This window comes from Ursus arctos, unplaced genomic scaffold (assembly GCF_023065955.2).
Source record: "Ursus arctos isolate Adak ecotype North America unplaced genomic scaffold, UrsArc2.0 scaffold_3, whole genome shotgun sequence".
NCBI lineage: Eukaryota > Metazoa > Chordata > Mammalia > Carnivora > Ursidae > Ursus > Ursus arctos.
Genome location: NW_026622985.1, coordinates 64,951,638 through 66,023,876, shown reverse-complemented (window position 1 = coordinate 66,023,876; position 1,072,239 = coordinate 64,951,638). Strand labels below are relative to the sequence as shown.

The 1,072,239-nt window shown below is 37.4% G+C and overlaps 3 protein-coding genes and 1 pseudogene across 11 annotated transcripts; 1 reads left to right on the top strand and 3 right to left on the bottom strand.

Moving 5' to 3' along the window:
* Positions 1 to 112,098: 112,098 nt before the first annotated feature.
* Positions 112,099 to 933,321, top strand: IMMP2L (inner mitochondrial membrane peptidase subunit 2). Of its 9 annotated transcripts, none has more exons than XM_044387634.3 (8): positions 112,099 to 112,164; positions 112,690 to 112,762; positions 150,674 to 150,810; positions 179,203 to 179,306; positions 666,055 to 666,120; positions 727,757 to 727,859; positions 878,659 to 878,769; positions 932,773 to 933,321. In XM_044387634.3, exons 3-8 carry the CDS (start codon positions 150,676 to 150,678, stop codon positions 932,890 to 932,892), a joined length of 639 nt encoding a protein of 212 aa, XP_044243569.1. In that variant the 5' UTR covers positions 112,099 to 112,164; positions 112,690 to 112,762; positions 150,674 to 150,675; the 3' UTR covers positions 932,893 to 933,321. The 9 variants fall into 9 exon arrangements, with proteins under 9 accessions (XP_044243569.1, XP_044243578.1, XP_044243574.1 ...); XM_044387639.3 differs by having other exon boundaries at positions 112,120 to 112,164; positions 878,659 to 878,792; XM_044387636.3 differs by having other exon boundaries at positions 112,145 to 112,218.
* Positions 124,223 to 124,597, bottom strand: LOC113262952 (40S ribosomal protein S20-like). Its single transcript, XM_044387645.3, has one exon. The coding sequence runs from the start codon at positions 124,580 to 124,582 to the stop codon at positions 124,223 to 124,225; it is 360 nt and encodes a 119-aa protein (XP_044243580.1). The 5' UTR covers positions 124,583 to 124,597.
* On the bottom strand, positions 255,855 to 256,518 carry LOC113262905 (platelet-activating factor acetylhydrolase IB subunit alpha1-like; annotated as a pseudogene).
* LRRN3 (leucine rich repeat neuronal 3) lies at positions 491,722 to 532,785 on the bottom strand. The gene is made up of 2 exons (XM_026509480.3): positions 532,274 to 532,785; positions 491,722 to 499,489 (listed from the first exon to the last, which is right to left on the bottom strand). The coding sequence occupies exon 2, from the start codon at positions 499,128 to 499,130 to the stop codon at positions 497,004 to 497,006; it is 2,127 nt and encodes a 708-aa protein (XP_026365265.1). The 5' UTR covers positions 499,131 to 499,489; positions 532,274 to 532,785; the 3' UTR covers positions 491,722 to 497,003.
* Positions 933,322 to 1,072,239: the final 138,918 nt, after the last annotated feature.

Below are 1,072,239 nucleotides of genomic sequence, written 5' to 3'. Positions count from 1 at the left end.
GTTGCCACTAGTGAGAGTACCGCACCTCAACAGAGCTTTAGTCCTGTCTCAGGGAGGGAAGGGCAAGACCAGATTTTAGGGATATTTTGGAGTTTTGTTTAAGGTGGAACTTTCAATGAGCAGGCATTGTTTAAGACTGGGTAAACATCATACTTGTTTAGAATTGATGGAAATAGCAAGGCGAGAATTTAGGGTTAAGGGGTTCCAAAAGTCTTAGGGTATTAACTGTCAGTTGATGCTTTCTACTGATGATTTGATACGCTCTGTTGAGAAGTTCCTGTTATGAACAGTAAAGTTATTTGCCTCTCCAAGAGATTCCTCATAAACTTATGCTAATGAACATTGGACTATGGAGACAACAGTAGTATGGGGTAGTTTCAGTTCTCAGTGTGTATGTTTTATACAGTTGCAATCACGGTACACCTGGACAAGTTATCCTTATTTTGTCTTTATTTGTAGTATGTATTTGCACGTAACATATGTAGAGGCAGAGTATATATTCCATAATTCATTGAGCCATTCCCCTGATAAATGACATTATATTGTTTCCAAGTTCTTGCTCCTACAAATAACACCATTTTGACTCTTCTTATATACATCTTTTTCCACGTTTGGATTATTTCCTTACAACGTATTCCTACACTGAAATTGCAAAGGCAGAGAAATGATGATTTTTATCGTTCTTTTGCATATTGGCAAATTTATTCCCAAAAGTGTTGTACCAATTTTAATGCCACCAGCAATATCTTTCCAAGACTGGCTATTGATGCAGTATTTTGTGCTATGTGGGAAGAAAATATTGCTGCCTTACCCAAAATTTGAAAAAATGTTAATAAGTCTTTTACAGAATCTTGTGCTAAGGAAATTGATATCCTTACAAAGGAAATGAAAAAGAGAAGAGAAGACAGAAAAGTAACAAGCTAATGCTGATACTTAACACGGCACCTACTGAAAATACTTTATCCCAGAGAAGAGATTGCTAGGAAAATCCTCTGTATCGAATACTAGAAAATCCTTAGCATTCTGAACACAAGTACAACCTCACTTATCCAGTTTACCTCTGTCATTCGCAATCAGTGAAGGAATCAAAAACCTAGAAGTGAGAATAGTGACCTGAACGGCTGTAGTAAATGCCACAGTCCGCTGAGTGAACTGTCCCCAAGAAGATGAGGCTGATAAAAAGTCTGGAGTGTTTGAACTTACTGAAGAGTAAGTCCTTACTTTGTAAGAGTGTTGAGGGATGGAGGAGATGGCTTTCTGGAAAGCTGTGCAACTGGAAACAAAAAAGTGAAGTTAACTCCAGAGAACAAAAAGATTTTATGAAAGTGAATCTAATTATAGTATACCGTGTGCATCTGCTACATATAATATTCACATAGCCATGGAAAAGTACAACCGATGTGCTGATCTAATTCCAAATTATAATATAATTAGACTGGGGTTAGGGGAGGAAGAAATTTTCCTTAGTCCTAGTTTCTGTTCTTCTAGGCTAAGAATTAAGTCTGTGTGAGACATAAAAAAATCATTTTCTCTATGTTCCAAAAGGTTACTCCCAAAAATAGTGTAAGAGAGCAAAGCCCATCGTTGCACAGGTGGTAAGAATATATGGTCTCTCCAGGCTCCCACAAATGGGAGACACCTCCAGGCACAGCCCTGCCGATCTGTGACACCAGGCAGGCCCTGCTGGAATGGGACTTGCCAGCACCAACAAGAAACAAAGGCTGAGCTCACAAAGGTCTCCCACGGGCTGGCATCTCTTATAACAGATTCCCAAGAGTGGGCAGGGCTGGACAAAGACTGCTGCTTGTTACTACGTGGCTCAGATCCCTATTTCAGTTGACTGTGGCCACCCCGGTGCATCCTGGTAAGGGCACCCTCCCCGATGGTGAAGACCACAGGAAATATTCTCACTGGTCACAAAGTCAAGCTCTTTGACACAGAACAAGATGAAAGGGAAAACCTCATCTGATTTTTCTTATGTGCACATTAACAACTTTAGCTCAGCCTTGGGTCTCTCGGAGCCATGCTAATACCTAGGAGGGATGTGCCACAGGCTTAGAGATTGTGTGTTTTATAATGTATTTCATTGCACAGGACTTTTTTTGAGGTTTCCTGGTGACATGCTGTCAATCTAACCCATTCTGTGACCAACCTACCCTAACACGGGAGCCTTTGGGTGGTGTGATGAATGCTAATAGCTTTTAAATGCTCGATTCATGCCCACCAACTCTAGCTTTAGTTTCCAATGTGTCCCATAGCAATAGCCTTTACCTCATATGCTCATTAACCCACAACAAAGTTTGTCTAAATAGACACTGGTCTGATGAGAATCATTGAATTCACCTGTCTGTGAAGCCAGTCTGAACGGTCAGCTTATAGGGTCCATGCCTGCATTCTGCCCTATGGTGGCTTTTGTTTTTGTTTTAATGACGAATGGCATAAAAGATGGGCAAAGAAAAACAAAGACCATCTCTGGGAGGAAATGGATCAGTAACCCAAGAGTACTCAACCAAATTTTTAACAAGGGTCCTTAAGCCCAAGGAACTAGTTCTGGTACTTTAAGTCTAGAGAGAACAAAAACCTCACCCCTCCTACTCCATCTGACCCCACAGAGATTTCAGGAGGCTGACATAAGACGTCTTACCTTCTGCTTTTATGTCATAGGTCCCAAGATCACCAAGCCGCAGAATCTCAGAGCCAATGTCCAGTGGAAGTTTATCCTGCTGACTATGTCAGGTGAAGGGGAGGAAGAAATTTTCCTTGGTCCAGTTCTTCTAACTGGGCTACCAATTAAATTTACATGAGACAGATTAGCAGGAGAAAATAAACCAAAGTTTTATTACATGAACATGGATGTCCACAATTATGCAATTGAGACCTAAAGAATGACCAATGCAGGCAGCGTTTATACGTTTTAAACATAGAGACGATAAATCTGTGAGGAATTGACAGGACAAAGAAAACTTAACTTTGGGAGCTTCGGTTGGTAAAGAATTCTAAACGGAATTTGGACTGGGGTGGTAAATTAGTAAAAAGGAACTAGGGTTGTTTATATAGCCTTCTCGGCTCTAAATTCCCTATCTTTGGTGATAAGGATGTCTCTTTACCTCCTGGTACAGGAAGGGTACCTTTCACATGGGAGATTTATCTGTGGCTTTCAGGGGAACAGAGGAGGGTCTGAATGTCCTTCTTACACAGACTGTCTCTTTAATAAGTTTTATTTGAAGTAATCAATATGTCAAAGTAGCACATTTGGGGCAGCCTGCCCTTTAATAGAAGATGCTTAAAATTTAAAGACAGAAGACAGCATTTTAAGGTACTTTTTTATTTAGAGATGTCAGGACAAACATTAAGAAATAACTTTTTTTTTTAAAGATTCTATTTATTTATTTGAGAGAGAGAGAGAGAGAGAGATCACAGAGGCAGAGGGAGAGGGAGAGGGAGAAGCAGGCTTGACACCTAGCAGAGAGCCCGCTGCAGGACTCAATCCCAGGACCCTTGAGTTCATGACCTGACCCGAAGGCAGATGCTTAAACGACTGAGCCACCCAGGCGCCCCAAGAAATAACTTTTAAAATTTAAATAATTGTCTCTGGGGAGTGAAAATGGCTGGGAACGGAAATATTGTAGGGGAATCCTTTCTCCTTTGTAGAGACCATATGCATATATGATGGTGATACATTTTTAAGAGACTGAAAAAAACATTCTAAAATATTCAGATACCACCACACTGGTTTCATGTTGCCTGGCTGATTTTTCCCCTCCTTTCTATGACATTGCTGATTAGGATCTAGAACTCTTTGAGAAGCCCATATGGAGTTTGCAACCAGGTGTCCACTTAAAGGAAGGTGGCAGGTAGCAAAGGGGAGGAGTTTCTGGACCCATACGAAACTCGTCTTGGAGCAGAAGTGATTGGCAGGAACACAAACACATTTTGATCACGTTCCTTAAGTCATTTGCAATTGATTTAGAGCCAGGCTCCTCTCTGTTCCTTAGCGGCCGCGCTAAGCAGCCAGCAGCAACAATTTCACACAGGATTCTGAAAGGGCTCCACAAGTTTCACCAGTGTACAGGTTTCTATTGTGTCTGTTACATGGGTTTTCTCATTCTGATAAATGCACACATAGGTCTGGGTGTAACTTACTTGCAAATAACAATCAACAGTCCCAGATTATTTCAGTCCAAGAGGGGAAAAAACAGTAAATACACAGTGAGTGTTACGTGGGTTTCAGGTCTAGAGCGAAGATATTTGGTGGAGGTCTCCTGTTACACCCATGGTCTCTCCCCTCATGATAGTTCAAACTCTTGCCTGACCACCCACACGCATCCCGGATCCTTATTCCCAGCCCAGGGGAAGAGATGCTCTCCTCGTCAGGATCAAGCTCCCCACCAGAGCTGATACCATTACCTCCCTCCTCCAGACCCTTTCTTACCCATGAGGAAGCAAGAGGGAATCTAGCGGTGACCTTTGACCGCATATATCACAGTGGTCGGATCCCTGGGCCCCGAAACCAAGAAGAAATACAATTGAACATGAGCCCCAGGCAGCAGGAGAACTTTGCTTCTCTGTCTTTCTCACCTTTTTATTCCTTCTGTTAAGGCAACTTTCTAAGCCCAAGAATATACAAAAAGTTGGCCAACTTCACAGTATCAAATTTCATAACTTATATAAGTCAAAGAAAAATATAGCCAAGACAAAAGAACAAATTTGCTCTGACAATGTTAATATCTTTATAAAGAAGTCATACGTATTGATTTTTAAAAATCATAACGAAGACACTGTTAAGATGCACAAGTATCAGAAAGGAAGGGAGAAAATATGTTAACAGGCAAATAAATATAAAAGGTTAGTAAACAAATATGGGAAATTAACAAAACTACTAATTGAAAAATAAAACAAAGTAACGTTCGTTGCTTAGGGAATCAGCTACATGTATAAAATGATAGCACTCAATTCTGGGAAGAATATGGTAAAAGTTGTATCCATTGATAGATCCGGTGGCACTAAATTAGGATAACCTTTCCAAATACAATTTGTTAATGTGGATCAAGAGTCTAAAAAATGATCATGTCCTTTGAGCCATAACTTCATTACTGGAAATTTTTGCTGAAAAAGTATTTCGAAATGGGACATACATATATGGAGAAACAGCAGGCAAAAATACCAAGTCATAGAAATATTAGTATAGAGATAATTACATAAAATAGAACACATCCAATCAATGGAATGGTACACACTACTTTTTAAAAATATTTTTGAAAACTGATAACAAAGAGAAAACCCTAATAATGTATGAAATGAAAAAAGGTTTAAAATATATGCACACTACGATTATAGGAATTTATTTTTTAAACTGAAATATAGTTATTGATGAGGAAACAGAAGGCAAGCTGAGGACAAAGCAGAAACTGACACCCCGCAACCCCCCCTCCATGGGATGTACGTGACATTCCTCAGGCACTCCTGGCTGCCCTAAAGCAAAAAGAAATAGTTAACCCATAAAGACCACAATCCTGCAAGACTTGAGTCTCCCTCAGTTTACAAATGTCTTAGCAGTCTGCAAGAACAAAGCATTTCTATCAATAACCTAGCTTATGGAAGGAAATGTATACAATTAAATGTCCTTATAATCTGCAGCCTCCAGGAAGTTCCCAACTATCTTCATGTGAATGCCTTACTAGAGGGGAAAGCCACCTTAACCTGACAATGGCAAGGCCTCTGGTATCCTGTGAGTCTTCTTTAACATCTGAAAATCCTTTTGAAACCTCCCTTTTTCCTTACCTTCCCCCAACCCCGTAGTATATAATCAGCCACCCCTCACAACCCAGGGCAGCAGCTCTTTCTGCCCATGGGTCCCGTCCCCATGCTTTAATAAACCACCAATTTTGCACCAAAGACGTCTCAAGAATTCTTCTTGGTCGTTGGCTCCGGACTCCACCCCACCGAACCTCACCTATATTCTACAACCTCATCGGTTATAAATAAATTGAAATATAGTTGACAAAGTTACGTTAGTTTCAGGTGTATAACATGGTGATCCACTATCTCTGTGTGTTATGTTCACCAGAAGTATAGCTACCATCTGTTACCATACAGCCTATTACAATACTGTGGACTGTATTCCCTATGCTGTTCCTTTTATTCCCATAACTTATTCATTCCACAACCGGATGCCTGTATCTCTCTCCACTCCCTTTTGCCCATCCACCCCACGCCCCTCTCCTCTGGCCATCATCAGTTTGTTCTATGTATTTATGGGTCTGTTTCTTTTTTTGCTTTGTTTTCTGGATTCCACATATAAGTGAAATCAGATGGTATTTGTCTCTGACTTATTTCACTTAGCAATATACCCTCTGGGTCCATCCATATTGTCACAAATGTAAGAGCTCATTGTTCTTTAAGGCTGAGTAATACTATGTCGTGTACAGATGGCACATCTCCTTTAACCGTTCATCTTTGGATGGACACCTTGGTTACTTCCATATCTTGGCTATTATAAATAATGCTGCAGTGAACATAGGGGTGCATATATCTTTTCAAATTATTGTTTTTGTTTTCTTTGGGTAAATACCCAGTAGTGGAGTTACCAGATTGTACGGCATTCCTATTTTTAAGTTTTTTCAGGAACCTCCGTACTGTTTTCCACAGTGGCTGCACCAATTTACATCCCACCAACAGAACATTTTTTTTCAGGGCATACTTTTAAGCAATATACCAAACCGATAAAAGTTGTTTAAAACAGTGAAGTTATGGGGACAATTTGCCTTTATTTTTTATTTTTAGTTTTTAAAATAATTTACCAAAAAAAGAGAGAGAGAGAAGGCAGCCAAGGAACAGCCAACTCGGAGTATTTTCTAAAAGTGGGACAATCCTGGGCAAGAAGGCAGGAGCAGCCTCAGGCATGGATCTGGTCAACTTTGCTGGTCTTCTCAGAACTGAATGGGATGGACTGATCCTCCACCCCAAGGAGTAGAGGCTTCCTCCCCTTCCCAGCCCGGGTCCCTGGGAAGGCACTGTAATTAGACCCGGCGGCATGTAACATACTAGGGCGGGGAGAAGTAGAGCTAAGAGGTAAGAAAAAGGGGTTGGCTCACAACGGAATCACACCGCTGCATGGGGTCAAAGAGAAAGGATAGCAGGAGGAAGAATCCGAGAAAGAAAAGGATGAGTGTAAGCAGAGAAGGCCAAGTGCTTGGGGTGAGGAGCAGGAGACCCAGAACAACAGGCTAGAAAGAAAAAGGCTTCCAGGCCTGTGCTTGGGAAAGTGGAAAATGTGCAGGCATAGACTGAGGGGGTTTCCTGAATGCCAACGTTGCTCCGTTAGAAAGTTCTTTCACACATTTTTCATGAGAAGAGAAACAATAAGAGGATTTAGTTATCTATATTGGCTTAGATTTCCAGCTGTCCGAACTTGGGGAGAACTTTATTCTCTCTTCTTTGAGGGTGTCGCCATGTTCTGAATCTTTGTACAGTCAGTGATAGTGGATGCCAGAGTCATCCCAAATATCTTTTTTTTAAAATATTTATTTATTTATTAGAGAGAGAGAGCATGAGCGGGGAGAACGGCAAAGGGAGAAGCAGACTCCCCACTGAGCAGGGAGCCCGAGATCATGACCTGAGCCGAAGGCAGACGCTTAACCAACGAGCCACCTAGGCGCCCCCATCCCGAGTATCTTTACTTGCACAAGTAAAAGATAACAACCTTACAACTCTCTCCCACCCTCCCCTTCCCCCCACCCCCTTGTCCTGTTTCATGGAACCCCGAAGTCTGGGAAGCAGAGGAAAAGAAGTAGAGGCAGCAGCCCCACCCCTGGCTGGTGCACGGTGTGCGGGAGGGACTAGGGCCCAGGGCCATCCAGCTCTCCTGAGGAAATGGGATGGGACAATTACAGAAACTAGTTGGGATACTCTTCTAGGCAAGAGTCACACCATTTTACAGGAATGAGTGGAGCCGTCACCACCTTGGCCTCTGGTATTCAGTAGGATGCAGTTACTACGTAATCATTTTTGTAATTTAGTACATTTCAGCCTGTTTTACTCCTGCTTCTCTACCTCCACCATGCTTAGCTGTGATTTCACAAACTTTTTAGGCTAAAGGCCTGGGGTTCCCTTTGAACCTTGAGCCTTGAGTGTTTGATCGCTGTAGAATTCAAGTCGAAAGTACCGGAGCAAGCTGAGGAGTGGGTGAAGGGTGGGGGCTGGGTGGCAACAGCAAAAGTACATTTACGTGAGGCGCTAAAATGGTCTTTAGCATCCTACTTGACCGTTAGCAAAGCCCACCGGCTGCCTCAGCCAAGCCTCTCCACTGCCTGTCACCCGTGAGGGACAGGTGACATGGAGCAGAGACTGTCACCTTCAACTGTATCTAAGCAGTGTGGGGAAGTGGCTAATTCTCTTATCTGGCCCTTTATCAGGGGCTGATAACATTAGCAGAACAAGTCCCTGTCCCTCCCCCAGCAGTTTATCAAGACTAGATTTATTGGGAAAATCATTTATTTAGGGCCTACTTAGAACACAAATTTATAGGTAAAGAAATATAATTGTCCCTATGTTCCAGGAATTTGTTAATTGAGAATAATGAAGATATGTATATTAGCTGTGGAATAACATCACAAGAAATGCCATTATGGACATGAATAAGTGATTCATCACGAAGTTAGTGGCACAGCCCATAAATGCTGACTTCATACGCTGTATATCCCGTTCAACACATAGGTTCCAACACTGTGCTTGTCATGCTGTTAGGCTGGTTTTCTTGAAAACATTGGAACTCAAGTTTGCCTGGTTGATGATCCTCAAGCCCTGTTTTGGGTTTCCTTATTTTTGAAAAGGGCACTCAGCTAAATGGCATGAATCTATGACATGCTTGACTATGATATGAGGGGGTAATACTCCAAGTGTAGTCTGGGGACATAGAAACTAACAAGACAATGTTTCCAACTGGAAAGAGGTTCCAGACTAATGGGAAGGAAGAGAAATAGACAAGTATTTAAACGTGGTGATTCTGCTATTGGGCAAAGTACCTCTAAACACTCCTCTTGACCCAGAAATTGTACTTTTTTTTTTTTTAAAGATTTTATTTATTTATTTGACAGAGATAGAGACAGCCAGCGAGAGAGGGAACACAAGCAGGGGGAGTGGGAGAGGAAGAAGCAGACTTATAGCAGAGGAGCCTGATGTGGGGCTTGATCCCAGAACACCAGGATCACACCCTGAGCAGAAGGCAGACGCTTAACCGCTGTGCCACCCAGGCGCCCCCAGAAATTGTACTTCTAAAACCTTATTCCGGGGGAGGAGTTAAGATGGAGGAGGAGTAGGGGACCCCTTTTTCAGCCGGTCCCCTGAGTTAAGCTGGATAGGTATCAGACCAGCCTGAACATCCACGGAATCAGCCTGAGACGCAGGAAGATACACCTGGATCTCTACAAACGAACATCTCCAGCGCTGAGTATTGAGGTACAAAGCGGGGAGCCGTGAAACCGAGCACAGATATCGGAAGATAAATAAAAGGGGGAGGGAGCCGCCGCGCTCGGGCGCCGGGAAGTGGTAGCCACCTGCACGGGGGAGCGGGCGGACATGCAGACCAGCACCCGTGAGAGAGCAGACTGTGACCGTGAGCGGGGAGCGTGCGCCACCAGACTGAGGGCCGGAGCTTCGGAGCACGTGGGGGCGGCTGGCAGCTGGCGGTGTTAGAAACACAAAGGACAGAGACCCACCGGCCCTGGAACTGAGGGCTGGGACACTGGGTATGGGGCGCACATCCCGGGACTCTGCAGGGTTTAGCAGCACCACCAGTAACAGAGTTAAAGTGGCCAGAACATCAGTGGAGAACAGTCCCCAATCCCTCTGTTCTGAGACAGAGGCTGAGATTCGGCCGCTGCTGCTCTGACTCTCAGAAGAGGCACAGCAAACCGCCAGGGAAAGCCGCCAGAGAACAAAAGCCTGGAAACACCGGCTCACAGCGTGCCCATCCCCATCCCCCCTTGCAGGAGACACGGAGACTCTACCCAAACAGGGTTGCCTGAGTATCGGCCCAGCAGGCCCCTCCCCAGAACACAGAAGGCAGGCTGAAAAATCAAGAAGCCCACAACCCGGGGCACCTGGGTGGCACAGTCACTGAGCACCTGTCTTCGGCTTAGGGCGTGATCCCGGCGTTCCAGAAAGGAGTCCCTCATCGGGCACCTCCGCTGGGAGCCTGCTTCTTCCTCTCCCACTCCCCTGCTTCTGTTCCCTCTTTCGCTGGTTGGCTCTCTGCCACATAAATAAATAAAATCTTTAAAGAAGAAGCCCACATCCCTAAGATCCCTATAAAACAGGGGCGCACGGCCTGGGTCCCAGTCAGTAATTTGGGCTCTGGACAACCCCGCAACCTCTCCTCATCAGAATGATGGGAAGGAGAAGTTCCCCCCAGCAAAGAAAAGACAATGAGTCTGTGGCCTCTGCCACAAAACTAATGGATATGGATGTAACCAAAATATCAGAAATGGAATTCAGAGCAACAATGGTCAAGATGATGAGTAGACCTGAAAAAAGTATTAACGAAAATGTTACTGAGAATATAGAATCTCTAAGGGCGGAAATGAGAGTGAATCTGGCAGAAATTTAAAATTCTATGAGCCAAATGCAGGCAAAACTAGAGGCTCTGATGGCCAGGGTCATCAAGGCAGAGGAACATATTAGCGAATTGGAGGATGGGTTAGAAAAAAAACGAAAATAGAAGCTGGACTTAAAAAAATCCACACCCACGAATGTAGGTTACGGGAGATTACTGACTCAATGAAACGATCCAATGTCAGAATCATTGGCATCCCCGAGGGGGGTGGAGAAAAGCAGAGGTCTAGAAGAGATATTTGAACAAATTGTAGCTGAAAACGTCCCTAATCTAGCGAGGGAAACAAACATTCGTGTCCAAGAGGCAGAGAGGACCCCTCCCAAGCTCAACCACAACAAACCTACGCCACGTCACGTCATAGTGCAATTTGCAAATATTAGATCCAAGGATACAGTATTGAAAGCGGCCAAGGCAAAGAAATTTCTCACCTACCAAGGCAAAGGTATCAGAATTACGTCAGACCTGTCTACACAGACCTGGAATGAGAGAAAGGGTTGGGGGGGCATTTTTAAAACTCTTTCAGAGAAAAACATGCAGCCAAGGATCCTTTATCCAGCAAGGCTGTCATTCAGAATTGATGGAGAAATAAAGACATTCCAGAATCGGCAGTCATTGACCAATTTCGTAACCACGAAACCAGCCCTACAGGAGATATTAAGGGGGTTCTATAAAGGTAAAAAGGCCCCAAGAGTGATACAGAACAGAAAGTCACAACCGATACAAACAAAGACTTTACTGGCAACATGGCATCATTAAAATTCTCTCTCTCAGTATTCAGTCTCAATGTGAATGGCCTAAATGCTCCCATAAAACACCACAGGGTTGCAGATTGGATAAAAAGAAATGACCCATCCATTTGCTGTCTACAAGAGACTCATTTTGAACCCAAAGATACACTCAGAATGAAAGTAAAGGGATGGAGTACCATCTTTCATGCAAATGGACCTCAAAAGAAAGCTGGGGTAGCAATTCTCATATCAGATAGATTGGATTTTAAACTAAAGACTATAGAGACACAAAAGGGCACTATATTATTCTTAAAGGATGTATCCAACAAGAGGATATGACAATTATAAATATATATGCCCCCAAAAGGGGAGCAGCAAGATACACAAGCCAACTCTTAACCAGAATAAAGAGACATATAGATAAAAATACATTAATAGGAGGGGACCTCAACACCCCACTATCAGAAATAGACAGAACACCCTTGCAAAAACTAAGCAAAGAATCAAAGGCTTTGAATGCCATACTCGACAAGTTGGACCTCATAGATATATATAGAACACTACACCCCAGAACCAAAGAATACTCATTCTATTCTAATGCACATGGAACATTCTCAAGAATAGACCATGTTCTGGGACACAAAACAGGTCTCAACCGATACCAAAAGATTGAAATTATCCCCTGCATATTCTCAGACCACAACGCTCTGAAATTGGAACTCAACCACAAGGAAAAATTTGGAAGAAGCTCAAACACTTGGAGACTAAGAACCATCCTGCTCAGGAATGACTCGATAAACCAGGAAATCAAAAATCGATTTAAACAATTTGTGGAGACCAACGAGAATGAAAACACAACGGTCCAAAACCTATGGGATACTGCAAAGGCAGTCCTAAGGGGGAAATACATAGCCATCCAAGCCTCACACAAAAGAATAGAAAAATCTATAATGCAGTTTTTATATGCTCACCTCAAGAAGCTGGAACAGCAACAGAGGGACAGGCCTAATCCACTCACGAGGAAGCAGTTGACCAAGATTAGAGCAGAAATCAATGAATTAGAAACCAGAAGTACAGTAGAGCAGATCAACAGAACTAGAAGCTGGTTCTTTGAGAGAATCAATAAAATTGACAGACCACTGGCAAGACTTATCCAAAAGAATAGAGAAAGGACCCAAATTAATAAAATTATGAATGAAAAAGGAGAGGTCACGACCAACACCAATGAAATTGGAAGGATTATTAGAAACTTTAATCAACAGCTTTATGCCAATAAATTAAGCAATCTGGAAGAGATGGAGGCCTTCCTGGAAACCTATAAACTGCCAAGACTGAAACAGGAAGAAATTGATTTCTTAAACAGGCCAATTAATTATAAAGAGATTGAGTCAGTGATAAACAACCTTCCAAATAACAAAACTCCAGGCCTGGACGGTTTTCCTGGGGAATTCTACCAAACATTCAAAGAAGAAATAATACCTATTCTCCTAAAGCTATTTCAAAAAATAGAAACAGAAGGAAAGCTACCAAACTCATTCTATGAGGCCGATATTACCGTGATCCCCAAACCAGGCAAAGACCCCATCAAAAAGGAGAATTACAGACCGATTTCCGTAATGAATATGGACGCCAAAATCCTCAACAAGATCCTGGCTAATAGAATCCAACAGTACATTAAAAGGATTATCCATCATGACCAAGTGGGATTCATCCCTGGGATGCAAGCGTGGTTCAACATTCACAAATCGATCAGCGTGATACATCATATCAACAAGAAAAGACTCAGGAACCATATGATCCTCTCGATTGATGCCGAAAAAGCATTTGACAAAATACAGCATCCTTTCCTGATTAAAACCCTTCAGAGGGGCGCCTGGGTAGCACAGCGGTTAGGCGTCTGCCTTCGGCTCAGGGCGTGATCCCGGCATTGTGGGATTGAGCCCCACATCGGGCTCCTCTGCTGTGAGCCTGCTTCTTCCTCTCCCACTCCCCATGCTTGTGTTCATCTCTCGCTGGCTGTCTCTATCTCTGTCGAATAAATAAATAAAATCTTTTAAAAAAATAAAAATAAAAAAAATAAAACCCTTCAGAGTGTAGGAATAGAAGGTACATTTTTCAATCTCATAAAAGCCATCTGTGGAAAGCCTACAGCAAATATTATTCTCAATGGGGAAAAGCCGGAAGCCTTTCCCTTAAGATCAGGAACACGACAAGGATGCCCACTCTCGCCACTATTATTCAACATAGTACTAGAAGTCCTTGCAACAGCAATCAGACAACAAAAAGGGATAAAAGGTATCCAAATTGGCAAAGAAGAAGTCAAAATGACTCTCTTCGCAGATGACATGATACTCGATATGGAAAACCCAAAAGAATCCACTCCCAAACTATTAGAAGTTATAGAGCAATTCAGTAATGTGGTGGGATACAAAATCAATGCTCAGAAATCAGTTGCATTTCTATACACAAATAATGAGACTGAAGAAAGAGAAATTAGGGAATCCATCCCATTTACAATAGCACCAAAAACCATACGTTACCTTGGAATTAACTTAACCAGAGACGTAAAGGACCTATATTCTAGAAACTACAAATCACTCTTGAAAGACATTGAGGAAGACACAAAAAGATGGAAAAATATTCCATGCTCATGGATCGGAAGAATTAACATAGTTAAAATGTCCATGCTACCCAGAGCAATCTACACTTTCAATGCTATCCCGATCAAAATACCGAGGACATTTTTCAAAGAACTGGAACAAATAGTCCTTAAATTTGTATGGAACCAGAAAAGGCCCCGAATTTCCAAGGAACTGTTGAAAAGGAAAAACAAAGCTGGGGGCATCACAATGCCGGATTTCGAGCTGTACTACAAAGCTGTGATCACAAAGACAGCATGGTACTGGCACAAAAACAGACACATAGACCAATGGAACAGAATAGAGAACCCAGAAATGGACCCTCAGCTCTTTGGGCAACTAATCTTTGATAAAGCAGGAAAAAACATCTGGTGGAAAAAAGACAGTCTCTTCAATAAATGGTGCTGGGAAAATTGGACAGCTACAAGCAAAAGAATGAAACTTGACCACTCTCTCACACCATACACAAAAATAAACTCCAAATGGATGATAGACCTCGATGTGAGACAGGAATCCATCAAAATCCCAGAGGAGAACATAGGCAGCAACCTCTATGACATCGGCCACAGCAACCTTTTTCATGACACATCTCCAAAGGCAAGAGAAACAAAAGATAAAATGAACTTATGGGACTTCATCAAGATAAAAAGCTTCTGCACAGCCAAGGAAACAGTCAAAAAAACTAAGAGGCAGCCCATGGAATGGGAGAATATATTTGCAAATGATGCTACAGATAAAAGACTGGTATCCAAGATCTACAAAGAACTTCTCAAACTCAATACACGAGAAACAAATAAACAAATCATAAAATGGGCAGAAGAGATGAACAGACACTTTTCCAATGATGACATACAAATGGCTAACAGACACATGAAAAAATGTTCAAAATCATTAGCCATCAGGGAAATTCAAATCAAAACCACACTGAGATACCACCTTACGCCAGTTAGAATGGCAGAAATTGACAAGGCAAGAAACAACAATTGCTGGAGAGGATGTGGAGAAAGGGGATCCCTCCTACATTGTTGGTGGGAATGCAAGTTGGTACAGCCACTCTGGAAAACAGTGTGGAGGTCCCTTAAAAAGTTAAAAATAGAGCTACCCTATGACCCAGCCATTGCACTACTGGGTATTTACCCCAAAGATACAGACGTAGTGAAGAGAAGGGCCATATGCACCCCAATGTTCATAGCAGCATTGTCCACAATAGCTAAATGGTGGAAGGAGCCGAGATGCCCTTCAACAGATGACTGGATTAAGAAGTTGTGGTCCATATATACAATGGAATATTACTCAGCTATCAGAAAGCACGAGTTCTCAACATTTGCTGCAGCATGGACGGCACTGGAGGAGATAATGCTAAGTGAAATAAGTCAAGCAGAGAAAGACAATTATCATATGATTTCTCTCATCTATGGAACATAAGAACTAGGAAGATCGGTAGGGGAAGAAAGGGATAAAGAAAGGGGGTAATCAGAAGGGGGAATGAAGCATGAGAGACTATGGACTCTGAGAAACAAACTGAGGGCTTCAGAGGGGAGGGGTGTGGGGGAATGGGATAGGCTGGTGATGGGTGGTAAGGAGGGCACGTATTGCATGGTGTACTGGGTGTCATACGCAACTAATGAATCATCGAACTTTACATCAGAAACCAGGGATGTACTGTATGGTGACTAACATAATAAAAAAACATTTAAAAAAAATAAAGGTGGCCATTTGTCATTTTCTTGTACCTTTTTTCATGCTTTTCTTCATGCTTTAGCATTTTTTCATTGACTAGTCATCACTTCAAATAGGACCCCCCCAAAATTTTGGCATCCCATTAACAACGGCAATGAGAAAATGAAAATGTTTGTTGCCTCTCCCTAGTTTAAAAAATATAGTCCAGAGAAGCTTAGTTCCATGGCCTTGGGAACCCCGTCAAATGTAATGATCCAAGGAGCAGCTGGTGAACCAGACCCATGGATTAAAAGTCGGTTGTGGTGCTGGTCAGGCGTGAGAGTGAGTGGATCGTGAGTAGCAGCGGTGGTCACCAAAAGCCTGAAAGGTGGGAGTTTACATTAAGGCCTTTTCGTATTTTCTACCGTGAGCAGGGTCCGGATCATTTGTGTCACATTTGGAATTACTAGCATAAATGCCAAGATAACATTTTTTTTTCATGTAACCACTGGCTATAAATTGTAGTGTTAATTAGACAAGACAGCACTGGAAAGAATTAAAGACTCTTATTTTCCTTATCAATTACAACCAGGCCAAACTCCCTGAAGCTCTTCGGAAGACAGACGATGAAAAGAAAGCACACTTGTTATTCTGACCTATGGGCTTCCCTGGCCTCAGTCACTCATTATCCATTCATTCGACCATTATTATGCGCCTATTATATGTTCATAAATACCCTTTCAGAGGTTTTTTTGTTTTTTTGTTTTTTAAAGGAGAACTCACTAACCCTCAGGGCTTCCGTGGTATTGTGAAAAGGACAAATTCCAAACCCAAAGTAACTAGAACTGTTATCAAGTTACCAAAGGATTTATGGTTGAGATGTGACAGTTTTCTGGTAAGGAGACCAAGCAAGCGGGACTGGCATGGCGCTGGACCCCTACCAAGTCAGAGCTGCTACTGGGGTTGCTGGTCACCAGCGGGGGCTAACAGCTGAGCACAATCTGGACGAAGAACACCAGGCCCACATCTTCTAGGCATCACCAATCACGGCTTAGGCATGATGTATCGGTGCAGAATGTTCAGGGTGAGCAGAAAAGGGGTCATCACAGGAGGGCAAGGGAACACTAAGGGGCAACCAGAGGGCCAGGGAAGCTCAGAAGCCTAGCAGGCAGTTCTAATAGAGCAGGTAGGGGGAGAAGCGATCTGTATTAGAGAGCAATTCCGAAGCCCATAGCCATCCATGGGATACAACATCTCAGATGAGAGAGAAGCTGGCATATTGAGGACACAATACCAGAGCCCCAGAGTGCCACCCTCCCCCCAGACAAGGTCGGGTTAATTGGTAAAGGCTGATGTCAGGAGGGGACAGGTGGAGCAGTTTCTGCTTCCAATATTATTAACTGAGAAACTGAAGAGGACACAGTTTTACCAGAGATAGGAAGGGAGCGTGGGAAGTACATGTAGTGATGGTGGATTGATCAACATATAGGGGAAAAAGGCAAAAATGAGAAATGTAGGGTAAGGTGACTGAGGACAAGGGTTCAGCTGCCTGATGATACTAATAGAGACTCGGGCTTTTTCTATATTTCTATTACACCATCCTTAGAATTGGTTTCTTCTTCCTGAGTGTTGCCTCATGGGCACAAGATGACTGCTATAGCTTCAGACATCACATACACAGAGGGTAAAAAAGAAAAAAAAAAAAAAGGAAGAAAGGGGGCACTAACATTTCTTCCTCTTTTAATTATACAAGAAAAAGCTTTCCTGAAGTCCTACAGAGACACCAGTACATCTCACTGGCCAGAGCCCCACCGCATAGCTCTACCCAGGTGCGATGTAGGCGGAAAAGTAAACCTACTTACCTGGGGCTGAGCATATCACTGCCCTGAATAATACTGGATTTCTAACAGCAAGCAAAAAAGGGAGAGGGTTGGCCGAGAGGCCATTGAACACCTGCCAGAGAGACTAGAGAGTCCCCTCAACCGGCTGACAGAATGAGCATCTAGAAATACAGGAGGCTCAAAGCCCAGGAGCAGTAGGAGTAGACAAGAATTGCCTGTGGGGGGCAGGGTGGAGGGCGGGATCTAGGATAAATGTTTAGGGAAATTCTGAACATGAATGGTGTGGAAGGGCTTTGGAAGGAGGAAGCAGAATGAGCCAAAACAGGAAATAGCGGAAGTGTGGGGAACAGAAGAAAACTTGGGGGAGGAGTAAGGGATGATGTTGGAACATTACAGAAGATGAAGCCAATCAAGCTGGGCCATGGTTGCTCTTTGAAAAAAAAGTACAACCCATATTAGAACAATACAAACAATTTCAGGATATTTTCATTATTAAAAATATTAGCCAAAAGCAGTTCATTACCCTCGGCGGCTGCTAGAATGCAAACTAACGTAGGTGAGCACGTGCTGTCACACAGACACTTTCCATCCCTCTCATCTTTCTTTATGAGGAAGCAAAAGCACAGAAAAGTTAAGTCATTTACTCAAAGTCACAGAGCCGTCCACAGCAAGGCTTGAGTTACCAGCTCAGGTAATTCCCACACTCTTTCCTCCCATGTGCTGTGTAAAGGAATAGAGTCCTTGTTAAATAGGACACCCCTCTTCAAACTGAGAACGGAGGTAATCATGGAAAAACTGTTAGACTTTCGCACATTCGCTGTCCCCTGATTTGGTGGGCAGTGCTTCACGTCTAGTATTCATTATCTCCTTCCTTTAGTACTAGAATTCATTTATTTTAGCTGCACTCACAGAAAAGACATTCCTCAGCCTCCCTGGTAGCTAGGTGTGGCCATGTGACTAAAGTCAGGCCAATGGGATGGGATCCTAAGTGATGTATGCAAATTCTGGGGCAGCTCTACTATAAAGACAAGCTGCTTACCCTGGACTGTGGCCTTTTCCCCTTCACTGCCCGTTGGAAATGGGAAGCACCCTAGCAGTGGCCTCGGGTCTAAGAATGAAATCCACACTTTCCGAGCAAAGATTACTGGTCATGGATCCGAGCCATTGACCCATCATGGAACATGTGGATTATTATGTGGGGAGAAAAAGTAAAACTTCTCTCAAATGTCACCCATGGTACTTAAGCAACTTAAACTGTACCCCAACCAACACATGTGGAATTTAGAGATTGATGCAAGTAGAATTAAACCATGTTTGCCAGGGGCTTCCTGTTGGAGATCTGTACTGCAGTAAGCAGCCTAAGTGGAATGGGATAAATCAAAGCAGACACTTAGCATATTTTTACATATACAGGAAAGATTATTTTCAATGAGTCTTCTTTGTGTGTGTGTATGTGCATGTGTTGAGAATACTTTAACTCTAGGAATATATGATGCCTTAAAAATAGTTCTGAAGATTACACTTTCTAAAAAGAAGAAAAATCTAGGCTGATAGAATTCATACCTCAAACCATCTAGACCAAACATACAGTTAAAAGTGACAGCAAATCAGATATTTATATGTGAATTTGACTTGATATTGAATCTCTGTCACCTAGCCCAGAGGATTTTATCTAAAACATTCTTTTAAAGAAGACACAAAAATTTAACAAATAGTCTATATAGCAGACTTTTGTTTTTCGAGAGGAATAAAAACCCAGAAACTCATCCCCATTTCCAGTTAGGGGAAGCGTCCACGGTGGGTAGTACTGGTCGGAGGCAGTACTCAGTCTCCCACTGTAGAAACCACGAGCGCTAGCATCTTTCTCTGCTCCCTGGCAGCCAGAGGTTTCTCGCTGTATACATCACCTCGGGATTTTGAGTCTTATTCCAGTGGTGTGAAGACAAAGGATCAATCAGAATTCACTCCAAGATTCCCCCCGAAGTGGCCCACTATACCAATCACACACCGGCCTCCTAACCTTCCTGTGCCTTCTCGCACTTCCAAACACTGACCAGCAACTATCCTACGACGTTAACCCCTTTCCTGAACATCCCCGTGACTCCCTTGTCTTAAGTAAAATCTGACACCTCTGAAGACCCCTCCCCTACAAGTTGCTGCCCTCTCAACTAAAGGATGTTTTCTTTCTCATAAACCCCATGTGCCTCAGGACCAGGAGATGGTCTATGCGTTCTTCTTAGGCTCTCACAATTTTCTCCAGCAGCAGGAGCCCAACCCCAACGTTTTATAAACCTTCTTCCAAGGTCACAAATGACTTACTTGCTGCCAAGCCTGTGGGTGCTTCTCTGTCTTCACTTTACCCAATCTCTCCCAGCACTCAAAGCACAGTTCACCGTAACAGCAAAAGAACAAGCCACAAAACTAAAAGTAGGTAACATGGCCCTCACCAAAATAGAACACTTTTGTGCTTCCAAGGGCACAACTAAGAAAGTAGAAAGACAAGAATGAGAGAAAATATTTGCAAATCATCTGGTGAGAGATTTACAACCAGAACATATAAAGAACTCCTACAACTCAATAATAAAAGACAAATAACCCAGGTGAACTGGCAAAGGATTTCAACAGACAGTTCTCCAAATATAAAAATGGCCAATAAGCACAAGAAAAGATACCCAACATCATTAGTTTTCAGAGAAATGCAAATCAAACCACAACGGGATACCACTGGACACCAACTAGGATAACCATAATCAGAAAAGATGGATAATATCAAATGTTGGTGAAGTTGTGGGGAAAATGGAACCCACGCTCGTTGCTGCTAGTGGGAATGTAAAATAGTGAAGCCACCTTGAAAATAGTCTGATAGCTCCTCAAACACTTAAATACAGTTACATTATGACCCAGCAATTCTACTCCCAGGTATATACCCAAGAGAACTGAAAACATACATCCACACAGAAACTTATATACCAATGTTCATAGCAGCATTATTCATAATACCCAAAAAGCAAAGCAGCCCAAGTGTTCATCAACTGATGAAAAACAGAAAATGCGGCATATCTATGCAATAGAATATTATTTAGCAATAAACAGGAATAAAGTAATGATAATGCTACAACATGATGAATCTTTAAAAATGAAAGAAGCCAGTCACAAAGGACCACATATTATAGGATTTCATTTATATGAAATATCCAGAATACACAAATTCATAGAGATGAAATGAGATCAGTGCTTGTCAGAGGCTGGGAGAAGGAAAAATGAGGACTGAATGATAGTGGACATGCGGTTTCTACTTCGGGAAGATAAAAATATTCTGGAATGAGATAGTAGTAATGGATGCTCAAGTTTCTGAATTGTTTATTTTAAAAAGGCAAAGTTTATGATATGTGAATTATATCTCAAAAAAGCTAATATTTTTTTAAAAAGCCATAATTGAGCACTCTGTCCCACTCGATGCACTTCAGCACCCAGAATATAATACTCTCCTTGTTTGTTCTCTCGCTGGCCGCGCTTTCTCAGTCTCCTTTGCAGACCTTACATCCTCTGCCAGGCCTCTAGAATGAACGTCCAAGCTCATCCTAAGCCCTCCTCTCTCTTTCCACTCTCCCTAGATAACCTCACTCCATTCCCATGGTTTTATATAGGAGTTCTATGCTAACCCGCACATTTCTTCTGAGTTCAAGACTGCTCTATCATTTTTTTTTTTTTTCAAGAGAGGAAGAGCGAGAAAGCTTGAGCAGTGTTGGGGGGGCAAGAGGCAGAGGGAGAGGGAAAGAGAGAATCTTAAGCCAGCTCCATGCCCTGCGCAGAGCCTGACGCAGGGCTCAATCTCACAACTCTGAGATCATGACTTGAGCTGAAATCAAGAGTCAGACGCTTAACCAACAGAGCCACCCAGGCGCCCCAAGAGTGCTCTATCAAATAGACTGTTATCTCTGGTTGAGTATTTATTAAATATTTCAGGTTTAGCTTGTCCAAAACCAAACTCTTAAAGTCCACTATTTGTACAAACTATATGTATGTACACAAACTATATTAGGAGCAAAACTATAGCTTAGGGGAATTTCTAGGAGTTAGAGTAGGTGATCACAGGAGAGGGAAAACAGAGGGATAATTCCTAGGAATGGACAAGATGTGGACAGAAGGCATTCCAAGGTCAATTTGGGCTTATAAAATCATTGACTGAATGCATGAGTGTTTTAGTCGTATCTGATATGACCGGATGCATGCACTGAGAGAGTATAGGTGAATAACCCAGGTACGGCGTAGCCATCGGTATTCTGTCTTCCATAATAAAGTGCATGATAAAGCCACCATCTCTCTTACCCCTGGGGAAGACGCATAGAGATGTGAAGTTTTAAGGCAAAAATTCAGCCCGGACCAAGTCCAGTATTTGTCTGCAAGCAAGCTCTTGTGGCGTAACCGTGTGGTGTAGCTTTGGTGTCGGGAGCAGACGGTGGGAAGGAGACTTGGGTACAGGGCTTTTATCGGAGAGCACTTGTACCCCTGCCATTATTAGACCGTGTCACCATAGCTCCCTGTCCCCAGCCATCACAGCAAAGCCAGCCTTCAAGCCTGAGCACGCTTACCCGTGAAGCTATCTATAAACTGCACAAAAGGGAAAGGGGCCTAATTTACCCACTTTGGTTTGGAGCAAGAATAGAATTGTTTACGTCCTCACCAGCCCGCTTTGGAAAATTGTTTCCTGGTCATGAGGCTACAAATCGGTTGAGAGTCACTCAACCACTGGCATTACTGATGGCCTGACTGCACGTTCTGTGCAGGGCGGGCTGAGGGAGCCTGCACAAAACAGGGTGAATATTTCATACGCAATGAATGAAATGTGCTACCCAGGAAGAGAAATGACAGCAGATGGTGAGGTCAGCTTGTCAGTTCTATTTATCTAATTAAAGGCTTTACACATATTGTCAGGTAAAAATCAGCTGTCGAAAAGTCCACCTGGTCATAATTGATCATCATTAATAAGTCTGTTCTAGCCACTGCTGCCAAACTGTTCGTTAGGATCACATAATCTCAATTAATTAAGAAAACCACTCAAATAACTGAGTTTGGCATTACTTTCCCCCAGCTGGAAGAAAATGATGACTAGGGGCGCCTGGGTGGCACAGCGGTTAAGCGTCTGCCTTCGGCTCAGGGCATGATCCCGGCGTTCTGGGATCGAGCCCCACATCAGGCTCTTCCGCTATGAGCCTGCTTCTTCCTCTCCCACTCCCCCTGCTTGTGTTGCCTCTCTTGCTGGCTGTCTCTGTCTCTCTCGAATAAATAAATAAAATCTTTAAAAAAAAAAAAAAGAAAGAAAGAAAATTATGACTGACAGCAAGGAGGGAAACAGACCATGTTTGTCATATGAGTCTCTCTCGACTCTAGAGCTAGGGACCATTACAGATCAGGGAGCTGTTGTCAGGCTTCTCCGCTCGGACTGAACCCGAGTAGGACATGTGCTCCGTGGGGGCAGCAAAATATTGATAAAAACAAATGAGTCTGGAGCTCCTCTTTGCCCTTTGAAACCAAATTTAGTTTGGGGCATTCTCTTGACCTTTAGTGGAGACATCTTCATCTAAAATATCAATTTGCATATATCTCTTCAATGAAATTAGCCTTGACTTGACAAAGCCAGTTCTCTTTTTTTCTACTTCACAGAAGTAAAGAAGACTAATGATACATTTCCATTTGAAAAGACTTTCAAGAGCCAATGGGCTGTATTTCATTAATTTTTTAAAGTATCAAATAATTGGTGAGATTCCACCCTTTGCTATAGTCTCTCTAGTCGCTTAGCTCACCCGTACATACATGTCAAAGTGCTTTACTGATACAATAGGACCAAAACAGAACACATGTCTCTGCTCACCCTGCCCCTGCTGTGCACTATTTATTTTCTTCTATAGCACATCCTTTAGTGTTTTAAATACACACAAATATATTTTTTTAAATTATGTCTATGAAAAATGTGCCATTTCTCAGGAGTATGCCAACAGAACTTTTCTTAAATGCTACTTAGGCCATTGAGGCAAATGGGAGAGACATTAATGTGGACCAGCATGGGAGCAGCCCCCATCCATGACTATACAGTCCATCAAAATTTCCAGGCATCAAGGAACTAAAAAGAAGTCAAGAGAAAAGGGAGATCATATAAGGGTAATATGTCTAGAAACATGATCCAGTTTCTAAGGTAGGCAAAACTCCCTTTGAAGTCAGAAAGAGTTTTATGTATCTAAGAAGCAAAGGATTTAGTTCCCAAGGAATATTATATGAAATAATGTTAGCTTAAATTAGCTCTCAGTAAGAAGAGAGTGGATATGCCTATAATTGGCTTTGTCATATAAAATCGCACCAACTCAGAACTTACAGCTCCATAGATTATATTTTCTCATAAAGCAATTTTCTCAGTCTTTGAGCCTATTTTAACCCCGTTGGGATAGTTTTGATATTCCCAATGAAAGTTTCACTAGAAGTGATGGACGATTTTAAGTAAAATATCAAAGTTTACCTAATACTTTCCAAAAAGCACTTCAAAGATGTAACATATTCAACAATTCTTCCTGCTTTTAAATTATTTTGGTCATTATGTGGGAACAAATTTGAAATGTCCAAGTGGACTAGGTCTTATTTGACCACGATCACTATTATATCTTAGGAATTAAATGTTGAATTCTTGGCCTTTTTGTTTTTCTTTGCAATTTTTAGCAATGGGATATTTCAAAGAGACATATAATAATAAGAGATCTTGGACATTACTGAGTTTAGAAATCACTACCTTGGCTTATTAATAGTGATATTGGAGGTTTGTGATATTACGAATTGCAACTCTGTTGAGACACAAATTTGAATTCTGTGAGCCAATATATGAACCTATGATTCACTCCCATGCAAAATTCCTATCTCAGGTCGACTTTTCACTCTGTTTGTAGCTCAGCTAAATCTAATATTTATTTATCAATTCTTCTGTACCAAGTACTGCGATAAAACTTTCATCTCAACGTCATCTCAATAACGCCTTGAGGTAACTTGTGTCCATTGCCTGCTCCTTTTCTCTGAGATTTGCCTATGGAGACTAACCTCCATTTCTACCACCTGTCACCGACCAACAACCACCCAGAGCAGCCATGGAAACCTCATCCAAATCAGCTAATCAAGACCAAGACTGTGCCGGGCATTTGGAAAGGTCTCTAAGCCTGCAGGTAGACCTGTGAGACAGCTTTGCATGGGGAAAAGTTGAGAATGCTCGTCTCCAGAGAGGAGAATGAAGCTAACGGACTAAGAGCATAAAAAGTCTATGTGGCCAGGGAGCTCGAGAGAGACAAAGACACAGGGAGACACAGTGACTGCCTGATGGCTTTCCAATGATGAATTCCCGCACGCTAGACTATACTTCTTGCCCTTGGATGTTATGGACTAGCTCCGTTGAAACTTAAGATAAATTGCACATTTTTCTTATGCTGGTTTGAAGAGGATTTCTATGATTCACAGACACAAGAGCCTGGTTCTCCAAGCAGGAGGGGACATGGCCCCTGCCGCCGAGGCCAGAAAGCCAGAGCGTCAGGGCACCGTGTCAGTGCTCCCACAGAGGTCTCTGAAGAAGGTTTAAACATGTTTCCCAACTTCTGAGTTGCAGCTAATATTTATCACATGCAGAGAATGAGTAGAGGGAATCCTTGTTGAAACTTCAGTGCCTAACAGAATTATTTGTTAATTTAACTGATGAGTATTGTCATTGAGTCAATGAGTTTCAGAGCGGGAAGGGGCTTTCCTGTGCTTCCCCAAGCAGATGGCCGCCCAGCAGCTGCCTGACTTGCCTCACCCCGCAGGAGACACTTGCAGAGGAGCTCTGGGAACCCTTGGCAAAGCCAAACGCTTTCTTGCTCAACATTAGCCCTCTGAATCCTAACTCTTAGGAAAACAAGTCTCTCTGCTCAAGGACAAGGTTTCATGTGTTTGAATACAGCTTAATCTGTTCTGTACCGGACTACACATTCCTCCCAACCTTCTGTGAGCCATGCCTTCAGGATCCCTTAGTACCCCGAGGCTAGCCCTAGCATTCTCCTCTGCGGCGTGCTCAGAACCTGAGTGAGGTTCTAGCGTGCTCTGAGCAGGTCAGAGCTTCATCGACAATTGAGCACATTTTAAAGGAGATACTACTATTTAAAATAATCTCAATTCCAGACATATATGCAGCTTAGAGTGCCTTAACCATGCTTTTTTTTTTTAGGATTGATTTATCAACTAAAGAGAGCAAGCACAAATGCACAGGAGAGGGGCGGAGGGAGAGGGAGAGACCATCTTAAGCAGGACAATATATAAACCAAATATTGTACAGCACACCTGTAGAACTTTTAATCTTGTATAACTCCAACTCTATACCCATTGAACAGCAAATCCCCGTTTCTTCCTCCTCCTGGCCCCTTGCAACCACCATTCTACTTTCTGTTTCTCTGAGTTCGACAACTTTAGAAAACTCATGCAAGTGGAATCTTGTGGTATATACACACAATGGGATATTATTCAGCTATTCAGGAGCAGATTGTTTCACTGGTGAATTCTACCAAACATTTGTAGAAGAATTAACTCCGATACTTCTCAAGCTCTTTCCAAAAAATCAGGGCCTGCATTACCCTGATACCAAAGCCAGATAAGGACTCTACAAGAAGAAAATATTACAGATATATCATAATAAAAACTCTTAACAAATTGGGTATACAAGGAACAAACCTCAACATTATAAGGGATATATATGACCAGCCCACAGCTAGCATCATACTCAAGAGTAAAAGGTTAAAAACTTTCCCTCTAAGGTCAGAATAAGACAGAGGATGTTCACTCCTACCACTCCCATTCAACATAGTGGAAGCGAGGCCCTAGCTAGACCAATCAAGCAAGAAAAGAAAAAGGAAAGGCATCCAAATCAGAAAGGAAGAACTAAAATTGTCTGTATTTGCATTTGACATAATCTTATAAATAAAAATCCTAAAGACCACCAAAAAAACTGTTACAATAAACAAGTTTAATGGAGTTACATGATTCATGGAGCACCTGGCTGCCCAGTCAGTTAAAGCACCCAATTCTTGATTTTGGTTCAGGTTGTGATCTCAGGGGTGTGATATCAAGCCCCACTTCGCAGCATGGGTCTGCTTAAGATTCTCTATCTCCCTCTCCCTCTGCTCATGCTTATGCTTGCATGCACACGCTCTCTCTCACAATAAATATGGATAAAGAAGATGTGGCACATATACACAATGGAATATTATACAGCCGTCAAAGAATGAAATGTTGCCATTTGCAATGATGAAGATGGGAATAGAGGGGCATTATGCTAAGCAAATTAAGTCAGTCAGAGAAAAACAATTATCATATGATCTCACTGATATGCGGAATTTAAGAAACAAGGCAGAGGATCATAGGGGAAGAGAGGAAAAAATGAAACAAGACAAAAACAGAGAGGGAGACAAACCGTAAAAGACTCCTAATCATAGGAAACAGACTAAGGGTTGCTGGAGGGGAGGGGGAAGGAGGGATGAGGTAACTGGGTGATGGACATTCGGGAGGGTATGTGTTGTAATGAGCATTGGGTGTTATATAAGACTGATGAATCACAGACCTGTATCCCTGAAACAAATAACACATTATATGTTAATTGAATTTAAATAAAATAAATGAATGTTTTTAAAGTTACACGATACAAAAATCAACATACAATAATCAGTTGTTTTTATACATGAACAAATTAACACACAAAAAAAGAAAACCATCTCATTCATAATATCATCAAAAATAACAAAATACTTAGAATCTAAGTTTTTTAACCAATAAAGTAAAAGATCTGTGCACTGGAAACTAGAGGACATAGATGAAGGAAACTGAAGAAGACACAAATAAATGGTCAGTGTCCATGTTCACAGAATGGAAATCTATAGAACCTCATTTCTTGATTAGGAAAGTGCCAAATAGGGGCGCCTGGGTGGCACAGCGGTTAAGCGTCTGCCTTCGGCTCAGGGCGTGATCCCGGCGTTATGGGATCGAGCCCCACATCAGGCTCTTCCGCTATGAGCCTGCTTCTTCCTCTCCCACTCCCCCTGCTTGTGTTCCCTCTCTCTCTGGCTGTCTCTATCTCTGTCGGATAAATAAATAAAATCTTTAAAAAAAAAAAAGGGAAAGTGCCAAATAATTTATGGCTAAGTTTTAAAACTGCCACGATCAGTTCAATGGCCCCAAGTATTTACATTTCTCCCACACACAAAATATACTCACTTCGTTAAAAAAAAAAAAAAAAAAATCACAAAAGTCCCATTCTTCTACAATGTCAAGTTCAGGTTTGAGGACCAGGATCTTGTTAACCAAATCGGTCCCGATGTGGAGGAGACTCCTGGTGTACAGTTGCTCAGATACAGGATTTCAATGGTTGAAAGAGCAGAGAACTAAAGAGACAAGTAACCTACCCTTCTATATCAACAGGCATAGAATTCCAGCAATAGATACTCAAGATCAAAAAGAGGATAGGGAGCCTGGAGGGCTCAGCCAACTCTTGATTTCTGCTCGGGTCATGATCTCAGGGTCGTGAGATGAGCAGCCCTGTGCTCAACCTGGAGCCGGACTGTCCCTCTCCCTCCACCCTGCCCCTCCCCCTACTTGGGGAGCACACACATGCGCGCTCTCTAAAATACATAAATAAAATCTTTTAAAAAGGGGGTGGGCTAACCTGAAGGCACACAGCAGTTACCAGTCCTTAGGAATTCTGAAATGAGACAGCCCGATGTTGAGAGTTCCAGATTAGGGCCTTTCTAGAAATGTCTTACCATGACTCTGGACTCCACACTCTGGGTTCTTGGGTTTAACCCTATGTGTCCTCCTTCCTTTCCTAAAATAAATAACTCATTTCTGCATCTGATAAGTATTCTCAGTTTGCTTCTTGCCCATAGAAGTCCAGGGGTCCAAAGACCTCATTTCATTTTATACTATTTCTCTCCCTTTCGTTTGAAGCTAATACAATTTCTTTAAAAAGTATGTTTCTTGTTGATCCATTCATAATATATCTCATTAGACATACACAGAAATCTCTCCTGGGAAGCCTTTCTCAGGAGCCTCTTCTGAGGCCGCAAAGGAACTATGACCTTGAGATTCTTCGGTTTGTCTGTTACATCAAGTTATGTTCATCTGTCTCTCTCACAAAGTCCCCATTTAATGGGAGTGTCTGCCAGGCACACACTTGAGAACCCTAAAAGATTTTGTTTGTTTGAAAAGGGTCTGTGAGGCCTAAACACAAGTTTAAAAGTCATACCTCAAGCTTCATCTTTTCCCTGAGATCCCATTATCCTGACACCAACGAGCATTTGGTCCTTTCTCTGATATTTTTTTCTTAGTCTGAGAGCCCCTGACTAGCTGGGGAAACACATTTGTGCCTTTTTCACTTTTTCCAAACTCTTGAATGGGTTTCTCTTCTCTCACATTTCATTAAGGGCAGAAACAAAGCCAGGAGAGACCTTTGATATTCTGCACAGAAACCCCTTCAGCTAGATCACGGAGTTCATTAGGTGTTTTTCTATTTCCCCTGTTACCACAGGTGACAATGTTACCTAATTCCCCACTAACAAGGACCCTCTTTTCCTCCTACTTCCCCTAAAGCATCTCAATCTCCCCCGTATTTCACCTCATGTTCCTCAAGTCCATGAGGCTTCCATCCCACTCCCTGGTCCCCAAATGCCACGTTTGTGGGTTTATGATGATCACATCCCTTTTTCAGGTACCAAGTTATGCTTTGCTTACCTATTGCTGAATACTCCAAAACTTAGGGGTATAAAATAGCCAGTTTTATTGTGCTGATGGATTCTGTTAGTGAGGAAGTCAGACAGGGAGTGACTTCAGTCAGAGGAAGTCATGGGGAGGCCTCATGAGAAGGCTTGAATAGCTGGAGGTAACTTAAAGGACAGGGAGCCAGAATCATCTGGAGGCTTCTTTACTCAGGTCTGACACCTGTGTGAGGAGGGCAGCAAGGCTGGACTCAACCGGAGCTATGAGCTAGAAAACTTATGTGGGGTCTCTCCAGCATGGTGCCCTCCAGGGAGCTGAACTCCTTACATGTGGCTTAGGGCTCCCAGGTCAAGTTTTCCTGCAAACAAGCTTCATGGTGTTTTGTGTTCCAGCATCAAAGATCATTTTGTGTCACTTCCGCTGAGCTCTATTGTTTACAGCTTGAAAAACCTGCCCCAGTCTGATGGGAGGGGTACTGACCTCATTGCTGAATGAGTTAAAGAATGTGAGGCCATGTTTTCAAAACTTACAGAACTACAAGTTTTTGTTTTGTTATAATGCTATCAATTTTGCAAGTTCAGAAACGGAAGTCTTTTGATGTTTCTTTACATAACCAGCACATACTCCTATTTTGAACCATAATTTATTAAAAGCACATTGAACTATTTATGAGTAGAATAAGACATTGTGAATTGCAATTTCAAATGAACAATAAGTATCATCATGTAGCTGGCAGAAACAGTTCAAATAACTTTAAGAATTTGCTGTAATTAGATCTTGACTCAACATTAACCTCAATAAAAATGGTATATAACTTGGGGAACAATTGCATTTAACCTTATGAGGGAAGATCAATGCAATTAAAATGAATTTTCTCTTGAGGCCACCACAGGACTTGTGCTCTCATTTCATTTGCCTTTGCTTGGGGTACTTGAGAAAAGACAAAATTTTCAAAAGAAAATATGGTAATTTGGAATAGATAATTTCAGTTTTTAGAACTTTTTTTTTAAACCAAGAGTTAGCATGCAAATATTAAGCAGAGCATATTGTAATTTTGAATGACCACTGAAAATGAAATAGAAGTTCATCCTCTGAATTGTAAGAGCTTCGTGAGAAAGAAGTTACTGTGCTTCCCTTACTCTAGAAACACAAGAAGTTTAATTGTAACCTTATACATATGTTTTCACTTCCTTCCTGCCAGACACATTTTATACTTATATTAAAAAAAAATCATTTCAGGGCAAAGGATTGCATTTTCTTTTTATGAATATTAGAAAATATGACCTTCTCAGATATTGAAGTCTATCTGCAAACTGGTTTCTGGGGCCTATGTAAGTTTGAGAAGGAAGAAAAAGGATTATTTGGTGCTTTAAAAAACATTGGTAAATTTCTAAGATCACTTTTATTGATATCTAGACAACAAACTAAACAGTGAAATTCTTAAGACAAAGTTGTTTTTGAACCCTTAAGCTGATCTTCAAACTCCGAAAAACTTAATCTCTGCAACTGTAAACGGATTATGTGATTCATTTAACATCAGACTTGTTGAGATAGAGGCAAACAGTTTTGAATTTAAGAATAAGTATAAAAATTGGCAAAACCTTATTGTCTATTTTGTGATTTTTTTTTTTTTTAACAGATTACAAAATGTCATGGAGGCTCTAGTCCTAGTGGCTGTTTCTATGATGTAGCTGTATTGGTTTATCTGCCATCACCTTAGGTAGGTAGAGAAGATTGGGTTATCTAAAGAAGAGAAATAAAGTTTCCCCAGCACCTTCACAACTTTGGACTTAAACTTTAAAACTTGGGTCGCCAAAGAGGTAATATGAAACCCAATGCTGCTACGTTACGATACAAGGAAAAAATACAGAGCATGTAAATGCTCATTGGGAAATGAGGAGCACCCAAGGACCTTCAGAAAAAAATGACATCAAGCATGGCAAACTCATGGTACTCATCATGCCACTCCCTGCTCCAGAGCCCGTGGGAGACATTGCTAATTAAACATCCTTTCCTGCCAAGCCCTCAGTTTCCTATTGCAAAGCTTCCAGCAGCTTCTGCCTTGTGCTTGGCACTGACATTCAGATGAAGCCTACTTGCCGTCTCTGGGTGAAATGGTCATAGTGATTCCAAACTAAAAAGAAGTCATGGACATAGCTGATCTGATTTTATCCCTAGGAATATAACAATAGGAATCTCAAAGCTATGCTGCCATGATACTCAGCCATGATGTGACTGCTAAAAAAACCAAAAAACAAAAAACCCAAAAAACTCCAGCACATTCATAAAGACAGCACAGGGCAGGGGTGAACAAACAGGCCATTGAGATCTCTAGCTCTGTAACGTTCAGCAAAGTTTTCACGTCTGCAAAATAGAGATCATGATACCTATTTCTCAAGGTTGATATGAAGATTAATGGAGATGGGCCATATAAATTACCTTAAAATAGGCGCTTGCTAAATGTCAGTTCCAAGTTGTAGCTGCATTATTTTTAAAGGGACGTAAGGGAGGACCCTAGAGCAGCGTATCTGAAGTGGGTAACACAGTTGGAAAGTAAAATAGGGAAGATGTAATCAGAAGTGTTTAGGGCACATACGGGGGGGAAAAAAATCAATCAGGATGGGGCGCCTGGGTGGCACAGCGGTTAAGCGTCTGCCTTCGGCTCAGGGCATGATCCCGGCGTTATGGGATCGAGCCCCACATCAGGCTCCTCTGCTATGAGCCTGCTTCTTCCTCTCCCACTCCCCCTGCTTGTGTTCCCTCTCTCGCTGGCTGTCTCTATCTCTGTCGAATAAATAAATAAAATCTTAAAAAAAAAAAAAGAAATTATTAAAAAAAAAAATCAGTCAGGAATTACTTCTCAACACAGAAAGGATCAGGATAGTCACCAGCTTTTCATCTCTCAAGACTGGAAACTCGCAGTGTCACGGAAGTCCGGTAGCAGTACCGCGGTGGCGCACGCTGTTCCCCCACTGCAACTTACTTGCCACTTGGCTTTACATAGGCCCCGAGTGGTCATTTCAAATACAGCTTTTCAGCTCAGGCAACACCCATCATACAAAGCAGATAATCAAGGGGGAAGAACATGTTTAGCATCCAAGGGAAGGACCCTTTGAGTTCTTCTGCTCCTTCGGTGTGGACCTGATTTCCTGGCAGGCTAGAATTTTTTTTTTTTTTAAGTTTTTACTTATTAACTAATCTCTACACACAATGTGGGGCTCAGACTCACGACCCCAAGATCAAGAATCTCACACTCCTCCAACTCACCCAGCCAGGCTCCCCTAGAATTTCTTGTTATGTATTTTCAAGGTGATCTTTGGCTCATGATAAGTTATACTGGTCACTGGCTAAAGTAGTCATATCCACTTTGCTGTTAGTATCCATTAACAAAACATGAACCCCATAAAAATATTATGGGACACTGATGTGGCAGGAATTATATATAAAAAAAAAAAATCTTGTGTAGTAATGACTCAGAGTTGGAAAGAGTAAACTGAAGTATGAAAGAGAAAAGTAGTAAGGGCCAAGAATGCAGGGAGAGATCTGTTCATTTAGGTAGTACAAGGTTTCCTTCTCCAGGCTCTGCTTTTGACAGTGTAATGCTCACCCCTCTGCTCTCATTGGCAACTCAGACAAGAAAGAAACTAAGGATAACACTAAGGATTCAGCATGGTCATTTTAAAAAAATTACCAGATCATTTAATTCAATTGCTCTCTTTAATTAAGAAACAATTCATGCTTTGCAATTTAGTCCCTTTTGACATTTAATTAGGGCTTCCAATCTACAAGGTTGAGTGCTATCAATCAAATCAGAAGAGCAGTAATGCTTTTGCACATTAATGGCGCAGAGGTGGTTAGCATCACAGACGGTCCACTCTGAACCGATGAGCATTCACCAAACAAATTTTTTTCCAGCATTTAAGTAACTTCTCCCCAGGCACTGTGTAGCTCAGAGTCTAATAGGGTTTTACCTGTAGGTAAACAGACAGTTAGGATACAGTATGCCCAAACTAGCATGGCGGCTACACTGATAGAGGTCAACAAAATACCATGAGTTGTCGAGGGGGTTGAGAAAGGCTTCCACAGAGGAGAAAGCTCAGTTTCATCTTGAAGGATGAGTCGGGACTAGTTGGGAAGAGAAAGTGGTCAAGAACTTCTGTCCAGTTGGGGTGGTTTGTGCAAAGGCAGAGCAACCCAGGGAAGTGTGGTGCTAATGGCAAAATTCAAGTAGCTTGTGAGGCTGGAGTGCGAGATTTGTTTGAGTGTCAAGAGGGGAGGGAGTGTGGAGTTAGACCATGAAAGAGTCAGACCATGAAGGGCCTTCTGTGAGATGCTAATGAGTCTGGATTTGTGAAAGACAAAATGCATCAGACAATTAAGGAGATGATTTATTCAGGCTGTTGTGATAGGGAGAACATTCGTCAGTGAGGACAGTCTCAGAGAGGGAGGAAATTGGAGATTTTATAAAACAAGCAAGTCACTGAGAGAAGATATCAGTGGGTTTTATCTGGGAACATGCAAGGGCAGGCTGACCCTTCACATACATTTTCTCAGAACACAGAAGGACCACAAGGTGGGGGTTGGGAGTTGGTTTCACCACCACTGCTGCCTCCTATAGTATAAGACCCAGATGCAGTTCCAAGTTACCAGACTTTGTCCTGGCCGTCCCAAAGGGGATAGCCAAAGCGCTCAGGGTTCGGAAGCAGGAGTGAAACCTGATCGGATGAAGGCTCTAGAGCAACCACAAACCCACCCAGCAGCCACCACTTGCCCCTCCCCCACCTTGGAAGAACTTGCCTGCCAACCTCAAATTGGGGATCAGAGAATTGCAATTCAGGGTACAAGATTCGGTAGCAACCCAGATAGTGCCCCAGAGGGAGCAAGAAGGGAATGTTTGTATAGGTCATTTACAAAGAATTTTTTTACTGGTGTTGGCAGTAGGAAATCTAATCTAGACTGAATAGAATTGGTTGCTAAGGCTCTGTCTAGAAAAGTCTCTTACTGTATGCAGCAAGTTGTAGGTTTTTGGACCGAGTCCTTGGATTATTTGTGGTTTGGTACCGTTCATAATTTCATGGTTCTACCAGCAAGGATATGCATAAGGCCCATCTTCTCAATGGCCTCCCAGCTCCATTTTAAAACTCCTTGACGTAAGTAACCCCATTTCGTTTCCCCTTTCACCTGCCTCTGACCTGCCTCTCATATGCCCCTGTCCTGTTCCTTACTTTTGTCTTTGACACCAACCCCAGGTCACCGGATCTCAGTTCAAGCATCAGGTCTTAGTTTGATGACCAGGGGTCTCTTGTTCCTGCTTGCACATACCCAAGACCACAATTCCTCACAAGGCTTACACCACATTTTAATCCATCTTCCTAGAGAATATTCTCTTTCCTCCCCTCCAACTGACTCCTTTGATCACACTAGCCCACAGTTCCTCAACCATCCTGGGAATATCTTGGTTAAATAGGACTTCCTGGGTAGAGAAAATTATTGGCAAATCCTGCATTGCTGCACCAACCTAGCTATTCTCCCTACAGTCAGGCTGCTGTCCCACAACCTGGACAAGGGCTGGCCCTGGTGATTTAGACACCATAGCTTGGGGGTGTAGGCAGCTGCTGCTCTAGACCCCTGAGCAAGCTTAGTCCTGAGCTAGCTGCTGAACTCCCAGCCATTCAAGCCCTGAGCCATGTGGTAATTGGCTTTGCAAACCTGGGCTCCTAGGAATTAGCTAGAATAATGATTCTACTTAATCTGTTAGCCTGTAAGTAAGCATCATGGATAAGATTAACATTGTACGTTAAGATGGACTGGGGAAAAGGGCAGGGGAAGAACACTACAAGTCACATGGTTATAATGTTGTGTCATAAGTCCAGCTCCAATGTTCTGCTTCAGGACAAACAAAAAACGAAAACTAATAAAATGCAAGACCTTACCGATATTTACTCAAGTTTCACAAGATGTAATCCAACAAATATAATACACAGCTTCAACAGACATTGAAAGCTTTCTAGAGATGGAAAGACCTCTAAGTAAACCCAATTACCATCCTGGTGGCTGGAGTATGCTTTCTGGTTGAAGTTCACAGAAAATGAAGAATGCTCATGCACGAAGGCTTTTTTTTGCTGGTTTGTTTTTTTTTTTTTTGGAAGACAGCCTTCCAAAAACAGATTTTTATTTCTATAATAAATGGTTTTAACGTAAGTGGTTAAGTTTATACTGTTATGAATTTAAGCAAAATTAAATTGAGCCATGGAACTTAATACCTTTGATATATAGGTATATTGATAGAGCCATGGAACTTAATACCTTTGACATATAGATATATAGATCATATTAATTTTTTTGAAAGATTTTATTTGACAGAAAGAGAGCATGCACACAAGCAGGGGAAGCAAGAGAAGCAGGCTCCCCACTGGGCAGGGAGCCAGATGTAGGACTCGATCCCAGGACCGCGGGATCATGACCTGAGCCAAAGGCAGATGCTTAACCAAATGAGCCACCCAGGCGCCCCTGTAGATCACTAGTCTTAAGATAGCTCCCTTTATTCTTGTGTACTTATCAAGTCCATTTGCTTCTGTCTGATACGATTTTTAAATAAAGCATAGTTTACCAATTAAATCCTTTTCTCCTGTTAAATTCTACTAGCATTTCCCCTCACAGTCACCTTTTGCAATTGCATAGCAATTTCTATCTAAGGTCCTCCAAGTGTTTTACAAACATTAATTAAGCTTTGCGATACCCCAGCAAGCGAGAAGACCAGCATTCTACCCGGGAGTCCTCCTCGTGCTGAGACAGTGGTTGAAATGACATTTGTTCTGTCACTCACAATCAGCATATGGAGCTCTAACCTGTGGGAGGAGATGCGCTGATTCTGCCAGAATTAAAAGTGACACCATGACGCCCTGCTTGCTCTAACAAAGGAAGATGGGGTGACTTTTCCTATCAAGTAATTGTACTCATACAGTATCTGAAGATACTTATTTTTATCCATCCTTCTGAATAACTGATCCAATTTTTTAATATTTTGAAATCGGCTTAAAGTCAATGTTCTATTTACTAGCATAGCTTTACACTTAATATAGCTAACCATTGGAAAATGGGAAATGAGCATAGAGAACCTAGGTGGAGAAGTGTCCACTTCTAGACACACGTGGATCTCATCCCAGCTTCTACACGTGCATATGGAACCTTAGTTTTGCGACTGCCCTGAATGTTGTGGTGTAGACACTCTCTGCTGAGTATGATGCCTCCTTGGCTCTCAACTCTGACTGCACCACATCACCATGTGGGGAGTGGTTTAAAAATACGTCTGAAGCTACCTCACACCAACTAGAACAGTCTCTGGGGAAGAGGCGGGGTGTGGGCATTATCTAGGCCCCTGGGTTAATGCTACCAGCAGCCCTGGGGACTAGGTCTTGCAGAGCAGCCGCAGAGCTTTCGGGAGCCAGGTGAAGCACCCCAGCCTTTCTGCAGGCTGTGGCCTCCAATTCTAAGAAATGTCCTTTACAACAACCACCTACGTTTTTTTTGAACTTGTCACATGGCCTTTTAGGATTTCCAGTTTTCTCCTAAGTACCTGGTTGCTGGCTTGAAACATCGTCCAGCAATAGAGAGGGACTGCCTGTGCTGAATCTGTTCTCACCAGTGAGGGTGTGAAAATTAATAAAGGGAAACCTTTCTAATGTAGTCCAGTGGCCACAAGGGGAAGCTCTCATGCCCTAGCACTTTAGTCATTCGCAAAACCAACGGGAGGAATGGTACCTTGCAAATTGATACTATTTAACACCAACAGGAGGAAGAAAGGTCTTCTCCTTGCCTGGAAAAAGCCCAGCCAATGAGAGACCGTCACAATTCAGCCAATGAAAAACCACTATCCTTTGAACTCCCAGTTTATTCCAAAGGACTTTTTGTTTGTAAGAGCCCCTCCCAACTACCCTTCCCTGCCCTTTCCTCTGTGCGAGAGCATTCCTCCCCTTTGTTCTTTACAGTAGCCTATGGTTTTGCAATAGCTTGTGTGTACCAAATTGCAATTCTCTACTATTCCCAAATAAATCCATTTTTTTGCTGGTAAAATAACTGACAGTTTTAGGTTTAAGGTTAACAAGGTCAGTGGGTGTCTGCCGGGGTGTTATCCTTGGTATATTGCCTACTGCCCATCTCAGGCTTTACTGGCTACTCCCATGATGATAATTCTAGGCATGGGTGCCAAAGTATTTCAGAGGGGAACAGCTGTAAAGAACAAATGGCAAGTACTGTGGCGACATATAGGTCAGTGCTTCAAGGAGTGCACGCGAGATGGTTTGCAGAAGTACTGCAAAACAGATCAGCTGGGATGATACCAGAGATGTCACCTAGGTTAGCATTTAGTTAAGTCAGACGTTATCCTCTAGTTAAATCTGTCGTAAGACATATTTCTACATGGATCTTAATGGAGGAAGAGCTGCAATATTATTTGGGAAAGAGGGGGAAGTTGTATCCCAGACCAGTGTTTGCTACTCCTCCTGGCTTTAGATGGGGCCTCGGAAACTTCATTAGGCATGTATATGTTGAATCATAGTGACAAAATGTTTTTGTTCTATTCGAGGTTTAAGAAGGATTTAAAATTATTTTTAAATTCTACCTTCAGATTTTTTACCAAGGTAATCGTCTTAGTTTGGTGTTAATGAGTTTTTAACATCTTTCTGGTACTGGTATCTCTTTTTCCACAGAGTTTAGGGAAAAATGATAACCAGCTGGAATTTAAGAACAGTTTTCATTTGTATTTATGTGTTATCTTTTATTCATGACAAGCAATAATGTTTTCCAGTTTGGGATAGTGATTCAGAGCTTCTTTATAAATCACAGTTGAGGAAATGTGAGTTGATTTAAAGAGATAATAACCAGGTGGTGCATGTATAGGGCAAAAATGGTGAAGGGGATCTATTAGTTTACTTGAACATTATTCTACCACCACCTTTTTTTGGAGGTGAACATGTTTTTAAAACCAATCTCATTGCCAAATTGATTTTAAGGCAAAGCATCATGCTTCATTTTTTTAAATGAAGTAATGAACACTTTAAGCTTAAACACACCTCAGCTGGATCATGCACAACCATCCCTAACTTAGTTTTCAAGTGGAAGCCCTTAATAGGGCCTGTTTAAGCATTCGGGATATTATCTGTAATTTCAGCTTGTTTTTAGTACCCACACTGGAACTGCTTATGAAAGCCTCAAAATACGGTTTTCTAAAGGTGAACAGCTATTCAGTTCAACGATGAACACAGATGCAAAAATCCTCAACAGAATGTTGGCAAACCAAATTCAACAATACAGTAAAAGGTCCATACACCATGATCAAGAGGTATTTATTCCAGCGATGCAAGAATGATTCAACACCCACAAATAAATGAGATGTACCTCATTAACAAAATGAAGGATAAAAGTCTTTTGATCCTCTCAATAGATGCAGAAAACATTTGACAACATTCAACATCCATTCATGATCATAAAAACTCTCCACACATTGGGTATAGAGGGAAGGTACCACAACACAGTAAAGGCTCTATCGGACAAAGTCCCAGCCAACATACTCCACTGTGAAACACTGAGAGCTTTTCCTCTAAGATCAGTAACACGACAAGGGTGACCACTCTCACTACTTTCGTTCAACGTACTACGTACTGGACATCTTAGCCAGAGCAATTAGGCAAAGAAATAAAAAGTTACCCAAATCAGCAAGGAAGAAGTAAAGTTGTCTGTAAATGCAGAGGACATGATATTCAATATAGGAAACCCTGGAGACAATAGCAAAAAACTGCTAGAATTAATGAATTCAGTAAAGTTGCAGGCTACAAAATTAATGTGAAAAATCATTTTCATTTCTATATGCCAACAACTAACAGAAAGAGAAGTTAAGAAAATCATCCCATTTACAATAGCATCAAACACAAGAAAATACATAGGAATAAATTTAACCAATGAGGTGAAATATCTGTGCACTGAAAACAAATATTGATAAAAGAAATTGAAGACACAAATGAAGAGATATTCTGTGTTGATGGATTGGAAGAATATTGTTAAAATGCCCATACTACTCAAAGCCATCTATGGAGTCGATACAACCCTTCTCAAAACTCCAGTGGCATTTGTGACAGAAATAAAACCACCCTAAAATTTCTTTGGAACCACAAAAAAGCCCCAATAACCAAAGGAATCCTGAAAAAGAAAAACAAAGCTGAGGAATCACACATCCTGATTTCAGACTACATTACAAAGCTGTAGTAATCAAAACAGTATGGTACTGCCATAAAAACAGACACATAAACCCATGGAACAGAATAGAAAGCCCAGAAATAAACCCACACATGTATGGTCAATTAATTCACAACAAAGGAGGCAAGAATATACATATAATATACATGTAAATTGAGTTGGGGAAACTGGACAGCCACACGTGAAAGAAAATGGACAATACCAAAAAAGTCAACTCAAATGGATTAAAGACTTGAACATAAGGTTTGAAACCCTAAAACTCCTAGAAGAAAAAAAAACAAAAACAAAGACTAAACTCCTTGACATTGGCCTTAGCAATGATTTTTGGGGGGTTGACCTCAAAAGCAAAGGAAACAAAAGTAAAATAACCAAGTGGGATCACATCAAACTAAAAAGCTTCTGTACAGCAAAGGAAACCAACAAAATGAAAAGGCAACCAAGGAACGGGAGAAAATATTTGCAAACAGTGTATCTGATAAGGGATTAACATTCAAAATAAACAAAGAATTTATATAACTCAGTAGCAAAATCAAAACCAACTCAACTTTAAAATGGGCAGAGAATCTAAGCAGACATTTGCCCAAAAAAGATATACAAATGCCCAACAGGTGCAACATCACTCATCATCAGGAAAGTGCAGATTAAAACCGCAAGATATCACCTCACACTGTTAGGTTGTCAATTACCAAAATGACAAGCAGTAACAAGGCAAGGATGTGGAGACAAGGGAACCTGTTTGCTGTGGGTGGGAATGTAGACTGGTAGAGCCACTCTGGAAAGCAGTATGGAGTTTCCTTAAGAACTTATATATAGAACTACCGTATGATCCAGCAATTCCACTTCTGGTTATATATCCAAAGGAAATGAAATCATCATCTTAGAAAATCTATATGTACCCCTGTTCATAGCAGCATTATCATCCACTCTAGCCAAGGTAGGAAAACAACCTAAGTGTCCATCAACAAATGGTTAAAGAGAATGTGGCATATGTATTCTGTAATATATATGTCTTAATAGGTATATATTATTCGGCTGTAAAAAGAAGGAAATTCTGTCATTTACAGCAACATGTATGGGGGGTCTTCTCCACCCCCAACCAATTCCAACTCTCTGGACATCAGGTTGGTGTCCTACAATTCAATTCTGACACTAACTACCTCGGAGTTAGCACAGAACCCACAGGTTAAAGGCTCAGTTCCCCAAAACTGCCTCCCACTTCAGGTGTCAAAAGCAAGTAATCAGTCCCCAGATTGCCTATACGTCTGTCCAACTTGGCTACAAATTGGTGGTTCCCATGACCCCTTCCTCAGGTTCAATAATTTGCTATAATGACTCATGAAACTCCAGGAAACACATACATTTGCTGGTTTATTCCAAAAGATACAACAAAAGACACAGCTGAATAGCCAGAGGAAGAGGTACATAGAGTCAAACAAGGAAGGGTCTGGAGTTCAGAAGCTTCTGTGCCCAGGGTATTCTGTGCTACCTTCCCAGCTCGTGGATATGTTCAACAACCCAGAAATTCTCCTACTCCCAAGTTTATGGAGGCTTCGTAATGTAGTCCTGTTTATCATCTCAATTTCTGGCTCCCTCCTTTCCCCAGAGGATGGGGAGTGGGGTTGAAAGTTCCAAGCTTCAAATCATGGCTTGGCCTTTCTTTGGGCCAGGCCTCATCCAGGAACCTACCGGGAGTCATCTCATTAAAACAAAAGATGCTCCTATCACCCAGGATATGTCAAGGATTTAGGAGCTCTGTGCCAGGAAATAGGATGAAACACCAAATACTGGAACAAAGGATGCTCCTAGCACCTCTTTCACTTTACTGTCATCAGGAAATGACACGGGTTTTAGGAGATCTGGGTCAGGAACTGGGGACAGAGAGTGACACATTTTTTTTTCTTAGTTCACAAAATGAAACTAACATCTATAGTCAACAGTATGCCACCAATGTTAATCATATATAAGAAGTCATCACTGGGGAAAGGAGGTCCAAGATTCTACCATTTTTATAACTTCCTGTGAGTCTTCTGTGACTATTTCAAAATAAGTAGTTTTGTTTTGTTTTTTAAAGTACACTTGATCTTTCCAGAAATGCAATGATTATTTTTAAGACCAGAGACATGACATATGCGATTTCTACTCTACCTACTCGAACATGCAGAAGCACAAGCACATTTCTGCTATCTACCGAAAAGTGTGAGAATCATCAACAGGTGTGAACCTGTGTAAATAAACGTTCTCAGAGATGCTAACAAAATCCATTCTTTAGAGCTAGAACAGAAATATTTGCCATAAGCATTAGCTGGTCTCCAGTTTGCCTGCCACAGTTGCAAAAAGGATACTTATGGCCAAAACTTTGTGAAAGGATGAAGAGACGAAATAGCAACATAGCCTCGTTCGCGGAGAAAATCAGCAGTCGCTGATCGGTCTCCCTGCTCTGCTCCTCCTCAGGCTCCTCCCACCCGGTGAGCTGCTGGGGGCGCTACAGTGCTGGGGGTGGGGGGGAGAGAACATTTCCTCTCTCTTGGGAAACTCATCACAAATAAAAAATAAATAGGTGTCAATCGCGGTGAAACTCCAATCCCCATCCCGGTGCAGCTCATTTTCTTGTTGTCATTCCGTGGCCCCTGTCTAATCAGCCACTCTGCATGCGGGCGCTCGGCGAGACTGCGAGCAGGTACTCTCACGTAGTGACCTCCCTTAACTAACTCTAAAATCCTTTTCATCTAAAAATCCTGGGACTTCAAACTCAGAAATCATGTCTGAAGCAAAAATAACAAAGCAAACTTGGTATAAAGGGAGATTCTCAGGCTCCTTAGGTGGTGCCACTTACAAAACAGTGGAAGGATCTGGAAAATCTGCTTTGTTCTGCAGAGTCAATCAAGCGTTGAAGGTTCTGCAGTTGCCAAAGCAGCAGAATGTCTTCCTGTGGCTTTACCGCTCAGCACACTCGAGGGCCCGAGGGCTCCATTCACAGAGGAGAACTAAGGTGAATACCTGGACAGCTCAGGTCTTCCCTAAACCCCTCTCATCCTTGTTATTGTGACCCGTCGGGTACAGGTGGCTTGAGTTCACACAACTCTGTTTACGCCTCAGGTGAGGCTGCATAAAGCCATGAGAGTCACCTGGGGGTCGAGGAGCACGAGCGGCTTATTACTTCCCTCGTGAATACAAATCAGGAGCTTCACAAACATTTGTGCGTGCAACACAAGCAAGGGCTTCGGGCGGAAATGGTGGATGGTATACTGAAGGCCCTGGGGTGGACTTGGAGTTTTAAAGTTTTCATTCTTCCACGTACACATGGCCGAGAGCTAGACTACTAGCTCTAGGACCATTTTTCAAAGGCTACACTACCCTGTTTCACGACTATCCAAAACGACGCTTTTTCTAATGAGGCAGAGAGCTTTTAAAACAACAGGGGGAAGGGGCGCCTGTGTCGTTCACTCGGTTACGTGTCTGAGTCTTGATTTCGGTTCAAGTTATGATCTCAGAGGTGTGGAATCGAACCCCGTGCCTGCTTAAGATTCTCTCTCACCCTCACCCTCTGCCCCTTCCCCCCCTGCCCCTTCCCGCCTAAAAAAAATAAAACAACAGTGTGAAGCGCCAGCCTCAAGTAACGCTAGCATGCAACTGAATACGGCTTCGAGCCCAGAACTTCTCGAAGAGATGCCGAGCTTACAGATAGATGTTTACAGCCTTTGAACACATGATGCCAGTCATCAAACCTCCAAAAACACATATACTGAGTGGCACTCTTTCTATCCGGAACGAAAAAGATCATGGCCTTGTATTAGTTTTCTCTTTCTGATCTAACAAGCAACATCAGCCACTTAAAACCATCCCAACTTCTTCTCTTACTGTTCTGCAGGTCAGAAATCCGATGTGGTTACTGGGCTCGAGTCAAGGTGTTGGCAGGGCTGCATTTCTCTTTGGAGGCTCCAGGGGAGAATCCATTTCCTTACCTTTTCTGGCTCTGAGGTTGTTCACGTCCCGCAGCTCGTGGCCTCCTTCCTCCATCTTCAAAGCCAGCGAGAGGAAATCAGGTCCCTTTAAGGCCGCCATGTCTATGGTTTTCTGCAGCTGAGGATGTTTTTCTGCTTTTAAGCACTCCTGTGAATAGATTGGATTCACCTAGATAATCCAGACTAATCTCCCCATGTCAAGGTCCTTAACTTTAATCATATCTGCAAAGTCCCTATTGCCACGCAAGATACATTCACGAGTTCCGGGGTTGAATATGGGCATCCTTAGGGGGCTGTTATTTCGCCACCACAGGCCTCTATTCAGAAGTACCCCAGGTTCATGGTATACATTGTAAGTCTCAGTCAGTTTGGGCCGCTGGAACAAAGTACCAGAGACTGAGTGGCTTATAAATAGCAGAAATCGAGTTCTCACAGTTCTGGAAGCTGGAAGTCTAAGAGAATCTTGGCAGCCTGATCAGGTTCTAGTGAAGGCCCTCTTCCAAGTTGCAGACTGTCAATTTCTTTCTTTCTTTCTTTTTTGTTCAGACTGTCAATTTCTTACTGAATCCTCACATGATAACAGAATGAGAGGAAGCAAGTGTTCTCATGTTTTTTATAAGGGCACCTGACCCATTCCTGAAGCCCCCACCCTCATGACCTAATTACCTCCCAAAGGCCCACCTCTTAATATCATCACATTGGGGGATAGGATTTCAATGTATGAATTTTGGGGACCCAAACATCCAGTCCATGTCACCATAGTACCATCTCCTGGTGCTCCTGTTTTACCAAAACACAGATAACAGAGAACTGAGGAGGTTACTGAAGTCGACTCTCATCAGCTGTTAGCACTCAGAGATTTACATTTCAAATCATGCACAGCCCTGTTGTTTTGATGACAAGGCTGTGGCCCTTCTCTCATTACAACCTGGGAATTTTTAGATCATGTGATGGGAAGCTCATGACATACCATCTGAGGGGAACAAGAGTTCACATTAATGAAGTTTCTTCTCTTCAAGGAGACTCATGTTTATGAACTGTATTGCACAGGTGCCTTTGCCCTCTACCTAAGGTTGACTTTGGTCAATGGTCTCACTAGCAGATCAGAGAGGTATGATGAGAACTTGAGGAATTTGTTGTCAATCCTCATCCCTTTGGGCCCCTGTTTGGCAGTACCTGTTTCCTCTACCTGAGATTACAGCTTCTCTTGGCAATAACCTCTCCCTGGGCTACAGGTCTTTCTGGGTTTGAGAGCCCTCCTTCCCCTTGGTCCTGGAGGTCCAAAGGTTGTAATGGCCCCCACTGTAGCTAGCCCGTGTATGCTTCACCATTCCTTGCTGATCCTACTTATTCCTACCCACACCGTGACAAACATTTCCTTTAGTAAGTCTCCTCAATCATCCTGTTTATACGTGCCAAGCATCTCTTGCCGGTGCCCTGTCTGATACACCTGGATGTGTCAGCATCTTGTGATCTTGGCCAAGTTACTCAACCTTCTCTAACCTCAGTATTCTCATATGTAAGATGGAGATAAAAATAGCTGCCCTGTGACGGTGGCGACAACTACATTATTTAATTCAGGTACAGCTTAACACAGTGTTTGGCACACGGTGAACATTTAAGTGTATTTTTGTCAAAATAAAGGAAATGAATTCTCTGAGGAACTGAAAGCTCCATCTGGATCCAAATGTTCCACCACATCATTTCTTAAAATGTACTTTTGGCTCCAATAAAAAGCATTATTTTGAGTAACTATTAAACTAAGGTCTTTGGATTTACCAATAACTGACTATTAATGATGTTGCTCAAGGTACCACCCAAACCGTCCTCACGTACTGAGGGATACAAAAATTTGAGAATATTTACTTTATAATTTGATGTTTCTGGAACTTTCCAGAGACTGAGTCTCTGCTTTCTAGTTTTCTGGATATGGAACAATTTAAATAATGTAAGCAGAGAACTGTTATAGTAGAATAGATAATATTTAGGAAATAAAAGTCTGTCTATAAATCAGTTCAGACTCACTAACTGCTTCTTGGCTTACAAAAAGTTTACACCATGATCTACTTACAGCTATAAGAATATAAATATAAAATTTTTAAGAGGACATTCAACTTTTAAAAGGTGATGCTTATCATGGAATCAGGAAAAGGATGAAATTGCAAAAAACTACAAGAAGTCCTTCAGTATTTTGGTACATGCAGATCCAAGTTGAGAGGGACAGAGACAGAGAGAGATCTGGAATAAGAACTTCCCATGTCACCTTTCCAGATACGAATGAAACCTTCTAACAGTTGGCGTCAGACATTTTTTTTTTAAAGATTTTATTTATTTATTTGAGAGAAAGTGAGGGAAAGAGAGCACAAGAGGGAGGAGGGTCAGAGGGAGAAGCAGACTGCAGGATCATGACCTGAGCTGAAGGCAGATGCTTAACCAACTGAGCCACCCAGGTGCCCCTGGCATCAGACTCTTTAGGCAGTTTTGCTGTTGTTGGTTTCAGACTATCCTCTGAAAGATCACTTTCAGAGGGAAAATGAGGCCCTGAGGGTAGGATCTATATGAACTGCTCTGAGTAAAAAGTAACAGAAATTTGGTGTTGAGAGAAAGCAAGAGAATGGGAGGGACCAAAGATGTAGGTGGGAGATACAAGAGGAAAATCCACAATGGGTCACTAGAGCTATATAAAATTTAAATTGTTTGCCTTGCTGTGATTTAACTACTCTGTTTCCCAATATCTTTGGTAAAGCCTGCTACACACACAAATGCCTCATCTGTGTGTGATTTCCTCAAGAAGGAAATGGGGCTGGGTCCACATCCGGGTCAGTACAGGTCAGAGAAAATAGGAGTGGGGGTGGGGAGGTCAAACAAAGGACACTAAGAGGTCAGCAGAAGTAGGAACTCAGAGAAGATATATCTATAGAAACGTGGGCTCTAAGACCTTTGTGAAAATATCAGGGAGAGGGGCGCCTGGGTGGCACAGCGGTTAAGCGTCTGCCTTTGGCTTAGGGCGTGATCCCGGCATTATGGGATCGAGCCCCACATCAGTCTCCTCCGCTGTGAGCCTGCTTCTTCCTCTCCCACTCCCCCTGCGTGTGTTCTCTCTCTCGCTGGCTGTCTCTATCTCTGTCGAATAAATAAATAAAATCTTTAAAAAAAAAATATCAGGGAGAGCATTAGACTTAGCATAAGACAGAGAACAAAGAATTTAAACCAACTTTATTTAAATCTGAAAGGGCAGGATGACCTCAGCTGATACCTGAATTACAATTTGTCAGGGATCCAAGTAAAAAAAATAGAAATATGAAATTAGAGCTACTGGTGTCAATCTGTTAGGTTAGCTATATTTTTACTGCTAGTATTTTTTTGACCCCCATACTTCAATAGTTCTTGCTGAGTCTGTACAAAAAACAAAGTAAGGGGGCGCCTGCGTGGCTCAGTCGTTAAGCGAATGCCTTCGGCTCAGGGTGTGATCCCAGTGTTCTGGGATGAGCCCCACATCAGGCTGCTCCACTGGGAGCTGCTTCTCCCTCTCCCACTCCCCCTGCTTGTGTTCCCTCTCTCGCTGGCTGTCTCTATCTCTGTCGAATAAATAAATAAATAAACTTTAAAAAATAACCCAAGAAACAAAAATCAAAGAGCTTCAAGTCCATTGAAAAGTTAGTCAAAATTTTTTCCTTGATAAAAGACAGCCGTTGCTAAAACACTGTATCAACTGCTGGAGAAAATGTGGTTCATGGCCTTGGACTTAATCAAAGACTTTAAAATGTCTTATTTGGTTGCTTAGTCATTTATGGTCCAGCACTTATTGAGTTCCAAATCTAGGCTGGCGCGTTAAGTGACTACAAACCATGGCTTTACCCTGTGATATCTCACCATTTAGGGATTAACTACAAAATACTAGGTGATATCAATGCTCACTACTCAAGAGCACTGTTTTCAAAAAACCAGAAAGGCGTGTGCCTCTCGTACCCATGCACACACCCGCGCGCTCTTGTCTTGGGAGCCTACAGGTTCTACAGCGATCTCTAAACCCAGGTAGTTGGCACAGATTGCAACGGCTGCTAACCTTTCACAATTTGTAATGATCACAGCCTCTTTGAAGGTTCTTAGGGGGCTTAAGACTTTTGCCCAAGGCTTATGGCTTCACACGTTTCTCCAAGCCTAACATTGATATTCTAGGTCTTTGTCCATCAAAGAGCCCAGATTCTGTTGGGCCACCTCCAGTGGACGTGGTTGTTTGGAGGACTTTCCATACTTACCTCTTAGCTTGTGTAAAGGACATAAAAAACCTAATACGACCTTTTTTAGAAAAGTAACAGACTGAGCAATTTAACAGAACAGTCCTCCAACATAATGGAGACCTTTAAGGGTGAAAGTAAATTTTTGATTTTCATTCATTATGTTCCCTTGGCTTCATTATGAAAGTCACCTCATACTGATCAATCACATGGCACTGGGTGGCTCAGTCGGTTAAGCACCCGACTCCCTATCTCAGCTCAGGGCTTGCTCTCAGGGTTGTGAGCTCAGACCCCGCACTGGGCTCCACACTGGGCATGGAACCTACTTAAAAACAAACAAACAAACAAAAAACAACGCAACAACCAAAACAACAACAAAATATTTATCAATCACCTACTTTCCTGGAAACCAGTGTGCTCGGGGAGTTTATAGAGAAGCACAGAGACAAAGCAAACACATTCAAAAAATATGTATTTGGAATACCCTACGAGTGATGTCTAATTTTATGTGTCAGCTTTATTAGGTCACAGTGCCTACATTTTGGTTAAGCATTATTCCAGATGTTTCTGTGATGGTGTATTTTGGATGAGATTAACATTTAAACTGATAGACTTCGAGTAAAGCACGTTATTCTCCATTGTGGGGGAGAGCTCATGCAATCAGATGAAAATCTGAATAGAACAAAGCCTGACCTCTCACCTAGCAAGAAGGAATTCTGCCTTTGGACTCAGCTACAACTTTCCCCCGAGTCTTCAGCCTACCAACTTTACCCAGCAGATTTTGGTTTTAACAAGCCTTTACAATCACATGAGCCAATTCCTTAAAATAAATTATCTCTCTGTCTCTCTATCTCTGTCTCACCATTTTTATAATTTAGTAGAAGTAACATCCATAAGAAAAAGTTTTGGCCAAGTATTCACACTTGTAGGATTATTCTAGAGAAAAATGTGGATGTTGTAGATTGATTTTTAAAGTATTCCAAGTAATCCTAGGTTCAACTTAATCTCCTGAAGCAAAGGTTGCAGCTCTGAGCAATCGTACCAGGCAGTACTTATGCAACAAATATGGGGGGGGGGGTACCTATCTTATGCAAAACACTGTTCTAAGTGCTGAGGATAAAGCAGTGAATTAGGAGACAAAAATCCCTGTTTTCATGGAGTTTGTATCCTAGTGGATGGAGATAGACAACAAATAAATTTATATTAGTCAGACGATGATGAGTGCATAGAAACTGAAATAGTCACCCTGCTTTGGGGTGGAGAGTGATGAGATCATTGTGTCCGTGTAATTTCATATAGGGTGTTTGGAATAAGTGACATTTCAGCAAAGACCTAGGTGTAATGAAAGAGAGAGTCATGCAGATTTATGAGGAGGAAGGGTTCCAGGCACTGAGAACAGCAAGGGCAAAGGCTGTGGGGCAGAAATGAGTTCAGGGTACTAGAGAAACACAAGGAGGGCAGTATGTCAAGAGAGGAGTGAACAAACGAGAGTGTAGGAGATGAAGCCAGAGAAGTTTCCATGACTTGACTGTGTAGCCCCCAACAAAAATTGAAAAGAAGTCTGAGGACATAGTCTTGGGACACTCCAGTGATTAGAGGTCAGGAAAGGAGTTACATGTAGTCAAGGAGACTGAGAAGGAGGAGCCAGGAAGGTAGAAGAAAAACCCAGAGAAAGTGGGGTCTTGAAGGAAGTGTTTCAGATAAGGAGGAGTGGCCAAAACAGGTTGAGTAAAAGGAGGACTGGGCATTAATCATTGGCTCTACCCATGTGGAGGTTTATTATGATCTTGTTAATAGGAATTTGAGTACAACAGAGGAAACGGAAGCCTAATTAGAGTCTGTTCAAGAATTACTTAGAGGAGAGGAAGTGTAGAAAAAAATATTTTTTTTTTTTTAAAGATTTTATTTATTTATTTGACAGAGATAGAGACAGCCAGCGAGAGAGGGAACACAAGCAGGGGGAGTGGGAGAGGAAGAAGCAGGCTCATAGCAGAGGAGCCTGATGTGGGGCTCGATCCCACAACGCCGGGATCACGCCCTGAGCTGAAGGCAGACGCCTAACCGCTGTGCCACCCAGGCGCCCCGTGTAGAAAAAAATATTGGCAATGCTTTTCACAGTTTGAGGCAAAAGGGAACAAAGAATGAAGTTCTGGCAGTGTTAGCTAGAATGGGACATAGGGAGGGGCTGTAAAAATGTTTGGGGGGTTTTTAATTTGTATTAGATTAGAGATTTACTCACGTGCATATACCCTAATGGTAATGACCCAAGGAAGGGGAAGGAGAGGTGTCAACTGATAAGGCAGGGTGGGAGGGAACCGAATTAGTGCACAGAATTGGTTGCGATAGGAAAAAGGGCAAAGTTTGGGATATAGATGCAAATAGGTTTGCAGATTTAGTGTTGGGAATGTGGAGCACCTCTATTTTGACTGGCCAGTTTATTACAATGAAATACAAGCCACAGGTGAAGATAGGGGAAAAGATGTTAAATGCCAGAAACTTTCTTTCCTGACAGTGGTTCTCTATTTTCCTCAGTTTGAGTTTAAGGAATTGCCAGTGGGTGACTTTCTGTCTTATCCTCTGCAAGCAGAAGATATTTCCAACTGAGGACATCTTTGAGTTTTTGAAAGTGATTGACCAAGAACACCTGCCAGCTCTCTCATTGCTTAACCTGCCACTCCATTGCTCCGGGTACCGGGGCTGTTCAGCAACATTACTAATGGGAATACAACTTAATGACTGATCTTGACTCCTTCTATGTAGGCTTAGATAAGAACTTATAAATAAAACTGTGTTTAGGTGTTGCACTGGCTCTTATTACTCCTTACTTGTTCTCAGAGAAGGATCTAATCCCAAAGGAGTTAACACCTGCTTTAGAATTATTATTAAAAACTCATTCCTACACGAGAGACTATGGACTATGAGAAACAAACTGAGGACTTCAGAGGGGAGGGGGGTGGGGGAATGCGATAGACCGGTGATGGGTAGTAAGGAGGGCACGTATTGCATGGTGCACTGGGTGTTATACACAACTAATGAATCATCGAGCCTTACATCGGAAACCGGGGATGTACTGTATGGTGACTAACATAATATAATAAAAAATCATTTAAAAAAATAATAATAATAAAAAAAATAAAAACTCATTCCTGGGAATGAGGGTGGGGGAAATGAGGGAAGGGGATCAAGAGATACAAACTTCCAGTTATAAAATAAGTCGTGGGGACTGTAATGTACAGAAGGGGAAATGCAGTCAATCATATTGTATTAATTTTGTATTGTGGCAGATGATAACTGGACTTACTGGGGTGATCAGTTCACAATGGATACAAATGTTGAATCACTGTGTTGTACACATGAAAATAATAGAACATTGGTTATCAATTACACTTCAATAAAAATTTCATTCCTTCTGACAACTTACAAGGAAAATACAACAAGCATCTACTAAGAACCCACCATGTGCTTGGGACTAATGCTTTTTTTAAAAATTATAGTTGACATACAATGTTATAGCTACGATATAGTGATTCAGCTATTCTATACATCATGCAGTGTTCACCACAATGAGCGTAGCCGCCATCTGCCACCATACAATGTTATTACAGTATTATTGACTATATTCCCTATGTTGCACTTTTCATCTCTGTGACTTATTTATTTTATAACTGCAACTTTGTATATCTTAATCCCTTTCACCTAGTTTGTCCATCCCCCTCCCATTCCCTGCCCTCAGGCAACCACCAGTTTGTTCTTTGTATTTGAGTCTGCTTCTGTGTCTTTCTTTCTTCACTTGTTTTGTTTTTTAGATTCCACACATAAGTGAAATCATATGGTATTTGTCTTTCTCAGTCAGACTTATTTTGCTTGGCATAATACCTTCTAGGTCCATCCACGCTGTCGAAAATGGCAAGATCTCATTCTCTTTTATGATGGAGTAATATTCCGTTATGTATATATACCACATCTTTATCCACTCATCTCTGGATGGACACTTGGGTTGTTTTCCTATCTTGGCTAATATACATAATGCTGAGATAAACATGGGGTGCCTCAAATATCTTTTTGAATTAGTGTTTTTGTTTTCTCTGGATAAATTCCCAGTGGTGGAATTACTGGATCATGTGGTATTTCTATTTTTAATATTTTGAGGTATCTTCCATGCCATTTTCCAACTTACAGTGGTTGTGCCAATTTACATTCCCACTAACAGTACACGAGGGTTCAGTATGGGACTAATCTTTTCTAAGATTCATGAAGTAAAAGAAGCAGTAATTCTCTGACTCACACTGACCTTCAGCCAGTCAATTTCTTAAAATTTTTATAACCTTCCATTAGCTAATTAATTTTGAAACATCCTTGCAAAAATATTCCACTTGATGATTCAAATACTATTGAGGGATAATGTTTTGATCGGACAGAGGGGGCTTTAAGGTTCAATGCTAATATTTTTGTTTCTTGGAAGATTCCTTTGTCCTTTTGAATTTCTGTATCGAATTTAGGGCTTTTCCTTCCCAGGGCTAGCCCCACTACAACAAGAGTGAAAAAGAGAGAGGAAGAAGAAAACTAACATTTAGCAACCACTATCCGCCAGGTATTTTCCAGGGGTTATTTAAATTTTAAAAGAACATCACAAAACATATCTCTGAGTCTCCATTTTGCAAATTAGGAAATGGGTATAATAAAAGTAGCTCTAAACCACTTGGCATCGTAGAGAGTTGTTACTTAATTATAGTGCCTTAGAAAATTTTGGAAATACAGCACCGCTGAATTTTGCTGCAATATGCCATAAGCTCTCTTGCACAGAAAATCTGCCCACTGCGTCTTGGCCTGGCATCCTGGCTTTGAGATTGTCCCACTCTACCAGCCCGACTTAATCAAGGTCATTGAAAGCTGTTCCGGTCTTGCCAGTGTAAGAAGCTGCTCCGGATTGATGTGATCAGCAAATTTATTGAACTTACACTCACTTCCATCACCCTGTGGATAACTCTGGCCCACAACTAGCCCTTATGGATGGACACCACTTGACAAATGCCCTCAGGATGAGAGGAAGGCATTGAGAGCTACTCTTTGATTGTGACTCTTCAGCCACTTGACAGCACTGTGATCCAAGCTATGTATTACCAGCTCGTTGGGGAAAAAAAATGTCAAGTGAAATGGTATCAAAAGCCTGACCGAAGTCCGGATCTATATCATCTACCGCTTCTCCTTTGTCGGTGTGTCAAAGAAAGAAATTAAACTTACTTGCTGGGTTCTTCCCAAAGATACAGTTGGTGACTGACCGCTCTTATTTTGCAAATTTGCCAATCAACGGATTCTTTGTGTCTTGCCCAAGTTGAGGTTTTTGCATTTCAGTGAACAAGCATTCCTAACACCACTTTCTAAAAACCTTCAGGTATTTTTAGACTGTCTTTCCTTAGATTCTATTCTGACTCTTTAAGGCATAGGAATAAGCTTTTTAGGACCCAGGGAGTGGTGAAAATATTTCCTTTGTCCATTCACAAGCGCTCTGTTGAAGCTCACTTCAAACAAATAACCACTGGCCACTGGATAGTTGTCTTTATATTCCAGTTCTGACTGCAATAAACCCTGTGAGATGGGGAAGACGGGGGTGGGGTGCGGGGGTGCACGTGTATGTGTACGCATGTGAAGGATGCTGCAGAGGGAAGAAGCAGTTGGGCTCTTTCAAGAAAAGGTGAATTCTTTCCTACTACTCTGCCTTCTTTCCTTCCCTTAAATAAACTCATAGACAATTTTCCTCCAAATTTTCTACATTGCTAATGAGTGCAATTCAATCCCATAGAATAGAAAACTAAACTTAATGCACTTACATTTTGAATGATAGATTTGGTTTTACATGTTTCCTGTCATTCCTAGTGACAAGTCACCTCTTTTCCCTGACATCACTTCCCACATCCTTGCCACCAACTCTTTTGATATACTAATCAATGTCTTCCCATTCCTGGTGGAGATGATTAGGCTTTGGGCTTGCTGCTGAACCTATCCTTTCATAGCTCACATTTCTCATCATGCTGTTCTTACTTCTGGGAAGGGGATAGAGCATGGCTGATAAATATATGGCACTCCTCCTCCACGAATAGAGCAGACTTAAAAAAATAAATAAATCATGGCGTTCTTTCTTCCTGCGACTAACTCAGGAGTCTTCCCAACATAATACCCTAGACCAGAGATCCATAAACATTTCTGTAAAAGATCAGACAATAAACAGTTTAGGTTTTGTGGACCGTGCCGTCTTTGTTGCAACTACTCAACTCTGCTATCGTAGGGTGAAAGCCCCCACAGATAATCTGGAATTGAGAAAGGGACAGGTAGGGCTAGGTAGGGAGAGATAGATAGGGGGCTCTGTGATCAGGCTCACAGAAATCCCAAAAAATGTGGAGGTGTAAGGAAACTAGAGATACGGGAACACTCCAGACCACTGTGCCCTAAGTGTCTGAGGGGAGAGTTTTATTTATGACAGTCTCCTATGGTCAACAGAAAATAACCAGATCTTAAAAAGAAGTAAGCCATTAAAGATGTTACCACTGGGACGCCTGGGTGGCTCAGTTGTTAAGCGTCTGCCTTCAGCTCAGGGTGTGATCCCAGAGTCCTGGGATCGAGCCCCACATCGGGCTCCCTGCTCTGCTGGGAGCCTGCTTCTTCCTCTCCCTCTCCCTCTGCTTGTATTTCCTCTCTTGCTGGCTGTCTCTCTCTCTGTCAAATAAATAAAATCTTAAAAAAAAAAAAGATGTTATCACTAGTCCTTAATCAAGGGTGCTGCCAGTAGAAAAGTCAAAAAGACTTAAGTTAACTGGTTAGCTTTCTATAAAAAACCAACCCTAAAAGCCCTCAGTGGCAACCCTGTTGGGCCCCTTCTCACTCCCGAGAGCTTTTTCTTTATCCTTGCTTAATAAACTTCTATGGCTTTACTCACTCTCCTTTGTCTTCGAGATTCATTCTTCAACTCCGTGAGACAAGAAGCTAGCTCTCCCGCTTCAGAATGAATGAGCATGGCTGTGTTCCAACAAAATGTTATTTATCAAAAGAGGGGGCTGGCTGGTATTAGTCCATGGACTGTTGTCTACAGTGGGCCAGCTGTAGTTTGCGGGTCCTTGCTCTAAATATCTACCACCAACTGGAATTGCCATCTGAAGGTGAAACCTACCCAGTGTTCTTGGGCTGAAGTACAAGATGCTGCAAGGCTTCGGTGTTGACTCTATTAACCTGGTGACTTCCACCCGAGGAACTGATGTAACCAAGTTTTGGACCCTCTGTTCTGGGTGTCTTGAAGGGAAAAGTCACTTCGGGACCAAGGAAAGCAAGTTTCAAGCCCTACCCATTTTCATTTTCTTCGACTTTGTCAGTGGTGGGGCTAGCATGGGAATTCTATACATTCATTTTCCAAACATGCAAAAAAAAAAAAAAAAGAATTGACATGAAATACCTCTGTTATTGTCTTAGAATAGGTACTATTATGTATAGCACTTCGATCACCAAAAGTTCCCCCCATCAGATTAAAAAGAAGCAAAACAACAACCCAACAAATCTAAATGACATTTTAATGGGCTAGGATGAAATGGAATTCAACTGCAGCCTAGCAACCACCAATTGTATCTCAATTATTTATAAGATTTCAAATGTGCAGAAGTAGATTAAACTATCCTATTCCTGATTCTTGTGGGCTCTTTAGCCAAATGGACCACTGAAGCGTCTGCAGATAGATAGGGCTTTGAAAACCTAAAGGGGCATTTCAAGCAAAAAAATAAAATGTGGGTGTCTAGGCAGCTCAGTGGGTTAAGTATCTGTCTTCCACTCAGGTCATGATCCTGGGGCCCTGGGATGGAGTCCCGCTTTGGGCTCCCTGCTCAGCAGGGAGTCTGCTTCTCCCTCTTCCACTGCTACTCTTTCTCTGTCAAATAAATAAGATCTTAAAAAAAAAAGAAGATAAAAATAAAATAAAATGAGAGAGATTAATTTTTCTCAGAAGAGTATTGCTTGAATGAAATGTCTCTTATTGTCTTTTAACAAGGATAGTTAACAAACCTCTTAGACCTGTTCAATATTATTACATAATATACCTTTATATTTTAAAAAAGAAAACTTCTGTGATTTAAATGATAGGATGTTAACATGGGCTCTCTCTTAGGAAGTTGTTTAATGGAACTCATTCTCTTCTCTCAGGCTGGCACTTATCATCTACGTGCATTTTATCCTTCTCCTGCCATCGCTTCCAGCAGAGATCATAAATGTCCTCTTCTCAGATTATTATCCAGAAGAAAAAGCACAAAATACTTCATTTGATCCTTTCAAGCCCGACATTATGTGAAAAGACAAGAAATCTATTTTTATATCCACTCATTACCCTCAAACTCTCTTTAATGCAGCTTTATCAATTTGGACAATAAAATCTCATTAATTTGTACTCCATCACTTTGGAATTTGAGATAATTTGGGCAGGGCTAGCCTGAAGATGATCTGTTCAATATTTATGGGAAAATAAAATTATTCATGCTGATGATTAATGCAAATAACCTACCAAAGCAAGCTAAAAGTTCAACTGAGATTATTGAAGTCTATACTCGTCAGCAGGCTTTCAAGGCCCTCCCTGAGCTATCCAGAACATACTTCTCCAGCTTCATGCCCCAACTCCATGTAGCTACTGTCATAGCTGAAGCCGAAGATCACCCTGTGTTTTCCTTTTTTGCCCTACGTACACTGTCCTCTCTTGGGAATGCCCTTGTCTTCTTCCTCTTGTTCTAGCTCTCAAAATCTGATTCCTCCTTTAAAAGCCAAACTGAAACGTCACCAGCATTGGGAAGACTTCTCCAATACTGCAGCCAAGATGACGTCTCTTCCGGCATTCTGGGGCGTGACGGTATGTGGAATGTTGGTATGTTGGACTACATGCATGACTGAGTCACTGACAGTGATTTCATATATAGGTCCAAAAATCTGACTACTTCATTATGCTTTTATGTAATCATGTCTGAACAATTGCAAATTGGTATAGATATTTTCTCCTCAATTACTTTTCTTTTCTTTGTTCTTTATCTTACTATTGGGCCATTGTGTTAAAGTTTTAAAAATATGTATATATGTAGGTTAAATTATTCATGAATTTTCAGCATAGTCAGAGGATGTTACAAATTTTTTATGTAAAAAGAACGTGTTATATTTGATAGGGTTGAGAATATCTGAAAGAGATTATGGAAAAGATCTGTTCCTCTTTCATTAATTTCTATTTCAGAGAATGGTACTACCAAAGACCCATTTGCCCAAGCCAGAAATTTTAGCACCATCATAAATTCTTCCTTCCACCTCCTCCCCCTTCTAATTAATTACTGAGACTTGTTGGCTCTACCTACAAAGAGTCCTGTCATCTCCAGGCCTACAACTACGACTGCTAAGGCTCATCAGAGTCTTATAATCTGTGATTCAGATGATTTCAGCTCTTCCCAGTTTTCTGAGGATTTTTTTAAAACATGTAAATCTGATGTTATATTTGCATTCAAAATTGTTGTCTATTCCCTATTTTATACAGAATAAATAACCTCTTGACATGAATATAAGACCTTTTATGATCTAGCACCACCTCCTGTCTAGCCTAATGTCCTCTCACTTCTACGGTTCTCACCTTGCACTTTCCACTCCAGCAACATCCTACACTTTAATTTCCAACCCACCTTGCTCTTATAACCCTCAATGACTTTGCACCTGCTACTTTTTCTATTTTAGATGTCACTTGGAAAACTCTCCTCTGAAAACATCCCTGAGTTCTTAAGGAACACTCTTCTTCTTATCTTTGTTTTTTTGAATGCAGTAGACTTTTTTGTATCTGTACTTCCATAGACAGGAAGCTCATGAGGGCAGGAATATCTTTGCCGTCCATATGACCTCTACTTAGCACACTGCCTAACCATAAATGTTGATTAGACAAATGAACAAATGAATATATTTTTACTTTCACTGGAATATCTTATTATGTATGTTTGAAGTAATCACTGTTATCTGAACAATCTTTATTCTAGTAACCCTGCTACCCAGTTAGATCTTACTTTCTGGGTCTTTTCTAATCCTGCTTTTCTTACAATTTCACCATGTTTGTCCTGATTTCTTCCATTTTAACATCTTCCCATTTATGTTATTTTTCCTTTTGCAAATGTGGTCTTGTTAAGTCAACAAATGACTGGGTTTTATGTTTCAACAATTAAGTTTAATTCATATAAAACACTAACTACCTGCTTTTATATGAATGACACACTAAAAATCTTTCCTTTCATTTTAGCAGAAATAAGTTTAAAAGAGGGTCTCCTTTTAGAAAACATAGAAATCTCTACCTGGATAATTTTATTACCAGCACAGTAAGTTTGAAAAAGACAGCACAATCAATATGCAGTATTCACAGCAGTATTGTTTACCATAGTAAACAACTGCATAGGGAAGAAATGAATTAATTTAAAATATTTAATGATGTACTCTGCAGCCGCCTTAAAGAATGAGGTAGAGCTCTGTAGGCTCTATAGAGATGTTGGGTTACATTAAGTTAAAAAGATGAAGAACAGTAAACATGGTATAATTCCCTTCTGTGCATAATACAAACTATATGCATATACATGCTAACATTTTTCTGGGGAATAACGGGACACTTATTGTGGTTATTTAGGGGAGAGGGAGTTTGTGTGTGTGCATGTCTGTATGTGTGTATGTTGGTGATGAGGAGCATGGTGAGGGAGGTTTTACCTCTAACTTTCTGTTTTACTTGAGTACACATTTTTATTTTTATGACAAGAGTAGAATTATAGGCCATTTTACTTTCTTATACTTTATTAAAAATGTATATAAAGTTTATATTAAAAATGAATATTCACAAGTGATTCTCAAACTTTATTGTGTACCAGAATTACCTAAAGTACTTTTTAAAAAAGCAAATTCCAGATTCCCACCTCAAACCTCTGTATTAGAATCTCTATATTAGGGGCCTAAGAAGATGAATTTAACAAGGAACTCAGGTCATTCTGGCACAGGCGGTATGAGCAATATGCTTTGAGAAATACTGCAGAGCAACTAATTGATACTTCAAATTCATAGCTCTGTATGTTTAGGACACCTTCACCAGCAATAATACTAACAGTAAGTTGTTGTGAGGACCAAGTTAGGTAACCCATGCAGATCACTTAGCACAGGGCTTTGTGCTGAGCGAATACTAGTGGGGGAGTGGAGGCTGTCTGTCGTTTGGTTTAGTTTGGTGTTTTGTGGTTGTTGTTGGCCATTTCTATTTTTAGTTTAAAGGTTCCTGAAAGGAAACCAATTATTTAAACAAACTGAGACAAGAAATTGTACATTGAGAAAAATTGTTCTTTGAGAACGTTCGAAAAATGTTTAGTGTTCTTTCCTATTGTTCACTGAAAATAGGTACTTTTTCATTTGGAACAGCAGTTACATATAAGATCATATTTAACTATTTGATGCTATTATTTTATTTTAAAGTTCTATTTTGCCATTACATATATGGATTTTCAAGTTGCTGCAGAGTCAAGATTTATCTTGTGTGGAGGTATATATCTTAAAAAACAAAAAGTCAAAAAAGGTCAGTGGCAGAATATTATTTGATTTACAAGAGTGGGGTCTTCTTCAAACTTTTCAAGATGTATTAGTATTATAAGGTGAGACACACAAAAACATGGGGAGAACTGCAGTTGATTCTAGGCATTATGATTCATACTCTATTTGCCATTTCTCTGGTGAAGAGGTTCAGAATGAGCCTCCCCCAAATGTGCCACTATGGCATATGGATTATTTTGAGCTGAAGACAATCAAGCCCCAAAAGACTCAGGAAGAGCTTTTTATATCCTCCTTACCCAACTAAAAGAATTTAGATAGAAAGCTTGGTCTAGGGAGAGAGCTATCACCAGGGATACTATAAAGAGTATGGGCGGGGCGCCTGGGTGGCTCAGGTCATGATCCTGGGGTCCTGGGATGGAGCCCCGCATCGGACTTCCTGCTCTGCGGGGGCTCCTGCTTTTCCCTCTCCCTCTGCCTGCTGCTCTCCCTGCTTGTTCTCTCTCTCTCTCTCTCTCTCTCTCTGTCAAATAAATAAATAAAATCTTTAAAAGTATATATATATGGGCTAAGAGTGGTGGTGATGAGGGTAGGGTTTGGCTGGACAGGTTTGTTCAGATTCCTCTCAGTATCCAATTGTCTCTGCATGGCATGACAAACATCTAATTATCAAACATCTGCTCTTTTTATCATCTTGTGAATCTCCCTCCTCCCCCTTTGAAGTTTCAGGTCCCTAACCTATTCCTTAGCTCAGGATGGCATATAAGCCTCAACTGCCTGACTCATCCTTGGGTCTCATAATTTTTATGGGGCTCCTGAACATATGTAATTAAATTTGTTTTTCTCCTGTTAATCTATCTTAGGTCCATTTAGATAGTAGACCAGCCAAAAGAATCTAGAAAGGTAGAGGAAAAAATGTTTTCTCCTCTATACTGGCCTAGAGGGTATTTGTAAGTCCTGTGGTCAAAAGAAAGATATTAATATCCTGGCAAACATCGTAGTCAGCCTCTCATGCTACCTATTCACCAGAAAACTGACAGTGAAACACCGCCAAGAGCACAAAGAAGAGCCAGTGGATTTGTAGCCAGTTGCAAATCTCAATCAACCAGCTCCATTTACTCCATCTCTGATGACAGCTTTTGAAGTTCCAGGGACAAGCAGAGAAGTCTGTCACATATAACTCATTTAATCCTTCAACACATTGCACAAATGTTATTGCTGTAAAGCAAAATGGTATAGCCACGCCTTTTTCAGGGCTCCCCTTTTCAGGGGTCTTTCCATGGCCACCTGGGATCCCATTTAGTGGCAGTTTTCTCTAAAGCTGCCCTCAACAAGCAGCCCTACTTGGGACACATCTTGGCTTCCTCATCAAATGTTAACTGTACTAAGGATCTGAACCAATCTGATAAACTATATCTATAAACGTAGCAGTAGACAGAGTAACAGGATCCCTGTGCTTCCTAAATCCAAAGATTGAACTAATGTGGAAAATTGGGGCTCTAAAGTCAGTGAGTAGAGAAATGCTTTTCTTTTGTTTTATGGGGTGCTGGGACTCTGAAAAAACACATTTTAGGCTTAACATTATAATTTCATATTTAAAAAACAAAACACTCCATCATTTTTTAAAAAATGTAAACTATAGAAAATAAAGGATTCAAAGGAAAAACTTCATGTTCCTCATTTAAGAGATTCTTATTGAGGGAGGTGGCAGCTTCCCCTGATGACAAATTGTTTTCGTCAGGGTGGGTGGAAGTCTTTAATGATTTTCAAATAGCACACGAATTGAAGAGGTTAGCAACATTTCACTACTCTAACTAGTCTGTGTGTTGAGCTAGGTGGCTGGGCGGATCCACTGATATTTCTCTGTCTTCTCCTCTTCTAATTTCTGGCCCCTGGAAATATATAAAAGGGAGTTCTTCAACTGCCTCACCAAGCCCAGCCTGGTAGTGTAAATGTAACTATCTGCATGTCCTGGGTTTACCCATCACCCCAATCCCAATAACCTTAAAACTTTGGGATATTATATTTATATACTCTTTTACTAAGAATACTATCTGATAAAAACATTCTTTTGCTTTTAAAATGTTACTCAAAGGAACTTTTGCTGAGAAATTCTACTCTTACTAATAAGGTAATTTAAATTGTCCTGGGAAAAAATCATACCCTCTCAAAAGAGAGCAATCTACTGGCTTCTTACCAGCAAACTTGAGCTGAACTCAAATGTCTTTTGACTCTGACAACTCATAAGTGAGTGATTTCTTGATTGATTTTTAGACTTCTAACAATGCTCTTCAGAGTTTCCATTCACTCCCTGAAATGTCACTAACCTTGGTTCTGGGGTTCTGGGAAGTCTATTAGAAAAAATAATCTAGAAAATAAGATTCCTTTAGTCTGAAAGAGTTAATACAATACTACAGAGGAGAAGTGTAATTGCCTCTCATTTATAGGTGTCTTAAATTCTTTTTTTTTTTTAAAGATTTTATTTATTTATTCGACAGAGATAGAGACAGCCAGCGAGAGAGGGAACACAAGCAGGAGGAGTGGGAGAGGAAGAAGCAGGCTCCTAGCGGAGGAGCCTGATGTGGGGCTCCATCCCATAACTCCGGGATCACGCCCTGAGCCAAAGGCAGACGCTTAACCTCTGTGCCACCCAGGCGCCCCTTAAATTCTTAAACATTCTTCCAATTTTAGTAACCTGTCAATACATAAGACGAGGATAGCAGTGAACCAAAGAACCTGTGTAATGGAGATTTGTTACATTCTCAAGTAAGATTTATGTCTTAAGATATGTATTGTTAACTAAATATGAAAATGTTTAGGGAAATGTGAAAAATGGTAGGTAGACCTAAAAACACTGGCATTTTTTAGCTTAGTATATGTATTTTATATTAAACAACAAAATAAATGAATGGTCATTATTTGATCATTTAGAAACAAATGGAAAGAAACTGTACTCTTTCTTCTTGCACATTCTTGACAGAGTGTGAAACAGTATTGCAGAGAATAAATGATATTTTTCTAGCATTTCTAAAACGCATAGGTAAACGGAATTTTAAGTTGCTCTCTAATCACTAATACATTTCGAATGTGTTTTGAGCTGTGTTGTTTCCATTAAAATCTGAAGCTACACAGTTGGAATAATATGGAGGAGAACGTGCTTAAAAACATGAGCAGAAAGTTAACGGAAAGCACAGTTATGAGCCACCGATAGCAGATACGCACCTCTTTCTCCTAATCAAGCCCTTCGAAGTAATCATCCCTCTCTTGAAATCCTGCACACAAGAAGAGATCGTGCACTGCTGTGAGCACAAACATCTGGGCATTTTCTCCCTTGGCTGACATATTAAATAATAAGAAACCAACATGACGTTACAAATGAGAGCTTCTCTAACTGCTTCCAGGAGTCCAGGCCAACCAGCCCGCCTGAGAGTCCAGAATCATTGTGATCCAGTTTACAAACACTCCTTTCTGGGAGAAGGCGAGCTGGATGGGTGTTGAGCAGCCTCAGACAAAGGCAACAGGGCCTCACACCATCGTGTTCATCATGCCGTCGTCTGTTCCTTCCCATTCTTCCCTGGCATCGGAGCAAAAAGCTGGTGGGTGTGGTGGAAAAATACTGCAGATTTTAAATGCACCCGAAATACTCTCGAGAAGTCCACCACAGTGTTCCAAATTGAAGTCAAGCTCTTGTCCTTAGACGCACCTTCGCTCTGGATATTTTTCTCCAGGTAGCTCGTTATTTCTCATTGTTTCAAAGTCCTCACAAATCAGGGCAGATTTTCTAAGAAGTGAATCTAAGGACAGTATCAGAGCTCCATAAGGATAGAAAGTTTTCTCAAAAGAGTAAATTGGAAAAGTCTTTAGGGAGGAAGTTGAAATTTTTTGAAAAAGGCAATGGAAGAACATAGTAATAAGAAAATGGCTAAGACTCAGGTTCTTTTTTTTTTTTTTTAAGACTCAGGTTCTTAAACTATTTTTTGAGCCACTGGTCCAATACAGCTTTCTCCTCCATCTAAGTTTACAGAACTGCTCTCCCCAGGCTGAGGCTCCCCCCGTGAGAGACTGTCACTGGCTCTGGTTAGAAGGATGAAGTGGGCCAAACTTTTTCAGGGTACCTCTCTTTCTGCATGTACCTCCTTCTCTAATTGCCTCCCTGTCCCAGGTTCAAGTGCCCATGGAGCCCCCCGGTGTTGGTGTCCTGTCTCTGAGCAACACTCCATCCATCTTTAAACCTTTTCCTCTGTTCTCACCAACCCCACCCCACCGCCAATTCAATGTGCCCCCTCTCAGGTTTTATTCTCTTAGATGAGAAATTCCTAAGAGGCACCTGGGTGGCTCAGTGGGTTAAGATTCTGACTCCTGATTTCAGCTCAGATCATGATCTCAGGGTCATGGGATCGAGCCCTGCAATAAGCCCCATATCAGGCTCTATGCTCAGCAGGGAGTCTGCTTGAGATTCTCTCCCTCTGCCCCTCTCCCCACTTGCACTCTCACGTTCTCTCTCTCTCTCTCTCTCTCCCAAATAAATAAATAAATAAATACATATTTAAAAAAAGATTCTTAAAGGAGTGATTCATTTTCTTTCTTTCTTTCTTTTTTTTTTTTTTTTAAATAACAGCAAGGAAGGAAGATAGGACTGTTGGAGGGAGGGGTGACATTTCTTTTTTTTTTTTTTTTAAAGATTTTATTTATCTATTTGACAGAGAGAGAGACAGCCAGCGAGAGAGGGAACACAAGCAGGGGGAGTGGGAGAGGAAGAAGCAGGCTCATAGCGGAGGAGCCTGATGTGGGGCTCGATCCCAGAATGCCAGGATCACGCCCTGAGCCGAAGGCAGACGCTTAACTGCTGTGCCACCCAGGCGCCCCAGGAGTGATTCATTTTCTTGCAAAGCATATCAGATTGGGTGTCAGCAGGTTTTTTAATCATTTACCTCTCTCTCTCACACACACACATACACAAAGATACATCACTGTGGGAATGGTGGGGGAAAGGTATCCTTGGCTTCTGTTCCTGGTTCCCACTGAAAATTTGTAAGTGGAGTAATAGTTAAGAAAATCGTCATATGAGTGGGAATGGTGTGGAGGCAGAAACATAGCCTTGTGGCATTAACAAAGTAACTGGGGCTTGTTAATTAATCAATGAATTTATACTAAACTATGTCCAAAGTGAAATCCATTTTATTTAAAACAGTGTAACCCTTTAAAAATAAAACTGATTTCAACATTGAGCATTAGAATAGATTGGGCAGGGCAACATTCTGAGGCACCGTTTCTATTTCATAAGAGGCAAATGCCTCCTCCCTCACATAAACCCAGGTATGTGGAGTTAGCCATCACACAATGGGGTGAGGCTTCCCTAAAGACACCAAAACAAAACAAAACAAAACAAAACAAAACAAAACAAAACACCTGCCACAGCCCACACAATAAGCTCCAGATTATACGGCTGAGGCTTTCCCTTCTCAGAAGGGACTAGAAGTTGAATTTGGAGAATTCTAGCCAAATACATTGATATTTGCCTGTTTTAGATGGGATGGGACAATGAAGTGATGCAGTTTGATACTGATGTGTCTTTGCCCTACCCACCCACCCCCGCTTCCACTCTTCAAATCCTGAACAAGGATCATGGGTGCAAGATGAAACTAAAAAAGTAGACTGATTCTATTAAAATTTATATTATTTTTATAAAACATGATGGGAAGCTATTTGAAGGATTTTGAAGTAGGGAGATGATATCAAGTACAAATTTTAGAGAAAAATCACTTTAAAGTAAGATAGTTAACATTCCAGTACTAACTACCCAAGTTAAAATCCTGTTATAGTTGGGCACTGCTGATTAAAATCTTAAATTCTTATTCATTCTTATTGTTTCTCTATTTTGTTCTTGAATATTTATTTCATTTCTTATTTACACAAGTAGTTCCCAGTGATATGTTCTTTCTTACTTTTTGTCTACACAATTCAAGAACTTCACTGTGATTCCAAATGTTCAAAACATTCAGATGTCTTTATTTATATCTTAAATACAAATGTTATTCAGCAAACGCGCACTACTCACCGAGCAGTACAAACCAACAACCTGAGATGGCTTCGCCTCCAGTGAGCAGTGAATTCAAACTGGAGGAGATGGGGCTGGAGCTTCAGCCCTCTGTTTTGTTTTGCTTTGGTTAAATGCGGATGGGGGACAACTCAGGAATTCAGCGTCACCAGAGAAAAGCGGTGGGTCAGGGGTAAGGGTGGAAGAATTAGGCTAAGAGGAGCTGGGGAGGACAGGCACGCACTGATTTGTGTTACAGTTTTAAAAGAGAGGTTGCCTGGAGAGTAAGAAGAAATAAGGGATGTGAGCCAAATAGGAATTTTTCTCAGAGCTGACTAGAATTTGACTGGGATTTATGGACCTTGAGAGCTCTCTATGGCTGCTCCATGTTTTTTTTTCTTTTTGTGTATGTTTTCCCTCCCTTGAAGTATGTCAACTTTAGAGTTTCTTAAGGATTAAAATAAGCCTAATAAAAGTTCTTGGGGTAGAATTTTTGAAGAGTTTAAAGGACTGATGAGCATTTCATGTGACATTTACACTTCCCTACATGGAACACAGCCACAGGTCTGTTTTTATTATTGAACCAGGACGAACTCTTGCCTGAATATATGATGTCAGACCTTACACCACACTTGCTAACTTATAATTTTCAAAAATGTATAATTGTGACTCTTACACAAATATAAAATGAACACATGTCAAATATTTTTTAAATTCATTTATGAATAAGGGAACTGGTAAGATGTTAAAACTAGTTTTAAAAAAAAGTGGGGGTGTCTGGGTGGCACAGCGGTTAAGCGTCTGCCTTCGGCTCAGGGCGTGATCCCGGAGTCCTGGGATCGAGCCCCACAACAGGCTCCTCCGCTGGGAGCCTGCTTCTTCCTCTCCCACTCCCCCTGCTTGTGTTCCCTCTCTCGCGGGCTGTCTCTCTGTCACATAAATAAATAAAATCTTTAAAAAAAAATGTGAAGAAGAGACATCTATACAGGCTACCAGAAGGATTTAATGAACTTGTCAATAGATGCAGATTGGCTAATATTCTATAGAGCAGTAAAATGTAATATTGGGGGATCATCTTTTCTAAAAGGTAGAAATCAACTGTAACTCTGACAGACAAAATTTGTTTGGATTTGTATAAAAAAGAAACATTTGCATTATTATGGATAAGAAACATTTACATTGTTACTCATTTCCTACAACGTAACTGCTTTCTCTATAGGTTGTCAGATGGTCTAACCAATGAAGGACAAAAATACAATATTTTATATCAAAAGTTACTATTTCGCTCTGGCAGAATAAGTGTTCAAAGGTTGTGGCACACTTACTTTTCCATGTTATTTTTCCCAAATGACTTACTACCCCAAATTTCAAATAATCTATTGTCTTCTTTCCTCTCTGACAAATTCCAATTTCAATTTAAACCTTTCAGATCAAGTAGACTAACTCAAGATCTTTCTGTAATGTCCTCTCAAAACACCCCATACTTCTTATTCTTCTCAATTTCCATAATTTTGTTTCATTTGAAAAGCTACTTGTGTAGTATAGGTCTCCCCACCTGCCCCTAGGTTTCATGAGGGCAAAATACTCGTCTGTTTTATTTATAAGTGTATCCTTAATCCCCAGCAAAATGCCTAGTACGTAGTAAATGCTCAGTAAGAATCCAATGAGTGGGGGCGTCTGGGTGGCTCAGTCGTTATGCATCTGCCTTTGGTCAGGGCGTGATCCCAGGATCCTGGGATCGAGCCCCGCGTCAGGCTCCCTGCTCCTCTGGGAGGCTGCTTCTTCCTCTCCCACTCCCCCTGCTTGTGTTCCCGCTCTCACTGGCTGTCTCTCTCTGTATCAAATAAATAAATAAATAAATAAAATCTTTAAAAAAAAATCCAACGAGTGAATGTATGTATTCCCTCAGTGCATCTCCTCCCTCCATTGGCTTCCAAGTAGGAAAGTGACAGAGGTAGAGTAACATTGCTTTTTCAAGAGGATTTTAACATCAGGCTGTCTGGGCTAGAATTCTAACTCCACCATTTGTTAGCTACAGTAAGGAAAAATACAAATTAAAAATAAGAGGCTTAATTCTTCCAGTTAAAAATAAGAGTAGAGATTTGCCTCCTGTCCTTTTCCTTAAAGCCTTTACTTTAGAAAACTTTTAATCATAAGTACTTTCTCTTCTTTTTGAAATGCATATAAATCCTTTTGAAAACTAGATAAGAATTTTGTCAGCTTTACAACCCAAGGATGCCCTTCTGAAAGACCTGAGAGCCATCTCTTTGAAGTGCAAACACTAAGGGAGAGAGTGCCCCCGTCTCCCAGTTTCCAGGGAAGACTGGGAGCCTCACGTTAGGTGGGTACCTTGCTCCCAGTTGCAAAACTCTCTCCTCATAAATAAACGAGAAGTTTATGTTTCCTCTGAATAAAAATTAGCTAACACAGATGGCCACCCCAATTGCCAGGTAAAGTTAGGATGAATTCTGTATGATTAAAGGTGCTACCCAGGCCTTACTTAAGGACTAAGTTATCGTTTATGTAAAGAACATGTATGTAATGGGTTGCATCTGCTTGGCTACACAGAAAAGTGAGATTTCGTTTGTCTATGCAGTCTCTTAGTGGGTTGCCTATGATGCACATCACATTCTGGTTTGATGCTTATTCAATATTAAAACTGTTTAGTTTCTCTTCTAATCTTTGTGAAGAGTGTTTTCTGGGTTGGCAGGTTTTGTTTTTCATTATCTTTCCCCAACACTGCAACCTTATGCAAATTATTTTTAACTCTAAAACAGTGCCTCAGTTCCCTTGTCTATTAAATAAGAATCCTAAAGGTACTCTTTGTGCTGTTACTGTGGAGAGTCAGTGAATGAATACTGTTGGGGAGGAAAAATTTTCTCTACCCTTCAAGATCCTTCTAGCTGGCCTAAGAACCAAATTGACCTGAGACAGATTAATAGGAGAATATCAAATTTAATAGTGTAGGTTTGGGAAATCCACACAGACGTGGAAATTCCAAATAATGAGGCAACTTGATGTTTATATGAGCTAATAAGAGGAATGAGGGTCAAGGATACAAAGGAGAGAAAGACCATTAGCAGGAAGGTGAAAGGAGATGTTTGGAAAACAAAGATTGCCCTGTTATATAGATCCATTTCTTAGATAAAGAGGACTCTCTGTTGGGGCACCTGGGTGGCGCAGTCGTTAAGCGTCTGCTTTCGGCTCAGGGCCTGATCCCAGGGCCCTGGGATTGAGCTCCACATCGGGCTCCCTGCTCTGCTGGGAGCCTGCTTCTTTCTCTCCCACTTCCCCTGCTTGTGTCCCTCTCTTGCTGGTTGTCTCTCTCTGTGTCAAATGAATAAAATAAAATAAAAAAATCTTAAAAAAAAAAAAGAGGAATCTCTGTTAATACCTCTCTTCTTGGTAAAGTGGGCAGTTGAGAGGAAGATAAAGATCTTTCTTGAATTTGCTGGGTTTTGATTACTTTTAACTCCAAATAATGGTTGTGCCAAAGTGGCCCATCTTGTGGCAGCCTGCCCTTGGCTCCTACAATACTAAAAAGAACTTGAAACCAATCCTGCTGCCGAGTGCTCAGCCTGCCTTCTGCAGCAAGTCCCCTGCTTAGCCACAGGGATCTCCAGTTACAGGGCAGATCCTGGAGCAGCACCTTGGTGACAAAGGAGTGCAGCGTGGGGTCTCCCAAGGAAACTGGAGGCAAAGTGGAATCCTCCTGCTCATATCCATCATTTCCAACTAACATCCCAGGATGGGTCCTGGGAAAGGAAGCCAAACGGTGGCAAGGGATTGGCTCCAGGCATGGATGAAAGGAGGCCCAGGGGCCTATCATCCACCCCTGGACACAGATTCAGTCAGGGACAGTATACATTGAGTGCCTACTCTGTGCCAGCCACTGCTCAAAGAGAGTCCTTGCCTTAAAGAACCAAACAAAGCATGCAAGCAAGTAAGATAATTTGAGGTACTGGTAAGGGCTGCAAAGAAGACAAAAGAGTAATGTGGTAGAAGATGAGTGGCTGGGCCACTTTAGGTAGCTGAGGAGGGGACAATCCCTGAGCGGGGAGTACACTTGCAATGTGGCCATTCCGAAGTGAGATGAGATATGATACTCACATTGGATTTTGAAATGAAATGCACACACTGGATTTTGGAGATTTAGTATGGATAAAAAAAGAACTTAAAATATCTCAACAATGGGGGTGCCTGGGTGGCACAGCGGTTAAGCGTCTGCCTTCAGCTCAGGGCGTGATCCCGGCATTATGGGATCGAGCCCCACGTCAGGCTCCTCCGCTATGAGCCTGCTTCTTCCTCTCCCACTCCCCCTGCTTATGTTCCCTCTCTCGCTGGCTGTCTCTATCTCTGTCAAATAAATAAATAAAATCTTTAAAAAAAAAATCTCAACAATGTTTATATTAATTATATGCTAAACATAATATTTTGGACATACTTAGTTAAATAAAATGTTATTACAATTTCAAAACAAACAAACAATGCCCCCTTGAAGCACCTGCCTGGCTCAGTCAGTGGAACATGCGACTCTTGATCTCAGGGTTGTGAGTTCGAGCCCCACTTTGGGAGTAGAGATTATTTAAAAATAAAATCTTTAAAAAGAAAAAAAAAAAAACCCAATGCCTCCTCTAAATCAAGAAGTCAATAAACACTGGCTATTAATATACAAAATTGATCACCATAGCAGATTCTGGAGTTGATGCTCTGAGACATATCTGCATTTAAAAAAAGTATCCCAGAGGCCACTGTATTCTAGATGGAAGTACTGATGTAGGCTTTGACAGGTAGAAAGGAAAATGTTGCTGCTTGCCTAATGTCTGCACTTTGTTGCATGTTCGTTTCTCATCTGTCCAAGTCTTATGGGAAGTTCTGGACATACTTTTTCATGTATCCTATAACTTAAATTTGGTTATATTTTTTAAGGCAAGGACATAATTTTTATTCTTATTTGTCTTTTCAAACTCATCTGATCACTCAATATTATCCCAGGTTCCAAGTTACCCTCTTTGGTTACATACCGATTCTACCTTGAGCCATTTCTGTTTCAGCTGCGTTTTCAGTATTCCAGTCTTGTGTTTTTAGCAATCCCCATTTCATTGTGTTTCTATTTTAATTTCTTCTCAAACTGTTTTTTTTTTTTAAGTGCATTATTAAATAGGAGGCAAGGCAATTTGAAGGGAAGGCGAGCTATTTTGGTGGTAATACAATAATAATAATTTTGTAACAAATTGTCCCCGGAGGTTATATGATAAATTCTAAAGCTGTAAAGTATGTTAGCTGCAAACATTTGCAATAAAGCCAGTGCCAACTGCATGGAGGTCATTTCAGAAGTTGTAGGTCAGTGTTAGGGCTGAGTTCAGTTAACTAGAGGCAATTCTTTGACATTAACAGCTGAAATAGGGCCACATTAGAAGTGCTGTTGTGTGATCGCATTTTAGTGCCTATTATGTCTTGATTAAGACTCCCCTGGATATTCCTTTTTAATGGAATTTGAGGAATTAAAAATGGCTTCACAAATCACTTTTTAATCTGGTGAAGTAAGCAGGGAATGAAAAACACCACGCTGTCATCTTCAAGTGCAAGGAAAGTTGTAAATAAAGAAAACAAATTAGTGGCTGGTTCACACCTCATCAGCTACCTAACAATCTGTTACCACTTAATTACACTCCTTTAAAATGCATGTACAAGAGAAATTATTCAGAAATCAGTTTCTCTAAAGGGGAGGGTGGCAGACAAGTACCATATCAGAAGAGGCTCTATTTAACTATTTCGATAACCAAGCATAAAGGGGAGAAAGTTTTTTTTCTCAAGAATTATAGTCCTGAGGGGCGCCTGGGTAGCACAGTCGTTAAGCGTCTGCCTTCACTCAGGGCGTGATCCCAGTGTTCTGGGATCGAGCCCCACATCAGGCTCCTCTGCTGGGAGCCTGCTTCTTCTTCTCCCACTCCCCCTGCTTGTGTTCCCTCTCTTACTGGCTGTCTCTATGTCAAATAAATAAATAAAAAATCTTTAAAAAAAAAAAAAGAATTATAGTCCTGAAAGTGTCATCTCTTAGTAGTCTAGCCCCAGGGACCTCCACACCAATTATTCACTCTAGACTGATAAATATTTGTGGAGGACCTCCCGGGAAATACAGTCTCCAATATCGCTTTGTAGCTATTCTAATCTTCTCAGTCCATCAGCAGCCTCCACTTGTTGTTTACTATGTTCAGAGCCCAATCCTGAGCAATGCAAGAAGGATTAGACCACGGATGACCAAGCTAAACACCACTGCCAAGAAGTGTGAACACTCTTGCTGTGTGCTTCCCATTCCACAATATACACCTATTTCCTCTTGCTTTACTGTAGTTTGAATAGAGAGCAGTTGGAAACTACGTACACTGGACAACGAATGAATTTGGGATCGAAGCTGTCCAGGACTATTATGTTACCTTGCCTATACACACAGCCTTGTTGAGGGACTCGCATGTGCATGTGTGTGATTTATTTTTTCAAAATTATTTTCAGTAAGTGAAAGACCCCAAAATATGGCGTGGTAGATGCTAATAATATGATGAAGCTGTCCTCCAGGATTTTGGTCTGCATACTGGCTTTGATTCCTTGGCTTATCTGGAGTCAATCCTTTTCTTACTCTGTGCCCCAAGTTACCCCTGTTAAACCAGGATAATCATAACGTACCTCACTGGATTGCTTAGGGGTACAGCTGATGGAAATAATTGCAATGCACTAAGTGTGTGGTAAAGGTTAATTACTCTTATTTTCCACGCTATTTAGGGAGAGTGAACCATGAGATTGGTTTGGTTGCCTGATCAAATCTATTTCCTATAGCTTTTATTGTAACTTATGATCTAAATTTTTTAAATGGTAATATGCTATGCACCCACTAAAGGATCTCCTTCAAATTAGTCTATTTTGAAGTTGGAAGTATAAGCAGTTTGAAATCAGTTAACTCCACAAATTAATATACTTTGTTAATTCCATTTGAATTATTTTCATTCGTAAGTGATTATTTACATGATGTGTATCCAGATCATTTAACATTAATTCATCATCTAGCAACTTAATTCTTCAATGGGCACTAGAGTCAAAAGACATCTAGACATTTCCAATTAAAAAATATGTATGTGTATATATAAACTTATGTACACACACACACATATTCCATAGTCTGTAAGTTGTTCAAAATCATTTGGGTAAAATTCTCCTGGTTATTTGCCCAAAGCCACTTGTTAGTTGGTTAGATAGAGACTATGAGTGGTTTGAGCAGGATGCACGGATCTTTATTAAATCTCTGTCTAGATATTGAGCATATCCATAGAAAATCTTCTCAGAGAGTAATGAGCTCTCTCCACCCCATATAGGTCAAATCCAGAATGCTGTTCTATAACTCTCCCCAATCCATCACTGATAAGCTTCCATTGGTGCATTGAAAAAAATGAGTTAATTTGTATGATATGGTCCATCATGGAGTAGTGGAAAAGATACTGCATCAAGTTTTGATTCTTTTATAATTATATCTTCACTATATTATTTTTGCATGTTATAAAAGTAATGCAGACACATAAAACAAAAAAAATGTGTAGTGAAGGACTTTCATAGTTCCATCCCTCCAAGATAACCACTTTATGTATATGGCTTTTAAACAAAAAATGCTTTATTCTATATACTCGGTTCTGAAGCAACTCCTTATTGATGGGAATTTAGGTTGTTCCCAAGCTTTTCTATTATAACAATACTGAAAATAAACATCCTTGGACAAAAATCATCACTTAATTAAGCAAGCCTTTCACTGGTTAAATATCCAAAAGTAGAGTTGCTCGTTAAAGAGTACCCACATTTAAATCTTAGTAAATATTACTATCCTCAAGAGTTTATAACGTACACTCACTCATAAAGCAGGAGGGTGCCTACTCCTGCCTCTCGTTTGCTTATACTGGATAGTATCACTCTTTCATGTGTTTGCCACTCTCTTAGATAAGAAAAGATAGTTCTTGCTTTTTATTTGGGGTTTTAAGACCATTATGGGATTGGCCACTCATTCACAAGCTCTCCATCATGTTCATTTATTCTTACATTAATTATTGTCTACCCCTCAACTTCATCTCACCCTTATTTTCTGATTCTATCACTTTGGACAAGTCAGTATCTCTGAGGTTTTGTTCATTATCTATATATTGTCCAAATGAGATACATCCAGAACCATTGCCTTTTCCTTTGTCCCTTTCTCACCTACCTGATTTTCATTTCCATCTCATTTTGAAATGTCTTGTGGAAAGATAATTTTCAAAAAAAAAAAAAAAAAAAGGTAAAATCGGGGCTCTCATGCCAGTGTAAAAATGAACATGTTTTAAATATTGTACTTACTTATTTGACCAGAGAAGCAGGCAGATGTTATACCAGTTCAAAGAAAAAGTCAAAGGCATATATCTCTGTGGAGTAAAGCAGTGGAATTGCAAATGGAGGACATAGCGGTCTTTTCCTAAGGGAGGAAGGAAGTCAGTTGAAACTCTATCAGACAAAACAAAATGTGGCTGTCTATCAATTTTTAAAGAGTTGTAAAATAGTTCAAAGACTATGAAAAGCTAGAGTCTGATTACACAGAAGGATATGCTATATGTAGATACTGTATAGTTTTCCACTGAAACATAATTTTTTTTTCTACAGTCTCTCCCCTTTTGATCAAAAATAATCTCAAAAGATTATTCTTGATTACAAATTAAGATTGGTGGTACTGAGGGGCGCCTGGGTGGCACAGTCATTAAGCGTCTGCCTTCCGCTCAGGGCGTGATCCCGGCGTTATGGGATCGAGCCCCACATCAGGCTCCTCCGCTATGAGCCTGTTTCTTCCTCTCCCACTCCCCATGCTTGTGTTCCCTCTCTCGCTGACTGTCTCTATCTCTGTCAAATAAATAAATAAAATCTTTAAAAAAAAAAAAAAGATTGGTGGTAGTGAATTTGGCCTGGTTATTTAAATAGGTACAACAAAAACACTGCTTGGCCATAGAGGCAGTCTTAAATTTGCTCTGCTGGAAGTTTTTATGAAGAATCTCAGAATGGACTTTTAAAAGCCTCTTGTTATTTGTTATTCTGATGTTAGGAGATGGAGGAAAGAACTCACCACAAGATTTCACTTGCACTATCTACAAATCTGAGCAAGTGCTTCTCTTTTCCAGTTCCCCAAAATACCCTAATATTCCTGGAGCTACAAGGATGTGAACTTCTATACTCACTTGGAAGGCTGGGAACCCTGCAAGCCAGGAACCGGGACAGTTTATTCAACAGGGCTTTGTAAGCACTTGTTCATAAAATCTAAAATCCACCTTTGTTAAAAGTACATGGTAATGGGGCGCCTGGGTAGCTCAGTCTGTTAAGCAGTCAACTCTTGATTTCAGCTCAGGTCATGATCTCAGGGTCCTGGGATTGAGCCCTGGGTCAGGCTCCATGCTCAGCGAGGAGTCTGCCTCAGGATTTATTTTAAAAAATAAATATTTTTTTAAAAAGTACATGGTCCTATTTGATTAAATTAGCATCATTCTCACATATAATGACTGGATGTCCATATACAAAAGAATAAAGTTGGACACCCTTTCTCACATTATACATAAAATTAACTCCAAATAGATTATGGACCTAAATATAAGAGCTGAAACAATAAAACTCTTAGGAGGTAAATCCTTGTGAACTTGGATTAAGCAAAGCCATCTTAGGTATGACACTAAAAACACAAATGACAAAAGAAGAATTTGATTGGACTTTATCATAATTGTACTTCAAAGGGCATCATCAAGAAAATGAAATGACAACACACAGAGTGGGAGAAAATGTTTGCAAAGCATGTATCTTATGAAGGACTTGTAGCTAGAATATATAAAGAAGTCTTACAATTCAATAATAAAAATTAATAATGCAATTTAAAAATGGGCAAAAGATTTGAGTAAATATTTCTCCAAAAAAGACATACGAATAGCCAGTAAACCCATAAAAAGATGCTCAACATCATTACCTATCAGGGAAATGTCAATCAAAATCGTAAGGTGATACCACTTTACACCTTTTAGAATGGCAATAATCAAAAGACAGATAATAACAAGTGTTGACAAAGAGGTATGGAAATTGTAACCCTCATACACTGCTGGTGGGAATGTAAAATGGTGCAGCCATTTAGAAAACAGCTTGGCAGGGGTGCCTGGGTGGCACAGTCGTTAAGTGTCTGCCTTCGGCTCCGGGCGTGATCCTGGCGTTATGGGATCGAGTCCCACATCAGGCTCTTCCGCTATGAGCCTGCTTCTTCCTCTCCCACTCCCCCTGCTTGTGTTCCCTCTCTCACTGGCTGTCTCTGTCAAATAAATAAATAAAATCTTAAAAAAAAAAAAGAAAGAAAACAGCTTGGCAGTTATACACAGAGTAACCATAAAAACAGTTAACATAGAGTTACCACATGACCCAGTAAATCTACTTCTAGATACATACCAAACAGAAATGAAAATTTATGTCTACTCAAATAGTTGCACATGAGTGATTATAGCACATTTCAAAAAGTAGAAAACAACTCCAAGTCCCATCAACCGAGAAGTGGATAAATAAAATGTGTTATATTCATACAGAGGAATAATATTTGACGACAGCAAGAAATAAAGTACTAGTAATACTACAACATGGATGAATCTTCAAACATTACGCTAAGGGAAGGAAGACAATATCACACACACACACACACACACACACACACACATCACATATTGTATGATTCCATTTGTATGAAACTTCCCAAATAGGCAAATCCAAGTTGGTGAGTTTTTGGAACAATGGGGAGTGACTGCTGATGGGTACAGGATTTCTTTTGGAGGCGATTCAAATGCTCTAAAATGGATTGTGGTGATGGTTGCAGAATACACCAAGAATTATTGAATCGTACACTTTAAATGGTTGACCTTTATAGTACATTATATCTCAATGAAGCTATTATGTAAAAAATAATAATTGAAAGTATGACTAATAATATTACAGTGTTGTTGTCTGATATCAAGCAAAGCAGTTCCAGGACTGTGATAAATGGAAACACATTCTGGACGGTGAGGGCATTAACAAATCTCTAGGAACTTCACGTTCTGACTTCAATTTCTGAAATGTTTGTATTAACAAGATTTTACTCATGTAAGTTTCACCTGGGGTGGGCTAAGCATCTTCTGACTTGACAACTCTTCCTACACAACTGGGCAATAATAGCATATCAAAGAAACCTGCTTTTTTCTCTAGCATCTCCCTTTCTATGACATGAAAGAACAAATCTGTGATTTCAAAGGAGCTCTCTGAGAAATTTTGAAAATAGTTTGAGTTCTTTGGGGTCCTCAATTAGCTTTAAGAATACAAAGGAATTTGGAGACCACAGATAACCCACTGCTTTAGGACAAAACTACTCTTTTCCTTAAAAGAAACAGAAGTACATACAGAGCTTATTTCTCTAAAACTATGGCTCTTAAGTATGATCTAAACCACATTAATTCTAACTTCTAATAAAAGCAACAAACTTCTAATCCACAGAGAAAACTGGGGAGTGGGTAGTTGTCTGCCTGTCACACACCAGCATTTTGCAGCATGCTAGAAGATCTCATGAATACACATAACACAGCTCTCCACAGCCACTTGCCATCATTTATAGACATTTCTCAAAGTGGCAGAAATGAGCGTGCTCATTACAGACCCAAGAGATAGCCTCATAAAAATGAGAAGCAAATGGATATAAACTTAAAATTATGATTACTAATCAGTATTTCAGTATTCTATGATACTATCTTAAGATACTTGCTATCATACTAATTATCAAATGAATGTCCCTTAATTAACTCAAGTTAGTATTAGCCTAGGTTTTAAGTTAACTATAGATCTTATAAATTGTCTTCAAACTGACATACGACAAAATGTAATTACTGTTGAAATGCAGTTGATCAGAATAATGATTTAATTTGGGTAAACACGAATTTACATATTTCACATCTTAAACATTAAATAGAAGTAACATAATAAACTTCAATCAGTAAATCTGTTTAAGATTAGAAAGAATATATCAAAGTAAAATAAAAACCTACTCTTTTATATACATATGTATATGTACGTATATGTATATAGCACTAACGAAGCAGTGAAGACATAGCCATTTTCTAAAAGTAAAACCAGTAATATTAAATTTGTCTCATTTACTAAATTCTGTGAAAGTGAATTCTTAAAACATTTCTGGGCTGAATACTTTTAAAATCTAACACATTGAAAATATGAGGAATTCAATTTCCTTATTTTCTGAGAGTTTTGGGATTATTTTAATTATATGTGTTTATTTAACTTTGAAAGCCAATCAAAATAAAATTTCTTTAATTTCAAAGATTTTATAATGTAATTTATTAACACTATTGAAAGTAAGAAAATATTACATACTCACACAATGAGAGATAAAGGCTTTTCTGAATCATAGTCACATATATACACACATAGAGAGAGAGGGAAAAAGCTTATAATTTCCAATCTGAAATTTTAGCCATGGGTCAAGTGTAAACACAGAAATATAAAATGCATCAGTTTAGATATCACCTTCCCAGTGGACACAAAATTCTTAATTAATTTAATCTCAAAATAGACAAACGGAAAAGACTAACACACCAGGTTCTCTGCCATCTCTCTTCCAGTAGAGATCTCTATAAACTATTAATCCATTTACAGAGATCTTCAAATAATCAGGTCATAAAACTAAATTCCCATTAATTAATGGGAAATAACGTATTGGCCACTGTTAAATAACTAAAGTACAACCGAATGAATTTTAAAAATCTAATTGGCTTCATTAATCAATTCATGAATCAGGCAGTGTCCTGCATAGCAAGTATGGGAGCTCCGATGGGCTACAGGAAAGGTTTTTAAAGGTACAGAGAGTGTGGAAAAAAGGAAATTATTAGCAAAGGCAAGGTCACCTTACCACGGTGAACAGAAAGGGTTTATCAGTAAATTTCCTAGTGCTGATCAGGAAATAACCTGGTTAAACGTTACATTTCTGGGGGGTTGGAACTGCAGTCAAGTTAAGTATAAAGTTTAGGTTAACTGACTTGGGGTCTTAACCTAAGTGACAGCATTTTGGGCCTGTGGTTTTCTTTTTTACACCACGAACGATCCAAAACCCAAAGACAAAATATAAAATAGGCAGAGAGGAAACTTAAAATTAGAAAAGGAGTGAGCAAAATTCTGTTGCCATTTTGGATTCACTTTTGGGAACCAAGAAAAAAATCAGCTTGGGCATACACGGCCCACGGAGTGTGCTTCCCTGCTGATGAAGATTTCCTGGCTCTGGTAGGTAAATGCATTGGGCACCTCAGCGGAACCTCAAAAACTGTTAAAAGGTAATTTTCTGGCAAAGGTAAAATCATGACTCTCATATGGATATAAAAATGAGCATGTGTTAAAGATTTTATGTTACTCAGTCAATGAAGGAACCAGGTAGCTGTTATAATAGGCTTATAGGAGATGTCAAGGGCACACATTTCGATGGAGTAAAGAAATGGAATTGCCACCGGAAGCAAACTATTGTTTACACAGGAGGATGGGAAGTCACCGGGAGCTCTACCACAGCAGACAGAACGTGCATGCCTATCAACTTTTACAAAGAGTTGTAAAGTAGTTCAAAGATTTTGAAAGGCTAGACTCTAATAACCCAGAAGGATATATGCTATACGTAGATATCGCACGGTTTTCCGCTGAAACACAAATTTATTTTTTCTCCAGTCTGTTCTTCTGGACGTCTTTGTATAGCATCTGTTCATGTCTCCTGTAGACCCCATAAATGTTTAATTGCTCTTCAGAAAAAATCTGGCTCTCATGTAACCAGCAGTTGAAAAAAGATTTCTACTTATGTGGTAAATGCAAAGTGATTTTATTAATACTTTTCCCCTCTATGTGATATTGAGCTACCCGTTTAACTGATTTTTTTTTCCGTTTCTCGATTAGTTGTTTGGGCATCATTATAGATAATATGCAAAAGAAAATAAATTGCTTGTAGTTGGGAACAATTGAAGTAACAGGCTGAAGTGAAGGGGTCCAAAGACCATTTAATTAATGGATTGATTGATTCCATAATCACTCATGGATTGTTCTCAATGTGCTAGGCACCATGCTTAAAGAAAATGCAGTTTCAGCATTCAATAATTTTAAATTTATCTGGGGCAACAGATGAGGAAATAAGTATCTACAAAGAGTGGTGAGAATATTTATTATAATACCGGTATGCAAAGGATGTCTTAGGAGCACAGTCTGGGAGTCAAAGTCACCTTAGACACCTTAGCTCAATCCTCAAGGAGCTAGCAAGGTCAAGGCTGTTTATAGAAGAATGTTTCAGGGAGAGTAAGTAACAAGTCCATGGTTGGAAAGCAAGAGAGCAGATTTCATTCTGGAAATGACAAGTCCTCCTGTGTAGCTGGAGCAGGAAGAGGGATGTGAGAGGGAAGGAATGGCAACCAACCGATGAGGTAGGGGAGGAAAGCAGGGTCAACCGTGAAGGAGCCAAAGAACGAGGGCTGTCTCTGGCAGGTGAAGCATTTTAAGTTGGGGATTTCCACAATCAAATTTGCATTAAAAAAAAAAAACCACTCCCGCAGCAGGGTGGGAAATGGATTGCTAGCTCTAATGTTTCCCAGTGTATACTTCATTAATGATTTAGCACGGACTTTTAACTGATTCTCAGGTTGCCCCCTGCAATCTTTGTTTACAATGTTTGGCCCATAGCCACAGTTTTGCTGCATTTTGAGTGTAAGACTGTGACTTTGTGACAGAGGATGAATGAGAAGAGATGAAGGGGAAAATGATGAAATGGAGCAGGGGTCAGCAAACTACGGCTTGCAGGTCAAAGTCCACTTTGTTCTTATAAAGAATACTGGCACACAGCCACGCCCCTGTTTCAGCATTGTCTGTACCTGGTTTTGTGTCACACGGAAGACCTGAGTAGTTTTGAGAGGCTGTGCAGAACGCCAAGTTTGCCAACCCCTGATAGGAAGGGTTGAAATGTGTATGTTAACTTATTTCATTTATTTGATCATTTATTATTTATTCCCTGTATTCAAAAGGATTTATGCAAATGTTTGTGGCCAGCTAAGTGCAGATTTTCAAACCTTGAAAGCTGGGCTGGTCATAAAACTTCTCAAAATGACAATATTAATGCCATGTAGAAGATCATCTATAGGACATTAATTCTTTCAAAATCTTCTAAGAAGGAGCAGAAAGATCTGGTTTATACGCTACTGAGCTTGATTTATTTTCGTTCAAGGAGAGATACTTGATAACAGATACATTTTTAATATATTCCGCAAAACTTTTAGGACCTTGAATTTGACAATCTCAAAGACAGTAAGTACAAGTTTGGGCACTGAGTATTAATAGTTACGATTTTTCCTGAATTCCTGGTGTAATATCTCTGGGCTTAGCATCTAATACCCTATTCGTGGGAGACATACACAGAAGTGTTTTGTCATTGACTAATTTTTGCATCTTCTTCAAGTCCCTATTCAAAATAAGACTGCCTTGGATTGCATCAAATAGGCACCTTACAGGGGCTACGGGACTGGGGGAGGTCAGGCAGTTCACAGCGAGGTCCTGCAGCACCCTTCACCAAGCCCCACAAGCTGCCTGCTCAGCCATCCTTAGCTCGGACAGCCTGAATATCTGGAAATTTAAAGAAAAGGAGCAAAAACCTGTTATGGTTAAATCTTCTGTAATGTCCCCAGGAGACTGACTGTGACACATGCATGAGTAGCATTTACTTAATAAGAAACTCCTTTGAGTAGAGTTGAAGCCCAGAAAACAGTGATGTTTAAAAAAAAAAAAAAGAAGTATATTTCGGTCCTTGATTGAAATTATCCAACATTTTGGGAAAAGTCAATTTGCATAACAGTTGGTGTTTCACCTCCTGGTGTTAAACCCATCTTCCCTACGCTGTCTCTTTGGATCTGTTAATCAAGTTTTCTGCCTTCTCCAGACAGCAGTCTAATTGCTTATGTCCTGCAGAAACCCCTTACTGAGAAAGAGATTTAATTTGTACCTTAATCCCATATTTTAATGCAGTATGGTAAAACACTATTACTTGCTACAGTATTTTGTCAGCTTCATCATTAGTTCCTAATAGAATTCCTTCCTCTGATCTTAATCTGACTTTTGTTTTTCTGCCACCTCCGTCACGACTTCGGTTGTTTTTTTTTTTTTTTTGACCCGGCGTATCCTTTTCTGCTAGAGACAAATCATCATCATCATCACCACGAGAATTATTGATTGCTTACCCGCAGGGGGCACTTCATCGTACCCGGTACAGTGGGATTTTTACCAGGTTTCATTAGCTTTCTTCTGTGATGCAGCCGGGAAAAAAAAAAAACCACACAACCCAAAACAAAACAAACAAAAAAGCATAACAAAATCCAAAAAACAAACAAGCAAAATCCCACCAACCACCCACTTTGTGTCATTCCTTATATCTAAAGAATTTGAAAATACGGTATTCCAAAGCGTGAACCAGGCACTGATGTGGATCTCAAGAATAGGTGATTTAACGAGAAATGTAGTCAAGCCTCTAAGTACGTTAGCCCTGACCCTCCACCCACTTTGGGTCTTTGTTTCTTATAGGCACGACTTTCTCTTCCATCGACCCTTTTCCTTTGGCCTCCATCTGGCCTTCTGACAGCAGCGGAATGAGTGTTAGCTATGTACCATTATTCGACATCCTTCTTTTTATAAAATTGAATTTCTTTTGATAAATGTCAGAAGGGGACACACATTCTTCAGTAAAATGAGCTCAGCCTGGAACAGATTTGTCACTGCCACCTCTCCAGTCATCTCTTTTGCTTCTGACAAATACAGTATGTCCTGAGCTTGTCTGTCCTTGGTGACCTTAGAGAAATGGAAAAGTGATCCCATCCTTTCTGACTTCAGCACTGTGAATTGTCACAGATGGCAAGTGAGGAATGATTTAAATGTTTACATAGCCTTCCCTTGTTGCCGTCCTCTCTGAGCCCATGTATGTCTGGAAGGATGGCAGAAGAAAGCAATGTGAAAGGCTCTATGTTAAATAAGGCCCTTTTGTATTTTGGTTTGGAAACCAAAGATTCTCTTAGATTTTCATTTCCCAAGTCCTTTTAGTATCCTGATAGAGGGATCAATTTGAAAAACAGCTGATTTCTCAACATGGACGCTCTCTATATGGATCATATTAGAAAATGAAAAATTACATGAAATAAACTTCAACTTTAGTCCAGTGTAGGGAAGAAACCTATCTTTTCCTTCTACCTTTCTAAGTTCTCTGTTGGGAACCCTTTAACAAAAGACATACTAAGAAAAGAAAAGCATACACATTTATTTAATATAAGTTTTATGTGACAAGAATTCTTTACAAAAAAATGGAGACTCAAAGAAATGATTAAATCTGAGTGTTTTTATGCTATGTGATGAAGCGTGGGAAGTCACGGAAAGATAAAACAGGATAAAGAATATGAACTAAGTGTAGTACATTGAGGAAGATGGGGGTACCTAGTAAGGCCTATTCATTCAGATTTCTTTCTGTGTCCCTTCATCTTTGGAGATAAGGACGCTCCTTTCCTCCAGGTGTAGGTGAGATAAGGAAGCTGAAGGGACTCCATACAAATCTGCTTTTTGCTCCTTTTCCTGCTTCTATTCTTGCTGGGACCTGCACCCCCACCTTACACTTGTCTTATAATATATGTCCTCTTGTAAATGGCAAGGAGTTAATGATTTCTTGAGAGTCTTTCAGCACAATAGATAACATCTAAGGAGGGACCAGGCAAGAATGGCTGGATAAAGCTGTCCTGTGCATATTCCAGACCACTGATGCTAGACATCCTGGTACCAAGACTTAATGGCTCCAAGAAATAAGTGACTGAGGGAGGACACCTGGACCCTCATCCTAATCAATTTCTGGACACCCAAGAGGACACATACATCAGATCACAGTCCTCAGTAAAAACCTCAACCCTGAGCAAAGATGAGACTCTCTCTCCTTTCCTTTCTGAGTTTTCCAGACACTTGGTCTGTACCTGCACTGTCTCTATATCTTCAGTGAACTCTCCTCTGTCCACTGGCTCGTGTTTGATTCCTATTCTATGCATGGCCAAGGCCCCCCTTGGTTGGTCCTGCGGGACCCCTCTGGGTCCTCGACCCGGCCCACCTGCACAATGGGGAGGGCAACGTCTCACGGGAGGATTGTAGGCCTGCTCCAGGAGAGGTTTGGAAAGCCTCCCCCGTACATGCCTTTTCTCAAATTCCTTCAGCTCAAAATATTTAAGATGTCAAGTTGTCATATTTTAGGGTAACCTGTTCTGAACCCTGTCACCAGTGAGTAGATCAGTCTTTTTCTACATGCATGATAACATTGTTATGTTCTTCCGATGTCAAAGCTGCCCTGAAGAGCAGAAACGGGATAAAAATGGGTATGTTAATGTAGTGATACAAAGTATTATCTTATTTTCAGTTAGTTATGTAAGGGAACGAAGGTGAGTTTGCTCTTTGGTGGGTTACAGAGACCACACGAGGTGGAGTTGTCCACAAAGGAAACTTGATTTGCAGCAAAGAAGGAGATGGCCGGGGATAACTTCCAAAGCCTTGACTTCCCGAGCAGGGACGAGGGGGCTCCTTTTCTTCAGGGTTAGGATGAATATTCAGAAAGGGGAGCTTTGTCATCTCAAGTAAAGGTGGGCCAGAGGTTGGAAACCTGCCTAAGCGAGCATCCTATGTTATGTTAATGAACTTTACCCTCCTCCTACCGCGGAGACTTTGACATTATAATGAAGCAGAGGTAACTGTGGGGCGAGGGAAAGGGGCTTTGGATGTGCTCCGAGAGCCTGATAAACTGGATGTGGTCCTTGGCTCCCCAGCTCGGTAAGGAACGCGGCCTTGCTTACTTTTGAAACAGCGCTGGGAGTTTTCACCACTGCTTGATTGTGTCTGATGTGGTTAGGCTAGAGACTGTTCGTGTTTGCATTCCCTTTGTTCCCTTCAAATTCTTCACTACTGAAAGTTCTGCACTTGTGATTTCTTTGTGACTCTGATACCTCCTAGGAAGTTCTGTAAGAAGTGTGCAAGGACAGGTCAAGTCTGTAAGGCATGGATCACAAAAATAGCTGGGGGACTAAAATGACTTTTTGTTCTTTACCTGGGGACCCCTAACTCTTTCTGCTTAACCTAGAAATAGTCCTTCTTTCCCAGATCTGCCTGAAAGTCGATTATTATTACACCTTACCTCACTTTTGACTTTGAACTAGGAGTTTCAATGTTAACTATATGAGAAAGATTTCAATTAAGACTTTACAAATTATTCAATAATTATTCAATGGTCATTGAACGAAATGGATCATTCAACAATTTATTCCTTAGACAAACTGTTACTAATCTCTACTGGATGAAGATGAGGTGTTAAGCATAAAATGGGTGGAAAACTAAACCCACAGGGTTCTGGCCAGCAAGGGACTTGTTAGTAGACAAGTAAATTATCTATAGATTATGATACTGTCATGAAGGAAATAAACAGGAAGATGTAAAATAAAAGCACAAGGAAGGCCTGCTTTGGATTGCAGAACAGAATGTCAGAAGGCTTTATTCTGCTTAACAATTTGATAGCATATTGGTGCTTATTGATCATGTATTGAACACTTAGCTATATGCTCAGTACTAAGTGCTTTACATGTATTAATTTATTTGATCATCACAACAGTTTCATGAGGAGGGTCTTATTATTATTCCACATTATAATGAGGAAATTGAGGCACAGAGTGATTTTTTTTTTTAAGGAATTTGTTCAATGTCACAAAGCTAATATGCAATATAGCCAAGATTTATCCCAGATGTCCAGTTCCAGAGACTGTGCCATTAACTATAATTGTTATTACAATTTATCCAACAATTATTACATAAATTATTTAAAATGCTGAATATTGTGCTAGATAACTGAACTACAAACGCAAATAAAAATGGTGCATTGGGCGCCCCTTGGTGGCACAGTAGGTTAAGCATCCCACTCTTGCTTTCACTGGGGTCATGATCTCAGGGTCTTGAGATCGAGCCCAGTGGGGTGGTGGCTAGGGGGTGCCAGGAGCCACGCTGGGGCTCGGAGGTCAGTGAGGAGTCTGCTAAAGTTTCTCTCTCCCCCTCCCGCTGCCCCTCCCAATGCTTGAGCTCCCTCCCATTCTCTCTCTAAAATAAATTAATTAATTTTTAAAAAAATGGTACATTGCCCTCAAGAAAATCACCATATAGAGGGGGAGATGGAATGATAATTAAGATAATGTTATAAATGCAATATTAGAAATCTGAACAAGGGCATTAGGAGCACTGAGAATATAATTTATTTTTTTCTTATTAAAAAAATTAATAGAGTAATCCAGGTGAAGTTTAGAAAGTGCTGCTAAATGTGCCACTAAGGCAAACGGGAAATCAAAGTGCTGCTAAGGACTTTATCCAGACTTAGTTTGTGGAAATTCATTGGTCCTTGTAAACCAAATTCATTAACCCTCAATGATGCTAGCTTTCTCTTCTCCTCCCACACAGAGATAGAATTTGGAAATGGGCTGTAGGGAAACTATTGTGTTGAAGTGAGCACCACGATTATATTCTAAGTTATAAACTATTGTCCGACGATGTTTGCTTTTCTTTCCCCAACAGTCTCTTTATTCTTTAAGTCACTCTTTTTTTTTTTAAGATTTTATGTATTTATTCGTGAGAGACAGAGAGATAGAGAGGGAGAGGGAGAAGCAGGCTCCCCGCAGAGCAGGAAGGCTTCAGGACTCCATCCCAGGACCCTGCCTGAGATCATGACCTGAATGCAAGGCAGGCACTTAACCGACTAAGCCACCCAGGTGCTCTCTCTACCTCACTCTTTAAGCCTAAATCCATCAACCCATTCCTGCCTAACATCCCCATATGAGCCTTTCTCAGATGTCTCACGGTGAGCACGTTTAACCCGTGGCAATGGTACCTTCCCAAGCGCCTACGCGGCCTCCCCCAGTATATTAGTGTCCTAGGGCTGCTGGCGCAAATTGTGACAAACTGAGTGGCTTAGAACAGTGGAAATTAATTTTCTCACAGTTCAGAAGGCCAGAAATTTGAAATAAAACCATCTGCAGAGCAATGCTCCTCCCAAAATTTCTAGAGAAGGATCCTACCTTGCCTCTTCGGGCTTTTGATGGGTCCTGGTTCTCCTTGGGTTTTGGCAGCATGACTCCAACCTCTGCTTCTGTCTTCATGTGGCTGTTTCACTTTGCAGCTCTCTCTTATGACAAGGATTCTCTACTTGACCAAACTCTAGTCAGGTTCCTCTAAGCTCTCTTTTCTCCTAGGCCTCTAACGTGGTCTGTAAAAACTGCAGACTCAGCACAAATGATTTTATCCATCCTCCCCTCTTCCACAGCCCCTCCATAAACACATTAAAAGTTTTGAACAGGGGCACCTGTGTGGCTCAGCTAGTTACGCGTTGGCCTTCAGCTCAGGTCATGATCCTGGGGTAGAGCACCATGTGGGGTTCCCTGCTTGGCGGGGAGTCTGCTTCTACCTCTCCCTCTGCCACCCCCCCTGTGTGTGCTCTTTCTCTCTCTCACTCTCTGAAATAAATAAATAAAATCTTAATAAATAAAATAAAAGACTTGAACAAACACTAGTGTCATTTCTAATAGTTCAAGGCCAAATCGCTAGGATGATGAGGCTAGCCCTCTTAAATGTCTGGCAGGGTGAGCTCAAGGCAGCCAAAAGGATTTACTGTTTGCTCCAGCCAACATCTAAAGACGGGGGCACTTGTCTCCCAGTCTCTGTGTGAGAGTAGGAGCCTAACTGCAAGAAGTGCCAGTTTGCAAATCCAGATGGGTTCCACGTGGACCAAGCCTCCCTCCTCTTCTCACTGTTTGTAAATGGCCACTTCCCTGAGAGCTCAAACCACCACCTTTCCTCCTCCCTACTCTTCCGTTCTTCCTTTAAAATGACCAGTCACCCCTGCACACGTGGAGGGTGAAATCAGATCACGATGAATCCTCTTCCCTATTGTGATAGTTTATTGTTGATTAACACCTGTCTTTACCATTTTAACTAGTGTCTGGCTTGTCCTTGACACTTATAAGGACACTCTCGTTGGATGTAGGGCCCATCCTAATCTGGTGTGATTTCATCATGATCTTTACCTTATTTACGTCTGCAAAGATCTTATTTCTAGATGAAGTCTTATTTTGAGGTTCTTGGGGGACAGAAATTTTAGAGGGACACTATTCAACCCATTATATCCCATATATCCTATTAGTCACTGTGGCAAACTATTGTCCACCTAACATCCAACGCCTATTTATTCCATACTAATAATTTTTTTTTCAAAAAAGACAATGTGCTCAGCCCCTGGTTATGGACCATGGTCAATTTCAGGCAATCAAGACACTCCCGTTCCCCACTTTCCCAGCCTCTGCTGCAGCTGGAGGCTGCCATGTGATCCTGCTCTGGCTAATGACTCCTCAAGTAGGCTGTGAAGGAGAGGCTTGTTCAACAGCATGACGAGAAAACAACAGAACTGAGAAAGGTCCCTAATATTGTCGAACTTCTGCACCAACGCCAGCACCTGCCTACCTGCATCTACTTAAGTAAAGTGAGCCCCTGCATGTGAAGCCCCGTTCAGCAGAAATTCCGTATCTTGCATCCAAATGCATTTTTAATTTATTTACTCACCAAGTTCAGTTAATTTTCTTTATGAAATGTCTGTCCTATTTATTGCTTCTGATGGGGCTCAGAGGTGGCCACCCCAAGATATGCCAAAGTGACATATTGATTATTTTGAATTAAGATTACTTGAGAAACAGGTGGTGCAAAAAAGATGTTCTGACCTTCCTTTCTGTCAGCCTGAAAGCAAGAAATGAATTTCTCCTGGGTGCCAAGAGATAGAGAAACATCCTTACCAGGGAGATAGAAAAGTCAGAAAAGAGAGAGAGAGAAGACTATATAAACAAACTCTACTTAGCCTAAGTTTCTTTGTCTTGTTGCTTGTTCGCAAATTTATTGTTTTTGTTTTTTGTGGTTTATTTATTTATTTATCGCCTAAAAGGTATATAAGAAGCCTACTTTGGCTGCTTTTTAGGTCCTATATCTATGAAACCTCCATATATATGAAATTAATTTTTTTCTCTCCTGTTAATCTGTCTTATGTCAATTTAATTATTAGACCAGCCAGAAGGACTGAGAGGGGTAAGAGGAAAATTTTCCCTCCCTGACACTTCCTTTCCATTCAACCAAGTCTTCCTCATTTCTCACTAGACAAGTATAACATCCTAATTAGCCTCCTAGCCTCCCTGCCTCATTCCAGACTCATGCATTCCCTATGGGCCCAAGAGTAATTGCTCTGAAACACAGATTATGCCCTCTGCTCAAAAACTTTTCTCAGCCTCCAGTTACTAAGAGAATAACGTCTGAACTTGTTAGCACTAATGATCTGGCCTCAATCTATTGTTTTCTAGTCTTATTTATATCTACATCCTTCATGCCCTCTATAGTTTGCATACCAAATTACTTTCCTAGACACACTATGTATATTCATATCTCAGCCTCTCTCATCAGTTGGGAATAATTGTGGGAATCTTATTTATCCCTCAGAATCTAGCCAAATGTTTCCTCTTTCATGAAGGCCTCCATAGTCATCCAATGGAATTCATCCTTAAATTCACATAACATATTGTTTGTTCTTTTTGTTGGGGAGCAATAATTCCTGTCCCCTTCAAGGGTCCTTCCAGCGGGACTAAGAATCAAATTGACATGAGACAGTTAACAGGAGAAAATAAAATTTAATAGCATATGTATGGGGAATCCACACAGACATGGAAATTCCAAGACAGTCAGACATAATGAAGTATATGTGTCATCCTGAACTAAGGAGAAAGGGGTTGGGGTCCAGGGCTTCGGAGGAAAGGAATGCAATTTACAGGGCAATAGGAGTTAGAGCAGATGTTTGGTAATTAGATATTTGCTCTGTCATACAGGTGGGTCACTAAGAAAAAATTATCTCTGCTAATAACCCTTATTCTGGGAAAGACCCCCAACTTAGAGTCTTCTATGTAGTTAAGGGAGGGGAAAACATTTCTCTTGAGCCCCTACAGTCTTTTTTTGTTTTGTTTTTTGGGTTTTTTAAAAAAGATTTATCTGTTTAGTTTAGAGAGAGAGGGAGTGCTTGTGTGTGCACACACATGTGAGCTGGGGGAGGAGCAGAGGGAGAGAGAGAGAATCCCCAAGCAGACTCCCAACTGATTGTGGAGCTTGAGGGGACTCCAGGATCATGACCTGAACTGAAATCAAGAGTCAGTCACCCAACTGACTAAGCCACCCAGGCGCCCCCAGCCTGTACAGTCTCGATTGCCTTTAGCTCAGAATAATCTTCATGGTAAAGTGGCCCACCTTGGGGCAGCCTGCCTTTGGCCCGTACATTCTATTTCAGGTGGTTCTAGGCTTTAGAATGTTTGATTTTCAGATAACTTGCTCCTCAATCCAGTGCACACATCTACACATCTAACTCCTTGTTCCTATGCTGCATGTAGACTGTCATCCTTCACTGATGAACATTTCCCATTTTCACAAGGCGCTTCTGACTGCCAAATGTTTGATCTTGGCAACTTCATTATCTCCCTTTGTAATGCTTGTGCAATTATTTAATCATCCTAATGCATTTTACTCAATATTTTATAAACATGAAAGTGATAGTACTAATGAACATATAATTGAGGCCAATATTAAAATCATGAGTGGGCTCAAATGTGCTGTATCTTTAGATCTAATCAAATACTATGAAGTACAACTTAATTGTACTTAAATTGGTCCACCATGTTTAATTGTGAAGAAATGGTACAAAATTGAAGAATATGTAGAAAATACAGGTGTACATTGTTGAAGGTTGTGACTTGAAGTCCAGGTCTAGTAATGGGAGAAATGGAGACATATTTTAAATGGTGGAAAATACGTTGCAATTACTGCAATCAGCTGCAAAATAGACTGCAATTAGCCAAAGGCAGAGAGAAAATCACAGGTCCTGAAAGCTGTTGATTGGAATACAGCTTAGTAGGAATTCTTTTATCAAGAAGAAAATGAGGATTCATGTTCTATTTTTTTAATTAAAAATGTTTAGTCATTACATTCCACAAGTTTATCACTACAATTTTTTTGCAAATTCCTCATTAGTAAGTCCTTCACAAAATGGAAATAACTTTTTAAAAAAGAATATTAAATGCCATCTAAGAGAGATAGAGAACTGTACACTGGGGTAAGAAATTGCTTTCGAAAATTACTTTTATTGTCTTTATTTAACATTGGATCTACATTTTTAAGAAATTAAAAATGTTAAAAATAATCACATACATATTTTAGAACACGTTGGGGTAAGATAAACCACACATTCATACCGTAATTACAGATTGCATAGTACGTTTAGCTCTGGGTAAAGAGAATCCCCCACTTTTTTTTTTTAATGATTTTTTATTATATTATGTTAGTCACCATACAGTACATCCCCGGTTTCTGATGTAAGGCTCGATGATTCATTAGTTGTGTATAACACCCAGTGCACCATGCAATACGTGCCCTCCTTACTACCCATCACCAGTCTATCCCATTCCCCCACCCCCCTCCCCTCTGAGGCCCTCAGTTTGTTTCTCATAGTCCATAGTCTCTCATGCTTCATTCCCCCTTCTGATTACCCCCTTTCTTTATCCCTTTCTTCTCCTACCGATCATCCTAGTTCTTATGTTCCATAGATGAGAATCCCCCACTTTTGCAGTCGCAGGAAAAGGGGCAGGAGAATAAAGAATTCCTGATCCTATAAATTTAGGAATGCTGGTTCCTAAATCCTGTTTTGGAGATTCAACATATATATTAACATATTAAGAAAGTCCCACAGTTAAAAAAAATCCATTTAACTTCGTTTAATGATTTATTTGTAAAGAGGAAGAATTTTTTCCCTCATTGCACCTATTAACAACCCTTTCCCAGCAAAAGAAACAAAACCATATAAAAAGATAAGCAGCTTTCTCTTTTTCTCAGTTTGAGAAGAACTAAACTACGGATTTCAGGGAAAGAAACAAGTCTTATTTTGAATTTTCTTTTGTGCCTAGCACAGTATTTAGTATAAACTTATGCTTATTAATTAACTTCATTAGAGAAAAAAATGAAAGACATTTTGGAGTGTTTGGTGTTCTGAAAGAGTTTTGAAACCTACTTCACTTCCAAGTAATAATCTTTGTGTGTGTGGTAACTACACATAATATCAATTTTATCATGTTAACCTTTTTTTAGTGGCATTAAGAATATTCATTGCAGTGTAACCACCACCGCTATCTCTAGAACTTTTTTATCATTCCAAACAGAAGCTCTATACCTATTGTCGGGTAGGAAAAAAGTTTTCCTTGATTTTCTTAGGGTAACCAGCTGAGTCTGAAAATTAAAATGACAAAGACAAATTAACAACAAAGCATACAAGTTTATTTAATGTAAATTTTACATGACATGGGAACCTTCATAAGGAAATGAAGACACAAATGGTTAAACCTGAGTGGATTGTTTTTTTTTTTTAAGATGTTATTTATTTATTTGAGAGAGAGAGAGAGAGAGAGAGAGATTCAGAGACAGCACGAGCAGGGTGAGGAGCAGAGGGAGAAGCAGGCTCCCCGCTGAGCAGGGAACCTGACACAGGGCTCGATCCTGGGACTCCAGGATCATGACCTGAGCTGAAAGCAGACGCTTAACCGACTGAGCTACCCAGGTGCCCCAACCTGAGTGTTTTTATGCTAGGTTTGATGAAGAGTGGACAGTCATGGAAGGATGTGATAGGACAAAGATGACCTAAGTGCAGTAAACTGGGGAAACTAGCAAGGCTTGTTCATCAGGTTCTCCTTGGTGTTCCTCCTTCTGAGAGATAAGGATACTCCTTTTCTCCAGGTAGAGGGAAGGTGCTTCCACAGGAGGGTTTTATGACCTGCTTCAGGGGAAGGTCAGAAAGTCCTTCCTGCACCTGCCATTTCTCAAATGCCTTCAGTTTGAAACATTCAGTATGCCAAGCTGCCATGTTTTGGAGTAGTGTGTCCTGAACCCCATCACTATTAAACAATAACCCCATTCTCCACTCCTTCAGCCACTAAAAACCTCTATTCTTTCTGTCTCTATGCATTTGCCAATTCTAGATACCTCATACAGTATTTGCTCTATGTTCAATTTTGTTGCTATGAACATTGGTGTACAAATATCTGTTTGAGCTCCTGATTCCAATTCTTTTGGGCACATACTTAGAAGTAGAATGGTTAGATCATATGTTTAAGTTTATAAGGAATCACAGATCATACAACATTTGTACTCCTGTGTCTAACTTATTTCACTTAGCATGTTTTCAAAGTTCATCCATGTTGTAGTGTGTATCAGAATTTCATTCCTTTTAAAGGCTGAATAGTATTCTATTGTATCTGTATATTGAAGGGGTTCAGAACACGTCACCCCAAAATATGCCACTTTGTTATATTGATTATTCTGAGCTAAAGGCACTTGAGAAACAATAGATGCATAAAGGGGTCTCTGAACTTATTTCTACTTAAAAGCAGATCATAAAATTTCTCATGAGAGAGGTTCCCTCTCTGTAGCAGGAAGAGAAGAACATTCTTATCACTGGAGACTGGGAGCCTACACTGAAATGCATCTGTGCAAACAAACTTACTAAAGTAACCCTTTAAGTAATTTTAGTACAAACCTATTGAAACAAGCCTATTAAAATAACTACGATCAGTTTCCTCCATATATTTCCTAGTCACTATCTCACAATTTACTGCCCCTTATTTAAAGCCCTTTGACTTGTCACATCTCTGGATTTATCATTCTTTGTTTAAAAAGGTACTTGAGATTTTGGGCCGAAAAGTTTCTTTGGGTCTTCATTTTCTTTTTGAAGATTCCTGTGTACATAAAAAAATATTAAATAAATTTTTTCTCCTGTTGATCTGTCTTATGTTAATTTAATTCTTAGGCTGAGCCACAAAACCTAAGGAGGCAGAAGGAAGTTTTCTGTCCCCTGTAATACCACATTTTGTTTATCTCTTCATCTATTGATGGACACTTGGGTTGTTTCTACCTTATGGCTATTGTGAATAATGTTACTATGAACATTGGTGTACGAGTATCTATTTGAGTTCCTGATTCCAATTCTTTTGGGCACATACTTAGGAGTAGAATGGCTAGATCATATGTTTAACTTTATAAGGAATCACTATTCCATTTTCTACAGTGGTTTGCCATTCTTATCAGCAAAGCACAGGGGTCCAATTTCTCTAAATCCTCACCAACACTTGTTATTTTGGTTTTTGATAATAGCCATCCTCAGGGAAGTGAAATGGTACCTCATTATGGCTTTGAACTGCATTTCCCTAATAACTAGGCATATTGAACATTTTTTCATATGCTTCTTTTTAATATTTTCTTGGCCCATTTTTGAATTCCAACCAGTGATTTTTTTTAAATACAAGATCAGGAATATCTTCAGCTTGTCAGTGATCATCTGGACATAGAAAATGTCATAAATTATATAACACTACTTTTAAATATAATTTTTGGCAGATGAATGAAAAGAATTTATTAATTTTTCCCATCTTTCTCTTTTTTCTAGTTCCCATCTGATTTTGTGCATAGTGCGTAACCAGCTTACTTGAAGAATAAGGAAATAATTTCATGATTTTTCTGGATTAGTCCATTTCTTATAGATTCTCATAAAGTGTCTTTTAAAAAAATTATAAGATATTTCAAACGTCACAATTTCCATTTAACCAACAAGGCCGCCCCAGTTTTTCCCTTAGGTGTCCTGTCAGGAAAGTGCATTGGGAAGAATTGGGAAAGGTTTTGAAATGGGCACAATTACTAGGGTGTCCTTTCAGTGGAATGTCTGACATCCTCTGGCTTAATCTTTGTGTTATCTGATTCTCTTGGGGTTTGTTCTTTGAACTGTCCTTGACTGAGCTATTTTATAACTCAGGGAATTGTAGAAAACTGACTAATAGTAAAATGCAAATTATTCTTGTCCATAGACATGTAAATGAACTTCGTTGTAGAGATAACAGTTGATTTCCTCTCTATAGAAAAGATTCCAAACATTGTAATTAGTACAAACATTATAATTAGTGTTATAATTTGGTGCATATAGGATCTACTTTTTGCATTTATTAGCAAATTTATTTCAAGATTCCCGATTGCTTCACATATCTCTGTTCTGATTCTTTTTTTATTTTTTTATGTTATTTTTTTTAGTAATCTCTACACCCAATGTGGGCCTGAACTTACAACCCTGATATCCAGCTCTGCTGACTGAGCCAGCCAGGGCCCCTGTTGTGATTCTTTTTTGAAGAGGTTGTAATATTGTACTGGTTCCCTCATTAATGAATGAGCTAAATGAATTCTTTTACATATGTACATCTAATGATTGTATTTTACCATTTTGAAAATCATCTTTTAACAATCTTATTATCCTCAATAGTGATTATTTTTACTTAGTTCTTTTGTCCCTTTGATTGAATTTTCAGTATAAGCAACACTTTACCTTTGAACAAATTCAATTTTTTTTCCATTTATTTAAAAATATTTTTTTTTCTGTTTGGAAAGAAAGTCAACATTTACTAGGTTTTGCCTATTTACTTGTTAATAAAATACGTGCTTATTAATTTAAAAAAACATTAGTGTTCTCTCATCTGTCCCTACCTCCCCCCAGGTTCTAATTGTTGCTTACCAATCTAAGAGTCATTTCCTTTTTTGACAAGGAATCACGGCTTGTAGATTAAAGAAACGGTTTATCTGTATATCTGGATGTAAACATTGCATTTATCCTTCTCTGATAGTTTTCTGTATAAAATGGAGAAGTGCAGCTGGATGAGATGCAATTTGCGCAGGTCCTGGCTTACTGAAATCCTACCAGTGACTGTTATGCCCATTGTGGGGATGGACTTAGATAAATCTTTGTTGAACACATGCTGTTTTGGGGGCATTTTTATTATATCATCTCATTCATGAAATACTATATTTATTTTATGTGGGTTCCAGGGCCAAATTAAGATCAGTGACTGAAAGTTATAGGAAAAATAATTTCACTGAATATAAAAGAGCAACTTTTTGGTAGTTAGAGCTCTCTGAAAAGGGAACAGTATATTTTATGAGGCGGAATACAGCAGGATGGTTAAGAACATAAAGCTTGATGTCAGGCAGACCCGTGTTTATGTGTTCTAGGTCCATCATAAACTAACTTCATGACCTTAAGAAAGCTTCTTCTTAGCTTCCTAATCTATAAAATTACAATAATAATAGTACTTAATTCATGGTGTTTCTATGAGGAGTAAAGGAGATAATATTTTATGTTTTTAGTAAAGAGTCTGACACATAGTAAGCCTCCTACAAGTGGCAGCTTTCAAAAAATACTAGTAATATTATTATTATTTTTTTTTAGTTTGGGGTCCAAGGAGAATAAGAAACACATGGAACAGAATCAGCTCAGCTGAGCCCAGACTAGATCAGCCATAATCCACAGATATGAGCAAAAGTAAATGTTTGTTGTTTTAAGCCACTGAGTTTCGAGAGTTTTAAGCCACTGGTTTTAAGCCACTGGTTTGTTGTACAATAGCTGACTAATACGTCAAGATCCCTTTCAGTTCTAATATCCTATAATTCCATGGGAGTGTCTTGTACCTGTTTGCCTCTGTTATTTGGAAGCTGAATTACAGACACTTCCCAACCATGGAATGAAGAGCAAAATGCGTCTGTTCTCATCACTGACATTTAACCTAAGTTTCCATTTGCTATGGAATTGCTGTTTCAAGAATCCATACTTGATTACTAATCCTATTTCCCATTTCTTCTACAAGCTTCTCACAGCCTCTCAGAAGAATAGATATTGTCTGGCTTATTACCATAAAAAAGTCAAAGTTTGAATTGTAAATACACAATAACTTGTCAGTTAATACAAAAAGATCTTCTTGGTGTTTCAAAAAAAAATACCCTTAAGCATTTAAACATTAATTCCTTATGATCTGTTCCTGCCATAGCTAATGGAAGAGTAGGAGATAAATTTATGGACTTCTAACAGCCTCATTCATGTCTTCAGGAGTCTGGGACTCAGTTTATTTAAAACTCAAGTTAATTTTAGTTACTCAAGCTCAAGGGTAATCTCTGTGTATCTGATTGGATTTACTTTAAAAAAAATTAATCTAATCTTAGTTGTGTACAACAAATAGCAACTTTTATTTACTTGGGACTGATTATTCCAATTACTATTTCCCTTTCTTTTTTTATTTGCTTAATTTCAAAAATTATCTCCTCTAACGGAAATTAAACAGGTCAATGCAAGGAGATAAATTTAAATCACATAGTTTTATTTTATATTACATGGTGGAAAGTATTAAAATATTTTTAACAGAATTTTCAAGTAACTATGAATTTTATCAGTAATTCATTCCTCTGAGTCATGTTAGCACAACAGTATTTAGGATCTGTTTATAAAGTAAAGAGCAATGGTAAAGTTTAATTAAGTAACCAATTATTTTGAAAAAACTAAGTTGTCGAATTGAATTTAGACTTTTCTTCTTCTAAATTGTTTTCTAAATTTGGTGGAATAGCAAATTACTGATATTCTGAAATGCTTATGTTGGCTTTTCTATTCCTGACCTTATGTTTCCCCACTAATTACTAATTCACAAGTTAAATTCCAAAGGACAAAGAATAAACCCAATGTTGATTGCTAAGACATATAGATTCTTCTTGAAATCCTGATATTAATTTCCTCTATGGTCCGGTGTAACTCACTTGATATCTGCAAAAAGACACCAATTTTGGAGTGTTTGCCCATCCTCTTTCCCTTGGGAATTGCTCTTCCTGTTCACAGGGGTGGATCTCTGACAATCAGCTTTCCTCTATGAGAGCCTGACCAATTGTAATAGCTGATTGCAAGACAGGCAAGTTCTTAGTTGTAAATAACACAAAACGACTCTCTCATTTTTAGGAAGAGAAAATAATTATTGCAAAGATTTAGGAATGCTCATGGAATCCATGAGAAGACCTGAAGAACAGAAAACAAGGAGCAAAAACTGAGGGGGGCCATAACACAGGACAGCCAGAGTCATGCTGCAGAAAGAACCCAGCTAGGATGTGACGGCTGTCATTGCTGAGCAGTTAGTACTGCATCTCCAGAAACCAAAAGCTGCTATTGGCATTACTGCCCTGAGAATTAGATGCCAAGGCCATTGGTATCACAGCTATAGAAATATAAAACAAACAAACAAACAAATTGTTTGTATCACTTGGTCCAGATTCAACGTTCCAGGGAAGAGCATCGGATGGCTGAGCTTAAGTCATATGTCTTTGTTCTAGGAACCAAAGAGCTCGGAGCTGGAATTTTAGCCCACCTCACTTGAGGTTCTCTATAATTAGAAAGGGGTTTGGATGTTGGACAGATACCACTGATCAAGGATAAATCAGGTGAATCAGATTTTCTCCTTGGACATTGCTGAATGGAAACTGCTGATTTTAGCATACCACCCTTCCTCTGTTAAGTGAAGGAGATATAAACTTGGGAGCTTTTGACTGGCCACGATCTACCTGGTATATGAGAAAGCAGAGAAAGCTTATCTCCAGAGGGAGAAAAATAAAGGAAACATGCAGAAGAAGAAATGAGAGATGAAGAAAGACCTGGTAAATTTTCAACCCCTTCCTTAGGCTTGACTGCTCTTCTGTATTATCAAATTATTTTCCTGCTTAGGTAAGTGCAAGATAGTTCCTGTGACATATGGTTAGGGACAACAGAGACTTCTGCTTAATACAAAATTGGTACCAGGGGCAGAGTTTTGAAGAAGACATTCTTAATCAGAAAAAAATGGTGAAGTCAAGGCAGGGTATGAGGTAGGAGGAGCAGGGATGCAGGGAAGAGCCTCACCCACCCCCAGCCTTGGTATAGAAATTTATCAATGTTCTGCAGCATTGAAGTAACTAGTTAAATTTATTTATTGTGTCACAGAACTGAGACCATTGTCCACCAAACTATCAGGGACCTTAGTAGAAAACATACACGAATTTTTTAGCCGTCGGTAAAAGATGCAGCAGAGGAAAAAACAAGTTGAATTTGCATGACTGGAAGTATAAAGAGAAAATCTGAGCTTCCAAACAGATTGCTGAGGTTCAGATGAAGAAATAAATCAAGGAGGTGTGAATTGCAGTAATCAAGTCCTGATTTGACTCTCCTTTTTGTGGATAAGAAAAATGTCCTAACTGGGATTCTGGAAAGAAGAATGGGGACCTTCTGGAGGAATCAGAAAAGTCGGGGAACACTGATCTTATTCCTACCTCCTCACCCTTATCCTTCCAACATACCTCTCACTAGATAAAATAGAACAGGGACAATATACCATAGCTGATCTGAAAGAAGAAATTCCGGCACTCTGACTGCCATACCTCAGACCAGGCTCTAACTCACATCCTGGAGCGCAGTGTGGATGACAGAACCTTCAGAGTTGCTTCAAAAACAAACAAGCAAACAAAACATGAGAGGCCTGAGTGGAGTGGTCAAGTCCTGGTTATTCAATTCAGAAGGTGGAAAATTTTCAGTGCATAAACTAGCAAGACTTGCAATGTTGGATTTTAGCAAGCGGAGTCCAAAATGAATGTGAGAGCCAGCCAACAAAACTTCATAGGAGTTGCAGTGCCAGTAAAAAAAAACTAAATGTGGTAAAAGGGGTAAAAGATAAAAAAGAACCAGAGGAAAATGGAGACTCAACTCTCAGGAAATCTTCCAAGCCAATCCAAAGGATAGTAACGCCAACTGGAAGTTCACCATTGCATCACTAAGAAATTTGCCAGAGGATTTAAGTCAAAATTATGCCCTTGTAAGTCATTGGTTCCTTTGCTTTTCATAATGCCACTGGCTAGCAGAATAAATCACATGTTCCGAACCAGTAACCACTATGTGTTTTCTACTTCTCTACATGGGCATTTCCCTCCAGTATAATATATTAGCTGTGTTGGGGGTGGTTACATTTGTTATTCAATCCACTCATTGTAAGAAGATGAGAACGGAAATAAAACTGGTTTAGAGGAGTAAATGGACATCACATGGAAATCATGTAGAAGAAGAAAAATGGCCCTCAGACATCATTTTGGGGTGTAATGGATTATCTATTTGTTACTTTGAGTAGTCTTCTGCTGGGAAGCATATGTGAATTGTTGTGTGTGCTTGTACTTGAACATGGAGTCGTTGGACTTTAATATCAGGAATAGCTTTGTAATGTAGAGTTAGAAGTGTGTGCACTTCTTATACGTGTGCAAGGAGAGAGTGCTTACATCCTGATGCCTTCCCCATGCAATGACCTGAGGGTACTTATTGGGATATGTGCCTAGCCACCTTTTTCCAGGAATTGCCTGTCCTATCCATAACTGTGATCCACTGCCAGCTATGTGTTTTCCTTGAGTGACTGTGCTAGAGCTATAATTGATTGGACCTAGATGAATACCCGGTTCAGAGTGGGCCAATTGGTCTTCCTACTTCCAGAGGTAGGAATTGGCAATTGTGGGAAGGGTATTCTCTTTCCATCTCCATGCCTTAGTTCATCATATAAAATTCTCAATCTCTTGAAAATATCATGGAGAAAATTTCTTCCAGTCTTTCCATCTTTCTGTCTCTTATCCCTGTGGAAGTTGGTGGAGTGTTTCACTTAAATGGTGAGTTTGGGAAAAGGGTCACTGAGCGTGTTCCGACCAAGCTCTTTTCTTTTCCTGTACGTATGTAAGTGGAGTGTGCCCACTTCCTGCATGCCTTCCCCATGAGGTAAGCTCACCAGGTCAGGCTTGCTTCTGAGATGGAAGAAATGCAGTTGCTTGGTGATCCGCCCGTGACTGAGTGCACTCAATTCAGGGGAAAGTTGTAGAGAACTCCATTTCTGCCCCAAGTACAAGTCACATTCTCCAATCCAGTTTTACTGTGATTATATGTCAATTGGCTTAGGAATCAGAAGGGAGAATGATGTGATGAATTGGCACCAAAAAGTCCAAAATAATTGAGACAGCCAGTCATTCTGGGCTTGTTGCTTAAATAATAGAGATGTAAACTAGGGAGCTTGGAGTAAATATCTTCCACCTATCATGTGGGTGGGAAGCACAGAAAGTACATCTGTAGAGAAAGAGAACAGAGCAATTTATAGAAAGAAGCAGAGTCAAGACACAGAGTTCTGATGCCTTCTGTTCCGTTCTGGAGCCCCACTGCATTATACTGGCCTTAGGTTCTCTGAAATAGCACTCCATCTTATACTGTCTTTCATTTTTGCTTAGGCTAGCTCAAGTTGCTTTTATAATTTACCAAGAATCCTAACCAGTACACTCTCTGAATTTCATTATTCTTATCCATAAATGGCCATTTTAAAACTTGCCCTATGTATCTCACTATGAGAATAAAATGAGATAATAGAGACAGATAGAATCATCAACTCTTAAGAGGCCCTTTGATAATATCCCCAATAAGTGGTTGTCCAGCCTTTTTCCTTGACAGGAAATCACTATTTCTTGAGACAATCTGTTCTCTTTTCAGAATTCTCTAGTTGCTAGAAAATGGATATATATATGAAATAAAAATTTTCCTCCCATCTCATTTATCCTAATTCTATCCTCTTGGGTCACAGAGAATAAATGCAATCTCTCTTGTTCAGGACAGCCCTTGAAGTATATGAAGATAGCTATGAAATTCTCACCTAAGACTTTTCTGCTATTGGCTGAGTGTTTTTAGGTTGTTTAAGCATATATCATCATTTCCCTGCATCAGAGTACCTAGAATGACCAAGTAAGTTTGGACACATGAGTTGGAAAGAGAAAATATTTTGATTAAGGCTTTATCATTGAACAAGAAAAAAAAGACTTTGTTAATAAGGCAATCAGTCAAGAGCATTCACATTTTTATAGTGTTTCCAAATTCCTAATAGATACCTTAATGATTCAGAAAAAAAATAGGAATTCCGAGCAATTCTCAAATCATAAGTTATTATGTATTTTTATAGAACTTAAGTGTTTTTAATAATTATAGTTGAACATAATAATAAGCAATGTATCATTTTTCAATGGCAGGGTTGTACTAAAAGTTTTAGAGGTTTTCTGTAAAAATAAGTACAGAACAATAAATGCATGTTATAAGAGCATATATTTCAACAACATGTCAAAAATGATCTTTATCTGATAATAAAAAATTAAAAGAAAATCAACATTAAATAAATATCAAACAGAATTGATTAAAAATTGACAAAATATTGACAAAAAATATTTAAAAATAAAAAATATTTGGGGTGCTTGGGTGGCTCAGTTGGTTAGGTGTCTGACTCTTTTTTTTTTAATTAAATTTTTTATTATGTTATGTTAGTCACCATACAGTATATCATTAGTTTTTGATGTAGTGTTCCATGATTCATTGTTTGCGTATAACACCCAGTGCTCCATGCAATACGTGCCCTCCTTAATACCCATCACTGGCCTATCCCAGTCCCCCACCTCCTCCCCTCTGAAACCCTCAGGTTGTTTCCCAGAGTCCATAGTCTCTCGTGGTTCATTCCCCCTTCTGTTTACCCCCTCTCCTTCATTCTTGCCTTCCTTCTCCTCCTGATCTCCCTGCAATTTCTTATGTTCCACAAATGAGTGAAACCATATGATAATTGTCTTTCTCTGCTTGACTTATTTGACTCTTGATTCAGCTCAGGTCTTGGTCTCAGCATCATGAGTTTGAGCCCTGTGATGGGCTCCATGCTGGGCGTGGAGCCTACTTACAAAAAAAAGTAGTAAATATTTTAAAGTTACCATTTCTAAAATAAAAAGTTTAGCATAAATTGCCCTATCTGGTAATCTTGATCTCTGTTTTGTAACAAATGACCTATACATAGAAAATTTTCTTTCATTTTGTGTTAACATTTGTGGAATTGTTAAAAGTGGGTCCAGAAGCATCTTGAAGTTAGTATTACAGCACACATAACTTCATATAGGGTCATATATTTTGTCTGCTTGCTTTGATTTTGGAAACTGGTGTTGTTTTTGGTAATTTGGATTTTAGGTTAGTTTGATTTCATCTTGTAACAGTCTACAACAATTCATATCTTCTTTGCATTTCCTCTCTTAAAGTATATACAAAAGGACTTCTGGTTCTGGCCAAACTGAAGTATCCTTATTCCTTCTAGGTCCTATTTCTTACAACTAAAAACCCTAGGCATAGCTCAGCCAATAAGCATAAGAAGACTCTGTAGGTTCAAAAGGAAGTGGACTATTTGCACACCTTGGGACTTGAGGGTTGACATGGCCATAGATCTCCTGGGTTTCCTTGTTGCCTCCCACATGTCCTGGGCAGGGTCCCGCACGAACTTCTCGCCTGGAAGCACCAACAGACACATACAAAAAAAAGAGCCTCCAAGAAAAGCCTGTTTAGCCACAACTTTTGGTAATACCTGTCCTACTCCAGTCTAACACCAAAGGAAAAGCTGCATCCTTCCCTCTCTTGAGGTTTTATTAAGGCCAAGGAAGAAACTGGACTTTTCACCCCACTTACTGGAAGCAGGCAGCAATGCTCTGATTCTCACGCAGGATGGTGTTGATTGGTTGAATAGGAGCTGACCTCTAGCCCCTATCTGGCTGAAGCAGGTCTTCACCAATTCTCCACCAATATGGTATCAACAGGGCCCAGCACTGAGCTGAGCTTACATCTATACTTGGCAGCAGCCAGACTTAATGAGGTGAGGCAGCAGGATATAGGTTTGTCACAACCATGCCTTGGTTCCCCCCTCACCACCTACCCACCCCCAGGTCAGTGGGGCCTAGGAGGGAGCTAAGTCTCCATCCCCATGCAGCACCAACAAGACTGAACAGGTTGGTAGGAATCAAGTCTAGTCAATGCTCCATTTTCTACCTGAGCCCCCATCCCCACTGTTAAAGGGTCCAGTGGGTGGCTGAGCCTCTACTCCCAGAAGCAGGGCTCCTTGTAACTCTGCTTACTCCCCCTGCTGTCAATGAGACACCATCTCCTCTCAGAGGCATCTAGGCCATGTGAGTGAGTGTTTTGGGAAGGCACCCCACCTGCCAACATTGGGGCAGCGTGAGTGAGTGCTCACTTCTGCCTCGGTGGTATTGGTGGGACCCAGTGGGAGGCTGAACATAGAAAATCCCCTGGCCCTCCCGGTACACCTCAACAGGGCACTGCTTGTTTAAAAGAAACTAAATGAAATCCAGAGTCTTATTATAGCCACAATATCCAGGATATAATTGAACATTATCCATCACAAAAGAAGAAGGAACATCACAACTCGAATGAGAAAAGAAAATCAACAGATGCCCAAACCAAAATGAATGAGATGTTGGAATGAGCTGACATAGATTTTAAAGCAACCATCATAAAAATGGTTCAATCAACACTTGTGAATTCTCTTGATACAAATAAAAACAATAGAAAATCTCAGCAAAGAAATAAAAATTTCATGTATTAAAAAAGAGCCACACGGGAATTGCAGAACTAAAAAGTACAATAACAAAATAAAAACCTTGCTAGATGAGTTCAATTGTAGAGTGGAAATGAATTGGTGAACTCGAGGACAGATCAATAGAATTTACCCAACCTGAACAACAAAGAGAAAATAGACTAGAACAACAACAACAACAGAACAGAGTCTCAGGAACCTGTGGACAATAACAAAAGAGCAAACATTTGTATCCTTGAAGTGCCACAAGGAGAGGAGAAAGACTGTGAGATTTACAGTATTTGAAGAAACGATAGCTGATAACTTCCTAAACTTGGTGAAAGACATAACCCTGCAGATTTAAGAGGTTGAGCAAACCCTAAAATAGAAAAACAAAAACAAATACAACACCCCAAAACAAATAAACTAAACAAAGAAATCCATGGCAAGACATTTCAGTGCTTCTGCAAACTGAAGATAAAAAACCTCTTGAAAGCAGTCAGGGAGGAGTACTGCAGTGCTCACAGAGGTATAGCAATTTGAATGAGAGCAGGTTTCTCGTCCGGCAACAATGGAGGCCAGAAAGAAGTGGTCTTTTCCTTTCCAGCATTTTTCAAATGTCGAAAGACAAGGATTGGCAATTCTCCATCTGGTGAAAGTAGCCTTCAGGAATGAGGGAGATATAAAGACATCCACAGAGAAAAGAAAATAATTTGTTAATTATATACTTTATTCATGAGCAGTTTAAGCTGTTGATACATTATTTTATATTGATTATTTCTACTAAATCTACTAACAGTGTTTTCAGTTTTCAGAGTTATCAACAAGAATGAATCTTGGGTTGTTTTTTCACTTTAACAAATTTTTACTATGTGCAGTTTTCTTTTGAGTTGTTTCTCCCACAAGTAGTTATTATGGATTGCTGGTTTGTAATTATTATCTGGCTAATTCATGAGCGAATGTAGGCTATTCCTTTAGATATGTCAGGATTGTCAATCAAAAGCCAATGAAAAGAACTGCAAATGTTACCACTGTAGAGTGCCAGGAAACATGTGGACAAAATATGAGGCAGGTCAGGGTCCTCCCTGTCACTATTGCCTTCCTTTGTGGATCTAAGGATTTGGTTGACTGTTGGTACGATAGAATCATTTAGTAAGGCTTAGATGTTTCCATTCCAAAGACATAACTTACACAAGTCAGGACAAGGGAAAGGAACGAAAAAAGAATGAAAGGAATGAGCTATTCTTTAGCCTTTAAGTTTTATGGGGTTTATCCTGTTTGCTGCTTTGTTCGGTCTCTATAAGGGACTAGAAGAACCCTGCCTCTCAGTCTGCCAAATATAAATGGCCAAGTGTTAGCTGGATGGCATCATTATTAATTATCTTGTGTATGGAAAAGGGGGGTAGGTCATCTATCTGTGGAAGAGCAAGTAGGGCCTGTCCATGGAGCTTGATTTTTGATGCTTCTCTCTTGTTCTAGTGGTTAGCAGACCTTTAAAATCCAACAAGGATAATGTCAAACCATGAGCAGAAAATGTAGGGACCTTGTTGAAAAGGCTTCTGATCGATTTTTATGTTTCAGGAGATCTGAATCTTTACCTGACTTGTACAAATATCCCATTAATTAATTTGGAGGAAAGGCAAAGAGAAGGAAGTCTTCTTTGACCATGGATCAAAAATTATCCTACAACACTTAAGAGAAAAAAAGTACAGTTTCTGAAAATGTGAATCTAAGTCATTCATATGTTCTGATCAGTGTGTGGACTGGGTGCTGACCGTTGGCACTGCAGGCTGACCGAAGAGCAAACAGCAAAGAGTAAAGACTGTCTTTGGGGTTAAACAAAGTAAAACTTCTCTGCTTAAGATTTGGCAAGGCAAGGCAAGGCAGACAGATTCAGACAGTAGGAAGCAATAAACTATTTTTTAGATTCAAACAGGTTATGACTCACTTAGATAGCAAAAGCAAGTGTAGCCAAAGGTATCAGAAGCCCCCATGTCATTTACATGGGGTGACACTGAAGAAAGGGCCCAGATGAGTGTAACGTGGATGACTGGACACTCTCCACTTGAGAGCCAATGCCATGCTTCAGATAAGCAGCTTTATAGCCTGCAGCCCTGCTCTCAGAGCGTGAGGGAGAAAGCTTCATACCTCATCAGGGCCCTGGAGGCGAGGAGGAAGTGTCTCTCGTGACAGCTTTCCTGACAGATAGGGAGGCAAATGACAATGGCGCCTGGTGGCAGCTCCTTACAAGCCTCTCCAGACAGTTGTGTAAGGGGGGCGTGGATCAAAGGGTGTTCCACCAAGACTACTGCTCACCCGGTCTGTGTGGGGATATGTACGGTTTCCAGGGCACCATGGCGGAGCCATTCCTCTACATTTAGTTTCTGCAGCCATTTGTGTGATTGTGATTTTGTTAATCAAAAATAATGACTTTGGCCTGACTAAAATTTCTGATGTAGACAGAAGATCAAGCAGAGTGATTATTCCAGTAAAAGAAGTTACATTAATAGGCGAGTCTTCACTAAACCTGAAAGTCAGTGATTGGTTTAAATTCTAGATTGTTATAATAAATCAAGCTCAGTCACTTTATGAGACCCAGTTATTTGAGTCTCCCTTTCCACTCTCCTGCCCACCCCCCCCACCCCCCCAACCTTTTTCTCCACGTTTGCCCTGCTTTGTGGAGCAAACATGGATGCATGAGAGACAGAAGGCAGGAAGAATCCAGGAGAAAAAATTGCTTGTTTTTTCTCCTTCTGAAGGACGGTTTCTGTTACAGTGCCTGGTGGTTTCCTACAGTCTTCTTGAGATGTCCCTTGTGACCACACTGTCAACTGTACATAGTCAACTGCAACACGGGTTTGAACTTTGCAGGTCCACTTATAAGCGGATTTTTTTCAAGAAATACAGTACTGTAAATATATTTTCTCTTCCTTATGATTTTCTTAATAGCATTTTCTTTTCTCTAGCTTACCTTATTGTAAGAATACAGTATATAATACATATACAAAATTCATGTTAATCTGCTGTTTATTTTATTGGTAAGGTTTTTGGTCAACAATAGGCTATTAGTAGTTAAGTTTTCAGAGAGTCAAAAGTTAAACGTGGAGTTTTGACTGAGCGGGGGTTGGTGCCCCGAACCCCGTCATTGTCAACAGTCAACTGTACTGTGAAGCTATAACCAGCTTGTAATATACCACTTACGTTTTCCTTTTTCCTCTCCCTGCCTCGCTCACCCTATCCCCTCACTCTTGCTTTTCTAGGACTGGCCCCTCCATACTCAATAAAATTTTAGCATGTACACTTTCTCTCAGGCACTGTTTTCTAGGAAATCTGGGCTAACGCATTCACTTACATTTAGTTTTAAATTTGTACTATGAAAAATTTCAAACATATATGAAAGCTGAGGAAAAGTCCAATGAACTCCTATACATTCATCACCAGATTCCTTCCTTCCTTCCTTCCTTCCTTCCTTCCTTCCTTCCTTCCTTCCTTCCTTCCTTCCTTCTTCTTTACTTCCTCCCCTCCTTCTCATTTTCTCTTTTTCTCTTTTTCTCTCTTTCTTTCTTTCTTTCTTTCTTTCTTTCTTTCTTTCTTTCTTTCTTTCTTTCTTTCTTTCTTTCTAAAAGTATTTTAAAGCAAGTCCCAGAGAGTATGTCATTTCACTTCAACATACTTCAGAATGTCTCTGCAAAGATGATGGGCATTTTCTTACATAAACACAATGCCATTATTACACCTAATAAAATAACAGTGTTTCTTTGACATTGTCTAACAGCAGTCCATGGTCAAATGTCAATGATTGTCTTACAAGTTTTTTTTACTTCAGTGATGTTTGAATCAGGACCCAGACAAGGTTCATACTTCATATTTGATTGCTACCTATCTTTAATTCAGTGCTTCTCTTCATCCTTTCCCTCTCTTTGTCCTGTTACTGACTTGCTGTGAAGACAATGTCAGTTGTTTTACAGACTGTCTTACACTCTTGATTTATCTGTTACTTTCTTTGTGGTGTCATTTAACTTGTTCCTCCAACCCTCGTGTTTCCTGTAAGCCTGTGAGTAGGAAGTCAGTTTTAAGTCTTGCTTAGATTCCATTTTTTATTTTGTTTTGTTTGTGAGAACACTTCAAGGGGGTGCTGAATGCTTTAGATGGCGTCAGATCAGAAGGCACAGAGTGTCTGGAGTCTTATCCGTAGCACTACTTAGACTATCAGATGGTGGTAGTGACACCCTGATATCCATTGTAAAGTGTATCATTGACCTTTTCACATAACAGTTTCGTCCATTGACGATTGTTGCCTGAATCATTTACTTCGCAAAGGATTGCTAAATTGCAATTTTCCAATTCTCTTATTTCTTTCACATTTATTATAAGAAACACCTTCCCTTCAACAGCAATTTGATTTTCTGAACTACAGTTCAAACAGGAAAGGCAATATGTGTTCTAATTCTTTTCCTTTATTTTCTTTCCTATACAATATGGAGTTAGTGCCCTAGTTGTTTGCAAAAGTTTCCGATCAATTGTTTTTTTGTTTGTTTTTGGTTTTGGGTTCTCACCTTTGGAGTATCATTAAGGGCTCTTGGATTTCTATATATTCAATAAGTTTCAAACAATTGCATTCATTATTTTTGTTGGTGTTCAAATTGTCCCATCTTTGGCCAAAGGGATTCTGTAGTTTTGGTGTTTGTGAACTTTTGACACCCTTATTTGTTATAAATGAATTTCTTGGCTTTGTGGCACAAGATATTTCATACTTACCATCTGTATATCCTGCTCCAGACCTGGGAGGGTGGTTTATTTTTCTTCAGTTTCTTTTAGTTAGAAATTATATTTAAAAACCAAGAACAAGTGGCTTACATTATTTTATTTGTAGTAAAAATGAAAGCGTATATATCTAAAATTTTATTTCAAGGCAGTAACTTTAGAAACTAGTATTTATTTAGGTAGTAAATAAAACTATAATTGCTTGTTTTATATATATATATATTTTAGCTCAAATTATTTATATAAAAGGAAATGCACACACTTCATATAAGTATACGTAAAATTGGGTTAATAACTGCACAGCAATGTTTCATTTTTCCAGGTGGCACAATTTATATTCAGAATTTCCCAGAAAGTTTGAACTGAGGGATATAAATGAAATCTCAAATGTTTTCATATGTATTCAAATAAGAATATCAGTTTCATCAGAGTTGCTATAGTAAAAGCTTTGAAAAAATTTTTGGAAAGGTGATAGTTTGATAAGACCTGTCAAATTTGAGTTTTAGCTTGGAATAAGTGAAGGGCTATAATTTCAAGTGTTAGCCGACTTTGGTGTGGGAATGCATAATATTGAATTAAATGAATGCAAAATGCTATTTGGCAGCAATTCTCAAAGTAAGGTTGGAGGACCCTTAGGGTTACTGAGGCCCCTTTTAGGGGTTTTGCAAGCTCTTCCCTTTTTCAACTACTAATTTGACAAAGGGTTGCTTTTCTTCATAATATTCTAACTGTAACAACATATTGCAACAGATCGAATGCAGAAGAAGAACGTGGGAATTCACCTGTTTCTCTTAAGCCTGATAGTAAAGAGATTTGCAAAAAAATGTAGAAAAGTCCATTTTTTTCTCAATGAGTTTTTTAAAAAATGTAGTCCTTATTCAAAAAAGTTGATTATAGTAACATGTAATGGGTTTTTCATTTAAAAAAGTGAATTAAACATAAGCCTAAAATTCTTCTGTCTTAATTTTTAATACAGGAAATATAGACATATATAACCCACACAAACAAAAGCTCTTTAAAGTTCTCATTTTTAAGAACGTAAAGAGATCTTGAGACCAAAAAGTGTGAAAACCTCTATGCTATCTTGGACTATTTGCTTACTAATTTTAAGTATGTATGAATAGAAATAGATTTGAAATATAAATATATTCATAGAATTTGTAAATTTAATTTGAAATATAAATATATTCATAGAATTTGTAAATTTAATTATTTCAGATTAACCTTGCTTAAATATCTCCTTGAATATTAGACATGTCTAACCACACTTTAATTTTGTACCTCAGTGAGGAATACATATATGATTCATTTTCTCTCTGATGACATTAATGCCACATGGAGGGCTGTTCGAATATAAGAAGACAAATCATTGTATCTCAACTCCACACACAAAGCCAAATATTCAGTTTAGAATTTAATTGATGGATTGAAGAAAATGGGATGTTCTGAGGATTTACCCCAGCTTCATTTTTTTTAAATAGACTGTTTTTTAGAGGAGTTTTATAGAGAAATTGAGCAGAAAGTATAGACTTCCAATATATTCCCTGACCCCACATTTGCACAGCTTTCTCAACTATCAATATCCCAGAACCAAAGTAGTATATTTGTTACAATCGATGAACCTACGTTGACACATCATTGTTACTCAGAGTCTGTAGTGTATGGTTACTGTTCACTCTTGGTATTGTACATTCTATGGTCTGACAAATGTATAATGCTATATATCATCCTGACAGTGTCATGGAGAATATTTTCAGTGCCGTAAAAATCTGTGCTTCACCTATTCTTCCCTTCCCCTAGCCCTGCAACCCTGGGCAAGCACAGATCTTTTTACTGTCTCCATAGTTCTACCTTTTCCAGAATGGCACATAGTTGGCATCATACACTATACCCTATACTGTAGCCTTTCCAGGTGACGTCAGCTTCTCAAGCCCATTTGATGAATCTTAGTGACAAAGTTCAGTCAGATTTAGCAACACTTTTTGTATGTTAATTAACTTCCCTTATACTAAAAATCAGACATACCTGTCTTTGTTATTTATCCATGTATATTCCATTCCAAAGAGTCAGCTCCTAATGGCCAGGAATTCCATGTATTTAATTTGGGTTCATCTAAATTGATTATTAATGATTAGTACCGTTAACCCAAAAAATAAAACAGCCACTTACTTTATGAGCAAAATGTGTTTATTTAGTAATAGTAGAGAAGTGCGATTTGGGATATGCAAGCTATGGCAAAAACCACAGGCAAATGCAACAAACAAAGGAGAGGATTGTTATTTTATGGAGAAGAAGGAGGACGTCAGGAGGTGTTGTTTTCAACGTAAGCCCGCTGGCGAAAAGCAAGAGTGCAAAATGATGATGGTTTCTCATTGGCTGGGTTCCGCATTTCTTATAGGGGATGCAGTGTGCATCTTTCCCTGCTAAGGACTGGCATTGATGATTCTTTCCTGTTGAGGATTGCTCTCTTGGGGTCTATAATTAATGTGGAGTGGGTGGTACAGTTGTAGCCTCCCAACTCCACTTTAGTGAGGTTTCCCTTTATTAATTTTCACAATGCCAATAGAGTCCAGTCAAATTTACAGACAGGTCACTACTGCTATTTGATGATGGTGGTCCTCTCAGCTAAGTGCTCATGCAATTAAATCCTTAAGCCCTGGCAGGGTAGAACTTGCCCTACAGTAACTATTTCGGTAATGAATGAGAAAAACTACAAAACTGGCGACACCCTCTTTGCAGGAAAGCAATTTTATTCTCGGGAGATGCTAGGAGTTCTCGTTATCAGGTCGTTTGAGTCTCTGAGTAGGTTCGTAAACTTTTAGAATTAATTCTGAACCAAAGTACCAGAGCCCCCGGTACTAACATTTGTATTAAGTGATTTGAAAATGCACAGAAGAGTTTCTCACCATTAGTAAGATAAAGACAGAAATAATAAAAGATATAATTGGAGGAGGGATAAAAGAGAGGATAAATATTTTATGTCTGTTTGGTAGGTTTAGGTTCCACTTGGTTGGTTGGTTGCTTTAACAACCACCTGTAAGTCTGTACCACTTGAAGATAAAAGCTTAGGTATGAAATTCCAGCTTTTCCAAAGTAAATCCCCTCTTCTGGATTATTCCTTTTGGCTTGGCCTAGAGAGAGCAAAATTGAAATAGTTTTCCTGTGTACACTTTAGTAGAAAAAGCGCAATAACGGGGTCCAGAGGGGGAACACTGGAAAGGCTCTTTGCCACTATGTGCACTCCAAGCAACTGATGGGGTCTCCGTTTCCTGACCTCTGTAACAAGGGGGAGAGCTGAAGACACAGTTTCAGAGTTTCAGCTCTCTGTTGTCCTCTCTGTCATTGGTACGGTGCAGAATTTAGAGTAAGTGCTCGGTCATTGCTTGCTGAATGTTACTTTTGATCCCTTGAAATTCCACGACGGGTTTTGGGCCTAACCCAGGCGGGTCTGGGGCGGGGGGGTCGTGGGGGGAGGGGGCGGTGCCGGTTTTCCGCCGGGGGCGGAGCTTCGCGCGGCTCCCGCGCGCTGGGGAATGGAGGCGGAGCTTTGCGCTGGCGGAGGGCGGGGCTAGCGTGGGGACTTCCCCTGGGCTGAGCTGCGCAGCGGGTGCGGAGGGCGGGAGCTCGGCGGCGGTTCGGGGGTTCCGAGAGGCTGGAGGGGGTGGGTGGGCGCGCAGCCGCCGACACCTGGCGGCCCCCTGGACTTGGGACCCTTACGAGGGAGTCGGCTCCCGGCGGGGCGGGAATTGCTGGGAGGCTGAGGGCTGCTCGGCCGCGAGTCCTGCGGTGTCGCGAGCATGTGTGCTTGCGCGTGTTTATCTGAGGGCCCGCGCGGCGGCCGGCCCTGCCGCCGGCTCCTCAGGCTAACGAAGGTTGCAAACCGGCGCCTAACCGAGGCGACACCTAGTCGGGAGGCGGCTCGCTCTTCCCCGCCAAGTGGGCACCCCCGGATCGCGCCCTCTCCGCGTCCCCCTCTTAGGGGACAACTCCGGCTCCAAGCCTTGGCCGTGAGGGAGCGCTGTGGGGACGTGCTGTCCTCTGCCTTGAACTGTTGGGCATGTGGTGGGAGTTTCTGAGGCTTGAACATCAGGATTTTAAAGCACCTGTCTGTCTCTGTCATTTTTACTTTTAGGGTTTTGGCCAAATTGGGCGAGGGCACAAAATAACCACTTACCCCTTCTCACCGAGGAAGAACGGGAGAAAGGGTAAGTAAGGAACGATCAGGGGTGGAAGGAGCTAGGACTATAGTAAGAGAGGGAGAGAAAATTTAGATTCAGAACTGCCCCTGGGGGAGTTAGGGGCCTGATTCTACCATTTCATCAGGAACCGGAGGCCCACCTTCAAGGGTCACAGGCTCCAAACCCAAGAGCTTTTTCAGGCCTAGAGTCTGTAGAGCTGGCTGGAAGTTCGGCAGATTGGCGAAGATCCCTTTTCGCCACTTGACCTGACAGAAAACTGTCATTACCCTTCCCGTCTTTGGAACGTGGGTCTTGCAGTTGTCTGCCTCCAGTCATGTCTCTCTCTAAGCTAACTTTGATTAATCCCAGAGACTGTAGTATTGAAGACTCCTGGTCCTGCTTGAGTATTGACAGGAACCCCACCCACAGATCATTACATTTTAAGAAGAGACTCCTGTAAAAATTCTTTAGACCGCCAAAGGGTAAAGTTAATTAGCAATATGATAACTGTTGAAATTCTTTTGGGATCTTCTCATGAGCTCTTAGAGGAAGGTTTGTGGGGTGTTTTTTTGTTTTTTTTGGTGTGGGGGGTGACATTACCAGCCTGGGCCTTTTTCTCTTGACTTTCATTTTGATACCCCTCACAGATAATTCTGTTCACTTCTGAAAAGTAGCCAGACAGCACACTGAAGCCCTTGGGGGTTTGCTGTAATTTTCAGTGTGATCTCTTTCAATGGTTCTTTTGTGCAAATTTTCTGTCGCTTCTCCAGTATATGTCCTTCTACCTTCTTACTGGTGAAATGAAACTCAGCTCCTGTCAGAAGGTTTGGAATACCTTATGCATCCTATGTGTCTCACATAAACAAACGTTTTAAATTAGTTAAAATTCAGGTTAGTGGCAAGCAAGAATGTAGCAAACCATTCTTGGACACTTACACAGGAAAGCTAGAATTGCCCTCTGTGGCAACTTGACATTGGCTGCCTGTGTCTTGAACCTGTGTTCTTATTTGTGTGGACTCGAGTGCTAGATAACCATATAGTTAATGAAAAACCAGAAAATAGTTGTTTATTGATGATGGGTTCATTCGTTGATTCAGTAGATATTCATTATCTTTTCCCACAAAAGCGTGGAACACTGATACATAAGTAGGACGGTAAAAATGATGAGACTGGGTTTGGAGATGGCCATTTGGAGAAGGCCTTTCACCAGTTTTCTGTGGATTTTTGGAATACTTAAGTGTTAATGCACAAGACCTTCCCTATACTGTTGATCTTAGTCATGTGCAGGTCTGTACAGTGTTGTGGAAGGACAGTGCTGTTTTTCTGCCTTCTAGTACTTTCAGTGATAAACTTTCGAGAATTACCGACCATGGTGATTTGTGTCCCGTTTTAGAATATTGTTGTTACTGTACAGAGAATCAGTTCTGAACTCAGGTTTGGCTGCTGGCAGCTTGAAAATCAATACTTGAGAGACAGGTGAGAGTCAAGCAGGAAAGGAAAGATTGTTTTATTCAAGAAGCCAGCAACCTGGGAGGATGGTGGACTAATGTCCTAAAGACCCATCTTCTCAGTCCAGGTGAAACTGGAGAGTTTTAAAGGGGAAGGCGTGAAAAATGGGGCAGGGGGTGCTACATGAAGGAGAAGCTGGGGCCCAGGAGGTTATTGGTATGCCTACATGATCCTGAACAGACTTGCTGGCATCAGCAGCAGCTGTTTTCAAATGTGATTAGGCGTTATCTTCTGGGAAAGTTTGGTCCTTCACTCCTCAAGGCCAGTGGTTTGCAAATCTCAAGGAAAGTAGGTTAGCTTGGCTACAGACCAAGGAACGTAGGTCAGCAAGCAAGGAGTGCATAAGCTTGAGGCAAGTTAACCCTTAAGACCAGTTGGAGTGCCATTATAGTGGTATAGTCATTTTGCAACATAATAAATGTACCACTATAAAAATTTTAGATGAGGATAATATTTTGAATTGTTCCATAAAGATGACATAAGATGAGAAAACATGGAGTGTTAATTAAGGATGATGCACTTAAGAAAATAAATACTAGGCTGTTCACTTGTATGAGTTTCTGTACATTTAACTTCATTTTTTATTGAAGATGACTTTTTCTGGCTACAAAGGATATGTAGGGTTAAAAAAAGTTATTTAAAAATGAGTCTTGCAGGGATATAAAAGGTAGAAAGTGAGTCTCTTATGAACCGACTCTCAGATGAACCCTCTCAACTATTTGTTTCTTTCTTCAACTTTTTGTTTCATGATTATATGTTATTACTTGGCAAAACTGTAAATTTCTTCTTTTTACCTCCATATTCTTGGCTGTGTACCACCAGTCCTGTTCCACCCCCCAGTCTTAATGTAGAAGTGGCATGTCTTTCAGAGTCTTTTAGAAATGGTCTCAAGTCCTGGCTCTTACCTCATTAGCTCTGTGACTTTGTGAGCCAGTTAAAACTTTGCTCCCTAACTTTTCACCTGTCAAAACAGAACAATGAATATATTAAAAAATGTGCAAAAAACAACATCTGGCATATAGATACTAGCTGTTAATTTCCCTCCCTTTTTATCTGGTCACCTATCACATTCTTAATGATCTTTGCAATTGAAGCAAGGTATCTCATACTTACATTTACTTTACTTATTTACTTTACCATACTTTACTTACATTCCTGAAGGTGGGTGTTTGCATTTTCACAGTGATCTCCTGTTAAACCTGATCCTAGAATTTCTGGGACAAGGACTGACACCTGATGGGGTTTGAATCCCCTCCCCCCACCATGAAATCATTCTACAGCCATGTCTAAAGAGTGTCAGCTTGAAAAATGAAGGGAAAGGTTTCTATAAATGTGTTTAAAAGCTCTGACACTGTTCCTAACGTGGGAAAGACATAGTACCACATTTAGCTGAGTGCTTAAATTTAGGATTTCTATTTCAGAAATGTCTTTGGTTTATAAGAATTACAATAAAAATGCTGATGCTTCATGTCCAAACTGTCATGATTTTGCCAAGTTGTGGGTTTAATATACAGCTAAGCTGTGTATTTAGTGTATCTAATACAGCTCTGAAAGCCAAGAAAGACAAGTCCACAGACATCTGATTTTTACACCAGACATCTGGTTTCACTTTTCTAAGGAGTACATTTTGTCAGTAGATTATAGGCATATCAGCTGTACTGCTGTAGTTGGTGGCATTCTATCATAAGCTCTGGTCTGTAGGGTTTAGTGTGATGTTTTATTCAAATGACAGCACACTGTAAACGAGCACCTGGTCAGATAAGCACACTTCCCACAGGTGTCTTCTAGTGTCATTGTTCTTACAAGTTAACAAGGTAAAATAGTTTCTATCCTTGGTGATTTTTTTGTGGAAGAAAAATATTCTTAAAGAAAAGCCTCGCTAAAGAGCCCATGGTGTTCCAGAAATTCATTTTCAAGTCATTTTTTTGGTCATGTTGAACAGTGTACTTATAGGAATAAAATAACAAGTAGCATTTAGATTTCCAGATCAGGACCCCAAAGCTATTTTATTTTATTTTATTTTATTTTATTTTATTTTATTTTATTTATTTTATCTTATCTTATTTTTTATTATTTGTTTTTAAAAAAACTACCCTGAAATCAAGACCTGAGCTGAGATCAAGAGTTGAACGCTTAACCGACTGAGCCACCCAAGGTGCCCCACCAAAGCTTATTTTAACTCATTGTATGCCCACTACATATTAGTGGTATACTGTAGACTTTAGCCAACATTTATAATAGTGTTTTGGAGAGTGATATATTCTGAAGTCCAATTTAGAATAGCTAGACTACATCTCTTTTCATTTTGAGGCAGTCAAGAGTATAGACATACTCTAAAGGCTGTTATCTCTGGGTTTTCAGGCTCTCTGGGTTTTTTAGGTTCTCTGATTACTTAGCTGTGATCTTGGATACAAATTCTTCATCTATAAAATGGGTTAATAACTCATGATTACTCTGAGATTTAGTGAGTGTAAAGTAGCACAGTATCTAGTACAAAACTGGCCCTCAGTAAATAGTTTCATTTCTTTCCTTTAGTTCCTGGCCACAAGAACAAAGATTGCCAACCTAGCCCCTAGCTCCTGCCTTATATCTCAGACTAATCCACTAGTAGGACCTGTGGCTCCAGCAGAGGGAAATTACCCCTGGAATCTGGAATTTAGTAGTGGAGGCTCGAACAGGCTATGGAGAATAATGACAAAGGGGAGGAATGGTGCACTGACAGAGGAATGGGCCAATCTTTTGATCAGTCCATGGGCTTAGGCCGATGAATTAATTACTTGACTGTAGAAAGAACCACCTTTATCTCTGGCCTTTCTGTTGATCTTTTGTCAGCTGCTGATTCCTACCTCTTTATTGCCTGCTTAGTCTATTGATAAGTTCTTTTTTTTTTTTTTTTGTTACCTTGACAATACCTGAATAATCATTTATTTCAGTTTTTTTAGTAGGTGGGACTTAATAAAAGGTGTCCCTACTTCCTTAAGATCTGGACTTCTTCTATACTTGAAGTCCAGTTGATCTTCTTGTCCTTTCATTGGCCTACAGTTCATTAATTCCTTTTTTCTTTTAAACTATATGCTATGTGCATTGAACTTGTGCTGAGGATAAAAGGATGAAGTCACTGTCCTTGATCAAGGATCTTCTAGTCTAGTAGGACAATAGATAGACATCTTGACCAACAGTTCAAATATTATGTGCTATTTGCCCTAACAGAGATATAAGTACAAAGGAAGGCTAACAGGAGCTCCTGATCCCTGATGGAAATGCCAGGGGAGGATTTTAGCAGTGGTTGTGTTTGAGCTGAATCTTGAAAGCTGAGTAGAAGTGGGCAGGTTGACAAGCAGCAAAGGGCATTTCCACGCAGGGCTAATAGTGTGAGTAGTTGTATGGCATTATGAGGGCCTGGTGTGTTCAGGGAGCTGTATGTAGGTCAGTTATATTAGAGTGTGAAGGGCAAAGTCAGGAGTGAAAGGAGATGAAACCAGATAGCTAAGTCAGGGCACACTTCCTATGCCACATGCAGCATTGTGAGTGACATGAAAGGTCACCGTGAAAGCAGTGTGCTGGGTAGATTGGGGAGAGTGAGGTGCCAGGTGGGGAAGCAAGACTGGAGGCCCAAGCAGACAGTGTATTAGTATGGATAATGGGAACCTGAGAGCTGAGACAAGGCTGAAAGTAGTGGAGATAAATGAGAATGTTTAGGAAAAATATTTAGGAGTAGGGAAAATTGGCTGGTCTTTGCAACTGTTTGAATGTAACAGGAATGGAGGAGTGAGGGTGCTGCAATAGCTGCCAGGTTTTTGGGTATTGAGAGGGGAGAGCAAAGAGGAAGCAGGTTGGAGGGGCAGCTGATGAGTTCATGTTGGGACATGTGATTAAAATGCTTGCAGGCATATCCTTGGCGAGTTGGGGCTGTCTAGGAGGCAGTTGGATATGAGGTCTTGGAGCATCACAAGGGATGTGGAGGCTGGAGATGCAGATTTCGGAGCGCCTACTGTATGGAGAGTAGTTGAAGGTGTGGGTAAGGACAAAAGTGCTTAGAGGAACTGCATAGGAAGAGAAGAGAAAAGGGCTCAAAAGTAAGTCCTGGAGAATATTTGAAATTCTAAGGACAAACCAAGACAGAGACAGATATAAGGATGTTGAAGGGGAATGGCTGAGAGAGGCTGGGAGGAAAGACAAAGCAAAACTTTTCAGACTGACTTGCAGAGTTTCAAGAAGTAGAACTCAATTAAGAATGGAATGCTATGAATCATCGAGTTATTTCTACAAACTCGAAGATTGTAAAGTGCCTGTTAGATGTCAGTGGTTCCATTGTACTGGTGGAGGCAGAGATTACACTGCATGGGTAGAGGAGTGAGTAGGAGGGGAGGAAGTGAGGAGAGAGTAGGTGTGCTTGGGCCTCTCCTCAGAGATTCTGACTTCATTGATCTTCAGTCCAGAATTTTCAAAGCTTGCCAAGGGATTCTAATACATGTCTAAGGATGAGAACCACCATGGCAGACTTCTTTTTTTGAGGGGAGAGAGAGCATGTATGTATGCTGAGAGGAAGGAGTCCCATAGGGAGGCGTTGAAAAGGTGGTTACCTGTAATCACTGTTCTTTGTCATGTTTCTTGTGACTAAAAATTAGATTGTCACTGTCTTTGCCTAATCTTCCCTTTGAAACAAACAAAATGCATACCTGACCCCACTTTTCAATATCCTATGTACCCTTTTTTTTTCCTGGCCCAAAGTTCCACTGCTAACTTGCTCTCCCCAACATCTGGCCTTTTTGCATACATTATTCTCTGACCTAATCCACTTTTGGAGGGAAAAAAGTCCCCTTTTATTAAAAACTCAGAAATTTCAAAGGAGTGTGTACTAGGAGGCTAAGGGGAAATTAACCCTGCCGAACATAAAAATGATCTGATTTAGCCACACTTATTAATATGTGCTATCTTCAAGGCTATATAAGATGAAAAGATACATAAGATGGGAAGGATGAATGACACAGGGATCCTGCCCTTAAGGACTCCTCAGGTCAGTGAGAGAAATGGATGTGTAAGTAAATGACTTAAGCAATGCATGCTGTTACAGAGGTTCAAAGTAAGATGGTTGCAAAAAATGGCCTTTCTTCTTTGTGATCCTGAAGACTTCATGGAGGAGGCAACACGTGAGCTAGAACTTGCAGTGGAGTTAAGGCATGTGATGATGAGGTTCAAGGAGTGGGATTGAGGGAATAAAACACTCTTTGGTGGCCCCATGATAGTGTCAGAATGGGTTTGAGTTTTTCATCTCCTCTTCCTCCTTGTTCTGTGGTTTATTGCAAGTTATCTGTGTCTTTCAGGGAGCTTTGGGGGATAAAGTTGTTTCAGCTTACATAGAGAGATATCTGCAGTTTTTCCTTTTGTAGTCTAAGCTTTCTGTGAATTTACCACCGCCGGTGTATATATGCTAGATGGCTTAAACAGACCAGAGCAATTAAATCAATCTCTGGGTGTGATGTTCAGGTACTGATGTTTTTCAAAGTGCCCCCAGGTGTTCTAATGGCAGCCTCGGTAGAGAACCATGGGCTGAAATATGTGCAGAAGAAAATTCTGGGACTTGGAGCTAAAAAGTTATAGGCTGGGGTGGGTTTTTTTTTTTTTTTTAATAGGTTGGATTTTTGTGATTCTTTTTAATAGTACATGTCCTCAGTTAAGTTACTTAGACTTCTCTAAGCCCCATCATCCTTTGGAAAATGGGAATGATAGTAAACCTGTCCCACCTTGTAGGATTGTGTGGGTCAAAAGAGGTGGTTATGTGAAGGGACATTACTGCAGATGTGGTTGTGACAACAAAGTAATCTGTTGGATTTCTCCAGGAGTAGACAGGCTAAGAGCTGGCCACCTTGTCCTGTAAGGTAGTAACCATTTTATGGATTGAAATTGAAGATTTCACCATCATGAACATTTTGCTGCTCTGTTTTACTACATTTGTGTAATGCTAAAATGTTGAAGACCTAAAGCAAAAATGCAAATCCCTATACAATCAGCTACTGAGCATTTCTTGTCTGACGTGTTAAATCTGTTTAAAATTATACAGATGTTTATTGCGATTAAGATTGTACAGTATATAAATTATTTTCAGTGTCAGTAATGTGATTGTTGAGTATTAAATGCTCTAACTAGGTTTTTATTTTTACAGTCTGTACATTTAAAAAAAATTTTTCAGAAGACAGTAAAAACCCCCCAAAGTACCATGGAATACCATGAATTCAGTTACATTGCAGGTCTCATCGTGTCTGTCAAGTATATAGGGACATGTGCTGGTTTTTTTTTTTTTCTGTGAGATACCTGGTATATTAGTGCTGGTGGTATAATCACATAGAAATGATCATCCTTATGATATAACTTGCTTTATTTGAGAAGTAGTATTGTTTAATGGCAAGAAAACTGAACGTAAAGTCTAGAGATTGGATTCTAGACCTGGTTTCCGTGCTCACTCCTACATGGTAGGAGATAAGTTAGTTTCTCCGAGCCTCACATATGTTAGTTCTCTGTTGCTTTGTAACATAATCAAAAACTCAGTGGCTGAAAACAACAATAATCATTTAATATATCATGTTTGCGGTAGGTCAGTAGTTTGGGTGGTTCAGGCTCAGGATCTCATGTGGTTGCTGTCAGATGCCAGCAGGAGGTGCAATTATTGGAGGACATGCCTGGGGCTAAAATGTTCCCTTCCAAAGTGCCTTCTCACATGCCTGGCAAGTTGGTGTTGGCAATGTGGTTCCTCTCCATAAGGAGCTTTCCATGGGGCTGCCCTCATCATGGGAGCTGGCTTCCCCAGAGTGACATACAGGAGACCAAGGTGGAAACTGTAGTGTCTCTTATGACCTATCCTTGGAAGTCACACACCACCATGGGGCATGTATCAATTGGGGACCATCTTGGGAGGTTGGCTGCCTGACAGGATGACAACCTCTACCCGGCATAGCATAGCTTTGAGTTTCAGTGAAGAATTTATGGAAAATCATTTGTGAAACATTAAAGCAGCAGATAAAATTTTCAAGTTTTTCACATCTTCTAGTGTAGAAGTAGTACATCTACTGGGAGAAAATTATGAGCAAGAAGAGTAACCACAGCAAGACCCTGTTGGTCAACTGAGTAACCATAGGTTATTTCCAAGACAGTCTATTTCCTTGATGAACTCTCTTTCTTGACGTTTGCTCTACTTTGCCTGGATTATACTCATTTGTGGATGTATCTCACTATGTTAGACTGGAAACTTTTAAAGTAGGGGCTACATCTTATTCTTTATTGTCTTATGGCACCTTTAACTGAATGCTTGGTACTTCATCGGTGTAATTGCTATTAGCCGAACTGAATTGGATCACTAGCACAACTCCAGTCTTTTTGCCTCCCCTGAAATTTCAGATGCAGAGGGTCATTATTTGCTCAGGTGGTATTGATGGTGGTGGTGGCTCCTGCCAGAGCCATCTTTAAGCCTGTCCAATGGGTCTCTGATTTGCCACGATCACCTTTATCTTCTCCTAAATGACTCAGATGTTTGGATCTGCCAGGTGCTTAGCCTGTTCTTATTGATGACCAAAACATGCAAGCACACACACTCCACAGTCATTCCTGTATGACTGTTTCAGAATCTCATTGTACTCCTGGGACACCTGGGTGGCTTAGTTAGTTAAGCGTCTGCCTTTGGCTTAGGTCATGATCTCAGGGTCCTGGGATCGAATCCCGCATTGGGCTCCTTGCTCAACAGGGAGCCTGCTTCTCCCTCTGCCTGCCGCTCTCCCTGCTTGTGCTCTCTCTCTGACAAATACATAAATAAAACCTTTAAAATGGTTTAAAGGTTTAAAAAAAAAAGAGAGAAAAAAGAAAGGAATCTCATTGTACTCCTGCCCAGTTTGGTAACTCTTAGCAGGTTTTTGCCTTAGATTACGAATGCCCAGAAGATAAAACTGTACATGTTTCTTCCATGTAATAAATCATAAAAATTTAGTCTTTGCAGTTTTATCTAAAAGTGTATTTTGAGAGCTAGGTCTTTGTAATGGCACTTTGACACACATCCTTTTATATATCTTTCTTTTGAAAAATGTTTGAAGTATGTATGGTCAGCTTTTGAAAAATCATCTTGCTTGTAGCTAGAGGAAACATTGTAAACATATTATCAAGTTCTAGTGTTCTACTTTTAGAATTGTGCACAGCAAAGACTTTTTTTTTAAAAGAAGGGAAATGTTTGTAATATTATCTTTTACATTTTAGGATAATTTCATATGGTTTTTACATTATGTAGACCAATAAATTCAGAACATCTCAGGATTATTTTCTTCTTTCTGCTCTCTCATATGGATTTTCCTGCTGATTTCCCTTTTTAGGAATTTTTTACTTCCTTCTCCATTACCAGCCTTCTCTGTCGGTTGTCTGTACCAAATTTTCTCCCTGTCTTTGGACTTAGCCTACCAGTGTCATGTTTGAAGATGAGCCGGCTACAAGGGGCAGAGCAGGCATTTTGAGGAGCACTGAGTATATAAAAGAAGAGTTCAACTGAAGGTTAGGGTTGATGGTCAAAGGTGTTCTTTGCTAAATAGGCGATAGTGGACCTATAGAGCAACACGTGGTAGGAAAAGATTAGAGTTGCCACACATAAATTGTCGTGATTTTTTAAAATAGATTTAATTTTTTTAGCATAGTTTGAGGTTTACAGCAAAATTGAGTGTAAGGTACAGATATTTCCTATATACCCCCACCCCCACACGTGCATAGCTTCTCCCATTATCAACAGTACTTACCAGAATGATACATTTATTACAATTGATGAACCTACATTGACACAGCATAATCACCTGAAGTCCATAGTTTACATGAGGGTTCATTCTTTGTATTGTACATTCCATTGTACATTTGAACAAATGTGTAATAACATGTGTCCACCATTATAGTATCATACAGTAGTTTTGCTGCCCCAAAGTCCACTGTGTTTTGCCTATTTCTCTGTCTCTCTCGGCTAACCCTTAACAACCAAAGATCTTTTTACTGTCTCCATAGTTTTGCCTCTTCCAGAATATCTGGTAGTTGGAATCATACAGTATGTAGCCTTATTTCCTTAATTTTTGGTTTGCCTGGTGTAGCAGATTATTTACAAAGCATTTTGGTATTTTTCCAAGAGTTTATTTGTTTAATAAGAGTTTTATTAGTGTCAGATTCAAATACTAAGTAATTATTATTTAGTTTTGTTTAATAATTATTTAGTATCATTATATAAGGATAGTTTGAGGCACTTCATAAACTGATTAGCTTTTTCATGAATCTATTTCTCATGTGTAAGAGAAGTTCTGTAGAATTGAGCTATGACAGTAATAGTTTGAGATTAACAGTTTGAGACGTGTGGTGTAAATGACTGCATTATGTTAATATTCTAAACATTTCATTAAAACCTTTGTTTTAAAACTTAAAAAATATACATTAAATACAAATTTCTAGACTTTAAAGTGGTGATGTATGGTGAAGAGAACGTGGTTTTATTTAAGTGCTAGCTCTATCAGCAATGTGAATGTGAATTTTTTCTCTCTGAACTTCATTTTTTTTTCCAGATTTTATTTATTTATTTGACAGAGAGAAAGAGATGGAGCACAAGCAGGGGGAGCAGCAGAGGGAGAGGGAGAAGCAGACTCCCTGCTGTTCAGGGAGCCTGATGCCTGGCTCGATCCTAGGACTCTGGGATCATGACCTGAGCTGAAGGCCGATGCTTAATCAATGGAGCCATCCAGGCACCCCTGAACTTCATTTTTTTTTTTTTTTTTTGGAAAAGTGGAGATGACATGTACTTTATAGGTTATTTTTGAGCACTATGTGAGCCATTTGTTAAAATCCTATGTGAATTTTTTTTTTCTTTTTAGAGAGACTGAGAGAAAGAGAGAGAATGGGGGGAGGGGCAAAGGAAGAAGGGAAAAGAGAGAATCCTTTTTTTTTTTTAACAACTGGTAACTTATTAAAAAGGTTAATTTAAGCATCTGTAGTGGTGACATCAACCTGAACTTCTGGCTCAATACTGATGGAAGTAATCTGCTTAACAATCTCAGAAGGACTGTGCAAATCAGTGAGTCGCTTGTGGATCCTCATCTGAAAATGATCCCAAGTCTTAGAACTTTCACCACAAGGAGTTTTTCTTGTAGTGATTCCCAGAGTCTTGGTAGGCATCCGAACCAGTCCTTTCACTCTGAGATTCTTATCCGTTGTGCCTGTGATCAAGTCAGCACATACCTTTTCCCAAGATTTTATGTTGCAGCTGGCCAGAGTAATAGTAATTCGGTGAATCACCACCTCTGGTTCCATGGGTGCCTTCCCGGTGTCTTGAAAAGCCATGGCTGCGGCGTGGCTTCCTGACTGACTTGATCCTCGGTGACAGCGAACAGCGGTGAGTCAGGAGAAGGAGCGGGGTGTCCAAAGCTCTGCTGTAGCAGTGACTGCATCTTCCTCAAAGAGCGAGAGAAAAAGAATCTTAAACAGGCTCCATGTCTAGTGTGGAGCCTGACATGGGGTTCTATCTCACAACCCCGAGATCATGACTTGAGCTGAAATCAAGAGTCAGATGCTTAAACGATTGAGCCACCCAGGCAACCCAAAATCCTATGTAAATTTTACCTCATTAAACGGAAATGTGAGGAATTAATTGCTTAATGAGTTATACTTAGTTATTACATTATAATTCCTCCTTTTTTTTTTTTTTTTTTTTTTGGATTTTGCAGGCAAGTAATGGAAATAATGATTTGGGTTTAAGAAGGCAATACTGCTGAAAAGATGTTATTTGGGTGTGTCTGAGAAAAATGCATTTTTTTCCCCTCTGAATATGTCTTGTTTATTAAGCCTGTTTGTATCTTATTATGAAAGGTATATACTTTGGGATATTCAGCTTGTGTGCTTGGCTCTTAATCATATTTATTACCTAGTTGTTAGCTTGAGATGTTAGTTCTCCCTCCAAAAGCATGAATTATATTGCTCCCCTTCTCTGTAGAGCCAGAGACACAGTATTTGCTGTTTATGGTAAGGAAAGGGTAGATTCTAAATTTCTTGTGACCAATCTCTATGTGACTGAAGCCACTAGGGAAAGGCAGAGCTAGGTAGAAAGATTTTGGGGGAAGAGACTACAAATAGTCTTGTGACGTTGAAATCTTGAAGCAAGTGATATATTAAATACAATTCTAGTTTCAAAGTGTCCTTCTATTTTAAAATATTTAGAGGAATGGTCAGTGACATACTAATGCAGTATAGTTACAGAAAACTACACTTCTGAGTTTGAGAATGCTCAGTGTTGTTTAGTTCAAGATAAAACTCTAATAGTCATATCCTTTTTTCATTAATATCTTTATTATATAGCAATCTCATTTTTTGTATTTCTACTAATTTAAAGTTCTTTTTTTATCTTCAAAATATATTATATGGCCAAAGACATGACAAAGTGCTATTTCCACTACATCTGCAGCCAGAACACACACATTTATTAAGTTCACTGTCTTTTCTGGGCATGGTTTGTTGTGCTCCAAAACAATTGCAGTAGTAACATCAAGGATCACTGATCACAGATCACCATAACAAATATAATGATAATGAAAAAGTTTGAAATATTGTGAGAATTACCAAAATTTGACGCAGATATGTGAAGTGAGCATGTGCTGTTGAAAAAATGGCGCTAACACACTTGCCTGATGCAAGGTTGCTACAAACCTTCAATCTGTAAAAAAAAATGCAGTATCTGTGAAGCATGATAAAGAGTAGCACAGTAAAATGAGGCATGCCTGTATAGCTGAAAGTTATTGAGGCCGCTGTGCATTCTAGGTTGACTTTCCCTTGCTCTGATATCCCATAGCACAAAATTCATTTACTTGTATATAGTGTAGGAGATTTATACTAGATAGTTGTTGAATCAATGTGGTCTTTTGTGTTTGTGGGGAGAGCAGAGAGATCATCTGGGACTAGCCTTGAAGGAAGAAAGAACATTCAAAAGAACATATGGTTTGCACAAGACATAGAGGAAGTACCTTCTTCTTAAATTTAGAACCAATGAGAAACTATTTGACTACAGTAAAAGGCCCTGGGACATGTAGGTTGAGGTTGGATTGTGAATGACCCAAATATTAGACTTAGTAGTCTGTCAGATTGGCAAAGAAACAATTCTGCAAACAGAATGTGTTATTGAGGGTATAGAGAAATCATTGCTAATGGGAGTATGGATTTTTGCAGTCTTCATTGAGGCCAATTTGGAAATAGTTATCAAAACTTAAAATATACATATCATTTGATTTCTTATTAGAATTTATTCTACAAATCTTATACTTGGATGAGATAAAATATATTTAGGGATATTCTTTGCAGGAATTGAAAACAAATGCCCATTCTCAGAGGATTGGATAAATAAATTATGGGACATATAGTAGAATATGTAGTTGTTAAAAAGAATAAGACAGTTTATATATGTTGAAATGGAATAATTATTAAGTAAAAAGTAAGATGCAGAACAGTGGGTATTAGTAGCTTAATATTTTGGAGGAGACTAAGTTAAGATACGTATTTTCTTGTACATGCACAGAATATCTCTGAAGGGAATAATTAGAAAAAGAAAAATGCCTCTGAGGAGTGGCAGGAGAACAGGGATGGGAGGGTGTCTTATTTTCTATTGTATACCCCTTTTTGGATATTTTGAATTTTATATTATACCAAAAAAATTTTTAAAAGGAAGAAACACATTCAACTCAAAATGTATTTCTGTATTACATATAATCTGCTCTGGAAAATTAGGGAATAGAAAGGTGAGTTAAAAAAAAAACCAAAAACCTCAATGGTTCATATATTTGATAAGGGGTTAATATTCAGAGTATACAAAATCAACAATAACAAAATAACCCAATTAAAAAATGAGCAAAGGACTTAAGTAGACATTTCTCCAAAGAAGATGTATAAATGGTTGATAAGAACATGATAAAGGTGCTCAGTGTCACTAATCATTAGGAAAATGCAAATGAAAACCACACTGAGACACTATGAATTCACACTCATTAGGCTAACTACTATTAAAAAAATAGAAAGTAACAAGTATTGGTGAGCATGTGGGGAAATTGTAACCCTTGTGCACTCTTCATGAGAATGTAAAATGGTAGAGCCACTAAGGAAAACAGTATGGCAATTCCTCAAAAAATTGAAAATAGACTTCTCATATGGCCCAGCAGTTCCACTTTTGCAAATACATCCAAAAGGATTGAAAGCAGGGGTGCCTGCTGTTAGTTAAGCAACTGCCACTTGGTTTTGGCCCAGGTCATGATTTCGGGGTCCTGGGATCATGCCCCGGGTCGGGCTCCATGCTTAGCACAGAGTCTGCTTGAGATTCTCTCTCTCCCTCTCTGTCTCTCCTGCTTGTGCTCTCTCTCTTTCTCTCAAATAAATAAATAACTCTTTTTTTTTTTTAAAGATTTTATTTATTTATTTGACAGAGATAGAGACAGCCAGCGAGAGAGGGAACACAAGCAGGAGGGGTGGGAGAGGAAGAAGCAGGCTCATAGCGGAGGAGCCTGATGTGGGGCCCGATCCCATAACGCCGGGATCACGCCCTGAGCCGAAGGCAGACGCTTAACCGCTGTGCCACCCAGGCGCCCCACAAATAAATAAATAACTCTTAAAAAAAAAAGAATTGAAAGCATGTTCATAGTAGCCTTAATCACAATACCCAAAAGGTGGAAGCAATCCAAGTGTCCACAGATGGATGAATGGAAAAACAAAATGTGGTGCATACATATAGTGGAATATTATTCAGCTTTAAAAAGGAAGGAAATTCTGGCATGCTACAACATGGATGATCCTTGAGGACATTTGCTAAGTGAAATAAGCCAGTCACAAGAAAACAAATACTGTATGATTCCATTTATATGAGGTACATAGAGCAGTCAAATCTATAGAGAGAAAGTAGAATGATGGTTGCCACGAGTGGGGGCTAGGGAAGAACAAGGAGTTTAATGGGTACAGAGTTTCAGTTTTGTAAGATGAGAAGTTCTGGAGATTGGTTGCACAACAATGTGAATATACTTACCACTATTGAACCGTACACTTAATAATGGTTAATATGGTAAATTTTAGGTCATGTGTATTTTACCACAATTAAAAAAAGATAGCATATCTTCCCCCCCCCCCCCATAAGAACCCCTAGGTATAGTGGTGGGGAAGATGAATATGTAAATAAGTGACTGTGATTCAAAATATAATCTAAGTGTCCACAATGAGGTATAAACAAAGCTTTGGGGTACTATAGTGTAACTAAGAGATTGGAGATTACCTGTGACTTCACAAAATGGAATGAGATTTTGCTCTTGTATTAGGAGACTGGAGCATTAAGTGAGTGGAGAGGTCGAGAAGAAATTCTAGGCTGAAGGAGTAGCACAAGTAAAGGTATAGAGAGGGAAGGTGAAAGGTACCATAGAAGAGAACAAGATGGTGTTGGAAAAGAATCAGGTCAGATTCTCGTCTTTGAATGTTGATCCACATTTTTCCTACTTAAGTTTGTCTCACTTGTGTTTTGTTTGGGGTAGTATACCACTTTCAGGGGTCCTTTAATCCTTCTGCTCTTTTGTTTCTACCAAAGCTGATTCTGCCTATTTCCTTCGTAGGGTAGCCGTTTACGTTCCTTTCCCTGTAAAAAGCCATTATTTTTATGTATAGAAAATAAATAGAAAATTCCCCCTTTCCAACTCCTTTCCTTTCATCTTGTTCTGCTTCTCTGTTGTACTGAGTCCTGTTTGCCCTCTGCCACACAGGCCATCTTTTCTTAGATTTCTTCCAGCCAATGGAGCAGAATATGTTTAGTACACAAAAAGCTAAAGACATTGTATTTCAAGTTTTTCCCTAAATAAATCAGTGTACAATACAAATTCATTGGGCCTTATTGATTTTCTTTGTGACAGGTGAGGTATCTAATTTAGCTGCTTGGCTGATACGGTACTGTTGGTACTGTTTTGTCTCCGCATGCTATAACCTTTTCATTAAAGAACTGAATTCATAGAGTTGATAGAAACATACTCAATTTTAAAGATAGAATTTGTCCTTTAGCCAGGCATTAGATTGCTCTGTTTCCTTGATCTCTTTTTCTTCCTAATTTTCAGATGTTAAAGGCAATAAATGGGGATATATGGATTCTGACTTCATTTGTCTTGCTAATTTTTATCTCCTGCTAGTAGTGGTGCAGAAAAAAAAAAAAAAAACTGAGAAGAAGTGTTTTCTGATCAGCTTCTATTGAAACTACTTAATCAAAGTAGTCCAAGGGGAAAGATGCATTCTCAAGGATTGCTACTTGATTATGGAATTAAAATCGTGAGAGTGGTGATTTATCTCAAGTGTGATTCTCTCTTGGGGAAAGTTTGCCATCCCATTAGCATCTATTTGCATATCTTTTACTTTTAACAAATATGTGATTGGATCTGAAGATAGAAGACTACATTTGCTCTTATACAAAATTTAATTTTATGGTAATATTGACTACCTAGTTATTATCTTTACTTTCAGTATCTTTGACTGAAGAGTCTGGTTGGTTAGAAAACATTACGCTGAGATCAGTGCCTTGGAATTAATCAAGGTGATCCTGTTGGTTTACAGAGAGGGCTCATCTTGGCTTTTTGTCCAACATCTATTTTAGTTCTCAAGCAAACTGATATGGCTAAAATGGGGGAAAATCAGTCATACTGGTAGGCCTTACCAATTGCAGGAGGTGACTGACTGGGCTTGGGTGATGGTTACATCAGTTCTATATTTGAAAAGTGAAGCATACCAATATGGTTATGAATGTTTGATAATGTAACTACTGCAGAAAAAGTGGTGGTTTAAAATTAATTGTAGTTTTGGTTTAAAAAATGTGGTTGATTTTTAAGTACTTTGTTCTGTATTTGCTTTTATGTTTGCTGAAAATATTATGCATGAAGACTGTGCTTTAAACACTATAAAATGTTTTTCTACTATTAAGTAAATGATTGTGGAAAATGTTACACTTTAAAGGTCATGTTGATTTTGTGGCATTTCCAATTTTACATTTTATACATACAGTTGAATTGGTTTAGCTCCTAGTTGAGTGTTTAAAGATCTGGGTAATAAATGTAGAAGGGAAATCGCAAAAGGGCACAGTGTTTTGGAATGCACGTGTCTTCCAGCTTTCTTTTCTTTGAGCGGTGGAATTTCAGATTTTGAGAGCCAATTCAGAGGGCTGAAAGGATAGCAGGATAAGAGTTTTCAGTACTTGTTAAGTCCAAAAACAACTCCAGTGATTATTTTTCTATTAATTGATGTTGTATATATAGATTTGTACTTTTCTCCCTTTTGTAACCCTTTCCCATTTGAAAATTTTTTAGAAAATTAATGAGACTTGAGCACTTACCTTTTATATAGTGGATTGAACAAATTGTGTGTTCAGAACACTCTTTATTAGTTGCATCTGAGTGCCGTAGTAGCAGTTATGAAATCAATAACTCTTGTTGTGTTTATTGGGAGTGGTGGATATTTACTGGGAGTGGCAACCAAGTGGGAGGCAGGGAGCATAGTGCTTAAACGTATGGGCCGTGGGTGGGATAATCTGGATTTAGCTCTGCTATTTACGACCTGTGTGACTTTAGGAAGATTACTCAAATACTGTGACCATTAGTTTATATCTTTCAAAATGGAATAAAAATAAGTTAATGTAAGAGATTAATGGAGGTAACAAAATAAAATAACAAATTTTTTTTTATTATTACTATGGCGATACGGTATTTTAGACAACACAAGTGAATATTTTTTACTAGAATGAATTGGTTTCAAAGTCAAATTGTTTCATACAGTTTTTCTGTTTCCAATTAATGCTTCTTTCAGAGTACAGATCTGATAATACTTTGTGAAAGAGTATTTCTGATTTTCAGAGTGGCTGCCAGTCACTCCATCCTAATTAAAAATGAAACAAAACCTCACTGTACTGTTAGTCAAAAATTTTTATGTGACTGTTTAATGTTTGTACCGAGGTTAACACCCGAAGTATAGCAAAATGTTGGTATAATTTGGGCCAAGGAAAAATAGTATTTTAAATATTGCCTGGGGGATTCTGTTATGTCTATCTCACTTCTAAAACTGACCTTTCTTTCTTTTTTTTTTTTTTATAATGATTTTTTATTATATTATGTTAGTCACCATACAGTACATCCCCGGTTTCCGATGTAAGGCTCGATGATTCATTAGTTGTGTATAACACCCAGTGCACCATGCAATACGTGCCCTCCTTACTACCCATCACCAGCCTATCCCATTCCCCCACCCCCCTCCCCTCTGAGGCCCTCAGTTTGTTTCTCATAGTCCATAGTCTCTCATGTTTCATTCCCCCTTCTGATTACCCCCCCTTTCTTTATCCCTTTCTTCCCCTACTGATCATCCTAGTTCTTATGTTCCATAGATGAGAGAAATCATATGATAGTTTGTCTTTCTCTGCTTGACTTATTTCACTTAGAATTATCTCCTCCAGTGCCGTCCATGTTGTAGCAAATGTTGAGAACTCGTTCTTTCTGATAGCCGAGTAATATTCCATTGTATATATGGACCACAACTTCTTAATCCAGTCATCTGTAAAACTGACCTTTCATCTGTGATTTTATTATGGTTCTTTTGCTAGACACATCTGAAGAAGTGAAATTGCCACCTTTCTTTGTACTTAATTGGATAACAAATTACTTGGCTTGGGAAAGGGGAAGGTCTTTGGGTGATATGCTTAGTCTTTTTGCAGAACAAAAGTATGTTAGGTTCTGAAAAACTTCTTCATTTTTCAAAACTGATAGATACTAATTTAAATTGCTTTGAATTTCTATTTGGCTCATATATTTTTATCTAGCTCATACACTTCCTAAAATCTAAGAAAATCTTTACTAAATTTTCTTTCTGAGCCATTTACTGTAACAACCGTTGTGATGTTCCCTAACATCACTTGATGTTGATGAAACAATAAAAATAAATTTCTTACAGAATTGGGAAGCTCAGGGTATTATTCTCAGGGCCACTGAACTATTGATTAAGTTGACAACAGCCTATTTGGTGACCCATATGAAAATAATTTTATTTATTATTACTGGTGCTTATTTGCGAATGGGGTTATACTTATCTTTGCTGCTGAAAGCAGGAATGTATTAGAAGTTTCCCCAACTGTATGTTATCTCGTATTATCCAACCAGCCATGTGACATGTGTTTGTTAAATGAGAACGGGTATAAAGTAAAGATCAAGCAAGAAATTTAACCATGTCATCGTTAGAAGTGAACATGATTTCATGAGCAACGTTAACCTTGCAGCAGAAGTAAGAAATGGTCTTGGAGCAGGGTGTAATGATGATGATGATGATGGGGTGTATCATGGAAGACAGGTAATTTTAGTAGTGGGGAGAATGGGCCATTCCATAGATTTCTGTTATGGAGGATAAAGGCCTGAAGTTAGACTCAGAATCACAGATAGTTGAAGCAAAGAACCTTACAGGTAGTCTGCTCAAATGGATGAAATGAATTGCTGTGTCATTGGCATGGCTAGGACCTGAATCCAAATTTTCTGATTTCTAATTTGGTACTGAGCATGGGAAGAGCAGGAACGGTTTAGCCCTGGAGTAGAATGGGTGCTTGGTTCTTTGGGAGTAACACGTGCAAGGAGGTACTGTATCCGATGGATTGGGTGTTTCCCAAACAGCCTGCTCTGGCCACCCAGTTTCTCTCTTATGCTCCTGACTGGTATTTAAAGGAATGGGGTATCTGACACAATCATACCAAGTTGTCTCTCCATCAACATTATGAGTGGGTGGTAATATAAACCATATCTAAAATTAAACAGTCAAGGAAAATTTACTTAACACCTGCAAATGCTTAGAGAAATTCTAAGACCATTAGGATGTAGAGAGAGGAGTGAGACATGGTACTTACCCTTTAGGGGCTTACAGTGTGGTTGGGGAAAATGGACATAACTATAAAAAGATAATTAATAATACTGGGTGCCAAAAGAGGGTATGGCTAGCATATGCCAGAGGAATTTGGGGGTGGACAACAGTGCTGGGGTTTAGAGTACTCATGTCAGACTTCCCAGAAGAGATGAAAATTAGGTTGGTTGCTTCTCAGCTTAGTAGATCTTAGGCATAATTACATGTGTTCAGCTCTAAAGATATCAGATTCACCTCACGAAGTTACAGAGCTGGGAGTTTTCAGGTAACTTCAGGTATTGACTTGCAGTCAAATACCATTCCACAATTCCAAAGCTGTTGTGCAGAGGAAGGCTGAAGGTTTCTGTTTAGGGACTCGCATTTCTGCTTATCCCTCCCCGAGTGCCAGCAGATCAGATTCTCCCTCCTGGTGTTCTGAATGGTCTTCTGAATGTCGCAATATAGAGCAACCCCTGGTTTCCATTACCTTGCTCCCCCTTTTTTTTCTTGTTGGCAAAATAGTTAAAATTGCTACTTAAGTGTGAGTTTGGTGAGGTTTCCTATTTAAGGTGATCTTTTTACTAAGAAATTATTGAAATGGGGTGGGATATTCGTCTATCATACATAAAACATAGCTGCAGCTAGCATTTACGGAGGGCTTTTCTGTCGTTCATCATATTATTTTGGTATTCTGTGTTATGAATCATTAACTTGAAGATTGGTACATCAATAATGCCATTAAGCATTATAAGATAAATAATCTTATAGCTGTATCAGAGAATAAATAATTTACACTTCTCAAAACCCATGTTTTCACTCTACCTGGATATCTCTGCATTCAAATGATATTTCTCCTTTTAGCACAAATAAGGGCTTATAAACCTGACAGATGAATTTAAATACGAAATAGGAAAACATTAGGGCTTGAATTATGTAGTCTGAGCCTCAACCCACGTCTAATTCTTTAAGGTGCTGGTTTTTAACCTTTTTTTCTTCTTATTTTTTTATGTAGTGAGCCCTTCAAAGAAAATGTTTTTTGGAATTCTGTTATTAAAAAAACCAAAAGATAGAAGCGGGTGGCTTTGACTGAAGAAGGGAATCGGGGCTCAGAGTTTTGGTTACTTTGTACCTGCTCCCTTTGGCCCTTGTGCCTCTGGGGAATCCTTAGGGCCACCATGGAGTGTGGACTGAAAAACATTGCTTTTAAGGAAAAACAAGCTAAACGCTTTCTAGAGGTAAGCTTTCAATTGAAAAGAGAATTCTTGATGTCTTACAGTTGAATAGGTCTTGAAAAATTACTTGATCTTTGTTACCCATCTTTATTGCCTTTAGACATGAGTGCTGTGCTATGATTTATTGAAGAAAAATTAGCCTCTTGAAGTTCGGTATACATAATCATACACATACATAAATATACATAATTTAAAAAGAAACACTTTCTCAATAAATATCTTCAACTGCCAAGTAAACCTGTCAGATGAGAGATGGGGTAGTCAGACACATGAACACGCTCACCCATGTACACAGACAGCACACACACACACACAGTTTGTTGCATGGGGTTAGACAATGCCTTTCTCTCAATCTGTGCCTCCACCACATCCATCATATTCTGAATACAGTGCAGATAATCTACATCAACAGGAAAGTATGTTAAAAATTATTTTTAGTAATTATTGGAACTCATTTATTGACTTCTTCAATAAAACTGTATTGAACATCGGACACTTCATTGCAAGGTGCTGAGGTCTGGCAGTGAACAAGAGGCCATCACAGAACTCATAGCCGGTTGGAGGTAAGGATGAGAATATCAGGTGTGATAAATGCTGTGGTAGAGGATGCATGGGGTTTTATGGGAACACATAGGAAGGGCATCTCATTCAGACATGGAGAGTCAGGGTGGACTTCCTGATTGGTGACATCTAAGCAGACCTGAAGGGTGAATAAGAATTGGCCAAGACAGGGGTGTCTGGCTGGCTCAGTTGGTAGAGCCTGCAACTCTTGCTCTCAGGGTTATGAGTTTGAGCCCCCCCCCACATTGGGCATAGGACTTAGAAGAAGAAGAAGAAAAAAAAGAGTTGGCCAAGACAAAAGAAGGTGGGAAGAGTGATAAAGACAGAAGAGAACATATATAAGGGCCCAGAAACAAGTAAAAGCATGACATGACACACTGTAGGAATTGCATGTAGCTGGCTTTGGCTGGAGCATGATGTGCTAATGAAAGATAAGTGTATGCTGAATCTAAGGAGCTCGATAGTGTGTTATAGGGCATGGAGAGTTATTGGAGGATTTCAAGCAGGAGGAAGTTGTGATTTGTATTCTTTTAATAGAGGGCACTTTCACTAACTACCATGTTGACCTTGGGGCAGCCATTTGGACGATAGAGTCATTTTTCTGAGAGTAGAAGGACCAGAGATTGTAGAATACTGTGTAGTTTGTCTTTCCATAACATCCCCAATTGCCTATCTCTTTTATAAAACCTATCCTTCTTCATTTTAGTTTTATGGCCCTGGTAACCTTATCACAAGGCTAGATTAATTCAAAAGAACAATTTTTAATGTTCAGTATCTATATAGGTACACAGATATATCTTCATTCTTTCAGTATAGAAACTGGTATGATGCCCTGCATGTAGCAGGTACTCAAATGTTTATTGACGTAAAAGGAGTAAATACTGAAGGAAAAAGTGCCAACTTCATTCTCTTTCTCTCTCTTTGATGATCATTTCTTTGCTCTTCCCAACGCTCTGTAGGCTTAGATAGTTTCAACACCAGCTGTTCTTAACAAACCACAGGGGTCTGACCGTTGTATACTAGGAGTAATGATAATAAAATGTGCATTTAAAATAGTTCAAATTCACACCTTTGTATTTTACCACTGGATCTCAAAGTCACATAACAGCTGGACATGCCGATATAAAATCAAAGAAGAGTGGAACGTCTTGTTTACTCATCTCAACAATTATACTTTGAAAATTATATAGATGGATAATTTATGAATTGAAATTTTTTTTTGTACTTGCAAGGGAACTAACTTCATTTCTAAAATATATGCGAGGATCACAAAGGAAACTTATTTTAAAATAATGTTTGCATTTTATTAAACTTAGCAGTTTATAAAATACTTTCATGGTATTACTTATACTAAATTAAATTTGCATTACATAATTTACCTTTTGAGGCTGGATACCCAGTTCTGTAATACTACCAGTTTCTGAAAATAAGCAAATCCAAAGGTACTTTTTGATAGTTTATAATTATTACTGATGTTAGTTAGCGATCACATTTTCCCATGTTTAGTCAGAAGAAACACCTTCAAGCAGGCCCCTGTGTCCTGCTGCTCTTCCATCATTTTTCTGTCACCTTTTCACTTAGTGGTGTAGCAAAACGTTCCAGGTTCATCTTGTACCTTTCCAGGCCCAGCCCTGGAATCAACCCTTTTCTCTGAAGAGCTTGAGTTCCTTATAGTGAGGAATCGTGTTAGAGGCTAACATCCAGGTACTAGGAATACTTGTCTCTACTGCGGTGTCTTTTTGCTTTTAGGTCTCTAGAAGGGTTTTTTCTTGACTTCCCCTGTGTATTTGTGTCTCCCCTTTTCCACAGCACCATGGTTTCCAGCTAACTCCTTTATTCCTTTGGCCAATGCTACAATGTATCTAAAATAGTTTTAGAGCTACTTCCCTCATTGTTTGCATTTTTCCTTCCCTCACTCCCAACTGAGTGTATATAATTGAATACTGTATTCAGAAGTTAATGGGATTGAAAGAGGCTGAGAGAAAACTTTCGCAGGTGTCCCATATGTTTATGGAATATATTCACTGGTGTATACTTATCTCCAAACTTATCAAGCTGTATCCATTAAATACGTGCAGTTTTTGTATGTCACTTACACTGCAATAAAGTGGTTTTAAAAAAAGGAATGATGATGGGTGAACTGCCCTGATGGACAGTGCAGGGTCGGAATGAACTGCCTGCCTCTGGAATTCTTTTATATGAGAAAGAAATAAATCTCCCTCCTGTTTGTTCCACTGGAAAAAAAAAAGTTAATTGAATTGCTGCCTCTTCCATAGTTGATGCCTGTTTAATTCTCTGTCTTGTTTAGATTTTAAGTAGATAGTGGAGCAAAGACCATTTCTTTTTCTTTATATGTGTAACATGCAATAAAAATGTATGGTGTAAATCATGAATATTGAAATTGTTTTGCCCTGTGTTTCACATCTTTCATTAGAAACTATGGCTGAAGCAAAATAAAGTTTAAAGTTTCTTTTCCCTTTCTTTTTTCACTTATGGAATGTTTCTCTACCTCTTTACATTTTACTCAGAATAGCATAGGCATTTCTCTATTAATGCCACATTTGCATTCCTGAAAAATCTTTAATTCTGCAAAGTTGTGTGCTAGAAGTGCTAGGGCTTATAGAGAAAACAGGGTTAGGAACAGATGAGAACAGATGATTTGAGACCAGTGGAATTTGTAAACATAACTAATATACACAAAAAATGACAATTGTAATAAAAATGGCTAAATCTCAGCTGGCATTTACACCCAGCATCACAGTTAATCTTAGGCAGCCTTAAACCCTGGTTTTCCTCCTGATAGTTGTAAATCCTTAAAATCATCCACTTCTACCAGAGACTAATTTCATCAGAGTTAAGTCTGATCCAGGGTGTTGACTTACCAATTTTGTTTTATTCTAAAGATGGGGGAAATACTATGCATTTCTTCATCTGCACTCTCTCAGCTTCCTCAGATGGCTTAACATAGACAGTGGAGATCTTGAAACCACTAAATGGAACTTTCCCTTTAAGGGTGGGAAAACTTGCTCCTGATGCGCTGGGGAAAATTACGTATGAGCCAATGCAACTGACGTCATTTTCCTGCATATGAGCTAATTTACACTAAAATATCTATTGTAGCAGGAAAGACTAATGTTAATTTGCTTTAGTTTGTAAAGATAATATGTACCCATTATTGGAAATTTAAATAATATGGAAAAATACAAGAAAAGAAAGTGAAAATTCCTTGACTACCAGTAAACATTACTGTCATCATTTTGGCTCATACTCTCTATCACCTGACTTCTTTCCATGATTATGATGACGATGCTCTGGGTGTGTATAAAATTTCAAATAAACGAGTTCTTATTATACTTAAAGCTTTCTAACTTTTTTTCAAAAGTGAATGTCAAGCAATATAGGTATACGCTATCCTTTTTCATGATTACAAATGATTCTACTTCATGTCATAGTTTATGTGTTCGTGGGCACTTAGATTGTTTTCACGCTCACCGTTAGTAGTAATGGAGTACTGAAAATCCATGATCATATCTTTGGACCCTAGAAGTGGTGCCCTGCCCAGAGGGTATGTTCGTGGAGCAGGTTGGTGCACATCATCATGGTACATTCAAGAAATGTTTTACCCGTTTGCACTACCAGGAGAAATGAGAGGTTGTATTTTCGCACCCTGAGTGCTTTTAGTTCTCTACATCTTTGTCAGCTTGATAGGTTAAAAAGGTGATTTTTTTATTTGTATTTGTTTTATTATTAGTGTGGTTGAACATCTTTTTATATTTCTAGAAACTATCCATCTTTTGCTTTCAGTGAAATGCCTTTCATGTATTTTGCTCACTTTTCATTCAGAACGTGTCTTTTTTCTTACAATTTGTAAGAACTGTATAATTTTAGAAATGTTAAACTTTGAGGATTAATATATATTGCAGATTTTTATATCATGTTATCTTTTAACCTTATTTATGGTATGTTTTGATTTTTATGTAGTCAGACCCATCAGTATTTTCTTTTTATATTTTCTGGGTTTTGTAAAGTGTTCAGAAATGCCTCTTTCCACCCCTAAAATACTGTTTGCCTTTGTTTTCCTTTATTAGTTTTATGTTTATGTTTTTAATTTTTATATTAATCTTTATGTGGAATTATTTTTTTTCTATAATGAGTTAAATAAATATCCACCTTTGATTTTTGTGTCTTTGGGTCTATTTCCAGGTTTACTATTTTATTAGGTATGTCTGCAAAACAAGTTACTCCAAAACGCTGTTGGCTTAAAGCGTGTATCATCTCTCATCATTTCCACGGGTCTGTGATTTAGGAGCAGTTCAGCTCCACAGTTCTGATTCAGGATCTCTCTTACGGTTGAACTTAAGATTTCAACCCAAGCCACAGTCATGTGAAGGCCTAACTGAGGCAGGAGGATCAGGCTTGCAGTTGGCTCACTCACAGGGCTGGCCACGGTAGTGCTGGCTCCTGGGGAGAGGGAGGCCTCCATTCCTTCCAGCTGGGCCGCTCCCACGTCTGGCTGCTCTCTGGACATGGTGTTGGCTTGCTTAGAAGGAATGGTTAGGAGAGAGAGCTAGGAGGTAGCGTTCCTTTTTATGACTGGCCTCACAAATCACACAACATCATTTATGCCCCCTCTTTGCTAGAAGCCAGTCACTAAGTCCTGCCTACCCTTAAGAAGATGGGAATGAGGCTCATCATTTTGAAAGAGGCCTGTCAAGGAATTTGGAGAAATATTTTGAAGCCACCATGGCTCCTTTTTGTTCCATTCATATATGACTATCTCAGCACTAATATCATACCTTTGAGAGTCCTGTATCAAACTGATGGAATATCATGTAATGCTATGCTCTACTGTGTTTGACAGCCATTGGCTATTACTGGTCAAGTATCTAAAAATAGAAATACAAAATAATAGTAATAATACTCTGGTGACATTTTAAGTTGCCTTATCGCCCCAACTTCTCATGCTTCTTTAGAATTATGTAGTAGGGATCATTGTATTTCATTGAAGGTACCCTGCTTATAGCATTTTAAAAAATTTTGTTTTACATTATTTCATACTGTTGTGAGTAATTTTGAATGTTTTGATTGGCAGATACGTCCTAGTTTTAGAGCATTACATGCTGATGCAGTTTCACAGGTTATCTTAAACAGTAACTCATACTGGCAAGTAGGTAAAATCAAAATAAGGCATTTGTGTGTGAGGAGCAATCTAAGTAACATCTCAGCTCCATATGCTGTATACTCACCAGGGACTCATTATGGTCCCTGGACTTTCTGTGCAGCAGACACTTGAGTCCAGAAAGTGCTGTGCTCCATCTGCCTTAGTCTCCAGGCTGCACAGGATGAGCCTCTTGGTACTCTGACCTCTTGGTTGCTTTTTTTTTTTTTTTTTTTTTTAAACTTATGTTGCCAGCCTGGCTTTTGTTGCCATTTCAACAAGTGTGTGCACCCTGCCCCTGACGCTTGCGCTTGTAAATTTAAAGGACCATAGCTACTTCTTCCAAAGGCATCAGTTACTCTTGCTTTTACCTTAAATTGCATAAATCTTCTCATCTGGCTTGCATCTTCTCCCGCACTGAGCCTGCACCGCTTTTGTTTGAGCTCCCCGTGGGCATGCAGCTGCCATAGATGGGCTGTGGGCAACCTTCCAAAGCTTCCGACCATTTGGACAGGTTTTATTTTTGACAGACTAATCAGAGCTTTAATATGCTTCCCTACTGGGGGAGCCTGTGTTTCTAATTTTTATCTTTATCATTCTGTAAAGAGTAATAACAGTCCCTGGACTGGCCTTTAGTTTCCTGGTTACATTGCATTTTCCAGTCCCACTTTTTTTTTTTTTTTTTTTTGGTAAATGACCTTGCTTTCTCATCTTTGCACCTTTAGGGTCTGGTTGGCCTTGGTTATTTTGAAAAAACTTCCTACTTCCCATTCCCAATCAAAGGAAGAGCCCTGTTTTTCTTCTTATCTCGTAATGTGAATTTGAGCTGATGCTTTATATTCACTTACAGGCATTTGTAGAAAGCAGTTTATTTGAGGCATGAAGGGTAGAGGTCAGAATAGGATTTTCATAAGACCCTGAAATCATGCTCTTTTAAAAAATTGCTTATTGCACTTACTGTTGAACCCATTAGAGACCCTGTACCATTTAAAAATAGGGCAGAAATAGGGTTAGTGTGAATAGTAGCTAAGAGAAATGAATATGAAGCAGTTATTAGAGAGTGGGCCAGATTGAGATAGTGAGGTAGGTAAGGAACAGCAAAGCTGATACCTCAGGTAATTGTGCTCCGGGAACTGTGTGTCACCTGGTGTTTTCAAGGACATTTTCCCATTACTCATGTTATTGCCTGACGCTTACTTTCCAATATTCTTCTTATTTACTTTGTGCCCTTCTTTTTTTTTTTAGGTTCTCAATGTTATATTCTTCTCATTATTTCCCTTCACTCCTAGTTCTTAGTTTTGATTTTTGAAGGGTTTTGAGATTTTTTTTGAAAAGGATGCTTTTTCCTTTTATAGGCTATCTTAATTTCTTAAAAGCCAATTTCACACACAGTGAAATGCTAAATAATGTGGTTTTTTAAAAAAAGATAGTAAGTATTCTGATACTGGAAGTATGTTCTTTTGCTAATTCAAAATGTTATTGTTTCAGGAATCAATAGGTTTATGGTGAATAGTCCAAAATTCTCTAATTACTTTGTTTGGGTTGTAGCTGAGTACCTCTTCTGTTGCACTTACACATATATTTAAGTTGCCACATTGTTAGCTTAAAATCCACATTGCCTTTAGCTTCTACTTAATGACAGCAGTTATGCTTTTCTATTAAACTAAAAAAAAAATAGAGTGCAGTGTTGATATCCAAATTTTGTGATTATTAGAGTTAAAGCTTACTAAGCTTCTCCTTGCTAATGGCCATCATTTAGTAGAATTTTCCTCACTCTATAGAAAGCTATTCACTTGCCTGTTAATTTTTATGGTGAACTATTTTTGCAGAATTTATGGCATTCTAATAACTGAAATTTGAGATTGGGCCTTAGTTGTAAATGTGGTCAAATGGTGTCTATATGGAGTGAAAGGATAAAGATAATTTATAGGATTAGGGTGGACTGAGCCAGCTTTTAGAGAGGCTCATAATACCACAGTATTATGGATTTAGTTTTATGTGTTTTTCAAAAATATTGGAGTCGTGAGTGTTTCCATATTGCTAAGGGACAAAACATAGCAAAATAAAAAATAAGTATTAAATCCAGTCTTATTCCTCAATGCTCTTAACATATATCCTGTTTCTTGGTCTGGCCAGCATCTATCTCAGATAGGCCATAGATAAACCTTTACTTTCAGAATCATATTTTCCTCTTGTCTGAGAAATTTACCAAATATAATTTATTCTTCGTTTATTTCCAACCTTTTAATGGCAATTTTTAAACCTATAGAAAAGTTTTAAGAATTTTTTAGTGGACATTCTTAAACCCACCTTCTACATATAAAGTCATGTTTTTCTTTTCACTTTTTCTTGTGAATTTTTTTCTTGCAATTTCAGCATCTATCTTGCTTCTTTTTTTCAATGGCTGTTGTATAACTTATTTCTGTGGTCAAATTCTGGCATTAAGTCATATTTTTCCTTTATTTTGCTTTAAAAAAACCCTCAAATCGCTTAAGACAGTGCTGCAATGTTGGCACTCCATAATTCTTGTTAATTAGCCAATATCAGTAAATATGATGGTCCCTAACCAGTTAAATCCTAGAACAAGGTTAAGTTCAAAGCAGAACAAAAGTATCACTCTGTTTAATAGGTTTCCCATTACCTAGAAGATCGGCTTTACTGGTTTTATTGCATGTAACAGACATCCTTAAGTCTATTGTTCTTTTTGGATTTGTTATTGCTAGTCCCTTTCTTTAGACATGGGTAATGCTATTACCTGAAGAAACACCTTTTATTTTATGATCCAGCCATTGTTCTCTACTATACATATACTGTATTCAGATACTAGCTTTATGGGACTTTATTTTTTTTTCTTTCCATACAAATGCTTACTTAAACTATGTGTGAACACTTTATACCTCCAAAACACCCTGCGGGTTTTCTCGGATGAAAAAATTGTGGCTCAACCAGCCAACAATTTGTCCAAAGTCACATGATTGAATCATGATTTGAACTGAGGTCAGTTAGATTCAGAGGCCGCCAACTTTATACTGACTTTCCCTCTTTGCTGATGCTCTCTCCGCAGAGCACTGCTGGCCTCTCCTTGGACAGAGGGAGGACTCCTTTTCTGAGGCAGAGGGAAAACTGAGCATAAATGCTGTACATTTGCAAATTGGAGTCCTTACCAAAAACTCATGAAGTTGCATTTCCTAATTGTTTTCTGGTTGTGTTTTCTGTCAACACCAGTTATAGTGGAACATAACCCTGGAATTCATTTGTGTTTAGACATTCCTGACTTAAAATTAAATATGTCAATTTTAATTTCTATTCTCTTGGTATCCAGATGCTCATCAGTTTACCAATAGGGAATTATAATTATCTCTATCAAAGAGGCAGTTTTAGGTCAGAACAGAGGACCATTATTATCTTCGTTAGGCTACTGGTGTTGACTTTTATTGGGTATCTTTGCCAGAACATGGTTCGCTTTATGTCTAATTACATTACATTTATCCCCTTTATTATTTTTGGCTAGTTTTTCTTTATTCTTTGTTTTTTCTTACCGTTTTTTCCTTTCTGAGAATTTTTGAGTGAGAACTGCTAAGTCACATGAGTTAAAAGATAAAGGAATTGATGCTGGAGTTCACATTCTGAAGATTTACCAGTTGTCTATTTTATAAGGTATTGTTTATTTGTAAAGTGAAAGGAGCAAGGTGGCCCTGAATTTTTTTAAAATTGGTTTCCATAGATTACTTTTCCAGAATTGCTTCCAATAGAATCAAAATTGTTCTCGTTTATGGGTGCCTGGTTGGCTCAGTTGGTTAAGCATCTGCTTTCGGCTTAGGTCATGATCCCAGAGTCCTGCTCAGCCAGAGTCCTGCTCAGCCAGGAATCTGCTTCTCTCTTTCCCTCTGCCACGCCCCCCCCCCGCCCCGCCCCAAGCCCTGTTCCTGGGCTCTTTCTCTCCTCTTTCTCTCTGAAATAAAATCTTTGCGGAAGTTGTTCTAGGGGCACCTGGGTGGCTCAGATGGTTAAGCGTCTGCCTTCGGCTCGGGTCGTGATCCCAGGGTCCTGGGATTGAGTGCCGCAGGGGGCTCCCTGCTTGGTGGGGAGCCTGCTTCCCCCTCTCCTGCTGCTGCTCCCCCTGCTTGTGCTCTCGCGTTCTGTCAAATAGATGAATAAAATCTTAAAAAAAAAAGTTCTAATTCCTCCTGCTTTTGTACACGCTTAGGTTGTTTGCAGACTGAGGTTATTGGTAGCAGGAGCTCCTGGAGAGAACCATGGAGAAGGGTAGTCTGACCGTGCGTGGTCGTCTCCTAATTCCTTGTGATCTTGTAACAAGTCCCTCTTGGAAGGAACTTGATTTTGGTCTGTCTTTTGGTGTCTTAGCATAGTGTCTAGCAAAGTAGACAATGTAGCAAGAATGACAATGTAAGCTCTGTGAGGCCCAGGACCACAACTGCCTTGTTGTGCATTGTGTACTCATCCCTTACTTAGCCCAGTTCCCAGATACCTAGTAGGTGAGCAATAAACATATATTGAGTGAGCAGAGAATTGGGTGCCTGATTTGCTTGAATCCCTGCTCTTACATTCTCTGATGCTCATAGTTTGATACATAGTTTGAGTTCAGAAGTAAAAGCTTGATTTGGTTCTCCAAATGTGCGGGCTTGTTATTGTGATTGAAAGATTACATTTTATATAAGATACTGCCTTGTAATTTATTATTTTCCTCTTACCTTCAAACCTCCCACACAATTTTTAAATAGTGTTTGTAATTAGGATGACTTGAGGTGTATTTATCTACCTGGTTGCTATGGATGAGTGACTGGTGACTTTGTAGAGGCTAAAATACAAGCAAGTTTAAGAATCATTTTAGATGAATTCATGCATGATCAAGCCATTACAAGCCATGAGAAGGAAGAGGCATTTATGGTGTAGGTCGTTATGTGGTTGAGGTTAGCATCACCAAGAAACTTTCCCTTACAGGTGCTATATAGCAGGTGGCAAATATGATTTCAACTGAATCTGAAAGCTTATTGTAAAATAGTCTCAGTTCAGCAATGAACGAGGTGTGCCTAGTACTTAAGCATCAATTTTCTCAGGAGCAATGTTTTGAACCTAAATGACTTACATGGTTACTAGAAGAATGAGGTTACTGATAAAAGTTATTCCCTTTTTGCTGGGGATGGTTTTAGTAGCATATTTTGCTACTTTAGCATTGCTTAAAGGAAATTTTCTCAGAGGAAACAGATGCTAGGTGCTTATTAGTATGGAGGTTTTAAACACCGAGGGTGTGAACAAAATGGAAGTTTTAAACGTTGAGGGTGTGAACAAAAGACCAGATCATTCCAATGATTCTTTGGCAATTTCTATAGGAAAAAAGTACATAAACTTAAACAAAATGTGAATGCCATAGAACTTTAAACAGTTTATTTGTACAACTTCACATGGACATGTAATGCTTGTTTCATTTATGTATGGTTTATTTTAGTGACAGAAGGTTTTAAAAGTGTTTGACTTTTATGTGGTATAGGTGTCCTTTGCAATTTGGGTAGGATGGGACTATACTGAGGCTTTTCTTTTGAGCCTTTGAAAATAGTGACAACTTGTTTGCAAGGTAGCTTTATTTTTTCCCTTGGCTTAGGTAGAATCTGTGCACCTTCAGATTGGCACTCCTCCCACATGCTCTTTGAGAGTCTCTCAGTAGAAAAATACTTGGTCAGCAGTGGAGTTGTGAAGACAGGAAGTGAAAGAGCAGTGGCTTTCACTATAATTAAACGTTCTTTGACATGAATTGCACTTGTTCCAGCTCCTTCTCTGTTTCTTTTTTTTTTAACTAGCTGTTTAATAAAAGCAAAGACTTTTTTTTTTCTTTTTAATACTTAGAGTCTCAAACCTAAAAGGCAACTTCCTGTCTCAGTAATAATCTGAGTGACTTTTTAAAACTTCAGTATCTGCTGAGGTCTTGGAGAAACAATTGAAAAATTTATGGAAATAAGAATATGGGGCACAGAAAGGACCTTAGAAATTGAATCTAACCTCTTTCTTTTTATAGACAAGGAAACTGAAGCCTGAAAGTGAGTCGGTGAGACATGCAGCTAGTTATAGGCCACCTCAGGGCCCCGGACTCTCATTGCTATGATCCTTTCTGGGGGCCACAGTGACCAAATGGAGTAGCAGTATATAAGAGTGGATATTGGGAAAGAAGGGGAGGTTCAAAATTCTGGGACTCCAATTCTAATACAACTTATGTTCTCTTTTCCCCTTAATTTACATTGTAAGCGTGCATGTTACCCTGTAACTGGGATAGCTGCAGCATCATCATACTTGAAAGCTTTCCTAGTTTCTATTCTGCACATATCCCTACTCATTTAGTGAAGCTCCATGCATGCAGGACACAAGGAACAGCAAAGATAACACTTATATTCTCATTCTGTCATGTGTTTGCTTTTTTTTTTTTTTTAAAGATTTTATTTATTTATTTGACAGAGAGAGAGACAGCCAGTGAGAGAGGGAACATAAGCAGGGGGAGTGGGAGAGGAAGAAGCAGGCTCCCAGCGGAGGAGCCTGATGTGGGGCTCGATCCCAGAACGCCGGGATCACGCCCTGAGCCGAAGGCAGACGCTTAACAACTGAGCCACCCAGGCGCCCCATGTGTTTGCTTTTTTAATTCTAAGAGCTACAGATGTATAAGAGCATGTTTTCTATTTGCATTTGTCCTATCATTTTTTTTTAAAGTCTAAATTCTCTGGTTGTCTAAGCCTATTTGCCCTGATTACTAAAGTATATTTTTGCTTAATATTTAGGCAAGGATAGGTTTATGTGTTTCAAGCCAGTTTATTAATTACTTAAAATAGTCAAGTAGTCAGGTTGGTTGTAATATGGATTGTCAGCAAGTTTTTCCTTTTTGAACCCAAATACTACTATGGGTGAGTAGAAAGGTAAGACTTCCTAAGGCTTTTCAAACTCAAGAAGTTTTCCAAAGCACGTAGCCTGCTTTGGGTAATGAAAGAATTGCAGTCAGATATGTTGTTTGCTACATAAATAGGGAAGAATCTTACTCGGTGTTTTTTGTTCTCCATAGAACAGCATTGAGACTGGACTGAGAAAGGGTAGTTTATCATGATAGGAAATAAATCAGGACTGGTGTCATCCTGTAGTATCTATATACTAAAATGACTTCATAGCACCGTCTTTCTTTTTTAAACGTTAGACACCAATGGAAGTTCAAAGAAGAAAGTCGTCATCATCTACATTTCCAGCATCTAGGATGAACCACTCAGCATTCTTTTTTTTTTTTTCAAAGATTTTATTTATTTATTTATGTGACAGAGAGACAGCCAGCGAGAGAGGGAACACAGCAGGGGGAGTGGGAGAGGAAGAAGCAGGCTCCCAGCGGAGGAGCCCGATGTGGGACTCAATCCCGGAACGCCGGGATCACGCCCTGAGCCGAAGGCAGACGCTTTAACGACTGCGCTACCCAGGCGCCCCAACCACTCAGCATTCTGATAAGCCTGCTTTTTCTGTCTGTCTCTATACTTCACTGATTATACAGGTGACATTAGTGGTTAGTAAATAGTAAGCACAATAATACAAATATTCTATTTTAAATACTTTTATACGCTTATACAAATTTACATAGAAAATATTAAGTACTGTTTGTGGGAGTTTTTAAATGATACTGTATTGTACGCCCAGCCATCTTCATATTCTCTTCCCTTAGCATTGGTGTTTAGCAGTCAATAACTAAATGTTTACTAAAGTAAAAACTGATAATTAGCAAATAAACTGTATTTATACTTTATCCAAATTGAACTTCTTTTAGTTTCTTAAATAGCTACATTTTACTTTGCTCCTAGGCTTTCATATATGCTGCTCCTTGTGCCTGAAATGCTCAGGTCCCACTTCATTTGCTGTTTCCTTGGGAGACTTTTGCTGATCATTTTCTGATGGAGAGACTTCCTTGCTCCATAGTCCCATGCTCCAGGGCATGGCCCTTTTCAATACTCATTTCCATTTAAAATATTTGTTTAGGGGCATCTTTCCTGGTACAGTGTAACCCCTTGAGAGCAAGGGCCATATCTGCTTTTCCACTCCTATGTTCTTAGCACCTAACTTACGGCCTTGTGCTTAGTAGGACTGAATAAAGGTTTGAGAAATTGAATTATGAGCATGTTTTTACTACTTTGGAATGCAATTCAAGGGGATGACAAAATAACGGTCCTTTCATAGGTCACTACTGCCTCTCAACACTTCCTTCTCTTAGGTTCTGTCCCCTCCCCCGCCATTGCCCATCCACATCCAATCCTGTCATTTTAACCTCCAAAATATGTATCATAAGTCTGCTTATTATTATTATTTTTTTAAAGTAAGCTCTATGCCCAATAGGGCTGGAACTCACAACCCTGAGATCAGGAGTCGCCTGCTCCACTGACTGAGCCAGCCAGGTGCCCCAAGTCTGCTCATTTTATTCCATCTGTCACCACCACTGTGGTCCAGCCTACTGTCAACTTTTGCTCAGGACCAATAGAATAGTCTGGTCTCCCTACATTCATCTTGTTGCATCCGATGAAACAGAGCAGACTAAAATGATAGCCTATTATGTAATAAACATAAGTACTGTCTTGTGAAACTGTTTTCAGTTTTTATGTGCTGCATTGTGAGGGTACACGCGTTAAGTTGTGCATGTATATGAGTGAGTACTTGAGTACTTGGTTGCTCTATAGAATGTATTTCTTACATTACATGGTCAAAACAGTTTGAAAGCCATTATCCTATACTGATAACTCTGGAGAATTCTTTTGCTCTATCAGGATCAGAAGACTATGTATTCTTCATTATCATGTGACCCCCTTTTGTATGTGTCTTTAAAGGAAGAATTCCTTTAAAATAAAGTGAGTAGTGAAGTCTTGTGGATGAAGCTATTTGGAAGTGGTCCCACCTTTTCTTTATATGTTCCTCTGTCTCTCATTTCAAGTTTAAGTTATATAGGTCAGTGGGTAAAACCTTCAGATATGAGTACTTGGACTGAATTTAACTGTAATTTTTTTGCTTTTTTTTTATATTCACTTATGCAAGTAAGTAGATAACTACTTATTTCTGTATTTGTATTTACTTACTTTCTCCCTCCTTCTCCCTATATTGTTCATGAATATATTTCTTACTCTTTTTCTTTTCCTTCTTATATTCTTATCTATTTTTGGCTACTTTTCATGTCTATAACATTAATATTATCATAACACTGCTCTCATTGGAAGTATGACTTTTGGGAACTTAAAAATGAAAAGTATAAACACTTTCCCAGTGTATGCCTTTCTGGTATGTGCTTGGTGTGAATTACATTTCTGGGCCCTTTAGAACCTGCTCTCCAAAGGACAAGAAATCTTAGATCATCCCTTGGAAGCAAACTGACCTGTAGGTTTAGGGCTAAACAAGCCCTGTGGCTGTGTTAAGGAACTTTTGAGTTGCTCTGATCTAGTCTCACACTGCAAAGAAGGAGAAGTTAAGAGACCTCCAACCTCACCACCCTTCACCTCCTCCTTCAATCCTGGGTAGCACATGGAGCTTGTCTAAGTAAGACTGTGAACAAAATGGTCATTTATCTTTCCCAACCATGAGACTTCTTCATCTCTTGGACTGTGTTCGGCTCTATTTGGACTGGTAGGGTAGCATATCTTGATCTCTCACTATTTTGTTTTTTATTGCATGAGACAATTAAGGGATTGCTTATTCCTAGAAAATCTGAAAATTAGTCAAGTGGTTACAGGGTAAGTGAGTGTTGGTAATTCTCTGTATTGAATCCACATGCAGTGTTGTTGTTTTTTCTTGATCATAGATTTCATTGTTGTATTAGTTAGGATCAGTAACTGCTGTAACACAGATCATATAGCAGTGGTTTAAACATGATGGAAGGTGGTAGATCTCTCATTTAATAGTTCAAGGGTAAGCAGTGCAGCACAGTTACAGTGCCTCTATGATTTTGGGGACCCAGGACCCTTCTATTTTGTTGCTTTGCTGTCTTTAACTTGAGATGGCTACTCCTGCTCCTACTACCACCTTGTTATCATGGTATCATAAAAAGGGAAACACGAAGGGGAGGGCATTTTCCTTTTCAGGGCACAGTATGGAAGTTTATCATTTTCACTCATATGCCATTCATCAGAACTAGTCACATGGTCACACTTAGCTGCAAGGGAGGCCAGGCAGCCATGTGTCCCACTTAAACTTCTGTGACTGTGGAAAAGAACAGATGTCAGGAGAGGCAGAAGCATCTCCACCGGAATAGTCAACAGTCTGAAAGGATTTACTTTTGGAATACCGATTTGTTTTCTAGCTTACTGCTTTGTGAAGAGAAAGTTTCCACTGAGGTTATCAAGTGGACCTCAGTTACTGAAAAGAGTTAACTTGAGTTAGTGTATTTGCCTTTGGGATTTAAGTCAAATTTATTCCACTGCTTATAGGGATGAGTGTGAAATATATTAAGAGATGAGGTTGTTTTTCCTTAACTCTTACTTTTCCTGTGCTGGTTGTGTTTTTTCTTTTTTACCTTTCTTGAGGCTACCTTTGTACTTGTTTTCTTTGTGTTTGCAGGTATGGCACAGTCACAAGGCTGGGTGAGAAGATATGCCAAGGCCTTCTGTAAAGGCTTTTTTGTGGCGGTGCCCGTGGCAGTGACTTTCCTGGACCGGGTGGCCTGTGTGGCAAGAGTGGAGGGAGCATCAATGCAGGTAAAAACGAATGTGGCTTTGTTCTTTATAGCACACGCTTCATGGTTTCTCATGTACTAGCAGTGGGATTTCTGTATATTATTTCTATGCTGGGGCCTGAAAAGTTTTAAAAAGGCTTTGGCCTGAAATTTAACTTTACTAAATTTTTTTAAAATGTCGTTTAATGCAGTCATACAATAAATAGGGTAGAGGTGAATAAACATAATTGTCAAATAGTTCTCTATATCTATAGGTTTTTTTTTTAGTTTTTATTTTATTTTAGGATTGTAAGTAGAGAGTCTAAGGAATTTTTACTAAATGACACCATTTTCTATGGATATGGCCTGGGATTTTAAGATATTTTGATTATCTGCATTTGAATACACACTTAAATATCCTTTTAAGACCAAAGTATTAGTGTGGTTGCAGGATGGGTTTTGGTCAAATTCAGGTACTGTGTGTGTGCATATATATGTATATTAGTAACTATATATATGTAACATATGTGTGTTATATATATATACCATATCTATCTCAATGTCTGTATATTTATATTAGCACATATATATATGCATACACACACCCAAAATATGTATATACATATAAAATATATATATACACACACACAAGTGCGTATATATATATACATAAATACACATATGTATTCATGTATTATATGTATGTATGCATATGTGTATAAACATATAACTTTTAGTAGGTAGAAAAGTCTAGAGCACTGGTCCAGATATTCTGGGTGTGTTATCTAAGCATATTGCTGATTAAAAAGATTAAATGCAGTTTACATTGGAAGAATTTTGCCATGGAGATTTCCAAAACTCATATGCAAATAGTCTTCTGGAATAACTTAGAGAAGACTTTGTTGTTCTAAAGTTGATGACTAGAACCTAGCCGTGTAAGTTTATGTAATTAAAAAGAATTTGCATTTTGTGATACGATTTGTTTTCTTCCATTATGAGCATGTATTAAGTTCACATTGTGCTACATAGCTGTATAAAGCAAATAAGTAAAAGAATATGTAAGCTTGTAAGAGCTTAAAGTTATATAAAGAATAATCATTTTATTTTTTCTTTTTGTTTTAGTCAGAACTAGGTAAGGGCATAAGTATCAGCTTTGAGGAATTAGAATGAGTTTGCTTTTTTTAAATATAGTTATTGTATTGAAAATCAGATCTCTTCCTGAGTTCTAGTAGTGAGTGCTGTTTTGCTATACAACCATTACTATTCCGAGATAGATTTTTGCAGAACACAAAGCCTTCTTACCTTGGATCTAATGATATTCCAGAGGATTGTATGGCAACCACAGTGTCCTAATTTTCATGTTTTAGCCCAATATACGCCCACTGAACATCTATGTTCATGGCTTGTGCTAAGAGGGAATGCACTAAAAAAGATAAGAAAAATGAATGTCTTATGAAAAGACAAGGCTTATCCCCAGTTAAGAAGGCCGTGAAGAACGTGTTAAATAGTGTCATTCTTAAATGCCAGTCTGTTAACTCAGATTTTTTGCTGCAGATACATTTCTTACAGTGTTCCTGGACCCTACTCCCAAGGAATCAAATTTGTTACCTTGTAGTTTGTTTGGTATATTATGTAGAATTTCCTTGGCTACTGATTACAGGAAAACAGCTTGAATTGAGTTAGATATACAGGAGAGTTTATTGGAAAGCTTATTATGTACCCAGGAGGAAGGCAGAAGTGTGACAATCATCAGGGACAACTGGAACTGGGGATTTGGACGCTGCAGGGTGCTCCGTCTTCTGTTTTTCTACCGTCTGTTTCTGTCTGCATCTTGGCTTCGTTCTCTCAGACTGGCTTTCTTCACCATGCAGGGCACATGGCTGCTGGCAGCTCTCATGCTTTAAGATGCCCCATTTCATCACCACTTGAGAGAGATCTCTCTTCTTGCCTTAATTTCACTTTGAAAGATCTTGGGAAAGGACTGTGATTAATTGTTTCAATCACGTGCCCTTATCTATATAAGTATAGATCAACTTTGGCCAGTGGGTTAGGGTGCCGTGATTGGCCCAGCTTCAGACAGGTACACACCCCTGTGGCTAGGCTCGGTAGGAGAATGACGGTATATATTTGAATCACATTGTTCCATGGGCTTTCAGCCTTCAGGGTAAGGTAGGGGTGACACTTCCCAGAAGAGAGGGTATGCTATTTTCAGAATTAAAGAGGAAAGGATATTCTGGGAAGAAAATAAAGATGTATGTTTATTACATACATATACATGGGTATGTATTTTAGGATTTTTAAACTCCTTCTAAGTATAATAGAGAATTTATTTATAATTTCATTAGATATACTAAATCATAATTAAAATTATTTAGGAGCAGAAATTGTAATAATGGGATATAGTGATTAAGTAAGCATTTTGGAAGACATCTTTGCTATTGTACAGCCTTGATGAACTGAACATGTTTAGACCTTGCGATTCAGCAGAATTTTTGACCAAAAATTTGAAAAAAATTCTTGTCTTCAAATTTCTCTAATGACACAAGTACTAAAATAGCTAGCAGAGTGTGTGGACATCTCTGGAAGTCCCTGAGCATCCTGCAAGGAACACACCTGCTTTTATTGACTCTGAGGGCTGAGAATTATATCTGGTATTTGGCAGTTGGTTGACCTATTGTGAAGGAAGGGAGTTATCTGAATGTGTGATGATGCCTTCTTGTACCAGGCTTAGAAGTATGAGAGAAAGGTAGAAAAAGCAAGTGGCAAGAAATAAAAAGAAGTATGGAGAAGAAGAGGAAAGAAAGCAATCTAGATTGGTTGGGTAATAGAGAATGATGGAGAAAATGAGACAACTGGTACAATGAGCAGGCGGCAGAGTGGCACAGAGGACCAGTGTGAAAGAGACTCAAGACAGAAATGTGCTCCCCTGAAGGCATTGCTAGGCCCCCTCGTGAGACCTCCCTTGAATGCTGACACATCTCTTCGACATGTGTCTGTGTAGCACCATGAGCTATGTCATTCTACATCTCAGTATTCATTGAAGGAATCTGTGCCATTTAGAAGGAATTCATGTTGTTGTAGGTTACCAGTCTTGAGAATCGTTCATTTTGTAGTGCTTTAGAAAATCTGTGTATTCAGGTGGAAAGATCATATCTAGTCATTTCTAATATATGAATCATTTTGTGACTTGGGAGGTCATTTTGAGATATGGACAATAATGAAAAGCAGTAGTAACTTTGAGTTATAATAGGGAGTCATTTATGAAATGGCTAGGAAGTGTGAAACACCATTTTAGGTGCTGTAGGGGGATGGCGAATCAGGTGGGAATTCTATCTTCAATGTACCTTTACTTTAGTAGAAGAGGTTCAAGGTTATTAATCCTGAATAATGGATACACTTTCAGACAAGAAGATATCAAGCTGTCAGACATATTTGGCCAGTGCCTGGTACATCCAGAAATGAAAACCAGTTTGCTTTAGCATACTATTGTAGAGCATGGACCTGGAAGTTTTAGTTTGGAATAAAGTGGTACCAGAGAATAATACCTTGAGCCCTTTTGTTGTTGGTCATGATATTAACTTCTATAGCAATAAACTACCCTATGATTTCAATTGCTTGCATTCAGATCATTACTTCCTGCTCATGGGTCAGTAGATTAACTGTAGTCACTCTGGACTATGGGTTTGGTTCAGTCCGCTTCATGTATCTTTCACTGTGGGACCTATACTGGAAGAGCCATGGCTGCTTGGGGTATGTTTTCATGGGTGATAGCAGGATACCAGAGGGTGAATAGAAACACTCAGAACCTCTTGAAGCCTCAGTTCAGAACTTCCACTCTTCTGTTCATCTTCCGTTGGTCAAAGTCAGTCACATGTCAAAACCCAAAGTCAGTGAGATGGGGGAGTCATGGCAAAGTGAGGAGGGAAGGAAGAATAGTGAGTAGGTGAGTACACCTACCACAACCACTATGACTCCAACGATATTTAGTTGACTTCAGAGGTAATCTAAAAAGTTGTTTTTCACCTTTGAGTCTACCTACAATGACCCTAGTCTTTGGAGTCAAAGACTGACAAAATTGGAATAGATTGAAATTTTGAGTCACTGGTATGGGTTGATCCATTTTAGATATCTTTAAGTTGGAAGTCATCCAGGGCCACTTGGATCATTACTTCAGAGTGGCTTTTCTTAAAGGTCACTCTGCAACCTGTAGACATGTTATTTAAGAAAATCCAAGGACTGAAAGATCAAATTTCATTGAAGAGATATGTAATACCAGTCTTTTGGAGTGTATTGAATAAACGCTGTTATAGCAACACTGGAAATTCACTTTGGTAGCAAATTTTGCATGAGAACTGTTTCTTATGTCTTTTTAGAATTCTGCTGGCTTGGGATTTAATAGGAGAAGCTTGTTTCCAGGATTCCTGCTTACAAGAAATCTTTACTTTTTCAACACTATGGAGTAGATAGGTTTTTCAGTATTAATTTATAATTTATTTGGTATCTGACTAGAAGGATAGAGGTGATAAAACATAAGCACTCACAGCTAGTTGAAGGTAAGCCATAAATGAAAATAAAGTTTTTAATGGTATAATGACATAATTCAGTGGGAAATAGGATTCAGTTTATCAAACATTTGATTTTTAAGTAAAGGTGTATAGATATATCCATTTTATTGGAAGAGATATACCTTTTACAATGCTCTGCACACAGGGAATGCTGGCAGAAATTGCTGGTTAATGATTATTCATACTGACCTATTCCCCTCTAGTGCACATGAATCACTTCTAGTTGCTGAAAGGTTACTATGAAAGTAGATGCACTTTTTTTTTTTTTTAAAGAAGCACTGCATTACTCAACATTAATTTAACTCAGGAAATGAAGACTGATACTGCATACAGTTGAAACTACAGAGGGAATTTATGTTGGTGGAATGCAATTATTCAAATTAGAAGTTCAATCACTTACTGAGGCTTTTAGAGTAAAAAAAGTGCCCTAGGAATAATGACCTCACACCAAAGTTTTAGATTTTATTTGAGTGAGAATGCCTGTAGCAGGGTCACTGGCTTTTATAAAAGGTGTATGCCTTCTACATTTAAAATTAGGATTTAAGACTTTAAGAAGTAAGCGAAAGAAATAATTGTAGGCATCATTGTCCTGTTTTTGTTGCAATTGCTGCAGAATTTTTGTATAGTATACCATCTTCTTTTTTCCAATTGGCATAGCCAGAGGGGAAAATACTGGAAAATATTACTCCACAATTCTATCTCTCTAGCTCAGACTTCAGAGAAAGATTTATGCAGAATAAATTAGAAAGTTAGAGAATGGGAGGGAAAATAGAGTTTAATCAGCATTGAGGTATTTACTAATCAGTAACACACTTTCATTGATTTAAAATGGTCTTGACGTTCAGCTACCTGCAAATGATTCCGAAGAAACTGGTTTGTAATAAACATCTTAGACTCCTTCTTGGTTCTTCGCAGTCATTATCTGAGTTTCCTGCTGAGTTTAAAATTAAAAGTTCTGTCAAAAAAGCAAGCGAAGAGGCTTACACTCTCTCCTTGTCACATTTATTTATTTTATTTTATTAAAAAATTTTTAAACCTATAGAGGGCTTAATATTCAATAGTTATCATTGGTTATAACTATTATTTTGACACTCTGAGAAGCTAGATACAAATATAAACTCTTAAGGAAAGAGATAATATTGTGATTTATGCACCAGAATGTATTGTAGAGTTAGGGAGTTTTATGTTACCTGCTGAATTTGCACTTCCAAGATGCTGGGAACCACCGGGCACATATTTCCTGTGATGCCGAATGCTCTGTGCTCTTACTCCCCTTGGTCGTCTGCGGCTGACTTTGGAGGAAGCCAGGAGTTAATGTTGGAATGCTTTCTCAGCTTATGTGTGAACTTTCTTCCCAAATTACCTTTGGCTCAAAAATCTCACCTAAGGTGTTTACCCGTCAGGATGTTATACATTTTTATGTAGTTCTGCAACCTGTCATTAATAGAGAATTCAATAGATCAGTTTGTATTTATAGCAACAAACATATGTGAAACCGAAACAGTTGGTGAGTGATAACTTTATAATGTCCCTTCATGGATTTTCTTTACTTCCCATGATAGAAGAACAGCATGCTTCTGTTTTATGTAGCCAGGGTTATATCTGTTATTTAAATGCTGACTTCATAACACTTTTAAAAAAGATGTGGAAGTAATTTTAGACTCACAGAAAAGTTGTAAGAGTAGTACAGAGAACTCCCATGGGTTCTCTACACAGATTCATCCCTTTTCGGTATTTTGCCACCTTTATTTTCTTCCCTTTTCTTTTTCCTTCCTTCTCCTTCTCTCTCTCCCTTTACTTCTTTTCCATAGGTATTTATGTCTGTCTGTATACACACACATACATATATACGTGTATATACACAGAGAAAAACATTGTTATTGAACCATTTAAGTTGTGTATACCATGCCCCTTTAATAAGACTTTTGTCTCTTTTGAGTCATGATCATTGCTGATTGGCATATTAATGCTTTTCTTTTACATAATTTAATTATAATTAAATATTTAAACACAATCAAATTATTATAATAAATTTACATAAATTAAAATTTAAATTTAATACTTTATTCAGATTCCCATGACTAGAACTTTTGGTACATTATGGTATATTAACTCGAGTTCTAAACTTTACATTTAAAAACACAGGCCGAACATTTGAGATAATTTACCTAAGCTCACACAGCCATCAAGTTTCAGAACTGACTCCAACTAACTCTGGTAATCCTCTCCATTTTACTAAGTGATAACTAATAAAAGTTGTGCTTTATCACTATTGTGTAATGCCTCCCTATAATACTGCTCACAGATATATTTTGTTCCATTTCATTTTTGCTTATGCAGTGGTGTGATTGGTAAGTTATTTAATTTTGGGATGGTTCTGTAGTACATTTGGGTTTTAAACAAAGATAGAAATTAATGTTATGATGGGAGATGAAAGATTTCAAACTTTGAAACTCAGGTTGATGGAAGATGCCCTATTCTAAACTGAAGATTATAAACTTCATTAGACTTCTTAAAAGAAGAAATCAGATTTCACTTTTTGGAAATACAGCAGAGTAGATATCTAGAAAATATTTCCAATGTAAAACTCATAAAAAGGTATAAGTAAAACATGAAAAATCTTTAAAAATGCATAGTGACCTTGCAGGGAGGTGAGGGAAATGATCTGAGATCACAAATAAGGGGGAATACATTTCCAGAGTAGTAAGTATGCTTTGAAGCCAGAGCTGTCCTATGGACATTTGTTAATTCCTGGTAACTCAGAGTTTTTGGTTTTAATAGTCACATGGAGATCAGAAGACAAGGCCCTGGGCTCATACAGCGTAGGGAGGTGGAACAGAAATTCTGAATAAATTCAGGACCATGGAGGAGACACATCTTTAGGGAATGCATACACTAAAACCAAAATCTGTTCTGCAAGGAAAAATTTTCTCAGCTCTGAGTAGAGGAGAAAAGCCCTAATGTGGGACTGAGGTTTGAATTCACCTTCACTGCAGTTGAAACACCCTAAATTGAGATTGTCATTCACTTTGGATTTGGGTTTAGTGCTGCCTCAGGCACCTGGTGGGAGCTATCACCAATCCTCATGGGCACATAGAAAGTTTGATGAACAGGATCTCACAGTAAAAATATCACACAAGGGAATGAGCACTATTATAAGTGAGAGTCTGTAACATCCTTTGGCAGAATCAGACCTTAAAGACTAGGTATTAGAACTATCAGCTGCTAAATGTGGTATGTTTAAAGAAATAAAAGACAAAACTGAAAATATGAGAAAACAACGAAAGATTGTTTAAAATGGCCAAAGTACCATTTTTATCACTTGTGTTTTAATGTATTTTTTAAGGTATAAAAACTGTATTGTGGTTAGTTTGAAAAATCTTCTATAGTATTCATCACAAAAAATTTGCAATGAAATGTATAATAGCTGAGATCTACTTTATAGTAATATGGGAGGAGGAAGAGTGAAGTGGTGTTATAGATGAAACAAGATTGGCCATGAGTTCATAATTGTGGATCCTAGATGATGGGTAATGTGGTAGTTCTGTCTACTTTTTAAAAAACAGTTTTATTGAGGAATAACTTATATACCATTGAATTTATCCATGGTGAATGATTTAGTAATTGTTAATAAATTTATGGAGTTGTATGATCATCACCTTTTAGAACATTTCCATCCCCCCAAAATGACCCCTTGTGTCTATTTGAAGTTGATTCTTACTTTAACTTATGCCTTTTCTGGGCATTCTCTGCGAATAGAACCATTCAATATGTGGTCTTTTGTGTCTCGCTTCTTTGACTTACCGTAATGTGTTTTGAGGTTTATCCATGCTGTACCATATATCAATATATTTTTTTTATTACCAAAAAGAATTCCATTGTATGGATTTTTTTTCCATTTTGTTTCTGCTTACTAGTTGATGAACATTTAGGTTGCTTCCACATTTTCATTATCGTGAATAGTGCTGCTAGGAGTGGAATTGCTAGGTCGTATGGTACATTTATGTTTCATTTGTAAGAAATTGCCAGACTCACCCTGGGGTAGGTGATAGTGTATATGCTGACAAACATGCCCTGCGTTCTCATTCTGCGTCTTCTTACAGGACTGGGGGAGGTGAAGGGAAGGTACCCAGTCTCACTGATGCTGCATGTGACTGGAACCTCAGTGCCCTGTTCAGCCCACTAACACTCTGGTGTTAGGGCAGAGTTTCCTTTGGTGTTTGGTTGAATTACGATGGGTATTATAAGAAGTGTTTTCTGTTCCACTTGGGCATCCTTTTCCTGGCCCTATGGCTAGAAAGTGGCTTTTCTTCAAGCTTTTTTGTTCTGCCTGTTAGTGGCTCCTGGTTGCAGGCTTCTTCAGCGCGTTATCTAGGATATATGAGAAACAAAAAGAAAACCCAGGGAACTTGCCACTACGTGGTTCCTTTTAAGTCCTAATGTCCCTAGCCTCCAGTCTGTCTTCTTTCTACCTTTCAGAGTCTTCCTCCACTTGTTCTTTGTCCTATGGTTGATATATTTTAGTTGTAAGAGAATGGACTAGCAATGAGTGGAGGTACTCCATTTTGGTCCTAGGCTATATGATTTGCCTTCCCTAGTAGTAAAGTGGGACTGAGTTCTGGCCAGTGGTGAGAGGATAAAAAGTAAGTTGCCATTTCCAGGCTTGGTCTGACTCTGAGGCCAAAGGAGATGGTGGATCTATAAGATAGAAAGAACCTGGGTTTCTGAATGACTGGGTGTAGTAAATCTACTCACTATTGTGTTATACACAAGTGTTTGAGATTCTTTTTATAGGCAGTTAGCCTTGTTTGTCTATGTAGCAAGACTTATTACTATACCTTTTCCTCTCTGCTTTTTCTTATCTTATGCTCCCTTTAAGGCTAAAGTCAAGTCCTACCTTCGTCATGTAACTTTCCCTAATTCCATCGTTTACCTATTTGAAATCCTACAGCACTGTAAATGTAACTTATGATTATAAATGTTTTGTATTATCCTCTAGCCTTCTATTTATTTCATGGGTTAATGCTAACTCTACTTTGTAAGCTTCTAAAAGAAAAGGACCATATTCCTCACACCTACCCATTCAGAGGGATGCTGAATAAATGCATATTAAATTTGTTCTTTGAAGCATTGAAATGCCTGAATAATTAAACCCTACAGAAATACGATGAAATGAAATTATCATCATTAAATTTTTTTTTCTTTGACTTTGAGGGTGTTTCTTGACTCTTCACCTGAAAACTTTTTAGCTTCTTGATGAATCCATCATATTCTTTATGGCAGAGGTTTTCAAACCTTTTTACTTATGACTCATTAAGTAATATAGTTTTTCATTGTACATACACACACACAACTGAAACAGAAGTTTCATGTAACAATACTAAAATCATAATTACCATCATTATATGCAGTGCCCTCTGATATTTTCTATTCTGGTTGCATCCCATTAAATTGATTCTATGACTCACTCATTGGTCATGACCTGTAATTTGAAAAGTGCTGCTTTATTCCTGGAGGGAGGCTTGAAAGGGTGAAGCTGCTCAAATTGAGCTATAGCTAAGGGAACGGAGGATGGTAGTTTTTGAGTCTGAAATTTTAAATATGGGCTTGCCCTAAGGGCTTCAAGCAGTAAGTGCAATGCAAAGGATAAGGAGGCCCATGGTCTGAGAAAGCTCTTTGACAGTGTCATCCTTAAAGTTTTTATTAATACCACCTGGGGTGCTTATTCATGGAGGTTCCTGAGCCCTATCCCAGTTCTATGAAAATGGAATTATTACTAGACCTTGAAATCTGCATTGTGACAAGCTCTGTAAATACTCAAGTTTGAAAAAAATTTCATAACTATATATGGTGATGGATGGTAACTAGACTTACTGGGGTGATCATTTTGAAATATATACAAGTGTTGAATCACTGTGTTGTACATCTGAAACTAATATAATCGTACGTCTCAATTATGCCTTAATAAAAAAATATGTTTGAGAAACCTTATGTTGTAGAGAGGCCCAACTCTTGGGTAGAGAAAGTTGTTGGGGCATTTGCCAGACATGGGAACTGTTTTTGCTTCAAAACTCCGGATTGTCTTGGTTTGCTAAGCTTTTGAATTCTAACTTTTAGTACCTTTTAAAAATGCATTTTTCATGGGGTGCCTCAGTGGCTCATTCGGTTAGGTGTCTACCTTTGGCTCAGGTCATGATCCCAGGGTCCTGGGATCAAGCCCTGGATCAGGCTCAATGCTCAGCGGGGAGTCTGCTTCTCCCTCTCCCTCTGCCCCTCTCCCCCACTCATGCTGTCTCTCTTGCACAGGCTGTCTCTCAAATAAATAAAATATTAAGAAAATAGATTTTTCATTCTCCATCCATTTGTCTATTAAATTATTCATCATATATTTATGCTAGTTTTAGCTTATTTTATTGCTTCTAATCCCTGTATCAAGGGTTATATCAATTTATAATTTTCAATTTTGGTATTTCTTACTAGTTGTAAACTTTGTTTTTATTCTTTCAAGTTTTAATTTTATATTGTTACTTTATACTTCATAGCTTAGAGTGTTTATCTTTTAATTTTTTGTTTAGTTTTTTATTTTGCCAGCTAATCTTTCTTTTTTTACAGTATAAATGATCTTTCACTTTTGTGATTTTTATTTATTTTATTTTTAAAAATATTTTATTATTTATTTATTTGAGACAGAGAGAGAGAGAGAGCTAGCGCATGAGCAGGGGTGGGGGGTGGTCAGAAGAAAAGAGAGGACACACAACTGAGCAGGGAACCTGATGTGATCCCAGGATCCTGAGATCATGACCTAAGCCAAAGGCAGACACTTAATTGACTGAGCCACCTGGGCACCCTACTTGCAGTTTTTAAAATGACCAACAGAAAGCATAGAGTGTCAGCTGAGAGAATGGGCCATTCACTTAGAATGGGAAGTGTGTAGATTTTTACAGTAATGGCTCCTCAATGAATCATGTTTCCTCCCACATTGAATCTGGCCATATGACTTGCTTTAGCCAATTGGGCATCAACAAATGTTACTCAAGTAGGAACTTGGTCAGTGCTTGTGAATTGGGAACATGCAAGAAACTCAGGCTGTCCTGCTAGAGGGGACACTGGAGGACAAGTGAAGCATCCTGGCCAAGGAGTACCGGTTAAGTGCTTGATGTGTGGGTAGGGCCATCTTGGCCTTTCCAGCCCTTTCTGAGTCACTGATGATTGCAGCCACATGAATGGCCTCAGGAGAGATCAGCAGAGGATCTGCCCCTCTGAGTGAAACCTATGTTGCGGGATTCTGAGCAAATAAATGGTTGTTCTTTTAAGACTCACAGTTTTGGAGTGGTTTGTTATGAAACAATAGGTAACCTAAATTATTAGTGAGGTGCTGCCAAAACAAAATTCTGAAATAGATGGCATTGGTTTTGGGACTGGACGGCAGTGGAAGGCTGGAAAAATGGTAGGGAATTGTTGGCAAAAGTTGGACAAATGGCAGACAACTATTACTAGAAGCTAGAAAGGTGGTGAGGAAACTTATTGGAGACTGGAATAGTGGTGACCATGTTTCATGGTACTGAAAGAGTTTGAGAAACTGTCACCTGAAGGAACTTGGCATATAGAAGGTGTACCTAACAAATTTATGGATTTGGCCAAGGAGATTTCTAGGCAGAATATTGACATTGTTAATTGGCTTCTTATAGCTTTCTATAGGGTACAGGAAGGGAGAAATGAACTTAAAGCAGAACTTAAGAGGAAATACAAGGTGTCCAGTAATTTCTGTTTTAAAAAATAAAACTGTTTCTTCAGCAGTCTCTGGCAGGCAAGAGATTCTCAAAGTAAGAAGTAACCTAGGGTAAATATCAAATCTTGACTGGAAGACTCTTTGGTAAGACCTCAGAAAGATTTAAGGTGTGACTTAGTAGATCCTTTTAGCCAGACAAAAGAGATTATAATTGTGTAGGAATCTTAAGGGCTTTGTGCCACAGCAGCCTGACACAAAGTAAGAGAGCTCTAGTTTGCTAAGAGTTATTAATATAGTTTTATGGGGAATGGAGTGCATGTTAATTAGATGAATAGGAAGTCAACAGAGTTTTAAGGGACTTGAATTGGTGTATACTTAAAGTGATGGTCAAAATTTGTATGGAACCACAGAAGACCCTGAATAGCCACAGCAATTTGAAAAAGAAAAACAAAGCTGGAGTTTTGTGAAGTTACCACAATTCCAGATTTCAAGTTATACTACAAAACTACAAAATTGTAGTAATCAAAACAGTATGGTACTGGCCCCCAAATAGACACATAGATCAATGGAACAGAATAGAAAGCCCAGAAACAAACCCACAATTATATGGTCGATTAATCCTCAACAAAGGAGGCAAGAATATGCTATGGGAAAAAGTCTCTTCAACAAATGGTGTTGGGAAAACTGAATAGCCACATGCAAAAGAATGAAACTGGACCAATTTCTTACACCACACACAAAGATAAACTCAAAATGGATTAAAGACCTAAATGTGAGACCTGAAATCATAAAAAATCCTAGAGGAGAGTACAGGCGGTAATTTCTCTGACATTGGCCCTTGCAACATTTTTCTAGATATACCTCTAATATATCTCCTCAGGCAATGAAACAAAAGCAAAAATAAACTATTGGGAGTACTTCAAAATGAAAAGCTTCTGCCCAGCAAAGGAAACAATCAAAACTAAAAGACAACCTACTGAATGGAAGAAGAGATTTACAAAGGACATATCCAGTAAAGGTTAGTTTGCAAAGTATATGAAGAACTTATACAACTCAACAGTAAAAAAAAACTACAATCCAATTAAAAAATGGGCAGAAGACATGAACAGACATTTCTCCAAAGAAGACATACAGCTGGTCAATAGACACATGAAAACATACTCAACATCATTCATCATCAGGGAAATGCAAAACAAAACCACGATGAGATATTACATCACACCTGTCAGAATGGCTTAAATCAAAAGAACAAGAGACAACATGAGTGTTGGTGAGGATGTGGAGAAAAAGGAATATTTATGCATTGTTGGTGGGAATGCACACTGGTGCAGCCACTCTGGAAGACAGTGTGGAGGTTTCTCAAAAATTTAAAGATAGAATTATCATATGATCAGGCAATTGCACTATTGGGTATTTACCCAAAGAATACAAAAAAAATAATTCAAAAAGATATACAAACCCCAAAGTTTATTGCAGCATTATTTACAATAGCTAAATTATGGAAGCAGCCCAAGTGTCCATCAATAAATGAATGGATAAAGAAGTGTTACACACACACACACATACACACACATACACAGAGACACACACAGGAATATTATTCAGCCATAAAAAAGAATGAAATCTTGCCATTTGCAATGACATGGATGGAGCTAGGAGTGTTATGCTAAGCAAAATAAGTCAGTCAGAGAAACACAAATACCATATGAATTCACTCATGTGGAATTTAAGAAACAAAGCAGATGAATAAAGGAAAAAAAAGACAAACCAAAAAATAGACTCTTAACAATATAGAACAAACTGATGGTTACCAGAGGGGAGGTGGATGGGGGGATGGGTAAAATAGGTGAAGGAGATTAAAAGTACACTCATCACGATGAGGACTGAGTAATGTATGGAATTGTTGAATCACTATATTGTACACCTGAAACTAATATAACCCTGTATGTTAACTGTATTGTAATTAAAATTTAAAAAAATAATGAGAAAAATAAAAGGGATGGTCAGTTTAAAAAGAGGCCTCTGGGCCCCTGCTTACTATGAACAGAAGCATTTTTAAAAAAGATTTTATTTATTTGAGAGAGAGAGAGAGCATAAGTGGGGGGAGGTGTAGAGGGAGAGAGAAAAGCAGACTGTCTGCTGAGCAGGGAGCCCAACATAGGACTCAGTCTCAGCACCTTGAGATCATGACCTGAGCAGAAGGCAGACGCTTAACCAACTGAGCCATCCAGGCGCCCCCAGAAGCATTTCTTTTTAAAAAGAACCCATCTTGGAGTCAAAAGCCCATCAGGCAGAGCAAAGAGCCATGGACAACAACAGATTAGGGAACTATCCCAGAGAATGAAGTGGGTCCCAGTTAAAGAACATTCCTATCCCTGGAGTAGGAGGCCCTGACATCTGCTGGTGGATATCAGACTTGTGATGGACAAATGACTTCTGTGATTTCTCCCATTCTTTTTCAAAAATCTATTGTGTTTATCCTGTTCCTGTCATTCTTTTGCACATTGGGTGTTTGGGGGACGGATAGCTTGTCTTTTTACTTCATAAGCCTCTGATTCAAGATGAACTGCACTTGAATTGCACCCTAGGATCCTCAACTGTGGACTTCAGTCCTTTTGCAAAAGGACTTTGGTACTTTGTTACATTAATGTCCCCTTTTCCACCACCAGCTCCCATGAGTCATGCCTCTTGGTTCCCAAGCTCTTGTGTAGTCCCCTACCCTGACTCTTGGCTTGGCCACATTAATCCCTTTGGCCAGTGGAATTAGAGCAAACAACATGCAAACAGAGGCTTCTTAGCTGCTTGCACAGTGGAGCTTGTCCTCTGGGGCCACTTGTATCTCTATGGTTGTAGCTGCCTGAGTGATATCAGGTCGGACTAGCTGACTTCCACCTAGCTAAGCATAGCTTAAATTGCAGAATCAAGAGCAAACAAATGATTTTGTATTACGTTTTATGATGTTTATTTTGTAGCAATAAATAAGTAATATAAGGACTTTTGTCTCTTTTATCTGTCACAGTGCTTTTTAATTCCTTTTAATATGTTATTTGTTTCCTACACAGTTGAACCTTTTAATTCTGATCGCTTTGATTCATGTAATTCTTAATTTCTACTGATACACTTCCTTTCTTCTAGAATGGGTTTTTTTTTTCCCCTCCCTGTAGGATGCCGCCTCAAGTTCAACAATGAGAAGCTAAGGATCTAAAACCATGGTCTCATCTTCACAGATTTGTTAACAAATATTGTACAAGTGAAATGAAGTAAATAGATTGGTATGCCCTTGTACCTGTTGGGGAAAATGGCCTGTTTGGAGTTCTGTACAGCTAGAGAAATCATCCAAGCAACCTACTAAAAATAAAACACTTGTTATTTGTTGAATCAGGTTTTTCTGTTGCTACATACCTTATTATGAACCTCTTTTTTTTTTTTTTTTTCTAGTCTGGGGGACACATTAGAGAGATTCTAGACCTATCGTGGACTAAGAGAGCTTTATTCAGTTTTATGAGGAAGTTACGGGTTTGTAAGTGTATAGGTGTATCTTGGTACCAATGTATAGATGTATCCTTATAGCTGGCTTATATTGCATATAACACTCTGTCTTGTTGATAATATGTAGAAATGTTTATATAAATCTTATATCTCATTAATTATACATGATCTATTTCTTGTCATGGTTAATTAGAGCTATTAATTTGGAAAGCTATCTCAATATCTATTTTATTAGTAAGGAAACACCATACACATATTTAATGGTAGTGTTTTAGAGTTACTGCACTATTGCATTGAACCAGAAAGTTTGCCATCTAGTTACAGTGATCTGAGCTAAGGGGATGCTTAAACACTGAAGAATTTGTTAAAGAAGAAAACATACTTTATAAATACCTGTAATAAAAGGATCCAAAAATCAGATGGTTTTTCTCTTTAAAAAATTAGTTTGTTCTTGCTCTAAGGCATTGCATATTGATTGAAGAAAACTTGGAAAATATAGAAAAATATGCAAAATGAAAATAATCTGCACTACCTTCCAGAATTAGTTAATTTTAAGATGTTATTCTATACCATTAATAGTTGGAAAATATTGAATGATCCCTGTTTTTGGGCATTAGAGTGTAGTATTCAGTGTAAATATAATAGTTTATTTAGTATCCCCCATAACCCTGTGATGAAGGTACTATTACCCATTTTACAGATGAAGAAACAGGAGCAAAGAGATTAATTTGTTAAAAATTAAACAGATTTAAGCCTAGGGCTTCAAAATTTGCATTTCTCAACCATTATAAATTCTTCTCATCCTTTTCTGTACAATTTTCCTTCCCCCTTCCCCCCGTCCCTCCCTTCTTTCTCTATACTGGCTCACACAAGTTTTTTTTTTTTTTAATTTATTACATTTTCACCTAATTTATTTTGCCAAACATATCCAAATATCCTTAAATATTTTTCTGCAGTGTGATTTTTAATGGCTTTTAGTATCCCTGTACCATATTGTTTAACCAAATGTGACATTTCCAGGTCTAAGGGTAAGATCACTTTAAAGACTTTAGATATGTTTTGACAAATTACCTTGTAGATAGTTTGTAAAGGTTTTTATTTGTTCAAGTAATATATGAGAATACCCATAAAATTGTGATGCGTCACTCTATGGTGCATAGGAAATACATCAAAAGGTTAGGAGAATGAAAAATTAGCAACTCGCTGTGCTTCCAAATTAAACTAATATGGTATATGTCCATTTTAAAATTGTATTAATATAGCCCTAAGGACCTGCTTTTTAAAGAAAAAATAAGAAAGTATCTACAGAAATAACAAGTTATTTTTATGTGAATGAAATTTCATGCAGAAATATCAAAAGGGGGAAGAAAATATTCCCTCTAATTTTAAGTGGGGAATGCTTGAAGAACTGTATGTCTTTAAAAAGGAAGATGAGATTAAAACAAATTCTGTTTTTAAAAAGGCTCTCAGATCTCTGAATAAAATGTGATTAGGTCCATATCTGGATTTGCAAGGGTGAAAAATCCCATTGCCTAGCACAGTGCCTGTCAGAGTTGGAATTCATTAGTTTTCAGGGGTGAAGGAATGAACACATGAAAGAAAGCACGAATGAATTTTTATAGCTTCATATCCTTAGGGAAGGCATCCTTTTTTCCCCTCTTGTTTAAGTTGGACACGTGAAGAGTGTATCTCTTGTCCAGCTCCTGTGGGTTCTGCCCAGAGTCTACACATGTGAGCAGAAAGAGGCTGCCAGGACTGTTTGGTCAAGGCGGGGTGATTGGTCTAGAGCAGAGCTCTCAAGTGACTCTGTAGAGAGGGATTTCTAGTGGGAACTTCATGATATTTCTGGACACCCCTGTGAGGGAGCCTCTGGAAGCTGGAGCAAGCATGAAGAACCCATTATTCTTTACTTATTAATAAAGTGTCAGATGTAACTAGGGCTTAATAAGTATAAATTTCCTGAGATGCCTTATGATTTGAATGTCTTCTTCTAGTGCACAAGCATAATATATGTATGACTCTAGATTTTAATACCCTTGCCAGGTTAAGGGACCTAAGGGCAAAAGCTTGAATAATTTTTGAATTAGATGGTTGGTCACTGAAGGGGGTCAAGTATTAAGGGGTAGTGATAAGTATCCTTTACCTGAAAGGAACGGTCCATTTCTAACTTAAATCTTCATGCAGACTTGGGCGCAGTTATTACCCATTTTATTTTGTACACCTAGTGAGACAAATCCCAGAACTCTAGAAGCCTCAATAACAAGGGAAGGGCGCGCCTGGGTGTCTTAGTCGGTTAAGCGTCTGCCTTCTGCTCAGGTCATGATCCCAGAGTCCTGGGATCGAGTCCCACATCAGGGTCCCTACTCAGCAGGGACTCTACTTCTTTCTCTCTCTCTGCCCATCCCCTCACCCCCCAAGCGCATGATCTCTCTCTCTCTCGCTCTGCTATCTCTCAAATAAGTAAATAAAATCTTTAAAAAAATAGGGAAGGAAGATGACACTTTAGACCATTTTATCCACATTCTTTCCAAAGTGTGGCTTCTCATAGTAATAATAATTCTATAATCAGAATATACATTTATTTTAACTGTATTTCATGCTTCACTTGGCCAGTGCTGCAGTTAAAAAAAGACAATCCTCATTTCTCTAAATAACAGTTCTTCAAAAGAAATCTGAGAGCTACTGCTGGTTCCTCATGGCTCTAACTGGGTACCATCTCTTTGAAAAGCACAATATTTAATGTTCAAACATTTTTAGATTGTATATTGCCAGGGTGGGTGGTGCTCTTTATAGGCCTGAAAGGTTCGAAAGCACTGCACGCAGAGAAGTGAGGTTAAAACCAGGCTTTGTTGGTGGATGACAGGTAGTGAATTATAGGTTGGGAACTTTTTTTTTTTAATTAAAAAATGAATGTGCAAAAACATGAATAAGAAATTTATAGAAAAAAATCAAAATCAGAATAATATCATTTACTGATTGATGGCTGTGGCTAAATTTTACAAGGTAAGAAATCCATCATGTCTCTGTTCAGTGTTCTAGGGGAGTTTTATTTTTCTAAACCAAGACATAAATTTCCCCAAAACTGTCATTTGGTTTGAACTTAGACACCAGCTGAGAATTTAGGATACCTTGACAATGATATTTGTTTGTAGGAGGAATAAAAATCCTTCAGCATAGTCTTTGATCAGAGATAGCATTAAAGCCCAACTGCTGTGTTGTACTTGTTCCAAAAGCAGGTTTGAAATCTGCTGTTTCTACGTTTAGCATAATTTATTAACATGTGCTGACTTATGTTGTCTTTCTTAGAGTGAATGATATAATACCTAGGTCAGAGGAGATCATTCCATAACCTTTTTTAATGTTACAAGAATCCTCCTCCCCCCCCCCCAAAAAAAAGGAAAGAAAAGGAAACCGTAATCTCATCCATTAGAGCTAATGACTTGGATTTTTGATGAATATCTTTTTATATGTCTATGTATATGTGTGTATGTTAAAGATGGTAATTTAAAACATAATGGACAATGTTTTTATAGAAAATATATTTTTTAAAGATTTTATTTATTTATTTGACAGAGACAGCCAGCGAGAGAGGGAACACAAGCAGGGGGAGTGGGGGAGGAAGAAGCAGGCTCCTAGCGGAGGAGCCTGATGTGGGGCTCGATCCCAGAATGCTGGGATCACGCCCTGAGCCGAAGGCAGTTGCTTAACGACTGCGCCACCCAGGCGCCCCCATATAGAAAATATTTTTTTTTTTTTTAAAAGATGTTATTTATTTATTTGACAGAGAGAGAGACAGCCAGTGAGAGAGGGAACACAAGCAGGGGGAGTGGGAGAGGAAGAAGCAGGCTCTTAGTAGAGGAGCCTGATGTGGGGCTCGATCCTGTAACGCCAGAATCACGCCCTGAGCCGAAGGCAGACACTTAACCGCTGTGCCACCCAGGCGCCCCACCATATAGAAAATATTTTTAACTAAATAGTTGTGCACATTAAATTTTGGGAAAATTAATTCCTTAAAGCAAAACAATTGAGATCCAGAATAAAAGTATATTGACTTGGGGCGCCTGGGTGACTAAGTTGGTTAGGCTTCTGACTCTTGATTTCAGCCCAGGTTGTGATCTCAGGGTTGTGAGATTGAGCCCCATGTCGGGCTGCATGCTGGGCATGGAGCCTGCTTAAAATTCTCTCTCCCTCTCCCTCTGCCCTTCCCTCCCATCTGTCTCTCTCTCCTCTAAAAAAAGAAAAAAGTATGTTGACTTTGTCTCCTTAAAAAAAATGAAGAAACAATCCATCAAGCATTTAGAAATAAGAGGTAGAATTTTCAGCTTGAAAACTTCCAGTTTAATATTTAAAAGGAAAAACATTCAGGGCAATATGTAAAGGCTTTTTCTTACCTTGAATCTTTCAGAAAGAATACTTGATTTTGCTTCCGTTTGTTCTGTTGTTGCTAGCATCCTCTTTATCATCTTAATTTGTTGACTACTTACTCTGTATCATGCACTGTGCTAACAGTTTGTGGACCTTCTCTTTATTTCTCATAACAGCCCTGTAGTTGGTACTGCAATCCCCGTTTTATATATGTGGAAATGAGGCTTAGAGAGGTTACATGATTTGTTTAAGGTAGTCTGGCTAGTAAGGAATGGTGCTGAGGTGTGACCACAGTTCTCTGTTCTTAGAGCAAGGGCTATCCAAAAGACTTCTCTAAATTGTTGATTTTTAAAAATTTAAACTCAATTAATTATTAGTTTCATAGGGGGAATTCAGTGATTCATCAGTCTTATATAATACCCAGTGCTCATTACATTATGTGCCCTCCTTAATGTCCATCACCCAATTCATCCCCCAGCCCCTATCCCCTCCAGCATCCCTCAGTTTGTTTCCTATGATTAAGAGTCTCTTATGGTTTGTCTCCCTCTCTGATTTTGTCTTGTTTTATTTTTCCCTCCCTACCCCAATGATCCTCTGTTTTGTTTCTTAAATTCCACATACTAGTGAGATCATATGATAATTGTCTTTTTCTGATTGACTTATTTCGCTTAGCATAATACCCTCTAGTTCCATCCACCTCATTGCAAATGGCAAGATTTCATTTTTTTGATGGCTGAGTAGTATTCCTATATCTATCTATATCTATATCTATATCTATATCTATATCTATATCTATATCTATATTTACCACATCATCTTTATCCATTCATCTGTAGATGGACATCTGAACTCTTTCCATAGTTTGGCTATTGTGGACATTGCTGCTATAAACATTGGGGTGCAGGCGCCTCTTTGGATCACTATGTTTGTATCTTTGGAGTAAATACCTAGTAGTGCAATTGCTGGTTCGTAGGGTAGCTCTATTTTCAACTTCTTGAGGAGCTTCCGTACTTTTTTCCATAGTGGCTACCCCACCTTGCATTCCCACCAAAAGTGTAAGAAGGTTCCCCTTTCTCCACATCCTTGCCAACATCTTTCGTTTCCTGACTTGCTAATTTTAGCCATTCTGACCAGTGTGAGGTGGTATCTCATTGTGGTTTTGATTTGTATTTCCCTGATGCTGGGTGAAGTTGAACATTTTTTCATGTGTCTGTTGGCCATTTTTATGTCTTCTTTGGAGAAATGTCTGTTCATGTCTTCGGCCCATTTCTTGACTGGGTTGTTTGTTCTTTGGGTGTTGAGTTTGATAAGTTCTTTATAGATTTTGGATACTAGCCCTTTATCTGATAAAATATTTGCACATATCTTCTCCCATTCTGTTGGTTGTCCTTTGGATTTGTCGACTGTTTCCTTTGCTGTGGAAAAGCTTTTTATCTTGATGAAGTCCCAGTAGTTCATTTTTGCCTTTGTTTCCCTTGCCTTTGAAGACGTGTCTAGCAAGAAATTGCTGTGGCCGAGGTCACAGAGGTTGCTGCCTGTGTTTTCCTCTAGGATTTTGATCACATTTAGGTCTTTCATCCATTTGGAGTCTATTTTTGTGTATGATTTAAGAAAATGGTCCAGTTTCATTCTGCATGGTGCTGTCTAATTTTCCCAACACCATTTGTTGAAGAGACTGTCTTTTTTCCATTGGATATTCCTTCCTGCTTTGTCAAAGATTAGTTGACCATAGAGTTGAGGGTCCATTTCTGGGTTCTCTATTTCATTCTGTTGATCTATGTGTGCCAGCACCATACTGTCTTGATGATTACAGCTTTGCAATAGAGCTTGATGTCCGGAATTGTGATGCCAGCTTTAGTTTTCTTTTTCAACATTCTTTTGGATATTCAGGGTCTTTTCTGGTTCCATACAAATTTTAGGATTATTTGTTCCATTTCTGTGAAAAAAGTTCATGGTATTTTGATAAGGAATGTGTAGATTGCTCTAGGTAGCATAGACATTTTAACAATATCTCTTTTTTCAATCCATGAGCATGGAAGGTTTTTCCATTTCTTTGTGTCTTCCTCAATTTCTTTCATGTGTGTTCTATAGTTTCCTGAGTACAGATCCTTTGCCTCTTTGGTTAGGTTTATTCCTAAGCATCTTACGGGTGTTGGTGCAATTATAAATGGGATTGACTCCTTAATTTCTCCTTCTTTCTCAGTGTATGGAATCACTGTGTATGAAATCAACTGTGCATTGATTTTATATCCTGTCACTTTGCTGAATTCCTTTATGAGTTCTAGCAATTTTGGGGTAGAGTCTTTGGGTTTTCTACATAGAGTATCAGGTCATCTGCAAAGAGTGAGAGTTTGACTTCTTTGCCGACTCAGATGCCTTTTATTTCTTTTTGTTGTTTGATTGCTGGGGCTAGGACTTCTAGTATTATGTTGAACAGCAGTGTGATAGTGGACATCCCTGCCGTGTTCCTGATCTTAGGGGAAAAGCTCTCAGTTTTTCCCCATGGATAATGATATTCGATGGGGGCTTTTCATATGTGGCTTTTATGATATTGAGGTATGTTCCCTCTATCCCTACACTGTGAAGAGTTTTAATCAAGAAAGGATGCTGTACTTTGTCAAATATTTCTTCTGCATCTATTGAGAGGATCATATGGTTCTTGTCCTTTCTTTTATTTATGTAGTGTATCACATTGATTAGTGGATGTTGAACCAACCTTGCAGCCCGGGAATAAATCCCACTTGGTTGTGGTGAATAATCCATTTAATGTACTGTTGGATCCTATTGGCTAATATTTTGGTGAGAATTTTTGCATCCATGTTCATCAGGGGTATTAGTCTGTAATTCTTCTTTTTGGTGGGGCCTTTGTCTGGTTTTGGGTAAGTTGTTGATTTTTAACCTTAATGTTACATGGAGAAGCCCACAAATAGATTGAGTTTGAAGATGCTAGTCACTGAAGAAAAGGCGGGCAGGACAGCTGTGGGGTTTGTAATCCCAATGATTATCAATGTTTTTCCCCTTACTACTGGAAAGGTCTTTGACTACTAGGAGGAACATCTAACACAGTCACACATTTTGATATGGAGGTGGAAACTCCCAGATTAAATATTCTCTGAGGTTTTTTACTTCCAAAGTTGATTATCTTAAGTTGGTTATAATTTTGATGTAGTCTCAGTGAATCTAGGATTTAAGGTATTAACAATATGACAAGAAAATGTAGACTCTGGTTATATTAGTCTCTGAAAGTTTATGACTTTTAATTTAGATTTCGTGTGTATAACTTCTTTGATTTGAAAAGATTACTTGCTCTGTCTGAAGCATAAACTGCCATTCCCACAAGGGAAAGTGAGATGTAAAATTTCCAAGTAATAACATGACTTACTAATTTTTCTGAAATAGCATTATTCGAATGAGATTTTCTTCATTTTCATATAAATTTTTCATTTTGAAGTTAGTGCATTATTTTTCTTCTCAAAAGTTGTTTTAGGAAACTCAGGAACTAAAGTGTTTTTTTCTTTTTAATAAGTTTTTAAATTGAAGTACAAAGAACTATGGTTGTTATAGTCCTGTAGAACAGTTTCCCAATTTAAGAAATTTTTTCTTTATTATATGTATTATTCGTATTCATAAATGAACTGTAAAGAAAAAATTTTATTTTGTTGTGAAAATTTTATTCTGCTTTATTCTATTTCACATAATGAATACTATGTTAGCATTATTTCATTATGCATATAATAAAGCACTGTTCAACTTTATTCCTAGTGTTTAAGTTGCCTAGCTTGATGCCGCAGAAAAGGTTTCTTGCTAGACTTACCTAGAATATGTTTTTACTGAAAGAAATGTAGACATTGTTCAGATAATGTACATTGCCTAGGAACCATCTTATTTAAAAATGCTTTTAAAAACCTTCAATATTTTAAACTTTGAAGTATAGAAATAATATTTTCCAGCCCTTCTTCTGGGCATACAAACATGGGTAAGACATGATTTCTGCAACTGAAAAGCTTACAGTTGAGTGAAAGAGATATATGTAGGCAGGTACGTATACCAAGGTTTTAAGAGTTAACTGAAGTTAACCTAAATAGCTAAGGGAGCACAGATGGGAATGATTCAATGTAACCCTGTAGAGGAGAGGAAAGGTAAAAGAAAACTCTGTTGTTTTCTTTATAAAATCAAACAAGGTCTTCTAGGTGTTGACTGATGATTCTAATATTTGACTGTTTGAAATTAGACATGCTTCCTTCTGGGATTTTTTTCCCTACATAGATCTTTTGTTTACAACTCATTACCTTTTGGCTCTACCAATTGGAGTTAGAAAAGCTGGTTGATGGGTGATCCTCTAAGGGGAAGATGAATCCAAGCGTCAAGATTTGAGTCTATGGGGATTCTTTTGTCCTCGGGCTTGGAGCACCAGGATGTAATTTCCTAATTTCTACAAGGAAACTGAAGGTGTTTGTTTGTTTGTATGTTTGTTTGTTTTTTTAAGGCTTCACACAGAAATCGCCATCCAAGCTGTTCTTTGAGAGATAAGTAGAATTTTACAAGTAGGGGAAAGGTATTCTGGGCAGAGGAACAGTTGGATGATGAAAGACCCAAAGGGAGAGTAAGAAACTGAGGCTGACTCAAGAGTATTTTAGTCTGCAGAACAGGGTGAATGGTGATACTGGAGTGAAATATGATCTCTCTTCTGGGCATGTTAATTTGGGAAGTTTTTGGGAATTTTAATAATTGATATTTTTCATCTTTCCACTGAAAATTATTAATCACCCTATGTGCCTATGTGTGAAGAACACAGACATAAGAAACAACATATTCTCAAAATGTTTACAGACTCTTGGAAAGAGAGACAAGGCAATAATTACAATGCACATTTGAATATGCTGTGATAGAAATGATCACGGGTTGGTGATGGGGAACTTGAGAGTTTTGATCACCTAATGGACACTGAAGCTGGGAATGGGGAGAAGGAGAGATGAGGGTTAGGAAAGAATCCCTGTGAAATTGCTTCATGAGACGCAAATGTTGTTTTGCTGTATGAGTTAACAAGATGGCAGAAGGTGGAAAGAGGGGACAACATTTCAGGCAGATATATTTGTTCATGTGATGCCTTGGAAGTGTCAGTGAATAACTTACTTATGGTTTAATTTAACCGGTAGGAACTATGTAAGTGGGGATTGATAGGGTCCTGCAGATCATGTGTGTCTTGATTTTGATCTTGAAGCCAGTCATTGGTAGTATTAGGAAGTCAGTGAAGGATTTCAGGTAAAGGAATGACTTGATCAGATGAGATGACAAGCAACCACTTAGAGCTATGAGCTGAATCTCAGAGAAGTAGTTGGTGTTGGGAGTATAACAATGGGTTACCATAATGGATAAAAAGTGCTTCTTGCTTAGTTGTGGAGACACACAGGTAAGCAAAAATTACATTACTATGTGCACGTGCTGTAGTGTGAAGTGCTGAGGATTGAGGATAGAGGAGGAAGTGATTTTGAAACTATGCATTTAGAAGTCATTAGTATGTGGGTGACATTCTCAACTGAGAATGTTGATGAGATTTTTCAGGGAAAGAATTTAAAAACAGGAGTGAATGAACTAAAAGTGGAGTTCTGGAAAAATGCAACCTTCATAGGTTAATGGTTGAAGAAGAATTGTCTAAAGCTATGATTTTAGCACTGTGGATTGCAACTTACTAGTAGGTTGCAAAATCCAGACAGTAGATGTGAACTTAATATGGTTGGTTATAGACAGAAGTTTCAAAACAGATTAGAAGAGAATAGAAAATATCAGGGTACATGTAGTAAAGGTAATTATTGTCTTGTGAAATTTTGTTCAGAATTGTGTGTTCGTGCATGTGTGTAAAATGCATTTCTCATTATGAGCGGTGGTCACAAACTTGAAAAACACCAATAAAAGAGGCTAAGGAAGATCAGTGAGAAATTGCTAAATCACTTTTGTTCTTCACTAATCTGATGGCAAGGAAAAGAAACAAACCCAGTCAAAGTAGAATGAGAAGGAGATTTTCTCTGTATGGTTCAGATGGTCTCTCCCAGGCCACCTTTATTACATCAGTTGTGTAGGAGGAAAAATAGAAATAAATAAGGGAAAAGGACTCACAAGATACTAAACTTAAAGACAGAGAAAGATGGAGATATGAATGAGAGGGAATGAACCCCTATGGAAGCTGAATTTTTAATCTAACCCTACTGTGTGATGGCAAAAGCTCCATTCCCTAGCACATGGCCCAACAAAGCCCCTTGGATTCATCCTATTATATCAGCTCTGTTCTTTATTATGGAGCCAGAGGAGGAACCTGAGAAAGGACACCAAATTACCTATCATTAAAATTGTGATACAGTATTACCAATAATTACTGAGAGCTTGTCCATGGGTCAAGAACTGTTCTATGCACTTGAAGTGAATGATCTCACCAAGTAAGTTAATGATTGTAAAGCTCTTAGAACAGTGCATTGCACATGGTGAGCCCTCAGTATGCCTGGTTATCATTAATAGAACAGTGCACATGGTAAGCACTTGGTCAGTGTTGGCTAATATTATGTATTATTACTAATTAACTAAGTTACTAATTATTACCACTTTCCTAGTAAGGAAATTGAAACATAATAAAATTAAATAACTTGCTCAAAATCATGTAGCTGGAAAGAAATGGAATCATTCCTTTCTGAGTTGGAGGTGAAAGTGATTAGTGTAGATACATGGTGAGTTATACGACAGATTGGTGCTTGAAGTACGTTAATGGGAGAGGGAAGAGGAAAGATGGGCCATAAGTGAAAGACTTGATGAAGAAAACAAAAAACTCCTTGGCTTGGTGATTGGTTAGATATGAAGTAAAAAGATGATCAAGATTTTAAGCTGGTCGACCAGGAAAATGGTAACTAATATGTAAGAAAATAAGAAAGAAAACCTTTCTTGGTAAGAAATAATGGCAAATTCCATTCAGTCGTACTGAGTTTTACATGAGATAATCAAGTAAAATGAGTAGCCCGGAATTTAAAAATAAAGATAGCGGTACTTAGGCATCATCCCGTAAAGGAGTTGGTAGAAGCTGTGGGAGTGTTTGAGATCTTCAGGGATGTCCACTATATTCTGGCCACGAAAAAACCTGGGGAGTAAAAAATTAGATCATGATAATTGCCCCCACACAAAACTTCTACAGCTTTGCTGACATCAGCTTTGTGGAAATCTACAACTAATTTCAGAAATCTTTGAAAAAGAGATCCCTGCTGCTCCCGGGCTGGCTGTTGTGCGGCACCCACTGTTTATCTGGCTCCTGCTCCAGTGGCTGTGGCTGTTGTCTCCTCTCGCCACCGCTGTCAGTGAGGGGGGAGAGGCTCAGCTGCAGTCTGGCCCCCTCCCCACTACCGCGGAGACTGCGGTTTCCCCTCATGGCATTCTCAGACACCCAGGAGAGGCACTGGCGAGAAAGCTCTCCTAGTTTTTCTTACTCTCTTCTTATTTTCTCTGTTCCCACCTCAGGTTTCAGACTTGTTCTCCACTGGCTTTTTCGGCACCCCTGTCCAAGTGACAGGTGTGTTGGCTTCATGGTTCCTCAATCAAATTTTTATGCCTAGATGGTTCCCGACCTTCAGATGAATTCTTACACAAAACGGGTCTCAGTTTTTGCCCCATCAGTCCTCAGGCAAATCTAGACTCGTCTGAATCCTAGGCTGAAGGTCACTTCCTAGGTAAAAACTGGGACCAGGACCCTCGCTCCCTGCTCTCTCTAGAAGAGAGGTCAGCGTGGGAAATGCCCACATCTTCCATTAATTGTCCCATCTCTTGTTTCTTCTGCTCCCTTCTCTTCTTCATATGGCTGTTTCCCTGGTTGATTGGAGATTATTTCTTCTTTTCCCCAAATGGAACAATGATGTGCACTACTGTGGAATTAGATCCTATCTGAATATTCCTTTGGGAGGTGTGATTCATTTCTTCCTCCTCTCTCTCTCTCTCTCTCTCTTTTTTTTTTTAAATAATCCTTCTTAAAGCTTTTCATACCTCTTTACTGGAGCTTAGTAAAGATCTGAATATCTAGCACATTTTCCTTTCAAATAAGTATTGGTAATGTATTTCTTCTCCCGGTTCACCTGTGAAGAATACCGATGAGTCTTTTTGAAAACTCATCATTGGCAGTTACTTTAGAACAGCAATTTATTGAAAGCTACTATATTAGAAATGTTTTATTGCACTGCACTAGAGCTATGAAGTGCAAGGAACCATGAAGATTGAAAAATACAAATGATAGATGTGTCTCTTTCTCCTTACTTTTTAGCCTTCTTTGAATCCTGGGGGGAGCCAATCATCTGATGTGGTGCTTTTGAACCACTGGAAAGTGAGGAATTTTGAAGTACAACGTGGTGACATTGTGTCATTGGTGTAAGTAAATCAGAAACATATTATATTTATATATAAAATTATTTATAATTGATTTAACTGGTAATTTGTTAATATCATCACCAGTTATTAATAGGTACATTTTAAATGTAATTATTTTTAAAAATAAATTTTGAAATGTAACAGTGCTATAAAAAAGTTTTTCTTTTATATCTAAAATATATCAGTTGGTTGACATCCTGGAATTTGGTAAAATGTCTTTAATGAAATGTTGATTAGAAATTATATTGATGATGTAAAGTACATGTATTTGGTATCAGTTTGGATTATTTTGAAATTTTGCATCTTGGAAGCAACCTTAATGTTACTTTCATTTTTATTAGTTTGTGTAGGTTCACAATATTTCTACAAGATGATAATTGCAACTGAAATTCAGTGACATTTCCATGTATGTCTCAGTGTTTGAACTGAAATAAGGCAGTTTGGAAGATTAGCAGCCTGGAGGCTTTTGTTTGGGACCAAAAGGTGGCACTGTTTCTCTGTTAATGTATTATGACTGGTCAGGGACAAGAATTTCATTCCAGTCTTAATGTAGAAAAAGAATGTCAAAGTGTGTATAACTGACGCAATGATATAATACATAGTCCCAGCACGTGCTTGAACGGTTTAGATTTGAGATTTGTTTGTTTTAAAAGTAAATTCACACTGAGAAGACTGTTACAGAACTTGCCTGATTTCTTCTGGTTTCAGCTACTTATAAAAATGTTTTCCTGGGCTTGCCTGTTATGGCAGTTAGTGCATCGGGGTAGCAATTAATATAGCAGTTATTGTCATTTGTTTTAACGATGGTGAAATCCTAGTGTTTGGTGAAGACTTCCAGTTTATATTTCTGGTTCTTTAATTGGAATGATTTTTTGTTGTTGTTGTTGGATGAGAATATAATCGTTTGACAAAATATGACCTACTTGTTCATACTTACCTTTGGCTAGCGCTTTGTGGAAATAGATGTTTCATAAATGTGTCTCCTTCAAGCCTGTTTTACCAGGATTCATTTGAAAACATATTAGCTAAATCTGGTTAGTAACTAATAAAATAAATACATTTGACTGGAGTTTTGCATGGCAGACATCCAAAGATGGGGATTAAATGCTTCTCATATTCTTGAGTGCTTCCTTTAATATTAACCTACTCTTTTATTTTGTCATTCAGAGTACTTTTTTTGCAACCTCCTTAACAACCTTTTCCATGCTGGGTTAGCCTGTTGTGTGCTCATTATTCTTTTGCCTTTGGTTTGACAAGGTTACATTCTCACTTAGTCGGTGATGGAGAGGATACCCACCCAAGTGAAAGAGGTCACACTATAAGCAGACAATTGTGCAGTATTTTTTTTTTCTCCAAGAGAAACATGCTGACTATCTCTAAGCAAGTAAATTTGAATAGGTAATTGGAAAAAAAAAAGGCTCCTTGAAATTCAGGGTTGCATGGGTCCATAAAGTATGCTAGCACATCATAGACTATGTGAAAAAGAGAACACGATTCTCCTATGTAAATATTAAACTAATTGATATTTATTATATAAATTAATTCAAAAATAGTATATGTGAATTGGGGTTGATATAATAAATTATAGCTCCTTGGGTTGAGCTGCATTTTTAATGAGTTAATTATGTGCTGTATCTCATGTACAAATAACGCAAATTTTCTTTCATAATGCTTGTTGCTAGAAGGAGCCGTTTACATAAAAGAATGCTTAGTGATTGGTATTATATTATTTAACAACAAATAATCATTAAGCAATGATTGTTTTTTTTTTTGAGGAATAAACAAAAAGTCTTTTGCTTAATTCTTTTTTAGCATGATGTAATACTGTATAAAAGACATGTAAATATCTTTTTAGTTTTATGAGCAAAAATGCTTTCTAAATGTCTTTATTATTTTTATACATTTTGTAGACTACTTCATTTGAGAAGATTGTTGGTTTGATTAATGTTCATGAATATATATTTAATTCATGTGAACACTGAATATTTGTTTTTCTTACAAAATGTATTAGTCTGGTTTTAACTTAGATGATAATTATCATTATTATATCAGAACATTCTATCTGTTTAAGAAATGTGTGACTCAAGAAATGCATGACTAAATATGAGTTTAAGGCTAAATAGAAAATGTAGTTTGTCATTTTGTTTACAAGTTGATATGACACATTTCATTGATACATAAAATCTTTGGAAATAAGGTAGTAAGATCATTTATATTTTAAAAAATCCTGAGACAGCATTTTATATATTCAGTGTATAGTGTGGAAATACAGCATTTTTATTATAATATTATATATGCAGTTTGCAAATTCATAAAGTAGTAGGGCTCATGCAACTTTGTAAATAGAGCACTAATGAAAACAATAACAATTCAATAAAACTGCTAGCGCAGTTTAAACGACATGAAATTTTTTATAAATAAGCACTGCAGTAAATGTAGAATTTATTTAACATGAAACAGCTGAAGGTAACTTGATGGAAGGCGAGGTAAGGAAGGGTTGAGCTCTTCTCTGTATACAAGGGCAGAGGGACATTTTCATCAGAAGTTACAAATAGTGAGAAGATTGCAAGCTTTGTACAAAATGTACTGATACCAGAGGTGTGTCCTCTGCTCATTGTTCAGTGTTACCTTTATTTATTTATTTGTTTGTTTGTTTATTTATATATTTAAAACAAAAGATCAGGGTTAACCTTGCAATAAGTACTTATAAGAGAAGGATTGAATATATAATACTGATTCCTTCCTGGCTTATTGCCGTTAGTGTACTTAGCTTTCAGTTGCTATTATTAATGAGGCAACGCATTAATGATCTGGGAAAAAATTCCATATGAACTAATGCAGCTTCTGCTTTATACTGAAACCCTTTCTCCGTAGTCCCTGTGAGCTGACTCACGTTACAGAAACACATGCTGTAGCAGAACAGACTTACTTTTCTGTTGCAGTGGGTTTTGTACAGAGCTTATTGACCAAGGCTGTTCCCGAAAGCATGGAAGGTTTGAGGGGGTACATATTAGAATATGCTTGTTTGTCTCTCTTCCTTATCTTTTCCTGTCACTTTCTTTCTGTGAAAAGTTGGTCTCAGTTGAGCTAATGTTTAAGCATGTTATTCAGTAATGTTAAATCAAAAGATGTAGTTATTTAATAACATTACTCGTCACATAAAACATTATTTGCTGTCATCAAGTCCTTGGTATTACTGAGTGTATATAGGTGACATCATACTCTCTTAGTGGATTTGCGAACTAATAGTGGTGATTAAGGTGGATTTTCCATACCTTGAAATTGACTTTTCATTAACTTGTGTGGTGGCCTTACTGCAATAGGCTTAACATAAGTGGCATATTTACAGTGATATATCAATTAACAAATCCATGGGGACAGAGGTTCCTTCGTAATAAAGTTTCAAATAATCATACTTAAAAGTGTTTTAGCTTTTTATTTTGAAATGATATTAGACCTCAAGAAAGGTCATAAAAATAGTATAGAGAGTTCCCATATAACCTCCGATGTTTTGTTTTCAGCTTTATTGATGTATAATTGACAAATGAATTGTAATATTTAAAGTGTACAAAGGAATGATATATATATAGGATTCACCCCATTGAGTTAATTAACACATTTGTCACCTTACATATTTACCTTTTGTGTGTGAGAACATTTAAGTTCTACTCTCTTAGCAAATTTCAATGAAAGAATATGGTGTTATCAGCTGTAGTCGCCATGTTATCCATTAGATCAGCAGACTATTCATTTTATCCCCCCCTAAATTAACATTGTACATTACCATGGTACAATTACTGAGATGAGGGAGTTGGCACTGATACAGTACTATTAGCTAACTTACGGACCTTATGCGAGTTTCACCAGTTTTCCCACTCATGTCCTTCTTCTACACCAAGATCCTACAGAGGATCCCATATTTCATTTTGATTTTTTAATCTCTCTTTAGTCTCCTCCAATCTGTGATAGTTCTTCATTTGTTCTTTGTCTTTTTTGATCTTGATACTTTCGAAGGGTTCTGCCAGTTATTTTGTAGAAAAATCCTTACCTTTAGAAATTTTGAGGTCCGTGTATGTTCCAGTGGAGAAGCATTGCTGTTGATGGCAGCTGTGGGGAAGTCATAGCAGCGGTAAACTAGAGGCGGATGAGACAGGGCCAGAGAAGTAAATGCTCTCGCACAAGTCATTTTGGTTTCTTATGACCACGTACTTGGGTCATGACTAAGAGACTCCATGCTTCCAGAAGTCCACACAGTCTCATTTACTGCTGCTAGGAAGCAAGAGGGGAGAGCTGGGCAGGTGGGGAAAGGCTAACGTTTATAGTACAGATAGAGAAGGAACTAAGGCTGGGTCACAGATGATACTATATTGAGCCCATGTTCAGTTCTAGAGTAGAAGGTGAGGGTGGGGAAATTCTCATTTAATGAGTATCCCTGTATATCAGGCGTTGTGCTGTTCACTTTTTCACTTTTTACTTAATTCTCATAACAATATCTGGAGATGGTTATTTTTAACACAGTGAACATGAGATTTAGCAAGTAAATAGCAAGTGAAGAGCAGAGCCAGAGTGCGAATCCAGGTCCACTTGACTCTGAACCTGTCCTGTCTGACCTAGCAGGCAAATGTGGCTGTTGAGCAGCTGAAGTGGTTACTGCCCCTTGTTAAAATGATAATATTTTGGGTATATTCAGTCAGATAAAATACATTATTAAAACCAACTTAAACCATTTCCTTTTCTTTTTTTAACGTGGCTAGTAGAAAATTCAAAATTAAACACGTGGCACGCACTCTGTTTGTATTGGACAGACATCCCTGTGTCTAAACCTTTTCCCATCAACCACTGCTGCTTTCCTGGAGTGTGTCTAAGGTGAGCTAATGTGAGATCCTAAAGTCTGGGGTGGAGAAATACTAAGGTACTTGCTATGAAGCAAAGGCAGACTCCCCAAGATAGCTAAACACTTTGTATTGGTAAGAGTATGGGGGTGATCAGCTCCGAAGACAAAGAAAAAAGTCATGCAGTCTATGAGAGAGAGAAGAAAAGGTATCCGCAACAATTTTTTGTTTATTTGTTTGTTTGTTTTTTAAGTAGATTCCACGTCTAATATGGGGCTTGAACTTATGACCCTGAGATCAAGAGGCACATTCTCAACCAACTGAGCCAGCCAGGCACCCCCACAACAGTTTTTAATATGTATTGACTGTTTATTGCTTATAGTTTTCCAGTCATTGGGCTAAGAGTTCTATATTCATTTTTATTTAATCCTTGTTTTAACCACCCCCCACAAGTGGGTACTGTTATTCCTATTTTATAGATGAGAACAGTGAGGTAGAGAGAGGTTAAGTAACTTGCTTAAGGACATACAGCTAGTAAATGGAAAAGCAAGGTTTTGAAGTGCCTCTCATCAAATCCTGTGTTCTTACTTTCAAACTATAATGCCTCTATATATTGTGGTAGGGGTTTGGTTGAGGACTCTTACTCATTCTCAGCGAAGAGTTAAAGCAGGCCCTGATATCTTGGCATCTATCATTATTATCCCCATTGCTGTCATGAATTTCTGATACAGTGGTTCATGAAATGTAGTCTCTTCATTAATAGTAATAAGACATTATTATGAACATATAGTGTGCATACAATTTCTGCAGCTGGTTTGTGACATGCTAAAGTAATTGCCATTTCTGACAGATGGCCACTATGATGGCTACATCTCTAGCAGTGAATGTGAGCAGAGAGTTAGGAAGATTTCAGCCAGGGAAATAGATGAAATAAAATTGAGCCTTTGGGAAAAAAAAAAAAAAAAAAAAGAAAGGTGGTAGTACCTTTGTGTCTTGAGTGCTTGTGAATTTTTAAAGATCCTTAATCCACCAAGGTAAATTAATCTGCTAAAAAACCAAATTCAGGTTTTGAACAAGTGCTCAGAGCAATGATAATACTGAGTGATGACCTGAAATTGTATTAAAAGCCAGTTATCCGTTGAGCTGGAAGAATATAATCGTGGATGCTTATCTGTTGAATCTGTACTCATTCCTAATTTTTTTTGTTTCTTTATAGCCAAATATTTTTCTGAGTTTGTAGGTAATATTTCAGGAACACAAGGTTACAAAGACCATGACTTTCAAAGAAAGGTTCTATAAGCAAAATTTCTTATCTTATTTTCTCCTTTTTCTTTTTCCCCTTCTCTTCCCCCACCTCCCCCTTCTTTTAAAATTAATTGACTGTAAAAATGGTGGACAATGAAATCTAGTTTGCAGTTTATTTTGATGAGAGATTTAGTTTTCAGCACTTTCAATTACCGATTGTAGTTTGCAGTCATTACTAAGTATATTTACAAATGATTAAAAAATGAGACAGTGTAAGTATTTATTGCTATTATTTGATATACATTAGACTGATTCTGTAACCGCTCTTCATAGGCATACAAAAAGTTGGTGCCTTTAAGGTAGTCCTTACTAACAATTTGCTTTCCTGAGTAGGATAAACTACCTCCACAATTGTTGTACATTTAATTATGCAACAAAAGATTTTCTTAGTTCTGAGCTAGGAAATGTTTCAGTGATCATAAATTTCAATTTTGAATTATCGAGATTTTATGGTAATATAACTATAGGAGATATTCATAGCTTCTGCTCAACCCATTTCCTAAATCTTATATCCTTTGAGCAATAACTGGAAATTGTCAAAGAACAAAGTTATACAGGCATCATTCTATGAAATAGTAGGTACTTATATTTGTAACTGTTTTATTGTAAAAAGTTACTTATGTTGTAAATTTTATTTTTACTGTGAAAAAATCCAGTTTCTGAGAACACTGTGCCTTTTATTAAAAAAAAAGAAAAAAAAAGAAAGTTCAGGACCGCATTTATAAAGGAGCTCCCAAATACATATTATATATGTATTGAGTCAGATTGAACTCTTAAGGAGAAGCATTTTGAATATAAGCTTAAATAATAATTGTAACAGAGAATAAGTATTTTGGAGAAGCAGACAATATTTTTTTTTTAAAGATTTTATTTATTTGTTTGACAGAGACAGCGAGAGAGGGAACACAAGCAAGGGGAGTGTGAGAGGGAGAAGCAGGCTTCCCGCCGAGCAGGGAGCCTGACGCAGGGCTCGATCCCAGGACCCTGGGATCATGACCTGAGTGGAAGGCAGACGCTTAACGGCTGAGCCACCCAGGCATCCCACAATATAAGTTTCAAACAGTAAATATAACTCAGAAAAATAAACTTATGTAGGTAGGCCAACCTGTTTTAAATTCTTCTGGAACCATTAAGATATAGATAAATATATAAAGATAGGCTACTAAGATCAATCAATATCTGATTTCCACTTTCATCTGTATAGACTAGTTTATTTCAAACTAAGACCCATACTGAGAAACATGATAAAACTGCATTAAAGAAAAAATCTACATGCAATGTAGCTTTGTCAAAGGGCAAAGATCCTGGAGTGAAGGGAACCACATTGAGGTACACCCTGTATTCGGTGCCACTTTTTATCTTGGGTTATTTGTCACTTTGTAAGCACCACAGGCTGTGAGACTGAGAAGCCCAAGAGTGGCAGCTAAGATAGTGAGATGCTGAGTAGAATCTTCGACAATTTTATACTGCTAGTGAGTCAAACTAGAATTCAAGGAGGACAAGGCAGGACCCTGGCAAAATACTCCATACTTTTAATTGGGACCCTTAAAGGGTATATCCTAGGAGTTAGGGAGAACTAGAAATAGACCATAACTGGCAGAAATTGAGATGCAGCCTCTGATAAACTCATTTTAATGTGTAATAAACTGATTTTAATGTGATCTGCCTTTACTTAAACTGTCTTTGCCAGAAGCAAGAGACATCCTGCAGAGTCTCTATAAGTTTTTGTACCCAACACTTGGCATTTAATAAAAAATCACCACGCGTGTCAGAACCCAAGACCAAGACAAAAACAAAATAAAACAACAAATAATAGAAACAGTCTCATAATGGTCTAGCTGTCGGAATGATCATATATGGGCTATAAAATAATTATAATCAGTATATTAAAAAATTGATGAAAAGTTGGATAATTTCATCAGAGAATCAGAATCTATTAAAAAAATCAAAAGGAATTCTAGAAATTAAAACTAGTATAACTGAAGACAGGAGCTCAATTGATGAAGTTGACAGCAAATTAGATACAGCCATGGAGAGGATCCTTTAACAGGGTGAAAGGTCAGTTAGAAAATCTCTAGACTGGAGTACGGAGGGATAAAAGATCATGACATACAATGAATAGTGCAAGATGTATGTATAGCACATAGTGAAAAAGGCCGATGTCTATCTAATTGGAGTAGCAGAAGAGGAGGAGGAGAGAGAGAGTGGGCCAGAGGAAGCAATATCTGAATAAAGGCCAAGCATTTTCAATAACTTTTTTTTTTAAAGATTTTGTTTATTTATTTGTCAGAGAGAGAGAGAGAGAGAGAGCTGGGAGGGGGAGAGGGAGAGGGAGAAGGAGGATCCCCTCTGAGCAAGGAGCCTGATGCAGTTACTCTATCCCAGGACGCTGGGATCATGATCTGAGCTGAAGGCAGACAGATGCTTACCTGACTGAGCCACCCAGGTGCTCCGCATTTTCCATAACTTATGAAAGACATCAACATACAGAATCAAGAAGCACTACAAACCCGATCAGGATAAATACAATGAAAAAACACATTTAGAGCACATGGTAGTCAAGCCACTGAAAGCCAAAGAAAAAGAGAAAAATCTTGAGGAAAAAAAAGGACATATTTTCTTCAAAGAAGCAAAAAGATAGCTGGTGGGAGACAGGAGATAACTGAGTGATATCTGTAAAGTGCTAAAGAAAAAAAATATTCCAGCCTGGAATTTTGTACCAGGAACTATTCTTTGTACTATTGGAACTATTCTTCAAAAACGAAAGAGAAATATACTCTTTTTCAGACAACAACCCCCTAGCATATGCTCTTTGTCCTATTGGACTTGACTTATAAAACACATTCAAAGTGGTAGGAATTTTAAGACGGCAGCTGCAGAGCATTAAGCCTCAAGATTGTGGTCTGAGCCTCAGACCCACGTGTGACTGCGCCGGTCACGTCCTTATGAAGCTGGCCTTGTGATTGGTACAGGAGTCGGCATTGGACATCAACAGGGCTGATCTGAGCCGTTACTGGAAACAGATATACAAATATTAGGGGTGAAACTAATATTTTTGTTAGAGTTAAGTGTGAACAATATGTATCTGTTAAAAACAACAACAACAACAAACAGGCTCATTTCCTTGGGGTGTTGGGTGGCCAGTCAATTAAATGTCTGACTCTTGATTTCAGCTCAGGTCATGGTCTCAGGGTTTTGAGATTGAGCCCCATGCTGGGCTCTGCTCTCTGCAGGGAGTCTGCTTGAGATTCTTTCCCTCTTCTTCTCCCTCTGCCCCTTCTGTGTGCATGCACGCGCTCTCTCAAAATAAATCTTAGAAAAACCAAAACCAGTCACATTTCCTTAAGTGATTTTATTAATAAAATAGGTGCCCAGTAGAGTAGGCCCGTGAATACATGACCTTGCATTGCCAAAAGGACTTCGCAGATGTAATTAAGGTTGACCTTCAGTTGACCTTAATCACATGAGTCTTTAAATGCAGAGGATGAAATGAGGGAGATGTAAAAGAAAACATGCAGGAAGGATTTGAGTATTATTGCTGACTTTGAAGATTCAGGGGCCCTGAGCAGAGGGAAGTGTGCTGCCGCTAGAAGCTGAGCATGACCTCTGGCCAAAGGCCAGCAAAGGAATCAGAACCTCAGTCCTGTAACTATATGGAATCAACCTTGTAAGCCTGGGAGTAGATTCTCTCCAGTTATCCAGATAAGGGCCCAGAGCAGCTGACACCTTGAGTTTGGCCTCCTAAGACGCTAAGCAGAGTACCCAGCCAAACCCGCCAGACTTCTGTCCTAGGGAATGGTGAGTTAATAAGTGGGTGCTGTTTCATACCCCTAAGTTTGCTTTAATTTGTTATAGTGGCAGTAGAAATTGTGTTAAGCAATTAAAAATTATGAACAGTTCTAATACTATCCATAAAATGTACAGAAAAGGAAAACAAACTTTTACAAAAGATTCCTATAAGCATTTGGAGATAGTGATTGTATTTAGGTACTCGACTAATTAAAAATTATTTTCTTTTACATAAAACAACTCCGTTGGCCTCTACCTGCCAGTTTCCTGTACAACATACAGGACAAAGCTCTAGGACATCTTGCTTCTCCTTTCAGCTGCATTACTTGTTAACTGGCTGTGTGACCTCAGACTGGTTATCTTAATTTATGCTTTGTGTCAGTTTTAGCATCTGCAAAATATGAAGTATAGACTAGTCGATCTCTAAGGCCTCTTCCATTTTAAGATTGCTTGACAGTAGTTTTAAGGAGCTGGACATAAGAATCAATCACTCAGAATATCAGAAAAATGCAGAGTTTTGCATACTTTTGAAGCTAGAGTCAAAACCAATTTGAAATTTTTGAAAGAAAGGAAGCCATGTTGGCACCTTAAACAGAAGTTTTAGAATGAATAAGGAGACTTTGAACACCAAGGCTCTTTTGGTCAATGGCATCAAATGAATCTGTGCTTATCAAGATTATGTCTTCAGTGGAAATGATTGAAAATGGAGAAATTAGAAGTTGGCAGGCAGGTGTTACAGGAGGATGAGAGCAAAATCCTTTCTCACTTGCTTAAAATTATTTAAAGTAAAAAAGCTGTAGAAATCTTACATTTCTTTACTGCTTATAATTTACTCCGGGAGTTGAGTTATTAAGACTCTAATAGTTAATCTTGTCCTGGTTATCTCTGTTTTGTCAACTTAACGATGCACTTCCTACCAGTAAACATTCTGTTCACTTGCTCTTACAAGAAATGCTTGAGTCCATATTCTGTTTTGTAGTTCAGGTCCTGGAAATGTGGAAGGAATCTCAAAACTTAAACATAATCTTATTCGATCCAAGGTCAGTAGTTACCCTCCCATTTTTCTTTACCTTTTATAAAGAAAGGCACTGTTTTTGGTGAGTGGAGGTGGCAGTTGCTGGGAAATGTGGCTGTGGCTGATAAGAAAGGGAAAGGGCTTAAAGCAACAGCCACCAAACTTTATCTGTGCTTTGGAGCTCAGGAAAACATTTCTGTCCAGGAAGGGAACAGGAATCCTTTTTTTTGCTGTTGTTGTTTTTTGCTGTTTATTTCCAGTAATAAGAAGCCTCAATGCCCCATATTATGAAAGATTACTGCTTGCATAATCTAGTGACAGGTTTACTCACATTCCGAGGTCATGTTAATATTTACTGAAGGCACCACAAATATAAGTTTCACTTTATTAAAAATTGTATGGATGTTGAAATTGCTGACAGAGAAGCTGGCTCAGTTGGATTTGGCTATGGATATGATAATTATAATATGGCTTTTTGTGCTTTTAGAGGTCATAAGTTACATTGCAAAGATTTGTGTATTTGGATTGCTGAAAAGTTACTGTAGAGTGTTATGACAAAACTGTAGGAAATATTTCAGTGTGAGTAGTATGTCTCACATAAATTTCATTATAGAATTAAAGAAGAATCATTAAAATATTGCCAGTTTATTAAAAATTCATTATTCTACTAGAGGATCTTTACAGTGCAATAAAAACTTGAAGAAATAATAGGAAAGTTTTGGTAACCGTGACAGTGTGTTAATTGAGTTGAAGGAAGGTAAAAAATGTATTAACAGAATGGATCCAAATTTGGCAAAAAAGATGTATAATAAATCAAGAGGGGAGATCAGTTAATAAAGAAAGAGGCCAATTATCAGTGAAGGAGGGGGGTATATTTAATGATTCTAAATGAAAGATTAAACTGCTCCAGTGAATTTCACTTGAACAAAAAGGAAGAAAAGCAATATGGATAATTAGGCAGTAATAAGATCATACTGAAAAAAAAAAAATCAGAAAACTGCCTTAGGTGTTAGGGGAATATTGGCTAATGAACTTAACCTCCCGCAATTATCTTTCAATACTCACTTTTACTCTAGAAATGGAGGGGAGTGATGTTTTTAGTTCTTCAGAGTGATTTTTTAAACATATTTATTGTATGTAGATTTTTAAATGGTAACAAATAATGAAATGGAGAAAAGTAATTTCTCATGAGAAGGATATCATCCGTAATCCATTAAAATACTATAATTTTAGCTATAATGTATTTTTTTTGTTGTTATTGATCAGTTCTTTAAATTTGGATTCTACTTATGTGTTTGACAATAGAAACATGTTTAGAGGCTGCTAGCCTAATTGAACCATTCAGAGAAATGGAGTATAGGAAATTAGGATTTTTGTTAGGGTTTCTCAGTTCAGGTCTTATTAAAAACATAAATGGGTAGAAATCCCAAATATTGTCTAAAGGAAGATTTTTTCCTCTCAAATTAACCCAATAATTTATATCTATATGTAAATTAATTAAAATTTTTATAAATATGCTGATAAATTCTTGTCCATTTTTACAGTTTTTATTTTAGGCCTCTGAATTGTGGGAAATCTGGGTAATCATTTCTGGAATCAATATAAGGTCTAATTTTACATGACCTTTGTACTAATGATCAGATAGAGAGAATAGTAATCAAGATAAGTAAGGTTCATAGGTGATTCCAAATTTAAAGGTGGTATGAATATAGAATTTGGGCTAATCTCTGCTTCTATGATGCTGTGTTGAGAAAAAGGTCATCTGATATATACAGAAATATCCTTTGTAATTACAGTCTTTTTTTCCCTGGTCACTGATAGTCTTATAGTCTTATAATTACCTTGATTTTTTATTAGATATTATATTAAATATAGTTCTCCATTGTATATTAATGTGGAAAACCAATGAGAAAGTCTGCTTTTCAAAATAATGGCAGGTTATTAGCTCAACAGGTTATTAGCTCAAGTAGACAATAACCCAAAGGACAGTCATGATTATTTACTCAGAAAAGATTTGGACCAGATACTAAGAGGCCTGGGTTCTAGGCTCACTCTGGCACTAGGGGACTGTGTGTCAATTAACTTCTGTGGATTTTTTTTTTTAAATAAAATGAAGGAATTGCACTCAATAATTTCTAACATACCCTTTAACTTGACGGTTGTTTTTTTCTGATTATTTTATTTTCCACATTACGATATGAGGCATATTACAGCTTTTACTGGATACTTATATAGTATTTTATTATATTTAAAAATATTGACAACTTATTAATTTGGCAAATATTTTCTAAGGGATTGCTCTGGGCATAGAACTAGCCATTGTGATACAACAGTAAGGAAAACAGAACGGCAAAGCACCTCCTTTCGTGGGACTTACTCATTCTACTGAATGAATGTGTCTTGAATAAGATAGAATTGAAAATAGATATTTGAAGCTCGTCAAAATTGTGGCAGGTGGGCACGTTAGGAGGGAAACTGCATATCCATTAAATCAGCAGTTGTGCCCAGCATCACACATTGTCTCGAACTGGCTCCCAAGTGAGTGTGTGTATTTCTTCACAACACTGCGTTCAGTGATTTCACATTGGTAGCCTGAAATCAGCTATGGTGTGAGTATTTATATCGTGAAAATGGTGAACACGACACACCAGGGCTTTTAAAAAGGTTTTTTGTTTGATTGTTTTGTTTTATTTTATTTTATTTTTTTTTAAAGATTTTATTTATTTATGTGACAGAGAGACAGCCAGCGAGAGAGGGAACACAGCAGGGGGAGTGGGAGAGGAAGAAGCAGGCTCCCAACGGAGGAGCCCGATGTGGGACTCGATCCCAGAACGCCAGGATCACGCCCTGAGCTGAAGGCAGACGCTTTAACGACTGCGCCACCCAGGCGCCCCTGTTTTGTTTTGTTTTAAATTCAGTAATGTGGTTTAACAGCATACCATTGGTGATAAGTGTTATTAGATGGCACAGCAGAAATGGAGGCATAGTTTCTACCCTTGTGTGTCACTGATCAACACAGAAATGAGGCAAAGACATGTGGCGTGTGATGAGTTTATAGAGCCATACAAACAACCATTGGTAGGATACTGAGACTAATGAATTCCTGAAGGAAGAGGAGTTGGAAGAAAAATAGATACAAATTTGAAACGAGATTTTGCAGAGGGGGTGGTACGTACTTGACCAGAGAAGCAGCAAGAGTGATTTAGAGATGGCATGTGTAAAAAATTTGAGGCAAGTGTGAACAGTTGTGTGGAGGAAGTGGTGAATAGGTTTGTTGATCTAGAACTAGGTGTCAAAGCTTAACCTCATGTGAGCATGACAATGTCTAGATCCCATATTAGCTTGTACTAGTGAAGTCCTGAACATGGTCAGGTTTTAACTAGCAGTGAAAAGCAGAAGACTGTCCTTGAATTCAGTGACCTGATCTCTCAGCAATGCCCTGAGAGTTAAGGAAATAAAAAATCCTTTCTACCAAGTTATAGGCTTAATATCAAATTGAAGGCCTCTCAGATGTTAAGTGTAGAATACTGTTATCGAGTCTACTGCCCATCCTTATGCAACCTCCCCATCATCTCTGTTCAGTCAGTTACTCTTAATATAAAGTAGGTTGACATAAACACCCAGCACTCTGATGTTGCCTTCCAGCATTGAAGGGCAGTGATCCTCTGTACTACCGTGCTGGATTATGCTTTGCTAAGAAAGGATGACGGTGGGACACTTAGTACCTACTATGCAGTAAGCTAGGAGGGAAAACTAGAAAACTCTTTCAAGGATGGACTGCAGCTTGGCTTTAAATGACACCTGGATCTGTACTTTTAGGAGAGAACGGCCGCCAGTGGGCAGGGTCCCCTATAGGAGTCCAGACTGGACTACCTTTGAAATGGATGAGTACACAAACTCCAGTTATTTGAAGAGGGGCCACAACCAACAAGGCAAAGAATTGGAAACATGTAGATCAAAATTGAAGACTTGCTTTGAAATGCTCAGTCACCCCATGCAAGCCTAACTCCATCGTAGGTTCGCATCAGCCCTTTATCTGTGTGAGACATTGAGAGAGCAGCAGATATTCAAGAAGTGGGAGCTGGAATTCTTCATTTCTGTCACTCTCCGTAATGTCGTTTTGGAATACCAATAGTAGTTTTATTTGTTAAAGTAAATACAGAGTGGATATACGGAATGAAATAAACATGCTATCTAATCAGATAGTCTATTTTTCCATTTTTAGCCCTGTATTTTGGAGCAATAACTGTATGAGGAAAATAACTATCATGATTTTTGGCAGTTACTAAGTTACATACTTATTAAGTATCTCACAAAATTAAGTATCGTGTGTAGTTTAAAGTGATGTTTGTTTTTCAATTTTCACATGGAAAATAAGCATGAAAAGAAAATGTCATAAATGTCATTCCTTCCCCACCCGCTTCTTAATATGGCCTTTCTTCCATAGGAAGTATAAGTAGATTCATAGTAGCTTGGAGTTTCAAGAAATTACAGCCAGAGATTTCGGTTGGTTATAATTTGGTTGGTGATCCTGAAACTGAGGCTGACCTTTAACACAGTTGTTGAATGAGCTTTGAAGGTTTCAGTGGTCAAACTAGGACTTGAAATGCTGCCGGAATTTGAAATATGGTATATGATCATATACTACAGCAATACTTTGAACTTTCTAATTTTTAACTTGCCGTGAGTATGGTGCTTAGGAGCACGATGGTGTCTTAGTGAGTTACCACCTGTAAATGGCAGGTAATGACACAATAGTTGAGAAGTAAACTCTTTGAAATTGTTCAAATATGTTTTCTTACAACTGTTTTTTAAGAAACATATACTTGAATGGGTGGAATTGTCTTTAAAGTTAGTGTGGAATTAGGTTGAAATAAATTCAGAGTGTATATATGTCCAAAGTAAAACAAAAGCAAAACAGATCCTGGGTTGACATACCCTAAATTGTTATATCATAGGTTGGCTGGTGCACACAGGAAACTTAATGTTTATTTAAATCTTGATTTTAATATGTTTGGAGATTATGTTTTTTATATAAGTAGGCATTTTATTGGATGTGGCATAGAATGAAATGTATATAACAGTTAAGCTACTATAATTTTTTAAATTCAAATTGTTTTTTTTTTTTTTTTAAAGATTTTATTTATTTATTTGACAGAGATAGAGACAGCCAGCGAGAGAGGGAACACAAGCAGGGGGAGTGGGAGAGGAAGAAGCAGGCTCATAGCAGAGGAGCCTGATGTGGGGCTCGATCCCGTAACGCCGGGATCACGCCCTGAGCCGAAGGCAGACGCTTAACCGCTGTGCCACCCAGGCGCCCCTAAATTCAAATTGTTAACTTTTCATTGACATCTCAAGAAGTGAAATAATAGAGGTAAACCTCTGGATGTTTCTCTGGGTTTTCCTTCTAATGAGACAGGTGACCTTAGTAAGCCATCTAATCAGTTAGGACCTTAGCTTCTTAAACTACACAATCATGAAGTTTTCGTGGGTGACCTCTTTAGAAACTTCACCTTAATGTGATAGACGCATAAAGACCAATTCTTACAGAGCCTTTCTGATCCTGCTTTTCTGATCTCGTATTCATTCTCTAGATCAGGGCCGTCCAATAGAAATATAATGTGAGCTATATACGTACTTTTAGAGTGTCTAGTTGGCTCGTTAACAAAGTAAAAAGAAACCGGAGAAGTTAATTTTGGTTGTAAATTTTATTTAACTCAATTTATCCAAAATATTATTTTCCTGTGTAATTAATATTAAAATATTATGAAATACTAAATTTTGAAACACTGTCTTGAGAATCTGGTGTGAGTTTCACAGAGCATATTTCAAATGGGAGGAGGCATATTTCAAGTGCTCAGTAGCCTAACTGAGGCTTATGGCTAATGTCTTAGACAAAGTAGCTGAGGTCATTGGATCCCTATATCGAATTTTGGGACTTCTGAATTACCTGTAATTCCTTCTGTTTTCTTCACTCTTCTGCCTAATAGTAACAGAGACTTGTACTCCCTGGAATTGGTCACGATTTTGAGTCAACTTGGCACATTTTCTTTATTTTCAAACATCTAGAAAGAGTAGCCTGTGAATTCTCTTTAATTCTTTAATTCACTTATTCCTTCAGTCCATTGAAATGAGATCTAAATCTTAAATACTCTATAGAAACTCCTTGGGAACAATTCCCATACCTTCTCAATGTTTAAATACAAAGGTCACAGTACGAATGCTTCTTGATATCTTAGCAGAATCAGACACTGTAAATACTTCCTCCTCGAAACTTTCTTGTCCCTTGTCATATACTACACTAATTTTTTCTAGGTTCTCCTTTGAGCTCTGTGTTTTGCTGGTTACTTTCTCAGTTTTCTTTTCCTTGCACTTTGACCACTGTCCTTGACTTCTTGTCTACCTGACTTCTTTCCTAAGCATCATGCTTTAATTTTTAGCTGTCTACTGGATCTATCTATATGATGATATTCTCTGCATTTTCCCAACACAACACAGCCTTCTCTCCCATACCAAACGTGTTCTCTCCCTCCGTGTATAATTTTGGTTTTTGACATTACTGTATTTAGTCACAAGCCATAGTTAGAGACTTTACCATCATCTTTATTTCCATTTTCCTACCATCTACATAGAGTTAGATACAGAGTCTTTTTGGGTCTACCTGTGAAATATGTATTGAGTATTTCTCTCTTCTCTTTTTTGCAATGCTTCAGTTCAGGTCCCCTCACTAAGATCCCACATGGTCTCTCTTTGACTCTGTTTTCTCTAATACATTTTCCATATTGCTTCCAGAGTTCTTTTCAACACAATTGAGATAATTAGTCTGTTTAAAACTTGTGCCGATTCCATTTGTTCTCTTCTTATGTGGCGTGTAAGTCCCAAATCACTCTTCTTTCCCTAACTCTGGACATTCTCTTCCGTATTTCTCTCTCCTCTGAAATCCTTTAAGACTTAAATTTGTTTTAGTGATGAAACTTTAGGCTTCTTGTTGGTTTGTGGAAGATACTAGTCATGAAGTGTGGATAGCATGGCCTGATAGCACTCCTACACCCATAACAAATGGTCGAATACATGGTTTACTTATGTGATATTTATGTGAGCTAGGTTAACAAGTAGATTTCTTTTGTTTCTCCGTAAAAGAATCTCTGTATAGATAATTTTAGTTCCTGAGCAGCAAGAGTTAATGACATCCTGATAACAATGAATGATGTATGCTTTATTTACAGGTAAGCTTTCTATACTTGAAAACTAATATAGAGAAATACCTTGGTTAAGCCGTGCAGCTTGGCTGGCTTTTATAGGAAAACAATAGATTCCCTGAGGTAATACTAATGTAAGTAGAAAGTAACGCTGGCAGTTAGTAGATCTAGTTGGGCTGAGAAAGAATGACTTTAATTGTTACCTATTTCTTAATATTTTTACAATTGGTTGTCTCCTGGCTTCTTTATTCTCCTAGCATATTTCAGTTGGATGAGATATTCATTCTTTATAATGCAACATATTTTTTCACCCAACTAAATCCCATTATTACCATCCTCTTATGCCTTAGCTGGCAACCGGCTTCCCTTAGGTGGCCTAGTCATTGATGCTGTGAGGAAGAGAATAAATATTAATTGGAGGGTGTTACTTGTGGGAGACCTTTAAGAAGTACTAAATATGTTGAGGAAGTGGTTTTTGGTTCTATTTCATGAGTGTTTGTTTAAAATCTAATTGCTTGATTTGAAAGAAAACTAGAGGTCATAAGCAGCAATGAATAAATTGTCAACAGGAATATTTTTGCATTTAGTAAGAATGTTTTGCCCTTTTCTCAAAAGGAAAACAAGGCAATGGCCAATCATCATGTTTAAAATGGTAATTAACCTTCTCATCTTTGTAATGCCAAGCAAGTCCAGTCATGAACTTGGGATCCGGCATATTGTCTCCAAGGTAAACATCAGTCATCATTGAAAATTTATTCTCTAAAATCACCTGTTCGTGTGTGTTTAAGCGAGTGTAAGCAGTGTGACTCATGTAAGTAGTAGGAAACGAGCCAAAAACTGTAGCTGCAACAAAATACTCTTGTTACAACATCTTTGTAGAACTCTATATAGTTCTGGACAATATATATAGTTGGAAATTTTAGGACTACAAGTTTCTGAGGACCTACTCTGTGGTGGGAATTGTTCTAAATGATTTCTATAAATTACCTATTTAATTGTCCCAATAACCATGTGAGGTAAGAAGTGTTACTGTACAGTGAGGAAACTATGCATGTAGACATGAGTTAACTTGCCCAAGGTCACCCAGTAAATGCTGGAGTGAGGATTCAGACCAGGCCTTTTCCCCTCAGAGCTGTGCTCTTGGTCATTCAGCTCTTCTGCCAATTAGTCATTTAGCCTGGCAGTCAGTCTGGTTTTATAACAATGAATTCTACAGCTACCTCTCTCTATTAGACACATACAGTACATTTAAATGTATCTCAAGTGTTTTATATGGTAACAATATTCACTTTTTGTTCATTATAGTTGTTGTAGATGAGGTATGTTCTTTTAAGCAAAGTAAGGGCTTTTTTTTTTTTTTTGTATTAAGGCTTGTGTTTATTTTTAAGTTAAAAAAAAGGCTTACAGTTTCCAAATATCCAGAAGAGTTTCTTTTCACAGATTCTGTCCACAGCTCCTTACCCATTCCTAAAAAAGCTACTAAATTTGGTGCTTTTTCATGTCCTTTTTGAGTGATGTCTGGGGTCAAGCATCATCTCTTTCCCCCACAATTAAACAAAATCAAGCATAGGGGCACCTGGGTGGCTTAGTCAGTTAAGCATCTGACTCTTGATCTTAGCTCAGTTCTTGATCTCAGGGTCGTGAGTTTAAGCCCTGCATTAGGCTCCACGCTGGGTGTGGAGCCTACCTAAAACAAAAAACATCCCCCCCCCCCACCATGGGGTCACTGGGTAACTGGGTGATGGGCATTAAGGAGGGCACATGATGTGATGAGTGGGTGTTGTATGCAATTGATGAATTATTAAACATTACATCTGAAACTAATGATGTTCATATGTTGGCTAATTGAATGTAAATTAAAAAAACTCCCCCTCCAAACAAAACAAAACAAAACAAAATCAAGCATACACATTTTGGGATGAAAATCAATATAAAGTGCCATTTCTCTGGCTGAAGGAGGGATTTGGTAACAATTTTTTAAAAGCCTAAATAAAGATGGGGGTAGTGGGTTGAGAGTGGTGTCTTACATCTACCCAGGAGTAGCTTGGCTGGGGGGATTGATGAATATCAAAATCTTGTCTGACAGTGAAGGCATCAAAAATGAATTATAAGGACATAAAACTCCTGAGGATTTAAGATGTACTGTCAAATAGGGGTCAGAGAGCCAGGTATAGCAGGAGTGATAGGTCTTACTGACCTTTTGAATGATAGGTAGCTTGGCTAGTAAAAGTTAAACCCTTTGGCTCTGTGTGTGTATATTCCTAGCATACATTTGATAGGGGAGGTAGGGTCCACATTAAATAATGGAGGCTAGATTGACTTGGTTAATGATTGGTTTCTATGTTGAGAGTTACTTTAGTTAATTAAAAAAAATTATACATTTAGAATGTTTATTGTTGAAGTTAAAACATATAAATAAAGATGTTTATAAAAATCACTAGTAATATCAACTCCCCAAGAAGATACTTTTTTTATTAGTATATGCACTTCTAGGGTTTTTTTTCCCCATGTGTGTGTACTTACGGGTATGTATATAATATATGCAAGGCAGAATTATGTCACACTAACATTTTTGTAGCCTACATTGTGAAATAGTGTGCAACTGCTGCAAGTGATACAGTAATGATTGTTTCGAACTTTTGCTAAACAATACTATGATATAATTTTGCCTTGTAAACAACAATATGATAAACACCCCTGTAGGTAAATCATTGTGTTATCCAGTTGTTGTTCTGAGTGGAATCATGGTGAACAACAGAGCATATAAAAGCAATTGCCAGTGTCTAGAATCAAGTGAAAACTCAGAAACCTATCTCAATAGAAAAAATTTGTAGGAGGTTAGAAAGACATGCCAAAGTCAATGTATAAACAAAGACTTGAAAGAAAAGAGGATTTAAAGAAGCCTTCACAATAAACCTTAAGGTTATGTTGGGATTAAAAATGATGACAGCCCTTGGGGAAGCAGTCTGGCAATGTGTATCAAGAGCCTTAAACTTTCATCTTTGCTAGAACGAAAAAAAAATTACATATTCTAGGAATGTGGTCTGTTTTTTATTTTTGTTCGGACATCTTATTCTGGAAAATTTTTAACACACACAATCTTGTTTCATCTGTAACTCTCATCTACTTCCCTACCCTGTATTAGCTTGTTACAAACCCAGAATTCATATTACCTTTTAATTTTGATTATCATTTTTGATATGCTGTGGTTCAATTTTGAGGAATATATTCTAAGAAAGGAATTTGAAATACTGGAAAAACTTTGTGCCCAATATGTTCTTTACAGAATTATTTATAATGGTAAAAGAAATTGAAAGTAACTGTCCAGCACTAAGGCAAAATATAAATTGTGAAATGCTTACCCGATGGAATGTTATATTAAAGTGAAGACTGTGAAGAGATTGAGGTAACATGAGTAAAAGCTTATGTTGTTATGTTTCATAATAAAAAAGGAGAATTAAAGTATATAGAAACAAATGAGCAAGCAAAAACTTGGCTAGGAAAAATATGACAGGGGAATATACCAAAATATGAAGTAATGATTTACTTAGATCACAGTTTTGGAAGTGATCCCCCCCCCCCTTTTGCCGGCTGTGTATTGTACTCCATATCTTCTATATTGACCATGAATTAGTTTTATTATGGGAAAAATATAATGAACTTGAATTGTGAGGAAAGCATGACAGCACTGTATTTGGTTTTAGATGATCATAGTACTTGACTGTAATCATTTATGGTAATTGTGGGAACTAAGTATATGAACAGATAGCATCAAAGAATGATATTCTGAGGATTCCTCTGGATTGCAGAATTTGCAGGTGACTGATCTCATTCCCTCCTTTTCCTAGTTAACTTTTTCTCTTTAACTACCTAAAGGAATTTAAAAAAGCAAACATTTATTTAAAAGTCTCCCACAAACACCTTTACTTATGAAATACAAACAAAACAATAAGAAAGTATCCTACTCTTCTACCTTTGTGAAAGGCCAGTTGATTGGCATTAAACTTGCTTCTCATTTCCATTTGAACTTCCTCTAAATTCTTTGAGGTTTTGGAATTCACACTAAAACTCTTAAACACCAATGTGTTTAGCTGTAGAAGAATTATTCTTTAGCTAATGGGATTTAGGGCATGAAGGTTAAAATTTCTTTAGAAAATTCAAATTACATTGACCTTGTTACATTTGTTTTGTTTGGTTTATTTATTGCAGTTAAAATATATCAAGTTGAATTATATTTTATATCTGAGGCTCTGATTACCTTCTCTTCTTTATTTCCTCTAACCCTTATGCTCAGGTGCATTTCAGCCCACATATAGGAATTTTAAAATGAAGCATGTTGCCTGGTTTCTTGATGCTTTTTTGGGGCTTCTACAGCTGCAGTAAAACTATCTTTGAGCTGCACTATGAAGCATTTTTATTTCACTGAAATCTAGCAAAACTTTATTGGAATTCTCTGAATTAAAGTATTCTCTGATTTTCAAAGTTGGCTTGCTCTCAAAGCAGAGTCAAGGATGCCTTCTGACTTTAGCAGCTTCTTTTATTGCTCCATATTCTTTCTTAGGACTGAGACTCCACACCTGTAATGCTCCTATCAAAGGGCCTTTCTGCCTGGAGTTCTTTTTAAAGGCATTACCTGCAACTTTCTGTTTAATAAAAGGGTGCATTTCCAGGGAAAAAACCTTTACATTTTACTATGTGAAAATAATGATGATAAATAATAATTACACGAAGAGAAACATTTACCTATCGTCTTGTTGCTGTCACAGGGAAAAAGAACATGGCAAGTGGCTCTTAAAGCTTTTGCTTGGAAGTATCTCATGTCCTTTTTGCTCATGTTTTGTTGGTTAAAGGTTGATATGGCCATTCTTAAAGGGGAGTGGAGCACTTTCATAGGGCTTATTGGCTGATTGATTCATATATTTAACTAAAATTTATTGAGCATGTACTATTTGCTGCTTATTGTTCTATTACCAGTGCTTGTAATACACACAAAACAGACAAGATCCCTGTTCTCCTGTAGCTAACATTTTTGTGATAACACCATTTTGGAAATCAGCTTGTCAGTGTTAATCAAGAATCTTAATCTTTATACCTTATCATCCAGTAATTGTGCTTCTATATTGCTAGACTAAGGAGATATTTTTTCACATGAAAAGAATTGTAATAATGAACATTGTAACTTTATTTGTAATATTGAAAAATTAGAAATAAATGTCCAGTAGGGAAAGAGTGAACCACAGTACATTTAATCATAGAATACTCTGAGCCTGGTGGGATGCCTGGCTGGCTCAGTTGGTTAAGCCCCCCACTCTTGATTTAGACTCAGGTCATGATCTCAGGGTCATGAAGTGGAGCCTGGCATCAGGCTCTGCACTCAGTGGGAAGTCTGCTTGAGGATTCTCTCTCTCTCTCTCCCTCTCCCCCTCCCTGCCTCTCTCAAATAAATAAATCTAAAAAAAAAAAAAAAAAAGAATACTATGAACTTGTCAGTTTGTATTGAAAATAGTTATTACATTTTTTTGTGCGTGGCTATTTTCAGTGACATTTTACTGTCCTGCAATGAAATAAAGCAGGTAACCTAATTCATCCTGGGTTTGTGGTTGGCAATATGCTGAGGATTTGAAATTGTTAGGATTACTTAGGAGAATTAGATGTCCCTGAGTATGAGATTATGAATAGTGAGATTGGGAGGATGTATAGAAACTAGAAGTTTTGAATTCTAATAGGATATTAAGTCATTCAAGTAGATCTATCCTGAAGGCAGTTGGAAACACAGGATCGGAGATTGGTCGGAGATGAGGGCTGAAATGTTCTTGGGGATTCATCAGTGTAGAAATGTTCGTTGAACTTGTGGAAGCAAATGAGCTATGAAGGAGTGAAGTAGGAGGAAGGTGAATATAGGCAGAGAATCAAAGGGGAGAAAGGATGAAAAGGATCCCAAAGAAAAAGATGAAAAGATTGGAGAGATAGGAGCAAAAAATCGGTTGTTTGGGGAAATTTTTCAGGAGAAAATTAAAAAAAAATTTTTTTTAAGATTTTATTTTTTTAAAGTACTTTCTATACCCAACACGTGGCTCAGACTCACAACCCCAAGATCAAGAGTCTTGCACTCTTTTGACTGAACCAGAGAGAATTTTTTGAAGGAACATAGGTCAGAGAAGCAAAAGAGAAAGGGATTGGAGGAATCATTTTACTGGTAAATTAGGGCAATTTTTTGGTAAGTTAGGGTAGTACAGTGGTAGTGCATTTGTTAAAACAAAGCATTGTCATAGAAATTAGATGGTAGTAACAATAACATTCTATAAAAGTTGATCAAAGTTTTTTTTATCATTTAAAAACTGCTTTTAGTGACAGGCTCAATTGATAGCAACAATTTCCATTTTAATAGAAATTTACTCTTAAAAAGATATACAAGGAAAATTAGCTCATACAGCCCTTTTCGTGCTAACCAGGTAGTCCAAAATACCAATTTTATTTATTCACTAATTGAAAAAATAATTTGTATCTTGGAGATTGAAGCAGGTTAAGTGAACTGAAAGCTGCAAATGAAGGGGGGGGAGGTGGGAAATTTGTTTTAAATCTTTTAGGCGAAAATATCTAGGTACTTTGCTTCTATTTAGAAACTCAGTGATTTATATGCTGCATCTTGAAGCAACTAAAGGACATGGTGAACATTTTTCATATGTCAGAGTATTTTATATGTTTGCTTTAAGGGACAAATTAGTGACATTTGGAGACTTGACAATAATTTTGTGGGAAGAACTAGGGCATTTGTAATGAGAAAAGTGTAGTTTTGCCATGTACAAAAAAAGGATGTTATAAGCTAGTAAAATGTAACAGCATCCGGTCTACCTAGAAGGGCTTCTGTGGCAATTGTGTCTGTAGAGATCTCTTTTATCCTCAAAACCTTCTAGTTTGAAATAAGTACAGTCAGTGTCCTTAGTCAGGCAATGGTTGGAATTTATTAAAATTTCTGTTTATGTATTCTCTGTTCTTCTCCCACTGTAGAATTTAACTGCTAAGTTTCTGTAGTTTCCTCTTTTTCTTTCAACACATTATGCAAGATTAAATATCAAGAAGTGGAAAATTTAGCAGGAGATCTGATTGTTATTGATAAGGATTTAGAACATCAGGTTTTTAATTAGGAAAAGACCTTAGAGATCATCTTCATTTCACTGTGCTTTTGCAAAGGAAGAATTTGAGGCGTAGGCAAGTTAAGTGTTCAAGTCCCACTGGAACCTGATCACCTGACCATCAATATTGTATATTTCCCCTAGTCTCTACTGTACCTAGTATTACCATATCTGTGCTAAGTGCAAGTGCAACCAGGTAGAGAATTACCACATTAATAATGACTAACTCCCTGTTGAAGGGGTTTCTGTAACCGAGCAAGCCAGATCTCAGGAGAAATATCATTTGTTATTTGAGGGAAGAGAGAGGGAAGGAAAGCTCCTAGCCATGGGCATTAAGTCTGTGATTATAAGAAATATTCTGGACCTGGAGTCAGAGGGCCTGGGATTCTGTTCTGACAACTCTACTTATTAACTGTGTGACTTTGGGCAAAGTCCTAAACTTAAGTTTCTCCACGTATTGAAGGGGAATAATGATTGTTGCTATACTTACTTCACAGGTTGATGGTGAGAATCCAGGTTATTGTGGAGTCAAGGTCAGATTTACTAATGGTTATGACTACTATGGTATTGTAGGCAGTGTTGCAAACCCCAGCAATAGACAATTAAAACTTTTACAAGTTTTATGAAATTATGGAAGGCCAAAGATTAAGAAATAAAATTTAGCAGGAAATCTGATTGATGTCGTTGATAAGTACTTAGAATTTTTTTTTTTTTAAGATTTTATTTATTTATTTGACAGAGATAGAGACAGCCAGCAAGAGAGGGAACACAAGCAGGGGGAGTGGGAGAGGAAGAAGCAGGCTCATAACGGAGGAGCCTGATGTGGGGCTCGATCCCGTAACGCCGGAATCACGCCCTGAGCTGAAGGCAGACGCTTAACCGCTGTGCCACCCAGGCGCCCCTAGAATTTTGGGTTTTTAACTTGGAAAAAGTACCTGAGTCTTCAAGAAGAATTTTGTCTCCTTTATCCTCAAGGAGATTACAGTTAGTTGAAGCTACAATCCTTTAAGAAAAAAGCCTTATGTTATATTAATTGAGGGGTTGTTAAAATAACAATTATGCAAGCTGTTAATCTATAGTAGATTGAAAATGGGAAAGATATGTCACTAGTGCATCAAAAAGGAGAAGGAAGATTATTTGCTTAAGAAGGATGGTGGTGATTTTCTTTTTTTCTTTTCTGTCATTGTTCTATTTTAAGCCAGCGCTTTCATGCTGTATCTTTTCTTGCCCTTCTACTAGAGACAAATACCCATTACTACTCTTTCAGTCAGTAAGAGACTGAATAACCTTGGTTCGTTCGAGGACCCCACATTTCATTTTTACCTCTAACGGGCTGTTTGCCTTCACTGAGATTTTGGGTCTTACTTTTAAGATGTATACATTTCCAGCAATCTACATGGACTTTACTAGTTCCAATATTGGAGCAAATGATGGTCATCTAGTTATAGGGTTTCTGATTGTAACCCATTCACCTTTTATAGTCATGTTACAGGTTTATACATTTGTCACAATGGTATTTTGTGGTTTCGTTTCCTTCTTTTCTTTTCTTTTCTTTTCTTTTCTTTCAAGATTTTATTTATTTGAGAGAGAGAGAGCAGGCTTCCTGCTGACAGGGAGCCCAAGGCTGGGCTCGATCCCAGGACCCTGGGATCATGACCTGAGCTGAAGGCAGATGCTTAACAACTGAGCCACCCAGGCACCCCATGTTTTGTGGTTTCTAAGATAGACATTTTTGTTCATAGTTCAACATACCTGAAATTAGGATGCATCTTTATTTATTATTTTATTTATTTATTTATTTTAAAAGATTTTATTTATTTCTTTGTCAGAGAGACAGAGCACAAGCAGGGGGAGCGGCAGGCAGAGGGAGAAGCAGGCTCCCTGCTGAGCAAGGAACCCGGTGCGGGACTTGATCCCAGGACCCTGGGATCCAGGACCCGGGGATCATGATCTGAGCCTAAGGCAGACGCTTAACCCACTGAGCCACCCAGGCATTCCAGGATGCATCTTTAAATTGATAGCTTCTTAAATTCTCTGTTGGCCAGGTGGTGGTTTTGATGTCATTGTCATTGTTTGCATATGTATGAATATAGTCCTAGTGTCAATGCTTTAATTGAAATAAGTGTATTTTAGGTACTACCATAATTCCCAAATCCTATGATTTGGTCTTGGAAAGATAAATTATATAGATAGAGAGGCACGGAAATAGAGCAATGGAAAAAATTGATAAACAGAAAAAAATACAAGAAATCTTAAATGAAAGGAAAGCTTTGTATCATGGTTTAGTTGGCAGCTTTTTTCCTTTCTTACTAGTTTATAAACAATTAAGGAACATCATATAATGATGGTGTTTTGGATTCATTAAAGAATACTATATTATTTTAGCTTGAGTAATTTACATGGGATGACTTATGACCTAGTGGAAATTTTAAGAAGGTGTGTTAATGGAAAGTGATTGTCATTTCAAAACTCATACTTTTAGTTATAGACACTGCTAAAGGTTATTTTAAAAAAATCATGACTCTTATTCAAATATAAAATGGACAAGTGTCAAAGATTTTATTTAGTTCATTAATTGAGGGAACCAGTATGAAATTACAACTTATTCACAGGGGAATTAAAAGAGCACATACATACAGGCAATTAGGGATCTTGAAAGTACAACAGATACAAAATGGGTCAATATGCATAGGGCAGTGATTCTGTGGATTATGTTCACCAAGGATTTTTTTTCCTCTACTGAAGAGAATTTATTTGTATTTCTATGGAAAAGAATAATTTATATTATTAGGTGTTTTACACCTTGCACAGTTGTAAAGTAGCTGAAAGACAATAAAAGATTTAAGCCCTTATAGAAGCAGATGACCTAGGAGGGCATACTAGTCAGGATACCTACTAATAAATATTAATATAATATGTAGCATTTTCAATAAATATATATTTATATTAATATTAAGACAAAAAATGTCACATATATATTTTTTAGAAATTTTCAAAATCTTTCACATTGTTTCTTGACAAATCTTAGAGATTAAAAGGTTTCCCAACAGGCCTTTTACTGAACTTGAACTTCATAGGGAGGATTGCATTTAGACCATGCTAGAAAGATCATTATCTTTCCTAATGGCCTTTTCCTTCACCATTCATTTTACTATCTAGCTGTTATTAGGTGTTACTAATTTGGAGTTTCTCATTTATATCTTCGTATCAGTAGATCGAATTTAGTCCAGATTTTATTTTTGGGTGGAGAAAAAAATTTTTTAAAAACCTTTTAAAATCAGGAATCTGCTAATACTTATTGATCACATACCTTGTAAAGGGCCAGTTAATTAAAATAATTACATTTGTCTCAAGAGTGAATGCTTAGTAATAAAACTGTGCAAATTAAAAAAGAATCCTAGCAACACTTTTTAGCAATGTCTTTTGAAATGTTATGAGCAACAATATTTCAATGAACTTACCTATATTTGAAAAAGAGTGTTTGTGTTTAATACCTTTTATATTTTGCTTCACGTGATTAATCTTAAATACAGAAAAATGGAAAAATAAATGTATTTGGAGGGCAGAATCAAAATTATTATAACAAAATACATGTTGCTTCAAAATTAAGAGTAAATTAAAATTTACTTACTCTTACTGTTTTTGACTCATTAATTTTGGAAACGAGTATTTATTCTCATTTCCTGGTAGCTGTATGATTGACATAAATTGTTACTTGAGAATTATTTGATTGGAATCAAAAGTGTTTCAATTTATTGTAAAATTGGCTCACAGTGGTTCGATGATGTGTTGGATGTATGAGTGCATGAAGTTCTTGCTGAGCGTCCAAATACATTTATTTAACGGTTATTTTATTTATCCATTGGTAATACACATTTTTGAGACCTAATCCTTCACATGTAAAATTCTGGCATTTAATTTGGGCTGAACTTCCCAAGCCATAGGGAAGTACTCATTGATTCATTACTTTACTTCGCAAATACTGATTGAGTGCTTACTATATATTAATCACCGATGAATGCATGTTATTTTAGGGAGCGTTTCCTTTTCACAACTAAAAGAACAGGCATGATTGTGTTTTGCTGTATAAAATGGTCATTTTTGGATTAACTTGAGCCATTAATTGGTAGGAAATAGCCAATCACCTAATACCTGCACTACTCAAAATCACCCTGGTGACAGCCCCCTACCCCCACTGCCCCAGTCTTTTTTCCTTTTCACTCACTGATTCAAGGGCAGATAGGGGAGCCCTGGAGTTGTTCCATAATAGCAATGAAGTGAGCAATTCATTTCATCCTGTTCTGAGGGTAGTAGCATTTACCTTTGTACGTATCCGTTTAAAGTAAAGCTACAATTTACTATGAATACTTTTACAATAATAACATGTTATAGCATCTACTTATATATATTAAATAGATTTGCAAGTGTGCATATGAATCTATCATTAATGGACTTTTTTGGTTTTAAACAACATCTGAGATCAAAGTGTTGGCAGTGTTGGTTTCTTCAGAGGCTTTTTTCCTTGCCTTGTAGATGACCGACTTCTTGTGTCTTCGCATGATCTCTCCTCTGTCTATGCACATGGCTTCTTCCAAATTTCCAGTCATTTGGTATTAGGATTAGGGCCCACCCTACTGACCATTTCTAATCTTAATGACCTCTTCTTCTGCTAATAGGCTTTTATGGAGGTTTTTGAGGGACATTGGTGTTGGTCAAGAGAAAGTCAGAGGAGTAGGTAGGGAGAAGGCAAAATGGGTAAGGTACATGGAAATGAATGGAGGTAGTAAATTTATAGGAGAGGTGTTCAGGGCAAGAGACTCTGAAGACATTGTCCAAGGAGGGAAAAGAAACAAACTAAACTATTAGATGTTTGGGTTTCTTGTGGCCATAAAATGAAGTCAGCCAAGAACAGAAAAGTATTTGTTAGGGTTTTAATGAAAGCTAAACTGTGCCGATATCACTTCCAGTTCTTGTGGCAACAGACTCTTACCCATGACAATGACATTAGGGTGAGAAAAATCACATGAAAATTAAGTAATTAGAATTGGAGAAGCATGTAGTTTAGTTTGTGGCACCTCAGGTGGGGAGTTAGGTACAGATAGAGCCCTAGGCAATGTTAAGAATTCATTGATTCAGTGTGTTTTTGAGTAGTACTATGTGTCAGGCACTGTTCTAGGTAGTTGGGATAGGTCAGTGAACAAAATGATGTAGATCCCTACCCGTGGAAAGATTACTTTCTTTCTAGTAAGAAGAGACCATTTAAAAATATATATATAATAAATGTGTAAATTATATGGTATGTTAGGATATAAGTTATAGAATAGGTAGTGTCAAGGGGATCCAGGAGTGTTGGAGGAGATGATGGCAGTACATAAATGGACTACTAAGTTGGCTTTGAGTTGGAGAGTGGTAGCAGCCTGTTACTTAGATTTCCTTCCCTTCCCTTACAACTCCAGAGAATGGGAGCTGGGCCTGCCCACGAGAGATCAGTGGCAGAGGAACAGGAAGTCATGGTTGGGTATTTTTCAAGATGGTAATAAAATTCACTAATGACAATAATAAAAAATAAATCTGTGATGCTCCTTTGTCCTTTCTTTTGAGCAAGAGAAAGTAAAATGTTAAAGAAAAAGGGGCAGGAAATTGTCAGAGTTTAAGAACTGTGGTACTCTTGGAAATCAGTCTCATTTAGGAAAGATTTTGGTAGCAGTTGAGTCATATGCTTTTACAGGAATTTTATGACAATTTTGTGTAACAGGTTTGTTGACAGAATTCTAAGTTTTATCTACTTTTCAAAACACCAGTATAAACGATGTTTCTTTGGCAAAACTGCATATCTTGACAGCTTGTTAAAATAATTGTTTGCTTCTGGCTTTTAATTTCAGATGCACACAATAAATCATAAATTGCCTTATCACTGAGTCCAAAGCTCTTTCTGCTTGCCACACAATAGGCCTATAAGTCAAGCATGAGATTTGCGCTCCTTTTCTGTTAGAAAGAGCAGGGACCAGGAGGGGGTTGGAGTTAAAAGGTGACTGACATCTGTAGACATCTAACAAGGTCGTGTGACTTCTTTATCCTTGGTCAGTTGATCTTTGCATACAGGAATCTGGTCATGTCAGTCCTATAAATCTCAAAGATAGCATAGTCATTCATTTATGCACTTCATTATCTCCTCAGATGAAGCGGAATTCAGGTAAAAAGCAGTTTTTGCAAATCTTAACTGTAACATGTCTATGTGCAGGGCTAAGCAGAAGTTTCTAAGCGATCGGTCACAGCAGCAAGGGAAATAGAGGCAATGTGGAGTCAGACATGCTAAGTATCTCCCCGTTACAGCCTTACTAAACGTGATGCATATGTGTAGTCACGGTAGATTATACAAAATTGTTGCTGATAAGAACCTTACAGTAAGGTTCAAAATTAAACTATAAACCTGCATCTTGATTAATATAGAAATGTTACTAGGAAAAGATAAGTCTGAACTATTCCAGGTATCGCTGAGTAATGTAATATCTCCTAAAGGTATCTCTCTCTCTCTCAGCCCTACTGCCCATTAGTGGTCAGAATTGTTTTAAGTCTGTATGTAAAGACACCATTAGTTTTATATTCTCTGTGACCTATATATTTTCCCTTATCTTCTGCTTAAGCCTTCCTTTTAAGAAAGTATTTATTAACTTCTTTCTTATGCTACTAGTGATATATCCAGAGAAAATGTAGGATTTCTTTATTGACAAAGTAGAATTTAGGCATCTTGTTTTGATAGTATGGCATTTCAATCACTGATGATGCTCTATTAATTTGTGGCCTTTATGAGATTGGTTTGTTTGATAGGATTTCTTCTTTTAATGCTAAATCGGTTTGCCTTGCCTCCTTTCTCCTCTCTTTCCTATTTTACTTGTTCTTGTTCCTCCCTTTTCTTCAGTTAATCCTATTTTCCAACCTCTCCCCTTTCAGCGCTCCACAAAAAGGATCCTCTAATTTGAGCTCTGAAACGTATCTGGAAATGCTCAGAATGTCTTGGAGAATGGGCTTGAATTCCCATTCTCTATTTGTACTTTCAAGTTTCATTATTCTCAGTTTTCAGATTTGTGGTTCTTTGTTATTCACCAGGACCGTGTATGGTTTTGCTCCTTTGAAGGCTAAAGCAGCTTAAACTAATGTATGTATGCATGTATCTATCCCCCTGCCCCCCTTTTTTTTCATCCTTCTTCCAGGAAGGAGGTAGGTAAATTGTTAGGAAGGAGGAGATGTTTCCTCACTTGGGGAGATACTCCTCTCTTCAGCAGAGTGTGCCAGTAGTGGCAAAATACATGAGGAGTTGTGCTTTTGTTTTTGACGCCCCAAGGCTTTTCCGTCTCAGAACAATATACTGTGGTACGCTTAGGGATCTGTGAGAGCACAACTGTTTTCCTATGAAGCGGGAGAGAAGGGTAGTGCGGACAAGGGAAATGGGAAAGGAGATCCTACTTGGGAGGAGCTTTCTCACATAGATTGGTTTTAAGAAAGAGTTTATATGGAAGTTTGATTCCCTTACAAATGTTGTGTGTCTCACTACCTCTTAGAAAGATCTTCTTGTCATTGCAGGAGTAGATGTACCCCAGTTAGAAGACCAACTACATTGTACTACGCAGTTTCTGCCCCTGATTATTATTTGTACTCTTTACTTATTTGTGTTAGGAATGTACATCGTCATCAGGGTTAAGCATGACCTGTTGTTCTCTGAGGGTCAGAAGTGCATAGATATCATCTATAACCTTGGGTTTGATATTAAGCACTTGATAAAGATGTTGCCGTGGAAATGATGATGAAGAAGCAGGAGAGATGGAAGAAAAAGGAAGGTAAAAATAATTTTCAAATTCAACACTATTCACAGATACTTAAAAGTGTCATACACTATTCTAATCACCTCACAAATAGTCTATCTTTATTTAGTCATATTTAGACCCTAAGAAACAGGTACTATTATTATTTTCATTTTACAGGTAAGAAAACTATGGTGCAGAGAGGTTAAGTAACTTGTCTAAGCTTGTGAGTGCTGGAACCGTAATTTGAACCAAGTAGTCCTGCTCAAGAGCCTTAACCACTGTACCATCTTCCCATTGTGTGTATGTGTATATGTATCGTACGTGTACATATGCATGTATGTATACCTGTACCTATTTGCCAATGTACTAGCTGAACCAGAATATAAATATGGGGTGCGTCAACAGATAATAATGGAGATTATCTTAAAACATGAGAAAGGACTTTATAATTAATGGAGAAAAACAAATTCAAGAGTTTGATAATAGGGAACTATAGAAAATAGTAACAAACTTATCTCTCCTAAGTGATAAAGAAACTGAGTTTTTATAAAAATGCTGCATTTAACAATGACTCTTAGAGAAATTAAGGCTGTACATGTAATGTTATGTGATATTTTTAGAGAAGTAATTTAGAAGTCTAAACATTTTTTACCTTTTGAAATTTGATCCTGTTAAGATACACACCCTATATTTTTTTACAGGTCAATTTTCGCATATATCATGCCATTTACAATTTTCCTCCCTTTATAAGGGATAGAAAATCAAATTATTCCCCTTTTAAGTCACCACTTCTTTCCGTTGTGGCTGTATAGAAAGTAGTGACAATGCACTAAATGTTAGAATATTTACAATAATCCCTACATTTAAAAATAAAGTAGGAAATGGGTAGCAGCTATACATATTTGAATTAAATATTTTGACATTTTGATTTTTTTGAGAGTTTAATAATTTCAGCCTTTTCAGTGTTAAGTCAGAACACTTGTAAAAAGGGATTCTGAGGTCCCTCTTAGATAATTTGCGTTGAGTTTTGATCTGTGGCAGCCCAGACTGAGAAGGAATGTAAAACAGTACACGAATGTGTCATCACGTTCAGAAGTGTGCAGAGGAGCATTGACAAATGTTGGAGCTCTGTATGCTTAGCTGTACCAAGTCACCTCAAGTTTACCACATTTGTCCTCTGCGTCCTTGACCAGCCCACTCAAGTTTCCTCCTCTGCCAACAGGGGTCATAATACTCTGATTATCTTGAAGGTAGCGTGGTACTTTGGTAGATTTGTGAAATAATTTATTCTATTGTATGTGAAAAATGGGCTATTTTATGGTGCATAGGTATAAATAATAGAGGAATTCTTGTCTAATTTATTGTGTGGTCTTGGGTGAATCACCCTTTCTTGCTTTTATTTTCTCATCCTTAAAAGGAAGGTGATTGAATGAGATCATCTTTAAGCCTCCTTCTTAAAAAAAAAAATCAATGCTATTATGTGTATGTATTTTTACTAACTGATTTAAATGTTTTGTTGGGTGTTCTGGAAAGGAGAAAGTGAAGTAAAAAATCCTCTATTTCCAAAGCAAATGTGAAATTGAGACATTGTAGATGATAGTGTGAGGCCTCTGTTCCTCTTTGATATTGTTTCTGTCAACATAGATACTTTCGTTCTTTTGTACTTAAATGGTAATTATAACTAGGACCAAGCCAGCTCCCTTTGACTTTTCAATTCACAGGGCTTGCTTGGGCACTGCAGTTAACTATATGGGGAAATTGAATGTTAAAAACACTTATCCTCCTATGATTTCAAAGGACCTCCTGGCATACAATTTTAGAAAATTCTGTTAGTATTTATATTCAGCCTTGTCGTGTTGTGGGCTTTATTGGGTGTATCGAGTCCCAGCTTATTTGCACCAGATTTTTTTGTTGGTACTTGGCAATCATTTGAGGTAACTACACACACATATTGCAGCGAACACCTGGGCCTCCTCATTAGCACAGGCCATTACTGAAGGTTAGAGATGTACTTAGTTGCCATCTTTAATATGAAGGCTGGTTTCAGGGTTATTTCATCCAATATCCTGGCATGGATGAAAGTTTATATTGAGAGCATAGGGTCATTAAAAGGGTAAAATTCAGCATTGGGAAGGTCTAGAAAATCAGTCAACTGCAAATGATGAAGTTCTCGAATATTTGTCCCTAAAGCTCCTCTCAGTGATTGAAGCTTGTTTTGGGAAGGCAAAAGCCTGAAGTAGCTTTGACTCTAAGTTCCCGTAGATAAATGCACTAAGGCTCCTTCAGACCGATTTGTGGTACGTGGTTGGTGGCTTCCTAAAATGAATCCCTACTCTGCAGTAAGCATCTGTGTATCTCTGTGGACGTTACTATGGTAAGAAGCTTGGACCACATTACCTGCAGAGCTGGCACGTGTTTTCACCCTGCCTTATTTTCTAGCTAGAGGTGTATTTGTCTTTCTCTGACATCATGTGCAGACACAGATTTTCCCTCCGCAGGTCAGCAAGTCTGGGAGCGCAGTTTTGAGGAGGTGTGAGAACACCTGAGGCAGAGAGAATGCCTGAGATGGGGACCTGGGAGTTCTAGAGCAGGGATTGGAAGGGGCCGCTGGGAAGCACCATGTCTGGAAAGCAGAGATGAGGATATTAGCTGTGGAATTAGGGCTAGAATAGTTAGGTAAGGAGACTTATCTCTGAAGGAAGCCATACCAGAAGAGGATTGGATACGGGGAGGCAGAACAGCATGGTTTGACATGAGTCTGCCCTGGGTCTAGGAATAGAAGGGCCAATTCCGACTGCTGGGCCCTACCTGATTTGACCTTGTGTCTGTCAAATAATGTCCTCCTATGAGTGTGAACTCCTCTGGAGGGCGAGTCGTGTTTTCCTAGTCCTATTGTATTGTCCTGGTACCTAGCACATAGTAGACAAATAAAAATTTGTTTAATTTAATTCTTATTTGCCAAGTGGGGAATAGGGATTATAACTTCTATTTTATGTGGGTGTGTGGGGTCTGGATGAGGGAATGAGAAGGTTATTGTTGAGTAGCTGATAGTCATACTGGTCAGCAGCTGTCTCTAGGAAGAAGAATGGCCAATCCTATGCATTCTTTTCACATTGACCTTTGTCTGCTTTCTTTTGGCTATCAGCTTCATCCAGATTGTAAACAATAACCTAGAACAGAAAGGTTTTATATTTCATTATCATTTCTTATAGCCACACAGTTTTGTGTGAACAGGACAATCTCAAGTAGAGATTGCTTATTTTGAATTGGATTTCCCAGGAAATAGTTCTTAGCCTTAACTTTGATTAAAAGTAGAGCTTTCGTTTCCTGTAGGATTGTCAGACATTATTATAAAAAGAGCTATGTTTGGAAACAGTATGGGACACCTGAATATAATAATTTAAACTCCAACAGAAATGGCACTCTATAAAAAAAGAGTAGTTCTATAATTTTAATGTTTAGGATCTCTTTCTATGCTTGAAATTCTAGTGGATTAGATTATGGTATATATGTAATAATATTCTTGGAAACCATTAGAAAGTTATTTTAAAAATAAGTAATATGTACCTAGTGCTAAACAATTGATAATTTTCGGGTGAGAAATACTTTAAAAAATTTACTTTAAAAAATACTTAAAAAAAATAAACAATTGATAATTTTGGGGTGAGAAATACTTTAAAAAATTTACTGTGATCATAACTCATATTTATTGGCCTTTCATAAGCAACTCTGTTGGATTGGTTTCTGCCTCAGAAATAGTTTGCTTTTATAAATTTCATAGAATAACAATAATATTATATATAATACACATATTATAGTTATTCATAGACAGGTTTGTCATATTCAGTTGTACAGGTTGTACATTGCATAAGTGTAGTGAGGTACTATTCATGTACGTAAAACCTCCATGTCTATATGTGACGACTCCTGGGGTTATTAATGAGACAGAAAACACACCTTTACCCCGGGAGTCTACTTGTTAGAGGGCCAGATAGATAATACATAAATAAAAGAGATATATATCAGATAAATCAGTGCTATACAAATAATTAAAACAGTGTGATATGATATCAGATAAATCAGTGCTATACAAATAATTAAAACAGTGTGATATGATAGTGGCTTGATGGTTAGATTAGGTTAGGTGGTCAGGAAGATATACTAAAATGAAAAGAAATGGTAATTCAAAAGTAAAATCTTTGCCAAGTGGCACCATTAAATTTATTCTATATACATATCTTTGAGACTGTCATTTTTATACTTGTATTACTGAGAATACTGAGTCTGACACAGTTCTCTGTTTGCTCTCTGGATTTTTTTCAAGCTGTTACAGCAGTGAGATTTTTTTTAAAAGATCTGTTTTGGCTGATTTTCATTAAAAAAAAACAAGTAAGTGTAGTTTTGTATAATGATATAATGTTAAATTCTTTGAGTTTAACTCAATGGCAGGATTCCACATAATAAAACAGTTTTAAAAAAAATTTGAGTGACTTTATTTGGATTTTTACATAATGAGAAAAATTCTTTAAATATTCAGTGATTATGTACATTTAAGCATAAGAAGAAGAGATTTGGAAGATAACTCAGACCTATCTTAGTTAAAAATGCAGGTTTATTTTATTTAACTTTTCTAGTTTCTTTAAGAAATACCATGAGGAGTGATTTTGTTTTTGTGTTATTAGACTGTTTGGTTAAAACTGTTCCCTTTTTAGGGTATAGAGTAATTCCTTTCAATCTATTGTCTATTTTTTTTTTTTAACAAAGCATTTCCACATCACTCCATGGGTTTTATGTCCATCATTTTGAATGGTTTTGAAATGGAAGATCAAGTGGGCATGCCACAATTTCTGTAATCATTCTGTTTTAGTATTTTTTAGTTAATTCTGGAGTTTTGCTGTTATCAATAATTTTGTGTTAGATATTTTGTGGCTTACAGCTTTTTTCTGTATATTGGAATATTATATTGTTAGATTGTCCACATGTGAATTTCTAAATACTAATTCTGTTGTTGCCCAAAGAGCATAAACATTTTTAAAAAGAAATTAGGGAAGAGGCACCTGAGTGACTCAGTTGGTTGAGTGTCCCACTCTTGGATTCAGCTCAGGTCATGATCTCAGGGTTGTGAGGTTGAGCTCCAATGGCAGGCTCCCTGCTGCGTGTGGAGTCTGCTTAAGAGTCTCCCCTTCCTTCTCCCTCTGGCCCTCCCCCTCTCTTAAAAAAAAAAAAGAAATTAAGGAAGTTTTGGTTTTATGGTAATTTCAAATTATGATTAGGCTTTCTATGTAAGTTTTACCTGGAAAAAACCACCGAAGAGAAATCTGAAGGGCAACTACAATTCTATAACTTTTCTATAAAGTTTAAAACCAGCGGTTTTGGTAGAGTTTTGGTCAAGTCTGATGCAGGCAACTCTTTAATAAATTGGATGATCAAAGCTTGGAATTACTTATATTTATCAAAAAACAATTTTAAGATTTAACCAATCTAATTTATCTTTTCATATCTTAATTTCTGTCTCTGGAATCCTTTGAAAACTTTGGTCTAGTAACATAAAAGATAAAAACAGATGGTTCTTTAACTACTCTTCAACTGTGGCAAATTGTTTCTTTCTCTTCTAGTCTTCAATTTTTACCACATTTTTATGGACCTCCTACCCTCTTTTTTTTTTTTTTAAAGATTTTATTTATTTATTCGACAGAGATAGAGACAGTCAGCGAGAGAGGGAACACAAGCAGGGGGAGTGGGAGAGGAAGAAGCAGGCTCATAGTGGAGGAGCCTGATGTGGGGCTCAATCCCACAACGTCGGGATCACGCCCTGAGCCGAAGGCAGACGCCCAACCGCTGTGCCACCCAGGCGGCCCGGACCTCCTACCCTCTTATATATTCTGCCACATTTTATGGACTTACCCACGCAAAGATCATACTTAAGAAATTATAAAAATGAAGAATAAATAGACTGGAAAGAACACTTGTAATTTTGTGTTCTGCACATTATTTTTTTGGCTTCCTGTTATAGGTAGATGTCAGGGTACCACGATCTCTTCTGACAAAGATTTACAGATGAATAAAATTTATAATAAATACTTTATTATATACATATGAGAAGACTGAGACCCACTGAGCAAAATGACTTGCTCATGAGTGCACAATTTTCCTTTCCATTGACCAGTAAAATCTTAAGACAGTCCAAAGTGCACCAGTGATGAATATTATCCTACTAAGGGTTGCATTTCTTTTCTGGTTTATCTGGGTTTTGTTATCTAACAAAAGCTCTATAAATCCCGGCCATATCCCATGGAAGTGCTGCATGTACAGTAACTAGTACTGAGATGGAGCCCGTTTGTCCTCAAGATAAAAAAGGAAGTAGCATATTTAAATTTAATAGTGTCGATTGTCTGTTTATTTCCTGTAGTAAGAGAAAGAGGTACAAATAATCATACACTGGTACAGGTTCTTACTGTGTACACATAGCATCCAGGAAAGTACTTGGTTTCCCTACGTAGATCTCTTAAAGCTTATTTTTGTAAATAAGTAGTTTAAAATAGTTATCCCATTACTTTTCTAAGTGAATAATTTCACTTGGCTTGCTCAAGTAAGGATTTTGGCTCGAGATTGGAATATCTGGTAAATTAAGGAAGAATTAATAAGAATTTTATCTGTCTTTATCTCCCCCACAGACTAGCATCAACAGATACTCTTGACAGTCTGTTAAAAACTCAGATGAAAAAAGAAATATATTGGACTAGGATAAAAGGCATACTTGATATCCTTAACTTTCCCTAAGAATTTTATGTTTACTTTCTTTTTAAAATATTTTTTTTATACCAGAAAAGAAAGGAAGAATAGCATTTTAGTGTGTGTTACTTTTAGATAAAATAGCAGTTCTTTTCAGTCATATGTCATTTAGCATACTTAGGATGCACATTGCAGAAATGTGAAAATATCAAATACATTTTCCGTACCTTGTTAATAATTTCCAGTATTTGGGGCGCCTGGGTGGCTCAGTTGGTTAAGCGCCTGCCTTCAGCTCAGGTCATGATCCCAGGGTCATGGCATCAAGCCTCACATTGGGCTCCCTGCTCACCCTCTCCCTTTGCTGTTTCCCTAGTTTGTGCCCTCTTATTCTCTCTCTGTGTCAAATAAATAAATAAAATCTTGAAACAAAATAATTTCCAATATCCTTATGTATTCTCCAATTTTTATTTTAATTGTAGTGTTCTAATGAGGATCTCAAGCAGGATTTTTTTTTTTAATGAGATAAAGCCAGAGAGACAAAAAGTAGAGTGACTCAAGGCTATAATGTGTTTCCCTATGTTTGCTTTGTATACATGTGGCAGCAGTGACTGAAAGGCAAATTACATTGGGATCACTGTTGCCCCGGAGCTCACATTCAGCCACGTGTTGTTTAGGCTAAGACCTATATCTTCTGATTTGATTCTGGTCCAACATACTTTCCACAATACTGTGTTGCTCTTCTCCTGCTGTGAATTTGCTTCTCGGGTCTGCATTTCTCCAAATGTAAGCTGATTTGTTCAATAAAGAAACTTATGAAATTATTTGCCACCATGATAAATGTTTGTGAAAAGCTCAAAGGGCATCTCAGGGAAGATATCATTTCTCCAAAGTTCTGCTGCCTTTGAAAGGTAAAATTTAGCTATTAGAATCTCAAGTTAAGAAACACAGAGTGTTTCATCTGGGTTGGAGTTCAATTAGATGTGAATCTTTAAATCCTTTATTTAATTCTCCCAGGCTATTATGAAAGGGTGATGTTTAATAAATATGAAATCAGGGAGGCTATGTTGAATTAATTTTTTTTTTAGCTGACTTTCAGTGCTTTTGTTACGTACTGAGTGGATATAATCCCGCTGCTCTGAATTCAGGAACCATGCCTAGCACCATCTGTGAGTGCCAAAACTTCCCTATATATATGGAAAGTGCTTGTTCAAGCTGCTTTGCCAGATTCTTTTTCTCAGGCCTTGCTTCTTTGGATGGTAGGTGAAAGACTCTGGCAAAGTACACTTTTTTATTTTATTTTATTTTATTTTATTTTATTTTTTTATTTTTTTTAAAGATTTTATTTATTTATTTGACAGAGATAGAGACAGCCAGCGAGAGAGGTAACACAAGCAGGGGGAGTGGGAGAGGAAGAAGCAGGCTCATAGTGAAGGAGCCTGATAACACAAGCAGGGGGAGTGGGAGAGGAAGAAGCAGGCTCATAGCAGAGGAGCCTGATATGGGGCTCAATCCCACAACGCCGGGATCACGCCCTGAGCCGAAGGCAGACGCTTAACCGCTGTGCCACCCAGGCGCCCCTATTTTATTTTATTTTATTTTATTTTATTTTATTTTATTATTTTATTTTATTTTATTTTATTTTATTATTTTATTTTATTTTATTTTATTTTATTTTTTTATAATATTTTTTATTATGTTATGTTAGTCACCATATAGTATATCCTTAGTTTTTGATGTAAAAAGAGTAGGTTAATTGTTTCTGGAGATCAAAAGAAGGGGCCCCTTTTGTTAATGTACTGTAATAAAGAGAGAGATGATTCTGTGCATCTGCATGTTATCTTAAGGCACGTTGTGGGAACTCAGGCGGTGCTGAGAATTTTCCTCGCGCAGAGTACTGAATGCTGATAACCGAGAACTTTTGTGTCCTAACTTAAGTCTTATTAAAAGTAAATTTTGAGAGCAGTCAGTGCCCAGTTAGGCTTTTAATTTCATTAAAAAATAGTCTTAAACAGTATAATTTCCAGCCTCTTTAAGGCAGCTAAGATTTCTGTTGTTAAATGAGTACCCTGAGTTTAAGTGTGTCCTTAGGTTTTCTTGAAATTATTAGCATGGCTTCCCAGCTTTGAGAAGACTATCTAGCATTGCCCTATTGTTTAATGAATCATGTAAAACACTTTGCAGTAGTGGGTCTTAACCTTCTTTTAGGTCATGACACCTTTAAGAAGTCTTAATTCCAGTAAATGCTCCCGTGAATGTCTACACAAACACAAACTCACACTCACCCTCTCTCTCTTTCACACACACATTTGTTTGTCTGCCCATATCAGAGTGCATCTTTCCCTCCCTCTCCCTCCTTTATAGTTTATGGGGACTCATAAACCCTCTCCTGACCTTGACACCCATGGATTAAGGACTTCTACAGGTATTAGTGAAAGGAGAAAAGAAAGATTGCATATATATATATTTTTTGCTTTGATAGAAAGCAGCTTATTTACCCATTCACCTGCCCTTCTGAGCGTCTGTTGATTCATCCACCTGTGTGTCCACCCATAGTCTACCTGTGCAGCTACCTGTCTTTTATCATACGCTTTCTGTTTGTGAAAACGTGATGCATTTTATTTTTCTACTTATTTTTTCTTTCCTTTAAAATCAGGAGCTATATTGCTTTTTTAAATACTTGTGGAAAATGAAAGAATAAGTCATGGCAACTGTGATGCTGTTCAAGTAGGAAATATATAAATAGTTGTGTTGTATAATAATATACTTTTAAGCTTAGACAGACTTGGGAAGGTGGTATAGCTAGTCATTTCAGCTGTGGCTTGGTGTATCCTAGACTCTTTTTTTTGTACTTTGGAAAGTCTTCCTTTGAACTTTTTGTACTACTCTAGTTTTAAAATGAAGTGTATTGTCTGTCAGTAAAGCAGAATAGGATTTTCTTGGGTAAAAAAATTGTTAGGCACCTGGCCGTATCTTTAGGAAGGTATTCTATCAAAGTACTTTTTGAAAAGTTTTAAATGAAATCAGATTTTACTCCTTTTACCAAAAAAATTCTCTTTTCTTTTTGAAATAACAGATTTATTTATTTCACATGGGACTCATTTTGTAAAGGCTTTTTAGGATTGTATGGATTCAGCAAGTATTTTTAGACATTCAAATTTTTTGTATCAAAATGTTTTTTTCTTGGTCCTTACTCTTTGAACAGTTATTATTGAAATCTCTATTTCTTCTGACCTTTTTAGTATTCATTTTTCTGCTACCTTATGTCTTCCTCATTTAGTTAAGAAACCAGCATCTGTTTATTTATATCCATCCATCCATCCATCCATCCATCCATTCATTTGACAAGGGAGGCCAAGTGACTTATTTGCTAAATAAGATGCTAATTGCTCTATCATTTTCTTTAAGATTGAAATACAAGACCAGGGAACAATAAAGAAAATCACTCTATTAGAATATTGCAAATCAGAGCAACATGCTTCAGTCCGCTGGTTTCACATGCATCCAGTCTGCTGGCAGGACTCAGCTGAGGTGGGGGGGCAGCATGGACACAGCTGCTCACAGCCCGCTCATATCAGGAGCATATCATAAAGATGAAAAAGTGAAAACCAAGACTAATAGCTTTCAGGTTTTTAAATGACTATAATTAGCATTCCAGCAAAACAAGATTCATACCTATATCTTAAATTCAACATATTTTAAGAGAAGAAAACGTCAGTGTTATGGACACTATTTGCTCTTACGGCATTACGGAAGATTTAACTGTTTTTAAAACTTTATGATATGTTGGACTAGATTTATAATTTAACAGTAAATATCTAGAATATGTTATTTTTTGTTTAGTGGAAACATAACATGGAGATTAATAAACTGATCAATAATAAAGATCATTCTGCAAGGTTGTTCCCAAATTTACGGACTGTTTTGACACTCTACACACAACTGTCCCCTCTGCTGAAGATTTATTGACTTAGATCACTTAATTGCATCTCAAAGTATAACCTCAAATCCTCACTTCCTTCTAGCTCAAAGTGATAATGTACTTTACTATTAAATAGTAACAGCCATTATATGTTAACAAATGAAATCAGGCTTTCTATTTAAATTTTTTTCATCCTAGAAATATCTTTTCCCTAGGGTCTCTGACTATTCTTTTTATAATACAGTGTTCAGTCCTAAGAACTCCCCTAATATTACCTTTCCTAACTGACTTTTTCAAAGCCCCTCAGAACAAAACATCTCATTCAGCCTGGGGATCATTTGAAGGTACCTATAGAAAATGGTTTGAAACAAATTACAAAGCATCTTGAGTCTGAACCTGTAGCCCAACTCAGTCACTGGGAATTTTTTTAGAGGATTATTTGAGGTCAAGGTCCAGTGATATTTCTATTCTCAGCCACTAACGGATAAATGATAAAAGCATTCTAAGGTCTTTGCTGGTGAACTCTGTAAAGAGTGCCAGTCTTGGGTGAGCAGTGAAGTAAGGAGTTTGGATCTGAAAGGGAGCAAATGAAAAGCTATCATGACATTGAAGTGGTCAGTAATGCAATGAGACTAAGAGTTAGGACTTTGTAACTAAACTGAAAAGATAAGATGAATTCTGGCTCACTTTAGCTTGTGGCCCAGATCAAAAAGCACGTCTGTGCAGTTGCATGAATATGTATATGGATAACTATTTTTTATTATTAGCTACTACTATTTATTGAACAGTAAGCACTAACTCCTTTTCATTTTTTTAAAATCTCATTTAATTTTCGCATTAAGCATGTGAGATCTATAGTGATACACACATTTTGCAGATAAAATCTATTGAAGTAAACCCACAGGTATTAGAATTTTGTTGTTTAGAGAGACAAGGTAGTCATTAAAGGAAATGGGACCATCTACAAACCTTAAAAGAGAAGATCCAAAATATTAAAAATATCTAAATAGATTGTCTACAATTTAGGCAGTACTTTGATATTTGTCCTTTGTGCATTTTATATTGAGCTGAGTTGCTATTTTAGAAATTTGCATTTTTATTTGTTGCCTTGTCTGGGAAATTTTTTAATCCCTGAGTATTCACTCTTGGAATTAAAAGACATTAGAGCAGTACTTCCCCAAGTGAGTTCCAGCTAAAAAGCTTCTTACTAAATAAATAAATAAATAAATCCCTAATTAGTAATAAAATCAAATGTGGACATACCTTTAAATATTTAAATGCAATACATGCAGCTTGAGGTCAATGGTAAAAAAGATACACCTAGATTTATATTGGTGCCTAAAAAGACTGCAGAACCTTCCAAAAGCAGTATATCAGATAGTAGAAGGAGGGATCTAATGTATGTAAATTTATTTTAGATACTTTGATAAATTTAAGAAGCAACTACCATAAACTTAATTTTAGCTGTGAAATAAAGTTTCTGTATTACATGCTTACTTATTCAATTTTCCACAGTCTAGAATTAACTTTCCCCTCCCTGTACTCCATCTGGAAAAATCATACTCATTCTTTATGGTCCAGAAAATGCCCTGCCAGCCATATTCCTCTAACACTTGATATATATCACATTGTATTACAATTAAGTTGGCTTTCTTCCTTTAGCATCACAGACATCTGGTGCATAGAAAGTGATTGACAGGGGCGCCTGGGTGGCATAGCGGTTGAGCGTCTGCCTTGGGCTCACGGCGTGATCCCGGCATTATGGGATCGAGCCCCACATCAGGCTCCTCCGCTATGAGCCTGCTTCTTCCTCTCCCACTCCCCGTGCTTGTGTTCCCTCTCTCGCTGGCTGTCTCTATCTCTGTCGAATAAATAAATACAATCTTAAAAAAAAAAAAAAAGATTAAGTCTTTTAAAAAAAAGTGATTGACAAGTATTTGTGGAATGAATGAAGTAATGGATGAATAAATTATATTTAATTAATTTAACAGTATTTTTATCCAGTGCTAACTATTTGGATCAATTTTCATAAATATCTAAAATTATCAAGCAAGGTGGTAGCTAAGGTCATGGTCAAAATCTTTGGGAAGACTTGCGGATGCCTTTTTCTTTACTGGGTGAATATTAAAGTGAAAAAGATTATGAAAAATTTACAAACTTTAAAACGTTTTGTTATGGAAGTTTTCAAACAAAGATTTTTAGAGTGCACACCAGAATACCACCACTCATATTTTAGCAAACATTTTCACATTATATATCTATCCATCTATTCATCCCTCTATTCATCCATCAATCCATCTTATTTGTGGTGCGTTTCAAAATAAATTGCAGGGACTTATTCCTAAATACTTCAGCATGCATATTATTAACTAAAGTTCAATAGTATTTTTTCCTCTTGAGGTAAAATTTAAACACAACAGACATATATAAATCTTAAGGAAACATTTGCTGAGTTTTGACGTATGTGTATACCTGCGTAACCCAAACCATTATCAAGATTTGGAATATTACTATCAGCCCAGAAAGTTCCCTCATTACCTGTCAAACTCTGCCTTCACGCCACACAGTCAACCATTTTTCTGACCGTTGCCCCCATAGCCCATCCCAGTTAGTTTTGCCAAAAAATGACATCTTTAAGGAATCAAAATATATAAATGTTGGAGTGGTAGAAACATGGAAAGGTGAAGAATTGCTTTATGAATTGATCATAAGAATGATGGCTGAAAAACCTGAGAGGGTAGTTGATGAAGGAAAGCTGAAATGATTCATGAAAAGACTAATGACATGGATTGAAGGGAATGCTGGGAAGTACCCACAGAGAGCATTCTGTTCAGCCTCTAATTGCTTATACTGCTTTGCACAGACTGTATCAACCTGAAAGTCACGTGACAGAGGTTTTTGCCTGGTGGTCAGCAAAAGTGACACAATTCTATGGCTAAGACAAGCTTATATTTTATAAAGGTTATGAAGTTGAAATATGGTGATTGTTTCACATGTTTTGCTTTTGTGATAGAATTGCTTACTGTTTGGCTTCAAAATGATCTATTATAAAATGTTGATAAAAATAGAGAGTTTTAATTACTGCACAAAGAAGACATCTACTTTGGGATATATAAAACTGCTCTATATTAAGACTGTATTTATTTATTTATTTTTTAAAAGATTTTATTTATTTATTTAACAGAGATAGAGACAGCCAGCGAGAGAGGGAACACAGCAGGGGGAGTGGGAGAGGAAGAAGCAGGCTCATAGTGGAGGAGCCTGATGTGGGGCTCGATCCCACAACGCCAGGATCACGCCCTAAGCCGAAGGCAGACGCTTAACCGCTGTGCCACCCAGGCGCCCCAAGACTGTATTTAAAATAAAGTTTTAATGGTGTAGTTGTACATCATGTATGGTTGTAATGAATCCCAGGCATTATTTGGGTACTTTGTATATATCACTAATATTTTTAAATTCAACAAAGAAAGAACTCAGCAGTGAAATTTATGAAATCACACAGCTCAGTCTGGGCACTGGCTGTGACTGTTCATCAATGACTTCCAGCCTCTCATCTGTATAGCACAGCCAGGTGCTGAGTACCAGCTGATGAGTTGTTAGAGCATACAGAACCCACTTGCCCACCTTCCCTTTCTTTTTTTCCCCTCAATTTCCTCCTTCCCTCTCTCCTTCCTTTCCTGCTAATTAAACAGATATTTATTGTCTACTTCCTGTGTAACACTATGCTAGATGGTAGAGTTACTGTAACATATATCTCACTGTAAAACAAGTTCTACAGATGCTACTCAGATTTATAAACATAAACTTCTGATAAATTAGAACGCATTAAAAAAAATATCATGTGTCCTAGAATTTGTGAACAGGTTTTCTAGAAGACAGGACATGTTGGTATCTGTGATAGGATAGATTGTTGGAAGTTGATTGCAGGTTCATACTGTTGACTTAATTCCTTTTTCTCCACAACTGGAACAACTGGATTTGCTTTCTTATTGATACCTGCCCACCCCATCAGCTGTTCGTGCTGAAGGTGGTGATAGGTATAGTTTGCTATCTTTTTCTTTTCTTGGAAAAAGTTTCACTTGAACCTCTGTTCTATACATAGCTCTTTATTTGTTTTGAAATAAGTATTCTTAGAGAAGTTTGGAATTTCTTAGGTGATCTCTCTGTTTGTATAGTAGTAAAGAAAAATGTTCAGACCCTGAAGTCAAGAAACTGAATTAGTTTTCTCCATTTTATTAGCTATGACTTTTAATGATTCACTCAAGTACTTATTTTCCATTATTGAAAATAAAGTACTTTTCAATTCAGGCTAAATCCTAGAAAAGAAAAAAAATACATATAAAAATCTAAGTATATTTACTTTAAAACAATTAAAATTTTTTAGTGATAAAATGTGCATATCACTTCAACCCTTTCTAAGTGTACAGTTCTGTGGCATTGAGTATATTCTCTTTGAGCAACTGTCACCATTCATCTCCCCAAACTGAAAGTATGTACCTATTAAAGAGTAGCTTGGTAGCTCCTTATTCCTCCCTCCCCCAGCCCCTGGCAACCACCATTCTACATTCTGTCTCTATGAATAAAACTTTTTTTTGGAGTAAGGGTGACAGGTTATCTCTTTACTTCCAATCCTCTTATTTCAATTCTTTCTTTTTTTATCAAGCAGGGTTAATCAGAGAAAAGGAACATACTAGAATATGTGTGTTCCAAGTCTAATTTCGGTTAATTTTTAGCCTCTAATATTTTTTATTTGAAATCTTTTTGTCTTAACTTCCAATGTATTGTTTATATATTAGAATAACATTATCCTACAGCTATAGGAGGCAGTAACAAAAACACTTCTGAATAAGTGTGCCCAGGCAATTAAATAAATGCAATCCATTCAAAGCTTTAGCCATTTCTGTGAAATTAGGCATTTCATTTGATTTCCACCTATGGCTATGGCTTTCAGAAATTTGATTTACAATTTATTTGATGTAATTTCAGGCTGAGAATATCTTTGCAATACAATAATGAGAAATTAGGTTATCTGAAGTATGGCTTAATGAAGTGTAAAGGGTATGAAATGAAAAATAAAATGTAACTTAGGGAATATTTGCATGAGTGGCATTTAGCTATTGGGCATTTTTATACTCCTGTTGTAAGTACATTTTCATAATACATAAAGGTGGTTTTACAATGTTGGTATCATTTAGAACATGTTCTAAATATAATTAGAAGATTGAAATTTTTGTTTGTCTTTTATTTACTTAAATGAATTGGCATTGTCAGGCTAACATTTGGTTTCAATATATTGTTTACTTAAAAAAAAAGTCATTTAAATAACTGTAACTAATTGTATTAAGAACTTAACTGCCATTAGCAGTACAAAGCTCAAAGGCACCCAGTGTAACTCAATTACCGGGACTGACGTTTGTATCTGTGCTAGTGAGGTGTGAACTTTTTTGTACTGAAGGTTGAAGAGATATCATATAAGCTTCAGAGAGAGTGGAAGGCTTATATTTCAAATTAACCCCTTCAAATTCTGGGATTCAATGATAGCGATGTGACTGGATTATTAGATGTTGTAACACATGTGGAATGAAGAAATAAAAATGAGGAGATTGTTAACTGATAAGTATGTATTTTAATCAAGACATAATTTCCTAGCACCAGGAGCAGATCAAAGTTTTATTGGGGACCTAAAAAGTAGACCTTGGGAGGGGGGGAGTCCTCTTTAAGAAAGAAATACAAAATTACAAATACAAGTTTATGTACAAAAGTCAGCATTTATTTAGAATGAAAAAAACAGATTACAGATTGCAAAAAAGGTGTCCACTGACATAATCATCACAATATTTAGAAAAATGACACTTTAATACTGACGATTGTGCTTTTAAATTATTTTCTCCTATAACTACAGGATGTTTAGCATTTGATTGCTTCTCTCTATCACAATGCTTTTATAATGTGATTTCCTACAAAGAAACTAGAAAGTTAGGTTTTTGCTATAGCCTGGCTAATAAAATTTTGTTTTTGTTGATAGTTGAAGTGTAAAAAACATGCAGTTTCACTGACAGACACACCTAGTATTTGTAGAAGGGTTCTAAGTTTGTGCTATACAGAGTTTCAGAGAAGTTCTGTTTCACGAGTCCCATCAAAAAAGAAAAAAAAATATGGTACATTTAAAATTAAATATATTATCAACTATATTCCTAATAAGAGAAAGTTTGGATTTGACCAGGCATTGATTAAAAATTGAATTATCTGCTTATGCTATTTCATATCTCATGATTGGAAAAATTTCCCAGTGACTTGTTTCTAGCTGCATACAGTTCAGACTGTTTCTCCTCTACTTACATACCTGTGGTTGTAGTTGCCATGAGGCACATTCATGTTGCCCCTGACGTCCGATTTTGCATCTTCATTTCATGACTCCAGGTGCATTGAAGCAGTAGGAAAAAAGTATATGCCTCGAAGCCATTCCTGCAGTGGAACATATGGCAATAATTTATTACACATGGAAATGACTGAGAACCACATGCATATGTCCCACTAAACCCAAACTGAATAGATCTCTAATTCACCTTTCTCTTTGCTGGAACCCCAGGTTACCCACTCACTTCATTTGACACAGGTGAAAGGATGGTGAAGTATAAGTTGGAGTGACAAGAGAAATAATTTTTTTATGGTTAAAACATTTTAATTTTGCATCATATATGAAAATGCATCATCATGAGTACCCATTGCTAAGGCTCCTCCCAGGTCCCTGAGGCTTAGGCTTCATGAGGCAATTTTGTGGTAAACAAGTCAACCAAGTGCTATTTCTGCATTGATGGAAATCAGCTGTTCAATATGGTAGCTGCTAGACCTTCTGTGGCTATTGAAGACTTGAAATATAATTTGTGTAGCTGAAGCAATGAATCTTTAATATGCAGTTCTAATTATTTTAAATTTAAAGAGATATATGTGGTTAATGGCCATTGTATTGGGCAGTGCAGGTCTAGCACCTACTTTATTACTATTTTTGCATAATATTAGTACTCATTTAATTCTATTAAAGATAGTACGTATTACATTTTGCTTAACTTATGATGTCATTTAAGTATAAACTCCCACTTGTAACCTACATTCTGTATTACATGATACATTTATTGCTTAGTGAGTAAAGTAGGCAATTTTCATAATTATGGACAAAATTTATACTTGTAAATTAAATCAAACTAAAAAATACCTTTAAAGTGTTTCTTCTGATTGGAATATTTTGATTGTCTTGCTAAAAAATCTTAAACTAATCATATTGAAAAATCTTAAATTATGGGTTAAAAATGTGTGTTTTCAAAGCAGTGGTTAAGATCTTTTATATGAATTACTGTGTTTTTCTCTTTGGAAATTTAATAAAGTGTTCCAAAGACAAAAGGAAAGTGGATTATTTGGTTGACATGCTTAATATTTTATTTGCTAATCTTTGTAGTTCAAACCAGATTCCAAAATTTGGGTTAAATCTTGTCTTGCTACAACATGGCATTTGGCAATAATTTATGAATATTTAATTGGTAGAAAAAGGAGAAAGCGTGCATATAGTTTAGTACAGTTATGTGAACTGCCTCTGTGGTATAACATTTTATACAATTTTTGAAAAATGTTGCAAATATTATTATGTCTAACAGAGGATAGAACATTTTCATTATTGTTCATGCAGTGAACAGATGACCTTCCAAGCATCATGTATAAAGTTTCAATGTGTACTTAAATAGGATAGTTAATGATTTTCTGTTCATGTGCTAGTGATTTTTATTTGCACAGTCGAGTGTTGTACAGAGAACATCTTTTCCCAATTTCTGTCACCTATATGTAATAATTTAATATTTATGCTGGCTAGATTAACTTTTTAAAATTGAGGTAAAACTCACATAATAGAAAATTATTTTAAAGTATATAATTCATTGGCATTCACAATGCTTTGTTACCTTTTAGTTCCAAAAAGCCATTATCCCCAAAGGAGTCTCCCATACCCGGAGTGGATTTACCTATCTGAATATTTTATAGAAATAATAAGACATGTGGCCTTTTGTTTCTGGCTTCTTCACTTAGTATAATGTTTTCAGGGCTCATCCACCCTATAGCATGTATTAGTACTTCATTCCTTTTTCAGGCTGAAGAGTAATTCATTGTATGGATATACCACATTTTGTTTATCACTTCATCCATTAGAATAACTTTTAAATACAGTTGAAACTATGTTTGTCAGTAATTTGGCTTAGCCAGTTCTAAGCCTTGGTTGACCATATGACCTTCCCTTTAGAGTATTTATTTAAATGTTAATAAGATAGTCTAATATAATTACTATATATTTAATGATGAATCATAGAATGATAAGGCTGGAAGAAAAAGAAAACTTGGTATCTCGGAGACTGATATCATTTTTTCACTATAATTTGATAAGAAAAGAAGACAAAAATCAAGTACTCTTTATCCACCTGGAGAAGAAAAGCCATAAAAATATTTAGATCTCAAATTTTCAATATTCTTTTCAGTATCAGTAAATACACATGTTTTAAAATATGGTGAGTCCCACCAGAATTTTAAATTCTATGATATAAGATGTGTTACATCCTAATGTGAGGGCTTTTTTTTGTTTGTAATGTCTTGTTTCACTAGTGTGGGCTCTACTCTTTTCTATTCTAGGGATTGGCACATAGAAAAACATAAATATTCCCTCTGCTTTTGAAAATTATGTAAAATCTCTATTAAGAAATTTAGTATTCATAACATTTTATTTGCACATTGTTACACTTTTGGTTTCTCTTTGTACTTCTTTTGGGGCTCTTTTGACCTGCCCCCCCTTTTTTTCTCCTTTTAATTATCACTTGGCAACATTTTAGAAAATACTAAGTAGAATTTTAAAAAGTTGTTTCCCGAAAGAATTGTTCTTGTATTCTATTCTTAATTGTGCATTTTTAAAAATAGGCCTTGGTTGTGTCATATATGCTTGTTGTAATTTGGCTTTCCAAAATGTGAAATGCTAGGGGTGCCTCAGTGGCTCAGTCGTTAAGCGTCTGCCTTCAGCTCAGGTCCTGATCCCAGAGTCCTGGGATTCAGCCCCGCATCGGGCTCCCTGCTCAATGGGAAGCCTGTTTCTCCCTCTCCCACTCCCCCTTCTGGTGTTCCCTCTCTTGCTGTGTCTTTCTGTCCAAAAAATAAATAAGATCTTTAAAAAAAAAAGGTCAAATGCCAGCTATATGCAAAGTAAAGTACTTTACATTTTTATAACAATGAAATTCAGTACTTATTTCAGAACAAACAAAAACCCCAACTGACTTCTTTTGGCCTAATTTGTTGACTTTGGTAGTTTGTCAGCCAGAGAGTAACAGTGTTAGTTTTCTATGACTACATAACGATTGCCACAAACTTAGTGGCTATGGAGAAATGTGAATTATCCCATAGTTTTTGTGGGTCAAGAGTCTGGTCTGGGCATAGCTGGACTCAGTGAGCAGGATCTCACAGGGTAAAAATCAAGGTCTTGGTGGGGCTGCATCTCATGAAGTCCCATCCCATGCCTGTGTGGTTGTTGGCATAATTCAGTTGCTTGGGGTTGTATGATTGAGGTCCCCGTTTTCTTGTTAGCTGTTGTCTGGAGACTGCTTTCAGTCCCTAGAGGCAGTGCTTTTGGAGGCTGGGTGGGGCATGAGTGTAGCTTTAACAAAATTTGCTCTGAAGCCAGGGCCCAGCCAAGCGGGTTTGGAGTGGGTGAGTCCTCCTGAGAACTTGAGGGTGTGCCGCACTGCTAGCAGGTGAGGCACAAGTGTCTGTGTAGCCCCATCTCTGTCAGATTGTTCCACATTTATGCTGGTGGGTAGGGGAGTAAAATGGCTCCTGCCTGCTCCCTCATTTTTGGAGAAGTCCTCCAACATGCTGCAAAATCAGTACGAACAGATCTGCCTCCTGTTTGCCCCCAGCATTGTATATAATGCTGTTTTTATGTTGCCTGCTTGTGTAGGCTGCTGTCTCTTTAAGGGTGGCAACCCCCCGCACCCCTCCCCCTCCCAGCTCACCCAGGGCTGAGTCTGCTGACTTTCATTTTTTTATTTTTTATGTTTTCACCAATTTTAAATTTATTAAAGTTTTATAAAATAGAATTGAACATTTTGGGACTTAAAAATAACTGAGACTCTGTTCTACTTTTCCCCCAAACACAGTTTTCTCTTTGCAGTTAAATTTTGATGAGTCAGCTGACTTTTCAGGCTCTAGGCTCCAAGTCCCACTGGTTGTAAAAAGAGGGAATTCAGCCTCTCTGGTTTTTAGAGCCCAACTTACAGGGATTAGTCTCCCGTGTGTGAGTTCCCTGGTATGAGGGCTCCTTTCTCTGCCCTCTCCCTGTGTGCAGCTCCCTCCCTCCTTGGGCAGTCTCCCTCCACCTTTCTGACCCTGCTGACCTTTCAGAGGCAGTTTCTTCTCTATATTTAGTTGCAGAGTTTTTTCTGCCAGTCTTCAGATTGCTTAATGGTTTATTGACTTGGATGTGGATGTTATCAAGTTGTAAACATGGGGCAGGGTGAGCTCAGGACCCTCCTACTCCACCATCTTCCCAAGTTCCCTCAACTTTTGTATTCATTTTTGAAAGCTATTTGGGCTGGATATAGAATTTTAGTGTCACAATTTTTTTTCTTTCAGAAGTTGAAAACAAAACAAAACAAAACATTGTTCTGTTTTATTTTTGGCTTGCATAGTTCCTGACGAGATATTTGTGTTATTTGTATATTTATTCCTGTGTATGTATGTACATTTTTTTCCTTTAAGATTTTCTTAAGATGCTTTTAAGATTTTCTTTTTATTACTGGTTTTTAGCAATTTGATTATAACATGTCTTTTGTGCTTTTTCTTTATGATTAATCTGACTAAGCATTCTTAAACTTCTTGGATTCATAGGTATATAGTTTGTATTAAATTTCAAAAATTTGGGGGCATGGTTTCTTTAAATATTTTTTTGACTTTCTTCTTTTCTTTCTCCTTTAGGACTCTTAATTGTGCAAATGTTAGGTTACTTGATTTTGTCCCACATGTTACTGAGAGTATATTCATGTTTTGACTTTTTATTCCTCCGTACTTTGGTTAAGATAATTTATAGGACTATGTCCTCAGTTTCACTGACAAGTTTTTTCTGTGGTGTCTAATCTGCTGATAATTCCATCCAGTGAAATTTTTATGTCATATATCTTATTCTTAAACATTTAATTTGGTTCTCTTAAATATTTTTCCTTTCTCATTATATTTGTGTTTTCCTTTAAGTCTTTCATCCCACGTAGCCCATTTTAATAGCCATTTTAAAGTCTTTTTATATTAACTTTATCTCTTTTATTTCTGCATCCATTTTTATTGACTGATTCCCCTCTGTCCACTTATGGGTACTATTTTCTGCCTTTTTGCCTGTTCCTAGTAGTTTTTTATTAGATAATGACTTTAGAATTCACATTATTAAGCTGAAAGTTATGGCTTTGTTTAGGTAGTGTTTGACTTTTTTTTTTTTGGCATTCAATTATTTACAGATTAGTCTGATGATCTCAAGGCTCATCTTCATGCTTTTATAGGATGATCTAGGGTGGTATTTACTCTAGAGCTAGTTTACCCTCACTACTAAGGCATGAACTTTCTGGAGTCTACAGAATGCTCTGATTACTAAACAAAGTCTCTACTGTTAGGGAATTGTTCAGTTGACAGCTTCCCTGAAATTGATTTTTCCTTTCTAGTTGTTCTTCAGTTGACCTCTTGAAGTTTCACCCTTGGTATTTAAAGCCTTAAGGGGATTCCTATGCCAGTTACTAAGCTTTTTTCTCTGCACAGCTCCCTTTTCACCAGCACTGTGTCCCACAAGTTCTGGCCATCTCAGCCTCCTCAAACAGTAGTTTCAGTATCTCTCCTTATTCAGTCTGTGAAGCTTTTTTGGGTTCCTCTTTCTTACCACAATCTGGAGTTTGCTTCCAGTATGAAATATGGGCAGTTTTGGAGAGTACCCTTTGTTTCCCTTCCCCTAATAATCACAAACCTGTCTCACCTTTTTTCCCCAATATCTGAAATAACTTCATATAATCGGCTTACTTTTCTGGTTACATACATGATTGGGAGAGCAGTCCTGCAGCAATCCAGCATCGTTGGTTTTGATTTTTTGTTTTTGTTTTTGTTTTTTCTTTTACTTCAATTGTAATGAATGTATTCTGTTTAAACCTGAATATTGAATCTGGTTACTGTTAGAAGCAAGCTTTATGTTACTGTGTATTTTTTTTTTTAATTTAAAGATTTTATTTATTTATTCAACAGAGATAGAGACAGCCAGCGAGAGAGGGAACACAAGCAGGGGGAGTGGGATAGGAAGAAGCAGGCTCACAGCAGAGGAGCCTGATGTGGGGCTCGATCCCACAACGCCGGGATCACGCCCTGAGCCGAAGGCAGACGCTTAACCGCTGTGCCACCCAGGCGCCCCCTGTTACTGTGTATTTTTATTTTCAGGAATTTCAAAGAATTGTTTTCTATAGAAACTGACAGATTCTGTAATCAAAGTATAAAAGTTATACCAACATCTTAAAAAAAATAAGCAAAGATAGCTTTTAGGTCATTTCTTTTTTTGTTGTTTGTTTTTTGTTGTTGTTTGTTTTCATTTTCTTTTGTTTTTTTTTGGGGGGGTGGTGCAAGTTGGTGATTTCATCCATTACATTCACAATACCTACAGGTTCTTTTAAAATGGGCTGGGACTCAAAATGAGCACATGCTGTTGTCATGGTTCTTACCATAGTATGTATTGAATTATGAGAAGTACTCATGGCTGTATATTACCCGGGAGGACTATTTAATGTACTTGGTTGTATAGATCTGCAAGTTTTTACCTGTGTTCTGATATCCATACTGAATCATAAATTTATTATTGATGTATTGCTTTCTAGGCAGTCATGTTATGCTCTGAGAGAATTAAGGATAGGAATTAATTTTCTGTTATGGACTGTTTTCTCCAACTATAAATGAATGCATTAAACATACACATTACTAACTCCTAGAACTAACACACAAAAAAGTTGTTTAATTATTAGTTTGGAACATAAATTAATTATAAAGTTTCCTAATAAAAATACTAGAGAAACATTTAGGGAAAAATATTTCTTCATTAAAGCAATTTAACTGACAGAAGCTTGTCAGCACTTAGAAACATTTACTCTAAGTTATAAATGGTGCATTTTTCAGCACCATTTTTATTCTGGCTTTCCATCAATATATCATTTAGACAGAAAGTGCTGATGTGGGTTTTTCAGTCTTCGCCTTCAAATGTATTGAAGGTGAATGTGGTTTTTTAAATATCCTGTTTCCTACATAGTCTGGGTATTGGGTTTTATTAGACTGTTCAAAAGACTTTGTTGTCGGATATATAGGCTTGCTAATCATTTATATGAAGTGCCTTAGTTAAAAAAAAATTAACTACATACAAGGTGGTACATTTATCAGCTCTCTTATCTAGAATTTCCAAATTTGGAAGTGTATTATTGAAAGATACATGAAAAGTTATTGTCATCAGGACTTCCATTTATATTGGTTTACTGCCATGTGAAATTTATAACTAAACTTTCATATGAAGAAGATAAAACACACTGTCATCTCATCTTGTCCCATTGTACTTTTCAGTTACAGGAACAATGATATGCCTTCAGTTTGGTGACTTGGTGAACTAGGAAAATCTTTATTGTTCAGTGTATGTCACTCAGTGTGTGTGTTTGTGAGTATGTTTATAAATGACTCTTGCAGAATAAAGTTGTATTTATATTTACCATGATGATATTTTTGTAGCTTTGTGAACACACAGATTCAGTAGATTAGATCATGGATATTCTTTGTATTTGTTTACAGTAGTTCAGTCCCTCAATAAATATGTTCCAGTTAATGACCAAACTGTCTTACAGTGAGCATATATTAATGGCTAGTTTTATTGGCTAGTAAAAAGAGGTATTGCAAACTGGTCAGTATTAGACCATCTTAAATATGCTGCTTATGGTAAAGTTACCATGTTTATACACGTAAGATGCTGTCTTTGTTTTGTTGTATGTAGGTAAATGCTGTTACTTGCATTTCAAGGTAGAATTAGTTATTTTTATGAGTATAAATTAATACGTTCTTGGTATATTACTTCTCTGATTTTGGGTTGCTTAATTCCTTGTGCCTCACTTATCTCGTTTCCGAGATGGGGATGAAATAGTTCCCATTTCATGGGATTATGGTGAAAATTAAATGAGTTAATGCATGTAAAGCTTTTAGAACAATTCTTGATTCCTAGCAAACTCAGTATTTGTTATTATCATTATTATCACTTAAGATAATTCAAGAATCTACCAACAATTTTTTTTGCTCTTTTCCTTTGTATGTATTTATTAATGTATAATTTACATCTCCTAAAAGTCATCCATGCTAAGTTTAGAAATCAATGATACATAGTGAATTTACAGAATTGTGTAGCCATCACCACAATCCAGTTTTAGAGCATTTTCCATCATTTTTTAAAAGATTTTATTTATGAGAAAGAGAGAGAGAGAGAGAGAGAGGGAGCATGCTAGCAGGGGAAGGGGCAGAGGCAGAGGGAGAGAATGGGAAAGAAGCAGACACAAGCCTGATGGGGGGCTTGATCTCACGACCCTGAGATTATGACCTGAGCTGAAACCAAGAGTCAGATCCTTAACTGACTGAGCCACCCAGGTGCCCCAACATTTCCTCCATTCTATAAGTATTCCTTATGCTTATTTATAGTCACTCCTCTTGCCTACCTCCAGCCCCAGACCACCAATAATTTATTTTCTGTTGCTATAGGTTTGTCCTTTCTGGGCATTTTATTTGCATAGAATCACACAATAAATGGAGTTTTGTGTCTGACTCCTTTTATGTTGCAGCAAGTATCAGTGTTTTATTCCTCTTTATAGCTGAATAGTATTCCATGTATGTATGTACTCCGTTTTTTAAATATGTTTGCCATTTGATGGACTTTAGGGTTGTTTGCAGTTTTTAGGTTAGCAGCATTATGAATAATGCTGCTACAAATATTCTTGTTAAGTCTTTCTATAGACCTATATTTTTGTTTCTCTTGAGTAGATTCCTAGATTTGGAATTGCTGGATTGTGTGGTAAATTTATGTTAGTTTTTCAAGAAACTACCAAACTGTTTTCTAAAGCAGCTGCGTGTAACAGTTCACATTCTCATCAGCAATGTGTAATGGCTCCAGTTTCTCTATATCCTCGCCAATGTTTGATACTTTCTGTGTTTTTGATTATAGCTATTCTAGTGTGCATAAAATAGTATGTTATTGTGGTTTGAATTTGCATTGCCCTAACTTCCCTAAAGCACATTTTCATGTTTCTTACCCCTTTGTGGGAGTTTATGCCCCCTTTCTGGGGTACCCTGCATCTCATAATGCATCAACATATCAACATGTGGGCTCAAAGACCTGGTCCCTTGCCTCAATTGGAGCAATTCTGAAAGACTCTTCCCAACTTGAGGTTTTTGTGTCATTGGCTAAAGCCTCTGTTACAACTGCATTGCAGTCCAGTTTCCTTCTGCCTGTCCTGCTTCCTTCACTTCTTTCCGGATGTTTTCCCTGAGAGTCCTCCCGAAATGCAGGCAAATCTCAGTCTGGGAGTCTGTTGCCTAGGGAATCCAACAACAGCAGAAATAGAGTTGACAGGAGTCACTAATTTAGAGACGGCCTCTAGTCTGAATTAATATTTGAGCAGAGACCCGAATAAAAAGAGGAAGTGAGCCAACCAGATATCCATGGGAAGAATTTTCCTGACAGAACAGTGAGTGCAAAGATCCTGGGCAGGACCATGCTTGACAGCAAGGAGCCCCATGTGGAGAAACCAAAAAGGGAGAAGAGGTGGTTGTAACCAGGGGCCAGATCATGCAGGGCTTTGATATCCATACACTGCATGGCCTTTGAAGTATTTTTGGCAGTGGGATTCCATGATCATTCTGGATGCTCTGTGAAAATAGAATGCAAGGGGCTGAGAGCAGAACTAGGGAGCCAATCAGGAGACTACTGCCATAGTCCAGGTGAGAAATGGTTGTGGCTTGAGTCAGAGTGGTAGCATTGGAGTAGGTAAGAAATGGCAAGATTCTGGATATATATTGAGGATGTAAGTTTTTGATGGTTGGGATATGGAATGTGATAGAGACAAAGGAATGAACAATGACTCTAAAGCTTTTGGCCCGGGCAATTGGAGGAGTGGAAATGTATGTACTGAGAAAGGAAAGGTGTAGAAGCAGGTGGGGGTAGGTGGAAATCAAATTTCCAGTTTTAGATGTGTGAAATTTGCATGCCTATTAGAAATTCAAGAGTAGATGTGGCCTGAAAAGTTGAACTGCAAATCTGGGTCAGGATTGAAGATAAAATTTTGTGAGCTTTCAAGACATAGATTTAAAGCTGTGCGAGATCCCTTAGACAAGAGTTGGCAAACCTTTCCTGTAAAAGGTCAGGAAGGTACACCATGCAGTCTTGTTGCAACTATTGACCTCTGCCCTTGTACTGTGAAATATGATGACAATAAATAAATGGGTATGGTTATGTTCTAATAAATATTTATTTATAAAAATAGGTGGCAGGCTGGACTTGGCCTGCAGGAAGTAGTTTGCCGACCTCTGAGCTAGATAATGAGTAGAGAAAGAAGAGATTTTAGACCTGAACCCTTAGTGAGCCTCAGTAGTCTCACTTAGAAACAGGGAGATGAAAAGGAAGAACCAGTGATGTCAGAGGGAAACTCAGAAAATGTGTTTACTTTATAATTTATGTTTATCCTCTTCTCACTTATATTTGTAATTAGACAAATAATTTGTATATAAATCTAACTATGTAATATTCTGACTGCCTTTGTTCTTGGACTTACTATTTATTTCTCTGATAAATATTCTTCATTAACCATTTTCTAGAATTTATGGATAGTATCATGTAAAATGCTCAGAACTCTTCCGATATTTTGTACATGGAGTTCTAATAAAAAAAAATTTTTTTTTAAAGATTTTATTTATTTATGTGACAGAGACAGCCAGCGAGAGAGGGAACACAAGCAGGGGGAGTGGGAGAGGAAGAAGCAGGCTCCAAGCAGAGGAGCCTGATGTGGGACTCGATCCCGGAACGCCGGGATCACGCCCTGAGCCGAAGGCAGACGCTTTAACGACTGCACTACCCAGGCGCCCCTCTAATAAAAAATTTTAGTGCATTGTTCCAAATACACACACACACACATATAATTATTAATTTTTTTGGTTTGTGTGTGTGTGTGTGTGTGTATATATATATATATATATATATTTTTTTTTTTTTTTGGTTTGTATAATCTAATATGTGGGGTTATTTGTTAAGTTTATAAAGTTGAAGTTTTTCGTTCCTGAATTTTCAGGTGGTCACTGTGTTGGGGGTGCCTCCATTCTCAGGAATAGTCAAAGTAGAGTTCGGTGATAACAGATAAATCTTACATTTGAGTGTTTCCATTTCTCAAGACCTTTGAAATCTTAGTTGAAGAACGTAGTTGCACACTTTCTATGAAGTAACTAAAAAATGAGCTGTGTAAGCACATGTGAGCTCACTAACCCAAATGGGTAGAAGGGATTTCCCAGACTTTTGGGATCTTAGTGCAGAAAGACCACTGATGAGACATTAGCAGAAATCTTGGTTAAACTTGTATTTAGTTTGTAGAATTGTATTTATAGCAAGCTATTCCTGGCGTGATTTCTATTTTTCTGCTATTTGTTATAAGCAACAGATTCCAGGTGAGGTAGGAATTAAGGAACTACTTAAGATACATTTTTTCAGTGGCTTTTTGGAGTTCAGACACCAGAAGTGATTCTGAAATTTTTGTATTGCCAACTGACAGACATTATGTATGAAGAACTCACATTATTGTAGGTCACTGAATTAATTTAAGAAATACCAATTGACATCACTCCTTTAGGGAATTGTGGGCAGCTGTTTGATATTATTGTCTTTGTCAAATATGAAAGTTTAAAATGAATTTTAGTTTTAGTGTGTAGGGACTCTAAGAATGAAGTGAGGTCCTTTCCAAATTTAAATTTTTTTTTTCAAATGGACAAGAAGTGGAGTATATAGACTTTGTTTCTACCTCTATTCACTAAGATAGTTAAGTGCTTGAATGTTCCACAGACTGTTGTATGTAGTCGATTATCCTTAAATGGAAAAAGAGAGTTCCAGGAAGCATTGAAAACACTATAGTTTTGCTCAAAAATTATTTTTTTTATTTGTGGGAGAGGGTGGTCATAATTGGTGTCCCTTATGTGCCTATTATATTTGAATGCTTTTGTAGTCTGTCAAATATAATGTGTTCTAGATGAGATCATCAAGAACGAACATTTTTCATTGTCATTAGAATAGCAATTGGTGGCACAGCGGTTAAGCGTCTGCCTTCGGCTCAGGGCGTGATCCCGGCGTTCTGGGATCGAGCCCCACATCAGGCTCCTCCGCTATGAGCCTGCTTCTTCCTCTCCCACTCCCCCTGCCTGTGTTCCCTCTCTCACTGGCTGTCTCTATCTCTGTCAAATAAAGAAATAAATAAATAAAATCTTAAAAAAAAAATAGCAATTGGGTAAACCCTTTTTTGCTAAAAGGCTCTCAGTAATTCCTAGCACTCCTATTATTTCAGCTCTTTGTGGTAACCAGTTTTTAATTGTATTACATTGAGCCTGATTCCATGGTATACTAATTATCTTCTCAGATGAATTTATGTCCTTTGTACTCCAAAATATTTTAGAAAATAGATTGACTAGTATGAATTTATGTGGCCATTTATTTTCTAGCCAAGTAGATGAAGTTCTGTGAGCTAGGGCAGTGTTAAATATGATGGGTAGGTCATGCCTTCACAGTAAAACTCCTTGTATGTTATACTGTCATTTGCTATTAGTTAATTACCATATGTGTGTGGGTTGTTCTAGGTATGGCCCTTACAATAATATGTCAATTAAAAGAATAAACGTAGACCATCCAAAGACTTCAAAATAGGCTAATTTAGCCCAAATATTACATTTAGGTATGATGCTAATTCCACATTCAGGATTCAATCTGCTTTTTAAAATCAAAGGATCCTAACTTTTACAGTATTACGTGGGAAGGGATCCTTGCTTCTCCCCTTCCAGGATCCTCTGCAGGATTCCTAACCATCTGAAGAATATAGAGTTTTGGGTTTGGTTTTGGCTCTCAAATTGCACGTGACTTTGGAATAGTTACTCTTTGTTCTCTGTTTCTTCATGTGTAAAAACAAAACTTTTAGACTTGATTATTTTATTGACCATTTTTCAACAGCACATATATGTTGAACAATTACCGTTCATGTGATACACCAAATATCTTATGAAGTACAAAATAAAAGATAAACCCTCTGAGTTTGAGAATTTTAATATATAATTGCTATGAAAACAGCCGATCATAATTTAAAACAGCATTAAGATAAACTGGCAGAATGAACATTATATGTAATAAGGAAGAAAGTAGTGTGGATTTGAAGGATCTGAGAGGACTTTCTGGAGGAAATTGTTCTGGAGTTGAGCTGGAATAGGTTTGGATAGGAGGTAAAGGATTTGCCGTGTGAGGATGGCCGTAGAGAAAACAAGTGTTAATAGATACAAGTAAACTTTATGTGCGTGTGGACCTGGTAGGGTATTGTGGATGGAACAGAAAATTCCTATGGGGAAGGTAATAGGAAACAGGTTGGATATATAGAGATGGAGGATCTTGAATGCTACCTTGAGGAGTTTCAATCTGATTTTATGGTAAATGGAAGCTCTTATGTTTCTTCAGCAGGTAGTCATAAAAACAGTATCTTAAGGAAAAGAGAGATTCCATTTCATTATGTGGATATTGTATAGATATGAATAAGAGAACTTGACGCCAGACACCAGGAATACCAGCTGAGGTGTTTTATAAAAAGGTAGTTTCAGAACAGAAGGCATTTGCTTTGCTTTGTTTTGAATATATAGAATATTTACAGGGTAAATATATGAAGGGTTGGTCTCTGATTTTATTATTATTATTTTTAAACCATGAATGTATAACACAGAGGCAGTCTCCCAGAGAACATTTTTCTTGATTTTATTTACTAACCTAGCATTTCATATTATGTTTGGAAGATTGGAAACTCTAAATAAATGTTAGTTTAATTATGAACTTGTCTTCCCAATTCTGTTGCTTAATAGCATCTCAAGTTATTTCTTCCACCTGACCTTGTATGTAGTCATATAGTTGGTTTACCAGTTGAATTGCTATGTATGACCATACCTTGCTTGACATTTTTCTTGTTCACTCATCATGGATAGTAGAGGGATCTCCTGAACAGCAAGCAGTGGTCCACTCCCTGTCAAAACCCATTTTTACAGAAATGCTAACTGGAAGCATCATCTGCAGTGTATCTTTGGAAAGGACATGGTTGGATAATTTCCCCCTTCCTTATTGCTCAAAGAAGTACTTGAAATTCAGAAGGGTATTAGAGCTACAGTTTTAATTCTCTCTACTTATCTATATGTACTTTTCATGCTAAAACTCTTCTCTGCCACTAGAGAATGTGTTTATTTAATTTTTTAAAGACCATTTTGTTCTACCTTGTATTACTGTTAATTGAGCCTAGCTCCTCTATAACACTTAGCATAGGTTGGCAATCGAAAATATTTGTTGAATTAAAATGCTGTTCTTAATATTTGTATATAAACATTCACTAACAAATTGGAATTATATTTTTACAGATTTCTTTCTTTCTTTCTTTCTTTCTTTCTTTCTTTCTTTCTTTCTTTCTTTCTCTCTCTCTCTCTCCCTCCCTCCCTCCCTCCCTCCCTCTCTCTTTTTTACAGACTTCAGTTTAACTCATGTTATAACTTGGGTTACATTTAGAACAACAAACTGAAATTTTAAGGCATCTCAAAAAGATACACAATCTCACCACATGTCATCAAATTCTTTAAAAATAAAAGCAAGTCTGTTCAGCCCAAAATGACGTTACTCTGATAATTTATGGAAGTATTTTAAAAAACAGAGATGAGCAGAAAAAGTGGAAAACACAAAACAAAACCTTTCTTTATGAGAATAGATTTGAGAAGGGCTCATCAGTCTAGTTCTTTTTTCTTTCCTTTTTTTTTTTTTTTTTGGCGTCATTCTAAAAAATCATAAGTGTCCTTTCTGTTGGTGATCATTATGGAAATGTGAGTAGTAAAATTATAAAATAGCCTTTACTACAGAGATAATTTATTTCAGAGTAGAAATGCAATCATGTATCTTTTTCCAAAGATGTAGGCCGAATAGGCTGAGAGCCACTCCACAGACTTAGTGCCTGAACGTATCACATCACTAATACCTTCCCATTAAGCCATGCAGGGCACCAGACTGTAAACTTAGCACAAAGAAGGTGCGGTAAAAGTTATTGTCATTCAGATTACAGATAAAGGTTGATCACATAGAAAAACCCTAAGGAGAACAGGGTAGGAACATTTGAAATGGACAATGGGGTGGGGTGGAGAAGGTTGAGACAGTTTTGAAGGACCAGACTGGTCAGAGCTAGAGAATACCATCAAGGATGAGATAAAGCAGCAGAGAGTCTAAGATTGGGTTCTGGAAATAGAGGTCATGTGGTTACAGAATTTTCATCTTGAAGAGATTCAGTAGATAATCTTATTAAGAAATAACCCATTTCTGAATTTGACACTGTGACTTATAAAGGTTAAATGACTTGTTATTTTAATCATTAATCATTGACAGACTTGAAAGAGCCTAGAAATCTTGAAATCCTGCACCCAAGCATTCACTTAACAAGTATTTACAAACTGCTTACTATTAGCTCTGTGATAAGAATAAAATATTTGAGATGAAGTTTTTACTTCTGAGGCTCTAATGGTTTAGTGGGGAATCTTGCTGGTAAGTCAAAAGTGGAATGCAGGTTGTAAGTGTTAGGATCAGACATGTTCAGGTGGCTTGGAAAGCCGCAGGAGAGGTACCTCAACCAGCTAGATTGTGGGACTGGGCCAGGAAATCTGGGGCATACTGACATTTCATCAAAGCTCACTCTGTACTGTGTTGGTATACGGGAGATAGTGCAGGCATTTTCATGGTAGTTGAAGATAGAGCTTAGGTAACTTTATCCTCTGCTTTTAATTTTGAATCTTGTTCAATAGCTAGAGGAATTGAGTCCACTTTTTAAAGTAGGGGGAATGAAACATGAGAGGCTATGGACTATGAGAAACAAACTGAGGGCCTCAGAGGGGAGGGGGGTGGGGGAATGGGATAGACCGGTGATGGGTAGTAAGGAGGGCACGTTATGCATGGTGCACTGGGTGTTATACGCAACTAATGAATCATCGAACTTTACATCGGAAACCGGGGATGTACTGTATGGTGACTAATATAATATAATAAAAAAACATAAAAAAAATAAAGTAGTACATTACAGATGTACTTGGCATGTCTCTATATTGAGCCAAAATATAAAGTTTTTCTTTCTAATATAGGATATTCTGTTGATTCCTTTACTTCATAGTGCTGATAGCATAAAAGAGTAAGGATGGAGGAGAATCTTGATTCTGTGATCTGGAAAGAAGCTAAAAACATAGGATATGCTACTACTCATTTATACACTAGATTTAAAAAAACACACAAAAAAGGTTTCATAAAGTGTGAAAAGATCATTAATAATACATTTAATCTAAAAAGTGTTGATCGTTTAAACTTGGTGTCTTAGGACAATTTTGTCTGAAAAGAACATGATTAGGTCTCCACTGATCCTATACGCAAAGTACATTTTAGATGAGTTAAAAAATAAGTACCCAAAATGGAAAGTGTAAAATACTTAGAAGAAAGTATGGATGAATCTTTGATAGTAGGGTGAGGAAAGCTTTCTTTGATATAAAACCAAAGGAAGTTATGATGAAGGAAAGTTTGATAGATTTGATTATGTAAAATGAATATCTCTTATTTTTTTTTAAGATTTTATTTATTTATTTGACAGAGAGAGATGGCCAGAGAGAGAGGGAACACAAGCAGGGGGAGTGGGAGAGGAAGAAACAGGCTCTCAGTGGAGAAGCCTGATGTGGGGCTCGAACCCAGAACGCTGGGATCACGCCCTGAGCTGAAGGCAGATGCCCAACCACTGCGCTACCCAGGCGCCCCTGAATATCTCTTATTTGTCAAAAAACTTGAAATGATATTTAAAAGCAAATGACAGGGGGAGTGGGAGAGGAAGAAACAGGCTCTCAGTGGAGAAGCCTGATGTGGGGCTCGAACCCAGAACGCTGGGATCACGCCCTGAGCTGAAGGCAGATGCCCAACCACTGCGCTACCCAGGCGCCCCTGAATATCTCTTATTTGTCAAAAAACTTGAAATGATATTTAAAAGCAAAGGAGAACCTTGCAAAGTATTTACAGTATCGAACCTATCACTCATGTATGAAGAACAGCCACACACACACACACACACACACACACACACACACACACACACACATAAGCCCAGGGAGGGGGGTGGCGTGGAGAAAAAGCATTGACTTTGAAGGAAAGTGGGCAAAGATCATGAATAGACAGTTTGGTGGTGGGCATAAAAAGCCTGGAAAATATTTACATGACTTAACTTAACATTTTCCACTTCTAGAAATTTTTTCCTAAGAAACAAATCGGAGACCAGAGCAAAGGGTTTTTTGACTCTTGCGTTATTATGGCAGTGAATGGCCTAAATGTCCAAAGTGGTCATCTGCTAAATAAACTATGACCTATCCAAATGCTGGACTGCACAGTTGCAGCCATTCAAAAATCATGTTTTTGAAGACTATGTAAGGATATTGAAAATGCTGCTATTGTATGGCCAAAGTAAAAAAAAATTACAAAATGGTGTGTGGTATAATTCCAATATTTACTTATTTATTTTTTAAAAGGATTTTATTTATTTATTTGACAGAGGGAGTGAGCTAGAGGGAGAGCAGAAGCTGGGGGGAGAGCAGAGGGAGAGGGAGAAGCAGACTCACCGCTGAGCAGAGAGCCCCATGCAATGCGGAGCTTGATCCCATCTGGGATCATGACCTGACCCCAAGGCAGGTGCTTAACTGACTGAGCCACCCAGGCACCCCTGCCAATAGTTAAAAAATAAAGTATGTATGTGTAGACAAAAGACTAGAGAAACATATACTTTGTATTGTGAATGTTGTCTTAAATGTGATTTTTCTTAGAATTTAAAAATGCTTTTCATGTTTCCTGTTGCCTCATACATTTTGGTGAGAAAAAATTAAAATTGTGGACTAGCAATCTATATTGAATTATAATCATATTGTATTTATATGAATGATTTGTCAACTCTATTTCTCTATTCTTAGGGCAATGTGATACATCAAAACTCAATAATTAGAATTATAAAGTTTGTTGTATAACACTGTTCAGGTGAGGGTCCAAGTTGAATCAATATCTAATAGTTTTCGCTTGAGAATGTTACAGAATAATGTTACTACAGTTGGCTGTGTATTTTTTTACCTGACTAGAGATGAAATTATACTATGCTTTCAGTGAAGTTATTTTAAATATGAGAAAGGCAAAAACCATGAGGAGCAGAATAAAGAAACACTTTCATATATAAAAATACCAAAAAGCTATACTGTTTGCCTTATTTGTTCACTTTTAGAAATCCTGTAGCTGTATTATATTTTTCATTAAACTCGGGATATTTATTATACTCCCCCATTCATTGACAGGTAAAATAATTCCAAAATGTACGAATCAGTATAAAGTAAAACAGTATATGTAGTAATACACAGGCAAATAAAATTGGGCTACGATTAAAAATCAATTGACTGCTTTCTAATTGAAGCAGAAATCCATTTCAAGTTACTGTTTATGGAAATAGAAAAAAATGGCTGAGGGTAGAAGAGTGGTGTGAGAGAAAATAGTTCACATCATTTAAAAATAGGCCTTGGCACATTTAGATGATTGATTAGAGCCATTTTCAAAGATTCCTCACTATAGAATTGTCTTATAGTCTATTCCCAATGAGATTCCTACTGAGGCCAGAAAATGAGAGGAGGGAAGTAAGGATATAATAAATTGATGGGAAGTGAGTTCAATGGAAGCTAAGGAAGTTAAATTGATAGAGTAGAGTAAAAAGTAGTCCAACAAGGTGCTTTAGGATCTATATCTACAAATGCTGGGCCCGTGGCAGAACATTGTTTTTTGGTTGCTCTTGTACATTTTCAGTGGGCATCAACCATTAAAATGTAGCTAGATTAGGAAAAAAAGACTTGAGTCGCCTAGGTAAACGTTTTCCTGGTTAGCCAATATATCCATTGACAGAGGTGCTTAAAGGATTAGAAATGTGTTCAGTGAAGCAATCGCCCATGTGACTCTGGGGCTAGAGGCCCACCTTGGGTAGCAGATGACCAAAGACAAAGTACAGTTGGTTGATGTGATCCGCTGGATATAAGTGAAATCAAGTGGGTAATGAGGAATCCATATGTGCAAAGCAAGGAGGGGACAGTGAAGCAAGCAGGGGAAGAACACTTTTTAAGCCTTTACTGCTGGCCAGGAAGAATTAGCCTGTGATTGAAGCAGTGCATATTGCAAGTCGAGGGCAAGGGGACTGTGCTCAGTGCCATCCCTAAGAAGGCTGGAATCCCACCTGGACAGCAGAGGCAAAGCAGAGAGAGGTGCATTTATATTACTAATTTTAAAGAATTCTATCTAGGCTTCCTTGAACTCATGTTTGTCTCACTTATTCTTTGTCATTTTTTTTGTTGCAAGGCTGGAGCTTTTTCCTTTCAACAGCTTGGAGTTTTGCATAGTCATTATTGAATAAAGCACAGACACAGTGAATTATCTACACTTTGCAATTTGGGTTATTAAGAACAGAAATTTAAGACACAAAGCCATCTGAGCGTAGAATACCTTTTAGATATGAATTATTGTTTCCTTAATTGTCCAAAGTCTAGCTTTGTTCATACTCAATTTGTTCGTATTTTTTTGTGATTCATCTTTATCAGATCTTTGCAAAACATTGTAGTTATTTTTCTTAGATACAATAATTCTTCCCTTTTTGCACTTATATTTCATCAGATTGTGAACAGTTTAATTATGCCATTATAGCAAGAACAACTGGTAATAAGTGTGGGAACAAAACATTGGCTCTCAGTGAGTGTACAACTGGGGGTGTAGGGAGAAGAGCATGTGTATGGCGGATTGGCCAACAGAGTGTGCTGCCCCAGGGTCTTAGTGTGCATGTGTCACAGGGGGAACAGAGAGCTTTGGCTCCCTGGGTATCAGGTGAGATCTGCTGTTGTATTCGTGATGCTCACAAACCCTCTGGCTCCTTTGTTCCTCGGCTTTGTAGAGATTCGGAGGTCCTTTGAGAATCTTTCATTTATATATTAATCATAATCCATATTTGTAATTATTACTAAAAATGAACATAATGGAACATATTAATAGTTGGAGCTGGTATTAAAGTAGATAATAGACTTTCAAATAAAACTTGTAGGAATTCTCAAATTTACAAGTAAATTTTTTTATGATAGTTGAATGTATTTTGGCTGTAATGGTAGGGAGTAATATTACAAATTGATCATTGAGATCTGTCTTTTAAACTTGTCCTATAATTAGAGTTTGTCTCTTCATATTTCTGTGTGTATGAATTTGTCTATGTTAGCTTTGTTTTAAAATGTGATACTAAAAATACACAGAAATTGAAATTTAGTCCCACTGCAGTCCGATAATCTCCTCCTATTTTGTTCCGTTGCTAAGCCAGAAATTCACATTTACTAGATTATTATCTATTGCCATGGAAATCGTTTTGTTATATTTCAATTTCACTACAGGAACAAGCAGCAGGAGTTAATGGACCATAAGAGGGAAATTTGTTGTTTAAATAATGATTATCTATTATATTTGGCTAACATGAAAAGGGGAAAGTACAATTCTTTTGTCACACAGCGTGAGAACGTAAATGGATGAAAGAGTCAGAATTCGCCTTAAGAAAATTCACGGATGTCTTGTGAGTCACAAATTACATGACCCACTCACAAGGCTGAACTGTAAAACGGTGTCCATACCAACCTACGTTTCATCAAAGGAAGTCCTTGTTGTGGGCTGGGCTTCCCAGAGGTGAACACTGAGATGGAGTTTGGGGTGCAAGATATGCGTCAGGGGTTGTGTGCTGTGGCTGGAAGGGGAAGCTGCAAGATTGGGCAGAAAAAGAAGCCAAACTGCCCGGCAGGCCCCATGAAACTCAGGTAGCATTGCCCTTAGGGTTGCCTCCTGTTGCCCCTGCTTTGTCGCGGGATGTGGGCGGCCTCCACGTGGGACTGCTGTCTGCAGCTATAGGACATTGTATTCTCTGGACCTGGAGACTGTTCTGACCACACTCCCTGGACGTGGCAGTGAGCCCGTGTGTCCTTGAAGGCTCATCTGGGTGGCGCATCTGTCTATGCCGATCTTTTTCTCCTATGAATATCAGGGATTTCCTGCAGTTTTATCCTTATGGTATTTATAATTCCCAGTATACATCACCTTTAATCAGGCAAGTGTTCACATTTTTTAGACATATTGATGATAAAAGCCCTTTTAACATCCTTATTTGGTTTAAGTGCTTTTTGAATTATGTAGGTTGTATCTGCCTCTAGCCACAGCATATCCTTTTTTTTTTTTTTAATTCATAGCAGACTGTGGCCCTTTATAGAAAGTTAAGACTTTTCTTAATAGTATTCGAACATTTATACACAGGCGTATTTTTTTTAAAACTTTGTATTTTATAATGATTTCAAACTCAGTAAAACATTTCAAGAACAGGCCAAAGAGCTTCTTTGCTCATATTCCCGTTATTCGTATTTTACTACAGTTGCCTTATCATAGTCTCTTTCTCTCTCTCTCTTTCTCCCTCACCCTTTTCTCTGATACATTTTCGTTTTGAAGATTTTTGTTTTAGTTTTTTTGGTTTCTTTTGGCTTGATAGTAAAAATTGCAGACATGAAGCCGAAGTATTCCTTTGGTACTTCAGTATTTCCTCAAAATAAGGATGTTGTTCCACATAACCCCAATATAATAATCAAAATAGGAAATAAATATTAACATAACATTGCCATCTAATCCACAGGTCTCATTCACAACTCACCAGTTGTCCCAGTGATATTCCTTGAGTCCAGAATCCAGGATCACACATAGAAGTGATGCTGTGTTCTTAGTTCATCATGTTAAAAGGTGTCAGGCTTATCTTATGCTTTTCTTGTTCCAGTGTTGGAATTACTAAGAAATTCTGGTTCCTTTTAATGGAGAATGGTATTTAGACATTGAGAAACCAAGGTCTGGGTTCTAAAGATGCTCATTGCTACTGGAGTATCATTCCTGCTAGGTCTTCTCAAGGAATGAAATTAGGAAATACAGGTTTTATAAACTCTCTCTTTCTCTCTCTTATCTCTCTTTCTCTCTCTATATGTATATATGCTGGTTCCTATTAACCTCAGATGTTTACCTGTTTTCTCATTTCCCCGTGTATATAACCAGTCTCTCAGCTATGTGGGTCACCAACTTGGCTTGGCCCTACTATCCCCAACCAGCTGGTTGAATATATGGTTTTGGCTCTGCTGTCCATGCCAACTACTTGCTCAGTCTCAACCAAGGGGAAAGGGCCCAGATGCTTCTTTTATTTCCTATTCCTATTATTATTTTTCTGTGGATATAAAGTGCTGCAGCGACTCCAAAAAAGATTCAGCAGAGGGGATAGTATTTATTATGGGTTATATCATAAAAGACATTCCTAAATTAAAAATGGGATTCTCTAGTGGTTTAGTGGTTTCTTTTTTTGTTTTGTTTTTTCAAAATTATTACTATTCTAAGATGTGAATGACAGGATTTTAGTGTTAGCTTAAGATTCTGTTAAGGACAATAATAATAGCAGTGGGATATGTGCTAGCCATATCTGGTATTAAACATAGTTTTTGAATAAGAAACCATTTATATTGTTAAGACAGGTCTTTCTTTGGTTTCCTTTGGATTTATTTCTTGGCCATTCAATAGGTGATAGCTATTAGCAAAAACAATTTTTGTTGAGCCTTGTTTATTGGTTTGCAATAATGAGAACAGTTATGGAGTCCGATAATTTTGTGCTTTTATTTTCAAGTAACAAAGTGTTCTTATTTTGTGGTGATACTAAGGAAAGGCAGTTTAAAAGCTAGTTTTAAAGGATCTGTAGCTTTGAGAGGTTATAATTTAGAATGGAGGCATGGTGGTCAGAGGAAATGAGCCAAAGTTAAAAGCCTTTTCTGTGCCATTGAATCTGTAACCATCCTCAAAGTACTCTGCACTTTATGTCACAAAAAAGCCTCAAATCCCGTGGGTAAATGTTATCTGCAGGAACCTCATCATTTCTGAAAACAGTTCTTTTATTCTTAGAGTGTTTGAACAAGAAATACAAATAATAGTATTTTCTTCTCTTTTTGCAGGACAACATATGGATATAGGGGTTCTTCTGCTATTTTTGAATAAGTGCTTTGTGATACAAAAAGCAAAATCAAATTTAAAATTAATGGATGGTGAGACAGAAACTTAAGGTGTTGGTTAAATCGGTTTTGCTTCCTTTGTGAAGCAGGGTTATCAGTTCTCATCTTTCCTTGTGGAGTTGTTTTATGCTTGATTTTCTTTTGGAAGAAAGAATATAATTACTTGCCAGCCAAAAGTTTATGGCATAGATACTTTTGCAAATAGCTTTAAAGGTAGATCTTGATTATATATAACCTGTAAGGAGCACATAAGATATGGATGAAGCAGTTGATGAGCAGTGAATGTGATTGTACAGAGGAGAGGAGTGAAGGCTCACTTCATTCTTGTGCTTTAAATATGTTCACATTTTCTCATGAGTCTTTTCTGATTTCTGCTGTCCTTGTCTAATCCAACTTTAGTTGCTTCTTATCCCATTCCTCATCTCCTTTACTCTATCTCTCTCCCTGATACAAACTCACTCATACACAAATACACGTATATTCACACTTGAATTTAAATAGGTGGCGTGCTTACAAATATTCCCAATGGAGGCCACACAGGGCCAACGTCTATAATTGTGTGTTTGTGTATATGTATGTGCACATACACACATCATTACCATTTTCAAATAGTTGGCCACTGAAAGTACTTGGCTTATTGTAGGTATACAACTCATGTTTGTTAAGTGAATGAATCTATGAGTCCAAAAAACAAGTAATAATTAAGGACTGAAGCGACCAGGGTGAAGAAATGGGCCGAGTCTCATGGAGACATCATTTCTGCTATGAAGATTTGTTTGTTGTAGAGACAGCTACTCCAGAATGATCTAGTATTCATATGGAACAGTTGTTAGGTTGAGTCTGCTGCTTTACCCCACCTCTCTGAACCAAAATTTGTTTCTGATTGACAGAGGGTAATTAATTGAACTGTAGAGATACTTCACTGGAAAGGGTAATTCATGCCTTAGATGAAGGCAGTGATCTGGGCACGGGACCAGATATGTGTACTTTTCCCTCCTCTTATGATAAAGCTCATTTTATGTCTTGTGACAGCCAAGTAACGTGGAGTAGAATGAAATGACTTTTGTATGACAGAAGCCATAGCAAACCACGCAACACATTTGCCTTTAAAAACAACAATAAAAAGATCAAACATTCTCTAGTTACCACTTCAACATTTTACAGTTTGGAGTGGTACTGCTAGTCCTGTCAATGAAAATTACCACTTGGCATCTTTTTGGAGTATCTAAATGTGCGGTCAGGGACCCACTTGGGCACAGGGTAGTGCTATGAGCCCTCTTCACGATTTTCTGAACTACTTCCTAATGTGCCCGAAATGCTGAGAGCAGGGCACTGCTTCCCCTGCTACTTTTTCGAGTGTCAATATCTTCCTCTTTTTTCCCATGTATAGTGACATTTATTCCATTGTGTAGCAGCAGGTCCACTTCTAATTCATTGAAATCATTTTCCTCCATTCAGTACTAAGACCTCCAAAACCACTAGGTCCAAAGTTTCACGGACCAAAAAATTCTTCAAGTGTGTTATTAGGTGTAGTAGAGAGCCCAACGAAATGCATACATGTGTACACCAAAAGACGTACACAAGAAAGTTCATGGCCGCACTCCTTCTAATAGCCCCACATGGAAACACCTCTAATGTCTATCAACAGTACAATGAATACATTGTGGTATATTAATTAAATGTGGTATAGTCATTCATTGTGTAACAATGGAAACAAATGAACAATTGGTCTAGGTAACAATATAGGTGAATCTCAATGATGTTAAAGGAAGTCAGACACAAAAGAATACATCACATATTCAGTTTATAATAAAGGTTAACCACTGGCAAACCTCCTTTTTGTTTTTGGAAACCAGGGTAGTGATTACCTTTGGGAAGGAAGAAGAGTAATGACTAAGAAGGGGCAGACTAGTGTTGTAGTTATTGATGTGGGTGGTGGTTACATAGTTATCTTCACGTTGTGGTAAGTCATGCCAAATGATTACATTTGTGCCCCTTTCTGTATGTGTTATAGTGCCATTAAAAAACTTATTTTTAAAAAATTGATGTCATTGCCCTCTTGTATGTAATGTCTACTTTTTCTGGATGCTTTTAAGATGTTTTTCTTTGTCCTAGTTTTATGTTTGACTATAACATGCATACGTGTGATTTTCATTGTAATTTTCCCACTGTGGTTCACTGAGCTTTGTAAATCTGTAATTTCATGCTTTTCACCAAATTTAGAAAAAATGCTGCCAATATTTTTTTAAAATTAGACATAAAGAAAATAGAGGGACTTCTCTCACCTCCACTTTGCATACCTTCTAGAAAAGACGGCACTATATATGCATTACTAGTTTAAACTGTATACTTCATTTTATAGGTCAGTGTCTCATATTTACAGGTTACTGCCTCCCAGCTGGCCCCATAAACTGAACCAGTTTTCCAGTTTGTTCTAAGTTCTTGTTTAGCCTCTCAACTCCTAAGTCACTAACGATTAACCAGTGTATACCCTTAGCTCAGGCCATGCTTCCTAAAGTTCTTCCCAATGGAAGGTTTTCTCTTTACCATTGTGTTTCAGGGCCACCAAAGGGTGGTGGTGTTGTATAGTGACCACTTACACCTAGCTCTTGCCAGCTCAGTACAGATCCTTTTATGAATGAAAAAAGACCCACCGTTTTTTCTCTTTCATTAACAGGCCAGAGGGAACTTCTTGTGATGCCAGTTTATATGGATTGAGGGAGAAGTGCTGGAGGATTAGGGGCAGCATACTAGTCTGAGTCATCTGCTCATTCAGTTTAGCTGTGGCCACGTTCCCAGTCTTCGAGGGAGTGGACTGCTGTTGGGCCCACTAGTTGTATGGTTTGGTGAATCAGATAACAGCTGTTTATGATGGGTGGTTTGATTATTCACCTAGTCACTTGATGCCCTATGGTCAGGTGTTCTAGCTCTACCAGGGACCAGTAGCAAATGAGGAGAGCAATCTTAATAAGGTCCCCATGAACCACATGTGATTAGCAGTGACACATTGCACTATGACACTGACTGTGCAGTTGTACAGTAGCCATTTCTGAAGCACTTTCTGGTTACAAAGCACTCGCACATGCTTTATCTCATAGGACACAGTATCCTTTCTGCTGGCCTCCAGGGTCTATAGATGTAAAAGGCCCAAAGTGAAATTGAGATTCCATGGAGGACCTGGCTATTCCAGTGGCTCTGTAGCCCATGGCCCAACTATTGCTACTACTACTACTACTACTTCTTCTCCCCCTCCCCCTCCTCCATTTTTTTTTTTTTTTTTGGAGGAACAAGAACTTAATGTTGGGGAAAGAGGATGCTTAGGGCATAGCCTCTGGCAAGGGGACACCCTGGCCCTGGTTTTAGGCCAGCAGATGCAGAAGCAGGGAGTGCAGGGTCTGACAGACAGGTGTGTAGCCCAGGCAGCTCAGATGCAGGTACTCATAGAAGCCATGGTGACTTATGGTACCATCCAAGTGCACAAAGCTAGGGTTGGCATCCAGGAAGTGGGCTTGTGGGTGGCCAGCCAATGCTGCCCGGACCAACTCATTCACCCATTAGTTTTTCTCTCGAAGTGGGTTAGGGTGCTGGTCCCTGAGAAGCAGGCCTAGCACCAAAGACCCAGACCTGAAGCTGCTATTGGTTCACCAGTTGCACGATGATCTTGATGCCACCAGTCACTTGCTCTGCTGTGTGCCTGTGGTGGTTGGTACTCACCCAGACCCCTATAATCTTGGGCCAGATTTGTTCCAGCTCCCCATTCTCCAGCTGCTAAAGCACCTGTTATGTGCCGTCACTGACAATGCCAAAGTTAAGTGCATGCCCAGAAGAAAAGATCTGCTGCCAGATCTTGCACTGTTGCATTAGCTGGATCCAGGAGTCCCTGATGAAGACGACTTTGTGTTCCTTATCTTTGCTGTTGGCTATGAACCAATGGTGCAGGGACATCCAGCGTCTGTCGCCCTACATGTTCTACACCGGCATGGACTTGCCGGCACGTTCTCCTCTTCATTCATCTTGGTGTTTCATCTCGTGCTGGATCCAACATCTTCTTTAAAGGCAAATTGCTGTATATGAAAGAACATAAGCAGTAGAAATCCAAGATTTGGGTAACAGTTCAGATTAGAACACCAACTTCTTGGCTCTCTTCCTCTGCATTTGTGTCTCTGCTCAAATGTCATTTTGGTTCCGAAGCCAGAAACATTAAGAGTAGAGGTAATGGGAATTCTGGGTTTCCGTCTTTAAGGCACAGTAACTCCACCAGATGGCTTAAACTGTGGCTCAGTGTGATAGCTGTGACTCTTCCCTTGGGAAGGAGCTAGTAAGGGTTTATGTGGAGAGGAGGAAGGCTCTGTGCCACACCCTCCACTCCACGTGCACATAGGTGGAAATCCTAGAGGAAACCCAAGACACATTAGGATATGTTTTCTCCCTTCTCTTTGAGACTAATGATAATCACTTCTTACAGGTTTTTTTTGTATTAGAGCATAGTAAATCATGGGCCATGGAGTAGACAGAAGTCGACTTGCCCTTAACGTGATGAATCTGTGCCTTTAGCTTTAGAACAGTTTGTTGTACGTATGAATTAGATCTTGGAACTGTAGAACCACATTTGTAGTTACCATTAACCAAAGGAGCCCAGTGATGACTTTATAACCTGAGTAATATTTTAATACAGAAAGGGTTTTTACCTGCATCTGAATTGATTGTTATCTCTTAAGCCATCTTCCCTTCCATCTTTGTGGAAGAGGTGCTCCTTAGGCCTGTGTTCCATTAATTATTTATTGCCTTTTGAACTAGCCCCTCTGCCCTAATTGCTTTTCTGAGCTTTTGAACGTTCAAGTTTCTCTCCAGTCAAAACATAAAGATGAAAGGGCTCAGACCCTCCCTTAATTCTGTGCTCAATGCTTGATCATTCTTTTATTTGCAAGTAGGGTTCCAGAAACAGGTGTCTCTACCTGGCCTCTTTACTTCCTTGCCTCCCCTGTGTTGTACAGCCTTCTGCAACCTTGCTTGTTCACATCACTCTGCTGGGATCACCTTCATGAAGGTCGTCAATCTCTGACTTGCCAGATGTTAATCATTTTTCAGTGCATCTTTGAAGCTAGTCTTCTTACTTGATTCTATTGAATGTTAGTTCATTAAAACATTCTTCTCTTTTGTTTTCTGGGACTCCACCCTTTATGGGTTTTTCTCCTTTGTATCTGGCTCCCCCTGTTAGTGAACTGGCTCTCTACCCTTCCTCTCCTTTTAAGTGCCCTTAGTGTTCTTCCTTGGACTCCTGGCCCTTACTGCTCTATAGCTTCCCCCTGAGTAATCAGAATTCCTCCTCAGGATCAGCTGCCAATTATTATGCCAATTATATACTAAAAACTCCAAACTCTCAAACTTCAGCTTAGACCATTTTCCTGACATCCAGTTGCTTCCCAGATACTCCATTAAATATCCTGGAAGAGAGAAGAAAATAAATGGAAGAATATCCAAGAATGAGATGGTAGACACATATGATGATAGCAGAGCTGTTCTGCCTTCCTTTATTTGCTGTTTTGGTGTGTGATAACAACTTTGACTCCATTTCTCAGCCCAGAATGTTGAAAAGCACTTCAGACTTTCATTTAGCTCTCGGTAGCACAACCAGCATGGTACCTGTCATATCCTAGGCATGCAGTGTTATGTTTGGATGAATGAATGAATGAATGTATGACTTTCTGTCTCCCATCCCTTACATCCATTCAGTCACCAAGTTCTGTCCCTTCTACTTGGCTTTCTTCTTTTGAAATTTTCTGTCCTACTCCTCTCCATTCTTACTGTTCTGGACTAGGCTGTCATCTTCTCTCACTGTGGCTATTTCATAAGCCTAACTTTGGCCTCATCACTGCTAGCGTAATTTCCTCCCTCCATTTCATCATCTCCACTGTTACTGTCCAATTGAAGCCATCTATGTAGTTTTACATTTTCTATTAGCCACATTAAAAAAAAAACTTAAAGAGGTGATACTGATTTTAATAATGCATTTTATGATTCAGTATAGCCAAAATGTTATTTTGACATGGGGCCCTAATCACATTTCAATGTCCTCAACCTATATATACCCTATTCTCTTTGTCTGGAAGCCTCTGATCATTCTCCTGAAAAAACTTGTTCATACAGTGTCAACCCGGATGCTGTTTCCTTCATGAATCCTGCCCTGAGTTATTTAGGCAAATTTCATACTCTTGTGGCTTTCAAGGTTTTTTGGCTGTATCAAGTAAGAAGCATATTTTACATTGTGACCAAGATGTATATATATGTGTGTGTGTCTTCCCATATTTTTGCCTATAGCTATACTGAAATCTCTGTGTCTATATCTAAATTTATACCTGTGAAAAGCTGGAACACAAGTTCAAAATTGTTTTATTTCATGAATAACACGTAAGTCTATTACTGTGTTTACCAGGTTGCACTAATTTTTTTTTTTGCATATATCTCCTTCTAGACTCTGTATCTTTTTTAAAATCCTTATTTATTTATTTATTTATTTATTTATTTATTTATTTATTTATTTATTTATTTTTGGTGACAAGTCCAATGCTTGGTGTAATGTGTGTACTCAATATATATTTATTGACTGACTCAAGTCCAGAAGAGCTATTCACGTGGTTTCAAAGACATCATTTTAACCATCAATATTAATTAGCTACAATGGTTTGTGCGGTGTTTTCTCAGCCCTGGCTGGCTACGATACAAGCGCCTGGGTGATGTAAAGATTTTCTTTATTCCCAGATCTACTTAAATCTGAATGAGGAGCTCAGATTTGTTCTCTTATTCTGGCAATGTGGAAAATGGATAGCAGTGAGAACTTGATGTTTTTCACTTAGAATCAACTCAAATACTGTAGAGAAACATTCTGTTACTTTTTATGAAGGGAGCTGAAGTTTGTACTCCGAGGTTAGCAATTTATGCCTGGTATTAAAAAAAAATTTCTGATGACATGATACAATCTCAGAGTATGTCAGAGATAAGCCAGATGGCTCATTTCTAGACTAGTTTTACTGCTAATTAAAGGGCTAATTTTTCTCTCACAAACTCAAGAGTGTGAATATATTTATTGTCAAAATACTCAATAGCTGGACAAGCTAAATTGGTTCAGGAAAACCTAATTGGGTATTTTCCATCTTGCAAAACTCTGGTGCTTATATTTAAAAGACCCTGGGGAACAGCTGTTAGTAAAGGTATTGATTACAAGTCTGCTGCTTTTTAATAGCTCTGTATTAACTCAAGAAGTTGGATTTCAAGGGGCTAAAATTTTAATGAAAAATAAAAATCTCAACAGTTAGGACTAGTCCTTTCACTTCCACTTAGGTGAGTAGTTTTGCTTTTATTACATTCTAAGTGTTGCTGTCAGTCTGTGTGAGGAGGCCCACATGACAAGATTGCTCTTACTCTGACAAAAGATCATTATCTGGCTGGAGCATATTGTAGGAGTCAATAAATACATAATATGCTCTTTCAGATTCTTTGAGGATATTAAGTGCAATCACATTTTGGATGTAGGAGGTGTTGCTTAATAAATATTTAAAAACTCTATTGGCAGGGCCTTAATGTGACAGCTAATAAATATACCATTGAATAAGTGTTAACAAAAAGACATATTATGGTGAAGTGCCTTCAAATTACTTAGGTGAAATAATAAAGTATCACCTTTTCCTAACAAATAAATTAGTGATGATTTAATTCTTTCATGTTAATTTATGCTGAGGAATACACACAGAAAAGTTTTTGATGGAGCTATTTTTACCCTCGCTTAGTAATTTACTCAGGATTCTAATTCAGATAATTCATAATACTAAATTATCTGCAGAGAAGACTTGTCACTTGCAATATATATATATATATGGATTTTGTTTTTTACCTAAACTTACTGTAGATGTATGAATGCTTTTATGAATGTTAGGAAATATTTAAACAAGGTCCTGACTTAGAAAGTTGCCTCTCATCTAAAAATTCCAAACTTGAACCGACTTGCTACTTTTTCTTACCTTCTAAAATGAGTTCCTGTTTACTCGATGGGCAAATAGTTTGCATTTACATGTTAAACAATTCTGTTATTTAGAGTTTGATAATATGTGCCATTTTGATATCTCTGGAATTTTCTGTCTTGAAGCTGAAAGCCTTCAGATATGTATTGTTAACTATTATTATTATTTGAGAAAATGGCATTTCTCTTTGTCCTTCGGCATGATTACCTTCCACTATATTCACACAATAAGGGAACTTTGTTTTTTGGCTCCGTGAAATAGCAACGGTGTTTTTCTGAGGTGCGGCCATCTAATGTGAGATTGTTTTAGGTGCAATGTTACTGAAATTTTATTTCACCTTGTAAGCACCACGGCCTATCTTGCCATTGTAAAATAACTTGTATTTAAATACCTATAACAACTGTAATCCTGGAAAATGGAATAATAATTCATATACTCTCATTAGTAAGTTCTTTGACTAGACTGTAAATTTTCATTTATCTATTAGTTTAAGTGGGAAGCTGACATTGTACATGGTCTTTCTTATCTCTAATATGACCTTTTTTTTTTTTTACTGTAAGGTTTATGAGAAGCTTTAAGTGATATTTTATTTTTTAATTCTGGTCTTCTCTTACTGTGTATAGATGCCACATATCTTGTTCTTCAGTTGATAAACAGTTCATATTCTACTGTCTCATTAGCCTTTCAGTAAATGGGATTCAAAATGGTCTCATTAGCCTTTTGATAAATATCATTTTAATTAAATATGCATAAATATGGAAAGATCTGTGTAACAATGTCTGTAGTAATTACGATGTATTTTATATTATTTTGCATTATTATGGAATTGTGTACCTATTTTTGATGCAGAATAATTACACCATTAGGAGTTTGTACTAACCTGTTTTTTGTGTTTATAAAGATCACAAGTTTATCAAGTAGGTGGCTTGAATTAATTTGATTTCACCTTTATCACAGTGCTAATGGAGTTGATAGTTTAAGTTCACCTGTGCCAAGAAGTAAAGAACTCAAGTTTAATAACTGGTTGATTCAGAAAATTATTTGTTGCTTGCAGGATTTTCTTAAATATACATGCTTTAATACAGTTGAATATTATAAAAACTCTTTTACTTTAGTTCTTCAGCTACTCATTAAACTCATTTTTATGATATTCCAGAGGTATTGATTAAGAGCTTGAGAGACAGAAAGACCTAATTGGGTCTTAGATTTGCCACTTATTATTACAGTGCTCTTGGTGATTATAATAACAATACTTGCCTCAAAGGGTCATTTTTTTGAGAAATAATTGAGATAAGATTTTCTAAGTACTGAATTTACTAAGTACTAGTAGTTTTATTATCATAATAATAAAAGTCAGGAACTTTTTCCCTTATATATTTCATTTTGCTGGAAATTTTGTTGATCGATATTTGCATTGTGACAATTACAAAATGTTGACCAAGTGGATAAACAGCACATTGAAAAACATTACATAGCTCACATTTAATAAAATTGAATTGAATTTGCATGGTTTCAACTGGTATAAGATGACTGTCATACAAATTTGCTTCTTTCCTGTTATATGATTATTTTATAATTGATCTGTATTAGCTGCCAAAGTAAATTGTAAACAAAAATTGATTAGGAATTATTTTTCATCTTCCTCTTAGATATCTAAAAGTATGTAAAAAAATTTTTTTTCAACCACCAAGCTGGATTTTAACTTGATACACTTTTTTTTACCTGATACACTTTTTAAAATTTATTTTTTATTAATTTTTTAATTTAAATTTTATTAATTAACATACAGTACAATATTGGTTCCTGGAGTAGAATTCAGTGATTCATCACTTACATATAACATGCAGTGTTCATCACAAGTGCCCTCTCTAATACCCATCACCCACCTAGCCCGTCCCACCTCCCTCCGTCAAACCTGTTTGTTCTCTATCATTAACAGTCACTTATGCCTTGTTTTGCTCTCTCCTTTCTTTTCCCCCCTTCCTATATATTCATCTGTTTTGTTTCTTAATTCCACATATAAGTGAGATCATATGGTATTTGTCTTTATCTGACTGACTTATTTCACTTATAATACACTTGAGCTCCATCCATGTTTTTGCAAATAGCAAGATTTCATTCTTTTTGGTGGCTGAGTAATATTCCATTGCATATATATACCACATCTTCTTTATCCATTCATCAGTCGATGGACATTTGGGCTCTCTTCATAGTTTGGCTATTGATGATGCTGCTATAAACATTGGGGTGTGTGTACCCCTTCAAATGTGTATTTTTGTATCCTTTGGGTAAATACCTAAGAGTGCAATTGCTGGATTGTAGGGTAGTTCTATTTTTAACTTTTTGAGGAACCGCCATACTGTTCTCCAGAATGGCTGCACCAGTTTGCTTTCCCACCAACAAGAGGGTTGCCCTTTTTCTGCTTCCTCACCAACACCTGTTGTTTCTTGTGTTGTTAATTTTAGCCATTCTGACAGGTGTGAGGTGGCATCTTCATTGTGGTTTTGATTTATATATTTCTGATGCTGCGCATCTTTTCATGTGTCTGTTAGCTATCTGGACGTCTTCTTTGGAAAAGTGTCTATTCATGTCTTCTACCCATTTATTAACTGGATTATTTCTTTTTTGGGTGTTGAGTTTGGTAAGTTCTTTACAGATTTTGGACACTAACTCTTTCTTTTCTTTTTTTTTTTTTTTTTAAGAGTTTTTATTTATTTGACAGAGATAGAGACAGCCAGCGAGAGAGGGAACTCAAGCAGGGAGAGTGGGAGAGGAAGAAGCAGGCTCCTAGCGGAGGAGCCTGATGTGAGGCTCGATCCCAGAATGCCGGGATCACGCCCTGAGCCGAAGGCAGACACTTAACGACTGAGCCACCCAGGCACCCCTGGACACTAACTCTTTATCAGATATGTCATTTGCAAATATTTTCTCCCATTCCCTAGGCTGCCTTTTAGTTTTGTTGATTGTTTCCTTTGCTGTGCAGAAGCTTTTTATCTTGATGAAGTCCCAATAGTTCATTTTTGCTTTTGTTTCCCTTGTCTCCAGTGACGTGTCTAGTAAGAAGTTGCTGCGGCCAAGGTCAAAGAGGTTGCTGCCTATGGTCTTCTCTAGGATTCTGATGGTTTCCTGTCTCACCTTTAGATCTTTCATCCATTTTGAATTTATTTTTATGTGTGGTGTAATAAAGTGGCACAGTTTCATTCTTCGGCATGTGGCTGTCCAATTTTCCCAACACCATTTGTTGAAAAGACTGTCTTTTTTCCATTAGATAATCTTTCCTGCTTTGTCAAAGATTAGTTGACCATACAGTTGAGGGTCCATTTCTGGGTTCTCTATTCTGTTCCATTGATCTATGTGTCTGTTTTTGTGCCAGTACCATACTGTGTTGATGACTACATCTTTGTAATATAGCTTGAAATCTAGAATCGTATTACTTCCGATTTTGTTTTCCTTTTTCAGAATTGCTTTGTCTATTTGGGGTCTTTTGTGGTTCCATACAAATTTTAGGATTGTTTGTTCTAGTTCTGTGAAAAATGTTGGTGTTATTTTGATAGGGATTGCAATAAATGTATAGATTGCTTTGGGTAGTATAGACATTTTGACAATGTTTGTTCTTATAATCCATGAACATGGGATGCTTTTCCATTTCTTTGTGTTCTCTTCAGTTTCTTTCAAATGCATTTTATAGTTTTCAGTGTACAGATCTTTTACCTCTTCAGTTAGGTTTATTCCTAGGAATCTTACTTTTTTTGGTACAATTATAAATGGGATCGATTCCTTGATTTCTTTTTCTGTTGCTTCATTATTGGTGCATGGAAATGCAACAGATTTGGGGTGCCTTGGTGGCTCGGCTGGTTAAGGGGCTGCCTTCAGCTCAGGTTATGATCTCAGGGTCCTGGGATCGAACCCCCTTGTTGGGCTTCCCACTTCCCCCTTGTTGGGCTCTGCTTCTCCCTCTTCTTCTGCCACCACTCCACCCAACACCCCCCCACCGCCCCATGCACACATGTGCAGCTGTGTTCTCTGTCAAGTAAATATATAAAATCTTAAAAAAATGGATAGCAGTGAGAACAATTTGATGTTTTTCACTTAGAATCAACTCAAATATTGTAGAGAAACACATTCTGCTACTTTTTGTGAAGGGAGCTGAAGTTTGTACTCTGAGGTTAGCAGTTTATGCCTGGTATTTAAAAAAAATTCTTTATCCAACAAGACTGTCACTCAGAATAGAAGGAGAAATAAGGAGTTTCCTAGATAAACAATAACCTGATATACTTTTGATGGGTACTTTGTATTCCCCTTGATTTTAAAAGAAAAATGGATAAATAAAACAATTCATGTAGCAGTAATAAAATCAATTATGGAACAGTCATACTATATATAGTAGTATGATGTTAAGGCACTTATATATGTGCATGTGAAACCATATATGCATAGAAAAAATTGTATTAGGACTCATAGCAAATTGTTGATAGAATTACTTCTATAGTAGGGATTGGAGCGGTGTAATTCTTGAGTGTGTATCAAATAGAGTTTCATGATTGCAAGCAACCCAAACTGAGAGATGATCTAAGCAAAAGAAAAAGAGGAATTTATTGAATAGAGGTTGGTTGTATCACACAATTGAAAATTGAGTTGAATAAGTAGGCCTCAGGAAGCATAGAAATAGAAGCAGCTCAGAGAGTTAAGTGGCAGTAACTTGTGAGCAGTTTCTATGGCAGCAGTGGGATTTGAAGGCTTCCTGTAGCCAATAGCCCTACTAGAGTGACACAAAATGGGGGCAGGAGTGGTGGTGGATGGCAGTTCACCAGGATACTGTTCATGAAGAACATCAGCGATTTCTACTATAGAAGGACGTTTTCCTTCTTATTTTATATGTCTTTAAAAAAAATGGCTTTGTTGTGATTTAATCCATATACCGTATGATTCAACCATTTTGAGGTGTATAATTCAAGTGGCATAGTATTAGTCACAAAATTGTACATTCACCAGTACAGTCAATTTTAGAATACTTTGATTACCCCAAAAAGGAACCTCATATCCCTTAGCCATCACCTCCAAACCATCTACTTTCAGCCTCCAGGAGCCACTGACCTGCTGTCTGTCTCTATAGATTTCCCCATGTTGAACATTACATATTAATGGAATTATACAATATGTGGTTTTTTGTGACTGACTTCCTTCACTTAGCACAGTTTTTTTAAGGTTCATGAGGTTGTAGCAAAAGTCAGTAATGTATTCCTTTTTATGGCTGAATAATATTATTCTGTTATAGGGATATACCACATCTTATTTATCCCCTCATCACTTAATGGACATTTGGATTGTTTCCACATTTTGGCTATTATGAATAATGCTGCTATGAACCTTAAGCTACAAATTTGTGTTTGACTACCTGTTTCAGTTCTCTTGGGTATATAGTTAGGCGTGGTGTTGCTGGATTGTATGGTAACTCTACGTTTAAGCATTTGAGGAACTGCCAAGCTGTTTTTCAGAAGTGGCTGCACCATTTTATAGTCTCACCAGCAGTGTAGGGAGATTTCTGTTTCTCCACATCTTTATTAACATGTTAAGTGTCTTTTTGATTATAGCCATCCTAGTAGTGGGTGTCAAGTGATATCTCATTGTGATTTTGATTTGCTTTTATCTGGTGACTAATGATATTGAATGTTTTCATATGTGCTGTTATGACTTTTTTTTACTTTCAGAATTTTTTAATTTAAAAACATGTCAGATTTTTTTCATTTTTTTTCCTTACCATTACTTTTCATTCTTTATAATTTTGGGTGAGTGTTTAACACAAAGTTAGTTACTCATAATTTTTCTGTGAGCTGAATACTATGACATTAAAAATAAAAGGAATTTAGAGAAGGTAAGTAATTTGCTCAAGATCACAGGGCTAGTAAGTCGCATAGGATTTAAACCCAGGCCATTTTAAATCCAGTGTCTGGTTTCTTTCTTTCTTTTTTTTTTTTTTTAAAGATTTTATTTATTTATTTGACAGAGAGAGAGACAGCCAGTGAGAGAGGGAACACAAGCAGGGGGAGTGGGAGAGGAAGAACCAGGCTCCTAGCGCAGGAGCCTGATGTGGGGCTCGATCCCCTAATGCCGGGATCACGCCCTGAGCCGAAGGCAGACGCTTAACAACTGTGCCCCCCAGGCGCCCCCCAGTGCCTCGTTTCTTAAACACGAGAATGTAATGTGTATTAAATCATATATGTTCTCAAGTTTACTGTATTGTTGTTATTAGTTTGTTTTGCCTGGCTTTATAATCTTATAGAAACAAAGACTCTTAAATTTCAAAGGGATGTCACAGTTTATCAGGTGTCATCTCTACCCAGTATAGGTAATCTGTCCACAGGCTTGCTAAGGCCTGGTTGTTTGGCCAGGATTATATGCTGTTTTCCGCCTACATCAGAATCAACTCAGTTGTTTGTTAAAATCGCATATTTCCAGTCTTCACCCCCGACTTCATAAATATGCCAGTTGAGTATCGGGCCTAGGAAACAAAATTTTAAGTGAGCGGATTGAGAACCACTTCTTTGGTGGCAGGTATCTCACCATCTCACAAGACCATTATTTTGTTTGATGCTGTTCATGTTTCCTGGTAGCTCTTATCATTTGATCTGCCTCTACTCTATAGCAACACTCAATAGGCCTATTCTGTTTGATGCTTGGCAAATATGGCTCCAGCGTGCTGATAGAGAGGATTTTCGTCTGTAGTTTCCATCCTGGGAGTTCTGCTGAGTTAATCATTCAGTTAAGAATCTCTTGCTCAGCACCTCCTGAATACGTGGGAGACAGCACTGCTATGCATGACCTCTGCTATGAAAGAGGCAAACTCCGGTAGGGATTTTAAGCATTAACCAAAAATATTCAAGTCTATTTAATCATGATAGCATTCTTTGAATGTACCTGATGTGAAAATTTCATATTTTCTTTTCTCTGAAGACAGAAGTGTGGTCTTAGTGATAATAGTTTTGCCTGATTTCATGTAAGACGATTTCTGAACAACGCGATAACTACAGCTAATATCAGATGCTGTGTCCGGTGTCTTTGCACAGGCGATAACCCCTATGCTTTGTTTTCTCACTTGGGTTACCAAGCTTGGAGAGAATACTATTAAAGGGTCAGACTCATGTGTTCAGGCTCTATTAGCTTTTGATTTATGACCCAAGCCATTTTACTTACGTCTTTACTTGTCTGACTCTCAGGATTTGACTGTCCTTTGGTTTTAACTTGATGAGAACTGTATGGATTGCTTTCCTGCCTTAATACTGTGAAAAATGCAAGGAGCCTTATGATAACTTGTACTTCAGAAGAGCTGTGATTGTTAGATAAAAGGACAGTAATAATGTGGAGATAGCATGGACTTGGAAAAGCTAATTTTGTAGAATTGCTAAGTCTTGTCCTTTTTTTCCAATGTTGGATTTTTTTCTCCCTGAGAACTAGCTTATCACTTCATTCTATAGCTTTTTCTCAGGCATTCTCCTAGAATGCCGTTCTTTCCTTTCTATTTTTTTACTGTCATCAGCCTAGTCCAGGACCTTAGCAGCTGCAGAATGATCAATAGTAGGAAAGGTTAAAAAGGTCAGATGTGAATTTATTACACAAGTATTCTCTTGATTTATGCAAATGCGTTGTCAACAGGTTACCAATTTGCATTATTCAATATTCATTTACAGGCACTTATGACACTGTCAAACTCAAGCATGTGAGCAATTTTTAAGGCTGCCTTGTGCTTGGATAGTTCAAAGCAGTTTCCGTTAAATACTTTGAAGTGACTATGATGAGGGTTTGTTTTTTTTCAGGCACTGAATGGGGTCTTTACTGAAGACGAAAGTGGAAAGAAAGGGTCAGAGCAAACCTAGAATCAGAAAGAGGTGCTTGGCATTTTTTCCCTCCATGATTAACAAAACAGGAACAGGAAAGTGTTTTGAAGCTTTGACTTGATTCAAAACAATGTTTTCGAAAGCATAGCCGTTCTTGTCCTTAAAAATAGGTTCATCTAAGTCCCTGATGTATTTCCTTGTGTTCTTCATTCATTCTTAGGAGGCCGATGAGTTATGAACTACTGTACTCAGCAGAGGAGAAATTAATTTGGCACAAAATATATAGAATCATATCTTTTTCCTTTCCTTTTTTTTTTTTTTGGTATAAGAATTCATTCTATCCTCATCATCCCATCCTTGAAGGCATTTTCCTTTAGTTCATAATCTTCACTAACCTATTTGTATCCTGTAGGAACTTAAAAGCATTAGCAAAGGTTATAACTGAAGTTGTCAAGAAAAACAGATGAATTAAAATCTACCCCAGAGCCTTTTTGCATGTGGCAGAACCTGGAGCAGCAAGGAACCAGGAAAGGGGATCCTGACTGTATTGCCTCTTTTCCACTTTGTCTTATCTTGCAGCATTGAAAGACCATTTTCTCTCCTTTACTCATTGTTTTTCTCAGTTTTACATTTTTACTACCTGGGATTTGCCAGGTACATTTACAAACATTATCTCATCCAGTTTTCAAAACAGCGCTCCCGGGTTGGCGGTATCAGCCTTTATGCCAGCATAAAAGTCCAGTACCCTTGGACCTCCAGTATAGTAACTTTTCTGACCATCTCTAATATTTTTTCTTTTTCACAGAAAATGTGTTTTTTTCCTCTCCCTGGCATATAGTTTCAGAGAAATTTAAGAAATACTCATTTAACAATAACTCTGTGGAAGCCATCACTCTTTTCCTATATATGGTGGTTTTTTTCCCCCCATCATTTATGCCACTTTTCAGTATTTGGTGTAAATCACTTAATCCTCTGTAATGAGAAAACTAGAAAACTAGATAATTCTGTAGGTCCCTTCCCCCAATTAGTAACAAAACAGAGGAAATCAACACTTGATTTTCACTGTTACCCTACTTACTTACTTTACATGTGTAGATTTATGGGTATTTGTGAGAATATGATCCATGATCTCACAGCACTTGGCACAGGAAAACGAAAACTGATCAGAAATTCTGACTGCTCAGGCTTTTCTTTCTCTATTTCATTTCCCTGGTGTAGAACTAGGGTCTCTTAATGTCCTTGCTCATGCATAGTGTTCAGGACCTCTTGGGTAGACTGGGAGGAAAGGAGATAGCTATTAGAGCTTTAATTTCCTCAGATAATTCCCATATACCCCCCCCCCCCAACCACACACAGAGTTTCTCCTATTAACAACTTGCATTAGTATGGGACATTTGTTATGATTGGTGAGCAAATATTGATACATTATTATCAACTCAAGTCCATAGTTCATATTAGGGTTCATTCTTTGTGTTGTACAGTTTTATGGATTTTGGCAAGTGCGTAATGTCATAGATCCACCGTTATAGTATCATAGCTCGCTGCCTTCAAAATTACCTCTGCTCTACCTATTCCTCCCTCGCTCCTTCCTACCCCACTTTCCCACCTTGGGAACCCCTGTAACCACCAATCTTTTTGCTGCCTCCATAGTTGTGCCTTTTCTAGACTGTCACTTCGTTGGGATCATACAGTACGCAGCCTTTTCAGACGGGTTTCTTTCACTCAGTAATAGGCATTTAAGATTCCTTTATGTTTTTTTTTTTTTTTATCTCCTGAGAGCTCATTTCTGTTTATCACTGAGTAATATTCCATTATATTGATATACCACAGTTTGTTTATCCGTTCCCCTATTGAAGAATATTTGGTTGCTCCCAAGTTTTGGCAATTATGAATAAAACTGGTATTAATCTTTTTGTGCAGGTTTTTTTTTATAGAACTATGTTTTGAACACATTTAGGCAAATACAGGGATTGTTTATACCTTTTTAACACTTTAGAAAATTAGAATGCTTATGAATCTATTAGAGTCTTAAAATATTCCATATCAAAGATAGAAGACATGCTCATTAAAATGATTATATGTGCTTGGTTCTGAAATATATATTGTGAACAGTGGAAACCTTTTAGAGGTAATTAGGAAAGCTGTTAATTTTTGAATTTTTGAAATTGAGAATGTTTATAGTTTATATGAAGGGTTGTTATAGAAGTAAAAGGAGGCCAAAATAGCTCTTTTCAGAGCTGTGTTCCAGATCAACATAGTTTTTGATAGTGTTTATGTGTGTTGAATATGTTGATTCAGTGTATTATGAGTCCAATCCCTTCCCTTACTCCCAAAAGACTAAAATCTGTGAAGTCTAGAAAAAGCAAATAAACAAACAAGAAAACTTGTTCTCATCCCAACATTCTTGTTTTTAAAGCTTTTGGATAGTCCTTCACTGAACAATGTGAAAGTACTCTCAGTGTGCAGGGGGATACAGCAGTTAATGAAAAAGACAAAAATCTCTGCCCTCATGGGGCTTACATTTTAATGGAAGAAACTGATAAGCAGAGCTCACTGTGCATCACACATTTACAAGAAGTCATGGAAAGCATAAAGCAGGTATGAGGGTGGGAAAGTCCCTGGTGACTTTGGGGTTGTCTCACTGCCTACAGAGCTGTCTGGAAATTACACATGACCTGGGTCTGGGGCTTCTCTGATAGCTGATGAAAAAGAGAAATAAAGGCATAGTAAGATGAGTTCTGCTGATCTCTGGGACTATAAACATGTTAAGGTTTTGAGGGCTGCTGAGGGAGAGGCAGGGCTGGCTGTCAGGTTTTCCTCCTGCCTGTGGCTGTGTATGTGCTGAGGAGGGGTGGTCCTACCTGGAGTTCTTTGGCCTCTCCTTTTTGATTTATGCTGATGGAGACCCAGGAGTCAGAGGAGACAATGACTTTTTAAAAATATTTTATTTATTAGAGAGAGAGAGAGAGAGAGCATGAGTTGGGGGAGAAGCAGAGGGAGGTGGAGAAGCAGACTCCCCACTGAGCGGAGAGCCTGACGTGGAGCTCGATCCCAGGACCCTGGGATCATGACCTGAGCTGAAGACAGACACCTAACCAACTGAGCCACCCAAGTACCCCAAGGAGGCACTTATACAAAGTGTGAAAACCCCAGGGTTTTTTTGTGCTGGTATAAGCTGGGTCAGGTGTAGGTGAGGCTTGATTGGTGCCTTGACTGTGTTACCGAAGTCCCACTCGTATATCTCTTCTCTGCCTTCCTTGTCCTCTGCTTCATTCTAAGGTGACTCCTGTCACCTCACAGATACACCTTCTGCCCACTCACCTGCAGAAAGAACAAGAAGAGATGAGTGTCCTTTTTTTCATGCATTTCCAGTTTCTTACAGAATATTCACCATAAAACAAGTTTATTCCAAAGTTTTCTTTGCTGTTTTGTTTTGTAGTTTGCTTGGAACTTTTACATATGAGGCCAGAACAGATCTGCCAGGCCAGCAGTTGTGCCGTGCTCCTGCCCCTCCCTGGTGAAACTGGGGTGCTGAAGCTTTGAACGATACTTGCCAGGGTGATTGCTCTCTCATCCAGACTTGTGGCCATTTGTTAATGTAGTCTGAGTTTCACAGCCTGAAGATGATCCCTTATGGTTGACTAGCTGAAGTCTAAGATGTTTTGCAGTGCACATTTGGTGCTGACTGGCTCAACTTTCAAAGTAGATATTTTACAGTGTGTTTTGTTTGTATAGATGTTTATTTTGTTTTGCTTTAAAGAGTAGTTTCCCAAGCTGAGCTTGTTTATTCCAAAACACATACACATATACCCACCTCTTCACAATATTTTGAATTTTAAATTTCCAGTATATGTCATATATACCTGCCTCCTGTGTCTTTAAAGAAATGGTCTAACTTTGTGGTGTGACTTGTGAGTTAAGCTTTTGTATAAACAGTCATTATGGTGTGTCTTAGAAACCATGTGGTACATACTGTGTCATTGTCCTTTTTTTTTTTTTTTTTTTGAGATTTTATTTATTTATTTCAGAGCATGAGCAGGGGAAGGGGCAGAGGGAGAGGGAGAAACAGGCTCCCCGCTGAGCAAGGAGGGAGATGCGTCACTCCATCCCAGGACCCTGGGATCATGACCTGAGCGAAAGGCAGATGCTTAACTGGCTGAGCCACCCAGGCATCCCCTGCCATAGTCATCTTTTAAAGAGTGACTAATGCATATAGTATTAGGTTTTTTAAAAAAATAAATCATGTGACCCCATTATCTTTATCACTGATTAAAGAAAGGCAGCAAAGGCATGCAGTCATCGAAGGGGCTGGGCATGAGAACTCTGTTCCACTGGGTTGCTCTATACAGGAGAGTGACCACAACCCCAGGAAGACCTTGTCTTGTAGGGAAAGGCATGTAATGCATAGAATGATGCAGAAGTATGCAGAATTTCTGAGAGAAGGCAGGCAGCAGAATCCAGGAGGCTGTCGCAGCTGTGAAGAAGACATTGCCATGAGAAAATGGGAAAGGGCATGCCAAGAAATGAGTAGCTGAGCAAAGGAAAGAGCACATGGAGAAGAGGAGTCCAAACATGGAAGACTGAGTTTCCATGTGCCTCCTCCAGTAACTGTGTGTTCTGAGAACAGGTAGATTCTGTTCTACCTCACCTCATCTTGTATCCTTTGAACACTGAGTTTCCTGACATCCTCAGAGTGAGTTTCTTTCCTGGAGCTGCCTGAAATTGCTGATGTCTCACAATTGCTTATTGAATAATAAATCAGTTTTTGAGAAGTGATAATATATAACTCTCAACTAAAGACCTTGTATAATAAAATAGATGGTCTAGAACAAAGCTGAAAAATAACAGGGAAGTGGAATCTCTGAAAAAGAAATGCGATTGTAGGTTTTTGTGTTTATTTTTTCTTACCATGTACAAATTTTATGTATCTTGAAATAAAACTTACCTGGTTGTAGCTCTCAAGAAACTATCTAATAGCTTAAATGAAGAAGAAAAGATGTCTGTAGACTGAATTGGTTTAAGAGAGCTCATTAACATACTGCCTTTTCTGTCAAGTCGCTAAGATGCACTGACGTGGTGTGGATTTAGAGAAACCTATCTCGATGGTGAGGTTGCCAATTACACTTCATCTATAAATTTCTCTTTGTGTGTTAATGTCCATAGTTATTTCAAATTTCCCAGCGTTAAATGTCTTACGCACACATGTAAAACTCACAGGGAAATGACGTATGAAGGAGGAGACAGCAAAGCATTTTAAAAGTGTTTCAAATGCTATTTTCTGTATCATTTCCATGAGATTTTTGGCTTATTTTCTTCACTAGAACATACCAAGTGCCTGGAACAGTGCCTGACACATAGTAGGTACTCTATAAATGTTTGCTAAGTGGAGACCTCCAACAGAGATGGAAGTTTCTATAATTTGATGTAAAGTACAGATTCATGTTAGAATTAGAGGGGACATTAAAACAATTAAAGCAAAACTCCATGACTTCCATCACAGATTAGGAAATGGAGGTCCAGAGAGGTGAAGTGAATTGCCTAAGATCACAACTAGTGAGTGCCAGAATGGGGGCTACATTCTAGATTTCCACACCACCTGCTCAGTTTCATATGGCCACCGAGGTAGAGAAATGGGGTCTAAATTCAGATATGACAGGCTATGAAGTTCATTATTTAGATAAGAGTTTTAGTATTCATATTTTTAATATTTTAAATGAAGGTTTAATATATCACTTTTTCTCTGTAGTTTTTTTCTCTGCCCCCAAAGAGAATTAATTGCTTCTTTGACAGATAGCACTAGATACCATCTCTTTTCTAGCATTTATCATATTATATTGAGTCCATTTCCATGGCCGTATGTGCCTTAAGGCAGGGAGCAATTCTTATTCCTCTTTGCTACCCTGGAATTTAGCATAGTGCATCACAAGACAGATGGAGTTCCCTGTGTTTTGAATTGTGTTGAGAGTTAGTAACAAATAGTATATTCAAGCTTAGGTTTAGGGAAATAAAACTTTCATGACAGAAACAAAATCTCATAGGCTTTCAAATGCAGTTAATGCTTGATAAATGTTAATATTAAATAACCATTATTTTGTAGACTTGACTTAATGATTGTTGGTCTTCTTGGTTTGAATGGCTTTTTGAGGATGGCTCCACTTTTTAACATTTAAAGAATTCATACTAGTAATCTACTGTGGATGTTTTGGTGTTTTTTTTTTTTTTTAAGATTTTATTATTTTATTTGAGAGGGAGAGAGAGAGGGGGAGCATGAGTGGGGAGAGAGGCAAAGGAAGAGGGAGAGGGAAAGGGAGACGATCTCAAGCAGACTCTGTGAGGAGCTTGGGGCCTGATGCAGGGCTTGATCTCACAACTGTAAGATCATGACTTGAGCTGAAACCAAGAGTCAGATGCTTAAGCAACTGAGCCATCCAGGCGTCCCTTGTCTGGGTTTCATACTGAAACTGTTCACTTTATGATATGCCCTCCTCTGGTATTTTAGATCCTCACCAATCCATGGTTAATGCCAGTTCTAAAAATTTTGGCTGTCTTTGATACAATTTTAGGTGTTTTAGAAAAATTGAACCCCTATACTGTTAAGGATATATTACCTAATAAGTGAACCAGACAACTTTATACACAGTTAGCAAACATGTCTATCAAACCATTAATGAATTTTAAAAGGAATTATTTATTCTCTTAAACTTGAAACTTTTGTGTAAGGATGGCATTATACATTGGAAAACAAGAAGGAAAGCACATTTCAGGAGAATAGTGTGATATTAGAAAATGTAAAAATTTATAGAAGATGCATTTCTTTGCCTGTGATTATGTAAATATAATGGTATTTACTGAGCAGTGCTATTTCATATCTGTGTATTTCTTACAGATAAATCTTCTGAGGCATGGGATGTTATTCCCTTAGGGAAACAGTCTGAAACTATGTGATTTCTGTTTGTCATGTTAGGAACTACTGTAACATTTTATTTGTGTGAAGAACAATATTATTTAAAAGAATGGTTAATACTAAATTCAGTAACATCCGTGTGCTAATTTTTTGAAAGAAGATCTATGCTATTGGTATTGTTATTAAAAATCTGATCCTTTCTACAAAACATAATATTTTATGAATGCAAGAAAACTTGCAGTTCAAACCACCTTAATGTATAGGTGAGAAAAAAGATATCAAAAACAAGAGTGATTTCAACTTTAGATGTTAAAGCCAGCTGGTGGAAAACCTGGACAAGATCCTAGATCTTCACATTTTTGGCCAACATTATTTTCCACTATACCAAACCAATGGATAAGAATAAAAGTCATTTAAGGGGCACCGGGGTGACGTAGTCTGTTGAGCGTCCAATTCTTGATCTCAGCTTAGGTCTTGATCTCAGGGTGGTGAGTTCAAGCTCCACGCTGGGCATGGAGCCTATTTAGAAAAGAAAAAAAAAAAAAAGAATAATAAAAGTCGTTCAAAGAAATGCTAATTAGATAATTTTATCCTTTTATGCCTTTATATTTTATTTTATCTATTTATCACCTTTGTTATTGTTATTCTCATTGCCCACACAGGAAACAGACTCTGACTTAAAAGCAAAAAGGAATTTATTAGAAGTATCTGGGATGGGAGATCACTCCGGATTGAAGGGAAGCTGCATAGTCTTGGAACAGAGGGGAGACAGGGAGTTCTGAAGGTCTTGGTGGCAGGAAGACTCAGCAAAAATACCCAGGCTCAGTTACTGACCTGAATCAACTCTAGCTACATCTTTAGTATGTGCATGGACTCTGCTTACTATACCAAAGTCCCAAGAGATCGTGTCTGACTGGCTGAGCTTGGATTATGTGCCCACCAACTTACACCAGGGAGTGAGCAGAAGTTCTCTGGAAGCAGCCTCCAAGGGATGCGTTTGGTTTGCATAGTTGGAGAGCATGTACTTGGATGTATACTCCCACCAGGAGTGCAGGGTAGGGTAGAAAATTCCCCAAAAGGGGCTTGAGGTGCTGTCAGGAAGGGGCCTGGATGCTGGGCAGCCACAAAATGACTTATGGCCCCTGTTTATCAATGATCATATCATGCTAGAAGTCTCTTTTTCTGTATCCAGCAAAATCAGCCTTTTCTGAATAGCATACTAAGTATTTTGAAAAGGTGGATTATCTAGTCTATATAGATTGAGAGTATTTTAATAGTGTTTCTATTCATTGCTTTGTCTCTGGTAGCATTTCAATTACTCAGAAACACCCCCCCCCCCCATGAGTGGTCAGAGGAAGAAACAGGGGAATTCAAATCTAAGGCAGTGTTAGTTTCTAAATTTTAAATACAGCATTTTCTTCCCACACTGAATAGAAGTAATAGCTATAATTTATTTTTTCCCTACTGGCTGAAAGTACTGGATTTACAGTAATATATGGGCATTTTACCTGTGTTTTCAGTGCAAGACGATTTGAGGTCAGAATATTAAGTTCAGGAAGGTAATAAAGACACAGTGAAGCATGGTGTTTCCAAGGATGGGGTCTGGAGTGACATTCTCCGCATTCACATTCTAAGTCTGACAATTGCTAGCTGTGTAACCTTGGGCAAGTTACTTAACCTTTCTGTTCCTGGTTTTTCCCCAACTGAAAAGAGGGGAAATAACACAATTTGTCATAAGAGTGATTGTAAAATTTAAAGATATAGATCAAATGCTTATTAGCATGGTTCCTGGCACTTAGCAATATGTTAACTATAATAAATATTTGTATTGAACTTAACTGTACTATGTGTTACATTTAAAGAATACAAAAACCAGTTGAGGGGGAAAAGGTCCTATTAAATGAGGAAGAAGAAAGAAAACTAAAGAACTGGGCCTAAAACCAGTATTACATTTTTAATCCAGTGTAATAAAAACAAATTGATGATTATTGCATTAGGAATACTAAGTAGTTTATGTCCTATTGTGCTTGCAGTGTGAGGACTTTTCATATCTTACGTAGTTTTGAAGGAATTAATAAAACAATTTACAGAGCCTTATTTTTTCCTTCATTCTCCTTTCTAATGTTATGTATATTTTATTTTGCACACGTAAGGATATCTGTCACATATATATATAGTTACAAAGCATCCTGAGAAGTGGAAGTCATGCCCCCGTCACCAGGACCATGAATACCCTCGCGCCCATCCGTGTACCTCCCTGTCTGATTCCTCTGACTCCGCATTTGCTGAATGTTGTGTTTACCATTCCTCTGCTTTTTTCCTTAAACTTTCTGTTTGGAAATAATTTTAAATTCAAGTTGTAACGATAGTACAAGGAACATCTGTACACTTGTATACATATATTTATACTTTTGTGTACACTTACACACAAATGTTGCACGCACACACATACGCAGAATATATATTCATTCTTTTGAGAGTAATTTGTTGTCATTGTCCTCCTTTACCATTAAATATTTAAGTGTGATTTCCTAAGAATATGGTGTTTTCTTATATCACCATAGTATAGTTTTTAACTTCAGTAAATCTAGCATCGATATAATCTCTCACTTAACATCCATATTCACATTTTGTCAGTGCAGCCAATAATGTACTTGGGAAGCATTAATTTTTTTCTCTCCTGCACAGGATCCAGTGTAGGACCAAGTATTGGATTTGATCGTTGTCTCCTTAGTCTCTTTGTTCTGTAATAATCCTTCAGCCTGTTTGTCTTTTATAACACTGGTATATTTGAAGAATACAATATTTTACCTCTTCTTTTTTTGAATAGTTTACCTGTCATTTGAGATAAATCTGCTATTTCCTCATGATCTACATTCAGATTATACCTTCCCAGGTGGAATACTTTGTCAGTGATGTTTTCTTTTCAGATATTACATCTGGAAGCACTCACTGCCCACCTGGTTAAGGTGTTGTCCAGTTTCTCCATTTTATAGTTACTAATTTCCCCCTTGTTACTGGTGAGCCATCTGAGACGTTTTGAAGCCATGCATATATTCTGCTCCTAAAGGAAATTTCTCCTCCTGATTTAGCACCTGTTGATAATTCTTGCCTGAACCAGGCTTTATTGCAGCGGTTGCAGAATGAGGGTATTTTAATGCCAGTGGCTTCTCCACTTTTACCAGTCAGTTCTCAGCACTCTACTCTGTGAACGTTCCCTTTGCTCACCATTTCCTTCTGTATTTATTATTTTCCTATTCCCCTCTCCCCCCCCCCAGTGGTTTATAATTCTCAGTCCTTGTGACGTTTCTTATCATCTCTGTACTTTCTGGCATAATCAGGTGCTCCAGGGTCATTGTGTGCCTTCTCTGCCAGCCTTGGAGTCAGCCTTCCCCCCCCCCCACTCCCAAAGAAGTCCTGGTTCATTTTAGTGAGGAATGGGATTAAAACCCAAAATCTGGATACTTGATTTACTGGCTCTGTAAATTGATTAAATTGTGGTTTTGAACCAGTTGGTGATTTTTTCTTCTTTTTGTTCTCAAGCAACCTGGTTTTTTATTGAGTTTCTCTGACTTAAGATGCTTCCTTCATAACCTATGATGTTTTAATACTCTTTGCTTTATTTGTAGTCATTTATGTATTTGTGATAGTATATTCCTTGTGAGTGTCAGGATTGGCTGCCATGTTGTAGGACGTCCAGTAACTGCTCTGGTGAGGTAGGAAATGAGCAGCTGTATGAGATTAGTAATGATGCCTGGCACAGGAAGGGGAAATAAAGCATGGTATGGGATTGTTGAAAAGGATAAACTTGAAAATATTTTCAATAAATGAAATATTCATGACAGCAGCTACTGTTTCAGAAGCTGACCAATTTCAAACAATCACTTATTTTCTACATCTTTTTTGAAGTACAGGAAATGAAGGAAATACAGAATTGTGCAAAGGCCACTCCAGGATATTAATATTATACTGAATTAAAATTCAAAGTTTAGCAGGAGAAAGGTTATGACCTAATAGTCATTTAAAGTCTGTCTTATTTCTTAAGGCATTCCCTGTTGGTTTAAAGCTCTAATCACTAGAATTTTTGCACACTGGATATGATTTTAATAAAAATAATTATTATGTACATAATGCTTATAGTTTATATATAATTTTTCACATGCATCCCTAATTTCCTACTACCTACCTAACATGATCTTCTACTTACTATTTAATTAATATAGAGAAACTGTGACTGAGACAGATTACAATTTCATCAAAATCACATAGCCATGCTGTATATATATGTATTTGTACCCTGCATAATTGCAAAAAGAATTGAGGTAGAAAATTAAAAAAAAAAAAAACTGCAAAACCACCACAACAAAATAAAATCAAAACATAAAAATTATCAGATAACATGAAAACACCAAAAACATAAGATCAGGGGAGAAGCAAATATACTGATTGCAAGGGCTATTACAGTTTTTGTGATTAAGAATTTAATTGTATTTTGTTCAGTTGGACTCAATACTCATTACCTGCTTTATGCCATTTATTTTGTTAATCCATGGAGCTTACTATTTATTTAGGGAGAAAGAAGTTTAAAGAAATGATTTGGATATAAAATAAGTGTTGTGGGAGTACAAAGAAAATAAACTTTCCCCATCGTGTGTGTGTGTGCGCGCGCGCGTGTGTGTGCGCACGCGTGCGTGTGTGTGCGCGCGCGGAGGGGTGGTGGCATCCAGAAAAGCTTCCTGGAAGAGAAGGTGCTTGAGTTGGGCTTTGAAGGACAGTTAAGAATTAGCAGGCAATAAGTGGAGCAAGAGTGTTTTAGGAAGGGGCAGTGTGATGGACAGTAGAGAGCAAACCCGCATGAGGGTGAAATTCTCTGGGGAAGTGAGAAAAAAAAAGAGCTCAGGCATAGAAGTGAACAATGTAAAATTTCTTACTCTTAAAGAATGCATTTAAAAAATGGATGGTGATGTATACCAAATTGCTGTGGAATTGAGATTCTTTGGTACTGCTAAAAAAGTGTTGTAACTCTTTTGTTTAAAAATGGCAGTACTGTATGGTGACTAACATAATATAATTAAAAAATATTATTAAACTAAAAAAACCAAAAAAAAAAAAAGAGGCAATATTTATAACATACTGGAAATTACAGCCTTTGTAACCATTTAAACTTGTGATGAAAAATTTTCGATGTCAACTAAGAAAGTTTATTGTGGAGTTTTAGAATATTCTTTCCAAAGTATGGGAGAAAAATCAGATGAAGACGATTGCTTGCATGAGAGCAACTTCTCACTTTTCTCACCTCTCTTACTTTCCTCAAGAAGACTTTTTGTAAATTTAGATGACAAAAGGAGACCATGCTCTGCCAGAGCTCGTTATATTGTTAGTAATGGAGAGGATATTCCTAGGATTTGAATGCCTGACAAACAAGTGAAATAAAATGAATCTTCTACTGTCAAAGATGAGTGTTCTAGATAGCTCTCTGGAGGGACTCTTCCTCCCTGAACAGTAGGAGTATCCCTAGATTTTATCCCTAGATACCACCCACATTGTCCTGAGAAAGAAATCTTTGGATCTGTGCCGGCGTTTGAACAAATGAATATTTTACTGAGACTTGGTGGAGCAAGGCAGATGTGATTTGGGCCAGAAAAAAGTTTTGTGATGGCCTCAGCCATACTCAGCTATGCTGCAACTGCTACCATAGGATCTGTAACTCTGAACAGTGAGTAGCTGGGAAATAGACTCCCAGATAATCAAATTAGCTAATGTCTATAATTATATAAAAATTACTCTATATAATCCTGGGTAATTAAATGTTCAAGAATGCTTGAGAAATGCAGTGATTTTAGTTTTGATATGCTTACTGTTGAGTTTGTCATATTGGTGTAAGTGAGAATAATAGAGACCAGATGCCAACCTAGGTAGTAAGTTGTGAAGCTGGTATTTAAATCCATGTATTCAGTCCCATGTTCTTTCTCCTACAGCAGTTAGAAAGGCTGCCTAGTATTTTATACATTCAGAAAGCTGGTTACATTTAAATAGGCTTTATTGTTTCCTAAAAGGAATTCTGGCAGTGTTACAGAATTTTGCTACTTTGTTTATACTTCTTAAAAACTCTTAAAAATTGAGGACCCCGAAGAACTTCACAGGGGTTTGTTTTATCAGTATTTAGCATATTACTGATTAAAACTGAGAAAATTAAAAATATGTATTGAATTCACTAAAAAACAATAAATCTATCATGTTAGTGTAAGTGTATTTTTTTGTGAAAAATAACTATGCTTTCTGAAACAAAAATATTTAGTGAGAAGAGTAGCACTGCTTTACATTTTTATAAATCTCTTTAATGTCTGACTTAGTAGAAACAGCTGGATTCCCATATCTGCTTTTGCATCCAATCTGCTGTGATATGTTTTTTTGGTTGAAGTACATGCAGGAAAATGTGCCCTCACACTCATAATATATTCGCAAAAGGGAGACCTTGTGGAACCCCTGAAAGGTTCTTGGGGACCGTGAGAGATGTTTGGACCCACACTGTGAGAACTGCTGCTTTAAAATATTGTCACAAGTGCTACATCATAATTCACATGCACATAGTAAAATGGGAGTACAGTTTTTATATGTGTGTTATTTTGATGTCTGCCTTTGATTTTAGCTTCATGTATTATGGAAGACTTTTTCCTTAACTCTTGGATGTGTAATGAGTTTTATGACAAAATTATAATCTTAACCTGAAAACATTTAAGTAAAATTACAAGGTATATAACAATATAAGCTTCAATAGGATAGAAATTGTGAACAGACATTTCTCTCAGAAAAATCAGTACAAAAGTAGTTGTAATGATAAAAAGAATTCCAAACTTCAGGAAAATATTTTTTCCATAAATCCTGTAAAATAATCCAGATCTGACCATCTTTTTCAGTGTTTTCTAGCCTCCCTCCCTCTTTCCCCTTTTACTGACTAGGAAGCCGCTAACTTCTAGAACAAAGAGATGAAAGCGTCCACGGGTTCAAATACAATAAAACTTTATTTATTGCTACATCCAATGAGCATGTTTCTGTTGGGGGATGGGGTGTGCATTGCAAAGGTGGCCAGCCAAGGAAACTGCAGTTTCTGCCGTGTTTAGGAATCTGGAGAATTAGGAGGCCACCTCATAACTGCTGGTCAAGGACCACATTATCACTGCCATGATTCATTTAGTAAAACAGATGACTGGCCCTGGCTCTTGCTACTCATGAAAATAGGGATTGGACATTAGGATCTATGCTGCAGAGAAATCAAATTTCTCTCTAACTGATTTTTTAAGTAAAAACAGCAGAGGCGGCAGCAGCCAGCCTGGCCTCTTCCTCACTGTGTTAACTCTGATTCAGTCCTGCCATTGCGTCTGCTTGGCAAGAGCGGGATTGTGTGCCCCAGTCTAGTGGTCAGGGAGTTGAACTTCAGCTTTCTAGCTTAGCTGTCTAGCGTCTGGACCGCATGCATTAAAGATCACGGCTGAAATGGAGTGGAGGCAACCAATCTACACATAGAACAAATGACTGAAATGAAATGTACTAAAATGTTGATAGCAATTATCCCTGGGTAATTAAATCTACAGCATTTTCTCTTTCCTTTACTTTCTTGATTTCTGTCCTCATCAGTGATAATTTTCATTATTTTAAAAGATTTCACCTTCCCCCAATTCCAAGTATCCACTTGTTAGAAGAGCACAAGGCCAACAGTCAGAACTGGTCTTTTTCTAGACTTTACCTCTATGGTGAGAACTATAGAAATTTCACCCTTGCATAGCGCTCATGGGGATGGGAGTCATCTGGTGAATTGGCTAAGTGAGCCTTTTAGTGAAACTGTGTATGTTGAAATATGTCAGTCTAGATCTTTACTGCTTCGCTGCCAGGTGTGGATGCTTTGGGGTTGCTTAACTCCTGAGCTAGGGCATTATGGTAACCAAAGGGTATTATGTTGTGGAGGAAACCAATACAATTTTATGCTGTGTGATTTTTCCCGGGGCATGTCAGAAGCAATCACTTTTGTCTCTTCTGCTCTGCTGCCTGTTGAAGATTCTATATAGTACACAATGGGAGAAGATACTTTGATTAATGCTTTGGGATTGCCTAAGTAACTAGCAGAATACATAATTTATCCTCAACTCTGGGTGGTATCCTAGTCTTTAAGAGATAGGGAATAGAGGATATTAAGGTAATGCATCTGTGTCTATGGTGCAGGGGAAGAAACATGAAAGGGTAGTTTAGAAAGGAAGGCAAATCTAAACATACTGGGGTCCATAATTCGAAGTTTATTCTAGAGAGTCAGACACCCAGAGGGTGTAACAAAAACAAGCCAAATGGTTTTGTATTCTGAATCTAAAAGATGAGTTGTTGACAGCCCAGTAGAGAATGGGTTTCTGGAGCTGAGCTAGGGTGTCTAAAAGGTCTGGGTAGACCTAGGGTGGAAAACTGGGGGCTTCATGCCTTGTAGAGATTGGTGAGTATAAGGGGAGGAGGGTAGGGTGGTCATGGTGTAGGGGTGGTATAGAAATAATTTCAGTGCTGGCTACTTCCTTTGCTTTGCCTTCACTTTCCTTCTTCATGGGGAGATGAGAATGTCCCAGATGATTAAAGGTACCGGATAGAAATGGACAATAACGTATGTTGCCAAAGGCTAAGAGGGTTTTTTTTTTTTTAACACGTTGTTCACCAAAATCAGTTTGATGGATGTGAAAATAAGTTCGATGGATGTCATTGTATTAATCATTTAATAAAAATATTTAGACCTAATAGAGCTGGTGAATGTTACCAGTAATATAAATTAAAAAAACCAAGTGCAACATTCAGGCAAAACAAGTTAATTTAGTTGACACTTTTCTGCTTTGTAAAAGCATAGACCAGCTTTTGAAGGGAATGTGTTTAGGATTTTTAATGTGGCAATTAAACATGGTTAGGGGGCTATGTAAATTAGCATGTTTTTAACTGCATTTATGGTCATCTTAATCTGATATGGCTGACTTAATTTCATAGTCATTTGAGGATAGTTAATTCTACTTTATAGTTGCTTACCAGGAAATTATGCCTCATGCTGTGTGGTGAGGTTTTGTAAATGAATTTAAAGAAAATTGTTATTGTTGGAAAAAAAATTCATTGTTTAAGCACCATCTAAAGTTGCTGCCTCTAAGGGATCATTGCTGCATGGTATTTAAAAAAAAGATTTTAAATGTGTCTTAGATCTTGTCAGTTTTTGAGTAGAAAGACACAGATGTGTGTATTTAACAAAAAAAACCTTTAAATACCATGTTGGCCCAGTCTGTTTCACATCTCCTTCTTGAAGTAGTTAGTAATTAATCCCATGGCAAAGATAAGTTCGTATGTTCATGCAGTACTGTACCAGTTGATGATAATCTCCTGGTTTGTATTTACAATCCTGAAAAAAAAAAATCTGTAAAAATGTCAAATTTTTCTGTTTTATTTTTTTTAACAAGAATTTTTATCTCAGCTATTACAGAAAATTAACTGATTTTCTCAAAATATTGTTTGTATGGGAATTCTACAGACTTTCAGGGTTAAAAAGGGAATATTCTGGATTTGATATCAAATAATGCATTATGTAAATGAGTTGAATGAGTTCAATTTGTTAGTCTAAAAAGGAATTTGGGTCTATTTAATTTATAGCTGATTATATTTTACTTAATATACAGCTTTAAGTGTGTGTGTGTGTGTGAGTGAGTATACATATAGTGCGTGTATCTAAATCTATAAATTCTGCCTATGTTGTACCCCATGTGGCTTAATTGTTGTCCTTTGAAGTTTGTTTTTGAGATAATCATTACATACTCATGAAAGCAAATATTTTAAGAAATGCAATATTTTCTAACAGAGATAGGTATTTTCAGATAAATATAATTGAAGATCTATTGATATAAAAATAACTTAAAGAATACTATTGCTAAAGCTTAAATGTGAATTTTAGAAATATGAAGCAAAATTAAAGTGGATTATTCTGTATGTATGTTCTCTTTAATTAAAAAATTGCTCTAGGTATACTTGGATCGTTCCTCCCATGGAGAATGATTTGTTTTATTACTGAGTACAGATTACATTTGTTGTATAGGTGAAAAATTGAAATCTTACTGTCAGTAACATTTTTGTACATCTTATGAGTGAGTAGATTTTAAGGGCTTTTTTTTGTTTCTTTGTTTTTCCTTGTTTTTTAACTACTTTTCTCTTTTGACTTGAAGTTATTATTATTATTTTTTTAATGGTTATAAGTACACTGGGGGAACTTTATGAAGGGAAGTGAAGAAAAACAAGAAAATCTGGAAAAATATTAAATTACTAATTAAGAGGATGTACATGCATTCTTTAAACTAAGTAATGCTGCTCAATGATATAGTTTACATAGAGTTTTGAAAAGAAATAATGCTTTGCCCATGTCCAGTACCTCTGGCAAAAGACTCAAAGTGTATAAATTACTTATTTTCATAATTAATTTATGAAAAGAAACCATTTTACCAAACTTATTTTATGCATTAGTATTATCACCTACATTTTGTATGTTTAAATTTTTTTATATTTGTTTCACTGTGATTTTTTAAAAAAATCCATGTTTATTGTGGAAAATATGACAATTGTTAAGATGACAATATTAAATTTCACCTTTCAGAGGCAACCACTGTTATTTATATTTAATACAAAGTATCCTGTTTAGAATACATTCACGAAACATTCATAAAATGTTTTCTATTGATCATGGTGCTAAAGATTAACTCAGCGAAAACAGAATTCATTAGCGTGTTTCCCACATGGTCTCATTCCCGGCTTCTCACTTTCTCTTTGTTCTCTCACAGTTTATTCTAGTAGCTATACAGTTTTGTTGATTCTATTGAGATCTTTAAGACATCTGGAATTGGTTTTGGGGTTTGATACACAGTAGGGGTTTAATTTTTGGTCGAATGAATGGTATGTCTTCTTTTTTCAGAATTTTTATGTCCTTTGGTAAAATTATATAGTATTTAATTACTCTTGCACATTTCTTGCACATTAGATTTATTCCTACTTATTCCATAGATTTGTATGGCTGTGTTTCCAAAGATCTTTTTTTCCTAATAAAATTTGCAATCGATTATTTCTGTGGATGGGAAAATCATTCATGTCGATTTTGATTCTGGCCATATTTCTGAATGTTCTTTTTTTTTTTTTTTTTAAAGATTTTATTTATTTATTTGACAGAGATAGAGACAGCCGGCGAGAGAGGGAACACAAGCAGAGGGAGTGGGAGAGGAAGAAGCAGGCTAATAGCAGAGGAGCCTGATGTGGGGCTCGATCCCATAACGCCGGGATCACGCCCTGAACTGAAGGCAGACGCTTAACTGCTGTGCCACCCAGGGGCCCCACATTTCTGAATGTTCTGATTCATTCTAGTACCATTTCAGTTGATTGTGTCTGTCTTTCTAGATAAGCACAAGCAAAACCTTATATTTCTCATTTTTTTCTTTCCTTCTTCTTTGACTAAAACCTTCATTTCCCTCCCTCTTGACCTTCATGGGTAACCTTTTTACTATTTACCATTAAATGTAATATTTCCCTTGGCTCCTCATATGGAATTAAAGAAGTATTCTTTATTTTCAATTGGTTAAGAGGCTTTTCTGGTATTTGGTTGTTAAATGTTTATCTTAAAGTGGAGCTTAGATTTTAAGTACTTGGGCCTTTGTACTAGGCAGCAATCAAGATAACAATAGGTGTGTTTTGTGTTTATCTGTTAATATGGTGTGAATATATTACACAAATAGATATTCTTTAAATTTATGTTCTTGCATTCTTGTGAATGATCCTATTTGGTCATGAGGGGATATTTGTAATTACGCAACTGGCTTTGTCAAGATTTTACTCGAGTATTTATAAATGAGAATCTGGAGGGTTTTGGATATGTTTGTATCAACATTTTTGTATCAAAAATTATTTTTGATATTAGAGATATTCTAGGCTCATATCTCCCTTGCTTATAAATATAAAGCTCTGCTCTATTCTTAATTTTACATTCTTGTTAAATGGTGGTTGTTCTCACCACTCCAATTCATGTCTACCTATACTATCTCACCACCTAGGATCCTACAAGAGGACGTTCTGTAGGCACAATTATTTGATATTTCAAATGTTTTCAGATGAAAAGTGAGGTAGAGGGAGGAGGAGGAGAAAGAATATTAAAGAATATTAAAATTTCTCAATAAAACCAGTGTTTCCTTTTCATAATTAATATAACATATACAACTGACTACATTTGTGTATATGGAATCTGTTATTATGCAAATGTGAATGGATTGTCTTTTGATATATTAAGCTGTATAATTTTTTCTAGTAAATCCTTTTTTGTTAACATTATGTACTTATGTGTATGCATATAGTTTTAATACTCAAATCCCTTTTTCCCATTAAAGTAGATTGAAGCTTATGACATTTACAGTCTTATGTCTCAGAATAGAGTTAAGCTCTTCAAGAAGACTCATTCTTATTTTTTGAGTTCTAAGTAGGCTGCTGAAATTTACAGTTGATGCAGAAGTCTTGAAATCCAAGATGTTTGAGATGAAGAAGCTGGCAATCTATGAGATAGAAAGGGTCTTGAGTTTTTAAAGTAAAGCTCTGAAAATACCAGTACATAAATTTATTTATTTTTAAAAACTTAAACAATAGATTGGAATGAAATTAGCTGAAAAGTGAGATGATCTCATCAAAATGTTAACTAAGTGTTGTTTGGCTAAAAGGGGAGTTGCATTAAAAGCAAGAATCAGTAGACATGGTAGTCCTATACCTACCTTCCTTTCCTCTTCAGGCTGAGACATGGGAGGGATGATGATAGGAATTCCCTTTAGGTGAAGATTTGAACATCACTGTCTAGGTAAAAGCCAGGAAGATGGCAAGACTTACATAAAAGCGTACATGGTCCTACATGACTATGGTGTGATAGTAGCAGCATTGGAATAGCTGAACCTCCCACTTCTAGAATTTTGAGAGTCAACAATCTCATGGATGTATCCTACACTAAAGTGACATGGGGTCAGTAGGGTAGAGATGTTTATGAGAAGTGTCTGGAGACAAAGAAGGTGTAATAATAACCCCCAATTTACTGTCGATCCAGGGAGGCAGTTGGAACTTCTAGCATTCCAAGGCAGGGAAGGTAGTTGAGAGACCAGTGCTTGAAAATACCTCTCTGTAATGACGAGGGGACACAGCCCAAAATGGCAGCATGGAGTGCATGACTGGAGGCCAATAAGACTATCGATAATTACTTCTCTGTAAACCAGATTGCACAAATGCTGTTTCCCAGAGACTTGGATGATGCCAGAGCAGGGCACTGCAGATCCAATGCCTCCCACTGCCGTCCTGTGGCTGCTGTGTGGACTGCCCCTCACCATGTAACCCTCACCTCAGGGAGAAGAAGGATGAAGAGTCATGAAATTGTGAATGTAAGTTAAAGAAATTACTGAGGAAACCCAGAAATGACTAAGTTTATCTAGAAATGACTAGATTATGTTTTCTGATGTTAGGTGGAGCAGGAGCTTGAGAGATATGTGATAAACTCTATAGGAGAAAACAAATTTTATATTATATATCTGAATCTTTATTTTATGAAATAATACATATGCAATATCAATAATGTACTTTGGAACCTAGGGTCCTCAAAATGTGGTTGAGGGAATGCTGATGGATCCCTGAAACCCTTCTAGGGTATCTATGAGAGCAACACTATTTGTACAATAATACCAAGAATTTGCCTTTTTTACTCTCATTTTTTCATGGATGTACAGTGTACGTTTAAAGAGACTACAGGACATGTGACATAATGACAGATTAAATCAAAAGCAGAATTGAGATCCAGTTTGTTTCCATGCCAGACATGAAAGGGATTTGCAAAAAAGTAAAACAATGCCACTCTTAACTATTTGGGGGAAAAATATAATTGTTTTAAACAAAATTTTATTTTTGTTAAAATGTAGTGGTTGTGTTATTGTTATTTTTAAATGAATTAACAAATATTTTAAGTTGTCAATTTTAATTTTTAATATGGCATAAATTCATAGATACAATCCACGTTGTACAAAGAAAAGGTTTTTGGAATCTTCAGTGAGTTTTAGAAATGTCAGGGAGTCCTATATCCAAAAAGTTTGAAAACCATTGGCTCAGACTCATTAGGGCCAGCGTCTGGATTGGAGATTGGAAAGTAAAGAGTATAGAGATTGAAATCTGATTGGTATCTGAATCACATTGGGTATGTTTCTCAAATTTTCTAAATCTCACTTTGCTCATTTATAATATTGGGACAATAATGTTTAATTCTCAAGAACTTGTGAAGATTAGAGATATATGTACATTGACCACTCTAATAGGCTGTTCCTACTAAGTACTTATGTTGGATAGATGAATGTTAGATATTTATGTTTCAGATATCATCAGGGACATCTATATGGAAATAGCCCATAGTTTTGTTTTCTACTTACTCCACCTTTTGAAACCCATTCAAAATTAGAAAAAAGTTGAGAAGATTATTAATTTTCTTTCCTTTGAGAAAATGAATACATTTATAGATACAGATTTATAGACACACATGTATGAGCCTGTGTTTGCCTAGCATTTTTTGAGCCAGTGATCAATCATCAAGTATTGTTTCCCTATGTCATATGTTCTTAATTCTTCACTAATTTAAAATTCTGCTTTAAAAAAAAGACACCAGAAAAAGGAAATATTCCCAGGTAGGTGACATGTTTAAGTAAGTGAACATCATTTCTCTGAGGAGTTGCAGCCTAATTGGATTCATTTTTATATTAATAAATCAAATAAAATATATTGAGATACTTGTAGCAACTGTCTTAATAACATAGGTAAAAAAAAAATCGAAAGTGATATTCATCAGATACATGGTACAACATGGATGAAATTGAGATGACCAATCTGTCTGCATTTACTCATTTCAAAAGCATGGTTTGAAATTTAACCTAACAATGACATAATTAGATAATGCGAAAGAACAGTGAGTGGATGACTTCCTTTTTGCAGTTTCATGTTACTGTAGCCACTCATTCAGCAATTTTTATCTGTAGCAACCATTTGGAATTTGCATATATCAGAGGGAATACTTTTATTTAATTTATTTATTTATTTGGGCCGGGAATGGAAGCAGCACTTGATGACAAAACGATCTGGGTGATGAATTGCTCCTGTTGCTGGTTATCTTGAATTGGGAGTTATCTATAGCACAGTATAAGAAAAAAGATGCCACCCCCATTCATTTTGATTTAATGGGTTGGTGTAGAATACAACACACGATCTTTTCCCCCCAGTGTACATTCCGTAGTGAATAGAGCAAAAAATGTATTAAGTAAGCTTTTTAGTTTCACATCAAAATCAATACCAGACTGTTATTGCAAATTTTAACATTATGATTTCCTCATCAATTTGTGTGGTACTTACATCTCTTACTATATAACAGCTGGCCATCTAACCTAATAATATTAAGTATAATGATTGAAAATGCAGAGTCAATTTTTCACCTAACCCTTCATCCCCAACGATTACAGTGTTCATCGTTCTGCTCTGAGTAAACAGAAACTCTGAGGAAATTAATTTAATAAAATTAAAAAAGATCAAAGGTATAAGAGGTGAAAATCCTCATGGTGACTGTGAATAAACTATTACATGTTTTGGATTATTTTTGGAAAGGTGTGAAATTCTATTTTCATTTACTATTAATTATTCTGTAGAAAGGGACTAAAAAAGTTGTTCTATGGTGAGCTAAAGCTAAACATCTCCTGATCAGTTAGCCACTTCAGGAAAAATCTGTCATTGTGGGTATGATTACTTACAGAGAATACGATACAGATAATTAGGAAACACCTAGATCCTCCTGTTGGTGGGAGGAATATTGTCCCTTGTAATGTATTAAGCACCTACCAGTTACTGCTCTAGGCTCCGGGATACTAAGGAGACCCTGCCCTCGAGGTGTTCATTGCCTAATAATTTATAATACTGTATTGCACTGATAATTACAAAATAGTGATCAGTCCAACAATATAACTCTGTGCAAATTTAATGACGTGAAATATATTTTATTATTTTAATAATTGGCATCAGGATTCCTCTTAGGAAGGGAACATCTTTGAAAAAAGAAACATAATGAGTTCACATGGAGTAGATGAGAGCCATCATATTGGAGGGGGGAGAGTGCGGAGACTTCTGCATCAGAGAACAAGGGGCATTCTTTTTGATTTGGATAGGGAGAGGGCCTCTGTGGAATGTCACCAGAGGGCTGGATTGGGAGAGTGGAGTGTCTGATCCTGCCTGGAAAAGACTGTCTTTTCCTGGCCTGGCACTGCTTCTCTTGCCCTCAGTGGCTATTCTCTTCTTCCCCTAAGCCAGGGATCCCACTCTACTTCTCGACCCGGTACCATACAGCCACCCATCTATGGACATTATTAGTGAAAGCCTGCAATAGAGGTTTATCTGTTAGTGTTTTAACACCTCCACAGTTAAGACTCTGAGGGCTCTCTGAAAGCCAAGACAAATTCTTTGCTTTACTGAAGTTTTGAGAGAAAAGCTGATTTTTAACATTTGAAATTTAAAAATAACCTGTTGTAAATTAAGTTAGCTGTATTTGTTGAATTCTTGCTCAGAACTCTTTAAGCTATTTTGTTTTTTCATGTATGTTCTATCTCACTTGCCTGTATAATTCCTGGAGAGAAGGAACAATGTGTCCTGCAGTTTCATTACCATTCCTACAGCTAACATAGCAGCTGCCCAACATAGGTGCTCATTCGTATTTGTCGAATAATTTATTGCTGTTAATATTAATAATTAATCTTTAATTTTTCCCCAAATTTGAGAGAAAAATAGAATTGAGATAATAATTCTATGTTCTGATCCTGGTCATTAGGACTCTGGGAGGCTCCTCTGTTTTATGTGATTATAGCTCAAAAATCATTCTTTTCCTTATGGCACACTACTAAAATTGCAGGAAAACTATATCTGGAAATAAAAGAGCCTCTGTGTTCTGCATGCAAGCCCAAGCTTATAAAGTATTAACTAGTACACACGGAACTCAGTCTCCTTGGGAAGAAAACGAATACTTGAAAGGATTTTTGATGAAGAAAAGATTTCTTCGCTAGTTTAAAATTATTCTAGGAAGATCATTAGGAGTTTATGATATGTACACATAAGGACAGAAGAAGAAATATTCCTTGCTTTCAGATATCCAAGCTTTTGGGTGGCAGAGTCAGCTTGTAAGTAATGGCAAAGGTTCATTTTCTCCACATCTAGGGTCTATGTGGCATAGTTTAGGGCTATCTTAAGAGTTTCTAAAGAAACTCACAATTCTGGTTCTATTAAGGAGACTAATAATGCCATTTGGGCATAATATTAATAAAAAAAACTAAGGACACAATGACCTTATTCATAGTGCAGATCCCTAATTCTTGTTTGCTATTACGAAAATTTTTGCAAATTTTCTCTATTTTACTTAGATTTAAAATGGCATTGTTTGGTTTCTAACACACTAAAATGAGGAAGTGGATGGGAGTGGAGTCCAGTCAGATGACTTGGTAACTGGTTGGCTGCTTCTGAGAAAGCAGGAACCATCTCCTGTGTTTTAAGAGCAATTTGGCATTGAACTGAGCCTGATCTAGTGGGGAAGATAAACATACAGATATTTTATCATAATAAACGCTTTAATAGAATTTTTAACCAAGTGTTGTAGGAGAGATAAAAGTTGAATTTGTGAGAGAAGAGTTAGGGTAAATGCCACAGGGGACGACTGAGCCCTGAAAGGCAGGGATGCCTTTCCTTTGTGGTGCTCACTCCCATTTTCATACCCCAAACTTTGACTCCATGCTCCAGGGCACCTCCTCGCTCTCCAGCCTCCCTCAACTCTCTTGGATGGCAGGTTAATAGGAAATATGAACATTGTAGAGAAACTCCCTCCATTTCCTGCCACAAACCTATCCATGCTGTTGCTTTTGCCTCTTTCCTGCTTTTCTAGAAGGAGGATCTTTTGCTCCTATTTAAGGCTTGTCCTGGAGCTCTGGGCCCGTTTAGCTCCAACTGCTCTGAAACCATCCCACCCATTGAACCCCTTAATCACTCATACCTTCAATCCCTCCCTGTCTCCAGGCACTTCTCTTTCAAACCCTAAATGCTTGTGTCATCCATCAAAACAAGCCAGCCAGTCTCCTCCCCTGGCTCTTCCCTTTCTACTTCCCTTCACAGCCAAGTTTGTTCAGGAGGAATTTACTTCATACTCCTCAACTCATTGCTGCCTGGATAACCTCAGACATCTCAGGCTCATCTTCCATGTGAACTCATGGTCTGTCTTCTGGAGCCTGCCCTCCTGCTGGTGTTCCCCCTCCGAATTCACCCAGTCACTGAGTGGAGACCTTGGAGCCACCCTTTACTCCCCTCTCTCCCTCCCTTCCCCTTCTTCCTTCATCGTCATCACCACGGATATTTAGTGAGCATGTCTGATGTGATGGGGACTTTTCTGAATGCTCTGCGTCCGTGGTCACCGTTCAAGTCACCAGCATCTCCGCCAGTTAGGTGCTCTTGGGCCGATTTCACCGTGGCCGTCTGAGATACAGTGTCAGTCGCACGAATTGAAGTGCCGCATGGAGCTGTAATTCCGACCCCGGCGTCAGGCCGGCGCCCGCAGTCTCAAACAGCAGTACCGCAGTTTATGATCTAAACCCTCACCAAGTACCCTCACTTCTGCTCTCAAATCTCTTGAATCCTCGTACTTTGTTCCATCGCCACACCACGAATGGAGTTCAGACTCTTGTCCAGAGTTCACTTGGACTCTTGTGAGCTTTCTTACTGCTCTCAGCTCCTCCTGTGCCTTTCGTTTTATCTGTCCATATCTACTTTCAGAGCACTCTTTTAAAATGACTTTAGTAAGCGTGTAATTCTAACACTTAAAATACTCAACGGCCTCCTAACTCTGTGGTAAGTTCAGACTTCTTTCTGGAGCATTTGGAAGGCTGCATCCTCATCCTTGCCTTGGTTAGCCCTTTTTTTCAATTACTTGGAGAGAAAATGTAGTTGGTACGTGGATCACGTAGCTGGCTCGAACATGTGGGTCAGTTTATATATTAAATAACAGAATCAGGATTTAACAGATGTTCAGAAGCTTCTCTTACCCATTTCCTATTCTGCCCTGAAGTAGTCCAGGACAGAGGTTAGGCTTTGGAGTCAGACATGGGTTCAGCTCCTGACCTTCCTCTATTTCTGTAATCCTTAGCATCTTCATTATATGATGGTGATTATAATTCCATCCTTATTAGTATTTAGTGACCTGAGACATGCAAAGCACTTAGTACAATTATCGGTTCTTATTGGTAGGTTTGTACATTTGGCTTTGATTCCTGAAATAGAGCAATTGCAACAAATTTAGAAGAGAGTGTTTTGGTAATTGAAGTGACTCAACACTATGTTTTATAATAAATATTATAATTGAATAACCTACAGTGGTATAGTCCACAAAGAAAATGAGGCATGAGGGTATGTAATAGTTGTTGCCAAATATTTGTGGGGATATGGAAGATTAATTCGATTTATTCTGTTGGTTCCAGGGGCCATAACCCAATGGGCATAAATTCAAGAGTTGAGGTAGATTTTTTATTCAGCATAAAGAATTCTATAACATAACTGTCTTAACATGACCTGCCCAGTGTAGCAGGCATTCCAGTGGAGGCCACAGTTGTCAAATGGTACATCAGTGCTTTGACCAGAGTTTCAGAGCTGCTGCCAGTTCATCCCCTGGTGCCACACCCATCCCTGATGTTCGATGAGTCAACTCTGTTTGTGTACAACATATTTTCCAGCCTAGTCCCCCTAGGCCATTTACAGATCATAGTTTCTGTGGTAACCAATCCCTATAATAAGTTGCAGTCCTCAAATAATCAAAACCCATGCCTTATTTCTCCTTCTGTAGTTGTTTGATGTCTTTTCTATTTCCCCGAAGTGTTAAATCAGGCCTTTAGGAATCAACATCCTGTAAACCCCAGGAGACAGTCTAATGTTATCTGCAACGTGGGGATTATTGCAAACAGCTGCTTATGGCAGAGTGGTGGGTAGCAAATTGTGCCTCCAGTGACCAACATAAAATGAATTTGAGTGCAGTGAGCTCTCTTGAAGCACAACTAAAACAATTTGCTCTGAGATATATCTACTTGACATTTTCACCTGACCTCAAATTAGTAATATACGTTCAGTGTTATTAGACTTGTCTAAGAATTATAAAGGAATTGATTGACTCCTAAAATCTGGATTACATTCTGTGAGATCCTATATGAAATTTCTAATTTTCATACCAAGTATTTCTGCTGAAAGGAAAGTTCTAGGAGAAAACATGAACTGTGGAATAATCAGGGTTTATCTTTGCTACTACTTCTGTCTCCATCAGTTTTACTCATATTCATAGTCTGGGATTTCTGGGACTCATATGTTGTTTTCCTTCATTTTCTCATCTAAAACCTTATCATGTGACTTCTCCCTGATACTGCTACCCTTAGGTGGTCCTTCATTTTTAGAACTTTCTTGACTTACTTTCTGAAACATTTCATTTTCTGCTTCTCCATGATCCAACTTATTTTTCCTAAGGTAACAGCTATCTACTTTTGTTAACTCAATTATATCATCCCATGCCTTATTTTAGATGATGTGTGTAGTAACAGTAGACTTTGACACAGGAGGCATTTATCCAATTCTACTGGTGGATGTTAGACTGTTGAGGGTGAAATTTAGAGAACATAGGAAGCCTGTGTTCACATCAAAATAGACTGCCCATGTTCTGCCCATGTACAGTTTCCCTTCTTTCTTCTGCCTTCCAGAAAGTTTTTAGTCTGTCTGTTGTATACCCAGGCATGGCTCTTCCCATTGGGAATATGCCTGAAGGTAGAGAAGGAAGGGAAAGATTCATGTGTGGTGATAGAGAATAATAGGAATGTGAGCTGAGGCAACAGTTTAGATATGGTAGACAGGAGGGAAAGTTGTTCTTAAGAAATATAACACTGAGGGTCACCTGGGTGGCTCAGTTGGTTAAGTGGCTGCATTTGGCTCAGGTCATGATCCCATCATCCTGGGAATGAGCCCCTCTTTGGGCTCCCTGCTCAGCGGGGAGCCTGCTTCTCTCTCTCCCTCTGCCTGCCGCTCCCCCTGCTTGTGTGCTGTCTCACTGTCTCTCTGTCAAATAAATAAATAAAATCTTTTTTTTTAAAAAAAGAAATATAACACTGAAACTGAAGGAAGGAATCAGCCCTACAAAAAAATGAGGCAAAGAATGTGCTAGGCAGAGTGAAAAGCATGTGCCAAGACTTTGAGGTAGTAAAAAGCTTGGCGTGTTGCAAGGTTTGGAAGGACGCCAGTGTGGCTGGAGCTTTGTTCAGGCAAAGTTGGATGAGTTGAATTGGAGAGGCTCTTAAGGCCTATATCATTTAATAGAGCAGAGGAAGTCTTTGAGGGAGATCTTAAGTAGAGTGATGTTCAATTTATAGTTTGATAAAGTTTCTCTATGATAAATAAATTGGATGAGGTAAGAATGGAAATAATATACTTACAAATCTAGGAGAAAAATGGATTACTGTGGGGATAGAAAAAAAATGGAAAGAAGTGGATGGATTGAAATATCTCTTGGAGGTAGATACACAGACATTTTGGTTGGATTGGGTATAATAGTAGAGGGAGAGAGAGGAAATAAGAATGGTGACTGGTTTTCCAGATTAATCAATGAGTGGATGTTTGCCACATGTAATGAGATGGTGAAGTACCCCAATTAATAGAAGAGGAGGATAAAACTTGAAGAGGTTAAGTAATTTCCCCAAGGTCACCTCTTTCTCTATTCTATGTTTTCATTTTAGGCAAACACTTATACTATGAAATTATTTTGTGTTGTGTCCCAAGGACCCAACATTTACATCACTTATATTGAAGGCTGACATTCGTATCATTCACTCATTTATCCAAGAGATAGTGAATTCTTTAAGTATTACTGGTTACAGAGTAGTGACAAAGGGAAATGGTCCCTGTCTTGCTGACGGTGCGGAAGGTAGGCCATTAAACAGTAGAGCCCAGTATGAGACCATGGTAGGAAAGAGGCACTGGGTATGAAGGAAGCCAGGAAAATCTTTTCAGGGAAGGTCATGTCTTGTCTTAGCTGAACATTGAAAGCTGAGGGGAAGGAAGAAAGATCAGGAAATCATATTCTGGACAGAAGCGACAGCTCATATTTCAAGCCGGGAATACACAAAGTTCAGAGAACCTGAAATTGGAGCCATGTGGTTGAAAAATTAAGTTCAGATGGAGTGGAGAGAGGTAAGTCTGAATAGGTAAACAGGGCACGCTAACTCAAAAGTTATTTTAAGGAACTTGAGTGTGATCCTGTGATAGAAGGGAAGCTATCTTAAGAAGGGGCAAGGCTTGATAAAGTCATCTCCTTTAGAAAGACCATTGTAACTCTAGTATGGAAGATGGATTAGAAGGGGTTACAACCACTCAATAAATAGTTGATAATATTCTACAAATGTCTCATATATATAACAGGCAGTTGCAAGGATTTTCCATTTGGTTGTGTTCAAACTATGAAAGATGTTTTAAAACCCTTATGGTATGGTATAAGCAGGGCCTCACTGCTGATTAATTCTGTTATTAAATGTTTAAGCAATCTTTTTTTAGTGTATACATAAGTTTTTTTTGAAAGTTGGCTCATTTTTTGCACATCTTTTATGCTAGAAGGATATTAAAATAAATTGAAAACAAACCCTGTAACTTTTTAGAGATTTGTATATCTTTTTCTATAAAAAGGCTGTGTTTACTGATAGAAACATTCTTATTAACCTATCCAGAATTACAGCAAAAATTAACATATTTAAAATGCTTTTAGACATTATGCTCAAGAGGAAAAAGTAGAAGAGGAATATAAAATTTTATTGCTGTTATAATTACACTTGTAATTATGACAGCATTTTTATGGTCTACAAGATAATACTGAGTAGTTTAAATATCAACTTATGAATGTAAGATTGTATATGACATTTGTTCATTTTATTAGTGTATATGTGCAGTAAGTATTGTAAACACAAACAGTATTTGAACATATTTTCAAAACTCCTAATTACTAATTCCTGTTTTAAAAATTAAATCCCAGAAGGGTCTTGTAGGTCAGATCTAACCTTCTTCCTGAACACAATTTATTTCTGTACAATCCAGTATCAAGTTTCTCTTTCACCCCATCTTTTTAAATGTTTTAATTATTTGAAGTTCTTTCTGAAATATTGAACTAATCTCTTTCTTTGAAAAATCTGCCTTTTTGGTTCCAGCTCTGTCCTCTGTGGTTTCAAGGATATGTTTAAATATTTCATATGTTATCAAGACTTATTCATGAAGATTTATGCTGGAGTGTTAACCCTGGGAAAGGATTTACTTCAGAGTATAATGAAATAGTTATTTAAAGCTAGTTTCCCTTCTGTGTTTATATGTGCTCAGAAGCGTTCAGACTGGTTTGAAAGTCTCATTTGGTGTGTACTTATATATTTTTTCCCAAACTCTGCAGTTTACATTATGACTCATTCATTTATTGTGTTTGCTGCATATTTTCCATTTTTCTCCACCAGAATATAAGTGACAGGGGCCTAGAACAGTGTTTTATAGTAGGCTCACAATGAATATTTGTTAAATGAATAAAAATAATTTAAAGTCTTCTTAAAAAAATCTTCATGATCTTGGTGAGATTTATGGGCTATTACACTTGGTACTGAAAGGTTAAATTATGTTAAAGATCACATGGCTAGTTAATAGAAAAGTCCTTCCTAGATTCTGATAATTCTGGATGCTATTGCTGGTTGGAATCATTACCCCAGGATATAATCTGAGAACAAATGTAATACATACTTAAAGACTCTATCTCCCTCATGTTTCCTCTGTGTTGCTGCCTCACCTGGATGATTTTTATTTCCATAGATTAGTTCTGCTTGTTTCCAGAAGTGTATGTAAGTTAAATTATATAGTATATACTCTTGCTGTCTGACTTCTTTCTTTCTTTCTTTCTTTCTTTTCTTTTTTTTTTTATATTATGTTAGTCACCATACAGTACAGCATTAGTTTTTGATGTAGTGTTCCATGATTCATTATTTGTGTATGACACCCAGTGCTCCTTATAACACGTGCCCTCCTTAATACCCAATCACCGGGCTACCCCATCCCCCCAGCCCCTCCCTTCTGAAACCCTCAGATTGTTTCCCAGAGTCCAGAGTTTCTCATGGTTCGTCTCCCCCTCTGATTTCCCCCCCTTCAGTTTTCCCTTCCTTCTCCTAATGTCCTCTGTGCTATTCCTTATGTTCCACATATGATTGAAACCATATGATAATTGTCTTTCTCTGCTTGACTTATTTCACTTAGCATAATCCCCTCCAGTTCCATCCATGGTGATGCAAATGGTGGGTATTCATTCTTCCTGATGACTGAATAATATTCCGTTGTGTATATGAACCACATCTTCTTTATCCATTCATCTGTTGAAGGGCATCTTGGCTCCTTCCACAGTTTGGCTATTGTGGACATTGCAGCTCTCTGACTTCTTTCACTCAGCGTTCTGTAGATGAAGTTCACCCTGTGCGTGTATAGCAGAAGTTCCGTTTTATTGCTCTGAAGTAAGATGATTCCACAATTTATATTTCATTCTTCTGTCAACATTTAGGTTGTTAGTTTTTTTGTTTTTATTTATTTTTTTTTGTTTTTTGTTTTTGCTGCTACAGATACTCTTTAAATTTTTCTGTATGTGTATGAATTTCTCTTGGATATTAACCTAGGAGTGGAATTGCAGGGAGATAGGGTATGTATATGTTTGGCTCTAGGAGATGAAGGTAAAGATTTTTCTAAAGTGTGTGTATTATATTTATATTTTGGAATATGGTGAACACCAGGGATGTGTTTTGATGAAAAAGGGGTCATATGGCTGAAACCATGTACGATTTTAAATTTTGAGAAATCTAAATGTATATGATTAATTAATTAATTTTTAAAAAAGATTCTATTTATTTATTTGAGAAAGAGAGAGTGGGGTGAAGGGCAGAGGGAGAAGCAGACTCCCTGCTGAGCAAGGAGCCTGATGCAAGACTCAATCCCAGGACTCCACGATCATGACCTGAGCTGGAGACAGCATTTAACTGACTGAGCCACCCAGATGCCCTATAATTAATTTATTTTTAAAAACAACTAGAGTGATGTTTTTTGTACTTCTCTTTTTGTCCCAACTTTTCCATTTCATATGGGAAAAAGTGGAGCGGGTAAGTATATTGTCCTGCAGCAGTCATCTTGAAGTACAAAGATATCTCTGTAACAGAATTTTAAAAAACTTAAATGTTCAGGGAACATATTAAATTACTAAAGATGTATTTAATGTCCAGTAGTGATGATTTTTCTTGGTCTTTGTACATTCTAAAAAGTGAGTGACTCATAGACTTGAAATCATGAGAAAATTTGGAGAGTTTAGTTCATTTGACATCCAAAATTCTTTTCTTTCTTTTCCTCTCCTATACTAAGGTTTCTTGGTTATGTGTAACATGTTACAGACAATGGACTGTGTCTACAGAAATTTGTATACTGAAGAGTAGTATTAGTCAACATAGGATTGATATCTCTTTGGCAATGATAATTGCCTTATAATCCCAAATTAACACTTAGGGTGTTTATGCAGGTTTCACCATGTGTTTTAAAACATAGGCATCTTATTTAATATGGTTTCAGAAGGCTATTTCAGCCCGAGGTACTACATTGAGTACAGTGTTTGGAAAGTATTTTGATGTATTGCAGAGGCTAATTGCTCAATTTTCACCAAATTCCTTTACTAATCCAAGAACAAGTCCAGAAGAAAAAGTTGAGTTGAAGTTTGTGTGATTGGGGGCTGAAAACATCACTTCATTTCTTTGTTTATTTCATGGTCAGTTTTCTTTAATCTATCTGAGAGCAGTGGTATAATTTGATTACCACTCTTGACTTTTAGTTCTTTCAATCAGTATTCTGTACTTTTGGATAAACCTTTGACTTCATTGAGTCTTAGTTTCCTTATTTGTTAATGGGTGTGTGGGCTTAAGCTGGACCCTTCTAGAGCTAATTTTTGGGTGATATTCATGTAGGGTATTAGATGTGTTTTTAACAAAGCATTGCTTGGATAGGCCTCTCTGGTTTCCTTTCTTCTTCCTTGTAAGTGGAAGGAAATATTTTGGAAGAAAATAACTATCCTCCCCTTTCCAGAGCTTCATAACTGGTGCTAAACGAACCAAGGAAGAGAGAGATTTGCTAAATCATGGCATTGAACTTGGTGTTCTAGGCATTATAATTTCTGATGAATGGTGTCTCCTGAGACTTCTGTAAAATGATACATTCTGACATCCAGTGACCTTTTAAACTAATATTTCTATTATATAATTCAGTTGCTTCTGTTTCCTGGAGATAATAACATTAGTTTGTACTGAGGTAGATAATGATTTTGTTAGCAATTTCCTTTGTGGTAAGTGTTTTTAAAGTAATTTAGTTTGAAGGAAGAATCGTTTATACAAATAAAATCCAGAGGAACTCACCTTTAGTGTACTGTGATAAAAAAAAAAAAAAAGAGGTAGTCAGTGACTTCTGGGACAATATTTTCGAGATTCACGGTAAATAGTCATATTGAAGATTTATTTTTAGGAAAGCTTGTTGCCAACTATAAATATTTTTAAAACACACACACATACAATATTATGGTGAAGAGACAAGACTGTGGAATCACACCTATTGCTAGTTCTCTCATGAATAAGGAATATTAGACGTGAATTTTTTTAATCCATAAAATGAAAGTAATAATACTTCACAAAAGTATGTAGTAAATACTAAATGAAGTGATAACAAGAAGCATACACTATAGTACTTGGCATACGGTGGTGCTCAATAAATATCAGCAATTTTTTTTTCCTTGTGGGTGCTCTAAGTTCTAAAATGGCTTCTAAGTTATCAAAGACAGTTGAAGTTATGTTAGTCAAGTTTTATCGTTAAGTTTAGTTATTATGTTCTGATTGTTTGATTCCTGTTCTGTTAACTGTTTTTACCAAAGTTGTTGATGGCTCAGAACACCTAGTCCCTTTTTATGGCTGTTAACTGTTCACTGTAGCTGGAATGGCAAGGATGGGATGGACGGTTGACTTATAGTCTTAGATTTTTATATAAAATATTTACAGTCATAGCAAAACAAGGATGTGCTAAGAAGAAAGAAATAGCATTTGTTTCCTTTCCTTCCACAGTTCGTGTCTATTCTTTGATCACACACAACTTCTGCCCGCCTTTCCCCCATGCTCTCTCTCTTCTACTCGGACCTCATTGTTGCACCTGGGCCATCATCTTTGCCACCGTGCAAAGGACTGCATAACCTTCTCTTCTCCACTATAGCTGAGGTCTCACCTCCTCCATGAAATGCTTGTACTGTGCTTCTTGTCTTCTTCCTTTGTCTCACCTTGTTCTCTGTCTCACCTTCTTGTCACCTAGCATAGCTGCCTCAAAATGTGATATGTCCTGTTATGTGTGTTTTAAGTCTACAACTGGATTATATGTAGGGGTAGTCTTTTTAATTTTTTGTGTCTCTGATGAAACTTAGAGAGTCCTTCACACAGCAGGTTTGTAGTGAAAGTTTGCTGCTGTTGTTGCTGCTTCTACTCTTGCTGATGTTGTTAAAAAAAAAGGAAAATCTGCCCCTAGATGTATGGCACTTTGGGTAACTAAGACACTCTGGGTTTGACTAATTTGAGGTCAGACTTGGTTCTTCCAGCTGAATGGTCAATTCATTCCCATTTATCTCTTTGTTGGCCTGCCCATCCATCCAAATAATTTATTTACTATTTTGGTTACAAAGCATGTGCTAGGAGCCATGGGAAATAGAAAAAAAATCAATTGGTAAGGGATGGTTATACTAATTACTGGTACTGGCTATTCCTAAATAATTGTTTTGTATCTTCAAATAACTTCAAAAGACTGGCAATTCAGGGTTTACTTATGTTTCTAAGTTAAAATAAACTTTTTAATATAATATAGTACTTTTTGTGATCCCATAGTTTCAAAGAAACTTTTTAATATAATGTAGTACTTTTGTGATTCCATAGTTTCAATGAAAACTATGACATTTCCATTTAACTTACAACTGCTGATCCTTGTTGCGTTAGTTAGAATTTTAATCCTAAAACAAAAATGTTACTGAGCCAAGAAAGTACTGCAGAATTTCCGAAGGCTAAATATTCAAATTAAAATAATAGCAGTGCAGGCTTGCTTTTAAATAACTTGACCAAAATTTAAAAATGGAGTTGAAACAAGGTTTGAACAACTAAGATTAAATATATATGATGCGTGCTAATCTATTTTTGGTATCATTCTCATTTATTTGATCTACCTCATCGGGGCTAGTTTCTGATGGACCACTTTACCTTACCCACTGTAAATGACACAAAAAACATAAAGTCTGCTTTTGAGAAAGACAACCTGATTAATTAATAATGTGAACATGTATTTGCTTTTTACATAAAATTAGTTCAATGGAAGGGTCTGATAAAAACTTTAAAGTAAGTGTGATTTTTTTTTTTCATGGAGATAAGTGAAGAAATTACTCTCACTGAATGAAAGCAAGACATATTGTAACAACAAAACAGGCAGAACCAAATATGAATGTATGAATATAAAAAGGAACTAATCAGAAACTAGAATTGAGGGGCACCTGGGTAGCTGATGGTTAAAAGCGTTTGCCTTTGGCTCAGGTCATTCTCTCTCTCTGTCTCTCTCTCTCTCTCTCTCCTTCTCTCAAATAAATAAATAAAAATCTTAAAAAAAAGAGAAATTTGTAGAGTTGAAAAATGTTGTCACTGACAGTAAAATATATCTACAGACAGGATAAACTCTAGAAAATAAACTATTAGAATTTTTTTTAAATTTATTTTTATTTTTATTTTTTTTAAAATATTTTATTTATTTATTCGACAGAGATAGAGACAGCAAGCGAGAGAGGGAACACAAGCAGGGGGAGTGGGAGAGGAAGAAGCAGGCTCATAGTGGAAGAGCCTGATGTGGGGCTCGATCCCATAACGCCGGGACCACGCCCTGAGCCGAAGGCAGACGCTTAACCGCTGTGCCACCCAGGCGCCCCCCCATTAGAATTTTTGAACTGGAAGATATGATTGAGGAATCTATAGTAAAATCAAAAATAGATTAAAAAAAGTATAAAAATATTGTTGAGACTAAAGGATAGATTGAGAAGTGCCATCATGCCTAAAAGTATCTAAAACATCTTAAACACATACTATCTTCATTTTTTTAAATCTCCTATTCACTTTAAAAAGAACTTATTAAGATGAGATTATATAAGTATACATGAAAACATTTTTGACAGAAAAATTCAAAATTAGGTAAGACCATATTGAGTTTAAAAGTGCAAGTACCTCTTTACCCTTTGTAGCCATCCACAGTATCATTCCAGACCTTTATTCCTGTGTAAATTTTTCATATCATTACACAACTTTTTAAAAAAAATTCATAGTTAAAATTGAGTCTCTTTGTAATTATGTGTGTCTCCAGAACAGATAAAGAGATGGAAATAATATGGTATATGCAAATTTTAAATTTTGGTAGGTTCTGGCAATGTTGTCCTCCAATAAATTTGTACCATTTTACATTCCCACCAGTATTGTAGAGAATGACAGCTTCCCCATACTCTCACTAACACTGGATGTTATGAAGCTATTAAATTTGTAATTTCACAGAAAGAGTATTTTGATTTTATTTGCATTTCTTAATTTATTAGTGATGTTGGACATCTCTCCAACTTCTTATATTTATTTTTATTTCTTCTGTTAATTGAATGTTGATAACTTTTACCCTTATTTTGAGTTTTTCTATATAATAAATACTAATCTTTCATCTGTTACATGTGCCATAAATGTTTTCTTCTCATCCATTTGCCATTTGGCTGTGTTATATTTCCATTCTGTAGACATTGTACCTTTCATGTTGTATAATTGAGTTTTTAGAACTTTTCAGGCTTATAATGTAGATACTTGGTATTATCCTCATTGATCTTACATAAAGATAGGCATCATGTCAGCAAATATAGTTTTAAATATCTCAGTTATCCATTAAGAGGAAAGGGTGAAGGAGGCTAAAATAAAGCTCTAGTTTGTATCTCTTCTGTCGGAGTGCCATTCTTGTCTCCCCTGCTACCTGTGCCCGTGTTAAGCTTAGATTCCAGAAGAGCATCAGTAAGTGTGAATCTCTTTTGCGCTCATAGGACTTGGCCTGTAACTTGTTCTTGTCTCAGGGTCAAAGGCCAAGGAAAGCTGCTTGTCAGAGCTCTCAACAGGATGATTAATAATGCAAGAGTGATGTGACTGGAGAAGGAATAGGGGTGTCTCAAAATTTAGGTTTCTATTGTTAACTGACCGATCTACCTAAAATCGACCTACCTTTTCTTTCTGTCCTTTTGTGTCGTGAGACATGATAGAAAAAGGAGGAAAATGAAATATAGAAAAGTGACCTGACATGGCATAAAGACAGTAAAAGTGAAAGATGAAAAAAGAAGGTACATTTCGTGTGTTGGGATCTCGGACCCTGGGGCAGTGGGTGCCATGTATCTGAGGGAAGCTTCATTCCCAGGAGCTCTTGTGCACTGTCAAGACCAAGTCAAAAAGAAGCAGAGAGAACTTGCGGTGTACCTGGGTACTGTCTTTCTGGAGTCAGGCAGGTCTGAAACACCATGTTATACAAGTTAGTTTTTGTTGGAACATCTTTGTGAGCTGGGATTTTAATTTATATATATTTTATGTATAGGAAGGTTTATTTTCTATTTTCAGCATGTAAAGTTTAATATACATTCCTGAAATTGACATTATTAATTGCATGGTTAGGGTTAAAAGAGTCTTTGAAGTTTTAGTCCACTTCATCTGTCTTGTACTAAGTAGCATGTGAAAGACTCCTATTAATAGTTTTGCTTTGTCTTTATCTCCTGGCATCTCTGAGGGTTTTGTTTTGCTTTGTTTTGTTTTTAGTAGGCTCCATGCCCAGTGTGGAGCTCAATGAAGCAGGGCTTGAACTCACAACTCTGAGATCAAGACCTGAGCTGAGATCAAGAGTCAGATGCTTAACCAACTGAGCCACCCAGGCACCCCTAAGTTTTTGCTTTACAAAGAGGAATGCTGTGTTATTTGCTACATCGATATTTATATTTATTATATCTTCATTGTATTTTCGGCTTTTAATGTTAAAAAGTGCCCCTCTTTTTTACATTTAATGGTTTTTGTTTTGCATTTTATTTTGTTTGAGATCTGTGTTACTATTACTGCTCACCTATTGTTTCAATTTTCCTGATCTATTTTTGCTTATCCCTTTATATTTGGGCTTATGGACTCATTTTGTTTTAAGGATCTATCTTGCATACAGTGCAGAGTTAGGTTCTGCCTTATGAGCCAGACTAAAAAGTCTTTTCCTTAAAATGGGTTAAGTGCCTTCAGAGTTATTGAAAAGACTGCTGTGTTTGGTCTTAATTCTGTCATGTTATTTCATATTATAAATGTTGTACATGTTATGGTATATTTTCTGGGTTTCTTTTTCCACATGAGTCCCCCCCCCCCAATTTTTTTGAGTTTTCCAGCAGGGTTTTATTTTTGTTTGAGTGGTGACATTGAACTTGTGCCTTTGTTAGTGCCTTTATTCCCAGCTTAAAAGTTTATGCATTTAATGTCTGGTTTGGTAATGTTTAATAGTGTACTTACTATTGCCTGTACAACAAGTGTATTCTACTTTGTTTTCCTCTCATTTCTTATTTCACTGTTTTTATCAGCATTATTTATAATTTGTGAGAACATTCAGATCATAATATATTGCATATAGTATAATATTATTTTCCCATGCTTAATTGTCTTTGTGTCTTGTATCTACAAGTGAAGATATAAGTGTACACTATTAGATTCTTGCTTAACTTTCCCAATCACTGCTTATTTGGATTAAATTAATCTTCTAGTATATTCTTCAAGGACTCATGGACACAGAATTTTTTGAGCTATTGCATGTTTAAAAGTGTTCTTCAATAGCTTTGATACTTGAAGGCAGCTTGGCTGGATATCAGTCCTGAGATTGCACTTGTTTCCTGGAGTTTTATGAAAATGCTGCTCCAATGGTGTGTTATTTTGTATCTTGTTTTTGATAAATCTGTTGCCAGTGTAATTCTTTCTCTTTGGTACACTATTTGAAATTGTTACCTGGAGATCCTGAGAATTTTTCCTTTATCTTTAATGTCTGCTAATTTTACTAGGATATATCTCTGAGTTGATCATTGCAGGTCCTTTCCCCCTGGTGCCCCTTCAGTGTGTAGATTCAGGTCTTTCATTTTTGAAAATCTTATTGGAGTTTCAAATATTAATGCTATTCCATTTTACAAAAATCTTCTTTAGGAACTCCATTTATACGTATGTTGGATTTTCTTTTGCCTGTCTTTCATTTTAGTCACTTTTTCTCTGATCCTTCTTACTTTATTCTCTATTTCAGAGAGAATAAAGTTGGTTGTTTTTGTTGTTTTTCCAATATCCCTTTTTAAAATTTTCATTCAGATCTGTTTTTTCCTTTAGCATCTTGCAATTTAGTTTCCATTTGTGGTATGATTTTGTATTTTTCTCCTACTTTTTTCTGAGTTCAGTTAACATTTGTTTTATTTCTTCCTTTATTCTTGTCATGCATTTTTTTTCTGAGTTTTTATTTTCTGTCTCATCTACCTAAAGCTGGGTCTGTGGGTATTTAATTAAGCCGTGAATGTTATGTTAAAGTTTCCATCTGTTTTGGCAATTAGTGGAGAGTGGGTGGAATTTTCATCAACTGAATTGTTTGGGTTCTCACTTTCAATTTTCTTTTACCAGTAGCTTTTCATTGACTTCTTTTCAGTGGGTTGGGATGATGATGACATTCCTAGTTCAAGAGCCACCCTCTTCTGTCACTGTAGGCAAAGTATTGTTTCTTTCCTGGATGGCATGGCTCTTGATTTTTAAATTTTCTTACATCTTCTGGGATTCTGAATGTCCCCCTGCTTCTCTATCTCTCTATGTAAAGTTGCCAAAGAAAGCTTTCCTTCTGTTTTAACTCTCTTCTTGATCCAACGTAAAACTTTTCTAGGATTGCCTTGTCATGGCCCCAACACCTTTGCAAGTCCTTGTTTTTGTCAGTGCTCTTATCTAACTGTTGACTTTTCAGTATTTTCATATGGGAGGTCAATTTCTAGCAGTGGTTTTAAGACACATTTAGGCCTGTCATTAGCTTCCCTTTTCTTACTTTCAGTGTAATTTCTCCTGAGCTGTTCTTGGTCCCCATGGAGCTTGGTGGCAGGAGCACCACTGAGAGCTCAGTGATTTACTGTTTAGTGTTATACTTAAGAGTAATTTGAACTTGAGAGGTTTCTGTCTTCTAGTTATGTTGAAGTCATGAGTTTTTGTAGTTTTATTTCCTCTTCCTGTTCTTTTTTTTTTTTTTTTTTTTTTTTTGCCCCCAGAATATGTTGGGACTTTGAGATTTAAACCATTGCCACTGCTTTGACGACCCAGAATCTTCTCTATCCATTGATAACACCCAAATCCTATAGCAATTTAAATGTTTCTTAGTTTTGCTTACTATGAAATTCAAATCTTGAATATACATGAATGCTTTCCAAACAACGAGAAAATATTTTAACTAATTAAATTTATACATCATAGACTTTATCAGACACATAGGCTGAGCAGGTTAGAAAAAAAAAAAAATGGATTCTAATGTCTTACCAAGGTCTCACTAATACAAAAACCAATGGGTTTTTGTCTTTCTGTTATTAATGTTTAGAGTCCCTAATGTGTTTTGTGAGGCTAAATAATAAAACAATGATTTTCTTTTTCAGTGTGATGCATCATTGTCTGCTGTCTTTTTGCTAAGATTGTTTGAGATAACTACGTATGTTTAGTAGTCCAAGGGCACGTTGAAGTTTCATGTGGAATAGTTACATGGGAATTTGCTGAAGCAATTACTCAGTTGTTTAATGACAAGTAATTATCCACATCACTTCCCAAGCTATACATCTCTCTGTTGCCCTTCAGCATTACGAACATCCCACCCATTGGCATACACATTTATTCTGCACAGTATCCAGCTGTTACCTACTCTAAGATGTAACACACCTCTAATTTCTATAACTAAATCTAAGCCTTGCTTTTGGGGCTTGTAAAATCTACCTTATAACTGATTTTTTGTATTCTTTGAACGTTGTAATACATTTAGAAACTGTGGCCCCTGAAATAGTTTTTGTACCACTAAGGAGCAAGAAGGGATAGTAACTTTCCTATTGGAGAAAACTGAGTAATCTGTAAATGCATTCCTAGTTATCATTCTGTGAGCTCCTATTCATTTCTAGCTGCCATAGATTTCATTGTAACATGTCATAATTGCACTCATATTGTTTAAATTATTTTTCCTGAATTATATCAATTCTTGGAGCTTCTTTAATATTCCTTTGTAACCTGCAGCAGAGTTGAAAAGAACCCCAGCTGTATTGACAATTTTCAAAATAACTTTGAAGAGCTTATGGGAGAGTACTCAGAGAGCTGTTCCAATGGTGCTGTTTTTAAAAATCATACAAGTTTCTCTGAGTCAGATTGGATCATTGTACTTTCATTAGTTCTGTTATGACTGAGAGGTCATGAAGTGGCTACTGCAGTTAGCTTTTATATTCTCCATCTTAGCAATGAAAAGATGAAAAAAAATATGAGCGGATCTTGTGCTTTATAATGCTCCTATTCCCATACTTATTTCTATGTATTATATATTACTATATTTACCTCCTCTCCCCAAACAGATGATCATGTATGTTGTTTAACCCCCATTTCCATATTGAAGTTAGAAGCTTTTTTGTATGTTGATATCCGGAGAGTTCAAAATTTCTCATCTTGTATGCTCCATGTTTTTCCGCTTCCATTTCTGACCTCAAGCAGTTTGTGGCTCTCTTATTTCTACCTTTGCATTTATCTTGGATAAACTAGAGGATTTGATGATAGCATTTAAGTCATCAAGATACCATAAGATTACTTTCTAGCTTCTAACTTACCTCTAAAAATAGTTAAAAATACTTTTCAATTCAGAATCAATGCATTGGTAAGCTAAATTCTCCCACTTTTATTTAGCTGTTGTTTGTTCATATATTCATATATTTGGATATTCTATACCAGATGCCGTGAAAGATTTAGTTCAGGCTTTGGGGGTGTCATGAGGTAGATGGATAAATGAACAATTACTATACCTTGTAGGAGCAATTGTGATCGATATCTGTAGCAAGGGGAGAGCATGCTTACATAGTCATAGAAATTATTTCTTTACAGTGACACATTTATGTAAGCTACATCATGATTTACTGTAAGTTGAGTGAAAACTCAGAGAAGGTTACATGAGTCATTCTATTCAGATCATATTTTCTCTTACATAAATTTTAAGAATTAGTATCTCGAGTTAAACCTTTCTGTATATTAGTTATGTTTTCTGATTTGAGTTTAGGAGATGTCTATTGTTACCATTCCTAACTAATTTTAGTTTTCAAGAGAGCAATTTGGAATCACACATTTGAAGACAAATACTTAAAATGTTCATACTTATAAAAAAGAAGAAAAACATTCTCTTGTATAGAACTGTGTACATCTTTGCTCCTAAGAAAGTTAATTTTGTAATATCATCTAGTATCTGGTTCACAATTATCCCCCAAATATCTTTTATATAGTGTTTTCTGGTACTAAAACCAAAGTTCACAGGGTTGTTGTATCTTGTTCATCTTCTTGACTAAGATCTTGTGCCTTCTGTTTGATAGCTGTGACTGTGATAAAAAGCAGTGACTCTCTCCCAGGGAATAGCCTCTCTCTCTCTCTCTCTCTCTCTCTCTTTTAAAGGTGGGTTGGAAGCATTTCCTACAAAATCGTAGTGGCACAAAATGCTGAAGCCCTTCTTTGCCTCCATGGTTGATCCAAGTGGGATTAACAGTGGAGGAAACAATACTGTCCAGCTCGTTCCCTTTTCTCCCCTTTTCACTTCTGCTCTCCTCCGCGTTTGCGCTTTACCATTGGACTTCTGCTCTTCCAGATTCGCGAAGCAGGAATCTTACCATGGAATGAAGACAGCTAAGAGGATTTCTGAATCAGGTTGTGTAGAGGACAACTGAAAGTTGAGCTGTCTTGAAATTTGCACTTCTGGAGGGAGATTACATGTTGACAATTTGGGAATTATTATAACTGCTTTTCCCTCTCCATTCCCTTCTCTCCCTGCTCTCTCTCATAAATAAATAAATAAAATCTTTAAAAAAAAACCTGAAAAACTAAAAAATAATGGAATGATTAAAAACATTTTGGTAGGCCCATTTGGGTATCACAATATATATTCATTCATTTAAAATTTCATTTTGGAATTTTTACCGATATGGTAAAATGTCTGTAATACTAATAGTAAAAAAAAAAAAAAAGAATGGAATACAAAAATTATATTTATTGTGCTTGTTTTTACATTCGTATTTTTTCAAAAAATGTATCTCCAGACAGGAATATAGAAACAGAATATACCAATTATTACTTATAATTTAAAGATAACAGATTTTTAAATGGTTTCTCTTTATATGTATTTTTAGTATTCCAAACCTTTACCATTAAGAAGTGTTAGTTTAAAAGTAAAGAAATACTTGTTTTAAAAAGCTGTTACAATTAGCTCGAAAAATATACATCTTTAGAAATGTATATAAATTATTTTGTGATGAAAATCTCAGATTACCTCTTTTCTGTGGACTAAACTAGTGTTGGATTTTATGCTAGTAAAATAATATTCACTAAATATTACATTCTCTGTGGGGTGCACTTGCAAAACTCATAAATTTAGAGAACACAATTATGTCAGTGAATTGAAATTAATGAAATGGCATCTCACACAGGCACCATAATTTGCATATTAATTTCAGTTAATGTTTTTATGGATGTGACAGACTTATTCCAGTCATATTTGAAAAAAAAAATAACAGATTGTGAAGCAACCAAATGCTGAACATTTGTGCCAGTAGATTCACGGAATCCCAAAACAATCTTCAATGTGCTATTGTTTGGCACTTTGACTTTTGGTTTACCTTTTATTGCTTTTTTTTTTTTAAGTAAAAATACATTTTGTCAATAAATAGGTACTTGTTGATAGTGAATATTTATTTTTAACTGCTGAAGGTTATTCTGTTTTGAATTGGAATTTATCACTTAAATTACATTTAAATTAAAAATTATATTATACATGCCTTTAAATAGATTTTGTTATTTGAATCCTGCTGTTGTTAAAATTACTCATTGGCTTTCTTTGGAGGTGACATCCCTCAGCTTAACTTAAGGAACCTCTTAGGAATTGTGGTCTGTAGATGATGAATTGGTTTTACCTCTTTTCTATGCATTTTCTCAGTGGCATTCTCTCTCTGTTAAGCTCAGTTTTGCCAAATGAAATTTTATTTCATCACTGTTTTCAAATTTGGATACACAGTAGATTTTTTCTTTTATCTAATTCTTCAGTTCATCTCTCCCTTTCTCTTTTTGCTTCATCTCTTTTGACGATTATTTTTTCCTTGTCATTTCTTATTTTGTTTTTGGGTTTTCTACTCACCCTGCTCCCTCTTCCCCCCCACTTTTTTTTTTGTTAGGTTGGCTAGTAGTTGGTCTGTTTTGTTGAGTGTTTCAAAGAAACAGTTTAATTTTTTTTCTTTTATTGAGGTACAATTGACAAATAACATCATATTAGTTTCAGGTGTACAACATCAATAATTTGATATTTGTATACACTGTGAAATGGTTATCACAATAAGCCTAGTTAATACCTGTCACTATACATAGTTACAGAAATGTTTTCTTCTGATGAGGGCTTTTAAGATCTTCTGAGCAACTCTCAAATATGCAATAGGTTAACCATAGTAACCATGCTGTACATTATAGCCCCATGACTTATTTATTTTATAGCTGGAAATTTGTCCCTTTTGACCCTCTTCAGCCATTTTGCATTCCCTCTCCTCTGGCAACCATCAATCTGTTCTCTATGTCTATAAGCTTGGTTTTTTTGGTTAGTTTTATTTCTTGGATTCTTTGTTTTGTTTCCTAGATTCAACATAAAGATAAGATCATATGGTATTTATCTTTCTCTGTCTGACTTACTTCATTTAGCATAATGCTTTCAAGGTCCATCAGTGTTTGTCACAAAAGGCAAGATTTCCTTCTTTTTTATGTCTAAACAATACTCTAGTGTTGTGTATGTGTGTGTGTATATATACACACATCTTCTTTATTCATACATCTGTCAAGGACACTTAAGTTCTTTCCATATCTTAGCTATTATAAATAATGCTGCAGTGAACATGGGGGTGTATATATCTTTGCAAATTAGCATTTTCATTTTCTTTGAATAAATATCCAGAAGTGGAATTGCTGGATCATATAGTAGTTCTATTTTTAATTTTTTGAGGAACCTCCGTACTGTTTTCCACAGTGGCTGGACCAATTTACATTCCCACCAACAGTGTACAAGGATTCCCTTTTCTCCATATCCTGGCCAACACTTGTTAATTCTTGTCCCTTTGATAATAGCTATTCTAACAGGTGTGAGATGATACCTTATTGTGTTTTGCATTTGCATTTCCCTGATGATTAGTGATGTTGAACATCTTTTCATGTGCCTGTTGGCCATCTATGTATACATCTTCTTTGGAAAAATGTCTAGTCAGATCCTCTACCTATTTTTTAATTGGATTATTTGCTTCCTTGCTATTGAGGTGTGTGAGTTCTTTATATATTTTGAATTTTACCTTTACTGGAGACATGGTTTGCAAATATTTTCTCCTATTCAGTAGTTTGCCTTTTCATTTTGTTGATGATTTTCTTTGCTGTGCAGAAACTTTTTAGTTTAATATAGTCTCACTTGTTTATTTTTGCTTTTGTTGCTTTTGCTTTTGGAGTCAGATTCAAAAAATCATTGCCAAGACCAATGTCAAGAAATTTAGTGACTGTGTTTTCTTTTAGGAGTTTTGTGGTTTCTGATCTTATATTCAGGTCTTAAATTCATTTTGAGTTAATTTTTATATATGGTGTAAAATAGTAGTGTTGTTTCATTCTTTTGCATGTGGCCGTTCATTTTTCCCAGTGCCATTTATTGAAGAGACTGTCCTTTCCCTGTTGTATATCCTTGCTTCCTTTGTCATAAATGAATCAACTATGCATGCATGCAACTATGGCTCTCCGTTCCTTTGATCCATGTGTCTGTTGAAAAGAACCAGATCTTGGGATACCTAGGTCACTCAGTTGGTTAAGTGTCTGCCTTCAGCTCAGGTCATGATCCCAGGGTCCTGGGATCGAGTCCTGCATTGGGCTCCTTGCTCAGTGGGGAGCCTCCTCCTTCCTCTGTCTGTAGCTTTCCTGGCTTGTGCTCTCTCCCTGACAAATAAATAAAATAAAATCTTAAAAAAAAAAGAAAAAGAACTAGATTTTTACAATTCAAAATGGATGAAAGACCTAAATGTGATATAGGAAACCATAAGAATCCTAGAGGAGGACACAGGCTGTAGCAACTACTTACTAGAGGTGTTGCCAGAGGCAAGGGAAACGAAAGCAGAAATCTACTATTGGGACTTCATCAAGATAAAAAGCTTCTGCACAGCAAAGGAAACAATCAACAAAACCACAGCCTAGGGAGTGGGAGAAGATATTTGCAAATGACATATCTGATAAAAGGTTAATATCCAAAATCTGTAAGAACTTACCAAACTCGGGGCGCCTGGGTAGCGCAGTCCTTAAGTGTCTGCCTTCGGCTCAGGGCGTGATCCCGGCGTTCTGGGATCGAGTCCCACATCGGGCTCCTCCGCTGGGAGCCTGCTTCTTCCTCTCCCACTCCCCTGCTGTGTTCCCTCTCTCACCAGCTGTCTCTCTGTCAAATAAATAAATAAAATCTTAAAAAAAAAAAAAAAAGAACTTACCAAACTCAACACCCCCCCCCCAAAAATAATCCAGTTAATAAGTGGGTAGAAGACATGAATAGACACTTTCCCAAAGAAGACATCCAGATGGCTAACAGACACATGAAAAGTTGCTCAACATACTCATCATCAGGGAAATACAAATCAAAACCACAATGAGATACCACCTCACACTGGTTAGAATGGCTAAAATTAACAACACAAGAAACAACAGGTGTTGGTGAGGAAGCAGAGAAAGGGGAACCCTCCTACACTGTTGGTGGGAATGCAAACTGGTGCAGACACTCTGAAGAACAGTATGGATGTGCCTCAAAAAGTTAAAAATAGAACTACCCTGTGATCCAGCAGTTGCACTCCTAGGTATTTACCCAAAGGATACAAAAATACAGATTTGAACGGGTACATGCACCCCAATGTTTATAGCAGCATTATCAACAATAGCCAAATTATGGAGAGAGCCCAAATGTCCATCGACTGATGAATGGGTAAAGAAGATGTAGGGGGCACCTGGGTATCTCAGTCAGTTAAGTATCTGACTCTTGATTTCAGCACAGGTCATGACGAGATGGTTGTGAGATCGAGCCCCCTGTCAGGCTCGCATTGGGTGTGGAGCTCTCCCTCTGCTCCTCTCCCCTCTCTCTAAAAAATAAAAATAAAATAAAATAAGAAGATGTGGTGTATGCACACACACACACACACACACACACACACACACTGGAATGCTACCCAGCCATCAAGAAAAAAAAAAAGGGATCTTGCCATTTGCAATGACCTGGATGGAGATAGAGTGTATTATGCTGAGTGAAATAAGTCAGTCAGAAAAAGACAAATACCGTATCATATGATCTCACTCAAATGTGGAATTTAAGAGAGATACAGATGAACGTATAGAAAGGGGGAAAAGGAAAAAAGAGAGGGAAACAAACCACAAGAGACTCTTAATGATAGAGAACAAACTGAGGATTCAAGGAGGGAGTGGGGGATGGGCTAGATTGGTGATGGGTATTAAGGAGGGCACTTGTGATGAGCACCGGCTGTTGTATGTAAGTAATGAATCACTGAATTTTACTCCAAAAACCAATATTGCTCTGTATGTTAACTAGAATTAAAAAAAAAAGCACCCAGATTTTAAAAAAAAAGATTTTACTAATTTATTTGTGAAAGAGAGAGTGCATGAGCAGGGGGGAGGGGCAAAGGGAAAGGAAGAAGCTAACTCCCCACTGAGCAGGGAGTCCGATGTGGGGCTCCATCCCAGGACCCCAAGATCATGACCTGAGCCAGAGGCAGCCACTTTACCAACTGAGCCACCCAGGTGCCCCAAGAACCAGATTTTTTATTATTCTATTTTTTTTTATTAATTTCTTCCTTCTGCTTTTGTTTTACTTTATTGATCTCTTTCTAGCTTTTTGAGGTGAAGGTTTAAATGACTTCCTTTCTTTTTTAAAAATATATATTTATGTAAATAATAACACTATGGATTCTCTTCAACAAAGTGCTTTTGTCATGACCTATAAACATTTGTTGTTTAATAGCTTGCTTTTTAATTTCCAGAAGAAAAATTCTTTTTCACTTTTACATTATTAGTTAAGAAGTTGTGTTGTTGTTGTTTTGGTTGCGGCATTGTGATAATAGAACACTACTTAGTATTTATATATACTATTATAGCATTAATATTAATATACTAATACTAGTATTAGCATATTTCTAATTTTTTTGGATCCACTTCCTGCTACTGATCAGACTTTGAGTTCCTTCTTTATTTTTGGCACCTGGATATTTCTGTCTCTTCAAATTTGGCTACGTAACCCAAAATTCTTTTGTTATTTCCTTCTACCTCAATATTTTACTGATTTGGAGCAGAAAGTGACAGATGATTCTGTCTGCACAATCCATTATAATATTATGGTGAAGTTATGCTTGTGTATTCTTCAGTTTCAGGATGTCTTTATGATGGGAACTAATATTCAACATAACCAGTCATGGGGTTATTTTGACTTAAATAAATATTTATTGGGAATCCATTATCTGTTATGTATTCCAGTGGGTCAGGCATAAAGAAATTACTGAGACAAGCTCTTATTTATTAGTGGTTGTTCAGTGGATGTCAAGTCCTAAAGTCCCAGTGTCCATGTTTAGGACTAATTACGCAGGCAGTACTTCAAACTGGAAGCCATTGTCTTACATTCCTACAGGTATATCTCTTGGCATTGTTTTCTTTTGCAGAATCATAAAAGTTCAAACATGAAGGAAAGTAAGCTACTGTGAATGAGGTATACTGCTTATTATGCTTTAGGTTTTAAAATGCATTGGGTTTTAACATAAGGCATTTTAGGCTTAAGGATTTATATCATTATAACTCAAGGTATTTTAAGGTAAGTTACTTAGTCACCAAGGCAAAGATGAAAGTAGTCTTAAAATATTTTACAGAATCTTTGAAAAGGCACGCTGAAGAATTTCTATAGTAATCACTGTATACTATACTTTTTAATTAAATAAACTGCTATTCATATGGTTTCCCTCATTCTTGGACTTGGAAGAGTGAGTCTGTTAATAGGATGCTTAAATTGAACTCACATTCAAGTGTTTATATCTAAGGACTTACAAATTTAGATATTTGGGGCATAGTTACCTAGTAATTCCAAGCTTTAGATTCAGGACTACAATTTTCATTTGCAGCTTTTTAAAAGAACTTCTTTTTATCACTCCCAGGATGAATTTCTAACACCTGAACACCTCAACCTTAAAGATAAAAATTTAGGGGAAAAGAGACATTTGCAGTTTTTTTTTTTTCCCCAGTTGAGAATATTTGCATTTAATTTAGGACATTGCATGTTATCTCAAATCAGAGATCTGAGCAGTTGTGAGCTTCTAAGGAGCACTCAGAATGGATGGAAACATTTTTTATAATTACTGTCATTTATTTAATCAGCGTGCAATGATTAGATCATGTAAGGAAGCAGGATTTTGATTAAAATCCTTTTCTTTCAATAGAGGTTCTAATCTGCTGACACTGAGCCAATTGGGTGTTGACTTAAATTCCCAGTATGGACAGGTGCTTATTTGTTATGGTCGGGAGACAATCGGGGGCAAGTTGGATCTAAAGGTCAGCAGGAATCTATAACTTCTTGATCAGCAAACTTTCCTGGATTCACTAGGAGTGTCCTAGAATTTCTCACAAACTCTTAGCTCTTATTTTTTATTTTATTTATTTATTTATTTATTTATTTGGCAGACCTGGAGAGTATCTTAGCATAGTTCGTAGATATTTTGGCGGACATTTTTTTCTTGAAGGAAACACACATTTGCTTATCATCCCATCTCCACATTTATATACGTATTCTTTTATTCAGAAAATATTTACTGAGAGTTTCACATGTTCCAAATACTGTGCTAGGCACCGTGATATGAATATGAATAAAGTTGCTTCTACTTTTAAGGATATTATAGTCAGGGATGGAGGGAGGGAGAGGAAAAAGTAAACAGGACCATATAGTATGATAACTACAAGCACAGGGTGATTTTGGAGTACATGGGTGGATTACCTGGTCAAACAGGAGAGGTCTAAGAATGTTTTCTGGAGGATTACAACTGAATTACACTCTGAGGAATGAGAAATTGTGGAACTTGGTGTTAAAACAGTATGGCCAATTGAATTACTCCAAGTGCTTTGGCACTGTTGGGTATGAACTGGTAAGAAATCAAGCTTGAGGAGTAAACAAAATCCGAGCATAAAGAGTCTTTTAAGTTATGTTATGGAGTTAGAACTTGACCCAAGGGCAGTGAGGAACCACTTACAGTTTTTAGGAAGATTACTCTGGCTGTGTTTTGGAGCATGATTTTGTGTGTCACAGAACTAGAGGCAGAGAAACCAGTTAGGACATTTGGTTAAATAACCTGGATTAAGCAGGGTGGCTGGGTGGCTCAGTTGGTTAAGCATCTGACTCTTGATTTTGACTTAGGTCATGATCTTAGGGTTGTGAGGTTGTGAGATTGAGCCCCGCATTTGGCTCTGTGCTGGGCTTGGAGCCTGCTTAAGATTCTCTATCTCCCTCTCCCTCTGCCCCTCCTCAACATCTCTCTCTCTCTTTTTTTTTTTTTTTAAAGAAAGAAATGCTTAAGCAAATGCCAAGGCATTTAGTTGGGGAGAAGTGAATAGATTCAAGAGCTAACAAGAATTTGGACTGATTGACCGTGGGATAAAAAGGAAGGGGCAAGCATGACTCTGAAGTTTTTGATTTGGGTGAGAAGGTGGGTGGATAGTGATGCCTTTGAATGAGTGAATGGAGCAACATGAAAATGCAGTTTGGGGTCCTGGTGTTTTTCAGATGTGAACCATAGAATTAGCTTCTGTCCTGGAATGACATTCCAACCAGATGTTCTCTCTCCATTTTCCAGCCATATGTGGTATCCACGTGTGATCTGCTGGTCTTAAAGCCCCATGTGACTTAAAGTTGAGGATGAATGATTTGTCCTCTCTGAGTAGATGTCTTCCCTTCAAGATGGGGAATGATATGGTGATGACAGTACTTTTTTAAAAGAGGCCCTTATGCCTAGGATACAGTAATAACTAGCCAAGAAGGGAGGAAAGGATTCCATTTAATAGTACTAAAGTTAAAAATACAGGTAAAAGTGAAAAATGAAAACAATTTTCATATAAAGTCATTGTTACTACATCCTACAGAATGTTGCACCTGACATATTAACAATTAGTTATTCCCTAAAAGACCTTGGTTTGCCTCGAAGTATACCCTAAAGGTATATTTTCAGCCAATGTTCTTGCCTTCCTTTAATCTTTTTGCTTCCTTTTTTATAATAACTGCTGTTTTAGCATTTCAGGAAACTTAGTTTCAGTTACAATTAAAACCTATCTCTTTCCTAAATATTCCCTATCCCTATAGAATGTATTCTTCCATATTGAAACAGATTGTGGAATTGTTCTTCAAGGCTGGTCTTTGGAACAGTCAAATGTATAAAACTAATATGAGAATTTTGTTAGTTCCCTGATAACATTCCCTTTGGACTCTGCTTCCTCTGCCTCCTATCCTAATCCATTCCTAACATCTCACCAGGCAAAATGAGTCCTACTTTCATGTGCTATACTGTGAATCTATTACTGTTCTAGATATTGTATCACATTTGGAAGATATTGAGGAAGTCTATAATATGTATATAGTATGTAGCATATTAGTGTAGGAGAATCTTCTTCTTGTGCAGAAATGGATTTTAGTGCTTATGAGGACTGTAATTATGGTCTTTAAGCTGTGAAACATCAGGGTTATGACTTGATATTGCTGAACAGTTCTCTGGATGCTGTGGGGGTGGAAAAAGGATGCTCTCAGCACTTTGTAGAGTGTGACATGATTACAAATGATTCCTCACAACGTCCTGTGAGTATAAGCATGCCCTCAGCCTTGCCCTCCCACGGACGTACTGGGTAGCTTCTACTCAGACTATCAAAGTCTTAACATTAAGCCACATGGTGATAATCTGATTACTGTGATGGTATGAGAGGGATATTTTCTTCCTTTTGTTATTACAGTGTGTGGACAAAATTTAAGGTAATGTTAACAAAGATATAGTTGATATAGATGGCTATCCTCTGGCTAATTAGCATGCTAATCTAAGAGTTATTCAGTGAAGTCTGGCTAACGCTGAATCTTGTGAAGAAGAGACAATATATTGCTCATTAATTGGTTTGAAAGAACTGTTCTTTCCACACTTGAAATGTAAATAACACCAGCTATTTAATGGTCCTAATTTAGTAACTAAAATATTTTTAAAAGAATCTATTAACTAAGATCAATCTTTCTTAATTATGTTATGGTTAGTTATTTAGTCTTGAAGTGGCTTGGTAAGGTACTGTCTTTAAAAGAAATTGCCGCCTTCCAGGTTCGCCATGTGTTAGAGCTAGAAAACCCACTTCTCATTTGATCTGAGCCATGTCAGTGTCTTACAGTGAATACTTTGGTCTACACTGAGTCACATTGAGGCTTGCTGTAGGCTGCTTCTGATCTGAGCCTTACGAATGATTTTGATCACTTCTTTGGTAAAATCTTTTCATGGGGAGTGGGTTTCCAGAACTCCCTTTTCCTGGTTTCTTCAGACACCTTATGTACATGCTATTTGTTACCAGCAGACTTCACCCCCTACCCTTGTACTCAACCCTGAATTGTTTGTGTACTCAAACCCCATGCTAGTACCCTGTTAGCTTTCACATCTGTACTAACAGCATCTTGGGGAAAGGCTGCCATCTGCTTAGTGGACAGAATCTATCTGCATTTTAATTACACTGATGTTAAGGCCTCTTAAAGGTCCTCGCCTGGCATCTGTGACCCTCCTTCACACTTACACTTTTTAGATTTTGACATACATTGGAAAACGTAAATGCAAAATTGTAAGCCAACATACTTTCTACTTCTCTAATCCTCCATAGCCTAGATAAGTATTGCATTTGAAGGATTACACATAAGTAAATGTTTATATTCTCTTGATATCTATTTAACGTACTTGCTGCTCATCAAAGGGGATGTTGGAAAAATGTAGATTTAAAAAATATAACTGCCTGTGTAATATTTTTCTTAAAAGTAAAAGAAAATTAGAACACGTAGAACCTCTAATGAACTTTATTCAAACTTCCTTGACATTTAAAAAGTTTAGCTCTGTCAGATTTTTTTCTTTTTTAAACATTTTATTTATCTGACGGAGAAAGAGAGAGAGCGCACTCACAAGCTGGGTGAGGGGAAGAGGGAGAAGCAGACTCCCTGCTCAGCAGGGAGCCCAATGCAGGGCTCGATCCTGGGACTCAAGGATCATGACCTGAGCTGAAGGCAGATGCTTAAGCAACTGAGCTACCCAGGCTCCCCTAACTCTGACAGATTTAAGGAAGTAATGAAATATTAAAGTCACAAACTTAAAAAATCTGATCATTAGTAAGTTTAAAGAACTTGCTGTAAGAGTCTTATATTTCCCTTAAGCAGCTCAACAACAAAATAAACATCCTTTACTAACCTGGTGAAATCAGTGACTGACAGGCTGTCCCCAACAGTCTTATAATGGTCTCTTTTGGGCCATGATAATTAGACTTGAGAGAATGAAGATGAATTGTTGATTTTTATAATGTTTTCTAAAATCCCATATTCCCTTTGCTAAGAAACACTGCCTTTACTTTTTAGACCTTTAAATATTTTGTTACTAGTTTATTCCTGTCTCTAATTTATTACTGTTATGTTTATAAAATATTGAGTATATAGGGGCTCTTGGAGCCATAAACCTCATCTAGGGAGTCATATAATATTTATTTGCTTTTATAATACTGGATGTTAACATATAAGTCTTGCATTTGACCAAATCACATGCAGCTTGGCTAAATCTTCCTTTCTGCATTATGTCTGAATAATGATGCGTTAACAATTAAAGTCTTCATTTATCTGTAGATCAGAATGGCTATAGAAGCTGTTGAACGTTGTATTATAGCTGTCTTTTAGATGACATGAGGTAGGCTGGAGGGGGAACAAGATGTAGGGTTAGAGGTCCACTTAACCTCCTTGAACCATTTTCATGCCTATTTAAAAGAGTTAGCAAAACCTCTTTCACAGAGGCTTTGTGAGAATTGAAAGAGTTAATATGTGTGAGGTCCTTTACAAATGCTCCTTTATCATTGCTTATAAATATGACAATATAATTTTTCTTACTTGGGTATATAAATATATGAGACAGTATATATTGACTATCAGATACACTCATTCATTTTTTAATTTTCCCCTTCTTCTGTCTACTTTTTTAAAAATGTGCTTATTCTCTTTATTCCTTTATGAAAGAATTTAGATGTGAAATTGAAGTCCCTGGTAGCTTGAGTCTTCTAAGTGTAGCCTTTCAAGAATGGAATGCTAAGGAATTATAAGAACTACTATAGTGCTATAATTTTATGTATTGCTAAAGAGTTTGAAAAGATTTTCTTTTTTCCCTATCTATGTGTTCATCCCTAAATGATGCATTTAAATCACATCAAAGAATTTTACTGTCTTGACTTTGAATACAATGAGAGATATACTGGTCCTCAAACCCTTGCTCCTACTTATTTTTTGTCTTATATTCTCTTTGTCTATGAACCTTTCATTTAGCGTTGCTAGTGTGTGCTTGAATATATCTGCTACCTGCTTCTCTTTGTCTCCTATGCCTCTGCTTATGCCATCTACCCCTTTACAATTCCTTCCCACTCTTGAGATTGTTTCCTAGCTTGTAGGCATAATGTAAGTCTTATCTCCTCCATGAACTCTATCCTGATCACTGTAGCCAGAGTGATTATTCTGTTTCTTACTTTTCTGTATAATGGTGAACTCTAACATTTGTCTTTATATTAGTTGACTAGTGAGGAAGCCTTTTTGTTTGTTGTTGTTCTGTTTTCTTTTGTTTTTTTCTTAAAACTCTAAGAAATTTTTTCTGGTGTGTCAGTTGCCTAAATTGACCTAGGTCATTCATTATTGAACCTCTAGTAGGTGGTGAAGGAAGGTATCGCCATGATTGCTTTGAATAGTGCTTAACTCTGAAGCTGGGATGGAATGAATTTGGGGGATTAAAATGCATTGTATAGAGTGATACTCTGATAACATTTCCCTCCACCACCCCCACCTCAAAAATAACCATGCACATGTTTAAGAAACCCAAAAGCCTTAGAAATAGTTGTAAAAATGTAGGTCCTTTTCCACAGAAAGGCAGTATTTCCAGAATCCCACTGAAAAATTTTCAAAATTAAGTTTTGATATTTGAAATGAAAAGTGATATCTATTTATGAGTGATAATAACTGTGAAAAGGTTAGTTTATTTAAAAAAGGGAATTATTAGAGATTAGATTCTCTGGACAAAGTAGAGGATCATATTTTGTCTTTGAACTTTTTACTACTTCATCTTTCAGTATTTGTCCCTTCTTTTCACTATCTATTTCTCTTCCCTTTCATTAAGCGTTTATTTGTGTTTATTGTGTACCCATCTTGGGCTATGTGAAATGAAGACAAGAGTGAATAATAATTATTCCTACTGTCAAGGGTCTCTTATGCTATTGGAGGAGTCAGATAAATTTTCAGCAAAGTATGGTAAGTACTGTAATACAAGAATAAGCAAGATACTGAGGAAGCACCAGTGTTCTCCCTTGTCCTCTCACCTGTCAAGGCTAGTTCCCTATTTTTTGCCCTCTTTGGATCTCACTCTACTCAACTGCCCAAATTTTCCATAGCAGGAATTCAATAAAATACATTTTGTGTAGAACTATTGATTGTAATTGAATAGGGCCAGCTCTTTCCTGACAAGCTATATAAAATGGACTGTGATAGCATCAAAATAATTTGCCTTTTTCACAAGATAAATGAAGTCCATGCTATTCTGGGGGAGGGCGACCTTAAAAGCAGTAAGAATCAATTCTTAATTTTTCAGTGGGTGGCATTTTTCACTATGCTTTAAAAATACTATCCTCTTGGTTTCCTTTAGGCAACTTTAGTTCTTCTAGTTAATATGTATGAGGGAATATGACAGAATTTAAGTGATAACCCAAACAGAATATTATTAAGAGGTAGATTTGCTGTAAAACAATCATAACGAAATAGGCAAATAAAAAATGGAATACATTCCACAGCTTAATTTACATTACTTTTTACTAGCTACTCTTTTTAGTTACAGTCCATAAGTCTCCTTTTTTTTTTTTTAAGGAAAAGTCTATAGGACAATTTTATTTACTTATCTCAGTAGAGAAATACAGTTATTAAAATGGACATTGAAAAGGTATTAATAGTGTTCGGGGCGCCTGGGTGGCTCAGTCGGTTAAGTGTCTGCCTTTGGCTAAGGTCATGATCCTGGAGTCCCAGGATTGAGCCCCATGTCAGGCTTCCTGCTCAGTGGAGAGTCTGCTTCTCCTTCTCCCTCTGCTGTTCTCCCTGCTTGTGCTTTCTCTCTCTCGGTTTCTCTCTCTCTCTCTCTCTCTCAAATAAATAAGCACAATCTTAAAAAAAAAAAAGATATTAGTAGTTTCAAAGTAGGCTTAACTGACAGATTGATCAGAAACTAGGGAACTTACCTATGGAAGGAGAATGAGAGCCAGCCTTTTCTTAGACTGTGGATATAGGGTGCATGAGGATATGTTCACTTCACTGCACCTTTGATTCCATTTTCCCTCATGAGAATAGGTTTCTTACTGATCTTCCATTCCCCCAGTCTTATCCAGTCTAATCAATCCTCCACTCCTCTGGGAGTTACCTTTCTATAATGCAAAGCTGATCTTACCCCGCTAGTGGATTAAGCCCTGAAGCACCATCTGATCAGTTGCAGGAGAGAGAGGATCATACTTCCCATCTTAACTTGTCCAGCCCCGACTTCCCTCCTCACTTGCCATTGCAGCCATACACGATTCTGCCACTTTCCAGGACAGCCCATGCTTCGTCATGGCTATCTGCTGCTGCACATGCTGCTTTCTGACCTGGAATTCCCTTTTCTTTCTGTATTCTGGCCAAGGTCTAATTTTCTTCCAAGAGTCACTTCTTTGCTGAGGCCTTCTGGACTCTTACTGTCAGTCATGGTTCTCTCCCCATCTATACCTGTTACACGTAGCCTGGGTCTTAATTATTATATTGAATTTCGTTTCTTTCCTCTGACTCTATTCTCCAACTAGAGTACAAACTCCTGTAGTTGATTTTGCATATGTACCATCAGCATTTGAAACAATATCAGGTACAACAGATAACAGTAAATACTTGTTGAATGTTAAGAATGCTGAGGTTAGATTGAAAGTGTTATTTTGAGTGCTTCCATGATATTTGTTTTTTTTACAGTTATCATTATGCCCTTGAAGTTACTTTATAAATGGCTAAGAAAGGATAAAAATGGTCATAGTTAATTTTACCAGTAGTGGTTAGTTTTGTGCTGGTTAGTGCTATCATCTCTCAGCTCCATACCTGCCCATTTACTCTCTGTGACAGCGATAAACACCTGGAAAATGTGCATGCCTGACACAACTGCTAGTAATTTTTCTCTTATGTGTGGCCAAAAGAAGGTGATTTGAAGGATTGGGAAATCTCCAGTTTGTAACATATGTATAGAAATAATAAATAAAAATTAGCATTTTTTCTCATAAGGACTATATTTTAGAGTTAGTGATAAGCCTAACAATGCTTCAAAATACCTGTGCTTTCTGTTGGCCACAGGTATTGCTAAATACTACTGTCATTTATTGCCTGCATTCTTAATGGAGGGAAATTTAAATATTTACTTAGATATTAGAGAAAATAAACATAGGATCCTTTTTTTTTTATTATGTTATGTTAGTCACCATACAGTACATCATTAGTTTTTGATGTGTTTCATGATTCATTGTTTGCATATAACACCCAGTGCTCCATGCAATATGTGCCCTCCTTAATACCCATCACTGGCATATCTCAACCCCCCACCCCTCTCCCCTCTGAAGCCCCCATTTTTTCCCCAGAGTCCATAGTCTCTCATGGTTCATTCCCCTTTCTGTTTACCCCCTCTTCATTCTTCCCTTCCTTCTCCTAATGACCTCCCTGCTATTCCTTATGTTCCATAAATGAGTGAAACCATATGATAATTGTCTTTCTCTGCTTGACTTATTTCACTTGGCATAATCTCTTCCAGTCCTGTCCATGTTGCTGCAAATGTTGGGTAATTGTTCTTTCTGATGGCTGAATAATATTCCATTGTATATATGGACAACATCTTCTTTATCAAACAAAGGATTTTTTTTCCATCCCAATATAGGAACCACTCTCCCTCTCTCCTGAATTCTCTCTGTTGAACTCTTTGGTGTATGAGGGGTATATGACTCTCATTTAGAGAACCTCTGCTCTAAATAAATTTGTATAACAAAATGGCCCTGCATATTTACTGTCTTTGGAACATATCTGCTTAATCACATATTTTATCATAATGCTGTATATACTTTATGGGGAAACAAAATTCTTTAAAATAATGGAAAGAGGAAACTAAGTGAGTTTATGTAACTAAGTATTAATTCCTTGGTCGCTAGGATACCACACAGTAAATTAACTCCTCTAGTATACTAAATAGTGCCTCACAGACCTTTTGTGGTGAAATTGTGAAAATACATTGTTGTTTTCCATTTTGTCAACTGGTTCAAGCTCATTTACTTGTAATGCTCAACTAAACTGGCTACATAACATTTAAAATTTTTGTTGATTTCCAAACGATTGAGTTTCTGCAGTAATCTTCACTAATTGCCTGGTGTAAGATTCTTACTCAAGTATTTACAAATGTATTATTTGTTGTGTATTTGTCAGCTCACTCAAATAAAACTGCAAATAATGACAATTGCATTTCACCCATTACAGCTACAAAATAATTTCTGCATTTTTTTCTTCCTTCTCCACAATGTCAACCCTGAATTATGACAATTTCACCAGCATTTGAAAAATTATTATGTTTATTGGATTATTTGCAGGTGGGGCTCTGTGCTTTAGTCTACAAATCAGTGGTTAATTTAATGATGCACTAGTTTATATTTAGCAAAATGAAGCATAACAAGCTCAGCTGAAAAAATGATTCTTGCTTTAACCAGTATCTTCACACAGCTGTTTAAATACCATATTGTACTTGTTTTTTTTCCTCTTTCCTTATTTAGGATGGCACATGGTACTTGTGTAATCTTTGCTTATTTTAAGCTGGCATAAAAGAATGGCTCTCAGCAAATTGGAGGCAATTTGCAAAACTAAAGGATATTCTTATGAATTCAGGCCAAGTTAAATTATTATTGAAGAATATATTTTTTTCTCCCCCAATTTTTTTTGAATTTTTTTTTTCATGATAATGCTATGTTTCAAAGTTTATGACAGTGGTACCTTTTTTCATTTGTTCTGTGTAATTTTCTTTCTTTTGTCTGAACATACCATTAAAGTCAGATTAGCCCCCAAAAGTCAGATCTTTTGAAATTTAGTAGTTCACACTTTGTGTTATCAATTTTATAGTAGTTTTCCTCCTAGAAAAGATTGGCTCTTTATATAGAGATGTAAATGATGACCACAGAGATGGAAAGTTTAAATAATTTTCCATAACTATTTTTTCCCCTCCTGACTCATCCTCACTGCCTGTCTCCTTGACCCCCCACTCCTACATTACCAAATAAGAGGCAGTTTCCTTTCCTTTTGCATTTGTGCCTAATGTACCAAAAAAAAAAAAAAAAAAACAACAAACCCTTTCTCTGAAGATTCCACTGTTTTATTTGCCCTTATACACTTCTTTAAATTCCACATTTTCATGACATGTACTGTAATATTTTCAGATAGTATCGTTTTGTCACAGTACCTCTGTGAAGTGGGACACTGTTCTATGTCTGGATCCTGTATCTGCTTCACATGTGGAACTCTTTCCTATATATTTGCTGACCTAAACATATGATCTGCTAAAAAACGGACACAACTGAGATGGGAAAGATAAGGAATAGAATTGCAGGAACATCGTTGTTACTTTAAAGACTAAGTTGAAGTACACCAGTGTAATTGTTCTACTTTGTAAAACAGTTCAGTCTGCATCTCTATTTCTTAAAATGTGGAGTGTTGCTTAAAATGTTCAGTTATGTTCTATATAGTTATTATGGATTCTGAATATCATGAATATCAGGCCTGATTTTATTTTATTTTATTTTTAAAAATTATTTATTTATTTGAGAGAAAGAGAGAAGGCCAGGGGAGGAGCTGAGAGAGAGACAAGCAGACTCCATGCTGAGTGTGGAGCCCAACATGGGGCTCGATCTCATGGTTGTGAGATCATGACATGAGCTGAAATCAAGAGTCAGATGCTTAACTGACTGAGCTACCCAGGCGCGCCTGATTTTGTTTTATTTTATTTTATTTTAAGATTTTATTTATTCATTTGAGAGAGTGCAAGCGAGCACAAGTGTGTGTGGGGGGGTGTGGAGAGGCAGAGGGAGAGGAAGAAGCAGACTCCCCACTGAGTCTGGGAGGGAGCCTGTCTGATGCAGGGCTCCATCCCAGGACCCAGAGATCAAGACCTGAGCTGAAGGCAGACACTTAACCATCTGAGTCACCCAGGTGCCCCCAGGCCTGATTTTAGTTGATTGTTTTTTATTAGGTAGAACAATTATGTTGTCTTAATACTAAACTTAAATCTAACAGTTAAAAGCACTGTCCCAGGAACTGTTACACCAATGAAAGTTGTACTGCTATGGGTCTTCTAAGGAAATTAGAAATGCAGTGAGAACATGTAGGAAACAGTTATAAGTAAGGGAAAAACAGACTGTCAAAGAATAAAGATAAACTGTGTAAATTATGGGTATGGTTAAAACTTAAGGGAAACTTAGGGACTTGAAAATTATTTTGTTTAATTAAACAATACTGTATGTGTAATTATATTTTATTGCAGTACATTAAGTTTTCAAGCAAAGTTTATATGTTATATATAGCATGTATAATTTTGGGAAGTATTACTCTGGGGCTTTTTATATTTTGACCTGCTGTGAGGTAGATAATAATAGCTTTTCCTTGTTGAATTTTATAATAGATCATATATGAACATGCTTTGTACAAAGTACACAATTAGCATTCTTGAGTGAAATTTGAAAGAATGGAACCAAAAATCAAAACTCAGTGACTTAAAAGTAATGGTAGAGCCTATTAAAGTAAAAATAACAAATTATAATATTTGTGATACAGCTCTCAGCCAGATAAGCAAATGTTTAAATAAATTAAAACCTTTCAGTGGTGAGATACCTCAATAAAAAACATTTTAGGGTTAAAAAATTACGATAGGGTATTAAAGTTTTGTAGCATAATGGAAGATCTTGGATATATGCTTTTCCTTTTGACTTTTTTAGTTTTGACTTTGAATTTTCCATTTTATTTCTATGTGAAAAACAGACTGAAATGATAAACTAAGAATTGAATAAAAATTACTAAAAAATGCATCTTAGAATTAATTGTTTCTTTAAACATCAGAGAGGCTTTTAAAATAATGAGTGATCAATTCCATAAGCATAAAATTTGAAACTGTAATGCTAATATATATTGATATTTACTATAGTTTTCTCCTTCATTTTGCTGAGGGTAGCAGGCTCTTAATCTTATTAACTTATTCATTTTCACTGATTCACCCCAAGGGATAAAAGTTAGCAGAGATCACCAGATTGATAGAATAATTTGGTCAAGAGCTTGATTACTGCGCCCTAAAAAAAAAAACAAAAAACAAAAAACAGGTAGCACTCAACATCCACATGTGCCTCTTGTTTAGAACATAGTTCACAGAAATAGCCAGCTGTTCTTAGATTCACTTAATGGTTAAAGACGCATAGGAACAGGGTGACAGGCTATATCTGGTTTGGCTTTTTCTTTCTATATGCTGTCATGAGATTATAGATCCTGATCTTCCCGAGCCACCTTGAAACTAGTAATAAAGTTTGGCAGTTGATTGTGCTTAGTCCAGTTCCCAAAAGTTCACATCAAAATCCCTCTACAAAATGGAGAATAATTGGCTCTATTTTTATCAAGCTCCACAAAAAGCAGAACTGCTAGATTTCAGCTGTCATTTCATTCAATAAACATTTCTTGGTAGCTATTGAATGCTAGACATTCTGGTAGCAGTACAAACATGAATAACCCTTGGATGTTGCCCTCAAGGAGTAAATAGACAGTGGGGAACACACACACACACATACATACATGCACACACGTGCACACACACACACACATGCTCATAAGTACTGTGCACGGGGTACAGTTCTGGGTTTTGAAGGTTGTATAGGAGTTCTATATGTAGAAGAGAAGGAAATGGGCCCTATATGGCATCATATGAACAGTGGGAAGAAGCATTAAACATTTTTAAGTAGAAGAGTAATACCGATTTGTGAATTGTTATATTCTGTAAAGATGGAGTCAGATACTTGTAACTGAAATTGCCTCTGAAAATTCTAGATAAATTGTCATAGCTATGTTCCAGTCCCTGTGCTAGTGTGGTACAAAGATAATGAGGTGCCTTTCTTGCCATCTCCCAATTCATTACTGAATTAGGGAATATAGATGATACAAAGCAAACTACAATTCAAGGTGCTAAGTGCTATAATAGTGTTACAAAGTGCTATGGGAAAATTCTAGGTGATTAATTTTTTGATCTTGTAAATTTGCTTCTCTCACGGGTTGTTTTTAATGTCTTTTTTCTTTTTTTTAAAGATCAACTCCATTGAGGTAAATTATATAAAATACAATGCACCTTTTTTTTTCCTTTAAAGATTTTATGTATTTGAGAGAGAGTGAGCAAGAGAAAGAGACTATGAGCAGGGAAGGGGCAGAGGGAGAGGGTGAAGCAGACTCCCTACTGAGCAGGGAGCCCAAAGCGGGATTCAGTTCCAAGACCCTGGGATCATGACCTGAGCTGAAGGCAAATGCTTAGCTGACAGAGCCATCCAGTTGCCCTACAATGCACCCTTTTTTAAAAAGAGGTGAAAAATATGTAGGAACATTTTTCCTGGTGAAGAATGAGACTGTATTCTTTATAAGAAAAAGATGCGAATTTGTCAAGGCCCAAATTTGACTTCCTGTATTTAGATTTTTATAACATTGAAAGTACACCTATATTTCAGAAACAGGTCTTATGCTGAGAAGGTAATACGAGGGCATCAAATTGAGATGTATTTCATGGAAAGAATAGCAATTGCTGTAGTTTTGACTGAGAGGGACAAAAATAAAAGCTTTATCTTTGATGCTAGTTTTAAAATACAGAGTAAAGGAAAAAGTATTTTTAAAAGATGGTTAAATTCTGAAAACACATTAGTTCTAAGAGTATCAGAGGAATCAACAATAATAAACACTTCTAGGTTTTTCCAATTAATCAGTTAGGTTTAAAGATTAAATATACTTTGTATCCATTATATGCCTCTGAATGTATGAGATCTCAATCATTGAGTTATACCCTAAAGACTGGTTAGACTACATTATTTTATCAGGAGAGGCTGTCATGATAACATCTCAATCCACAACCTCTTTATATCTGTCCCAGTGATCATCAGTGTGATCCCTTATACAAAAATGAAAAGCTTTTAAATATTTCTGAAAATTTGTTCATGTTGATACCAGATAAAGTCAGATCTGTACTAGACTTTTTTCATAATATTTTTTCTTACTAATGAAATTATACGTGTATTTTTTGGAAAACTTAGAAATACAAAATGGAATGAAGAAGAAAATGAAGAGTCATTACACACATTTTGATCTAAGTCAGATTCATTTATTTATTTTTTAAGGTATTTTAAAGGTTAAAGATCTGTTTCTTAATTTTTAGAGAGAGCGAGCCGGGGAAGGGCAGAGGGAGAGCGAGAGGGAGAATCCCAAGCAGACTCCCTGCTGAGCACGGAGCTGCAGCAGGCTTGATCCCAGGACCCTGAGGTCATGACCTGAGTCCCAATGAAGAGTCAGCCGCTTAACCGGCTGAGCCACCCAGGTGCTCCTAATCCAGTTTTATTTAAATAAAGATATCCAAGTAATACCTGAAAGTTTGGGTATTTTTTTTTACATTTCATGATAATCTACAGATCTCTAACATATGCCTGAAATTTGTGGTACCTTCCAGAGGCTATCTGTGTTTTCTTCCACCACTTTTCCTCAGAAGCACCCTCACCTAATTCTGAACTACTTTTTGTGTAAAACACTGCAGATAGATACCAATGGAATGGAGCCCTCATCCAGAGCAGTGGCAGTCTCACAGGAAGGCTGCTGTTTCAAGGTCCAGGTTCTAGGATTTGGTTCGCAGCTTTGCAGGTCCTGAAAGTTGATTAGTATCGAAAAGTTTATCAGTCTTTCTGGGATAGACCCAAAACAAATTCATGAACATATATGATATTACTGATACATAAATCAGTGTGCTAATTTTTATTCATTGCCATTCTAGTTTAGCCCTAAGGAAATGGATTTCTTTTGGAAGACCTGAAGCCAGCTGAACCTCTGAGCTTCAAGCTGCTGCCTGTCTGAGTTCTGGCCAGAAGGCCAATCCTGTTCTAACAATCTGGCCCCCTCTCTCTTACTCAGTTCATACTCTGATTCCTTTTTCCTTCCCAATTTCCCACTCTTCCCAACCCTTGCAACTCTCTGGAGATCCCATTTCATAGAAAAACAAAAGAAAACAACCTCCCTAAACAAAACAATTTTACCCCCTATATTCTTCGACTTGTCAAGGAGTTCTTTTATTCCCCTTCCTGTCACAATTAAAATCTGAAATCTGGAGCCACTTTCTCCAATAGAAGACCCTCTCTCTCTTAGTCCAACTTTGACATTCTTGTTTCTGGGGCTTTCGTTTTATAGAGGTCATGTAGATCATTCTTCTTTGGACACATTGTTTTTCTTTTAAGGAGAATTGCAAGTATTGTAATTAAGCTTTCTTATTTATATTTACCTTCTATCATGCTTCTTAAAGTAGCTTATAGGTCATCTTGATTTTAGATATTGATGTCCAGATAGTTTAATCTCCTTTTTCCAGGCTTTTTCTCAGGAAAAATATTTAATGTGTAATGTTTAATATATAAATATGTATATGCACACATATAAATGTGTGTATATATGTAAATGTGTGTGTATATATATATAAACATATATATAAATAAATGTATATGTATTTGAGCTCATGATATTTTTACAAATGGTTGAATGTTACATTTTGACCCTTCTCAATTCATTCTCAAGGTATTAACTTCATTTCCATTTGTGTTGCAATGGTTACTGTCCTCCTTTTTCTCCACCCTACCACAACTAGTATATTTTTGGTTTGGAAAAAGCTATCTCCGTAAATACCATGGCATTTATTTTCTGTAAAAGTTTTAGCGCACATCTTTACTTGGACATTGATTTCTCATCATGTGACAGAAATGGCAAGGTTAGCATTTCAGGAGAGCTTCTCTTCTGTTAACAATATCTTCATCCTCTCATTAGTTTAATTCATGATAATAATCCAGACAAGCTTTGACCATTAAATCCTTTCAGGCAGCAGAGTTTCCCAAAGGCCATTCTTCGTTTTTGAATAATTAGTTTTTTCAATTCATTTTAGTGTATGAAGCTAATAGTATATGGGAATTCATTTTCTTCTGATGCTATAAACTTTCCATTAATGTATGAGATTAACTTTTATGTTTTTTTTCTTTTCCTATAGAGCTGACAGAGTATCCAATAGAGTATTTTGTAGTATTCAGACTAAAGCTCTTTTGGGGGGTTTGTGGTTTTAATAGGCATTCCCTCAACTCTGTTCCTTCCATCACACCTTTTTCTTTTATTGCGCTGGAAATGATGAGGTCTTTCCAAAAAGCATTTATGAAATCCCTGAAGAACCCTGAGATTGATTTTTGTGTTTCCTTTAAAAAAATACTCAAAGAAATTTGAGAAGCCCATATCTTTGGGAAGGTTAATATTAAAAAAAACCCTGTCTACCCAGTTCTGAAAAATTGCCTTGTTGTGCCATTATTATTTCTGACAAATGGATCAGGTATAGTTCCATAGAACAAGAGAATTAACCTTAAGTTATTTCTTCTCAAAATTAGAAGAGAGGCTCACAGAATAAAATACAGGATATCACAACTTTGCATAGTCATGATTGCGGAATTGAAATCTCAAAGCACTTTCTAGATGCAAGGAAAAGCATTGCACAAATAAATAATCAAGATGGGCTGCTTCCAAACAGCAAGTTTATGTAAGTCATAAAAAAAATTTCTTTATGAAGCTGAACTTTTTCATTTCTTCAGCCAAAGATTCATTACTCTGATTTTTTAAATGTGATTTTTGTCTTGAAGGAAGGACTGAGAACATATACTTCAGGAGTTGCTCATACTTACTAGGTGGTATAATGGTGAAATAATTTGTAAATACTTAATGTCTTACTTTTTTAGGTCTCTATAGTCCCCTTAGAAAGAGAGAGAGAAAAAAAGCACCTTGAAGACTCTCAGTAGAACAGAACAAGGCAATCAAAGGTGTACATTTTATACTTAAAAATGCATTTGGGTTTTTAGAAGTTTGTATCTTGGATATTTATGCAATTTCAGAATTCTGAATGATATTTATATAAATCCATCTTTTACTTTCTAAAGCTTCAAGGCTGGGGGGCAAAGGAAGCAGTATAATGAGCTATTTTAAGGCTAGTAGGATATAATTAAGTTTGAGAAGAAATTTAGTGAATAGTGTATTTGGAATTTAAGTCGCCGGGGTAGAGTGGAAAGCTATGGATGTTGTAGCCCTAGTAATTATCTCACAAGTGAGTCATATTGAGAAAATTCTCCTTAAAATCTACTCAATGTCATTGCCTTTCCTGATATAGCAATATATTTGTAGGGGACTGGAAGTAGAAGTAATCAAATAAAAGGTGCTAAGTAATAGATGGTGGTAACTGTCAAAATCTCCATCAGAGAAGCCAAAGAGAAAAAAAGAGAACATTCTATGTCTCAGTGCTTTTTTAGTGTCATGATTAAGCACACGAACCCTGGGCCTGACTTCTTGCTGCCTCTTAGTAAGATGGGTAACCTTGCTTGGATGTTTAATCCACCTGTGCCTCAATTTCCTCCTTTATAAAATAAGGACAATAATAACACCTCTTATGGTTATTGTTGAGACTTAATGAACACATAATGCCTATGAGTGTGTGTGTGCATGTTTGTATGTGTACAGAGAGATCTTAAAAGGGTGTTATATATAGGTATTAGTTGTTACCATTTTTACTACAGTTATTATTATCCATGCTAGACTTCATAAATACCTTCAGTTTATTCAACAGATATTAGTTAGGCTCCAGTATGCGCCAAGCGCTACTCTAAGTACTGGGCATGCCATAATGAGCAAGGCAGTTAAGGACCTTGTTCTCATGGAACTTACATTTTAGTTTGGGAAGTCAAGAGAGACAATTCAACAAGTACATAAGTGATGAAAAAAATATCATGGAGTGTTAGCTGCTATACAGAGGATTAAAGAGAAGTTATGGGATAGACTGCGTAGTCAAGGAAGGCTTTTTAAGGGAGGTGACATTTAAATTGAGAGCTGCTGGCAAAGAACAAATCTTGTGAAGATCTGGGGCAAGAGTGTTCCAGGGAAGAATTTCTAAGATGTGCTCAGAGAACAAAAACTGATAATGGTGAATAGCCTGGACATGAGCACTGTGAGATATGATCTGAGAAGGTGGATGGGATCTGGTTTTGTCAGGCTCTGTGAGCCTGAATGAGGAGTTAGGATATCATTTTAAGTGTGGCAGGGAACTTTTGGAAGGTTTTTAAGTGGAAGATTGACATGACCTAATTAATCCACGTTCTAAAAACTCTTTTGATTAAGGTCTCCTGTAACCAAGACAGTGTGGTATTGGAGGAGAGATAGACACTTAGATCAGTCGCAGTGAATATGGAACCCAGAATAGACTTGCACAGACATGTCCAAAGGTACGAAAGCACTTTAATGGAGAAAGGGAAGTCATTTCAACAAATGCTGGAGCGATTGCACATTCACAGGTGAAATTATGAACCTTGACCTAAACTTCATACCTTATACAAAAGTTAACTCAAAATGGATCATTGACTTAAATGTGAAACGTAAAAGTTAAAAATTTTAGAAACAAAAACAACAGGATAAGATCTTCAGGATCCAGGGCCAGGCAAAGAGTTCTGACTTGACACCAAATGCACGATACATAGAAGGAAAGGTTAATAAATTTCACTTCATTTGTTCTGTAAAAGACCCTTGTTGAGGGAATGAAAAGATAAGCTACACACTGCCAGAAAATATTGGCAAACTCCATATCTGACCAAAAACTAGTATCTAAAATAACTATTAAAACTTAACTGCAAAAAACCCAAACAATCCGATTAGAAAATAGGCAAATAGCAGGAAGAAACATTACACCAAGGCAGGTATACAGATGGCAGATAACCACAGGAATTTATCCTGGGGATAGGACAACTTAAGTTCAAACAAAAACCTGTGCAGGAATGTTCACAGCAGCTTCATTGGTCATCAGCCCAAACTGGAGACATCCCAGATGTTCTTCAAAGGTGAAGGGTTAAATAAATGGTGACACAAGTACTATATAATCCTACTCCACAATAAAAAGGGATGACGCATGAAACAACTTGGCTGAATCTCCAGGGAATTCTGAGTAAAAGAAACCAGTCCCCAACGGTCGCATACCGAATGACTCCATTTATATGCCATTCTTAAAATGAGAAAATTATGAAATGGGGAACATGAGTGGCTGCCAGGGGTCAGGACTAGGGGTTGGGAACAGGGGGAAGGAGGAAGCAGTTGTGTCTGTGAAAGAACAGCAGGAGGGATCCTTGTGACGATGGATTGACCATGGAATTGTTCTGTATCTTGCCTGGTTCAATGTCAACATCCTGGTTGTGGTTTTGTACTTCAGTTTTGCAAAGATGTTACGTCTTGGAAAAACTGGATAGGGGGTACATGGCTTGTGTCTGTATGATTTCTTAAAACTGTATACGAATCTACAAGTATCTCAAAATAACAAGTTTAATGAAAGAAAAGAACACATTGTTTTGATTGATGAGTAGAGAACGTACAGCTTCCAGCCCTTGGTATTCTGGTTTAACTGGTCTAGAGTGCGGTCTGTGTCTTGTACTTTTATAAGGAACTTCAGGTGATTGTACTGTGCAGACAGGATTGAGGAGCTCTGCAAAGCTGCAAGCAAATCCCTCTGGGCTTTAAGTGCAGGATGTTACCCTTGCTTTCTTTAGGTTGTGATACTTGTTACAGACTTTCGACTTTGCAAGTCTGTGATGTGATCCCAGCGGACCAGTGTCACTTCCTCAACTGAGACCACACAACTGAGAATGTTTGAAGTGTCTGTGTATCTGTGAATATCTTAATATTTTCCCCCTTGAAAATAAGTTTTACTCTAATGTTTTTTTTCCAAAGTCCATTCAGCTTTTATTTCAGACGCTTGTTGAAATAATGACTTTTGTTACTTGTAGTTACTGTAATTTTTTGGTGAGGATGTAGGCACTGCTTACTCATGTTTGCAGATTGCTGTTTATTCTTTTGTTTCTCTTTCTCTTTTACTGTGGTTCCTGGCTGGGTAATAAAATCCTATGTGTAAAGCGGAACATATGCAAGACTTCTTGCATGGTAGCTGCAGGAGTCTTTTTGAAAAAAAAATACTTAATTCACATATGAGATTCCTCTTTTGAGTGCATGCTGTGTATGATTAGGAGCTACATCAATTATTACCTTATGAATAAGTTTAATACTTTATTTTCCACGAGACTGTCTTACTTTTCATCTTTTTAAAGTAGAGGAGCATACAATTGCTTTTCCTCTGACTCAGCTACACTTTCAAAGAATATTCTGGCAAAACCCCAGTGATAATAGATTGTATTTGCTCCGGAAAATGTCAAATTCTTGTTTAATTTTTTAGTGACCACTTAATTAGTGTTGCATGTGGAACGTTACTTATTTGATGTAGAGCTCTGCGGAACATCTAGCACGTAGTAGGCATTCAGTGATTGCAAATGAATAGGATTAACAGTTATTTAGGGATCACTGCTATGTACCAGCACTGTGGACAATCCCATCTTCATGTAGCGTTCAGTTTTGTGGTGAGATACATAAATAATGAGAATCATTCAAGACTTGTTATCATAGTATCCCACTTATTGGACATTATGGAAACTCTAAAACTTACTGAGTCCTCGTGTTTGTGTGTGTGTTGTATGTGTGTGTGCATGTGTATGTGTATGTAACAGTATGCTAGCCTGTTGTCCGCTGTCCTTGCCTTTGTCTTCTTTCTTATACTTCAGTCTTATCATTACATACCTGTTATTTATGGTTCTGATAGTTCAGGACTAAGAGTGTAGTCTATAGGTTGTTCCTTGAATCAAGTATGGTGCAGATAGTTTTACCTTTTGACTGTACTTTGTCTCCTTTGTGACTTCTAGTGCACAGAATTTGTTTGTTTGTGGCAGACTGTCATCATTGATCAGTTTTTAGCCCCTCCTTTAGTTCAGTTTATCACTTATGTTCCTCCTGTCTGCATTCCTCTGTCTTCATTAAGTATCAATGTCAAGTATTTAATGGATGTCCCTACAATTTGCTGTCCATCAGTTTATTTAGATATATGTGTATCCTTGAAAAAGGATTATCGTGCTTTATTATTTTTTTTTGTATTTATTTTTCTCAACAAATACTTATATAGCATTTTTCACGCCCCAGATAGTGTTTTAAGCTTTTGCCAACATTAATTTGTGTACTCGTCACAGCAATGCTGTGAGGTAGATACTGTTATCCCTCTCGGCACTAAAAGGTTGAGTAAGTTGCGCAAGAATACATGACTCATAGGTGTGGAGCCAGGATTTCATTTTAGGCCCTCTAGCTCTAGAGTTTACACCTTTAACTACTATGATTAGCTGCCTCTCCATTAATACCAACGCATTGTGCTGTAAATCCTACTTAGTACTTTCCCTTTTGTCGGTATTGCCATGGGTACATCAAATTCATGACTTCTAATTGCTACCTGATAATTCTATTGTAATACCACGTTTTACAAACATCAACTTTATTGAGGTATAATATACATACAATAAAATAAACTTAAGTATGTAATTTGCTGGGTTTTGAGAAAGGTATACATCCTTGTAACTAGCATCGCAATCAACATATAGAACATTTCCTTCCCCTAGAGATACACCTGGTGCCCCTTACCCCCTCAGTTCCACCCCTGGCACAAGACACCATTGATCATTCTGTCACAATGGATTAGTTTTTCCTATACTAGATTTTAATTAAGTGGAATCAAATAGTATGTGCTAAATCTTTAATCTGGCTTCTTTTGTGCAGCATGATTTTGAGATTCATTCATGCCGTTGCTTGAGTCAGTATTTTATTTATCTTCATTATCGTGCAATTTTCCGTTGAATGGATGTACCACAATTTGTTCATACATTCATCTGTTGATGGACATTTGGATTGTTTCCAGTTTTTGGCTTAGATGAATAAAGCTGGAAAGAATATTTGTGTATAAGTCTCTATATTGACATATGTTTTCATTTTACTTGGGTAAATACCTAGGAATGGACTTCCTGGGTCTTATGATAAATATATGTTTAATATGAAAAACTTACAAAATGTTTTGTAGTATGCTTGTGTCATTTTACACTTTCACTGGTAATGAGTAAGGGTTTGAGTTCTTCCACATTCTTGGCAATACTTGGGATTGTTCATCTCTCTCTTTTTTTTAAATAGCTTTTCCTTTTGAAATAATTATAAAGTCATAGTGGCAAAAATAATACAGGGAGGTCCTGTGTACTCCTGACCTCGTTTTCCCACTATGGTGATGTCTTGTGTAACCTTAGTACAGTGTCAAAACCAGGAAATTGACATGGGTACAATTCAGAGAGCTTATTCAGATTTCATTAGTTTTTACACATACTAATTTCTTTGTACGTGTATATGTAGTTCTGTGGAATTGTATCATGTTCAGATTCATGTAACCACCACCACAATCAAGATATAGAGCTGTCCCATCACCACAAAGATTCCTCATGTTAGCCCATTACAGCCACACTCATCCCTGTTGGCCCCCATCCCTCACCTCTTGTTGCTCCCTTTGTGAAGCCCTGTAAATGTTCTCTTCCCCATCTCTGTGATTTTTCATTTCAAGAGTGTTAAATAAATGGAATCAGACAGAATATAATCTTTTGAGATTGGCCTTTTTTTTTTTTTTTTACCCAGCATAATGCCCTTAATATTCTTGCAATACCCTTAATATTCATTGTCTTACATGTGTCAGTAGTTCTTTCCTTTTAATTACTGAGTAACAGGGATGTGGCACAGTTTGTTTAACCACTTACCCATTGAAAGACATTAGGATTATGTCCATTTTTCACTGTTACAAACATGGCTGCTGTGAACTCGAGTGTACATGCTTTTTTGCAGACATAAATTTTACTTTTTCTGGGATAGATGCCCAGTAGGATATGTTAAGTTTTCTTTTTTCTTTTTCTTTTTTCTTTTCTTTCTTTTTTTTTTTTAAAGAAACTGCCAAACTATTTTCCAGAATGGTTGTGTCTTTTTGCATTCCCACCAGCAATGTATGATTATCCTGTTTCTCTGCATCCTTGCCAACATTTGGCGTTGCCGTTGTTTTTTATTTTAGCCACTGTAATAGTTATGTAATAATATCCCATTTTGGTGTTAATTTGCATTTCCTTAATGGCTAATGGTGTTGAACATCTTTGCATGTGCTTATGTGCCATCTGTATATCCTCTCTGGTGAAATGTCTGTGCATGTGTTCTATTGCCAATGTTGAATCTTAGCTATTCTATTGGAGTGCACTGGTATCTCACTGTGGTTTTAATCTTTGTTTTCCTGATGAATTCAGATGTGAGTGTCTTTTCAAGTCCCTATTGGTCATCCTTACATATTTGTGAAGTGTGTGTTCAGATTTTTTTTTTTTTTTTGCACATTTTTAAGTTGGTTTATTTGTCTAAGAGAGTTATGAGTTCTTTCTCGGTACCAGTCCTTTTTCAGATACATGTTTTGTAAATATTTTCTTCTGTTGTATGGCTGGCCTTTATCATTTTTTACATAATTTCTTTAGAGGAGTACTTTCTAATTTTGATGAATTTAAATTTGTCTAAATTTTTCTTTTATTGTTAGTGCTTTTTTACATCCTTCTAACATATCCTTGTCTACTCAGAAGTCATGAACAGTTCTAGAATTTTTATAGTTCTAGATTTTATATTTAGGTCTAAGATCTATTTGGAGTTAATTTTTGTTCATGTGCCGCATTTTAATCTAATTTCCCAGTGAACTGAAGAGTTACTGGGTTTACTAGCATAAATAACAGAGATGACACATTATCACACATGGTTCCATGGAGCTATGTAGAGAATATCTCACTCAGTGTATGCAAACTGTAATCCACAATGGCTGTACATGTTCATATTCCCGCTAACATGGCAAGAGAGTTCCTGTTTCCTTTATTTTGACTTCTTAAAAATAATTATATACTAAGATTTTTCCTTCACTTGCTTACAAACTCTGATTTTGTATTACATTGTTCCCAGCATGCTTCCCTGTGACTGTCTAGTGATGCTTTTCCAGTTTAGTTATTATAATATTTTGTGTAAGGAAAAATCAGTACTGTTACTTTGAATTGTGTCTAAATTATGAGTCCAGAGGATGAGTGTGAAGGCCTTAGGCTGCACCATGGGTTCAGTGTGTAGGCATTAGGATATGTATTTTGCCAATGTGACTACTCTTTTATCTCTTTTTTCATTCTCATCTTTGGTCCTTATTTTTCGTGATATTGAATTGGTGACCTTAGGTAAGTGAGATATTAATACATATAATTAAGCACCAAATTGTGTGAAGATAATATTCTAATATAGTTATGAATGCCATATAATTTTAGGTGAAAATATATATGAGCAGATGGTGATGTGAGCAGTAACTTAATACTTCAATACAGGTCACACCTTAAAAGTCTCTTATCTCGTAAAGGACAAAACCATCATGTTATAAATATGCTGTAAACTGCTGTAATATGCAGTTTGAAACTTCATGTATTATAAGAAAAACTTGTATTGAACAGATGTTTCAAGTCATAAGGGCTGCGGTATAAACCAGTTAAATTTACATAATGATTTTATAGGCTAAAATATTAGTTATCTTCTCACTGAAAAGTCCATTCATTGCTACGTAACACTTAGCTGGGGTAAGGAATACCCGTACTAATCTTCACTCTGAAGTTTTGACTGAGAAAATGACATGTGAAAATAAAGTATTCCTTTTTTTAGTTTTCTTTGCTAAGTGCTTTGAATATTAATATTGGTTATGAATTATATTTATAGAAGCTGTTAGTTGCATTAAATGTGGCTTACATCTGGTGAGCATTATTTCGCAGTGTCAGCAATTTAGTTTAAATCTGCCCTTGCTAGTTTTGGTACCAAAATTGGAAAATACTGAGAAGTCTTTGTTCATCTTTGATAAGGTCTTGATAGTTTCTTTGCTATGTTTGCATAAAGTGTATTTTTTTCCCTCCTGTTTCTCTGGTAGCTTAGTGTTTATATAAATATCAAAACAAAAAGAAAAAAGAAATTTATAGCATAGAAATAGGGCTATTACTTGCTTACAGATTTATGTGTAAGTTCAAACTGCTCTGTCTTGTTTAAAAAAAAGAGAGAGAGACTTCTATTAACACACAAGTTTTTTTCCAGCCATGTTTGCTTAATAGACAAGTTTTGTTTGTTTCTAAAGCCATATATACTATACCTTCTGGTTTGCCCAGGACGGTTCAGGTTTATGTCTGTCTTCCCAGTGTAGTTATTGATAGTATCCCTTTTCACTCTCAGAATGAAATATGCCTTATATTTCTCAAATCAATTTACTTTCAATATCCCTGGGCTCTTGTTCTGACCCTGCCACCAATTAGCTGTTTGACTATGGATATAGAAAGTCATCCAAACTTCCTTTGAGTTTCTTCATCTATAAAGTGAAATAGAACGGTAGGACTAAATGATCTCCGAATATTCTGGAAAGCTTTAAAGTTTTATTTCCAGATGCTTAGTTACTTCTGGTATAACAGTGGTGTAGAGAAGTAGCTTTCAAAAAAAAAAGTTTATTATTTTCTCTTTTACTATTTATAGTCCTATTCTTTTCTATCCTATTATATCCTATTAAAAGAAATGCTGGTCATGACCCACTAACTTGATTTCATGACCAGAACTGGGTTGGGTTGAGATTCCTATCTTGATTTGGATATTCTTGAGTATCTGTCTTAGCTGTGACACCCTGAACAGTCACTTACCTTCTGTAAATTTCAGTTTCCTCATCCACTTGTGTTAAGGATGTTGTGAGGGTTAAATGAGATAAGCCACATAAAGCACTTCATGTAGTACCTGGTGTGTGGAAGAACTCATGGCTTGTCAGTTATTCTCTATTCATGCCGTAAACACGATTTTCCTCTGGAAATACCATGTTACATAGCATATGATTGATTAAAAGTTTTTACCACATTATTGAGAAATCATTTAAAATCACAGATAAAATTATATTCTTGTAAACTAGCAATTTCAAAGTTACCCATAGGTGCTTGGTCAAATAGTAGTTACGTCTTTGTAGTACTCCTGTGAAGGAGGGAACTCTTTGGTTGTCCCGTTGAGTTCCTCATCAAGAGGTGAAATGTCAGGAAGTCATTAGGGAAAATACAGTAATTCAGAAAATACAGAAATAGAGAAAATACACTAATACAGAAAATACAGAATTTCCTGCCCTGTTCTAGCAGGAATTAATTTAAATCTTAAAAAAAAATAGAAACATTTTAATTTTGTCTTTCATTTAAAATAATATATATAGCCTCTTGACATTGAAACATACATGCCTTTTTGAAATATTAGAATAAAAAATTGTTTTCACAGAAAGTGAAAAGCATTAATATTTTCACTATTGTTGAACCAGTAAGCCATTATCTTTTCTGAAATGAAATGTTAAATTTACATTTGAATAGTCTTGTATTCTAATATTCAGTAATAACTGGGGTAAGTAGTCAAATTTAGATGTGTGGTTTCTGAGTTTATTTTGCCTCTGTCAGGTTACTGTTTTCTGAGTTTCCCCGTAATTCTTCCCTGTGCACCAGTGCTTATATCCCCTTCTACATGTCGTTGCTGCTGTCCTTTCTGAAAAACGGGATTGTGAGGTTTTTGTTGAGAGTTAAGTCCTTTGACTTACTGTTATTACCTTGTCTGGCGTTGCATCCTCCACGTTGAGTTTCATTTCTGAAGAGGAATGAGCCTTCTTGACCTTTGCCATTGTGCTGTGAAAGTAATTCGAAATGGCAAGGATGGTTGTTCCATAAAGAAGGTAAAACAGTAAGTACATATCAATATTATGGTAGAGTACATATCACTCTGCCATATTCTTTCCATTATTAACTCAATTCATTTCTCATGATAGCCCTGCGAAGTAGGTTTATTATCCTCAGAAAAGTTCAATATTTGTCAAACAATCCTGAAACTAGTAGATAGCAGAGTTGAAATTTAAACCCAAGAGTGTCTGACTCACATGATTTTAGGCTCATCCTGGGAGGTTTGTGGAAGTGCATTCTGAATAATACTCTGCAGATCACAGTTCTGACCCTGACGTTATTCATTTTCATTAGGAACATACGCTATGTCAGTAGGACCAAACCAGACTAGGGTTCTAGGACTCTGAAAAAGAAAAGTAGGATTACAATTCAAGATAATCCTGGCAAATTGGGAGAACTAGTAAATGTAAACAGCATAGCTCAGTAGAGATCTACGCTGGGTAACTCACATAAGGAGAAAAAACAAGGTGTACAAATGCAAGAGTATAACATTACGAAGCTACCAGGCAGTTCTCTTTTTTCTCCTGCAGCCCTGGTCATGACGTAATTATGTAGAATTTGGAGAGAATCCAGAGGAATCCAGCAGAAAATATTAAAAGGGTTGAGAAATCTGCTCTGTGATGGAAGTCTGAAGGACTGGGTTTATTTAGCCTAGAGAAGCGAAGTCTGAATAGGGACTTAATTACCGTCTTCAGGTTCAGTGAAATCATAGACACAGAGGCCATGAGTGGTTCCCAGGAGAATTGTCTTTTGACAGGCATTCTCAAATATGGTTGTTTTCTTGGTTCTCACTGCGTGTGAAAGGATATTATATGAGTGATGATGAGCAGCTGTTCTTTCTTCGCTGCAGGGGGACAAGCAAGAAAGAGCTTAAATCACCACAGGAGTGATTTAAGGAGAACTTTTCAGCTGGTGGAGAGTCTTCTCTCTAAGCTCTATAAAACTATGAGGGCACCTGTCAAAAATAAGGCCGGATGATAGGCATTTTCATGTTATAATTTCAAGCCTAGTTCAGTTTGGTGGAACCACTTAGGCACTTCCTGAGGTACTTGTGGGCCAAGGCTCAGGAAGGTCCTGATTTTTGAGAAAGGAAATACAGATGATGTGAGCTGCTGTGACCACTGGTCGTCTGCAAAGACCTCTCTGTTTTCTTTCTCGACCTTCTTTTTGGTTGTTTTTGTTCCTTAGAAGCTCTCTTCTGACTGAATCTCCCCAGATTGCAAAATATTATTTGTGCCTCTTCCTTGCCTCTTTATATCTAGAAAAACATTCATTTCCTTACTAGTTAGTCTCATCTAAATTTTAAGGGAGGGTTGGTTTCTAATTAAAGTGACATAGGAAGGTATGGAATGCAGACAAATACCTCCTATAGGATCTTTATTTGGATTAACTTCCTTCCTCCCTCCCTCCCTCCTTACCTTCCTTCCTTCCTTTCTCCCACGAATAGCTTCTGAAATCCTGCTAAGTTCTAGACACTGGGGATATAAAACAGACAAAAATCTCTGCCCTGGAGAGGTGGATAAAAAATAACACATATTGTGTGTTAAATAGTGATAACTGCCATTGGGAAAAATGAAGCATAAGAAAGGGATTATATAAGATCAAACATTTGATCAAACATAAGATCAAAATTTGAAATATATTTGTGAGGAAGGCCTCACATATCTAGGCATCAAAGATAGGTTTGAGTTGCCCGTTCTGGGCTTCTGCTGCTTTCCCCCTGTACTTGTCAGAAACAGGAATCAGCAGCTTGGCACATTACTTCTGTAGGGGTGCTGACCTCTGATAAAAATAGAGCCTGCAAGATTTACATCATTGACTTAATTTTTTTAAAAAGAAGTCTATCCGTCAAGTTTTAATAAACACTAATTGTATTTTTTAATTACCTGCGAAGGCATTTAAAACAGCCAGTAATGATACAAATAGGGTCAGAATTTAACAAGTACATAAAACAGTCTGTTTACCTTCTTCAGTAAATTTAGAGAAATATTTCTCCCCACTTTATATTTTATTTCATGTTGTGTGTTTCACACGTGAGTTGATTTTTTGCAAAGGGCTCCTGGCTGTGGAGTGTGAAGGGATTCAAGAGCCCCACTCCCGGAAAGCCCACTGAATGCACATGATCCAGGGATGGCGGGTCAATAGCATAACCTTTATACTTGAAGAAAGCCCTTTTAAAGCAAAATTAAGAATGATGTGGAATTACTGCAGTAAGCATGGGAAGCAATTGAATTACATTCTTGTTTTCTTTGTGTAGTCGCAAGTTGGGGTGGGGAAAACATTAAGAGATAGGGTATAGGTTAGAGATTTGCAGTAATGTCTAACCTAGTAGAAGTTAGTAATTTGCAGTAGGTGTGTTTGAATCAGGTGTGACCCAGTTCAAGGCTTTCCCTTTGAGGTGATGGATATTAAGAGAGATTTAACTGTGGTGATAGTTATTATATTCGTTAATGAAATCCCAATTCAGATGGCCTTTAAAATGTAAAATCTGGGGGTGCCTGAATGGTGTCGGACTCTTGATTTTGGCTCAGGTCATGATCTCAGGGTCGTGAGATCCAGTCCTGTGTCCAGCTCCATGCTGAGCATGGAGCCTGCTTAAGATTCTCTCTCTCCATATGCAACCCCTTCCAAAATGAAAAAAAAAAAAAGGAAAATCTGGGGCTGTGTCAACATCAAAATTCTTCTGTGGGTGCAGAACACTTTAATGCAAAGAGAAAACAATCAAGGGAGGTAGTTATATTTGCAATTTTTGAATAAAGCCATTGGAGGATGCTTCAAGTTTTTCTCTGAAACTCCAAAATAGTTTGGATCTCTTCCCTAAAATTCCCAGAATTGCTTTTCTGATTTGTATATCCCTTTGAAATCAGTGAAAGAATAACCTGGGAAACTTGCCCAGTGTTGTAATTTCATGTCCAAGTTCAGTTCAACACCATCACCATTACTTAAATCTTGCCTCTGTACTTAAGGCCATTCAGACTTTGCCACCAACTTGTCTTTCCAGGCTTTATCCTATTATTATTATTATTATTATTATTATTATTATTATTATTTCTTCTTCTTCTCCTTCTTCTTCTTCTTCTTCTTCTTCTTCTTCTTCTTCTTCTCTTCCTCCTCCTCCTCCTCCTCCTCCTCCTCCTCCTATTTATGTATTTATTTGTCGGGAAGAGAGAGAGAGAGCGCCAACGAGCGTACAAGCAGGGGAGCGGCGGGGGAAGGGTGAAACAGACTCCCTGCTGAGCAAGGATCCCAATGCAGGACTTGATCCCAGGACCTGGGATCATGACCTGAGCCAAAGGCAGAGGCTTAACCAACTGAGCCACCCAGGCGTCCCTTCCTTACTTCTTAAAGAATTCCCTAAGTCCTAATTTTTAAAAAAATGTCCTAAGACATGCAGGAATTGCCTCTTTTGGAATACGTAGATCTTTTTGAACCCTACAATGACCATCGTTATTCCTACTTAGGGTCACTTTATCTATAATTGGATGCAGTCTCCTTTCTTTGGAACTCATGTAAGCGCTTTGTTTAATATATATATCTTAGTGCTTCAGAAACAACAGTAACAACACGGGGCACCTGGGTGGCTCAGTCATTAAGCGTCTGTCTTCAGCTCAGGGTGTGATTCCCCGGCATTCTGGGATCAAGCCCCGCATCAGGCTTCTCTGCTGGGAGCGTGCTTCTTCCTCTCCCACTCTGCTGCTTGTGTTCCCTCTCTTGCTGGCTTTCTCTCTCTCTGTCAAATAAATAAATAAAATCTTAAAAAAAAAAAAGAAAGAAACAACAGTCACAACAAAAACAAGAAAAAAAAATCCAAATTAAATTGCAAGACAATCTTCATATGACTCTTAAGAAGTGTAAGGTGGGCAATTTTTGATGTTTACTTATGGAGTGAATTTGATTATTGCACTTATGGAAACTTAGATTGGGTTGGGTTGGCATTTGGATAGCTTACATTTCTCAGCTTCATGGACCAAGATAAAATATTATAGACTTTATAGACTTCAAGACTTCCTTCTCCTGCTGTCTTGTAATTATACCATTTGTAGGAGGTAGTGCGGTGAATTTCCCCAGTTTGAAAACTGTTTGAGGACCATTTCAAAGGTCCTGGCTTCCATTCCTCACCCTCATTGGCTCCACATTTCTGGTTCTCTGTGATTGGACACAGAATCTATACCCCCCCCCTTTTTTTTAAAGAATGATCATCTTTCCCCCAACACTGGACCTAAATTGGAATGTCTGGCAGCTTTTAAGTTCATGGCAACTCTGAGCAAAACTAGCAAGCAGCTTGTGCTGTTTTCATACTCAATGCCTTGAAGGCAATATCCTCTTAACAATGAAGACTTTGTTTTGTTATTATTATTATTATTGTTGTTGTTGTTGTTGTTATTTTGGTGGGGGAGTCTTGATTTTGCGGAACAGAAGACTAAGTTACGTCTATATTTATGATGCCTCCTCTCTCCTTCACCCTGTTATGATGCCTTTATATAACAGTTATGGTGCCTAACAAGACCATCAAAATCAGAATCACTAAAATTTGCTGATAGCTTGGTAAATACTTTTGAGCAAGTAAAGGAGAAATACGTTTGGGATTCCACTTTGTGTCTTAATAGCTTGATTCACTACTAAGCGAGCAGGGTATATGCCCCTTCTCAGTTTTCTTCCCCCTTAGAGAAGAGGAAAAAAGTTCTCTATATGCTCTGTCTGGAATTTATTCCCCAAACTAGGGGTGGTCTGTAAAAAAAAAGTTTCTTTTCTCTAATTATTGTCAGTAAGAATGGTTTTATAGAACTCTAAAATCAGTTGCAGACATCCTGTAGCCTTTTATTAGTTTGTGGCTAACAGCTATGTAGAGCAAATTACCTCATTTATCTAGGGAGAGTACATTTTGCAGCCAGTTTATCTTGAAAGATATCTTGAAAGGTTGCCTAATCTTAATTATTCTAAAGATGTGTTATCAAGTCTTTTCTTTTAGAGTATGGTGATTGTGAATGCTGACCTTGAAAATTGTGTATCCTAAAATCATTGTGACCAGGCCCCAAGTCTCTAGGTTCTCAAGTACTCATTGAGGAGTATGCTAGAGAAGACCCATGACCTTTTCTGAGAGAAATCTAGCCTTCCTCTGCTTGAGAGTGGGATAATATCCACATGTATCTTCTTAGGTCTTCATGAGATGATACAATCCTGGCTGTTGGTCAGCTGATTAGCAAAGTTCATTTTGACCCTTAATAGAGTCTTATTTCTTCTCAGAGACCACAGTTTCTAATTCTGTGCTGCTTTATCCTTATCCAAACTCAGTCATGGTAAATAATATTTGTGGAATATTCCTGAGGAATATGTAATATATCCATTGTGCTAGAATTCAATCTTTTTAACTTAATTCAAATCAGACCATCTTAGAGCTGTGTTTGGCCTCCCTTGAGAATTGCTTTTACTTTGTTGTATTGTGGCATTAGGTCATTTGCCAGATAGAGGGTCATTATGAATAAGCAGCCTCAGGAAAGTGATTATTGTATTCATCACAGCAGACTTGGTAAGGAAGCGGTCCACACAACACACAGCATTTGCTTAAAGGCCTCATCGTGAGGAAAAGCTGAACTTTGGAGCAACAATGGCTGAGAATCCATTAACTCAAGATTTTCCTGCCCATCTCTAAGTAAACTTCTGTTAGACTTTTGTGAACTACCTTGACTCCATCTTGGGTGTTTTGTTACTTTCACTTTACTTCAGTAGCTAGCCTTTTTAGTGTCATGCTGTGTTTCTGTAAGTGGTAAAAAGCCTTTCGGAAAAAATCCTTTCAGAATGAGGTAGGGAATGAATGAAAAAAATTACAGAAATGAATCCTTTGATTGCACCTTCTTCCTTGATTTTATATTAAAGCAACGTTTCTTTACTGAACCTTCCTACCAGATGTGAAGTCTTTTGGGGAAAGACTGTGTTTCTCATTTCTTTATCGTGTACAAGTATTAAACACAGTGTTTTGCATTTAATAGGCTTTCCATGAATATTTTTGCATTAAATAAATATGCATTTATTGAATCTAAATATTATTGGGTATACATATATCAATAAAGTATGGTGCCTAGCCTTAGGAAATTTAGTTACAGTTTGGAGAGACAGAAGGAAGGCTGTGTTAAGAGCTGTCCCATGCTGTGGAAGTCTTGGGGAGGGAAAAATGAATTCTGATTGGTGAAGGTGTGGCAGTGACACTAGGTAAGATTTTACCAGGGGAAGACTACCTTGGGAATGTCCATTCTTAGCATTGAAAGTTGATTTGGGTGAACATTTATACAAATTTTGTATGCTCCAAAATCACTTTTTTCCTTCAGGCTTCAAGGACTTTCCTTGAAGTTGGTGTTCTAAAATTTAGAGAAAAGACCTTATTGATGTCATGATTTTATAGACTTCAGTCTTCTCCAGTCCAAACTTTAGAACCTTAATCTTTGCAGTTTGTCTTGGCATATTAACCCCATCCCTTCATTTTCTAAATATTTTAAAAGCTTTTATCTGGACCTTCTAAAGTCATGTTTGATCTTTTCAGGGAAACCTTATTTAAGCTGTGGTTTTATAAATGATAATCTCTGATTTTTTGGTAATTCTTTTTTTTTTTTTTTAAATTTTCTGCACGGTGCATCTTATTTAGAAGATGCCTTTGAGGTTGTTCTTTGGGCTGTGGCACTGTATTCAAGGCCATTTGTGGTCTCCATCCTGATGACCTTTCCAGCCTTGTGTCCTTTCACTTCTTCCTCATAAGCCGCACTGTTTCATGTCTAGGAGCAGCTGCTGTCTCCCTAGAAGGCCTTGTTTCATGATGCTGTCTATGCGAATTCTTTCCCATCCTCCGTGATGCTGTTATGCACCTTTGAAGCCTTTTGTGACCCCCCCCCCCCAACCATATCCTTGCATCTCATGACTCTAGGCACAAGGCTCCATTAGTCCTCATTTCATTGGTTGCAAGAAATAATTTGCATTTTGCCCTCTCTGTAAGATTTGAGCTCCTAGAAATCCACACCAGCATTTTATTTTACTTTCTCCAACACTTGGTAGAGGGAGCGTGTTTCCCTGTATTTGTGGATGCACGATCTTGCAGTATATCACAAACCTCTTGAACTTTCATTGCCTCACAGAGCTTTTTGTCACGGTTCAGCTGGAGATTTCACTCTGCTCTTCTTTATAATGTTAAACAAGCACTGTGTTGGGTTCTCTGAGGAGCACTTTTTTAATCTACTTTTATCAGAGAAATTCTTGTTCATTGCTGTCTTTTTTTTCTTCTCCCTAAATAATTTGTGACCAATATAAAATTAGGCAAATGCTGTTCAATGATTTTTTTTTGTGTGAAGAAAATTTGAAGTTTTTAATTAAAAAAAAAAAACAACTTGGAACCTACTTTGTTTTATCATACTGATTTTGGGTCTTTGGAACTATATCCTGGCTACCCTGAATACTGTTAGGCAAAGCCCTCATCTGGTTGTTTGCTTCTAAAGACTTCCAATCCCCTATTAACTTGATTTTTAAAATCTTTTGAGAGTGAAACTTGACCAGATGTTTCTCTGCCTATGGACACCCCTTTGGGACATTCATATAGGTTTGTCAGATGTGATGTTTCCTTATAGAAGTCAGGTCCTCTCGAGGTTATGTGTAGTTAGGTGGCTATGGTTGTGCATCACATTGACTAATATGAAACATGTATTACCAATTATTTTCGAATTTTGCTTATATATTCATTGTAAAACTGGGTACAAATCTATTTACTATTCTGGTTCTTTCTTTTGCCTTCACTTATTTTGCAAATCAGAAGGAATTCTTAGCATAGTTGTGGGAATTGACAGCAAGCTAGAAAGCAGGGACTGTTTACAAATTCTTAAAGTAATTCCTGTGCTTGATTCCCACAAATGGTTCCATGGCTTTAATCCTCACTGATAGTTGGACACCTAGTGCTCTCTTGATATTTTTACAAAGGTAGGCAATGTCTGGGAGCCCTATGGGTGAGATTATTTTAGGATGATGTCTTCCCCAGGCAATATATATTCAGACAATTTTATTTTGTGGTTATTATGATTTTCTTGTAATCATTTTGATTTTTTTGAAAATGTCAGGAGAAACCTCTGTCTGTGTTGCTTTATCTATTTGATTTTGGATAATAGAAAGTATATCCTGACAGTGTGAATTATGTTAGGCAAAACTGGGGTTTAATTGTATGCTCGTCAAAGTATAGTCTATGAACCAGCAGCATCTGTACACCTGCGACGTTCAGAAGTGTGGAATATTTGGTCCCGCTTGAGATCTACTGAACCATTTCTACATTTTAGCGCAATTCCAAAGTGATTTATAAGTACACTAGAGTTTGAGAAACGTTCCTCAAAAGCACACACCCATCACACATATTTTGAAGGTACTGAAATCTAGGTCCTTGTTACTGTTAGTGGTGTGCATACCATTACGTAAGTGTCATCTGGGAGCTTGTTAGAAATCCAGACTTTCAGGTCCAATCCCTGACCTCTTGGGGCAGAATTTAAATTAAGATTTCCCGGTGGTTTCTACCAACATTAAAATATGAAAAGTATTGCTCTAGATTACACCATTTACTTGAAAATAGCTTAATTTGAATTCTAGTTTTAGAATAAATGTTATTCTTTTTTCCAAATGCCTCTTTAGTAGTCTTAGCTAGAACATGGCCAATTTAGTAAATATGACCATAGTACGTAAACAAAGGGAGAATCTATTGTACTTCCTTAATAATTGATGTATACCTCCGACGTTTGCCCTTGACTCCTTCTCTCCAAACTCTTTAGTGGATAATTCTACTCTCACTTATTCTTATGAAAGTAGAGAAGGAGTATGTCATATTTTTTTCCTACTCATTATGATTTCCAGAGCATTCTTCTGCAAAATTATTTAACAATTTCTCTTAAGATACCACATCTCTATTTGCATTTATTTCTCTATTCCCATTCTCCCAGTCTTGTCCCCACTGTTTGCTATCCTTCTGGGCATTTTCCCTCTGTCCTGGATGGCAGCTCCTCATGCAGCCTTCTGCTTCCTCTCAAGGCCTGCTACCTTTCTTGTCTGTGGCATTCTCAGTGCTTCAGGTCACAGGCATTCACAGTGGTATCAGCTTTATTTCCTTTTCACTCTTCCTACCCTTGAGTAAAGTCCTCTTCATCATTTCACTTTGCCCCTCTCCAAGCTTCTTCTCCCAAGAATCTTGAATTTCCCTTCAAGTTTCCTTTCTGTGAACTACAGCCTTCCCTCAATTTCCTACTCTGGTTCTCTCCACCCAAACCTTGGCTTCCACCACCACCTTGAGCGGTTGTAACTGTGGCTTTACTAGCATCTTTGAAGGTTCTCTTTGACTTTTCCTACACTCCTCTCTTAACCCTGAACTGTCTCTGCTTTTGTTTTCAGGCGACTAAGCTTTGCTTGTGAAAATCATAAAACAGAGATGATTGAGTCAAATACCATTTTTAGCTTTAAAACCTCGGCTGGATGGTCCCTTCAGCTCCACTGTCCTTCTACACATTTGCTGTGGCACCCAGTCCCATGTGCATCTTTGTAATTTCTTAGGAGACGTGGGAGATAGTGTCCTCATAGTGAATGGTGGTAAGAATCTATGGTTTCAGATTAAATTTGCCAGTAGGTTTCTAAATCATGGTGCTTTTATTTCATTACAATTTTTTCTAGAACAGTTACAATAAACTTAATATATTTGGCACATTGCTGTGTTTCAGATTTTATTATGGTCTTTAGATGCAGATGGCTTTTACCTTCCTGTGGTTATAAACCACAGTAACAAAGATCTGGTGCTTAATTGGTCTCATTTCCTATTGAGCATTGTCACTTTAAAAATTGCTGCATAGAAGTAAGAGAAGAGGTTATTAAGATTTCTTTCCTGGTAGCATTAAAGAGTAAGGAAGTATAATTCAGTTATAATTTGTTCAGTTATGTTGGCTAGCCAACAAGACTGAATAAATTAAAAAATGAAAGAAATGCTTGTTAGTTTATGGACGAAATATCTCTAGGAATTTTGCACTGTTTGTGTAGTAAAGAAATAATTGTTTTATTAAAGTGCTTCAGTGCCCTGGCATTACACCAGTGACTGCAGTGGAGCCAGAGGAAGTACAGTGTATTTTATCTGACTTGAAAAGTTTATATTATACACTGGAGAGAAAATGATAATACACACAAATGCTGTTGTGAGATAGAGTGTGATATAAAACACAAACTGATTATGTCACTTCCCTTTTTACAAAGGTTAGTGGTGTCCTGTCACCCAAAAGAGAGCCCATACGTCATGGGATGGTGTACTTGCTCATTAACTGCCTGGTCCTAACCACCCTTCCAGCATCATCTTCCTCCATTGCCTGTGCCTGCCATGTGCCTGACACTGTAGTCACTGTGATGTGCTTATTATTCCAAAATGTATCATCTGCTCTAATACTGCTTTGGTAAACTGCTTTATTATTGTTATTTAATTTTTATTATTTTTATTCTCTTTCCTCCTGCCTTTGTCACATAAATTCATATTTGTCTTTTAAGACTTACTTCAAATGTTGCTTCTTCTGCAGAACTTTCTTTCATTTTCCTAGATAAAATTAAGAATTAGTATCTACTCTCTCTTTATGCCCTTTTATCTCCTTGCTAGCTTTCTTTCTATCATTTACCACATTGTTTTTTTCTGATTTTCCCTTTGATTTTTTTCTTTGGCCCATTGGCCTTTTAGGAGTGTCTTAGTCATTTTGAGCTGCGATAACAAAATACCATAAACCGGGTGGCTTATCAACCACACAGAGTTAGTTCTCATGGTTCCGGAGTCTAGAAATCCAAGGTCAGGGTTCTGGTGAGAGTTCTCTCCCCGATATGCAGATGACCATCTTCTTCTTGTATTTTCACATGTCAGAGAGCAAAGAGAGGGGAGCAGCTCATGTTCTTAAAAGGGGACTAATCCCATTCATGAGGACTCCACCTTTGTGACTTCATTTCCTGACCCAACCCCCCACTCCTAACACCATCACTTTAGCAGTTAGGAATTCAAAGTGTGAATTTTGCCAGGGGGAGCAAGCATTTGGTCTGTAGCAAGGAGTGTGTTGTTAAATTTCCACACATTCATAGGTTTCCCAAAATATACCTGCTACTAATTTTTAATTCCATTCCATTGTTGTTGCAGAAAATAAATTGTATTATTTCTATCTTTTCTATTATTTCTGTCCTGGAGAATATTCCATTTGTGCTTAAAAATAATATATATTCTGTTGCTTGGTGGAGTGTTCGATAGACATCTATTAGGTTAGTTGGTTTATAGGTTCATTCACGTCTTCTGTTTCCTTGTTGATCATCTATCTAGTTGTTACCTCCATTAACGTAAGTAGAGTATTAAAATCTCTATTATTGTGGAATTGTCTTTCTCTTTTCATTTCTGGAAGTTTATGCTTCATGTACTTTAGTGCATTGTTATTGGCCACATATATGTTTATAATTGTTATATTCCCCCTGATGAACTTACCCTTTTTTCACTGTAAAATTTCCCTCTTTATCTCTGAATTAGGAGCAGGGAGTGAAGGAGCGGCGTTGGTTCAAATACCATGGAGTTTTGCTTTTCTTACATAATTTCCATAGATTTTCTTTTCTTTTTTTTTTTTTTTTAAGATTTTATTTATTTATTTGACAGAGATAGAGAGACAGCCAGCGAGAGAGGGAACACAAGCAGGGGGAGTGGGAGAGGAAGAAGCAGGCTCATAGAGGAGGAGCCTGATGTGGGGCTCGATCCCATAACGCCGGGATCACGCCCTGAGCCGAAGGCAGACGCTTAACCGCTGTGCCACCCAGGTGCCCCCATAGATTTTCTTGAATAGGTGTTTCTTCATTTGCTGTTTGCCATTAGGACCATTTGCAGAGTCTTTACATTTTTTAAATAATTTCACCGGTTTTTAATAATTTCACCAGTTTTTTTTTTTCTTCCAGTTTTAAACTGATTAGTGGAGCTCCTCACGCTATCAGGCCAGAAGTCGAACCATGTGCCCCTTTCTATAATTTGTTTGTGTGTGTATGTGTTCCTTTTCCTAAATAGCTGATGAGTTTTATAAGCCTTTTGAGACAGCAGCTTACTCATTTTTGTTTGCCTGCTACTTAGTATGATGCTTGAGATACTGCAGATCAGTGATTCTCAAACATTTCTTATTTTGGAGACAGTTTGGAGTGCTGAAATTTTTGGTGGAGCACTTGAAAGCATTAAAATGATCAAAATAACATTAAATAACGTAACAACAATTATGGCACATTTATTGTTACAGTTAAACAGCATCATGGTGCCTATAAAAACAATTATGGTTGTCACCATTCCTGTGGCCTCCTTTCAGAGCCCTGTCACATTCCGAGGAGTGTTGTTTCCTGCCCTGACTTACCTGTCTGATAACCTTAGGAAATCAGGTTTGTTCGGCTTTTGTTTTTGGTGCCATTTGACATCAACTTCTATCTATGACTAGCTGTGTAGTACCCTGATGTATTTGATTCTGATCTATACAGTATTTTTACATCTGTTCAATCCAGCATTCTTTCTGGTAAACATGGATATGATAATTTGTTTTTTGTTGTTATTTAGTTTTGACAAAAATGATGTTTCTCACATTAGTCATACTGGGCGAAACTTCTGTGAAGTTTAGTAAGCCTCCTGAGTATCTCTGCTGGGTTCTTAGTTTGTTTGGTTACCATTGGATAAACCAAAAACTAAATTTTGAAGTGTAGACTAAATGTTATGGCAGTATTCCATGGAACCGAAGCTCTAAGGCTTGGGGAAATTTCTTGACTTTCAACATTCCTGTTCTTGCATCCTGTGTATTTAATGGTCACCATATTTTATTGCCTTTATCTTTTAGGGGTCTCTGTATTTCAATATTTCTTTGCTGCTTTTGCCTATTCAGTTCTTATCCAGTCCTTAAAACACTCATCACTTGTTTGTACTAATAGCCTCCTAATTTGTCTTTCTTTAGTCTGTGCCTTTTTGGAAGACATGCTGCACTCTGCTACCCAGACTAAGTTTCTTAGAATTCTAGTCCATCATGCCATTTCCTTAATGCTCATCAGAGGTTTATGTGCCAGTCACTGTTCTGGCTGCTGCGTTTTAGTGGTAAACAAGTTAGACAAGGCCCCTGCCTTCTTGGACATTCTGCTCTTTGTTACAGTAGATAGTAAACAAGTAAATGAGATGCTCACATTGTGGTAAGTGTATGGCAGGAATAAACACAATGATGGAGTAACTTCGGGACAGACTCGGGGCAGGTGCTAAGTGAAGACCTCTCTTAGGAGATGTCACATGAGCTGGGACCTGAAGGATGAGAATGAGCTAACCGCAAGGAACTGGGAAAAAAGGACTTCTTTCGGGGGGAACACTAAGTGCAAAGATCCCTGGCATGTTTGTGGGACAGAAAGGAGGCTGTTCTCACTGGAGCATAAGGAAGGATGAAGAGTGATGATATGAGATGATGTTGAAGAGGAAGCCAGATCATGGAGGACCTTGCTTTGGATTTTATTCTAAGAGCGCTGGGGAACCATTGATGATTTTTAGTATCTGTGAGATGACTTGTTTTTAAAAGGGAAATGTGGCTTTTATGTGGAGAATGGTTTGAATGGGCAAGAGTAGAACTGGGAGACTACTTTGGAAGTTGGTATTTATTCTAGGTGAGTGATGCTGGTAGCTTATTCTAGAATAGTGTCATTTAAAGGTGGATAAAAGCAGGTGGGTTCAAGATATATGTTGAAGGTGGAGCCAATGGACTTGGCAATACATTAAAAACCTGTTTGTTGTTTATCTTCTGTGTCATGGGCAAAGTCTTTTATCAGTTTTTTCAAGGTCTCTGTAACCTGACCTTTTTATATGTCTGTTTATCTTCCTTTGTACCCCAAGGTACACTTTATTCTTCATGTAAAAGAGATTATAATATCATAGTTAAAAGCACGTGCTGTGGTGCCAGACTTTCAGGGTTCAAATCTTGATTAGTCCCTTTCTATTGATCTCAGATCATACACTCTTTGTACTTTAGTCTGGAGACAGTAGCATTTCTAACTCATAGGGTTGCTTTTAGGATTAAATAAATTAATCCATGGGAAGTGTTTGGAAAACACTCTGCCAGAGTAAGTGCCCAATAGATAATTAGTATATTCATTTTCTAGGCCTGTTTTAACAAACTGTGACAAACAGGGTGGCTTCAAACAATAGACATTTATTCTCTTGCAGTGCTGGAGGCTGGAAGTCTGAATTCAAGGTATCAGCAAGATTAGTTCTGTCCAGAGGCCACGAAGGAGAATTTGGTCCATGCCTCTCTCCTAGTTTCCGGTGGCTTTGGCAGTACGTGGCAGGCTTTGGCTTATAGAAGGAGCCCTCCAGTGTCTGCCTCCCTCCTAACATGGCCTCTGTCTTGTGTTCTGCTTGTATCCCCTTTTCTTCTAAGGACCTGTCTTTGAATTTAGGGTCCGTTTTCATTCAAGATGCTCTCATCTCAATGTCCTTAATTACAAAGATCTTTTTTCTCAATAAGATCACATTTATAGTTTCTTAGTTGGGACATGGGCATATAATTTTATTGTGTGCAGGGGTCACCATTCAACTCACTGCAGTTGCCCAAGACCATTGTTAGGACCAGTTTTGCTCCTATTCTGGCATCTTGTAAATCTCAGCCAATTTAAAAAGTCTGGTTTCAGTCTTACCACTTTCATAAAATAGCTCCTACTCTATCAGATTTGTTCTCTTCCTCAAGAAAAGTCAAATACAAAAATATTTTTGAATGCCTGTGATTGTAAAGACAGCACAGGAGACTTGCTCCCCATAGACTACTTCTGTGCCTTGCCTTTTATTGATTGTTCAAGTACTTCAAGTTCCCTTCTCCATGTTCCATTTTTTAAAAAGTTAATTAATTAATTACTTTTTAAAAGTAGGCTCCATGCCCACTGTGGGGCCTGAACTCAAAACCATGGCATGAATAGTTGCATGCTCTGCTGACTGAGTCAGCCAGGTGCTTCCTCTGTTTCACTCCTTAGTGATTAGGAAACATATTTCATTCTCATCAAAACTTATCTCAGTGACCCAGAAAATGTTAAAGATGATTAATTTGAATTCTGTTACGAAGAATAAGATACCTTGAAAGTTGGACTGGAGATAGAGTTTTAAGTCTAACTTCTGGATGCAAGTTAGCCGTAGATTTTAGGGAAGTGGTTTTGGTCATAAAAAAACTAGATCGTCAGTGTATGTGAGAAAGGTGGAGTAAGAGGATACATATGAACTAAAAAAAAATCATAAAATAATGTTATAAATAAAAACCATACTTCATTAGGTTTTCCTTCCTCATCTTCGAATTTGTAACTGAAAGATTAAAAAGTATTCAGTTGGAGAGTTCATACAAATATGCGTAAACTACATATGATTACAGAGTTTCACGCTTGATGTGTGTAATTCATATGTCTGTGTATATGCCTAAAGACATAAGTGGAATAATGTTTACTGAAGCATTCACAGTGGTATGTCTGAGTTGTGGGATTTCAGATTTTCAATCATCAGTTCTGGTTGAATTTTTAACAATATAAAAGTGTCATTTATAAAGACAGTGGTTATATTGAGAGAAATGAAGTGTTAGAGAGGGGTGAGACCCCCAGGTCAGTTACTTCCAGCTGCATAAGCCGGTTTGCATATTCACTCATGTTCCATACAAAGGCCACAGTTTTCTCTATATGTGTCAGGGCAGAAAAGTTTGGGAAGTGCTGCAAAATACATATGCTGTTGCCTTGTGAGTAATTCATGGGTACAGCACACACACACACACACACACACACAGCAGCCAAGTAAAGTATATCTGATTTGTTAAAAGTAGAATTTTTATTATTAAAACTTTAATATAATTACATGCTTTCCTTGCCAACCCCCCACAAATGTTTGTGGAGTGTGGGGCAGTTACAGGAAGTAGCTCAAGTAGAGAAGTGCTAGTGGGGAACAATAATTCTAGTCCAAAGCCATTAGGAATTCAATCTAGAACATAAACTACCTTTTTAACAAGCTGATTTCCCTTGGAAATATTTGAGTTTGTTGTTAGAACTGTTTATGTAAGAGGGTTTTACTGTTATTTGCCTAGAAAGAGTCATTTGGGCCACATCCATGTCTGGTTAGAGGGCTCCCCATTAGTGGGCACTGTGAGCTTATTGGCTTACAGGCAGTGACCTGCAGTCCCTAAGTCCCTCTGAGCAGATCTTCTCTGGGATTCCTATGAATATGCACAGTGCAGGTTTTTTTTTTTTTTTTTAACATGAAGAAATTCAAATAGGCTGGAAACTTGCCAAGTTTAATTTTGACACATCTCAAGATTTGAGTGTCTGTGTAAATGGAAGGTCAGAGTTGTGCCTTGGGGCTACCACTGTGGGACCCAAGACTGTGGGATATCCAGAGGACAGAGCTGTAAATGCTAGAGTGTGAGTGCTGTACATACTGATGGGGAATGCTGGCATCTTTCCATGTCATCACTCTCTCAATTCTCTAAATCACTAAAGTGTTACTCTTTCTGTTGGGAATGGCAAGAAAAGCTATTCTCTCTGTATTCCCTGCTCCTGGGACATGTGCCTATTTGCTTAAAGACTGGTCTTTGAATTTAGGGTTGCAAAACAGTTGTTCAGAAAACAACCACAGCAGTCTACTTCAGAAAACCCTTCTCTCTTTTGAGATATAACTGGATTGGTGATTCGCGTCTGTTTGTTAATTGCAATAAAGCTGCTATTGTAATTTAGAATGCTTGTTAAGAATAGTCCAACAGTCCTCTAAGGGACAATAGATAACCTGCTATGTGTCTTGCTTAGGATGCTGGTAATTATTTCACTGTAAATGAATCTAACAATAGCCCATTGGAAAACCACAAGAGGGACAAGCTTTGAGGGAGGAGTGTTAAAATCAAGGCTCTTCTTTATTGACTACATTCATCAGCCCAAATTACTGGCAATAAAGTTTTTAGAGAGGTTTGAGTAAAGTAAGTAAAATAATTAAGGTTCTTTTCAGTTACTGTAAAAAATTCTTTGTATGATGCATCTTACTTAGACTCATTTTCACCTTCCTTTTAATGGAAGTTTTAATGTATTATATTATGTAATGACGACTTTTTGCTTTTTAAAAGGCTACCATACTAGATCAGAGACTTGTAAATTTTTCTTGCAGGAATTGGTAGGCTATTCTCACTAACTTGACATGTTAGAGCTACCTGCTATATTGTATTTTTAACTTAGGCTAATTTTTTTGTTTTCTGGGGAAAAAAACAGGTGTAGGTAAGTCAGGTACGAGTAATAATTTTAGGTGGTATTATTAGAGTAAGTAAAGAAAAAGTTAGAGAAGCACATTTTCTTTCCATGAAAGACTTCCAGAATGATGTGTTGGCTGAGGAAACTCTAGGTAAGTTATTAATTTTCCAAAATTTCAAGAAATATATACATATTACTCAAAAGCAAAGCAGAGCTTGTTGTATGTCAAGCTGATGACTCAGGTGTATGCACCCTCCTAGCATTAGGTCAAACCAATTTTTGGTTCCACTGTTTTCACTCTGTCCCTTTATGCTACCTGTGCTCCAAGCAAGCATAATTATTACTTCATAGAATATTCAATGCATCTTAAAAGTTTGGCAAATGATTTGCCCTCAGCTTTTAATGTTTCTTATCCCAACATCTGTATGTCTAAAGCTTAAGATCCATTCAAATCCCACTCCCTCAGGAAGTCCTCCCTAATTGGGTGGAATGAATGCCCTCTACCTCTGAGGTCCCCCAACAGTATAGGTGAATCTCTGTGTAACCTCAGAACAGAAGCTTATAGGCCCCATTCATCATCACCCCACTCCCATGGTAAGATCACTGTTTTTTGGTCCCCTAGCATTTCCTTTAACTTAGAGTATATCACTCTTTATTACATTTAGTTTTGCAGATCTTCCCTATTAGGCTAGGAGTTCTAACTTCTCACATGGATTTCTTCTCCTCCATTCCTACTGCCTCTGTGCTGGTTGAAGTCCTCATTTTCCCTCTGAGATGGCTGCCGTGACCTTTGTGCCTGTCCCCAGTCTTGTGCCCTTGAGTCTCCTCCGCACTATCCTCTAGGCGTATCTACTCAAGTTCAGATCTGACGATGCTGGTCTTCTCCATAGGTGCCATTTGCCGTGAGAATAAAGTGTAATCTCCTTAGTGTGCCGAATTAAAAAAGGCTGTCTGTGATCTGACCCCTGTCCTTCTCTTGGAGCCCAAATTCCCACTACTTGGGGTTTCATACCTTATATACCAGCAGTGCAGAGCTAATCTTATTTCACTGTGAGGCTTCTGATATGTTTGAATCTGGATTTCGCTCAAGGTGTTCCTTCTGGTTATAATGTTTTTCTTTAAAACATAGTTAATTTCTGATCCTCCATCAAGGCTCCAGTATTACTTCCTTCAGGAAGGCCTCCAGATCAGTTAGCTGCTCTCTGGACTCTTAGAGCATATCAATGCATACTTGTATTATATTCTTTTTTTTTTTTTAAGATTTTATTTATTTATGTGACAGAGAGACAGCCAGCGAGAGAGGGAACACAGCAGGGGGAGTGAGGAAGAAGCAGGCTCATAGCGGAGGAGCCCGATGCGGGACTCGATCCCGGTACGCTGGGATCACACCCTGAGCCGAAGGCAGACGCTTTAACGACTGCACTACCCAGGCGCCCCTTGTATTATATTCTTAGTATATTATGGTGTATTATATTCTTAGATGTATTATAATCTTAAGATGTGTTTATAAGGAAAAGGTAATTTCTTATTTATGATTGTTTCCTTAAGGTCTAACATTGTATTTGGCACACAGTAGATTCCCAGTGTTTGAATGAATGGATGGAAGAGCAGAGATTAAGAATATCCCACAAGCCATAAGAAGAAAGGCCAGGGATACAAATCTTGGGGAAATATCAAGATATGAGTTTTATAGCAAAGATTCTATTGGTAGCTTCGAACTAAGAGATGAGTCTGTGGGAATAAGAGCTAGCAGTGTAACTCTTGTGGAAGGCCTATATTGATTCTGCATAAATGTCCCTTTGGGGCAGGTAGCTGCTTAGTGGAGAGAAGGCTGCCTTTCAAGATTCAGATAGGTGGCTATGGCTGGGAATGGTCTTAAAGGGACAGTCTGAATTTCATCTTTATTCATTTGGGATTCAGAGGTAGCCTGGATTTTGAGGCAGGAAAGCACTTATTGGGGAATTAGGCTGAAACACAGGCTGAAATCTTGGAGGAGAGCTGGAGAATAAGAGAAATGGTCATAGGCTAACTGTATAGAAGCTTCACTACTGCAAAGCTGGGCTAGAATATTTAGAAAGTGCAAAAGGATTGCTGAGCAAATAAGAAACTGACTTGCAGATCTTTTTCGTCTTTCTGCCAGTGGCCTGGATTGGTCTTGGATTCTGGGGTGTGTGGGCATAAAGAGGAGGGCTAAGTGAGCACTGTTGAGAAGGTTGGGGCTCTGCTGCAGAAGCAAGATCAGGCTGGACATTACAGTGAGCTTGGCTAGGCTTTTTCTATTTTTGTTCACTTCCCATTTCTATTAGCATATCAACATTTTTGCAATTGCATTTGCATCAGCCAGTCAGTGATTACTTTGGGACTCTTACTACACATTAAGCCCTGTACAAGGTTTGGGATTATAGTGGTGAACAAGACATAATCGTTCCTTATGGAGCCTAACTAGTGAAGTAAATGTAGAATGAACAAATAATTTCAAATTTGATTAATCACACTAAAGGGGCACTGCACAGTGACTTGGGAGAATATAGTTTCAATTTAATTTATTCTGGGGAATCAGGGCAGGTTTGTAGTAGACATGACATTTAAGTGGAGATCCAAAGAATGAGGAGTTTGCTAGAAAAAGTAAGGTGGAGAATGTATTAGAGTCCTCAGTGTAAGCAGAAGTCCTGGGTAGGATGGAGAGTTGTGGCAGAAGGCCAGCATGGTCAAGGGGAAGAGTTTATATAAGCTTGAAGAGCTATAGTAGAGGCTTTTTTATGGAAAACCACATTAAGGTTTTTAGACCTTGTTCTAAAAGATATAGAAGTCATTGGAGAGTTTTAACCTCATCATGTTTGTTTTAGAATGATTGCTTTGTCTGTGCTATGGAAAATAGACTGAAGTGGGGCAAAAGTAGAAAAGGACTATCTGGTTAAGAGGCTATTGTTATGATCCAAGCATGAGATGGTGCTGGCTGGCTACATCAGGGTAGAAATGAGGAAGAAGTCAATGGGTAGATGGGGAAGATGTGCAGGAAGAGAATAGACAGTTTTGGCCAACTGATTAAATGTGGCCAGAGAGAGAGAGAATCGTTGAGTGACTTGTAAACTTTGAGCAACTTGCTGCATGGTGGGCCTTTTACTTTTCTTTTCTTTTCTCTTTTCTTTCTTTCTTTCTTTCTTTCTTTCTTTCTTTCTTTCTTTCTTTCTTTTTTGAGGTAGGTTTTGCATAGAAATTTTGTGTAGGGTATTTTCATGGGGGAGGGGTAAGTGCTCTTTTTAGAGATGCCTCTTTTGTATGCATAACATCAGTGAAATACAATTATATCTTTCCAGAGGACTGAGAAAAAATCGCTGTAACAAAATAAGCAGATAAATACTTGTATTTTCATTAGATGGAGGTCTTATCAGGTCAAACTTGCAGTCTGTAAATTATTGAAACATAGGTATCATGTAGAAGTTACTTTGATTAAACTCTTTACCTCTGAAAGTACTTTCCAAAGGGTAGGATGTTATTTGGTAAACCTTTTAAAAGTTGCTTTTGACAGCTAATTTGCTCACATAATAGCACCAGGTTTTTTCTCTTGTGCTTCATATTTTTTAAAAGAGGAAAAAAATTTTTCCTTTATAATGAGCTCTGATAAATATGAGATAATTGATGGATTATATCTGCATAAAAAGAATTCAAGTTGCTAAATACAATACGCATGATAAATGGAATGCATTTAGATTTTTGGTCCTGAGATTACATTCTGTCACTGTGCTCAAGAATAATACTGAACATTTTGAACAAATGAAAAGCAGATCAGAAGAGGTTTCTCTAAGGTAACACTGAAGTTTATTTATCATAATGGGAGGCAGGTAATGATAACTTTCAAGTAATAGAATCTATGCTATAGTACATTCACTTGACACATTTTCTCTGAATATAGTAGGTTTTTTTAAAAAAAATAAAAGGTAAGGTAGAGCTTCCTCTTGCTCCACTTAATGGGCAGCTACATTGTAGGCACTACAAAAGCAAATTGGTGGTTTTCAGATCAGTGGGGAAGGTATACACACATGCACAAACACAGAGACACACACACACATACAAACACATGCACACACACCTGAATGGTGCAATGGGTAGGAATTGCAAAGGTTAATAATATGCAAATACCAATGAGCGATGCCTAAATTGAATCTTGAATGGCAAGAATACTTAGCCACAGCATAGTATGTGGAATAGCAGATGGACAGAGGTGTCAAAGACCATGGCACATTCTGGGAAGTTCAAGTTGTCCAAATAGTATGACCAGAATATCAGGTGCTTAAGAAGGAGATGTAGCAGTGATGCTAGAGAAATAGGTAGAAACCTGATTGCAAACACCTTCCTGTGCAAAGCTAACAAGTCTGACCTTTATCTTGAAGACTTTCAGTTGCTATATAAGGATCTTAAATAGGGGAGTCATATACTCAGAGTTTCATTTTAGAAAGATCACTGCACAGTTTTTTGTTGGTGTAGCAGAAGGGACAAGCCTGAGATAGACATGGATGGCTCCCAGGTTTTGGCTTCGAGTGAGAAGTCTGATTTTCTTTTTGCTCGTATCTTTATTTATCAAACACAGTTTGATGCTTATGAAGGTTACAGAATTGGGGGAAAAATCGAGGAAAAGTCCCAGAGAAGCAATGATGAGACAGATAAAGGATAAGAACATGGTTTCTAGCTGTATGCATGCCTCAGAAGTGAATGGAGAGGTTTCAAATAGAAACTAGTGGCCAACAGTGTCACATGTTAGACACAGATTGAATAAGGACTAAAAATTCTCTATTGGAATTAATGAAAGGGGATGTCACTGTTCAGTATGAAGAGAGCAGTTTTGACAGGGTTATTGAGGGTAGGCAGATGTGGGATTGTTGAGAGCTGAAGACTAAATATACATTGGAGTTGGGGTATATAGTTGTTTCTTCAGTGAGCTGAGCAAGAAAGGAAAAAGAGACATAGGGTGATAGGACATGGTGATATGTGGGAGGAGTGGTTTTTAACTGCAGGAGTCTTGAGCTTATTTATTTGCTTAGGTAAAGCGCAGGAGAGAGAGAGAGAGCGATTAAAGATGCAGAAGAGGGAAGGCAACACTGATGGATGGTAGTCCCTGAGGCAAGTAGAATGAATGGGATCCAGCACCAAGGTGTTGGGATTGGTGATAGAAAAGATGGATGTGTTTCCCCTGAGAGAAGGTGCGAGTGGCCAAGAATGGTGTCGCTCCAGGTACATTTCCAAGGGGACTTATATTAGGAAATGCTTAGGAAAGCATTTTCACGTGGTGTTGTTGTCTGTTCTTAGTCTTCTTGTGGATGAGTTCGTTGGTGCTTGTGGTGCTTAGTTGGAATTAAATACGTGAATCTGTATTGTGATAATATAATTCTATAATTTGTTACCTTTTCTCTCATGATGTAAACATTAATAACTTGTTTTTTAACTATAATACATGCTATCAGAAATTAAAATTCATTTGTAACATCATATACATAGAGAGGAAAATATTCATTGTATAATGCTTAAAATACAATTATACCTTTTTATTCTTAAACTAAGAAATGAAGTAAATGACACTCTCTCTGAAGAGATAGGCCATAGTATATATCAAACACACAGTTTTTGTGTTTGCTACTCATTTTCACAATTATTTGTGCACTTGTATGTTTTCCAAGATAATATGGGCCTGATTTGGCTTAAAAATCTTGTCATTTGCTCATTCTTCCTCATGAATGATTCTTTTTCTGATACAGATTGCATTTCTTAGTGCTTACATATTTTTTGAGCATGATGAGACAATATAATAATACAAAAACGTAAAAAAGATTGATGTTTGTTGTGACAAGGAAATGAATCAAATAAAGGTGTTTCTTAAATGGGCAGATGCTGCTTTTGATATAAATTTTCACAGAAGCATCCCTCATCTGCGCAAACTCTGCCCTGTCACGTAACCAGTCCTGCCTGGGTGTGTGATCTCAGATGCTGGCCACTTTGCAGGCAGACCCAGTCCTGATGCCAGTGTTCTGAGCCTGGGGGCCTCTCTCCTGGGTGGGCTTGGCTTTTGTGTCTTATATGGTCATGGGGCCTGGCTCTACTTAATTTAGAAGCAATAAAGAATGGGCAAGATTTGCAGATGCCTCCAAGTTACCAAGGACCAGTAAAGATTGTAGTTTGTATAGAATTGTGAAGTTTTACTCATACCTCTACCCTAGGGGTACAGTTTTCATTTTCTGTTTCTTTTTTTTTTTTTTTTTTTTTTTTTTGGTTGTTGTTGTTGTTGTTTGGTGGTTGTTGTTGTTGTTGAGGTTGAATTTTTGAAGCCAGCAAGTTTACCTTTTTTGCCATTGTGTTTTCCCATTGCTCCCACCACAGAGCTGAAGCCTATTACTGGAAGGCCCTGGGCCAAACTGGAAATAGGTGAAGTTTGTCTTTTTCTAGCTCTGCTACCCGCCCCCCCCAACACCGAATACTTCCGAGTTCCTCCTGCCTGTGGGGCTTCACCCAGTGTTTGTGATTGATTGCATCCTAATATCCTACATCTTACAGGGACATAAACTTTTTAAGAAATTGGGGGGAGTAACATCTCTAATGGCAGAATTTTAAAGTTTCATCGTTGGGGGTGTTGATGAATGAGAAATTGGCGGCAAAGACCTTCTAATTCTAAAACAAATGTATACATGACTGCTTCCTCTGCTCTTTTTGAAAAATTGGGGTTATTATTAATAATTAGTACCAATTAAAAAGCCCTTGAATTATCATACTGAAATATGATATTGTACAGGCATGAATGGGCCAACTTTTCCTTATTCTTCTGTGAAGAAGATACTCTGTAATGATATGAAGAATGAACGGAGACTATTTTTATACAATGGCTCATGAACTCACAGACACGAGGGAACAATCATTGTTTAGCATTTCAATTTGTGGTCTATCTCGGAATCATATTTTAATTAACCCAGCCAACACTTTTGTGTGTGATAAGTGATATTATCCCTGGAGTATAGTATATAGAAAAAAATGTAATCTAATCTAAAAGCATGAGAGGAAAAAAAATACTGCTCTTATCAAATCTGTTGAAGATTGGGTTAAAGAGATAGCTCAAGGTTAAGGGTCTCCTGCTAAGAAGTTGCCCAGTTAATCAGTAAGAGAATTGGAATAAGAACATCTGAGCTTCTGGTCTCTTTGGGCACGGAGTCACTGTTTCCTTTGAGGCTATGTTAATAATCACAGTAAGTGACCTCAGGAGACCACGGCTCCTAGCAATGAAGCAGATGGCATGCTTCCCCCATCACCCTACAGCTCATGAGCCATAATGCTACCCAAGTGGGATGTGAATGTTAAATAATAACAAATTAGGCTGTGTTGAAATCATGGCTTTGAATATATCTCAATAACTTTCTGTTTCCAAAGGACTTTAAGTTATATTTATAACCCATTCAAACTACTTAAAATTCCTCTAATTCAAAATCACTATGCTTCTTTTCAGTGATTAAAGAAATAGCTATCTGGTAGGACCATACATACTCTGATGGTGAATTTGTATTTAGAAGGAAGAAAGGTTATCAGCCTCACAACTAGGTGAGGTCCTATAAAAGTTTATAGAAATATAGTATATTAGCACTAAAATGAATCTTGGAGGTTGGGAGGAAATGAATTTGTGACTGGGATCTTCAGACCAACCTCATAATCAAAACCACATAGATAACAGGGTTTTAAATCAGTTAATAATAGTCTTTGGAGAAGCAAGCTTTCTGGAAGTTTGGAAAACTAGGCAGAGAAATTGACCAAGGACACCCAGGCCCTGACTCTGCTTTCTCCATCTGGATGGGGGCTGTGACCTTGCTCTTGCTGAGTTCGATTCAACAACTAGAGGAGCTGCTGTTTGTAAACATTCCTTTAAATGGAGGCATGTCTGTGGAAGCATATGTTCTTTCTGGGTAAGTGATTTTAATCACACGGATAAAAGGGCAGTGGCATGACAAGCATTTGGTCATTTCACAGATCTGGCAGTAAGATTCCACATCCTTGGCTAATTAAACCAGGATTTGTCTAATCCTACAGTGGGCATATATAAATTTAATTAATCCCTGATTTTACAGATGAAGGAAATGCAGTTTAGAGAAGAAAAATGACTTGCTAAAGTGACAGACGTCATTGGTATCAGAGCTGGAGATAGAACCCAGGTCTCCTGACCCTGATAATCTATAACCTCAAGACTGAAAAGAAAACCCGGACCCCATGGTTTCTGTTAATGACATCATTATATTTCAGTTAATTTTGCCTTCATTCATTTAACAAATATTTAGTAAGTTCTTGGATTGGTAGAGGTACAGCAGTGAACAAAACAGCTCCAAGTTCCTGCCCTCATGACTCTTGCATTATAGTCCAGGAAGACAGACAGACTAGACAAGTAAGATGTGGTTTAAAGTATGTTTCAAGGGGTGCCTGGGTGGCACAGTCGTTAACAGTCTACCTTCGGCTCAGGGCGTGATCCAGCATTCAGGGATCGAGCCCCACATCAGGCTCCTGCGCTGGGAGCTTGCTTCTTCCTCTCTGACTCCCCCTGCTTGTGTTCCCTCTCTTGCTGGCTGTCTCTCTCTCTCTGTCAAATAAATAAATAAAATCTTAAAAAAATAAAGTATGTTTCAGTATGTTTGAAATGTGTCCAATGGCGGTACGTGCTATGAAAAAGATGAGGTGGAAAAGAGACATGGGGTTGTGTGTGTGAGCGGGCTGTGGTGATTTTCATAGGGTCTACTGGTGTAGTGTCTACAACTTCTGTCTTTCCCTTACCATTTCCCTGAATAGAAGCAGAAAGCTCCCACTGTATCTCTTTCTGACCATAGATTGTCTCTGTCTCTCTCTCTCTGTCCCATTGTGAGGCATCCATTTTCCTGCTTCCAGCCTAATTTTCAAAGAAATCAAACTCTGAAAGCTTCAGTGATTCCTCATTCCACACAACCTCTTGACCAGGATGTTCAAGTCTGGCCATATCTCCTCTTCACTCTGGCATCCCCTCCTGCTGGACAGGCCACTCTTTGGTCTCCCTGTCCATCGTGCCTCACTCTTTCCACTTTTAGGAATGCTCTTCTACCAGTTGAAACTTTGACCGTCTTCACAGTTCATCTCAAATGATGTCCCTTCCTGTGAAGTTTTTTTCTGATCCTTTCCTGCTCCGCCCCTGCTCCTCCCCTGAAAAAAAATCCAGTTAGTGACTTGAGGGTAAGAATTGGTTTTCTACTCATCTTTCATTAACATGGCTTCTGACCCACTGTAACTGCTCCATAAGGGTTTGTCGAATCAAACTGAATGATACTTATCAGATTCCACTGACAATCAGGTATCTCAACAAAGAGTGGGGATTTCAATGTGGGTTCAATATACTGCCCCTGAAAATGTAGCCAAAATATAGGAGAAAGAGTATTTAATAGATATATTTCAAACAGGAAGAGGCTTTCAGTAATATAGCCTCTTCTATGCTCAGGGACAGTTGGAGAGAGAATGTACTCACGTGAATTTATGTGGGAAGCTGGCTGTCAGCTGAGCCATGTGGAAATGAATCTGCCTTAAACTGTTTTCTGCTAAAATAAGCAACATTTAGAAATGTTGTCTATCTCTTTAGGTTAGTACTAAATTATCCCACAGCTTTCTGAAGCTCATCAAATTAATAATTGTTTTCAATGATCTGTAAATAGGCTTACTTTAAGCAATTAACCCATTTGCTTTGTTAATATAAAAGACTCCAGTAACAAAGAATTGGAAGTTGACAGGGTCAATCCAGGATAGCTGGGCCCTTGCCCATTGGTTCCTTCCCTGACTACCACGCTGCACAGCTGTGGTACCAAAGACTTGCCTCTGGAAGATTTAGCCTTTTCTCCACCTGAATCCACATTTACCATGACGTAGGAGCTGCTTTTTCAGCAGTGAAAAGAGTCTGGGAATGATGGCTGCTTCTGTAAGCAATATCTTGTCCCTGTCATCAGGATGGAGGGGCAGCCTCCCAGTTGGCCACGTGAATTTTCCCTGTATGCTGACCTTGCCATTTAATCTTTCCTGTCTTAATTACTCGGTCAACGTTTGGTCTGCCTGTCTCACTTTCTGGCTTATAATCAATTCATGGCTAGTGCTGGTATTTAGCCTTGAATTTCACATCCATAGGCTGGATTACTTTTGGGCAGAAATCTAAAAAAAAAATTCTTGCTCAGAGGATTAGTTTCTTCTGGGTAAGTTTTCTAGAAGTGAATTTGCCAAGAGGGTACATATAAAACAAAACAAAATAAACAAAATCTCCATCTGCTGTTTCTAGCAGAAAGTATTTGGAAGCATCTTTCCTACCCAAAGGATTAGACTCTGTTGGGCAAGCTCGTAGACTCAAATCTGGATCTCTTCTCTTGGAGTGATGAGGCCTTTTAATCCTACATAATTTTAATCCTATGTAACATAGATGAGCCTAGTACCCTTATTCACGTGATATTCATCATCTCATTTTAAGAAGAAACAGGTGAAAAACAGTGAATTGTTATGCTTTGAGACATATTTTTTAAGTTTTCTGTATTAATATGTAAGTGTTTCACTTTAAGTGTTAATACTTTATTAGTTAGAAATTTATTTGGGACTTTTTCTTACACTCTGAAGCTAAGCGTGGAGAATCATGACTGTACTCTGTCTATCTGTGAATATACTGTGGCTCACCCACTCACCCTAGTCAGAACCTTAGGAACCATTTTTTACATATCTAAAACCCATGTGTTCTACCTTTTAAATACCTTTTCTTATTAAGGTCACCTGTGGCCTCCATTTTGCTAAGTTCGGTGAAAAAGTCTTAATCCTCATTTTTCTTGCCTATCAATTAAGATGACGTAGATGACCATTCCTTTTTTCTTGAAATAAGTTTGTTCACTTGGTGTCCAGTGAAGCCGTGTTCTCCTGGTGTTCCTCCTGTTTCCCGAGTCACTCCTCAGTTTTCTTTTCTTGTTCTTCCTCTTTCTGGTCTCTCGTGACTAGAGTCCGTCAGTGCTCAGTTCTTGGACCTTTTCTCTAACAACAAGCCTCTTGGTGATTTCATCCAGGCTCATGGTTTTAAACACCATCTGTATGAAGATCTCTCCCAAATTTGTATATCTAGCCCGGACTTCTCTCCTGAACCGCAGACTCATTTATGCAGTGGTCCACTTCTCATTTACATTTAGATGTCTAATTAGCTTTGAGGTCTAATATAAAAAACCGAACTCCTGATCATTTCTATGAAACCTGATCCTTTCATAGTTCTTCTCATCTCAGTAAATGGCTATTTCATCCTTCTAGGTTCTCAGGCCAAAACAACTTGGGGTTATTCTTGACTCTTCTCTTTTTCTGACATATAATCTGTCAGCAAAGGTGGTTGGTTCTGTCTTCAAAATATATCCAGAATATAAGTAAATTCTCATTACCTTTACCTTTCCAAGCTGGTACCACCTTTTACCTTGTACCTCCTAACTGGTCTCCCTATTTCTGCCCATCACACCATATAGCCTTTTCTCAAAACATGAGTTACAATTACCATGTCACTTTTCTACTCCAAATCTTTCAGTGGTTTCCCATCTCGCACAGAGTAAGAGTCAAAGGCATTAACCACTAAAAAGGCACTATGATATCCAACCCTTTATTTAGCACTTTGAACTCATCTTTCCGTGACTTTCATTCAGTCACAGTATGGCAGCCTCACTGGCCTCCTTGTTATCCCTCCCTACGCAAATATATAGGACCAGACTGTCAAATGAGACCAACATGAATCAGTGCTCTTAACCTGTATTACTCTTCTAGGAGATATCAAGGACACAGGAAATCAAAAAGCTTGTACAAACTAGAGAGTGGGCCCTAATATCAAGGGTACCTCCTAAGGTCCTTCCTACATGGGACATGATCCTCTGGCTTGGAATAGATGAGGTATCCAAATGAGGTTCATGAGATTACCTCAGACAGAAGGAATACTTAAATTCTGAAACATCTCCATTTTATACTTGAGAGTGTTGTATTTGTATATGATACAGATATGATGCATATCTAATATACAGGGAGACATACCTCATAAATGTTAGCTTCTATTTACTTAGGTCATCCTTAACTAGAGACATCTTGCTAAAGGCATTTCAGAGATTATTTCTTCTTCTTGGGTAAATCCCATTAGTTTAATTATCCAGAAGTCCAGATGGCAGGTATTTAGGTAGTTGCGACCCTTCCTCCCATCCCCCTTTCCTCCCACTCATGCAAGCACAGTCCTGCTTACGGGGTGATCGTTGAATTGCTCTGGACCCAGATACTCTCACAGCCTGCTCCTTAACTTCCTTCAGATCTTTGCCAACCTTCTTGGTGAGATTTTAAGCCCACTCCCTAATATATGCTCTTCATTTTCCTGGCTTTTCCCCTTTTTACTTCTCCCTATCTTCAGTGATATTATTTCACTTATTCATCTTGTTTAAAGATTTTTTATGCGATTAGAATATAACTTACATGAGAGTAGAGATTTTTGTCACAGCTCTATCCCTAGTGCCTGGAATAGCATGTGACCATGGTCGTTATCACTTTATATTTCTTGACTAAATGACTGTTTGTATGTCCCCAGTGCGACCACCACGATTGAGGACCTCATCATTCCTCACATTGATTACTGTTGTCATCTCCTAACAGACTGCTGGCATATTGTTTCCAACATGATTTCTCTCAAACTCAAATCTGCTCTGTGGTCATATCTCAGTCCTGCTTAAAATTCTTCAGTGGTTCCCATAGCCTTCAGGATAAGCATCATATTTTTTAGAATGACACTCAAGGCCCTCTTTACCTCTCCAACCCCAGTGCAGTTTCTCCCTCACTCATACTGTGCCTTTTCCTTTCATTTTGTTTCTGAATTTTTGTGCCTGAAATGATCTATTTCAGTCATCTGAATAGCTCCATAGTGATTTAGCCTAAAGCTCTTTCCTGTAATGTCTTTACCTTATTCCCTTTTGTCTGGATTAAGGGTTCTTCTTCTGTAGCAACCAGTGCCTGCCTCTGCTATAGATTTACATGTGATGTAGTAATTGTCCTTGAATGTAGGTCTTATTCCGTAGACTCCAAGCTTCTTGAGTTCTATTCATTTTGTATCTCCAAGACATTTGGTAATTTGGTTCACAGTAGGTCCTCAAAATGAGTTGAATGAGTGAAGCCCTACACCAAAGAATAAAGGGCATTTAGATAGGTGTAGCTTCCGAAAATAGTTCTGACTTGGTTATACAAGACACAGAAAATTGTCTCCTTTATCTCACAGATCAGGTCTCACAGAAGGATACACAAAGAATAGCAACTAAGGAGGTATCCTTGCCAGGATCAAGTCTGGGAGGAACTGATGATGTTGGTGATGTTGGTGAATGCTCAGAGAATATTGTTCAGTGCATTTCCATTTAAGTATTGAATTGTGTGCAGGGAACTTTGAGGAGGAGCCTTGTTCATGTTTATCCCATACTTAAAAGCTCTGGAGAAATTAGCCATAGTTAAATCCTTGTTGTGTTGTTAAATAGGTCAACTTAAAGAAGTTAATGGAAATTTTTTGACCCATGATCTTGTTATATTATGTTGTGAGTCAAGTGTTAGCTAGAGAAGGGCACATTTTCCACTGAAATTCACAACTCTTGGCTTGCTAGAATTGTTATTTTTGATTCTAAATATCCAAATTTATAATTTACAACACCATAGTTTGTTATCTCCATGGATGTTTACACTGAAATCAAGATTAATAAAAATAATTGTTTATAAAATGTCATTTACCTACTGATTCATTAATTTAGGCTGGTATGTCTTTATGAAACTCCTACACGTAGGGAAACCTGATAGGAAACCTGATAGGGTAAATAGAAAAATTCTATATTTTCAGGTATTTTTAAATATAGTTTATGTTCCTGTAATTTGTAATGTCTGTTTCAATTATTGCATAGTCTTTTTTGAGAAAAGTGTCTTGCTCATATATTTCATATAAAAATGACTAACTCTTAGACTTTTTTTTAAAGTAATGCAATCTGTTATAATTAAAATGTTTTGGGAAATAGATTTACAAGGTGTAGAAGAGAATTGATATGAGAAGATCCTTTAGAGATTTAGACTAGAACACTGCCTTATGGGTGTTATCCCAAAATATTGTCTTTTTTTGTTTTTTAAATTAGCGTAGTCTCCTTAGATTAAGTCCAAAAATGACCTACCTTATACTAAATTCTGTTCTGTAGTGAACGGGCCAATGGGCAGTATAGCTTAATCTCAGTATTGTAGAGTTTATTTATTTATATTATTGTAGAACGTAGATTACAATTTAGGTAATTAATTGTTTCCTCGATTATGTGCTAGTGACCATAAATATAAGCATTTGAAAGTTGGAGTTTTAACATCCTATTTTAAAAATATACTCTTCTTCAGAAAGCCAGTATTTTAAAGGGGACTGTTATACATGTGAGCTATTATATAGAAGATATACAAACATGAATGAACAAAACAGAAGGTTCTTAGTGATTAATTAAAGTCCTTCCTGCTGTTCTGTGAACATATTTTATATTTACTCTTGGTCTTCTTGTTTTCAATCAGTCATCTTTTTTTCTTCTCAAGCATGTACATAATACATCTTTGTGATCACCGCACATTTGAGGATGACATGTTAGCTGATCTTTAATTTACTCCTCCAAATGTCTGCTTCCTTCAAATTTGTGATAGAAGGAAAGATAGAAGGGAAGATCAATCTTTAGTTATTTTATTGATATTCCAAGAATTTTTAAATTTTTCTTTATTGGGCAAAGTTGTGGGGTTCAGTGCAATAATGCATTTTTGTGCGAGGGGAACATGCTTGCTTAATTACCGAATCAAAAATCCTTTGGAAAAAGGTATTTTGAAGATGTATAGGCTATATATTTTATACCAAAGTAATCATTCACTGTGTTGTTTAAGTAAATAAGCTAAATAAGTTCATGATGCATTTTTAATTTCTAAAGAAATGAATCAGTAGGGCAAAGGGAGGTGTGAAGTCTTAGAAGAATTTGCCTTGTGTAAAATTGAAGAATCACTGGGGTAAAATCCCCACTGATCTAGCTTTTGTTGGACGAAGGAATGCAATTACATTAAAAATTAATATTTCAGTGTAATATGAAACCAGTGCTGCCTGAATTATTATGTGCCAAATTAGGTTGCTGTAAACAATAACAAAATGGGTGACTGTGCAGATGGAAGCTTGGAGTTATTTAAACTTGCAGTGCCTTATTTAATGAGATGCAGTGAGAGCAGAAAATGTTTAATTTAGTAACGGGTGACCTGAATCACTCTGTCCTACAGAATGATAGGCTTTGGATTAATTTTCAGTTAAAACAAAATATAACTGAATAACCACTCCTATTAATATGTAATGTGGACTATTTCATATTATTCTGTTTTTAGTTAGAGAAATGGTAGTTTTCAGTGGGGTTATTAGGGTTTTTATGTGAAACACAGCCAACCAAATTAAGTCTTTGTTAGTTTTTTCCCCTTAGAGAATCTGAGAATGCTTTGTGTTTCTTTCTGGTTGGATTACATTAAGATCGTAATCTAATAAACACCTTGAAGGAAATCTTATTTTGGTATTTGTCTGGAATATAATTGCGTAAGTCTGGTCTGCTTTTATAAATTGTAGGTGGTTTAAGATGATTAAATAAAAACAAGATAGACTGATCTTGTATTTAGAAAGATCTCTGGAGTTGATGATCGACCCAAATATTCTTTAGTTAAGTGCCTGAAACTGCCTTTTGGCATTGTTTTCCATCTTTTAGAATTAGTGCACTCTCCTCAAAGTTTGGGTATTTTGGAAACTTCTCTCTCACAGGGTATGAATTCACAGTTTATGATAATTAATGTGGCAATTTGGGGCAGGGAGTTGAATTCTTGAAGAGCCATCTTGAATCACTTTAGGGATACTCAGGCTATGGTTATCCTGTGATATGGAAACACACACTTACATTCAATATTAAAAACTTTTCACTCTAGGCGGCATGGTCCTCTATGAACACTGGACATGTAATGAACATCTGTGGTGAGAATGAGAAGCTGCAAGTATGCTTTAAACTTCTTTGTAAATGTAGAGTACAGTTTATTGTCTTAATCCCCCTTCAGTGGGATGATTCCTTGATATATCTTATTCATTTAGAGTTGGTTTCCAAACTAAATTAAAAGAACAAAACATGTGCCATGTTGATGCTGTAAATGAAAATGTATCCTTAGAATCACACTTGTTAGCATTTAGTGTTAGGGATGTAATTGTGTTTCTTTTTCACATCTGAACTCTGCACAGTTATAAAGTGGTATTTTTAGAAAATATTGAATATTAGATTCAAGCATTTTTCAGACCCAAAAATTACAGTTCATATGTGCCTAAGTTGCAGGTGTGGGACCTTAGATTGGTTTGGTTTAAAGGCAAAACAAAGTGTTACATTGACATATGCCATTTTGTAACTCTGTAACTTTGGAAATAAATGCTTTTGCATTGAAAAAAAAAAAAAACCCAGCATAATACTTTAAAAGAAGAAAAAAGAGCAGATTATTTTTTTAAGCTTGCTAGAATATTATCTAAATCAAGTGACTAATTCTTTTGTTTTAAATAAAAACAATCTCACTTTTGCAAAGAGACAACATGTAGTGTACCATATAAATCTCTGTGCTTTACTTTCCTCTCGGAGAGATAATTGAGATTTCAAGGTTTATTCTTTTAAATGATGAGACTTTAGAATGTTACAGCTGTTGACTATCTCTGAAAAATAGAAAAAAATATCAAAAGTATTTATTGTTTCCAGAGACAGTCCTTGGTAATTGTGGCTTTGAATAATAGAATACAGGAAAGCTAGTCTATGGGGTAATTTTCTGGTTAGAAACAGCATATAGAATTCTAATATTTAGTTAAAGCTTTTGGTTGGGGTAATAATTATTACAGGACACTTTCTGCACTCCGAGTGTTCTAGAAATGCTCATATCAACCAGAGCATGAGATTTGGATTAGTAGGCTTTAGTTCAAATTCTGGCTCCTCTCTCCCTGGTTCTTTTATTTTTTAGATGCTGGACATATTGCTTACCTTTCCTGAGCCTCATTTTCCTCACTTGTAAACTTGTGTTGATAAGTCATGACTCACAGGTTTTTATTAGAGTAAAATGACTTATATGTGAATGTTTTTGTTAATTATATACTATAATATCATTATTTATTATTATTAAAAGTTTCTTTGTAAAGGAATCCTATATTGAATCATTTAAAATGGAGAATTTCTTTGTAAAGTAATTACCACCTTTCTTTCCCTCCCTTGCACCAGTCCTTTGTTCCACTAATTTTGTACTCAGAAATTTTCAAACACTGTGTTTAAAATTGTGTCTGTCGATCTTGTACTTGTGATATGTTTGAGAACACATTCTAGCCTCATGGAAAAGATAGTATTCAATTTGGAGTTGTGGTTTATTTGTAATCTTTAATTAGGATGTTTGCAGTATTTTTTGGAAGAGAAATCAGTTTCTCAGTATTGGCACCTTTTAAAAAATTTATTTATTTTGGAAAGAGCGTACAAATGAGAGTGCGAGGAGGGGAGGGGCAGAGGGAGAGGGAGACAAGCAGACTCCCCGCTGAGTGCAGAGCCCAACACGGGCTCTATCCTAGGATCCTGAGATCTTGATCTGAGCGAAAATCAAGAGTTGGATGCTTAACCGACTGAGCCACCTAAGCACCCCAGTACTGGCACCTATTTTGATCACTGTGGGAAGAAATGCTTAAAAAATGTACTGGTAATATGCACTTAAATTTACTGCATTTCTTTTCATGGCTTGATAGCTCATTTCTGTCTAGCACTCAGTAATATTCCATTGTCTGGATGTTCCACATCTATTTTAGTGACCCATTTACCTACTGAAGGATGTCTTGGTTGTTTGCAGGTTTTGACAGTTATGAATAAAGGTATTATAAGCGTCCATATGCAGAGTTTTGTGTGGACATACGTTTTGATTTTTTGGGGTGAATATAGAGGAACTTGCTTGTCAGTATTTGCAATCAATTAAAATAAGGGTGCGTGGGTGGCTCAGTTGGTTAAGCGTCTGCCTTCAGCTTAGGTCATGATCCCAGGGTCATGGGATCAAGCCCCACCCGAGTCAGGCTCCCTGCTCAGTGGGGAGCCTGCTTCTCCCTCTCCTCTCCTGCTCCTGTTTTCTTGCTCATTCTATTGGAACTAAGTAAATAAAATCTTAAAAAAAAATAAAATAAACTTTGAATCCCAATTTAGAAAAATATTATTCCCCATAAAGAATCCCACTGTTCTCATTAGTAGACTTGAGCTCTATTCAATTATTATTATATATATATTTTTGTCAATAAAAATCTCTGGACAGAAAAAAAAATGTATTGGTGGTGGTGGTGGTTATAAAAGTAGGTGTTATTGAGTGGAGGTGGAATTGCAACAGAATTAGCAATTTGATCAGTCCAGAACTGCTGATGTATTAATTTGAAATAATAGATTAAAAATGTAAAGTGGTTATATCTGGGTATGAGATCATGGGTAATTAAAAAATTTGCCACATCATGTTAATTGAGTTACATCTGAGAGTTGGATATATGTTTCCTATGAAAAAATTGACATTGATAAAGAGCTAAAGATTTTTTCCCAGAAACAAAACATACAAACTAGATAAGCCTTTTTCTGTAGCTTGATTTTTTTTCTTTGTGCCTATATTAATACATTGGGCTCATTGTTTATCTAATAAACTAGTATTAAGTATACTGACAGCCTGTCTACCTGAGGATTACAATAGCACTTTGAGTATGGTATTAGATAACTAAATGTCCTATTTTAGAGGAGTTTTTTATCCATGAAATAGCATGTTTGTGTTCATTTCTGTTTACCAGAGCAGATATTGATAGGTGAAAACAAAAGTGTTCCATATTTGTTCTCGTCCATATTTGTATGCTTTCCCTTGGGCAGATTTGCATGTATTCAAAGACTTTTAGGATCACTTAGGGCACTAGGGCCATCCGCTTGACTTTGGGATGAGCAAAACCAAACCAAACAAAGGCAAACAGATTTCTGCTCAAATGAAAACTAGTTAACTTGTTTTTCTCTACCATTCATAGCCACCAAAGCCAACTTTTTAAAGCCTTTATCACTCAGAAATCCCTTCCAATGAGGCTGTTTTGGGGAAGAAACGCTTAGCTGAAATCAGAGGTAATTTGATGCATGTCTTCTGTGTCTTAGTGAATTGGTTCTAAATGGCCTTGAAATCTGTGCAGTTAGATAATTTCTGCAAATATTTTGTTTAGTACTTCAGTGTTTTTGCAGCATTGCTGTAGTTGCTCTTATTTAAAAATCAATATATTTCACCTAAGAGTCTCAATTTGTGGGGTTTTTTTTTAAGTGTTTCACCAGGCTGTTCTGTACCCACACCTCTGTCTGGCAGTGGTTTCCTGGGGCTGAGTGAACATTCTCCTCCTTAGTTCACTAAAGGTCCCACTGGGCCTGTTCACTTACTTCTTTTACTTGCCCAGCTTTTGTAAACATTTGACTTTGTCAGCCTTGGCCGAAATACTTCTCTGACTTAAAAGTTGTCTGTAGCAGGTGTTGAGAGCCTTAATACACATTAATACATATTTTGTGATTCTTTGGTAATAAACTTTGACCCCACCTAGTTTGTATGAAACCCAAATTTGAGATTGCCCTGATTAAAGCTCTTTGAGGTTTAAGGGTCTCTCTTCAGATCTTTGATGTTGCTTTTCATGACCTTGGCCTTGACTTTCTCTCAAGGGCTTTATTATCTGGCAGTCCCTACAAGCAAGCAGAGTCCCCTCTCACTTCCTCCTACCTCTGAACCTTACATGTTCTGTTGCCTGGACTGTGTCCCACCCTTGTTCCACCTAGAGCTCCTCCTCTTTCCTGGGCAGCCTGTCCTCATGCTCACTCTTCCTGCTGGAGCAGGGTGCCCCATCCTACTGGCGGGGTCATCCTCTGCTGCACTCTATACCTGCTCACTGCACCTGTGAGTATTCATTTAGTAAATGGTTCCTAAGGTTTTTGTTTTTGTTTGGTTTGTTTGTTTGTTGTTTTTGTTGTTTGGTGTCATTTGCCTGTTATAATTCTCTCATAGCATTGAAATTTAGATAGTTTACATTTTGAGAAATGCTTAATTTTAGTGGAGGAATGAGAGATTCCCCTCCCCCATCCCACAGTAGATATTCTAGGCAAGATCTTTATCACATAAAGTTTTATTGGATTACAATAAGTCTCTTTCATATTCTCTCTCTTTTTAATTACATTTTCTACTTAAGATAGAATTGGAAATATTTGTAGAAATTAGAGGAAGTATAGGAAGTATTAGTAAAATCTGTGAAAGTTTTATAACTCTAATCATATCATTAGTACTTTTAAAGGAAGCCGTTTATATGGACACAAACTAAATCTCTATTCTTACAAATAATGACATTGTCAATCTTGGAACTTGGTAACTTTTAAAACGTAGACTCCCAGCAAGACTCTCGTATTTTAGAATAATGTGCGGTAGAAAACACCATTTTCCAATGCTTGGGGCTAAAAAACCAAATTCATGCATCTGAAACAATATCAAAAGATATCTCTGAATAATTATCTGCATATTGTGCCAATGTTACTAATCTTAAATAGATTCTTCACAGGTTCTCAAAAATAGAATTTTAATTCAAATGCCCAAAAAGCACAGTTTAGTGTTGGCTTCAAGCCTAATGCAACGTTGGAATGACATATTATTCCTCAGTGGCTGGTATTCTTTTCCTCTCCTACCTCCCTGTCCCCTTTCCCTTTTCCACTAGTGATATCCACTAACCTTACTCTTCTCTAATCTTATGACACTATTTAAAATATTCTGATGACATTACTTAGACTACTTGTTTATCTGCTATAATAACTTGTATCACTGGAATCTATTGGCCAGGTCTGAGTTTATACTGCACAATTCAGAATTTGTTCCATTGGCATATTTCTAAAAGCCCCATACACAAATATTTATAAACACTCACATGCGTACACACACATACACACACAACACAGACACTGATTTTGTTGTTCTTGTTGGTTGATGGTGCCTTCCTTTTGTATGTACCATCATCTGAATAAATTGTTACTTCATGTGACCAAACTCATTCCTAAGGGAAAGAATTCTGTGTGTGGGCTTAAATAGGGAAGAACATCATTCTTCACCTTAGAATAGAGAGGAACACCACTTCGCTGTAGGAAGTGATGATTGGTGAGATTCTGAGAAATGCTCTCTTCTCCCACTTAAAGTAAATTCTGTTCCTTGTTTCTGCTCATGCCACAGTTTTTGCAGATGGGAGAATGTTTCGTTAGAAGACGGCGTACTAGGTAAGCCTTAAGAGATCTTCTTGTGTTAGGGAGTAAAACTCGTGAAGAAAGGGGTGACAAGGGCATTACATTTTTAGATGCAAGATGGAAGTTCAATAGAAAAAGTACTCTCCACCCAAATAAATAGTTTTATATACTTAGGAGTAGTTTGTAAACACTTGGTAATAAAAAGCGGGATGTATGGATTTGTCTTTTACTTCTCTAAAGTTGGAAATTTTACTTACCTAAGCATGTAACTTTCTTGTCATATAGGATGGTAGCCCAATACATGAAGGGCTTTAAGATCTATTGTTGTGGGAATTACTAATCCATGCAGGACCAACTCTTAACAACTTGGGAGTTTACTAGTGCAGTGAACGTTCCTATCAGTGTGCTTCCTTTGCATTGCAGCTTATAATTCTGTAAGAGGTTTAGATGGAGAATTACCAGTGATAGTGAACACTGTAAGCATAGTGTTTCATAATTCAACACATTAATAAATAAATATTTAATATTTTGCATATTAAATATTTCTGAAATGATTGAATGACCAGTGAACAAGGCAGCATCATACCATATATATATGATATATATCAAATATATCGTATATATTTTTTAATTAATGCTGTTTCTTTTGAAGACAACTTCTACTTACATGGGGTAAAATATAAGTAAAATGAATAAGGCAGTTCTTTTAGTAACAGTATTTTCACCTTCAGACATTTGAGTCCCAAGAAAAGTGCACAGAAAGAGATTTGTTATATGACAGAAAAAAAAATATCTTAAGATTTCCTTTTCCTTTCCTAGTAAAATACAACATAGTAAATATAGAAAATCAAGAAATAGAGAAGACCAGATAGATAGTTTCTAAATAACTGAGTCGTTACAAAAAGATAATAGTATGCCAGAGTCCATACTTAATTGAGGAATATTTATAAATTTACTTCTCTTTTGCTTTTGGAAAAATTCTAACATGTTCCTCGTTTTAGCCTCCCAGATTTGCTCTCCCTCACGCCTCAGTCATGATCTAGTTGTGCTGTGGTCTTTGGTTGAGTTGGAGAAACATTTAGCATGGTCATCTCATATGTCTGGCAATTCGGTGATGCACGAAGCCTTCAGAACTAAGAGGAATGGCAAAAATGCCCCCAGTAAGCTCTTATGTGTGATAGGAATGGCTCACTAGGTGACATACAGCTGATGCAAAGTCCCCGGGCGATTCAGGGTAATGAATTGCGCTTTGCAGCCTGTTTGATTTTTCAGCACTCCAGTAACCACTTTTCCCACTGTTCCTTTAACTGGTCCCCTGGACTGTGAAGTATTGTGGAGATGCAGCTCCCTTTTGTTTCCCTTTTATCCTCTGGAGTTGGAGCTATGAAAAGCAGATTCATTTATTGTTTAGTTGAATCAGAACGGCTGCAATTCCACAAACAAATTGGACTTCAGTTAGGAGTGCTTTGTCATAAATAATCTTGGAAGAGATTGGATTCTCTCCTAGCTGATATACTTCAGCTGTACGTTAAAATCAGTGTCTCAGAGGGACTGATTTACTGGTGAACTGAGTGATCACTGAGCATCATACACTTGTCCTCACCCCGCTCTGTTGTAGTCATCTCTATTTCCCTAAAGCACATTCAGCAAAAGTTTATGGTAAGGGAAGCAAATATTCTATTTTCCGAATTATTCTTTTCATTTTAGCCTCCATTAAAAAAAAATCAGTTCTAAGATGCACTACTCTTTCGGTGAATAATTCTTCATGATCTGGAAAGAAAACCTATTTCATAGATTGGTTAAGGGCATTTTCCATGGTTGGGTCAGTTGAATCACATTTTTCACATATAATGTTAGGACATTTTAAAATTTAACAGCATGTTTTCGCTAGAGGTTTCAAATACCTTAGCAAAACCTGCAAATGCCTCTTTCCGTTGACTGTAAAAATGTTATTTTTTGTCCCCATTAAAAGTATATTTAATTCATTTTGTTTCAAGTTATTCGATTCCATAAATCATCTGGAGACAGCGAATCTGATGGTTTTCCTCCTTGGTGGAACATACGTATATATAATAAGGCATATGCCCTATACGTATGTATAGAGATAAAACTTAAACTAGTTACATTTGGCTGGACCCTTGGTACTTAAGTTTAAATCCCGCAACAAGTAGCACTTTGCTTCCTTGATTCATAAATGCTGCTGTGGTCAGTAATACTCTATCTGTAAGCATCAGTTCATGCGAATAGGCTGGGTTGGCATTAATTTTTTAAACTTTTTTTTTTTTTTTTGGCTAGACACTTTACACATGTTATTTAACTTGAGGTAAATGTTATCTCCATTTTTACAGAGGGGAAATCTAACACTTACAAGGGTTAAATGATTTACCCTCATATCACACGGCTAGCAAGTTGTAAAACCAGAATTTGCATGTAAATCTAGCTTCCAAAGCTTATATACTTCATCTTTGCCTACTACTCTTTATCTTGCATAAGGATAAAGTTCTTACAAAGCAAAGAACAATTTGATACATGCTAGAAAACAGCCTTGAATGTGTTTTTAAAGTAACTTTTTTAAAAGATCTATTTGTAGCTTTGAATTATTGTTTATTTTTCTCAAGTGAGGTACACCCAGTTACTTGGAGTGTATTAACAGATGTTTTATACGGATGCACTGGTGTTGGTAATATTCAAAAGGGTATTCAATTAATAGTGCTTAGGAAACAAGATGGAAATGTAAATTTTTGCCTAACTCAAAGCATAAAAGAGAAGATATTTTGCCTTAAGGTGCTTCACAGAAGAGTATGCTCGCAACACTGTAGGATTTGCCTCTGCTAGATGTGCTCAGTTATTACTGGACCATGTGTATTTTAGGTGCCCCATGGTTTGCATTTTAAAAGCATTTAGTGTTCATAGCACTTCAGTGTCTCTAAGACATGGGGTCCAAGTAGGTATAATATCTAATGTGATGTTAATAAACACTTCACCAGAGCAGGGACTTAAAAGTGGGTGTTGCAGTGAGAAAGATAATGTTTAATTTTTCAGACATCAAACTTGTATGCTTCACAGAGAAATTTAGCAAAGGTAATCAGACTGAGTACCATATAAATTAGGTCCATAGCCTAGACCTATGAGTACTAGCCTTTATAACAGATTTGACAGCAACACAAATCTGTTGAAAGAAGTAGAACTGTCCCTAATACGAAATAATGGGATTGTCACAGATACAACACATTGTACAGTTTTTCCTTTTAATTACCGTTTGAGAACAAAATCATTTTTTGCAGCTGGTCCTTCTTCATGTTCATTTGCCTTGACTAAATCTCACACCGAGGGGCTTAAAACATGACATACAACAGGTGTGAATCTGTACCTCATAATTGACTGCAGCTTCTGTCCTTCCTGTAAAAATTAGCTGGGTTGTAAACATCTGTAACAATAATAAAGACAGCCTTTTTTCCCCTTAAGTGTAAAATGCTTTTCGAACCATTGTTAGATTGTATGCTGGAATCAAATCACAAACTTAAATAAGTCAAGTTATTAAATTGCACTTTCTGGAAGAATAGATTTTAAAGAGATGATGAGTTTCAGTCAGTTTAAGTAGAGTTGGCAAGCAGCCATTCATTATGGCCCTAGTGTGACATTGATTTTTGACTAGAAGAAATGGAAACATAGCAGTAACTGTGTATCCTTAAGGAAACATTCTATAGTATTGACATCCTTGGTGGCCTTAAGAGCCACTACCAAAACTTTATTCAAATTGAATTTTGACCGTACTAATGAGGAAATCTATTCATTGTCAAAGTCAAAACATGCGTTGTGAAAATAAGATGCAAATCCCAAACTATTATCTTAGTGACTATTTCTACCATTCTTCCTTAAGGACACAAGATGTTTTATTTTAGACAAGACCTCTTTTTTTTTTTTTCAGCAAAAATTACAAAATAGCACTTAATTACATTTAGTAAGAACACTTAGGCTTACTCATTGTGCAGATAGCCTATCGAAACAAAATCAGTTGATTTGGCTCATTTTTTTCTCCTATATTTTCTCCAGTGATTACTGCTCTCATCTGCTTGCCAAATTGATGGGACTTGGCAGTAAAAAATAAGCGGTTGAAAATGTGGGAGATTAAGTTTTCTGGATTTCATAGATGATCATCAGAGATAAAGATTACAAAAAGTTAGTTTTATCAGGTTGGCATGCTGCATCATGAGTTTGTCTGTTTTCAGTCATAATCAACTAGACCTAATTTAAGATTCCTTGCCTTAAGAGGGAACGTTGTTTTTATTTCCCTGATTTTCATAAATTTGGTGGGTTCAACCAAGGAGGTGTTTATAATTCTTGCACAATTTGTCTTTGTCTTGTCATTAAGTGTGAGAACATTATATTCAGATTGTATTAAAAGTGTGTGAAAATTCACAGTGGAAAGTGGGACCATGTTTAATTGGCATAAAATAGGTCTTGTTGAAATTAGAGCCTAGGAGGTTGAACGTTAGCTTCGAGGTGTGATCATATTGAATGCTATACCTAATAAACTTTATTTGTGTAAGGGAAAGAAATGAGGGGGGTGATTGCAGGGAAACTAGGTAGTGTTTACTCTAGCCTGTAGCTTAGATAGCAAATTGGCTATTAGATAACATTGAATTTAATGTGAATTTGAACCAGCCCTTCAAGTTCCAATTGGCAGGGACCTGGAATGAGGCCAAACAGGCATATGAGGAAGATGTTCTGAGGTGGAGCCACTGTTGCTCTTTGGGCACAGTGACCAGAAGCTTATGTCAAAAAAAGCTATTTTTTGTACATGGATATTTTACTTTTGAAAAAGTACTTTATTACTCTAAAACCCTTCTTCTAGATCATTTGGGGTGAGGGCTTAAAAGAGAGGCAGCTGCTGGAATTCTTTTCGTAGACTGACCCTGGAATCTATCCCTGTCCTGTTTTATCTCTCTCTGTAAGCATTCTTCTGACACTTTTACCCCCTTCCAGTCTTCCTGGTGTTTATAATATGAGCATTTTTTGAGTGTTCACTGTATGTATGGCCCTGATATATTTATAGTATTAAGTCAACAAATCACAGAAGGAAGAAGAAGAAAGAAGGAAGAAGAGGGAAGAAAGGAGAAAGAAGAAAGAAATTCACTGGTTTGGGAACTTGAACATATCAGAGACAGATTTAGCTGATGTAAGACCTGCCTTTCCCGTCCAACTCTGGTGTCTGTGTTGCTTTCACACTGAGCTGAGTTCTCTCCAGATGATGGCTTTGGAGTTCACATAAAACTAAGTGATTCTTTCTTTCTTTCTTTCTTTCTTTCTTTCTTTCTTTCTTTCTTTCTTTCTTTCTTTCTTTCTTTCTTTCTCTCTCTCTCTCTCTCTCTCTCTCTCTCTCTCTCTCTCTCTCTCTTTCTTTCTTTCTTTCTTTCTTTCTTTCTTTCTTTCTTTCTTTCTTTCTTTCTTTCCTCTTCACCTCCCCCCCATGAGTTAATATACTGAATTACTTATGAAAATATATGCATGTCTGTGGGATTTGTTAGCTGTTGTTATTGGTGTTTTGTTTGTGAATTCTTAAAATTGAAGATTCTGCCCCACATTTTAAACTACTTCTAGGATTGTAGATCTAAATATACTGTCAACAATTCTATATGCTTGGTTTTCTCTAAAGTTAAGAAGGATAATTATGTTGAAGTGTCACATGTAAATTCATGTTACTTGCGCTTAAAATTGTGAAGAAAACAGTTGTAGAAATACTAGACATTTATTCATTCCTTCCATATTTATTGAACATTTCTTTCGTATCATGTATGATATATTTAAAGATTTTATTTATTTATTTGTCAGATAGAGCACAAGCAGAAGGAGAGGCAGGCAGAGCAGGCAGAGCAGGCAGAGGGAGAAGCAGGCTCCCCACTGAGCAAGGAGCCCAATGCGGGACTTGATTCCAGGACTCTGGGATCATGACCTGAGCTGAAGGCAGACACTTAACTAACTGAGCCACCCAGACATCCCTCATGTATGATATTGAATTTTTGTGTTTGTGAAAGTGATTGTGTTTAGTAGGAGTTTTTATTTGTGAGAAGTTTCTTTTCTTTTCCTATTTTCCATTTTGAGTGGTCTTAAGATTCAAATTGACTTCCTGGATAGCACTCTGAAATCGAACGGTATTCCTTGTAGAAAAAAAATATTACACTTGACAGGTGGATCATATGATATTCTTGAGAATTTCTCAAAGGAGTATTTCAGTTATTTTCAAAGTGTCTTCACTTATAGAACTTTGTTTGTGACCATTATAATACATATTTATTTATGGTTCTCTAACTTTATTTTACTCGTTTACTCAGTCATCATTCATTTTCAGTTAATAAATATTTACCAAGCCCCTAACATATGAGTTTGTCTTTGTAGATAAACCAGACATGAATATTTTCTGTAATGGGGTTTACACTGTTTTCTGTGTTGGGGAAGGCAGATTAAATAAATAAACATCAAAATAACTTAGTAACTAAGTTGACAACTGGTGTGAGGAAAAGAACAGAATGTTCGGAGAGAGGCAGCAACCCTCTTTAGAGTGAGGAAGGAGGGCAGGCTTCAACGGGTGAGTATCATTCGGTGGACATCTGATTGGTGAGGGGGGGTTTGTGTAGCTTGGTAGAGACTTGGGAGTACACCTGTGTAAGTAACCTGAGGAGGGAAAGAGCTAGGCTTTTTTTCTCTTTTTTTAAGATTTTATTTATTTATTTGAGAGAGTGAGCAAGAGAGCAGGGGGTGGGGGGAGGGGGGTTAGAGGGAGAAGCAGACTCCTCACTAAGTCGGGAGCCTGATTTGGGACTCAGTCCTGGGACTCTGGATCATGATCTCAGCCGAAGGCAGACACTTAACATCGACTGAACCACCCAGGTGCCCAGTGCTAGGCTTTTCTGAAGGATGAAGACCTGTGTAGCCCTTAAGAGTGAAGGCTAAAGTTGTGCCAGATAGGGTTTACAGTTTAATGATTTCCATTTCCAAGTATGCAGTGGAGTTGCCCAAGCATTCGTGCACTCGTTTTAGTAGTGGTAATTATATGATGGTGTACATATCAGAATGATTTACTTTAACTGTTTGGAAAATGGAGACAGTAGTGTTACATCTGTGTAACTGGTTAAAAAGGATAGGTTATTAGTTAATGCTCATCTTCACACCTTAATTAATTATTTCATTGCTTTAGACCAAAGGAATAAACAATGCACTAAAATAGTATGAGTTGAAATTAGATCTAAAATATATAAATATTTCATACCTTTTTCTCAGTTTACATATCTCAAGCACCATTTTAGGTTAGAGATATTTTCTTTAAAATTGGTATTTTTGCTATCCTGCTGTACTCTCTGATTGCTCTGCCAGATTTCCTGTCTGAGCTTCAGTTTTACCTCCAATTATCTGCCTACCATTCACTTGGATATTTCAGAGCCACCTCAAATTCAACATTCTCCAGAATGAACCAGGTTCTCTTCCAGCATTTTCTGTCTCAGTGAATGATATCATATCATTCCACATCCAGTGGAATAAGCACCCTGTCTAAAATTTATCCTTGAAACCTCTTGCTACCCCATTCTTCCTAGTTCTTCTACCGCAAAGTTCTTCATCAGATTTTCAACAATTGAAAATTCCAGATTTACTATCTAACTAACTTTGGGGTGTAGACACCCCTTGTTGATCTTCCTTCTCCATTTCTTCCCTTTTAAATCTCTCTATTTCTCATATCCCTATGTGATTTAGAGTATGAAGGACCTTGCTAATTTTGAGTTTATACCAGAGTGCTGGAGGTACTTGTGAAGTAAAGAAATGAATATTTACAGGACAAGAGGCTGTCCTTCACATTTATTAAGTTGGTTGTAGAAATGATCTAGCGAGGAAGAATACTGAGCACTAGTTAACCCATTTTCATGATTAAAACAAATGCCTTAGGTACACATTTCTTTTTCTATGCAATCAAAACAAAGACCCTGTCATCCCACAACTCATTACTGTTTCTTTTCTATTTGGTGAAGTTCAAAGAGATGTTCTGTGGTTGTGGTTAGAAATTTATGGAAACTTGCAAAGCCCTGTTGTTCCATAAAGCTCAAAATAAACCATATGCTAGCCTATCCCACACTGTCCAGAGTCCTTTTTGGAAGTATATCTAAGAGCTGAGAAAATGTAACAGAGATTTTTACCAAAGCTTACATAATTTTCAGTTCTTTACACTTGGGCTTTTTCTGAGCATTTCTCAAATGTGACATTTCCCACATATTTAGACATAGTGAATTAAAAAAAAATGCTTCTAATTGAATTATCAAACATTTGCCTTTGAAATGGAAAAGCCTAGTGTATAGTAATGGTATGGACTATTTTATTTATTTATTTATTTGAGAGAGAGCTCTAGAGAATGAATGGGAGGGAGAGGGAGAGAGAATCTGAAGCAGACTCTATGCTGAGCGCAGAACCGGAGGTGGGGCTCGATCCCAGCACTGCCAGATCATGACCTGAGCTGAAACCAAGAATTGCTTAAGCAACTGAGCAACCCAGGCGCACCTGGACTATTTTGATGTATACAATAGCGTTCATTTTTGTCTTTCAGCCAAACACCCTGTAAATTCTTCAGTCAACCCAATTTTATCCATGATTGAAGTCACTCTCAATGATAAAATAAGTGTTTAAGTGACACATATATATTTTTTAAAGATTTTATTTATTTGACAGGGAGACAGCCAGCAAGAGAGGGAACACAGGCAGGGGGAGTGGGAGGGGAAGACGCAGGCTCCCAGTGGAGGAGCCTGATGCAGGGCTCGATCCCAGAATGCCGGGATCATGCCCTGAGCCAAAGGCCGACTTAATGACTGAGCCACCCAGGCGCCCCTTAAGTGACACATATTAACTTAGAAAGATGGAGGAAGATTGTGGGCGAGAGATATGGGGTAAGGTGTGTGTGAACATTTGGAACAACTGCAGTGAATTGATCAGTATGCTTCCTATCAGAAACCAGGCATGACTTTTGACCCAAAGAAAAAGCAGTTTCCTTGATCACCCGATTGTAATTTTCATATCCAGAGGCGATAAAATCATAACTGGTAGATATGTATCACCTTCTAAACCATAGTTTAGATGCTTTTAGTAACTTTAGTATTTCTTTCCTAACAGAAATTAAAAATTATTTAAAGCAACTGTTTTTTAAAAATAATTACAAAATTTAATTATTGAGAATTAATTACTGTTGCCATTGGAGTATATCTGTCATCAAGGTGGAGAGAAAATTACTTTGCAATAAAGGTGACTAAGTAGGAAACCTCAAGGTTTGTAAACTGTTAGTGTGTTGGTAAATTGTTAGTATTTCAGATACATGATAAATCAGGCTTAGTATGACATTAACAGTAGGTGGTTAAGAGAGAAACTAGCAATGCTAATGCTTGTTGATCTATTTCTTTTTTGTACTTCAGTGTTTACTGATATGTCTAAGTCAAAATTTGAAAGGTATAAATTGTTTTACCTTTGTTTTTACATATATCTATTAATATTTTTTACAACATAATTAAATATCTTTTACCTGAAATGGCTGAGGCTTTTAAAATCTCTTCTTAAAAATGGGTATCAGTGGGGTGCCTGGGTGACTTAGTCGGTTGAACGTCCGACTTTCGATTTTAGCTTAGGCCTTAATCTCAGGGTTGTGAGCTCAAGTCCCACATTGGGGAATATGTAAAAGAATGAATGAATGAATGAATAGATAGATATAAGATCAGGGGCTATATTTAATTATAGTCTTACTTGCGTAAATAACTATCAAATATTTATGCATTTGGATATTGTTTCAGGGGCAGAAATGTTGCCCTTCCTCAAGTTAGGAAATATCACACAAAATTCACCAAACTTGTCCAATGTACAGTCACCTTCTTGGGATGGATGCAAATGGGAACTTAACTTGTTGCCCAGTCTTCTTGTACCTCCAGCACACACTGGAGAGAGCTGTAGAACATGCTATTGAAACTGAGACTTGTCATCTTAGACTCTAACAAGTACAACTAATGAAAAAAAGATTGATAATAGAGAAAACTTTTCAAATATTCTGAAGTATTGATTCACTTGAAATGTTAGAAGTACTCATCTGAATTAACGCTAAAAAGGACTACTGTGCAATATATTTCTTTCTTGTAGATGCTAGAATTTTGTTTATAAGAATGCCTTAGTGATAACACTTTGTGAAAAGATGCATATTGACAATTATTAATGCTAATCGTCAGATGTCTGTTGTATGCTTATAGTACTAGAAGTGGTTTATTCTCGGCTTATATGGAATTATGAGAGCAGCTTTATTGATTGTTTTTAGTCCGTTTTTGTCTTTATAGGCACTGACTTTTTGTAGACACATATATGCCTTGGGATTCCTTTTTACCATTGTCCTGTGAGACTAGCAAAAGAAGTTTTAGGTAGATATGGTTTTGTACAGAACAGGTTTCTATGACTAGTGTTCCCTCTTGGGTGCTATAAAAATAACGGACTCTTACAGTCTAAGCCCGAAAGAAAATAAGTAGAAATTCTGTAATATATCCTACTTTCTGCTTTGCTTATTGATTTTTGGGAACGTGTATTGACTGGAGGCAGAAGTTTGTTGTCTCCTAAAGTAATGATTTGGAGAGCAACTGAAATATAGATAAAAGGACAGAGGCTAAAGAAGCAGTGTTAATGGAATAATGTAAAATAGTATGAGAAATGCATTCTGGTCCAAGTGGAACACTGGTGAGTAGGAAATGGCAGTATGGCTGTTTGTGAGGTAAAACCAGGTGGCAGTGTGTGGCAAGTGCTGTTCTTTGTGCCACCAGTGCTCGAGAAAGATGTCTAGAACCATCAAACACTGCTTGTTTACTTCACCTCTCCTTCCCCCACCTCCTTGTTTAACCACCTCATTATTTTCTGTGTGTTCATTCTCCCTCTCATCCATGACGTTTCTTTATCCTGTTCCCTCCCATTACATTAGAGATCTCCATCCACCAGTCATCTTCCCCTTTCTAATGGCATTTTCAGTCTTTTCCTTTCCACTGATTATTAACTTGACCTATAAACTTGCTCACAGTATTGCTATATTATTTCTGTCTCTTCTATCCCATCACAGTATTGTTATATTATTTCCTTTTCCTACAGCCAGTTTTCTAGAAGAATGTTACAATGTTGGAGACTCAAAATTTTATAGCTGATAATATCCTTTCTGAAAAATGAACCAAACACCATAACTGAAATTTGTTTATTTGTTTTTGTTGGCAGAGTTAAAATTTCTTCTTTCACATTTCATTCACTTCACATTTAGCTGTAATTAGGTTGATATAAAATGAAATTGTACATTAACCTTCCCATTACATGAGAGTCAAATGGATCACCACTTACCAGAAATTTAAAGAGCTGCATTGATCAAACAGTTGGATGACTCTTTACTGGCTATCTGATGTTGGATTCCCTAGAAACAGATACTAAAGTAAGGATTTACTGGAAAAGAATTTATTTATTTATTTATTATTATTATTTTTTAAAGATTTTATTTATTCATTTGACAGAGAGAGAGACAGCCAGCGAGAGAGGGAACACAAGCAGGGGGAGAGGGAGAGGAAGAAGCAGGCTCCCAGTGGAGTAACCTGATGCGGGGCTCGATCCCAGAACACCAGGATCACGCCCTGAGCCAAAGGCAGACGCTTAACCGCTGTGCCACCCAGGCGCCCCTGGAAAAGAATTTATTAAAGAGAGAAATCAGTTAGGGGTGATGAATGGGAAAGGACAAGGCAGGGAAGGGGAAGAAGAGGTGTGATTTTTGGCAAAATGTCTCAGTTTAAACTTTCATGGGAACTCTTTAGTATGAATTATGCCTCTGTTCCAACCCAAGTTAAATGAGCTAGATGTTCACACTTACACACTTGTCAACCATTGACTAAGAATCACAGGATTGGAGGGTAAAGGAGGGAAGAACACTCGCAGGAGTTACTTTTTGGAAGCAAAATCACCCTAAAGCATGAAAGGCAAATACGTATCATAATGTGCACAGGTCTTGTTGAAGAATTGTGAAGAACTGTGTGATAGAAATGGGGAATTTCCTTTCTTTTCCACCCCACCACTTTACTATTCTCCGTTCCATTTTTAATTTTTTAAAATTTTGCTTGCTTATTTATTTATTTATTTTTGGTTATAACCAACTTCACTGATTAGAGAAGGGAGGAACATTTTAATATCACTCTTGGATAGTTGTGGACATTCTTTTTTGTACTACATTAAAAGTCATCAAATGGCATATTCATAAAGATTAGCTACAATGTGGAATCTGAAACCATGTTGATTAACTTTTTGTTTTATTGCTTTAAACCCACTGATCTGTCTTGCACTTCGAATGAATATTTAACCCCTGTGTAATATTTTAACATCGTGCATTGGTCGTTTGGAAAATATTGATTTACCAAGTTTTGTAGCTCCTCCAAATGTTGATGCATTTCATTATACAGCATAGACAAATCCCGTTTTCTTGATATCACCACTGATCTCATCAGAGAAAATTATAATGGAAACCTGTTTTGCTCGGATAGGCCATTATAAGATTTTCAAACTTCTAATTTTTGCTTGAGAGCTTTAATGTTGTCATTGGCGAGGAATAAAGATTCATTTCATCTTAGCAAAAATGTCTGCCAAAAGCCCGAGTCTGAATAAATGCATTTGGTCTGTCAGTTGTCTTTTCAAGTAAAAAGGGTGTTTCATGAAAAAAAGTGGCTAGTACAGCTTGCAACTAAAACAGCCACACACGTGCTGCTCCTTAAAACAAGCCTTGTAGTTTATATGGGGCAAATGTTTTCTATGTATCTGCCCTTTCACTACACAGAGTAAAACAATGAATTGAATTCAAGAGTTGAAATATAACAGAAGTAAGATTTTTTTTTTAACTGCTTCATCATTGACATTCTTGAGTTAAACTGGTTGTGTTTGTTGCTTTGTTTTAATGCATGTGCATGGCAGTGAAGTGTACAATGATGACTAATACAGTTTGGTGCTGTGGTCTTGATTTATGCTAAAGCAGTAACAATTCTCCCGTCAGTGCTTTCATACCATCTGTGCAAATATCCATACAGCAAAAAAGGCAATGAACATCTTAGTGTTATTATGAAAATAATTTTGCCCTCGCAGATTCCTGGAAGTTTCTCAGGGACCCTAGGAGTCCATGAGCTCACTGGAAGAACCACTGCTTTAAGGAAAGCAACAATTCTTGGCATTCTTCATCTTGTAACCTGCTTCACCTAATGTCTACTGTAATTTTTGCACACACATTGCAATTGCTACTTAATTTAGTCCTTGAGCAATTTAGGAATAAAGTACTTCAGACACCTTTCTTCAACTTCCTTGAATAATCCTACTTTGAACAGAGTTCCTTCCTAAACTATCATTAGCAGTTGCTTATGTTCTCATGGAAGTTTTCCATCAACGGATGCACTTACTTATGTACAAACCCCAGCTCGTTGAGGTTACCAACTTAACTGCTCTTATCTCTTTGTTTCTGAGAATTTTATGGTATTCATTTTACAAGTATGTTTTTTAGTTCCAAAAGGATCATAGTTGTGGCAATAACACTTTTTGGTTTTTGAATGGTTTATCGTTCACAGAGCACTTCTGCATGCATCATCTCTTTCCGGTTCCTGCCAATCCTGTGAGGTTGGCGGGACATTTGTCAGTTTCTCCACATGAGTAATCCCAGGTTGAGAGAGGGGATGTGGGTTGCCTAAGGCCACGAGGAGTGAGTGGTAGAACAGAACGGAGATGCTGTGTTTTCTATCTCTCACTTCCTCCACTGTAGAGCACTATCGCTTTCCTTGTAACAATTTAGAAGGCATTTCATACTGTTCTCCTTAGTCTAGACAACACAGTTCTGTTATCATTTCCTATCACATGATGCCCACATAGGCTGTTGACTTAGATAAAAATACCGTGCAACTGAAGGGATGGCAGCAACCCATAGGAGCTGTGGGCTCAGTGAAGGCCTGATACTGCTCAGAATTCTGCTGTAACCATGAAGGTTAATACCTTTTTAACCTTAATAAATATCAGCCAGCCCAGGTACAAAATTTTCAGCTGCAAGGAGAACTGTAGGAAATAATTTAAATAAACCCTACAGCCAATATGAGGCAAAACAATACAGAGAATGGAGATGTGCTAGGTAATTCAGCATGTTACAAAGTAAAGTTGACTGACTATAATCATATGCTGGGATTAATAATACAAAAGCCTGAAGTACATGGTGAGAATTAATGAAAAGGGGTTTTGAAGAGTTTATAATAGCAAGGACTGTTTGCATATTGTAAAAATTAATTAAACATTAGTTTATTATATTTCTTTGTGGTACTTCTTTTTGGCTGAGAGGGTTGAACTGAGCTTCCTAGAGTTTATTTTGTTTAATTAGAAATTAAAAAAACATTCTTTTGTTAGATAATATTTTTGAAACACTGCAAATGATAAAGAATAATAATAAACATCCATGTAGTCACCATCCTGTTTTATCATATTTTAACATTTTGCTATTTTGCTGTTTTCTTAAATAAAATATTTTGTGACAATTGGGGTCCCTGTGTACCTCTCCTGAGGCTTTGCTGCTCACTCCCCACAGTTGTTTATTATTCTGAATTTACTGTTCAGCGTTCACAATGCTTGTTTTTCTATTTGGCACATATATTGATAAATATATGGTACTGTTTCACGTTTTAAAGCCTTATGAAATTTGGTAACATTTTGCAATAGTTTTTTCTTCCTCAGAGTTGCTTGAGTTTGCCTTGCCCACCTTCACGTGTGTATCTCTGACCTAGGTATCCAGTGCCTAGTGTTCATTAATGACAGTGCCACAGCTTATGTGTAGATTCTGTTGATGGTAATAGAGATTGTTTCTTACAGCAAGAATTAGTAGAAATGTAACAGACCTTCTTAGATAGACTTCTTTGGGCACGTGAAAAGTATATACCTGTAAGTATACCTTCTTTAATGTATGTAACTACAAGTATAGGTCTGAAGTGTATGCTAGTTCAACTCTATTCATTACTGCTAATTTTTTTTTAATTTGAAAAAAAATCTGCTTTTAATTTATTTTGAAACAATTTTTAACCTAAAGAAAACTTGTAACAATAGTATAAAAGTCATAAAGCATTTACCCAGATTTAAAAAGGTAACATTTTGTCCACATTGTAACATTTTAATCTGTTATTGTGTGTGTGTGTGAACTCTATTTTCGCCATCAGAACCATTTGAAAGTAGATTGCACTGATCATGCCTCTTCACTTTTTTAATACTTCACCATGTCTTTCCTAGGACCAGGAATATTCTGCCCAATAACAACAGTACAATTATCAAAGTCAGGACATTTAACATAGATATAATACTTTAATGTACAGTCCATATTACAGTGTTGCCAACTGTCCCAATAATGTCCTTATAGCAGGTTTTGTTTTGTTTTGTTTTGTTTTGTTTTGTTTTATTGCCCAAAGTGGGATGATGTGGGATGACATGTTGTATTTAGCTGTCATGTCTCTAGACTTTTTTTAATCTGGAAGATTCTTCAGCCTTTCTTTGTCTTTTATGACATTGACATTTCTAATAAATCAAGGAAATTATTTTATTAACTTTCTCAATTTGTGTATCTAGTGTTTTCTCATGCTTAGATTCAGATTATACATTTTTGGCTGAAATGAACGTTAGTGGTGATGTGTCCTTCTCAAGGAATTGTTCCATATTGTTGACATTATTTTGATTATTTGGTTTAAGAGTCACTCAGTTTCTCTACTGTATTTACTTTTATTCCTTTTGAAATTAACAGGTAATTTGTAAGGAAATACTTTGGTATGTTGTAAACACCCCATTCATAATCAAACCTTTCCCCGTTACATTTAGCAACTGTTGGTGATGATTTCCTGAATCACTTTTTACTATTACAGTTGGAAAAAATGTGATTTCTAACTTCATCATTCCTTTGTTCTTTCTACATTAAGTGGTATCATTCCTTAGTAGAACCTGAGGAAATACTGTGAGTGTGAATTCATAGTCTAAAAATTAGATTCAGAATTTATTTTATGAAAATTCTTTCCTGATTAGCCTTTTATTGGCTTCTGAGAAACAAAGTTAAAATGATATTCCCATTGCCTGAATCAATCTAAAACTACTATAACATCACTTACTTGTTAAGATTTATACCTCATTTACTTCCATTAAGAATTTGAGGAAGCTTTTCCAAACTAAACACAATAAAACCAAGACAAAGAAGTTAAAAAACACAATTAGGTTTCTGTGATACAGAACAGAAAATGTAGTGCTGTTTACTTATTGCAGTTGAACATTGATTTCAGATCATAGAAAATTGGCAGCGAAGGCAAAAAGACAACCATATTTAATTAGGTGGGATTTCACTGTTTCATAAGACAAGGCATCCTATAAGAGCTTAATAAAAATGTCATCAGGAGGGCTAATTTTTGCATTGAGCTAACTCTGTTTATTTAAAATTTATGCAGTGGCAAAAACAACAGCTCAAACCAGTGCAGGCTAAATTTAGAATTTTTGTTTAAGGTTTAGGATCCAGGTTCCAATTCCAGATATGCGGGTTCACTAGGTCCTAGGAAGGGCCTGAATATCAGCATATTGAATATCACAGGTACTCCTGGCATCACACTTTGAGAAATGGTGCCTCAAACGAGGGGAAAAAAAAAAAGCAGTTGTGATTTATTGTAATTGGGTCAGTATTCCAGACTTTATAAAGAGGCATTTTAAATTCTTTCTGTAGTCTGGTATTTAAAGTACAGTAACTTAGAAATTTTGATAAAAAAAATAATTTGGATAGTAAATAGCTAAAAAACTAAACTGAACCATTAGAACATACGTCAACAGTTGACTTAGTAAGTCAGCAATGCAGGCTTTTCCACTCTACCTAATCCCATATTTCCTTAAGTATTTTCATGGCCTCCTTAACCCCTTCTCTAATTTTAGTGGCTCAACATAGATGAATTTTTAACATGTGTAGAGTATGCTAAGTTTTTTTTTTTTTAAGATTTTATTTATTCATTTGAGTGAGAGAGAGAGAGAGAGAGAGCACAAGCAAGGGGAGAGGCAGAGGGAGAGGGAAAAGCAGACTCTCCACTGAGCAGGGAGCCCGATGTGGGGCTCAGAACTCTGAGATCATAACTTGATCTGAAGGCAGACGCTTAACCATCTGAGCCACCCAGGTGCCCCTAGAGTATTCTAAGTTTTGGAAATATTTATGTCAACTTTTAAGCACAATCCTGTTTTTGTTTTTGTTTTTTAATATTCATTATTTTGATTAGAAAGGACAGGTCATTGAATTACAAGATTTATTACTCTTTTGCAATAACTGGCTTTAGCCAGAGGCCCAAATTTTCAGAACTGATCATAGGAAAGTAATTTCTATTGGTGCCATTGCTGACTAAGTGAGTGACTTTGACACACATAGCTCTGGCCTACAACTGGTCAGCCTGAAATAATTAATCAGAAACAACAACTATTTTAGTAACTGATTGAATTCCAACCTTACAGTTTATAAACTAGGTTAATTGGATATCTTTCAACAGTGGAGACTTTCACAACTCTTCTTGGGTTAATGAAAATATTTTAGATCTAGCAGAATGCATAAGCCTTAGGCATTTCTGTGGTATCTTTTAAGACTGTATAGAGGACATTTTATTTATGTTTCTTCTGACATTGAGGTGGAAACAGCTGATAAAACTGAAAATATGCTGAAAGTTTACCCCTTTGTCTCATTAAATGTTGCAAAGATAGCATATAATAGCACAAGTACCTGTGTTCTTGATTTGCAGCTCTTTCAGGAGGAAGACATTTATTTTCATAAGAAATGTGAAATTTATGAGGATTGAACAGCTTAAAAGGGTGTACACAGAAATTGGTGGGACTCGTAAAATGTTGGTTTACCAAGCCTGGTTGATGCCTTGTGCAAGAAACTTTAGGACAGGACTTAGTTTCCAGCCTGCAGCATTCATTTATGTTTGGGTATTTATTTATAAGACCATAGATGCCAGGCTCAACCAGTTTCACATGGGGAAAGGTCAGCTATGGGAGAAAATTTTTATTATTGTGTTTATGATTCACATTTTCTGTCTACCATACAGTCCTTTGAGTTTTACCGCTTATTAAAGTACCACGAGGAGATAGCATTTTCTTTAGCTCACTATTTTGGAAAGAAAAGTAAAGAAAAGCAGAAATACTGTTGCTTCTGAGCACTCCCCTCCGGCACCCCAAAAGAGATATTGAAGACCTTCAATTAATGGTAGAGATCTAAGCATTCCAAAACCACCCAATTTAATTTTATATCAAATTTGTGACTTCTAGAATATGTACAGAAGGTTGACAGTTATTTCCTCTCTAATAGTTTTTCTGCCTTGCATTAGAATTTTGTTCATAGTATTCCGCAGCTTCATGATTTTGAGGTGAAAGGTTTCCCGTAAGGACTGTAATTTGCTTGTAATCAGAATATAGATAGCTAGCTTTGTTGTTGTTCACAAATGGAAAAAGTAAAGGAAAAAAAAAGTAAAACATTGAGTTACAACTTTCACTTTGATCAGTGGTCATTGGTTAACTGTCTTCCCAGCATCTATTTCTCTTTGCCTCTTTCCTCATGGCACCCCTGTTTTCCTGATGCAGCCACTTTGCTCTTCTGCAGGCCCACTGTTTCCCAAGAAGCTGAGCCCAGTCCCAGCTTCAGCAATGCGTTTGATTTGTCTAAGGCGAACACCCATCTTTGGTACCTCTCACAGTTTGATAGGAAGAGGCTCAGGGAATGGCTTAAACCCACTGATGTAGGAGTAAAGCTGCTGGTGCTTTTTTGGAAAGATCTTCCTTATTCCGACTAAGGGAAAGCTTCCTGAACTGGTCCTCTTTCCTTCGTGTTGGGCTACTGGCTGCATCTTAATGCCAAAAGGAAAACTAGCTTTAGGACAAAGATTCACTGTGGATCATAGAGCAGGAAAAAAAAAAATTCTGACCAGGAACATTGCAACTTCTGTGTGAGAAGAGAGAATGAGAGAGAGAGAGAGAAAGAGAGAGAATGAGAGAGATAGATAATCAGTCAATGGGGGAACATCCTGGATAATAAGAACGTACATCTGCATTTATTTTTTTTTTTTCAGAAATTCACAAAGGGAAAATTAATATGTGCCACTTGGGTTTTTACTTTAAATATCTGTATGAACTAAAAATCATCTGCATGCATTTAATAAAGTGTCTTTTCTTCTGTTCCCCTTCCCTTCAAAGATGCTTTTTTTTCTCACTGAAAAATTTCAAAATGCTTATGTGGTTGACTGGCTATAAAACCATAAAGCCAACCCTTCTGAAGTTGAAAGGCTTATTACCTAAAATGATGTTTTTTTGATGATATAGTTAGTTTTCTGATGTTTGCATTTTTTTTAGTGCCTCATATAGTGGAATTGGACTTCTTATCTTTTGCCCAAAAGGTGTTCGAATCTGAGAAACTTATTTCCTTGCAAATTCCAATTTATTAGAAATCATATCCCCCGAATTAAATTTCAAAGCAAATCTAAAATGAGGAATACACTTTGAACCACTCCCTCTTTTCCTAGGGAAGAAAGAAAATGCGATTTAGTTAGTCCTTCATGTAATTTCCTTTTCTTCTGCCTTGATAGGCACCATTTTAAAACAATGCTCTTGAAAAGAGAATACCTCAAAGGATCTCTGCTTGGGACCTCATGAAAGGGATGTGAGATGAAAAAATTGGCGATGTGTGACTCCATGATCTAATGACAGAAAAGATAATTACAGCGAGGTATCCAGAGTGATTTAGGGGTGAATTGGAATTTTACAAGAGAGGGTGAAGATGCATTTTTGAAAAAGAGGGACAGTTAGGGGGGAATGTTATTTTAGCCACGTACTCTGGCCTTCCATGACTTAAAGAGTATGAATTTCAAGAGGACAATAAAAAAGAAATTATAGTAATCAAGATAGGAAATTATTAAGGGATAGGAGAAAATTTCAGCTGAGAGGGAATGTGAAGATTAGGTATAAATTCTAGCCATCTGGTTGACAAGTTGATGAGCACATTTACAGATGAGAAATGTAGAAGGAACAAAAGGATGACTTCAACCATTTTGTGTAAGAGCCAATGTTAGGTTTGTATTGGAAAGAATGAAAGGTGAATTTCAGTAGAGAAGTTTCTGAAAAAAGGAGAAAAGTAATGTTTTGTCAAAGTTTTCTTGTGAGATTTTCTTGAAGATTGACATAGTTTTCTGTCACACCTGCCCATTGCTGGGTGGGGTGACGCTTTGTGTATCTCACTAATCTTTGACTGTTGCGGGGAATAAGAGGAGAATTCAGAGGAGAGTTGGATATCATTTTAGAAGTCAGACTGAGTGGATGCCTTCCTTATTTTGCATGTTGTGTGGAGTAAATTTGATCTTATGATGTAAAAATGGCTGTATTCAGAAACTAGAATAACTCCTAATTCATAATTCCCGTTTGGGAGAAGCAACTGTTAGTCATTTGCGAGCCATATTAGCTGTACCCAAAGCTGGAAAAGCACTGGATTTTGGGTCTGAAGATTCAGATTTCAGTCTGGGTCTTCTGTTTAGCAGCTTTTTGACTCTGAGCAAGACATTTAATTACTTTAGGCAGGATATGGTCAGATGTATGCATGGGACAATCTCCAGGAAATGGGAAGGCTCATGTAGATGACCTGGAAAGTACCGGCAATGCTGAGGAAACAGTACTTCTGTTTTTTTCTGATACACTTATAACGTCTCTGTGTGGAGGCAACCATAGCACTTTGAGCCAATGGTAAACACTGAAGAGTGGTGGAGACTGTGGCAAACCCATGTCTGTATGCCAGGACTAGAGAGTGTAGTTTTTTTCTCAGCCCAGCATGGTTATTGCCATGTGGGATTGCAGGCCTAGTTTTGCAAGAACTTGCAGGGGGTTTTTTTTGTATTTTTTTTTAGGAGAAGACTGAAATTTGGATTTTTTAGGAAAGTTTAATATACATATGTATATGTATATATAGAGAGAGCAAGTGGAGAGAGAGAGAGAGAGAGAGAGGGAGAGAGAGATGCAGTTCATCAAAAAACAATATTGCCACTCTGTTGTGGGCTGAGCAAAACAAGTCTCTGAGCCAGGGGCAGCCTGTGCTGCACTTTGGGTCTTCTACTTTAATCTCTTTTTCTTAGATATGTATTGAGATCCTGATAAACTAAACAGCATTGTACTAGACTCTTTTTAAATGTTGAACAATATTCGAGGAAATTTCTAATGTCCTGTATTTTGTTTAGGTAAGGTTTAAACTTTTACTTAAATTTGGAAAAAAGCAATACTTGATTGGGCTGAAAAGAAACATGCTATTGAAGCACAGGAAGGATTGTAAAGGAGAGGATGATTGATTTCATTTCTTTATTTTTATTGACTTATTACCACAAACTTTGTTTTCAATGTTTCTTACAGAATTTTCTAAATAAGCAAGAAAAGATATCTTTGGAAAGTACTGTGGACACTAACGGGTGAAAGTTGGAGAATTTTTATTTAAAAAAGTCTCTTCAAAATAACATTATTTCTATTTTTTTAAAGATTTTATTTATTTATTTGATAGAGTGAGCAAGTGAGAGGGAGAGAGAGAGCATGAGCAGGCAGAGAGAGAGAAAGCAGACTCTCCACTGAGCAGGGAGCCCAACGCGGGGCTCGATCCCAGGACCCTGGGATCATGACCTGAGTCAAAGGCAGACGCTTAATGTATTGAGCCACCCAGGCACCCCTCATTATTTCTATTTAATTGACTTATATATTTAAAAAAATATGTCTCTATTCTAAGGATCACTAAAGCTAACTACTGATCTGCTTTATGTTAGAAAAACATGGATACTTCTAACACTTCGTTATTTGTATGATTTAAGTCCTATATACTTTTCCTGCATTCTATGGCCACAGAATTGCAGATGAGGAATAATTTAATTTGGGCCATTTGATTACTTTTTGGTTTTAGGGAAAACTCTAGAAATGGAGGAAGCAGCCATCATTTGAATCAGGTTACCCTTACAGATGATTGATTTGGGAATGGGCACCTGTTCCAAAGATAGTGAAGCTCTAGGTCCCTGGCCCTGTGACCCAGCCTGACTGAAACACGGACGGGGTTTTATTCAGTTCAAGAGAAAGAGTTAATAATTGAAACAAAGCTGAAAGAATGCCACAAAGTAGCAGATGGCCATGAAACAGAAACTATGGATAGATGAGGAAGAAGATATTATGAGACAGAGATGAAAACATGCAGGGTGAGGGGCGGGAGTGTTCACGAAGAAGCCAAGGCAAAATAAAGTTTCTGCGCTGAGGAGAAGGCACAGGAAGAACAGCTGAGTCATATTAATGGCAGAGCTCTGGAATGAAGATCCATGAACGCCCAAGGTGGAGGCCACTGAGCGCCCTTTCAACTCCTGATCCGTGCTTCAGCTTCTACCAGGGCTCTTTCTTGGATTCTTCCCTCGCGGTGTGTTCCTTTGGCAGTAGTGTTTGTACATGCTAGTCTTCCTTCTCTGATGACTGCAGTTTCCCCACTTCCCCTCCGCTCTCTGCTCCCTCCCACTTCCACTGTGGCCGGCTCTTAGTCATTCAGCAAGTCTCACTCAAGATTGCTTTTCCTCCAAGAAGCCTTTGCTGCCTCCCTCCTCCTTTTTTTCTTAAACCGTGGATCCCTTCTTCGAATAGGTTACATCTCAGGTTTTTGCCCCTGGCATTCTTACGTGTTTACAGCCTCTGAGTCTCGCCTTTTTCTATCTCAGCTGACACAGCGTAGTCTCATTATTTCACTTGGATTATAGGTTTAGCCCCTAAGTGACTTTCTTGTCATTCTCCCTTTCCAGAATTCCAGATACTTTTTCATAAAGTGAAGGGGAAAAAAATCATATCACTCTGCTCAAAAAATTATCACAAAACCTCTAATTCACACATAATTTGGTTTAAATTAATTAAGCCTATTATTGCAGACATTCCAAAAGGAGATTCTAGTTTTCTGTCTAATTCTTTTGACCAATACTCACCTGTGAGGGTTTGATTTTCTGAAGGCACCAAATTATGCTGCTTGCTGTTCTGTTCTTCTCCTCAGCACCCCTATTTACTTCATTCTGATCTTCGGAATTTCCTCTTTTCCACACTCCCCTCATTTTTTTTTTCTTAAGCTGTCATTTAGAGTCCCACTTCTTCCATCCTGCCACTATGAGCTTGTTTTTTTTGTGTGTGGTTTTTTTTTTTTTTTTTTTTTAAATCACACATACAGTCTCATGTACAAAAGGAAATAGAGCACGGTGATTAAGAGTGGTGGTCCTAGAACCAAACTGCTTGAGGTCCAACAGTTCTGTCTCTACTTCTTACTCTCTGGCCTCAGAGATTTTAAGTAATCTCTCTTTGCTTAGTGTTCTCCTCTGGGAAAAAAGAAATAATGAATGCCTATCTTGTAGGGTTGTTGACTGCATACATGAATGCATACATGAATACATGACCCATAGGATGCTGTCGGGCACATAATAAGTGCTTATTGAGTATTGTTATTGTTATAGGTGATCAAAGTGATGAATATTTCATTGGTAATAAAAAAGAAAAAAGAGACGCATCACTGACAACACAATTTAATTGAGTAGAGATTTAGTGATTTGGTAAATCAAGGCATTCTCTGCTTTATTTTGGGCTTAATTATTAAGGCAATAAACATAGAACTATTTTAATCTAATTTTCAATAGTTTTTTTTTCTGGGACTTTAAGAGTTTCATCAAAGAAATCTCAATGTAAGGATGGCTACTTTTTCTTAACTGAATTTTCAAGCTCCTTAGAGTAAAGGCAGGATCTATACTTATTTTTTCCTCATTCAAGCTTTTGATGTCTTTCCTCTCTTATATCACTTCCATTAATGAGAATGCCTTTCAAATCATGGTTTAGTCTGTCTAGTTAATTGTGTTTTTCAGGAATAACAGCCTGTTTTATAATAATTGACTAAATGACTAGATTAAAAAGGAAGATGAGAACAAGTTGAAGAAATCATTTCAGTTTCAAAATGTGACTTCCAGTTGGCCCTTGTGAAATGTGCTGTGTGGAATGTGTTTGCCTTGACGGAAGCAAGGGTGGGTCTTAGTTTATGTAGTTAAATATTAAAGGTGTGCTTATGGTGAGGCACAGACTATCTCTAATTACATCTGATTTTTAAATGAATTTGGAATCGTGAGAGTGCCCTGAAGCGGAGGCAGTGGTATCATAGCAGATCCCAGATCTCTTTTTTCTTCTCCAGTGAAGCTAATGTCGGGCTCCCCCTTCGCCTCTCCTCAAATCCATTTTGTGCAGCCCCCAACCTCTACAACCGCTGTGCTCAGCAGCTGGGTGGCATTTGCACCGCACAAACTGCTTTATTCTGTGTTGGGCGTCATAACACATTTGTATATCTAGAGGTTTTGGATACCAGACGACAGAAATCTAGATCCAGTTAACTTAACATTTCAGAGGGTGGATTAGGAAATTTGGAGAGTGGTTTATTGACTCATGGATAGGGAACTCCAGGGGTGAAACCGACCTCAGAAGCTCCATGTGCTCAAATGCTGCTGTCACAGTTCCCTCTTCCTCGTAGTCCCATCTTTTCAGCTGTGCTTCCCTGTATTTGTTTTTTCCTACGTGAGGTAAATTTTAGGAGGGGCACATGGTAGCCAATATCTTCAAATGTACATTGTCTTACCTCAGTTGCCCAGAAAGAAGACTGTCTTTCTCTCAGTGAACATATATAAAATCCCAGGGAACAATGTGAATTGCCTCATTATAATTTTCTGGGAGGAGAGAGAGAGAGAGATAGAAATAGAGACATACAGTTAGAGTGAGAGAACGGAAAGGAGAGAGAGATGTGGTTTAGTACATCAAGGAAAATGGCTGGGAATACGGATGGTTCGGGTGATTTAATGATTAGCCAGTTTCATTCATATAAAAAGACAAGAGAAATATTAAGCATGTTTTCTATCTTCTAATGTGGATTTTTGAAACTTCTAATCTCCTTTTGCCCAATCTTCTCCATTGTTATGCCTCTCCCAGATGACAGGGCCTTTCCATTGCTGTTTTAGTGTAAGACTGCTGACATGTTTGTACTCTAGGCTTTTCTTTTCTGCTTCAGAACTTATCTGTCTGGTGTTCTCATCCCTCTCAACAACCTACTTGAGGCAAATTCTACCAAAACATTCCTGAAGACCAAAAAAGAAAAAAAAAGAAGAAAAGCCTTCCTTAAAGGGCATGAGTTTGTAAAATGTAGAATGCTGTGTTCCATATCAGGTTGGTTTTTTCACTGTCACCATATTGGCTCATGACTACTCCCACCCACATGGCAGTTATAGCCCCTTTAGAGAAAAACTGGACCACAGAAAACTTAGTCCAGGGATGCTATGATGCAGTTAATGCTCGCCGTTTGAATGTGTCCTCTTGATAAATCATTCTCAGGATCTCGGAAAGGCTGCTTCCCCTTTGTCCACTTTAAGTTCCAACCCATTCTCAGCAGACTGTCTCTTTAATTGTCTAAAACCACCCAAGTATTTTGATATAAAATCCTTCGCCATCCTTTTTCTGCCTTAAACATTTCCCAAGGCCTTTTAGCCTATCCCTTTTACCTTCGTCTATGATCTTGCTTAAGAAGTGATTTCCCCTGACACCTGTATCTTTCATTGCTTCCTTTCCCCTGACTAAGGCATTATGCAGAGTTCCCCCCACCTCTTTCATGATCCCTTCTCAGGCCCCCATATCTCAGCCTTGCCATTTGCTCTCGGATGTTTCAAAGGGGAGGAAAGCTGCTGTGGAAGGTGTTCCCTCTTGCCCACGTCCATTTGCCTTTTCCTCCTGTGTCATCTGGCTTCTACGCTTGCCACCCCCCTGAAATGGCTGTTTTTGAAGTACCACAGATTGTTGGGTTCAGTGGCTTTTTCTTACTGTTTTTATTCCATGAACTCTCTGTGATGTTTGCATTACTGACCAGCATTTTCTTCTTAAATTCTTTTTCTTCGGCTTCAGGCTCCCTGGGTCTATTTCCTTCCTCTCCTTTGTTGCCTTGGTTGCTCATCTTTCTACTTGGACTCTTTTTTGGACTCCCTGTACATTTGAAGTCCTAGGTTCTCTTCCAGACTGTCTTGGTCTCTGTTCTCTCCTTTTTGATCTTATCCTCCTTTTTAAAAAAATTGATTCTATACTAATAGTCTGCTAAATATTGCTAAATATTGCTAAATCTATATGTTCTCATCCTTAATGTTTCTTTTGAATTCTTCCTTATTTTTATCTGCCTTTATCTAGTATTTTCTTATTTTTAGCTGTCTATTAGCTTCCATCTCAACGATACCTCGCCAGACCTCATCTACTTTCTTTCAATTAATGTGTATGACCTCCCAGACACAGGACAATACCACAGAATCATCATCCTTCTCTTTCCTTTTATATTCATTTATTTTCCCAGTTATGTTAGTTCTGAAATGTGTCCCAAATTAATTTAAATTTAAAATATGACAATAAATATTAATCTCTCAAACGCAGAAAATGATACATGAAGCACACCATGTAAGTCATGTATGTGTGTGTATGTGTATGTATAGTAACAAAATGAAAATCCATGAACCGTCAGCCAGGCCAAGAACCAGACCATTGTGTTTTCCAAATTTATGTCTTCCTTTGTATCCTAATTGTAGTTTCTGCTTTGTGTTTCAATAATCATTTCTCTCCTTGTTTCATATTATACTTTAAAACTATACTACATTTCTCTGCCAAGGTTCTGCATATGCCTTCGATCAAAAGACGTCTCAGGTTCCCCATTATTTTCAGAATAAAAGAGACTGAGCCTAGTAGACATACCTTTCTGATCTGGCCCAACCTATGATTCCAGCTGTATTTATACTATTCCCACTGAATCATTTCTTACTTTGAACTCAATGTTTCTTCCTGCCTTCTTTCCTAACTTCTTTTATTTCTTTTCCTGAACAAGCCATTGCTTTCCACACTTTTGCTCCTATAGCTGCACATTGAAGCATTCCCTGGGATGTTCTCTACCTTACCTTCTTTGGTTCAAATTCAGCTCATGCTTTATCTGGCCTATCTGGAATGCTTTCATATCCATGCAGAGCAATCATGTGTGGTTTCTTTCTTCTAAACTTCTGTAGCACCCTCTCTGTTATTGCCTTAAAGTACTTATAGTTTCCTTGTATTTTTTCATATCCTTTTTCATATCCTTCTCTGATGGCATGAAGTCTTATATATAGAATGAATTTAATAAATATTTCTGAAATGAATTGGTGGATGGAACAACTTAACTGATATATATTTTGTATATACATTCATATTATATATATATACAAATATTATATATATACAAATATTATATATATACAAATATTATATATATACAAATATTATATATATACAAATATTATATATATATATATATATATATATATATATATATATATATATATATATATAATGAAGCAGGTAACTTCTGCCTACCTTAAAATTCTTCCTCTACTTCCCTTCCACTTTTTATCAAGGTAAGGCTGGAGGCCCTATCCATATCTATATTGTTGGGGCAACATATGACAAAATTCTCAAGTTGCAGTATTATTTCCCATTTTGACTAATGCTTCAGTTCTCTCAGAAGAAGGTTGCTTTTTGTTATTTTGAAGATTTCCTTATTGGTATTCTCGCTTCAATACTTATGTTACTAACATGGTACAAGGACATGTTTTCTTTGAGACCTTCCCTTAAACGGCACTACTGCGATTGAAGATATAAGTATAGGTGTATGCAATATGTCTTGTGTTTTAACCAGTTGGTGAAACTAGAGAAAGAAAGAAACTTAAAAATGTGTGGTGGTAGTTACAAATATATCAGGCTTAGAGAAAGAGAAATGCTTCCTGCTTATGGCAGTGAGAAGACACCTTAATGGATTTATAAAATAAATTTGCAGATAATAGTTAGAGTTTTCTAAGAGTAATGAGGCACCTATCTTCCTGGTTGAAGAGACATCTACCTAGAAATATCATAGAAAATTAGATGAGTTTTGTAAGATGTTCTGGTTTTCAGTTTAGATGTGAAACAAACCCAGCTTGGAAATTTCAAACTGATGAATAAAGTAAAGACAGTCATATAATCACGTTGAAAGACTATTCTTTTCTTTAAAAAAAGAACTTGATAATTTTTAAGACAAATGTGCCGACTAAATTTCTAGTAATCTGTACATCAGGGTCTCTTCTTATGGAAATGCCAAGGCCGAGATAATTTTAGTTAAGATGAGGCAGGGAGTCAAAGAACATAAAAAACCAAGTCTCAACCCACAGGAGTTACTTAGAAGAGAGGAAAAGAAGGCATTGATGGTTCACTCTTGGCAAGAAACACCTTGCTTGGAATCTGAAAGGACAGAATGAACACTTGGCCTCTCTTTGCAGATTGGAAAAGGGCTGATAGGCAGATAGGATGGGGCCCAGAGACCAAGAACACCTGAGTTGTTTTTCTTTAACAGATCCAAACCCTCAGGTCTATCTCTAAGTGTCCTACCCACCTATTTCTGGGCAGGTTCTTGATGTCATATTTGTGCGTGCTATAAAGATCAATGAAGAAAGTTATTTTATAGTTCAATACGCTTCTATATTGTTGCTAGGGTAATCAGGTAGATACGTTCTTTAGAGACTCATTTAATACAATTATGTCTTCTAAAAAGTCATTTGCTCTTAAAGGCTGATTGAACCATACTTTGTGTTATTATGGGAAGGCATCTTTTCCTGATAAAAGCGGTAATTATTTATCTAGCTAAGCAATCTTGTTGATTGAGTATAGCTAAATGTTTGGCATTTAGGCTAAGACATACCTTTAGGCTTTATTGGTATGTGAATAAATTGAAGATGAACATTAGTTTTACCACTTTTGTTGGCTGAAACTGCATGTTAATTTTTGAGTTTAAATATAATTAGTGATTTCTTATTTTCTGAAAATTAAAATTTTTGAAGAACTATATCATGCTTTTTAGGTTCTCAGCACTGTATTTTCATAAACAATATTAGTTTTAAATGATACACATGGAACCAGCACCCATGATGGTAAGGTAGTGAATGTTTAAAAGCATTTGTGCATAAGCTGCCTCAAAGGGTAATTAGATGATTATAATGGTGCTTGCTTTGAGATAGCTAATTAAAAAAATCTATTGCTCCCAAGTTTAATTATTTGAGTAATGATAAGATATTAGCAGCCATGAAACTTCAGTTACAGCCAACCCCATTGAAGAAAAGAAAAATAAATACGTTAACATTTTCTACAGAGACCCAAAGGATGGCGCCAGACCAATCTTTGCATTTTCCACTCTGTATTCTATGCCCAGCCTCCTGTGCGTGTGGGGGCTCTAAACCACCTCCACAGGTATCATTCATCTGATTTCACTCTATTTGTTTTCTTTTATTTTACAACTCTTCCTTTGGCACCAGGGAGATAATTTTCTCACTCTTCTCTACCTATTGTGAGCCTCCGAAAGAAGGCTTTTGTAATTAGACTTCTTAGCTTTAACAAACATTTCATAACCTGCCAGTAAAAATGTCAGTTCTCTGGGCCAGGGCATAAATAAATGAATAAATATCAATGTGGTAATTCAGCCACAGAATGAAATAATTTAAAGGGATTATTAATTAGGGACCTGCTTTGATTTTGGAATTCTAATCAATAGTGAGCTATGCTCTGGACAAAATCTTTCTTGCTTTGACCATTCCCATTACTTGGACTGTTAAAAATATTAAATAAAACCACGTTGGTGAAAATTTAACTTTATTGTTCTTTTCCTGAATGATTAATCACATAGGAGAATGTTGTTAACATATCAACAAATTGGATATAGTCAAAAGGAACATTTTGCTGTGAGCCTTTGAAACCGAGCAGAGTGAGTCAAGGAATATATAAAACTTTGTAACTGACTCTGTTTGAGGCCATTACTTCCTGATTGAAGACTGAAAAAAGAGCAAGAATTGAATGTTGGGAATATTGGAGGCTAATAATTTGTTCGGTAGGGGACCCTCTGAGCGGAAAGCAGTAGGAGGAGGAAAGATGTGTGAAGTGTTGGGTACTGTTGGGATGAGGTTAGGTAAGGATAGGTAACAAGAAAGGGTGCCTCTTGGAATAGCAAAGAATGAAAAGTTAATTTTGAGAACAAACCAAAAGGCTGATGGAGTCAATCTTTTGAAATAGGAAGGATCTGTCTTTTGTTAGAAATTAGTTGATTGTCTATTTTTAAAGATCTCTTTGAAGTCTGGGAATGACAAGGGTGAGCAGTAACACAGAACTCAGCATAATAATGAGCAACAGTAATTGAAAGCTTCATTCTAGGGGCTGCAGTAGGTACTTTATGTTTATCCTCTCAGTTCTTACAATCCTGTGAAATAGGTCAGTCTCCCATGAGGAAACTGAGGCACAGATTTACTTCACTAGTGGCTGAGCTGAGGTGTTTGACCAGGCAACCGAATTCCTTTTTTTTTTTTTTTAAGATTTTATTTATTTATTTGAGAGAGATCATCAAATAGATTTCCTTGACTATCTTAAAAATATTTTTTGTTGGGGGCACCTGGGTAGCTCAGTCGTTAAGCGTCTGCCTTCGGCTCAGGGCGTGATCCCGGCGTTCCAGGATCGAGTCCCACGTCGGCCTCCTCCGCTGGGAGCCTGCTTCTTCCTCTCCCACTCCCCTGCTGTGTTCCCTCTCTCGCTGGCTGTCTTTCTGTCACATAAATAAATAAAATCTTTAAAAAATATATTTTTTGTTAAAATTATTTTTATTCAGAAACATTTGAAGAGTGATAAATGGCAATTACTGGCCTTTTATCTGCCTACTGGAAATTTTTACTTGATGTGCCCATCCAGAGCCTAAGAACAACCCCTCAGGAAAAGTTAAGTCTCCCCTGATGAGGCTTATTGTTTGTTTTTCTGTTCTGTTCCTTGTCCTTGTTGTCTTGCTCGAAAGATTTCTAAGGCTCTGCTCCCACTTAAAAAATCTGAAGATCGGAATCACTGATTGGGCTACTATAGTCCAAAAAGAGCATAAGCATAGATCCTACCTTTACTGTGGCACCTTTACTGGAAAATTGCCTAGCAGGTCTGGACATACGTAGCTGAGAGCTGGAAAGCTAAGGGGGACTTACTTCCATGAAGGGATATTAAAAGAATCATGTTTTTGTTTGTTTCCTCTGATTGGATAGAGAGGAAAAAGGCTTAAGTTAAAGCAAGCAGGATCTAGTGTGCTAAGACAGATGTAATGAAAAACCTAGTATTGAGATATGAAGGAGTTTATATATTTTTTTAAAATCACAATTGTTCAAAAATAAGACAGTATCTGAGGTAGTTTGAAAACAATCTAGTGTATCATTAGGAAAACAGATTTGGTGTCATTGGGCTGTCTTTGTAAGATTAAGACTGTGTATTGGAGTGTGCTTTAATTGTTGTGTGTGCTTGCGTTTGGAGCTGTACCGGCAGTTCTCTACTTAGAGTGATTGCACTTGTAGATGGTGCAGAAAGGCTGCCAGCCTGTTTTACCCGTGTTATTATGTAATGGCACTTAATGCAAGCAGGGCACAAATGAACTCACCCCAGCTAGTCTGATTCCTGATGTGAATCAAATAAGGCCCCCCTCATCAACAGCCTCAGCTTGTTCCCAGGGGCTCCTCTGTGGAACTCTGTATGGAATTAGATTCAGCTCCAGAGCAGTGGCGGCTAAGAGAGAGCAGAGTGGGAGCAAAATAACCTGGGCCACAGTTTCTCACTTGACCATTTTTTTTTTCTTAGTGTATAAAATTCCTGGTATTTAGTTGTTGTTATTTATTGTGACTTAATGTTATTCATTGTTTGTGTACCAAAATGGTTAATTTGTAAATTTCACTTATGAAATCAAAGAGCTAAAGATGGAAGGAGGGAGAAAAATATGTATTTGGTTAGCAGAAGAGACCTCTTTGACCTATAATGTCCTGTGACGTTCAGTGAGACCTGTTTCCTTGAAGAGCTGATCAGTTGGCCCTGTGACAGTCGCCATAGAGAAGTTCTAAAAGTGGCAAGGACAATCCCTTTGAAATAAATATATAGCCTGCCCAGCGAAAATACTTTGAAGGGCTGCACTCATTTGATGTATGATACTTGATGTATTATACGTATGTATTATATTTGATGTATTTATGAAAAAGAACTCAGTCTTAGTACTGTATAGTCAGTCATGCCTTACATCCCAATATACCCTTAAGAAAAAAATAAAAACAGAACTTCCAGCAACAATGTTCAAGTAATGACTATAGCAATAATACCATTTTTTAGGTGGGAAAGAAACACGTGATTATATCAATTTTTGTACCTTTGGTATTTGTCATTATTCAGGTCAAAGCTTTAAAGATTTTTGTTTGTTTGTTTGTTTGTTTTGACATTGGGAAGAAATCCTATAACCAGAGAGATTAAAGCAAAGAAAATTTGGTGCAATTGAGGATCGGTTTACCCATGAAGGTCTGGCATGTCACTAAAGAGCAGGCTGTACACGGCAGCACAGACACTGGAGGACCCATACTGTTTATCCAGGGAAATTTGCTTTGAGGAAATGAGAGTGGTAGGGTAAACTCTTTTAAAAATTACAGCCATTGTCTGGAAAAGCCATCGGGGATTACTGTTTGACCCAGAATCTCCTCTAAAGCCTATTCATGTTATACACATAGCACTTAATGTTTTATATTATGATTGTTTTTATTGTCTTTTTTTTCCTGGCAAAAGGACTTCTTTAAAGATAAGACCCTTGCTTTCATCTTTTTTTTTTCCTGACTTGCATTGAATTGCCTGTCACAGAGAGGTATATAGAATATTTCTGTCGAGTGGATGTCCCACTCTCTGAATCTCCCTGCAAAGACCCTAAATCTGTCCTTGAGGTTTTTTTCCTGTTTGTTTGATTTACCTTTTCCTTCTTTTTGTTTCTACAAACAGAAGTCAGGTGTACTTGGTAAAGAGCATGTGACATAGAGATTATCATTACTTTCGGGCGTCGCAGAACTATATGATTTATAGATATCTCAGAACTATGTGATCGATAGTCTACAAAGTAGTTAACTAAACATGCTATTTTATTTCTTCAGATTCTTTTAGCATGAGGCCTTTGGTAAGAATTATAATCTCATAATTTCATTTCTTTGAGAAAATAGCATCAGTTTCTATCATTCTGATTTAATGATTTTGTTTTTTTCCTGGAGGGATTCTGGCAGTTGACTGTGTAAGGCTGGGGTTTGAATCCCAAGTTCTTACCCTATGATCTTGGGTAGGTCAGTTAACTTCTCCAAGCCTCAGTTTAGCTTGAGAATGGGAGTAGCAAAATATACCCCACAGGCTGTTGTAAAGACTAAGTGACTCATTCTGTGAAAGTATTCAGTATGTTACCTACATGTAGGTGGTGGTCAAGAAATTGTGGGTTTTTAAAAATAATTTGTGCTTTTTAATCTAAATAGCAAAGTATAGTATTAAACAATTTTCTTGGAAAAAGAGAGCTTTTAGATCATTGAAATATTATCAGATATAGCCACTTTATGTTTATGTGCTAATAATACACATAATAAACATCAGTCAACAATATTGAGTACATAGTATGCATGGCAAATTGTACAGAATATTTTATTTTAATCAGATTTTTTTCACGTATGTTTTAATGCAGAGGTGACTATATGCTCTGGAGTTTATTATAAACTAAAATGAGATTTTTGTTTTATGACTTGCAGTTCATATTGTGATTTATTTAAACAGAAGGGGATTGTAAATTGCATTTTAAAGGTAGATGCCTCTCATGAGACATTTGCATCAGTGCACACTATGGACTCCGAAAAGTATTTTCAGAGCTACTCTCAGCAGGATTTGTCTCAGTCATTGAAAAATTCTTGGACAGGACATAATAATTTCTCATCCACTAGAGAAATGATATTATTTTAGAATAATATTTTAAAATGCAGATCTTGTAAAAGGTGATAGATGTCTATTTTAAAGTGAGATTTATCTCCTTTCCGAGTGTAGATTAGGATGGATAGACTTTAGGAGCATGACTGATCAGTGAATCTGGTCTATTCAGCAGTTTCATCGTGTGTAGAGTCTTTGTATTAATAAAGTAACTATTTTAAAGTTATTCCTAACAAAACTCTTACAAGGGTAACCAGTGTCATGTAATCCCAAGACCAAAAAATTGTTTCCAAGAGAAGTTCTAAATTTCAATGATTTTTCAACCAATTGGGAGCTATTTTGGGGGGGATTACACTGCTCTGCTACTAAATGTACTGCACGATATTCTGATTTTAGTTTTTATGGTTCTTTGTATCAGATCCATGCCCCTCCCTCCAGAAAATGGAAATGAGGAAGCCAGAGACACATTATTTTACTAGATTGACAGTGACAGAGACGGAGCAAATAGCACTGGAACCTCATTTCTTGGTTTCTTTGCTCCTCCAGTTTTAATTACAAACAAAACACAACAAAACACTGACTTTTGAAACTGTAATGTAATCCTATCCTATCCTTTCCTAAACATTATTGCTTATTTTCTTTAAAAACATGTATTTTGCCTTCACTGACCATCTTATTTAAAGTAACGTCTTCCCCAACATTCCCTATCTTCCTGACCTTCTTTATTTTGCTTTATTGCACTACTATCATCTGACTTACTATATATTTTTCTTGTTTGCTTATTGTCTGTCTCCTCTATTGGAGTAAAAACTCCGGAAAAGCACTATGTGTATCTGTTTTGCATCCCATTTCCAAGAATAATGCCTGACATATATAGGATACCTACAGTAAAAAAACAAAACAAAAAGCAAAAAACCCCACAAAACTGATGGCTTGCTTATTAATGATTGAGTTCTTTTTACAGAAGCATTCGTTTCATGAATCAATTCATCTTCAATGAAGTATCCCTTTAAATATTAGCCATTTCTTTTTCCTGATATCTGTATTTGAATATATATTTCTAGTTTGGGAACTTTAAATTTTTACCTCTTTTTCTAATATCAAATGGCCTTTTTGCAAGGGTGAAGATTACTTTCCCATGATTATCAATGTTTGCAGTTTGGGACAGGAGACTGCCTCTCAAGTCTTCTCTACTTGGGCTCCCAATATGGTGGGCATCTATGGATTTCTTTGTCTTTTACTTGCTTGTTTGTTTCTACCCACCATCTTCTAAGAATTTTAGGTCGCCAGCTGTCTACAAATCCCCCATGTCCCATGTACACTCATCTCCGTTTCTACTCTACTAATCAATCAGTATTGGGTCAACTACAGTTCATTGAGTAAAATCGCTTATTATCTCTTTATCCCATTCCTAAAGAGAAGTAGTCCATTTCCCCAAACTCCCTTCCTGCTCAGGTAATGTTTTCCTTTGATGCTATTTTTTAGCACTGTTTCAACCAGTCTCTGTGAAGAGTCAATTCTACATATCCTCTTTACTGTCGATCATTAGAGCACAGCAACCTGGAACAAAGTAGAGGCACTTGAATCGCTGCCTGGGTTCATGAGTGAAACTAACTGTGAGGACACTCATCTTTGCCCCTCTGGGTATATTTGGAGTAGGATCAGTTTAAATGATAGGCTTCCATGGGAGAAAGGAAGACACTTATCTGACAATGAATTCTACATGACAGGAAGCTATGAGTGCATGACAAGTGCAGTTATTTTTGATTCTTGAAACTTGTCGTCAGAGAATTGTTAGTAAGGTAGACTTAGGGGCCAGCACTCCAGTTAATAGTTTCCTTTTCTAGACAAATTTAAGTTCCATTAGTGAATTTTAATTGCACTGATGTTTTCTGCCAAGAGTGGGGATTGTAGAAATCAGTAACCTGATATTAAAGGAAAGAGAAATCCTTCACTGGACTTCTGATTGTTTCTCAATCCTTCTTTATCTTAGGAGTGATGTATTTATTACAACATTTGAAATATGTTTAGTCAAGTAAAGAAGCTACTTCTTGAAAGATGTGCTTTGAGATTGGTATCTAGTTTTTCACATGGTTTGGGCAGAGTGTAATTCTCCAAAAATTGCATAAAGATTGCATTCCTGAAATTGAGGCAATTGCCTGTGGATTTGATATGATAAATGTCGGTTGGAGACAACACATTGATTTTCATTATAGAGCTGTAGGACGTAGGCATGCTCTGCATATCCATTTAAAGAAGAGTTGTGTTTAAAAGATGTCTTTGGGCCCTCCAAACACATGTGTGTGATGCTGGATTTTTCATATGAGGTTTTTTTTTTTTTTTAAGATTTTATTTATTTATTTGAGAGAGAGTAAGCAAGAGCACAGGAGCAGGGGGAGGGGCAGAGAGAGAGGGAGCAGCAGACTCCCCGCTGAGCAGGGAGCCTGATGCAGGACTCCATCTCAGGACCCTCGGATTATGACCTGAGCTGAAGGTAGACGCTTAACTGCCTGAGCATTTGCCCCTCATATGACTTTCTTAGAAGAATAGATAAGAATTGTTCCCAAATACCTGAACAAGCTAAGATGAAAATCACGATTATATGAATAGGATCTGAATTTGCCTTTGTGAATGACTCAATCTAAAAATATATTGGTAAAAATTTCCTTGTTTTTTAGCCATAATACTATATGTTTGTTGTAATGGTTGCTGAATAAAATAGGAATTAAAGTATTAATTGGTGCAGTGGTACTAAATTTGATTAGCCATCGTGTGTGGGTTCTTCTTGTTTACAAAGCCTTTATATCTTTCATCTGTTTGGTGAACTCCTAGTAGCCTTTCAAATTCCACTTGAAGCAGCACTTTCGTGCAGTCTCTTCTCCGCTAGGCAGAGTTGGTTGCTCTTCCCCCTGGTCCCATTACTGCTCTGCAGTATCTATTCTAGATACAGATATCTATGATAGCCATATCACAACAGATTATACATGTTTATATATCTGCTGCTTCCTTTCCTCTAGCAGATAGTGAGTTTTTCATGGGCAGAAATAATGCCTGCTTTACTTCTTTAATATCAGCTCCTTAAATAGGACTGAGTTTATAATGGATTCTTGAGTTGGGAAAGTAAACAAACCTAATTGCCTATATCTGCCTTTAGTTCATTTGTAATAATCCCTGCTGTTGGGCTTGGATTCGACTTTGATGGTGTAAATAAAGCCGGTCTATCTGACAATTTTATATGGATGTGCTAGGTATAATAAAAGGACTGATTAAAGATCCACCAAGTTAAATTAAACAGTGCTACACTCTGTACTGCACCAATAAGTCAATGTAAAAGGATTTTATTATACTTTATTCTGAAAAGGCAATATCACGAGTCCTGTTTTATTAATATCTAAATATGTTATATACCTTGATATAACCATTGATTGGTTTTGAGAGGTTTTGTATGATGGAAAGGATATAGAAGGAATCAGATTAGAAAGAGATTTTAATCTTCTGTACTTTTTCCCTGTGATTTTGTAAACTTGCATCCCATACATGCCAGTAAAAATAACTCTATACCTTTATTAAAACTTCAATATCTTCATTTATATTTAGAGTAGTAGCAACATAAAATTGAAACCTGAGAGTTGTGAAAGATATAAAGTCATGTTTTAATAGAGAAACTAAATTGCTCCTTCAAAGAGCCTATAAAACTGAAAAGCATTCATTATAAATGTAATAAAAACTTATGAGTCCCATTTTATTAAAACTACACCCCCATTTCCTGAAGGGACTGGATCATTTAGAGGTAAACCAGTGACACTTTATGTCTAGCAACATACTTTATGTGAGATAAGATATCTACTGAAATGAAGTTGGTGGTTTTAACATGATCCCTAATGGACGTCCGTTCATGTTATAAGATTAGAATTTTTATTTTAGCAGAGGTTGCAGCTTCTGATGATAATGCACCCCCATCAGGTTAATAACAATAGTAAATTACTTACTTCTCTAAGTTCCTTCAAGAAACAGAACGATCATGAAAGATAAAGCTTGTGCTTCTACTAATTGGTGTGTTACATCATTCTATCATTCTGTTAACTTCTTACTGAAGTCAAATTATATAGATTAACATTGTTGCAGAATAACTTTCTAGTGATTACCATTAGCCTTTTTTTCCCTTTTCAGATACAGAAATATTTTTAGTGTGTCAAAGGAGAATCATTCCCTTTTATTCTCTGACTGCTTTTCAGTGCTTTTAACTTCCACACATTTCATATTTGATGCTATTTTACATTTTCCGTGTACCTATTTTCATATTACTTTAATTGATTGTGGTTGTATTGATGTTAGTGGTTTTAAAGTACAAAAGGAAATATGGTCAAATGATAGGTAGGTTGGCCATTTACTCTTAGTTTGGAATCAAACAGCTTTAAATGAGAGAATTCTCAGACATTCACTTCAGTAGTTGAGCCTGCCATGGAAAGTATTGAAGAGGTTACAAAGATAAGTAAGAGTGTACTTTCAAGGATGTTATAGTCTAAAAAGAAAAAAAAAATATGACAAGAACATACAGTTGTAAGGACAGATATAATATTATGGGAACATAAGGTCCTACAGTGAATGGGTTCCAATAACAGATGAGGACTGGGGTAGGGGGGAAGGGAGACTTTTATGATGTAGCATTTGCAAAGGTGTCAAAAGAAAGATAGAGTTATAGTAATTAATGATGGAGGAAAAATACGTTGATTATAGAGGAAGTAGTAAGAATGAGGGCAGGAATCTACAATGCATGTTTAGGGAATACTTGTCGATTCTGATCTGGTTCCTGCATGAGCTACGTGCTGAAGTGGGAGCATCTCTGCTTCCTCATGAGTTACGGTTAACCAGAGTGACCCAGCACTGTCACTTTGAGTTTGTTATCTCAATTAAGCCACAAGGTAACCCTATGAGATAATAACTACTTGTGCAGGTTAGGAAAATAGGACTCAGAGACAACTTGCCTGAAGTTACTCTGCCATTGAGTGATTGACCCAGGGATAGGAACCCAGACCTTTCTGACCCATGTTCTCATTCACTGTATTATATGATTCTGTGGGTGGGTCTGGAGCTATATTTAGAGGAATCATCCTGTCAGGCCCAACCTTTAGCCAATTTATGAAGAGTAGAGAGAACATTATTTTCTACTCCTTCTTCCCCTTTTCCCTCTCTTCCTCCATCTCTCACTCCTCTTCCTTCCTCCTCCTTCCTTCCCCTTCCTCTTCTTCTTCTTTTTTCAAAATGAGTAAAAAGAAGGCTTTGTTTATTCTCCTGTTAGTAATTGCATTCTTGTGTCCTGGAGGACAAGAAAAGAATACTTGCCTCAAAATGCTTTGGAATTAATGGAGAAAATTTTTAATTACAACCTACGTATCCCTAAAGTTGACTTATCCACATAATCTCCATTACTCTGTGCAATGTCATCTGTCTACTGATTTCAAAATTATATTCAATCAGCATTTTTTCCTTCTTGGTTACTTTTGTTACTGTAAGGCAGATATGTGCCTCTAAATCCCTACTAATGTGTGACAATTCCAAAGTATGAAGAACCTTTTAATTTGAAAAGCAGTGGCTTTGTGTCCAGGAGATTTTCAGGGAAGAAAATTACTTTAGACTTTTGAGACTGCAATTTCAGCATTAGAATTGGGCCAATTTATCATTTGATAGAATGTAACAGTACCAAGTAAAGCTCTAGTTCTGGCGGGTTTTTAAACATGATTATTTTCCTCATCCTTCCAGCTGATCCCTCCTTTAAGGTTTGTTGGAATTGGTTCTCATATTGCATTTTTAACCAACTGTGTATTCCACCCTAGTCTGTTGAAGCCCAATTCTACAATTATGTTCATGTTTGTTTACCTTTTTAAAGATGTATCAAGATTTCTTTGTCAGATAATTAGCTATATTGCTCTGAAGATTATTTTCTTATAAATACTTGGTTTATTTACAAAGTAGCGGATTGGCTTATTGGATTTTCGTGACAGTTGCTGTATTTATTTACTCAACATTTTCAGTATTTTTAGGCCTCAGGTCATGTAAAATAATATATGATTATTTCAGGAAGTCTGTGTGAGATCTGGAAACTTGAGGAAGTTTTGGGTAGCTTTGTAATAGTGAAAATCTGGAACTAACCTCATAGGAATAAAATAAACTGTGAAATACTACTTCAGTGAAATACTATGCAGCTATGAAAACTAGTAAGTGAGTTTTGTATGTACCACCAGAGATGTCTAAGATACGCGGTTGAGTCAAAAAAAGTAAAATTTAAAATGCAGATAATATAAGTGTATTTATGTATAGAGAGAGCTGTATAGATACATGAGTAACAAATATATATACAGAGAAAATTTTTTTTTAGTTTCCAAGGAACCATTAACAATAGTTACTTCTGGGGAAAGAAAGTAGGAAAATACAAAAAATTGTATTTTCACATACTCATCTCCTATTTCTGTACACTGTTTTGATTTGTCTTTTCCTTTTTCTTTTTTCTTTCTTTCTCCCTCTCTGTCTCTCTACTTTACAGTAAGCAGGTATTGCTTTTTTAAAACTGAAAAGCTTTTTTTTAAGAAGTACCCATTTACTTAGAAAACAAGATCATGAGACTTCTTTCGGTGTCCTCTATAACCTTTTTTGAATGAAAATTCATTATCTTCTAATATTTACAATGATTGTAAGAAAGCTGTAGGGAAAAGTGCCACATTGTTTTAGGTTAAAACTTCTAGTGCTGAATGGGTCATTTTACTGAACTTTTCCCCCCTAGTTTGATTTTGTGGTTTGATTCTGAAAATGAAAGCAGGGCAATGCCTTCGCTTTTGTGGTGGTGTGTAAAAGGTTACTACTACAATACATTTTGTTCTTTTGAGTGAACAATGTAAACATTTACTTCATTCTAAAAGATTAATTATCTTGATTGTTTAGTTTTTGTACTGCCATAATTAAACATGGTTTAACAAAATTAAATTCGACTGCACATTGCAGCATTTTATTCATATTGCCAAAGCAAATTTATAGACTTGGAGAGAACTCAGATAAGCTGCTCTGAGTATGTTGCTTTTATTTTTTTCCGATAATTTCTAAACATTAAATCCATAATATTCTGGAAGAATATGGATTTTGAAATCATATATACTTGTGGAAAAGTGCTCATTGAATAATTAAATGAAAATAAAGGAGATGACATTTGTAGAGCATGCTGAAGAAGGACTTGGTCACATGATAGACCTTCAGAAAACTATTTGTATGTATCTATTTTTAAAAATAAAAATAGCTGCATACTTACACAATAAAAAAAGTAGTGTAGTAATTGGTGAAGTGATGCAGTTGCAATTTTTCAGTGAATTTTGACTCCTGACTTTGAGTATATTGATTCTTTACTCTGGATATAGAAGGCACTAGTGTTGTCTCTCATATTCTCCCAGCCTGTCTCATTTTTATTCCTTGCAATGGGATGCTTTTGTGAAATTAGTCTTCAGAAGCAACTGATAATGTCAGTCCAGTGTGTAATGAGATCATAGAAACTGGCATCACTTGAAGTAGAACTGATACGTTTAAAAAAAAAATTGTTTCTAGCCTCTCATCCCATCTTCCAAAGATACTAATGGGATTTAGGTTTCCACTGTCCTTATTACTTTAAATTAGAGTAAATGGTGTTAATCCAAATATTTAATAAAATCTTTGTAATACTATGTAAGTGTAAATGGAAGCCAAAAATCTATTACTTGGGTGTGTCTTTCCTATACTTTGCAATGTAAGTTTTAAGTAATGTCTATTATACCTTTAGAAACTAACATATGAAATAATATACCAAACAGTGGCAGTTTTGTGTTACTTAAAGATAATTTATTCTTTTTCAATAATTCACTAAAATGCATTGTTCAAAGATTGTTATACCTATAAAAGATAAAAATAATATATTCCTGCTGAGGGAATAGAACCTCTGAAAATAAGTGAAAAACGTTCTATTACAATTTTTTGGGTAACCTAAGTGTATAGCAAAGTAAACTATTTGGTGTCCGCATGCTAAATGTAATTACAGAAGCTGATACTGACTGGAGCTAAGCAGATACATTCTGTGTAAGTGGTTTTGTAATTTTTAATATAGGGTTTGAAATAATGCCAAATGTGCCTACCTCACAGAGTTGATGAGAATAATTTATAAGAGAAATTTTATTAAATTACCAATTTCTTTAATATAGATTTATATTATATATATAATATATAAAATACAATTTAATAAAGAAAAATACCAATTAATATTTTTATTAGCTGCAAATAAATTTATTGAATAGTGAAGAAATAGTACGCTTCATTTGCAAACATTTATTGAGACTTGCTATGTACTAGACATTGTGCTGGGCAGTGGGTATGCTGATGATGGAGCTCATAGGTATTAAAAGGGAGAGAGCATTAAAAACAAATGATTTCAATACATAGCAACAAATATTGTAAACAGATGTAGGGGTACAGAGGGGAGATTGATTCTGCTGGGGATGTCAGGAGTCCTTCCCAGAGTCTGTGCTTGAAGCAGGATAAATAAGCACATTAACAGAGCAGAACAGTAATGGTTATCACAGGTAGACTGGAATTCGGTAAATATTTATTCCAGTATCGAAAGAATACTAAATGTGGAAGGGGAACAATACTGAGCTCATTAAATGTTTACTGAACAGCTACAAGAAACACGTCCCTGTGTTAGCCACTGAGAGGCTAGAAAACTGGAAAGGTTGGGCGCCTGCTCTGGAGGCCCTCACCGTCCTGCCTGCGTGTGCACGGAGAACTGTGTGCAAGGCAGGCGTCAAGGGCAGGTGCTGTGGGAACTTCATGCCATCTATCCAGGCCACGATGTGACTGCTAAATCCCAAAGAGACAGCTGTGACTTTGTAAGTAAGTTAGCTTCTTGAGTTCTGAGTTGAAATGGATTGACATGAAAGAAGAAAGAAATTTTAAGAAATCAATAATAGTTTAAAATCACATATGTGACATAGCCTTGAAGATTCACAGACAATGAATGGGTAAGATACAGTTTAAATAATGGCAAGCAGACCCGTAGTATGGTCAAAGTAAGTGTTGTAAAGTAAAATAATAGGTACAAACAAGTTACATCAAAAGGGATCTAAATTACACTTTTCTAAAAATGTTACTGGCTAACCCATCTAGAATCCCTTAACCAGGTGGTTTACTGATCCATCTATTTACTAGAAGATTCCCTGTCAATCTCTAAGTCATTGCTTACTCAGATGAGGAGGCTTTTACCAACCTAGCCCCAACACTCTCAAGGTCTCTGGGCGTTGAGGACTCCCCATGCACAGGACCATATTTGCATGCCTCCACTTCTTAATCTGAAATAATTACTCCTGGAATTACAAAACCTGGGTGAAGTAAGAACTACCCTTTCTTTAAAAAAGCTGGGGATGGGTGCTCAATGTTTTACTGTTTTTAAGAGCATTTCTACATTTTTCATTACAAATCTTTACCACACCTTTTTCACCACTGGACATAAATTCTGCCAGTTTTATTTTGACTGTACCTTTGGATTTGTTTATCCACTCAGTCATTCTTACCTTACTCACCCCTGGAGTGGGAGAAAAGCATTTGAATTCACTTCGAAGAGCAAAGCTTCCACCTGTGCTCTTCTATCACTGTCTGCTTCCTAGCAACTTTCTTCTGTATTTTAATTTTTTTTCATCCAGAGCCCTCAAAAAGGCTAAATCATTCGTGGGGCTGGGGGGCGGGGGGCGGAGAAAGAAAGAAAGAAAGAAAGAAAGAAAGAAAGAAAGAAAGGGAGGGAGGAGGAACTCCCTCACACCGATTTCCCCTCAAATTTTTCCATTTTCTTTTCTCTTCTGCTTTAAATGGTTGTTTTTACTCAATGTGTCTATTTATGAATTTCCTATTAACACTCCATGCACTGAAGCCTGGCTTCTGCCCAAACCATCCATTCTACTGCTCACTGAGGTTGCCATGGACTTCAGATTGCCAAACTCAGCCTCTCCTCTGGTGCTTGATTGCTGTCCAGTCTACATGGTCAGCCATCCCCTCTCCAGACTCCTCCCTTGCCTCATCAGCTGCGACTCTTTTTTTTCTTTTCTTTTTTTTTTTCTTTTACCTCTGTGACTTGTTTTCATTCTTTCTTAGCTGTTTCTTCTGTCTCTATCCTCAAAAAAAAGTGGCTATTCACTTGAGCTCTGTATTTGATCTTCTCTTTTTTACTCTTCGCACCCTCTTGGGCAGTCATCCACTTTCCTTGATTAAACTGTGCATATGACTCCCAAATCCAGAGCTCCCGTCCAAATTTCTCCTGAGCTCTAGACTCGCAGCTCCATCTGGATGGACCAGGCACTCCAAACTTGGTATGTTCCCAGCCCTTTACTGATTTATATCTGGTGTCAGCTAGAATCAAGACTTCTCTCTTTCAAAACAAACAATTCATGCACTTTTATTTAGACTAAATATTTTACGTATTGAAATATTTAATATTTTGTTGGGAGAAGTGAGAAGAAAAGGAATGAGGGATGGTGGCAGTTTTAGATTTTTCAGTTTGCAGATTAAATACAAACTTAGGGAAAGATGAAACAAAAATACAATTTTTTGAAAGAAATTTGCATAGGATATTTTTAAAAGTTATCACAGGAAACAAAGAACTTTGTTGCAGTTCCTTATACTTATGTCATAGTGTAGTATTTTTATTTTAAAAATATTTGCCTTTCGGGGGGCGCCTGGGTGGCATAGCGGTTGAGCGTCTGCCTTCGACTCAGGGCGTGATCCCGGCATTATGGGATCGAGCCCCACATCAGGCTCCTCTGCTATGAGCCTGCTTCTTCCTCTCCCACTCCCCCTGCTTGTGTTCCCTCTCTTGCTGGCTGTCTCTATCTCTGTCGAATAAATAAATAAAATCTTAAAAAAAAAAAAAAATTGCCTTTTGGGTGCCTGGGTGGCTCAGTCAGTTAAGCCTTCAACTCGATCTCAGTTCAGGTCTTAATCTCAGAGTCGTGAGTTCAAGCCCTGTGTTCGGCTCCATGCTGGGTGTGGAGATTACTTAAATAAGAAAAAAAAAATTTGCCTTTGACTTTAATATATGGGGGAATGGGCCCTCATAATATTTTCAAGGCATAAGGTCATCTGATCATGGTTGACGAGGGTTCTAAAAATTCATTGTTGTATTCTGATTTTGTTGGTTTCTGGGTACGTCTGGGAGAAAATTACTTCTTCCACTTGGATATATAGTAGATCAGCCAAACTGTAGGTGATATCCCACCGGAGGTTGCTCTATGTAAATGCAACTTCTATTTGCTCCAGTTACCTTCTGCCGGATCTGGATACACATAGATTTCCATGTGGCCACGTCCCTCCCCTGCCTCTGTGAATTATCCCCTTCAACTGCTTCTACCACATTGTTCCTGGCTGTAGAAATAGAGCCAATTAGCTTTCTTTGGGGGAATGAATGCTTTCATCCTTAAACAGAAATGGAGAAGGAGAGCAGGGTGGTGGGTGGAGGGATGTGTATACAAAGGACGTAAAATGTGAAGTGCTCTTTTCAAAAAGGTTTTCTTACTTAGCTCCTAGAAGTTCGATTTTTGTTTGGCCTGACTTCATTTTCTAAAGGCATTCACTAGTCCCAAGACATGTTTAAGAGTAAGAGATGCTAGAATCGTCTTACTTTAGAACTGAATTGTGCTACTAACCTAAAATACTTCCAAGTCAGAAGGATGAATATAAAGTTATTTGCCTTCACAGAGATTGCTTTTAAGCGTACATTAGAAGTCAGGTTCAGTCAAGGCAGTTTGTTTAGAAGTAAACCATGCAGGTGGCATGCGTGTGTACTTAAACAGCAACGTCTTACCTAGCTGCAGGTTTGAACTATATTTCTGGAAGTGTTCTGTTAGCGAATGTAACTGTAGATGTAACGAATGCATTTTACATGCAGCAATGGAATTTAAATTGCTCTGTGAGGCTAAGTAAAATAGTTAATCTCTTTTTGCTTTAGTTTTCTAACCTGCATTCTGGGGGAGAAATACCTCAAAGAATATTAAAAAAAAAAAAAGGAAATCATTCCAAATGCAAAGTAATGTACTACTATGAACTGGATTAAGTCATTTAACTTCATTAAGCTGAAAACTTGTAAGCCATCCTGGCCTTGGAAGAAGTTATGAACAAGACAGTAAGCCTTTGTTGCTTCTTACCCTTGCCATCCCTGTAACATTCTGTTACCTCTTATTTCAGATATGCAGCTATTCTTCAAAGCTTGCTCCAAGGGAAAGAAAGTAGCGTGATTGATGTTTGCTGTGTCAGACTTTATATTAGATGTTATACATGTATTCTCATTTGGGTCACTAAGATGACTGTCAAACTTGGGAAGCTCTTTTTTCCCCAGCTTCAAACTCCAGTTAGTCCAACTGCCTAGTCATGATCGTTATGAAATTGATTTACATTACATAATGATATACACAAATACCTATGTACCTACCTACCTACAGAGATGTTGTATCCTGTTTTATATAGAGAAGCAGTATGCCCATAGTGGTAAAGAGTGTGGCTTTTGAAGCCGGACTACTGAGGAGAGCAAGGCTCCAGAGATTGCCACCTGCCCAAGGTCACATTTTATTGGTAACATATCTATAAAAGGATTTGCTCCTGAGTGGGAGTGACTCCAGTGCCCATCCTTTGAACCACTTTTAGCCTCTCCTCTCTACCCTGTTTTTCTATTTGTTCTATTACTGTACAAAATAATGAAATATTTTCTGCAATCCTGTATTTTGTGTTATATATATCACGTATTTTATGTAAAGCAAATAATTTTCACTTTTGTTGAGTCTAAAGTGTATTGATGATAAATGAAGAAGCTCTATAGTTTGAATTTGGTGATATGGTAATGCTAGATTTAATTTTAAACTGAAGCCTGAAGGACTAGTAGAATCAGAGAAAACCTTGTTTTTGCTTGGATGTCATTGTTTACCTTGAACATGAAAAATAGAGTGAATAGCTAGAAAGCTTAGAGGAATAAAAAATAATAACCATCATGCTGCCCTGAAAATAAAAGGAAATGATAAAGCATACACCATGATCAGTGATTTTAGCTATTGGCCAGACATTTAATTTAGTTTAAAAAATGGTGTGTGGTGATGCTTTAAAATGTATATCTGCAGACAGTTTTCTCATCATTATTTATTTTGATATGCTGACAATCAGCCACTTTAATCTGTACTGGTAATACAACTTGAAATTATCTCATGAGCATACACATATACTGCTCCACCCCCCCCCAACATGTAGGATTGTCCTGTAAACAAAACTTTATTATACTGGAACTGATATATTAAGGCTAATCTATGATACTAGTTTGCTTGAACAAGCGTTTAGAAGAGGGAAGACATCCTTTCCTCTTAAAAGGTGTAGTAAGTCCTCCCACCAGCACCCACTCCCCCGCCCCCAGCCCTTCTACTCTCCATCACTGGGGTGGATTGGAGGTGGAGAAATAACCTCAAACCAAAAGAGTTCAAGATCATAAAAGCTATGAAAAATTGCAGTTCTCTGAAACTTCACTGTATTAAAAATAGCATCCTTTTTCTCTTACCTTCATTTTTGTCCTAGTTCTTTGCTGAAGGATGCCATAGTTTCTTTAGTATTTGTAGTTTAGGAGAATGTGGACCAGTGCATCTTTCTTTTTTCTCTTACTTTCTGTACTTGAGTTATTAGTGACAGGAAAGTCAAAGGAAAATCCATGAGTAGAGTATAAAAACATTAAAGGAAACCTCTTGAGAAGATAACTCTGCCATATTTATTAAGCATTAGTACAGTCATTAATGTTGAGTTAATTTTCTTTCTGGCAGGCCCTAGTAGTATTTCTTTCTTTCTTTTTTTTAATTATAAAAAGGTAGGTTCCCTGAAAGCATTGATATCTTTCAATGGTTATAATTGATACAGAGGACTCTCAGACCTCTGGGACCACAGAGGCAAAGCTTCCGCTTTTGAGACTGCTTTCTCTGCTTTTTTCATCCTTCCCTAATTGTTTTCGTTATTGTGATTGAAACCTCTGATTTCAAGGAATAGAATCCTTAGAGAATGGCCACAGTAAAATGTCAATTTTCTCATGTTTTTTCTAAGTAGCACACTTTAACTCGTGGTGCATATAGACCACTCTCTAGAGCTCTCTTCCATGCTACTTGAGGGCAATTTTCTCTCCACCATTCTCCCAGTTGGTGTGATTAGCATAGCTGGCTGATGTTAGTAGAAAGTACTTATCTCTTAAGTTTACTGGTAGAGGACTTGTAACCGGTTTCTACTGGATTTCCGTCTGTGCTACTGTTCCTCTCCCTCTTCCATCTTGTGCATATCTGCCCATCCTGCCCCCAATCCATATTTCAAAGTGCTTTGTCAGTAGCATGGTACTGTGTAAACATCAAGCTGTAATGGTGCTTGAACAAGAGAAACTTTTTTTAATAGGCAATTTTTGTAGGTCTGATCTGACATGGAATTAGCCAGTTGGGATAAGTTCCTTGGCTTAAAAATATCGTTATTAGGTAGGAAATCTTTCTATTGAACAAGGAGTGGTTTTCTTGAAGATTAATAACTAAATAACAAGCTAGTTTGTGTAATGATATTAATCTCCCTCTTTTGGGGTGATCAGTAATGCCAAGTTTATCACATGGCCATGCTCTGGGTCTCTTTCCCATTGTGCACACGTGCCTGACTGCTTCACTGGGAGATTGACCTCTGGTTCCTCCCAGGACAAAACGGTTCGTCCCTTGAACCAAAAGATCCAGCTACTACAGGCAGAGCCCTCTACTAAGCACTGTGCATTGACCTGAAACATACAGAATACAGTCTTTATGAAGCCCTTATTAAAAGAGCAACAGGGAATTTAAGTCATACTGCAATTGAGGATGTCAGGCAATAAAGGGAGCAAGAGGAGTAGAGGGTAGCAAGGGAAGACAAGCCCTGATGTTGACTGTGTTCTCCAGACCCTGTCTGGCAGGTCCCAGCCCTTCCAACTCAAGCCTTGCCTTCTCTGACTGATCTAAACCTGATCTCTACCATCTCTAACCCTCTTTGAAAACAAGAAGTTTTCCTTTTCAAAGCAATATCATCACTATAGGTGTAAACCTTATTCTGACTTGGCAGTATGGTGAAGTGGTTAAGGCGTCAGACTGACTCTGGAGCTGGCCTGCCTGGATTTGATTCCCAGATTGGTAGTTACTGCAACAGTGATTTTGGGCAGAGGATTCCAGATCTTTGTACTTCAGTTGCTTCTTGTGTAAATAACCCTTGGGGGCCTTGTGAAGAGATTTAAGTGAGTTAGTATTTATAAAGCAGTAAAACAATACCTGCCATGTGATAAGCTGTTTTTAAGTGTTTGCTATGATGATGGTGCTGATAATGGTGACTTAAAATATAATCCTGACTGATGGGTAAACCACTCTCTTCTCTCTTGTCCCATTCAATACAGCATCCATTCACTCACTCAACAAATATTTGTTAAGAGTATAGTATGTGCTAGGCGTAGTATTCTATCTTGTCTCATCCCCAGTAGGCTCCATACTATGAGTAAAACCAAAACGAATTATTATAACCTAGCAGTCTGAATGCCTGCCCCAATACTTTGTTTGAAATATAAGAGTGTAAATGGCTTTTATTCACACTCTTTTAAAAAGGTTAGTGCATAACTTTACCTTGGGTCGTGTTGCCCTGGAAGTCTGGGTGCTCTTGGTAAGTAACACGGTTAGATTCCTTTGATGCTGTAAAGGAGCTGGTGGCCACCTGTAGCCACAGGCAGCAGAACCTCCCCTGTGCCCCTGCAGTGACTCTGCTCCTGAGACTCGCTGCTGGAAGGATTAAGACCTCTTTGACCAGAAGAGGAAGGACCTCATTTCCCTGGAGTGCAGAGGCTAGTGGAGGAACTCCACCTCACTCCCTTTCCACGTCATCTTGTGCCACGCACCACGTGTGTTCAGTGGTCCTGGGCCACGTTAACATTCACTTATATTTTACCCAGACTTTTTGAGTCTTTTTTGTCTGTGTGAAGGGGTACTCATTTGGGGAAGAAAAGAGCCTACTACTAATTCTACTTCCAGAACAAGTGGACTAATGTATACTGTACTGGGGAGATGGGAAGGTATTAAAACTTAACAAAGGGGGTGGGGGGAGGCAAATTATAGAAAACTGTAGGGGGAGATTTTCAAAAAACAATTGTTGCCTCTTCCCGATGTTGCTTCAGTCTGACCCTGTCCTTAATACATGAATCCCAGAGATTCTTGAAGAATGGGTTATGTATTGAAATTGATTTCCTCATCAATCTGTCTGATACAAGTTGAGATAGGGTCCTGGATGCTTGAAACATGAAGCAGAATGATACTCCGGTATGTACTAGTCAGAAAAGAAGGACAAGGAAGGCCTCATTAGGCATGAGGGAGTGAGCAGTCCCATGGCTGTCATTCCAGGTGTTGGGACAGAGCGTATACATTGCCATCACTGTCTGTGTGGTGTTTCCTTTAAGAACGATAATTGCCACCCCTTTTTTGCACTGTGTACTCCTTTCATGTGCATATGGTCTCTGTGTAGGCTGTAGCCTATAGACCCCTTCTTGGATTAAACTTTTAAATGCATAAAATAGGGGTGCCTGGGTGGCTCAGTCATTAAGCGTCTGCCTTTGGCTCAGGGCGTGATCCCAGAGTCCTGGGATCGAGCCCCACATCAGGCTCCTCCGCTGGAAGCCTGCTTCTTCCTCTCCGACTCCCCCTGCTTGTGTTCCCTCTCTCGCTGGCTGTCTTTATCTCTGTCAAATAAATAAATAAAATCTTAAAAAAAAATAAATAAATGCATAAAATAAAATATATAGAATTGCAAAAGAAACCAGTCATATTGAATACATTTATCAAAATGCTTGGACATTTATGATGCCCTATAGATGTGCTTTTGCATGTTGTATTTAAGTATATTAAATGATGTGATTTAACATTGGGTCTAAAAACAACCATGATTTCAAAGTAATGTTGAAAATAAAAGTATTTTAAGATACACAGGTGACCAAGTCACAGGAACTGCTAGTATGATTGTGTATATGTGTTGTTGTTGTTTTTTTCTTTCCTTTTCTTCATAATAGAAAGAGATGTTCAGGCAGAGGTTCGCAAAAATAAAGACGTATTTTTTTCCTTCCAGTTTACAGATACTCCTGAGTTCTGTGTGTTGGCCCCTGGGTCCCTGAGCCTCAGGTTAAGAACTGTACTGAAGCAGCACTGAAAGCTGTACGGTGAGAGTGGGAGTATTAGGGTAGATACAGTGAAAACAGTGGAAAATTCTATATTGCTGACATGCTCTATGATGATGGAAACTCACTTTCCATTTTGGATTTTTTTTTTTTTTTAATTCAAAGGTACACAATTTTGTAGTGAGATGTTCTTCAAATTTCTAGGACATTTTCATTTTCCATAGTAGCACCTCGATTTCTCTAAAAAATCATAGAACCATATGATCTTTTTGATTTAACCTTTGAAGATTTGATAACAATAGGTAATTTAGTATTTTATTTTTCTATTCTGCTATATATGTTTATCTCTCATTGTAGGACTGAAAATAAAATGTATTTCCCTACCTTTCACAAGGTTAAGCAAGCTAATCACTTGTTAACTGATTCTACTTCTCCTCTTATTTAATCTCAAATGCTTAGGACCATTGAAATAAACATCTGAATGAGCAACGTGGTTGGTAACAATGCAAAGGAATATGGCATGTGGTTTGCTCTAATGTTCTTGCTATTCTTTGCATTAGGTTATGGACATTATAGTTCCCTATTCTTGTTCTAACCTACAACGCTCAAAGTTTGAGTTCTCAGTTTTGGTAATTGCTGTTTACTTACATGAATTGATCTAAATATATTTTTATGTTTAATCGCTTAGTTCATTTAGAAATAAATCCTTGGAGGTAATACACCTAGAACCTATAGATTTTCTTATTTTGTTGTCATTTTTAGATCTTCAGTCCTCATGCCTCCTGACATCCAGACTTATTTTTCCCAGTGTATTTTATTTCCAGTTGCTAAATGCAATGAACGCAGTCAGACATAGTCAAAAGAAAAAGGCCTGTGAGTTATGGGTGATTGCTTTTATGTATTAACGGTGCCTACGGAGGGTCTCATTAACACGCACAGCATGGGGACTTTTTGCCGCTACCACACAGAGCTCAAAACCCCACTGCAAGGCAGACTTGATTGTTTATGTCTCAGTATTTTTATTTGGAGCTTTAAAGGACGTTAACAAAACTTCTTGGGGCAGGTGGAATGCCATATGGCACAGGGACTGGACCACCGCCATAGCTTTAGAGATTTATCGAAGCTTCTCCTTCTAGTGGGAGTGATATGAATCCTTGGACTGCTTCCATTCAGTGATGACATTTATGTAAAGATCAGCAATAAACTACTTAAAAACAAACACAACAGCAACTGTTTAGAAAGAGACTTGTTTTAATGTATACTTATCGATGGGGCCTGAAAGAGAGCATCTTTCTTAACAGTGTCTTTATTGGATTCAAAACTTTTGTACATTTATTGACTTGTCCAGATTTCATACAATACTATTGTGGGGTAATTAGAGGCTGGGGGTGGGGGATATAGATGAAGTGGTTTTCTGTATCCTAACCAACATACTCCAAAATTCAGATGTTGCGTCTTCCTGCCTCTTTCTCACACACACACATTTTCTCATCTATGGAGAGTTCTGAATGCCATCGGTGGCAGTGTCTGGGGCCTGCCGGAGGTAACACCAGAAGTCACACTGCTGTTTGAGGTTTACCAACTAGCACAAAAACCTTACTTAACCATGGGGTTTTTATGCCAAGCTTGAGGCAGGGTGGAAGGGACTGCCTTTCCGGTACCGCTTGCTACAGTGCTCCCCATGGTCTCTGCAGCAGTGGTGAGACCAGAAGCTCGAGAAGGAGAAGCCAGGGGAACTTTTTCAATGTTTGAGAGACCAAATGGTGTATAGAATAGAAGATAGAGAAATTGTTTCATACAATATGGAGAAATTGGATATTTGTAATTATGTCATTGACTTCAGATTATTGGTATGTACGTACTAGAATACTCATAATTTGTTCTATGCAATATAATTTTTGTAAAGAATGAGGCTGTCATTTTATATGAAAATTGGCACTGTAAGTAATTTAAAGTAAAGATTAAAGAACATAGAAGAACATTTGCTTATTGACTGAATTTTCACTTTTGTTTCTGCCTATTTCTCTCTGATTCCTAAGGCAGAATCTTAATTTCTCCCACGAAGACCCCAGAGTATTCTTTGATTCTTGATGGCTGCTCATACACCGTAATAAGTAGTGAACCATAATATGAAAAAAATTGTCTTTCATTGAATATAAAATATAATAACGACCATTTATGGGCACTTTCTGTTTTCATAAATGAGCTACATGCTTTGTATTTTCTTTATTATTGTGACAACAGTGCAAACTAGGTGCTACCATTTCCATTTTATAAACGCCAAAAGTGAGACCAAGAGAAATTAAGAACTTCCTCAAGTTCCCTAAGTGGCAGAACTGGGTTTAAAAAAGCCGTTATCAGTCAAACTCCAGAGTCCATGTTCTTTTCTCTCTGCCTAAATTCTGCCTCTTGTTCCACGGCAAATATTTCCTAGGGATTTGTGATTTCTTGATTTGGGCACTTTGCCCTTTCAAATGAAAGGGGCCATGGGGTCTCTGTAGAAGTGCTACGGAGGGAACCTTTCTTTTAACAACAACAAAATCTTACAAATGAGAGGTCACGCTAATGTACAGCGTCGCTGTCTAGGAAAGTGCCAACACAACTTCTGGCCGTAAGTCTGAGAATATAGCTTCTGCTTGTCCCAGTTAAGCTGTGAATGCATATGCAGTCATTTCTCTTTATAACTCTCTGTGGACAGAGTTTGCAATATCAGATGTGAGATGATGGAAGTGACTCCCAGGAAAACGAAGCCAAGGAAGCTGTGGCCTAAAATATAAACTCTTTTTTAAAAGCTTGTTTCCTTACTGAGCTTGCCAATTTCCATAATTAGTCAGAGGCAATTAAGTACTTTAATTAGTTTGATCTTTATGGAATTTCCAGCATATTTTTGTTTTATAATCAGAACTAAATTTGAGTATATGACTAATATCCCTTGTAAGGCTGACGTTAACGTGCATCAAAATGGTTTACTTCCCTTCCAGGAGAGAGAGATTTTTATTGACATAATTTTAACATGCATTTCATAAAAAACACAGTGTTTATACATTATTACTTATTTGAAATACCACGACATCCATCTGCAGGCAGCATGGGATTAAGCAGAACATGATGACTTTTCTTCATTTTTTGGTTTTGATGCAGCCACAAAGTAAACATTAAGATGCATTTATAAATACTTAATATATCTTAGCATTTAGTATAAATGTACTTTAAATTTTTGGTATAAAATAATTGTTAATATAAAAGTTTATGTAATCTTCCAAGGAACCAATTTAAAAGAAAACTGCCAACCTATGTCTGTAAGATTTAGCATTCAAATGGTAGTATAAATTAAGGTTGATTTGATTAGTGAATTGCTGACTTCCAATTTCAATTTACATAAGCACTTGACAGAATCCAAACTACTTAGAAACTCGCCCGAGTTCTCTTACTTTCTTGTGACTGTCTCTGCTTCGAGGTCTGTTGGATATATAACGAAGATTAGGGTTTTTTTTTTTTCTCATTTGCAACTAAATCCATTCTTGGAACCATGACTGGCCTAGATTCATACTGCACTCTCAGCTTCACTCTCCACCCGAGAGCTTTTTTCTCTTTGAGGAACATGATTGATTTTATTTTCTTGACCCTTAATTTTCTTAATTTTTTCATCCCTGGGGGCACTTTATGCTCTATAAGCTAATTCTCATTTTTCAAACTTATTGCCTTCCTTTTTTCCCTTTTTGGTTGGTAAATAAACTGAGAAACTCTATCTTGGGTCCAAACTGAGTTTTTGAAAGACTCTGAGGATTTCCTTTGAATGGAAGGCATCTTAGAGGTTGGAGGGCATTGGGCTTAGTTGCCTCCTCGGCAACTGACTCATGCTGAGACTTTGGTACAGCCTCTAACTTCCTTAGATCTAATAGGATCAAAGAAGTAGTAAATACCTGGTGGTAGTAGAGACTAGAAAGCAAACAATGGCTTTAGTTCCATTCGTGCGTTGGGAACTGGGAGTTCTGCCCCAGAGTTCCGTTGAGCATGCTAAGTAATTGAGTCCTGAAAACATGATAGTGATGGGCACTTAAAGAATTGACTTTACTGAGGATGGGACTTGGGAAAGAAAAAAAAAAAAGATTCTACATTTTATATATTAGTTACACACTCATTCCCGCTTTTACCAGTTGAGGGAAAGAAGTTTAAAAATCTCTTTTTAAAAAAGAGACAAAAAACAGATTCCTAAATACAGAGGACGAACTGGTGATTACCAGAGGGGAGGTGGGTGGAGCATGGGTGAAATAGGGGAAGGGCATTAAGAGTACACTCACTGTGATGAGCACCGAGTAATGTGTAAAATTGTCGAATCACTATATTGTACACCTAAAACTAATGTAATGCTGTATGTTAATTATACTGGAATTTAAAAATAAAAACAAAACAAAACAAAACAAAAAACCTTAAACCTGCAACAGCCCTATGACCCATATTTTCCATTTCTAGTTATTTACTTAAGCAAAGTAAAAAGATATGTCCACACGCACAAGAAAAAATCTTCTTTAAATGCCTTTTATTTGGCTTTATGCTTATTTCTTTTGTTGAAGTAAGAAATGGATGTGTGTATTAAAATGTTTATTTTTAAAGCTTTTGAATCCTAGGAATTTTATTCAATATTCATTCTATTTGTGAGCAAGGTTTGAGCATATCTAAAGTGACAGATTAGCTGGCTACAAAATTTATAGCTATTGGTTTTAACTCTAAGAAGTAATCAGAAATGTGGAAACAATGATTAGAAGGCCTTACTGTACTTTATTCTTGTTTTAGCTTTTATCATGTTATAAAAAGGAGTTACAAGTCATTTTTTGTTATGGTTTGTGGCATACAACTAGATTAAATAATACTGGTCATTTGTTTAGGATTGTATAAAACCTTTGCATTTGTTCTAGTATCCACTTTCAAAATTGGAAAGTTTAACTGTGTATTTTAGGGCATCGGAACCTTCCTTCTTGTCTCTTATTGACTGTCTGGATTTGGACTCATTATTGTGCTGCCAAAGAGTGGATATGTATGTGGGGCCACGCGTGTGAATGAAGCTGGGGGCACCCATGAGAACATGTGAATTAGCTACTCCACATTGCCTTTCCAAACCATTACCTCTTTCAGCATTTTGAGGGGCTCAAATACACGATTCACTCATTTACCGTATCTATTTATTGAGCACTTATGATGTGTTAGGCGATATTTAGAGGGTTGACTATATAATGATGAACAGAGCAGTTCAGGATCCCTGTTATATTCTATTAACATTCTATAAACATAAGTAAGAAAATATCAGAATAGTGGCAAGAGTGACAGAAGTATAGGGATACTTACCAGAAGCATGTTTCTTAGTTAGGGGAAATATCTATTTCTACTTTGGAAAACCATATGAAGATCTGGCTTTATTTATTCTCCAGCCAAACACAAGAGAGGAAATTGTGCTCAGTGATCATTAGAGATATATATATTTAATGTGGATCTTAAATGTATGTGCAAATTGTCTATTTACAACAAAAATAGTATGGTATTAAGGACATCAGTTAATGTATACTCCTAATTATATTGAATAGGTGTATATAGTGATAATAATGGTAGGATGAAATAGTCATAATGGCATAATAGTAAGATAGTATAGAAATCATGGTATATTTGGTGGTTGTAAAAACTATCCCTTTCTCTTTTCAATAGCATCAACTAAGCACCATTCTATACGATACTTTAGTATGCTGGATTTAGCTTCAAAGAATAACATTTTCTACCCTGGAAACATCATAGGAACCTAATAAACAGTATGTCAAAATTTTTTCTTAATTTATGCAATACAGTACATATCCCATATAGAACAGCCAAAATGAAAAAACAAACAAAACTGGAGGCTTTGTCAAAATGTATGCATAGTCGAATCAAAAATAATTAGTGCATTTTTCAGCACAATTTTATTTTTTGGTTCTGTGATTCATGAGAAAGATACTCACTGGTTCTTTAGAGAATGTAGGTGTCCCCTAGCTAGTTGGAAATGGTACTGTGAAAAGGAATTAGCATATTCAAGCCCATACTATGTTCCATTCCGGGTATCAGGTGCTTTCTTATTTCACTGGTTGTCAGTATGACCCCATTTTTACAGTAAAAGAAAGTGAAGACCCAAGCAAATGCACACAGGCAATGTGAAGGCTCAAATTCCATTTCCTGCCCTCTGACTCGCGAGTCCCTCACAGGCCCTGACGTTCTGCAGCGTGAAGTCTCTTACCTCATCTTCCTGTGATATTTGATATTTCTGTATGTAAATAAAAGTAATCTCACAGGTACTTAACTGTTAGGGAACATTTTAGGGCAAAGGCTAATCTAGGTAAATTAAATTTGTGAGTCATATCCAAAGGCCATCATAAAAATAGTTTTAGTTACTTCATGAACTAAAGGATCTACAATTAGTACATAACAACATGTATCTTTAGTTTTATATTCTATTACTTGATTTGTCACCTACAGCTTTGAAATTTGGATATGTGTAAAAGATAGAAAATAATAATTAATGGAGAGCAGGACAAAGAAAAGAGGACAAATTTTCAAAAAGTAGGGCAGTTTAATTCTCAATTATTAAGTCAGGTTTTTGTTGTTGGGAAAAACTATCCCTGACCATTTTTTAATGACTTTTTTATGCAGTACTTTCAGGATTCAACCTTTTTCCTATTTTTTTCATCCATATTCACCAATGAAATTGAGAATTGTTAATCATTAAATGAGGTACATATTTGGTTTGAAAATAATTGAGTAGCATGCCTGGGTGGCTCAGTCTGGTAAACATTTACGTTTGGCTCAGGTCATGGTCTCAGGGTCCTGAGATCAGGGCCCACGTTGGGTTCCCTGCTCAGCAGGGAGTCTGCTTCTCCCTCTGCAACTCTCCCTGCTTGTGCTCTCTCTCTCTCTTTCTCTCTTTCTCTCAAATAAATAAAATCTTTTAAAAAATAATTGAGTAAAGGAAAAGATATTAAGGTGACACAGATTCTCCTTTTCTTCTTGATTTTCATTATGTTTATAAAATAAATGAGATTAAGTAAACAGTGTTCTCTAACTGGAAGAGGATCATTCATTGAAAAGCCATGGTAATGAAAGAGTCCATACCACGGACCATTCATTTTTTTTTTATGGTTTAAATGACTTTAAGTCATTTTACATTATTTTTAGGTAGCATATTGTGATTTTCATGAGTTAGCAAAAGGTGGAAGTTTGATGCCTTTTTGTCAGTCTGCATTTGTGAGTAAATTTACAATATGCTGTAGACTTAACAAATGACATTCGTATGCCAAAACTAAATTTTTTGACACTTCATTTCATATCTGACAGGTATATGATACTTTAAAAAGGTAGGATACTTGTAGATCATAATGAAGCAACTACATTTCTCCTATTGACTTGTTTAGAAATATATTTCCCAATATAATGTCACATATTCTGCTTTTCATAAAAGAATACATGTATTTCTTAAACTTAATTTTCTCCCTTACTCTATGTACTTTTGTTTTTAAAGTTCCATGTCACAGATCTATTTGCTTTTCTTCAGGTAATTTATGATATTGTGTACTATTCGATTTCCAATGTCACATGTATTTTTTTCATAAATAAGTAATAGATTCTTTTCAACAATAAACCTAGGATGATCATTCCTTAAAAATGTATATATTGTATAACTTAGGAATTAAAAGAATATGGAGTCTACTTAAACTTTAGTAAGTTTACAATCTATGCATCAGAGAAGGAAACCCCTAGGAAATGACCTTGATAATATTAATAAATGATAAATGACATTAAGTCTTAGGTAATATAGTTCAGATACCTCAAAAATTAAAACTCAAATGCATTAATTCTGAGACGAATAATGCACTGATATGATGGAAGGGTTACCAGAAAATACTTTATTTTGCCATTTGTCCCCCTTTGCAGTAATCCATACATACTTTTTTTTTTTTTTTTTGGCTTATTTATCATATAAGTTTTCCTTTGGTGTACAGTGTTACGATTTTTTTTTTTCTAACTTCAAGAAAGCTTCTTATGGCCCATGATTTTTAAGGCAAACATTTCCATTTCTAAGTTGTTAGTGATTTTTAAATATATTTGTTGAGTTGCAATTCACAAATTATACAGTTCACCCATTTAAGATATACAATTCAGTGGTTTTTAGTGTATTCACAGATACATGCAACCATCACTGCAGACTGTACTAGAACATTTTCTTTGCCTTTAAAGGAAATCCAGTACTTGTTAGCTTTCACTCCATTTCCTCACATCCCTCCTGGTCAAAAATCATAGAAATACAACTGATTTTTGTATCTTGATTTTGCGTCCTGCAGCCTGATGGAACTTGTTTATTGGTTCTAATGGCTTTTTAGTGGACTCTTTAAGATTTTCAATATACAAGGTGATGTTATCTGTGAATAGAGTTGGTTTTCCTTCTTCCTTTCTACTATGGGTGCTTTTTATTTCTTTTTCTTGCCTAATTGTTCTGGCTAGTACCTCCAGTACAGGATTAACTAGAATTGGCAAGAGCAGATATCTTTGCTTTGCTTCTGATCTTATGGGGAAGCATCCAGTTTTTCACCGTATGTTAGTTGTGGGTTTTTCATAGATGCCCTTTTTCAAGTTGAGGATGTTCACTTCTATTCCTAGTCTGTTGAATGTCTTTTGGTTTTGTTGGCCTTTATTCCCCCCCATGAAAGGGTGTTGAGTTCTGTCAAAGGCTTTTTCTGCATCTATTGAGATGATCATGTGATTTCTATTTTTTATTATTTGGTTTGAAGTATTACATTAATTGATTCTTCAGATGTTGAACCAACCTTGTATCCCTGGGATAAATCCCATCTGATCATGGTGTAACAAGTCTTTTTACATATTGTTGCATTTAGTTTGCCAGTATTTTATTGGTCTTTTTTGCATCTATATTCAGAAGAGGTATTTGTGTTTTTCTTGTGATGTTTTTGTTTTGTTATGGTATCAGGGAAATGCTAACCTCATAAAATGAGCTAGAATGTGTTTCTTCCTCTTCTATTTTGTAAGAGTTAGTGAGGACATGGTATTAATTCTTAATATGTTTGATGTACTGTCAGAATGGCTAAAATTAACAACACAAGAAACAACTGGTGTTGGTGAGAATAAGGAGAAAGGGGAACCCTCTTGCACTGCTGGTGGGAATGCAAAGTAATGCAGCCGCTCTGGAAAACAGTATGGAGATTCCTCAAAAAGTTAAAAATAGAACTACCCTATGATTCAGCAATTGCAATACTAGGTATTTACCCAAAGGATACAAAAATACAGATCCAAAGGGGTACATGCACCCCAATGTTTATAGCAGCATTATCAATAATAACCAAACTATGGAGAGAGCCCCAATGTCCATCAATTGATGAGTGGATAAAGAAGATATATATATTATTGATATATATAGATCTGAAAAAATATATGTATTGTAGATTGATAATATATATTATCAATTGTAGATTGATAATATATATTATCAATCTACAATGGAATATTACTCAACTATCAAAAAGAATGAAATCTTACCATTTGCAATGACATGGATGGCACTAGAGTATTATGCTAAGCAAAATAAGTCAGAGAAAGACAAATACCATATGATTTCACTCATATGTGTAATTTAAGAAACAAAACAAAACATATGGGAGGGGGGAAAACAAAAGAGAGGGAAACAAATCATAAGGGGCTCTTACTGATAGAAAACAGACTGAGGGTTGATGGAGGAGGTAGTGAGGGATGGGTTAGATGAGTGATGGGTATTAAGGAGCATACTTGTTATGATGAGCACTGGGTGTTGTGTGTAAGTGGTGAACCACTGAATTCTACTCCTGAAACCAATATTTCACAGTATGTTAACTAACTAGAATTTAAATAAAATTTCCCTGAAATAAGAAAAAAAACCATTGGTGTAATTTAATGGAGAAGCCATGTGGATCTAGGTTTCTTTGCGAGCATTTTTTTTTTTTGCTACTTTAATCTTTCATTTAAAAAAAATTATTTATTTATTTGAGAGAGAGTGCCCACGAGTTCATGTGCGAGAGAAAGCAAATAAGCAGGGGGAGGTGCAGAGGGAGAAGCAGACTCTCTGCTGAGCAGGGAGCCCAAAGCGGGGCTCAATCCCAGGACCCCGGGATCATGACCTGAGCCAAAGGCAGACGCTTAACTGACTGAGCTATCCAGGCACTCCTAATCTTTCATTTGTTATTGGTCTTTTCATATTATCTATTTTTTGAGACAGTTTCAGTATAGTTTGTGTCTTTCTAGTAAATTGTCTATTTTATCCAAATTATCTTACAAGGTGCCATACATACTGTTCGAAGTTTTCCTTTATAATCTTCTTTATTTTTGTGGGGTCAGTAGTAATTTCCCCTCTTCCAGGGTAAGTTCTACTTTATGTAAATTATACCTTAGTAAAGGAGTAAAAACAAAATTATTGTCTTACCTATTTTTTATTTAGTTTTATAAATAAAAACTCTATTTCCTCCTCTACTCTCTAGCATTACCACACTTACAACACTTCTGATGCTAAATGTGTAGGTTCTCCCCATACTGACCAATTCTTTAATACCAGCTGGATGTCATCCCATTCAGCTCCATTCTGACGCTGTCTACGTGGAGTTAGTGTCAGATCTCATAAGTTAAGAGCTCAGTTCCATAGCCTGCCCCCACTTCAGATACCACTCACAAGTCCCAGGTTTTCACCTGTACTGCTGACCAACCAGATATAAATCATGGTTCCCACCACTCTTTCATCAGGTTTTACAGTTTGCTAGAATGGCTCACAGAACTCAGGGAAACACAGACTTATGTTTACCAGTTTATTATATAATAAAGGGTCTGACAAGCAGCTAGATGGAAGATAGTTTGAGGTCCAAAAGGGTTCTGAGTGCAGGAGCCTTTGGCATGTGGATGTGTTCACTCCGAACCTTTTAATTTTAACCCCATATTTTTAAGGAGGCTTCATTATTTAGGCATGACTGATTTTTAACTCTGTCTCCACTATCTTTCCTTCCAGAGGATGGGTTGGGGAGAGCTGAAAGTTCTAAGCTTCTAACCATCGCTTGGTTTTTCTGGTGACCAGCCTCCATCCTCAGGCTATCCCAGAACCCACCAAGAGTCACTTATTTGAACAAAGATGCTCCTATCACCTAGAAAATTGCAGGGGATTTAGGAGCTCTTTTTTGGGAACTGGATCATAGACCAAGTATTAGAATAAAGGTGTTCCTAGCAATTTATCATGTAGGAAATTACAAAGTCTTTAGGAGCTCTGACCAGGAACTGGGGACAAAGACAAAATATATATTTCTTATTAGGTCATAGTATCGCAGTCTTCATATCAACTCCTTGAGGATAGATAATCTTCATCTTAGAGAAGAAGAAGCAATCAAAACATGGAAAAACATGAGGGCTTACCTTGATACCAGGGAAAAAGGCAGGATCTTTTTCATTCAGATTTGGTTTTGTCCTTATCACTTCTGGATGAAAACTGGATTTTAAGTTTAACTTTTAAAATTCAAAAGTCAGAAAGTTTTTATTCCTGTTGCTTGTTAAGGTAAAATTTTTCAGTCTCTTAAATATGGATAGTGGCTTCAAACATAGTTTTTGTTTCAGAAGTCAGACCTATCTATCAGTGTTAATTCAGCTCCCCCTGAACTGACATAACAATTACTTGGGCTATTCTGCCTCTTCTCTTTGAGTGGGTGAGGAAAGTTCGTAGTTATGGTGGGAGAGAGTGAGATGGTACTTTGGCTTTTTTCCTTGAATGTGGCTAAGCCAGGATGAGGGAGAAGTGTTGGCTGCTTTAGTAAAATGTTTTCCTTGACCTTCTGCTGGCCTTCATACTGAATGAGTCAGACATAGAGGCAAAAGGTTGCAAGGGGCTGTGTAATCTTATTCTGTCTATATAGCTGGGATATATAGTGTCATGAAGACTCTGAAACAAAGGCAGTCATTTTTTCTGACTTTCACTTAATTGTTTATACATATTTTAAAAATCGTTTTCAGTTTAATAGAGCTCAGTTGTTGTTTTCCTAAAATGTAAAGGCTCTTTAAAGGAATTGAAACTATTCAGTGCCTGTTGTATGCCTAGTATTCCATCAGGGGTCTTATCTATTTTTGATTTGTTGGCTTTTTATTCTTTATTGGAAAGTCCAACCCCCTTGGAGGAATTCTTTAAATGTTAAGCTTTATATCTGTACACCACCCTTGCCTTTCATATTTCTCGGTGACCATTTACTGCACATGTATTGATTTGAAAATATCTTTCAGATTTCTTTCTCGGCAGTTTTAATTTGTGCATCTTTGCCAAGAAGGGATTATATTTGTTGCCATGCACATGCTTTATGGGGCTGTGTTCTTTTTTTCAATAATTGTTTTACTAGAGTCAATAGGAGGCTGGTTAATAGTTTTTCATATGGTAATAGAATTTTCTGAAGCAGAGAAATGTAATTGTGAAATTTAAAAATAAGCAAACAAGGGCCAGAAGATTTAGGCAGTATATTTCCTGTAAGTACTATGAACTTTGAAACCAGCAATATGTTTCTGCACTGGGGGAGGTGTAGTAGCTTCAAAAATAATACATACAATAAAAATATAGATTATGGCTGTAGGCGGTATGCATATAAAGCTGCCTATGTGTGTGCATGGTAATATGTGTCCAATCAGGACTCAGAAGACTAGGTTTTATCACTCACCAGCTGTGAGAAATCACTAACCCCTGTCTGCCTCAGTTTTCTAGTTTGTGATAATACTTACCTTGCCCATCTCATTTCTAAGTATGTGATGAGATTAACTTTGTGAAAGGACTGAAAATCATAGAGTTGTTAAATTGTGAAAGATTGTTGTAAGTCTGTTTGTAGAGGCCAGGTTCCCAAGATTAAAAAAAAATATTCTTGAGACGTGGGTGGCTTAGTCAGTTAAGTGTCTGACTTCAGCTCAGGTCATGATCTTAGGGTCCTGGGATTGAGCCCATGTGGGGCTCTGCACTCAGTGGGGAGCCTGCCCCTCCCTCTCCCTCAGCCCCTCCCCCCCACTTGTGTGTGTGTGTGTGTGTGTGTGCGCGCACGCTCTCAAATAAATAAATAAAATGTTAGAAAAAATAAAAAATATGAGTGTGTGTATGTATGTGTGTTACTTTGCTTTATACTATTAAGCACATAATGAAATTGAAGGATGGCATTCCATACAGATGAATGCCCATGGGAGGTTCCTATTTATGAGAAGTGTTGATATTTAGAATTCCTTTTAAGAGATGTTTAAAGTAGTAAGTAAGCACTGTTATATTAATATATTTAGCCTCACTAAAGGTAGATATTTTTAGAATAGTTGGAAATTTTAGATTTCTTTCCCTTTTTGGAGATGAGAAGATCATGAAATGATATAACAGAGAAAGGCTGATTATTGCTTGTCTATAAAATGTGATAACAATCTTATAAGCCTCATATCTGAACTATGTTTTCTTGATAGATATGTTCCATAGTTGATAAAACTTCAACTCTTCTTATTTTCATTTAATATATGGATTACGTTCCACTCCTGGCTCGTTCTTCTGATAACAACGTAAACATCCTAGGACACACACTGTATCTGCTCTTCTGCTAGAGATTCGAAGTAACACTGTTACTCCTGGAATGCCTTCACTCTTGCTCTCTGATAGCGGACATACAGGTAATAGTTTAGTATTCACCAACCATGAGGAAGAAATGAGTGCAGAGGTCCCCAAACCATTGCGGTAGTCACAAGTTGTTCAGTAATATATAAAAAGCACAGACTTTCTTGACAGCATTTTTCTTCTATTGTGCAGACACAGCCTTAATGTTCTCAGTATCTTGAAAAAATTTGAGAAGTAGCTCATAAGCCATCTGTGACAGAATGGGTGTGAGAGGCTACAGTGTGGACAAGTAACTCAGTTATTTAGATTATCTCAACTTACTTCCTGGCACAACAGTGTTTATTCCCATGCACTCACTTGTACTCAGTCCTTTGTAAATTGTTACAGGAGATTATTTAAACTCTTCTATAGAAGTTGTTAACAGTAGCCCTGCCATTGTGCCCCTGATAGCATGTATGTGTAGTACTTGATTAACAGATACACCCATAGGACCTCGATGGCAGCCATGATAGCTATGTGATGTGTTTGCCATCATTTTACAGTTGAGGAAAGTAAGGCAAAGAGAAGCCATATCACTTTTCACCTAGGTACATGCAAAGCCACATGTTAAAGTCTCGAGAGTCCAAGCTCTTAACTACTACGCCATGCCGCTCTCTAGTCACTTAACCAAATTATTGGTTATGTTAAATCCTATTTCACCTGAAAATATATGAGGTGCCCTTCATGTTACCAGTGAGGAAAGTGTACCATGGGGCATACTGGTTAATGCTTGGGAGTGTTTGCAGTCAGTAGTGTCTGATCACGTGGGAGAGAAAAGTAATCATACATATTTGCAGTTTTTTCCGTTTACCTTATGTTTAGAATGTTGCTTGTGGTGGATGAAAATGGTAATCCTACCATTCTTTCTATAATTAAGAGACTTGAAGAGTGAGACATTTTAGCGGAATTGTGCTTTGATTCTATTAGATGCCATGCCCTATTATGAACATAGAAGACACTGGAGATTAATATAATGTCATTGTTGACAAGCTACTTAGAGCCTTGTGGCAAGCAGTGTGGCCTTTGGCAAATTAATTTCTTACGTGAGTATATAAGACTCTTGGTCTATAAAATGAAGGGATTATTTTGTTCACGTTACATTGTGCAACGAGTTCTTAATTATGAATTACATATAACACAATTGAGTATAATAAAATAAAAAATTAAGCAGGCATACTCCTACTCGATGCCAACTTAATGCTTCTTAATTATACGGAATCATTTTTTTGTTTTTCCTTTTAAAATCAGCTAATAATTTTATGTGTTGTTAATTCTTAAGTTTTTATTCATGTAGAAAGTTGTTTTAGAAATGTCTTTCAGAAATCATTTGGTAAAAAAATCAATTTATTGGGAAGTGTAGTATTTGACAAATAGGCTTGTATTTTATCTAAAGAGAGACTAAGTTTTTAGATGCTGTTGCCTAATTATGTTAAATTCTGAAAAAGGAAATTCAAGTTATTAAAAATCTCTCTCTGACGAGAGAGCTTTGGTAGTGATGTTAATGCTTTGAGAGAAAGCTCTACTTCTAGGAGATTAGAATCTCCTGGGGCTTTTATGACCTAAACTCTCAGTGCTGAAATTCTTACTGACTTCATGTATTGTTCATTTGTCTATAGCATATGGTGCAATAACAGTCCCTCAGCAGGTTATGCTTCCTTCTTTGCCATGTAGAAAACAACAGTAGTCCTACATTACATCTCTTGTCAGCACAGTGGTTTTTCCAACACTTTACCATGCATTTTCTGCCATTTTGTTCATTTCAAGTTGATTTTAATTAATTTGATGGTATGTTGCCTTTTAAAAATGTTTCTATTATACAGTATATACAACTCCAGATTGAAGAAGTGTTGACAGAGATAAGAAATTGCGTCACAGAGTGCTTCAATTTGTAGATTAAATTCAGTTTTGAATCTAACATCAGTAATACATAAAGCAGCTGAGTTTCTTTTCTTTTTTTTTTTTTTTTCCCTCAAAAAAATTGAAGTTGAGTGGATTCTGCTTAGGACCCAGCACTCTGGTGCGGAAGTATTATAAAAGTCTCTTACATTTCGTACTGTTTAGTGAACAGATTTAGCAAGTGACACATATGATTTCGTTATTTTCACAGTACAGTCTCAGCAATACTCATGTTCACAATATCGAAGAAATTCTTCAGGGCCTATATTACTTTCTTTGTTGAGATTAGTACTGTTTTCTGTTGAGTCAGAGAAAAAAATTAACCAAATGCCTGTGCCCATTTTTCACGCAAACCCATGTTCCACTCATTCTTTTCTTCAAGTTACTGATTCCTTGTCTAACCTTACTTTATTACCTGGACCTTATCTTTTTAATTCTTTTTTTTTTAAAGATTTTATTTATTTATTTGACAGAGATAGAGACAGCCAGCAAGAGAGGGAACACAAGCAGGGGGAGTGGGAGAAGAAGAAGCAGGCTCCCAGCGGAGAAGCCTGATGTGGGGCTCGATCCCAGAACGCCGGAATCATGCCCTGAGCCAAACGCAGACGCTTAACGACTGAGCCACCCCGGTGCCCCTTAATTCTTGATTTAATATTTTATAGTTACATTTCTGTCTGCTTTTAGTGTAAGCTACCTGATTTTTGTTTTTTTGAAGCAGCAGGATTGTAATTGAGAAGAAAAATTGTTCATGTTGTTTCTTGTCTAACAAGAATTTTAAGACATACCCTAAGCAGGGTCACCTGGGTGGCTCAGTAGGTGAGGCCTTTGCCTTCAGCTCAGGTCATGATCTCAGGGTCCTGGGATTGAGCCCCGTGTCAGGCTCCTTGCTCAGCAGGGAGCCTGCTTCTCCCTCTCCCTCTGCCTCTCCTCCCTCCTGCTCTACTCGCTCTTGTGCTCACTTTCTGTCTCTCTCTCTCAAATAAATAAATAAAATCTTAAAAAAAAAAAAAAAAGACATACCCTAGGCAAATCCTGGCCTGATCAGGATGTTAAGTTTCCTTCAGGATTTTAGGCTTCCCCCGTTAAATTCTTCTATTATAAACATTACGACTGTAGTCTTTAAACATCAAACGTTATGTTATGTGTTTTTCATAAATGTTGGATTGACCATGTTCTCTTTTGAGGTAGAAAGTTCTTGGGCCTTGGGAGTGAAGGCAGGAAAGTCTTATGTGATTTGTGCTCTACAGGTTGTCCCTTAATAGTTCTGTTTGCTTTTCTGGGCTTTAAAAGCAAACATTTTGGGGCACCACGGTTGGCGGCATTTTGGGTGGCACAGCGGTTAAGCGTCTGCCTTCGGCTCAGGGCGTGATCCCGGCGTTATGGGATCGAGCCCCACATCAGGCTCCTCCGCTATGAGCCTGCTTCTTCCTCTCCCACTCTCCCTGCTTGTGTTCCCTCTCTCGCTGGCTGTCTCTATCTCTGTCAAATGAATAAATAAAATCCTTAAAAAAATAAAAGCAAACATTTTAAGTTTTGCTGTGTGATAATTGTAAAATTGGAAGACACATAAATCATTTCTCTTGATGTCAGTGATTCTCAACATTAGTTTTATGCTACCCCCAACAAGTTTCTAATAATTTCAAGGTGGTACAGTGTTGAAAATTTTAAATATAATTTTAAATATAAATATGTGCCATCTGGCTGTGTGTGTGTGTGCGTGTCTTACGTGCACAGTTTTCTTTTCAGAAAAGGGTGGTCAAAGTGCTTGTGACAGAAGTTGATTGCATTTCATTGCTTTACACTTAGAAAAATTTTGGACTCTTATACTAATTCCTAGAGGCAAAATGGACCAATGAAATAGAGTCACACACTCAGAAGTTTTCTCTTGCTTTGTGAGCAACTGGAACTATTTAGAATGGCTTGATTGTGAGCTAAAATCCCTGTCTTTTAAATGCTGTGATCATGTATCTCAGGCTTCATGTTTCTGTGGTAAGAATCTTTCCAAGTACAAGAACCCAGTTGTAGGCAAAGTGGTCCCGTTGGTGAAGCAGGAGCTTGGAAGGGAATGACAGGCAACGTCAGACTGTGTTACTTAGACCTGCTATGAAAAGGGTGACTCTGTAGGGTTGTCATTGCTAGAGCTCTTCTACCGATTAGATCACATTCTCTGCCTTTCCATGTCTACTTCCAAAGCTGTTAATTTCTTCTGGAAATAAGTGCCCCACACTTTAGTTCTTAAAGCTATGTGCTTCAAGTTTTGTATTGTGGGCTCTTCTTCTGGCCTCAGCCTTCTTTCTTGCAACTATGTTTCTGGCCTTTATGTTCCTGCGGTTATCCTGGACTTTTGCCCGTGCCATGATCATCTGGAGTAAATGAAGAAGCAGATGTCTCTGTTCTTAAATTGGCCTTTATATCCTTGCCAACCCACCTGTTGGCTGCACATCCACACTCACTGATTTGGAAGTTGCCCTGATTTCTCAGCTTAGTAGTTGGCTTTCCTAGTGGAAGAGGAACTAATAAATTAACCAAGAAAGAGAACTTTCTTTCTTTTTTAGGAAAGGATTCTCAGAATTAGTTTTTTTTTCTTCCGAGTGCTAATCCATAATATATGTCAAAATATGATTGTTTCATCAGTTTTGCTTGTGAAACTCTAGGTTGCTTTTTAAAACAAATCTTGAATACAGGCATATATAAAGAAAAAATCAGGTATGAATATATTTCATCAGGAGTATATACGTGTTATTACAGATACTTTAAAGAATCTACATACATCTCTTTTCTGAACCTGAATTAATTAAGTGCTTTTAAAATCTAATACAGAAAGCTAAATCAATAATGCCAATAAATAAAGACATAGCAAAAGAGTAGAACCACTGGATCTCATAGAAATATGGAAATACTAGTGTGCCAGGGTAGTCTATGCTACTTCTTCATGAATTAATTTTGTTATGGGTTGAATTGTGTCCCCCCAAAAGATGTTGAAGTCCTAATCCTCAGTACCTGTGACTATGACCTTATTTAGGAAAATAGTCTTTATAGATGACCAAGTTAAGATGAGGTCGTGAGGGTGGGTCCTAATCTAATATGACTGTCCCTATAAAAAGCAGAAGTTTGGACTCAGAGACACAGGGAGCATGCCATCTGAAAATTGGAATTATGCTGCCATAAGCTAAGCAAAGCCAAAGATTGCCATTGCTGGCAAGCTGCTGGGAACCATGAAAGAAGCATGGAACAGATTCTTGCTCACAGCCCTCAGAAGAAAGCAAACCTGGTTTTGGACTTCTAGTCTCCAGACTATGAGACGGGAAATTTCTATTTAATATACCACCCAGTGCTTTGTTACGGTAGCCTTAGTAGACTAACACAGATTTAATTCAATAACACAAGATCTGATATCCATTTAAGAAGCTATAGCAACTTTACTCTTAGTGTCAGTTGTAGAGTCTAGACTGTTTCCTCAAGACAAAGTATTTCCTATAGAATGAATGCAGGGAAAGCCTAGACTATCATTTACAACCTTGCTTGAAAGGTATACAAGTAGATCTTTAAGATTATCTTTAGATCTGTTTTTCAAATTAAGGAAGTCCTTGTTAAGTCAAATGTATATAGCAATATGGAAGATGCAGGGGTAAAAAAGCAAAATAAATTTAGCATAGGTCAATAAGTGTATACATTTGCCCAGAAAGAAACGTAAGCGGGCTAAGCAGCAAGACTCCTTTCTTCTTTAATGATGTGCTGGTTTAAAATGCACTGACCTACTCTCAACCTGTAAGACTGGCTCACATCCAAACCTCCTGCTTATAGATGCTGCTAGGTGGTTTGCTTAGCAACATACTTAATGGGACCACAGGGAATTTTCTTTTCCAGCTAAATAAGTTTAGAATGCTCAAATGAAAGCAAAGGTTCAGATTAAAAAAAAAAAAGAAGAAAATAAAAAAACTTCAGAAAGCTCACAAGTAAAAACCAGTCATGGATAATTAGATCATGTGCAAATAGTTTTTTGTGAATGTGTATTTATAAACGATTTTACCACTCAAAATTAAATCCATTTTTTACAGAAAACCTATCCGGTAGAAAAATAGTTATCAGGTTCCACCAGAAGGGTTTAAATATCCAATATTCTTTAAAGATACCTAAATAAATTTACAAAGAAGAAAACCTTATTTTTTACAAATGGTTATTTTTTAATTTAAAAATATTAAATTATAGGATGCCTGGCTGGCTCGGTGAGCATGGGACTCTTGGTCTTGCGGTCGTGAATTCAAGTTCCACGTTGGTCATAGAACCTACTTTTTTTTTTTTTTTAGGATTTGTTTATTTATTTGAGGGAGAGAGAGAGCCTGTGTGAGTGGGGGGAGGGGCAGAGGGAGAGGGGGAGAGAGAGAACCTCAAACAGGCTCCATGCCCAGCGTGGAGCCTGACGTGGGCTTGATCTCACAAGCCTAAATCAAGAGTCGGACGCTTAATTGAGCAACACATGTGCCCTAGAACCTACTTTAAAAAAAACAAAAAATAAATAGATAAAGCCACCATCTCTATAAAAAAATAATAATAAAAATAAAAATAGTAAATAATTTTGTCAGTGTTGAACTTTCACAGATTGGCACCTTAATGGGGGCTGGGGTCTTCCCAGGGGCGTGACCCTGAGTGTTAGAAATGATACTAGTGTCAGTTCAAGTCTTTTAGTGTGTGTGTGGAGGAGGTGTGGAGTAGACAAAATCATTTGTGCTCAAAGTGTACAGTTTTTATAGCCCACAGTTGAGAAGAGGGCTTGGAGAAACCTGATTATTAGAGTTTGTTCAAGCAAAGATCTTTGTCAAGAATATGTCTAGCACTTGGGTGTGGAGACAACACACAACATGTAAGAAAGAGAACTCAAGATCTAGAATCTTCTTTATTTCACAGCATGACTACTGTAAAGAAAAAATCAATTTATAAACAGGTAATAGGTGCATCCCCATGGAGATTGTGACCTCCCTTAGCTAAGCATGGCATTGGTGATTCTAATACGTATTTTTCCAAAGTTTAGTATATGTGCATTGTACTCACATTTAAAACAATTTTATTTAAATTCAGTTTAATTAGCATATACTGTATTATTAGTTTTAGAGATAGAATTTAGTGATTCATCAGTTGCATATAACAGCGAGTGCTCATACTTGAAGTGCCCTCCTTAATGCTCATCACCCAATTACCCCATCTCCTCACCCACCTCCCCTCTGGCAATCCTAGCTTGTTTCCTATTGCTAAGGTGCCACATTTTTTTCTTTTTTAATCATGCAGAACTTTTTTTTATCCCATATGACTCTACAACGAGTGTGTAGTTACTCGAGGTCATTGCTTCTTGAGATGATTTTAGGGACAAATTCCAATACAAATCTAATCAAATCAAAGTTTATTTTTTTAAAATTTTATGTCTTCAGGTATTGGTCTCTTGTAAAACCCCTTGGAACCACGTGCATATGTGCATTAAGGGAGATGTAGAAGACATATAACAAAAAGTTAGTGATCAACAATTTGTTTACTGATAAGTGTAGAAATACTGGTCTGATCTGACTTTTGGTTTATAATAATTGATTATATGACTTTGATAAAAAGTCTTAGGGGGCTGATTCAGAGCAGTAGACCATCCTTTGGACTACAGTAAAATATACAATGGTATTGGACGCAGACTCATAAATGGTGGAGATATAGCCTCAGAATTCTACTTGAGGCAAATACTAATATAAAACTTCAAAAAAGAAGTTAGGTCCTTAATGCGAAGTAGAAACATTTTATTTTGTCAAATTGTCTTATGTATAGACCTGTCAATGAAAGTATTTATTATTACAACAAGCCAAGAATGGCTTCTTGGCTACCAAAAGACAATAAGCATTTTATTGGATAGAATTTTTTAAAAACCCCAAACTTTGTAGCTAATGAGTATCCTGAAGTCTCTCTGTGACCGTGTTAAGCAAATTGGTATTTATTAATGTTACCCATACTGTCCATTTAGAATACTAATTATTCAGATTCTTGAATTCTTAGAATATGTGCTGAAGGGTTGATAAAATTCGAATATGCCGTGATAGGATAGCTAATGATTCAGCCTTAGCAATTACTCCTAAAGGTTTTTTTTTGATAAATGCCTTTTCTTTTTCTGGTTTTCTAACAGTTTTTACTATGACTAGGAGTTGGATTTTGTGAGATGCTTTTTCTGCATCTGTTGAGATGATAATGATTTTCTCTTTAAACCTGTTAATGTCATGAATGACATTTATAGATCTTTTCGTGGTAATCCCCTTTGCATTCCTAAAAGTTAATCTTAGTTAAACACAAGTGTTTTTTTATGTGTCGCTAGATTTGTTTTTTAAATATTTTGTTCAGTATACCTATATCTACATGCACAAATGAGATGGGCATAGTATTTTCTGCTATCTCGTCATTTTCTGGTTTGTTGTTAAGATTATATTGGCTTTGTAGAGTTGGGAAATAAATCACTCCTACCTTTTCCCCCCACCCCCTTGTTTTCCATTCTCTGGGAAAGTTTATGACTGAAATGTTTTGTTTATTGAAAGTCTGATAAAACTTGCACCTAAAAATCTCTGATTCTGGCATACTTGCTGTGGAGAGATCTTTTTAAGCTAGTAATTCCATTTCTTTAATAGTTGTAGATATATTTGGATTTTAATTTTTTTCTTGGGATTGATTTTATTTTCTTAAAGATATGTCCATTTCATGAAAGTTTCCCAAATTGCTGGAATACAATTATTCATGGAATTATCTTAATATTTTTAAATTGTTATGTCTCAGATTATGTTGTTTTTCATTCTTAATATTTATTTGGCCTCTCTCTCTTTTTAATTTTTCAAACTCATCGGAAATTTATATGAATTAATTGGTTTTTTTAAAGATTTAACTTTGATCTTAGTGATTCCCTATTTAATCATTATTTTCTATTTATTTTTTGTCTTTGTGATGGCCTTTCTGCAGCTAACTTTAATTTTATTTTCACTAACTTCCTAAATGCTATACTGACCTCATGAATTTATAGCCTTTATTCTGTCTTAATAAAATATTAAACATCTTTGAACTTTTAGTGGAGAGTTCTCTTGGTATATGTGATAATGTGTAAAGAGTCAATTGGATTAGAGATGGATGTTCATTCGTTTACTTGGCTTATTTATAAGCAAAGTGACTTGCTCACCATATGACCTTAACACACGTACGATTTAAATTTGAGTTTTGGCAGAAACTTCTTGTAAACTCCAACTGAAAAATAGGGAGATTTCAGTGGACTACTCTGTTATTTATGAATCCAAACAAAAACATTGATTAAAGATTTGTTAGTGGGATTTATCATTTTTCCTACATACAGCAAGTACATTGAGCATTTTGTTTCTAACTTTTGAAATTTTTAATTGCTTTATAATAATATAAACGTAACTATGACATAGTTTTATGAATGTACGTGAAATCTGCCTCCAGTTAATTTGTCATTGTATTTGTTTTAGATATTTAATAATAATTTATTCTGTTTATGCATATTTATGAGATGAGGAGGAAACCTCACATCATACCCTCATTGGTCAATTTTAAACAGAATTCAATTTTTACAAACTGAGTGCTAAAATATCCTTTACAAATCACAGCATTTAGTAAGTGAGGAACCAGACACTGAAAGCTGCACTGTGCAGTACGGTCCTACTAGCTCTGGAGCCCTTGAAATACAGCCAGTCTGAATGGAGATGTGTCCTAAAGTGTAACATACGTGTTGGATTTTGAAAAATCAATAGAAACAAAAGAATACAAAACATCTCATTAATACATTTTATATGGATTACATGTTAGAGTTATATTTTGGTTATATTGGATTAAATGGTGTATATCATCAAATTTAATTTTACCTTTTATTTTTACTTTTGTTAATGTGGCTATTAGAAAACTTTAAACTACATGTATGGCTTACCTTATATATCTGTTGGAGAGTGCTGGTCTTCATGTTTCATGGCGAATTGGTGAGAAACTGAGAAATGAAACCCAGGCATGTCGATTCCCTATCCAAGGCACAAAAAAATAATTTATTTTCTTCTCTTCTCTTTTGTTTAGTGAGTTTATTTTTGCTAGCTGAGTGTTTCCTTAATTTGGAGAAGTTAGAAAATGTAACAGGAAGCACTATTGTTTTCTCAATTTACACATATGGACCAGATAAAGTATTAAATTATAAACATTATGAGCAACATTCTGAACAGAAAATACTCTTTGTTAGTAGAATGCCTCCCAAAACATTTTAAATTTAAAAAACAGTTACAATTTTAAGTGACCAAGCTTAGAATTTCTGAAGGTACGTTATGACAGTGAAATAAGAATCTAGATAGTAAGCATATGCTTATAGAAGAAGATAAGAGGGGCGCCTGGGTGGCGCAGTCGTTAAGCGTCTGCCTTCGGCTCGGGGCATGATCCCGGTGTTCCAGGATCGAGCCCCACATCGGGCTCCTCCACTGGGGACCTGCTTCTTCCTCTCCCACTCCCCCTGCTGTGTTCCCTCTCTCGCTGGCTGTCTCTCTCTGTATAATAAATAAATAAATCTTAAAAAAAAAAAAAAGAAGAAGAAGATAAGAGTCTCAATTTAATTTTGGTCACACTTATTTCATTGATAATATAAATTTAGGTGAATCCACAAAGCATCTGTTGGAGAAAGGTTAGACGCACTCTGTTTTCAAATTATATTTTGTGTTATCCCTGGGCTGAATGGTTTGAAATGGAGACTTAGATTCTGCTTTACAGAACAGCTTCTTTGTTTTTCAGATTGATAATGAAAAGAAAAAAACTGGAGTAAACAATCCTATTTATTATCTACATTATTCAACAGAATACATATTATGGATCTTAGAGAAAATGTATACACAATATAGCTTCTTACCTGTTTAGAAACAATATCACCGAGTGTTATATAGCATCCATGAATATGGCAATGTTCTGAAATAACTGAAAGCAGTGTGATTTGAAAAATTAGCATTTTGGATAGAAGTTAAATTTGCATTTCATAACAGTTTTTCATTCTAAAATTACACTTAGCGATTGTAAAAGCACATAATTACATCAAAGCTTAATTACCACTACTTTCTGTATGAAGTGAAAAGTGTTTAGTCGTAAGTGCTATAATGGATTATATTACACAATTAAAAAATCTCACCCTTATGAATTGTGTGTTGACTGTCATTGGTGTTGGGTTTATCTTGTATTCAGCACTGTTTGGAGATTATCCGTGTGTGTGTATGTGTATGTGCATCTGTCTTCCTCTATCTGTCTATCTATCTATCTATCTATCTATCTATCTATCATCTATTATCTATCCATCCATCCATCCATCCACCCATCTATCCGTTAGACTACTTTGAAGAGTTGGAAATAATGGAATAAGTTTTCTTTGACATGGAAAAAAATGCAATAATCTTTATTTTATAGTTTTCTAATTCTGTGCCAAAACACGTTTACTTCTTGAACAGTAAAAAACTAAACTAAAGTGTTCATTTTTTAAATACAATGTGGATCCAGAGAGCACTCACATGCTAGAAAACTAATAAGAAGTCGGACAAGCCGTGCTGACAGCAATGCCTTTGAGTGGTGTCATCATTGAGATTAGATTTTTCCCTGCTTGTGCTACCATGTAGCTGAAGAAGTTCATATAAGTATTTAATAACCAATAATAGTCTCCAGAAGATGTGCTTGACTATTAGATTATGTTTTTCTTCTTTTATTGGACCCTGCAGTTGTAGAGTATAATGCTGTTTTCAAAATGGAAGATAAAGTTCTATCACTTGATAAAATTTACCTTTCCCCTTCTTTGCAAAGTGTGTTCTGTCATGCAGGAAAAATCAATTTTTATTAATGGATGCTTAAGATAATTCACAACTTAGAGAAATTTAAAGAAAATTTTACCAGGAGATAGTTCTAGAAAATGATAGATTCGTTGGACCAATTTCAGTAAGATAGGTGCTTCCAAGTGATCGTTCAGAATCACAGCGTTCAACCAAAGGCCACTCCTCCAGCCAGAGCAGAGAATTCACACGTAAGGCAGATTGTGTTCTGACCATTCCTAATGATTTCTCAGGATAGCAATTTCATAGTTTTCATCAATAGAAAGTTACAGCATACAAAATTCTGTAGACATTACAGCATATTACAGGATCATTTTGAATATTGGAAGGGTAAATCTGTCAGAAGATAAAGGTCTTATCATGTGTATGCTCTTTGGTGACACTTGAAGAGAAGAAAATACCTATTTCATTATTTGTAATGAAAAATAAGTGGTTTTACATCCTTTTATGACATGCTATTATATAAGCAATTATAAAATAATAAAGCAGTTGTACATGTGAGTCATTTTATATAATTTTTGTGCCATGGTGCTGAATTAGTAGAGTAAAATGAGTGTGATATTTTGTTCCATAATGTATCGGGGACCCATGAGATCAAATTCTTTCAAGAACAAGAAAACACTTTTGTGATTAGTATATCCTGTACATGCAAAGTACTTAACATTATGATTTTATCTTATAAACTTAAAACCATAATGTTTGATTGCAAATCTGCTTCACTTTTTAACGTGAAATATTCTTCAGCTAGGGACACTACAGTCATATAATTTTTCTAGACAGGAGTTTACCAATATCATTAAGATTAATATTGACTTTTAGAAATTTATTTTATGGAAATAATCAAAGATGTATGTAAAGATTACTATACAATAATGTTTATATTGCATTTATTTCTAAATGGCAAGAAGTTGGAAACAACATAACTTCCAGAAAGAAAGTGGTGATTGATTTTTTAAAAATTATGAGAATGTTCTTGTGTGGAAATGACAACGTTATTTTAAATAGCTCCAAACTGAAAAAAATATGAAATATCTGTCTGGAATAGGATTGATAAGTAAGTTGGGGATATAAATTTAAATTTTATAGATCAGTGAAAAGAAATAAAATATTACAACACAGAGCATGTATAAATTTCACAAGTGTGATCTGGAGCAAAAGACATCAGGCAGAGAGAGTACATTTCATGTATTTCTGTTTATATGAGTTCAAAGACAGGCAAGGTTAATCTGGGGTGTTAGAAGTGGAAATTTTTGTTGCCGTAGAAGAGGGATAATGACTGGGATTGGGCCTGAGGGAGGCTTGCTGCAATGGTGTATTCAAATGTATTCATGTCAGGAAAAGACATCCAAGCTATGCTTAAAATATATGCATTTTTCAGTATTTACATTATGCAACAGTGAAACGTTTTTAAAAGTAAGTATGTATTATTTTAGTTCAGTTGAAGCATGCATTGTGATGGAAAACTGTGGACAGTTATGTACATATAGAAAGACCAAATATAAGTGAAAGGCTTTCTAGTGAAACAATTCTTATTGACACTTTGGTATTTCAGGTGGGTTAGGAATTGGTCAGAAGAGACCTTAGCTTACTCACTATGAAGTCCCAATTTATTTAGCCAAAGTTACAGAATTTCACAAAAGGATAATGCCTACCTAGAACGGGTCTAAATACTGTTTGTTTTAGAGAGGATATTTCTTAGCCCCTTAGTTTCCTAGCAGACAGGCAGCCGCCAGTCACATCCTCCCCACAAGCAGAGCCAACCAGAGTTCAATGTTACGATCCAGCTTTGCTACCCCCCCCCTTCCGGTATTCCCAGGACATGTTCCCTGCACTTCTCCTGGGAATGGAAGGCCATACACAGGAAGGCCATATTCATCCTAATCCTGGGGAAGAAGGCAGGTTTATTACACCTACATGTCTGAATATATCTCTTCCCCCAGCATAGTTTTAGTAAGAACTAATTTACAGTGATTTTTATGTTACAGGAGTCTCCTTTGTGAAATGTAAACTGAGACTGCTACTCAGGAGTTTATTGATTATCCCCAGTTCACAGCAATTAAGATTCAGAACACTGAGGCTCTATATTCCAATGAAAATTCCTTTCTGTGGATAGCGTTGCTTGTATTGGTCCATCGTTACCATTTTTTTCTTTTCTGAAATTAATTTGAAAGTCAGATTTAACAACTTCAGTGATAAAAGGGGATTTTACTTTCATGGTGAAGTATGAGCTTTCTTGCTGTTATTTTTCTTATTGTACTTTAAGAATAAAATTGTTTGCTGATGTGATGCTTATAATTCTTATTAGGCAAATCCTAAGCAATATATCCATGGTGGATAATAATGCTAATGCCCATCTATCTGCCGTTATTCATGTTTCTAAAAGAACTTTAAAAATCTAAGTGAGAAATAAGTAGCTAGCCAATCAGTTCATGATAAATCAGCAAAGATAAGGCAGTAGTTAGAAATTTCCATTAAAGGTATTTTAGAGTAGTTTTAATTTCATTTTTAACTTTTTTAAGCCAACTATTGAATATAATAATGTGGCACAACAGGGCATATGCATCTTTAATTTTCATAGACTAAGAAACAAGATTAAGTAATGAATGAATTATTGTACTGTGAAATTAGTGGGGATCCTTTTCTTCTTCATGAAAAGCAAAAAGCAATGATACATGAGAGCCTTGTTAGTATGAATCTGACTGAGAGAATAATTTGATGAAATGTGAAGTCTATCTACAGTGTAGTTTCTAGTCCAAAGAATTTGAGTAAGTGTTAGGAAATATGAATTTGCTTCTGCTTCATCTAACTAGATTTGGTACAATGGGGTGTGCAGTTAGGGGGAAAAATTCCCTGGTACTTAATAAGGCAATAATTCATGCTGAATGGATATGAGCAGTCATTCAATGAAAAATTGATTTTTATAGTGTCCTAGACTTGGTAACTTTGGGAGATTTGTGTGCTTATTGTGTAAGTACCATAAAGAAAATATATAGTTTTCATTAAAAGGTGAACACATTTTTTTCTGGACTTCATATATATTTGTTAAAAGTTTAACCATTTTTCATTTGCAGTTTTAGGTGCTCTATAGTCAAGAACAATGTAGGCAAAGAAATAACGTGGCTCCAAAGTTCACTGATTTCTCTTAGTCAAGAGTGGCTTTGTGCATAAACTAATTTTCATTCTTAGCAAGAGAAGTTTAGTTTTATGTTGTGAATCAAGACATCCTTTAGCAGTTCTGATTACTCATCAGAAAGTTAGACTCATTACTGAGTATGTCGTAAATCAAAATACAGCACTAATTCTACATAGTAGCTTAGTGTTTATTTTTAGAGCATGTCATAATCTGTAAAACAAAGAATTCATCTTTAGTGTAGGTATAATGCCTTGTGTTTACATTTTAATAAGAGAAGTTTGAGTACCTATAAATTCATCTGCTTTAAAATTTCCAAAGTTGTGATGACGTTTAGATATTGCTTTGATGAGAGTTTTCCTTCAAAAGTGGAATTACTAGCTATTTGCCATCAAGCAGTACTCCCAAACATAGAAAATGCTCTTTTAAGGAGATATGATTATTTTCCTCTCCTTGTAATATATATTTTCTTAAATGCCTTTAGAATTGTTTACTCTAAAACTGGACGGTTTTGCATTTACATTTAATTCAGAAACACATAAACACAAAATATTACTTTGAAGTTTGATATCCATCCATCCAAATTAAATGTGGGGTTTTTTTTTGTTTTTTTAATTCATTTTTTACCTGGCACTGTGCTAAAACCTAGGATACTACTAATAATTGATTCCCAACATGTTAGCTCACAATCCAGTATAGACAGTAATTTAAAAAGAGAAAATCAAACAGGTGGGATCAGAAGAAAGTAAAATAGACATCAGTGATTTTTGTAGTAAACCTTGAAGAAGATGAAATAATGGCCTTTTTGTCCATTAGAAAGAGTTGAGTTGTGGGAAAGGGACACAGAACATCCTGCTAGCATCTGCTTTGTACTGATAGAAAGTTTTATGGCAGAACTGAAGCTAAGTAAGCAATCCTGTTCATTAGGGAGGGTGATGAAGGAATGGTTTCTTTGTATGCATAGCTGTTATTTTTTACTATACCAGACCAAGTAAGTTAAGATTTATTTCCTTAAAATATTTTCTACTGGAGAAATTGCCAGCGTGAGAAACAAACAGCGCTAACATGGGATGTATGTGCTAATGGAGGTGTGTGCAGGACGCAATGGGAGGAATGAGCCCCACACATGTGCTGAACGAGGAGGAGCCTCTGAAGTTACAGTCTAAGAGGCTAGGGAGTATAAACAAAGCCAATGTGGTGGTCATTTTAAGTACTCATGAGTACCTAACCCCCAGCTTCAATAATTCCACTTGATTCCTCCCTTCCAAGATATTTTTTAAAAAGCAAATCCATAGACATGACACCACTTACTTCATCTGTCAATATTTCTATCTGTATCTGTATCTCTAAAACAAAGCCACCTGGGTGGCTCAGTCGTTAAGTGTCTGCCTTTGGCTCAGGGCGTGATCCCGGAGTTCTGGGATTGAGCCCCACATCAGGCTCCTCCGCTGGGAGCCTGCTTCTTCCTCTCCCACTCTCCCTGCTTGTGTTCCCTCTCTCGCTGGCTGTCTCTATCTCTGTCAAATAAATAAAGAAAATCTTTAAAAAAAATAAAATAAAACAAAGCCATCATATCACTGTCACTCCTAAAACCTTGATGATCATTCCTTAATATCAAATACTCAGTGTTCAGATTTCCATGATTACCTAATAAATAATTGTTTTGTTTTTTACAATTGCTTTGTTGCAATCAGGATCCTAAACAAGATCCACATTTTGCATTTTGATTATGTCCTTTAAGTATATTTTAAAATCCACACCTTAGTCTTTTTCTTTCTCTTTTTCTTTCTCTCACTACAATTTACTTTTTGAAGAAATCAAGTTTCTTCTTCAAGAAAGTTTCTCACGTGTTGGATTTTGCTGATTAAGTCCCTATGTGGTCGTTGAATCTGTTTCTCTGTGCCCTGTATTTTATGTAAGCTGGTAGTTAGATCTTTCTAGATATTTTAAAGATTTGGAAAAAAGAATGAAAAATCAAGTGGATTATCTCCAGTGGGTATCAGTAGAATTGAGGCTGTCCCTCTCTCAATTATTTAAGGCTAACAAATGCTGGTTGAATCTTCTCTATGCCGGGGTACGCTGACAGGTGGCCTAGGCATTACAGAGATCAATAAAATTCCAGGTCTCTTTTCAAGTGCTTATAATACTTATAATATCTTCCCATGATACAGGAGCAACAGTGGCCAGCTTGCTTAGGACTCCCTGGGACAACTTTCTCTATAACATTCTGACCCTAACACAGGCAGACAGAGCAGCTCTCTGGTGGGAAACAGCTTTTCCTATGCAGTAAAGGCCATGATTGCTTATAACCTCTCCAGGTATCAGGAATGTACTGTGTCTAATGAAATGGCACAGTTGGTCATGTGGAAGCCATGCAGAAGAGCAGGTAACCCCAAGTAATCTGTTAGGAGACCAGGGAGAAAACTGAGCTCAAGCAAGGATAGTACAGTGATTTAAACAAATATGATTATTTCTTTGAGAGAGGATACCAGTAAGGCTTGTGTTTCGGCCATAAAATGAATATATACATACGTATGTCTGTAGACACACATACATATTTATATAGGTAGTGTTTTTACTTCAAGGGCGGAAAATTACATAGCAATGAATATCTTGAGTGCTTAGAGGAAAAACAAAGTGCAGAAAATATCAAACCTTGCTTCTCCTTAGTTGGCTTTGTTTCGTATTTGAAATGAAAAGCCAGCTCAGTGGCAGAGCCAATTAAAGCAAAGGTCTGTCAAACTCAGTTCCAAGGACTCAGTTGGAGGTATGGTCCAAGTTTATACTGTCGAGATGAGTGGTTTGTTACATGATTTTAAAGGTAACAACAGATAATGTATTCTTTAACACCAGGAAGTTCATTTGACTGTTACGGAAAGAGTACAGTGTGGAGGGAGGTTTGTCTGTGTCTCAGAACGACGGCCCCTGGACCCATTGCCTAGGGATGAGAGCACACCTTGTATTTTGGAGATGATTGGGAGATTAAGGAATTGTTTGAACAGATGATGAGAGGCCATATCTGAAAATTCAAAATCTACGTATCTATGGTGGCTTATTACCAATGCCTTCATCAAACTTTAATGCGGTATTTAACCCTGGAAAGAGATCATTGTATTCTGTTTGGTTTTCATGTCATGGGTGAGATTTTAAGTTTTCTTGAAAGTTCCCAGATGGTAAGGTCAGGTGTGACAAAGTCAAATAAAGCAAAGTAGTCCTGAAAATAAAAATAAAAAGTAAAATAAAATTCTGCTGAGGTTTAGCATTCTGACATTGTCCAAATTTATTGGCAAACTGACGAAGTATTACCTCATGGACTATGAGAATCTCTAGAAGTTACTGTTTGAGTGGTTTCAATAGAAAAGCGACTAGTTGTTAGTGCCACCTGGTCTCCAAAAGAGAAGTAATCTTGAGCATAAAGTGAACCCCTGTTTTTTCATATACATGACTGGAGAGAAATCAAATATCTATTTAATATTTTATTTTGTTTATTTTAAGAGAGGGAGAGAGGAGGAGGTGCAGAGAGATAGGGAGAGAGAGAGAGAATCTCAAGCAGACTACATGCCCAGCATGGAGCCCGATGTGGGGCTTGATCCCATGACCCTGAGATCATGACTTGAGCCAAAATCAAAAGTTGGACGCTTAACCAACTGAGCCACCCAGCCGCCCCTATTTAACATTTTATTAATTTTGTTACAGTAGTTATTTAAAATCACATATATAATTTATTAATTTCATGGTTTTTATCCTGTTATATTTTATAAAGAACATTTCACTTTTCTATGTGCATCTTCAACATCAGTGTTTTCTGTTCTAGAGCCGCACTGAGTGATTCAGTAGCGTTTCAGAGTGTATCATCTTCTTTTATGTCTAAGCTGAGTTACAACATGATATTCTAACTGGAAATTATATTCCAAGCTCTAAGAACCTATTTACAAAACATGAAGAAATTGCTTTTGTTGTTTTTTTTTCCCCCCATTCTCTCTGTGGTATGTGTTTGTGATGTCTTCAACATAACTACTTACTGTGTTGCTTTTAATGTGCTATTCAAAGGTTTTTATTACAGAAGCAGCGTGGCCTGTGGTTAAAAACAGGCTCTGGAGCCGGGCAGCCGAGGTTCAAATTTCAGCTCCATCACTTAGATCTGTGACCTTGTCCTCGTTAATCTGTTGAGTTTTTCTTTGCAGTTAATGATAGTGCCAACCTCCTAGGGTAGCTTTGAGAATTCAGGGATTTATTCCACACAAAATACTTAGAACAACTATATGTTTTTGATAACTAAGAGTAAGCATTTGATAATAAGTAAACTAATATAAGCACTTGGTAATAACACTACTCTACACATGTGCACCCCTCTATTTGCATTTGTGAGATCATATCCCCAGAAGTAATTTCTAGAATGAATAAAGATGGAAGTAAACAAATATGTCATGTGGCCTTTGAAAAGCTCAAAATACAGAAATTATTTTAAGGTTTTTAAAAAAATTTTAATATGTCTTTCTATGGCATTTTTGCTCCAGATAAAAACTGTCACCTACTGAAATGTTTTAAAAATAACTTTATTGAAATATAATTCATATAGTATACACTTCATACTTTTAAAGTATATAATTCAGTTTTTGTATACTTACACATTTGGGTAGTTATGACCACTGTGTAATTTCAGAGCATTTTAATCACCCCAAGGGGACACCCATACTCTTTAGCATTCGTTTCCTCGTCTGTTCTCCCCCCTGCCTTGGCAAGCACTAATCTACATCTTCTGGGTTTATATGAAGGATTGCCCCATTCTGGCCGCTTCATGTAAGTGGGATCATACAATATGCAGTCTGTGGTGACTGGCTTCTTTCACTTCGCATCTTTTTAAGGTTCCTGATGTTGTAGTATGTGTCCAAACTTCATTCCTTCTTATAGCTAAATAAAATTCCATTGCATAGACCTGCTTAGTTTTGTCTTTTCCTCAGTTGATAGAGAAGTGGGTTATTTCTACTTTTACCCCGTTATGGATAATGGTGCTGTGAACACTGGTGTAGAGGTTTCCATGGGGACATTCTGTTTCTAGGTCTCAGGGGATCCTGTGATAACTCTGTGTTTAACCTGTTCAGGAAGTGCCAGGTTGTTTTCTGGAGTGGCAGTTAAAATACCGCGAAGCTCTGATCTTTGGATGGTCCACCCATTATTGTTCAGTAAATGCTTCTCAGATTGTTGTGAGTCCCTGGTTAATTTCTAGAATTTTGAAGGAGTTCATACTGCAGGTGTTTGTGTTTTGGTTGCTTTTGTGGGGGTTCTTACTTCACTCCAGAAGTGTTTCTATATCTATGGAAACTGAAACAATTGACCTAGAGAAGGTTGAGGTCTCTGAAGTGATTCCAGGTCCAAGAGCAGGATTAAGACTGAGGTGACTGAGGTGTCTCTGAATCTTCACAGTAGAAAAGAGAGGGAACAGAAACTGCCCAGGGGAAGCACGTGCTGAGGTGACCCAAGGGGAGAATCCCTTTTGGTGTGGATTCCTAGGTATTGTCAACATGGTTTCTGATTTTCCCTATGTATGTTGATATGATAAGTCCAGTTCTCATACTTTCTTAGTTTTCAGAAAATTGTATGTTACAGTAACTAGTAACAAGAATGGTACAGATCCCCTAATTTTGAATTACAGGTTTTTATGTTTTTAATGGTTTTAGTTACCTGGAAGATATTTTTAGCTACTATACTCATCTGTGGGTATATCACATTGCGTCCTCTCTTCATTCAATTTTTCTATTCCTTTGATTTTTTTTAGTTCTATAGGAAAAATTTATTTTTGGTTATATTCCTTTATCTTAGAAAGTTGGGAAGTCCGTGTTCTGCCTTCCATACTTTCCAGTAACTACAACTGAGTTGACTTCAAATGAAGAATAGAGCCAGCCTGTCCAGAGAGCAGCTACCCATTAGCATATCCTTTAATAGCACACTTTACAAAGCCATCCTTTGCAAGAATGTTTTTATTTATTAATTTATTTTTAATTGCCCGTTTTACACATTGTTTCTCCCACTCCCCCAGATTTTGCTTCACAGAATTATGCTCCTTAACAAGAAGTAGTTCAGGGCTCTAACAATCCCTTAGTTGGGTTTTAATGTCTGTGATTACCAGACTCTGCAATCACCCTGATGTGCAGGTGACACCCTGAGAGTGAGTAAAAAAGTTCGTCTAACGACTCATCTAGGAGACGTACCATTCCTGTAACATCATCTTATTTGGTAATTCCTGGTTTTGGTGATACAGCTGAATCATATATCCATCCTGAGAGATTTCTTTATTGTTACCACTCACAGTGGATATTTGCCATGTGACTTGTGTGTAATTAGATTCAGCCATCGAAAATGTCAGTCCCATGCTGGCTCAACTCGGTGTGCCATTTTCTGTGGCTCAAAAGGGATCCTAGATCTGTTTTTTCTTCCCTGCACTTTCGATGAGACTTCACCAAGATTATTATTAAAATTTAATTATTTAAAAGAAGAAATAGATATTCCCAATTTAATGCTAATACATTAAAACAAATTGCAACAGAGGATCACTCTAGGTGGTATCATTTATACCCATGGCTTCATGACAACTTATATGTTAATAGCTCTCAAAGATACAGCTTGAGCCCGGCTCTCTCCTTTGAGCTCCCACTATCTATACTTGACATCTCCATTTGGATGCATTAAAGACACCTCAAATGCACGCTTGCGAAAAGTAGATTTTCAGCCTATACCTGATTGTCTTTTAGTGTTTACTCGTAGTGAATGATACCACCATCCATACAGTTACGAGTCAGAGGTCTAGGATTCATTTTTGACAGATTCTCTTTCTGACCTCTATCATGTGATCCATTAGCAAGAACTGTTGGTTTTATCTTCTAAAACTGTCATCATTCTGATTTTTTACTATCTCCATTGCTCCCTAGCCCTACCCCAAACCACAGCAGTAGCCTCCTGTGTATTCCCTCAGCATTCACTGTCCCTCCAGTCAATTCTTCCTAGTAGAGCCAGTGATTAAAATATATTTAACATTGTTTTCTTTTAAATAGATAATTTAAAAAGCACAAAGTTATAAAATTCAAAAGGTAGAAAGGCAGTGCAGTCCACAGTAAGCCTCCTTCTTCCTTCTGCCATCCTTTTAGTTTCTGTCTTCAGAAGCACTCCATGTGTTTCTTGCAGACACATGATGTGCATTCTTAGCAAAGCACCTTCTTATTGGATAAAACCCAAAGCCTTACTTGACGTACTTGCCTGAGTATGTAAGCACTCAGCACTTTCTTTAGTTCTCTCTCCTCCAGCCACACTGTACCATTGTCCTGGCTTTTTAGCTGTTGGCCCCACCTTGCTTTTTCTAAACTCTTTACACATGCTAATCACATTTCTGCCTGGAAGATTGTTTCTCTTCATTTAGCATTATTCTACTTACTCATCTTTAATATTCCAAGTTAAACAGTACTTTCCCAGGAGAATCCTCACCGAACCCACAGTCCAGATCAGGCCCCTCTGAAACAGGATCTCCCATTTAGCCTTCATAGCCCTTATCACCATGTGGTGGTGGTGGTGGTGGTGTTTTATATTCAGTGATTGGTTAATTTCTTTCTCTGTTACAAGACTGTGTTACATTGAACTGTTTTGCTCAGTATTAGCACGTGAAGGGTCCACAAATATGATGGAATAGTACTCAGCCATCAGAAGGGATAGATACTTACCATTTACATCGTCCTGGCTGGAACTGGAGGGTATTATGCTGAGCAAAATAAGTCAGTCAGAGAAAGACAGTTATCATATGGTTTCACTCGTATGTGGAATATAAGAAACAGGGCAGAGGATCGTAGGGGAAGGAGGGAAAACTGAATGGGAGGTCATCAGAGGAGACAAACCATGAGATACTCTTAACTATAGGAAACTAACTGAGGGTTGCTGGAGGGGAGGTGGGTGGGGGGATGGGGTAATTAGGTGATGGGCACTGGGTGTTATACACAACTGATAAATTATTGAACACTGCATCTGAAACGAATGATGTACTGTAAGTTGGCTAATTGAATTTAAATTAAACAAAAACAAAAACAGTCCTCCCTTCTCCTCCCTAAAAAATACCTGAAGGGCTAGCTCGCCTTTGGGAAGCACTTCTCTCAAGGTCACTCAGGTCATTTGTTCCTTTCTTACTGCTGTGTCTCCACACAGCCAGTCCTCCAGAACTCCCACCCTCCGTGGGTTTCAGGCATTTTACCTCAGCGACTTTCAAATAAGTAGCAGTATTTTGGATAGTAGGAAAGGGGGAAAAGAAGTGAAAATTATGCGAGGACAAGGGAAGGGGTGACTCTCAGGTTACACAAGTTGTATTTGAACTAGTCTGCCGGTCAGCATTATCATCAGCTTCTCTGTGGAAGGTATGATTTTCCCCTTAGCAAACATTCAAAATATATCCACTTCCGGCTTGTATGGCTTCTCAACTCCAAGATCCACGAGGGCAGAGATGGTGATCTGTCTTGCTCACCGCTATATTCCCACTACTTACTGTCATGTCTGGCAAATAGGCACTAAATAAATATTTGCTAGCTTGGAATTTAAATTGAATGCGGCTGCATTGTGTTTGACTTAGAAGTATTGTAGGAAAAGGAATAGTGATTCAGGGAGAATCTAGTACATGGGGTTGCATAAAGAAGTGTGATTTGTGCTCATAGTTTGGGCTCTGCTTTTGTCTAGTAAATGTAGTAGATTTCATCATAATAGGGTGGGTTTGCCTCGCAAGTAAAATTGCCTTATAATAATACAGAGATTTCATTAGTCCAGCAAGTAAATCTTGTCATTTGACAGGGTTGCAGTGTATATAAACTATGACACTAACACTGAAATAAGAATTTTTAAAAAACGTTTTCCAAATGGAGCAGGGTAAAGAAAGAATAAAATAAAACTATTTTAAAGCTTCAATTATATCACTAGTTTGTGCGTTAAGAGTAGTATGCACTTCGAATGTATAATATCTGAGTTGGTTTTTCTCTAAGGCACAAAATGATTGCTATTGTTATCATTTAAAATGAGAATGCATTTTCCCCCAGTAGATAGCTCCATAGATATCCCGAATCTCATAATGGCCCTGATGAAAGGATCAGTTATTGGGTGTGGTTTCAATTTACTTTCATGTCCTTGAATTGTGAGAGCCATTTTCATTAAAGCTATTATTATTCCTTCTCTTGACTTCACTAAGGAGTGTCTGCAAAGAATGCTTTCATTTAACATCAGTGGAAAAGATTTGGAAGTGAAAGAAAATAAATTTCTAAAAAATAAATATTTGTAAAATGATCTAAGGTGAGTTTTTAAAATGTGGACGGGATAGGACATTTCTGTTTTTCTTTTAAAATAATATAATCCAACAGTTGTTGGCCTTTTACTGGGACTATCTTGTCAGTACTTTTGGGGTAGCCCAGGTATTATGAATTTATTTCTGGACGTTTTGAAAGAGTCAGTGCTGCATGGTTGGTAGTCATGGGTATTTACTCCACTTACTCCATGGGAAGGGGCTGGGGACATGGGGTTCCTCAAACATGTTTCAGAACAGTAAGTTACTTCCTGATAGTTCTATATTTTCATGCTTATACACTGGGTCACCTCTTTGTAACATCAGTGCTTTTGCTTCTTTCTCATTTATAGAGTAAAATAGCTGTTTCTAATGATGGATTTTTTTATGACTTAGTGGTGGTGGTGTTTTTTTTTTATTTGTAAATATTGTTCTGTCATTTTTGACCTCAAAACAAACATATAAACATCAAATATTAATTGGAGCTCATACCAAAGTTGAGAGTTATGGTACTTAAGCTACTGAATAATTGTAAGCTTCAGAAATATATACTTCCATTAAACTTAAAAAAAACATACAACTCTGCAGTGCGGGCAGTAGAGGAGGGCAGATTATGTTCTGCTTTCTGTTCATAACAACAAAGATGTCACAATCTAAAAATAAAATCAGTATAATGAATTTCAATGACAACAATAAAAGTTTTGGGGCCAGAAAAGTTGTTCATCTAATTGAGGGCATTGCTTTCTCCTGTCCTCAGGTACAGAATATTGTTCCATTTTAAGCCATTGAGGTAGAAGGGCTTTATATTTCAAATTGCAAGCTAATAAATGCTCTTTTTCTCATTAACACACATGACCTCTATGATTTATGCTCTCATGCATACTGGCCGAGTTTCTCAGTCTCTGTTAATAGATGTTGAGAATCTCTGTTTAATGTGAATTATTTTCTAACTGAAGTCCTGTAAATTCACAAGACATATTCACTGTAGTGATCTGCTTGTCCTGTTCAGGGAAGAAAAATATCAGAATGAACCCAGCTTCCTGTGCCTTTTTTTGATTTCTTCAACATGTGTCTAAAATGATTCCATTTATAGGAATTGCACAGGCAGCTTTTCATGCTTCTGATACTAGAGATAATACATGAGTTTCTTATTTCAAATAATAAGCTATTTGGTGTTCAAATAATAATTAGTAGAGCTGGAATGAGAAAGACAGATGAAGGATAACTGATAATTAAGTTTAGAGGGCTCTGTCCTATTTTATGTTCTTCTTAATTTATGGTGGATTAAATATTCTCATATTGTCTTGCTTTCTTTGACACAGATGGCTATGGAATTTGGATTTAATTCCAAATCCATAATGTCCACAGTAAAGTCCTAGAAAATGATAATAAATGCATTCCCAAATCTACATAATTAATTAACAGATTGAGTTAATTTTTAGTTTGTTAAAGTTAGTGAAAAAGATAATTTAGAGAACAGAGTTTTAGCAAAACATGCAGCTGAGGGTTATAGGCTAATACTATACTAATACACTATAGTATTATAGGCTAATACTATACTAATACTATAGCCTTTTTTTCTTTCCCTATCATTTGACTATTGGATTATCATTTTACTATCATTAACACAAGGATGTTTGTGATAGCCCTTATTTTGACCAATCTAGGAGGTGATAATTTTGGCAGCTGGCAAAATCACTCCATAAATGGGCAAATGAATAAAGCAGATTTTTTTCAAACTCATAGAATTACAGAATATTAAAGTCATAAAGTTGCTAAGGAGGTCATCCAGTTCAATTCCTTACTGATATTCTGGAGGGTACTAAGACCCATAAGTGATACACACAGTGATTTGTCACAGGTATATTGCCAGTTTAGTTAGGAGCCAGACCAGAATTCAGTTTTTAATTTTTTTGTTTTTGATCACCTCAATCTTTCTCTTAATTCATTCCTAATAAAAATGTATTTATTCCTTAATTAAGGTAAAAGAGAAAGTAGTGAAATTTGCCAATTACAATAGAGGGAAGATGTTATATAATAAAGAATTCAAATAGTCTTTGTCTTAGGTTTCTGGTACCATACCAATGAGTGACTTTGTTATTCATGAGCTTCTTGCATAACATCTGAAGTTACGTTAATAAAGTGATTGATGTGGGCTTCTAGATAGCATCAGGATGGGGGCTGGTCATGCTGGAAAGACCAACCATTTGATTAGAATGTTGGGGCTTTGAGCCACATGATATCATCCCAACATCCCAACCTCCAAGGAGGTATGGTAGGTTGGAGATTGAGTTAAATCATGTGACAAAAATCCCAATAGAAGCCCTAGGCACTGAAGCTCAGTGGAGCTTCTTAGTTGGTGAATACACTGTTATTCTGGGAGGATGACATGCCCTGATTTCATAGGGAGAAGGCAGAGAAGATCAGGGGTTTGGAACCATTCAAGACCTTGCCCTGTGTGGTTCTTCATTTGGGTGTTCTTTTTGTATTCTTTATAACACAACTGTGAGGCACCTGGCTGGTGCGGTTGGTTGAGTGTCCGACTCTTGGTTTAGGCCCAGGTCATGATCTCAGGGTCGTCGGATCAAGCTCTGAATCAGGCTCCACACTCAGTGGAGTCATTCTAGAGAGTTCTCAAACCTAAGCATGGTCATTTGAAGCCCCCGTATTTGTAGCTATTTGATCAGATATGCAGGTGACTTGAGAGCTTACTTACGGCTAGCTTCTGAAGTAGGGCAGTTTTGTGAAGACTGAAATCCTTAACTTGAGGGGTCTGTGCTAACTTCAAGTGCTTACCATCACTATTGAAATGTATTGCAAAATGCCAGTTGGAGTTGGTGTCAAGGGAGAAGCACCAGAACATACATGCAGTGCAGCTCCCCAGTACCCCATTTGACCTTTTTGTTGACAGCTGATGGATACAGAGAAACTGGTCAAGTGTGAGTCAGGTTGACTATGGATTATTTGTTGAGTACTAACTTGGAATGCCTGTTTGTCTTCCTTTCGGTGACATTTTGCTTTCTCTAGTAAGAAACTTGTGCTCAAAAACATAATCTAGAAAACTTAAGATATATGCTAAGGATACTTTTCATGTTTAAGTAGGTCTCCTCCAGTTTCTGCACTTCTATAACAAGGTTAAATGATATTTTCTTAAATGTTTGCTTAGATGCATAGTAATGATGTTTGCTTAGTGTTTAGTTCTTAGACCATCATCATTGGTATTATTTAAGGACTTGTTAGAAATAAAAACTTCATCATAATCTGTAGTTTAACAAATTCCTCAGATGGGTTATATGCACATTAAAGCTTGAGAAACTTTAATATTTTGAGATAATGAGAGAGATTTATATTAAACTAAATCTTAATGCTTTACTTAAAAAAATAAAAATGAAAATTCTTGCTTATTTTTCATCTGTTATTTTCATCAAAAGTCAATTGTAATTGATAAATTCTTCCACACCTACTCTTTGTGTGTTGATACTTTGTGTTTCATGACTTTTGGCATTTATTAACATCTTTTAAAGTTTCAATATTTCGTATAGGTATTAAAAATCATTCTCTAACTCTTTGTTAAATATGGTGGATGGAACACATGCATTTATCTGCTCTCCTTAAAATGTCACTAATAAACCAATAAAGAATAAAAATCAGAGAAATGAAGAGAACCATCCCATTTACAATTGCACCAAAAATAATAAAGTACCCAGCAATAAACTTAGCCAAGGAGGTGAAAGATCTCTACTCTGAAAACTATAAAATGTTGATGAAATAAAATGAAGATAGCACAAACAAATGGAAAGATATTCCATGCTTATGGATTGGTGTTAAAATATTCATACTACCCAAAGCAATCTACAGATTTAATGCAGTCCCTATTAAACTACAACAACATTTTTCACAGAACTAGAACAAATAATCCTCAAATATATGTGGAAGCACAAAAGACCTGAAAGCCAAAGCAGTCTTAAGTAAGAAGAACAAAGCTGGAGGTATTACAATCCCAGATTTCAAGATATATTACAAAGCGGTAGTAATCAAAACAGCATGATACTGGCACAAAAATAGATGTAGGTCAATGGAACAGAATAAAGATTCCAGAAATAAACCCACACTTTTATGGTCAATTAATCTGCAATGAGGGAGGCAAGGAATATACAGTGGAAAAAAGACAGTCTCTTCCACAAATGATCTTGGGAAAACTGGACAGCTACATGCAAAAGAATGAAACTGGACCACTTTCTTACACCATACACAAAAACAAACTCAAAATGGATTAAAAACATAATGTGAAATCTTAAACCATAAAATTCCTAGAAGAAAACATAGGCAGTAATTTCTTTGGATTGGCCTTAGAAACATTTTCCTAGATACGTCTTCTCTGGCAATGGAAACAAAAGTGAAATAAACTATTGGGACTATACCAAAATAAAAAGCTTATGCACAGCAAAGGGAGCCATCAACAAAATGGAAAGGCAATCTACTGAGTCTAAGAAGATATTTGTAAATGATATATCTGATAAGGGGTTAATATCCAAAATATATAAAGAACTCATACAACTGAACACCTCCCCCAAAAAATCCAATTTAAAAATGGGCAGGGGAACTGAATAAAACATTTTTTCAAAGAAGACATACACATGGCCAACAGACACATGAAATGCTCAATATCAATAACGACCAGGGAAATGCAAATCAAAACCACAATGAGATATCACTTTATGTGTGTCAGAATGGCTAAAATAAAAAAACATAAGAAATAATAAGTGTTTGGAGAGGATGTGGAGAAAAAGGAACCCGTGCACTGTTGGTAAGAATATAAATTGGTGCAGCCCCTGTGAAAAACCATATGGAGGTCCTCAAAAATTAAAAAATAGAATTATCATATGATCCATTAATTCTACTAGTGGATATTTACTCAAAGAAAATGAAAATACTAACTCAAAAAGATAAATGCACCTCTATATTTATTGCAACATTATTTTCAATAGCCAAGAAATGGAAACAACCCCCCCCCCCAAAAAAAAAGAAATGGAAACAACCCAGTGTCCATCAGTAGATGAATGGATAAAGAAGGTATGTATATATGTATGTATAATGTAATATTACTCAGACATAAAAAAGAATAGAATCTTGCCATTTGCAACAACATGGCTGGACCTAGAGGGCATAATGTTAAGTGAAATAAATCAGCCAGAAAAAGACAAATGCCATATGATTTCACACATATGTAGCATTTAAGAAATAAAAGAACAAAGAAACAAAGACAAATGGACTCTTACATACAGAGAACAAACTGGTGTTTGCGAGGTGGTGATGGATGAAATAAAGGGGACTAAGAGTATACTTACCTTGATGAGCACTGAGAAATGTATGTAATTGTTGAATTACTACGTTATACACCTGAGACTAATATAACACTGGATGCTAAGTATACTTGATATAAAAACTATAAAAGTGCTCTTTTAAAAATAGAAAAAAGAGTAAAAAGAAAACATTAACCCACAATGTTAAAGAGAATGGGAAAGATACTATATTAAAAAAGAGAAGTTAGCAGATTTATGGTTCTAAAGAGAATTTAAAGATGAATTGTTCTAGATACATAGAAAATTAAGCAAGTGAAGGAAACGAGGCAGTGATTATCTGTAGGGAATACAAAATTGTTTAAGAAACAAAATGTAATCATAGTCATACTACTCTGTGGTTCAGCTCTAATCATTCACAATAATGTCTATATGAATGTTGATTTTTAAAGTTGTGATCATGGACAGCCTTGTCTTGTTACTGGTCTTAAAGGAAAAGCTCTGTTTTTCACCATTGAGTATGAAGTTGTTTGTGGAGTTTTTATATAGCTGTTATTGAGTTATCTTCTCTCTAAACCCACTTTGTGGAGAATTATTATCATGAATATGTACCCAATTTTGTCAAATGCTTTTTCTGCATCATATGATTTTTATCCTTTGTTTTGTTGATTTGGTGTATCATGTTTATTGATTTGCAAATATTGAACCGTCCTTGCATCCCTGGAATGAATCCTTGTCAATTATGGTCAATGATCATTTTAATGTATTGCTCAGTGTTACTAATCACCTGGGAGATGCAAATAAAAACCAGAATGAGATATTGCCTTACACTGGTCACAATGGCTAAAATAAAAAACACAAGAAATAGCAAGAGTTGACGAGGATGTGGAGGAAAGGAACCCTCACACACTCTTGGTGGGAGTGTAAACTGGAGCAGGTGCTGTGGATAACAATATGCAGGTTCCTCATAAAATTAAAAAGAGAAGGGCTGCCTGAGCCAATAATGCCACTAGTGGGTATTTACACAAAGAAAATGAAAACACTAACTTGAAAAGATACATGCATCCCTATGTTTACTGCAGTATTATTTACAGTAGCCAAGAAATGGAAGCAATCTTAGCGTCCGTTGAGAGATGAATAGATAAGGAAAAGGTGGCATACACATGCGCACACGAACACACACACACACCATGGAATATTACACAGTAATAAAAAGTGATATCTTGGCATTTGCAACAACATGGGACCTAGACGGTATTATGCTAAGTAAAATAAGTCAGATTGAGAAAGACAAATATCCTATCATTTCACTCATTTGTGGAATCTAAAAAAAAAAAAAAAAAACCAAAACAAAAAACCAAACCAAATGAATAAACAAACAAACAACAGAATCAGACCTATAAATACAAAGAACAAACTGAGGGTTTACCAGAGGGAGGGGGAGGGGTGGACAAATGGGTGAAGGGGAGTAGCAGATAGAGGCTTCCAGTTATGGAATGAATAAGTCACAGGAATAAAAGGCACAGCAGAAGGAATACAGCATTGTATGGTGACAGATGGTAGCTACACTTGTGGTGAGCGTAACATAATGTATAGAAAATTTGAATCACTATGTTGTATATCTGAAACTAATGTAGCACTGTATGTCAACTCTATTCAACTAAAAATTTGTTTTAGGGGCACCTGGGTGGCTCAGTTGGTTGACTGACTCTTGGTTTTGGCTCAGGTCATGACCTCAGGGTTGTGGAATTGAGCCTTGCATCGGGCTCCAAACTCAGGGGGAGTCTGTTTGAGAGTCTCTCTCTCCCTCTGTCCCTCCCCCTGCCACTCTCTCTCTCAAATAAATAAATAAATCCTTTAAAAGTTTGTTTTAAAGTTGATAAAATTCTATTTTGAGGAAAGATGGGTGGGAAAGAGTGCAGAGGTATAAAAGAATGAGATTGTCATTCTTCATAGTATTATTTCTAGTTAGCAAATTATATCTAAGACTTTAGCGTTATTATCAGTAGTGTAGGTATGGAATGTGGTGGCAACAACCAGAAATAATAGCTGAATTAGTGTTAGTTGTCTGCTTTTCTTTCTCCCAGTTCTAACCACGCCAGAATTTATGGATATCGATGCACAGTGTAGAGACCATTGGATTAACAGTCAGAAGATAGGAATGCTAGTCGTACTCTACCACCAACTAGGCATGTATTTTTCAGTTAAAAGAGGTATAATATTCCGTGATTCTTATCCCATTTCATTATTCAAGTTCTATACGATATGTCATAGATCTTTTCCTCTATTGTAAGCATGGTGGACAAGAAGAGACTATTTCTAGCAGGTCTGTCAGTGGTATTAATTTTTGCTTTGCTTTGTCACTTAGGTATTTACCTAAGTGGCTTCATACTTGTAAGGGAAGAATAAATAATTTTTCTTCTCAAGCAGCCAAATAGTCTTAATAACTTGGAGAACAGCATGGAATTGCTGTAAGCATGAATGAGGAGCAATAGTTCTTGTAGTTGAGGCAGATGGAAATGTCTTCAATTCTTACACCCTGTGACGTTTGTGAGAAATTCAGATATTTCCAAAATCACAAAAAGCCATCTGGCCAAAAAGGTTTGGCCCTGTTAACTTATTTAACTGCTGCCAGTTATAGTTTTTAGCTTCCCATTATTTGCGTTGCAAATTTTTATTAAGCTTGTTCAACAGCAAACATATTAAATGAATATTGTGTTTTTGAAGGGCACATAGCTATCACTTTGAATTTCATCATCTTTCTGAACTGTGCAGGTTTCTGTGAGCAGAAACTATCTAGTATTGATTCACCTGGCTCAGGAATGCATGATCCTGTCCAAAATGTTCCTATTAGGTCATTGCCACTTAATGTCATATCTGTCTTTGCCAACCAATTTTTAAAGGGCAGTAGAGAACAGGTGATAATAGGCACAAACTAACATTAGGAGAGAGCAAATAAGCTATCACTTCATTCAAGTGAACATGGAGCTTCATTCCCTTTAATTCCCCCTGAATCTCAGTGTGTCTCTCTCCCCTCTTTCTCTTGCTCCAGTCCTGTTTGTATCTTTTTTCTTACATTGCCTTTTAGTCTCTTGTATCTGAAATTTTTGGGATTGATTTGCTCTGTGTCTCTCTTTATTTTCTGCTCCCCACCTCTTTTCCCCCCACTCCTGCTCATTGTACTCTAAGAACAAACATAATTAGGAAATTGAAATGTAATTGTAACTGGGGTTTCATAGGTGAGACACTGTAGAAATAAAATTAGAGTCTCAGTTTCTGAAGAAGTGGTGATGCCAACAGCATAAGGTAATCTTATCAGGGAAAGAATTATCCTAACTCACCCCTCCCCCACCCGGGGAATTGTGAGGTGAACCACATTTTCAGCAGGTGAAATACATCTTAAAAAGTGTTTTCTTTTCCTAGTTCAAAACAGGTTTTTAATTAAGAGCGAAGTGTATTTTTTTCTATTTTAGAAAATGGAGAGTTATTGCTATTTTTGTTCTAAAAAAGATGATTTTATGTGTCTTCTATTATAAAAAGAACAACTTTCTACATAGGGGAGATAATTAACTTGCATGTCAGGATCTGGTTAATTACTATTATCTGGAATTTTTACAAAAATGTGTCTGGAAGCTACTTACCAGTATTCCTTACCTCTCTTTCCTCTGCATAGTTTTCCCCATCAAACAGAATTCTCTAAACCCTTGCAGGAAAGGTGCATATCTGGTCCATCTTTGTATATCCTGAAGCTTCTAACATTTTAATTTCTTAGTCTCTGGCCATTGTTGTAGTTTATTACCTGTTCGTAGAATCATTTAGGATTTTTGCCTCTGGGTAATGGTGCCACTGAGATTCCTAAGCAGTAAAATTGTGTCTTCATTTAGTCTTTTATTAGCTCAGTTCCAACAACTTTTCTTCAATGTACAATGTAAATAGGGCAAAGATAAAAATTTCTGGTTTATCCTTGGCTTATCTGTTGCTGAAATACTTGACATCAAATGGACACAGTATTCATTCGTTTGCACATTTATTGTCACAATAGTCATAAAGAATTTATTAACAATTTATTAAACAATTTATTAAAAATCATGTTAACTAAAAATATTTATGTGTTTTTTTTTCTGCTGTATTTGTGGTATTTGGATGCATCATTATGTTCAATATTTTTTTCCCTAGAATATAGATGCAGACAGTTCTCTTTTGCCTTAAAGGCTTTTACAAGTAAGTTATATTATTTGAAGATGCACAAATGCTAGGCTATTTCAAGCAAGTGACGGCAAAATTTTTGGCATTCCTCATTGGCAAAGCAACTATAACTATACTTCTCGGTTTGTAAGAAAGGAATATGAGTTGAGATGAATTAAAAACAAGAGGAGTGTATGTTGGTAGAACCTTATCTCTAATCTTGTTTAGCTGTGTTCCACTTTTCTCAAAGGACTGTTTTAATTTATGATAAGTCATTTTGCAGGGTTGTGTCTATAATTACACCTAACTTGAAACAAATTATGCTGTTTGTTTGTGGATGGCTATTCAAATTTAAGATGGGTTAAGCAGTTGAATAAGAAACAATGAATTATATTGCCTGTGTCATAAAAAAGTAGCTACCACAACTAAACAGAAAGACACACTGTTTCCTTCTTACTTTGGTCCTGTGGCCCCAGGAGCTAATGTAAGGCACAGAGTACCTGTGCTGGAGGGATGCCAACTCATTGGACAGACTGAGTGCCTTCACTTTTTTTCTTTATGAGACTGTCACCTTCATTGTGCTCCTTCTGAACAGGCAAAAGCAGAGGAAAACCTTTAGCTGGAGGGATCTTGTTTCCTCCAGTAGAACAAAGGCATCGAGATTACTCACTCTAGGCAATATGACATTATCCACATCCGCCAAATATACTGAAAAGAATGAATGAGATAAATTTTTTTTTGTATTTTAAAGTAGTTTTATACAGAAGTGTGTTGAATCCATCTGTATTCCAACTGTATTTCAAAGCGAGATTTTAAGTATAATTTCTTAACTTATTCGTATTAAAGCTCGCACAAAAATTCAACACTGATTTCTGTTCTATGGTAAAACTGTTGAAATAGCACTTGGTTTTAAGAAAACTGAAATGCTTTTGACTCTGTGCTTTTTATCATTCATAGCATTGAGGTGGTAATTTAATGTCTTTACTCTTCAAATCAAATTATTTTTTTTCCTATCATTTGCTTGGCTTCTTGGCTTATCAAGCTTGATTACATTTGCCTTTTCTTACTTTAAGCAATGTGGTCTGAAAGTGTGAAATAGAAAAAAATTGATCTTCCTAAGTATATAAAGCAATATGCCAGTGTTCTGTATAAGTTTTGTTTTGCATAATGGAAAATTATAATTTTGGCTTAACATCTTTTTTTGCAATGATTAGGAAATGGTGAAATGAATTAAAAGCAACTAAATAAACACTGATTAAGAAATCTTTAACTTAAAACAGAAAAAAATTTTTTTTTCCTAAGGCATCTAAATGGCTCTTCCAGTATGATAATTAGTATAAATTAAATGTAGAATGAATTCTTCTTGAAAATTAATTTTATTTCATATTTGTTTTCATTTCTTTGATAACATTTAAAATGTTGGAGGGAGTTTGACACTGCTGGAGGGAGTTTGACACTGTTTCACCCATACTCTGCTGCTGCTAGAACTTGAACTGAGCCAGCATATCTTCACAATATTCCAACTTGACTACAAGTGTAGAGTTGACATCCTAGATTCAGGCATTTCTTCCTGCTTGTAGTGGGTTGTATTGTGTCCCTAGAAAAGATATAGTCAAGTCCTAACCCACCCCAGTACCTGTGAATGTGACCTTATTTTGAAATAGGGTCTTTGCAGATTTAATCAGATTAAAATGAGGTCGTACTTGAATTAGTCCACTGACTGGTGCCTTTATAAGAGAGAGCAGAGGGTGATTTGGGCATGGAGGCCCAGAGACATAGGGAAGAAAGCTGTGGGCTGCTTTCTTATGTCAGCTTATTCACTGCTCCCTTCTTTAAATGAAACTCAGGAAAACATTCCTAGTTGAAAGCCATGGAATCTACTAGTGGATGTTCTTGCTTAGAAATCTATAAGGAGTTTATCTGAAAATTTACTGATTTAATTATTTTAATTTTTTTTCTCTCCTTTGAGAGGTTTTTAGTATGGTATCTTTAGACAGATGCATTTTAGAGATATTAATTGTATTCCTGTAGTCCATTGTCTAACCTGTGAAAAAATTAGGAACTTTGGAGTCACACAGATTAGTGTTCTAATCCCAACCCTTCCTTTTGGGCATGTTATGCAACTCTCCCAAGCCTCAGTGTATACGTGCCATGCTCCCCTTCTGTTCCTTCATGTAGGACCATTTCAGCACTTGCTGTTGTCATCTTCTCTTTTACTTTTCCTTATTCTCCTGGAGTGAAGAGAAACAGTATTAAGCTTTGAACTGATGCGGACAAGAGAGAGGAGTGAAATGGTACTTCCACAGTCATTTCTTAACTCGTGCTTTCTTTCTGACCGTGGCTGTACTAGTCGGTGCTCAGGGTTTTCCCAATTGCAGATCCTAATAGTTAATGAAATGAATTAATAGGTCATCCAGCATTTAAAAAAAAAAAAAAGAACTAGAATAGATACTATTAGTTTATATTGCCCAGAGTAGGATAAAATTCTTTTTCATGAAACTTAAACTGTATGTGTGTGTGTGTTTGTGTGTGTGTGTGTGTGTGTGTGTGTGTGTGTTGCAATCATATTTATTTGAATGTGGAGTACAGCTTAACAAGTTCAGAAGCCAAGTAGCTAAATGAAAACAAACTTTATTCTAATGTATACTTTCCTCCTCAGCATCTTATTAACTCATGGTGAGAATTGACTGCTGTCATTAAGTTGTAAAACAAGCAGGATATATGGGAATACCTTTTATTAGTTTTCTTTGTGAGTAGCTGGGGTTGTCTTTCTGGTTGTGACTGAAAGCCTTGTAGCTCTATGGATTTCTCTAAGGATTGTGGCATCAAAGAGGTGTGATTTCTCTGCTTGTTCTTTCTTGTTCTTAGTTTGAGGCAGGCTTTACTTTTGAAAGTATAAGGGAATACGATGGCTAACTATAGAGATTCTTAATTCTCTGCTGCAATGATAACTTCTGAGGCTAATTAAGTTGCCCTAAGACCCATTCCTCCTGCGTACTGAATGACCTTTACCTAAGGGATCATATTAGTTCATACGATAAATCCCAAGGTTTACTGTAGGTGTTAGTAAGCTAACAACCAGTCAATTTACTTTTATAGAAAGTCCAAATCCCTTTCATCACTGCCCATAACTTGTGAAGTTTTGCTAAGTTACTTAAACTTTCTAAACCTAAAATTTCTCACCTGTAATATAAAATATGCTATTCTTATAATCTTCCTCATAGAGGTTAAAGGAATCTATATGTATTCTAGGACTTAGCATTTATTAAGTCCTGGTGATGATGATATAGGTGATGTTGCTAATCACAAGATTTGGCAACAAGTATAATGACCCTCGTCTACTGGCTGTTTTCATTTGAAAATAGTGGAAGAATTTGATTAACATTGCTCCCCAATCAAATAAAGAGATTAAGAGTTTGGCACACTTGGAGGGTGGCATTCTGTTTCTAGGCCTGTATTTTGAGACTTTAATGACTTGGATCATTTCCAGAGAAGAGTGACCTGAATTACTGGAAGGACATGGATTTGTTCAGTGTGAAGCAAAGACATAGGGGCATGATGACATAGTGGACTTGTAGGTTTGCCCTATATATTACACTTATTCTTTTCTCCTTTTGTTCCCTAAAATAAAACTGGTGTAGACTAGAAAGAAGGAAATGTCCAGTTTAACATGAGGGGAACAATCTGTTTACCCTCAGAGTTTTGAAAAACATGATGGGCTGACATATAAGGGGCTGATCTAGTAAGCATGGTAACATCTGTTACCCGTGTTTTGGGGGGGCAGATGGGCCTGGTGAAGTGATGGGGTGAGCAACGAAGTCTTCTTTCATTCTGAGATTGGACATCTTTGCCACTTTTAAAGTCTGGGCAGCTCTAGCCTGGACTAAGAGTGAAGGTCATAGAGCCAGATAATACTCTGTGGAAGGCAAAACGGCAGGCTTTTACAAGAGTGTATATGGCAGACATGGAGAATGTGAGACTCTCTTTTCTGTAGTTTCTTAATATCATATAATTATGTGTTATAAAATATATTAAGATAATATACAATTATGTTTTTAAAATATTATATTTTAAAAGAATAATGTGCCATCCTGTTGATAAGTTTGGGATTTTAAGTCAAGGAGAACTTTAGAAGAGCTTTAATATAAAAGCTCCTTTCTGAAGCCAGATAATGTAAAGATCACAGGCTTGTCATCTTTATTGATTAGCCTGTTGCCACTGGGAAAGGCATCCACGGATATTTGATAGTGCTCACTTTGGAGCAGTGGAAAGATTCAGCAGGTTTGAAAATTTGTCTGATGATAATTTTATTTGGTATTTCCTTCCTCATGACCAATAATTCATCAAGGTGGGTTAGCATAATTTTTTTGACATCACAGAGTAGTTATGGGTAATATATTCAAATGCCAGCCATAATGTGTATGAAAATGTCTTATATCTTCAGACGTACTTTACAGATATGTGATCAGTAAAATTTTATAATGTCCTCATAAGTTTAAGATTTTCACTTTAGTTCCAAAGTCTAGGGCTACTAATCTTAGACTTTCTAGTGTTTTGTATCTTCTGGCTTCCATGAAATTCAAACTTACATTGTTTCAAGAATGGGATGATAGTTTGAATATGACATATACATTCTTACCTGGTGTTTTAAGTATTCACTCTGAAAAAAAGTAGACCTGGCTACTGCAGCCTAGTCCTGCGGGAGAGTTAGTCTTATCAATAAAATAAAGACCACTCTGTCATTACACTTATTTAGTAATCATTTTGTCTAAAAGCTCCCTGGCCCTTCCCTATTATCTGTCCCAGAGTGAAATGAAACAGACACGTCAGTGTGAGTTGGTGTCCTCTCCACAAATTAGCAGCTAGCAGCCGGTTACTGTAGAAGTCTTTCTGGGCGTACTCAGACACTGGCATTTTAAATATCTTGGGAAAGTAGATGTGCTTTTACCCAATTTATTTTCTGTTTGGAATTGCCCCCTTGGTTTCAAGTGAAAATCTCCAACATTTTCAAATAAGATATTGAAGAATCAAAAAATAACTAATAGTCTATATATCACAGTTCTCTCTAAACACTTTTGAGAAAATTTAATAGCAGGAGTATCTACAAATGTTTATGCTAATGTTTATCTCTTTTATTGCATTATGTTTTATTATGTTTATTATGTCTTTTAATGTTTATCTCCTCTGTTAATTTTTAAGTACATCTTCAAAATCAAACCTTAAATTATTGTGCTACAATGTACTTCTTTACTCTGAAAACTTATATTATATAGACAATCTTGATAAAACCTTTCTTCTTGAGAGACGACAGTGGTGAGAAAGTAGAGAAAATCTAGAATTAGTGTCTGATTTGTGTGAGTCAGTATTTCTACAAATACTCTTTCCTATTTTAAGTTATTTTGAGTTCAAGGTCTCACTTAGAAACATACAATACAGGACAATTTTTTTCTATTATGTGAGGAAAGTGATACCTGTGAGATCTCATTAGAACTGTGTCTGGTATTGCAGAAAGCATAGTCCAAGTAAATGAGACACAATATTTTTTCCCCTGGTTTTCCTACATCTGTTTTTATACTCATACTTATTAAAGTCTATGTCACATGTTCGTGAAATTTCTGAAAGAGAAGTACAATTGGGAAGGAAAATGGAACTAGATCAGTCTTAAATTCAAAGACATAGACCTTAATTTTATATGACATTTGAGTTTTTATGTATGAAACTTCTCAAAATACCTATGGTCTTTTTCATTTATCTGCCTTTTGGGGAGAGAGTGGAGAGCTGCAGTAACATTTTGATCCTCTGTTGGTTTCATGGGAGATGTATTTTTAAGATATCTGAAATGAGAATAACTTGCAAATAATGGTCTCTGCTAATCCTGAACATGAAGGGTGTGCACCTGAATGTATGCTTGTGAGGGTGTTGAGTGTGTGTGTGTGTGTGTGTGTGTGTGTGTGTGTTGCAGATGAGGGAAGGCCTACCTGAGAGGGTAGTGTATACAGTGTGTTTATATCTATTTCCTTTTTCATTTCCCACTTCTCGTATTTTCAGCTATGGAGGCCTAGTGGTACCATGGGAGACTAGGGCTTGGCTACAGAGGGAGACAGGATTGAAATATGGAGAACTCGTATTTGTAGCCTTATCAATTAATCCTAGTGTTTTAAATTTGACCATGTCATTTTCCCTTGGATATTAGTGTCCACCAAACTATTTGTTAGCAACAAATTTAGTTTGATTTTTTTACCCATCTTTCCATTTTTCTTTCTGAAGGCTGGCTCCAGCTTTTTCCTTCTTCAGAACTTTCAGTTACTCAGTACCCTGATGCTATTCAAATTCTTCCGCATATTGTCACTTTCACACTGCCCTTAGCTTGCTCTCTTCATTTCTCTGCTCTTTAATTGGGAGTTTGTGTAAAGATAGTCTTAGTTGTTAGAACCCTTTCTGGGCCCTCTTATAATAACATGTATCCTCCAAATATATTTTAGCTATCCCCATGCCTACCATATTTTTATTAACCACTATTGCAATTACTAAATTCATTTGTTGTTACCTACCTGTAGATGATAAATGTTATCATGTCAAGGAATTTGTCAATCACAGTCATAGTGATTCTCTAGTAGTTAATATTGTGGCTAGCGCTTAGTAGATCCTCACTAAATGAAGAGTGCATGGGTAAGATTCATATATGAATGAAAACATGGGCCATTTCTCGATTTTCTGTTTAGAAATTTTGCTGCTATTATTTTCCAAATCTCATTCTGTAGAAAGAGTTCTACCATGCCAATGATTCATTACAAAATAACCAAACTGGGGGCATATCATTTGGAATTAGAACATGGTTTAGAATAGTGACTTTCAAATATTTGCAAGCAAAATTTAGTATTCACTGAATACTGAGAAACTTCTCTACACATAAAATTATTTTTGCATGTCAGTTTAATTTCATAGAAGTTCATTAACCTGTGGAAGTGTTTGTTTTTGTTTGTTTGTTTTACTGAACCACCTTGCTGCTTCTGCTTGGAAGTACAGATGATGAACTTCCTAGATGGGCATCTGTAGGTTTTAATCATGGATAAGTTTGACAGTGTTAAGTTTTTATTTAATATTTTTGTTGCCCCATTTATCAAAAAACTATCTGTGTCATTTAACTTCTATTAATTTCGTTCTCCTAGAACAAAATTCATTTATTAGAACTCCTCACAACCAATTCACAAATTCCATTTCATACATTGCAACTCCTCAGAAGCCAAGGTTTATAACACAAGACAAGCGATCCAACAAAGATGAACTCTGTCAGAGCACACCGACTGCTGACTGTACGAGGGTGATGGTGGTGTTCCAGTACTGGCAAGGATGGGGATGAGGACAAAAGATCAAAAGGAAAATCTTTCCCCCTCAATCCTTACCTTTTTTTTTTTTTTTAAGATTGTATTTATTTATTTGAGAGAGAGAGAGAGAGAGAGATCACAAGCAAGGGGGAGCAGTAGAGGAAGAAGCAGACTCCCCCCTGAGCAGGGAGCCCGATGCAGGACTTGATCCCAGGACCCTGGGATCGTGACCTGAGCCAAAGGCAGACACTCAACCAACTGAGCCACTCAGGTGCCCTCAATCCTTACCTTTTAAGCAAGATTCTCCTTCTGAGGTCAGAGTTACTGTGTATGATCTTATAATCTGGGAGTCAGAAAGCACGTAAAACAGGTAATTGACCATCTTGTACTTTTCTGATGGGATTGAAAAACAAGAGCTTTTACACATTGGAAGTGTGAAATGGATGCATGGAAATAATCACAGAAAAGTCTTTTAAAAGTCCCTAGAAGTGCTTTTCATCTAGTGAGTACTTAGTTAATATACTTATTTTAAAATTTTTATTTGTAAGAGTATGTGCAGGTTTTTTTTTTTGTTGTTGTTGTTGTTGATAAACGAGTGCTCACTTTTTGGTCTTTAGCAAGTAATAACTGTAAGCTGACAAATTCTGGTACTTTATCTCCAATTCCTCGTGCAAACTGGTCAGGATATTATAAAGAAACATGTTGATGGAGATAGCTAGAAAATAATAGGCACAATTAATAAATCTGGCATATTGTTGATGGATTGTTCCCTCCCCCAAAATATTACCTTTTAGTTATTTTTGTGGATTATGCATGCTTAAAAAAGTACCTGATTGTTATTATTTCTCATGATGTTGTATCTTTTGGTTTTTTGCTCTGTTATTATTATTATTGTTCTCTTGGGGCAGAAAACTACTTAACTTCTATGAGACTGATCTATAAAATGGGAATGTGAATACTGTACTCCTGGCAATTTCATGAAAATTGAATTAATTAAAAATATATGTTTATACATATATATGTATATATTATATATACACACAGATACACATTCATATATATATATATATATACACACATATAGTAGAGAGAGAGACAAGAGAGGGAGTAGGCACATTCATTAGTATACCTGACATACTAAGATGGTAAGTGTTCATTTTTCCCACACCCCTTCTTTAGATCTGGAGTGGATTTCTTAAGACCATAGCAAATTGTTAGTTGGGCACATGCTCAGGATTCAGTAAATGTTTCTCTTCTTACTAATTTTTATATTGCTGCTCGAGTATATATTAATGCATATTTATTCAAATATAATAATATGGTCATAATGTATTTATTAATTGCTATGCATTTTATGTGCCAGGAAAATAACTAAGCATCATATTGTCACTTCAGACCTGAGCCTGGACTGAGACACACATAGTCCATTGGACAGAAACCCTCATTACCCTAACCCTCATACAGTTGTTTTTGATGTAGTTCCTCTTTTCAGTGCTATCTGTTAATTCTTATATATTTTTATAGATAAAGATTTTGTTAGCAGAAAGAAATGAATGCTTTCTTTCCTTCTATATTTATCTCTTTTCTGTATCATATCCATCATTTGAAGGATTTTTATTTTTAAGCTCAATGGTTTGAAGTGGGTAGTTAAAATCACATAATTTTATAAATTAATGCATTGTGTTTGTAAATGTCTTTTAAACTTTGATAAAATAAATAACTTAATATGAAAATCATATACTGGAATATTGGTTTATTGATTAACTGACTGGTAAACAGGGAAGGGGATCCTAAAAGTCTTAAAGTTCTTTTGGAGACATGTTTTCGTATTCTTTGTTGAGTATGTGACTTGTGTCTGCAACTATTATTAAAAGAATGTTTACCAGAGGTGTCTGACTTTGATCTGAATTCTAATAATAAATTTCATCTTTATGAAGTATTCTTTTGAGGAACTCCTTTGGTGTGTTTGACCATATTGCTTTAATATTGGCAACTCTCCTGGTTTAAGAACTATTTCTCTTTACCAGCCCTGAATCTGGTACCACAAATGACAGGGAGGTGTTTTTTTTTGGTTGTTGTTTGTTCTTTTAATACTTTTATGCTCTCAGTGCTAGGATTAGGATGGTCAATTTATGTCCCAGGCTTACTCTATTATTTGTCTGGTGGCTAGTAAACATTATAAATAGATATTGCAATTGGATTTTGAATCAATAACTTGAGACACTGAACCATATGTTTTAATGAGAAACTGGATTTTCCTTACATTGGTCACATAATACTATTAGTTTTTTGTTGATATATTAGAGTCAGAAAAGACAAATATAAGCACACAAAGTACCATGAGGTCTTCAAATTCCATTATAGTTCATTTTCCTGAGAGTCTTGCCAAGGTCAACCATAACTCTCTGTGCTATGCTTTGTTACTTTGGGCCACTCTACAATAATTTTGAAATCATATATGATATTTGCTATGAATTTATTACTTATTTGAATATCTCAGTTCGCTCTTAAGAGAAAGTTGTATTAATACATCTCCAATGTATTTAACCCCTTAGTTTGTATTGACTATATGGCTTATTTCAAACAGAGCTGTAGGAGCCCTCTGATGTGTATGTAAAGTGAACCAGAATAAATTCAAATCTCTGTGGGCTTGTCTATTTTTACTAGGAATAAAAAGGAATTATGTTCTATTTCATATGATCTTCTTACCCGAGCATACTGGATGCTTACTAGTCAATTCAAGTGCAGCTCTGTGATGTCATTAATAAAATGTTCAAGCCAGATTTTGGAAATTATCTATATTTCACTGCAATATTCTTTTTAAAATATTTATCTTTTAATTATTTTTATTAGGATTAGATATATGTATTATGACTTTCGGAGTGAACTCCGATTTTGTCATTTTATTCCTGTGTATAAATAGTGTTTTTATTTTTCCCTTGCTTCAGAGGTGTAAGAAAAATCAAAGTAGTGGTCACCCTTAATAACAGATAGAGTCCTCACTTCACAAATGAACACACAAAAGCAGCCACTATTGTGTTGAAACCCCAATTAGTTTCTTTTTCCTGAGCTCCATGGTGCTGATTATAACATTTTGATTCTAGGCATGGTTCTTTCATTCCACTACAATATTGCTATGATCCCAAGCAATGACCTAGTTAGCAATGCTTTAGTCAGGGCAAAATGATATAGAGTATCGGTTATAGAACTAAGGGTGAGAATATTACCATCTGAGAAGGTGGTAGAAGAGAAGATCATTGTAGTTTATGACCATTTGGGATGTTCAATATAGTAAGCATACCTGGCAAGTATACACTTAAAAAAAAACCTTTTACTTGTTTGTTATAATTTTTTATGAGGAGGAGGAGGGAGAGAGGGAGAGAGAGAGAGGGAGGGAGGGATGAAGGAAGAGATTGAGATTGGATCAGAGAAAATGTAGCCACAATTTAATCACTGTTCATAATACCCTATCTCCTAGACTGCCAACACTGGGATGGAGCTGAAGATGTTGTTTAATAGTGACATATGCAATAAGAATTTTTTTTTCCTGATTCTTGCAATAGCTGTGTGGATATATCATTGGAATTCTCCCTTTCTTTAGCAAACACATATTTTTAAACTTTTAGTTGTTTTTATTATTGGCTTTTTTTGTTACTTACATATCATTTCTGATTTTTCACATAAGAGGCTAATCTATGAAATTTTAAGGTTTTCCTTCATAGTAAGTTGACATGCCTCTTGATTTAACCAGTTTAAGGATAGTATTAGGCTGGTATTAGTGTGTGTGTGTGTGTGTGTGTGTGTGTGTGTGTTAAGATCAATAATAAATTTGAATTAAGTTCTTAAGTCAACATACAATAAGTAAAACCTTTTTAGAGCAAGAAAAAAATTGTGATTTTTTGAGTATTATTCTTCTATGAGTATGGATTGAGGCTGAGAAGAATCTTCTAAATAACATAGTTAACACGTACTTGTGAAAGCAGTGATACATAACCAGCATGTAATCCAGTAGAATATAAGCCCCTCAATGGTGGAAAATTTGTCCTGTTCACTTCTGTTTTTCCAGCAAGTAACAGCCATGCAGTGAATATTTATTGAAAGTAAAAAAAGAAAATATAGTTAAATAAATAGGCCAAGGAATTATAATTTTAAACTTATGCTTGCTGATATGTAATTTTGCTTAAAAACTTTTTGTCTAATTAGAATAAAATTTTAAGAATGGAAACAAGTATTGAAAGATAGATACATGTACCATAAATGGATTTCATTTCTTTCTAGGCAAAATAGCACATGACTGGCAACATATTGTTGATTGGCTTTGCTGACAATGACACATTTTGCTTCACATTGTTTTTATACATTATTTGTATTCACTAGACATGCTTATTTTCAGAAAATTTGAATTTTATTATATAGTATAAATTAGAAAATATATAATTCTTTAAAATAATTTTTGTGAAAAAATGTTTTTCTCCGTACAAAGTGAGAAGATCTGTTGACATTCACAGTGGTAGAAACTTCAGAGTTTTATTTTTTATAGGTGAAGTTTGCCATTGCATCTATATTATATCACCAAATTGTAAGTTATATGCTTTGAGTACTTGGACTAGTGCTTAATTTTATGTGGGGCTTAGAAGGTAACGTAGAGAGTGTGAAATGCATTCTTGTTATTGAAGCAAATGTCTTTTTGCTCTCACTGGCAATTTAGATTAAATTTTAATCAAGTAAATAGGATCATGATTTGCATTGAGCATCTGTATTTATTCGGCTGTAACAAAAATACTTCATTTCAGTGTTCACTGTTAGGTGACTATTCAGAGTGCTTATTTGCTACAATTTTTCTAAGAAAAATGTAGCTTGAAATGCATTTTAAACTCTATGCTATGTTTGTTATAGTTCTTCAGGCAGATAGGTTTAAAAGAAACATACAAGATACCTGAGCAAATTCTTGCTGACCTATGCAATACCTGCCTCCTAATAGGTCATATTTCAGCTCCTATATTTTTGACAAATAGCCTGGGTCTAAGAAGCTCTGTCCATGGTGCTGAAACATCTCTTGATGTGTGAGCATGTCTTACTGATGAATTCTAATGTCAGGCTCTGTGAGATAGTGATTCATCAGGTTGTAAAATTTGTGTTTGGGAAACACATTGAATTAGCAAGTTTCATATTTTGGTTGTGTTAAAATTAACACAGTTTGTCCTTTTGTTTTAAAGAGTTCATAATAATTACCTTCCACGTTGTCAAAAACAGCAGGATTTAATTAGAAAATGTCAAGGCTACCATAAAGCAAACGTCTATATTAACAAGTAAATTGATATGACTACAGTGCTGGAAATGTGTACAGGCCAGTGACATGTTGATAACATGCAGCAAGCTATTGTAAGAAAAGTTAAACACTTGATTATGAACAGGCACAGCAGCAATTAACATGGAAGCCTTACAGCTTTGTAGAGATAAGTGATTTGCCTATAGAAAGTATAGCCTATTATCTTAGATTTTTTTTTTTATTGTTTCAGGATATTTTTTTGGTACACAAATACATTTATTTGCAGGACTCTAGTTTTTTGTTTGGAAATATGACTTAATACCCTAGAAGATTTTGGTTATTTTCTCCACGTGAAACCTTTATACTTCCTATTTTAGATTCTTTAAATAATTAGTAATGTTTTTGGTATTTTAATGATTCTCATTTTTTAAGCTGTGTCTTTTAGGTGTCTTAAATATTGTCACAGAGAACTACACTTAGTCTTTTTCTTCTATTTTATTTTTTTAAAGATTTGTTTATTTGAGAGAAAGAGCGGGAGAGACAGAGAGTGAGAGGGAGAGAGGGAAAGGGAGGGAGAATGTGTGTGTGGCAGGGAAGCGCAGAGGGAGAGAGAAACTTAAGCAGACTCTGCACAGGGTTCAGAGCCAATGCAGGGCTTGATCTCATGGCCCTGAGATCATGACTTGAGCCGAAACCAAGAGTTGGATGCTCAATCTATTGTGCCACCCAGTTGCCCCTCTTTTACTCTAAATTAGTTTTAGAAACTTTTTTCTTGTATTACCAAAACTTTCCTCTCAAATTTTTATTAAACTCTGGAATTATCTGATTTACGTCATTTTTATATGGGGGTGAACCAAATAAAAGGGAGAATTTTATAAAACTGAACCCGATAAAACTTATTCTACTAATAATCCAATATTTTTAAAGTAAAATTTTAAAATCCTCATCTTGGAAAACCCTAGTCTTCTAAAATTCTAAAATTCATTGTTATCCTGGGGAAAAGAACCATTCAATCTGATCAGAACAGACTTCAAGTCAGCACCAACTAGGTTAGTGGCTATGTAGGTATGTAAACCTCCTTCTTTTGGGTTCATGTGAAACATGTTTGGTTGTTAGATTTGTAAAACAGAAAATTATTAGATTATTTGCTTATTACTGCAGTGAAGCACATTTAGTGTTCAGAATCACAGAGATTGGAAAATTAGACCTAAATCATAAATCCTACCAAAAATTGGCAGTATTTTCTGCAAAGCACACAGCTTACATTTGAGTTGCTACTAATTATTAAAATAAAACTTTCAGTTCCTTAGATATTGCATTTATATTATGTGAACTTACCAATTAAATCTTACTCTAAAACCTGCTTGTTAAGAAAATATTTAAGTGAATACATGGTGTCCTTGAGGATTTGTTTTTGTCAGCAAAGGGTGAAATAGAGTGTTGTTATTGCCTTTCAATACTGATACAGTGCTCTAAATTCATTTTTGTGCATTATAAAAATGTAATTACAGAACCCAATAAAAGTGCCTCAGCATTCCAAATTTCATTTTAGAAAAACACTTTTAAAAAATGTCATTTAAATGATACCTGGTCAGATGACATTTCCCAGAAATTATTCTTTATTTAGAAACAAAAACAAGACAAAAGCAATTGATTTTAATCCAAAATGTATTTTTTCTTATAAAAGAGGCCGACATACTCACTGTGTCTACTCTACAGAATTTGTCCATTTTATTACACCACGTGTCAATTCAAGTTACCTAGTCACTGCAAAAACTCGTGGCTAATATGTGTAATACAACACAGGAGGAGGTATTGCTCAGTTCAACTACTCTTATATACTTAAAAAAAATACAGAAATGTTTTTGTCCACTTTAACTGTAGTCCAGACATAAAAGTTACATGAAAGTTCTAGAAAATGGAATTATTTTATTTGGTTGCCACAGTACCCTTTGAAGCCAGTTAATTAAAATGCTGAACTTGTACATATTTCCCTTGGTCAGGAGCAGCATTGGTGAAGCTTAAACTTCTTTCTAGAAAGCAATATTTCTCTGCTTTTTTTTTTTTTCCAAGCACAGCTGCAGTCTTAAGCTTTTCTTTGAAGTAGGTTTAGTTAGTTTGTTTTTAGGACATATTTGTTGGCACACCTATAACAGTTGCTTTCACTTCCAATGCTGTACTTTTTTCTTTGCCCGTTTCCCAGAGGTTGATTAGAGGAGGATAAAGCTCGCTGAATGTGAAGGTTGGTTTCTGTAAGTAATTCCTCATGTAGCCATGTCCAGCATCACAGTTCATTTCTTGAGAGAGGCAACTGAAAAGACATACCACACCAATAATCCCCAGAAAGCCTCCAAGGCAGGCCATAAAGGTTGTGGTGTTACTCTTTTCATACTCTTTTCGATCAGGGTCCAAAGCTTTTGTGGTGACATTTACACATTGTTTCCTGGTTTTTTGATAGATGGTGGGGATATCAATACAAATTTTGTACTCAGTTGATGGGTTCAGATGAGTAAGATTATATACCTTGACATCAGATGGTATTCGAGCACTTTGGGCAGCATGGGAATTTTCAGTCTTGACAAAAGCTGTCCACTTAACACTGGATTTGAGAATTTTAGAACTTGCTTTCCAAGACACCAGAACTGAATTGGCCTGAACATCTTTTATTTTAATATTTAAGGATTCGTTGTTATCCTGGGGAAAAGAACCATCCACTTTGATCATAACAGACTTCAAGTCAGCACCAACCAGGTTAGTTGCTATACAAGTATATAGACCCCCTTCTGTTGGGGTTATGTCGTTTATATCTAGTGTGCCTTCAGAATGGACGTAGAACTTGTCTTTCAGAGTATTAGGTAAGAGTTTTTGACCAGAAGGTGTTATCCAGTAGATTTCAGGCTGTGGCTCTGCAGTAGCTCTACAATGCAAGGAAACATAGCTCCCAGCTTCTAAATCCAGATTAGAAGGGAAGCTCTCAGGAGCTATAAGAGGGAGACAGATTTCCATCATTTCCCTGAAATGCACCTGCCGAACATTTTGTCCTTGGAATTCAGGGGGGTCCACGCAAAATAGTGAGTCTGGCTCCATAAATCGAATGTTGGTTTTGTTCATATTAATCCAACGGATGACACAATCACACCTGATTGGATTGCTGTGTATGCTGATCTCCTTGAGGTTTGGCAAAGACTCAATTGTTCCATGGTACAGGGCACTAAGGGCATTGCTGTTGAGCATGAGTGATTCCAGCTTGGGTAGTCTGAAAAATGCATTTGGGTGAATGTAAGACAACCGTGGGTTGTTTGTAGCTTCTATTTTTCTCAAATCTGGCAGGTTATCCACAGCAAGACTGTCGATGGAAATCAGCTCAGGCATATTATTTATTCCCAACTCTTTTAAGTGTAGCATATTGCTGAAATCACCTCTCCGTATTCTATTAATGGGATTTTTATTTAGATCCAAGAATTTGAGGTTTATAGCTTTTTGGAGAGCAACATGGGGCACTTTAATAAGCCTGTTGTCATAAAAAGAGATGCTTTCTAAGTTTTCAAGTCCAACCAAGGCATTATCTGGTATTTCCGTGAGGTTTATACCAGCTATAACCAGGCTGCGGAGATTGATAAGCGGCTTAAAGTTCATGTCTTTGATTCTGATGATTGGATTTTCCCCAATCATCAGAATCTCCAGATTGGGAAGAGCGTCAAACCACTTACTGTTGATCATCTGCAATCTATTTGAATTGAGATGAAGTCGGAGAAGATTATGTAGGCCAATAAAGGCTCCGGGTGAAATTGTAGAAAGCAAGTTGTGATTAATATAGAGTTCTTGTAAGTTGCTCAGTCCAGACAGACATTTTTCAGGCAGCTCAGTTAGTTTGTTTTCCTCTAAATACACAGAAAGAAGCTGAGGCATCTTTTTTACATTAATATTGGTGACTGAAGATAAATTGTTTTGAGATAAGTCCAGGCCGGTGAGGTTTACTGGAAAGTCTATGGAGTATTCAATTTTTGCAATATTGTTAGTCTGTAGGAGCAGAATCTGTGTGTCAGCAGGCAATCTGGCTGGGAAATTTAAAAGACCTAAATCATTACAGTCCACTGTAGATGCTTCCATATAAATGGATCTGGGTGTAAACCAAGGCCTGATTTCACATGTACATAATTGTGGGCAATCCGCTTTTTTATCTACAGCTTGTACTAGTGTAGTGATAGCTAGGCCAAGTAGCACATGAATTCGGAGTGGCATGTCCTTCATCTTAGCTTTCTTCTTCAGAAATTTAATGGGCCCTTAAGGATTCCACAGTCACTGCTAGGAAGTTCAGTAAGAGTTGATTGATAAGGAAAATAGTTGCATTTGTCAAATGATGAATGCCATAAAACTGCAAGGTTTTTCTTCATGGAAATAAGTGCAGGTGCCACAATTGTCTTGTCCAGAAATGTCACGCATATTGGAACAAAGATCACTATCTCCTTTATGATAGAATACTGATACACTTTTTGAAGATGGGTTATGTATAGATGGTCCCAGGAAATTGAGCAATTCATTTATTTAGGAGTGTAATATTCAAATCCCATGCTTGTTCAGTACTTGCAGGAATAACAGCATGGTGCTGACTACAATAAAATGGAACAGAAAAGAAAAAAGAGAAGAAGAATTAGTCCAAAAGAAAAAAAAATACCATCAGTAAATATCCATTAAGTAACTATCATTATCTTACATATAATATTGTTCCGAGTTTATAATTAATTCAATACATTTTGATGACTCTGTTCTTGTGACTTTCCTTGGCCAGCACATTGGACAGGCTGAGACATGTAATCTTTAGAAGGCTGGTGTTATATTAAGCATAATGAATATGCTTCCAGAATTTTTCTGTTATTTCCAATCTTTACTTGTTTGTACGTGGTCATTTTGTTTATTATATTTGTCATTCTCTTTGACAATTAGTTATAGTGAAAAAGAGGAAAAACCTTTCAATGATGATGGCTTGCTTTTTTCTCTTAGAGAAGAAAAATTAGATGCTTGTAAGTAAATAATACTGTTCAGTTACAGTCAAATCATTTAGCCTGTGGTTCCTCAGGTTCCCAGGAGACAACATTTAGAAACAAATTCATGTTCATGAAATGAACTAGAAGTAGTGTAGAAGTATTTAGCTGGATTTCCCATTTTCACTCATGTTTCTTTCCATAGTCTCCTTTGTATAAAGTGACTTGAATTTTCCAGTATTTGGAAGAGATTGTCTCTTCCATAGATGTGCCTGTATATTGTCATTCTTTAATGAAATTCAGATTAATGTTTGACTGTTTTATTTTTCCCTGACAATAACTTACATTCCATTAGTCACTAACGGTGAAAAAGTAACTTTATTACATCAGTAAAACAGGCACTTAAGTATTCCGTCTTTTAAATGGATACTGATGTCTTTATCACATAAAAATAAGCAATCCAAAATCAAGTTGCAGTTTCGATATGTGTTGTATTTTAAAATACCACACTACTTTTAGATGTATACTCCATCAGTTGGACTGCTAGTGAGCTCTTCCTGCAAATGTCCAGGGAAGCTGGAGCAGGCCTGGACTTTTCATTCTGGGACTTTTTGCCTACAAGCAATAGTGATCTGCTGAATGATCATTTTGTAAATACTGTTGACTTGTTCTAAGATAGGATGGGTGTTTCAAGGACAGGGACAAATATATTTGGAGAAATAGTCTCTACAGAGAAAGAGAAACATTTTTTTAAGAAAAAAATTGTTTTTCAAAATCATAAATTTACAGCTCAAAGTCACACTTAATTTTCCTCATATCCTTTAAGAGATGTGATTTTTTTTTAAGGTTTTATTTTGAAATAATCTCCACACTCAACATGGGGCTCAAACTCATAAACCCAAGATCAAGAGTCACATGTTCTACTGACTTAGCCAGCCAGGTGCCCTGGGACTTGATTTTATCTAAAATCTGGATCATGAAGTTCAGATAACTACTAATCATCTTGAATTAAAAGTGTCTTTGCTTTTCTTTTTTCATTACTTCATCTGTTTGCAGATCTAAAATTCCACTTTTAATTAAAATGTTTTAATTTTTAATTGATGTATAGTTGACATACAATATTATATTCACTTTGGGCATACAGCATAGCGATTCAACAATTATACACATAACAAAATGCTCACCACCATAAGTGTAGTTACCATCTGTTGCCATACTCGGTTATTACAATATTACTGACTACATTCCTTATGCTGAACTTTTCATCTCTGTGCCATATTTATTTTATAACTGGAGGTTTGTACCTCTTAATCCCTTTCACTTATTTCACCCATCTCCCCACTCTCTTCCCCTCTGGCAACCACCGGTGTATTCCCTGTACCTATGAGTCTATTTGTGTTTTTTTATTGTTCATTTGTTCTGCTTTTTAGATTCCACATATAAGTGAAATCATATGGTATCTGTCTTTCTCTGTGTGACTTACTTCACTTAGCGTAGTATCTTCGAGGTCTATCCATGTTGTTTGCAAATGGCAAGACTCCATTATTTTTTTTTTTTTTATGGCTGAGTCCTTTTCATCGTTGTTTTGTTTTAAACTAGACCTTCTGGCTATTATTCCTAATCTCTTTTAAGCAGACTCTGAATCCCTTGAGGAGAGAATCTAATACAGCTCCTTCTTCACTGAGGATTCCTGATAAATCCTTGGTCCATAGGACCCTCCACAGTCCTCAGTCTCTCTTCTCTTTCTGTATGTTTCTCCTCATCTTCTGCCATTCTGCATGCAGCCTCCCCTCGGTCGGCAGAGCTCTGGGTACCTCATCTTCTCTCTGCCTGGAATTCCTGTTTCTTTGTTGTAAGTTAACTCTTACTGTTTTGTCAAACCTCAGTTCAAGCATCACCTCTCCATGAAGCCTTCTGTATAAGCCCTCCCCTCCAGCTGTTCCTGACTGCCCTCCACAGTGATCCCATGGCCCTAGCACACACCTCTGTCAAAATATTTACTTGATTCTCTGCCTCACCAGGTATTCATCTCCTTGAGATCCTGAGGCCTGCCTGCCTTTCCATTCCCAGCTCCTGGGCATGGTAATTAGAATGTAGTAGATACTCCACAGATGTTTTGAATGAAAGGATAAATGAATTATATTAATAAATGTATATATTCATCTTCTCTACATATAATTTAAGCAATTCAATCTGTTTAATTTACTAATTTCAATATTCAGCTGCTTTAACTTGCATGAATCTATTATACAGAATGCATGTTGCCTATATTACTAAAATCCAAAGACTGAATTTGAGTATAATCCAAAGGAACATTAGACTTTAAAGAAAAGTCAATCTAATATTATGTCTGCAGTTTATTCCGTAATTTATTCAGTCAACATTTAATGAGTACCTTCTGTGTTCCAGCTACTGAGTTAATAGCTAGAGGATAAAAAAATGACTGGACATGTTCTCTTCCCTCCTTAAGTTTTCAGTCAGAAGGGGGAAGCACAAGTCAACAGATGGTTACAATTCACTGTACAGCTGATATGGGAGCACATAGGAAGGATACCTGAATACAACTAAAATAGAAATCTACTTCCTCTTTCTTCCAAAAATGAAGAAACAGCCTAAGGTACAAAGTACAAAAGATATTTCTGCATGTTCCCATAAATCAGTCATTTGAGAACTAAGAAAGCATAACCTCTGCCAGTTAATCAGTTAAATTGTCTTTCTCCAGTTGAGCAGAGAGGACTATGTCCTTACGTTAACTAAAGGATTAGAAATACTTAAGATGGAACCTTCTTTGGGGGACATTAACCTAATAATGCCACTTTTTAATTGGAAATTATTCTTTTCTTTTCTCAAATTTATATCTTTGTTTAATTAGAAACTCTTTTCTGACCTCATTTCATTATTTATATTACCATATGCCAGAAACAACCATATTTGAACTAGATTTATTCTGGAAGCTTTTGAAAATAAGGAGAGTTGTGATAGTGAGCAAGTTCAAATTTTCTTTCTCCAGATCTGTAGGAAGAAATTGTCAGTATGAGAAGCACAATGGAGGATGTGGAAATTTTGCCTTCCTTCATTGTAAAATTGATTTTTTTTCTCATGTCTTTGGAAATGATTATGATGCTTTCACTAATGGGCTCTTTGGCGTAGACTGTTCGCAGGATAGTAAGGCAGTAATAGTATCTTATATCTTAGTGCTTTATGGTTTTTAAAGCCTTTTCTTATTCATTGTTTATTTTATGTTAATAATAACCTTCTGTAACTTTAATTCATTTTTTTTTTAAATATAAGGGTGTTTGAGACTCATCAGCCAGAGATCACACAGCTAATAAATGAGGGGTGACAATAGAACCGAGGTTTTGTCTTTAGGCTTAGCATCTCTTTCTAATAATCCACACTGCATACACATGTAGTGATGAGATGAAACAGTTTTAACAAAAGGCTATTGTAGTGACTTTATTTCTCAGCAGAGCTGTCATTACTTTGGTCTTCAGCCTTTCAAGTTTGAAAAATTAACTTTATCAATCTACTGATAGTGGCTAGTGCGTGGTTCACACTAACTGAACTCATGAGGGACAAAATCAAAATGCCAGTATGTTACAATGAGAAATATGACTGTCAGGAGAATACAAACCCCCAAATCTGCTGGTCAATTTTGTTGCTTCATTATAAAAAAAAAATGTAGTTGGAAATACAAATTATGGATCTACAATTTGCTTGTGAACATGGAATCAGAAGCAGGTAAGTCAGGTTGGAGTTCCTAATTACCATAGTCATCAGAAATGATAATTTAACATAACTGCTTTAGTAAAAGACTGTATTATCACAGGAACCGGACCTCGATTCTCATGGCCCTAGGCTTAATCTTAGCCCTCAACCCTGTGCTGGGAGACTTTTGCTGGATTCATTCTTGGTCACCTCTCATCTATGTGTTAATCATTTCTTTATATTTTTTCCCTTTACTGAATATAAAATTGTCAGACATTAGATTATTACTAGACATTAGATTATCAGATTATCCTCTTATCAGATATGAGATTATTCGATTATTACACCTTCCCTAGATTATGAGTTTATTAGGGGCTGTGTTCAACTTACTTTCGATTTGATTATGTTAGCACATTTGATCGGTTGTTTAGTACCTAGCCCAGTACTTCCAGTGTAAGGGTCATTAATCAAATATGTGCAAAACAATAACTCATAAATGTGTCTTTCTATAATTTGTATTAGATGATGGCATATGGAATAGTGATGAAAATGTCTTTTTTTCCTTCCTAAGTAACTACCAATAAGCAAGACAGCCAGAACAGAATAAAGAGAAACAGATACACCCCCAGATTCTTACAGATTTCTTTTCCTATTGTCTGATGGTTAAAAAGTAGAAATATCACAATTGTACTACAAAGCATCCACTAGCAAAACAGAAAATGGTTCACTTTATAGGCAGCAATTTAAAAACATAGCTGTTCTTTAAAGCCACATTTTAGCTTTACTAAGCTGAGAAAACGGTTTCTGCTATTGGCCATTTTGAGATTTGAGCTAAATAATTATAATGGTGGTATTGATTTTAGAGAGATTTTCACTTGTTTTTTATATGCATCTGTATAAAAATTTTTTAAAATATTAAGGTAATTATATCTCTTAAAAATAAATTGACCAATTTAATCCCATTTTCATTTTTTGAGAATTTTAATGCCATAGACCCTCTCACTTATATCCTACCTCTCCCCATCTTTCCCTCTCCCACTTTCCTTTTTGAATGCATTGAAAAAAAATAAACTTTTAAAAAAATATTTCCAAGCTTAGAAAACTTGCATCTCATAATTATTGGTATACTTCCATAATTTCCCATACTCCATCAATATGCTGGGAAATTTTTTCTTCTAAAATAAGAGTGGGAAAATTGCACTTCAGAAAAATCAGTATTTCAGTTTGAGTTTTAAAGGTTTAGGAGGGGGCACCTGGGTGGCTCTGCTGTTAAGTGTCTGCCTTCGGCTCAGGTCATGATCCCAGGGTCCTGGGATCGATCCCTGCATCAAGCCCCACATCAGGCTCCCTGCTCAGCGGGAAGCCTGCTTCTCCCTCTCACACTCCCCTTGCTTGTGTTCCCTCTCTCGCTGTCTCTGTCTGTCAAATAAATAAATAATAAATAAATAAAATCTTTAGTTAAAAAAAAAAAAGGGTTTTAGGACCTTTGCTTGTTCTGGAGCCTAGCATAGGGACTGGAACATAAGTCTTCAATAAATATTATATTATGGATGGGTGGATGTAAAGTAGATAACATGTAGGCAAAGTAGCTTACTTTTTTTCCTTAAAATATGGTAAATAATTGAGGCACCTGGGTGGCTCAGTTGATAAAGTGTCTGCCTTCGGCTCCGGTAATGATCCTGGGGTCCTGGAATTGAGCCCTGCATCAGTCTCTCTGCTCAGGGGGAAGTCTGCTTCTCCCTCTCCTTCTGCTCCTCCCCACTGCTCATGCTCTCTCTCAAATAAATAAAAAATCTTAAAAAAATATAGTAAATAAGCCATACAAACTATTGTTACTGACAGTGTATATTGTTACTAACATTGTATACATTGTCATTAACTGATTCCTCTTTTTTAGGGTGAACATTCATGTGTATGGTCCTATTCTTAGCAGCTAAGAACCCAACTCATAATTAACAATTTTCTTTTCGGTTTTTTTTTTTATGTAAAGCTATTTTGGAAGGTCATTTTTGTACCTTCTTTTAGTTTTAAAAGCACCTGAACCTTTATTATATATTAAAGCAAAATAAATTATAATTGAATATTATAAAAGTTCAGAAGATAATGACACGTCACCAGGAATGAAAACTGACATCTCAGGGAAATGTATTATATAAAGGCTCTTTTAAATGACTTGAATGAATGAGTCCTACAAGTTCAACGTCAGCCCTCATTAGAGCTTATCATTTATCTACTCTTTCATTTATTCTTCCATTCGTCTTTCCCTAAATATTTGCTGAGGGCCTACTGCATCTATCACTGTGCTTTCATTTGTAATCTCATAAGATTTGTAAAAACTTTAAAGATTATTTTTCATCGACAGAATATAATATGACAGTTAAGGCTTTTGTGTGTGTGGGGGATGGTGGTGGTACAGAAGACCTTTTAAAAAAAGTTTTAAAAGCATTTTAGGATGTGGAATTTTCATTCAACATAGTCCTTTGTGCTTTTTGAATTTTTTTTTTTCACAGTATCTTTCATTTTTCTTATTGGATCCCCCAGGTAGATTTTGCCTGATGTAGAGTCAAAGTCCTAAAACATTTTATGTTTCAAATTATACATACAGTAAAAAAAAAAAAATCTATCTATCTATATATATATATATGTATACACACACACACACACACACACACAAATATATATACACACATATATATATATATAAAAGTGGCCAGCAGGGGCGCCTGGGTGGCACAGCGGTTAAGCGCCTGCCTTCGGCTCAGGGCGTGATCCCGGTGTTATGGGATCGAGCCCCACATCAGGCTCCTCCGCTATGAGCCTGCTTGTTCCTCTCCCACTCCCCCTGCTTGTGTTCCCTCTCTCGCTGGCTGTCTCTATCTCTGTCGAATAAATAAATAAAATCTTAAAAAAAAAAAAAAAAAAAAAAAAGTGGCCAGCAGCATGAAACTTGACAGTTTAGGGTATTGAGAGAAAGAAATTTTAGGACTTCCCAAATCTTACAATATTTTTAATAACCTGTGGATACTCATTATAACTTGAGATTGCTTGAATCTAAAAATAGAAATTGTTTCTAGACATAATTATATGTGGAAACTTATAGGGCAAAAGCTTCCTTTTCCTAGGTCAAAAGTTCTTTATTCCTTAGCTTCATCTGTTTTTCATCACATAAGAAACATTATTGAACAACCACGTTTTGGCAGGCACTGTCGTAGGTGCTGGAGAGTTAGCAATAAATCAGATGCAATGTCTACTCACCAGGTTCGCAGTTATCGAAGGTGTGGCTGGCAAAGGATGCCATGCAACAGATTTGACACAATAAAAGTATATGCACTTCTCTGCGGACATAGCAAGGAGAGGATGCTTAGCTCTGGCCATCCCACAGAATCAGTCTGAATGTTCTGTGTTTTGTCATGATGCTGATTTAAAAAATCAACTGAGGTATACTGGGGGAAGACGGGGGGAGAAGATTTAAAATCCACTATCTTTCAGATGAATTTTTACAATGCTAAGCTTAAGAACAAAGTGTGCCTTCTTCCCTGTACCTCATTATGTGTATTATAAAGACTACAGAGTCTGAAGAAGAGAAACATTTGGATATTTAAGTTCAAAAATTGGTGAAGATAGGAAGTTGCCATGGCTACATTAAAGCCCAGTTTTTCCTTTTCTTCTATTGCAAATTGCTAGCTAAGTTCATTTGTGTAAGGAACTTAAATTCTATTTTCCCATTATCTGACTTTATATTCCTTTGTTGTAAGACTCAATCTTTCTTCAATTCTAATTGAAGGTTCCATATCTCAAAGATGTTGTTGAATTATACTAAATGCATTCCTATAAAAGGGTATTCATTTTTCCTTGAGAAATATTTATTTTCTGGTTTTTCAAAACTAATTAATTGTTTGAATTTGTAGGTCAACTTCCAGGAAGTAGATAATGTTAACTAGAATAGTTTAAGGAATGTTATCTTATAGTATTTATCTGTTAATAAAAAATCGATATAGAGAAAGAAAATTTGCTTTATGATATGAAACATGGGTCAGGTTTACTGGATGATTTTATAATTGTGGATAGGACATCTTACTTTCCTGTACCTCAAGTTATGGATCATTAAAGTTTAGACGTTGGTTATATGATAGTTAAGGTTCCTTCCCATCCTAAAAGGTGTATACTTCTCTGTGAACATGAAAGGTTTTAAAAAAGATGTCTAAAAATAGTTGTGGGTAAACTGAGTTACTCAGCTTAAACCTTTGTATTTAACTGATTGCAAGTTTACATTCAGTACTCTAGGCCTATGTCATTAACGCATTAGGGTCAGTGAACTTTAGTTATGAGGTTTGTAAACTCTGTCAGATTAATTACCTGGAGTTATTCCTATTTCATTTCATGTTTATATCTACACAGTAGTAAATGAAGAAGAGAGTTGCTTTAGTCATCAAATTAAGGCACACTACCCACTGGGTAAGTAAATTGCCTGGATTAGGTCCCTTGATTGAAAAATGAGTTGTCAGTAACTATTAATATTGACATATATACAGTATAACCATTATGATTATTTGCTAAACTGAAAGCTAGGGATTTTTTAAAAAATATCATTTATTTGAGAGTGAGAAAGAGAGAGAGAGAGAGACAGCGCAAGCACAAACTGGGGGAGGGGAAGTGGGAGAGGGAGAAGCAGACCCCCACTGATCAGAGAGCCCCATGAGGGGCTCGATGTGGAGCAGGATCCCCCGACCCCAGTCATGACCTGAGCCAGAGGCAGATGCGACTGAGCGACTGAGCCACCCAGGCACCCGGAAAGATAGGAATTTTTGAAACTATTGAAGTTTCAGCCACTTGGATATATTTGGTATCATATAAAATCAGCATATTTTTGGTGTAGTAAATTCTTAGGTAGAAATGGGTATGGAGAGCCGTTGGTTCTCAACCTCATTTTGATTGTGAAACCCTTTGTTCTCATAAGGTCTTACTTGTATTTACATTAATTCAACATAGGTAAGATCTATTCTGGTTAGCACAGAAGGTAGGGTGGTGTTGGAGAGTGTGGGAAGGCAGACATCTGGAAAGATCTAGATGGTACCCAGGTTGGCTTTCCTGCCCATGGCATCTGATCCTGAAAGGGCTCCAAAGACCTCACTTTCTGAACCATCCATCCTCTCTTAGAAATAAAGTAGCAGAGGCTCTCAGAGGTGAAATGACTCATGCAAAGGTGGCTTAGTCTAAAGGACTATTGAAAATTTGGAGAGACTTCAGGCATTCGTTCTAGTGTAAATTCCCCCACCATCATCTCAGTCTATAGGCCTGCCACAGTTAGGTCTATTTCCCTGGGCTCTGACCAAATCCAAATTGGCTTCTCTTCTTGCAAGGTGGGAAGAATCCCCGAGTGTGGTGGGATAACACTCAGCCTTCATGGTCAATATTAGCTGCATAGGGACAGAGCAGGGAAAAAGGAAATGCTCAGGAAGAGGGTGCGTATAGTAGTTGCAGTTAATAATGAATACATCAGTGCCACACATGTGCCACTAATCTCACACCTTACATGCATTCTCACAGGTAATCCTCAGGTCCACTCTTTTTGTAGACGCTATTATTATCCTTACTTTATGTATAAGGCCAAAAAGGTTAAATGACTTGCCAGTTCCCTCTCCCTCAGATGTACATTCAAATCCCTTCATTTTTCCTCTGAAACCCAGTCTTAACCTTTAACCTTGTTAAATTAATTAAACAAGAAGGCAGTTAGACTGAAGTGGCCCTTAGGCCAGGGGCCCATGTAAGCAAACCAACATCTAAGCCTGTCAATGCCTCAAGGTTACAAAATTGAAACCAACCAGGAACAGCCAAGTCGGCTTTAAACTAGAGTCAATCAACAATTCTCTGTTTTTGCTCCCACACTTTCTCTATAAAAGTCTCTCTCCGAGTGCCTGTCAGTGGAGACACTTTCAGTAATATTCTTCAGTTTATATTTTAATACTAGCAAACTCTACTTTCTCTCAAATGTTTATTAACATAGCACCCATCATCTTACCATCTTTTCAGAAAGGTGTTTTCTCCCACTAGGTGGGTACACTGGCTTTTGTTATTTGTTTCTCCTCTGATTTAAAAAAAAAAAAGTTTTATGCAAATGAAAATTTGAAGGTAGCAGACTGTCGTAGAAGGGGAGCAGGAAAAAGAAAACCTGTTTTCTGGGTCTAGTTTTGCTGTGCCAGTCAGATAAACCATATTGTTGTCTTAGTTCCTTGCAAAATTTGGGGTTTGAATGAAATTTTCACTATTGTTTCCAAATTGATTATTAACGTTCCGTGAAATCCCATAGAGATCCCCTATACAGTTGCCATTATACAGAAGACTGTTAATCTGAGCAAAATTAGTTTTGTTATTGTACAGAATTTATGTACTGAAATGTAATGAATACCCGCACAGTTAATGGATACTATCCTTGAGACTGATTTCCTTAGATTCTGGCATTTTCAGATTCTCCCATCTGATGTTTTGAGATTCTCAAACTGGCTTAGATTCTCTCCTGTCCTTATGATAGGAGTAGCTATAGGTACAAAGAAAAAAAGAAGAGGGTAGATTTGATATTATTTTATGTCCCTGTCATGTTCAAGACCTTATATTTGAACACAGAGAACATTCCTGCAGATCTTAAGTCGTGTACTATTTCCATCCCTTATGAAATTAAGCTCGGGATGAATTTCTCTTAGAGAAACCAAGAGTAACTTAAATAGCACAAATTCTTTTTTTCTCCCAATCTTAAAATATGCTGTTAGGCAGATTTTGAGGGAGTCTTGGACTTTTTATCTTTTTTTTCTTCTGTTTTCAGATTTGAGGCTTGTGCTGTGTGGGGAGATCCATAGGAATAAAGTGAAACAGGGTCAGGATAGTTTTCTTTAAAAAAATAATTCCAAATGTGGCACCCCCAAAGCATGAGATTTGTGGAAGCTAGTTATAGCCTAGCGACAACCGAGAAGGATAATTTTCAGTGCAGAAATTCCTCCTTTACCATTTTCTTTCAGAAAGTGGGGAATGAAATCTGAGTGTCAGAAGTGTTGCATATTGCTGTAGTGATTCCTGTATACTCACAAATTACCAGCTTGTCGTGATACTGTCATTTCTCATTATGAAAAGAATTCTGATTTGTATTTATTTTTAATTATAGTTTTTGCTCAACCGAGCACTTCATTAATAGCATTATATGTGAAGTTGATTTTTGTACATGATTAGCAAAACAAATGATATTTCTAAGCCAGAACTCATCTCTTTATGCTCGTAGTCTATGAGAATCACTTCATATATTGAGGAACTCTATAGTAAAGCATAACAGTACTTCATTCAATATTGTGTGAGAGCCAGTGGATTTTGGTTGCCTGATTTGCTTTTTTAACTTCTTTTTTTATTATTCCCTTGTTATTTAGCATTTGTTTAGCCCGGAGTGTAGGCGTCTTTGGGGAAAAGCACTCACTTATGCATTATCCTTAACATTCACTCATCTTAGACTGTAGTATAATCATCTTGTTTTCCAATTTGGGAAACAGAGTAATGGAAATTTTACTTCAGGTTATAATTGAACTATATAGATCTCTATTTGGGTGATTGACAGTATTTTGGCAGCGGCATACTGAAAGCATGCAGACCCAAGAATAGAGAGGAGACCTTGTGACCTGTGATGACTTCATTTCTAAAGTAAGATGCCCCTTAAGTGCTATAATTACATAATTTTTGTAATACCCTTAAATAAATAAGCTCAAAGCTCTTCCAGTACTTTGCCTGGTGCAAACATAATCTTACTGACAGATAAATTTACATAGAGATTTCATGATCTTTTCAGGTTTTCATCATGTTTGTTTGCATTTCGCACATGTGTCTAACTATGGCATACACATAGGGTGTGAATTTTACTGGGATCAGAAGTAGTCTATGAAAGGATTCTTAGGACATTTACAAATTCATAGAGAATTTGGAGATTTTTTTTATTTGTATCTCAGAAACAACTTATATGGGAAAATAATTATTCTCTTGGCAAAATGTGTGTGTGCACATACATGTCTATATGAAGATCCCTTTAGTTCTGTCCAGAAAATCTTCAGTGTGATTGACTAAACTCTTGTACTAAAGTTTCCCATTTTGTTCCAGTTTTTATTTCTATCGGTAGGTATTTAGGGTCATTGATTTCACTAGGCATGAATTTGTATTTAAAAATATCACATGAGTGAAGAGGAAAACTCTTCCTACATAAGCTTTCCTTTTTTCCTTGATACTTTTGATTTCAAAAAGCTCATTCTTATTGGTAGGTTCCAGTTTATTTGGGAAGCCAGTGCAGTGGGATGATTTGTATATGATGCCTCCTTTTATCTTCAGAGACATTTCCAGCTACACTTGGATTTAGTTTCGCTAGCAATCCCCTGATTGAATGACAACAAATACTCACAGTACTGCCTTATAGTACAATGGCTTGGAAAATACATGTCTCATGGAGACATCAATTATCCTACATTTCAGATGAAAGCGTTTGGGGTAATTATGCAGATAATTCAAGCAATTTTTAAATCATTTCCTTCTTCATTAGAAGATAGCCAAATACCCTAACCTAAGTCTTTGAGGTCTCCATTCTTTGAGTCACCTGAAGACTGTCCATCTCCCTGGTGTGGTTAAAAGAAAATAAATAAGCAGTGATTCCAGCTTGAGTTGATTCTACCTTGTGTTTCTGACCTTACAAGTATTGCTCTCCCTAGGTCTTACATGGGAGAGCACATCATGGGTATATATGTGTCCCCCCACCTCTCCAAAAAAACAAGAAAAATAGTTTCTTCTATATTGTTGCCGCAAATAAATGCTTTTATACCAATCTCAGAAAGGATGGCTTTTAAAGCAGAGATATGTTGCAAAAGGATGGTAGCAAAAGGTCTTCATCATATCTGTGCTCCTTGATTAGTTCAGTTTGAAAGAACAGAAAGTCATTGGTCTGTAAAGAAGATGAGAAAGCCTCTGGACAAAAATCCCAAGATGTACTACAGGTAGAAAATGAAGAATATTTAGCTGCAATCTGATTAAAGAAAACTCAAAATTACATTCCACAGAAGAATGTTCCTCTGACAAAAACTCAGGGCAGAGAGTCTCTGGGCAGTTTAGTTTCTGCTTTGCCTATGATAAAATATTGTTTTTTTCTTTGCTACTAAACATAACAGCATAAATATCAGTGTGTTTTATACTTTTACTAAGGATTGTGAAAATAAATTTTGAAAGGAATTGAAATAAAATGAGCTCCCGTGATTGAAAAATTTGTTCAAATGCAGTGAACAAGAGAATAAACCATAGTGCCACATTTCAAGTGTGTCATGGGTCAGCGTGAGGCTGCTATGAATTCAGTGATAGATTATGCTTTTCTGTTACTGTAACTTAGAGCTGATACTACCGACACGGTCTGTATCATTAGTTCCTTATAATGAGCTTGGCATTGTCTATTTTCATTTGAAAAGTGCCAGATTTCCTTCATGCTGTATGATTACCCCCTAACACTCCTGACAAACTGCTTCAAACAACAGGGCCATATTTGCGTCCAGAGCTGTAAGATTTTAAAACAGAATGACAACAAAAACTCCAGTGAAAGCTTGACAAAAATCTTGTTGGATTATGGTTTTGAGTTTTGAAAGTAATCATCTAAGCCAGGTAAGAGGTAGTTTACGTGTCTTTGTGCATGTGCGCGCATCTTTCAGTGAGAGGAAACTCATTATTGGACCAGTCCTGGACTCTTTCCCTAACACGTGTGTTGACAAATGATGAATGGGAGATGACCTGGTGGTACTTTGGAGAAGCCTGAAGGGGCGGACAGAGTTAGTTCTTGACATGCAGTAGGTCAGCGAAGCTTTATGATATGTTTCATGTGTGGAAATAAAAGGTCGTATATGCAAGTTAAAGCTTTGAGTTCCCTTCTTCCTGTCACCTACCTTATAGCCAATTAACTTTACAGGAATATCACAGCAGCTCTTTACGTGGGGTTCATTATGTAGGACCGCCTCATGTAAGACAACCTTGTGAGATTTGGTTCCCCTGCGAGACTCCCTTGAATTCATTAGAAATTATTATTGACACAGGGGATCAAATTAATTCACATTATACCTGCTCATAGTGGGCTTTATAAGTTTCCAGTGATATTTGACCATATCCTCTTTAAGGATTAGGCTACATCTGGGTAATGAATATTTGAGGGAATATGAGATCCCTAAAAACAGTGACATAAAAAAAAGAAATATGTATTGCGGGGTTTAGGTAGTGAATAGAAAGGACTAAAGTTAAATGAGGAAGTAAAAAAGGCAAAATGGCTGTTTCTTTGAAATGGAAAGTAGTACAATTGGTGGTTCCTACCAAATTTTAATTTTGTATTAATGGGCAGTACAGGGCCTTGCTATAAGATGACTTCTTTTGCAACAGCTCCCTCAGGAACAGCTTAAGCAATATGCCAACTTTAAGCTTCTTTTTTTTGGGGGGGGGGGGGGCGTTGCATAGGGCTAGAGGACCAGTCATGGAAAAAGAGTTCTAGATCTTAATGAGGACAGAGGGTGCTTTCAAAATAATGTAGATTTGCACCTACTTTATACTTAAAAGCCTGGAATTCATCTCATGTATAGATTAGATGAAAACTAGGTGGAAAACCACCTGTCTGGAAGAATTTCTTAGTGATAAACTCTATAGATAATTTAAGAATATGTTTCAAAACTATCATTTTAGGCTAAGTAAAGCAAACGGTTTTACAGTATGTTATAGTAGCTTCACAGGATAGGATATAATACATTTTTATTTTTGATTACTGGATTTCAGTTATGAGAAGACATTTTCCCTTCACGCTATTACATGATTCAAAATCTAGACTCCTTTAAATTTGATCTGGGACATTCACCTAGATTTACTATTCTCCTGTGTCCAACCAAAATTACTTTGTGAAATAAAGTTAATTTACCTTTAATTTCTGTTGTAGGAATATTTCATATTGCTCAATGAAAAATTAGTCAACATTGATTTATATTATGGGAACCTTTCTCTGAAGCTGAAGAGTTGTGGGTACTTTATACTTAAATATTATATTCATATTTTACATATTTTCTTCAAGTACAACCATGTAATAAAGTTTAAATCAAACCACTGTGGATTGGAGTTCATGATATAAACTGCAAATAGAATGAGATTTTTTTTCTGATTTCTGTTCATTGTAACTCATGTTTCTGGTTAGTAAGATATAGGATATCTTTGTGATTATTCCTGGTGTTATATAGATTTTCTTGGAAGGTATAGTTTTGTTTTAGTGAATGAAAACTGTCCTTAATTTAGGAGAATTAAACCATGTCAGGATAATGAAGAATATGGAGTTGAAAAATTTTAGTTTGAGATTTTCTTTAATGACTAATTCCCATTAATTGTCTGGAGAAACATAGATTAGAGAAAAAACATAATTTTCTCAAATGTAGATTTAATTCCAATATCCATAGGCAGTTAGGGTCATCGATGATTTATTTATCCTTGCATTATTTCACTACAGTACTGATCCTAAAAATTCCTTAAGGTCCTTGTCATTTCCATTAGTTTCCTATTTCTGTCGTATAACAATATCAGCAAACAACAAAAACAACAAAAGTAATAGCAGTCATAATGTGCTACCTGGCAAAAATTTAGTTCTGTTTTCATATATGTCCTTATTTGATTCCCACACTAATCCTGTTGGCATGTGCTGCTGTACCCTCTTTACAAGTGATACCTGATTATACACCGCCTTACCAAAAGTACTGCTTCGAGTCACCATCCCCGTTTCATTTTCCTTTCCTACCAGAAATGATTTATTTACTTTTGGTTTATTGCCTGCCTCGCACCACACCAAACCAATTTTCTAGACAACTTTTCTCAACACTGACAGACTTTTTGGTTTGCTGTGGGTGGAGGCCAGACCTTGGTGGTTGCCAGCTGATAGTGAACAAGTGGAAAGTAGTCATTATCTCAACAGCCTCAAGTTTGTGTCTTTAATGAAGCCCAGTTGGAATCAAGAATCTGTGCTGGAGAAAGATCCTTACAGAAGACACTGCTCCCCTATATATGTTAGGGTGTAAGAAAACACCCTTGATGTAATAAAATTCATATAGACTCTGTTAAAGACAAAAGTTCGTCCAAACCAAAACAATAGCTGCCGTCAGTCAAACCTGGGCAAATATTGTTGGCACTAAGTTTCAGCGGAAGCACCCAGAATTCATGAAGCACACAAAATGAGTAAAATTTACTTGAAAATGTAAGCTCTGTATTACTAGATTCTATGATATTATCAGCGGAGTCAGATGTATATAGGAGGACCCAGAGCTTTGAAATGGACAGCTGAGCGATGGCAAAGAAATCTTTGGGGGTTCATTATGATCCAACGATACTGCTCACTAGATCTGAAAGAACAAACCTATGGTCTTGACATTTAACATGAGCATGGAAAACGTTTATTGAATCTCCTATTTGAGATGAGAACCTCAGGAGCACTACAATTAAAGCATGTGGATTAAAACAATTCCTTTCAGACACAGTGAGATAGAAAATGCTTCCTGTGAACCTTTTTATTCGTTGCTTTGTGTTCGGTCACCTCTAAGAAACTTGAACATGCTTATTTTAGTTTTTTAATGCAGAGAAATGGGTTTAGTGTAAGTGTACAAAGAACAACAAAGACGTTTTGTGTGTGACAAAGGGCCCCGAGGGCTGAAACTGCCCCTATTCCCCTGTGACTGATCAGTTGAGTGTAAACTATTTATAACCGAATGTTGTCAGAAGTTTCTCCCGGATGGAGGACTGCGACGGGAGGCGGTTTGATAGGCCCCCATAATTCAAGTATCAGACTTTAAATACAAACTCCCCTTATTCTGAGCCTGAGAAGAAAGGAAGGAAGAGATGGAGGGAGGGTAGGGAAGAATAGAGAAAGGGGGAAGGAAAACGGGAGGGAGAGCAGGAGGGAGGGGATCTCTGAATCTCCACCAGCCTCTCTTTCACTTTCGAAGGAGAGAAACTCTAAGTATTGTCTATTCATGAGCATCTGCAAATCACATTGCGGCTTAACTGTCTCTTCCCTGATTTAATAGAAACGTTGATTGTTTTCTAGGATTTACATTCAGAGTAATTGTTTTTGCATTTTAATATAGTAAGAAGTAGATTGCATAAATGCATAACATATTAGAAATGCTATTAAGCAAATGATTCTATGTGGTACTGTTGAATGAATGTTTTCCTTTTCTCTTCTGAACAAAACACAAATTTCTCCAATTATTTTTAAATTGATTGTTCTCTATTGTTGCCCAAGGAAAAGTGAAAAAAAAAATCTATTTGTGTGTTCATTCCATTTCGTTGGTATGATTAAATGGAGCAGCAGAAGACTGATACAGCGTACAGTCAGGTACTTTTCCCTCCAAGATCTGTAAAGGGCACTTTTATCTGCATTCTGCATATGGAGTATTTTCACACACTGAGGTTTCAGTTCCTCCTACCTTATTACTTACATTATAAATCCCTAGTATCTTTTAGTAGCCATGCCTCACCAACCTTTGCCTTGTTTGAGTTCCTGCCTCAGAATAGTGAGTCCTTTAGTCAAGCCTGGGCTGGTGAGAAACTCAAGAGGGTTTTCACGTGGCATTCGTGGTGATGGTGGAGGACATATCTGTTCGTTTTTTAAGTGGACCATTTTTCTTTTTCAAACTCTCTGAACTTCCAGAGAGAAGAGACTTCTATTGTTTCAAGAGCTGATAACTGAGCCCTTGTAACTCGTTGACCTTCCCACATCAGACCACTATCTGGGGAGTTTGAAAAGTTATCTAACTTGCCATTAGATATGGAGAACAATGACTAGAGCTTTTATTGTTCCATTTTCAGGGCCTTAAACGTTCTACATATTTGCCTTCACTCTCTTAGGTCCCAGGGGAGAAGTAAGTAGGTAAGGGATGACTATTCTTCTTCCCATTTTCTTCCGTGCGGAGGCGTTAGTTTGCGAGCTCCACGGTGCACAGATGTTGGTAACCTGATGTGTTCTAAGATCCCATGTAGCATCTTTGTGAAGAGACTATGTTATGTGTTACTGGGAGATTAAGAATGTGCTTCCATGAAAATTAATGATCTTTTCTTTGCACCTTGCTCTTGTTTTTGGTTCAGAAAAATGCGCTTGCCTTGCTGAGCTCTTAGTGTATTCCTCGGCGTATCATGCATGAATTTGATACATACATCAGTAGAGTTAAATTGGCTAAGAGAGCTGCTGATGATAAAAGTGGGAATGCTGTATATGACAATGGCCCTATCACATTCATGTGACTCAGGCAATCTGTATCTATCTCCTTTATATTTCTATGGATTTTTTTTCTTTCCTACTTGCATAAATTGGTAGTATACATGATAAAAAAATGCAAATGACAGAAAGCAAGCCCATTTTTAAAGCTATGAAAAAATAAATCTACTGTCAGGAGATTTGTTCTCTTGGGGTAGGAGGAACAATAAAAAGGCATGCTGTATTTGTGTCTTAAAAAGGTACTTTGAGGTTTTCGTTTTGTTTTGTTTTTTCCTTCTAGGAAGCTAAATAGCACATGACAGTTGCCACAGCAACCCATTTTTGTGATTTGCAGAATAGGGGAGCAAACCAGATGTAAATTGTCAGTCAATAGGTGTCTGTTGTCATAGAAGATGGGAACATATGCAGTCTTATTTGGTCAATTTATGTGCTTTTGTGGTGTTTTGTTCTCATCTGCTCCTATCTACATGCTGTCATGAATTAGCATTCCATTCTCTGGCTGCATAATTTCTGAGTTTTATATATGACGTTAAGTGGAATAACTAGATGTCAGATTCGTAGAAGGTTGTTTGTTGCAAAATGAAGGTTATTTGACATCTGTTTTGTCATTTTTCAACATATTGACACTTGGATTCTTTGGTTTATCTCAGGGAGAGGAATCAAATTACTCTTAAAGGGCACTTTAAAAGGTTTTGTGAGTATTTTATTTGGAAATACAAATTTCTTTATAAATTTTCAATCTACAGAAGTGAGTACATTTCTGTTTTCATGATTCCTTTGATGTGGCAATAGAAATCATTCTGCACTGGGAGCTCTTGAAAGTCTATGGTCAAGCTTTTGTCTCTGTGTTATGGCAAGTGGATCCATACTTTGCATCCAGCTCACTTCTAACTGCTATTGTACCTGCAACTCCTTTTCCCCTCCCTTTATTTTTCCTCCTCTCATGCATATAAGACTATCCCCTTTCCTCTGATTGCTTTTCCTTTTCTCCCTGTTGTTCCAGAAGTCATGACTCTCTTGTCCCAGATTTGCTTCTGCTTCCAATGGAACGAGAGCCTGGGTATTTGTGTGCATATTTTTAATTAATGAATAGTGCAGCTTACAATTTACCAGAATACATTGATGTCACTTCCCCAGCTTCCCCTTGGCAAGTTCTCCACATTTTCCATCCCTACTAACAACCCTCCTTTCCCCCACATCTGAAAATCTTTCTTTAGCATGTGTTCCAAAAAGCCAAACCCCCAAAGACTAGGTAAAGGGATTAATGATGAGGCTATTCTATTACTTAGCACCATTTTCAACTATTGCTGGCAACCATACTTAATACTTTCATGTATAGTATCTCCTCTTCCCTTTTTAAACTGAGAGCAGCAGCGATTGAAGTGATGGTGTTAGTTACTCAACTGACAGCATAATGATACTCAAAATATATAAACTGGGAGCACTAGCAGCAGATGTGAGAACATTTCTAGAATGAAAGTTTGTATTTGGTAAGCCTAACGCAGATGACAAAAGACACGTTCATTCTCTAGAATAATACTGAACGGTGGCTTACAGAGCTATACATTTATGGGGCAGCAGGACATGGAGGGAGGGAGAGCGAGAATTGTATGACTTCTGTCCTCTCTACTGGGGTTCCATCCTTTCCAACTCCGTAAAACCAGCCAGAGCTGTGAAAAATGAAGGCATGAATGAAGGAAGGAAAGAAGGAATTCCTTAACAGTAGGAGTCATTTTTCTAGCAAGGTTGACTTTCGGAAATGTTGCCTGAGTATAAGCCCAAACCCAGAGATATGAGTGGTGTTATACTTGAAAACTGAAAATGAAAATATAGCCTTTCCTCCAAAGTGGTATCATAGGAATATCACTTTTCACTATTCCCACTTTGCCCCACACTTAACTGTAAGTTATCTTAAGTATTCAATGCAAATGCTTCATCTGGTTCTCCTGCTCTCTGATTCTTAAAATGGCGGTCAATAGATTCAGCCTAGTAATGAAAAGATCAGACATGGACTCTAATTCTTTCTCTTTCTCTGACATTGATTCTTTATCTATTAAAAGATGGGTGATAACAGTATCTGCACAGAGAGATATCATGAAAATTAAAACAAATAATGCGTTAAAAATTCTTAGTATAAAAATTATTTTTACTGCATCAGGAACATAGAAAGTAATCACTAAATGTTAACCGCTACCCAATTAATAATAGTCATAGTAATGGTTATAGATTATTAGAATTTATTGTGACTTAGACTGATTTTGGAGGTGGAGATGTGAGAACAGGAGAAATGGCAGAGCAAAATAGAGCCCCTTGAATGGTATTTGACTTTAATTTCCATTAAAGATTGCAGAACTTTATTGGCCAGTGGATTTCTTTCCAGTGTTTCCTATAAAAATAACTCTTAAAAGACACCACAATACTTGTCATCTCAGTTATATGGCATGTCTTAGAAGAAATATTATTGGAGACCAGGTACAAGTAAATGTGTCTAGACTTAACTGAAATGTTTTTAAATGGTAAGAAACTATTAACAGTTGGCAAAATGTTTTAAGTCCAGTATTTGTGTGTGTGCGTGCATGCTTGTATTAAGATGGCATTGGAATAGATAGAGAAATACAGTTGCTCACTAAATCTACAGAAATGCTAATACAGCTTTTCTGAGATGATAGAATAGGCCAATTGTCATTTCTTAAGATGTGGTTACATTTTGGGGGAAACAACCCCAAATTGTTAAAATTTAACTTAAACATCCTTCATTTGCATTCACAAGAAGGAATTTTCACATGAGAGAAAAATGAGAGCTATCTCTATGAAATCACCATAATAAATGGACATAGTGGTATTGAAGAAGATCATGTTATTGTCAGCAATGTAAAAATTGTAATGCAACAACTCAGGGGCTTGAGTGCCCGTTATTCTAGACTATGCATTAGGGTCTTAATAAAAGTTCACAAAAATAACTTGGCAATGAGATTCATAATTTCAAAGATTGTAGTTATTTTGTGTGTGTTATAAAGTTTCTTAGGGCCCAATCAAAGAGGATTAGAGTGGAATAGTCTCATAGCCTTTTACATTTGAGATGGAATGTCCAAGAAGAGAAGAAATTTCTAATGGAGTAGCACAAAGAACTGGGATCGTTCTATTTCTGTTTTGGATAAATATGAAACTTTTTGTGTAGTTGCCATTTTTTGTGTGTTTTTCATTTTAAGAATTTCTCTGTCTCTTTCTTTTTCCCATGACTTAAAAGGGAAACAAAACAACTCTTCAGCTACAGTGGCTTTAGGGTACATAGTCAAAACCCCAGTCCCAAATACTTCACATGCGTGATGCTGAGCAGCAACAAAATGCCACTCTAAAGAGGCATCTTGAAAAGTGACTGGAGAATGAATTGGGCTTCTGTGAGACTCCCAACAGCTAAGAGGTTGTACATATATGGACCCTTCACAGAGAAGGCACTGCTGAATTTCCCTACAGGGTTGACTTTGGGAACTTTTGGTCATGATGGTGCTTAAGAAAATGAGCTATTTGATAGGAGCATATGGCCCAATCTTTTTGAAACCCTACCATCACGGTCAATGTGCTGTGAAATAACCACAAGGCAAGGACTGAATCACCTGATTTCTGGTTCCAGTTATGTATTTAAGTAATGAGTCACTTCAAGCAGGTGACCTAATATCTGTAAAATCTCTCTCAGTTTGACAATTCTGTTATACCAGTTCTGACTCCTTATAGTAGTCAATGGCATTTGAAAGCAAATCAATAGACAGTATAGAATTCATTCATTAATGGTGTCAGTGGGCAGTTTTTGGGTGACCCTCAGTTGAGTTGCGCATGAAATGTAGTATAGTACATGAAAATAGGAGTTCATGAACATGTGGGAATGAAGGGTATTGCCCACTTCTGGTAGATACTTCCCTTAAGGATTTGTACCCCACCATGCTACAGGCATTATCTGAGAGCCAAGAAATGACTGTGAATGGCAGTGGAGATAGGGACCATTGTTATCACAGACTTAGAAGCATATTACTCAAAGCATCCACTTGAATGTCTGTCAGATCCCTTATCAAATCCCTAACTCATTTAACCGTATCCTATTCCTAGTATTCTCTGGGGAAAAGCACAACGCAGTGTACCTATTTTATGAATATTTTGTATCAATTCAGGCAATTAATTGTTTGTCTCAACTAAACAATCTTTACAAACCTGAAACAAGAATGACAGATAATGGACAAAGGAAAAGAACCTGAATCTTTAACCATCAGTTCTGAAATTTTGTGCCCCCCCCCCAAAAAAAAAATCACTTGGGATGCTTATATTCTTCCAGAGATTCTAATATTCTGGGTTAAAAATAAGTGCCCAAGGGCGCCTGGGTGGCTTAGTCGTTAAGCGTCTGCCTTTGGCTCAGGGCGTGATCCCAGCGTTCTGGGATCGAGCCCCACATCAGGCTGCTCCGCTGGGAGCCTGCTTCGTCCTCTACCACTTCCCCTGCTTGTTTTCCCTCTCTCGCTGGCTGTCTCTGTCAAATAAATAAAATAAAAAATCTTTAAAAAAAATAAAAAAAATAAGTGCCCAAGTGAATTTAATGTAGCTCATCACAGAGACAGCCTAATAAATTTTGCTTTCATATTAAAAATGAAGCAAAGTTACAAACATATAAATAACATTTAGACAATGAATGTATTTAGCAATACTTTTGGAATATGGTACCTTCCAAAATCTTGGTAGAATGGTACCTCTTAAGATGGGAAAATTTAGGTGGATGGAGAGACAGATTTGGTTCTATTTGCTGTATCATACATACATCATTCCTGATCAATTCTCGAGATTCCATTTATTGACTATCCTGTATCCATGGTGATTGAGTAAATGACCATGATATGACATGTCTAAATGAATGCCTAAGTGGTATATTATTTTAGAATATCTCTCCTTTCAAAGATTCATAGACATCTCAATCAAGTAAAGTACAGAGTAGCACACTGATTTATAATTTAACATGATTGTGTCAAACAGGAAGCTCCTCGCTTAAGTGAGGTTAAGAACGCAATATACCATGACCTTCAGGGAGGTGTGGAAAGGAGTGGAGGGAAGATGTGTCAGTCAAAGGGTTACTGCTCTAGACAGGAAAAATTCTTCATGGGGCAGATTTAAACTTGTAAGTGTTCATCATCTTTCCTAGGTGTACACAATATTTAAAAATAGAAGTTTTCCCGAAATCTGATAAGCAACACTCAGGGATGAAAGATGGGGTTGAAATCTTGTTCTGTATGTTCAATTTGCAAGCTATTCATGGTAAAGAAAAATTTTCTTATTTTGCTACAGATTTGCATTCCCTAAGAAGTGATAAAGATCTTAGCTGTTCATAAGTCCTTCTGGAATTCAACCATGACTTTTTAAAAAACACACTACACTTCTGAAGTTACACAGATTAATGAGAATGTTTGAGTAAAAAAAATCCACAAGTAATACTTCTATTTTAGGTTAGTTAAGTGTTCATTATGTCATTCTTGAAATACTATCAGGTTGCACCAGGTGGTAAAACTGTCAAGTTCGCTTAATTATTATATAAGCTTTCTGATGTTTACTGAAAAGCTTAAAACTGTAGAAGGTGCCTATTGTTGGATGCTTCTGCATAAAAAGTAAAGTGCTTCTCAAAGGAGAAATGTATTATGATTATTCTAAGAAATATATGATGTGGGAGGCACAATAACAGGGTTTTAATAGAATAGGTTTTGGAGTCAGACATTTGCTTCTCCATTCTGTTCCTTTGTGGGGCTGTGTGCTTTGGTGACATAAGGTGTGAAAGAACTTAACCAGGATCTAGGCCGTGGTATGTGTTGAGAAGCTGTTGGCCAGCATCCCCTCTCTCTCCTCTGCTCCTCATTGTCATATATGAATGTAAGAGGTCATAGGGAAAAAAAATCCAAAACTTTAATCTAAAATTATACACATCCTTTATTTCTTATGTGTGTTGAGTCAGGTTTTTCATGAGGCATCGATATCTTAACTGTTTATCGCCTCAAACTTGAATTTCATTTTTCATTTGTCCAATTACTATTTTTTTTTTAAATCTTCCTTCTGAAAAGAAAATATACATGAACACGAGCTCTCAAAACCCCATTCCTCATCATGGGAAGAATCCTTAGTAACATTTGGCCTTAATTTCACATTCAGCTTTTTCTATGTAGGACAGTCAAATTGAAGGACTCCCCAGATACCTCTTTGAGGAGGTCACTCAGTGAGAAACGCTGAAGTTTTGCAAACAGCTGGCATAGAACACTTCTGCTAAAGTTTTAGGTTTGGCTCAGCATGCTCAGTTTGAAAAACAGATTTTGTCTATTAACTTTGGAGAGCTAGAAGCTTATTAATACTGAGGAGGATTGATGAACTTCATTGAAAATTGTTGCTCATACTAGCAGTGAAATAGTATTCACTGTTTTGATGCTTCTTGTCTAAAAGAGAATGCATGAGTAAGGAAGGATCCACAGACTGAAATGAGGGCTGTGGACAGACTGTTGTAAATAATGAAAATTAAGACTTACAAGCTAAGCTTTGCATTTTTCCTTTGTGCCAGTTATTGTGCTGCATGGCCACAGGTAAAGCAGCCTGTTGAACTCTATTGGTGGAAAAATGGTGGAAGAGGACGATAAGCTGCCAGTTCTCAAGTCTGGCTGTGAACCAAACTGCAAAAATCATTTTAGTTAATCAAGTAGTGATACCCAAATATAAATAAGTCAATCATCACACTTCCTTCAGAAACAACAACAACAAAATGAAAATAGGAATGAATCTTGCAGAGATGATATCCTTGTATGAGCAGAATGCATGGCATGAGATGATAAATGGATGGTTATGTTTTGAAAGAGAATCTGATTCCTAGAAGGCAGTGTGGACGAGCTATCTTCAGTTACTACCAACAAGAGGCAGCGTTGCCTCATGCACAAAAGCCATGTTCTTTAGCGCAAAACCAACCTAGATTCCTTTTCCTGTTTGCCTTTCATTAGTTGAGGCGAGTTGCTTTTTTTCTTTAAGCCTTAATTTCCTCATTTGTAAAGTGGGGTTAGTAATAGTACTTGCTCCATATGGTTATTATGAGAATTACAAGGGAAAACACGTGAAGTGCTTAGCAGAATGCTTGGCACAGAAAACGCCTGTATGTAATAAATGAGATCTGCTAATATTATGACCAGTCCCTTAGCCAGTAAAGGATTGTCGAAGAGATAATGTGATCTGAACTCTTAAGATCTCTACTGAAAGTATTTTGTGTCATAAAACATTTAATTCTTCACTTCCTTGACTGTTTTGTCCAACAGCCGCACATCGTGATACAATTTATAGTGTAAATGAAAGATGAGCCTCGGATGTTTACATGGAATTTGCTTGCTCATTAAAAATAAAGTAACTGATTATGGAAATGGTAGTTTGGCAAATGCCTCCCTGATTTTAAAAAGTTAGCTGAACATCACCTTATGACACTCCTTGAGCAGCTGTAGTGTTTGCGTAAAAAAATGTGTGGGTGATAATCTACAGAAGAGAAACAAATATAAATTATGTGTTTGGAAAGTGAATCAGTTCAGCTATTCACGCAAGAAATTGACTTGTTGGATGAATACAGTCTAAGCTCATATCTTATAATGGCATATGTTTTTCATTCAAAAACTACTAGGAATAGAGCTTCCAAGGTTTACATGTGCTTAGAATGTCTTTTATTTTTTTCCATGTGTGGTGGTAGCTTGTTTTTCTCTTTCCATCCTATTGCACTTTCTCTTAAATGATACAGCACTGCAACCTAGACTGAGCCCCATTTTGCCTACTTATTGTTTCGTTCTCAGTCCTTAGGCAGATGCAGTGGAAGGCCATTAAGCCCTTGGCCTTTGTAGAAATCAAAATATGATCTGTCTAGATGTATTTTCAAATCACCCCCTGCAACTATTGGAATTTCAATAAAGGCCGTTGTGGTTCCATATACTCTTTGTAGAATAGATTAAGTAATTGGTGATTCTGAGTGACCAATTTTTGATGAAAATAAAATTCAGTGTAGAGCCCAGAGACTGTTAGCAAACAATAAGACCACTATGTCTTGGGCATATGAACATAGCGATGAGAAAAATATTCTAAGGAGATATAAAGGCCAATATGAATTCTATCTCTAAAAATACATGTCTGTTTTAAAGTTTTTTTGAGTTTTTATTTTTTTCTTAACAAAAATAAAGCATAAGTTAGCTGACAATGTAATTTAAATACCTTGACCTTTCAGTATTATGAGACTGTAAGATACTATGGATAAATTTTACTCCTGTGGAATGAATCTACCAAAATATTTGCCTTTGTGTCTTTGCAGTCATTTTATTAATTCAGTTTTGTAATTTTAGAGAAAACTTGTAATGAGCACAAATCAATCTTCTCTACCACAATGAAAATGAAGCCTCTTTAAGTATTTTCAGTAGTCAAAATATATAGCATTATGTAAGTCATTGTAAGTATTGGGAGTCCTGAGCCTTCCTGATGGCCATTGCTTTAGTCCATGGCACATTAGCAGGCTTGGTCCCAGGGGGAATGAATGTGTTCTCTCCTTCCTAGACCCCTCGCATTGAATAAGTCAGGAAACACTGCCTCCTCTTTTACTCTTCAGGGAATTAAATCCCAGGGGTTTCAGGCCTCTAGAAATGGAAAGGGTTTCCTGTTGATGGTAGGCCCTTAATTGATTCAGTGGGTCTTTGGGGAGTCTCTGGGCCTTTTCAATCCAGACATGGAAAAAATGGTAGAAAAAAATGTTTACACTCCTTCCTAAATAGAGTAGCTGATTATTTGTGGAATGCTTCACTTTCTGGAAATAAAACTTCGTATGACAACTTTTTGTACATGTGTTTTAGGGATTTTCACCTATTCCAAGGACAATATTACTTTTGAAAGACAAAATTTCTTCTAGAGGGCTCTCAGATTAATGTGAATACACTTACTGGCATATTGAGGTCTTTGCATGTCATTATCTCCCCAAGACAGACTAACCAGGAAAGAGATGCCAAAGTTGTTGCTTCTCTGTTGACATTTTATCCATTGGTAGTACATCAAGTGATTTTGAGGACTTTGTTCATAATTTTCCAACCACATGGAACTTGCCTGAAAATTTACTCATTCCATTTTATCCAGTTTCTGTGACCTTTGCCAACTGTTTATCAAAGTGTCAATGCTGTCAGACAAACGTTCGGATGAGTGGGTAGAACAATATGCAGTGTTTTTCTCCAAGAGTAGATGTTGGTTGTGTTTTTCATATTTAACTCGGTTATATCATTAACTCTGATTCAAATTAAGAAGTACAGATTTTTATTTGTAAAAATCTGCCCGCCTAGAGTGGAATGGTGCAAAGGACATAGAACTTGGAAGGGTAAGTTTGGAGTGGGAGTTCAGGAAAATGGAAGTGTATATTTCTAACAGACTCACAAAGCGCCAGGTACTATGATCAGTGCTGTACCCATCTTTGCAGTCAGAAGACCCTAACTCCTCCACGTGTTAGCTCCCTGGCAAATCTCTGATCTCTAATGTCATGGAACCTCATTCTCTAATCTTAAAAGGAAGATCATAGCATCTTACCTATATTACCAAATTGTTGTGAGGAGCAAATGTCATTGTTGAGAAAGTGCTCTGTAAATAAACAATATCGCTCTAAACAAATATACACAATTATTATGTTACTTTTTATATCCTTTTTTACTTCCCCAAAGTTTTTGAGCCAGTTCATTACTATTATCCTGAGCAACATTTGGAGAGCACATTTAGAAACCAAGAAAAATTTGCCAGAAAGAAAAAAAAATAGGGCTGTGAAATTAAGGGGAGATGTCATTGCCTACAAAGTCTCACTCAAACTTTGGAAATGAAAAGGTAAGGCTGGATGGGGAGATGGAGAGAGGGAAGTAGGGTTTGCTCTCCTGAGAGTGTCCTCACTATTTTTCAGTAAAGTGTGTAAGCCAAGCACGGGCCCTGAGAACGGATGCTGTATGAAATGAGGACACATGTAAGTGCCTTAAAATATTACCGTGAGACCCAGTAAAAAAGGAGGTGGAGATTCTCTTCAAAATTCCTGGACAAACTTCTAATGGATGACCAGTAGTTGAATCTCTACAGCTGAAGGGTAGCAATAATGATATTAAGATATTTTAAAAACAAGGCAAAGCCCTTATTTTTATGACTCTTACAAAACATAGTGGATTATATACAAAAGATGATCAGTTTGAAATATTGGGTGTGTATACTTAACAAATGGTTATTGCTTCTAGTGTTGAATGCCTGCTTTTGCTTTTCAAGTACTTGATTATCTGATAAACATTTCCTTAAATTTTGTGTTTTTTGGGGTTTTTTGGGGGGCACAGATCTATAAGCCTTTTTTCTTTTTAAAAAATATTTGAGGGGCGCCTGGGTGGCGCAGTCGTTAAGCGTCTGCCTTCGGCTCAGGGCGTGATCCCGGCGTTATGGGATCGAGCCCCACGTCGGGCTCTTCCACTGGGAGCCTGCTTCTTCCTCTCCCACTCCCCCTGCTTGTGTTCCCTCTCTCGCTGGCTGTCTCTCTGTCACATAAATAAATAAAATCTTTAAAAAAAAAATAAAAAAATAAAAAATATTTGAAAGACTGAGTAGGTGGAGTTTTAATGGAGTGCTGGAGGGACACTCTAAAGGAATGTGCTCTAGGCCTCGATAAAGAGCTGTATGATTTGGACTAACGATGTTAAACCCTTTGTGCCTCAGTTTCCTCACCTGTGAAATGAACATATTAGACCATCTTCTAAAGGTCCTTTTCAATCCTAAGTTTCTATTATTATATAAAAATATGTTTTCCTTCTTCATTCTCTTATGCTGAAACTGTGTATGTGCTCTTATTAGTGGCACCTTAAAAAAAAAAAAAGGCCCTCTGTTATCATGGCCTAAAATAAATTAGCATAATAGCAAGCAGTAATGTACAAACTTCACTGTTACGGAAATATAGTAGATGACTGGCTGGGTACCATATTTCTTCATAAAGATTTGAGATGAGCATTTTGTCTTTTTTTCTAACCCTATATTTAATGACCTCTAAATAGCATCTACTGAGATCTTCTACCCCTCCCATCGTATTAAAGAAAACATTTTTATTTCTCCGTTACTTTTTCTATCCTCTGGCACCACCTACTTTCTTTAAATTAGAATTTGATTTGCTTTTACATTGTGGTTAGAGGAAGAACTGATACCATCTTCTGCTTCCCAGGTGTTGAGACAGACACCACTTTATCAGAAGAGAGGCAGAGAGGAATTCACGGAGCTCTGTGCGGGACCTGTGTTCAGCTACACCACAGTGAAGCTTTCCGAAGTACTCACTGCCTAGCCAGTATCAGAGAGCTTTATCTTTGACAGCACAGACAAGATGTGCTGATGTATTGCCCTATGTTTACCTGCTTTATTTAGTTTCATGGGACTAAAGAGTGATACATAAGTGATTAAACCCTTAGAACCCGGTGGATGTGGAACACTTTAGTGGGCTGCAGATGTGTCCACTGTTTCTTCAGATTGGCTCGAGCTACATTATTTTAAATTATTCTTTGGGGGCATCCTTACTGAGGCTAGAAGGAAGGACTCATTTTTTTAGTATGCTCGTAGCTTCCTTTTAATGATCTCCTTCAAATTCCCCAACGGATACCTCATCTATGACCATCTTCAGGAGCTGCTAAGTAATAACATTTAACTTACATAAGTGTTATTTTTTAAACTCAGGTTACAAACATTTCTGATCAACTTAATTAGTTTGCAATCAATATCACCATGCCACATCACACAGGAATTTTGCACTAGAAAAAATTCAGGGGCGGGGGAGTAAAACACCAAGCCCATTTTGTGGCAAAAGAGAAAAAAGGAAAAAAAAAAAAAAAAGAAGCAATAGGTGTAAAAAAGAACAAAGAAATAATAAAATACAGTTAATGAATCCTAAGTTGATTACCATTTTCACAGGTCCCTAAATTTCTGGCCTAGAAAGCAGATAACACTGTTTATGAAGCCATTAACAGCAACAACAACAACCAAAGAAAAAAATTCCACCTACTCATCAGCATTCTAACTCAGTGTGTTGCCTGTGACAAGCGACACTCTTGAAAAGATGGTCCTTCGAAGCTTGTGTTGCCAGAAAGCTATTTCTGGTATAGCTACATGACTGGGGAGACTACGGCGAAGTCTTCCAGGCATGTTCCTGTGTCCATCATCTGCACTGGTAGATGCTGCTCTGATCCCCAAACTCACTGGCGCACATGGGGTGACAACACTGGGAGACGGGAATGATTGTATTTCTCAGACTCAAGTGGGCACAGTGTTGATCTGTGTAATCCACAAAATATGTATGTGAGCTTTACCAAGGTTAAGGAGTGAACCCACTGTCCTTAGGTATCATTGATTGCAATTTAAAAACAGGCTCTGTCAGATTTCAGTCTGTGTGCGTTTGGTATGGAAAGTTTCCCTGGAAAAGGTCTAAGAAAACCTGAAATCAATACTGCAATGCTACATTATCCAGGAGTTTGAAATCGGGAGGCTGAATGTCTGCTTCAAGCTTTTCCTCTTGGTTAGGAACTTAGGAGGTTCCTCAAAATCTCCGATCTGTTCTGTGACAAAAGCAGCACTTCTAATGAATAGCAGAAAAGCAAAGAAAACACCTTTTCCTCTTTGTAATAAATCTTTTTGTTTTTTCTATAGATTGCATGTGGCGTTTGAGGCAGAGTGAGCAAGGCTGCCAATACTGCGAGCTAATGCTTCAGCACCTTTCATTTTTTACTCTGAGCAGGAAACCTCTTCTTAAACTTGTTCATTTTACAGAGGGAAAATCGAAGCCAGTGGCATATTGTCAGAGCTGCTTTATTGTCATCATTTACAAAGGTCACTGGAATTAATTGACTTCTTACATATCGTAAAGTGACTCATATTTTGACACATTTATGGGAAAGTGGCAGGATCTAAGTGCCTGGTTATTGTCTTTTGGTTTTGGCTCATTATAAACTAGGAAACCAATAATAACTCCGAAGTCACAGTTGTAGGGGAAAAAAAAATACCATGCAGTTGGAAAGAAGCAGACTCCATTAACTATTTGGTCAGTTAAACTAAAGGAAAGGAAGAGAGAGCTCCAGAAGATGAAATGCAAATGCTAGGTTTGTTTTAATGTCTCTACAGGACCCATTAAAGGAGGTAGTGAATGTTTCCACGAACATCCTCAATTGATGTTGTCTGTTTGGAAGCATATTCTAAGTAGCTGGCTTCCTTTTACAAGACTGGAAGTATAAATTAACCCACACTGTATTCCATGAATCATCGGTACATGGATGCCCATAGTTTACTGAGAGTAATTCTGTCTCAAAGGCATTGCTTCTGAAACTAAAGAGAAATGTAGGATATGAGTAATATTTATAGTACCAGGACAGGCACACTATTTCCTAGGTAGATATTTTGAATCCTTACTTCTTGCCTTTTTATTCTTCACATTATTCCCTTTTCACTAAATTAGGAAGGTTCTACTCATATTCATAGCCTGCTCTCACTAAAATTAGAGGCATGGAAACAAGGACATATTGTTAAAAATAAATAAATTAGAGGCAAATTAAGCCACATAGCTCAATAACAGCAAAGGGAATATAGTAGTCGGTTTGAACAAAAATCTTCTGAAATAGCAAATGTACTTTAAAGCCCCCCTGCTGTGATTCTGTTAATTACCAAAGAAGATGAGAACTCTTCTGGTTCATGGGATCCTTTTACCTCGCGTGTGTCGGTTGCAGCTGCATTAGCAATCAGACATTTGCACTGTCCCTTCCGACCAGCGGGAGGATGTTATTAAAGGGAAGTCATTTACCCCAATCCGTAAGATGTAGCCTGGCAGAAATTCAATCACTGTTTGTGATATGCTCATTCCGCCACTCTGCTTAATGGTTTTAGCTCTTGACATACGGCAGCGTTTGCCTTAATCTCCATCCGCTGGGTGAAAGGGAGAAAAATGCCCCATTTGGGGGATTGGTTTCAAAATACAGAATGATGTGTGATCCGCTTTTCATTACAAATAATGTGAAGAAAAAAGAAAATTCCCCCCTTCTTCCTCTCCTCTCCACTCCCACTGTCCCCTTCTCCCCTCTCTCCCTCCTCTCCCTCCTCTCCCCAGCAGTGCTTTTTCTCTCCCACTCACATCCTCTGATGGGCGTTCAAGCTAGTAAAATGCATGTTGGAGAATCCTACAAACACAGCTAAGCATACCCAAAGCCAGAGGGCTTTTGCATTTGAATTTCTCTTCAAAAGTAAAATGGAAAGAAGAATGCTTTAGAATTCAGACAAGAAGAAAACATCAGCAGAGAATTTAGGTTTGTGGGGGGGGAAGCAAGCATCAACTAAAGAAGAAATAGAGCATATTTAAATAGAAATGTATATTTTAAACTTACCTTGCAAAAGCAGTTTCTGTGATACACCACCTTCCGTGTCCCTCCGTGCTGGCTTCCTCAGTTCTTTAGTTGCGATAATCACATGGTTGTGTTCTTGCCCGGGCGTAAAGAGGTGCATGTGTGTGTGTGTGTAATAAAGTACACACAAGCATGGACTGTAGGTAGGCACACATGCAAGCAAGCTTATCTCTGTATTCTAAGATATAAAGGAAGGCAGGAGGCTGCAGCTAGGGTTCCTTCTTTTCTCCGGAACTCTTTCTCTCAGTCGGCAGGCTGAGGCTCTCAATCCAGTGAAGAGAGATCCTGGGAGCTGGCTTTCTTTCTCCTTGTTTCCATGGTGGTTAGTGGTGCATCGTTCACCCGATCAGTTGTCACACTGACATGGTGCTGCCTGCTCAGCGGTCATTAATAACTGAACACCCTCCGCTCCCCAGAGAGGAGCCAATCGCTTCGGACTGCCAAGATGTAGCACTCGCAGCTGCTCCCGTCTGGTTGGCTGAAACAACCTGTCTGTTCTATGACACTGCTGCTTAGGATACAAATAAATGAAGCAGGCTTGCATATTTTCCTAGGTCTCATTCCCTTCCTTCCTGCCTTCCTGCCTGCCTTCCACCTTCCTTCCCTCTTCCTTCCTTCCTCCTTCCTTCCTTCCTTCCTTCCTTCCTTCCTTCCTTCCTTCCTTCCTTCCTTCCTCCTCTCCTTCCTTTCCTTGCTTCTATCCCTCTTTCCTCTCTTCCTCCCCCTTTCCTTCATCCTTCCTCCATCCTTCCTTCCTTCCTTTTTTTTTTTTTTTTTTGAGAGGAAGAAATTTTTGACAACTTTTCCCATTTTTAGGTTATCATTCATCCAGAGAAACTGTGTTTTCTCTCTGGAAATAGCAGGGTGTGCTACGAATAAGGATTTCCCCAATATTAAAAGCCTCTGGGGGAGACGCAGCGCCTCTGACTCCCTCTCTGTAAAGTTCGCCAGTGGCTATATTATTTAAGAAGAGTAACTTGAAACTGTTTTGAGTGGCATTTGGTTTTCTGTAGATTCTACTTAATTTAGTGTATGTGTTTACGTTCAATAGCATTTTTTTTTTAAGCAATGCCATTTCTTATCTGGACTGACCACATTTTTAAAACAAGGCATATATATTTTTTTCTCTATAATTCACAACATTGGCATACGAGGGGGGCATTTCAAAAAATAAGTCTTTCCAGTTATATTCATTTCTTTATATCTGGTGCAATTAATCTGACAGCCACAGATGAATGGGTACGTGTGTCAAAGTGTTTGTGTGGGTATTTCTGTGTGTGCAGATTTAGGAGGTATGTTTTACTACTCTTGGGGGAGTATTTCAACTCTAATAATTAAATCCTCAAGAAAATTATTTCCGTTTATTCTTAGACTTACTAATTCTGAGTGTATATTTACCAGGAAAATATGCTATACGTACCACATATGTAAAACACATATCCGATTATCAGAAATTTAGAAAAGAAACACAGGATACTATAGCAGTGTATATTTCTGAAAGAACACCTATGGGTAATAGACAGCAATTTTAAAAATGCATGTTTTACAACCTTAATTAGCATACTAGAGGAACATCTTGTTGAGAAGAGTGGAACATGAGGATTAATTTATCAACAGGTCAAAAACAGGCTAGATTCATGGCTCCAAGCCCTAGTTTTGAGAGGCTACCCTCTAGTGGAATAAAAAAAAATGACATTTTCATGTTAAGAGATTTAGTTGGGGGAGAAAAAAAGCTTCACAACTGATTATTCCTTAAGTGTTTATTGAAATGACATAGACCAATTGTTTTAAGATATTATAATTATAATACCAGGACATTTATAAAGACATTAGTTTTGTTTCTAACCACTAAATATTCTTGCTCTGTAGTTTGTTTTTTTTAAAGTTCTCAAGTGCTGTATTTTTTTCCTTCTCTAAAAATTTATTCAAATGGTTGCTAATGTTTTGAATAAAAATGAGTCTGAGGCAAAGGTAGTTTCTTGCTTAACCTATTAACACTCAATTTAGAAAATGTATTGTAAGGCTTTATTCCTTACTAGGTATTGTAGCATTTGGTCTGTAAATGTTGCTCTGTGAATGGTAGGGATTATGGTCAAGTGTTGGGAGATGTTGAGAAGGAGTGTATCTACATATGATTTAATGTTCTTGTAATAATAGTAATAATCATCCTCACTTTGCCTCCCTCGATTTTACTCTCTCCAGCTTTAATTCCTGACATATTCCATATCATTTCAACATCTGCAGGATTACATTTCCACATATTGGAAGAATTATGATAAAATTGCGATAATTGTTTGAGAAAGAAATTTTAGTTTTATACCCTTGGTTCCTTAAGAATTTCATTTTGGTTGATTGGTATTGACTGTATAATTGACAAATTCAGTAATCAAATCAATTATAATGCACTTCCATAATGAAAGTAAGTAGTGATAATCAGATGCATGATTAAACCACTTTCTTGTTTTATAAATGAAACCAGCAATCATACCTAATATTTTAAATTTCAGTCTCTTTAAGAAATGAAAGAAAAATCTAAGCTTTAATATAGTAGAAGTTGAATGTTTTTAAATGCTACCTTATGCTATATCATAGGAAATTGTTTTCACTCATTGTTTAGCTTTTCTTCGGCATATGGGGTTGAGATAGCTTTTTTTTGCAGTTGTCCTTTTGCTGTAGGCACATGATGAATTCAAAAGATTTCATCTTTATAAATTTCATATCATGGAACATTAGAAGTGAGATTTTAATGTGAAAGAGAAAGATAACTCTGGCTTTGGATGAAAAGGGTGAAAAGTTTGTTCTTTAGCTGTCGTTTCCCTCTTGCTGCAAGAGCATCAGCAGCTTCCTGGGATCAGTCTATGTTCAGCGGCTTGTAGGTTATCAACCATTTACTGGAAGTATGAAAGGTAGCTCTCCCCAAAGTCATGTTAAAAACTTATTTAGTAATCACATCTATATAATGAGTTGCTATATAAAAACATTAAACTGTGACTGAGTAAGGATTTCAGTGATTTTGAGTGGGTACAATTATGAACAGTCATCACATGAGAACCATGGACTCTTTAGGCTCTATTACCCAGAGTCCTAAGAGGTCAAGAGACTTGTCTAAGTGCACACAGCTGGTCGGAGGGAGCAAGAATATGCCACGCCCTCTTCCAAGGTTTTCCTACCGTGTCACCCTCTCATCTACCGGATAATTGACGAATCTCCACTTTTTCTTCTTTTCCTATCTCCATTTTTTCCTTTTTTGTTCTTGTCTTTCTCAAATTTTTACCTTTACAGCCCACTAAAACTTGAGAGCAGTTTCACATTACAAATATACTGTATTACGAGGATGTGTACGTCAGCTGCCTCGTAGACATAATCTGCAGGGTTTCCTGAAAGAGTATTCAGTTCTAATGAAAATGTATTGCAGTGATTTCAAAACATAAATGAATAATTACAGCCCTTACATGATGTTGAAAAAGTTCTGCCTTCATCATCAAATAAACGATAGGGGTGCAATAAGTATTTATTTGTTGACTTAATGATTGAAGTTTGTGATGGTTTCTTGTTTCATGGAATCCTGGGCATTGCTTTCCTGTTCACTTTCATTAGAGGGGTGGTCTGGGTAGTGGGTCAGAGTGCGCTTTCTGGGAACAGACCACCTTGGTTTGAGTGCTCACCTTACCACTTCCTAGCTTTGTGATGCTGAACAGGAACTTAACGTCTGTGCATCTCCGCTTCTCCTAGGAATGTTATGAGGATTAATGTAGTTAATATGTGTAAAAGCTTAGAAGAGTACTTGAGATGTAGTAAGCTTGAATGGTTGTTCGCATCGCCATTATTGCCTTTATTGTCATTGTCACTGTTGTTATTGTCATTACCACCATCATCATCTGTTCCAGTTCTCTGCTTTGTTTGGAATGTCCTTTCCACCTTCCATTCTGGGTCCCTGCCTCTACCTGGTCCTAAATAAGTGAGCTCAGTGCAAATGCTACTTCCCATGTGAAGTCTATTCTGACCTTCTAACAAGATATGATCTCTCATTAGACCCACAATCACAGTCTTTATTCCCTCTTTCCACCATTTATCACTTTTTAAAATGTATTACAATTGTTTCTATAGTTTGGCCCATTTCCCTTTTTAGTTTATAGATTCTCCTGGATGGGGTCTATATTTTAGTCATCTTTAAGCTCCATAGCTTACATAAACATGGAGAAAACATGTTTGTTGAATACTGACTGTGTATGTTTTAAAAGTTGTTGAATCTCCACAACATAAAATAGATGGCTTATCCCCATTTGACAGTGTAGAAACATTGGCTTAGAGAAGTTAGGTTTCTTGCCCGATGTACCAAAACTATGAAATAATAGGGTAAAAATTTGAACTCAGTTCTATCTGCCCACAGAGCCAAGGCTTTTTTACTGCACAAGCCACTCAGTATTCATTTGTAAAATAAATGAATGCTTGATTGATGACTGAGCCAACCAATTCAATATAGTCAGCAACAAGGGATGCTAAAAATAAAATACTATTTTTAAAAAGGAATGAATTTTTGCACTAGGCGGTGGATGCTTTTATATAGTTATGGTTGTTGAGTGTTAATGAAAGAATTTGCTGGCTCTGTTTGAGAAATAGAGCTCTGAAGAAAAGCAGTGTCTGGTTGGAAAGTGAGTTGATATGCTCAGAAAGCTAAATAACTATGCATGGGCCACTGATGAGGAGGGGCTGACATTGTACTGAGAAGATCTTCGGTGACATGGTCCTTTGTAGTCTAATTCTGATAGCAGATTAGCTCTTAATTAAGTTAGAAGCATGATGTAAGGGGAGTGGCATTGGCTGTTTGTTAGAATGTTGAACAAAAGCATGTCGGATCAGAGAGTTCTCATTTTCTTTTTTCAAAAGGATTTTAAAAAGTAGAATGGGAAAGAAAAATGATTCCCGTTTACCTATAGGGCTTATTTTTTCTTATGACCTTCTTATGGTAAAATATATAATGTAAAGTTAACCATTTTAACAGTTTCTAGGCTTACAGTAAAGTGGCACAAGTACATTCACATGGTTGTACGATCTCCTTATGGCTTTTTGTGAGCATGTAGAATCAGAGACACACAGAATATCAGAACTGGAGAAGAAAGATATCTTTACATGCTAAAATATGCAAATTCAACTATCAGAATGTAGCAAACATAAGAAGAAACAAAGATTGATGTGGGGGTAAGAGAGAAAAATAAACAAAGCAGCCATGTCCTCCCTCTATGACAAGTGAGCAAGAAGTGTAAATGACCTGCTCCCTCAGGGATCCCTGTTCCCGTCCGCCCCTCTCAGGCCGGCATCTCTCCATGCCGAGGGTGATTAGGGAGTTAAGATTTGTATTTTGCTATAACCCATATTATAGGTCTTATTTTTTAATGAGGGATAGAACTCCGTTTGAAGAACAAAAGTAATTTTATCAGTCAAGGAAATTCACCACCAGGAATGAGAAGGATGTCAGGAGTCAAGGAGATAAATCTCTGTCTCTGTCTCTTCCTCAGACTTCTTTCTCCCTCTCTTTCCTTCTTGTCTTTCTCTGTAGATCCAAACTATCTCTTATCTTGGCTTCTCTCTGTGCGTGTCTTTAATCTTTTCTTTTGGAGGATTGACTATTACTTCTTCTCTAGGCATGTAAACAATTCGTGAAGTAAAACAGTGAAAATCATTTTTAAAAAAAAAAATATAGCGGGTAGACAGGTAAATAGATAGATAGGGAGACAGTTTGTAAGTCACACAGAAATAACTGAAAAGAACAGAAATAACTGAAAAGAAATACATCAAAAAAGGAAATACACCAAGCCCCTAACAGTAGTTATCTTTGATAAGATAATAGGTGGTTTTTATTTTTTTATATTTCTCAAATGTTCCACAGTAAGTACATAGTATTTTTATAATCAGAAATAATAGCTATTACTTAACAAATAAGATACAAAGTTCTTTTGAGGTAGCACTTTCCTTCTACAACTGGAGCTGTCTAGTTTGGTAAAATCTCTGACCTTCTTAACTTAGCATTCAGTTCTTCCATGACATCATAATTTGGATAGCAGCAATCATAGTGGACAGCACTTACTGAGGACTCCTTTTGTGCCAGGTGGTTTGTCAGGGGTTTTTCATGGATTGTCTCATTCGGTGCTTCCTATTAAACTACTAGCTGTGAGTTTCATTTTGCAAGTCAGAAAACTGAGGGCTGACTGTGCAAAAACTCATGGAGCTGCTCATTGGTAGAGTGAGCAATCAAACCAAAGCGTTTCTGACTCCAAGGCTGACACTTGCAGCTCCTCTGCTCCATCGACTCTGATATGTTTCCCATGTCACTGGCCATCCTCTCTATCCCTACCTCCAGCGCATCTTCTTCCTCAGCACAGCACAGGGCTGATCATTTCCAGAATGTATCTTGTACGCTGCATTCTTAGCTCTCTATTTCTTCTGTGAATGGGCCAGTTCTGTAAGGCTTCTGCTCCAAGATCTCATCCTTTAAGAAGCTCCCCCATCTCAGTGAAAGTGAGTATTTTCCTTATTGTATCACATTTTATATTTATTTTTTGTTATGTTTCTCTTGTTCCAACATGCATTTTCATGTGTGGTTTATTTGTGCCTAGATAGTAAGCAACTTGAAGGCAGAAGTAGTGTCCTATTTGCTTTGTATAATTCAGTAGTGCACTTTACGTAGTAAAAGGTTAATATTTGATTAATTAAACTCACTGAATGGTTGAAAGAGTAATTTACTACTCTTTTCTGAGTGCTGGTTTTTTTCCAAACATTTGAGTAAAATCAGAGAATTATTTAATGAAAAACCCACCGTCCAGGGGGATAGATTTAGTCAGATCAGTGACTTCAGTTACACATGAGGCTATTCATAAGAGAGCTGTTATTTATGGGAGAATAGAGTGTGTCTCTTGGCCGGCCACTTTCTCTTTTCATCTTCTTTGCTTAGAACACATTAAATGCATTTGGATTCATAAAACTACAAAGATACATGTAAGTTCTAGGCAAAAATAAAACTCCAAGAACCAAGAAGGCACATACATCTGTGTAAATTCTAGGCAAAAATTAAGAACCAGACTGGTATGAGATAGCAGTCTGCCCCTGGTGCGCTGTTTGTAAGCAAGGTCTATTCTGAATTTTCCTGCTTTCACATGGGGCTCTTTTGTAAAGGTGGGCTAATGAAAGTGATCCATTTATATCTAAACAAGAGATCAAAGCAGTGATTTCTTTGCAAGAGAAAGCAAACATTTTTTGTCACTAAAATATTTAGGCATCCAGTTATATTGCGCCATCTAGAAGTTAAAGGGTCATTTGAATTTTCATGAATATTTTATGTCACTTTTGCTTCTTGACTTCTGCTAGGCGAGAGAACAAAGGTGACTGTTAGCATTCTCATCTGATTCTCTTCATTGATGGAGAATGCAGGAGGCCCAGAGCTAAAGTTCTCTGTCTAATCTTTTAGTGATTGTTCATAGAGTTATGCCTTTTAGTGTAGGGAAGGTACTTTCAAGAATGAAAGGCACTTACTACAACTCTCAAGGATGGCAGACTAGATGGGAGATTCTTGTAGTTATTGCCTACCTTGGAACCACCGCTGAATTTTCAGCTTTAAATTCTATCTTATAATCCTATGACATTCTACTAAGACTATTTGGGAACGGGAGTGGAGTTACTACAATCTTTGGTCTTTAGACTGTCTTTAAAAATGAGTTGGTTGGGGTGCCTGGGTGGCTCAGTCTGCTAAGTGTCTGACTCTGAATTTTGGCTCAGGTCATGACCTCAGGGTCCTGGGATAGAGTCCCAGGTCAGATTCCCCACTTAGCAGGGAGTCTGCTTGTCTCCCTCCCCCTCTGCCCCTCCAGCCCAGCCCCTGCGCGCGGTCTCTCTCTCTCTTTCTGAAATAAATAAATCTTAAAAAAACAAACAAACACCCAAGTTGATTAGATGAGCAAGTAGAGGCAGTTCTGGGCATGTACTTGGCACTCAGTGTACATTTAATTTTGAGAGCTCCTGCTTCATTTACTACCCTCTGTATATGTTACCCAGGCCTGAACTCTCTTTGGATTCGGCCTGTTCATCAGCTGGTTTCTGATTCGGGGAGCTGGAAGAGTTGTGGGTAGTATAAGGAACGCTCAAATCAGGTCAAATGCATATGAGTCAGTGTGCAGATTTTGCTGATAGAATTCAAGTTTTGTCTATTGATGGCATTTATTGACCTCTGGGTGTGTGTAGGGTACTCTCTAAGGCATCATGAGAAGGGGATAACAGCTGTGGTCTCTGCCAGTCTCCACTATTTTAAATTTATTAGTAGCTGTCCACACTGTGGATACTTTGGCTGTCAGCGAGACAAACCCTATTTAAACTAACTTAGATTTAAACTAGCTCAAGTTAAAAGGTGAGGTTGTAGCAAGGGTAATATAGTCTCACATGCTGTAATATGAGCAGAGGGAAAACTAGGCCTCCGAGGGGCACCTGGGTGGCTCAGCCATTAAGCATCTACCTCCGGCTCAGGTCATGATCCCAGGGTCCTGGGATTGAGCCCTGCATCGGGCTCCCTGCTTGGCGGGAAGCCTGGTTCTCCCTTTCCCACTCCCCTTGCTTGTGTTCCCTCTCTCACTGTCTCTCTCTGTCAAATAAATAAATAAAATCTTTAAAAAACAAAAAACCAAACTGGGCTTCTGAGATAAATAGGCCATGGACTCAGATACCCCCAGGAGATCCTATGTCTGATCTCCCCTGTCTGCTTTTCTCTGAGTGTTGGCTTTATTCTCTCCTACTGCAGACCAGCTTTCTTTCCATGAACAGCAACCTGGCCTCCACCGGCTCTCAAGTCCTTCATCTCACAATTTTGCCACCAGAGAGTTTAGTTTGAATTTGAAAGTTTTGGGGGGAAGATCTTCTGCTAGCCTACTTGGGTCCTATGCTTACCCCTGGACAAAGTACTCTTATGTCATTTCTACTCCCCTTCCCCCAAATTAGTGGGTAGGGGACAAGGAGTAATTCCCCGGGAAAAGGGGGGTGTCCAATACAGTGAGCAGCAAGGACCTGGCAACACTAGTTACCATTTTTCTGAGAGCTGTACGCCAAGCACTGAGCTGAATAAACACTTTCCTGGCAGCGTCTCTGTTTCTCATAGTTAGCTTGTGAGCAGATGCTGTTTTCTCATTTTGCAGATAGAGGAAGCAGGTTACTTCACCTCCTGTGGTAACATGGCTTGTGAGTCACTTAGCCAGGCTTGGGAGCCACATCTGTCTGGCTCCCAAGCTTAAGTTCCGAACCACTCTCTGTGCTAAGTGTAATGTTGTCATCAGATGAGTCTTGGAGCTGCGTTCGCTGAGCACGCGGCGCTGCAGTGTGGTGCGGCCCGTCAGGCCTGTGCTTCCTGGCCTCGGGGCCGGGGGTCTGGGGCTGCTGGTCACCGTGTGCCCTGCCTCAAAGGACTGCGCGTCAGGCAGGGTGGGCACTGAACCGTGTCCTCTCTGCTGGCCTCAGAACTGTGAATAACCTTTAGCTGAGATCAGAGTCCTGTCACCCTCACCATCTGTCTGACGGTCAGTCAAGTCACTCTCTGAGACTTGGCCTTTTGTGGTCCTTGTGGATATTGGCAGACTTTTGAAACAGGACCCTTCACCATGCTGCTTATGTTGCATGATTTTCTCTGTCTGGGATAACAGGCCTCCGGCATCCTCTCACATACATACCGTCACGTAGCTGCTGCCCCCGGCTTCAGCTACGTGAACCCCTGAATCCTCCCTGTTCTTTTCACTTTTCCTGTCATTCAGGTGTCAGCAGATTTGCCATCCTTTCAACTGCTTCCCAAACCTCCCCTTCCATTTCCTCCTTTAGCTGAAATCCAATCTCCTTTCAGGACCTGATTATTTTTGTGACCTCCCTGCTTGGAGACCACTCACTGTCCCACCTGACAGGGCTGGGTGTGCGGGTGTCTGCACGGGCGTGTGTGTGCGTGTTGCTGTGGGATCGTGTTCTTGTACCTGCCCTGGCTTCCCAACACCAGCTTCGAGCCATGAAGTATTATACTTTTCTATAAGGCACATACCATCCCTTACCTTCCCACTTTGTTCTCATCTACTCGTCAGTAGATTCCTGACTTGAAACCTGGTGAAAAATATTCTGTTCTACCCAAATACTGCTAAAATCTCAGGCAACTTCAACTTTTAAGTATAAAACCAGCCCCAGATTACTGAGTTCCTTAAATGAAAGTAAATGTCACTTTTACTTCATTTCAGAAACCCATTCCCGGAGATGCTCCCTTGATTTTATTGGTAATTCAAAGTGTCCTACCTTGGAAATCTTGAACTGAAGTATCCTACTTTCTACCATAAGTCTTATCTATCTGGCTGTTTTAAAACTATGCTCCTCCTGCATCTGCTTTTTGATGCCACGAAGACCTCATATCCTAGAGACCCGTTCTCTCCTGGTCATCTTTCTTTCTACCTACCAAGGTTGGTCGTGTAAACTCATCAGTCACCCAGATTCTCTTGCTCCAGTCCTCTACCATGCGCAGAACCCCTGAACAGCACCGTGATGGATGGTTCTTCTCTGCTCCTGGCTCCAGGAAGCAAAGTGTTCCTAGAGGGAATCCTGTGGTGGTGCACACACCATACCCCCAACAAACGCAGGGCGTCGTGGTTTAGCTGGCTCTGCGGCAGTCCCCTTCCATTCTGGTATCCATCCTAAGACCTCTCTTTATCCCATCATCTACAGGGATGATTCCAAACTTTCACACTTTCTTCAGCATCCCTTTTCAATCTAAATATTCTTAGGAAAATGTTATTGCTTTTAACTTCATTGAACTCACTCCTTTAGGTGTGAACTCCCTTTATTTCACAACCTCCTAGCTTACTAATGTCTCTTTATCCACATGCATCATTATCTCTCATTTGTAGTCTCAAAGGATGAGACTTTTTCTTTTACCAGTCTTTATGTCCCTCCCTTTTTTCCTTCAAATTCATCCGTTTCTGTGTTCTTAGGGATTTGTCTCTAAAAGCCTTTCTCCCCCCATTCCACTCTGCAGTTGACTTATTTACACAAACTCCATAGTCATGCTTCTCATTCATACTAGAATATTAACAACAATTCTCATTTTAACCTAAACTCCCCTTTGAATCTCATCAGTGCCCTCCCGATTTAGTTCTTGCTCACCGAAGCCTTCTGGTCCCGCTCATACTTGCCTGCATACTCTGCCTGCTGTCCTTGTGGGCTTATCTGTCTTTTAAATATTTATACTAGGTTTCTTCTTTTTTCTACTGCTCTTCCTACGCTCTCTTAGATAATATAATCTCTTCGTATGTAATCGTTACTCTCAAATGTATATCACTGCTCCTGCAAATAACATTCTTCTTCTATATGTATTGTATGTAGTCCTCAAAATGTCTGATAAAGGCCCCTCCTTTCATGAGCCCAGGCACCTCCTGCCCTCCATGTCTAAAACTGACCTCTTAAGCTTGCACAACTACTGACTTTTCTTCCTTTATTTTTTATTTATTTTAGTTATAGTAACACTACCTGTTTTTTCAGGGGGGTTCAGGGTCTTTGATCCTCCTTGGGTCTTATATCCTGCATTCAACTGGTCTAAACCCTGCTGATTTTACTCCCACATTTCCCTGAATCTTGTTCTCCATCAGCTAGGCCTCCATCATCCTGTGGTCTGTTTGCTACAAGTGCTCCTAACTTCCGCTTCCAGTGTCAACCTCTCCAGTCTGTCTTCTGCAAACAAAACCCTACTTTGGGTCTCATCACAGATGGAAAAATATCCCAAGCTCCTTAGCATTCAGTTCTTGCCATAACCTGGCTCCTGGATCCAGGTACTCATTACGGGTCACCTTTTGCTCCAGCCACGTGAACTGTTGTTCCTCAAGTGCCATTCTGGTTTTTCTCTGCTTTGTCTCTTTGCTGATATCAAGCAGGGCGTTTGGAGTGCGTGCCCCCCTCCCCCCCAACACACATCAGGCACAGAGCTTTCATTAGCAAGGCTGTTCACCTTTAATCCTTAGTTTAAATAGCCCCTCTTGTGGGAAATCTGTCCCTGCTCAAAGAGGCTGGGTTTAGTGCTCTGCCTCTGGGCTCATAATATAGAATAATTGATCAGAATGCATTATTGAATCAATGGATGGATGAATTTTGAGTAGAGGTTTAATGGGTAAGAAAGTAAAATTGCAAAGTGTTTACGCAGAGCAGCATTGAGTCTTTAAATCTGTAAGAGTGGATGTGTAGACTTTAAATGAGAGCAAGGCTATGCTTTGGTTCTTGTGTGAGACAATTAGCCATAATCCATAGCCAACCGGGTCAGAGATATTTGTTCTTGATTGCATTGAGAGCCACTGTGTAAGTAGGAACCACGAGAAGGAGTCCATCCGGTTTCTGGAGAAAAACAGCTCTCTACTATCAATGATGGGGATGCAATATTTTCTCTGATAGCAAATTTCATGTTGTTATTTTGTTGTTACATTTATTATTGCTGTTGCTCAGGGAAATACAAATGATTTTCCTTGAGCTATCCACAAAACACAATGGAATAGATCAGAATTTGAAATATATACTGCTTTGCAAATGCAGAAATTATGTATCCTGAAATCATAAGAGTACCTAGTATAATAATAAATAGCATTTGTTGAGTATTAACCTCATGTCAGACACTGAAGTGTGTACAGCACTGTGTACATACGGTTTTATCCTTATAAAACTGTGAGACATTCAGGAACTTTCTGCTTTTCACAGAAGAGGAAACCGAGCTTCAGAGAGTTTGGTTAATGTTGGCAATCGCAGAGATATTCAGGAGCTAAGGCTGGAATATAGGTCGAATTCTAAAGCCAACACTCTAAAAACTGTCTTTTCTTCCCTCCAAATATCTTTTGAGCTCATTCTCCTCTTCTTTGCATGTTGTATAGCATAACTTTTGCTTTGTGTCTGATGATTTGTAACCAGATGCATGGGAGAATGCTAACCATAATTTAGCTGTACCTCACTTTGCTCACTTCAAAATCTCTGACTGTATTCCTATCTTCCTAATTGGATGCTTTCAAAAACAGTGTGAAGATATCTATAAACCATTATCCTCAAAACAGGCATCATATCAACTCTGATAATTTTTTTTTTGAATTTTCATGTTGGTTTTTATTCTAGGATAGCCTATATTTGACTGCCCTTTTGCGTCAATATTTAAGATGAATGATGATTTTATTACTCTGTTAAAGAAGCCAGGTTTTTGTTTGTTTGTTTTGTTGTGTGTGTGTGTGTGTGTATGTGTGTTGTGTTGTCCTAAAAATAAATAAATGTATAAATATGTATGCATACATAAAACTTCAACAATGCTATACATAAAACTACTGTTTTATTTTTAAACTTTGAGACTGTAAAAAGGCAAAATATATACCTTTCCAAGCAACAGAATTTCAGAGCTTTATCAAAGATGATTGCTAGGCAGAGAACTGGAAAATCAGAAGAAGCAGTCTTTAGGCTTTTTTAGACAGGAAAATAATAAGACAAGCTTAGGTTCTGAAGACAAGGAAATGTTTTTAAAATGTACTCAAAGGAAAACATGTGTCTGTCTCTTTGGTGAGATCTCTTCTTTTTCTTTCCATTCCATGACATGGTGCAGAAAATGAGTAAATGAACCCTCACCATTAAGAGTACTTCTTGCATCCTTAACCTTTTATAAAGGGTACGTTTTATTAGAAATGCAATGAATATTCAGTGTTTTAGCCATTTCAGACTTTGGAGGTGCTCCCCAGCTGTATAATGCTCACTGAGAGCCTATGTGTGAACTGCAAGGCGGGGAGAAGCCTGGCTGGCTGGAGGGGCTGTGCTTTCACATAGTTCCCATTACTAAGGAAACCACTCGTTTTGTCTGAACATGCTCTGAATAGATGTCTCATTTGAAGTCTAGTGCTCAAACCGTGAGGATTGCATTATGGAGCCTAGAAAGAAATGAAGGGAACAAAAAATGCCACCAAGCATTCACAAAGCGTCTTACTGTAATAACATTCCATGAGACAGAAGGTGCATTTATTTTTGCCGCATTCCAAGTTATTTTGGTGTTATAAAAGCAAATTCCTTTGCCTGCCCACGTAATCAAAATAAGCAAAGCAGATGTTCTTCTGACCTATTCTTAATTCCTGCTCTTGTTCGGGTCTCACTCGGAAGTGTGACATACAGCCCAGGCAGGACGAAATATGGATTCTCGTATTAATCTGGATTTGCTCCGTGGTGCTTTGTAACGAAATGGTATAGTGCTATCTCTGTGCCAATAAACAAACACATGCTCAGAGTCAGACCTTGGAATTTGCAGCCTCAAATTGTCACTGTTAAATTCAGAGTGGCTACTGCAAACTGGTGCTTGGTGTTCTTTAATGAGCATCCAATTCAGATAAGGAGTGAGAAAACACTGCTTCTAGAAGGCTCCTGGCTCCGTTCTCTAGCTCCTGCCAATCCACACTGAAGAATGTAGCTCCTGCTGAAAAATCAGAAGATCTTTATTTCTTCCTCATGCTGGAAAGTAGGGTTTCCGGGACTTTGGTTACGATATGATCGTTTTCACCCCCTCCCCATTCTGCAGTGTAAGCAACTGACAATTTTCTGACTGTGTGGAAAGTGCTGTACAGACGCCCCAGTCAGAGGTTGCCACCTCTAAACCCGTAACAAAAGGCAGGAGGAGCTTCCATTGCAAGGAGGGAAGGCCTTATTATTTCCATTTTGAGCTACTTTAAGCCTTTCAGCAAATAAGAAATGTATCAATACATCAGTCAATCCACAAATGCAGAAATTAATACGTATCTATAGATTCTTTGTCATTTTGCTGGATTTGTAATGTCTCATAGCAGTTAGATGACTTGTCTGCATGAGAGCCAGTGACTGCATGAGACCTTTGGACTCGTGGACTTCCGCTTGAGCTCTGCACTCTGGACAGTCCCTATGTGAAGAGGCTGCTCAAGTGTGTCCTAGGGCAATGGTATTAGAAAACTCTAAAACCTAGATGCGAACAGGGTAAGCAAGCGCAAGTTTATTTCCTTCCTAAATTCTTAAAGATCAGTAGTGTAAAATTAATAAATGTACAAAGCCATCAGCATTGCCAGAAAGACTTGTGTGTGTGTGTTTAAATCTTTTTCTTTTTTTCTGTAATACCCTTAAATATATTGACAGTTGTGCATTTTTAATAAATATAGTATTTCAAGTAGATGTCCTTCTCAGACTTCCTGCTCGACCAGGTTTAAGAAATACCACAAGGTTGTTTTCTAGAATTTAGCTGCATCCCAACACTGCTTAAAAGGCCCTAGATTTGAAAGAAAGTTTATTCTTGTGAAAGTACACAAGTACTTATCGTGTCGATAATACCCTCACTAGTTCTGATTATGAGGCTTCAATTCATTTTGAAATGAACAGCCTGAAGCTGCCAGCTGTTTCTGATCCGATGTGCCTACGGAGTATTTACTTAGAGTGTATGTTTAGCACTTTAGCTATCATGGCTGCTGACAGGAGAATTCTAATACCGAGAATTACTACAAAGTTTCTGTTTTCAAGATGAATATACATTAGGTCCCTTATAGGTTACCCTGTCATGGTTTGGCAGAGATCAGGGTGCATGCGTCTCTGTATTCTCAGTACTCAGCATGCTGCCTGGCATCCAGTGAGCAATCATAGGGGAGATTGAAGGGAATTGTGTGATAGGATCAAGCTCAGGATTTATTATTAAATTTATCTTTATTATTAGTCTGGCTTAATTGAGTGTTCAATGATGGAAATGTCCAATGTTTGACTTGATTTAACATTCAGCTAATAAAGTCTAATTTTTCCATGTCCCTTCAATCACCTGTATCCCTTTTTGAAATATTCTTTGTATGTTTCTGAAAGTGACACCATTGCACTGAAACGATTGAGTCAACTCTGTCAAACAGCCTTTGCTCTGTTTCAAGCCTATGGGGTTATATTTGTACTTCATTCTAATAATGGGAGAACTCTCCAAATGTCTCCAGGTACCAGGAATCATCAGATATTCATTATAATTCTGTTTCTGCCTGCAGCAAGCGTATCTGCAGTCTGTTGTAACAATCAGACCTTTGATTAACACCAAGCATCATCCTGTTTGGAGAAGTAAGTCCTGTTTAGAAGGCTTAACTTTGTTAGGGGACCAAAGAGATTATAATCTGAATAAGAATGGAGAATTTACAGTTATAACCTAAATTACTAGTACGTAGCTTTGATTTGATAAAGTTAGAAGCTTGTTTAGTAATTTTTTGGAAAGTTGTAGTCTTTAATATGCATATTCAAGCATTCATATGTTTTGTTATGAAGCATGTATCTCATATATAATTTAGGACATTGTGTTAAGGCCCAAGTCAAAACTCATATTCCTAAGACAGATAAAATTGTAAGGATGATCAAAATATAGTGAATTTAAAAATAAGTAATGACCCATTCATGCAGTATTATATTTAGAAAGAGTGAGTTTTTAAAAAATTGTCATATTTGACTCAATGAAACTTGTATTGATTCTTCATGTCGTTTACATTATTTAACTAAATAAATGTGGGTTTAGAAATGTTTATTAACAAAATAGCTCAGGTTTATTGTAGAAAATTTGAAAAAATCAGAAAGGATCAGGAGAGGAAAAACTATTTGCCCACGAAAGGAGGCATGGCTTATACTTCAGTATACTTTGTTGTGGTACATTTTTTTATCCTTAAATAATAGAAAATATCCCATATTTAGAAAATTATAAAAGAAATCTTAATTATGTTTAGCACGTATATCAATACCATATGGATGACTCATTCCGCAAATATTGGGCACTTGTTTTTTACAGTTTTTTTTTTTTAATGTTTCATATTGTAGGTAACAAAGTGATAGATGGCATGGGATAGGATTGCCATAATGACTGTCTAGACTGAAGGATTTGGGCATTTTAGACTCCTGACATGCATTACAGCTAGCTTTCCTGAAGCCTAATACCAAATTCACACAGCAGTTTATGAATCTTCTTCCTACCATATCCTTGCCAGTGTTCATTCATTCATTTACTTAAGATATATATTTGAACACCAAGGTGTTGTAGTAGGTGCTGGGAATATAAAAGTGAAAAGTAAACTCATCGATGTCAAAAAAATTTTTTTGTGGTGGACATGTAGGAGATAGGTGATAAATAGGCCATGATAAACTTGCAAATATATAATGAGATGATTCCAGAGATTGGTATATGTTCCTTAAAAAATTAGAACAAGCTAATAGCATGGTGACTAACAAAGAGGGATGATTAACATACAGTATTAAAGAGGTTCCTCTGGAGAAGGTGACATTTGAGCCCAGACATGAATGTTAAAAAGGAGAGTCAGGCCGTGACACCAGGGCAGAGTGTTCCAGACAGAATAGCAGTGCATACGTAAGTTTGAAGGCAAGAATGCTTTTAGCATGTCCTAGGGACAGAAAAAGTCAGTCTGCCTAAATGTGATGAATAGAGAGGAAGTGGTAGGACATGAAGCTCAAATGGGACCAGGACTGAGTTCATCTTTGGTCTTGCAAACCCATGAAAGGGAATTGGATTTTAATTGGATGGACAGCCATCAAATGGTGTTAAGTAGAGGAGAGATATCACTGGAGAGATCATTTTTTATTCACCATTTCGGGAATTACTATGCTGCTCTACTGAGAATTGGTTAGAGGAAGGGAGGAGTTAAGAGGAAAAACAGGTAGTGGCTGGACTGCCATGATAGATGAATAGATGGTGAGGGGTGGTAGGATTCCAGAGGTATTTTAAATTTAGACCTAAAAGGACTGCTGTTGGGTGATGTGTAAAGGATATGGGAGATGATTATTTAAGGGAGACTCCTACATTGTAACCACCCAGATGGATGGTTGGTTTCGCTATTAATTGAGATGTGGGATTCTGTCCCCATCCCCACACAGAATTCTGTTTTGCCTGTGTAATGAGGCGGCAATATCTTAAAAAGCTTAAAATGCGGAGCGCCTGGGTGGCACAGCGGTTAAGCGTCTGCCTTCGGCTCAGGGAGTGATCCCGGCGTTATGGGATCGAGCCCCACATCAGGCTCCTCCGCTATGAGCCTGCTTCTTCCTCTCCCACTCCCCCTGCTTGTGTTCCCTCTCTCGCTGGCTGTCTCTATCTCTGTTGAAGAAATGAATAAAATCTTAAAAAAAAAAAAAAAAAAGCTTAAAATGCTTCCACATTTTGCTCCGCTATGGAAAGCAAAAACCAGAAAAAACAAAAAAACAAAACACAAACCAGCTCTGCCCTCTTCAGTTCTAGTCATTCATTTCCCAGAAGGGGGATTAAAATTTTTAACAGAAGGAATTCAATGTCCAATACTCCATATGAGTTTTTAGTTTGCCATAAGATCACATTGTGCCTCCCAATGTAGCCCTTGCCGAGTTATGCTTTGTGTAGGAGGTGTATAGATGCGTCGTTCTACGGGCTACCACAGATCCGTTCTTTGTGAAAAATTAGATTTTGTTCTTTGGGAATTGTATCTTACTGTAATCTTAAATTGTACTAAAGTAAATATAAACCATCTAAAAAAAGGAATTCCAGAAAGTCACTATAATATTTACCTCTGTTTCCAAAAAAAATCTAACTATGCGATGAGCAAAAAAACCCAATTATACATAGGCTGTCAGGTGTGGATTTCTAAACCAAATATGGCAAGCTAGGCTTTCATCTGGGGTTAAGATTTTCCTGGTTCTTTCTGAGCTCACCTGACTTAGTTTATGTAATTTTTCCCTAGTTGGGAAGAGACTGTATCCACTATTAAAGCCTCCCTGGAATCGGGAAGAAGAAAAATAAGACGTAGTGAAAGCCTTTTATTTGCTGTAGTCTAAGGACCGGTAGAAAGAAAAGAGGGGAGAGGGATGACAGTAAGGTAGTTGGAGCGGTGTCTTTCAAAGAGCCCTTGAGCCTTTAGGTTACAGATGGTGGATGCATCAGGTAAACAGTAATATCACTGCTTAGGTCTCTAAAATTCTGCCTCTGCGTTCTCCTGTCACTCTTACCCCATGCCATAGCAATTTGACCACACCATATAGCCAGCAAAAAGGATTCCTCAAGATTAATCTTTCCAGAGCCACGGAAGCTGAGTGGAGAGACAGGGAGCCAGTGGCCAGAGTCCCTAGAGCAGTGGCTGGGCTGGTCCCTGAGCCGCACGCTGAATGGAGGACAAGTCAGCCAGTCAGGAGTTTGCCACCAGTGGAAGCTGACCTGAGGCTGATTGAACAAGGCAGAACTACCAGGCTCTGAGCAAAGCAGAGCAAACCAACCGATCGAAATCTCACAAAAACTGTAGCAACCACAGATCACAGCTCTGAACATCAGCAGAGCAAGAGGCATGGATGTCAGCTTTGCAGTGCTTCTCATACTTAGGAATCACCCAAGGATCTTGTTAAAATGCAGATTCTGGTTCAGTGGGGCTGGAGTGTAGCCTGGGATTGTGTATTTTGGACAAGCTCCCCGGTGATGTCCGTGCTACTGGTCCGCAGACCACATTTTGAGTAGCGAGGAGCGTGTACTTCAACAGGATCATCACGGAAGCCAGTGGATGCCTCCCGCCAATGGGGGAGGCGATCTGAAGAACCAAGCGTTTTCTGTTTGATTCTTCCCTAGAGAAAAATTAAATATTATCTCTGAAGGATCTCTCAAACTATCAGACCTGACCAATTTAAACTAGATAGGATATCTTTTGTTCTTTTGATTTTCCGATAGCTAGCAAGTAGAAGTCTGGGGAAGACCGACTGTAAATAAAAGTGGGACGTTACTTTTTTTCTCTATGCATTTCAGAATAGTGAGTTAACCTTGGGTTGCTTTTTAGCCAAATAATGGCCATGTCACATTTTGGAAATAGGAGCATGGAGCTCAGAGGAGAGATCGGAGTTGCAGATATCACCATAGAAATCATCCAGATGTCTCTAGGCAGCCCCTCCCCCAGGGGAAATCGTGTACGGAGAGACAACAGAGAGGTCTGGAGATTTGACCTGAGGCCCTCTAAATTTAATCTGAGCCCAAAGTGGAAAGGCTGCCAGAAGGAGAAGGAAAGGAACAACCAGCCAGGAGGAAGCCAGAAGAACTCAGTGTTATGGAAGCCCAGAGAAGAAAGGAGTGGCTGTTGTAAATGCTCCTGCGGTTTTGAGTTTTATGGAAACAGAATATTGACCATCAGATTTGGCAACTACTAATGTAGATTTATGGCATATACTAATAAAACTTTTAAAAGTTTGAAAGCAAACTAAAACTATCACTGCTAGACTTTTCTGCTTCCATTACAATCAGACTTCATGAGAATGTTGCCTTTAGCTACTGTCTCCACTTTCCAGCTTCCCATCGCGTCGTCTTCATTCCACTCTGACTGGCCTTTAATCTCTGTCAGTCCATTGAATGGTTCCTAGCAGTCACCTCCATGTTGCTGGATTTCCTTTATTCTTGTAGATTCTGTACAAATAGATTTTCTCAAGATTTTTAGCAATTCTCTTTTTTGATTATAGCAAAACGTACTCCAAAACTGTCCATATTGTTGAAATCTGATATGTGATTACAATCTTGGCTGGAACCAGAAGTGGAAGGAAAAATAGGCATTGACGTGTTTTTGGAAGTAAAAAACATTGTATTTTAAGAAAAACTGGGACTCTGTCACCCTCTTCTTTTGTAATCAAGCCCCATTAGCAAGAACATTAGAATGTTGATTCCCAGCAGTGTCTGTATGGATGAGATCTCTGTGAGCCAACTTCCCTTTTCCAAATTGAGCTAAATATTGTTCAGAGATTTCTAGGTAGTTGGCAGAGAAACAAACACTTAGGCAGAACTATGTCCAAAAATGAGAGGGCTAAAGATACGCTTCATGGGCCCATGTATTTTGCATGGGACCAAGATTAACTGGGTTTTACCCTAAACCTTAATAAATAAAGCTCTTTCAACTTTGTTAGAAATAAACTTTGCTTTCAAAGATGATTGCTAGTGTAGTGTTAATGAAAAGCAAATTAGTATTATATAAATTCTCGCAGACATTTAAAGTGATAATCAGCTAAAAGAAAAACCCTGAACCATTTGATGAGGGATTGTGGAAGGTGGAAAGATTACAGGTCAGGAAATGAATAGAACAGGTTTCTTACTCTAGCTCTGACCTCAATTTAATGTATTAGTTTGGGCAGGTCATTTAACCTTTCTGTACCTTGTATCTGTAAAATGGGGGAATTAAACCTGGTAGTCTCTGAGGTCCCTTTCCGTTGTGATGTCTTATGAGACCACAGTTCAATAGTCAAAATCACTAGGTAGAATCCAGGAAGTGTCTTGGGTATGTAAGTGTTTTCCATCTGAAGGATTGGCTATCAAAGATGAGATGTTTATTGTTCTAGGTCCTCCGGACAAGCCAAGAGATAGAAAGGGAGAAACTTCTGGCCAAGTCAGTAAACACATATGTTCTTACGTATAACAGTTTTATCCCAAATAGAATATTTCCCAAATTTCCCTACAAAGAAGCCAAAGGTTATTAATTAAAGGAAGTTGGAGCATAGACCATTAGAAATAAGTACTGTCTTTCTGAGTGGCAAGTTCTGCTATGTAATTGGTAACACATCTAAGGAAACGTTTGAGGGAGACCTCTATTTCAGCAAACAACAGTTAACAGAAGATAGCTCTCAAGGGAAGCAGTGGAATCCCACACATTTGAGATTCCTAAAAATGGACCCAAAAGAGCAGTAAAAGTGATGCCATGGGGAATAATCTTGTACTGGCAAGCAGATAGACTCAATAAGCAAATGAAATTTCTCATTTCTGTTTGCCATGTTTCTAAGAGGAAAATAGCAATTAGGAGAGAATATGGCTGAGAACACAGTCTCTGGTTTGAACAAGCTTGCAGGCTTGAGTGAAAAATAAGCTAATCTCAGAAACACAATTTAAAAAAATAGTTTTTTAATTTTGAAAAAAAAATTGCAGACTTGTAATGAAGTTGCAAAGATAGTACAATGACTTTCCAGATACCCTCAACAGTCTTGGCACATTGGCTTGTTTGTTGTCTCCCCCCCCCACCACCCCGTCTATGTGTGTATCTATATATGTATATATATGCATGTATATAGGTATATGCATATATTGTTGTCATTGTTATTATTGTCACTATTGCTGACCTTCTTGAAGTTGTAGATATGATGACCCTTTAGTCCTAAATCCTTTCTAAGAAGTTTTTCCCCCCCAAAAGAAAGCTGAGTTTATTTTATTTATTTATTTATTTTTAAAATTTTATTTATTTTTAGTTTATTTTATTTATTTTTAATTAATTATTTATTTATTTATTTATTTGATAAACAGGGAGATCATGAGCAGGGGGAAGGGTAGATAGAGAAGCAGACTCCACACCAAGCTTGGAGACCGATGCGGGACTCGATCCCAGAGCCCTGGGATCATGACCTGAGCTGAAGCTAAGATGCTTAACCGATTGAGCCACCCAGGTGCCTAAGAAGTTTTTCTTTTGTATGATCATGGTAACTTCATCAAATTCAGGATTTTAACATCAGTACAGTGTTATTATCTAATAAATTGTCCATATTCCAATTTCACTAATTGTCCCAATAATATTCTTTATAGCCACTTTTGTCATAAGAATCCATCTGAGGATAATACATTGACTTTAGTTTTAGACTTTGTTTTTTTAGGACACTGATGTTTTTTGAATTTTATAAAATCTTCCCTATTTTGGGTTTTCCCGCTATTTCCTCATGATTGGATTGAGGCTTTGCCTTTTGGAAGCAGTACAACTTCAGTAAGTCATATCAGTCTTAGTGACATTACTCATGATCCCTTAGTAAAGGTAGCATCTGCCAGGGCTCTGTGCTGTAGCATTAACAGGTGTGGGGGTCTGTATTAAGTAACATCTTTTGGGGCACCTGGGTGGCTCAGTTGGTTAAATGTCTGCCTTTGGCTTAGGTCGTGATCTTGGGTGTTCTAAGATTGAGCCCCACGTCGGGCTCCCTGCTCCATGGGGAGTCTGCTTCTCTCTCTCTCTCTCTCTCTCCTTTGCCACTCTCTACCCCCATTACCCCCCTTCATACTCACACTCTAATCTTAAAAAAAATAACGTCTTTTATGTATATATTCTATTCCTTATCAACTTTTATGCAATGGTTTTAGCATCTAGGGATGGTTCTTGCCTGAATCAAGTACGATTATGATACTTATTGCAAATGGTTATTTCTAACTCTGTCATTTCTTTTATATTTATTAGTTGGCATCCTATCGTAAAGCATAGCTTTCTGTTCTCCCTTTTTGTTTAGTACCAGTAAGGGCTAATGGATTCTTTTTCCCCACAATGAGTTATAAGCTATTACCATCATTGTTCATTGTGATTCTTACATTGTCCCAGATTTGGCAGTGGGCAATCTTTCCTTTTAAAATTCTCTTTCATTCATTTGTCATGACCCCATCATTTTTTATGGACACTTATCAGCAACAGAGTCTTGGGAAGCTTGCTTTAAATTAAAAAAAAAAAAAAATGAAAACCATATAACACAAATTAACCATTTTAAGGCACACTGTGTACAATTCAGTGGCATTTAATATTCATGGTGTTGTGCACCCACCACTTACGTCAAATTCCAAACCATTTTTACCACTCCCCCCCAAAACCCTGTACCTATTAAGTAGTCCGTCCTTGTTCTCCCTTTCCTTTAGCTCTTGGCAACCACCAGGCTGCTTTCTGACTCTGGATGTATCTACTCCAGGTATTTCGTATAAATGGAATCATACAATATGTGACCTTTTGTGTCTGGGTTCCTTCATTGAGCATACTGTTTTATAGGCTCATGCACATTGTAGCATGGATCAGTGCTTCGTTCCCTTTTATGGCTGAATGATATTCTACTGAGTAGGTATAGTGCATTCTACGGTCACTCACTTATGGACATTTGGGTTGTTTCCACCATGTGGCTATTGTAAATAGTGCTGTTGTGAGCAGTTGTGTACCAGCATTTGTTTGAGTACCTGTTTTCAGTTGCAGGGGTATATGCCTAGGAATGGAATTGCTGGCTTATATGGTAATTCTGTGTTGAACTTTCTGAGGAGCCACCAAAAGGAGCCACTGTTTTCTACAGTGACTGTAGCAGTTTACTTCCCACCCACTCTATGTCAGGGTTATAATTTCTCTGCATCCTTGCCAACACTTGTTATTTTCCTTTTTTTTTTTTTTTTTAATTATCTTCATTCTAGTGAGTATAAAGTGATATGTAGTAGTTTTGGTTTGCATTTCTTTATTGCCTAAGCATCTTTTTATGTGCTTATTGGTTGTTTATATATATTCTTTGGAAAAATTTCTATTTAAGTCCTTTGCCCATTTTCGAAGTGGGTTATTTGTTTTTTTCTTGTTGAGTCATAGGAGTTCTTTATATATTATAAACTTGTAGTAATGCATTTCATATAGTTAAAAACTAAAAAGTGCAATGGTTAAAAACTAAAAAGTGCAAATATTTTTGAAGTCATTTTTTTCTGAACTGAAACTTAAGTCCAGAGAATTGAATTAATAATATCAAGAAAAATATGAAATATATAATCCTTTTTAATTACTTAACTGAAATTTGAATACATATTTATATAAATGATTAAGAAATGTGTGTTTGTTCTATCTTTAAGTGTCTAGGGTTCAGTGAAAATATTACGTAATATATCTGCTCCCCAAGACACTTTCCATGTGGCCATCATGGTGCAGCAGAGACTTTGGGGTGCTCCCATGAATCAGTAATTCAAACTTACCAGGGAAAATCGTTTTACACTCAATTAGTATTTCCCTGTTGAGTCTCAATTTGGCAGACTTGGAAAGTCTAGTTTGCAAAAACAACCTAGCCTGGTTAAGTTTTTGTTTTTTACCATTTTTTCTTATTTTCTTAATAAAAAAATTCTCCACTTGTTCCTTTCTAGACAAATAACATTTTTATTTAACCAAAAAAAAAAAGAAAAAACAAGCTTTCACTAGCCATTATCTCCACACATAATTACTTCCCTACACTATTATTCACCAGCTGACTACTCACCGCCCTTTGCCATGACAGCGGCGGTGAGCCATGGGGTGTGCTCCTTAATACTTTGGTGGAATGTTTTGCAGCGTGTTGGGCTGCTGACATTTTCAGATGCAAAGATTTCCTTTTGAGGTAGAGACTGCAACCCTTTACAGTTTTGTGGCACATTTTTTTTTTTCCCAATAGAATTTATAGCTTTCTTTTCAGTATTCAAAGCTTCGTTGGACATTACACATTGGCAGGTGTTCTTCTCACTGTGGTTTTACATTTGGTCCTATATTTCTGACAGAAACATGAACTACTTTTGCTAAAACTATTTTCCTTTCAACCTATAAATCTGTGTTGCGAGTTTCTGGATAATATTTATCACCTCTGTTCTGTTATATACGGACCACCTTTGAGAAGGGCAAGCGTGGCAGATATCGTGAATATGAAACCTGATGGATGGCTGTAATGGAGACCGAACTGTGATGTTTCGTGATATCTTTGCAAATCCTGAAAGAAATTTTGGGGGACATTGCCCTGTCTTTGTCCCTGGAAACTGGTTCAGTATCGCATTCTGGGCAGATCTGAAGAGAGCCTGGATATTAATTCTTTGAAATTTGTGTAGCTGTCTTTCCACCTTAGCTGTCTCCCCAGGAAGGAGACCAATTCCAGATGGCCCATGTCCCCTGGGCCTCTGTGTCCTAAATGATAATTTGGTGGGGATCAGTAAGAAGTAGAGCCAAGGGTGCCAGGAGAATCATTGCTTTGTATACCTATATGTTGGGAATCCAAATGCTACTATATTTGTCAATATAATCAGAGGGCTCATTATAATTATTAATCTCCAATAGCAATTAAGACACATTTAAAATCTTTCTTACCTAGAAACATAGAATCTTCTAGTTTTAAGAGACCCCAGTTATTATCCACTAAAACTTTCCAGTTTTATAGATGAAAAAACTCGAGCCCAGTGCTCCTTATGGTCTATCGTTGTAGATTGGTTCATTATTATTCCTCATTACACCAAATGTGTGAGTTCAAAGGATATCTAACAATCACCTAGCAAGTAAACAGCATTTCCACTGCAGCTTGCCCGTGGCCGACATTTCTAATTGATCAAAGTGTTTTTTCCTACTGAGCTCCAAACCTCCTCCTCCCGACTCCTTGCATGCCCAGCAGTCATTACCAGTAAAAAGGAGTTGGTACAAGGGAAGGAATCTGTTTGCCTTACCACATCTAGTCAAGTCCCTTCAATTTAAGGATGAGGAGATTAAAGAAAAACAATAGTGAAGTTGTGTGCTTAGATTGCAAAAGGAATCATTTGCTGAGCAGACCTCTTGACTCTTGGTATAGCATCAGCTGTACTGGGCCAGAGCATATCCACATAGCCAGCCTTCCCGCATGGCTGAGTACCAGACTGAGGGCGGAGGAAAAAGCAACTCTCTCAAGGAATTCCTTTTTTATTGCTATTGGCAGAGAGATAGCTGGCTTCACCCTCTGATTAGCCCATTAATCCAGTGAACAAAAGAACAAAGGAATTTGAGTTAGACTTCTGAGATGTCTTTTCTAAAATTAGAATGACCTCATGATTTGTTCTCGGAAGTTTAAAGTTTGGAAAATAGACAATCAGGGTGTCTTTCAACATTACCATTTTCTATATTAAATTTTAGTTGGATATTAAAGGAATCTTTTAATTGCTTTTGATAGCACTAAGAGGCTTTTCTTTCTAATGCCTGAAGTTGACACACATGCTATTATAAATATAAAAACAACAATAACTTGGAAAGATCATAATTTATTGGTTGATGTTCTTCCTCAAAAACATTTTTCGTTTGACCTAAAAATATTTGCTACATTTTAGATCTCACACTTTGTGCTTTCTGTCATTTTATCCCCTGGAACTGGAAAGCAGTACTGTTTTACAAAATATGCATAAAATGACAAATTTAAGCTGCATGGTGATTTCATGAAAATATGAAGATCCGTCACTTTTTTCCTTGGTGATTTTTGCATATTAATTTATATCAGCTTGGAAGTGTGAGAAATTATTTCATAGAAAATACATTTTTCTCTGCCAAAGTTTGTTGTGAAATGTTCCTTTTCTGCAGTGAAAAATGCTGCCCATCAGTCACAAAAAAAATTGTCTTAAGTAAGCTCCACGCCTGGCGTGGAGCCCAGTGTGGGGCTTGCACTCACAACCCTGAGATCAAGACCTGAGCCGAGACCTAGAGTCGGATGCTCAACTGACTTGAGCCACCCAGGTGCCCCAGTTGCAAAATTAATGGTAATACATGAAATAAATTTAGTTATTTGTCTTCTCACACACAGTCTATTATCTATGGTCTCTTTATATATGTGAATGTACATGAATGGAGGTAAGTGTATGTGCACAGATACATACACTCTCTTCTTCTCCATAATTAACTGACCGGGATAATGTTTACATGATTTTATTTATTTATTTTTATTTTATATATTTATTGCTTCACACTTCAATGCCCTGGTGTCACGCTGGTTTAATTCAGGGATTACTAAGCCCTCATTTTTTTTTAAAGGATTTTATATCTTTCACACTGCTCGTCACATCCTCAATCTCTTGCTGAAATATTCCTATCTGTTAGAGACGCTAACCATGCATTTTCCTGGTTTTCTGCCTATTTCTCTTGCTTTTCTTTCTTTATTTCCTTTGTCAAATTTCCTTCCACTTGTTGGAATGAAAAGAGTATATGTTCTGCCATTATACAAACCTGGGTTCAAATCTCACTTTTACCCTACTTATGTGACTTTAAACAAGTTATTTTTACCTTTTTGAGCCTTTGTTTTCTTATGTGTAAAATGATATAGTGCTTTCCTGTATCAGTAAAGCTCCCACCTGGGGGGGGGGTTGGGGAGGTGGGGAAGCCCACTCAGTTTAGAAAAAAATCAGAAGAATTTATTTACAGAAGGACCGATTGCAAAAGTGTGGGTGGGTTTTAGGGGAATAACCAGGGAAAGTAGTGCAGGAATCCAAAGCCAGCATTGTCAGAACTGCTGTCACCCTCCCTCACTTCCACACCTTCCTTTTCCATCCAAAGGAAGAAGGGGAGGGGAGAGTTAACCAGATTCTAGAATGAAAAAAGTATGTAAGAATCATGTAGAGCATTCTGCATTAAGAGGAGTGGTGACCTTCTATCAAAGAGGGACAGAGCCAGTCTGAGTCCTACTGGGAGAGAAACACATGAATACATGCCACTTTTTCTCTCTACCTTCTCTCTACTCTTCATCTGGGCTTCCCATTGGCTGCACTCAATCTTAAGCCAAAGATTGAGCCCATTTATATAATCCATACAGGTCAGTTTCCCAAGTCAGATATCATGTGTGCAAGAGTTTAAGCCAATTACAAAGTTAGAGGGAACAGTCCCTAAGACTGCCCTCACTTCTAACACCTCTTGCATTTTGGGAGGGGATTCTCAAAACCGGCCTGCAGGTTTGATTATTTTCTGGAAGGACTCACATAACTTAATGAAAACCGTTACACTCACGATTATGGTTTATTATAGAGAAAGGGTGCAGATTAAAATCAGCCAATGAAAGAAGCACATAGGGCAGAGTCTGGGAAAGTACTAAATGTAAAGCTTCTATTATCCTGTTTTTGTGGTGTTGGGACACGTTATTTTCCCCACACCAGTGCATGATCATATGCGTGTTTCATCGCCGACCAGGGAAGCTCACCTAAACCTTGACCTTCAGAGTTTGTATTGGGGCGCTCTTACATAGGCAGGATTGATCGATTGATGTCTATGTGGTTGATCTCAGTCTGGAGGTTGACTGAGACTTTGTGACCCAAACCCCCCACCCTAAATCACATTGTTGCTTTTTCTGGCATGGCCAGCCTCTACCCTAAATCATATAGACTATCCAGCATGACCCAAGTGTCAGAGAGACTTCCAACATCTCAAGGGAACAGAGATTATGCTCCACACCTCCTTTTAGCCGGGGTTAGATTATTTGCCACACAGTGGAAAAGAATGATGAGTGGATCTGAAGGGGCAAAAGTTAGCAATTAGGCCCACTGCCTTCAAGTATTACTTGAAAGAGTAAAGGAAATAACCAATGTCAAGTACTTCCTGTAGTACTGGGAACATGGTCCCTGTGTATTTAGAATATTCTCTTTCATTTTTTTAAAAAAATTATTTTTTATTTTTATTTTTTAAATTTTTTATTATGTTATGTTAGTCACCATACAGTACATCCTTAGTTTTTGATGTAGTGTTCCATGATTCATTACTTGCAAAAAACACCCAGTGCTCCATGCAATACGTGCCCTCCTTAATACCCATCACCGGCCTGTCCCAATCCCCCACCCCCCTTCCCTCTGAAGCCCTCAGTTTGTTTCCCAGAGTCCATAGTCCCTCGTGGTTCATTCCCCCTTCTGTTTACCCCCTCTTCATTCTTCCCTTCCTTCTCCTGCCCATCAGAATGTTCTCTTTCTAAGCAATTTCTTTGATCCTTGTCTTCCTTTACTTCAAAAATAGCATTTGTTCCTATGACTTCTTTAGTTTTTTATTTAATGATTTTCATATTTTAAAATCTCTTTCATTTGTTTATTCTCTGTTCATTAACTTATTCACTAAGTATTTATTGAGTGCTTACTTTATCCCTGAATTTACACCTGACTTAGTCCAGACCATCTGCCATGTTTACCACTGAAATCATCCTTGTTTTTGAAAACTGATAGGCGATCTTCTGCCTAAACCTCCTCCCCCATCCCCACTCCTATCCTGTGTAAAGAACTAGACTAAAAATGTTTATATAAACACTAATAGACATGAATTTTAGGAACACAATCAGATGCATGAAAACAAACACCATTTTATTCCAAGTTTATCTTTTATTATGTGTAAGAGATTATAGAAATTTCAGATTTTTTAAAAAGATTTGTTTATTTATTTGAGAGAGAGAGTGTGTGTATGAGCGCAAGTGGGGGGATGGGCAGAGGGAGAGGAAGAGAGAGAATCCCCAGCGGACTCCGGTCGAGCTCAGAGCCAGATGAAGAGCTCAGTCCCCTGACCCAGACGGAGATCATGACCCCAGCCAAAACCAGGAATCTGACGCTCAACTAACTGAGCCACCCAGGTGCCCCAAAATTCCAGAATTTTTAAAAAAGGGCAGTGGATCCTAACTTGGTCTAAAACCCAGAAACCTAAGGCCATGGTTTTTTATAGTTTGTGGGAGTGAAATTCATCCAAGTCAGTGAAATACCCAAGCTTTTAAGACAGTATTTGAATCAAAACAGAGATAAAGCAAGCTCTGAAAATATAGACAGTATTCATTTTCCCAAGCAGCTTAATTTTAAATCAGTGATCCATATTGATGCATAATAATAGTGAACTTTTATTGAGTTCTTAATGTGTCACAGGCATTGCCCTAGCACTTTACATGAATTAATTCATTTAATCATTTGAAGAAAACAGTGAGGTGGATACTAAAAGATCTCCATTTTGTAGATTTAAGACTGAGGCTTTGGAATATTAGAATAGCTTGTCCCAAAGTCTTACAACCATTAAGTGCTCAAGCCAGGACTCGAACAGCTTGAACTCCAAAGCGTGCCCAGCCCCACACCCCACTATGGTGCCTCTTCATAGAATTCCCATGTAGTACAATCAGTGCAAAGCTGAAGGTTATATGCAGACATGCTGAGGGAGAAAAGTGGAATTCTTGAGCATTATTTCATTTTGCAGATTTATATTATCGGATTTTCCTGAAAGGTCAGAAAATAATAAGGTACATGGGTAAAATAATGTGATTCCTCATATAAAAGCCACAGGAATGCAAAATCGAGGGCATTTTAAAACTTGAGTTGTAGTAGTACCTGCAAATGTAGTTAAGATAAATGAATGTCTAGTTCATCTGGTCTTTCTGACTTGTCAGTAATAGGCTTAGGTAAAAAGGTCATATCCATCTTGATAGCAAATGAATATTTATTTTTTTTAAATTTGCTTTTTTGGCTTCCTTGGGTTTATTACACCACTATTTACAAAAATAAATCAGTGAAGACTTGGCACATCGCAGACTCTGTTTTCTAGACACTGAAAGAAAAGCTGGCAAAGTTTCTATTAGCTTACTAACTAATGAGACAGCATTGGCTACTTTCACAGGACTTGGATTCTGGCAAGAACAGCTCTTTTCTTACAATTAGGTATTTAATCTTAAAGTTATTACCATATGCTGTAGAGTCAGAAGTATATTTATATGTACATACCCAGAATGAAAAGGTTCTATCTTCTTATGGCAACAGATGGCTATAATTTTAGACACTTGAAGTCACCAACATGGAAAGGTGAGGATATTAAGGTTACCCTTGGGGAGAATTCACTCTGTGGTCTCCTGCTGAAATTTTGAGCATTAACTCAATGCCTGTCCCACTTGGTCAGCAGAAGATGTGATAAATATCTGTGTCAAAATATATAAAATTAGGGGCACCTGGGTAGCACAGTCATTAGGCGTCTGCCTTTGGCTCAGGGCGTGATCCCGGTGTTATGGGATCGAGCCCCACATCAGGCTCCTCTGCTGGAAGCCTGCTTCTTCCTCTCTCACTCCCCCTGCTTGTGTTCCCTATCTGGCTGGCTATCTCTCTGTCAATACATAAATGAAATCTTTAATATATATGTGTGTGTGTATATATATATCATATATATATATATATATATATATTATATATAAAATTAATTCCTTGAATATTTAGTGAGTGTCCTATTGGTTCTAACCACTTGGGAGAACAAAGGTGATGGTAAGATAGAGCCCCACATCAGGCTCCTCTGCTGGAAGCCTGCTTCTTCCTCTCTCACTCCCCCTGCTTGTGTTCCCTATCTGGCTGGCTATCTCTCTGTCAATACATAAATGAAATCTTTAATATATATGTGTGTGTGTATATATATTATATATATAAAATTAATTCCTTGAATATTTAGTGAGTGTCCTATTGGTTCTAACCACTTGGGAGAACAAAGGTGATGGTAAGATAGAGTCTTCCTCTCATGAAGTGTCTAATCTAGCAGGGAAGTTAGGTCTGTAAAGAAATATTTTGGGCAACTAAAGCTAGGAACTGTGGGCTATTATAGTGGACTGTAGAGGGGAAAATGCTTAATTGCACTGGAACAATTAAAGAAGGCTTATGTTTTTCATAAACCCATGTATGAGTAGGTAAGTTCAAGTACTTTATTAATTTCATTTCAGTTTATGGTCCTATTTTCTATGGCTAAGGTACTGCCTATTTAACTACCACTGATGAGATATGAGAAAAGGACATAAGGAAGGAAGAAACATGGTGAGAAAGTAGAAAGGTGAGAAAATATAATGAATTTTTAAAAGAAAAATCAAATTATTTCAGTCATTCAGTACAGTTGTCAAAAGATTTAGTTACTTAGAGCGGAAATTTGGTACTAAGGCTTAAGTCAGTATATGCTGGGTCACTTGTGGAAGGTGAATGGTTCCCAAAGACTTTTGTTAATTTCTCTGAAGGGCAGGGAAGATGGCAATAATTTTTGTATGACTGTTCTTGGGTTTCTATATGCTGGTATCTTTTGGAGTTTCTTAAAGCTTCATACTTAAGACAGTTGGTTAGAAGTAGTGTGGCCAACTGAACTCTGTAGATTTATTCTTTGCCCTTAATTGTCTCATTTTCATAGATACTAAGAACTTAATTTTTAAAAAATATGTAATATATAGAATCATGTTCTCTTTGATTATAAGATTATATATGGTTCAGTTCTGAGTTCATATTTAATGGAAACATACTGTGTCCTACAAGCACCAAGAACTCTTGTGAGTTTAAGCTTGTTCTTTATAAGAACTGTTTGTTCTTTTATGTATGAAGTTTGAATTATTTCAAATAGGCTTGCCAGTGCGTTTCAGAAATAAGTCTAAAATACACATTATAATTTGGTATAGTCATGGTGTAAATCTTTATAGATACATTTTTATTAATTGTCTTTTATTTGGACTCATAACTGGAAATAATCTTTGACTGCAGTGACAGCATAAGTTAGAAAGGATTTGGCTTTATTTTCCCTTCTGGATGCCTGCATCTATTTTTATATGGCTTTTTAGAAGAAGAAAGGAGACAGGTTTATGAGTTTATGGAAATTCAAGGCATTATAATTTTTAGTTGACCAAATTCTGCCTTTTGCAGAAATGGAAATCTTGGTTACCTTGGACCTGTATGTTGTAAGGGTGAGAAATCCGCTGAAGAGCCTATGTAACAAAATTTGAATAATCTTTCATTTAGAATACATAACACACATAATGATGTACTATGTGCATATATCAAATTATATATAATTAAATAGTATGTGTATATACATAACTGAGGGAATTTTTATAGATAAAAATGTTTCACAGTGATGACTTGATTATTTTCTTTCTATTGCTGAATTATCGAATGTGGCATTTCATCTGACTTGAAAGCACCAAATGATATTTAATGAACATCCATTTGATGAGACTTTTGGCCGAAGAGTTAAGCCTACTTAATATTCATGATCCCAGACGATACATTGATTAGATTTAAGGGAACTAGTGCCACTGACAGGTGTTATTTCACTGAAAATCTTGTCTTACAAGTTGTCATTTATTCAGTTCCGTTTAATATGTATGCAGGCTCCTGTGAATGGTAAATACTGTTAAGCCCTCTTTAAAATAGATGTCCATAGGCTATTAACCAAGGGATCACTTTTATCTGTCATATTATTTTACAGATCTTTGCATTTCTCTTTGGTGAGGCTTGTTTTGGTGTGAGGCTGTAACAAGTAAGAATTACAATAGAAAAATATTATTATTTCAAAACCAACTTGCTGTCACCTTTTGTTCTCTGAGGATGATGAGCTCAAAGCAATATAAGTGTCTCCAGTCTTCTGGAGAGATGGAGGAGGCAGATGGCTAATGCCTGTGGCATGAAAGACATCAGCCTGCTAGAGGTGAACGCACTATGCCGATGACTCAAATCGAGGAAGCAGGCTCTGAGAAATGCAGCGAAGGGGAGGTGTGATGCCTGAGAGAGCATTCTTAAATTAGTGACTATCACTGGAAGCCAAAATGTCACGTCCTTTATGAACTCAAAAAAAAGAATGTTATTTACCATTTGGGAAAAATTAAATCTCTGAGCAAAAACGAAAGAATTCAAGGTAATTACAGCTAGAAGTGAAATCCAGCTGAACGTGATAAACTCTATCATGTAGATTTGGGGTTCTGGTATAATTGCTATGAAAGGGCTTTCTATCAAACATTTTAAATATCTAAAATTTGAAGCTCTTTGGGACAGCGTTGATAGATCAACATACTTAGAGGTGTGTAACCCTGTGAGTATCTTTCCAGTCAAACTGGTGTGTAAATATAAGAGCTTCGTTCTCTTCTACCTTCACATCTCAGGCTTCATTTTGGCTCTAAGCCAAAGAGGCAGGAAGAAGATATCTCAGAGCAAAATCATAGATGCTATTGCCCAGACTTATCTGGCTGACAGAATGCCATTAGTGTAGTGTTTTATGTAATTGAATATGCTATAGATGGTAAAACTTACATTAGTGTTATGCACTTTATTTTTACTAGAAGACTTTCATTAACAACATTAATGCTGTTAAATGCTATGCCATACTAAATGGGTATGAATTTTCTCAGAGATGTTATTTTTTAAAAAAGATTTATTTATTTGTATGTGAGAGAGAAAGAGAGAGTGCACCAGTGGGATGGGGCAAAGGAGGAAGGACAGAGTATCCCAAGCAAACTCTACACTTAGTGCGGAGCCCGATGTGGGGCTCGATTCATGACCATGAGATCATGACCTGAGCTGAAACCAAGAGTCAGACAGGTAACTGACTGAGCCACCCAGGTGCCCCAGAAGCATGCTATTTATAAATAAATAAATAAATAAATAAACAAACAAATAAATAAATAAATGGCTTACCCTGAAGTGTTTCTTTAAATATAAAATTACAGATGCATTTTAAATAACATAATTTATTGATAATTTAGGCTTTAATTGATAGAATATAAATCATACCAAATATCAAAAAATAGTTAAGTGCCACGGGTTTTTATGAGGCATACCACTTCAAAAGCACTAGCTTCAGTATGTTATTGCCATACACCTATCAGTCTGATAACTTCCTGCTATTAGCATGTAGTTGCTGCTAGAATTCACCCATCATATCCCGAGATTATAAGAAGGCATGTTTAAATAAATACATGTATCTGCTGGTTAGGCTGATGTGTATAGACTTAAAATTACTCTCTCTTCCCTGAATTCCTTCCTTCCTCTGCTCACTATATCCTTCAAAGCCTAATGGTTGTTTTCCTTTCAAACATCGTTATACCTTCTACCATGGACAACAGTGAAGCTAGTGGAGAGGGGCAGAGAGCCACATTCCAAGCGTCCAACTTGAGAAAGCAGTTGAGTGGCTTCCTAAGGCAGGCAGGGGTCAGAACAGAGCTGGAGCCAGCACCCAACACAAAGGCAGGCAGTGCAGCCGAGAGCAGAGGCCCAGGCAAGGGCTGATGAGCAAGTTAAGGTAAGGAAGCCAGTTGGTATCTTAGCAACAGAGAGAAACTTCCCAAGAGGAAGTAAGGGCAGAGATGCTCTTAGAGCTCTTGCCTTCTGCGGTGGGAGTTTCCAGGCCTAGAAGCACATGCATGAGCACAGACCAACTCAGTGACCTGAGGAAGGAGTAACGGTGGCGTCAGGACTACTCTTGGTGGTCCCCTGAGAGCCAGTCCAACTATTTAGTCTCCTGTTAATGTATTGCTGTTTTTCACTTTTCAAATGAAGAAGCTATCCATTGAGCCTATCATTTTACTAACAATTCTCTACTTCCTTTACTGTTTTCTCCTTCAAATTTATCACATTGAGAAGACTTTTCTGAACTATTGAAGAATTACTGTCTTTTGGAGAAAGGAAACATGCAGAAAGGAAACATTTTCCTCCTGTTGTTGTTTTTAGGGCCTGATGTGGGGAGTAGTATGCTTTCCAACAGAGGGAGGTGCTAGTGGTTTCATTTTCCTCTGGCCACAGCACCTCGCAGGAAGAAGGCATTTACCATCATTGTGTTCAGCTTGAAAAGTCTTCTCTTCTGTAGTAACTAACATCTGCCAGTGTGTGTCTGAGACAAACCTCTGCAGGGATTTATGTGCTCAGTTCCTGAGGCATAGCTCATTGGTAAAGATAATTCTGCACGAGGAACCATTTGACATTTCTTGGGTACATTTAAATCGAGTATTGCAAAGACTACAAATGGTTTAATTGGGCCATTTGGTGTGCCCTGATGCCAAGCATATGTGCCAGTTGATGCCCCTTTGATAGTTTCTTCAAAATGAAGTATTTTGGAATGTCTTCAAGACAGGGAAGCTTTTATCATTGTTAAAAAATAGCAGAAAGAGAGAAAAGGACATTTACAAAGCCAAAACAACCAAATGATTAAAAATCTTCTGTCTCTAAGGCATAGATTTAAAAAACAACAACAAAAAAAACCCCAAATGAGATATCTATGTATAGATGGATTTTTAAATGCCTATAGATTAAAATATATCAAATAGAATTCTTTTATGTGCAGTCTTAAAAATATGTTTCCATAAAAAAGATGATTTTAAAGATTTTAGTGCACTGATTTGCTCTTTCCCTGGTGACCCATTTTTTTCTTTTCCTTTTATTGTAAATTACCACTTCACTGATTCTTCTCTTACTAATGATTCATATAAATCTAATTTCTTTTTGAAAATGACTTTTTTTCCTGGATTACCTTACCTTACTACCATAAAGGCCTTGATTAATTTGAATTAAAATACTAAATACAACATGATTAATTTGCTTAGCAATTAAGGGTTTTAATATTCTGTAATCTGATATAGTTCTCTCTTGCTAAATCTTGTGGAATTGATTCAACGGAGATACACTTATTTATCAGAAGATCGTTTGCTACATTTTACACTGAGTAGAGTCTCCTATCCAGATGTATTTCTTATGATTCTTTCTTGACTATATATTATTGTCTACTCTCTGCTACAGAGCTAAGCTTGTGTGGTGCTGAATTTTGGTGGGGGAAAACAAACCAGTTAGGAGGAAAGGGAAAAAACAGGGGGATGACCAAACCTGAACTGAAGCTGATTATTAATTTTGTCCCTAAAGTTGGAGAAGCACCTGTTCAGAAGGGGGGATCACACTATAAAATCTCTCTCCCTTCTCTACAGGCTGGTAATACTTTACCAATATTCTTTATCACTTACTCTAAAAAAGGAGACCACTTATAATTAATCATGATTTTTCTTAAAATGGTACAATCTAAGGTTTCAAAATAAAAGTTTTCAATATATAGCTGCTTTGAGGATTTTTTTTTTTTTGTAGTGCCTTGTGTGATGGGTCACAATTAAAGTGAATCTATTATTTATGTTATAGCCAACCTTTATCTCAAAAGATAGACACTTCTCAAATGTTTTTTCCCCCCCAGGAGATTTTTAAGTATGAAAGCATGAGCTTTAGTGAATTGCTGAGAATTTTTATACAGACATAAGCAGCCTTGTATTTATAGAGAAATTTTTATTTAAGGGCTTCAAAACACTTTAGAAACATTTCCTGATGATAATAAGAATAGATGTGACTCTTCAGAATGCACAGAACCAAGACTGATCCCAGGTTTCTTTGTCCTGTGTTGCATTCACTAGATGCATTTACTTGGGAGAGTTCCCTGGAGCCTTTCTCAGGCTTCCCAGGGGAAATATACTCTGGTCTCAGAAACAAAATAACTTAGTGACATAAGAGAAAAACAAAGCATGGTTTTAATAAAAATGCTGACAAAATAGAAATAGTCATGTGCTAGTCTCTCTTTGCCTTTGTTTCTCAAGTGGAGGAGTTGTATAAAAATACTTATTAGATCATTTTAAAAAACCAAACACAGAAACTATCCCACACTCTCCCTTTGTAGAATGCTGAATATGTTTCTTTCATTCTTGGTCTCCAATAACTCTTAAGTCAGCTTTCCCATTTGTTAATTTCTTTTCCTGTAATCAGCTCATTCGTTTTCAGGGAGGTTTTCTAGACAAGAGGCCTGATCAGTAAAACAACTTGAGTGTATCCTGTGTGTTTCAATTAACCCAGTTCCGATGTCTTTTAGAGATATCCTATGGATACCACAGAGGCATGTTTTAGGGATACAAAAATACTTTTGAAAGGGTATGTTACACATTAAGCACAAATGTGGTTGAACCCAAAAGGATGTATGTTTTTAGGCTTGCATCCATAGTTAGGCAGTAATTAGGCCCAACATTGAGTCATCTATAAAACTGAGACTTTACTAAAATCCACACACAGTAGATAATTCACAAATCTGGCATCATCACTTTAAGCACGCTGGCAATCTGCCAGACAAAAAGCAGAAAAAGAGGTTTTTACTTTAAACCGGACTGTATAACGCTAACATACCTGAAGAAAGACTGTATCAATAGGAAGGAGGTGACAGAGGGTGGGCTAAAATTTTCAGTATCTTTTGCTATTATGCAGACACTTTACATTGTGGTTTGTTTGTCTGTTGGTCACAACCACCCTTTAATTAGGTTACAGATGGGAGAGCTGAGCTCATAGAAGTTAATCGAATTTGTCCCGAAGTTTTGAAGGCAGAAATGACAGAGTAACAATTTGAAATATGGTGAATTTGGCTTCAAAATATGTCAGGTTCTTTGCTCTAGTGTCCCAGCAACATCAAATTCTGTATGGTGAAAGCTTTGGGGGAAATTAGAGACAAGTTTTGTGAATGGATCCAGGATTATCCAAGTGCTTATTGAATGCTTAGTACCGACTTCATTCCTAGAAATGAAACTTTTGGAGCATAACCATTTACTTGAATACCGTAATTAGAATGAAATAAATCTGGAACTTGAGAATGTAGCCCGGCCCTTCTTATCAGTCTTCCTCACACCTGGTCCAGGGGGAACTCAAAACTCAAAACCTTTGCCCAGGGAGAGATGAGTTAGATTCCTTAGATTTCTAGGTGGGGTTCAGACCACTGGTCCACTGTGCTCCCAAATGGCATGTTCCAATGGCTCCTTTGAGTCCCAGCCCTTAAAAAAACTTCTCCCAAGGATCTAGTTTTTCCAAAGGGGTGAAACCTTCACACCCTTGAAGTGAATGCTAAACTATAAAACTTTTTTCCCCCCTCGTTTGCAAGTCCTGCAAAAGTGAGCCAGATTTTGCCTGTGTTTTGGAATGTGGTTGGGAAGTACTTTAACTTTGAACACTTTTGTTCTCAACCTTTCGGGGATTTGGGTAAATTAGATATCCAATTTAATATCCTGTTGTTATACACTATTTTACAAAGAAAGAAAATTCAGTATGTAATGTAGAATTTAGATGAATCAAAGGGAAATGACGTTCCAAGGTAATAACTGGCTTTTTACTAAGAGTAATCAGTTATCAGAATTTTTAAGGAAATAAAAAGCCACTTAATTATGGGCTGAAGCCATAATATCCCATAACACTTTTTACAAGTATCATAAAAATCAATGCCCTAAATTTTAAACAGAACAGTTTCTTTAGCATTGTAATTTTAAAAGAGGCCCTGGACGTAGCTGGGTATCAGATGTAATGGTATATATTTAAGCTAGTCTCTGCTAATGATTGGGAAAAGGCCAGTGCAACAACTCTGAATCCATTTAATAGATGATCTTTCTTAGATTTCAAACTGATGTATGTTGTATTTGGATGTGTTCTGAACCCCATCAGTGGTATCGCTGGCTTGTGTCAGAGGGCACAGCTCATAGAGTCACTGCGGAAGAATGGGTCTTGAATTGGTTTGTTGTATCCCGCACTGGTTGCAGCAGCATTTTTAGCTAATAATGTTTATAATTGATTAAATAAATGATCTAGAGAAATATATATATGTATTTAAATTTACTTATTTATTTGAGAGAAAGAGAGAGAGAGAGAGAGGGGGGTGGGGGTGAGGTCAGAGGGAGAAAGAGAGAATCCCAAGCAGACTCGGCACTGAGCACAGAGCCTGACATGGGGCTCGATCTCACCACCCACGAGATAATGAGCTGAGCCAAAACTGAGAATCCAGTGCTTTATCTGACTGAGCTAGCCATGTGCCCTGAGAAGTATATTTTTAATAAAAAGCTGACTTCAGTATCTATTTTTTGCGATCACTATAGTCATTAAAAAAAGAATCTATGTTGTCTTTTCACACATGGTATAGAAAAGATGGAAGTCTCAAATCTTAGTGAGGCCAAGAAGATGCGGTTACTGGGGTTGTATGCTGTGGGCGGTTGTCATTTTGAATAGAAGTCAGACAATCCTAGATTGCAGAGTTTAGGGGTTGGGTATCATAAGCTGATCTGCTAACCCCTTCTCAAAAGCTGAAGAGAGAATTCTGGCCAGCATTATCCCAACTCATTTTGTGTCTCATGGTTTTCTTAAATAAGGAAAAGAGTCACTGATGATCTTTTCACAAGGGACTAGTCACTTAGCTCCCACCTCAAGATCGTTGTCAATACTAATACATTGTTGTCCTAAGTGAAATAGCCAGATAACTGACTTGCAAATTAAAATACACCTGCATTTCATTCTCCTGTTGTTTTTGTCATCCTCTCTGATACTGGTTATCTTCTCTCCTGCTCCTCTCTTTTTCCTTGGATGGACATTAACATTTGAATCCCACTTGCAAATCACTGAAGAGATACCATGCAGAAACTGGCAAAATATTCACCAGATGATGTCCTGACTTCTCAGACATGAACGAAGAACAGTTGCTTATACGGAGTATATGTCAATAAAATGTTGAGCGTACCTATGTTACCTAAACTTAAGCAAATCTCAGGAACATTTAGAAGAGTTGTGTATATGAAGAACCTTTTCCATCTTTTTCACTGAAACCTCATAAAAATAATTCTCTAAAGACGTAGTCTATTTCTTACTTCCTTTAGTTGCTCTGAGACCTTGTCTTTAGCGTCGCTATTTATGGGCATAGTGGGTCTCTGATCAATTACAGTTTAGTGACTAAATGGTTAAAAAGCTTCACCAAGACTTAGGCGCTTTAGATAAGTAGTCCCCACATTTGCCTGTAGGTTGGAATCCCCTGGAAAGCTTCATGAAATATTGATACCTGGGCCCCGCTTCCAGAGGGTGATGTAATTTTCTGTGAGTGTGGCCTGGGTTTTGAATCTTAAAAAGGATTCCCCGTTAATTCCAATGTGCAGATGGTTTGGGGATCATTGCATTACGATCATGTAGGAGCTTTGAAAAATACCTCTGCTTCAATCCTAGCTCAGTCGCATTGGCAAGTTTGGGCCTCAAAATTACCAACCACTCCTTCAGAGAAACTCAAAAGTGGATACTGTTCTTAAAAATGAAGGCTTTCAATGAAACTGATACCTTAGTTACTGATTAGTCCTTCAGTCAGTTATTGAGTGGTTTCTAAATAGTTGGGCTTATGATTTAATTTACTAAGCACTGTAACTCAACATGCAATTAATTATTAATGCGTGTTATCTATCCTGTCTCTAAGGAAGCTATAGAAATAAGTATAGTGTGGCTCGCTGCTGCCTTCTCATAAAGACTTTGGACAACAAGTGAGGAGGTCTGGTTCCCTGGCTGTGAACTGCCTTGCTTCAGAGTCATTCTGCCTGTCTCTCCCGCTGAGCTCCCTGTCATCTCTTCAAGTAGCCCTGACTTATGGCTGTGGGTTTTACAGATTTACCCCTTCGAATTGGCTCAAGAATCATCTGTAGCTAAATATAACGTAGTCAACAATTAGCCTTCCTTACCAAGGATTTCCTAACTTTATAGAGGTTCACTTCCCTTTGTTCACTAATTCTACAAGTATTATTAGCACTTTCTATGTACCATGTATCATGGTAGGTACTGGAGATACAATTAATGACTAAGACATAGCCCCTGGTCTCAAGGAACTCACAGGCTGTTCCAATTCATTATGATGAAATGCTGAGATAGTGGTAAATACAGGATGCTAAATACCCTTTTTCTTTCTTTCTTTCTTTCTTTCTTTCTTTCTTTCTTTCTTTCTTTCTTTCTTTCTTTCTTTCTTTCTTTCTTCCCTCCCTCCCTTCTTTCCTTCCTTCCTTCCTTCCTTCCTTCCTTCCTTCCTTCCTTCCTTCCTTCCTTCCTTCCTTCCTTCCTTCCTTTAATATGATTACTAGGAAAAGTGGCTCACCAGGCAGGGAACGTTTGCTCTCTTGCTCTTTCTTTTTTGCAATTGGATTCTGTAGGTTTCTTCATTGTCCTCAGGCAGAGATAAACATAACCATCCTGTATCCCTTTTCCTCCTTAAACTGATCAGCAGTCCGCTGAAGAGAAAGCCTTAAATATAATCTCAACACTGATAACATATTGTTATCCATTAGTATGTCGGTTCACACGCATTTTCTGTATACCTCTTAAATGGCAAATGGAATATATTCTCTGAAGAGCTAGGCTTGTTTTAGTTTATGGTTCTCATTTAGTTTATTTATAATACTTCCTCTGAGGTAGGTGCCTTCATCTTATTTTCTAGGTAGGAATAACAAGAACCTACATAAAAAAAGATTGTAGTAAATGTGAAAGAATGTGAGGGAAAGCTAAGTTTCCCTATTTACAGTCCAGTGTCTTTTTTATTAAATGACATAAACTGAAAAGTTTTACCATAGAACTTTGTTCTATAACACGCTTCCTTCACATAATATGTGAAGGGCTTCCAGGCTACTCTCCGAGTGGGTCCTGGTGATGCTTCCTCATACTGAACAGCTGCTACCATCTTAAGCTGAACAAGCGCTAAGGGGAAATGTCTTGCCCTATGAGGGGTTTAAGGATTTCTCCTAATAGTGGGTGCTGGGCCTTGCTAACTGGTTCCCCATTGCCAACCCTGAGGGCGTGACCTAGCTTGATTGAATGCAAAGCCAAGAACCTCATTTGTAGAGGGAGCAATTCTTCATTACCCACAGACTATAAAAGGTTCAATTAGTAGCTACCCCCTCTGAAAATGTGCCAGATTTTTTTTGTTGTTGTTATATAAATTATAAGCCTATGTTTTTGAGGTCGGTGATTCTCCACATCTGTAGTCTTCTTTACAAAGCCATGTAGTCCCTCTAAACCGCCCATGTTAATACTAATTATAATAGTTTGGTCCATCTTTTTTAAATACAAAATTTACTTATTTTTAATACCCTATTATCAGATAAGCTCCTGAAAACATTTTACCATTTTTTGTGTTTACTATTATTTCTGTTACTTCCTCTGGATTCACTTTTCCTTTTGCTGGAGTCAAGGGCAAGTCTGGTTTTTATGGAGCCTGCAGTTAATACACTTTGGGGACCTTATTTTAATAAAATACAAAATTAGGAATGGAACCGTGTGTTTTATCTTAGAATAGGAAAGAAGACCCAATAATTCAGATCCTTTCCTTCTGAAATCTCTGTAGGCAGTTTTCCAGAGATGCCTCATTGATATGTTTTCCCCTCTCTGTCTGGAACACTGCCATTTCCAACAGCTCCCTGAATTATTGGGTAGGGGCCCGAGCACATGAGGAAACTGATGCTTACATTTCATTAGTCTACGCGAAATCCCCCTCTGACTGATATCCATCCTTGATTTGACTCATTCTTGGTCAGTACTTTAGGGGTGGTAGGCTTCTATTTCCTTCAGCACTCTGAAGATAATATTTAATAGTCTTTTGTAATCTGTTGCTAATGAGAAATCTGCTCCCGTTCTATTTGTCATCTTCTATGGATGCTTGTTTCTTTCTGGCCGCATTTGAGTTTCTGTCTTTATCTTGATGTATTACAAGTTCCCTGTGATGGTTCTACAGGTTGATTTATTTTTTTGGTTTCCTATTTGGGCCTCAATGTATGAATTCCCACATAATCTTCTTCAGTTCTGGAAACTTCTTATCCGTTATCTGTTCTGATGTTTTTTCTTTACCTTCCTCGCTTTTGTCTCCTTGTGTAACTCCTAATGGATGCATGGTGGAGCTTCTCTGTCTTCCCCCATGTCCTTTACATGCTCTGTCACGTTCCTATTGCATTACCTTTCTGGGATGCTTTCTGAGGCTCTGAAATTTACTCATCCTCTCTTGGACTGTGGTAAGTTTATAGGTTATTCAATCTATATTTTTATTTCAATTTTTTATTTCCAAATCTCTAGGTTTTTAAATTTTTAATTTATTTTTATTTTATTATTTTTTAAAGATTTTATTTATTTATTTGAGAGAGAGAGAGAGCACAAGCAGGGGAAAGGAGAGAGGGAGAGGGAGAAGCAGACTCCCTGCTGAACAGGGAGCCCAACTCAGGGCTCAATTCCCAGGACCCTGGGATCATGACCTGAGCTGAAGGTAGATGCTTAACTGACTGAACCACCCAGGTACCCCCTAGGGTTTTTTTTTTTTTTTTAAATGTGTACTTAATGTTGTTTAATTTCTATTTTAAATTTCTTATGCTTCATCTTATGGACTTTCTCTTTTTGATTTAAAAAGTATCCTTATTTTCAAGTCATTTTAGATTATATTAATTTTTTTCTGGTGAATACTTCCCCCCAATTTTATTTTATTTGCTTTCCTTCCTGTCATTATTATTTTAGAATGTATTTTGGTGTTTTGACTGTATTCTTATGTGGGAGGTTTTAATTACAATCTGTATTAGTTTTCTATTGTTGTTGTAATGAATTGCCATAAATTTAGTGGCTTAAAAAAGCACAAATTTATTATCTTATTGTTTTGTAGTCTAAAGTCTGGCATGTGTTTCATGGGCTAAAATCAAGGTGTCTGTGGGATTGTGTTCCTTTTGCTTTTCCAGCCTCTAGAGGCTGCCTGCATCCTTGGCTTGTGGCCCTCTTGCATCTTCAAAGTCAACAGTGGCCAGAGTTGATTACATAGTATCTGTCTGACACTGACTCTTCTGCCTGTTGCTTCGATTTTTAAGGACTCTAGTAATTACACTGGGCCTACTGGATAAGCCAGGATACTTTCTGTATTTTGATACTTTCTGATTAGCAACTTAATTCTGTATGCAACCTCGACTGCTTTGCCAAGTCATATAACATGTCCAAGGATTAGGACATGGATGCTTTTGGAGGACCATTATTCTGCTGACTATACAACCCCCACCGTTTTTGCTGTCTGGCTAGTATTTGCGTTGCCTCCAGCCCGTCTTCTGGGTCATGTAGTCTGTAATTCTCAGATGCCTCTACACACCTCTAGATCTGGAGGCTGGCAGCCCAGAGCTTTGGGCTCGTTGACTGTGTGGTGTTTCTGTTCCTGGAGGCTGTGTTGGACAACTCAAAAGGGGCACCACTTACATGTAAGCTGTGCAACTTACTATTTTTTTGTAGAGTTGTTTGTGTATGTGGAAGGGTTGAGATGGTTGATGTGCTGAGATGTTGATTTTTTTTTAATGCAGGAATTTCTTTTTAATTTGCTCTTCTCATATTTATTTCTTGTTGCTTTATGTTTGTTATGGAGGCATGGCTTCAAAACATGAAATCACAGTGTGATCTTGGTTGAAAATCTGTCCAAAGTTACCTTCTGTAAAGTACATTTGTCAAGCCCTCGGTTCAGGTAGGAATGGAATGAAGTTAGGTTATTTCCTACTTTTCCAGTAGGGTGGATTAATGAATTCACCATATTTGCCATAACCTGGCTGCCTCATGTTTGGCAAGCAAGCAGATTTTCAAAGTCACTGCTCCTCCTTTCAAAGTCTTGGTTTAGAGAAGCAAGTTTGTGGAGAATATGGAGTTCAGCGATCCTTTTAGACACTCTTAAGATCTACGCATTGATTATGTTGGACCACAGGTTGCTGAATGCTGGAAGTACATGAACTGGGGATGGAGAAGAGTGGGCATATTTTGAGGATATATTTCAGCAATCAAACCTACCAAATTTACTAATGGAAAATGTGGAATGTGAGGGAAAAGGAAAAATCACGGATGACTCGTTGCTTTGTTTGAGTAGGCTAACTAGCAAACCCAGCCGTTGTGCAGAGAAGCAGGTTTTGCTTTACCTCACAGCTGTTGTGATGTTTGTGTCTGAAAGCTAAGAATGCAGTTTGTGAGCTGTTTTCAGCAATTTCTTCCAGCAGGATTACATTACTGAAATTTATATATTAATCTCCCTATTATCTCCTTAATACTTTCTATGTTAATGTTCTTTCTCACTTTTAAATTATTTTTCTCATTATTCACATCTCTGTAAGCTGCTTTAAAATCAAGGTAGAATATTAAACTAAAGAAAATTATCATCACATAGCATCCTGAGTTGTCAATTATGTACTGTCCACATATGTAACCTTCAAAATGATCATCATTTACTATTTCGCTTACCATGCACACACTTGGTGGTGGTATAAAAAAGTTGACAAATTTAATCAGTTGTTAGTTTTTACATGTCAATCATTTTGGTTTTTCATCAGTCTCGTCTGGATTTGTTGTTGTTCTGTCACTCATTAACCAATTTTGCGTAGTCAAAAAAATTCATTAATAGGAAGATATTAATAGGGTGATGAATGGTTGAACTGGTTTTTCCACAAAGATATCCAAGATTGTAGAGTATGTACAATATTAGATTTTAAGTTTCTGGAGGTCAACAGCAGTACCAGCTTAGTTTTGTTCCATCCTCTTCATTCCATGCTGTGTGAAAATGAGATGGTAATGTTGCTTTTAATGACGATGTTGAGGAAACTTCCAGATAGTTCAGAAGGCATCTAAGGAACGTAGGTTCACTCCACTGAAACTGCTTCAGAGAACCCAATTGCTTGACTTAGTATCTTTTGATTGATACTGAAATGACAATAATCAGCTTGGTGAGTGTCTCAGTGTTTTATTATTTTTGTTAAAGGATTAGTACCCCTTGAATGTTGAACTTTCTTATGCATCTCTGTCAAATCCCTTCACTGACAAAAGAGCTGACAAATATTGATCATTCTCTTATAATTGAAGGCGGAGTGATGATCTCTACTTAATATTCTTGTCCGCAACTGTTTTTGTCTCATATTTAGTAATTAAAAGTATTGTCTTCTATGTTACTTTCTTGCTGGAACATATTAACTGAAACTTCTTTGTTCTAACTCTGCAGAGATCACTGAAGAAGGCCACAGACCTAATTATTACTGTTTTAGACTAAAAAACTATTTTATCAAGGGTCACACAATAATACTGGCATTTTTCAATATTGAAACACTGCTTTTTACTGTTCTGTTTGTTCTCTTTTTTATATCTAATTTTTAAACCATAGTATTTATTTAGAGGAAATGACTTCATACCTAAAGGAAAATCTCAAATTTAGCTAAGATGGAGAACATAAAATTCTGCAAGACTGAAGTGGCAGATGTCACATTTGCATCTCCTTTAATGTTTATGTATTTTCCTATGGGCATTTTTGGGTACTGTATAAATAAACTGTTTAGATGTTAATGTTGGCAGGAGGAGATGTAAGAAGGTGGGACATTAAGTAGCCATGAAATTCTGGGCTTCTTGGCTGAGTTCATTGTAATTCCACATTACTGTACTATATTAATACTTTTTGTCACTCTCTTGTTACCTTTTAAAAATCAACCTGTTGGGTATGTTTAATTCAAAAGAGACCTTTAAGAAAGGAGCTTATGTAAATATTGGTTTTTCCTTTCATTTATTGAAAATTAAAGGAGGCTATAGTAAAATGCCCTTGGACCTACCACAGGTTGGGAAATCAGCTGCTACTGTTAAGGATTACAGGAGTGTGTGTAGATGGCATGAGGTGGGGTGCGGGTGTGGGGTATGGTTGTTTCTGAGGTCAGTAGAGTCAACAGAATTAACTATAGAATTAGGAATTTGACTTCTTTTTCCTGTTTCGCTTTTGACTTTTATTTTTTTATTCAAGAACTATTTATTGAACTCCATTTATGTAGCAGGCACTCTGCTAGGTGCTAGAATATAGTGAACAGGACCCCATCTCTGCCCTTTTAAAGTGTGTAGCCATCTTTCACCTCTTATTGTTTTTCCTAGCTTTGGAATACCAGAGGATGGGAAGAGGCAAAGTTATCATCAATTAGAGGCAATGGAGAAAAGTGGAGATTTATGAACTTCTTTAAAAATCCTGAAATCCCAATTTAGATGTCAATTATCTCTTGTAGCTGGGCAGGCCGTGCTGGTCAGGGTGTCGGTGGTCATCACTAAGATCCTAGGCAGAGTCTTAAATAAATCAGTCTCTTACCTGGCCCACCCTACCTCCTTGTTTCTTTTTGCTTACTCTGGACCCAATGACCCCTGCCACCACCTAGCTTTCTGCTTGAGCTTATTGTATCCTCCAAGTACTTTAAGCTCAGATATCACCAGTGAGTTAACCTTTTCCAAGAGATAAATTTTTTTTTAAAGATTTTTAAAATTTATCTATGAGAGATATCGAGAGAGAGAGGGAGACAGAGCACGAGCAAGGGGAAGGGGCAGAGAGAGAGGGAGAAGCAGACTCCCCACTGAACAGGGAGCCTGATATGGGACTTGATCCCAGGACCCTGGGATCATGCCCTGAGCTGAAGTCAGACGCTTAACTGACTGAACCACGCAGGGACCCTCCAGGAGATAGAGTCTTTAAATGTTATATATGATGGCAGTATTAGTAATCAAGACATATGGCTTTACCAATACAAGTGTACATAAGGGGATCATAAGAGCTGTTCTAAGAATCTTAAATTATTCTTTAATTTATTTAACAAAGACTTTATTCAGCACTTATTCTGTGCCAGCCTCCATTCTAAGCTCATTTCATCCTATAGCAGCCTTCTCAAGGTGGATCATTATTATTATCTCTATTTTTTGATAAGGAAACTGAAGCATTGGGGGGCTAAATGACTTGTTCACGTTTGTACAACTAGTAGACCTGGGATTCAGACTCAGGCCTTCTGACTCCAGAATCTGTGCTCTTAACATTAGCTACATGAGATCGCCCCAGATCTCTCTGATCCTGTGCAGAATGTCCATGTCAGTGGCCCAGTAGAAATCCCAAGGGAAGTCCTGGGCCAAAAACAGATCGGAACTCATGTGCATACAGGTGGTGGTTGAAGTTGTGAGAGTAGATAAAATCCCTTCAGGAAGTGCAAATAGAAGGATGAGAGTAGCTTCTCCAGGTTAGGGCCCTGGCATCTAGCAATATTTGACTCCTGAAAAGAGCAATCAGAAATGAGTGAAGAGATTCAGAAAGACGGTACTTTGGAAACCAAAGGAAGACAGAGCTTCACCAAGAGTTTAACTTTGTCACGTGCCCCTGAGAGGTTAAAAGAATGCAAACTGGAAAAACCCACCGTATCTGGCAATTAAGAGGTCCTTGCGGCCCTTTGGTACAGTTGGATGTTTAGAGTGAAGAAGATGGAATGAGCTCCACAAAGACACATTTTAAGGCAAGTGCATGCTTAGACTTTTTAATTTAAGCACACTTAGTTGTTACTCGTTTTGGAAACAAATTCAGTAGATTTCAACCTTTTTTTTTTCTATAAACTTATTCTTTTGACCACAACTCGGCTTAGTTTCATATATTTTACCTTGTAGGCACTTACATGTTTCTTCAATAAAGGAACATCAAAAATTTATAAGCCCCAGGAAAATAATAATTTAAATTTCCTTAGGTGGTACATGGCCATCAGAATTAGCCACTAATCCCTAAGCAGGATTATCTTCTGGAAGATTTATCATACCAAAAAATACCAGCTGTGAATCATAATTCAGAACAGCCATAATTATATGCTGACATTATGCATTTATAATTGAATGCATGCTAAAGTGAGAGATTTGAATATTTCCCTTCAGTGCAATATTTGAGCCAAGTAATGGCAACAATATTAATTTATGATATTTTCTGATGTAACTAAAACTTGATTTATCATACAGTGCTTTATTGCCATAGTTAAAGTCTTATACATCTTTGTTATGTGTCATTCTTGAATATGTCCTAAAATGTGGGAGCAGTCACAGATTCTTGAAATAAAGAAAAAGTTTTAGATTAAAAGGTATTGCAGGGGGTGCCTAGGTGGCTCCATCAGTTAAACGTCCGACTCTTGATTATAGCTCAGGTCATGATCTCAGGATCCTGATATCAAGCCCCGCCTTGGGCTCTGCGCTCAGTGCGGAGTCCGCTTGAGTTTCTTTCTCCCTCTTCTTCTGCCCCTCCCTGCTGTGCTCTCTCCCTCCCACTGAAATTAAAAAAAAAAAAAAAAAAGTATTTCAGGATATATAATCAGATATTAGATAAATTTGGTGAACTCTTTGCTATAATTGTTTGGTTCAATATTTTACTAAACTCATGGGAGAAAAATCCCCTAAACTGGCTGATTGCTTCAGTAAGGATGAAAACTCAGGTTTTTAAAATTATTTTCAATGTCACTATTGATAATACTCTGTGTATCTTGATGTTTCCCAACTTGTAAAATGTTGGTCACTGTGGTAACTCCCAAAACTACGTAAGTAATTTAGTTATTTGATGGAAATACAAAATAAAATCATTTTGGGAAATTTAGTTTAAAATTCTAAGTAATGGAAATAACATCTGGTATGGCCATACCCTCAATAAGATGGGCCTGGACACAAGGAACTGGGCTAACATGCTGCTGATATGTTGCATGGTAGCCAATAACCTACATGGAGAAATGGAAAAATACCCATTAGGTAAAATTTGCACATGATTAAGGGGTGAATAGAGATGTTGGAATTACTTCTTGACTTACAAATTTTTGTGAACTTTTGATTATTAGTGTAGCAAATATTAATTTTTGTGTTGACATTGTTTTATCATTATTGTGTTTATACTTTATTATATACGCCAATAAATAAATAGGGAATGCAAAGAGGAGAGCTCACTCATCTACATGAATTCATCTACATGAATTTCTTTGAATTGGGCTATCCACACTTGATGCTAAATATAATGTTGTACTGTGTGGGTAACACCTACCTACTAATGAGTAATAGCAAACATACCATCTGAATATGTCTTCCTTAAAGCGCCATAAGTATAATATTTATGTTAATCATAAAGGTTAATAGATTTGTGTATGTTTATAGAGGTGTATTCTGGTTTTATTAAAAATAAACTAGCTGTTTTGAAATTTTTTTATGATCTTCTTAATGGAACACTCTATTACATGTTTTCATTCCAGTTATAATTTGAATAACTTACTCTTAATAGATAAATTCTGAAACTTCCGCTTTCAGATTTGAGCTTTTATAAGTTTTTTGAAATTAAAATGAAGTACATGTTCTGAATTAATGGTTGGAACAGATGTAGTGACCTCATATATAAAAAAATAATGACAAAAGATAGGAGATCAAGGTTATCTTCATGTTACTAACACAGGCAGTCCTATTTTGTGCCTCGTGGTTATCAGAGTTTGGAACAGAAGTTACATTCAAAAGGAAATGATGCCTGTTTCCCAAATATTTTAAGTCAGAGATGAAAAAGAAAAAAAAATTTCCTGAGTTCTGAGGCTTAAAATGTAATTCTATTACCTTCTTTTTTATGTTAGATCAAAGTGGAAACCTGAATTTTAGTTAATGAATTATCATGCCCAAGTTTGACCTTAGCTATTACTTATGCTTTGAGAAGCTTCCCAATATCTTGTTCCCCAGATTTCTTAATTTGTTCTCTTTTAATAGCATGATCTATGAGGGTGATCTCCTTTGATTTTAAGCTGTGTTCCATTTCAGCTTATTTTGGATAAAAAATTGGTTCTATAGAAACATAAAAAATATTACCCTTCTCCATACATACTCAACTTAAAAACCAGTATGCCCTTTTACTGTTCATTTATTTCCATTATATTTCTGCAACTAAAAATAGTTGCGAGCCCAAGGTTCTCATGTTACTGAACAAACCAGGACCCCGCATCACCTCTTTCCATTGTAGTTAGATGCTGGTGCCTGAGTCATTGTTACTGCTCAGTGCACCCTATTCGGGGTTATAGTTGAATTTAGTGGGCTTGCTAACTTACCTTACTGTCTCTGACTATACCCTTTCATTTCAACCAGCAGATGGCTTCAGCAGGTTGGAAAGAGGATAACTTTCACCTCTGTTCCTTTCTCTCTCCCTTTTATTGGCAGTGACTGATGAGGATAGAATCCTCAAGAAGAAGTAAACCAGGTGGAGCTGTGCATTATCTCTTTTTCTACTGCTCTTTTACTTTACTTTCCCTTACTCTATTGCTTGTCTTTTCGTTTTTGCCACCCAGGAATTCCAAGTAATTACACTTAGGTTTTATAAAAATAAGAATCTTTGGACCCTCATTCCCTTTCTTTGTCTTGTAAATTCTGTAAGTTTGCTTGAACGGACACAAGCTCTTCTCTTGATATAGTGCTATCCGTACCACTGATTATGAGAAAATATTTTAGCCTCAAATTAGGGTTCTTCTTTGTAACATTTGCTAGCTGTGGTGTGGTTGATGCTTAACTTGTTTTACTAGTATTTTCTAAAGATTCATTTATTTGGGAGAGAGAGAGAGCATGTGCACGAGTGGGGGGAGGGACAGAGGAAGAAGGAGAGAGAAAAGCTCAAGCAGACTGCCTGCTGAGCGTGGGCATCAATGTGAGCAGAAATTGATCCCAGGACCCCAAGATCACCACCCTGAGATCATGACGTGAGCTGAAATCAAGAGTCGGATATTTGACTGACTGAGTCACCCAGGTGCCCCAATGCTTTACCAGTATTTTAACAATCTCGTACTTACCTTTGGGAGAGTTTTCTGTGATGGATAGCTGTTTTAGGCACAAATATTAGGTAGGGTACATCAACACAATTTTTTTACTTCTCGATAAAATACATGGCATTTTAAACTGTCGTCTGGAAATAGATATGTAAACTTGAACACCTCTGTATCAATTTTCTGTGTTTTCTGCAAACCGTTAGATTTTTTTTATTTTATTACCCCCCTTAGATCATACATAGTTAATTTTTTTATTACCCCCCCCTTAGATTATACATAGTTAATTACCTTAAGTTGCTTTAGCGAAGTTTACATTCTATCTGCTGTTGAAAAGGCCAGGATTCTATCATGTAAATCTCAATACATGAGAGAACCCGAAAGTAAATACTTGAATAATAATCACATGCTTTGAAGACAACTGAGTTTATTTATATTGTAAATGTTTCTTCACAGTTTAGTCTGTTACCTTCCCGTGTAATAAAGACTCTGAAATTAAAATGACCCCTTTTCACAAAATAGGGCTGCGGCATTCATTTACTGCAAAGCTTACCTCAGTTTGATATTACTCCTCCTGAAATAGAAAATGATATCCTAGTAACGCATCTGAAGTGGGCTTTAAAACCATCTAACGCACTCTTGAGAAATTAATGACTTCTGCTTTTGGCCTCAATTACATATTGTGATTCTCCTGCACTCTTCTTACTTTTCCTCTGTTTCTCCTCTGACTTTCGAATATATCTTATTAGTTGCATTCCAGATCTTTTAGAAACCTCCAAGTCAGAAAGAGTCTGTGTTTACAGCTGCCTTGAAAACCCTTAGACCTTTACAAATTTGAACACATAATTCTTAAAACTAATGCTCCATAGTAGATATGGTCATTGAAGGTCATCTTAGCCTCTTAAATATATAAGCACCTAGCAGTTTGATGAGGAAAATCAGCTACAACAGAACAGCATGGTGACGACAAAATGTTAATTAAATTTTTCCTTATAAAAAATTTCGTTTTCGGTCTGAGTGAGCTTATACAACAGTGTTGCTGGCTAAGAGTGAGGGGTCTACTCCGCAGTTCGGACTGCTTATTATTGGTCCTTGACATTTAGTACCTATGCAGATTTATTCTGTTGTAAAACACTGTATCACCTGAAAACATTAATAAACAAAAATGTTTCCTTTTAATCACAAGACTCCTACATGGTGATCTCTTATAGCATTAGGGAGAAGTTTATAATTTTAATGGGAGCATGAGAAATATAAGTGGAACCGATTTTGAACATGTTAAGGCCCATTCTCATCTACCCAAAAGTACAAAAAGTATAAAGTTACCTGGTTTGCAAAATACCCTTGTACATGGGTACATTACCCTTAAAAATACCCTTTTGCATTATAGAAGTAAGCAGCTTTTAAATTAAGTAATAGTATTAATAAAATATAAGTGTAACATCAATAAAATTCCAGATTGATTTTGTAAGTACTGATGGCTTTATTAATCCTTTCTTTTTCACTCACTGGACATTTTTTGGCTAATCATCTAATTTCTGAATGAGCAAAGTGCTATGGAGAGAAAGGAAAAAGAGAATAAAGATCCTGCCCTGGAGGATCCTGATGCTTATAATCTAGTTAAGTGTCTAGGGATAAATTCTGAAGTGTCAAAAAGCCAAATTTATAATGTCATATAAATACATTAAAGAACACTAAGGGATTTATTGAATCAGAATATTAGAACTAAAGGGACCTTAGCAATCTTCAAGTACAAACACTATTTTAGAAATGAGGAAGCTGAGGCCACCAAAAGAAAGGTGACTTACCTGGGGCTCACCAGCTGTCCTTGGTAGAACTGGGACCAGAGTTTAATTTACAGTGTTTTCTCACTGTCATGAAGGGGCCTTGTTTACGCGGAAGAAGGCTTCTGGGAACATGCAGATCTTGAGCTTAAAGGAAATAGCGTTATAAACAGCAGTTAATTCAATCTACTGATTTGGGTTTCTTGTGCCAGCTCTAAGGTTTTTCTAGTTTTAAAATTCCCTATTTCTTGATTTAGATTGGTATGAAAAGGGAATAATATGAGCGAATAATAGTAGGATGTAGTAATGACAATAAGGACTTAAAAGTTATAGCACTTCCTATGAGCTGGGCTCTGTTTTAAGCACTGTACATTCATTAGTCTGTCTCATCTTCACAATAACCGTATGAGGTAACTACCGCTACCATTCCCATTTTACAGATGGGGACACTGAGGCCCAGTATCAAACAGGGAATATAAAAAATATCAAACGTGGAATGCTATAAGAGAGTATATATACAGAATAACCTTCCTAGTCATTGTCAGGTGCCTCTCTTTAGGAGAGGACGTATTATGTTGATGATTAGAGATAGTTAAGAAGGGCTTCTTCATTGAGAAATTTTTTTTTGGGAAAAAAAAAAAGAACCACTTGGTATTGCCTTACTATTACGCAACATGATTGCATCCAGTATTTCTGTAGCTTCCCCCTATCTAATAGAGGGAATAATCAGTAATTTGAGAAAGTGTCCAGCCATAGCTTGAGTCCATAATTCTCAAGTATATGATTGCTAGCATTTAAATATGTCGGCATGTATATGACTGAGGCAGGAGATATGGCTGCATCTGTGAGCACATGTGTGTTTGGCCCTTTGCACTTGCAGATGTAGTCACTGTTTATTCCTGTGTTCTTTGGTTCAATTCTAACGAAGCAACCTGTATCTGAAAGTGTTTAAACCGACTACTAATTCGCGTTGCTCTATATTTTTGTTCAGAGTTGTGTTGTCTTCCGTTTCTTGCGTGCTCTCGGAAATTTTGTGGAGCTTTTTTACTTTAGTTTACTGAGTGCCCGTTGTTTATGTGGGAGGATGTGGACAGGGTTAGCTGATTATACCTTCTTATTCCTGTCCTTTTCTTTACATTTTAGGCATCTGCCAGTTTATTTTTCAAGGTGGGGCAGAAAATACAGAATGAGGTAATGGTAGTAGTTTAAGTAAAAGTATCCATTTTTGTAGGCTTGAGGGAGCTGATGCCTTTTTGATGCAGAACTTCATTGGATCCTCTCAAAGGATTATTGGGTTCCTTAACGTTCTCTGGTTTCATTTAACATCTTATTATTGAATTGACTAATAAAATGGTTAAAAAATAGTATAACTCTACAGGATCTGTAATGGAAATACAGTTTAGTTATATGTGGAGTTTTCCTCTGCGTAGTTGGATAAAGTTTAATTAACAATCTGTTTTGTTTTCATTCAACAATATTTACTGCCCACCAAGCATTAGGTACTGTTGTAGGTGCCGGAGTGTGTGTCTGCTCCTGTTGTTGTTAGCCTGTTATTACTCTAGGTTATACATTGAAGTAGGTAAGTTTCTCATAGGATCAGATTTAAATTTTTGCAGCTAAGGTACACAGCAGATATCCAGTGTCATACAACATAAATTTATTTTAGCTGTTGTTCAGAAATTATTAGACATAAAACACAAGATAATAATTCTGTGGCACAAAGTCTGGATTGTTGCTGTTATAAATACACAATTTTGTCTAAGCTCTTTCCTTTCTTTGCCTCCCTCCGACCTCCCTTCTTTTCTTCCTTTATAGAACCAATTAAAAAAACTTAAAATTAGGTGTATAAATCAAACATATTTTCTGTTTTAGCGAGTGAAAAACAGACTATTATTTGGGACGCTTGGTGATATCTAGAGAGCATGCTGGGTAAACTCTAAAAATCTGCAAAGTATATTTAAAATTTAGAATAATGTTTTATAAGTTAGTATCAAAACAAATGAGAGCTCAATAATCAGTTCTATAGAGGTTGATGTACTCATAAAATTTGTGTCTGTCTTTATAATGGCATTCTTGATATGTCATATCTCTTCCCTGTCTGTCTCGAGTTTTCTCAGTTTTAGCATGGAAAACCTTTGGTCCTGAGCAACTGGGTGGTTGGTCACCCTTAATTGTATCTAAGTTTGAAAATTTAGTTTTCTCAGTTTCATGAGGGAAGTGGTAGATGGACAAAATCTGTTTAGCTAAATGGTGCATGTTTATTTAAATGCATATTAAATGCATAAATATATATTAAATGCATATTTATTTCCAGTGATACATAGAAAGATAAGGGAATAGGTAGGTGGATGGATGGATAGATAGATAAATATATAGGAAAATGACTCTGTCATTGTGATCACCTGTTAAAATCCTAATTACCTCTTAAGTCCCAGCATAGTTGTCATATTTTTGTCATGATCTCTCTTGCAGAATTAATCACTCTCCCCATGCCTACAAAATTATTTTTATGCATCTATTATTGATTTACTGTAGTTATATTATAGTTGCTTGTGTGCATATCAGTCTTCTCCACTAGACTGCGAATTCTTATTTTTAAAGATTATTTATTTATTCAAGAAAGAGAGAGAGAGAGAACATGAGCAAGAGAGTGAGAGAGAGCATGAGCAGGGGGAGGGGGCAGAGGGAGAAGTAGACTCCCTGCTGGGTAGGGAGCTGGAGTCAGGGCTGGATCCCAGGACCCCAGGACCCCAGGATCATGTTTGACTGAGTGGAAGGCAGATGTTTGACTGAGCCACCCAGGCACCCCTAGACTATGAATTCTCTGCAGACCCATAATACATTGCTGCACTTAACTCTTGCATACCACTCTGTGTGGAGCAAGAACTCAATATGTAATGGAGCATTCATCCCCTTCCCCAGTTTGGTAACTACTTTATTTTTGACGATCTTTATTGGAATGTAATTCACCTACAATAACATTCACCAATTTTAAATGTATAGTTCAGTAAGTCAAAACAAAATCAAGACAAAGAACATTTCAATCCCCTCAATCCCCTTGTGCCCCTTTGCAGTTACTTTCTCCCTGCCACCCTGGCCCCTCACACCGACTGATATACTTTATGTCACTACAGTAGTGCCTTTTCCAGCATCACATATGAATTTCATATATCTAGCTTTCTTGACTTAACATAATACTTTTTGAGATTTATCTTTGTTTTTGCACGTGTCAATAATTTTTTTTTATTGCTGAGTATTATTCCATTGTATGGATAATACCACAATTCACTTATCCATTAACCCATTGATGGGCATTTAGTTATTTCTGGTTTTGGGCTATTATAAATAACACTGCTGTGAATACTGACATGCAAATCTTTATATTCACGTATGTTTTCCTTTCTCACGAGTAAATATCTAGAAGTGCAATTGTTGACTCTTATGGTAAGTGTATGTTTTAACTTATAAGAAATTGTTAAAAGTTATGCATTATGCAAAATGGATGTGCCATTTTGCATTCCTACCAGCAATGCACGAGAACTCAGATTGTTTTGCATCCTCACTAACACTTGACATCGGTCAGTCTTGGCAATTTTAGCTATTCTAATAGGTGTGGTGGTGTCCCACGGGGGTTTTACTTTGCATTTCCTAATGACTAGTGATTTAACCATCTTTTGATGAACTTATTTGTCAGTCTGTATAACTCCTTTGCTAAAGTGTACATTCAAGTATTTTACCCATCTTTAAATTTGGTCTTTTTGTCATTGAAATGTAATTATATTTACTTTATATCTTATATATTTATATTTATTGCATTCAAGTCTTTATCAGATATATGTCTCATAAATATCTCCCACCAGTCTAAATTTTTATTTTAAGAGAGTCTTTCAAAGGGTCTTTCAGAATTTAAATTTTGTGAAAGTACAATTAACTAATTGTTTATTTTATGGTTCATACATGTGGTGTTCTATCTAAGAAATATTTGCCTAACATTATGTGACAAAAAATTTCTCTTTTATTTTCTTCTTAAAGTTTTATAATTTTAGGTTTTATATTTAGGTCTATGATCTATTTTGAGTTAATTTACCTTGGCAGCTCTGTAAAAAATGACAATAAATGGACCATATAAATGTGGCTCTATTTTTAGACAATTTTGTTCCATTAACCTTTATGTTTATCTTCATGCCACTAACACAATGTCTTTATTAAAATAGCTTTATAGTAAGTCATAAAATCACGTAGTGTTAAGTTGGTCAACTTTGTCTTTTTCAAAAATATTTGGTCTATTTCAAGTATTTTGCATGCCTGTTAAAATTGGCTTGTGAATTTCTACTAGGATTTTTATTTCTGGCATTTTTCATTCTTTTATATTGATCACATTTCCACCTACGGTCATTTCTCCTTCTGCTTGAAGAATTTCTTTAAACATTTCTTATAGGACAGGTCTGGTGATGAAAAGAAGTTCCAAGAAAAAAATTAAGACCAATGTTATTCAAAAACACAGGTGCAAAAATGCTTTACAAAATTTTAGCAAATCAAATCCATTAATATATAAAAAGGATAATATATTATGACTGGGTAGGGTTTATTCCAGCAATGAAAGGTTGGTTTAAGGGGCGCCTGGGTGGCACAGCAGTTAAGCGTCTGCCTTCACGCTCAGGGTGTGATCCCGGCGTTCTGGGATCGAGCCCCACATCAGGCTCCTCCGCTGGGAGCCTGCTTCTTCCTCTCCCACTCCCCCTGCTTGTGTTCCCTCTCTCGCTGGCTGTCTCTATCTCTGTCAAATAAATAAATAAAATCTTTAAAAAAAAAAGAAAGAAAGTTTGGTTTAAGATGAAAACAACATAATGTAATCCACCAAATTAATAGACTAAGAAAGAGTAAACATGATCATCTCAAAAGAATGCAGATAAAAGTGTTTGATGAAATTCAACACCTATTCATGATTAAAAAAAAAAAAAAAAACAACTATTAGCAAACTGAATGGAAGGGGAATCCTGCAGCCTGGCTTTCCAAGAGAACCTATGAAAAAAAATCTACAAGGAACGTCATACTTAATGGCAAAAGATTGAAGATTAGGAAAAGGATGTCCACACTCTTCTGTTCAACATTGTTCTGTTCAGCACTGCACTGGTGGTCCTAGCTAGTGCCAAATCTATTATTTTTTTTTAAATTTTCTTAAGATTTTATTTATTTATTTGAGAGAGAGAGAGAGAGTGCACGCGCATGTGTGCAAGTTGGGGGGGAGAAGCAGAGAGAGAGGGACAACCATACTCCACGCTAAGCACAGAGCCCTACACGGGGCTCAATTCCAGGACCCTGAGATCATGACCTGAGCCAAAATCAAGAGTCAGACATTTAACCAACTGAGCCACCCAGGTGCCCTCTCCAGGGACAAATTGAAAAATAAATTCTAGGGTAAACATATCTTAATTCATTCTTTTAGTGTGTGTGTGCGTGTGTGTGTATGTGTGTGTGTGTGTGTGTGTGTGTGTATTTTTTTAAAAAACAGTATTTATTTAGAACTCTGGTAAGCTTTATGGTTACAGTCTCTTGGTAAATATACTGTTAATTTCCCCCTATATTCTCCTAGGGAACATAAACCTTGCTGTTGACTGCAACGTTTCTTACTTTTACATGTACTCACTAGATAATTTATGGGACATCTAATGGAATAGATTGGATATATTATAGGAATTAATATATGAAATAATGGACTAGTTATATTATGTAGACTACATGGTTGCTCTTTGCAATGGAGGAAAAATGTGGTGAGTCTTATGACTATAACATACTTTTTTGTATAGTATGAAAAATATTACTTTCTTTTTTTATAATAATATTTTTTATTATATTATGTTAGTCACCATACAGTACATCCCTAGTTTCTGATGTAAAGTTCCAAGATTCATTACTTGCATATAACACAGTGCACCATGCAATACGTGCCCTCTTTAATACCCATCACCAGCCTAAGTTGGTCCGAGGGTTGTGGGTTATTGTTAAGCTGTTTAAATATTACTTTCTTAATCACTTTTGTAATGTAATACAAACTACTGTATCAAGATTGAACAACTTTCCACTTATAAAAAAATAGTTGTAGCATGACAACATAAAATAATTTGCATATATAAAATAACATCTTACAAATGTCATCAAAGCACATTGGAGCTATATGGAGAGAAATGTAATTTAATTTTGTTTCAGGCAGATTGCATGTTGATAATTAATAATTAGTGCATTCTTTTTCTGTTTAAATACTACCCATGTATCAGAGACCAGCTCAAATTTCTGCTCCTTGGAGTTCTTCCTAATCAGCCTCATTGGAAATTACTTCTGCCTCCTCTAAATTTCCTTCAGAGCTATAATCTCTACCACTCAACATGTTAGATTTTACATGATATTGTCATTTAACTTTTATTGTCACATATGTAATAATTTTAATTTAATAGACTTTACTTTTTAGAGGAGTTTTAGATTTACACAAGAATGAACAGAAAATACAAAGTTTCCCTATCATTAACATCTTCTAAACATGATACATTTGTTACAGTTGCCAAGTGAATATTGATATATTATTAACTAGAGTCCATAGTTTACATTTGCTTTTATTCTTTGTGTTATATATTCTTTGAGCTGTGCCAAATGTATAATGACATGTATCCACAATGACAGTATTATACTGAGTCATTTCACTGCCCTAAAACATGCCCTCTCCTCTGCCTGTTCATCCCTCCCTTTTTCTCCCTTGATCCCAACCCCTGGAAACCACTGATGTTTTTACTGCGTCCGTGGCTTGCTTTTTTCAGGATATCATATACTTGGACTCATACAGTATGTAGCCTTTTCAGATTGCCTTGTTTCACCTAGTAATTCTTCCATGTCTTTTCATGAGTTGGTAGCTCATTTCTTTTTAGCACTTAAGATTCCATTTTCTGGGTGGACCACAGTTTATTTATCCATTCATCTTCTGAAGGACATCTTGGTTTCTTCCAAGTTTTGGCAAACAAAACTGCTGTGTGAGCAGAACAGCTATAAACATCCATGTCCAGGTTTTTGTGTGGACCTGTTTTCAGCTATTTTGGATAAATACCAAGGAGTATGATCGCTGGATTGTGTGTTAAGGGTATGCGTAGTTTTGTAAGAAACTGCCAAGCTGTCTTCCAGTGTAGCTGCACCATTTTTCATTTCCAGCAGAAATGGATGAGAGTTCCTGTTGCTCCCCATCCTTGTTAGCATTTGGTATTCAGTTTGGGGGATTTTAGCCATTCTGATAGGTGTGTAGTGGTGCGTCATTTTTTTAACTTGCAGTTCCCTAATGACATATGTTGAACATCTTTTCATATGCTCATTTGCAATCTATATTTCCTTTAGTGACGTGTCTTTTCAGTTCTCTTGCCCATTTTTTAAATCTGTTCTTACTCTTATTATTGAATTTTTATAGTACTTTTTATATTCTGGAGAGAAGTCATTTATCAGATATATGTTTTGTAAATAATTTCTCACAGTCTGGATTGTCTTCATTTTATTAACAATGTGTTTTTTGTATTTTAATGAAATCCGAGTCATCCAATTTTTCCTTTCGTGGATTGTACTTTTGGTGTTATATCTAAAAAGTCCCCCCCACCTGCCTCTTCAGCACATTAGGCAGTGTCAGGCTTACAAAAAGTCCTCACCAAACTCAGGGTCACCTAGTTTTTCTCCTAAATTATCTTCCAGGACTGATATGGTTTTGTGTTTTACACTTAGATCCCTGATCTATTTTTAGCTAATTGTTATGAAAGATGAAAGGTCTGTGTCTAGATTCATTTTTTTGCAAGTGGTTGTCCAGTTGTTTGAGCACCATTTGCTGAAAAGACTGTCCTTTCTCCATTGAATCACCTTTGCTCATTTGTCACAGATTAGTTGACTAGATCTGTATGAATCTCTCTCTGGGCTCTTTCTTCTGTTCTATTGATCTATTTGTGTGTTCTTTTGCCAATACCACACTGTCTTGATTCCGGTAGCTTTATAGTAAGTTTTGAAGTCAGATGGTGTCAATCTTCCGACTTTGTTCTTCTTTAACATTGTGTTGGCTATTCTGGGTCTTTTGCCTTTCAATATAAACTTTAGAAACAGTTTGTTGATATCCATGAAATAACCCGCTGTGGTTTTGATTGGAATTTCATTGAATCTATGTATCAAGTTGGGAAAACTGGTATCTTGACAGTATTCAGCCTTTCTATTCATGTACATGGAATAGCTCTCTGTTCATTTGGATCTTTGATTTCTTTCCTCTGAGTTTTGCAGTTTTTCCTCATACAGATCTTGTATGTGTTTTGCTAGATTTATAACCTCAGTATTTATTTTCTTTTCTTACTCCCCTTCCTCCCCACCCCCTCTCCTTTCTGTACACACAGAATTGTGCTTGAATTTGTCAGAATTCTCCAGAGAAATAGAAACCAAGGTATGGAGGTATTTTTGCTACTTGGGGCGGTTGCTTCTAGGCTCTCTCACCTTACAGCACGAAGAAATATATTTATCTATTACTTATTTGTAAGTAATAGATACACACAATTATAAGCATTTTACATGTATGTGTATTAAGCTAAACCTGAGGTCATACTGGTGTCCTCCTATTCTAACCTACTAACATATGGATCATCCTAGTCTCCATTCTCTTGCTTACCTCTGACCTCCCCCTGCAACACTTAGGGATCTGGCTCCCACTCTTCATTATCCATTTACTTAATTGTTCAGTGTATAATGAAATTTTTTTTGTTATCTTCATTTTGACACATTTTGACACATTCTCTCTGAAGTTCTATAGCCTTTTTAAGGTGTTTGCACTTCATTTATCAGGTTTATTCCAGGGTCGGCCATTCAAAATACACAAATGAAGAGTAGCCATTTATATAGGAAAATATAGAAAGTGTACAAAAAAGTGCTTTTTCCACTGGGAAGTACTGTAAACCTGTAAGAGTGGTTATCTAATTGTCACTGATACTATCAATATTTTTATGTTCCCATTTTATCAGGTCAGGAATTGAGCATCAGAGTAAGTTTATAAAATCAGAATAGTATCACTGATGACTTTTTTTAGCTTTCAACTTTTGTTCACACCATGTACATTTTTGCTTGATAGTACGGTAAATACAATGGGTACCTAGGTAAATCATGTTTGACTAATGTAAATAATGTTACTATTACTCTATTCAGCCATACATACTTGATAATTTCAGTTTCTGGGCTTGAGTATTACTGACAGCACTCAGTGAGATTTCTTCAGGCACTGCAAGGCTAAATCTTCAATATGACTCAAAATTGGCATCTTCTCTGACTTCCTCCTGTTTGTTCTGTAGAACCTTCCAACTAGTTACAATGTCCATGTAAAGAAGAGGAAAAGAAGCCAAAAAATTTCATGATAACACAACTGATCACACCATCTATTGACATTTATTATCTGATCACATGTTTTCACATTAAGAGAGAAATAAGAATTTATCTAATGGAAGGGAAAAAGCTTTTTAAGTGTCATCAATTTTCAGCACATGTACAGTTTTTGTTTTTGTTTTTTTCATTTTAAATGATGGGGAAATTGGATAAAGTGGCTGATTCTTTAAAAGTAACTGACTCAACTCTCTAATTTCCTTTCAGTGATTAGATGGGGTTTCGACCCCAAACTCTGACCTCTTTCTTAGGGTCCTTTGGCTCTGAGGGAGAATCTCCCCGGCAGGATCCAGGCTTCCTTGTGTAGTAGGGAGCCGAAGTGAGCTGGATAATGGCTTCCTGGAAGGAATGGGGAACTTGGGAGAAGCTGGGATTCTGACTGACTGGCTTTGAGAATTCTGTCACTGTGATTCTGTCACTGTCCCATTATAGTGACTGCCTTTTTGTTCTCTTTTTACACTGCCTATGAAACATGATCTGGAATCTGGCCAGAAACCACTCTTATGCTGTCAGTATTTTTTTTAAAGTTGTTCTTCTCTTTGACTAACAATCATTTTCTTAAAAATCAGGAACATCAGGTTCACTCTTTCAGTCATTTCAGAAATGTGTTGCTTGATTGAAGCGGTTGAAATTGTAGCTGGTGTGGAAAGTGATGGACAATAAATCGAAATACCCAAATACCTTATTTTCTAAGTATAACAGTCGTTTCATTTTCCTCTAACATGGTAGGCTTACATTTATATATGCTTTTAGATTCATGGCAAAATGGTCATAAGGAGTTCAAACACTACTAGGGGACCCTAGGTATTGATAGGATAATTTGGCATAGTTAGTTCTCTGCTGAGGCTGAGTGAGCTTAATTATAACCTTTGGTTCTTGGGACAAATAAGACTCTGAGTTTATTCCTGCTTGTCCAGAGCCCCCTGATAGAGAGAGACAAGTAGCTCCATCTCTTTGACTGCTTATTGGTAATTTGACCTGAATATGTCACTTGACCTCTTTATATTTCAAAATTTTCACCACTAAAATGGAGAGAGTGCCTCCCCAGAGGACCCCACTTCTCAGAAGAGCACTCTGAAAAGTGTGGGGACATTGTCTGTTCTCATCTTGGCTGGCACCAGGAAGCCGTGAGCTCAAACCACCTCTTTCCCTTATGTAATTCTCTGCTTGACCTTCCTTGAACTGTGCCCCGTGGAAGTGGTTGAACTCTCCATTATTGCACCTAGGTGATGCCACTGGTTTATGGAAACTGGATCAATGTCCACAAGTTTTAAATGTGTTGGAAACTCGTGTGATGACTGTTCTATAGTGACATCTGATCAACTGTAATTACTTCGAAGAATCATATTTGCTCCCTTTAAATTCAGTCTGTCTGGTTTCTTCAGTATCTTTTAAATAGTGGTTTTTCAGAAGACTCTTTAATAAAAGCTGTTTACTAGAACTTATCACATGAAATGATCTTTAAAAATTTTGAGTCTCTTTAACGCACAATGTTACATGAGTTCCAGGTGCACAACATAGTGTTTCAACTGTCTATACCTTGAGCTGTGTTCACCACAAGTGGAAACATTTTAAAGGTCTCTTCACACATTCCACTTGGATACTAAAGAGTAGTAAAGATTAGAGGAAGATGAGAGGTTATTAAAGATTATTTAATTTTAATTGATACACTATATATTTTAATCTATTAAGGTATAGCTCAGATTTTCTTAAGAGAAAGGTTTAGATTCCAGTGACATTTGAAGAAAATCTTATTTTCTAACTTAGTTTTCACAGTACTACTCATACAATTTTCTTCCCTCTGTTCCAAACCCAGTCATTTGAGATTGCTGTTATAGGTCATTTTTTTTTTCTTTTTAAATACATAGGCTTTTCCTTAGCAACATATTGTGATATTAAGAGAAAATGAAAGGGAAAGAGCAAGGAAAACCATGGAATAATAACTAAAAGCTTAGTATGTTAGCAGCAGGTAGTAACTCTTAGAAAAACAAGTTCTCAAATAATGAGGCCTATATTGAACTACAACTTAGTTTATTTTTTTTTCAGAAAACTCCTTTTTGTTGGCATTTTTAATAAGCAGATTCACAGACAGTACCATCTTCATTACAAATAAATTACACAGTTTTTCCACTGCATAAAAAATTCATCGTGGCCTTTTGCTGTTACCTTTGTTTGGAAGGAAGATGATTATTGAGTGTATTCAACAATAATGGCAGGCATAGAGACTTCCCTGTGCTGAGTTTTCTAATGCTGATTGCAAAACCTAATCTGTATAATTTGTAGAGCAAGAGCAGAAGGGAGGGGACGTGGTAGAGTACAAGGAAAAAGGCATATGCCAAACAATATACTTGGAGTTTATCGCTGACCCGTGTGTTCAGCATGAGCGTGTTTGATGTGGAAGCTAATGGCAGAGCTGCCGAGTTTATGATTACTTGCCTCAATAATGCAAATTCATTTTTACCACGCTTTGGCTAAGGATACATAAAATCTCATATTCAGTGCTGAATTTGGTAACTTATTTGCAAACATTAATAAAGAGTAGTTTTACCCTTCAGTGTTGTTCATATGTCTATAAAAAGAAACAGCAGAAGTTGATTGACAATTGCACTTTGATTATTTTCTTAAAATTTAATCTGCCATTTGTTTTTGAGCTTCTTAAATTCCTAAGGATAGAAACCTTTAAGCTAAAAACTTTAAGAAATTAATTCTCTATGATACACAAGACTTATTTTTACCCTATATTCAAATCTGTTAACTAAATACGTTTCATTTTGCTTTTGCCTTTTACTTTTTTTTTTTAAGTTTTATTCATGAGAGAGAGAGAGAGAGGGAGAGAGAGAGCGCGCACACACAAGCAGGGGGGAGGGGCAGAGGAAGAGGGAGAAGCAGACTCCCCACTAAGCAGGGCTTGATCTTAGGATCTTGAGGTCTAATGTGGGCCTAAGGCAGACACTTAATTGACTGAGCCACCTAGGTGCCCCTCCCTGCCTTTTAGTTTTAAGAAATCATTTCTCCTAGTCTAAGTTGTTGAACTTTTGAGATTTAAAATAATAACAATACTGCTTTAGTCTGCGAATTTAGATTTCTTTCTATTCTGAGATCATCTGTCCCATGAAATATGAAGTTAGGAATTTTTTTATTTTCTGTACATATACAAGGTTTGTGTCTGAACACTCTGTAACTCAGAGAAACAGTATTAGACTTCCTGCACGTCGTAGGTATTCGGTGATGTATGTGGTTTATCAATTACAGATGAAACTTACATAGTAGTCATTTTTGCAAACACTTTAGGTATGTATGTAGATCAGTTGTGTTTCTGTCCAGAATCTTCCCCCAGACTTCCCACTAAATGCCTTTAGCCATCCCATTTACAGAATGGTCTGCAGCTTCTCTCTCTCTCTGTCTCTCACCCCTCCCCCATCATTATTAGGAGGAGAAATTTTAGTCAGTTTATCTGCAAAATTCAGTGAACTAAGCATTTTCAGTTATTTCCACAGAACAAATAATTGTGATATGTTTTGTAAAATATAAAGAAACACCAATATTACTTCAGTGCATGAGCAGTTAGCAAAAGCAGCCTTCTTTTCTCTGTGTATCTATCTAGACGCACAAGTGAATTGAGAAACCTGAACTCAGCACATCCTGGTCCCATGCAGAGTTGTTTATGCCACCTATCAAATTCAGTTGTGAAATGGCAGTGGAAGTTGAAGTGGCTGTTTTTAAGCAATAGATCAATAAATGGAGTGGTTAATCTGTGGTGAGTTAGTGGTTAAAGACTGCTAATGAGGTTATACTCAATACAGAATGTCTTCCAGTGGGAGAGAACATGACAAGGACTAGAAATTTAAACCAGGTTGTACAGAAGATAAAAACAAGTTCTGTTGGCAAAGGCACCTTGATTCACTTGTATCTTTTATAAGGCACTAGCTAGTTCACGACCCATCTCTAACAGAGATAGGCAAAACCTGAGCAAAACCAAAAAACTGCATTATATATCCCAGACATCACACTACCACTCTATACAACTACTTATTCCTTTTTTTAAAAGCAACAAACAAACAAAACAAAAACAACAAACAAACAAACAAAAAATCACCACCAACAACAAAAACCAAACCCTGACAGCATGCTAAAAGAAACCTTGACTGAAGGATTTAAGAGCAGTGTGGGAATAATTTCAATAATTTAAAAAGATGTTGCTTTCTGTAATAAAAATTGATTCCATTTCTTTTATTTACTTGAACACATGCTTGTTATAAACACCTTAAAATTAAATTGAAATGCACCTAATCCATGTTTCTCAGAACTACTTGATTCAGTGTTTTCAAGTACATTTGTGTTGGAATTTCTGAGCTATTTATATGTAAATGGAAAGTCTTCTGTAGTTGGCACAGGCAGAGCTTGCTAGAAGTCCAGTAATCTAATCTAAGTTGCACATTTTTTTCTTCTCTGTTATACATTCATCGTGGCATTTGAGGGCAAACAGTTTGATCCTTATGTCAACATCACTCTCTTTCGCAATAAGGCAACGAATAGGGAAACTTTGTTTTAAGGATTAAATGGTGAAATTTTTCTGTGACACGCCGTCTTAGATGGAGCTGCCAGGTCTTATAGGGAGCAAAAAGATATCATTAACTTCTAACTACTTGGAATAGGAATTTAAATTATTTGCTTCAGGTAGTAGAATGAAAGGAAGATTGCACAGTTGTTTGGGCTGTGACTGTTTTATTGAATTTTATTTTATTTTTTAAAAAAAAATATGTGCTACTTGAGGCTTTGGTAACAATAGTACCAAAGTAAGTTTTCTGTTTTTGCGTTTTTCCTTATTTGTTTTTTTTGAGGGGGGCAAATATTAGCAAAGAGAACAATTAGACAAAGACATTTAAGTATGCTAATACCCAGAGAACTTGTTACATGCCTATTCTAAATCATGGAATGTTTATTTTTTGTTTTTTTAAGAGATTTTATTTATTTATTTGAGACACACAGAGAGAGATAGCGAGAGAGGGCATGAGCAGGGAGTGGGGGGGAGGGAGGAGGGGAGAAGCAGACTCCTGCTGAGCAGGGAGCCCAACATGGGGCTTTATCCCAGGACCCAGGGATCATGACCTGAGCTGAAGGCAGATGCTTAATGCCACCCAGGCACCCCTAAATCATGGAATGTTTAAACTTTTAAGGGATCTGAGAAGAAGAGACCTGAATCTCAAATTCCATTCTGAAGCAAGCAATGGTAAGAAGACAACTTAGTATTAAATTAGTTAAAATAGAGATTTGTTATTCATGCAGCCCTCTGGACATCCATTCAGGTAATCTTCATTCATCTGTTCCTTCAAGAAATACCATGTCCAGCTGGGCTTGAGCACTGGGCTGGATGCTGGGAGTACAGTCATAACCAGGAAACTCATATTGCCCCCATGGGGAGTACTGTCTTATAATTAGATCGGTAAGCCAACGTACATAGTTGAATGAAAACTACATTAGAAGTTTAGCTATTATCATTTTCAGGAGCTACATGGTTCTGAATGTTTTCTTTCTCCAGATAGACGGTTGGTTAAGAGTTAACTGTTTAAGCATAACTGTTTTAGATGGAAATCTTTCTAATATATAACCCCTATGTAGAAAGTATTTGGTATAATAATTCTGTTTTCAGGATCATGATTTTATTTTATTTTTTTATTTTTTATTTTTTAAAGATTTTATTTGACAGAGAAAGACACAGCCAGAAAGGGAACACAAGCAGGGGGAGTGGGAGAGGGAGAAGCAGACTTCCCACTGAGCAGGGAGCCCGATGCGGGACTTGATCCCAGGACCCCAGGATCATGACCTGAGCCGAAGGCAGACGCTCAATGACTAAGCCACCCAGGCGCCCCAGGATCATGATTTTAGATATTATGGTGACCTATAACTCAATACCTAAATAACCTAGGTGGCCAAATTACTCTCTCTGATCGGATTTACATTTCTTTTCTGACTACCAGACCGTCAGATACTGTATTCTTGCTGGTCATTGTGTTTGCTTCCATAGCAGAAACTTTCCTCTTCTCTCACCCCTCTCATTAATCTTTTTAATCTCCCATGGATATGGACACAAGACTACTAGGCTTATTAAAATAATTATAACTATTTTTAAAATAAGAGGTCCTTTATAAACGGAGGACATCTTCTGTGAGTAAATGTGTCTTCTTTGCTAAATTTATTTTTGCTGCTTACAGGTCTTCTTTGATTATCTTCCTGGCCCTATTCCTCATAGATGAAACACTAATTTAACCATACTTTTTAACAGTTCAGGAAATCAAGTCAAAAGTCTGGAAGTACCAAAAATTCAAATGTAAATCAAAGAATGCATTTTTTTTAAAGTATTTGTAATAGTCCCAAACGAAAAACAACTCAAAAGTTTATCAAGAGTTGAATGGATAGGGACACCTGGGTGGCTCAGTCATTAAGCGTCTGCCTTTGGCTCAGGGCGTGATTCCGGAGTCCTGGGATCAAGCCCCACATCAGGCTCCTCCTCTGCTCCTCCGCGCCTGCTTCTTCCTCTCCCACTCCCCCTGCTTGTGTTCCCTCTCTCACTGGCTATCTCTCTCTCTGTCAAGTAAATAAATAAAATCTTAAAAAAAAAATGTTGAATGGATAAATAAACTCTGGTATATCCACACAATAAAATATTATTCACCAATAAAAAACAATAGAGCAATTGATATATATTGCAATATGGACGACTCTCAAAGTAATTATGCTGAGAGGAGGAAGCCAGACGAAAAAGAATACGAATTAATTTCCTGTGGCTGCCATATCTAAGTACCGCAGCCTCAGTGGCTGTAAACAGAAATTTCTTCCCTCACAGGTCTGAAGGCTAGAAGTAAAACAATCAAGGTGTGGACAGAGGTGCACTCTTCACAGAGGTTCCAGGGGACAATCTTGTTCTTTTCCTCCTTTAGCTTCTGGTGGCTTTCGGCATTCCTTGTCTTGTGGCTTAGAACTGGTAGCCTCTGCCTCTTTGCTGCCTCTGTGTTGACATTGTCTTCTCTGTTTTCTTCTCTGTATGATATCACACTTATCATTAGATTTAGGGCCCATCTTGGTAATCCAGGGTGTGCTCCTCATCTCAAAATGCTTAACTCAATTATATCTGCAAAGACCCTTTTTCCAAATGTGGCGATGTTCACAGGTTCCAGGGATTAGGACACAGACATATCTTTTGAGGGATCACCGTTCAACCAACTATACTGTATGCTTCCATTTATATAAAATTCTGGGAAAAGCAAACTAACCTGTAGCAAGAGGGATAGGGCTAGAAGGTGGGATTACTAAGGGATCGTGAGGAAACTTTTGGAGATGATGGACATGGTCATTATCTTGATTCTGGTAATGGTTTCACAGGTGTATTCATGTGTCAAAACTTATCTAATTGAATAATTTATATATGTACTATTTATTGTATACCATTTATAGCTTAATAAAGCAATTTTTTTAAGTATTGGGGGTATCTTACTGAAATTATAACCCAGAATTTTTTTGTCTTTGGAAGCACATGTATTCTATTTTTCAGTTCCCCCAGATAATAAGTTTCTGGTTCATAATCTAATAGTAGAGCTCACCATGGCCCAGTTTTTTGGATCTATTCAGGTATGAGTCTAACATGGCCATCTACATATAACTGATATTTTCTGTTTTCTCTTACTTGTGGCGTGGGATTACAATTGAATATACCCTTGACTATTCACTCATTTCTTTAAATTAGTGATACTTAGCCTTTCTGGAGTCATTTACCCTCTTGGAAATTGGATAAGAGTCATGGACTCTTGGCCCATAGACATACGTAGTTGATTCCAAGTGTTTTCATAACCCTCTGAAAGCCCACACATTAACCGCCCACCCCCAACATTCATGAGGTTTGAGAAACCGTGATTTGAAGGAAGTTACAAATTTATGTGTTTGAAATGGGGACATTTTGAGCTGTAATGATTTGGATGATTTATTCATGTATTTTTTACCAAGACTATGGGCACTCAGGTATTTAGGTATCAATTTAACAAGGAATTGATGTCATTTTGCGTGCACATATAGCTGTTACAGAAAATGCATGAAATCAAAAGTTTACTTTGAATAAGTGCTCACATTATTGCAGATGTTAAGCAAAGAATAGAGCTTACCTTCAGGACACTGTTAAAGCAGATGCAAAATCTCATCATGTCCAGCTTCACACATCACATCCATGTGTCCACAGCAGCAGATTTGCAGGGTCTTCTGTGACCGTGCAGCCCCATCAACCGTTCCACCGCTACATTATGTATGACTTTTATTAGGGCATGAGCATTTGGTACAAACCTGCAAGGGTGATTTTGTATTGTATCTGGTCAGAAATGAGTTGCATCTGCTTTGTCTTTCTCATTCAATTTTGCAACATTTTTTCCCATTATTAAAAAAAAAAAAGGAAAAAAAAAGAAAAAGAAAAAAGGTGAACAGTAAAAATGAATGAAATTTATTCTTGGTCAGAGTTTTGGGATGTTTTTTAAGGTCAGCTTAGGTCTGTTGAACAGGAGGTTGGGGAAAGGATCAGCCAATTTGGTGACCCAGCCGTTGGGTGGCATGACATGAATTGGTGACACCGCTTCTATTTTTGGTCCTGGAGCTATAGGATATAGTTCATCTTTGAGGAGAGTCAAGGGTTTTAGTGAGTGCAGACCAGCGTTTGTCTTCTCCCCATCCCCCCAACATTTGCAAGGGCCATTACATGTCCTCATGAACATCAGCTGATCTCTACGGTTTTTAAGGGTGCACTATATCTCAGAATGTCTGAAGAGGAGTAGAGTTTAAGAAGTCCTGCCTTCTCCCAACACCTCTGGAGAAGCCTGTTCATCTCCACACCCGCAGGTTGAAAGCTACTTACGGATTGACATATGACATTGCATTTGTCGGAGCATCATGGCAACATAGACCAAACCTTAAGCTCTGGTGTTTCTTTGGTTGGTTTGATGGGGACGTCATTCTAGGGATGTTACTTAAATCCTGAAATGATGATGCCAGAAAGCTGAATTTCTGCCATGATCTGTCACCGCAGTTCTCCTTAGGAATTTTTAAAGCTAAGTTCATGTCTCACCTATATTCAGGTGGGAAATACGAGATTTAGAAAATGTCTCTGTCTTCAGGGGAGGGTTTGTTGACACAACCAGACCCGTTTGAGTTCAGGTGGAAGGAGGGTAGCATAATGCTCAGCACAGGCCAGTCCGCTTAAGAAACACTGTTGATTGATCAGGATAAGTGAGGGATCGAACTGTGAAGAATATTTATTATTTATACCCTGCTTGCTTTCAGGTAGAATTTTCTGAGGCTTATGTGAAAAATAAATATTTGCTAAATAAATGAGAAAAGGAAAAAAGAAGAGGGAGAAGAGAAGTAAGTAAGATGGATTGAATCATCTCCCCCGAGGAAGTCACTAGCCTATAACTTAAATTTTTTTTGGTGTAAATAATAGTGTATTGTAGACTTGCTATCTATGTTGAGCTGTATCATTCTCAATAGTGTGGTCACTACTAGGTGATTTATTAATTACACTGGTGTTTCCATCAATGCATTTGACTAGGGGATTAAAGTCAGATGAGGAAGTACTTAATCTATTCTAGTTATTACAGTTGTCATACTTTCTCAAAATGAGCAGGAATTTAAGAAACACTTAATGACATACTTATTTAGATTCCTTTGTGAATAATCTGAATTATGTCAGTCACTGATTTTAAAACTGCTTCCCTCTGTTCCTCTCCCTTAACTTGTTTTAGTAAATACCCCTTTGGGGAGTAGAAGCTTCACAATACTGTTTTTAATCTCTTTTTTCTTGTATCATTTTTAGTACATTGGAAATAGAAATGGACTTTTTCCTTTCCTCTGACCAAGTGTATATATGTTTCCACTTTTTCATGTCTAGAGTATATGGTAATATATGAGAATTTATCCCAAATACAAAGGTGAAGTTGTCTCCTACAAGTTCATCAAAGGTAGCTTGTTCCAATATGATGTGGAAGTCCAGATTTCCTACTGACTTCAAAAGGTTGAACTCAGTTTTGTTTTTTCTTAAACATTGCCTGGTCTGTGCAAGACACTCTGCTAAGCAAGATGATATTTCAAAAATATACATGAAGGCTGCCTATCACAAGTTTATTGTTCAATAAGAGGGTTGGAAAAATATATAATATGTAGTAAAACAACTGTAATTTAATATACAGTAAACCATGGTAGAATGTGAGCTCACTTGATGCTGGAATTTGTGTCTGTTCTGTTCATCGTATCTCGAGTGTCTAGAAAGATAACCTGGCACATGGCAGGCATGCAATACATGTGTGTTGAATAACTGAACAGGATACGCAAGTGACGGCTGAGAGTTATCTAGATAAAGCATCATTCCGGGGATCAGGAAAGGCTTCACCGGAAAGAAGGCATTTTGGCCATGATGTGGAGAGGTATGGCAATGTTCCAGAAAAAGGTGAAGGTATGATTCAGGAAAGCCAGGAGAGGCAAGGTCATTGAGTTTCCTTTCAATTTATGCCCTTACTTCCAATAACTTTTTTCTGGGAATAATTAACAGTGTCAGCAGGCCGGGCTCCAGAACCCCGTGGTAGTGTGTCCCTTTCCAAAGGCGTTAACCACTGATTTACACTGGCTCTTAAAACGTGTTTTAACTCTAGGCATGAATCTGACTTTCCTCTGTGTTCCCTTTCAACCCTGCCTTTTCTTTTCTAACATCATCTTCAAAGGGAGACAGAAGACCCTGAGTAAGAGGAGGTAGAATCCTTTTTTCTTTCAGTTTGACTTCTTGGCTCTCTGTTTGAGAAGGGGGGTGGGGGGGCTTGCTGCCTGCCTCCCACTCAACCCCCTTATGCGATGCCTCCCTCCCGCCAGTGCTCCTGGATGGGGGTGTGACTCAGCCACCAACGCTTCCCTGCCGCGGGGCCCTCTGATTTCTGACTTCACTCTGGGCTCTCCCGGCCCCTTGCCCTGCCGCCTGAACTCCTTTCAAGCAAAGCAAAATGCACAAGGCCTGGGCCACAGAGTTCTGCAAAGAATAAGGAAGCCCCGTGGCCAAAGCAGCAAGGCCAAAGCACCACTCCTTCCCTTTCCTCCTCCCCCTTCCATGTGCTCTCCTCTCCTGCCACCAGACGGTTCCTTTATGTGGTGTTGATTTATTTACCTTCTATCCTCATTCTACACATTTCTTGAACGTTTACACTAGGTTAGGTGCTCAGCAGACAATGATGGCAAGCCCTGACTTCAAAAGCAGAATTATCTGTGTAGTAGGGGGGCATAGAATAACTTCACAGTCGACTCTGCCATTTGACTTGTCTATACCCCAAGCTAGGCTGAGTGTGTTCACTAATGTAGCTGACAATTTGTCTTAATTAACCAAGCATGTTTATTGGAAAGATTAAACCATGTATATGTGTAGCCTATGTAATTAAAAAAAAATCAATGCCACTGTAAAATGGATAAGTCATAAAAAACACTGATATGTGGAAAAAATACACACTATTTTTTGTTGGTTAAGAGCATAGACTTGGAAGCCATACTATGTGATTCAAATTTGTGTGGTGTCGGGTAAGTCATTCAACCTCCCCGAGCCTCAGTTTCTTTTTGTGAAGTGGGAACAGTAATGCTATCTATGTTTTGGGGAGTTGGGGTATTTGAGGATGAAGCGAGTATGTGCAAAGCCCCGAGAACAGTGGCTGGTGCCTGCAAAGTGCTATGTAAGTGTTAGGCACGATTGGAAGTGTTTGTACTTTTTTAGGTCTTAACCATGGAATAGGCTGGACTTAAATTCCTTGTTTGAACATGAGAAAATGTTCTTTTCCCAGAAACTGGCCTGTGTTTCCATGCCCTTCCTTTTATACACCATTTCACACTACTTCCATGAAGGATCTAGAGATTCCTGTGTATGTCATCAGGCGCAATTTATAATCAGTATCTAATGCATGTTCCTCAGAGCGGCTAACACTATTAATACCCATTAATTCTGGGTCCCACCGCACTGCCTGGTTCTTTTAATGAACACCCAGGCTTTCTCTGCAGCAGTGAAAATTGTCTTGCTACCTTTCATAATAATGAACTTGTAGGGGATTATTAGATTTTTTTCCTACTTCTGAGGAATAGCTTGAGTTTAGGTAATAGCATAGTGGTGCTGCCTTAGATTTGAAAAATAGAAGAACAAACTAAGACAGTTTAAGAATAGCCGTGACTTACAGGTGACGGATATTCCATATTGGAGTCTAAACCAAAGATACCCATCTCTTTCATTTGCCAAGGTGACTAATAGTTTGTCCAAAAGATATTAAGTGGATTTGTTGCTTTGGAAAGAAATAAGCCTTCGTGAAATCCAGAATCAGATCTTTTTGTAAGTCGGGAGCCTTTCTTTCTGCTCAATGGGTGTTTTCTCTGATGTGGTTTCTGTAGGACCTGTTCTCCTGGTGGTTCCTGCTATATCTGTCTACTTTCTAGGGGACTTATCTGAGCCCCGGGTGGAGGCCTCGTGGTGGGTCCTGAGTTGGGTCTCTTGGGGGAGAGGACCTGAGCACAGCACCAAAGATCAAAGCCCGAGAGACCTCCATCTATCTGTAGGACTGGTAGAGAAGGGATTGTATCACACGTAAGGGCAAGTTGAAAGTAAACTGAATGGGGAATAAAAAGAAAGGATGATAAAAGGAAGAGGCTTGAAGACAATTTCTGTAACCAGGACTGGGATATGTAAGTGTACTTTTTTTGTTCACTTTTTTTTGTGCCTTTGAGTTTACAGGCACAACATTGGCATACACATAACCCCCCTTCCAGCTGACCCACAAAATAATTTCTGTTAAAAGTAAGAGGCATTATATTATCCTGGACTTTTGAGATCACTGGAAAATAAGTAATAGCAATAGAGTTAAAAATAAGCAAATCTGTTTAGAAAATACAATTTGAAGTTCTATTGATTATAATCATTATGAATTATCCGTTGAGATGAGGTGATTGCTGTCATCTTAGTGAAATTTCTACACTTTATTTTTTAGCTCTAAATGTTATTAAAGTGTAAACATAATGTATCTTCAAAGTAGTTATCATGTTATTGCAAGATATTTACAAATTATTGAACTTTTCTTTTTTCACATTTGAGGGGGAAAAGAAGACAAACAAGCCTTCTTATAACTAATCTTCTTCATACTGAATTCTTATCGTAGTTTAACCTAAATGAAACACAAAGCTTTTAGTGCAAATTGAAGATGTAGTTTTAATTTTAGATGTTGAGATAAGATGTCAAAACATCTTATTCAAGCTGAGTGATTCATATAGTTGTTTCTGCAATGCACACTAAATCTCAAGCAAGGGAATTTCATATTTTTATCCTTGAAATTCTCTGGCATTATGCCATTGTTTTTAGCGTAACATTATTAATGCTGCATTCAAGTTTGTTGCCTTAGAACTCCTAGGGAGCTGAATGCAGTGGCTCAAAGAAAACAATTATTAAGATACCCAAAAGAAGTACTTTATATATTAGTGCTTGAAGGGGGTGCTGAATGGTGGGGAATTGCTTAAAACAGTCTTTGTTTGGCAGCTAAGAGAGGCTGTATAGGAGGGAACACAAGTGTGTCAATCACTAGACATCAAAAAGCCTTTTAATTGTACAATTCAGAGGTTTTTAATATGTTCACAGAGTTGTGCAACCATCACCAATATTAATTCCAGAACATTTTCATGACCCCCCAAAGATACCGTATCCATTAGCGGTCACTCCTCATTTCCTCTAGTCTCCCCAGCCCCCGGCAGCTATTAGTCTACTTTCTGTCTCTGTAGATTTACCTATTCTTGACATTCCCTATGATGGAATCATATAACATGTGGTCTTTTTTCTTTTAATGTGATAAAATCAGAAAACTTAAAATTGACCATTTTAAAAAGTCTTAATAGTTCTTAAGTGTACAGTTCAGCAGTATGTGCACATCATGGTGACACACATCTTGCCAATCGGAAACTCTAGACCCATGAAAAAGCGACTCTCTACTCCCCTGCTTCTTCCTAGGCCCCGGTTACCACTATTCTACCTTCTGTTTCTATTACTTGGACTACTTTAACTGCCTTAAATAAGTGGGATCATACAGAATTTCTGTTTTTGTGACCTGCTCGCTTCACTTAGCATAATGTCCTCAAGGTTCATCCATGTTTAGCGTGTGACAGGATTTCCTTTTTAAGGCTGAATAATGTTCCGTTGTACGCACACACCACATTTTCTCCACTCATCTGTCAGTGGACATTTGAGTGGCTTTCAGCCTCTAGTGCTGCTATGAACATGGATGTACATATGTCTCCTGGAGACCACGTTTGCAATTATTTTGGTTGTATACCCAGAAGCAGGATTGCTGGATCATACAGTAGTTCTATTTTTAATTTTTTGAGGAACCTCCATACTGTTTCATCAATTGCATCATTTTACAGCTGTACCATGGTGCACAAAGGTTCCAATCTCTCCACATCCTTGCCAACACTTATTTTCTGTTTCTTCATTGGCTTTTATTGTAGCCATCCTAATGGGCGTGAGATGATATATCATTGTTCTTTTGATTTGCATTTCTCTGATGATTACTGATGTTGTTTTTTTTTTCTTTTTACATATTTATTGCCCATTTGTACATAATCTTTGGAGAAATGTTTAATCAGGACTTTGTCTATTTTTAAATTGGATTATTTTTGTTTTTGAGTTGTAGGAATTCTTTTTTAAATTGTAGATGTAGCCACTTGTCAGATGTATGATTGGCAAACATTTTCTTCCATTCTGTAGGTCGCTTCTTCATTCTATTGTTTGTGTCCTTTAATTAACAAGTTTTTAAGTTTGATGTAGTCCCGTTTGTCTGTGTTTACTTTTGTTGCCTATGCTTTCTGTCACATATTCAAGAAATCATTCTGAAAGTCTTTTACAAATACATATGCACGGTCAACTTCTGATTATAAGAGCTATCAGAGGCCGATAACTCAAAAATTAATCCAGGAGTCATTTATATTTACGTTTAAGGTGCAGTTTGTATTTAGATCTGATTATGTGTGTACCTATAGTTCTAAGAAGTAATTGCCAGCAAAGTAATGAAGCTTTACTATGAATAGGAGTCAAGAAAATGTAAAAGTATGTTTGATTTTTCCTGGCTTGAACCCCAAGTAAAGACCTTCCTGAGGGAGCTTTCTCTATGCCTGTGTTTCAAAGAATGTTCTGGGTAGGATGTAGACTACACAAGGAACTAAACAGGATTTTTCTTTTTCAAGGAAAAAGATAAAATCAGACTACTTCATGTTTATTCTGTTGAAATATGCCACAGATAAACTAAACTTGAATGTAAGATCTGCATAACTGAGATTTAACTCTATAATAATGCCCAAGTTACAGGGACTTATGCTACTTTGCTATAAAAAAAAATTATTTTCCCCACTTTCCAGCAGGGGTGTATATATGAGTTTGTATGTGGGAGGGGTTACTTTGAATCGATGTATATCCCATACTCAAAGCTTCCTCTTTCTCCTCCTGTGTTTCTTGTTTGTTTGTTTTATGGTTTTTATTTTATTTTATTTTATTTTATTTTATTTTATTTTATTTTATTTTATCTTATTTTATTTTATTTTTTAGAGAGAGAGAGTGAGCAGGGAGAGGGGCAGAGGGAGAGGAAGAGAGAGAATCTTAAGAGTCTGATGTGGGGCTTGATTTCACGACCCTGAGATCATGACCTGAGCCAAAATCAAGAGTCTGTCACTTAACTCACTGAGCCACTCAGGCACCCCTGTTTTATGCTTTTTATTTACTTTTTTTAATGCATGATGGCTTCCTGTCGACCTTACTTAATAAAACAGGAATCTGGGTGCCATCTCTCAGTCTTCATCCCCCTCACATTTCACGTCTATTCAGTCACAAAATTCTTTCAGTTTTACCTCCAAAATATAAGGCCACTTCTCTCTGTCGTGACTCTTGCTTTTCTTGTGCAAGACATTGCCTTCTGCCTCAGACACTACAGCAGCCTTCTCGTTGGTCTGGCTGCCTTGACTTGCCCCTTAAACAGAAGTAGTCTTTCTAAAACACAATTTGCTCACATCTCTCTCTTCCTTAAAATCCTAACATGTTGTTCTTAAAAATAAAGTTACATTTCCTGGCATGGCTCACAAGGGCTTCTGCAGTCGGACACATGCTCACCCCAACAACCGCATCTGCCATCATTTACGCACCCCTCTTCGAACCTTTATTTTGGAGTCTTCCAACCGCCTCCCTACCTGTCTGTATCCCTCCATGGACTGTGAGGTGGGTGAGGTCAGGAATCCTGTCTGTGTCGCCCACTACCATTGCCCGAGTGCCTGCCTAGCACACTGCACAATAGAGGAGTCCTGCAGTAAGAGTGTGTTGAAGGAATGAGAGCTGCAGTGGGTGTAGGCTATAGGGAACCCCTGTTCTCGTCCTAGTTGCACATTTTCTTACGATAACAGGACTTTCACTGTTTTCTGCCTTCTGAGGAGACTTGAACAAGTTCTGAAGAAAGAAGACACAGTGAATTCTCTAAGCTTCCATTTCCTCATCTGGAAGATAAAGGCTAAACCCTGTGTAGATAAATCTGTAATCAAAAGGGGTTAGACCAGGTCATTTCTGAAATTCAGTTGCATGATTCTATATAAATGTAGCCACTCTCACCTCACCTCAAATTCCCTCTGTACATATATACATGTATATATATGTAGTATGTTATATAGTTATGCCTAATATATGATAATATATAATAGTTTATATAAATATATAAGTGTTACTTCTTAATCTATATTTATTTGCCTTTTAAGGCCCAATCTCTGTTAAGGTTTGTTTAAATGTTTTTAATGTCAAGTGTGTGTCTTTTTCAAGTTATGTTTGATCTGCCTTTACGTGAGAATCATATATAAAGATTATTATATGTAAATACCTTCACTGTGAACTGAAAAGCTATAAAAGTAGAGGAACTGAATGCATTCATGTTTATTTGCCTATATGAAATAGTATTTGTTTTTGTTTTACTAGCTGCATTATTATGAAGTAGTATTACCACTCTAGCGAGGATATTTCTGAGGGCAATTGCTGTATTGTATGACATACTGAAGCTCTTTGGAGAAATAACACAATATAGATTCAAAATAATAATGGAAGCAATTGTATTGCTTACCCTGAAAACTCATGCTTGGACATCTCATTAGAAATGGTGCATATAAAAATTAGCTAGATCAAATATTAACTGAAAAAGCCATAGAAATTTATTTTTATTCGTCTACTTCTGATCTACATCACATCTCAGCTTTTTCTACTAAAGGAATTCTCCTTCCCTGTACCTCTTTTCACACTCCATCTCACCAAATACCTGTGTGGCCCATCACAGGCAGGAGCTAAGAATTGAATGTAACTTGCTTCTACAATGCGCTCCCACACGTGAGTAGAAATGGCTCTGGAAAAGTGAGCCCCAGTTTTGTGCTTCCCAGGCTTCCGAGTCCCAGAGACGAATGTGGCAGACAGGAAGTGGCACATCGTGAGAATTTTGTTCTCTTCTCCTACCGGAGACATAACATTTCCGAGCTGATGCCCTCTCCTTCCCCACGCCAGGCACGGTTTCTTCCTAGTGAGAATGGATCCATCACCTACCAAACCACACAAGCAGATGAATAGTTTCCCCTTTTGTTCATTTGTTTATTCCTCATTCATTCTTTATGGAGGAACTAATCGCTTGACACTGTCTCTCAGTTATTGAAGTCTTCAGTACTACAAGGTGCCAGAATTCACTCCTTGCCTGGTGCAAAGTTACAAACTATCACATCATGTCAGAGATGTCTTCGCTAGGAGGGTAATTACTCAGCTGTAGTGAATGATCGTGGGCCGCAGAAGGAGGCTTTACTATCCCACAAGCTCTCCATTATTACCTCCCTCCCCACAGGTTTCATTTCAGAGGATGACATAGTAAGGGGCCTCTTTTCTTCCGCAAACTGTTTTTCAAATGTGCTGCATCCCTGCAGGAAAATGTCCCTTGAGCATGTGTTTTTATTCGTCAATGATAATACATATACCTGTCTGTTTGGGGGTACACATGGCTTTAGGAAAAGGGCAAGAGCAGGATCTCTCTTGGTGAACAATCGCACAACGTTAGTTGTGAATAGATTGAATTAGATATGACTGAATTAGATATTAATGAATACTGCTCTCAGCAAGTGGAAGCCCCTTGAAAATTTAGTTCCAGTAACACCACATGATTAAACCAGCACACCATTATCTCTCTTTCCCGTGGTGACTGGGCCCACGTATTTGAAAATCATCTGTGCTTTTTCTGACTCTGCAGTCACTGCCTGTTCCTCTGCCCTTCTGTGCTACTCACTTCTATAGCCCTTTCCTAATTGTCACCCTCGTCTGCTGATACATGCAGCACTCTCTTGCCATCCGTGGTGATGGGGCACTTGACACATCTCATCCTGGGGACAGTGTCAATACCCGAGTCTACATCTTGACTTTTTTTTTTTTTTTTTTTTTAAGCTCCGGTAGCCTCATTAAATAGCCATCTTTGAAGGCATCCCTCAAACTTGGCTTCAGTGGAAATTGGGCTACCTTTGTGGTCTTGAGCCTAGAATGCCCTTTCTCAGGCCAACACTTGGCCTACGCTTGCAACTCTCTCCTTCCTTTATGCTCGCTGAGCCTGCCCCGTGCACTAACATGAGCTTCAGTTATCTGATTTCTCTCAATGTACCTGGGTGGACAACCCAGCTGGCTGTATGACCTTGAAACATCCATTAGATGCCCCCAAACCATGGTTTCCTTCTGTTCAAAATGGTTGTCTGGCCTAGAGCTATATGTTCCCTTCCAGCTGTAAAATTTTATAAATTACTATCAGTAGTAAGAGTCTTTGAGGTAAGCGTGCCGAGTTGAATTATAAATTCTCGATAGCTCTAATGTGAAGTATCCATTTTTGCTCTCTTAGACGTACGCATGAGGGTGTGCTACTTTATGCCTCTTCTGAAGGCCTCTAAGTGAATATACTGCCGTGTGAATGGAAGAAATCATTAAAATGATTAAACACGATTATTGGCACTAGGACGAAAAAGAAGCAGGGTAACAGGAAAGAAGTTAAGGTCTGTCTCCATATAAATAATTGTTAAACTAAAATGTCTGTTACGTACTAAGGACAGAAGACCTTCTGGTTTCTCTAAACCTTCTTATTTGTTGTTAATGAACACATTTATATTTCAAATAGCAGGTCTTTGAGAATGTGTGCCAAAAATGAATTAGAACTAAGAAAAATAAGCAGAACGATATGCTAAGTATTCTGCAGAACCTTGTCTGCTCTAAGACTCTCTTTACTCTTTTCTTTGCATATAAAATCTATGGGAAATGCTTGGAATATTTATCTAAGGAACCTGCAGATATGCTGATATAGTTAAAACCATAACTGTTCAATTAGGATTCAGTTGTAAATCAGCCGAGGGCTACTGTTATTTTGGTAGCAGGGACACTGACACGGGGAGTTCATTTCTTAATTTCCTAAGTAAATGAGGGCATACATTTAAAAGTAAAAATGTTGGCTTGAAGCAGTGTTACAGAACACAAATAAGGTTTGGAGCCTTTGTTTAATTTCTCTTCAGTGCTTTTGCAGTACTCTCAAAACCATAGCTTTTATTTTTCAGCTTCTACTCAGGATGCTGCAAGAACCCAAAATCATTTCTCCATGGTGGGATGTGAATATGAATGGGGGAGAGGCTTTGAGAGACTTTGCACTGTGCCTACAGTTGCCAAAGCTTGATTCTCTCTTTTTATTCACTTTGGAGACAGACTGAAAACAAACACAAAAAGTAAATGTGGTTAAAGCCACATATAACATTTTCAGTATGTCAAAATTTTAGATTTGCACAGATTAACGATTTAAATTGGAACGATTTCATTTGCAAGATACTCTTATATATGTGTGCTTCATGATGTGGTTCATGATAATTGGCATGATTTTAGGGCCTCTTATGTGTGAGGTACTCTGCTAGGTCCCCTGAGCTACACATAGTCTCTGCCCTGGTGGAATTTACAGTCTTAGAAAAATTGTTACTGTCAAAATTAATATGAACAAAATCAACTGAGAAATATATGTATGTAAATACATATGTATTATTGTATTTGTAAAATATGTAAATTACGTTTGATATTGATTTGGCTTGCTAATATAGTGTTATTAATATCATTGTATTATAGTTTTTTACCAAATAATTAAGACACTTGTTTTGGCTAATCTAAAAGAATGGTCTGTAATAGTAAAGGTACTCAAGTGGCAAAATTTTTCTTATCTAGGACAATCTGATAAGGCCAGATAACCAAGGTTTTTATTGTGTTTCGGGAGAAGATACCCTGACAGATTGTTATGGCAGGCACATAGTAGACAAACAATTAATACTTATGATTATATTAAAAGAGCAGCCAGAAAAAAATAATATTGAAGTAAGTACTAGATTATGTGCTATAGATGACACACACCAAAAATATTTAGATGTGAAAACAATCAGTGTACACTGAGACTAGTGTGTGTGTCTGGGGGAGGGATCTTTCATGAATAACTGACCTCCAAGATTACTAAATGGGGCACAAGTTCAGTGCATATTTCTGCTTTTGCTTAGAACAAACTATTTCATTTCTGGGAATCTCCAGTTCATTCTCTATAACTCAAGAAAGGCCAATATTATGTTTCCGTTCTATCTTCCTCCTCAATACTCACACAACAAATAGTTTTGAGTGCTGACTATGTGCCAGGCATTATTCTAGTCCCTGAGGGTGTAGCAGTAAACCCAGCTGACCAAAGTTCCGGTCCACATGTAACCCACACTGTTCTGTGTGTATGTAGGGACAGGGGAGGAGACATAACAGTAAACAACAGTAACCTTGTGTGTGTGTGGCCATGGATGTAAGGGTTAGGGTTAAACATAAGGTTTAATGGATAGGAAATGCCTGGGAGCTTGCAAGAGGGTATCTTTTATATAATTGTCAGGGAAGACTTCTCCCGATACGATGACATTTGGCCAGAGACTTGAAGGAGATGAGGGAGGGAGCCCTACAGATATCTGGGGCAAAAGTGATCCAGGCAGAGAGACTGTAAGTTACAAAGTCCCTGAGCTAGTACCAGTTGCGCCATGCTCAAAGCATAGGACAGCCGTTGCCAGCGAGGGTAGAGCCAGGGAGGGTGGATGGAAGGAGATGACTGCAGGGAAAAACTGGAAAGTCCTGCTCTATAGGGCCTTAGAGGCCATTGGTGGGTGTGGGCAGAGGACTGTACCGATATGGCATGGCAAAAGATTTACACTGGTGTTGGGTTGAGAATGGAGAATAGGGAGGGCAAGAAAAAAAAAAAATAGGAAAAAAAAAAAAAGGTTAGGAGCCTCTTGCAATAGTCCAGAAAAGAGGTGATTGTAGCTTGGACCAGTGGCGGTAGAAGTGGTGAAAAGTAGTTGGGCTCTGGATATATTTTGAAGGGAAAGTGAACAAGATTTGCTGATAAATTAGATATAGGTGAAACCTAAAGAGAAGAGTCAATAATGCCTTCAGGTTTTTAGCCTGGAAAGATTTAGCCTATTAACTGCAGTTTGGAAGACAGGAATCAGGTGGAAAGTGAAGAATCAGGCTTTTTGTTAGAGGTATGTTAATTTTTTGGTGCAAGTGGGGATAACAACTAGGTGGTTGGATACATGAATTTGAAATCCAGAGGAAGACGTTTGGAATGAATATATGTATGTGTGTATATATACACACATACGGCTATCAATGGTATTTAAGCACATGAGACCGGATGAGGTTAACTAGTGAGTGAGTGGAGATGAAGGGAAGCGTGAGGTCAGCCCTGAGGAATTCTAACATTTAGAGGTCAGGGAGAAAAGGAGAAATTGACAAGGCAGACTGAAAAGGTGCGACTGATAAGGCAGAAAGAGAATTAAGAAAAGTTTGTATTTCAGAAACCCAGTGAAGTACTTGTTTGAGGGAGAGAGTGATCAGCCATGGCACGTGGAGAACAAGAGCTGTTTGGATGAGATGGTAGGAACCAAAGTCCAAGCGACACAGGTTGAAGAGAAGCAAGGAAGAAAGTAGGGAAGTCGTGAATATGGCAGAGATGTGGGGTCAAGGGTGGATATGTGTGTGTTGATAGGAATAACCCAGGGGAGGGAAAGAAATTGATGAAGTAAGTGATAGAACTGAGAGTTCTAGAGTGATTTCCTTGGCCGGGTGAAAGGAGATGGCTTCTCAGAGAGCTTCCATGATTATGACTGGGTTTCGGGAAGGGAAAGAGAAGAACATGGTCTCGAAAGGTCAGAGCCTGGTGGCAGGGTTCAGATAAGGAGGCAGCTGGAACAATCAGGTTTTGAGATCCTGGAGTGGACTGGTGATAGTCACCTGATGACAGTGGGGACTTTGGCATCTGGGACACTGAATAAAAGTGTTGCTCATGAAAGAAATAGAAAAGCAGGGAAATATGCTTCCCCCAGTGTAGCATCTGTCAACGATTTGTGCTTAATAAATGTCTCATGAATGAATGAATATTAAAATAAATGGCTGTTGTGGGAAAATGTGCTTTTGCTTGAGGGGATTAGACTGGTTGTTTTATAAAATCACTTTTTGTGTTAAAAGTCTATGAGCCTATAAAAAAAAAAGCACATTATACAATGACGAGGGCCGATAATATGACATGAATGCTGTCATTTTCCCTTTGTTATATTCTTATCAGTCATGGTATATCAGTCTTTTCTTTCTCAATTAAATTGTCCTTAGAATATTTCTTAAGTTGGTCAGCTACTACTTTTTGATTGCTTTGGCATTCAAGATCAAATTTATATATCATCACTAATATATATTTGTAAGATGTCAGCAACAGTTAAGTCTTTCTTAAGCCACATATGAAGTGTAGTACCCTAAAACATGAGCATGTCTTTCAGGCCCAGACCTGGGTGATCCCCTTGAGAGTTGGTAGAGGGGACAGGGTGTGTGGAGGGACTAGAGCAGCTCAGCTTTCACCAGCAATGATCCAATACCAAGCAGTCTATAGTTTTAAACAATTGGGAAAACCACTGACCTAGTTGAAACTAGTTTCTATATTCTATGCCATGTTCCACTGTTTACTAAGCCATGTTCACTAAACTACTAGCATCCTGTAGCTAGAAAGAATTATCCTGGAGGGCAGTGGTAATCGTTTAGTGACTAGAAAGGAAGACCTTTCAAAGAATACACTTGAATTCTTTACCCTCTCCTGAATGACTGTCTTCAAGATCACACCCAAAGAAAGGGATTAAAGGCCTTTAGTCACTTTAATTACAGAAAGCAGTCTGGCCAGTCACAATTGTGACTTTCAGTCAGTCATGAACTGTATAGACTAATTATCTGCTTAGTTGAGGCAATTGCAAATTCAGGACTCTGATTGTATGTGATCAACAGATGCTAGGGTAGTTTTTGTGTAGATTGGTGATGTAAATACTAGATTTAAGTGGTTTCTCAAAACTGTATCATAGCAAGGTATGCATGTTTCTTTTCTCTGTGTGATTTGAGTCTTATTTGGCTTTACATATAGGTTAAAACTGTTCAGGGACTTCCAAGGGCTACTTTATGAAGCAGAAGTGTTGTTGCTAATAAGAAACACTGTATCTGGGGGCTCCTGGGTGGCTCGGTCAGTTAAGTGTCTACCTTTGGCTCAGGTCATGATCCCTGTGTCAGGCTTCTCTGCTCAGTGGGGAGTCTGCTTCTTCTCTCCCTTTCCCTTTGCCTCTGTCCCTACTCATGCTCTCTCTGTCTCAAATAAATAAAATCTTAAAAAAAATAATAAAAAGAAACACTGTATCTGATTTCCTTCCTTTTTAGCCTATAGGAGAAAGAGCATAATGCTGGAACAATCTTGACTGGAGGTATGCCAGCCATTCTGGGTAGACCAGTTTGCAGACCTCCAATAAAGCAGGTGGAATTGTAAATGTAACTGCCAACTTGGAAAGCAGCAGAGTGAAATAATGCAGTGGTGGTCACATAGGTAGGAATATAGGCACAAGTCCTTTAAATCTGGAAATATTAAATTCACATATTCCAGTCCTTCTGTTGATAAAAGTAGCTGCCTTCCGGGTGGGCTCCTGAGTTGCTCATGACTTAGTAGCTGTGCCATATATTGGATCTATTGCAACCTGGGACAGGTTGAAATAGATTTAGCTACATTTATTTAATAGCTTTGATGTGATAAGTGACAATATTTTTGTTTTCTTTTGCACATCCGCCCTGAGATTTCAAAATCTAACTTCTGTGTATTCCCAAATGCCTAGTTGTTTTATTAATGAATTTATTTCTGGAGGGTAAAGAAAAAAACCACCCCTACAGCATGCACTGAAGAAATAACCATGCCCAGGTATAGAAGTCATTGAGTACATCACAAGAAATACGTGCTTCATGCAGACTCTGTAAAGCTTTGCATTCTTGGAAAGGATGGGTGGTCGAGAACACCTTTCATTTCATTCAGCTCTGGTCAGATGTTACATGCCATGGTATTGCTTTCATTCTGGGGATAATGATTTGTTTCTCAGAAGATCTTAGAACATCCTTTTTGCAAGGAGGTAGGAGTGGAAACTTGGAACTGTAACAACAGCCATGTCAACTAGCATTTATCAGATGTTTACTCAGTGACAAGTGCTAGGCTAAGTGCTTTCTGAGCATTATTTAAGCCTCATGGCAACTCTATGAAGTTGGGATATTGTTTCCTTTTTTTTTTTTTTTTTTTTTGACAATTTGCGTAAGGTCACTAAGATAAGATGTGGTGAAACCACGTGTCCCCGCCGAGATGGTCTGCCTCCAGACCTCAGACTTCATGGAGCTGTATTGGGTGCACTATTCTCATTGTCTCTTGCTTTTTCAGAGAATCTGTGACATTTGACAGTGATTCGGGGCTTTCTTTCTAAAATGCATCAATATGTACTAGTTGAGAATTTACAAAGTGGCATCTTTTGAATTGTTAATTTTTTTTTTAATGAAAATTTGGTGTAAGTGAAATTTCCAATCACAATACAAGAGATGCTTCCAAAGGATTGGGGAAAGAATACTTGATTTGGAATTTAGAATACTGAATCACTCAAACATTTTTTTCTTATTTTACCAAATTTAGTGCTTATTGTGATATTTTGTGCTCAACTATAATCTATCTGGGATTTACATGATTAAGAACACTGACATTTTAATGGCAGTAATAATTTTTTATTTGTATAGTACTTTATAATTTACAAAACCAAAAGATTTTTTTATGCTCTCTGGCTTTATCTAAGGGATATTTTGATGATATTTTGATTAAGGGAGTGACTGAATATGTAAGAGGGAAAGAGTTTAATAGCTCACATACTATTTCAAAAAGAATATATTATTTGGTGTTCGGATCACACAAGCCTCTAAGATGGAGAACAGAGATTAAGGAGTAGTAAGTATTCTTTCCACTTACAGTGAAAGAAAATTCGGTCAAACAAATTATCAGTAATGAAATTTTAAAACCTTGGGGCTCCTCGGTGGCGCAGTTGGTTAAGCATCCAACTCTTGGTTTTGGCTCAGGTCGTGATCTCATGGGTCATGAGATCGAGCCCTGTGCTGTGCTCCCCGCTCAGCACAGAGTCTGCTAGAGTTTCTCTCTGCTCCTCCCCCCGCTCCCATGCATGCTCTCCCTCTCTCTCTCTCTCTCAAATAAATAAATCTAAAAGAAAAAAAAAAGTTTTAAAACCTGACTAAACCCAGATTGTTCTGGTTCAGTGTATGATAAAATGCTGACATAAACTAAGAATAATAATAGTAATAACAATAATGACATAGTAATATAAAAATTCTCTCAAAGGGCACTGATGGTTTGAAGGTTCCAGTGGCACTGTCTGTAAGCAAGATAATGTTCTGGTTTCTCAGAGGAGATATATAGGGAGGCATTACCTGCATGGCATCATTGCTGCAGTCCTGGGATGTGCAGGGTGGGAAACTTGGTTTTACTCACGTTCCCCATGATACGGGGTCTCCTGTGCACTGGCTCACCCTCACCAAACTCTTAAGAGCCACTTATACCAAGACAGAACAGAGTGCAAGTGTGTTATTTCCCAAAGAATCTTCCTTTCTAGTGACCTCAATCGCTTGAGACTGCTGCCCATGATAATTTCCAGAGCTAGGATGCAGGGAAACTGAAATGCTGTCTGGAAGACCGTGTGGTGAATCTACAATCAGAATAGCAGAAACAATTTCAACCAAGCCCATTGTTTTTCCTTGTTTTTAGAAATGAAGTGTATAGCCAATGAAAACAGAAGTGTTCTAGACCCTCGCTACCCTGCACCCTCCATGGTTTCCCACTGCAGCTTCAGAAGGGGCTGCAAAAACTCAAGCCTTAGAGGATTGGAAACCACTCATCTGGGCCATAGAGAATTCTGAAGAAGCATCTTTATCTTAAAACAGACACACATCTTTAGTGAAAGGGACAGGTAGCCCAACTCCCCCAAATTCATCCTCTTTTCCTAAAATCTTGCTGCTTAAAACTTTGGCCAGTTTGGTTGCTCTCTGACTTCATTTCCTTGTATTTTTTTTTTTTTCCTAGCCAACCTCATCTATTAACATATTCTTCTCCTATATTGTTTATGCATTTGGATAAAGGCCAGCTTGCTCCTCTCTTTGTGGTCCCGAGATTCTTTAGGGTAACTTTGGCTGTATCTCACTTCTTTTCCTTGGTGCTGATGTTATTAAACTTCTTTTCAGAATTACGCTGGTCTCCCAGAGGATCTCTACATTTATATCCCCAGCACTTTGCTCTCACGGTATCTGGAAGTTGTTAGTTTTGTCAAGTAAAGGAGAAAGAGCTACAGTTATTATAATATATTGATTTTTTTAAAGATTTTATTTATTTATTTGACAGAGAGAGACAGCCAGCGAGAGAGGGAACACAAGCAGGGGGAGTGGGAGAGGAAGAAGCAGGCCCCCAGAGGAGGAGCCTGATGTGGGGCTCGATCCCAGAATGCCAGGATCATGCCCTGAGCCGAAGGCAGATGCTTAACGACTGAGCCACCCAGGCGCCCCCAATTTATTGATGTTTTATGCATCAGTGGGCCCTGACATTCCATTTTGGTTTGCTCAGGTCCATTATAACTCCTTGAGGCCCTGTCTAGGTGGCATTGGTGTGTTGGAAGAATTTGGGTGTGGTCAGTTTTGTCACCCATGGCTGTCACAAGTTCTCTACTGCTAATTGTTTTCTTCTGTCTTACAAGCATTGAAGTGGACTGTATGTCTGTTTTCTTAGTGACTGATCTTGGGGTGATGTCAGGCAGAAATCTTTAGGTGAGTAAAAAAGCCTGAGTCCATTACAAATTGGGAATTGTAGCTTGACCTTAGTGTGCCACTAATGCTGTTAACGGTTCATATTAGAAATTGGCCTGACACTTAAATATCATTTTCATCCCATTTTAGCCATGAAGGATTTTGACAGATTATTAATTGTGAGGTTCTGATAAATGTTTCTTTAATTGAGTCATGTAAGGTATAATCACCTTCCAAATTCCATAATAGTAGTTATTCAAATACTTAGTTATAATGAAACAAGATCTCCTTTTTGATATAAAAGCAGCTGATTTTAGCCTTTCCTCGCAGGTTTTTTTTTTTAATCTTTAAAATGAATCTGTCAAAGCATTTTTAAAGGACCTACTATATCTTTAATAGTTTTATATTTTTTATCATACTTTCATACATGATTGAATACAGTAATATAAAGTATGAAAAATATGTAAGTTGAAGTTATGCCTCACTGGCTTTTAATTATATTGGGACGCTCATGAAAGATTGCTTAAAAAGATGTTTGAAATAATTAAATACTACATTATTTTATTTTATAGCAACAAAGTAATGTTTTGTATAATAACAACTGACAGATGTTTTGGTGCCTGTGTTAGAGATTTAGAACTGATGTTTTGGTGAATCCTCTGTGACAATGAGATCTGTACGCTGTGATTGTACACACAGAGGATAACCTGTGATTCACTGATAATGCTCTGTCTACACATTCCCACCAGCTTTTGACACATTGATGAATTGGCCAATTGATATCATGGTCAACATAGAACATCGATAAGTGGTTCTTATTAATGCTCTTTCTACTAACTTTGGCTTTTCTAGCTCTTTTATGATCTTTTTTGAACATTTGCAAAACAGACAAGAGTATGTCAAAATATTGGTAGACATTCCATGTTTTCAACCTATCCCAGGGGAATCATCCATCTGTTTTTTAATGAGTACTTATTAATACATTATAAATGGTATTTAATAAAAGGAATTTATAAAATGAAGCCCAACATTCATCCAGATACATTACCACTGAACTTCCTTTTCTGTCCTATCACATGATCTTCTGGTGATCCTTTGAAATTTGTAAAGGCACGAACTATTACCACCGCTAAGTTGAGACTATATATAAAAGAATTATTAAGAACTTTTAGTTAGAGGCAGTAGACCAGGAACATGTGCTTGCCTTCCATCTCTCATGAAATATTTAAAAGGGGTGAAACTTTCAGAGAAGAGGGATTCTGGGCTTAGAGTTAGCAAGGTCCATAGGGGTTTTGGTCAAAAGTGCAGCTATAAGCAGGGATTAATGGGAGTCCCTCCCTCCCTCACTCCAATTTTGGTTCTTAGAACAGGTTCATATGGCAGGTGTTCACTTAAAACACACCACCAGGGGGCGCCTGGGTGGCACAGCAGTTAAGCGTCTGCCTTCTGCTCAGGGCGTGATCCCGCGTTCTGGGATTGAGCCCCACATCAGGCTCCTCTGCTGGGAGTCTGCTTCTTCCTCTCCCACTCCCCCTGCTGTGTTCCCTCTCTCACTGGCTGGCTGTATCTCTGTCGAGTAAATAAATAAAATCTTTAAAACACACACACACACACACACACACACACCAGCACCACAAAACAGATGGTTCTTCTATAAAGAACTTGAAGGGTTGACTTGGAGAAGCTCAGGCTTCTTTATGGATATTGATGTTCCAGAGCAAAGAGAGTAAACCTCTTGTGCTGTCAGCTGAAAGGTTGTGGGGCCTTGATTAAATCTGTCAGGTGGCTTCCCACTCTTCTACCTTCATTTACGAGCTGATACATTTAACCCTTTGACTTTGATTCCTTCCTTCCATGCTGCCCTCCCCCAAACAAATATCCCAGTCAGAATTCCCACTCATGGCAAAGACCTAACAAGGAGAGAATCCGTGAACAACTGCAGATGAACCTACGCCAGCAGCTCCCTCTTCCTACCCAACAACATGAAAGTAAAAGATCAACTGAAAAAAGAAGAAAGCTGACCCAGATGAAATGTAATAATCCAGGGAATATATGGATGTTGTTTTTTTATTTATTCATCTGACATTCAGGAATATTTGCGAGCATTTTGTATTCTTAAACTAAGAACTAAGAATATAAGATAAAGAATCCATTAGAGAACTAGCGTGTACTCTTAGAGAATGAAAAATGTGATTGTCAAAATTATATCAATAAAGTTAGAAAATAACTCTGAGGAAATCATGCAGGAAATGGAGCAAGAGGATAGATAGTGAAAATGTGTGAAAAATAAAGCTGTAAGGCGTAGATACTAATAAAGGAGGTATAATGTAGAAATCTCAGAAAAAAATATGGAAAGTAAAAAAATAAATAAAGACTTAACAAGAAAATGGTAGAAGACAATAACCCAGACCTGAAGAAGGAAATTTGTCATTTGATTGCTCCCGCACAATAACCAACGTGAAGATCTTGAATGCTTGAAACACCAAGTATGAGGTCGTAAAAACCTCAGACCTCAAACAGAGCATTGTTTTCAAAATTATGAAGGAAAATCTCTTTTTCAACTCTTGATAGTGTCTGTCTTTTATTCTGTAATAGCAGACTGAAGGCATTTTCACATATTTAAGAACTCAGACGATTTCTCTCCTCCTAATCTACCACCAAATCCTGTGGTGGGTTAAAGATTGCCAGAAACTCTTTAAAATACTTTGAATTGAGGGATGTGATACTGTAACTTCTCCCCTTGACTCTGAGTCGGTTTTCTGGCGGCTTGGACGAGTCAAACACAGTGGAAGTGACACCGTATCAGTTGTCTAGCCCAGGCCTTCAGAAAATATCAACTTTTACTTCCTATCTTTTGGAAAACTCTTTATGGGATCCCTGAGTCACTACGCTAGGAGTCCAACTACCCGGCAACTGCCTTCTTGAATTGGCCCCGTTTCGGCTTTCTAATTGACAGTCCCGGCTGAGCCCAGCTTTCTTGTCATCCCTGCCAAGGGCATGTGAGTGATGCCATATTTGAATTAACAAAATTTTCATGAGAAACAACTTGAACATATGAAATTTGAAAGAGCAGAGTGTATATATTGCCAAGTAAGCAAATTTTGATTACTTAGATAAAATATTTACTATTTTGCAATGATGAGTTGATAATTGCTGGAGAAAGGAGATGTGGAGGAGGCATCTCACTTCAGAGTAAGAGGATTATGTGCCTTGTGTTATAGAACTCTACATGCTCTTCGTTCCAATGACAGCCCCGATGTAGGAGACCAAGTACAGTGCTCAGTTTGGAGCCATTTGCCAAGTCTTTTTGGAGGCAATTTCCTGGGTATAATGACTATCGTAGAAATTTTAGGGCAGAGGAGGTAGAAAGAGGGAGGCACTTTGGGTCACACATGGTAACCTTTCAATACTAGGTTGACAAATTCATACTTTTTATAGGCAATGAGGGTAACTGAAGATTTTTGAGTTGGTAATTAGAAGGAAATACTGCTTTCAGGACGTACTGGGAAGAGGACAAAAACTTAGTGATCTGGGACCCATCTAACCAGATATCATGAGAAACATCAATTTTGGACAAGGAGATATACTCTCATTGGTATTGATTACTCCTAAGAATAATTATATATTATGGAAAGAAAGAGTCCACACAAATAATAGGCAGATGTGGGAGTGGGTGAAGTGGCAGTTGCAATGCTAACCGTATGCCCCAAATAAACGAGAACTCTCAAAATTCAACAACCGAAAAGCCAAACAGTTCAGTTAGAAAATGGGCAAAAACTACAGACCAAAAAAAAAAAAAAAAAATTGAAGACGATATACAGATGGCAGTTAAGCACTTGAAAAGATATTAAACATCATCAGTCATTAGGGAGACACAAATTAAAACCACAATAAGATGTTACTACACAACTATTAGAATGTCTAAAATAAATAGTAACAGCACCAAATGCCATCCTGGCTCATCCGTACATTATTGGGATGTAATGTGTGAAGTAGAATGTAAATGATCCTGCAGCTTTGGAAAACAGTTTAACAGTTTCTTATAAAACTCAGCACGTGACGGTACCATGATCCAGCACTGGTACACTTAGGCAGTTATCCCAGAGAAATGAAAACATGTGTTCACGCAAAACCCGGAACATGAATGTCCGTAGCAGCTCCATTGGTGATAGCCAGAAGTAGAGAAAATTCATAGAGCCCTCGGCAGGCAAAGAGGCTGAAATAAAACTCTACGTCTATATTATGGAGTAAAGAGAAATGAGATTTTGACACATGTAACAACTTGGATGGATCTCTAAGGATTATGCTGAGTGAAAAAAAAAATCCAAAAAAGGTAAATTTGGTATGATTCCATTTATATCACAGTCTTAAAATTACAAAGCTACAGAGATAAGAGAACAGATTAGTAGTCGCCTGGGTTTAGGGAGATAGGAGGGAGGGGGGGAGGAAGAGAGGGAGGCAGGTGGGTGTGGCGGTTCAAGGATAACATGAAGTCCCCTTGTTATGGAACTGTTCTGTATCTTGACGACGGCCATAGTCACATGAATCTATGTATGTGGAAAAATTGTATGGAACACTTACACACACAAAGGTACATATAAACCTGGTGAAATCTGGATAAGGTCGATGGATTCTATCAATGGCAGTATTTCTGGCTGAAATACATGACAGTTATGCAAAAGGATAGCATTGGGGAAACAGAGTGAAGGGTATACAGCATCTGTCTGTATTATTTCTTAAAACTGCATGTGAATCTACAATTGCCTCAAAATTAAATATTGAGAAAAATAGGAAAAAGTGAGTGTGTTTTTGTAGCCCACTTGGACAGAAAGAGGATTTTAAAGATACCATTCTATAAGGAGGGACTGCTTAGTGGTTCTGTCTTCTGGTCCCAGAATCAATGACCCTAAGCCAACGTCTACCCAACTCAGGTGCTATTTCCTACCAGTGAAGACAGAACTAATATTTACTAAGTACTTACCACCTGCATGTCATCCTGCTACCTCAAAGCCTCCATTGTCGGTGACTCCTGCCGTCCTGTATTGTCTGACATTTGCATACTTCTCTGGTTTCATTGTATGCTGAGCTCCACCCACCCCCTGCGCTCCAACTACAGCTGCCTTCTTTCAGTTCCAAAAGCGTGTCATACTTTCTCCCACCCCAGGCCATTTTCCTTGCTGCTCTCTTCACCTAGAACTCTTTGCCAATTCCTGCTTACCCTTTTTTATCCTTCAGATCTTAGCTGTACTATGACATCTTCAGAGAAGCGTTCCTGATTTTCCAAACTAAGTCAGGTGCCCTGTAACCGACTCCTACAGTTTTTTTTTTTTTTTTTTTGACTTGTCATAGCACTTAACCGCAGATGCAATGGATGCTTATCTGTGTTGCTATTTGATCTTAATTTTTTAGTATCATATACCAAACCTCAGAGATGTTTTATAAGCTCCCCAAAATTACCTCCTACTTTGGTAAAGCTGAGATTTAACCCCAGGTCTGTCTGAGGCAAAAGCCCATGCTCTTACACTGTGTTTTGTGCTGTCTTATGTATATTATATCTGGAGGGATTTCTTACTTCAGCATTTTATAAATGCTACAAAAGGATTTATTGAAAATGATCTAACCTGTAGAATTATATTTCTTTACTGTTGTAGCTTTCCTGGTGGGTTATAGATAGGTAGGGAGCACACACACACACAGCCTGTGATTCATTTGGCTAAGGACACCAAGACTAGCAGAAACTAGGAGGGAGTTGTAGCATGTTATGAGCACCATAAATGGGGCTCACGGTTGCCTATGATGCTGAAAGAATATTTAGGGTCTTGCCAGATCTGAGAAACTACCTGCTTCTTAGAAAGTTGAACCAGAAAGAATTGAAATACAGAATTTGTGTACCAAACATGTCTCCTTTAAGGCCTATTTCTGGATGTTGGAATCCCTTTGTTACTGAACCAAACTCAGTAACAACAGAGCACCTCCTTATCTCAGGGAAGAAACTAAGTGATTTCGCTGTGTCCCTCATCACTTCGTTGGCCTCTTGCTGATCAGCATCTGGGGAAAACCATTTTCTCACAACTACCGTTTAACATAAACATATATATGATCAATACTCAGATAATCATAAATATGTTTCAGTGGGGTTCAGCTATCAGCTCATGCTGTTTCCCTACCACGGAGACTGTCGTAATTGAGGTTCTATACCTGTTCTGATCCCTTGTTAGTGCCTCTTCCTGTGCTCTTCCAGTTGCACTTCTCTTCTTCACTGGCCCTGGTAACTGCGTGCTCCAATGCAGGTCCGCCTCGGGGTTGCAGCCTTGTTCTTCCTGCTCCTTATTTCCCATTTCAAAGCCCTTGTACGAGCAAATGAGTGATGTTCATGTTGGTTTTACTTCTCTCTATTGTGCTCTTCAAAATGTCTCCTTTTCTTTCTAAAAGAAATGGTATGGTTGCTGTAGCTGTCTAATTTTCTATCTACCTTGACTGCACTGTAGCTGTGGGCCTTTTTCAGGGAAGATTTATTTTCTTATTAGAGCCCAAACTGAAAATATGTTTCTCCATTTCTTGCACTATGTTCCTCTCTGCGTAATACCAATTAAACCTTTCTCTTGGCGTTAGAAGCTCGGGAGTGTTACTGCTTACCTCCTTGCTAGACAGTATCTCGCGAGCCACACATGGCATCGCTCTTCACAAGTAGCAGAGGTGTTGAAGAGATTGTGTCTGTCTGCTGGCCTGTCATATTGGCTAATTTGACAGAAACTAAAGTAACAAAGGCTTAAACAAGGTGGAAGTCTATTTCTCTCACACACAAACATCCAAACGGTTAAGTGGTCTGGAAGAGGGGGATCGGAGAACATGGCTCTGCTCCAGGAGGTTCTTTAGGAACCAAACTCCATGCCGTTTCCCAGGCTCGAGGGTGTTTCTGGCATCTGCTTTGTCAAAGACCATAAGGGGGAAAGAAGCGGAGGGTATGCCCCTTCCTTGTAAAGGCACAGCCTGGAAGCTTTAGGTATATTATCCTCTTGCTTGTATCTCATTGGCCAAAATACAGTTATACATGGTCACACTCAGCAGTAAGGGAGACTAGGAAATGGCATATTTAGCTGGGGACCAAATTTTTTCTCTTGTTAAACACAGTAAAGTGAGAGTGGTCATTCAGGAGTGGCTTAGCTCAGGTGTGTTTAGGTGCAAGGGAGGAAAAAGAATCCGAAGCACACAGTTAATGGTAGGCCAAGTTCCTATGGCTTGTGGCAAATGGAGAGAGCATAGGAAACTCATGTCACCTGAGAAAGATTAACCGGGTTGATCAGGGGAAAGCCAGGTATGCGGTTTCTCTATAAAAAATGACAAAAGGAGAATAGTGAATATTTAAGTCCTGAGTGAATAATCGGAGCTATCCCCAAGCACATTAACGTGAGACTGTCATTAGGGATGGAGTGGCTAGGGGTAAACTGCGGACTTTTTCTTTTTCTTCTAAGTAAGAACCAATAAGTGCTGGCTCTGGAGTATGTATTATGAGAAGGGCAAAGACAGGAGAGATACTGGAGAGGCAGGCTCCCCTGAAATGGGAAGTGAGGGTCTAGAAGAAGTCAAATCTGACACTAAAGTGTCAAGCATGTCCCTCTAGGAGGGAGGTGTCTTCAGTAAGAGAAATAGGGAAATCAGAAGTGTTTCTGTTGTGTGTTTTCGTGTGTGTGTGTGGTTTGTGGCAGTACTGGAGAAGAGAAAGGTGTGTATTTGATTTTTGACCATTTGAGTTTGAGGTATCAATGCAACATGAAGGTGGTTACGTTCACTAGAAAGTCAGACTGTTGGATGGGAAAGAAGTAGACCTTTAGAACTGTAAGGGAAACTGATTTTAGATTTCATGTCATTTTTATGGATCTAATAATTACAGACATGAGGATTCCCAGGTAAAGAGAAGAAAAGGTCAACTTTGGGGAAGACGTGTTCATTGGAGGATAGCACGAAGAGATAGAAAAGGAACTAAAACAAACAAAAATCCCAAGAATCTTCATTACTGTTCATGGAGAGAAGCAGTCACCAAGGTAGAATTTCTAGAGAAAATAAGGAGAAGGAAATCAGCCCAACAGATTTACTCACTGAAAAATTATTATAACATATAAGAGACGAGTTTTAGGAGTGTGATAGAGATATGAGCCACAAGGACACAATTAACTAATGTGCAGAGTGGGCAGCAAACAGAAGGGGAGGCAGAGTGTTGTGTCTTTCCTTTTCTTTCTTATTTCTGCCATTTAAAGTGGCATCTATCTGTCTATTACTTTGAGCTGTAAGGAGCTGGCACAGGTTGAAAGGTTAAAAGGCAGGAAAGTCTTAGGGAAACCTGGTCTTTTTTTCTTTTAAATTCTTGATCGGGTACTGTAATACTACTTTTTCTCAATTAGTTGCATTACTCACGTTGTGATTTTAAAATAGATACGCAATCTTGGTTTTACATAACAGGAGTAGATTGAGAACTCACTAAGTGCATGTAAGTAGGTTATTATTTTTCTACATTATGTATCCCCTTTGATGCAGTGAATTCTCACTAACAAAATTATCTTTTTCTCTCCTAAGTGATTTGTAGTTGGAGTCCAGCCAAGTTATTTTAACTCCAGGGACTGAATACAAGTGGCCTACAAGGACAACATTAATTTATTTGCCAAGAAGTTGACAATTTGAATAAGCATTAATTATGGCATTATTTCTGAATATATTCTTAATTATAGTTATATTGATATTGGCTAAGAGTTTTGGTACATTTGGATGAACTTTCCATATGAACAAATGCCTGAGTGATCTGATTAAACTTTCTAATGAATCTGTTGTATATTACAAAGCTCTTGCCAAGACATTTAGGAACTCAGTTAAGTTAAAATTTAAAAAAACATAATACATCTTTATTTGAATTTCAAATATGGCTTAGATTTTGTTTGGAAATTAAACTAGATCATGACTAAGATTTATCTTACTTTTGAGGGCTGATAGCATTATTGAAGTATTATTACACTTCTTTCATTGCTTAATATTTATGAATTATATATTTTATGCCTGGTATGCTTGAAATGGATAGCAAATCTAAATTATTATGCATGTCATTTAATAATTTGCTGTTAAATACATGGTTGGGTATTTAACTTACCGAAACCAAAAAAAATATTTACTTCAGTAAGCATGTTGCCCAAATCTGCAACTATTGTAATTTCTAATTAATATGTATTAAATGTTTACCATGTGTAATACATTTTGCGGGGGTGGGGCACAGGTAATGTAGAGATGTATACAAGATTTTCCTTGTCCCCGATAGAGTTATAATGTCGTGGGGAAAGAAAAGAAATGCACATGTAAGTGTATCCGATATTATAACTTATGTAATGAAAAATATATGAAATATGATCAAGGTTTAAAAAAGTCAGAAACACTGGCAGTTTCATTAAAGAGAAGATCTTTAGAAAAAGATTTGGCCAACGGTTGGATTTTGGTGGCAGAAATAAGAAGCATTTCCCAGGTAAAGTGAGCAACCTCAGCAAAAGCAAAGAGAAGGAGAGCATGATCTAAATTTGGAGTTGAAGAGGTAGACTGGAGGCGGGAGGTAAGCCTGAAGAGTGATGGGGGGGAGTTATTGTGGAAAGCATGTTAGTATAGACAAATACTTAGACTCAGAGATAATAGGAAGCTGTTTGGTGGTGATTGTTATCGTCATTAGAGCTGTGTGTTTCCTCTGCAATTAGCAGAGTCTAGTCATAGTTACGTCTTCCAAAAATTAGGAAATTAGTCCGTTGGTCTATGTCTGAAGACAGGAGCTTGAACCATGGCCGGCGTGGGGGTGGGGGTTAGAATGGCCCCATGGACCTGGTTTCCGATTGAGAAAAGGCCTAAAATGAGAGACTTTGACGTCATCATACAGTGACAAAGACACGCTGACAAGATTGAAAAGAGATGGTCATCAAAAAACTTTAAGCTTTTCTACTGTTACTAGGCCACCTTCAGTAAATTGTGAAATAGACATTGTGATGATAATGAATCGTAATTATATTGTGAGTAACACAATTACATTGCATTGTACTTTTAAATATTGAACATGTTAATCTGTTAAATATAAACATTTAGAACAAGCTACACTCCATGTAGTCATGTTTTGGCTCTTCTCCACTTTTTAATATGCTGAGAGGCTCAAATAATGGAAGTGGCATGGGCCTGCCTTGACCTCTGCGAGGCTTTGTCAGGGCCATAACATTTTCTTTTATGTACGGAGCATTATTGATCATCCTAAATGATGTAGTTTGAAATACCAGTACTGTGTAAACAGTTGATAGAATTTGTGCTAATCCAGTGTAACTCATGAAATTTACTTTTAATTATGAAACACGCATTTTCATCTTATTGAATGAAAATTAGAAAAAATTCTGAGAGAGGAAAAGGAAAGAACATTAAAATGTGCTATGAATAAAAAGGTGCCACGTATGAACTTGAGTTTATCCTTATCCAGTAACACTTTAGAATTTGCCATTAAGAGTGCACAGCTCAGTGCAGGAGGGTTGGGGCGACAAGTCCTACCTTCCTATCTTATCATTTAACTGGAGAACCAACAAAGGTTTTTAGTAGTAAATGATGTCCTTAGGCTTAAGTGCTTACAAGCCAGTCTTGATAGTAGGGTAGCTAACAGCCCATCTGCACTGGAGTTAGGGAGGTTGGTTAGGAGGTTTAGGAAGTAAGGCAGCTACAAGATAAAAAATCAAAACCAGTCAGTCCGACTCCAATGCCTATGGTATTTCTGCTCTTCCAGGTTGCTCGTGAAAGTAAGTGTTTAAGTGTAAGAGTCCTGCCCTCTTGATACTTACCATCTAATTAGGATATGACTAAAATAATTGGGATTAAATAGTTACAGGAATGGCGCTAGCTATCAGGACAGCAGTGGTGACAGATGTAGGTATAAGAGTATGTATATATGTTCTTCGGTGGTCTTAAATATGGCTTATTCAGATTTCCTATTAATCCCCTGCATTGGAATATTTAATTTTGAATTTTTTTTTGCTAGGATTATTTGGGGCAATGGCCGCGAATTTTAAGGTATTTTTAAAGAAGTTCACAATAATAGTTACTTTAATGTTACTTAGTATTTTCCTGATTATAGAAGACAATTATAAATTACTTTATAGTTGCAAAGCATTAAGGGTATTGTCACAATATATTTAAAATTCCTTATTCCTGTGGCTTTGGAGTCATATGGATATGACTATATATATAGATTTGATATATATGCATATTTGAATCATTGCCTTATAAACCATTATTTGTTACTTATTCTTATATGCTTCTTATTAGGCTCAGTAAACAGAAAATAATATGTGGGTTTTTATTGTGCAAGGCTCTTGATAGAAAGTAATTGCTGGCACATCAGTCCATACAGATAATTGGTGGCACAAAATAGTTGTTGGCGTTTGTCTACATAGGTTCATAGTGAAGGCTCAGAAATATTTGTTGTTTGTTGAAATTATAAAATAAAAAAGTAGATTCTAATAAAAGTTGAAGTTAATAACTTTTTCACTACAAGCAGTCACCTTTTCGATTCTTTTTTTGTGTCTTAAAAGAATTTTCCCTTTGAATATGTGTGGGGAAAGAGATAAAATATATAATTTTTGTGTTGTTTTTACTTTTTACTGTAAAACATCCCCCACATTTTGTCATCGGTATATATTTAATTACATATTTATATTTTATTTGGAAATATTATAAATATACTACATATTTTTAAACATGAGAAATTACAGATAAAAATTTTAAAATTAAACAAATATAATCTCAATACCCAGAAAAGCTACCCAGAAATAAATCTTAATGTGTGTCTATCGAGGTATTTTCTTCCATATGCTCATAACCACATAGGTTTTCATAAAAGTTGGATCAGATTGAACATACCCTATTTGTACATCTTAATATATTGTGAAAATCCACCCAGATTTTCAGATATTATTGTACAACGTCATGTTTAGTGAGTACATACTAGTCTATTTAGGAACACTGTAACCCTATAATTCATTTAATTTCTCTCTTATTTTTGATGTTTGGATTAATTTTAATCTTATCAAAAATAGTTCTTTTTTCTTCTTATTTTTATGGTACAAACAGTTGTAACATTTGATAATTGTATAGACCACATTTTTAGAAAAGATTTTACTTATTAATTTTCAGAGAGAAAGAGAGAGCACAAGCAGGGGGAGCGGCAGGCGGAGGGAGAAGCAGGTCCCCCGCTGAGCAGGGAGCCCGATGCGGGACTCAATCCCAGGACTCTGGGATCCTGACCTGAGCTGAAGGCAGATGCTTAACTGACTGAGCCACCCAGGTGCCCTCGGCTACATTTTTTGTTGTCGTTGTTGTGTTTCATGGCTTTTCCTTACTGGTACAACCTCATTTTTACCCCTTTTTCCCATACGGACGTAGCACCGGCTGCGGCCTGTCCACAGACGTCTCTGCTTGCCCCTTCTTCCTGCGCATCAGCTGGACCACATTTCACTCCCTCCTATGCAGTTATTGTAGTCTCATGACTTACTCCAGCCAAAGAAATGTGAGCAGGAAGGATGCTCACCAACTATAGGTCTGGCCCCAAAATATCTCCCATGCTTGCACCTCTCTTTTCTATTTTTTCCCCACTGACTGGGATGGAGACAACCCCTGGGATGATCTTGGTAGCCAAGTGTTGAAGAGGAAAGAGCCGTGACAACACAGCTCCTTCGTGACAGTGCTGAGTTGCATATCTCCTGTGGTACACTTCGGATTGGTATTTGAGGCACAAGTGAATTTTGGTAAGGTTTGATGCATTTTTGGGTTTCTTTGTCAGACAGTTGGCTTACCCTTAATGTTATGGCCCTAAAGCTTCTTCCTTGAGCCTCTGGGGATTGAGAAGTGAGTCTCTACTTTGTCCTCCATAGTCAGCCTCCTATACTTCTTAAACATCTCTTTTTCCTTTCTCCCATTTATTCTTGTGGCATTCTCTGTTAAACTGACCTAGAACCAAGCTATTAGAGATAGATAATGGGATAATATGCCATCTCTCTCAAGAGTATTTTTATGTTAGTAGAATATTCTAGGAGATTAAGGACCTTAGCTAACAGGGCAACTACAGTTTTTAATTATTATCTTTAAATGAATGTAATGCTTCTTAACTAAATCGTAGAGCAGTGCTGTCCATACCATCTGTGAGATGTTAACACGTTTTCAGCAAAAAAAAAAAAAAAAAAAAAGAGAGATTCTATTCTTAAAGACATTTTGGACACCTGCATACTCTATCCATCTGTTAACAACATATAGTTCATATTAGCAGATGAAAGGCTCTATGAAACCTTGCAGTGAAGAAGCCCCTCTCCCTTCTCTAACCTCGCGTTTCCAAAGTTTAAATGCCTATAGATCCCCTGCCTTAAGGTTCTACCATTATCATCATGAAAACTAGCATTTCCATGACACAGAATTTGGGAGGTGCTATCCCAGGATATTACAGTCAAAGGAAACTTTGAAATGGCTGACCAAAAAAATCAAATGGAAAGACCATTGAAAATTTTGCATGTAGTTTTAAAGAGATAACTATTCTGGTTCAAACAGCATTGTCAATTGCGTTTTCAAAAAACAGGTTTATTGAGTGGAATACGGTGCATTGTGAATACCTGTCAACTCTGATTTTCCTTTCCTCTGTCAAGAGTTTAAAAATAACAAGAACACTTGTTTTTGTGAGAATTCAACTCCTGTTTTCTTCCTTGACATCTTTATAAATATTATAGATTATTTAATTCAGTTAAGTAAGTTGTTCAGCCTGTCTCTTTCTTGAATTTTAACTAGTTTCCTGCCCCTACACTATACGTGAATATAAAAGTGATGGAGTAATCTTGAAAAGGAACATTTTTGACAGTTTTAAGTTTTTATCTTCCCTGTCCACTAGTTCGATGTATATTTTTCTTATTTTGCAGTTGTCATTTGGGTTAAGAATTTCTAACTCTTTCAGCGGGAATTAACTGGCGGTCTGAACTATCACTTATACAGCACTTTATCTCCTCATACGAAAATAGGTAATCCAAAAGGAAAAATATTTAGAAAACAAAATACATGGAGCATTATGGCAAGTCCTAGGGTGTTTTCTTGGGGAAAATGATATTGTTGTTTGATCTGTGCAGATGTGCTTTAACCTGACTTTGTCATAGTACCACAGTACTGGAGGGGGTGTAGAGATCACATTTTACAAACAAGCCCTTGAGACCCGGGAGGCTATGAGATTTGACCAGGGATCAAAACTAAGTTTCTCTAATCTGAAGTGTGTGTTCTTTCCTCTATAATAGCATATTGTTTCTCATTTATCTTTTAAAAATTCTGTTAGCTGGGACAGGCTTCACCTTAGGGATAGTAGATGACAATCTCTATGGTAGGATTTGCAGGTGATCTGGGAAGCCCCAAAATCTGGATTATTTCTCCCAAAACCTGTCCTGTTTGACATGATAGAGACAGACTCCTCCATATCTTTAATGGCTTTTTAGTCTTGAAAGGGCCCTTGTTAAAATGTAACTATGCCTGGAGGAATCTCTCTTAAAATCATGCTAGGCTCAAATTTTATCTCAGGGATTAGTTGATGAAATTGGTTTCTAATCAAGAGGGCTGAGAGCAACACCCAGGGGGGAAGAGGAAGCATACAGCCCAGAGTGGGGCAGTGGGTGTGTGGGTGGGAGGGTGACGCAAGGTAGGTAACAGGGTTCTAAAATTTTGCCTACCTGATAAGCATAACCAGCCCTGTATAAATTGCTGTTGTTCCCTCAGTTGATTTGAGATGAATGGAGAGTTAACAGATTCTGAGTGGCTAGATGGAATCATTGATATCGCAAGGCAGAAATTAGAGCCAGATGGCAACTTGGGTTTGCCAACGCTCAGTCTATGCTGAAAGCTTGATTTCCCTCAAAGAATTAACAAATAACTTTCTTTTTGGTATGTTTTTCAAGTTTTAAAAGTTCCGTCTTCCACGTAGAGTGATAGCTGGCCATATGTGTTGTACTTTGGTTTTATTTTTAAAGGAAGTATTTCCAGTGAACGTCATGGGCTTGCTCAAGTTTGCAAGTTGTGTCATTATTAAACCACCATTAAGTTGGTAAGTGTGACTGGCTGTTTTTGGTTTTCATTTACAAACATTGCATTTTAATAACCTTTATCCTTTTAGGGATGTATAGTTTTCACTTTTATTAGTGACAAGTACTTTCTGCCTGTGAATATCAAATAAACTATGGATTTTGTTGACTTCATGGGAAACTGCATTCATCACTTTGATTTTGATGTTCTAACCACTTGAGAGGGAAAAAAATCCTTTTAAGAACCATGTTATTTCGTATTAATTTTTTTTTATTTCATTGCTAACAAGTAAGTTTACATTCCAACAAATTAAACCATATCCACACTTCTAAAAGTAGTTTTAAATTTGAGTAACATCTTTTATTTATACTGTCAGAGTAATACCATCAACTTAGACTGTACTAAACCCAGAGATTGATACGGAACATCGACATGTCTTCGTACTTGATGTGTGATGCCAATTCACTATCCTTTTGTTTTTAATTTTAAGATTTACTAGTCATTTCAAACAATGGTTGTTAAATTTCACAGCAATAATCTGAGTGTGTTCGGATATAGATTCTTGAGCCCTTGAGCCCTGGTGAAGGGCCACAACATCTGCATTTTTAACAACTGAGCGTCAGAAAACAAGAGAAGCTGCCCCTGTTAGTGGCTCTGGGTTTCCCTCTGTCTTCAAAGCCAGTGACATAGGCTCTCTGACCCTACTTCTGTCAACACACCTCTTTCTTTGATTCTTTTTTTTTTTTCCTGCCTCCCTCTCCCTCTTTTAACGACCCTACTGATTACATTGGGCCCACCTGAATAATCCAGAATGGTCTATTTTAAAATGGGACTTTAAGGTCAGCTGAAGTACAGCCTTAATGTCCTTCTGCCTTAAAAACTAACATATTCTCAGGTCCTGGGGATTTGGGTATGGGCATCTTGGAGGGGCCATTATTCTGCCTACCATACTGGCTTTAAATAAAAGTTTGAAATGCAAGATCAGCCCCAAAGATACTATCAATTTCTGTTTCTTAGGTGTTTTTACTACACTGGAGTTAAGCCCGTAATCATTAGGTAATTATAACTAAGAAAAATAGTAATGGTTTTTGTGAACAAAAATATCTTTATTAAAGTAGCTGAGCATAAACATTGCCTATTGATTTGGGAAAGGATAAAATACCACTAAAAGACAATTTAAAGAAACATGAACACTTAAGTAAAATTATTACTAATCTTCTCAAGTTCAGTCACTATCATAACTGGTTTTAACAAGGCTTAAGTGATTGTCTTCATTCTTGTGCAATCTAAATCATTAACTCTTCTGGGGTATATTCTCAATTCTAGTGTTTTAAGATTGAACCTAAAATACTGCATTTAAAAACATGCATTGATTTAGTTTGATAATCCCAAGTTTTCTTGAATTTAATTTAAAGACATAGAATTTGCTTTTACTGATGCTCCTTCTTTAAGAATCAGGCTTTTGGTGTGTGTGGTCCGATGAAACACTAAACCTCTAAACTAGCATAAGCAACAAATGGATATTTAAAATGAATCCAGGATCTGAAATACCCATTTCCCAATTTGCTCACAAACTAGGTTTCATTGTGTCAGAGTATACACTACTGTACGTGACTACCTCACAGAGCTGCATTTACACGCCCCCTGTTAGACAGTCTTAAGAGATTGAGTTGTATCTGAATCCCTGGGGAAGGGAATCTGCACATTCTATTTTGTGTCAGGTTTTTGTCCTTCACTAAGTCCTGAATGACTGCTAGGGGTAAGATTATAGAGCATAAATGTGGCATCTGGAGCCCATATATGTGGTTAAGTGGTCATGAACTGGGAAGATGAAAACATACAGAGTTTATTATTTTTTTAAGTTTATTTATTTTTAAGTAATCGCTACACCCAGCATGGGGCTAGAACTCGTGGACCCAAGATCGAGTCGCATGCTCTTCCAACTGAGTCAGCCGGGTACCCCAACATACAGAGTTTAAATACTAAAATATTAGTAACTAAATAGTTAATAAGGGAGGAGTAACGCTCTTCCCCATTTTCTCCCCTTGATACTGCCTGAATGTGTGTAGACATAAAGTACTTCGAAGTGCTGAGTGCAGCCAGTATGCACTGGTGTACCTAGACGGTCATTTACAGCCTGCCTTTCTTGTAATTGGTCTGTGCTTTATCATGACACTTCACAAGTACTTCCAATTTCATCTGTAGTCCTTTGTACAATTTCAACAAATCAGGTAGAGTACAATATTTAAGTTGCATACAGGAACTAAGAGAGATTGTAATGATAGCACACATTAAAAGCATTTCTTATGTGACTCTTGTTGATGGAATTGCACTCCTCGATTCTGGTAATTAAATTTCTAAATGATGGTGGGAAGGGAAGCAATTTCTGTAGGCCACGATTTCTGAAATGAACATTGAGAAGATCCTGTTTTTAAAAGTTATTGTAAACGAAGCAATATTTACTATCAATCTGCCAAATTAATAGCATAAAGGCTATATCAACTATTTTTAGAAAGGAGGACATATCTTTCATTATGTTCACATAGCGTTATATGTGAACAATCAGGCTATTAGGCTTCCTTGAAGTTTGGTGTCAGATAATTTGCTTATTCTACTTTCTTTTGGTACTTAGTTGTTTTTTGCTTCATGTAGAATAATTTCCAGTAACTTCTGTTTAATGGCAGAACTGGCCAGTTTATCTGTATTTCTTTATAAAAATTACTTATGTGGAATTCATCAGGTATTTTCATTTCAAGGAGAATTTATTGGTTGGTAGTCACATGAGTATAAATAGAATAAAAAATTATGTATGTGTAATGCTTAATGACCATAAGCATTATTTTAAAGATATGTTCTTAAATCAAGGTGGGGGAGGGTGCTAAGAGGTTATAGTTGTCTTTAACCTATGGCTTTCTGTTTTGGTGGATTAAGGGATCATAGTTAATGGTTCTTTTTCTTTTTGTTTCCTAAAGATTTTATTTATTTATTTGAGAGAGTGAGAGAGAGAGAGGTCACGAACAGAGGGGAAGGATAGAGGAAGAAGCAGACTCCCTGCTGAGCAGGGCACCCAACTCGGGGATCGATCCCAGGACCCTGGGATCATGACCTGAGCTGAAGACAGGTACTTCACCGACTGAGCCACCCAGGTGCCCTATAGTTAATGGTTCTATCACATGACTTTTCAAATTAGATGAGAAAACTTATGTGACTTTAGAAAACTGACAAACTACCATTTCCACAAGAGACTTGAATTGCAAAAATCCTATCTAAAAAATACCTTTAGTCACTTGATGAAGTTGAAGCTGGATTGTTTAATTTATGATAATTAAGAAAACCTTAACTTGTAAGAAAAAAATGTATGTGGTTGGTATATACTGTTCATGTCTTTTCAAATATACATTAGTTCTTACAAAGCATGCTTGTGCAGTCACAGCGAGTCTTTTTAGGTAGTTCATGGACTCTGTTGTGTTAGCTCCTTCATGATGCCCACCAATTTGCTTCATTTTTGACCTAGTAGGACCACCTCCAGGGATCAGAGAGTTGCTAGGTCTTCATGTCTATTCAGCCCCAGGATTCTTTACTGAGACTGCCAACAGAGGTGCAAATTTTGATGTTCTGTGTATCTTTTCCCCCCTAATATGAGCACTTATGCAGTAAGAACTCAACTAAAACTACTTGACTTTGAGTAACTAGTGATCTAGCCAGGGTCAAAATGTTGCCCTAAACAGGAGTTCCAAATCAATGGCTTCTTCATGGAGGCGTGTCCCTGGATATGTGACCTGATTCAGTTTTATGCCTTTGCCTCAATGACGCAGCAGGGTCTAGCTTTTGGAGGACGGTGGCTGAACTATATCTGTATTATTTTTGAAGACATGAGAGTTACACAGGATAAATCGTTATGTTGTCTCAGGTTTTCTCATCGAACCTAAATTAGATGCAGGTATTAGTGAATTTGCAGTTAAATCATGACCCGTCCTCACATTTAACATTTTAAAAAGTCTTTGAAAAAGACCTTGCAATGTGTGTTTCGCCCCAGATGTCCTACTATTAGTTTTTTAATTAAGCCCTCTATATTTAGCTTCCCATTCCTTTTTCCACGAAATGAGAGAACAAAGGTTAAGAGAAGGTACTTACTATTCCAGACATTGAATACTGTTGTTTCAACTCTCCTAACTGAGAAAGTGGCAGGTGTTGCTTTTGTGTAGGGCTTGTCTCCATGGAGCAAAAATAAGGAGGGCGGCAGAAATGAAGAGGACCAGATGCAGGGAAAGAAAATGAGTGAGTTAGCAAGACAACCCTCACATTTATTTTAAATATTTTGTCGTGCCCCAGGAGCGTAGTTATAATGTTTATTTTGTCAGTTCCAGTCTTAATTGTAAGTAGAGGAAGGTTTTCCTAAGTGCTGTAGGAAGCATGACCAATTGACCTGAATTGCCAAATACAGACCTAACTAACTATAGGCAAGAACTGTTAATCACCCACATAATTTTAACAGTGTGACTGCTGCCAAACCCAATAAGTCGATTACCTCAAAAAGCCCTAATTTGAGTACCTTATTGACCACCAGTATTGATAGAATTAATCAGATAATCACAAATCTTTCACTTTTAATTTGTGTTAGTCCTATCTGAAACTTCTCATTCTGTTGGGAGTTAAGAAGTAGAATTTGGCATGACAAACTAGTAAATTTTGAAAAAAGCAGATTGCAAAACATCATGTATGATCCCTTTTTAAAATATAACTATGTATGGTAGTTGTATGGACAGTTGGTAGCCATACTTGTGAACATAGCACAGTCCTATAGACTTGCTGAATCACTATGTTGTCTACCTGAAACTAATGGAACATTGTATGTCAACTATACTTCAGTAAAAATAAACAAAAAACAAAAACCTTTTTCAGGTAAAAAATGTAGAGAGACAGAAAAAAATGAGAAACGATAAATACCAAAATGTTACTAGCCGTTATTTCTGGATGATGGGAACAAGGGTGACTTTGCAAAAAAATAAGAAATTAGTAGTAAGAAACCAAAAGTACCAGGAAAGTTGGAGCGATTTGTAATGACAGACAACACAGTACATTCTGCCCCAGGGAAAATTATCTTTATCTGTGTGGGTTTATGTGGATATTCATGTCGTACATATATTCTTGGGAAGTTGTATGGAAATCATATGAAGCTCTTGAAGAACACCTTATTGGACCAACAGCTGGTCCAACTCATGATCCTCTCTAGGTGTAATACCAAATGTTGACCTTAAATTCTTAACACCAAACCTTCTTAATTTCCTCTATAGATCTTTTCATTAATTAATTTAAATTTCTAGTAAGAATTATTTTTTTTATTATGTTAGTGACCATTCAGTACATCATTAGTTTTTGATGTAGTGTTCCATGATACATTGTTTGCGTATAATACCCAGTGCTCCATGCAATACATGCCCTCCTTAATACCCATCACCGGGCTAGCCCATCCCCACACCCTCCTCACCTCTAAAACCCTCAGGTTGTTTCCCGGAGTCCATAGTCTCTCGTGGCTCATTTCCCCTGTGTTTACCCCCCCTTCATTTTTCCCTTCCATCTCCTAACGATCTCGCTGCTATTCCTTATGTTCCACAAATGAGTGAAACCATATGATAATTGTCTTTCTCTGCTTGACTTATTTCACTTAGCATAATCTCCTCCAGTCGCATCCATGTTGATGCAAATGTTGGGTAATCATTCTTTCTGATAGCTGAGTAATATTCCATTGTATATATGGACCACATCTTCTTTATCCATTTGACTGTTAATGGGCATCTCGGCTCCTTCCACAGTTTGGCTATTGTAGACAATGCTGCTATGAACATTGGGGTGCATATGGCCCTTCTCTTCACTACGTCTGTATCTTCGGGGTAAATACCCAGTAGTGCAATTGCTGGGTCATAGGGTAGCTCTATTTTTAACTTTCTGAGGGACCTGCACACTGTTTTCCAAAGTGGCTGTACCAACTTGCATTCCCACCAACAGTGTAAGAGGGTTCCCATTTCTCCACATCCTCTCCAACATTTGTTGTTTCTTGCCTTGTCAATTTTAGCCATTCTAACTGGTGTAAGGTGGTATCTCAATGTGGTTTTGATTTGAATTTCCCTGATGGCTAATGATTTTGAACATTTTTTCATGTGTCTGTTAGCTATTTGTATGTCTTCATTGGAAAAGTGTCTGTTCATATCTTCTGCCCATTTTTTTTGATTTGATTATTTGTTTCTTGGGTATTGAATTTGAGAAGTTCTTTATAGATCTTGGATACCAGCTTTTTATCTGTAGTGTCATTTGAAAATATCTTCTCCCATTCCGTGGGTTGCCTCTTTTGTTGACTGTTTCCTTTGCTGTGCAGAAGCTTTTTATTTTGATGAAGTCCCAAAAGTTCATTTTTGCTTTTGTTTCCCTTGCCTTTGGAGACGTGTCATGAAAGAAGTTGCTTTGGCTGACGTCAAAGAGGTTGTAGCCTATGTTCTCCTCTATGATTTTGATGGATTCCTGTCTCACCTTGAGGTCTGTCATCCATTTGGAGTTTATCTTTGTGTATGGTGTGAGAGAGTGGTCAAGTTTCATTCTTTGGTATATAGCTGTCCAATTTTCCCAGCACCATTTATTGAAGAGACTGTTCCCTGCCCCCACTGGATGTTTTTTCCTGCTTTGTCAAAGATTAGTTGACCATAGAGTCGGGGGTCCATTTCTGGAGTCTCTATTCTGTTCCATTGGTCTATGTGTGTGTTTTTGTGCCAGTACCATGCTGTCTTGGTGATCACAGCTTTGTAGTATAGCTTGAAATCAGGCAACATGATGCCCCTAGCTTTGTTTTTCTTTTTCAACATTTCCTTGGCGATTCGGGGTCTTTTCTGGTTTCACACAAATTTTAGGATTGTTTGTTCCAGCTCTTTGAAAAAATGTCATCGGTATTTTGATTGGGATGGCGTTGAAAGTGTAGATTGCTCTGGGTAGCATAGACATTTTAACTATGTTTATTCTTCTGATCAATGAACATGGAATGTTTTTTCCATCTTTTTGTGTCTTCTTCAATGTCCTTTATGAGTGTTCTGTAGTTTCTAGAGTATAGGTCCTTTACCTCTCCGGTTAAGTTTATTCTGAGATACCTTACGGTTTTTGGTGCTATTGTAAATGGAATCAATTCCCTAATTTCTCTTTCTTCAGTCTTATTGTTAGTGTATAGAAATGCAACTGATTTCTGAGCATTGATTTTGTATCCTGCCACATTACTGAATTGTTGTATGAGTTCTAGTAATTTGGGGGTGGAGTCTTTTGGGTTTTCCATATAAAGTATTATGTCATCTGCAAAGAGAGAGAGTTTGACTTCTTCTTTGCCAATTTAAATACCTTTTATTCTTTTTCGTTGTCCGATTGCTGTTGCTAGGACTTTTAGTACTATGTTGAACAATAATAGTGAGAGTGGGCATCCTTGTCGTGTTCCTGATCTTAAGGGAAAGGCTCTCAGCTTTTCCTCATTGAGAACGTATTCACTGTAGACTTTTCATAGATGGTTTTTATGAAATTGAGGAATGTACCCTCTATCCCTACACTCCGAAGGGTTTTAATCAGGAAAGGATGCTGTGTTTTGTCAAATGCTTTTTTTGCATCAATTGAGAGGATCATATGGTTCTTGTCTCTTCTCTTATTAATGTGTTCTATCACACTGATTGATTTGCGAATGTCAAACCATCCTTGCATCCCAGGGATGAATCCCACTTGGTTGTGATGGATAATCCTTTTAATGTACTGTTGGATCCTATTAGCTAGGATCTTGTTGAGAATTTTGGCGTCCATATTCATCAGGGATATCGGTCTGTAATTCTCCTTATTGATGGGGTCTTTGCCTGGTTTGGGGATCAAGGTAATGCTGGCCTTATAGAATGAGTTTGGTAGTTTTCCTTCTGTTTCTATTTTTTGAAACAGCTTCAGGAAAATGAGTATTATTTCTTCTTTGAATGTTTGGTAGAATTCCTCAGGGAATCCATCAGGCCCTGGACTCTTGTTTTTTAGGAGGTTTTTGATCACTACTTCAATCTTTTCACTGTTAATTCGTCTATTTAGATAATCAGTTTCTTCTTGTTTCAGTCTTGGTAGTTTACAGGTTTCCAGGAAGGCATCCATTCCTTCCAGGTTGCTTAATTTATTGGCATAGAGTTGTTGATAATAGTTTCTAAAGATTGTTTATATTTCATTGGTTTTAGTTGTGATCTCTCCCCTTTCATTCATAATTTTAATAATTTGGGTCCTTTCTCTATTCTTTTGAGTAAGTCTGGCCAGTGGCTTATCAATCTTATTAATTCTTTCAAAGAACAAACTTCTAGTTTTGTTGATCTGTTCTACTGTATTTCTGGTTTCTAATTCATTGATCTCTGCTCTCATCTTAATCAGTTGTCTTTTTGTGCATGGCTTAGGCCTGTTCTTCTGTTCCATCTCCAGCTGTTTAAGGTGTGAGATAAGGACTGCATTTTAGATTTTTCTGTTCTTTTGTGTGAGGCTTGGATGGCTATGTATTTCCCCCTTAGGACCGCCTTTGCAGTTTCCCATAGGTTTTGGACCAATGTGTTTTCGTTCTTCTTGGTTTCCATAAATTGCTTAAGTTCTTCTTTAATTTCCTGGTCTACCCAATCATTCTTAAGCATGATGATTTCCAAGTGCTTGAGTTTCTTCCAAATTTTTTCTTGTGATTGAGTTCCAGTTTCAAAGCATTGTGGTCTGAGAATATGCAGGGAATAATCTCAGTCTTTTCTATCAGTTGAGACCTGTTTTGTGACCCAGTATATGGTCTATTCTGGGGAAAGTTCCACGTGCATTTGAAAAGAATGAATATTATGTTGTTCTAGGGTGTAGTGTTCTGCTTATATATATATGAGGTCCATCTGGTCCAGTGTGTCATTCAAAGCTCTTGTTTCTTTGTTGATTTTCTGCTTAGATGATCTGTCTATTGCTGAGAGTGGAGTGTTGAGGTCTACTATTAACATATTATTATCTATATGTCTCTTTATTCTGATTAAGAGTTGGCTTATATAGTTGGCTGCTCCCCTGTTGGGGGCATAGATATTTATAATTGTTAGATCCTCTTGTTGGATACACCCTTTAAGAATAATATAGTGTCCTTCTGTATCCCTAACAGTCTTTAGCTTAAAATCTAATTTGTCTGATATGAGAATTGCTACTCCAGCTTTCATTTGAGGTCTGTTGGCATGAAAAATGGTTCTCCATCCCTTCTGGATGTATCTTTAGGTTCAAAATAGTCTCTTGTAGACAGTATATGGATGGGTCATGTCTTTTTATCCAATCTGCAACTCTGTGTCATTTTATGGAAGCATTTAGGCCATTCACATTGAGAGTGATTATTGTGAGATATGATTTTAATGTTGTGATGTTGCCTGTGAAGTCCTTGTTTCTATAGATTGTTGCTGTAAATTGCTGTTCTGTATCACTCTTGGGGTCTTTTTACTTTTATAGAACCCCCCCTTAATATTTCTTGTAGGGCTGGCTTGGTGGTAACATATTCTTTCAGTTCCTGCCGGTCTTGGAAGCTCCTTGTCTCTCCATCCATTGTGAATGACAGCCTTGCTGGATAATGTCTCCTTGCCTGCATGTTCTTCTCACTTAGTGCTCTGAATATGTCTTTCCAGCCCTTTCTGGCTTGCCAGGTCTCTGTAGACAGATCTGATACTCTTCTGATGTTCTTCCCTCTGTACATGAGGATTCTCTTCCCCCTGGCCACTTTCAAGATCGTTTCTTTGGATCTAAGATTTGCAAATTGTATTACATGTCATTGTGTTGGTCTGTTCTCAATTATCTTGGGTGGGGTTCTCTCTACCTCTTGGACACAAATGCTTGTTTCCTTCACCAGATTAGGGAAGTTCTCAGCTACAATTTGTTCAAATATCTCTTCTAGACCTCTCTCTTTCTCCACCCCCTCGGGGATGCTGATAATTGTGACATTGGAACATTTCATTGAGTCAGTAATGTCCCATAGCTTTTCTTCATGAAGATGGAGGTTTTTTTTTTCCCTACGTTATCTCTCTTTCCTTCTTTTCTATCATCTCATCCTCTAACTCATAATTTGTTCTTCTGCCTCGTTTACCCTGGCAGTCAGAGCATCCAGTTTAGACTGCATTTGATTCATAGAATTCTTAATTTCCACCAGATTCATTCTCATTTCAGCCCTTAGAGATTCTATATTTTCGTTAATATTTTTCTCAAGCCTATACATCATCTTGACAATTGTTACTCTGAAATCCATTTCTGACAGTTTGGTTATATCCATATCCATTAGTTCTGTGGCAGAGGCCACAATCTCTGTTTCTTTCCTTTGTTGGGGGTTCCTCCTCCTTGTCATTCTGTTGAGGTGTGGTTGGGGGGATGTACAGAGCCCAGGTTATTGACTGGTACCCAAGCAAGATGCACCTGTTTTATAGGGACCTTAGGAATGTGGGCTTCTCGTTCTTTCCTCCTGCCTTCTGGGGGGGGGGGGGGCTGCCACGCTGATACTCAGGCAACCCCGTTTGGGCAGAGTTGCCCTGCCCCCTTTGGGGGGGGATGGGCACAGTGAGAACCGGTTTTTCCAGGCTTTTGTTCTCTGGTGGCTTTCTCTGGCAGCTGTCTGTGTCTCTTCTGAGAGTCAGAGTAGCAGTGACCGTATCCAAACCTCTGTCTCAGAACAGAGAGATCTCAGTCTGCTCTTCACTCAGCTCTCTAGGCCACACTGACTGTCTTTCTGTCAGTGCTGCTAAAAACCTGCAGTGTCCCGGATTTTGCACCCCATAGCCGCTCTCCCAGTCCTCACTCCCAGAGCTGGCAAGTCTCTGCCCTTTGTGTTTCTAAAACTGCCAGCCGTCACTGGTTCCCTCAGGTGCTTCCGAGCTCCCTGATTCAGTGTGGTTTGGACGCACGCGCACTCCCAAGCTCCAGGTTTCAGTCTGGTTTCCCCGCTGCTACTGGTCTGCTAGTGCTGCCGCTCCCCAGCACAGGAGGCTTCTGCCTTCCCTGCACCTGAGCCCGGGGGCTCCCTCTGCCTTCCGTTTATCTTCCGGTAACTGTGTGCGGACTCTCGGCTCCCCGCTTCATACCTTGATACCCAGCGCTGGAGCTGTTTGTTTGTGGAGATCCAGATGTATCTTCTTATGTCTCAGGCTGATTTTGTGGGAGTTCAGGATGGTCTTGTACATATCCAGCTCGATTCAGTGGACCGGTTGAAATAGGGTCCCCTATTCCTCTGCCATCTTTCCCCCTCCTCCTAAAATACCTTTGACTAAGAAACCCTTACTCAAAATGACACAAATACCTATTGGCATACCACTGAGATGCACGGAACCACGTTTGCCCACAGATCAAGATGGCGGCTGGATCCCCGGGAACCTCTAGTAAGAATTATTTTAAATTTATTTATATATTTCTAATTATTTTTTTTAACTCACACACATTTTAAAACAAAATGTGTTGAATTTAGCAAAGTATAGGTTTTTCCTTTTTAGAAAGAAAGCTTTGTGGTTTTGATGTGTACCTTAGATTTATCAATGAAATTTAGAGATCAAAGAGTCAGAAAATTAGCTGGAGGGTTCTACAGGGTCTTTGTAGCAACCATTAATTACCAAACTAAGATTAAGTAATTTTTTTTCTTTCTCGCATGAAAATATGGAATATTTAGTGTAGATGATAATCTTATTTTAAATAGGATTTGTCACTTTTAACAATTAATAGTTTGATACATTTATCTCATATCAGATTTATTGTGGATATACAACGTTTTAGAATGAAAATAATTTTAGGCTTCCACCACAGATTTCTTTATGGTGGTGTTACCTATACATTTCTTTATATTGATTTTGTTGTTGTCATTCACTTACAGCTCATTGGAAATGATAATGGCCACCATGAGAAATTATAACATAGTATTCCGAGTGATAGATGCTGAGGCTAATACCCATCATCCTGGTTTTAGTTCTTAATGTAAAATATAGATATCCATTATTTCACTCTTTTATAATATTACCATAATTAATCAGAACATTTGAAAATGCTTAGAAAAAAAGCCTAAAAAATATACTAAAAAAATAGCATAGTCCTAGAAAGAAAATGGTGAAACAATGAATATGGGACTGAAAAGTGGATGGATGTCTATTGTTTGTCAACTTTCTAGGGTCTTATGCTGAATATCTCTTACGCCTCAGATTTCTCCATTTGTGCTTGTTTTCAGGGATGTTCTGTGAACTGTTTGCTGTATTTCCAGAGCATTTTTAATACAATATCATTGTCTTCATTTTGTTACCTCATTTTTGAGTGAGGAACAATTAATTAAAATACAGAACAGATAGGGGCGCCTGGGTGGCACAGCGGTTAAGCGTCTGCCTTCGGCTCAGGGCGTGATCCCCGCGTTGTGGGATCGAGCCCCACATCAGGCTCCTCTGCTATGAGCCTGCTTCTTCCTCTCCCACTCCCCCTGCTTGTGTTCCCTCTCTCGCTGGCTGTCTCTATCTCTGTCTAATAAATAAATAAAATATTAAAAAAAAAATACAGAACAGATAGAATAATTAGATTCTCTTCACTTTCCACACAAAATTGGTTGATTGAACTTTTGCATTTCACTGGAACAATTAAATTGCCCACTAAAAATACATTTAGCTACAAATTTAACAGCTCACAAACTAATGAAAAGAAATCAACAATTACTGGGCCTAAGAATGGCTTCATCTATGTATACTATCTTCAGTTTTTAACAAGGTCCTATGAAGAAGGTTCTAAGAAGGAAGGAAGGAAGGTAGAAAGAAAAAAGGTAAAAGGGTAGGAAGAAGAGCAGAAAGAAGGAAAGGAGAGAGAGAAAGAAAGAGAGAGAAAACTATTGACAAATTGTGTTGCAATTTGGAAGTAGAGTCAAGCCTATTTGGTGGCACAGTTGCTGTCTGGATGTAATAGACCACAACACACACTTCACAGAAAGTTACCTAGTGATCTTTGTAGTGAGAAGTTCATTTTGTGGTCTTAGTTTCAAAGAAACTCTCCTACTTAAAGTAGGAATTGGACCCCTGGAGCTCACCAGTATACTTTATTATCACATTCTGAGACTCTTTCTATAAAAATCAGATGCTTAGAAGCTTATGTTTAATAGCTCATTTGATCCCGACAGCAACGTCGGGCCCGGGATGGGGGGTCAGCCATACTGTTTGTCATCACCTCTTTTTACTCATGAAAAAATAGATGCTAAGAGAGGTACATGACTTGCTCAAGATAATACAGCTAAATACATTTGGGCCTGAATCCTAAAAATAAATTGTGCCATAAATTGTAGTAAGGGCTGTTCAGTAAACTAGTACCATAGACAGAGTGCCTGGTATCTGGTTGTCATTTTGCAAATATTTGTTGAACGGATTAATAACTCCAAGAAACAAATTCTTGTGTATCTAAAACCATAGCCTTTCTGTTACATTATAGTTTCTCATCATTGTGTTTGTTCTGAGTGTGGTTTTTATATTCTAAGAAACGCTGGAAACCGAATGTCTTGTTCTTTCTTACTTGAATTACGCTGTTTCATGGTAGCTGTAGATGCAGTTTGAAGTTGAAGTTAAATATGGAATTATTAGAATTTTTTTACCTAGTGGGAAATTTTTGCTTTTCCACTGATTTAGAATTGTGTACATGTTTTATTATTATATTTTTATATTTGTTATGTTTATTTAGAAAATATTTCTTTATGGCCTATATCTTTATTGAATGTATGTGGTTGTGGGGTGTGGAGTTGGGGGCAGGAGTATGCTGAATTGCATAGGATTTTCTTGTGAAGGTTCCCAGCTGTGTCTATAAAAGGTACGCTAGGACCACCTGCATCAGAATCACCTGAGGGCTTTTCATTTAGTTATTTTTATTAGTATTTATTTATTTTTTACCTAGGTGCTTTTTGAAATGTGGATTCTAAATTTCCAGGGCTCAACCCTAGATTTTAAAGTTTCAGAACCACTTATCTACAGACCAAGATCAGCAGATGATAGAATCATTTATTTTCGTGTCAGCATAAATTCCCTTGGAAAGAATTGAATAGTCACAAGGTGTGTTGTTGTTGTTGTTGTTTTCCAAAATTTCCGTTGCCATTTTAAAAATGAGATTATAAGAAATATGCCAAGATATTGTTCCTGGGTTGGTAAATCATTCCGGCTATTCATGAAATAACTAGTATCAGTCATAAAAATGACAAAGAATGAAATTCAAGTATATGCAACACCATGGCTAAACCTTGAAAACTGTATGCTAAGTGAAATAAACGAGGCACAAAAGGACAATTATTGTATGATTCCACTTACACAAGATGCCTAGTAGCAATATCTTGGTGTATTTGTTATGACCTAATCATCATCAAATAACAATAATATAATTATGATTACATAAAATTATTATTATTATTATTATTATTATTATTATTATTATTATTTTGAGTGCCAGTAACTGACTTGGGACCGGATACAATAAGAAGGTTAAGACAATCACTATTTTCACATCTTATGGTATACTTGTGGAGACAGGAATAACCTATAAGTAAACAAGTATGTAGCAAATGGGAACTTCTAAAATGTTACACAGTATCTGAATTAAAAGAATTCAAAGGAACTAGGGAGGTTCTTTGCTATCTTTTAGCTTTGTGGCTAGTTTTTCACATTTAGACCTTCACTGGTATCAGTAATACTTTGTATATACATTGCAAAACGTTTTTCACATTTACTCTGAAGCTATTTTCTTGTTCTGGTTTGGGGTTTCAGGATTTCAATATTAGATTATACTACTGAGTTTAATGTAACTAAAAGTATGTAGGAAAAGTTAAAGTACATTGGAAAAACCAATACACTATTGGGGTGCTTGGGTTTCTCAGTCGGTTAAACATCTGCCTTCAGCTCAGGTCATAATCCCGGGGTCCTAGGATCAAGCCCCGCTTGGTGCCCCCCCCCCCACTCAGTGGGGAGCCTGCTTCTCCCTCTCCCTCTGCTGTTCCCCCTGCTTGTGCTTTTGGCTCTAGGCTCTCTCTCTCTGTTAGGTAAATAAATAAAATCTTAAAACAACTACAATAATACACATTAATTTACATACCTTCAGTGTATAGTGAAAGCCTTTCATTTGTGTTTGGTAAGATTTATAATGAAACCAGTGTTGCGCTGTAACTGTGACACCACAGCCCATGGCAATACTAGTGTGTCTCTTTACCTATACCAAGGTAATAGTTTAGCACCCAGGCTGCTCTTCAGAATGGAGAGGCTCTCTTAGAAGATGATGTGCCACGAGGTCAATATGTTACTTTAGCTGACTCTAGCATAAGACATGTAGGAGCTATGGGCCTGAAAATTAGCTTTCTGGATCAAGATGGTTTATTAGGTGGCAGTTAAGAAATTCTGTGTGCATTCTCCAAAGCTAAGGTTAAGGTGATAAAGCAATTGAGCCTTTTAACACTTAAAGAAAGGTGGAGGTGAAATGAAATAGCCATTCAAAACAGCAAATAATTAATTGAGTCTCTTTGTTAACAGGCAGGAGGTCAAGTACACATAACCACAGCAGCGATACAGTCTGCATTCTAAACAGCTGAGACTTTGACTTGAAAGTGATTAGATTGGATTGTTGGGAACTAATTAAAATGAGATTTTAATTTAGAAGGGTAGTGATATAGTTTGAAAGATACTATAAGAGATTCAAATATGGTCATTTACCTTATTTATTGTCTTCTCATTGGTTCTGTAGAATTACAACCTTAGAGTTCCATTTCCTTGACTTTTCTTTTATTAAATTATGTTACATATTTGTTTTAAATCTCTAATAATTCTGCAGTTCCATATTGATTATGTGATTAGGCCAGTGTACCTACGAGTAGACAGACTTTTATGTATTAAAAGTTAATGGAAAGGAAGCATGACTTTTCCAGAAACCTTTGAACTAGCTACTTTTTCACCATAGGACTCCTCTGAATACAGTGTTTAAGTCTTTAAAGCCTGAAATTACGAGGATTTTGTTGAATTGTAATTGTAAAAGATGAGATAGCCAGAAAGTTTTCTATGTATAACACAAAGCAATATAACAGGAAATCATTGTGTTTAAAACAGAAGACCAAAGGCAAACTTGCACATTACCTAATTGAAAAATGATACCTGTGAAGGATAAGTATCCAAAATATACAAGGGGTGATGTTGAGGAAAATCTTTGTGAAGAAGAATTGGAAAAGACCCGGGACATTGCTTGGATTGTGCCATAAAGAATTAGAGGGAGGCATCCAGGTGCCAGTGAACAGCCTGCAGGGATGGGCAACGTGCTGGAAAAAGCCAGGCAAACAGATGGCAGTGGCAAGAAAGAACTGATAAAAGGTGGGAGAAACAAGGTATGTACATCGGCAAGGCTTTGGGGCTCTACATTTTTAAATGAAGCTGAATCAAGATTTTTGAGAGAAGCGTTTTTATGATTTTGTTGTATCTTTTTAAGAAAGGTATTTTATTTTAGGGAGTAGGTTTAGGTTATTTAAAAGTCCAAAGTAGAGTGTAATAATGTTATATGGTCAGTCCGAAACATGATGCCATTGCCCATAAACCCATCCTGAAGTAGATTAGACCCCTGAAAACATATTTTATACTGGAGATCTTTCTTAATCACCGATGTTTGTGCTCCTGCCTCTTGGCAAAGCTCCAATGCTACAGTGAAATGAAACTCCTTAGTTCCTACCATTCAGATAAAGAATGGTGGGTGGTGAGCATATGTTTCTGAGAATCTGCTTTTATTTAAATCAAAGCCTCCTTCATACATTTAACCCACAGGCATGTGAGACCAGTTGGAGATTGTTTCCCTTAATTCTATTTGGACTTGTTTTACTCCATTGTAGAGGTATTTGAGGATTATGAATGGTTGTACCTGTATCTGGAAGATACTTGTTAAGCTTCAGCTGTGGGAACCATATGGAAATCAGGCCCCCTCTGAATTTCCTGCACATGTGAAGATGAGGGTTCGCTCCCGTTTTGATTTAATAATCTCGTGCTGCTGTTCTGATTCGAGGAGAGCTGTTGATCATGTTTGAGCTGCAGAGTGGTTTCAGAGCCTGTGAAGTGTACGGCTCGCGAAGAGCATCAACATGACAGCTTAGAGATTAGAGTCCATGTTGTGTGTGTACAGAATCAGGAGACTGCTGCTCAGGAAAGCAGGCGAGCCTTCTCGCATTAATCACTGTCTTTCATCCTAGAATCAAAGTGACTTCCCGTAAGGAACAACACATGTGGGTAGACACCATATGTTCCATTTTAAGTTGGTACCCATTGTTCGAAATACAATTTTGTGGACTAAGAAAAAAAAAGGGACAACAGTGTGTGTAGACTAATGAATGGCAGGAAGGGGTAAATAATCTGGCAAATTGTCACCTCAGCGTAACTCAGGTTTTACCAAAGAAGGCGTACCTGGACACATTTTGTAGGTACTGCTCATTGTGGTCAACAAAAAATAGCAGGACAGTCCTTAGCCTTGTGAAAGGAGGCATCACAGGTGGAGACGTGGTTGTGGTTTTCGGAAAGGGATTCCCTTGCTGCTCTGGATCTTGAACATTCGCAACTAAGCGATGAATTTTCTTATGAACAATAAAACTTTTCCAGGCTTACCTAACAAGGCAAAGGACAATCACGGGATTGTAGTAACAACACAAACAACTTTCTCTGATTCTGAGGCTCTGTTAAATTGCTAGAAAGCAGATTTAGCAACTCCGAGGGTCTTTGGTCTTCAAGTGGAGCTGGCCTGCTTCTGCGCTTCCTTTGCTGAGTCCATCAGCTCCTCACTCTACTTCGCCTGGCTCTGTTTCTCCAGTCACAGCTCTATTCCTCTGTGGTTGGTTGACCCTAGTAAGGTCACTTCTGTTAGTCCTTGACAATATTCTCTCCATTTTCCTTTCATTGTCCCCACAGTTCCCTTATAGTCGCTCACAATTCTTTTAACCCCTCATCAAATTTTTTGTCATTCTCAACTTTCCTCTTCTCATCAAAAGGCGTTTATTCTCTGCCACTCAAAACACTTTCTAAATTGAGGCACTTCTAACTTCTGAGACATTGTATTCTTTCCATCTTCTGTAGCTCTGTGGACTCCAGCCAGCATAGGGGAAGAAGGTCGGACATGCTAGGAGACCTAGAAACAAATGCATACCATTAAGCAAAGGAGTTAGACATTTAATTTAACATTAGTATTTTTTTAGTTATAACATTGATAAACTATCATAGGAATAGGTTATTGCAGTATAAATAGCAGAAAAAAACATAAAGAGAGTAAGTTTCTGATAGCTAGGTAATGGGAGCTATGTAAGTGGCTGTCAGGCTGAGCAAGTAAATGATGTTGCTGGTTTCGAGGTGACCAGTTGCAGTCGATTTTATAAAATCCCAAACCTCATGGATTTTTTTTTTCCTGGAGACAGTTTGCTAATACTATTCAGTTTACTACTGGGGGCATAAAGTTGACATTTTCAAGGGAGCAAATTGTGTGTAGTTATTGGAGCCTAGCTGAAAACTCTTCCACTGAGCAATAGTACTACATAGTATTTTAAAAATTAATAAGTTCGACAGGGTTAGAACAGAAACAAGCCAGGATGCTTCATAGTCTACTCCTATTCTGACCTCCACACTGTCAACATTCGCCAGGAGACTGATCATTTTAGAGAAATTACATGGCTTTCAATGATCATGTGGCATTTCACTTCTCCCCACACATATACCTAACTCAGTTTTACTAGAAAAATTTGAATCCAGCAGTCACTTGAAACATCCATAATGCTTGTCACCACAGTCACTAGAGAGCATAGTAGTGCGGTGATATATGTGGTGGAATAAAGAAAATGGAATGGGTGCACATTCTCATGTCATAACAATAAGGTATGCAAAAATATATAACTGTATTTTGCCATTGCTGGAATTTAGGTTTCTTCTTGCAAGCAACACCTTATTCTTTTCAACTCAGGGTGAGCTCAAGAACTTTTGAAGGCAATTCGAATCAAATTAAGTCTGTTTGTGGTTCTTCATCTTGTTAGAGTAGCATCTGAGCTCTGAGGAGTTTATGGTGTGATAGCAGCAGGGGAGGGACACCTGAACCTCAGCTGACATCTCTCCATGCTCTTATCCATTGAACAGCCTATTGGCCTGTCTGGTTGTAAAGATCTTCCCACCGCCATGCCCATGCTGGGAGCCATAGAAATGCCCCCACCCCCATCTGACTCTTGATTGTCTGTTGCCTGACTTTGGAAAGTGTCATATGGTAACCGTCGTCATGAGACAAAAAGGCGGCAGGTTGGCACATTGGCGTGTACCTCACGTCTTTGTATGACCCCAGAATGTTACACTGAAGATGCTCTAGCCATGTTGCTTGGAGGGCACAGCCCTAAGGCGCGCATGTGAATTTCCCAGCTTCTGTCCATCACAAACACCTGTTGACACAATTAGGCCGATTTCAGAAGCTGACTTCACCAGAGAAAAAACATTCATTTTATATTTGTAAGGAAAATAATTCTGTTCTTTTTTGTATATTTGTCCAGTGAGAAATTGGTTACAGGTGTGGATTAAATGGTGGCTCCAGGTAAAATGGTCAAGATTGCCTTCGTCCTCCTTCTCCTCACTTTTAACAAGATACCTCCTGCCCGAAGCTTGTTATCTCACACCCCACAACATGAGCCACATGGAGGCCAGCTGCCAGTAGGATGTTAGACACAGACTGACCCCTGGGCCATTCTTCCAATAGCAATTTCTAGGTGACTGCACATACTACGGCCATCTTGTATCGGTGTAAGTGTTCTCACTTCCGCTCTTGTGTGCCCCCATTTGTTTTGTATCTCAGTTGGTCTCCCATTTTCATGATGCATCGATGAATACAGATATAGCTTGATGTAGAAAATGTCAATAGGCTTTTTCTCGGTTTGTATATTCTTCAAGTCTACCAAAAGAATGTGGCACTATTTGCTAACCTGGTTGAAGCTGAAAGTATGAAGCCAGTGAGCTTAATTGCAGTCTTAAGGTTATGAGGCTAGTTTGATGGATTGATTCCTTTGAAGACCAGTTAATCTTTATTCCCTGGTCTTAACTGGTGCTCTGTTACAAAGACATATTCATTGAGATAGTGTAGATAGAGGGACAAAACCTATCTTGACTATAACAGAAACAACTCAGACACTCCTGAGTGCATGTTGCACTTCGGGAACAGAGAGGTGATGGGAAGGTCTGCACTTTGGGAGCCTGATTAAAAGTATAGCCAGTATACATTTTATGTTAAGTATTCATCTCCTCCAATTCCACAGATATGCCAACTCTAAGCATATTCGATGTGTGAAAACCAAGATTTACAAAATAAAATCAGCGAATGTATTTTTTGGTCCAGGAGTTTCTTTATAGATCAGAGTAGTTTCTTTAAATAGCAAGATTCCATATTGCATGGTAGAATACACACGCATACACATACATATATATGTATTACCTTCGTGCTGTATATTTTCTATATCTGCTATATAAATATATCCATTTGCATACAACCATCCTAGACCATGAGGTAGAGTTGTTGTTATGTTCAGTACCTGAAGTTTGCAATGTTCTGTGTTTTGACATGCTGGAGTTAATATACTTGTGTAAATTAACTCATTGTTATGACTATACTAAATTCATGAAAATGTTCATAGTTAAGTGAGAACATTTACTTCAGAATCAAAATACACAATTACAAAACTATTTCAGCTCTTTTCAAGTACAGAAGTCAAAAGTCATAATACATATTTGATTGATTTCACATAATCAAGGCTGATTTACTAAGAAGGCCAGTTGTCACCATTTGCTTATTACATTTCTTAGAATCCTAGTTAGTGACAGTGAAACACCTCTTCAATTGAACGAAGGAGAATTTTTTTTTTTTTTTAAGATTTTATTTATTTATGTGACAGAGAGACAGCCAGCGAGAGAGGGAACACAGCAGGGGGAGTGGGAGAGGAAGAAGCAGGCTCACAGCGGAAGAGCCTGATGTGGGACTCGATCCCGGATCGCCAGGATCACGCCCTGAGCCGAAGGCAGACGCTTTTAACGACTGCGCCACCCAGGCGCCCCTGAATGAAGGAGAATTTTTATCAGTAAACAACATCTTACTTCTCTGAAGTGCATGCTCTTGTTGTTTCATCAGTACTGCTGTAATACGTTTGTGTAAGGAATTATAGAAGATAAATCTGAAAACAGCTTGTTGCTCCTGCTGCCACATTCTTAGATCACTTAGAACCCCAACTGCTTGCTGCTTCTCAATGGCCTGATTCAGGTAGGATATGCTGTGAGAAAATAGCCAAAGTACATAAATCATCCCTTCCCTATCCTGTCCCTACCCTACGTAGGAGCCTGCTGAAAAGCATTGGCCCCAGTGCTCTGAAACTCATTTTATTTCTCTGGGTTTTCTATGCACACAGCCACCCTATGCCCCTGCCTGTTGGCGCCTTTCCCATGATCTCCCTTCCTCCCAAGACCTGGTCCCTATCTAAGAAACTAAGGTGTTATAGAAAACACATTTGAAACATTAACCGTTTTTTTCCAACCTCATCTGTAATTCAGCTTAATAATAATGAGGCTGTTGGATTGGAGCACTTTTTGAGGTAGAAGGACAGAAATGATTGGGATTGAAATACAAAATAATAAATAAAAGTGTTGAACATTATATTGAATATTTTATTGAAATATAAAATATTAAAATTCCAAAAGTATATCTGAAGTTATAAGCTCCACATTTGTGGCTGTATTTCAAGAATGAACCCAAAGAGCAACACAAGTCTACATAGTTTTCTTTGTTTGAATTTTGAAAATTCGCAGGATACAAAGCAAAGTCTGCAAGGGGCAAGAACAATGTAGCTGAAATAATGACCTATGTAAAAAGTTTGGAGAATACTAATTAATAAAAACTGCACTGAATTAAAAAAAATGAATCATTAAAAATGTAGCTGTATGTACAAAGTTCACATTACTGATAGTGAAGTAAGTATACAGAATCTGGCATTGAAAATTACCCATTTTTATCTTGATTTTACAGATAATATCCATTTAAGACTAATCTGTGCATTTCAATGTGAATAGTATTATATTTAGCTTTAATGTTTCTTTAATTAATTATATAATAAAACTTGACCAAACCCTTAAGACGCCTTTCTTGGCTTCTAATGCAACAGACTGTGAAAATTCCTTTATTAGAGGGTTTTTGAAATAAATATCTATGAGTCTGAAAGAACTGTTAATTGTTAACAGTTTGCTTGGGCCCAGTTAATTGAGCTCCTTTATGAATTTATTTTAGGAAAAGATAGCTCTGAAATTCACTTACTTATTATGTGCTAGACCCGCCCTAGAGATTTCATACCTGTTGACTCAGTAGTTATTACGGTAATAGAGGTGAAAGAAATCGTCAAGATTTCTAGAGGCGCCTAACCTCACATGCCCTCAGGCACTAGAGATTTGTTGAAGAAGCTGCTGGGACTCGGGCACATCCTCAGTATCTGCTTCTCAGCTCCTGTGGACTTTCTTTCATGCAAGAATGTGGGCCTGGGATTGCCAGATCTTATTTTTTCAAGAGGAACACGAAATTAGAATTTTTATGTCAAGTCTCCTGCTTGTTTGGCTAGTTCAAGATTTATATATATATATATATATATATATAGACCATATATATATATATATATATATGGACCAAACAAAACATTTCTACAGGCTAGCCTCGATTATCTGACTTCTGGTTTAGAACCTCTGGTCTAGCCTTATCTCCCTGAAAATGAGACCCAGATTGGTTATGTAGGGTGCCTACACTCAGTGGTTTGCTTATAGCAGAACAGTGATGACCCCTAGTAATGGGGTGGTACCTCATGGAAATTGTACCCCCTTCATGCCTTTGCAAGGCACAAGGTGACCCAGTAGAAGCACTTAGGCCATGGAGAATGGGTGAGATCACAAGCAACAGGGAAGATTCACTCATGGGCTTTTCTAGCTCTGACCTTCTATGGAAACCATGCCAAACCCAGGCGACATTTTCTGAAATCTAAAAAAAAAAAAAAAAAAAAAAAAAAAAAAAAGTAGCTATGTGTGGTGATGGATGTTAACAAAATTTATTGTGGTGATCATTTTACAATATATACAAATATCAAATCATTATGTTGTGCCCCTAAAACTAATACAATGTTATATGTTAATTATATCTCAAAATAAAAGGGAGAGGAAAGCCATCATTTGATATGAATTTCTTTTTATATGGCTTTTTATAACTGTGTTGAGTGGACTTTTTATTCTACATCTTATTTTGATGATTCAAACAGCAGTGTTTATTTTTTTATTGTGATGGTGTAAAGTTACATGTTTTAATGCATGATCATTCTTTAGGACAATAAAAAACAACCTATCTAATATAAGGCATTCCCAGAATATGAGTTCTTTTATCTCATTAATGAAGAGTTAAAGTTTAGACTTCATTGTGATACATGTAATTAGTGGCCCATATACTGTGGTATTTTTGAGGGATTCATGCTTATATTAGACTATAGCTAAAATGATTTCTAGTAATGAGATTAATCCTATTACAATCTGGGCCAATCCTGAGCCATGCAAACATAAAAAATCTATACAATCCAGAGGGAGGTTTTAGGATTTTACTCTAAATGGGAAAGAGTGAGAGCCTAGACACAGGGTTAAGGTATATGTGTGATGTCAGGATGGGCATGGAGTCAGGAACAGAGAGCATGGTATACTTGCTAATCTTTCCATTCCCACAGAACGCAAGAGGGCATCTCCTGAGTATTCTAAAGTACCTTCCCAGTGCTCCAGACAGGATCAAAATGACAAAATTACAAATTCAACAAGAACATACAAAAACATGAAATCAGTTACAGAGATGATGAGACCTAAGACATGGCTCTGTTTGCCCTGTAACAGGGTGAAGACAGCATTTTTATTAAGATAGGAAGGAAAAATTCAAGAACATTGTCATAGAAATCTTACGACTATGCTAGACCCTGTTCTCCTCCCCACAGCCATTCCAGTTAGACACGCATTCTGCCACACCAGACTAATCTGAGACCTATGCAGACAATTCTAGGCAACCTGTCCAAGCCTCTGGAGAAATCTTGCCTAATTAAAGCAGCGGCATAAAACAGAATGCTCAAAATTCAGGTTCCAGAAACAAATATTGTAAAACAATGCTTATTATGAAAACACTGAAATTACAAATTTAAATGCAAATTTTAGTATTTATTGGACAGTATACATCGTATCCGTAAAGGAAAGCATATAATCCTTCACTTGTTATCCTTGACACTTCCCAGGAGATAGGCAAATGGCCAAGAAAATTTAGACAAAGGGAAGTTCAATGACTTTCACAATGTAAATCTATAATGACTCTCATACCACTTCTACCTACATCAAAGTAGTGCCTTCAACAGCCTAATGATTAAAATATAGATATAGATTTTGAGCAGTAATGGGATTGATGTTAGTAATAGCTTTTTTCCCCCATTTTGAATCATTTGATTAGATTCAAGAGTTTAATATTACATTAAAATTTATAGATATATTTGAAGTGGTAATTCATAAGACTTTAATTATATAGATAGCTCACTTTGCATATTCTATTTCGCCTCATGATCTTAAAATATACGTTATTTTAAAATATAAAATACTTTTCAAGTACCTCAAAAGCTTAAAAGTTGTTGGCAATTAAATATTGTTTTACAGTGATAAGGATTGCTTTTTTTATTATTTCATTAATGTTAATACTGCATCCATATTAGGTGGGGGAACTTGGCAATTAGTTCAGGACTCACCCCTTTCTTGGAGCATTTCTTCTCAGGTGATGTCATATGACCCAAAGAGTTGTCATCTGTTCATAGACTTCCCACAAATCTGAACCAAAAACCTAGGCATGGTTTTTTTTTTTTTTTTATCATATACAGAACTCCATACCCCCCAACTTTTGTTTTATGTCCTTCCTGATTTTTTTTCTAGAAAATCGCATGTGCATTTTCTCTCTCAAATTACAGATACGAGGTCACGGTACACATAATATTTTCTATTTCCATTTTATAAATTGTGTTGATAATTTCACATCATTAAAAATTCTTTTATAATATCATTTGTAATGGCTGAAAAAATATTTTACTAGGTGGGTGGACTATTTAACCAATCTACTCTTACTGAATTTTTTTCTTTTTTAAAAATAGAGAATATCCATATAGCTAAAATTTTGCATATATTTGTAATCGTTTCATTTGGATAAATTCCTAAAAATATAATTGTTACATTAAAGAGAATATAAAATATTGACACTGAAGGAAGGCATGTTACATGACCTTATGATTTATATAGAAAGTATCCATGTCGCTAGACCGTCAACAACAAACTGTATTACTAGTATTACTATTATTATTGTTATTATGTGTTTGTCAGTATAATAGGAAAAAGATATTCCATTTTTCTAAAATGCAACTCTGGTGATCGCTGAGGCTGAATATTATCTTATACATTCTGGTTATCTAAAACATAGAGACACAAGAGGGGAATTTCCTAAATGACTGTTAAGTAGTCCCGCACAATTTCATCAGCTTCACTGGGCTGAGATCCCTCACTCTGGCTGTATATAAATGACAGTAAAATTATAGAAATATAATGGTTAATCAGTTCAGTGAAGGGGACAGTTCAGTCAAAAACTCTGATCAAGTTTCCTTTTAAAATAAAGAATATTTATAAGTTAGTGAAAAATTGTGAGACTAATTTTCGCAAGTAGATGCAAATGGTTTAGATGATTTCATTTTCTCTGAAAGATATAATGTGAAATATAAATCTTATTGAAACTGCATATTTACTTTGATGAAGTGTTACATTTTGAATATATTTAATCTTTTCAGTTTTTGTGCATTTATTTTCCTTTTTAAAAGCAACTCCATTCAAAATGTGACTTGAGAATATTTTTATCTATCCTTGATTTCCAAATTCATATTAAATGATCATTTATGTGATGATGTATGAGATGTTCCTTGAAATGTGTCTGTTAAAAGACTTAAAATGTTACTGGCAGGAAATTGGCCTTCTTGAGATTTAGTCATTGCCGTGTAACAAAGTACTCCAACATCTCGAAGCTTAAAATAACAAATGTTTATTATCTCATGCATTTTCTGAGTATCAGGAAGCCAGAAGCAGCATGGGTGGGTGGTCTGGTTTGTGGTCTCTTGTGAGACTGTAGGGACACTGTTGGCCAGAGCTATAGTCTCTGAATACTTGACTGGGCCTGAAGGTTCTGCTGCTACGCTCACTCACGTGGTTGGCAGACATTATTTCCTCACCAAGTGAATCTCTCAGTAGGGCTGCTCAGGATGAACATGGCCTTCCCCAGAGAGAAATTTCAGGGATAGAGTGGATGTCAGTACCCTTGTTTTAGCACTCCGAATTACATAATTTTCAAATGGCTAAGCCTAAATGAGTTTAAAAGGGTCTTCTGATTTTTTTTAAGCACTTCTCATTTTATTGTTTTCTTGAGGATTTAAACCAAATTCCACTACCCTATGATCCAGGAATTGCACTACTGGGTATTTACCCCAAAGATACAGATGTAGTGAAGAGAAGGGCCATATGCACCCCAATGTTCATAGCAGCATTGTCCACAATAGCTAAATCGTGGAAGGAGCTGAGATGCCCTTCAACAGATGACTGGATTAAGAAGATGTGGTCCATATATACAGTGGAATATTACTCAGCCATCAAAAAGAATGATTATACAACATTTGCAGCAACATGGACGGGACTGGAGGAGATCATGCTAAGTGAAATAAGTCAAGCAGAGAAAGACAATTATCATATGGTTTCACTCATTTATGGAACATAAGAAATAGGAAGATCGGTAGGAGAAGGAAGGGAGGAATGAAGGGGGTGGGGCGTAAACAGAAGGCAAAATGAACCATGAGAGACTGTGGACTCTTGGAAACAAACTGAGGGCTTCAGAGGGGAGGGGGGTGGGGGATTGGGATAGGCCGGTGATGGGTATTAAGGAGGGCACATATTGCATGGTGCACTGGGTGTTATATGCAAGTAATGAATCATGGAACATTGCATCAAGAACTGGGGATGTACTGTATGGTGACTAATATAACAAAATAAATATTAAAAAAAAGTAAATGAAATAAAGAAAAGTATGTGATTTTAAAGAAATATCTAGTCATTTTCTTATGTATGAATCATCTTTCGTGCAGGTGCTTAGCTCTAATGTTAAAATTCTTAACCCTCTGTATTTTTTATTTGAATAAACTTTCAGCATGGCTTCTCCTCTTCCAGAAGTTTAAAATGGGAATGACATCAATAGTAGCGTTCTATCACTTGAGATCTAAGTAGGATTGATGTGACTGTCATGGGTGGGAAGGACTCTGTCATGATTTTAATATAGCCCATTTAGTCCCAAAATTGCTTTTCATTGTCTTAAAACAATAGAGACGTAACTGATTGTATAACCTTATTTTATTCTAGGTCCCCTAAAAACCCAGAACAGAAGATCATTAAAAGAGTGATTGCTCTTGAAGGAGATATTGTAAAGTAAGTATTGAAACTATTGTTTTTGAGTTCAAGTTATAACTTCGGGAATTTTGTTGAGTTTTAAATCCTATTACTTGGGACGTACCACTCAATATAGAGGACCAAAGCTTTGGAAGCATCCCAAATGAACTGGTACATCTTCAGTGAGCATCATCAACCATTTCAGGATGTAAGGCATACATAACTTCTTGATTATATTATTATCTTTTATCTGTGGGGCATAGGAAAAATAAATATTAACTGAAATTAACTATGTTTTCTAAACTAACCACTAAATAATTATTTTTTCAGATATTAAAATTAGCATGATTGTTTTAGATTATGGTATCAAGGTTTATTTTAGACAAATTCATGAACATCTTATTATTTTAGAAGCAAGTACAGAAAGTCGGGGCTTTTGTACAATGTGCTCACAACCTGAGATCATGATCTGAGCTGAAACCAAGAGTCAGATGCTTAACCCAACTGCACCACTCAAGTGCCCCAATATTCAGAAAATTTTCTGATCCCAAAAAACTTAATCCTAAAATATCTGTATTAATGACCCTACAGATTAAACAATCTCATTAAAATGAATCTCAGTTGGTTTTAGGGCAGAATCAAGGCCAGCAGTTCTCAAGGGCTGTCCAGAGGGTCGCTGGACATTCCCAAGACACTTTGAGGGGGTCAGTGAGATCAGAACTACTTTCCTAATAATTCTAAGATGCTTTTTGCCTTTTTCACTCTTATTTTCTCTTAAGCATACAGTGGCGTTGTCCAGAGGGTATGTGATGTGTGCTATGGCATCAGATGGAATGCAGGAGCGGATATCGAAATATGGCTGTCTCCTATGCAGCCAAACACTAAATGGATTGGCAAAAATATAAAAAAATGCCACTGATCTCACTGTTTCTTCTTTTGTTTCAGAAAATAATTATACTTTTCATTAAACACACTTTTGTATGTGTTAACATATAGGTGTATTATTTTTTTAGATTGAATCTATAAAGATTTTTTTTTAATTCACCCTTTTAGTTTCCCACATGGTAAATATTGACAGAGTATATTTTCTGATGTAGTAAATACTGACAAACAGTTCTTTGAGCACCTCAGTTATTTTTAAGAGTGTAAAGGAGCCCTCACACCAAACAGTGTGAGAACTTGCTGATGTAGGAATGAATGGCAAAATTTTCATGTCATGACTACCTGTTCGTGAGTAGTCTGTGTTGTATGAATGGAGCTCTTGCAGGATGGTTTGAATGTCTTATATTTATGAATATTTGGGCAGTCTTTTTTGTTTTCAAAGCTTTCTTTAGGTAAAATTTATATACTGCACAACTCACCCATTTTAAATATACGGTGTAATGAGTTTCACTATAAGTATGCACAGTTGTGCAAGCCTCACCACGATCTAGCTTTTGAACACTTCCATTACCTTCAAAATTCCCTCCTCCCATTTGCACTCAACTGAGGCTCCCACCACTCCCAGTGGCCAGTGCCAGGCAACCAGGGATCTGCTTTCTGTCTCCATAGTTCAGCCTTTTCTAGAAAATTTATTTAGATGGTGTTATACAATATGTAGTCTCTTATACCTGTGTTTTTCCCCCACATATCGGAATTTTTTTTTAGTCCCTCATGTGTGTACATCTGTAGTTTGTTCCTTTTTATGGTTGAGTTTATTCCATTGTATGGACCTACCACATTTTGTATGTTCATTTATGAGCTAATGAACATTAGGATTTTTCCAGTTTGGGGATATTATGAGTAAAGATATGGACACTTGTGAAAATGCTCTGGACATGTGTGTCTTTGGGTGGAAATATGTTTTTATTTCTACTGAGATGTGTTCACACATATCACTGTTAAAATGCCTATATACCTAGAGATGCTGGCTATTATGATGAAGTATATGTTTAACTTTGGTAACCACCAAACTGTTTTCAAAAGTGGCTATAATAGTTTATGTTCTACCAGCAATGTACAACGGTTTCAGTTTTTTTATACCCTTGCCAACAGTTGGCATTATGAATATTTTTTATTATAGCCATCCTCATGGGTGTAGAATAGAACCTCATTGTGGTTTTGGTTTGCACTTCCCTGAAGACGACTGATGTTGAGTATGTTTCCATGTGCTTACTTGCCATTTGTGTATTTTCTTGGGTGAAGTGTTCTTTTCAATGCATTTGGTCATTTTGTACCGGTTATTTAATATTTTGAATTATAAGAGGTTGTTTGATTTTGATTCCTTCAATAAATTGGGCATTTGGGAGAGGATGAATGTGTATAATAATGTGATTTTAGTCAAGTGTAAGTGTATTCGTATCAAAGAGTTTAGTTTTTGTTACCTGTAGGATTTGCATAGTCAATTTGCAGAATTTGGCAACTGCTTTCTATTTTGAAGATCCTATCTAGTCTTCTGATTTCAGTAGGAAACTGTAGCAATACATTTGGAAAACTATTTGATATACATTCATAAATATCCAAAATATGCTTTTAATATTTGGAAAACAGTTTGTGTGGATACGGTGCAAATCCCATTCAAGGAATGAGCCAGCAAACCTTGAATACATTATATTAAATGATTGAAGCCGGTCACAAAAGATCATATAGCATTTGATTCTATTTATGCTATATAAAATACCCAGAATAGGCAAATTCATAGAGGCAAAAAATAGATTAGGGGTTCCCAGGGGCATAAAAAATGAGAATGAGAGATACGGGTACGATGTTTTGTTTTGTTTTGTTTTTTGTTTTTGTTTGTTTGTTTATTTGTTTTTGGTAGGGGGATGAAAACATTCCAAAATGAATTGTGATAGTCGCACAGCTCTGTGAATATATTGAAAAAAAAATGAATTGTACATTTAAATGGGTAAATTACATGTTATATGGATTACATCTCCATAAAGCTATTTTTTTTAAAAAGAAGAATTGGTCAACAAAGGGAGCAAAAATTTTATCTATTCCAAATAATCTAACAAGATTAGGAATGTCAAGGGATTCATTTTACATTATAATCCAAAGAGAACACAGCTTTAATTCAGATGTAGCATTATTGGTCACTAGCTAAAGAGTCAACAATGTGAGACTGTAAAACTTGGTCAGACATAAAAAATTCTTATGTAATTAGAAATCCCATAATAGACCTCCCTGAGGAAAAACCTGGGTTGTTGCTTTCCTCAGTAAGTGTAAATACTGTATTGGGTTCACAGAGAGGCTGAACTAGAATGAGGGTTATTGGTACAGTGTTGGGAGATGAGGAGAAGGGAGATGGGGATCTAAGAGATTTATACCTTTTTTTCCCACTGCTGCAACCCACATGTACAAAGACTGGCTTCTTTGTTCTAACCCTGAAAATGAACACTTTGGACATATGGCCCTTTCTGTCCCCCTTCACTACACCTCTATCATGAAGCAATGAGTAACATAAGGAATGGAAGTATCAAGACTCGAGACTTTCCCAGTATGTAGCCTCTAAAAACTTTTTGAAAGTTTTAAAACGTGTAAAAACTTGTAGCTAGATTTCCCTCCTAAGAGGTTTGTTTTACATCTCACCAATATATTTACACTCTTACCAATGCTGCATGAAATACGGGTTTCAGAGGAAATGGATTTAAAGATCAAATGCAATGGGGAGGTGGTGGACTTCAGATTCAGAAGCTGAAACATTTCAACACAAATTTGGAAATTAGTTTAGATGATTAGGTTCTATTTACTTTAATCAGTTTGCTGACATAGTAGGCCTTAGAAACATTCATTTAATGAGCACTTGTCTAGCCACTAGGGAGACATAATTGAATAGAAGAGACAAAGTCCCTGCTCTCATGGAACTTACATCCCAGTGGTTAGAAGCAGATAACAGGCAACTACATAACACGTAATGCAATACATGACACTGAGCTAGAAGTGCGAAAGAAAATTAAAGTCGGAAAGGATGCATAGAGTAGGGGTCTGGGGCTGCTATTTTAGGCAGGATGTTCACTGTAAGCCTCTCTAATGAGTAGATATTGAGCAGACTCCTAAATCAAGGGAGGAAGGAGGAGAGCCGTATTAGGATCTGGAGCAAAGGTAGTTCACACCAAAGAAATGACAGATGCAATCCTGAGATGGGTACATAGTAAGTAAGTTTAAGGAATTGTAAGAAGTCAGCATATCAGACCCCACTGAACGGAGAAAATTTGGATTTTATTTTAGTGGGATGGCAAGCCCGTGAAATGTTTCGAGCCATGAGTGATAGGACGTGACTGGCACTTTTAAAGGATCCCTCTGTCTGCTGTGTGGAGAATAGATGAAACGGAGGCAGTCTGACCCAAGTAACTGGTCAAAGTATTTTTCTCTTGAGGAAATAATATGTAGCTTCTTCTAAAAGTAGTTAAGTATCCTTGTTTATGACATGAATGATGACTACTCTGACTTGATATTTTCAGAGTGACTCATAAAAGTAAGCACATTATTTGTAATCACAGTCATTATGATTCTATTGACAAGGCAAAAGTGGGGTTGAAGTATTTATTCAGTGAACTCAGCCAAATATCCCTAAGATGGTACAAGAGGTGACTTTTGCAAGTCTGAACTTTCTGTCATGATGTCGGCATTGATTAACATCCCAAGACAGTTGCTTGATTGTGTGATAACTTAGCTAGGAACATAGTCGTTTTCATAAAGGTAGCCCAAATGGGTCTGCTTATCTATGACATGAGCAGTAAAAAGCTAATGAAAGTAATATTTAGACAAGGCCATTAGTTCCACCAAAATATTTTTCATAGTTATTTGCTTTTTCTTATTAATTTGTTATGACTCACAGAGAAGGACTGTTTTAGAAAAAGATAAAATGAATACAAAGCACCAAACTGCAGGAAGTCAATATGAATCAACCACAACTGAAATTTATAAGGCATCAACATTTTTTATTGGGCACTTGGATTTCTGTTTCACAGATTTTCTCAGCCCCGTCAGAAATGAAGCCTATTATCATTTCTCTTCTTACCTACTGAAATACACTTTACAGATGCTTGGAATCTGGGAATCCATGTAGTTAGCAAGCTCAGTGAAGTAAGTCCCTGGTGAACAGGGTAACCATATAATTCATCATCGAAACTGGGACACTTTTGAGAGTGAAAGGGGATGATTATTATGTTGGAATAATCACCGTACATGGCTACCAAGACAACTGCAACAAATGGTCGCCCTGCCAGTGAAATGTAATCTACTTTATAATTCACTTTACGTAATTTGATTTTCTTTAGTTTGTGGTTCCTCTTGTTCAGGAGAATTCCAAGAAGTGTGCATAGAAAACAATCACTTCCTGGCCCCAGGGAGGCCTTAGATCGGGCAGGATCAGTGGTGCCGTGGAGAAGCATGTCCTGCTCACGACACAGTCATTTCCATCCTAGAAAGTGCAGTGTAGGATTTTCTGTAACAGTTACTGATATTGCAGAGTATTCTGCAGTAGAGAAGCGTGAGACTTCTTTCACTGAAAAATATTTAAATGATAATTCCTCTTCAAGTCTAGAGACTATATTGTAAAATGTCAAAACACAGTAATTTATTAAAAATAACTTTCTGATATTAGCAAAACAATCCATTGAATCACAAGAAATTAAACATTTTAAAGCTTGTTGCTTTTAAATGTGCTATTGAAGATACGGAAATCAATATTAGCCTATCACAGATGGTTGAATCATATTGTGTTCCAGGAATTGATGAAGCTTTATAGGAAGAAAAACAGAACTAAATTGAGTTTTGCCCAGTAAAACTAAAAATAATTCTTGTTTAATAACTTCTTTTTTTTTTCTTTTTCTTTTCTTTTCTTTTCTTTTCTTTCTTTCTTTCTTTTTTTTTTTTTTTTTTTTTTTTTTTTTTGGTGCAGTAGCTCTGAATAATAGGAGCCTGATTTGTCTCCATGGCACTCTTTGAAGACCATGTACTGATTTATGACATTTTTAGTAGATTAGGAATTAGGAATGCATTCTTTCCTAAAAGAAAAGACAGAATAAAGAGGAAATTTGAAAAGAAACTTGTGTCCAGGACCCTGATAAAGATTGCTGAATAGAATGTTTTAGAGCATGGAAGCTAATGATTTTATTTCATAGTTCTCAAATGGGACCCAGGTAGGTGGTTGCTTGTGAAGACAGGAAGATAGTTATACACTGAGCCTTAGCTATTAGTGATTTCAACAGAAGACTTTTACAGATTTCGGAGCCACGTAAGCCTGGTTTAGTTTGAATTCTGAATTTTCCCAAATCAAAATGGCACGGCACATCCTTGTTTAGTACTTAGCATTTGACCAATACTATTATTTAATAGATAAGGTCTTGAGCATGAAATTAAGCATCCCAGGGTCTGTCCAATAAGGTTTGGTTACCACTAAATTAGAAGCATTTGTGAAAAATCATCAGTTTTGCTCTGATGTCAACCTGAGAAATTATTAATTTCTCCTGGGCCTTCTTCCCTTCGTCTTGAAGGAATGGTAACTCTTCTTTACTAAAGAATTATAGATTGGTAGGTAACCCATGACTTTTTGGAAATCTTTCTTTCTTTTATGTAGTTGTAGATGATTATTTATCACACTGCTGCTGTATCCATGAATAAAAATGGAATTGCTGATAAAAACTATGTGCATGAGCGGTAGCTATTTCTTTCTCACTGCCAGAGAGATAGTCAACAAAATGTTGATCTTGATTTTTAAGGTTGAAATTATTTCTGTAATCAATTCAGCAACGTAGGAAGGTTTTCAGAGGTACTACCCCAAACATAGTGTGTACACTTTCATGCAGGAGAATGTAACAGTTGCTGGAAGTCTCTAGACTATTTAGATTGAATTGCTTCTTCTAGTAATGGTGACAGCGAGTATTGTGGTACTCTCCCCACCCACATCAGTGGGTTCTCTAGTTTCAATTTTGACCTTAGTGTACCTGCCTCTCGAACAGGATTCTTCTTTAAATATGAACATTTTCACTGTTCATTCTCTCATGCATAGTCGTTTATTCATTCAGTATGGCGTGGAGGTCAAGAGCACAAACTGTAAATTCAGGCTTTCTTGATTTGTATCCCAGCTTTGCTGCCTCTTGTGTTACTTTACCAAATCACTAAATTCTCTAAACTTAATTTTTCTCCTCTGTAAGTGGAAATTATAATAGTACTCTGTAGAGTATTCTTCAGGATAACATGACGTAGTAGATATAATTTGGTTAGCACAGTGCTGGGCACATAAGTATGTATTCAGTAATTATCAGATATTCTTAGAAGTAGTCATGACTTAATCATTATTTATTGAGTGCCTGGAATATTTACTATGTTCTAGACACTGTGTGGGATTCTGAGGTTGTGAGTATTAAAAGTAATAGATAGTTCTTGCCTTCCTGAAGTTTATGCTCTGGTGGAAAGCCAACAAAAGCAACAAAGAAATACAATTGCCACCATGAAAATGTACAATGGCCCCTGGAGCATCCCTGGAGGAAGAGTATCTGGTCTACCTGAGGAGCTGGGCTGTGTTGTGTTCAACTTTCCGGTTAAAGTTTGAGATGAATAGGAGACCTACAGCCTCCTCCTTAATTGCAAAAGCAATACAGCCCTAGTATAATTTAGGAAAACTGAAATGATACTGGAGCATATGGGGTAAAAAGAAAAGGTCCTTTTTTTCTTATACTTCCAATCACACTCCTAGAGGTATTTATGGTGTGTATCCTGATCTATGTCTCATAGTAGGAGATTGAAAGGATTAGAAAAACATTCATATAATAACTTTTTCCTTGAATATTCCAGAAAGAAAAAAACACATACTTAAGATATATCTATAAGAATTTATGTTTCCCAGTGTGTGTGTTACACAGATAGATATACCTATGTTATAGTAATATACTTGTATACCTCTACTAGGTAGGTATTTGAAAACATGGCAACTCCAGAATTGCTTACTTATTAGGTTCTAAATAATAAATTATAGTCCTAAGAGTAATGTATACAAAGATACTGTGTGCAAATTATTGGGTAACAATAATATGTGACCCAGACAAAACCATTTATAGGAAATTACAGGCAAGAGCATGAAAGCGAATATTAAATAATGTCCTTATTATTTAATGTTCTTCCTATTAAAATCACCGTATCAAAAAGGAAGTATTAGAACCATCGTGTTCTTTCCAGGCAGTGTATGAGCCGAAATGACTGGGGGGCTTCAGGTAGGAAACCCATTGGCTTAGCTTCATTAGGATAAATTTTCTGCAGCTGGGAGCCTAGCAGGATGCTCTGATCTTGCTCCATCCTTGTCAACATATCCTTGCTGCTCTCTAAAATATAGTAGTCAGTCTCTAACTTGGATGCTTTTCACTGAGCTCTTTTCCTCTGTTCTTGGGCTGGCTTTGGGGACTTTACTCCACAATTCTGCCGTGAGCCTGCTTTGCCTCCCCCAGTGCAGACAGATCATGTGAAGTGCTCTTGTGTTTATTATATCTGGTATTTCCTAGCAGGAAGCATATCACACCGGGGGCTGGCTCGCACATTAGCCTATTTGCCTTCTTCGCTGCTGGCTTAATTATATTTCTTAGTAGTATAACTTTTTGAAGTTGTGACCTCCAAGTAAAAATATAGAAAAATGCTGACTTTTGTGCACTCTTTTGAATGAAATGCTGATTTTTATTTTTTTCTCTGCTCACAGTAATGTAAGTCTGTCAAATATTTGGAAAATGCCTATAAGTATAATTATCTTAGTAGGAAGCTAAAAAGATTGTCTTAAAATACCTTTTAAACTAAGCTTAAGAAGCATGCAGGAAAGATTTAGGAATATTTCAGCCTGAATAATTACTTAATAATTAAGAACAGATAGCTTTTCTATTTTTGTGCAGTTTCGGTTAACCTTGTTTCAACTTAACGTTGACCACTGTTTCTCTTTTAAAATGTTTGGAGAAAGAATTTCATTCAGCAGAGCAGGTGTGTTTATGGTATTAACTTAGTTATGGATGCTATTATTTTTTTGTAACTTTTTGGTGTATGAAAGCTTTTTTTAGGTGTCTAAGGGCAATGAAGAGTAGCATGATATAGTAGGAGTGTTACACTTGGAGTAAGATGATAGATTCAATTCCAGCTCTGTTCCTTACAAGCTGTGTGACCTTGGAAAAGTTATTGGCTTCTCTGATTTTAAAAGAAAAAAAAAAAAAAACCTCTCTATTTTCAGAGTTATTTTGAAACCCGGGTATCTTTCAATACTTTGTAAATTTTAGCACACTACTAAAATGTAACATATTATTAACTGATTTTCTATTTGGTTTCCCCAGAGCTTAACGGAGTTCTTGCCCATTTTAGATTATCAATTTTTTTTGTCGTTGTTGAAAAAACTTTTATTTTACTGCTCAATCAAGATATAGGTCCATATTTGATCAATTCTGAAGTTGGAAGAAAACCATTTTTACAGTGTTCCATGCAAGTACTCAAATGCTGGCTGCTATATCTTTGAGATCTTGAACTGATTCCTCATGCAGTTACCTAATGTTTGTAGCAGGGGTCAATATGCTTCTTCTGTAAACAGCCAGATAGTAAATAGTTTTTATAGCTTTGCAGGCTGTACTGTCTCTGACAAAACTACTCAATTCTGATACTGTAGCGTGAAAGCAACTATACATGATACATAAAATGAATGTTCCAATAAAACTTAAATTACAGAAACACATACCGTACTTGATTTGGCCCCTGGGCCCTAGTTTGGTAACCCTGGTCTATACTATCTACTTTCATTCCTTTAACCTTAGAAATAAGTAGAAAATACTAAACTTATTTTCTAGTCCTGGCCAGCGGTTTAAATGGTAGGGAAGAATTAGCCTACAAGCCATGGGTTCTTTAGTTACATGCTGGTCGAGGCAGAGTAGCTCTGCTACTCTAAGTGAGACTTTTGCTGCATTGCTAGAAGCCACATAGGTACACCTGGACGGTGAAGATATTTGTCTTGAGCTGGATGGGGAAGAGCTATTATACTTTAAGATCGCTGCAGAGAGTATCCTCACTGGCGAGCAGCCACAATGCTCGTAAAAGAGTAGAATAAATTTCATCGCCCAAATAGTTTCTACCTAATACAAAAGGAATAGCCCTGCAGATGGGAAAATTCTGTGTCAGAATACTACCCCAGGCTATGTAAGCTCTTCTTATAAGCCCAGCATTAGAACTCCAATTATCTTCTGGCTGTTACTTGAGCTCGGTCTGCCTGTGCTGGACCAAACTTATAGTGCAGCGAAGAAGGAGCCAGTAATCTAGGGGATCCTTTTTTTTTTTAAGCAATTTATTATAGTTCCTCAATTTATTCGTTGTGTTATAGAAAAATGTTCAAATGTTCTCTAATTTATTATGAGGGATACCTTTATGTATAATAGCATCTCAGGCACAAGCAGTAATCGTTCCCAAATTTAAAATGTCGATTGTGAAACTAAAGTTTATGTTTGCAGTTTTTGTGAAATTGGAAAACGTTTGTTGACAGAAATATTAATCATAAATAGTTGATTTAGAAAAAAGAGTGTCTCCCTATTTTTCCCCCCGAGAATCTGAATGGTTCACACTAGCAGAACTAATAAGATTTTGAAATTGATCATCCTCAACTCAAAGGAGAATTTGAGTGAAAGTAATTAATTTTTTTTTCATTATTAGGGGAGCTGACAGTTGTTGATTTTTCCTTTCAGAAGAGTCAATTGTGTGATGAAAGTTGTATATCTGGGGTCTGATGAATAGCAAGTCATTAACTTTGGGCTTCTGCAACTGGACACTTGGGAACTAAGGAGATTTTCTACTTTGCTTATTACAAAAATAAATTCCACTCCCTGACCATTATGCGATACCTGGTTGTAATATGCAGCCCGAGAGCCAGCAGTGATAAACGCTGTGTCCCACACTGGTACACCTCAAGTGTATTTACGCTTCCAAGGAACGTTTCTGCAGTTTGGATTCCAATTTTACATACATCGAAAAGTAAATGACTATTTAATCTGGGACTATAACATGAAGAGGAGCAAGTAATACATACTGGAATGAAGTTTAGTAGGATGGAAAGCCAACCTGAAAGATTTTCTATTTGAGATGAAAGTATAATAAGCAGTAAGCTTTACAAAAGCAAGGACTATGATAATAGAAGAGGAAATGAATGAACAGATTAGAATTTGGTATGTGTATGGGAAAGTAAGGTGACCTTTAATGGATTTCTGGGGCTGTCTTTGCGGGATTATGTAAATCAAGCCTGAACTCTAAGTCTCACAAGGCTATCATTAAAATCAAGAGAATGCTTACTGCCTGATGGAAATTGAAGTGACTCCTAACTTGATGTATCTGAGCTCTAGTATTCTCACATGAGTCTTAAAAAATAATGATTTGTTAAAATTAAAACTTGCAACTTCCTTGACAATAAAGTGGAGGAAATAAGGAGGATATGCACATGAAACTTATATGAAAGTTTCACTTTTCACATTTCTGGCAATGTATGAATATTGCACACTGTGTAGGGAGCCAGTGATGAGTATTAACATCATTTTCGCCTTTGCTAATACAAAAGGTGAAAAAACATTTCTCATTGCTTTTTCATTTGTATTATTTTCATTGCTAATAAGAATGAATATTTTATACATTTATTAATCTTTTACTTCCTGTTCTAAGAACTATTTCAGAATTGCCCATTTTTAAATGGTATTCAATGTTTTCTTATCAGTTTGGAGATATATATATATATATATATATATATATATATATATATATACACACACACATACACACACGCACATATATATATATACATATACATATATATAAATAATTTTTTTTGAGAGCGAGATAGAGCATGTGCATGGGGGTGGGGCGGGGGTGCTGTGAAGGAGGGGAGTCAGAGAGAGAGGAAGAGAGAGAATCTTAAGCAGGCTCCACACCCAGCGTGGTGCCCCATGCAGGGCTCAATCCCACCACCCTGAGATCATGACCTGAGCCAAAATCAAAAGTGGGTCATTTAACCAACTGAGCCACCCAGGTGCCCCTGTCAGTTTGAATATATTATGTATGTTAACCCCTTGTCATATTTACATCAAATTTATTTCCAGTTTGTGATCTGCCTTTTAAGTGTTATTCATTTCATAGGTTACTTAAGGGAATAAGGGGTTTTTTAAGCCACTTAATTTTATTTTTGATGGTTAAAGGTCCGTGAAGTAGAACTTTAGAAATTGAATTCTTTGACATAACTTTTATATGTTTTTCTGCTGAGTTAATGCTATTAGTGTGTGTTAATGCTAATCTGTGATTTTCACAAAGAAAGAGAAATGGGACTTCAGTATATAGCTTGTAACATGTTTTTCTCAATATTTTAAAGTTATAACAATCTAGTAATCCTTTTTTGTAGAAGACCGTATATATCTGCATATGCTCTATAGGCAACATAGCTACCAGATGGAGGGTGGCATTGTTCTAGTAGAATGTTTCTCAAGGTGTGATCTCCAGACTGTATGTAGCGTCAACGTCACCAAGGAGCTCGTTAGAAATGCAAATTCTTGATTCCTACTTCCCTTTACCAAATCAGAAACTCCGAGGCTGGAGCCAGCAACCTATGTTTTAATAAGCCTTGCAGGTGATTCTGATGCATGCTGAAATTCGAGAAAATGTTCTAGTATTAGGTGGTGTTAGGTCTCTCACCAGTTATCTGTTTCAACTTGAGTGGTTTAACCTATTTAGGTCCTGTCTACTTAGTTGGCTCTGAAATGATATTTTCTTCAATTTGACTCTATTGCCACCCTGCCTAAGCTTAAACTTGCAATGCTGGGATTTGGGGTGGGATTTGGGGTGGGGAAAAAGCACAGTAGTGTCATGACCTCCTGTTCCCTTTGCAGGTTTAATGACGTGTGAGCTCCTGAGTACCAGCCCACCCCAATCTTTTCTTTAGGAGTGCACTGTCACTTTCTTCATCACCTCCGCCCTCCCCGGGATCTCATGCTTTTAGGAAAATGGAAAGCATCTCACCAATTTGAGGACCCTTGGACTAAGTGATTTGGAACATGTTTTCCAGCTCTTAAAGTCCATGGTATTCATTTGTAGAAAAGAGGGAGGCAAACAGTACACAAATTTTTGGAGAAGGATTAGCACCAGGAAGGATGTTTTCCCATTCCAGGGTGGAGGGGTGGATCCCGTCGCCGCCTCACTCCCTCGGGCTGCTCCTTCACCATGAGGCACCTGAGACATCGGTCTTGGAAGTCTCCCCAGAGGAGAGATGAGCAAGAGGCGAGCAAGGGAGGACCTTCTCTTTCAGTGCCCAGGGAGACAGGTTACCAGGCCTTCATGGTTTCCTCCCCAGATTACCGGGTCTGTATCCTAACTGATTTCCCTTTCATACCCTTGCCAACCCATCTTCCACACTCCCACAAGACTGATTTTTTTTTTTTTTAATGTTAATCTCATTATGCCTTCCACACTCACGAACCTGGTAATAAAGATCCGTCACGATGGGGCCTTTGTCTCTCCAGCTGCATTCTCCCCACTGTGTTCTAGCCACACTGATAGTTTGTGGTTTCTTGGCAGTTATGCATCTTCTCACATACCTTTGCCTTTACAGGGAGCACCCTCACTTTTGTCCTGTTCCTTTGCTTTGTCATTGCCTGGCTAAGTCCTCCTCAGCAATTGCATCTCCAGGAATTTATCTGGTAGCTAGACCTGCACCTGAGGGCAAAGGAGTGTGTACAAGGGAGTTACTTGCAGGGTCGTTTATAACAGCAAAAGATTGAAACCTTCTAAATGTACATCCATACAGTTAAGGACGTCATGATGCATTCATAAAATAGACACTCAGGAACAAGGAAGAAAAGGTTAGATCTATGTGTACACACACGTATATGAGCACAGGACCAGATATTAGATCCTGAACACCATTTCACCCCAGTCATTTTTCTAGGAGTTCGCGCTCACTTTCTCTGCACTCTAAGTTGCTCAGTAATTACTAGTAAATATGTAACTTCCACTTTTAGCGAAGGGAACTGGAGGTCTTGAGGGGCAGGAGTGTGAGGGGAATTTTACAGCATACCCTTCCATATTGTTGGATTTTACCTTTAACTTTTCTCTCTCTCTGTCTCTGTCTCTCTCTCTCTCTCACACACACACACACACACATTATGTGTATAGATACATGCCTACATATGTATACATATGTGTAGATGTGTGTGTAAGCCAAAGATTCTGTTCCAGCATCTCTTTTTAAAACCTTCTACGATTGGGATTACATCCCTTTTGTGCTCCTATTGAATGCTAGCTTCCTCTTTCATAACATTTACCACTCACGTGGGTGGATTTTTGCTTTCGTCTTCTTCCCCTACCCACTCTTCTTACACCCATGTGCCTGTGTGGGGGCGTGTGTGTGCACGTGCACTCTCTCTCTCTCACACACACACACACACACACACACACACACACACAGTGCTACGGCTATATTGTTCCAGTTTAAAAAGGGTTTTCATCCTTCTGTATCCATGCTCGTGTTTTATCCTGTGCATGGCAGACACTTCACCCTCCCCCACCCATCTAACAAAATCCTGTATCCTCACCCTGACAGAGATGATTGTCCTCTTCTCTGTTTCCAGCGTACTGTATTGATCCTACAGGTATCAAATGCATCTAATTGTATTAGAGCCAGTTGTACATGCATCTTTCTGCCTGTGTGCAATTTGAATCAAGGGCAGTGACTCACTTCTGGAGCCTGGCATCTAGCACAGTCCTGTCTTACAAAATTTAGCATATTGAGGGTGTGCTCAATAAGTATTTGTCAAATTCAATGACTGCAGAAAGCTCTGTGCAATATTTATAAAACAGCAATCCTGAATATCACTCTGTGAGATGATTCTGTTTATTCTGGAAATATTTCAACTTAGTCCAATTAGTATCAGTCCCAACTCCTTATCTTTAAAAATGTAAACTCTCTAATTTGCTGAACATTTTCAACGTTGCTGAAGGTTAAGGAAAGCAAGTGGTAAAGAACACGAGTCTCCGCCATCTGTTTTTCTTCGCTCTCTCCAGCAGCCTAAGTGCTGCAGGGACTGTCCCTGCACAGGGAAGGGGATGAGAATGTGCTTGTTTATTATTGAGAAGGCTTGAATGGGTGCCGTGTCAGTCAGTTTAGGCTAACTTATTCCGTGATAACAAATGACCCCCACATCTCAATGTTTTATTGTAGTAGACGCTTGTTTCTTACTCTATTATATGTTTACCATAGGTTGCATGAAATGCGGCTCTGTGTGTTTTCTTCCGTCAGGGATTTCGAATGACGGTATTAATAGTCCCAGGGGAGATGGAAAAGGAAGCCTGGTAGAACCATGAGATGGATCTTGAGGCTTCTATCTGGAGGAGGGACATATCATTTCTACTCATGTGTCAATGGCCAAAACCAGTCACATGACCCAACCTGCAATGAATACGGTGGGTATATACAGCTCTCCCTCAAGGATGGGAAGCAAACATTTTGAACAATACTACACTCTACCAAAGCCTCTTTTAGAGTTCATCTCTTGAAGATAAATTGGTTTTGTTCTTGTATCAGCGTGCTTATTTCGTGTACATTAGTTGAACGTGTACCACAGAGCGCCATGTTGGGAGGGACAGTGAGGTTAAGTCAGACTCTTTTCAGGAACAAACTACCAGAAGGGTGTAAAAATACCTCCCTGCACAGTGGTCAGGTAGGTAGTGGTGGAGAGAGCACCTGGAGGAGAGATTGCTGGAGTTGGCATAGCATGAAATCATACATTAGCTACTGATACTGGAATTAATTAAATGTTGTTACTATTTTGAATCTCACATGGAAAGGTGTGCTGTTTGAGGATTCATCAGGTCCATTTTTCCTTCAGTTATTTTCATCATTTCAGAAATGGTATGTTGTATGTGTATGTATATATGTGTGTATGTATATATGTATGTATGTATATACACATATACACACATATGCACTTATAGATATTTATTTGCATGTTGATGATAAAGTGGTAACAGTGATCAAAATATCTGGTGTAGATGTCAATGGCTATACCACCCTGAACACGCCCAATCTCGTCAAAATATCTGGTGTTACCTCATTAGTCATACTCCTTGGGTATTGGAAGTGTAAGGTAGTATCTAAAACCCACAAATACTGTATTTTTAAGTATTCTGCTTATTTTTCTATTTACTTATTTGTTGTTTTATGTAGCTATCTTTTTTTTTTTTTTTTTTTTTTTTTTTTTTTTTTTTGAGAATAAAAATCTCCTCATGCCCCATGTGGCCTTGGATTTCCTAGCATAGAAATTACTATTCTGTCTACACACTGAGTACATAGTGCTGATGCCCTAAGCTGCTAGTGTTTTTCTGTTGGTAGATTATTCCTTGTCCATTGCCTTTTAAATATATATTCAGAAGGATCATACTTTAAGAAAGGATTAAGTATTTCAAGGGAGAAAAACCATTCTGCTGTTTCTAAAGCATACACAGCTGTTAAACTTTAATTAAACAGGTTTGTAGGAAAGGGGACTAGAGACCAAGTTCATAAAACCAGACAGATATGCTCTGTAAATGAAGAAGAAAGTTAATTAAGCCAAGCATAGCAGCTTAATATTAATTTTTAAAACGCTTCCAGTGTATTTGTTGTAAATCTTGACACTGCTGTTGCATATTTCCTAATGAGTTATTCTACAATTTAAGTTCAGCATTTGATTGTCAAAGATTCCTAGTCAGTTGGAAAATTATAAGATCTTCCCACATTGTGTTAATATTTATTGCAAGAAACTTAACTCTTGAATGAAATGCAACTTGATGAAAATAAATGGTGAATTTGTATTTTGGAAATAGAATTTGTTATATAAGCCGTGAAAATAATCCAGAGCAACCTACTGATTTTTAAAAACTTATTTAATTACCAGCAGATTCTGAACATCACAACGGGACTGATAAAACAGATTTAATATTCAGTTGTGATGTTTTTGAGCTTATCCTTAAGTCTTTTAACCAAGTTACAATTTTTTTTTAAATTACTAAAGGAGAGCTATACCATTTTAACAAAAAATTGCGCTCAACAGTACACCCATAATTCTGTGGAGAAGGAACACAAAAGCCTAATGAATTAGAATTTGTTACCATACTGTCAGACCCTAAGAAACTTGCAGATGCATTCAGTTTTTGAATTGAGTTCATGATTTTCCTTTGTGTTTTATTATGCATAGAATCTGTGAAGGAACACTTTTAAGATTTAGATTTCACCTTCTCAATAGGGAAGGCATACAGGAAAAACTGTAAAAGCATAAAGGTGTTTAAATTAAGCCTGCTGGATATGAATGCAGTAAATAAACCAAATTGTGATTTATTTAAATTATTCACAGGTTTAAACCTCTTGTTTCCCATGCAACAGTGTGTCCTGCTTTATCCTCTAAATAGAAGTATGAACTGTAAATTAAACATCGACTACATTCTTAAGTGCATTAATGTAATTATAAGAATTTCAAACCATTACTTCATCCTAACTGAAGAGATCTCTTTTGCTTGTGTGAAGCAAAAGGTTTATAGGCACCGTTTATTCAAAAGACCACCAAAGAATAAGAAAGATGTTGGAGACCATTAGTAAGTTTTTCTAGACAGTCACAATAGCTGCAAATAAATGAAGATTTAGAAACGAATTATGCTAAGCAAGGTAAATTGTATGGCATGTTGTCTTAGGGTGCTTCAATTGATACACCGCGTAGCCATGATACTGTCATCAACAGAACATCCCTGAAAATGGGATGTTTCTCCCAGTAGGTTGCTGGGTAAAATGAAATGTTTTACTTATGCTGGAGATGAGAAATGCACAAGCCCCTCCTGTGAGAGATGCATTCCTCCTAAAAGGGTGGTGTTACTTTAGGTTCTGATTCCCATTTTAAAGACAGTACTCTCCCTGATTATGCTGAGCGTCACTGTGCAGAGTAGTGATTTCGTCTGTCATGCTGGACGAGTGTCAACAGTCATGATTGGTCCCCGAAGTGTCTTCTTGGGGCTGGCCTCCTTCATGCAGCACACTGTCAGCATGTGATGTGGTAGTGATGAAAACACCACTTAGAAGTGTGTTAGTCATAAAGACTTTCTAAATTCTTTCATTTTTTTCCTGAGCCATCTAGTAATCTCAATATAATCTTGTAGTTTTTCTTTCTCACGACATCTGAGGCATCCCCTGATAGTCAGGTGAGTTGCTCCAAGAGGTCAGTCTTCTCTACGGAGCCTGCTGAGTGGGCCAGCACATCGAAAGATGTCTGTTGTCTTCGTTCAATTGCTAGTTTACTAAAAGAGATATACGTTTGCATCACTGGGTCTGAACTTCGGAGACAGAGTTCAGTTCACTCATGTCATAGATCAGGAGCCTGAGGCCTGAAAAATCGTGTGACTCGCCCAAGTTTACATAGCTCACTCATGAGCTACAACTCGGCCCCCTTCACATGTGGTCTAGGCTGATCAGATGGTTCTCATTGGAAATCTGTGAATTTCACTGCAGCTGTCCTTTGTTTCATTGGGTGGATGAGTGGCTGGACCTTTTTATTTCTGAGATTCTCTAATTTTATAATTTCTAATGAATAACCACAAGCTATGCATATTTGAAATTTTATTTCTACTTGTCTATATTATTACCTAATTATTTGTTATTTTGTAATCTTTCTTAATTGTTACCTGACTACGATGTTTCTGAAGCCCCCTTTATTTCCAGATGCAGGGACTTTGGGCTAATGGTGGACTTACAACGTAGTGCTACTGTTTTGTCCACGTGAGTTTATAATGTCAGGGTCTGTTGCACCTTTCAACACCCTCTGCTGTGTGTCTGTGTTGAAACTCTCAATGTTCTTTTCTGTGTAAGATCTCTTTGCTGCACTTGTGCTTTGGTGTGTCACATGGCAACTTTTTCTGCTAGCCCACTAGATCCTTCTATCGTTGGCATAATGAGTATGAGATGCCTGCATTTTATTTAAAGTTAGCTATTGAGCTGTACCCTAAACCCTGATTATACGGCTACTTAATGTGGGTATGCTTTTTTAGGGGTGGATGTCTTCCCTTAGATGGGCGCAGAGTGGAAGTTATTTGTTCTACATTTTAAGGGAAAGGGTTCAAGAAGTAGAGGTTTGATCACTGCTTTATAGTGTTGTCAACATTACTTTCCAGGTAGCCCAGAAATCATGAGGTCTTCGGGGCCCTTTATCCCACAGCACGAGGAGTCTCAGTACATACATACATAATTTTCTGACCCTAATATACTAGCTTTATGATTTTTGGAACCAACTGACTCTGCTTTCTGCAATTTTGCATTAGATCAGTGGTTTTTTTCAACCTGGCCAAACAGGGAAGCCCTTGCGACACTTTTAAAAACACAGATTCCTAGAAGTCACTTCAAATCAGCTGACTTGGAAACAACTAGGAGTGGGGCCCAGGAATCTGTTATTCTTAAAAGCTTGCCTGGGACACTTAAGAAAACAGTGGCTGGGTTCCCTGCCAGGCCAATTAAATCCAAATTGATGGAGGAGATGCCCCAGAATCCCCCAGAAGCTGGATTCTTCCAGAAGAAGCTCCCCTGGTGGCTCCTATATGGAACCAGGGTTGAAAATCACTTCTCTAAACTTTCCTACACCCCTAGGATTCGGCATTTTTTTGTTCAGGGGATCTGCTAAGGTAAGCTTTGCTCTTCAGGAGCAAATAAAAGACTCTCTGCCTGTGTTTATGAGTGAAGTGGTGTGGTGATCTCCGTGCTGTCACTTGCAGAATCTGTACTATTGGAAGCTTAACTTTAGTAATATATCTAGACTTCTGGAGAGTTTCAAGGAAAGTGATTTGCATACAAAATGATCTAGTATCCAGGCCTCCCTTTTATCTCACCCTCTGCCAGCTCATCTTCTAGTAGGAACTGAACATTATATTTTAAGGGTATTCTTCCTCTTAGGTGACCGTTAGGAAAAAAAAAATCCAATTTCTTTTCAATCAAAATTCTATCAGTGTTTACCTTATCCAAATGTGTAAGCCATTTGGCATAGATACATGAATTAGTTTTAGAGGGACTGTTTGGATTTTTTTGTTGTTTCATTTACAGAAAGGTGTTTATTAGAAGCATATTTTTAGTAAAAATATGTGTTTCCTGTCTTATCATTTCCAAGTCTGTTTGGCTCAGAAAATGCTGTCACATCGCATGTATTCCCTATCCCGTAACAGTATTGTTTTTATTATGAAATGTCTGCCTACCAACTAGACCGAATTCCTCAGCAAGGAGGCATTTTGGAGCCGTTGTTTTATACCTTTCCTTCCTCTGAGCACCTAGCATGATGCTGACCACACATCACTACATTGGTAGGCCATAAATGTGTGTTGAATCATGTATTTATAACCTGGACTGCATTGTAAAGAGGGTAGATCCTGCTAACTTGTTTTGCCATCTACCAAATAAACGATAACAGGGAAACCGGGGACCAGGAGCCAGGAGGAGCTGAATCGATGTGCGCAAGCGAAGGAGACAGACCTGGAGTGAGTCATGGGAGGGGTTGTGAGGAGCAGGAAGGGGAGAGGGAAAAAGGGGGCTACTCAGGTGACAAGAGGCCACTCCGTAGACTCCCAAGTTTTCCAATAAGGCTGTTCAAATTCAGATGCTTGGTGTCTGTGGATTTCTTGTAGAAACCAGCAGGAGCCCAGAATGCATTTTTATGAGCACAGGTGAAACTTAGACAAGATTCACCAAAGGAGCGTCCAGAGGCTGAGGTTCCGTGAGAGCATAAAAAGTCCCTTCTCTTTTCTGCCAGGACATGGGATAAAGTACAAAAGGGGTTTTGTACTTCCACCAGTGAGAAGTTGGTGGTATGGGCCCAGCTGAACTGCGTTTGGGAAGTGAACTCCTTCCCAGTCTCACCCCCCGTTGTAGGAGGTTGAAGCCAATGATACTGCCATGTCAGCCCAATGTGGTCCAATTTGAGCAGTTGCATGGCATCCGGGTCAGAATGACTAGAATCGTTCCACAGAGACTCTTGCCATTAAATCACAGAGCTATAAGTCACTCCTAGAGTTTTGAGCTCTGAACCTGGCCTCAGATGTGTAAGGTCTTGCAACTGGAGTCCCCAACTGTGTGAGTCTCTTCGCACCCATGCTGCAGACCGGGTGCACATGAGCCCAGTGGTCCCCTCCTTTTTTTCTCTTTCTATCTTTTTTTTTTTTCCTAGATACTGTGCTTATGGGGATAGGGGCAAAGAGAGGGGCAGAAGGAGCAGGCTCCTGCCCAGCACAGAGCTAGATGGTGGGACTCCATCTCAGGATCCTGAGATCAGGACCTGAACCTAAACCAAGAGTCAGGCACTTAACTGACTGAGCCACCCAGGCACCCCGATCCACTCCTCTAATAACAACATTCACAGCCTGAGAGGGGACCTTTATCCAAAATGCCGTTTCTTACTGTTTTTGCTTTTTGTGCTTATTTTCATCATTAATTAGGAACAGAAATGTAAAGAGGGAGAATGTGTACTTTCTCTTTATTGAAAAAGAGCGTGGGGCCAGGGACAGCCCTATAAGAAGTTGAAGTCTAAATAGTTGAAGCCCAAAGGCCTTATCCATGGAGTGAGATTTGAAGAAAGACTGAAAACATCTCCTGACCAACAGTCATACAGCCTGGAATTTTAGCATCAGAGTTGAAAAGTATAGAGCGAGGCTGACAACTTTAAAAATCTTCATGCGTCCTGTTTTTAAAAAGTACATACTTTCTACAAAAGAATCATATAATTTCTCTCTTCTCATATCACAAGAAGGCTTAAATTAATTAATTCTCTATTACATATCTACTGTATTCACAGAAAAGTGTTTGGGAGTATAGAGAGAAGTAGGTGGGGAGTTTCTTTAAAGGTAGAAATTATGCTAAGACAGGCGTCATGGTCTTCATCACCTCTTCCCTTGGATTATTTGCCTTGAGCACTTCTAGATATTTCCTCTCTGTTCCGTGTGGTGTGAGCCAGAGACCCCAGTGTTTGGTGAGTGCCCTCATACTGCCCCGCCAATCTGTGGGCATCTGGCTATGCTGTTCGAGTTGAGTGCAGCTATGTCTTCACCAGGTCCTTCTGCCAAGTCTATTTCTCTAGGTAGCATACTATGAAAATGAGGGAGCGCTGCTTTCAAGTGTGCTGAATACTTAACTGTACATGATAAAGTTAATAGAGCTGTCGTTTCCACACACTTCTTATTTGTGATTATGTTTCAAGTAAGCACAGTAGCAGCAATCTTAAAAACCCCGTGGCAAAACTGAAGAGAGTTAGAGCTCTTCCCCGATGTAATATTCTGAAATAACATTTTCACAGGTTCCCCTTATTACTGAGGGCATGTATAGTAATATATCATGCTAGAATTTTCTATCACATTCTCCAGAAAGGCAACATGGAGTTTTTTACACTATTCTTTCAATTATCTCTTTCATCCTCACATTATAATTCTGAGGTTAGATTCCCATAGGGGGAACCATAGTATTAGAAGTGTGTGTATAAGGGAAATGTAGGTGACATATCCTCCTTTCTTTGCTAAGGTTAAAATATCAGATACTTTCTCGTATCATCTAAGAATGTAAAACTGTATTCCACACAGTCCAAAAGTAAATTCTTACATAGCAATTGCACAGAGGGCTTAAGCACATAAGACTGTTCATGTGATTCATTCATCTATTCATTCATTCTGGAAATAGTTATCAAGCCTTACCTTGTAACTTGTGTTGTTCTAGACAATGTGGATAAATTAGAGTTTCTACTCCATGAGTCTGTATGAACTGCGGTGTAAGGTAGTAGAGGCCAGAAACAGGACACAAAGACAACACACAAGTATAAATAAATGACAGTGGTAGGAGCTATGAAGAAAATAGAAGACATGGCGCATCCATTGACTGGATTCAGTGGAGTAACCCTGTTTGACAGTTTAGGTAGTCAAAGATGGCCCAGACCTGAGTAACTGGAGTACTCCTGTGAAGATATGGAGTTAATTGAAGGTAGAGGGAAAGGTAAGACTTTAAAGTGTTAATGAGCTGGGCACATATGGCACATATGGCGGAAGGAAAGAAAGGTCCTTTTGTAGGCTATGAAGTGGACAATAGTAGAAGATGAGCCCAGAGAAAGAGGTGGGGTAAAGCCAGTGAACCGTGGCAGAACTTAGACTTTATTTCAGTGAGATAAGAAACCTCTAGAGTGTTTGAAGCAAGAGAAGGATGTGATCTGATTAATATGCATAAATGATCACAAGGCTGGTATGTATAAGACTATGATAGGAAGAGACAAGAATAGAAGCAGAAAGCTAGATAGTGGAGGTGGGGGCTTTAATAATCCAGATAAGAGATGATGGTGATTTTGACCAGGGTGATAGAGTGGAAATGGAAAGAGACTGCAGTAGATAAAGTTGGGGTATGTTTTGAAGATTGAGTCAAAAGATTTGCTGAGAATTAGATATAGGGGCTGAGGGAAAGAGAAGAATGGAAGGTGGCCCCTTGCTTGGGTTTTGGTCTGAACAATTTGCTCCATGGTAGGAGCGTTCACTGAGATAGGACAGACAAGATCGAGTGGAGAACAAGTTAGACGGGAATGTGGGTCAATGGGAATGGTATAAATTACCTGAACACTGTACTCAATTAAGAAGGGTTACTTTTGCTGCTGCCAATGGCATCCCTTTTTAGGGGTTAGTGACATACCTTCATTTCAATATGTCGTAGGCCAGGGGAATTCCTGATGGTCTCTTTCTTTGTCCCCACAGAAACATTTGGAATGTTTATATAAAACGTATAAGGAAGTAAAGTGTATCTCTTATGCATCCCCAACCTAGGACTCTCATCCTGGTCCTGATGCTCTACTTTCCATCATCTGCTTGCCTTTCTGAGCTCTCCCTAAGCCTAGCACCCTACCACTTATCCCCACCCCATCCCTCCCTAGACCATTATCACTTTTTTTGTTTGTTTGTTTCTCCCCCACCCCCAGAAAAATCGCATTTCCATTCTTTAGATTTTAGGTAATTATACCCTTTAAGGCCTTAAGAGGGTATTTTGAGATCACATAATTTAGAATTCATTCAATCATTATATATTGATCATTTTTATGGATAACACAGTGTTTGGCACTACAGAAGAAATTTTAACTTATATGAACATAGCTGTTGTTATTTATGAGCTTCGAGCATATTTGAAGATCTAAAACAAATTCATATGAAATAGTAATTCTAGATAATTAAGCTTTGTGGAAACCATAAGGCCGAGTTTACCCTCCAGCCCTGTATGATTGCTTACTTCTTGAGTATGATTATAGTGATATCATGGTAATTCTGATCTTCTCCTAGGACTTAAAAACTTTACTAGTAATGCAAATCATTACTGTGATGATTAAGTATATTGGGTTTTATAGCACAGTTTAAGTCCTTCCTGTGATTTTGGGCAAGTTTCTTAAGTCTTCCAAATCTCATTGTCCTCCTTAGTAAAATGAGAATAATGGTATTATTACCAATATGGTTTTTGTGGCAAATATATGAAAAAATTGTCTGACACACAGTAAAAACTAATTCAGCTGTCCTCCTCCTTCCTATCATCATTATCATTTGCTGGCATGAGTGTTGTAAAAAATGAGAGTTTCCAGATACGGCCTGCCTGAGGATAGGTCAATTCTTGGGGCAGGTGGAACTGGGGAAAAAAACAGTAACAACAGGTCTAATGCTGCCCAAGACCATGGCATAAGGGAAGGAGGATGTCATCAGTGGAAGAAGGTAAAAGAAACAAGAGCTACTGAAGGAATCTGGTTGGTGGAGGAGCTGGTCACCGTCTTTCTAAATAATTGTACTGCAGAAGAAAAGGAAATACAGGTTTCAGCACAATAATGAAGTTATATGTTGTGCCATCTTGAAGCACCTGTTAACTATGTATTGGCATAACGGGGTTTCTGATTTATGCGGCTCAGTCCTAAATATAATGCAATTATTAAGAGCAGTATACTCATTAACTGCAGAACTGATTACTTCTTCTGAGCTAAGACTAAATCTATCATCAAGACTCTGATAAATGTGTTTCTTGACAGACTAGTATTTAATAGCACTTATCTTCCCCCATCTACCACCTCCTTTTATGGTCATTTTCTTGTTATTGGGGACTAGAAGAAATTCACAATTCAATCATTTTATGACATTTCTTTTTCTAAATGGCACCTTCTCTGTCACTTCTTGAACAGAGAAGAATCAGACAGTAAGTGACTCATTCCTGATTTGTTAATGCAAAACCTTTTTGTTATTTAATCGTTTTGAGGCAGCATTGGGTAGTTATTTAGCTTTGCAGATTCTTATAAGTCATGAACCTGCTTAGGCAGAAGATGTTCAGTAGCTTGTTGAATTATGCAAAGTTAGGTTCAAAAAGTCAATCTTGATTTACAGCTGTTGCGTGAACAATTCAGTGCAGGCTCAGTGAAGCACATTATCTGCAAATAATACTCTGGACTTGTATAGAAACAGCCTGAACAGAAAGAGACTTCATTCTATATGATTAATGCACAAGTGCTTTATAAACTGTGACTGATATAAAGTGGAATTCACAGGCAACATTTATGTGAATGTGGGTGGACCTTTCCCAAGACAATGAGGAGTTCCTATTGATGCCCAAGATTAAAGAAGACCTTACTTTATCAAATAGGGGTAGATACCTTAGTATTACTTAATCCCGTACACTGCTTTACAGATTTCCATTTTTTATCAATTATGATGATGAGAGCAATTTCAGTAGTCATTAAATCCTGTAGGCATCAAACGCCTACCTTTGTAGAGATGAAAGGAAGAATAAGATACAATCCTTAAGAATTCCCAAGATTTTGTTCTCCTTCCGCATTGATTCCCAATAGATGAATTGCTTTGCTAAGTCAAGGGGCTCTGCTGAGATGGGAGTATATATACTTAAGCATCATGTTTGTTTCTCTTTTTTTCTGGCTTGTAGTTGACATGCAGAGTAACTTTGCTTTTGCCCCTATGTGAGAGGACTCTTCTGCCATTTCTTTTATAAGCAAAATTATACAGACAGAGCTGGGTTAGTGACCTCAATAAGGTGTCCCAAAGTACAAATTATGATATTGAAAGGGAGTAGAAAACTGTGGCCAGGTGTAAAATAGCAGGAGTCTATGGCTGGGTCACTATGCGTTGTGGTTTTGTTTGGTTCATATGTTTTGGAGCGAGACCTCAGCCAGTAGTATAAAGTACGTAGGAGACACAGGTGCACATTTAATGGGTTGTGCAGCCCACAATATGCTGGGGGGCAGAGCAGGCAAGGGGAACTGAGGCAGAGGCCTGGTGACATGGATGTGGTCCATACGGTGATGATTGCAGACAGGTGGCAGGTAGGGGGACAGGCAGGGACAGAAGAGTCACCTAACATCACAGGAAGGATCCCAGTTGTCAGGTGATGCTTCTGCTCTGCACTCTTGGCCCTGGTTACCTCCGCCCCTGGTTTCTGCAGCTGAGCAGGCCTGAGGAGGGCCAGGTTCACCAAGTTTATAGAGCAGTTGCTGAGAGATAAATGATCTCCCCATTGTTATTTTAGAATGTTAAAATCCAGTGTAATATTAGAAATTCTCAGTGAGAATATCTCCAAAAGGCACAAGCTAGGAGTGTTACTGATGCCATGAAAGCCTTTCTCTTTTTTCTAGGTGTACCTCTTTTCTTATGCATTTTGTATGCATTCCTGTTTGATTCTTTATCTCCTGTGTGTCTCTGTGAGTGCCCATGTGTCTCTTTCTCTCTTTCCTTTCCTGTATACCAAACGTTTTAATATCGTTTCCTTTTTCCTTCTGTTTGTGGGTCTTTCTCTGTCAATTCCTGGTTTTCATTTATTTCTTCTTTATTCTCTCTTCCTTAAGCAGACACAATACAAAGCTATATATATATATATATATATATATATATATATATATATATATATATATCCTGTAGATATAAGTATTTTATATATATAGTTAGTGTTTATTATATATCATATATTTATTATACTATATATTTATATTATATGCATAAAATGTGTGTATAAATAGGCATACACATACATGTGTAGATACACAGATTTTTTTTATTACATTTTCTATGAGAAGTTTTTATTTCTTGCTCTTAAATTGCAAAACAAAAGTGTTAGTCACTTTATTTCCCTATATTTAGAAAACATTAAGCTTAATTAAAGGCTTGCTTTTGTCTTCAGTTGATGCTGTCCATAGCTATCGATCGGCTTTAGAGGTTTGGTTTTGTTTTTAACAGAGACAAAGAAAAGATACTTCTCATTCTATCTACTTCATTACTTCCAGTAGGTCATGGTAAATATATCATTTTAATCAATATTATTTATTTATTAATTGTCCTGTTCTAAAAGGATTTGAGGTAGTATAAAAATCGGCATAAGAGAGGAAACATATCAAGAGAAAGGGTAAATGAGGGTGGAGAGAGGAGGTGGTTCTTTGATTTGGTTGGGCTTCCTATAGGCGAGAAGTGAGAATTAGTCACGGTCACCATCCCAGCTATAGGATGGCAGGTAAGAAAGCCCCCTAAACTTAGAGACCTAAACTAGAGTATGGGGTTTTCTCTTGCTGCAGCAATAAAGTATCACAACCTTAGTAACTTAAACAACATTTGTTATCTTAAAATTGTGGAGGTCAGCAGTCCCACATTGGTCTTAGGCTAAAACCGAGCTGAATTTCTTTCTGGAGATTCTAGGAAAGAATCTTGTTCCTTGCCTTTTCCAGCTTCTACGAGGCTACCCACATTACTTGGCTCATGGTCACTTTCCTCCATCTTCAAAGCCAATGGTGTCGCATCTTTCTGACCCTGCTTCTGGCTCTCTTCTGTCTCCCTCCTTTTTTTAAGGGCCCTTTCGATAACTTTGGCCCACCCGGATAATCCAGGATATAAACTCCCTATCCTGAGGTCAACTAATTAACAGATTTTATTCCATCTGCAACCTTAATTCCCTTTTGCCATGTAGACCAACATATTCATAGACCTCAGGGAGCAGAATATGGGCATCTTTGGGGGGGCCATTATTATGCCTATCACATAAGAGTAACAACATTTATTCTGCTCATGAATCTGTAATTTGGGCAGAGCTTAATGGGGACAGCTCATTTCTGTACCACCTGGCATCAGCCAGCTTGGCTGGAACCCTGGGGCTGGAATCATTTGAAGTTTTTCCCACTCAAATATTTGGCAGTTGATGATGGAAAGACTCAAAAAGCTGATACTGGGACAACTGGCATTCCTTGAACATGTCTGTCTATGTCTGTAGGGTTGTTCCATGTGGTCTCTCTAGCACAGTGGCTCAGGAAGCTAAATTTCTCTCATATGTTGGCTAAGGTCTGCAAGGCATGGTCATGGCAGTGGTGGGCAGGGGATGGGTGAAATCTGTGTTGCCTTTCAAACCCTAGCCTCCCAAATCATGCAACCTCACTTCTATCACCTTCTATTCACTAGAACCAAGTCACAACAGCAAGGCATATTCAATGGAGGGAAATTAGATTGAAGAATGTCAAAGAATTTGCAGACATGTTTTAAAACCACCACAGTCACTTAAAAGATTTACAGTGTCCCCTCAACACCTTTCCTTGGGGATAACAAGTAAATAAAATTTTTTTTCAGAGGTCTCATAAAAGGACACTGGTGTGATGTAAAACGTGATAGCCTCACCAGTATCTGTACCTAAAAAAAATGCATTAATAAAATTCATGGAGATGTTTATTATAGCATTTCTAGGTGCTAGCACCAAAGTACATTTCAGGAAAAAAAAAAAATTCTACAAGTTGCTGAAGAGCAAACTTTATCCAAAGTATACAGGTCTCGAAGGGACTAAACAGAATCCCGGCAAAAATTTAAAGATGATAGAAGGGAAATTAATGGACAGTGCATCCTTCATCCGATCCTTCATGGATATATTTTATGATAAAATATTTTAAAAGGCTTAGGCATCACAGAGGTCAGGATTACATTCCTTGACAAACCCAGGAGTGAGAATAATCGTGGCTACTTAAGGGCAGGTCTTTTGGTTTTAAAGTAGTTTGACGTTCAGTTCTTGGATGAAATGAGTAAACTGTGCTCCTCCTCATATAGTCACCAATTTCAGACAGAAATAAACATAGACCGGGGCGCCTGGGTGGCTCAGTCGTTAAGCGTCTGCCTTCGGCTCAGGGCGTGATCCCGGCGTTCTGGGATCGAGCCCCACATCGGGCTCCTCCTCTGGGAGCCTGCTTCTTCCTCTCCCACTCTCCGTGCTTGTATTCCCTCTCTCGCTGGCTATCTCTCTCTATCAAATAAATAAGTAAAACCTTTAAAAAAAAAAGAAATAAACATAGACCATTTTTTAATATATGGAGGATGAAAACATACCAACTTAAAAGTGGTTGTTTTCAAGTTTCATTGGAAAAGCCTTTTTAGCAAATGTATATTTGCTGCTCTTGAGCTCCCATTCTTGTGTGTAAAATGGTTATAGTAATCGATTTTCATCATCAGTATTTCCTTGCAGATGTTTAAACCTTGTGTGATATATTTTTGTTTTAATTTGGAGTATGAATAAAATGAGTAAGAAAAGTGCAGGAGTTAACAAAATTCGTCCTTCTGCTATCTGTTCTTAAATCAGGTTTTACTAAGAGAGCAGTATAAACCTCTGTTGACTCTGCCCTCCTGTTTTTGCCTTCTTTATACCGGCTTCATTAATATTTTTTTCTCTCGTGGATTGAGATCAGGAATCATTCAGTCACTTACATGTTTAGCAATTAGTGTGCACACGAGAGCAATCTACTCTTTTCTTTGCAATGAGTGATACAGGATGAAGACTGTGAAATGAATGAGTAAAAGCTAATTACATGGCACACTTAAGAGAAAGTCAAGTTCACCAGCTTTTAATGTTCTTTCATTTAAGTATCCATACTTGATTATTGCTGTGTTTTTTTCCCTACTGCTACCAATAAAACAGGAAATTACAAAGATCTTCTGAATGCCTGTCAAGTAGTCTCCTATCATTTTACCTGAGACATAATGACAGTAGATCTCCATGGAAATGGAAGGCAGCTTGTCCTGTAGAAGTGTATGGCAGAGTGGAGCTGTGACAGTATTTAGGGGAGGGGCCCTCCAAGGGCTTGTTTTTCTTTTTAAAGATAGCTCCCTAGATACTCTTTATGCCTAGAAACACTGATGTCCTTGTGTGAGGCCATGCCCTTGAAATGAGACTTAGCACGAGACCGAATATCCAGAAGTATGCACAGCTGTTTATTTTCAGTTGACTCAATCTACTAAAAAATAACATAGTTCCCATGTTTGAATATGCCTGTGTGGAAAGGAAAGCTGGTCTGCCTTTGCCCCTACTTTTTAGCTCTAATATGTTTCTTACCATCTTTTTTTCCCACCCCTTGTGTCATGAGTTGATTGTTCACCCAAGCAAAACAAGTGTTAAGAGAGGACCTTTCCGCGGCCGCACTGCTACCTGTTTTTCCTTTGTTACCATGAGTGGCCATGAAGCGTTAGAGGTAGTTAAAGTTTTTCAGTTGTTCCTTTTGTGTTCTTTCTCTTACAGAAAACACCCTTCACTTTTTCTCCTGTGACAGGTATGAGAGACTTAGGGCAATGTAAGGGCAAAGGCATGAACAAGAGCCTTCCTCTAAATTAGTTAACGATCTGTATACCAATTCTGCTTTGGAGTAAAAATTACAACACAAAGATGTGATAAAAAGGGAAACATCCAACAACTATCCACATATTTTTCTCTCACTTGACATTCTTGTTCTCCAGGTGAGAACCTTATTACCCATGATTTATATGTGTTATTAGAATATCCAGTATTTACATTCAAAGCTGCCTGTGCAGCTCCCTACTGTGACAGAAACATGGGCTAAATCTGGTACCTGCAGCCAAGAGGGCCCTGTGACTGACAGGAAGGATGGGGCCCCTGTAAGGCTTTTGTAGGATTCCTTTGGCAAAGGTACTACTGGATTGGAATCTTCCGAGGCCTTCTAGAGATCCTTTCCCTGGGGATGCATATTGATTCTAAGATATTGAAGAAAACACAAAAACAAGTAAATCCTGATCCCTGCCCATAGCATTGTATGTGCCTACAAAACTACAGATGTTTTCACCAAAAACTTTTCCTCAGTTTTCCTTTAATAAAGTGGATCAGAGAAACTCTGGGAGAAAAAGAAACTGTCCATGTCCTCATGGGTCAAAGCCTGGCTTCATGCTGATAAAGGCTGACTGTTTAAAAAAAGAGGTATAGCATATAAAATTACAAAGGGGGGGAGAAAGTTTTAGATAAAACACAATTTTAAATCATCCTGTGAACATTTACTTTGTCACACATTAGACTCAATCAGGTGAATTCACCATTGGATGAAAAGGTGAGCTGAATGCTACCTGAAAGCCTATGAGGAAGGCAGGCTTTTAACTCCCCCATGTAGCCATGGGGGAATACTCCTGGGCAAGTGTGAATCTGGGCTCCTGTTGTCAATCGGTAGGATGGCTACAGTGTGAAATAATCCACAGGATCTTGGGATGTAGTGTTCTCATTAACCTAGTTCTTGGAAATCAGTTTCCATCTATCATGAAGGAACACTTAACACAAAGACTATAATGTGGTAGCGATAAGAAGTAATGTTCTAATTAAAAAATGAGATCTTTTGAGTCACAAGTTAGATGAAATTAACAATGTGTTGACAATGTATTTTAGTTATTAAGCAAGAATTAACTGTGACCAAAATATTTATGTTTAAAGTTTATTTGATAGACTTTACGAAAAAGTAATGCTTAAATATAGTAATCTTAGTGAATTATTTATTTAAAGTCTTAGTAATATAAGGGTAGAAAGTCCCTTAAAAGTATAATGATAGTAAAGACTCCTTTCAGGTAAAATCCACTGTATTTAAGAGTTTACTTTTTATGAGTTCCCCCCCTTTTTTTTTTTTTTTTTGAGAGTTCACCTTCTGTTTGTTTCTTTTCTTGTGATATTAATGACACCAAATGCATATGTACTTTATCTTTATATGGAAAGGTAATTTGCTGGGTAAGTGACCCTAACAAGTAACTTTATTTTAATTAATTCTCAAAACAGTGCTTTTAAACAGGAAATTATCTTTTTTCCTGTGTTTATGGTCAAGATATAGAAGTTTTCTCTAATAGTACAAGAATTACTTATTCTTTTTATTTTTTAATTTTAAATTCCAATATAGTTAATATACAGTGTCATAAGAAATTCTTATTCTTGAGGACAAAAACATTTTAAAGTTATATTCATTGTTTCTTCATCACTGAAGGCTGATTCATGATCAGCAAATGACTCACTGTTTACGTGTTCTTTTTCCTTATTGTGGTCCAAGGACTAAAATTCAAAAGAGCTGGGGGGCAAGTGTGTTTATGCCTGTGGGCCTGGGTGGGGCATCGTCACCACAGCAACTGCCTGAGGCTTGCTTCTTCTGACGGGGAGATTGGAAATGGGGAAACTCTGAGAAACAGCTTATCTAATTGTTGACTATGCCATGCAGCGGGGCAAATCAGAAAATCAATCAGATGCCACCAGTTTCTAGCTTCTACCTTGTTACACATCAGATGGAAGTCTTGACACTCAATCTAATAAGAAAACATTACATCCAGAATTTAGCAAGAAAGCAAATGACTTGCTTATGATAGACGCTAGGGCAACAGGTCAGCCTCATAATCTCACGGTAGGTAGGGGAAGAATTTTTCATGATTCGAAGGACTGCTTGAGTTACAGAAAACAGGACACAGGATCAGGGTCTAATTTCTGTGGTCCCCTCAGCCAAACCCAATCAATAGCATAAGTGGAGAGGAGAAAAAAAAAATAACATTTTAAAGCTTCATTTAATTTTTAAAGTATAGAAATGTGTCAAGGGGATTTAGATGGTTCAAGTAAATTATAAAACAAAACAAAACAAAACAAAAAAACAACCCACAAAAAACCCACCCTTCTAAAATATGATAATAAATTATGGCAAGCTCCATAGTGATTAAGGGTTTTATATCTTGCATACAGTATATGTTTCTATTACATTTATTTAAGTATAATTAATTACTTTGCCATCTCTTTTTACTATGAAGCTCCTTTGGACCAAAAACATCAGACGGGTGACAGACATCTTAGGATTTTTGTATGTGAGGGTCTGTGAAGATATAAAGACGTAGAATTGCATTGAAGCCTGAAGTTTACACACGTATTTACAGTTTGAGAACAGTAGCACATACTTTCCTCTCTGAGACCTCAGCCTTCCAACAACTTCTCAAATAAGTAACAATTATTTCCGTAATTTTATAAATGCTTCTCTTTTCAAAGCAGAGTGGGATTATTATTTTCATAGCATCTGGGTGGAAGTGGTGGAAAACACTAATGGCCTAAAATTTATTCTTATTTAACCCAAGGAAATACTGTTGCTATTAATGTGTTTTTCTAGCTAATGGACCAAATCTATAAGGCGCCAAGTTCCAGCAGAGCTGCTAGGGCTTTGCAGTGCACTTGGTAATGACAGTGCAAGAAGAGATAATTTCTGACTAATGCCAGGGACTCTGGAGAATAATAAAAAAGCAACTCCCTGACCAGTTATATCACAGTAGTCTACTGTTAACTTCTAGGAGAGATGGAGTATTCTCCTTGTGCTAGAGCCATTTTTACTCCCAGTTTTCATATATATGTCAAAATAATGTTCCTTGTGGTGTGCCATGGGTAGTTGAGCACATTTGTTATTCCAAGATCCAAGCTTTCACATTACTGAATAAATGAAAATATAATGGGATCCCAGCAAATGCTACTGGTCTGAAAAGGAGAAAGGAAGAAGAAACAAACATGGCAGTGTCGTCTCGGGCATTTCTGTCCCCTGGTTTCCTTTCATTATTTTGTGCAGTTTAAGATGAAACCCTTCAAAGAGAGAATAATATGAAGTAAAGCACCTTGGGTTCTGTTGGCAATTGGTTAAGAAATAAATGCAGAGGAAAAATGAGGGATATGCAGAGGTTTTGGTAACAAGTCACCTCTTGCTTTGATGCTAGGCAGTGGAGGAACTCTTCCTTCTAACAGATGAGAATCTCAGTGAGGGTGTCTGCAACTCCACTCTCCTGCTAGAACACGGCACTTATAGATCCTATCTTCTTGTGAAACCTCACCAGATGGGACTGTACCTTCCATCCCTAGTGTAAAGAACCACCTCCGGTTAGTAGAGAATGGAATTGTGAAATGTATTTTTGTGTATCTCTTATGTGTCGCAGAACAACGAAGGTTATACGATGGATGGATATAAAATGACATTGAACAAAGCTTATGTTTCAAAGCATAGAACAAAAAAAATCCTTAACTGTGAATATTTCCATGAAGAAGCTGACAGTCCTAATTCCTGTTCTTTTTTCTCACTCCAATAACTGGTCATTCACCAAATTATATATTAAAAAAAAGTCGAAAAAGAAAAGTTAAGGTGTTGAAGAAGGAAAAGGCGTCAGCAGAACTGCTGAAACCTAAATAAGTTTTGTAATTTAGTAAATCATATTAAACCAATGTTAATTTCTTAGTTTTGGTTATATAGGATCTTAACATTAGGGAAATCTGTATGAAAGGTATATGGGCACTCTCTGTGTAAGTCTGTAATTATCTCAAAATACTTTTTTGACAAAAACCTCAGACTAGTTACTGGGGGACAGGGGTGATGTGAGTAAGAACTTAATTAGTGGGGCTATACCCTATAATGATAACTTCTTTTTAAAAAACTCACAAGTGTAATGAGAGCTAGAAGCTTAGGAAAGCACATTAAATATGAAATGTCATTTCAAAAATACAGGATCGCATATGATCAATTTCCAGCATTCAGACTTTTGGATTTACCAGACACCTGGCAAGCACGTCAATAATGCGGGGTAAATTACTGAGATATTCCATCTGAAAGAAGCAAAAAGCCAAATTACTTCCAAAACCTTTAAAAGACTAGCTCTTCGATCGCCTTTCTATCTCAAAGATATCTGTGAAATGTTTGTGAACCCTCCAGGATAAATGAGCTCCCCTCTCTGTGCTTCCCACATCACCACCAACTTCGGCACTTAACACATCTCCCTGTGTCCCTAACTAGTGTGCCTACCCCTCAAGGCAGATACCTACTTATTGTTTATTTTTCCTCATGTCTTAGGTCACAATAGGTACTTGTAGAATTGTTTTTTTCAAAAAATCAGTGAATTTGATTGGTGGGGTGGGGAGGGAGGGGGTAGGGGGCAGTTACCATGTACGTGGTAAACCCTTTTCTTGTAAGAGCATCTTTGGTTGAGTGTCCTCCCCAGAGTTCAAGTGAGGAGCAAGCCATGAGAACAACACTTCTCTGAAGCCCTTGCCATCTTGAGGGTGCTTGAAAATATGCCCTCCCTGCTCTATAGAATTAAATATAAATGAGCCTGAGAACAAATGGTGCCTTTATGAGAAAAGCCCTGGGTAGCATAGGCTCATATATTCGCTGATATGTTCCCGTAAGGTTCCATCTGTGATTTCTAATACTGAAATCCTGGTTACTTGAAGACATAGGTTAGTTGAATATATCTCACAAGTTCTTCTACCCCGGCCAGTTTCAATGAGTAGTCATAGGGCAAGTCAATCAAAAATTAATTACCAGTTATTAGTTGGCCATTTTAAACACACTATTGAAAGCAAAAGGGAAAAAAATACCATTTGAAAGTAAATATACTGAGCAGAGAAAGTCATGCAGAAGTCAGCATATGGAAATGGACCATCCTCGGATGGCCCTGAATTGGCTTTGGCTTCATCGAAGCATCCTGTTCATGGTTGGTGCGTTTAGTATGCAACGTGGCTGCTGCTGTTTGAAGGTTATTAAGTTTGACCTGGATTTTATTGGTGTTCGCTCTAATCTACTCAATTATCTTTGGGGGTTTGCATGTGTCTCTGAGAAAGATGAAACACTGACTTCGACTGGCATATTGAGTAGCTGTAAAGATTTGATAAAATGCTAATTGATAATAATGAAAAGCTGAGTCACTATTTTGATAAATATTTATTTTCCTGTTCTTTTTTTTTTTTTTTTTTTTTTTAAAGATTTTATTTATTTATTCGACAGAGATAGAGACAGCCAGCGAGAGAGGGAACATAAGCAGGGGGAGTGGGAGAGGAAGAAGCAGGCTCATAGCAGAGGAGCCTGATGTGGGGCTCGATCCCATAATGCCGGGATCACGCCCTGAGCCGAAGGCAGACGCTTAACCGCTGTGCCACCCAGGCGCCCCTATTTTCCTGTTCTTTTGAAAATTATTAGGGAAATTCTTTTTTAATGAAAAGAGGAGTGGCTTAGTAAGAAAGAATCCCAGGAAGAGGGAAATAACAATAAAGATCTTATTTCTTTGGTATTTTTGTAGCTCCCACATCTTAGATTGGAGGATCATGGTGAAAGGCACTAAACTTTTAGAGCCGTAGGCTCAGGAATAACTGTCAGAGGCCATGAAGATTTCCTTCTCCGAATTCTAGTCTAAATGCAAATCACTCAGGACAGAAGGTCTCCATTTTCTTAAATAACATCCCGAGAACACAGATTTATAACTCTCTTGATAATAATTTCATAATCTCTGTTTTGAGACACCTAATTTCTCCTGTCTCTTAGGCTACAGTATCAAACTCATAAGAACTGCAGCAAATAGAAGAGAAGAGAAATGCCTGAGGGAGGGCCTTGCACATTTAACACTGGCATATTTAGCTCCTGTTGCTCGCTGGTGGCCTCTTGTCCATGATGTGATGGATGCTTAGGATGGGAGCAGAAGGTGAAAGGTAGGACAGAGGTAGCAGAGGCTTGGCTTTCATTTAAATAACAGCAAAAAGGACAGCAGTGTTCCAGTACTTACCCAATACTTTCTTGACATGTTTCCCTGTTTTCTGAGTTTGGGTATGATTTCAGTTACATTCTGAAAATTGTTCATTTAACTTATACGTTTTTATTTTCACTGATTTCTTGTTATTCATTTAGAGATTTAATTTTTTTTCTTTTGCTAGGCAACCGCACTTTTCTTGTTATTGATTTTTTTAAAATATAGGATACATTAACATGCTTCAGACGTTAAAAAAATTGTGATAGAAAGCAAGCTACTCTCTTACCTTGTCTTTCTTCTCCTCTTCCTCCCCCTCCTTCCGGAGACTCTATAAATGCGTACACAAGCGAAGAAATATTCATTCACTTTATGCTCCTCCTTCTTCTCTAGTATTTTTAATGGAGGAGGGTGGCCTAGGATCAGACTGACTTGGGTTCTCAGTTTCTTCATCTCTAATAAGAGCTAATAACGTCATCTTCACAGGACTGTTAGAAACGTTAAATGAGAAAAAAAAATGTAAAAAACTTATCACTATTCTGACATGCAGCTCAGTGAGACTGATTATCATTATTCATGACCTTTGAATGAATGGAGGGGCGTGAAAAGAAAAAAACTTATTCGTTTCCAAGGGCTGCCAGAACAAATAACCACAAACTCAGTGGCTTAAAACAACAGAAATGTCTTCTCTCTCATTTCCTGAGGCCAGAAGTCTGTTTACAGGGCGGTGCTCTTTCCCCGAGGCTCTCAGAGACACTCTGTGCTTGCTTCTTTTCTGGTGGTTGACCATGTTCCTAGGCCCCAGGCTATCTGTATTGATTTAATCTCTGCCTCTCTCCTCACAGGGCCTTCTCTCTTCTCTAAGTATTGTTCCCCTGTACGTCTCTTAGAAGGACTTGTCATTGGATTTAGGGCCTGCCCAGATAATGGAGGATAATCCTGTCTCAAGATCCAAATTACATCTTCAAAGACCCTTTTTCCAAATAAGGCCCCCTTTGGGGATAACAGATAATTGGGATTACAATGTGAATTTATCTTTTGGTTAGGACATCAACCAACCCAACTACAAATGTCTTTTTGTAACTTATTTCATGATGATTAATATAATAATACAAATGTGTTCTTGAGAACCATTAATGTCTGTAAACTGTAATATTGCAAATATGGGGGCATTAATTGGCTTTTTGTTTTATATCAGTATCACACACAGTAAAAGTTTACTGGTAACCTATGAAATATAAAGTTACCAAATTGATGGTAATAAAATAGGTGTAAACTTAGAAAAACACATTATTTTCACCAATACAGTTGTCTGGTTTTCCTGCCACTGTTTGGCTCTATATGTGTGTTTGTGTGGGGAAGAGGGCAGGAAATAGAGTCAGAAGTTAGAAAAAAGAATACACTGAGGGGGTTTTAAACCTGCTTGAGAACAGAAACTTGAATTGTCTTGTCACATGTTCAAGGATTCACTTTTACTCTCTGTTGTACATTTCCTCTCCCAGTGGGGACCCACCTCCTCTATATACTAGTAGAAGGTCTTATTCATTCTGTCCTAGCACGAAAAGAGGCACCAGATGTATTTTCTGTATATCTTTTGGAACAAAAAGAGTAGAGAGAATATTAAAATTTTTGTTTGAAATACATATGACTCTATTTCAAAGAACCACCGTTTCTAAGAGAGAAAACTCTTGATTGCTATACAAACATTCAAACAGAGGTAACCTATGCTGTAAAATCTTCATTTCATCTGCCAGTATCATCATAATCACTGCGATGTCCTATAATTTGTGTATGACCAAATCACATAGCCAATGCACCGCTTTCTAATTCTGATTTCTTTACAGTTGATTAACTTATGGCAACTCCACGCATCCATTAAAGTAATCGAGTGCTGGAGACATTGTCTGTGATGTTAACCTTTTAATAAACATTTTTTTTAGTTGGCAGAATGTAAAAAGTATTGGCCATGTTAAACAATTAACCTCTCACTGGCTAAGAAACGCCTTACTAGTCTTTTTAATTCACTACTTAGTCTATGTGTTAGGAATGCTTTAGGAGATGTATGATTTTTCACAAGTAAATAGCTTCCAATGTATTATTAAACTTTTCACCCTTAAAACTTTAATAAATCAAATTCAGAGATATGCCTTCCTCTCTTAATTAACAGAATATTTTCATTGATGAAAATTTGTTTTGTGGATTTTTCAGGAAGGTGAAACTTAGTTCTGTTTGGTATTTGTCCAGCAAGATACACAGTTTATTCTTGGCCCTTCAGTGTTCATGAAATCTCATGGTCACATCTAAAGCTGAAGGGCAGGGTCTATGCCTGGGGTCTCACCTATTGTCCAGTAGCCAGTGGTTATTAATCTACTAGGACTTTTGTGAGTGAAAGCGAGACATCTGCTCCCTATTTCCTTCTTATCCATCCCTAAGGAAGACTGCACAAGTCCAAGCAGTCCTTAGTCAGACTTCAGATTTTCTTTGACAACAGTACATGAAAAACCACAAGTACCCAACTTTACTGCTCCCAGGGTTTTTCCTAACTTTTCTTCACTTACATACTTTTACCGTGAGATAATCTCAACCTTGCCAATGTCATTTGCCACTGTCTGATCCCTCTCTAGCCATGTCTGTCCTCCCTGCCATTGCTGCACACTAGGATATGTAGTCACTGGACGGATGCAGGTTCTCATGGCGTGGGTTGGGACAGCAGGGCGGAGAAGAGGTGGCTACCTCAATTTTGGAGTGCTTGTAAACCTTGATTAGCGGTGTAGGCGCGAATAGCAACTACTTCCCAGAAACTCTCTGGCATTTAGTCAACCTTTTGCTTGCTTTCTTGTTTTCACATGACATTAAAACAAAACCAAACCAAACCCAAATACTGAATTGTATAAAATAAAGATAAGAGTTTCTCTTCCTAAAAAAAAAAATGTATCTACTCTCATGAGGTGAACAATCTTAACATTTAAATGTCTTTTTCTACAATTTTTAATGCTCATAGAAGCATATATGCCCATTCCTGAATGTATTTGATTTTTTTTTAATCCAAAATTTGGATTTTCTTTAGCTTGATATTTCCAGTCTGTGATCTGTCATGAACATGTCTAATTATCTATAGCCTCACAAATCTAACTCATTATTTGTCATCTGTGCCCAGTATTCCACAGATTGAATGTCTTATATTTATTATTGAACACATTGTTTATTATTTTTCTGCTATTACAAGTAATGTTGCAGTAATGTTTACAGCTGCTTCTGCTGTGTGGAGTCTCACGTTTGCTGGGCCCAGAGATGCACACTTTTTAAAATCTAACAGGTTCACCCAAATTGCATATCTAAAAAAAAAAGAAGGGGAAGGATAAATGATTTCACCCACTTTCATGTACAGTATACTTGAGCGTTTTTGTCTTTGGTTTGTTTGTCTTTTCATTTGTTGCATTTTAACTGGTTACTGGAAAGGAGTGTATCTGTAAAGGCTAGACCTATGTTTTGGGGTATGGATGCCTAACTACTATGTTTAACATTGCATGTACCATAGAAAGCCTTCTAGGAACTCCTTCCACCTCCCAAGAGGGGAAATTTCTCAGTGCATTTACTGTGATTTCAATCGAGGAAATTATTTTGATACATATTTACTATCCCATCAAGTCCCTGAAATAAATATGTGAATTTTCCAGGAAATCTTGAATAGAAATTGAAGGATTAGACAGGTTAAAGTAGATAGCAGTAATAATTGTCTCCTCCTTCCTTGATAAATTGTGCGTAAAGGTAGAGAAAATATTTTTGTGTGCATTGCTGGGAACAGAGACTATGGATATTGTTGTCAAGATGAAGAAATAAAAACATATGCTGTTCTGTACAGTGGCATGCCTTTAATCCTGACCCCCAGGGGATTTTTCAAAACTCCCCTTTCAGCCTCTTTTAGCCAACTTGGTGTATTAGGGACACTTAGCATTTACATGTATAAATTTCTCTATTTGTACACTTTCTGATGTATTGTTTAAACAAGGACAAGTCATTGATTCTTTTTTCTTCTGTTTTCATGCCCATGAAGACGGAATAATTTCCACATAATTGAAATTATACCATACCTGCTAAAATCAAGTTTGCTGAGTGCTTAAAAACCGTTGGAGGGAAAGGCAATTTTAGCATAAATTAATGCCTTTTGGTTTACATTTTGTAAAATATTTTTAATTCTACTTTTAAAGCTGAATTTGAATTCATGCATTTTTATAACTTCTGTCTTTTAGATTTAAACTTCTTACTATACATGATAGCTTAGGTAAATGGTGGTGAGAAAGCATGTAATTCGTGGTTGAGTAGTTTCCTATTCTGTGGCTACGTGTATATTCTAATTTTAATTTCTAATTGCTCATATTTATCCCGTGTCTTAACCAGTAAAAAGTATTCAAAAATACCTTTTAAAGACATATGTGGAATTATTGATGGTTTATTTGGGTGGTGTCTTGAAGCAATGCTTAACATATATACACACACACAGACACACATTTATATATATAAATGTAGGTGTACATATACAGACACACTTATTTATGTATATACAGATAAGTGATTATGTATATTCATAAACACATAAACATACTTCACATATCCCTAAGAGTAAATTATAGTGTTTTTTTTTCCTAAATATCTTTGATTTTCATACATCCTGCCATCCTCCCATTTGGTACCTTCTAAATTAAATCTCATTAACTTGAGCCTGCAGGCAGGATATTGAAATAAAAGCTTCTGAATCAAAAAAATATCTTCTTCAATGACTAGGTATAATATTATGTGTCCCAACTCCTAGAATTATGTATTGTCAACCAAAAATAATGAGTGAGAAGAGAAGATTATCATGAGCTCCCTTTGTCAGTGGGACGTCTCCACTTGGTGAAGTCACTCATCATCTGGAGCAAATTTGATAGTTGAGATTCATCACCTTCCCCCCAAATGTGACCCAGTCTTCTACTTGATATAACAGTCTCCTCATCTCCTAGACTTCAAACTATGGAGTCAGCTCTTGTGCCCTTTTCTCAGCTCAGTGATTAATCTATGATAAAAATGTCAAAGTCTCAGGGATACTGCCTTTCTTTTCACAATGTTGTTCCCCATCGAACTTTTCCACATTCATTATTAATGAGTGTCTCCCTACTGGTGTATTGTCTACCCTCCATAGCACCTAGCACTGTGTTTGGGGGCATCATAGGAATTAAGTAAATATATGTTGAATGAGTGGATAAACACTGTAAGATTCATTGTAATAGTTAATAAAGTACAACTCTCATGAAGTTATTCTGCTGCCTGCAGATTTTCAGGATATCTCAGATGGCAGCAGGGGAAAGACCAAACTCCTCACTATAGTGTTTAGAGACATTAAGAGCTTGCTGTCCTTTTTAAATTTTTATCGCTGCTCTCCTCTGAATGTTCTGTTGCAGTCATGCTAATTTTTAGATTGACCCTAATATACCATGCTTCATCCCAGGTCTAGCATGCATTGTTCCTTTAGTCTGTGCCAGGGTTGCTCACTCTAGAATGACCCAACCTGTCCTCTAAGCCCAAGGCTCAACTTCCCATACTTAAGAGTTCTCTAGCATCTCCTTCCTTGGCACTCCCAAGGAAGTATCACTCTTCCTCAACACTGCTACTTTTCTTGAATATTGGACTTCTTCTCCTAACTTGTGAGACTAAGAATCTCTCTACTCTTCTCCTTCCCTGGGGAATGAAGATATAGCTTGTTGAACAGAGGGAATGGTAGGTGGAATTTATAATCCCTGGGTATCTGCAGGTAGGGGATCGAGAAGGATGAATGGAGTGGAAGGTTGCTGTTGTAGACTGCATCCTGGTAGGGGGGAGCTCCAGAAGGCCTGGAGGTTGAGATAGTTCATGTTAGGCCCAGAGAGTAGCCTCTGAAAGAGAAGGAAGTTCACCAAAAATAGAAGGCTCTACAGATGAATGTTTCCATCTTCAAAATTTTTCTTTAATATAGCCTCATTCCTGGGTAGAAGTAGAGTAATTTCATGGCATTGTACTCTGACTACTAATGCATTGGAAGTTTTCTCAAGAACCTTTGAGTGAAAGTCATATAACCTCATTACACCCTATCATGCCTCATAAGGTACTTCTTTTAGGGCCATCAATAAGTGAATTTCTATATAAAATGAACTCATTTCTCTTCTGAGTATGCAATTATCTCATCTACCTTGACTAAACTATTTATTCAGGCACCTAACCAAGTGAATAAACAAAATCACTACACTAATATTCTTAATTCTCCCAGCAAAGTGCACCACAATTTGGTTACTGCTCACAACGTCTCCCTCATTTCATACTACTCTCCCACTCTCTTGGCCTTCCTGCCAGTCTGACTTTATTACAGTTACTCAGGTGCCCAAGATTTCCTCTAGACACAGGACTTTTGGATATGCTCTCAATCTGCCTAAAATGTCCCTTCTCTCTACAGTCCTCTTCACTTTCCCAAACTAGGTCAGATTCCTCTGTTAGAAGTATTTGTGGCTTCTGTTACCTTTCTTTCAGAGTTGTTAGCACAGCTAGGTTCTTAGGACATTGTTGGGTGAGTACCTGATTAATGTCCCTCTTTCCCTCTAGATTTGAAGTTCTTTGAAAAGATGGACTATATCTATTTTTTGCTCATTTTTGTATCCCAGGGCATGGTACCTACAAGGTACTTAGTAAATGTTTATTAAATGAAGTGAAGTGAGAATTTAAATTTCACTTGTGAATCCAGTTATTTTACTACTCCATAGATACAATTTTCTGTAACATTGTTATCCCGTTCTCTAAATCCTCTAATACACAAAAAACCCAAATACATGTGAAAAGGCTTCTAAACTTAAATAGTTGAAAACAGGGCTTTGGTAGTTACATAATTACTTATCTAGCCAAATATTAATTTTTGTCTTTTACACGACTTAGAGGGTATGTTGACAGTTTTTTAAGGAGAGGGTACCTTTCTCACTCTGTGTGATTTTGGAAACCTTAAATACATCTGAAGTATCAATATTTGCCTGATTCCAGGGAAGACTATACACAGAAATATCTGAAACATCCTCAAAGCCTTTTACATTTCAATAGAAGGAGCATAATGCTTTTACTACTCGACTTTGTTGTACAGAGTTTTCTCAGTAGAGTGAACACTAAATCAGTTATCTAGCAAGTTCATATTAAAGGAAAGATGTTCAAAGAATTGTTCCACAAGACTTCTCATGCCTGGTTCTTCAAAGAATGCCTGCATGGTTTAGTAATACTAAACTATAAATAATTTTGAAGTGGAGAGAGAAGTTTGATGGCTTAATAAGAAAGGGGTCAGTTCACTGTGGACGCTGAGGTAGCTAGATGCAGAGATACTGTTTATAAGGATAAAGCTTTTTCTCCTTTTGTATCCAATTTTGTGAATTTCTTAAAAATATCTGCTTTGACTTTCTTACTACTTTCCTGAGTATACCCATAAACCCAAACATAGGTAATGTTTGAGTGTAGCTGCATAGAAAACAGTCTACATCATCAATGTCTTCTCCTCCCTCTCCCTCGTGAGCCGCATCCAATCAAGAAGCAACTGCTCTCTGTTCTGCCACTAGAGTATCTTGACTCTAATTATCTTCTACCTTTCCATCCTGGGAGTGTCCCATGTTCAGCACCAATAACCTACTAAGCATTCTCCCACTTTGGAGTTTGGCCCCCACCCACCTCCCTTAGTCCCTCCCTCTACTCAGTCCCTCCCTCTCACCATTGGCATTGTGCCTTCTGAAATACAAATCTGATGGCTCTATCATTTAAAACCTTTAAATGGCCCATAACAACAACAATAAATTAATATAAAAATTGTATTACATGCCAGCACTGTTCAAAGCACTGTACATATATTAAGTCATGACGGTGTCCTGGGACAGTAAATCTAGAAACTGTTACTCGCCATCACTTTCATATAATAATAAAGTTAATGTTGATTGAGTACCTGTTTGGACCAGGCACTGTTCTAAGCACATATTTTACAATATTGACTTATCTAATCCTAACAACACCTCATGAATAACAACTTTTTTTTTTAATTGTGGAAAGTGAATCACTGAATAAGGGTTAAGTAACTTGCCGAAGGTGACATGGCTAATATAATAAGTGGAGAGACAGTATTCAAACCCAGGCAGACTAGCAGCAGAGTCCATGTTCCGAAGCCCCGCTCAGACCACCTTTCCAAATAAGCTCCCTGATTTGAGCGCCTAGCTCCCAGTTCTCATCTGGCTTTTCTTTCCAAGCACAGTCTTCGTTGACGTTGCATTCTCCTGTCTTCTATTCTGTCACACTGAACCAAACAGATGCTCTTGTAAATGAATCCTTCTCCTGGACCACCTTGATTCACTCAAGCTCTTCATTGCTTCTGTAAAACATTTGTCTGAGGTTATGACCTAGCATGTTCACAGCTGAAAGGTTACACCGTAGTAATGCTATGGACTCTTGTTCCCACCCACTAAAATCTGCAGCCTAGAGAAATCAGCTGTGGTGATTCCCAAACGTGTTTATGCTAGTTGTACCTATTATGGTACACATTTACTCTGATTATTATACAAATTGATGAAATATGAAGGAAAGAAAATCAAATGTCTTGAAAGACAAATGTACAATGAGTTTTCTCTTTTAAATAGCTATACATGTGGTTAGACAACTGTGGACGTCTGGGAAAAAAATTGTTAAAGTCTAGAAGGATTCTTTATTCAGATTTTGTCACAAATATCATTTTTAAGTTTTCACTCCAACGTAAGAAGCTAAAACTGGGAATTCTAAACAGTGTCATATGAATATGGTTTAGAAAAGACTTACCAGAGCTTCAACTTCAGAGCTTCAACCCAAAGAGAAGGCCTTCTTATCTTAAGAGATTGCATTAATTGAGCATTATATGTTTCATAATGCAATGATATGATTAAGAAATGAATGTATGAGAGGTGCCTGGAAGACTCAGTCAGTTAAGTGTCTGCCTCTTGATTTCGGCTCAGGTCATGATCTCAGGGTCATGAGATGGAGCCCCATGTGGGGCTCTCCATTGGGTGTGGAGCCTCCTTAAGATTCTCTCTCTCCCTATCCCTCTGCCCATCCTGCACTCTCAGGCACTCTCTCTATCTCTAAAAAAAAAAAAAAAAAAAAAAAGACAGAAGAAAAGAAAAGAAAAAAAGAAAGAAAGAAAAGAAAGATGCATGTATGATTTTTTTAGTATAATTTCATGCTTTACCAACTTAAAAAAATATTAATCTGATAAATATCTATCTGGGTTGAGTTTGATGAGAGGATTTCTAATGTCTTTGAAATATGATACCATACTTACCTTCACATCCACATGTTAGCCAAACGACAGAACTCAGGGTTCTTCCAGTATTTACCTATGAGGCACTTTCTGATGTCTCATTTTCTGCCTTTGAATGTGCTTCCCTTTTGCCTGAAATGACTTTCCCTAACCTTCTGTTGATTTTAGATATTACCTCATCTGCAATATCTTTCCAGACATTTCAAGATTGGATGTATATTCCTCTAAATGTCTATTAGAAACAATCACCCAGACAAAATATATTGTAATTAAAAGTTTGGAAGAAATGAATGTATTCAATCTTTTTTACTTTTTTTTTTTTCCTTTATGAGGAAGACGTGATAGGACAGTTTTTAAAAAATATAAAGAAAAGTAATAAATTAAACTTTTCTAATCCTAGTATCCTATCTAAAATAAATCTATAGGGCAATCACAGATGTGATCATGGCTTAAAGATTAATAATATCATGGTGGTGAGGATAGAACCCATATGGCAAAGGAATCATGCAAAATTTTGACTTGAGAATGATGAGCTCCAAAACCTTTTTTTTTTTTTTTTGAAGGTGTGGTGGTCAGTCTGATTATTTGTAAAAGGGAAAGCTGTTAGTAATAGTTGTGCAACCGCAAAGCAGGTTACAAAATATGATACATAACTAACTATCAGTAAACAGCAAAGTAGGGTTTGGGTGGATGTAGTGGTTTCCATGGTAAGCCTATTTCATCTAATCAAAGTGATATTTTGTAATCATGAAGAGGATATAATTATTAGCATTTATTATCTAAATGGGATGATTTTTGATAAGGGTGAAACAGGATTGTTTTTATTAGAATGAGATAGAAATCCAATAAGAAGATAAAAAGATTATGTTAATTATGTGGTTCTGGTGCTTAAGAGAGAACATATGCTTCTCTTGAACTCACTTTCACTGGCGAATAGCCATTTAACCTACGATGTGCTGGAGCTGTGAAGCTGAAGTACTTAAATGTTGTGCTTCCCTGGTGATCCGTCTATATAACAAGCCCCCCAAACAAGTGGGTGAGATGAATGCAATTAGGTCTCAATAAGAACCATCACCCCAAAGTGAAGTGGCCTCACACCATGTACACTGAAATACTGTCTCTATAACCAATAGGAGCTTGGTGTGTGCAAAAAGCAGGGACTCCACTATGGAGGAGATTAGTGGATTTGAATGTCTCTGGAAGAATGGTTTTCATTGGCAGCTGAACATTCAGCTGTGTCCATTTTGCCCTGGGCTACTAGTCCTATGAAGATAATTATGTATGACAAGATCTTGTCACTTTTTATTAACACCCTTTAAGTGTCCCGCATTGCCTACAAAATAGAGTATATACTTCTTAGATTGATATTTAAGTTTCTCTACAGTCAGTCCATCCCCAACTTACAATGTACATTTGCTAGCTTCCACTAAACTGCATTCCAGCCTAACCAAAAAATTCAGGGTTTTTCTAACATGAATCCTTGATACACTTTATCATCTACGTGTTTTCACTCACATTTTGTACCACTCATGCCCATGTTCATATTTTTCTCATTTCCCAGATCAAGATCAGCTCAGTCAGAATTAATCTTTTTCTTAAAGGAGGATACAGTACTCATTAAGTGCACAGACTGTGTGTATCTGGTTCAGATCCTTTACTGTTTTCTTTCTTTGACAAAGCGTAAATTATTGTCATTAACTATACTACCTGATCCATAATAAGTACTCAGTTAAGAGTACTTTATTATCATTATTATATCTCGCATCCAGCACTTATCATGTTCTGCTTTATGTTGTAATTTCTATGTACATCATCCTTTGCTCTTTATTATGTTTCTTGAGGTCAGAGGCTTTTCCATACTTAACTTTTTAATCTTCCTGAACACACTTTGATCAAATTAGTCTACAACATCCATAAAATGAATTCATTCAGATGTCAATGCCAATTATCTAATTCTATACTTTGTATATTTTGAGTTATTTTAGTTTATAATCATAAATTAATTACATTTCTATAAACTATAAGCCATTAATTTTTTTCAGTGATTCCTTTTACTATCTGGTATGTTACTGAAGGAATTTCCTATCTAAAAATCTAAGACAAAATGATCTTCACTTATGAAGATGGCAACCGATAGCCTTCTTAAATAATTATCTTATACTCAGTACCTATACTTACGTTTGATTCAAATTCTCTAAAAAATTAATTTGCAAATGAAGCTTCCATCAATGTGGGTAAAATGCCCATGAGGAAGATTATAAAGAGAAGCTTTAAAATTTGGTAATCATCATTTTGATTTTTAAAGGTCAATTAACACAAACTAAGTCAATTACCGTTGACAAACTAATCTCTCCAGGTCTCAAATTTCTTATCTGTAAAATGATTGTGTTGTCTGAAGGTATAAAATCCTTTTCAGTTCAAGATACTATACGATGCTATTGTCGAAAATGAGAAGAAGAGTAACTTTAGTTTTTTATAGTATTTTAAAGAGGACTACTACCAGAATTCACACTCATCCAGTTAGTCAATATATATTTGTTGAGCACCTATCGAGAATACAGACAGGCACTTCCGGAAGACAGTGTTGAACAAGACATTTAAAGTCTCTGCCTTTATAGAATTTACAGTCAAGTCCAGAAGATAGACAAAAATCAAGTAATCCATGAGACAGATTATAAAGCCAGGGAACAGATAGTGCTATGAAGAAAAGTACGCTAAGGGGTAGAGGGTGACGAGGAGCTATTTAGATAGAAGATTTAAACAGGAACACAGAATGCAAAGAACATTCTGTGCAGAAGATAGCAAGTGCAGAAAAGGGCCAGAGTCAAGAGGTCTCACGGTGTGTTGAAGGAACATCGAAGAGGCTAGTGTGGATGAGGTAAAATGAGCAAGAGGAGTTGAGGCTGAAGGTGTAGTGAGGGAACAGATCCTGCAAAGCAGTGATTCCCAGAGCGGGGCAGTTTTGTGCCCCCACAAACATCCTAGAGATATTTGGCAATGCTTGGTGACGTTTTTGGTTGTCAAAACTGTGAAGGGGATGCTATTGCTATTAACATCTAGTGAACGGGAGCCAGGGATGTTACTAAAGATCCTAAGTTACACAGGATAGCTCCTCATGACGAAGAATTTTCTGGCTCAACCTATCTAGAGTGCCAAGATTAGGAATCTTGGGTGTAAGGCCTTGTAGGTTCACAGTAAGCAATTTGGATGTTATTCTGTGTGATGGGAAGCCATTGGAAACTTTTCAACAGGGCAGGAGTATGACACGATTAGACTTGTGTGGCGAATGACTAAAAATAGTGGAAAATAGAGACATAAAAACCAGTGAGAAAGTGACTGCAGGAGTCCAGGAAGCAGATTAGCTATGGGTTTTCTCTCCGGTTTCAAGTTTCACATGGTGATTTATGTTATCTAAACATTTACTTTAAGAGGACAGCAGTTTGTCTACATAGCAGAATATCTAGAAGATGTGACTATGGAGGACTGGCTCTTCAATTTATATGACACAATAATCTGAGCAATCACGTCTTTTCAAGATCGATGTTATCCACATGAATCTGATTTCTTACAAGCCGGATTTCCCCCATTACAGACTCAGTGGATATAGAAGTCTATTTTATGCTGTTTAGTATTATTCTGAGTTATGTGAGAAGTTTAATAAGACCTCATTAAAAGTGATTTGCTGTTCTTCCTATCCGAATTGAACATTCCCTGAATTTTGTCTTCCATAATGGAAAAGTCAGGCTTACGCTCAAGAGCACATTTCTTGGAAGCTGAGAGGATTGCCCTCTGCTCACTTGAGGCTTAGGTCATTGATAGCAACTATTCAAGGATCATTGTGAAACAAAATATCCTAGGAAGATTTAGATAAGCTTTATGTTTAAAACAAAACACCTTGGCATGCAGGCATTCTGGTCCATAATTTCATTCTTGAAATTCACTGGTCGGGACTGTGCCACCATGTCATAGTCCTATGTAGGGGGAAAGAAAAACATCTTTTCTGACTTTCACATAATTCACTCACATGTTTACATGGTATTCTGGTATTCTAGACATTATAATATGGTTTTATAATACAGATTCATGTAGGCTGAAACAAGTAAGGCTTGAGTTAGCAAGATCTCCTATTCAGTACTTCCTAAAACCTATATTATTCATATTTATATTTTATAAAGAGTAATCTGTAGCTGTCGAATGTGTAATCTAGTATGGTGACTTTTTACAAAGTCATTATATTCTCTCTATAATACTATTTGTTTGATTGAAAATGTTAAATAAAGATGTATTAAGGAATATTCTGTTGGAAGAAATGATTGATGATTAAATGAATCGCTGCTGACGTTAATTAGGTAGCTCTACCATTTTGCAGTATTCGTCATGTAAAAAGAAGGGTCTCAATTCAAATTTAACCAAAATCCAATTGCTTCTTATGATGTAGTTGTATTTAGAAATGTTACTGGGGTGTAATTAAAACTTTTAAAAAAGGGTGATTTAAAAATTAATTACTAGTAATCAATTACTAGTGGATTTAAAAATTAATCACTAGTGGGGCGCCTGGGTGGCACAGCAGTTAAGCGTCTGCCTTCGGCTCAGGGCGTGATCCCGGCATTATGGGATCGAGCCCCACATCAGGCTCTTCTGCTATGAGCCTGCTTCTTCCTCTCCCACTCCCCCTGCTTGTGTTCCCTCTTTCGCTGGCTGTCTCTATCTCTGTCGAATAAATAAATAAAATCTTTAAAAAAAAATGATCACTAGTAATTTAAAGATTAATTACTAGTAATTAATCCAAAGGCTCATTAATTTTGTTTGTGGGAAATAAAGAAAATAGCATACATTCCTTTTAACGTTAAAAAGAATATTCAGGTTGCAAGACTGACATCAGAGCAAACAGATGGAAAATTGTTCGTATTTCCTCCAATATCTAAGGACCTTACCACTAGTAATTTAAAGATTAATTACTAGTAATTAATCCAAAGGCTCATTAATTTTGTTTGTGGGAAATAAAGAAAATAGCATACATTCCTTTTAATGTTAAAAGGAATATTCAGGTTGCAAGACTGACATCAGAGCAAGCAGATGGAAAATTGTTCGTATTTCCTCCAATATCTAAAGACCTTACATTAAACAATGAAATGTGTTTTTCCCCCTGTATACATAGCATGTGGAAAAACCCTACTAAAGTAAATGATGAATGATACAGATACCCAGGAAATTATTTTGAGAGAGGACTTTGTAAACAAGTGCAACAATACCATTTATAATAAATACTGATTTTTTTGAAAAATAAAACTATGCATTACAAGCCCTCTATTTTATTTAAATTGGTTTTCTAGGAAGCTTTCCATGGAATAATGATAGGAGTCACTATTTCTATTTCTGATAAGATCCAGTTTAGCAGTAGGTAAACTGATTATGGTGTTTAAACCTTTGGCATTTCATGTTTTTATCATTTTAGCAAAAACTAATTTTAAATATATGGAAGTTAGATACATTTTTATCTTTGCTATGTGGAGTTATCTTTTCTGTATTCAGATAGCTTATATAATGTTTATAATTATGCTGTAACTCAATACATTTACCTACTTAAAATTTTGACTTAATATGATCTAAGATAAGTTAATACTGGATGTATTATAACAGCATTTAGAATAGAAGAATAAGAAGAAATTAAGGAAAATAAGAGAAAAAATTAATAATAATATCTTTAGAGTGAAATAATTTAAATATGTTTAACTTTCCATCCCATTGCAGTGACTGGAAGTCTTCATTATAAAGTGGCTTATAAAATATTCCCCTTAATTTATGATGCTGTATTTCCAGGAAATAATGCACTAAGGAAAAGGAAATATTTTTTTCTGTAAGAGAATGGGATTTGAATTACCTATTACCTTCTTTACCTGTTAGCTCTTATCTATCCCTTCTTCATATCTTGATTCAGATATTCATAATGCCTTTCCTGGCTAGTTCAGACTAAAATAATACCATCCTTTGAACACCCATGTGGTTAGAAAGATTTGACATTCGTTCATATGTTTATTCCTCCTTTTGTCAGTTATTTTCTTGCAGATGCTTCCAACTTGTTAAATTTCATCTATGGTAGTTTAGATTGTCATATATATTTCACAGACTTTAGTTGCTTAAGTTCGAATCATGGTAGAAGTTATAATCTTGGTAGTAGGGACAAGATCTTATTCTTTTCTGTTCCTTTGTGCACATAGTAGTCATTCAATAAATGTGGTTCTAACAGAAAAGAAAAAGTGGAGTCCGCCTTCTCACAGAGTTCATAAGCTTATCCTCATAAACTAACCCTAACTCACAAGGTAACACAGCATTAACTACACGTCATTGCTGGATTGATCAGCACAGCGTAAGTATGTATTATTTATGTGGCCTGACCTAGCATGGATGGAATCTAATGTTTGATAAATGTTGGTATCTTTCTCAAATTTTCACTAACAACTACAGTGATTTTTATGGACAGCCATAGATATTTTTAAGGTGTATGTTTAACAGGAGAAAACATTCTTTTAAGGAAATTGTCACATCTGTGCTCCTATAATCCAAATTTAGAAAAAAAAAAAGTACATCAGGAATATTCACTGAAAAAATTCTTAGCTGTACTAAGAGCATTCATATTAAATTTATAAAATTCTGCAACTTTATTGTGAAGACATATAAACCTTACTTCTTGTTTAAAGGAACTAAATAGATTTGCTCTAATCACCTAGCAACAATCTGCAGTCTATTTAGAGAATGACATTTCATTTTTTTTCCACTGAAAAGATGTTAAGACCTATTCTTTGGAATCTCAAATAGTTATGATCCATGGTAAAATGGAAAGGGAATTATAGAATCTGGTTTATATGGTCTTTGCCCTGCAGCTAACTAGGTGACTTCACCTAAATGTTTTTTGCCTCTACTTGATGTATACCAAGGGGAGTTTTATTAGATCATTGCTGGTGTCTTTCCAACTGTGATCTTAAGAAATGTCCTCATTTAACAGTTTACTCTAAGTGATTCAACTTCCTAGAAATATTATCACCTAATTTGCTTAAATTCACTCTCTATTAATTACATATATTTATTTTTTTAATTACATGCCATTTCTAATTCAGTACAAGCTCCAAGGAAAAGAGTATTGAATCTCCATAACTTAGCATTTTTATACTAAGCAAATATAACAATTGGTAGCATTTAGAGTTAGAAGAGAGAATGGGTATATTGAACAGTAGAAAAGCTTACCACGTTGTTATAGCAGAGATCTTTGGACATTTTAGAATATTGACCCTGACCATGGATTTTAATAAACAAAATTTAACTTTATTTATTAAAGAGTTTTAAGCTCACTTCCCTGCTTAAAATCCTTCTATAGCATAAAATAAGCATCAGTGTTTTCATGATCAGGTCCCATAAACACTTTAATCTCATCTCAGAGACCTGATATCATTTTGTCTGGGTGCTAATGAAGCTATTATTTTCCTGATTTATTGTTTTATTATGATTATCAAATTCTCTGTAGCCTTTTGTTTTATGTGTCTCTCTTATGAGCAACATGTAGCTATAATTTTTACACAGTTGGACAATATTTTTTTTCAGTTAGCTATATTAGTTCATCTAGTTTTATTATTAGTGATATATTTAAATACCATCTTATTTTGTGTTTTCTATTGATCCTGCTTTTTCTACTTTTTAATTTTCTGCATTCTTTTGCATTAACTAAGATTTTACTTTTGAAGATTTATTTGTTTTAGAGAGAGAGAGTGTGTGTGCATGAGTCAGGGGAGGGGCAGGGGGAGAGAATCTTCAAGCAGACTCTCCACTGAGTGTGGAGCCTGACATGGGGCTCAGTCTCACCACCCATGAGAGCATGACTTGAGCCGAAACCAAGAGTCCGAAGCCTAACTGATTGAGCCACCTAGGTGCCTCTACATTAACTGGGATTTTTAAATTCTATATTCAGTCTACTGGTTGGGGAGTTAATAGACAACATTCCCACTGTGATTCCTAGAATTATTTAAATGCATACCAAACAAAGTCCAAAGATAATAAATATCTCTACTTTTCACTAGAAAAATTCAAAAACCTAGAAAAAATTATTTTCAATCACTTTCCTCCTTTTCTGCATGTTATTTGTATAAGTTGTCACATGGTAGAGTGAGAGAGTAGGGGTGGAGAGTGGGGGAAGTAGACAGAGAGAGATCACTCCAGCTCTCTCTAGTCTCTTCTTATAAGTGTACTAATCCTCTCATGAGGTCCCTACCCTTCTGCCCTGATCTAAACCTATCTCCCAAAGGCCCCATCTCCATGTGGGAGATAGGGCTTCAGCATATGAATTCTGAGGAAACATAACTCATCCATAGCACAAGGTAATTCAACTAAGAAAGAATAATCTTTTTTTAAAAAAATGGGGTTAGAAAATTTGGATATCCATATGCAAAAAAAGAAAGAAAGAAAAGAAAAGAAAAGAAAAGAAAGAAAGAAAGAAAGAAAGAAAGAAAGAAAGAAAGAAAAAATGACCTTGAACTTTCTTTTGTACCATATTTTTTTAGAAAGGCTTAAAACTAGAAAGGTAGAAGAAAAAAATAGAAAAAAAGCTTTGTGATTTTGGATTAGGCAAAGATTTCTTGTGGCATAAAAAGCATATATTATAAAAGAAAAAATGAGAAATAAACTTCATGAAAATTTTAAATGCTTGTTCTTTGAAGAAAACTGTTAAGAAAATGAAAAAAAAGTCACAGATTAGGAGAAAATATTTACAAAAGCATACATCTGGTAAGAGTTATATCCAGATTATATAAAGAAGTTATACAACTCAATAATAAGAAGCAAACCACTGAATTTCATTTTTCAAAGCTTTAATAATTCACCAAAGAAGAAAGCAAATGGCAAATGCATACTCAGAAATATTAGTCATTAGAGAAAAGACAGGTTAGCATTCAGTTACCATATGACCCAACCATTTCACTTATAGATACTTGTCTATATCTATATCTATATCTATATCTATATCTATATCTATATCTATCTATCTATCTATATATATATATATATATATATATATATACTGAAATATTCGTAGCTGCTTTGTTGATGATAGCCAAAAACTGGAAACAACCCAAGTGTCCATGAACTATTGCTTGGCAAACCAACTGTATATCTATATATTGTTAAGAAAAAAATGGTAGCAAATTTCTAATACATGCAACATCATGAACTAATCTCAAAAGCATTAGACTACTTTAAACAAGCCAGAAATAAAAGAATACATATTGAATGATATCATCTGTAGGAAAGTCTGGAAAGGCAAAACTGTAGTGATAGGAGCAGCTCAACCCAGTTACCTGGAGCCATGGATCTCAGTGAGGGCAGATGGGCCTGCTGAGGGAAGTGAGGAAACTTTGTTGAATAATTTGAGTGTTTTATATCTTGATCTAGTGATTATATGATTGTATAGATTGTTAAATCTCATTGAATTGTATACTTAAAATGACTGGGTTATATTCCATGTAAATTATACCCTAGTATGGAAACTCTGCTGTTAGTTTGAAGATAATCTACCTTTTTTTCCTCTGGCAGCATCTCAAAAATTTGTGGAGGCAAGAGGGTCTTTAGGGTTCTACAAATGCATTACATTGTATCAAGGTGTGATTTCTTTATCCTTATCTTTCTTGTGGTTGGTTCACTGTGCAGACTCGGTGAGTTCACGCTTTCATCAATTCTGAAAAGTTCTCTACCACTATTGCCTTTCCTTGTTTTCTTTTATTCTCTTCCTTTGGGACTCTTATTACACTTACGTTACATTTCCTAGTAATGTCCTCTATGTCTCTTAACATCTCTTATATTTTCTTTTATTTCTTTACCTCTCTGTTCTAAATTCTAAATGACTTTTTCTTTAGTTTTAGTAATCTGCTTTTTGTCCACCTATTTAATTATATACAGTTGGTCCCTGAATAACATAGATTTGACCTGGGTGGGTCCACTTGTATGTGAATTTCTTTTGATAAACATAGTACACTACTGTAAATGTGTTTTCTCTCCATTATGATTTTCTTAATAACATTTTCTTCTCTCTAGCTTACTCTGTTGTAGGAATACAGTATAGAATACATATAACATAAAAATATGTGTGAATTGACTGCTTATGTTATCAGAAAGTTTTCTGGTCAATAGTAGCTATTAGTAGTTACATTTTGGGGGAGTCAAAAATTTTATGAGGATTCTCTACTGCAGTAGGGAGTCAGCGCCCAACCCCCACATTGTTCAAGGGTCCACTGCATTTTAAAATTTAGAAGTTGTATTTGATTCTTTTTCAATTGTCTGTCCTTCAAAAATAAGGTAGTGTTTCTTGCTCATTTTTTAAAGTTCCCTTTTTAATTCTTAAAAAAATATTTAAATATGCATAATTTATATTCTATGTCTGATAAATCCAGTATTTTAAGTCCTCAGGGGTCTAATTCTGCCTTTTATTGTTTGCCTTGACTCATTAATAACCGGCTGTTTCCTTGTGAGTTGTGTTATATTGGATTATGAGCTCTTACTGGCTGGGACTTAGCTATAGAAAACCTGAAAACTCTGAAATGAACAGTTTTTCTTGAAAAGACTCATACTTCCTTCTGACAGATTCCGGGGGCCAAGTCAAGTTAACTCTAAATTTTCTTAGACAACACAAGCTGTGTGAATTTGAACCCCAATCTCATCTTTGAGCAGGATGTGGATTCTCAAGGGAGAATTACTGTCTCTTCTAGATGCCAACACTTGATAGACAAGTGTCCTTCTTGTTTTCCTTTCCTGATGGTAGATTTTTTTTTTTTCTAGTCCAGTATATCAGTGATGATGATGATGAAAGAGATCTAGTTCCAACTCCTGATCTTGCATAGTCCTGAGCCCTTGACATCTAGCCCCTTCAAGATAATGAAAACCAGGGGTCTAGGATCCAGGGAGTAGTAAACATATTCAGCAAAGCCACTCCTTTGGACAATGAGAATAATCAATACAATTGTTTGAAAAATAAAGAAATAAAACACTTCAATAAATCATGAATTATTAATACTAATTACCTAAGTTAAGAATATGTGTATATTTGGGAAATACTTTAAATATGAATTTGTTTCCTTCTTGTGGTATCAAGGCTTATATTGATAATTTTGTATTCAACTGATGACACTGAAAAGACTATGAAATTTAAAAAAAAATGTTTCAAGGTCAAATCAAATTGGAGGCAATCATTCTTCATTCCATTTATAAGACCTAGTAACTTGTCTTGGTAAAGCTAGTACTAAAAATGCCTCTTTGTAGACAGGTAGTTAAAATACCATACAGAACTCATTTTTGACTGTCAAACCAAAATTATTTGCAAGCCATAGATACATGCAACCTTGTATGCTGACACCTCACTTAACTGTTAAATCACCTGAAAGATTATCTTGTCTCTCTTTTATGTGAATTCAGAAGCACAAAGCTATTTAAAATTCCTTCTCCAGAGGAATTCTATTAGGAGTATTATATTTCTTTGGCAGTCCTAAAAGGAACCAGCTCGATATTTTAACATCATATTTTTTAAAACTACTTTGGGTTATTTTTTAAAAAGTTAGATTGAAACCTGAGAAATATGCACTATGCAAATGAAATGAATTTTATCAGAGTTCTACAGCTCAAAGTACTCTTTCACACCTGTCTGGTATCAAGGTAAACCACTCCTATTAGCACTGTGACATTAAAAAATGCAAGTGATTAATAAGTGAAAACACAAATAGGTTGTGTTTTCACCTACTACTCTTTGCATATTTAAATATGCACAAACAGATAGGTTGTGTTTTCACATGTAAGTTTTAGAGTATCCCAGAAGGGCATATGAATAAAAAGGAAAAAAAAAAAAGATTTATTGTAGAATAAAAAATAGTCTATAGTCACAGTGCAACTGTGGGGAAAAGAAATTATTGAAGCGTAGCTCAGGTAATTTTAAGAGACTGATGCTAATAGATAGTGGTGGCTGAATACATTCTGAATTATGAAAAGAAAGAAAATAGTGGACAAAGGAAGACAATAGCAATAATAACTACCACTTATTGGGTTCTTACCATATATCAGAACTATACTGAGTGCTTAAAAACAGTCTCAACTATACGAGAATCCATTTATCAAGTGTTTAATACATACCACTTTATTCATGGAACAACTCTTTGAGTTAGGTACCATTTTTTGCTCTCTTCTCCAAATGAGAACACTGACAGAATTGCGTCAACTTTTCCAAGGTCACATGAACTTGAAAGTGTTCAGTTAGGTAAAAAAGCCAAAAGAGGCTGATTGCAGAGACTATGCCCTCTAGTAACCTCTCCAGTACATTCTCATTTACCTACTGACCTTCATCTCAACCGGGGTACGTCTTATTCATCCTATTTTAAAGATAGGCAGATGGAGGTTGACACTAAGTAACTCGCACAGGATTGCTTAATGAGTTCTAGTGGCAAGACTAGAACTGGTTTAGTCTGCTTCCAGACTCTGAACTTTCCACCCTATTATTCTGCCTTTGTTGCAGTATTTTTTATTCTTCAGTTACTCAGTCATTTGGTCATTTATTTAACAAATATTTGTTGAACACTTTGTACAGTGCTTTCTTCTGGGCTCTGGGGATGCAAAGAAAGTGAACAAGAAAGGCAAAGTTCCAAAGTTTATATTCTAGTTGGGGGGGGGGGGGCGGGGAGATAGGCAATAAACAACAACAAAAACCCAGTAAGTGAATGTCAAGTGTTAGTAGCTGCAGTGAAGAAAAATAAGGCATTGTAAGAGGCTAGAAAATGGTGGGAGGATGGGCGTATTCAACGTTTTTAGATAAGATGGTCAATGCAAGGAAATGTGCAACTGTCACTGCTAATTTTACGATACTGTCATTTTCTATCACAAGTATCTTGACTCCCTGGTTCATATGACATTGAAACTGAATCTGAGTTTTATATCATTCTTCTGGTTTCCAGAAGAATATGCTTGACTCAACTCTACCATTTCAATGCAGAAATGATTTTATGCTGGTTTTATTTCATAATTCTGCTTGAAGAGGCAAGATGAGTAATTGTTTTCTTTCTAACTACCCAAAATAGCCAGCATAATAAGGTGAACAAATGTTTGGACTTAATAAGAAAGTGTGCCTTGCCAACAATTAAGTAAAAGGGTCTTCTCCCGTCATTAACACTTGATGTGGGATATTAGTTCTTAGAGGCAATCTCATGGTAAAAGCAGTAGTGATATCAGGATCTAATTGACAGTTTTTAATTGAAGAACACTTATATTACAGAGTATATGATGGTGAGATGTGTTCAACTTGTTTTTGCTTTTCTTTAAAAAGCTGAAACTCTTCTTCCCAGTAGTAATTAAAAATAAACGGCAGTCATTAACTTACTGTGGGCTTCTAATGGCCACAGCATTGCTTCCTTGCATGAATGATTTACTGATCTGGAGCAAAGTAATTCAACACTGAAGTTATCTTGAAAATTAAAAACCATTCTAGATAATGAATAGTTTCAATTTCTATAGCACCAATTTATGTGTGGTCTTTTTTGTTTTTTTAATGTTCTTCTGCACACGTACCACTTGCTAACTAACAAAAATGGTCTGAAAGGGATTCTACACCAAGGAATAGCTCACAAAGCTCAGTTTCTATTCTTAATTCTATAGACTTAGGGGCGACGTCCACTCATTCATTCAACCAACATTTACTGAGAAGCTTCTTTAGGCTAGGCATTTTCCCAAATGCTTTGGGGAGTAAAAAAAAGAAAAAAAAAGTCTCTACCCTCAAAAGAATTTATTATAGAATTGAGTAATATTTTATTCTCATCTTGTTCCTCTTATGAAATTGGTTGTATCATAATTTAGTTGACCATTCTCGTGTTGTAGAATATTTAGGAAATATATATATGATATAAAAGCTTTTGTTTAAAAGAACGAAAAAAGCTTGTGTTGCGGTTGTGAGGGAGATCTGGCTGTGACATCTGTCACCCCATTGAAAGCAAGGGTTGATTCAGCCAAAGGGGCTGGCTAGGCGGGTGTCCCCTTCCTCCCTCACTGCTCCCTGTGCATCCCTCCTGACACATGCTGCTTACTCTGGGAAGAGGAGGACCTTTCCCAATAGAGAAGGGCTGTTCTTCGGTCAAGGGTATAGGAGTAGCTGCATTCCCCTGCTAAAAACGCCAAACAAGCTGCCCAGGTCCATTTGTAGAATGTAGTCAAACTTCCAAGACTCCAGACACATCCAAATAGGGTGCTGCATGTGGCAGTCTGCCTTTCTTAAAAAAAAAAAAAAAAAAAAAAAATTGTTTTGAATGCTCCTAATAATAAATATTTGTTCATATTTCTGATTATTTCTTTGGGGTGGATTTCTACAGAATGGCATAATAACTAGGTCAAAGGCATGTACATTTTAGTCTCTTAACAAATTTGATGAAACTAAGTCCCAAATTGCAAAGTAGGAAAAAAGTTGTATCATTTTATATTGCCACCAACACTGTAGGAGAGAGCCTTTCCTTATTCCATTTCCTTGTCAGCCTTAAGAGTATACAGTGTTCCTGGAGACCTGGGTGGGTTGTCAGTTGAGCATCTGACTTTTGATTTAGGCTCAGGTCATGTTGGCTCTGCACTGGGCTCCACACTCGGTGCAGAGTCTGCTTGAGGATTCTCCCTCTCACTTTCCCTCTGCCTCTCCAGCCCCCTCAAATAAATAAATAAATCTTTTTTAAAAAAGGAATATAGAATGTCCCACTAAAAGTGTATCATTGATCATTAATCTTTAATTTAGTCTTCCAAATTGTTAAAAAGTTTTTCATTTGCAAGAATAATTTATGGGGTGCCTGGGTGGCTCAGTTGTTAAGCGTCTGCCTTCAGCTCAGGTCATGATCCCCAGGGTCCTGGGATCGAGCCCTACATCGGGCTCCCTGCTCAGTGGAAGGCCTGCTTCTCCCTCTCCCTCTGCCCCTGCTTGTGTTCCCTCTCTTGCTGTCTCTCTATCAAATAAATAAATAAAATCTTTTTTTAAAAAAAAAATAATTTATGAAATAAAATAATACTGATAAAAAATTTCAGCTGATTTTGATAGTTTAAACCTGACAAGGGATCATCCAGGGTTTTGTCGTTGTTTCTTATATACACTGATTTTTAGAGTATTAAGAGGTTATGAAAAATGCTGTTGGTTTGAGAAGTTTAACTAAAAAAAAAAAAAAAAGGGGGGGGGGGCGCTTGGGTGGCACAGCGGTTGAGCGTCTGCCTTCGGCTCAGGGAGTGATCCCAGCATTCTGGGATCGAGCCCCACATCAGGCTCTTCCGCTATGGGCCTGCTTCTTCCTCTCCCACTCCCCCTGCTTGTGTTCCCTCTCTCGCTGGCTGTCTCTATCTCTGTCAAATGAATAAATAGAAACTCTTAAAAAAAAAAATGAAGTTATAGAGGAGCTTCATGGTTCACCTATGATTGCCTGTTGCATCTTCATAACAGCATTTTTGCCCTTTGTTTCTTTGTATGCTCAACTGCATGATCTTTCTGTTCTCATCTCATTGGTTATGTATGCTCTTTATTTCTAGAACCATGGGCCACAAAAACCGGTATGTCAAAGTTCCCCGGGGTCACATCTGGGTTGAAGGTGATCATCATGGACACAGTTTTGACAGTAATTCCTTTGGGCCGGTGAGTCATTTTGTTGCATGATAATAATTGTATGTCACATGTAGGAACAAAATTATGACACGTGGGTTGCTCAGGTAGTCCAGCCAAGACTGATCGTGAATTGTATAGTGAAGCAGTTTATATTTGAAAAGTTCCTTTTAAATACTATCTGGATAATATAAGCTGTCAAGGTGTATGTGTGTGTGTTTCATAGAAAAGAACTTGAATCCTTTAGTAAAGTACCAAAGATGGTTTCAGCAGGTTGACTAATCCCAGTAGGAAGGTCTAGTTTTTTTCTCCACAGAAACACTTTGTGCCTTATGTTTTCAGTTAGTGTTTAATAGATATAATGTGTAAAAGACCCATAAGCATCAGTTTTCTAAATCGTTTGCAAGTATGATGGAAATCATATTGGTAAGTCCCATTTTGTCTGCATTTAATTTGTAACAGAAATGTGGACATTCCTTATGCCTTGTCTATTGTGATTAAACTGATATTTTGTAATTTTTTTCATTTTGAAATGCATATGGAAATTCTCTGTGAACCCTTGAAATAAGTCATAATCTAAAGTGAAGAATATTTTAGTTAGTAGAAACTGAACCTGACTTCCATTTACGTACATCTGTTTAAAAACTTGAATCTTTAGATCATTTAATTTTCCTATGGCTAGACCTATCTATCCTAGTTATGTACGTATAAATTAATATCAAGCACCTTCAGATATGTTCTCAAAAAGAATTACCCACATTCTTTTGTGTAAAACTAAATATTGGTGGTCACTAAGCAATTTCTGTCATGTATTATGAGTGACCACTATTATTGTCACTAGAGGGGCAGCCACTTTGAACTACCTTTGGCTTAAAGTACAGTAAGAGATGTGGGGTTGGATGGGTGTTATATAGATAAGTGGGAGAAAACTTTAAATGAGATTACTTCTATTTCTTTGAGGGGGGAGGGTTTGCAATGGTGATAATAAAACCGTCTAAGGTCTTTTTTGCTTTTGAATAGTAATTATTACAGAAATGCGATTTAATCTTTTTAGGGCATATCAAAGATGGGATGAACAGATTGGAAATGTTGTAGGTCATTTAGAATGTAGTAGAAGTGACTTACGAAAAAATTTAGTAGCAACCTGAAAGTGAAAATAAAGCATCTAAAAGCAGTTTTATTTCTCTCTCATCAATGAGATTAAATCTATTGAGTGTATCATGTTGTTGGTCAAATCCACATCAAAATTTTGGTTAGTTTTGGTTTGGGTTTTAATTCATTTGGGTAGTGACTCTGAAATCAAGTGTTAAAATTATTGTGTTTTGTTATCAGGTGTGGGCTGTGTGCTGAATAATTAGGTACTCATAATAAAGTACTAAAGTTTGAGATTGCTTTGCTTTTTCTTTATGAATAAAGCCAATGCGATATTGCTTATATAGTTAATATTGTCAATCAATCATATTCCATATGCTTTCTTATTTGGAGAGAAAATGATAAAGTTGATAGAATACTGGGAATTGCCTGTAATCCTCAGTGTATCATATCTATTACGCAGCTCTTACTGTGCTCCGTCTTCTGTTGTGTGCTTATTAATAGCATTTCGTACTGTTGAACTATGAATATACCCAGGAAGGTGTATCAGCTATGGAAATATCCTCTGTTGCTTATATCTTTAAAAGAAAGAGAAAGCAGGGCACCTGGGTGGCTCAGTCGTTAAGTGTCAGACCTTGATTTTCCTCAGGTCGTCTCAGGGTCCTGATATTGAGCCCTGCGGTGGGCTCCCAGTGTAGAGCCTGCTTAAGATTCCCCCTCTCGGGCTCCTTCTGCCCGTCCCCCTGCTCGAGGCATGCTCACTCTCTCTAAAAATAGATGAAAGGAAGGAAGGAAGGAAGGAAGGAAGGAAGAAAGAAAGAAAGAAAGAAAGAAAGAAAGAAAGAAAGAAAGAAAAGAATGAACCATGTATGAAGGACCCCATTGTGTTTATTACAATAAGAATCTACAGTATGCAAAACATTGACAAATGTATTGTGTGCAGCACTTTAATGCCATTTGGTTTAAATTATGTTTTTAAATGAAGTCTACTTCTTCAATATAACATGACCAGTAATAAGAGTCAGAGGTACAAAACCACTGTGAAATTCAGTGGTTATTTTCTTCCCTTTTTAATTGTTATAAACAAACAAACAAGCATAAAGTCCCTTGGTTCATGGGGTGGACTAAGCTATCAATGTCTATTCACTTAACTAGTTTTATTTTTATTTGTCAAAATTAGGTGAAGAACATTTCTAGGACGAAGGAAGACGTTTGTCATGTCCTGTATAAAGCTATTTGTATTTGATGAGTGACAGTACATCTTTTTTTTTTTTGTTTGTTTTACTTTTACAATGAACTCTCCTGTTTTGTGTACCAACAGCATTTATGACTAGGAAAAATTATTAATATTGATGCTCCCACGCACATCTTAAAAGGACAAAGGGGAAACAAGCAAAATAAAACTTGCAATCCTTATTTAAAGCTAAACTGTGATATACTGGAGTGTAGAATTTTCTTATTGCATTTAAAAAATATTTTGTTTATTTATTTGAGAAAGAAAGTGAGAGGATGAGTGGGGAGAGGGGAGAGGGAGAGAGAGAATCTCAAGCAGACTCCACATGGTTTATCAATCAGTACACTTGGAGGTGGTATGTGGAAGGTCAGTAAGCTGTAGGCTTTCTGGATGGTTGATTCATTTCTCCCACTGTAAGTAGGAAATGCACATTTTCTTGATGTAAACAGTCTATCTTAAGGCAGCCAGGATTGTCTCTGAGATGCTTATCTTGACTTTTTGGAAACTGATTGAAGTCTTTATCCTTCATTTGCCTCCCAAATAATTTCAGAAATGTATCCAAATAGTTTTACATGCTTTAACTCTTTGAATAGTAATCCTATTCTATAATAGAATTTACCTAGTTTATTTTAAATTGTAGCCTGCTAGCAATCATAACGGAGCTGATTTTTCCATATTCAGGTAGACTTTTGCTTGAAATCTAAAGAAGAATAAGAAAAAATGTCTCGTTCTGGTGTTTTTCTAGTTTGTTTTATTATTTCTTATTTATTCTTTAAAATTTCAATTTGCTTTTCTGATTCATTTTATTGCCACTCTGGGCTTTCAAGAGGGAATGAAATAGTTATGAGTAAAAGATGAATAATGGATTATGAATTTAAAGATAGCAATATTGATATAGCAGTAGAATACAGACAGCAGACCAAGATCCAACAGCTGTACTTTTAAATTATAGAGAAGGACATTATAGAAAGAAACAGAAAATCAAATAATTTTGGTTATGGACCTCATCAATCAATTAACTTGTATGGGTCTACATTTCCTCATGTATAAAAGGAAGAATATTTTCATCTCTGAATTCGTCTTAAATAAATAAATAATAGAATGAGTATATATTTTATCAATGAGTGATAAAATTTATTTACTCGTACTCCTATGATATATATAATCAAAAGATATATCATCACAATTTTAGTAAACTTCCTTAGCAACCTAAAATAAGAGCATAATTAAATAAAATATGGTTCATTCAGAGGATGAAATAGTATGCAGTCATTAAAAATTACATTTGTGACATACATGATATAATGTTCATGTTATCGTTTTAAGTAAAAGCATAAAGACCAGAATATACAGTATTATGTTAATTGTTTCCAGATGTTATGACTATGGTTGATTCATTTTTATACCTTTGTACTTTTTTTTTGTTTTAAAAGATTTGCAACAAGTTTTATTATTTTTATAATTAGGAAGAAAAGTGAGTTCTTTTAAAAAGTAGAATAATGTTGTTTAATGTAAATGGCCTCTAAGTTTCTTTCTGACTCTTACATTTTATGGTTCTATGACCAGAGGGAAAAATATCACACATATCACTTGGTAGGAAATGTTTCAATTATGAAAAATACCTCTGTGGAATATCTTCATGCTAAGCCTCTTGAATATATCATCATAACACAATGATAGAAAATGTCCTGTCTTATAATATGGATTCACTAATGTATGACTTTAGCTTAGATTTCTAGTATAAGAAATAGCTTCTGTAATTTTCCTTTAAAACTGTGATAATTATCTAGAGGTGTTTTTCAGTTACTTATTTTACTGCATTATATATTAAAGATATCTGATGATTCCTATATATTGCTTTATGATTGCTTAGAACATTTGATAAGCTCTTCTCTTACCAATTCTTTTGTTCTATGAAATTAGCGTCTTTCTCTTTACTGTCCCTACTTCCATGCAGATAACATTAAGACGCTTTCTCCTGTAGTTATGTTGTTCTTTGCAAACACTCAGAAGTAACTGATTATAATTGATATTGATGAATTTTCTGCTTGCTTTAAAATGAAAGTGCATTTGGGGTGCATGGGTGGCTCAGTCTGTTAAGTGTCTTCCTTCAGCTTAGGTCATGATCCAGTTCTGGGATTGAGCCCTGTGTTGGGCTCCATGCTCAGTGGAGAGTCTGCTTCTCCCTCTCCCTCTGCTGTTCCCTCTGCTCCTCCCCCTGCTCTTTCCCCTGCTTGTGTGCGCTCTCTCTCTGTCTCTCAAAATAAATAAGTACACTCTTTAAAAAAAATTAAAATGAAGCTCATTAAAAGCAAGTATTTGTGCGTGTACATGCATAGTTGTGAATTTTCAAATAGTAATTTTTAACTATTTCAGATTAGCAGACTTTTCGTCAGTTAAAAATGTTCATAACATTCATTCTTCCATTTACTATATTCATTTCAGTACTTACATTAGAAATATCCTCATAGCTATTCATTCCCTGTGGTGAAAACACCAATGTGACTCTTTCCGTGTCTTCCACTGAGTTCGTGCATTTTCTCCCTTTGAAGTTTTTCTTTCATTCCATCTAGCTACGAGTCACAATCCCCTGAGATCCTCTCAGTGTTTGCTGTATAGTGATTTGTTGTAAAGAATATACGTTATAATTCTAGTTTCTTAGTATCTAAATCAAGTAATTTATTTTTACTTCATTGACCAAAGACCATTAGAAAAAGAACTTTTGGCTTAAACATTTCAAGGCAAAGATAACCTTTCCAAGAATGTATAAAAGTATTTTGATTTTTAGGTTTGTGATCATAGTGTCACCTTGTGAACAATTTGTGTGCAGGCACCATGAAGCAGAACTGAACGATTTGGATGTAGAAACTATGCATGATGTACTGCCTTTATCTGAGAATGGAAACTGCAAGTTATACTAAGTATAAATTCTTTTTAGTTCCAAGTCATTTGGAAAATAGCTAATCTAATCACGTATTTCATGGGTACCTAATTAAATAAAATATTAGCCCTCTAGAACATTTACCTGAAGAAAATATACCTATCAGGAAATTATAGTTTTAGAATAAATGAGTAGTAGAAATATTACTTATTAAACGAACCAATTGTCTACAAGTGATGACATATAAGCAATCATTGAAACGAAGATTACAATTCCATAGAATGCCTTTCGAACCTAATGAAGTTCAAAGTCTTTTACTTAAAAAAAAAGTGAAAAAGTAAAGAAAAGGAGCAAAGTTTATGTTTTTATATCATGCAAGCCTTTTGGTTATGTCATCAAGGCACATTTTGAGCATCTACAATTTGTCCACATTTGATTCTGGCTGGATTCTGATGGGTAGAATGGGTCAGAAGAGATGAGGATTGTATTAACGAGAGATAGGTTGCTAGATTACGTAATGTACGTGGGAAATGAACATTTTAAGAGGTTTACTATCTAGTCATGCCTGTTTTGAACGTTTTCCCTACATTACAGATTTTTGGTAAAAGAGAAATACAGTATGTGATTAGGGCAGAAAACAAGATTCTTGGAGATGCAAGAAAGCTGAAAGAAAGATAATAGGTAGGGAAGTTTTTATATTTTTGAGACCACAGGACAAAGGGAGGAATTGGGACAGAACCTGGGGAGACATTTAAAACATTCTGCTGTTATAAGGACTGAGATTCAAATCCTGCGTAATAAGGAGCACATTGGACTTGTGGGTCTTCCCAGACCTTTGGTCTCAGTCATCAGGAATGCACTGATGCCTGGAAGGAGCAGGGATGAGAGTCAACAGATATAATAATGACCAAATTACAACCCCGACTTCAAGGAAGGATAGCCTAGAGGGGAGGCAGACAATCATGCAGACACAGACAGTATAAGAGGTGCTCCAAGTGGGGGCATGACGGGGCCTCTTGTAGAAGTAGACACTTGTGTACTAAAAACCCATAAGAAAAAAACTGGAAAATTTCCTCGAAGGATTTGGTAGAACAGAGTGTTCTGAAATCTGTGAAATAATAACTGGTAAAATTTTTTGCAGAAAACATTTTAGATGCTTCATGTTTTGTGAATGAAGTGGTTTATGCCTGGAGCGGTTAATTGGTTTCAGCTGCATTGAAAACACTCTGGTTGTACAATACAGAATAATCTTGTGGACGTATGAAAATGAATTGACATTTCATTATATTTATTGTTGAAGTGTAGCACTTTCCTTGTATAAGTTCTCTTGAGCAGCTAGAGTAACTTTTCTTTAAAATCAGCCATTTTCAAATAAAGAAGAAGGTCATTAGACTGTGTTGACAAGATCCAAATAAAGTGTTCTATTCACACATTCTTTGAAACATGTTGCTTAGACTTTAATTGGTGATGTTTTCTTGTTTTCTTGTAGTACATGCTTTTGTTCATTTAAAATTTTTGTTAGGCACTAAAATAATCTATATTTTATAGGAAAATAATGATTCTTAAGATCTGTAGCTTGGTGTTTTCCTTCAGTTGTTTCTCACAGTTCCCCTTAAACAGTGCTGGAACTGAACAACTTTACATTATACTTAGGTATAATTTTAATTTGGCTGATGTCAACAATGACACACATTTCATAAAAAGTCCAAAGCCAATTAAAAGAAATGCCATTATAATGAAAATATCTGTATAACCAAAGATGGCTAAGAGTCAGTAAAGAGCCTGTTCTTTGGAGCAATAGTCAAAACAGAGACAGGCCTGTACGACAAAAGGAAACAGAAGCCCCTTGGGGTTAGTACTGCTTTTAGTTGAATTTGTTACTGTATGGTTGGGACATCAAAAAAATTATATGATTTAAAAAAGAGAGTATGGAAAGATGATGCCAACTAAAGATAGTGGTGAAGTAAATAATATCATCCCCCCATACACCCCACTGAGAACAGAGACAATCTGAGCTTCCATTTCTACCAAATCAAATTTTGCTTTCTGTCTTAATTATTCTGCTAGTGTAGAAATCATTTTCCACATGACTTCATTTTCAGATAGGAGACATGTCAGCAGAATTGTCATTAGACTTCATTGCTATGGCAGATCCCTTTCCTTTGGGCTGTTTAGTTACGGAATTAAGCATGTTCATTTTATTAAAAATGTATATTTACTGACAGTGGGTCAGGAGCCAAGATTTGGTGAAATCCATGCAGTGTTATTAATTTAGCAATTTTATAAGCTCTTAGAATTTTTTAAAGTGGAGTTGAAACCTTTGTCTTATTATTGGTAAGACATAATTGGTGTCTGTCTACATAACTGGTGTCTTCACAGAAAAATAAAATGGGAAACAGGAGGGGTCCAGAGGAGGAGAGAAATCTGCTCTTGCCCAGTCTAGACAATAAAAGGAGAAAAAAATCTGCTATTAAATGTACTGTGATTCAAGGTTCGAGATTGAATTTCCTCATTTCAATGGCTATCTACTTATAAAATACTTACTGGGTAATGTGCTCTCTACTTCTCTAAATAGGCAAACAACAGACTATGTAAATGACTTTGTCTTTTGACTGAGCTTCTGGGAGATAACTTTCTTTGGAAGTTTTAAATTTTCCTAAAGCTTGTCAGATAATCGTAAAAAATGACTCCGCTTTGTGTCAGCATCTTATTGGTTATATCTATTGAAATGACTTGAAAGAGAATTAAAAGATCAGTTTGCTTGTCAGTGACTGGGGTGACTTTTTATGTGTAATAGAACCGTATACTGAGCCTATAATGAATCACAGTAGCCACAGCTTTAGATATTATCGACAGGAAGACCCATGTGGGTTTGTGGTATATTAAAATTTGTCAGACTTGATGGCTCGAGTGAGTGCAAGTGCATTTCTCTGATACAGGGGCCAGAATCGGAGCCGGGGGGCGTGTTCTGTTGACGGGGCCCTGGAGACCCCGTGGCATTTGCACACAGTAAGTGATTCCTGATCCCGCAACTCCCGGATAATTCTGCTCCAATCCATCCTGTCACTAAGAATTTTTCTGGGAAGAACTCTGATCACATCATGCCACTTCTTAAAGCAATATCATCAACCTACAGCACCTATCAACAATTAATGAAGAAATGTTAGAATCTTCCCTTTTAAATCAGAAACAAGGCAAGAAGGTCCAGCCTCACCGCTTCTTTTGAATATTGTGCCAAAGGTCATTGCCAGTGCAGGTTGAGGCAAAAGAGAGAAATAAAAGGTGGATTGGAAAGGAGGATTCCAAGCTGTTGATGTTATTATCTACTTGGAAAACTGAAGAAGAATCTGCAGATTTATCAAGATAGTCTTGCAAGTTTGCTAGTAGAAGAGCTATCATATCCAATCATAAACCATGTGGAGACATCATCAACAAACAAAAAACATACCCTTAAAAAATTTGCCATTTAAAATAGCAATAAAGAATTCAGGATCATAATTTCTTCTGGAAGAGGAGGAAGTGAATGTGATTGGGGAGGGGTGAACAGGGATGGCAAATTACTAGCACTGTCTTATATCTTACGTAGGGTATATGATATTATGCTTTATACCTTTTATGTCTGAAGTATGATAGAATATTTTTTATTATTTTTTAAATTTAAATTTTAGGTAGTTAACATACAGTGCAATATTGGCTTCTGGAGTAGAATTCAGCAATTCGTTACTTACATACAACCCCAATGCTCATCACAAGTGCCCTCTTTAATCCCCATCACCCACCTAGCCCATCCCCCACCCACTTCCCTCCATCAGCCCTCGGTTTGTTCTCTGTTGTTAAGAGTCTCTTATGGCTTGTTTCTCTCTCTCTCTTTTTTTTTTTTTTTCTTTTCCCCCTTCCCATATGTTTATCTTTTTTCTTTCTTAAATTCCACATATGAGTGAAATCATATAATATTGTTTTTCTCTAACTTATTTCACTAAGCATAATACACTCTAGCTCCATCCATATTGTTGCAAATGGCAAGATTTCATTCTTTTGATGACTGAGTAATATTCCATTGTATTGTGTGTGTGTGTGTGTGTGTGTGTGTGTGTGTACATATCTTCTTTACCCATTCATCAGTTGATGGACATTTGGGCTCTCTCCATAATTTAGCTGTTATTGATAATGCTGCTATAAACATCGGGGTGCATGTGTCCCTTCGAATCAGTATTTTTATATCCTTTGGGCAAATACCTACTAGTGCAATTGCTGGATGGTGGGGTAGTGCTATTTTAACATTTTGGGGAGACTCCATACTGTATTCCAGAGTGGCTGTATCAGCTTGCATTCCCACCAATAGTGCAAGAGGGTTCCCCTTTGTCTGCATCCTCGACAACAGCTGTTGTTTCTTGTGCTGTTAATTTTAGCCATCCTGACAGGTGTGAAATGGCATCTCATCATGGTTTTTATTTGTACTTCCCTGTTGATGAGTGAGAATATTTTTCATAACTACATAAACAAAAATACCAAAAGTTGGATCAGTGGCTACACATCACATGGCAGGTTTCCCCTAATATTTGTGGGGTCTAGGGCATGGAAGTTCACATACTATATATCTAAATACTTAACAGCTATAAATTAAGCTAAAAAACTGTTAAGTGAAATATGTTCCTTTCTATTACCTTGATAAGTGTACCATAATGTAGCTAAAACCAGCAAACACAACAAAGATGACTGAATTTAATTATTATTACTAGTCTGCATAGTCTGTTGAAAGGTCTATGATGTTGGAAGAGTGATATAATAAAGATGCATGTAATTCAAAAATTATTATATGTTTATCCATAACATTTTTCTGGTTTCCATTTCAGCAAAGTCACTATGCTGTTACATTACAGATTTTCACATAATTTGCACTGCATTTATAATGGTTATATAAAAGATTAAAATAATATTTAACCACATTTGCAGTGTAGAAAATCTGAAAATGTTTATCAAAATGTAAATGAAAGTAAATATAAACAATTAAAAAGTAACTTTTTAAAATTTTTTCCAAAAATTTTTTGGAAAATATCAAAAATCCCTTTTAAAATCAAAAGGCAAGATAAGATGACTACTAACAAATATAAGAATATCAAAATTATTTGAATAAAACTGAATTTTAAATATTTTAAAAATCAATTAAATCTTATATATTGTTATAAAAATAAATGTATTTACAGGTTAGGGGTTTAATTCCTATGCAGTTGTCCATATAAAGAGTCAGTATTATGCTTCATGCGTATTATATCCTGAACTACACACATACAAATTTAAGAGGCACTAAAAAGTCATTTAAATTTTTGGACAGGAGGGTAATAAAAAAGAAGAGACATGTCAGGAAGACTGATTTGGGAAAATTATGAGTGAAAGATTAGATTGCAAACAGGCTATTGGTAGGGAATGCAATTATTGAAGATAGCATTGATTCAAGTGGGAGATAATTAGTCCCTAGACTAAGGTGGGTGTAATAAAAATATGAAGAAGTGGATTGATTTGAGAGTCCTTAGGAACCAAGAATTGATTGGATGCATGTTAGATTCTGTGGCCTGGAATTAATGCACCATATCTGTTAGAGAGGTTCACCAGCTGAAATACTGAACTGTTCACCTTTGAGGGATCAAACCTTAAAATTAAGCATGAAGAGCTTAAAGCATACCCATATATTTGTGATCATTTTTATGTGGAAGACTTAAAGTTGGAAGTGCCAAATGATGTCTCCAAGCCCCTTTAGTTTGCAGAGCACTTGCAGAGATATTTCAGTGAACAGTCTTGGCTACCTGACGAGAATTGAATAATATTTGCGTCCCAGCTCTGGGAGGGATAATCAAGTCGTGCTCATGACTCATTAAAACTTACAGGCAAGTATTATTCCATCAAAATTCTGTCCCCATACACTTAGCCTCCATGCCAGCTGATGCACTACCCACCCATTTCACAGACCTGCTCTGTTCTTTTTCTAAAGTTCTCACATATTTTAAGAGGTGAAGGCAATTCCTAGAAATGTGGAGGCTAATGAGAAGTAAATATATTTTGTAAAAGCAAATATTTTTATTATTAAAGTGGCTGACAGAAAAGGAAGTTTTAAAAAAATTCCTTTTAGGGCACCTGGGTGGCTCAGTCCATTAAGCATCTGACTCTTGATTTCGGCTCAGGTCATGATCTCAGGATCCTGAGATGGAGTCCCACATTTGGCTCTGCACTGGGCATGGAAGCGGCTTAAGAGTCTCTCTCTCCCTCTGTCCCTCTCCACCCATGTGCTCTCACTGTCTTAAAAAAAAAAGAAAAAATTCCATTTCCATTATTATTACTATTTAAAATATAAATGTATATATTTCAAAATTTAAAGTATTTTTAAAAAGAGAAAAGAAATTACTCGTTTTGCTGATGGAATGATATAGAACATCCACACTAATTTCAATTTACATGAACTAGTTTGTCCTTTCAATAAAATTGTAGTATTAAAATAAATATATTGGTATTGTGATCTGTGAAGGGAAAAGGGAAATTCTAAGTCCTCATCAGGTTGTGGAATCTGGGGCTTAGCTTTTTGATACTAAACCTGATTTCCATAACAATAATAATTATTAATTGGAATCTACTTTAGAATAACAACTATATTAGGCTAAAGTTTTACATAGACTTCCAGTGACGTTATTTATAATTGAAGAGCTTTAACCAAACATTTTCAAAACTACTTAAATATCTCTTGTTGTGGACTATATTTGCCTATTCCTACAGAGTATTTTTTTTATGATTTTATTTATTTATTTGCCAGAGAGAGAGAGCACAAGCAGGGGGAGCAGCAGGCAGAGGGAGAAGGCAGCCGCTTAACCAACTGAGCCATGCTGAGTCCCCCTACAAAGGCTTTCAACTCTATCTGCCTGGTATCTATTGGGAAGCCGCAGGCAAATGAAAGATCCGTCTCTTAAGTGAGCCATGATTATATTTAGGTTATTCATATAAATTATTACATTTACAAAAAAGGCTAATGAGATTATATATTATGTCATTTCTACAAATCATTATGGAATTGTGTAGATTCTGGTCAAGAAAAAATTCTAATCTTAAAATATTTTGTCCAGAGGCTTTTAAAACAAACTTAATTGGGCACTTCTTCTGACATTGAAAACAAACAAACAAAAAACCCAAAATAAAAACATAGGTATTTGCTCAGTCTTTGAAACAAAGAAAAATTAAGTACTGATGTGGGAATGGTAATGCCATTAAATGAATGAATTCTTTACATCTAGAGACATGGTTTCACTAGGCTGCTGCTTCCAGATTTAATACATTACCCTGAACTTACTGCAAACTAATAGTACAAAATGGGCAAGGCCATTTAAAAGGTCATTCATCAAAGTGCATGGTATTTAAATAACCTTTTTTGCCCAGACAGACATTGCTGGTTAAACTGCAATATCTTTTCAAATAGTATGACACTGTTGAGTCACACAAGTATACTTTATAAGAAGTTTAAATAAATTTTCAAGAGTAAGTTCTTGTTTGATTTTATTATAGTCACATAATACTTCTCTATATTTGAATTTGAAAAAAAAATCACCTTACTTTATCTGCAGTATTTTTCCCTTTAGATGAAACTACTATTTGATTGCAGGAAATTCCCTCTATAGCTTTTATATATTTCATATAACAATAACGTTAATGTAAAATTTTATTATTTGCTTCTATACTCTATCATTACCCCTGTCTCACTCCTCATTCTTCTGGAGTTCATTATCCACAATATCTTTTTTTTTTTTCTTTTAATCTCACCAAAGGAAATTTGGTATTTAGTTTTAAGAAAGATTATGAATAAGATGTCCCTTTATGGAGGGGGTTTAAATAGGATATGCCTGTGTATGAAGATATTACCCTGAATTGATATGTTATCCTTTAGGTTCAGGAAGATTACCCTCTGCATAAAATTATTTTCTATATTCTCTGTTTTTAATTCCTAAAAGTCTCCAACAGATATACCCTCTGCATAAAATTATTTTCTATATTCTCTGTTTTTAATTCCTAAAAGTCTCCAACAGGTATACTAATCAAAGGATCATGATAATAATGTGACATTATTATCATGATCCTTTGATTAGTATATCTGTTCAAATGTGCTTTTCTGTAACCTCAGTCCAGTTTAAAAATAAACCAACCAAAAACATCATGAATCATGCAAGGCAGAATCATTTTCAAATGCATGAAAAATATACTCTGTATATTCTTCATGCTTAATTGAAAATAAACTGCGCTTGCAGTAAATTATGTCTTCAAAGCTTATCATACATTTCATGTTCCCAGGCCCTGATTTCTCTTACCCCACAATATAGCCCCTCCTTCTACCTCAGGAGGTTGATCTCTCCTGCTCTCAAAATTCTCTTCCTCTGCCCCTCCCCCAAAGGAGGAAATCTAATAACCTTCACAGAACGAGTTACTTTTAACTTTTTATAAATGTAGTGTGAATGTAGCACTCCTCCATTCAGCATCACCATAAAAATTTTAAAAACACAAACCAATAAAACAGTAGCTATCAACCAGTGGCCAGAGGAATTATTTGTGTGGTGATACTCCTTCAAAGTTTCACAAGGTCCCCTCCCTGGTCTCTGAGGGCAATGGTGAATATGCTTTGAAAGTGTTTTGAACCATGAGAGCTAAAGACTCGTGCTGACTAGTTGCCTGTCTCCCCCATCTCAAGGCCTTCTGAAGCTGTGGGGGAATCCAATCCCATGGCCATGGCTCTGGACAGCTTCCCAGTTTGAGCCAGAGGATAATCTGACCTCTGGCTGTCAATCTGTAGGATCACTTCGGGTTATGTGCCAATCCTGAATCAATTAACACTGACCAGTGGAGCAAGGTGTAGATGAGAAAGGACTATGATTGGCCTAGCCTGAGTCAGGCACGCATCCGGGAACAATTATTGTCAAGGAGTGGGGCACACTGGTAACTGTGGTGTGGATCAGACATCTACCTCTAGACCAACAAGTATGGTCAGGGTGCAAGGGCAACTCCTGAAAACCTATTTTGCTGATGCCGACGCAGAGAAAGGGGTGGTTGTTCCCAGGGTGCTGGGCAGACAAAAGAATTGACCATACTACCGTATCATAGAAAGTAGAAAGCATACATGCCATTACAGAGACGGAGATAAAACAGTACAAAGTTCATAGAAGTGGTTATTTCGACCAGAAAAGGCTTCCCTGCGTTCAACTTTGACGATAAGATAGGATCTGGGCTTGTGGGCAAGTAGAAACTCACTTTCTAGAGGCCGAAGGCAAATAAGCAGAAGCAGGGAGGTGCAAGTGCTTAGGATACCTGGTGGATACTTGAGCAATCTTACTTGGGTAGAGAAGTTCAGCTACGGAAAGGGCAAAGTCTGAAGTCCTGACTAAGGACCTCGAATGTCACACAAAGAGGTCTGGTCAGCAGCCGGTGCGTCAGGAAGCTCCCAGCAGGCTTTTGAGCATGGTAGAGAAATGATTAGAATAGCAAGTTCGGAGCAGCATCTGGCAGTGTTGTGTAAAATGAGTTGGAGAATGAAGAAACACAAGGTGAAAAGCCTAAACCTACAGAATCCTACCGTGTAATCCACAGTAAATGATCACTTGGGTAGCTTATTAAAAATGCAAATGTCCAGGCCTGCCACTTAAAGATTTGGGTGTGTAAGTATGAAACAGGGCTTTGGGGTTTTTTTTCTTTTCTTTCTTTGAGGCACCAGTGATCAGGTGAATGTGGCAAAACAACCACGCTTTGAGAAATGCTGATCTTGAGAAGTAATTTGGAGAATCAGTGTAAGAATTGTTTGAGTCTCAAAGAGCCCTTGTTCACCCTTGCAACTTGCTGAGCTTTCTGACTTCTGGAAGTCAGCCTTGGTCTTGGGGTAATATACAGAGCCAAGCAGAAGGTTGAAGGCATGAAGGCTCACTTCTCTCTACAGTTTACGTGGGCTCTGGTTCATGTGGTTCCATCTCTCTGTGGATAAGTCAACTGGAAATTTTACAGCCTGACTCACCCGAAGAATAGCATTGAGCTCTGCGGTTACAGTGGGGGAGCGGTGCCAGAAAAGATTAATGTATTCGGTTTTAAGACTAAGTGTGATTATTTTATGTGGCTTCAAGATTCTGTTCTCTGTTTGCAACCTATGCAAATTCAAATTCAGTGTAATTTAAATGACAAAGGGTGATTTGGGCTGTTTAACCCATGGGAGATCGGTATTAATCATCTGGTTTTTGGCAGTTTTGCTCTGGAGGGAGGGAGGAGTGGTCAGTACTCCCAGGAGTACTTACATAGGAAAGGTATATTCGTGGATTTTGTGTGGCTATTCTTGGTTAAGTAATTATAGGTCTTTTTAAAAATCTCCTCATGTCTCCTGAATTAGGAACAATAACATGGTGATCCTGTGCTGATAAATTCTGAGATCCAAATTTAGATTGATTTCGTGTATGTGCCAGACAGTACTTTTTTAAAAATTCTATTGTAAGTCATTCTTGTATGCTATGTATGTCTCACCATAGTTTATCTAAGATTAAAAGCTACTAAAGTTCTGCAACTGTGGTAAGATTTTCTTCGTATCCTCTTCTTTTTCCTTTTCACCATCTACCTTTCTTCCATAATTTTCTTCTGCAGCTCAGCTACATGCCTAGGCTTTGAAAAGCTAGTTCATTCGCTTGGCTCAGGGATTGTCAGGGTTACTTTCGTGTTGCCAAAACCAGTGATTGTTTCCACGTATTCATCTTATTCAGCCTTTCAGCAGGATTTGATATGGTTGACCACTTCCTCTTTAAAACATTTTGAGATTTTTTGTCTTCCCTTAGCTTCCTCGAACTGGTACAACCAGCCACTGTTTCCAGGCCTCTTTTACATTTCTGCCCTTCTCTGCCGGGCTTGTAAATTTGGCATGCCCCTGAGCTCGGTCCTGAACTTTCATCTCTATTTCAAGCTACCTTAAGAAAGTTGACCCCATGTCTTTCAATGATGTTCTTATGCACTGGTGTTCAGATTTATATCTTCAGGTCGTATCACACTTGGATGTTCGATGAGTGTCTCAAAGTGAACGTGTCTACAATGAAACTCTCTGTTCCTTTTCTTCCTGCTCCCATCTTCTTTCCTCAGACTTCCCTCCCTTCTGTAGAGGGCGTCACCATCCACCCAGTTACACAAGCCAAACAGTGAGGAGGCCTCTTTGAGGTCTCACTTTGCCTCACTTCCAACTACAGCCCCCCATCAAGGCCTGTCAGCTCTTGTACCATCATATGTTTCAAACTCATCTGCTTTCTTCCATCGGCTCTGCTGCCTCTAATTCAAGTCATCGGCAGGTCTCTCTGTAATAGCTTCCCGACTGGTCAACAGGCTTTGCTTCTTAATCTTCTCAACGCCAATATCTAGATCGCAGTTGAGGTCATTGTAGCCTCAAATGGGTCACTCTCCTACGGGAAACACTTCGGTGGGTGGCTTTCTGTTGCTATTTGAATGAAAAACCTCCCTCACAAAGTTTTCCCTGACTCATCTGACTATGGCCTTCAGGGGCCTCACACCATGTGGTCCCTGCATATTTCTCTTCCCTATGCTGGCACTGCTCTCGTCTTTTTACAGTTCTTGAGCAAGCCTAGGTCTTCTGCCCTAGATGGCTCCTCTTTCTTGAATTCTCTTCTCTTAGGCTTTGTATAGCTGGCTCCCTCTCTTCCCTACGTCAAAGAAGATTTGTCTGTGTACCCAGTATAAAATAGAACACACACACATATACACCTCTGCTATCACTATTATTACGGTTATTTTCTTCACAATTCTTTTTCTTAAGATTTTATTTATTTATATGAGGGGAGAGAGAGAGGATGAGTGGGAGGAGGGCAGAGAGAGAGGGAGAAACAGACTCCCTGCTGAACAGAGAGCCCCACAAGGGGCTTAATCCCAGGACCGTGAGGTCATGACCTGAGCTGAAGCCAGATGCTTAACTGACTGAGCCACCCAGGTGCACCTTTTCTTCATAATTCTTATTACTATCTTACATTTATTTCATTTGTGTATTTACTTTCTTTTTTATTTTATCTCCTCCAATAGAAATTAAACTTCATGAAGTCAGAGACCTTGTCTTTTTGGGTTCATACTATAAAGCAGTGCCTAGCTCATAATAAGTACTTAATAAGTACTTTACATTTTTAAAATGGATTAATGAATTTTGTTCTGTAAATGAACTTAGCTACACACACACACACACACACACACACACACACACAGTGGTATATAATTCAGCCGTGAGAAAGAAGATAATCCTGCCATTTAGGACAACATGGATGGACCTCGAGGGCATGATGCTAAGTAAAACAAGCCAGAAAGACAGATGCTGCATGACATCACTTATATGTGAAACTAAAAAAAAAAAAAAGTCAAATTTCGTAGAACAGAGAGTAGAAAAGTGGTTTGCCAGCCACTGGGGGTTGGGGAAATAGGGAGATGTTGGTAAAAGGTAGAGAGTACAAACTATCACCTATAAGATGATTAAGGCCTGAGGTTCTAAGGTATAACATGGTGACTGTGGTTGAATATGAATATATATATATATATATATATATATATATATATATATGTATATATATATAATGTGGAGGTGATGTGTTAACTAACTAGATGGGAGGAATGCTTTCACAGTGCGTACATATATGAAATCATCACAATGTATACTTTAAATATCTTATAATTGTATTGGTCAATTGTAACTCAATAAAGTTGGGAAAATTTTTAAAAATAGAAAAGACAATGGGGAAAATAAAGTAAAGCTAAATTAAATAAGTATTTTTTCTTGAACATTCATGCTGTGAATGAATAATAAAAGAAGCTGATCAAAGGAAAAAAAAAACAGATGATAATGATTCAATCAAAAGCAGACAGTACAAGGAGAAACAGGGCCAAGGAAAGGGTTTCTTTTAGGTGGCACACAGGGCTTTTGTAATAGGTCAGTTGACCAGGCTGGCTGAGACCTGGAAGAGGGGCAGAGTGGAAATGGGTGTGATAGGAATCTATGGCGACACCAGAAAACTAGCTTCCTCATCTGGAGGGTCAGTAGGACAGTAAGACTCTGGTGCTGCCGGGGTACCACTGGGTTGGCAAGAAGGCACAGGATGACCTGACACCTAGGGGTAAATAAAATCTCCCTAGGAGGGTAGAAAGGATGGACCCAAAGCTTGTGATTCCGTTCTGAAGCTTTCTCAACAGAGTCCTGTGATCCATACTAAAATCTGATAGCGAGGTTTTTCAAAGTTTAGGGTGCATCAGAAACGCTGGGGGTGCTTGTTAAACAGAGATTTCCTGGCCTCCTTAAGATCCTAATTTAGAAGGACTTGTGTGGGTCTTGGGAAGCTGCATTTTAGCAAGTATCTTCCAAATCGAACTAAGGCTATTCTAATGCAAGGTCAGGCCATGCCTTGATGGATACGGGCTTAGAGAAGCCTATAGTTTTATCTGTTCTCACATAGCATTTAAACAGAGTTCACTGCTATTGGGAATGCTGAGCTGTGTGTGTGTGTGTGTGTGTGTGTTAAGAATTGTTGGTTATGTAGATATAGTGGAACTCCAGACACGTCTCATTCTAAAGATTAAGTGTTCTCATTTTTACTACACTTACGCAGACTCTGCCTTTTTGTTTTTCTTGGTTGAGTTTTGTACAATGTAATTAGTTTCAGATAATTTACAAATTATTTGAATTTACAGAATCAGGCTTTAAATTAGGAAATTAGAAGGGACAAATGGGAGAGTATGTTAATTAAATATGTATTTTCTCTTATTAGAAGTTTTAATGGCCCCACATATAATTGCTTCTACCCAACATAATTTTCCTGAACTCTGGGAGCAGAATTTCTACTATTTAGTATTTTACTTAAGCAATTCATGTATGACCAAGTAAAAACTGAAGAAACTATTTTTTATAAGATTTATTTGTTTATTTGAGAGAGAGAGAGAGAGAGCACAAATGGGAGGGGCAGAGGGAGAGGGAGAGTCTTAAGCAGGCTCTGACAAGGGACTCGATCTCACAACCCTGAGATCATGACCTGAGCCGAAATCAAGAGTCAGACGCTTAACCGACTGTGCCACCCAGGCACCCCTGTTTAAAGAAATTATTTAAATTGTAAAAATGGCAAAAATGATTGCATTCCCTAGAGAGAAACATTCTTGCCTTAGAAAAACTTAGAGCTTAATTTTCCAAGAGAATGTTAAAATAATCAGAGTCTTCCCTTCTCCATTTTTCCCCCAGAAATTTTATTCCTCTTTCAGAAGTTTCTCTTTGCATTCAGCTCAAGAACTGTTCAAACTTGGCTATTTTCCAGAACAAGACATTGATTAGATTGTAGAAAGAATAATGGGGATAGGCTAGTTGATTCAAGGAAAATTGCATGTGTAAAAAGCACCAAATGCAGTGTTTAGTGAGGTTTTCTCTGCGTTGCAATGACTCATTTAAAGACAGTGGCGGACTGACTGCTTGTATAAACAGAGCGGTGCCTGCCCTATGCCTCTTCATATATTCTACTGTTAGAGATTGTTCTGAAAATGGCAATGTCTTAGTCATCTTTGTGTCTCTTCTCTTTGCCAACACCAAGGCCTCACACTCAAAGGTTTAATGAATGTCTAGATTTGATTAGAGCAGTTTGGAATGCAGTATGCAGTAATTGTGCTGTGATTTGAACCCCCCGCCCCCCAGCCCCTGGGCCCACATTTGATGATCAGAGTTGTAGCTAGATAACCTTCTAGGCTGCTGGTGTACTTGGGGTGATTGATTTTGGTTCTTGTGGCTAAACCAGCTCAGAGCCTGGGCTTGATCCAGCATAGTCACTATTGCCGTAATTACGGAATCTACAGATTTCATGCCTCTTGTTTCAAACAGAAAAAAATGGGCTGGGGGAATAAGAGAAACAAACAGATCTTTAGCCAGAATAATATACACCAGGTGTTCTTTTCCACGGCTTGATTTAGTTAGTCTTGCTCATCCGATACCTCATGCTTGTCTCTATCACTGAATTTTCAAGTTGGTTACACATTTTTTTTTTAAATTCCCAAGAACTTTATATTCAAAATAAAAGGAACTTCAGATAGAAACTTTTCAGTTTGTGTGTCTCTGAAGGTCAGCTGCCTTTAGTTAATTGCTCTCTTTTGTTGCTTGGTGTGTTGATTATCTTCGTCTGGAGCCCGAAAGAGCGGGGATGGGGTGTTCCTAAGGTGGCAGTGCCTGGGCTGAGCGGAGCCTGCGAGGGGTTGGGGAATGTCAGCGCCAGACACCTCAACGTGAGGATAACGAGTTCTGGCATTTCAGAAGCCAACCAGCTTCAGAGAATGGCACTCGAGTGTGGTCATTCTTATTTTTGAAATATAAGAGCTTGAGGCTCACCTACTAAAATAAGGAGCTTTAACAAAAGCCTGAAGGAATCTGGACTGGTGGTTGCTTTCACATGCCAGGGAACAGCATTGCCATTCAGCCTGATCCAAAGTGAAATCTAGAGATGAGGGCAAAGAAAAGATATGCAGGGACAGTTAAACCCACAGAAACTTCTTTTAAAAAAAATGGTTAAGTTTGTTTTTTTTTTTTTTTCTGGTTAATAATTATGTTCTTACTCCTCGCCTTTCATCTCTGCCATATCCACATACATTATTTTATTACTCATACATTTTATTGTAGAACAGTTTTCAGGAGTGCTCTGTCACTGGTATGGACTGAACTATGTCTTTCCATAATTCATTTGTTGAAGACTCAGCCCCCAATGTGATTACACTTGGAGTTAGGGCCTCCAGGACGTGATTGGGTTTAAATGAGGTCATGAGAGTGGGACCTTCGTGAATGGATTAGGGCCCTTACAGGGAGAGGAAGGGGCCCTAGAGCTCTCTCTGCCATGTGAGGACACATTTAAGAAGGCAGCCAGTTGCAAGCCAGGAAGAGAGCTCTCATCAGAGACTGACCACTGGTCTCTAACTTCCAGCATCCAGGTCTGTGGGAAAATAAATTTCTGTTGTTGAAGCCACCCCAGTCTATGGTATTTTGTTAACCATTCTGAGTAGACTAATACACTCACATAATAATGATTAGTTACCATATAAATGGGTTACTGGTTGAGGAGGATGTGAATAAAAAGATCTCGCCTAGATAAAATTTCTTTTAGCCAACAGTATACACAGAAGTGAATTTTTTGGGGGGGGGGTTGTATGAAAATTTATCATTGTGGTAGTAGTTGGTAACTGTAGTTTGAGGTTCTTTTCGTTCATTTTGGATTCTTTGAACATCTCGTAAAATCCCGGCACGGCTGGTGTACAGCAGAGCAGGCACCTGCATGTCTATGGTTTGATTTAGGGAACACTGAAGTCTCCTAAGAACTGCTCCATAGATGTGAAATGCCCGGCATTTGAGAGTCATTCCTTTAAGTTTAAGGCTTTATGGCTCCAGGAAACCCTTGGTAAAATGTAAATATTCCTCAAAGCATAATAAATTGAAACTTTGTTATTATTTTTCTCGTCATGGAGTATTCTTTAAGATTGGCAAATTGTTATTTTAGAAAGAAGAGTTAAGCTACTGAGGGAGAGGGGATTAGAGTAGGGAGGGTGCACAGTAGGGGCCCATGACAGGGATGGGGAATTAGGGAGAAGAGAACTCCACAGGAGAGCTCAGGTGGCAAAGGGAGAGCTGACGGGCCCCAAGCACCTGGAATCTGCCAAGAGCAGGAGTACTCTGTCCTCCCTGCTCTGTGCTCCCTCACTCTGCCATTACCCTGTAATCAGAATATTCTCAAACCACTACCTCTGTGTGTTGTTGTTGCTGTTGTTTTAATCCCTGCTGCCACCTCTTACAGCTAAGTACCAGATATGTTTATGACTCTAACATTGTGCTTATCCCCATTTCCCTTTCTGTCACCTAGATTTGTTGCTGAAATTAATGGTTTCCATCTTTTCTTCTCTTTACTCAATGAGAAATTATCCAAAGTACAGTAACAGCAAAGAGCCTGAAACTCAAACCAAAACAACAAATAGATCCTCGTGGGTAAGGATTTGTGATCGGGTTTTGCTATTGAAAAAAAAATTTTTTTTTAAACATGTCAGTTATGTTCTTAAAATATTATCCAAAGAGTAGAAATCATAGAAACCTCTTTGCTAGACAAAATCCTTGAATTGACCTTTCTCAGAGATACTTTTACCTTCTCTCTACTCCTTTACTGCCACAGCTCCCAATGCTTAGGTGCACCTTGACATACCTAGATGATTTTTGAAGTAATTCTGCTTTGTATTAATTTTTAATCTATACTTAAGTGCACTGATGCCCACATACTCCTTGAAAAAATTAATTTGAGAAATAAATGTGGGTTTCTTAATGTCCCTCCTTAAAAATGGAGCTGAAATCAGGTTAAACACTATAAATGAAAAGCTGCCTCAACTGTTAACCTGATCAATTAATGAAAAGAGGAAAATACAGCGAAGTCTATATCTAAGATGACTTTTTTCTTTGGGTTCATCAATGCTGCCTGGCTGATTGTTTTTTGAAGGAGAGTGTCTTTTGTGATTAAGTCACTTGTCAGATTTGCATTGATATGCAAAGTCTCATTTTATATCTCAAGAAGCTCCACCATCTGTTACTAACGTTCTTGCAGCAGGAAGTTCAAGAGAATAGCATTTGTAAGGTAAAAATACATCAGCTATGGCTAGAGCTTCAAACAATTGTTCCTAATTAAGAAATAGAACTCGGAGTAAACGCTGATTGAATGTAGTTGATAAGAATGAAATGAAGGATAACACTGGAGAGCTGAGACAAGATGGAGAGACAGGAAGTGTGTTTCCATTTCTTTTTTGGAAAAATTTCAGAAAAATCACAGTCTTAATTCTTTTCTTTAAGAAGATGGCTAAAATTTAGTGTTTGTCTGTATTTGTCTTTTCACTCATCCAGTTAATACTATTGGTCCCAACAAGAGGAAGCCTCTGTGTGTATGTGTGTGTGTTTGTGTGTGTGTGGGTACACAGAGATATATGCACTTCTTGGCACTCAAAATCTCATATAAGAAGTAAATAAATAGCTAATATTTATTTTTAATATATAGATTTCAAATACTGCACTAAAAACACTTATGATACATGTGGATGAGAATAGTTAAATAATTGAATACCCCAGATAGTGTTAGATAAATAGCATGATAACAGATAAATATTTAGATATTTAATCATTTAGATAATTTAGAAAATATCCCTTGAGTGGAACATAGCCACTTAAAAAAAATAGATGTTATCAATACATCAAGGTACATGGGCTTGTTAAATTGAAGAGAAAATCGTTTATGGTAAAAGGCCTTTACAGGTTAAAAAAAAATGGTAGAATGGAGTTGATTGACAGTTCTTAGAATCCTGGAATTACGACTTCTGATTGGAAATTATATAAAGTAAATAGATCATTTTTAGTTGGTTCATTGGCTTCAAAGTAAAACATGTTTATTTCATGTCAAGTTAGAGTATAATATGGGGGAATGCACAAGTAATGAGTTCAAAGATCTTATTTGATGAAGAAAGAGATGGCTCAAAGGATGATTATGTCTGAAATAATTTACAGGAAAAGTGATAAATAATCCTTTATGCACTCTCTGTTTTTTGCTTGTGATTTGAGAAAAGCAACAGAAAATTTCAAAAGGGAACGTGAGAGAGGCTAAGCACAGTTGTTAAAGAATTCTCAGTACTTTGGTTGCAATTATTATAGTTTGGTCAAAACTTTGCATGATGTACATATTCTGTTAATAGTAACAAACTTATTTCTCCTCATTCTTTTAGAAATATGTATTTCGTGGTGTGAGTCCCTGTGCATATTTGAACACATGCATATGGATTGTACTATATTTATTCCAATTTATATACCATCTTATTGAGCCCATTTCTATCCTGTCAGGTTTGGAAAAATAATCATTGAAGTTTGGTATATTCTTTACTATTATAAGTATAATACAGAACAATTAGTAATAATTTGGAAATATCGAGAAGATCTTTTAAGTTGTTTGTTTTGTCTTATTACAATTAGTTACTACGTTATGCCATATCCTAATATAACTAGTCCTAACATAACTATCATCTACTGAGTGTGTTATGTGTCTCCATTGTTCACCCTCCTTCCTTGTAAGAGAATTATACATCACTGCTTTTTTCTATATGGGATAAGAATACTTTAGTCCTTCTGTCCTTCTGTGGGAAGAGTATACTTCCCCATCACATTGATATCAGGCTTGTCAAGTGACTTGCTTTGGCTAACAGAGTATGAGAGAAAGTGGTGGATGCCATGACCAAATAAACACTTTAAAAACCATAATGTGGCTTCTCCATTGCTCTTTTCTTGGTGCCATGAGATCAGACATGTCCCAGACCGGGGCTGTTCTTTTTTAGCTCTGGAAGAAGATATGGGGAGTAGAGCCAAGCTGACCTACAGTGACCCATGGCTGATACATAAAGTGAGCAAAATGTAAGGAAAGTGAGAAAGAAATCTGTGCCGTGATAAGCTCCTAAGAGTTGGAGATACTTGTTCAGAACTGTGGAGGGTCTGAAATTTTACCCTACTTGCAAGCTACTGACTTAGTCTGCAGTAGGATCGTGGTTGCTGGCAGAGGACTACAGACTCCTGGCCCAGAGACAGAGGGGAGTTTACTACTCACAGCAATCCCAGTAACTAGAGGACCAGAATTTGTGCTGGTTTCCTGAGCCCCAGTTTCCACAGGGTGATGTGAAGTGAGCCAGGTGGCAACCTCACACACCGTGTGTTATGTTACAGGAGAGGAATTCTGAGCTTAGGCAATCTGAATCTTCTATGAGGAGAGGTAAGTATGCCAGCCCAAGGCTTCTGAGGGAGATAGCTCCATCTTCTAAGGCTATAAGCAAACATGCCCTTTGCTGGTGGGGGAGACATCATCTTCATCTTCCAAGGCTCCATGCGTACAAACGTCCTTGAAGGATAGCCTAGAACAAAGACAGTCTGTGCCCCTGCCCGGCAGGTGCACCGTGTTGCAAGAGACCTACGAGAAATGGTCTCCCAGCAGTTCTTAGTTCAGTATAACCTAGCAAAAGCCACAAAATACACTGTACTGGAAGGAAAACACGGACTCTTCTTCAGTAAATTAGTGAGTGCTTATTATATATGTCCACTGTACAGTCCTAGCAACTGCAACACGTATAGCTTCTGTCTGCAGGGTGGTATTCTTATTTCTATTCTGCATATAAGAAAACTAAACTCCAAAGAAGTTAAATAGTTTGCCCAAGGTGATACTATTATTAATCCGAGGAGCTGAGATTCAGACTCAGGTGTTTTGGACCCCACAATATGTGTCCTTCAAGCCACTCCTTCCCGCTAGCTATTATTTTACATTAAATAAGTAGGCTACCAAGCCTTTCTGATGAGATCTTCAGCAAAAAATGAGCTGAGGAAAAATTCCCCTTGTAGCTTAGATCTACTTCCTCATCAGTAAATACTTTTTGGGTTTGAGTACTTTAACCAGCTATGAATCCCCCCAACTGGGTTGTCACGCATCCCTCACATTTCCATTCTGCCTTAGGATACTGGGAGGGGATTTTAGTCAAACCACTCAACATAGCCATCGAGTCACTCTGTCACAAAAGAGGATATAGGTTACATGGGCATGTCTTTTCTTGTATTTTCCTAATTAAACACAAGTTGGGCCCCTTTAAACCATTGCTTTTCCTTTTTAAGTAGGTGTATATGCACCCTTGGTTTCTGGGACCTACATTTTCAGAACTCTTACGTACTTTGTTAAGCAAATTTGGGTTTTTGAAAGCTGCTTATAGGTAAGAAACCACTTGGAACACTGCCCTTGCTGATTTAGGATACATAACAAAAGAAACTAAGGAATAGGTATTTAGCACAGCCCTATAGCAATCTCACGATCTGTTCTGAGAACAAAGTAAGCCTCTAAATAAATGCAGGTGTGTACTCTTTTAAGAGTTTGTATATGGAATATTGAAGGACCTGATTCAAACAAGTTAATTTAGTAATTTAGACTTTGTTGCTTTTGGAGAAATTTTATTGAAATTTTGTTTGTGTGTATGTATGTATATGTATTTAATATATATTATAATCACATGTATTGTATATATTGTAATTTTATATATATATATACACATATATATATATACACACACATATATATATATATTATAATGCTAAGCTAGGAGGAGGACAAGACAGAAATGGGATCTGCCTCCATAGATCGTGTAGACAACAGGAGGTAAGGAACATTCATAAATAGTATATAAAATGATAACCAAAACAAATACTACAAAATAAAACACACATCATGCCAAGAGATCTTATAAAAGAAAGAAGTGAACCAGTCTCTGTGGAGAAGGTAATCAGATTCTATTTTTAAAAATTATTATCCACAGGTAAAGAAAGATTGGTTACAGCAAATATGCCATAGATAAATGGCCTTTTCCCCATAGACATCTGTATTCCAGGAAATCACCAATTTGAACAAACATCATTACAATGTCTATAAAATGAATAGCAGGGGAATTTTTTCTAGCACCTTTAAGTTGTCGAAATAATTTGAACCTGCAAACCTGAAGGTTGAGAGTCACAGTCTCTTGAATAGTTGGGTCAACAAATAATGTGTTGAGTGGTGAGAACTAGTCCAGCCCTCAAGAAGCTTCCGTCCATTCTAATGGGAAGATAGAGGGGATGTTTCAGATGAGTAAGAATAGACAAAATGTGAATACACAACTAAAGTAAGTAAATGAGCAGGAGTGTCTCCTGACCCTTGCAAGGAGAGACACTAAGACTGTTTTCTTTCCTTTTACAATTTCAAAAGGCTGAGACAAATATTATTTTTTCTTTTCTGTCCTCTATATTTTTTCCAGCAGTGATGCAGAACAAACCATGACATTAATAGTTAAGAAGAGTATGTTCAAAATTGTCACATTCTCATGATGAAATGTAGATATTTGTCATTATTTTGCATTATTCTTAAATACATTTAAAAAGTATAATAGTTGATTGCCACTGAAAAAATTACTTAAAATAAATGTGTTCAGAAAATAGGTCTTTATAGGCACTGGAATAATGGCTAAGGTTTAATCATTTTGAGAATTCAAATTAAAGTTTTTCTTTTTCTCTTGAATTTCACCTTAAAAATCTACCTTAGAGAAAGTCCTGCATGCCTGGGTGGCTCAGTCGGTTAAGCGTCTGCCTTTGGCTTAGGTCATGATCCCAGGGTCCTTGGATCGAGCCCCATATTTGTGCTCCCTGCTCAGCGGGGAGCCTGTTTCTCCTTCTCCCTCCGGAGCTCCCTCTGCTTGTTCTTTCTCTCTCTCTGTCAAATAAATAAATAAAATATTTTTAAAAATGTTAAAAAGAGAAATTCCTATTCCCCTGGGGGAATAGGAGATGTGTAAAAATCCACATATATATATGTATAAACGTGTAATATATCCTGTTTTCACACCTACACGCAGTTTAAGAAGACACATGGAACACTAGAGATGAAAAAATTTCTACAACATAAGTTAATGTATATATGTACCACATAAAATGTACATATTTTAGAAATAAATCATTCTGGTCATGTGGACATAACTTACAATTTTTGTAGTATGGTAATGTTAATTTGAATTAATAACTTTGTTTTCCATGTTCTCTGAATCTGCTCTAGGTATTTGGATATTACAATAAATACTTATGTTTTTACATTACATTTCTTTACTCTGGTCATTCTACTAAAATTTTTATTAGAAGTATGCTTACAATTGGTCAAACTCTAGAATTAGTTGAGAAATAAGAAATTGGTATTTCTGATTTTTTTTTTTTTTTTCCTTTTTGGCCTATGGTTAAGTCACAAGCTTTTAGGGACTTTTGAATTGTATTTTCAGATTATCAAAATTCAAGCTCTTAATAATTGGTGTAAGAAAATTACCTTGCCAAAGGTTTGCCAATGTTTTGGTATGTAAAGCCTTTCCTATTTTTTTAAAAAAAATGATTTTTCTCCTTAATCAAAACCACCAAAAAGCATTTTACTGGTAGAAATATAGTTGATTTCCTCCTCCTGATGGAAACTCAATTAGCCAAACTAATTTCAGCTCATTTGTCTGGTCTTTCTCTTATAGTAGATCCTTTTCTCACACCCACTAAATCCATCAGTGGGACAGCTCCAAACATGTTCATCGTTCTTTTTGCTCTTGACTTTGAGATAAAACAAATCTCTTCAAATAATTTGTAAATTTTTTGTAATCAGAAAATATTGATGTCAGGAGTGCCGGGTGCCCAGTCGGTTAAGCATTCCACTCTTGATTTTGACTCAGGTCATGATCATAGGGTTGCGAGATCCAGCCCTGTGTTGGGCTCTGGGCTGGGTGTGAAGTCTGCTTAAGATTCTCTATCTATCTCTCCGGGCGCGTGGGTAGCTCAGTCGGTAAGCATCTGCCTTCAGCCCAGGGCGTGATCCCAGGGTCCTGGGATTGAGCCCCGCATTGGGCTCCCTGCTCTGCTGGGAGCTGCTGGGAGCCTGCTTCTTCCTCTCCCACTCCCCCTGCTTGTGTTCCCTCTCTTACTGGCTGTCTCTCTCTCTCTGTCAAATAAATAAATAAAATCTTTAAAAAAAGAACAAAAGATTCTCTATCTCTCTCCCTCTGCCTCTGCCCTTCCCCTACCTTTCAAATAGAAAGAAAGAAAGAAGAAAGAAAGAAAGAAAGAAAGAAAGAAAGAAAGAAAGAAAGAAAGAAAGAAAGAAAGAAAATACTAATGTCAGTATTTTTCAATAGTTGCTTGGATCCTTTATATACACTTTAATTGCTTAATATTATTAATATGGCAAATTTCATGTAAGTGTAGCTATGAGAGCTTTCAAAATTGAAAGCACTGTTTTGATTTTTTTTTAAACTAACAAAGAAGGTTAACCTCTGTTTTAGCTTTCTTAGTTTGTTATTGTTGTTGTTGTTGTCGTTGTTGTGGTGTTTTCCCCAAAATGGCTTTGAGAAATGCAAAGGAAGTAGGTGAGTTCACTCACAAAGTGTGTTTGGAAGAGAGCACGTTGTGATTTTGGAGGTATTGGCGACAGATGTAAAGGCTGCTGCTATAAATTTCATCTCTATATTAGCGAACTGTCAGTAGAGTTGTAGCATCAATGAAAGGATAAATTATTTTTTCCCCATTTGTATAGAGAATGATGCTAGCGTTAATCCAGCTGCATGAATCTTAAAGCTAAGCTTCTGATAATACCTTCATTGTATTAACTATACAGTAGCGACAGACATGCTTTCAGGGAAAAAGATATTTTTTCTTTGGCTTCCAGGAAGTACATTTTTCAATTCTATAAGTGTGTCTATCAACATTAAATTGGCCAATAAAAAAATATTACCGTCAACTTGACACTGCTTTTTAACTAATCTTCAGGAATCCAAGAACACTCTATATATGCAAATGCCTCTCTATAGGAGATAATATTCTCTATCAACTGATTCTTCCATTCATAGTATGCTCAAATGACTGAAATAGCTTAGAAATATGAGGGAAAGTGGAAAATGTGTTATTTAAAAGTTAGGTAGTTTAATCCTTTAACAGTTTCCTTTTTCCCCTAATGCGACTTGTTTACTTTTCCTGCTCTACAAAATGGACCATAATGCTGCCCACCAGCTGATTTGTTTGTTCGGACCGTACTAAACATTGGTGCTGATCTCTACTTAATCAATTCAGAATAGACTAAATATTGAATATAACAATGGCAAAAATAAACAACGATGCGTGTTGCAGATTAGTTCATGAATTCCTAATATCAATTTTTAAACCAAAGATATAAGAGCCATTTGAGTCCATTGTAGATAAGATCAAATAATAAATTTATAATTCAGAATTCTATATGATTATGAAGAATGGTGTCTAATAACTTATACTTTGCAATTTCTGAGTTTAAAACTGAAAAACTGTACCATTGACAAAGGGGACAGTTTTAAAGATTGTATTTGTATGACATTTTATTCCCAAGAGACATATTTTTAATAGACATTTTTTTTAGAGCAGTTTTGGGTTCACTACAAACTTGAGCAGTAATTACAGAAATTTCCCTTATAGTCCCTGTCCTTACATACTCAGAGCCTCCCCCATCGTTAATAGCCCACCCAAGCGTGGCACATTTATTACAATCAATGAGCTTGTCCTAACATCTTTATCACCCAAAGGCCACAGTTTCCGTCAGGGTTCACTCTTGGTGGTATATGTTCATTCTCCGGGTTTTGACAATTGTATAAGAACTTGTATTAACCATCATACAGAATAGTTTCACTGCCCTAAAAATCTTTTATGTTCTACCTGTTTATCTCTCAATCCCCACTAATACCTGGCAACTACAGATTTTTTTTTTTTTTTTTTTTTTTTTACTATCTGCATAGGTTTGCCTTTTCCAGAATGTCATACAGTTGAAATCACAGTATGCAGCCTTTTCAGATTGGCTTCTTTTACTTAGTAATATCCCTTTAAGTTCCTCCATGTCTTTTCATAGTTTGATAGGTTATTTCCTTTTAGTGCTGAAGAATACTCCATTTTCTAGATGCATCATGGTTTTATTTATCCATTCACCTAATAGTACAGGGCATCTTGGTTGCTTTTGAGTTTTGGCAGTTATGAATAAAGCTGTTATAAACATCCATGTGCAGGTTTTTGTGTGGACACAATTTTTCAACTCATTTGAGTAAACAGCAAGGAGGGTAATTGCTGGCTCACACAGTACAAGTGTGTTGAGTTTTATTAAAAGTTGCCAAATTATCTTCCAAAACAGCTGTACCATTTTCATTTCCACCAGCGATAGTAGGAGAGTTCCTTTTGTTCCCCATCCTCTCCAGCATTTGAACATTGCCGGTGCTTGCGATCTGGTCCATTCTAATAGATATGGTGGTATCTCATTATTGTTCAGATTTGTAATTTCCTAATGACTCTGATGCAGAACATCTTTTCATATGCTTATATGCCATCAATATGTCTTCACTGGGAAGTGTCTGTTGAGGTCTTTGGCCCATTTTTTAATGAGGTTGTTAGTTTTCTTACTATTGAGTTTTCAGAGCTCTTTATATATTTTAGATAGCAGTTCTTTATAAGAGAGGTGTTTTGCAAATATTTTCTCCCAGACTGTGGCTTGTCTTCTCATTCTCTAAACAGTGTCTTTCACAGAGAAGTTTTAAGGAAGTTTCAGCTTACTAATTATTTCTTTTATGGATCATGCATGGCTTTAGTGTTGTATCTTAAAGTCCTCATCGTACATAATGCCGTCCAGATGTTTTCCTGTGTTATCCTCTAGGATTTTCGTAGTTTTGTGTTTTACATTTAGGTCTATGATCTATTTTTAGTTAATTTGTATTAAGGGTCAGGGTGTGTGTCTAAATTATCCTTTTGCATGTGAATGCCAGTTGTATGAGCACCATATATTGAAATGTCAAATTTCTATTGGCAAAAATCAGTTTGTGAACTGAACATTTCAATATCATACTTTCCCTGAAATGTTTTCTAAGAACCTTATCTAAAATGAATTCAAACATTTTGCATTTAGGTTTTTCTGTGTAGCAGATATCATACTGCCGTAGTTAAAGGCTGAAAAAAGAAAGTGCTTTCTAAGGCTCTGAATTCTCTAATAGGGTTTCCTCAGTCAAAAGGCTCTAAAGAGACTTGGAATCCTCAGAATTTTGATAAGCATTCTCAGTTTTATCATGAAATTGTCATTTCGGCCTATGGAATTCTTAATCAACCTTTTACACTAATCAAAGGATCTAATCAATTAATCATTTCCAATGAAAGAGAAAAGAAACAGTAAAGAAAAAGAACATGAACCAGTTGTTTATCTATTTTGGACTGTCTTTTTCACCAAAGTAGTTGATCTAATGATCTCAAAATTATTTGATCAGAAAGCAGAAAGGAATGATTTGGAAGTTCTTTCGAATTGGTATAAGCTTCCCACAAGTCTACTCTAGCCAATCTGATGGGTTTCAGGCATTTTTAAAACACAATGCTCAATTCTAAGTCATGAGTTTGGATTGGCAGCGGGACTGTAGGTTTTAAAGCAGTTTAATGGTTAGTTTTAATTCTCTCCCTCTTTACTATTCCAAGGAATTGTATTTATTTTAGGAATTTACCAAAACTTTAGTGTGGAAAGAGTAATATCGTTCTAGAGTTCTTATTAGGAGATAAGGATGCCTTATGACTAATCTCGACCTACTACATTCTGTCTGTTCTGAGAAAAATAGAACAAGCCCATCCCCAAATGGATACCAATGAATATTCTAAATCAAAGAGGTTAAAAATTATAAAATCACTGATTTGAAAGAAATTTATACTCTGCCTCTCTCCAAGAGAAATTTGAGTTTGTTCTTTTTTTAACTCACAGAAAAAAAAATTAATACAAATGTCACTGAAAGGGAGAAGAGATCAAAGAGAAGGGAAGAAACAAACATCCTTACTGTAGGGTTTAATGTGACTGCTATAGTTAGGCATCGGTTTGGTTCTGAGCTTCCTGACAGCCCAGGGGAAAAGGGTGATGTTATGAATAACGGTTTTTATAATTAGGAAAATGAATTAAAATGATTTCATAGAAAGAGATAGAGTTAACACTAAGTGTTATACTAGCAATGCCCTTCTTAACATTTTTATAGCAAAGACAGAAACAGAAATCACATAGCTGTTTGTGATAGTGATCAAAATAAAAAAGATGATATTTTAACATTGAAACACATAAATCAAGCTAATATTTCATATAGTGATGTTATAGTTAATCGCTACAGAGGTTTAGTGCAACTCAAAGACAGTAGAGCCTCAGGTACCTTGAGGACTGACTGAATTTTGAATTCCTTAGACTGGTGGTCTTCAGTTTGAGTGTTCATGAAAATCTAATAAGGTCCTTGTTTAAAACACAGGTTCTTGGGCTCTTTTCCGGGAATGTCTGATTTAGTCACTTTGAGATACAATCCAGCCATCTGTATTTTTAACACATCCATGATATAACTCTAACTCAACTAGTCAAACTAGCATTTGAAAACCATTATCTTGGACTTTCTTTTTCAAATTTCTTTTATGTTAGTCAACAATTTTTATAGGAATTAGATAACAAATAATTCAGTGTGATACTATCTGAAGACAGCCTAGACGGCAGGTGTTGTATAGTGCTGAGAAGGATAGATCTATAAGGGGTCATGCAGATGATAGGACTTTTATTCTATTATAAAAATTATAGAGCCAGACCTGCACCCTTGGCTGGACAAGAGGCCAGCCACCCATAGGTGTCTTCTGGTCAAGATCAGATTTTCCTCAAGAAACAATTTTGGGTTTGGTCCAACACTTAGGTCACCAGTGAATTCAAACGGCAGGTTAGAACCAGTCCGGGATAGTTTTTGTTTGGAAGTCTTTGGAAAAAGTGTTACTGATGTCACACCATAGCTGTCCAGAAAGCCTTAATGATGACCCTGTGCAGGTCTCCAGATAACATCTGCCAGGATGAGTGAGCTGCTAAATGTTCCCCAGACAGTTGAACACAATGACCTCTTATGTGGTGCTATTTAATATCAATCAGAGGAATGTTCGGAAATGTCTGCCAGAGGCAGTGGTTTTTGTTTCATCAAGGTTAACAATGAGTCATTCCACTAAACAGCTGGTGGGTCCCAGAACCCCTTGTCTGTTCAGACCACTCCTGTTTCTTGAACATCAAGCCATTTCGTCAGCATTTAAGAGCCCTAAAATACTGAGTCTTTATTTCTTATTCATTAAAGGCCCCTGGTCCCAGCCACTGATGGTTAACTTTAGAATGATGGTAACATTCTAAAGCATATCGAGATGTGAGTTTTCATTAAACACCATTGTGTTTTGCACAGAAAGAAAGATGAGATGGACATTCTCCCTTTTTCATATCAATTTCTCTTAAGTGGAAGATTGAGTTGACATGTCAGGTCTTGCTAGCTGCTCAAGACACTTATATAATTTTTGATCTCTTATAAGAAAATAGCCGGATTTTCCCTTTTCATAAATTTGTATCAGATAAAATAATGTCACTTCCACTATACATCACTAGACTTATGGACGACTGCTTTTGTCTTGCCTTAACTTCTGGGTGCCTTGCCTCATGCTCTAGGTGATTGGTTTTCCTTCTAGAAATTAACGTGGGTTTTCTACCTATCTTGGAAAATGTCAGTACTCTGCCCTTAACTAAGTGTACTTATCAACTTCCAGAATCTGTACAGGCTTTTTAGTGGAGGAGTTAAAATATATATATATATATATATATATATATATATATATATATATATTTTTTTTTTTTTTGACGCAAAAGGATCCTTGCCTTAAAAACATAAAACCCCTTAAACTGCCTTTTTCCCCTATAATGTCACTTTAACAGAATTGATTATGAGTGTTTTGAGTGGTAATTTTGATAGAGTTCTGTTTTGTACTGAAAGTTTTAAAAATGTGGTAGTTTTGAAAGAAAATACATTAAGTCAGAAAAACAGTTGCTGCAGTGAATGAGCAGCTCAAACCTCATAAGAAGTATGTGGAAGAGGCAATTTGAGACTAGATATTTTCAAAACTTTTTCTAAAAAGTATTTTACTATAAGCACCCAGTTTTCCACTGTTGTGCCTATCACATTATTTTTTTGAGCATTGAGTTGATTGATTAGTTAATGCTCCTGTATTAAGTGTAATTTGTGAGGAGATTACCCAGATAGGTGCCCCTCTATAAATTAAGACACAGATTGACAAGTGCCTGTTTAATTTTAACTTTAAGGAGTGGCATAGCTAATTGAACTATTGTGGGACTGATTATAGTGATCAAATAAAGGTGAGATGTTTGGCAAGGAATCTTGAAGAAGATGAGTTTTGACAGATTTTTGAAAGAAAGAGGAGGGGCAAATTTGGACTGGGAAAATAGAAATATCATCGAAGTTGAATAAAATGACAGATGGCGAAGGGTACAAGGGATACCAAGTGTGCTCTTTAGGATCATGAAGAATGACCTCCCTTCTCGTTCAGGGTCGGCTTCAGCTCCGATTGGTTCTTAGCATGGCATCAGGAGTACTTGGAAGATCGGCTAAGTTATCCTGCACATTTCCCCTTATGAATGGAGCCCTGACAAGTGAGCCCTGACAACTGGCAGCAGTAGAGGCAGCGCCAGAATGCCCAGTTCCTGTTACAGAGTTCATTGCACTGCACTGCACCTCGGTATCACCCCGTAGGCACCGGATGTCTATTGTCCTAAACATTGGCGACTTACAGAGAAGATAGAAGTGCCCAGTGTGCAAGACTTTAGGTTATGTAACTTTCATTACCCATTTAATCTTTTTTGTTCCTATTTCAAGCTATTTCTCCTTGGGCAGAAACTTCAGTAATCATTAAAGATAAGATTGATTCTCTATTATAGTGGTATATTTTCTCTGTTATCTTCTTAGCCTGTACTCTTAAATTGGCTGAATAGTTTTGGACTGTTCTCATGTTGGTGTGTTTTCTTAAATTGTGATGGAACCTGCTTAAATAGATGTAACCATCCTTTCGTAGAATTCATCATTAATATAGGTTTGGGAATATGATGGATTTTTTTTTAGAGAACACACCCCACCACTCTAGAAACCTGGCTTTTTTTGTCTTATTCAAGAGCAATTTTTTTTTTTTTTTTGCATTTGCATTTGCTGTGTATCAGGCATGGTCTAAGCATGGAGAATACAAAGCTGTATGTGGTCATTGATCCCAGAACATTGCAGTCTGGTAGGGAACAGTCTGAGTAAGCTAATGGATACTAGAGACTCAGGCAAACCATTGTATTTCAGGAATGTGTCATGTAATTTCAGGTTTGAGCATTTGATAAAAATCCCTTTAGCCAATTCTTATGTATTGGTCTTCAGAGTCTGTGGGACTTAAACATATCTTTTAAAGTAACGATAATCTTGGAATCTTGGTGTGTTCACATATCCGTTATCTTTCTTTCTATTTCATTTGGCCAGATTAACTATTTGTCATGGAATTCAAGGTCTAGTAATATTGTATCCTATTCAGTAATGTTTTAAGTGTACTTCTCAAATTATTATTAGGATGGAGGAGCAAACAGCATATGCATATTATTTTGACAGAATGAACCTTAATGTATAACAATTTTAGAGAGCAATATTTTATATTAATAGTAAGAAAGACTACATAGTTCTTTCCTGTGGATTTTCCAAAGTTAATCGGAGTAAAGATGTGTCCATTGTTACTGTCCCACAGGATTCGTTCCAGAGGGATTTAGTAAAGCATAGTGGGTGTAGTATTACATTTATTCTTTGTTTCTTGCTGACACATAACGATTGTCAATTTTTTTTAAAAAAGAAAAGTATAAGTATGCTAAGTGGAAAAGTAGGTAATTATTTCTTTCTAAATTTATGGTAGTATTATATACTTGTAGAACATTAGAATGCATGTGTTTAAAATACATATGTGCCTACCTGGGTAACACTAATTAGTTTTAAGAATTTGGGACTATTTTTTGGTGATTATAAGAAATATATTCTTTTGTTCTCATTTTGATTTGATAACATTCTTAGTAAATAATAAGTTATACTTTTTATTATTATTATTTTTTTTAAGTAAGCTCTATACTCAACGTGGGGCTTGAACTCACCACCCGGAGATCCAGAGTCACATGCTCTACCAACTGAGCCAGCCAGGTGCCCTAATGAGTCGCACTTTTATTTATTTTTTATTTATTTATTTATTTTTTTTTTTTTAAGATTTTATTTATTTATTTGACAGAGATAGAGACAGCCAGCGAGAGAGGGAACACAGGCAGGGGGAGTGGGAGAGGAAGAAGCAGGCTCATAGCGGAGGAGCCTGATGTGAGGCTCGATCCCATAACACCGGGATCACCACCTGAGCCGAAGGCAGATGCTTAACTGCTGTGCCACCCAGGCGCCCCAAGAGTCACACTTTTAAAGAGGAAGATAATTCTGCCTAATGTTAGAACAGCATTTATAATATGTACTGAACTCCATAGATTTTTGTGGTTATTGTTTACTATAGAAGTTATAGTTTCTTTGGCTATTTCATAATAAAGTGCATTGTCCAATGAACTACAGGTTTGCTAGATAACTACATCAATAGTCATTACTGACTATTTTGCATTAAACTCGCTTTAATTGAATTTTTATTTCATGAAAAATGCTATGTAAAATTATTGTATCTAGCATTTTATCTTTAACAATTATAAATTCAATTTTTAGAATTTCTTAAACCTGTTCTCAACAGGTACCTCTAGAGAGAAGAAATAGAAACATGATAGTTAAGATCAAGTTTTAAAATGATAATAGAACAAGTGCTATCTGTCTTCATACATGGGAAAGCACTCTTCTTTAAAAGTCCTCAAAAGGTCCTATCATCTCACATGGTACCCAAGGCTGTAGAAAAATGGCCTGACATTTCTACTTTAAAAGAAAGCAGCTTTTACTGTCTAGAAGCATTCCCACTGCTGTCCTAATTACCTCACATCACTATATATGTACTCAGTGCCTACTCTTTATAGAAACTTGGTGGGGTGGGGGGTAGAAAATATAAGGAAGACTAAAAACTTATGAACACACACTCAAGACATTAAGATGTATACACACTGTTTTGTAAAAGTAAAAATCTTTTTTTTTTCTGATAAAACTCATACATGTCTTTGGTTTTTTTTTAATTAATTAATACATATATGTACAAAGCAGAAATTTCAAATCCCACCAGAATAAACCAGTTTGGCATATCATCATAATATTTTTGTGTTTGTCTGTTTTCCCTTTCTGAATCTGTCGGTACATACTCAGATACGTGTCTTAATCGAAACCAAATTTTTCAGTTCGTTCTGCAACTGCTTATGTAGTTTAATTCGCCATGGACATATGCCCTTGTTCCAGCAATCTGTTGCTGCGTAACAAACCACCTCAAGATGCAGTTAAGGCTTAAAAACAACAGTAGCGTCCTCAGTCCTGGGTAAGACTCACCAGGGACAGCCCCTCTCTGTTCCACCCAGCATCAGCTGGAATGGCTTAAAGTCTAAGGTTGACAAGTAAAAAACTTGTTCACTCATATATCTGGCAGTTGATTCTGGCTCTTGGCTGTGCCTGCCCATGGAATGTCTTGGGCTCGCCACGTGGCCTGGGGGACAATTATCCATGAATATCTCATGTCTCTACATGGCCCTGGTCCTCTGAACAAAGATAATAACAGCCAATTTAAAAGTGTTTTTATAAGCGGATAGTCCAGGAGACGGTAAAACTTAGAGGCATCTCCCTCTCTGGAGATAATCAGGGTAGGAAGTATAAAAACTTGTCTCTCCTCCCCAGAAGATTTGCTTATGTTCCAGAACAGAGATAAAGCCAATCTCTCTCTCCCGAAGGGAGGATTGGCATATCCCCGCAGCTCTATATAAGATCAGAGTTTCCTAGTTTGGGGGTTTCTATCCTATAATACACTCCACTGCACATGCAGGGACCATCTGGCCATTAGTATGTCATCCAGCAAGGTGGGAGTGGGGCTGGGAAACTCATGCAAGATATTGCTCTGGTTGCTGCTTTTCCTATAATAGTTTTCATCTCTAACCCAGAGGCCTCATGTTTCCTCTCTGTCCCTCTGTGTGTGTGTTGTGTGTGTGTATCAGATAATATTCATAGTATTATTGATATGTCACATACTGTGACAGTCTAAATCGTTTACTTGCAGGTAGGTAGAATCTCAGACCCTTCACAGTTCCTGACATAACACTTTCCTCAGTCAAAAGGCCTTGATATCTCTTGAGAGAGAGACAAAACCAGTAGAAGTTGTGTCCCCGTTCATAGCCCCAGAAGCCACGCTATCAGTCTTGCTGGATTTCATCAGTAGGTCACTCACAAAGGCCTGCCTAGGTTTAAGGGTAGAGGAAGTAGATGCTAGGTCTCAATACGACAGGGGCAAGATTCTGGAAAAGAATGTGAAATATTGCTAAGCCATTTTTGGAAAATTCAATCTGCCACACATATGAAAATAAATGAAGGTATCTTATCCTGTTTAACTTCTACATAGTTTGAATTCCTAATGATGGACATTTAGACTTTCCATTGTTCTTTTAGCCTGGAAACTCCTGGGCAGCAATGCATAAGGAAAAAGCTTTTTGCCATAAATTTTTGGGTTAGTCCAGTCCTAGGGGATAAGTGAGAGAGAGAAAAAGGGAAGGAGACAAAGGAAAGGAACCAAAATAAGGATGATCCATTGAGCTGACCACTCAGTATCCGGCACAATTGATTGCTCAGTCTTGCAGAAATATATCCTAAGGGGCGACATAAACATTGTCTGTGGACAAGGAGGGAAGGGAGAGTAATTCAGCTGTTGACTCTCATCTCCCATTGGTCAAAGTGGCCTCATTGGACATTCGCTCCTCTCTGCATCTTGCACTACTTGGATGATGCCTCTTCTGCATTAAATTTAGTAAATGTGAAGTGACTTGTGAGAAGCTATTGAACATTTATTTTTTTACCATCGTGAATTTTGATGGAAAGATTGTCAAGCTACATAAATCTATGTGTACTTGCCAAATTACATACTTAAGTTATAGAATCATAGTCTCAAGATCATTGAATATATATATATTTTAAATTTTATTGTTTATTGACAAATGTTCCTTATTTTCCATCTGTAAAATGTATACGCATTTATGCTCTACAAAGGAATCGAAAAGAAAACTTAATCTCATACTCTAGACTTAATCAGTGTCCTAATTACTGCCAACCTAATAGGCAAATGAAAAAAAAAATTCTTTTTGTTTTCCTAGTTTCTGTTTGATTTTTTTGTCAGGATGAACATCTTTTCACATGCTTATGGGTCATCTTCGTTTTCCCTTCAGTAAATTGTTTTTCGTATCTTTTTCTGTTTTTCTCATGGAGGGTATTTTCTTTTTGATATTTTTGCTTACTATACAGATTATGAATAAGAAGTGTTTGTCTAAGTTTGCAAATATATTTCCCAGTTTTCATTCATCTTTTCATTTTGTTTATCATCTCCCTTGTCAGAGGTAGTGGTAATCTGTCTTTTGCTTTATAGTTTCTAATTTTTGAGCATTCAGTCTTATATTTTATTTTATATTGTATTTTCTGATTTGTTTTAGCTGCTTTATATATCTTTTTTCCCTGAATTTATTTCCTGATTAAGCATTATACTATGTGGTTCTAGTAGCTTTCCTACTGATTCTCTTTGAATTTCTGGGTAGATAATTATATCATCTTCAAACACCACTATTTTCTACATACATTTTCATATGTATATTTTGAATTTTTCCCAGAATGAAATATTACATTATGGACATTTTCTAAGACCACTAAAAAAAATTTGCCTTAAATTATTGAATTATTTCTACCTATGTAGCTGTATCTAATTTGGAGACTGTAGGTTATTTGTATTTTTTTAACACTTATAAATAATGCTGTAATAACCATCTTTATAAATGAGTTTTTTCTACACTTCTGATGATTGCTATTGAACAGATTTCTAGAGGCAGAATTAGTGGGTTAAGCCTCTTCATGCCTGCTGTCATACTGTCAAACTGCTATGTAATTCAGTGGCAGTGTATGGGAACACCCTTCTTACCTGCTCCTTATGGGCACTGAGTTCTATGACTTATTTTAATTTTTATTACTTAGATAAATGATAAATATCATTGTCCTAGTTTATATTTTACTTTGATTGCTAGTACGGTAGAACATTTTTTATATGCTCATTAGTAATTTGTGTGTCAGCCATTGTGTTTCTTTCAGGAACTTAGTTCATTTTTTATTTTGAATGTGTTTTTCTCACGTTGATTTATATAATAAGAATATTATTAGATTGTGAGTTTTAATTTGGGAGCAAGTATTTTTTCTGCTTCATAATTTGCCTTTTCATTTCATATACATGTATACTTTCCTATTTTAGTATGGTCAGATCTCTCGATTATTTTACCTTTCTGATTTCTTTCACTTCTTGCAAGTTCATCAAGGAGTCAAATAGATAGACACGCTGAATTGCTCTTTTTTAATTAAAAAAAAAATTTATATTCTATGGGGCGCCTGGGTAGCGCAGTCGTTAAAGCGTCTGCCTTCGGCTCAGGGCGTGATCCCGGTGTTCGGGGATCGAGTCCCACATCGGGCTCCTCCGCTGGGAGCCTGCTTCTTCCTCTCCCACTCCCTGCTGTGTTCCCTCTCTCGCTGGCTGTCTCTCTGTCACATAAATAAATAAAATCTTTAAAAAAAAATTTATATTCTAGAGAAGTTTTAGGTTCACAATACAATGGGAGAAAGTACCGAGAGTGCCCATCTACCTCCTGTCCCCATCTATGTGCAATCTCCCCCCAATGGCCATCCTGCACAACAGTGGTACATTTGTTACAGTCAGAGATTCTACAATGACACATCATTATCATCCAGAGTCCATAGTTTACATTGGGGATTGTTCTTGGTGTGGTACATTCTGTGGGTTTTGACAACTGTATCGTGACACGTGTCCACCATTGTGGTATCATATAGAATAGTTTCGCTGCCCTAAACATCTTCAGTGCTCCCACCTAGTCATCCTTCTCTCCCTCCTAACCCCTGGCAACCTAATCTTTTCACCGTCTTCATAGTTTTGATATTTCCAGAGCATCCTATAGTGAGAATCATGCAGTTCACAGTTTTTTCAGATGGGCTTCTTTTGCTTAATAATACACATTTTCATTTCCTCCATCCCAATCTCTGAGTATTATAGTTATTTCACTTCTTTCCTTGACTTTCGGGTTTTCCTTTGCTACAGGGTAGACATGCCCTTGAGAACTTAGCCTCTCTTAACCTCAGCTTTCGGCCCTGGTCATTAATTCTGGACCAAGACTCATTCATTGCCCTATTACAAAGAAACAAAATTGTAAAACATGTATGCCAAAATATTTCAAAGTGATTAGAGAAAGGAAACAGTTTTACTTTCCTCTTTATACTTTCTGTATTATCTGAATTTTTTTTTTTCAAATGAGCATGTATTACATTTATTATAATCAGGCTAAAAGAAATATATTTAAAATAAGATGTAAAATGCTAGTGCAAAAATACAAGCAGAAAATCAGATGTTTTGCATATATTACATTTCATTTCCCCACATCCATGCTGTACATTTTTAAAAGCCTTTCACTAAACCTTTTTTTTTTTTTTATAAGATTTTATTTATTTGAGAGAGAGAGAGAGCAAGAGCAGGGAGTCAGACGGGCAGAGGGAGAAGCAGACTCTCCGCTGAGCAGGGAGCCCCATGTGGGGTTCGATCCCAGGACCCCAGGATTGTGACCTGAGCCAAAAGCAGACGTTCAATCAGCTGAGCCACCCAGGTGCCCCTCAGCAAATCTTTATAACGTGTGATGGCTTAGGTTTTCTTAAACCTCATTGGAAAAATCCAGTAATTTTAATTTACTAGAGTGTGTGTGGTTTGATTTTTAAAAATCGGTATAATTCAATAAGTATTTTCTTGGTATGTATGGCAAGCAACATCTTCAGTGCCTATGTTGTAAGAGATATAACAATGCAATATTCGAGAATGTGATCCAACAGTTAGTCATTTTGTGGGACAGGAGTTCTCTACCTGGTAGAGGAGAATGACCTGGGATTTTATAAAATACCGACGGTCAGGCTCCACCCTAGATAATTAAATCAGAATCTGGAGTTGGGGGACAGAACGTTCAAAAGCTCTTGGACTGAAAGAAAAATAAATAGTTAACATGTATTTCCATTCATCCATTAAGCCATCAGTTACTATCTTCCTAAATAAACATTAAACCGCTATTAATTCAGTGTGTACTACTTGGTAAGCACTGTGCTAGGTGTTGAGGAAGACAGATATGCAAATAAATAATAGACAATGAACGAAGGAGAAAGGGGAAAGGAAGGGAGAGAGAGAAGCCTGAGCACATTCTGGCACCAAAACAGCTGCTTTCTTGGATGTTAGGTTGAAATGGTGAAGTTATGGCACATGGCACTTTAAAATCTCAGCTTATGAGAGTCTGCAGATAGAAGCTGAAGCCATCCAGTTTTGTAGACAAAATGAGGAAGTTAGGAAATTCGTGCTTCGGGCTCCCCAGTCTCCTTTTCTGGGACCCCTCTTCCATTCCTCCTATTACATACTGACTCCAGGGGCTCTTACATTGTCCTTGGTGTGCAGGTTACCGAAACTCATGGCTCTCTGGTAAAATTCCTGGCTATAGGTTTGCTGTGGGAGAAGCCAAGATAAATGTGAAGGAATTGGGAGAGCAATTCTGTCCATTCTTGTCATCTCCATACTCTCCCTTAGGTCATGTCTTTCCTGTCTTAGCTGGCGGGGGGCTATGATAACGAGATAACATAGATTGGGTTACTTATAAATAAGACAAATTTATTTCTCATAGTTCCAGAGGCTGAAAATCTGAGATCACGTGTGCTCATGTGTTTGGGTTCTGCTGAGGACCCTCTTCAGAGTTTAGACTGCCAACTTCTTGATGTGTCCTTACATGGCAGAAAGAGAACTGCTTATTTCTCCCGCCTCTTCTTCTAAGGGCACTAATTCCATTTATGAGGACTCCAACCTCATGACCTAATCACTTCCTAAAGACCCCACCTTCACAGTTGGGGGGAGGGGGCACCTGGCTGTCTCATTTGGAGGAATGCATGACTCTTGGTCTCATGGTCGTGAGTTCAAGCCCTACATTGGGTGTTGAAATTATTTAAATAGTGTGTGTGTGTGTGTGTGTGTGTGTGTGTGTGTGTGTGTGTATTACCATCCCATTGGACGTTAGATTTCAACATATGAATTTGTTACTGACACACTTAGTTGGTAACAGCATCTCTTCTCTGGACCACCACAGGAATGTCCTAACTATCCTCCTTGCCATGAATGCTTTCCTCTTCCATCCACCTTCCACATGGGTCTAGAATTGTCCCTCTAAAATACAATATCTCATATGACTTGAATTCATTCAACAGTTTCCTCATTGACCATGGGATAAAGTCCAAATCCTTTAGTACCTAAAATACCCCCATCCGTTGTTTCCTAACCTGCTCTTCTATACTCTTCTCTAGATCCAGCACTGCTGAACCTTCTTTGTCTCCATTCCATTCCATATTCTTCTTCTTCTTCCTTTTTTTTTCTTTTTGTTAGGATTTATTTATTTTAGAGAGAGGGAGAGCACACAAGCAAGGGGAGGGGCAGAAGGTGAGGGAGAGAATCTCAAGCAGACTCCCCACTGAGCGCGGAGCCTGACATGGGGCTTGATCTCACGTGACCCTGAGATCGTGACTTGAGCCTAACCGACTGAACCACCCAAGTGGCCCCCATTCCATATTCTTCCATGCCTGCATCATTTTTCTATTACTTGGAATATTTTTCCTCTCTTACCACCTTACAAGACCCAGATCAAAGTTTATCACTTTTGTGAAGTGTTCCCTGGTCTCCCTTAGCATTTTGAACATACCTCTAAATACACGTTTACCCTTAATCATATTTATGTAATGATTTGTTACATTTCTTGAAAACAAAACTCAAGCCTTATGGATCTTTTCATTTCTCTCTTTTTCAGTGGAACTGGCAAATAATAGATGTTGAAAAATGTTTCTTAAATGAGTGTTTTTTTTAAAGATTTTATTTATTTATTTAACAAAGTGAGAGGGAATGAGTGAGTGAGCACAAGCAGGGGGAGCAGGAGAGGGAGAAACAGGCTCCCCGCTGAGCAGAGAGCCTGACATGGAGCTCAGGCCCAGGACCCTGGGATCATGATATGAGCCGAAGGCAGACATTTAACTGACTGAGCCACACAGGCACCCCTCTTAAATGAGTGTTAAATGAATACACTAACCAGTTGCTCTGGGAATCCAGAGACCTCTGCTTTACAATACTGTTGGCTCGGCAATGACAGCACTCTTTTAAAAATGCACGTCTAATCACGTCACCCTTCTGCTTAAACCCGTCCAAAGTCTCCATGCTTTGTGTAGATTCTAAACCTTGGCATGAAATCCATGATCTTTACTGGCCTGCAGTCTCTTTACCCTTCTTCAGGCTCATCTCTCCTCCCCTTTCCCCCATGCATGTTACACAACATGCCTAGACACCCTGACCACCTTTCCTACCTCAAATACGTAGTGTCTCCACCAGGACTACTCCCTCTGAGGGGTATTCTTCCCTTTGGAATGATTAGCTCTTCCTTCCATCAGTTTCAGGTCTCGGCTTGAATATCACTCGCTCATCCAGGCCCTCATCCAAATCACATTTCCCTAGTATCACCTTATACTGGTGACTTTATACATTTTATGGTGCTCATTTCCATGTATAATTTATATTTATGTTATTTCTGTTTAATACCTATCTTGTTTACTAGCCATTATTCTCCATTACAGCAGGGACTTTCAGTATTTTGTTCTAAGATGTATTCCTGGCATGGTGCCTAAGACTTATTTGTCCAGTGAATATGAAGGACTGAGTGACAAGCTCTAGGATTGTACACACTATAGATATTTTTCTCTTCCTCTCCTCTTTATTTTTAATCCTGATGTCCCATGCTTATTTAATATATATAATATTCTTTTGACTGTTTGGCTGGCCCTCTCGATACTTACATTGTTACTACCTTTAAATCATGACTGTTTTGCATAAATTTTAACTCAAGTGAATAATAAATCGGAATATTTGGTTTGTTTCTTCTATTTCTTTTGCCCAACAGAGTTGAAATTAAGCTTTTCTTTACTTTTTCTTTTCTTTTGCTTCTTTTTTTTTTCTTTTTTCTTTTCTTAATGATACTTTGGCAGGGGGCAGTTATAAAACATCTGAAAATCTATACTGTGAAGTTAGGAATAATGCAGTACTATTTAAAGTTCTTGCTCACTATCTTCTTTGCCTTTTGTTGTTATTACTCCTCATAAAGCTAACTTGTAGAATCACCAGCACAGTGCTATACAGACTATCTTGAGTAATCCAATAATAACCATGCATTTTATCTTAGATTTTTTTTATCTGATTCGATAGAGCTAATTTAGTTTTTCTAAGCTCTGGTTTTAAATCTAATTAAGACATCTTAAATTGCTCAATTTCCATTCGGGTAGCCTGCTTTGCCCATAATTTTCAGGTTTCAAGACTTCTCTAATGAATTTCTTTCATTGCTTTTCTGCAATTAAGCTTCTCTTCCATTAAGCTCTGTCAGACTTAGTCATAAGGCAGACTGCTAACCAATCAGTCTCATTAATTAAGAGCAATATAAGATTTCTAAGAAAACCCCTTTGTATACAAGGTAATTTAGAGGAATGGCCTATCATTTTCAAATGCCCACATGTTCTTTTCTCAGCATAGCAGGTTATGAGTATTTCAGAAACTGATTTTTGAAAACTTGAGTCCTCACCTCTTTTGTCTCTCTGACCTCTCAAAGTTGCCCCAAACTCCCCACCCCCAAAAGGTTCAGAACACAGTAAGCACCTACATAGGAAGATAGAGCAGGGGCACGAGGAAGATGGCATTTGATTTGCCCTCTGGCAGCAGAAAACGGCAGCTCTTGGCAGCCCCAGTCCTTCCTGGTTGAATATATCACTTGCACGTCGCAATCTGCCTCTGTTGTCCTGTGGCCTATGAACCTGAACTCAAGCCTCTATTTCAAAGGCATTATGTTACAGCACACCATCTGGTCAGCTGGCCCTGTATTCAAAGAGATTTGGAATCACAGTGTAGAGGAGCTAATTATGTTCAGTGAGTGTTTCATGATTTGCTATTCTAGCCAAATAAACAAAAATAAATTATTGAAATATTTCCTTTTTGTTCATTCTGTTGAGCTGATTCAGAAGTAGAGGGGGGAAAAATCCATCCCCAAATAGTGAGAAAATTATTGGGGAAGCTATTGAGTCCATTTTGCATAACCGATCCTGCATATGTTCTAAATTGTAATCCTTTTGGATTTGAGATTGGTAAGAATATTTAATGTGTCTCTGCCCTATTTTATAGTGGATGGTTTTCATGCTAAGTGCTCTAATGTATGTCTGTACTGCTAATGTATCACTTGAGGCTAAACAGTTCAAAGTCTTGAGTGTATTTTATGAATTTGAGATTTATTGACCCAGTGTTTATTTTAACTAAGACATATTTATGTTTGTGCCATTTTGAAAACCAGGCTATTGGGACAGAGGCAAGTTTTAAACTCTTGCATCTGTTCTTAGACAATTTGATAATATGCTTACGGTTACTTATGCAAGTATTTAAGCACTTTTCCTTTGCCAGTCCAGCTATAATCCAACTTGTACTTAGTAGCTCTTACCTAACATTAATTTCCCCCTAAACTCTAGTTTTTAAAGGAAGACTTCAAGTGATAGTATTTCAATATTTTTAATTCCCTAGTATATCTATTTGAAGTCATGTAAAATTTGATTTGAAATGCAGCGTGAATAACAAATCTATTATGATCAAAGAAAAGGTGGAAGCTGGAAGGCAAACAGGAACATTTTCGTGTAGGAATATTTGTCTAAACTCCAATTAAACTAAATGATTCTAGATTAGCCTTGCTAGTTGTCTAAAAAAAAAAAAAAATACCTAGAGAGAAATGATCCTACTTTGTAATCTATCAGCAATTTTCTTGCATAGATTTCCCATTATAAATTTTAAGGATAAGCGCTATCGCTTTGTTTTTAAAAATCATCATCTCACCTATTGTTTATATATTGACAAAGTATAAATGTCAGTTAAAATTTTTGAAGTAAATTTTCTATTGAGAGGTGTGTATTACACACTTGTTAACCCAGCTAATTTACCAGTAGGGCCTTAAAATCTAAAGCTAACTATAAATGTAAATGTGCTACTTTTTCCAGTTTATTGAATGGACCCTTGAATTAAACAAGCACCATTAAATAGTGTCCTTTTTGCTTGAAAGCTTAGTGTCTTTTACTACAAGAACACAGCCAGTTTGCTACAATCAAATTAGTACCAAAATTGAGCCTATCCCCACCAAATTCCTAAAATGTATCATTTTGTTAATTCCAGGTAATTTTTAAAATCCTCTGAAAGAAACTTTTAGTATGTGGGCTTGTATGCAGAGTGTTAAAAAAAAACAAATATTGCGTAGAAAATAAGGCTTTTTTCATAAAATAAGTATATATCAATTTATTATTTGGGGCAAGACACATAATTTTTAATTGTCCTTCCAAATATCACATTGCATTTTAAAGACATTTAAAGTCTTGTTAAAGTGTTTCTACATACCATTTCATTCTGTCATGTGTAAATGAATTATTCCAATCCAGCCTGTAGATAACAAGTCATCCCACGGACTTTTCTACCTTTTTTATCACCTATGTTAATGTGACAATATTATCACCTTTTCAGCTGTATCTAAACAGACCTTAACCAATGATATCAGAAGAACCACACTTATCTCTTACACCAGATTATAAACTGTTTCAGAGTGAATCAATTTCTGATTTACTTTTATGTGTTCTGGAGCCCTTAGTAGATTTTTTGGCATGCATATATATATGGTCAGGATCCCATAAGGAAATAGATGGCATGCTTAATTGGTGTAATTCTGGACTGTTTAATAACGGGGTTATTTACAAAGATAGGAGCTGAGGTAAGGGGAGCAACAAGGGCAGCGAAGCATTCTTGGGTTAGCAAAAGCAGAGAGCTATTACTGTGCCTTGGTCAGAGGCGAGAAAGTGGGGAAAGATCTGCAAGAGTTGTAGCTGAGGTTGTAGGTAAAGGAAGGAGCTGCTGGTGTGAGCTGTGGCCTTTAGAGGAGCTCAGCCACTGCAAAACTGAAGCCCACGAGAAAGGGATTGAGAAAAAATAATAAAATATCTACTATTTCTCTTCATCAAATATTAAGTCAAATTATTGATTGGCAGGGGTACCTAGCTGGTTCGGTCAGTGGAACATGCAACCCTTGATCTCAGTGTTGTGAGTTCAAGCCCAACACTGGGTGTGGAGCCTGCTTAAATTATTGATTGATGGTAGAACATATATGTTGGTTATAAATAAATTTACATTTATTTGGAATGCATGTTCAAAGATACTCTAGGAATATATGATTAAAGACCCAGATAGCTACTGTCTGAAAGTGATTATTTAAGGGGCTAAGAACTAGTCTATTAAAAATTCTAACTGCCCAAGACAATAAGCATATATCTGAAGCCAAGGCTTGTCTGGAAAAACAGTGGCATTTAATTATCTCAGGGATTTATTAGGCAAAACCAATCTAGGTGCCCCTAGTCTAGGCCCAGAAGCAACATGGTCTTACATGGTCTGCTGGCCTGTCAGGAAGAGTCTTCTGTAACCTATAAATTGGAATTTACAGGTAGAAATTGAAGACTTATTTGCCAGTCCTTCCAGGCCTTTTCATGTCCAGACTATGCTGGACTTCCTGCTGGAAAGGAAAGCCCGTTTTAGTCTTCACCCTCGACTCTACTCCAGCCATCCTTAGAGCTTCCTGAACTAAAAACTGGTTCCTTCTCACCAAGCAGCTGGGGTCCCTACGTGGTCTCCTTCACTCTGTCTTTTTCAGGTTATATTACTGCCATTTTTCAACAAAGACAACAAAGGTTATTCATGTTCTGTAACCAAATCATACCCTACAGAGCTGTATTAAGAAACAACTTCACCTTCCTTCCCACTGTGTTATTCCTCTGAATACCCACTATTAGGTGGGTACCTGCAGCATAGCATTCCTTCTCTATGCTCATATAAAAACAGACACACACATAAACAGATTTTTGCATTTTCCCTACACTTACCTCTCTCCTTTGCCCTGCCCTCACTCTCCACTCTTTCCTCCTCCCCATTATAAACCGGAATGATACTATACATGTATTTTGTAATTTGCTTCCCTTTATACAATGTATCACAGACATTCTCCTGATGCTCATACCTGTAGATCGAATTCATTCTTTGAAATAGTTGTATAATATTCCATGTGGATGTATCATATTTAATTGTTTCTCTACTGTGAACATTCAAGTTGTTTCCAGTTTTGTGCCACTACTAACAGTACTGGAGTAAACAGTTTTGTACCTGAATCCTTATGTATGCTCCTATAAATATGTACAAAAAATCTCCCAGCCTGAGATGGCTGATTCGAAATGTATCTCTACCTTTAAATTGTAGTGTATATCACCATATTGCTTTCCAGAAAGGTGGTGGTGGTAAACGTGGCCATTAGCAGTGAATGAGAGTTCCCTGCCTCCCTGGTTATCCTTGCTAGTACTGGATGTTATCAATCTCTTCCATTTGTTTCCAATTTGATGGATAACAATAAAATAGAATTCCATTAATGTTTATGTTTCATTATACCCTACCAGCCACCTGAAACACAAGGGCAGTAAACAGAAGGCCTAGTGTCACAGAGGTTTATAAGGGGATCTTTAATAAATCATGATGCATGAGAGAATTTTGCCATGTGTGTTTATGCGTATACCCCTTCTCCCCAAATTACAACAATACTTGTAAATTCAGGCCTTACCCTTGGAGAAATTCAGCAAAACAACCAGCTGAAACGTATGAATCGAGTAGGTTGACAGAACAATGAGAATATAGGGACTGATATTAACTCAACCTTATCATTTCTTAACTGCTTCTAGAGGAATTCCATTCCATCAGGTCATATGTTTACAAAGAGCTCAGCTTCTCCCCACCCCAATTTATGCAATACTGACTGAGATTTGTTATCCTATTAACTCACCACAGGATCTGTAATTCATTAATATATGTCATTTGTAGGTGCTTCCAGATTCACATGAGAATGAACAATTGGGTGTTGCCTTGGGTCTAAATGTAATTACAGTGTTCAATTCAGCATATGCCATGCTCTACAAAGTCAATGACCCATCAGGGTAGATAGCAACCCCCCAATGTGATGCATTTAAAGAAAGATTTATTAAACGAGAACAAGAGAAAATAGACCATGAGAATAGTAAACAGGGTTATTAAAATTTTTCTAATCTTCTATTATTTAGCATTTATTAAATACAGTTTCATATATGCAGAAATCATAGTTCTCATTCCTATCCAGTTGAATTCACAAAGAAAAGGAAAAAAATTAGGAAAAGAAAAACAGCTACTAAGTTTAGCACAAAACTATCTTTAGGAACAAAGGCAAGGATGTCAGTTGGAGGAATAATTAGAAACTTATAGCTGAATAGCTTAATTTTTCTGGCTTTACTACCCCTGGTCATTTCTTTGGTTTCTGGTTGTTTTTGGCCCCAGGTTCTCTGTGTGTTTGGGGAGAACAGGTTGATGTGTCAGAGACACTTAACTTCTTGGCATTTTTCTAAGAGTCTTTGTTTGATAATCTGAGACTTCTGAGGACAAAAATTTTCACAGTCTATAAAAAGGTCTGCCATACTCCATGTAAGGTAGGCGGCCAGACCTTTGGTCTCAGGTAATAAACATCTTTATTCTTCAGCATACAACAATAGATAGTCATACTACCCTTACCCAGGCACATTCTTGCACAATGTTCCCTAAAATGGGTCCCTGGGCCCTATCTTTTTTGAGCCCTTTGCCACAAGAATTGTTTTGTTTTTATTCTGTTTCTTTGGTGAAGCAAATGCTTTTCCTGTTCTGAGTGCTGCAGGTGATTCGTTACCTGTCTTACATACTTATTCCTTCCTGAGTTACTCTTACAGTGACACTGTGAGCCCAGATGGCACGTCCATATCCAGGAAGAAATTTCCAAGTGTTTCAGTCTGAAGCCCACCCCTTCAGGTGGCTCTCAGTGTTTATCTCTAGTCTGTTCTTTGAGGCTGACTAGTTACATGGTAAGTGTGTGGCCTTCTGGCAGGTGGCAAAATGCTCTTAACATCATGGAACCAGGTTCTGCTTTGCTCCATAATGTCAGGATCTCTGAGAAGATCACCATGGCTGACTCTAATCAATTCTTCTAGTGATTTCTGTTAAGTTTTTATTAATTTCTACAGTTTCTCTTTGTAGCAGGAGAAAACCCCAACCCTAGTCTACTTTCATGCCCTGTGCTGTCATATGCTATAATTTTCTCTTCTTTAACCTGGCTGGAACTCACAAGTTTTTGATAATATAATTAACATTAAACAGCAAAAGTTGTAGTTCTTTGTCCTAAAATGTTTTACTGGCGACACAGTTCGAAGAAAGACAAAGCTTTCTTCCCTCCAGCACTTGTCTCCTATTCTGTTGTCAGTCTCCCTTATGGATTGGTTGCAAGGGCAATGATTAGACGCTTCCCTGTAGGAATAATTTGGCCTAATTTATACGTGTATTGTAGGGGAGGAAAATCTTCCTCCGTCCTCTTAGAGTCTGTGACTGGGCCTGAGAATTAAACTAACCTGAAACAGATCAATAAGAGAAAAGCATCAAATTTTATTCAATGTTTTGATGGGCACAGGAGAGTCCTCATAAGAAAAACGAAGACTCAAAGAAGCAGAACTGAGACTTTTTTTCTATCAAAGGATGATAAATTTGCAGAGAAGTGACAAGACAAAGGGATTTGGGTTGGGGGCAGTAAATTGTGGGAATGTTACTAGGAAATGTGTGGGGGAAAACTAATGAAAGAGAAGGGCTGTTTTATAGTTTTTTTTTTTTTTTTGGTATAGATCCATTTTGGCAAATATTCCCAGTCTCCAGTGTTAAGAATGTTCTCTGTCTGGTAGAGAGAGTGAATGTGTCTCATGGGATAATGTTGACCTGCTTGTAGGTAGCAAGGGGGAGGTCAGAGAGCCCTTCCTGCATCTGCTGCCTATTAAGTGTCTTCAGCTCAAAATAATCAATATGCTGAAGCCGTATATTTTGGGGTGACATGTTCTGATCTCCTTCAGTATGTAATGTATATGTAGGCTTAAGCCCCACTTAACTTTTTGCTTTAATATGATGGACAAGGTCTGATTGATGTCTAGCAACCATTTCTTAAATTATAGACAGTTGTGCTAGGATGGGAGTGGCCTCTAGTAAAGCAAGAAACCTGTATCTCGTATATTTCTGGATAAGCCCCTATTTTAAAAATACAAGTAAGATTTATTTATTATTTATAAAGAAGATTTGAGAAAGCTTTAAAAATAAATTGCAGTAAAATAAAACAGAAAATTTGAAATAAATTCGGAACAATGAAATTATAAGCAGAAAAGAGTTAGAAGCAACTTCAAATGGATTTATTAATGTAGATGAGCACTAAGCTGAATTCTGAAGTTATTGGCAGCTAAAGCACAAAAGAAAATATTTTACTTTATCTAGATCTCGCTGTTTAACTAAAGAGAGTTCCCGTATTTATTCGGGGGCCCTCAGGGCTCAGGCTGCTAGGTAAATAAGCCAAGAGGCTGGCTGTGAAACAGAGAATGGTACAGCGTCTTTTCTTTCGTCCCATCCAAAGGAATTCAAACTAAAACCAAACTGTAACAAAATCCTTGCTGGCTGCATAAAACCAGAGGTGGGGAGGGGGCTAGACATTAATTAGCAACTCTTTAGCTACAATTGAAATCTAGAAGAAATGTATCACATGGGTCCTGTTTGGCATTCTGTAACAAAATACAATGGATAATGCATAAGTTATTTTATTGAAAAAGCTCAGAAATGGCCATTGCTTTAAAGGATCTTCCTAAAGTTGAACTTCTGAAAAAGCTGAAGCTTTAATATTATTATTTTGCCTTAGTGAATATACTGTAAAGTCTTTAGAAATTGAATATGCCCCAAAGTGGCCTAAGAATGCCCCTAGGTGGCAGGACACACTTAATTAAGGATACTCCGCTTCAGTGACCAGAGCGCTTCTAAGAGCTGCTGTTTTCCTTGTGAAGTGAGTAGCTCCCATTACTGGGAGTTAGAATACAAAAAAACTATCTGCAGCTCTTGAGTTAAATAAGAAGCAATACCATTCGAGGTGTATTGATTACATCTTGTGTTTGAGGGGACTTGTACATCATCTATAAAGTTCACAGAGGAAAACAGATCAGGAAATGTACTAGAAAGAGCAGAAAGGCTCCTCTAATCCTATCTCCTACTGGCCTGATTACCTAAAGTGAACTTCTCAGGTCAAAAAAAAAAAAAAAAAAAAAAAGTTGTTCTCTCCATGTTGCCTATGGTTGTGTCATTTGAATCCCACCCCCCCCCCCCCCACCTCCTGCACTCTGCAAACTTTTCACCGTTAACAGTGTCAAATCCGTCCAGGGTTGACTGGCAGGCCACAGCATAGAAACTCAGTTCCAGGGGACTGGAGGGAGGTTGTGCAGTGCAGGGCTTGGGTTTCACAATGTTCTGAGTTGACCAATGTCAACCAGACCAAGGAAAGCCACAAAACTTCACCAACCGTCCCCTTTTAGACGGTGAAACAATGAAGGGAGGCTGACTTGTCTGCTGAAGAGAGCGGTCAAACCTCTGACCCCTGGCAACAGGACAAGTAACTACTGGGAATCCTGCATTCTTGGATGGCTTACTTTGTTCAGATGTTACTTAGCAAAACCCAGGAATATGCCAGGATAGAGACAGCACAGTGCAAATACTGGCTAAGAGAAGAATGAGAGAGTGGTTTTGAAGTCAAGTCAGTTTGGAAACAAGTTTCTCAAACTCCAGCTGGGATCCTTAGATTCAGTTAGGGTCTTTCAGTGAGGCCTTCAACAAGACTCAGAGTGCTGTTTGTTTCAAACACAAAGCACTGTAGATAGTTTCACCTGGCAAGAAGTAACACCTGGGCACCTCTCAACAAACCAGTGACCCCCAATGTCTAGAGAATGATGAAACTTCTGCAGGCTCTTTCTCTGTGGTGTCTTTGTCAGGCCAGGGCATTCTTCCTTTAGTGTGTGCTTTTTTTTACACTTGATATCGCAACTCTTTATGGTTTTATTGAAATATTTGTAATGTCTCATCATGTTTTCTTTGATCTGTTTTCATCAGGTTCTTCATTTTGCAAACAAAAGTTTATTTACCAGTTTGGCTGTCTGCAACTTGTGGCTAGATGTGTGATATATTTTAGGGGCTATAAGAAAGTAAGTTTGAGAGACCAAGAGTTTGTTCTCACAGTGCGGGGGTCAGAATACTGAAGGTGTCCTCCCAAGACTCCCATCCTCACGTTATTTAATCAAAGACTCTCCTAGCAATTGCTATGGAAGCACTTTGCACACCGTATGAAGGTTAGTAATCAGCTGACTTTAGGGCAAGGAGCCTGGATTTTTCCAGGTGAGTCCAATATAATCCCATGAGTCTTTAAAATCAGGGGCCAGGCGGGGCAGGGGCAGCACAGATAGGGGTGGCTGAGGAAGGCAGACTGTGTTTTGAAGCATGAGAAGGGCTCAACTCAATGTCGTTAGCTTTAAAAAATGGAGAAAGGAGGGTTAGGATCCTCTAGAAGCTGAGAAAGACCCCTGTCACTCAGCTAGCAAAGAAATATAAGACCAAGTCCTCCAGCTGTGTGGAACCGCATTCAGCCAACAACCTGAATGAGCTTTCAAATGGATTTTCCTCCAGAGCCTTCTCTGCTAGCACCTTGATTTCAGCCTTGGGAAACCGAGGGCAGCCCCTGCTGATCTACAGAACTGTAAGATAATAGATCTGTGTTGTTTCTAGCATGTATTTGATCTGAGTTGTTTTAAGTTTATGGTAATTAACAGTAGCAATAAAAAAGCTCATACGTGTAAGACTCAGAATGCCTTGGGGTACTTCAGTGTCCAGGGTTACTTGAATTCAACTGTAACTAGTCAGGAAGGGAGAAAGCATGAGAACTAAGGAAAGAGGAGAGAAGGACTCTGATGTTATGAACAATGAAAGCAAGTTAGCCTCCGTTCTTAAGGAGACGGACCCCAGTGGATCTTTGCATGCCTCATAGTATTAATCTCTCACAGGACTGTGTAATTTTAATACTTAAATATTTCTGTGGCTTTTTGTTGTTGTAAGATGGCCTTCTTTATTATAAACTGTGCATTTAGTTCATTCTACTTATGTGTACAGGGTTATATTTGCAAGATCATACCTGCGGTGCCTTAAGGAAAATATAAGGGGTCTTCAAGGATCTTTTGATATTTAGATCATTTTTGCCTTATAGGCTGATTTTAGAAACAAACTCGCATATAAGATACACCATTGTCCCGCATGCTCTCTCCCAGCCACAGCCTTTGGAAAATTTGAGGTCCTAGAAGCAGGCCGTCAGCAGGAAAGTGAAGCAGCCTCATCCTCTGTTGCTAGAAAGTGCTGAGGTTTGCATACCCGGGCGGCACATGAATTCCCTCAACTTTCTCAAAACAAAAGTAGCCTGTACATTTCTCCTTCCTGAGCACACCACTAATTGTTCCTTTTTAACCTTTTTCTCACACAAGGTAATCTGAGGTGTTAGTGGTAAGGAATATGATTCAGTTTATGGACAAAATGGAGGACGAGGGAGAGGATGGAAGGAGGAGCACACCTGTGATTTCCCCAGTGTAGTTTCCCCTCGGTGTCCTTTTCACCAGGGAACAGCAAGCTGATGAAGAGGAGTTTCCAGATCCAGAATAGACTGTGTCTTTGCATGGTCCAGCTCGTGTTGCTGTTTTCTCAGATCTCTTTGTAGTTTTCTATGTGGGTCTCCCACAGATGGACTCATTTTAATAAAAATACAATTCTTCTGCCCTCAACAACTTTAAGGAGCCTTCGAAGGTGAATTTAATGATACATATTTAAAGCAGAAACCAAATTCAGAATTTTGAGGATTTTCATCCTAAAACCAAATTTATTATGTTCAAAGTTGTGTCTGGATAAAAGGCAAGTATAATGTTAAAATATTAATCCATTCATGCCATTTAGTGATTTAAATTATTCACAGCCGCTTATATTTTATTTTTATAAGAATATGGCTTTTATCTATTAGGCCAATCACATTGAAGGATGTGACTTTTAGAGTCCTTATCAGAATTTGTGTTAGTATAGAATACCCCTCTCTCCCTTTGTCCATTTTATGAGGTGTATTTATAAAGCGTTTGGTTGAAACACCTAACAGAAAAACTAGGTAAATTGAACACTAACAGCTAAAGCGAAATGCTAGGCAACTATTTCCAAATTTTATGGTGCTTTGAAGCTGTTAAGCTGTTAAATCCCACTCCCCTAAGCTCTCCTTCCCCCTAGGGTATAAAGGAGATGATTTTGTACAAAATATTTGGTGGTGTTTTCAGTGTTCAGTCTACATTTTAACTAAATCTAAGCTGATTTGGGAGTTAAGCTCTAGCCCCCCCCTTTTTAGGATATTAAGTCAATAATCTTCTAGGTAGACAATAAACCTTTTGATTTCCTGCTTTCTTATTTGCCAACAGGTAATACTTATCTTTGCCAGTCTCATGGGGCCAAGAAACTCAAATGATAGAATACTTAAGGATGTAAACTCCATAGTAATACAAATATATGAGATTAGTCATGATGTTATTTAAACATTGTTATTAGCAGTAATTTTATAGACTTATGATTCAGAAGGCACAGAATTGATAATTGGTCAAAATCCAGAAACTAGAGAGATCATTCCAACCTAGAATATTTTAATTAGGTTCTAATCTTCGATTCCAAGCATTTAAGAAGTAATGTTATGCCCACTGAATTTCTGCGTTCCACTCGTTGCATAGTTCTTTCAAGCATAGTTGCTTTGCTAAAATTTCCAAAATTTTTTAGGTGTTGGGTTGCTTTCCTCTGGATGTTCTTATTAGCGTTTTCCTCAGAATTGAACTTTTGTAGAGTGAAGCAGAGCTGCCCCCTCTTCATTTGAGATAAACGTCTCTATTAAAATCACATACATTTCTTATCACTGTCACTCTTTTGATTCTATGATGTCATGAATTAGGAATACCTGGGGGAACAGAGTTACTTTGCAGTGATTCTTCACATTTTAGTAAGGGTCATTACTGATCATAAAATCTAAAGAGTTGATTTGATCAAGAAACAGGTAACAGAGTGGTCAAGCAATTGGCTTAAGCTCACACAGCTGATTTTTAGCAAGGTAGAATTAAAAGCCAGTTCTAGTTCTGAGTCTAATGTGCTTTCCAGTATGCAGTAAGGAGGAGGAGGATACAAAAAGAAACAAGGCTTACAGCAGCAACCGGCAAACAATGGCCTATGGGTTACATGTGACCCACTGCCTATTTTATAGTGTTTTAATGGAACACTGCCTTGCCCATTCATTTACATGTTGTCGACGGCTGGCTGCTTTCACAGTATAAGGGCAGAGCTGAATAGTTGGGTCAGAAACCATCTGACCCATAAAGTGTAAAATATTGAGTATCTGGCCCATTGCAGAAAAAGTTTGCTGCCCTCTGTCTTAGAAAAAAGGTGACAAAAAGGTCTGGTTGGGGCACTTTGTGAACAGCTTCTTCGGTTTGCATGTTTGGTCCTAATTGTAATTTAGAATAAGCTGTTTGACTATTAGACAAAACTGTCTGACTCTCTCACAATTAATTACAGGTTAATGTTAACAAAAGTGAATATATACTTGCAAAAGAAAGGTCAATATGTATGTTCAGAAGGCCTTTCCCATAATACAGGGATTTGTTTCCTATCCTCATAATATATTTTTGAGAGCAGTGGAGATATTTAATTTAAAGTAGTGGAAACTTACACAGGAAACAATAGCTGTATTCAGGAATGTGAGGACTATCCCGCGAAAAGAGGGATTTGATGTATTTGTCCTTCATGTCCAACTAAAATGCACTTCTGCTGGTAAGCCCCTGATCCCCCTCCTCCCTTCTTTGGGCAGAATTAATCACTCTTCTGTGCTTCCAAAATACTTTGTAGAGAGTACTATTATGGCATTTATCACACTGAATTACGGGTAGTGGTTCACACATTTGTCTCCCTAGTCAGTGGAGAAATCCTTGAAAGTGAAAACAATACCTTAGTCATTTTGGCATCCCCATCATGGGACTGGATCTCTGGCTCATAGTCGATCTAAATGCCTGATGAATGAATCTATATTATAACCTGAGAGAGCAAAGCAAGGACCAATGTGACATTTTAGTACAAAGAACTTTGCGACAGTACTGGCAACTGATAGAAAGGTATCCTAAGCTGCACCCCCCTGAGAGACCAGAACTTAAGGTTAGAATGCCGGGTTTGAATTTTTGCTGTGCTGTTTGCTATTGTCTTTGGGTGGACCACTTGATGCCAGCACCTCCGTTTCCTCGCCTTCAAGGTGGAGGTGATAGAGCAGAGTCTTCTAGTATGGTCTGTAAGCTCCTGGAGCTCCCCAAGATCCTTCTAAGAAGTCAGTGAAGTTAAAACTATCTTTATAAAAATGCTAAGACCTTATTTGCCTTTTTCACTGAGTTTCATCGGTAGTGCGAAAACAGTGGTAGGAAAGCTAGTGGTGCCTTAGCACAAATAAAGGAGCCAAGCTGAACTAGTAGTAATTATTTTCTTTTTCATCATACACTGGAAGAAAAAAAAATCATACCATTTAATTTAAGATTGTCCTTGATGAAGGAGTAAAATTACTAATTTTATTAAGTTTCAGCCTTTGGATACAGTGTGATATATTTTGTGTGATGAAATGGGAGGTATGTATGAATCAGTTTTGCTACATTTTGAAGTACAGTTGTGGTCTTGAAAAGTACTTGTGCTCTTGAGTTGCCAGGTGAACTAGCCACTGTTTTTATGTGTAATGCCATTTTTACCTGGAAGAATCACTAACAAATTATATTTATTGGGGGTATTGTATTTGGTGGGTATCTTCTCAGAAGTTAATGAAGTGAACTTACCAGTTCAAGGAAAACAACTAATAATATTTGTTGCCAATGATGGAATGAAGCTTTTTTGCAATATTCTGAATTTTGGAAAACTTGTATCTTCCACCATAAGCTTGAGAACTTCTTGGTACTTAGACTTTTCTGAAGAGGTTGGTAGTGATGTAAGTAGGATTTTAGAATATTGTATAATAAGACAGTATTTGGAAAGTCTTCCTTATTTAAGGAACTGGTATTTTCCAAATGACCAGTGCATGAGCTTACAAAATCCTGCACAGATAAAGATCCACTCGAAGTACAACATGGATGTGCCTCAGTGAATAGATTTTAATGTAGGAGTCATTACATTAAGAGTTTTGATAGGGTTTCAGGTTTTACGTTGCAATGGTTCTTTTAGAAAATACCACTGTCAGATTTTGGTGTGGTATCAAAAAAGAGTATCTGCAAATATGTGAAAGGGCTACTAAAGTGCATCTCCCTTTTCTAACTACACATTTGCTGTGTGAGGCCACTTTTCTTCATATACTTCAAGCAAAACAACATCCTGTGACAGATTGAATGCTGGAGCAGATAGGAAAATCCAGGGGTCTTCTATTAGGGCTGACATTAAAAAAAGTTCTACAAAAAAAAAAAAAAAAAAAAAAAACAGCTGTTCTCACTAATGTTGTTGTTGTTGTTGGCTTTGACTAGGTTACTTAATCTATGAACCTCAGTTGAGATTATAGTTATAATAAAAATAGGGTTATCCTTTTCATTTTAAGGAAATACTTCTCACATTTAACTTCTGTTACATATCAGATAAAGCTCACATAATAAAAACTGAGCTCTTGCATTTTTAAGAGTAGGCAGGGGTCCTAAGAAGATCTGGTGGAAATGGGCATTCTCTTGTGGTGAGTGTAAATTTGTATTAACTCTTTGGAAACAATTTGGCAGTACCTGTCAAAACTTAAATTCATATGGTCGTTGAGTCAGCAGTATAATACAATGGTGTTTGTAACAGCCAAACAAGGAAATGTGGGGAGCACCTGGGTGGCTCAGTAGGAAAGCATCTGACTCTTGATTTCACCTCCGGTCATGAGATTGAGCCCCGCATAGAGCTCTGTGCTGGGCATGGAACCTGCTTAAGATTCTTTCTCTCCTTCTGCCCTTCCTCCCCCTTCCTGCTCTTAAAAAACAAAACACTCACTCACTCACACACACACACACACACACACACACACACCGTGATAATAGAGGCAGGTTAAAGAAGTATACCTATACAGTGAAGTGGCTTGTGTGTTGCAGACATTAAAAATAGCTGTTTATGTGGAACTATGAAAATATTTTCAAGATACTTAAGTATGACAGTATTTTTTAAAGATCCATCGAATTATTTTAGTAGGATTTCATTGTGTATATAATTGGCATATTCCTGTCTATAGAGCTAAATGGCCAGAAATGAGGAACCAGAGTTGTATTGGGGAAACAGTGATGAGGGATTGAGGAAGGAGTAGGAGGGGGCATTCGCTTTGCAGTTCATATCTTTCCATATTATTTTATTCTTTGTCATGTGTGCTTTCTTTAAAAAATTGAAGTGATAATACTGAAAAGTAATGAAAAGTAGTTGAGATAATGTTAAGTCTCTTGGCTTATAAAATATGCTTAGTATGGGCTGAACAAGTGAATGATTGCTTCATGTATTTGTGTGGTGACATCAGTAGAGCGTCCTCCAAGAAATTACTAAATAATAGCTGGACAGAAGTGTCATAGACAAGAATCCTGTCTCTGAATATATCTCACTGACTTCTAGGGTTGAACTCTGACACTCTGATCTCCATATTTATGAAAGAATAGCCATAGTTTTTTGAGAATGAAAGTTCTATACCAAACGTCTTCCTCCAAAAGGTTCTCTCTGAGCCACCTTAAAAATCTTCGTAATTTCTTTTCCTTCCATTAATTCTCATAGCATTCACTTTTTCCCTTCAATTTTGTATTCGAAGTTTGGAGGGGCTGCTGGGACAAGTAGACTAATATACACTTAGTTTGGTGATCTGCCATGGCAAGAAGCTCTGTGTCCTTTATAATGTATGACAATTTAGTGTACTTGTTTCATACTAGCTAATTCCATAAAGTAGAATTTATTTAGTAGGATGCCCCTGTTCTTAGGATAAGCTTAACTTTAAGATAAGTTTAGGCTAAAAAGAATACATTTGTCTTCTTAAAGAGCATTCCAGATTTTATTGTATTCCTTAAAAATCACTTGGTGACTACCAGTACTGGTTTTTGAAGGGTGAGCATATGGTTGCACAAACGTGTACAGACTATATGAAAAATATTTTTATAAAACATTTAGGGTTTAGGTTATTGTGTGAAAAATGAATAGACCTTTCTGGAAAAACAGAAACTAATAATTTATCCCAAGCATCTTATAGAAAGGAAAAAGCCAATTTGAATAATGTTGGGGCATAAAACATACCAGTATTATTCTTTATTTCTTGTATTAATGAATTAGGGTACAAAAAACTCAATAAATATTACATTAAAAACTCATAAATATTGTTCAAATCTTCTTTCCCTATTAGTCATGTTGATGAAACGAGCATTTCTATTTAAATGGTATTTAATAGGAATTTAGTGAACCAAACAATACATGGGCTCATTCACTTACTCACCAGACATTTGTTGCATGCCAGACCATGTGCCAGATCCTAAGGCCTCAGTGTTGAATAAGATCTATTTCTTGCATTTTAAGAGTTCAATGGCCAGTGGAACAGACAGATGTATAAATATGTCAGAAAGTACTATGGTAAAGGAAGAGTATAGGGTTTTGAGATCAACAAATTTAAAACCTAGGCTTCACCACTTCTGGATTATAGTCTTTTTTTTTTTTTTAAGATTTTTATTATTTATTTATTTGACAGAGAGAGAGAGAGACAGCCAGCGAGAGAGGGAACTCAAGCAGGGGGAGTGGGAGAGGAAGAAGCAGGCTCCCAGTGGAAGAGCCTGACGTGGGGCTCGATCCCAGAACTCCGGGATCACACCCTGAGCCGAGGGCAGACGCTTAACGACTGAGCCACCCAGGCACCCCTGGATTATAGTCTTCTAACCTCTCCTTGCTTCAAGGATTTCATCTGTAAAATGGGGATAATACTTTCATGCATGGGTGTTTTTTTGTTTGTTTTTTGGGTTTTTTGTTTTGTTTTGTGGATTAAACAAAACCTATTCAAATAACAAAGCCTAGATCTAAATCTCAAAGGAATGTACTTGTTACCCTTAGCCTATAATATGAAAGGTACTATAATATGGGCATAGGCAAGAAAGAAAGAGTGATGAATTCAAAGATGGGGACAGGTAAGGAGAAATTTCTTAGAGGAGGAAGTATGCAGGATTAGGAGGTGTTGGTAAGAAAGGAAGAATTCCAAGCAGAGAACTTTTCGTGCACACAGGCATGGAACTTGTGTTAAAGTATAAGGAACAGTGAATTGTTGGCGAGGTTATAGCCTAAGGTACTGAAGAGCTGACATAACAAGGGTTAGGTTAATGGTTAATGGTTCTTAATAACAAAGGACATTTTATTTCCTACAAATGATTTATTGCAATAGGAATGACATGAATAGATTTGGGTAGTATTTTGAAGGTAGATTTTATGGAATTGAGTGATAATGTGAGGTATTGGGAGAGAAGAGATTTACAGATTTTTGACTAAGGGAAGTAATTGTTGGTATCATTAATCAGAAGAAGGATTTTAGGAGAAGTAGGTTTGAGAGAAAACAAACTATTTCATTTTATTAAATCTGATTTGTCAAGACCTTAGGAGAGAGACCTAGGTTGGAGAAAATATTCGAGAGTGCTAAACATTCAGACAAAAGTAGAAGTCAGGCACCCCAAGTTTCTAACCTGGCTGTGTTATCCATTGGCTTTGTTCTACCTTATTCTATGAGAGCTTAAAAGCAACTTAACTTTGTAATTAGGAAGTCTCCTCAATGTCTGGGTCTTAATTCTAAATTTTCTTATAAAGGAAATTCATATTAAAAATATTCAATGTTCTTCACAAGGTGGTTTTAGGGATCATATTTTTTGATAACTTGAATCCCTTTAAAATGTTGCACATACAAGCAGAGAATAACAAAAATAACAATTAAAGATTTAGATTCAGGCCAACAGAAAGGGAATTATTACTAAATTCATTGACTAAAAGCTAAGTTTATAGTTACGTTGTAAAACATGATCACTTTTCATAAAGTAGCATAACGGGAGTGGGAGCTCAGAGTCAAACTGCCTGGATTTGGAAACTAGCCACTTACCTCTTGGACTTGGGGCAAGTTATTTAACCTCTGTTCTGAAATGAAAATAATCGAGTGTCTACTGCACAGGTTGTTGTGAAAAATAAATGAGTGTGTATCAAGTATACAGGACAGTGACCAACCTGCAATTAAGTCCTCTGTGTGTAAGAGATACTGTTACTATCCTCATCTGAGGCAGTAATAGCATCATCATCCTTTATTACCATCAACTGGCAGGCTGTTAGTGCAGTGTTGGGGGGGAGGGGGATGTTGGGGATAATCATGTCAGTTGTAGAGAAGAGGAAAAGGAAGCCCAGAATACTTAAGATATATTCCAGCCTGTATACCTAGCAATCACCAGGACTGAAGCTCAAATACTGTTCAGCTCAGCGCACTTCTTGCCACCCGTTGTTAAAGTAGGACCTTGTGCCTTCGTGAGTAGGTTAAAAGAAAATATAGTCGGTAATCTGTAGGTCTCGCACACAGTGGAGCTGGAGATGTTATGCTTTGTTAGTGAATTTGCCAGTGGTCAGAAGTTCCTTGTTTATGGATGTTACTTCAAGTTGAGCATGAACTATTATGGGGGCATGTACATGTGAATATTGGATAATCAGAAAATGTACATATACACAGATATTTAATAGATACTCAGTAATAGTTTAACTTCCCAGGATTCAATGGGAAACAAAACACCAAGATACTGGAGACATTTTCTTGATATCACTTTGATTTTATAAATTTTTCTGATTTATTAAGTAAGTTAAACTCCTACTTTAAGAGGATATTTTCTTGTTTTCTAAGTTTACAAACCTAAAATATTAGACCTGAGGCTAAAGTTATTGAACTTGCACATATGCACACAAAACACTGATAGCATCAAATAATATTATTTAATAATACTTGAGTTTCATATACAATATTTTCACCTGCAGAGCCCAGAGCATTTCATAAATATAGATGCTGTTAATCAAAGACTTGAATAAATAGATGGATTTTTGTATTGTACCCTGAAGATAAGCAGATTTGGATTCTTATTGAATTTGTGTGGTCTACTTTAGGAGTTAGGTAGAAGTGATAAAAATGAGCACAGACTTTTATAATCTGCCCATAGTAAGTGGTGCCAAATAAGACCTTTGAGAGTGCTACCAGACAATAGCTGGATTGTCAGACCTTAAATATGAGAAACCAAGAAAAAGTTGGCAAATAAAACAAAATGAACAATAAGGTAAATGCTAATTAAATGGTATAGAGAAATTAAAACATGGAATTGATCTCAACACATGCTTGCACAGCCTTATTTTAAGCACATTATGAAAATGGGTAGTTATAGCTTTGCTTGGAAGGTATGTTTTATAATTGGGTTTCCTCCTCTTTTTTTCTTTCATGTTATTCATTTTCTCCATTCTGAGTTCCTTTAGCTCTAAAATTCACATTTTTTTCAGTGGGACATTTTATTTAGTAAAAATCATTAAGGCCTACCTTATAAAAATAATTAGGGGGAGTTAAGATGGCAGAGGAGTAGGGGACCCCTTTTACAGCCAGTCCCCTGAGTCGAGTTGGATAGGTACCAGACCAGCCTGAACATCCTTAGAATCAGCTTGAGATGCAGGAAGATACATCTGGATCTCTACAAATGAACATCTCCAGCGCTGAGTATTGAGGTACGAAGCAGGGAGCCGTGAAACCGCGCACAGATATCGGAAGACAAATGGAAGGGGGAGGGAGCCACCGTGTCGGGCGCCGGGAAGCGGTAGCCACCTGCACGGGGGAGCAGGCGGACTCACGGACGGCACCGCGAGAGAGCGGACTGAGACCGGTGAGCCGGGAGCTCGCGCCACCAGGCATCTCGCGGAACACCCGAATCCCGGTGTGCTCACTGGATCCAGACTGAGACCGGGAGCTCCCGGAGCGCACGCGGGGCGGCTGGCAGCTGGCAGGCCACCTGCACGGGGGAGCGGGCTGACTTGCAGACGGCACTCAAGAGAAAACAGACTGTGACCGTGAACGGGGAGCGCGCGCCACTAGACTGAAACAGAGCTCCCGTGTGCTCACTGGAACCAGACTGAGACCGGGAACAATGGGAGCGCGCGGGGGCGGCTGGTGGTAGAAAAACAAAGGACAGAGTCGTGCTGACCCTGGAAGTGAGGGCTGGGATGCCAGGTGTGAGGCGCACATCCTGGAACGCTGCAGGGTTGAGCAGCACCAACAGAAACAGAGTTAAAGTGGCAAGATCATCAGTGGAGAATGGTCTGCGATCCCTCTGTTCTGAGACAGAGGCTGATATTTGGCCACTGCTGCTCTGACTCTCAGAAGAGACACAGCAAACCACCAGGGAAAGCCGCCAGAGAACAAAAGCCTGGAAATACCGGCTCACAGTGTGCCCATCTCCATCCCCCCTCGCAGGGGACACAGAGACTCTACCCAAACAGGGTCGCCTGAGTATCGGTGCAGCAGGCCCCTCCCCCAGAAGGCAGGCTGAAAAATTAAGCCCACATCCCTATAAAACAAGGGCACACGGCTTGGGTCCTGGTCAATAATTTGGGCTCTGGACAACCCCGCAACCTCTCCTCATCAGAATGACGAGAAGGAGAAATCCCCACTCCCCCAGCAAAGAAAAGACAATGAGTCTGTGGCCTCTGCATTATCAGAAATGGAATTCAGAGTAACAATGGTCAAGATGATGTGTTGACTTGAAAAATGTATTAACAAAAATGTTAATGAGAATAAAGAATCTCTAAGGGCGGAAATGAGAGCGAATCTGGCAGAAATTAAAAATTCTATGAGCCAAATGCAGTCAAAACTAGAGGCTCTGAAGGCCAGGGTGGATGAGGCAGAAGAACGTATCAGCAAATTGGAGGATGGGTTAGTAGAAGAAAAAACGAAAATAGAAGCTGGACTTAAAAAAATCCACGCACAAGAATGTAGGTTATGGGAGATTACTGACTCAATGAAACGTTCCAATGTCAGAATCATCGACATCCCGAGGGGGTGGAGAAAAACAGAGGTCTAGAAGAGATATTTGAACAAATTGTAGTTGAAAACGTCCCTAATCTAGCGAGGGAAACAAACATTCGTGTCCAAGAGGCAGAGAGGACCCCTCCCAAGCTCAACCACGACAAACCTACGCCACGTCACATCATAGTGCATTTTGCAAATATTAGATCCAGGGATACAGTATTGAAAGCGGCCAGGGCAAAGAAATTTCTCACGTACCAAGGCAAAGGTATCAGAATTACGTCAGACCTGTCTACACAGACCTGGAATGAGAGAAAGGGTTGGGGGGGGGGGGCATTTTTAAAGCTCTTTCAGAGGAAAACATGCAGCCAAGGACCCTATATCCAGCAAGCAAGGATCCTTTGTCATTCAGAATTGATGAAGAAATAAAGACCTTCCAGAATCGCCGGTCATTGAACAATTTCATAACCACGAAACCAGCCCTACAGGAGATATTAAGGGGGGTTCTATAAAGGTAGAAAGGCCTCAAGAGTGATACAGAACAGAAAGTCACAATTGATAGAAACAAAGACTTTACTGGCAACATGGCATCATTAAAATCATATCTCTTAATATTCAGTCTCAATGTAAAAGGCCTAAATGCTCCCATAATGCCACAGGGTTGCAGATTGGATAAAAAGAAATGACCCATCCATTTGCTTTCTACAAAAGACTTATTTTGAACCCAACGATACACTCAGAATGAAAGTAAAGGGATGGAGTACCATCTTTCACGCAAATGGACCTCAAAAGAAAGCTGGGGTAGCAATTCTCATATCAGATAGATTGGATTTTAAACTAAAGACTATAGTTAGAGACACAGAAGGACACTATATTATTCTTAAAGGATGTATCCAACAAGTGGATATGACAATTATAAATATATATGCCCCCAACAGGGGAGCAGCAAGATACACAAGCCAACTCTTAACCAGAATAAAGAGACATACAGATAATAATACGTTAATAGTAGGGTACCTCAACACTCCACTATCAGAAATAGACAGAACACCCATGCAGAAAATCGACAAACAAGGGCTTTGAATGCCATACTCGATGAGTTGGACCTCAAAAATATATATAGAACACTACACCCCAGAACCAAAGAATACTCATTCTATTCTAATGCCCATGGAACATTCTCAAGAATAGACCATATTCTGGGACACAAAACAGGTCTCAACCGATACCAAAAGATTGAAATTATCCCCTGCATATTCTCAGACCACAACGCTCTGAAATTGGAACTCAACCACAAGGAAAAATTTGGAAGAAACTCAAACACTTGGAGACTTAAGAACCATCCTGCTCAGGAATGATTCGATAAACCAGGAAATCAAAAATCAATTTAAACAATTTATGGAGACCAACGAGAACGAAAACACAACGGTCCAAAACCTATGGGATACTGCAAAGGCAGTCCTAAGGGGGAAATACATAGCCATCCAAGCCTCACTCAAAAGAATAGAAAAATCTAAAATGCAGTTTTTATATTCTCACCTCAAGAAGCTGGAAGAGCAGCAGAGGGACAGGCCTAATCCACTCACGAGGAAGCAGTTGACCAAGATTAGAGCAGAAATCAATGAATTAGAAACCAGGAGTACAGTAGAGCAGATCAACAGAACTAGAAGCTGGTTCTTTGAGAGAATCAATAAAATTGACAGACCACTGGCAAGACTTATCCAAAAGAATTGAGAAAGGACCCAAATTAATAAAATTATGAATGAAAAAGGAGAGGTCACGACCAACACCAATGAAATTGGAAGGATTATTAGAAACTTTTATCAACAGCTTTATGCCAATAAATTAAGCAATCTGGAAGAGATGGAGGCCTTCCTGGAAACCTATAAACTACCAAGACTGAAACAGGAAGAAATTGATTTCTTAAAGAGGCCAATTAATTATGAAGAGATTGAGTCAGTGATAAACAACCTTCCAAAACACAAAACTCCAGGCCCGGATGGTATTCCTGGGGAATTCTACCAAACATTCAAAGAAGAAATAATACCTATTCTCCTAAAGCTATTTCAAAAAATAGAAACAGAAGGAAAGCTACCAAACTCATTCTATGAAGCCAATGTTACCTTGATCCCCAAACCAGGCAAAGACCCCATCAAAAAGGAGAATTACAGACCAATTTCCCTAATGAACATGGACACCAAAATCCTCAACAAGATCATGGCTAATAGAATCCAACAGTACATTAAAAGGATTATCCATCATGACCAAGTGGGATTCATCCCTGGGATGCAAGGGTGGTTCAACATTCGCAAATCGATCAGTGTCTTAGATTTTATCCAGAAGGAAAAATTCAAAAATCATATGATTCTCTCAATAGATGCAGAAAAAGCATTGACAAAATACAGCATCCTTTCCTGATTAAAAACCTTCAGAGTGTAGGGATAGAGGATACATTCCTCAATCTCATAAAAACCATCTATGAAAAGCCTACAGCAAATATCATTCTCAATGGGGAAAAGCTGGAGGCCTTTCCCTTAAGATCAAGAACATGACAAGGATGCCCACTCTTGCCACTATTATTCAACATAGTACTAGAAGTCCTTGCAACAGCAATCAGACAATAAAAAGGGATAAAATGTATCCAAATTGGCAAAGAAGAAGTCAAAATGTCTCTCTTCGCAGATGACAGGATACTCTATATGGAAAACCCAGAAGAATCCACTCCCAAACTATTAGAAGTTATAGAGCAATTCAGTAATTGGTGGGATACAAAATCAATGCTCAGAAATCAGTTTCATTTCTATACACAAATAATGAGACTGAAGAAAGAGAAATTAGGGAATCCATCTCATTTACAATAGCACCAAAAACCATACGTTACCTTGGAATTAACCAGAGACGTAAAAGATCTATATTCTAGAAACCATAAATCACTCTTGAAAGACATTGATGAAGACACAAAAAGATGGAAAAATATTCCATGCTCATGGATCGGAAGAATTAACATAGTTAAAATGTCCATGCTACCCAGAGCAATCTACACTTTCAGTGCTATCCCGATCAAAATACTGAGGACATTTTTCAAAGAACTGGAACAAATAGTCCTTAAATTTTTATGGAACCAGAAAAGGCCCCGAATCACCAAGGAACTGTTGAAAAGGAAAAACAAAGCTGGGAGCATCACAATGCCGGATTTCGAGCTGTACTACAAAGCTGTGATCACAAAGACAGCATGGTACTGGCACAAAAACCTACACATAGACCAATGGAACAGAATAGAGAACCCAGAAATGGACCCTCGGCTCTTTGGGCATTAATATTTGATAAAGCAGGAAAAAACATCCGGTGGAAAAAAGTCTCTTCAATAAATGGTGCTGGGAAAATCGGACAGCTACATGCAAAAGAATGAAACTTGACCACTCTCTCACACCATACACAAAGATAAACTCCAAATGGATGAAAGACCTCGATGTGAGACAGTAATCCATCAAAATTCTAGAAGAGAACATAGGCAGCAAACTTTATGACATTGGCCAAAGCAACCTTTTTCATGATACATCTCCAAAGGTAAGAGAAACAAAAGATAAAATGAATTTATGGGACTTCATCAAGATAAAAAGCTTCTGCACAGCCAAGGAAACAGTCAAAAAAGCTAAGAGGCAGCCCACGGAATGGGAGAATATATTTGCAAATGATGCTATAGATAAAAGACTGGTATCCAAGATCTACAAAGAACTTCTCAAACTCAATACGTGAAAAACAAATAAATCATAAAATGGGCAGAAGATCTGAACAGACACTTTTCCAATGATGACATACAAATAGCTAACAGACACATGAAAAAATGTTCAAAATCATTAGCCATCAGGGAAATTCAAATCAAAACCACACTGAGATACCACCTTATGCCAGTTAGAATGGCAGAAATTGACAAGGCAAGAAACAACAAATGTTGGAGAGGATGTGGAGAAAGGGGATCCCTCCTACATTGTTGGTGGGAATGCAAGTTGGTGCAGCCACTCTGGAAAACAGCGTGGAGGTCCCTTAAAAAGTTAAAAATTGAGCTACCCTATGACCCAGCAATTGCACTACAGGGTATTTACCCCAAAGATACAGACGTAGTGAAGAGAAGGGCCATATGCACCCCAATGTTCATAGCAGCATTGTCCACAATAGCTAAATGGTGGAAGGAGCCAAGATGCCCTTCAACAGATGACTGGATTAAGAAGTTGTGGTCCATATATACAATGGAATATTACTCAGCCATCAGAAAGAACGAGTTCTCAACATTTGCTGCAACATGGACGGCACTGGAGGAGATAATGCTAAGTGAAATAAGTCAAGCAGAGAAAGACAATTATCATATGATTTCTCTCATCTATGGAACATAAGAACTAGGAAGATCGGTAGGGGAAGAAAGGGATAAAGAAAGGGGGTAATCAGAAGGGGGAACAAAGCATGAGAGACTATGGACTCTGGGAAACAAACTGAGGGCTTCAGAGGGGAGGGGGTGGGGGAATGGGATAGGCTGTTGATGGGTAGTAAGGAGGGCACGTATTGCATGGTGCACTGAGTGTTATACACAACTAATGAAACATCGAACGTTACATCAGAAACCAGGGATGTACTGTATGGTGACTAACATAATATAAAAAAAAAAAAAACATTAAAAAAAATTCATACCGTGCAGTATGAAGTTAATAATGAAGGGAAGGAATCATTCTTTTTGATGGCTGAGTAATATTCCATTGTGTGTGGGGGTGCACAGAATGGATAAAGGTATCTTCTTTATCCATTCATCTGTCGATGGACATTTGGGCTCTTGCCATAATTTGGCAATTGTTAATAATGCTGCTGTAAACATTAGGGCATATGTATCCCTTCGGCTCAGTATTTTTGTGTCCTTTGGGTGAATACCTAGTAGTGCAATTGAAATGATGTGGATGGAGCTAGAGAGTATTCTAAGGGAAATAAGTCAGTCAAAGACAAATACTGTATGATTCAACTCCTATGTGGAATTTAAGACACAAAACAGATGAACTTGGGGGAGGGGAAAGAAAGGGAGGCGAACCAGAAAACAAATTCTCAACTATAGAGAACAAACTGAGCAGTACTGGAGGGGAGGTGGGCAGGGGGATGGGTTAAATGGGTGATGGGTATTAGGAAGGCACTTGTGACAGGCATTGGTGTTGTATGTAAGAATTGAATCACTGAATTCTGCACCTGAAACTAATATTATACAACATGTTAACCAACTGGAACTTAAGTAAAAGCTTGGGGGGACAAATGTTTGTAGTGAATATCTAGCAACCTCATGCTTCTGTGGTCACTGGTCTTGTTGCTCTGTGATCTTGGCACCTGGGATTTGCCCAAGAGGTTAAAAAAGTGGGTGAAAGCAACCCTTCGTGAACACACTTATGGAGTCCCTGTTCTTACCTCTGCCACATTTTTACCAGACCTCCCAAGCATTCCTTCTCTGTTCCTCAATGGGCCCACTTCTGCATATCAGCCAGAACATGTGCCCCACATTTTCCTGTAATGTCCAGCTCACACGCTGACTGCCTTGGCTTGAAGGCCTTTCCCAGCCCTGCCATAGCCTCAGTTCCCGAAGCCCTTATAGCCTCTCCAAACACACACGGAGCTGCTTTTCGTCTCCAACCCCTCTCTACCCTGTTTTCCATCAGGGTCCCACACAAGTCTCTGTTCTTTCCTGAGCACTCTGTGGACTTCTCCAGTCCACACTGGTTTATGATCTGCTACTAGGGCACTCTATTTTGGCACCTCACATTTGAGCAATTACTGTTCAGTGTGGTTTTATGAGGCTTGCTATTGTCTCAATTATATTTTAAGGTTCTTAAGGAAAAGGACCATGTGTTTCATTTCTGTAACCCGCGTAGTACCCAGCACAGTGAGGAGAAAATAGATTAAACGTCATAATAAATGCCTGTTAGCAAGTTAAGGACTGTGACTGCACTGCGCTTTTAAAAGTCCATTTTATATTTACAATACTTGTTTATAGTGAGATTAAACTTTTTCTGCGCCATCAATTACTAGCAATTTACATAAAATTACATTTTAATTGTGTATAGCTCCATACATCACACAGTTTTTGGTGAAAAAGAAATCAAATTGTCTTGGTAAATGTAGAACATATAACAACCGAAACAGTTGATACGTTTGTGATGGTATTTTTAGTATTTTAGACCCAAGCACGACCTGTTTTAATTCTCTGTTATTCGTGTGCTCTGATAATGCACTGTTGTTGCTGTTCTCTATATCAAACTGTTTTACTTTGTTTTCTCAAAGGTCCTAGATGTTTCAATCTTAGAGGGAAGTAAGTTAAGAGCAGATATTATTCAGTCTTTTAGTCATAATAAAAGAGACTTCTGTGCCAAAATATGCAAAACTGATCAAAATATAAAATTCAAGTGGGCTTTACTTAATGATTTTGCTATCAACCCCAAATGGCAATTGGAGATAAAAACATTATACCCTATTTCTGTGACATAGGAAAAACTCTCCATTGGGGAAAAACAGGAATGGCATTTGAAAGGGTGCTTGACTCTTCATCTAGAGCTGGTCCTGAGAAGAAAAAAGTGGAAATGAAATGTAGCATTTTCCTGGGTAATTCCATAAGCAGAGAGAGCCCAGTCCTGCCAATCAAAGCAAGAGTGCTCTTTGCTTCATTCGGAATTAAGGTCTTCAGTTAAACTATCTTTTTATGCTTTTGAGTATAGATTATGTTCTAAATTAAGTACAGAAAATATTTTTCTGTCTAGGAAGTTAGTTTAGGTGAAAATATCTTATCTGCAGAAACAGCACAGTAAAATGACTTTCCTTTGGGTGTAATTTCAAAGCGTTCTTTTTAAATCTTAAACTCCGATAAAGTACTAAAAATGTATTTTAGGAGAGACTTAATAAATATTAGCCAAGGGCAGTATCTATATGGAAATGAAGAAATCTCGAGTATTTACCTGGAATTTTTGATCTTTCTATGCAGAATTAAAACCTTGGCTTACTTATGTCGGATCTACAATTAACTACAGCCAAACATCCTTCTCCCATTTCCCCTGGTAGCCCCACTTTGATTTAAAAATGTTTTACCTTAATGTTTTTAAATAATCCAAAATCTACAATTAAGAATTATCATATTCATCACAGAACTGAAGTAATTTTTTTTTTTTTTTTTTTGCTGAAATGACCCAATGAAAAAGGAAAAGTAGTTTGACCTTATTTTTTGCTCAAATGAAAAAAGTTTTATTTAGAATGGGAATTAGTTACTGAATAGGTGCAAAAATAAGATGAGTTAGAAAAACGCGTCAGATACCTCTTTGCACTCAATGTCCTTTGATTTTATGACAACTTTTTCTCAATGTACTTAATCCTTATAAGAAAGCATAGCCCTAAAATAAAGGGGAGAACACTTTAACTGCAGAGTGATTTCTTGTTAACTCTTACTCTGTTTCAGGCTGCTTTCAGTCTGCCAGAGGGATTTATTAAGCAAACTAGCTGGCTTAAGAAAAACAGTATCATTTGAAAATGCCAGTCATGTGCGTGTACATATATCTCGATATAATAAAAATAGACTTGGCATTTGCCTGACTTGCCTTTTTAAGAAGGGAGAAATGTGTAAGGAAGTACAATCTATATATAGAATTTTAGGTAAGAATGGAAGATAAACCAAATGGAGCCATTATAATCTCCTTCTTTTTAAACTGTTGTCCTATTCTTTGCAAGAAATATCTCTCTTCATGGAATACTGTTACCGATGAATGTACATGATTTTGAAATGAGGTTTTTTTTTTTTTTTTCTTCTGTAGGCTTTTTCTGTGTCACTTCCTTCCTTCATTTCCTTCTCTTTTCCTGTCTCCTCCTTTCTCACATGCTTCACTGCTCATAGATACATTGAATGAAATGTATTGGCCAGGCAAAACTTACGCCACGTGTGCCGGGCATACATGACAAAATAAAACAGATGTGGTCCCTGTCCCTAAGGAACTTAAACTTTAAAAAAAGGTGGGGGGGCTATAAGCCAATCATTAGTTAAATTTTCAAAACTAGGAAGGGTGAGGGATATCAATTTTCAGTAGTTACTCTGCATACGATAGAGTGAGTGTATATAAAAACTTGTGTCTGTGGAATATTGAGTAAATACCATTCCAGACCTAAGGAACTGATACTTTAAGACGTACTAGTTGCTAGGGTTCACAAAGGACATTTTCTGTGTACTAGAAGTTGGATGATTCTGTGCAGTTTTGGGCTTCTATAAGCTCAAATATGGGCCCATGAAGAGCCAGTGGTCCTAGGTCTCAGTCTTCACTTACTTAGAATTTCCCTGCATGCTGCCTTCCTTCACCCCCCAGCCTCCATCTCCTTTGAGTCCACAGAAATCATCATTGCAAACTTCCACTCCTAATCCATAAGTCCTAGCTCAGGTCCAAGGCTAACCTGAGCTTGGTTTTACCACAACGAGTGAATGATCATTGTCCTCCCTAATAAAGAAAACCTCCTGATACTACATCCTACTCTCCCAGATGAGAATCTGAGAAGACAGCAATGCGATTTGGTTCAGACTGCATTCTTTTTTTCTTAGTTGTCCTCAGTTTCTCTTCTCATTTTCCTCAACCCCACCTTCTTCCACAGGACGTTCCCTTCTGCAATGGCTCTTTCTAAGTCTGTGGCACTCCTGCAGTGGCAAATGAGGATACACAGTGTGTTTCATAAATGAGGTTATTGCTTCTAGCCAGTCTTTTTCTCCTTTAATAGCTCACTGTAGGATAGAATATCCTACTGGTTATTTGATAAATGGTTTTCTGTACATGGTAGAATATTATGCAGTAATTAAGCAAATTAAGGTACCTCTGTTGCCCTTAAATGGAAAGATATGAATAATCTCAGTATGAAAGGAAGAAGTAAGTTAGTTTCATATACTCTATCACTCTAATTAGAAACCGTATATATATACAGGTATTAACATAAGTAGTGGTGCATATATGTATATATAGGCTTACACATGACAGAAAAAATAAGCCTAGAAGGAAACATACCAAATTGGTATCAGTGATTATCCTTACATAAGAGACATAGAGGCAGAAGTAGCAGCAATGCTCTCGAGATGACTCCTGGTAAACAGCTTGGGTTATTGGCATGTCTGAGCCAATCTCTGTGGTCAGACGGTTAGCTTACTGTCAGTGGGTGGGCTCACCCTAAAGCCAGGAGGTGGCATCAGGTCCACCCAAACCACATGTGTTAGCATCTGGGGAAGGGTGGCTTTTCCCAAAGGAAGGGGTACTGGATGCTGGACAGTAAATACAGCAGCTGCCCATGATAATACCTCCCAGATTTCTTGATTTGTTTACAAGATGTGTGTACTACTTCAGCAATCAAGGTCACATATGGTAAATTGTAAAATAAAAAAAAAAAAAACACAAAATACACAGGATATTTTCAATTTTAAGTTGTTACAGAAGTTGAACTACTACGTCTGCCAGAATTCATAGGGATAAAATGAAAGAGTAAAGAAAATGTAAAGTTGTTTGTATACCCACCCCTCGGGGCCTGTATACTCTGATGAATAAACCCCGTATGCTATTTCTAATAAATTCCCCCCTCATTTGTTTATGGATATATTAGCCTTTACCACATTTCTCACTAGACTAATGCTTAACATTAAGGTCTCATAGATGTGAATTTTAGGATTTTCTGTGGCCTCATCTTTTATAGTCACTAAGCTTATTCTAGAATTGCAAAGTGAAAGTTTTTTTCATTAAACCTTATGATGCTTTTGGATTCCATGCGTAAATTAAAGTATTTTGCAATATTGCAGAAATCGAGAAAATTGCTGTGAAGTAATAATGTTCCTTAAGAAAAAGGGCTAGCAATCCAATGAAGAACTAATAAATTTAACTGGTCTCATTACCTGACAAACAAGTTAAAACATCCAAGCATATGGGAGAAACCCTCCTCCTCAGAAATGTCTGGGAGTCTTTCATTCACCCCAGCCTCTCTGTGCCCTGTCGCCCACCTCAGCCTCTTTTGTCCTCCTAGGGAACGTACATGCTGTTCTGCGTTGCAGGCCTGACAGAAATGGAATTTGGCTTCGGCTTCACCCATCTCAGAACATTTTCATAGAAACATAAGCTTATAATAATGAGTCATGGCACCCATAATTGTAGTTGGAGAGAGATTAATTGTATTATTACTTTGAAGAAAACCACACATTTGAGACCCAAATAATTTCTGAGTAGTAGATAACGAATTCGAGATCTTTCATCATGACGAGTCCACTCTCAAGCTCAATGAGGCTGTAGGCTCTTTCTCCTTCAGCTTCAAGCTGTGCTGATGAGAAGCGGCAGCGTCCTGGGGATATTTGAGGCCCGTCAGAGCGCTCAGCACAGCCCAAGTCCTGACCAGCAGCTGTGTCTCTGTCTTAGACTTCAGCCCTCATCCTCACATCGAAAATTCAACCTATCTTTGCAGGCTGTTTAGTAACTAAGTATATCCAGAAAGGGGTCATATGCTTCCCAGTATATTAAGATTTTTTTGGAGAGGAAAAAATTAGCTCCTGTGGGAACATACCCTATCAACTTTTCACCCATGATTTCCTCAGCGTGACACAGCCCAACTTCTCTGCCTGAAGGATTCAGATGGAGTCTTGTTACGCGTTGGGCTGGAAACGATAGCAGCAGCCATATGTGAATTTGGTAAAGTCCTTTTTAGCTGAACATTGATAAGTGAATTAAATGCAGCCGTTGTAGTGTTTTACCAAGTTAAGGGAAAGGCAAGCAAGTGAGAAGAAAGAAATGAAGAGGCCTAAACAAGGGATAAGCAAACACACTTTGAGCTGAGAGTCGGCAATGAGATGGATGCTGGCACGGCAGAGCGGCAAGGACGCCCGCTCCAGATGGCAGCATTTAGGAAAAAAAGACGTCACACCAGCGACCAACCACTTCGAGCTGGCGTTGGCATGGTTTGTCTTTGCTTTTTTCATAATGCGAGGCTATTGCTGTTTTGCAAAGTGTGTGAAAAGCTTATGGAACTCAAGTATGGGGAAGAAGAGAGCAGTGGAGAAGAGGTAGCGTTTTCCTTTTCTTTGAGGTTATTCTGGGTGTGATGCCATTGGCTAGTAAGGCTTCAGAACATATTTCGACTGAACTGTTTTGCTGTTTACAGCTCAAGAACTAAGTGATGAAGCACCTACTTGCCCGTTAGAGAAATGCAGTAATGGTTTATTTCAATTTTTGAAGGTCTTTATTTTAATACCTGATTTTCTAGGAGGTTTGAGAACACAGAAGGAAATTACTGTATTTACCTAATCCGTAAGTTTACATGGAGTAATACCATAATTGGGTTGGAAACTGCTTGCTATTAATAATGACTATACCATAGTCTTTTAAACAACTCTTTTTTATGAAAGTAATATATGTTTTAGAAAATCCAGATAGCATCTAACCAAAAATAAGAAAAATTATCCATAAATAGTAGCCATACTCCTATTCTTAGTTTAATCAATAATCAGAAACTAGAAGTGGTGATATTTTGGTCGTCTTTCTAGTTATATATGGAGTACTAGGTATTGTATGTTTATATGCATGATAGTGTTTTGTTATTGCTATAACCCCAACGTCTAGAAAAGTGTCAAATGCATATTTGTGTAACCAGATTTGTTTTTAATATTAACATCTTAGTGTTCTTTATTAGACTTAATACACCATTATTACCTGTGAGACTTAAGAGGCCACACCCATTCATTGATATGACTTTGCTCTTTTCCCATCTACTAACCGGTTTTCTATTTAATATTTCTTTCTGCCAAGGTAGAACAAGGAAGGGAGTGTGAAGTTGAAGCGGTAACTGAGCTTCACTGCGCATCTTTATTTCAAGGGAAGGCGGTGTGTTAGGTGGCCACACCAAGGAGAAAGAATGAAGGTTAACAGATGTCTCCATAATTTTCATGTAACTCCTTTAGGGGAAGGTGATTTCAGCTTTACTCATCTCAGCATATTTTCAGAAAAACCTAAACTTTCGATGATGTCGAGGATTATGAATCATGACACCCATAAATGAAGTTTCAGAGAGATTTAATTATATTGTTACTTTGAAGAAAACCACGCAGAACCGTATTTAGGTACAAATTCAAAATCATTTCATTCAGTTTTCACATCTCTGTTTTTCTTTTAAACCCTCTGGTAAACATCCAGAGATTCTGAATGCTTCTCTCTGATAGATGCAAAGAGCATTTAAGCTAACACTCAGCTGTTTGTTTATTATGTTTTCAAACTTTTCCCAGTTTCTGTTTAGTATTCAGTGAAATGGTGTAAAGAAAACCATCTGCACTGCAGCTGCAAAGGGATTACCTTTGGTTCTTCTTTTCAAAAAGAAGCCAAATGCCCCCTGTGCACAGCCCTGGACAGTTGCTTGGATCTTGCACCATATGTTTTATACAGTCGTCTTGGAGCTAAGTCAATTAATAGCTCAGAAGATACAATTAGCCTTTTAGTGACTGCATTCATTAATAAAAGGCTGCCTAAAATAAAGAAACTCTTGATTCCCTGCCCCTATTATAATTGCAGGCTAAAGATTTGAAATGTGGGATGACAGCAAATGGACGAGATCATTAGCTCGTGGCAGAGGCTGATTTCTGTAGCCTGCCGCCATGCCATGTTCCTAGGTGTGCGCTAGGATATTGGCACAAAATAAAAATGAAATTATTTTCAACAGAAGGTATTTAAATGGAATTTTACAGTCCTTAGCTTATCTTAAGACAGCTTATGTCTCTATCCAAATGTATATTTTAAGCGGACATTGAGTGAAGAACATGTAGTGAAAAGTAATTATTGTAAGAAAATTGTTATTTTACAACTCCCTGCCCTTAGCAATCCTTTTTCTTTTTTTTTAAGGGAAAATTAAAACCCTTTGAAAATATTTCAGCTAACTCACTTGTAACTTTTTCTTAAGCAAGAACCTCTAGGCCATGTGTAGCTCTAGAAACCATTATAATACTAACATACCAGTATTAAGCCAATGCATACCATCAACTGGGGCAGAAGTTACACTGATTTCTTCTGACTTATATGAGGTTTGAAGGAAGGTCCAGAATGAGTCCCTGGGTTAGCGGGGGGTCAGTTTTATAAGGATGACAGACTTCTATATGGAATTGATAATTCGTTGTTTACTAGGTGGGCTGACACTTTAAATAACTATAAAATTGAGGTGGCATAAAAAAGGATGAATTTAAAGATTTCTAAACATTAAGTTTTAATCATTTTAAAAATTGTGTGTGTGTGTATTTAAATGATTTTCTCAGATTGCTGTTTTGGAAATACCAGTTGCTTTCATGTGAGTCCTAAGTAATTTATTTCAAATTATCAAGTACTTTCTTGGCAGAAGTTAGACTTCGTGTCTGGGTGACTACAAGGAGGAAGGTGCCACTAACGAAGGGAAGTCATTAAGAAGAGATGGGGTGTTTATTTCCTCTTTTTGTTTTGTCCAAGATGGAGATCGAGTAAAAGAGTTTTTTAGAACACAAGTTGGAAAATTGAGATGCACCTCTAATTTAGTTTTTTTCATGGCTGAAGGGAGAAATGTCTTTCTGGGTTGAGAATAAGGAAGGGGCTACTGAATTAGAAAAAAAAAAAATGGAACTAACTCTATCAGTTTTAAAATGGAACAGAACTCCATGAGGACTAGAAGAATCAGCTCCAAGAATAAAGCTGCTCAGAAAAGGGAAAACCAGGGTAAGCGTCTTCAAGGATGTATAAAATTAGAGCTTATTATTGGCTTTACTGTGCACACAGAAAAAAATTTAAAACTAAGGTCATAATAAGCCAATCAGTAGTGACCAAGAAGTGATACAGAGATGGGTACTGACTACTTGATTATGGGAGCAATTCATCCTAAGAAAATATTTAACTTTTTTTTTTAATGCTTTTTAGTTTCTCAGATTCCCTTGTAAATTTTGGCAAGATTGAGATTTTCTCATCTTTCACATCACCATTCTCTGAATATGCCAGAAAATGTGAGGGCTTTTTTTTTTTTTTTTTTAAGCATTTGAATTGGATCATATTTCTATATTGGGAAGTTAACCAGAAATTTGGCAGGCACAGATCTGAGCACAGAAATATCTTATTATCTTAATTGCTATTTTAGTGTGTAGTATCCCTTTAATTGGATATGTTTTTTGAGGCCAACCGTTTCTTTTTTTTTTCCCCTAAGATTAAAAATTCTTCATGCTTAACATAGAATGAAGAGGATTATCTTCTAAAGCACACAGATAATAAGGGCTGAGACATGGAATACTTTTGAAACTATGGATAAATCTTGCCTAGTAATAAAATAGGTTTAATGCTATCTTGTACCCGTACGATGTCTTGTTTCCATAGTCTCTGTTCTATTTTATTATATTGTATCATGTTAGTCCAGTAATGTTTCCATGAGGTAAATGGATGGGAAATAACATGTGCATTAGGTATAATAAAAAATTATGGTATAGTGATGTCAAAAGTGAGTCACCCAGAATGATGAACTTGAGAGCCAGAACATGAACCAACTCTTCTGAACACTGACATTTGAACTCCTCGCCCTGAATGTATACAATAGGTTTGCACTGTTTTCTTAGTACATAGTTTTATGGATTAACCTCTCCATCTTATGACTCCCTCAGTCATCCATAATAAGCCTTCATAGTAAGCGGTGCAGTCTTTTTCCTTGAAATGGAACAGAGATAACTGGTCCAGTAATTGATTTATTGGATTAATGGTTTGCCTGCTTCAGCGTCTGATCCGGCTGGAGTAGTTTACTGAAAGTTTGAGAACAGACTAGATAATGCCAAACATAAAGTCTTTTTGATCTTTTTACCTGGTGTAAAATATGGGCTCTGGGTTTAGCATTATGCCTCTTCATTAATTTAGAGATTTCAGTTTCAAGATCCCGTCTCTAAAACATAACAAGCCTGATTGTAAGGCCAGTGTTATTCCATTGCTATATGGGAACTCATGGTGTTTTTTCAGTTGTGATAAAAAGCAATTTCATATTCTCTGTTTTTCTTACTAGCTCTAAGAGCTTGTATTTTTCCCTTGACAAAATTGTTCATAAATCTTGAATTTAGTCAGTAAGTTCAATAACAAAAGGTTCATTAATTAGAGGATCATGGGATTTTTCTCTATGTAAAGAAACAAATACTTGATTGTAGTTTATTTTGAGAAGGTTTAATGTATTTCAGGATACATGAAAATCTTTGAATATTCTCCCTGTATTTGTCTATTCTGATCATTAGATACTAGACCATGAAAGAAATCATTCATTCTATAAGCTTGAGTAGTGCCTATTATGTGCCAGGAATTTTTTCTGGGTTCTGTGGATTTAGCTAATACGCCATTCATTACCCATGATGCTTACCTTCTACTGGCGATTTTGTACTATTGACCAAAATTTACCAGATACCATTCTGGTAAGTCTTGGCCTTCTAAATTTAAGTTTTCTGTTAAACTTTATACTATGTCGGTAGTAGATGAAGCACTTCCTGGGTATCTTTGTTACTTATTCTGTAGGACTTCTGAATTACTCTTGTATCTTTGAAAAACTGGTAAGACTTATTTTTACTCTGTTCACGAATAGGAAACACTTCAATACAGCATCCATGATAATATTTACCAAAAACATATTTCTGAGCCATTCAGGAATATGAAGGACATCAGTGACCTCATTTCCTTATTTAATTACAGATGCTGTCTTATGACACAGGTGGCTATAAATGTACGAGTCAGGGGAAAGGTAAAGCAGTTGGACAAAAATGGGAGAGGTCTGTTTCTCAGATTTCAGTCCTAGACTGGCAGGGTTGCTCTGCATGTTTACACCATTTGGAGACCCAGATTCCTCGTATGCTCTACTTCCATCTTCTAAATTATCCTCATCAGCATAGTCAAAGCTAGATTCCTGACATATCTATATTCCAGCCCCCGGTGTAAGTGGGTTGGGAAAGAAGTTCAGAGAAAGCTGGTTGCCTTTTAGTTGAAGATAACCAGAAATTGCATGCTTCACTTTTCTCACATTCCTCTGCCCCAGACTTACATGGCCATTCCACACTGCAAGGAAGGCTGGGAAGTGTCATCTCTAGCTGAGTCACCGTGTGTCCAGAAAAAATAGGGGAATGCATTTGGGGCTGAGGGTACCACAGGATTTAGTGTACATTAGAAACCAGAGTTCCAACGTACCCTGGCTTCTGACTGGATTTGGTCAGTCCCATGAGTGATAGGTGAACCATTACTCTTCAAGACCTCAGACTCCATGAAGTTAGGCTTCACTCCAGAAACCCAGAACAGCCTGTAACAGAAGACTTTAGGGGGATATGAACTTGTGCTATGCACATATTTGGTGTTCAGAAGGTTCTTTGAGGAATACTATGCAGAACTTTTTATCTGAAAATAGGGAAAATATAGTATTTAAATATCAAATATCCAATAGCATGATCATAGTGTGAGTGTTTACCAATCCTGGATGTTTAAGTTTATTAGTATATAAAAAATAGGGCATCTTGTAATTCATTGTTTTTTGTTTAAGAGGGTAGATTCAAAGCAGTACAACTAAGAAGTGGGATGTAGAGCTTTGGGAAATGAGACTATTCCTTCCTTTAGTCGCTGATTTAGTTGTTTTTCAGTGTGTATCCTAGGCATTGGAAGTCTACATAAGTAAATTCCTGGATGGTCCCATTGCCAGAGATTGTTTCACTGAGTCTTGTGTGATTTCAGAAATCTTGCGTATCTAACAAGGCCTCAAGTGATGGAATGTCGCTGGTCGCACATCCACTCTTGAAGAACCACTGCGTTGCACTGTTCTATTAAACTGGCATCCGTAATTCCCCAGATCCTCTTTCAAGGAATGATTTGTCCCAGCTCTTGGAAGGTCTACCAGTGGACAGCCTGTTAGTCCCTTCAGGGATTGCCCTGGTGGCAGAGAGCTGTCTGGTCCAAGGTCATACGAGTTCTCAGAGTGACCCACATACAAGGTGAGCCTGCAGCAGAAGTATAAAGACCCAACACCAGGCACTCTTCCTGGCTCCCTGGCCGTTTCTGCTGTAGTGCTCCCTGTGGAGTCAGCGGGGCCCCATTCTACTTTCCCCTCCTTCCTGCCCAGGTGTTGATCCCAAGAGAACTCTAATAAACATCCTGAACATTAAACTTTGTTTCAGAATCTGCCTTTCAAGAGATCTCATACTTCAACAGTAATGATTCCGCCCCTAGTATGTCTCTGGCCATCTGATGGAATCCCAGCTCTGCAGTTTGAAACTCGAGTCTGACCTCAACTGACCATCCCTGAACTCTGCAACTCATGCCTCACCGCTGCTTTCCTATCCCACACCTCCTGTCTGTCCGAGCCTTACCAGCCCTACACAGATCCTACTACGGATTCCTGTCTCAGGGATTGTATGCATTTTGTTCCTATCTCCCCAAATGCCTCTGCAATGCTGTCCTTTTTCCTGTCCCAATCCTATGTGTCCTTTAATGCTCAGATCCAGATTCCCTTATTTTAAGAAGTCTTCCCTATAAAACCACTATGGAACTGATATTGACATTCGCCCAGTAATTAGCTTTATAACCTATACTTGTGCATATCTCTAGAATATCATGTACTGAGAAATGAACATTTTTAATGCTCCTATCTATCCTTCTAGACTGTGAACTCCCTGATGGCAAGGGGCGTATCTGTAGTTCTCCTTCAACAGGTAACTGATCCAGAAATAGGCACCGCAGTGTTGCACAGGGCTGAGTAATGTGCCTATGTGCCTTGGAATTTCTCTACTAGCCTTCCGTATATGTCTTCACACTTCATTCTCTTTACAAGTTCCTCAGGGACCGGCTTTGTTTCCTGGCTTTATGTTCTCATGGTTCTGAGTGCTGTGCTTTGAAGAAAGCAGATGTTCCATAAATACTTAGTGAATAAAGGAACCTTGTATAGTTACTGGTTTTTATGGCCCATAACAAAGAACATGCTAATAATATATATCCTAAACAGAAGACCATGTCTTACAATTTTATTACGCATTTCTTAGTATTTGAGTGCTTATAGTATCCCAAGATAATGAGCTCTTTGTAATCTAAATATTTTACAGTGCATATATAAATAAAATTATAAAATAATGCTATAGTATATTAATTTGAAGTAAACCACAGCACTCTACCTAACAATGTGGAAAGATGTAAAAAGTAGTGTCATACCTACCAAGCCACACACATGCTCACACACACATTGTCTTTAAAATAAAAATTCCTTTTACGTGTAATTATACCACTGAGTTAACCTCAAGTCTTCCAGTTTCATGAAAGTTCAGAAGATAATTTTTAGTAACCTGCTTTTAACTTTATTTCTAAATTGACTTTGTATTTCCTCTAGTCTAGACCAAGGAGTCTTAATAGATTCAAAGATGGGCGAGATCATTGGCTTGGAATTAGTTCAAATTTGCTTTTATTCTGGTTCACTTCTAACACAGCAAAGAATATATATTTCAAGGTGTATGCCCAGGGCTTCGTGTGTTTCATAGAGACACACCGGAGGTTTTGGTGATCTTGGCTGCCACATGGAATGAGACCTCTTTGCCCATCAAAGAATCCTAAAACTAGGGACTTGCTGCCTTCTCTCCCACCCAGCCTGTCAGCACCAAACAGAGCCATAAAAAGCAATGATTCTGCTGGTCAATAAGTCCTGTCACTCAGCCCAGTATCTGTTACCCCGTGTTCCAGGCCTTGACAGTCTTGCTGTGCCAGCAGTGGGGAATTGTCCTTTGCCAAGACAGGTGTACAAGGCCTAGGTATTTTTCATTTACATCCATAATGGAACTTTCTTTGGACATCACTAGCCATTCACTTCCCTTATTAGTTTCAGAGGGTTTCAACTGGAATTATTGAAAGAGTAAAGTTGTCTTCGCATTCTACCGTCCTGTTCAATTTCTACTTAGAATTTTAAGTAGCATAAATAAACCATCTTGTAGCATCTATTGTAGCATTCCCTTAACCATCTTACAGCATCTGACTAAAGGGCATTATTGTTTATGGTTTTGTGTTTTGGGCAGTCCTTCCTCAAAATCTCAGTCAACCGACTTCGTCCTCATGAGAACAACAGAAGTGTAAGTCAAGCGCATGGTTGGAAAAATCCAGTTTGGGGAACAAGGTCTACAGAGCATACATTTCTAGTTTGGGCAGTTCAAATAAAGTTCACACAAGCAATATATGAAAAGGCTCCATCTAAGTAAAACAGTGTTTTCAAACAGCAGCACACCCCTAAAAGGGTAACTTAATCCATTGTGAGGGGGAACTTAACGTGCGAGCTCTGTGTCAGAGGTTATGCATGGTTTTGATTTTCTAGCCAGGCCTAGAAGGCTACAGGGAACCTAGGACTGGCCTCATTTTCAACTATGTACAGCAGAGTCAACGAGCAAAAAGGAATCACAGATCGTAGCATGCTGTCATCCACGTATAAAAATGAATCTACTAAATCACAGTCTGTATGCCATGTGCTTTGATTTTATTTGATTAGGGTTTTTAAATACTTGATCCACATTCCCTATTAAGGTACCTCTGATGACTAGTGGCTCTCGTTTGAGGTAGTTAGCTAGTTGGCTAAGGCAGTAGAACAGAGCAGGCTCGTCTCTAGAGCCACTTCTTCACCCCACATAATTGGCATTCTGCCCTTTACCGACGGCACCATGAGAAAAAGTTATGATTGGCTCTCATCTAATAATCCAGGTATAGGAGTCTTGACATGGTAATGTGGTTAGGACCAAATTATTCTAACCTGTTATTGTTTGTAAGAAAATGTACAGATGCTCTTTGTAACGATGAGTAAAAATAGTATAATACATTTTTAAAGTATTGTATTAGGGAAAATTTGTTATGAGAAAAAGGGGTTTATATAAGTATATTTTCATCTGTACAAGAGTTAAACTCTGGGTAGATCCCAACTTTTCATCCATTCTTTTCATAACTTCTCATGGAGTTGACAAGTATGCACAAATGGGGGATACTTTATACATTTTTGTTGATTATGATATATTTTTTAAAGATTTTATTTATTGATTTGACAGAAGCAGTGAGAGAGGGAACACAAGCAGGGGGAAGTGGGAGAGGGAGAAGCAGGCTTCCCTCTTAGCATGGAGCCTGATGCAGGGCTCGATCCCAGAACGCTGGGATCATGACCTGAGCCAAAGGCAGACGCTAACATCTGAGCCACCCAAGCGCCCCAGATTTTGATATTTTTGATGCTGAATATGTATCTGCATGTGTTCTGGTTTTGTTCTCCGTCTCCCTAGTTAGTCATTCAGAAATTCCCTACAGATCCATGGTAAACACTAAAAATCAGCTTACACAGAAGAGACACCTCATTAGATCAGACGTGCTTGCTATTCAGCTGTGGGTGGGAGGGAGCCTGATTATTTGCTTTTTGTAATGTCATACTTGTTTTCAAAGCTTCTGAAACTCCAGTTATATCTCATTCCTCAGACTTCTTGCTTGATACTTCCCTCACATTTCCTAATGATTACTTTTAGTTAAGTGCTTTGTGGAATATACAACCATAACAAATGAGAAACTTGGAAGTGATAAGAAAATGGGGATTAGAAAAAAAAGCAATCAGATTTTTCTTTCAAGTGCATGAATTCTGTTTGAACAGATATGATTTTACAATAAAGAAATGATTAATATTTTAAACATGCATTTAATATTTTAGCAAACCTTTAAGGTCAATTTTGTGTTAAAATAATTTATAGCACAACTTCAAGGAACTTCTATGAAAATGAATTTCAGATCTCACCCTTATCGTCATGGGACGATTTACAGTGGATTTGGACTGGCATACAGCTAAGCTAGTTGTTAGAGACTCTTGGGTGAACTGAAACAAAGCTTCAAGCAGCGGAATTGATAACTCAGACAAAACCATTACTATTGCAGAGGAGTCCCCATGTCCTCGGCCTGTGGTGTCTTGACTTTGCTTGCAGTTGCTATTGCCGAACATTTTCTGTCTTTAGTCTGGAGAAATAAAATGATTGTTGGTGAAGAAAAATGGTAAATTTGTAATCTCTGATCTTCTGGAAATCATATATTCTAGTTCCTTGAGTAAATGTGACTCTAGTATGTTCCTCTTTAATAAAATATTTGAGAAATTATTTAGATAATTCAAAATGGGCGATAATCCATACCTTACATGAACTGCTTCCAAAAACAAGTTCAAAGCTATAAAAGTAGGAGATAATTTTTAACCTTAAAAAAAAAAATAAAAACCCTAAAATCCAAATTGGTCTTACAGTATCCTCAATAGTCTTAAAAATATGATCAAAGCAAGTTGTCTACTTAATTTTTATTGAATTATCTTCAAGTTCCCTTTTGACTTGGTTTTAGTGAGAGTCCCCCTTTTTGTAACTGTTTTTAACATCCTCAAATTTAGACTTTTATTTCCTAATTCTAAGCTTTAGAGTATATGTGGTAAGTATCCAATTAAGAAACATAGGAGTCCACAGCATTCTTTGCAAAGTCCTCAGCCTTGAATTGACTACCATCCAGCTCCTGCCGCTCGTCAAGGGGAGATGCCTGGCACCTGAGAGTGTGGTGTTCAACACTTACTCCTCAACATTTTTCCACACTTTATTTATGTTAGTGTCATCAGAAAGCAGCAAGCTTAACTGCCAATAAAAATGCGTTATTTGAGTTACAGTTTATTCCCATGCTTTAGGTTTTTATTATGTCTATTAAAGGACCCCAGGAAGAGTTTTTGTACGTCTTTTCCAAGGGGCTGTTTACGTCATTGCCCATTAAGATATATATTATACATAAATTATATATATATATATAAATTATATATAAATATAAATATATATAAATTATATATAAATATAAATATATAAATTATATATAAATTATATATAAATATAAATATAAATATATATAAATTATATATAAATTATAAATATATATATAAATAAAACTTTGTATAAGGAAAGTTTTTCTTACAATATGGTTTCAAGAAAATATCTGTTTCTCTGACGACTGCTGCTTTCCCTTAGACTGGTGCTTCCTTTAGGCAGACAATAAGAACTGCAAAATTAAATGCTTCCCTTTTCTCTTGACTGCTAGGAAACTCAGAAATAGATATGATGCTGTGTTGATATTAGCCATCTTCCCTCCACTTTTAACATTTTTTCACCTTCTATTTGGTTTCTGATCTCTTTTTTTTTTAGCTTTAATCTTAGTTGCCCCACAGCAAATTGGTACTTTTTTTTTCTAAGCGTAGGTTAAAATAAATTAACTGATACAAATGTCAAAAGTTAGGGATTCTGTCATTCGTTTATTCTGTTATTTCTCTAAGTTTATTTCTTTTTTTTTATATAATTTTTACTGTTATATTAGTCACCATACAGCACATCCCCAGTTTTTGATGCAATGTTCCATGATTCATTATTTGCATATAACACCCAGTGCACCATGCAATATGTGCCCTCCTTAATACCCATCACCGGCATATCCCAATCCCTCACCCTTCTCCCCTCTGAAGCCCTCAGTTTGTTTCCCAGAGTCCATAGTCTCTCATGGTTCATTCCCTCTTCTGTTTACCCCTCCTTCATTCTTCCCTTCCTTCTCCTACCGATCTTCCTATTTCTTATGTTCCATAAATGAGTGAAACCATATGATAATTGTCTTTCACTGTTTGACTTATTTCACTTAGCATAATCTCCTCCAGTCCCGTCCATGTTGCTGCAAATGTTGTGTAATCGTTCTTTCTGATGGCTGAGTAATATTCCATTGTATATATGGATCACATCTTAATCTAATCATCTCTAAGTTTATTTCTTAACAGTATTAATTGACTATCTCCTTTGGGCCAGGGAGTGTACTGTACTCTGTGGGCAGAATTGTGAATGAGGTATATTCCCTACCTTCAGGGAGCTTCTCTTCTGATTCTTCTTTGAACCTTCCATAATGTTAAGCACAGAGTAAATGTTCAGCAGGCATGTGTTATCTAACTCTTCTCCTAATCATTTTTCAGGCTTCATTTATTTGAGTGTTTCCAAATAAGATAAATTTCACCTGCCTGAATTAGTTAATTATAGCACTTAAACTTTAAAATGTCTGCATTTTTTTCTTCCTGTAATTGTGTCCTGGTGTAATTAGTTACATGAAGAACACAATATTTTATATTTTGTTTAGTAAAAATTAGCTATAAACTCTATGACCTCCAAAGAGTTCTTATGACTTTGTGATTAATTGCAAAGCATACCTGATTCTATGTTTTGATATTTTTTGTGTCTTAAATAGCCCTTGTTTTGCCCTTCTATTATTCTCAAGCATAGTCGTTCTTTAAATTTGTCTTCCATGTTATTTAATTTTTCATAGGTAAATGTAGGAATTTATTTAAAAGCAAATAACCTATGTTGGGTGATTTGGCATTTCTTGATGCAGACATGACCCTTACTTTTATGCGGTAAGGTACTGTAATCATTGATGTATGTGTCTTTACTTCTAGTAGATTTCAACTTCCAGGAGGTCAGGGATTATTTTATAACTTGAATCTCCCATAGGGCTAGCAGAGTCTCTTTGCCATAGTAGGTAACCAGTAAATAACATATGGGTAAATTAGGTCCGGTGCACAGTGTAGTTGTGTGCAGTGGCCGGTACAATTGTACCTGCTTTGTTCACACGTACAAGCATGAGCTTGCTCTGGCTCAACAGAAATATGTTGTCCAACAATTGCCTCTTATTTTTCAGGCTTAATATATTTAAATGTTTCAAAATAAAATAAATTTTACCTGTCTGAATTAGTTAATTACAGCAAGGATGAGAAAGATCGAAGATTATGTTTTAATTCACTCTAAAAATTCAAACTTTTTTTTTTAATCCTTACATAAAGGCAGTTTTTAAAAATCCAACTGTTATTTATCCCCTCAGGCTGTCTCTGGTATTTTGCATAAGGCTATCATGTGATTTTGGTGAGGCTTCAGATAGGTGAGATGTTCCATTTAAAGTTGAGGGGTTTTTTTTCACTCAGATTTTCCCATTTGTTGAACTAAGGTAATTTAAGTGTCATAGCAGGGGGGTTTTTTTGGGTTTTTTTGTTTGTTTGTTTTCTGAGGTTTTGTTTGGTTTTGGTTTTTTGTTCTTGTTTTTATTTTGTATATGCTAAGACAGAAACAAGGACAACTTATTCCCTGGGCAAAAGAATCATGAAAGATAACCTCACTCTCTGCCTTTTACATGGAGAGTTGAAGCTCTCTAGATGCCTGCATTTTAATAATTCCCAAGGAGTTTACTTAGAGGTGGTAAGGAAAATGAGACCTTGTCGGTGGACTTTTTGTGGAGAGGAGCTTGTAGAGAACTAACTCATTATTTGGTGAGCTCCTAATTCTCAATAAGAGAGTAGCTAATGTGGGTTAAGGCCTTTAGGTATATCATGTATGCATTGTAAATGCAGGAGTTTCTGGAGGTCTCAGATAACACCCTATAAGTAGGCAATCTTAGTCAAGTGTTCAAAAAGAAAGCTCATCTTTTCACCTGTTATCATTGCATGGCTTGCTTATGAGCTAACTGGAGCTGTGGGTTGCGACACCATAATTCTTGTTGGTCTGCAGAATCTGTTCAGGTTATTCCTTCTCTAGTTTAAATGGTTTTCTCTTCCCTTTAAACACTGTGCTGGGGTGCCTGGCTGGCTCAGTTGGTGGCGTGTGAGACTCTTGATCTTGGGGTTGTGAATTCGAGCCCCATGTTGGGTATAGAGATTATTTTTAGTTTATTTTTTTATTATTATGTTCAGTTAGCCAACATATAGTACATGATAAGTTTTTGATGTAGTGTTCAATGATTCATTAGTTACATATAACTAAAATAAAATATAATCTGTGCTATAACATAGTGTATATTTTTAGTATTTGGGAGAAGTCTCTCAATTTGAGATTGTGTTTTAAGCTATCAGATGGGAACGTGGTTCAGTGATACTTAATTAGAAAGCTTTGGATAGAAAACCTCCTTTTGAAAGACAGAAACAAAGATTTTTGAACCCTAAAGAGAGGGGGGAAATGGAGTCAAATAGAGCTGGTATGTGGAAACCTCACCGTGCTAGGAGTCAGGAGACTGGTGTTCTGTTTCTTCCACTACCTTGAACTCATTACCTTTCTGTGTCTTGGCTTCAAGGGGAAACATTAGGTGAGTTCTAAGTCTATCTATCTCTGTCTTCCTGCTTTGTAGGGCTCTTTGTACCTTCTTCCTGAGGGTAAGAAAGGTATTCATCCTCTGTATCCCAGAGCCTGGGATTGATTCCCCACATATATGACCGATGTTAGAATGATTCCTTGAATCAATGTACAGGGAATCAGCTCTAGGACTAAAGAACAGGGTATAGACTTTAATCGCAGAGTGGTCACATTTCCAGTGCTATCTTCTCTTTTGGTCACAAATTTCATGTGTCTCCGTATTTCTGGTTCAGCAGATGTTTCTCTATAGAGGCTATGCTTATGCTTGAGTTGGTTGTCAGTGTTCTTAAGTAAAAAGCATTGTCAGCACACTCTCTTGCCCTGGAGAGAATTGTATGACAATGTTCATTATTACTGCTACCGGAAAGTCCCATGCCCATTTCTGGCCCATTTGCTCAATATTTCATATTTAAACTGTGATAGGATACTGATTTTTACAAATGCTGTGCTTGCTTTAGATTTTTAATCATCACTAAGTAAAAATATGCAATCAATGTGATAAATGCGGAGCGAATGGCCAGGGAAATTGTGCAAGCTTGCTTCTGTGATCAGGATAGGGCTAGGGTGCAAAGAGTAAACTCATGAGCACAACGTAATCATATACAAATTTTGGGGGGACCTTATCAATAAAATTAGCAATGTTTGTGTTCAGAATGTTTTGACCACTTTTTGCGTTCATGTCTTATCTCAGTCTTTCTGTTGTCTCTAGTCATCCTGCGTCCCCACCACATCGCCTGCTCTGTGTTTCCCTCCATATGTATGTAGGAGAGGAAGGAGCACAGAGCCAGGAGTCCGAACACAATTAGTCAGAACACTAATAGTGCAACTTCAAGTCATTTAACCTTTCTTTATCTTGGTTTTGAGATATTTTTAAAATAAAGGGGTTGGAAGTATAATAAAATTCTTTTTAACTATTAATATATATAATTCTGTTTTTTTTTTTTTTAAGATTTTATTTATTTGACAGCGCATAAGCAGAGGGAGCACAAGGCAGAGAGAGAGGGAAAAGCAGGCTCCTGCTGAGCAGGGAGCCGGATGTGGGGCTCAATCCCAGGACCCAGATATCATGACCTGAGCTGAAGGCAAACACTTAACCAACTGAGCCACCCAGGCACCCCAATATATATGACTCTAAAGGATCTTCATCTTGTGCTCAAAACATCTGGTGCTTTCCACATGCCCTACTAGGTAAACCTGGAAAGCACTTTGCCCCAAGGTGACGTTAGCCATGTTCATGTGCTGGGGTAGAATTGTCAGGATCTGGGGATATTTGTTTTGTGGTGGTGTTTTTGTTGTGTTGTGTATGTATATGTTTTGAAGATTGATATCTAAATGTTCTAAATAAAAAATATATCTCATAGAATATAAGCAGTTCGTGAGAACAATGGAAGTTTCTTGTTGTTGTTTTTAGAAAGGAATCTGTAGTCAGCATTGAAAACAAGACCTGATAAACCTGAGATTTAGTCCCAGTGACTGTTAAGATCAACCAAGTGGCAAAGTTGTAAAGTTTCATTCAAAACAAATGTTAATTCCTATAGTAGTCTTGAATCAGGCTTAGAAAAAAGAAGGTGGCATTAATTCAGCACTCATATGCCAAGCCCTTCAAATTTGTTTCTATTTGATTCTAATAAAACTCAAGGAGATAGTGTAGTCACTTTTCAGGTAAAATGAACAAACAGAAAGGTTTTTGCTTAATTCCATGAGCCAGAGATGGAGGGAGTAGATTTCAAACCTCTTCTGTATCTAAGCCCAGTAGCCACCAACCACCTCATTCGTGTATGTCAGGAATAATGAAAAGGGAAAATATATGTAGAAGGTTGTTTCTTGTTTTTTGTTTTAAATCTAGCTCCACAATTAAAGATAAAATTTAGTTTCCTTATCCAATTTAGGAGGGTCAGATGGAGGAACATTTATTCCTAACTCTTCATGTTTCCATAGAGGAGGGTAATTTCCACTTCATTCTCCAGGAAAGAAAAGCATGGGAGGAAGATGTCTGCTTCTCTCCACCTCATCATTTCCTCTGTCCAGGGTTGAGTTTGGCAGAAGGAAATGATTATGCCCAGATTGCTCCTTTAGGCTCCTTTTTCTCTCTGACACAGACATTCTTTGCTCCTCTATCGGTGAGCTTTCAGGACAGGGTCTCCCCTGCATGGCTGGCAGCTATCAGTATTGCTGGCAACTGTCCAGTTCAGGGGTATTAGAAGGTGTTAGAGGGCTCACTGTGGTTGCACCTGTAAGCCACATTCTTTGATCAGCTTTATCAGTAATAAAGCTGACATTTGATCCTCTTACTTGTCTCTCAGTTGGTTCCAGACTAGGAGAAGAAAATCATTTTATTTTTTTGGCCACTGGAAAATTCAAGAATAGGCAGGACAGAGACAGTCCAGAGGGTCAATATTTAATAAATAAATAATATATATTAATGTGTGTGTGTGTGTGTATCTCAGAATAATTATCACTAAAGATAGTACAGTAATAGTTTACATTTTTACTTCTGGAGAAGAAAGGAAGAAAAATGACTGCCAAGATATTTTCAGGGAACTGAATGACAAATATGCTAAAGGTCTTAATAGTTTATGGAAGAGAAGAGAGATTTGGGCAAGCTTACTTTTTCTGCTCAGATAGTGCCAAGTCACTGGAGCCCATTTTAATGACTGCTCCCTACAGAGCTATACTTCTTATACATGGTTCAATATTTTACATTCCTTTTTAGCCCTCGTCAGCAGCTGTCCTACAAATTTGTTTTCTTTTATGTGCATGTTGGGAGAAAGATGTGTAAGTACTTAATTCATTATATGAGTAGTTTCATATTGGGGTTTTAGTGCAATTTTTTTTTTCTTGGAGCACCTGTAAATGTTCTGAAGGGCTGCGTCTCCGTGGGCAGAAGTCTTTGTGGAATTTTCTTGATGGCTTGTCTGTCAGATACCAAGCCTGTCAGTCTTTAGATTCTTTTAGGCCATCTATGCATGCAGGGTTTGGGGGTGCTTCTCCAAGGCAATGGCATACATGGGTCTCCATTATGTAAGAGTGTCACTGTTAAACTCTTGGTGTATTTTATTCCAGTTCAGGTACCACGTCCAGGGCTTTCTGAGAATCAACGTGTTTACCCATTGGTTCTCAGAACTTCTGTTTATCTAAACCATCATACAATTGAACATTGCTTTGAGACTTGATTGCCATCTCTGAATCCGTCGTATGAAAATAGGACCCTTGTTTAAAGTAAAACCTCTGCTGAAACAGTACCATGGTTTAGCCATTTGCTAAGGCCAAAAATCTAGGAGTCCTCTCCGATTGCTCTCATCATCTTTTATCCAAAAATACAGGTCAGTTCAGCTCTGCTTTCAGAATACATCCTGTGTCTGACTGCCTAGGAGCCCTTTGTCCTTACCATCACAGTCCAAGCCACCATCATCTCCTGCATGTCTGAATTACTGTAAAACCATCTGAAGTGATCTCTCTGATAGTTTTCTTAGCCTTCATACAGACTATCTTCCACAGACATCCACAGTTGCATTTTTAAAACGTTAATGAGATCATGTCGCTGCCCTTCGGTTTTTTTCCCCTTGGTTTTTGCCACAGCCTTATAAGGCCCTGTATGTTCTGGTCTTTGACCTCTGCTGCCTCACCTGATTTGCTCTCCCCCATGCACGCTCTGTCCCAATCACACTGTTTCAAGCAAGTCAAGCTGGTTCCTATTTCAGGGCCTTTATACCTGATCTTCCCTTTGCTTGGAATGGTACTTAACAACATGCAATTTTTATTAAGTTCTGCTATCCCTAGGGACGACTGTAGTTCTGGGAACTAAAACTTGTAATAAGACAAAGTTTTTATCCTCAGTAAGTTTTCCTCCTATAGGAATGGACCATAAGCAAAAAATCAAGTGTATAATCATTCAGGTGATGGTAAATCAGCATAAAAATAGAGAATGATGGGTATAAGGTGTGATATTTTATGTAAATTGAGGAAAACCTCTTTGATGTGGTGACTTTTGACCACAGAACCTGGGAGAAATGAGTAAGTGGTCACATGACTATTTGGGGGAGGCATATTCCAGGCAAAGGGAAGAGCAAGTACAAAGGCCCTGAGGCATGAGTGTGCCAGATGTTTTTAAGGAAGAACAAAGAGGCCATTGTACCTAGAATGCAATAAGCAAGGCAGGGAGAATGGAGAAGAATAAGGTTAGCAAGTTGCTAGAGACCCAGATCATGAAGTGCCTTATAGGCCATAAGGACTTTAGCTTTTAAGCTGTATCACAGAGAAAGCCTTTGGAGTGTTTTGAATGTTGAAGGGACATGATATATTCTTAGAAGAGTACTCTTTATATCGTGTGGAGATATAAAGTTAGTATGAGATATAAAGATATTGGGGCACCTGGGTGGCTCAGTCATTAAGCACCTGCCTTCGGCCTAGGGTGTCATCCCAGGGTCCTGGGATCGAGCACCGCATCAGGCTCCCTGTTCCGCTGGGAGCCTGCTTCTTCCTCTCCCACTCCCCCTGCTTGTGTTCCCTCTCTTGTTGGCTGTCTTTCTCTCTGTCAAATAAATGAATAAAAATTTTTAAAAAGTATGAGAGGGAAGGTAGAAGCAAGACTAGTTATAAGGCTACCGTAATAGTCCAAACAAGAGAGAGAGAGTAGTGTGAAGTCATAGATCTTAGACGTATTTCAAAGGAAGAGCTCGTTTTTGCAGAGTTTGCTAATAGATTGGATGTGCTTATGAGAGAAAGGAAAAAATTAAATGCAATTCTCAAGGTTGTGTCCTGATCAACTGGTAAATCCATTCCAGATATTATTGCTGTACTACACTCAGTGGCATAAAAATATCCACGTTATTTTGCTCACAGGTTCAGTGAGTTAGGTTCAAACAGGGTCTAGGGGAGCCCTTGTCTCTCTTCTACAATATCTGAAGCCTCATTTGGGAAGGTTTAAAACCTAGAGTTGACTCAACAGTGGAGAACTGGAATTATCTGGAGTTATCTTCATTCACTTGTCTAGCAGTTAATACTATCTTTGGGTTAGGACCTCAGCTTTGTTGTTAGCCAGAACACCTACACATGACTTGTCCAGGCAATCTTTCCATGTGGGCCAGTTTAGGCTTCTACATAGCACAGGAGGTAGGTTCTGAGAGTGAGTGACCCCAGAGAACCAAATGGAAGTTCATGGAATTTTTATGATCTAGTTTTCAAAATCACATATCACTTCCTCCATACTTTATTGGACAGGCAATCACAAAGGTGCACACAGATTAAAGGGAGAGAGACAGACACTCAATGGAAGACATGTCAAAGTCACATTGCAAGAAGAGCATATGGAATAGATGATGTTGTGGCAGCCATGTTTGCCACAATGAGGAAGACTGTGAAAGTATCAAGTGCGTGTGTAAAAAGTGCAAAATTAAGAATTAGACTTGAGACATTTTATTTGTGATAGCTATTAGACAACTAAGTGGAGATGTCAAATAAGCAGTTAGATATCTGAATATGGACAGGTTTTGTTCTCTAGGTACATTTGGAAGTCCTCTATCAGTTGAAAAGCATGTCTTGGATGAGCCAGGGTGAGTGTAGATAGGGAAAGGAAGGTGCAAGGATGGAGGACCAAAACACTTCCGTGATCTGAGTTAAGCTCATGAGAAGGAACAAGTGAAGAACACTGAGATGGGTGGCCAGTGCTGCTAAGAGAGTGGTGTGCTCAAAACCAAGATAATTAAGTATTTCAAGAAGCATCCACTGTGTCAAGTGCTGTTGGAAGATGTAGACTGAGAATTGACTTTGGCAATAGCAAGTTTACTGATGACCTTGAAAAGCTATTTCCTTGAGTGGTGAAGCTCATAACCAGCTTGGTGGGGGTTCGAGAACCAATGGGAGGGGAAAGAAGACTTTGAGTATAGACAATTATTTGGAGGACTTTGGCTATAAAGGGAAATAGATTAATGGAGTGGGATGGATTTTAGAGGAAGCTATCAGGTCAAATATAAAATAAATATGCATTTTACTATTTTTAGGATAGAATATGTTAGAACATATTTGTATGCTGGTGAAGAAAAAAGTAGTAAGTGGACTAAATAATGATGGGGAGGGGACACCTGCAGGAGCAAAGTCCTTGAGCAGGCAAGAGGGGAAAGCATGGAGTGTAGTCAATATTTGCTTGTTCTCCTTTCTCACCTTATCCAGATTCCTGTTCAAATGTCTCTTCCTCCGAGAAACCTGCTCTAACTACTCTGTAAAAGCTCCTACCCCATTCTCTTAACCTTCTTTATTGTTCTTCCTGACATTCTGCCATTAGATATTTATCTCCTATCTTTTCATCAGATTGTAAGCTCCATGAGGGCAAGGATTTTGCCTGTCTCATTCATTGACCTATTCCTAGCACCTAGATCCTGGCCTATAGAGGGAACTGAGGAAAATGTTTTGAGTGAGTGACTGCTGAATGAATGGGAGAGTGCGTATTTCTATATGAATCACTTTGTTTCGGTTTAGCACCTTTCAAAATTATTTTACAAACGTGAGCAGTTCAAATGTGATTTTGACATCACCTTTTAGTTAGGGCACCATTTTGAGACTTCTGAGGATGAAAGCAGGACTTAATGGGAAAGTAATTTGGCAGATTTTATCCAGCCTAGTACTAAATTCATCCTTAGCAACTTGAGTTCTGAAAATGAATCCTCATTTCACAGGCCCCCTGGGTAAGAAATGGGTGTAAAGCAAGTGTGTGTTTCTTCTGGCACCCTCCAGTCTTCAAGCTGAACAGTACTGTTGCCCAGGAGAGAAGACTAAAAATCAAGAGAAAATTATAAGGAAGGTGCTGCAAGGTTCTTAGAACAGTACCTGTCCATACCCTAAGTCATCTTACTTGTTCGGAAAATGTGCGTGATAACCCATTAACGCTTCACAGGGGGTTGTGTATTGAAATATTATCAATTAATGTTAGGAAAGCACTTTCAAATCCTCCAATAAAAGACATTCTAAGTTCACAGTTGTCATTGTCATGGTAACTATGACAAATGAAAACATTCACTTCGCTTAAGTCACTTCATATTGGTGTCATGTCAGATAATACCGTATTTTATTACACATCTTTTTTCTTTTTCTACGTTAGAGTAAGAAAGTAATTTCTCAGCAAGAGAAGAATACTGTTGTCGTGGAATATCATGCTGTATATCCTGAGTTTCTTTTATTTAACAAGAACTCCAAATTCAACTATCGACTTACAAAGCTGTGTTATTTTTCATTATGTTATGTTTTTGGCTTTCAGTATTATGGAGAAATGCCTGATTAAAAGGAAGCCTGCAAGTTAATTCCCAACATGCCCTTTGGCAGCTTTTTCATTTCACTTAGAGGTGGGAGCAGGTGGTGTCATTTAGAATTAAATACATTATGTCTCAGTTGGCAGGAAAACAGCATTCAGTGATGAAATATCCCTGCAATGAATCTCATTAATTGTTCACCAATTTGTGGTAACTTTATTTATATTTGCATACTGTAATACAAGTACAATGAGGTGTCGTATATTTAGATTATACTTAGTGTTAAGTTCAACCATAAACTGTAAAAGGCCTTTGTTGTAAGGGCACTGAAGGGCTGGTGTGTGAGTGCCAATCCATCATCTAACAGGAGGCCCCCCAGAACAGACTGCTTTCATTTCCTGCATTTTCCAGTGAAGTGATCGCAATTTCACAAAACTGGCCCAGCTTAAGCCCAGGCTATTTTTAGCATCTCTACTGTGTAAAAAGATAGAACAGATCTTATTGGAACTCTCATGAGTCTCCAGAGGAATAATAGTCCTGCAAATTATAATGTTTGCTAGCATTTAAATGTCTGAAAATTCCATCTGATCTGTTTTCCATGACAAGATATATATTTAGATTCGAGTAACCATGTATTATATTTTATACAGTTTATTAGAAAAATAATTCTAGGAACATTATAGTAAAATAATTATTTTCCCTTTATGGCCTAGTTCCATCATAGAATATTTGAGCAAATATGGAAACTTATGTTAGTTTAAAATGACATTTTTGTATACTCAGTATACAAAAATATGGCAATCTATAAAGTATCATTTTTCTGAATTCCTTATTTTCATTTATAAATGGACTTATGGTACATCTATTATATGCCCAGGTCTGGGCTGCCTTGTGGAAAATGTGGGAGACACTTAAGATAAGGTTCTCTCTTGAGGAACCTAAAGTATTTTGAAAAACTAGATATAAACATGAGAAAAAAAAGACATCAATGTGCAGCTGACAAATTATGTGGAACAAACAAGTGTTATAGGTCAGAGTAAAGTTGTTTGTTGCACTATTTTCCATTATTAAATGTTTTTACTTATAACCTTAACCCTGAAATTTACTTATATCTGAATCTGTGGCTCTAAAAGGAATATATTATGAGGGGCACCTGGGTGGCTCAGTTGGTTACGTGTCTGCTTTTAGCTCAGGTCTTGATCCCAGCACCCTGGGATCAAGCCCCAAGTTGGGCTTCCTGCTCAATGGGTCATCCGCCTGTCTCTCTCCCTCTGTCCGTCTCCCCACCCCCCAATTCCTGTTCTTTCTCTCTCTCTCTCAAATAAATAAAATCTTAAAAGGAATATATTATGAAATTAGTGGCAAATTATAAATATATGTCTGATAAAATATAACTTCTGATGTCATGGTTCAGAAAATACACTACAAATGTTTTTAGTATCCTATCGAAAAGTTTTATGACTTTAACATGGAAATAATAATTACAATTTTCAAACCGAAGAGTGATTTCCAGTAGAGAAATGCATGTGCACGCACACACACTCTAGCTTGAATATAGAACCGTGTGACTTCCAGGTCCATGGTTTATACCTCTTAGGGGAATAATTTCATATAGCTGACCTCAGTTTCCTCAATTATGAAGTTGGAAACAGTAAGAGCTACCTTGCATGGTTTTTGTAAGAAGTCATCAGGTAACATAAGCAACTATGTAAACTGCAAAGCAACACTCAGTTACAGGAAGAAAAAATATCTACCTCAAAGAACAAAGGTATTACAATAAAATTTCAGCTGGGGAGTTGTTTGCATGGTTTCCTTTTGATGAGTCCATGGTTAATTGTTTAGAGCCCTTTACTCTTTTTCGTCTAACAGGTTGGTCACCAATAGCTGACAGGTCGATTCTGGCCCGCCACTTATTTTGAAGTAAAGTTATATGGAAACATAGCCGTGCTCTTTCACGTACGCATTGTCTGTGGCTGTTTTCATGCCATAATGACAGAGATGAATGTTTGCAGCAGAGACTGTATGGCCCACAAAACCTAAAATATTTACTCTCTGGCTCTTCACAGAAAACGTTTGCTGACCTCTGACCTAAATCATTTTGAGTTGAATCATGTTTAATGAAAAACGTTGAAAGGTTAATTTTCAAGAGAAAATTTAAAATCAGTTATTGAGATTACACAGGACGAAGTATTTCTCCACCCAGGTCAACGAACCATGTACTTTAATTGCCTTGATCACCCTCTTGGGAGTTGCATCATGTACTCTTAAAACAGGAGAAGTTGGATCTTACCGAGCGGACAAGTCAGAAAGAAAAAGGCCTCACGCCCCACTGGCCTCCCTCACAGACACCCACTTGGCAATAATAAGGATCCAGTAATGAGTTGACTGGGACGCAGCTTGGTTTGTAGGGTCAAGCTGGGGAATGAGGGTCATGTTAAATTTTCTTAAAGCCTCTGTTTGCATTGAATACCATCATTATGTATTTAAATTGTAATAAAACTAGACTCTTTTTAAATTGCCCTTTAACAATGGATTATATCAAGACGGTTTGAGTTAACCCGCTACAGTAGTGACCACAGTAACTCGTCTATGATGTAGCATGTCTCATAAAAGTACAAGGATAATGCTTTATTTTGTTTTATATTTATGTTGTAACTGGTAAAACATGATGTATATATATATATCAAATACATGTATTTGCTAGTAAACTACAAAGCCAACTAGTGGTTCACACTAAAAAAGAATGTAGACTGAGGTTATTCCTGAGGATATTTTACTCAAAGAGAAAGGAATTATTTACTAAAATGTGGAGAACTAGGTGTTTTTCACTTAGAAATGGTTACAGACATTCTGAGCAGCATACTTTGGGATATTTCCTTCGTTTCATATAGAAAGTAGTGTTTTTCTTTAGCATCTTTACAAACCATATAGTTCCTTTTTGCCACACTAAAAGCAGGTTTTTATCCCCATAGTTAGATGTTAGCAATAACATATTAAAATAGGAAAAGTAACCTGAAGAACACATATATACATATAAGTATATATGTATATCAATGTGTGTACATATGTGTATGTGTACACACGTACACACAAATATAAAATTAGCTTACACTCAGAGTATCACTGTAGGAGGAGGTAGAGAATATATACGTGTGTGTGTGTGTGTGTGTGTGTGTGTGTGTGTATGTATGCAAATGACTTTGTGGTGTGTGGACAAATGTTTTCTAAGATTCAGTATTTCTAATATGACTGTTTCAATCCTTATTCTGTTGTTAGGGCTTTTTCTTTCTTTCCTTTCCTTTCTTTCTTTCTTTCTTTCTTTCTTTCTTTCTTTTCTTTTTAGCAGATATATAAATCCAATCATTATGCCAAAGCAAATATTAACCTCTGTTTTCCCAGGGCTTACTACAGAAGAAGTGGACGTGATGTGGTCTCAGAAATGTGTGTGTTTGTATATGTGCATTTGCCCATTGGAAAGGGATGTGGCCTATTATTTCTTCACATGAGATCTGAAGGGTAACTTGGTGTTAGCTAGAAAAAAGAAGGGAAAGAATGTAACTGAGGCAGAGGGCAAAGACCTTGTGGTAAAAGGAGCAAAATGAGTGTCAAAAGCTAAGAGAAGGCCAGGGTAAAGCAGGAGAAGTGGGAATGCTGGGTAAGGCTCCACAGGAATGCTGTCTGATAGAAACGTAATGGGAGCCACAAATGTAATTTTAAAAGTTTCCATTAGCCACGTTAAGAAGTGAAACAAAATTTATTTTCATGTCATTTTAATTAACACATATTTCCGAAATATTATCATTTTGATATGTAAAAAGATTTGCGAGATTTTACTCTTTTGCATACTAAGTCTTTAAAACCTAGTGTACACTTTACGGTAACAGCATGTCTGTATTCAGACGAGCCACACTTCAAGTGCGTAATGGCCACACGTGGCAAGCGGCTTCCGTGTTGGATGATGCAGCTGTAAAGCATGGATTCTAGCCCTGGTGGCATTGGCTTACTGTCCATGGAACTTTAAAAATCTGGCTGCCCAGCCCCACCCCAGACCAATTACATCATCATCTCTGAAGGTGGAGCCCAGGGATCAGGGTTTTTGTTTTGTTTAGTTTTTAAACTTGCCAAGTGATTTCAATGTGTAGCCAAATAGGACCAGTGTGTGGACTGGGGGACCTTGTTAAGGGGTTTTGCTTTTATTTTAGGACAATGACAAATCTTTCAACAGTCTTAAATAGCGATATAGCATAAGTAGGTTTACATTTTTTAAAAGATCTCTCTGATGAAATTACAGAGAACAGATTAAAGGGAAATAAAGTACGTACAAATGCTAATGGATCCTTGAGGTAGATTTGGTGGTAGCCCAGTTCAGAGATGATGGCTTCATGGTAGATAGAGGTGGAATCAAGAATCATTTAAAAAATGAAAAGTCTTGATTACAGATTAAATGTGGAGCGGGAGGGGGAGGTGCTCTTTGTTCAGTGTGATGGTGGATGCTGCAAGAAGATGGAAAAGTTACCTGATTCTAAAAGGTCAAACACAAGTTTTTGTGTGTCATGAGTTTTGAGCCCATGTGCCCAGACACCTAAAAAGGTGGAATAAGATCTTTCCATTGCTGAAGATGCCCAGAGGTTTTGCTGTCATGTGTTTAATTAATTAAGTGTAACACTGAAGGCATTTAAGAATTGTATCATTGGAGATACATTACTTGTTCTAGTCCAGTTACCTAGAAGGTGAGTCATCCAAGGGAAAGGCAGATTGGAGAGTAATTCCTTGATTGTTGCACTCATGATTCATGAAGATCCTTGGGAGGAAAATATTTATTCTTTCCAGGGTTGTGGCATATTACAGCTCTCCCTGTTTTGCGTGTTCCTGGGATCTGGGTTTGAGTTCATTAGACCTGAGAGAGAGAATGAGGAAACTTGTCGCCATATACCCCTGTCATAGTCCCTGTCCCTGCTCTGATGCCAGCATGCTCAAGAGCTCCCATCTCCAGCCCGGATCCTCCTGGGAAAAGTCACCGTTATCCCTTATTTATTACTCTTTCATGACTAGAAACTGCGTGCTAACATTTATTCATCTTCACCAGGGCTTCTGGTCCTTTCTGAAGCTTTATTTTCAGGGTCTTTGCTGTTTCTTCTGTATTGCTCCTCCTTGAACCTTCTCTCTTACTCCAGGGAGCCAATGCCTTCCCACACTACTGCAAATACCAGCTAGCCATTTGCTCTACCACGGCAGGGGATCATTTTGTACATACCTGAAGACTGAATGCAGGTCTGAACCAGGAGTTTCTAGAGGATCCAGTGCTCTGAAACAAATTCGTATGGAGATAGTTAGCGCAGTGCCTAGCACGTAGTAATCGCCAGTTTATGTTTGAGGTTCTTGGAGGTATTAACAAAACTTGGTTACATACATTGTTTTTAATTGAAAGGACTGAATATGTGCGTAAAACATGTCGTAAAGGGAATACTGTGTGCAATTTCTTAAAGACTATCAACACAGTATAAAAAACAAAGTTTTGAAAGGGGCTTACATGGTTCATACAGGTGCCTTTCCATCTGTTCTCCCTCCCCAGCTAGGTTGCATTAACACATTTAAGCAAACAACATATTGTCAGAAAAGGAAGCTGTCAAATTGGAAATGCTAATGTAAAACCTCCTAAAACTGTCAGAATCACATGGCAGGTTATACTTTTATCCTGTTTGATTTTCCCCCTACTGTTGATTCTCATTTAAAGTAGTCATGTGCATTGCCTGTCTTTGAAAATATAATCTTCCTGAGGATTGAAATTGTACCTTGTCCACCTTAGACTTAAAATATGTTTGCAGTCATATGAATGTCTCTGAATCTCTTTTTTGTGTATGTCTGCATTTAAAGGCTGGAGATGGCTAGGGCGTCCTATTGAAGCAAGGTTGAAGGGAGTGGAGATGTTACTGCTCTGGACTGGATCATACCCCATTCCAGGCACTAATAGGGCTGACTCAATCTTCAAGTCTCATTTCTTTTACCTGCAACTTGATTAGGAAGAAACTGGGATAAGAAGCTAATATTTTCCTGCTTTATATTCAAGAAGGCTTTAAATTAATTGAACAAAGTGATTATTCTCCTTTATTGGAAGAGAGAATTTGATTTCTATTGCCTATTTTTCAAAGAAGTTTAAGGGCTATATAGCATATCACCTTAGTATATAATTATAATGAAACTTTATATGTACTTTTTGTTATTAAAATAGGTATAATTAGATAGGCTGACTTCCCTTATAATTATCTCTTTAAAGTTTTATTTCAGGCGTAGGCTATTGTTAATATTTTATATGGGTCTGTTTTATTTTGGATGAAGATTTTTGACAATTCATAACATGTTGTCAGATAAGTTCCATTTATATCTTGCCTAAATTATATTTGAATGTGGAAAATGAATATTTTAGTTCATTTTAAGAACATATTCTATGCATGGTTTTCTTGGAATAAATTATAAATTGTCTTTATCTTAGAAATAATGAATTGAGTAGGTATTTGATATTATTGATAACTAAATAATAATACCATAATGACAAATTAAAATTCGGTAATTTATTTTATGACATCTTGAAGTTGGAAAATACATGTTAATGTACTTAGAGGCAAATCAATGCATTTAATTCATTTTAAAATTATTTTTAAAATTCCAATAATACATACAATATATAGAATAAGACATGTTGCACTATGCTGAGAATTTTTACTTAGTATAATGACTATAGATGTTCTACACTGGAGAACAGAAAGGGGCATAGTTCTTCAACTGTTTATTTAATAAATGGATGATTTTATGTAGCAGGAGGTCAAATACATTACTAAGGAAAATGTACATACTTTTCGTTTGCCCCCTATTAATGTCAAACATGGTATGAATAACTAAAAGCCTCTTCAGTGATCCATGAGTTCTTTTAAAATTATAATCAATAATTATCCTTATATTTTACAAGGTTAACAAGTGGTACATATATATAAAACCTTAATTCTGAACTTTTTGATCTCCTAGTGAAAAGTCAGCATTAGCAGATAATAAGCCCACACTAGTAAAACTACTGTATCATGTAGCTTCTAAACTCAAGAGACGGTGGATGCAAATAATGGAGACGCAGGGACTCGGAGGGAGATGGCTGGTATTCTGACCCTATGCTATGGGGACCTAGAGCTTTGGTGAAGGCACACTCCTTCCTTAATTGAGATATGATACACATTTTTTTTAACAGTTAACAACTTAGTTTATTGTTACTTTGTTTAAAGTTTCTGTTTAATATATAGTGCAATATTTGTTTCAGGAGTAGAGTTTAGTAATTCATCACTTACACAAAACACCCACTGCTTATCACAAGTGCCCTCCTTAATGCCCATCCCTTGTTTAACCCATCCCCCCCACCTCCCCTCTAGCAACCCTCAGTGTGTTCTCTATAGTTACTAATCTCTTATGGGTTGCTTCCCTCTCTTTTCTTTTTCTTTCCCCTATGTTCATTTGTTTCTTAAATTCCACATATGTGAAATCGTATGGTATTTGTCTTTCTCTGACTTATTTCACTTGGTGTAATACACTTGAGCTCTATCAACATCATGGCAAATGGCAAGATGTCATTCTTTTTGATGTCTGAATAATAGTCCACTATATATATATATATGTGTGTGTATGTGTGTATGTATATGTATATATATGTATATATATATGTGTACATATGTGTATATGTGTGTATATGTATATATGTATATGTATATAGACACACCACATCTTTATCTGTTCATCATTCAATGGACATTTGGACTCCTTCCATAATTTGGTTATTGCTGATAATGCTGCTATAAACATTAGGGTGCATGTGCTCCTTCGAATCAGTATTTTCATATACTTTGGGTAAATACCAGTAGTGCAATTGCTGGATCATGGGGTCAATCTAGCATTAACTTTTTGAGGAAACTCCATACTCTTTTCCAGAGTGGCTGCACCAGTTTGCATTCCCACCAACAGTGTAAGAGGGCTCCCCTTTCTCCACATCTTTACCAACATCTGTTGTTTCCTGTGTTGTTAATTTTAGCCATTCTGAGAGGTGTGAGTGATATCTCATTGTGGTTTTGATTTGTATTTCCCTGATGATGAGTGATGTTGAGCATCTTCTCATGTGTCTGTTAGCTATGTGGATGTCTTCTTTGGAGAAAGTCTAATCATGTCTTTTGCCCATTTCTTAACTGGATTATTTGTTTTGTGGGTGTTGAGTTTGATAAGTTCTTTATAGATTTTAGATACTAACCCTTTATCAGATATGTCATTTGCAAATATCTTCTCCCATTCTGTAGGCTGCCTCTCAGTTTTGTTGATTGTTTTCTTCACTGTGCAGAAGCTTTTTGTCTTGATGAAGTCCCAATGATTCATTTCTGCTTTTGTTTCCCTTGCCTCTGGCAACGTGTATAATAAGTTTCTATGGCTAAGGTCAAAGAGGTTTCTGCCTGTGTTCTCCTCTAGAATTTTGATGGTTTCCTGTCTCACATTTAGGTCTTTCATCCATTTTGAATTTATTTTTGTGTATGATATAAGAAAGTGGTCCAGTTTCATTCTGCATGTTGCTGTCCAGTTTTCCCAACACCATTTGTTGAAGATACTGTCTTTTTTCCATTGGATATTGTTTCCTGTTTCATCAAAAATTAGTTGGCCAGGGGTGCATGGGTGGCTCAGTTGGTTAAGCATATGCATTCAGCTCAGGTCGTGATCCCAGGGTCCTGCGATCCAGCCCCATGTCAGGCTCTCTGCTCAGCGGGGAGCCTGCTTCTCCCTCTCCCTCTGCCTGCTGTTCTGCCTGCTTGTGCTCTGTCACATAAATGAATAAAATCTTTTAAAAAAATTAGTTGACCATATAGTTGTGGGTCGATACTATACACTTTTGAATTTAAGTAAATAAAAGTCTCTTGTTTAAATGCAGAGATCTTTTAAAGTAAGACTTGTAGATTTTTTTAGATCAGCTGACACTTTCTCAAGAAGTAATTAACTCCTGATTAAGAACAAATCACAGTGGGAATGGACGTGGAGTAGAATTGGCAGTGGGGAAGGGGCGACGGCAATGGGGAGACACTGTCAGGGTGGGCAGGGTTGTGTGCTTGAAGAGTTGTGAAAGGAGAGGTGGTAGAGGTTCAAATCAATAGGAGTCCAGACATTCACCCATGAATATACTCTTGATGAGTACATGGGAGTTAGTTCTACAACATTTGCAGATAGATAGAGACATTGGGAAATGATTTTCTTAAGTAATATTTCCTTAATTTTGTTAACGGTGAATTCTCAATTCTCTTTTCAACGTTAGAGTAAACCATAATATTTGACTTTTTTTTTAAATGCAATACCCTTTTCCACCTAACATAGAGGAAAATAACCCAGAGAGTCAGTTTCTAATTCAATTACAGGAATTGAATGGTACACTTAATTTTCTGAATACTGATTTGGATCAGCCTTGTTTCTGAAGCTTTGGTGCAAAACGCTTTATTATAATAAAGCAGAGAAAGGAACAAGGGGATCTCAGCACTTGCTCAGGAAATTCTTACTATGCCAGCCAGGTAAATAGCTTGTATGTCAAAGACGACTTTTAAGACTGTACAAAAAGTACAAAAACATGACCTGCTGATTTTATTTAATCGGACTTAGAGGATGTGTTCTTTGTAGTATTCAAGCTAAAAAGCTTGTGGGAAATGGCCATTTCATGTATTTGTTTTATAGCCAGCCTTCAGTTTAAAGAAAAGAAGAAATGAACCTGTTAAGTCCAGGTCTGCTAGTAATATCGCGGGTAGAAAGTTTTCTAGAAACTTTATTTTTCTGTTTGTCTTTCTGTAGAAAGAGCAGTAGCAATTATTGCTGATACCACCGCCCATGGACAACTAATGAATAGGATCCTGCCAGGAAAAGAAACATCAACTCCTGTAGATCACTTGAGTAACATTTATTCAATAACATTTTAGGTGTTCTGTGGCCTTGAGAGGTGATAATATACCTCTTAAACAGTGTTTCCTTACTTAGAAGTTGGGAAGTCTTAAATAAGCTATCAGGCTATTCCTAAAATGCCACTGTGTGGACATTGTAGACTATTTTACTATGTATACTATTGGTAGTTTTAGATCTAGTTGTGTATGTTAATTAGCACATGATCAAAAATGCCCATGAGATAGAAGCACCATATTCCCCCTGCCAGACCTCATTCCTAGACGTGCCCTTTTCAGTCACCGAACCTCCAGGGTTCTAGTTTAGTAAAAGCAGACCTTGCGGACTCAAATTTGCTTTGCCTCCACCGTGATGTGTTTGTGGTAGCACTGTATCTTTCAGATGTGGAAGAAGTTTGAATAAAAAGAACATTTATTACAGGCATTGTATTTAAAAAATAATTTCAATTCAGTCGTGTTGGCCTATAGTAGCAGCTATAAGGCAAATAGTGGAATCTTTATTTCTTATCAAACTGATGTTAAGTAGACAATAAGGACTCTTAAAGCCGATATGTGCTAGAGCTTACTTGAACTGGCTTGTGGGAACCAATTACTCAAATTTTCAGGAATTTTGTCAATGGTTGTTAAAACACCCATTTTAAAAGTTATATTTTATAAACTTACAAATCAACTGAACTAAAAATGAAGGTAATATGTCCTCAAAACCTCACTTTCTATTTGACTACATTTGACTAATACGTATGGTGGACTTAACGGTGTGCTACTAACCATGTCTTCCCACCTCCATGTTTAGTGATTTCATGTTGGTAGCTTGAAACTGGCCACACTGGGGGTATTTACACCATGGAAATAGGCAGACACTACAAATTAATATCAGTCCATCCCACTGAGAGTCCGTTGTTGAACATTTTCCAATACACCACTTCTCACAGCTGAGTTTCATTGGAAAAGAACAGGCAGGTGCTGTTACGGTTCTTAGGACGGCATATCTCTACTGGTGGTTCTCACAGTCCCTATGTTACAGTCCCCTCCTGGGCTTATTTAAAGCTGTAGTTTCTGAATGTCTCCGTTCTTTTGTCCAAGTAAATTATTTTATACACTAAACTTTGAGAACTTTCATAGAGCTCTCTAGATTATGGCTGAAGTAATAATAATTTTGCTTTGCTCTATTTTAGTTTATTTTTACCCTGGAAAAAGAGGTTAACTCACATAACAGTAGTGTAAAAGCAATAAGAATAAAATCATTCACTAATTTAAACAGAAGTAAATGATGATGAATATATGTGTCCAAAGAGATTACATCTCCAGTGCTTCTTTCAGTTGTTGGTGTAGATGCTAAAGAGATGTTCCTAGAATTAAACACAACATTCTGGATTGTTTTACATCCTCTATTTGCTATATTGTGTCTAAAACAATGTTTCCTTTAAGATCTGTACTCACACATGCGAAAACACCTACCAAGTTTCAATTCTGTTTTTCTTTTTTATTCACAAAAGCTTTCAGACTCTGTGCCCATTAAATTTCTCCACTGGAAAACTTTTATATGACAAAATATTTTTCAAATCCTACATTTTTGCTCTCATTTGGTGACTCTAGAAGCCAGATGTTCATCTTAGTAAAGGTGACATATTCTCTTCTTCTTCTTCCTAACCCAGCACTGCCTTAAAACTGCCAAGAAGTTTCAAGTATGGGTATTTCAATAAAAGAAAAAAAAAATCACTGCTGTCCATCAGTTAGAAAATGTTAGGTTTCCTTTTTTAGACTGCCAGAACAATAAATGAAAAACAAGTTAAAGTCTTAGAACAGGAAGGACTTACTTCCGTCATCTGAAAATTAACATAATTTTAGTTAGTTTTAAAATGAGACTGCATCTGTAACCACCAAACTGTATCTTTTTTGACAGTTTATTAAGATTATTTTCTCTCTTGTAACTGTCAATATGGAAGTTTTAGTATAGTAGATCTGCAGGCCTCCACTATAACAGATCCTCAGAATAACACATATTGTAGCAAAAATAATGCAGAATGACACTTATGCCAAGTGTATTTATAGAATGAAGCTTATATAACATAAGACATCCTATTCTAGAAACAGTGTTCATTCTCTAGCTCGGCAGCTTTCTCAGCAGTATTCCTCAATATTATTTTTGGTATAGAACATTCATATTAAATTAATGGGCTAAAGAAACTTCAATTTATGGGGTCTTATTGGAGTAGAAGGTTTAAACTTATTTTTTTTTTCTGGGGAAAAATGTAACATGAGAAAAGTATATGAGTGGCAGATTTGATTGCTCCCAGATTATCCCAAATAATTGCATCTTGCTTATTAGTATTGCTACAAAGCCATTGTTACCTCACAGGAAACAATGGCTTCTGGGTCTGTCATAGCTCAGAAGAGTTACATTCATTGATTCCCTCTATTTGTCAAATGAGGCCTTCCCCGGGTGATTGCACCCCCGCCGAGATGGACTCCTCTGCCAGTTGCACAGGGATACAGAGTGCTGTCCAGGTAGCCCACAGTCCAGAATCGTGTGCTGATGAAAAGAAGACCCATGGAAGAGGATCTGAGACATTCCCAGAAACTTCCAATGAAACTAACCCCTCACTACTTGTTTTATTTGACCTGAGTTTAACATGATGCCTCTGCCAAATTTAGAGCTACAAACATTAATTGACACCATCCTGGAAAGTAAGAAGGATGAAGTTAAAATGGGCCCTACTCTAAATTTTAAAGTATAAAGAAACACATATCAGTGGGAAAGACACAAATTCAAAAAGTCAGTATGTCTCACTCTGATAGAATAAACACACTACCACATAGAGTGGGAAGCATAAAGGAGAAGATAGAAAGCTTAGCAAAGACAGTGACCCCTGAACTGGGTTATAGTATCGTTGTCAAGCTTTTTTGTTACATACTGGTAACTACCAAAACTTGAGGGTGAGTGGGAGATACAGAGTCCCCTCCCCCCTTATTAAAAGAAAGCAAGTCTTAGTCTGAATCTTGCCATACTTTCACCAGCATGCAGGCACAAAACCAGTCTACTCTTGGCCCGTTTGAGAACTCCCAAGAAAGGGACGCCTCGGTGGCTCAGTCAGTTAAGCGTCCCCCTTCGGTTCAGGACATGATCCCAGGACATGCGGGTCAGGTCGCGCATAGGGCCCCCTGCTCAGTGGGGAGCCTTCTTCTCTCTCTACCTGCTGCTCCCCCTGCTTTTGCTCTCTCTTTCTCCCTCTCTGACAAATAAATAAAATCTTAAAACAAAAGAAAACCTCCCAAGAAGAAGCTTAATGAACGCTTCCTTCTGAAGAAGATGAGAGGATAGCGTGGTGGTTTTCTCAGGTGATAGTGTCCTCTTTTAAAGGAGCACACAGCTAAAAGAAACCCCAGGCCGTGAGTGCTGTTTGGCTAGTGGACCTATTGGGTTTTCATATTTTGCAGATGGAAGGGTAGAGATACCTGTACAATCTTTCTAGGAAACCACTTCTCATAAATATCACTCATTTTACTAAAGAGTATTTATTTTTAACATTACTTAAGCCACTTAACTCACCCCGTGGTATGGATATACCGGTGGTATTTAAGTGTATGACGTAGTCTTCTCGAGAGTGTGGACTCTTGATAACGATCTTCACATGCTAACTACCCCAAAGTGTGAATTACTAATTAGGAGTACTTAAGTGTTCATTAAACATAACGGGGTGTAGATTAGAGATAAATTATATGTACTCAGTCACTGTTTATTACAAAATCTTGTTTATAAGTAACAGACAATTTATTATTGGCCAGAGTGTGCTGTTTTAACTCTGTTTTGAGACTTATAGGTTCTTAAGAGGTTATTTTTTTCACAGATGTGTGTGTGTATGTGTGTGTTTTGTTGTTGTTGTTTTCTTTTCTTATTTTTTCCTTTTAAAAGATTTTGTTTATTTATGTGACAGAGAGACAGCCAGTGAGAGAGGGAACACAAGCAGGGAGAGTGGGAGAGGAAGAAGCAGGCTCCCAGCGGAGGAGCCCGATGTGGGACTCGATCCCAGAACGCCGGGATCACACCCAGAGCCTAAGGCAGACGCTTAACGACTGCGCTACCCAGGCGCCCCTGTTGTTGGTGTTTTCTTAACAGCAAGTTGACTTTATTACCTCCGGGCTTGCACAGAACTAGGGTGATGTGTAGGCATGGTATACTAACAAGGAGAAACAGTTTTCCTGTTGGAACAGCTCCCATGGGGTTTTTGTTGTTTTTCTGTGGGAGAAACTGAGATCCCTTTGTCTCTGGTGGCTGCTTTATTTTTACTCTATATTTACTCTACATTTAATATTTTGTTTTCCAGGTAAAAAAGAGTAACATTAGATGCAACAAAAGGAAAATAAATTTTTCTTCATCATAGCTTTCAATTCCGAAAGAACAGCGCTTGAACAAGATGAAAGTGGTTGAGGGTTTCTCTACAAGTGGCTTTGAACTAAAGATAAATTATATTTGTTTGAAACTTTAAAACATTCAACATACATTTTTTTTTTCTTGGAATATCAGAATAAAATCCACATGGCCTTTTCTTCAGTAATAGTTTTCTCTACCAGTTTAGATCTAGAAAAGACTTCATACAATTGCCCTCTTTAGATTTCCAACTGCTATCAAGTGTTTGCTCAGAATTTAAATAGGTGACATACTTTTAGTAACAAACTCAACCTACTGTCAATTCTATTTTTGAAACTGTTTTCATTTTAAGCTAGAAGTATAAGCTAATGTTAGATGAGAATCTCTCTCTCTCTCTCTCTCACACACACACACACACACACACACACACACTCTCTCACACACACGGTTGATTTAAGCAATACATGCTCATTGGAAAATGTTGGAAAATTAAGAAAACTATGAGAATGTGCATAATCTCAATATCACAAGATGGGCAATGCTTGAGGTATTAATGTTACCTCCCATTATTTTCTCGGAGCATACCTTGTTACTTAAAAATTGCAATACAGTATCTAAAGTTTGATATCTTCCATTTCACCTGCTATGCTTATCTATCTCTAAATAATCATTGAAGGTAGGATTTTTTTTTTTTAGCTGTATAATATTCTATCCTATGGAGTTACCATGATTTATTTAACCATTTTGCTAATCTTTTTGAAACTTTGGGATTTTTGGTTTACAATTTAAAATCTGTTTTCTAAATATGTGTATATACATATATTTAAGTTGATTATAGTAAAGTTTTAAAACAAGATTTACATTATTTTGAGACAGTAAAGATTTTTTTGTTTGCATCTAGATAAAAGTAATAAAATTATCTTCAGAGGTAGAATAATATTATTACAGATGACCGTTTGCACTGGGGCCAGGCCAAGTAGCTGATGATAGTCACTTAGTAACACGGTTATGTAGGAATTTTGCTCTTGTCATCCCTGCCGGGTCAGGGTAGCTCTTCTGAAGAACAATTTCAACTACGAGCCAACCAACAGCATGATCAAACTTTGTGTAACTGAGGACATACAAGTCACTGATTTTATCTTCTTTCCTCTTGTAAGATGTTTTCCACAATTCTGTGGACTAGTTATTTTCAAGTTGGATGAAACTACAAAACAGCAGACCATATCTCGATGTGGCACACATACAATTCTTCAGTCTGTCCCATTCCCAAAGCATTATTGAATATCAACATTTCAAACAGTAACAGTTAGCAAAGACAAAAAGGAAATGATTTCACTTCTAAAGTAAATGTGTTCATTTCCAATACTACCCTTTTGAAATGGCTACTCATATAACTTTTCAAATTCTTTCCCCCACTGTTATGGCTTGGAATTAGTGGAAAATAGTTTATAGAGTACTAGTGCAGAAATAGAAATTATATATGTAAATTTTTCTTAAAGGCAGGATGTTCATTTGCCTTTGAGCTTATTTACCCTGCAGAACCATCTAACCCCTCAAGTGAAGTGGATGATTTAATTATGCTGTTCATTCTAACCTACATTCTAACCTACAACTTCTGGTTCACATGGCCAAGTTGCTAGATCTATTTCTGAACAAACTGGTCAGGTGGTATAATATTAGCATAGCTTTTTGTTGTGGTGGTTGTTTTTATGTTTGTAGCTCTTTGGGAAATGCCGTCTAAGAAAAATTGTTCTTACAGCTATCTGTTGTAAGACGGCATTTGGCCAAAGTTCCAAATCTAATCTATTTCTGCACCTGACATTTAATGACTGATTTTGTTAACCTTATAGGCAGGACCCCGATGTAAAATGTTTCATAATATTAGGTTGAGATGCTGGTTCAGAACGTCTTCTGATAAGAGTGATCTAATGAATCATTTTTACTATTTCCTGAAACACCTGAATTTTCTGTGCGTTTCAGCTACTTAGGAGGTAGATTTAGTGCCCTTTGCTTAAAGCAGTTGTAAGATTATAGCCCTAGGCAGGTTGTGAACATTTTGTCAGTATAGAGACCTTGAAATATTGAAAGGTTCAGTGTTTCATTTGTTTATACAGTTGAATATCCTTGATTTTCTAGCATACACTGACTAATACCACTTTTTCTGCTTTAGCAGACTCTTACAAAACCTTGCTCCAAAATGACCAGAAGCCTTTTTAGGTCTTGTTATTTGGAGCTTATATATTGCCTTGGGACTATGTATACACACATGTGTCTGTGTATATGTGCATGTATGTATATATGTTTGCGTACGTACATCAGTTTAATTACTTTCTAAAATTCCATGTTTGTAACTACTTTAAGAGTAGCACACATTTGAAAAGACGAAGGGAAAAAGAAATGAAAATGGCAGATAGTGTTTCCATTCTAACTGGGATTTCGTGCTACACAATTCAGGGTGTAAGTAATTTACTGCAGTTAGTCCCTGGAATGCAGTGCTTGAGGCCTTCTTTTTTTTTTTTTTTTAAAGATTTTATTTATGTTTTGACAGAGAGAGAGGGAATACAAGCAGGGGGAGTCGGAGACGGAGAAGCAGGCTTCGCGCCGAGCAGGGAGCCCAATGTGGGGCCCGATCCCAGAACGCTAGGATCATGACCTGAGCCAAAGGCAGACGCTTAATGACTGAGCCACCCAGGCACCCCTGAGGCCTTTTTCTAGTAACACTGTGATGCCTGGAAGTCTGAGGTTTTCCCTCCTGGTGCTCTGTACCCCTGGGATTGCATGTGCTTACAAATGACTTGAAAGGGAGTAAGCATTGACTTGGTCCCATCTCACAGCACTCAGGAGGCCCTGGCTATTGAATAGAAACTGGCCTTGGTGAGCTTTGTCCAAAGCCAAAAATGCTGAAAAAAAATTACACCCTCCACTGGTACCCACAAAATGTTAAAGTAGCATCATTCTCTTTGAGAGAGAATTTGCTGATTCCTCAGCATTGCATTCATTGAGAGGACTCCCAGCCAAGCTGGCCATGGCCACTGCGGAGGAGACTATGGAAATGTGAACTGTGGAGCAGCTGTGGGTCAGGAGAAGTGGGTGGCTGCCTGTATTTGAGTGAAGCTCTCCTGAAGGATCCAGCAGGCAGGAGTCGAATCCTGTGACCAAACACCAGCGTATATCCTTTAGGATGAGAAAAGAGAAGGCCGTACTCTGGCATCATGCTCAGACATGGGTCCTTGCGCCCTATAAATACTACCCAGATTCCCGCAGCATGTAGGAATCACCATTCTCCATCTGTAGGCCAAGTCTCAAGGCCGAGTATCTCAGGAGCACCAGGCAGGATTTGTTTCATTTTCTACCACCTCAGTGATCCAGAAGCACTGTCTTCCTCTTAAGTCTGATGATTATGACCGGGCAGCTGTGTAAGGATTGATATACTGCCAAATTTCCTTACATCTGTAAGAGTTAAACCATAAAGAAACCCCTGTTTACCAAAAGGTCATGACTAAAATCTCACCTTAATAATACAGAGGAGGAAGTGTAGCATACTGGTTCAGAACACAGATTTTGGAATAATTGCCTAGGTCCAAATGTTAGTTCTCCACCTTGCTTAACCTTTAGAGGTCTCACATTCCTCCTCTGTGAAGGGAGTGTTGTAGGACTGCTTACCTTCTAGGGTCATTATGAGGATTACATTGAACAATACGTGTTAAACCATTCAAATAATAGCTGGCATATAGTGTGTGCCGTAGGAGTCTTAGTCGTTGGGTTTGGTGGTTGTTCGCATCCTTCAGGCGAACCTTACTCTCATGTAGTTCTATAACTTTGAATAAGTATTAGACACCATTTGAAGGGTGTTTATATTTCACCTCATGTAAACATGACAAACCTAAAGGTAGGTGGCCTATTATCCTGTCTTCAGGTAAGGAAACCGAGAGCCAGCTTGGTTCAGGAACTTGCCTGAGTGCCTTTGGCTAGGAAGTGGCAGAGCTGGGTGTCAGGCAGTCCCGTGGTCCCTGCTCTTAACCATTCTGCTGTACTAACTCTTCATTTCCAAGGCCTTCCTATGACTCAGTAGCCTCATTTTCTCCTGCTAAGATGAGCCTTGTTTTTTTTCCCCAGTACGTCTCAAAGGTATAGCGGAGACACTGCCCCCCCCCCCCCCCAGCAAGGAATCCCTCCTCATCCTTCTTACTAACATCAAACGAATGCTTTGCTGGATACTACTCATTGAGATTCTCATCCAGTATCTCCATCCCAAGTGGCTTTCTTGACCTAATCTCACCTCCCAACCTGTAGTAATTTTGCCACAAAATCACTGTTCCTTCTTTGGGGAAATTCCAGGTATTTACCATTAGGATCCTCCAAAGATTAAATTTCACTGTCCATTGTCCTTTGTTTTCTTTTCCTTCTTACTGTCCACATTCAGTCTTGTGCTCAGGCCTTGATGGTTAAGCCAATTCAGGATATGAACCCTATGAGTACAGGCCCACGGAGCAAGTGCCATGTAAGTCCCACCAGGGAGAAATTGGCTCTGTGGGAGCCATATTAATGTTAATTGCATGGTGAATTTGCCAGAGGGATATTCTTACCGTAAAGTGACATGTGTCACACAGGAGTTCCCAATCTTCCCAGAGTGTCTGATAGAGAATTGGGTATTTCAATAATGCTAGATACACCTGATAACACAGTCTCTTCAGGTAAACGTCTTCATCCCAACAATTATCTTTTTCTGTACATCACTAATGTAATAATTAGTGATACATAAGAACATTAGTACAACTTTCAGTATTTACTGTGAAGATGCAGAACGTATCCAAAGTAATATGTGCCATATATATAACTCTAGGAAAATCTACCACCAGACATCAAAAGGATTTTGACAGGAGCAAGACAATGCATGACAATGTAAGGATTTGTACTTCTATGAAGACGTTTGGGAGGTGCAACAGAGGTTATTTTGTTGTTAATTTTAATGTATTCAGAAAAGTCTTGGAAATAAAATACATTTTCACTGATGTTTTCTAATTATAAACAAAGGCTAACTTCTTTTAAACCTTTTAATATATTCAGAGAAATGTTTGTACATTCGCTAATGAGTGCCATTATATTGAGGAGCACATTGCACACAGAGGATTGCATTTATGCAAGAATGACCCTGCATAAATGCACATGGCTTCACATTCACTGTCAGGGAATTAAGGATAAGAACCTCCGTCCCCTGAGTTCTTCACAGAAAAGTTGGTTATTGCTTTACTTAAGTGCCTTAGATTTCATAGCACTAGTAGTTTTTTCTTGTAGATTTTCTTAAAATTTGACTCTCGAGATTAGGAAAGAACTAACTTTATGCCATCCAGTTGTGTGTCTATGTCTGTGGGTCTGTGTGAGCATATGGGGGCTGGAGACTCCGCAGTGACTCATGTCTACTTGAACAAAGAAGACCATGATAAAGCAGAACAGTTCAGATAGTCAACCTGTTGGTCTTTGAGTCTATATGCTTAATAATCATATGCTTGTTTGTCTGCAGATTTGAATTGTTTCCCCATCATGAGATACAGTCAGTGAAAACTGCTTCAAATCCAGGGCAGTCTTTGGATGAGCCATTTTGTAGTATAACTTCTATCTTTTAGCTCTCTTTTTTTCTTAATTTTCATTTATCGCTAACTTTTTTTTTTCTCTTCCCATTTTCTTTCCAATTATCCATACTAAATGGTAACTAGAAATAGCATGGATAAGTGACATTCATGGACAGTTTATAATTCTCAATTGAGCCAATAATTTCAACCTTGTATTCCATCAAATCTTTTTATAAGAGCTGTTCAAAATTACTATAGTTGATTAATTTGCATTTCACTGCTGCCCTTCGTCTCTGCATATTATCTAGTGAAAAAATGAAAATGCTAGGACCAAAAGATGGACAGTGAGAGAGAATGAAGGAGGAGACCTAGGTAATCTATCAATTGAATAATCAATCCCAGAATAAATAGGAATTAGCTGACAACTAAGTTACAAACCTATATGCAAATGATTGGTGGTATATAGCAGTGTGTGTCTTTTCTGTGCAAGAAGTCATTTCTTTTATGCTGGATGAATACAAAGTGGCACAGAAGTGAATGTGGAAGATGATGAGACCAAAAAGCTGAGCATGATATATGGGATGTAACCAGAAAAGAGTGGATAATAGTCTAAGAAGGTAAAGAAAATAACAAAGAGCACTTGCAATAAAAAGAATAATTAGAAAAATAGCAGAAAAGAGTAGAAGAATACAGGTGTACTTTAGAAATGCTTGCTGAAAAAATGAAAATGCATTAAAAAGATTAGGTCAGAGGGATCAAGGTACTTATGAAATTATGATATCAGACAAGGAGGTACCAGGACATTTATAAGGATTTTAGGAACATACTCTTGTTTATTTTCCTTGAAAAATTTTAAGCATACACACTTCGATGTTTGCTTCCTTAAAGCCGTCTATCTCTACTGTTAGCACTTAATAGTCACTAACAAAGAAAAAAAATCCTTTATTTATCCATAAAATACATTTTAAATGTCTGCTGTACATTAGAACTCTGTGCTAGTGCTAGATAAACAGTAACCAACTAAGCAAGGCATGTTTTCAAGAAGCTGATGAACTGGTGAGGGACATAGGCAACTCAGCATGTTACAGTAAGTGCTATAATGCTAATGCTTGAAAATGGAAGGAAGGATGCCTACCTCAGTCTGGGAGAGAGAAAAGCCTTCCTCCATACCTTGATACCTGATTGAGAGATCCAAAGGACAAGTGGAAGTGAGGAGGGAGGGAAGGAGATATCAGTGAAGATATTCCAAGCAAGAGGAACAACATGTGTGCATGCCTGGAGAGAGAGCATGGAACTCTGGGGGGCCAAGAGTAGTTCAATAGGGCTACAGCATAGCATGAGGGACAAGAAAGGGAAGAGGGAGCTTTTTTTGACATATATTTTTCCAAGTTTATTGAGATATACTTGGCATATAATATTGTGTAAGGTAAAGTGTACAATGTGATGATTTGATACATGTGTATATTGTGAAATGTTTACCACAATGAGGTTGTGTAATGAATCTTTCACCTCACAAAATTACCATTTTGTTGTTTCTATGGAGAATATTGAAAATCTATTCTCATAGTAACTTTCATGTGCACAACACAATATGGTTGATTTTGTGCATTAGATTCTCAGGACTTAGTCATTTTATAACAGAAAGTTTGTACCCTTTTACCAGCATCTCCACAATGCTCCTTCCCCTTGGCATTCACAATATTATTTCTGTAAGTTCAATATTTTTAGATGCCACATGTGAGTAATATCATACAGTATTTTTCTTTGTCTGTATGATGTATTTCACTTAGCATAATGCCCCGAAGGTCCATCCGTACCATCACAAGTGATAGGCTTCCTCCTTTTTATGACTGAATAATATTCCATTGAATATAAATACCACATTTTGTTTATCTGTTCGTCCATTGATGAACACTTAGGTTGTATCCCTGTTTTGGCTATTGAAAATAATGCTGCAATGAACATGGGAGTGTAGATACCTCTTTGTGGTAGTGATTTCATGTTTTTCAGGTGTACATCCAAAAGTAGGATTTCTGGATCATATGATAGTTCTACTTGTAATTTTTCTAGGAACCACCATACTGCTCTCCACTGAAACTGTACTATGTTACATTCCTATCAACTGCACAGGGTTCTCTTTTCTCCACATTCTTGCCAACACATTATCTCTTATTTCTGTTTTTTGTTTTGTTTTTGTTAAATAATAGCCATTCTAACAGGTGTGAGATGATACCTCACTGTGGTTTTGATTTGCATTTCTCTGATTTTTAGTGATGTTGAGCATGTTATCATGTACCTTTTGGCCATTTGTATGTCTTCTTTGGAAAAATATCTGTTCTCTGCTCATTTTATAGTCAGATTATTTTTTTGCTGTTATCTGAGTTCCTTATATATTTTGGATATTAACCTTTTATCATATTTAAGGTTTGCAAATATTTTCTCCTATTCCATTGATTGCCTTTTCATTTTGTTGACTGTTTCTCTATGCAGAAACTTCTTAGTTTTATGTGCTCCCACTTACTGATTTGTTTCTGTTGTTTGTGCTTTGGATGTCATTCATATCCAAAACATCATGCCAAGACCACTGTCAAGGAGATTTTTTCCCCTATGCCATCTTCTAGGACTTTTATAGCTTCAGCTTACATTACGTCTTTAATCCATTTTGATATGTTTTTGTGAGTGGTGTAAGATGGGTTCCAATTTCATTCTTTTGCATGTGGGCATCCATTTTCCCCAACACTATTGATTGAAAGGATAATTCTTTCCCTATTGAGTATTCTTTGCTCCCCTATCAAGTATTAGTTGATCATGTATGCATGATTTATTTCTGGGTTCTCAATTCTGTTCAATTGGTCTTTGTGTCTGTTTTTATACCAATATACTCTTTTGATTATTATAATTTTGTAATACAGTTTTAAATAAAGAAGTGTACCTCCAGCTTTTTTTTTTTTTTTTTAATAAGGTTCAGGTGCACAACATTATTAATTCAACTTCTAGATATACTACAAAGCAATTGACCCAAAAGTCTGGTTACCTTCCATTACCCTACAGTTGACCTACGTTACCCCTTTAGCCCACTCATCCTTTCCCCCTCTGGTAAACCCTGATCTGTTCTCCATATATGCTTGCAATCATATGGTATTTGTCTTTCTCCTTCTGACTTATTTCACTTAGTGTAATACCCTCAAGGTCCATCCATGTTGTTGCAAACAGCAAGATTTCATTCTTTTTAATGGTCAAGTAGTATTCCATTATATCTCTCTCTGTACACATGTGCACCCACCACATCTTCCTCATTCATCCATTCATTCATTCATGCACACTTAGGTTGTTTCCATATCTTAGGTGTTACAAGAAATGCTGCTGTGAACATAGGGGTGTATTCATCTTTTCAAATTAATATTTTTGTTTTCTTTGGATAAATAGTAGTGGAATTGCTGGATCACATAGTAGTTCCATTCTTAAGTTTTGAGGAATCTCCATACTGTTTTCTGTAGTGGTTGCACCAATTTGTATTTCCACCAATGTACAAGGGTTCCTTTTTCAACACATCCTCTCCAATACTTGTTATTTCTTGTGTATTTGATAATAGCCCTTCTTGTGTATTTGATTATGATCTAATAGGTGTTATGTGATATCTCATTGTGGTTTTTATTTGCATTTCCCTGATGATTATTGATGTTAAATATCTTCATTTGCCTGTTGGCCATCTATATGTCTTCAGAAAAGTGTTTATTCAGATCCTCTGCCCATTTTCATTAGGTTTGTTTTTTGTTGTTGAGTTGTATAAGTTCTTTATATATTTTGGATATTAACCTCTTATCAGAGTTATGCTTTGTAAATACCTTCTCCCATTCAGTAGGTTGCCTTTTTGCTTTGATGATTAATTCCTTTGTTGTGTAGAAGCTTTTTAGTTTGATGTAGTCCCACTTGTTTATTTTTGCTTTTGTTTTCTTTGACTTAAGAAACTGGTCCACAAAAACTGCTAAAACCTATGTCAAGGAGCTTACCACCTGTTTTCTTGGAGGAATTTTACAATGCAGGTCTTTCATTCATATCTTTAATCTGTTTGAGTTAGTTTTTGTTGATGGTGTGAGGTAGTCATCTGGTTTTAGTCTTTTGCGTGTAGCTGACCAATTTTCCCATTACCACTTATTGAAGAGACTTTCAGAGAAATTAAGAAAACAATCCAATTTATAGCTGCATCAAAAAGAATAAAATACTTAGGAATAAATTAACCAAGGAGGTGAAAGACCTGTACACTGAAAACTAGTAAGACACTGATGAAAGACAGTGATCCCTCCAGCTTTGTTCTTTCTAAGATTGTTTTGGCTATTTGGAGTCTTTTGTGGTTCCATACAAATTTTAGGATTGTTCATTCTATTTTGTGAAGAAAGCCCTTGGAATTTTAATAAGGTTTGCATTGAATCTGTATATGGCTTTGAGTAGTATGTATATTATAGTAATGCTAACTTCTAATCCATGAACATTGGCTGTCTTTCCACTTATTTATGTCCTCTTCATAATCTTTCACCAGTGTCTTAAAGTTTTTGGTGTATAGATGAGGAGAGCCTTTTATGTTATAAGTCAGGTTACTCCTCTTTCTATTTAAGTACCCCCTCCCCTCAGTGGCTTCCCACTGTGAGTAGAACAGAACTGAAACTCTTCATAATGGCCTGCAAACCTGTGTATCCAGCCGCCTTTCAACACTGGCTTCATTTTCTTTGTTTTGATCTGTCTTGTCTTCTTCTTCTTCCTGTCCCTTAGACATATTAAGCTCCGTCCAGCCCCAGAGTCTTTAAATTCAGGTTCCTTCTGGTTTTTACATGTTTCTGCTTATTATTTAAGTCTCCACTCACATGCCATTCCTTCCTTGAGTCCTTTCCCATCCTGTCTTAATTAAAGCAGCATTTCAAGTCACTGTCTATAATTTCTTCTTATTTTATTCATGGCATCTTTTGGTCCTGAAATTGGTAAATATGTGTTTATCTGTTTGTTTCCCACCTTCAATCCCTAATGGTAAGGCCTGGTGGGCAGGGACTCTGTATATCAATTATTGATGTATTCTCAATATCTGGAACAGTGTTAGGTGCATACTCGGTATTCAATAAAAGCAGAGGAAGAAGAGATCAGCTCCACAAAATACCTTAAATACTATGCTTAGGGTTTTACATAGAAAGCACTAGGTTTTAAGCACAGTGGGGACATTATCAGAAGTTTGTGCTTTAGGAAACCATCCTTGCAGTATCATGAAGCATGAGTTTGGGACTTGGTGGAAGCAGGAAACTGTTGAGGTTATTCCAGTTCTCTTCCCACCCCAAATGCTCTCCTGGACCACAGGAATGGCATTGGAAACAGAGTAAGGTAGAAACAGAAGACATTGAACTTGATGATTAATGGGCTAAACCTAGAAAGGAGAAAGAGGAGTCAAAATGACATCCAGGTATTTTTCTTGCATAACTGAATAAAGAGAGAAACATGCACAGGAGATCTGGAAATGAGATTTCTCAGCAAATGAATGGTAAACAAAGCCATGAACCTGGGTGAGATCATCCTGGGAGAGAGGGTGGAAAAAATGAGACCAGGAGAGGATTAAAGTGAAATCCTGAGGTACACATATAAATTCAAAATCAAACTTTTTTGTTTGTTTGTTTAAACCCATATTGAAAGGAAAGTAATTAGAAAATTTGGGTATGAGAATGTAATTCCTCCCTCGTGTGAAGCCTCTTTCCGATTCTGTCTGCTTGTGTCTATGGTCGATATTTTCGACTTTGCTAAAGCAGGTAAACTAGTTCTGTAGCAGGTGAGGTTATATTGAGGGTAATTCTTCCTGACTCATAAGCAACAACAATATAGGTTAATAGGATAAATAAATTATATGACAGACTGAAAGGTCAGTTTTGCGTCTTGCAAAATAAATATTAGCGCAAGAAAAAGGGGAAATACTGATACCATTATAATGATTCTACCTTAATGCTTCCAGGTAATCATTAATCAAGTCATTTTAAATGCCAAACGAGCAGGACCTTGTTTTCCTCCCTTCACACAGACAGGATCCAATGGCCCAATTAAGCATGAAAACTGCCAGAAGTTTCATCAGAAGCGCAGGGAACTCAAACACCAGGTCTTACCCTCTGAATACTTATTGCCTGAAGTTACTGATTACAATTTCTCTGAATTCATCAGAATTTCTAATTAGTTGTGATTCTGTCTTCTTTGTAGGAGACTCAAGCCAAGATATTAAGCATGTTCTCTTGAAGAAATAAAAAGTTAGAACAAATGTAAATTCTCAGTTTTCATAAGGGAAACGGAGTTCAAAAGGGATTAAAAAATGATAAGTTAATGTGATTTCATTCCCTATTCTCATCCCCACCATGAAAATCTCTTATTCCCAAATAAATGAAAAACTATTTTTCTAGGTCACATACATTTATATTGTTTCTCTAATACTTGACAAGTTAAAGCCCTTCAGAATTGGAGTCAAATATAAATTTATTAAGAGCCAGAAAATAATTGGAAATAGCCTATATTTAGCTTGAGTTTCACTAATTCATTTAAATGATCTCCATGTTGTTTGGAAATACTTAATTTATTCTATTTGCAGATAACTCAACAGTCAATATAGTCACAACAAATTCTAGTATTTAATAAAGTCATAACCAAGAGTTTATGTGGCAAGTACATTATAGCCAAATGATACAGACGTTCTGATGTAACCTTACACATGTGATCCTGAAAATACAACTGGCAAAACCACGCTCTGAAAGTAACCAAGTTTATGGGGGAAAATTAGCTTGAGGTAGACCACTAAAAACTTATGCAACATTGCAACCAGAGCGATCACAAAAACATTTGAAAGAAACCTAATAAAAGTACTAGCTTGGTTGGGGCACGCGGGTGGCTCAGTTGATTAAGTGTCCAACTCTTGATTTCAGCTCAGGTCTCAGTCTCAGGGTTGTGAGTTCAAGGCCTGCATTGGACTCCATGCTAGGCACGGAGCCTACTTAAAAAAAAAAAAAAATACTCGCCTGGTTGAAAGGACGTGTGAAATTCTTATTTAAGGTGAATATTATAGTAAATATAAGATTTAGTGTTGAGGGAAAACTGAAGGTAGCTTTATGGAAGATGCAGAAGGAATTTGGAGGCTTTGAGTTATAAAAACAAGACAAAGATGAAATGACAAGTGCACAGGAGAACTGCATTAAGCTCTTCTCGAGATAGGTAGGGTAGACAACCTGAGCCAGGCAGGATTGAATGAGATGATTGGGCATCACACAAGGTACTGTATTCAGATGTGTTTAGCTACTGTTTCTTCTGGGGAAAATATTAGAAAACTGCATATGACACAATGCTACATCGATGTTTTTCAGACCTCATTCCTTATCAGAAGAGACTATACCTGAAACTAAGTAAATGGTCCAACACTATAATGCGAATTTCTGCCCAAGCTGATAATTTTTAAATCTATAGCTTATAAAGCTTTTACCCTAATGATCCCCGGTTTATAACTTCTGACTTGAGGAGATGAACATTACCTTTAGCGACAAAATGCTTGATTTCAAGTCCAGGGTCTTCTACCTCCAATCTGGGTTGTTTGGGACAAGTTACATGACCTGTAGCTCTCTGTTGCTTGTCTTTAAAATGCAGCTACTGATGTCACCTGCTTCCTATGTTGCTGTGAAGGTTACAGAAGATAATGTAGGACAAGCACTTGCCAAAGTAGCTGACACACAGAAAGTGTTCCATGAAGTACATTGCTATGGTTAAATAAAAACTCTTTGTAACTTTCAGCCCTTTGAACTGCCTACGTTCTTTATTCACCTTAAAGAAGGCCTTTCCTTGGAGAAGTTCTGTCTTTTCAGTCAGAAGATGTCATCCTGGTCAACTTGGCACCAAAGGCTTTTCTCAAAGAACAGGTTAGGTCTCTGAAGACATCCAGATCGGTGCTAGTTCTACCCCAAAATGATGGATCCCCTTGTGGCATTTCTTCACAGTGAGTTAGAGAAATTAGAGGGGGAGGAGTCTTTTTTGTAGTAAATTTAGCTGTTTTGAGGTCTTTATTATACAGCCCTTTCTCCACCTTGCCCCAAAGCGGGGTGGGGGGAAGAACCTTAGGAAATGACTGTTGAGATCTTTCTTGTCTTCACTTCTGAAAGGATGGTACAGTGAGTGGAATATTTCTTTTCACCAAGTTAATAGCGATGAAGTTTTGCTTTACAATCTTATGACTATAACTGCTCTGTCATAGCCAGAAAAGCCAGAAGTTAAACAACACCCTCCCTAAAAATAATAAAAAAACAAAGAAGGAAAACCTCCCCGAGTTTTGCTTCTGGAAGTATAGGAAACTCTTTAAGTTCTGAAAGACATCTATAGCAGTGTAACTAGATGAGGAAAAGGTGCACCAAAAATTATTTATAATGCTTTCTAGACTTAGAAGTAAATGAGAAATTTCCACAAGTTAAAAAAAATCATAATCATATTGTGAGACTCTTTAAATACTAGTAAACCAAGTCCAACAATATATAAACTATAATTATATGACCAAGGGGGTTTATTACATATATGCAGGGTTTAACACTAGAAAACATAAAAATGTAGTTCATTTTTATTAACAGATGAAGGGAGAAAAGGATGTGTTTAACTCAGATGAAAAAATGTTTGATATTTGACCTTCATTTATTGTCTTAAAAATTCTTCAAACTAAGAATAGAAGGGAGCTCTGCTGTCTTAATACAATGTGTCTACCAAAAGGAAAGATCAGGATACCTGTTGCCATCACTTCCATTCACCCGGTAATAAAGATCTTAGACTTAAAAAAAATGTAATACAATAATTGGAAAGGAAGAAACTAATAAAATAAGCATATTGAAATTTCTAGGGAAATCACTGAAGGAGAACATATAGAATGGGAACTGTCAAACTAGTCAAGGAAAAAAGGTGAAATTGTAAACTATCAGGGCAAAATAACCAAGGAAGGAGAGAAATAGAAAAGGTGGAATACATTTCAAGTGTATCCATGTCCGTGTGTGTGCATGCGCACACACGCAGATACTGGAAAGAAATCTAAATGTTTCGGTAATTAAAATAAAGTAGGCTAAAATGAACCAGTTGGAAACCAAGATTTTTTTTTTTTTTAAGAAATTAAGAAAATGATGAACGTAAAAGGCTGGATAGGAATTATCTCTTGATAGGACCACAGAGAATGGAATCGGGATGAAGCGTCATAGACAATATTTGCATTATCTAATTTTGGTATAGAATGATGAGACCTTTGGTATCCTTTTATTATCCCGCATATTGGATAGACAAATAAGTGATAGACTATCATATACCACAAAATTTAAAAATATATTAAACTTCCTAAGAAGTCTTAAAATGTAAACTAAAGCCCTTCCTTTTAAGTGATTCTAACAATTTTTAGCAGCATAAGCATCCTTTAGCTAAAATAGGAAATACTTCAAATAAATAGAATATTATTGACAGAAATAGCTTTGATACCGAAATACCCTGAAGTCCCAGATATACTGATTAATGCATAAAAATGGTTAGATTGGATTAATGTGTAAAAATTGTTAGAAACTGGATTAAATCAGTGACAGTAAAGGTGAATCTCAGTATTGGGATTTTTTTTTTTAAACTATTCTCTAGTACTATGTAATTTGTTATCTTAATAAAGCTTAGCTGTCATGTGAAGATTTATTTAAAAGCTTCCTGTAGTGTAAGGACATGTATATATACAAGTATAATGTATATAACATTAGCGGGTACTTTCAAGGTAACCTTGAATGAATGAATTTTTTCCGCAGCAGTTATGACCTAACCATTTTTACTGCCATCTAGTGGCAACATACCCTAATTATAGGCAAAGTACTGTGGACTGACTATAAAATCTTAAATATAAAGTGATTATGGTAATGTCATGTTGAAGAAATCATTTGAAAAATACTGAGCATTTTCCTCTGTCAATACTGACCCCACACTTCACTTTTATGGGCTTATACTTAAAGCGATAATTGCTGCAGCCTACCCACAATTTTTGCAAACTTGGGATCTCATTAGTAATCTTGCCTTCTCTTCAGGGGTATAATTATGCCTATCACTCTCCTCTGTAAGTATTTAATTTCCTATGATAATGTTTATGGTTAGAAACTTCTATTCGTCATTAACCTTAGCAATCTGATTTACTATGCACATATAATACTTTATGAAGGGAAAAGAAAACCGTTCTTATTCTACCTAGTTTTGTATTGAAATTGTGTACCCTCAAGTGTACCAACTATCTTGTACCTTGACATTGAATTGTATTACAGACACTAAGCTTTTTCTTTTCAGATTGCTGACTAAGAATGAACCAATGTAAATGTAATACCTAATTTAGCAATATGTTTTCATTTTACGGATGAAAAAATTGTGGTTCGGGATTTGAGTTTGAGCCTTTACTAGAGTGGTGTGGATTTCAGTAGCTCTTCCCTTTGTCACCGTGGATCAATGCAAGAAACCACGAAGTTATTACGCAGTTTTTAGTATTTTTAATAACATCTTGGTTGTCTAGAAGATTAGAAGTAAAGGGTAGTAGCATTTATTTTGACTTTGATAGATTTATGAGTACTGTGGTTTGAGAGTAGTAATACTCTATTTAAATACTAACGTTTTCTTCTCAAGTAATTTAGCAACACATGAAAAGCTAGATACCTGTTTTCCCTCTTTGGGGTCATTAACTTTCTTTCATCGACGTACTCATTTCTCCTATATTTGAATTTTTTATTATTGTAATTAAGTGCTACTTTATGGGCAATCATTTCAAAATACATGTTTGTTGATTTGGCAAGTTCACAATTTTTTTTTTAACACAAGTATTGTTGAAATTAATTGTGGCTTATATGGAGAATTCCCAATACCAATGAGTTATTTAAAAGTTTGAACATGATACGCTGATATGATAGAAAATATTTTATGTAACTATATTGTCTCACTACTCGTTTTCCTTTTGGTGAAATAAATGGGAATGTTTGGGATTTTGGAGAAGGAGAGGCTCTTAAGTTTTTGAATGAAAAACCTAAAAATCAGAAACTCTGGTTATTGTTAATGTGCAGTAAGGTTGTACATTTTTATGTGATATTGTGAGCCTCACTGCAACTAAGAAGGAAGGATATGTGACTTTCCCTCTTGCGATGATTGTGTAGTTAGCATTGTCAGCGGGTGGTCAGAGTCCTCTCGTTTTGCCAGAAGATCCACTTTGAAGGTGATTCCAATGTTGGCAGGTAGTTATCCAGTTCTCTTACCCTGCATTCAAGTCAGATTTACATTTCTTGATTGTTGTTTTCATTAAATGGGAACAAGGATGTGTTGCTTCATTTAAGTCTCCTGTGATTTCAGAGCTTTGAGTAAAACCTCATTAATCTGTACCCCATTTGTTCAGAGGATGTAATAATTTAGAAAAGTGCTGGGCTGAAGTTTACTTTCCTGCTATCTATAAAGAAAGGATTACTAACCTATTAACCAAATTAATAGTGCAAACAAGATTAGAAGAACAAATGGTATTAAACACCCTGGAGCACTTTAGAAGCACCCATAAACCCAAAGACTATCTGGCCTCAAAATATAAAATATTCCCAGTTTTTATTTATTTATTTGTTTATTTATTTATTTATTTTTAAAGATTTTATTTATTTATTCGACAGAGATAGAGACAGCCAGCGAGAGAGGGAACACAAGCAGGGGGAGTGGGAGAGGAGGAAGCAGGCTCCTAGCTGAGGAGCCTGATGTGGGGCTCGATCCTGTAACACCGGGATCACGCCCTGAGCCAAAGGCAGACGCTTAACCGCTGTGCCACCCAGGCGCCCCAAAATATTCCCAGTTTTTTAAAGCAGGATCTCTGTCCAGCAGCAATGCTGAGAGTTTAAAATGGGCCTTGTTTGGGGTACTTCCTTAATTCACCATTCCCCTGCTTTAAACCCAGTTATTCCAAATTAGTGAGGCTTAGCCGAACTGGGCAGGCAAATTATGACATTTTATAAAGACTAGGCTTCTTGTCAGTTTTACATAACAATGACTAGACAAGTGGAGAAGATCCTTCCTGATTAGTAGTGTTCAGGTCCAGCTTTGGGGTCCAGCTTCTAGAACAGACCTCTGCTCTAAATGGGACTGTTTAATTCATTCTGTGTATAATACTCATTTTTAAATGTTTTAATTATTTTGAAGACCTCAATTTTTTTTTCAGAGCAATTTTTAGGTTTACAACAAAATTGAGAGGGAGCTTCAGAGATTTCCCATGTACTTCCTGTCCCCCACACATGTCTAGCCTCCCCATTATCAACATTACTCACCAAAATGTTTTGTTTTTATCAAGGATGGACCTACATTGTCACATCATCATCACCCAAAGACCATAGTTTACCTTAGGGTTCACTCTTGGTATTATGCATTCTGTGGGTTTGGACAAATGTATGATGACCTATATCCATCATTGTAATATCATACAGAATATTTTTGCTGCCCTAAAAATACCTCATGATTTAGGTATTCGTCTCTTCCCCCTCACCCAGCAATCATTGATCTTTTTACTTTCTCCATAGTTTTGCCTTTTCTAGAATGTCATGGAGTTGGAATCATACAGTCTATCGCCTTTTCAGATTGGCTTCTTACACTTAGCAATATATATATATATATATATATATATATATATATATATATATATATATATATATATATATTTAAGTTTTTTTCCATGTCTTTTCATGGCTTGATGGCTCATTTCTCTTTAGCGTTGAATAATAATCCATTGTCTGGATATGCTGTACATTAGTTTTTCACAAAAATTGACCATACAAAAGTCCATGGCCTTGGACTACCTGCCTACCACAGGGCTTTGCTTGTGAATACTAAGCACCCAATGGATTTTGAATGAGTGAATGAGTGAATGAATGAATCTATTTCAGTATGTGCTGTAAAGTGTGACATCAGGGTAGAGAATTCTTTTCTGCTCTATTGACTAGGAAATACATTTTCCATCTCTTTAGGGAAATAAAGGATTTATTTCATACCTTGAAATTCCATAGCTAACCTACTAAAAGTTTAAGCTTGGTCTTTCACTTGACTCCATATCCCTTCCCCCTACTCCCAATCACCTCACAAGACGGTGGACTTGTTTCTCAGCATGTTATCCCAAGAAGGAAAGAGACCCAGTATGGAATTTCATCATTTTCTCCTCCTCCTCTTCTGAACTGTGATCACACACTGAAAGCTCCATCCTGTGCTGATGTTTGAGAATCTGTTACCATGGAGCTATTCCCCAGCTCAAAGGATGGTTTTATTACATACAGCGTTACAGGAGAAGAGAATGATTAAAATTAAACCTTAAAAAATGCTGATTAATAATAGACATGGGGAAAATGTTTTCCAAATCAAATATAAGGTGGCGTACAAAACATTTTTATGGCTGCCCTTGATCTCCAAACATTGCCTTTTATTTTTTGCTTTATGTTTTTGGGAATTATATTGCTTCTAAAAGTCCCTGCTGTCCACTAGCTTCTGGGCAAATGTCCAAAATACGAGTGGACATTAACTCGATTCAGCAGATAAGATTTCCTTAGAGACCTCCAGAAGGCTTCACTAGTTCATTTCTACCAACCTGCCTCTGACCTGTGCCCTCTCAGACAAAGCTACTTAAAGAAAAAATAAGATTTGGTGCTTGTGTGAAGATTAAGATGGACCCAAAGGAATGAAGGATAAATACAAGATATTGAGGCAAAGGTGACTTGGAGAATGAAGGTAACCCTGACACTAATGCAAATATGGAGGGCCTGTTGAGGCAATGTGATAAATTCTCCAAATGGTCTGTATCATACGTATAACCTGCAACTTTACAGCCAGTAATGACCTTACTGTGAAGGCTGTAACCTGTTTTACTTCCATGGATTGAGAGATCGGGATTTATAGTTCTTCTGAGCCCACCCACAGTTTTAGCAATTTAGAATTTTTCCATTCTACTATTGCTCAAGTATTTTGTACATTTTATACCACTTTGGAGTACATTAATGATGAAAAAAGCGGTATGTTTACCAAAAGCCTTTTCCCCCCTCTGATAGAAACTCTGAAAAGTTAATTTTTACAACTTTTAGGGGAAATAAAATTTAGAAATACATCAAGACACAAATAAGTCACAATTAAATCTTTTAAAATGCTTTAACACTGCTCTTAAGATATTTTCATGTTTCATGATTCTTTGGAAGGTGAAGGATGATGTTTTTGCTGAAGAAAGGATTGAAGGCATTCTCTGATTAGAGGACATTGGTCTAGGCAGAAGCTCCACGAATGTGCTGGGGGCTGAGGTGTGGACCTAATATTGGCCAGATGGACTATGGGCGGTATTTAGATTGAGAATAAGCTGAATATGAAGTATGTCACATAGACCTGACAATTGTCATTATGACACCAGGGGGTCAAAAGCTAGAGAAATGAACAGGTTGTGACTTATAATCAGCATGGCATAGAGGTTAAGAGCTCAGGCTTCCAATTAACAGCTAGGTGTGTTTGTTTAAACTCTTTAAGCCTCAAGTTCCTCATCTGTGAAATTGGATTCATAATTGTATTTACCTCATAAGGTAGTTGTAATGATTAAATTAGATGATACGTAAATTAAGTTAGCCATTTATGCATAGTTCCGAGCATGGAGTAAGTATCTGATGAGTATAATTATTCTTGTAAAAATTTAAAATCTGCCTGATGGATGCCTATCTACTTCAATTTTGTGGCGTTGTGATTCTTCTGTAGAATATGTTGAGTTTTGGAGATCATTAGGAAGGGCTCAAGTATATTGTTCTTGATTTCTTATAACCAGTGTAGCTGGGTCTATGTCTACCTTAATAATAATCTCAATCTAGGTGAAGAAGTCAAGATTTTTCTGTCATGGAAATGACATCATTGACCATTGGAAAGCTTTGTTCTCTATTTAATCAGTGGGGCTTGATGTAAGGTGAATAAAAAGGAATTGCTATACTTTTCTCTTTTTTACCCCTTCCATCCTCAAGATGTCATGATTTCTTTTAAAGCAGCCCGTTGTTTTCCTGGTGGAGTGGTCGGTATCCCAAAGACTGAGAAATCACTAGCAGTCCCATGTGGAACCCCACCATGTTAGGTTTGTAAAGACCAAACATTTAAGATTTGATTGGCTGAATGTTGGACTACCTTGAAATCTCCACTGTCCAGGGAGACAGCTACTGTGATTCCACCAACAGCTCTCCTTCTCCCTGACTCAACAGCAGCTCCCGTGTTTGGCAGCAAATGATTTTCATTCACTAATTTTCCTTGTCATTAGTGCATTGGCAGTGTATTCTCTTTTCCTCCACTCCAGTAGACCCATTTATGTAACTCAGAAATCTGGTTTGACTTACGGTCTGGCTCCTGTGGTTAGTTGGGCCCTGGTTTTCTCTGGGATCTGCAAGATGCTTGTAAGGTGCCAGTGGCAGTGGCCGTAGGTGGTGTTCTACACTTGTTGTAAGAAATGAGTGTTGAGTCAGAAATGATAGAGTAGTCAACAAAACTTTTGAGATTTTCCGGGTGTCGAGGGCTGTGAGAGATTTTCAAATAAACATAGTATGGAACAAAAATAGAGCACGCACAAAAAGTCCATTTCTGTGGTGTGTTTGGAGGAAAACAGAACCACTTTCTTTCCTCCCTTTCAGTGTAATCTGGTATCTTCTAGGCACTTCATTCCTTCCCATAGTTGCCCTCCCGGGAGTTAGGGACAACAACTTTTTTATAAGCTAAAAGCCATTCGTAATAGATAAGAGCTTTGACTTCATAGTGGTTGGTGTGGGCATTTCATTTCTGACCTTTAATATATTTACTTACACAAACAACTGATAATGGAAAACATCAGCTTCAAAGCCCTTCACAGCTCTGAAACATTTTCATCTATTGCTGAATTATTATAGTTTCCTGAAAACAAATGGGATACAGATTATCTTTATTAGAAAAAAAGTGTTTCCAATTTAAACTTAATGTGAAGGGTGGTCCAACATTGGATGTAAACAACTTTTCTGAGGCAGATGCAGATAAATGCTCACAGAAAAGGATTGATTCTATCTTAGGCCTGGATGCGGAAAATTAAGACTGAATTCTCAAGGTGGTACAAAGGCAAGTGAATTCTTAACCTGAGGCTGATAAGTAGATAATAATTAGAAAATAAAACTTTTTTTTTTGAACGACAAAGTACAGATGTGTCCGCTAGATTTCATATTAAATGGAAGGCTTAACTGCCGTTGTTGGAGGGAAAAGGGAGCTTTTTTTTTTTCCCTCAGAAAGTACTGAAGCAGATTGTCTATTAAAAAAATTTTTTTTAATGATTTTTTATTATATTATGTTAGTCACCGTACAGTACATCCCCGGTTTCCGATGTAAAGTTCGATGATTCATTAGTTGCGTATAACACCCAGTGCACCATGCAATACGTGCCCTCCTTACTACCCATCACCGGTCTATCCCATTCCCCCGCCTCCCCTCCCCTCTGAGGCCCTCAGTTTTTTTTCATGGTCCATAGTCTCTCATGTTTCATTCCCCCTTCTGATTCTCTATTAAAAAACTTAATAGAGAATTCAAAGACAAAGACCTCACAGCAGGAGAAAGAGAGTAACTAGGTTGGGAAAGAGTGAATCTGATAGCAATAAGCAACTTTAGTTTTTCTGCCAGGAAGTGCAATCCTGAAAATTGACATAATGTAAACTCAATTCATTTATATGCTCTCTTATTTGAGGATGTTAGAACTATGGCTTCAGTAGTTCATAATGACAATTGTCATTATGACACCAGGGGGTCATATTTTCCTAAAATAAAAGTTGGATAAGGGCATTTTTGTACTTTCTTAAAGAAACATGTAAACCCCTCAGTGTCTATAACATGTGTTACAAAGAGAGGAAGCAGAACAGCTCAAAAATATGCTCTTAATATTAAAAAGCCTAGTCAAGAAGGTGTTCCCTGACTCTTGAGAACTAGTCTTTTTATAAAATACTCAGAATTGGTAAGTATGTGTACTATGAGTCTCTCCCATGAACACATACACACCCTCTGTGTTAGTACCTGCTTCCTCCGTTTCCTGACTTGCATATCATTCCATTTTATTTGATCAGCCTCTATTCTGAAATGTATACATTGAAATTCATTCAGCAAATATTTATTTCATATCTACTCCGTGGAAGTCTCTGAGAACTCTGGGGAGAATAAGATAAGGTGCTTACAGTCTGGAGGAGACAGAAATGTCAACAGATCACTCCAAGGCAGCCTGATGTGTGTTGCAACACAGGGATGAACAGAATGAAATGGGGACACAGAAGGAGACATTCTCCCCAGGGGGACCCGAGAATGCCTCTGAGTGGCAACGACCTTTGAGCTATTTCTCTAAGGATCAAAAGGGTGTATTTAGAATCCATAGTCAAACATAACATGCAAGATTCTTGTGGAAATAATGGCAACTACATTAAATGTATGCTCTTTATATAAAAGATAAGTCTTCTCAGAAATGAAACCTAATTTTAGAGAGTGTTAAGTCATAGAGAGTAAATATTTTTCATTTGGAGGTAATTTAAGAAGATCCACAAAATAGGAATAATGCACTGTGAAAAGACCTCCACATGACTCTTGATAGTAGGTAGACATCTGAGTCTATAAGTACCTTTCATTTTTTTCTCTATATGCAGTTCTATAGCAGCAAACATCAGAGAGATTTGAAGCCTGGGAGGTTTACTTACATAACCTATTAATTTTTCCAGGCACTGAAATGACCAGTAGATGCTGTATTTCATAATCAAAGGCAAACTAAGTCGTAGAAATTTTGGATGTCTTGTTTGGGATCTTGGACAAGCTCATCAGTGACAAAACAGTAAATTGAACTTCAAGATCTTAATTAAACATTAATGTCCTAACTGTTCACAAAGTATTAGGCAGTTTTATTGTGGGAAGACTGAAAGTCAATATTGATTGATTGATTATTTAGTAATTAGCTCATTGTCACAGTACTTGAGAACTCTCTCTGCTTGTAGTTAAGACAGGTACTTACTAGAACCCATCCCTTTTCACCTATAAGGACATCACTCTAGCAATTCTTAACCTCTCTCCTGCATCATATTTTCCTGTCTATAAGATTTTTCCTAACAGCATACTAACTTGCTCTTCCTTAGTCCACTGTTTAAAACAAAACAAAAACTGTCTTCTCAGCTTCTACCCCTAATAACTTACTCTCCTTTTTTTTTTTTTTTTTTTTTTTTTTTTTTTTTTTTTTTTTTTTTACCGTGAAACTCTTTTCAGATAGTTGGCTATACCCGATGTATATTTCTTCTCCTCTAATTCTCTCTCAAGCTTCTTCTCGTCAGGCTTTCACCCATACCACTCCATCAAAACTGCTCTGGGGAGGATTATCAGTGAACTCCAAGTGGTTGGTTTCAGGATCTTTCCCCAATTTCATCTTAATTGACCTCCAGCTACATTGACACAGTAGATCCCTCCTTCCTTCCAACTTGAAACATTTTCTTAACTCCCAGGACAACATGTTTTCCATACTTGTCATAACTATTTGGATGTGTAATCCATATTTAAACTTACAATGTCGGAAACAGAACTTATGAGTTCCATCACTCCCACCCCTATGTCCCCATTCCCTCCCACCAGCTTCCCCAACTCAGTTAATGACAACTCCATACTTCCAGTGCTCATGTAGGACAACTGTTACTCAGTCTTTCTTTCACAGCTCACATTCGATCCAGCAGCAAATCATTTCGACTTTACCATCATAATCCATCTAAATGTTGACCACTTCTCAACAGCTTCAGTGCTACCACTCTGGTCTAAACTATCATCATTCTGGCCTTCACACTGGTCCCTTACTGATCTCTGTGCTTCTATTCTTGCTTCAGACTATTCTTAAGGCAACAGTCTTAGTTATCCTGGTGAAATAAAAGTCTTCTCAAAACTTCCCAATTTCCCATTACAGTGGCTCATAAGGCTCTAAATCATCCACCCTCCTGTGATCTCTGTAACATTATCTTCTGTTATTCTCCCTTCACCCATGAAACTCTAGACTCTCTGGTCTCCTTCCTATTCCCCTAATTCAGAGGTTGGCACAGCTTTTCTGCAAAGGGAAAAACAGTAAATAATTCAGGCTTTGTGGGCATATGGTTTCAGTCACAACTACTGAACTCTGATGTGGTAGCACAAAAATTGCCCTAGATAGTATCATAAATAGATGTGGCTGTGTCCAATTAAACTTCATTTACAATAAAATACCACAGCCTGGCTGTGTCTCACTGTGGTTTATAGACCATTTCCAATTCATGAGGCAAACACCTACTTTAGAACCCTGGCTGTTCCCAGTGCCTGGAATCCTTTTCCTCCAGATAGCTACATGGCTTCTCCTTCACTCCTACTGAAATCTACTCAAGTAGGTCTACTCAAGGCATCTTCTTAATGAGATTTGTTTCAGTCAGAGTAATGGCAGAACACAGATGGCATAGTCAAATGAGAAAAATTGAAAGTTTAACAATTATGTGGGCAGAGAGTAGAGAGACCAGGAGGGATATGTATATGCCACACCTGGTATCGCAAAGCCTTACATGGGCCCTAGGTGGACAAAGAGTGGAAACAGTTGTAGAACCTAGAACAGAAGAGGTAGGCAAGGGCCTCTTGAGAGAAGCAACAACCTTTTGAACTCCCGCTTATAGGCTCATTGTTATTCGAACCAAATCTGAAGCCAGAGGGCAAAGATGTTCATTGATACAGTCTATATGGTCAGCCCCCTGAACAGAAGAGTTTAGAGATAGGTAGAGAGTATATCTGGTGAGTCAAATGAAAGATATCACACACAAAGGGCTTCCTCATCCTCCATATGTACATTTGCAACCAGGTCCAACTATATCATTTAAGGGGCCACTTGTTAAAAAATTATTAGGAAGTTCAAGATGGTGAGAGTGGAGCATCACAGACAACGTGAAGCCCCTCTGAATCTGAGGCCCTGTGTGACAGTATAGACCACCTGTCCCTGAAGCCAGCTTTGATGTTAGTCATTCAGTCCAGCACTGAATTTCCCACTCTTCTTCCCTACTTTATTTTTCTCCATTACACCTGTCTCGATCTTAATGCTACATAATTTAATTTACTTATTTAGTTTATTTATTATTGTACATATAATGCCTCAAACACTCCCTGATACATAGTAAATGCAATAAATAGGTGTAAATATATACAGTTTGCATGAATAAGCCATTCTCCTGAAAAAGGGAAGAAAAATTACCAGAAGGGATCATGTAATGATTTATATTGATAAATAGCCCTACTCTTTCTCTTCACTCACTGTAACTCAAAGCTAAGTGCAGGCCCGTATCTCCCATTGGGAAGGGTAATTTTTTAAACTCTCAGTATTTAAAGTACTTTGTCTTAACAATTTCCTATATAAAGGCAGTAATCAAAACAAGGTCTCTGGCAAATTAATGGTTGATGTTTATATATATAATTTTACATATACAATTGCACATGAATATAATTTCTAAGTTTTCATTTCTTTTTTTTTTTATAAAAATTTTTTATTATGTTATGTTAGGATGATTTCCCTGAATGAACTTAGCTAATATTCTTTGTGGTTTTCCCACTCACTCCGCAGTCCGTGTTTGCCAGAGTCAGCGGTTGGCCTACTTCTTTTCTCACTACATACTTTCTGCAGCACAGTCCCCTATAGCTGTGGGATCAAAATAGCACTTTAAGCAAATGGGGTGCTAACGTGGTCTCTAACCTGTATCTTCCACATGAACTCTTTCGGTGTATGTGCTACAGTCTGAGTGCCTACCACATCTCCTTACCTGAAGATTTCCTAGAGATCTCAAACTCACACAGAAGGGAGGAAATTGCTTATCCTTTCTCCCACTTTAGCCACAGCCACCTCTTCCTGCTTTGTCTCTGAGGACAGGATCTTAATCCGCCATGAAAGGTGTCAGAAAGCTGGGACTCACTGCTGGCTTCTTCGTCTTCCTCCAGCGCCGTCAAATGAACCCCACAGACCATTGCTCTTCTCCTCTGAAATCTCTCTCATATCTTTGTCTTCCTTCTCACCTTTGCATCTCTTGCCCTAATTCATTTTGACAGTGATTCCTTCCGTGGTCTTCTTGCCGTTAACATGTCGTTAATTCTGACATTCACAATGCTGCTAACGTGACCTTCTCAAATGAAAATCTTACCATGTCTCTTAATTGTAAAATTGTTTACAACTTTACAAGTAGCTCCTCCTCACCTATAGCATGGAACCTGAGCTCCTTTACTCCAACGTATTCGCTCAAAGCTTTTTCAACTTACACTGCTTCACCAGGCAACTGCACTTAGCCAGCTAAATCTTTTCCATTCTGCCTAATGTTGTTCATCCTGCGGAGGATGCTTTCCCTAGTCTTATCAGCCCAACAAACTTCTGCTTCTCCAGGAAGACTCACCTCCCTCCCCTCTTTTTCCATTGCACCTTGTAACACCTCCATGATAGCCTTGCATGGCACATTGCAATGATCTGTTTAGATATCTTGCTCTTCACCAGGCTCTAAACTCCTTTGGAAAAGAGACATCTTTTTATCTTCGTATCCCTGTGCCTGGCACAGGGACTGGTACATAGTAGGTGATTGATAAATATGAGATGAACAGATGCTATTTTTGGATTTTGGCTATTATAGAATATACATATTTGTGCAAAAATAAAAACCACAGTCTAGAACTAGACAATCATATTTTTAAATACTTAAGTTTTAAAGTCTTTTAAACAATATTCGAGATAATCTATTAACTTATTATTTTTGTCTATGAAGTATTAAAGGAAACTAGTTCTATTTTTCCTAATGATTGTGAAAAGTAACTTTATAAGTAAAGAATTATTAGTTTGTAATTGTTAAATTTATTGAAAAGCTTTGGAAGGAGATTAAATATATCTCTATGAATATACACAAGTACTCAATACATAATCACACTTATGAGTAAAATATCAGGAGTTTTTAAAATTGTATAGTCTAAACTGAGGATCAGCCATTTTTAATTAAAAGTTAATATTTTACACACACATTTTAAGTTTTAGTTATTGTTGTATATGTCCCCATATTTGTGTCATTCTGCATCAAATAATAGCTGCATTCTGTTCAAATATATACTAATTTTAGAATGTATTATCAGAGCCTGATGGTCAGATTAAAATTTGGCTATATTGTTTGAAAAGAGTAGCACGTGCTATGACTGCAGTGTTCCCCGGTTTTCTGAGGGGCACATTAAAAGGATAATGTTCTTGTTGGAGGAATATATAGGGCAGTAAACAGTTTTGTGGGTGATTAAACAGTGAAGTGAAGCCGAATCTTCCAATTACCAGCAAAAGGCTCTTACTGCAAATATGTTACAGTACCGTGAAAATTTCCTTTTGTATATTAGTTTTTTTTTTTTAATGATTTTTTATTATATTATGTTAGTCACCATACAGTACATCCCCAGTTTCCGATGTAAGGCTCGATGATTCATTAGTTGCGTATAACACCCAGTGCACCATGCAATACGTGCCCTCCTTACTACCCATCACCGGTCTATCCCATTCCCCCACCCCCTCCCCTCTGAAGTCCTCAGTTCCTTTTGTATATTAGTTTTTATTACATATTATTTAATGAGGTTGATTATTAGCTTTATACTAAGCAGTAAGCAGATGTGTACACTTAAAAAATCCTAAATTGAATTTCCAAAATCAAAATCCAAGTTAATATCACTAGACCCAAAAATAACTCTTCACTTTCTATAAACTATTTCTGTGCCCATAGAAAAGCAGGAAGAAGAGAAGAGAGGACTGACATTTAATCTAGAATAGATATGCCTTTGGGTAGAGATAGCTGCTGAGTAAAGCTGACAGTTTTCTACAAAAAGTACAGTTCATAGATAGAAAAACTATACATCTACAGGCTATTAAATCTGGACTTTGTGAACAAAGACAATCTGGCTAACCCTCATCATCTCTGAACTAAGGTATTATTCATCTTGTAGTAGCATCAGTATTTACTGATTAATTAACTGGAATAGGATTATTTAAAAAATCACGCTAAAATATAGAAAAAGAAGTAGAAACCCATTATATTTTCTTCTCTGGTACTGTGAATTGAATGTTGATATCCTCTATCCTTTGACCGCATTTTTAAGGACAAGCTTCAAAAAGAGATACATTATTTGATGGGGATGTGTAAGCTTGGAGAGAGGATTGGAGAAAAATGTTACCCAGAAGAATTTCCCTCATACTGAAATATACCTCATGGTGTTTTTATATTATGCGCCAGATACTGTAGAAAGAAATTCAAGACCCGTCTACTGGGAAGCCTGGGTGGCCCTCCAAAACCTTTATGACAAGAAGGAAAGGTAGCTGGGCATCTGTTTGACCATCCCCATCCATCATAAAGTAACTCAAGATCAGAATGGGCAATCAGTTTATTACAATGATGTTTAGATGCAATTTCCTTCCATTGCCTATATTCTCTTCCTGTTTCATCACTCTTCCTCTTCCATTAAGTACACGCGTGTGCGCGCGCGCACACACACATTTAAATGAAAGCTTCTTACTTCTGTTGCCATTTCCCTTTGGCTGTTTTCCTTTGAAAAATCAGACATGATGTATTGTCACATGTCCTTGGTATGTACCAGTATGAATGTCCATTGAAGAGCTATCAGTCATGAATAAGTTGTGATTTCCATGTGTGGTTAGAAAATGGAGGTATCTTGACATTATCCTGTTGGTTTAGGATTCAACATTTCACTGAAACATGAAATTCTTTGTATATAATTCCATTCTACATTGTGTGGGATTTCTGTCATAAGAGTTGAGTGTCAGAAGGTAGTTCTCCTTTACAGGGGTTAGTAATGAAAATAAACTGGATCTTGGCTTCTTGGTTATAAATTAGCAAATAAAAAGATTTTAAAGTATGTTTTACTTATATATGTTAAAATATATAAATATATAAATAGGAAAGAAGTTAATAATCATAAGCTTTTATAATATAGGGCACTGACACATAAAAAAAATTAGATAAGCTAATTTTTAAACATGCTAACACAGACATTGAAATGTGCTTTTGGTGGTGGTGGTGGTGGTGGTGGTGGTGGTTTTTTCTCCTGCAGTAATGGCCAAGTATGAGCCCTAAGCAAGCTGTTGTAATTACCATGAGTCAGCCTCAGTTTGACTGAATCAGAGGAAGATGATCTTTTGGCCTATAAGGTGTTTTGTAGCTGACCATTTCTATAATACTGAACCTCAAAATCTATCCCATGAGCTGTTTTTTAAAATCCCCAATTAAACCTCTACATTCAGCAGTGGTTCTCAAACTTGGACATATAAGCATCACCAGAGGAGCTTCTGAAAAATGCAGTTTCTGGGGGCCTAAGCCTAAAGACAGTGATTTAGAAAACTTAATGTGGGACTTAGGAAGCAGCAATTTCAATACCCTTCCCCCACCAAGAGGATAAGGATTTGAGATGAGAATCTAGAGTGGAATAGAGCCTCTCAGAAGTTAATCAAATTTTCTAAGTCTTCTCAAGTCATATCTGCATATTCATTTTTTAAAAATAATATTAATAGTACTAATTTACTTTTTAAACTCTTAAGACATAAATAATCAAAACATAATTAACATAACATGTATATTATAACAATAGCAATATAAATGAATATAAAATATTTTAATGTTACATGAATTATTAATTTGAAAGTAACTATTTTCATTCATAGAATAGAGCACAGGATTAAACAAACTAGTCTTCAATTCATTAAATATCAGAGTTTCCTGGTTATTAAGCTGCTATGTCACAGTTACGAGGTTACCTTCTTTATCTTATTACCATTTATTTATTATGTTACAGCTAGATCCTGTTTCAGTGTTCCAAAGAAAATTTCCTGGAGCCCTGACTGGTTATGGGGGCTATTCTTTTTTCTCTGTAGTATTCTTGCTTTTGTTTCTTGTGAATGTTTCATCTTATTTCCTCAAGGCCTCTTAGAGTTGCTTGAATGTTGGCTTTTGAAAAGATTGTTTGTAAAAGGCTTGGGGAAATAAGTTGAAATGTCTAGACAATGAAAAAAGGTTAGCCAAATATTAAATACATGTTTCTAAAGGAGTATCATAAGATTTTTAAAAGTTTTTTTTTTCTGTTCTAACCATCCATCATATATGAGATTTGCTTTGTAAATAGCAATGCATTATTTTTCTGTAATGACTTTCTTCTGAAGATCTGTGTCTCTCACACAAAAAATTTTTTTCAGTCACTTAGTGAAGGACAAAGTGGAAATATTCTGGCTGGTGTTTTGTCATGATGTTCTCAATAGGAAACTAGGTAGAGATCCTAAAGTATTAAAAATAAAGATGGTCTACGAAAAAGATTTGTCTTTCCATTCTAAAATGTTTTTTTCCTATAATGTTAAATTCTCTTTTTTAAAAAGTTATAACTTTTGCATATGTTAACATATATGTAAATTAACATATATTAACATGTAACATTATTAACATAAATTAACGTTATATTAGCTTCAGGTGTACAACATACTGACTTGGTATTTGTATACATTGCAAAATGATCACCACAGTAAGTCTAGTTAACATCTGTCAGCATACATAGGCTCCATTCTTTTTTTTTTTTCTTGTGATGAGAACCTTTAAGATCTATTCTCATCAACTTTCAAATATGCAATATGGTATTATTGCGGTACATTATATACCCATGACTCATCTAGGTTAAAATTTTGCTGTTTTCATCATCGGTTTTTTGCATTAATTTTATTTTTTAAAATATTTCATTAAAATGTTGTTTATCTTGATTAAGAAGGGGTTTTTTTTTGGGGACCCTCCTTAAATTTGGTACGTGGAGTAAATGCCTAAGTGGTCTCACATTAGGCTGGCCCTATTCCCTATTATTAACATGCTGTGTAGAGAGGAAGTAGAGTATTTAGGAAGCATTAACAATAGACAGCAGCAGCCAGCACAGTGCGTAGCATCCCTCATTAAACTGGATTAAAATTTTGGTCAGCATTTAGTTGCAAGTTTTTCTTATTTGTTATTGTAAACTTTACTGAATGAATCACCATAAATACCATCAATTTATTATTTTCTTCGTATTTATGTTCCTTTCTAGTGCTATAAACTAAGGACTAAGAACATTTAGTTGAAATATTTAGAGGGAACATAATGTATAATTTAATATTTATATAATTTAAATACATATGTATATTTAAATAATATATATATTAAATATATATATTTTAAATGCACTGTTTCTCTTTGCAACATAATCCAAAAATAGTCCAATAGATATTCAGTTTTCCCAAAGTTGTCTGTTTTCCAGGGGTTTCATTGCTCCTCAGAATCATTCTTTTAGAATTTGCCCTTGAACAATCCCTTTATGGAAGTGAAATAAACATCGCTGAGTCTTCCTGTAATGTAGTGACCTTGCTTTGTATTGACAGAAAAATCTCTTACAGCTGGTTCTTATGTACTGCATGTATTGATGTGTTTCTGAAGACCCAGATCAGCGAGAAGAAGCTATAACTGTACACTCTCTTTGTAGATGTTAAAAAAAAAAAAAATCCTTTAGACCACAGAGATTTTTTGGCAATATCATTTCAGATTGAATTTGCACTTGGAAACTTAAACCAGGTAATGCTCGTAGTGTTTATCTATTGGAAATTTTTGATATTAGTGACTTATTTTTGCTATTATAGTTTGGTCCTGGAAGTTTTTCTAAGTAAAACCATTACTTTCTGGGAGGTGAATCTTAGCTGCAAAGTTTGCTTTGATCTAAAGTTTAAGGTAATGATAATTGTTTAACATAACGGTTTAAATAGCATACTTTATTTTGATTAACTTTTATTTAACACTCTGAAAGTTACCTCTAACTAATACAGATGTGAATTCTGCATATTCAAATTCAAAGGCATTATTTGATAGTACATTATCACTATAATATGAAGAATTGCTGTCTAAATTATAATTTAGATGTTTCTTGTCACATGAAATGAAATTGACTACCTGAATGTCCTTCAAACTACCTTTCTGAGATCCTAGGACTGTAGGTCTCGCTATTGCTTGAACATATACCTGGAGCATTCATATCTACATGCTTGCATTTCCTATCAAGATAACTTTCAGTAAGACTGATTTTCAGTAACATTGAATCCTGATTATATAAATGTAACATGTACTTGTGCTAGGAAATTTGGAAAATACAGAAAACCATGAAGAATAGTAACAATCATCAGTAATATAACTCTCTAGACAACATAAAAATTTGAATGTGATTCATTTTAGGCTCTTACCTATATAGAAACGTGTGCAGTAAGAGGGAGAAAGAGGTGTGTGTATGCATTAATTTCTTATGTTGTTTTCCTCACTGTTTTATCATGGGCATTTTTCCTATGCCGTAAAATAGTCTTTGAAAATACAGTTTTTAGTAGTGTTTCATTGTATGGCTGCATCATAATTCATTTAACCATTTTTGCCTATTTTTCAATATATAAGCTGTTTCTAATTATATTTTATTATAAATTATTTTACATTGAGCACCTTTTATTTACAAACTTACGTCACCATATCTCAGATCGTTTCCCTAAGGTTAATTCTTATAAGTTTACTCATGAAATATAAACACTTCTAATGCTTTTGGATACATATTGCCATTGTACTTTCCAAAAACTTCGGTGTAATTACATTTTTAGGAAAACCAGTCCCAGTTTAAAGGAAATACACAAAAATAACCTCAAAGTCTTCATATACTAATACCTATTAATTTATATTGTTTCTGTTTTTCACATTTTTGTTCTATGATACTGACATTTGACTCATATGTTAAAGTTATAATTCTTTAGGCTATATTAAAGCTCCTAGTCTTGCCAATAGTCAGAATTAGTTCAGCTGTCTGAGTAGTAGGCATAGTGGAAATAGATTTTTTCCTTAATAAACTGGGGATTAGCTCATATAGACTGTAGATTTTGTGACTGTTTTCTTGCCAATCCATAGAAGTAGCGTCTTAAATGTTTTTACCAATTGTCTCCTTGAGCAGCGATTTTCAGAGTGGATCTTTAGTCCTCTGAGGTTTGAAAGATTAATACCCAAAATGTTTATATTTTTTATTTTATTCTTTAAATTCTTTGTCCATATTTTATGATTTCCATAAAATAGTGCAAGAGAGTATGTACAAAATTTATAAGTCAACATATGCTGAGGTTACAAGTTCACATTTTTAATTTGTGAGTGTATACTTACGGCAGAGGTTGAGAATTGCCTTTCAAAACCATCCATCCTGTCTTACTTTCTTCCTTCTTCCCTCAAAAAAACACTTTTTCAGCTCTGCACTTTGCCACCTATCTTGAAAGTTACATCCCCTGGCCTCTAAGTTACATCCCCTGGCCTCTCTTTGCAGTTTGGCAAAGCCTCATGACTAAATTTTAGTCAATTAAATTTAAGCAAAACTACATACACTTCACAGAGGATGGTTTAAAAAGGGGAAAGCATGACATTCTTGATGAGCCTTTTCCTCCATCTTACATAGTAAACCCCTAATGTGATAGCTGGCACTTCAGCAGCTAGCTTGGACTCTGAGGTCATCCGGGGAATAGCAGCTACTATGATAGAAAGTTGAGATAGAAGTGGACTAGTCCCTAATAACCATGTGGAGCTGTTACACTAGCACTAGACAGCATAACTACAACTCATATCTTGTTTAAGCCACTGTTTGGGGGACCCCTCTTTCTTGCAGCCAAATCCAGTCTTAACTGATAAGGTATCAAAGTTGGAGTCCACTGTACTTGAGTGTTCATCCTGTGCATTTAGCAACTCTTAAACCAGATGCCTCGGTCATTTAGTAGGCAAGGAGTATCTAGGTGCTTGTCCTGCCCTTAGGAAATCACTATCTATCAGCAAATTGAACCTGTTGATATGTTTCCTAAAGTCAGTTATTTAGCTTAGGGAACACTGATTTTCCCATGAGTTTCTGGTGTTCATGGACAAAATATAAAACCCTTGCGAAAATAAACTGGTGTAAGGCCAAAGGAAAAATCTCCTTCCTGCATTCTGTGTCCATTCCTTCCCAGAGAAGGTGAATCAGTACCCTTTTCCAAGCTCTCCTAATGCACACTGCCAGAAGTGGGTAGAGGCCATTCCAAAGATCTCTTTATTGTTAATTTAAGAAGGATTCAGAGAAGCTTGTTTTAGATCTTTGTACTCTTTCTTTTTTTTATTAAATTTTGAAGCTTCTTAGAAAGCAACTAGCTATTATTAATAATAATCAACAGAGGGAGAGAAATGAATATGCTTGCAACACAAGGAATTTTTTTTTTTTTTATGTAGTGTTATTACTCTTAACATTTCTCCTGAGTAGTCCTATCTCATAACACCTTTTATGATCTGTTGCAGGTGACCTCTTCAGCACCCTCTTTACTAACCCACACTCCTGGGCCATTGAGTTCTTCGTGTTCTCTAGTCCTCTGGGCATCACCATCATACCTGTTCCCCTAGTACAATTCCACACACAACCCCCACCTAAGTTTCAGCTTTGACATCTCTATGCACAGGGAACTCTTCTGAACAATACCTGTCTTGTGTGTTCTCAAAGTCTCCAGTACTTCTCCATTCCTACTCTTTCCCAAGTGCTAGTGAATTGTATGTGTCCCTAACTAGTCTAAAAACTCCTTAAAGAGGCCAAATTGTATTGAGCACCGAATTCAGTACCTGGAAAGAGCAGGTGCTCAATAAAAACAGAATGATGACTACATGATATATAATTAGTTGTGGCTCTTTTACCTATGTCACTCTGATGTCAGTGGAGAAAATAGATTTCTTGATCTCATAGTCATGACACAAATACCATAAAGTTTGAACATGTGAAGAATTCTTCATCTAATTATTAGAAGGTATTATTTTAATGTCACTTTTCATGATCATACTTGTGTATTTGCCTATCTTCTATTAATAAAGAACTCAGAGCATAGACATTTACCATTTTTTGAGCACCCTCCATGTGTCAAGCACCATATGCATTTGGGCAGCTAAATATTTATCTTTAAATTTTTGATGATATTTTACATATTTGTAATGTCTTCTATAATAAACATAGTGATACCATTTTATAGCTGTTTCCAGTGAAAAAAAGTAGTTTTTACATGTGTATATATAATTTCCTTGAATTCTGACAACAAATCCCCACTTTAGATATCAGGAACCTGACGCTAAGAGGTCAAAGAAGACATGAGATAAAACATGACTGTCCAGAAGAGTTCACCTGATTGGATATTGTGCTTGAAGTTCATTTAAATTCTTACCTCTTTCTTTTTTTTTTTTTATAAAGATTTTATTTATTTATTTGACAGAGATAGACAGCCAGCGAGAGAAGGAACACAAGCAGGGGGAGTGGGAGAGGAAGAAGCAGGCTCCCGGCGGAGGAGCCCGATGTGGGTCTCGATCCCTTACTGCCGGGATCACGCCCTGAGCCTAAGGCAGATGCTTAACGACTGCGCCACCCAGGCGCCCCCAATTCTTCTTACCTCTTTCTAATCACACCCATTAAATAGCGAACCCATCAGTTGCAGTATGTTTAATTATTATTTGGTTTTATGTGTGTTCTAACATGAAAATCTTTAACTTGAAATTAAAAGGCAGTCTTTGATTTGACTATACACTGTTGAATAGATTCTAAAAACACTCCCAGAACATGAGTGAAGAGGGATTGCTCCTTCCTAATGCATCGCTTTAGAGTTACTAATGGTGTTTAATGAAATCCCTTTGACATGTAGCATATTGAATACTTGATCCCAAGATGAAACAAGTTTTTATTAATAAAGGGATTATCCTTATGGCAAAATGTGCACGGTAACTGTTTATCCTGGTTCTGCCACATACCAGTTGTGTTAGCATGGACAAAGTCCTTAATCTAAGTTCTTGTTTCTCATCAGTAAGGTAGGGATAATGAGTATAACCACTTCACTGGAGGGTGGTGAGGAGTGAATGAGATACTGCGCTCAGGGCTCAGAGTACAATGCATGGCTGTAGCAGGCGCTCAGTAAACATTAGTTGTAATTTTTGCTCTAGTTTCTATTTATTTTTTTTGAGGCTGGACTTACTGTCTATTGGATGGGAGGAGCTATGGTGACAATAATGGGGTCTTTTGATTCGAAAGGAGTGAGAAGGTGATTAGATCAAACATAATGGTGGTGAGCTTCCTGCTCTAGCTGTTCTTTGTAGTTAAGGTAGATCAGAAAGAACCTTTCAGTGCTACTAATAATAGCAACAACTAGCGTGACAGATCCCATTTACAGAGTGTTTACTATGGGTGAAGCACTATATTAAAAGCTTTCTTCTATTCCGTTCAATCCTTCCGACAACACCATGAAGTATGTAGTGTCATTACTCCTGTTTTACAGAGGAAGATGCGGAGGCTCACTCAGGCACGCTGGCTCCAGAGATCAGCCTCTGAAGCTCCTCGTGCTGCCCTTTACACTTGGATGGACGTGAGCAGAATTACGCATGTGCAGGTGCTCAGCGTAGAGATTATCATGTATGTAGCTGTCATGTCGACTAAGAGCAATGCGTTGAATGTAATTATAGATTAAATTTACTTTAATCCCCTTAAATCCACTCTGCAAACCAAGTTCTTTCCTTGCCCCTTAATATAAGTTCAGGCAGGTTCCATGGCTTCTCTGGATAATACATGGGTCCTATAGTGCTTATTGGGCAAAAACACAGATTCAATTTAATAATTTAAATATTCAGACTGTGTAATATTTAATTTTCTAAACTTTATTTAAAGCCTCTCCCCTTGAGCTCTGAGCTCGGGCCTCCTGGAGGCAGGAAGCCTGCCATGGGAAAAGGGTACTTGCTCTCCTGTCTCTTTCCCCACCTGGCCTTCAGCTCCTCCATCCTGTTTGCTAACATCAGATTCTGACTCCTCTGGGTTTGAATGGATGGAAAGGGAGCAGGAAAAGATAAGAACTTTCTTCCTTAAATACTGGAGTATTGGTCAAGTATTTGGGATAGTATAGCTTTTTTTTTTTTTTCTACGTTGGTGCTTGAAAAATTTTTATTGATCATATTTATCTGCGACAAAAAGAGTTACGTACATTAGTTGGTTTTTTAAAAAATTTTGAGTATAGTTGACACAATATTTTATTAGTTTCAGGGGTACAACATAGTGATTTGACAGGTTGACACATTATACTCTGCTCACCACAATGTAGCTACCATCTGTCACCATACAACGCTATTACAGTATCATTGACTATATCCTTATGCTGTGCCTGTTATTCCCATGACTTATTCATTACATAACTGGAAGGTTGTATTTCCCACTCCCTTTCACCTATTTTTCTCATCCTTCCACCCCTCTCTCCTCTGGCAAACATCACTTCTTTGTATTTATAGGTCTGATTCTGCTTTTTGTTCATTCGTTTGGGTTTTTTTAATTCCAAATATACATGAGATCTCAGCCCGACTTACTTCACTTAGCATAGTACCCTCTAGATTCATCTGTGTTGTCACAAATGGCAAGATCTCATCCTTTTTTATGTCTGCTTAATAGTTCAGTGTGTGTGTGTGTGTGTGTGTGTGTGTGCGTGTGAGCGTGTGCATTTCACATCTTCCTTATTCATTCATTTATCTGTGGACACTTAGTTTGCTTCCATATCTTGGCTATTGTAAACAATACTGCTATAAACATAGGGGCATATGTATCTTTTCAAGTTAGCATTTTCATTTTCTTTCTATAAATATCCAGTAGTGGTATTATTGGATCATATGGTATTTTTATTTTTAATTTTTTGAAGGACCTCTATATTGTTTTTTCCACACTGGCTATACCAATTTATATTCCCATGAACAGTACCTGAAGGTTCCCTCTTCCCCACATCTTTGCCAACACTTGTTTCTTGTCTTTTTGCTGTTAGCCATCCTGACAGATGCGGTTTTGATTGGCATTTCCCTGATGACTAGTGTTAAGACCTTTTCATGTGTCTGTTGGCCATCTTTGGAAAAATGTCTATTCAGTTCCTCTGCCCCTTTTTAAATCAGATCGTTTGGCTTTCTTTGGTGTTGAGTTGTATGTCTAAATTCTTTATATATTTTGGGTATTAACCCCTTATTGGATATGTCATAAATATCTTCTTCTGTTCCGTAGATTGCCTTTTTGTTTTGTCGATGGTTTCCTTCACTGTGCAAAAGCTTTTTATTTTGATGTAGTTCTAATAGTTTATTTTTGCTTTGTTTTCGTTTGCCTTAGGAGACCTACCTAGACAAATAGTGCTACAACCAATGTCAGAGATTACTACCTTTGTTCTCCTAGGATTTTTATGGTTTCAGGTCTCACATTTAGGTCTTCAGTCCATTTTGAGTTTATTTTTGTGTATGGTGTTAGAAAGTGGCCCAGTTTCATTCTTTGGCATGTAGCCGTTCCATTTTCAAAGCACCATTTATGGAAGAGACTGTCTTTTCCCTATTGTATATTCTTGCCTTCTTTATCATAGATTAACTATATAAAATTTTAAATGCTTTTATTGGTTATTTGTAGACTCTACCCTCTGTGTTTTTTGTTTTTTTTTTTTGAGATAGCACACATGCGTGTGAGCAATGTGTATATGTGGGGGGGAGGTGGTGCAGAGGAAAAGGAAGAGAGAGAGAATCCCAAGCAGGCTCCATGCCCAGTGTGGAGCCGAACATGGGGCTTGATCTCATGACCCCAAGATGATGACTAGGGCTGAAATCAAGAGTTGAATGCTTAACTGACTGAGTCACCCAGGCACTCCCACCCCCTGCAGTTGTTTTAATGGGGCAAAACATCCTTATTCTGGCTAAGAAAGCAAATGGTCCCTCTAGTTTTTGAGATCTGTTGGCCTTATCCAGGTGGTCTTCTTAGATATAACTGTAGGTGACCTCATTCTGATTCCCTCTTACAAAATGCCCATATCTGATCCACAGAAAACACATACATTGTGAACCCCAATATACTCTAAGAATTAGGTGATTCCCAATATAGAAATCTCCCCTTTGTTCCACCAAATGGAACTAACCAATCACTTGGCATTTAGGTTTCTCATGAATAAATCAGACACTAGTCCCCGTGCCCATCAAATTTCAGGTGACACATATTAAAGTTTCCAAAAGGTCCTATTAAAGTCTTTCTCCCCAAGCAGACAACCCCCATCCTTTAGAGTTTAATTCACAGCTTATCAGTCCAAATAAATTCTTCTCCCTAATATCTGACTTCAGAATGTTGGTGTGGTGTGGCATTTAAGAATTATGTAACTGGTTCTCAGAATCCTGCTTTGGAAATTCAGCATATGGTCAACACCTCCTTTGGAATGTGATAATTATTGTCTTGGTACTTCAGCTAGGACTTCCATTTTAACATTTTATGTATATAATAATTCCAGATAAAATGGATTTCCTTGCTTTGTTTCACTTTCTTCTCTTTTTGTCTTTCCTATTAGAACAACTGAAATGGAGGCTTATAGTGGGAGGAATAAGGAAGTGCTGTATATCTCACTTATCTACTCAGATAGAAGGATGTTCAGGGAGCCCACTGAACTAAGACAGCATAATCATTTATCTCCTAACATCACGCTGTGTTATTATTCCCTCTGTTTGGGTTGACCTGTGAACCTTCCTCCTTCATGAATTTCCATATGGGGGACAGTTCGATACAGTAGTTAAGTGCAGACTCTGGGGCTGGACCATCTGGATCTAATCTAAGCTACACCACTTTTTTGGTTGTGTGTCACTGAGCAAGTCACTTAATTGTTATGAACCTCAGTTTTCTCATGTGTAGAATGGGGATAATAGTACTTGCCTTGCAGAGTTACTGTGAAATTAAATGAATTAACATACGTGTGGCTCTTGGAATAATGTGTGTCATATAGCAAGTGCTATATGAGCAGTGGCAGGAGTTGTAATTATCATTATTATTACTATTACTATTTATCCCTTAGGTTTCAGTTTAATATCACCTACTTTATGAAGTCTTTTGGAACTGGAAATTATACCGATTGTCCCAGTCAGAATAAGCCTGCTTTTAATCTGTTGTCTTAAAACACTTTCTTTGCTTTACTATCACCCTTGTCACAGGAGAATATTCTTTTTAAAAGTAGTGTGTAGAAGGCAAATACCATGTAAATTAAAACTGATTTATAATTATTAATAAAGTCTTCCATATATTTGCAATTGATATTGGATCAAGAAAACATTGTTTTGTATTTAAAGTAACAAAGCCAAAATGTAACAAAGCACTGACTTCTTAAAAGAAGGAGAACAGCAAAATATATAGAACAAGAATTTCTTTAGTAACTGAGTTACATATTAGTGAAAAATGTGAATCTGGATTCAATAGTTCATACATATTGTCATTTCTGGTTTAATAGAGATGGACAAGTCTGATCTGTGTCTGAAATGCTTTTGTGGCAGTAGTGATAATGTGAACTCTGGCACAATCAGTGTAGTTTCCAAAGCAAAGACTTTGAAAACACCACAACTAGTTATAACAAATGTGTTGTTTAGACAGGTTCTGCCTCATTTTATCTGTCTACCCCAGGGGACTTGGAGCTTTACTCTTCTCATACTCCCTCAGTCTCAGACCTGTCATCCAGTATAATGGTGTAGTTAAATGAATTGTACTTGGAAATGCTTTCACTTTAGTGAAGGTCGTGAAGGTTTTAACATCTCACAGCCAAGTCTTGATAAGCCACTCACAGGTATAAGATGCCCTTAATGATTGTCGGGTGAAGAGGAGAGGTCAGGTGATTCTTGATGGTAGGAAGCTTAGTTTAGTTCTTGCAAATTTTGATAGTTGTTTCAAAACAAACAAAAGCTCTGAAGGCTAAGAATCGTATTTATGAAAACACATTTACAAAGCTATTGGAATGATTGGAATGCCTTTTTTTCCTTCTCTGAATTTAATTTTTAAAATATCTCTTTTCTGACACAGAAAGAGGCGAGGACATTTTCCCTAGTACTTAGCAACCTTGAAGAGCTGCCTACCCAATATTCCTCAGGAACCTGCAGCGTTACTCTCAAAAAAGTAATGGTAATGTGCCTGACTGTTGCTTTCCTACACTAAAGGAAATAGACATTTTGGTTCCACGTTGTTCCTGAGTGAAGCACATAACATTTCTCAATAGGGATACTTTCCGAAAGATGTCATTGAAGGGATCCAGTTTGGAAGGTAAAGCATTTACTCTGACACTAGTGTTTTCCCCATCTAAGCTTAGCTTGCCAAGAGTTGGATATGGGGCAAGATCTCGCTAAGAGTTCTTCACCCTACTGAAGCATAATTCTACTTCATATGGCAAACCACACTCCCTAAATTTCAAACCTAATAAATGGTGATCTTTTGACATCTATTTTACAGTTACTCATAAATCTCACAATATTATTCATGCTTAAAACATGAAGTGATATTTGGACACCATCATACATCAGTTTAAATATCCTGAGTGTTCTACAATATTTTGATGATTTGTTGATAAGAATGAGGTAAAGAACAGAATATAACTAGAAAAGATATTAGTCAAAGTAAGATCTCAAAATTTAGCATCAACACTTGAGTAACTATTATTATTTATATACATTATTTATAAGCCCTTTTCAGCATTTGCAAATGTGTCTACTAAATATTTTCTAAGTAGTGTTTCCTTCCTAAATTCCTTGTTACTAATCCAAGATATCTGTTATTATGGGTGGAAATATTTGAGATCATAGCTGAGGGTTACACAGGATATCTCTATAACTACTTCTGTTTTCTAACTCATTTGTCTTCATGACCATAACCAGAGGCTATAGAATAAAGGTTCCAGTAAGTATCTCTCAATAATGTGGGAGTTGAAATTTTTTTACAAAGAGCATTTTATTAAAACACATTGCCAAATAGACTGTGTCTTTCTCCATCAGTGGCTTTTTAGAACTGCTTCATTTGTTAATCAGCAAAGATTCATTAACAGGATAAAAAAAAAATAACAAGAATGGATCACTGTCAGTTACATTTTATTACTTTGGTCAATGAAAATGATATCGATCTCAAAAACTTAAAAACCAGACACTCACACACATATGGTTTTAAGTTTGAGTAAGATTGCCCTTGGGCAGGTGCATCACAGCTGTAGGAACAAAAGCTGGGGTCAGGGCTTTGTATCAGACTGGTGGTAGTTTATTCCATTAGCTGGTGAGACAGTGACTTGGAGCCATCATCTTTGCTTCAAGGAGAATGTTTACACACATACATAATTTCTGTCCCTATTGGTGAATACCTCAAAGTCCTTACTCTAATATAGTCTGACATCCCCATTTATGGTCCAGTGACCAAGGTTTCAGACTATAGTGTATTGGCCATTTTATTATTCTTTGTTATTTATAAAAGAATATTTTTTAGCTTAGAGTTGGCATATCTGTTTTAGAAAATGCAATGCAATATCTTAGGTACAAGGAAATCTTTCTTTTAATGAAGACTTGATTAGAAATCAGAGCTGGAGAGAGCTTTGACGAGTTTGCCATGGCTGCCTGCTCCCTAGACCATTTTTTCCCACCCGGTTATACCAAACTCCAGATTTTTGTGGCCTGAGAAGCATGATAGTAAAGAATGAAGAACTTTTATTTTCAGAAACTTGCTTTGCTTCACACATTTCTCTGTTCCACAGTACCACCCTATACTCCTAGCATTTCTCTTCAAACCATCTCAGTTGGTAATTCATAGGAGAAGCTGGCTGAGTTAGGATCTCCTCCCTAGTCATTATAAGAAAGGATTACAAGACAGGCCTTGATTTCCTGCCAGAAAGAATGATAAATGTTGTCTTCCTTTTAAACTTTTAACATTTTCCATAGAAACAAAAGTTTGAATAGATTTTCACGTTGATCATAAAGTACGACATCTATTTTCCAAACAAACAAAAACAGATCGAACTATGTGGAGAGGATGGATTATATGATTTCTTAGTTTTCATTTTTTAAAAGATTTTATTTATTTTAGAGAGAGAGCATGAGTGGGGGGAGGGAGAGGGAAAGAGAATCTCAAGCAGACTCCATGCTGAGAACCTAGCCCAATGTAGGGCTCAATCCCATTACCTGAACTGAAATCAAGACTCGGAAATTTAACTGATGGAACCACTAGGCGCCCCCTTAGTTTTCATCTTACAGAGAAAATATTCATGTGAATTACATAAATTGTTTTTGAAGTCAGCAAGATATGTTGGGATTCTGACTTTACCATTTATTACCTATATGACTTCTGGCAAGTTCCTTACCTTCCTTGCACCTAGTTTCTCATTTTTCAAACAGGTGATACACATCTTAATGACTTGTTTTTGAGAATTAAATGAGAACATGAAGTGCTTATTAGGAGCCTGCCACATAATGGGTAGTAAATAAGTATTAGCTACTTAAATCCCACTATTACTAATATAACTCCTGTTGTTGCTCCTACTGCTATATTTCTATTAGTACTTGTTATTAGTCCACTCCACTATTCAGAACACTTCAGACTTTTCATTGCTCCAACCCCAACCTATTCTCCTTACTTGACTATTGCCCTTACCTGTGTTTTTCCAAATATTCCAAAATATGTTTGTATTTATGTTCATCCTGGAATTTTCTCCTGCTTCTCACCTATTAAAATCTTATTTATCTTGAAAGTGCCAGCTCAAATGTGTTTTCTCACTAAATCTTTATCAGTGTACCCAGTTAAAATCAATTCTTCACACAGCTATGCTCTCAAATTCCCTTGGTTTTCACCTTTATTATAACACTTTAATTCATTCTTATCTTATGGCTGTCTACAACTCTCTCTCCTTGTATTGTAAGGTATTTGAAATACTTTCTTGCTTATCTTTATCTTCTCTTACTACATACAATCCTCACCAATGAGCACAAGTCTTTTCCATATGGTCACAATTCAATCAATATTTGTTGAATTAAATTGTTATACAGAATTCTCTAGTAGCATTTCTTTGCTAATAAAATGAAAACTGATGGTCATACAGATAATTCTGAGGCAGTGTGAGACACTGAAATGTTCTCTAAATAATCAAATCACATTCAACATGTTTTAGAATTGTTTTTGTCATATTCTGTTCATCCACTAGTTGGTCACTCATAGATGGTATCTAGGGCTGCCTTAACAAAATACCACAGACTGGGTTGCTTAAACAGAAATTTATTTTCTCCTGCTTTGGGAGGCTCGAAGGACAAGGTAAAGGTGCCGGCAGGGTTGGTTTCCTCTGAAGCGTCTCTCCTTGGCTTGCAGATGGCTGCCCTCTGGCTGCGTCATCACATGGTTGTCCATCTGTGCATGTGTGCCCCTCGTGTCTGTCTCTCCTCGTCTCCTCTTCTTAGAAGGACACTCGTCAGGTTGGTTTGGGCCCATCCTAAGAGCCTTACTTTAAGTTAATCATATCTTTAAAGCCCCAAATACAGTCACATTCTGAGGTACCAGGTGTTAAGACTTCAACGTAGGAATTTTGAGGAAACATAGTTTATTCCATAAAAAATGACAACTCGTTTTTAACCAGGATTTTTGATTAACAAGAAAACCTCATTTTTTGATAATTAGTCCCCCTCAAAATAATATAACATAACATATGGTCCTATAATTCTTCACAAATGAAATCTTCAAGTAATAGAATACCTGTGGAGTACTTTGTATTGCTTATTAGTGAGCAAATCCCCCTCACATTCTTAATTTCCTATTACTTCTTATGGTTTTATTGTGGATATTTTCATTGGATAATCTATTTGCAATAAATAGTAATAATACCAGTAACAGTAATATTAAAAATGGCTGACCTTAATTGAACACTTCTTATCTGCCAGATACTACCAAAGTACTTCACAATGCATAATTTCATTTAGTGAGTGTAACCACTCTAAAAAATCTGAGACCTAGGAAGGTGTTAAGTTTCCCAGGGTCAAACACACAGAAAGAGATGCTGTCTGTTCCTTTCAGCTTGTCTCTGGTATGGGTCAGAGTCTGTTTGATGCTCAAATCCATGTAATTGATGAATATACTGCACTGCCACTCTGTGATGACTTGGAAATGACCACTCAGTGATGCCACTCAGTGATGACACTAGAAAGGGTGTAGGATGGTGATTCCGTTGGAAGACAAGCAAGAGAATTCTTCCTGAAGCTGACCTGGTATAACAAACACTCCTTTTGCATGTTGTGTATTAAACTTAATGGTGCCTAGGGGCCAGGGGCCGCTGAGAGAAAGAGGGAGGGCTAAACCCTCCCAAAGCATCACTTGGTTCTACAGTTGCTAACAGTCCACAATCACAAAGGGAAAGAAGTCTGTGTTCCAACGTATCTGTGAATGAAAATTCACTTTTGAATTCTACCTATTCTGGAAAAACAGAGTGGCAAGAATCCAAAAATATTTCTTTGCTATTTTAAAGTAGTAGTCATAGCCACTAAGTGAAGTGCCTTTAAAAGATTTCAGAAATATTCAGCATAAATACTGTGTTTCCAAGAGTCTTATTCCAGTGAATGTAAGACAGCTCACATAACAACAGAAGGGCAACAGGCTCAGCTCCACACTGTGGTTGCAGCCATTATCATAATCTCAACCAGTAGTAATAGAGCAAAGACTACATTACATCCTATGTTTCAAAATTTAAATTGTTCTAGTACATGTGCATAAATAATTCTGTGGCTTTACTAAATTATTTTAAATTAACACTGGCATAGCCATTTTTACTTGGAAAACTTCAAAGAGTCATGACAACATTCCCCTGTAGTGGTGAACTGGTCCATTATTGTTTATTTTTTTGCTTTAGCTCATCCCTTCTGTCCTCTTTTACTTCTTTTACTGTTACAACAGCCTTGAAGAAGAATGATTACCTTCTACATTAATGTTTTGTTAGAATAATTACCAGACTCAACTGCGGCTCTACCTCTGTCCTTAGCTGACTTTCTTTTTGTTTTTTTTTTCTATTTTATTTATTTAATAGATGGAGAGAGAACATGAGCTGGGGCGGTGGGGGGAGGTTGAGCAGAAGGAGAGGGAGAAGCAGACTCCCCCACTGAGCAGGGAGCCCAATGTGGGGCTCCATCCGGGACTCCAGGATCATGACTTGAGCCGAAGGCAGACATTTAACTGACTGAGGCACCCAGGCACCTCCTTAGCTGACTTGCTAGAATAAAATAGAGTATACATTTGTTTCATCTTCCTGTTAACCGGCACACCTTAATTCCAATTGGGGTATCTCTTAAAATTTTGTTGTTTATAATCTCTTGCTTCTTAGTTAATGGTCCCTTGCTATGATTCCCCTATGAATTTCATCCAGTAACAAGGACCTGCTCATGCCCCTTTCAGCTAATTTCACAGACATCATGAGATTTCCAGGATTTTAGTCGGAGTACATCTGGTCATCCAAAATTGTGATTTTTAGACTTCAAACACTGAGATGTAAAATAACTCTTGAGTTTTACAGCTGTCAGAAGTGAGAACATATTGAATTGGTTTAAGCCAAAAATATTTCATCTCCAATTTGATTTACTGGATATTTTGGCTAGAAGTGCAGAAATGCCATAAATAGTGATTTACAGTGTAACTACATAAAAGAGTGCCATAATTCAGAACTATGGGATAGAGCATGTGATGAACTCTTGTTATTGTAATATGGCCAAATTAACAGCTTCTTCTCATTTAAAGCTGTTTGTTTTCTGTGAGGATCACAGACAAAGGTCATTTGACAATGCAAATGACATTCTGCTTGTTTGATCATTCCTGCAAAGATGTTCAAGCAGAATAAAGCATCTTGTGTCCTCCTGACGCAGGCAAGGCTATACTTATAAGCATCACAGACTTAAAAGAATTTCCTGTTAGTTTGCACAGTTGCCAAACAGAAAAATATTTGGTTATATTTTTAGAAGTAAATTTTTGTATTTAAATAATGGGTTGAATTGCTTTTCTACCCCAGAGCACTATTACATCATTTGCAAGAACTCTACAGTTTTAAATTACCTATTTTTTAAATTTCCTGATTAATTGCCTCTAATACTTGATTTTATGTTGTATGGATAATTAAAACTAGTGGAAGTAAGCCTTTCTGCTTATCACCTTAAATTACCCATTCCTGAAGTTAGGGTCTCCAAATATCCCCTTCATGTTCACCATCTTCTGTGTTGACTCATACGTGTATCACGGGCTCACGTCAGATGGCAGGCAAGAGTTGTAGACTCTTCCTTCATTCCTATCCTTGCTCTTTACCCCCATGTCCAGTCCAGTGTTTGCCTGGATTCAGATCCTAATGTCTTTGTTTTTGACCTTTCATCCTTAACTTTCTGACCTATGTTATTAGTCATTTGATTTTCTTGATTTTGTCCGTCAGTAATTCCTAAGGCACAGGTTTCCTAAGTCAGTGTGTTCTGGTGTACAGGGAGCGAATGGATTGGAATGGGTGATAATTGTGTTTGGGATGTGTGTCAAGTAGTAGGTCACCCCTCAATCCAGTCGTTGACAGCTTCAGGCACCATGCCACACAAATACCAACATTTTTAATGTGTGCCCTGACTTCCCTAGAGTGCTTACACCTGTCCTCTTGTTCTTGCTGCTTCTGGCTTTTTTGTGTAAATATCTGAGGGGACCTAATGTCTGCACTGGACGATTCCATTTAGGTATGGAACCATACCCAGATAAATCTGCCTTGTATTTTGGGCCCACCCTGATGGAGGGATTCAAGACCATAATCTCTTAGCTCTGAGGCTCCCACACTCCCTTACTCCCTCTATTCCCCTTCACACTCCTGAAGTACTTCAATCACTGCCACCCCTTTCTTGTAAACTTAAAATATTACCACTCTCCTCCCTTTCCACACAGTCTAACTTCCAAGTGCATCGATTTTAGCACTGTCACCTCCCTAGTTCCTATCCTTTCTGTCATACTTCTCTGTCAACTTCTAGCTTTGAATTAAACCTGCCATCCACTTTTTGGTTCCTATACCAGGACTGCTGAGTGCCACTATAGAAAATTAAACTACTGAGGCAAATTGGTACAACTAGCCAAAATCTATCGTATCCTCCTCACTTGGAGAGTGCCAGCCATTTCCACGTATCCCTGTTTAATTCCCTAATCTAGTACCGGAGTTTGCCCCAAATATCCACCACTCTTTTCACAATCCCTGCTCTACCCCTAACCCTTCTAAAATGATGGCACCACTGCTACATCACTGAGAAACTGGAAGCATAAAAGCCCTCAGACTTCCTATTTCTTTGCTAATGAGCATGTCTGCATTTGCTCTTCTCACCTATTTGTGTACGTATAGAGGTAAGAGGTATAGATCACGACCTTATGTCAGAAACCTCAGTGTTATCCTTGACTCCTCTTTTTTGCTCACTCCCCACATTTACTCCTTCTGTAGATAGAGAGGACTTTGCTCTGGTCTTAAACTGATTTCTTCATCTCCGTTCTAGAACTCATTCCTTTGTCCCAGGGACCATACTTTATCAATAACCCCCCCCCCTTTTTTTTTTTTTTTGCCTTTTCAATTTCTTCTGCCTTTTGACTTCTTCCCCAGCACATAAACCTGCTCAGATCTCTCCCAATTTATGAAAAAGTTCTCAATATCTCCTTCTCAGATTTATCTATTAATAATTCCTGTTCTTCTCTGCCATTCATTTTGAAGAAGACATCAGTCTTCGACATCTCCATGGCTTCATCATGCATTTGCCCCTCAGTGCATTCCAATTTACCACCAAAACTCCACAGAATTTAATTTTTTAGGGTTTTATTTTTAATTAATCTCTACATCCAGTGTGGGGTTTGAACTCACAACCCCAAGATCAAGAGTCACATGTTCTACCAACTGAGCGAGCCAGGCACCCCTCCATAGAAGTTGTTCTTGTTAAGATTTTTAATGATTTTCTAATTGCCAAATCCAGTAGTTATTACTGTAAATTATTTCCTCCTTGACATGCTCTATGCATTTGGTTTGACAGGACACCACTCTCTTGGTTGTTTGCTCATTTAATTAACAAATGTTGACCTGCTGTGTTCCAGGTAGTGTAATAAGTGTCCTGAATACATACAATGACAAGCAATATAGACATCATGCCTGCCTTTGAGAGCTTACCTATGTATTGTTTATTTTTTAGACTGTGCCTTTCTAGTCTATTTAGATGCTTCCTCACCTTTCAAATAAACCCTTCGATGTTGTTGGCCATTAAGATACCCTCTTCTGTCTTCTTATATGTTCCAGGTCGTCTCCTAAAATCACTTACCCAGATCTTCAGCAACTTCTATTTCTCATGTTCTCATGACTCTCAAATGTTTCTTCATTCCAGACATCTATCATGAGCTTTAATTCCATATTTCTAAATACTACTTATCCAGAGTTTCCATTTTCAATGGCTGGCACCACCGTTGTATACTAGAACCTTGGGAATGATTTGACTCTTTACCCATCCTTCTCATTTTAAATAACATCTTACCAGTTAAGATATTCTACAGATTATGAATCTTTTATCCTTAACATTTCTAACAGCCATTTTCTCTTCCCAGAATTGATCATTCCTTTCTTTGATAATAACACCAGAAATACTGGGATTTTTAAAAATGACTGCACTGGAATAACACTGAAAACTTATGAAACAAAATATTTTTAATCTCCTCAGCCCTTTGCATTTGTTTTGACATTTTGTAACCTTTAATCAGGTTGGCAGTATTAATTATCTTAGAAAATATCTTTCAGGGCTTGGATAAATTAGTTCACAACAAGCAGATATGCTGTTCTTAGTAAATAATAAAAGTACCCTGAAGTAAGTTTAAAATTATACTTTTTTCCCCAGTCTGAGATATAATCAAACATTTACTTTCTGTTCACCTGAAACATTACTAGAAACCATTTAACAGTCTCCTCTCAGCCAACCAACTGTTGAAAATAATGTATTTGATGAGGTGTTGGAGGTTTTTTAGCCAACTTTTGATTATCCTTGGTAATGGATCAGCATGGATGAAAGACGTTCACAGATCATTTTAAACTGTCTTTTTAGCCAGTAGCTATAAATTCCTTGATCACTAAATCCCTCACAATCTTTGGGAATAAAGAGCAGAAAGTGTGTGTCTAGCTGAATCTCCTTTTAGTTCTCTATTATTTCCAATGGAAATAGTAATAATGAACTGATTATGGATAAAAGTAACTACCGACTTTCTATCACTAGATTATAAAGTAGACTTTTTTTAGGTAGAAGAAATTGGATCTGGTCTAAGCAAATGCTTTACTGAAAGTTTTCTTAGATTTGGCATGTGCTGTGGAATCATGGTAAACAGTAGTAAGCACGCAAGTGTAAAGTGTAGGGCAGAGGGGCAGTGTTAGGCAAAGAGGATGAAGCAAGAATCTCAATTACCTCCCAAACTGGTTAATTAACTTAAAGATGATTCTCACCAGTACTTAATTTTTCCCCAAGAGTCCTCTGAGTTTACTTTCCCTGATAGTCTTACTTCCTTTGCTTTTCCTTGAAAAAGGCAATTTATTCTTAGTCTAGCAAAACCAAGTGGAAAGAAATCAAGTGAATAGAAATTGACATTTAGAACACAAAAACTTGACAAGCTGGGTCAGACAAAGTTAATCACCGAATGAGTGGCTTACCATGTGGTCTAGTGTTCCATGTTGTCACCTGAGTTCTGGTAGGGACAGTGTGAGGGAGCATTGCCACAGTAGTGGTTCTCCATGATGATGAATTCACCACATAACAAATAGTTAGGATAAAGTCTCTTAGTAATTAAGATGAAAGCTTTATTTCTGAGAATAATTTATAGTTACACATTGCATTGAAAAGTTGCACTATGTAATTGGTGTGATAATACTGTAAGAGAAACTTAGAAATGTTAGAAAGGAGTGCTATTCCTAAGGGGAATTATTCAACCCAAAGTAACTTAGCCTTGTTTTTTCTTATTCAGCCATCTAAAGGTTGTTATTAACACATTAAATTGGTGATTTTCCCATTACACACATTTAACAAATACAGTTACTTTGACTCTTTTCCTTAGAAATTATAAAACCAATTGAGAATATTAGCAATTTGAGGAGGTGACTCTTAAAATCTTAAAAAAAAAAAAAAAAAAGCCCTTTGAGAGCAATTAGAAAACTATCCTTTTCTATATAATTCGAATTCAATAAGATTTTGACTATATGTTTTGTTTTGAAACCTAGTCATTATATGAGCAGTAGTCTGCATCAAAAAAAGACTTATTTGGAAACATCAAAGTTATTTTCTGAACACAGTATTCTGATGATATTTTGAATTTCTTTGCACCCCATTGCTTCTCATAGTTCATACTTCTACGAAATTATTTCTACAAGGCCAACTGATTTTATATCGATCTGTTTTAAAATATGAATGAGCTACATACTGAGGTTTTGAAACACCTAAGTAAAAGGAATTATCTCTGGGGGATGGATGTGTGGGGAAGTGAAGCAGAAATTATGCTAGTAAAACTACTGAATTCTGGACATTTATTTTATTTCTAAATATAACCATATATCAAAAGGAGGAGGAGGAGAAACACTTCCTAACTCATTTGAGAAGGCAGTAATTACTTGATATCGAAATTAGACAAAGACCTTAAATGGAAAGAAAACTACAAACCAATATTCCTACAAATAAAATCCTTACCAGAATATTAGCAGATTGAATCCAACAGTAAATTTTTAAAAGGATAATATATCATGACCAAGTGGGGATTATTTCAGAAATGCAGCATTGTTTAACTTTCAAACGTCAATCAATGTAAATTATCATGCTAACATAATGAAGGAGCAAAACCAATTATCTAAATTGATGCAGAAAAAGCATTTGACAAAATTGAACATCCATAATAAAAATTCTGAGAAAACTAGGAATATAAGAGACTTCACTATTCTGAGAAAAGTTATCTATAAAATCCTACAGTAACCACATAGTTAATCACATTGCTTTCCTAAATCATAAAGAATATCATAACCATAAGGCATCAAAATTCTTCCTTTTTTGAGATAGGAAACAAAGCATGAATAACTGATCTCACAATTTTTTTAGGGCTGTACTGGAGGTCCTAGATAGTACAATCCTAAGGCATACAGATTTGTAAGTAAAAAAGTAAAAGTTTTTAAAACAACATGATTATATGTATATAAAATATTAAGGTATGTACAAAAACACTACTAGAACTAATATGCAAGTTTAATAAGGTTGAAGAATATCAGGCCAATATTCAAAAACATCAGTTGTGCCTGTACACTGGGAATGAACAATTGGAATTTAGAATTTTAAATATTACTTACAATAGCACCAAAACCATGAAATACTTAGGGATAAATTTAGTAAAATATGCACAATACTTACACTCTGGAAATTATAAAACACTGCTGAAATAAAGAAAACCTAAATAAATAGAAAAACATACAATGTCCTTGGAAACTCACTATTGTTAAGATGTCAATTATCCATAATGTAATTTACAGACTCAAATCCCAGTCACTCTGGTTTTAGTATTTATGATTAGCATTGGTTGATTTCCTAAAGTGTTATCTATGATATATTTAGCACTTTTTATTTATAAGTAATTGCTGAATAAAAAATTTCTGTTAATGTGTAATACACATGCATACATATACACTTGTGTGTATTAAATCCAAATAAGATGTGAGCCGAAAAGAAGCAGATTATTGTTTTCAGTTAATCACACATTCTGTATTTCAATGCAACTTTAAAACTTAGGAACCTTATAGCAACACATTTTATTTGACCATGTAGGTAAGGAAATGAATTAGACCAGTACACCATAATAGGAGATGTTGGAAAAGCCTGGGTTTAAATCCTTATTTACATTTGTGTTACCTTTTGAAGCTTATCTAGTGTCTTTAATCTTCTAATTTCTCATCTACAAAATGGGATTAATCACTCCTTTGACATCATGTTTTGCCCAGATTTAATGAGATACTGTATATAAAGCATTTTAAGTAATGGCTTACTTTTAGTAAGCACTAAATAGTTGGTAGCTTTTTTTTATTGATAATGATCATAATCTTTTAAAGGCAGTAAATATTGTATTCTACATTATATACTACAGAAAATAACCAATGTTCACTGCAGTTAATTTATAAAAACTACAGTATGATAGATTAAAGCACATAACTTTCTCATATGAATTTGGTAATGAATGATCATTTCTTTCCTGTTCAAGATAGCCTCAAGATGGCCTCAAGTTTATCAGAAGTGTAACATACATCATAAAACAGATTTGTTAATTATAATCCTTCAAAACAATTTAGATCTGTTAAAAATAATAGATTTGCTTTAAAAAAAAACTGTTTTAAACCATATGAAATGGTTGCAAACATTTTGCAAATATTCCTTTGACATTACATTATTATTGCCTCAAAATTGAACATAACACAAAATTAAATTATACATCTCTATCAGTATATAGAAGTACTAATATGCTGGCCATACTAAATAAACATTTAATTCTGAATTTGCTTTAATCTTAGAATTAATGGGTTGGCCTTTGTTTGTTTTTGCTTTGTTGTTGTTGTTGTTGTTCTTGTAGGTTTTGTTTTGTTTTGTTTAGATGTAGAAGGAAGTAGAGGTTGAAATAAATGACTAAGAAAATCTAGTATCCAGTAAATATTTTAATCTCAAGTTAAAGTAAACTCATCAACACTGAGAGTCTACAATAAGGAAAAAGATAACCTAAGAGGTAGTGATGCAAGGAATCGGACATGGGAGGATTGGGGGAAATATTTCTAGTAATCCAGGATGACAGGTGGTTATTGACCAGAAGACCCATTCATGGGTAATGTCTGAATACTGGACAATCTTTGTGCTAGTCTTAGTGAGGGATATGAGCATTTCAGTGGTTAAGACCTGTATATTTAGAAATACGGGATTCACCAAAGTAAGTTGGAATCTACAAGGCTCAACAAGTCTACAAGTTGACAAGTATGTGGAAGGGTGTGTGTGTGTGTGTGTGTGTGTGTGTGCGTGCATGCGTGTAGAAATGGAGGGGGGAGTGGTTCTTAGAAAAGTGACCGAAGCTGAAGCTTCAATGCTGTGGATTAGAGCTTTTGGATTCAAAGGGCTTCAGTTAGGAGAACAGTGAGAAAATCAACCCTGGGGTGCCTGGTCCAGGTCAAGGTGGAAGCAAAAGAGGCTTGGGAGTGTGTTTGTTTTCTATGATGCATAACAAATTACTACAAGCTCATATTTTAAAACAAGTCATATTTATTATCTCACAGTCTGTGGGTCGGGAATCACGACTGACTTAGTTGAATTCTCTGTTCAAAGCCTCTCAAATAATTAAAATGTTCTCTGGGATGTGGTATTATCTGGAGGCTTGACTGGGGAAGAATCAGTTTACAAGCTCATTCAGGTTATTGGCAGAATTCATTTCTTTGTGGCTATAAAATAGGCCCTTGGGTTCTTACTGGATATCAACTGTTTGCCCCTATTGGGTCATAGAGGTTATTTTCAGTTCTCTAATATGTGGCCCTCTCTGTTGGCAGGGTTTTTTGTTTGTTTGTTTGTTTGTTTTTTAAGATTTTATTTATTTATTTCATAGAGAAAGAGCACAAGCAGGGGGAGTGGCAGGCAGAGGGAGAAGTAGGCTCCCTGTCGAGCAGGGAGCCCAATGCAGGGCTCAATCCCAGGACCTTGGGATCATGACCTGAGCTGAAGGCAGACACTTAAATGACTGAGCCATCCAGGTACCTCTGTTAGCAGTTTTTAGTAAGGCCGTTTGCTACTTTGGGACCAACAGGAAAATTCGTCACACTCCAGTATGCTAAGACAGAGTCTTATATACAGAGTGCAATGTAATCATAGAAGAGACACCCCATCACTGTTTCCATATTCCTTAGATTAGAATCAAGTCACAGATTCCACCCGCACTCAAGGGGAGGGAGGTTGCTCAGTGAGTGGAGATCGTGGAAGTCATCTCAGAATTCCTCCTACCACATGGAGTAAGCTCAGTGATGTTCCTAGGAGTAAGAAGCCCTACATCTTAATATGTGACTTAATAGTTTGGGCCCCATTAAATGGGTTATTACAAATGATAGGTACTTCAAAACTCAATTGGGACTGGCACAAGTCTAGGGCAGAATCATTTCTAAAACTGGTATCATCTCTGAAAACAACTGCAAGAAGCTTGGAAAAGCTGAAGCCAGGAAAAACAATAGGAAGTGGAGGGGTTATGGGGATGGGTAAACATGATTTTTTCAGTGGATACCAATTTTTATGAGCTTGCTATCAGACCAAATCAAGGCCACCATGAATAAGGGCTTTTAAATCCTCTCACCTTCACTGCCACAGTCTATTTGACACTTGGCTGACGGCTGTCACACTATCTCACCCTTCCCTGAAAATTCATAAAAACAATTACCATGTCACTAACATTTACTTAAAAAAAATGGAAATTTAAAATATTCTCAACGTAGCTCAGATGGACACAAGGCCATAGACTATCATCCAGGCATGTGATGGTATCTTTCCCTGCTTTGATATTTGTGAAAACCTTTGAATGAGTTGCAAACATTATAACTTTGAATTAGGCAACATCTTAAGACGAGAAGGGTGTAGTGGAAAGGTGAGAACTGAATGCTGGATACAGTGTGTATTAGTTGTAGTTAAGTTTAACTATATATAACCGACCATCCATTTGGATTTCTCCTATTCCTAAAAAATGCAGAACACCTTCTGTCTTTCAGCCCTGTCATCCTCAGAGCACAACTTTTAAAGACAACTGAAGTTTCTGTGTCAGTTTCTATGGCTGCTGAGTTTCTGATGCCAGCCATCACTCCTGAATTCTAGAAAGGATGAAAGGGGAAAGCAGTGGGAGGTTGGAGAGAGAGTATCCTCTCAGTCCCCTCTTAAAGATCCTTTGTGGAAGTTCCACCTATTAACTTCCATTTTTATATCACTGGCCAACCTTGGTAACAAGGGAGTAAATACTGTAGTATTTACTGCAAAAACCAGTCTTTACTGGTTGCCATAGGAAGAAAATCAAGGTTATTGTAATAGGGGAAAAATGTTGGTTATGCAAGTAGTAATCTCTCCTACACTCTACACACTATTATCTTGTAGTAGTGTCTAAGTTGGGGAAAGGATTATCCGTCCATCCGTCCATTCTTTCACATCCATTCTTTTACAATTGTGTTTTTTAAAGGTTGCATTACAAAGAAAGAGTACAATATATATATTTAGGGCTAACTACTTCAAGTATTTTTAGTAATAGACAATATTAGCTTATGTTCTGTATGGAGATATTGTATCTCAAGACTATATAATGACTAAACCTATTTATTTTATTGGGCAGCAGTTAGAGATGATGGATTTCTCTTTGCAGAGAACATGTCGTCTTTGCTAGGCACTTTCCTAACACCTTATTTTCAGTGTATTTTGCAATTATATATTGGCTTTTCCTGCCAGTACGTAGAACCAGTGATACTTGACTATAAAGAGTTTGGATAGGAACTTCTGTGCATCTTCCCTTGTGTTTAATTTCCAGGTCCTGCCACTTCCTCATGGAATTTGAGCAATGAATTCTTCAAATGGAAATAGCTGATGACTTATGATATTGAAAGGCATTTTTATAACAAATACTTTAACAGAGAGTAGCATACAGTGACATGTACAATTAGCCATGGTATTTTAACAGCAAAACATTTAGGCCTCCCAAATTATTAAATATAAAACGTGTGTGTGTAAACCGTACAGGGACAACAGCATGCTTTTGTTTTTAATTAGTTTCCTTCCAAATAATATTCACAAGGAACTGTATCTTATTCTTTGAAATAATTTCATAAGCATTATCTCTGTGGTCATTTTTAGTGAAAATTCCAAACCATCAAATAGCACTTTAAACCAACAAAATATTTTGTTACAGTTCTATTGGAGTCTCAAGTATCCGATGAGAGAAATAAGCCATTTCTTTAAAGTAATAACATTTTAGTATAAAGTTAATACTTTTTTAGGCTCTCCTGCGTTTGTGGTTATGTTGGTACTGATGCCATAATCAGTGTACTTCAGGTATGATTACTCAATCCACTTTGATTCTATCCCTATCTGCTATTGTCCCTGACATGTTTCCATTTTGGCTGTAATCACAAAATACATGTGAAATATTTAGCTAAAATCAAGATACACTATGTCTAGAACACTTGTGCGATTTATAGTCTAGAAACCTTGTCACAAAGAAATCAAAGTTGATTTGGCATAACTAGTTGGCAGCAAACTTGTACTTGCTTCTGGTTGATTTCATTTCCCCAAGAGCTCACTGACCATCTGCATAACAAACTTCAATCAAGTTTCAACCTTTAAACCTTTTTGGATGTCCACTAGTTTTCTGATCTCCCTCAGGCTTTAGTCCCGTCTATTAGGCATCTTCCCTTGTATGTTCCTCTAGCATTTCAAACGTAATACATATAAAATGGAACTCATGTCAGTGCCATATCTGTCTTCTGCCTAATTATCTATGACACTACCTCTTAGCTAATGACCCAGTCACCCTCCCAGTCTCCCCAAATCAAATTCTTGGAGTATAGTCTTTGTCCCCTACTTCTAATCACCTTTCTAATGAGTGTTTTTATCTGTCCCTTTTCTCTCAACCCGTGGTCGTTACCTCAGTGCATGTGTAATAGTCTCTTACCTGACAGTTACAGTCAACTTCTTACTGCTCTTTTACCCTCTCATCAATACTACACATGCCTGCCAGATTAATTTTCCTGAAGCACAGCTTATGTCATTCAGTACTTAGCAATCTGCATGGCTCCGCATTCACTAATGAATAAAATCCAGACTGTTCAGCCTGGTGATCGGGCACTAGTCTGGACACAGCCTACCTTGCCAGTCTCATTGTTTATAGAGTCTCTGTGTCTCCATGTGCTCCTTCACCCTTCTTTCTCCCACCCCCATCTCTGATCATTCAGCAAAGGACAGTGCAAATGTTGATGAAGTTTTTGCTGTTCCCAATTTTGAAAAGCAAGTTCTGCTTTCTCCAAATGATCCAGACATCTATATTTACCTTACCAAGGCACACGGCCTTCTGAAAGTCACAGCTATATTAGTGCTAGCTTTTGGAGACAATGACCTCCCCTTATTAACCCTTGCTGTACCCACAGTATATGTCCTCTGGGCAAGACATCATTCATCTTTTCCTTATGTTTTGCATCCTTAATTGGAAAGCATTGTTCTTAATGGTCTGTCTGACTAGGTTGTCTGTCTTCCTTTCATAATTCTTTTGCTTCAGTGTGTCTTGTCTCTATACCATTGACCTTGTGAAGTACCCTACATTACTTTATCCTATCATGTATTGCTGTTCCCTCTCCACCCTTTCCCTCCCTGTCCTTTAAAAAGTTTAAGAATTTTTTTTAACCTTTCAGACTGTAATTATTTTCTTTACTGAGATGAAGTTCATGTGACTTTAAAGTGAAAAATTTATGGCATTTTGAATTTATAATTCCTAAACATTCTCATCACCCCAAAAGGAAACCCTGTACCCATTAAGCATTTACTCCCCATTTCTCCCTCTCTCTAGCCCCTGGCAGTGATGAACCTGCTTTCTGTCTCCATGGATTTACCTTCTGGATATTTCCTATAAATGAAACCGAACAGTAGATGACTTCTGTGTCTGGCTTCTTTCACTTAGAACAGTGCTTTTTGGTTTCCCTTTTGAGGTTCATCCATATCAGTACTTGACTCCTTTTTATAGCTGAATAATATTCCATTATTTGTATGTATCACATTTTGGTTATTTATTCATCCACTGATGGACCTGGGCACTTGTTTCCACTTTTGGCTATTATGAATAGAGCTACTAATGCATATTCCTGAACAAGTATTTGTTTGAATACATACCTATTTTCTTTTCTTTAGGATGCACACCAAGGAGTGTATAACTGCAGGGTCATAAGGTAATTTTCTGTTTAACTTTTTGAGGAACCATCAAACACTCACTCTCTCTGTTTTAATCAGTATGTGTTCAGTCCTGAGTGCCTTCTTGCAAAGCCTTAATAATATCCAAGAGATCACATTTACTCTTCTGTATCAGAACGTATGCTCTGATTCACAGGCAGTTAAGGATCTAAATAGTATTCTTAACTTCCCTTTCCCTTCATTTTCCTGGGGCCTTCCTGAGCTCTATCCTCCACTGCATTTTTTTCTATATCACATCTGTTGTCTTTTGTATCTGATTTTATCTGGGTTTACAACATCTTCATCCAGTGGACAAGGCTGCCAAACACTTTCTTCTTTGTCTCCTTGAGATTATGTTCTGTCCCTGCCAGGAGCCAATTATTCTAAAATTAGTCATCATCCAGAAAGATAAATTCTAGTCTGTTTCTCTTTTTTAGCCAGCTATTCATTTGTATGTGATCTTTCCTTTTTCAAAGGCGAGTACTCTAACTGGAAAAAAAGAAGAAAAAAACTTACTACTTGTGTATTCCAGGGTTTCACAAGTCTGTCTGGAAATACTTTTATATTTTTACAAATGTGTTTTTCTCCCAGGATCAGTCATCAGAAATTGTGGTGTCTGTAGTCCCCTATATTGGGCATACTTGTCCCAGGTGGGAAACCTAGCACCTGGTAGAGCTAATGGTCCACAAGCATCCGTCACCAGCCCATGACCTCCTACTTCCTGGAGTCTCTCTAGCTTTTCTTGTATGACTGCTACTGCTGTTATTCCAGAAGGCCTGGTTTAACCTTCTGTCATAAAAAACTGATTTCTGTCAAATAGTTCCAGAGGCTCAGAAGTTCTTCCATTTTTTTCCCCCTCTTTTCTAGGAAATTCTTCCCCACATCAAACTCAAGACATTGGTTTGATTTGTGCAACATCCACAGGTCATCTTCCTCTCTGGATTATTTTCCTATTCTCTCTAGAAATCCTCTATCCTTTCTAATAATCCAAAAGGAAGAGAGGCCTTCCTTAAGCCTTTCATTTATTTATTCAATTAATATTTGTCAAGCCACTACATGTGCCAGACAGTCTTCTAGGCACTAGGGATACAGCAGTTAACAAAGTCTGTGTTTTCATAGTTTTACAGCCTAGTAAGTGGGTATAGACCCAGGAAAATTAATAATTATCTATTATGTAATATCTACATATGGGTACATTTGATAATTGGTAAATACTATGGAGAAAAGCAGCACAGGATAAGGAAAACAGAGTGAGAGACCTGATGATGCTATTTTAAATATGGAGGACTTGGAAGGCTTTTCTAAGAAGGTGACACTTGAAACCTATCAGGGGGCTACTGCAGTAGTCCTGGTAAAAGATTATGGTGTCTCAGACTAGAGTGGTTGGGTAGATGTGATTTTCTTCTGCTGCATTCTCTTAAAGCTGGGGTATCACTCACCATTAAAGCGCACAAAACTCTTGCCCTTCTTGAGAAGTAGACAGTTTAGTACATATCCAGTAGTTGATAAAAGGTGTCTTTGGTTTTCATTCTTTGTCACAAATGGAACATATTCTTCTTCATGTGACCTATGTTTTCTCATAAAAATTGTTACTTTTACACACTTAATCAGTTAATCTCAGGCTTAAATGTGATGAAGCATCATCAGTAGGGATTGTTTAAAACGGAGATTCAGGGCACCTGGATGGTGCAGTCAGTTAAGCATCCCACTCTTGGTTTTGGCTCAGGTCATGGTCTCAGGGTGGTGAGATCAAGTCTCCATTAGGCTCCGTGCTTAGTGTGGAGTCTGCTTGAGTTATCCTCTCCCACTCCCTCTGCCCCTCCCCCCTGCTCATGTGTACTCTCTGTCTCCAATCAATCAATCAATCAATCAATCTTAAAAAAAATAAAGTGAAGATTCAAACAAGCACACTGGGAGATTCACACACTTTAGATTTTGAGAAATTCTGCTGTTAGCCCTATTCTCTTTTAAGTCCCAATATGCTATTAATAACAAAATCCATAAAAATAACTAATGGTTATTAAGCAGTATCTATCTTCTGATCATCATAACTCTAAAAGAATATATTGATAATATCAGATTAAGTTTTGTACAAGTTCACACAGCTAGTAACAGGTAGATCTAGTATTCAAGCCTACTCTGTCCTACTTCTTAAACAGTGCTAGTTCCTCTGTGCCATTTTGCTAAACAATTATCATATTGCTAGCAACTAACAAAGAGATCACTAAGTGATTGTAAGTAGCATTTAACATATCTAAAAGACTCTCTTGCCTTTCATAGGAATAAGTGATATTTTAATTTTTTGCTTCTAGGGGCACCTGGGTGACTGAGTAGGTTAAGCATCTGCCTTCAGCTCAGGTCATGATCCCAGGGTCCTGGAATTGAGTCCTACATCAGGCTCCGTGCTCACTGGGAAGCCTACTTCTCCTTCTCCCTGGGCCTGCCAGTCCCTCTGCTTATGCTCTCCCTCTGTCTCTGTCAAATAAATTAATAAAAATCTTTAAAAAAATAATTTTCTGCTTCTATAGGTTTTCACACTGGTTGAAGTTGCTCTGAGTTATAACTCTTCCTAGAGTTATTTGTACCCCTAGCAATAATCTATGCCAAAAGATAAAATAAAATATTCTTAAGTCATCATCAAGATTTGAGCCTCATTTGCTTTAATAAGACTTCAGCTCCTGGAATCAAACGCAGCTGTTTTTTTTTTTTTTTTAATTTTTTATTATGTTAGATTAGTCACTACACAGTACATCATTAGTTTTTGATGTAGTTTTCCATGATTCATTGTTTGCATATAATACCCAGTGCTCCATGCAATATGTGCCATCCTTAATACCCATCACCAGCCTACCCCATCCCCCCACCCCCTCCACTCTGAAACCCTCAGTTTGTTTCCCAGAGTCCATAGTCTCTTGTGGTTCATTCCCCCTTCTGTTTATCCCCCCTTCATTCTTTCCTTCCTTCTACCAATCTCCCTGCTATTCCTTATGTTCCACAAATGAGTGAAACCATATGATAATTGTCTTTCTCTGCTTGACTTATTTCACTTAGCATAATCTCCTCCAGTCCCATCCATGTTGCTGCAAATGTGTAATCGTTCTTTCTGGTGGCTGAGTAATATTCCATTGTATATATGGACCACATCTTCTTAATCCAGTCATCTGTTGAAGGGCATCTCGGCTCCTTCCACAGTTTAGCTATTGTGGATAATGCTGCTATGAACATTGGGGTGCATATGGCCCTTCTCTTCACTACGTCTGTATCTTTGGGATAAATACCCAGTAGTGCAATTGCTGGGTCATAGGGTAGCTCTATTTTTAACTTTCTGAGGGACCCGCACATTGTTTTCCAAAGCGGCTGTACCAACTTGCATTCCCACCAATAGTATAAGAGGGTTCCCCTTTCTCCACATCCTCTCCAACATTTGTTATTTCTTGCCTTGTCAATTTGTGCCATTCTAACTGGCGTAAGGTGGTGTCTCAATGTGGTTTTGATTTGTATTTCCCTGATTGCTAATGATGTTGAACATTTTTTCATGTGTCTGTTACCATTCATATGTCTTCATTGGAAAAGTGTTCATATCCTCTGCCCATTTCTGGTTTGATGATTTGTTTCTCGTGTATTGAGTTTGAGAAGTTCTTTATAGATCTTGAATACTAGCCTTTTATCTGTAGTTTCCTTTGCAAATATCTTCTCCCATTCTGTGGGTTACCTCTTTGTTTTGATGACTGTTTCCTTTGCTGTGCAGAAACTTTTTATCTTGATAAAGTCCCAAAAGTTCATTTTTTCTTTTGTTTCTCTTGCCTTTGAAGATGTGTCATGAAAGAAGTTGCTGTGGCCAATGTCAAAGAGGTTACAACCTATGTTCTCCTCTGTGATTTTGATGTATTCCTGTCTCACATCGAGGTCTTTTATCCATTTGGAGTTTATCTTTGTGTATGATGTAAGAGAGTGGTCAAGTTTCATTCTTGTGTATGTAGCTGTCCAATTTTCCCAGCACCACTTATTGAAGAGACTGTCTTTTTCCCACTGGATGTTTTTTCCTGCTTTGTCAAAGATCAGTTGACCATAGAGTTGAGGGTCCATTTCTGGAGTCTCTATTCTGTTCCTTTGGTCTATGTGTGTGTTCTTGTGCCAGTACCATGCTGTCTTGTTGATCACAGCTTTGTAGTATAGCTTGAAATCAGGCAACATGATGCCTCCAGCTTTGTTTTTCTTTTGCAACATTTCCTTGGCAATTTGGGGTCTTCTCTGGTTCCACACAAATTTTAGGATTGTTTGTTCCAGCTCTTTGAAAAATGACATTGCTATTTTGATTGGGATGGCATTGAAAGTGTAGATTGCCCTGGGTAGCATAGACATTATAAGTATATTTATTCTTCCGATCCATGAGCATGGGATGTTTTTCCATCTTTTTGTGTCTTCTTCAATGTCTTTCATCAGTGTTCTGTAGTTTCTAGAGTATAGATCCTTTACCTCTCTGGTTATGTTTATTCCGAGATATCTTATGGTTTTTGGTGCTATTGTAAATGGAATTGATTCCCTAATTTCTCTTTCTTCAGTCTCACTGTTCGTGTATAGAAATGCAACTGATTTCTGAGCATTGATTTTGTATCCTGCCACATTACTGAATTGTGTATGAGTTCTAGTAATTTGGGAGTGGAGTCTTTTGGGTTTTCCATAAAAGTATCATGTCATCTGTGAAGAGAGAGAGAGTGTGACTTCTTCTTTGCCAGTTTGAATACCTTTAATTCTTTTTTGTTGTCTGATTGCTGTTACTAGGACTTCTAGTACTATGTTGAACAATAATGGCGAGAGTGGGCATCCTTGTCATGTTCCTGATCTTAAGGGAAAGGCTCTTGGATTTTCCCCATTGAGAATGGTATTCACTGTAGGCTTTTCATAGATGGTTTTTATGAAATTGAGGAACGTACCCTCTATTCCTACACTCTGAAAGGTTTTAATCAGGAACGAATGCTATATTTTGTCAAATGCTTTTTCTGCATCAATTGAGAGGATCATATTGTTCTTGTTTCTTCTTTTATTAATATGATCTATCACACTGATTTGTAAATGTTGAACCACCCTTGCATCCCAGGGATGAATCCCACTTGGTCGTGATGGATAATCCTATTAATGTATTGTTGGATCCTATTAGCTAGAATCTTGTTGAGAATTTTGGCATCCATATTCATCAGGAATATCGGTCTGTAATTTTCCTTTTGCAAATGCAGTTCTAATTAACAATCCATAGGTTTGACCCTGAGATACTATATTCAGCAGAGCCCATTTTTAATAACTGAATTAAAAAAATAATTGCAAGAGCAATATAACAACAACAATAAAGAAAATGTAGAGATTCCATCAATATGATGGACTGAACTAATGTGAAATTTCCCCCCAATATTAGCATTTTAAAATGCTAATTTTTGACCTTGAAGGGGGAAAAATGTGTGCAGAGAAAACAAAGAGAAGACATGAAACCAGCAGGGGTGAACTCAAGATGTGGAGCTATCACAGTTTGGAAGATGATCAGGTCCTAGCATCACAGGGTGGGAGATGTGGCATGGTGTGAACTGAGGGGTAAATGACACCTGAGCCAGAGACCTCCATAGAAGGCCTGTGCTCTGAAAGGCTTGGCCCCTCATTGAAGGGCCAACCAGGAAATTTACCCAAGGTAGAAGGAAACAACAACTAACTCAGCTGTTTTGACCTGGGGCACTGAACAATAATAATAAAAAGGGGCTCTCATGAGAAAAAGAGCCTCGGCTCTTAGTCTATCGTCTAAAGATCACCACAGAATAAAAAATTACAAACTATATGATGAAAACATACACCATGAAGGAGGGTCATTCAGCAGGTAAAACAAACATGACAAGTAGCATACCCAAAAAAAAAAAAAAAAAAAAGACGTTAAAGTACAAGAATGAAATGATGAACAAGATGAAAAACAGGGATACAACCCAAAGGAAAAAGAGGCCACTATGAAAAAAGTAGACAAATTTTAAAACAAAACCTGTAAAGAGTGAAAAATAAAGTAGCTTGAAATTAAAACTTAATGGACAGGTTAAACAGGCAAATTAGAACAAAAAAAAATCAGTGAACTGGGAACTAAGATCGAAGGATTGCAAAATAACAATGCTAAAGTGTGTGAACAATAGAATAAAAGAAAGGGAAAAAATTCATGTGCATACCGCCTTAACCTTCTTTTACTTTTTGTTTTAAATAGCTATTTAAACTTTTTATAAAGGAAACATTCACTTTAAAAAAATGTAATTCCAGGGGTGCCTGGGTAGCTCAGTCATCTGCCTTCAGCTCAGTTCATGATCTTGAGGTACTGGGATCGAGCCCCATGTCCAAATTCCACATATGAGTGAAATCATATGGTATTTATTTTCTCTGACTGACTTATTTCACTGAGCATTATACCCCTTAGATCCATCCATGTTGTTCCAAATAACAGAATTCCATTCTTTTTATGGCTGAGTAATGTTCTTTTGTGTGTGTGTGTATCTATCTATCTATCTATCTATCTATCTATCTATCTATCTATCTCACATCTTCTTTATCCATTCATCTGTTGATGAACCCTTGGGCTGCTTCCATAATTTGGCTATTATAAATGATGCTGCAATAAACATAGGGGTGCATGTATCTTTTCAAAGTAGTGTCTTTGTACTATTTGGGTAAATACTCTGTGGAATTACTGGATCATATGGTAATTCTATTTTTAATTTTTTGAGGAACCTCCATACTGTTTTCCACAGTGGCTGCACCAGTTTGCATTCCCACCAACAGTGCACAAGGGTTCCTTTTTCCTCCACATCCTTGCCAGTTCTTGTTGTTTCCTGTGTTTTTGATTTGAGCTATTCTGACAGGTGTGAGGTGATACCTCCCTGTGGTTTTGATTTGCGTTTCTCTGATGTTAAGCATCTTTCCATGTGTCTGATGGCCATCTGTAGGTCTGCTTTGGAAAAACGTCTGTACATGTCTTCTGCCCATTTTTAATTGGATTATTTGTTGTTTTGGTATTGACTTGTATAAATTCTTTATATATTTTGGATATTAACCATTTATCATATATGTCATTTGGAGATATCTTCTCCCATTCAGTAGGTTGTCTTTTAGTTTTGTTGATTGCTTCACTCTGCAGAAGCTTTTATTTTGATGTAGTCCCTAAAGTTTAATTTTGCTTTGTTTTCCCTTGCCTTAGGAGACATACCTAGAAAGACGTTGTTACAGCCAGTGTCAGAGAAATTACTTCCTGTGTTCTCTTCTAGGATTTTTATGGTTTCGGGTCTCATATTTAGGTCCTTAATCCATTTTGAGTTTGTCTTTGTGAACGTTGTAATAAAGTGGTCCACTTGCATTCTTTTGCACGTAGCTGCTCCATCTTCCTAACACCGTTTGTGGAAAAGACTGGCTTTTTCGCATTGCATATTCTTGCCTCCTTTACCAAAGATTGATTGACTGTATAATCATGGGTTTATTTCTGGGTTTTCTATGCTGTTCTATTCATCTATGTGTCTATTTTTTTGTGTGTTCCAGTACTGTACTGTTTTGATTACTACAGCTTTGTAATAGAACTTGAAATTCAGAATTGTGATACCTCCAGTTTTGGTTTCTTCCCTCAGATTGCTTTGGCTATTCAAGGTCTTTTGTGGTTCCGAACAAATTTTAGGATTGTTTGTTCTACTTCTGTGAAAAATACTGTTGGTGTTTTGAAAGGAATTGCATTAAATCTCTAGGTTGCTTTGAGTAGTACAGACATTTTAACAATATTCTTCCATGAGCATAGAATTGTCTTTCCGTTTTTTTGTGTGTCATCTTCAATTTCTTTCATCAGTGTTTCATAGTTTACAAAATACAGGTCTTCCACTTCTTTGCTTAAGTTTATTCCTAGGTATTTTATTCTTTTTGGTGCAGTTGTAAATGGGATTGTTTTCTTAATTTCTCGTTCTGCTACTTTATTAGTGTATAGAAGTGCTACAGATTTCTGTAGTTTGGTTTTCTATCCTGCAACTTCACTGAATTCATTTATCAGTTCTAATAGTATTTGAGTGGAGTCTTTTATATATAATATCATATCTGCAAATATTGACAGTTTTACTTCTTCCTTACCAGTTTGGACCTTTTCTTTTTTTCTTTTCTTTTTTCTTTTTTTTGGTCTGACTTCCACTGCTACGAGTAGGATTTTCCATACTACGTTGATTAAAAGTGGTGAGAGTGAATCTCTTGTCTTGTGCCTGACCTTAGGTGAAAAGCTCTTCCCCATTGATATTAGCTGTGGGTTTTTTGTAGATGGCCTTTATTATGTTGAGATATGTTCCCTCTAGACCGACTTTGTTGAGGGTTTTTATTATGAATGGATGTTATATTTTGTCAAATGCTTTTTCTGCATCTGTTGAAATGATCATATATATGATTCTTATCCTTTCTGTTACTGATGTGATCTACCACACCGAGTTGTGAATATTAAGCCACCTTTGCATCCCAAGAATAAATCTTACGTGACCATAATGAATGGCTTTTTAAATGTATTGTTGGATTCAGTTTGCCAATATTTTGTTGAGGATTTTTGCATCTATATTCACCAGAGATACTGGTCTATAGTTCTCTCTTTTTTTTTTTTTGGTGATGTTTCTATCTGGTTTTGGTATCAGAGTAATGCAGGTTTTATAGAATGGAATCTAGAAGGTTTCCTTCATCTTCTAATTTCTGGAAAATTAGAAGATGGTGTTAACTCTTCTTCAAATGTTCGTTAGAATTCACCTGTGAAGTTGATTCTGGACTTTTGTTTGTTGGGAGTTTTTTGATTACTGGTTCAATTTCACTGCTGGTAATTGGCCTGTTCAAGTTTTCTGTTTCTTCCTACTTCAGTTTTGGGAGGTTCTATGTTTCTAGAAATTTATCCATTTTATTCTAGCTTATTCAATTTGTTGGCATATGATTTTTTGTAATATTCTCTTACATTGGTTTGTATTTCTGTGGTGTCGATTGTTATTTCTCCTCTTTCATTTGTGATTTTGTTTGCATCCATTCTTCTTTTTAATGAGTCTGGCTTAATGTTTTTCAACTTTGTTGATGTTTACAGAGAACCAACTCCTGGTTTCATTGATTGGTTCTATTATTTTTTTTTTGTTTCTATATAATTTATTTCTATGCTAATCTTTATTATGTCCTTCCTTCCACTGGTTTGAGGTTTTGTTCTTTTTCTAGCTTCTTTAGGTATAAGGTTAGGTTGTGAGATGTTTCTTCCTTTTTGAAGTAAGCCTGTATTGCTCTAAACTTCCATCTTAGAACCTCTTTTGCTGCATCCCAGAGATTTTTTTTTCAGATTTTATTTATTTATTTGACAGAGACAGACAGCCAGTGAGAGAGGGAACACAAGCAGGCAGAGTAGAAGAGGGAGAAGCAGGCTCCTAGCGGAGAAGCCTGATGTGGGGCTCGATCCCAGAACGCTAGGATCACGCCCTGAGCCGAAGGCAGATGCTTAACGACTGCGCCACCCAGGCGCCCCCATCCCAGAGATTTTGTACCATTGTGTTTCATTTTTGTTTTCCTCCATGTAGTTTTTGATTTTGAAGTTGCTTTCTTGGTTGACCTATTCATTGTTTAGTTTAGTAGCACATTGTTTAACTACATGTATTTGTGCTCTTTCCATGTTTTTTCTTGTGGTTTATTTCTAGTTTCATAATGTTGTGGTCAGAAAAGATATATGGTATGACATCAGTCTTCTTGAATTTGTTGAGACTTGTTTTGTGGCCTAATATTTGTTCTGGAGAATGTCCCATGTGCACTTGAGAAGAATGTGTATTCTGCTCTTTCAGGATGGAAAATTTCTGATTAAGTCCATCTTGTCCACTGTGTCATTCAAAGTCACTGTTTCCTTGTTGATTTTCTGTTTGTATGATCTGTCCATTGATGTAAGAGGGGTATTAAAGTCCCCTACTATTACTTTATTACTGTCAGTTCCTTTATGTATGTTATTAACTGTTCTATGCATAGGGGTACTCTCATATTGGGTGCATAATTATTTATAATTCTTATATCTTCTTGTGGGATTTTCCCCTTTATTATTATATAGTGTCCTTCCTTATCTCTTGCTATAGTCTTTGCTATAAAGCCTATTTTGTCCAATATGAATATAGCTACCCTGGCTTTTTTTTCATATCCATTTACATGATAAATATTTCTCCATCCCCTCACTTTCAGTCTGCATGTGTTGTTAGGTCTGAAATTAGTTTCTTACAGACAGCATATAGATGTCTTTTTTTTTTTTTTTTTTTTTAAATCCATTCCATTACTATGTGTCTTTTGATTGGGGCATTTAGTCCATTTACATTCAAAGTAATTATTGATAAGTATGTATTTATTGTCATTTTGTTATTTGTTTTGTGGTTGTTTTGTAGTTCTTCTCTGATCCTTTCTTCTCTTGCTCTCTTTCATGGTTTGTTGGCTTTCTTTAGTGATATACTTGGATTCCTTTCTCCTTGTTTTTTTTTTTTTTAATTTATTTATTACTGTTTTTTTTTTCTTTTTCTTTTCTTTTCTTTAAAGATTTCATTTATTTATTAGAGAGCAGGGTGAGGGGCAGAGGGAGAAGCAGACTCCTCACTGAGCAGGGAGCCCGATGCGGACCTTGATCCAGGACTCTGGGATCATGACCTGAGCCAAAGGCAGACGCTTAACCGACGCTTAATCCTCCCACTCTATCTTCCTCGGAAGTCCGAGAAACTCCCTCTTTAAAAATTAGGCAATGCTGGAAACATCCCAACTTATTTACAAATCCGAAAATATAGTAAAACTGTATTTCTCAAGCTTTAGCTTATATCCGAGTTGTCTGGTAGCAGTGTGGAAGCACAGAACGCTGAACCCTACACCTAGTGTTTCTGATCAGGAGGCCCAAGGTAGGGCCTGTAAATTTGCATTTCTAACGAGTTCCTAAGTGCTCCTAATTCTGCCAGTTGGGGAGCATACTTTAAGAACCACTGCCTTAAAGTAAAAGAAAATAGAGATGACCTATAATGCTACCCCTAAGGAGACAACATATCGATGTACAAACTTCTGGACTTTCTTTCCTGTGTGTGTGTGTGCGCACACGTGCGTGTATAGGTGGAGGGGAGGGGACCAATATGTATGTTTTCTTTAATAACCCAAAGTGAGATGGTAGTTTTCATCCACTTTTGTAATTGGGGCTTTGCATTTAATATATAGTTTTATGTTTTTATTATCATTATAGCTATATCATCATTTTTAATGGCTACATAGAGTTTCAGGAGTAGGATATATCATAATTTATATAAACTAATAATGGACTTAGCAGAATGTATTTTTGCAAACTTGCCCTATTGTTTACTTATATCCTGTGTTTCTTGGGTAGTCTTCAGCTTACTGTGTAATTTACTCTTTAGTGTAACTTCTGTAATAGTGGCTTGACTTTAAAAATATGACTATCTCTAATATTTTCCTGTTGATTTTTTTTTTTTTTTTTGCTAAAGACAAAGGAATGTTAGTAAATTGGTATTAGGTTTTATTCAGCATCATTTAGATTGCAAACATAACAGGGTTTTTGTATGATTAAGTCTCTTTCATAAACATACCATTTCATTTTGTTCTTGCATGACCACAGCTCTCATGTCCTAAGTGGTGGTAAGCAGTGTTTCTACTATAAATTGCTATTTAACACAATACACTAGCATTTAGTGATCTAAAACAACCATTTTATTTTGTTCACAATTGTATATGTTAGGAAATTGGGAAGGAGTCAGCTGGACGGTTTGTGTCTGACTCATATGGTATCAAGTAGAGCAGCCAGGACTGAAAGATCCAGTTTCAACACGGTTTCTTCACTGAGGTGTTTGGTGCTCAGTGTTCTTTGGCCTTTGTCTTTCTCTCTCCATATGGCATTTCATGATCCAAGTGTCTCCGTGTGGCTTGGGCTTCTCACAGCGTGGTGATCCCGCAGTTACACTTGTGACATGATGGCTGTTTTCCAAGAGGCTAGAAGAAAAGGCTGTCAGGTCAGTTAAGTGCTATGCCCAGAATTGATCAAAGCAGTCACAGGTACCCACCCCCAACCAGATTCAAGCAGATGAAGAAATAAACTCCACCTCTTGAAGGGGAAGTAGGGTGGAAAGATCACATTGCAGAAGAGCATTTGAGTTGGGAGGTGTTTTTTGTCATCATCTCTGAAAAATACCATGTGCCACAAGTTGGTGGTTTACATAAATAAGTAAGTAGAATTGTTTATACGTGCATTGACTATTTCATCAAGAAGTGTAAAATCTTAATTTAGTTTAAAAAAATACATTGCTATGATAAATAGATCTAAATTTTAAATAATTATACACTTTATGCTAAAATTAATAACACATTCCTTTGTCAGCCATGCACATGTGATAGTTCCTTCCTAACTTAGTCTTGTCTAAGGGAATGCCATTTTTGACATTCTATTTGGAAAAAATGTTACATTGAGTTCTTTAAGGAATAAAAGATAAATTAGACATGAGTCCTGCCTTGTAGGGCCTTATAGAAATCTAGAGCAGATGGGTCGTAATATATAATTATAAATAAGGTAATGAGAGAAACATAGAATTGGGAATGGAAGAGAGGCATTTTACAAAGGCTTTATGGAAAATGTCACTGGATGTCAAGGGATGGGTACAATGAGGATCTGGAGATGATGCTGAATACTTGGAACAGCAGGAGTAAAAGCATCAATACGGAGTAACCAAGTAATAATGGTGGTGACCATTAGTGCTCAGGCTTTGGTGGACATTCAAGTCACCTTGGAGAACCTGGATGGAGCTTGTATAGGGTACATGGTAAAGGAATCATGAGCAAAAAGAATAGAAAGATCAGTAGTGGCCATAATACTGTGATGGTTCTTGGATATCAGGCTGCACATCTTTTGTGTTAGTAGGAAGCGAGGAACCATTGAAATGTTTAATCATGAGAATGACGTGATTGAAGCCAAGCTTTAGAAAATTAATCTGGTACCAGAGAGCACAGGAGATGGAGCAAAACAAGGCTGGAATTGGGGAATTTGGTATAAAGATGACTGAGGAAATCTGAACCTGTTTCTTGATGATGGCAGTGTGAGTGGAAAGGAGCAGAGGAATTCAAACAAGGAAGAATCTGGCAACTAACTTGATAAGATGGTAAAGCAAAGACAGAAGTCTAATTATGAATACAAAGTTGCAGTTAAAGCTGGGCACAAGGGAGAGCCCCAAATTGAGAAGCTAGGGTAAGATACTTATTTGAGAGAATTGATGAGCTGGTATATTGCGTACATCATGTTTGTGCAATAAGGAGGACACCCAGAGGAGAATGTCCAGCAGGCCACTGAGATTCAGGTCTGGAGGTTAAGAGAAAGGATAGGCTGGGCATAGAGATTTGAGGGATTTTTGCCAGAGTGAGAGTTCAAGAAATGGCAGTGGATGAGTTCACCAAGGGAAAGCATATAAAAGAGAGGAGAAAAACAAAGAAAACATAACCTAGGGGAAAACCTACATTCAGGAAACAGGTGGCTAATGATGAGTAAGCAGAAGTTTACAGTGTGTTCAGAGCACTGAGAAGAGAAGTAAGGTGGTCAGCAGGGTTGAATATTGCAGAGGAAGGTGGAGACTGAAGACATTCCCTGGAAATGCTGGTGATCTTTAAAAACAGAATTCTGCTGAACAGTGGAACAGATGCCAGCAGGGGTGAAGGAATGAGTTAGTGATCAGGAACTGGCACCATTTATAATGCTTTATTTTGGTAAGAAAATTCATGTTTCCAGTGGACCTTTTAACTGGTTTTGTGGAGCTAGGAGAAAAGACAAACTGCTCATTTACCTAAAAGCCATTTTTTTTTGTGATATGTCAGATATGTAATTTAAAGCAACACGGAGTCCTCCACACTCTTTTTTGTTCACTACTGCAAATGCCTTTACCAGGGGCAAAGGTCTCTTAGGGATGTTACCTTAGTCCAAGGGATTTCGTTTTTATTGAGCTCATTGAAGAAGAAAAACTCCTTCAAAGTTCAGCTCTGCATCAAAAAATGAAACGTAACAACAGCCATGTCTTAATGCTGTTAGAGACAGAGTTCCTAAGCAGGAAATTTATTGGGACAAGATTTCTTGCAGTCATTTTTATAGTTATAAACCAGTATCACAAGTTAACTGAATAGAATTTTTCTCAAAGGCAAAACTCCTAATTGGATACCATTAACAGTTACCAATGGGATACAATATATTGTAGCTATTTTCAACACCTCATCTTTTTATCTCGTTATTAATGTATTACACCCCAGGCTTCATCTGTACCTGACTGATTATGGGACTGTCAGAGCAGTGAGAGTATACCACGGCTCTGTGCTAGAGCAATGCCAACGTTACACCCTTTGATTCTTGTGGCTACTTCCCAGAGCTGACACTGTTGCTCCCGTTTCAACAATGAGTAAAGACCGAAAAGAAGTCAAATAACTTACCAAAGATGATACAGCTGTTAATTCTCTGGATAACCATATGGTTTTCTGACCCCAAAGCTTATGCTCTCTGCCTGCTGCTTGCTGATGGTTCCCCACTCCTCCTCTTTGGGCCACGTGTACCTCGTGGTGTTCCAGGAACAGGGGCAGTGCGCTACGGGTGCTGAATTATCAGGGTTTCTGAGAATTAGAGAGGTTTTCTTTTGACTTTCTGACTGAAGAATAAGTTTGGGTTGATCAATCCCCTCCATCCCATTGAGTTAAAATGTCTTTAAAGTAATGAAGCAGTTGTCTTCTCAGGTTATGGAAGACACAGAAAAGCCAAGAGAGAAAAGAAAAAGGAAAAGGAAAAGCTAATTGAAACTGTAGTTTCAAATGTCAGTACTAGAGGCAGTGGGCTCACTATGGCCAGGAGTTTTCATGGAGAGACTTCATCCAAGGGCAGGGCAGGGTCTGCTCCTGGTGCTTTGTGCATACTGTATTCCTCTCCCGTTTGTTAGAAGAAATGATTGATGACAGTTTCCTCCCAGTGGGAGGGTGGCACATAGCATGCGTGAAGACCGGAGTGCCAAATCTGTGGAACCTTCATCATCAGCCAAACCTCTCTTGCTCTCCATAGGGCAGTAAGTGTTTCTGTCCAGCAGTGTGGCCATAAGGCCTAAGCCCTCCTTACTCTTCAGGTTGAAGTCCTGACAATTTAATATTATCCGTGGGTTTACAAAGCATCAGGAGTTTTAGGTGTAGATCTCAGCCTATTGCACTATCACAACAAATTTGTTTTATAAAAAAAAATTGCAAGTTAGAATCAGCATTCAATTATCTGAGTCAGTGGAATCAAGTCATGTATAATCCATAGCAGTGGATTATCTCTAGATAATCCATAACTTTCTACTGGAAAAATAAATTTGTTTCTGTTATATTTTCCTTAGGCTACTATTAAAGTTACCAACCTCTTCCCAGGCATAGATACATAAATGTAAAGAAAAGAGACATGATGTAGAATTACTTAATCTAGCAAATAGGAATTTGTAATATAGAAATTTTGATAGGTTTTTGTCTGGATCTTTATAGGTTCTCTAGGCTCAGGAAGAACTAGTAGTTGTAAATCACCTTTAAAATTGCAGCTATTTCCTCCCCTAATCTTTGCTCTGTTCTGTTGTGCCAGTGTCAATGCTCACCTTTTTGCAGCTGAGCGATATAATTCTGCTTGCACAGAAGTTGCATGAGCTCTGGTCTCGGGGTGCATGTGTTACTGCTCAAGGAAGTTTATTAATTCTTACACATAGCTGATAGGTTTCTAGCATTATCTTTGAAATGCTATGTTCCCCTAGGTGTCTGTCCTTAGCACTCTTCCCTTCTTCTTCTCTAGGAGAGCACTTTACCATGAATACAACCAGATGATTCCTAGATCTCTAAGTTTTACTTCACACACTAGCCTGAACTCTTGCAGAGAATGGTGTGTGACATTCTGTGACACTCAATAGCAATCTCAGATTGAATAATCCAAAACTGAACTCACTGTTTCTCAAATCTGCTCCTTCTGCCATGATCCCTCTGCTGCTACAGGAATTACCATCTTTCCAGGCAGGGGAGAAATCAGTTATCTCCATAATTCCTTCTTTTCTCAGCCCCCATGTCCAATCAGTTGCTGAATTGTATCCAATCTAAATGCATATTGTATCTACTTTAATCAACATGTTTTGATCTTCTTTGTACTTTCATGCCATGGATTCAGAACATGAGACAGTATCTACTTCAAGAAGCTCACTCCTAGTAAGAGAAATAACAAAAGACTATCAGTGGACAGTATGATAATTACTAGCTGTCATTAACTAAGCAGCAGTTGCTGAGACGGGGAGGAGAAGGTGGAAGCCTTCCACATCCAGGAGGAAGTGATCTGTAAGCTACATCTGGAAAGTTGAAGAGGTGTGACCTAGGTAAAGAGCAGAAGAAAGCCTTTGAGAAGGTAGAAAAAGTAGGATGTGCGAAGGTACAGAGATGTGAGAGAGCAAGGCCTTTTCAAAAGGTGTAAGAGTGATCCAGGTACACATTACGGAGTGCCAAGAAATAAAGCCCATTTATGAAGAGCTGTGTATACTTGCTACGAAATTTGGATTTCACTCTCAAAGTATCCTGTCTTTCTCCTTCCCCTACACGTGATCATCGCTCTCGTCAGCTCTCTAAGCCACAAATCTCCTGGCTGTTCTATTGCTTGCTACTCTTGCCTTTTCTTTCCTTAGATTGCAGTCAGAGGTGGCACCCCTGTGAGAGTTTAGAACCTTTCTCTTTCCTAATCCTTCACTGGCCTGTGTTACCAGATTCCACTCGTCTTCTGCAACCCCCACTTGTGCCAAACACAGCCCATGGATCAAGCCTGTGACAACTGTCTTCCCCTCTAAGTTATAAACTCCTTAAGGCCAGAGTCTATGGCTCAGCCGTCAGTAGATTTAGAATCCCATGCCCTATACTTTGTACGTAGTAGGCTTTTATATATCTGTTGCAGGGAGTAGAAGGAATACACTTCAGAGTCTTGCCACATTTCTTCATTTTCCAAGTGCTTTTATGCACGTCGACATAAGCACATTGCTGTAATCAGCACCGGCTTCCTTGTCCCTGCCAGCAAGTGTTCCCTACAGCCCAGTGGCTGTCGCATGCCCGCCGCTACACACCAGCAGCGGTTCCCACACAGAGTGGCATGCGTACAAACCTTAATGTGCAGTGTGGGTTTTCGTCTGCAGAAAATGAAAGGCCTCACTTTTCCCTGGGGTAAAAGCAGGTTTAGAAAGCACTGATGCAGGGCCCCTTGCCGACCTTTACAGTTTTCAGGGCTCTATACCTCATTTCACTGACAGGTATGTTGAAAAGGGCTTTGAACTAGGAGCCGGGGTTAGGATTTGCGTCCCAGCCCGAACCAACTGGGTACCTGTAGGCAAAATTTCTTGATTTCCTCACCTTTGGAATTAGTAATGAGAATTCCTTTCAAATATCATTATCAACATTCTTTTACTAGGATTTTCATGGTAGCGTATCAATCAGTTATCTTGGAACAAAAATCACAAAGCCATCCTGACTTTCTTTTTTTCACCCTGACTCATTTAAGCAGAAAAGGTGTTATTGGAAGAATGTTGAATAATCCACTGAATGGATGGGATGAAAACCAGCAGAGGAATTTGACAGCAACATAGGATACCCCTGTGTTCACACGGGAGCAGGGTGATGAGTTTGACAACTGTTGTCACTGGACACTTCCTCACGAATATTCAGCTCTCCCCCAGGAACTCTGCATCACTCCGTCCATGTTCAGACTCCCACATGTGGGCATCCAATTGGCTGAGCCCAGAATAGATCCTGTAGAGGAAAAGCACAGTTGAGGACATAATATTTAGAAAAGATCATTTAAAGGGCATGCTATCTATCTATCCAGCCTCCTAGATAATGTAAATTCCTACCATTGGAATCCGTTAGATCCCTAGATTACATACAAGACTACGTTGCCTTCGTCACTTGCAGAACAACATTCACCCAATTGCCTGCAAGGTGATTTCTGCTGTGACTTTCTGGGGGAACCTCCTGCAGAGCCCTAGTCCGTTATGATACTTAGAGTATGCTGTCCTAGATCCGATGTGAGAAATAACTCGCAGAAATTTAATCAGAGGAAAACTTCCACCTGGGCCTGTAAGAACTGTGTAAGTTCGCATGTTCTCTTCTTCACATTGGCTCTCAGGGAGCCAAGAAGCAAGCATGGGGCTCTCCACAGCAACTGTTTTCACCCTCGTAGTTATCATTTACCTTCTTTTGTTCCTGGTTGTGTATTTTGTAAAGCTCCTCACATTCTTTTCGAAAGAAGGAATAAAAGAGGGCTGGGAGGGGGGAGAGATGGATGCCAGCCACCCAGTGAACAGAAGTAACCACGGCAGAGAAGTGGCTGCATCCACCATAGCAGAAGGCCTGGCAATGGAAATCGGTTACCTTGTCCTGAATTCTCTTACCCAGGGCAAACTGGTCTATTTGTGCAGCCGCTTGTCCACTTGGTCTAAATGTGGTTTAAAACAGTGTCAGCAACACCTCCCCCCTCATGTATTTACATGAACTGTTTTATCTCCTACATAAGAATAGCATGTGGGACATCAGCTACTAGAGAGAACACAAACAATGAGACATCAGTAATGTCATCCGTCTACTATGGATTATTGTGGATACTGAGTTGCTAACTATCCAAATGATATTCAAGTATTTCATCACCTGCCTAATCAAGCTGCAAAATAAGGAGTTAGACCACTTCAACTCCAGTGATTTGATTATGTGGTAAAGAGAGTGGTGCATAAACATTAATCCTGGGAAATTAATTCATGAAAATTAGCTGAAGATACCCCTAGAGGCCTGTTTTGTATCTATTTTTGCATAAAATGTTGAACTAACTACTTACTGAAGGTGTCTTGGGGGAACTAGAATGATTATGCATGATTCTGTAGTTATCTAGAGAGAATCATGAAGAGGCCATGAAGTGACCTGAAAATGCATTCTGATTAAAGCTAAGTCTTGAACAGGAAAATTGCTTTGAAATGATTAAAGTTAAAATTGTTGGTAATGAAGGAAAACACTTGTCCTAGAATGAGGACTTTAAAAGAATCTCATTCTGAGTCTTTTGTAAAGCATATGGCTTTACTTTTTCATTGCAAAATATTGGGTTGCATAAACCTATCACATTGTCATAATTTGAAATTCAGTGGAGTGCAAGGACTTGGAGAGTGTTCTAGATAAAAATCTGGCAAGGGATTGTGTCATGAGTGAAGATCTGCCCTCGGGAGGGGTAAATCTTCAGTATCCTTTAGAGCCCACCTACTGAATGGGAGCCTTTCTAAGAGTTGGCCACAGTGTCTGCTCAGGGTACTTGGTTCCTTTGTATGTCTACCTTGTCTCGTTGATGGTTTGTTGAAACATCTGTCCTTCCTACCAGATCATGAGATCACAGAGGACCGGGATCATCTTTATTGTGCGTAACTCTGATTACATTTATCCTCTTTGGTAAATATTCACCTTTGCAGATAAGATATTAATATTTTATCTCAAACCTTAGAAGGCAAATGTGTTTCAGAATTCAGACTTTTCAGATGTTGGAAAGGTGGTATCAGCGTCTATATCATATGTAAGATAACACTCCCAGCAAAGTCTGGGGAAGCTTCTATAATCAAGCACATTAATTATGCAGCAAAAACATAAAGAGCCTATTGTAAAGTTGCAATAGACATAGGGGTACATATATCTTCACAAATTACTGTTTTCATTTTCTTTGGGTAAATACCCAGGAGTGGAATTTTTGGATCATATGGTATTTCTATTTTAAATTTTTTAAGGCACCTCCACACTTTCCACAATGGCTGTACCAATTTACATTACCAATGTGCATGAAAGTTCTTTTTCCTCCACGTCCTCTTTAACACCTGTTGTTTCTTGTGTTGTTGATTTTAGCCATTCTGACAGGTAGGAGGTGATATAGCACACTGTAGTTTTATTTGCCTTTTCCCGGTGATTAGTAATGATGAGCATCCTTTCATGTGTCTGCTGGCCACCTGGATGTCTATGTCTTCTGCCCATTTTTAACTTAGATTATTTTTTGGGTCTTGAGTTGTATAAATTCTTTATATAATTTGGATATTAACCCTTTGTGGGATGTGCCATTTGTAAATATCTTCTCCCATTCGGTAGGTTGCCTTTTAGTTTTGCTGATGGTTTCCTTTGCTTTGCAGAAGCTTTTAATTTTAATGTAGTGGTAATAATTTGTTTTTGCTTTTGTTTCCCTTGCTTCAGGAGATACATCTAGAAAAATGTTGCTACAGCCAATGTCAAAGAAATTAGGGCCTTTTCTCACTTTAGGATTCCTATGGTTTCAGGTCTCACAGTAAGGTCTTTAATCCATTTTGAGTCTATTTTTGTATATGGTGTAAGAAAGGGGCGAAGTTTCAATCTTTTGCATATAGCTATCAACACCATTGGCTGGAGACATTATCTTTTTCCCATTGCATGTCTTTACCTTCTTTGTCAAAGATTAAATTAACCATATAATCATGGGTTTTTATCTCTGGGCTTTCTATTCTGTTCTGTTGATCTTTGTATCTACTTTTGTGCCAATACCATACTGTTTTGATTATTAGAGCTTTGTAGTTTATCTTGAAATCTGGGATTATGATACTTGCAGTTTGGTTTTTTCTTTCAAGATTGCTTTGGCTATTCAGGGTCTTTTGTGGTTCCTTACAAATTTTAGAATTATTTGTTCTAATTATGGAAAAATGCTATTGGCATTTTGATAGAGATTGCATTAAATTTATAGATTGCTTTGAATAGTATAGACATTTTTATTTTATTTTATTTTTTTAAGATTTTATTTATTTGACAGAGATAGAGACAGCCAGCGAGAGAGGGAACACAAGCAGGGGGAGTGGGAGAGGAAGAAGCAGGCTCATAGCGGAAGAGCCTGATGTGGGGCTCGATCCCATAACGCTGCGATCACGCCCTGAGCTGAAGGCAGACGCTTAACCGCTGTGCCACCCAGGCGCCCCAGTATAGACATTTTTAAAATATTCTGTCAATCCATCAACATTTCATAGTCTACAAAGTACAGGTCTTTCACCTCTTTGGTTAAGCTTATTCCTAGGCATTTTAGTATTTTTGGTGCAATTGTAAATAGGATTTTTTTTCATTCCTCTTTCTGCTTCATTATTAGTGTATAAGAATGCAACTGATTTCTGTGTATTGATTTTTGTATCCCGCAACTTCACTGAATTCATTTATCAGTTCTAGTAGTTTTTGGGTGGAGTCTTTTGTGTTTTCTCTATATAGTATCATGTCATCTGCAAAAAAGTGAGTTTTACTTCTTCCTTGCTAATTTGGATGCCTTTAATCTCTTTCTCTTCTCTGATTGTTGTGGCTAGGACTTTCCAGTATTGTGTTGACTAAAAGTGGTGCGAGTGGACATCCTTGTCTCGTTCCTGATCTTAGGGGAAAAGCTCTGAGTTTTTCACCATTGAGTAAGATGTTCACTGTGGGCTTTTCATATATGGCCTTTATTATATTGAGGTATGTTCCTTGTAGATTTCTTTATTGAGGGCTTTAATCATGATTCAGTCTTGTACTTTTTCAAATGCTTTTTCTGCATTTATTGAAATGATCATATGGTTTTTTATCCTTTCTCTTGTTGACATGATGTGATATTGATTGATTCAGCAAATACTGAACCATCCTTGCATCCCAGAAAGAAATTCCACTTGTTTGTGGTGAATGATTTTTTTTTCCCCTAATGTATGTTGGATTTGGTTTACTAGTATTTTGTTGAGAATTTTTGCATTTATGTTCATCAGAGATAGTGGCCTATAGTTGTCCTTTTTTGTAGTTTATCTTACCTAGTTTTGGTATCATAGAATGAATATGGAAGCTTTTCTTCTATTGTTTGGAGTAGTTTAAGAAGAATAGGTGTTAACTCTTCTTTAAATGTTGTTAGAATTCACTTGTGAAGCTGTCTGATTCTGGACTTTTTTTTCTTGTGAGTTTTTTGATTACTGATTCAATTTCATTACTGTTTATCAGTCTCTTCAAAATTTCTATTTCTTCCTGCTTCAGTTTTTGGAGTTTATATATTTCTAGGAATGTATCCATTTCTTCAAGGATATCCAATAATATCTCTTATAATCCTTTGTATTTCTATGGTAGGGATTATTTCTCCCGTTTCATTAATAATTTTGTTTGAGTCCTTCTTATTTTTTTCTTGTAATGAGTCTGGGTAAAGACTGTTAATTTTATTGATCTTTTTCAGAGCCAGCTCCTGGTTTTATATCTGTTCTAATTTTTAGTATTTCCTTACTTCTGCTGATTTGGGGTTTTGTTTATTCTTCTTTCTCTAGATCCTTTGTGCATAAGATTAGATTTTTCTTGCTTCTTGAGGTAGGCAGGCCTATAACTGGTATAAACTTTTCTCTGAGAACAGCTTTTGCTGTAATCCAAAGACTTTGGTCTATTTTTTTTTTCTTTTCCTCTTTGATTGCTTGGTTGACCCATTCATTGTTTAGTATCATGTTATTTAACTTCCATGTATTTGTGTGCTTTTTCCAGGTCTTTTCTTGTGGTTGATTTCTAGCTCCATAGCATTGTGGTCAGAAAAGAGGCATGGTATGATTTCAATCTTTTTAATTTGTTGAGACTTGTTTTGTGGACTAATATGTCATCTATTCCAGTGCACAGGGAACATTTTCCAGAAAAGAATGTGTATTCTACTCTTTCAAGACGGAATGCTCTGAATATATCTGTTAGAGCCATCTGGTCTAGTGTGTTATTCAAAGGCATGGTTTCCTTGTTGGTTTTCTGTTTGGATGATCTGTCTCTTGATGTCAGTGGGGTATTAAAGGCCCCTACTATTGTATTAGGTGCTTTATGTTTGTTATGAGCTACTTGATGTATTTGGGTGCTATATTTACAATTGTTATAACTTTTTAAATTTTTTTAAAAATGTTATTTATTATTATTTTTTAAAGATTTTATTTAGACAGAGAAGGCAGATGCTTAACGACTGCGCCACCTAGGCGCCCCTACAATTGTTATAACTTCTTATTGGATTGCTCCCTTTATGACTTTATAGTGTTCTTCTTTGTCTCTTAAGGTCTTTGTTTTTAAAGCCTATTTTGTCTGATAGAAGTATTGCTACTCCAGTGGGTTTTTCTTTTTTTCCCACTTCCGTTTACATGATAAATGCTTTTTCATCCCTTCACTTTGAATTTGCATGTGTCTTTATGTCTGAAATGAGTTTCCTATAGGCAATGTGTAGATGGATCTTTTCTTTTTAAATCTATTCCATCATCCTATGTCTTTTGGAGTGTTTGGTCCATTTACATTCAAAGTAATTATGTCCATTTTGTTACTTGTTTTATGGTTGTTCCTGCTGTTCTGTTCCTTTCTTCTCTTGCTCTCTTCTCTCACAGTTTGCATTCTGCAAGAGGGGACCTCCAGCTGCCCCAAACTGAGGCAGGCAGGGATGGAGGGGGTGGATTAGCAGAAGCATGAGAATGGAGGTTAGCAAGCAAGGTAGCAAGTGCTGGCACTGGCTTCTGCAGATAAGTGTGTGCTGGGGGATGGGGAGGGAAATGGCTCCTGCCAACACTTTCCTTTTTGGAGAAATCTCCCAAGGATCTCTCGCCCTCCAGCACATGCTCTGGGATTAGTGAACAAATCTCTCTCCGTTATACCCCCCAGCCATTTTTCAAACTGCTGCTTCTATGCTGTGTGTCTGCAGGCTCTATTTGTGCTGTCTCTTGAAAGGCATGGACTCAGTTTCTTCTAGCCTTCCCTGCTCCCTCAGAGCAGAGCCTCCTGATTTTGAAAGTTCCAGGTGTTAAGCCCCACTTGCTGTAAGAACCCATGAAATTTGGCCCCTCTCATTTTCAAAGCTAAATGTTACAAGAATTCATCTTCCCCGTAAGGGTTTCCCATGCCTGGCATGCCTCCTGTGAGGGTCTCTTTCTTTCCTTTCTCCAGGGGAGAAGGGCCTAAGGTGTACCTTCCTCCTGTGGACAGTCCCTGCAAAACCATTTAGCTCCCAATCATGTCTCCACTCTTCCTATCCTCTTAGATGTGGTCTCTTCTTCACATTTAGCTGTGGAGAGTCTCTTCTGCCAGTTTCAGATTGTTTCCTGGGTAATTTACACTGATGTGGGTGTTATGTAGTTGCATCAGTGGGAGGCAGTGAGCTTAGGGTCCTCCTCTTCTGCCATATTCCCCAGAAGCCCTTGGTCCTCTTTTTTTCATTTCTTTTTAAGAACCTGTTGTTGGGTAGACCAACAGCAGGCCTCGATTCCTTGGACAAAGAGGGAAAAAGGATGAGAATTGGGGTGGCTGGGAAGGACTCCATGGAAAATTTGGACTAAAGCGGATTTTACAGGAAGCTCCCAGGGGTATAAGGAAGGGGATTACAAGCTGGCAGTACGGCAATCATCAGAAGCAGGAAGGTGGACATGGCATGTGCTGTTAGGTGTATCTCAGAGAAGCCCTTTTTGTGGGTAGAGGGTCTTGTCTCAGTGTTGATGGCTAGGTGGTGGTTGTTGAGGGTTGGGATGGCTGTTGCAGTTACTTAAAATAAGACAACAGTGAAGGTTGTCACATCAATGCACTCTTCCTTTCATGAACAATTTCTCTGTAGCATGTGATGGTATTTGATAGCATTTTCAAGGCTTGGAGTCAATCCTCTCCAACGCTGCTGCTTTATCAACTACGCTTTGTAATATTCTAAACCCTTTGTTGTCATTTCAACAATCTTCACCACATCTCCACCAGGAGTGGAGTCCATTTCAAGAAACCATATTCTGCGCTCATTCATAAAATGACAAGCAACTCCTCATCAAAGTTTTATCTTGAGATGGCAGCAAGGCAGTCACTTGTTCAGGCTCCATTTCTAACTCAAGTTTTCTTGCTATTTCCACCACATCTGTAGCTACTTTCTCCATTGAAGTCTTGAACTGCTCACAGTCATCCATGAGGGTTAGAATCAGCTTTTTCCAAATCTCTGTGAATGTTAATATTTTGACCCCTTTTCCATGAATTTTAAGTGTATTTAATGGCATCTAGGATGGTGAATCCTTTCCAGGAGGTTTTCAATTGACTTGGCTCATATCCATCAGTAATAACACTCTCTGTGGCACCAATAGCCTTAAGAAATGTATTTATTAAATAAGCCTTGAAAGTGAAAATGAGTCCTTGATGCACAGGCTGCAGAACAGATGTTTTGTTAGCATAGAGGAAAATATTAATCTCATTGCACATCTCCATCAGAGCTCTTGGATCACCAGGTGCATTTTCAATAAGCCCTAATATTTTGAAAGGACTCTCTCTTTCTGATCAGTAGGTCTCAATAGAAGACTGACAATATTCAGTAAAGCACATTGTAAACAGATGTGCTGTCATTCAGGCTTTGTTGTTCCATTTATAAAACTCAACTCAGGAAGAATAAATTTAGCATAATCTTTAAGGTCACTAGGATTTTCGAAATGGTAAACAAACATTGGCTTCCATTTAAAGTCATTAGCTGCATTATCCCCTAATAAAAGAGCCTGTTCTTTGGAGCCAGACACTGACTTCTCCTCTGTAGCTATGACAACCCTAGCTGGCATCTTCTTCCAATAGAAGAGTGTTCATTAGGGTAGCCATTAGGGTAGCTCCCTTCATTGATGATATCAAATAGATCTTCGGGACAACTTGCTGGTTTACCTTGTTCTTTTTCCTTAGGGAGACGGCTTCTTTCCTTAAATCTCCTGCACCAACCTCTGCTAAATCATACTTTTCTTCTGCAGCTTCCTCGCCTTTCTGCCTTCATAGAGCTGAGGGGAGTTAAGGCCTTGGTCTGGCTTTGGCTTAATGGAATGCTGTGGGTGGTTTGATTCTTCTATCCAGACCACTAGAACTTTCTCCACATCAGCAGCAAGGCTGTTTCCCCTTCTTACCACTTACGTGTTCATGGCAGTAGCTTTTTAAATTTTCAGCTTTTCTTTTCCAGTCACGACTTGGCTGTTTGGCGCGAGAGGCTTAGCTTTTGGCCTATCTTGGCTTCTGACATGCTTCCTCACTAAGTTCAAGGATTTATAGTTTGGATTCCCAGGGAGAGACCTGTGACTCTTAATTTTACTTGAATACTTAGAGGTCATTTTTGGGTTATTAATTGGCCTACTTTTGATATTGCTGCTTCAGGGAACAGGAAGGTGGGCAGTGAGGGAAAGGCATGGGGGAACAGCCAGCCCATAGAGAGTCACAACACGCACAGTTTGTAGAGCCCCAAAGCAATTACAGTAGTAACATCACAGATCACCATAACAAATAGAAGTCTGTCACATTTTGATAATGTTTACATTATTTCATGGACACAAATGAGCAAATGCTGTTGGAAAATGGTGCTGATTGACTTGCTCACCACAGTGTTGCCACCATGCTTAATAAAACTAGGTATCCCTATACATGCTTAAGCATCTCTTTTTTTTCTTCAATATGTTTGTTTCCCTATTTTGAGTGAGTATTGGCACATCTTAGGGAACTAGCTTCCAGCGCAGTATTCCTTTTTATTCATGTCTTAGTTTGCTAAGGCTGCCATAACCAAATATCATAGACTGCATGGCCTGAGCAACAGAAAATTCCTCACAGTTCCAAAGACTACAAGTCCAAGATCAAGTGTCACCAAGTTTTGTTCTTCCAAGACTTTGCTCATTGGTTTGCAAATGGCCAGTTTTTTTGCTAGGTCCCTACATGCACCCCTGTTGTTTCTTTGTGTGTCTTAATGTCCTCATCTGACAAAATTCCAGCCTGATTGGATTAAGGCCACCCTGATGGCCTCATTTTAACTTAGAACCTTTAACGAGGTAACTATTTCCAAGTACAGTCCTAGTCTGAAGTACTGGGGATCAGGGCTTCAACATAAGAGTTTCGCAGAAAACAATACAGCTCCAATCATTTCTTTCTGACCAATCTAGGTGTTTCAGGAAGGTATGTGGGACAGCAATATGATTAAGTTGACCTGATCTTGATTTGTCCAGGACGGCTCCATTTTACTATTATCCTGACTTAAGTGCCCCCTTTGATGGTCAAAGTGTCTCATTTGGAAAATAAATGATGGATCCTGATAAAGAGGTTCAAGAGCCAGAGGGCATACACTTCATTCTTGGCTCAGAAAATCTCGTGCTAGGCCTAGGTTTCCTCCACCACAGAGACAATAATACAACCTGCATCACTGAGGATTAAATGTGTCTGGATGCCTTAGTCATTCAGAACACTGCCCTGGGTGTATAAGCACAGAGTGTAACACTGAGTAAGCAGGAGGAGGGGGATTCTATTTGTCAGGTGTGATGGTTACTTTTGTGTGTCTGTTTAGATGGGCTATGGTGCCCAGCCCTTTGAAGGTTTCTTTAAGGGTGTTTTTGGTTGAGATTTACATTTAGATGAGACGACTTGGAGTAAAGCGTTTTGTTCTCCAATTCGTGGGTGGGCTTCATCCTGTCACTTGAAGGCCTGCATGGAACAAAAGGCTGCCCTCCCCCAAGCAATAAATGATTTGCCAGCAGACTGCCTTTGAAATTAAACTGCAACTCTTTCCTGGGTCTTCCGCCTTCTGGCCTTCCCCATTAGATAGACTCACCAAGCCTCCATAATTGCATGAGCTAAATTCTTCAAATAAATTTATTTCTATATATAAACAAACACATATCCCATTGGTTCTGTTTCTCTGGAGGGCCCTAATTAATACAGTATGTGTGGAAACCAAAACTATACCTGATGTATAGCTTTTAATTGTTAAGTTCTTTTATTTCTGGATTAATCCTGGATTTTCTCTGTCCTATATTCACTATGCCCTTTGTATACGTACTAATGAAGATCTGTGACAACAGAGAATACAAAGGCACTCTGTTAGTCTTTCTTAAAGAAATGCTTAAATTTTGCATCCCATACCATACTTTTAAAGAATACTAATACTCTGCATCTGTGAGATTTTTTTCTTCCAAGAAGTGCGTAATATACCTAATAAATGTTTGGAATAAAAGAATCCTAGGTTTTAGTAAAATGAAGGTTGATAAAAAAAAAAAAAAAATTGAATCAATCACCAAGCAGCAAGCAAATATATTGGCAGGAGCCCTGGCAAATCAATCATATGAGAAAAGTTAACCAACTTGGAACAGCAAATAAATAAAGGCTTGAGGAACAACTGAGTAGCAGTTATCAAATCTAAAAAGAAGATGGAGACCAGCTGTCCTGAGCCCAAACACAAAAATAAAAACTTCACTATGACAGACCATTTAGATGTAGGCTCCTGGCAGTTAACATGGTTGGAATGGTTATTTAGCATGTTCCAGAATATATTCAAAGGATTTTTTAAAGTTGGTTGCTTTTTCTGGATGTGATGCTTAGTGGCAAATTCAGATCCTGGATTCCCAATGACATTAATTAGAATCACAAAGGGGCGGGGGGTTGTAAAAAAAACATAGACTCCCTTTCTGTGAAGTGTTAGGAAATGGTTTCTAAGGTATACTGGTGAGAATAAAAGCAAGGTGTAAAAGGGAAGGTGTAGTAGTCTACCCTTGGTATGAGAGGAAAAAAGAAATGAGTGTATGTTTGGGTTTCTTTTTCCAAAAAAGAAAAATATTCTGATGGAAATAATCATTTAGAGGTGTGGTAGTAGATGGGAATGTAATTTTTGTGTATTAGTTTCCCATTGCTAGTATAATAAATTGCCACAAATATGGTGGCTTCAAACAACCCTTGAGTCCAATATACATCTCACTGAGCTAAAATCAAGGTGCCATCAAGGCTGCATTTATTCTGAAGCCTCTTGGGGGATAATCTGTTTCCTTGCTAGTTTCCAAAGGCCACCTGCTTTCCTTGGCTCATGGCCCTTTTCTCCATCTTCAGAATCCGGCAGTATAATACCTCAGTCTGAATCTAACTCTTCTGCATAGCTCGTCTACATTTATGGATTCTTGTGGTTACATTTGGGTTCATGGGCTGTTGTAAGATAGTCTCATTACCTTAGTATCAACTGATGGATCAGCAACGTTAAGTCCATCTGTAACCTTAATCCTCTCTGCTCTGTAGCACTGCCTCCTCGTACCTTTTGGGGATTAGGATATGGACATGTTTGGAGTGTGTGTTGGGGCATTCTGCCAACCTTACCTTTTAAGAATAATTTTGACTTTTGAACCATGCAAATGTGTATATATATTCAAAAATAACATTTAATCGAAAAGAATAACAAAAGCACACTAAACTCGAATATAAATGGAAACAAACCTAACAGTACTTAATACAGCTACAATGTGGAGGAGGAAAAGGACAAATTCCAATAAATAAACCCTTAAAATGAGATGTATTTTAAGGATTAAAATAGTTGCAAAGAAACCTTGATTTTCACTCTGTGGTTGGGAGCCAGAGTGCTGACTCTAGAAGAAGGGAAAGAGAAATATGGAACGGGGGAAAGTGAGGGAAAACCCTGGGGTTTTAGACACCCTCAGAGCAATGAGTACATAGAGTAGCAGGCTTTGGTTTCTAAACAGTACTCCTGGGTCAAACCAAGCCTCTTTAATGAGATGTCTGATTTCAGGCTGAACAGGTGTAAAGTACAAGTAAGCCTGTAACATCGACTGGTACCAAAGAGTAAGGAACTGATGGAGACCTGTTAACCAAGAACTCATAAGAGATTGTGAAATAAAAAAGAAATATTTGATATTAGAAGAGGCATTTGGGGTTGGAAGGAGAATCACTTTAGAGAAGAATGACAGCTAATAAATATAAAAGGATTAATAAATTTGGAAATTCACTATTGTAATCAACTGATTCAGGGAGGATGATCAATGGATGTTAAAATAATTAGATGGTTTTACAAACCAGCTTCCTTGAGAGACACTAAAATGATTAGATGAAATGTTGACACAGGATAGTTACATATTTGAAAATATCATCCCATAGATTAGTTATTATAAAAGGAAAACGATTTGTTTACAGAGGACAAATCTGGTCAATATCACCTTTGTCAAGTGATCAAACTTCACATCACGAGAATGGGACAGCTATCTTGTGCCTTCTGACAGGGCAGAATAGGAAGAGTGGCTTATCAAGTACTTTGTTGTTATTGCCAAGAACATTTCAGGAGGGGAATAATCAACCAATTATAAATGTAAGGCGACAGGCCTGAACAAAAATAATGCAATTTTTGATCCTTGATTAAAAAAACAGCTATAAAAGACATTATTGGGACAATTGGAAAATTCTGAATATTGGCTATATATTGATACAATATTACTTAATAACTTACATATAATGTATTGTGTTTATGTAGGAAAGAGTCTTAGTTCTGAGGAGACACATGGAAATATTAGGGGTAAATTGAGAATGTCAGCAAATTTCAAATGGTTCATTAAAAAGTGTATGTATATAGACACGCATATAAGGAGAAAGTAACAAATGCAACAGAATGTAAATCACTAGTGAATTTGGATGAATAGAGCTTTTTTTTTCCCCCAACCACATTTTCTGTAGGTTTGATTTTCACAGTAATATTTCTTTATTGGGCCTGTGGGCTTCTTGATAGCCTTTTGCTTATTTTATTTGTATTCCAAGTTGTGAAGTTTTTTTAAAAAAAAAACATTTCTAGTTATCAATGTGATTTCTTGAATGCACATGCTAGCAAAGAGAACTTCAATGAAAGCAGTCTGTATGTTAATCTCTATGGAGCTCCAATTTATAGGAAAAACATTTGAAAATAAAAAGTGGACCCATAGTATCTGGTTTATAGCTAGCACTAAATAGATATGTGCTAAGTCTAAGTTTTAAAAAATATCACCTAATAGTAACACTAATAGCATCAACAACAAAAGACAGACTTCTGGACTATTCCTCATTGAAGGGTAATCTGAGGCTAGGCCTTCCTTGATCTGCATTTTCAACAGTTTTGCAGGCATTCTGCTCACTGCAGCTGGTGGCTCTAATATGTCTTTAAAGGCTCCTTCCTTCTCAGGGCTCAACCTTCAGTGCTTCCCTCTAGTGACTTCCTCTTAAGCCAGGCACATGTCTACTGATGGGGGTTCTTTGCCATCTGTCATCTTTATACTTCTTTTTCCTTGCTTCCTATTCTCCATTGCTGGCTTTCCCTTAGTTTTCCACCTCCCTCTGTGATCACTAGTTCCAGGTTGCTCCATGTAGTTGCCAAGGAAGGCCTTTAGTCTCACATCTAACTCTTGATGCTCGCCAGTAGGTGGGACAATACTCATTATGAAAAAATTTCTCTGACTTTTCCACAAAGTCAAGTCTCTCTAAAATACTGGTAACTCCATAGGAAGTACTGAGGATGGGGGTTAAGGTTGCAGACCCTGGGGTTGGACAGCTCAGCCCTGAAGCCAGCCTCCACCAATTGGTTGCTGTAGGACTTTTGAGCAGCCCAACTTTAGTTTTCTTATATGCAAAATGGGTGTAATACCTACCTTAAATAATTGTGAGGATTTAAAGGCATTTAGGTATATAAAGCACCTAGAAAAGTACCATATAAATGTTTCCAAGGAATTTCAGACCTGGATCAAATTCTGTCTTGAAGATACTAATGATCAAATAATTTCTTGCTTTCTTTGTGTCTCTCATGGGTTCAGGTTTCCCTAGGACTTCTACATGCCCATGCTACACATATCCTGTGGCCTCCAGAACGCTGGCAGAAGTTGGAATCTGTACTTCCTCCAGAACGCTTGCCAGTTCAGAGAGAAGAGGATTGATGGCATGGAGCTCCCTCAGCTGCTGGCATTGGGAATCCAACACCACTCTTTGGAGAGGAGGAGCCTTCAGACTGGCAAAGCTTGTTTCAAATGAAATGGTCCGCATTATTCAAGAAAGAGTTTAAATAGCAACTGATTTTGTGTTTAATGATAATACCCTATTGTTTAATGCCAAAAAATTGCAGATCTTTGGGAATATGAAAACTTTATTCCCATATCTTACAGGGAATTTGTTGAGTTTTAATTTTGGTGCTTGCTGCTGAAAGAATATGGAAATTGAAAATAAGTAATGTCATTTACTCTTAAGATAGAACATGAAGAAACAGTGATGGGAATTATATTGTGACTGACAGTGTGTACAATGCAGTGACTGCCAGTTAAGAGGAACAGTAAACTGTGATGTAAAAATAAAACTCTGACTTGCTCAGGTACTGTTTTGAGTATTATTTAACCTGTAGCTCCATTAATGAGGAATATTTATTATCTTTTTTTTTTTTTGGAAGCAAGGAATAAAAGAGAACCAATTCTACCAATACTTCCATACAGTTAATTAAACCTTAATTAGCCCTTTTAAATCAAAACTTCTGAGTGATCTCTTGCCTGTTCACATCGATGAATAAACCTATTTATCAGTATTCAGTCACTATTTGGTAAAATGTTGCCAGTGAAATGAAAAAAAGTTTCTCCTGCTCAACCAAGTTTTAGACCCCCCCCCCCCCCAATGATTTTCAGTGTTATACTGAAATCACCAATTTCAAAGTGGGGTAATGTTTGTTTGTTAGTATAATAGATCCTGTAACTGCAGAGGTAAGGAGGTAAATTCCTTCATACAAGTCTATATTTATATTGCAAATGTGGATGCAAACTTCCTTAGTGGTCGGGAATGCAAAGAGTACAAGGCCATATGCATATTAATAGCAGCTGTTACTAATAATTCATTAGCATTACAGTAGCTCATTCAACATATCAGTGAGTACTTAGGTTCTGTACAATCAAAAGTATTGTTTTTAAAAGCAGATCTGCTTACAATCTTTTATCACTTCCATCTCCCAACTTGTATTTCATGCTCTGGCCTTTATTTACTTAAATACTCATAATTTTTGTCTCTTGGCAAAATGCATCCGCTGGGATTATATGTAAAATATTGAGTGCGTAAGGACATTGACCCTTTGGTTGCTAGAAAATAGGAAATTCTGGGGCCCACAGAAGAGGAGTTTGGAGGTGATACTGAGGGCAGGCAGGGATAGAGCAGTTCTGGGACTAGCTGCTATTTACCACCTGGTAAAGAATTTGATATTTTAACAGTTCAGCAAACTGGTTATCATCGTTCCTGCCTCACTCACTAGCTGTATGATTCCTATTAATTCAAGATTGTAAATCTCTTCAGAGAGAAGATAAATGCTCTTTGATTTCATATTCTCTAGCCATCTAATATCACCAGCAGAGTTAATACTTGATGCTGTCAAACAACTCAGCTTATTTTTAATTACCTCCTCAAAAATGCAACTCGAGGCAGACCTAATCACTGTGCCATCCAGTATATACTTTTATAAGTGCATCAATCACCTAATATGAACCAATGGAGAAAGAGTTCTTCACCAGCTACCACCCCCAGGACACAGCAAGAGGCAACAGACGCAGGAGCGCAGTCTTTCTGTGAAAAAGTCCTGTTAGCTTATCTTCAAATTAATTAAACACACATCTCAGGGCTGACTAATCCTTTTCAGAGACCTCAGAGGGCAGGCATTATCTTTGTACTCTTTGCCCTGTTCCAAAGTGTCAGTATCTCCCAGACAGAAACCTATATGGTAATTTGTTTTTTTATGGCTGCTGCCCAGGGGACACTTCTTGATCACCTAGCTGTGGTAACAATCTGAAAGAGAGTTCTTGTCTGGCTACACCCCCAGGACACAACACAGGAGACTGAAACACATCACATTCTTTTGTTAAAGAGGCCTATTTGCTTGTCCTGGAGCTTTGGCCTGAGGGGCACACATATGGTCTAGTACAGACCTAGGGGCTTAAAGAGGTAGGGATGCCAGGGATAGGGGTCAGTGTGATGAGGGAACGGAAGGCAAACTGAGGACAAAGCAGAGGCTGACACCCTGTAATCCCCCCACCCCTGGATGCATGCAACCTTCCTCAGGCACTCCTGGCTGCCCTGAAGGACAAAGAAAGTCCTTACTACCTACAGCCCATTGAAACAGGCACGGTGACATTCCTCTGGGAATTCAGCTGCCTCAATGTTAATACTTTGCTAAGGGCAAAAGGCAGTCCTAGCCTGACCCCCTCCCCTCCATCAAGATCCTGTGAGTCTACTTTAGATCCTGTAAGTCTACTTCAAAGTATAAAAATTCCTTTGGAAACTTCCTTTATCTCTAACCCCCCAAGATACGTATTGGCAATCATCGCCCAAGCATATGGCCCACTGATATACATCTGAAGGGTCTCATGACTAAGGTTTTATTAGACGGTAATAAATGACCCTTCCCAACAGTAGCTAGCCTCCTCAAGGTCCTGGAGACCTTGCTTCCAAAATTCCTTAGAGACTTACGCTACCCCTAGCCCCCTCCCCACTTGAGGGTATAAAATAGGCCATTCCTCACAATGCCAGGACAGTATCTCTTTCTGCCCACCGGTCCTGTCCCGTGCTTTAATAAACCACCCTTTTGCACCAAAGACGTCTCGAGAATTCTTTCTGGGTCGTCAGCTCCGGACTTCACTCCACTGAACCTCACCTGTACTTCATCAAGTGCACACCATCTTTGCACTCGCCCTCTGCCTCATTTCCAGGTTTCCAGCAACTCCCAGAAAGGAATATGTATATACTTGTCTGCTGCTCCACTTTTTATTACTGAAGACCCAGGGTACACTTCTACGTTGTCTGGCTGTTGTGGCCAGCAAGACTATACTTATGATCCCACAGAACTGTACATATTTGCATACTTCAAAAGCTGTTACCTAAAGATTTGGCTTCCAAAGAGCCTGAATCTAGGTGCTAAGATACCCCACCCCAGGAGCCATGACAGGTCTTGGCATACCTTCCAATACTGGGAACCACCAGAAATAAAACAGGTTGCTTGGACAATCACAAAGGTTTGAGAGACAACCAAGAGCTAAAGAAGAGAAGAATGGTAAGGTTCATGTCCTAAACAAGGTCACTCCTTCAAGACTGGGAGGGATGGCAGCTAATGCATAGAAACCAACAGAGAGTCATGAATATGAAAAAAAACAGGAATATGTTCTAAATGAAAAAAAGATAAAACCTCATAAAAAGTCCTTAAAGAAAGAGAGATAAATGATTTACCTGTTAAAAGTTCAAAATAATAGTTACAAAGATGCTCAATGAGCTCAGGAGAATTCATGAACAACTGAGGATTCAATAAAGAGAAAATATAATGAAGTACCACATAGAAGTCACAGAGCTGAAGAACCAATAAATGAACAGAGAAATAAACTAAAGGGATTCAACAGCTGACTGGTAAAGCAGAAGAGAGAATTAATGAAATCAAAGCCAAGGTCATGGAACTCATCCAATTAGAACAGGAAAAAGAACGAAGAATAAAAAAAGAAAAGAAAAGAAAAGAAAAGCTAGTTTAAGGGTCTTATGGGACAACATCTGGTGGACTGATATTCATGTTATAGGGTCCCAGAAGGAAAAGAGACAGATGGGCAGAAAACTTATTTGAAGAATTAGTGCCTGAAAATTTTCTAACCCATGGAAGGAAACAGAATTCCAGATCCAGGAATCTCAGCGTTCCAAAGAAGATGGAACAAAACACATTATAATTAAAATGTCAAACTTACAGACGAGGAAAAAATCTTACAGACAGCAAGAAAGAGCAACTTATTGCATACAAGGAACGCCACAAAAGCATCAGATTTTTCAGCAGAAACTTTGAATATATCCTCTCAGTCCCTCTGGCCTGCAAAGTGTTGAAAGAAAAATCCTTCAATCGAGAATATTCTACCTGGGAAAGTTGTCATACAGAATTGAAGAGACAGAGTTTTCCAGTCAAGCAATAGCTAAAGGAGTTCATCACGACTAAATCAGACTTAGAAGAAATGTTAAAGGAACTTATTCAAGCTGAAATAAAAGGGCACACATTAGTAATGGGAAAATGTGAAAGTACAAATCCCATAGGTAAAGGTAAATATACAGTAAAATCCAGGGGTGCCTGCCTGGCTCAGTAGGAAGAGTATGCAACTCTTAATCTCAGAGTCGTGAATTTGAGCCCCACGTTTGGTGTAGAGATTACTTAAATAAGTAAAAAAACAAAACACGATCCAGAATAATATTAGAAAAGGTGGTAATCACTTACAAAGCTAGAATGAAGGTTAAAAGACAATAGTAATAAAAGTAACTATAGCTACAATAATCACTTAAGGAAGGCAAAAGATGAAAATGTAAAATGATGTAAAATATGACATCAAAACCATAAAACCAGGGGAGGGAAAGGTAAAAATGTAGGACATTAGGATGTATTTAAACTTAGGTTGTTACCAACTTAAAATAGACTGTTATAAGTTTTTATATAAAAGCCTCATAGTAACCACAAAGCAAAAACCTATAGTAGATACACCAAAGATAAAGAGAAAGGAAACATAGTGTACCACTAAAGGAAATCATAAAATCACAAAGGAAGGGAACAAGAGAACAGAGGAACAAAGGAATTATAATACATACAAAGAACAAAATGTTAATAAGGACATGCCTACCAGTAATTACTTCAAATGTAAATGGATTAAATTTTCCATCAAAAGACAGAGTAGCTTAATTGATTTTATAAAATATTTATTTTACAGAAAGAGAGCAAGCAAGTGTTGGGGGAGGGGCAAAAGAAGATGGGAGAGAGGGTCCAAGCAGACTCTTCACTGAGCACAGAGCTGATATGGAGCTTGATCTCACAACCCCAAGATCACGATCTGAGCCCAAACCAAGAGCCCAATGCTCAACCGACTGTGCCACCCAGGCAGCCCTGGATTTTTAAAAAATCTGATCACTTAGATTTAAGGACACACACAAGGGATGGAAAAATGTATTTCATGCATATGGAAATCAAGAGAAAGCCAGCATTCCTACTCATAAACTATTTACACACACACACACACACACACAATAAAAGGCAAAGAAGGGCATTGCATAATAAAATAAATCAGAAATGAAAAAGCAGACCTACTCATAGACTATTAGGAACAATTATATGCCAACAATTGAATAACCTAGAAGAAACTAATAAATTCCTAGCAACATACAGCCTACCAAGACTGAATTATGAATAAATAGAAAATCTAAACACATCAATTGCTAGCAAGGAGACTGAATCAATAATCAAAAACTCTCAACAAGGGGCGCCTGGGTGGCTCAGTCATTAAGCGTCTGCCTTCAGCTCAGGGCGTGATCTTGGAGTCCTGGGATCGAGCCCCACATCAGGCTCCTCCACCGGGAGCCTGCTTCTTCCTCTCCCACTCCCCCTGCCTGTGTTCCCTCTCTTGCTAGCTGTCTCTCTCTCTGTCAAATAAATAAATAAAATCTTCAAAAAAAAAAAAAAAAAAAAAAAAACTCTCAACAAACAAAAGTCCAGGACCAGAAACCTTCACTAGTGAATTCTACTAAACATTTAAAGAATAATTATTGCCAGTCCTTCTCAAACTCTTCTAAAAAATAGAAGGGGAGGGAGCACTTCCAAGCTCATTTTAAATACCAGTATTACCCTGACACTGAAACCACAGAAGGATGCCACAAGAAAAGAAAATTACACATCAATATCCCTGATAAACATATATGTAAAAGTCCTCAACAAAATATTAGCAAACTGAAATCAACAATACATTAAAAGGATCAAACACCATGACCAAGTAGGGTTGCAAAACTGGTTTAACATTTGCAAATCAATGTAATACATGACATTAACCAAATGAAGGATTAAAATCATTATGATCATTTCAACAGATACAGAAAAAAAACACTAGATGAAACTTAACATCCACTTATAATAAAAACTCTCCACAAAGTGGGCACAAAGGAAACATGTATCAGCATAATAACGGCCATATATGAGAAGCCCACAGGTAACATAATACTCAGTGGTGAAAAGCTGAAACCTTTTCATCTACCATCAAGAACAAGACAAGGATGCCCACCCTCACTCCATTTTTTTCAATATAGTATTAGAAGTTTTAGCCATAGCAATTAGTCAATAAAAATAAATTCAAGGCATCTAAATCAGAATGGAAGAAATAAAACTGTCACCATTTACAGATTATATGTTAAAATATATATAGCAAACCCTAAGGACTGCACCAAAAAGCTGTTAGAATTAATCTACAAATTCAGTAAAGTTGTAGGATGCAAAAATCAATATAAAAAAATCCATTGTGTTTCTATACACTAATAATGAGCTATCAGATAAATTTGTTTAATCCCATTTACAATTGTATCAAAAAAGGATAAATTACCTAGGAATAAATTTACCCAAAATGATGAAAGCCCTGCACCCTAAAAACTGTAAGACACTGATGAGAGAAAATGAAGACAGAAATAAATGGAAAGATATTCCATGCTCACAGATTGGAAGTATGAATATTGTTAAAATATTCATGGTACCCAAAGCAATCTATAGACTCAATACAGTTCCTATCAAAATTCCAATGGCACTTTTCACAGAAATAGAACAAATAATCCTAAAATTTGCATGGAACCACAAAAGCCTCCCTTCTCCACCATAGCCAAAAGCAATCTTTAGAAAGGAAAACAAAGCTGGGGGTATCATGCTCCCTGATTCAAACTATACTACAGAGCTATAGTAATCGAACCACTATAGTACTCGCACAAAAACAGACACACAGATCAATGGAACAGAGAGCCCAGAACTAAACATACACATAGATAGTTATTACTTTATAACAAAGGATCCAAGAATATAAAATAAGGAAAGGACAGATCTTCAAGAAATGGTGTTGGGAAAACTGGATAGCCACATGCAAGAAAAGTAAACTGGACCACTATCTTATACCATGCACAAAAATTAACTCAAAATAGATTAAAGACTTGAACATAAAATCTAAAATTGTAAAACTGGAAAAAACATAGGCAATAAGCTCCTGATGTCAGTACTGGTGATGATATTTTGGATTTGGCACCAAATGAAAAGGCAGTAAAAGCAAACATAAACAAGTGGGCCCACAGCAAAGAAAAAAACACCAACAAAGTGAAAAAGCAATCTGTTGAATGAGAGAATACATTTGAAAACCGTATATATGTGATAAGGGGTCAATATCCAAAATATATAAAGAATTCATATACCTAACAAGCAAAACAGAAACAAAATCTAAAAAATAAATAAATAAAAATGGGCAGAGGATCTGGACATTTTTCCAAAGAAGACATGCAGATGGCAAACGGACACATGAAAAGATGTTCAACATCACTAATTATCAGGGAAATGCAAATCAAAACCACAATGAGATGTCACCTCATAGCTGTTAAGATGCCTAGGATCAAAAAGACAAGAAATAAGAAGCATTGATGGGGATGTGGAGAAAAGAAACCCTGTGCACTAATGGTAGGAATGTAAACTGGTGCAGCCACTGTGGAAAACAGTACGGAGGTTCCTCCAAAAATTAAGAATAGAACTACCACATGATCTAGCAATTCTGCTTCTGGAGATTTATTAGATGAAAATAAAAGCATTAATTTGAAAGGATATAATAAGCACACCCATGTTCATGACAGCATTGTTTGCAGTAGCCAAGACACGGATAAACCTGTCCATGATGGACGGATGGGTGGGTAAAGAAAATATGTTGTATATATCCAATGGAATATTATTCCGCCATCACAAGAAGGAAATCTCACTGTTTGACAACATGGATGGACCTTGACTGCACTACGCTAAGTGAAATATGTCAGAGAGTAACACATACTATATCTCTCTTATATGTGGAGTCTAAAAACAAACAAAATTAGCCCACAGATATAGAGAAAAGATTGGTGGGTTGGCAGGGGATGGAGATGGGCAAAATGGGTAAACGGAGGTCCAAAGTACAAATTTCCAGTTAAAAAATAAATCATGGGGATGTAATGTTTAGCATGGTGACTATAGCTAGTAACACTGTATGGCATGTTTGAAAGTTGCTTCAGAGAATAGATTGTAAAAGTTCTTGTCATAGAAAAAAAAATATGTGGCAATGGACATTAACTAGATTTATTGTAGTGACCGTTTCATAATGTATATAAGTACTGAATTATGTTGCCCATCTGAAACTAATATATTGTTATATGTCAATTATACCTCAAATTAAAAAAAAAACAATTTGGAGACATCTCTGTTGCCTGTTTGGGTCTTCATTCCTTGATATCCTATAAATTCTCTCCTTTCCCACTAAATCCAAGAAGTAGAAGTGAGCCAAACTACAGATTTTTCAGCAAGAGCTACCCTCCCACACTCCCCATTATCCTCCTTAAAGCCGTAAGAATAAACGTCTGTTAAAAATGTGTATTTTAAGAGTCAGAAATCTCCTGAGGAACTCTCCCACAAATGGCTTTTGATAAACAAAATCCTCACTAATGTCCTTATCTTCACATAGTCACTCTCTCCTTCATTGATATGGCAGAGACCAAACAGTTCACCAAAATCATCTTCCTCTTTTTCCTAAATATCACTGAGTTATGTTTTCTAGGTTAGGACCCTGTTTCTGCATTCTTGCCAACTCAGATTATGATTAAAAGTGACTGTCATGTACCTGGGACATAAAACTTCTCATGAGCAACTCCAGACTGTTCCCGTTTCTTCCAGTGGGATATCCATGATTATAAGACCCTAATGGTAACAGAAACACTAGGGAAAAAAGTGTGGGTCCCTGAATGATCACCTGAAATAGAACGAACCCACTTGAACTTCCTCCCAGGACCAGTGAGTGAGCAAGAAACAAATTTCTATTGTGTAAAATCACTGAAATGCTGAAATCCGTTAGCATAACCAAGTCTACCCTAATTAATGTAGGTCAATTAACAGAGGTTTCTATAGAAAACAAATTCTTACTATAGCTTTAAAAAGAATTGTATTTGGGTCAGCTCTGCTCTGGGCCAAGATTATCATGTCCATCCTTAAGAGGTTAAGGTTTCTATTTGCCAAATTTGATAACAAACCTTATATATATTTTCAGCCTGAAAATCAGCTCATTACTCAATTTTTGATCTTCAAATATGCAAGACACCATTCTGAACCGTTTTGATATACATACAATTTGACAGATAATAGAATGTGAACTTTCACTTGATAGGACGAAGTGGGAAGGGTGTCAAAATCATCTGGGAAAATACATACCAAATTCCGAAGACGTAGTGTCGATACTGCATAGTTCACATGATCACAGAGATTTAACTTGTTTTCCACATTAATTTGACCTCACATTTATGTTGAAGTTACAGCAATTTTATTATTGCTTTATGCACCTTTAATCACAAGATTAGCAAGTCTTTATTCAGTCCTATTAAGAGCATAAGAGGGTAGGATCCAATCCCCAGATGGAAAGATTCCAGATTTACCCATTACAGAGCTGGAAGTTCACACAAAGAACCTGAGGGCCCTAACCAGAGAGTTCATCTCCAAACACAGTATCCAAACGGTGAAAATAAGTAAGCTCCCTCTGACATTCTCTAATGCATGTCTCCAGTTCCACTCTTTTCACTTTTCTCACAAAACTTATATCCTGAATTTTTGATGATTCTCCAAGATCACAGAAGAAAATGGGAGTACCAAGCATACCTATGTTCACCTCAGATCATCCCAGCCCCACTCCTCCTTTCTGAAAAAACAAAATTCTTCTCACCAATCTCTTTTGCTGCAGTTTCTGCCTTCTTTATCCTGAGCATTACTCTTTCTGGAGAGATGTCATAGATAAAAACGCTATCCAGACTCCAAACCACAGCATATCTCTATTCCTTTCCCACTACATTTATCCAATTCATCTCTTCACCCTCTTAAGAAATGAGTTCATATCTTCTCTCACAAACCTTTTACACCCTCCCTTAATGCTCACCCTCAATCAATGACTTTGCTTTCAATCTAATGAGAATATATGAGGAGTAAGAAGAGTCCATGTACTGTGCCTCCTTCCTATTCTTATGGATAAACTAATTAGAATGCACTTTTCCATTTCAGAAAATTAAATTCATGACTGGGAAGATAAATTTGAATATATATCCAGACTGCAGTACAAATTACTTGAAAAAAAATGTATATATAAGAATTATCTTATGTCCAATGTGTACTAGATCTAAGCCCTCTAACCTAGTCAAGGAAATTCCTACAGTAACTGGCTTCTCTCTCCTATATCATCAATCTTCCTTTTCTCCTAATCATTCCCATCAGCATATAAATAAGCTATAGTGTTTCCCACCTAACAGCTCCTTCCCTTGACACATGCCCCCTTGTAGTCTAGTCACTGTTTTAGATCTCTTCTCCCTTTATAAAACATCTCCTCAAAAGAGTTGCTCAAAAACCTGGTCTCCAGTTTCTTCCCTACTATTTCCTTTGAAACCAAAGCCATTCCAGCTTTGACCCCCACCACTCAACCATAATCTTGCATGTCAAGGTTACTGAAAACTCCAATATGCCAAACTCAATTCTCAGGTCTCATTTTACTTGACCTTTCAACAACTGGATACTGCTTTTCATTCTCTCCCCTTATATATTTTATTCACTTGCCTCCTGGGAAGTATTTCTTGGTGTCCGTATACTTCACTAACAATGCCTACCCAGTAGTCTTGGTAAGCTCTTTCTCATCTTCTCAACTTCTTTCTATCTGTATCCTCTAGGGATCTTTCAACCTCTACTTTTTGATGTACAGTCTTTCCACCAGTGATCTCTGAGCCTGGAGAAGAGGAGGGTTTATGCTCAGGATGCTTTGACCCTGGAGCCATCTGAGAATTACAACTAGAAAAATAATTCATTGCAAACATTTTCTTCCATTTCACTGGCTGCTTTTTAATTTTGTTGATTGTTTCCTTTGCTATGGAGAAACTTTTTAGCTTGATGATGGTAATTATTTCACAATGTCTATGTATAGCAAATCATCACATTGTACACCTTAAATATATATTTTTATTTGCCAGTCATACCTCAATAAAGTTGAAAGAGAAAAGAATGAACAGTAAAAAAATGACTTTCAATTTTCAAAACTACATATGAATATTAAAATCACCTGGAAAAATATTCTCAAACCTTATTTCCAGAGACAAGATCATTCCAAAATACTCTGAGTGAAGAAATTTGAAATTCCCATTTTATTTTTAAATTAAATGTAAAGAACCAAGCCCTTTTTTAGTAGGGTATCTTACATGTGCAATAGAGAAATAAGCCTAATTCTATACTAACCCCCACCAATCATCAACATAATGACAATAGTGACAGGTGTATTGTGGCTATGTAGGAAGATGTGATTATTCTTAGGAAACATATGTGGAGGTATTTAAGGGTAATACTACTAGGGTTATGGCTAGGTATTCTACACAAATGTTTACATTGTTGAGTATAAGGGAGGGGCATATAGTTGCTCATCACATCATTCTTTCAATTTTTCTATAGGTTTGAAAGTTTTCAAAATTTTGAAAATGGGAGTGGGGAGGAGGATCTAAGAAATAAAGATGAAGCAAGAGCTTTCTGCTTAACTGCTCTCCCTCCACACCTTCCTGGAAAAAGTGTAAGTAACACCATGACAATGATATTGTAATCTGTTTCAGTATGGTCTCCATGCTGCTCTTTCAGGGATTAATTTATATTTTGGTTTTTTCTTTTCCTTCTCTAACAAGTAAGTCTTCCTAATTACTTTCATATATCGTCTGCAAGAAAAACCAAGATAGAAAACTGGGAAAGGGAATCCATCATGAAAAAAAAAATCTTTAAAAAAGCTCCCAGAAGTGCTTACTATTCATGACTCTGTTTTCTATCTACATTTTACTCTCCCCTCTTGCCTAGTTTCCATTCATTTGTTCTGTGGGTAGTTTGGGACAGGTGGAATGGAATTCACATGTAGAGAATTTAACAGTGAGTAGACACAGGTAAGGAGGGCGGGGAAAGATGGGGAAAGACAGAGTAACAAGTATACAGTCAGAGAGAAAGTGAATGATTTTTAGATGTTGTAGGACTATTAAGAAGTCTTCCTTTCTGAGATGAGATATAGTCCCCTCAGTCATAAGAGTTCTTTCTGTCCTAAATTGTTTTTGTGTTTCTGAGGGGAAAGGGTGGAAATGGTTGCATACAGAAAGAGGAATTGAAACATCTTGAGAGTGTGGTAGATTTGAGGTTGGTAGGGAAAAGAAAGGAAATGATGGTAATGGAAATAAAGTCGGCAGGGGCATTTTAAACACTGACCAGTGTGAACTGAAACCAGCCTAATTCTCCATCCCTGAGTTAAAAAATTCTGAGACTGAGCAAAAATTAACCTAGTTGCAGTAACTGTCCTGGAAATTAAGATTGTGAACTGATCAGACAGCTGACTCATCAAGACTAACCTTAAGACTGTCACTTCGCTTTGTCCACTAATCCAATGCTATTACGTCATTTTATGTCATCTTGTCCAGTCCCGAGAAGTTCCCCCTTCTTGTCAGATCCATCTTAAAGTGACACATCCCAGGTCCCAAATCCTTTTAAATACCCTCTTGTAGTTTTCCCATCTGGAACCTCACTAGTCACACTTCGGGAAAGTTCTATTCTCCCTCACCATACTACCTCTACAGGTGTAGCTTCACTTAAGCAAGTTTTTCTGGTGGTCTTTTGAGAATTTGGCAGTCAACACATGGAAGAGGGATATTATACAAGTAGAGAAGTCCTAGCAATCTAGAAAGAAAAAGCATTTAGGTAGCTGTGAGGTAGAAAAAAATATGTGAGGCTATTATAGGGGATAGAATTGGGAGTTTCTAAAAATATATATAATCCTAATAGCGAAACTCTCGAGATACTTGGAGCAGAGAATTTCAAGAGATAAAATGTTTGAATTCCTTTCTTGCTGCAGAATTTTGACAAAATAATTCTTCAAGATTCTCTATTAAAATTCCATCAAAAGATACCTCAAAAGCAGACTGCTGGCCTAAATCCTCTCATTTCCTCTTAAGGCCTATCGCTTCCAGAATCTAACACCTTTCTGAAAAGCAAAGCAGTATTTTTGCAGGATTCTCCATGGTCTTTCCCAAGCCCTTCCTATTCTGCCAGCGTGCAGGGGTATTGTGAGTACAGCAGTTACTCCATTAACTTAACACTAAAATCTCCAAGACCATTGTCTTTAATATAAGGTGCATGTCGGGACCCCAAAACACTGCATGGTTCACAGCAGTTTCACATTAATAGAAGGCACATCCTAATGGACATCTCATAGGCTAAATCTTTATTTGCCAAGAATTGGAATACTGAATACATAGAAAATAAAAACTATTACTTTTTTCTTTAAAAAATATAATTCATAGGACAAATGTTAATTTCCTACCAGAAGAGAATATAGTATTTTCAAATATCCAAGAAGTATTTTTAAAAGTTACTCACACCACAGGTTACAAAGAAAACACGACAAGTTACCCAAACAGAAATTATGATAATCACATTTTCTGATAAGAATTTAATAAAGCTTGCAATTATCAGAATTACATATATGCAAGCTCACACACATACACATATTGAGCAAATCGGGAACCTAAAAATCTAACCTTAAAAAAGAAAGAAAAAAAAAAGTCCCTAAACTTAGAGGTGAAGAAATATACAAATACAGACAATTCAGAATATAACTGAAATAGAACAGTATACATAAAATTAAATGCAACTAGAGTGTGCTTAGAGGAAATTTTTTATAACTCTTTTTATAATATTTAAAAGAAAATGTAGAGAGGAAATTTATTAAGTGTTTCACTCAAAACCAGAAGTAAAATAAAGGCGTAAGCTTAAATTAATGTACAAAAAGTTTTTTTAAAGCAATACTATGGATGAATAAATTCACACACTAGTTCTTTGAAGAGGGTGACATAAGACAGACCTCTGACAAACATGATCATAGCCACGACTGAATCCCCAGGCCTTGGTCCCAGTTCAGAGCCCTGAAGTAACTCAAAATACCAGAAGGGGGAGAGAAAAATGTCGAGGAAGTTTTCTTTCAAGCCTTCCCTAAAGGAGAGGCTTTCATGTAACCTATATTCTGTGTAGCTTCCCAAGTTTCTCTTCCAATACTGAGAAAAATAAATGAGGAAAAAAAGTTGTAGTCTCGTAATCCAATTTGGTTTAATGACAAATTTGCCTTTGTCTTTTTAAGCAGCAAGTTACTTTCATCTTTTAGCTCATTTGGAAGGGTTTCTATTTCTGACTATTGAACCGTACTCTGGGGTAGAACCTAGCAACACCTCAGAGAAACAAAGAAGAAAGTCTCCTCACTGAATTTAAAAATTCCTTCTAAATAACATCAGATTATACATGATTGTTAAGAGTGTGCTTCATACCGAGAGAAAACATACTTTGAAGAGGACATAACTATGGGGGTAGGGGAGTGGGCAAAATGAGTGAAAGGGAGAGGGAGATACATGTTTCCAGTTATGGAATGAATAAGCCACAGGGTTGGAAGGTAAAGCATATGGAATATAGTCAATGATACCGTAATAGCATTGCATGGTGACAGATGGTAGCCATACTAGTGGTGAGCGTATCATAACATATAGACTTATTGAATCACCGTGTTGTACACCAGAAACTAATGTAACATTGTGTGTCAGCTATACTTCACCATAGAAGTTGCCTGTTTGTCTCCCCAAAATAGGTAAGAATAAATAGTACAGACATGTGTCAGGTAGTTAATAAAAGCATTTTTTCCTGGATTTTATAATTTTGTGGTGTTAGATTTAATTTTTTTTTTAGTTTGCTGTATTTCCTTTTCTCATTCTAAAAATTTTTATCATTGTACCTAATTTTGTGTCTATAATTTTATGTTCTTTTTCTTAGAGCCCTCAAATATATACAAACTTCAAATCAAAATCTGTGTGTATGCGTGTGTGTGTGTGTGTATGTGTGCACGTGCACACACACAAAAAGAGAGAACAGGCATGGAAGAATACATATCAAATTTTTATCAGTGATCACCTTTTCAAGAATTGTGGTGGACTAAGTTTTTATCGCACGTGATAGAAGGATTTCACCTTCTAGTTCATATAATTCTTTTCAAATTAAGATAAAAAATCATTTATTCCTGATTATAAATTAAGTTTTAGTACATTAAATATGACATATTGTATTACTATGACTGGGTTTTCTGTTTCCTATTCTGTACCAAGTAGGACATTTTTTCCTTTTCACTTCCTTGTAAATAGAATCCTCACATTAGGTAAGTAAGTAGATATGCTATTTACCATCTTTTTCTTTCTCTCTCACTACTGTGTGTAATAGTTCCAAGAGAGATTGTTTTATTATTTTTAATTCCTTTTAGTACTTTTATTTCATCAAATGAGAGGTTAATTTGGAATCTAGAGTAATAAATAGAAAAGAAGCCCAGCTTTATAACATATTGGTGAGGTAAAAATAAGATGCCATGCCCAGAGAGTTGCAGAGTAGAACTAACATACTTTGCATCTACACAGCGTAAATACACTCCAGCCACAGCTGATCCTTTTCCCTGCTGTCCTTGGGTGAAGCCACTTTAGGGGTACTAGTTTATCTTAAAGAGGTCTCTCAGTAACTATTAGGCAACACATGTTGGATTTATACAAAGAGATTTTCTCTGTCACATCCTACAACCAAACATCCCTACCCTATAAGGAAACGCTAGAAATTCTGCCCAAGTTTGTCTTAAACTGAAATTTTGATTATACAAACCTCACCTGATTTGATCTATGGCATTGAAAGTTCAGAGTCACCGTGTGCTTTCCCAACACTTTAGAGCTCAGGAACCATTTCTGCCCTTGAGAAAGCCGAGAACCTTCGAATGTTTCTGAGCCGATTTCAGTCTAAGACTGAGGAGCTCACGATTTTGAGGTGAATCTGTGCAAATTATAGGTATCCAGATGCCAGTTTAAAAAATTCTGAACAGATTAAGGTCCTGAAACTATCACCAAAACACAAAGAAATTATGCTAAATGGAAAGCTGGAATGATGTGAAGTCCCTCTTACACCTCTCTCTACTTTTGGGGTGTGAAGCTTCAGAACAAGAATCATTTATGCCATTTTTTTGGGTAAAATCTTGCTAATTATTAAATCAAGGTGATAGGTTTATGGAGACTCATTGTAATATTCTCTTCACTTTTGTGCATGTTTGAGATTTTTGTCAAAATAAATGTATGTGTAGGCAAGTCTCAGGACAAAAAGGTTCTGGAGCATCAATAAATTAACATAAGTGGGGAGTGTTGAGTGGGTGGCACACTGTCTTTGCAAGGAAAATGAAAACAGTGCGTGCTCTCAAACTGGAAGGAGTCCTGCGGAGATGGGAAGATGATGCTCGTTTTTTTCCTTAGGCTTAGCTCAGAGTGACAGCGCTGCAGAACCCCACCCTGCCGGCCCCATAGAACTAGCAAGGAGCAGTTGAAAAGCATTATTCATTTTATGTCTGTAGCATGGAGTTCCAGGTCATGGATTCCAGTAAGTATAGACTACCGGTTAGGCCACTTTATTAATTTGTTTATTCATTCATTCATTTAACCAACATTTACTGAGTACCTATTGTTTTTCAGGCTCTGTAAAAAACTATGTCTCAAAAACAGGCATGCTTAGGATCCAGTTCCTGTACTTAAGGACTCACCATCTAAGGAGGAAGATAAATGTAAAAGTAGGAAGTTACAGTGAAATGCCCTACAATCCATAATAGAGAAACACATAGAATGCCATGGAGAGCATACAGGAAGAAGCAACTATTCCATTGCATCCAGGAAGATATTCCTAAGGCAGAGAGGGTGACCATAGAGCAGTGCAGTTTCAAGGCTTCCTCCATTTGCTGATAGCCAGAGAGAAGGAATAAGACAGGTGGGCTTAAATAACACCCAGTTGTTTGTCCTGAGGTAGAAATGATTTAAGCGTTAATGAGTAGTTCAGTAAAGATCAAACCTATAATTAAAGAAAATCATTGGGTGGCACAGCAGACATTAAGCATCAGAAAGTAGATGGAAAAAAAAGATATTTGGGGCAAGAGGCTGTCTCCCCACACTGACCCTAGAACATATAGGATCAATTTTGATACCATTATCTTCCCATTTACACGTTCACTCTCTCTCCTTTGAGTGGCCATAGTGCTTTATCTACTCCTTTCATATGGCATTTATTTTTAAGCCTGAAATAAGCCTTCCCTAGCAAAGCTTTTTGAAGTTCTAGGTCTCATTTCTGTATCTTTTGACACACTTCCTAGAGCCTTGCACATAGAACTGCTCGATAAATATTGACAGCATGAATCGCTAACACAGCAGGTAATACCAAATTGTAAATAATGTTATTCACTTAGATTTATGGTCTTTCTTTTTTTCAGGGTTGAGAGATGGAAGAAAGAATGACAAAGTGGAAAATGAGACAATCAGGAAATGAGGTGAGGAACAGATGGTAACAGGGAGGTGAGGCAACCATGCTGAAAATGTTGACAGTCACAAGGAGAAAGATCTCATTTCATTTCCATGATTCCCTTGGAGCAACTCCAAGATTGCCAAGACTGCTGCTTTAAATGTATTCTTATAGAAAGTCTCACTCTAAATTTACTGTGTATGTATGTGTGCACAATTACTGCAAGGATCTTTAGAGAGCTGGGCTTTTGTCACCAGTTCCCAGGCACCATGACAAAGAGAATATTAAAAGACTCAAACTGGCCAAAATCCAGAGGAGAGTAGACAGACTGAAAAGATAAGGCAGGTAGTTAATCTTCTGGAAGGTACTGCAAGAGAAGACAGGTTTGTTCACCCAGCTCGCTGTCTCAACTCTACTTTTGTTTGATTTGTTATCTCACCCAATGGGAAATCTATGCCTTGACATTGAATCACAAAGCAAGGAAGGCCTGGGTCACAAATAAGGTTAGTCAATGAAATAGAAAAAGCCTTTAGTCAAACTTTATGCCAGAACTGAAATCTAGGCAAAATTTGGCCCCATGTGTAAATGTCTCTAAGTACATTTATTATGACTTGAAAAGAGAAACCAATGAATTGGCAATGAGTCTTATTATTACAAAGCAATCTTTTTTTTCTCATCATTCAATAATGACTCTAGATGGATATCTCAGCCAGAATATTGCTCTCACTGCAGAAAATTACATTATATGTATTACCATAAAGATGACATCTCAATTGTCAAAAACATTAAGCGCTACCTCGGTGGATAGCATAGATACTACAGAATTCTCAAATAGGTGAATGTTTCACATTTGTTCTCTAATGTGACGTTTCTTGGCTTGATATAAGCAAATGTAGTATTTTAATAGAACTAATGTTGTATCAGCTTGCAGGACAAGCTTAAGCATTTTTGTCATCTTCTAAAATATAGCTTACATGATTGGTATAAAATGCTTTGCTTCTTCCAAAAACGCGCACAAGAAAAGATTTACATATTGTGCAGCTGACATTATGATTTACATCTGTACATCTATTTCAAGTTTGCTTGCTCTTATAACAGCAGCTTGGGGGACTGACCCCCACCTCCAGAAGTAAGCTCCGATTAACTTAAGGTAGTCAGGATAATCGCATGGGTCTTGCTGAAGTATTTGGTTTAAGGATGCACACACTTGGAATTTTCCTCTACACAGGCATTGCTCAAGAAATTGATACGTGACTCATTCCCAAACACTGAGACCCAAGAAAAGACTTCCTGGGTTCTTCTAGAAAGAATATTTTCTCACTGTTGTTGGAGTTTATTTAAGCAACTCCCTCCTTTCCTCCCAGCACCATGGTATATGAGTATAAAGCCACAGGGAAACAGGTAATGAACAACCAAAGGACCACAAAGAAATGGAGCTAAAGTCATTGAATTTTGGTGATCCTAAACCCTGTCTGCCATTTAGACTTATTTTTATTTAGTTCTTAAAATATTTATTTAGAAAGAGAGAGAGTGTACGAGCTGGGGGAGGGGCAGAGGGAGAAGAAGACCCTCCCTCCCCCCACTGAGCAGGGGCCGGGACCCCTGCCTGCTCCATCCCAGGACCCTGAGATCACGACCTGAGCAGAGGCAGATGCTTAACTGACTGAGCCCCCCAGGTGCCCCTAGACTTGTATTTATGTGAATAAATAATTCTGTTACTCGAAGCCAACATTATTCGAATACGTGGTGAATAGAGGGCTATTCAAAATAACTTAAGTATGTTTTACGGTTACTTAATAACTATCTGCCTAAGACATAACCAAAACTAATGGATAAATCTTGATTAGAACGGAAGGGAGAAGAGAGGAGAGGAAAGGAAGAAAGAGAGGTTGGGGAAAGTAATGAGGGAGGGAGGGAGGGAGGGAGGGAGGGAGGGAGGGAGGGAGAGATAAAGGGAGGGAAGTGCCAGGTCACAGAGCAGGTGCATGTTTAACTTTTTAAAAAGCTACCTTAACTCTTCTCCATAGCGGCTGTGGTAGTATACATTTACACCAGCGATTTATGAAAGACGGTTTTTCTGCATCTTTACCAGCATTTGCCATTATCAATATTCCTTTATTTCAGCCATTCTGATAGGTGTGGAGTAATAACTTACCATGATTTTCATTTTCATTTCCCTAAAGGCAAGCAGTGTTAAGCATCTTTCCTTGTGTTTATTTGCCATCCATATTTCATCTTTGGTGAAATGGCTGTTTAATTATGTCCATTTTTTAATTGGATTGTTTAGTTTCTTACTATTCATTTATAGGGCTCGTTATACATTCTGTATGCAAGCAATTTGCCTGATATGTGATTTGCAAATATTTTCTAGGGGCTGAAAACCTTTTCATCTTCTTTCTCTTTTCACCTTCTTAACAGGATCGTTTGCAGAGCAATAGTGCTTTGTTGTTTTAATTTTTATGAACTCTAATCCATTCTTAAAATTTTTGTGGATCATGCATCTGGTATTGTGTCTAAAAAATCTTTGCTGAATTCTAGGTCACAAATAATTTTTATTTGTTATTTATTTCCTCTTACCCCATCATATATTTAGCATTTCCATTTCTTCTTACTTTCTTTTTTCATCATTCTCCTCCTCCCTCTCATGATCACCTGGTCTTATCTCAGCCTTTGTATCAGACCACAGAGGCAATGTATCAACCCTGGGCAAAGTGCTTGCCTTCATATGGGTCCACTGTAGCTCCCAATCTGTGCTTTGGTTCTTTTGTTTTGGTGGCCTGTTCAGACCAAATTCATGGTTAGGGTTTCCTTCCCTAGCTGAAAGACCAGGTGAAAGGTAGGTTTATCTGGGTACCCAGGATAGGCTAATGAAACAGAAAGTTCAAGGGCCCCTACAAATACTTGTGAGAGTAAATAGCAGTTATGCATTCAAAGGAAAAGAAAAGTCCAACCAAGAATAGCTCAACAGAAAGTCTGCAATTTTGAAAAGATAGACTAAAAAAAGAGAGCTAGAGAGAGAAGGTAAAACAGAGAAGCCAGGGAGGTAAAGGAAATATGAGAATTGATATTGGCAAGGAGAAGTGAAAATGTGAACTGACATTAGCTAAGATATTCCTATTAGCTTTAAAAATAAATTTAATAATAATAATTTAATTAGATTCATTCTATGTCAGGTAGCTTTAAATACTCTCTATCAGCAGTCCTCTAAGTGTGATCAAGGGAACCCTGATGGATCCCCAAGTTCCAATCTATTTCCATAATAATAGTAATACATTATTTGACATTTTCACTCCTTATTGTCTCATGAGTGTACAGCTGAGTTGCCCAGAGGCAACATGACGTATGATATTGAAATGCATTGAAAGTAGAAGTAAATATGAGACTCTAGCTGTCTTCAATTAGGCCAGACAAATGTAGAATAACGCCATTCTTCTCACAATTTTTTTTTCTTGCTTTAGCACAGACAGCTAGGTAGGTAGAGCCCTATGTAGAACCAGAGAGAAATACAAATGCTGCAAGAGGGAACCCTTTGATGGATTTCATTTATTCCCTTCTGACTTGATGAAGAGTTGTATTTAGTTTCCAGTTTAAAGAGTGTTAATATTACACTGTAATCTCTTTCACGAATTTCCATACCGTCATCCTACTCTGTTGAACTCTATTCCTCTGTGTTAGCTGAAGTGTGGGGATACTGCAATGAAGGAAAAAGCATTCACTGAAGGCATCGTGATGCTCCTGGAAGACAGATGGCTAGCCCAGAGTTCCAGGAACTGATCAGCAACAACCATGAAGCTCAGAGTTACAGACAGGAACAGGAAAAGAACAGAAAATCTAGCTAGAGCAGAGACAAAAGAAGGAACAGGTGTAGTTCACACCCAATACAGCAAAGGAACCCTTGAAAGTGGGATGGCAGGCAATTAAGTTATAAAAGCAACACTAACAAAGTACATGGAGAAAGAGTAGCCTATTGCCAAAGAATCCCTGAGGAATGTGAGAGGAAAAGGAAAGCCAGACTATGTAGTCCTAAGAAGGGAGCAAAGAAATGGACTATTTAAAAGAATTAATTACCAAACTGATACTAAACATTAATTGTATGTGAAATAATTGTTCTTGACCTTAGTTCTCTATCTCTCAAACTGGAACACACCTATGGTGTTCTGGGATGAGAAACTTTTGGAGTGTCAGTTTTAACTGATGGTAGGTAATTTAAAAAGTATATTTATATTAAAACAACCATAGCTATATTACCAAATAGAACACAAAAATCATATATATATGTGTGTGTGTGTGTGTGTGTGTATATATATATATACATATATACACATATATATATATATATATGAGAAACCTGATCATTTATTTAATATGTCCCTTTTAGACAGCTTAATTATATATTTGTTTCAAGTTTTTATTTAAATTCTAGTTAGTTAACATATATGGTAAAATTGGTTCCAGGTGCAGAATTTAGTGATTCATCACTTACATACAACACCCAGTGTGCATTACAACAAGTGCCCTCCTTAATACCCATCACCCATCTAGCCCGTCCCCCACCCACCTCCTTCCATCGACTCTCAGTTTGTTCTCTATAGTTAAGAGTCTCTTATGTTTTGCTTCCCTCCCCTTTTCCCCCTTCCCCTTTATCTACTTTGTTTCTTTAATTCCACATATGAGCGATTTATTGCAGCCACTCTGGAAAACATATGGTGGTTCCTCAAAGACTTAAAAATAGAACTACCCTATGACCCAGCAATTGCACTATTGTTTACCCAAAGGATACAAAAATAATGATTCAAAAGGGCACATGCACCCCAATGTTTATAGCAGCATTATCAATGACAGCCAAATTATGGAAAGAGCCCAAATGCCCAGTGACTTATGAATGCATAAAGAAGATGTGGTATGTATAAAATGGAATATTACTCAGCCATCAAAAAGAATGAAATCTTGCCATGTGTAAAGACGAGGATGGAGCTAGGGTGCATTATGCTAAGTAAAACAAGTCAGCCAGAGAAAGAAAGATCCACATATATTTTTAAGGTGAAAAACAATTTGGTGGGGTTTTACTTGTCATTCTTACAGGAATCAAAGTCCCTAATTTACTAATGCCATGCCCCCATCTTTTATTGCCAGAATTTTATTTCATATATTATTACTTTCATTTCACTCAACATTACATCTTGAAATGGAAATACACATTGAAGTTTCAATGATATGAAAAAAGTATCAAGGGGAGATATTTTTTTAAAATAGGAAAATACCAAAAAGTTCCACTATTCCATATGTTCAAAATTTGATCAGTCATTTAATGTGTCCCTTTCATACAGCATAATATACAATCTGTTGCTGATCCCTCATTTGGGGAGAAAATAATAATTTAAAAAAATGGCAGTTAAGTAGTTAATTAGAAACATTACTTTGTGGCTATATTAGTACAATTAAATACAGCCTATAAAAATATGATACACTTTGACTATGAGTGTTCCATCAGGAAAAAGAAGTCCTACAGTGGCGATGTATTTTTCAAGGGGCATTAAGCTTAGTCTACAATAGTATTTAAACAATATTTCTTTTTTAAATATTTTATTTATTTATTTATTTGTCAGAGAGAGCAAGAGAGAGCGAGAGAGCACAAGCAGGGGGAGCGGCAGACAGAGGGAGAAGCAGGCTCCCCGCTGAGCAAGGAGCCCTATGTGGGACTCAATCCCAGGACCCTGAGATCATGACCTGAGCGAAGGCAGATGCTTAACCGACTAAGCCACCCAAGTGTCCCCAAACCATATCTCTTAACAACAGTAAATAATGAATCAGAGCTGGAAGAAGATTCAGAGATTATGAACACTTTACTAATGGTACTGGTTGAGATGTGAAGCAAACCAAAGTATTAGAACATGTGTTCTTGAAGTAAATGGTTAAGAGCCTAGAGCGCCTAAGAGTTCAGTTCAGAGGTAGACAGACTTTGGTGCTTATCCTGCCCCACCACTTACGGAACTACATACCACCAGAAGTTCCTCAACATTTCTAAATCTCACCTTCTACATTCCTATGTTGAGATAACTACTATACCTACACCTTGATACTTAAAACATCTGACATTTAATGTATTTTACAGGGATAACAATGTTGTAGAGTAAATGTAGTATTTATTTTTCTTAAAAAGTTTATTAATTTAAGTTCTGGACTACATTTAGTTATATCACTGATTTAGTTATAGTCATAGAATTAGACTGGTAACATCATGCATCTGTACCATGTTAAAATATTATCGTGGCTAAGAGAATTATGAGGTGTAGGATAGACAAGAGAGCTGAAGGATATGAAGGAAACGAATCTCCTAATTGTACATATAGGGAACCCAAGATACATTGTCAAATTTAGTGTATAATGTGGATGGTATAGTCTATATTCAATTTAAAGTTAAAAAAGGTAAGATATACAAATTTATCTGTTCATATATTGAGTCCTGAATCCTCATGTCAGATTGAACTATATGAAATTCTTGATATTCAATCAGGAATAAAATAGTGATAATATAAATGACAAAAGGAAGAGGAAAGGAAAGAGAGGTAATGTAAACATAATAAATTCCTCATCCTAATTTTGATAATAAATGCAGATATATTAGTGTTAGAAATATAATCTTCAAAATTGGACTGAAATTGGGAACAAGAATTGGTGTGAATGTAGAGTAGGGTTTTACTTTATCATGTATATTTTTCTACATTTTTATAACTTTCTTCTAACTATATCTATCACTTTTATAATAATTTTCAAAAAATAAGTTTTTTTTCACATTTCATAATACCCTGAATTTTTACTGCTACTATAAGTATGAAGCTCTTAACTTTTAAAATATGTGTTTTCAGAATTCTGAAAGTATTTCCAAATTGTTCCTAGGGTCGTACTTTCTTCTTATACCAAAAAATTAATCTCCCTTTAATTCCAACTACAATTTTATCTTTTATTTGTGCTTAATTTTTGAAATGTTTCGAGGGAAGATACCCTTATAAAAGGACAGTTATACAAATCTCTTATTTCATATATGAAGTAGGTATTGAACTAAGAGATGTAATGAATCTCATCTACAGCAAAATTTGAATTTTACTTTTTTAAATAATTTTACTCTTTAAATTGACCTTATTGCCTCACTAAGAAAACCACAATATTATAATTCGTCTCTTTCTTCACTTCCATTATCCAATTAGCATTTGTCATTCATTCATTCATTCATTCATTCATTGGATTGCAAAACAGATGGAAAAGGTGTTTTAACTTGTTTAAACTTTTAAAACTAGACTTTTTAGTGCAGTTTCAGGTTTATAGGAAAATCAAGGAAAGTAGATTGCCCATATACCCCTCACCCTGCCCTGTGCTACAGTTTCCCCTATTATGAACATCTTGCATTAGTGTGGTACATTTGTTACAATTTATGAACCCATGAATTAGAATCATTTAACTTCCATTTACTTATCTATAATTGGCTTCTAAATTGCTCATAAAGTCAGTTTCTAGAGAAATCTGCCCAATACAGCATTTATTTCACACTCACACTATATGCTCAGTGTAAGGCTCTATTCCACACAGTCATTCAAGGACCTTGGCTGGTAAAGTTTCTATTATCTTGAAGGTGTTTCCTTTAGAACTTGCTGCTCAAGGTTTGTGGACTAGCATCATTGGTAGTTAGGGGCTTTGTTAGGAATGCAGTCTCAGAACCAGGTCAGAATCTGCATTTTAACATGATCTATATGCATATTAAAGCTTGAGAAGACTGGGACTAGAAGATGTGCTTGGGTCCCTATGCCAGGGGAAGGGAGATGGAAAACCTAACATGTGCATTTCACTGCCTCAGTACGACCCCACAAGTAACAAAACTGCTTCCCTTTCAAACCCATTGACTAGAACCAGACATACTTGGCTTCATCTAAGTGCAAGAAGGCTGGAGAATACAGGTGAACACAAGGACTATCTGATGAGCATCACTACCCCTACACAATACCCTAGATTGATTTGAAAATGATTGTGAGGAAAAACTTTGAGAATCCTGAATGTGAAGGCTATTCATTTTTACATATCAATTATAAATTTATCTTTTCCATTTTTGTTAATATGCATAGGTAACATAACTGCTCCATACCAAATGATGCAGTAAATGTGATTAATCTGTGTGCTCTATTCAGATGTTCTAGGAAAAATTCCAATTCTACTTAGCTCCTTTTTCATCATAAATATTGATGTTCAGGATCAAAATTGATGTATATGTGACACAATATTTACATACCCCAAGAAGTTCCTGGATCGTTTATACACTTCACATTCTTTGAACAAACTGTAGTAAAATCAATTACAGTCCTCAGGCAATAAACTCGACATCAATGATCATTTTTCTTCAAAGCTAATCTTACGGCTCAATATTTTTCCCTGAGGTTAGCAGAGCCCTTACATGTCATACATTGGTCACAACACAGTACCAGAGATGAGCAGGGAAACTAAATAACACACAAGGACAGAGCAGAGTTGAAAAATGAAAGAAGGTCCATTATTAAATATGAGACTGTAGGAATCTAAGACCCTTTGTAATCTTTGTCATCGTCAGAAACTGAAGTAAAGGACAAGATAATGACATACCAAGGAATGGAGATCTGAGCAAAAATTATATGTCAGTACAACTTTGGAATATGAAATCATAAGAATTATTTGAGGATATTTTTAAAGAGCTAGCACAAAATATCAAATTCATTCATTCACTCAACAATATTTATTCTCATCTGTACTATGAGGAATTTTAAAGCCATTACCCATTTTTTCTCATTTCATTTGTTCAGCATTGTTTCTTATCCTCCACATCTTTTGAAATACTTTATCAACCATACTATGTGTGATAAATACATTTCTTATAATGGATGAACAAATATAGAACCTTCCTCTCTCACGTTAGAATCTGGAGTGGCTGGTTATGAAGAGACATAGCATTCCAGGATCATCTTAATTACATAGGGCACAGAACCATACATTCTTTAAGTTGAGAAGCACCGCAGTATAGTTCAAGTCTTACTGATACTAATTCAAATCCTGGCTCTGATACTTATCACCCTGGGCTAGCTAGTTAACCTTTTCATCATCTGTATACTGAGGATAATATTTACTCCTTGTGTAGAAAATGAGTATGAAAATTTAGTGCAGGGCCTGATACCTGTTTGACATGAAAGAAATAATAGCTATTATCATTTTAGAAAATAACTTTTTGTTGTTTGTCTCATCCAACATCTTACACAGTGTAGATGCCACTGCTATAATCTTTCTAACTGAGATATAACCAATCTCCATTAGAACATTTCCATTGACAAAGAACTCACTAAGCTTACAAGATTGGCCAATCCATTCATGGACAATCCTAATTTAAAATTTTTTTCTTGTGCAGATCCCTTCTTATATGGATAGTCCTTTTATTACATATATATATATATACTTGGTCTTATTAACGACCTCTAAAGTAATCCAATACAAATATACGTATTTTAACTTTATGTCAAAAGTAATTGCATCGGGAACATTCTTTGTGAAAGATCAGACATCTATTAATTCCATATGACTCATATTACAAAGTCATGCTTCAAAGTTTTTTTCCTAGACTTAGCCCACAAGATGTCCAAAGAAATGGTTAAGCCATTCCTGCATAGAAAAGCAGTTTTAGGTCATGTACACAACAAATTCAGGTACTTTCTAAAAAAGAAAAGTGATGCACTTCTGAGAATTGTTCGTTTGCTTCAACCTAGCTACATATAATACAGGCTTGTCACGAACAATCTCATATTCTGAAAAAATGAGCTCTAAAAGTAATAGGACCTGTGGAAAAAGAGAAGTGGGGCTATAGTAGAACTTTGTGACTAACAAAAGCTCTAACAAAAACAATAATAATCCTAGTTTAAAGGATCCTAGTAAAATTGAATCTCTACTAGCATCATTGTCAAATAATCTTTTGCAATATTTTATCTGTGTTTCCTGCTTCCAGATTCAGATTCTAGAAGGCATTCACTTATGATAGAGACTTTTCATCAGAATTCCCCTTTGCTACATTATTTTAATTAAGGGTGAAATGTCTCCACATCTGCTTCATCCGCACTTCCCCAGACAGTGGAACACTGTGGAAAGCCTAATAGTTTCTGAAGCAAGTAAACAGCCACTTCTAAATGAATGTATTCGTATATTGCGAAGGTGGTCTTTTTAATTTTGAGAAGCTTGCCCCTGATTGCTTCAAAACACTAACAGGCTGGACATAATTGTGTGTAAACCAACATAACTCCACAGTATAGTCATACCATTAACCTAATTTAACAATAATAGCACACGAGGCAGTTCAACTCAAAGAAATATATTGTAGTAGAACAGACTATACAGTACCAGGTATTTCAGACCCTGGGGATCTTATTTCTTCAGGTGCTTTTCTACAGTCACAGGAGAGAAACCCTCAAGGACACATACTACATTGATCCTTGGGAGGTGGGGGGGGGTGGTTGTGGGCTAATAGCACTCATTCCTCCAAAAAAAAAAAAAAAAAAAAAAAAAAAAGGCATGTACTTAAGACGTCTTTGGGAGTGAGTAGAAGGCATTTTAAAATTTTATTTATTTGAAATTTACACACCACTTACTTCCAAAAACGACTAACTGCCAGAGAGGAAGGGCCACATGCCAAAGAGAATTTCATGCTCTTTTTGTTTGTCATAACATATAAATCAGACATAATTTGCACCTAAATTTTAGTGGCTCCAAATGGATTGAGAGCTTAGTGATTAAGATCATAGATTTTGGACTCAAACAAATCTAGATTTGAATCTTGGCATGTCACTCACTAGCTGTGTGATATTGAGTTATTCCCTTCTCCAAGCCTTGGTTCCTTTCTTTGTGAAATGAAGCTAATAATATCTCACAGTTTTCATGAGAGCTGGATAAGATAACATATGTTAAACAACACAACAATAAATATTTTTAAATTATTTTTAAAATTATTTTTAATTATTACTATTTTTAATTATTTAAATTATTAATATTTTGCCTGTTGTCAAGAGTGGATCTAATTTAGTGCGGTCATAGACATATATCCATGCAACATCTATCTATATGCTAAATGGCTTCAAAATTTGGAGTTTACAGAAGGAATTTATTTTTAAGCTTCTGTAGGCCCTATTTTGTTTTTAAAATGCTAGCCTAAACTTATAATATATCTTGGCATCCTTTCGTAGTGCTGAAGGTCATTGAAAACACAATGCAGTTATTGTGAAACCAGACAAGTAAAAGTGAAATGTCAAGTACTAGAAGTAAGGCAGGGAACTCACTTTGTTTAGTCAATAAAAGTGATTGGACCTGGTTATCTTCCCTGCCTCTTTCATTAGCCCAGGAGACATTTGGAGGTTATAACTTAAGCTGTTTCTAACACAAGATAAAAGAACGAATCTCTTTCTGAGTATTAATATTTTAACAACCAGTTGATAAACCTGGCTTTCTAAGTGCATGTGTGAGAAAAATAAAAGGAACGTGAACACTGGCCAAACTTAAAAAAAATTTTTTTTTTTAGTTTTAACTGAAGCTTTTCTTAATGTCCTGGTTTGTGAGTCAGAAAAACACATCACAGTCCCCTAAAAAATATGTTCCATACTGGCCCAGTCCTAGATGATGTCTTTTCAAATTGCTACCCATCCTTCAGACTCTTGTTTCGTAAATGTCATCCCCAGATCAGCAGCGAGCATCACCTGGAGCTTGTTAGAAAGACAAGATCTTGGATCCCACCCAGAGTTACTGAATCAGAATCTGCATTTTAACAAGATCCTGGGCAGATTCCAACACATTTAAATTCTGAGAAGCCCTGCTTTATGTGTCCTCTCCTCCAAACAGCATCCCAGGCTCCCCTACTAACACCTTGGTAATGTTTAAGAAATTTCTACTATAACCCTATTTATGTATTCCCCCAAACACATGTTCTTCAAAACTCTACTAAAGTAACAGGGTCAGGGTTGGTGGGGAAAAATAGGATTGGGAAGACCACTCACATTCTAGGCTAACTTGGTAAGCAGAGGCACTAACCAAAACCATAACTGGTACTTCCAGAGATAACTTGGACAGCTACACAGGCACTCAGCATGACGAGAGGCTGCTCTGAGGACATGAAAAATTTACAAACAACAATAAAGTAGGAATGCTGGCTTACAGGTGCAGAGACACGGTGGATGGAACACAGGAGAATGAATGAATGGCCAGAAGTGGACAGCTGGGTAAAGTAGGGCTTCAGCTTTCTGGAGATGCATTCCAAAGGGTAAGAGCTCATTTTCCATTGTCTTAAAATATAGCCAAAAGGACTCCTATCTGTGTAGCATTCAAGTAAATGGATTTTTCTTTTCCTGCAGAAGTTTCTAATTATTGCTACACCAGCTCTCTTTGCCTAGAATTAGTCACATATCAATCAATGTGTCTTCACCTTTATGTTGACATCATTCCCATATTTATAAAAGACATCAAGATCATAGTTGTTACAGGGACAGATATTCTGACACTATTATAGCCTTTTCTAGAAGAGGAAAAACAAACTGCCTCCGAGAGCGAATTCTCACTAAGGTGTTAAGGACTCATTCTAGCTGTATTTGAAAACAGAAACAGGTAATATTCAGAAATAAATTTCAGTGATAGAATTTCATATATTTTAGAGGAGTATTTTAAAAGAGGTCCTTCTCAAAATCCTTTAAACTACACAACACAAGCAAATACTTACACCCTGCTGTCCCCTTTCTTCCTTCTTCCTTTATTCTTTTCTGCCTACCTTCCTTCAACTATTATTTATGGACCATCCACTATGTGCATGGCATTGTGTTGCATGCTATAGATAAAACGTATCTTACAATGGGGAGACCATTTTTAAGAAAACTATTTAGAGATCAAGGGAAGAAACACTAAAATTGATCAAAGTTTTTTTTTTTTTTTTATAAACTAAAATCTATACAGAAACATTAGAAGGAAACAAGTTATTTATCCTGAATAGATTGTCAAGGGGTCACCTCATGAATGACTGAAAGTATTGGAAAGGCTATTTGATCAAGAAAGTTGTCCAGCAAACCTCGGAAACTTCAAAGTGAGAAAAGGGGATTTGATTAGGTGTTTAAAGGACCATCCTAAAGTGAGAGCTATTAAATGTTGTAATGGAGTGTAATGCTTGAAATGAGGAGAGCCAGCAAACTTAGAAGGAGGATTGTCACCCAACAGAAAATCTCACCCTACTTCTCCTGAATACATTTTACTTTGCCCTTCCAGGGAATTTGCTAATAAGCAACTCCCCTGAAGGTGAACCATAATCACTTACTTCACACGCAAGTTGCACAGTGTTTGGTCCACAGGAGAACTCTGCCCTGGGTCAGGCAAAAGGTCAGTGACGCAATTCATGAGCACCTTAGTCCCTTGGCTGGCAGAACCTCCCTTTATGTGTGTGACACCATCACCATTATCTTTACCACCACTGGCCCCACCAGTCCACAGCAAACATTTATGAGGGATTTACTGTGTGCCTGACACTCACCGCACTGAGGAGCTTCACATGCATTCTCCGATCTAATCCTCACAAATGGGACCACCTCATGCCGATGCCCATGCGGACTGGAGGACACGGTGCAAGTGAGACCGTCTTAGCTCCCGTCTCACTAAAGTCAGCCTGGAATCCTACTCCCTTTAGGTATTCTACATTCTGGCCTTTCAACAAAGTTTCCGGTATGTAAGATGGAACGGTTCTGGAGATACCATGTATAGCGATGTGACTATAGTTAACACCACAGGGTGGTATCCGGAAATTTGCTGAAAGGTAGATTTTAAGCGTTTTTACCACTGAAAAAGGAAGGAAGGGAGGAAATAGTAAGCTAATTATTAGCTTGATTGGGGTTATTATTTCACAATGTAGATGTATATCAAAACAGCACATTCTACACCCTAAATATACAATTTTAATTTTTATTTGTCAGTCATACTTCAGTGAAGCTAGGGGTAGAGAACTGAAAGAAAGTGATTCCTGCTGGCCAGAGGCTTTATAAAGATGAACATTAAGCCCCGATTAGTGTTTCTCTCCCTCTGCCTTACAGGTAGCTTTCCCCCAAAGGGACTGACTGTGGATGTGACTTCCTAAAAGATTTCCAGGTAGACAAATTTCATAATCTCTTTTGGTTTCTAATTCTATTCCTCCCTCTAAGATAGTGGGAAGTTGTTCCAGCTATTTTGCCTCACAAATTTGATCCATTTAATAAATTCAGTTCCACAATAACAAAAACCAATTTGGGCCTTTCGGTAGTCATTTTAGGTATTTTAAAACCAACCTATATAAAGTTACTTATATCTTAATTATGAGTTTGTCATAGATATGTATTAAATTTATAACATTTATTGCTGGTAGGATAATTTTGTATCCTTGTGGGTAAACAGGAGGCTTTCCCTCAAGGAAGTAAATTTAGTTACTCTGCTGAAATAGTGAATAACACATAATTGTAACTGTTCTGGAGTGACAGGACACACAATGTGCATATACCTGCCAGAAGCCCAAATTCAATGATCACTTTCTCCTCCATATACCATGTCTATTTCATATCCGACAACAGTTTCTCCTTGAGACTGAGTTCACATATCAGCCCCTAGGCAATCTAGCACTTCCATTACCTAGGCTACTGATACCCCTTACATACATACTTCCTATTTATCATACATTTTCTAGTCTTCAACCTCTTCAGCCAAAATTGAGGGAGTGTAGAAAGTAAACAGCTAACCACCTCTCTCTTACACTTACACACACACGCACACTTGTGTTCCTCATCTCTGTGTATGTGTGCTCAAAGTATGTGGTTTTGTCTCTGTGTGTTTCTGGTGTGTGTTATAGGCATGATAATATAATGAGAGAAAAGAGAGAGTGACACTAAGAAGAAATGAGAATAAGAGAAAGCAATCTCTAAAATCTGGGTTCAATATATTAACTCTAACCCATAGAATGTTTAATAGCACTACATTGTTGTTATGCATGATTTTAATACCTTATTGGCCAAGATGAATATCTAATTTCACTATCAATCTCTTTCTTTACCCCAAACAAAAAATTAACTATCTTTAAATGTTACCTCTTAAGTGTACTAGTCATTTTTACTAAGCTGAAGTTTGAATACATGTCAGTCTTTGTATTTTTTATTTCATCAACAATTTTAGCTTCATTTTTCCTGTATGTATGCTTTTTGAATATTTTAAGTTTTCGCAATGATTTTTTTTCACTTACAAAAACACAGAGATGAAAGAGATCAGACGGATATGAAAGAGATCACATAGATAGATTCAGAGACTTTCTAAAGTAGACCTTAATTATAGGTATTATGCTTTCTTTTAAGTAAATATCCAATGCAAATATTGCTATAAAACATTAAAATGCAAACATTAAATACAAAAAATGAGCTTTATAAATTATAAATTTTATTTTTTTGCAATTTTTATAGCACATTTAATTCAGCAAATGATCTTTAAGTAATGTTTGACTTCATTAAGCCTCTGAATTATTTATTTATTTAACGGAATCAACTTAGAAATTTTTCCAAAAGAGCAAAATTAACTAATTTTCAGAAATAAAATTGAGCCAAATGTGCACTTATATTTTCTCTAATCATTGTAAATAAAGTATTTATTTTATTTATTCTTTATTCATTTTCAATATGTCAGAGTTTTAGTATAGGGTGGAAAGTAAAACAATTTGCCTCCTTTTCTGTTTTAACTCTACTTACTTCAAAGAAACAGAGTTAAAGACTAGAAAGATCCTAAGAGGTCAATTAATCCAACATCTAGCTAATGTTTGATTAATAACCTCTGCAGCATTCCTTCAAGCAACAGCTTCTGTTAGAAAATACTCAGTGAAAGAAAAATTACTCCTCTCATGGCTCTCTTAAATTAATAATTTTTGTGGGATTTTTTTAAAAGCACCATTCAAATTCTGTGAGGATGTACTCCAAGAACCCAGATCTCTCTCATATACAGTCACTGTAGATGAGACACCTAAAAGTGTTTAAATTATAGAGCTTAAGCTTGAATAAAACTGGTCTCTAGCCATGGAAGTTAGAAAGACATCCAATCTGATTGAGAGAGCTTGGTCTAGCTAGGTGATGGGTACTTATTATAGTTTATTATAGTTTATATATAGAAAGAACTATAGGTTATAGTTCTTTCATCTCAGTAGAATTACTGTCATTTATGTAGGCCAGATTAACATTTTTTCATTTACTTTCTCAGATATTTGATTTCGATTTTGTTCAAAGCAATGATCTATACAACATGCAGATATTTTTCCTTCTATTCTCTGGTTCCAAAAATTCAGGTCCTCAACTGACATTTAGCAAGCGATTACATTTGTCTTCCCTAGGTTCTCCTTTCTCAGGTCCCTAGCACTGATGTGATTATTCTTAGCACAAGTTCTCTTCCTTCGATCTTCCTCTTTCCACAGTGCTCCTTCCGTAGGATAAATTACAGAGTTTACTGACTGATGGGTCATATCAAATGGAAAGTCTTCTTTCTCCTGTCTCAGGTCTGTTTTTTTCTATGCTGTGTCTCTTTACTCTGATAGACAGAAATGTTTTCAGAAAGGTTCCTTTTGACTTTCCTTAAAGTCTATAGGCAACACAAAACAAAACAAAAACTAATGACCTTCTATCTTTACGTTTTCTGCTTAAATTCCCCAAAAAGAAGAGTCAGGTTGGTTCGAACAGTGAATAATCAGGACTTAATGAGAGATTAATGAGAGAGATTCCTCATGTTGCCATGTCATATAATAGTCTCAAGACTGACCACTCTCAGCTCAGAGGTCCAGCCCTGGTTTTAGCACTTGTAACTAGCATGGTAGTGTTCACATGGTATTATACGTCATAACCTACAGAGGTAATGAACTTCTCAGAGTAAATGGAGGGGCTATGTAACTGACCAGTGTTTGTATGGCTCATTGAATATAAACATATAACCAATAATAGAAGACAAGGGACTATCAGGCAACTTGCACATGAATTATTATATACATCATAAGATTTCAGAGCAATTAAGAAGGGGAATTTTATATTCAGCAAAAAAAAAGTATTTTTAAAAAATATTTTATTTATTTGTTAGAGAGAGAGAGAAAGAAAGTACAAGCAGGGCAAGTGTCAGGCAGAGGGAGAAGCAGGCTTCCCACTGAGCAAGCCTGATGTGGGACTCGATCTCAGAACCCCAGGATCATGACCTGAGCTGAAGGCAGATGCTTAACCAACTAAGCTATCCAGGTATCCCCCCCAAAAATGATCCTCAAGTGAAAAGATGACAATAGAGGGAAGAGCAGGAGGGCATAGGCCAAGTCATGAAAGCAGGAAGGAGAAGGACAAACATGGGTGGTTAGAGGGGTATGGCTGGGTTGATTATTTACTATAAACAATTACCGGGGTCTCAGTCTTTTAGATGATGTCTCTTTTTCAAGCTTAAAACTCAACTAAAATGTGACATCTTCACTCAGAGTGGTCTTGTCTGACCACCCATTCTAAAAGAGAATCATATTTGTATCTTCTCTCATGCCAGCTTTTTTCTCCCTTTTGCAGCATTTATCAAATATCGATTTGTATGGAACCACAAAAGATCCCAAATAGCCAGAGCAATCTTGAGAAAGAACAACAAACCTGGAGGTATCACAATTCCAGGTTTCAAGATATACTACAAAGCTGTAGTAATCAAAACAGTATGGTACTGACACACACACACACACACACACACATACAAAAGGACCCATATATCAATGGAACAGAATAGAAAGCCCAGAAATAAACCCATGATTATATGGTCAATTAATCTACGACAAAGGAGGTGAGAATACTCAATGAGAAAAGGACAGCCTCTTCAATAAATGGTGTTGGGAAATCTGGACAGCTTCATGCAAAAGAATGAAACTGGACCACTTTCTAATGCCATACACAAAAAACAAACTCAAAATGGACTAAGGACCTACATGTGAGACCTGAAACGATAAAATTCCTAGGAGAAAACATAGACAGCAATCTCTTTGATATCAGCTACAAGAGCATTTTTCTAGATATGTCTTCTAAGGAAAGGGAATCAAAAGCAAAAATAAACTATTGGGACTATACCAAATAAAAGGCTTCTGCATAGCAAAGAAACCACTAACAAAACAAAAAGACAACCCATCAAATGGGAGAAGATATTTGCAAATGATATAAATGATAAGGGGTTAATATTAAAAATACATACAGAACTTATACAACTTAACACCCAAGAAAAAGAATAATCGAATTTAAAAATGGGCAGAAAACATGAACAGACATTTCTCCAAAGAAGACATACACATGACCAAAAGACACATGAAAAGATGCTCAACGTAAAGATGCTCATTAATCATCAGGGAAATGCAAATAAAAACCACAGTGAGATATCACCTCTCACCCATCAGGACGTCTAAATCAAAAATGGCTAAAATGAAAACCAGAAGAAATAATTATTGATTTATTTTTGCATTTACTTGTTTGGCATAGTGGTTAAGTATGTTGCTCTGCAGGAAAACTGACTGGAATTAAATACTAGTTTTGCTACTTAAAAGTTTTGTAACCTTGGACAAGCTTCTCTATATCTCAGTTTTCTAATCCATATAATGGAAATAATACTACTATTCCCCACTGGGTCATTGTGAAGATAAAATAAGGTGACATAGACAGTTTTCATGGTTTTACAAATAAAACCCCATGTATTATATATTGGTTGGCATATATTAGTCACTCAAAACTTGAATGTGATCAAGCTGGACATAGCTTATAAGAACTACAGGGATCTGAATGAACAAACATGACAGACTTTGAGCTAAATAGACTAAAAAAGAAAGAAGGAAGACTCAAATTACTAAAATCAGAAATAAAAATGAGGACATTACTACCAATTTTACAGAAATGAAAAATATTATAAGAGAATACTATAAACAATTTTATGTCAACGAATTGGATAACCAAGGTGAAATGGACAGATTCCTAGAAACATAAAACCTACAACCAGTAAGGAGATTAAGTTATCATACATCTCCCAATAAGGAAAAGCTCTGGGCCTGATGGCTTCATTGGTGAATTCTACAAAAAATTTAAAGAAGAATAAACACCAATACTTCTCAAACTTTTCCAAAAAATTGAGGAGCAAGGAATAGTTCCTAACTCCTTATTTGAGGCCAGCATTACCTTAACACCGAAACCAAAGACACTAGAAGAAAACTATAGACCAATATCCCTTTTGAGCATTGGTATGAAAATCCTCAACAAAATACTAGCAAACTGAATTTAGCAGCATATTAATAAGATTTTACATCAAGATCAAGTGGGGCTTATACCTGTTACGCAAATATGATTTAACTTACAAAAATTGAACAATGTAATACACCACATTAACAGAATGAAGGGAAAATAAACCATCTGATCATCTCGGTTGATGCCAACAAAGAATTTAACAAAATTTAACATTCTTTTACGATAAAAAAAAAACAAAAACAAAACTCAACAAATTAGGAGTAGAAACTACTTTAATATTATAAAAGTCATGTATGAAAAATACGCAGGGACCATCACACTTAATGATGTAAGACAAAGTTTTTCCTCTAAGATCAGGAACAAAGCAAGAATGCCCACTCTCACTACTTCCATTCAACAAAGTACTGGAAGTTCTAGCCAGAGGCAAGAAAAAGAAATAAAAGTCATTAACATCAAAAAGGAAAAAGTAAAATTATCTCTGTTCATAGATAATACTATCATGAATATAGAAATCTCTAAAGATTCCACCAAATAAGTTAAAGCTAATCAATGATTTCAGCAAAGTATCAGGTTACAAATACAACACACAAAAACCAGTTGCATTTCTACATACTAACAATGAATAACTGAAAAGGAAATTAAGGAAACGATTTCATTTACAGTGGAATTAAAAACAGTAAAATACTTATAAATTAGGCAAGAAGGTGAAAGACTTGTATAATGAAAACTATCTATATAATACTGCTGAAAGAAATTAAAGAAGATATAAATAAATGGAAAGAAATCCCATGCTCATGGAAGATTTAATATTGTTGAGATGTTAATCTACCCCAAAGTAATCTACAGATTCAATGCCATCCCTATCAAAATCCCAATGGAAGTTTTGGAAGAAATACAAAAATTCATTCTAAAATTCATATGTAATCTCAAATAGCCAAAAACAGTCTTGTAAAAGAAGAACAAAGGTGGAGGACTCACATCTGCTGATTTCGAAACTTACTACAAAGTTACAGTAATCAAAACAGTGTGGTACTGGTATAAAAACAGCAGATGTATAGACCAACAGAATAAAATAGAAAGCCCAGAAATAAACCCTCATATACGTTATGATTTAAGCTTCTAAGACCATTCAATGGGGAAAGGAGAGTCTTTGCAACAAGTGGTGTTGGAAAAGTGGATATCCACATGAAAAAGAATGAAGGTGGACCCTTAGCTAACACTGTATACAAAAATTAAGTCAAAATGGGTCAAAGATCTTAAATGCAAGAATTACAATGATAAAACTTTTAGAAAAAAACCTAAGGTACAATCTTCACAACATTGGATTCGGCAGTGATAAATTGGACAGGATGCTAAAAGCATAGGCAACAAAAGAAAAAATAAATTGATCTTAATGATAATTTTAATTTTGTACATCAAAAGACACTATTCAACAGAGTGAAAAGGCAACCCACAGAATGGGAGAAAATATTTGCACGTTATATGTATGGTAAGGGGTTAATATCCAGAATATATAAAGAACTCTGAAACTCAACAACAAAAAACAAGCAATACAATTCAAAAATGGACAAAGCACTTGAATAGACATTTTTCTAAAGAGATTATACAAATGGTCAATAAGCACATGAAAAGATGCTCAACGTCACTAATCGTTAGGGAAATGCAAGGTCAAAACTATAATGAGATACCATTTCACACTCATTAGGATGGCTACTATAAAACAAACAGAAAATAACAAATATTGGCAAAAATGTGGAGAACTTAGAACCCTTGTGCATTGATGGTGGGAATGTAAAACGATATAGCCACTGTGGGGTAAATAAACATGGTTGGTCTTCAAAAAATTAAAATTAGAATTATCATTATGACCTATCAATTTCACTTCTGGGTATATACGTAAAAAAATTCAAAGCAGGGTCTCAAAGAAATAATGGACATTGTACACCCTGTGATAACAGCATTATTCACGATAGTTAAAATGTGGAAGCAAACCAAGCATTCTTCTCTGGATGAATAGGTAAGTAAAATACGGGGTGGGTGTGTGTGTGTGTATGTGTAATTTTTGTTACACACACACACACACAATGGAATATTATTCAACCTGAACAAAAGAAATTCTGACATAAGCTACAACATGAATAAGACTTGAAGACATTATATGCTAAGTGAAATAAACCACTCACAAAAAGACAAATACTGTATTCCATTTATATGAGGTACTTAAGAAGGATCAAAATCATAGAGACAGAAAGCAGAATGGTGGTACCCAGGGACTGGGAGGAAAGGGAAATGGGGAGTTACTGTTTAATAGGTATAGAGTTTCAGTTTTACAAGAAGAAAAAGGGTCTTAAGATGAATGGTGGTGACAGAAACACATTATTAATGTATTTAATATCACTGAACTGTATACTTAAAAGTGACTAAAATGGTACATTTTATGTTACGGGTATGCTAGCACAACAAAAAGGAATTGGAAAAAAATAAATATAAGTAACCCCAAGAGCATAGATAATAATATGGTTAGATAACTAGGAAAAAAAAAAAAAGAACTATAGGGACCTGAATTTCACTGTGATAAAATGAAACATGCAAATCACTTTTCTTTATGGCAAGGTACTCAAAATACCACCGTATTAAATGTTAGGCATAGTATCATACTAAGCGGCTTCCAAGGACTAAAGGAGTGTGAGAACAAGGTAAAATGTGCTAAGATCTTCATTTCACTAAAGGAGGAACATCTGACTCAGCAGCTGCCCAGTAGGGTTCATCATTAGATATTCATGAACAATGTCATGTTAGCTAGTAGAATATTAGTACAATAATTAAACTAACACTCCATTCTGGCCTCTATCCACAAACTGAAACTTTCTAACAGACTAGATGCTCATTTATTCTCTGCCTCAAATCATAAATACTTAATATTTCAATTTAAACTATCTGGGTTATATTACAAATATGTATATTATATTATAGCTATACTGTGATCACAAACTAGTGAATAGCTAAAATTAGAGATTATATGGTTACTCGAAAAATCATCAGTTCTTTTTTTTTTTAATTCAATTAGCCAACATATAGTACTCATCAGTTCTTTGATAAATAAATTTGGCGAAAATTACTGGTGGGGTGTTAAGTGATTTGCTTTAATGGATAGGAAAGATTTATAATTTTTAAACCAACAGCAATGTAATATTGGGTGCAATTTAAGAATTTAGTGAACCTTAAAGCGTTTTTCAAGAAATTTTAAAATGTTCTCATTTAGCTTCAACTATTTATTTATTTAAAATATTTTATAGATCGATTATAGAGATTCACATCAGTTCAAGCTTAGTCCAAAATAATATAAATTAGTCCAATATAGTATAAATTCTTGAAAGTCAAGGAGACTTTATGGCTGGTTTAGTATGAACAGAATCATGTTTACTATTGATCAAGAAGGCCTTAACATCCCCCTCAGCTTAACAAAACTTTAAACAAGCTTCTTCCTAAACCTAGGCCCCTGGCAATCCTTTTCTTAGAGCATTTACTTTAGAAACTTGTAACTGTAAATTCTTTCTCTGCCCCTTTGAGATATAAATCATTTAAAAATCCTCTTGCTAGTTTTATAATCCAAGGAATGTCTTTCTCCAAGATCTGAGAGCTAACTCTTTGAAATACAATCAAGAAAGATAGCTACCCTATCCCTGAGTTTCTATGGGAGGGCCAGAGCCTAACTTAGATGGGCACCAATTAGCCAACACAGATGATCTAATCATAAAGAAAAAAAACCAAAAACATTTCCTAATTCAAATATAACTCAATATGCTGGACATATCCCATGGATTGATGCCTTCCCTTACAGCCTTCAAACTTACTCCAGTGTTTAAAAACTCTCATGTCTCTTTTAAAAAAAAATAAAATAAAATAAATTCAATTAGCCAACATATAGTACATCCTTAGTTTCCAATGTAGAGTTCAATAATTAATCAGTTGCATATAACACCCACTGTTCATCACATCAAATGCCCTCCTTAATGCCCATCACTCCTAGGCATTTACTCCAAAGATATAAATGTAGTGATCCAAAGGGGCACCTGCACCCCAATGTTCATAGCAGCAATGTCCACAATAGCCAAACTGTGGAAAGAGTCCAGATGTCCATTGACAGATGAATGGATAAAGAAGATACGGTATATATAGATATATGCAACCCTCATATCCTTTGTTTCAGGGTAAGTGAGTTCAGTTTCTTTCCCCTACAGCAATAACCAGAACAGTCTTCCTTGCTTAACTTTGTCCAATGCAATTTTTTCTTTGACGCAATGAAAGATATGCTCCCAAAGAGAAGCCCTCCGCCCCAAAAATCAGTATCTGAACTGCTGTTTCTGTTGTCTACAGTGATCATCTGTAGCCCACCTAGGCTAACAAGCTGGCCTCAGGGACTCTTCTGTCAGTGAACGCTTACTTAAATAGAATCACCTCATAGAGCCTTCTGAAAGGTAAGAGGCTTGACTGAGTTGAAAGAAGGAATATGCAATCTCCATGCCAGTTCTGGATTTCAGGAAGGGTTCTGTGGGAGAGAAAGGGAAGCAGCGCTCCTGAATGGACAGCCCAGAAAAAAGAGAAGCTCAGTCCACCACAGAATATAATTTTACACTTTAGTCCAACCTAATTCCAGGTGAACAACAATCCACACAATGATCAGTCCAAACTCACTCTCTGTAGGACCAAAAGTAAGAAATCCTTACCAACCAAGAAATCAATAATCTGCATACAAGACATGAATCTTCAAAAGTAAGCATAATTATACAGAACTTTATTTGTAAGCAAAACTCTTTTTATAGTTACTCATTCCTTTTTAGGTGGACAACAATTTACTGACATTTAAAGAATAAAACGGATGAAAGACTATTAAGAGAACACTGGACAACGTACAGATAATAAAAGACTATTCTGACTTTCATTTTTTTTTCTTAATCCTCAATAGACTACGAATTTACTAATGCTACAGAATAGTCCTTTTTCTATGGACTCCCTCTGCAGGTAGAAGAAATTTTTAAATATATATGAATATAAAGGTATTGGTGAGATAAATGAGGACAGAAAGTTGTAAACTTTTCCACGTATCCATGCCTTACATTAGTCATTATGGTTTAAAACTACAAGATAAAAAAAAAAAAAAAAACCTTATAAAATGCATAATTGCTGTTGTCCTGTTAATAACTCAAGATGAAATCACCCAAAGGCAAATAATAGAAATTCATTACAAGATGGGCACCTGGGTGGCTCAGCTGGTTAAATGGCTGCCTTCAGCTCTGGTCATGATCCCAGGGTCCCGGGATTGAGTCCCACGTTGGGCTCTCTGCTCAGAGGGGAGTCTGCTTTTCCCTTTCCCTCTGCCCCTCCCCTCACTCCTCTCTCTCGTTTGTTCTCTCTCTCAAATAAATAAAATCTTAAAAAAATTCATTACAAGAGAAATATTCCAAAAAATTAAGTCTGAACAACTTGATGTGAAGGAGATGACATGATTCAGCCATGAATTTTCACTGCAGCTGGAGGCAATGTTTTAAGGTAAATCAGTTTAGTTTCTAACTAACCTTCCTCCCTTTCTACTGGTCTTCTTTCCTCCTGCCGTTTCTGGGAAGGATACAGCCTGAGGCCACTAGCTGGATATCTGCGCTTCATCTGGTGCTTCTTATTGAGCAAAAAGCTCTCAAAAGCAAAAAATAAAATATCCAATGTTTATCTTTCAGGTCTTTGAAGGAAACCATTTTGTTTGGAAGGCATCCTTTCCGTGCACCTTAAGTTTCAAGAACTAGATCATCTCTGATCAGTCACCTATTTGTCATTGGATGTTTTATGCAAAAATAAACAGCTTATATGACTAATCTGAAAACTACTGATCACTTAGAAAATCAAAATGATTATTGATTATATACTCCAGAACTGTGAGATGGTTAGGACAATTAAAATAAGAGTAAACATTTTTTTTTTTTTTTAAGATTTTATTTATTTATGTGACAGAGAGACAGCCAGCGAGAGAGGGAACACAGCAGGCGAGTGAGAGAGGAAGAAGCAGCCTCCTAGCGGAGGAGCCCGATGTGGGACTCGATCCCGGAACGCCGGGATCACGCCCTGAGCCGAAGGCAGACGCCTTAACGACTGCGCTACCCAGGCGCCCCAAGAGTAAACATTTTTAAACATAAAACTTCAATGCCATGTAAACTTTTAATTTGTTCTGATTTAAAAATAAACAAGCTAGTTTTCCCTTATGCTTAATCTACCTTGGGTTCCAAAAAAGTGTAGGGATTGAAGAGTTTCCTTAATTTTTAAAGACCTGAAGAGAGAAGTTCTAAATAAGATATTCGGCCTTGGGTTAATCACAATTTGAGGGACTGTAACAAATGCTCATTATTTGAAGACAAGGTAACAGTGGAATTCTAGGTGGTGATTAGAGCCTCTTGTTAGAAAGGGCAACAGGTATCCAAAATTATACCCTCAACCATGCCATTTTTTCATATTATGTTCCATTTTCATGGTTGGGAAAATTGTTCTGTTTTGGAAAATTTATGTGAAAGAGATGGTAGGGAAGGTACATATACTATAAAAAACATCTATCCATTAACCTGGTGTGAAATTTAACTGAAGCAAAGATTTATAAACGCACACATAAAAATTAGCTGAGCAGGTATTTGTTAACTGCTTACCAAAAATATCATCGAGAAAGGCTTTTAAACAATAATTCATCACTACAGAATTGGCAGTCAGTGAATACAATAATCTCTTTCAGTAGAACAATGCACTTACTAAAAAGTATAATTTGCTATTTCATCATACCTTCTATCCACCTTGGATTTGAATGCTAATCATTCATGGGTTGCTGCTGTTGTTTGTAACACCTTTAAAATTCATTACAAACTATACCAAGATTGTAAACACCTGTATATTTCTGCATACATATGTAGAGAAAATCAATACTACTATACTAAAGTGTTTGGAAAAAAAAATTACAATTATCTCAGCAGTTCTACCAACCCATAACCACTTTGATCTTCCTTAATGGTATTTTTATGTTTTTACAATGTGAGAAAATATATGGTTCCAGTATATTTATCCTTCTTGTTGGGAGAAAGACAGTTCACCAAGTCAATTAAAGTTTTCTTTGGATATGCATCTTCCAAAGTGTAAAAAAGTCTTTATCCAGATGCTAAAATGAGCAAATGAATATTTAACATAATTTAACAGGTCCTTCCACAGGATCCCTCCTACACACTAATTCTCAGGCTACAGAAAGAAAAAAAAAAGAAAAAAAAAAAAGAGAGAGTTTCCTTGGAGACAATACTGAATAAACCAACCAACATTCCTAAGCCTTTGTTTGGATATTTTTCAATTGTTTTAGAAAATTATCATGGGAATCTATGCAGCCTTCCTTATGAGAGCAAAACATTGGCTAGCTCTCAAGTAATTCTGCCACTTTACCATAGCCTGTATGAGGGGAATTCATTCTTTCATCATTCACTCATTCATGTTAATCTAAGAACTCTAGATTTTTAAAGAGGACACTCTGTAAACAGGTGAAAATGGGCCCATTTTGGTGGATAAGAACAAGAATCAAACCATTCTGAAGGTCTCTACTCTAAAGAGTGTAGTTTGAATATCACATCTGAATACTCATCTTCTAAACACATGAAATACAAATCACATTGTAAATGTTTCTACTTAAGAAAAAGAGAAGAGGACACTGAATCAAATGACTTCTCAGTTCAGTAATACCTATCACCAATGTGTCTTTGGGTAAATCACGTACCCTCTATTAGTTTCCTCATTAGTAACTTAAGGACAACTTTGCCTAATCGACTAATTCCTGGCATAGAGCTGGTCCTCATAAGTATTACTTTATTCTCTCTTTCTTTTTTTTATTCTCATAAGTATTACTTTAGTCTCTTTTTTTATTCTAAATTTAGGGAAAAACAATATTAATATATAATTCTGTGGCACACTTCCATTTAAACCTCCTAGTCTACTAGAAATCAGGCAAAGCAGCTGTTTCTACTCGGGTGTATCAGGGCTGAATCCAAGAGTCAGAAACATAATCTGCACAATGTCATACAGGAAATCTGGTGACTAGCAGCACCTGGACTTGAACCCATTTTCCTGAGATAAACCCAGAACACTGCCACACCTCAGAGTCCCAGCTAAATGGCCACCCAACGCTGCTAACGAGGTTCTACAAATCATTCCAGATCTAAATCATTTACCTACTTCCTAATTTTTGTCCACATAAAATAAGTGGCATATTCACTGTTTTGGTGCAGAACTACTTCCCCTACCTAAGCAACACCACCACAAGTAATTCTTTCTGTCTCATAATAGTTCAACAAATATTCACATGTGTTGTCAGGAAAGCCCAGACCACTGGAGTCATTCAAATGCAAATACTTCTGACTAGGGCATTAAGTATTCCATAATAAATGTAAAGTTTTGTAAGAGAGAAGGGAGCTGGAGGACCATTAAGTGCTGGAAGGCCTGGTGCAAGATGGCCAAATGCTCCTCTTCCCAGAAAAGCCTGCCCAGCATGACATGAGGGTTATTTAGCATGCTAACAGCTGTGTGGGGACGCTGTCAGCATCACGGGGAACTTGGGGAGCAGTCTGGAGACGCCCAGCAGTGTGCAAAAACACTGTGAGCTTAGAGCTCATGAAGAGCCATGTCTACTGCTAATCTCCCTCATAGCACTTATTACTATCTTGTCTTTGTTTAATATTACTTGTATATCCCTTTTCTAGCCACCAGCTATAAATCGGAACAAGGCCAATACCTGTACCACGTCCGTGGTTTTATTACCACTGGCTCCTTAGTATCTGCTAGTGCTAAGTATGGAATAGGCACAAAGGTACATCTTTATTGAATGAATGAATGGTGTTCAGAGCAAAGTTAAAAGCAACATGCATCAACCAGGATAAGGGCACTGCTGGAGGATTTGCAGCTCTAAGTAAGGGATGCTGAATGACAGGCTGTGCTCCTGTATTTTGTTGATGGGGAACACATATCCAGTGAAAGCCAGCTGACAAACATAGAAAATAAAAAAATTCTTTTAATCAAAACTGAATGGGAAGAAATCAGAGAGGGAGACAAACCATGAGAGACTCTGGACTCCAGGAAACAAACTGAGGGTTAGAGAAGGTAGGGAGGTGGGGGGATGGGGTAACCAGGTGATGGGTATTAGGGAAGGTGTGTGTTGTGATGAGCACTGGCTGTTACATGCAACTAATGAATCATTGAACACTGCATCAAAAACTAATGATTATTATATGCTAGCTAACTGAAAATAATTAATAATAAAATAGAAAGAGAAAGAAAGAAAGAAAGAAAGAAAGAAAGAAAGAAAGAAAGAAAGAAAAGAAAAGAAAAGAAAAGAAAAGAAAAGAAAAGAAAAGAAAAGATTTTCACTGTACCACAGTAACTATATTATAGGTTAAAAGTTTCCTCAACCTAGAGTGCCTGGGTCACTCAGTTGGTTAAAATCTGGCTCTTGATCTCAGCTCATGTCTTGATCTCAGGGTCCTGAGTTCAAGCTCTGCATTGGGCTCCATGCCCAGCATATGGAGCCTATTTAAAAAAAGAAAAAGTTTCCTCATTCCTATGATATAGACAGCATAGTAGTATAATACTATCTTAATGGTTTCATGCTTTTTTCATTAATGATCTATAATTTGGCACATACAAACATTCTTCTTACTTTATCAGAAAAAGAAAAGGTTACCAGTTATCTTTACCTATGCAGTTAGATGTTTGGAAGACATAAACACAATTAATTCAGATTTTAAAAGACAGTTATACTTAATTTATCAGGTATTATCATCAGCAGACACAATTGCCAAATTTTCCTCTGTATTACAATTTTATGCTTCCCTTGTGACTCTACTGTTGATATAAAAAACCTACAACCATTGCCAAAATCACGTGTAAAAGAACTATGAATGAAAAGTTCTTTTATCAGTGCACTGAAATTCTAAAATGTCTAGATTGTGAATCTAACATTAAAAAAATTTTTTTAACCACCTGAGTCCACATTCTGTCTCTCCTTTTGTAGTAACTAAACAAAAGAGATAGGACAATAATAAGGGTAGAAGCTACTAAAGAAACCAATCAGATTTGTTATTTTAATTTCTCTATGCTCTCTTAAAATTTTTGGTAGTAAAATGTTTGCCTCACACCAAAACAGAGCCTGGCAGCCAGCCCTTTTTTTCAGTTAAGTTAATGGGCTCTTATCAAGAAAGAAAGAATTAGGGAATTCAATGATGCTTCATGGACCTGATATTCATGAAAGCTCTGTACAAGAGTGGATTAGATTGCTACTTCATTTGAATTACAGAGTGATTAGGTTTCTCCTTTGGGGAATATTTTCACATATGTGTTTAGAAATAATTATTTTAATGGAAAGGCCAAAGTGCCAATTTGAAGCCTTTCACTGGCACTCAGATATCCATTTACTCATTACTTCATTAATTCCTGTATTGAATGCCTACTAGGTGCCAAATATCATACTTGGGGCTAGGGTTTTACAGTTAAAACAAAAGCAAAAAAGAGAGCTTCTATTCACAAGCCTTTTACTATATGGTTAGGAACTACAAATAAACTAGTGAGTATAATGGTTGGTGCCACTTGGTAAGTTGGGAAAACACAAGGTATAAAAGAGACCATGTGGGAGGGTGACCTAATAGCCAGGACAACGGGGTGTAAGGATGGGGGATGTTAGGAAAACCTTCTATGATACACTGATACATTGACTGAGTCTGGAAAGCCAAGTTTATGTGATTCAGGCAGATAAAGGAAAGGCCTTTCAGATGCAGAGGACAGCTTGCTAAAGACACAGGAGAGTGTAAAAAAAAAAAAAAAAAGGCATGCTGCTACTCCAGCTTCTGTAGATGGTTGATATAGAAACATGAAAGTGTTGTGCAGTGTTGACTCTTGAAGGAAGCCACACAATTTGGAACATGCCAAACAATGAAGCTGCTATCCACTGAATCAGGAAGCCACTTTAGGGCTATTGGCTCCAGAACCATGCTGCTTCTATTACAGTCTTTACCTACACAATGCACGCCCCTCAACCTCAGGTTATTCAGTTATGAACGCAAGTCTTATTCAAGATTGCATCTTATTTGTGTGCAGAACCATAGCTGCAAGGGAATCTGGGAAATGTAGCTTTCAGCTTTCTAGCTTTGATTTGGAATGAGTGGTGAATGACCCAAACCCAATTTCTGTCATGGATTTCAACTTAAAATCAAAAGTCAAAATAATTATTTATCTATTTTAAAGATCTTATTTATCTATTTGAGGGAGAGGGAGAAGCAGACTCCCCACTGAACAGGAAGCCTGATGTACGACTCCATCCTGGGACTCTGAGATCATGACCTGAGTTGAAGGCAGACACCTAACCGACTAAGCCACCCCGGTGCCCCTCTCCATATTAAATAGCAATTTTAAGGCCAGCCTACAATTCATATATGACAAATTTTTCTTAAATAGTGTAAGTAATATGAAATACTAAATATTACAGATTTTTAACATAAAAATTATATATTGCTTTTGATTTTCTTAAATATTCCTTTTCTTAATTCTATATATTTGCAGAGTTGAGTAAGACTTATCTATTAGGGAGACATTTATCATCTCATTTCATCAAGGACATACCCTTGCCAATATTTAATAGTTTTTATATCATGAATTACAAAATTTAAGAGGATGGGGATTCAATACCCCAAGTCATTGACAGTCAAGCATTTTATTAATTTCACATCATATTATCCTATAAGCCCATACTGTGACCACACCACATGTTTAGTTTCCTCTGATCTATTTATTGCTTTATTCTCTTCTAAATCATTTTCATATTTCTCCTATTATAACCAAGGTTCTATATATATTAAAATGCCTGTTGATAACAGTTTTAGCTCTCATGTCTTTGACCTGGAGTCAGAACTTCTAAGGTCCCTTTTCTGACAAGTCAAGAAGAATTCTGAATCAGGAAGAAGAATTAAATATCACTATTTAAGGAAAGGCAGAATTGAAGGACCCTAAAAATAAAGGAGTAAACACAGGAATAAAACAAATAGAGCATAATGTCATGAGATAAAGGGAAGAAGAGTTTGATTAGATGTGTTTGGGCCAACAGAATTAAATGCCCAGGTCACAGAAAAGAAAGGATAGGGATGCCTGCCAGGCTCAGTCAGTAGAGCATGCAACTCAGTCTCAGGGTCATGAGCTCAAGCCCCACATTGGGTGTGGAGCCTCCTTAAAATAAAATTTTAAAAAATAAATTAAAAAAAAAAAAGGAAAAGATAGAAGTGGCCTCCCTGGATTTGGCAATTCAAAGATCAACTGGGACGAAAACAGTTTCAGCAGACTGTGGGGAAGGAGGTTGGCTTTAAAGAGGAAAAAGAGTGACAGTTGGGCTCAAAGAAAATTTTGAGAACTTTGGTTTGGTTTAGGTTGATTTGGTTTGTAATGGAAGATCATGGGAGCATAATTAAATGCCACAGAACACATTTTCAAGAACCAATCCCAACGTTTAGGCCAGTCTGGGAATGACCTCACTAGTTATTTGGCATTTATATGCTGGGTTGCCAAAAAATTGACTGAAGTTCTTCAGTCTTTAGGCTTGAAGGAGTATTGGGTGTTGTGAGTACTGAGCAGAGTGAAAGACTTGCTGACTGTCCAGACATTTTTCTGAGAACCTATCAATGTCACACATACATCAGATGTGTTTGAGAAACCGTGTTTGAGAAACTGTAAAAAAAAAAAAAAAAAAAAAGAAAGAAAGAAAAAAAGAAAAGAAAAAGAAAAAAGTGAATGGTTATACATAAAATATGAGATTGAAGTTTTGCTAGTTATTATAGTATCAAGGAAATCTTCAGGTAAGAAAATTGATAGGAAGTGAAATTGTTAAAAGACAATAGAATTCACAGCTCTTTACAGACAAAAAGAAAAAGGTAAAGGGTGGGGATGGGAGGAGAGAGAAAGATAGATCTCCAGAGGGACCATTTAGAACAGTTAAAGGATGATAAGGATGATAAAAATTCATCTATTTTAGATTTTAGCATATAATGAACAATTCATACATTCACTCTAGTTTGCAAAGGAACTTGGATTCCAATATTATGCACATTAGCTTCATTTTCCTGGGGAGTTAAAAAAGAGAATGTAATAAAAATATTTAAGGTTTTTTTTTTTTTAAAATTCCACACGTAGTTATTCTTTATGCATAGTTCAGTTTTGTAGTTTTCACCATTTTGTAGAGTTCATTTTATTTAGAAAAATGAATGGGTTGATAAGAAAAAGGTTTGAAATCCTACGTAAAGCTATTCCTAATGTCCTTAAAATTATATGTAAGCCACACCATGATGGAATGTGAGAAGTATTTACGCTGAACATTTTGAAAATGAATAAAGTATGCTACATAAAAAAAAACAAGTGGAGTTAAGCATTTTATAACTGAGTCAAAGTTACAAAAAAATTAGTTATATTTGAATTAGTAGATAGTTCATAGGAGATAAAAATCATTAATATATTACAAATTGATAGGATTTTAATACTTTAAGGGACCTGAAATAGTAAGTTCTTTACTCTCATTTTAGTGCTGAAGATGCTAAGCTCCTGGTAGGATCTGACCTCCTTCTTCACATCTTAATTCTAAAAACAAAGGAAGAGGAAGAAAGAGGGGCAGAGAGAAGAGACTCTTGGTCTCACATCCTAGCCAAGGGCATCTTCTCCACTTGAGCACTGAATCCCATGCTTAATCCACTACTCAAGTACATGACTCTAGCAATTTTTCCCTCTCCCTTCCCCTGTAACATCAATATATCCATCTTTGTTTGATAATCCAATTGCAGCCATTGACATACATTTTTCTCATCTAAAGACAGTAATAAACAAAAAAACCTACTGACTTCAGTTTTTCCAGTCAAGACTTCTTCCGTTTTCTCACCTTTGTAACAAAATTTTTTAAAGGAGTTATCTATATTCACTAATGCCAACAACCTCTCCTCCAGTTGTCTTAACAGTTCTCTCTGCCCCACCATCCGTCTCAAGTTGCTCAGTCAAGTTCACCAATAGCCTCCTTGTTGCTAAATGCTCCATGCTCAGTCCTCATCTCACTAAACCTGTCGGCTTTATTGAGCACAGTTGATCACTCCTTCAAATGCTTCCTTCGCGTGAGTTCCACAACACCACTCTGCTGAACTGCTTTCTTATAATCACTGCTTTCACTCTGCATTGCTGGTTCCTCTTCATCTTTCCAAACGTAGATGGAGCACCCCTGGCTTCAGTCTTCAGACTAATTGTCTACTTACATTCATTCATTTAAATACCAGAGAGAGGTAGATGAATCCCAAACAGATAACCCTAGACCTGAACCCTGAACACCAGACTTAGGGGTCTCACTGCCTTCTTGATAACTCCGCCTGCACCTCTCATAGGCACACCAAACTTAAAATGTTCTAAAACAAATTCCTGATCTCCATCCTCAAGCCTGTCTCTCCTATAGTCTTCACTATCTCAGCAAATGGTAGTACCTTTCTTCCAATTTTATTGGACAAAAACCCTCATGTCATTCTTGACTCTTTTCTCTTACAATCCTAGTACACTGCCTTAGCAAGTCCTAGTGTCTGTGCTTCCAAAATACTTCTGGTCAAGACCCACTACATCCACTGTTACACCTATGGTGAACTGTCATTGCTAATCATTACCTCACCTGTATTATTGCAATAACCTTCTAGAGTTCTTGCTTTCCCTCTTGTCCCCTGTTCCTGATGTCTGTTCTTTACATGGCAACCAAAGGGATCCTTTCAAATTGTGAGTCAGTTTATGTTACTCCTCTGATTAAAACCTCTAATGGTTTTCCAACAACTTAGTGTCAAGTCACCACAGTGGTTTAAAGGCTTTTCATGATCTGGTCCCCACCATTTCTCCAACCTCATTTCCTACTGCTCTCCTCCAGAGAGGCTGTTCTTCTGCTGTTTCTCAAACATGCCAGACATGTTTCAGCCTCATCGTTTCTGTTTTCCCACCCCCTTCACCTGCAATGCTCTTTTTAGGGATGTCTACATGACTTGCTCCTTTACTTCTTTTGCACTTTTACTCAAATATTTTCAAGAGACTACCCCTGATCATTCTACTTACAACTGCAAACCTACCCACAACCCAGCCCTCCCTATTTCCTCAAAACTGTTTTGTGTTTATCTGTAGCATCCATTATCATTTAGCATACAAATTTCATTGCTCATTTAGTTTATTGAATATTTGCTGCATTAAGAGCAAATACTTTTATCCATTTGATAAGCAGCTACTATAACCAGGCCAACCACGTAGTAGACACTCAATGTCCCTGTCTGACCTTGTATTTGACAATCTCTCAATAACTATGTAGGAAAAAAACCAACAACAAATAAAATATCTGAGGACAAAATATTAGAGTTCTGGTGAAAATGTTGCTTTTGTGAAACTCATCTGGATTTACCTGATTTTTAAAGTCCCTTGAGTTTCATCCACCAGTGATTAAAGTTAATAAAGAAGTAAAATCTCCACTAGCTAAATGCAGAGCATCACTGTCATTTATGCAGTCACTTTTACTTTATTTAATGCTGAAATTTAAAAATGCATTTTAAAAAACAGTATGGAGTTTCTTCAGAAAGTTAAAAATAGAACTACCCTATGATCCAGCAGTTGCACTGCTAGGCATTTACCCAAAGAATACACAAATCCTAATTCAAAGGGACACATGCATCCTTATGTTTATAGCAGCATTATCTACAATAGCCAAATTATGGAAACAGCCCAAGTGTCCATTGACTAATGAATGGATAAAGAAGTGGTGTGTGTGTGTGTGTGTGTGTGTGCACGCATGTGTGTGTGTATATGCATATATGGATGTGTATGTACACACAATGGGATATTACAATGGAACATACATGTGGTATATGGTATATACTGCACATATATTCCCACATAGAACAAAATATTCCTCAGCCATCAAAAAGAGTGGAATCTTGCCATTTGCTACGACAGGGATGGAGCTAAAGTATACTATGCTAAGTGAAATAAGTCAGTCAGAGAAATCATTCCACATATGATTTCACTCAAATGTGGAATTTAAGAAACAGAATAAATCAGCAAAGGGAAAGAGAGAGAGCCAAACCAAGAAACAGACTCTTAACTACAGAGAACAAACTGATGGTCACCAGGGGGGGAGGTGGGTGGGGGTGGGTTAAATAGGTGATGGGGATGAAGGAGGCACTAGTTGTGATGAGCCCCAGGTGGTGTACGGAAGTGATGAATCACTATATTGTACACTTAAAACTACTACTGTATGTTAACTAACTGGAATTTAAATACAAACTTAAAAAAATGAAAAAACACAAATAAAAAAATGAACAGGATGAGCTGACATTTGTTTCTTAGGGAGGCCAGTACCAAGTTCAGAGTCAGCCCAAGGCAGTATTAAGACTGAAAATTATAGTGTCTTCTACCTCATGTTTACACATATTCTAAAAAAAAAAAAAAAATTGTCTTCAGTCCCACATGTGGTTAAACTTAGGTCCACCAAAACTTAAATAGAAGTAATAAGTTGGTAGTTATTATAGAAAATCTTATCTGCAAATAAAAGGCTGTTTTTGTTTCCTTTCCAATCTGAAACAAAATAAAGTGTAAAATTAGGTTGAGAAATTACTCCAATTACCTGTATTTCATATAAATTCTCAAATGCATTCTTTAAAACATATTTAGAACCTTTGCTGTTACAGACTGAATGTTTGTGTTCCCCCAGAATTCTCTGTTGAAACCCTGCCCTCTAGTGTGATGGTATCAGGAAGTGGGGGCTTCAGGAGGTTTTTAGAAGTTATGAGGGTAGAGCCCTCAGGAATAGAATCAGTGCCCTTACAAGAGTCACAAGAGAGCTCGTGTCCTCTCTCCGGTCCCCACCATATGAGGAAACAACGAGATGTTGGTAGTCTGCATCTGGGAAGAGGGCTCTCACCAGAACGCGACCATGTTGGCATTCTGATCTTAGACTTCCAGCCTCCAGAAATGCGCGATATAAATTTCTATTGTTTGTAAGCCCCCCAGTCTATGGTACTTCCTTATAGCGGCCTGAACAGACTAACACATTTACTTTGCTATTGACTTACAGTCTGTAATTCAGCCCTGGGTGCATCAGAAGAAAGACTTACTGAAAGAAAAAGTGAGTAGCTATTAATCCAATGGATTTTTAAAAAAATATATTGGGATGAGTCAGTAAATAGAGCCTTGTCAGTTAGGGGTAAATTTTAAAAAATGGGTGTTTTCTTTTTCTTCTTACTTCGTACCCTGGAGGACATCTGGCCTGTCTCTAAGTCCTAGTTATACTCCAATGACTCTGAGGTAACTTCTTCCTTCTCTGACCTCTCCCTTGAGCTACGGGGTAATATATACAGCTGCCCAAGTGACATACTTACTTAGCTCCTCAAATTTAGCTTACCCACACTGAGCTTTTTATCTTATATCCCCCACAAGCCTTCAAATATTCTCCATCTCATGGTAGCACCAGTATTCATCTTGTCACTTCGGACAAAAAATTGTGAGCCTCCCTTTACTTTTCCTTTTATCTCCTATCTATTTCTTCGGCAAAGAATACACACCCCCATGTACGTCAGACCCCCTACCTCCGCTATTACCACCCTTTCCAGGATTTATGCCCAGATTATCGTATCAGCCTCCTAACCATTCTCCCTGCCTCTACCCCCAAACCTCTGAACTCATTTCTTATACAGCAGCCTGAGAGGTCCTTTTATAGATCATGAAACTCTCTCCTTTAAACTCTCCAGTAGCTTCCCAGGATCTTCCTAATAAACTCAAAGCTTCTCCCTTTAGAAGTCTTCCATGATCTGACTTTGGCCCAACTCTCTGGTCTCACTTCCTGCCTGTCTTCTCTTTGCTTGATCCATTAGAACCTTACTGGCCTTTTCCGAATTCAAGCTTCAGGCTTCATGGCTCCCTTTGCGCTTGCTCTTGCCTCAGCTGACAGTGCTCATGCTCAGAATCCGTACAGGACTCCCTTTCTCACTTCTCCTAGGTCTCTGCACAAATGCTGCCTTTAACCAACATGGCCTTCTTTAGGTTGGTTTCTTCCTGAATTTAGGTCCCTGTCCTCCCTTTTCTTAGAGCATTTTCTTTAGAAAATTTTCTCTGCCCAATTTGAGACATAAATCTTCTTCCCGTCTCTTGCCAGTTTTACTACCCAGGGATGTGTTTCTCAATAAATTGGGAGCCATCTCTTTGATAAGTAATCACCAAGGAAGATAGCATCAATATTTCCCAGTCTCTGGGAGGGTAGGAGCCTAACTTCCATAAGGGAAAATTAGCAAACACAGAGGGCCAAATCACTTGACCACCTCCTCTAACAACCTCCAGTACTTTTCCACTAGCTCCCCCCAGCGTTTCAAAATTCTCTTGCTTTTTGTATTGGCAGAGTTGAGCTCAATCTCTTTCTTCTATTGGAATAGTCTTGACCCCATTGCAGTAGTCCTGAATAAAGTCTTTCTTGCCTGTTTACTTCTGTCCAGAGCAATTTTTCTTTGACATCTGTTCAGACAGTCTGCTCTGAGCCCCAGGTCTAGAATAGCCTATTCCCATCACCCACCATTCTCACACCTAAATCTAGTCACTCTTTACACCTTGCTCTGCTTTATTTTCCATCGTACCACTTATCAATACCTGACACTGTGTTATACATTTGTTTATTAGTCATTTCTCCACTAAAATATGAGCTCCATGAGTCTGCTGATTTTGTTTTTCATGTAATCACCATTTCATCCTCAAGACCTAGAACTGTACCTGGCATGTTGTAGGCTTATAATACCTGTGTGCTCTTGGGAGGAAGGGAGGGAAGGAGGGGGGAGGAAGAGAGAAAGCGGGGAAGAACGAGGGTGGAAGGATGGGAAGGAGGGAGGGAGGGAGGGAGGAGGGAAGGAAGGAAAGATAGATCTCAGAGGGTATGGAAAAGTTAATGCATCCTTTCATTCAACAAGCATTATGGAGTCACGAGCATATGAGAGTAAACCAAAGTTGAGGTGCCTTCCCTGTCCTCAGAGCCATCATGGAGCTTCCATTCCTAACAGGGAAGATATACCTGCAGTGATTACACCAATGTAAATTAGGGTAATGAGAGAAAAACTAAAGGGATAGTGGTAGAGGAGCCTAACCCCAAGTCTGACACCTAAAAGATAAGTGGGAGGAACCATAAGGCAAGATTATATTATAGGAAAAAGAAACCATATGTCAAAACGTAGGATTAGAGGTGGGAGAGCCTTAGGAGCATTTAGTTAAGTACAGATAAAGGGTGAGAGATAAAGATGGGGATATTAGTAGGAAATAGATACTGCACAGTATTGCAAACCAATGCTAAAGAATCTGGGCTTTTGAGGGCAATAATACCATTGGGTACTGTAATGATTTCTACCTTTCAGAAAGATCATTTTGTCTGCAGTGTAGACTATACATTAGAGGGAACCAAAACTGAAGCTAGGAAGATCATTCTCAGGACAGTTTTAAGAATCCAGGCAAGATTTGGTGATGGCATGAGTGAGTCAGAGAATGGGGTGAGGGAAAAGTGAATAGATCAGTTAATTATGGTAGGATTTGAAGTTTGAATTCAGAGAACATGAGAGATGGAGGTTACAATCTGTTTCCAGGTTACTACTGGGTCTCCATTCACTGAAATGGATAATACTAGAAGAATGAGATTTGGAAAAAAGGTATGATACCCACTTGTTTTGATCAGGGCATTTAATTGTGGCCTATATCCTTCTGCTCCCACAGCTTTGCAAACCATGTACCGTGTTCAGCCTCTACCTGAGCTGCCTCCCAGTCATCTGTTACTGAGATCAAAGATAGGGCTGCAGTTTAATGCCTGAAAACTGATGGGTAGGATCCTCCTGTTTGCAACAAAAGTCTCAGGCATATAATCATCCCTTGAAACTAACCCTTGACAGGAGGCCATGGAGCCTCTGCCTTATTATCCTATTGCTACTATAGATTTCAAGATGCAGTTTATCGTTGCATTTCACGCTTGTCTTTTTTCTTCTCCTTTTCTTTTTCTGAGGATGTAGATCTTAGAAATGCCATGGATGGAGAAAAAGGAAATAAGCTCCCATGGAGAAAAGACTAGAAGATGTCAGTGAACTCTTTTCTCAGACAGGAGGGCACAGCAGGGAGTTCTTCTGTTTCTATGCCTAGAGCTGGTCAGGCAACTACATTGTACTTGATGGACACATTTTGGACTCATTATATCCTCGTTGGAACACTGAAGTTTTTATTCATATTGAAGGGCTCACAATGGGCAAAGGTTAGAAAACAGGAAGAGTAATAGTAATTGAATGTTCCATTTAGAACATAGGCAGGTCACAGGGGCTGAACAGCAGAAATAGGCTTTCATGCTGAGTCAACTTCTACAACCCAGGTGAGGTTGCTACTGAGGGATTTCTGATCAAATGAAACCACTGGTGCTTTAGCTTTTAGAGGATGCTTATTTACATTAGGGTGATGATGAATGTCTGAGAGCATGACGTCTGCATAGAGCGGAAAGAACAAATAGTAACAAGTCATCAAGTCACCATGGGTGTTTGATGACAGGTGGGGTTGCTGGACTGAGAATTTCCAACTCCAATACAAATACTGAACAGCCAAGGAGCAACCAGCAAAAAAATCTCTTCATGCCTCATTTTTACATACAAAAATAGTATGCATTATCTCAACAATGAATAGAAGATTAAAAAAAAAGGATAGGAAATATTAGTATATGTAGGATCTCGGGAATTGAACGTGTATTTCTGGCCTTTTAAATTCTCCAACTGTCTTTTTTTTTTTTTTTTCTATTTATTCTAGGATTTAAACCACAGTAACAGGTATGTGACTACTCTTCTTATTCTTAAATAAAAGGATTTGCAAATTTCAAAAAAAAAATAAATAAAATCTTTTTACTTACAGTAATGTACCAGTTCAAAAGTCCTAATAAAAAATATCAAACTTTACTCAGCCCATGCCAGCTTAGAACTGTTCCTTGTGCAGCTGTCCTCGAATAAAAATACCTAAGTGAAGTAAAAGTTCTGGATCTTAAATTGAATAAACTTATAAATTCTTATTCTTCATCTGTAAATTGACCTTGAATTATATCAAGAAATAATTTAAGGGAGTCCAAAATTGAAACTGAGGTTGTTTTACAAATCCAGAAAAATCTAAGTACTCTTCGGGCAAAACAGTACAGAAATGTTTTTATGTTATCTGACAATTCTATTTCTCTAATGAACCATCGCTAATCCTATCAACATAAGCCTTCTTTCTAGGCCCACCATAGCTCTTGGTGAGCTTTCTTTATATCATCATCCCAGTAATTAGAGAAATATATATAGTCACCATCATCCCTGAGGCTCTGGGACCCCATTATTTTATCTTTTCCCTCTCCTTTGCATTTGCTGATTTCACTGAAAATTCAGCTTGTATTTAGTATATAGAAATCTGCTTTATTTTCCAGGTAGGTATCTTGGGGTAGGCAAGATAGAGTAAAGAAGTCTGAAGTTTCAATGAAGTTTCAAGTTTGAATTTTCTCCTCTCTAGGATAAAATGGTGATTTCACCTCATATTCAGCCTGCATTAGGGATACAGAAGTTTACCTAGCTTTCCAGGTAAGGAATCTGGGGACAACCAAGTTAGAGAAGTCTAAATTCTCATCCTAATGAGCACAGGTAGCTCACCTGAACTAATTCTAATTGTATAAATTTCGGATTCTTAAGGAAACCCTGGCTATTCTGACTAGTTAGTCCAGACTGAGGCTGCGACTATTTTCCTTAGCAACTGACAACTCACCCTTTTTCCTCTATGCTTTCTTGACGTACACATGGTATGTGTGTACGTGAGTGTAAGGTGCGTGCACACGTGTGCCTGTGTGTGCAGCTATCTACACTCTTTATATTGTTCTCTCCCTGGATGCCCCAGGCCATTTTACTCAGACACTTTCTTCAGCTCTCACTGTTCAATAAAGAATACTCACCCTCAACAATAGCTTCTTAATTCAGAGTTACCCTTTTCTATTCTAGAGTATTTTTTACCCAGTAACTCCTCTGAACATACTTCTCCATATACAACCACAATACCCCCTACTTTAATGTTTGGTAAATTTTTTTCCAGCTTTATTAAGGTATAATTGACAAAAAATTTATATACTTACCATGCACAGCATGATAATTTGATATACCTCTATATTATGAAATGGTGACCGCAATCAGGCTAATTAACATATTCGTTACCTCACAGTTACCTTTGTGTGTGTACTGAGAACACTTGAGAACTACTCTCTTAGCAAATTTTAGGTATGCAATACAATATTATTAACTATAATCACCATATTGTACATTAGATGCCCAGAATGTGTTCCTGTTATATTGGAAGTGTGTACCCTTTTACAAAGTCTCCACTGGCTAATTACTATTTATTATAAAAATAACCTTTATAAAACCCATATTTATATAGGCAATAGAGCAATAGCTCCTCTATTTATAAAAATCTGAGAGGACTAAAATAGACATGCCTTTGAGAATGGGACAATTCACCATAGCGACTATTTTATACAAATGAGCAAATCAACCATTTCCCAAGGAAGGAATGTTCAGCAAATGAGCTCTGTCATTGTTTGGCGTCACTTAGTCGCCATGGGATAAATTACGTGGCCTGTAATTTTGGGTAAATTCTGTTGCTATCTCTATTTACTGGAACACAGAAAAGACGCTCCATGTATATAGGTTTGAGACGGTTGCAAATGAGAATTCACTTTTGACGAACACATCTTGGCACAAAAAAGCCTCTACATAGGATGGGTTAAGTGAATAAAGAACTGATGAAAGAAAGGAGTAAAGGAAAGAGGAGGGCGGGAGGAAAAGAGGTAGGCAAGAAGGCAACAGAGAGGAGCAAGAGAGGGAGGGAAGATGTTTAACCTTAAAAAGGAGCAAAAAAGTTAGAAGTACTCTAAAAAAAATATTTGAAAGGGAGGAAAATCTTTTAAAGTGATTTGGTTCAGTTGGGCAGACAAGATTCAATAAGGAGCAATATGGTTGTTGGCCAAAAATACACTCACAGGAATCAAGACCCATGAAGTCTGAATGCGTATAGTTTTACAGAACAAAGCAGAAAGCCAGGGTTCTGAAGGTCTGTAAATGTGAACCATCTACTCAACTGTGAAGTGAAACAGAAACACAGTAAGAATTTGACCAATGAGTTAAGTTCCATAGATGTATTTTAAATAATAAATCTATGTATTAGTAAACTGTTCTCTCTATTGTTTGGGTACTTTGGGGTGATTACTTTGTAATTAGGTATTTGGGCCTTGTGCTGGCATTAGTTTAAATTCAAGTCATTCTTCTGTCACCAACATACAGATTCTATTACACAGTCCTGTCACTTCTCAGTCAGAACAAGGTAAGGCTAAATACAGTAATATCAGGTGAGGGTAGAGGAGCTGCAAGTATGAGACCACTTAAGTGAAAGAGTGAATACATTTTTTTTAAGGTTATAGAGACTAGGTCTTTTTATGTAAACTTGGAATATTAAAGCAAAATAATCTTTGGGAGTATAAAATGTGAGGAGGTAACCAACTAGTTCAATGATCACGAAAGAAAATACAATTCATAGAAGTTTCAAGGTCCCTCCAAAGATGTTAACTCTTATGGATATGCCTTCTGCCATTTGATGTTTTAACAGACATTACTGTTCCTATCAATATTTCATTAGTCTTCAAGAATACAAGTGGAAATTGCCTCCAGAATATATTCCCATAACGTACTCCTTTAAAGATAACTAAACATAAAGTATTTCTTACCACATCCTTTTGAAATGATTTTTAATTTTTCATAGGCTAAATTTTACTCTTGATTAACTTATGAAAAGTGATTTTAACCGTATGATATTTAAGGCTCTAATGCTTTAATATAAAAGAATCCTAGTATTTAACTGCAGTCATATCCTGAAAATCCTCAATTACAATTTATGCTGACCAGTAGATAATGTTTTACTAATAGTCTACTGAGTTTTCATTTTTTTCATGACTTTGGAAAATTGAAGATTTCTTTAAAGACAGAACGTGTTTGCTCTTTTACTAAAGTTTCGTTCCAGCTGTATTCCTGGAAATCTCTTGTGTCTTTCACAGAATCTGAATCTGGCTGCTCATGAAATTCTGTGACTGATATGAAGCTAACCAGTGTCAACCACTAGAACTAATCCATCACATACAGTTGTCATAGCACAAAGAATGTCAATTATCTCTCACAAAGTAACTGAGATGGCAAAATCGATCCAAGAAGGTGCAGCAAATTATCTTCTAAATATAGCATGAAAAGCTAGAGTCTGTGGTGTTCTCCAAAGTTGCTTCCTTAAAGAAAAGCCAAATGACAGTCTGTTAGACAACACACCAGATACAGAGATATGAAGACCTGAAAAAAAAAAGCCCTAAAAAATGGGAAAATTCCAAGATATCTCAAATGGGAGAATCCACGTATAATATAGAGCTGAAGAACAGCAATAGTCCTGTTATGAGCTAATCTCTTTTTTTCTCGCTGGCCCACTGAAATAGGATTTACCTTAGTTTTCTAACTGAAGAGAGAGAAAGGAATGGCATTCACCTAGCAGCGTTTTCTTTTATTCCTGGTTGGTATCAAAAATCCAATCTCTCACATGTGGGACTTCGGTGGATGAGTTATGACAGAATCTAAAACACAGTTTTAAGTCATGCTTCATGTAGAAGTTTAAGGTCAATGTTCTAGGTTAGTGTATAAAATAACAAGGGCATAGTTAATTCGTATAAACCACTGAAGGCCGGATATTTACAACACTTAATTTAGAATTTGGATAAAATTTTAGTGTGAGTAAAATAAGGTCAAAAACATCACTTATATGATATTTACTGAGCATTTGTTATATTGAGCATTGGACAAATGATATACAGTCATGAGCAAGCTAGAAAGAGCTACTACTCCCAAAGAGCTTATACTTGGTTGAATAAAATAGAGTTCTTAGGAAACATAACATGTACCTATTACAGGATTTCTCCCTCTTTGTGGGTGTTATTAAATGCCTGCTTCCTTTGTTGAGATGCCTACCTAATGGTTTTAATGAAAAAAAAGGAACTCGTTCTGATGAGGTAAAACTGCACCTAAGCGTATTGCGATTATTTTAAAATGCCGAATAGAAAAAACAAGAGGGGAACTGAACTCACGCCTCTTTTGAACAAAGAGGACTAACGCTTTTTATTAACAGTTTAAAACGGAAAGAAAACTTGTGTTTAATTCTGCTTAAGGATTAATGATTTCCACAGGAAGCTTGACAATTAGAGGGGAGACCCTAAGAGATCCATTATGGGCTATCAAAATGTATAAATTAGAAATTCAATCAGTGTGTACAATAGAAATCATAGAAACCACATTCCAAAATATATTTATTTAGTTATTTTGACAGGTGCAATTTAGCTTCAATTAGGTAAGGTAATTTTGGCAGTACTATGTTACTGATCTTGTAGAACATTTCAGAAAGCTGGCTTATTGATTCTTTCCTGAGAAGTTGATAGTATTGATGAGCGGTTTTATGGGCATACTTGGGTTTTCAGATTAACAAAATAAGAATTGTTGAGTCTTTATGAACCATCTATTTTATTTCTTAATCTGCCTGTAAACGACCAAAAGACACTGAACAGATTGATTTTTTTCAGAAGGTAAGTTGTTTGTGGAGGCAAGTAACTAGATAATTGGTAACTGGTTATCCCATACAAATGAGCCATAAGTCAGTCAAAAAGTCATGACATTGTTAAAGTATATGATGTATAAAAAGGTGGAAGTGGAAGGAGAAGGAGTCCTTGAACCTTTGTCTAAGCCATTTTTAAGTAATGTAATGGCACCCCAAAGAAGCAGTAGACCCAGATGTATTCATCTTTCTGGCTTAATGTTCTTAAGAACTATGCTTAATGAATAAACAGGATCTTATGGCTTCCCAGTGACCATTTAAGAAATTGACATGCTACCTTTTGACTCTCTGTTGCTAGGCCCTACTTGTAGAATCCAAAAAGATTCCTCCATGAAATCCTCTCACCCAATGCACTATTCTGTTGAGAAGCAAAGAGTTACAGAATGTACATGTTTGACCTTGGTATTTTGAACACTGCCAAGAGCAATATTCTCTTAAATTTTCTCCTCCTAATTAGTACAAGCTGTCTCTTGCTTTTTATCTCTCTACATTTAAGTGGAAATATGAGTCAGAAAAAGACAAATTGTTCTTTGCTCCTTTCCTAGCTGCCACTGAGACAAATGATGCTCCTATAGGTTATGGGAACACTTCAAGTAGCTAAGAGCCCTTTATTACTTTTTACTAGTGCTATGTGTAATAAAGGAATGAAAAATTAGCAGTATAGCACATCACTTAGATAATGAGCACCTACTGAAGTTGAAACATTACATGTTCCTTAGTCAACCATTCTATTGTTCATTCCTTTATTCTTATATATTTGTAGTAGTGAACAGAGAGAAAGATATATTGTATATATCCATGGGAGTGTGTGTAAAGGGGGTTGTGTGTATATGTGTGTGTTCTGCTAGGCAATATGCTGATGTAAATGCCTAAAGATAGGGTCATATTGACAAAAGATAGCACCAATCTTAAGAAGCACATTTACACTTAAATTTAACACACACACACACACACACACACACACACACACACACTTTCATGGTACATGGCATAAAAAAGATTTCTAAATACACTGCCATGGGAGTTCTGCATACCAAGATGGAACATGGAGAGGTGGTACTAGCTCTGGGCCTTAAAGGATGGGTGGAGAATTCTGTGTCTATATGACAAGTTCATGCAGAAATATGCCCTAGTACCCCCTACCCACTAATTCTGCTCCAGAGAAGAGTTAGAAAGCATTCAACCATATATGTTTTATAGATAAAAAACAAAAGAGTAGATGGGAGAATATAGATCAATAAAGATGATGGTGTGACTTATGATAAGGGATAATATGGGAAAATGAGAAATGAGCCCAGAGGTGGTGATTAAAGACCCTTTTACCCTCTTTACAATGATATTTTTTTCTTTTGACAAATAAAAAGTTTGTAGTAAAAAAAAGCTATACTATTAACTGTTTTTCACTGGGGGAGAATATGGATATTACACTACTATTTATAATTATTTTTTCTCTTAAAAAAGGATGGATAGGACTTCAATAGATATACAGAAAGGGAATGGACAAAGTCCACAGTACATACTGAGGAAATGGTCAATAATTCAGCAAGGCCATCAAGATTTATATATCAGAAAGTGTTACTGTGCGTTTTCACTACCAGAGTAAGAAATCGTGATTTTCTTCAATAAGCAGTAAGTAGCCTTACGAAGTTTTTGAAAAATGTAATAGAAATTGTTCTTTCAGGGGCGCCTGGGTGGCACAGCGGTTGAGCATCTGCCTTCGGCTCAGGGCGTGATCCCGGCGATCTGGGGTCGAGCCCCACATCAGGCTCTTCCACTATGAGCCTGCTTCTTCCTCTCCCATTCCCCCTGCTTGTGTTCCCTCTCTCACTGTCTCTATCTCTGTCGAATAAATAAATAAAATCTTTAAAAAAAAAAAAGAAATTGTTCTTTCAGATACTGAACATCAAAAAAAGCATAAAATTCAATTCTTGAAATCTGCATATATTCATCATGTGTTGATATAACCCAATGCTCTTGTCTGGGCTGGAGAACCAAGGAAGGGAAAGGTAATAAGAGTCTATTCAAATTGTTCAGTGAGATGGCAGGAAGGGACTGAACTAAATGGCAGCAGGAAACAATAGAGGAAAGAGGCATAACTAATTGGGTGTAGCAAAGGTAAAGGGAGGAGCCAAGGATAGCTCTTAGGTAAGTGGTGATGTTGAGAGAAACAAAGAAGTCAGATTATTTTGGACGATATTATAGCCTCTTCATCACTTGATGGGAATGATCGGGATAAGAGGGAAAAATGGGGGCTGCACTAGAAAATGGCGTCTTATAGGAGCCATGCCCTAAGGTGGGCAGAAAGCATGGAACCCAGTGCCTCTTTCCTCCATTGTCACTAAACATGTAGATGGGTAGATTTTGTCTGGCAGTGTGTGCCTGTTCTCTTCTCATTGCTTCTTTTTTCTCAGTGAAATAGACAACAAGTTTGTTTTCTTAGAGAGAAGAAGGTGGCAGAGATGGATGGTTGATAATGAAGAAGAAGGTATGAAAGAGTTATCCAGCAGAGTAAGAGAAAATTTATAAAGGAAATCAATAGGGTTGTTGGGCAGAACTAGAATCAAACTTGTGGATAATGCTCACTTATTTAATACAAGATCAGGGAGTACTAGTGTGTAGTTTTCTCCAGATGTGTATAGATGCAGAGCAGGCTGAGAGCTGAGCTGTGACCAGAGTTGGATTTTTCCAAGCATATAAGAAGATCCAATGAGAGGGGCCAAGTAAATGAAGGCATAAGCTAGAGGTAAGCATAAAAGTGAACCACAGAATCTAAGTTTAGAGAAAGGAATATGAGAATTTGAGGGAGAGAGAAATGTATGGGGTGAACAAATGGTGTGGCCAGTAGACTGAAAATTCAGATAGGTCAATGAACTGTTTGGGAAAAGAAACAGAAGGAATGTGTTAGAAAAATCTGAAAACTGGATTGGAGAGTGGGGTGTTGACATTGAGATTGTGGAGGGAGAGCTATTACCAAATGCCCAAGTCTGAGATAAACCCATGAGAGTGTGTGAAGTACGCACAGGACAAGACTCTAGTCAAAAAAGAGAACCAGGAACTAAAAAGCCAGGATATTAGCAGGACTGTCTGTATGGATGTTAAAATAAAAAATTGTGACAGAAGTAGGAATGATTTGTATGATAAAACCTTCAGGAAATGAAGAAAAATAGTCTGGGACTTGGTTAGATAAACTTCAATAAGTTGGGATAGTGGGTAATCTTCTGGTATCAACTTCAAAAGGTATCGGGGGTTTTAAAAAAGAAGAAAAGAAGGAATAAAGGTCTAATAGCAACAAGAATCATGAAAGACAATTATCCTGTCCAGACATAGTAGTATAAGGTGCCACTGCCACTTGAGAAGGCTTTTTAAGTGTCCTCCAGGGAAAGCTAGATTTTAGTTAAAGATGGGAGTTCTCTGAAAAGAGCTTAAGTATGAAGGGGGGTTTTCCTGATGACTGTGTGTCCAGAGGGTAAAGAGGAATGGTTTGGGGTTGAGGAAGGTGGGAGATGCATCCTAATAACAGACTATTCCAAGCCTTTTGAGAATGAGTATCCATGTGGTCTTGGGCACTTGTGCGACTGAAGAAATTCAGACATAGAGAGCACAATGGAGTTCACACAGGTGTTTTCCTAGGGGGTGACAGGAGTACACATAGCTAAGCATGTCATTTCTTCTGTTGCATCAAAACATACTGAGATCAAAGAGGAACACCAGGAGCACACAGAGATCTTTTGAACGTGCTCTGTCAGCTCCCTTATGATGAGGGTCAGTCTTCTCAGGAGCTCATGGGATGCTTAATTTTACCTTCTGGTATTCCCTCCCCATCAAGAGCTTTAACACATGTGACAGCCAACCCAGTATCTTCTACCAGCTATTATTTTTTCTATCAAACATATTTCCATCAATTTCCCACCTCAGCCACTGTGCAAAGCTGCCCTGGGAGTTATGTGTATAGAGTGAGCTCATCAAACTTGAACAAAGAGAAAAGGGAAGGTTATGCCCCGAAGAGAAATTTTTGGATCTATTAACAGAAACAGAAAAAGGAAAAAGGGAATAGGCTCTAAGCAGAATTCTAGTCCCCCCAAAAAGAATAACAGATTAGGAAACTAGTCGTTGTCAGAGGTAAGAAAAACAAACAGTGGCAGGTCAATGACACCATAGCTGCATGCCTCAGTTGCTAGTGGTGGGGAAAGCAGACAAGTTAAAAATAGGAATTTCTAAATCTTTTTTGGAAACCCCTGGTATAGATAATTTAAACAAGACTTTTATCTTTTCTACCGGCATATTCAGATAAGAACTACAACAAAGGAGTGGTTACTAATGACTTTGATTTGGCAACTTTGAATCCATCTGTAAAGTAAAACCATGCATTGACTATCAAACCAGTTGGGATGACCAAATGTTGTCTTTTAAAAAGAACACATGAACCCAAATGAGCTGTTTCTCTTTCCTACTATCAAGCTCTTAGTCAGATAAACCGATAGGCTCAAATTTTGACTTACTTACAGAGCAAATAAATTAAATCAGAAAATGTTAAACAGGGACACATGGGTGGCTCAGTCGGCTAAGTGTCTGCCTTCGGCTCAGGTCATGATCGCAGGGTCCTGGGATTGAGTTCCACATTGGGCTCCTTGCTCAGTAGGGAGCCTACTTCTCCCTCTGCCTGCCTCTCTAACAAATAAATAAATTTAAAAAAATGGTAAATAGTCCTTCATCATAGACAGGAAGGAAAGCCCACATTAGCATTCAGGAAAAGGGGGATGGTCATTCCACATTCTTGAGATCGCCAGTCATTTCTAGAGTACTTCCTAAACTTCCAGGCCCAATAGCGTCCACAGTGTCTGCCCTTCTGAGAACATCAGCGTGTGCTCCCACCTCCCACTTGAGATGTCCGTGTTTACGACAGTCATCTCAGAAAAGTTCCTTATGCAAGATCATGTATGTCAAGGCTGGTACAAAAATACTAACATTTGCATTTCTTGACTCTCAAGTTTATATGTTCAATTTAAACATTCAAATGCTGTAGGTGTTTTCATTTTGTTTTTATGTGCATTTACATATGTATATAGAAACATATCACATTGCATGACTAACCACTTCCTTCAGGCTCATGAGTATAAATTGCCCAGAGACAAGTATTTTCAACTCACTAATATTGCAGATATCCTGAATAACTGTTATTCTGGAAATACGTTACTGTACCATCATCAACAGCAGCAAGGAAAAAATAGTTATGACTCTGGTATGCTTAATTTATTATATTTTTAGCAATTTTCTGGGAAGCATTCTGTGTTTGAAGCAAATTTCTATTAGATAGAGATTATTTTCCAGGTATCAATTCAGCTAAACCATTAGTTCCTTAATGGTTCTTTTTTAAAACTGAATAATTTTAAAGGACGTCTTTGAATGTTCCCTCAAAATGTGTCCATATTCATTCTGTTCAAAGAAAAAAAAAAAAAAAAAACCTTAATGGTTACCTTTGTAAACCTGCCAAATTACTAGCATAAAACACATTGGTCTTTTATTGCATTGAATCATGAATCATTTTCCTTTCTTAAGGATTTAGGGGAACTCAGTATATAAATATTTTAAAAGGATTTCCTAGAAGTTTCCTTGGCCTTCCAGTGATAATGAATTGCCCTTTTGGGTCAACCTCATTCCACCCATAGATCCTAGATAACATAAAAAAAAAAAAAAAAACTATTCCATCTTCTTATATCATAAAATAATCACCATCTTATGTCCAACACAATGTGAGCATTTTCTCCTTAAACTACTGATATTAATAGTAGCATGCCATTTTTCACAATGAAACAAATAAACTGAAATATAGCTCATCTCCACCTTTTGCTTCACTTCATTATCAAGCCAAAAAATATCATAGCATATGTTCAGAGAAGCAAACCATTAAACAAAGAGGTTTGCACATTGTTTTTCAAATCGTAATATAGGAATGGAATAAAATCTATAAATCTAGATTTATAGCTTGATTAGATTCATACAATTTGGTCAATGTTTACACAGTCAATGGTCAAAGGATCACTGGCTGAAATCAGTAGGCCTGAATTCTGGTCAGTGTTCTGATACTTGCTTTGTGAACTGAGAAAGCCTGTGTCTCAACTTTCTTATTTGTAAGTTGGGAAAATAACAACTTCCCTTACGTCGAGCGCAGAGTTGTTGTAAAAATTAAATTTTATAGATACTTAGATACATAATTTATTAAATCTTTTGTAAATTGTGAAGTTAAATATTAATGTAAATCATTATTACTGCTATAATTATTATGTGCTTAAGACACATGATGGACCAGGAGATGAACTATTATTAAGTACTTTTTTTTTTTAAAGATTTTATTTATTTATTTGATAGAGATAGAGACAGCCAGTGAGAGAGGGAACACAAGCAGGGGGAGTGGGAGAGGAAGAAGCAGGCTCCCAGCAGAGGAGCCTGATATGGGGCTAAATCCCATAACGCCGGGATCACGCCCTGAGCCAAAGGCAGACGCTCAACCGCTGTGCCACCCAGGTGCCCCGTATTATTAAGTACTTTTTATTTCCATTCACTCACTCTAATAATTAAAGGAATGACTATTCATACATGAGTTTACATTATTTTAAAAAGAGACCAAATCTTAACAACATCCATACAATGTGCTCCAAAGATTCACTACACTTCTCTAATATTCTCAGCTCTTTGTCCTGCTCTTTTCTTCCTACTCTACCAAAGTTTAAGAGGTTTTGAAATTGGAAGCAAATGAGTCATTTATTGTTTCATTGCCACCAGCAAAGAAGTCTGACAATTAGAGTCGAATAAGGTATGTATAAGAAACTGTGGTCTTTTATTTATCATCATGACTGTAATTTTTTTCAGTTTTAAAGTCTGGTCTTTATTTAAATTCCAGTTAGTTAACATACAGTGTATTATTAGTTTCAGGTGTGCCATATAGTGATTCAACACTTCCATTCATTATCCAGTGCTCATCAGGACAAGTGCCCTCCTTAATCCTCATCGTCTATCTCACCCATCCCCTTAACCCCCATGACTGTACATTTTTAAAAGTCTTTCAAAACACTTAAAATGACTTCTAATTAATTGGTGCCAAGATGATAAGATTTAGATGTCTATAAAGCTTTGTTACAATTTATGATGCTTTGCAAGTTGTTCACAGAAGCAGGAGACAAGAAGGGGATTTATTCTCTTGGAATACCCAAGGCCAGAATAAGTGTACCTGGGACTGCATTTAAGCTACTCAGAGTCTGAGCTGGAATGAAAGAGCTCCCTTCATTTGCACTGGCAGAACCAGAAAAAAAAAAAAAAAAAAGAGAAAGATGATACATTAGTTTCCTAGAGATACCACAACAAATAACCACAAACTTGGTAGCTAAAACTACATAAATTTATTTTCCCTCAGGTCCAGAGGCCAGAAGCCTAAAATCAAGGTGTCAGCAGGGCTACCCTCCCACTGAAGGCTCTGAGGGAGAGTCTGTCCTTGCTTCTAGCTTCAGGTGGCTCCTGGGGTTCCTTAGTGTGTGGTAGGTGTAACCCCAATCTCTATCTCCATCTTTACCTAACCTTCTCTATATTCCTGTCTCTGTCCCCTTCAGTTCAACCTTGCTGTGTTTCTAGAGAAACCTTGTAGGACCACAGTGTCTGTCATGGGCAACCACACCATTAGACAAGAGGGTCCTTCACAGACCTTTCCTGGATAACCCCATCTCTATTGCCGGTGTCTGCTACAATGGTCAGCTGGACCTATGTGTTCCACACTTCAGCTCTTCAGCAAAAGGTTTTCCAGCCACACACCACTGGTCTCTTCTCTAGTACATGTTTTCTCAATAATCAATTTTATAATTGTAGCATCCTTTGTAATCTGGCTACAATGAGAACCTCCCAAATCACCAAACGTTGCTTCCTTTTTGCTCAGCAGTTCCTACTTTTTTTTTTTTTTTAAGATTTTTTTATTTATTTATTAGACAGAGAGAGAGACAGCCAGTGAGAGAGGGAACACAAGCAGGGGGAGTGGGAGAGGAAGAACCAGGCTCCCAGCGGAGGAGCCTGACGTGGGGCTCGATCCCACAACGCCGGGATCATGCCCTGAGCCGAAGGCAGACGCCCAACCGCTGTGCCACCCAGGCGCCCCAAAGCAGTTCCTACTTCTATTTCCTTTTGCATCTTACTGTAGGTGGCAAGGAGAAATCAGGCCACATCTTCAACACTTTGTGTGGAAATCTCCTCCGCTAAATATCCAAGTTCACCACTTAAATTTCTGCTTTCCACATAGCAGAATACAACCTAGCAAAGTTCTCTGCCACTTTATAACACGACATACCTTTTCTCCAGTTTCCAATGATGTGTTCCTCAATTCCTTGAGACATTACCAGAAGTACCTTAAACATTCACGTTAGCATTCTGCTCATGACAATATATGCATTTTTTAACAACAATGGAAGATTTCTCTACTGTACTCTTCACTTCCTTTTGAGCCCTCACCAAAATCACCTTGAATTCCATATTTCAGTGCCATCAGGCTTTTTCTATCATGCGTGTCAAAAGTCTTACAATCTCTCCCATTACCCAATTCAAAATCAACTTCTACATTCTTCATTATTTATTACAGCAGTACCCTACTTCTGGCATCAAAACCTCTAATAGTTTCCCGGGGCTGTTGTAACAAATCACCACAAATTTGGTGGCTAAAAACAACATAAACAGAATCTCTCACAATTCTGGAGGCCAGAATTTGAAAATCAAGGTGTTGACAAGGCCACGATCCCTTCAGATACTCTAGGGGTAAAATCTCCTTTACTTCTTTCAGCTTCTCGTGTCTTGAATGGTTTTTTGGCTTGAGGCTGCATGACCCCTCCATCTTTCCATAAGCTTCTCTCCTGTGTGTCTGCATCCTATCTCCTTAAAAGTATATCAGTCACTAGGTTTAAAGCCTGCTCCAAATCCAGGACGATTTCATTTTGCAGTTCTCAGTGTAAAGGCCCTATTTTCAAGTAAGATCATATTCAGGTATTAAGGGTTAGGACTTGGACATATCTTTTTGAGGATTATTAAACATTACACAGATGGAAACTTATGACTTTCACCCTTATTGTCCACCAATATTTTGATGTTTCTGGTTTTTCTCTGAGAAATATGACAGAGATTGTCCCATTACCTCATTACAACAGTAACATGAGTTTGGGGTAGGAAATCCATCTAGAATTCCTGGAGAACCAAACTTCCATGCTGGAAATAAGGAAGTCACTGTGGGATTTCCTTTTAGAAAGCCTCTGAGCTCCACAAATGTATAAAGAGTGGATTCTGGATATGTCGAAAGAAATAGGAGGAGAGAGGAGGAAAAAGAGCTGGTACATGTGCTTTTAAGTCAAGTAAAGAAGTTCTGTCAACAGCAGCAGTGCCTAGAAGTACCTTGCTATCTCTAGCTCTCAAAACATTCAACTGCATGTTGATTGTCATCAATTATTACCCATATGTCCGACAAATCTATTTTCTCTCTTGGCACTAATCTAGCGAACCCAAGCAAAAACGATCAGTATTAATTGAAGAGAAGGAGAAATGTAAACAAGATGTTACAGAATACTACTGAAAATGACAGTAACTATTGAAAGATGAATTTAGTGCCATTGTAGTACCTGTAAAGTTGCTGTTTCTGTAGGTTTTTTGTTTCTTTCTGGTCTATGTGTCTCTTGGGGTTTCTCTTTGCTTACAGAATCCCCCTTAATACTTTAGGACTACAGGAAACAAACTGAGGGTTACAGAGGGGAGGAAGGGTGGAGGATGGAGTGACAAGGTGATGGGTATTAAGGAGGGCATGTGTTGAGATGAGCACTGGGTGTTATACACAATTAATGAATTATTGAACATTACATCAAAAACTAATGATGTATTATACACTGGCTAACTGAACATAATAAAAAAATAACACATTTCTTTGCATTAAATTATTCTGCTATATAATAGTTTTTAGTGAAGCTAGTATTAGTAACATAAAGAAACAAATGAAATTCCAAAGCTGATCAAGCGTCCTTTCAAGACATACAACAGGACCCTGACTTGGAAAAGGAAGAGGGAGGGGTTTGTATCTGCTCAGCTAAAAATCATAACATTTGGTTCAACACTGTCACCAGCAGTTTCATAGCTCGTGCTGTAGTTTTAAAGGACCACAAATTCACTGGTTTCTGAAATTATTTAGAACAATCAGATCAACTGTTCGTGGATAAATTGATGAGGTGTATCTGTTGGCAAACCCTCACTCTCCCATAGAGATGTGTAAACACAAAAGAAATAAGAGATCTCAAGCAACTATGGCATTTTTATTGAGAGGGGGAGTAGCTCTCTCTTTAATCCAATATGTGATTATAGATTACTTCTTTTTAAAATTGAGAAACAGATTAGTTTTTTGTGTTATACAAGTCCTATGCTTACTGAAGAGAAAAATGCTAATGATTTAGAAAGTAAAAACCTACCTCCAATCTTGTTCCCAGATGTTACCAGTGACAATTACCATTGTTTTTATTCTAATCTTTGCATGCTCATATCAGCCTAGATTTTGGGGGGAGGATAGAAGCAAGGTTGTTTGGTCTTTTGGGTTTTTTGTTATTGTTGTTGTGGTTGTTTTACATAAGTGATACTCTCCTATAATGTCCCCCAAAGAGGTATTTGACTGCAAGTACCTGTAAGAAGTTGCTGAAATCCAGAAACTGAGTCAACCTGGGATTCACCTACTTCGGTAAGTGTTACCTCTCACTTCTCTCTACCCACCGCTGCCCATGTGGAGAAGGTACCTTCCACAGTGCCACTAGGGTACCCCTACATACATGTGCCTTTACACTGTACCCCACAACGCCGTTAAATTATTATCTTTTATATGTAGTATCTCCCTCGAAACAGCATGCTAATGAGCTTTCCTCCATTCATGGCAGAACAATCACAAAAATGAAAACAAAATAGATTCATAACAAGCTATACATACTCATCCATTTTGGGATGAAATCAATCCTTAATATTCTTTGATCATGGTTTTCCAATCAACTGCAATTGTGCTCATGTTTAGTTCTCATTTTTGCCTCTTGTTCACAAGGCTATCATGATAAACACAGTAATACCTGTCCCTGGTTTGCTAAGCTAGTAAATCAACCCCATAAAAGAAATGAGTTCAGGTTGGCATGACTGCCCTTATTAGAACCATGACTGGGTTCTCCACACTATAGCAAAATCCCTGGTACCTTGGAGAGTATAAAAGCAAAGAGAAGAGACTGACTGTGTAGTCACAAGGTATCTTAGAGAAGCTGTTCTATTTCCATCCAGAAGCAAGACAGACTAAAACAGTTAATTCCTCTCATGACCACAACACAGAAGCAGGAAGTAAAGTCATGCCCCCATGACAGAAAACTGCAAGAGGCATTTTTACAGAGTGCTGGAGTATTTCCTTACTCTCTAGCCTGTCATAGGGCTGGGGCATAATTATAGGAGTAGGGATTGGCTAAGAAGTTTAAAAATAAATAGCTGATGAAGATTATAAAGAATGTGTCAACCTCATAACTCTGGACAATTACTATTGTATAGCATACAAGAGCATATGATTTCAATGCTCACAAAAGACGAAGAAAGATAAAACAAAACTAGGATAAAAAAACTAGGGATGAGACAATCACGTCTTTTTAGTCAAACCTGTCCAAGTAAAGACCAGTTCTTTTGTGAGTAGGGAAGAGAAATTAATGCCCAAGACATATATGAGACTATTAGTAGTTAAGTGTGGGAAGTTGTGATGGTTAAATTTAAGGGTCAACTTGGAAGGTGTTTTTGGGTGACATTAATATTTAAATCGGTAAACTCTGAGAAAAGCAGATTGCATTCATAATGTGGGCGGGCCTCATTCAATCAGTTGAAGAACTATTTAGAACAAAAAGACTTTTTTCCACAAGCAAGGATTTTTTTCAGATTTCCTTCAGATTTCATGTAGAACCATTGGCTCTCCTATGTCTCCAGCCTGCCACTGCAGATCTTAGACTTGCCAGTGTCCATAACACGTGAGCCAATGCGTTATAATAAACCTCTTACTATATATGCACACACATGCTGTTGGTTCTATTTCTCTGGAGAACCCTACTACAGGGGTCTGTGCATACACCTGACCTGTATCTGTTTTCAATTAATGGTTTAGTGAACAGCACACAGTGTATGAACAGACACATACACATCTACAGTCTTTTCTAAATAATTTGTTCTATTTTCAGGACTGTTTACACTGTATTGTTGAGCAAAAATACTTTACCCAAACGGTTCTTGATCACGATTACAGCCAGTATGCTAACTCTCCCCAGAGCTTGTAGGTTCTCTAAGACCCTTCAGTGAATGTTGTCTTAAAAATGCCCCTTCCTTTCTGGTTGCAGTCCATATCACAAACACGCCTACATACCCTCCTTTCTTTTCTACAATGTTTACAATTTACCTTTAGAAATAGGAGGATTAGTATGTATACATTTTTATTCTGGGAAAAAATAAAAAAGAAAACATCCAGATATGTAGATTTTTGTCTAGAGTTCTAGATTTTGAGACTACTAGACATTCAACTTTTAGGTATTCTAGAGGTCTAGATTTTTAGGGGATCAATTGTAGTGAATTCTTTGATGTCAGCTCAGCATCACTGGTCCTGGAACCCCCTTGCTCAGAATCCCCTTCCCCGTATAATTCTGGATAATAATATTCCAATGAGAGGCACTTGCTCTAGAAGGCAGAAGAAAAGGAGCAACCACTGTTTGCTGGCAGCAGTTACAGAATTGCCCACTGTGGTGCTAGTTTGCTCTGGCTGCCATCACAAAATACTGCAGAATGAGTGTCTTAAACACATTTTATTTCTCCTTTCAGTTCAGGAGGCTAGAAGATGACCTCAAGGTGTCTGCAGGTTTAATATCTTCTGACAGATGGTTGTCTTCTCACTATGTGTTTACGTGGTTGTCTGTCTGTGAATGCATGTGTCTGGCGTCTTAACCTCTTCTTATAGGACACCAATCATACTGGATTACAGCCCACCTAGTGACCCCATTTTAACTTAACTACCTCTTTAAAGGCCATATCTCTACATATAGTCACATTCTGAGGTAGTGGCAGTTAGGACTTCAACACAAGAACTGGGAGGTGGAGGGACACAATTCAGCCCAAAACAGCTCCCCAGGCAAATAAGACTGAGATTTGTGGCTGTTTTTAGGGGGACTGACTCCTGAGAATCACCCCCTCTTTGATACATCAGGTGAATAAGATGATCGTCTGTGCACCCCACTTCCCCAAATGCCCCAGATTCACAGCAGCTTTCAGGGACACTCCAGTTGTTATCCCTCTGGCAGTGGCTTCCCTAATCTTTGCTCCAGAGTTCTCCCAATGGTTTTGAAAGCCCAGGTTCCATGTCTTAGAACTCTCGTCTTTGGAACAGTGAGAGGGGCTTCTCACACATTTAAGTTATGCTAATTCAACCATATGACTTCAGAGGAGGAAAAAAAGAGAAGGATATAAAAATGTAAATCATGTCAGTGATTCTGCATATATCTCATATTGAACATAAGACAGAGGACTGAATCTCTTGTTCCTTTAGCTAGTGTCAGTACTTACATGCTTTTCATAGTGAGATATCTCTCCATGCTGATTTAAATGTAATTCTTCATGAAATAACCATTTTTGTACAAGAAAGACCCTAAATGCAAGCCTAACCCTTTCATGTTCAACTGAAGAAAACAGTCCTCCATTCACACAAAGACAGAACTGACAGTGTTGGACTTACTCAAAGTTGATGCAGGCACTTTCCAAATAATTTTTGAGAACAATTTCAATTCCACAGCATTTGTCTTATGCTTTGACTTCAAGCCTGACCCTGACATAACGTGTAACTCTGCAATATAAAGCAGTATAAATACCTTGTGTCCAGGCAGCTGTGATCTTTGTGGAAATATTTCACAGAGTTTCTGGGTCCTAGTATGTACTTGGCAACTACTAGGAGACTTCCAGTGTAGGGTTAGGAGCATGGACCTAGGTACCAAACAACTTGGGTTAAATTCCACTTCTACTTTACTAGCTATGAGAAATGGGGGAAAACACTAAATTTCTTTGCATCTATGGTCTCTCCTTTGTAAAATGAAGGTGACTATTATCTTAGCGTGTTATTCTGGGGATTAAATATTGCATATTTATACAATATTTAAAGCACTTGAAAAGTGCCTAACACATAGTCTGAGATAAATATGTTTTATAATTACCACTATTTGTTAAATTTTTCTCCCCTTCTGTCTTTCAAAAAACATTGTTACGGAAGTATAGTACACATAGAGAAAAGAACACCAACCAATCATAAGTATATAGCTCAATGAGTCAAAAGGTAAGTCCATCCATAGAACCACCACCTGAGGTTGTAAACTACAGATATATTTTCCTAATTACTACACAATACCCTTCTTCCTCTCAACAACTATCCTGATATCAAACCATAGATTACATTTGAGGTTTTGGAAGTTCATACAAATGGAATTACAATATCTATTTTTTTAACTCCATATTGTGTTTTATAAAAATCACTCAGATTCCTGCACATAGCTATAGTTCATATATTTTCATCACTATATAGTACCTTGTTATATAAATACATTACAATTTTCTTATCTATTCTGTTAATAGACATTTAGTTTCCAGTGTTTTATTAATAGACTTAAAATATTCTTACGTAGTTCTGTCTCCTGGAGCATGTGTATGTGTTTCTGTCGGGCATAAAACTGAGAATAGAATTGCTAGCTCATAGAATCCACGTACAGTTAACTTGAAAAGAGGCTCCCAAGAAATTTCTCCAAAGCACTTGAACACATTTGACTCCTACTATATGAGAGTTTTGAAATTTTGCCTTCCTGGTGGCTATTCCCTTTAACTACCAGTTTTTATCATTTTCAGGCAATTTAGCAATCTCTTCTTTATCACGTCCATGGCTTGGCACTAAAATGGGATCCAACTATGATGCCAGATGGGGACATTTTTTAACCAACTGTGACATTCTATCATTGGGAAATTTTCTTTAAAAAGTGTTGATGTGATAAATAGTAAATCATTCAGTAGCTGAGGAAAACTTAGAAACCAATAACTCAACTTTATGTATTACGATGCAAATTATTAAGATTTTATTCAGTGACAATCCGTAACGGTCCTCCTTGATTGTTAATGAGATTTTGCCCCTTCCTACATATTCTTGGGGGTTGACTGATCTTTCTTTATTAAAACTTCCTACCCTTTAATTTTCCATTTCAGTCTCGAAGGGCTACTACACTTCTCACTTAAATATGTGCTGCTGAATATATTATTTCGGCTCACAATTTTTAATTATTGTTATTATATATCAATAACACTTCTGGGGCGCCTGGGTGGCTCAGTCGTTAAGCATCTGCCTTCAGCTCAGGTCATGATCCCCAGGGTCCTGGGATCAAGCCCCGCATTGGGCTCCCTGCTCAGCGGGAAGCCTGCTTCTCCCTCTCCCAGTCCCCCTGCTTGTGTTCCCTCTCTCGCTGCCTCTCTGTCAAATAAATAAAATCTTAAAAAAAAAAACAAAAAAACACTTCTGCATTACTGTATCTGTAAAAGAAAATTTTAACTATCATTGCACAGAGGTTGTGATCCTCCCACAGTACGAAGTGGTGAAGTAGCAGGCACGATAGCCACTATTTATTGCAGACACATGTGTCTGGAACTGTACTAGCCACTTCACTTACCCTATCTGGATTAATTCTCACAACAACCTTAAGATGTAGATAATATATAAATCAGAGGTCAGTTTTTCCTGCATATCTCTGTTTTCTTTTCTTGTAAATTTTACTGCAGAACCTAGCATTGCTTTGAATTTTCCAAGAAAAGAACCCCACTTATCCTGAAAGAATTACTGAGCAATACAGATTTTAGCCAAGTTGCCCTTGAGGAGACAGAGTGTGACTCGTTCACACGCAGCCTTCTTTCTTCTCATCTGCCTGACCTAGTATATTAGTCATTTCTGCCCCTCCTCTCTCTCAATCTCCTGACTATGCAAAGTAATGTTATTTTTTCCACTGGAAATGTAGACCCCATCATTGGACCTTCTTCTACTCCACATAACTTAATGAACACCTCTTCTCGCTAGCGACTAAGAAAATAAAATTTCTCCATATTGTTACAGTCATAAATCTCTAATTTTACCATGAGTAAACTAAGGTTCAGAGATATGAAACTTCTTGCTCTACACTACTTAACTGGCAATGGTTGCAAGAGAAATCAAATCCAAGATGGCATGACATAAACTACCTCCACATTTACCAACCTATTTTTTATTTTAAGTATGGATTTTGAAAACTGCAGGAAATTTACTAGGTATATGATTTCTTGATTGACTTAATTTTCTAGTTCTTCTCCAATCCTGAAACACTGTGGACCAACTTCTGCATAAATGGTACACTTTAAGTAACATATACAATTCAAGGAGGCAAACTCTAATGCTTAAACTACCCAAGGTATGAAAGACATTGTTCAGTCACCACCAGGCAGTTACATAGAAAAACTCGGGGTTGTCACTGCATGTTTAAATGATCAGATGATGGATGCAGATTCCTAAGGTAAGTAGAGGCCAGGAGATTCTTCAAGTACCAGGAAAATAGTCTGACTCTAGTAAGAAAGTCCTAAAAACCTGTTGTATATGTAGAAGGAATTGAACACTGCCTTCAAGCTATGATTTCAGAGAAGCCACAAATCTAGTCTTCCCCACTCTTCAATAAAGGAGAGGATTCCTTTATTTCACAACTAGACTTTAGGCTTACATTTAAATAGCATCTGACAAATGTGACACACAGATGATCATGATAAAAATCACTTACTCATACACAGAAAATATCTGATCCTTTCTGGAGAGCACATGGTATGAAAACCAGGAGTGTGACTGCGCAGCTGAGGACCCTAGAGCTGGTTGTTTTGGTATTACAGGTTAGAATAAATTTATTTATTTTATTTATTTTTTTAAAAGATTTTATTTTAGAAAGCAAGAGAGAATACGAGCGGGGGGAGGAACAGAGGGAGAGGGAGAAGCAGACGCCACACTGAGTGAGGAGCCCAAGGTAGGGCTCGATCCCATGACCAGAGCCGAAATCAAGAATGGGACACTTAACTGACTGCACTACCCAGGCACCCCACAGGGTAGAATAAATTTAAATCCCCCAAATCACAGAACATTACTGTTAGAAGTAACATTAGGGCTCCACTAATCGAGTGATTCTGAATAAACAGGTGTCCATATCAGGGCGGGGTGGATTCACCTGTTATTTGGAGGAAAAAAAATCAAACAAACCTCATTTAAGGTCATAAGTTCTCAGCTACTATTGTTTTTATCATTCAAGCTCAAAAAGTAAAACAGTCTAGAACTACAAATTTGGTGGTGTGAAACCACAGTTAAACTGTATATTCTTTGTGCCGGTGATTCCGCAGAAGAGAAGGGGTTATCTCTTTGCAGAGGTGAGGGAAATGGCACAATCTCTAGAACAGGGTACAATTTTTCAAATGGAGGCAAGGGTTCTTTTTTTAATGTTTAAGAAATAATGACATTGCATGCCTGTAAGTTCACCTGTGAAAAACTGAAGTTTACAGACACTTATAAAAATAACGTTTTCACTCTATTAGTTTTTATTGTTATGTAACAAATTACTACAATGTAAGCTTGAAACATGGCACATTTACTGTCTCACAGTTTCTGTAGGTCAGAATAGGGTACAACTTAAGTGGGTTCTCTGCAAGACTGCCATCAAGAGGTCAGCCAGGGCTTGGTTCTTGCATGAAGGCCTGACTGGGGGAGGACATATTTCCAAGATTGTTTGCAAAACTCGTCTCCTTATATTGTAAGACTCATGTCTCTGTTTTCTTGCTGCCTGTTAGGCAGAAGTTGTTCTCAGCTCCTGGAGGCCACACAGAGTTCCTTGCCATATGGACTTCTCACAGCATGGCATTTTACTTCATCAATCCGGCAATGGAGAAAAGTCTCTCCAGTCAGCTAAAATAGAGTCGTCTATAATGAAACATAATAATGGGAGTGACATCCCAACACCTTTGCCTTACTGACTTGATTAGAAGGGAGTCACTGGTCCCCCTCCCCCACACACCCAAGACAATGGGACTGTACAAGGGTATGTATCACTGAGGGTGGATTTGGGATGTGTCTGTCATGTCCACAAATAATATTAAGAGTTTAGGGAAAAATCAAGGTCTTCTAACTGCACATCTACCTTGGACCACACATGGAGGTAACAGAATCATAGCTCTTCCCGCTGTGTTGTTATCACTGGTGTTTGAGGTCAAGCAGAGAGGAAAGACATAATTTCCAAGTGAAGAGGAAGAATGTCATTATATAGAAAGTCAATGTGCTGAAAACACACAGAAAGGCATGGGCATAAGCCACTCTTGCACCAACGTAGGGTATAGAGAAACACGTGAAATATGAAGATACCCATATTCTGGAGCTACTTTTAAGAATAAGACCAGCAATAAAGGGAACTATAAATTTTAATGTGGCTTGATTTAAGAGTATAGCTGTTAACTATCATAAAACTAGAAATCTGGGCAAGTCGATTGCACATTTCTAAGTTTTGCGTGTGCCCCACACTAGTACAGCACTCTATACGTGTGTATACACACATACACACTTAGAGTCATAATTTCCCATAAAGTTATTGCCATAGAAAAGAAAATGGCTCTGATAGCCCCTCTTCTTAGCTAGAATATCATTCTTTTCCTTTCTAAAAACTTTCGTCATTTTGTCTTGTTGCACATTCAGGTCCAAATTACTTCCCTCAGAAACCTTCTCCTGTTAAACTCTGTCGAACTAGGAGTACTAGTTGTCTAAGGGATTTTAAAACACACCTGAAGCAGCCTGGGGTTCAGGGAAAGTTCATTTGTGCCTTCATTCACTCAGGTGCTAAAAAATAACACTCCCCGGACAAGTATGATAGGCCTGTCATAGATTAGAACTGAAATTCCTAGAGATACGGACAAGTGGTCTCCAAAATGGGTTTCATGTAGCTTAGGTGGTGAGCAAGAAAACTGAAAGATGGAAGAATCCTGGAATGTACATGTTTAAATATAAAAATAGAATGATGGTGTTTTGACACTACTTAATATTAATATATGGGCCTTGGGTCTTTGTTAATTTGCACGTCACATAATCACATGTAATCTATGCATTTGGAGTATCTTGAAAGAAAGGTGAGGGTAAAGACTGACAACTGAGACCTCAATCATTCACTTGCTTTTAGCATATTGTGGTGTTTTACACTTTACTGTGTCTAGTTAAGTAGAGATATTATGTAATTCTAACTAAACTAACCCTGTTGAAATGTCTGGGAAGCCTTAAAAGGTTCCTACTAAGGAACCATGTATAATTGAGAGGGAGGCAAACCATAAGAGATGCTGAACTCTAAAAAACAAACTGAGGGTTGCTGGGGATGGGTGGAGGGAGGGATAACTGGGTGATGGGCATTAAGGAGGGCACTGGCTGCAATGAGAACTGGGTGTTATATGCAACTGATGAATCAGTAAATTCTACCTCTGAAGCTAAAAAGATCACTAAAAAAAAAAAAAAAAGAAAAAAAGAAAAGAAAAGAAAGACACTTTTTTGTTGGGATAGGCTCTCCAAACACCACAGAAAAGGATATGGGGACACTACCAGATCTGACAAGAAGCCCAAATTATGTAAATAGTCAAAAAGATTACTTGAAATACGGATTCATGACCCCCATTGTAAATGACGTTCCGAGTTCCATGTATATATATTATCCCTTCAGGTGTTAGTTAATGTAACTTGATGCCATCTTCCATTTGTTTCTTATTTATCTTTGAGGTAACTTTTTCATATGTAACAGTCATTTAAAACTAATATGGAAATAAACCCAACTTAGAACTATTCCTTTAATTCACTGTAGCACAAATTATAAACCAGAATTTAAACCAAGAATTTCAATAATCAAAAAAATATTTAATCACATTGTTCACTAAAAAGTGTCATTAATTAAAATCCTTTGGCAAGAGAAAAATATTTTTCAAATGCCAAAAAATTAAATGTACGTATTTTAAATGTTTTAATTTTTCCCAACTTCTGGATGTCTAACTTTATGTACGCTATAATGTATCTATTGGAACATGGTAATATAATCTATAAATAAATAGATTTGTTAGAGCTGAGACCTCAAAATTTTGTAAGCCCTGGTTCACATTCTTGCTTGTTAGTGGAGTATTCATAAAGGTTATTTTTATCTTCCTTAAATCGCATAAATAAAATTTATTAAACTATGTTCCTTGAAGCTAATCTTCTACTTGGAAAAATTGAGGTTAAATAAGTAAAATCATTTTTTTTTTAATACAGACATCTCAAAGCCTCCAATATTCCAATGTGTCAAATCAGTCTCTAAGAGAAGGATTGAATATACAGCATTTCTCACTTTTTAGTCCACGGAACCCTATTTTCATAAAACATCTCATGGAATTGATGTTCTAAGACACTTTGAAATACACTGGCAAACATTTTTTGATTTTATCTACTACTTATAGAACTCTAATAAATAATCTTGTAGCTCTAATGATTAAATTGTGATAAAAGTAAAACTCATTTAGCCCCTCTGTCTACTTCCTGAGTTAAACCCTTCTTATAGCCAATCATTCTGTGCCTATATTTAAACTCCTAACTATCCTGATCCAATATTGTCCATTTCCTTATTTCACGATTCTGAGCCCCTCTAACATCTAATTTAAAGCACCTTTCCTTCCTCAACCACATTCATTAACTTATAGTTGAATGCTGTCCTATCCTTTCAAGGCCAGACTATGGCCAAAGTATTTATTATATGATAAAATAACTCATTATAACTAAGTGTTAAAGGCCTCTTTATAGTTGCTATGAGAATCCCAGATCTAGGAAGGAAGACCTAAATTGAAATCAGGAGACTCAAATAGAAGTACAGAAGGAGAAAGCAAGTCTCTTTAGATGAATTCAGAAGACTGCCTGTAGATAACCCAATGGGGCTGGAAACATATTTTTCTGTGGGGCTGGTTGTATGATGTAGAAACCTAAAGTCAGCCTAGAAACCTAAAGACAATTCTCCCCAAGAAACATTCATTTTAGTACAGCTTTCAGTAACATCACTCTAGGGAGTTAGTGATGTTGTCATGTAAGCCAGTGTGATAGTATCAAGTGTGGAAGCTGCTGGAGAGGCAAGCCTGGGGAGTGGGTTCTAAGGTTATTTCGAATACCAGTAAAGAGACAGCTGCTCATTCAGTCTATGTGTAGATCTGGCTCTGGATTGCCACTCCAGCCAATTGCCACCTGGATCACATGGTCCATTTGTTCAAAATGAGCTCTTTATCTGTCATGGCTACAAGCCAGATGGGTCTGTCAGCTGTAGTGAGTCAGCAGCAACCTAATGCTCTGCTGGCATAGGATAGTCAGTTCTTAGCAGGATTCACTGATGGAAGCTCCCAGTCCACAGTTCTAGAAAAACCCACATGAATTTAGAAAGGCTATGTCACCTGATGACCTAGCAAAGAAAAGTTGTACATCAACAAAATTAGTAAGTTGTCCCATAACTAGTGCATGGGCAATGATATCATAGTACAAAGTATGAAAAAAGCTAAAAATTACATTAAAAATTAAAAGTTAAAAATCTGGGTGTAGTCAGATAGAAAATAATTATGGTATTATTATGAATGGAGTTAAACCTTTGGGGTGAAATTGCAAAACATCACAAAGGGATTTGGCTGCCCAATTTCTATAAATGTTTTAAAAATGAACTCCTTGCTGAATAATTTTCTAAAAGGAAATAAATAACAACTTTGAGTTTATGGGCTCCACTACATTTTCCTTGGCAGCCCTATCCCGCTCTCTCAGCTGATGGGAATTAATTTATAGCAAGAACACTTGGTATACAAAATTTCTTGTTGAGTCCCGTCTGTAGTGTGCTTTGATGTCAGAAGCTCTGAATTTCACAGCTTTGGGGTCCTGTTTAGTGTGAGCCTGAAGATTTCTTTGAAAGATACTTTCATTGGATAATTTTAAAGTAACTGTTATACGTTTAAAACCTGGGAATTCTTCATGCTGTTTAAATAAATGACCAATATGACGTTGCCTTTAATCTGTCTTCAATTATATAATACTGCTGATTTCAGAGAGATTTCCTTTAAATGCACATCTTAGAATTGACAATTCCTTTAAATACAATGGGCCTCAGATCAAAAGTGACTTAAAAGTTATCTTCATATTATACTGTTTAAAAGTAACATGCATTTTACTAGGATCATCGATCTATATCCTTTTAAAAAAGATTTTATTAATTTAGAGAGACAGACTGTATGTGCATGTGAGGGGGATTAGGTAGGGGCAGAGGGAAAGGGGGAGACAGAATCTCAAGCAGACTCAGAGCTGGGCATGGAGCACTACCCAGGGCTTGATCTCACTACCCTGAGATCACAACCTGAGCTGAAACCAAGAATCAGAGGCTTAACTGAGCCATCCAGGCGCCTCAATCTATATCCTTTTTTTATATCAAAAATAAATGTGGTTTTGCATGTGGCCCTATAGGTGCCTCCTCTAAAATACATCTCAATTCTATCTACCTGCCTTTTTAACCACCGTTCTCACCCATGCCTAAGCCACCACCCACTGTCGTCTCTGGCTTGGGCTACTAGGATGGCTTTCTCATTGGTCTTCATTCTTCCATTCTTGCCCCAGCAACACCATAAAGCTGACAACCTAAATTGGATTCTTTCAGTAACCTCCTATCGCCCTTGCAATTAAACCCAAGCTCCTCATTGTAGCTTATGAAGCCCTGAACCAACTTACACCAATTCTCCTGCCTCCAACCTGTCTCTGAGTCATTCTCTCCTTCTCCATCTCTGCTTTATCATTTTAGCCTTCTTTCATCTGATAGATCAAGTCAAGATTTTTCCTTCCTTAGGACTTGAAGTGATGGGACTCCTTCTGCCTGGATGTCTTTTCCACTCTACCTGTTGTCATCATTGCGTTCTCTTGATCTTCATGAAGTTTCAGTTTGATGTTGTACCCTGAACAAGTCTGTCCCTCCCATCCAACTTAAACTAGGTCTTCTCTGTTATTATGCTAACTCAGTCAGACAGAGGAGGACACATACCCCATGACATCACTTATATGCGGAATCTAAAGAACAAAACAAACAAATAACAAAAACCAGAAACAGACCCATAAATACACAGAGAACAAGGTATTGCCAGAGGGGTAGAGGGTGGGGAAATGGACAAAATGAGTAAAGGGGAGTGGGAGGTACAGGCTTCCAGTTATGGGATGAATAAGTCACAGAGATAAAGATACAGCATAGGGAACAGAGTTGTGGTATTAATAGTGTTGTATGGTGACAGATGGTAGCTACACTTGTGGTGAGCATAGCATAATGTATAGATTTGTCAAATCACTGTTGTCCACCTGAAACTAACATTGTGTGTCAACTATACTTTAAAAAAATACTAAAATAACTCCTCTTCCATTCTTTTCCACTCTCATCCCCATAATTTTCCTTCATAACACTTTTTCATAATTGAGAACTATACAGTTCTATGTTTACTTGTTTATGGTCTATCTCCTTCCTGGATTCTAAGCTCCACAGAAGTACTGTATACTCAGAATGATTTTGTTTAGAGTCTATACGCAGCATCTAGCCCGAGTAGATTCTCAAAAAAAGTATTTATTGAATAAATGAGTGATTTAGGGCACAGAATGATTTTGTTTAGAGTCTGTACCCAACACCTAGCCTGAGTACATTCTCAAAAAATATTTGTTGAATAAATGAGTGGCTTTATACCTTCTAAGTGCCTACATCAACCACTTTCATCCTTCTCTATCACTGTATTATCTTCATTACTGAGTACATATTTATTATGGCCAACCACTGTGCTAAGAAATGTAATAGCATTTACATTATCACCTTATTTAAAATAGCTAATATGATAGGATTCTTTCTACTGTGTACTATAGCTTGAAATAAGGGCCAAGGCACGGAGCAGTTGGATAACTTGTGCAAGGTCTCACATCTATGAGTGCTGGTCAAACAGACAGCCCCAGCTCAGAACCCATCTTCTTAATCAATAGACTATGGGACATCTGCTGTAATAGACATTTAACTCCTTCTTGTTCTATGCTAAGGATGCTCTCCAGGAGTCTCAGAATTAGCTTACTGATGCCTGATGACCAGCACACTCAGAAGTGTCAATTATACAAATGTGTTTATCTTGTTATGTCTCCCAGAGCCTCAAAAAAGGAAGCCTAATGCCACTTAGGTCTCTTCTGTTTGGTCTCTGTAGTAGTGGTTGGTTTCTGGATAAACTAGATCACATCCTGCCCAGAAGGTCTGGTCAACCCCAGCTATTTCTCAGATGTCTTCATTGATTTTTGTATTGCTTCTGGCTTGTTTTCAGCACATCACTTTAGTGTCTTACTTGACAGCCCTCTGACCTATTCACTACTGAACTGCTGTTCAGGAATGTACTCACTTGTCCTGCCTGCAGAATAGAGCTGAATTTCTACAGTATTCTGATCAGCTTGACACTTTAAAGGGTGATCCTATAGGTATAGTGAAAGCTTCCTTGGCCATAATTTAGTAATATTTAGCAAAATGGGTTCCAGAAGGATGAATGCAGTGTTACTTTTAACGTTTTATCACTTTATTGCATCTATATTAACTGACCTAGTTAGTTCAATCACTAGGTATTACTGAGTATTTATTATCAAGACAGTACAATACTAGAAATACACTAGCAGAATGAAAAATATATAGCGCTCTTAAAGAAGATATAACCTTATGGGGAAAATTTTTCATTTAATAAACACCTTAGATAATTATCTAGAATAGTATAAGATCAAGCACTGGAATGAATGTTGCCAACAATGTGTACAATTGAAATGAAAAGAAAGCATATGGCTATGGACAGGAATTTATAGTGAAAGCTTTACTAACATGCAAGGATATTTGGCCCACATTAGGAAGAAATGTGGCATAATGGTTAAGAGAGCATGGGCAGGTGCAGAGAACCTAGATTCAAGTTTGGATTTCTCCATTCACTAACTGAATGGCTTTGGACAAGTTGCTGGATTCCTATGGCACCAATTTAACTATTTGTAAATTTATAATAATAGCTTTTAGCTTAGAGAGTTAGTTGTGATCAGGATTGCAGTGAATACTACATATAAAAGTTTAATTTAGTGATTGGACACAGAAGGTATTGTGTAACTACCACTGGCTTATATTATGAAGGGTGGATGGTATTTGCATGGGAAGATGGTTGAGGAAAGAATTTCAGCAAAGGGAACAGCACTATTAAAGACCAGGAGCTGGGAATGAGCATGGCATGTGCCCAGAAAGGAGGGAGAGGACCTGCCTCAATGGAATCTACAATAGTCTAGTATCTTCTATCAGCTAATCTTGCCTTTGGACAAAAAGTAAAACTATTTGCTTTTTGGGATAACCAAAAATTCCACCCTGTCTCCAAAGAGAATTCAATACCACTCACTTTGAAGTGTTGATTTCCATCTGCACAGCACATTTCTCCACTACCATTCCTGCCAGTCTTCCGAGACATGCTCTCACTCTTTTAACACAGGTTGTTATCTCCTTGTCAAATGATGCCTCAATGCAAGGAACATTCCCAAGTCACACCAATACAGATACAACTTTTAGCTTTGGACTTTGGATAGGCTAGCAATCCAAAAGCAGAATAAAGCATAATATATGCCTCTGTCTTATCTGCTCTATAGTACATAGAATCATTTCTTTCCATTTTCATGAGATTGTCTTTGTGTTCCTTTACAGTAGATTTTATCAGCAGCTACAATGAGATGTTCAACAAAGAAGTTAGACTATATTTGAGCTCTATCATAAAGGCATGGATGACAAATGTCAGCCTTGCTGAATAAAAGGTGGGGAGGGCTGAATAGCAAGAAGCTAATCTCTTCATATTAGAAAAATTACTCTTTATTTCTTTCTGCAAACAACTGGATAATTCTCCCACTCCATTTCCATGGAGTCTGTAACGTGGAGATACAGTCAAATAGCCTATGAGAGAAACAGTGCTGGTGTTCTCAGAAAGATACTGTGAGCACCTTGCCCTTTTATCTGAGAAGCTCATAATACCTTCGGAGAGTCACATGGCTAACAGACCCTTCCAGCCAGGCTTTGCCTTAATCCCTTCTAATCCTCACCGCAGCCTGTTCTGTCAATGTTATTCTTCCCTTTTGGGCCAAAGCACATAGAAAGTGTAGAACCCTCTGTACAGTTTGTGTTGCCAGGTATCCCAAGCCTCACTGCCCCGTGCCACTAAGATACCTGATGACCCCACACCTGAGCACTGTGGCTACGGAGAAAGGGAGGTGTGCTACAAACCGTGCATGCTTGCACATGCATGTGCACCAGCTGAAAGAAAGCAAGCCGGGGCAAGGTTTTGTGGCTCTACTCAAACAATCTGGGACTTGCTGGAGAAGAGACAGATGTTCCAGTAAGGAGCAGAGGGCTTTCAGTCACTTCTGGCTTAAGATTCAAATCCTTAAGACGAGCTACATTAGACGCTGTCTATGTGATGGCAAAATGTTCACGAAAAAAGCAGCGGGCAAACAGATTATCTCAAACTGTAAGATTCTGGAGTCATGTTGACAAACAGCCATTTGAGATTGGATGGAATGTCTACTTTCCTTTGGGACATGCTGGCATTCCACATACAGGAGGTAACTCTGATGGCTGAGCAGAGTGAAAAATGGACAGTGTCTACCCTCTTTAGCTTCTGACTGGCAAATGTCTGCCTGCCATGCTGTTAGGCTTAGAGGGCCTCAAGCAGCCAGGACTTGGGCATGGTGGGCCCCATTCTCGCTTCCAGGCACTGAGAGCCCTCAACCCATACAGGCCATAGCAGTGTCCAAAGAAACAGGACATGCTCACAATGTCAGAGAGACAGTGGACCACCCTATAACAGTGGAACCCTTGGGCACTGAAATCCCATTTTTAATAAATTCTATTTTTAATAAAACCATATATATATATATATATACACACATATACATATATATATAGCATATACATGTATATATATGTATAGCATATATATATGTGTATATATATATATATACATATACATATGTATATATAGCTTTGAAAATACATATGTGTATATATAGCTTTTAAAGTAAAACTGGCTTATTGGCCTTCTTATGTTCCCTTCCTGAGAGAACAGGAAGGACTGGTCATGCAACTGAATATTTGGGGGTATCTGAATACTGTGTCAGCATCTGTGCTTATCCAAATCCAATTTCTGTCAAGCCCCCAAACTTCAAAATTCTGTAGCCAGGGAAGACTGGAAAATGTATAAGTCATGATTTTGCTCCTGGGTACTTAGCCGCAGTGATGAGGTGCTTAGCATCCTGTACCACCTGCATTCTAATGGGCCATAAGCTATTCTGGTTTTTCTGAGGCTTTGCTCAAAGTAAAAAGGATAAGCAGCATGCTCCATCTTTAGTATTCAGAACTGAGAAGAACTGCACTATAAGCCGTCTCTTATGCTTTCCTGTCAGCACAGATATGCAGGGGAGGGGGGTCCTACTATATTGGATAGTTTTAGAATAGCATCCAAAGTGATCTTGAAGTAAGAGGCTACAGACTGGTTAATGCCTGTGGTGCTCATGACATTTGTTTCAGAGTTCCTCATTGTTATAGTCCTGAGATGACTGTAGCTATGATGGCCATGGATAACACATGGAGAAGGTAGAGCTCACATGAGCCTTGTATAGTCACCAGCCATGCTCTCTGTTCTCAATTTCTCACTATGCCTCAAATGGCCTACCAGCAGTTAGGCACAACTTTTCTGATGTTGTATTGGTTCTAGAAGCATCATACGGGAAGAGCTAACATCTGACAGCACAGATCCCGTGAGATTTATAAAAATGACAGAAGTCACAAGCAAGAAGCAAGCTTTGCATTTGACATCCTACCGTGTTACAAAAAAGTAATTTTTAATGCAAACTGAAAACCAAATTTCAACATACTTTTCAAAAAGTTGACTTCTAAAGCATTTCTCCTGCAGCTTCATAAGAATTGTTATATTCATGCTGCAGATGACACTGAAACATTTTTTTAGATACTGAATACAGAGAGCATTTCGTACAGAGTGTGGGTTTAACCCAGAGCTAATCTCTTAAATTAATCTTGGAGTTTCTTTTTCCATTTTAAACAGGAACTAGGTAATGGTTAGTTCGGAGAGAAAAAAAAAAAAAGGATACAGTTTCTTAATAATCAGCATGATATTTTTATTGTTCTCACTAGCCCTAGGTTTCTTTTTATTGACACCCACGGGATAACAGTGTTGTCTCTCAGATTCACAGGTGGGCACAAATGCATCTACATGATTCTAGAGAGCCATCTCTCCTCTCAGCTTTCTTGTTGACTCATGTAGGAAGGCCCAGAGCATAATTAACACTAATTAAGTTTCTCACTATTCTGAAAACCCTTGCTCTCTGGAGGAAGCAGAAGAGGTAGGCCTCAGAGATATTCTTTTCTTCTTCTTTCTAGTGTAAGCTATGTCTTGTAGCAACTTGAGGCTGGGGACCAACTGTGTAAAAGCACTAACTATACATTCACATTTGTCATCTAAATCTTCTTTCAGTCAGTAAAAATTTACTGAGTGTCTATTATGTGCCAAGCAATAGTTTCTGACACTGTGGCTAGAGGGATAAAAGAAAAAGACAAAAACAAACAAACAAACAAACAAAAAAAGAAACCAAAACTCAGCCTTCGTGGGATTTTTTATTTCCATAGGACAGATAGACAATAAGCAAGAAGAAAAAATAAAATATGTACCTGATAAGTAATGCTAAGTATTAAGTACAGACAGAAAAGCGCCCAGCATGTTGGGGCAAGAAAAGATGGCTGAAATTTTAGGTAGGATATCCAGGAAGAATCACTGAGAAAATTTTTGAGTAAGTGTTTAAAGGAAATGAGGAAGTAAGCCATGCAATGATGTGGAGAAAGAGCACTCCAGCAGAGAAAACAGCAAGCTCCCTGAGACAGCGTGTTCGGGAAATAGCAAAAACACCGGTAAGCCCAGAGCAGAGCAAGTGACGGCAGAGTAGAGAGACAAGTCAGCGGTCACATCATGTAGGGCCCTGGAGGCCATCGTAAGGACTTCTGCTTTTACCGAATAACATCAGAAGGCAGGAGAGTCTTTTAAGCAAAGTCGTTGCCATCTTCTTACAGTTTAACAATATCATGCAGGCTGATGTGCTGAAACCAGACTGTATACGGAGCAAGGATGGGGCACCATGTAAGAAGCTACTGCAGTAATCCAGTCAAGAGATGACAGGTTTTGTCAAGGGTGTGGATGGTGTGGACCTGAAAGCCAGGGTCGGATTCCGGATGTATGCATATATGCCGCTTTAGTCAAATTAATACTAAATCAGATTAATAACTATAAGAAAGTCCTTTTAAACACCCATAGGGTACACAAAATATATGATGTCCTCTGCAAACATATGTAGTGAAAAGATCTACATAAATTCATATTCATCCCTTACATTCACTTATGTTCCCTGCTTAGACTGCATATTTATTCTTAGTTATCCCATTATAAGAAACATCTTGATTCAAACAAATTTGATGACTTAAACTTTGAGTTCCTTAGGCAAAGCATATTCCATATACACATAATTTTAGAATACATTTTCATACTTACGTGTAATTAGTAAATGGAAATTCACCATTGCCATCTAATACTCATACTTTCTATAATATCTCTCTGGTGGCTGCCATAATTTGTGGAAAACAGTATAAAACTCTGGTTCTCTAATGCCATGCCTGTCTTAGTCCTAAACAAAATATTCAGACGTCACCCTTTGCAGAAGTACGCTGCCTCACCTAAGGCTGCATCCCCTCCGCGGGGTAGACCACATTCAATGACTGCTCTGTGCAGGGTACAAAGACATGGCCACCTTGCCTGGATTCACAACTTGGAAGGACCAGACCAGCTCCAGAGCTCCCTGGGGACTTGGCCAAGGTCTTTGTTACAGCTGCATCATAGTTCAGCCTCTCCCGCTGCCCACCCTGCCTTTTTCACTCCCTCACAGGTGTTGTTCCCGAGAACAGTCACCCAGTAAATTTATTGCATGTAAATCTCTACTTTTCAGGAACCCAAACTAATACATTATGACCATATTTATACAGCTGTTGCTTAAGGAAATTGAATAGTGAAGCCATAGATACAGCCAGAGTTTCAGCCACTTAAAAAAAGAAGAAAAAAAAAAGGGAATACACAACAAAAGGAATGAATGTTAACTACTACTATTTTAAATTTTAATTCCGATCTAATCTCCAAACTGCTTACTATATCAGTTAGTTATTTATTTTAAGGAAAAGGCTTTTAAAACAAGTGCTAACTTTCAAGGGAAAATGCTTTGCCACTGTACAAAACGTATTCCCTACTCTGCAAATTATGGAAAACATATATGCCGAATTTTAAAAATAGCTGTCCTTAGAAATCAGAAGTATATGACATAATTACTTGAGCATGCATCTTGGAAAGAGATTAAGGGAGTTATATTTGAAATTGTTCTCTAAGTTCCTCAACTACTCAGCCATTAATGAAATGAACACCTTCTCCCTATGTATCCATATCCTTGTATCTATAGTCAAGTTCAGATCTGCAAAGTATATGTATTCATAGATGAGCATGCTTAGAAGTGTTCTCTTGAATGGGGATTCTTTTGTAAAGTATTTTAAACAAAAAGAAACACTGCCTGCCACTGGAGACATCTGTATGCCACTGTCAGTTCATCTCCCTGGAAACAGAAGAGAGGTTTATAATATAATGTATTCTGGTAATAGCAGTCACCCTGATAATATATGACATAGATATAGCAATTCTAACTATGCACCACAAAACACTTTATATATGCATTAATAAATTCCAGTAAAATTGAAATACAGTCAGTTGGAATTATTTCTTTTCTCATGTGTTTGACTAACAGCACCTCAAGATCAGAGATTCATATTTTCATTCTTGCTCTCTCTCTCCCCTTCCCCCAACCCCATTTTGGGTTTGCTTTGGGAGTGATTTCTGTTTTCCCTAATGTTTTTATAAAAACCAGGTAAACAGATTGTTCTTTGGGGGGGCTGAGAAATTATTGCATGATCACAACAAATCAGTATAATGAGACATATAAGAAATCTGAGAATAATGTTGTGGGAACAGTTCATTGTTGCTAAAAGGTTTCACTTGTCATACTTGGAGCTATACATTGCATTTTATAATATTAGAATTAGAAATAACTTTTTAAATTACCTATTTCAAATTATTACTTCTTCAGAAGAAAAAAATCAAGCCCAATAAGATAAAGTATTTACTTCAAGGTCATAGACTCTTTGTTGTGAATTAAATTCAGAAATGCAGATGTCTTTCTTTTCAGGTTGAGGCACTGAGGACGAATTTAACCTTATTCTGTCTCAACATATGGCACAGCAATGGAAAAGACATAAGAAGAAATGTAACTCTATAATTTTGTTAAGAATCTAAAGAGGGTTTCAGCAACAGAACAGAAATGTTGAGAAATTTCTGGAAGATATAAGTAGGCTTCTCTGTCTCTTCAATCCATTTGTATACATGTTGAGTACACTCGTCTATTTCCTTGCCCCATTCATTGAACTCAACAAGGTGGACCTCCCTGCTTAGAGTCAAGGAGGTGGTGTTCTGGCCAACTGCCTGCTACCCAGTAAGTAGATCACACAAGAGTGAGAAATAGATCATTCTGACAGTTCATCTTATTGGGGAAGGTTGTTGTTTTTTTGTTTGTCTCTTTGTTTGTTTAAGATTTATTTATTTATTATGGTAGGGCGAGGAACGGGCAGAAGGAAAGGGAGAGAGAGAATCTCAAGCAGACTCCCCACTGAATGGGGAGCCTGATGTGGGGCTTGATCCCACAACCCAGAGATCATGACCTGAGCCGAAATGAAGAGTCGGATGCTTAACTGACCGAGCCACCTAGGCCTGCCTTGGGAAGAATTTTAAGACATACCACTGGCTGACCTGTGAGATGCATTGGGTGCTTGGAGGCTCCTCACCTGCTCCCCAGTCCTTAGAATGTGGGTTCCACTTGCCTTTGCCACTCCCAGAGGCTGCTCCAAGGACTCAGCCTTGAGATGGTGATGTGGTGTTGAGAACACCTGCAGAATATACTGAATGAATGCAAGGCCTCTACATAAATCTTTAAGATTTGGCAGATGGGTACAGGGACCCACTATTTTTTTTTTTTTTTTTACTTTAAAAAATTAACATAAAATGTATTATTTGTTTCAGGAGTACAGGTCTGTGATTCATCAGTCTTACACAACACACAGTGCTCACCACAACACATATCCTCTCCAAAGTCCATCACCCAGTTACCCCATCCCTCCCACCCCCCTCCTTTCCAGCAACCCTCAGTTTGTTTGAAACAAAAAGAAACCAGAGAGGGAGACAAACAATAAGAGACTCCTAATCTCAGGAAACAAACTGAAGGGACCCACTCATCTTGCTGCCACCTAAGACATGTCTCATATTAAGTTCCATCTGTTTATTAAAACTACCACCTACCAACCTAGAGTAGACTGCCTCTTTCTTTGGTCTCTCCCTGCCCTCCACGTTTGGGGGACAGTTTCAGATTACACCTGGGAAGCTCCCAAGGAGGTTATGAACCAACACATTCTAGGACAATTCAATGTACCCGCGTGGAGCCATGCTGCCTGTGTAAGTAACTGGGACTCATAATCATACTGACTGTGAAATCCTGACCATATTACTTGCTTCCTTGGAGGCTCAATTTACTTATGTGTAAAGAGTTAATGATAACATACCTACTCATGCAGCTAGAATCATTTGTTGTTTTTATTTTTTTTCCCCAAGCCTCAAACATATATACTAAAGAGACAAAAAAATATTAGATGAATATACTCATGAATTCTGAAACCAGAGCAAAGCATTCCACATTCTGAAACAGGTACAGGAATGGACTGACGGAGTTGTGAACTGTTCCTCCAAATCAAGCTGCTAAGAAACTCTGCATTTAGAAGTAATAACTATGGAGAACAGGAATGAAAAATGCAATGATGTCCAGAATAACTAATTACAAAACTTTCTTCCAAAAAGCTGAGATAATCAGGCCACTCCCCATCCCCACATAGAAAAAGAGCTGACTGTGGATTTTGTCCTCAGGATAGAGCCAAGGAAACATTATCTAAATTAGAAGCTAATTTAATTGATCTGGGGTAGGACTTCAACTTCCAAATCTTTTAACAGTTCTCTGGATGCCTCTGGAGTTAAAGGCCATTTTCCTAAGCTAATGGTTCTCAAAGTGTGGTACCTGGAACAGCAGTCTCACCATCATTTGAAACCTATTAGACATGAAAATCATTTGACCCTATGTTAAATTGGCTAAATTGCAGACTCTGGGTATGTAGTCCAGCAATTTGTGTTTTAATAAGCATTTGGATAACACTGATGTATGTTAGTTTAAGAACCACTACTCTTAGTAAAGTGAAGAATCTAATTTAGAGGATTCTTATTGACCCGAATATCTGGGTCAGAGCTTAAATTAGAAAACAATTATATAACTCCAGACTTCTATGATAAGAAAAAATAAGAGTGAGGGAGGGGTAAAAAGGATGAAAAATTAACTCTATTTAGATAAAATAATGATTTACTTTGATAGTACCATGTATTGTTAGTGAAAGTCAGCTTTCCCATTTCTAAAAAATAAATGATGCCAACATAATCAGCTGTGTGACCAAAAAGGACCCTTAACAACTTGTATATATTAAGTTAAAAAGTTAGATTCAAAAGAATTAAAAAATGTGTACCCGAATAAACAGTATTAGAAACAACTTACAAACAAAATCCATATTTAATCAAAGAAAATATATATATTTGACCATATGAACATCCTCAATATCATCTACAGTGACTAATCTATAAAAAGAAAATGATCAAGGGGCAAGAATACAGACAAATCACAGAAAAAAAAAATCCAAAAGCTTTCTGACATGATACCCAATCCCACATGTAGCCAGAGAAATGCTAACTAAAACCATATTCCACTTATAAGCTCAACAAAAATTAAAACCTGCAAGAAAAACTATCAAGAAAAAGACAAAGACAAATACCATATGATTTCACCTATATGTGGAATCTAAAAAACAAAACGAATAAACAAAAACAGAACTGGACTCATAAATACAGAGAACAAACTTATGGTGGCCAGAAGGGAAGGGGAGTGTATGTGTGTGTGTGTGGGGGGGGGGATAGTGAAAGGGATTAAGAGGGATTAAGAGGTATAAATTTCCAGTTATAAAATAACTAAGTCACAGGGATGAAAAGTATGGCATAGGGACTATAGTCAATAATATTGTAATAACTTTGTATGGTGACAGATGGTACACTTTATAAGGTCTATAATTATTGAATCACTATGTTATATACCTGAAACGAATGTAGTATTACATGTCATCTATACTTCATTAAAAAAAAAAAAAAACTGCAGTAATACCCAATGATGCTGAAAGGATGTGGTGTAACTGACAATATCAAATGTTGTTGATGGGAATGTAAATTTTATAGAAAAAAATAGAATAATATACATATCTGTTAAAATGAAGTAAAATAAAATACATCCATTACAACTAAGAAACCATTTTTGGCTATTTGCTTTATAGGTTAAAAATGCAAATACGTAATAAGTGGAAGGTATTTTTACTATAGCATTGAATATAGTAGCAGTAAGTAAAACTATCAATAGGGAAATAGTAGATATAAGTGTTTTTACCTCTTCCATGTACTATTATGTCACTATTCAAAATACTTTATTTATTTTTAAAGATTTTATTTATTTATTTGAGAGAGAGTGAGTGTGAATGAGCATGATCAGGGGTGGGGGTGTGGGGAAGGTCAGAGGGAGAGGATAAGCAGACTCCCTGCTGAGCAGGGAGCCCAACAAGGGGCTTGATCCCAGGACGCTGGCATCCTGACCTGTGCCGAACGAAGGCAGACATTTAACCAACTGAGCCACCTAGGCACCCGTTTTTGTTTTTGTTTTTTTAAGACTTATTTATTTATTTGAGAGAGAGAGAGAGCATGAGCAGAGGGAGGTCAGAGGGAGAAAGAGGGAACACTTAAGTGGACACCCCACTGAGTGCGGAGCCAGATACAGGGCTTGATCCCAGGACCCTGAGATCATGACCTGAGCCAAAACCCAAGAGCTGGCTGCTCAACCGAGCCACCCAGGCACACCTCAAAATACTTATTTTAGATTATATCTAAGGCCAGGAGAATCATTAATAGTTAAATGAGAAAAATATGTCAAAAAAAAGAGAAAAATCTGTTATCTGATGTCTTTAGGATATTATTTTTAATTTTAAATTAAAAACAAAAATACTCATGTTTTTGGGTGTATGTGGTTAATTTAGCAGAGTTAACTTACTTGGAATTATCATCTCCTCACCTCTATATACACATACACACAGAGTTGCACAGAAATTGAAGAGGAAATGTAGTAAAATTACATCGAAAAGTTTGAAAATACATAAGTAAATATAAAACTGAAAAGAGATCCTTGAAAACTCAGGAGCTAGAAATAACAGGACACATAGAGTGGGGGTGATCAGAGGTTGCAGATAAATGATTTACAAGTCATTACAGGCAAATATAAACCTTAATGTTGAAGGGCTGTGGCAAAGGGGAGTGGGTGCTAACAGTGAAACCTCTCCTACTGCTACAGCTGCTCTAGCAGCATAACATTGAGAGACACAAAAGACTTCAAAGAAGAGCTGGACATGACACCTGAAAAGTTCCACCAACTGACTCTGAGAATATATTAAGAAGCTTACAAGATTCCGAAGAAGACATACAAATGTCCAACAGACACATGAAAAAATGCTCAACCTCACTTGGTATCAGGGAAATACAAATCAAAACCACAATAAGATACCAACTCACAATGGTCAGAATGGATAAAATTAACAAGTCAGGAAATGACAGATGTTGGCGAGGATTTGAAGAAAGGGGAACCCTCTTATACTGCTGGTGGGAATGCAAGCTGGTGCAGCCGCTCTGGAAAACAGTGTGGGGGTTCCTCAAAAAGTCAAAAATAGTGCTACCCTATGACCCAGCAAGTGCACTACTAGGTATTTACCCCAAAGATATAAATGTATCTGCACCCCAATGTGCATAGCAGCAATGTCCATAATAGCCAAACTGTGGAAAGAGTCGAGATGTCCATTGACAGATGAATGGATGAAGATGTGGTATATATGTATACCACATACATACACACATACACACACACACACAGGAATATTACTCAGCCATCAAAAAAATGAAATCTTACCATTTGCAATGACGTAGATGGAACTAGAGGGCATTATGCTAAGCGAAATAAGTCAATCAGAGAAAGACAATTATCATATAATTTCACTCATATGTGGAATTTAAGAAAGAGAAAAAAGGAGCATAGGGGAAGGGAGAGAAAAATAAAACAAGATGAAATCAGAGAGGGAGACAAACCATAAGAGACTCTTAAATAAACTGAGGGTTGCTAGAGGGGAAGGGGGTTGGGGGATGGGATGGCTGGGTGACAGACATTAAGGAGGGCACCTGATGTAGTGAGCACTGTTTGTTATATACAACTCATGAATCACCGACCTCTACCTGTGGAACTATATGTTAATTAATGGAATTGAAATTTGAAAAAAGAAGCTTACAGTTCACATAGGGCCATGGATGAAAAAAGAGTCAACCACAAGAAACTGGAATTCTACACTGAAGTAATTAAGCAAGACCAAAACCTAAGAAGTTAATATGAAAGTAGATCAGAAATGGTGGAACCCATGGGGCCAGATTGAGGGAAATGGGAAACCACATTCTAGAATTGACTTCACATTAGGAAACTTGCAAAGGAAAACAAAATAACAGTAAACTGAATTCACTGAAGATAAGCACACAATGTATAATAATGAAAAATACATAAAGAAAATGCAGAAATCCTGACTTCTTTGCAGCTAACACCACTATGCAAAACATATAAGGCAAAAAATGATAAAATTATAAGGAGTAATTCAGTAATCCACCATCCAAGCAGATTTTAAATTATCTTTTAGAAACTGAGACTGAGCATTTGTAAAGCTAGTATGACTATAGAGGATTTGAATACCACACATTACCATGTTTTATCTACTAGGTATGATTTGAACTCTGCATTCAACTAATTTTCAAGTGCACATAAAAATTTTCTTTTCAATTAGCCAACATATAGTACATGATTAGTTTTTGATGTAGTGTAATAATATTTTTTTTCCTTTTTTTTAATTTAATGTTCTACACATAAAAATTTTCAAAGACCGACCACTCACTAGTCCACAAAGGAAGTCTTGACGTATTCCCCAAAACAGCTATTCAGCAGATCATATCCTATTGTCACACAACAATTAAATTAGAAATAGCCAATAAGAGATATTTAAAAATATGTAACTAAAAGTCATACTGCTAAGTAATATATAGGTTGAAAAATAAATCATAATGAAAGCTATGAAAATTATATTCTTAGAACAAAATAACAAATGTCAAAACAGACTGAAAGATATGCAGAAACCTGGTATATAAAATGGAAATGAACTAAATATCATGGAGAAAAGTTAGATGTTTAGTAAATGGCGCAAGTAAACTGGTTTTCCGCATGGAAAAAATTAGGTCCTTACTTAAAACTTTACTTTGAAGTGAAATCGAGATATTTTGGAGAACTAAATGAAAACAAAACAAAACCCAAAGAACAAAAAGCCTTTGAAACCCTCTGAAGAAATTTACAAAAGACTATTTTTATGACCTTGACATAGTAAAGAATTTCTTAAACAGGACACAAACAGCATAATCAATGAAGGAAATAGGTTGATAAATTTGACAATATCAAAATTTTAAAATTCTGCGTGACAAGAGACTCCATAAACAAAATTAAAAGACATATTAAAGACTACAAGAATAGTTGGCAAAATATATAACAGTCAAAAGATTTTCACTCAGAATATCAATGAACTACAAATCAATAAGAAAAGGTCAAATCAATGAAGAAAGTCTATGAAGCTACAATTCACAGAAGAGGAAACCAAGTGCCCAATAAACTTATAATACGCTACACTTCATTAGCAATAATGGAAATGCAAATAAAACAAATAAATACCAATGGCTGCCAAAATTAAAAAGTCTGAATATACCAAATGCTAAGGAAGTTGGAGCCAACAGGAACTCTCATACTCTGCAGGCAGGGGTGTCAAATTGGACCAGTATTTTGCATAGTAATCTAGCCAGAGTCTGTGAGAGGAGATGTTTAGTCATAACCACCTGTTTATCTCCAAAGTCCATGCACTTTCCCTTACAAAACAAATATAGTGCATTTCTTCCTGTGTAACCCACAAATCTAACTTAATATACTCACAGGGGGCTCAAAAAATATTGTAGCTGCAGGTTTGGAGCCCATCTATGAGCACTAGCTGAGCCATCATTTTGGTGCTGTGGGCTCCTTCTTCAGTATTCTTAAATCAAATTAGGTTCTCAGTGTCTCATCTATTTCTACACATTTCAGTCAGCAGCTCCAACAATGTACATAAAACAAGGTGGTTTTGTCAAATGCAACAGAACAAGCAATTGGCAGGTTATTATATTTTGTAACTCCAAAGAGAATTTTCACACATGCAACACAAATGCCAGAATCCATGCTCAATTCCCAAGTTCCTGGAATATTTTGGTTTCCAGTCCAGAACTGGCTTGGTTGACTACTAACTTTTCCATTAAAAGCTTCAGTCATCCCATTTAATCCGTGAGAATTTCACTATCTACTATGTGAATAAGCAATTTTCATAGTTACTTTAAGAGTGCAAAGGAAATGAAAACATTGGATGTAACTAAGAATGAAAAATGTCGATCTCAAAGTGTTTTACTGAATTTTACTTGGGAAAGGAAAAACATTCCAAGAAAATAGAGCAAACTAGGGAGACTGGATTGTTAATAATAGCCTTGAGACTTTAGCAGATTTAAACACTCCCCTACTGTGTGTATAACATTGGTAAAATAAATAGGCATGAACCCTAAAAGCTGTTGGGCTAAGGTACTTCTAAGAGGATAAGAACAAAGGGGCCTAGATTTCTTCTGTTCTTGAAAAATATTAAAAAAATTATGAGCAAAAGTCAGTATTTATATAGGTCTTACACAGAATTGGTTAATGTTAAAGTCATTCTGTTAAAGGTTGATAATAATATATAATAATAAAAGAAAAAACCATAATAAGGTAGAATTCCTGTTCGTATGGCCCTCCAGCCCTTCTCTTCCCACCCTAAAGGCAACCCCTCTGCTATCATTAACTGGGTGAATAGATCTCAAATAATTTTTTTTACCATATAATAATATACATATCTATAAGTAATATAGTCCCCTAATCGGACTCCTTATAACTTGATTCTTAGTACAATGAACTTAGAATAGTCTCTCCATATAATGCCTGGCTTTCAAGGTTTGTGTTTTGTTGTAAAATTCTATTTTGGAAGTTAGAACTAAAACTTGCTTTTTAAATCCCTACTATGTTTTTGAAATCTCTTCATGTCCTGGTGTACTCATCTTAACTTTTATACAGCATCCCGTTGTTTGAATGTATTACCCTTTATCCATTACTCTTGGTGGATATTTGGTTTATATCTAATTTTTCATGTGACAAACATTTCACATTTCAAAAATTTAGTGAGTATCTTGATGTATGTCGTCTGGTAAAAATAAATAACTTCTCTGTTACAGATCTAAGAAGTTAAACATGAGTTCTGGGTTATAAGCATTTCCAACTTTACTGAATATTGCCGGAAAAACTTAGTGACAAAGTGGCCTTTCTCATACAGTATTGTAAGCAGTGAATACTGGTGTAGTCTTCATGATGGTAATTTAGCAAAGTATATCAACATTGAAGATACATGTACCTTTGGCTGAAGAAGTCTAGGTCTAAAAATTTATCTTAACAATATCCTTGCTCATATGTACAAAAATATTTTTTCAGAACATTAAACATAGCATTTTTAAATTTTATTTTTTAGAGTGAGAGAGCATGAGCAGGGGGGAGGGGCTGAGGGAGAGAGAGAATCTTAAGTAGGGTCCATGCTAAGCATAGAGCCCAGTGGGGTTCAAAATCACAGCCCTGAGATTGTGACCTGAGACAAAATCAAGAGTCAGCCACTTAACTGACTGAGCCACCCAGGTTCCCTTAAACATAGCAATTATTTTGTAATGGTGAATAGTTAGAATAAAATTTGATATTCTTTTTATAACTTTTATAAGCAATACCATAAATAATTTTGAAGTCTAAAATCCCAACCTCCTCACACACACACACACACACACACACACACACACACACACTCAAACACACATTGAGCAGTTGAAAAAGAAAAAAAAAACACTAGGTTTTATGGCTGGGACTCTAATTTCAATTGCCTCTTTATTTAGCTCAGGTCTAGCTGAATGTCTAGGATTTTATATCATTCTCCCTCTATCTTCTCTTGCTCATGAACAGAGGGAGTTTTGGACAGGTGCTATTACTTCCCACAGTCAGGTCTCCACTGCAGGTCCTGCTGGTAGAATTCAAGGTCTTGTCTCCCTATTTGATTAAGATCAATTTCCTTTCTGGCTCTGGTGACCATACATTAGTACTCCCTGTCCCTAGAAAAAGAACAGAGGCCTCCTGTTCCCTAGCCTTCTATGTCAGTCTCCTCTGTCCAAGGCTCTATATGTCATGGAATCATCTCCAAATTAATGTGCCTTTCTGCATGACAGCTTAAGAAAAACTCCACTGTCTCTCAACATATCTACTTTCAGTTAAGGGGGCTGTGGGAAAATATGGACTCCATACTGACCTATAGAAACTGGGAACATCTCAAAAATTTTACGTCTTACCTTTCTCTTAACTAGGCTGCACTATTGAATTTAATGTGGTCACTCCCAGGTTATTGCTGCTGGCCCCTTTTGAGATAATCGTTTTCTAGGGATGAATTGGGATTAAAAACTCAGAATTTTGGGGTGCCTGGGTGGCACAGCGGTTAAGCGTCTGCCTTCGGCTCAGGGCGTGATTCTGGCATTACAGGATCGAGCCCCACGTCAGGCTCCTCTCCTGGGAGCCTGCTTCTTCCTCTCCCACTCTCCCTGCTTGTGTTCCCTCTCTCGCTGGCTATCTCTCTGTCAAATAAATAAATAAAATCTTAAAAAAAAAAAAAAACTCAGAATTTTTCTCAACATATCTAAAACCCCTCTGACATTCTAGGTCAAAGTTTGGAGAAAGGTGACTGGGAGCCACACACTTTATCCCCTTTTGCTTTTCTCTCCATTGTTAAATAAGGTTAGATTTTTCTCTAATTTTTCCTTCTCTTCCTATGTTATTTTCTCTCATGTCTTGGTGATCAAAGGTAGAAGGGGAATTATATCTCCCTACATTATGTAAGCCATTCTATAATCGGGCTCCTTATAACTTGATTCTTAGTACAATGAACTTAGACTTAGAATAGTCTCTCCATATAATGCCTGGCTTTCAAGGTTTGTGTTTTGTTGTAAAATTCTATTTTGGAAGTTAGAAGCTGAAAGAGTTCTCATTGAATTCTTGCTGCAACACTTAGTTCTATAATCCTCATTCCCACCCCTTATGCTCCCCAACCCCCTCCCCCCAACCCCCCACAACCTCCGGGCAGAAGGATGACTTACTCTCACTGGAGAAGAGCATGTGTGAAAAAAGGCAAAAGAGAAAAGCATGCTAACATGTTTCAACGCATTACATTCATTTCCTCAATGTACATGTAACAGGAGGGACTTTTCTGTAATCCTAGAATTACCTGCTAGGATCAAAAACTGTGGACAAAGCAGCTTCAAGTACTTCACTTTCCAAAGAGACACACCAATGAGAGGTGTCAGAAACCTCCCTCGGAGTTTATTAAGAGAGAACTAAGTAAGCTCTACTACTCCAACACTTCACTAGCTCCTCTCTTCAACTGCCCCAAGTCCTACTCTATGTCAGTGGAAGAATAAACAAAAATAACTAAGTAATTATTGGAGTCGAAAGACTCATCAGGAGTGCAGGTTCCACATGTAAAAGGCAGTGTTCATCCCCTAAGTGAAGTTAGTCCCATTTCATCTCCCTTTTTCTGGCCCAGAGGTAGACAGCACGTCCATGCTAATTCCCAGGGGCAGGAATGAGGGGGTGGGGTATTTGAGCAGACCACACATCTCTCACTCTATAGACAGGGAGTGGAAAGAATGCAAAAAGCAAAGTGTAGTCTCTTCTCATGCCCTACATCTGAAACATGGCTAAAGATGAAGCCAAAAAAAGTGCTTTACATGGGATAGGAGACAAGTGTTTTCAACTAGAGAAGACAGCAGTCTATTTATCTTGTTGCTTCTTGTTATTTGCTTTAGTAAATGGAAGTTATCAGAAAATTTTGGAATCTATACAAGTTTTTGTTAAAGAATTCAGCAGCATAGTCTACAAGATAGGCAGTAATAGAAGAAAAAATAAAGATTTCATGTTCCTACTCCACTATGTTTGGGCTACTGAATAAAATGTCTATATATGCACAAAACTTAAAAAGACTGGAGGAATATATAGTGATATAGTAACAGATACTAATTCTGCTGGGAAAATTATGAGTGATTATTTTTGTTTTTATAAAAGTTTCAAAAAGCATAAATATGTTCTATAATAAACTTTCAAAGTCAGAATAAAGCTCTGCTCTTCCCAAAAACTGAACAAATGGGTAGAAGTGTTATATGTATATCAAGAATTATATTTAAGGTATATTGCTTGTGAGTTAGTAGTCTACTTAATTCTCAAGACAAAGAGCAGTGGTAATCACAACTGTCACTGTACATTTAGAAATTAGTTTCTGAACACCAAAGTGAAAAACAAAATCCTAGGACTGATTAGAACCCCAGTTGTAGACAAAGAGAAATAAAAAGGGGTTGCAACCCTTTCCCCTTACATCCTTGTGACCTGCTGTATTTCCTTAAAATATAAGATGACCCACCTAAAGGGGGACCTGAGGCTCAACAGAGCTCCAACTACTGCTGGACACAGGCACCTCCTATCTCCCCACACTAGGGTCTCACTCCTATGGTCTTCAAAGATTTTCTTATCTTGGGCACACCAGGTACCTGTGAGTAAAAGGCTCATGGCAACTAGAAGCCTCTACAACCCCTTTCAGGAGGAAGGCCATTAATGCAATGTTTTCATGGAATGTGATCATTCCCTGAGATCAAAGTGCATTTCTGTTTTCATTATTGAAGGGACTCTCCTTGATAGGCTTACTACCACAGACCAGAAAGAAAGTATTCAGCGAGATCAAGTAAAATTTTGATCATCTTAATTCCAAGGACATTATTTCCTGAATTTTTTGGGAAATATTATTTTCTGGGATATGGTCTTTCCAGGTAGATTATTCTTTATCAAATATTTTAATGTAGCAACTTTACCACTTTGGGTAGATCTTATACTACCACGCAGGGCAAATAGGGTGGGGAGGGAAACTAGATTAATAACTGAATTATTATTTTATCTTTAGTTCAAAAATCCTTCACACGAAGCTATTGAAAACTCAAAGCCAAATTAACATGTACTTTACTCTTTTCTTCTTCATTTGACCTTAATGTCTCTTTCTTTTAGCCATTCTTATTCTATAATAGCAAATTCTGGGTCACTAAATGAAAGAGCAGATTTCCAGCTCTTAATCCTACAAAACATAATTAGATGTTGAAAAGAAAATTTTGTTTTTAAAAGATATAAAGAAAGAAAACACAATTTCACTAGGACTAGCAGTTTTATTTGTTGGAAGAAACTTGTTGAATTAACCTCTTCTTTTATTGGCCACAATAAACTCAGGTTGGATTATTGGAAGAGTTTTGTTTTGTATTAAAACGTCTCTTTGAATCAAGAGGCATCAGAAAGGAAAATACTGACCCCGGCATGGGGAAGAGTGGGTAAGCAGAAGCCCATATGCTCCTCTTCCTCTCCAGCTGCCTGAACATACACCCGAAGGCTGCAGGACTCTGACAGAACTGTGCTGACCTCTGACATGTATGTCCAGGCTGCTGGACTTCATGCTGAGCCAAACCTCAAGCAAGACCTGCGGGGAACAGGGTTAACTCCTTAGCATTTTAAGAAAGATACATACATGGTCAGTTCATCAGAAGTGGGCTCAACATGTCACAACTCAAAACTCCAGGCCTGGAAGCCCAGAAGGAGAGGCCTCTGGGAACAGCAGTTTCTCTCTACCTCTTGGTCACTCAAAGTACTTGCTCTACGTTCTCTTGTCTCTGCTTTAAACAAGTATAAGAAAACCACAGTCCTGTCTAGGGAGAATGTCCCTGGATCCTGTGAAACATCTCTCACCCCTAGAGCCAGGTTTCATCGCAAACCTGAAGGGAGTATTATGACAAGAGCCTCTGCATTTTTCTGATAAGGTACAATTATTTATTTCCCTCAGGTTTTATGATCCTCAGGGGTGGGAAAATGCTGACAATGTAAGTCAATGACCACAGGTGCTGACTCTCTAAGTGCTGATTTTTCCAAAAGGAAGAAAAACAGAGGTGGTCTAGGAATTAAAATTGTGATGAAGAAGGAAGCGTGACCATGGCAACTGATTTGGATACTAGAGAAGGAGGAAAGGCTTCAAGATGAGTCAGTGTATCTATATCTAACTAAGGGCAAATTAAGGAGAAAGATAAAAATGTTTCGTCACCAAGGCTACATTGCTGGGAAAGGCTTGGTGTTTACATCCCCTTTAAAGCTGGAGCACTAACATTGTTGCTGCTACTACTACTTCTATTACTATAAACAGTAAAAATAATACTAGCTGCCATTTACAGAGTATTAATTTGTGTACCAGGTTTTTTACATGTATCATCAGTAATTTTCACACATTGCTCTGGTACAAGCACTATCATCATCCCCATCTTCAAGAAACTGAGGAGGCTCAGAAAGATTCTGTAACTTCCCCCAAATGAAAGAGCAAGTAAGTAGCAGAGCTCTAGCTACATGCAAGTCCTCCTGCTGTGCTACCTCGGGCTCAGTATCACCAACATCACTGAACATCACCGTCATGCTCGGTCCTTCAGGCTTCTGAAAGGCAGCCAACTAGCAAATCTACCCTCTAATCAAAACCGGACACTATTCAAACAAACAAACAAACAAACAAACAAACAAACAAACAAAACAACAGCAACAACAAACTGGCCACTACCGAATGAACACCCACCTCTTACATGTTTGTTATCGTCAAACCCCCTCCCCTCAAGTGTGCCTTGCATGTAACACTGCTTATGACTATATCGTGAAACATTCAGTCAAGATTCACACATCTCATTTAAAACAAATTCTTGTCTTGCTATGCCGTTATCATGAATAACTCCCAGGCTTCTCTGTGATTTCTAACAACTCCATCAGTCCTCTGAAGGCTGTAGGAGCCTGACTGCAAAAATCTCTCCTTTCCAAGGTTTTAACAGTCACATTGAAATGACAACCCTAAGCTTAGTCCCCTGCAAAACACAAAAAGCTGCTTCTCTTTCCCTGATGCTCTCTTCAACAAAAGTAATCAACAAAAGCAAAAACAAAATAATTCTATCAAATCATGAAAGAATAAGCCAATTAAGTTCTTTACTGGTTGGAGAGCAGAGTATAGTAAATTGTGGGCACGATATATGAAGTATTTTTCAAAGTTTCAAATTCCAAGTTATGTTAGTTTATTTAGAAGTATATACTTCAAATTAAAAGTAGCAAATATTTTTTCTCTCTCCTTCTGTGCAAGACCCTGTACTAGTTTCAGTGAGAAATACAATCCATAAAATGTTGTTCTTCGCTTCTAATAGTTATCTAAGTTTTGAATTCCCACAATTCAATAAATAATACAAACAACTGCATAAAATGTGGCAAAATATTCGAACAGATACTTCATTAAAGATTATACAAATAGCCAATGAGCACCTGAAAGGTGTTCAAGATCATTAATCATAAGGGAAATTCCAATGAATGCTAGTAGTATTCAAAGTAAGACTACACAACCATTGAAGTTAAAAAGTTTGATAACACCAGGTAAAGATGTAGTTCGACCAGAATTCTCATATATCGCTAGTGGCAATGTAAAACGGTAAAACTACTTTGGAAAAGTGATGTCCAGAGGTTATGTACTTTAATAAAAGTAAACATACATATACCCTGTGGTCCAGCAGATATTTACCCAAGAGAAATTAAAATATATGCCCACCAAGAAATTTGTGCAGAAAGGCTTACAGCAGCTTAATCATAACAGCCTGGCACTGGAAACATCCAGAGTCCTTCTATAAGAGAATGTGGAATATTCTGTGGAATATTTAAATCATGAAATTACATTCTACAATATATGATTAAATACAAATTAAATCATGAAATTATACTCCACAATAAAAAAGAACAAAATACTGGTAATGTAAAATAAAAAAAAAAATTCAAAACATGCTAAGTGAAGGAATCCTTATACAAAACATATTTATGTTCCCATTTATAATAAGGTCTAGAACAAACAAAACTAATCTGTGGTGATAACAAATCAGAACATCAATTTACTCTGGGATAGTGGTGGAGGGAAGTGAGTGGAAAGGAGCATGAGAGAACTTCCTGGAATGATATTTGAATGGGAGTGTGGGTTACCAGCTGTATGCACTTGCCAAAAACCAGTAAGTATTTACTTGTTTTCCACCGTATGTCAATTTTATCTTGAAAAGACTATTAAGAAGTTTAAATTCTTAAAATATTTTAATTTAAAATTTATTAATATTTAATTTAAAATATTTTACAAAATATATTTATACTGAAGTACTTAAAAGGAGTTGAACTATCTTTAAGTTTATCAAGAAATAAGATGGATTGAGGATTACTAGAGGGATAGATGAATAGATATACAATAAAGTATTATAAAACAAGAGTAAAATAGTCAGAATCCACTTAATGATGTGGCTGCTGTAAAATTCTTTGAATTCACTGTATGTCTGAAAATGTACATAAGGTTGGAAAAAATATGCTTTACTCCTTCAGTCTTTATCTACATGGAATGATTAAAGAGAATGTATGAGGAAGGAAAGAGAAAAATAAAAAGTGGGCGATAAACAACATCCAGGTGGATACAATTTTCTCTCTCTCTATATATATAATCTCCAGTTTCATTTCATTGCTACACAGTCTTTGTCACACATTCAGCAGATATTTATTGAATTTTTACTATGTACCAGCCTGTGTGCAAAGTGAACGAGAAGCACTGATTTAAAAAAGCTTAGAGTACAATGGCATTCAAAGATTCAATATACATACAATTTTTAATCAGGCACTATCATCATGCAGTATTAGTTTCTAAACTTGGAATATTTTTTATACTTGGGGAATTACTACTATTAATCAACAGTACTATAATGTTGGAAGCAATTATATTAAAATTAAATATATATCATAAATATATAATTATTCTGTAATTTATTATTAAGCCAATGGATAGGACATTTGCTTAATTATGATTTTGATAGAGTGAGTGTCCATTTAAGGAGCTACATTAAAAATATCATGATAAAATCTTAAGAATTATGACATTTAGGTAACCTTATTTAAATCTACAGCTTCAACTACTATCAATGATTTCCAAATGTGTATTTTTGGCCAAGAGTCCTTTTTTGACTTTCAGAAATTTGAAACCAGGGCTTTGCTAGACATTTCTACCCAGCTATCTCTCAAGTACTTTAAATTCAACAGCTTCAAAATAAACTCAGTATCTTCTCCCATATGGCTATATGGTTAGTTATCTAAGTCCCAAATTAAAAATGGTTAGCCTAAACCCCTCCTTCATACTTAGTTACTAATATATGTAATATTATCAATTTCCAGTGTTTTTTATTCTACGTTCCAAATATCCTTAAAAGTTTTTCTTATAATGAAAAGGCTTATGAAATAAAATTCAGAAAATACAGGAAAATGGTAAAAAAAAAAATCATTCATAATTTTACTATGCGATAAGTATAATGCTATGTGTTTCTGCAACACTTTTGTCCCAAAACATAGTTTTATAGGAGGTTTCCTTTTTTTCACTTAGTAAAATATAAATAATTTAGTACCCTGCTTTTTAAAATTTAATGTTAATATTATAACTTGTTTTCAATCATGCCATTTGGTCCTTGCAAACTCTATTTTTAAATGGCTACAAATTATTTAATTACCTCATGTTCCAACTGTCACTGACTGCATTCAGGTTCACATCACTTTTTTTCCACATTATAGAAGTTATTTTAATCAGAGAATCTCTGAACTATGGAATAATATCAAGTAGTCTAAGACATATCTTATGGTAATGGGGTCCCCAAAGGATGCAGGGTGAGTACAGAAAAACATTTTCTTTAAATGGCCAATTTTTTTTTCCAAAATTTGAGGAAAATGCAAACAAATAAATCCAAAAGTCTTAGAGAACCCCAAGCAAAAGAAACATAAAGTAAATAACATTAGGATAATAATACATTGTTTAAAACCAGTAAAACATCAAAAATCTAAAAAAAAAAAGTCTAGGTTGAAGAAGGGGGAGAAGAATACCTATTGTGTAAAGAGAAATAAAGGTAAAATGACAGATTTCTTATCAGAAGTAATACTAGTATTACTAGGAAACAGAAGAGCATGCAACACCTCTGAAATAAAGATGAAAAACAAATTACCAATCTAGAATTCTTTAACCAGTGAAAATGTATTTCAGAAATTAAGGCAAAATAAAGCTTTTCTTTTTAGATATACAGAAGCTGGTATAACCCATCACCAGGAGACCCACACTACTGAAAGAGAGACAGAGAGAGAGGAAGAGAAAGAAAGAGAGAGAGAGAAATACTTCAAGCGAAAGAAAATGATGTCAGATGGAAAACCTGGATCTACACGAAGAAATAAAAAGTACCAGAAAGGGTAGGTATGTGGGCAACTATAGTAATTTTTCTTTAAAATATAAATGACCCATAAAGACAAAGTAACAACAAATATTGAGGCATTACAACATAGTAGACATAATTTATGGCAACAATAACAAGAAGACCAAGAGGAAGGATATGGGAGCAAACTGTTGTGAAATTCTTACCCTACATGTGAATGGTATTATATTATCTGAAACTATTTTAAAAGTGTATGAAATAAATCTAAAGCAGCCACTAGAGGGGCGCCTGGGTGGCACAGCGGTGGGGCGTCTGCCTTCGGCTCAGGGTGTGATCCCGGCGTTGTGGGATCGAGCCCCACGTCGGGCTCCTCCGCTATGAGACTGCTTCTTCCTCTCCCACTCCCCCTGCTTGTGTTCCCTCTCTCGCTGGCTGTCTCTATCTCTGTCGAATAAATAATAAAATAAATCTTTAAAAAAAAATAAAGCAACCACTAGAAAAACAAAACAAACAAAACAAGGTGTCTTAACTTTTACATCAAAGAAAATTAAATGGAAATTCAAAGTATTCAATACAAAAGAAACAAGAAAATAATTTGGGAACAAAGACGTATGGAGAAAATAGATAATAGCAAAATGATAGACTTTAACGTAACCACATTAGTAGTCACATTAAATATAAATGATCTAAAATCCCAAATAAGTGTCAGAGATCATCAGATTGAATGAAAAAAATAAAAATTCAACCAGAGGCTATCTACAAGAAATCTAAAGGCACAGTTAACTTAAAAGTAAAAGAATGGGAAAAGTTATGTCAAGCTAACACAAATCAAAAGAAAGCTGGAGTGACTAAAACAATATCAGACAATATGAATTTTATAGCAAAAAAATATAACCAGAGATAGAGAAGTTTATTGCAGAGGGACAAAGAAATCAATTCATCAAGAAGACCTAAGAAATCTAAACATACCACAGCAGAGCTTCAAAAATACATGAAGCATAACCAGTAGAACTACAAAGAAAAATAGACAAATCCATAATTATAGTAAGACATTTCAAAATTCCTCTCTCTCAATTAATTGACAGAATGAGTAGATTAAAAATCATTAAGGATAAAATAAGACTTAAATAGCACTACCAACCAATTTGACAAACTGTCATTTATAGAATTCTTCACCACACCAAAGTAAAAATGCATATTCTTTTCATGTGCACACAGAATATTTACCAAGATACACCATATTCCAGGGCATAAAATAAATATTAATAAATTTAAAATTAGTCAAACCAAACAAAATATATTTCACACCAAAATGTAATCAAATTAGAAAGCAATAGCAGAAAAATCTCTTAAAAAATTTGAAAACCAAACAACAGAGTCAAAATAACTCAGGGGTCAAAGGAGAAATTAAAAGAGGAAATTTAAAACTTTTTCAATTCAATTTAAATGAAACTGCAGCATAACAATATTTATGAGATGCAGGTAAAACAACAGGGGGATTTATAGCACCAAATGCCTCACTAGAGAAAGAAGATCTTGAATCAGCAACCTCAGCATCAACATTAAGAAACTAGGAAAAGACTCCGGTGATGGGTAGTAAGGAGGGCACGTATTGCATGGTGCACTGGGTGTTATACACAACTAATGAATCATTGAGCCTTACATCGGAAACCGGGGATGTACTGTATGGTGACTAACATAATATAATAAAAAATCATTAAAAAAATAATAATAAATAAATAAATAAATAAATAAAAAGAAACTAGAAAAAGACTAAATTAACTAGATAAGGAACAGAACAAAGGAAATAATAAAGAGCACATATCAACAAGTTATTTGAAATCAGTAAAATACATAAACCTTTAACCAGAATAATGAGGAAAAAGAAAGTAAACACAACATTCTCACAAATTAGAGAAGTGACATGACTATAGATTCTGCAGATATTAGAAGGATAAGGAAATAATATAAACAGATGTATGCCCCCCAAAAATCAGTAACCTGGAAGAAATGGACCAATTGCTTGAAAGACACAAACTGCCAAAGCTTACTCAAGAAGAAGGAAACAGATTCTGAGTAGCCCCCTAAGTATTAGGAGAATTGAATTTGCAGTTGAAACCTTCTCACAAGGAAAAATCCAGTCCAGTTGGCTTCAGATGTGATGTCTACCAAGTTTTAAGGAAGAAATAATACCAAATCTATACAGAGAATTGAAGAGGAACTATTTTCAAATTTATTCTAAGAGAACAAGGTGACCCTGATATCAAAACTAGATAAAAATGTCACAAGACAGGGGCGCCTGGGTGGCACAGCGGTTAAGCGTCTGCCTTCAGCTCAGGGCATGATCCCAGCGTTCTGGGATCGAGCCCCACATCAGGCTCTTCCGCTATGAGCCTGCTTCTTCCTCTCCCACTCCCCCTGCTTGTGTTCCCTCTCTCGCTGGCTGTCTCTATCTCTGTCGAATAAATAAATAAAATCTTTAAAAAAAAAATGTCACAAGACAATTACAACCCAAAATCTCTCATGAACATAGATGGAAAATTTATTATTTTAGCAAATCAAATTCCACAATATATAAAAAGTCTAATACATCATGACCAATCTGGGTTGATCTGGGAAGTGCAAGGCTAGTTTAACATTTGAAAATCAATGTATTTCACTACATCAACAAACTAAGAGAGAAAAATACGTAGGACTATCTCAATAGAAGCAGAAGAAAACATTTGACAAAAATCTAATGTCTATTTCTCATAAAAAACTCTTAGGCAACCAGAAAAGAAGGGAACTCCCTCAACTTGATAAAGGGTACCTACTATAAAAATTACTTCAAATTTGATCATTACCTAAATATTAAATAAAAAAATCTAAAATTTCCTAAAGAAACACAAAATATTTTTGTGACCTTGGTTTATACAAAGACTTCTTAGGTACAATACCAAAATCATAATCCATAAAATAAAATATTGATAAACTCAAAATTAAGAAATTCTGCTCTTTAAAAGATACTATTGAGAAAATGAAAGATAAGCCACAAATTGGGAGAAAATATATGCAACTCACATTTCTGTTGAAGGACTTATATCCAGAATATACAAAGAACCTTCTAAATTAAATAAAAGCAAACGATCAAAATATCTGAATAGAAACTTTACTGAAGATGGTATGTCAATGGCAAATAGGCAAAGAAAAAGATGTTCAACATCATTAGTCATTAAGGAAATGCAAATTAAAACCAAAATAATATGCCACTACATATCCATTAAAACAGTTAAAATTGACTATAGCAAGTATTGGTAGAGATATGAAGCAACTGGAATTCTCACATTGCTGGAGAAAACATGAAACACTTTGAAAAAAAGGCTGACATTTTCTTAAACACTAAACACCTATTATACTGTCCACCTGTTTCATTCCTAGATATTTACCCAAGAGAAGTGAAACCATATTTGCACACAAATACTTATGTGGGAATGTTCTTAGCAGCTTTATAAACCAAAATAACCTCAGTGTCGACCAACAGGTCCACAGATAAACAAATGTGGAATATTCATACGAATGAGTATTGGACAACATCAGTGAATACCAAGATAATTATCATGAGTGAAAAGCCAGATTTTTTAAAGTACTTGCTTAGCCATTCTTTTATATAAATTTCTAGAAAATGCAAACTAATCTATGGCAAAGAAACACATTACAAAGGGGCAGGGGGAGATCTTTGGGATCATGGATACGTTATGTTGATTATGTTGAGGCTTTTGTGGGTACAGAAATCTGTGAAAATTTTATTAAATTTCACCTCTTAAAGATGCATAATTTTTATTAGACCTCATAAATATTAAGAGAGATTGAGAGAGAGTTGGGGGGGGCAGGTAGAATAGAGAAAGGGAGGAGAAAGGAAGAGGGGAAGGGAGGACAAAACAACCCTAATGTGTTCCCGGAGTTCTCAGCATAGTACCTCATCTTTATACCACATCCATGCCCTTCCATGAAATGGCTCCTGTTGCCCTCTTCAGTTCATCTCTCATAGCATCCTCTCCCATCTACTGCCAGTCCCTTTCACCACATACTGGACATTTTAGTTTACATTATCTCAGACCCTGTTCTCCCTAACAACCCCAGCAACTCCTCTTTGTCTTTCAGAGCTCAATGTTAGCTATACTTTCTGTGATCCTAGTGGCGGGCTGACTTAGTCACCCTGCTGTGCTCCCACGGAACAAGCGGTACACTTGCCAGCACATTCTTCACTCTACTTGGTGACTATTGACTCACTTGCTGGCCTCTCTTACTGCGAAATCTCTGAGGAATAAATTGTCTGGTCTACCTCTATTCCCTCCAATATTTCATGCAGTGCCGGTATATAGTATGCACTTAACATAATTTGTTGCATGAAAGGATGAATATAATTATGTTAATGTATACTCCATTCCACTGGTGTTCTTTCAGTACCATAGCATAGTAGGAGGAAGTCCCAAAGGTAGGCGTTATCTATTATCCCAACATTTGTTTCTATTAGGAGAAAAAAGAAAATGTTCAAACAAATTCTAAATGCAAGAGACCATTAAAAATGTTTACCACATCAGAGAAAAACATCTCCCCTCCAAAGTTCACAATGGGCTACACAGACTCACTGTAGAATCCTCTGCCCGACAAGATGATGTTCTAGGCAGCTTTAAAAAAAAAGAAAAAAAAAGTGTCCTGCAGTGGCTCAGTTGCTTAAGTGTCTGACTCTTGATATCACCTCAGTTTATGATCCCAGGGTCCTGAGATCGAGCCTGTGTGGGACTCCTTGCTGGGCATGGAGCCTGCTTAAGATTCTCTCTCCCTCTGTCCCTCTGCCCACCACTTTCTCAATGAGAGAAGGAAGGTAGGAAGGAAGGCAGGAAGGAAGGAAGAAAGAAGGGAAGGGAGGAAGAAAAGAAAAAAGAAAAAGAAAGAAAAGAAAAAGAAAAGAAGAAAAAAAAGACAGTCCTGATTTTATTTTATTTTTTTAACAAATACAATAACGACTGAGTGGAGCACACTGCATGAGAAAGAGCTAACAACCTGCTTCTTTGTTTTGAGTGCAGTATTTACTAGAATTCAGAAATTCTAGAATTTAGTCTCACAATTTTACTGTGTCTGACAATCAAGAAATAAATTAATCTAGTTCTCAGAACAATCTCCAGTGGGAATTATAGAAGAGTGAGGGGAATTGTCTTGGATGAACAGGTGTTTTTTCATGAGAATGTTTTTCTGCCTACTTTGAGAGTGTTTATGAACTATTCACAAAATACACATTTACTGTAAACAGGTACTTTGTTGACCACTTATGCTTTGGAGCCACATTTCCTGGAATTGGCTGGAGTGAACCCAGTTGTACTGTTTCTGCATGATCCAAAATTGAAGATCAATATGAAAGAAGTTCTGAAATGTCACTGGACTGGATGCTAAATGTAGTCCATTGTAAAATGAATCTGAGAGTACAACCACTTAAGATATTGTTCTGTGTCATTTAGGTCAGACAACAGAAGCAGAATAAAAAATGCAAGCAAAGAATTTTTTTAAGTCAAGCCTTTAAAATATAGCTAAGAAAACTTGGGTGAGGATGTGTGAATTTCCAAGCACTCCTGGAAGAGATGAAAATTAAAATCTAGCTGTAATTCCCTCTAGACCAGGTTGTTTCTTCCTCTTGAAACACACAAAGAAGAAATCATGCACCAAGTAAAGCCAAATCCCTTTAAATCTTCTGTTAGTAGTAGGTTCATTTATTTTTCCCCTGAGCAAGCATCATCGGATTCAAATGAAAGTCTTGAGGCATGTTTGCTAGATGATAATAAATGATGAACAATCTATCTAGTAAAGTCACAGTGGAAAATCAGAATGGTTAGGTTACTTTTACAAACATTTATTTAATAAGGACATGCATAGAAACCCGAAGGCAAAAAAGGTTGACGGGAAACAATTATGATATACCTAGAGGCATCTTTCAACATCTATTTCAAACTGATGGCAACTGGAGAAAAAGTAACAGTAAATGAAATCCTAATCAGTCAATCATAAGAAACATGAAAAATAGTAACATGAAAATATCACTCATCTTCTGCATACACAGAGATTAGGGGAAGTCTCCTTTGTAGAATCTTATTTTCAGCCATGGTAATAAATTCAGGATAACTGAAAAGAAAACAGCAACTGTCCTGGTCTGAAACACAGCCCATTATATTCACCTGTTACCTATTTCCAAAGAGTTTCTTGAAAAAAAAAGTTGATAGCAATTCACCTGTTTCATCTGTATCAGACATGATTAAAATAAAGAATTTAAATTGCACTGTAATGGAAGATGTGTACACGTTCACAGCTGAATTGCATTAAGCAGTAATGATGGGTATGTATCAATTACCACTTCCTTTTATAGCAGATCACCTTTACTCCTGAATTTATGTGCCTCTCAAATTATAGAGGGAAATGTTGCAGAAATGAGTCATGACATCAGGCTTATTCTCTAACAATCAAGTTTAGAGGGTAGGTAAAAGATTCTAAACGCTAAAAAGCTTTTCGGCAGTGTCAGTAGCAATTCCAGAAGCCTGTACTTTTTGAGGCATTTATTCTTTGACCCAAAGAATACCCAAAGGGTATGAAGTGGCAAATTTTAAAACAGCAGCACCTTGAAGACATTTTTTAGAGAGCAGTCTCTTATGTGGCACTATGCCTAAAAACCAGTCTTTCTTTCACCTAAAATCATGGGCTTAAAGCAGAAGGGGCATATATGACAGACTAGTCTGCAACAGCTACCATGCTCTGGGCATGAGATCCAGCACTGTGCATACATTATCTCCTTTAATAAGTGCAACACCATGAATCAAGTGTGATCCACCATTTTATAGGAGAGTACTGAGATTTAGTTTCTCTAGCCCAAACTGATCCACCCAGTCAGTCTGACTCCAAAGCTGAGATTCTTAACTTATATCAGTCAATTCAATTCTGGATCCTGTTAATGTTTCCAACTGAGGTTTCATTCTAGCAAGTCAAACATCAGATCAACTTCTACAGGAAGCCCTTTGTTACGGTTCCCAGACTGTACCTCTGCAGTTCCACACACCCCAAGCAAACTTCAATTAGAATACTGAACACATTAAATTATGAAATGCATTCTCTCTAGAATGTAAATCCTTTGAAGGGGAACCGAGGTCACTTGTATCTTAGGCACTTAGTAGAGTGTCAGCAATAGAGGAGGTGGTCCACAAATATTTGTTGAGTGATAACTGAACTGAGATGACTGGTTAGATAAATAATTTCCCATCTGTGCTCCATGGAACTCTAGAAATTATTTAGGGCTTCCCTGGTGTGAGGAGAGGGACTGGAATTGCAGGGAGATGTGCTGATCAGGCAGGAGTCTGCACCATCACCAGACCCATAGTCAACCCTAGGTCAGTTGGAGTGCTTTTTAATCTTTTTTTCTATTGAACATAACATATTTTGTTTGAACAAAGCAATGTATGGCTAAAAAATGTTTAAAACTATTGGGTTGGATAGTCACTCTTTCACTTCCAAATTTATGTCATTGATTTCTACTTTCCTTCTAAGAGTCCATAGCTGAATCCATGCAATTGAATGTATTCCAAGCATGTACATAACTGAAGTTGCTGTGGGCAATTGGTGTTGGCAGATGTGGTGTACTTCTTATGTAACATATTCCAGAATCTCATGGAAGAAAATTGTGGAATACTCCAACATGTCAAACTCACAACGTTCTAGAACGTGATGCTTTGGGAAAGATTCCCTCATCTGATTTTCAAGAATGTTGAAGGGACACCATGATTGAGAAGAGGCATGAGTCACACCAAGTTTGGGCTGTTTTCCTACCAATCATGGACAACAATAAGTTCTAATAGAGATTATTCTCTGAAGAGGCACTTCCAAGGATCCCTTGTTGCAATGGAAAGTTGACATCATACCCAATAGAATAGTCTTCTGAAGCAGCTATCCCTACATATTAAAAGGAGAGGGAAAAACCTAGTACTAGCCAGATCACATGGAAACTTTTACCTAATGTCAGAAAGTCATAAGTATGCAGAGCTCATTATAAAGGCAAGGAAAGCCCAGAACATAGCTGGAGTCTGAACAGGGGCTCAAACTGGAGTTACACTGCCCATTCCCCAAGCTCAGCTGCACTGGCAGTGGGAGCTCCCTGCCAAAATCTCATGGTTGTGGCATTAGGAGGTGAGCATCAGGCAAATGAAGTGAACAGTAAATAGAAGCAAAGTCAACTGTGGCTGCATTCACACCACAAGAGCAGAGGGAATTTATTAAAAGGTTTTTAACACAGAAAAAGAATAAAGTCTCAAAGGAGAAATGTTTTAAGTCAGTGTTCTCAGGAGTGTTTCTGAGCACTGGACACCAGCTGATATATTTACTGAGTTAGGTCAAAGCAGTTCAGCCAATAAATAATGTTGTTTCACATTCATGGTTTTTGCCTGTCATCAGTGCTGCCTGGAGGGAGCCAAGAACAGGCTAAATGTGACACATTCTCTTCTGGGGCCTTGTATGCACACATTTGTCCTGGGACCAGAGCAACTTCCTGCCTTAGGCTTCAGTTGCTCTAGCTGTTCTCATTCTCCCCCTATGGAAGTTGGGGTAGGACGCTCTCCAGAGGAAAGTGTTAAGTGAAGAATCATCAATGACATGAATATTTTGATCACTGACTTTGTTCTAGGCCACAAGCACCACTGTCATCCACATTTTACAGAAGAGTAGTCATACAGAGTTTAGCTGCCCTGCCAAATTCCCACACACGTTTAGTGATATGCTTGGATCTGAACTTTGTTATGTCTGACTCCAGGACTGAGGTGTCTAAGGATGACTTTGAAACCATTTCCTCTGACGCCACATGCTCTCTCTTGTTTAAGTCCTGAATCTGGTGATGCTCCTGAGGGTGTGGGAAGCCACCAAGCCTTGAGATACATAGGCTCACCTTCAAAGAGTAGATAGCTTTGTGGAAATGATTTGTGCTAATGGAACACCGTCAATCTCACACCAGCAGAGGGTGAACAGTAAAATACCAAACAGCAGTTGAGGGCATAGTTCTGCAGACCTGGACTCAGGTCTTGGTTCTACTGCTGACTCACTGACCTTGAGAAAGCTACTTTAATTTTTTCATCTACAAAAGCTTGATGGTATAGCTATAAGACTGAACTGAATAAATGATGTCAAACCTTGGCATAGTGCCTAGTACATAATAAGAGCTTTATAAGTGCCAGCTATTATTGACGCTGTTATTATTACATTTGCCACAATTATTGTATTTGCAACAAAGCTTAAATACTACATTTTTTCTTTTCTAGCAACAAGTTTTGCCAGTTCAATCCTTTCTTATGGTCCCACAGGACACAACAGAGATCTAAATATATTTACACATAACTGCTTTCACTGGAGAACTATAAATAGAACACTACTGAATTAGTAAACTAGTCACCATCAGGTATACGTGTATGTACCAAAGATACTAATATTCTAGCATGAGAGCAAAGTGAAAAAATAATGGAGAAAAAGTAATTGCTAATGCTAATTTTCTTAGGAGAGATAATGGCAATGAGGCCATGTAGGAGAATGCCCTCAATCTCAGGGAATACACATTAAAGTATCTAGGAATGAAGTGTGGTGATGTCTGCAACCTCTTCTCAGGATAAAATTCTCAATCAGACTTTCTGCACATCTTCTGAGCATGGGCACTGGTTTTTTCTATACTTCCTTTTCAAGGATGTCTGTATAGTTAATAGTTTTGGAAAACAGACAATATCTTCCTCTAGGGCAAAAAGTAAGCAGATTAGCTTGCAGTTCCCTTATACAAGTTTGAGGTTTCTTAACTGTGACACAAAGTTATTGTGTTCACTGCATCCAGTTGGATCTGCCTCTGTATTAATCTTGTACGACTTAGTTATAAGGAAAAAAACATGAAAATAAAGCTCATGATACCTGCTGTGCTTTGAGTGATTTTGTATTTTGGTTTCTGACCCAGGATTCCTATGTCTTACGCTAATCATCCATGAAACTCAAACAAACTACCTTGTTGGTTTTCAAATAGGGTAAAAAATCTCAGGCCCTTCAGTTCTTGACCCCTGCTTTCACATGTTTGAGCATGGGAAATAAACATGTATATAAGTATACATTCCCTGGAGCTGTGCGGGCGTGCAGGCATGGAGTAGTTCTCCCAGGGAACTTTAGCTATAGCTTCAGGTATGAAATTAAGATAAAATGCACTCAAAAGGGCCTCAGGGGATCTGAAGTAGTATATATACCTAGCTCAGCACTTAAAAAACACTCAGGTACTGTACCCTGGTTAGTAAACTGGTTTCTCCTAAGTCTATGGGTTGGTAATTCTGAAACCACTTGATACATTGACATTATGTACCCTCCTAGGAAAGTACATCACTTGAAGGTTTTTGCTAAAAAAATGCATAGCCTTAATCTAATCATGAGGAAAATATCAGATATGAACTAAAGGACATGCTACAAAAGGACTGTACTCTTCCCAAGTTTCAACACCCTTCAAAAGTTTCAAGGTCTTTGGGATAAGCAAAGACTGAGAAAGTGCTAAGGAAGACTTAAGGAGACATGGTAACTAAATGCAATGATTGGATCCTGGAACAGAAAAAGGACATCAATGGAAAATCTGATGAAATCCAAATAAAGTCTGTCGTTAGTTAAAAAGACAAAAACAAAACAAAACAGGTAAATATTTAGACGGCTAGGCACGTTATTTGCATACTGCCTTACTCTTTTACCCTTATACACATGTTCACCGATGTTTCACAGACATTTGCTAAGGACCTTGTTTGTGCCAGGTGTCATGGTATTATAATAACCTTGCAATAGGTGGGTTCAGAAGTATTTTTTTTTCTCAAGAAGAAAGTGAAGCAACACAGAGTTTAAGGATTTGCCTGAGACCCAGAATGACAGGGCTATAATATGAATTATAATCAAATCTTGACATCTTCCAGTAGTCCATGAATTTTATATTCCAATCCATATATCAGAAAGGTTATTAGGGTCAACTTTATACCCTCCTTTTGAATTAGAAAAATTTTAAATGGAAAAAGATCTTTTATTATTGATACCTTCTTACTCATAAAAAAATCTACAAATCTACTTTAGTTTAAAAATATATTATCTCATTTTACATACATATTTTTAAAGACTAGTTTAAGAATAATTTTCCACCTGGCTTGGGCAATTTAAGTATGTTCTCATTATTTAACCATTATTTTGGAGACCTTTTTTAAAAAGTATCCATAGTCTTCATGTACTACCATATTAAGCTTGGGGAAGTTTGCCCACAGTTTTGGGTCTATAATTATTTGAGTGGGTTCAGATTTGTATTTAAAATGTGAATTTAGGCAAAGTGCTCAGTTCATGAAATGACTAACTACAGTTATAATCTTTCAGTCAGTTGATTTGGGGGAACCCAAAGAAAGACAAATGCAAAATACAGCCATATCATTTTGTTGGCAAAATGCCATCTGACATAGATAAACCTTTATTCAATATAATCTTTTGAGCATATCCAAATGCCAAGTAATACCTATCACTGATTACTATTTTTATAATCAGATTTTTATCTGTATGTGAAATGTGACTACTGGTTTGTAAAGTAAGTTCAACTGATCCCAACCTGGATGTATTCATAGACTGCCTTAGATTTGAAAACGTATGGTTGGTTATTGAGACATCTACATCCTTCGGGTCTACTATGTAGGGCGAACTGTCTTAAAAAGATTGGCTTTCTTGTATGATTTCTGATATTTTTCCCACTAAAAGGAAATAAAACAATCAGTAGTTTTCATGGTATTTTATCATATTTAAATCAGAAGGTATAAACTATCAAAAATGAATACTGGGTAAGAAGGAAGACCACAAGCAGCTAGGACAGATACATAATCATTATGCCCATGGAAAGAAAGAAAGAAAGAAAGAAAGAAAGAAAGAAAGAAAGAGAAGGAGAAAGAGGGGAAGGAAGGCAAAGGAAAATAAATGGAGACAGAACAGCTCTTGAATTAATATAACTCTACTGTTTAGATGACCTGGCTAAGTGTCAAAATCAGAATATAAAAAGTAGAGTGCTTGTCCTATGCTTATAAAACTATTCATTGGTGATTTGGGCACTTTGCCTCTCAGGATTTTTTTCTTTTTAATACGTGGTCCAGAAGTATTAACCAAGAAACAGGGCTCTCAGCCATTTTTTAACTTATGCATAAAAACTTCATAAACTGTTAAGAGATTCAGACACACATTTTAGGAGGTCACCCTGTCAGTAGAAAATCAATCTCTTCTATGTATCCCATCAAGTCAAGAAAAATTTTGCCCAATTTTACTGTCAGTGACTTTCTTTCTGAAACCAATAGATATGTATTTCTTTTCAAAATAAAAGTGATATGATGTTGATTATGCTTTTTCAAACTGTACCTTAACTCTACCCTGATATTTTGATAAGTTCTTACTAACGGTTGGAACAGAACAGAATTTGCTGTTTAACAATTGCCTAATATAGCAGGCTCCTCCCCCAGAACACAGAAGGCAAGCTGAAAAATCAAGAAGCCCACAACCCGGGCGCCTGGGTGGCGCAGTCATTGAGCGCCTGTCTTCGGCTTAGGGCATGATCCCGGCGTTCGGGAAAGGAGTCCCTCATCGGGCTCCTCCGCTGGGAGCCTGCTTCTTCCTCTCCCACTCCCCTGCTTCTGTTCCCTCTCTTGCTGGTTGGCTGCCACATAAATAAATAAATAAATAAAATCTTTAAAGAAGAAGCCCACATCCCTAAGATCCCTATAAAACAAGGGGCACGGCCTGGGACCCAGTCAATAATTTGGGCTCTGGAAACCCCGCAACCTCTCCTCATCAGAATGACAAGAAGGAGAAGCCCCCCCCCCCCCCCCAGCAAAGAAAAAACAGTGAGTCTGTGGCCTCTGCCACAGAAATAATGGATATGGATGTAACCAAATTATCAGAAATGGAATTCAGAGTAACGATGGTCAAAATGATGAGTAGAATTGAAAAAACTATTAACGAAAAGGTTACTGAGAATATAGAATCCCTAAGGACAGAAATGAGAGCGAATCTGACAGAAATTAAAAATTCTATGAGCCAAATGCAGGCAAAACTAGAGGCTCTGACGGCCAGGGTCGCAGAAGCAGAGGAACGGGTTAGTGAATTGGAGGATGGGTTAATAAAGGAAAAAATGAAAATAGAAGATGGTCTTAAAAAAATCCACGCCCACGAATGTAGGTTACGGGAGATTACTGACTCATAGAAACGATCCAATGTTAGAATCATCGGCATCCCCAAGGGGGTGGAAAAAAACAAAGGTCTAGAAGAGATATTTGAACAAATTGTAGCTGAAAACTTCCCTAATCTAGCGAGGGAAACAAACATTCGTGTCCAAGAGGCAGAGAGGACCCATCCCAAGCTCAACCATGACAAACCTACGCCACGTCACGTCATAGTGCATTTCGCAAATATTAGATGCAAGGATACAGTATTGAAAGCGGCCAGGGCAAAGAAATTTCTCACGTACCAAGGCAAAGGCATCAGAATTACATCAGACCTGTCTACACAGACCTGGAATGAGAGAAAGGGTTGGGGGAGCATATTTAAAGCTCTTTCAGAGAAAAACATGCAGCCAAGGATCCTTTATCCAGCAAGGCTGTCATTCAGAATTGATGGAGAAATAAAGACATTTCAGAATCGCCAGTCACTAACCAATTTTGTAACCACGAAACCAGCCCTACAGGAGATATTACGGGGGGTTCTATAAAAGTAAAAAGGCCCCAAGAGTGATACAGAACAGAAAGTCACAGCCAATACAAACAAAGACTTTACTGGCAACATGGCATCATTAAAATCATATCTCTCAATATTCAGTCTTAATGTAAATGGTTTGAACCATCCCATAAAACACCACAGGGTTGCAGATTGGATAAAAAGAAATGACCCATCCATTTGCTGTCTACAAGAGACTCATTTTGAATCCAAAGATGCATTCAGACTGAGAGTAAGGGGATGGAGTACCATCTTTCACGCAAATGGACCTCAAAAGAAAGCTGGGGTAGCAATTCTCATATCAGATAAATTGGATTTTAAACTACAGACTATAGTTAGAGACACAGAAGGGCACTATATTATTCTTAAGGGAAGTATTCAACAAGTGGATATGACAATTATAAATATATATGCCCCCAACAGGGGAGCAGCAAGATACACAAGCGAACTCTTAACCAGAATAAATAGACATATAAATAAAAATACATTAATAGTAGGGGACCTCAACACTCCACTCTCAGAAATAGACAGAACACCCTGGCACGAACTAAGCAAAGAATCAAAGGCTTTGAATGCCATACTCGACGAGTTGGACCCCATAGATATATACAGAACACTACACCCCAGAACCAAAGAATACTCATTCTATTCTAATGCCCATGGAACATTCTCAAGAATAGACCACGTTCTGGGACACAAAACAGGTCTCAACCGATACCAAAAGATTGAAATTATCCCCTGCATATTCTCAGACCACAACGCTCTGAAATTGGAACTCAACCACAAGGAAAAATTTGGAAGAAACTCAAACACTTGGAGACTAAGAACCATCCTGCTCAGGAATGACTCGATAAACCAGGAAATCAAAAATCAAATTAAACAATTTATGGAGACCAATGAGAATGAAAATACAACAGTCCAAAACCTATGGGATACTGCAAAGGCAGTCCTAAGGGGGGAAATACATAGCCATCCAAGCCTCACTCAAAAAAATAGAAAAATCTAAAATGCAGTTTTTATATTCTCACCTCAAGAAGCTGGAACAGCAACAGAGGGACAGGCCTAAACCATGCACGAGGAAGCAATTGATCAAAATTAGAGCTGAAATCAATCAAGCAGAAACCAGAAGTACAGTAGAGCAGATCAACAGGACTAGAAGCTGGTTCTTTGAGAGAATCAATAAAATTGACAGACCACTGGCAAGACTTATCCAAAAGAAAAGAGAAAGGACCCAGATTATTAAAATTATGAACGAAAAAGGAGAGGTCATGACGAGCACCATTGAAATTGGAAGGATTATTAGAAATTTTTATCAACAGCCATACGCCAATAAACTAAGCAATCTGGAAGAGATGGAATCCTTCCTGGAAACCTATAAACTACCAAGACTGAAACTGGAAGAAATTGATTCCTTAAACAGGCCAATTAATTATGAAGAAATTGAGTCAGTGATAAACAACCTTCCAAATAACAAAACTCCAGGCCCAGACGGTTTTCCTGGGGAATTCTACCAAACATTCAAAGAAGAAATAATACCTATTCTCCTAAAGCTATTTCAAAAAATAGAAACAGAAGGAAAACTACCAAACTCATTCTATGAGGCCAGTATTACCTTGATCCCCAAACCAGGCAAAGATCCCCTCAAAAAGGAGAATTACAGACCGATTTCCCTAATGAATATGGATGCCAAAATCCTCAACAAGATACTTGCTAATAGAATCCAACAGTACATTAAAAGGATTATCCATCACGATCAAGTGGGATTCATACCTGGGATGCAAGCATGGTTCAATATTCGCAAATCAATCAGCGCGATACATCATATCAACAAGAAAAGACTCAGGAACCATATGATCCTCTCAATCGATGCCGAAAAAGCATTTGACAAAATACAGCATCCTTTCCTGATTAAAACCCTTCAGAGTGTAGGAATAGAAGGTACATTTCTCAATCTCATAAAAGCCATCTATGAAAAGCCTACTGCAAATATTATTCTCAATGGGGAAAAGCTGGAAGCCTTTCCCTTAAGATCAGGAACTCGACAAGGATGCCCACTCTCGCCACTATTATTCAACATAGTACTAGAAGTCCTTGCAACAGCAATCAGACGACAAAAAGGGATCAAAGGTATTCAAATCGGCAAAGAAGAAGTCAAAATGTCTCTCTTCGCAGATGACATGATACTCTATATGGAAAACCCAAAAGAAGCCACTCCCAAACTATTAGAAGTTATAGAGCAATTCAGTAACGTGGCGGGATACAAAATCAATGCTCAGAAATCAGTCGCATTTCTATACACGAATAACGAATCCGAAGAAAGAGAAATTAGGGAATCCATCCCATTTACAATAGCACCAAAAACCATACGTTACCTTGGAATTAACTTAACCAGAGACGTAAAGGACGTATATTCTAGAAACTATAAATCACTCTTGAAAGACATTGAGGAAGACATAAAAAGATGGAAAGATATTCCATGCTCAAGGATCGGAAGAATTAACATAGTTAAAATGTCCATGCTACCCAGAGCAATCTACACTTTCAATGCTATCCTGATTAAAATACCGAGGACATTTTTCAAAGAACTGGAACAAACAGTCCTTAAATTTGTATGGAAACAGAAAAGGCCCTGAATCTCCAAGGAACTGTTGAAAAGGAAAAACAAAGCTGGGGGCATCACAATGCCGGATTTCGAGCTGTACTACAAAGCTGTGATCACAAAGACAGCATGGTACTGGCACAAAAACAGACACATAGACCAATGGAACAGAATAGAGAGCCCAGAAATGGACCCTCGGCTCTTTGGGCAACTAATCTTTGATAAAGCAGGAAAAAACATCTGGTGGAAAAAAGACAGTCTCTTCAATAAATGGTGCTGGGAAAATTGGACAGCTACATGCAAGAGAATGAAACTTGATCACTATCTCACACCATACACAAAAATAAACTCCAAATGGATGAAAGACCTCGATGTGAGACAGGAATCCATCAAAATTCTAGAGGAGAACATAGGCAGCAACCTCTATGACATCGGCCAAAGCAACCTTTTTCATGACACATCTCCAAAGGCAAGAGAAACAAAAGATAAAATGAATTTATGGGACTTCATCAAGATTAAAAGTTTCTGCACAGCCAAGGAAACAGTCAGAAAAACTAAGAGGCTGCCCACGGAATGGGAGAAGATATTTGCAAATGACACTACAGATAAAGGACTGGTATCCAAGATCTACAAAGAACTTCTCAAACTCAATACACGAGAAACAAATAAACAAATTAAAAAATGGGCAGAAGATATGAACAGACACTTTTCCAATGAAGACATACAAATGGCTAACAGACACATGAAAAAATGTTCAAAATCATTAGCCATCAAGGAAATTCAAATCAAAACCACACTGAGATACCACCTTACGCCAGTTAGAATGGCAAATATAGACAAGGCAAGAAACAACAATTGTTGGAGAGGATGTGGAGAAAAGGGATCCCTCCTACATTGTTGGTGGGAATGCAAGTTGGTACAGCCACTCTGGAAAACAGTGTGGAGGTCCCTTAAAAAGTTAAAAATTGAGCTACCATATGATCCAGCCGTTGCACTACTGGGTATTTACCCCAAAGATACAGACGTAGTGAAGAGAAGGGCCATATGCACCCCAATGTTCATAGCAGCAATGTCCACAATAGCTAAATCATGGAAGGAGCCGAGATGCCCTTCAACAGATGACTGGATTAAGAAGTTGTGGTCCATATATACAATGGAATATTACTCAGCTATCAGAAAGAACGAGTTCTCAACATTTGCTACAACATGGATGGCACTGGAGGAGATAATGCTAAGTGAAATAAGTCAAGCAGAGAAAGACAACTATCATATGATTTCTCTCATCTATGGAACATAAGAACTAGGATGATCGGTAGGGGAAGAAAGGGATAAAGAAAGGGGGGGTAATCAGAAGGGAGAATGAAACATGAGAGACTATGGACTATGAGAAACAAACTGAGGGCTTCAGAGGGGAGGGGGGTGGGGGAATGGGATAGACCGCTGATGGGTAGTAAGGAGGGCACGTATTGCATGGTGCACTGGGTGTTATACACAACTAATGAATCATCGAGCCTTACATCGGAAACCAGGGATGTACTGTATGGTGACTAACATAATATAATAAAAAAATCATTAAAAAAATAAATAATAAAAAAAAAACAAAAAAACAACAATTGCCTAATATATAGAGAAAGCATTGCTGGCAATTATGACCTTTCAAAGTACTTTTTTTTTTTTTTAAGATTTTATTTATTTATTTGACAGAGAGAGAGACAGCCAGCGAGAGAGGGAACACAAGCAGGGGAATGGGAGAGGAAGAAGCAGGCTCATAGCGGAGGAGCCTGATGTGGGGCTCGATCCCGTAACGCTGGGATCACACCCTGAGCTGAAGGCAGACGCCTAACCGCTGTGCCACCCAGGCACCCCATCAAAGTACTTTTTAGTTAGTTGGTATTTTATAATTGGTTTTGTATATTTGACTGTTAATAAACTGTCATTATTTTTTGAGAAATAAACTTTTAAGTAGCTTCACAAATGTTAATAACATCATTTACCATCATCTACTGTAGGCAGAGTAACTGCTATTAAGAAAAAATGAGAACAATTAACCTCTAACATGAGATAGCTCATGCTTGATAACGTCAACATGGTCCATGCCATGTTAACATGCATACAAAAATACTTCAAAAATACAGATATCATGTTCTAGATACATAATTACATATAAAGATATGCAAGAGCACATCAACTCTATAATCAAGTCTATCTACTTAGATGACTGAAGAATAATTTAAAAAATGGTATTGTTTTGCTGGGAAAATTACCAAAGAGTTCCCTGAATTTTATACCAAAATGTGTAAAACACTCAATAGATAAATACACATATATATATAAAAGTAGTTTAAAATATTTTCTCTCACAAGACTGAGGGACAGAAAATAGATTATTATATTCAGCCTGAATATAGAAAGACATGCACAGTGTTCGTCATGACCATTCTTGGCTTTTTTATGAAGTAAACATTGAGCAAGTCTCTAGTCAATTCTGGACTTCAGGGATTTTATCTGAGGAATTAAATTAAATTATCTTTTCTTACAGGTACTTCTTGTTCTGATATTATTCTGTAGTTCCATGAAGGCACCCAGAATTCAATCTCTTCATAGATCAGGAATCTTGGAACTGTAAGGAAAGATGTTATCCAACCATTTTTCACTCCTTCATTGTGAGCCGTTTTCATCTGAAGTGTCAACCCAAAATTTTACAAGTTCTCCTTTTGTTTTGTAAACTAGCTAGCCTGAGTATACAGACATGATTTAATGTTTTTTTTTTTTTTGTTTGTTTGTTTTTTTTTTTTTTTGATCTGGGAATTGTGTCATTTGGTACTACCTGAACTTGGAATATACTACATACATACAGACATATGCTAGATAAATATTTATTCAAATGTTGGGTTTAAAATGTTGACTCGGTCATGTTTAACAGTTTTGTGTTTTTCAGTGAGTTATGGTCTGCCCTATCTTTCTGATGTAAATATCTATGGGAATAAAAAATAAATGGAAAAAAATCTTTTTGAAATGATTCTGATTAAATAATACAGCTCCCAAAATAGAAAATATTTTTCTCATGTACACAAAACATTACAGATGCTTTCTACCATTTAGGGGACCAGTTCCAGCACATGGTAAAGCTCAATGAATGCTTGTTGAATAAGCAATTCTCTCTCTCTTCCTCATTTTATAGATAACAGCTATTTAAAGAGATGACATCAGGGGTCCTAGGTGGCTCAGTCAGTTAAGCATCTACATTTGGCTCAGGTCATGATCCTGGAGTCCCAGGATCAAGCCCCACATCACGTTCCCCACTTAGCAGGGAGTCTGCTTCTCCTTCTGACCCTCCCCCATCTCGTGCTCTCTCTTTCTCACTTTCTCTCAAATAAATAAATATTAAAAAAAAAAGAGAGAGAGAGAGAGAGATTACATCACTTGCTAATTTATGGCAAATCCAGAATTAGAATCCAGGCCTTCTGACCCCATAGTCCAGTTGTACTTTTAACATTATACAGATAAAATAATTTTGATATTGGTTACAAACATAACAAAGAAGTATTAAGATATATGAAAATTTCCATCTAGAGACTGAAGATTTTTAAAAGTCATTATCCCAACTGGAACCAAGAACAATTTGCTGTGCCTTTACAGAACAGAGCACAGTGGTCAGGGACTAATGAGGTGAATGATGTTGTCAGTCAGCGCTGCCCCCCCCTCCCCATGCCTTATATGGGGTTGCAGCCTATATGCTTTGGTGTAGAGTCCTGGGTTTTAGTAGGGATCTAAAATCCATTAATGGAGAGGAGTTAAGATGGCGGAGGAGTAGGGGACCCCTTTTTCAGCTGGTCCCAAGTCGAGTTGGATAGGTACCAGACCAGCCTGAATGTCCACGGAATCAGCCTGAGATGCAGGAAGATACATCTGGATTTCTACAAAGGAACATCTCCAGCTCTGAGTACTGAGGTACGAAGTAGGGAGCCGTGAAACCCCTGCGCAGATTTCGGAAGATAAATGGAAGGAGGAGGGAGCCGCCACTCTCAGGCGCCGGGAAGTGGTAGCCACCTGCATGGGGGAGCGGGCAGATTCATGGACCGGCACCCACAAGAGAGCAGACTGAGACCGTGAGCCAGGGAATGCGTGCCACCAGACTGAAACGGAGCTCCAGTGTGCTCACTGGAACCAGACTGAGACCGGGAGCTCCGGGAGCGCACGGGGGCAGCTGGCAGCTGATGGTGTTAGAAACACAAAGGACAGAGATGCGCCGGCCCTGGAAGTGAGGGCTGGGATGCCGGGTGTGGGGCACACTCCCGGAACACTGCAGGGTTGAGCAGCACCAACAGAAACAGAGTTAAAGTGGCCAGAACATAAGTGGAGAATGGTCCGCGATCTCTCTGTTCTGAGACAGAGGCTGAGATTCGGCCGCTGCTGCTCTGACTCTCAGAAGAGGCACAGCAAACCGCCAGGGAAAGCCGCCAGAGAACAAAAGCCTGGAAACACCGGCTCACAGCATGCCCATCCCCATCCCCCCTCGCAGGGGACACAGAGACTCTACCCAAACAGGGTTGCCTGAGTATCGGTGCGGCAGGTCCCTCCCCCAGAAGGCAGGCGGAAAAATCAAGAAGCCCACATCCCTAAGATCCCTATAAAACAAGGGCTAATGGCCTGGGTCCCGGTCAATAATTTGGGCTCTGGACAACCCTCAACCTCTCCTCATCAGAATGACAAGAAGGAGAAATCCCCCCCCACCCAGCAAAGAAAAGACAAAGATTCTGTGGCCTCTGCCACAGAACTAATGGATATGGATATAACCAAATTATCAGAAATGGAATTTAGAGTAACAATGGTCAAGATGATGTGTAGACTTGAAAAAAGTATTAACAAAAATGTTAATGAGAATATAGAATCTCTAAGGGTGGAAATGAGAGCGAATCTGACAGAAATTAAAAATTCGATGAGCCAAATGCAGTCAAAACTAGAGGCTCTGATGGCCAGGGTGAATGAGGCAGAAGAACGTATCAGCGAATTGGAGGATGGGTTAGAGGAAGAGAAAGCTAAAATAGAATCTGGACTCAAAAAAATCCATGCTTATGAATGTAGGTTACGGGAGATTACTGACTCAATGAAACGTTCCAATGTCAGAATCATCGGCATCCCTGAGGGGGTGGAGAAAAACAGAGGTCTAGAAGAGATATTTGAACAAATTGTAGCTGAAAACTTCCCTAATCTAGCAAGGGAAACAAACATCCATGTCCAAGAGGCAGAGAGAACCCCTCCCAAGCTCAACCACGACAAACCTATGCCACGTCACGTCATAGTGTAATTTGCAAATATTAGATCCAAGGACACAGTATTGAAAGCGGCCAGGGCAAAGAAATTTCTCACGTACCAAGGCAAAGGTATCAGAATTATGTCAGACCTGTCTACACAGACCTGGAATGAGAGAAAGGGGGGGGGGGCATTTTTAAAGCTCTTTCAGAGAAAAACATGCAGCCAAGGATCCTTTATCCAGCAAGGCTGTCATTCAGAATTGATGGAGAAATAAAGACATTCCAGAATCGCCAGTCATTGACCAATTTTGTAACCACGACACCAGCCCTACAAGAGATATTAAGGGGGGTTCTATAAAGGTAAAAAGGCCCCAAGAGTGATACAGAACAGAAAGTCACAATTGATAGAAACAAATACTTTACTGACAACATGGCATCATTAAAATCATATCTCTCAATATTCAGTCTCAATGTAAATGGCCTAAATGCTCCCATAATGCCACAGGGTTGCAGATTGGATAAAAAGACATGACCCATCCATTTGCTGTGTACAAGAGACTCATTTTGAACCTAAAGATACATCCAGACTGAAAGTGAATGGATGGAATACCATCTTTCACACCAACTGACCTCAAAAGAAAGCTGGGGTAGAAATTCTCAGATCAGACAGATTAGATTTAAACTAAAGACTATAGTTAGAGACACAGAAGAGCACTATATTATTCTTAAAGGATGAATCCAACAAGTGGATATAACAATTATAAATATATATTCCCCCAAAAGGGGAGCAGCAAGATACACAAGCCAACTCTTAACCACAATAAAGAGACATACAGATAATAATACGTTATTAGTAGGGGACCTCAACACTCCACTATCAGAAATAGAGCACTGGAGCAGAAAATCAACAGATAAACAAGAGCTTTGAATGACATACTTGATGAGTTGGACCTCATAGATAAATATAGAACACTACACACCAGAACCAAAGAATACTCACATTCTATTCTAAGGCCCATGGAACATTCTCAAGAATAGACCATGTTCTGGGACACAAAACAGGTCTCAACTGATAACAAAAGACTGAAATTATTCCCTGCATATTCTCAGACCACAACGCTTTGAAATTGGAACTCAACCACAAGGAAAAATTTGGAAGAAACTCAAACACTTGGAGACTAAGAACCATCCTGCTCAGGAATGATTCAATAAACCAGGAAAATCAGAAATCAATTTAAACAATTTATGGAGACCAACGAGAATGAAAACACAACGGTCCAAAACCTGTGGGATACTGCAATGGCAGTCCTAAGGGGAAAATACATAGCCATCCAAGCCTCACTCAAAAGAATAGAAAAATCTAAAATGCAGTTTTTATATTCTCACCGCAAGAAGCTGGAAGAGCAACAGAGGGACAGGCCTAATCCACGCACGAGGAAGCAGTTGACCAAGATTAGAGCAGAAATCAATGAATTAGAAACCAGGAGCACAGTAGAGCAGATCAACAGAACTAGAAGCTGGTTCCTTGAGAGAATCAATAAAATTGACAGACCACTGGCAAGACTTATCCAAAAGAAAAGAGAAAGGACCCAAATTAATAAAATTATGAATGAAAAAGTAGAGGTCATGACCAATACCAATGAAATTGGAAGGATTATTAGAATCTTTTATCAACAGCTTTATGCCAATAAATTAAGCAATCTGGAAGAGATGGAGGCCTTCCTGGAAACCTATAAACTACCAAGATTGAAACAGGAAGAAACTGATTTTTTAAACAGGCCAATTAATTATGAAGAGATTGAGTCAGTGATTAACAACCTTCCAAAAAACAAAACTCCAGGCCTGGATGGTTTTCCTGGGGAATTCTACCAAACATTCAAAGAAATAATACCTATTCTCCTAAAACTATTTCAAAGAATAGAAACAGAAGGAAAGCTACCAAACTCATCCTATGAGGCCAATATTACCTTGATCCCAAAACCAGGCAAGGACCCCATCAAAAAGGAGAATTACAGACCGATTTCCCTAATGAACATGAACGCCAAATCCTCAACAAGATCCTGGCTAATAGAATCCAACAGTACATTAAAAGGATTATCCATCATGACCAAGTGGGATTCATCCCTAGGATGCAAGGGTGGTTCAACATTCGTAAATCTATCAGTGTCTTAGATTTTATCCAGAAGGAAAAATCCAAAAATCATATGATTCTCTCAATAGATGCAGAAAAAGCATTTGACAAAATACAGCATCCTTTCCTGATTAAAACCCTTCAGAGTGTAGAGATAGAGGATACATTCCTCAATCTCATAAAAACCATCTATGAAAAGCCTACAGCAAATATCATTCTCAATCAGGAAAAGCTGGAAGCCTTTCCCTTAAGATCAGGAACACGATAAGGATGCCCACTCTCCCAAGTATTATTCAACATAGTACTAGAAGTCCTTGCAACAGCAATCAGACAACAAAAAGGGATAAAATGTATCCAAATCGGCAAAGAAGAAGTCAAAATGTCTCTCTTCGCAGATGACATGATACTCTATATGGAAAACCCAAAAGAAGCCACTCCCAAAACATTAGAAGTTATAGAGCAATTCAGTAACGTGGCGGGATACAAAATCAATGCTCAGAAATCAGTTGCATTTCTATACCCGAATAATGAGACTGAAGAAAGTGAAATTAGGGAATCCATCCCATTTACAATAGCACCAAAAAGCCATACGTTACCTTGGAATTAACTTAACCAGAGACATAAAGGATCTATATTCTAGAAACTATGAATCACTCTTGAAAGACATTGAAGAAGACATAAAAAGATGGAAAAATATTCCATGCTCATGGATCGGAAGAATTAACATAGTTAAAATATCCATGCTACCCAGAGCAATCTACACTTTCAATGCTATCCCAATCAAAATACCAATGACATTTTTCAAAGAACTGGAACAAATAGCCCCGAAATTTGTTTGGAACCAGAAAAGGCCCTGAATCGCCAAGGAACTGTTGAAAAGGAAAAACAAAGCTGGAGGCATCACAAGGCCGGACTTCAAGCTCTACTACAAAGCTGTGATCACAAAGACAGCATAGTACTGGCACAAAAACAGACACATAGACCAATGGAACAGAATAGAGAACCCAGAAATGGACCCTTGGCTCTTTGGGCAACTAATCTTTGATAAAGCAGGAAAAAACGTCCGGTGGAAAAAAGACAGCCTCTTCAATAAATGGTGCTGGGAAAATCAGACAGCTACATGCAAAAGAATGAAACTTGACCACTCTCTCACACCATACACAAAGATAAACTCCAAATGGATGAAAGACCTTGATGTGAGACAGGAATCCATCAAAACCCTAGAGGAGAACATAGGCAGCAACCTCTATGACATCGGCCAAAGCAACCTTTTTCATGACACATCTCCAAAGGCAAGAGAAACAAAAGATAAAATGAACTTGTGGGACTTCATCAAGATAAAAAGCTTCTGCACAGACAAGGAAACAGTCAAAAAAACTAAGAGGCAGCCCACGGAATGAGAGAAGATATTTGCAAATGATGCTACATATAAAAGACTGGTATCCAAGATCTACAAAGAACTTCTCAAACTAATACGCGAGAAACAAATAAATCAAAAAATGGGCAGAAGATATGAACAGACACTTTTCCAATGACGACATAGAAATGGCTAACAGACACATGAAGAAATGTTCAAATCATTAGCCATCAGGGAAATTCAAATCAAAACCACACTAAGATACCACCTTATGCCAGTTAGAATGGCAAAAATTGACAAGGCAAGAAACAATGATTGTTGGAGAGGATGTGGAGAAAGGGGATCCCTCCTACATTGTTGGTGGGAATGCAAGTTGGTACAGCCACTCTGGAAAACAGTGTGGAGGTCCCTTAAAAAGTTAAAAATTGAGCTCCCCTATGATCCAGCCATTGCACTACTGGGTGTTTACCCCAATGATACTGACGTAGTGAAGAGAAGGGCCATATGCACCCCAATGTTCATAGCAGCAATGTCCACAATAGCTAAATCGTGGAAGGAGCCGAGATGCCCTTCAACAGATAACTGGATTAAGAAGTTGTGGTCCATATATACAATGGAATATTACTCAGCTATCAGAAAGAACGAGTTCTCAACATTTGCTGCAACATGGACGGCACTGGAGGAGATAATGCTAAGTGAAATAAGTCAAGCAGAGAAAGACAATTATCATATGATTTCTCTCATCTATGGAACATAAGAGCTAGGAAGATCGGTAGGGGAAGAAAGGGATAAAGAAAGGGGGGTAATCAGAAGGGGGAATGAAGCATGAGAGACTATGGACTCTGAGAAACAAACTGAGGGCTTCAGAGGGGAGGGCGGCGGGGGAATGGGATAGGCTGTTGATGGGTAGTAAGGAGGGCACGTATTGCATGGTGCACTGGGTGTTATATGCAACAAATGAATCATGGAAATTTACATCAGAAAACGGATGTACTGTATGGTACATAATATAATAACATAATATAATAAAAAAAACATTGAAAAATAAAATCCATTAATATTTTAGAATTCTGTGTGACCTGGTGGATCTTTTTTAGAACCTTAGAATTGGAAAAGACTAGAAGTCATCTTACTTAACATTTCACCTAACACACAAATTCTTCATACAGCAACTCCTACAGACAAGCACCCAGACGTGGCCGGAACTTCCGTTAACACCGTACTACTTCACAAGGCAGCCCGAAGCAAGAGAAAGGACTGAAGACTTTGAAATTAAAACATGTAAGTGGTGACAATAAATGTTCTCAATTTTTTTGAGCCTCCATTACCTTAGTTTTTAAAATGCAGGTACTAATATCTGCCTTGCAAGTTACTATGAAGATCAGATAAAAAATTATATAAAGATCTCTCCCACAGTAGACAGTCAAAAATACTCATTTTCCCCACAGATACTTTATTAATATATTTAGACAAAAAGTATAATACTGTATATTATACTGAAATTTAAAAAATTAACAAAAGGATCTGTATTTATCAAAAAGGAAATGACATAAAAGCAAAAGTTGAGTGAAAAGAAGGAAACTGAATAATTGTATATATGCTATCATATATTCTCTAAAAGTATAAGATTTTACATAAAATAGTACTGTATTTCTGTAGATACATGTGTATGTGCATACACACACAGACACGTGTCCACAAAGATAGTAATGTATAGCAACACACACACATACATACTTGAAACAGAAATATACAAACCAAACTAAAGAAACTGATTATTTCTGGGGGAGGGAAGAAAGGTGAAGTATTGTATGGAAAAAAAAAAAATATTTGCTTCTGCTTAGACACATTAGTTTTCTAGAGCTGCCATAACAATTACCACAAACTTGATGGCTTAAAACAATAGAATTTATTCTCTCACAGTTCTGTGGCCCAGAATTATCAAAGTAAGGTACTGGCAAGACCATACCTTCTCTGAAGTTTTCAGAGGACAATTCTTCCTTGCCTCTTTTTTATTCTGGTGGTTGCTTATACCCTTGGCATTTCCTGATGTATGGACACATTGTTACAATCTCTGCCTCATCATTATGTAGCATTATTCCTGTGTGTCTCTGTGTTCAAATTTCCCTTTTCTTATAAAGATTTCAGTCATATTGGATGTAGGGTTCACTCTAACCCAGTATAAACTCATCCAAATTTGATTATATCTGCAAAGCTCCAATCCCCAGGTTAGGTCTCATTCGCGGGTTCTAGGTAGACATGAATTTTGGAAAGGACACTATTCAAACCAAGTAGAGTATGATATGACAATTTGATGAAACATTATACAAACTGTAAAGTGCACGTTGATTCCATTTCTCAAATTTCTAATTGTTAATTTTTTTTATGTAGATCTATTCATTCAAGAACTACTTTCAAACATGGTAAAAAAAAAAAAAAATCATTTACCCATTAAAGGAAAAATGAGATAATTCCTATCCCAAAATAAAGTTACAAAAGAATACAAAAGAGTTTTTATGTCTAGTATGACATTTCATTATGTAAAATTAACTCATTTTAGCAAATCTATAGTCATGGTATG

Coding starts and splice junctions, on each gene's coding strand:
- LOC113262952 (XM_044387645.3), bottom strand. CDS start 124,582: ATGGCTTTTCAAGACACCGGGAAGGCACCCATGGAACCAGAGGTGGTG.
- IMMP2L (XM_044387634.3), top strand. CDS start 150,676: ATGGCACAGTCACAAGGCTGGGTGAGAAGATATGCCAAGGCCTTCTGT. Junction 666,121..727,756: donor CTTGAAGGAGATATTGTAAA/GTAAGTATTGAA, acceptor CTTTATTTCTAG/AACCATGGGCCACAAAAACC. Junction 727,860..878,658: donor ACAGTAATTCCTTTGGGCCG/GTGAGTCATTTT, acceptor CCTGTTTTACAG/AGGAAGATGCGGAGGCTCAC.
- LRRN3 (XM_026509480.3), bottom strand. CDS start 499,130: ATGAAGGACATGCCACTCCGAATTCATGTGCTACTTGGCCTAGCTATC.